At 33.3% G+C, this 1,120,824-nt stretch overlaps 135 protein-coding genes, 11 long non-coding RNA genes and 2 other non-coding genes across 214 annotated transcripts in view; 59 read left to right on the forward strand and 89 right to left on the reverse strand.

The window, feature by feature from the left end:
- The first annotated feature begins 8,224 nt into the window (after positions 1-8,224).
- dia (diaphanous) lies at positions 8,225-20,687 on the forward strand. 4 transcript variants are annotated; one of them, XM_008197930.3, is made up of 15 exons: positions 8,225-8,596; positions 8,653-8,763; positions 12,528-12,719; positions 12,771-13,403; positions 13,744-13,852; positions 13,909-14,146; positions 16,340-16,988; positions 17,045-17,551; positions 17,603-17,755; positions 17,800-17,918; positions 17,966-18,101; positions 18,158-18,322; positions 18,371-18,611; positions 18,662-18,731; positions 20,428-20,687. In XM_008197930.3, the coding sequence occupies exons 1-15, from the start codon at positions 8,552-8,554 to the stop codon at positions 20,441-20,443; spliced, it is 3,384 nt and encodes a 1,127-aa protein (XP_008196152.1). In that variant the 5' UTR covers positions 8,225-8,551; the 3' UTR covers positions 20,444-20,687. The 4 variants fall into 4 exon arrangements, with proteins under 4 accessions (XP_008196152.1, XP_008196153.1, XP_008196151.3 ...); XM_008197931.3 differs by lacking the exon at positions 8,653-8,763 and having other exon boundaries at positions 8,226-8,596; XM_008197929.3 differs by lacking the exons at positions 8,225-8,596; positions 8,653-8,763 and adding an exon at positions 8,804-8,961.
- Positions 20,688-20,712: 25 nt separating this feature from the next.
- Positions 20,713-27,830, reverse strand: MFS17 (Major Facilitator Superfamily Transporter 17). 3 transcript variants are annotated; one of them, XM_064358224.1, is made up of 8 exons: positions 27,723-27,830; positions 27,204-27,322; positions 26,677-27,104; positions 24,754-24,838; positions 24,333-24,703; positions 24,155-24,287; positions 21,240-21,577; positions 20,713-21,189 (listed from the first exon to the last, which is right to left on the reverse strand). In XM_064358224.1, exons 2-8 carry the CDS (start codon positions 27,283-27,285, stop codon positions 21,088-21,090), a joined length of 1,539 nt encoding a protein of 512 aa, XP_064214294.1. In that variant the 5' UTR covers positions 27,286-27,322; positions 27,723-27,830; the 3' UTR covers positions 20,713-21,087. The 3 variants fall into 3 exon arrangements, with proteins under 3 accessions (XP_064214294.1, XP_064214292.1, XP_064214293.1); XM_064358222.1 differs by lacking the exon at positions 27,723-27,830 and adding an exon at positions 27,569-27,708; XM_064358223.1 differs by lacking the exon at positions 27,723-27,830 and adding an exon at positions 27,515-27,533.
- LOC135266864 (uncharacterized) lies at positions 22,858-24,148 on the reverse strand. Its single transcript, XR_010335067.1, has 2 exons — positions 23,226-24,148; positions 22,858-23,169 (listed from the first exon to the last, which is right to left on the reverse strand). It is a non-coding gene; the product is annotated as an uncharacterized LOC135266864 (long non-coding RNA).
- Positions 27,722-28,659, reverse strand: Sgt1 (suppressor-of-G2-allele-of-skp1). The gene is made up of 4 exons (XM_966610.4): positions 28,501-28,659; positions 28,230-28,451; positions 27,902-28,180; positions 27,722-27,854 (listed from the first exon to the last, which is right to left on the reverse strand). Exons 1-4 carry the CDS (start codon positions 28,525-28,527, stop codon positions 27,753-27,755), a joined length of 630 nt encoding a protein of 209 aa, XP_971703.1. The 5' UTR covers positions 28,528-28,659; the 3' UTR covers positions 27,722-27,752.
- A 515-nt stretch (positions 28,660-29,174) lies between these two features.
- Positions 29,175-75,288, reverse strand: LOC660309 (Krueppel-like factor 8). Of its 3 annotated transcripts, none has more exons than XM_008197928.3 (7): positions 74,977-75,288; positions 74,706-74,827; positions 51,408-51,485; positions 44,274-44,402; positions 34,059-34,158; positions 33,825-34,009; positions 29,175-30,060 (listed from the first exon to the last, which is right to left on the reverse strand). In XM_008197928.3, the coding sequence occupies exons 3-7, from the start codon at positions 51,478-51,480 to the stop codon at positions 29,888-29,890; spliced, it is 660 nt and encodes a 219-aa protein (XP_008196150.1). In that variant the 5' UTR covers positions 51,481-51,485; positions 74,706-74,827; positions 74,977-75,288; the 3' UTR covers positions 29,175-29,887. The 3 variants fall into 3 exon arrangements, with proteins under 3 accessions (XP_008196150.1, XP_008196149.1, XP_064214297.1); XM_008197927.3 differs by having other exon boundaries at positions 44,274-44,406; positions 74,977-75,286; XM_064358227.1 differs by lacking the exon at positions 74,977-75,288 and having other exon boundaries at positions 74,706-74,965.
- LOC107398404 (uncharacterized) lies at positions 58,324-59,479 on the reverse strand. The gene is made up of 2 exons (XR_001575268.2): positions 58,638-59,479; positions 58,324-58,583 (listed from the first exon to the last, which is right to left on the reverse strand). It is a non-coding gene; the product is annotated as an uncharacterized LOC107398404 (long non-coding RNA).
- Positions 75,289-79,334: 4,046 nt separating the features above from the next.
- LOC660187 (fatty acyl-CoA reductase wat) lies at positions 79,335-90,769 on the reverse strand. Its single transcript, XM_966441.5, has 8 exons — positions 90,629-90,769; positions 87,424-87,681; positions 83,702-83,950; positions 80,549-80,694; positions 80,346-80,455; positions 80,005-80,298; positions 79,775-79,955; positions 79,335-79,722 (listed from the first exon to the last, which is right to left on the reverse strand). Exons 2-8 carry the CDS (start codon positions 87,676-87,678, stop codon positions 79,377-79,379), a joined length of 1,581 nt encoding a protein of 526 aa, XP_971534.2. The 5' UTR covers positions 87,679-87,681; positions 90,629-90,769; the 3' UTR covers positions 79,335-79,376.
- A 3,186-nt stretch (positions 90,770-93,955) lies between these two features.
- LOC659998 (uncharacterized) lies at positions 93,956-97,820 on the reverse strand. Its single transcript, XM_966262.3, has 15 exons — positions 97,605-97,820; positions 97,314-97,559; positions 97,122-97,267; positions 96,966-97,075; positions 96,662-96,916; positions 96,433-96,613; positions 96,047-96,386; positions 95,589-95,822; positions 95,295-95,543; positions 95,103-95,248; positions 94,946-95,055; positions 94,707-94,899; positions 94,601-94,659; positions 94,363-94,543; positions 93,956-94,314 (listed from the first exon to the last, which is right to left on the reverse strand). Exons 1-15 carry the CDS (start codon positions 97,797-97,799, stop codon positions 93,969-93,971), a joined length of 2,991 nt encoding a protein of 996 aa, XP_971355.2. The 5' UTR covers positions 97,800-97,820; the 3' UTR covers positions 93,956-93,968.
- Positions 97,821-99,229: 1,409 nt separating this feature from the next.
- On the reverse strand, positions 99,230-100,588 carry LOC135266850 (putative fatty acyl-CoA reductase CG5065). The gene is made up of 6 exons (XM_064358185.1): positions 100,391-100,588; positions 100,051-100,326; positions 99,859-100,004; positions 99,704-99,813; positions 99,400-99,654; positions 99,230-99,350 (listed from the first exon to the last, which is right to left on the reverse strand). The coding sequence occupies exons 1-5, from the start codon at positions 100,526-100,528 to the stop codon at positions 99,470-99,472; spliced, it is 855 nt and encodes a 284-aa protein (XP_064214255.1). The 5' UTR covers positions 100,529-100,588; the 3' UTR covers positions 99,230-99,350; positions 99,400-99,469.
- Positions 100,589-100,716: 128 nt separating this feature from the next.
- Positions 100,717-102,523, reverse strand: LOC100142091 (fatty acyl-CoA reductase wat-like). The gene is made up of 6 exons (XM_015982450.2): positions 102,265-102,523; positions 101,977-102,222; positions 101,788-101,933; positions 101,634-101,743; positions 101,154-101,586; positions 100,717-101,103 (listed from the first exon to the last, which is right to left on the reverse strand). The coding sequence occupies exons 1-6, from the start codon at positions 102,457-102,459 to the stop codon at positions 100,755-100,757; spliced, it is 1,479 nt and encodes a 492-aa protein (XP_015837936.1). The 5' UTR covers positions 102,460-102,523; the 3' UTR covers positions 100,717-100,754.
- Positions 102,524-102,643: 120 nt separating this feature from the next.
- On the reverse strand, positions 102,644-104,469 carry LOC100141869 (fatty acyl-CoA reductase wat). Its single transcript, XM_015982449.2, has 7 exons — positions 104,227-104,469; positions 103,936-104,181; positions 103,745-103,890; positions 103,589-103,698; positions 103,285-103,539; positions 103,055-103,235; positions 102,644-103,008 (listed from the first exon to the last, which is right to left on the reverse strand). Exons 1-7 carry the CDS (start codon positions 104,419-104,421, stop codon positions 102,663-102,665), a joined length of 1,479 nt encoding a protein of 492 aa, XP_015837935.1. The 5' UTR covers positions 104,422-104,469; the 3' UTR covers positions 102,644-102,662.
- Positions 104,470-105,729: 1,260 nt separating this feature from the next.
- Positions 105,730-106,529, reverse strand: LOC100141599 (leucine-rich repeat-containing protein 51). The gene is made up of 3 exons (XM_001812324.4): positions 106,379-106,529; positions 105,943-106,334; positions 105,730-105,892 (listed from the first exon to the last, which is right to left on the reverse strand). Exons 1-3 carry the CDS (start codon positions 106,470-106,472, stop codon positions 105,770-105,772), a joined length of 609 nt encoding a protein of 202 aa, XP_001812376.1. The 5' UTR covers positions 106,473-106,529; the 3' UTR covers positions 105,730-105,769.
- A 1,401-nt stretch (positions 106,530-107,930) lies between these two features.
- On the reverse strand, positions 107,931-108,871 carry LOC103313777 (homologous recombination OB-fold protein). Its single transcript, XM_008197926.3, has 3 exons — positions 108,737-108,871; positions 108,551-108,691; positions 107,931-108,505 (listed from the first exon to the last, which is right to left on the reverse strand). Exons 1-3 carry the CDS (start codon positions 108,770-108,772, stop codon positions 107,972-107,974), a joined length of 711 nt encoding a protein of 236 aa, XP_008196148.1. The 5' UTR covers positions 108,773-108,871; the 3' UTR covers positions 107,931-107,971.
- A 122-nt stretch (positions 108,872-108,993) lies between these two features.
- On the forward strand, positions 108,994-118,241 carry Rilpl (Rab interacting lysosomal protein like). Its single transcript, XM_008197925.3, has 5 exons — positions 108,994-109,308; positions 109,422-109,871; positions 113,994-114,169; positions 114,222-114,317; positions 114,363-118,241. Exons 1-5 carry the CDS (start codon positions 108,994-108,996, stop codon positions 114,472-114,474), a joined length of 1,149 nt encoding a protein of 382 aa, XP_008196147.1. The 3' UTR covers positions 114,475-118,241.
- Positions 118,242-118,366: 125 nt separating this feature from the next.
- LOC658635 (ephrin type-B receptor 1-B) lies at positions 118,367-151,579 on the forward strand. The gene is given in 14 exon segments (XM_064358221.1): positions 118,367-118,760; positions 122,584-122,737; positions 122,992-123,071; positions 127,888-128,068; positions 131,471-131,959; positions 132,020-132,175; positions 136,100-136,732; positions 136,800-136,982; positions 141,091-141,138; positions 141,257-141,669; positions 147,981-148,340; positions 148,342-148,508; positions 148,608-148,877; positions 150,374-151,579. Coding segments are annotated over 13 exon segments (3,318 nt in total). The 5' UTR covers positions 118,367-118,760; positions 122,584-122,667; the 3' UTR covers positions 150,642-151,579.
- A 44-nt stretch (positions 151,580-151,623) lies between these two features.
- LOC659598 (ran-specific GTPase-activating protein) lies at positions 151,624-155,049 on the reverse strand. The gene is made up of 3 exons (XM_064358228.1): positions 154,892-155,049; positions 154,428-154,842; positions 151,624-151,848 (listed from the first exon to the last, which is right to left on the reverse strand). Exons 1-3 carry the CDS (start codon positions 154,904-154,906, stop codon positions 151,688-151,690), a joined length of 591 nt encoding a protein of 196 aa, XP_064214298.1. The 5' UTR covers positions 154,907-155,049; the 3' UTR covers positions 151,624-151,687.
- A 2-nt stretch (positions 155,050-155,051) lies between these two features.
- wbl (windbeutel) lies at positions 155,052-155,946 on the reverse strand. The gene has a single exon (XM_965833.4). The coding sequence runs from the start codon at positions 155,806-155,808 to the stop codon at positions 155,074-155,076; it is 735 nt and encodes a 244-aa protein (XP_970926.2). The 5' UTR covers positions 155,809-155,946; the 3' UTR covers positions 155,052-155,073.
- A 2,715-nt stretch (positions 155,947-158,661) lies between these two features.
- On the forward strand, positions 158,662-183,639 carry LOC659473 (uncharacterized). The gene is made up of 17 exons (XM_064358186.1): positions 158,662-158,849; positions 162,928-163,135; positions 163,190-163,617; positions 168,939-169,016; positions 169,069-169,110; positions 169,164-169,387; positions 172,244-172,618; positions 173,036-173,197; positions 173,250-173,457; positions 176,607-176,698; positions 176,775-176,788; positions 176,842-177,057; positions 177,108-177,415; positions 177,466-177,601; positions 179,807-180,230; positions 183,176-183,337; positions 183,385-183,639. Exons 2-17 carry the CDS (start codon positions 162,935-162,937, stop codon positions 183,588-183,590), a joined length of 3,276 nt encoding a protein of 1,091 aa, XP_064214256.1. The 5' UTR covers positions 158,662-158,849; positions 162,928-162,934; the 3' UTR covers positions 183,591-183,639.
- On the forward strand, positions 163,624-168,652 carry LOC135266863 (uncharacterized protein). The gene is made up of 2 exons (XM_064358225.1): positions 163,624-166,477; positions 166,535-168,652. The coding sequence occupies exons 1-2, from the start codon at positions 166,394-166,396 to the stop codon at positions 167,582-167,584; spliced, it is 1,134 nt and encodes a 377-aa protein (XP_064214295.1). The 5' UTR covers positions 163,624-166,393; the 3' UTR covers positions 167,585-168,652.
- Positions 174,965-176,074, reverse strand: mRpL34 (mitochondrial ribosomal protein L34). Of its 3 annotated transcripts, XR_010335066.1 has the most exons (5): positions 175,828-176,074; positions 175,573-175,778; positions 175,385-175,490; positions 175,170-175,269; positions 174,965-175,123 (listed from the first exon to the last, which is right to left on the reverse strand). XR_010335066.1 is itself a non-coding variant. In XM_008197919.3 (2 exons), the coding sequence occupies exons 1-2, from the start codon at positions 175,866-175,868 to the stop codon at positions 175,601-175,603; spliced, it is 219 nt and encodes a 72-aa protein (XP_008196141.1). In that variant the 5' UTR covers positions 175,869-176,074; the 3' UTR covers positions 175,569-175,600. The 3 variants fall into 3 exon arrangements, 1 of the variants encoding a protein (XP_008196141.1); XR_010335065.1 differs by having other exon boundaries at positions 175,170-175,490; XM_008197919.3 differs by lacking the exons at positions 174,965-175,123; positions 175,170-175,269; positions 175,385-175,490 and having other exon boundaries at positions 175,569-175,778.
- On the reverse strand, positions 183,636-187,320 carry LOC100141950 (uncharacterized protein). The gene is made up of 4 exons (XM_001812000.4): positions 187,159-187,320; positions 186,921-187,111; positions 186,700-186,873; positions 183,636-183,903 (listed from the first exon to the last, which is right to left on the reverse strand). Exons 1-4 carry the CDS (start codon positions 187,235-187,237, stop codon positions 183,655-183,657), a joined length of 693 nt encoding a protein of 230 aa, XP_001812052.2. The 5' UTR covers positions 187,238-187,320; the 3' UTR covers positions 183,636-183,654.
- A 37-nt stretch (positions 187,321-187,357) lies between these two features.
- Positions 187,358-192,609, reverse strand: LOC659333 (TRAF-type zinc finger domain-containing protein 1). 2 transcript variants are annotated; one of them, XM_965650.5, is made up of 5 exons: positions 191,687-192,609; positions 191,155-191,642; positions 190,917-191,105; positions 187,865-187,969; positions 187,358-187,739 (listed from the first exon to the last, which is right to left on the reverse strand). In XM_965650.5, exons 1-5 carry the CDS (start codon positions 191,722-191,724, stop codon positions 187,453-187,455), a joined length of 1,107 nt encoding a protein of 368 aa, XP_970743.2. In that variant the 5' UTR covers positions 191,725-192,609; the 3' UTR covers positions 187,358-187,452. The 2 variants fall into 2 exon arrangements, with proteins under 2 accessions (XP_970743.2, XP_008196134.1); XM_008197912.3 differs by lacking the exon at positions 187,865-187,969 and having other exon boundaries at positions 191,687-192,608.
- A 2,648-nt stretch (positions 192,610-195,257) lies between these two features.
- On the forward strand, positions 195,258-204,627 carry su(sable) (suppressor of sable). 4 transcript variants are annotated; one of them, XM_008197911.3, is made up of 5 exons: positions 195,259-195,562; positions 196,465-196,787; positions 198,725-199,143; positions 202,176-202,356; positions 202,411-204,627. In XM_008197911.3, the coding sequence occupies exons 1-5, from the start codon at positions 195,528-195,530 to the stop codon at positions 204,285-204,287; spliced, it is 2,835 nt and encodes a 944-aa protein (XP_008196133.1). In that variant the 5' UTR covers positions 195,259-195,527; the 3' UTR covers positions 204,288-204,627. The 4 variants fall into 4 exon arrangements, with proteins under 4 accessions (XP_008196132.1, XP_008196133.1, XP_970676.1 ...); XM_008197910.3 differs by having other exon boundaries at positions 195,258-195,562; positions 198,728-199,143; positions 202,176-204,627; XM_965583.4 differs by having other exon boundaries at positions 195,260-195,562; positions 202,176-204,627.
- ohgt (ohgata) lies at positions 204,575-209,071 on the reverse strand. Its single transcript, XM_965515.4, has 6 exons — positions 208,829-209,071; positions 208,730-208,782; positions 208,487-208,683; positions 207,904-208,441; positions 207,663-207,856; positions 204,575-204,898 (listed from the first exon to the last, which is right to left on the reverse strand). Exons 1-6 carry the CDS (start codon positions 208,932-208,934, stop codon positions 204,748-204,750), a joined length of 1,239 nt encoding a protein of 412 aa, XP_970608.1. The 5' UTR covers positions 208,935-209,071; the 3' UTR covers positions 204,575-204,747.
- Positions 209,072-209,177: 106 nt separating this feature from the next.
- Rab7 lies at positions 209,178-212,720 on the forward strand. Of its 2 annotated transcripts, XM_015982261.2 has the most exons (3): positions 209,178-209,310; positions 209,476-209,734; positions 211,990-212,720. In XM_015982261.2, exons 2-3 carry the CDS (start codon positions 209,476-209,478, stop codon positions 212,355-212,357), a joined length of 627 nt encoding a protein of 208 aa, XP_015837747.1. In that variant the 5' UTR covers positions 209,178-209,310; the 3' UTR covers positions 212,358-212,720. The 2 variants fall into 2 exon arrangements, with proteins under 2 accessions (XP_015837747.1, NP_001284604.1); NM_001297675.1 differs by lacking the exon at positions 209,178-209,310 and having other exon boundaries at positions 209,360-209,734; positions 211,990-212,478.
- A 28-nt stretch (positions 212,721-212,748) lies between these two features.
- Positions 212,749-218,267, reverse strand: LOC659027 (arrestin domain-containing protein 3). Its single transcript, XM_965366.4, has 7 exons — positions 218,135-218,267; positions 217,844-218,084; positions 214,153-214,261; positions 213,726-214,103; positions 213,448-213,562; positions 213,307-213,397; positions 212,749-213,262 (listed from the first exon to the last, which is right to left on the reverse strand). Exons 1-7 carry the CDS (start codon positions 218,244-218,246, stop codon positions 213,202-213,204), a joined length of 1,107 nt encoding a protein of 368 aa, XP_970459.2. The 5' UTR covers positions 218,247-218,267; the 3' UTR covers positions 212,749-213,201.
- Positions 218,268-218,330: 63 nt separating this feature from the next.
- Positions 218,331-232,752, reverse strand: LOC658955 (uncharacterized protein). Of its 2 annotated transcripts, XM_008197898.3 has the most exons (19): positions 232,452-232,752; positions 228,693-228,800; positions 227,917-228,624; positions 227,679-227,801; positions 227,569-227,625; positions 227,453-227,506; positions 227,332-227,403; positions 227,208-227,261; positions 226,978-227,070; positions 226,800-226,930; positions 226,656-226,750; positions 226,515-226,586; positions 223,963-224,122; positions 223,322-223,913; positions 223,091-223,270; positions 219,441-219,895; positions 219,317-219,395; positions 218,688-218,818; positions 218,331-218,605 (listed from the first exon to the last, which is right to left on the reverse strand). In XM_008197898.3, exons 2-19 carry the CDS (start codon positions 228,798-228,800, stop codon positions 218,467-218,469), a joined length of 3,303 nt encoding a protein of 1,100 aa, XP_008196120.2. In that variant the 5' UTR covers positions 232,452-232,752; the 3' UTR covers positions 218,331-218,466. The 2 variants fall into 2 exon arrangements, with proteins under 2 accessions (XP_008196120.2, XP_008196122.2); XM_008197900.3 differs by lacking the exon at positions 226,515-226,586.
- Positions 232,753-232,842: 90 nt separating this feature from the next.
- Positions 232,843-234,043, forward strand: LOC103313775 (protein phosphatase inhibitor 2). Its single transcript, XM_008197908.2, has 2 exons — positions 232,843-233,084; positions 233,177-234,043. The coding sequence occupies exons 1-2, from the start codon at positions 232,996-232,998 to the stop codon at positions 233,601-233,603; spliced, it is 516 nt and encodes a 171-aa protein (XP_008196130.1). The 5' UTR covers positions 232,843-232,995; the 3' UTR covers positions 233,604-234,043.
- A 1,434-nt stretch (positions 234,044-235,477) lies between these two features.
- Positions 235,478-237,645, forward strand: LOC658811 (uncharacterized protein). The gene is made up of 4 exons (XM_008197897.3): positions 235,478-235,882; positions 235,929-236,089; positions 236,135-236,794; positions 236,840-237,645. The coding sequence occupies exons 1-4, from the start codon at positions 235,729-235,731 to the stop codon at positions 237,599-237,601; spliced, it is 1,737 nt and encodes a 578-aa protein (XP_008196119.2). The 5' UTR covers positions 235,478-235,728; the 3' UTR covers positions 237,602-237,645.
- Positions 237,646-237,666: 21 nt separating this feature from the next.
- On the forward strand, positions 237,667-241,547 carry Gnptab (N-acetylglucosamine-1-phosphate transferase subunits alpha and beta). Its single transcript, XM_008197856.3, has 5 exons — positions 237,667-237,795; positions 237,840-238,195; positions 239,725-240,441; positions 240,488-240,796; positions 241,264-241,547. The coding sequence occupies exons 1-5, from the start codon at positions 237,709-237,711 to the stop codon at positions 241,544-241,546; spliced, it is 1,752 nt and encodes a 583-aa protein (XP_008196078.2). The 5' UTR covers positions 237,667-237,708; the 3' UTR covers position 241,547.
- A 278-nt stretch (positions 241,548-241,825) lies between these two features.
- Positions 241,826-253,037, forward strand: LOC658681 (homeobox protein PKNOX2). 2 transcript variants are annotated; one of them, XM_008197896.3, is made up of 6 exons: positions 241,826-242,180; positions 245,869-246,190; positions 246,243-246,390; positions 246,430-246,563; positions 249,190-249,751; positions 251,894-253,037. In XM_008197896.3, the coding sequence occupies exons 2-6, from the start codon at positions 245,879-245,881 to the stop codon at positions 252,058-252,060; spliced, it is 1,323 nt and encodes a 440-aa protein (XP_008196118.2). In that variant the 5' UTR covers positions 241,826-242,180; positions 245,869-245,878; the 3' UTR covers positions 252,061-253,037. The 2 variants fall into 2 exon arrangements, with proteins under 2 accessions (XP_008196118.2, XP_970138.2); XM_965045.4 differs by having other exon boundaries at positions 246,439-246,563.
- Positions 253,038-253,939: 902 nt separating this feature from the next.
- On the forward strand, positions 253,940-255,455 carry Fibp (fibp). The gene is made up of 4 exons (XM_964973.5): positions 253,940-254,113; positions 254,160-254,811; positions 254,860-255,111; positions 255,158-255,455. The coding sequence occupies exons 1-4, from the start codon at positions 254,029-254,031 to the stop codon at positions 255,231-255,233; spliced, it is 1,065 nt and encodes a 354-aa protein (XP_970066.1). The 5' UTR covers positions 253,940-254,028; the 3' UTR covers positions 255,234-255,455.
- Positions 255,456-255,947: 492 nt separating this feature from the next.
- LOC103313774 (histone-lysine N-methyltransferase eggless) lies at positions 255,948-257,507 on the reverse strand. Its single transcript, XM_008197895.3, has 3 exons — positions 257,035-257,507; positions 256,367-256,987; positions 255,948-256,262 (listed from the first exon to the last, which is right to left on the reverse strand). Exons 1-3 carry the CDS (start codon positions 257,207-257,209, stop codon positions 256,144-256,146), a joined length of 915 nt encoding a protein of 304 aa, XP_008196117.1. The 5' UTR covers positions 257,210-257,507; the 3' UTR covers positions 255,948-256,143.
- Positions 257,508-258,467: 960 nt separating this feature from the next.
- On the reverse strand, positions 258,468-259,662 carry LOC658445 (munster). Its single transcript, XM_964832.4, has 3 exons — positions 259,269-259,662; positions 258,912-259,181; positions 258,468-258,860 (listed from the first exon to the last, which is right to left on the reverse strand). Exons 1-3 carry the CDS (start codon positions 259,522-259,524, stop codon positions 258,553-258,555), a joined length of 834 nt encoding a protein of 277 aa, XP_969925.2. The 5' UTR covers positions 259,525-259,662; the 3' UTR covers positions 258,468-258,552.
- A 1,668-nt stretch (positions 259,663-261,330) lies between these two features.
- LOC658295 (histone-lysine N-methyltransferase eggless) lies at positions 261,331-273,546 on the forward strand. The gene is made up of 9 exons (XM_008197894.3): positions 261,331-261,438; positions 261,487-262,569; positions 265,942-266,616; positions 266,664-266,848; positions 269,304-269,501; positions 269,550-270,380; positions 272,636-273,011; positions 273,061-273,212; positions 273,265-273,546. The coding sequence occupies exons 2-9, from the start codon at positions 261,732-261,734 to the stop codon at positions 273,469-273,471; spliced, it is 3,462 nt and encodes a 1,153-aa protein (XP_008196116.1). The 5' UTR covers positions 261,331-261,438; positions 261,487-261,731; the 3' UTR covers positions 273,472-273,546.
- 14-3-3epsilon lies at positions 273,495-281,132 on the reverse strand. The gene is made up of 4 exons (XM_964626.5): positions 280,966-281,132; positions 275,216-275,526; positions 274,488-274,827; positions 273,495-274,440 (listed from the first exon to the last, which is right to left on the reverse strand). The coding sequence occupies exons 1-4, from the start codon at positions 281,027-281,029 to the stop codon at positions 274,385-274,387; spliced, it is 771 nt and encodes a 256-aa protein (XP_969719.1). The 5' UTR covers positions 281,030-281,132; the 3' UTR covers positions 273,495-274,384.
- LOC135266862 (uncharacterized) lies at positions 276,096-277,537 on the forward strand. 3 transcript variants are annotated; one of them, XR_010335064.1, is made up of 3 exons: positions 276,096-276,630; positions 276,683-276,767; positions 276,822-277,537. XR_010335064.1 is itself a non-coding variant. In XM_064358218.1 (3 exons), the coding sequence occupies exons 1-3, from the start codon at positions 276,366-276,368 to the stop codon at positions 277,476-277,478; spliced, it is 1,014 nt and encodes a 337-aa protein (XP_064214288.1). In that variant the 5' UTR covers positions 276,096-276,365; the 3' UTR covers positions 277,479-277,537. The 3 variants fall into 3 exon arrangements, 2 of the variants coding, with proteins under 2 accessions (XP_064214288.1, XP_064214287.1); XM_064358218.1 differs by having other exon boundaries at positions 276,676-276,767; XM_064358217.1 differs by having other exon boundaries at positions 276,096-276,767.
- A 1,633-nt stretch (positions 281,133-282,765) lies between the features above and the next one.
- On the reverse strand, positions 282,766-291,712 carry Osbp (Oxysterol binding protein). 2 transcript variants are annotated; one of them, XM_008197893.3, is made up of 9 exons: positions 291,333-291,712; positions 291,210-291,269; positions 290,952-291,140; positions 290,471-290,907; positions 289,995-290,170; positions 286,468-287,128; positions 286,268-286,417; positions 283,300-283,635; positions 282,766-283,253 (listed from the first exon to the last, which is right to left on the reverse strand). In XM_008197893.3, exons 1-9 carry the CDS (start codon positions 291,473-291,475, stop codon positions 283,114-283,116), a joined length of 2,292 nt encoding a protein of 763 aa, XP_008196115.1. In that variant the 5' UTR covers positions 291,476-291,712; the 3' UTR covers positions 282,766-283,113. The 2 variants fall into 2 exon arrangements, with proteins under 2 accessions (XP_008196115.1, XP_001811527.1); XM_001811475.3 differs by lacking the exon at positions 291,210-291,269 and having other exon boundaries at positions 291,333-291,710.
- A 216-nt stretch (positions 291,713-291,928) lies between these two features.
- LOC658140 (high mobility group protein hmg-12) lies at positions 291,929-293,241 on the reverse strand. The gene is made up of 3 exons (XM_971179.4): positions 293,092-293,241; positions 292,486-292,613; positions 291,929-292,442 (listed from the first exon to the last, which is right to left on the reverse strand). Exons 2-3 carry the CDS (start codon positions 292,585-292,587, stop codon positions 292,224-292,226), a joined length of 321 nt encoding a protein of 106 aa, XP_976272.1. The 5' UTR covers positions 292,588-292,613; positions 293,092-293,241; the 3' UTR covers positions 291,929-292,223.
- A 203-nt stretch (positions 293,242-293,444) lies between these two features.
- Positions 293,445-294,346, reverse strand: RpL32 (Ribosomal protein L32). Its single transcript, XM_964471.5, has 4 exons — positions 294,215-294,346; positions 294,015-294,114; positions 293,808-293,960; positions 293,445-293,646 (listed from the first exon to the last, which is right to left on the reverse strand). Exons 2-4 carry the CDS (start codon positions 294,105-294,107, stop codon positions 293,488-293,490), a joined length of 405 nt encoding a protein of 134 aa, XP_969564.1. The 5' UTR covers positions 294,108-294,114; positions 294,215-294,346; the 3' UTR covers positions 293,445-293,487.
- LOC657978 (zinc finger CCHC-type and RNA-binding motif-containing protein 1) lies at positions 294,338-295,259 on the reverse strand. The gene is made up of 4 exons (XM_964398.4): positions 295,078-295,259; positions 294,913-295,024; positions 294,650-294,868; positions 294,338-294,596 (listed from the first exon to the last, which is right to left on the reverse strand). Exons 1-4 carry the CDS (start codon positions 295,188-295,190, stop codon positions 294,372-294,374), a joined length of 669 nt encoding a protein of 222 aa, XP_969491.1. The 5' UTR covers positions 295,191-295,259; the 3' UTR covers positions 294,338-294,371.
- Positions 295,260-295,261: 2 nt separating this feature from the next.
- Positions 295,262-298,691, reverse strand: HDAC3 (Histone deacetylase 3). Its single transcript, XM_964326.4, has 3 exons — positions 298,325-298,691; positions 297,400-298,276; positions 295,262-295,520 (listed from the first exon to the last, which is right to left on the reverse strand). The coding sequence occupies exons 1-3, from the start codon at positions 298,527-298,529 to the stop codon at positions 295,307-295,309; spliced, it is 1,296 nt and encodes a 431-aa protein (XP_969419.1). The 5' UTR covers positions 298,530-298,691; the 3' UTR covers positions 295,262-295,306.
- Positions 298,692-298,783: 92 nt separating this feature from the next.
- Gen (XPG-like endonuclease) lies at positions 298,784-303,517 on the forward strand. Its single transcript, XM_008197891.3, has 7 exons — positions 298,784-299,074; positions 299,120-299,399; positions 299,444-299,597; positions 302,172-302,420; positions 302,471-302,679; positions 302,720-302,879; positions 302,932-303,517. Exons 1-7 carry the CDS (start codon positions 298,917-298,919, stop codon positions 303,495-303,497), a joined length of 1,776 nt encoding a protein of 591 aa, XP_008196113.1. The 5' UTR covers positions 298,784-298,916; the 3' UTR covers positions 303,498-303,517.
- On the reverse strand, positions 302,444-303,845 carry LOC107398401 (uncharacterized). The gene is made up of 2 exons (XR_010335173.1): positions 303,706-303,845; positions 302,444-303,658 (listed from the first exon to the last, which is right to left on the reverse strand). It is a non-coding gene; the product is annotated as an uncharacterized LOC107398401 (long non-coding RNA).
- A 229-nt stretch (positions 303,846-304,074) lies between these two features.
- Positions 304,075-320,901, forward strand: LOC103313773 (serine/threonine-protein kinase Wnk). 7 transcript variants are annotated; one of them, XM_015982307.2, is made up of 19 exons: positions 304,075-304,214; positions 304,358-304,596; positions 307,171-307,904; positions 311,144-311,902; positions 311,952-312,367; positions 312,417-312,581; positions 312,626-312,925; positions 312,976-314,424; positions 314,466-315,098; positions 317,328-317,387; positions 317,503-318,776; positions 318,824-318,944; positions 318,995-319,072; positions 319,126-319,495; positions 319,545-319,579; positions 319,719-320,402; positions 320,555-320,645; positions 320,708-320,731; positions 320,783-320,901. In XM_015982307.2, the coding sequence occupies exons 4-19, from the start codon at positions 311,146-311,148 to the stop codon at positions 320,797-320,799; spliced, it is 6,474 nt and encodes a 2,157-aa protein (XP_015837793.2). In that variant the 5' UTR covers positions 304,075-304,214; positions 304,358-304,596; positions 307,171-307,904; positions 311,144-311,145; the 3' UTR covers positions 320,800-320,901. The 7 variants fall into 7 exon arrangements, with proteins under 7 accessions (XP_015837793.2, XP_064214503.1, XP_064214505.1 ...); XM_064358433.1 differs by lacking the exon at positions 304,075-304,214 and having other exon boundaries at positions 304,394-304,596; positions 311,105-311,902; XM_064358435.1 differs by lacking the exon at positions 304,075-304,214 and having other exon boundaries at positions 304,394-304,596; positions 311,180-311,902.
- A 1,907-nt stretch (positions 320,902-322,808) lies between these two features.
- Positions 322,809-328,046, forward strand: vib (vibrator). 3 transcript variants are annotated; one of them, XM_008197885.3, is made up of 6 exons: positions 322,809-322,965; positions 323,211-323,241; positions 323,291-323,554; positions 323,783-323,860; positions 326,801-327,090; positions 327,137-328,046. In XM_008197885.3, the coding sequence occupies exons 1-6, from the start codon at positions 322,949-322,951 to the stop codon at positions 327,273-327,275; spliced, it is 819 nt and encodes a 272-aa protein (XP_008196107.1). In that variant the 5' UTR covers positions 322,809-322,948; the 3' UTR covers positions 327,276-328,046. The 3 variants fall into 3 exon arrangements, with proteins under 3 accessions (XP_008196107.1, XP_968982.1, XP_008196108.1); XM_963889.5 differs by lacking the exon at positions 323,783-323,860 and adding an exon at positions 323,973-324,050; XM_008197886.3 differs by lacking the exon at positions 323,783-323,860.
- A 2,000-nt stretch (positions 328,047-330,046) lies between these two features.
- Positions 330,047-336,209, forward strand: LOC657351 (uncharacterized protein). 4 transcript variants are annotated; one of them, XM_963815.5, is made up of 3 exons: positions 330,047-330,257; positions 330,554-330,814; positions 334,749-336,209. In XM_963815.5, the coding sequence occupies exons 1-3, from the start codon at positions 330,113-330,115 to the stop codon at positions 336,101-336,103; spliced, it is 1,761 nt and encodes a 586-aa protein (XP_968908.2). In that variant the 5' UTR covers positions 330,047-330,112; the 3' UTR covers positions 336,104-336,209. The 4 variants fall into 4 exon arrangements, with proteins under 4 accessions (XP_968908.2, XP_008196105.1, XP_008196106.1 ...); XM_008197883.3 differs by lacking the exon at positions 330,047-330,257 and adding an exon at positions 330,274-330,444; XM_008197884.3 differs by lacking the exon at positions 330,047-330,257 and adding an exon at positions 330,284-330,493.
- Positions 336,100-338,004, reverse strand: LOC657279 (uncharacterized protein). Its single transcript, XM_963747.4, has 2 exons — positions 337,769-338,004; positions 336,100-336,349 (listed from the first exon to the last, which is right to left on the reverse strand). The coding sequence occupies exons 1-2, from the start codon at positions 337,940-337,942 to the stop codon at positions 336,206-336,208; spliced, it is 318 nt and encodes a 105-aa protein (XP_968840.1). The 5' UTR covers positions 337,943-338,004; the 3' UTR covers positions 336,100-336,205.
- A 75-nt stretch (positions 338,005-338,079) lies between these two features.
- Positions 338,080-339,497, forward strand: LOC657202 (uncharacterized protein). The gene is made up of 2 exons (XM_963673.4): positions 338,080-339,254; positions 339,302-339,497. The coding sequence occupies exons 1-2, from the start codon at positions 338,235-338,237 to the stop codon at positions 339,461-339,463; spliced, it is 1,182 nt and encodes a 393-aa protein (XP_968766.1). The 5' UTR covers positions 338,080-338,234; the 3' UTR covers positions 339,464-339,497.
- car (carnation) lies at positions 339,466-342,964 on the reverse strand. The gene is made up of 4 exons (XM_963595.4): positions 342,272-342,964; positions 341,408-342,224; positions 339,815-340,180; positions 339,466-339,765 (listed from the first exon to the last, which is right to left on the reverse strand). Exons 1-4 carry the CDS (start codon positions 342,757-342,759, stop codon positions 339,652-339,654), a joined length of 1,785 nt encoding a protein of 594 aa, XP_968688.1. The 5' UTR covers positions 342,760-342,964; the 3' UTR covers positions 339,466-339,651.
- Positions 342,965-343,005: 41 nt separating this feature from the next.
- LOC135267030 (U4 spliceosomal RNA) lies at positions 343,006-343,146 on the forward strand. The gene has a single exon (XR_010335278.1). It is a non-coding gene; the product is annotated as a U4 spliceosomal RNA (small nuclear RNA).
- A 422-nt stretch (positions 343,147-343,568) lies between these two features.
- Positions 343,569-345,337, forward strand: LOC103313772 (hypothetical protein). Its single transcript, XM_008197882.3, has 2 exons — positions 343,569-344,624; positions 344,672-345,337. Exons 1-2 carry the CDS (start codon positions 344,426-344,428, stop codon positions 345,295-345,297), a joined length of 825 nt encoding a protein of 274 aa, XP_008196104.1. The 5' UTR covers positions 343,569-344,425; the 3' UTR covers positions 345,298-345,337.
- On the reverse strand, positions 345,306-348,539 carry LOC656956 (uncharacterized). Its single transcript, XM_963449.4, has 7 exons — positions 348,315-348,539; positions 348,138-348,265; positions 347,926-348,092; positions 347,589-347,786; positions 347,355-347,544; positions 345,528-345,635; positions 345,306-345,477 (listed from the first exon to the last, which is right to left on the reverse strand). The coding sequence occupies exons 1-7, from the start codon at positions 348,462-348,464 to the stop codon at positions 345,366-345,368; spliced, it is 1,053 nt and encodes a 350-aa protein (XP_968542.1). The 5' UTR covers positions 348,465-348,539; the 3' UTR covers positions 345,306-345,365.
- A 425-nt stretch (positions 348,540-348,964) lies between these two features.
- On the reverse strand, positions 348,965-350,423 carry LOC656868 (D-altritol 5-dehydrogenase). The gene is made up of 5 exons (XM_963368.5): positions 350,241-350,423; positions 349,756-350,050; positions 349,510-349,707; positions 349,263-349,449; positions 348,965-349,215 (listed from the first exon to the last, which is right to left on the reverse strand). The coding sequence occupies exons 1-5, from the start codon at positions 350,379-350,381 to the stop codon at positions 348,996-348,998; spliced, it is 1,041 nt and encodes a 346-aa protein (XP_968461.1). The 5' UTR covers positions 350,382-350,423; the 3' UTR covers positions 348,965-348,995.
- A 770-nt stretch (positions 350,424-351,193) lies between these two features.
- On the reverse strand, positions 351,194-352,411 carry LOC656777 (uncharacterized). Of its 2 annotated transcripts, none has more exons than XM_963284.4 (4): positions 352,234-352,411; positions 351,540-352,192; positions 351,382-351,489; positions 351,194-351,334 (listed from the first exon to the last, which is right to left on the reverse strand). In XM_963284.4, the coding sequence occupies exons 1-4, from the start codon at positions 352,372-352,374 to the stop codon at positions 351,223-351,225; spliced, it is 1,014 nt and encodes a 337-aa protein (XP_968377.2). In that variant the 5' UTR covers positions 352,375-352,411; the 3' UTR covers positions 351,194-351,222. The 2 variants fall into 2 exon arrangements, with proteins under 2 accessions (XP_968377.2, XP_015837776.2); XM_015982290.2 differs by having other exon boundaries at positions 352,264-352,401.
- A 65-nt stretch (positions 352,412-352,476) lies between these two features.
- CdGAPr (Cd GTPase activating protein-related) lies at positions 352,477-381,471 on the forward strand. Of its 3 annotated transcripts, none has more exons than XM_008197880.3 (11): positions 352,477-352,616; positions 361,400-361,595; positions 361,648-361,832; positions 361,883-362,071; positions 362,124-362,686; positions 374,772-375,498; positions 375,550-375,710; positions 378,482-379,307; positions 379,360-380,405; positions 380,453-380,842; positions 380,892-381,471. In XM_008197880.3, the coding sequence occupies exons 2-11, from the start codon at positions 361,430-361,432 to the stop codon at positions 380,962-380,964; spliced, it is 4,326 nt and encodes a 1,441-aa protein (XP_008196102.1). In that variant the 5' UTR covers positions 352,477-352,616; positions 361,400-361,429; the 3' UTR covers positions 380,965-381,471. The 3 variants fall into 3 exon arrangements, with proteins under 3 accessions (XP_008196102.1, XP_015837773.1, XP_008196103.1); XM_015982287.2 differs by lacking the exon at positions 352,477-352,616 and adding an exon at positions 358,076-358,229; XM_008197881.3 differs by lacking the exon at positions 352,477-352,616 and adding an exon at positions 358,155-358,283.
- Pmp14 (peritrophic matrix protein 14) lies at positions 365,256-369,303 on the reverse strand. Its single transcript, NM_001168457.1, has 2 exons — positions 369,239-369,303; positions 365,256-369,180 (listed from the first exon to the last, which is right to left on the reverse strand). Exons 1-2 carry the CDS (start codon positions 369,294-369,296, stop codon positions 365,318-365,320), a joined length of 3,921 nt encoding a protein of 1,306 aa, NP_001161929.1. The 5' UTR covers positions 369,297-369,303; the 3' UTR covers positions 365,256-365,317.
- Positions 369,628-371,813, reverse strand: Pmp9 (peritrophic matrix protein 9). Its single transcript, NM_001168454.1, has one exon. It carries the CDS (start codon positions 371,791-371,793, stop codon positions 369,673-369,675), a length of 2,121 nt encoding a protein of 706 aa, NP_001161926.1. The 5' UTR covers positions 371,794-371,813; the 3' UTR covers positions 369,628-369,672.
- On the reverse strand, positions 381,294-382,544 carry LOC656530 (ankyrin repeat domain-containing protein 16). The gene has a single exon (XM_963056.4). The coding sequence runs from the start codon at positions 382,506-382,508 to the stop codon at positions 381,561-381,563; it is 948 nt and encodes a 315-aa protein (XP_968149.1). The 5' UTR covers positions 382,509-382,544; the 3' UTR covers positions 381,294-381,560.
- A 184-nt stretch (positions 382,545-382,728) lies between these two features.
- LOC656449 (ceramide synthase 6) lies at positions 382,729-386,809 on the forward strand. Its single transcript, XM_962980.5, has 5 exons — positions 382,729-383,353; positions 383,407-383,527; positions 383,574-383,776; positions 385,961-386,320; positions 386,373-386,809. The coding sequence occupies exons 1-5, from the start codon at positions 383,166-383,168 to the stop codon at positions 386,575-386,577; spliced, it is 1,077 nt and encodes a 358-aa protein (XP_968073.1). The 5' UTR covers positions 382,729-383,165; the 3' UTR covers positions 386,578-386,809.
- Positions 386,810-386,877: 68 nt separating this feature from the next.
- LOC656365 (ceramide synthase 6) lies at positions 386,878-388,077 on the forward strand. The gene is made up of 4 exons (XM_962903.4): positions 386,878-387,153; positions 387,192-387,394; positions 387,442-387,807; positions 387,853-388,077. Exons 1-4 carry the CDS (start codon positions 386,878-386,880, stop codon positions 388,043-388,045), a joined length of 1,038 nt encoding a protein of 345 aa, XP_967996.1. The 3' UTR covers positions 388,046-388,077.
- A 491-nt stretch (positions 388,078-388,568) lies between these two features.
- LOC135267015 (uncharacterized) lies at positions 388,569-390,204 on the reverse strand. Its single transcript, XR_010335248.1, has 2 exons — positions 390,064-390,204; positions 388,569-389,987 (listed from the first exon to the last, which is right to left on the reverse strand). It is a non-coding gene; the product is annotated as an uncharacterized LOC135267015 (long non-coding RNA).
- A 333-nt stretch (positions 390,205-390,537) lies between these two features.
- Positions 390,538-391,368, forward strand: LOC103313757 (uncharacterized). The gene is made up of 4 exons (XR_010335249.1): positions 390,538-390,665; positions 390,710-390,950; positions 390,997-391,115; positions 391,162-391,368. It is a non-coding gene; the product is annotated as an uncharacterized LOC103313757 (long non-coding RNA).
- A 134-nt stretch (positions 391,369-391,502) lies between these two features.
- On the forward strand, positions 391,503-400,576 carry LOC656201 (TAR DNA-binding protein 43). Its single transcript, XM_962744.5, has 7 exons — positions 391,503-392,009; positions 393,500-393,669; positions 393,722-393,862; positions 393,916-394,348; positions 397,640-397,846; positions 398,509-398,656; positions 399,516-400,576. The coding sequence occupies exons 1-7, from the start codon at positions 391,766-391,768 to the stop codon at positions 399,865-399,867; spliced, it is 1,695 nt and encodes a 564-aa protein (XP_967837.2). The 5' UTR covers positions 391,503-391,765; the 3' UTR covers positions 399,868-400,576.
- On the reverse strand, positions 400,077-404,485 carry LOC656115 (uncharacterized protein). Its single transcript, XM_962664.4, has 4 exons — positions 404,288-404,485; positions 403,734-404,241; positions 400,380-400,575; positions 400,077-400,329 (listed from the first exon to the last, which is right to left on the reverse strand). Exons 1-4 carry the CDS (start codon positions 404,483-404,485, stop codon positions 400,077-400,079), a joined length of 1,155 nt encoding a protein of 384 aa, XP_967757.2.
- Positions 404,269-410,907, forward strand: LOC103313771 (dynein axonemal intermediate chain 7). 2 transcript variants are annotated; one of them, XM_015982284.2, is made up of 12 exons: positions 404,269-405,885; positions 405,936-406,325; positions 406,374-406,790; positions 408,674-408,948; positions 408,998-409,164; positions 409,217-409,432; positions 409,486-409,650; positions 409,702-409,858; positions 409,898-410,113; positions 410,158-410,311; positions 410,360-410,683; positions 410,731-410,907. In XM_015982284.2, the coding sequence occupies exons 1-12, from the start codon at positions 404,836-404,838 to the stop codon at positions 410,866-410,868; spliced, it is 3,669 nt and encodes a 1,222-aa protein (XP_015837770.1). In that variant the 5' UTR covers positions 404,269-404,835; the 3' UTR covers positions 410,869-410,907. The 2 variants fall into 2 exon arrangements, with proteins under 2 accessions (XP_015837770.1, XP_015837771.1); XM_015982285.2 differs by having other exon boundaries at positions 410,158-410,305.
- A 1,768-nt stretch (positions 410,908-412,675) lies between these two features.
- Positions 412,676-414,474, forward strand: LOC655951 (uncharacterized). The gene is made up of 4 exons (XM_962506.4): positions 412,676-412,839; positions 412,884-413,094; positions 413,146-413,782; positions 413,830-414,474. The coding sequence occupies exons 1-4, from the start codon at positions 412,726-412,728 to the stop codon at positions 414,458-414,460; spliced, it is 1,593 nt and encodes a 530-aa protein (XP_967599.1). The 5' UTR covers positions 412,676-412,725; the 3' UTR covers positions 414,461-414,474.
- Positions 414,120-424,584, reverse strand: LOC655871 (sodium channel protein Nach). The gene is made up of 6 exons (XM_962433.4): positions 424,344-424,584; positions 420,290-420,983; positions 416,066-416,225; positions 415,851-416,016; positions 414,696-414,793; positions 414,120-414,643 (listed from the first exon to the last, which is right to left on the reverse strand). Exons 1-6 carry the CDS (start codon positions 424,439-424,441, stop codon positions 414,465-414,467), a joined length of 1,395 nt encoding a protein of 464 aa, XP_967526.1. The 5' UTR covers positions 424,442-424,584; the 3' UTR covers positions 414,120-414,464.
- Positions 424,585-424,774: 190 nt separating this feature from the next.
- Positions 424,775-425,712, forward strand: LOC655786 (histidine-rich glycoprotein). 2 transcript variants are annotated; one of them, XM_971036.4, is made up of 4 exons: positions 424,775-424,970; positions 425,021-425,044; positions 425,101-425,265; positions 425,318-425,712. In XM_971036.4, the coding sequence occupies exons 1-4, from the start codon at positions 424,820-424,822 to the stop codon at positions 425,653-425,655; spliced, it is 678 nt and encodes a 225-aa protein (XP_976129.1). In that variant the 5' UTR covers positions 424,775-424,819; the 3' UTR covers positions 425,656-425,712. The 2 variants fall into 2 exon arrangements, with proteins under 2 accessions (XP_976129.1, XP_015837913.1); XM_015982427.2 differs by lacking the exon at positions 425,021-425,044.
- A 3-nt stretch (positions 425,713-425,715) lies between these two features.
- On the forward strand, positions 425,716-429,734 carry LOC103313756 (uncharacterized). Of its 2 annotated transcripts, none has more exons than XM_015982428.2 (6): positions 425,716-425,876; positions 425,921-426,217; positions 426,264-427,591; positions 427,639-428,118; positions 428,166-429,457; positions 429,504-429,734. In XM_015982428.2, the coding sequence occupies exons 1-3, from the start codon at positions 425,822-425,824 to the stop codon at positions 426,356-426,358; spliced, it is 447 nt and encodes a 148-aa protein (XP_015837914.1). In that variant the 5' UTR covers positions 425,716-425,821; the 3' UTR covers positions 426,359-427,591; positions 427,639-428,118; positions 428,166-429,457; positions 429,504-429,734. The 2 variants fall into 2 exon arrangements, with proteins under 2 accessions (XP_015837914.1, XP_008196075.1); XM_008197853.3 differs by having other exon boundaries at positions 425,990-426,217.
- Positions 426,372-437,062, reverse strand: Br140 (Bromodomain-containing protein, 140kD). 2 transcript variants are annotated; one of them, XM_064358535.1, is made up of 10 exons: positions 436,430-437,062; positions 436,253-436,380; positions 433,327-433,467; positions 433,251-433,271; positions 433,016-433,194; positions 432,804-432,961; positions 432,512-432,751; positions 429,752-430,940; positions 426,823-427,342; positions 426,372-426,567 (listed from the first exon to the last, which is right to left on the reverse strand). In XM_064358535.1, exons 1-10 carry the CDS (start codon positions 436,833-436,835, stop codon positions 426,454-426,456), a joined length of 3,096 nt encoding a protein of 1,031 aa, XP_064214605.1. In that variant the 5' UTR covers positions 436,836-437,062; the 3' UTR covers positions 426,372-426,453. The 2 variants fall into 2 exon arrangements, with proteins under 2 accessions (XP_064214605.1, XP_064214606.1); XM_064358536.1 differs by lacking the exon at positions 433,251-433,271 and having other exon boundaries at positions 436,430-437,061.
- Positions 437,063-440,319: 3,257 nt separating this feature from the next.
- Positions 440,320-465,030, forward strand: galene. The gene is made up of 5 exons (XM_008197852.3): positions 440,320-440,632; positions 440,851-441,097; positions 461,160-461,388; positions 461,442-461,567; positions 463,935-465,030. The coding sequence occupies exons 1-5, from the start codon at positions 440,438-440,440 to the stop codon at positions 464,875-464,877; spliced, it is 1,740 nt and encodes a 579-aa protein (XP_008196074.1). The 5' UTR covers positions 440,320-440,437; the 3' UTR covers positions 464,878-465,030.
- On the reverse strand, positions 449,327-453,693 carry LOC103313770 (hypothetical protein). The gene is made up of 4 exons (XM_008197874.3): positions 453,513-453,693; positions 450,241-450,346; positions 450,096-450,188; positions 449,327-450,039 (listed from the first exon to the last, which is right to left on the reverse strand). The coding sequence occupies exons 1-4, from the start codon at positions 453,526-453,528 to the stop codon at positions 449,508-449,510; spliced, it is 747 nt and encodes a 248-aa protein (XP_008196096.1). The 5' UTR covers positions 453,529-453,693; the 3' UTR covers positions 449,327-449,507.
- Positions 465,031-465,220: 190 nt separating the features above from the next.
- On the reverse strand, positions 465,221-468,656 carry LOC107398429 (uncharacterized). Its single transcript, XR_010335178.1, has 8 exons — positions 468,366-468,656; positions 467,600-468,311; positions 467,266-467,292; positions 467,119-467,211; positions 466,502-467,070; positions 466,164-466,190; positions 465,927-466,109; positions 465,221-465,883 (listed from the first exon to the last, which is right to left on the reverse strand). It is a non-coding gene; the product is annotated as an uncharacterized LOC107398429 (long non-coding RNA).
- A 1,774-nt stretch (positions 468,657-470,430) lies between these two features.
- LOC107398397 (uncharacterized) lies at positions 470,431-471,326 on the reverse strand. Its single transcript, XM_064358377.1, has 9 exons — positions 471,207-471,326; positions 471,131-471,154; positions 470,979-471,085; positions 470,883-470,925; positions 470,809-470,832; positions 470,736-470,764; positions 470,630-470,677; positions 470,539-470,580; positions 470,431-470,484 (listed from the first exon to the last, which is right to left on the reverse strand). Exons 1-9 carry the CDS (start codon positions 471,270-471,272, stop codon positions 470,460-470,462), a joined length of 408 nt encoding a protein of 135 aa, XP_064214447.1. The 5' UTR covers positions 471,273-471,326; the 3' UTR covers positions 470,431-470,459.
- A 123-nt stretch (positions 471,327-471,449) lies between these two features.
- Positions 471,450-472,357, forward strand: LOC103313769 (uncharacterized). Its single transcript, XM_064358378.1, has 9 exons — positions 471,450-471,564; positions 471,611-471,622; positions 471,677-471,702; positions 471,755-471,793; positions 471,852-471,906; positions 471,959-471,984; positions 472,043-472,081; positions 472,128-472,169; positions 472,234-472,357. Exons 1-9 carry the CDS (start codon positions 471,496-471,498, stop codon positions 472,307-472,309), a joined length of 384 nt encoding a protein of 127 aa, XP_064214448.1. The 5' UTR covers positions 471,450-471,495; the 3' UTR covers positions 472,310-472,357.
- Positions 472,358-473,029: 672 nt separating this feature from the next.
- Positions 473,030-474,117, reverse strand: LOC103313767 (uncharacterized). The gene is made up of 10 exons (XM_064358388.1): positions 473,961-474,117; positions 473,830-473,880; positions 473,770-473,781; positions 473,693-473,718; positions 473,605-473,643; positions 473,503-473,557; positions 473,430-473,455; positions 473,336-473,374; positions 473,245-473,286; positions 473,030-473,193 (listed from the first exon to the last, which is right to left on the reverse strand). Exons 1-10 carry the CDS (start codon positions 474,021-474,023, stop codon positions 473,136-473,138), a joined length of 411 nt encoding a protein of 136 aa, XP_064214458.1. The 5' UTR covers positions 474,024-474,117; the 3' UTR covers positions 473,030-473,135.
- Positions 474,118-475,294: 1,177 nt separating this feature from the next.
- Positions 475,295-475,695, reverse strand: LOC135267018 (uncharacterized). The gene is made up of 2 exons (XR_010335256.1): positions 475,528-475,695; positions 475,295-475,427 (listed from the first exon to the last, which is right to left on the reverse strand). It is a non-coding gene; the product is annotated as an uncharacterized LOC135267018 (long non-coding RNA).
- Positions 475,696-477,264: 1,569 nt separating this feature from the next.
- On the reverse strand, positions 477,265-482,320 carry LOC107398398 (uncharacterized). 4 transcript variants are annotated; one of them, XM_064358527.1, is made up of 10 exons: positions 482,192-482,320; positions 482,017-482,073; positions 481,919-481,951; positions 480,799-480,855; positions 480,678-480,734; positions 480,246-480,314; positions 480,121-480,186; positions 479,949-480,014; positions 479,468-479,521; positions 477,265-477,397 (listed from the first exon to the last, which is right to left on the reverse strand). In XM_064358527.1, exons 1-10 carry the CDS (start codon positions 482,252-482,254, stop codon positions 477,314-477,316), a joined length of 606 nt encoding a protein of 201 aa, XP_064214597.1. In that variant the 5' UTR covers positions 482,255-482,320; the 3' UTR covers positions 477,265-477,313. The 4 variants fall into 4 exon arrangements, with proteins under 4 accessions (XP_064214597.1, XP_064214600.1, XP_064214598.1 ...); XM_064358528.1 differs by lacking the exon at positions 477,265-477,397 and adding an exon at positions 479,236-479,374; XM_064358529.1 differs by lacking the exon at positions 477,265-477,397 and adding an exon at positions 479,236-479,368 and having other exon boundaries at positions 482,192-482,319.
- Positions 482,321-482,750: 430 nt separating this feature from the next.
- Positions 482,751-483,412, reverse strand: LOC103313755 (hypothetical protein). The gene is made up of 4 exons (XM_008197851.3): positions 483,253-483,412; positions 483,092-483,157; positions 482,979-483,038; positions 482,751-482,896 (listed from the first exon to the last, which is right to left on the reverse strand). The coding sequence occupies exons 1-4, from the start codon at positions 483,331-483,333 to the stop codon at positions 482,792-482,794; spliced, it is 312 nt and encodes a 103-aa protein (XP_008196073.1). The 5' UTR covers positions 483,334-483,412; the 3' UTR covers positions 482,751-482,791.
- Positions 483,413-483,781: 369 nt separating this feature from the next.
- Positions 483,782-484,791, reverse strand: LOC135266983 (uncharacterized). The gene is made up of 3 exons (XR_010335209.1): positions 484,658-484,791; positions 483,991-484,047; positions 483,782-483,911 (listed from the first exon to the last, which is right to left on the reverse strand). It is a non-coding gene; the product is annotated as an uncharacterized LOC135266983 (long non-coding RNA).
- Positions 484,792-485,438: 647 nt separating this feature from the next.
- LOC655293 (circumsporozoite protein) lies at positions 485,439-486,563 on the reverse strand. Its single transcript, XM_970915.5, has 4 exons — positions 486,417-486,563; positions 486,241-486,312; positions 485,829-485,888; positions 485,439-485,742 (listed from the first exon to the last, which is right to left on the reverse strand). Exons 1-4 carry the CDS (start codon positions 486,462-486,464, stop codon positions 485,491-485,493), a joined length of 432 nt encoding a protein of 143 aa, XP_976008.1. The 5' UTR covers positions 486,465-486,563; the 3' UTR covers positions 485,439-485,490.
- A 7,188-nt stretch (positions 486,564-493,751) lies between these two features.
- Positions 493,752-573,481, forward strand: LOC655215 (two pore potassium channel protein sup-9). Its single transcript, XM_961731.4, has 8 exons — positions 493,752-493,922; positions 504,376-504,560; positions 508,441-508,741; positions 518,879-519,129; positions 519,303-519,457; positions 523,210-523,456; positions 523,517-523,661; positions 573,379-573,481. Exons 2-7 carry the CDS (start codon positions 504,435-504,437, stop codon positions 523,583-523,585), a joined length of 1,149 nt encoding a protein of 382 aa, XP_966824.1. The 5' UTR covers positions 493,752-493,922; positions 504,376-504,434; the 3' UTR covers positions 523,586-523,661; positions 573,379-573,481.
- Positions 530,165-676,770, forward strand: LOC662340 (TWiK family of potassium channels protein 7). The gene is made up of 3 exons (XM_064358330.1): positions 530,165-530,290; positions 623,576-624,211; positions 676,241-676,770. Exons 2-3 carry the CDS (start codon positions 623,620-623,622, stop codon positions 676,768-676,770), a joined length of 1,122 nt encoding a protein of 373 aa, XP_064214400.1. The 5' UTR covers positions 530,165-530,290; positions 623,576-623,619.
- An 812-nt stretch (positions 676,771-677,582) lies between these two features.
- Hsc20 (Heat shock protein cognate 20) lies at positions 677,583-678,172 on the forward strand. The gene is made up of 2 exons (XM_008193758.3): positions 677,583-677,926; positions 677,980-678,172. Exons 1-2 carry the CDS (start codon positions 677,583-677,585, stop codon positions 678,170-678,172), a joined length of 537 nt encoding a protein of 178 aa, XP_008191980.2.
- A 240-nt stretch (positions 678,173-678,412) lies between these two features.
- On the forward strand, positions 678,413-680,824 carry LOC662227 (N-acetylglucosamine-6-sulfatase). Of its 2 annotated transcripts, XM_064358329.1 has the most exons (9): positions 678,413-678,587; positions 678,636-678,867; positions 678,914-678,973; positions 679,020-679,064; positions 679,110-679,226; positions 679,274-679,591; positions 679,642-679,837; positions 679,892-680,202; positions 680,570-680,824. In XM_064358329.1, the coding sequence occupies exons 2-9, from the start codon at positions 678,766-678,768 to the stop codon at positions 680,822-680,824; spliced, it is 1,404 nt and encodes a 467-aa protein (XP_064214399.1). In that variant the 5' UTR covers positions 678,413-678,587; positions 678,636-678,765. The 2 variants fall into 2 exon arrangements, with proteins under 2 accessions (XP_064214399.1, XP_008191994.1); XM_008193772.3 differs by having other exon boundaries at positions 679,020-679,226.
- A 194-nt stretch (positions 680,825-681,018) lies between these two features.
- On the forward strand, positions 681,019-682,996 carry Nnp-1. Its single transcript, XM_008193756.3, has 5 exons — positions 681,019-681,261; positions 681,309-681,388; positions 681,441-681,581; positions 681,627-682,222; positions 682,269-682,996. The coding sequence occupies exons 1-5, from the start codon at positions 681,054-681,056 to the stop codon at positions 682,960-682,962; spliced, it is 1,719 nt and encodes a 572-aa protein (XP_008191978.1). The 5' UTR covers positions 681,019-681,053; the 3' UTR covers positions 682,963-682,996.
- Positions 682,997-683,802: 806 nt separating this feature from the next.
- Positions 683,803-686,025, reverse strand: pasi2 (pasiflora 2). 2 transcript variants are annotated; one of them, XM_968242.5, is made up of 5 exons: positions 685,708-686,022; positions 685,523-685,652; positions 685,380-685,474; positions 684,158-684,394; positions 683,803-684,029 (listed from the first exon to the last, which is right to left on the reverse strand). In XM_968242.5, exons 1-5 carry the CDS (start codon positions 685,903-685,905, stop codon positions 683,928-683,930), a joined length of 762 nt encoding a protein of 253 aa, XP_973335.1. In that variant the 5' UTR covers positions 685,906-686,022; the 3' UTR covers positions 683,803-683,927. The 2 variants fall into 2 exon arrangements, with proteins under 2 accessions (XP_973335.1, XP_064214656.1); XM_064358586.1 differs by having other exon boundaries at positions 683,994-684,105; positions 685,708-686,025.
- Positions 685,130-685,248, reverse strand: LOC135267031 (U5 spliceosomal RNA). The gene has a single exon (XR_010335279.1). It is a non-coding gene; the product is annotated as a U5 spliceosomal RNA (small nuclear RNA).
- A 165-nt stretch (positions 686,026-686,190) lies between the features above and the next one.
- LOC662087 (protein dj-1beta) lies at positions 686,191-687,309 on the forward strand. The gene is made up of 3 exons (XM_968208.5): positions 686,191-686,381; positions 686,433-686,658; positions 687,010-687,309. Exons 1-3 carry the CDS (start codon positions 686,214-686,216, stop codon positions 687,255-687,257), a joined length of 642 nt encoding a protein of 213 aa, XP_973301.2. The 5' UTR covers positions 686,191-686,213; the 3' UTR covers positions 687,258-687,309.
- On the reverse strand, positions 687,244-690,061 carry LOC662051 (uncharacterized protein). Its single transcript, XM_968174.4, has 3 exons — positions 689,918-690,061; positions 687,827-688,007; positions 687,244-687,778 (listed from the first exon to the last, which is right to left on the reverse strand). Exons 1-3 carry the CDS (start codon positions 690,059-690,061, stop codon positions 687,300-687,302), a joined length of 804 nt encoding a protein of 267 aa, XP_973267.1. The 3' UTR covers positions 687,244-687,299.
- Positions 690,062-690,265: 204 nt separating this feature from the next.
- On the forward strand, positions 690,266-695,230 carry Vps53 (Vacuolar protein sorting 53). Its single transcript, XM_968141.4, has 3 exons — positions 690,266-691,980; positions 692,029-692,107; positions 694,657-695,230. Exons 1-3 carry the CDS (start codon positions 690,266-690,268, stop codon positions 695,176-695,178), a joined length of 2,316 nt encoding a protein of 771 aa, XP_973234.1. The 3' UTR covers positions 695,179-695,230.
- Positions 695,175-698,645, reverse strand: kz (kurz). The gene is made up of 4 exons (XM_008193754.3): positions 698,488-698,645; positions 698,266-698,442; positions 695,343-698,217; positions 695,175-695,296 (listed from the first exon to the last, which is right to left on the reverse strand). The coding sequence occupies exons 1-4, from the start codon at positions 698,560-698,562 to the stop codon at positions 695,217-695,219; spliced, it is 3,207 nt and encodes a 1,068-aa protein (XP_008191976.1). The 5' UTR covers positions 698,563-698,645; the 3' UTR covers positions 695,175-695,216.
- A 79-nt stretch (positions 698,646-698,724) lies between these two features.
- LOC103314724 (uncharacterized protein) lies at positions 698,725-706,799 on the reverse strand. The gene is made up of 7 exons (XM_064358585.1): positions 706,569-706,799; positions 706,394-706,520; positions 706,172-706,339; positions 706,037-706,127; positions 699,188-700,505; positions 698,943-699,141; positions 698,725-698,891 (listed from the first exon to the last, which is right to left on the reverse strand). Exons 1-7 carry the CDS (start codon positions 706,680-706,682, stop codon positions 698,773-698,775), a joined length of 2,136 nt encoding a protein of 711 aa, XP_064214655.1. The 5' UTR covers positions 706,683-706,799; the 3' UTR covers positions 698,725-698,772.
- Positions 704,283-705,119, forward strand: LOC100142240 (uncharacterized). The gene is made up of 2 exons (XM_001808311.4): positions 704,283-704,489; positions 704,536-705,119. Exons 1-2 carry the CDS (start codon positions 704,405-704,407, stop codon positions 705,027-705,029), a joined length of 579 nt encoding a protein of 192 aa, XP_001808363.1. The 5' UTR covers positions 704,283-704,404; the 3' UTR covers positions 705,030-705,119.
- LOC657373 (low molecular weight phosphotyrosine protein phosphatase 1) lies at positions 705,065-706,005 on the reverse strand. The gene is made up of 3 exons (XM_963837.4): positions 705,564-706,005; positions 705,353-705,514; positions 705,065-705,305 (listed from the first exon to the last, which is right to left on the reverse strand). The coding sequence occupies exons 1-3, from the start codon at positions 705,789-705,791 to the stop codon at positions 705,213-705,215; spliced, it is 483 nt and encodes a 160-aa protein (XP_968930.1). The 5' UTR covers positions 705,792-706,005; the 3' UTR covers positions 705,065-705,212.
- Positions 706,800-707,277: 478 nt separating the features above from the next.
- LOC135267000 (uncharacterized) lies at positions 707,278-709,455 on the reverse strand. The gene is made up of 2 exons (XR_010335225.1): positions 708,880-709,455; positions 707,278-708,693 (listed from the first exon to the last, which is right to left on the reverse strand). It is a non-coding gene; the product is annotated as an uncharacterized LOC135267000 (long non-coding RNA).
- Positions 709,456-711,635: 2,180 nt separating this feature from the next.
- On the reverse strand, positions 711,636-713,008 carry RpL6 (Ribosomal protein L6). The gene is made up of 2 exons (XM_968022.5): positions 712,853-713,008; positions 711,636-712,495 (listed from the first exon to the last, which is right to left on the reverse strand). Exons 1-2 carry the CDS (start codon positions 712,910-712,912, stop codon positions 711,704-711,706), a joined length of 852 nt encoding a protein of 283 aa, XP_973115.2. The 5' UTR covers positions 712,913-713,008; the 3' UTR covers positions 711,636-711,703.
- A 163-nt stretch (positions 713,009-713,171) lies between these two features.
- LOC661847 (gamma-aminobutyric acid receptor-associated protein) lies at positions 713,172-714,254 on the reverse strand. The gene is made up of 3 exons (XM_967980.5): positions 714,004-714,254; positions 713,628-713,825; positions 713,172-713,580 (listed from the first exon to the last, which is right to left on the reverse strand). The coding sequence occupies exons 1-3, from the start codon at positions 714,214-714,216 to the stop codon at positions 713,506-713,508; spliced, it is 486 nt and encodes a 161-aa protein (XP_973073.2). The 5' UTR covers positions 714,217-714,254; the 3' UTR covers positions 713,172-713,505.
- Positions 714,255-714,305: 51 nt separating this feature from the next.
- On the forward strand, positions 714,306-718,333 carry LOC100141600 (uncharacterized). The gene is made up of 5 exons (XM_015981067.2): positions 714,306-714,420; positions 714,475-715,163; positions 715,211-715,544; positions 715,598-715,860; positions 717,505-718,333. Exons 3-5 carry the CDS (start codon positions 715,232-715,234, stop codon positions 718,261-718,263), a joined length of 1,335 nt encoding a protein of 444 aa, XP_015836553.1. The 5' UTR covers positions 714,306-714,420; positions 714,475-715,163; positions 715,211-715,231; the 3' UTR covers positions 718,264-718,333.
- On the reverse strand, positions 718,268-721,563 carry Rpn9 (Regulatory particle non-ATPase 9). The gene is made up of 6 exons (XM_967909.4): positions 721,405-721,563; positions 721,236-721,349; positions 720,900-721,184; positions 720,506-720,851; positions 720,317-720,457; positions 718,268-718,477 (listed from the first exon to the last, which is right to left on the reverse strand). The coding sequence occupies exons 1-6, from the start codon at positions 721,521-721,523 to the stop codon at positions 718,322-718,324; spliced, it is 1,161 nt and encodes a 386-aa protein (XP_973002.1). The 5' UTR covers positions 721,524-721,563; the 3' UTR covers positions 718,268-718,321.
- Positions 721,564-721,706: 143 nt separating this feature from the next.
- Sirt4 (Sirtuin 4) lies at positions 721,707-722,929 on the forward strand. Its single transcript, XM_967874.4, has 3 exons — positions 721,707-722,034; positions 722,079-722,497; positions 722,544-722,929. Exons 1-3 carry the CDS (start codon positions 721,860-721,862, stop codon positions 722,856-722,858), a joined length of 909 nt encoding a protein of 302 aa, XP_972967.1. The 5' UTR covers positions 721,707-721,859; the 3' UTR covers positions 722,859-722,929.
- A 7-nt stretch (positions 722,930-722,936) lies between these two features.
- On the forward strand, positions 722,937-724,154 carry LOC661686 (uncharacterized protein). The gene is made up of 2 exons (XM_967834.5): positions 722,937-723,076; positions 723,135-724,154. Exons 1-2 carry the CDS (start codon positions 723,066-723,068, stop codon positions 724,096-724,098), a joined length of 975 nt encoding a protein of 324 aa, XP_972927.1. The 5' UTR covers positions 722,937-723,065; the 3' UTR covers positions 724,099-724,154.
- Positions 724,155-724,162: 8 nt separating this feature from the next.
- LOC661644 (protein suppressor of forked) lies at positions 724,163-728,491 on the reverse strand. The gene is made up of 12 exons (XM_015981062.1): positions 728,296-728,491; positions 728,051-728,242; positions 727,968-728,000; positions 727,604-727,701; positions 727,323-727,551; positions 727,117-727,275; positions 725,731-725,922; positions 725,484-725,675; positions 725,118-725,434; positions 724,870-725,064; positions 724,656-724,816; positions 724,163-724,567 (listed from the first exon to the last, which is right to left on the reverse strand). The coding sequence occupies exons 1-12, from the start codon at positions 728,317-728,319 to the stop codon at positions 724,227-724,229; spliced, it is 2,133 nt and encodes a 710-aa protein (XP_015836548.1). The 5' UTR covers positions 728,320-728,491; the 3' UTR covers positions 724,163-724,226.
- A 384-nt stretch (positions 728,492-728,875) lies between these two features.
- Positions 728,876-731,050, reverse strand: Pp4-19C (Protein phosphatase 19C). Of its 2 annotated transcripts, none has more exons than XM_015981073.2 (6): positions 730,897-731,050; positions 730,591-730,745; positions 730,384-730,536; positions 730,031-730,331; positions 729,726-729,915; positions 728,876-729,260 (listed from the first exon to the last, which is right to left on the reverse strand). In XM_015981073.2, the coding sequence occupies exons 2-6, from the start codon at positions 730,738-730,740 to the stop codon at positions 729,131-729,133; spliced, it is 924 nt and encodes a 307-aa protein (XP_015836559.1). In that variant the 5' UTR covers positions 730,741-730,745; positions 730,897-731,050; the 3' UTR covers positions 728,876-729,130. The 2 variants fall into 2 exon arrangements, with proteins under 2 accessions (XP_015836559.1, XP_015836560.1); XM_015981074.2 differs by having other exon boundaries at positions 730,872-731,002.
- A 21-nt stretch (positions 731,051-731,071) lies between these two features.
- Flo2 (Flotillin 2) lies at positions 731,072-808,028 on the forward strand. Of its 2 annotated transcripts, XM_008193749.3 has the most exons (6): positions 731,072-731,324; positions 803,032-803,328; positions 806,468-806,820; positions 806,878-807,092; positions 807,316-807,499; positions 807,548-808,028. In XM_008193749.3, the coding sequence occupies exons 1-6, from the start codon at positions 731,276-731,278 to the stop codon at positions 807,749-807,751; spliced, it is 1,302 nt and encodes a 433-aa protein (XP_008191971.1). In that variant the 5' UTR covers positions 731,072-731,275; the 3' UTR covers positions 807,752-808,028. The 2 variants fall into 2 exon arrangements, with proteins under 2 accessions (XP_008191971.1, XP_015836556.1); XM_015981070.2 differs by lacking the exons at positions 731,072-731,324; positions 803,032-803,328 and adding an exon at positions 803,642-803,795.
- LOC661553 (glucose dehydrogenase [FAD, quinone]) lies at positions 734,024-739,468 on the reverse strand. 2 transcript variants are annotated; one of them, XM_015981063.2, is made up of 4 exons: positions 739,316-739,457; positions 736,204-736,284; positions 735,889-736,085; positions 734,024-735,837 (listed from the first exon to the last, which is right to left on the reverse strand). In XM_015981063.2, the coding sequence occupies exons 3-4, from the start codon at positions 736,079-736,081 to the stop codon at positions 734,126-734,128; spliced, it is 1,905 nt and encodes a 634-aa protein (XP_015836549.1). In that variant the 5' UTR covers positions 736,082-736,085; positions 736,204-736,284; positions 739,316-739,457; the 3' UTR covers positions 734,024-734,125. The 2 variants fall into 2 exon arrangements, with proteins under 2 accessions (XP_015836549.1, XP_008191961.1); XM_008193739.3 differs by lacking the exon at positions 736,204-736,284 and having other exon boundaries at positions 739,316-739,468.
- Positions 737,276-739,310, forward strand: LOC135266999 (uncharacterized). The gene is made up of 2 exons (XR_010335224.1): positions 737,276-737,416; positions 737,493-739,310. It is a non-coding gene; the product is annotated as an uncharacterized LOC135266999 (long non-coding RNA).
- On the reverse strand, positions 741,286-743,369 carry LOC135266997 (glucose dehydrogenase [FAD, quinone]-like). Its single transcript, XM_064358500.1, has 2 exons — positions 743,188-743,369; positions 741,286-743,141 (listed from the first exon to the last, which is right to left on the reverse strand). The coding sequence occupies exons 1-2, from the start codon at positions 743,348-743,350 to the stop codon at positions 741,442-741,444; spliced, it is 1,863 nt and encodes a 620-aa protein (XP_064214570.1). The 5' UTR covers positions 743,351-743,369; the 3' UTR covers positions 741,286-741,441.
- LOC135265207 (glucose dehydrogenase [FAD, quinone]-like) lies at positions 745,646-748,286 on the reverse strand. The gene is made up of 3 exons (XM_064358274.1): positions 747,961-748,286; positions 747,238-747,453; positions 745,646-747,184 (listed from the first exon to the last, which is right to left on the reverse strand). The coding sequence occupies exons 1-3, from the start codon at positions 748,163-748,165 to the stop codon at positions 745,713-745,715; spliced, it is 1,893 nt and encodes a 630-aa protein (XP_064214344.1). The 5' UTR covers positions 748,166-748,286; the 3' UTR covers positions 745,646-745,712.
- Positions 749,555-753,726, reverse strand: LOC661425 (glucose dehydrogenase [FAD, quinone]). Of its 2 annotated transcripts, none has more exons than XM_008193743.3 (3): positions 753,595-753,726; positions 751,332-751,540; positions 749,555-751,284 (listed from the first exon to the last, which is right to left on the reverse strand). In XM_008193743.3, the coding sequence occupies exons 2-3, from the start codon at positions 751,525-751,527 to the stop codon at positions 749,603-749,605; spliced, it is 1,878 nt and encodes a 625-aa protein (XP_008191965.2). In that variant the 5' UTR covers positions 751,528-751,540; positions 753,595-753,726; the 3' UTR covers positions 749,555-749,602. The 2 variants fall into 2 exon arrangements, with proteins under 2 accessions (XP_008191965.2, XP_008191964.2); XM_008193742.3 differs by lacking the exon at positions 753,595-753,726 and adding an exon at positions 751,620-751,779.
- Positions 753,866-757,502, reverse strand: LOC661379 (glucose dehydrogenase [FAD, quinone]). The gene is made up of 4 exons (XM_008193744.3): positions 757,362-757,502; positions 755,738-755,885; positions 755,462-755,689; positions 753,866-755,416 (listed from the first exon to the last, which is right to left on the reverse strand). The coding sequence occupies exons 1-4, from the start codon at positions 757,368-757,370 to the stop codon at positions 753,924-753,926; spliced, it is 1,878 nt and encodes a 625-aa protein (XP_008191966.1). The 5' UTR covers positions 757,371-757,502; the 3' UTR covers positions 753,866-753,923.
- Positions 757,858-758,525, reverse strand: Cpr51A (Cuticular protein 51A). The gene is made up of 3 exons (XM_967494.4): positions 758,396-758,525; positions 758,073-758,350; positions 757,858-758,026 (listed from the first exon to the last, which is right to left on the reverse strand). Exons 1-3 carry the CDS (start codon positions 758,402-758,404, stop codon positions 757,885-757,887), a joined length of 429 nt encoding a protein of 142 aa, XP_972587.1. The 5' UTR covers positions 758,405-758,525; the 3' UTR covers positions 757,858-757,884.
- LOC661267 (glucose dehydrogenase [FAD, quinone]) lies at positions 760,134-762,858 on the reverse strand. The gene is made up of 3 exons (XM_967439.4): positions 762,695-762,858; positions 761,838-762,103; positions 760,134-761,786 (listed from the first exon to the last, which is right to left on the reverse strand). The coding sequence occupies exons 2-3, from the start codon at positions 762,073-762,075 to the stop codon at positions 760,192-760,194; spliced, it is 1,833 nt and encodes a 610-aa protein (XP_972532.2). The 5' UTR covers positions 762,076-762,103; positions 762,695-762,858; the 3' UTR covers positions 760,134-760,191.
- Positions 768,198-774,962, reverse strand: LOC661216 (uncharacterized protein). Of its 3 annotated transcripts, none has more exons than XM_015981066.2 (4): positions 774,812-774,958; positions 774,711-774,757; positions 771,728-772,271; positions 768,198-770,346 (listed from the first exon to the last, which is right to left on the reverse strand). In XM_015981066.2, exons 3-4 carry the CDS (start codon positions 772,215-772,217, stop codon positions 768,983-768,985), a joined length of 1,854 nt encoding a protein of 617 aa, XP_015836552.1. In that variant the 5' UTR covers positions 772,218-772,271; positions 774,711-774,757; positions 774,812-774,958; the 3' UTR covers positions 768,198-768,982. The 3 variants fall into 3 exon arrangements, with proteins under 3 accessions (XP_015836552.1, XP_015836551.1, XP_064214494.1); XM_015981065.2 differs by having other exon boundaries at positions 774,807-774,958; XM_064358424.1 differs by having other exon boundaries at positions 774,711-774,962.
- On the reverse strand, positions 777,645-780,646 carry LOC661158 (uncharacterized protein). Its single transcript, XM_967337.5, has 4 exons — positions 780,477-780,646; positions 779,544-780,019; positions 779,237-779,497; positions 777,645-779,188 (listed from the first exon to the last, which is right to left on the reverse strand). The coding sequence occupies exons 2-4, from the start codon at positions 779,703-779,705 to the stop codon at positions 777,737-777,739; spliced, it is 1,875 nt and encodes a 624-aa protein (XP_972430.2). The 5' UTR covers positions 779,706-780,019; positions 780,477-780,646; the 3' UTR covers positions 777,645-777,736.
- LOC661056 (glucose dehydrogenase [FAD, quinone]) lies at positions 781,727-786,062 on the reverse strand. Of its 2 annotated transcripts, none has more exons than XM_064358245.1 (3): positions 786,044-786,062; positions 783,446-783,836; positions 781,727-783,394 (listed from the first exon to the last, which is right to left on the reverse strand). In XM_064358245.1, the coding sequence occupies exons 2-3, from the start codon at positions 783,790-783,792 to the stop codon at positions 781,795-781,797; spliced, it is 1,947 nt and encodes a 648-aa protein (XP_064214315.1). In that variant the 5' UTR covers positions 783,793-783,836; positions 786,044-786,062; the 3' UTR covers positions 781,727-781,794. The 2 variants fall into 2 exon arrangements, with proteins under 2 accessions (XP_064214315.1, XP_972338.1); XM_967245.4 differs by lacking the exon at positions 786,044-786,062 and adding an exon at positions 785,874-786,029.
- Positions 786,641-791,055, reverse strand: LOC660938 (glucose dehydrogenase [FAD, quinone]). Its single transcript, XM_967132.5, has 3 exons — positions 790,876-791,055; positions 788,256-788,542; positions 786,641-788,206 (listed from the first exon to the last, which is right to left on the reverse strand). Exons 2-3 carry the CDS (start codon positions 788,535-788,537, stop codon positions 786,662-786,664), a joined length of 1,827 nt encoding a protein of 608 aa, XP_972225.1. The 5' UTR covers positions 788,538-788,542; positions 790,876-791,055; the 3' UTR covers positions 786,641-786,661.
- LOC660884 (glucose dehydrogenase [FAD, quinone]) lies at positions 791,189-795,370 on the reverse strand. The gene is made up of 3 exons (XM_967082.4): positions 794,706-795,370; positions 791,729-792,626; positions 791,189-791,680 (listed from the first exon to the last, which is right to left on the reverse strand). Exons 1-3 carry the CDS (start codon positions 795,329-795,331, stop codon positions 791,234-791,236), a joined length of 1,971 nt encoding a protein of 656 aa, XP_972175.3. The 5' UTR covers positions 795,332-795,370; the 3' UTR covers positions 791,189-791,233.
- Positions 795,414-799,876, reverse strand: LOC660830 (uncharacterized protein). 2 transcript variants are annotated; one of them, XM_008193748.3, is made up of 4 exons: positions 797,483-797,718; positions 797,219-797,422; positions 796,999-797,169; positions 795,414-796,951 (listed from the first exon to the last, which is right to left on the reverse strand). In XM_008193748.3, the coding sequence occupies exons 1-4, from the start codon at positions 797,493-797,495 to the stop codon at positions 795,447-795,449; spliced, it is 1,893 nt and encodes a 630-aa protein (XP_008191970.1). In that variant the 5' UTR covers positions 797,496-797,718; the 3' UTR covers positions 795,414-795,446. The 2 variants fall into 2 exon arrangements, with proteins under 2 accessions (XP_008191970.1, XP_972126.1); XM_967033.4 differs by lacking the exon at positions 797,483-797,718 and adding an exon at positions 799,497-799,876 and having other exon boundaries at positions 795,415-796,951.
- Positions 808,029-808,488: 460 nt separating the features above from the next.
- On the reverse strand, positions 808,489-812,276 carry eIF4H1 (eukaryotic translation initiation factor 4H1). Its single transcript, XM_966931.4, has 5 exons — positions 812,074-812,276; positions 811,713-811,902; positions 809,522-809,792; positions 809,310-809,471; positions 808,489-809,258 (listed from the first exon to the last, which is right to left on the reverse strand). The coding sequence occupies exons 1-5, from the start codon at positions 812,109-812,111 to the stop codon at positions 809,119-809,121; spliced, it is 801 nt and encodes a 266-aa protein (XP_972024.2). The 5' UTR covers positions 812,112-812,276; the 3' UTR covers positions 808,489-809,118.
- Positions 812,277-812,296: 20 nt separating this feature from the next.
- Positions 812,297-813,379, reverse strand: LOC660666 (transcription initiation factor TFIID subunit 7). Its single transcript, XM_966879.5, has 4 exons — positions 813,222-813,379; positions 812,790-813,173; positions 812,635-812,745; positions 812,297-812,588 (listed from the first exon to the last, which is right to left on the reverse strand). Exons 1-4 carry the CDS (start codon positions 813,291-813,293, stop codon positions 812,556-812,558), a joined length of 600 nt encoding a protein of 199 aa, XP_971972.3. The 5' UTR covers positions 813,294-813,379; the 3' UTR covers positions 812,297-812,555.
- Positions 813,380-813,533: 154 nt separating this feature from the next.
- Positions 813,534-814,542, forward strand: Vps37B (Vacuolar protein sorting 37B). Its single transcript, XM_966822.4, has 3 exons — positions 813,534-813,784; positions 813,834-814,011; positions 814,058-814,542. The coding sequence occupies exons 1-3, from the start codon at positions 813,653-813,655 to the stop codon at positions 814,423-814,425; spliced, it is 678 nt and encodes a 225-aa protein (XP_971915.1). The 5' UTR covers positions 813,534-813,652; the 3' UTR covers positions 814,426-814,542.
- LOC100142420 (dnaJ homolog subfamily C member 30, mitochondrial) lies at positions 814,540-815,593 on the reverse strand. Its single transcript, XM_001811462.4, has 3 exons — positions 815,410-815,593; positions 815,009-815,358; positions 814,540-814,961 (listed from the first exon to the last, which is right to left on the reverse strand). Exons 2-3 carry the CDS (start codon positions 815,289-815,291, stop codon positions 814,588-814,590), a joined length of 657 nt encoding a protein of 218 aa, XP_001811514.1. The 5' UTR covers positions 815,292-815,358; positions 815,410-815,593; the 3' UTR covers positions 814,540-814,587.
- A 385-nt stretch (positions 815,594-815,978) lies between these two features.
- On the forward strand, positions 815,979-817,872 carry LOC660487 (serine/threonine-protein phosphatase Pgam5, mitochondrial). 2 transcript variants are annotated; one of them, XM_008193737.3, is made up of 4 exons: positions 815,979-816,901; positions 816,951-817,341; positions 817,395-817,525; positions 817,584-817,872. In XM_008193737.3, exons 1-4 carry the CDS (start codon positions 816,738-816,740, stop codon positions 817,732-817,734), a joined length of 837 nt encoding a protein of 278 aa, XP_008191959.1. In that variant the 5' UTR covers positions 815,979-816,737; the 3' UTR covers positions 817,735-817,872. The 2 variants fall into 2 exon arrangements, with proteins under 2 accessions (XP_008191959.1, XP_971808.1); XM_966715.4 differs by having other exon boundaries at positions 815,981-816,901; positions 817,392-817,525.
- LOC660423 (stomatin) lies at positions 817,788-821,234 on the reverse strand. Its single transcript, XM_966654.4, has 6 exons — positions 821,115-821,234; positions 820,913-821,068; positions 820,770-820,867; positions 819,573-819,734; positions 819,361-819,526; positions 817,788-817,977 (listed from the first exon to the last, which is right to left on the reverse strand). The coding sequence occupies exons 1-6, from the start codon at positions 821,202-821,204 to the stop codon at positions 817,873-817,875; spliced, it is 777 nt and encodes a 258-aa protein (XP_971747.1). The 5' UTR covers positions 821,205-821,234; the 3' UTR covers positions 817,788-817,872.
- On the reverse strand, positions 821,197-825,493 carry LOC660364 (band 7 protein AGAP004871). 4 transcript variants are annotated; one of them, XM_015981072.2, is made up of 7 exons: positions 825,314-825,492; positions 825,158-825,258; positions 822,015-822,170; positions 821,867-821,964; positions 821,659-821,820; positions 821,442-821,607; positions 821,197-821,385 (listed from the first exon to the last, which is right to left on the reverse strand). In XM_015981072.2, exons 2-7 carry the CDS (start codon positions 825,242-825,244, stop codon positions 821,254-821,256), a joined length of 801 nt encoding a protein of 266 aa, XP_015836558.1. In that variant the 5' UTR covers positions 825,245-825,258; positions 825,314-825,492; the 3' UTR covers positions 821,197-821,253. The 4 variants fall into 4 exon arrangements, with proteins under 4 accessions (XP_015836558.1, XP_971694.2, XP_064214573.1 ...); XM_966601.4 differs by having other exon boundaries at positions 825,309-825,491; XM_064358503.1 differs by having other exon boundaries at positions 825,332-825,489.
- A 1,744-nt stretch (positions 825,494-827,237) lies between these two features.
- LOC103312645 (hypothetical protein) lies at positions 827,238-828,392 on the reverse strand. The gene is made up of 2 exons (XM_008193770.3): positions 828,239-828,392; positions 827,238-828,188 (listed from the first exon to the last, which is right to left on the reverse strand). The coding sequence occupies exons 1-2, from the start codon at positions 828,265-828,267 to the stop codon at positions 827,324-827,326; spliced, it is 894 nt and encodes a 297-aa protein (XP_008191992.1). The 5' UTR covers positions 828,268-828,392; the 3' UTR covers positions 827,238-827,323.
- A 124-nt stretch (positions 828,393-828,516) lies between these two features.
- LOC103312636 (zinc finger protein 493) lies at positions 828,517-829,787 on the forward strand. The gene is made up of 2 exons (XM_008193736.3): positions 828,517-828,677; positions 828,727-829,787. Exons 1-2 carry the CDS (start codon positions 828,668-828,670, stop codon positions 829,566-829,568), a joined length of 852 nt encoding a protein of 283 aa, XP_008191958.1. The 5' UTR covers positions 828,517-828,667; the 3' UTR covers positions 829,569-829,787.
- Positions 829,788-835,053: 5,266 nt separating this feature from the next.
- On the reverse strand, positions 835,054-836,378 carry LOC660180 (alpha-tocopherol transfer protein-like). The gene is made up of 6 exons (XM_966434.5): positions 836,207-836,378; positions 835,995-836,160; positions 835,698-835,944; positions 835,536-835,646; positions 835,385-835,487; positions 835,054-835,224 (listed from the first exon to the last, which is right to left on the reverse strand). Exons 1-6 carry the CDS (start codon positions 836,349-836,351, stop codon positions 835,076-835,078), a joined length of 921 nt encoding a protein of 306 aa, XP_971527.2. The 5' UTR covers positions 836,352-836,378; the 3' UTR covers positions 835,054-835,075.
- Positions 836,379-842,007: 5,629 nt separating this feature from the next.
- Positions 842,008-842,330, forward strand: LOC135266872 (uncharacterized). The gene is made up of 2 exons (XR_010335074.1): positions 842,008-842,120; positions 842,173-842,330. It is a non-coding gene; the product is annotated as an uncharacterized LOC135266872 (long non-coding RNA).
- A 10,437-nt stretch (positions 842,331-852,767) lies between these two features.
- LOC660117 (retinol-binding protein pinta) lies at positions 852,768-854,012 on the forward strand. Its single transcript, XM_966377.4, has 5 exons — positions 852,768-852,947; positions 852,992-853,154; positions 853,200-853,449; positions 853,574-853,787; positions 853,836-854,012. Exons 1-5 carry the CDS (start codon positions 852,803-852,805, stop codon positions 853,982-853,984), a joined length of 921 nt encoding a protein of 306 aa, XP_971470.1. The 5' UTR covers positions 852,768-852,802; the 3' UTR covers positions 853,985-854,012.
- A 422-nt stretch (positions 854,013-854,434) lies between these two features.
- LOC660049 (uncharacterized) lies at positions 854,435-855,654 on the forward strand. The gene is made up of 4 exons (XM_966311.4): positions 854,435-854,865; positions 854,914-855,166; positions 855,215-855,325; positions 855,364-855,654. Exons 1-4 carry the CDS (start codon positions 854,564-854,566, stop codon positions 855,619-855,621), a joined length of 924 nt encoding a protein of 307 aa, XP_971404.1. The 5' UTR covers positions 854,435-854,563; the 3' UTR covers positions 855,622-855,654.
- On the reverse strand, positions 855,612-856,674 carry LOC135265237 (uncharacterized). 2 transcript variants are annotated; one of them, XM_064358506.1, is made up of 6 exons: positions 856,453-856,666; positions 856,320-856,408; positions 856,156-856,196; positions 855,992-856,102; positions 855,840-855,942; positions 855,612-855,793 (listed from the first exon to the last, which is right to left on the reverse strand). In XM_064358506.1, exons 1-6 carry the CDS (start codon positions 856,494-856,496, stop codon positions 855,663-855,665), a joined length of 519 nt encoding a protein of 172 aa, XP_064214576.1. In that variant the 5' UTR covers positions 856,497-856,666; the 3' UTR covers positions 855,612-855,662. The 2 variants fall into 2 exon arrangements, with proteins under 2 accessions (XP_064214576.1, XP_015836609.1); XM_015981123.2 differs by having other exon boundaries at positions 856,156-856,408; positions 856,453-856,674.
- Positions 856,675-856,729: 55 nt separating this feature from the next.
- LOC135266998 (uncharacterized) lies at positions 856,730-857,234 on the forward strand. The gene is made up of 3 exons (XM_064358509.1): positions 856,730-856,778; positions 856,828-856,938; positions 856,977-857,234. The coding sequence occupies exons 2-3, from the start codon at positions 856,879-856,881 to the stop codon at positions 857,232-857,234; spliced, it is 318 nt and encodes a 105-aa protein (XP_064214579.1). The 5' UTR covers positions 856,730-856,778; positions 856,828-856,878.
- Positions 857,225-858,200, reverse strand: LOC135265265 (uncharacterized). Its single transcript, XM_064358505.1, has 5 exons — positions 858,065-858,200; positions 857,768-858,020; positions 857,604-857,714; positions 857,452-857,554; positions 857,225-857,405 (listed from the first exon to the last, which is right to left on the reverse strand). The coding sequence occupies exons 1-5, from the start codon at positions 858,190-858,192 to the stop codon at positions 857,275-857,277; spliced, it is 726 nt and encodes a 241-aa protein (XP_064214575.1). The 5' UTR covers positions 858,193-858,200; the 3' UTR covers positions 857,225-857,274.
- Positions 858,191-858,850, forward strand: LOC135266851 (uncharacterized). Its single transcript, XM_064358187.1, has 4 exons — positions 858,191-858,204; positions 858,287-858,395; positions 858,444-858,554; positions 858,593-858,850. The coding sequence occupies exons 1-4, from the start codon at positions 858,191-858,193 to the stop codon at positions 858,848-858,850; spliced, it is 492 nt and encodes a 163-aa protein (XP_064214257.1).
- On the reverse strand, positions 858,841-860,338 carry LOC659861 (uncharacterized). Of its 2 annotated transcripts, XM_064358504.1 has the most exons (7): positions 860,198-860,338; positions 859,876-860,137; positions 859,682-859,829; positions 859,385-859,637; positions 859,221-859,331; positions 859,069-859,171; positions 858,841-859,022 (listed from the first exon to the last, which is right to left on the reverse strand). In XM_064358504.1, exons 2-7 carry the CDS (start codon positions 860,042-860,044, stop codon positions 858,892-858,894), a joined length of 915 nt encoding a protein of 304 aa, XP_064214574.1. In that variant the 5' UTR covers positions 860,045-860,137; positions 860,198-860,338; the 3' UTR covers positions 858,841-858,891. The 2 variants fall into 2 exon arrangements, with proteins under 2 accessions (XP_064214574.1, XP_015836608.1); XM_015981122.2 differs by having other exon boundaries at positions 859,876-860,330.
- A 322-nt stretch (positions 860,339-860,660) lies between these two features.
- Positions 860,661-865,172, reverse strand: LOC659791 (alpha-tocopherol transfer protein-like). The gene is made up of 6 exons (XM_966065.4): positions 864,835-865,172; positions 864,638-864,785; positions 861,211-861,460; positions 861,050-861,160; positions 860,898-861,000; positions 860,661-860,848 (listed from the first exon to the last, which is right to left on the reverse strand). Exons 1-6 carry the CDS (start codon positions 864,971-864,973, stop codon positions 860,697-860,699), a joined length of 903 nt encoding a protein of 300 aa, XP_971158.1. The 5' UTR covers positions 864,974-865,172; the 3' UTR covers positions 860,661-860,696.
- A 31,393-nt stretch (positions 865,173-896,565) lies between these two features.
- On the forward strand, positions 896,566-999,133 carry LOC659728 (uncharacterized protein). Of its 2 annotated transcripts, XM_008193734.3 has the most exons (5): positions 896,567-896,764; positions 903,398-903,463; positions 964,967-965,010; positions 981,941-982,570; positions 997,869-999,133. In XM_008193734.3, exons 4-5 carry the CDS (start codon positions 982,009-982,011, stop codon positions 998,639-998,641), a joined length of 1,335 nt encoding a protein of 444 aa, XP_008191956.1. In that variant the 5' UTR covers positions 896,567-896,764; positions 903,398-903,463; positions 964,967-965,010; positions 981,941-982,008; the 3' UTR covers positions 998,642-999,133. The 2 variants fall into 2 exon arrangements, with proteins under 2 accessions (XP_015836606.1, XP_008191956.1); XM_015981120.2 differs by lacking the exon at positions 964,967-965,010 and having other exon boundaries at positions 896,566-896,764.
- A 2,690-nt stretch (positions 999,134-1,001,823) lies between these two features.
- On the forward strand, positions 1,001,824-1,003,511 carry LOC659653 (ubiquitin-conjugating enzyme E2 G1). Of its 2 annotated transcripts, XM_064358507.1 has the most exons (6): positions 1,001,824-1,002,048; positions 1,002,103-1,002,170; positions 1,002,544-1,002,646; positions 1,002,702-1,002,799; positions 1,002,849-1,003,027; positions 1,003,078-1,003,511. In XM_064358507.1, the coding sequence occupies exons 2-6, from the start codon at positions 1,002,125-1,002,127 to the stop codon at positions 1,003,153-1,003,155; spliced, it is 504 nt and encodes a 167-aa protein (XP_064214577.1). In that variant the 5' UTR covers positions 1,001,824-1,002,048; positions 1,002,103-1,002,124; the 3' UTR covers positions 1,003,156-1,003,511. The 2 variants fall into 2 exon arrangements, with proteins under 2 accessions (XP_064214577.1, XP_064214578.1); XM_064358508.1 differs by lacking the exon at positions 1,002,103-1,002,170 and having other exon boundaries at positions 1,001,824-1,002,016.
- A 35-nt stretch (positions 1,003,512-1,003,546) lies between these two features.
- On the forward strand, positions 1,003,547-1,031,112 carry Asator (asator). Of its 4 annotated transcripts, none has more exons than XM_015981078.2 (12): positions 1,003,547-1,003,605; positions 1,016,878-1,016,992; positions 1,017,058-1,017,227; positions 1,020,015-1,020,210; positions 1,020,262-1,020,433; positions 1,020,488-1,020,705; positions 1,020,758-1,020,973; positions 1,022,397-1,023,093; positions 1,026,585-1,027,479; positions 1,027,532-1,027,694; positions 1,029,990-1,030,179; positions 1,030,347-1,031,112. In XM_015981078.2, exons 2-12 carry the CDS (start codon positions 1,016,939-1,016,941, stop codon positions 1,030,499-1,030,501), a joined length of 3,126 nt encoding a protein of 1,041 aa, XP_015836564.1. In that variant the 5' UTR covers positions 1,003,547-1,003,605; positions 1,016,878-1,016,938; the 3' UTR covers positions 1,030,502-1,031,112. The 4 variants fall into 4 exon arrangements, with proteins under 4 accessions (XP_015836564.1, XP_008191953.1, XP_008191952.1 ...); XM_008193731.3 differs by lacking the exon at positions 1,003,547-1,003,605 and adding an exon at positions 1,008,859-1,009,022 and having other exon boundaries at positions 1,030,306-1,031,112; XM_008193730.3 differs by lacking the exon at positions 1,003,547-1,003,605 and adding an exon at positions 1,008,859-1,009,022.
- Positions 1,004,661-1,008,453, reverse strand: Mybbp1A (MYB binding protein 1a). The gene is made up of 5 exons (XM_008193767.3): positions 1,008,239-1,008,453; positions 1,008,006-1,008,191; positions 1,007,773-1,007,955; positions 1,007,336-1,007,551; positions 1,004,661-1,007,286 (listed from the first exon to the last, which is right to left on the reverse strand). Exons 1-5 carry the CDS (start codon positions 1,008,422-1,008,424, stop codon positions 1,004,680-1,004,682), a joined length of 3,378 nt encoding a protein of 1,125 aa, XP_008191989.1. The 5' UTR covers positions 1,008,425-1,008,453; the 3' UTR covers positions 1,004,661-1,004,679.
- A 633-nt stretch (positions 1,031,113-1,031,745) lies between the features above and the next one.
- Positions 1,031,746-1,043,694, forward strand: LOC658014 (uncharacterized protein). Of its 3 annotated transcripts, none has more exons than XM_015981077.2 (6): positions 1,031,746-1,031,823; positions 1,033,983-1,034,039; positions 1,034,227-1,034,339; positions 1,037,485-1,037,809; positions 1,040,089-1,040,365; positions 1,042,864-1,043,694. In XM_015981077.2, the coding sequence occupies exons 2-6, from the start codon at positions 1,034,028-1,034,030 to the stop codon at positions 1,043,274-1,043,276; spliced, it is 1,140 nt and encodes a 379-aa protein (XP_015836563.1). In that variant the 5' UTR covers positions 1,031,746-1,031,823; positions 1,033,983-1,034,027; the 3' UTR covers positions 1,043,277-1,043,694. The 3 variants fall into 3 exon arrangements, with proteins under 3 accessions (XP_015836563.1, XP_064214571.1, XP_966691.1); XM_961598.4 differs by lacking the exon at positions 1,031,746-1,031,823 and adding an exon at positions 1,033,844-1,033,937; XM_064358501.1 differs by lacking the exon at positions 1,033,983-1,034,039 and having other exon boundaries at positions 1,031,800-1,031,823.
- A 2,838-nt stretch (positions 1,043,695-1,046,532) lies between these two features.
- LOC659468 (glucose dehydrogenase [FAD, quinone]) lies at positions 1,046,533-1,048,486 on the reverse strand. The gene is made up of 2 exons (XM_008193765.3): positions 1,048,225-1,048,486; positions 1,046,533-1,048,176 (listed from the first exon to the last, which is right to left on the reverse strand). Exons 1-2 carry the CDS (start codon positions 1,048,463-1,048,465, stop codon positions 1,046,573-1,046,575), a joined length of 1,845 nt encoding a protein of 614 aa, XP_008191987.1. The 5' UTR covers positions 1,048,466-1,048,486; the 3' UTR covers positions 1,046,533-1,046,572.
- Positions 1,048,487-1,051,318: 2,832 nt separating this feature from the next.
- On the forward strand, positions 1,051,319-1,053,150 carry LOC659392 (fatty acyl-CoA reductase wat). The gene is made up of 6 exons (XM_965703.4): positions 1,051,319-1,051,510; positions 1,051,554-1,051,802; positions 1,051,845-1,051,990; positions 1,052,035-1,052,144; positions 1,052,200-1,052,890; positions 1,052,940-1,053,150. Exons 1-6 carry the CDS (start codon positions 1,051,319-1,051,321, stop codon positions 1,053,031-1,053,033), a joined length of 1,482 nt encoding a protein of 493 aa, XP_970796.2. The 3' UTR covers positions 1,053,034-1,053,150.
- A 9,455-nt stretch (positions 1,053,151-1,062,605) lies between these two features.
- Positions 1,062,606-1,064,128, forward strand: Septin1 (Septin 1). Its single transcript, XM_965642.5, has 4 exons — positions 1,062,606-1,062,808; positions 1,062,893-1,063,085; positions 1,063,130-1,063,853; positions 1,063,900-1,064,128. Exons 1-4 carry the CDS (start codon positions 1,062,785-1,062,787, stop codon positions 1,064,024-1,064,026), a joined length of 1,068 nt encoding a protein of 355 aa, XP_970735.1. The 5' UTR covers positions 1,062,606-1,062,784; the 3' UTR covers positions 1,064,027-1,064,128.
- A 1,080-nt stretch (positions 1,064,129-1,065,208) lies between these two features.
- ct (cut) overlaps positions 1,065,209-1,120,824 on the reverse strand; it is a 57,252-nt gene continuing 1,636 nt past the window's right edge. The window contains exons 2-9 of one of the 4 annotated variants that reach the window (XM_064358216.1): positions 1,095,300-1,095,440; positions 1,078,995-1,079,176; positions 1,078,743-1,078,828; positions 1,075,125-1,075,934; positions 1,070,997-1,071,336; positions 1,070,044-1,070,948; positions 1,069,697-1,069,986; positions 1,065,209-1,067,512 (exon numbers count right to left, since the gene is read on the reverse strand). In XM_064358216.1, the coding sequence (XP_064214286.1) occupies positions 1,066,298-1,067,512; positions 1,069,697-1,069,986; positions 1,070,044-1,070,948; positions 1,070,997-1,071,336; positions 1,075,125-1,075,934; positions 1,078,743-1,078,828; positions 1,078,995-1,079,176; positions 1,095,300-1,095,440 (3,969 nt within the window). In that variant the 3' untranslated portion in view covers positions 1,065,209-1,066,297. Of the gene's footprint in view, positions 1,067,513-1,069,696; positions 1,070,949-1,070,996; positions 1,071,337-1,075,124; positions 1,075,935-1,078,742; positions 1,078,829-1,078,994; positions 1,079,177-1,095,299; positions 1,095,441-1,120,824 lie in introns of all 4 variants that reach the window. The other 3 variants (XM_064358215.1, XM_064358213.1, XM_064358214.1) reach the window with 3 other exon arrangements.

Below are 1,120,824 nucleotides of genomic sequence, written 5' to 3' on the forward strand. Positions count from 1 at the left end.
ATTGTAATTGCAATAAAATTTTATGGAATTATTCGTTTCTGAAATAAATAAAACGCAACACACAAATAAAATGGTCCTACCTTTCGTATCGCTTCCACGTTGGCTACCGTTTGTAGCATTAAAAAAAATTAAAAACAACGCCAAAAAAGCTTTATTTGCATTAAATTTAGAGCAAGCCACTTCATTGAAATTAAAGAGAAAATTATTACGTGGCATTAAAAATTGTTTGAGTGTTTTATTTAAGTTACTGAATTTAAAACGCGTCACTCAAACTATGACTTTTCAACACCGCATTTAGAGCCGGTGTACACAACATTGTAATTGCAATTAAATTTTATGGAATTATTCGTTTGTGAAATAAATAAAACGCAACACACAAATAAAATGGTCCTACCTTTCGTATCGCTTCCACGTTGGCTACCGTTTGTAGCATTAAAAAAAATTAAAAACAATGCCAAAAAAGCTTTATTTGCATTAAATTTAGAGCAAGCCACTTTCATTCATTGAAATTAAAGAGAAAATTATTACGTGGCATTAAATTGTTTGAGTGTTTTATTTAAGTTACTGAATTTAAAACGCGTCACTCAAACTATGACTTTTCAACACCGCATTTAGAGCCGGTGTACACAACATTGTAATTGCAATTAAATTTTATGGAATTATTCGTTTGTGAAATAAATAAAACGCAACACACAAATAAAATGGTCCTACCTTTCGTATCGCTTCCACGTTGGCTACCGTTTGTAGCATTAAAAAAAAATTAAAAACAACGCCAAAAAAGCTTTATTTGCATTAAATTTAGAGCAAGCCACTTTCATTCATTGAAATTAAAGAGAAAATTATTACGTGGCATTAAATTGTTTGAGTGTTTTATTTAAGTTACTGAATTTAAAACGCGTCACTCAAACTATGACTTTTCAACACCGCATTTAGAGCCGGTGTACACAACATTGTAATTGCAATAAAATTTTATGGAATTATTCGTTTCTGAAATAAATAAAACGCAACACACAAATAAAATGGTCCTACCTTTCGTATCGCTTCCACGTTGGCTACCGTTTGTAGCATTAAAAAAAATTAAAAACAATGCCAAAAAAGCTTTATTTGCATTAAATTTAGAGCAAGCCACTTTCATTCATTGAAATTAAAGAGAAAATTATTACGTGGCATTAAATTGTTTGAGTGTTTTATTTAAGTTACTGAATTTAAAACGCGTCACTCAAACTATGACTTTTCAACACCGCATTTAGAGCCGGTGTACACAACATTGTAATTGCAATTAAATTTTATGGAATTATTCGTTTGTGAAATAAATAAAACGCAACACACAAATAAAATGGTCCTACCTTTCGTATCGCTTCCACGTTGGCTACCGTTTGTAGCATTAAAAAAAATTAAAAACAATGCCAAAAAAGCTTTATTTGCATTAAATTTAGAGCAAGCCACTTTCATTCATTGAAATTAAAGAGAAAATTATTACGTGGCATTAAATTGTTTGAGTGTTTTATTTAAGTTACTGAATTTAAAACGCGTCACTCAAACTATGACTTTTCAACACCGCATTTAGAGCCGGTGTACACAACATTGTAATTGCAATTAAATTTTATGGAATTATTCGTTTGTGAAATAAATAAAACGCAACACACAAATAAAATGGTCCTACCTTTCGTATCGCTTCCACGTTGGCTACCGTTTGTAGCATTAAAAAAAATTAAAAACAATGCCAAAAAAGCTTTATTTGCATTAAATTTAGAGCAAGCCACTTCATTGAAATTAAAGAGAAAATTATTAAGTGGCATTAAATTGTTTGAGTGTTTTATTTAAGTTACTGAATTTAAAACGCGTCACTCAAACTATGACTTTTCAACACCGCATTTAGAGCCGGTGTACACAACATTGTAATTGCAATTAAATTTTATGGAATTATTCGTTTGTGAAATAAATAAAACGCAACACACAAATAAAATGGTCCTACCTTTCGTATCGCTTCCACGTTGGCTACCGTTTGTAGCATTAAAAAAAATTAAAAACAACGCCAAAAAAGCTTTATTTGCATTAAATTTAGAGCAAGCCACTTCATTGAAATTAAAGAGAAAATTATTAAGTGGCATTAAATTGTTTGAGTGTTTTATTTAAGTTACTGAATTTAAAACGCGTCACTCAAACTATGACTTTTCAACACCGTATTTAGAGCCGGTGTACACAACATTGTAATTGCAATTAAATTTTATGGAATTATTCGTTTGTGAAATAAATAAAACGCAACACACAAATAAAATGGTCCTACCTTTCGTATCGCTTCCACGTTGGCTACCGTTTGTAGCATTAAAAAAAATTAAAAACAATGCCAAAAAAGCTTTATTTGCATTAAATTTAGAGCAAGCCACTTTTATTCATTGAAATTAAAGAGAAAATTATTACGTGGCATTAAATTGTTTGAGTGTTTTATTTAAGTTACTGAATTTAAAACGCGTCACTCAAACTATGACTTTTCAACACCGCATTTAGAGCTGGTGTACACAACATTGTAATTGCAATTAAATTTTATGGAAATATTGGTTTGTGAAATAAAAAATACACACACAAATAAAATGGTCCTACCTTTCGTATCGCTTCCACGTTGGCTACCGTTTGTAGCATTAAAAAAAATTAAAAACAATGCCAAAAAAGCTTTATTTGCATTAAATTTTGAGCAAGCCACTTTTATTCATTGAAATTAAAGAGAAAATTATTACGTGGCATTAAATTGTTTGAGTGTTTTATTTAAGTTACTGAATTTAAAACGCGTCACTCAAACTATGACTTTTCAACACCGTATTTAGAGCCGGTGTACACAACATTGTAATTGCAATTAAATTTTATGGAATTATTCGTTTGTGAAATAAATAAAACGCAACACACAAATAAAATGGTCCTACCTTTCGTATCGCTTCCACGTTGGCTACCGTTTGTAGCATTAAAAAAAATTAAAAACAACGCCAAAAAAGCTTTATTTGCATTAAATTTTGAGCAAGCCACTTTTATTCATTGAAATTAAAGAGAAAATTATTACGTGGCATTAAATTGTTTGAGTGTTTTATTTAAGTTACTGAATTTAAAACGCGTCACTCAAACTATGACTTTTCAACACCGCATTTAGAGCTGGTGTACACAACATTGTAATTGCAATTAAATTTTATGGAAATATTGGTTTGTGAAATAAAAAATACACACACAAATAAAATGGTCCTACCTTTCGTATCGCTTCCACGTTGGCTACCGTTTGTAGCATTAAAAAAAATTAAAAACAATGCCAAAAAAGCTTTATTTGCATTAAATTTTGAGCAAGCCACTTTTATTCATTGAAATTAAAGAGAAAATTATTACGTGGCATTAAATTGTTTGAGTGTTTTATTTAAGTTACTGAATTTAAAACGCGTCACTCAAACTATGACTTTTCAACACCGTATTTAGAGCCGGTGTACACAACATTGTAATTGCAATTAAATTTTATGGAATTATTCGTTTGTGAAATAAATAAAACGCAACACACAAATAAAATGGTCCTACCTTTCGTATCGCTTCCACGTTGGCTACCGTTTGTAGCATTAAAAAAAATTAAAAACAACGCCAAAAAAGCTTTATTTGCATTAAATTTTGAGCAAGCCACTTTTATTCATTGAAATTAAAGAGAAAATTATTACGTGGCATTAAATTGTTTGAGTGTTTTATTTAAGTTACTGAATTTAAAACGCGTCACTCAAACTATGACTTTTCAACACCGTATTTAGAGCCGGTGTACACAACATTGTAATTGCAATTAAATTTTATGGAATTATTCGTTTGTGAAATAAATAAAACGCAACACACAAATAAAATGGTCCTACCTTTCGTATCGCTTCCACGTTGGCTACCGTTTGTAGCATTAAAAAAAATTAAAAACAAAAAGCTTTATTTGCATTAAATTTAGAGCAAGCCACTTCATTGAAATTAAAGAGAAAATTATTACGTGGCATTAAAAATTGTTTGAGTGTTTTATTTAAGTTACTGAATTTAAAACGCGTCACTCAAACTATGACTTTTCAACACCGTATTTAGAGCCGGTGTACACAACATTGTAATTGCAATTAAATTTTATGGAATTATTCGTTTGTGAAATAAATAAAACGCAACACACAAATAAAATGGTCCTACCTTTCGTATCGCTTCCACGTTGGCTACCGTTTGTAGCATTAAAAAAAATTAAAAACAATGCCAAAAAAGCTTTATTTGCATTAAATTTAGAGCAAGCCACTTTCATTCATTGAAATTAAAGAGAAAATTATTACGTGGCATTAAATTGTTTGAGTGTTTTATTTAAGTTACTGAATTTAAAACGCGTCACTCAAACTTTGACTTTTCAACACCGTATTTAGAGCCGGTGTACACAACATTGTAATTGCAATTAAATTTTATGGAATTATTCGTTTGTGAAATAAATAAAACGCAACACACAAATAAAATGGTCCTACCTTTCGTATCGCTTCCACGTTGGCTACCGTTTGTAGCATTAAAAAAAATTAAAAACAATGCCAAAAAAGCTTTATTTGCATTAAATTTAGAGCAAGCCACTTCATTGAAATTAAAGAGAAAATTATTACGTGGCATTAAAAATTGTTTGAGTGTTTTATTTAAGTTACTGAATTTAAAACGCGTCACTCAAACTATGACTTTTCAACACCGCATTTAGAGCCGGTGTACACAACATTGTAATTGCAATTAAATTTTATGGAATTATTCGTTTGTGAAATAAATAAAACGCAACACACAAATAAAATGGTCCTACCTTTCGTATCGCTTCCACGTTGGCTACCGTTTGTAGCATTAAAAAAAATTAAAAACAATGCCAAAAAAGCTTTATTTGCATTAAATTTAGAGCAAGCCACTTCATTGAAATTAAAGAGAAAATTATTAAGTGGCATTAAATTGTTTGAGTGTTTTATTTAAGTTACTGAATTTAAAACGCGTCACTCAAACTATGACTTTTCATCACCGCATTTAAAAAATTAAAACGCACGACTGCCACCGTTTGTAGCAAGATAATGAAAATAAATTAACCGCAAATGAAAAAAAAAATGCACTGACCTTTTTAATCCGGATTGTTGTTTCCTTCTTGAAGACCATTCCATTGGCACTAATACACACTACACTAACCGCGATCACCGAATTTAAAATTTAAACCGAAAAATTTAGATTTGCTCGAGCACACGTCCGTTCGCGGCAACGGCAAGTGACAAACTGAATAATTTAAACGAAACGGCACAATAATTTAAATATACCGCCTCTCGCGCTCCCGAAGTGACCCGTGCCACTGCTCGATGCCGACTGAAGCGCTCTCGCCTACTGCGGCGCACACCTAACCTCGGGACACGTCACGGACGTGACGTCATATTATATCTAAAACAGTTCATCACCAGAAACATACATTCACATAATTCGTCGATATTAGAAAGATTCATACACAGAATTATTCAAAATAGAACAGTATTAACCTAGAAAAATTATAATAATAATAATAAAATTAATAATTATAACAAATGTATTTGTCTATAAACGTCTAAAATTATAAAAGTTTTGCATGCATTTAATGCAAAAATAAAAATGCATGTTGTTATTTAAACAGAAACTGGCAATGTGAAATTTCGGTGCGAAAATTAGTGGTATCGCAATGCGTATAGCCACAAATTGTTTGTTTGGTTTGTTTTGTTGAAAATTTGGTAGGTTCGAAAAGTAGGGTTATGTTGTTACTTGGAAATGGCAAAATTTACGCTTTTATCCATTTCTGCCCTTTCAGAGCGTTATGATAGGATATTTAGGGCAGAAATAACTACCTTGCGTAAAAAATTTATGTGCTATTGCCAGACAGAGACAAAAGTTCAGAAAGTAGGGTTATGCTCTCGTCTGAAGTGTTAAATTTTAACTTTAATAGATTTTGCGTGCTTTTCTGCTTTTTTAGGACGTTATTAATTATTGTTGAATATGTTTAAGGGCAGACAAATGTACCTTTGAGTCGACAACATAAACTTTAGTGTGATTTATTGAAATAGGGCAAAAATGAACTTCTCGTGTCTAACATTTTGACGAAAAAGGGTGTTTAATCGTCTATAAAGGGCGTGTTAACGTGTGTTAAGTTTACCACGTAATAAAACATAAAGTACAACAACTTTTCTCTAAAAGCATTTTGCAAAATTCTTATTCGTTATTTTTATTATTTTCCTCTTTTCCTTTGTGCAAACGAGTCGGTGATGTGAAATTTTGGTGTGAAAATTAGTGGTATCGCCACAAATTGTGTTAATTTTAGGTCTCCAGAAAATTTGGTTTTAAAAGTAGGGTTATGTTATCATTTGAAAACGTGAAAATTTTCACTTTTATGGATTTTGTGTCCGCTTCTGCTTTTTTAGAGCGTTATTAATTATTATTGAATATGTTTAAGGACAAATAAATCTACCTTGAATAGACGACACAAACTTTAGTGAGAATTATTGAAATGTATATAGGGTAAAATAAATTTCTCGTGTCAAACATTTTCATGAAAAAGGATGAAAAAGGGTGTTTAATCGTTTATAAAGGGCGTGTAAACGTGTGTTAAGTTTACCACGTAATAAAACATAAAGTACAACTTTTCTATAAAAGCATTTTGCAAAATTTTTATTCGTTATTTTCATTATTTTCCTCCTTTCCTTTGTGCAAACGAGCTGGTGATGTGAAATTTTGGTGTGAAAATTAGTGGTATCGCCACAAATTGTGTTAATTTTAGGTCTCCAGAAAATTTGGTTTTAAAAGTAGGGTTATGTTATCATTTGGAAACGTGAAAATTTTCACTTTTATGGATTTTGTGTCCGTTTCTGCTCTTTTAGAGCGTTATTAATTATTATTGAATATGTTTAAGGACAAATAAATCTACCTTGAATAAACGACACAAACTTTAGTGAGATTTATTGAAACGTATATAGGGCAAAAATAAATTTCTCGTGTCAAACATTTTCATGAAAAAGGGTGTTTAATCGTTTACAAAGAGCGTGTTAACGCTTAAGTTTACCATGTAATAAAACATAAAGTACAACAATTTTTCTATAAAAGTATTTTGCAAAATTCTTATTCATTATTTTCCTCTTTTCCTTTGTGCAAACGAGCCGGTGCTGTGAAATTTTGGTGTGAAAATTAGTGGTATCGCCACAAATTGTGTTAATTTTAGGTCTCCAGAAAATTCGGTTTTAAAATTAGGGTAGTAACCTCTTGAAATGTGAAAATTTTTATTTTTATGAATTTTGTGTCCATCTCTCCCTTTTCAAACAATTATGATCGGATATTTAGGGCAGAAATCTCTACCTTGCGTTAACAACTCTAGTGCTGTTGTCATAGCCATGGTAAGAGCCTTCAGAGAATTTGGTATTATATCTTGAATTTGTTGAGTCGAAATTTAAATACGCCAACGTCGCATTTTTCAGAATTATTTTTTTAGATAAGATAAAATTATAATTTTTTTTATAGTTTTGAAACAGCTTATACGTGAATAACAAGTACTACCAACCTAAAAATCGCACTACATCGGTAACTAAATTTAAAAATTGCCCCAACTATCTTTGTTGTTTCAAAACTATAAAAACGCCAACGTTTCATTTTCTCTCAAAATTAACTGTTATAAATTATTCATACATTTCAAAAAAATAATAGCTAATGTAATTTAGAAACAAAATTCCGGAATTACAGATAGTACTTCACATTGCGTTATTTCGTCATTTACTTCGTTTCTGTAAGGCAAATTTTAGCGGATCTTTACAAAAAATCGAGCCAAATCGTGTAAGAATTATTAACAATTTTTTCTTGCATGTGGGACCAATTGCCCGCCGGCCAAAAAATTTTGTACATTATTTTTGCATTATAAACTTTGCAGCTATTAACTTCCAAGCATGATCAAGACCGTAAAATTAATTAGCCTAGTCATTAATTAAATTGTAAAAAACAGTAGGCAGGCAAGTTGCATTACAGTTGCGTAATATTGGTTGCATAAAAGTCGTAATTTTATTTTGTATATTTTAAAGAACCTGCTTTACTAATTATGCTATGAATTAAATTTTAGAGTAATGTTGGGCCCCAGTTGTATATTGTCTTGGTGCTTGATGGGTTACGAAGGTGGGCTTTTAAAAAATTACAGGAATCTGTAATGGCAACAAAGTCGATGCGGGCCTAACCTCCAAATGCGGGTTCTAATATGCAAATTTCCGTTTTCCGTCGCCACAAACCGCAATAAAAAACCAAAGGTCAAACAATCAAGCAGTGAAAACAAACCTTCTCGTTCTTAACCGAACCGGAAGCATTTGTGTAGTTTTTCGTTAGAAATCAAACCTGGCGCCATGACAGTAACGAAAATTATTTCTAACGGTCGTTTTTAAACTAAATCGTTAATAAACCAGTGAAATAATTGCAAAAAACGGTTAGTTTCCGTCTCGTTGAGTGTTTTTCCAGTGAAATTTTGCAGCATTGTATCAAAAGTGAGGTTATGTTTTTGTTTTTTGTGTCAAAGTGAGCCCCCATGTGCGAAATGTCGCGTCACGAGAAAGCCAAGTCTGGAAGTTTCGTAAGTAGTTATCTGATAAGCGATGCAAATACGTATTATCTTATCGTGGTAAATAGGTGATGAATGTGAGGGGCTCATTCGCGAGTGTGGTGTCTTTGGGCGATAAAATGGATTTCGAAGTGCGACACTCTAAGAGACGAAGTAAACGTTATTTAACGGGCGCTGGTGTAAGTTAGGGGGGCCTTTTGACCCCACTTGGAGTGATGTCAGTGATGACATCACGAAGAGTTGTAAATTCAGTCGTCGTTTTGTGCACTGCTCTGTGGTGTTTAAATAGAACTGTCGCGCGTTTCTTTTGCTTATGTGACCCCTTTTTTGCTTTGTTGGTTTTTGTGTGCGTGTTTCGTAGCGCGATGTACGCTTATGTACGTATTTTGTGTGCCCTTTTTTCAGCTTAGAATTGTTTGATTTTGATGTCATGTTTATAAATAGTTGTTGTTATCGGTGACAGTGGCGGGTCGAATGCGGGGGCTGATGTGATTATCGAACGGGAGTCAAAGTCGGGGAAAACGGACAAGTGGGTCGAGAGTGTTATTATTCAAATGGTTTACTCATTTTTTCACTTTCATTGGCATTTGAATGTAATTATTAATTGTTTAATGAGTGGGCTGAAACTTATTTATTTTATTCATAAGTGTTCTGTTCTAATTGCTTCGTATTTTAATAATGTGGGCTATATTTCATGGAATAACATCGAGATACAGATAATATTTTGCGAAATAAATCATGATAAAAACATACTTCATAACGTACTCACTGTCACAATATTTGTCTACTTTATTGCGGTTAATAATTATGGTTGGCATTTGTTTTTTGAAAGCTCAAGGTTTGGGAAAGTGTCACAAAAAGTGTCACATTTTACCGAATTATTTTTTTTAATAAGACTGATAAAATTGTAAAATAGTTATTAATGATTAGATCTCTCATTGAAAGTATTTTTGAAGTGCATGAATTATTTATGACAGCTAATTTTGAGAGAAAATGCGATGTTGGCGTTTTTATAGTTTTGAAACAGCTAATACAGGGTCGCAAAAAAGTATGGAAACTGCTAAATATTTTCAGGACGGTTTAACAGAGCATTGAAATTTAAAGAACAGTTAAAAGTGTTTCTATCATCAGAGATATTTTTCAATTTTCTACCATATTTATTTTAAAATTACAAGGTTAACTTGATTTTTTTTAATGACACGAAAGGACGAATACAACAATTTTTAAAAGATCATTTTTTTCTGACTGAATTCAGTGATGTATCATACACACACTTTTGTTTTTATTAGAAAGTAAAAAAAATTCAAAAATATCAAAAATTTAAAAGGTAAAAACAAAAATTCAAAATTTTTTATAGGTAATGGTGACACTAATGAATAAGACTTTTAATGTCGGTATGTTAAAATATTGAAATAAATTTGTACAAAATTTAAGCCCAAAAAATCTTCAAAATTCAAAAAATGTTACAATGCAAATTTATATTTTTTTATATAAAAAAACCTATATTTTGTGCATTTCATGATATACGTAAATGTTTTTTTTGTTAATAGTAGATTTTGTTAAGTTTTTGAAATAGTTAGTCCTATTGACAAAAACAACAATTTTTCTAACAATTATAAAAACTGCAACATAAAATACAACAGGCAATGTTAATTTACATACAGTTAAGTAATAAAAATTTCTTAACGTAAAAACAACTTCTAAACAACTTCCTTGTTATACTTTTCGAGAATCTTCTTACAATATTTTATTAAGTGATAATTTATTTTCATTATAAGGAAAGGTATTTCGTGTTTTTTGGACTATCACACAAAAGAATACAATTTTTTGGCAACGTTTCGTTTTTAGTTTAAACTTCTTCAGACCGTCAACTGTTTTTTATGGTTGAAGAATATTCAATTAAAATCGAAACGTTGCCAAAAATTGTATTTTTTTAGCGATAAAAAACATCAAACACCTTTCTTTATACTGAAACTAAACGAAGGGACAAAAACACATTAGAAATAAATAATTTATTTATAAATGTGCATTTATTTATTTATTAATGTGATTATTAAAAACAAAACATTTGTTCATTAGGGTTTTATATTATTAAAAAATTAAAATTGATGTCTGTGTTGGGGGGGGGGCATGGCTTCCTGGATCCGCCCTTGTTTGTAGCATAAAAATTATGTATTTCGTGTTTAAGGTATTTTTTATTAAAGTGTGTTTGTTTTCGGTTAAAAGTGTTATTTTAACAAATATTATTTTTTGGTCAAAGTTCAAATGGCAAAAAGCTACCGAAAAATAAAGACAACATTGCCAAGGCTAACAATATTTTACATTTTTCAAAATTTTATTAGTTCGATATTTTTTTTTAAGTTTCGGTTAAAATAAGGTTTGTAATGTGTTACACCATAGAACTCAGAAAAACGCTCTTCTTGAAAATATAAAATTTGACCCTTCTTGCCGTTTAAAAAATCAAGTAAGCCTTGTATCTTCAAAACAAATGAAGATAGAAATTTGATAAACATCTGAAACGATGGAATTTATACACTCTTAAGCATATACCAAATTTTAAAAGTGTTGATGAGTAGTTTTTATAATATTTAACTGTATCCATACTTCCTAGCGACAAGTATACAAATTTTTGAGTTAGTTATTTCTGTCGTAAGACACTAAAGTTGTTTTTTCTATGACGAACTATTACTGACATAAGATTATTGCAAAGAACTACTTGACGGACGATTCTGACTTCAAATGATTTAAAAAAAAAAATTACTTTTTGATCTAATGTAATGATTTTTTTTGTTCAAAACCATTAGAAGAAGGAAAACGTATTGTCATTTGAAAATTGCGTAAATAAATTGCTTTTTTGACGAAATTTCAGTCACTATTGTACCAACGTTTTCTTTGTACACCATTAAATTTTTATTATGATTACCCCAAACCGCAAGGACCCTTCAAGCTAATCACTTCAAGCTTATATTGTGTGATTTAAACACCATTATCTGTTGTAAAAATCTATGGTGTACAAAGAAAATGTTGCTACAATACTCACTTGAAAAGGGTAAAAATATTATTCATAATCTAATTTGGCGCTTTAGCATTTCTTAAACAAAACGCAAAATGCAAATGTGGCATTGATATAAATAAAACTCTTTTTCTCCCAATGACCTCATCATCGTGACAAATGAATGTCTGCTACCTTCACGAAAGTACTTCACCCACATACTATTTGTTTTTTTTTTTTTGAAAATATTCCAATGTTTGCACGCAAATAATATGTTCGTTGCTATTTAATTTAAGAATTTAAAAATAAAATATCTCGCCTTATTTCGGTCACATTTCCACAAAATATTTATTCAGCTACATTGCAGACGCAACCAGATGTTAGATCACGGTTTAGATGATAAAGCGGCCGACCTTGAAGGCCACTGAATGTAATTTCTAATAAAAAATATTACTTTTGCATCGATTAACACATTTGTGACTAATCTACTGTCTAAATAAATTTGTCAGAAGCGTTCTTTATCTTGTAAATATTACATAACCGTGTTAAATTTAATACTTCCGGAAGCCCCCTTGGAGGAACTCGATCGTGAAATGAATTAAAAACAGTCAAGGTTCTTTCATTGAGACCTAAATTTCTGAACAATTAAACAATAGTTAGTGGAATTCCTTTCGTGTTAATACCGAGTCATTTCAAAGCAAGTTGTAAAGATAAGCAGTTATGAGTCGATTGGTTGTTATTATTTAGTTAATCGGACGTAACCGCTTCCCTCGAAATAACTGTTTAAACATTTGATGCCTCAAGGACAACCCGTTTCGAAAAACGATAATTAGACAAGAATTTGAAACATTTTCAAACCCGCACCGTCCCGAAATAATCCACTGTCACTTGCTTTATTTTTAACTGTTTTGCGCATTTGTGGAAAAGTGTCACACTCAAAAAAAATTGTAGTTGGAGTCATGGTTCAAGGGCGGCGGCACCAAGAAAGCCCCCGGCTCAAGACCAGCCTCCCAGTCGTCTACGCTAAGGCCAAGTTCAGAAAGCGATTTTCCCGAAGCGGACGACAATGCGATCAAACAATTCGAAGAGCAGGTCAATAAAATGAGCGAAAAGGAAATCAACGTCAAATTCGACGATCTCCTGGTATTTTTCACCCAAAATTACCCGAATTTTTCACCCAGATTTTGTTTGTAGAACGATATGAACTTAAGTAGCGATAAAAGAATGCCCTTGACCAACATGTCGCTGGACCAGAAGCGCAAAATGCTCATTTTGAAGTGCAAAGGCTCGAATCAGGACGTGGGTCACAAGTTTGATAAACCGCAAGATTACATCTCGTATCTGGAACAGTACTCGAAGCCGGATTTTGTCAATTTGGGCAAAATCCTGACCTGTGTCGAGTCCTTAAGGATCGCCCTCACGAATAACCCCTTAAGTTGGGTCCGGGAGTTTGGTTCCCAAGGGATGAGGTCCATTTTCAAAATCCTTGATCTAGCGATTCGCGAAAAGGACAATAAAATCCAAATTGAGTGTCTCAGATGTGTGGAAAAATACATGAATAACACTGAAGGTTTGAAGAATTTTCTTCAGTATGATAAAGGGCACGAAATCGTCGCCAAATGTTTGGACCACTCGAAGTCGCAAGTGATGATTCAGGCGCTGAAGATTTTGGCCGCGTTGTGCTTCCTTGAAGATAACCCGTCCAGCACTTTGGGCACTGATAAGATGCTGGCGGCGGTCACCAAAGTGGCCGATGCCAAAGACATGCCCAGGTTTATGCCCATTGTCAACGGCATCACAAAGTCGCGAAATAATGCCGATTTGCAGGTTTGTAAACGATTTTGTTTTGCTTGAAACGCCCAGTTTTTGTTTGTCTTGATTAGATAACGAAATAAAACTAGACACACAATAACATTGTCAATTTTTGCCCAAATGTCTCGGTTTCGTGTCGTGGAAATAAACGGCAAAAACAGACAGACATTGCCGAAACTCCGGCAAAAAATTATCACTTTATCGCTTGGCGACCGAAAGTCCAGTGTGTGTTTGTGTGCGTGCATGTATTATTTATTGCAATGAAGTTGGCTGAGTGGTCAAAAAAACGAATTTTAAAGTTTATGGTTGGTGTGTTTTTTCCTCGTCCTTTGATTTGTGTTATTTTATTTTTTAGAGTATGTGTTTTCAATTTATTAACGCCCTTTTGTCCCAAACCGACGATTTTGAGTTTCGGATGCATTTGCGAAACGAAATTGTCAGAAATGGACTGTATGATACGTTGAGTGAGTTTTTCTTTGTGGGTGTTTTTTTTTATGTTTATTGTTTAACGTGATTTTAGTCGAACTCAAAAATGAGACAAATCCGGTCGTGAAAACCCAGTTTGAGATTTTCGAGAGTCAGAAAGACAACGATTTAGATGAGTTACACGAACGATTTGATAAAGTCAGGTGTGATATGGATGATATGCAAGACTGCTTCGAAGTATTGAAAAATACGACGTTAGAAACTGCCGCCGAGCCTTATTTTTTAAGTATTTTGCAACATTTGTTATTTATTAGGGACGATATTAATACGAGGTGAGTAATAGCCATTCGTACACCAAGGGAGGAAAGATATATTCCTCCAGGGTTTCCAATGAACAATTTTTTTATAAGGGTTCTCGAAATATTTCCATTACCAAATTGTAATACCACTGATTGGTTTCCTTATAAAGATAACTAAAATAAGTAAAATTAGCGTTGGGGGCGCCACTGTACTAGGTCGAAAACAGTAATGGCGGGAAAATGATTTTTAGGATTTTTTGAGCGTTGTACGAATTTTGAGGCTTCACAATTATTGTCGAATGACTATTGAATATTTGGTGCAAGAAACGAATGTTGGCAATTTAGAGATTACAAGGAAATGACTGTTAGTTTCACTTTTTTTATTGGAAAATTATTACAAAGACCAAAACCTACCTTTTGGAATAATTTATGCTTAAATGTATCAGCAGTTGTCAATCATTTCCGAATTGTAACAGAAACAAAACCTTTTCCTTTACATAACCTTATTAAGTTAGCTTTTATTTTTCTCTCTAGGTGACGGTTGTAAACTATTTGTGTGATGACGGTAGACACATCTTTTCCTCTCTCATCAGTAAAAAAATATTTAGTATTTGTCTTAATAATTATAATTTTTTTTTATAAATAAATAGAAATGCAGCCACTCTTAGCGACACACTTAAGAAAAAAATAACTTCCTACAATGTTCTAAGCATTGCGTTTTTAGTTATATTATTTTTTTAAGGAAACTAATATGGCGCATATTTTTTTATGAACCAAGAGTTCTTTGTAATCTCATAATACAAGGTGATTCTTAAATAGACCGACAACATTTTATCACGGCTAATACAGGAAAACCTCTCAACAACGGACACCGGTGGTGAATCTTTAATTGTCCGTTGTGGGGAGGTGTCCCTTAATGAGAGGTTTTAAGCATCATTCCATAAACTGCCCATCAAATGTATTCAAATTTAAAACAGCATCAAAAATATATTTTATAAAAATGTGTTAAGAATTTTTGAATAAGTGAATTAGCGTTTAATCCTTTAATTTTTTTGACCATGCCGATATCTGTAAGAATCGTGACTGTATAAGCATTTGTTATTAAAGATTTTATTCTTAGGAAGGTATATTATAACTAAAAATCTTTTCAAAATAAAATTAAAACTATTAAGAAAAGAAATATATATTTCACATATTTTTTACTTAAAATCTTCAATTTTTGTTTGGTTAATTTTAGCAACCGTATTTTTCTAAAAAAAATTTTTTTAACAGATTCGAAATATTTAGACAGTATTTTTTTTTCTCCGTGTCCGCTATACAGAGGGTCCGTTGTAGAGAGGTTTTCAAACATTATTTTCCAATGCTTTTGTAATGTTCCTACAAAAATGTCCGTTGTGAAGAAATGTCCTTTATTCGGAGGTGTCCATTAAGGGACTATACTACTTTATTTCCAGCATAACTTTAAAAGATTTATTTCGAAAACGGTTATACAAAGAATTTTTTTACATTTTTTTTTTCATTCGATACTACGATGTGTAGAATTTTGTCGGTCTGTTTAAGAATCACGCTGTAGAAGCTTTAGTCTTCATCCAAATTCTTTGCCACCTTTATACAGTGAAGATTTTATTTTACAATTACTAGTGTTATGCGTTTTATATAATGTTAAGCAAAATAAACTCTTTACCACATAATACAGAAGCTCTAAGAATTCTAGTAATTTATTGATATTTTTTTTATTTTAAACATAGAATTAAATGTGTTCTGTGATGCTCAGTAACAATAAAAAAGAAGCGAAACGACTCATTTGCGGCTAAAAATGGGTATTGATGACCGCTATAAGACCCTAATGTTTGTCAACATCTTTTTGAACCACCCTGTATAGCTTGAAGTAACTATTACTGATATTAGTGGGTGATTTCGGTTACTTACCATTTTATAAAACCTAAACTTCTTCGACCTGCAATTAATTATAAAAAAAACAATTGGTAATGTAAAATTTAATTTAATTCTTATAAAATCAGAACTCACTTAAGGCAATAAAAATTGTTCATTGGGTTATATTTTTGACTTTTTCGACGACTTCTTCAGAAAATTTTATTTACCACCTTCCAAATAATTGTATGAAAGTACTTTCAATGAATATTTGGAGAGTGGAAAGAATATTTTCTGCAAAAGCTGTCGAAAAACTTTTTTGAATGCGTCCTCTTAAGGCCGGGTTTCTTATAGACCAGCGTACTTTAAATTAATCGAAGAATGCGTATCACAAATCGTCTTGCACAAGTCCGGATTAGACCCGGACTTTACGAAAAAACACTTCGATTTAGACTTACAACCCCTATTGGACGAACTAAAAGAAAAACCGTCCGAAATCGAAAACGGCATAATCGAAGACTTGAAAAAACAACTAGAAGAAGCCTTGAGTGCGAAAGCGGAAGCCGAAGCGAAAGTAGAACTTATGCTCCGCCCCTCGACCGAATCCGGTGGTAAACTCAACCCTTCGGTGGTCAGTAGCGTGGCCAACGCCCTCAACGCCCCGCCTCCTCCACCAATGCCGGGCGCGGGTGCCCCTCCACCGCCGCCAATGCCGGGAATGGGCGGTCCTCCACCACCTCCAATGCCCGGAATGGGCGGGCCTCCACCACCTCCAATGCCCGGAATGGGTGGGCCTCCACCGCCCCCAATGCCCGGAATGGGGCCGCCCCCGCCACCATTGCCCGGCATGGGCGGGCCCCCGCCTCCACCCATGATGGGCGGGGTCCCCAAAATGCCCGGAATGGTCCCATTGCCGGGAATGACCGACACGTTACCTCATGGCTTGAAACCCAAGAAGAAATGGGACGTGAGTGGTCCGTTGAAGAAAGCCAACTGGAAGACGGTTAGTGGTTGGATGGTTAAGGGTCACGTGATGGTTTAAATGCTTTTGATTGGTAGATTCTGCCGCAGAAGATGTCCGAAAAGGCGTTCTGGGTGCAAGTGAAGGAGGAGCAATTAGCCACGCCCGATATTCTAGACGGTTTAGCTAAGAAATTCAGTTCAAAACCGGCGAAAAATTTGGAAGATGTGTCTGATAGTAGTAGTGCCAATACCGGAACTTTGAAAAAAGTCAAGGAAATGAAAGTGTTGGACGGGAAAACGGCACAAAATATATTGATTTTACTCAACGGTTCGCTTAAACACATGTCTTACGATGAGATAACCAGGTGTTTGTTACGCTGCGACGATAAAGTACTTACCGAGAACGTAACCGAGCAATTAATACAGTACTTACCACCCCCTGATCAATTATCCAAGTTACAACAGTACAAAGATAAGTACGACCAACTTACCGAAGCCGAACAGTTTTGTATCAAAATATCCGAAGTTAAGCGACTTTTGCCGAGGCTGAAATCGATCAGTTTCAAGCACCATTACGTCGAAATGGTCAACGATACGAAACCTGTTAGTAGAAAAAATAATTATGTGACTCGAGTAAATGATAATTTTTCGTAGGATATTGTGGCGGCAACGGCCGCTTGCCAGGAAGTGAAGAAGAGTAAAAAATTCGCACGGATTCTCGAACTTATCCTACTTTTAGGCAATTATATGAATTCGGGAAGTCGCAACGCGCAGGCGTACGGTTTCGAAATGAGTTTTTTAACGAAAGTAAGCGCCTGATTGGTTAAGTAACCCGAGTTATTTTTGGTTAGTTGACAGGTACGAAAGACATACACAACAAGCAAACGCTTCTCCATTATATCGTCGAAACGGTTGAGACGAAATTTCCCGAATTGTTGAATTTCTACGACGAAATGCAACATATTGACAAGTAAGTACATATTTTTTCTATCACCGAGTTATTTTTCGTGCTTGTAGAGCCAGTAGAGTGTCGTTAGACACGATCCAAAAGACGTTGAAACAAATGGACAGTAATATACGAAACCTACAAACCGACATAAATAACAATCGAACGCCTCAAAGCAGTGACGATAAATTCTTAGAAGTCATGGAGGTTAGTTCCAGGTTCGGTGGTTATAACCGGTTTATTTATTTACCCAACTTCCACAGAAATTTGCAAGTGAAGCCCGGGAACAATGCGATATCCTCCAAAACATGTTCAAAAAAATGGACAGTCTCTACACGGACTTGTCCGAATTTTACGTTTTTGATAAGCAAAAGTACACCCTTGAGGAGTTTTTCACCGACTTGAAGACGTTCAAAGACAGTTTTATCGTAAGTATGTTTGATTATTAACTTGGCGGGGCACTGATCGGGTCACAGGAGGCCAAAAAAGACAACGACAAAGAGAGAGAGCTCCTGGAGAAGAAGGAGAAGGCGCGCTTGGCGAAGGAAAAAGCCGAACGTGAACGAATGGAGCGTGAGGCGTCGAAGAGGGCGCTGATCGACATGAACCCGAAGGAGACGCAAGAGGGCGTGATGGACAGCCTACTTGAGGCGTTGCAAACCGGAAGTGCCTTTAGCAGGGAGCAGAAGCGGAAACGGGCGTGTCGGCCCGCAGGTGGTGAGTTGAGGCGTTTAGTCTGCGGTCCGCTCTGATTATTGTGGTTTCAGCGGAACGGCGCGCGCAATTGGTGCGATCGCGCTCAAGGTCGGGCTTGATTGCTGGAAGGGAGTTGTTGAGGTAAGGTTATACAGGGTCGCTAAAAAGTATGGATACGGTTAAATATTGTAAAAACTATTCATCAAAACTTATTAAAATTTGGTATATGCGTAAGAGTATATAAATTGTATCGTTTCAGATGTTTATTAAATTTCTATCGCCATTTGTTCTTCAGATACAGGGCTAACTTGATTTTTTTTAAATAGCAACAAGGGTTAAATTTAATATTTTCGAGAACAGCATTTTTTTCTGAGTTTTATGGTATAATACATGCATACATGAATTTAGTCGAAACTTAAAAAAATCGAAAATTTTGAGAAATATAAAATTTTATTAGCCTTGGAAATGTTAGCTCATTAACCGAAAAATAAGTAAAAGTTAAAAATAATTGTTAAAATAACACTTTTAACTGAAAAAGAACACGTTTTAATTAAGAAATTTTAAACACGGAATACTTGATTTTTATGCTACAAACGCTTACTTCTTGGGTTTCTGTCTCCATGATAAACCAACATGAGTTTTTTTCGCTCAGTTTTACTTAAGTGTGCCATTATTCAACTAATTATTGCACCCAACTTTAATTTTTGGCTACTATTCGGAAGTAAAATTACCGTTGGGGGCGCCACTGAGCTAGGTCGAAAACAGTAACCATAAATGGCGGGAAAATGTTTATTCGGATATTTTGAGCGTTGTACGAATTTTGGGGCTTCACAATTATTACATTGCCTATGCGGAATGATTATTGCATCTTTGATGCAAGAAACTTATGTTGACAAATGAGAGATGACGAGGAAAACACGAATAACGAATGACTGTTTGATTCACTTTCTTTATTGGAAAATTATTACAAAAACATTGAAAAGCCTACCTTTTGGCATAATTTACGTTTAAATGTATCAGCAGTTGTTAATCTTTATTGTAGTTTTGTAGATTTACCGCAGCATTTCATGATTTTTTCAGTGGAAAATTCTAACCTAAAATTCATAACACTTCACTAATTTATTGGTTTCTTGAGCCAAACTTTGTGTTCGCTGTGATCCATTACTTATAATCTTTAATTTGACAACTGTTTGATAACACTTTGTAATCAAAATTTAAATATTTTTCACTTTTTATCCACTTTCAAGTTCCAACAATAAACACTTTATACCACGAAAAACTACAGAACCAAAGTCAACGCTAGTATTTACCACCACGTACTTTTAAAGTAATTCTTTCTATTGTAAGTAATTAAGACTATACACGCAAAATTGTTGAACAATTCATTAAATGTCAGTTAAATGTGGCATTACGAAAATTTCTTTACTGTTTTCGACATAGTTCAAAAGTCATCACCAGAGGGCGTCTAGTTAATTTTATTTCCGAATACAAGTTAATAACAGTATTTTCAAAGCTAACTTAGTTTTACTATTCCAGAAAATTTTTGAATTTTTATTTTTTTACATTATAATTAAAGTAAAGGTGGGTATCATGTTAAAGCATTAAATTCAGAAAAAAATGCTCTTTTAGAAATGATTAAGTTTGACCCTTCGTGTCATTTATAAAAAATCAAGTTAGCCTTGAATTTTCAAAATAAATGACGATAAAAATTTGAGAAAGCTCTCAGATGATAGAAAATGTTCAAGGTTTTCTGTTAAACCGTTCTGAAAATATTTAACCGTATCCAGTTTTTAGCGACTTTATATAGTTTTGGCAGTCACGTGACGTTTTGTTTTAGCGAGATTACAGCTTAGGATGTCATCGAAGTTTTCCTTGGTTTATTTTAAGCTCAATTAACGTTAATTTTGTATCTTATTTATTAATGATTTTGAAGTCTTCCTTGTATATAATAATGTTTTTTGTATATTATGAATCTCATCGATTTTTATAAGTGTGGCATTTGCTTCAACTGTTAGAAAACGTATTGTAATATTTTTTTATGAAAGAATCAGCGGAATTATGTTTTAATACTTAATAAATTATTTTCACCGATTGTTACCACTGCGCCTGAAATAACAACACCTTTCAGTTGAAAAATATATTATTCCATAGAACCAACGATTGATAGAGCAAAATATGTAAAAACAGGAATGATTACACATCGATTGGCACCACATTTATAACACATAAGTACCACTAGAGAGAGAGTTGCAAACGTTTTAATACACACACGATTTATTTTTAAATGCAATGAAGACTACACTATGCCGGAAAATTGGTCGTAAAGTCGTGCATTAATGCCCTACAAAAATATACAATACTGCTATTGTCACATCAAGGTCGCCCCCACCACCTGGCTGAGTGGTGGGGACGCCCTCCCCTAATCTAGGCCCTGACTAAACTTATCACAATATGAATGAGTAAAATCGGAAAAATCCTAAGTTACTTGTGCCAAAATCTACGCTACGTCGTCGCTTTTTCCGTTCGGGACGCGTTCGGTCATCAGTTCCTCCTGTTCGGTGACACTCGGCTCGCCTTCAGTGTAATTCCACGGCTGGATCTGTACAGAAACCTGTAATTGCATTCTGGACCACGAAGTGAGGCACTCACCTCAGATGTGCCCCAAATTTGGAACGTCAGATACGTGGAGATGGCCACGAAAGCCGTGACGTAGAACACCGTTCGCCAGGCCGACATCATGGTTTCGCGCTCGTTGAGTATCTGGAAGGCCGCCAGGGGGCTGAGGAAACTGGCCGACATGTGGATGGTTTGAGCGAAGGCTAAGACGGGACCGGCGAAGTTCGGAGCAATATCCACAACGTTGGCCATGGCGCCGGCGTACGAGGCGGTGATTAGGGTTACGGCAAGGAACCAAACGACCAAAACCAGGTTTATGTCGCAACCGAGGTAGCTAATGGCGAGGACTAAAAGTCCGGGGACCACTTGAGCTACAACACGACTGTCATTTGTCTGCAAGGCGGGTCACGTCAAAGCCAGTAGATCTACTAAAGTAGCGACACGGACCTTGACAGGGCAACAATAACGATTATATACTCTAGAGAGGGCGCAACTATCGAAATTCGACATATACCGCATTATTTACATAAAATGCGTAGCCTTGAAAAGCCTTAGTAAGTGCGTTTTGTCCCTGTTTCTACGTTTATTCTTCACTCAATAAAATTGCTAATGGGGATGCTCAAAAGAGATATTCGTTAAAGGTCACGTTAGATGATAGATTTAAATCGAGAATGTATTTAAACAGGCAGTTTAGTTTTCCAAGACTCGACATTTTTTGTAATAACGCTGTAATTTTAAAGGTTCGTCAAATTGTCAGTAATTTTGAACATACGTCAAAACTGTCAAGATTCTCTCACTTTTGAAAAATTGGTAAAGAGCACAGTGATTCTGGCGTTCATCTGTAGTTTTACTGTGGTTATTGGTTATGAACAGATTTCATGGAACTTTCAAATCTGTGCTTAAATCACGTAAATAATAAATCGACACCAAAAACATTAAACAAAAGGGCCTCCAGACTGTTCAAAGTCGTCCACATTACGAAGCAGGTCTGTGTGAGAATACTGGAAACTCATTCAAACAAAAATTGTTTCAGAAACATAAAGTGTTAGGTACCAACTTGAAAGATAAATTTCTAAGATACCAAATTTTCAATAAGTATTTCAGGTAGATTTAAACAATACTTCCTTGAAAATTCATTCTAAATTATTAGATTCTGTCCTAATGGGAAAGAATTTAAGACCGCTCTGCTTACACTGACCTTCGTTTCACAAAATTTAATGCATCTAAATCTGGGAATTGTAGCGCATCGAAGTTTGGTGGACTTTTTATAGCCACTTATTTACAGCAACTATGTTATACAACATTTAAATAATAAAGAAAAATTCAGGTTGTATTATTTCTATTTCTTAGGTAATATCGAGGTGTAAACCGTACCCCAAATGGTTTCCTGTGATTTCATCATGATTCCTTCTGATTTTCCCTAAATTTTTAAAGTGATTTCCTTAAAATTTCTTTATTTACTTAATTTTGTACACTGATTTCCTCTGCGGTTTACCTCTCGGGTAATATTGAAAACATTTACTTTTCTTATTGCGAAAAATGTCTTGGTTTCATAGCAGTTGTTAATAGTGTTGAGGGAAAAAATTAAATTTAATTAAAAAAAAAATAAATCGACCAATTTAAAATCTTGGAGTAATTAAATACGATAAACTGTAAAAACACTTAGAGAGGAGTTTATTAAAATTAGAAATGTAAGTATCACAATTTTTTGAGATCAAACAACTATTATTTTGAAACGTGTTTTTGGCTTTTTCGTTAAATACAAAGTTCAAATTCTTTTAAGGAATGAATTCACTGTTGAAGCGCCAGCACCTTCTTCGAAATGTCCATAAGAGTTGCTGTATTCTGCGCATTCTAAAAGCCTTTCTCATTGCAATGTTCAGTTGAATTTAGGGACGATCTGATTTATTTTTACGTGAGTGAAGCACAAGTTTGAAGGTTTCATGGTATCTGTACACATAAACTGTAATAACTAGGGTGAAATTATAGACGATTACCGAAGTTATTGTTCTGATTCACCAATTTTTCAAACGTGAAAAAATCTTGACATTTTTGACGTACGTTTTTGAATTTTGATGGTGGAGCCATCTGTAGAGTGTATAATCGTTATTGTTGCCCTGTCAAGGTCCGTGTCGCTACTTTTCGGAAATAAAATTAACTAGACGCCCTCTGGTGATGACTTTTGAACTATGTCGAAAACAGTAAAGAAATTTTCGTAATGCCACATTTAACTGACATTTAATGAATTGTTCAACAATTTTGCGTGTATAGTGTTAATTACTTACAATAGAAAGAATTACTTTAAAAGTACGTGGGGGTAAATACTAGCGTTGACTTTGGTTCTGTAGTTTTTCGTGGTATAAAGTGTTTATTGTTGGAACTTGAAAGTGGATAAAAAGTGAAAAATATTTAAATTTTAATTACAAAGTGTTATCAAACAGTTGTCTAATTAAAGATTATAAGTAATTGATCACAGCGAACACAAAGTTTGGCTCAAGAAACCAATAAATTAGTGAAGTGTTATGAATTTTAGGTTAGAATTTTCCACTGAAAAAATCATGAAATGCTGCGGTAAATCTACAAAACTACAATAAAGATTAACAACTGCTGATACATTTAAACGTAAATTATGCCAAAAGGTAGGCTTTTCAATGTCTTTGTAATAATTTTCCAATAAAGAAAGTGAACCAAACAGTCATTCGTTATTCGTGTTTTCCTCGTCATCTCTCATTTGTCAACATAAGTTTCTTGCATCAATGATGCAATAATCATTCCGCATAGGCAATGTAATAATTGTGAAGCCTCAAAATTCGTACAACGCTCAAAATATTCGAATAAACATTTTCCCGCCATTTATGGTTACTGTTTTCGACCTAGCTCAGTGGCGCCCCCAACGGTAATTTTATTTCCGATTAGTATATCTACTGGCTTTGGGTCACGTGACTTACATAGAGCTGTCATCAGTTTTCTGACGTTCGTCAACGACATTACATTACGGGTCACTAACTTATCGGCAATGTAGCAGAAAAAGACAGACGCGACGTAACTGCAGATGAACGGAGCGCCTGACAATAGGCCGTTCTGTTACAAACCATTAGTGAAGTTCACACAATTTCCAATACCAACCTTCTCAATACTGAACCCTAGAATACTCTTCATGTACTTGGGCCCCGGAATAATGAACGTATAGTGGACCCAAATGCGGCCAAAAGTCGTAACTCCGATAGACCAAGCGTGCGGTGACGTCAGAATGGCCTTCCAGGGCACACTCTGCGTCCGCGTGGCAGCATATGTATTAACCGTATTCTCCTTGATGTACTGCTGTTCCCTCAAACTAATCCTCGGGTGCATTTCGGGGCTATCGAAGGCCAAAAGATACCAAATCCCGCACCAAATAACCCCAATTGACCCCGTGGTGTAAAACACCGATCGCCAGCCCAAGTGTGCGATGAGAAAACCACACAGCGGGTACGTTATGCCAATCCCGATACTGAAACCTAGGGGATGTGGTCAGTGGGCGTGGCATAGCCACGATGTGACGTGTTACCTTGGAAACTCGACATGAACCGGCTACGTTCGGGAACAGGGATCCAATGACCGACCAGGGCGTACATCGCGGGCCAGGTCAAGCCCTGGAAAAGGGGCGGAGATTGTACAAAGTGGGGTTTTCCGCTTGCGTCAACATAATTAATATTTGTTTGGATGAAAATTAGGATTTTCCGTTGCAATTTTCTGCTTTGTTCTGATCAAAATTAAATGAATTGTTACGACCGCGTTTCTTATCATAAGAAATAAATGCATAGTGATAGGATTCTGTCACAATCTATAAATAATAATCAATGGAAAAGAACTCTGTACTATAAACCAAAAACGGCGACATATGACTCAGTATTTTATCAAGTGTCCGTTATCAATTTAGATGAGTGATGATTTGGCAAAAATACTCGTTATACGGGGTGTTGCGCACACGCGATCTGGGTTTTATTGACGCAGTCATTGTGCAGATTGGTTTTTCAAGGTTTGCGCACCTGTCGCACTCCACAAATACGCTTTTGTTATTATATTCACGAACGCTACGATATCAAAAATATTAATCTCTATTTACAAAAGTTATTGAATAATATATGGAACGGAACAAATTACGTGATATTTTTTTTAATAGCGGGTATTACAGTTCAACATAGCCCACTTGTAATTTCCATATTAAAAAAAAAAACAAATGCCAAAAAGAAGTTCTTTCTTCTAATAGTAATATTTGAACATTTACTATTATTTTGATAAAATATCTATTAAATAGTGCAAAAAATACACAAAGCACTTTAAAAAAAATTGGCAATCACTGGCTTTCTAAACTGGGTAAATTATTGACGACTTTACCGAATAAATTTTGTCAATTCATTTAGGTACATACAGGGTGCATTTTTAAAAACGGCAAGCGCTGTAAAATTTTCATTTATAAGCCGATTTCAAAAATAAAGAAAAACACTTAAATCGCTTTTAATATAAGCTGATGCTTTTAATTTCCTTATTTCAAATTGGGACCTATATTTTTCTTTTCCTAGTTTTTTTGATACATCATGTCTAGTATATTTTACTTTTACTAAAAATGAGAGTTAAAAAAATGTTTAATTTGGAAAAAAAATATAAGTTAATAAAATCTAGTTACATGGTGTCAATAAAAATATTTACGTTAAAAATAATCTCGTTACGAGTGAACTTTTGTTTTAAAATGAATGATTTTAATCACTTAGAGATAAGTTTCACGTATAGTATGTTTGCCAACTAGATTTTATTAACTTTTATTTATTTAATACGTATGGTTACAAAAAAAGGAAAAATATCTTCTAAATTATAAAAAGAACAAACATATTAAAAATATTCTGTAACGCATAAACCATTTAATGATTTTTGTAATTTTTGATAATTATATGGTGTTATATATTTTTTTATTAAAAATGTTACAAGGGGTCGAATATTAAACTGTAACACATGGTATAGTGTTCCATGATGATTAAATCAGAAGTTGGCATTACTTTTGATTAAAACTTTTTGCTTGCCCCCGGTACATAACTATGTTTATGCAATAAAAATTCAATAGTATTTGCAAAATTACACAAGAGTTTTGCCAGCACTTATCTTTAAACGTGTTTGTCTGTTTGTCAGACAAATACGGTCTAAAATCTTAATCATTTGATTTAATAAAAAATAGGATATATTTTTTTTTTCAATAATTTCGGCAATTTGTCATCAAAACAGGTATGCAAACCCGCTGTTTGCATAACAAATTGCCAACCTTCAGCAACCCAATCACTTTTTTTATCACTTTTAATCATTGTTTGTCTTTTCGAGTAAAGCACCATCGACTTGACGCTTTCCTATTGCATTATTGTTATCAAAGTGAAAAAATGTTGTTCCAGTTAGCCTTGACAATTATCACGCTAACTGGGCCACTTATTTTTTTCAAACTTACCGACGCAAAACCTTGTGCGAACCTTAAGGCAATGACAACCCCATAATGCGTCTCACTAGCCCACGGAATGCTCAAACTGCACAACGCTGTGACCAACTGCGCGTACCCAAAAACCCGCTTAGTGCCCAATTTCTGGGTTGCCAGGCCGCCCACGACTTGCGAAATCACATAAGCCCAATAGAACGAGGCCAGGATGTAGCTCTGGACGCTGGCCGACCACTTGAGAGTGCCCCCCGTGTCCGAGGGGGCTGTGGTGGCGTTGGCGTCGTCGAGGGTGAAGCAGTACTCTTGCGTGGTGTTGGTCACACTCAAGGTGGGCTCCTCGACCATGGCGATGATGGCCAGGTTGATGTCGGTGCGCATCATGAAAGACACCAGGAAACCGGACCATGACAGGAGGTAGAGGACGAGACGGGCAGGTACTTGGCCTGGAGACAAGAAAATGAAACGTGAAGGGGGCCCCGAAGCACAGGAAACCACGGCATTGTCTTTAAGTGGTCAAGGGCACAGGTAATTGCGCAACTTACCGAAAAGCCGGTAGATGAGGCACTTCTGGACCTCCTCCTTGGGGTAGGAGAGGGTGCTGCTGTACACCTTGTCTTCCGTCATCGCACTATTGTTTCAACTTGCTTCTTGAGGTGACACACTGCAAGCAAGAACTGGTTGTGAGGCCCGAGGCAACAGTATTGGTGGCTATTGTAATGTTGCATAATTCGATTTGTTTGGGCTAATTTCAAGGAGACGCGTCAGCGATTTTATAAGAGTGAGCGCCTGTTGGGGAAATTATCGGAAACGCATGCCATTTGATGAGATTAATTGAGCCTCGACTTGACCTAACCTCAAAATATTTCGACCCGATTTTTTGAACGGAAAGTGTGACTTGGACACGAACCTGGCAGTAAGCACCCACACAACACCGTAATGAATCAATATTCACACAATATAGAGCCATAATGCCCTATTTTTTCACACCAACAGCCCTAACCACCCACTCAATGACATTTGGGACAGTGGCCTGTATTACCGGCCATCAATAACACACAAACCTTTGACAATAATTTATTTAAATACAAAAACTACCACTTTTTCCACTCCATGCCATCCGGTGGCTTCACCCCGACCTTCTCCTTCGATATCTCGTCCCAATTCGTGCTAAGAACCGTGCCCCCACTCTCCATCTACAATTCAAAATTACCACAAGTCGGCACCAATTAACCCGACTTACATAACTCTTATTCATTGCCCGCTTGACCTCGTCGCTGCCTTTGCCGTAAATCTCCTGGAACAGCTTATTGAGGGCCTCCTCGCCCTCGGGCTTTTCCTTTGCCTCCTCTTCTTTGATTTCCTTCTCGACAACGGACCAGTCTTTGCCCTTTTTGGAGGTGGGGTAGGCCGGGGGGCCGCTCGTCTGGGCCACTTCCACGGGTATCGCCTTAGGGAGGTCTTCCGGCCCTTCCAGCTTGGCCCACCTGATTCCCTCACTTTTTTTCAACTTAACCTCAATCTGTCAAGTGTCACAGTTTGTCAATTGTTAGAGGGGCCCTAGCACGTACCTTCGAGGGGGTGATTTTATACGAACACTGCTCAGGGACTACCTCATGCGAGAGGTTGAATTTGAGCTCAATATCGTCCTGTTCCGGGAATTTAATTTTCGCAGTGACACACGTTTTGGCAAAGTTTACACTCAAATTCTCCTCCTTGACGTTCTTTACAAGCACGGTTATGACCACAGCAGCGTCCGTTTGGTACCAGTCGTGCTTGACTTGCACTTTTGGCTAAAAATAAATTTTAGCGAAAAAAACAAAATGCTTTGTTCGGGCCCACCTTCTCACTGGACTCACTTTCGGACATTTTTTACCACTCTAACATAGAATTAAACGTTTCGGCAACACAATAATTAAGCCCCAAATTTGTAAACTTCTAGAAAAACAAAGATTTGACAGGTGACGCACGTGCGACATCTACAAATACGAATTAGGCAACCAAATTTACAACATTTGGCCCCGTATTATGGTGAAGGCGGGCCCCATCCACTTTTTACGCAACTAAACAATCACAGATTCACAGAAATTAATTTCAATTTATTTATTATTCAAAAGTGGCGATTTGTTAAAACCGCGAAGTTGGCGGTGTCCGATGCGCCCTCTGGTGTAGGAAAAAATTGTTACGGTTTGCGCGTCTAAAATTTTGCAAAGTGGCTTTAATTCGGCTTAAGTGACTTAAAGTGGACTTAATTACACTTAATTAGTTACTTATGGACTAGTGTTACGTTTTTTGCAATTCGGAAGTGTCTTTGCGGGGGTCGCCATGCAGGGAAATTCTTCTCGAAAGATGCGTCTGGACTTGCTCAAGTTATGGATTTAATTCGGCTTAATTGCCCCCAAGTGAGTGTAATTACTTTAATTACGAATTACGCAATTGATTTGCCGGTTTTAACTTAAATATCACTTAATAAGTGTTTTTGTTCCAGGTCTGGGGAGTAGGTAAGTGAGAGCCCCTTAACCCTTCCACATATTTTATTTTATTGAAACAACTTAGTATAATAACATTAATAAATATGTCCCATCTACAAAATATAACATTCTGTTATTGTCTTGACTGAAAATGCCCAATGGGTGGCTACTATACAGTGTGTGCCAACGAAATGACATAGCGTGTCATTTGTTTCCCGCCGACTTGTTAATTGGGCCAAATGAACAGGAAACAAAGTCATGCGAGAAAACAAATGAGACTCGATAAACAGAGATCTGTAAATAGAAATGTAATTACAACTAAAATAATATACTGGCCCCTATTACTGGCATTACATTATAAACTTAAACTATACATAGAATAGATTGTGGGACTCGGGTCGTTGAGTTATTTACAAAATATAAATATAATACGGCCCCTGGTCACCGATATACTTTACAAAATATATTGATTTACTTAAACCTAAGAAAGCCAACTAACTATAATTGCACTTATGTAGGGATTGTCTTATACAGGGCGTCCCTGTCGCAAATCCGGAAGACTTAACCTATAATCTGACCTTTGCTACTGGCACATCGTTCCGATTACTGTTTTTAACTAAAGCTAAAATTAGGAATGTTGGCAATTTTAATCTCACACCAGCTTTGAGTTCGGATTTATATTTACAAAAATGTACAAAATCATTCAATTTATTTACAATTTCGGGTAATTTAGCACCAATTTTGCTGGGCGATGCCTTCTAGTGTCTTTTCATATGGAGGGATAGGTGGTCCGAGCGGCTGAAGGACCGCTGACACTGGTTACAACTGAAGGGCTTTTGCCCCGTGTGCTTGCGGAAATGGCGAGTCAATTCGTCGGATCGGGCGAATTTCCAGGTGCAACCGTCCCAAGTACATTGGTACGGTTTTTCCCCTGAAAATTGTGACACAAATGTTGAAGAAATCGCTATTTCGAGAGCTATTAATTATTTGGCTAAACACCTGACGCTTAGATAATCGTTGGCAACGATTAAAAACTGGGAAATTAGGTGGGTTTTTTTGCGTAGTGTAAGTATACAGGGTGTAACGAACGAGTTTTGAACGCCCTCGAGGATAATTTCCAAACTTGGTGCATCAAGTGCACTCAATAACACGGATATTATTATTAGAAATTTGTTTGTTTAAACGATAACGACTTCCTATCAACATATAGATTATTGTAATTATAATGCGATCATCGTTTGCTTCTTAAACAATGACTTGCGCCGATTTTGATTGATTGCGTCGCATACACAATGGCCCAATTTGCATAAAATTGCATATTTTATAAATAAATATTTACGTTAAAGTTGTCGTAATATATGAAGAATTATCTCCAGCAAGTGGGGGTGTTGAAGTTATGTTGTTGTAATATTAGTAGCCGATCTAAAAACAATATGAGTTCCTGCATCTTTGGAAAAACTTGTAGGAAGTAGCAATGGAAATTAATTTAATTAATGATGAACTGATGGATTATGTGGATGGAACAAAGAAGGATCAAAAGCTGGAGAAAAAGGCTTTGCTAGTAATTGTGTCTGGTGTCAAATCACATATATTCACGGTAATTAGAGAAGTGAAAATTGAGAAAAAAGGTTGGAAGAGACTGAAGAAAATTTATGAGTTCAAGGTTACTCAAGAGCTGCAACTTTAAAGAAAAGTTAGTTTTGATTTGTTTTGCTGACTGTAAGAGAATGAATGATTATTTAAATCAGATAATGAAAATTGACCAAGATCTGAAGGCAGTTGGCAGTAAAATAAAGGAAAGTGTTCTAGCTGCTCTGATCTCTGTTAGTCTACCAGAACATTTTAAACCATTAATTAAGACACTAGAGAACTACAGTACAAATTAACTACAGACTTAGTCAAAGAGAAATTACTAACGGAAGCTGTTAACTACGAAAATGAAGGAGAAGAATCAGCTTTAGTAATGGAGAGGCATTATTAAAAATTTTAATGGTAAAAATGGTATTTCATCGACGAAAACAAGATTTGAAGGAACATGTTTTAATTGCAAGAAAAATGTCAAATCTAAAGATTGCTATTCTTTAAAGAAGAATTTTTAAAGATACAGGATTAATGGAGTACACAGCAGTGTCAAATACTGGTTGTTTCTGCAAGGATGATTATTTTAAAATCATAAAGATTGGTTGACAAATGTCAAAGAATTAAAAGGTGATACGAAGGTGACAGTAGCTTCTGGAGAACAATTTGAAATTCAAGCTACTGGAGAGACTTCCATTTTATTAGATGTTAATAGTAAGACAGAAACAAGTTTATTATGCTCCTGGTTTGAAACGTAATTTAATTTTATGTAAACAACTAGCAAAAAGATGTGAAATTTAAGAAAAGAAGACAGGAAGACTAATAGTAGTTGCATCATCAAGAAATCGAGAGTTATATAAAGATGAGAAAACTAAGAATAAAGGTTTTTTTTTTAAATTTGGCATCATAGATTGGTTTATTTAAGCAGCCAAGGTATGAAGATAATATGGTTCATGGTATGAAATTAGAAGATATTAAAGAGAAATGCGATATTTGTGAAAATTGTTACAAAGGAAAGCAACATAACAAAACAAAAGTAAAAACTTATTCATAGTGTGATGCTTGCGGTCCAATGAAAATAAAATCAATTGGTCGAAAGCCTTATTTTTTTAACTTTTACTGATGATTTTACAAGAAAAACTATTGTATATTTTTTAAAGAATAAGTCTGAAGTTTTTAAAAATTTAAGAATTTCAAGAAAATGGTTGGAGCTGAAATACATTACAAAACAAGAGGTCTACGCACAATTAACGTTAAAGAATATATACCTTTTTAAATGAAAGAGTTTTTGAAAATGGCCGGAATTCGTCATCAAAGAACACATCTCAGCAAAATGGGGGAAAGGGGGAAAACAATGCTAGATGATGTATATTTAACTCAAGATTTCTGGGCAGAAGGTATTAATACAGCTTGTTATTTAAAAAATAGTGGTCCTACTGTAGCAGTAAATAATATAACACCAGAAGAAACTAGGACAGGATAAAAACCCAATTTAAGTGGATTAAAAATTGTTGGAATTGAAGGAATCAACTATATACCAAAAGAAAAAGAAACTAAAATTTAAATTCAAAATAAAAAAAATTGGATATTGTGGAAATTCAAAGACCTACAGACTAGTGGATGAAAAAAGTGAAACTATAAAGAAATCAAGAAAAGTTATGTCAACATTGAAGATATTAAATTCAGCTACAGAAGATTTATTTTACAAAGATGATGAAATTCCTGACTATTTTCTTGATGAAAAATTAAAAGAAATAATCTTCGAAAAAAAAGTGTCAGAAGATTCAATACAAGAAGATTTGTAATTCAAAATGATGTACATAAAGATGACAATGCAAGACAAGAAAGAATATACCCAGAACGTGTACATTGAAGACCTGTAAGATTTGGAGATTTTATTTTGTGTGCAGTCAAATGAAATTGAATTGAAGATGCAAATGAAATTAAGAAGATACAAGTTTAGTATCTGAAAGTTTTTCGGGAAATGACGATGAACAGTCGAGAGAAGCTAAAGGCTTGGATAAATCAATCATTGTTTAGGAATTAAAATTTCAAGAAAGAAAGTTTCCACACGTATGGAGCTGGAAATAAGTTTAGTAAAGAGTTGAAACCGAAGACAGTTAGAGAAAACAAGATGAATTAAGAATAAAAGTTTCAAGACAAAAAAGTTCCACATCTAAAGAAGCTGGAGAGAGTTGGAGTTGAAGTTGTGTTGTTGTGATATTAGAAGCCGATGTAAAACAGCATATGTGTTAATAAAATATGTTACAAGAGTGTCAAAAATCAAGAAATATAGAGGAATTTCAGTCTCTTCTAGTTTATAAAAATATCTAGGAGACTCACCCTGTATACCTTTGATAACAACAAAGATAAGTAAATGGTCTTGGCAATTATTCCTCGAATACACAGTTTTTGATGACTCAATCAGGTAGCATTCGATAAATCGCATAAAAACGCGTGAAACATCCCATAAAATAAATTTGCCGATAGAAAAATAAATTATGTGGGCCGCGAGGCCATTGTTATAAATTTTTTGCCGTTGAATGCGCGATTAAATTAACACTTGAAACCAGTTAATTCTGTTTTGACAAGTTTTGTCTTTAATCTTAACAATCGATCTAATTTCGTGTCATTGAAAGCGAGTAATTAATTGGTTTGGATTTTTTTATACGTTGTAAATCAGGAGTGATCGTTATGGGAAAAGCTTGACATATTACCAAGCTATAAAAGTAATTATTTAAATTATGTTTCGGGCCCGGAGTGAAGTTTTTGCAAAATATTCGCGTGACTGTTTACGAATTAAAATTGTTTGGAAATTAACCAAAAACGCGATTTGTGCTCCCAATAAACACAAGTGGATCGATTTGGTTTTTAATGTTACTAACCTTTTCACAAGTTAATAACAAATCCAGTGTTAAATTGATAACAAATTTTGACATTTACCAGCCAACTTAGCGAAGACAAAATCGGACTGCTAGAGTGGACGCGTTTTAAATTTAGAATAATTGAATTTTTTGCGCGCTTCCTGTTCACATTTAGAACCGCTACGATTTAGCTTTTTTCCCATTAACCAAAAAACGCAAATTACACATAACTATCGTGAAAAAGCTACTTTACCTGTGTGCGTCCTCTTGTGCGCCTTCAAATGCGAACTTTTCGTATAGACTTTATTACATCCAGGGACGTCACATCTGTGTATTTTTCGCCGTTTCATCGTCGGATCCGTCCGATTATCTTCGCTGATGTTGTTGTTATTGACGTTTTTACTCATCGATGTTTCCGCCGATGTCCTCGTGATCGATCTATTTGAGAAAAAATAATTTTTTTTGGCGCGAAATTTTGGGGACTTACAAAGAGGCATCTTTGAGTTTTTGGAGTGCAAGCAGCGCCGCCGTTGACGAAGTGAGAGATCGCGAAGGGATGTCTGGGGTTATCACATTTTTAGGAATATCTGTAAAAAATAGTGAAGGTTAATTTAGCCTCGGATACGTCAAAAGTAAATTAATGATATTATTTATTTGAAAAAATTAGCGAGTTGCACAATAAATGGTCCAGTTCGATCCGTAAAAAGTGTCCAAATATGGACGAAATTGTGCCTTAAGGCTGTGCATTTTTTAAATACCGGTTATGAAATTTGTAGCAGAGAAGGATTTCGAACCGGATGTCGTGTGTCGGAATTTATGGATTCGTATGTCGGTTCGGTGGCGATTAAAAATTAGAAAAATTATGCTAAAGACGAGTCGGACGAGTTTCGAGACCTTTGAACACACATTTAGAAATATTAAAACTAATTATCCTCATTAACATTTCGAGTCCTGGGCGAGGTCTGATGGTTAAGAGACCTTTTCACTTCCTTCGAGAGGGATTTTTTTGCGAAAGGATGTCCTCCCACGGTTGCACTTCGGATGCTTGATGTGTGATGAGGTGTTTGTTTTGTTATTGGGTCTTTTTGTGTGTTTTTTCGACACACCCGACGGTTTGCATAATCGGGTCCGAGTTTTGTTTGTTTTATGCCAACAATGGAAATGTTTGTTTTGCAAATTTGAGAATTTCAAGGATTCCACGCTTCGCTTTTGCATCTCAAAACCGAAAAATTAAATAGACGAGTTCTTGCCGAAGTCTAACAAAATATTAAATTCATCAAAACCAAAACCATATATATATATAAGAGTTTTTCTTCAAAACAAATATTTATCTAGCTTAAAATTATTACACAAGTAAGTTAGGTCCTCGGTTAGATAAAATATTTTTTGTAACGAATAACTTAAAAAAATAAAAAAAAATATAATAAGAGTTTTTCTTCAAGACAAATGTTTATTACCTCGCTTAAGTTTTTAGTTGCTTAATCAAAGAATGAAAAGTTTCGAAAAACCATAATTAAAATCGTGTGTGACGGTTTGATAGGGTTTTGGACTTCATCTTTATGTTTTAAGGCCTGGTATTTGTGAAATTGTGTATCTTTATGACAAAATTTAATTAATGATTAAGTTAATTACCGGATTAAATTGTAAACACGGTATATCTTTCGTACGTGTTTACACACGTTTTTGTAAGTAAGTCCAAAATTATAAATTTCGAAAGCATCTAGAGATATTTAAGATTTAAAACAAAAGGCATTGATTTCGTTTTACACTTCGAGACTCAGTATTTCTAAAATTTAACGTTAATTTCTGCATGGTTTTAATTGCCGCTGATGTTTTTATGTAAATTACGTCCAAGAACGGGACGCCAGGAGCCACGTAAATTTTACCTCAACGGATCGTTTTTATAGTGCAATCTATGTACACTTGTTCATTTAAAAGAAATAAATGATTAATTTTAAAACGTTTTTTTTTTCTAAGACTCAGAAGCCCCATAAAGCACAAAGAATTACTTTATGAAAAAGAGTGTATTAATGACGTCACTAAGTTTGTACATCCTTTTTTAGTGAAACAATTCATCAATTGATTTATTTGCCGACATTAATTAACAAACGTTTAACGAAATTTTTTTTTTATTTATGGAGATTGCCTTATTGGCATATCAAACTTTGTGGAATAATTTGTGTTTTTTTAATTGTTTGGATTTTTTTCCTCAATTTCCAATCTATGGTTTCTCCTTATGAATGTTTAAACCACAAAAAGACCTTTTACTTTAAATAACATTTAAACAATAATGTAACCATGGAGGGAGAAACTTGTGGAGGGAGCATAAGCGAGAAACCGTGGTCCTTGCACATGACCCTTTTTAAAGTGTGCACGTTAACTTTCTTCCCCATTTGAAATTTCAAACCAGCGGTGTAGTCAACATATTTTAATTTTGGGAGCACTTGCAAAATTTGCAGCTCACCATTGTCAAAATGCACTAACCGTTAATACTAACAATTAACACTATTATTACGTGCCATTATTTAAAAAGTACCATAAAGTATTAAAAAAAACTGTGTAAAGTAAAAAGAACCCAAATGGGTCATAAAAGTAAATCGACAAGAACCTAACATTGGCGGTATAGGGCACCTTCTCTCCACAAGTTTCTCTCTCTATGAATTTAACAAATATTTATCTTCAGTTGTAACTTAGACTATAAGTTCAGGCTCCATGAGACAAGATTTGAATGTTTTTAATACGAAACGAGCGATTTTAAACAGTTTTTACATTTATTTTGGCGATTAATTCTAAAATATCATTTCCAAAACATTGATTTAACATTTTGGACGTTTTTATATTCGATAATTCTAAGCAGAAGCGAAATTTTTTGAACTACTTTAGACTTTCTTTTAGACTTTTTAAATTTATTATCAGTATCTTTTTTTGGGTTTCTCCTTTTAAACTATCCGTAGAAAAAATGATTTTAAGTTTAGAAACCATTACACAGTTATTTAAGAGTTTTGTGTAAGATATTTAGTTTCAGTTTAAGATGTTTTCATTTTTTTATATCGATTTTAGTAGTAAGTCAAAAAATGTGGATTTCCAACGCTTTGTTTTAATCTTTTGGACTTTTTTTACACACCCGATAATTCTAAAATTTCTCGAAAATATGACTATCTATTTTCAGTTTTGAATTTATGACTGTGTCCATTTTTTGTAACTGTGTGAATTTACAAATTTAGCACGCCATACTATGACATTAGTTTTTTCGTATAAATCATTTTGGTATGAGAACTTCTTCAATTTTTTGCCTCTAAAAAGCACAGTTAGCACATAAAAACGCCTATAATTTAGTGGGAATGAAAATTGTCAGTTTGCCGTCGAATTTTTTCCTCTCAAGGTGTGAATATCTCCAATTTGCGACTCTTAAATCATTTCAATTACCATCTCATCCGAAAAACCGATTGATTAATTCCTAATCGAAGTTGAAACTGACCTTTCAAACCCAGCCAATAAATTAGAATCGCTATTGGGCGATGCTCTTATCGCTCTCTTAATATCATATTTCTTATAATTTATACGTTTCGTCTATTTCTTTCTAACAAATTAGCCGCTCGATCCTCGCCGAAATAATCGCAAACAGGTAGCTAATCCCAATGTATAATTAAAATTAACGCGAGGTCGTTCAATTACGAAAAAAACCAACACTTAATTAGATATCTATTCATTGCAATGCGAAATTTTCCCAAAGTGGGGCGCGGCTCTTGGTCGGCGAGGGGTCAGGAACGTACCCAGAGAAGATGACACTAGGCGCGGTCGTGGTGTGCCATGAAAACGGAATAAATATAACCTACACACAATCCGCCCGGTTACATCATCGACGCTCGACACGGAACTTAAAATTACATTCGTGTAATTACGGCGATTAATATGATTTTATAAAGGAAAATGCGAGATCCTGGTCGATGGGAACGAACGTACCCTGGGCGGGGTCCACGTGGGTTCAAAGGTCACGCGACAAATACGATTATGCGATCAGGCGCCAGTGGCGCAACTTGAACCATCCGCGTTTGGTTTTGGAAATGTAGGGTTTTTGCATGTTAGCCACTCGGCACCGCCTCGGGCGCATTGATTTGGTACTTTGGGGTCCGTATGTACGCCTATGATGTGTGCCGTATGAAAGTCTCGCGCCCGCTTTGGGAGTGTCCAAGGTCGACGGTGAAGATGAACCCAACTAGCAAGTGTACCACATCGCCGAGAGCTTTCACAGAATCAAGATACCACCGCGAGGACAAAAACCAGTTTTGCGAAACACTATGGGCGTCATGTACCATCCATCAGCGGTGGTATCATCATCGCAAACGAAATGTCATCCGTTTTATATTTTTTATGCAAATAAAAATGTTGCGAAAGGACCACGGTACAGACTTTCGTTTGCGTAACGATTGGCGCCCAACGTGGGGCGGCTACATATCGCCTAATCTCGAGGCAGGAAAGATGATTTGTTAATTTATTAAAAGCGTTGGTGTGATTATCGAACGATATCGTGTGATAAAATTGGAAATTTGTTGGGTTTTGGGTTGGCGCCCAACCCGGATGCGTCCCCTCCGCCTTATATGGCACAACCTCGAGGCCGCGGGGGTGACCAATCATAAAAATTGTGCAACGCCGTTCGATGATCCGTTAATTAATAGTTGTGAGATTTATTCACGATGTAGGTGTTTCTCATCCGATCCGGAACCCACACCAAATCGAGTGTGAAGTTAGGTAAGACATGGTTTTTATCAAAATCGATCAATTAGTTCGACCCATTAATTAACGGATTTGAACAATTTTCGCCGAGCGTGAAATCGCGTGATTGCTGTGTATAAACTAACACTTAATAGAATAGTTTAGATTTTTAACTTTTCGATGTAAGTCAAGACTCATCGTAACTTGTTTGTGACCAGTTTCCAAGTAAAAGTTGATGATTCTTGGTACATACATTAAGTGTTACACAATCTTGACACTATGTTACAATTTCTGTTCCCTTTTTTGCCAACTCTTCACAATCATCTTCATTAAGCGAACGCAAATGAAGATTAATGAAGATGCCCCGAGACTTAATTTCGGTCGATCAAGACCTTGGAACTGTACAAATAAGCATCATTTATCTAAGCATTAAGAAAGGTGCAATCAGAATTTTTCCACACTTGGAGCGAAGTACCTCACTCCTCTTCCATACTAATGCTACAAGAGAAGTCCAACACTAGAACACAACGTCCCAACGTACAAGGGATTTTAGTTTCTGATGTTGGGATTCTGAGGTGCCCAAACTTAGTGGAATGACAAATTTAAATAAATATATAAAATGAACAACTAAACAACTTGGAAAAGTCAAATTTTGAATTTTGGAAAAAACTAGAGATAGCGTTTGATGATGCTCTTAAGGAAAACAAGAATTTAAGGAAGACATTAACTTTGTCATAAAATCTGGACAAGATTTCTAAACACTGGAAATCTGGAACAATCTGGAACAGGATCAAAAGTCTAACTTTTACATCAAGGAAGCATTACTTCGGGTCACGAATTGCCATGAGCCTATCAAAGTTTCACGAAGTGTCACGAGGTGACACGAGCTCTTACGAAGAACCCGCTAACTTGATTATTTTTACGTACAAGTGAACATTTTTAGATAATCACTAAGTTGGAACAGACAAATTCTAAAATCTAAATTTTGGGCTGAAATTTCAAGAACTATATACTCGTAAGATAATTGTCGCCCAAAATAGAAAAACTGGTCTAGCATATCCTATTTGGCGCCCAAATTCGGGCATAGGCCATGATTTTATTTTATTTCGTCAAAAGTAAGTAACATGAATACAAAAACAAAAGATGAAGAAACAGAAGAAAAATAATGCAAAATGAAGAAAAAGCAAGGATTTGGTGTCAGATGTGTTGGAGAGTGCTATTTTGGAGGAAGGAGAACCTGTGGGCCAGTGTTTTTAGAGCAGGGAGCGGCCCCCATCGGGCGCCAAATTGTCATCTTCCTGTTTTGAAGTCTATTATCTCCAACTGGCCGCAATGAGTTGGAATGAATGGGTCGACCCCGCCCATGACAGTCTTGACGAATTTACGATTTATGTTGTGTTGGGCGTGTCTTTGCCAACCATCCCTCGATTGAGACATTAATTGAGTGCAATTTACATAATTTCGATTCGGTAACCGGCAATTAAATCGTCCGTCAAACTCTAGAAAGTAATGCAAGCGCGCACATTTAGTGTTCCATTTAACAATAAATTATTGTTCAATGTACGCACAGTAACCTTGCCGAAGGCGATCGCGACTTTTTCACACTATTATTTTATGATTATTTATTCGTGGAAGTAGTATGTTGGGCGCCAAAAGCAGCGATGGGCGCCGATTGCTTTCTCCATCGATTTGGAGTGTAATGGAGAGGAAAAAATCGCAATGTGCTCATTATAAATTGAATGTCGAGTTGTTATTGAAATTATGCAATGACTTTTAGCTAAATACGTTTCGACACTCCCGCTGCAGGACACTGAGAGATTCTCTTCTAATCTAGTTTCCCACGTTCTTACCAAGGTTGGGTATAGCACAACCGTTCCCTTGGCGAATTTTCGCTTTGGCTAAAAGCGTATCAAGCATTCCCGGAATGCGCGTACGCATTTACAAAGCCACCGATAGTTAATCTACAAGTCGTATTACGTCGAGTATTACTATCTAATTGTATCAACAATTACCGTTGCCTTCAATGCCAATCTCCACCGCTGATCATAAACTAAAGCCAAGGTAGGCAGTGTGTTTGAAGAAATAGCATCCCACACGAGGGGCGCCCTTTACGCCGCGATGGCTTTTCTGGGGTAACGGATAGTCGCGGGGTCACGACTTGAACTATCGCACGCCCCAGGTGAGCGCATCTTCACTCCACCCATGCAATTCGCTTGCTGGAATACTGTTAGAAGTGACTAATTGGTCGCCGGGTGCCGCCGAAATCGGGGTTAGATTCTACCGTGGGAAAGGAGAGAGGCTACCGGAGTTACGCGGTGTGTGTGTGTGTGTGGAAGGCGGTCGTGAATGATGGCCCAAACAAACACTCGACTTACCAGATAATCTATAAATAATAGTCGAGCCGAATAGATTACACACGACGATCGGAGAGGCCTCATGCTGGGAAATCTGTAGCGGAACACATACAGCGAGAAGATCTTATCGAGATCGAGGCGCTTCCTTTTTACAAGGGTGCCACGGTTGGCGCCCAACAAGGGCTCCCTCTTGCGCAGTTGTGGCGCCCGAGATACCACAAGAAAGTGTTGGCACAATTTGTGAAATACAAACTTGTCAAACTTTGAATAAAGAATTTTCTTCTAAGAGCTCCTGAACCGTAGGTATAACCTATAGGCGGGCTGATCTGTTATAGTTTTTCTGTTTGCACTGCATTGACATGGACTTTTTAAAACAGAACATACGATAATACAGCTAATAGTATTATGTTTGTTGTATAATGTTTAGCGAAATACACTCTTTACCATATAATGCAGGAGATCTAGGAACTCTAGTAATGCATTGACATATTTATTTTTAAACTGAACATAGGAGTAATAGTGTTATGGGATATTCAATAAACTAAAAACTTTAGTGTATATTCCCTAATAAAAAAAGACAAAAGACTGGAGGGTCCTAAGACTACGAACTGTGGAATCATTTTTGTAATGCTCAGCTCTATTAAGTTCTTTTAATACAGTTTGGATGGATTCGTAAGAAGCGGGACTTTAGACTTTTCATCAGATATGCGGGATGATGTCTGTTTTTTGGGGGTCGGAATGGATGATAGTTGCGCCCCACGTTGTGCGCCATATTTTCCATATAATACAGGAGATCTAGGAACTCTAGTAATGCATTGACATATTTATTTTGAAAATGAACATAGAAGTACTAGTGTTATGATGTGTGTTATAGGATGTATTCCATAATAAAAAAGACAAGAGACTGGAGGGTCCTAGGACTACGAACTGTGGAATCATTTTTGTAATGCTCAGCTCTGTTAAGTTCTTTTAATACAGTTTGGATGGATTCGTAAGAAGCGGGACTTTAGATTTTTCATCAGATATGCGGGATGATGTCTGTTTTTTGGGGGTCGGAATGGATGATAGTTGCGCCCCACGTTGTGCGCCAGATTTTCCATATAATGCAGGAGATCTAGGAACTCTAGTAATGCATTTACATATTTATTTTGAAACTGAACATAGGAGTAATAGTGTTATGATGTGTGTTATGGGATGTTCAGTAAACTAAAAACCTTAGTGTATATTCCCTAATAAAAAAGACAAGAGACTGGAGGGTACTAGGACTACGAAATGTGGAATCATTGTTGTAATGCTCAGCTCTGTTAAGTTCTTTTAATACAGTTTGGATGGATTCGCAAGAAGCGGGACTTTAAACTTTTCATCAGATATGCGGGATGATGTCTGTTTTTTGGGGGTCGGAATGGATGATAGTTGCGCCCCACGTTGTGCGCCAGATTTTCCATATAATGCAGACGATCTAGGAACTCTAGTAATGAATTGACATATTTATTTTTAAACTGAACATAGGAGTAATAGTGTTATGGGATATTCAATAAACTAAAAACTTTAGTGTATATTCCCTAATAAAAAAGACAAGAGACAGGAGGGTCCTAAGACTACGAACTGTGGAATCATTTTTGTCATGCTCAGCTCTAGTAAGTTCTTTTAATACTGTTTGGATGGATTCGTAAGAAGCGGGACTTTAGACTTTTCATCAGATATGCGGGATGATGTCTGTTTTTGGGGGTCGGAATGGATGATAGTTGCGCCCCACGTTGTGCGCCGGATTTTCCATATAATGCAGGCGATCTAGGAACTCTAGTAATGAATTGACATATTTATTTTTAAACTGAACACAGGAGTAATAGTGTTATGATGTGTGTTATGGAATGTTCAATAAATTAAAAACCTTAGTGTATATTTCCTAATAAAAAAAGACAAGAGACTGGAGGGTACTAGGATTACGAACTGTGAAATCATTTTTGTAATGCTCAGCTTTATTAAGTTCTCTTAATACAGTTTGGATGGATTCGTAAGAAGCGGAACTTTAGACTTTTCATCAGATATGCAGGATGATATTTGTTTTTGTGCCCCACGTTGTGCGCCAGATTTTCGGGCGCCATAGTCCGGAAACGTGGCTTGAGCGTGACGTCCGTTGACAATGCAGAAGAGCGATCTAAGTGGGTTGTGGATCTTGTAAGTCTCCGATAAAGCAAGCACGACTCGGAAGATTCTCAACACATCAATTTTCCCAAAGCTCATCTATTATAAGAGACGACGTGAGCAGTAACGGCTCGTCGTGTGCGTGTGTGGGAGAGAAGGTTTCGTCGAGTTGTTCGTGTGTTCGAAATCTTTGATGGTGAGGGCCGATTTGCAATTTAAAATCGCTCGATATTACCATAAGTGTATGTCTTTGTCAACGAATTTGACACGGCTTATTACATACGATCGTACAATGACTAATAATAAAGAACGGAAGCGATTTGCATACAATGCCGGCGATTTTTGTCGATTTGCTGGATGCACCAGAGTGATTCACGTGGTGTTAAATCGGGCGAAATTGCCGGCATTCTACACTTGCAACCTCAATGAGTGCGGTTATAAATGGCCGTATACGTTTTCTAATTTACTCACGACACCTACCATACATTCATAATATTTTATTAAGCGAGTCATAATAATTTATTCCGCGTGATTACCACAAATGCGGAATATTTGTAAGGTAATCTCGAGTCGGCTCGCGTTTACGTGAGGAGTTAATCAGCGTTAGGCCACGCGTTGGGCGCCAATCTCTCGAGCGAAACGAAGGGATCCGGCCGATAAAAATGACACTGAAAAATATAACGTGTGGCAATAAAACATTGCCTTTTACTAGAACGTACCGGCAGAGATAATGTGTATCAAGGTCTCGAGTAGAGTGTATGACCATACGTACATTCAAATTATTTTTATGGGAGATTTTTACTACCGTCAGTTGTCGTATTTCGCTCCTAATTATCCAACAATCCCTTTGCAAAAAGCCCAACTCCTCCAACTAATTAAACTCACTGTATATAGCAATGGCTGTTATCTCGATTCGAATGAATTTAATCGTGGGCGTATCTCGAAAACTGCATTGATTGTGATGTTAAAAGTGTGCCGTAGCGGTTTACCGGAGTCACCTATGACCCCACGGGGTCAACCCGACAACTATGCGCATAATTTGCCGTTGTCATACACAATTTGCGTACGCTTGCGTTTACATCCATTGCTACTTCCGCATAGATACGCAATACATCATTTTCTCTCGTCTGTCATAAATGATATATATTCCGACTCTGGGTTCTAGATCAAACTAACTCCGTTACAAAGTACGTAGTTAACACAATCTCTGCTCATCCTGAGCGATTCACACGCGGAAACGTATAATTTCAAACGCTAATCGCCAATGAAAGTCTAATGGTCTAATCATTACTCGGAAGAGTACACGCGATCCTAGCTGTAAAATTATTTGCCTGATGCGAAAGGCAAAAAACGGACGTCTTCCGCTCAAAATGCACGCTCATTAGGCGAAACCTACGCGCGGACCCACGTTGGGCGCCAAAAGCAGGCGCTAGCGAAAAACGACAAACTCAAATTTCTACAATTTATTATTGATTTTGTAAGGTTTTTACCTGGTGGTGGTTGTAGTTTGTTCACTGGCGCCGGATTTCTTAGCCTTTGTGGCGGATATTTTGGTACTTGCAGGACGACCGGCGTCTTGACGCTAAGATCTACCGGCTCCATCTGGACTGGGGGGCCTTCTGCCTGCAAAAAAAAGGGAACCAGTCAAGGAACCACTCGTATTTTCATTTATTGTCGCTTTCAAATGTATATTCTTTGCACGTGTCGAGTTGCATCACCTGTTAATATCATCGTCAGGATTACGCGTCCGTTTTAATTCACCTGCGTCTATTAAGGTCGACCATAATGGCCATATAAGATGGATCGTCTGACATCATTAGACACAAACAGGCTAACGTGTACGACATTATACATCGGTAAAGAGCATCACTGTTTAATTACGGCCGGTAATTGCCGCCGCACTATTCATTAATGTTTATTTACGGATTGCGCTGTTGGCAAACGCTACACTAATTATCGACGAGATAAACACAACAATGCCTAACTGAAAACCACGCACGCCACTGGTAATTAATTTCAATGGCGGTTCCGGGTGAAAAACAGGACCCGAAACCAGGGCTGCCAACTGGCACACTTGCATATTTTCAAACGAGTATAAGGCAAGAGTTTTTCCAGATTGTTCCTGTACTTTTCTCTGATACTTTTCTAAAATCGTTTCTAGATCTGAAATCTAGACTTTTCTTTGGATTATTTTATAGCCCATCTTTAGACTTGTTCTTCTTTACACTTGTTTTTCTTTACATTTTTCCTTAGAATTTTTTTTCTCTATTCAGATTTTTTATAGTTTTGTAGAATTCTTCCAGATTATTGGCTAATACCATACTCTAATTTTTTCTTATGATTCTTCTGTGATTTTTTTTCTCTGACATTCTTCAAATTCTTTTTTATATCCTACCTTCGTTTTATTTAGAATTTTTCTCATATATTTTTTAGAATTTAGAAAGTTGACTAATTCTAAAAATGGATTTTAGATTTTTTAATAATATTGTCAAAAATTTGTTTACAATATGTTAGAATAATCTTAACCGGACCTAAACGTTTTTGTGGAATTCGACATAAATTGCGAAAAACTCACTGCCCAAAACAGGATCCGGAAGGATTGTTTTTTTTCCTATTCAGTGCAAACGATCAAACCACAAGGCCTTGATCACAACTGAACAATAAGAAATTTAATGAAATCAAAAGAAAGGTTAGTCGATTTGAGAGTTTTATTTAAATTATTTTGACACTTTTTTTTCTAAAACCGTTTCTAGATCTGAGATCTGGACTTTCCTTTGGATTATTTTATAAACACATCTTTAGGCTTGTTCTTCTCTAGATTTTTTTAGAATTATTTTCTAGACTCTTTTTAAAATTCTTTTATAGTTTTGATTAGAATTCTTCGAGATTATTTTTTAGTATTGTTTCTGTACCCTTCTCTATATTGTTCTTGTGGTTCTTCTCGGACTTTTTCTTAAGTCGTCTGTAGATCTATTATCTATTTGGAGTCTTCTTGAGACTCTCCTGTAGAATTATTTTGCAGACCACTTAAAATTACTGCATAAACACTTCTACATTCCAGTTTTTTATATTCTACTATTTTGTTTCGTTCAGTATTTTTCTTAATTTTGTGTTAGAATTTAGAATTTGGAAAGTTAACTAATACTAAAAATGGATTTTGGAATAATATATTTTTTTGCAAGATCTTAAAATAATCTTAAACGGTTTTCTTGGAATTCGCCAAAAAGTTGCGAAAAATTCACTGCCCAAAACATGAAAGGAAACGAATTTTTTTTCCTAATTCAATGTAGACGATCAAACTACAAGGCCTTGACCACAATAATTGCATAATAAGAAATTTAATGAAATCAAAAGAAAGGTTAGTTGTTTTGACAGTTTTAGTCCAATTGTTTTGACATTTCTTTTCTAAAACCGTTAGGTACTAGATCTAAAATCTGGACTCTTCTTTGGATTATTTTCTAAACCCTTCTTTAGACTTGTTTTTCTCGAGATTCTTCTATAAAATTATTTTCTAGACTCAATTCATTTTTTATAGTTTGTTTATAATTCTTCCAGATTATTTTTTAGAGTTGTGTTGAACCTTTCCTAGATTTTTCTTGTAATTCTTCGTTGATTTTTTTTCTAAAGTCGTCGGTAGGTCTCATACCTATCTGCATTATTTTTTAGATTCTTCTGTAGGAATTATTTTGTAGTCTACTCAAAATTATAATATAAAGACTCTTCTACATACTCCAAATTCTTTTTTATATTATACTTTTGCCCCGCTTAGAATATTTCTTAATTATTTTTTAGAGTTTAAATTTCCTAATTCTAAAAGTGGATTTTGGATTTTGAAAAATTCTTAACAAGTTCTCCTAAAATAATCTTAAACGGGCCTTAAAGTTTTCTTAGGATTTGCTAAAATTTGCGAAAAATCCACTTCTCAAAACAGGAAATGGGAAAGATTGCTTTTTTCTTAATTCAGTGTATACTCTCAAACTACAAGGCCTTGATCACAATAATTGAACAATAAGAAATTTAATGAAATCAAAAGAAAGGTTAATCGACTTGACAGTTTTAGTTCAATTGTTTTGGCATTTCTTTTCTAAAACCGTTGGGTACTAGATCTGAAATGTAGACTTTTCTTTGGATTAAAACTCCATCTTTAGACTTTTTCTTCTTTAGAATTATTTGCTAGACTCTATTCAAAATTCTTTTATGGTTTCGTTTAGAATTCTTCCTGATTATTTTTTAGCATTGTTTCTGTGCCTTTCTCTAGATTTTTCTAAAGTGATTCTTTTCTAAAGTCGTCTGTAGATCTGATAGCTATCTAGACTCTTCTTTAGATACTTCTGTAGAATTACTTTTATAGAACTGTAGACCAGTCATAATTATTACATAAACAGTTCTTCTACATTCTCCATTTTTTTATATTCTACTTTCGTTTCGTTTAGAATTTTTCATATTTTTTTTAGAATCTAGAATTTAGAAAGTTAACTAATACTAAAAATGGCTTTTGGATTTTGGAATAATGTTTTCAAAAATTTCTTTGAAAAAAGTTGCGAAAAATACACTGCCCAAAACAGGAAAGGGAAAGATTGTTTTTTTTTCCTAATTCAATGCAAACGATCAAACCACAAGTCCTTGATCACAATTGAACAATAAGTTTAATGAAATCAAAGAAAGGTTAGTCGACTTGACAGTTTTAGTCCAATTGTTTTGGCATTTCCTTTCAGTGGTATACAGAGTGTTTGTCGGTGCGCCGCTGTGTGTATGGGTAGTAGCTCTGATGATCCCAGCACGTGACCTACCGGTTATTTCGCAACGTCTCTTTATTATCAATCGTTGCAACCTCTCACTTGCCGCAACCGCGGCGGCAGCTCATCGTCACAACCTCAGTTTCTTGATAGATATACCGCTGATAAGTGGAATGTTGTAAATAACGCAACAACCGCAAGGAACTTTTACTATCCCTCTAATGTAACACACACATCAAGAAGAGGTTGCAGATTTTTTCGTTTCGATCGATCGTATGAAAGTAGCAAATTCACAATCGAGACGTGATGAAGATGCTCTTCTCTTGGGCGATGGTGGTACAGAGAGATTTTCCATTAGGCGGTAATGATAGGCGCACATTCGCCAGATGTTCCTTCGATGAAATTATCTAACTGTAAATTTATTGAGGCGCCGAGAGATGAACTATTGGGATGGTAAAAGAGTTGGGATGCGTAATGTTTTGTCGTAAAGCGAGCAAATTAACCACAGAAAGAGTTTAATTAGACAGGTGGAAGACGGCTAGAAAGAAGCCTAAAGGTTTTTTTTTGCAAAAGTTGAACTTGAAGATACAAACTGTAAGGTGGAAACCGGAGTTTATTCGCCGTTTCAAGCTTAAAATTAGTATAAATCAAAATTTTCATTTAACAAATGGGAAATTATAGGAGATAGTTCAAGTCTGAAAAATTCAGGACGAAACTCAAAATTTTGAGTAACAATAAACGGGCTTTTGAGGCTTTGAACTGTTGAAAGTCGAAATGCGTCAAAATTTTGAATTAACAAATCGGAATTTTGATGTTTTCAGTAGATGATAGGTGTTTGAAAGTAAAATTTCTTCTGAAAAAACAAATTGACCAAATTTCAAAGTCCAATTTTGTGATAAGTCAAAATTATCTAAAATTAATAAGTAGAAAATTTGCAGTCTAAGACTGGAAATTTTAGGTTTCTATTTGAAGAAAGACCAAATTCCGTGATAATATTAACCAAAATTTTGAATTTTTAAATCAGAATTTCCCTGTCTACGGCTGGGATCGAATTTCTGGTCAGGTCAGGTCAGGTCATATAAGTAATATGAGTTAAAATTTTTATTTAATAATAGGACTTTCGAAAAGTAAATTAATCCAGCGATTTTTAGGTATTAAACTGTCCAAATTATCAGGAAATATTTTAAGTAGATTCTTTTTTCCATATTTTGAGAATGTTTTGAGGTAATTTGACAAATTTTGATTGTCAGGTTCTGAAGTGATGGAAGTCCAAACTATAAAAATATATAAATAAAATGTTAAAATTGCGATGATAATAATCGAAATTTTGAGTCCTTATATTTAAGTCTAGTTTAAGCGATATAACACATTGTTGTTTAAAATAACTGAGTTTTTACCTGAAAAACATAATAAAACTTTGGAGAAAGATATAAAAACCATATGTTATGTTATGATCTTATAATTCGACTGTTTTTCGAATCACTTTTAGAGAAATCTGGCGAAAAAACATTGTGGTTCTTATTCAAAAACGTGCTTCGTAGCTCGAAAAATGCAAAAGTTTTGCAATTTGTTGGACTAATTTGGTAATTTTTCGACTTATTTTTGATAAAATCTCTTAAAATAATTGGGTTTTCGGCTGAGAAACCTGTTAAAACGTTTGAAAAAGGCAATAATTGCGTCATTTGTGATGTTATTACGGACTTTTCGGTCCGATTTTATTAAAATTTACCGAAAAGGCTGTTTTAGGTCAATAACTTGCTTCATTTTTTTGAAATAATAAATTGTTTAGCAAAACTTTTGAAAAAGGCAAAAATTTATGTCTTTTTTGATCTAATTTACCTAGTCATTTTTGGAATTCTTAGACAAAAATTTTGATTTTCAAAACTGCAATACTGAACGTTATTATAAAAACTTGAAATAAGTAGGAAAGCTGAGAGGAGACAAAGAATTTGTTTTAAAAAGCGATGAACTTTATCGCACGATCAATGTAGGAATTCATTTCGGCATAATGTAGAGAATGATTGAGATTCTTATTGAAAAAAAAAATAAAATAAAATAAAAGGAAATGATTTGTCAGCTGTAGAAATTCATTTTTGCACACAATTTACACAGCGAGCTGGAAAAATTCTCTTATCTGTAATTTGAAGTTTACTAGAAAAATTTCAAAACAAAATTTAAAAAATGCTCAGAAAATTGTTAGAAATATGGTTTAAGTAATAATAAGTAATAATCGTTATTTATTAACTAACTTTTAATGAAGACTATCAAAGATAGACACTGTTTAAAGCCACCAAAAAATCACTCATTTGAAGCCAAAATTATCTACAGTTTGCCTTTTTTGAGCACGTTTTTCAGCCTGAGACGCAATTATTTTGCAACATTTAGTTAAAAACAGACCAACAATTAAAATAAAATGTGTTATTTTAACAGTTTTCGAGTCAATTGCATTTTTTTCAGTTTTTTTCAAAAATATTTTACTGAAAATTGGATGAAAAATCACCAAATTCAGTCAAAATTACGTCGATACCTAATTTTTGTCTATCTTTAGTGCACGTTTTTCGGCCAGTAAAGGAAATACGTATTCGCAAAATTATGTAATTTTTTATTTAATTTAGTTATTTTTGCAATTTTTAGACAAAAATTGTAACTTTTAAAAGTGCAGTTCTGAAGGTTATCATTATCGAACTTGAAATAAGTTGGAAATTTTTAAATTCTTGAACTTGTGTGGAACCTGAAAACTTGTTAAAATTGCAAGATTAAAAAATTTTACGTTCTAGATTAATATTATAGAAGTCAAAATCACTAGACTATAAATAGAATTTTTGAATTTTTAGATTCAATTAAACTCAGCAGAAAATTGAAAATTTTATAGTGTAGTCATGAACAGTCGGAAGTTTAGAAATTAAAATTCTAATTAAATTTAGATGAAGGTCTAAAACGTGATATTTTCAGTTTCGAAATTAAAAAGTCCAAAATTTCTACATCACATTAAGTGTGAAACCAGAAAATTAGATAAATATTTGTTTTTCTGATAGTTTAAAACCCTGGATTGCAACTTAATTAATTTTGGCTTCATTTTGAGTTCAGAAGTCGAAGTTATGCTTTGGAAAATACCTAATCTGGAATTTTGGAAATCGAAGTTCCGAAAATTGAAATTTCGAATTTACGTGTATAACCTGGAAATGTTAGTTTAAAAAAAAGTTAAAACCTTCAGTAATAGACTTTGTATTTGTAAGTATAGAATCTTTTACAAGTTGAATGCAAGCTTATAGACAACAATTTTTAACTCAAAAGTCGAAATTTTGTTGTTAAAAACCAAAAGAAAAACGCGTTTAAAAATTGCAAGATTGTCATATTTCCGAGTTTAGGAATGCGGATCTCGCGAAATTGCTGTCATTAATTTTTTCCCCCCATTTCCACGTGTTGGTGTATTCCTTGTAGTGTTGGGGGACTTGATCGCCTCCTAACTGGTTAGCAAATGGTCAAATGTAACGCGATATGACGTATCTATGATCTCGACATGTACCAATCATTAACAAACATGCACTTTGCTCCTTGATCGCGACGAGTTACACACGCCAGGGGCGGAGGCACGACGTTCATGGTCAGATGGGTCAAAATAGAAACGCTACCACAAAAAATTAACCAACTCTGGCTATTGTCCCGAGTCTAATTAAGCGAGAAAACGATTGATTGGAGCAAATTCATTTGACATTCCTGGTCACTGACCCAAGGGTGCTCACATTTTCGCCCGAATATAACAACAAATTTACTAGAATCGTTGTAGTAAAAATGATAACAAAACGTGATTTATCGCAAGGTCAAGTGGCGGCATGTGCGCTTATCAGGCGTCTGAATCACCGGCAATTTTGTCAATATTTTACTCACCTCCGGAGCTGTTGGAGATGAGGGCACCCCCGGCCTGGGAGCTCCGATCCACCGGTCGATGTCGGAACGACATTCGTCCTGAAAGCAAAAAGTGAAAGATCGTGCTTAAGTCTTCTCTTTTGGAATTAATTACGCCTTCGCTTAGAAAGGAGTATCGCTAATTGCCACGAAAAAGGAGGCTTTTTTCGCGAAGCGAAGGTCGTTCGGTTTGTAGGAAGTGGTTTATGGGTTAGGATGAGGTCAATGCGTATCTGAAGAGGTCATTGCGGTGATAATTCGAGCCGACAAATTCTGGATGGCTTGTTTACGGTAGCATTGTTGTGATGGCGATGGCGATTTATCTTATGAGCAACAATGGTCGGAATTAAGCATGACTCAGGCTGGGAGAGGATACACCTAAAAAGTGAGGACGTAATGGACGATTGTCTACAAAGAATGGGGCGTTATTTAGACGGAAAATGCGACAAATTGCCTGCAAAAATTCAGAAATTTTTGAACGATTTCCTGGTCTATGGCGACAGAAATTCGCGAAAAATTCCATTGTTGGTCGGGTGGTTGGCGCGTCTTGTGCTTCTATCACGTGAAGAAATGGCCAATTTGTCGTTCTCTAACCAGTTTCCCGGGACTGGTCGCTCGCTGGATTAACGGAGTTTCTTTGAATTATCCACAATAAAACGGAATGATAATGCGTAATGCGATAATCAATCGCAGGTGTTTGCGTGTAATAAAGGCATGCGAAGGCTGAACCAAAAGGAATCATTAAAAAATACTCGAACAGGTGAATCTTATTTTTGCAAGAGCAGCATTTTGACACCATAGCGACTTTTATTGGCTGTTGTATTTGAGCAATGACTTTTTCTAAATGACAACCGGTATTTTTGTTTAATGAACGTGGTAGTAGCTATACTTCTTTATCTTTCAAGTAAGTGTAAAAAAATTATTAAAATTGAGAAAATAAAATAATAAAGTTATAGAGTTATAGAATACTATATTACTATACGAATTTAATAAGACGTTCTATTGTGACACGAATGGTTTTGGAGCACGACGAAGGAGTGCTCCAAGAAAATGAGTGTCACAATTAAGTCTTATGAAACAAGTCACTTAACACTGTTGACAGATCACACACTAGATTACAGTGATGACTGATCACAGTGATGATACCCAGCCCAGCACTGCCAATACAACTCCTAAAAATTTACTAAAAAGAGTTGCACAAAAGTTCTCAAAGTAGAAAAAATCTTATTTTTCTGTTCATGCCTTATTTTATAAGGGCTGAATGTTTATTATTTATTTTTTCGAAAAAAACAGTCTTCTCTAGTACAGAATGGATCAGTAGTAACGCACAAAATTCATATCGTTATGAATCATTTTTCAAAAAAATCCTCGCATATGTCGATTTAATTTTTTTAAATCCTACATTTTGACACCATAGTGACATTTTTGATTAGTGTTTTTATTTAAAAAAAATAAAAAAATAGAGCAAAAAATTTAAAAAGTAAGAAATAAAATAAAAAAGTTTTAAAAGTGAAAAAAAGTATTATTCAAAGAGTTTTCTTGCTTTATTTTATACAAAATTATTGCATTTTGCCTTTTTTTGTGTTTAGGTGTCATATTAAGTGTTTTCATGATAATTATAAGAAAAAAATATACAAAAAACAACTGTCACTTATAAAATCAGTCAAGGCCCTTTATGTTTTATTGTCAATATTTTTTTATTTTATAAAATTTATGCTTAATTTAATTGTTTTATTTTTTATTATCAGAATGATAAATATGTGTAAACAAAAATATCGGTTGCCATTTAAAAAAATAAGAAATTACGTCCCAACTCAAAAACGAATGATAAGATATGACATAAGTGTCATTATATTATGTCAAAATGTAGCATTTAAAGAAATAAAATCGACTAGTTTGAGCTATATTTTTTTGAAAAATAACCAGTAACAAAGATACGAATTTTGGTTCAGTTTGAAGAATATTTTTTTTTCATTTTTATACTTGAAAGATAAAAGAGCATACCATCAAAAATAGTAAAAAAAGTAAAAGTGACGTCAAAAAAATTGACATAAATAATGCTGTTGCGTCAAATGTAATAAGAACACTTTTGTAAATATAAGATCGACCTGCTGGACGATTTTTTGAAGAATAACCCGTAACAAAGATCCCATATATCCAAGAATCTTTTAACAAAATTTCAAAATCGATTATCTGTACCAACAATTTTCTCAAATTGTTAACTGTTTCGGAAAGCGTAAAAGGAAACAACAAAATAAAACCTAAACATGAAGTTTTTACAAAAAAAAATTCTTCCATAATATCTTCAGTAGATATCGAAAACAACAAATTTATGAACGGTTTAACGATTTTAAGCATAAATTTATTTAAACTTTAATACTTAAGACAAGAAGGAATAAATATTTTTTGTAAAAAAAACAAAAGCCGATAAAATTTTCATATTTATAGGTATATTTTGAACTTTTTTATATTGATCACCTTTACATTAGATTTTTTTTAATTATTCTTTTTTTTTTCTTGTAACTTGTATTTGTTTTACAATGGTTACATGATCGATTATGAGACATTTTGTTAAAAAATATATTGTTCAAATAATGTAAATATCTAATGTAAATGGTTATTACCTCCAGATAATATTGGTTAATTCATTATTAATTGTCCTCAAACTGCAGTCTTTTTTTAATTGATTAACTAATTTAAAAATAATTTTAACTTTATGTACATACTTGGCAAGTTTTCACAGTGTTCCGAATTTTAGATACAAGAATTTTAACAAGATATAAGTTGGTAGAAATCAGTTACAGTGCTACAAATTTTAATTCAATTACCTAATTGTAAAAGCTACCAAATCCACATTAAATAAATAATACTAGAAAAAATTCACAATAATTATCTATGGGTACAGACTAAACCAAACGTAATGTATCTTTGTTATGGATAATTTTTCCAAAAAAAACATCGAACACGTTGATTTTATTTTTGTAAATGCTAAATTTAAACATTATAGCAACATTTCTGACATCATCGCTTTTGTTTACCTACTTTTTCCACTTCTTTCTGTTAAATATAAACAAATAAAAAAACATAAATAAAAAAATAAAAAGCAAAAAAATACTAAAAAAAGTTTAAAAATTTTATTAATACCTGTACACAAAGGTTTTCTGTTTCGGTTCTAGTTTTATTTTATAAGTAGTATTTGTACTTTTATTTATAACAACAAAAAATATAACCTGTTGTGTTCAGTTTGATATAATTTTTGTTTGACGCAATCAATTTGTCTAACTTTTCCGTTAAAATTAGAGATCACGAAGGTTAGAAGGTTAGATGAACCCGGAGAAACAAATAGCAATGTTTGGGTACAGTTGGTGGCAAAAAAGGGGTACACGTGGGCGTGGCGCTTCTGCGCATTGTGACTTTCACTCATCTCGTAAAACCAAATAAAAGTGTGATAATGATAAGCGCTGGCTTCACACGTCGTAAATGTTGTCCCATTTTTGCTCAAAAATCTCGATTCGTCTCAGTTGCGCAAGTTGTATTAATTTGGTGGATAATTGCGCGACCACCCAGTCGGCCATCGATAAAATTGATAAAAATACTATAATTGGTGGCACATTGCCAAAACTGTCGTGCAATTTGCATGAATTTTGCGGTAAAAGGACGAGTTTTTAATGCGAGGTTTGACCCACATTAGGGGGGCTCCGGAATCCATCATCGCCGGATTTGTTCCGGACGGAGTGTTGTAGACAAACAAGAGAATCGAAAGGATTATAAATCATTTCGTTTTAATTTTCTCGACGCTTGATTTATTGCCGATGTTAGTTCAAGTAGTTCGTATTACAGGTGGTTTATCATTTTAGACTTGCAACAAAGAAAGGTGGATGTACTGGCTTTATACCGAGTGTTATTTATCGCGTAGATTCCACCCTGTAGATGTCGCTACTTTCCCACAGTTTATTCACAAAACGTGGTGTAATTAATGAGCTTCTAGTCTAACTCTTGTAAGAGTTTTTTACACCGAACGAGAGACAGATGTTTCAACTCTTCCGTTAACATTTTTTCGCTTGAAAAAATACGAAAATTTTACTCCAAACCATCACGTTTAAAATCTCTATTTTAAATGTCGTGATTTGGTTTTAGAGACGCCTCAAGCGATCAGATCGTGATTTACAAATTGATTAATTAGTTGTGGATTGATTGCATGGCGATTTTTTGTTCGTGACCATTTTTAAAAATAACAAAAAGTAATGTTAATTAATTCGTAGGATCGTAAAGACGAGAGGAGGCAAGGAATTTGTTTCAAAAGCGACGAGTTTATCGCACGATCAATGTACGAATTAATTTCAACTTCAACTACAAAACGGTTGAGATTCTTATTCGAAAAAACAAATAAAAGGAAAGGTTTATTTGTCAGGTGTAGAAATTCACTTTTGCACACAATTTACACATCTGGCAAAATTCTCTTATCCGTAATTTGAAATTTACGTAATTATTAGAAAAATTTAGAAAATTTAAAAATTTACGAAAGTGGTAAAATAGGGCTTATGATACGATGGAACCACATGGCCATTTAATAAACTAATGTGTTAATAAACCGATGAAATACTCGACAAAGCAACTGAAAAATTATCAATTTGAAGCCAAAATTATCCAATTTTCGCCTTTTTTGAGCACATTTTTTAGCTCGAAGCGCAATTATTTTGCAAAATTTCGTTAAAAACTAACCGAAAAGACACCCAATTAAAATAAAGTGGGTGTTATTATTGAGGTAACACGTGTTTATTATTGAGGTAACGTTTTTCCGAAAAATTTATCTAAAATTTGATGAAAAACCACCAAATTAGAACGAAACTGATGTTATTTTAACTTTCGAACCTGATTTATTTTGCAAGGAATTAAAAAAAATAATTAAAAGTCACAAAATAAATAGAAACTCATGTTAGTTTTTCAAGATTAAGCTTGTTTTTGAGCGAAATTTTCTTGAAATGAGGCGAAAAACCACAAAATTTCGACAAAAATTATTTTCTGTTTTTGAGTTCTTAGAGATGTCACTAAAACAAACCAAAAAATTACCAAATTAAGTCAAAAAGATACCAATTTAAAGCCAAAATTATCTGATTTTTGCCCTTTTTTGAGCACGTTTTTTAGCTTGAAACCCCAGTAATTTGACAATTTTATTAAAAACTGACCGAAAAGTCACTCAATTAAAATAAAAATGGTGTTATTTTAACTTTTTTTGAGTATTATTGACGTAAAACGATTAAGTTTTTTCGAAAATATTACCTAAAATTGGATGAAAAATCATCTAATTAGACTAATCAAAATAGACTATTAAAACACATCTTTTAAAAACCACAAAATTCTAGATTTAGCTTGTTTTTCAGCGAAATTTCCTCGAAATAAGGCGAAAAATCACAATATGTCGACAAAAATCTGTTTTTGAGTTCAGAGATGTCGGTACAAGAAACCAAAAAATTATCACATTAAGTCGAAAAAATAGCAATCTAAAGCCAAAATTATTAAATTTTTGACATTTTTGAGTAGGTTTTTTTGCTTGAAACGTAATTTTATCGCAATATTTCTTTAAAATTGGCCAGAAATGTCACCGAATTAAAATAAAGTGGGTGTTATTTTAACCTTCTTTGAGTCTTTTTGAGGTAATAATTAAGTTTTTTCGAAAAATTCACCTAAAGTTGGATGAAAAATGACCAAGTTAGAGCGGAATTGATGTTGTTTTAACTTTTTTTTAAGTCGAGACTGATTTATTTTGCAAGGGTTATCAAAACACATCTATTAAAATTCGCAAAACAAATGGAAATTCATGTTAGTTTTTCAAGATTGAGCTCGTTTTTGAGCGAAATTTTCTCGAAATAAGGCGAAAAACCGCAAGATTTGATCAAAAATTATTGTTTCAGTTCGAGATGTCGCTAAAAGAAACCAAAAAATTACCAAATTTTGTCGGAAAAATAGCAATTTCGTGCCAAAATTACTTAATTTTTGCCTTTTTTGAACACGTTTTTTAGCTAGAAACGCAAATTGTCGTTAAAAACAGACCGAAAAGTCTCTCAGTTAAAATAAAGTGGACGTTATTTTTATACTTCTTCGAGTCTCGTTGAGGTAACAGATAAGTTTTTTCGAAAAATTTACCTAAAATTTTATAAAAATAGGTCAAAACTATGTTTTTCAGCCAGGAACGGAGATATTCGCAAAATTTTATTCTGAAATTTTTTGAGTTGTTAGCACTTTTTTTTTCTAAAAAATCGTCAAATTTGACCGAAATTAATATTAGTCTTTTCCTTTATCCTAAGGATGTCAATTTAATACGTTTTTTGAACTTCATTTATTTTATAAAATCAAGATCTTATAGACACCTCAAAATCTCAAAAATTTTCGTTTGTTTTTGAGCGAAATTTTGTTGAAAACAAACTAAAAAGTGACAAAATTTGGTCAAAATAGGAGTTTATCCAATTTTTTTTTCAAGCTTTCAAACAATTTTTAAGCTTCGCGCTTAGATAAACTGTGTTGAAATTTTGTCGAAAAATTCGAAAAAAGACATGACACAAAAACAGCTCGCCTTACTTTTAAGAGTGCAAAGCTTATTACCAACTTTAAACGTTTCATTCAATTTAATTAATTTTTTGTTTGGATACTTTCCTAAATTTGGCGTAATTAATTTCTCCAAGTAATTAAAATTCTAAACTTGTGACCCCGCTAAAAAACGCTTTTAATTTTCAAATTTTTTCTCTGTTTAATTACTCAGTCATTAATCTTTTTTTTTGTTCGGTATACTTGAAAGTTTTAATTTTTGAAAATTGTGACGTAAAATATCTCAATTTGTGGCTGAGACAATTGATTTATTACACGAGGGAAAATGAAATGTTTACAAAAACACATAGAATGATTGAAGTAACGAGAATTTAATTACTTTGAAAAAAATATTTAATCAAGTAATTAATTAGAATTCAGCGCTACTGCTTGATGAGCCAACAGGTGACTTGTGAGGTGTCAAGTTACCAGTAGAAATGCCACCACAAAGCCCCGATTTGAATCCGTGTGAGTTCTCATGGTTATGACAACATCGGTTGATTTCATTAAGTGGCCGTTCGATATTGTAGAAATAAAACCCTAATTCGTTTTTATTATAGTTTTTCGTCTCGAGTCCTATAATTACGACGGCAATAAATCAAAGATCATGCATGTTATGAGCGCCGACACCTTTTACATTCTTCGAATACGCAGTTTTCCTGGTGTTCTGTTCCGTTAGGTCTTTTCTTCCCTTAGATGGTGTTGGAATAAATCACCCTTTGATCGTCGATGGCGTACGCGGCGAACCAGAAACACAAACATAATTGGTAAAGTCGTTCTGTATTTGGTCCTCGATTGCGTTATTGCCAACCTAAGAATCCGAACGGGACTCGCATTAGAATAATATATATGTAGAATAGCAGTTTATACATCAATAAAACTTTAAAAGACATTGTAACTTGCACCGTACGCCGAGTACTTTCTAATGCGTTTATAAATTTGGTTCGAACGAATTCATCTGAACCGTGAGAACTTCTCTCGAAACTCGGCTCGCTTTCATTTCGTCGATTTTTTCGCGCAACACGCGATTTTTGATCGATTCCGATTGTTGTCACTTATCAAAATTTTTACGTTTTATTGCACAGTTATGTAATAGTGTTTGCTTAAAGAACCTCCATTAACGTACAGTGAATGTCCGTTATGGTTTAATGATTGAAGCAATCTAAATTCGCCGAGAGTTCTTTTTGTTAATTTTCTTTCATTTTTGCTCTCTCATTCGTTTCCCACACTTTTTATTTGCAATATAATTTTATTTTAATTTATTCTTTTCGTGGCTGTCAATATTGTTTCAATGCGATTATTGTTATCCGGCAATCCTTGACCCAATTGCACACAACTCGTGCCTAATTCTTCTAAATCCAATTTCGACTTTTACGATCATCCTGTAGATAAATTTGAGACACCTTATTTCCATCTTTATCAGGTGGAAATTGTAATGAATGAAAACATTGAAACGACAGTCCCTCACCTACTTCGCTCCTGATGTTGCATCACTAATTTATTTCATTGTGTTTGAATAAGTGCCCACTCCATCATTTTGTAAAACATTTCATATTTTCAACATTTTCGAGTGATAATAAGCGCTGAATTCAATAAAGGAACAATTTGAAAATTAATTTTTTTTAGTACTATTTTGTTTTTTTATGTACAGACGCCTTCAAAATTAATTTCAGGCCTGACACTACTTTTGCAACTTGCTGTACATTTGGAAAAACATTCAAAAAATGTGAAAGGCTACACAGTGTTGGTTCAAAATCATTATTTTAGCTTTTTTCAAATCAACCTACAAAAAAAACTCGCCAAAAATGATCGAAATTGACGTTCTTTTGGTCAATTTAGAATATTTTTAGCTCACTTTGTAGCGAGAAACGTTAAAAATGACATAATTTTCGTCTTTTTTGTTAGATTTATTTTGCTGTATTTTTAAAATTTCGTGTAAAATGACCAGATTTTTATCAAAGATGACTTTCTTTTGGGTAAATTAGAATTCTTCTAGCTCACTTTACAGCTAATAGAAAAAGTGTAAACTCAATTTTTTCGCGATATTTTGTGAAAAATGACATTATTTTCACCTTTGGTTTCACCAATTTATTTTATTGTATTTTTCATATTTTTCGAAATTAATTTTTTTAACGTGAAATTTTCATTTTTGGGTTACACTGACAAGAAATTCTAAATTTATAAAATGAATAATTCAAGAATTAAGTAAAATTGTGTGACAATACGTATCAAGTTTTTTGTTTAGTGCTAATTTAATTTTGGATGTACAGACAACTTCAAAATTAATTTCAGGCCTGGCACTACTTTTGCAACTTGCTGTACATTTGGAAAAACATTCAAAAAATGTGAAAGGTTACACAGTATTGATTCAAAATAATTATTTTTGCTTTATTGAAATCATTAACACACCTACAACCAAAAACTCGCCAAAAATTACCAAAATTGATCGAAGTTGGCGTTCTTTCGGTTAATTTAGAATGTTTTCAGCTCACTTTATAGCGAGAAACGTAAAACTTTAATAAAAATAACATAATTTTCGTCTTTTTTGTTAAATTTATTTTGTTGTATTTTCAAAATTTCGTCTAAAATGACCAGATTTTTATCAAAGTTGATGTTCTTTTGGATAGTTTGGAATTCTTCTAGCTCACTTTATAACTAATAGAAAAAGTGGAAACTCAATTTTTTCGTGAAATTTTGTAAAAAATGACATTATTTTCACCTTTTGGTTTCACCAATTTATTTCACTGTATTTTTCATATTTTTCGAAATTACTTTTTTAACGCGAAATTTATCATTTTTGGGTTACACTGTTAAAAAATTCTGAATTCATAAATGGAATAATTAAAACATTAAGTAAAGTTGTGTGACAATACGTATCCAGTTTTTTGCTTAATGCCTATTTAATTTTTGATGCAACTCTTTTGCAACTCTCTGTACATTTTAAAGAGCATGATGTGAATTATAACTGCATCTAATTGCTAACTAAAAAAAATTGTTTCAGAATCCGATAACGTAGACCAACAAAATCTACTCATTGGTTCTGTTGTTTTGTTTTCAATCCTATTTTAATAATTTTAATATTTTTTCAAATTACCCTTTTTTTAACTTGAAATTATGGAAATATGTGAATTTTTACCATGTTTGAGGAATAATGAACAAGAAATTTCTCTAGACTATTAGGTTTCGAATTCACAAATATTGCAATATATTGCAAAATAAGTGTTTTTGTAAAACACTATAGTTACTATAGCTTATTTTTATTACTATAGTTTACTACCTGTTTCCTGTTTAATTTTTAATTAAACGCTTTCAAAATTAATGTCAGGCCAAACACTACTTTTGCAACTCGCTGTATATTTGTAAAAATAGTATTAACCAAAGTATTAAAGGAGAAATATTTCAGATATAGACCAATAAAAATTTCCAAATCTGGTGTGTTATTTTGCTTCCAAATTTTTGTAATAATTTTTGATATTTTTCAAAATTGCACTTTTTTAACTTGAAATTTTCATTTTCGAGTTACACTAATAAATGTCTCTCAATTCATAAGAGGAATAATTCAAAAATTAATTAATGTTTTGTGATAATACGCAGTTTTGTTGCCATATCTTAGTGCCTATTTAATTTTTGGTGTACAGACGCCTTCAAAATTAATGTCAGGCCCGACACTTCCGACGACGCTTCTTTTGCAGCTCGATGTACATTTTAAAAAGAATAATGTCGAAGTTGATGTATGTTTGTGTTTAGAAGTTTTTAGAAAATAAGACAGTGTTTTACTTTTTTACCTACTTTAACATAGTGAATAATAATTAATAACTGCTACTAACTAAAAGAAATATTTCAGAACCCGAAAATGTGTACCAAATCTAGTCGATGTTTTCTAAATCTGATGTTGGTTCTGTTATTTTGTTTTCAGTTCAATTTTAATAATTTATCATATTTTTTCTAATGTTTCTTTAACTTCGAATTACGAAAATTTGCGAATTTTTACCGTTTTCGTGTAATAATGACACGAAATTTCTCTAAACCGGCTTTAAATTCATAAAAAGAATAAATAAAAAATTTAAAAAAAATGCAAACGAATGTTTACTACTTGCTTAATTTTTAATGTACAGACGCCTCTAAAGTTAACGTCAGGCCTGACATTGCTTTTGCAGCTAGCTGTACATTTGTTCAAATTTTTCTAATACCTGATTTGTATTTTTCGAAGTAAGTACAGCGCAGTGCATAAGCAATGTCACCACTTTTGTGTCTAAGTGTGCCATATAAGCAAACCAGTTCACTTGACCCTCAACGGCTATAAATCGAGGCATCATTGTCAAATACCATAAAACATTGTTCCGGGATGTTTGAAATTTCAGCTATCTGATGGTTCTAATCCTCTCGCTACGTAGGTGCTCGGTGTGGGTCGTTTGACATAAATAAAATGGTATGATCGTGGTAAAAAGTGTGAATTTTTGTCCGAAAACTGTACACATGTCCGGCGGTAACAATTAATTCTAAAGTAGTGTTACGGCCGTAATAAACCATCTTACGAGCGTGTTAATTTTACGACACTTATTTCGTAACAAATGGTAAAAGCGTCGTTTAATTTCGCATTTTTTCAACAATTAAACACGTTGATTTTACATAAGTCTTGTTGCGAAAATTGCATAGAGGGCGCGGTCTAGTTTTAGGACGGTTTCTTTGTCTTTACAATGACACACCCAAGAAAGTTAAAAATGTCGGCAGATGACACTCGATCGCCTTGAGGGAGCGCCTAGTCACAAGCGTGTTTTATTGGAAATTTTTGTTGACACGGATAGGTATCCAGTGGCGTACGCTGGGCGGCTGGACACACTACTTTGGCGGAGGTGCCAGGAAATTAAATCTTGATACGGACTGGGTTATTTTTATTGCGCGTAATGGGGGCTATAAATCACAACTTTATGATTATTAATGTCTTAACTTCTTGCGTGGAGCCTCCCCGCTGTGAAATGACAATTTACTTTTTCTGAGAGTAATTATTTCTTGATGATTATGGCGCTAATTATTGGTTTCCTTTTCGATGTAATAAATTGCCAGTTTACAGTTTCCTGTAATTTGGTTTTTGCTAGGTATCGCATTTTTTCAGCACCTTTAGGTCTCAGCCACCTACGGTTTAGTCAAGTGCGCGGCCACTTTCTTTGCTTCCGGCCGTACATTCTAACATCAGTTTGTATACAGGGTGATTCTTTTAATGTCTGTCATAGAAACTTTTGAATTTGCAATTCGGAAATAAAATTAACTAGACGCCCTCTGGTGATGACTTTTGAACTATGTCGAAAACAGTAAAGAAATTTTCGTAATGCCACGTTTAACTGACATTTAATGAATTGTTCAACAATTTTGCGTGTATAGTGTTAATTACTTACAATAGAAAGAATTACTTTAAAAGTACGTGGTGGTAAATACTAGCGTTGACTTTGGTTCTGTAGTTTTTCGTGGTATAAAGTGTTTATTGTTGGAACTTGAAAGTGGATAAAAAGTGAAAAATATTTAAATTTTGATTACAAAGTGTTATCAAACAGTTGTCTAATTAAAGATTATAAGTAATGGATCACAGCGAACACAAAGTTTGGCTCAAGAAACCTATAAATTAGTGAAGTGTTATGAATTTTAGGTTAGAATTTTCCACTGAAAAAATCATGAAATGCTGCGGTAAATCTACAAAACTACAATAAAGATTAACAACTGCTGATATATTTAAATGTAAATTATGCCAAAAGGTAGGCTTTTCAATGTCTTTGTAATAATTTTCCAATAAAGAAAGTGAACCAAACAGTCATTCGTTATTCGTGTTTTCCTCGTCATCTCTCATTTGTCTACATAAGTTTCTTGCATCAAAGATACAATAATCATTTCGCATAGGCAATGCAATAATTGTGAAGCCCCAAAATTCGTACAACGCTCAAAATATCCGAATAAACATTTTCCCGCCATTTATGGTTACTGTTTTCGACCTAGCTCAGTGGCGCCCCCAACGGTAATTTTACTTCCGAATAAAGCTACTACGGCTTTGAAATTTTGTTCACAACCTAATTCGAACATTCATAAGCATATAATCTATCAGATAGACTAGGTTTTAATTGATTCAAAAATTCAATTCGGCAAAACTATTCGAAACAGTGGAACTATTTTAACCTAAACTCTTGTAAAATGATTCGGGGAATCTATTGACGTCGAACAGATTGTAAAATTTCCAATAGTTTTTTAGTTATGAATTTTTATTTTATCTATTTTTACTTCCATGGTCAGTTTTCTCGAAAACTGTTATTCTCACGACAATAACCTTTTTTGAAGATAGATAATTAAAAGAGCTATTCTCAGTGCTCTGGGTACCTAAAAAGTAACCAAAATCTCAAAAAAAAAGAAAAATCAAACATCAAAAAATCGACTTTTTTGAATTTTGGAGGAATGTAAAGACTTCTAAAGATACAGAAAACTGAAAAAAGCTTTTCTCCAGCCAGTTTTTTTTAATTCTTGTCAACTTCAACTCAATTTCTAAAAAAAAATGTGAATGAAGCAAAAATGACGCATTTGTAAACAACTATTTTCGCTTTCTGATATCTATAAAAGATGTCCAAACCCAGTGCTTAAATAGCTTGTTTCAGCACCCAGTTTTTTCAGTGGCGGCTCATGGGTTCAAAACTGGGTGAACAATTACAACATTAACACAAATAGTCGTCAAAAAATACCAAAAAAAAAGAAAAATAAAAAAGTGAAGACACCCTAAAAAGTGAAAGGATTAGTTATTTCAAAATCTTTTTTTTTTACTTTTTTTCAATGATTTACACTTTCAAGCAAAAACTCGTCAAAAGTGACAAAATTTTATCCAAACTGACATTCTTTTGGTCAGTTTAAGAATTTTTGTGCTCACTTTATTGCGAGAAACTAGATTTTTTCATGAAATTTTGTGAAAAATTACATTATTTGTGCATTTTTCGTTATATTTGTTTTCTTTTTTAGTAAGAATGTCATGTGTTTTGTAAAATTTTGGCAAAAATAACTAAATTTGATCGGAATTGGCGTTTTTTTGGCTAGTTTAGATTTTTCTAGTTCATTATGTAGCGAGAAACACCATTTGTTCGCATCTTGAAATCTTCTAAATTATCACTTATTCCAAAAAAGCGAAAAAGACATACCTATCTACATTTTTATTTTTATTATTTTGATAGAGAAATAGAACTTTTTGATCAAATACTTACTTATTTCACATAAATGCGTTAGAGAACAGAACAAGAAATCATTAAAATGACATTATGTTTTGTTAAATTTATCTTGCTTTTTAGCGAGACATTATTTTGTAAAATTTTGTTTAAGTTAAAATACACCAAAAAATCATTAATTTCCGAAGAAACTGAGATCATTTAGAGTTAGAAACTGACTTATTTTGCGAAATTTCCTTAAGAATGTAAAAAGAAATTCAAAGTAAAGGCTGAAATGTCATTATTTTCGCCCTTTTCGTTCCTACTTGTGAGTAGGAAAGTCACTCATTTTGCGAAATTTCGACAAAGGTGATCGAATTCCAGAAATTAACGTTCTTTTAGCGTCTTTAAAATTATTTTTACCTTGCTTTATGATTATGAGCGAGATACTCACTTTTTTTACTAAACTTCGGGAAAAAATCTCTTAATTAGATCAAAGAATTCATTATTTTGAGTCAAAAACTCGTCAAAAATTAACAAATTTTATCGAAATTGGTGTTTATTTAGCCAGTTTAGATTTTTTTCTTCACTTTATTGCAAGAAACTCAATTTTTGGCGAAAGTTTGTGAAAAATGACATTATTTTCGCATTTTTCGTTAGATTTATTTTATTTTTTTAGGAATAATTTCACGTATTTTTCAAAATTTTGACAAAAATAACCAAATTTGATCGGAATTGACGTTCTTTTGGCTAGTTTAGATTTTTTACCTCATTTAATAGCGAGAAACATCACCTTTTCGCCTCTTCTACAAAATTATCGCTCATTTTATCTAATATTCTCATGGATATAAGTTGTTTTTTCAGTCAAAAACGCACTTATTTCGCATAAATTTCTTACAGAACAGAAAAAGAAATCGCAAAAATGACATTATTTTGACTTTTCTCGTTACATTTATCTTGTTTGTTAGCGAGACATTATTTTGAAAAATTTTGTTTAAGGCGATCTCGTTAAAATACACGAAAAAATAATGACATCACGAAGGAATTGACGTGATTTAGAGTTAGAAACTGACTTGTTTTGCGAAATTTCCTCAAGAATGTAGAAAAAAAGTTACAAAGGGCAGTCGAAAATGGCCTTACAATCACCCTTTTTGTTGGATTTATCTTATTTGTGAGTAAGAAAGTCACTCGTTTTGCGAAATTTCGCCAAAAATGATCGATTTAGAGAAATTGACGTTCTTTTAGCCTCTTTATTAGAATGATTTTTAGCTTGCTTTATGAGCGAGAAACTCACATTTTTTCACAAATTTTGAAAAAAATCTCCTAACTACACCGAATAGTATAGTATTTTGAGCCAAAAATTCGTCAAAAATTACCAAATCTGATCAAAATTGATGTTCTTTTGGTGAGTGTAGAAATATTTTTGCGCACTTAATTGCAAAAAATAATATTATTTTCGCCTTTTTCGTTGTAAAAATGTCACATATTTTGCAAAATTTTGCCAAAATAACCAAATTTGATAGGAACTAGCAGTCTTTTGGCTAGTTTACAAAATTCTTAGCTCATTTTCTAGTCACAACCACCTTTTTTTCTCGCCTCTTTAAAATAAAAAAAATTAGTACTCATTCGAAAAAATTGAAAAAGGACCTATTTATATTTTTATGTGAGTGTAACAAAGCAAGGGACTTTGCTATTTTGGTAGAAAAATAAGTTTTTCTTTTGATACAAGGTGAATCTTCTTCGCTCGCGATAATAAAAGTCGTTGCACTCTGACGCAACAAAGTGGAAAATTATAAGATTTCGATTTCCACATTTTGCAATTTTTCAGTGGGTGGATCTTCGATAACATTCGCCACCATTTTGAAACAAACACAGAAATGTCACTCGAATTACATTACAGTCAGCGATTGCATTAGAATTGCTTGTTTGACAAGATTCCAGCTTTAAATATGCATAAAAAATGAATCCGGAATTTGTCGGAAAACAACAAAACAAAGGATCACCCTGTAACAAATCACCATGAAATTTTAATTGAACCGGAATTTGAACAATTTCTGAATCAAAACTAATTAATTTCCAAATTATCGAAAATCACTGGACGTGTGTTACTTTTAGTCGACCTAAATATTTTTTTCAAATTTCGGCTGTCAATTAGTGGAATAAATTTGTAACCACTGGAAGAAATAATTTACGACTTAGGTGTCAGGTACCGAAAATATTAGTAAAATTTTAACACCTGCTTAACCAATATAAATCAACAACGAAATTAAGGAGAGGTACGTGTAATCTTGGCCAATAACACGCAATACGGTATAAAATAATGTCGTTAAATGTTGCGGTCGGAAAACTAATGTTTTCCGTCTGGGTTTTATGTCCATTTTATAGTTATTAGATGAAGGAATAATTTACAACCGCCGTCGACATTCTCGAATCACTCTGTATATGATTTTTGCAAAAAATCATATTTTGCAGGTGGTAAAACAAGCGACCCACACGGGAGAGCAACAAAACGAGTCCCCGGTGGAAACAAGTCAGTGTTAGTCGTTTTTCTTATCTGGATCTAGTAGGCCATAAAGATAAGCCCACTAACTCGGTTAAGTGAGCACCGCAGATTTACGAATCCTACCAACTTTACTCCGGATTGGATTTTATTGGCTCGTTATGTTATTTGATACAATGTTCTTCATCGCATCACCTTTGAAAAAAATCAAAAAGATTCAAATAGAGATCTGGTTTGTAATGGACTAGGAGGGTAAATTAATTGGTTCATCCGTTCTAGATTGATAAACGAGCGGCTGGACGAGAGACGAGATGATTCAATCTTGGAAGTTATTTGTTTCCGGTTGGACAACACGTAAATCAATTTTTTTAGAAAATTTCAAGTTAGCAGGTATGTTCTAATCCGGTGCTAAAATAGCTCCGGTGAACAATTAAAATAACGTACACAAAGTACAACACGAGCTTAAGAGCGAAAATCGTCGTCAAAAAATTAATAAGACACCACTATTTTTGATTTTTGTTTGCTCAAAGCGGTCAAGAAATTATCTACGAAAGTCGAAAATTATGTTATATTTGCTATTCAGATCAAAATTTTTCGCATAAGTTCTATACAAAGTGTGCCAAAAAAATACAAATTAAATTAAAAATGACTTTTTTCTAAAGGTTTATTTTATTTTTGAGTTCTAAACATGTTTAATTTGTAAAATTTCGTCAAAAAATAACTAATGTAAAATATTTTTAAATTTATATGTGCCTAAAATTTTTTTATGAAAAAAATGCCGAAAACCCAAGTAATTAGTTTTGATCGAAAATCACACTATTTTGCCTTTTTCCTTTATTTTAATACGTCATACAAACAAAAATTCGTTTGTTCGATTTATTTTTTTCAAAAATGACCAAATTTGGTAGAAATTGACATTCTTTTGTAGAATTTTTTAGATCACTTTATAGATAGAAACTAAAGTTTTCGCAAAATTTCATTAAAGGTACATTACTTTCGCCTTTTTCGTTAGATTTATTTTGGTTTTTTTTAGCAACGTCACGTATTTTGCAAAATTTCGTCAAAAATAACCAAATTTGACTCAAATTGACTCTCTTTAAGCCAGTTTAGAATTTGTTTAGTTCACTTTTTGGCGATTTATTTGCGGGACTTCGAAAACTGGCTGATAATTGCGCCGAAAATTACATTATGATGCACTAAAAGCTCATTTTCTGAATAAATAATATTTTTTTTGCGAAAAACCACTTTTAAATGAAAAACGTGTTTTCTTAAACTGACCGAAATATTTTGTAGAAAATTTGAAAATTATGTTATATTTATTATTTTTCGCATTTTCAGAGCGTCTTTCAATCAAAAATTTATTTCGCATAATTTTTTTAGAGACCATGGCAAGAGAGCACAAAAATTATATTTTTTTGACTCTTTTCGATAACTTTATCTTTATAGCGAGACATTATTTTGCAAAATTTTGTTTAGGATGATCTCGAAAAATAATTAAATTATGAAAGAATTAACGTCGTTTTGAGCTAGAAACTGACTTTTTTGCGAAAATCACAAAGGAAAGGCAGAAAATGCCGTTATTTTCACCCTTTTTGTTAGATTTATCTTACTTGTGAGTAAGATAGTCATTCTTTTTTCAAAATTTTGCCAAAAATGATCGATTTAGAGGATGATCTCGAAAAATCCTTAAATTACGAAAGAATTGACGCCATTTTGAGCTAGAAACTGACTTTTTTTGCAAAATTTCCTCAAGAATGTCGAAAAAAATACAAAGGAAAGTCAGAAAATGCCGTTATTTTCGTCCTTTCTGTTAGATCCATCTTATTTGTGAGTAAGAAAGTCATTCTTTTTTCAAAATTTTGACAAAAATTATCGATTTAGAGGATGATCTCGATTTAGGATGATCTCGAAAAATCCTTAAGTTACGAAAGAATTGACGTCATTTTGAGCTAGAAACTGACTTTTTTGCGAAATTTTCTTAAGAATATCCAAAAAAAATCACAAAGGACAGGGAGAAAATGCCATTATTTCGCCCTTTCTGTTAGATTTATCTTATTTTTGAGTAAGAAATTTAGAGGATTCACGTTGTTTTAGTCGCTTTTTAGAATGAGCTGGAAAAGATTTTATTTACCTTGTTTTGTTTTCTGTTTGTCTGTTTTACATTTTCCGAGTAAAATTTGAAAGGGTTTCTGTTGTCCGAATGAATTAAAATTTTGTATACTTATGTTATAAAATAAAATTCATATAAAAGCTTTGTAAATGGTCATTACGGACGAGAAATTCACTTTTTTCACGAAATTTGGTTAAAACAGACCGTAAAAATCACTTAACTACGTCAAGGATTAAGTTATCTTGAGCCGAAACTTACTCATTTTGCGGAATATCCCCTTAATGGTGCGAAAAAATATAAAACTTTTAGATAAGTGTGGCCCATTTCAAATGTTTAATACCGCCACCATTTTTAATAAACATTAACTTAAATGAAAAAAATTTAAAAAAGCTCCAACAATACTGTACCGTTTGACTATTGTTTTGACGTGGGAAAGTAGGTTTGTTGTTATTTTTTCGAGTAATAATGATTTAAAAAAAAATGTCCGGCACCTAAATTGCGTAGGCATTGTGGATGTTGCAAAATGAAAAAATTTCAAAAAAACTAAAATATAATAAATAGAGATGAAGCAACAAGATCCAGTAGATAAAATTTTATAACCCAGACCAAGCCCTCGATAAATATTTCAATAATTATTAGAAAGTGTGAAAATGGAAAATATGTAAACAAACATTAAACGTATGGTTTTATGGCGTTTAATTACTATAAAACCAGCGGTCGTACAAATGAAGGAAAAATCGATCATGGGATTTTGACGACAGCTCGATAAAAAACCAGGTAATAGATTTATCGCCTTGTCGATTACCATAATTGATTTGGCGCAGGTAGCACCCGTGCGATGTTTTACATAACAAAACGTTAACAAATCCGTCGTGACATAAACACAATGAGCGACATTTTTTTTTTCGATTCAATATGGCCGAAAACGCGACCTCAAACCGTGCGATGCATCTTTGCGCCGACTTTTACCTTTATGAATAATTTTAAGGTTAGATTGACATTTCAAGACTAACGGATTAACAATAGAACGAAGATGAGTTAACCTTAAACGTGGCCGTACCTAACTGGGAGGAGGATGCGACTTTCACATAAGATCAAACAATGACAAGACACCAAGCCCTCGAAAGGGTGATGCTTATTTCGGTTTATTATACGCTGATCCGGATGATTATTGCGCTTCGAGCGGTTTAGATCGTGTTCGAAGGCGTGGCGAGCTGATAAACGTGTGAACCAAGCTTTTAGGCGATTTGTAAAAACGAGTTTACGATTACGAACTAATGTTCCCGTTCCAAATGCGAAAAACACCACTTTCGGTGCTTTAACAGACTAGTACCATTTTTTTTTCAAAGTTGGTAGCAAATTTAAACACACAATGTTGGTAGCGACGATTAAAACACTATTTTGAGTGTCGAAATAAATATTCATGCACAGTTGTCACTAAGACCAACCTTGATGACTCAAATCGCTTGAAAATATGAAATAATGTCGCGAGAAAAATTCTCGCCGATATATTTCCTTATTTATGGCACTCTGTGCACATTAATTTCTTATGTGCGTAACATAAAATAGTTGCTTTCAATACACTTACAAGAAGTAATCGGAAGGAGTTAAATTAGCATAAAGCAAGCGGCGAAATAAATCAAAACAACTATTAGTTGAGAAGTTATGTCCTCGTTGATTAAGAAAAAATTACATAAATTTATTTTATATGTAACATGATTGCAAAAATTGGGGTTCGATCCCTGCTGAGGACAGTTTTTTTGTGGTTGCGAAACGTCTATTATTTCCACATTTTGACAGTATCTCGACTATAAATTACCAGCGTTATAATTTAAATCCAAACGATCACTTATCATTTATCACATTGACCAATATTCGTTGGGTAAGAGATTTATTACCAAACGCTAACAAATCATACTTAACTGTGCGAATTTCAAATTCAATAATATTTCCGTTACACGTTTTTCTGTTTAAATATTGATTGTGCTGGACGGTGGTAATAAAAAAAATCAATGATTGTATCATCTGATCACTCAAAACACACCTATAAGAATAATTTAGGGAGTTAATGTTTCAGAACTTGGTAATTAAGGAAACATAATTTAATTAGTGATTCCAAGACTAAAGCGCCGTTTTTTTTTCACAGCTGGGCGATGAGAAAGTACATCGAAGTAGGTAGTGGTTGTGATTTTTATCACGTGACCGACTATTGTCATTTGAAATTGTCCAGGTCACGTGATCGGAATATCATCGTAGAATAAAAATTAATTTATGTGGCGGTTTTAGTATATTTTCTTTCAATAAAAAAGCAATAGATGAGACTTAAGTGTTGGTCGTTTTTGAGATATTAGATTTTTTACATAATTTCCTCGTTTGGTGTGACGGTTTTAGGAGTGTTATGGATTAGGCGACGCGTGTGTGAAGGTTTGTGGGGTCTTGATTTGGGGGAATTTTCTTTTGCAAGGTTGCTGGCGGGTCAATGACCGGCAACGTCAAGTGTTATTTAATTCGTATTAATTCAAACTATTTTACAAGTTTTGATTTTGCAAAAAAATTAACAGCCTGTTGCAAGAAGATCAAGTCTGTTACGAGTAGGTTCTTTTGATCATGAAATAGGTTGAAAAATACTTTATTATGGCATTTGTAATTTTGACAATAAATACTATTCAGATTTAATTTTGAACTTGAAAAAACAATAACTAAATAGCACAAAAAATACATTAAAAGCCAAAAGCAAGACAATATTAACATTTTACAACTAAACAAAAACACAACAGACAAAATTACATAAAATCATATAACCAAAAAACAAACAAAGGGTTAGCTTAGGTTTTTAGACACTTAGGCAGCATAACATAAAATATACATTTAGACGACAACAGTAATTATTATTTGATTTTTTTTATATTATTTTTATCCGAAAAGTGAAACGCCTTTAAAACTGAAAATGGCCAAAAACTTAAAATTTGGAATGTAGTTTGTATGTAAATTTGATTGTTAAGGCACCTATCTGAATGTCAAATTTATTTAAATATTTTTAAAGTCTCTCTTTAGTAAAGTAGTTTAATTTTAATATTATGAGGGCAAACAAAAGTAATTTTGCATTGATATGTAATTTTTGTTATATTTTTTCATTTTTTTACAAAAATACCTTTTTTTAAATATAATACAATATTATACTATTATAGCAACGTTTCTTTGTACATTATAAAGTTTTCCAACAGATATTGGTGTTTAAACAAGATGTTTTGACAAGGTGACCCGAAAATATTTACGATACTGATCGGTTCGTCTGAAATACTACAGGCTGTCTGCAATAAATCAACAATAAGTTTTCCTGAGTGATTACTGATTAGCCTCGCTTTGGAGTAATCATAATAAAAATTTAATGGTGTACAAATAAAACGTTGCTATTATACAAACGATATTTTAAATTATTATTTTTCCAACTTTTTTATCTGTTTTTGTTCTTTTAAAATACATATTCCTGTCATTACTTCTGCATCAACCACCAGAATCTATTATTATTACAATTACATACATCAAATTTGTGTGTGTTAAAAAAACTTCTTTTGTACTTTTTTCTTTTTTATTGAGCGTATTTTATGTCCTTATCCAATTCAGAATAGTGATGAATGTGATGAATGATGATCATTGATGAACGTTAGTTACAATACAATTAAGAAACATTATTTCTATTTTTTCAAAGAATTTCTTCAGCACTTTTTTTAAATTACAATAATTAAATTAATTCATCTTGTACCTCGCGTATTTTTTGTAAAGTACAGAAACCAGCTGTAGCAACGTAAAAACTGTATAATATTTTTGTTGTGAATTTTTTTTTTTGTTCCTAAGTATTATATTGTCATTGACATTGTCTGTAGAATTAAAAAAATTATTTAAACACATTCTTTTATCTTCTAAAGTCCTTATTGCAAAGTTCTTTCTTCTCATTATTTCTGCAGCAACTATCATTTTATGTATGTTTGGGTATTTTGAAAATGTCGTGGCAATATTGCCAATAAACGAATAGACATTTTTAAGATAACCAAGTGTACATGAAATTTTTTTGGTGCACTTTTTTATTGTTGTTTTGATTTTATTATTGTTTTCTTTATCTAAATCAGGATAGTGTTAGTTATAAATCAGGATAGTGTTAGTTATCTAAGATTTTATTTTCGCACAAAGAATTTTTGGATTTTAACAATAAACTGCAGTAATATCAATTATTTTTTTTGTTTGCTGTTCAAATAAAATTTACAAAACTATAATGGGTACAGCTACCAACACAAGCGATGTCATTAATTTGCGAGCGTCTATTCACGCGTATTTTTTCCAAAGTACAGTGACCTGCAGAAGCAAAACTGCATATTCGTCTTTTCTATTGTATCAATCGATAGAATTAGATTAGTGTAAAACGTGTTTACGTCCAAAGAGTTCAAATAAATGTTTGAAAACGGTCTATGTTTACACGAACAATTTTTTTATTTTTTGTCCAAAAATTTTTTTTTCTAAAAATTACCATTCGTTATTTTTTTTCGTTATCAAATAGGATAAAAACTATGAGAAGTACAGCTATCTACATAAGCAATGTTATTAATTTTTGTTAAGTACAGTGACCTGCTGAAGCAACGCCAAAACTGCAAATTGTCTTTTGTCCTGAACAAATCGGTCGAATTAGTGTAAAGACGTGTTTATCTTTCTTGTGTGCAAATAAATCGCTTCTAAACCCCCAATTGAGGGTCGTCGACCATCGGGGCATTTATTTCCGGCAGCCTCACGCACCGATTTCTCGTTTGCGTGTCCCCAGCCGCCTCGATAATGATCGCGAGATGCGCTCGGAGGGCGTAAACCGGAAGTGTTAAATAACAATGAACCTGCGCGCCGCTTCAATTACCACCCACACATCCGGCGGTACTCACCATGAAAACCATATGAAATCCTGATGATGACCGGCTTATCTTGGACGAAATCGGTCGAGTTTCCTGTCACAATCACGCGCGAATCATCGTCACAAAAGGCACTGAGTTTCCGGACGTACGTTCTGAAACAAAAGCGACGGATTTTTGGGCGTTTCTATTTTCACAGACGACATAATTAGATATCTTATCAGTCTTATCGTGCAACACGTGCGTCTCAATAACATCAGTGTTGCTGGGGTAAAGTGCGAAAGGGGCCCTTTTTTCTACAAACCTTACTGGCCGCGAGAGTCCTTAATGCATTGTTTTTTTTTTGAAAAAAAAGAGGGGGTTTTGGGGGCGTTACGAATCGGGATCGGAAAACATCGTAAATAGCGGCGAAACTAACGCCATCAACGTTAGATACACACTGATGGGACACCACGGCTTCGACGAGAACATAGCGCACGGGAACATCACAGGCGGCCTGGTCGAACCAAGGACCCCACTATGTGCACGATCCCCACCATAGTAAAAGGCTATGTACGGACATTCTAATAGAACAAACAGAGACGCCGCTGATTTTCTACGAGGATGCACCAATATACAAAGGTGACCTCGCCAAGATTATATAAGGAGAGATAACCCGAAAAGCGTGTGGGAGTTCACTGATAACAGCTGATTTGGAAATTTTTAGGTCGAGATTGCTATAATTTATGTTTTTGTTTGGGTGCGATTGACACGTTTTGACCGAATTTAACGTTCGAGACACAATTTCGGACTTGGCGACTCGAAAAGTTGAGGTTCGAACCCCGCTCCGGCCAACTTTTTTTTACTTTTTTTTTGGTAATTTGAGACAAAGTAGCCCACAGCCTTAACAAACCTCTAAATAACAACTTTAAATAACAAGCCTCTAAATAACAAATATTACGAAATATTTGAGAATAAGTTGGGGATTTATCTATATTATTTTTTTTTATTTTTATTGCCTTAATTTATGTTTTTGTTTGGGTGCGATTGACACGTTTTGACCGAATTTTACGTTCGAGACACAATTTCGGACTTGGCGATTCGAAAAGTTGAGGTTCGAACCCCGCTCCGGCCAATTTTTTTTACTTTTTTTTTTTGGTAATTTGAGACAAAGTAGCCCACAGTCTCAACAAGTTTCTAAATTAGAACTTTTTTACGAAATATTTCAGAATAAGTTCGAGATCGAACCCACATTTATCAGACTTTTTTCTGATTACGTATTAATTTTTTTATTTTTATTGTCTTAATTTATGTTTTTGTTTGGGTGCGATTGACACGTTTTGACCGAATTTAACGTTCGAGACACAATTTCGGACTTGGCGACTCGAAAAGTTGAGGTTCGAACCCCGCTCCGGCCAACTTTTTTTACTTTTTTTTGGTGATTTGAGACAAAGTAGCCCACAGTCTCAACAAGTTTCTAAATTAGAACTTTTTTACGAAATATTTGAGAATAAGTTTGAGATCGAATCCACATTTATCAGACTTTTTTCTGATTACGTATTAATTTTTTTTTATTGTCTTAATTTATGTTTTTGTTTGGGTGCGATTGACACGTTTTGACCGAATTTAACGTTCGAGACACAATTTCGGACTTGGCGACTCGAAAAGTTGCGGTTCGAACCCCGCTCCGGCCAACTTTTTTTACTTTTTTTTTGGTGATTTGAGACAAAGTAGCTCACAGTCTCAACAAGTTTCTAAATTAGAACTTTTTTACGAAATATTTGAGAATAAGTTTGAGATCGAACCCACATTTATCAGACTTTTTTCTGATTACGTATTAATTTTTTTTATTGTCTTAATTTATGTTTTTGTTTGGGTGCGATTGACACGTTTTGACCGAATTTAACGTTCGAAACACAATTTCGGACTTGGCGACTCGAAAAGTTGAGGTTCGAACTCTGCTCCGGCCACTTTTTTTTTAATTTTTTTGGTGATTTAAGTCAAAGAGCCTACAGTCTCAACAACAAGCTTTCAAATTAGAACTTTTTTACTAAATATTTGAGAATAAGTTGGAGATTGAACACACATTTATCAGACTTGTTTCTGATTACGTTAGATTTTTTATATTTTTATTGCCTTAATTTATGTTTTGTTTGGGTGCATTTGACACGTTTTGTCTGGAATAGACGTTCAAAAAGCAATTTCGGACTTGGCGACTCGAAAAGTTGGGGTTCGAATCCGGCTTCGGCCAATTTTTTTTTCACATTTTTTTTTGTGAATTGGGACAAAAGTTGCCTACAGCCTCAACAAGTCGGAGTACACTTCTGAATTAGAATTTTTTTACAAAAAATTTTAGGACAAGTTGTGGTTCGAACCCTCTTCTAGCAGACTTTTTACTGATTTTGGATTATTTTTTTTATTTTTATTGCCTTAATTTATGTTTTTGTTTGGGTGCGATTGACACGTTTTGACCGGAATTGATTTTCAAAAACCAATTTCGGACTTGGCGACTCGAAAGCTAGGGTTCGAGTCCGGGTCCAGACAACTTTTTTTTTCACATTTTTTGGTGAATTGGGACAAACTAGCCCATAGCCACAACAAGCCGGAATACACCTCCGAGTTAGTATTTTTTTACAAAAAAAATGAGAAAAAATTGGAGTTCGAGCACACTTCTATCAGTTTTTTCCTCTGATTTTGGATTTTTTTATTTTTGTTGTTCTAATTTATGTTTTTATTCGGGTGTAATTGACACGTTTTGACCAAAATTGACGTTCAAATACCAATTTCAGACTTAGCGACTCAAAAAGCTTAGGTTCGAACCCCACCCCGGCCAACTTTTTTTTTACTTTTTTTTTGTGAATTGTGACAAAAGTAGCCTAGAGCTTCAATAAGCCAGAGTAGACTTTTAAATTAGAATGTATTTTACAAAAAAAAAATAAAGAAAGAAAGGCTGGGATTGGAATTCACTTATAGCAGACTTTTTCGGTCGCAAATTAGAACCAATTTTGGACATTGCGATTCGAAAAGTTGGAGTTCAAACTCGGCTTCAGCCGACTGTTTTTTCACACTTTTTTCGGCGATTTAAGACTTCAGGATTAAATCATTTTTTTATGAACAAAATAATATATATTTGTTATATGTATACAAATTTACCATTTCATTTTGTTAGTTCAAATTTATATTTAATTTTGTAGGTACACAGAGTGAAAAACAAAACACTTCCGGGTCATATCATTTGTTTTCAATTTTTTTCTTTTTTCTATGAAACACGAACAAAACAATGGTTTCATTATTCAAATTTCAATCTAATTTGCTTTGTTGGTTTCAGGATTTATTTAATGTATTTGTGGTTTAAAATACAGACTGCACTAAAAGTAATTTAAAAGATGTCAGCCTTAAACCGACAAATTTTTTTCTAATGCTTTTCTAACAGATTGCAACAAAAGTAACTCAATGATTTAAGAAATAGATTAATTTTTGTCTTTTTTTTGTGAAAAATCATTAAATTTTTAATTTGTGTTTTTGTTTGATTGAAATGGATTTTGAGACCTAGCGATTTAAAAAGTTGGGGTTAGAAACCAGCTCGGGCTCACACTTTTTTTTCTGTTTAAAATAGAAAAAATCGAAGTATGGTTCTGAATTGGATCATTTTTTTCAATGATAAATGAGCAAAAACAATAGTTTTGTTATCCAAATTAGTTCGTCAAATTTCCGCTTTCTCTTCAATTTTCAATGATGTAATTTTTATTAGCTTTGTATTTTTAATTGTCTCAGTCTAATAAATTTCAGAGTAAATCAGATTTAAACTCAAAATAAAAAGTTTTAAAGAGTCTTAAATCTTGGGTGCGCTCCTGGGTGAGATTAACATTTTTATCTTTTTGAATTTTATTTTTTTATTATTTCAATATCACTTTCGTTTACTTAAACATTGATAATGATAATAGCTTTAGAACTATTACTTTGTTTGATTGTCAAGGCTTATGTACTTTTGTGTTATTTATTTTATTAACTTTTTGTTCTTTTATGTTTTTTTTTCTTATTCATATATCGGCTTTAGACACAGAAGCTCCAAGTTAATAGTTTATAGTTTTTTTTGCCACTTCACTTTATTTGCTCCCTTACTTCTTTCTTTTAATTTTTGGTGCAATTTTTTAATCTTGATAATTGTTTTTTAGACAACCAATCACCATTTATGGTTTGTTTTAATTGAATTTAGTTATTTTAAATGAAATATTGGTTATAAACGAAATAATAACATACTTTTGCATAGGATAATAAGTGTTAATATCCGCTGTAATAACAGCATAATAACATAAAATTATAAAACACGGTGATAAAGAAAATTGATTGGCTAATAATTACGAACGTAAATCATGTAGGCCTCGATTCCTTTCTATTTTTGTTTTTTTAATGCAAAAGTTGCAAAAATGAAATCTGTTTATAAAAAAAAAAAATTGGAAAATTGCTCATAATCAATTTAAATAAATAATTTTTATATTTTGTTTTGGATAATTAAAAATTTGTAGGTGTAGATAGTGAACACACTATACAATTATTTTTGTAGGTAGGCAACACATTTAATCGTACACCAAAATAGTTTTCTGTAATTATAGCTTACTAACTTACCGATAATGTAATTGCGTCAACTTCTGATTTGCTTTGATGTTTAAATAAATGAAACAATTTTTTATAGACAAATAAATTTATTTAATCACATACACCTTCTTAAAACAACAAACCCAACAAGAACATTAAAAATTTATAAAAACCAAAGAACAAAATCGCCATTACGACATAATGCAACACCATTAACTTATAATATTTCACAGTCCCTTGAGGCAAAGTCGTTAAAGGGTCTTTAAGGAGATAGGCCCTCGTTCCTCTAACATACGTATAAAAATAGGAATCCCAGTTGAAGTTCTTCATACTGAACTCAAACATTTCCCTATCACGTTTCCCCATTTTCTTCCAAAGCGATTGGACGTTCGCATTTGTGAATTTCCATTCGCGCGAACTGAAGTAACTTATAACATCGGCGAATTTGTTGATTTTCTGGTAACCTTTCACCAGCCTAAAACCACAACATTAGAATGACTTTTTTACGTTTTGTCGTAAACCATTACATGGGTTTTTTGCCCAAACAGACGGCAATAAAATCGACCAAATACGCCGGGATTGTGTGAAGAAAGAACACAGCGATTAAATGGTGGATTCGCGACGATCGCAGGGCGAAAAAGTAATGCCAGACGAGTAAGGGACTAGGCACTTGCTTTGCGTGTTTCTCGGCCAGTTTCGTGTAAATATCTGCAAAAAACACTTACATCCCTTGACTTGTAACAAGTAAAATACTTACCCCACGTAATCCCGGCTTCAGGCGAACTGACAAAATTATAAACTGGAACCTCTTCCTCAAACTGATTTTTCCCGTTTTTCTCCCGATTTTCGTTAATTGACTTGGCCGAAGCGATGTCCCAGGCCGATGCTATGGCACAGTTGACTACAAAATCGGCCGGTACCATTTCAGCCCCATTTTCGATTTTCCCGTGGAGGCTCCGCAAAACCCCCAAGGCAGCCCCCACAAGCACCCCCGTGGCCCCGTACAAATTATCAATCCATCCAGCCACCGGTTCCTTGACCGATGCAATAACTAAATTTCACTGTAGTATTGTTAAGGGGGCGGTAAATGCAACTTACCAATCGAGGGCCGGAAGACGGCAATTGGCAGTGTTTTGCCTTCTGTTTTTATAACATCTTCGGCCACGGCTTTGGTGAAGACGTAAGTGTTGGGGTAATCACCCATGATTCTGGCAAGAGGGGCGGTAAGTAAGGTACAGTCACGATCAAAAAGAATGGCAGTGGTGTCATTCTTTTTGATCGTGACTGTACATGGTACTCACATCGGGGTGATTTTGTCGAGCTTGTCGTCGTCCAGGGCGTCCAAGAGGGAGAGGAGTTTCCGGCCTGTGATTGGAGGCGGGTAGAATTCCTCCCGGATTTCGCTCCGGATGCAGTTCGAGAAGGCGGTGGAGACGTAAATCATCGCCTTAAAGAGAAATTTTGCACCCTTAAAAATAGTGCGATTTTTTCGAGTGGTGAAAGTGGGTTTGATTAAAGCCGGCTCGATTATCTAATAGACAAGGTTATTTTTATGGAGATGAAATTTATTCAATGTAGCACACGTAAAAAAGAGAAAGTTAATATTAGATAGATATGTAACGAAGCGGTTTAGGTATTTGGTGATGGTTTCCCGAACTTGTTTCGTTTTTGATTTCGTGAGTAATTTTTTTGTCGTTATGCGATAACACAAATTAAGGCAAAGTCGGATTTAAAGATTCTCAAGATTTTCACTTTGTTTCCTCATGCATGAAGCCTCTCCCTTTATTAATTGCCTATCGTGGTTTTTATGAATGGAGGTATCTCGGAATTTTTCATACTTTCTCGGATTTTGCAACGATTTCCTCACGATTGATTTTCATGCGAGTTGGCTCAAAAATCGGCAAAAAAGCGAACTTTGGACAGACACTAAAAAACACAACAAAAGATGACGGTAACGATGTTTCTTGCAAAGTTGAAGGACGTTGTTACAATTTAATTTGCGTACAGATTGAATCTTGATTATTTTTCATCTCAAAGGACTAGAAACTGAGTTTGAATTTTTCTGCTGTTGGGGACATTTCGTGACACACCCGATACATTATAATTATTAATTATTAAAAATAAAAACAAGAATTTTAAAATATTACGATAGTCCTATCTGTATGTGTTTTATTTTTTTTGATAAATGTTCACGTTGGCCTCGCTTATTTGTACGCGTATACATAAACAAATGCAAATAGTTTTTGTTTCGTATGGAAAAGATTTTATAGTTTTGACGTGTCTAAAAATAGGTATTTTCTGCCCTCGGACAAAAAACTTATAAGCAAAAGTTTTCCATGATTGCTTTGGCAAACAAACAATTAAAGTAATCCGGGCCTGGAAGTAAAATGAAACTACTCTTTCATAATAAGTTTCTGAATTCATTTAGAGTTATAAATAAAAACTACCAAAATCACTCTTCATTCAGGACTGAATTCATTAAATTTAAATAATGAATTTTTTAATAAAATACTTTACATATTTCTCTAAGCATGTGATTTTTTTTCAGAATTTTTCTACAATTCCTTACAATAAAAAATAAATAGTTACCCAATTTTATGTATTTTTGGCATAAAACAACATAATTCTTTTAGAATAACATATGAAATGATAATTTTGTGCAACGACTTTATCATTCAATTAGTTAGTTGATTAATTTTGATTACTTATAGGAAAAAATGTAGAAAATTTTTAATAAATAGCAAACGCTGATTTTTGTGCGCCTATTTCTATTAGTATTTGAGATATAGTAAAAAATACTTTTAATAGCCCCACCCTGTACAAGTATATTACATTTTTTTAAGTTTTACTCAGTCGATTTTCCAACCAAAAACCCGATTGTTTGTTCAAGATAATCAAAAATTAACAAAAAAATTACAAAATTTTACTAATGCTGAAAGTGTGATATATATTACATATAAGTAATATTATTCAAAATAATCAAAAATGAACAAAAAAAAAACAAAATTATGCTATTTTCTCGATCTGAAAGTTAAATATTTTGAAAATAAATATATTTTTTTAGTTATAGGCTTTTAAAAACGCAATTATTTTGCGCAAATTCTTGAAAATAAATAAAAAAATCAACAAAGTGTTTTTTGTGTATTTGTAACATTTATGGACGTTTTTTTTTTGGTTCGTCAAAACTATTTAAAAAAACGCCAAATTGTAACAGGAATTATGCTATTTTTTCCTTTTTTAAGCGATAATTTTTTACGATTTAAGTTTTTGTATTAATAAATGTTTCAATATTTTTAATTTTTAATAATGAATGATAATTTTAAGTAATTAATATTTCGTAAGGGTACTGCAAAAAGTAATCCAGTCTTTTAATTTTTATTTTTATTAAGCCTTTTTACAGATTGTTTAGAATATGTTTTGTGCAGCACTTGACACTAATGAATTGTACAATGTGTTTTTAAATGTTTGTCATCTAGTTAACTTCAAATTGGTTTACATGTAAAAAAAATTGTGCCGCTCTGCTCAATTGAATTCTCTGTCAATAAATGTTAAAACTGTCACAAAATTCACAAATTGTCAATCAATTAATTTTAAAAATTTCGTTAACATACAAGAAAACACTTTTATTGTCGAAGCTTATTTTCGAATTAGAGATTTACTAAATGGGGAATTGCAATATTCGGTGTCATTAATTCTATAAAGCGGCATTTTTGATTTTACATGGGAAATTCACAGACGACTAGATGAGAATCATTTAAAAACACATTGTATAATTAATGCTGATCATAAAGAATTGTAGAAGAAATCTAAAAAAATTCACATGCACAGAGCAGACGTTGATTTTTGTCTAATTATTAGTTTTAGAAATACAGAAAAAAACTATTTTTAGCAGACTCATCCTGTATAAGACTGGTCGTAATGCCAAGTGTGAATTCCCCTCTTTGTATTAATATAATTTGGAGACGAAATACGTCATCAGTTTTACCAACCATGAATCAGCACTCACAGCCTCCCTAATTACGTAGTTTTTTCTTGGTGTTACGAACCAGAGCAAGGTTCAAAATCAAAAATCCAATTTTAGTAATTTTGCGCAATAATTAATGTAAATTCCTCTTTTGTTTTATGTGTTTTACCGTTGTCGTGTTTTTCCAACTAATCAAAAATTGCGCAATTTGATTTACACAATCGATAGAACCTGTTCACAATAACTTTCATTTTCCGAACGTACATCCCAATCATCCGAATTTTCATCGAAATAATTGAGATAATATCGATGTAAACAAACAAACTTCCGTGTGTTGGACTGATTTTTTCGCCCTGGGCACGTGTTGTAAACAAGTTTTTTGCACGCTTTGACGCAAACCACGGGATTCTCGCATATTGTTGTTTTTTTCCGATGGCCTCGCACATCCAGCCATTGACCGAGATTCCGGACTTTCTTCTTCCTTCCTTACCTTTAAATTCTTCATTTGTTTGGCCATTTGGATAAGGTCTATAACTGCACGGACGTTGATATGCGTTGCCGTACGGATTTTTTCGTCGAAACGCACCGTCGCAGCACAGTGGATTATGCAGTTTGTTTCGTTGATTAGTTTTGCGCGGTCTTCGTCGTTTAAACCCAAGTCAGGAAGGGAGCAGTCGCCGTTGATGAAGACGACCTTTGACCCGAAATTCGGGTTTTTGCGCTTGAGCGGCTCCATATTCTGAAAGGAAAAGGTCACAGCTACAGAAAATTTCAAAATTTTAGGCCAGTAATAAGCGGGATTTTTTTTCTAAAAAGTTAACATGTCTTTGCTACGGATATCTAAAGGTTAGGATATGAAACGACGTACATATCAAACGTTCCCGTCTTCAGTAGTTCCGTTGATATCGCCAGAGAGCGCAGTTGTTCCATTACTATCTAAGTTTTCAGAAAGAAATGGTTGTGTATGTATAACGGTTAACACAGCAAACGAAACAAAAATACAGGCAGATAGAGCATTAAATTCTCAATAGTAAGAGATAAAAATAATGCAAAAATTTTATAGTAAACTATATTTAAAAAAAATCAAACTTTTACCAATTTGCACTCTGCCACATATTTTTCAAAACGCTGCGAATGCGGTGACATTTACAAGAAAAATGTTAGGAAGAAAGTGGTAGAGAATTAAATTTCCTACAAAAAAGTCCGCGAGACCATATTCCTATCTTCAACCATTTAGGCCCTACAATCATTCAAAGACGCTCAAGCGAAGGATTTGCTTCATTTTGCCGGTGGTTAAGTATTGGAATGTTAATTTATACCTAAACCGTTGAAGATAAAAATATGGTGTCGCGGACTTTTTTGTAGAAAATTTTATTCCCTACAACTTTGTTCCTTACACTTTTTTTGGATCTTCAATCGTATTCGCTGCGTTCGCAAAAATATAAAGTGGAACGCAACTTTATAATTTTGAGCGATTATTTTTTGGGCACCGTCGCATATTTACCAAAACGCTGTGAATACGGTTGAAGATACAAAAAATGTGTAAGGAGCAAAGTTGTACAGAATTAAATTTCCTATAAAAAAGTCTGCGACACCATATTTCTATCTTCCACAGTTTAGGTATAAATTAACTTTCCCTTACTTGACCACCGGTAAAATAAAAGAATCCGTCGCTTGAGCGTCTTTAACCGTTTTTGGGGCCTAAACCATTGAAGATAAAGATATAGTCTCGCGGAGTTTTTTAAATAAAATTTAATTCTCTACAACTTTCTTCTTAACGTCTTTTTTATATCTTTAACCGTATTTGCAGCGTTTTGAAAAATACAGGACGATGCACAAATTCTAGATTTTAAATATATTTTTTGTGATGTTTTCATAAAAATTTTGGTCATCAGTTTCTCTCAATCTGTTAAGAATGCAAAGTTTAACATTTCTGCAAATTAGTGAAATGGTTAAATTTAAATTAAGTTAAACGATCTGACGCCGAAACGGTATATCGCTCAAAGCGCCCTCATTTTTACTTTACCGTACTATTTTTTCGGGTTCAAAAGGTACTACTACTTTGTATCTCGTTTCGTCTCCTAATTTGTAGTTCTCCGTAGTCACATTTTCACATTTTATTATTTGTTATTTATTTTACAAAAAAATACAGGAGCCAAATTAATTCCAAATTGAATGGTCTTTCAAATTCTAGTAATACCAAAGCCACACTAATTTGTGATACAAAGTTATGAAACAATATTTATGTCAAGGGGGCCCTCATAGCCCCCTTTCACATCGTTCTACAACTTCACAATTTGCACTCTTAAATAATTATAAAAAAAACGACTGTGTGCCAAATTTTATAAAAATTTGGAAAAATATTTTTAAAGGGCAACGTTTTTCGAAAAAAAAATATAGATACGGATTAAATTATTGACACCACCCTGTATAATCAAAAATTCCAATTTTCGTGTATGTGACTCATTCTTGCGGATATAAGAAGTGCCAAAATGAAGTTTCACTTCAGTTAAACGGCAAAATAAAATGCCTGTAATTACGTCTAATACGAATATAATTATTCCAACAATTTGAGTAATAACTACAAGAAAATACAAAACGTAATAGTAATTTATAATTATTTCATCAAATGTTTGCAGTGTGTTTTATTGTCTTTTATCTAATTAGCCAAGTCGGACAAGTTAATAATAATCTTGACCGCAACAAAAACGTTTCGAAAAAGCCAACGAAACGTAATTAAGTGTAATTGAAATTACAACATGCTTTTTAATTGTTTTTAATTACACAAAAAGTAATTTAATTAGTTTGGTAAAACGTGACATGTTACACAGATATAACATTGTTTCCTATCGTTTTTCAAATTTATTTTAATTATGTAATAAAGTCATTGACACACACGCGACTTTGCAAGGAAACAAATTAATAAAATTACAATTTAATACAAATTAAGATGTTTACGTGGAAAATTGCAAAAACAATTATGACCGCAGTGATGTCATGAATGCTTGGCTCATTTTACGATTTTATTCGAATTGGAGAAATATATTGATGACTGAAATTTCATATTAGTACAATCCGGATTTTGGAAAAGTCGGGTTTTTCCCCCGACTCATAAATTATTCATTAATAAAAAATTTTCTTGCAAGATAGTAAAACAGACGACGATATATTTAGACATCATTAGCATTAAAAACCGATGACATTTGTCTATTGTTTCAATTTTTTCGACGTGAAATGACGACAGTAACTTATTTACGCAATTATTTACTAGAAATTTGAGGAAATTAATGACTGGGCGTTTGGAAAAATTTCGCAAGTGCTGTTTTTGCTCACTCGACATTGTTATTAATTACGATTTTCTCGTTTAATTGGCTTCCTTTCCTGAAAAGTGGACTTTTTTTTATCAAATTAGGGGAATATTTATTGCGAGTAATTACAGCTCGTTTGCGAAGGTTTAAAGCACAAGGTAAAATCTACAAACAATTGGAAAAGTGGAAAAATCGCCAAAATAAATAAATAGTAATTAGGTAACGAAATCAGTGTCAATGTCTCCACCATCACTTCCGTTGTGATTGCATTGTTTCAAAATTGAAAATCACCGACTCAAGGTTGCACCAACTAATTTGTGCAACTCTTAGTTTTTTCTCCTCGTGATGAAACAAGGAAGATGTTCTTCGATCTTCACACGAGTGATAAAATCGCCGATTGAAAGTTTGGGTCACACAAGTTCAGTTGCTAATTAAGCGAAGATTTTGGAATGGTAATTAGGTTTTTGTTAATTACGTAATGAAATGACGAGGAAATCGTCAGTTGGGATCTTATAGTCATAGTTGGCCGCTTTCGAATCATGCCAACGTGATATGGCAAGCTGTAATCAATATAATCATTACCATTATTGTAATGGTTCACACATGTTCATGAAAAATTCACAAATGATGCTAATTCGCTTCCTTGTTGTGACAACAACAAGGTGCTTCGCGAAAACCGGTGGTCTACTTTGAGTGCAAAATAGCGGGAGATTTAAACGTGGCGTCAGTTGACATTTACAATCTTACAGCAACTAGATTTCTCCCAAAACGTCACCACCGCCTTTAAATTATTAATTTTGTTATTAATTAGCAACTTTCACGTTTTGTATTCCGATTCCACCGAACTAATTTCATAATTTTTGTAAGTTTCCATCCACCAAAAATTCGCATTTATAATTTTTACCGGTCCGTCGAAAATCTCGTCGAATCTGGTCTGTATGTCTTTCCCTTTTTTCGGCCTGATCATGACGTAGATTTTCCGCACGTCGTAGCAGTCCCTCAGCAGTTTTTCCAGGCACATTTTCCCCAAAAATCCGGTGGCTCCGGTGAGGAAAACCGTCGAATCGGCGTAGAATCGCGCAATTTCACTGGATTCTTCCGGGAGGACCATGTCGGCGGCGGTGATGTCGCCGCCCTCGCGTTCGATTGTTTCGTACATTTTCTGAAAAAAACAGGAAATTTATTCGTTGCGCATTTGACTTACAAAATGTGCGTAATAAACGGAATAATGTGGGTCGCTGATTTGCATTTTTAATCCGAGTTCAAGGATCGTTAATCGAATTTCATCTTGTTATACAATTCAATATTGGTTTAGGGGAGATTTTTTGCCCTTCATTGATGAGTCAATGACGTGATTTTTCTCAATGGAAAGTCCACTTAAAGTTTTCTGTGGAATTGCCCGTTATGTCAATATTCCTCTGATTGATTTTTACAGTAGTTGAAAACGATTGTCACTAAATAAATATGCAACGTGTGTTTGTGTGTGCTTGCAATTAAGTTGTTTAAATTTATGTACACAATTATACAATTTTTTTAATTATTGTGTTTAAATGTGTATAAAGGTTTCATAATTCATGAAATAATGTGGATTTTTTTTAAATTCTTCACGATTTTTGACGAAAAAATCGCGATTTATATGCTATTTTTCAACTTTTTCTCAAAAATAATCAGATTAAGGAACCAAACATTATGGACCGGTTTATAGAAAGCTTCATTAAATTTTAATACGTTGTTAAGTTAACAACGCCAATAATAGACCAATCAAACTGCTTCAATTTGATCACGTGATCAGTTAATCACGCATTTAATTGCAGATTAAATTAATGACGAACAAAATGTGAATTGCTCTCAATATATTTACATCTTGTTCTGCACAATCAAAAACACAAAACAAGTAAAGGCTGAATGTAGATTAAATAAATTATGAAAAAAAAATCGAATAAATTTAGATTACGTAGATTAGGATGTTTGGAGTAGAAATAAAATGTGAAGCTTGTCAATTTTTATACTAAGGACTGTTATGACAAAAAAGTGTTTAGTAGTATTTATCTTAATAAAAAAAGATATTTCACTAAAAAGATACACAATTTATTATAACTGTAGCTTTTGAAAAAACAAAAACTACAAATGAAAATTTAATAAAGATTAAACAGATTTTTTTTTAAAGAATTATATACAATATTTTTGTAATTTTTCAAAATATAACTCTCTTTTATTTTTTTGACAGTGAAACCTTTATAACTCGAACTAATTATTATTGTATTCTCCACATTATCGAGTTTTTGGATTAATGAACTTTTTTTTAATTAAAATTTATTATTGAAATTGTGTATGAATTTTATGTATTTTTATTAAATAATACATAAGAAAATATATAGGGTATGCCTGTTAAAAGTACCTTATACAAGATGAGTCTTCTAAAAGTATAGTTTTTTCTATTTCAAAAACTAATAAACACATACAAATAATAATAATAAGAATAAAATAATCATGCTTAAGTAGAAAAAAAAAATAAACGTGATAAACAAAATGAAAACAACATAAGAAAAAATGATAAGAATGAAAAAAAAAACAAATCGGCGTTTGCTTCTAAATAATATTTTATATTTTTTATACATTTATATGTATCTGTTTTTTATTCAAAATTTTTCTTCAGTTCCTTATAATCAAAATTAATTAATTAAAAATCGGTAAGTAATAATAAAATGGCGCTAGTCCGAAAACTTAATTAATTGCCTAAATGAAAATTAAAAACAAAAGTAATTTTGCGTAGCTAGCACAATTTATTTATGAATTTTTTACTTGTATTTAATATTTTTAATTAATTAACATTTGTCATAACAAACTGGAAAAATTCTGAAAATCTTACATGATGTTTAGAAAAGAATAAAATGTGAAATAATTGTTGTAATAGAAAATACTTTTAGCAGACTCACAAAATTAATAATTTTCTTCATAATAACAGAGTTACAAAGGTTCGGGTTAAGTAGGTTTTACTGTAAATATTGATGAATCCAAATGTGAATTTGGAAAATATATAGGGTGATCCTGCTAAAAGTACCTTATACAAGGTGAGTCTCTTAAAGTATTTTTCTCTATTTTAAAAACTAATTAACACACTAATAATAATAATAATAATAATAATAATAATAATAATAATAATAATAATAATAATAATAATAATATAATAGTTAATAGTCTTTATTATGGGCGAAGTTTAGATCCAAAACTACTCCAACTTAACCCAATACAAAAAAATATACAAGCAGAATAAAATAATTACAGTCATGCTTAAATAGGAAAAAAAAAGAATAAACGTGATAAACAAAATGAAAACAAGGCAAGAAAAAAATAATAAGAATAAAAAAAAACAAATCAGCGACTGCTATTTTATACTATATATTTATATTTTATTTTTTATACATTTATATGTATCTATTTTTTTTTAATTTTTCTACAGTTCCTTATAATCAAGATTAATTAATTAAAAATCGGTAAGTAATAATAAAATGGCGCTAGCCCCAAAACTTAATTAATTGCCTAAATGAAAATTAAAAACAAACGTAATTTTGCGTAGCTAGCACAATTTATTTATGAATTTTTTACTTGTGTTTAATATTTTTAATTAATTAATATTTGTCATAACGAACTGTAGAAAAATTCTGAAAATTTCACATGATGTTTAGAGAAGAATAAAATGTGAAATAATTGTTGTAATAGAAAATACTTTTAGCAGACTCACAAAATTAATAATTTTTTTCATAATAACAGAGGTTCGGGTTAAGTAGGTTTTACTGTAAATATTGATGAATCCAAATGTAAATTTTATTCAAAAGACAACATTCCAGAAAAAATGTTTTAGTTACAAATTCACAATTAATTAATTAATTGGTGTTTTGGAAATGATCCTTTTTTGAATCGGACGTTACGTCAGTGCTTACTTGATTTAGTAGGTGAGCTCTTACCGGATTATTCTATCTCCTATTTGGGTCAACTTTTACCCAACACGACCTAACACAAGTTTTTTTTTCATTGAAAAAAAATTACATGAATTTGAGTGATTCGATTAAAAAATAGTTTGATTTAAAAAAATGAAAATAGTTATGTACCTTTCAAATGGTTTGTGATTGTGGTCGAACGGAACCACACAAAACCCACCACGCGCGTTCACTTTTCGATGCGTATACGTAAAGTTTATAACTGACATTGCAAGTTTGGCCCAAGAGTTCTCCACGGTAGGCTTTTGCCCCACTTCGACGTTGCTGTCTACTCATACCTATCACAAAACAATTTTCAAAACAGGAAATCTCTTCGAGCACGCCCTTGATCCGCGAATAAGAGAGAAGAGAAGGTCGCTCGGTGCGATTTTTAGACATTTGTTTGGGAAAACCCACAAGGCTTAAAAATGACACTTTTTCCATTCCTACTATTATAAAAATTACTAGAAGTGGTCAACGCCTTAACGAGTGCAACGACATTTCGACGACGTCTAGACACTAACACGAACTTTCTACCAGAAAATTTATCTTTGAGGAAGGAATTGTGAGAGGGAAAAAAGACGCTGCTTCAAGGCCAAAATTTTATTTCAAAACTAGTCCCAAAAATTTTATTCGCTGCGTTTAACACAACCACAGCGACATCTAGCCCAAGACTTGCAAATGGTTGTAGTTTACTGTACATTTTAAAGCACACTTGAGGAAAGAATAAAGGAGGTAAAACAAATAGTACGCAATTTTTAGACGTTGCATGTTTTTAATTAATTGTTTTAACAATAGGAAACCACAACCAGCAATTTTTTTTTCGAAAATTTGTAGAACCAAAACGTCTGCAAGTCGTGCTAGAATTTGTTACTGGTCTAAAGGAACCCACAGTACCACACGATTTTGGTGGTCGGGTAATCCCAAGCGCAACTCACGATCAGTTCTTTAAATTTTTCTAGAATAAAATGTTAATACAATTTTAAATATTAATCGGGGCACTTACGCCAAGTCATTGCGTTTGTTTTCGAGCCTACGTAATTGTAAATGGTAAGTGACCTGAAATCGGTTTATAAAACTTAGAAAAACGAACTGGAGGTTACTTTTGTTGCTATTTGTCACTCCTGTGACGCCGTACAAATAATCAGCTCATCCAGGGATGGGTTCCTTAGCACTTGACATTACTAGAATTTCGGGAAAGTGCCAAAAAGTGGGATTAAATTTGACTTTACCAATGGCTGGACGTATTATGGCCAGGGGGAGATTTTTCTCTTCAGATTTGACCAAATCCTCGGCTATTGTTTGGGTGAAAACGTAAATATTGGGCAATTTTGGGTCAGTGACACACTTTTGGTGCATTTTGAATTATCTTGGAGTTACGTCTTGTAAAGTTTCGTCGTCTAAAGAGTCCACAAATGAGAGTAATTTTTTTGGAGTCATTCCAGTTGGAATAAAAGCCTGAAATATTTTTTTTGTGATTTGGTCGAATCGGAGGAGTTTCTCGATTAGGATTTTTCCCAAAAAACTCGTTCCATCGAAGAGGAAAACGGTCTGGTTTTTGAAAAATTTGTTGATTTCACTCATTATCAATGTGCGAGATTACGGAAAACACGATTGAGTTCGAAAATCTCAATGCAAAGAAGTGGTTTAATGTAAATTTTTTATTTCCAAAAATAGTTAGTCATTCATTTAAAAAAAAATATTTTTCGTGGGTTCGCTCTTTTGAAATTGAACAACTTATAAAAATTAAACAGATACAAAATATAGTGACATAATTTAACTACTTAAAAGTTACTGTATTTGTTTGTTATAATAGGAATTATGAGTCGGTGTATTTTACAGAAAACGAAATTAAAACTTAACTCCGAATTAGACTAATTCGACCTTAAGTTGCCACTTAAAATGCATTGTCAAATATCAAGTTATCTAATCTCAAATTAAAATTTGACTGCAATTAAAATGTTCTGTTAACTCACCCTTAGGACCAGTTTATAGAAGCGTCATTAATTTAATTCGCAATTAAATGCGTGATTAACTGATCACGTGACCAAATTGAACAAATGTGATTGGTCCAATTCGCGTTGTTAACTTTTAACAAGGAATTAAATTTTAACACCCTATAAACCGGCCCTTAAACTTATTTTGCATTAACTAAGTAATAAATTAAATTTGCAAACAAATTCATAATCTTTTTTACTTCTTATTAAAATGTCGAAACGTCGCGACAGACTTGAAATTTTTTTATTTAAAATTAATAAATATGCATCAATTTTGGAAAATTTTAGTCTTATATCTTGTGGTGTTAATTATTTCCAATGAACCTTATTTGCAATAATGGTTAAAATTTTAATCAGGGTATTTCCATAAATGCATTGCTCTAACGTTCATGGGTATCTTTAATTGTGGTTGTAAATTTTTGAAACACTTAGGACCAGTTTAACAATTTAATCCGCAATTAAATGCGTGATTAACTGATTACATGACCAAATTAAACGATTTTGATTGTTCTATTCGCGTTGTTAATTTGTAACAACGACTTAAAATTAAGTTAATCTGCAATTAAATGCTTGAATAACTGATCACGGGACCTAAATGAACCAATTTGATTGGTCTATTTGCGTTGTTAACTTTTAACAGTGCAGTTAACTTTAATCGAGCTTTCTATAAACCAGTCCTTAACAAATACAAATGTTAATCAAATGTATTGTGTGATTAATAATTGAAACAATTAAAAGCAATTTGCAGTAGATACCTACATTTTATTGGATTACTGCATTTTTGTTTTATCTCGTTTTATGTACAATAAGTTCTGTATCTTTATGAAATGAACTACATATCAAAACGATCAATTTTTTTATTATAATTTGGTGCAGTGAGATTTTATAAGTAATAATTATTTTGATTTAAAATATTTTTTGGGCAACCGATTACAAAGTGATTTCTTCGCGGTCTAAATCGTAATGAAAATACTACACCAACAACAGTAAGAATTGATAGTTTTGTAAATTATTTATAGGGTAAAAAAATGCGGCAAAAATTAATTAAATAAAACTGTTTTGTAATTGTGACGTTATTTTATTTTGCAACAAGACCTTTTACTTTAAGAAAACATATTAAGTCTTTAATTTTTTTCATTAATTCGCAATGATAATTTAATCTAAATGAAATAAGAATCCAGTTTTCTCATATTTGTTATTCGGCAAATTTTAGTCACTATTACTAAAATTTATTTCGTATCAGCCAAATAATAATTTAAAGAAACTAGCAAATATATTTTGTGACCTTTCGTCTAAAAAAGTGTCGAAATTTGCTACGTTTAAATGTTCTGTCTCTACATTTAGTGTTGCTAATATAATTTCAAAATCGTAGGTCACAGTAGTTGTAAATCTAACCGATCGGTTTTTGTGTTGGTTTGGTGGTAGGGATTTTAGTTTAAGGAAATGAAATAAAACTACAGAAAAAATTTAGAAAATTACATAACAAAGTGTAAAATGAGTTTAACAAAAAGGAAAAGACAGTAAAACAACAAAACAAGCGACGAGTAATAAGCGACTCTCAAAATCCTGACTTTTTTGTGCCCCAAAGGAATGGTTTCTTGCGACTCCTTCAGTAAGTAAGTTCGCCCCCCTTCAACTGTCTTCCTGAGATAATTCCCCCAATGAAAGTCGCTCATATCAAACCGAAACAAATTTTTATCATCACTTTTCATTTTTGCCCAAAGTTTGTCGACATTCTCATGCTTGAAACTGAACTTGTTCAACGTGAAATAGGACACTTTGCTTAGGGTGTAGTTCAGTCTTTTGACGTTTTTCACAGCCCTGATGGAGACAATTTTTTAAGACAATAATTTAACAATTGTGACTTACATTGGTTTTTTGCCAACACAAAATAGGACCAAGTCGACCAACGAGAATACAACGGTGTGAAAAAGAAACGTTTGGACGTCGTGGTACAATTTACTATCAGTGAAACTGAACCCATAGTACCATAAAATTTTAGTGGAGGGGTAATCCCAAGCACAGGTTTCGATCAATTGGGCATATTTTTCTAAACCATGTTGGATTTAATTTAAGTTAATTTAAAAATTTAAATACAAGCACTTACGCCAAGATATGAGGTTTTTGTTCGACCCGGAATAATTAAAAATTGTAATTTGATCCGTTCTAAAAAATTGGTGTAATAATTTTTTTTGGAAGTCATTATTTCTTACGTTTCTTGGGCCACATTCCAAGTAGAAGCTAGAATAAAATTACAAACATAATCACAAGGTACCAAATGACAAGGGGCCTTTTTTATAGCGTGGACACTCCTGACAATACCTAGAGCTATAGCTACTGTCATTCCTATAACACCGTAGAAATTGTCAATCCATCCAGGCACTGGTTCTTCGGCACATGTCACCACTAAAATTTCAGAAATGTACAAAAGTTGGCATAAATCTGATTCTACCTATCGCTGGTCGTACTATTCCTATTGGGAGGTTTTTTCCCTCAGATTTGATCAAATCCTCAGCTATTGTTTTGGTGAAAACATAAGCATTGGGCCATTTGCCCAATAATCTGAAACTGGGGTCAAATGACACACTTTTGCCACTATTTTTAATTACCCTGGAGTTATGTTATCCAAAATTTCGTCGTCCAACGAGTCGACAATTTGAAGTAAAGTCCGGGGAGTCACCAATGGTGTGTAAAACTTTTCTTCAATATCAATGTAAGGACAGTTGGAATAGGCGGTGGACACGTAAATAAAGGCCTGAAAAACATAGTTGAATTCCTCATTTGAATTCGTGCGAAATTACTTTTAATTTTGGCATTTTTTTGGCCAACTTTAGGCAATCCCAAGTACTTCGTACATTGATGTAGGCGGCTGTTCGTAAAGGTTGGTCAAACTTGACATTAGCGGCTGCATGTATCACGATACTTGTTTCGGCAATTAGCACATCTTCAGTCTCGGGGGAAATCCCTAAATTGGGGCGCTCACAATCACCACTGACGAAGACAATTTTTTTTCGAAATTCCGGATTTTCTTTTTTCAAACGCTCGAAACACTAATAACTGGACGCTTTTTGGGGTTTTACCAAATAGGGGCTTACCGGAAAATTGAATAAGTCGTCGAAGCGTTCGTCGAGGCTTCTGTCTTTTTTGGGGCGCACTAAAAGAAAAATTTTTGCGATTTGGTCGAATCGCAGGAGTTTCTCGATTAGGGTTTTGCCCAAAAAACCCGTACCACCGAGAAGGAAGACGGTTTGGTTTTTGAAGAAAGTATTAATTTCGCTCGACGACATTGTATTGGACTGCTGGTGTGGGCGAGAAAAGGTGTATTTATGTTTTCCAAATTTTAATTATTCGTTGTAAAAAGTACAATCGCTTCATACATCATAATTTTATTTGTTCAAGTCTGAAGACGAATTACAGTTTGGCTTGTGTTATTTAGCTGAATTAGCAATGTGAATTTCGTCTATTGTACAAGTACAAACAGAATTAATTTGAAAAATATTGAAGCGATGACAAACAAGAAAAAAATCGTTGATTTTAATCAACTTTATTGGAAATAGGAACCAAACAAAAACCTCACTAGTTTATACATGAGAAACCAAAACACGGCCATTAGAGTATAATAAGCAAAAAACAAAATTCTAAGTTTCCGTTTCCCTCTCGGAATAGTATCGGGAGTTTCCTTCAGAAGGAATTTTCTACCTCCGACAACACAGTCGTGGACAAACGAATTCCAGTCGATCGTATCCAAAAGAAACTCAAATTTGTTCTTATCATCATCGCTCATTTCGTGCCACAATTTTGTAACATTATCAGTGTCAAAAGTCCAGCTTCGGGTCGAGAAATACGAAATCAAGGCGAGCAGTTTATTGAGACGTGCGTAATTTTTCACAGCTCTGTAAAAATAAGTTAGACACTTCTTTACCATTTTCTACAACTTACAAAGTCGGTCTTCCGATACAAAACAGGATGAAATCTACAATGTAAGCCACAACAGTGTGCGTGAAAAATATATAAATGTTGTGCCAAGTCTTATTTTCTTGTAGTTTGAAGACGGGGTACCAAATGACTTTATCAGACGCTGCGTTCCAACATTCGGGCTCAACTTTTTTCATAAATTCATCTAGAAGAACGTATTTTTGGGCAAAATCGAGCAAAAATTGGTTGTTACCCCAAGTGAGTTCACTTTTTTTGCCAAAGTGGACGTAGTTGTAAATGACCGGGAATTTCGGTTGATCTCTTGCGGTTTTATAAGTCGCTGCTATGATTACATTGGCGACATAATCGACGGGTACTAGGGGTGCTATGGCGTCTAGTTTTGCATTCAGACTCCTCAAAACGCCCAAAGATGCAGCTAGAACTATACCAACAACTCCGTAAAAGTTGTCAATCCAGCCGGGAATTGGTTCTTTGATCGAACCTATAACTGATTGACTTGGTACTAGAAAATTCAATACTAGTGCTAGGAGAATTACTGATAGCTGGGCGTACTATGGCAATCGGGAGGCTAGTACCAGCTGATTTGACTAAATCCTCAGTTATGGATTTGGTGTAGATGTAAGTGTTGGGCCAAGGGCCCAACACACTAGAAAATTTGTGAAATGGCCCTTAAAAATTCATTTGGTACTTACAAAGGTGTTATTTCCGTCAAAACATCGTCGTCGAGGATATTCACCACCGAGAGTAAGTTTTCAGGTTTTAGGGGTGGTTCGTAAAAATCTTCCCTAATGTGAGGGTTAAGACAGTTGGAATAAGCCGTCGAGACGTAGACAAAACTCTAAAACCACCCCTATTTTCGACAAAATCGCGATTTTTTTCATTACCTTCAAGTTTGGCATCTGTTTGGCCAACTCGAGCAAATCTCGAGTCCCTCGAACATTGAAAGCTGCCTCTTTGAGACTTTGGTCGAATTTAACATTGGCAGCAGCGTGGATAACACACGTCACTTCCTCGCGCAACAAGTCCAAATTTTGGGCACTGAGGCCCAAGAAAGGCTCTTGACAATCACCGTCCACCAAAAAAACTTTCTCCGAAATGTTGATTTTCATCGATTTGAGTAATTCGAAACACTGTTTGGAATTATTTTGAGTTTTGGATTTTTCTGGGGTACTTACAGGCAAGTCGAAGAGTTGGTCGAATCGTTCTTGGGACGTTTTCCCTTTTTTTGGACGCAAAATTAGGACGATTTTTTTTATTTCGGGACATTCTCGAAGGAGTTTTTCGAGGATCAGTTTGCCAACAAAGCCGGTTCCTCCGGTTAGGAAAAGTGTTTGGTTTTTGAAGAAATTGACTATTTGGTTCGGTTCCATAGTGAGAACTAACAAGGGTTCGGAAAATACTGGAATATTTGAAGTTTTTTCCAGTGGGGATAGCGTTTGATTAATTGCAAAGTGCAATATTTACATTGAATTCACTTGTAACGACCTTCATTCCAGTTTTACATTTTCTACATAAAAAAATTTCAGGATATTTCCGGTTTCTAAGAGTTTTGTTCGGAAACAAGGTATTCAGTAACAGGCATTGGTTATTTCAGACTTTTTTTTTGAATAACGAATCAAAATTTACAAAAGTACTATTAAATCAAAGAGAAACATTAACTGCTGGTAATCACAAACCAAAAGATAGTATGAACATTAGCAAGAAGAGTATAATGTGCAACAAACAAAATCTTCATTTTTTTCACGCTGTAAGAATCCTGTCAGTGAGTGTATCACCATTCTACTCCATTTGTTCCAAATAAAATTCACAATATTTCTTACGTAATAATAATAGTCAAATTTGCGTTTTTCATCACTTTTGGTTCTTCGTAAAAGCTCGTATCACCTCGTGACATTCCGGCAAACTTTGTGTAGGCTCGTATCATTTCGTCTTATAAATTTTTGTCTTTTGTATTCATTTTGTATCTAAATTCGAAATAAATAGACGGAAAAATTAAATACTGGTTTCAAGTCTCACATAATTAATTTTTAGAGTAAAATAGGGCACAAATTTAGAATTTTGTATGGTACTGGAACCCAGTGATGAATTTAGTGCCAAGAAAATTCACCAGTTACGAAAGAAAAACAAACAATTATGAAAATCGATAGGTTTTGCTAGAAAAAGACCAAATATTCCTACTTTTTGAAGGAGAACATTGATTGGATGTAATGAGTAATGACCGACAGCGGGGGAATAGGGACGTGTTTTTAATTCAGTATTTCTAGATCAAGTTATGCCAAATTATCACGTGTCTTGCTCCGCTTATGTCATGTACGATATTTGTATACATCTAACTGGAGAGTATTCAAAAAATAAAAACCGTTCATTTTAACCAACTTTATTAGAAAGAGGAACCAAACAAAAAGATCACAAATTTATACATGAGAAACCAAAAAAATTAAAAAATTTCGCGTCTGTTTGGGAATACTATTGATGCTTTCCCTTAGAAGGAATTTTTTCTCTCCGAAAACACTGCCGTGGGCAAGCAAATTCCAGTCGGCCGAATCCAAATGAAACTCAAATCTGTTCTTATCATCATCGCTCATTTCGTGCCACAATTTTGTAACATTATCAGTGTCAAAAGTCCAGCTTCGGGTCGAGAAATACGAAATCAAGTCGAGTAGTTTATTGAGACGTTCGTAATTTTTCACAGCTCTATAAAAATAAGTTAGACACTTCTTTACCCTTTTCTCCAACTCACAAAGTCGGTCTTCCGACACAGAGCAGGACGAAATCAACGATGTGAGATACAACATTGTGCGTGAAAAATATGTAAATGTTGTGCCAAGTCTTATTTTCGCGTAGTTTGAAGCCGAAGTACCAAACGACTTTATCATACCCTGCGTTCCAACATTCGGGCTCCACTTTTTTCATAAATTGGTCTAGAAGAACATATGTTTTGGGCAAAATCTAGCAAAGATTGGTTGTTACCCCAAGTGAGTTGACTGTTTTTGCCAAAGCGGACGTAGTTGTAAATGACCGGGAATTTCGGTTGTTCTCTTCAGGTTTTACACGTCGCTGCTATGATTACATTGGCGACATAATCGACCGGTACTATGGGTGCTATGGCGTCTAGTTTTGCATTCAGACTCCTCAAAACGCCCAAAGATGCAGCTAGAACTATACCAACGACTCCGTAAAAGTTGTCAATCCAGCCAGGGACTGGTTCTTTGATCGAACCTACAACTGATTGACTTGGTACTAGAAAATTCAATACTAGTGCTAGGAGAGTTACTGATAGCTGGGCGTACTATGGCAATCGGGAGGCTAGTACTAGCTGATTTGACTAAATCCTCAGTTATGGATTTGGTGTAGATGTAAGTGTTGGGCCAAGGGCCCAACAAACTAGAAATTCGTGAAATGGCCCTTAAAAATTCATTTGGTACTTACGATGGTGTTATTTTCGTCAAAACATCATTGTCCAGGGAATTCACAACCGAGAGTAAGTTTTCAGGTTTTAGGGGTTGGTTGTAAAAATCTTCCCTAATGTGAGGGTTAAGACAGTTGGAATAAGCCGTCGAGACGTAGACGAAACTCTAAAACCACCCTTTTTTTCGACAAAATCGCGATTTTTTTCATTACCTTCAAGTTTAGTATCTGTTTGGCCAATTCGAGCAAATCTCGAGTCGCTCGAACATTGAAAGCTGCCTCTTTGAGACTTTGGTCGAATTTAACATTGGCAGCAGCGTGGATAACACACGTCACTTCCTCGCGCAACAAGTCCAAATTTTGGGCACTGAGGCCCAAAAAATGGTCTTGACAATCACCGTCCACTAAAAAGACTTTCTCCGAAATGTAGATTTTTTTCGTTTTGAATAATTCGAAACATTTTTTGCTGTTTTTTTTGTTATATTTTGGCTATTTTTTTGGGATTATTTAGAGGCAAGTCAAAGAGTTGGTTCTAGAGACCTTGTTGCTTTTTTTGGTTTAGGATGATTTTTTTGATTTCGGGAGTTTCTCGGAGGAGTTTTTCCAGGATCAGTTTGCCAACAAAGCCTGTTTCTCCGGTTAGGAAAAGTGTTTGGTTTTTGAAAAAGTTGACGATTTGGTTCGGTTCCATATGGGAAAAGGATTGGGAAAAATTTTGAACATTTGAATTTTTTTCATTTGAATCGTTTGGACTAATTCTCAAGTACAATATTTACATTAAATTCACTTGTTACGGTCTTGGTTCGATTTTATATTTTTATTTGCACGAAAAAAATTCAAGATATTTCTGTTTGTAACAGTTTTCTTCAATGACAGACATTTGTTATTTCAAATTGTATTGAAAAACGAATCAAAATTCACAAAAATATCAAACTAAAGAGAAACATCAAAAGCTGGTAAACCAAAAACCAAAAGATTGCAAGGAGAGTATAATGTGCCACAAATAAAATCTTCACTTTTTTCCTCGCACGAGGAATCGTGTCTTGTGAGTCCTTCAACAAAAATTGCCTTCCTCCAAAAATACTATCGAAGGCATAACTATTCAAATCCATTTGGTCGCAATAAAATTCAAAAGTTTTCTTATCGTCATCACTCAATTCATTCCATAATCGTCGTACGTTGGAATCGTCAAAACTCCAATTCCGGATCGCAAAAAACGAAGTGCATTCCAAAAGTTTGTTCAATCTTTCGTAATTTTTGACGGCGCTACAAACTCAAAAAAATTACGAATTTGGAAGAAAATAATTTCAACTAACAGTGTAGGTCTTCCGAGACAAAACAACACAAAATCGACGACGTATCCCAAAACCGTGTGCAAGAAAAAAATACGTATGTCATGCCAGCGTTTGCTCTCGACGTATTGACAACTGTAGTACCAGATACATTTAACGGACGCATAATTCCAATAGTACCCTTCGATTATTTTCAAAAATTCTCCCCAAGTCAAGTCATTCCTCCTCATTTTTACGTAATTATAAATGCGTGTTTTTTTCGATTTGTCACGTCCTGTTTTACAAGTGACTGCGAGAATTAAATTTGCAACATAATCGACAGGTACTAATAACGCTTTTGCATCTAATTTTAGATGCAAGCTGTGTATCACGCCCAAACCGACACCTAAAACTAGACCAACAACTCCATAGAAGTTATCAATCCAGCCAGGGATTGGTTCTTTGAACGCACTTATAACTGAAATTGAGTTAGTACTAGAAATGTAATACTACAATTAGGATTACTGATAGCTGGGCGTACTATGGCAATCGGGAGGCTAGTACTAGCTGATTTGACTAAATCCTCAGATATGCATTTGGTGTAGACGTAAGTGTTGGGCCAAGGGCCCAACAAACTAGAACATTAACTAAATGGTACTCAAAAAATTGGGTTACTTACGAGGGTGTTATTTTTGTCAAAACATCATCGTTGAGAAAATTGACCAACCATAGTAAATTATCGTGTTTCAAGGGTGGTTTGTAGAAATCTTCCTTAATGTGAGCGTTCAAACAGTTGGAATAAGCAGTCGAGACGTAAACGAAGCTCTAAAATATTTTTTTTCGACCAAATTGCGATCATTTTAATTACCTTCAAGTTTGGCATCTGTTTGGCCAACTCGAGCAAATCTCGAGTCGCTCGAACATTGAAAGCTGCCTCTTTGAGACTTTGGTCGAATTTAACGTTGGCAGCAGCGTGGATAACACACGTCACTTCCTCACGCAACAAGTCCAAATTTTGGGCACTGAGGCCCAAAAAAGGCTCCTGACAGTCACCATCGACCAAAAAGACTTTCTCCGAAAAGTTGATATTCGTGGATTTGAGCAATTCGAAACACTTTTGGCGTTATTTTGGCTAGTTTTTGGGGCTACTACTTACAGGCAAGTCAAAGAGTTGGTCGAATCGTTCTTGGGACGTTTTGCCTTTTTTGGGGCGCAAAATTAGGATGATTTTTTTGATTTCGGGACATTCCCGAAGGAGTTTTTCGAGGATTAGTTTGCCAACAAAACCGGTTCCTCCGGTTAGGAAAAGTGTTTGGTTTTTGAAGAAGTTGGCGATTTGACTCGTTTCCATTGCTGAGTGTTGGGAAAACTAACAAGATTTTGTGCAACTTTGTTATAAGTGCAGTGCGTTTTGCAAATGCAACATTAACATTGTATTCGTTTGTAACAGTTTTGAATTTATTTTGCATAAAGCATAAAAAGTGTTCAAAATATTTGCGTAAAGCTTACTGGCGGGCATTCAAAAATAAAAATCGTTCATTTTAACCAACTTTATTAGAAAGAGGAACCAAACAAAAACCTTACAAATTTATACATGAGAAACCAAAACACGGCCATTAGAGTATAATGCGCAAAAAACAGAATTCTAAGTTTCCGTTTTCCTTTTGGAATAGTATCGAGACTTTCCTTCAGAAGGAATTTTCTTCCTCCGAAAACACTGTCGTGGGCAAACGAATTCCAGTCGACCGAATCCAAATGAAACTCAAATCTGTTCTTATCATCATCGCTCATTTCGTGCCACAATTTTGTAACATTATCAGTGTCAAAAGTCCAGCTCCGGGTCGAGAAATACGAAATCAAGTCGAGCAGTTTATTGAGACGTTCGTAATTTTTCACAGCTCTGTAAAAATAAGTTAGACACTTCTTTCCCATTTTCTCCAACTCACAAAGTCGGTCTTCCGACACAGAGCAGGACGAAATCAACAATGTGGGCCACAACAGTGTGCGTGAAAAATATGTAAATGTTGTGCCAAGTCTTATTTTCGCGTAGTTTGAAGCCGAAGTACCAAACGACTTTATCACACGCTGCGTTCCAACATTCGGGCTCCACTTTTTTCATAAATTGGTCTAGAAGAACGTATGTTTTGGGCAAAATCTAGCAAAGATTGGTTGTTACCCCAAGTGAGTTGACTGTTTTTGCCAAAGCGGACGTAGTTGTAAATGACCGGGAATTTCGGTTGTTCTCTTCCGGTTTTACAAGCCGCTGCTATGATTACATTGGCGACATAATCGACCGGTACTATGGGTGCTATGGCGTCTAGTTTTGCATTCAGACTCCTCAAAACGCCCAAAGATGCAGCTAGAACTATACCAACAACTCCGTAAAAGTTGTCAATCCAGCCAGGGACTGGTTCTTTGATCGAACCTACAACTGATTGACTCGGTACTAGAAAATTCAATACTAGTGCTAGGAGAGTTACTGATAGCTGGGCGTACTATGGCAATCGGGAGGCTAGTACTAGCTGATTTGACTAAATCCTCAGTTATGGATTTGGTGTAGATGTAAGTGTTGGGCCAAGGGCCCAACAAACTAGAAAATTCGTGAAATGGCCCTTAAAAATCCATTTGGTACTTACGATGGTGTTATTTTCGTCAAAACATCGTCATCGAGGGAATTCACCACCGAGAGTAAGTTTTCGGGTTTTAGGGGTGGTTCGTAAAAATCTTCCCTAATGTGAGGGTTAAGGCAGTTGGAATAAGCCGTCGAGACGTAGACAAAACTCTAAAACAACCCATTTTTCGACAAAATCGCGATTTTTTTCATTACCTTCAAGTTTGGCATCTGTTTGGCCAATTCGAGCAAATCTCGAGTCGCTCGAACATTGAAAGCTGCCTCTTTGAGACTTTGGTCGAATTTAACATTGGCCGCAGCATGGATAACGCACGTCACTTCCTCGCGCAACAAGTCCAAATTTTGGGCACTGAGGCCCAAAAAAGGCTCTTGACAATCACCGTCCACCAAAAAAACTTTCTCCGAGATGTTGATTTTCATCGATTTGAGTAATTCGAAACACTTTTTGGAATTATTTTGAGTTTTGAATTTTTCTGGGGTACTTACAGGCATGTCGAACAGTTCGTCGAAGCGTTGTTGGGACGTTTTGCCCTTTTTCGGACGCAAAATCAGGAAGATTTTTTTGATGTCGGGACATTCTCGTAGGAGTTTTTCTAGAATTAGTTTACCGACAAAACCCGAACCTCCGGTTAGGAAAAGTGTCTGGTTTTTGAAAAAATCACGTATGTCACTCGTGGACATTGTGGGACACAACAAATAAACGACTAATTAAAGGTTGTCCCAGAAATGATAAATAGTGATTCAGTTGAGGTGGGGGCATAAAATTTCGTTGGTTATTTGAATAAATAGAGGAGGACAGTGGCGGAGTTTAATACAACCTTGAAGAAGAAAAGCAGCACAACAACAGGAAATCTATGAATATGTAAATCTGTGTAGAAAGCATAGAAAATTAAAAAATCTCAATTGATTCTGCAGTAGGAAAACCTATGAACTCATAAGAAAATACTAAACCTAATTAACGAATGTAATCTAATCTAGGTATAATTTGGAATATTTTTCTGAATTCGTCTAATTATGAAAATAAATATTCTAAGAAATTTGAGTGAAGGAAAGGAGAAAAAAATTCTAACACGCTTCAACCAACGCGAAAAAATGGAAGATTTAACTGAATTTGCCAAAAAAATTTTTTTTTAATAAAAAAAAATTAAATTTGTCCAAGGTATAGGGATAAAAATTGGGAATTATACTGAAATGGAAAAACTGGAAATTTTGATACAACGGAAATAAATAATTTGAATTTGGAATGGGAATAGTAGAAAACTAACCAATTTTGACAGTGTCTGAAGTAATTCGGAAAATTGAAAATTTAGATATTCAGAACCTGAACAAAAAATGGGAAGTCTCGATGAATTCAAGGGAAAAATTAAAAACACGGTTTATTTAAATAATTTATTCAAACGCAAAAATTAATATCACGTACACCAACCAAAAAATAAAATGCACCAAAAATCATAATTTAACACTCAAATGCGTTCTGGAACATTCTAATAAAAATAATAATCGAACTAAAATTAGGAAGTTTCGTAAGAAACCTAAAGTCTTGAATAGTGAAATCGACAACTTTGCTACGCCACTGATCGGATTTCCTTTCGTTTGAAATAAAAATGTAAGTGTTGGAGGTGATTGTCTACAAATGTTATTGTCATTGTCATGAAATTATTTATTCTGTAAGTAAACAAAACACCGACTGTTGGGTCAATTTATTGACATAATTTTAAATAAATCTTGGTAAAATCATGAATTAACAAATTGCAGAACCAACCATTCGTTAATCAATATTCTTAAATAATTTACAACGAATAGATTAAACAAAAGAAATAAGTGAAGTGACTTGCAATCAGTGAATTTTTTCTTTATTCATTGGTATAGTTTTCGTCAGTTTATTTTCCACTGGGCATTGTAATGTAAAATTTGACTCCTTGAACTAGAAATGAACCGGAGAATGTTGAACTCGCCTGTTTTTTTTTCCGAAAGAAACTGTACAATAGCTGTCTTTTCCGATTTATTTAAGAAAAATTGATTAAATCAATCAATCGTCGCCCTTATTCACCTCCTTGGTGCCCCTTATCGCTCGAACATCCTTCAAAAATTCGGCCGGTTTCGGGGCCAATTTCTCATTTTTCAAAACCGGCGTAAAATCTAAATTGTCGATCTAAAAATCGAGCGAAAAAATAAAAACCAAATAAACCTCGACTTCATCACTTGTGGCAAAGCCGCAATGATATAGTTCCTATAATGCGCCAAATTCGAGATGGGATTCCCATGAAAAGTGATAGTTTTCAGCATTTTCAAATTCTTCAATTTGAGGATCTGGTCCAAACTCTCGATGCAATTCCCGTGAAAATAAACGATTTTCAAATCGGAAAATTTCAAAATCGTGTCTTGAATCTCCGTCAGTTGATTGAAGGAAAAATCGATCCATCCCAAACGTTCGGGAAACTCCAAAATCGAGTCAATAAACACGTCCAAATTTTTGATATTTTTCAGCCGATTATTGTTAAGCCATACGGACCGGGTTAGGAATTTTTTGTGCTGGGCTCCGCGTTCGGGCACCCCGCCGAGCCGGGAGGCGCGCGCTTGCTCCGGCCCTGTCGCTGCAAAGCAGGGTTGGGTCGAGGCGAATTTGGGAGGGGCTCACCTTCGAGGAGTTTTAATTTTTTGAAGGAGAAATCCGCCGGTTTGCTCGTCTCTAATTCGCGCTTTTCGTCGATTTGCATCTTGGGGGACGACATTTAGGTGACAGATGGGCGTTGTTGCTTTCAAAGTCTTTAGAATGGGGAGGTTGCTTGGTAACAGTATCGGTAATACAGAGCGCTGCCAGCGTGACATCATCCAGTATGCTTTACGAAAGTAAAAAACAGAAAGAACAACTGAAATTTTAGTAAAATATGATCGTATATAATAATACAGCTCGCGAGAATAGATATAGTTAAATATTACAAAAACTGTTCATCAGAACTTATTCAAATTTAGTATATCTTAAGAGTATATATAAATTCTATAGCTTCAGATATTTATCAATTTTCTATCTCCTCCAGTTGTTTTTAGGAACAAGACTAATTTGATTTTTTTAAATCGCAAGAAGGGTCAAATTTAATATTTTTAAGAAGATATTTTTTTCTGAGTTCTTTAGTGTAATACCTGCAATAGAAACTAGTTTTACTTTTTACTTTTCCAGAAAGACTAAATAAATAAATTTTTTGAATTTTTTTTACCTTTTAATAAAAATAAAGATGGGCATATGTTCTGAATTCATAAAAAATGCTCTTGTTAAAAATATTAAAATTGACCCTTCGTGTCATTAAAAAAAAAACTAGCCTTGTATTTTAAAAATAAATGACCAAAGAAAAGTTCTCAGATGATAGAATTTAAACACTTTTAACTGTTTCCCAAATTTCGAGGTGCTCTGTTAAACACAGTTCTTAAAATATTTAGCTGTATCTATACTTTTTAGCGCCCCTGTATAAGGTAGATTGAGTCTGCTTCAAGAATATTTTATTATATCTTAAAAACTTGTAATCGTACAAAAATCAACGTTTGCTGTTAAATAGTACTTTATATGATCTGAGGCGTGCTATTTTTTTCAAAATTTTCTACAGTTCCTTAAAATAATTATAAATTTATTTTTTAGTTAAGTAATAAAGTTGCTTAAATATTTATTACTCTTTCTAAAACAGAGAGTGCTGAAATGTTTTGTGCAAAAAATACGTCATAAATAAAATAATCATAAATTCCAATGATGTTTAATACCATGTGCTGAATTTGTGTGATAATTAGTTTTTGAGGTATCGTTTATAAAAAAAATTTCGGAAAACAGTGCCACTAGAAATTGCGCCAAGAAAATGCAAACATTTTACAAATAAAACAAAAGTATATATTTATGAAATTTTAATTTTTTTTTTCGTTTTCAATCAATAAAATGGTAATTAAAGGTCGGTGTTAGCAACGATTAATAAATCGTCATTTATTAGTTAAACAAAAAATTGTTTTAACAAACGTCTGTTTGTTATTATTCTACATATTCGTATTTGTCAAATCTTTAAATTAAGCGTTTATGTATTTGTTGTGCCGTAATATCACGAAAAGTCTACATGACGGTTTAAATGAGCATACTGGATGACGTAGTTCGCGCGCTTTGCGGCTATTGGCTAAGCGTTACTTTGGTTGCTATGGGAGATTTAAAGGCGGGGTTTTCAAAAATTAAATTCTTTATTATTATAAATATTATAAATCAAAAATCATCAAAAAGCGAGTCAAGATCGACCCCATCGAGTGCCTTTGCCCAAATTTCTTCGTCTTTTGGCTTAGTTTCGGTTGGTTTTTTGGGCCCCTCATTGGACACCTCTTGTAGTTTTTTGACCCCCGAACTCGAATAAATCGCCACCAAATTATTTGGAGTTATGGTCAAGTAGTGATTACCTGAACTAGTTGTAATGACACTAAACTGTCTCAAAACAATCACAGAATCGGCAACTAAAAATTCCGAATACTCCTCAAATAAATTATGAATTATTGAGCCCTGAATCTCCCCCGTGGGGTCTTTCAAGACAACTTTAACAATGGTGTTTTTCCCCTCGAAACATTCGACGCTTTTAATGATAGCCCCCAGAAATGGGGCCTTGCGATTTGGCAATTCCTCGCGAGTTGCCGCCCCCTTAATCCAATTAATATCAAACTGGTCGATTAACGTTTCGTGGTCGCGGCACATTTGGAGCCAGGGGGCTGCCTGGAACACGGAGAAAGACATTTGGGAGCACGGAATGACCTAAAATTGAATTATAGCCCCCTGGGATGGCCCCACGACACTTGCCTCATTTTTCGTGTTTTCCAAGTCAAGGAGCCCCGCAGGTCCTGGGAATTTACGCTTAACGGGGGCATTTACTGTTTTGGGGCGTTTGGGGGGCGAATGACTCTGGTGTTTGTTAATTTTATCGAAATTTAAACCCAAGTCCTGATAAACAATGACATAACCTCACTTTAGACAAAACTAACTTACATCACCAAAATCAAAGTCGGTATCACTTTCGAACATTTCTGCTTGTGATTTTGGGGCATTGACTGGGGTTTTGCCCAGTTTTAGTGCCAAAATAAGGGAAATTAATTTAAAATTCGAGTTGGGTTCCGACTTTACCGACAGGACTTTGACAATGTCGCCAATCTAACGCGTAAAAAATCGCCAGCTTTGAGCAAAAAATTGCTGTTTTTGTTGTGATCAATAAGGTGTAGTGTGAGGAGTTTTTGCAAAAAGTTTTGATGCCTCGATCCCGGTACCCCTTCGACGTTGAAAATATGGAAGAAGAGGGTGATTTCGGTGGGGAAGTCAGTGTTGTCGATGTCTATGATATTGCTTCCGATATTGGCAAAGAATGCGAAAAAATCATTGATCAATACGGTGCTGATGCTGTGACTTCGTTAATGCCCAAAGTTATTAACGCCTTAGAATTGCTCGAAAATCTGGCCACACGCAACGAACGCGAAAACACACAATTGCATGAGCTTCGACTGAAAATAGCACAATTGGAAAATGACAAGTTGGAAAAGGCGGAATATCGGCAAAAATTTGAAAAAGTAAGCTTGTAAAACTTATTATTACTCATTTTCTCCTTCTAGTAACTAAAATTTGTACCAGTTTAAACGGTTGGTAGCGTTTGTGAGGTGACTAGATTTAAAACTGTTTCAAGGAACTGGAAGCCATTGAAGAACAATGGCGTTCTGAAACCAAAGAATTGCTTTCTGTGGTCACACGTCTCCAGGAGGAAAACCGGCGATTGGCCAAAGACAACTCCACGTCTCCCCATCGACAGGTGCCCCCCTTGTCGCCGCCGCCTAACGGCGACATGTTACAGAAGCTGAAAGACAGTGTGGAGAAACAACGCGATGAAATCCGCCTCAAAGACAATCTCCTACAAGAGAAATGCCACGATATTGAAAATTTGAAATCGCAAGTTGAACGTCTGAACAACACGAGTCGAGAGCTTCGCCGCAAACATAAGTTATTCCAAAGCCAAGTGCGCACGTTATGCGACGAAAGGGCCGATTTTCTCGTCCAACTTCAAGACCAACAACGAGATATCGTCGGGTTGAGGCAAAGATTGGGTTTGGCGCAGAAGGAAAACGAAGATCTTGCAAAAGTCGGTTCGGTTCAGTCTTTGTAATGGGAGGGTGTCTGGTAATGATTAGCCAATAGAAGCATAGCGCGCGAATTACGTCATCCAGTATGCTTATTTAAACGGTTATACTGCCGTGCTAAGCAAGAACGTCGTAACTGACTTTTTTGTCAAATTTGAGATAACACAAAGTCTGAGATCAATAGTGCAATAACTTTGATTCTAAATAACTTTAATAGATATTATCCAGAAATTAATAAGACGAAATACGTAAATAAAATTGACGTATGTGGGGTTTGTGCAATATTACTTAGCAAGAAAGTCGTAACTATAAAATGTATATGAAACCCACTCATTAATGAATCAAAAATTGTATATTTTCTAAAATTAATCAAAAACATTAGGTACCACCAAGTTTGGTTGTTTACAAAGTCGAATTACAATTAAAAAAACAAAAAAAAGTGTATGACTTTGACGATTTTGTCAATTCGGTTGGAAGGACGGGTACAAGAACTAAAATTAAACAAATGAAAATTGAAAACTTTTTTAAATGGGAAGACTACAGTTCACAGTACAAATTGGCCAAAATTATTAATCGACCTTACCTAAGCGACATGGTTAACGTTACGTTTGAACGAGGAAAAAAAACATGAAATATAGATGCAGTTTTGATAGCGACTTTATAGAGTTAAATTTCCTAACATCAATAACATCATATTCAAAAAACCCACTCAAAAACACACAACAAATGGCATAGATACAGAAAGAAAACAGTAACTCTTAAAAAAATTTAAAAATATTCTACCAGAAAACCGATTGATTTTTTGACAAAATTTGCTTTTATTTCAAAAGTATCGTACGCTAGGTGTAATTTCTTGGGTACATTTTTTTATAAATTTGCTGTTGTTACGTATTATTTCATTTGTTTAAAGCCGTTAATAAATATTTTTGTAGTTACGACTTTTTTACTTAGTTACTTTTACTTAATTAAAAAAATAAATAAAAAAATTAAACGTCGTATGTGGAATAACAGCGATTTGGCAAAATAATGGATACAATTGCATACATATTTCCTTTTTACAAATAAATTGTTAGGTTGACTTCAATATTCCATGTTACTAGCATTTAAAATAACAGTGCACTCTGAAAATGTAGAAAACAAGACATAACTCAAGGTTCATATAAAATCAGTTGCGACATTCTTGCTTAGCACGGCAGTATATGCCTCTGCTTTTTGTGATTTTGAGGCGCAATAAGTATATTACAAATTAATGATTAAGTACAGAACGGTAATTCGAACGGTAACTAATTAATTTGAATTTAGAATATATTTTTTTCTCACAGTTTGCACTAATTTATCAATGACAAAGAAAAAAAACGCCTACTCTTTTAAGTATAAATTGAAATGGTCTTATGGTGCGAGTTTATCTTCAGTAGATAATCTTCAGTAGAATTTTTTTTTATTCCTTCCAGTAAACGATAGATGCTGTTCCTCCATATCTGGTGGCAAACTGACAGTTACATAAAAGACTCACAAAATGATTTCACAAAAAAAAGGTAAGTTTAAGGCTCAAAAGTAATAAAAAAGCGAAAATAACACCGTTTGCTACCCAGTTCGGTATATTTCTGACGAAATAAAACAAAAAAATTGCAAGTCTGCCTGGAAATTGTGATAAAATGCGAAAAAAAGTGACTTGTGACTTAAGTCAACGATTTCTCGGCACGTGTTAGCAAAATTTCAAGAAAAAACACTGTTTTTTTAGAACACAAACGTGATAAAAACGACATAAATACAGTGAAACCTGCTCTAATAACGACACCTTTTCACAACGGACATTTTTGATAACTTATACCATGCGATTTTTTAAAATTTTGTTCTTGTTTTTCATGACAGTTACCTTAGCAATGAAATGTATTGCGTAAATAACTTCAACGTGGCTTTATCTGTCAATATGTCCAGAATGGTCATCAAAAAACATAAAAAAATTATGCTGGAATCTTATTTCCGTAATGGATATCGTGTTAATGTAACTATCATGGATAACTAGATCAAAATTTTACAAAATTGCATGGTACATGGGCGTACATTTTTTTTCTAAGATTTACTTAGTTGTCACTTTAAGATTAATAAATTTTGAGGACAAAGATACATAGAAATATTACTATTATTATTAATAATTTGTTTATTATACTCCATCTTACGTATCTTATTATAATTTTTTAAAGACTAACACTGGATTGGAAAAACATTGACAAATTTCAGTTATTTTCGACACTGTCAGTTCGTCTTCAGATTTGGAATAAGCTTTAATTAATTAAAAATATTGAATATCAATTAATCAAAATTTTCTTATTTTTTATGTTATATTCTAAAACAAACGACGCTTATGTGCTTGAATTTTGGAGGCAAGCCACAATTTTTTGACGTATTTTTTGTACAAAATAGCATTTAAACACTGTTCTAAAAGAGGAAATATTTTTTGTTGAAACACTATTACGCAGCTAACTAATTATTTTAATTAATTAATTATTTTAAGGAACTGCCGAAAATTTTTGAAAAAATTCGCACTTACTGTAGAGAAATATAATGTACTTAACAACAAACGCTGATTTCTGTGCGACTCGACTGTCGGTTTTTAAGATAGTAAAATAATATCCACAAAGTTTATTGTCAGAGAATCTTATTAAAACATCGACATGGTCAAAAAAATTAAAACATTGAAAAATTAAATACATGTGCTTTTAAATTGAAGTAAATTTGGCTCCTTTTGTAGCTTTATAAACATCACTTTTTTCATATTTTGTAGTACTTTATTGAGGTATTAGTTCGTCAAATCTCTTGTGGTCATTTTATCATTGACGTCACAATTACTCACAAATAATGCAGTGTTTACTAAAAAAAAACAACTAGTCGATATAAATACAATCATGATAAGTATTAAACCATATTTTACAAATTGTGAACGACATGATTCACGATGTATCATTTTTAATATTGCTTTAAAAATATTTTTGACAATAATATTTTATGAGCATTCGCATCACGTCCCCAAAATATGACCCCATAATTTATGAGATATTGGTCATGTGCATAATATGTCCTTAGCGCTTCAAATAATACTTGATAACTTAAGAAACGAATAATAAATTAAGATCAGTTAAGTTTTGTTAATGTTTAAAATATGTCAATATGATTTCAAATGAGCTGATAATTTAAGTTTTCTCTCAAGAATGTTGCACAATTAGTATTTGTAATATTCAAATCCTTATAGTTTACCTCATAATTTATTTGATTTTGAATTACTATAATAATAATAAAAAAATATTTTACTGCAGTTTAAGGTAATTTGATTTAACCATTTATTTGATTTTACCATTCATCTCTTCTAATGATAGTCCTTGTACATAAGTCAGAAGTTCAGGGAGTTGTTTCAATTATTTTTTATATATTTAGACATATTGTTGACATAAATAAGAAATAATAGGGGCCCCCATACAGATCCTTGAGGTACTCCTCCTAAATTAACTGATTTATTAGAATAAAAAGATTTTAAATATCCAGTTTCTTTGGCCGTATTTGAGACGATCTGTTTTCCAAAGAGGATTTAATAATCTTTAGTTCTTGACCTCTAATTCCATAAAATTTCAACTTATTCATTAAATATTACGAGTTAAGGTAGCAAAAGTTTTAGGCAAGTCGACAAAAGTTCCTGACACCTTGTAATTTAGATCAATAGGTTTGTCAATTTCTGATATAGTTCTGTGGAATTATTTGGTAAAAATCCAAACTGCGTTTTTGACAGGATTATAATCGTCGTTAGAAAATACACTTTTAGTAGACTCAACCCTTATTAATTATTATACAGGCTGATTAAAAAAACTGAGTCTGCTTACAATAGATTTGAAAGTATTTTTGCTCGTAATTTGCAACACTTGACAATTATTTGACGTACAACCTCAGAAGTTTGTTATTGCTTTTTCGCTCTTCGCTTATAAATTATTTACATTTTTTTACGACAATTAATTCACAAGTGGAAAGCTGAGGATGCTGGGTGATGTCACGCTGGCATACTGTAATCAAACAACGTCCCATTACAAAGACTTTGTGTTCGGTTGGTGTTTATGTTGCTACTGACCGATTTTTAGTGTGATCCCCCGGTTCCGGTTAACAAAGCCGTCTATGATTTGGACGATCCGAACCGGCCGAGGTTCACTACTCAGGAGCTTAAAGACATATTACACGAACGGAACGAACTCAAAGCGCGTGTTAGTGACTTGGAGGACGAACTCGAGACGTACAGACCGAAAAACAAGTCGGAAAGGTTATAATTAATTTTTTTTTTTTTTGGTGGAAGTTTTAAGATTAATTTTTAGTCCGGTTGAGGAGGATGCGCCTGTTCAAGGGCCTCTGCCGTATGAGCCCGACGACGCCCCCTGGAAGAAGTGTTCAGAGTCGGGGATTAGGAAATTGTGAGTGGGGTTTAAAGAAATTTATTTTTTAATTTTTTGTTGCAGTTTTCGCAAGATCTTTTCCGAAAGCAGCAGTGGGAGTAGTTTTCCTCGGCGTAGCTTATCGACCTTGTCGAAGATGGCTTTATCGGCTACTAACGAACCAGTTCCAGTTTAACGACGATTTTTTTCCAAAATTCGAAATTGATTTGGCTGGTAACGTGCAGCACTCATTGTGATAGTTTTAGAGGTTTTTTTTTAACCGAGAAATTATTGTGGACCACTTTTTTTTTACTAGTCAATTGCGAATATTTGCACATATCTTATGCTTCCAGTTTGATTTCCGACAGTATTTTAGCGCGTAGAAAAGAACCAAGCGAATTGTGGTATTAGGGTCCCCTCCCTATTTTTTTACTTTTTTTATTATCGTAAAGCAGTGTTGGCGAACCTGCAGGAAATTAAGAAAAAATAAAATTCTAGTTTAAGTTCGAAACACCGTTCCCTCCATATCGAATGACACTGAATCATAAAACTGTAAGGTATTTTTTTTAATCGAGTATTTCCCCGAACTAGCTTTCTTCGTTGTGCAACTGTTAAAGAAGAAACTTTTTTGCGTTTCTTTTTGTGCGAAATCTAACGAGAAACTGGATTGTTTCACACAATTTCCTCAAAAATAATTCGAAAAATCATTATTCAATTATTTAAAAAATAGCCTGATTTGTTTTTAAAGTGATTAATTTGGGTCGAAATTTCTTTAAAACCGTCTAAAAAATCGCCAAAATAAGCCGAAAATAACATTTTTATCGTTTTACAACCAGCAACACATCCGAGAAATCATGAAATTTGGTTCAAACGTCGTTATTCTTGCTTTTTTTGAGCTAAAAACTCAGTTTTTTTTGGAAGATTTTATGAAATTTTTCGAAATTTTTTTTAAAAACTGGTGCAAATTCGCCTCTAGGTAAATTTAATTTTTTTGGCTTGTTTTACTCGATTTTTTGTTTGATTTTTAACTAGAGGACACGTGTAAGACACGCCTAAAAACCATAAAAATCAAAATGAAATTATTTTATTTCCTTTGATTTAGCGCGACATTAAACAAAATTTGATCAAAAATTACCTTGAAAACCAAAAAATTTGATCAAAAATAGTGTTTCGTTTACTTTTTTGTAAACTTTCGAAAACTATTTTTGTAGATTTCGCTTAAGCAAACCAAAAAATCATCAAGAACTATTATTATTTTTGCTTTTTGGAGCGTTATTAGTAGCCAGCAGAACAAATATTTCGCTAAAATTTAATAAAAACCACCTAAAATGTCGCCAAATTCGTCCATGAATGGTGCTATTTTCGCTTTTTTTTTTTTTCGAAAAATTTTGCTTAAACTTGGTGAGAAATCACAAAATTGGGCTGAATTTAGTTTGTTTTAACTTGGAACTTCTTTTATTTGCAAAATCTTAATGTTATTTTATGTGTTTTAATTAGAATGATTCGTTTTTGAGCGAAATTTCGTAAAAAATAAAGCGAAAAAACACAAAAATTAGCCGAAACAGCACAAAAATTTTCCGAAAGCAGCGTTATTTTTAGTTTTTTCGAATTTCCAAAAACGTTTTTACACTTAACTTTTCAGACTTCTTGTGAGATTTTGTTAAGTAGACCAAAAAAATTCTTTAAAAACTATTATTTTTGCTTTTTGGAGCGTTATTAGTAGCCAGCAGAACAAATATTTCGCTAAAATTTAATAAAAACCACCTAAAATGTCGCCAAATTCGTCCATGAATGGTGCTATTTTCGCTTTTTTTTTTTTTCGAAAAATTTTGCTTAAACTTGGTGAGAAATCACAAAATTGGGCTGAATTTAGTTTGTTTTAACTTGGAACTTCTTTTATTTGCAAAATCTTAATGTTATTTTATGTGTTTTAATTAGAATGATTCGTTTTTGAGCGAAATTTCGTAAAAAATAAAGCGAAAAAACACAAAAATTAGCCGAAACAGCACAAAAATTTTCCGAAAGCAGCGTTATTTTTAGTTTTTTCGAATTTCCAAAAACGTTTTTACACTTAACTTTTCAGACTTCTTGTGAGATTTTGTTAAGTAGACCAAAAAAATTCTTTAAAAACTATTATTTTTGCTTTTTGGAGCGTTATTAGTAGCCAGCAGAACAAATATTTCGCTAAAATTTAATAAAAACCACCTAAAATGTCGCCAAATTCGTCCATGAATGGTGCTATTTTCGCTTTTTTTTTTCGAAAAATTTTGCTTAAACTTGGTGAGAAATCACAAAATTGGGCTGAATTTAGTTTGTTTTAACTTGGAACTTCTTTTATTTGCAAAATCTTAATGTTATTTTATGTGTTTTAATTAGAATGATTCGTTTTTGAGCGAAATTTCGTAAAAAATTAAGCGAAAAAACACAAAAGTTAGCCGAAACAGCACAAAAATTTTCCGAAAGCAGCGTTATTTTTAGTTTTTTCGAATTTCCAAAAACGTTTTTGAACTTACTTTTCAGACTTCTTGTGAGATTTTGTTAAGTAGACCAAAAAAATTCTTTAAAAACTATTATTTTTGCTTTTTGGAACGCTATTAGTTATCCGTTTTGCAGCCAACCATAAACACAATTATTTCGCAAAATTTTTTTAAAAATAAAACTAAAATTTCACCAAATTCATTCAAAAAAGATGTTATATTTCTGCCTTTTTTGAAAAATTTCGCTTAAACTGCTCGAAAAATCACGAAATTGGGTCGAAATTCATTTTATTTCGACTTGTTTGGCTTGATTTAGTTTACAAAATATTAATGTTATTTTATGTGTTTTACTCAGAATGTTTCGTTTTTGAGTGAAATTAGGCCAAAAATAATGCGAAAAACCACAAAAATTAGCCGAAACAACACAAAATTTGTTCGAAATTAGCGTTATTTTTACTTGTTTAAAAATTTTAAATATGTTTTGGACAAAATTTTCAGACTGATTAAGCAGATCCAACAATCTTCAAATTAGGCCGAGGACTACATTATTTTTGCTTTTTTGAGTGTCTTTATGTTCTACAGTCAGCTACACAAGTGTTTTGCAAAACTTCGTTGAAAACAACTAAATATTTCACCAAATTCTGACGAATATTAGCGTTAATCTTAAGGTTTTTTCGAAAATTTTCGATAAAACCAACTAAAGAATTAATGCTGATTGGTTTGCTTGACTCGATTTAACTGGTTTTTGAGCAAAACTTCCTTAAAAATAGACCGAAAAACCAAAAAGTTTGGTCGAAATTAATTTTTTAAATTCGTTTTCTCAGACTTTTTGTGAGATTTTACTTTTTTTATTTTTGTTTTATTTGTTTTATTTTTGCATACTAAAAAAATCAACCAAATTCGACCAAGAAATATTATTTTTGGTTTATTCAACAAAGGTTTTTTGAAAATCAACAAATTAAACCGAAGATCATGGTATTTTAGCTCTTTTTACTCGTGGTAACTCATTTAAAAAAATACGACGGAAGCCGAAAAACAAAACAAAAATCGTCGAAAGTGTGTTACACTTAAGTTTTTAAACTTTTAAACACATTTTTGAATAAGACCACCAAAAAATTCACCACTAACTCAAAAACTTATACCTAATATTATTTCTTGTTTGGGCATTTTTGTGCGTTTTACAGCCAGCAATGCTATTATTATTTAGTTTGGCAACACTGATCAGAGGGTTCGCCACTGCTGCCTGATTAAAAGATATTTAATTAATTTAAAATGAATCTCTATATTAATAGTGGCATATTGTTGATTAACTAATTATGTTGATTACTTATTAAAATTTAAAGATATTGATGATTAACATTTATTTTAGATAAAAAATGGAAATATTGACTAACACGACAATTTTTAAATGATTTACGTTTACTAATGCTCTGTTTGATATAAATACGTTGTAGAAGTGCCAAATACATTGAATGAAAAAACCTCACCCAGATTTGTTTACTTTTCCCTTTTTGCGATAAAACTGTTTACAAACATTGCGACAAGTGCCAAAAAAATGTCATCGGCGCGCGATAGTCAAATGTTTGATTGTAGTGTGCGCATTCTCATCGTCTCAATCGATACACAATACGAATTTTTCCGGTGTGAAGCTGGCTTTCTAAAGATTATCGTTGGGTTCAGTGTGCTCAGCGATGCTGCTGCTGAATCGTAGCGGGCCGTGTCGGAATGTCGTGAAAATCTCGTCGGAAATTAACAAAAACGCATCGTTTTTCGCCCGAAAACAAGTGCAATCGCCGATGGTGTGCTGATTATCCGAAACGGTGATTGTTTACGTTGCATCAGAGTGACCTGTGTGTTCATTACAGCACTGCCTTGCCGTGTATGTGTGTATATGGCAGATCTTGACTAAATACCGTGTTTTTTCTTTCGCCAACGAACAGTTATTTGAGGAATTTTGCCCAGTTGAGTCATTTTGACAAAATGTGACCAACATATCATGTCAGAGGTATTTTTCTTTGTTTTGTTTTTACGGCTTTGTTTAAATATGGTGATTTTTTATTGTTGCTGCGGACGCGTCTTGTTTATAAATATCGACATTGTGGAAATAGCAGCGTTTTGTGTGACTAGAGAAATGATTTCGACCCAAGTTACACTATTTAACCTGTTCCAAAATGGCCGACAGCAATGGTATTTTATACCTAAGGTACAAAAAAATTAGGTGTGCTGCGTGAATACCAGAGCATTTATGTATTTACAGATCGAGTGATTAAAAACTCAACTATTGCCTTCGCTGTAATTATTGCACTCGTAAAATGGACATATTATTGCACCAAATGGGCGTAACTAACCACTTTCTGTGCTAATTTGCAAATGTCGCTGGAAATTACACACAAATGTAGGCTTTGTCGCAATTTTCACAAGAAACTAAGCACATTTTATTTTGTTTCAATTCAAAGGAATTTGAAATTTTGTTATTAAAAAAACAACGCCAGCATGCAACTGCATTTTTTAAACGTAAATGTTTTTGCAAATAAAACAAATCTATGGTCCCTAGTGTTATTAATTCACAGCCTTAAATTCTCTCAGTTTGATATAAATTTGGAACGGACTATACATTTTAATTTACAAGTTTTTATTTCGTTTGTTGAAACTATTTAATATTTAATATAAAACGTTAGTATTTGGTACACAATGAATATTTTTTTTACAAATCTAGCATAAAAGTCGTTTCAAATTCATGTGGTAATTAATGCTTTATCTACTTATTTGATAAAACTGTATAAAAATTTGAAATGTTACTTATAATAATTACCCGAAAAAAATATTTTTTAATATCTTATCAAAGTAATTGTTGAAGCTATAATAGTGCTTTTTTAAAAAGAAATGTCTTAAAAACTTAAAAAAGTAATACCATATTTGAATTTTTTGGGGTGTAATAAGTAGTGAACAAAATTAGATTTTTTATATAAGAAACAAGGTATTATCTTATGTGTTATACTGGATTCTAGTGACAAATTTAAAGTGAAAAAAAACACCAACTAAAATGGAAAAATAATCATAAAAAGATTGTGGTTTAAAACAATTACATTTCTAATCTTTTACCACAAATTTTACAAGAAAACTAAGCTACTGTAGAGAACAATCTTATTTGGATTCAAAGAATTAAGAAAATGATGTTAAGTATTAAAAAAAAACAAAAATATGTAGGTATACTCTTTCTCAAATTAAATAATATTCCAGGAGTAGGCGGTGGAAATTTGAATGTATGTTGGTTATACTGCTATTTTTAGTATCTTCACATATTTTTACTTCTAGTTACAAAACGTAAAGGTCGTTTTACACAGTCATAGCCAACCCTGATATGATTCATTTTTGAAAACGGGTATAGTATAGCCCATAGATTAAGCATTACAAATAAACTGATTCGTATTTTTAATTTTTTTCTAAAAACGTTTTATTGTGGAATTATTGGCTTCTAAAAGTTATCCCAAAATTGTAGATTATATTTTTTATCTTTGAAACTACTTATCCAATATTTATAAAATTTGGTACACAGTCGTTGGTACTTACATATTGTAAGGTTCTGGGACATTGTGAAAGAGAGAAATATTTTGGTGCTATTGGAATTTGAAAACTCACTCATTTTAGAATTTTTTTGTCTTTTAATTTTTTTATATTTTTTTCCAATAAAACAGTAAAATGTATACCAGATTTTATAAAAATTGGATATGTAGTTTTGAAGATGAAAACATAATCTATAACTTTTGGTGGCTAATAATTCCATATCAAAACGTTTTTAGGAAAAAAATTAAAAAATTTGAGTCACTTTATTTTTAATACTTAATCCATGGTTAAAATATGTGTACTATCTCGCTAGAAATTTCTTACAACTTATAACAAAACCAATTTTTACGATCAGAAGGACGCTATATTAAAAAAAATAAATAATATAACAAGTAGCAGTTTGTAATATTTATTAACAATTTTTCTTTTGTTTTTTTGGACTTTCAGTTAAGTAATTTTGCATAAAATTTGGGTATATATATATTTAATAAATATTTAATATTTTTTTACGAAACTAACTAAATAGTCGCCTGAAATCTTTGTGAAATCAAGATTATTTCCCTGTTTTGACAAAAAACAGATTTAATAATTGTGTCAAAATCACAAGGGATAAGAATTTGAGATATCGCTGAGTGGAACATTAAACTCTTTAGTTTCAAATTATTAAAAATTAAATTATAAATTTTTTTCTTTGATTTTATATTAATATAGAAAGAATATTAACAATAAACTACTCGAACACAGAGTTTAGATAATTGACATGAATATAGAAAGAATATTAACAATAAACTACTCGAACTCAGAGTTTAGTTAATTGACATGAATAAAATATAAATAAAAAAAATATGAAAAATAACAGTTATAATGATTTTTCTCCCCTAATTGAAAGGTTTTTGATACTAAGGGTAAGTTTATAGAAAGCTTTGTTAAAATTTAATTCGTTGTTAAAAGCTAGCAACCACATCACCAATGACATTTGTTTAATTTGGTCACGTGATCAGTTAATCACGCATTTAATTGCAGATTAACTTAATGACGCTTCTATAAAGCGAAATTAAGACTTAATTCAAAATTAAACTAATTCGAAATAAGTTGCCATTTAAAATGCATTGACTAATGTCAATTTAATTGCAATTGAAAGCCGGCTCTAAAAGTTTCGTCACCGAAATTCCGTACAACACAGATTTTGTTTCAGTGTTTAAATTAGTAACCGATTTGACTCTAAAAATTTCATATGCAGTGTTGTCATTTTTTCTAGTAAAAAAAAAATAAAGATTTTTTTTGTAATTTTTGAAATTTTGTTTTGGGCGTTTTTGATCTTTTTTAAAAATTCTGCTAAAATGGGCCGATTTTTTTGAAATTAAAGCCAAAAACAGCATCATTTATTTGTAAAAACCGAGCTGGAACTACATTTTTTGTGTTTAAGCAAGTAATCACGTGTTATCTTTGCCGTTCTTGAGCGGTTAATCTCTTTATTGTCTTAAAAATCCCGTTTTTTTTTCATTTTGTTAAATCATCTAAAATTAACACGTTTATGTCAAGTTTTCAAGCCACGTTATTAATAAATTATCACAAAATATCAGAAACATCACGTTAGTACTTTGTGCTTTATCTGTTTTTAGGATAAAAAAGCTGACAATACATTGATTATTTTTTTTTCTTAAAAGGTTTTTTTAAACATATCCTATCCTATAGTGTGCATTAGACGAACCTATAATGCTAATAATTATTTTAAGATAAAAACGTATTCGATTTTGAAATGCAGTTAAGATAAAGATTTGGCAATAACAAAACAATATGAGAAGGAGCAACAATTTGCATAATTCGCTGAAAAAGCTCGCTTGAAGCTGACACGATTTAAAAATTTCTTGAAGCATATTATCTTATCTAGGTGACATGTGTTGAAACCAGTGCTTGTTTAAAAGGAAATCAGTAATGTTTTTTTTATGGTGTAAGCATATTTTACGAGTTACGTGCGGATTATTCACGAGACCTCCCAAATTTGTTAAAAATTAAACCGAATGATTAGCAAATAATTTACCAGTTTTGTTCTATTGTTGAGTCATAAGGTAAATAAAGTGAGCGGAAAGTTGTAAAAGTGCGATTCTTGAAAAAAATTTCGGCTTCCGGTGGATTTACGACGGGGTTATAAAACCCGAGTACATGTTTATTAGACAATTAAAACAGTTTGAAAGCTAAACATTAGGATAGATGGAATGCAACATGAAACAGATGCCTGTCATTACCTATTATTTTTGTTACAGAATGGAGTAGCAGCAAAGCTCGCGGTCCGCCTCTTAAGGCAGGACAAAATCGCATCCTGCTATTGAAAATAACAGAAAAAAAACATGGTCATGATGCGTCTGCTAGCGCTTGTTCTAACACTCATCCACTACAAAACAGCTGATGCCGAGCAAGGTATGTTATATGAAATTTTTTTTATTGTCAATCACACTTGAAACGTGTCGAGATGTGCACTGCTAGACTTGTCTCGTATCGATTTTCTTATGCCCTGGGGAACTATTCGGGACCGCGCCGTTCTCTCTTCCTTTAAATTCAGTTTCGGGTATCCTTTGAAGTCGGAATACCTCCAGACTTTGCTACTTAGCGCAGCACATCGACGCTTCAACCTGCTTGAGAGACACAAAATGGAATTATTTTTGTTGTTCTAGTCGTGCTTTTGGATACGACCGGCGAACCCACCCTAGACTGGACCAGGTATCCCTACGGACCCCAAGCCAACACGCCGGGGGTATGCAATTTTTTATCAATTTTTGATTTTTTATTTCAGAAAAATCAGTGGAAAAAGCACGATTTTGCGTTAATTTGACAAAATGAAACGGTACAAATTAAATGCACAGTAAAAATAGTAAATGTACAGTAAAAATAATAATTGCAGAGTAAAAATAATAAATGCATAGTGAAATAATAAATGCACAGTAAAAATAATAATTGCACAGTAAAAATAATAAATGCAGAGTAAAAATAATAAATGCATAGTGAAATAATAAATGCACAGTAAAAATAATAATTGCACAGTAAAAATAAATAATAATTGCACAGTAAAAATTATAAATGCACAGTAATAATAATAATTGCACAGTAAAAATAATAAATGCACAGTAAAAATAATAAATGCATAGTGAAATAATAAATGCATAGTAAAAATAGTAAATGTACAGTAAAATTAATAAATGCACAGTAAAAATAATAAATGTACAGTAAAAATAATAAATGCACAGTAAAAATAATAAATGCATAGCGAAATAATAAATGCACAGTAAAAATAATAATTGCACAGTAAAAATAAATAATAATTGCACAGTAAAAATAATAAATGCACAGTAAAAATAATAATTGTACAGTAAAAATTAACAATTGCACAGTAGAAATAATAAATACACAGTAAAAATAGTAAATGCACAGTAAAAATAATTGCACAGTAAAAATAGTAAATGCACAGTAAAATAATAATTGCATAGTAAAAATAATAAATGCACGATAAAAATAATAAATGCACAGTAAAAACAATAAATGCACAATAAAAATAGTAAATGCACAGTAAAAATAATAAATGCACAGTAAAAATAATAAATGCATAGTGAAATAATAAATGCACTGTAAAAATAGTAAATGTACAGTAAAAATAATAAATGCACAGTAAAAATAATTGCACAGTAAAAATAGTAAATGCACAGTAAAAATAATAATTGTACAGTAAAAATTAACAATTGCACAGTAGAAATAATAAATGCACAGTAAAAATAGTAAATGTACAGTAAAAATAATAAATGCACAGTAAAAATAATAAATGCATAGCGAAATAATAAATGCACAGTAAAAATAATAATTGCACAGTAAAAATAAATAATAATTGCACAGTAAAAATAATAAATGCACAGTAAAAGTAATAATTGTACAGTAAAAATTAACAATTGCACAGTAGAATTAATAAATGCACAGTAAAAATAGTAAATGTACAGTAAAAATAATTGCACAGTAAAATAATAAATGCGCAGTAGAAATAGTAAATGGACAGTAAAAATAGTAAATGTACAGTAAAAATAATAAATGCACAGTAAAAATAATAATTGCACAGTAAAAATAATAAATGCACAGCAGAAATGATAGATGCACAGTAAAAATAATAATTGCACAGTAAAAATAATAAATGCACAGTAAAAATAATAATTGTACAGTAAAAATTAACAATTGCACAGTAGAAATAATAAATACACAGTAAAAATAGTAAATGCACAGTGAAAATAGTAAATGTACAGTAAAAATAATAAATGCACAGTAAAAATAATAATTGCACAGTAAAAATAATAAATGCACAGCAAAAATGATAGGTGCACAGTAAAAATAATAAATGCACAGTAAAAATAATAATTGTACAGTAAAAATTAACAATTGCACAGTAGAAATAATAAATGCACAGTAAAAATAGTAAATGTACAGTAAAAATAATTGCACAGTAAAATAATAAATGCGCAGTAGAAATAGTAAATGGACAGTAAAAATAGTAAATGCACAGTAAAAATAATAAATGCAAGTAAAAATAATAAATGCACAGTAAAAATAATAAATGCACAATAAAAATAGTAAATGCACAGTAAAAATAATAAATGCACAGTAAAAATGATAGTTTCACAGTAAAATAATTAATGCATAGTAAAAATAAATAATGATTGTACAGTAAAAATAATAAATGCAGTTTTATATTTTCGAGTTTAATCGTTTGAGGGGTATGTTTCCTTTTAGTTTTGCAAGCTAACTACTGAGCGTTTATTATTTAAACTGTGCAAACTGAAACTAGATACTGTGCATATACGATTTTTTTACTGTGCAAATTTTAATAAAATACTGTGCGTGGTTAACTTGTCATTTAATTTTTTTACTGTGCAAAAATGAATTAAATACTGATCACTTATTATTTTACTGTGCAAAAATTAATTAAATACTGATCATTTATTATTTTTTACTGATCAAAATCGAATTTTTTACTGATCGCTTTATTACTACACAAAATGTAATGAGTATGATGTTATACGACGTCTTGTTTTGATGCAGTTTGTTCAAATTAAAATCAGGAAGCCGAAAGAAATGGCGTTTAATTCTAGATAACCTTTAAAATTGGGCCAATTTGTGATTTAATTAACCAGATTAAAACAAACTAAAATAGCACATCATCAATTATCTCAATGTTTTTATTAAATAGGAAACAAATAAAATGTGTAATGTATACGAAACGAGATAATTTTTCTAAAAACTCGAACTGGAAACTGTTTATTTTAGAAATTTTTTACTCGTTAGTTGCTTGAAATTTTTGTTGAACTTTTCTAATAACTTTAACCTCCGTAACTGATTTTATTTAATTAAGAGTTCAAAAACTATGTTCACTAAAATGGTAATGGTTTACAAAGGAAATTGAGTCAATATTTCTTTGCCCTTTTTTTAATTAATGAGTTTTTGAGAAGTCTTTAAAGATTGTTCTTATTGACCTGGGTTTTCAAATTACATGCCTTAATTCATTTATCAATTGTTATATCTTCTGTCCATGATCTGCAATCTTACCAACTCTAATTAGAAATCAAGTTGTTAATTTGTCAAAAGAGGAGAAACTGAAAACGTTCAAACAACATATTTCTTAACCGATCAAGGCCACATAATAGAATAATAATAATAGACTAATAGAATAAATTACGTGGGTAATGAAGGAATTGTAGTTGATGTACAAATAATTTCTAATGCTTGTCACATTTCCGGATAAGAGAGTATGTTAATTTTGTATAGAAAAGAAAAATAAATAGAATACTGGAAAGACAAAACCTTTCACATTATCGATTAGTGATAATTAAAGTGAAAGCAGTTAAACTTGCGAGTATTATACAATGTTCAATTTTTTTGCAATTAATTGGGTAAAACTACGGATATCTAAAGGTAAGGATGTGAAAGGACGTACAAATAAAATGTTCTTGTCTTCGATAGTTCCGTTAATGCGGCCAGAGAGCGCAGTTGTTGCATTACCGTCTAAGTTTTCAGAAAAAATGGTTGTATTTGTACAACGGTTAACACATAGCAAATAAAAAATGCATGCATATTAAGCATTAAATTCTCAATAGTGAGACATAAACATAATGCAAAAATTTTATCGTAAACTATGTTTAAAAAAATTGTAAACTTTTACCAATTTGTACTCTGCTCCATATTTTTCAAAACGCTGCGAATACGGTTACAGATGTAAGAAAAATGTTAGGAAAAAAGTTGTAGAGAATTAAATTTCCTACAAAAAAGTCCGCGAGACCATATCCCTATATTCAGCCATTTAGGCCCCAAAATTGTTTAAATACGCTCAAACGACGGATTTGCTTCATTTTACCGGTGGCCATGTATTAGAAACTTATTTTATACTTAAACCGTTGAAGATAGAAATATGGTGTCGCAGACTTTTTTGTAGAAAATTTAATTCTCTACAACTTTGTTCATTACAATTTTTTTGTACCTTCAACAGTATTCCTAGCGTTCGCAAAAATATGAGGTGGAACGCAAATTGACAATTCTAAGCGATAATTTTTTGCGAACGGTTGAAGATACAAAAAAAGTGTAAGAAACAAAGTTGTAGAGAATTATATTTTCTATAAAAAAGTCCGCGAGATCATATTTCTATCTTCTACAGTTTGTGTATAAATTAACTTTCCGTTACTTGACTACTGGTAAAAGTGACTATAGAGATATTTTTTAAAGGAAATACAATTCTCTACAAATATCTTCCTAATATTTTCCTTGTATTCTTAATTGTATTCTTAAATAATTTTATCTCATGTTTTTTATGAGAATTTTAGTCTCAGTTTGAAAGCATGCATTTTTTTGAAGTTATTTTTTAAATTCGTTTCTTCTCCTAAGTTGTATTCTTCAAGAAAATTAATTTGCACTTTTTTGTATCTTCAACCATATTTCCAGCGTTTTTAAAAATTTGTTTATTTTAATTTTGTTTACGATATTTTTTGAATTAAATTTTTGACTTTTCTTAAACTTAGTCAAGCTCAGAAGGTTTTTTTTTGTAGACGTGTCGCATCCTAATACTTAGATCTCCATACTCATGATGATGAAACTAGCCGTTTCATTTATGTATTTATTGTTTTTTTTTTTTTTGTATAAACTGAATTAAAAAAATGAAGAATTTTCGCAATATCTCACTTGAGTTGTTCGGTTTGTTGTGAAAAGATCATTTGAAGTGTGAAATATAAATTGATTCGTAACAACTCGAATAGATTTTCGTTGCTTGTATTCCGTGAGTAAATCCGGCAGTGTGATGAGTAGAGTGTTATCATGTCGGGCACGTACAAACACCGTTAATTTTACGTTTTCTAAATTGATGTCCATCTCTAAACGCAGACACCGAAAAATGAGGGTGAAATATAGATCAGATTGTCATCCTACGCACGTAGCGAAAGATAATGGCAATATTTCAACTTATTTCTCTTTACCGATTGGTGGAGATTTAAATCAGACCGGTGGTAATTGCGTTTGTGTAATAACTAACGGAGAATTTTGATTAATTCCAGTGGGTGGAAGAGTCGTTCACGAATTTCCAAAAAGGCATCAACTGGAGATCGTACGTTGTGTGCGACGTTGCCTACAACAACGTCAATAATTGGCTATGGACTCCGTTCATAGATAGAGGAGTCGCCAATCGAATATACATTGAAATTAAGTTCACAATCCGGGATTGTAGCCTATTTCCAGGTAAGGAGACAACAAAAAGTAATTATTGCTATTTTTATAATCAACTGTCAGTGCTATAATTGTGGTAAAGATTGGACCAGACTATTCCATCGATTTTGAGACACTCTTTATTTTTTTTATTATCTCAGTTACGCCAAAACTATTCGAAAAAATTCGAAAAATGTCTTGATAAACCTGTCAGTTATCAACACATTAAATTTTACCTATTTTTGTGTTATTATTAGTCTTAGGACGATCTTTTTTTTAAACGATAGATAATTAAAAAAGCTTCACAATGATAACAAATGGGGTTATGGTTATTAATTCCGGAGTTATTGTCCGATAAAAACTCCGGGTACCGGAAATCGATCAGTATCTCGACAAAAATTGGAAAATCGAACAATTTGACTTTATAGTTTTGTTTTTTTTATGTGAATTGACCATTCGTGTAATTTTCGTCAGAAAAATTAAAAAAAAAATAATGCGTAAAATGAACTGTACGTAGAATACGCTGGAACACACCGTTTTGCTCTAGAACTTTTCAATGATTTTATCTTTTCCAGTTAGTGTTTTACCTAAATTAGTGATTAAATAATCACTTTTGGGATCAAAATAAAGAAAATTTAGGTTTTTGACAATGAGTTTTGATGTTTTTGAGCTAATAATCGTCTAAAAATCAACTGATTTCATGAAAGTTGGTGTTCATTTTAGCTCTTTCAGTCAGAATTTTGCCATTTTGGGACAAGAAATCATCCGAAATCATGTGTTTTCCGCTAAATTAGTGCCCAAATCTTTGTTTCCTTCGATAGAATAATGCCATTTGACAACGGGTTTTGATTTTTTAACAAGAAATAATCTAAAATCCAATAATTACATTTCTGTGAGTGTTTCCCGAAAATTTTTCAAAAATAAGTCGAAAAAATTTCTACATTTAAGACCCGAACTGATGTCATATTTGTTTCTCAAGCATTTAAGCACATTTTTAATTTGTAAACCCCATTTGTTTAGATGAATTTTGATAAATTTGTTAAAAAAGTACATTAGTTTAACCTTTTTCCAGCATTTCAGCAGGTTTTTCAGTCAAATAACGTGATCCTTCGGCGAGATTTAATCAAAAATTACAAAAAAAACATCAAATTACCTGTATCAAAAATTGTATATAATTTTGGAAATTTTGATAAACTGGATCCAAAAATCATTGGGTCGAAAATTACAGTATTTTTTACTTTTTCTCATCCAAAAACTCAATTATCTCCTCCAATTTTCTCTAAATTTGCTAGAGAAAAAAAATATTTTGCAATTTTTTTTTAACATTATATCGAAAATTTTGTTAAGTTTGGTTGCATTCGAGCTTTTAAAAACATTTTTGAACTAAAAACTCAGTTTTTACAAGATTTTGGTAACCAGCTACATTTTTATATTGAAAATTAACTGTACATTGTTTTTTGGTTTTTTAGAGAAACTATTTCAACCAGAAACATAATAATTATCCAAAATTTTGTCAAAAAAAAGTACCTACATTAGTTTGACTTTTTCCAGCATTTTAGCAGGTTTTTCAGCCAATTAGCGTTATCATTCCGCGGGATTTAGTCAAAAATAACCAAGAAAAAAATAAATTATTTTTATCAAAAATCGTATAATTTTTTACTTTTACAAATGTTCAAAAAGTGTTGTAGTAAAAATTTGGGAAATTTTGATAAACTGGGTCGAAAATTAAGAGTATTTTTGCCTTTTTGTCAACCAATAACTCAATTATCTCCTCGAATTTACGCAAAATTTGCTAGAAAACAATATTATTTAGCGATTTTTTTAACATTAGATCGAAAATTTTGTTAAGTTTGGCTGCATTCGAGCTTTTAAGCACATTTTTGAAGTAGAAACTCAGTTTTTACAAAATTTTGCTAAACAGAACTATATTTTTGTATTGAAAATTAATTATACATTGTTTTTTTGCTTTTTTCGAGAAATTATTTCAACCAGAGACACTATAATAATTATCCAAAATTTTGTCAAAAAAAAGTACTTACATTGGTTTGACTTTTTCCAGCATTTTAGCAGGTTTTTCATCCAATTAGCGTTATCATTCCGTGAGGTTTAGTCAAAAATAACCGAAAAACATCAAATTATCTTTATCAAAAATCTTATAATTTTTTACATTTACAAATGTTCAAAAATTGTCGAGGTGAAAATTTGGGAAATTTTGATAAACTGTGTCGAAAATTACAGTATTTTTGCCTTTTTGTCAACCAAAAACATAAATATCTCTAATTTTCGCAAAATTTGCTAGAAAACAAAATTGTTTAGCGATTTTTTTTAACATTACATCGAAAATTTTGTTAAGTTTGGTTGCATTCGAGCTTTTAAGCACATTTTACAGCTAGAAACTCAATTTTTACAAGATTTTGCTAAAGGGAACTACATTTTTGTATTGGAAATTAACTATACATTGTTTTTTGCTTTTTTCGAGAAATTATTTCAACCATAGACACTGTAATAATTATCCAAAATTTCGTCAAAAAAAAAATACCTACATTGGTTTGACTTTTTCCAGCATTTTAACAGATTTTTTTATCCAATTAGCATGATCTTTTCGCGAGATTTGGTCAAAAATAACCAAAAATAAGAAATCAAAAATGGTATAGTTTTTTACTTTTACAAATGTTCAAAAATTGTTGAGGTGAAAATTTGCGAAATTTTGATAAACTGTGTCGAAAATTACAGTATTTTTGCCATTTTATCAACCAAAAACACAATTATCTCTAATTTTCGCAAAATTTGCTAGAAAACAAAATTATTTAATGATTTTTTTAACATTATTAGATCGAAAATTTTGTTAAGTTTGGTTGCATTCGAGCTTTTAAGTACATTTTTGAACTAGAAACTCAGTTTCCTCAAGATTTTGCTAAACAAAATTATATCCTTGTGTTTGAAATTAACTGTATATTATTTTGCTTTTTTCGAGCAACTATTTCAACCAAAGGTACTACAATTATCCAAAATTTCATTAAAAAGATCCAAAATTCACTAAATTACGACGAAAATGATTGTACTATCTTGTCTTTTTCTATATGGATTAAATACCTTTTACAGAAAAAACCTCTTTTCGACTGCGAGTTTTGTCGTCAAAAATCAAGTGTTTTCAATTACAGAATTAATTATTCGTTTTTGGCGTCAGAATATAGCGACTTTAGGTTTACAGTGGCAAGTTTTTACATTTTTAAGCATAATATTACATAAAATCAAATGATAAAAATGTTAAAAAAAATTACAGCGAATTTTGCCGTTTTTAAGCAAGAAATCGTCAAAAATCAACCGATTTCACAAAAGCGGTGCAAAAATTTTAGTTTTAGTTAGATAATTTAAAGCTCATTGACAGTTGATTATAGAACAAACTTGCCGTCCGTTTGAAAATTCTTCTTTCAGGCAATGCCTTATCGTGCAAGGAAACATTTAGTTTATTGTATTACGAATTTGACGCCGCGACGCGTGAGCCGCCTCCATGGGACGCCGACAGATACAAGCTCATCGGTCGCATTGCGGCCGGCGAAGGCCGTTTCAATTCCAACAGCGAAGTGAACATCAACACCGAAGTAAAAAGCATCCCAGTGACGAAAAAGGGCGTTTATTTCGCGTTTCGCGACCAAGGCGCGTGCATTTCCCTCCTCGCCATCAAAGTGTATTACATCACGTGTCCAGAAGTGACGATTAATTTCGCCAAATTTCCGGCAACACCAACCGGTAAAGAAATCACTCTCATCGAGCAAGCGACAGGTAGTTGCGTGCCGAATGCAGAAATCGTCGGTGGGACGCCCACTTATCTATGCAAAGGGGATGGAAAGTGGACGTTACCGACCGGGGGATGCAAATGCAAGGCTGGGTTTCAACCGGATGTGGAAAAGCAGACTTGCAATGGTGGGTTTTTTGGGGGGGAATGTTGGGATTTTTTTTTATTTATTTATTTTTTTTTTGTAGTTTGTGGTCCTGGGATGTACAAAGCGGAGGTTGGTGATGAGAATTGTTTGCCGTGTCCGGGACATTCCACCGGGAATGATTATGGACTGTCTGAGTGCCGGTGCAATAATGGGTATTATCGGGCACCTACCGACCCCAAGAATATGTCCTGCACTCGTAAGTGGTGTTTTTTATACTAGTTTCAAACATTTCTCGGGTTTAGTTTGGCTCTTCTGGCTTTTGCCAAAGGAAGTGAAGTAAAAAAACATCAAATTATGTCGAAACTCTTGTTATTTTTGACTCTTTTGATCATAAAACACTCAAGGTTTGTTAAATCGGGCCTCAAAGTTACGAAACTGCTTAGAAAAACAGCCACAAACACAAAACAAAGTCAAATTACGTCACTTTTTTGAGAGTTTGGCCAAACGAACTTTGTCTTTTCAAGTAATTTTACTGAAAAGGGAAGAGAAATCAACACTTAGGTCGAAATTGAAGTGATTCGATCAGTTTTACTGCGTTTTTGTAATATTTCGCAAATATACGGAAAAATCAAAAATAAAATTCGAAATTGACATTTTCTTGACTCGTGTCGTTTGATTTAGCTCGTTTGAACCAAAATTTCGCTAAAATAAAAGCTCAAATTTACTAAATTATGGATAAATTGATGTTATACTTGTACCAAAAAGATCTTGACCATAGACCGAAAAAGTGCCCAAAGTTAAGATTATTTTGGTCTTTTCCGAACGTTTTAAGATGGTTTTATGTCAACAACGTAATTGTTTTGGTGAAATTTTTTTTAGTCAACAAAACAAATTAGATCGAAAGTCTAAAGTTTACCTCGATTCTGTGAGATTTTGGGAAAGTCACTAACTTCGAACACAGATATTTTCTCTTTCCCAGCATTTTCTAAAATTTTCCGGTTAGAAATACTACAGTTTATAAAATTTCATCATAAAATTGTCAAGTTGTATACAATTTTTTTTATTGGATTTAGAATGTTTTATGAAAAAAAATTGCCTCTTTTCTTATTCATTTGAGCACATTTTTCAGCTTAAAACACTGTACAAAATTCTGTAGAATATATATTTCGATAAACCATTGATTTTTTGAAGCATTTAGGTAGATTTTTTTGTAAGATTTAGCTAAAATAATAATCTAGTAAGGTTATTTTAGAAAAAAATGAACTTATCGGAAGGATTTAAGCATTTCTCGGATTTAGTTGGGCTCTTTTGGCTTCTGCCAATAGTAAAAGGAAGTAAAGTAAAAAAAATATCAAATTATGTCGAAACTCTTGTTATTTTTGACTTTTTTGAACGCGTTTTTGGGTAAAAAAAACTTTAAACGTTACAAAATTACTTCGAAAAACATCCACAAACACTATAATTTCATTAAAACAAAGTAAAAAAATCATCAAATTACGTCACTTTTTTTAAATTTGGCTAAAAGAAGTTTGTCTTTTCAAGAAATTTTACTGAAATAAGGAGAAATCAACAATTATGTCGAAATTGAAGTTATTTTGCACCGTTTCGACCAATTTATTGCGTTTTTGTAATTTTGTTTTTTATTTTTTAATATTTTATCAAATAAAGCTAAAATTCACTAAATTATGCACTAGTTGTAGAAGCTAATGTTATAAATTTATCGAAACTGTTTTATGTTGCAAAAAAATGTAGACTATAGACCGAAAAAATACTCAAAGTTGAGATTATTTTTGTCTTTTCCGAACATTTTAAGTCAGTAACGCAATTATTTTGGTGAAATTTCTTCAAGTCAAAAAATCAAATTAGGTCGAAAGTCCAAAGTTTAACTCGAATTTGTGAATTTTTGATAAGCTGAACTAGAAAATCACTAAATTCGAAAATAGATACCTTCTCTTTAACAACGTTTCCTAAAGTTTCCCGGTCAGAATTTGAATTTCGTCAAAAAATAATCACGTTGCATCAAAAAATTTCTTTTTATTATTAAATAGCCTCTTTTCTTGTTCGTTTTAACACATTTTTCAGCTTATAACGCTGTATAAAATTCTGTAGAACATATTACGAAAAATCATCGAAAAAATCATTGCATTTTTCAAGCGATTAGGCAGTTTTTTCTGTAAGATTTCACTTAAATTAGGTAGGAAATTACCAAATTATATCTAAATTGAGGGTTATTTTTTATACAAATAAACTCATCGAAAAGAACTTTTGTTCTTACCTAGTATTTTACAGTATAATATGTGCAAAAAAAAACATAATCTTGAAAACCCCCGAATTAAGCCGAAACTTACACAATTTATTGTATTTATCAAAAAATTTTAAACGATTTTAAGCCAGAAATACAATTATTCGTCGATTATTTTAATCGAACTGCCCAAGAATAAAATTATGTCGAAAATATGTCGTTTTCAAGACTTTAAAAACACTTTGAAGGGTTGAAAATTCGCAAAATTTTGTTAGAACGGACCGAAAATCACTAAATTTTGTTGAAAATACCGATGTTTTTGCCTTTTTGTGATCGTTCTAGCAATTATTTGATACTTAACCTAATTATTTCCCCCAAAATTTGGCAAAAATAAGTCGAAAAATTCCCAAATAAGATTGGAACTGGTGTTAATAATTTATTTCTCTAGCAATTAAGCACGCTTTTAAGTTGTGAATCTAGTTTGTTTTTAGAGAAATTCAAATAAAATAAACCAAGAAATCATCTTTGGTTAAAAATTATATTAATTTGATTTTTTCCAACGTTTTTACACGTTTTTCATTCAATAATAAGTCATCAGAACGTCCAGAAATCACTAATTTAGGTCAAAAATTATAGTATTTTTGCCTTTTTTTGGGTATTCTATCACGTTTGTCAGCCAAATAGGCAATTATTTCCTGCAAATTTCTAGAAAATGATTAAATTTGTTTGGAAATTAAAATTATTTTATTACACACAAAAATTTTTCTAATATTCTATTTAATATTCGGGTGTTACGTATTTTTTTATCATTCTACACCAAGGAAATCTTATAAGAAGTCGAAAATGTTGAAAAGGTTGGTTGCTTCGCCATTTTACGCAAGTTCTTGAACTATAGAAACTCAGTTTTTTGGAAGATTTTGTACATTATTTTTTATACATTATTTCTGACCTTTTAGAGTCATCCTTACCACCAAAAACACTGTAATTAAAATTTACTTTTATTAATTATTTACTTTTATATTACAATTTAATAAAAAATGCCAAAAAAATCATTAAATAATGACGAAAATGTTGTTCTAGCCTTTTTTTAGTGTTTATTTTGCTAAATAGGACTAAATAATCAAATTGTGGCGAAAATTACATTTTTTTTTACCTTTTTTGATTAATTGTTTTAATCAAAAATACTGTAAATATGTTAATAAACGGTAAAAATAATAAAATAAAAGAATGTTAAACTTTTAAGCACGTTTTTGAGTAAAAAAAATATTCTCAGTGGCAATTTCACAAATTTGAATCCAAAAGTGTCCAAATTGTGTTATAAATTAAATTATTTTTACATTTTTCAAACAACCCTTTAAACTAAAGACGCTGTATTTGTACAAATATTTATCACAGTGAAACCAAAAATCGCAAAATTAGTCAAAAATTCGTTTTTCTCGTAGAAAATGTAGTTATTTTTGGCAATTTTGAACGTTCTGATCGTGATAATTTTAAGCTATATTTCACGGTATGAATTTTAATCGAAAATTAGTGAAAAAAAATACTAAATTACGTTGTTTTTTTATTAAAAAAAATTTAAATTTGATCGAAATTGACGTTTTTTTGATTTTTTTTGTCTGATTTCTTTCGTTCTGAGTGCAATTTCGTCAAACCAAATTCAATAAAAAAATTGTTAACAACAATAAAAGGCAAAAATTGACATAATTTTGCAATATTTCGAAGCAGTTTTTTCGGGAAGATACTAAAACGTAAAAATTTCGTAATTGTTTTGATCTGTTACGTCCGAAGTGACCATCATTTTTATTAAAAAAAGTTTCGATAATTTGCTTTGTATGTGAGATATGACTACATTATGGGACAGAAGCCGGTAATAAAGCTCGCTGTTTAACAAAACAAAGACCATCTGGTTCATTTCTTTACCAATAAATCCTCCCCCAGAGCCTCCATCCGCGCCCCAAAACCTCACCGTCAACTTCGTGGACCAATCAACCGTCGCCTTAAGTTGGGCCCCACCTGACAACCTCGGCGGTCGCACCGACACCGTCTACCGCATCAAATGCGACGCTTGCAGCCTTGGCCTCGTCCAATACAACCCCCATACGGACACATTCAACGACACACGTGTCACAATCTCCGGCCTGAACGCCGTCACCACGTACCGCTTCCAAATCTTCGCCGAAAACGGCGTCTCCTTCATGCGGACGGAAGCCCCAGAGTACGCCGACGTTACCGTCACGACCGAAGCCCTAGTCGCCAGCAGCATCACCAACGTGCGCGTGTCGTCCGTGATGAGCTCGGAGATCACACTCGCCTGGGACGCGCCGTCGGCGGCCGGCGACGGCAACGACATTGAAAACGACTTGGTGGAAACGTACGAAGTGCGCTGGTTCCCCAGGTCCGACATGGACTACAGTAACGCGTCCAGCTTGCTTACGACTGATTTATTTGCGACAATCACTGGCTTGCAGCAAAGAACTGAATACGGGCTGCAAGTCAGGGCCAAGACGCAGCGGGGCTGGGGGGCGTATTCGCCGGTTATTTTTAAAACTACCGGACAGGTGCTCAATACAGGTAAAATTCGCCACGAGCTTCGTTTGTATTTTTTTTAATAATTATTATTTTTGTGTATTTTTTTCAGCCTATGTTGGGGATGATGAAGGCATTAGGTTACAATTAGTCGCAGGTTCGATCGTCGTAGTGGTCGTTGTCTTGGTGGTGATCATTGTTTTCACGGTTATGTTCCTCAGATCACGATCGAATGACGAATGTAATAAAAAACAACCCAGTGATTGTGATACTTTAGAATATCGCAACGGTGAAGGTAACTTATTTAGGGAAATGGTTTACAGGGTGTGACAGTTGAAAGTTTGGAACGGCAGTCATTTATTTATCAAGGTGGCAACAAAATTTAAACCTGAATTTGGTATCTTTGCTATCGTCATAATTTTAACAATCGTATCATAAATATTACGTTATAGCTTAAGCACAAGGTGTTTAATCATAATTTTGCGGCAAGAACATGTGAGGAAGATGAGGATAAGAAATGAAATACAAAATATAACACTAAAATCAAAATTTTCTCACATGGCTATAAGTGAGAACAAAATTAAATAATGCACGTTAGCGATTCCGTGATTACGGACGGGACATAATCCCGTCAACATTTATTTTCAAAATAGTTTTTCTTTAAAAAAAAATGTTAATAATTAAAGTGATGAGATAATATTAATGTAAACATCCACCAAGCACCAATGTGTTGCGTGAATAAATAAATTTAATTACATTGAACAATTTAAATGCATAACTTTTCCAAAATAGTTATAAAGCCGTCGGTACTTTGGAAAGAACAAAAATATATTACAGGTGCTAGATTTATTTAAACACAATAAAAATATTGTGAATGATTTTGTCATGAAAACAGGTAATTCTGGGGAAATGACCAAAATGATAAATAGTAAGATTACAATTACAAAATTATGCTAAGCAACAATTTATAACATGAATATTTTTACAAAAAACAACTAACATTCGGAAATAAAATTAACTAGACGCCCTCTGGTGATGACTTTTGAACTATGTCGAAAACAGTAAAGAAATTTTCGTAATGCCACACTAGCGTTGACTTTGGTTCTATAGTTTTTCATGGTATAATGTGTTTATTGTTGGAACTTGAAAGTGGATAAAAAGTGAAAAATATTTAAATTTTGATTACAAAGTGTTATCAAATAGTTGTCTAATTAAAGATTATAAGTAATGGATCACAGCGAACACAAAGTTTGGCTCAAGAAACCAATAAATTAGTGAAGTGTTATGAATTTTAGGTTAGAATTTTCCACTGAAAAAATCATGAAATGCTGCGGTAAATCTGCGAAACTACAATAAAGATTAACAACTGCTGATACATTTAAACGTAAATTATGCCAAAAGGTAGGCTTTTCAATGTCTTTGTAATAATTTTCCAATAAAGAAAGTGAACCAAACAGTCATTCGTTATTCGTGTTTTCCTCGTCATCTCTCATTTGTCAACATAAGTTTCTTGCATCAAAGATGCAATAATCATTCCGCATAGGCAATGTAATAATTGTGAAGCCCCAAAATTCGTACAACGCTCAAAATATCCGAATAAACATTTTCCCGCCATTTATGGTTACTGTTTTCGACCTAGCTCAGTGGCGCCCCCAACGGTAATTTTACTTCCGAATTATAAAGAAGAGAACACAATCTATAAAATTGAATTTGGAGTACGTTTAACAATTTAACACTTCTTAGTAAACGTAACTTCCAATTTAAAAGCTCTTGGTTTTGCGCACGCATTATTAATTATTATTTTCTGGGAACAAATTTCGTTCCAAATTAGTCTTTTTAATTTGGTCATTAAAAAATGATATTTTGGAATGATAATCCCATTTACAGATTTTTTATAAAAATAATTAAGACCAAAATTTATGCGAAAATTGACAATTACCCTGGAATTGCTGACTTACCTTTATGGCATCTTCTTCTGTCACAGTTTATAGCAAGAAATTAAAATAGAATAAAAACAAAACCCATACAGTAATTATGCCAATATCACATACAACATGAATACAAGGAGTTTGAAATAAAAAAAAAACAATGAATTTAAAACTTTTAAACCGCAAAATTCTGATTTTATTTGGGAATAACCAACTAAATAAAGGAATAGGGACAAAACGTCACCATCAAAAAATATAATCTGTGATATAACTAATGTTGCGAGGTGGCAAACAAACAAGTTTATCTGAGTCATTGATTTTTGTTACGACTTCGTCACTTACCGTTTTTTTTTGTCCAATCGCTGAAATTAATTCACTGGGCAAATAATTTCAGACAAGATCTTCGGTATTCTAAAAGATGCACAATTAAAACAAAGCCTTTTTAAGGAGAATTTAATAAATAATAATAACACTAATTTTCGCCTTTAAATATTTTTGTGTTTGTATTCCAAATTAGTGTTCAATAAAGCGTCATTACAAAAAAAAACTAATTATGTAATATATAATAGATAAAAATGAATCAACAAATAAACAAATATACAGTGTGTCCCAAGTTTTAGGGCTGGCGTAAAAATACATATTTCTAGTTGATAAGAAAAAAAGTACAATGTTTTTAAATGATTCTCTAAATAATATTAAATGGTGCCGCTCTGCTCAGTTGAATCCTTTGTTAATAAATGTCAAATCTGTCAATTAATTTCTTTTAAAAATTCCGTTAAAATGCAACAAAATTGTTTTATATAAACAAAAGTTTATTTCCGAATGTGAAACTTAATAAATGTAAAATGGTAATATTTGATGTTTAAATGCCTGTCATTAGTTCTACAAAGCGGTATTTTCCGATTTGACATGAGAAATTCACGGACGACTAGATGAGAATCATTCTAAAAGCCTAAACTATGGAGAAAACTAATTACGCTACAATATGATACAGAAAAAATAACCACACGTACGACATTTTAATTCAATGATATTTTATTGAAACATAAATATTGATATTGACAATATTGACATTTCAAACGACGGGCAATATGTTTTTTGAAAGTATTGTTATTTAAAGTTAATTTTATAATCAAAATTTTTGGTAGAACTAACTAAAACTATTGTAATATTCTACAGTGGTACATGAATAATTTGCACAATTTTTTTTCTGGAAAAGGACTTATTATCGCAAATCGTTAATTGTAAATGATACCACAAATTCAGTGTTTCCAATAGATTTTTCTAATAGAAATTTTCAACTAGAACACCCTATTGAACAATTTCGCGTACGAGGTGTGGAGAAAGTATGAAATCAAACGCACTTTTGTCTCAAACTCTCCTCATTTTTTTCAAGTGTTCTGGAAGGTTTTATTTGTTAAACACCCGATCATGTCACCTGATTTCGTGAGAAATGAGTTGGATCAAAAATTACAATTATTTCGGGAAGTCTTGTCAAAAAAAAACCGAAAAATTTTATCAAAAATAAGCCCAAAAATCACCAACTTTTGCTTAAAGTGACATTCTTTTGACATTTTTCAGCGTTTCAGTGCCTTTTTTGGCAAAAAACGCCGTTATTTTGCAACATTTCATCAAAGACATGCCACAAACCAGTAAATTAATCCAATTTGCCCTTTTGGAACATTTTTATAACACTTTTCATTAAAAATTTTAAATTCGGTTGAAAATTACATTTATTTCACGAAGTCTTGACCAAAAAAAATGACGAAAAATGACCAAATTAAATCGAAAATTACATTAATCTTGCCTTTTCTATCATTTTTAGACGTTCATGGGGAATTCGGTCGAGAATTTGTGTAATTATTTAGCGAAATTTCATCAAAAATAAGCCCAAAAATCACCGAATTTTGTTCATTTTCAGCGTTTCAGTGCCTCTTTTTTTTAGCAAAAACGCAGTTATATTGCAACATTTTATAAAAGACAAGCCACAAACCGGTAAATTAACCCATTTTTGCTCTTTTCGAACATTTTTCATTAAAAATTCGGTTGAAAATACAATTATTTCGTGAAATTTAGCAAAAACAAGCCAAAAAGACCAGTTTTTACTTTCTCAAACGTAATTTATAAGTTGCTTAATTCCATACTTCCTGTACACCTTTACGACTTTAAAACAAGTTAACTGTGCTAATTTATCCCCACTTAAATTACCACAGCTAGCTTAGCTTACGTAGCACTTAAAAATACCAAAAGCTATAAGCATTGTGTAATTTAGGTATTTTTGTGTTAAAATTAGATTGCACCAATCACATTATATATAATGATGCCTATGATACACTTTCACGCTACCCAAAAGGATTAGTAGTGACCTACAGTAAGTCTCACACTTTGTTAGTGTTTGCACGTTTTATTCTCACACTTGTGTTGTCCCAAACTCTAATATTTTTTTATGATTTTTATTTTATTTTTTATTTTTAGTTCATCACAGCTTGGATAACCCCCCTATAGTTACAACCCATACAAATGGTAATTTCCCTTTTTTTATTTTTCATTTCTAAAACGTTCAAGTTTCTGGTCAAAGTGGCCTTCGGCCACTTTGACCCAGAAATTGCCCAGACGTGGAGATAATTGTGATTGTGTCCAGTGACGACGCCGCTGTTCACTGGAATCAGCGGCTCCTCCCGCACCTACATCGACCCCCACACGTACGAGGACCCCAACCAGGCGGTGCGCGAATTCGCGCGCGAAATCGACGCCAGCTGCATTACAATCGAAGCGATTATCGGCGGCGGCGAATTCGGCGATGTTTGCAAAGGCAAGCTCAAAACGAACGGAATCGACATCGATGTCGCGATCAAGACACTCAAAGCCGGCTCGTTGGATAAAGCACGCAACGATTTCCTCACCGAAGCCTCGATCATGGGCCAGTTCGAGCACCCCAACGTGATATTCCTCCAAGGGGTGGTCACCAAGTCCAACCCCGTTATGATCATCACCGAGTATATGGAGAACGGGTCGCTGGACACCTTCCTCCGCGCCAACGACGGCAAATTCCAGGTGATTTATTATTAATTATAAATAGGAAAAAAAATTAAGAAAATTACTAGTTATTTATTTAACGAGTTTGAGTGTAAATCGGACGCTATATTTCACGACCACAAGTGAAAACGAGGTGAAATAAATGAACCGATTTACACGAAAACGAGTTGAATACAATATTTTATTTTTTGAATTAAACTCAACAAGGCTTAAAATTGCCCTAATTTTATTAAAAATAATCTGACGTTTCGTATTGAGAAATGCCAAACAGTTGTCAAAGCTTTCTTACACAAGAGAAAATAAAATAAAAATATTATCCATTTCCATAAAACAAATTTAAAACTTTAGATTTCGGAACAAACCGCATTGCTCTACGAGTTTTTTTTTTAGCAAAAACATGTACAAGTTTAGATCACGTTAAATGTTGGTATAATACACAAAATGAGTTGCTGAATTCAATGGAACAAACCGCATTGCTCTACGACTTTTAGTTTTCGAGTTATGAATTTTTTTGTTGACTAAAATTTTCCACTATGAGAAATACCTATCTTAATTTTTAGCAAAAAATTTTAAAACTTTAGATCCCGTTAAATGTTGGCATAATACAGAAAATGAGCCGCTGAATTCAATGGAACAAACCGCATTGCTCTAAGACTTTTAGTTTTTGAGTTATGAATTTTTTTGTTGAATAACCTATCTTAATTTTTAGCAAAAAATTTTAAAATGTCAGATCTCGTTGAAAGTTGGTATAATACAGAAAATATGCCGCTGAATACAATGTAACAAACCGCATTGCTCTACGACTTTTAGTTTTCGAGTTAAGAATTTTTTTGTTGAATAAAATTTTCCACTATAGAAATTGCCTATCTTAATTTTTAGCAAAAAGAATTAAAATGTCAGATCTCGTTGAAAGTTGGTATAATACAGAAAATGAGCCGCTGAATTTAATGGAACAAACCGCATTGCTCTACGACTTTTAGTTTTCGAGTTATGAATTTTTTTGTTGACTAAAATTTTCCACTATGAGAAATACCTATCTTAATTTTTAGCAAAAAATTTTAAAACTTTAGATCCCGTTAAATGTTGGTATAATACAGAAAATGAGCCGCTGAATTCAATGGAACAAACCGCATTGCTCTACGACTTTTAGTTTTCGAGTTATGAATTTTTTTGTTGAATAAAATTTTCCACTATAGAAATTGCCTATCTTAATTTTTAGCAAAAAATTTTCAAATGTCAGATCTCGTTGAAAGTTGGTGTAATACAGAAAATGAGCCGCTGAATTCAATGGAACAAACCGCATTGCTCTACGACTTTTAGTTTTTGAGTTATGAATTTTTTTTTGGTAAATAAAATTTTCCTCTATAGAAATTGCCTATCTTAATTTGTAGCAAAAAATTTTAAAATGTCAGATCTCGTTGAAAGTTGGTATAATACAGAAAATATGCCGCTGAATACAATGTAACAAACCGCATTGCTCTACGACTTTTAGTTTTCGAGTTAAGAATTTTTTTGTTGAATAAAATTTTCCACTATAGAAATTGCCTATCTTAATTTTTAGCAAAAAGAATTAAAATGTCAGATCTCGTTGAAAGTTGGTATAATACAGAAAATGAGCCGCTGAATTTAATGGAACAAACCGCATTGCTCTACGACTTTTAGTTTTCGAGTTATGAATTTTTTTGTTGACTAAAATTTTCCACTATGAGAAATACCTATCTTAATTTTTAGCAAAAAATTTTAAAACTTTAGATCCCGTTAAATGTTGGTATAATACAGAAAATGAGCCGCTGAATTCAATGGAACAAACCGCATTGCTCTACGACTTTTAGTTTTCGAGTTAAGAATTTTTTTGTTGAATAAAATTTTCCACTATAGAAATTGCCTATCTTAATTTTTAGCAAAAAGAATTAAAATGTCAGATCTCGTTGAAAGTTGGTATAATACAGAAAATGAGCCGCTGAATTCAATGGAACAAACCGCATTGCTCTACGACTTTTAGTTTTCGAGTTATGAATTTTTTTGTTGAATAAAATTTTCCACTATAGAAATTGCCTATCTTAATTTTTAGCAAAAAATTTTAAAATGTCAGTTCTCGTTGAAAGTTGGTATAATACAGAAAATATGCCGCTGAATACAATGTAACAAACCGCATTGCTCTACGACTTTTAGTTTTCGAGTTAAGAATTTTTTTGTTGAATAAAATTTTCCACTATAGAAATTGCCTATCTTAATTTTTAGCAAAAAGAATTAAAATGTCAGATCTCGTTGAAAGTTGGTATAATACAGAAAATGAGCCGCTGAATTCAATGGAACAAACCGCATTGCTCTACGACTTTTAGTTTTCGAGTTATGAATTTTTTTGTTGAATAAAATTTTCCACTATAGAAATTGCCTATCTTAATTTTTAGCAAAAAATTTTCAAATGTCAGATCTCGTTGAAAGTTGGTGTAATACAGAAAATGAGCCGCTGAATTCAATGGAACAAACCGCATTGCTCTACGACTTTTAGTTTTTGAGTTATGAATTTTTTTTTGGTAAATAAAATTTTCCTCTATAGAAATTGCCTATCTTAATTTGTAGCAAAAAATTTTAAAATGTCAGATCTCGTTGAAAGTTGGTATAATACAGAAAATATGCCGCTGAATACAATGTAACAAACCGCATTGCTCTACGACTTTTAGTTTTCGAGTTAAGAATTTTTTTGTTGAATAAAATTTTCCACTATAGAAATTGCCTATCTTAATTTTTAGCAAAAAGAATTAAAATGTCAGATCTCGTTGAAAGTTGGTATAACACAGAAAATAAGCCGCTGAATTTGATGGAACAAACCGCATTGCTCTACGACTTTTAGTTTTCGAGTTACGAATTTTTTTATTGAATAAAATTTTCCACTATGACTAAATGGCTACCCTAAATTTAGGCAAAAATTTTAAATTTTTAATTCTTATGAAAAATTGATATAATATGTAAAATGAGCCGTAGAATTCAATGAATTCAAAAGAATTCAAAAAATAAAAATAAATGTTTGATTTTTGACTAAATTTTAACCATTTCCTTAAACTGACGAATATTTTAAAAACAGTTGTGTGTAGATGGAAAATAAAGACAGTTTTGGAATCCTGAAACAATTTTCTGTAAAAAAAGATCACATTTGAGTTAATTTGATTCTCTACTTTACCCAAAAAATCTGTGTTCAGGAGTGTTTGTTTTTTCACAATCAAGTTTCTTTGACTGATATCTTAAAAATTATCGCTTGTTTCCAAAATAGAAAACAAATGCAGAATGTTTGAATATTTTGTATATAAGAAGCTACAGTATCTCAACATCACCCATCTCGTAGATCAATATAAATAATCTTTATTTTGAGGAATCAAATTTTTAACGATATCTCAAAAATTGTTAGCTATAGATGAAAAATAAAAATAGTTTTGGAATCCTCTGACAATTTTCTGTAAGACAAACTTCATATTTGAGTTGATTTGAACCTACATTTTATCAAAAAAAATTAATAAATTCCCAAATGTTTGTTTTTTGACAAAATTTTAACCAGTTCCTCAAACTTTTGGCCAATATGTCGAAAACTATTGGGTGTATATGGAAAATAAAGACAGTTTCGGAATCAAGAGACAATTTTCTGTAAGAAAAACTTACATTTGAGTTGGTTTTATTCCCCACTTTGCTCAAAAATCTACAATGTTTAGAAGTGTTTATTTTTTGACAATCTTAAATTTAACTAGTTTCTTAAATTTTGACCGATATCTCAAAAACTGTTGGATGTAGAAAAATAGTTTTGAAATACTCAGACAATTTTCTGTAAAAAAAACTGACGTCTGATTTAATTCTCTAAAAAAAATTATGTGTTGGAAATGTTTGATTTTTGACAAAGTTAATTTTATCCAGTTTCTTAAACTTTGACTGAAACCTTAAAAATTACACTCGTAGATGAAAAAAATTAAAACAGATTCCGAATCTTTGAATGATTTTGAATATAAAACACTGGAGTATTAATTCTCGGAACTACCTAACTTTAAAAAAAAAATTAAAAGCATTTTACTCCAATTAAACTTTATTTGAGAAACCAAACTTTGACTGATATCTCAAAAACCGTTGTGCGTAAACGGAAAATAAAGGCAGTTTCGGAAACCTCAGACAATTTTTCGTAAGAAAAACATTCATACACTTGAGTTAATTTGACCTACACTTTGCCAAAATGAATGTATTTTTCAGAAGGGTCTGGATTTTGACAATCTAAATTTTATCCAGTTTCTTAAACTTCGACTGATATTTTAAGAACTACCGCTTATAGATAAAAAATTAAAACAGATTGAAAATCCTTGAATAATTTTACACATGAAAAGTTGTAGTTTCATTTGTTTGAATTATCTAACTTTAAAAAAATAATAATAATAGCATTAAACGTTATCTTAAGGAACCATAGTTTGACCGACATCTCAAAGACTGTTGGTTGTAGATTTCGGAATCCTCTGACAATTTTCCATTAGAAAAACTTACATTTGAGTTGGTTTTTAATTTTTTTTAATTTTGTCTGATATCTTAAAAACTATCGCTCGTAGATAAAAAATTCAAACAGATTCCGAATAGTTAAATAAAACTAACATTATAGTTTACACTACTTTAGGTGATACTTATACTTCTTGTAGATTTTGGGTTCAAAAAATATATTACGTGTATAAAAAATTGACAACACAACGTTAGAGAAATATGCAATTAACAAAAATATAAAAGTATAATTCCTAAACCGCCTACAACAAATTAAAAATGAGTTATTTTACCTTGATTTTTCCCTTATGATAATAGGTAGCGAATTTCTCGTCTAAAAATGTTCTAAATCTGTTAAAACAATCCAACATGGATTTACTGCGAGAAATTTAGTTTTGATTCAAAGAGTTATACTAAAATTTTAGAAAGTAGCGAGTTTGAGACCTAATTTAGTGATTATTTACTTTTGTTTGGCGAAATCTTTAGAATCCATCTAATTTCTCATCGAAAAATGCTGTAAATCTAACAAAACAACCTCAAAAAACACATTTAGGTTTTGTCTTTTCAATCTTTGAAGTCTAAATTATGTTAAATTATTTATTTATTTATTCGATCTTTATTTCGGCGAAGTTTAGTCAAGGCTACTCAATTTAATCCAGTACAAAACATGATCGAAAACTATACAACATAAATAAAAATTATTATTGGAGTAAGTGCTTTTTTGTGATTGCTAAACTAGTGCAAATTAAAACATTACCGTTCGAAATTTTATTATTTGTCTCTTCAGCTTAATTAATTATAAGTTGACGTTTTCATCAAGTTACAATAATATATTATTATACGAGTTTTATAAGACGTTCTATTGTGGCACGAATGGTTTTTGAGCATGACGAAGGAGTGCCTCAATTAAATCTTATAATATAAAACGAGTGTAATATACAATTTTTTCTATTTTCTATTTTTGATATTTGTTTTTTTTTTTTTAATTTAACTTAACAAAATCTGTTCAAACTATTTTCTCTTAATTTTGTTAGTTTTTCGGGCCTTACCAATAAACGACTTGACACTGTTGACAGATCACACACAAAATTACAGTGATGACTCATGCGACGTTGGTGTTTTTATAGTTTTGAAACAGCTAATACAAGGAGTTGCACAAAAGTTCTCTACTTTGAGTTTCACAATGAATTTGTGAAACTAAAGTAGAAAAAATATTTTGAAAGTTATAACAAGCGTTCATTTACAAAAAAAAAAAAAAACTCAAGAGTGCTTTAAATTTAAGAAACAATTGTTTTGTACGTCTATGATTGATTCATTCTCTCATAACCTTACTTTTTAACAATTAAAAAAAAACAGATTTTCATAAAAACATTTATTTATTATTTATAAAAACTGTTAGAAATGTCTTCTTTGGTGTTCACCACACATAACACATCACCTTTGAACACTATTTAACAATCTTTGGCTATGAATTCTGATGAGCTGATTTAGTAGGCAACCAACAATACAATGATACAAATTGTTCTACGACTTCCGTAAAATATCAGGGCATGCTGCGAGTTTTTTTAATAATGAACACCTGATATTAGTTATAAATTATTATTATAAATAATTTTAATTACTTAATAATGAAATAAACAAAAGATGAAAATAAAGAAGAAAGTAGTAATAAAATAAGTAACAACAAATTCTTGACGATAAATTTTATTAATTGCTTTTTTATAGAGCCGTGTGAGAGAAAAAAACTTTTCTTGCTAAAACCGTTTAACGAAATCAATTTGAACAAAACGTGATGTATTTTTGCTAAAACCCACTTTTGTCCACAGGTGATCCAGCTGGTGGGCATGCTCCGGGGCATAGCCTCCGGTATGCAATACTTGAGCGAAATGAACTACGTCCATCGTGATCTAGCGGCGAGAAATGTCCTCGTTAACTCGCAACTCGTTTGCAAAATCGCCGACTTCGGCTTGAGTCGCGAGATCGAGAGTGCGACAGAAGGGGCGTACACCACACGCGGGGGCAAAATCCCGGTGAGGTGGACGGCACCCGAAGCTATCGCCTTCCGGAAGTTCACATCGGCGAGCGATGTCTGGTCGATGGGAATCGTCTGCTGGGAGGTGATGTCCTACGGGGAGAGGCCCTATTGGAATTGGTCGAATCAGGACGTCATCAAGAGCATAGAGAAGGGGGTACCGACTTCCGGCCCCGATGGACTGTCCTGAAGCGATCTACCAGCTCATGTTGGACTGTTGGCAGAAGGAGCGCACCCACAGGCCCACATTCCAATCGATTGTAAAGACTTTAGATAAATTAATACGTGTTCCGGACACGTTGCGGAAAATCGCCCAGAATCGGTGAGTGGCCAACTATTATTATTCTCTCGCATAAACGCACTTCCGTAAACTTTCACGCTTTAGATGTTCATTTTTTTGTTTTTTTTTTTACCATTTTAGACACCTGCCACCGTGCTTAAACCCATACTTTCGGCAAGATTTGCGTCACGTGTCAGAACTGCCCGCGCGCGAGTCGTTTTTCGATTACGGCCTTCCGGACGTAATACTTTTGCAAAACTACGAAATGTCTCAGTGGCTTTCGCAGGAACGTTTCAATTTGAGTTCCGATTTTGGCAGTTCTGATCAGACGTTGTTCACATACCAGGGAGACACTCACACGCCATCACACACGTACACTAAAAGGGGCGCTTGGGTCACTTTTAGCAACATGTAAATATGCTTTTGTTTGATTTTTGCATGACTTTTGTGTTTCTGCTTCCTAATTTTTCATTAATAGAGTAGTGACAGGCGAAATTGATCACTTTGTCTCAAGTTTTTGTAAATTTGAAATAACGTGAGTTCGAAAAACAGAGCTGTAATTAACATGGAAAAATAAATTTTTGTGCTATTTTGCTTCCCCTGCTATTTTTTGTGACATTTTTTGCTCCCTCGGATATTTTTTGTGCCATTTTTTGCTTCCTCAGATATTTTTTGTGCCATTTTTTGCTCCCCCAAAAATTTTTTGTGCTATTTTTTGCACTTTTTGTGCCATTTTTTGCTCCCCCAAAAATTTTTTGCCCTTTTTGTGCCATTTTTTGCTCCCCCAAAAATTTTTTGCGCCATTTTTTGCCCTTTTTGTGCCATTTTTTGCTCCCCCAAAAAAATTTTTGTGCCATTTTTTGCTCCCCCAAAAATTTTTTGTGCCATTTTTTGCTCCCCCAAAAATTTTTTGTGCCATTTTTTGCTCCCCCAAAAATTTTTTGTGCCATTTTTTGCTCCCCCAAAAATTTTTTGCGCCATTTTTTGCCCTTTTTGTGCCATTTTTTGCACCCCCAAAAATTTTTTGCGCTATTTTTTGCCCTTTTTGTGCCATTTTTTGCTCCCCCAAAAATTTTTTGCGCCATTTTTTGCTCCCCCAAAAATTTTTTGCGCCATTTTTTTGCCCTTTTTGTGCAATTTTTTGCTCCCCCAAAAATTTTTTGCGCCATTTTTTGCTCCCCCAAAAATTTTTTGCGCCATTTTTTGCCCTTTTTGTGCCATTTTTTGCTCCCCCAAAAATTTTTTGTGCCATTTTTTGCTCCCCCAAAAATTTTTTGCGCTATTTTTTGCCCTTTTTGTGCCATTTTTTGCTCCCCCAAAAATTTTTTGCGCCATTTTTTGCTCCCCCAAAAATTTTTTGCGCCATTTTTTGCCCTTTTTGTGCCATTTTTTGCTCCCCCAAAAATTTTTTGCGCTATTTTTTGCCCTTTTTGTGCCATTTTTTGCTCCCCCAAAAATTTTTTGCGCCATTTTTTGCTCCCCCAAAAATTTTTTGCGCTATTTTTTGCCCTTTTTGTGCCATTTTTTGCTCCCCCAAAAATTTTTTGTGCCATTTTTTGCTTCCTCAGATATTTTTTGTGCCATTTTTTGCTTCCTCAGATATTTTTTGTGCCATTTTTTGCTCCCACTTTTGCTCCCACTAAATATTTCCACAAAAAATTCAACAAAAAATAGATGACAAATTTTAAAATTTTTCAATTTTTAAGTCAATTTGCAAAATTTTTCGTGTAGATTGGTATAAATCTAAATCTTAGTTTATTCCTTTTTTAATTTTGTTACAGCTCTCTGTTCATAAGTTTTTACTTTTACATTAATTTAAATAAGTGCTTACCAAAGTAATTTACAAGAATCAGAGATTTTTGGAAGTGATCGTTTTGGCATCGAATTACTAACAACGCTTTGTCTAGTTCAACGAATCCCTTGTCCGCCGATGCTCCCGACTTGACGAACTTCACCTCGGTTGAAGAGTGGTTGAATTCGATCAAGATGGCACGATATTTGGAGAATTTCCATGCCGGAGGTGTGAACACGATGGACGCCGTCGTCAACTTGACGGTGAAGGAGTTAACTGAATTAGGGATAACGCTAGTAGGACATCAGAAGAAAATAATGAACAGTGTACAGAATATTCGGGCGCAAATTAGAGTCAACGGATCTGAAGGTTTTCTAGTGTGAATATTAATAACACAGTGACTGAGTGAATTTTGTGGCAGCTTACACGTTATTTATTGACAAATCAAAAATAATGTTATATTGTGATTTTTTTATGTAATATTTTTTGTACAAATTTTTATATTTTCAACGGTACTATAAGTTTGATTCATGATAAGATTACAACAAAAGAAGGGACAACACCAATCGTTTTATTAACTGTGAATCAAAAGTATACATATAGACGATATATTTTCTACATATCAGTTTTATTTATTTAATTTTGTTTCGTTCTTTTTAGGTAATAAATGTAAAAAATGTCCGTAGCTTAAATCCGTATTAAGACTGTTGTCTCATAATTCTAAACAATTATCTCAAACAAAAGGGGAATAGCAATAATATAAATGTTTTGCTAAAGTTGTTCGTTTTTTAACTACAGGATAGGAAGATGTACTTAATAATTTTTTATACTGCTCAAAACATTTGATATAAAAGCCTAGATACTATCGTTTATTTTTTTATTTATTAAATACAGAATGTGCCAAAGCGCAGCCTGAACATCAACGAGGCTGCGCCCCAAACTTCTTGTTCTGTTTAATTCGATGGGACATTCTGTAATTCTAAACTTAATTTTAACTCATTGACTGATAATTTGTCTTAAGATTAGTCTGTTCGAATATATTTATTATAGAAATAATCCAACTACGAGTACGTAACTGTTTACATTCCATTTTTGTACATTTTTTAGACAATAACCACACCAGGATCCCAATTTTTCAGTTCAATTCAACGCAAATTTTTCTAAAAGTAACGCCTAAATGTGTGTATGTGATGCGAAAGTTGGTGGTTCAATTTGTCGTAAGTTTTTCATTTAAGACGTTATCAAATTTAATATTTCTATATTAATCTGTCATTGTAAAATTGTAATATATTTGTAATATATCTATAAGTTCATTATAAAACCGGACTCAAACGTTTCTCCCATCGTCCTGAATAAATATTGAAATTTCTATTAAAATAGCTTTATTCTGGTGCAAAATAATCGAGTTAATACAAAAATACCTTACAGCTTAGTTCGACTCTTCCTTCCCACTAACCTCCAACTTGTCTAGTTTCGTGGTCACTTCCTCAGTGTTGGCACTAGTGGACTTGGGGCATATGACTTCGCTATCTTCGCTCTTCTGCGTTATCTTCTTCGCCTCCTCGAACTTGCTTTTGAAGCAATTCGCATCTGGAAGAGAGAAAATTCTGCTCAGTTTGCGCTTAAACCGAGCTTAACTCTAAGCTAAGCGTAAGCCGGCACCGAGTGTTCCTCAGTTACGAAATATCGACTTAGTATTGGTTTAACTAAGCGCTCGATGTTAGCCGCTTAAACATTGGCTTATACATTACAATTATAATTTTAATGAGATCGCTAAAAAAAATAAATAAAAGAAACCGAAGTAATAATTTTACGCACAAAGAAAAAAAAAGATCAATTTTGTTCAAAACTATAAACTAACACTAGAGTGTCAAAGCATTGAAACTTGATGTAGAAATCCTTTAATACAGTAAAACCTCTCAACAACGGACACCGATGGGGAATTTTTAATGTCCGTTGTGAAGAGGTGTCCGTTAAGAGAGGTTTCACTAGTTTTAAACTGGCTAAAAATTAGACACCGACTTTCTTGATTCTTCTTTTAACTTTGTCTTTTGTTTTTTGTTTATAAAAAGTTTACATAAAAATACATTCGCGTTAAAAAAATTATATAATTACTGCTTCAGTTAGACTCTCATCAAGGATTTGGCAACCAATTAAACACAAATTATTTGTTTACTCACAACCACATAAATAAAGACTTATTTCAAATGCTTAAACTTTATAGAATAGAATAGAAAAAGAAGTAATACTAGGTAAATAAACATCCTATTTTACAGCCAGACAAGTGTGTTAAAAACAGTAATAATAACAAAGTGTGATTATTATTTCACAGATGTTTAAAGCTTAATTTTAGAAGTAAAGAAAAAAATATTAGAGGATCCAAAAACTTAACAGAAAATATTGATTAGACTTTGGTTTCATCTTCAAAAATTGCAATGGAACAGTAAGACTTTTAAACCAAAAAGTACATAGTCAGAGATTAAGACAGTGCGTGCAAACAATTTATCGAAATTATTATAAATTATTACCAATTTGCGTTCCACTTTATATTTTTGTGGACGCTGTGAATTCGGCTGAAGGTACAAAAAATATAAGGAACAAACTTGTAGAGGATTAAATTTAAAAATTTTTGAAAGGTTTGAAGATAGAAATATCACTGGTATAGAGAGTGCATTTAAAGTAAAAATGAGTTAAATGCGATTATTAGTTGTTTCAAAACTATAAAAACGCCAATATCGCCATTTTACTGATATATATTTTTTTAATAAGATTAATAAAAATGTAAAATAGTTATTAATTAGATCTCTTATTGAAATTATTTTGTTGAAATTAACTGTTTTGAAACAGCTAATATATATATTTTAATTTGTTTTCCTTTTGCAAAAACAATATGATGAAAAAACACTTTAGAATACATTAATTACAATCTGATTTTTTTGTACAGGTAAAAGTCAATAACATCACCTGTATTTGTTATTAAAGGCTGTTACTCACTGTTTCTTTTAAAAAATATTAATTTTACACTCGGTTTTATATAATTTTACATATGTTTGTACCATGAGCAAAAATGAAGGCAAAAACGAACTGACTTGTATAATTTGGGAGAATTTTCCGCCCAAACAAAAACAGAAATAAAGATAAAGAGGGGATAAATGGGGTACAGTGTTTAAAAATAAAATCTTTAAAATATGAAAACTTTCCAGGAACTATTTTCTATCGATATGATGCTTAATAAAATTATGCAACAAAAGAAACGCAAACAAAATTTGTCCTGAACCTAGTACCACTGGAAAAATATAGAATATATATTTAAAAAATATACTTTCGGATATTGTTAAATTAAAATTATTATCTCCATTAATTAAAAAAATATTTAAAAAGTAAGATTTATTAAGTGCACACGAGAATTTTTTTAAATTTTATACTGCAACTTTTCAACATTATGTTCACACACTGGTAAGTAGCAATTATCCTTTTAATATTTATATAGAAATAACTTCTTAAATTATTTTGTTTTTTTACACCAATTAATAATTATTATTTCGTACATACCCCAAAAACATGAAAATATTAGTTAATGATTTTCACCGCTAAGCTCACGATATGGTGTCGCGATTTTTTTAAAGGAAATTTAACTTAACTCTCTACAAGTTTCTTACTAAAATTTTTCTTGTATATTTGTAAAGTATAAAACGAAGCGTAAATTTTAGAATTTAAATATATAATTCTTTCGCATGTTTCTCGTAAAAATGTTAGTCGTCAGCCTATTAAGAATGCAAAGCTCAACATTTCTGTAATTTTTTCCAAATAATTAATAAATTAAAATCGGTGTCGTGACGATATAACGTTCAAAGCGCCCTCATTTGTACTCTGCCGAACTATATTTTTTGGGTACAGAAAATCTCTTTTCGTCTCCTAATTCATAGTCCTCCCTAGTCGACGTACTTCCTATTTCAAAACTATAGAAAAAATAATAACAGCACACTTATATTTTTTAAGAGTCAAATCGATCACAAATTAAAATGTTCTGTGTAAAATTTGAACTATTTCCATTTAAGCAAAATTGTACCAAACTTTTCGCTCGCCTATAATTCAGTGTTGCCAACCGACTTTCACTCAAACCCCCAAATCACCAAAAACTAAACAATTTATTATTTAACCCAACTTACTATCAACACTTCCAAATTTGATAGCGAAGCACTCCTTCTTGGCCTCCTCGTCGGCAAAATCCGCCACCACCGTGTAAACAAACGCCTTTTCTGTCCCCTTACAGGGCTCCAGACTCATCCACGGCCTGATAAAATGATTGGCACAAACCTTCAAAGTCTTATCACGCCTCATCACTATTCGCACCGAATTGTCAAGTTGCAAAATTTTTAATTCCCCTGTGCCCCTCTCCTTCCACTCGGGGGGCTTACTGGACTTATCAAACCGGTACAGTTTAGCCCGCATTTTCAGCAACACCGTCTCATTCTCCTCGTTCGTGCGAACTTCGACCTCCGGCAAACTCACAATGGGCTTAAACTGGGGGTCCAGCTCGGTGTCGGAACTCTCGCTCAGAGTGCGATCTTTCGCCTCGGTGTCCTGAAAGCGTCCCCTAAACGACTTTTCCAAATTATTCAAGCAAACTTACGATAATTTCGGACATTTCGTGCGAAAACCGGCTTTCTAACCCAAAAATAACGACTTTCGTTCGTGTGTTGTGTTTTAACTGGGAAATGTCAAAATGGCGTAGACAGCCAATGGCGGGGCGGGACCGTTTGACAGACAGGGCGCCAAATTCAAACGCAATGTAAGGAAAGGCGTTTATTTTAGTTACAATTCGTTTCTGGGTAGGGAAAATGAGCGCAAAATGTTCAGACGGGTGCTCAGTTCGGCTTTCTTCTGCTCGTTCACTTTGCCCTCCTTCAGGATTCTCTTCAAACGCCCCAGCTCCTGGGTGACGAACTCCGACCCAGTTTCGACAATTTTCGACATATATTTAAGGTAAACGGCCGCTGTTTCCTTCTCCTTGTCGGTCAATTCGGCGGCTTTTGCTTGGGCTTCTTCCAGTTTTTTCTGCTTGTACCCCGTATTGACAAATTCCATTGCCAGTTTATCAAACTTTTCCAGACAGCCGGGAAGTCCAAGGTAGATATCGGTGTTGTCCTTCACAACGTTCCTCAAGTTATCCACAGTCCATTCGGCACTTTTGGCGAATTCCACCGGCGCCTTGCCCTTGACGAAGAGCCTAACTGCGGGCAAATCGTCCTTTCCGACCCCGAACTTAAGGGCCAATTGTTCGTTTTCCTTGTCGCCGTAGTCCTTGACGCCGACTTCGGCGAGTATGAGTTTGTCGTTTTGGGCGAGTTCTTCGGCAAGTTTGGTGAAAACATCGTGTTTCTCACCGTAGGGATAAGCCACGTCGAATTTCACCAAAACCGCATCAAATCTCGAAACAATCTTATCAAAATTGTACTCGTCCAATGAAACGCAGCCTTTGCAGCCGTTTGTTGGCCGCGTATAACTAAACAGAAGTAGTAGTGAGCCTAGAATGTAACTTGAACACATTTCTAACTTAACTGTGCGATGGTTTTCGCATCTATGATTACGTGTGGTGATAATAAACAAATGAAACAAAACACAAACCTGCGACACGTCAAACTCGTACTTCGTTTGTTTCACTTGGCCACTTGTTATTGGCTAAATTGGAGGTGAAAGAAAGCGGGCAGAGTTGCCAACTGAGGCACTTGCAAATTACCCAAATGAGGAGTTTTCTTATACTATTTTTCGTAATTTGCCCCATTTTTGCCGTTTTTAAGTGAAAATCGATTTAGGGATTTTTGTGACAATTGTCCCAATTTGGAAAATTTTTGTTTTATCCAAATTTTGGCAAAAATACGGTCGCGAATTTGCTTCCTGCCAACTTAAAAATTTTCGTAAAATGTTTAATCAAATAATGACTATTGTGACATAGCACTTGATGACGTTGCGTGCTTTAATATGGCTGTTAAAGGCATTAAAATGGCGACAAATTACAAAAATTATCTTTTAGATTTACTCTGCGTCTTTGCACAATTCTCCAGTAATGTTTAGAAGTTTTATAGATTATTCTTTATCAATGTTTCTCCACTCTTCTCTTGATTTTTCTTTAGATTATTTTATAAGTTCATCTTTAGGCTTGTTTATAAATTCCTCTTAATTATTTTGTAGACTTCTTTCAAAATAATCCTATAGTTTTGTTCAGACTTTTTTATATTCTTTGGTAGCATTTTCTGCTCTCTTCTTTAGTTTATTTTATAAATCCATCTATAGATTAATTTATAAATTCTTTTCTAGATTCTTCTTTATCATTATTTTCTAGGCTCAACTCAAAATTCTTTTCTAGTTTTCCAAATTATTTTTCAACATAGTTTCTCTTTTCTTCATTTCCTAAGTTTTTTCTTATGTTTCTTATCAAATTCTTGAAGAAGGCTAGGTTTGAAATCTCGATTCCTCTTTAGATTATTTTATAAATCCTTCTTTAGATTTGTTTATAAATTCATTTCTTCTTCTTCTTCTCTTCTTAGAATTATTTTGCATATTATATTCAAAATAATCCTATAGTTTTCTCCAGATTTATAAAACACTTCTCTACATTTTTTTATAAATCCATCTTAAGATTCGTTTATAAATTCATGTCTTCTTCTTCTTCTTCCTCTTAGAATTGTTTTGCAAATTGTATTCAAATAATCCTATAATTTTGTTCAGACTTTTTCTCTATTATTCTTTAGCAATTGTTTCAGCTCTCTTCTTCAGTTTATTTTATATAAATCCCTCTTTAAGTTCTTTTAGAAACACTTCTCTACATTTCATCTATACATTATCCAAATTCCCTTTTAGATTACAACCTGTGTCTTCAAATTTTTTTCTAGTTTTGTTCAGAAGTTTTCAAGATTGTTCTTTAATACATCGTTTCTACACTTTTTTCTAGATTTTTGATAATTTTTTTTCTAAATTTCAAATCTCGATTCTTCGTTAATTATTTTAGAAATCCATCTTTAGATTCATTTAGAAATTCCTGTTTTCTTCTTCTTCTTCTCACCTTAGAATTATTTTGCAGACTGTATTCAAAATAATGCTATAATTTTGTTCAGACTTTTTCTCTATTATCCTTTAGCATTGTTTCAGCTCTCTTCTTCAGTTTATTTTATAGAAACATCTTTAGATTCTTTTATAACCTCTTCTACAATTATTTTCTTGGCTCAACTCAAAATTCTTTTATAAACACTTTTTTACATTTTCTTTTTGTTCTCTTTTAGATTCAACTCTTTGTCTTCAAAATTCTCTTCTAGTTTTGTTTAGTTTTCTAAATTATTGGTAGTTTTTGCACCCTTTTCTAGATTTTTTTTAAGTTTCTTTTCAGATTCTTTTCTAAACCGTTTCTAAATTTAATTCTTCGATTCTTCTTTAATTTCGTTTATAAACTCTTGTCTTGTTCTTCTCTTCTTAGAATTATTTTGTAGACTGATGTGTATTAAAAATTCTTCTTTATCTTCTACATTTCCGTAATTCTTCTTAGATTCTACTCTGCATCTCTTCCAAATTTTCTTAAAGCTTTATTTGGCATTTTTTCTGCGCTCTTGTTTATAATTTCTTGTCTTCTTCCTATCTTCTTAGAATTATTTTGTAGATTGGATAATGTATTGAAAATTCCTCTTCTACAATTTCCTAATTGTTTTTAGATCCCACTTTGCATTTTTTAAAAATAAAAAAATAAAAAACCATTATTGTGTATTCAAATTATTTCTATTTCAAGTTTCTATTATACTTCCATTTAGGATTTTTCTAGAGCATTATTTCTGTAAAACTTGACATTCTTAAAATGGATTTTCTCCCACAGTATCAAAACATTTGGAATATTATTCTCTAAAAATCAAAAAATTCTTACATGATTTTAGAAATTCTCAAAATAATCTTAGAATCCACCAAAAAAAATGCGAACAATTCACAAGGTTGGCAACACTGAAAACTGGGACGACTAGGGAATTTTAAGGCCTATGAATCAGGCTGGCGTGTGTGGCGCGAAACTTACAAATCGCATTGTTTATGTTAATTTTGATTTATGGATGTAAGGCAACAATTACAAGAATAATTTTTACTTTAATTAGTGCGAATTATTTCACATACACCGGCTTTTTTTGAGAACAAGAGTGATTTTTGATTCATTTTTTCGGTGTCATTTTTCTTTACTTACTTTATTCAGCCTCATAATATCATAAAATATGTGTAATAATAATAAATTCATATTTTGTGTATAACATAAAGAAGAAAATAATGCCCTTTTCACACAAAAAATTAGGAAAAGCTTGCTTTTATACACCTCATTGTTAACAAGTTTGAGAATTCAAAATTTGGCGCTCGTCTCTAGGTCAAGTTTAAACTCGGAAATTCCTACTACATAACAAAATAAATGCTCGTGTTTGTAAACAGGTTTGTAAAGATCAGTCTAATCGTCTTATCCGTTCAGTTGCCAGTCCTTTACCGTCGAAAACTGCACGTTACTGCCTTCAAGTGTGTGTTTCCAGACCCAATACATCGACAATTTCAAAGAATAAATCGCCATAATTAAGGTACGTAATAAAAATAAATTACCTTGATGGCAAAGTATCGGAAAATACCACAAAACGAGTTTAGTTTGATGAACAATCCAACGCATTAATAAAATTAATTATAATTGCTAATTAGCTACTGCCGTTACATTGTTCTATGTATGATTTGAACCAGAATCCTCTCTTCGTGGAACAACAAATTCTCGAAAATATTTTTCTCTTGATAACATTTCGTGAGGTCAATCACTAATTACCCAATTATGACGCACGCGTGTAATTAAAACGAAACACAACCGGAAATCACCATCTCACCGAGCCGAGCTTCAATTCCGCTTATTACAATATTTTAATAACAACGCGTTGCAAAAAAAAATCATTTAATAATAATAACTTATTTCTATCAATTTATACAGATGTAGTGACAAAATTGATACGAAAAACGTCAGTATTATACACGGAAATAACAATAACATAAAAATAATTTTAAGACATAATAAGTCAAAAAACCTGTCTATTATAGAATTCGTTTAAAGTATATGGTTCGAGATCCAAAATGTAGTCAAATATTTTCTTTTTAAATAAATTTAAATTGCAAGGTGTGCGTAGATGCACAGGTAAACTATTGTATAGTTTTATTCCTGCATAATAACATTTTTTCCGTCAGCGTAAGTTTGTGTCTTGGATACTCTAAGTCTACTCTGCGAGTATTGTACTTATGGTCGTTAGTGACATTAAATAGTAGATTCTGTTTAAAGAAAAATAAAAGTAATCTATATACGTATAAACCAGTTACTGTCAAGAAGTTATTGCTTTTAAAGATGTTCCTACAAGTTTCATTATATTTTAAGTTAAACATAGTTCTCATGACTTGTTTTTGAGCAACAATTACTCTTGATATCTTTCCACTTTGCCCCCAAAATATTATACCGTAGCTTAGTAATGACTGAAAATTTGCAAAGTATACTATTCTTAGTTGTTCAATGTTAATGTATTTTTTAAAACACGTATTATAAAATGTACTGGGTTTAATTTTTTTAATAAATTATCTATATGATTAGTCCAGCTTAACTTATGGTCAATGTATATTCCCAGAAAATTAGTTTTCTCTATTAATTCAATTCCTTTAGATGATATTACAATTTTATTCGGTTTCTCTGTATTCTTGTGATTACATATTGCAAAATGAATGCCGTAGGTTTTTTCAAAATTTAACACTAATTTATTTTCTTTAGTCCAGTTTATTACCTTATTCATGCATATCTTTGCTTCTTTCATTGTATCTGTCATATTTTCACCCCAAATTAATATGTTTGTGTCATCAGCAAAGTTAACTACACTATTGTTGTCTGAAGCTGTTAAAATGTTTAATAGGTCGATTATAAAAATTACGAAAAATAAAGGCCCTAGTATACTACCTTGAGGTACACCTTGTTCAATTAGAAGTTTATTTGATGTAAATACAGTACTGTTTTTTGTTATTGTGACCTGCTGATACCTATTATTAAGATAAGATGTGATCAACTTTAACATAATTCCTCTTATTCCGTATTTCTTTAATTTATTTATTAGGATGTTATGATCAAGGCAATCGAAGGCTTTGGAAAAATCTAAGAAAATTCCAAGAACCACCTTTTTTTCTTCTAATTTATCTAACAGAGCATTAGTGAAGCTAAATATAGCTGAGTCAACAGATTTCCCTTTAATGTACCCGTGTTGGGATAAATTCAGTAGCTGAAAACTTAGTAATTCTGGAAGATATAACAGTTTCAAAAATTTTAAAAAACGATGACCGCAGACTTATTGCCCTATAATTTGATATTAATGTTGGGTTAACCTTTTTTGTATTTTATATTTCAAACTTCATTTGCTTTTTTTAAGTATGTTTTCTCTTCTGCTTTGTCCTAAACCTTCTTTAATCAATGCCTGATAACAACGCATAATGGTACTTGGATTACTATGCAAACAAATAGCAATTTCACCTATTCATTTCTCAAAAATTGTGCTTCTTTAAAGTTTGTTTAATTGTTGGTAGTTTCATTTTTGTCGCATTCTAGGCATATTTTCGTTTTCATAACACTTAAAAAATTGTCAGAAACGCAAAAAATTGGAAGAACAACACTTGCTTGATTAAAAACGTTCAAATTTTAATCATTTAATACCTGCTAATTGTCTAACATTTGTGAGAAGTTTCATCAAAAAATTCCAATTCCTTCTTATTGTTGCAATTTTGTATACAGGGTCGCTAAAAAGTATGGATACAGTTGGATATTATGAAAACTATTCATCAAAACTTATTAAAATTTGGTATATGCTTAAGAGTATATAAATTGAATCGTTTCCGATGTTTATTAAATTTCTATCTCCATTTGTTCTTCAGATACAAGGCTAACTTGATTTTTTTTTAAATAGCAACAAGAGTCAAATTTAATATTTTTGGGAAGAGCATTTTTTTCTGAGTTCTATGGTATAAGATATGCATACCTTAATTTAATCGAAACTTAAAAAAAATCGAAAATTTAGAAAAAATGTCTTTATCTATCGTTAGCTCATTAACCAAAAAATAAGTAAAAGTTAAAAATAATTGTTAAAATAACACTTTTAACTGAAAAAGAACACGTTTTAATTAAGAAATTTTAAACACGGAAGATATTCAAACTGATTTCCACTAACTTCTTGGCTTTCTGTCTCCATGATAAACCAACATGAGAATTTTTTTCGCTCAGTTTTACTTAAATGTACTATTATTAAACTAATTATTGCACCCAAGTTTAACTTTTGGCTAATATACAAGTTAATAACAGTATTTTCAAAGCTAACTTAGTATTACTATTCCAGAAAATTTTTGAATTTTTATTTTTTTTACATTTTAATAAAAGTAAAAGTGGGTATCATGTTACAGCATTGAATTCAAAAAAAAATGCTCTTTTAAAAATGATTAAATTTGACCCTTCGTGCTATTAAAGTGTTGGGATGAATTCAGTAGCTGAAAAGTTAGTAATTCTGGAAGATACCGGGTTTGTCAAGTTTTACACTCAGGCACTTTACACCCCTTAGAAGAGAGAAAAAAAAAATGGAATAAATATATTCCACTGCACTGATATCCAATCTCGCTAGGAAAAAAAATATTTTTTTCTATTGATTCATTTGTCCAATAAAAACGAAAAAAACCATTTGACCAAAAAATCACATTAGCTGTTTTTTACATCAATGGATCGGAAATACGAAATAAAATCATTCTGCAAAAATTTGACTTGAAAAAAATCGTTAGAATTGTATTAAAAGCCATTTTGATATTATTCATCGGAAATTTCAGTATAATTTATGAAGGACAAGATTGAGTAGTAATAAATCTTTGCTACAAAAGGATCCACTACCTACCCCAATAACAGTAATGACTGCAGAAATTTTACAACTAGCGGCACGGTCCCATCGGGCGGTTTTAAAGCCAGGACCGGAATAAGCACACTAAGTGTTCAAAATGTTTTTGTTAAAAAATTACATCAGATGTTCAAATTGATGACTATTTTGGTCTAAGCACAAACAAATTCTTCGTTTACAATTCGCATGAACCCTTGCCGTAAGATTTAAAGATTAACATTCCATTTAGAGTAAACAGATAAAATAAATGGTAATCCGGGCCTGAAAAATTCTTACCAGCTGCCTCAACCTTCAGACCCAACAATGATCGCGTGTCAATTTTACGACAAATGTAATTAATTTTTGAAAACCACCATCCTGATGGAGACCTTTTGTGGAAGTGATTTACAATTTTACCAAAATTCATGGGAAAAAGCTGCCCCAATATCAAAACAGAAATTAAAAATCAACGACACATTTTCTCAAAAATTTAATTAGGCACTTCGATGCACTGTCTCAAAATACACCTATGCACCAAAGATCGTTGACATTAGACTATAGTTAACTAAGCGAAAGTGAAAAAACACACCATACAAGTAATCATTTTAAAAATTGGTCAAATCGTTCTTGTATACAATAAAATCACATACGACTTTTTTTAGAATTTTAGATAAATTACAAAGAGGTGAAAAGTGCCTGAGTGTAAAACTTGACGAACAGTTTCAAAAATGTTCATTTCTAGCGCGACGATGTTAAAACTGATCTCAATCATCGTCTTCGTGCACCACGTCCGCAGCCAGAACCCCTCACCCTGTCCCGAGATCTTCTCCTACGAGCCCCGCGGCCAGGAGGAGGACCGATGGTACGGCGTCGTTTCCCTGCAAACCGCCGAAGACCTCGACGGCGTTTGGCTCAAAATCACCCTCGACAGGCCCGCCGAACTCCTAGGGGTAGTATTTTTAAAACTCGCCCCTTTTTCCAATTTTTAATCGTGCGATTATTAGAACTGGTTCGGCGAAGCGCATTCGAGCGATAACCAGGAGTTTACGATACGAAACCCTAGATATAAGCTGGAGGCTGGGCCCCCTGTCTCTGTTCGTTTCTTTGTCAAGTATAATGCCGCTTCGACGATTCCTAGTCTCAAAGTGATTAAATTGAACGGGAAAACGATTTGTACGAGTAGTAGAGACGATATAGTTTCGACCACACCGCAGTTACATATCAGTCAAATTAGACCGGTGACTAGTAGACCGAATAGACCGAATAATAGACCGGCGAGTAGTGAGGAAGGCGCCTACTTGAACACGAAACCGAGCAGCAGTTCGGGAAATAGGGGGTCGGCGCAAGGAAATCATGGGGGCTCTTCACAAGAAAGGCCAAGCAGTCATGGGGGCTCCTCACAAGAAAGGCCAGACAGTTACGACAACCACCAGTAAGATTTTTTTGTCCTTAATAATCACAATTGCTTTTTAATAGTTTTCTCTTATCTTACTGATAAAGATAAGACTCAAACTCCACAAACAGTGAATGTCCCTTCACAGGATTTAAAAAAAAAATACAATTTCTACAAAAATAGTTTTGGATATGTCTTTCATTATCCAACTTAATTTGAGGTAAAACTTTAGTAAATACAACAATAATTATTTAAACGGATCATAAAAAAGTTGTTGTTTATTATGAATACATCAGACTATGAAATAGCTTGATATAAAAAAAATATTGCCTCGAGTGATCAATGGAGAGAAGAGCTCCAAATTCATAAATGATAATTAAGAATTCATTTCATGTTCATGTGATAAGAAGCTGAGGAAAAGTGCCATATTTGACTCAATTTACTTAATTAATTCTCGAATTAAACAAAGTCTTGTAAAACAACCTGAATTTTTCATTCAAATGCGTGTTTAACGCTCAAGAAATCACTTCAACGATTTTTTGGTATTTTTTGAAAATGATCAATTGTCTGACAAAAAAGCAAAAATAATATTTTCGATCCAAATCGGCAATTTTTTGGTAAATCTTTATATAAAATATTGTAGCAACGTTTTCTTTGTACACCATAAAATTTTACAACAGATATTGGTGTTTAAGATAAGCAACCCTCACAATAAGATGTTTTGACTGATGTTTTGACTGATGTTTTGCCTGAGTGATTAGCTTGAAGGATCCTTACGGTTTGGGGTAATCACAATAAAAATTTAATGGTGTACAAAGAAATCGTTCTACAATTTTTACGTTTTTCGATGAAATACTTTCCGAATTATAACGTTGAAATTTTCTTTTCACTAAAAATATGCCGAAAACGACAAAATAATACCGTTTTTGACACGTTTCGGTGATTTTTGGATACCTTTTGACAATTTTTTTTAATATTTGCGTTTTTGGGTGTTATACTACTACAATGTACAAATGATAAAGTAAAATCATATCATATCATTTATTGATTTTTGAGACAAGTTTAGCAAAATCTTGGAAAAACTATTTTTATCTCAATAATATTGTGATTAAAAACGTTCAAAAAATGCGAAAACTGTTCCATTTATGAACATATTTTACATTGTTTGGTAAATTTTGGACGAAAAATGAGGTACAATCTAGCAAAATATTGTACTGTTTAATCCAGTTTCGTAAGTTTTCAGATGATTTATTCTAACTTTTCGGCTTGTTTTCGATGAAATTATTCAAAATTCTCGTGCTTCTGGTTAAACAACACGTTAAAACGGTTGTGTAAAGGAAAATATATTGAATTTTTTTACTAATTTTGATACAATTCGCCGAATTTTGGTTTATTTTTGTCAAAAATTTTTTTTGCGCTTTTGATCCGAATATAATACAACGAATTTTTTTTCGACTTTTGTGATTTTTCAAACTTAACCGAAAACATAGTTTTTCGCTCAACGATGTGGTTTAAGGCCCGAAAAAGACATAAATAATACAGTTTTGAACACGTTTCGGTAATTTTTTGGTATTTTTGACAAAATTTTTCTGAATAATTGCATTTTTGGGCGAAAAACGTGTTATACTATAACACACAAATAGTAAAATCACACCATTTTCGATTTAATTTATTAATTTTTTATCAAAATTAAGGTTTTAATCTCAATAACATTGAGGTTAAACGACCAAAAAATGCAAAAATTGCTCCATTTTTGAATGAAAGCGTTCCTAACTAAAAACAGGCAGTTTGTTGATTATTCAGATAATTTTTGTAAAAAAAACAAAACTATAAACGTTATTTTGACCTTTCGGCTTGTTTTGAACGAAATTATTCAAAATACTTAACACTTCTGGTTAAACAACACGTTAAAACGGTTGTGTAAAGGAAAAAATATTGAAGTTTTTTACTAAATTTAGTGACTTTTCCGTCCATTTACCGAAAACTTACATAAAAAATTATAAAGCAAAAGTGACACTATTTTTTATACAATTCACCGAATTTTGGTTTATTTTTTCAAAATTTTCCAAAATATTTGCGTTTTCGATCCGAATATAGTACAACCAATTTTTTTTCGACTTTTATGATTTTTAAAACTTAACCGAAAACTGAGTTTTTCGCTCAACAATGTGGTTTAGGCCCCGAAAAAGACATAAATAATACAGCTTTGGACATATTTCGGTGATTTTTTGGTATTTTTGACGGAATTTTTCTGAATAATTGCATTTTTTGGCGAAAAACGTGTTATACTATAACGCACAAATAGTAAAATCACACCGTTTTCAATTTAATTTATTAATTTTAATCCAAATTTAGGTTTTAATATCAATAATATCGTAGCTAATGCTCAAAAAATGCAAAGATTGCTCAATTTTTGAAATAGATTTTTCCGAAAATTGCACTAAACAGCGTTTCTAACTGAAAATGAAGTAAAAACAGACAGTTTAGTGACTTTTCAGATAATTTTTGTAAAAAAAAAACAAATCTATAAACGTTATTTTGACCTTTCGGTTTGTTTTGAACGAAATTGTTCAAAATAATTGCCATTCTGGTTAAACAACATGGTAAAACGGTCGTTTTTACTAAATTTAGTAAATTGTCCTTCCATTTTAACAAATGTTCGCATAAAATAAATAAATAAATAAATATACACTATCGGACAAAAGTAAGGCAACATTTTGAAAAATATAGAAATTAATGTCTATCTAATGTAAATAAATTATGATCGGGCAAACTATGGTATTATTAAAAGAATCAAAGGAAGCTACTGTCATTAATGTCAAGTAATTATTTATTAAGGTTGAAAAAAACCGCTTTGTTGACTTGTAGTGTAAAAAAGGATTATTTTAAGACGACAAAAGTAAGGCAACATTTTGATTTTTTTCAAAAAATGTTGTTATAATGAAAAATTTGTTAGGCCAATATTAACAGTTCGTCTTGTGCAACAAGAGCCATGCCAACGGGTACACCAATTGGTAAAGAGTTGAAAGAAAGAGTGATAGATGCTTTCTTAAACAATAAAAAACAAGCGGATATTGCAAGAAGATTTCAACTGCCTAGATACAGCGTGTCTAAAATAATTATTCGCTACAACGAAAGAGGACATTTAAACAATAATCCAAAATCGGGAAGACCACGAAAAACCACTATAAACATGGACAGACGCATTAAAAGAATTTCGGAAAACGATCCATGGAAATCTGCATCTAAAATTATAGCGGAAATACCGGAAGTAGGAGTTAGTACACGAACAATTCAAAGAAGACTGGTTGCAGCAAAGCTTTTTAGTAGACGTCCTGCTAAAAAACCTTTGATTTCCGAAAGAAATAGACGCGCCAGACTTCAATTTGCAAGAGAACATTTGAATTGGACAGTGCAAGATTGGAGGAAAGTTCTGTTTAATGACGAAACTCGATACAAATTATTTAATTCGGATGGAATGAAACGTGTGAGACGGCCAATTAATACACGATTCAACCCCAAGTATGTTACACCCACTGTTAAACATGGTCATGGTAGCGTTTTTCTGTGGGGGTGTTTTTCGTGGAATGGTGTGGGTCCGTTGAGTTTTATTGAGGGTAATATGGATCGGTTCATCTATAGGGACATACTCCAAGATGTAATGCTGCCGTATGCAGAATGGGAAATGCCTCTTCGTTTTATCTTTCAGCAAGATAACGACCCCAAACACACTTCTGCATTGGTCAGTGAGTGGTTCCAAAATAACAATATTCATGTTTTGCAATGGCCTGCCCAATCACCAGACCTCAACCCAATTGAGAACTTATGGGAAGAGGTAGAGCGACGAATCCGGATACAAAGATTTCCCAACAAGCAATCTTTGATAGATAAAATCAAGGAAGTGTGGTCAAATCTGGATGAAAATGTTATTCAAAAATTAATTTCTTCAATGCCCAGACGGTGCCAAAAAATTATACTTAATAACGGCTATGCCATAAATTATTGAATTTTTCGTTCTATTTATTTAAACTTAGGTGTTGGGTAGTGTTATGTAAATGTTGAATCAAATAAAATTTGAGTTGAAAATATTTTCTGACAATGTTGCCTTACTTTTGTCGCATTAATATCGGGCATTTTTATATTTCAAGCTAGTAGTATGTCATAATAATTACCTATAGGCTATCCATTTTCAACACGAATAAGAATATCTTTAAACATTTATTATAAAATTAAATTGAAGGTAAATACCAACTCTTAAAATTTAAAATACCAATATTTGTATATTTTTCAACATGTTGCCTTACTTTTGTCCGATAGTGTATATATTTTTAATTAAATTTACGTTTCTGATTTCTGTCTGAACAATATTCTAATAAAATGAAGAAATAATTAAATTGTTTACCTAATCTAGCAAAATCTAACAAAATTTCGACAAAAAAATGAGTTTATTTATTTGGCTCTAATAACGACGACGATTCCAAAAACTTTAAATTATTTTCAGCTTTTATGTTTTTCCATGGCCAAGCATTAAATATCAAGAGTTTTCGAAAATACAGCCACCTATGACTTGCATTAAAAATATAGTATTTGTATTATTACACCTAAACAAATCCTTTTCTCTAATATTATATTTTTACATAAAAAAGTGTTTTTGTTTCAAAAATGTATCTTTTACAACAAGTATTATACTTCTCTGAAATGTCAACTTTTGTTTATAAGTCGTAAACAAAATACTACAGCAGATTGCGGTTTTATGTAAAATTATTTTCTCAAAAAACGAGTTCCAGAATAAAACCTCTCTTAGTTTCGGAGATTCAATTTTGCTGTCGAACGTCAAATATTCGATCTTTTATACCGAATAAAATAATCAACGTTATTTAATCAAGACAAAAAGGCATTCACTTTGACCTCAAATATTTTAACTCAGATATTCTACCTAAAAATTCCGACAAGCACTTAAAATAATTTAACTAAAACCAGCGCTTCTAAAAAAATTTTTAAATTTAATTATACTCAATAAATCATCAAATATATTGCTAACGCATATTTGTTTTTCCAAATATTTCTGCAGAAACTTTAAAAAACAAATCCAAGTGTCTCGCATTGGAAATCATGTGCTTTATAAATGCATTAATTCTTATAGACTGGATCTTTTTTATTAGAAACATGTAAAAATTCCGTTAATTTTCCTAAAATAATTCAATTAAAATAAATGACTGAAGGATTCCCGAAACATGGAATTTTAAAAAGAATCAGTTATAATAGGTATTTAATGATTTTTTAAATATGGCAGTTAACCATCCGTGTAAATTAATTATTCAAATCATTGACTGAATTAAATAACACGAAAAAATCTCCAGGACCAATAATTACAATTCGCAAAGCACGACCAGCAGCTACAACACCAACAACAACAATAACAACTATAGCAACAACAGGTAAATGATAAAACATTAAAAAAATAGCCTCAAACGAGAAAAAAAATTATAGACGACCCGGAAGCCAGTCGAACTCAATCAGCAACAATCACCGGTAGGTAATTTTCCAAAATTAAAGAAAAAATAATTAAATAAAAAAAATTTCAGCGAACACGAATCGTCGACTAACTCAGGTAGGAATTCCAACGGCTTATCAGCCGGCGAGGAAACGACCCACTCTGACTTCTTCCCAGGTGACTTTGCCGTGCACCGCCCCAGTCAAGCGCGCCCCCCGTCCAAGCCCTCAACCCTAAGCAAACGAAACGTAGGATGTGGAACAGTGGCCATGAAGGCAAGCCCTCTGATTTCATACGGCCAGAACACAACCCAAGGTATGAACGGTTTTTGGCAAAAAGAAAAATTTTAATAAATTTTAACGACGATAACACCAACTTTCGTTTATAAACATCATCAGGCTAAAATTTTGCAAAGTGCAATTTCCCACATTAGGACTTTGTTGCACGAGCGCAGCGAGTGCTGCATGAAGTGCGAATGTGGGAAACTGCTTTCAAACAAGTTAGGTACAATATTTTTTGTAACGAATCTCTCAAAAAAAATTAAAAATTATTATTTTTATAAATCAGTGTTTTTTGCTAATTGGTTATATCATAAAAAATATCGTTTTCATGTGAACGGTAGCGATACCAACCCATTAAATGTCCCTAGCCATTGTTGCAAAGTAAAAAACACCGCAGTGCGGGAAAGCTATCTAAACGCTACTCCTTCGTCGTGCTCCAAAACTATTCGTGCCACAATAGAACGTCTTATAAAATTCGTATAATAATATACTATTGTGTAATTTGCCTCCAATGTTAAATGCAACATCCTATTTATTTATTTTCGCGTCCAATTAATTTTTGCAAGTTATTCGACTTTTAACAAACTTCTTAATTTCTTAATGATAAATATTGAAATTCGAATTTTTCGCTTAAAAGTAAAAAAGTCCTACTTTTCTAAGATTCTTAGTTTTGGTGTAATAGTTTTTTGTAATTTGCCGCTATTTTGATGCTTTAATAGGCATATTAAAGCACTCAACGTCACCAAGTCCGATGTCATAATAGTCATTATTTGACGGAACATTTTACGAAATTTTTTTTTCGCTTGGAATTTGATTACAAAACTAATTAAAATGATAGTTTAAAAAATCTAGATTAATGTTTCCAATTTTTTTAATTTTTCATTTGTTCATTTTTCAAGAAAATAATAACACGTTCCACTCATCCCTACTTAAATTTGTTTGAACCAAGATTTTTTCAATTGGTGTTAAGACAGTGGTTGCCATTAAGGCATTAAGTCTCAATTTTGTTAATCTTTTAAATTAATTCATTTTTTAAATTAATCAAAATTCACTCACGTTAATTCCATCTTCATGTTCATTTCCAACAATTTAAAAATGTTTGTAATTAATTGTGGTCATTTGTATTTTATATGTATTTTTGTAGCTTGATGATGTTTATTGTACTTTTTATATTTTTATTATGCACAGGGTGTTATATGTTTGCATAATTGGAATCTCCGTAAAAAAATAATGTAACTTTATTTGTTTCTTGAAACATGCCGATAATATACAGAGTGTACCAAAATGCAAAAAGTTGAATAACTCATTTTTTTAAATGGAATACACTGTTTTTTTTTTCATGTATTGATAGCATTTTTGATAAGCTTTCTAACGGTATAGGGTCTGCAAAGCAAATTTAAAATATTTTTCGAGATTTTTCAAAAAAATTATTTTATTATAAGAAAATTTGGTATCCTATAATCTGATAAGTCAAATGGTAATTTATGTTTTGATATATACTAATGTGACTAATTACATTAGTAATCTAATTATTACTTGATACATAAATGAATTTTGCTCATCTAGATCTAATAATAAAATAAATAAAAAAAGAAAAAAAATTTTAAACACTTTGAGAAATATTTCAAATTTGCTATACAAACCGTATATTGATAGAAAGCTTATGAAAAATGCTATCGATACGTGTAGATAAATACATGGTGATCCATTTGAAAAAAAATTTGTTATTCAAATTTTTCAACGTTTTCTACTTATAAACAAAAGTTGACATATTAGTGAAATATTAAAAAATTCATATCTCCTTTTGTATAAAAGATACACATTTGAAACACAGACATTATACTTTTTTACAGAGAATTTAATATTGTTATCAGCGATTTTTTTAATCATTCGTTTAGCTGTAATAACAAAGTTTTATTTTTTTAAATAAGAATCATAGTTGGCTATGACATTTTCGAAAAGCTTATTTTTTTCTGAACTCAAAACAATATAAATATAGTTTGATATTTTTATATATTTTTGATAAAAAATATATTTAAAATATTTGTAGTTGGCCATGGAAAAATTATTTCACGTAAAAGGTGTGAATAATCTAGAAATTTTGTGAACGGTTATTAAAGTAAAAATTTTAAATTATAAAAATAAGATATGTTAAAGTTATTTTCAATTGAATAAATATACGAGCGTCACATATTTTAATTACATAAAAAATGTGCTAAAAATTGAAAACGATATATGTGTCACTACCATTTGATGACACTTTTTTATGATTTAGTGAAGTGCAATGGAGGTGACGTTGATAATGTTATGTATTTTTTTACCGCAGATGGAATTTCATTTTGGTGTTTGGATTGACATTTTTTTGTAAAATAAAATTTTATCGATACACAATCATACAATTAATAAGATTTTTCTTCTTCCGACATTTCATGTTTAAAATTGGAAAATAGAATGACAACGTGAGCTTGCCATTTTAAATATAAAAACAAATAATTTTTATTAATTGCAAAAATTTGATCTAATAAAAATTTATTATGCTGTTTTTGAATTAATTAGGGTTTAAAAAATCATGAAATTATAAATACTTGTTGGGTAATACAATTTTCATGGTTTTAATTAAAAATCCAAAATTTTTTCATAGCCTACTATAAAGAAAAAGCGAAATAACACATAATAACTGTTTAAAAATAACAGATCATGGCGACTTTGACGACTTCTGCCATGGATTACCAAAAATTAAATAATTAAATATTAATTTTTTGTATCTGTTTGGTTGCGCATATTAGACACAGGCCTCGCAAAACACTCTAAATAAACGAAACGTTGCAACTCGTCATTTTATTTAAAACTTTAAAAGAATGTGGTCATTAATTAATTAATTAAATTGCAGGTCAGTGGCCCTGGCACGTCGCCCTGTACCACATCCAGGGGGCCCAACTCTTATACACCTGCGGGGGCACCCTGATCTCCGAAAACCACGTCCTCACAGCCGCCCACTGCGTGGCCAAGCCCCAAACCAACCGACCTATCGATACCAAAGACCTTTCAGTCTACTTAGGGAAATATCACCTGAAAAAATTCGGCGACGGGACGCAAGACCGAGACGTGACTGACATTTTCATACATCCGCAGTACAATTACAGCGTCTATTTTAACGATATTGCAGTATTGAAGCTCAAAACACCGGCTGATTTGAACAATTATGTAAGGCCTTGCTGCTTGTGGGAAGATGGCACTGACATTGAATACGTCCTCAACAAGTTAGGTGGGTATTTGTGCGCAAAACGGTCAATTATGACTAAAACTCACCAAAAGAAGGGTAGTTGCCCCCCGGGGGCGAAGCGGCACACTTTTAGTCACACTTTTTGAAACACTTTCCAAGACTGTCAAAATTGTATACGATACCAACGTCCAAAAAAATATATTCCTAATACTAGCATTGACATAAGTGCGCTAGATTGCTGTTTGACTTATGTAAATTAATTAATTAATTAATTAATGTTATTAACCCGAAAATTGAATCTAACTAAAGAGGCTTAGGTAACACAGTTAAATAACTCGATTCGTGCGAATTAAACACGAATTTGAAAATGAACCAACCGGCGATCTATTTTTTGTAGTTCTATGAACCCCGCCAAAAATACAATTATTCAAAAATTTTTTGACGAATTTTGGTTTTTAGGGACGGTGGTCGGTTGGGGCTTCGACGAGAAGCGCCAGATCTCGGACACGCTGATGCAGGCGCAGATGCCGGTGGTTTCCACCGTCAATTGCATTTACTCCAACCGCGAGTTTTTCTCGCAGTTTACGTTCGAAAAAACGTACTGTGCCGGTTTCCGTAACGGTAAATTTTCATTTCTTTTCACTTAAAATGATAAAAATAACAGAGGATGCAGGTACAACTGTCTGCAACGGCGACTCCGGGGGCGGTATGGTGTTCCCCAAGGCGGGGACAAGTGGCCACAACACCGTCTGGCAAATCCGGGGCATTGTCTCGGTTGGGGTGGCCCTCCAAGGACAGGGGGTTTGCGACCCGCGGCATTATATCGTGTTTACGGACGTTGCCAAACATTTAGACTGGATTAAGCAAGTTATGAGGGAATAGAAATGCGATCTGTTTTGTTGTAATACTCATTTTGTGATATATTGTCTAAATAAACTACTTTTTTTTATACAAATTTCATAACGTTTTATAGCACCTGTCCTTTTATTATTATACATCTGATATCTCGAAAAATAGTTCACTGATCAGTACCAAAAAAAAAACATTTTTTATTAAATTTTTAACGCCAACTTGATAAAGTTGAGACTTGTGTTCCAAACGTAAGATACTTCACAAATCGGGAGAAAAAATACATGATTTATGCACAACTTCATAGTAAATATGAGAGCAAAAATTGAACACAATACTCCCAATAACAAGGAAGAAATAACCTTTAGAAAAATTTCTTAAATTTCAAATTTACCGCTTTCAAAATTTAGTTGGAATGAAATGCCAGTAGCAGTTTTGGTAGCGCTACAATGCGTCTGTCCCAAGCAAAAATGCAGTATTTATTTTTTCACTAGACCCAAAAATAACTTATTTAACCAGCCTTTTTGAATAACTTACTCTTTAGCCAATTGTTGAAGTTAAAAATATCGTTTTTTAAAGGCAATTTAAGACATGAGTATTAAAGTATTTAAAACTACGTGAAAAATGTATATTGCCATATACTGTTTTTCATTGGTTCAATTTTTACAAATACTACTCAATACTACTACTTAAATACTAAATGCTACTATACTTAAAGTTAAGTAAACATAATTTCAAGCAGTTTTCAAGTAATAATAATATTACAAGTATTAATATTTACGACATAAATTTAAGTAATAACCCAAGACAGAGGTATGGCCAATCTAACTAACAACTAAAAGTTTGATTAAAAATGACATTGTGTAAATGTATTCTCTGATAAATGAATTATAAAATATAGCCTTTTTACACCCACATAAATTATTTTTAATTAAACAAATGGAGTATAAGCGATAGTCTCTAAGATATTTTGTAGATACTGTGTTTTACCTTGAGAAAAGAAATATTCTAATGCAGTTACTGTTTATGAACAAAACAATTTTGTTTTATTAGTTTAGACAAAGAATTGTTAATAAGTATTTGAATGAATCTAAGCGTAAAAATAAAGCAAAATATATAAAAAACTCATTTTAAAAACAATTGTTTGTTACTGTGTTTTTGCTTGGGACAGCCGAATGGTTTCGGTTAAAAAATTTCCACAACTTATCAAATTTCTTTTTTACCTATAAAATTATTTTATTAAATAACTGTCACGTTATGTGAATTAACGTGGAAAGAAGTTCATTAGTTGAGGATTTTCCAGAGTTCAATTGTGAATCTTTCCCTGAGAGTGGTTTTTCATCATAAAGTTCTTGGGCTATAAGAGAAAATGGCATAGGATTGTGTGTAAGTGCAACAAAAATTTAAGTTTTTGTTAGAATTACGGTTGAAACACAAACACTACAGAATTTTTTACATTTTCAAGCAAAAACACAACAGTAATGAGCACACTTTTTCTGAAAGAAAAATAAATATGAATGTAATCTGAACCGTCCAGTGATATAAATTACATATTGAAGTCTTTATTTTTATTCCAATAATATTCAAATGGAAAAATACCCCAAAGAAAGCACGACACCATCCACTACGTAGTAATTTGAGACTAGATTTCTTCACGGCAGCATAAACTGACTTCCACTATATTCTTGCCCAAAAAGTCTACAAAATGTGTTTTTATAAGAAAAACTTTTTTCACATAATTAACTTTTCTCCTGTTATAATGATATTTTTTTTCATCACAAGTATTCCTCTAAGTTTGGCAAGTAAAGGTGTCATTTTCCAATAACACAAACTCACAAACGAAACTTAAAAATCAGCACGTACACATTAAATTGCACGCAATTAGTGACACGAGTCATGAATTTATCGGAAACAAAAAAATTGAAATTTAGTATTTAATTTCGATTTCTGTATTCTCACGCCATCTGCTGGTCAAAAAAGTATTAATCGTTTCGATAGCAACCCTTTAGTTCGAATTATGAAAACTGAAAACCTGATTCGCCCACTAAGTTCCAACAACCGGGGCCTAAAATTCATGCTTTCAAATTAAGTTTAAAGATAGCGGGGGCACAAGGAACAATAATACCATTAATATTCCTCAAAATTACCTAATTAAACTACTTTATTTTATACAAGTTAGTGTGAGTACACCCATCTGCCCTTAAGTATGCGATTCATTAAAACACGACGACCTGCGGGGGTTTCCATCCGTTTTTTCCACCCGTGGCGTAAAATTCGCCGCCTTTCGTTAGGTCGGGGAAAATGGTTACGCATAATGGTGCGAATTGAGGTCTCATACAGTCCCCCAATTTGACTATAAATCATTAGTTTAGAAGCTATAAGAAGGGACAATCCAAACTCACATTTGGAGGAATTTCGGAACGGAATTCAACAAAAACGACATGATTGAGGTTATGACATAACCTCAAACTAGCAATTTTTTTTTTAAATTATTGCACAGTCAAGCAACAACACGTAACTTGGCACAAAATAGACTAATTTCAAGCCCAGCACCAAAAATTAGCAAAGTACTTGTGTATTAATAATACAAAAACAATGAAAAAAATGAAACATGCACGAACTTTTGACAGTTACGTCATTTGTCAAAAAAAATCAAAGAAAATTGGTGAAAAGCGCAAACATTGGGCGAAAATGTAGGAAAAAAAACATGAAATTACCCTATTAAGATAATATAATTGCAATGTTTTATTCATAATTGGTAAAATAATTCGAATTTTGGCGAAACCTAGACTAGGTTGGCACCGCTGTTTCCCCTAACGCGGCTGGTGATTGGTGCGCTTGGATTTTTGAAAATTGTTAAAATAAAACTTTTTTTCTTTAACATTCCTTGTTTGTCTTCCAAACCCACAAATAACACATAAATATTTAAATTGCGGCGCCAAATTCAAAAAGAAGACGATTTAACTGTACTTTAAGTGACCGTTATTGACCCATGACCATCACCAACGGGGATTCCTACCTTGTCCTTGACTGCAACCATTAAATTCACGCAAAACAGGTTTCAAGATTTTACCACTGTCATAACAAACGCAGATAAGATCCAAACTTAAGCCCTGATGCTCCTCGTGCCTCCCAGAAAATGAACGTAGTGATTAAACGATAAAAAACGGTGTGTTTTTAGTGTTGGCTATCGTCCAGAAAGTAAGTTTTTTCAATCAGCAAAACGCCTTGATATTTACCAAACGAGTTATTTTCGAAAAAACACTGCACCAAGTAAGTCGAAGAACAAAAAGCGAATTTCAAAAGAATGAATAATCGCTAAAAATATTTACTACAAAAACACGCAAAGGTCAGGCAAAAAACGTAAACATCTTTTAATTGTTCAATTCTCGGAAAAGCCACAATTGAAATTTCAGGAATCCGCCAACGTTACCATGAAGTGTATCGTCTTGTTGCTGCTCCTGGCCCAAGCTAAAACCCAGCTTATCTCCCCCTGCCCCCGACTGTTCCAATACGAGCCCCAGGGATCAGAAAACGACCGATGGTACGCCACTGTCACACTCATAAGCGATGCGGAATTATCAGGGGTTTGGTTGCGCTTAATTTTCGACAAACCCTCAATTCAACTCGGAGTAAGCAAAAAAAAAACGACCAAAAATCAACAAAAACCACAAAATTGTAGAACTGGTTCGGCGAAGTTGTGACAACAGACAACAAGGAATATTTAATCAAAAATCGCAACCACAAACTGGCCGCCAACACACCGTACAAACTCCGATTTTACCTCAAATACAACCCGGGGGAAAAACCGCCACAGTTGGTCATGTTTCGGCTAAATGCGCGGTTGGCGTGTCCCGAAAATGGGGTCACCACCGAAGCCCCCGTCACGACGGGACAACTCATTACAAGTAGTTTGCTTTCAACGACACGTAACCCGTTGGCGAATAGTAACAGTAACAATAATAATAACAACAATCAAGGGACTACTTTGTAAGTTGAAAAAAAAATTGGAAAAAATAAATAAATACGATTTGATGTAGCGTCAAACCAGGAGGGGCTTTTAACCAACAAACGACAAATTCGGGCGATGATGACGATTTTTTCCACGGGGATTTTGCCATTTTTCATCGCCCGAAACCCTCACTGGACGCGGGGGCTGCTTGTGGCACCGTTGTTGTAAGTTTTTACATTGTAAACTTAATTCAAATTAGTTTCTTTGCAAATTCAATTTACTATTTGGCTGATACAAATGCTGTTTAATATGTTTTCTTAAAGTAAAAGGTTTTGTTGCAAAATAAAATAACAGTTTTATTTAATTAACTATTGCCGCAATTTTTTTACCATAGAAATAATTTACAAAACTCTCAATTTTTATTGTTGTCGGTGCAGTTTTTCGTTAAAGACTTCCAGACTACGAAAATATCAATTTACGATCGGTTGCTTAATATTGTTATATGAGTTTTCTAAGACGTTCTATTGTGGCACAAATGGTTTTGGAGCACGACGAAGGAGTGCCACAAGAGATAGCTTAAGACCAAAATTTTCCAATTTTTCTTCAAATGGATAAACATTTATTTTATTAAAAGACAAATAAAAAATAAAAAACATTTCAAGTTCGTCGCGACGTTTCGACACTTTAAGATAACAATGATTTGTTTGCAAATTTAATTTATTACTTTTTTAAAGCAAAATAAGTTTAAGGGCCGGTTTATAGAATTAAATCTGCAATTAAAAGCGTGATTAAATGATCACGTGACCAATTGAAGCGATTTGATTCGTCCATTGGCGTTGTTAACTTTTAACAGCGCAATTAACTTTCTATAAGAGTCTGTTTACAGAACATCATTTTAATTTTTAATTCGAGATTAACTTGACATTTGTCACTGCATTTTAAATGGCACCTTAAGGTCGAATTAGTTTAATTCGGAATTAAGTTTTAATTTTGCTTTCTGTAAAGTAAATCAGCCCTTAATGTCCTATTATAACAAACAAATTTGCAATTTTTATTTCATTTTATTTAGAATACCATTTCCAGTGAATAAATTATTTAAGTAGTTAAATTGTCACTGTATTTTGTATGTATCTATTTTTTATAAGTTGTTGAATTTCAAAAACGAACTCAATTTTTATTTTTTTTTACTTTTAAACATATTTTCACTAATTTTGAGGTTTTCGAACTCAATCATGTTTTAATTAATTATTTTAACCAGATTTTTTTATTATACAATTATTTTGCAACAAAAACATATTAAACGGTACTACTAGAATATACAAGGTGTTCGCGAAGGTGTAGTCTTTTAACATGTGAAAGTATGCATTATTCTGAAGAGTTTAAGCGTAAATCAAATCGTCTTTGTAAAATGTTTTTATTAACGGAGATAATTTATGAACTTTTCTAAATTTTTTAATACAGAGCTGTCTATGAATAATTTACCTTATTACTATAGATACCAAATTTTTAATAACTTTACAATTTTTATTATTTTTCAATATTTCAATATTCAATATATTATTTTTCAATTTTGTTCAATTTTTATTTTTCAATACTATGATCACATTGAGTTTTTAATAATATTTTTTTTAAAATAAAGTTTTTCAAAATTATTTCTAGTTTTCAAGTTATGCAATTTTTTTCCACGACGATTTTTTTGATAAAGTGCGAGAAATTTTTGTGATGAGCTCGGAATTCACATAATGACATTTTCATCAGAGTGATAAAGTACGTATACTAACTACATAATAATTTTTTTGACAAAAAAACAAAAAGCAGAATAAATTAAAATAACGTATTTATTTCAAAAGTACGAGTAGTTTTTTTATTTGATTTTTTATTTTTATTATTTTTTATTTTTATTTTATCAATTCTTTAGCTTGCTCATTACTCACGAGCTAAACCGATAAAAATTGACTAAAATATCTTAACTTAGCCTTACGACCGGTTTATAGAAACGTCAGAAATTTAATCCGCAATTAAATGCGTGATTAACTGATCACATGATCAAATTAAGGGAATTTGGTTGGTCTATTGGTGTTGTTAACTTTTAACAACGAATTAAATTTTAACAGAGCTTGCTATAAACAGGTCCTTAGAATTTTTGCCTAAAGTAAGTAGATAACAGCAAACAAATCGATTAATTCATTAATGTTTACGGATTAGTTTAGTTGTTCTTGTATTCTAATATGTATTTTTAATTTACCTGTTCCTTCAGATCCTTTTCATTTTACTATTTCTTTTTTCTAATATCTAATAAACTAGAGGAATTTTTTAGCTTAAAAAATAGCTAAGCCATTCAAAATATAGACCGAAATAACTTAGTTTAGCAATTTTTACATTATTTATTATTATTTACGCCTCGGGACTTTGCCCCTCGTATTTTTTAGATGCCCCCACGTCCGCTCATAACCCACGGACAGGCCACCCACGAGGGCGAGTTCCCCTGGCACGCAGCCCTCTACCACGCCACTGGCATCGACCTGACCTACATCTGTGGGGCCTCCCTTATCACCCGTTATCACCTCTTAACCGTAGCCCACTGTGTCACTAAACCCAAATCTCAGGAAAAACTCGATCCTGGCAGTTTGGTAGTTTATTTAGGGAAATACTACTTGAAAAGATGGTCAAATCCAGGGATTCAAGACAAACACGTCGACAAAATCACAGTCCATCCCGATTACAAATCGCAAGTTTTCACAAACGATATTGCAATCCTTCGGATGGCTTCGCCTGTAGAACTCACTAATTATGTCCGACCGGTGTGTCTTTGGGACGAAAATACGCAATTGCAGGCTGTTATTAACAAAGCTGGTAAAAATATATTCTAGTTTTATTTTTTTATGTAAAAACTGCACGTTCAAATTGCGTGAAAAAAAAATACAGTAATTTTGTGTTGGCCCTAACTACAATATACAAGGTGTTCCATCTAAACCCCATATTAGAAGTATTGGGAGTTATAATAATGATAGTCATCTGAAAATTTGTATACAACCATGACCTCTTAGATCATGTACATTGAAAATATTTTCAAGATGGCGACACTTCCGGTTATACCGGAAGTCGCAGTCAACTTCCTTATTTTAAATGGAAAGCTGTATTTTTTAATGCGTTTTTGGATTACTAGAGTTATTTTAAGAAAGTTTTCATAAGCTTTCCCTACACCTAAATTTAGCCGTTTACGAAATATTTTTTTCCAGTTCAAAAATCGATAACTATGCTATTTTAAAAAAATTGAAAATATTTTTTAGCTTATTTGAAAGAGGAAGCTTAGATCTTTCCTTTGGTGTTTTCAAATTTCTAAAAAAGAATAACAAACCCCAAATTTTTAAAGTTAAGTTGGTAAAAAATTAAGCACCCATAACTCTTTTTTTTTTTTTCAAATGAAATGCCACAAGTTTTATTTCACTAAATGGTAGAGAATTTAGAATTTAATAGTTTTCAAGCTACAATAATATTTTGTTGGGATTGAGAAATTCATTAGCCATTGTCTCTTTCTCATAGGTGGCCATGGAAACAAGAGAAGAAATGTGAGAATTTTTTTTTAACCAACATTCAATGAATTTATTTTGTTTTCACAGAACGGACAACACGATTTTAAACAAAGTTTGTGTTTTTTTTTAATCAGAAATGTTTTTATGGCAAACTATGCAAAAACAGTTGTAGTTATAATAGTATAGTATAGTAAAAAATTCTCTACAACGTCAAAAAAACCAACATAACTTGAAAATTAACACAGATGGGTATAGGGAATGCTAATACAAATAGATGCAGAAAACAATCCTCCATCTATTAAAATAAAAAATGGGACATCCTATTTGAAAAAAATAAGTTATGGGTACTTGAGGTTGTCCAAACTTAACCTTAAAATTTTTGGGTTTATTAACGTTTTTTACAATTTTGAACACACTAAAGAACTGATATGGGCTTTCTCTTTTAATGCTCCAAATATGATTTTAAAATCTTTAAAACTAAGAAAGTTGCCGATTTTTTAAGTGACACGTGCATATCCAAAAATTTTCAAAAAATCCTAAATATCTCAAAAACAGTTAAACTTAGGTATAGGGAAAACTGATAAAAACTCCCTTAAAATAACTCAACTAATCCAAAAAGCAGTGAAAGCATAGCTTTCCATTTAAGATAAGAAAGTTGATAGCGACTTCCGGTATAACCGAAAGTGCCGCCATGTTAAAAATATTTTCATCGAGTAGAACTTAACAGACTATGGCTAAGTATGTGGGGTTTAGGCAGAACATCCTGTATATTATTTTGAGAAAAATTTATCATTGTCGTTTTTAGAAATAAAACGAAAAAAATGGCAATTTTCGGCCATTTTGTTTTTTTTTATTCAAAAACCGTCTGAATTTTTTTTTCTCGGCCATGTTGTGGATGACCTACATGTGTTCTTGTATTTTTTTAATAAGAATTGAACGGTAAGTTTTTGTGGAAAAATACAGGGTGTCCCAGCGATTTGAAAAAGTCCATTATTGACCCTTATGTGTTAGAAAATTAATCTTCTTTTACGAAAGTCGTACTAATCCTCTGACTCTTCAAAAATTATTTTCAAGTATACAGGGTGTTTTCGAAATTAGCCGCAATACAAACTTATAAATGGGACACCCCATATTTTTTCATTTGTGGATGTAGCTTTTAAAACTGATGTTTTTAAGCTAACTATTGGTCGGTTTTGCTTAGTTTTTGAAATAATTTGATTTTTTTTGACAAAACATGTGTAAAAAACTAAGAATTCTAAATAAACTTTCACCTCCTTAAAAAAGGAAGTTCAAACCTAAAAGATATATTTTTGTAGCTCACTGCAATTAAAAAGATAAAAAATAAAGAGGTTTGTTACAAGTTAAATAAAATTTTGAAATAAAACACCCTATTTTTTATTTTCGCATCTAAAAGACCTTTAAATTGTCTCTTATTGATTTAAGCATTTGAAAATTTATGTGTTTAAATAGACAATTTGAGAAGCAAATACAAAAAAAAAGATTTTCCATATAACTTTTTCATGTTAATCCACTTTTTAACAAACTTTTTAAACTAAACTAATTTTTTACGTTCTTAATTAAAATGCGCTAAACAATTATTGGTACAGATTTAAGTTTGAACTTTCTTCTTTAAAGTGGTGAAAGTCCTACCGTTATATGATTCTTTGTTTTTGTATAATACATTTTGTAACAACGTATTTTCAACAAAAAAAAAATCAAAAAAATTCCTCAAAATCAACAATAATAAAAGCTACGTCCAAAAATGCAATAAGGTTTATGCTGTTTCATTTAAAAAAAGACAGGTTTTTGTATTGTAGCTAATTCCTGAAACGCCCTGTATATTTTAAATAATTATTAGATAATGCAGAGGGTTAATATCTATGGCTTTGGTAAAAAAATATTTATTTTCCAACCATTTGAAAGTCAATAATAAACTTTTTCTACTTGCTGGGACACCCTGTATATTCAAATTTTATTTTTTTACGTAAAAACTTAACGTTCAATTTGCTTGAAAAAAATATCGCAACTTTGTAATGGCCCTAGCTAGCATTATATTACTTTCGAAAAAAAATATCTTGTCATTTAGGAATAAAACGGAAAAAAAAGGCGATTTTCGGCCATTTTGTTTTTTAATTCCGAAACCGCCCGTACGATCTTTATGATTTTTTCCACACGTATTGTAGATGGCCTGCTTGCGCCCTAGTATTTTTTTCATAAGTTTTGAACGTGTAGTTTTTCGTAGGAAAAAAATATATTTGATTGTAGGAACCGTGGTGGGCTGGGGTTTTGACGAAAACGGCCGAGTGACCGAGCAGCTGACCAAGGCCAAAATGCCGGTCGTGTCGCAAGAAACGTGCATTTACTCGTTCCCTGATTTCTACTCGCGTTTCACTTCGGACAAAACCTACTGTGCTGGATTTAAAAATGGTAATTTTTGGCGCGTGTTATGATCATTTAAAAAGTTGGCGTTGAAGGTACTTCAGTGTGCAATGGGGACTCGGGGGGCGGTATGGTGTTCCCCAAATCAAACTCGAATTTGAATAATCCGACGTGGCAATTGAGGGGCCTTGTCTCGATAAGTGTGGCCTTGCAAAACCAACTCAAATGTGATGCCTCGCATTATGTTGTTTTCACAGATGTGGCGAAGTATCTCGACTGGATTAAAGCCTCGCTTAATTAAATGAATTATGATGTTTTTATATGGTGATAAATAAACACAATTAAGTAATCCTGTTTGCGTTTCTTTATTTATTAGGTTCGTTTCTACAAATTACCGAAATTCGGCGGTCTTTAACTATTTTATCACCCTTGAAGTTGCTACAATTGTTGGCTAAAATTTCATGGGTGTAGTCGAACCTAGCCGTACCTCTCATGATATAAAGGGAGCGTTTTTTAAGCAAAATGTTTGCATAAATTGCTTTGTTTTTATCGTGCACTAGTCTCATCACACTATCACTTAGCAAACTCAAGCCAGCGATTGTGTCACCGCAAAACTGTAATCAAATTATCCATTTATATTATAATATAATATAAATATAAATTATACAATTATATATACTAAATAATAAAATATTAAGTTAAAAAAATAAAATAATGTACCTAACGCCAAGGTATTAAAAAACTACAGTAAAAGTATAATCCGAATAAATTTTCCGGAATGATGATTTTTTTTCGAACAGAATTAGCGTTTTCGTTTTGAAAAAAATCTCATTTTTTTTGTCCTATACTTTATTTTTCCTTTAATAAGTAATAAGGATTTGTCTTGTGAATAAAGTGAATAAAGACAAATTTTATCCACAAAAACACAGTCTAGCTGCACAAGGCGAAGCCGAGTGTATCATATAATTTTTTCCAAATTCCAATTAATAAAATGCTCATTTTTATATACAGGATTATCGTTAAAAATTTTACTGTCAAGTTGTTTTGACAGTTTTGCTTAAATTTCATTATAGATTATTATTATTTAAAAGATAAAAAACCAGTGTTGATTTAATTAATGTTTTTAAAAATCAAAGTATCAAGTGGTAAGTGCAATTAGTATTTTTGGTTGCATCTCAGGACATGTCAGAAATAACCCACTATTGACTCACCCTGTAGGAAAGTAGTGTTGAGTAAGTGCAAATATTTTAATCACAGATTAAGCATCAAAAATTGATCCAAATTTCTTTTTTCTAAAAAGTGTTAAAAAAAAACTAAACGTCGATGCTGATATCTTTTCACATTTTATTATTTCACTCGAGAACGGTACATTTTAAGTTTTATGAACAGTGCTATAAGAATAGTTCTAAAATTATTTAGAATATTTTTCCCTTAACAACACGTACAAGAGTGTCTTAAAACCAAAAAATACCCCCCTTCAGGAAGTTGTCAAGTCTACTTTTTAAAAACTTTATAAAATTTATTGGTTTTTAATTTTTTTTTAGTTTTAAGACTTGTTAAAAGAGTCTTTCTTATAAAACCTGATAACTTGATTTATATGTTTCAATATTATTACAAGAAATATATTTTTCTATTTTTATTCTTACGTATTCATACATACTGTCTTATCACATTAAAAAGTGATAAAAGGTGACATCTAGGTAGAAAATTTTTAAACGACGGGCCAGCTTTCTGGTAAAATTTATTAGGAAACTTGTAAAATTTTAACCGAAAAAAATATACACCTCATTTGTAAAAATCATATTATTTTCTAGAAATAAAAAATCGCGTCAATAATTTTTTAGATTGATTCTAACTGATTTTTTGAATGATAATACTAGGTTTTGATGCTAACAAAAGCAAAAAATTAATACAAAGTATCACCATTTCTTTAATGTTTAAAAGAGTATATTTTTTAATTTTAAGTCAAACAGCAGTAAAATATCATGTGACAGCTAAATGTGTAAAACTATATCTTCTAATTAAAAGTATTTATAAGAATATTAACTCGCAATGAAAGACAATAAGTTTTAGGTAAATACAACTGACTTTTATAAAAACCACTATAAGACACCTTAAACTATAGGTAAAGCATTTTAACATAATAAAAACTATAATTATTTAGATAAAATAAAAAACCTCTACACTGAAGTTTTACAATGGTTTTACAAGTTTACCGGTATTTACCTAAATGTTTCCCGTCAGAAATTATAACTGTGTTCAAAGTAGAGTTGGTTTAATTTTTAAATAATTATATAAGTAAATTCTGAGGTAAATAAATGCCTTAGAGTAATCGTTTTTATTTGTCAAAGAATGTCTTTTATTTTCTTACAACAAATAAATTTTATTAACAAGACAACTACAAAAGTATTATAAAACTTTTGTTAAAACAAAACTATCTCAAAAGTTTATGCTTTTAATATTTCTTGATGAGACGAATTGGCTGTCAATATCTTTACAAAATTAAAGAGTTTTAAAAGAGATAAAATAAACTGTAATAAAACTTAAGGTGTATAATTTTAAAATGGTTTTATTATTTAGTTTTAAAGCTTGCTTGTAGGAGCATTTGGCTGTAGACAAGACTATTTTACAGAAACTTATCTACAAATCCTGATGAAACTTTTATAAAATTGTAATAGAACTTAAATTGTTACTTGGGTTATAAAACAATGTTCTACAATCTTACAAATTGCATGTTAAATGATTATTAAAAAAACCGACTGCATGCCAAATTTTATTTTACAGACAAAAAAAATATACACATTCTGAATTTTTGGGGTAACCCTTAGATGCTAATAATTAAAAAAAATAACAAATAAAAAAAACAGATCAATTTATATTTTTAATATTTCGATAAACTAAGGGCCGGTTTATAGAAAGCTTTGTTAAAATTTAATTCGTTGTTTAAAGATAACAACACGAATGGACCAATCACATTTGTTCAATTGGTCACGTGATCATTTAATCTGCAGTTAAATGCGTGATTAACTGGTCACATGACGAAAATCAATCAATTTGATTGGTCCATTCGCCTTGTTAACTTTAAACAACGAATTAAATTTTAACAAAGCTTTCTATAAACTGGCTAACCTATTGTGTTAATAATAAGATTTCATAATTTTAAATTAAAATTATTATTTATTATTAATTAATTAAAATCAACATTTGATCAATTGGAAATGGAAAATCATTTTTGCTTTTATGTTTTTAAAGCAATGAATGAAGCACACTCTACTGACCAATTTAGAGTCAACAGTCAACTATTTCATAAAGAAAAAAATATAAAAAGAAATGTGCCAAAGGAAAAACGTTGAAAGGTCTTAGTTTAAAAAAAAGGCGCCACAAAAATCCGGACTTTACATAAAACTTACCCTCACTGCATCAATATGCGGCTTGATATACCCATTTTTATCCAAATCCAAAATATGTACATGCCTCAGCTGGGCAACACTTGGCGGAAAGGCAATCTCCCTCACCCTATTCAAAATTTTCGTATTGGCTTCATTCCAATTCAAACGTTCAGTCTCGCGATACCCATGAATGGCCTAAAACCACAATTACAAACCATTGCCACCCCCATTAAACCACACACATCGTCCCAGTGGTCAAATTCGTACTTCAACTCGCTCATATAGGGCTCAATTTCTTCAATCAGACTGTCCTCCTCACTTTGCGACAAAAAATCATTATGAACGGTCATTGACGACACGAGGGCTTGCCCCAAATGGGGGTCACCCGCCAGGCCTTCGTTCAACTCAAAGTAAGCCGGGATTTTGTCTACAACTAGAACCAACCTAACCTCACTTTCTTTATTTGAGGAAAATACGAACGGTTCGGTTGGGGCACACTTGCGTGCGTGAAACGGCAGGGGCGGAGCCACGCCGGGCGCAACAGCCCCCTTAAAATCATTGCAAAGTGCAGGAAAACGGGAAACAAACCAAATTAAATTCGGTAAAAAAGTTGGGTTATGTCACTAGTCACTAGACTTAATAGTTATGTTGGCAAACCTGGTAATTTGAATGGGCGTAAAAAACTTTATTTATTTAATAATAATAAAACAACTACATTACGAAGCTAGAATAGAAAGCGTATTAAATTAAACATTTCTCTCGATGCAACAAAATTTAGATACAGGTGGCTTGGTGGCGCAAAAGTTGGGACGCCGGTATCATATCGGCGCAAAATTCGCACGGCAACTCGACCTCAGGGGAGCTGGGTTGAGGGGGCACAAAGTAGTCGTCCTCCTCCGAAGGCACCCGTCTTCTGGGGTTAAATCTGGCCAGGTCGGGCCTGCACCCCGTTTCGTGCTGGATCAGATCATCGTGCGGTATCGGGACGTTGCAAAACTCGCAAGGAATCGTTAATTCTGTCGGAGGATTGGGCCTTCGCCTTGGGGGCTGGGGGGCCGGACCTGGCAAAGAGCCTAATTGAGAATTTTTCACCTTGCTGTAATGACTGTTAGTGAAAACAACACGAGGTCATGCGGCTAATTATTAGGAAATTTGAGAGCGAAATAAAGCAGCGCACTACACGGACCTTTGTTGTGGTTGAAGTGATTCCTCGGGACAGCCCCGTTGTGCCGTAAAGGTACAGTAATGCTGGCCGAATCGTGCAGCAAATTACGAATGTACTCGGTCTTGCCTGTTAAAGTTATTTTTATAAAAACTTGATAAAAACGCCTTTGAGTCAAAAACAAGTGTTACAAATACACTCATTGGGTTGTAACACGTGTCCTATACACGATTTTTTCTATCAAGTGACTTTTTTTCTTTTTTCTCTTCTGAATTTTGAATTGTCTTGGAACTTTTGTGTTAAATAATAGTTTATGTTGGCAACCCCGCATATTCACAGGTCAGGTAATTTTTATAATTTACTCAAAATGTTTATTTAACAAAATAAAGAAGTTCAAACCCGGCACAGTCCATTTTTTCAGTATCACAGATTTCAATATCAAATACCGTTCATACAGGGTGTCCCACCCAAGTTTATCCAATATTTCCGCCATTTTTTAGGTGTAGTATAATGAACAGATAAAAAAATTTAATTAAGAGAGTTAATATAACAGTTAAAAGAGCAAAAATTTAGGGCGATTTTATGGAATATGTTAAAAAAACTCAAAATCCTTATTTTTTTAAATCTTTATTTTTCCTTATCTATGAGTTTTGGAAATCTTCGGGCCTACGAGAAATTTGACGTAGTTATTCTTGTCGTTTGCCGTCATGTTGGCAACAATTGAAAAATTTGCATTGGCAACCTTGACTATGAAAATCAAATATCAAAATTTTATACACAATTGTCATTCTTATCAAAATGTGAATTAAACATCGTTTGTTTTAGAATTACATCAGAACTCGTAAAATTTCGATCAATTATGTTTTAACAGAAAGCGAAATCAAAATTTTATTCGAAATTAAACTAATGCCATTTATTTTGCATTTTAATTGCGACTAAACGTTCTCTAGACCGGAATTTAAATTTATTAATATTTTTCGTAAGGGGTTGTAGAAAAAAATCTAAAAAAAACCACACACATAGACAAAAAGATAAAGTTTTATTTAATAAAAAACCTTGTATATCTAAGGTTAATGAAAAATTTTCTGCGACTTGTAGAAACATGTTTACGTGTTTTTGGATTTTTCTAGTAAGTCTATGACCAGGTTCATTAAATATTTTCTGTTAAAATAAATGGCTAATAAAAAACTTTGAAAACGTAAATATTATTGTGGAATTCGTTGGGATCGTTTGTAGTTTTCTCCTATTTCTGATGAGGATTTTTGAGTTTTCTTCAAATCCCTGATCCAGCAATTTATTTTCAAAACTTTTTTATGTAATTTTAGAAGTACAAGTTATCTAGTTAACTTCAAAAATGATTTTCAATAAATGTCAAAACTTGTAAAATTCACAAGTTGTAAGTAACCTACATGCAAAAGTTTTGTCAAAAAGCAACTAACATATGTTACATTGTACAAAAAAACATTTTTATTATCGAAGCTTTTTTCGGAATTAGAGACTTAATAAATAATACATAATGGCAATATTCGATATCTAAATGCCTGTCCGTCATTTTACACAGACGACTAGATGATGACCATTTTAACACAATTTGTCTATATTTCCTAAAACTGAAAATAAATGGCTTTTGGATTTTCTATTCTTTCCAGTAATTCTGGGGATTGCCCTGGACTTGAATTATTATTTTCGTGAAATGTTTGAAAAATTATATAAAAATTATATTTGAAAATAATTTTTTTTTATAAAAATAAGCTTTACACTATAAGAGTGTCAAGGATTTAACATAATTCTACACAATTTTTAAGAAGAAACTCAAGTAAAGTCTGTTCTTTGTTTAAAAAAAAGCTGAACGTAATACAGACCGAACAAAAAGTAACGCTCAAAATTAGGTAATATCTTCGTTATTAGTATTTTCCAAAAAAAAAATTCGAATTTAATATAATTAAATTAATATAATATAATTACCAGAATTATTTTTCTGGTAATAAGAGAAAAGAGAAAAAAGAAAATAAAAATTAAAAAATAAATTTAATAAAATTTAAAAAATTTACATTTAAATATAATGAGCGTTGTCTTACTTATTTTATTTTTTGTTACATTTAAACAATTATTTAAACATTAAAACAATTACTCTTTTGAAAAAAGCAACAAGGAAAAGATAAAGCTCTTTGAGTAATACCCTCAATGACCTATATTTTTTTTTACTTTTTTTGCTTATTTTTGTTTTTTTTTAAATACTTACCATAAAAATAAAAATGTGTACTGTCTAAAACACGAATTAGTCAGTTGTCATTTAAAAAAATAAAAATGACGTCATTACTCAAAAACGAATGACATTACGGTGACAAAATCTAGCATTTAAATTTAATTTAAATATTTTTTTGAAAAATAACTGAGAGCAAAGATATGAAATTTTGTGCGTTATTTTTGAATTTATTCGTTTTACACTGCCAACGTAACAACCATAAAAATAACTAGTGGCTCATGCCAACACGACAACAAAAAATGACTGAACTTTAGTTTCGATGCACTGAACAGTATATTTTTTGCACAAAAAGTTCTTCAAACTTCGAAACTATTCGAAATCAGTATAAATTAAGTTTCTGATAATGTCTTTTTCTAGATCAATTCTGTTCTGTTTTGAATGTTTCTGTTTATTTATGTTTTCAAATTCATTTAATTTTCTGTTGATGAGAAGTTCTAGACGTGTATTTTTCTAGAACCGAACGTGTCCACGAAAAATTGGACAATTTTGAGGAATTTTGTAAGATTTGTTGACCGATTTTGAAAAATAAATCAATAAATAAATTTTGCTTTAGAGATTTTCTGAAAAAATTTCGTGTTAATTCCTAGATTGTTCCAAGTTGCATTGACAATTTGAACTGTTCAAAATAATGAAAACTTTTAATTTTTTCTACAATTTTTGAGTATTTTTCAAACTTCAAAACGAAACTGTGTTTACAATTTGTAACACCGTTTCTTGATACTTGTTAAAAATAGTAAAAAGTAAATAACCTTGACGACTTTTCCTTGAATAATTCGGTTGATTTCGTTTTGAAAAAACAATGGCACTTACAATCAAGCCGTCTTGAAATCTCCTTGTAGCTCTCCCCTTTTTCCTTCTTAATCGGCGATGGGGTTGAATAGCTCGAATAGACTGACGCATCAAAGCTGGAAAAGCTCAAAGGTGGTGGTCTCGGACGTGGAGTGTAGGAATTTTCCGAACGCTGGGTGGTGGAGTCCCATGATGGTCGAGGCCCTGGCTCTACAACCAACCCCTTAGAGAAAAAAACACCAAAAAACCCAAAACTGACCATCTTTCAGTTTGAGAAATCCGTGATTCGAATCCATATGGATTTGCTTATACTTGAACATGACCAGCTCCCCACACTGCAGACACTTATCGGTCCTCGTGCCACAATAGTTCTCATGCTCCTCCAGCTCCAGCTTCGGGAGCTCAAGCTCGCAAAACTTGCACGCAATCAAGCTGGCTTTCTTCTCGCTGCCTTTCAGCGTGTGCCCCAAATCCACAAACTTCTCCAATTTCTTCAATTGTTTCTCCTTGCGCTCTGCGATTTTCTTGTCTTCGACCGCTTTGCGCTCTTGGAAGTACGAGCTTTTCTCCAAGTTGGTCGGGGGCGGCTCGGGTTTCCGCGGCTTTGGCTTAACCGCCACGCAGTTTTTCTTGTGGCTTTCGAACTGGCTTTTGGGGATCGGTTCCTTGCACACTGGACATAGCGTGATGTTGCGGGCGCAGTGTGCACTGTGCATAACGTAGTTGTGCTGAGGAATCTCCTTTTTGCTGCAAAACTGCGTGAGATTACGGTAATGCGAGGAAAAACTCACCAATTGCCGCATATTTCGTGCTCGATTTGGTCGTTCATTTTCCGCACTTTGGTTTTCGCAAAACGCGTGTGAATGCACTGAGGAGAACACTAAAGGTTGTCGTAAATGCGTATTTTTAGCCTTCACGACTCTTCCAATGACTGTACGAAACTATTTTTAACACCAAGGCATTTTATTCCAAACCACCACTGATGGGTTCACTATTTTTACGATTATTAATTTCGTATCGCGATTTTTTGCGTAACTATGTGGGGGAAAAGTGCACACGTTATCGGAGGGGAACGACGCAGATGCAAACTGCTTTAATAGGGACTTCCCCCGTTTAGCTGATTGTGCGTCATCACGCGTGCAACGGATTAAAACATGGACAAGCTAATTATATCAAACGTGTGACCGATTAAAACATAAAGGAAGTTCAATTTTTCGGATACAATTAATTGGCAAATCCTGGCCACTGTCTTGAAAACAATAAGTGACACGCAAAAAGTGTTTACAAATCTAATTTCGGGACGACTTGTTGCTTTATGAATCTTCGTCTTTGTTATTTTAATTAAAAACGAATAATTCAAAACACGAATGGCAGGCAACCAGTTATACACCGAACCATGTCCATTTGTTCAAATTGGGAATTAATCGGTAAAAGCTTGAGCATTTTATTTTAAAAACCAAATTTCGTTGTTTCCAAACTATAGGTATTTAGAACTGATATAAATTATGCTTATCTGTCAAAAAAATGTAAGGGACAATTTATTGCCGCGGTAGGGTTGCGTTATTTAAAAAATAATAGTCTACCTTCTGAATTACGTAGATTTTTGAAAACGCAGTGCACAAAAAACAGGAAATAGTTCATTCAAAACTCATTTTTAAACACGAAAAATCAATAAACATGATTTACATGTGTAGTAAATAAAATTTAAATTGGAAAGTGAGTACAGTATAACCCTGTTGATCAACTATTCGCCTTTAAACCACAACTTATCACAAGAGACAAAGTCGAGTTGATTATTATTGATAAGTAAAATCAGCCATTTAATAAAAATTGAATAACCTTGTTGATAAGGTGTCCAGATGTTTGCTAATAAAACAACGCAAAAAACTACATTTTTGTCAAAAACAACCAATGACATGCTTTGATTTGATTAAAAATATGGAATATCGGATTTTTTTATCATAGTGGTGCTACTTTATGTTGATATTTTCAAACAAATGCATATAAACAGGAAGATGTCAGTAATGCCACCAGCAAATTCATTTGTCATAATTTTAATTAAAAAATTGACAGGTGCATAGTTTTTTTCAATCAAAAAGGCTATAGTAAATATACTCTATATAAGAACAGTTTACTTTCCCAAATACCAAATTATTCAATTTATAAAGCAATAAAAGTCATTTAAAAGTGTAAAAATTATACTTGAACAAACGATCATGAAGCAATTTTTTTTCAGTTCCCACTTGTTTTGAGTTTCTGATTGTATTAACAGAGGTGTTATTATTATTATTTATTACGATATAAGTAACAGAGTGAATTGTTCATCTTATGGTACATTTAAATTTCAAAAATCGCTACCAGAGAAGACAACAGTCTTTACTATAATATTCGTGAACGTGCAAAAATATAAAAATAATACTTTTTTAAAGTATTCGTAACTTTTTGTTTTATTTGGGACAAAATTTCTCAAAATAAATGCATTTATAATTGAGAAACGTATGAAAACGCTCAAAAATAATGTACTCATATTTTCCACTATATGTTATAAGACCTAATTTTAGTTTAAACTACGGAGGATTATAACTTAGGAGACGAAACAAGGTGCAAAATTTTATGAACCCAAAAAAATAGTACGGCAAAGTAAAAATGAGGGCGCTGCCCTCATTCCAACCAATTCACTAACTACTTGGAAAAAAATAAAAATTGAGAAAAAATAACAGCTAAAATATAAGAAAAAAAATTATTTAAAATTTACGATTTGCGCTTCGTATTTTTCACAATGTTGACAATACATTTACAGATACCAGAAAAATGTTAGAAGGAAATTTGTAGAGAATTAAATTTCCTTTAAAAAAGTTCGCGAGACCATATCTCTACGGTCAACGGTTTAGACCCTAAAATCATTCAAAAACGCTGAAGCGACGGATTTATTTCATTTTTCCGGTGGTCAAGTGACAAAAATTTAATTTACACCTAAACTGTAGAAGATAGAAATATGATGTTGCAGACTTTTCTATAGAAAATTTAATTCTCTACAACTTTGTTTCTTACACTTTTTTTGTATCTTCAACCGTCTTCCCAGCGTTTTGATAAATATGCGACGGTGCGTAAAGAATTATCAATTTGCGTTCCACCTTATATTTAAAAAAGTGTAAGGGACAAGGTTTTAGAGAATTAAATTTTCTACAGAAAAATCTGCGACACCATATTTTTATTTTCAACGATTTAGGTGTAAATTAACTTTCCAATACTTGACCCTTGACTACGGGAAAAAATAAAGCAATCCGTCACTTGTGCGTTTTTGAACGACTTTGGGGCCTAAATGGCTGTAGATAGTAATATAGTCTCGCACTTTTTTGTAGAAAATTTAATTCTCTACAACTTTACTTCCAACATTTTTCTTGCATCTGTAACCATATTCGCAGCGTTTGAAAAATATGGGCAATTTTTTAATTAATGAAACAACTGCGCCCTCTGGCGACATTATCGAAGACTGGAACGTTTTACTTGTATACGTCTTTTCATATCCTAACCTTTAGATATCCGTAGTCTAAAAGTTTTTAGTTCAAAAACGATGAAATTACGTCAACTTAGAAAAGTTTTTGGCCACGTTTTTCTACAAGACTTTACGAACAGTTCTTTCGGCCCGAAAAATGCGAAAATTATATTATTTCTGAATTTTCGGGGTTATTTTTGACTAAATTTTTGGCATAAATGATTGGTTATAAATATAAAAAATTGAAAAAAGCAAAGAAAAGACGAGAGAAATTGCAAAAAAACCTTCAAACTTGAAATAATTTCGCCCCCATTTCAATATGTAGCGTCATATCTATTTTCTTTGCCTTGATTCCTGTTTAAAAAACCCGACTTTAATTTATAGTTCTATTGCACCCGTAATAAAACAGCTGCTTAAATTTGTTTAGAATTCGAAGCCAAGTTTTGAAAAATGACAATAAATCGGTAAAAAATTCAAACGAACTTCTCTACACGAGGTGGGTAAAGCAGGCACCTGTACCCCGCACGACTACCGGCTGGTAGATGGCGCCAAACTCTAAACAATTGTAGAGTAATGCGACACCATTTTAAACAATTTTCATTGTTTTGAAACAGTGAGACTTGTTTTTCTTTGCTAAATTATTTGAATATGAAATTCCAGCCGCTGGTTCGGTTTATCGCATTGTTTGGCATGAAATTCCGTAGCGTTTGGCGATAACGCTCCCGATAGCCTGGAAAATGCGCTAGAAAGTGTAATTTTCTTGTGCACAGTGTGCACAAGGTCGAAAATAGCGGGAAAGGCCTTTGAAATCGGGGTCAGGGAATGTCGTTTGGGCGCCTAGCAACAGCGTATTCTGTTCCGTGATTGGTCGTCGTCTGTGTTTCGCTCGATATCGAAATACCTTCCTTTCCTCTTTGTAAAATCATTTGTGGTCTCCTCGCCAAAGCGAACAGTCGGTTAAAAACATGAAAATTATGCGTAATAATCCAAACAAATGTCTGTCCTAATCACCGAGACGCCGACGTTGCCGACGACGACGCCAGCAGGACAGATTTAAACAGTGAATGAGTGACTATTTTCATGCCATTTTATCACAATTTACCGCCTAGTGATCATATAATTAGGTTGCGAGAGATATGGCGCTCGTATGTGACGTTGATAACATTGAAAGGTTTGCATTATTATTTTCCGACCGGAAACTCGTCTACGCCGGAAAAAGGCCTGAAATATGTTAAGATCGTCGTTGAACGATCATGATGTGTCGGTTTTTCCGCGGAAAATTTCACTTTTTCACGCCACGCCCAACTCGTAAAAAATCGACGCGTCATTTTCGGGGACGAACATACTAAACTTCGAATCGAGGTAAAAACGATACCAATTTCATTAACAACATTTAGGTTTTAACCAGACAAGTCCTCAACGAGATATTAGCATATTTCTTCCAGAAAGTGATTAAAATGTTTGTGTATTTTCATGACAAGATGGCCGACGGACGATGGCTGTGTGCCAATTCTCGATTTGACCTCACACGATTTTTCAAAATTATTTTGCAACCCGAGCCAAAATTTTCACTTTTAAAACGCCACCAAACGCATCTAATACCTTGCTTACGCTCCCCCTTTTTTTATTTTATTTTTTGCTAGTGTTAACGCACACAAGCGACTAACATTAGGTAATGGTGTCGGAACAAAATTAATCAATTTTCCATTTAATTTGCGCTATAGTTTCCGGTAATTAGAATTAATTCCAAAACATCGAGACTCAAATCACGTTTTTTTGAATTAGGACACAGCCGTCAGGACTCTCCTACACCAGCAGCCGTCAAACTGCCCCCAATTTTCCGATAAAACAGCCAATTACGAGTCTCGCGACTCACTATTGTACAAAATTTGTAACAAATGTACATAATTGTGCCCAAAGTGCCGTTTCGCCAATTTCGAAAACGGCAAATTTTCCAATTTTCTTTGCACAGTTTGGTGTTCGCTGGTTGGCGCGACCTTGAGCGCCCTCGCGCCATCTATGCGTGAGTCGGCGAGTGGCCAATGGCGCCTAATTCGAATTGTTTGTCGACAGTGCGGCCCCACAAGCCGAGGAGAAGCCGGCTGAAGAGGAGCCGAAGCCGGAGGTTGAGAATGACCTCGAAGACGGTGAGATTGAAGACGACGGCGAGGATGAGCCGCCAGCTGAGGCGGCGCCGCCGCCCCCCAAAGAGCCTGAGCCTCCGAAGGAAAAACCGGAGCGGGACCGCCCCCACAGGTCGGAGCGCCGCCGACACGATGATAAGAAGAAGCACATGACTGAGGCCGAGAAGAGTATATTGCATTTGCGGAAACGGGAGCGGATGCAGCGGGAAAAGTGGGAGAAGTACCGGAAAGAGCAGAATTTGGACCCGGCAGGTAAACCCCCTAAATGTTTTGTTATGAAATTTGTTGTTGGAAGTTGATCTAGCAGGTTAACAAAGAGATTTTTGATTTTATTCGATTTATAATTAATAATAATTAATAAAAAGCGTCATAAACATTTTTTTGAATACACAAAAAGCTAAATTAAATTAAGTCCAAGGTGTAAATTAATGTTTACTACATTAAAATTGCAATGATTTTTTTTAAAGAATTTAAATATATTTATTTAGACAATATAATAAGTTAGACAATTTTTACCATTTTTGATCATAAGGAAGATTTCTGTAATGGTCCTGATATTCTTCTGGTATCCATTTAAGCTGTATCATCAAGTTATCGTATCTTAAATCTTACTTTACTTATGGATTTGCGTTCATTCCTAAGTTGAAGGAAAGATTAAGACAAATTCAAAAACTTTCTTGGTTTTCTTCTTAGACTGACACATTTAAACTTTTCTGTGAAATTTGTATAATTTTAAATATAATTTTCCTATTTCTGTTTTTTTTTTTTAATTTAAATTAGTTTCCATGTTCACATTTTTTTCTTGAAATACAAGGTGATTCTAGTTCAAATAAATGCTGCAAAAGTCCAAGAAGAGTTCTATTTTAATTGAATATATATTAAAAGAGGGTTTTTACAATTTCTAATAAAATTAGCTCATATGAAAAAATTAAAATTATTTTCTAATGGTGAACTTATACATTTTCATCATCTGTAATTTTTGTAAATTTCCAAGTTTTATTTCTAAATTGGAGGAAAGATTAAGACAAATTCAAAAGCTTTCTTGATTTTCTAAGTAAACTAACACATTTAAAATTTTCTGTGAAATTTGTATAATTTTAAATATAATTTTTCTATTTCTGCTTTTTTTTTAAGTAAAACCAAACAATTCTGATAATTTAAATTGGTTTCCATTTTCACATTTTTTTTCTTGCAATACAAAGTCCAAGAAGTCTTCTAATTTAATTGAATAGATAGTAAGAGGGGGATTTTTATAATTTCTAAGAAAATTAGCCCACGTAAAAAAATTAAAATTATGTTCTAATGATGAGCTTATAATTTCAACATCCTTAATTTTTGTAAATGATGTTTGTAAGTTTTTATGCTTTGTTTCAGATAGAAAGTGTGATCATTGTTTACTTTTATTTTTTGGAAAAATAGACTTAGGCTGTTGTCGCTCTCAGGTACAGAAATAACTCTAATTTACAATGTTTTCTACGAATAAATGACACCACTGTAAATCTGTGGAATAAAATTAACCCTAAGTCTGATACTGAAGTCGAAAAAAAAATTGAGACAAGTTTTTTTCATCACAAAATATTAAAATTTGACAATTTTGCAACATCCAAAATTATTTTTTTATACTATCAGGGTCAGTTTATCTTAATGTAGACTAGTAGTAAGCGAATAACATATTTTTATCTCAAAAATTTTAATAACTCTCTTAATTTAAACACAAACATCTAAAAAGTTGTTTGGGCTTAATTCACATTAACCTGGCGATATTTTAATGAAAATAAAATGTTTAACAATTAGTTTATCACAGAAACAACGAATGCCAAACTAGGCATCAGAATAGTTGTTAATAATACGAGCGAAACCACAAGTTCGAGGGTTGTCGTTATGCAACGAGCGTATGCGAGTTGCATACCTAGACACCCGAAAAATTTAAGCGTTTTCTATTTTTTTTTTGTTGAAATATTTTAATTTAAAACACATTGGCTTAAAATGTTACCAACAAAAAAACAAATTTTCAAAACTTTTGATGAATATATTAAAAAAATAGACTTATCAGAAAAATGTGACATATATTTTGGTGATCAGTGAGTAAACAGAAATAAAAACAGTACTAATTTTCTCTTGGTAAAAGAAAATTTTTTTTTTGTAAACTAGTGAATTCCCACCCCAATTATAAAAAAAACACTTTACAGCAGCCGTCGACGACTTCGCCATAAACATCGAAAAAGCGATCGCCAGTGTCCTAAAAAAGGACAAACACGTTAGTGACGAGGAGAAAGACGAGGATAAGAGAGGCCGAAAGCGGAAAAACCGAGACAAGGAGCGACCGAAAGGCGGAAAACAGCGGAAAATTGACTCGCCGAAGGCCGAAGACGATGAAAATGCGAGTCCGAAGTCGGACGAAAAACGCGATAGATCGGCATCGCCTCGGTCGGAGGATTCGTACGATTCGGACGAGTCGGACCGAAGCAGGAAAAAGGACTACAAGAAGGGCAAAGGCCGGAGTAGGGCAAGGAAGAGGAGTCGGGAAAGGCGCAACGAACAACAGACACAACCAAGCAAAGATGCGCAAGGGGTGTGTGTTTTCTTCTTGCAAGGAAAATGCCAAAAGGTAACTAACTATATTTTGATTTGATTTTTTCCGAAAAGAAAATTGGAAAAAGTCTTGTATGTTGAACGGGGGTTTTAAAGCCCTAGCTGCGCGTCGGGCTGTAAACATTTCAGTGAATCGGGCACAAAAGTTGGTTCAAATGTAGTTTTGTTAATCTATTAGCTATTCGCGTGACGCAACAATGTTTCTTATTGTGCAAATTGATAAATTAATATTCTTTAACCCTCAAAAATACATAAATAAAAAATAAGTGTCGCGAGTTTATCTGTTTACGAACAATATAATTTACAAGAAATAACATTTTATACAAAAATAGAGAACCAAACTGTTCGGTTTTTTCCGTGGAAGTGAACCTGTGTTCAGATGGCGCTGCCCACAAGTGGCGGAAAATTTGAATTCTATTTTATACCTTATTAGTTATTTGTTTTTTTTGTGCATGAAGGAGATAATGCGATTACACATTTATAGTTTATTATTAGAATTATCAATACTAATTACGTGCAACTTTAATAAAAAAGTGACAAATACGAAATGAATAGTTCCACAAGCAACACAATCTTCTTTATTTCCAACTCTGCTCAAAATTAATTTACTTTTACCTTTCATTATTTAAAGTATTATTAATTGGTGTTTATACTAACATTATTAAAATAATATTTAAAAGAATTATTGGAAGGAAGAGAATAAAACTTAACAGGGTTTTAAATAAAGAAAGTCCCTTCACGTCTACTGATTTATGTAGATATTGCTGTAAAATAGTATAAAAAACTTATATCTAAAATAAATAAAAAAATTAAAAAACATCTTAATAACACAAAGACGAAAGGCACACAGTGTTAGTTAAATCTAATTATTATGTAACACACTTTGTGAGATATAAAATTAAGAAAGTAATAATAAAATAATGACAATAAATATAAAAATGGAAAAAAAAAATTTAAGGTTACAAGTTATAGTCCAGTAAAAAACGTGGAATAAAAATGAAATAAAATTCATGTGCACTTTGTACTTAAATCAGACGGTTCATTTTAAATAAAAAGTAAAAATATTTAAGATTGACACAAAGAACGCAACCACTAGCTGATTTAAATTTAAATGTAGTTTGAAAATGGTTTCTTGAAATAGAATTTACAAAATGAGCCAAAGGCTATTAGAAAATATTTTTTAGTAAAGTGTCTGAAGAATAAATATAACAATTAATATGAACTTAATAGAAATAGAATGCTTTGTAACAAATGCTTGTCTTTAAAATTCAATCTTTAATACTCAATAATTACTCATTTAATAAATTTTCAAATAAAATGAGTGTCTTTGAGAGCAATTTATACTTTAATATTCGATTTGCTAAATTTTATTTTTTCATGGCATGTCCGAGAATTTATATAGGGCGTTACACTGTATGATAATAACATTTTATTTTTATTTATTTTATTTTTTTCTTATTTGAGCAAAAAATATAACTGGAAGTAACCTCGCAATATAAATCTAGTATTATTTGATAAACAGACTTTTTTTGCGTTTTCACCAAAATTTCTGTTGGCTCTCTTATAAATTTTTTCTACCTCATTTGTGAAAGGTGGTAGCAATGTTTGTTTAAACTAAAGGTATTAGGGATCAATAAATTTTTAGGGCGCAATCGCTTGACTTTTTTAAAATATTGAAGTAATAAAAAAACATTTTGCAACGAAACGTGTTTTTGGATAAATACTGACTATTTTCATTAGAAAATTGATTTGTAGCAAGATTGTAAAAAAACTTTTGAATAATAATTAAAGAGAAGTTTGGGATAAAGTTGTTTATGTTTGTGAATATTGCCACACCCGAGACTAAGTTCGAGGTTTTTATGATAAGAAATCTCAACGAATTACGTGCTTTATTGTTAACGTGTTAGAAATCAATAGAATTTTAAGTTTTATCGAACATGAGACTTCAATAACGTCTTTCCGCTGATGTCATTCCTATTCAAGTCAAATCAAATGCCTGCAGCTCTATAGGCCCCCGATTTTTGGGGCGAAGCCCTAGTGTAAATCGACTGACTTTCACCTAATGTTTATTACTTTTATCAAGCATCGACAATGTCCGGCAATAATAATATTTAAACAAATGTTTATTCGGAAATAAAATTAACTAGACGCCCTCTGGTGATGACTTTTGAACTATGTCGAAAACAGTAAAGAAATTTTCGTAATGCCACATTTAACTGACATTTAATGAATTGTTCAATAATTTTGCGTGTATAGTGTTAATTACTTACAATAGAAAGAATTACTTTAAAAGTACGTGGTGGTAAATACTAACGTTGACTTTGGTTCTGTAGTTTTTCGTGGTATAAAGTGTTTATTGTTGGAACTTGAAAGTGGATAAAAAGTGAAAAATATTTAAATTTTGATTACAAAGTGTTATCAAACAGTTGTCTAATTAAAGATTATAAGTAATGGATCACAGCGAACACAAAGTTTGGCTTAAGAAACCAATAAATTAGTGAAGTGTTATGAATTTTAGGTTAGAATTTTCCACTGAAAAAATCATGAAATGCTGCGGTTAATCTACAAAACTACAATAAAGATTAACAACTGCTGATACATTTAAACGTAAATTATGCTAAAAGGTAGGCTTTTCAATGTCTTTGTAATAATTTTCCAATAAAGAAAATGAACCAAACAGTCATTCGTTATTCGTGTTTTCCTCGTCATCTCTCATTTGTCAACATAAGTTTCTTGCATCAAAGATGCAATAATCATTCCGCATAGGCAATGTAATAATTGTGAAGCCCCAAAATTCGTACAACGCTCAAAATATCCGAATAAACATTTTCCCGCCATTTATGGTTACTGTTTTCGACCTAGCTCAGTGGTGGCCCCAACGATAATTTTACTTCCGAATAAAACGTGCAAAGATAGAGTTACACAAATTATACATAATGTTTCGCTAGCGACAAAAAAAAAAACGTGATCGCAACGAAAACCTACAACTTTTCCAGTGGCGTAGGTGTTTTATTTTTTTCGAAATTTAATAATTTTTTTTGTTTTCAGAACGACTGCCCCTACTCCCACGAGGCCGTCCCGCCCATGAAACTCGAACTATGCAAATTCTACCTTAAAGATTGTTGCGCCAAAGGCGAAAAATGCTCCTACATGCACTCGGAATTCCCTTGCAAACTCTACCACACGGGCCTCGTGTGCGTCCAGGGCGACAATTGCAAATTCGCGCACGGTAAACCTCTCGACGAACACCGCAAACAAATTCTATTCAAGCATATTGAAACAGCCCCCCGGGAGATTCTGGGCGGCTTCCCCCGAATGAACCGCGAGGAACTGCTCAATAAAATCAACGTGGCGCAACAGAATCTGATGGTCCAGTACGGGATTGAGAAGAGTGACAAAGGGGGCGTTCCCACGCTGGATGTCAACATGGGGGTGCCGCCCGAACTCGCCGACAGCAACAAGAAACGGAACAAGCCCTCCCGCTGGCAGGACCCCGACCCTGTGATCAAGCCCTTCGGCCTGGACCAGGACATGAGGGTGAACAGTAACGGGGATATTGACATGAGGACGCTACCGCCCTTGGGGCAGATCCAGCCCCAGGTGCAAGCCGAGGAACAGGCGGGGGATACCGAGGGGAGTAACTTCACCCAGGATATTGATATCAGGAACCCCAACATGTTGCAGTTTGATACGAAAGACGTGGATATCAGGCAGCAGATGTTGGCGAGTAAAGACGTCGATATCCGGCAGATTTTGCCCGTTTTTGAGGAGAACAAAGAAGTGACCGAACCCGTTCTTCCAGACTTACCCAAAACACAACGCGAGTTGTACTTGCGGATACAATCGCAACAAAAAACCAACCTCCCGGAACAACAACCGGAAACCGTGCAAGTTGACGAAAACATCAACTGGTACTCGGACGATGACGACGAAGACGAAAACCGCCTCACCATCAAAGTGGACACCGAAGAAGAGAAAAAAGAAGAGAGCGACCACAACATCATGAGCCCACCGCAAGTCAAACCATTGGACGTGGTCGAAAAACTCGGCGACTTATCAAAAATTGATATATCAGCCGAAGTCACCAAACTCTTAACCTCAATGAGCCAACAGAAAGAAACGCAAAAATCGCCGATAATCCGCGACCCCCGCCAACGCACGACCTCAACCGACCAAAAAATCAGTATTTACGAACAGGGGAGCATAATCCCCGACGAGCCGAAAAGCCCCGACCAGGTGATCGAGTCGGACCTCCGGGGACGCCCCGACGTCGACCTGCGCAACCTCCAACTCCCCTTCAAAGGCATGCTGAACTACACCCCGGCCAAGGAAATCGACGCCAGCGTGAACTCGCACCCGCCCATGGCCTGGAAAGTCGAAATCGTGGACATCCCCCGGCCGGACTACACCGGCCTGAAACTCAACGTCCAAGACGCCGAGAAGACGGGGGACCCCCGCTTGAAGAAGATCTTCCGCTTGAGCAGCGAGGAGAAGGACAGCCCCGCCAGCCCGAAGGCGAGCCCCAAGGCGCGCATCGACCCCCGCTTGAAGAAAATCGAGGAGAAGCAACAGGACTCCTCCACGCTGACCTACAACCAGCAGCTGAACATCCTCCAGAGCTCGGCCTTCTTCCAGAGCCTGACCAGCAACCAGAAGCTGCTGCTGAACCAGGAGCTGGCCCGGAGCGACCAGAACGGCTTCCACGACCCGGTGCTGAACAGCATGCTGTCGACGCTTAATCTCATCCCCACCAGCAACATGAACAGCCCCAATATGGGGGCGGCGCTGAATATCCTCGCCAATGTGAATAAGTTGAATCCGCCGCCGCCGATGGTCATGCGCCAGAACCCGAACATGATGGCGGTGCAGCCCGGGCTGCTGGGGGCGGCGCCGGGGATTCCCAACATGCCGAACGATTTCCCGATGAATTTCGACCCGAGGATGAATAGTGGGCCGCCGCCGCCGTTCGGGAACTTCCCGCCGGATAATAATTTTGGGGGGTTTGATGATTATTATCCGCAGGATAATAACTTCGCGAATAGGGATAACAGGAATTTTAACCGCGATCGGCGAAGAGGAAGGAACAATTTTAATAGGAATAACGGAAATAGGAATTTTAGGAATAGGAATAACAGGAATAGAGGGCACACGCCGCCCTAAGTTGCCAATTAGTTAACACGCTCAAAATTTACTCTGTACATAGGATATACATACTTTGTTCTTTATTAACGTTCGAAAGACTGAAAGGCTTGTAAATAATTCAATCACGGTTTTTTTATCAAACTGTTTCAACTGTTTTTGTAAATATTCCTACGAATAAAAGGTTTATCATTCCTTGTAAATTATTTCGCATGGAAACTATTTATTTTTGTTAAGTTAATCTAACCTTTATTATTTTTTTACCGGAGAGAGAGCTGAACAGGTTCGTTATTATTAGATGGCAAATATTTATATACATAAGCGCTTTATTATTTTTTTAAAATAAATCTTGAAATACTCACTGTTCTCTTATTGCGACCTTACACCTAAATACACGTGTTTCCTAATTAGGTGAGAATTACACAATGAATAGCATTTCACAGCCCCTACTTCATCATCACCATTCAACGAATACTCGTAATTACAAAACCTCAGATTCCTCTTTCACGATCTTAATATCGAAACCACTTTTGGCAAGGCCGTAAAAAACGGCCGGTTTTAGATTCACCGACGAGAATTTCCACCCCAGGTGCGAACTGCACATTTTACAATGCATGATAGTCCAGGAATACCTGCAAAAAACGGGTTAATTGCTTCGTTACTTTAACAATGGGTACCTGAACATTAGAATACGTTTCGAAAGCAAAAAATAATATGCGTAATATTGCTAGAGTTAAAAACTCAGTGTTGTTCCACGCAATTCTGCTAAAACGAGCCCCAAAAATTGTTAAATTATTAGTGAAATGACATCTTTTGCCTTTTTTCAGGCGCTTTAGTACGTTTTTGAGCAAAAACTTAATTATTCACCCAAATTACATCAAATTTAAGCTGAATCGCAAAATTTCGTCAAAAACAAGCCTAAAAATATCCAATTTGTGTCGAAAAATGAGAGTTTCAGCTCATTTTTGCCGAAATATCGTCAATAGCAAGCTGATAATTTCATGAAAAATAAACACAAAAACCACCACATTTGGTTGAAAATACCTAGAAATAAATTATTTTGCAATTTTCTAGCGGATCAGAAAATTTTCTTAAGCAAAACCGTAGTTATTTTCAAAATTCAATCAAAGACATGCAACATCATCAAATTGAGTCGACTATGAGTTTATTTTTGTCATTTTCGGACAAAAATGCAAATATTTCGTCAAAAATCAGTTGAAAAATTATCAAATAGGGTCGAAAATTACATTTTGTCTTTTACACTTTGTCTTAAGATTTCCGAATTATCTCAGAAATTAGCGTTTTTTAATCAGACACTCAATTATTTCGTGAAATTTTGCAAAAACGAACCGAAGAAATAACATATCCACCAGCGCCGACTACATGGGTATCATTAAATTTCATTAATTCAATGAAATTATAACTTTTCCAAAATTCTTTCTAAAAAAAACAGATTGAAAAAATCAAGATATAATTTCTTATTTTTCCATAAAATGATCAAATTATTTATTAACGGCAGCTGTCCTTGTTAAAAAAATAAGGTATATCGAAAAAACTTACATATTATAATTGCTGAAAAACACAAAATTAAAGCTTGTTTTTTAATTTTTTTGAATCGACAAATAATCTTTAAAATAAAATTATTCTCTAACAAACTGAGCCATTTGGCGATATCTTGCCCTATAATTTAACAGAAAAAGACCAAACAATACACACGATTGTCGTTGAAAAACAAGTAAAATCGAACACAAAATAAACTGAAAAATTAAATTTCGAACATTGTCTGCAACTTTCTGCATCATTTAAAATATCTCATATAAGAAAGATTTTTATTATTGTGAAACTTTGGTACAAATTCAACAGAATATAAACAATTTTATAAAAAATAACAATAAGTTTAGTCAAATGATGAAACATATCGAAAAATAAAATTTGTACCTAAATGTGTGTCCCTCAGTCAACACAGAGAGAAAAATATGCAACTTTTTGCATAAATCAACAATGCTTTTTTGTTTAAATCGAACGAAATTATCCGAAAAATGTATTTTTTTTGGCTTGTTAACACCTTACTTATTTTTTCTACCCATTGAAAATTAGTTAATTAATTTTTAATTTGAATTTACAAGCAAGGTTATAATTATAAGTATGTTATAATAGAGGTGTTCAATTTGGTAAACAGACCGAAAAATTATCAAATTGTATGGTGATAATATTATTTTTGTTTTCACCGATGTTTGACAGGTTTTTTAACCAGAAATTCAATTTTATTGCAATATTTGATAAAAAATAAGCTGAAAAAACACCAAAATAGGCCAAAAATTGCAATTATTTTGGTGAATTTTTTTAAGAAAATGTCAAATAATCAAATTATATTGAAAATTATGTTTTTTAAGACTATTATCATTTTAATGAATAAAAAATGACAATTTTTTTGTCGTTATGTGAGTGTTCTAGCAAGTATTTCACACATAAACTCAATAATTTCCCGAAAATTTGACAAAGATTAGTCAAAAAATTCCCACAGAAGAAACAAACTGGTGTCATATTGAATGATTTTTTATGCATTTAAGCACGTTTTTAAATAGCGAACTTGTTTTAGAGAAATTTTGATAAAAACAAGCCGAGATATCATAAAATTTGGTCAAAAATTACATTTTTCTACTTTAATAATAATTTATTTATTTCTGTCAATTTATACAGATATTGATACGAAAAACTTTGGTAATTACACAAAGAGAACTTTTGTACAACTCCATTTAGTTGATCTCTCAAAAGCGTTAAGTCTTTTATTATTATAGCCCGAATAATTAATAAAGAAGAAATACTTTAAACAGATTTTGATAAGTTAAACTAAACAAAAACAAACAACATAAATAGAAAGTAGAAAAAATAGTATATGACACTCGTTTTATAAGACTTAATTGTGACACTCCTTCGTCGTGCTCCAAAACCAGTCGTACCATAATAGAACGACTTATAAAACTCGTATAATAATATAGTAGGTAGGCCGGTTGTCCTACATCATCCTTCCAAGGTTCCATACCTTACAAGTTTCCATTTTGATAAAATAAATTGAAATTCCAAGCAAGTGATAATGTTCTCATAATTAAGAAAAGTGGTCTTCACGTTATATCTTTGATAACGTAACTAAATTTAACTAAAACACTTAACACAACACTCAAAAACAATAATAAAAATGCTCAAACGATTTTTTGTTATAAGAATTTCAACTCAGTTGTATGTCGAAGAGATGGTCTGAGACTTTTAAATCATCCCTGTCTTTATATTTCCAACGGTTTAGACTTAAATTAATTTTCCGATTTGAATCCGACTTTTTTAAAGAGAAAATTTAATTCTCCACAACTTATTTTTTTTTCTCTCACACGTAACACATACCCAGGGAACCACGAAAACTGAGCCGAAGGCGACCCAAAAAGTGTGAAATTTGTAGCTTTTGAGACCGTCACCGTCTCAAAAACGTATCCTTCCGGATTGCAGTAATTGCTCTGAACGCCGTCCTTCGACATTGGAAAAACGTTACTATGCTGCGCAATTTCCGCGTCACATTTCGCACAACAAATCAGTCTTTTCTGGAAAAAAACAATTATTACAGTGTAACATTTTTTTTTATTAATACCATGTTGAGATATTTGAGTTCAAGCCTCAGCCGCTCAACGGCCGTCCTCAACACCATAATCCTCAGTCTTTCCTCGTGCCTTAACTGAAAGTTCTGCACAAACCAATACGACAACTGCACCGGATCGTCCGGAATAAACTCGATTAAATAATAGTTAGACAACGCGTTTACAAGTTTATGGTGGAGAAAGCAAATCTCGTGTTTGTCATAAACCCAGCTCGCTAGCGGAAACTGGCTGAGGTGAAACAATCTGAACTTGCGGTACTTGTAAAACTCTCTATATTCCGTACAGTTGAACAGTTTGCGGATTTTAAGCGAGTTCAGCTGTGTGTTGCAAAGGGGCGAAGTTGGCGGTGGCTCCAGCATGACCTCCACGGTGACTTGATACAAGTCACCGATCAGGGTTTTAATCTCCTTCCCGGGAACTAATCGGCACCTTTGCCGACTCCTCGCCTTCAAATAGAGCACACTGTTGCGCAAATGCGTCTCGAAAATCTCCATAATGACCCCGTACGTGAAAAAGCCCTTAAAAGTTTTGCTAAAATTCAGAATAAAACGAGCGAAAGTGACGCCAAAAACCTACTCAGGGGTCAGTAAAACAAAGGCGTTTTTCTTCGAAGTGTGTCTCTGTAGCATGTTTATCTCCAGATCGTTATTTAACACTAGCGGTAACGTGAAACCGGGGAAAACCAGCGTGTTTGTCTGAATGGCCGCCAAAGTGGCGACCTCACCGTCGTCGTAAAACGTGTAACCTGTGACATTGTCCAACTTGCCCAAATACTGGAAATTTTCGTTACGAAAAGACAACTTTCCCAGCAATACTTACACGGTGCGAGGTCGGTAAATCAATATCGAACTGGTCGGACGCTTGGTTCGTGCCTGAAAACCAAATCAGACTAAAACTCAACAAAAGGGGGCCACGTACCAGAGTGTCTCTCGCGTGAAAAATTGAACTGCGAGTCGACTGAAATGTGCCCGTTTTCCATCTGCCCGTCGGGCAAATTGTTCGCGTTGTCGTCCGAGTCCGACATGGTCTATTATTTGTTGTTTTGCAATTTTGCGTGTAAATAACACCTCAATTATTGACAAAAATCAGCTGTTGACTAACGGCCGGACGCGTGCATTAAACTCCCCAAACTAAAATTAAATTGCGCGTTTTCGCGCGATACAATTAGGGGTTTTGGGGCACCAGTCGTCTGGTTTGGCCCGTTTTCGATCACTCCACCCACAGTACATTTAAATTTGCGCAAGGTTTAATTTTTAATAACAAAATTTAAATGACGCGCCTCAGATAAAACCAAACTCCCCAGATCGCCCCAAGTGACGACGCCATTTTCGTTAGTTGTACGCAATAAATCACTCAGTGTATTTTTCCCCAAATTTCAAGAAAATTCAAACTCAAAAAAGGTAATTAACCCGTTTTTAACGCAATTTCGCGCCAGGGGCCCGTTTTTTGCGACTGTCGTTACGTTGGGTCGCGAAACCCGAGTGTGAAATGTAATCAGCTGACATTTCTTTGTATTTGGTTGATGATTCATTACTGTTAGATTAAACAACAAATTGTGTTTTCAGATGGCGAGTCGTAAAAAAGTCTTGTTGAAAGTCATCATTTTGGGCGACTCAAGTGTCGGAAAAACCTCTCTCATGAATCAGTATGTTAATCGAAAGTTTTCCAATCAATACAAAGCAACGATCGGTGCTGATTTCCTTACGAAAGAAGTAACAGTCGATGACAGGTCCGTAACGATGCAAATCTGGGACACCGCCGGACAGGAGCGGTTCCAATCGCTCGGGGTGGCCTTTTACAGGGGCGCAGACTGTTGCGTCTTGGGTAAGAAACAATGTACCGAGTGGGTGCGAATGGCTGGTTGGGGTGGCAACACTGCCATTTTTACCAAAAGTTGTACAGGGTGATTCTTTTATAAGATTTTTTAACTTCTAAGCTAGAGCTTTAAAATTTTACATTGAAATCGACCATTCTGTGTTCAACCACAGATTAGATAGTTGCACCAGATACGACACTTATCTATTTATGAATGAAAATACAGAGGGCGCACTATGATAATAAAATCTGAACGTAACCTTGTAATTGTTTTTATATTTTACGTTTATGATACGTTTATTAACGTGTATCATTAGGAGTCGTTTATGACTCATTAAAGTACAGTGTACTTTTTATTATTAATTATTTTATCATTTATTATTTTATATTTAGTTTTTAAGAGTTTTCATAATGCGTGGAATACACGTACGATCGATTTGATGATAATTTCTTCTTTATTTATTTTTTATTACCATTACCAACTGACACATAATACCTTAGATGACAATTTTTTTTAATTACAATAAAAAAAGGGCGCAAAGAAGAAAAAAATAGCATAACAATCGTTTTATAAGAGTTTAGGGATTCGTGCGCCAAATCAGTCCTTAAAACTTGTTCTCAATATACTATTATGACACAGTTTATTATTGTTATTATTATTACAAATTATGTTATAAGTGTGTAATAGTTTAGTTACACTATTAGAAAAAAGAAAAATGAAATCTGCTGCGTTTAAAATAGTTTCCAGTAAAAGATAAAAGTGCGGCAATCTTAGATTTGATTAAATGTGAAGTTAGCGGATTGAACGGTGGCGAGCAAAATTTTGGACATCTTTGACATTTCGTTGACGTAATAAATGTGTGTAATTGCTTATTCTTTTTGACAATGATGTGTCAAAAGTGCTATGATTTGATTTTTTTTTTCGCAAAAATTTTTTTTTTCATTCAACTGTATCATTACATGAAAATCAGGGCGAAAACTCTATCATTTTGTTAAAGACATTGACAACGGTCTTTTTCGTTTCGGCTGCAAAAAAATTTTTGGTATGGCCTTTCATAAACTTCGTTTGATTTTTGCGGAAGCAACTAACTTGTACCTCAGGACAAGTACACATAAACAAATCGTTTGAAATATTTCGTTTTTTGTATAAAACAACCATCAGAAATGAGTTAAATAACAACACTTAAGTAGTTATATTATCAAAAAAACCTTTATTGTTTCAGACGTAAAAATATTTTTCTCGTTGCAGCAAGGGTGACTAATAGCATTCAATACTTCATGAATAAATACGCATGTTCAAGGTCAATGAGCCTCACAGCGCGCAATAGATGATAGTCATATCTGGTGCAACCTATAATCTGTGGTTCAACTAAATAATTTTCAAAATAGCACTAACTTTCAAATTTTAAATAGTAATCACCTATTTTTCTTTACATTTTTGAATTCGCCTTTTGAAACTGAGTAAAAAATACCCTGGTTTTTAATACTTATCTGTCATTATTTTTAACGAAAGACATTTTTTAGGAAAATTTTTATGCAAGGGTTCATTCTAAATATCATAGCTCGTGAATCCTTTAAGATAAGTGAATAATTCCTTTTGCATTTGAATCGCAAAAAACGAAATTTTACTTTATTATTTTAATTTTTAACCAAGTAAACTTAAATATTAATGGTTTATTGCTACGCTATAATAAGTCAGCTAAAAACTAAATAAAATGTTCAAGTGTGACAATTGTTGACCATTTTGCAAGTTTTTTTCAAAAACTGTAAGAGCTAGGTATAGGACGTATGAGAACTATTTTAAAAAAATCATACTAGCCTTGATTTTTGACAGTTGACAATTTTGAAAATTCAAGGAGACTCAAGAACTTTCGGTTATCGAATGCTAAAAAATTAACCACTTATCCCAAAGGGTTGAAGGGCTGTGATATCTTAAATAAACCTCTTGCAAAATTTTAACAAAAAAGTTAAATATATCAAAAACTCTGACAGAAAACTTAAGTAATCTTTACTCATTTCAAAAAGGTGAATTCAAAAATACAATAAAAATGTGTGGTTACTATTTATACAAAATCTACACAAAAAATGTACACAAAATTTTAAAGCTCTAGCTATATTAATAAATAATAGCTATATTAATTAATTAATTAATTAATAGCTATTTTAATATTAATAAAAGTATTTAATTTGGGCTTTAAAAGAACCAGTCTGTATACAGTGTGTTCAATAGGTTGGCAGCGCCAAATACTGTCTTATTGTTTCAGTGTTTGACGTTACGGCGCCTAACACGTTTAAATCATTGGACAGTTGGCGCGACGAGTTTTTGATCCAGGCGTCGCCCCGCGAGCCCGAAAACTTCCCCTTTGTGCTTTTGGGCAATAAAGTGGACTTGGAGCCGCGGGCTATATCATCAAAGAGGGCGCAGCAATGGTGCCAGATGAAGAACAACATCCCCTATTTCGAAACGTCCGCGAAAGAAGGGCTCAACGTGGAGCAGGCGTTTTTGGCAATTGCGAAAAACGCTCTAGCTCAACAAAACTCGACCGTTGATCTTTATAATGAATTTCCCGATCAAATCAAACTTACTAATACAAATAAGCCGAATAGTAACGGAGATTCTTGCGCATGTTAGGTTGGGTTTTCTGCTCAATGTGATATAACTTTTTTTTCTCCTATTATTACTTTGGTTTTCGCAAACTCACCGAAATTGTTGGTTTACATGAATTGTGTAAATACAATTGTTGAACGAAAGGAATTTTTATTATATACTTTTTGCTTTTGTAGAGAATTTCGTATCGGCAGTAAAGGTTTTCCTCAAGTTAAGTTTTGTTATTATTAAATATCGAGTGTTCTGTGTTGTAGGCTAATTATTTATAGTAAATAGAAAATTTATATATTTTTTTTAACCATTAAATACAACTTTTCTGTAGAATATATCATAAAATTTGTATATTATATAGACGTTATTAAGTATATAAAGATGTAATGGTACTCACTTGGGTTTTTGTTTGGGTCCCAACGCCTCATTGATAAACATTTATTGAGATATTTGTACAACAAATAACAGTTATATATAAATATAAATTATATCATTTTTGTACTAAAGTACACATTTTTCTCAACAGTAAGTAATACAGTCAGAAATGAACAACATTTAAATGTAATTTGAGCAAATGAACAACACATGGGATTAAACACCTAAAACATTGTGACATTTAAATCGTGTTCTAAATATATTCAACTTTTTCTTGGTGCTTTGTTTGACACAGTTGGAAGATTAATACTGAGGTCGTTTCGTATATTAGGCTAAATCTGCTCCGGATCAACAATCACATTTAACTAGTTCCTTATATTCAGGGTAGAAAAAATGAAAAAAATTGACTACTCGTGTTTCTGTCATCAGTCTTGAGGTGATTAAAACAAATCGAGTGATATTTTATCGTACCCTGCTTCAAATAAAAGTCAATATTATTGCCTTAATTCGTCTCAGACTTGTCTACAGTTACATATAAAGGTTTGTACAGTACGATAGGCTCTCTAAAAAAAAACAATCAATTAAGGTTTTTTTCATAATTGCTCACCTAATGTGGTGTTCGTTTCCGTCGTAGACTTGGCCAAGGAGAAACTCCGGCCCTATGTATTGCCCGCCTTCGACGTGGGAACAAGCATGTTCTGGTTTTCGGTCAATTAATTCAATTAAACTCAATTGATCAATAACTTACCGTATTGTATAGCCGGTGTCGTGTTTGTGTTGGGTATTCGAAAAGGGACAGTAGCTATAGTTATCGGGAAACTGACCTGGACTATATCTACGTCTTTATCACTGTCTAAACTTACCTAAAATCAAAAAATGACAGTGTTATATCGTTTCCCGCCTTCCGAATATTCCATATCCGGCTCGGAGGACCATATGTTTGAGTATCGAACTTAGCCCAGAGTTCTTACTCAAACATGGGATATTTGGAGGGTGGAAAAGATATTTATTTTCTGTGGAACTTACGGAAAGCACGTAGTAAATTTGTACTAGTCTACAAATTCCAACAAGCGTCGTAGGCATCGGAGGTAAAACAAGGCTATTGGCACTGTCCCACTTGCTCCTCGAGTGTGGCTTTACATTGCTCCCCCTGTACTCAAAAACGAGATGTTTCAAATCTTTACTGACACCCAACACTCCTCTATCGATAAAAAATTCACAACACTGCTCCAACCTGACCCGTAATCTGACCTCATCGTCGCTCTGATTGTCGATTGTTGCTTTCAGTTTTACACTTTCTTTGCAAACATAGGCTGAGCGCTCCAACACGCATCTTAGACTGATGGTGCCCTTTTTGCAGCACCAACAGCAGGTGCTTTTTCTGTCTTCGTAAACCAGCGGTTTCTAGTGGGAGAAAATTACAATTTTTGGAAATAAATTTAGGGGAAATCACCAAATATTGCTCGTCCATGCAGTCGATGTGGGGGCCGATCACTGTGAAGTACTTCATGCCCTGTGGGGGGCTCGCGTACGGGATATCGATAGTGACTTTGAAGTAATACCTGTTAATTGATTGCAATTTATTTAATTTCCATCCTATTTCTTATTGTTTCGTGTAAGATAGATGCTATAATAATCTTTAAAATAAAAAAACTAAACCCCCAAACTTTTTAAATGTGCAACATATATGCTCTCAGGTTTTATCGCATTAATTTATCGAAACTGGGGAAAAAAAACTTCAATCAACTATCCAGTAAATCAATCATTTATAAAATCCAAAATAAAAAATAAAATTAAAGGTGGGCCACGAAATGGCACGAACGATCTAAGTGTCATGAGAACATGCCACGAACGAAGTGATTGTCATGAGAACATGTCAGATATTGAAGAAAGAGGTCACGAAATGGCACAGAGGAAGTGAGTGTCATGAGAACATGTCACGAAATGGCACGAACGAAGTGAGTGTCATGAGAATCTGTCACGAAATGACACAAACGAAGTGAGTGCCATGAGAACATGTCACCAAATGGCACGAACGAAATGAGTGTCATGAGAACATGTCACGAAATGGCACGAACGAAGTGAGTATCAAGAGAACATGTCAGATATTGAACAGGGAGATCACTAAATGGCACGAACGAAGGGAGTGCCATGAGAACATGTCACCAAATGGCACGAACGAAATGAGTGTCATGAGAACATGTCACGAAATGGCACGAACGAAGTGAGTGTCAAGAGAACATGTCAGATATTGAACAGGGAGATCACTAAATGCCACAAACGAAGGGAGTGTCATGAGAACATGTCACGAAATGGCACAAACGAAGTCACCAACTTGACAATCATCACGTATCTAAAAAAAATCCAGGAAAATCCCGAAAGACATTGTTTAAAAAAATCATAGCCCCTGCAAATCCGTTAGAATTTACGTACGCCAACTAATTTCTTTTATATTTCTTGTTTTGATGAATTGGAAAGCAAATAACACGACGTAAGGTAGATGCTAAAATGATGTTTTTTTTTTAAATAAAATAATGATTTTTTTAATAAACGAAATGAATTCTCAAATTTTTTAAATATACAACATTTATGGTCTCAGATTTTATCTCAATGATTTATTGAAATGGGGGAAGAAGAGTTTAATGAATTATTTCTAGGAAAATAAAGAAAATTACATCAGTTAAAAAAAATTAATAATCAAATTTCTCCTGGTTCAGCTCTAGAATATAACACACCTCCCTTTCAGTAACAGTAACAAAGTGAAAAACACTAAATTGGGTGAAACATAACACCATAATTACCTTTTTTTGGACGTTTTAACATTTTTTCAGTAAGAAAAGCATTTATTTTAAAAAAAACTTTAAAATGAAATCGAAAAATCATTAAATTGCATATAATTTTTTACACTTATGCCTTTTTCGAACATTTAAAAACTCTATTAATGTTAAAATTTACGAGTTTTCTCGAAATAATGTTTATCTTTGCCATTTCACTGCGAAAAACGCGATTATTGCGACAACTTATGCAGAAAATATACCAGGAAAAGTAGTCAAAATATTTTGAAAATGGCGTTTTTCGAAGGTTTAAGAACATTTTTCAAATCATATTTTATGCAGAATTTTGCTAACCGAAGCCGAAACATCATTAAAAAGTATCTAGCGAAAATAAAACTATATTAAAACATGCTTTTTTTAGAGCGGTTATACCGTAACACAACACCATTATTATCTTTTTTTTTGACGTTTTATATATTTTCGGTAAGAAAAGCATGTATTAAAAAAAACGTAAAAAGGAAACCGAAAAATCATTAAATTGCATAGAATTTTTTACACTCTTATGCCTTTTTCGAACATTTAAAACCTTTATTGAAGCTAAAATTTAGGAAATTTCGCCAAATAAAGTTTATCTTTGACACTTAATAGCGAAAAACTTGATTATTGCGACAACTTATGCAGAAAATATGCCAGGAAGAATAGTCAAAATATTTTAAAAATGGTGTTACTTTTGCGTTTTTCGAAGGTTTAAGAATATTCTTCAAACCATATTTTATGCGGAATTTGCTAACCGAAGCCGAAAAATCATTAAAAAATATCTAGCGAAAATAAAACTATATTAAAACATGCTTTTTTTAGAGCGGTTTTACCGCGATTTCATCAAAATTCAAACTTATTTTCAGAAATTTCCTCTAAAATACAATAAATAATGTCCAAAATTATTAATTTTTACCTTTTTTGTGCGTTTCAGTCCCTCTTATAGCCAGAAACTGAATTATTTCGAAAATTTTCATTAAAAATACCCCAAAAAATCATGAAAATGGGTTAAAGGTGAAGTTATTTTCGCGATTTTTCATACGTCTGTTTATGATTTTGAGTCAACAACTAGGTTTTATAGCGAAATTTCATTAAATCGAAATAAAAAATCACTAAATTGTGTCAAACATAAGACCTTTATTACCTTTTTTTGGACGTTTTAACATATTTTCAGTAAGAAAAGTATTTATTTAAAAGAATACGTTAAAAAGAAACCGAAAAATTTAAGCCTTTTATATATTTTTATACATTTATGCCTTTTTCGAGCATTTAAAAATTTTATTCAACTCAAAATTTACGAGATTTAGCTAATTAATATTTATCTCTGCCATTCTACAGCGAAAAACGCTAATATTTCGTGAAATTGCGTTGAAAATGGTGATATTTTTGAGTTTTTTTAATTGACTTCGGTACGTATTTTAGTTCAAAACTCAGTTTTTCGCGAGATTTTACTAAACTAAACAGACAAATTACTGATTTGGGTCAAAAATGACATAATAATCTGGCCTTATTCAAGCCTTTATTCAAGAAAAAATGTGAAGAAGCAAAGTCTAGCTAACGCTACTCTACGTAACCTCTTAATATTAATTCAAGAAAATAACATAATTTTTAAATAATACTAAAAGAAGAGTAGATGTGTCTTAAATACTACTGAAAAACTGTAAAAAATAATAATAATAAAAATAAACATAATAATACAAAATGAAAACAAAATAGCAAAAGAATAAAAATAATAACATTATTTGTTTTTTAAATAAGTTTACTGGCTTTGACTTCAAATGGTTTTCGATATTATTATAAATGACAACAGCGTTTATAGGTAAAATATCTAACAAACAACTGGTGTTATTTTCATACACAATTAATAATGCGGAACTGAAAAAAATATCACAAAACGTCGAAAAATTTAACTATTTATTCGTATTTTTCTTTTAATAAATTTTGCAGAGAATATGACGTTTTGGGGAAATCAGGGACCTATTTCCCGAACAATCTTTTACATTTTTTACTTACTAAGAACGAGTCAAAATAATTCTTTCTGACTTTGGATAAATTGGGCAATTTTTATAAGAACAGCAGTCTTTGTTAAAAAACAAGATAAGCGAAGAAACCATTACCGAAAAACAAACTTGTTTTGTGATTTTCTGTATCAACAAAAAAATACTTAAAAATAACAAATTGGTCTATTTTGCAATATCTGGCACTGATTTAACAGAAAAAAAGCCAGATTTTTGTGAAGAGTTCATAAATAAGCTGAAAAATATTGCAACAATAGGGATTTTACTGTTTGAAATTTGAAATTAAGTGCAAGTGGGTAACTCCAACACCACTGACCTGATGCAGCACGGTTTGCTTTCGAAGGAGCACGGAAGACTCGATTCGGGCAGGGAGAAGCGGAAAGGGAACTTGTGGAGGCCTCTGGGGAGGATCGGGATGGTGGTCTCTAGGTTTTTCTCCCCCCAGATGACTTGGCGTTCGTCGATGAAGTACTGGTCGTCTTTGACCGTGCGGCGGTCCCCCGACAGCAGAACCTTCCATTCCGCGTGGGCTTTCCCCCGCAAAAGGATGCGAATCGCTTGAAACAAATCGTAAAAATTCGGGACTTTACCAACACAATTCCGTTACTTCGCAATTTGAAATTCTCGACGGTGTCTAGGATCACAACACCGTTGATGTTCTCGCCAGCGTAGTAATACTCTTTGTCTAGTTTGATGTCGAATTCGCGGATGTAATCCATTTTACCACATTGTGAGTCCACTCACTGAATGTTTCACACAGCATCAGCTGTTTTTCGGGGAAAAATCAATAGGCTAAAGCATGCTCAGTTTCGATAAAATTTATTCGGATAAAATCACATAACTGGTAATGGATAATAATCATAAACTTGCATAAATATATAGAAAAATAAATGCGTAAGTACGGAAATCAAGTGCTAGGCAATTAGGCGCTTTATCACACTAAGCTATGGTGGCGTTCCACTTTTCTTTATGCTGACCTAACCCAAATCCGGTATCGTAATTACCCTTGGAAATAAAAAGGCGCTTAAAATGTGGCATGCAGTATAAAAGACCTTGATTGTACGAATACGAATCCATCCTACGAAACGAACAATCACAAAAACAACACTTTATTCAATTTCTTGTACAGGAATTTCACACGCGACTCTGTCACGACTTACCTCAAGACACAGTTACATTCCATGCACTTGAAGCAACTCTTGTGATAGATGTGATTGTGTACGGAAATTTTCTCTAAAGGATACACTCTCGAATTGCAACTTTCGCACCTTTCCGTAACATTCGGAAGCTCCTTCAAAAAAACGTGTAACAAACAAACAAAACCCAACGCAAAATTGAATTGTCTTTTTTCAGGATTGCAGTAAAATCACGGCGTCTACATACAGCAATTTATTCCACTCAGAAAATAACAGATAAGATTGGCACAATTACAAATATAGAAAATTTAATAGCAACAAATCGCAAACATCAATTAACGTTCTATAAAATTTACAAGTTAAAATAAACTGAACAAACATATCAATATCAAAATCCAATAGAAATGGCTCATTTTTAGGAAATACATTAACATGTCTACAGCTATGTTACATAATATTAAGAGAGAAAAGCCGGTAGAAACTTTGGCGCTCGTTTCGCTCACTGTGGACAAAAAACAATTGAGTTACAACCACAAATCGGTGGAACATCGACACAACCATGCATTGGGTGCAAAACACGATATTAGTGCAACAAAACACGCATTATTGTTAGAAAAAAGACAATTCAATTCGAGCAACATCGACCAACTCACCACAAATCGGTTCACTTTCACCCTCGGCTGTCGCGTCTCCGTGCTGCTCTCCCGCATTGACTCGAACCGGGCCCTTAAACTGGACAAAACAAAGTGACAAATTATTAACAAACAAGTTACTTACGTTTTGGTCGACTCGATTTGCGACTGCTCTTCCCCCAGTTCCTCAATAATGTTCACCGAACTATTATTTTGCTCCTTTTTAATTTCGTTGGCTTCCCATCGCTCGAATTTGGCACGCAATTGCTTCGCTCTGGCCGCTTTTTGTGCCTCGATTAAATCCTCGTCGGCGATTTTTCCGCGATCGATTTCGTCCTCTTCTTCGGTTTCTTCGCCGGAATCGCTTTCAGCCTCACTGTTCGATTCGGGACGAGTGGGTTCCGGGGGTGGAGTGAACCGTTTTAAAGGTTTAGGGCCGATGGGTTGGGGTTCTTTTGCGAGGTTTTCTTCCATTTGACGAAATTTGTTGAGCATTTTTGTAGCGGTGTGCGTTTCTTTAGCTATGACCGAATCTTCGATGATTTCTTCCGAACGGACGATTTCCGGGTCTCTGTAGACTTCGCGGTCGGGCGTAGGCGCCTACAAAATATTGAGTTGTTCAATTTTTTTTTTATTTTGGGAGACAAATATTATTCAGGATGTTTTTGGATAAAGGTTGCAGTGGTGTTTATTTCTTTAAGTGGGACAAATTGAAGAAAATTTACATAAATTATTGCGTTTTCAGAGCTTTTTTGACGCTTTTTATTCAAAAATATTTTGGCAAAAACAATTTAAAAATTCATTAAATTAGGTCAGAAATAGGGCAATTCTTGTCCCTTTCGAGTGTTTTCGAACTAAAATTGGGTTTGTTCACGAGATTTTAGTAAAACTGGCCGAAAAATCACTATATTCAGATAAAAGGTTGCCAGAAGACTTTCCTTTTCGTGCTTTTAACCACAAGCTCAAAAAGAGATTTCACGAAACTAGAGCTAAAAAATCGCTCAATTATGTGCATTTGTTTTGTCTATTTAAAGCAATAAGGCAACTATTTTGAGAAATTTTGTCAAAAACGGGCTAAAAACATCACCAAATTAGATTGAATTTTGCATTTTTTCAAAGATTTAAGTACAAAACGTAAAACTGTGATCGGAAATTTCGTCCAAAATAAGTTAATTTTTTTTAGAGCGTCTCAATCCCTTTTACAGCCAGAAACACGTCAAACATAGCGCCATAATTACCTTTTTTTTTAGATGTTTTAAGATATTTTCAGCAAGAAAAGTATTTAATTCAAAAAAATCGTTAAAAAGAATAAATTATTAAATTGCGTAGAATTTTTTTGTTTATTTATACTTTTTCGAGCAATCAAAAACTTTATTGAAGTTAAAGTAAATAAAGTAAAGTCTAAAATAAAATAAATAATGTCCTAAATCATTAGTTTTTACCTTTTTTGACAGTTCCAGTCCCTTTTATAGCAAGAAACCAAGTTATTTCCAAAAATTTCAAGAAAAATACCCCAAAAAAATTTCAAAATGAGTTGAAAGTGGAGTTATTTTCGCATTTTTCATACGTCTGAGTATGATTTTGAGCCAACAACTCGATTTTTTAACAAAATTTCATTAAAAATGGGAACAAAAAATCACCAAATTGGGTCAAACACAACACCATTATTATCTTTTTTTTGGACGTTTTATATATTTTCAGTAAGAAAAGCATGTATTAAAAAAAACGTAAAAAGGAAACCGAAAAATCACTAAATTGCATAGAATTTTTTACACTCTTATGCCTTTTTCGAACATTTAAAACCTCTATTGAAGCTAAAATTTAGGAAATTTCGCCAAATAAAGTTTATCTTTGACACTTAATAGCGAAAATCTTGATTATTGCGAAAACTTATGCAGAAAATATGCCAGGAAAAATAGTCAAAATATTTTAAAAATGGTGTTACTTTTGCGTTTTTCGAAGGTTTAAGAATATTCTTCAAACCATATTTTATGCGGAATTTTGCTAACCGAAGCCGAAAAATCATTAAAAAATATATAGCGAAAATAAAACTATATTAAAACATGCTTTTTTTAGAGCGGTTTTACCGCGATTTCATCAAAATTCAAACTTATTTTCAGAAATTTCCTCTAAAATAAAGTAAATAATGTCCAAAATTATTGATTTTTACCTTTTTTGTGCGTTTCAGTCCCTTTTATAGTCAGAAACTGAATTATTTCGAAAAATTTCAGTAAAGATACCCCAAAAAATCATGAAAATGGGTTGAAAGTGAAGTTATTTTCGCGATTTTTCATACGTCTGAGTATGATTTTGAGTCAACAACTCGTTTTTTTACGGAAATTTCATTAAATCGAATTAAAAAATCACTAAATTATATCAGACACAACACCATTATTACCTTTTTTATATAATTTTAACATATTTTCAGTAAGAAAAGCATTTATAAAAAAACCTTAAAAGAAACCGAAAAATCATTAAATTGCATAATTTTTTTTTAAACTTATGCCTTTTTCGAACATTTAAAAACTTTATTGAAGTTAAAATTTAGGAGATTTCATTAAATAATGTTTAGCTTTGCCATTTTACAGCGAAAAACGTGATTATTGCAAAAACTTGCACAGAAAATATGACAGAAAAAAGTCACATTAAGTGTTAGTTTTGCGTTTTTCAAAGGTTTAAGAACATTCTTCAAATCAGATTTTATGCCAAATTTCGCTAATCATGGTCGAAAAATCATTAAACACACTCTAGCAAAAATAAAATAATATTAAAACACGTTTTTTTTCGAGCGATTTTACGGCGATTATTTTCGAAAATTTCGTCCAAAATTATTAATTTTTACCTTTTTTAGAGCATTTCAGTCCCTTTTAGAGTCAGAAACAAAAAAAAAATACCCCATAAATCATCAAAATGGGTTGAAAATGTAGTTATTTTCGCATTTTCCATAAGTCTGAGTATAAGTTTAAGTTTAAATCGAAATAAAAAATCACTAAATTGAATCACACATAACACCACTATTACGGTTTAACATGTTATATTATAAGAAAAGTATTAAGCATTTATTTAAAAAAAAAACAATAAAAAAACCGAAAAAACTTTATTGAACTTAAATTTTACGATATTTGCTTATTCATATTTATCTTTATTTGTCATTCTACAGCCAAAAACGCTAATATGTCGGGAAATTGCGTAGAAAATAAGCCAAATTAGGTTGAAAATGATGATATTTTTTGGTAAACATTCAGTTTTTCGCGAGATTTTACCAAACTGAACCGACAAGTTACTGAATTGAGTCAAAAATGACATAATCGGGTTTTTTACACGAATTCGGGGCAAAAACTCGCTTTATTATGTCAAAAGTAATATTTGTTTTCGCCTTATTACAGCAAGATCTCGCGACATTTCGCTGAAACAAACAAATAAATAGCAAAATTAAATCAAAAATGGTGTTTTTAATGCATTTTGTAAGAGATTTTTCAGTTTCTTTGTAGATATTTCACTAAAACGAGCCAAAATAACAAGGATTAAAATTCGATATGGGGAAGACTGAGTACAGATTTCCACAGCCAACAAGCCTTATCCAAAAACAGGTTAAACATATTATATTTTGCTGTTTATTACGATCGCAATAGCATTATTCATGGTTAAAATCCAGTCGCGAAAACATGCGTTGATTATTACCGAGGACTAAATGATTGTGAGAAACACCAAGTTGCCAAAAATCACAATCACTTGTACGGTTAATACGAAGCAAAATTAGTATTGTTAACGGCACTCGAATCGTTAATAATTAACCTTGACTTGTCCCTCGCGAGGCGGCGTTATCCGAAAACTTTTCTTCTCTTTTTCCGGTTCTTTGTACGTTTCGAAAAATTTGAAACGTTGCTGAATATCAGAAGTGCGAATTTGTACATCGTCCACGACATTCACCGATGATTTAACAACATCTTCCGATGCCGATCTCGACAAATAATTCTAGATTTTTACCGCTATTTACGTGAGTTTTTTGCTTAGATAAATACTTACATCGCGTGCTTTCTTCACGTCGATTTTCGGCGTCGTAATCGGTGTTATTTGTGGCGGTTTTGACGCGTTCGCGTCCAATTCGAGGAAAAGCGACCGCGATTTTTTACTAATCTCGCTCTCGTACACTTCGTTCTCTTCTGCGTCTTTTTCACGGGCGCGTTCTTGGACCACTTCGCCCTTTTCGAATTTCTCTTTCAGCGACTTTGTGTCGCACACTTCGATTGGGGTTTCCTTCTTCAAGTTGGTACACGATTCCGACTCCATTACGGCCTGTTGGTACGCCTCCTTCATTTTGCCTTGTTTTCCCATAAATAGTCGGTTTCTTATCGATTGTATTTCCTGTTTCCTTTCTTCTCTTCGTTCGTCTCGCGACGTGGTTTGCTCCCCTTGTTCCCACCGACTCTTAACATCCGACATTCCCGTAAAATGAAACGGTTTTTCTTTTTGCACTCGCTTCGCTCGGATTAAATCGGCATCTTCGCCCTCAATTCCATCGTCTTCTTCCTCCTCTTCCTCGGAGGAACTCTCTTCAATCGGGATACCGTTCAGGGAATCATCGGCGACCCCGATATCCATTCCTTTCGCCTGAAATCTAGGACGAGTTTTACAAAAAATTTGCTTCAGACACAACATTTAAATACTTTGCTAGTTTCGAGAGAATCGAAGGTGAACGTTTGACATTGACATGGGACGGTATTCGTTCTTCACTTGTTTCACTCTGATGATGTTCGAAAACTTGAAAACGTTCTTTCACGTTCAGACTTTGAAGCTCCTCCAAACCCAAGTCAGGCTTGTCACTGGCTGGAATAAATCACAAGATACCAAATCAAACACACGGGAAGTTGCGTCATTTCGTATCACAATTTGTTAGGTTTTAGTTACGGAAGACTATAGCTTAGGAAACGAAACGAGATACAAAACCGCGGGGTTTTCTGTACCCAAAAAAATTGTTACGGTGGAGTAAAATGAGGGCGCTTCGAGCGTTTTAAATTAATTTAAATCCAACCAATTCACTAATTACTTGGAGAAAAAAACTACAACTTTGTTCCTTATACTTTTTTTGTAACTTCAACCGTATTTCCAGCGTTTTGGTAAATTAATAAAATATAATACAGGGTGTAACGAAAAGATGTGTACAATAGGGAACCAGAAATTCCTTAGCTTGAAAATAGAGCGATTTAGTCCAACTTACTTACTTACTAAGATGCACCGTTTCAAAGTTAAAGGGCGCCAAATTTCAAAAAATATTTTCGATTTTCTTTAATAACTTTTTAATGAATAATCGATTTCAATGAATCTGGGAAGTGATTTGCCATCAAAACCATATATTTTCATACTGTTGACTTTGTTTTTTTTTAATGAAGTACTCACCAATCAACAATTTAACACATTTTAAGACATATTTTTGTTAATCGTTAGCTGAGTAGTGTAATCCTTTTTTTATTTGAAAGACCAGTTCTTTTTGAACAATTTTTGTAACTTATAAAATTTTTGTATCGGTCTCGGTTTTGGAGTAAAAAAATAATTTAAGTCGACGTGTCAAAATTTTAGACCTTCGACCATTTATTATTAATGGGTTTTAAATTATTTTTTTTATTTTGGTTTTAGTTCCTTTAGATAGATAACAATAAATAACAATAATGTAATTAGTTATTAATTTAAACAAAAAAAGCATTTTTTCACGAAACTGTAAACTAATTGTAAACTAATTAAAATCAACACTGTCGTTACAACTTACAAATGTAATAAGTAAAGTAATAATTAAATAATTGAATTAAATAATTAAATGCATTTTTAAAACCAATAATAATAATTGACAAACGTCCGAAATGTTGACAATTTTACATAATTATTTTTTTATTCCAAAACCAAGGCCGATACAAAAATTTTAGAAAATATACAAAAAGTGTTCATAATTAAAAGGTCTTTCAAATAAAAAAAGAATTACACCCTTCAGATAACGTATAACAAAAATATGTTATAAAATGTGTTCAATAGTTGATAGGTAAGTACTTTACAATAACATAAAATCAAAAAAAAAAACACCAAAACATGTGGTTTTGATGACAAATTTTTTGTACCAAATTTCATCAAAATTGATTATTTCATTTAGAAGTTACTAATAAAAAAACAAAAATAATTTTTGGAAATAAGTTTGGAGCCCTCTAACTTTTAAAGGGTGAAACTTGGTATAGAGGTAAGTTGGGTTAAATTGTTTTATTTTGACTTGGAGAATATGTGGTTCCTTTTTCCCAACTTTTCGTTACACCCAGTATATTAAAATGTAAAAACAAATTTTTAATAAATTTGCGTAAACGCTGCGAATACGGTTGAAGATACAAAAAAAGTGTAAGGAACAAAGTTGTAGAGAATTAAATTTTCTACAAAAAAGTCCGCGACGTCCTATTTCTATCTGTAACGGTTTAGGTATAAATTAACTTCCGAATACTTGACCACCGACAAAATAAAGCAAATCCGTCGCTTGAACGTCTTTGGGGCCTAAATGGTTGAAGTTAGAGATTAGGTCTCGCGGACTTTTTTATAGGAAATTTAATTCTCTACAACTCTTTTTCAAACATTTTTCTTGTAATTGTCACCGTATTCGCAGCGTTTTGAAAAATAGGAGGCAGAGTGCAAATTGGTAAAAGTTTATTTTTTTTTAAATACAGTTTACGATAAAATTTTTGCATAATGTTTATGTTTTACTATTAAGAATTTAATGCTCAATCTGTCTTTACTTTTTTATTTGCTGTGTGTTAACCGTTATACAGATACAACCATTTTTTTTCTGAAAACTTAAACGGTAATGGAGCTGCGCCCTCTAACGACATTAACAGAACTATCAAGGACGGGGGAACGTTTTATTTGTACGTCGTTTCATATCCTAACCTTTACATGTCCGTAGTTTTAGTCAAGGAAATCAACGGATTAGTCGAGTTTTAGGTACAAACAGTTTACTAAAACTGGAATCGTTAATTCTGCGACCCAATGAGAACTAACAACACCCAGATTTTTCGCCAAAGGCTTTTCACACGAAAAAATCTCCAGAAGCCACATTTAAATTCCTTGACTTGGAAGTGGCTACGGAAAACCACAAACATTTATATCATTCGATTCTCGCTTTAGTAAAAATTGTCAAAAATTAATAACATCGATGAATTAGAATAAGCCACACATTTTTTTATTTTTGTACCTCTAACAACATCAGGTGGCAATTCAATCGGCTGACTTTCCCGAATAATCAATTCGGGTTTTCTAGGTTTGGCTGAAATCACGATAAATTCCGTCAAATCGGAACACAACACGCAAACATTCGTCTTTTATTGATACTTACGAGAGGCATCGTCTTCGACGGCTTTGGGGGCAAATAAGGCTTTGAAATGGGGTTTGCAGTAAAGGCTTCCTTCATTACTTTGATATGTATCGACACTAGAAACAAACAATTAAACAATGATTGACCAAATACCAAAAAACGCACTTTAGTTGTTTATTGCACTCTGTACACCTGAAACAATTTTTATGCCAGACGGCCTTCTCGGCTTTGATTTGCTCCATTTGGAAAACGGCTTTTCCGCAAGATCGGCAATTCGACGGATCGATTTGGGCACCCTTCAGAAAATTTAGAAAATCGTAATAATTTTTAGTAAAACACTCACATTGAATTTTTCTTGTGCTTTCGACGAGTCCGACGAGCGGATATGCAGAACATTTTTCTTTTGCAACGCATCGAATTTGCTAAAACTCGACTTCTGCAAACAAAAATATAATTCGATTTTGGCCAACAAAGTGGTAAATAATAGACAATTTTAACGCAATTTGGACCGAAGAGGATTTACATAAGCAAGCGACATTTAAAAGCCAATCAAAATTGTCTATTATGACTTACCCCGTCGGCACTTTTCGCTCTACAATCGCCGCTATTGCAATAGAATTTCTCTCTCTGAGTTAGTACAACAACACATGCAAAAAACTACAAGTTAGGCAAGCAAGAGAGACACTAAAGCTCTTACCAAGGCTCGCACAGAGACTCCAAAGAAGACGTTTTCAATTTTGTTACTAGCATCGGACAAAGATTTAGTACGCTAAACAATAAAACATGCACAAACAACACAACTACGTTTCGAACCTTACCGTTCGCTTTTGAGACTCGTCGCTGATTTTAGTCAGGTCTCCGAAACTTCTACACTAGAAAATCGAACGCCATTCATGCACAAGCAAAAACTCAAAAAAAAATCATAAAGCCTTACCAAAATTTTCACGTTAACGTTATAAAAAGAGTCCTCGCAAACAGTGTTAGTGCCATTCTGGACGAAAAACAAAAATAGAAAGAAAGCCAACGCAACAAAGCGACACTTACAACAGAAATATTCTCTTTTTCCTCTTTTCGCGACTTTTTCGATTTTTTCTTTTTTATGCCTTTTTCCGACGAGTTTGATTCGAACGTCGTCGTTTCAACGTACGACTCGGTCACTTGTGTGCTCTAAATACGATAATCAATTAAAATCAAAGTAAAAAACAGTTCAACTCGAGTTAATTCGATTAATGCAACATGCTTCAAACACGACTTACTGTTTCGACCCCGTTTTCACTCTTACCTCTTCGCTTTCAAAATCGATTTGATTAGTAACATCATCATCAACCGGTTCGTCCACCACTTCGCTTTTTTCCTCTTCGATTTCGTCCTCGTTGTTATCGCGCAATTCCTCCACGTTTTGGTAAATTATTTCCTCACCAGCTTCCTGCTTCCCGTTCAACTCTTTCACGTTTTCGTAGATGTTCTCTTTGAGGTTTTCGTAAATCGCTTCGTTGGTTTGATTTTTGAGAAACTCGGTGTTTTCGTAGATGTTTTCGTCTTTCGTTTCGTCGGTCGATTCTCGGCGAAAGCCTTTCAAAAAATCGATGTTTTCCTCGGACGGTGTTAGCATCGGTGAGGTCACCGTTTGGGTGAAAAGGAGACACGGTGCCACATCCGTTGATAACAACATTCGGTCTTTCACCGATTTCGTTTCACTACTATCATTTGGCTTAACATCACACAAGTCGGTTAAAATTAAATTTGGCTTTTCTTTTATCGGCAAATCGTCGTCGATGTCTTCGTAAACGGCGACTTCTTCGTCTTTCACTTCCGGATTGCCGCTCATGTCGATATATTGGTCCGATTTTTCTAATTCAGTCTTATTCGTTTGGTGTCCGACATTTTCATAAATGCTATCTTTCGGATAGCCGTTTTGTTTCTCCGCCTGGATAAACTTCTCGTTGATGTTTTCCTGTTCCTCTTCTTCGGCGGTTTGTTGGAGATCGTCCTGAAAATTGTTGTTAGTACGCAAACAACACACACGACACTAAGTTAATTTCGGAAAAAGCAACACACTTGGCTCATGCATTTTTTTAGCCTCTGGTTAAATTCTTCCATCAAAGCTTCCTCGAGATCGTCGTCGTTGTCACTTACAATTCGGGACTTTTTTACAGTTTCGGCCATCTGAAAGTAAAATAAATAAACCGTTGTATGTGGTTTTGAGCATGTAGGTAAGTACGTTATCGGATTATTCAAGCCGCTATCTAAAATATTCTTCGAAATGTAGCATTTACGGATCCATTAAACTAATTAAAGTGAGATTAAAATCTTCAAGTTTACGCAACAGGGAACAGGCGAGATTTTAAAAATCTTCAACAGTGGGTAATTAGTTACGTCAAGCTTCGCGGTCGAAAAAAACACCAAAAACGTTATCAACAAAACGCCAGTTTATCACCCAACACTTCCTTGATTCATGCGAAAAATGCTGCAATAATTCCTTCAAGCAAAAGACAATGGATGATAATAACTCCTTATCAGCATAATGTATGTGCTCTGTTTGCCTACATTATTGACAAGTCAGTCATGTTCCTTTTACAAAATAAGGCGATAAACGCGATTATTTGGTCATAATCTATAAGTTGCAGGGAAATAATGATTCATTTAAATTTAAATGAATCATCCGGCGCTGGAACGAGGAATGTTTCGGTCACACTTATTTAACTATTAGCACATAAAACGAAAATTCCAATTAACCAACCGAACGTTTGTTATCAGGAACGTAGGCGTTGTGTTGTGATTGTAACATTATTACTTATTGCGGTTTGCAATTGATATTCTCAATAAATAAATAACAAACAAGATCCTTGATACGTTTTTCTCCTTGTGCTTTTTAACCCACTTTCGGTGAACGCAAATATCTAATCATTAAACGCTTCACGTCGTCGCCTTTCCTAAAATGGTCCAAAAATGCCATTATCGCCCAAAAACGTATAAATAAAACTGCTCGCGTCACATTTACCCACTAAACAAATGGAATGTAAGGACGAAAATAACACCGAATTATTACTCAAAATTAAAAAGATAAGAATAAAGAAGCGGCGAATGCAATTCCAAATATTCGACCGTGCGTTCTATTTTTGATGTTGGTCGAACAGAATCAGATATAGAATCATGCGAGAGAGGTGAACACACCCGATTTTATACAGGGTGAGTCACTCATGCACCGGACGGTAGTTTCCAGGCAAATCGGCCTACGTAGTGTGCAACAATTGGCGGCGTCCCAACTTACTGTTTTTGCAAAATTCTGTCATAAATTCACTTAAACAGTTTTTAAATGATCTGTAAGAACAATTTTTTTGAAAAAATTCTAATTCATCAGAATTAAGTTGCTTCCAAATTAATTTTAATTCAAAACTTTCAAGTAATTCAACATAATTTTGAAAAGAATTGAGTATGACATCCTTAGGGTTCAATAATTAATTCAAAAAAAAGATCAAAGTAATGTTTTAGTATTAACATAAAGAAATATAAGAAATAAAATACTTCTTTATTTCTTTTAGCATCTTTCAAATCTCTAGAATCATGTAAAAATATATCTTTTTAATATCTGAAACCTAGATTATAAAACACCTTTCCCATAGCAACGTGTTTTAAATTAAAATGTTCCAACAAAAAAAATTAAATATCGCTCATGCGAAAACGCTTAAAGTTCTCGAGTGTCTTGCAACTCGCATACGCTCGTTGCATAACGACAGCCCTCGAACTTGAAGCTTGTCTTTTTAATAACTATTTCTCGTGTGAGTACTTTTGTTTCAATTGTATCTAATTGCTGAACTAAGATCATTTCAGCTGTTCCCAAGCGACATTAGCCGTTTTTTAGCGTTCAGTCATTAAAAAACCACCGTATTTTAGTGAAACAACACGACAATAGTCATTTTAGTCCAAAAAATAAGCGAAAAACTGTCAAATCAACGTATTTCAATGTTACTAAAATATGTATACAGCGTGTCTCAAAATTGGCGAATTCCGCAAATTTCCAGTTCAGAGCGTTATAGAGAATTATTTCAGTACAGAAACAAAATAAAGATTCGGGGCCTCCCCCGTTTGAAGGTGCACTTGTACTTTTGTATTAAGTTTTCTTCAAATTAAGGCTAAGAATAATAACGTAAAACAATTTTTCGAAAATTAATTTTATTTTGGGGTAAAAAATCTTAAATATTTGTAATTTTTCTTAAAAATGAAACGACAAATTAAAAAAAAGTGAAGCTAATCTCTTGGGAAATTGTTTTACATTATTGTTCTCCACAATCATTAGCACCATAAATAACAATAAACACTGAAATTTTTGATCTGCATTTGAAGAAAACACTATTCAAAGGGTAACACTATTCAAAGGGTAACACTATTCAAAGGGTAACACTATTCAAAGGGTGATCTTTGCGGGGAAACCCCGAATCTTTTTTTCTTTATTTGGACTTTATTTGAGCAAAACAATTGCGAAAATCATCGTCTTCGGGCAAAATAAAAGTATTTAATTTATTCTTGAGCATCCAATTACAGAAAGGCACCACAGGAATTTTATTTACAAGTTTTAAAAACAATAACAATCTGCCTCAAAGTTTAAAAAATGTTTAGTTTATTGTAATTTTGTCAATTTTTATAACTTATAACCAACATCCTGTGTACCTGCCACCATTAATAATTTTTTACCACGACTTGTGATAAGTTCAAACAAAGTATTCTTTTATGACTTCGGAAAAAAGACGATCATTCATCGTTCATCGTGGACTGGTATCGAACGGAAATACTACACATGTTTTATAAACTCTTAAAGACATCCACAACATTTGCATTGTATCAAAGCAGCGTTTCTCATTTATTCAAAGATGGGTATTTTGCATAGCAACGCTTCATTTTTTCCCTTTACATTTCCTAGATTTTTATTTATTTTAATTGATTTTATTATTAAACTAGTTGGAGATTAAATATCTGAACATCTGGTGCATGTTAACCGGTACCATTTGTTCCGAAATAAAGTACCACCTGTTGCAGAAGAATCATATATTTTACTTAAAAACATAGCCAGCTTTTGTTTCGTCATGGTAACTAAAAAAAAAACAAAAAATGCCGCGGTCACGCTATTTAACGCCGCGGTTATCACAATTATGTTTTTGAACTCGGCCAAGTTAGAATTTTGCGGTTTTTCTATGCTATTTATTAATTATGAGCCAAACAGATGCAAGAAGTGTCACTTTTTTGCAATTTTGTAAACAATCATAACGAGAATCTAAATTTTGCGCACTGGGTCATTAACTTTGAACGTCCCGAGATCAACAAACTCTCGGTTGTTTAGGTATGCGTTGGAAACGAACATTGGCGAAAAAAAAAAGACCGTCAGATGGAAAAGAAGTAATGCTACGATCAAAGAGTGGTAAGACGAGGTCAGAATGTCGTTTTGTTTGTGAGGCCGGGTCAAGTAGCCGTGGAAATGCAACGCTCGACTGTTTTACAACAGCCTCCTGTGTGTGATTCCGGTTTTCGCGAATAAAAGTATGAAAATGTTACGTGTCGGCTTTCGGAATTCCGAAAACATATATTCCGCACGAATTTAGAAAGTTGGATTCGGGCCAAATTCTTCCATAGGTGTGCAACGTGTAAAAATACGAAAAAAAAAATTTTTTTGACACATAAACACCCTTTCATTTGTCACGATCGATGCATAATTTCGCGACCGGGGAAATGAAAATTAACATTTTTGTGTGCAACAAACCAGTCCAGATTTTTTTTTTCATTTTTTCCAATGCCATTTTTTTAATAATGTGGGACAAAACTCACCTTAAGTTCTAGCAAAAATAATTCGTTCCAATTTGGCACGCCACAGGTTTTTTATTTAAAACGACAACTACCCAACGTACTCACTACACGACTAAAAACCAGAAATTTGATACTAAAAGAAGCTATTTATAAAAAAGTGCGCACGCGCACTCAATTCCCGGGAATTTACAATTATTCGCACCCAATTTCACACAATGACCACTTCCCGGCCAAAAAACACACAAATTTGAGCACCGCTTTGACAATTTTCGCCTAATAATTGAAATAATTGGTCGGGGAATTGAAATTATTGACAAAATTTGACATCTGACACTTAAACGTCAATCACGCATGCGCCATGTTGTTGATAAAGTCACAACAATTTTTTTTTCAAATTTATCACAAACCGACACACTTTAACAATTCTAATTATCGTCAATCAACACGAAATAATCAAATTCGGTAAATGAGTGCTAAAAACAGTCCCGGGGACGCGTCGTATTGATTTAACCGGAATGTCATTGCCGTAATTGTAGCCACAAGATGTCAAAATTCGGTAGTAACAATGGCAGATAAATTACAAAAAAAGCCTTCAAAGGGCATATTAAAAAATTCGAGCAGTTTCGACAAGCAAGAAGCACACGCAGCCCCACGGTACGCCCCCTTAGACCCCCCAAAAGCCCCCAAATTAAAAAACTGGAACCACCCGAATTGTTTGGTTAGGTGACTAATCGCCCCATTTTCAGGAAATCCATAAAGGAGACAACATGGGACGAAATGAATATAATGGCAACGCTCCACCCGCCCGATAAGGACTACGGCCACATGAAAATCGACGAACCCAAGACCCCATACAACTATTTAAACCCGGACAAAGTTGATGGTCTAAATCTCTCAGAACTTGAGGAGAAGATCAAGTCGGGGGCCGCTCTACCGCCTAAGGCCCTGCTAGAGCAGGACGAATCCTCGGACGAAGACGAGGACTTGACCCCCGAGGAAAAAGCGAAAAAACGAGAATTTGAACATAAGCGTAAGAAACACTATAATGAGTTTTATGCGGTGAAATTGGCGCGGAAATTGCTCGAGGAGGAGGAGGATGACGATACGTCGCCGACCAGTTCACCAAAACACAAAGCGCACGAACAGAGCTGTTCAAAAAATTCTCCAAATTAAAGTTTTGTAATTAAGAGTATTTATTGAGTTTTTTCTTGCGGTTTTTTAGACGGAATACGAAATTATGCCATACATCAAATTATTCCGTCTATTTTATTGCTGATTTGAGCTCAATTGGCTGTGGTAATGTTTTGCTGACTAGGTGAAATGTTCGCTTTTTTGCTGATTCAGTCGAGGGGTTTACCCCAACTGCTGGCATTTTTACGGTGTCAGGCGTAATTTTTACCTTTATACACATAGGTTTTCCATTATTTAATAATGAATATTTATTTCTTTTAATGTTACGTTACGATGTGAGAAGTTGTAATTAATCCCATTACAATAAAGTAAATAAATAAATGTGGATAGACAGTAAAGAGGCGGAATACAATTTATCCAATAATAAATGTTTAAATGAAAACTTCTAATGTGTAAAATTCTCAATAAAACGTAAAGAGACACTCCCTTGTTTCATTTCACGTACTTTTCCGCTCATCACTCCCAATTTGCAACAATTGCGTAATTATTAACGAATTTACAAAAAAAGCCCACATGTCCAGTACACCCAATCAAACTTTTAGAAAAAAAATACAAATTAATTAGCAAAAAATTTCACTACAAAATAAAAACTTTTTTATTCCTGACCCCAACTCAATCACAAATTGTTCAATTAATTATTATTTAAGTCAAACCATTTGTGTTTCCACTCATTAAAAAAAAAACACTACGTCCGGTACCTTGATTAGAGATAACCTGACATATTACCAGTGTGAGGAAATTTTATGGGATGGCCATGAGGCCACCCACAATCGATCAGCCGACTCGTCGTAGCGCTCTCGCGATGTTCATATTTATCGATGAAATGGTCCGCTACAGCGTGTGCATTGGCGTAGTTTACTTGGGGTTTATACAATTAATGTTACCGGTCGCTTACAAAAATCTAATTAAAACATAAATATTATTGTTTTATTATAATTACGGAGTACCCAAGAAAAATTGTGGCAATAAAATAGTCGCTAATTTATTAAGACTGCGATATATTTGTTGAGATTATTTTCTGAACCAATTTTAAAATAGTCGCTAATATCAGCTTCTGCTTGGCTAGTTCAAACCCTGACAAGGCACCTAATTTGACATAATCGTTAAAAAATAACTTCATCATTTCCTCAATCTTACATGGACACCAATGAAGATGTTTAAACGTGGTGTGGTTGAAAACATTTCAAGGGCTAAAAATGGTAAATAATTGAAAAAATATTAATGTCACACCAAAGAATACTTTGAAATGAATTACAATTTTGCAATCTAGTTCTACTGGGTCACTTTTATGCTTTTTAAATAACCACATGAGATAAAAATGTTCTTTTGACTTTTTAGATATTATTAAAATTAACAGAGAGTTAGGGCGGTTAAAAGTAAAGGTATAATATTAATAGACAAGTGACATTAATTATTTTGTAATTATTTACAAATTACGATTTTTATCTCTCGAAATGTTATCAAAGGCGATGAACACGCTTCAGAGGGAAATACACCTCAGGCGCATTTTGCAGTAATTTTAAATTGCAATAACTTGGTGAGTCTTGCAGATAACGAAATGATTCTTGCACCAAAAATTTATTTCAAGTATTAGCTTTATTTCGTCTCAATTATGTGGAAGTCTATCTTTTAAATTAAAAAACTTTCTCGCATCTCGAAAATTTCACTACACAATTATGCAACGTTACAAGAAAATGTAATTTTCTTTGGTTTCCCCTTATCAAAACTCAATCTTGTTAAACTACGTATAAATCTGCATTTATTGAAAATTTGTTTGCAAAAAAAACGGAGTTTCTAGCTTTATCCAGAAGGAAGATATGAGTATGTAAACGCAAAATGTGTCCAATTTCAGGTGTTTGCAAATTTTTAGCTAAAACGTCTTTTCAGCCCCTTCGCGAGGGTTGAAACAAAAAATTCTTTGTCTAAACATTTTTTAATACTCTTTCCTAACTTATATCAACAATGCAAGCTGTTCCACAACATTTCGATTTAAAGGTTTATCTGACTGCAAGCGCGCGCCCATGCACTAACCTTCGCCCATAAAATTTCCTCACACTGCATATTACATAACCCTACTTTTTTAACCTCACTTTTTGTGGTTGAAAAAATGGGCAAATCGTGGGCCGAACTGGGCGTGAAACTCCACAAAGAAGTACAAAATGCTGTTAAAACTCTCAATTTCCCCACAATGACCCCAATTCAAGCGGCCGCAATTCCCCAATTATTAAACAAAAAGGATGTAGTGGCTGAAGCTGTGACAGGTACTTTAAATTTTAAGCCCACAAAGCACACAAAACTGGTTTCCAGGATCGGGGAAAACCCTAGCCTTCCTCATCCCTCTACTCCAAATACTCAAACAACGCGACAAATGGAAAAAAGCCGAAATTGGGGCCGTAATTATCTCACCGACACGTGAATTAGCCACTCAGATTAAGCAAGTTTTGAACCAATTGCTTGAATCGATATCGGTGAGTGAACCGTAGGGGAAATCCCGATTTTACGTATTTTTCCAGGGGATAACTTCGCTACTGTTAGTTGGGGGCAATTCAGTCGACGAGGATTTAAACAACTTAAAATGCAACGGTGGCAATATCATTATTTGTACCCCTGGTCGTTTTGAAGACTTACTTTCGCGCAAAAGTGATTTTAATTTAACCCTGGCCTTAAAAAATCTGGAAATATTAATACTGGATGAAGCTGACCGGCTTCTCGACTACGGTTTTCGCAAGTCTCTGGACGTGATCCTGAGTTATTTACCGAAACAGAGACGTACCGGTCTTTTCTCAGCCACTCAGACCAAACAATTGCAAGATTTGATCAGGGCCGGGCTCCGAAATCCCGTTCTGGTGAGCGTCAGTGTCAAGGCCGAACACAGCACGCCCGAAAAATTAGAAAATTATTACGTGGTTGCGAATAATAATAATAAATTAGCCGCACTTTTCGCATTTTTGCAAAGTCGGGACGTGCAAAAGGCGATGCTGTTTTTGCCGACTTGTGCCGTCGTTGATTTTTGGTCGGAAACGTTTCCGTGTGTTTTCAACGATTTGCCCGTTTTGGCAATTCATGGGAAAATGAAAGAAAAGCGCAAAAAAATCATAGAGAGGTTTAAAAATTCACCCAAGGGATTATTGCTCTGTACCGATGTTTTAGCACGAGGAATTGACATTCCGGAGGTAATTAATAATTACATGAGTGATTTAGGCTAATTTTTCGTTTAGGTTGATTGGGTCCTTCAGTGGGATCCCCCGGCCAGTGCTAGTGCTTTCGTGCATCGAGTTGGCCGGACTGCACGTCAAGGACGTCAAGGTTCGTCGTTACTTTTCCTCCTAGATACGGAAGAATCCTACGTTCCGTTTATCGAAAAAAATCAAAGAGTTAAACTAGACCCACTTTCCGATGTTTCGGACACAAAAACGTGTGAAAATTTGCGAAACATTTTACAAAATTTGCAAAAAACGGACCGCGATTTAATGGAAAAAGCCAAACGGGCGTTCGTTTCGCACGTCAGAGCCTACTCGAAACACGAATGTTCGTTGTTATTACGAATCAAAGAGTTTCCTTTCGGCCAAGTGGCCACAAGTTACGGTTTACTCCAATTACCGAAAATGCCCGAACTGAAAAAATACGATTCGGTCGGATTCGAACCACTGGAAATCGACCTCAACACAATCCCCTACAAAGACAAACAACGGGAAAAAGCAAGGCTTCAAAAACTTGAGATTTATCAAAACACTGGTTCCTGGCCGGGGAAACCCAAAATTGTGAAAAAACCAAGCGAGCCGTGGTCGTTAACCAAACAAAAGAAAAACGAAAAGAAGGAGAAACGACTGAAACGAAAACGAGCGAAAGAAAAAAAGAGGAAAAGTGGGCTAAGTGAAGAGGATTTGGCCGAATTGGCACAAGATGTCGCCCTGATAAAAAAATGCAAGAAGAGGAAAATCTCGGAAAATGAGCTTGATAAGAGTTTCGGACTGGCGTAGAACGAGGTTATGTAACGTGATAAAAATAAAGCTATTTTGGTGGTTTTGCTAGTTTTAATATCCCGCGCAATCGCAATGAAAATACGCACCCCCGAACCCCCAAAGACATGATTGTGTTCCATTTGAACCGCAGGTTCAAGCCCTACTGTCTGGGGGCCCTTGTTTTGTACATTTTCCTGGTCTATTTTTTCGAGGTTAGGTGCTCCAAATCGGGCCAATTATCACGTAAATGTTTCAGGTTTTTCACCTGTTTGGCACGTGTCCCCCTCACGACCCCATCGACGTGGTGTACACGTGGGTGAACGGTTCCGACCCACGGTTTGTGGAAAACTTAAAATACTACGTGAGGAAATGCGATTCGTGGATTGATTTCTCCCGATATGATGACAAAAACGAGCTTTTGTTCTCTCTGAGGTCACTGGAGAAGTACGCACCGTGGGTTCGCCACGTTTTTATCGTTACCAATGGGCAAATACCATCATGGTTGAATCTGGATTATGAGGGGGTTAGTTTGGTCACCCATGAGGAGATTTTCGAAGATAAATTCAATGTCCCGAGTTTTTCTAGTCCTGCCATCGAAATGCACCTGCATAGGTAGGTACAGACGCCCAAAAAGAAAATGATGCGTTCATAAATCATCAGAGATCGTAAACTAGTTTTGAATGGTGTTCACATTTCGTTTATCGTTCTTTGAAATGTTTAGGATTTTTTTGTTGGGATTGGTTAGTTTAATAATTTGTTATTTTCTTCGCAAATTTAATTTATTATTTGGCTGATACAAAATATACTAAAATTTGCCGAATAACAAACACGGTATAACACGGATTCTTATTTCATTTAGATTAAATTATCATTGCAAAATAATAAAAAATTTGAAGATTAATAAAATTTTTACTACAGTATTCTGGGAGTGCTATGTATTATATTTCTTAAAGTTTTTGTTGCAAAGTAAAATAACGTGATAATTAAAAAACAGTTTTATTTATTAATTAACTTTTGCCGCATTTTTTTACCGTAAAAATAATTAACAAAAACTATCAATTATTATTATTAGTGTAGTATTTTCGTTAAAGGTTTAGACCACGAAAAAATTTTAAATCAAAATAATTATTTCTAAAAATAATAATAAAAATAAATAAATAAATTTATTATAAAATAAATAATAATCAAAAATTTTATCGTCTTTATACGTAATTTATTTCTTAACGATAATAAACTTATTGTGCATAAAACAAGATAAAACAAAAATGTAGTAATCCAATTGTATTTCATATTTCAAGAAAAGACGTCTATTCTTGTAATCGTTTCAATTATTAATCGCACTATAGATTTTATTACCATTTTTGTTTATTAAATGTTTAAAAAAATTGGTATAACCAGAATAAAAGTTACCAATGAACGTTAGGGTAACTCATTTATAGAAATATCCTGATTAAAATTTTGACCACAAAAGATAACTAAAGACCAAAATTTTCCACTTTTTCTTCAAACTGACAAATATTTAGTAATTTTCTTAGGACAAATGAAAAACATAAACATTTTAAAGTTGGTCGCGACCTTTCGAAGCTTTAAGATGTCAAAAAAATCGTTGGTTTGTTTGCAAATTTAATTTATTACTCAGTTAATGCAGAATAAGTTTAAGGGTCAGTTTATAGAAAGCTTTGTTAAAATTTAATTCGTTGTTAAAAGTTAACAATGAGAATGGACCAATCACATTTGTTCACTTTGGTCACGTGATCATTTAATCACGCATTTAAATGCGAATTAAATTAACGACGGTCCTAAGAATCGGTTTACAGAGCATTTTAACTGGTATCAAATTTTAATTCGAGATTAACTTGACATTTGTCAATGTATTCGAATCAGTTTAATTCGGAATTAAGTTTTAACTTCGCTTTCTGTAAAGTATTAATGTTCTATTATAACAAACAGACATAAGAATTCTTATTTTATATTATTTAGAATACCATTCCCAATTAATAAATTATTTAAGTATAGTTATATAAGTTGTTTATTTGGCATTCGTTTATGAACGCGTCATTTTCTTTTTGAGCAGCTGTACAATTACACTGATCCAGTCAATCCTGCCAACTTAATTTCAGAATTTGAAAAAATTGTTTCAGAATTCCTGGCCTTTCGAAACGGTTTATTTACTTCAATGACGATATTTTTCTACATGCGCCCCTTTTCCCCGACGATTTTTACTCCCAAAGTCGCGGTTTTCTCATTTATTTATCCACGTTATTGCCCCCTTGTTCACCCGAATGCTCCTGGCTGTTCGTAGCCGATGGTCATTGCGATAATGTTTGTAACAATCCCAACTGTCAACTGGATGGGGGCGACTGTGACACGAACCCGAAGACATCACACGGAGATGTTATTATAGACGACTACGATTTGGAAAATATCACATATTCGGCGCAAAATTTCAGCCAAAATTTGGCCCAAATCGAAAAAATTAACATCTCGCAACTCATCCAACAACACAACCGAAAAATCCTCCTGCTGGATAAGTTAAAACGCCACAAAACACGCAAAAAATCCGTCAAAATTGTTGATCCATACACCGCGTCACTCCAGCACACGAATCGAATTCTGAACGATTTTTACGGTTTTTCCGTACGAAAAGTCCCAGCACACGCACCTATAATGATCGATAGGGACATAATGAACGAAATGCAGCGAAAATTCGAAAAACACTTCGCTAAAACGGCCAGAAACCGGCTCAGAAGTGTGGACGACGTCCAGTTTGCATTCTCCTACTATTACTACATAATACACGAGAAAATAATCGCGGATATTGATCAAATTTTTGATAATTTTGATACGGACTTGTCCGGGTACGAAATATTAAATAATTGAGCGAAAAATCAAGAATTGTTTCAGAATGTGGTCGCAAAGTGAAATTCGGGCCGCCATGACAAAACTGTACGATCTTCCACTAAATGATGAAGCTTTTCAACATTTTGCTTCCATTTTAATGAATTGTTCCAACTCGGATTTCATTGTTACGAAAAGTTTTGTGCAAAAATGCCCAACGTTGGCGCAAATTTTGCAAACACAATTCGCCACACAACACAGATTTAAATTCGAGTTGATTAAAGACTCCGACAAGAGATTCGTCACTTTTAAGATGCTAAACTCGAATTTGACTCAAGTTATCAACCAGCTGGACGATGTCCTGAGAAATGAAAGGTTTGTGTGGTCGGTTTTTTTTTTTTTTGTTGGTAACATTTTAATAAGCCTTTTCTTTAATAGATTCTAATGGTACATTATTATACCAATTTTATAAGACGTTCTATTGTGGCACGAATGGTTTTAGAGCACGACGAAGTAGTGCTCCAATAGAATGAGTGCCACAATTAAATCTTATAAAACGAGTGGAATATACTATTTTTTCTACTTTCTATTTTTATTGTTTGTTTTTATTTAGTTTAACTTATCAAAATATGTTCAAACTATTTCCTCTTAATTTTGTTAGTTATTTTTCATGGCAACGTGTTTTAAATTAAAATGTTTCAACAAAAACAGTTTTTAATAACACTTATGCGAAAACGCTTAAAGTTCTCCGGTGTCTAGGTATGCATGCAACTCGCATACGCTCGTTGCATAACGACAGCTTTAAGCTTGTCTTTTCACATTATAATTTGACTTTTTTGCAGGAAATTTGTGTGTCTCAACGACAATCTGGACCACTCTCAAACGACAAACAATGAAATAATTAAAAGACTGATGTTTGATTTTTACACGTCCTTATTTCCAGTTCCTAGCAAATTTGAGTTGCCTCAAAAGTACAAAAACAGATTTTCCTACATCGAAGACTACAATTTAATGATGGGGAAGAAACACGAGAAGTTTCTTCTGGCTTGTGTTTTACTACTCGTGATATTGTTGGTTTTATTTGGTAAAAAATTGTGTAAAATAATAAAAATTTTTGTCTTGTAAAGTAGTTTTTTCTTATGCGCATGCGTTTGTAAAAATCAAGACTTGAGGCTAAATTTATTAAGAAACGCGTTAACCCAACAAATAAAAAACAAAATAAATGGGAAAAAAATTAATTAGGGTTTGGCGCCCGAATTTGAACTGTTTAGCGTGTAATTACTGCGTTGGGCGTGTTTTAGTCCGATCAATCACAGACGTACGTCCCTATGCCCCTCTCTGTCGTTCGTCGTTTATGAGGAAGGCGGAGCAAGTGGGACGTGCGTCGTTGCTTGAAAATTAAAGGCGTAGCCATTTTGATTTTGACGAATATTGACATACGTCTTGCGAGTCTAGACAGAAAGTCATTTGTTACAGGCAAAGTGACATGTAAACACTTGATTTTCGTTGAAAAACACCGGAAGACTCACATGTGATAGTTTAGTAACGTTGACCGATATTTTGCGCGTTTGTTTCGGCGGTTATCTGTGATTTGTTGGTGAAAATTCGTGTGTGTGTGTTGTTTTTTTTGGTGCGCGATCAAGTTAACCTTGCTGGCTTTCGGAACCGGGTGTCTTTGATGATGGTGTTTTTGTGTACTCGAAACGGTTCTTGATGGGGGACCACTTTGAGGAATTCGCTGTTTTTTAAACGGAATTATGTAAGATTTTTTTCGTTTTTTTTTTTAAACGTCACGAGGTTAACCCGTCTGGTTAGCACTTGGATTGTAATCAGTGTAAATTGATATGCCCTTCCATATTTTCTGTTTCATTTAACACGTCGGACGGTTTAGGTTAGGTTGTGTGTAAACAGTTTCGATTTTTTCCTAATTAAACTTGAAACGCGTCTGTTTGTACATATTTAGCGACAAGTTGAAAATAAAAAAAACATCCCTAAATTAATGACCATTAAAAGCACGATTTTTGATCACGTGACGCCGTTCGGGGTTTCCCCCCCTCTCGAATTTTTAATGCAGAATTCGTAGTGAAACATATTTCAAACAAGGGTGGATTCAAATAACATATAAGCAGCCATAAACATTTTAAGCATGCACCAACTTAAAAATATAAAGAAAACAGACTGGTGCAAAGGGACGTGGAAAACAGAGACGGAATATTGGCGTCGGGATGTCTTTTCTTTTTTTCGGTTTGTTTTCTTTTCTGACATAATGGTTACGTTTTGAATATGAGGTGGAAATCCACAGAATCGTGCCAAAAATTAAACGAAATGGGCTGAAACGTCAAACAGTTCATAATAAAAGTAAATCTAGTATTATTACTAGCTTATGTTTAATGTTTAAATAGAATTTTATGGTTTATTAGCAAATCAAATTTCTTAGTTATTGCATCAAATATATTATTATTATTTTAACGTTTCTTTCCGATTCCGGTTTGTTCTAAATACCGGGTGACTATCACAAAAATCAGTTTCCGAGTCACACAGTATATTAAATACTTATATGCAATGTTTTGGGTTTTATTGTTATAAAACCCATTATGTGTAATACGAATAATTGTCCAATTTTTTTATTTGTTTGTGAAATTTTCTCTTTCCTCGTGAGTCGATTAATTTACATGATCTTTTATTTAAAAAAATTTTATAATTTGGGCATTAATGATAATAATCTTTGATAATAAAACATAACATTTTTTATAATTGCGACTGTCTTGTTTTTTCTTGTTTACCTTCACTTTGTTTCACTTTTTTATTAGTTGCTTCGATTACGAAAACAATAATTATTGAATTTAGATTTTTATCATTTGGTTAAATCACGTTTTAATAGTAGACAAATACCTAAAACACTGATTTTCGTGATTAAAGGTCGATAAAAATTTATAAAGGAACAAAATGTCATTACAAAAAAATAAAAATACCAAACACCACAAAATGTATTGATTTGTTATTAAACATTGTTTATTAGAGATCAGAAATCTTAATTAAGGACAGATTTTTCATTTATTTTGACGATGTTTTTCGTGTGTGTTTACCAAATAATTCATTGTGTTTCATTTATTTTTTATTACTTGGCTCTGTTATCAAACAATTATTTGCAATTTTATCATTTGGTTTAATATTGTTTTAAATAAACGAGTACGTAAAAAATTTATAAATCATTTACTTATTTATTTTTTAAATAAATACCCATTCTTCCTGAAGACTCGCACAATTATCTGAACTTACAGAGTGTCTCAAAATTGGCAAATTCCGAGTTCAGAGCGTTCAGAATCACTTCAGTACTTCAAATGCAGAAAGAAAATGACGATTCGGGGCTTCCCCACAAAAATACAATGGTTTGAAGGTGCACTTCATGTGTATAAACTGTTACAAAACTATAAAAACACCAACGTCGCATTTTTTTAAACATATAAATAATTGATAAAATAGTATTAGGGGTTAGATCTCTGACTGAAAGTGTAAATTACATTACCTATTTTTTTTTTTTTTTTGAAGTGCATGAGTAATTTATGACAGCTAATACTTTTGTATTGGGTTTTCTTGAAATGCAGGCTAAAAAATTTAGTGCTTATTGTTATTTATGGTGCAGATGAGTGTGGACTAGAGAAGAATAATATAAAACAATTCCTCGAGAAAATAGCTTTATTATGGAAATCATTGTATTTTTTAATGAAAAGGCAAATTACAAAAATTCAAAATTTTTTAACTCCAAAGTAAGGCTATAGTTATTAAGAGTTGTCGTTATGCAACGAGCGTATGCGAGAACTTCAAGCATTTCAGTATGAGTGTTATTTTTTTTAGATAGATAACAATAAACACTTATGTCCGGATGACATCGTTTTTATTGCAAATAACTTTTAATTCGAGATTAACTTGACGTTTGCCGATGCATTTTAAATGGCAACTTAATTCGAATTAGTTTAATTCGAAATTAAATTTTAATTTCGCTTTCTGTAAACAGAGCCTTAAACTTTTGTCAGCATTTGAAGAAAGCGCTGTTTAACGAATAATCTTAAGACAAATGTATCTTTGAGGGGAATCTCCGATTTTTTTTTCTATATGTGGACTACGGAAGTAACTACAATGCTCTGAACTCGGAATTCGCCAATTTTGAGACACCCTGTAGATTTCTTTATTTCATGTTAAAAATTATTTACTAAAAATTTATTAAAAAAATTCAGCATTTCCATTATGTATTGTTTAAAAAAATGCAGAAAAACAGTGTATTTTCGTGAGAGTTGTTAAAAATTCTTAAAACATTTCACATTTGATTTGTGGAATTTTTTCAACCAGCCTTACAAAAAGGCTAAAAATGTATTTATGATTGGAACACTTGCAGAAAGGTAATAAAATTAATTGAAACCGGAATTTTTTATTTGTTATTAAAAAATACGAAGTCACTAGTTGATACAGGCTGAGTCAATAGTGGGTTATTCCTGTATTTTTTTAATATGCAACCAATAATTCTAATTCCAGCTGACCAAATCGGTAATCGTTAAAAAATTTCAAAATTAATCCACGATTACATTGTTCTGGGTATATTGTCAAGTTTGTCTTGACAGTTTCGCTAAATTTCTTTGTAGCTTATTATTATTTAAAAGATAAAAAACCAAGGTTGATTCAATTAATGTTTTTAAAAACTAAACGAATTGTCCAAGTGGTAAGTGCAATTAGTATTTTTGGTTGCATCTAAGGACTATTGACTAACCCTGTAATTCATAACATCGCCATGGAAAAAAAAGTAACATAACTGATTGATTTTGAGCTAATTATAAATGTATTATAAAAGCATTCTAGCTCATTGTTGGCTGTGTAGTGTACTGACAACACTGATATCCAACATACATTTTCAATGTTAGATAAACAGAACAGTGAAAAATCGCGAAAATCAAAGTTTTAATAAATTTTTGTAAATTTTTTGCCCCGGAATGAAGTCGTGAATTTTTGTTTGGTTGTCGAATGTGCACCAGTGGAAATGGGAGGCACTGTTGCGTGCAATGCAGTGTCGCGTTAGAAAGAGACGTCGTGAGCGTCGCGACGTCGTAAGACAAAGCGCGTGCATAAGATTTCTCAACGACAGGAAAAAGGACGGCTTTAGGGGTCATTATGTACAAGTGTCACCGAGGGACAGATTCCGTAGTACAATAATTGTGTTTCTCCCGCCCCAGAACGGAATGAATTAAACATATCGAACGTAGCGAACCACTGACGTATAGAACGAGTGTATAAGGTCACAAATCGTCGGCGATGCTCCACCATCCCGACGTTCTTTTATTAATTTTAACCAAATATTGCCAGAGCAGCTGTTTTTTACTGGCCGCACATTTAAGAACTCTCTCTTGTTCTTCTCTACTATCTTTCTCAAAGCATCGATTAATCGATTAATCTCTTAGGTAAGATGAAATGGAGTGTGGAGTCCAGAGCGCAATGATCAGCGTGCCACCTGGTGGCGATTCCGTTCCTCAAAGTCTAGCCACGTCGGTTTTTCCCCCGTCTGATTCCGACCAAGCGCAATTCGAGGCCGACAAAAGGGCCGTCTATAAACATCCGCTATTTCCACTTTTGGCGCTACTTTTCGAAAGATGCGAACTGGCCACTCAATCCTCGGATCCCCAATCCAGCGATGCCTTCAATTTGGACATTCAAGCCTTCGTACAGCATCAGGAACGCGACCGCAAACCCTTTCTAGCCAACGAACCCGAAATTGACGGATTGGTATAACAAATAACCACAACAACTATTTTTTTATTGTCATTGTTTTTATCAGATGATTAAGGCAATACAAGTGTTACGGATACATTTATTGGAACTGGAAAAAGTCCAGGAATTGTGCAAGGATTTCTGTAATCGCTACATCACCTGTCTTAAAGGCAAAATGCAATCGGAGAATCTTTTACGCTCGGATTATCCTCAAGGTGAGCCAAGATGAACGTTGTATTTTAGCTAGGAATTAGACGTTTTAGGAGCTGCTGGATTAATGAATAACCTTGAAAATAACAATAATAACAGCATGATGTCGCACGGAAATTCGGAAAGTGGATCGGCCTCCAACAGTCCGGTGCAATATTCGATCAGCCCGCCTCAACCGGTAATAATAATATACAGGTGGTTCGTCTAAACCCCACATTGGGAGTTCTAGTAGCGATATTGTTTATTAACTTTCTTATTTTAAATAGAAAGCTCGCCCTTCAGTGCGTTTTTGTATTAGACTCAATATTAATTATTACATTAAAGTTATTCTAAGGAAGTTTTCATCAGCTCTGCTTACACCTAAGTTTAACAGTTTTCGAGGTATTTAAGGTTTTGTGAAAATTTTAAAAAATCGGAAACTCTCCTAGTGTTAGAAATTTCGAAATTGTATTTGTAAAATTCAAAGAGAAAGTCTATATCTGTCCTTCAGTACTTCCAAAATTTTATGGTTAATTTTATGCACAACTTCAAGTACCCATAGCACAATTTTTTTTCAAATTAAATTCTTGGGAATTTTTTTTTCTTTAAAATTTGCCATATCTTGTTCATCAATACAGATTTAGCAGAAATGTAACTTAAAATGCATATAGTGACGAATTCAAAATTTTTCTATCCGCTCTTCAGATGCTCTAAAAATTTGATTTCTTAAAGTCTCCGCAAACTCCACCCCGACAACTGTATAAATTATAATAAATTATAAACTAATTATTATTGGTTATAATCATAATTATTATAATTGATCTATGTTTAATCCACTAGTCTTCAAAAAACTTCGTTTTTTACATAAGTTTTCACTTCCATGCCATTTCTTTACCATTTATCTTTATTTTTAACAATATTTGCTGCTTGGGTTTTTTCCTATTTCATATTTCTTTGTAAATTTCGTACACTCCGTTTATTTTTTTATTTATTTATTTTTTTTTCGTTTAATGTTAACACACGATTTTTTAATTTTATTTGCCATAACGCTGTATAAAAATTACAGAATGAAAGAATATAATGTGCTAACTAATGCTAATAAAGATCAATGCAGAATTTAAAAATCGGGACATTTTATTTGAAAAAAAAAAGTTGAGTTTTTAAAGTTCTGCAAACTTAATCTTAACATTTGGAGTTTGCTATTGGTTATAACACAGGTTATAATTATAGTTATTATAAATGATCTGGTATTTTAATGCTTCCGTCTGCAAAAAACTTTTTTTTTCACAGAAATTTTCACTTCCATGCCATTTCTTCACCATTTATCTTTATTTTTAACAATATTTGCTGCTTGGGTTTTTTCCCATTTCACATATCTTTGTAAATTTCGTACACTCCGTTTATTTGTTTTTTTTTTCTTTTAATGTTAACAAACGTTTTTTTAATTTTATTTGCCATAATAACGCTGTATAAAAATTAAAGAATGAAAGAATATAATGTGCTAACTAATGTTGATAAAGATCAATGCAGAATTAAAAAATCGGGGCATTTCATTTGAAAAAAAAGTTTTGAGTTCCCAAAGTTCTGCAAACTTAATCTTAAATATTTGGAGTTTGCTATTGGTTATAACTCAGGTTATAATTACAGTTATTATAAATGATCTGGTTTTTTTTAATGCTTCCGTCTGCAAAAAAATTCTTTTTTCACAGAAGTTTTCACTTCCATACCATTTCTTCACCATTTATCTTTAATTTTAAAAATATTTGCTGCTTGAGTTTTTTTCCCATTTCACATTTCTTTGTAAATTTCGTACACTCCGTTTATTTTGTTTTTTTTCTTTTCATGTTAACATACGTTTTCTTAATTTTATGTGCCATAATAACGCTGTATAAAAATTAAAGGATGGAAGAATATAATGTGCTAACTAATGTTAATAAAGATCGATGCAGAATTTAAAAATCGGAACATTTCATTTAAAAAAAAAGGTATGAGTTTGTAAAGTTCTGCAAACTTAATCTTAAACATTTGGAGTTTGCTATTGGTTATAACACAGGTTATAATTATATTTATTATAAATGTTTTGGTATTTTTAATGCTGCCGTCTTCAAAAAACTTTTTTTTCACAGAAGTTTTCACTTCCATCCCATTTCTTCACCATTTATCTTTATTTTTATCAATATTTGCTGCTTGGGTTTTTTCCTATTTCACATTCCTTTGTAAATTTCGTAGTCCGTTTATTTTGTTTTTTTTTTCTTTTCATGTTAACATACGTTTTCTTAATTTTATGTGCCATAATAACTTTGTATAAAAATTAAAGGATGGAAGAATATAATGTGCTAACTAATGTTAATAATAAAGATCGATGCAGAAAATTCATTTGAAAAAAAAAAGTTATGAGTTTTTAAAGTTCTGCAAACTTAATCCTAAACATTTGCTATTTTTTTTAGAAATCTAAAAACGCCAAAAGAAAGATATAGGTTTTCGCTTTTAAATGAGCCAAATAAGATTTCAAAGTTTTTAAAAATATCAAATTTACCGATTTTTTTATTTGAAAGGTGCAAATAAAAAATTAAAAGCAAAAGAACTACCCTAAATTAACTCCAGTAATTTAAAAACGCATTAATAAAGGTGGCCTATTTCCATTTAAAATAAGGAAGTTGACAGCGATATAACCGGACGTGTCGCCATCTTGAAAATATTTTCATGGAGGAGAAGTGACGACTTAACAGATTATCATAGTACAGAAATTTTCTAATGTGGAATTTGGACGAAACAGCGTATATAATAAAATAACCGATCGCGTTTTTATTTATTTATACAATTAGGTGGTTTCGGGTGTGGTCGACCGCCAAATAGACCCCTACATCCCGCCATACACGGGCCCCGCGCCCCCGCAGCCCCCTTGCGACAGCCTAGTGGTCCACGGTTCCACGCCACTGTCCCAAATCGGGGCTAGTATTTGTTCAGTCCCACCTAGCGAAAGTTCGGGGCCCCTTTCGCCGGCCCCCACAACCCCCGGAGGATCGGCCGACGACTGCGATAGCGATTTTACAAGTCGCGGGGGACGCAAACAAAAACGCGGGGTTTTACCCAAACACGCAACGAGTGTGATGCGATCATGGCTGTTCCAACATTTGGTGCATCCGTATCCGACCGAAGACGAGAAACGACACATTGCCGCACAAACGAATCTTACACTTTTGCAAGTCAATAATTGGTTTATTAACGCGAGGAGGAGGATCCTGCAGCCGATGTTGGACGCGAGCGCTCCGCAGGATAACAGCGCGGTCGGGGGTTCACCCACCAATAAGAAGAAGAAGAACCAGAATAATAATCGGAGGTTTTGGACGCAGGATTTCGCAAATATGCAGCCGCAAATCGATGGGGGTAAATAACACTAGTTTACTGTATAACTGTTGCCTCAGATTTTTGTATCAGCTCTAGTTTTTGAGGTATAGAGGTATCTCAAGTTAGCATTTCTTTTAAAAATTGGATGCTCATTTTAAAACAACCAACAAATTTCTTTTAGCAGCTATACTTTTTTTAACTTTTAATATAGCGATAGATTTAAGATTTTGTATACAATTTAAATCGACCATTCTGAGTTCAACTAACTTATTTTCAAAATGGCTGAATATATGGAACTACGAGCAATTGGCGCCAACTTTGAAATTTTAAATAGTAACCATTTTTTAAAAATATTTTTATTGCATTTTTGAATTCACCTTCCCAAATTAAGTAAAATTTACTCAAGTTGTTGGTACTTATTTGTCATACTTTTTGACGTATGTCAATTTTTTTTATACAAATTTTCATTTGCAGGGGTTCATTTAAAATATTACAGCTTGTGAACCCTTTACAACAAATAAGTAATTATTTTTGCATTTGATAGCCAAAGGTTCAAAGGGTTTTCTCAAGTCTTTAGGATTGTCAACTTCAAAATTGCAAGGCTACTATGATTTTTTGAAAATGATGATTAAAAAATTATTATAAAACAGTTTTTTCAAATGGAATGACCCTGGTTTCGCACTGACAATCAAAAGAACATCAATTTTTATGCAGACTTTTATTAACATCTTCTATATCTATCTCTTACAGTATTTGAAATAATCGCAAAAAACAGAATTTTGGCTCATTATTTTCATTTTTAATCAAGTAAACTTTTGAAAAATACAATAAAATTGTGCTATTAATTAAAAGAAATATCCTATTTGTTCTCCATTTTCATTCAAGAAGTTCAAAATTCGACGACAGACTGACTGAGTTACTTTACATAAAATTTTATGAAAAATTTTGATTTGCAGGGGTTTATTTAAAATATTATAGCTCGGGAACCATTTACAATAAGTGAATAATTCTTTTTGCATTTGATAGCTAAAGGTTCAAAGGGTCTTCTCAAGTCTTTAAGTTTGTCAACTGTCAAATTGTAAGGCTACTATGATTTTTCGAAAGTGACGATTAAAAAATGATTATAAAACAGTTTTTTTCAAGAGGAATGGTATTATTTTTTCAATGGCAATCAAAAGAACATCAATTTTTATGCAGACTTTTATTAACATCTTCTATATCTATCTCTTACAGTTTTTGAAATAATCGCAAAAAACTGAATTTTGGCTCATTATTTTTATTTTTAATCAAGTAAACTTTCAAAAAATACGATATTGTGCTATTAATTAACAGAAATGTCACATTTCTTCACCATTTTCATACAAAAAGTTCAAAATTCGATGGCAGACTGAGTTATTTTACATAATTCACTAAGTTATAAAAAACCATAATTAAATATTACTGTTTTACTGCTTATTCGATAATGAACCAGCTAGAAACTAAATAAAATATTGAAGTTTGCCAATAATTGTTGACCATTTTGCAAGGTCTATTGATTAACTATAAAAATTACGAAGTAAAACCGTTTTTTGTGATTTTTTTCAAAAACTGTAAGAGATAGGTATAGGACTTATTGATAAAAGTCACCATAAATATCGATATTCTTTCGATTGTCGTCAAGAAAATAGGGTCGTTCCATTTGAAAAAACTAAGTTATCGCAGTTTTTTGAAAATTATTTTGAAAAAATCATACTAGCCATGAATTTTGTCAGTTGATAATTTCGAAAATTCTAAAAAACTCTTCAAGCCATCGGCTATCAAATGCAAAAAAAAATCATTTATCGCAAAGGATTCAAGGAATGTGATATTTTAAATAAACCCTTGTAAAATTTTATCAAAAAAATTGACATATGTCAAAAACTATGACAGATAAGTACCAACAACTTGGTAGATGAATTCAAATATGCAATAAATTTGTTGTAGTTCTGGAAGCTGAGCCATTTTGAAAATAATTTAGTTTAACTCAGAATTAAATTAAATTAAAGCTCTAGTTATTATATTAGAAGCTAAAAAGTTCGTAATGTAGACCCTAAAAGAATCACCCTGTATAGAATACACTCTTAAATTTGCGGCAACAGGCAAAAGTGAAATTTTGTAAACTGGTGTAATTAATTGTTTTTGACGGATTTTGTGTTTTTTTAGGTATGTTGTCGAGTTCGGACGATGAGGGCGATTCGTACAGCAGTGACGGTGAGGAGGGGAGTCTCGTGATTGACTCGAACGCCCAGAACGAGATCAACCAAAACGGGCATTCGGTCGATCCTTTGAGCTACTCTAGCAGCCCAGATAATGCCCCGGAACGACCATAAAACACTTTGATTTCGAAAAAAATGCATTAATAAGGCTGAATTTTAATTAAATTGTTTTATCGAAACCTGTATACGTAATATATACCTCAATTTACGTTTTAAATGTATACGCATTTTTCAAGTTAATGCTCATTCCAGTATTATGTATAAAAGAAATATTGTAATTATACGGCCCTCTATATACTTGAAACATTTCTCTCTTCAATCTCTCTTTGTTTTCGTCGTTGTATAAATCGTTGTAAGATTCTCATCGTCGTACAGTATTAGAATTAAGATGTTGTTGATGCGACATTCGGAAAAAACACGAAAGTACATTCCAACCAAAATTGGTTTTTTTGGAACGTCGCATTCGTCAAAAGTATACTACTTGGAACTAATATACGTAATTATACAATAAATAGTCTAAGATATCCGAAATTTCCATCCAATTCATATTTAAAGCTATAGTACGTGTAATAACAAATCGAGGGCATTTCCTTTTCTTTTCAACTCATGTATACGTAAAGCAGTGTATATACGTTTTTATAGATGCTGTAGTGCGTGATTGATCACATCTTTGGATTAAATCCAAGCAATAAAATCCAGTGATGTGCCCCCATATCCGTGTTTATTATTTTGCTATGTCGGTCTGTGATAACTTAACGATTGCTCGAAAGTCATTACAAGAAGAAGCGTTTAGTAACGGCTTGATCCATGATAGATAAGTGAGCTTCTTGTGACTATATGTATACGCTAAATACTCATAGTTAAGGTAATTAAGAGAAACTAAATTAGGTCGAATAGGTAATAGAACTGTTTCTTTCAGTTCGCGAGACGCGTCCCAATTTTTCCTTTTTCTCTCTCTCTGTTTTTTTGTTGTTGATATTGTTGGAAAATTGTTTCGTTTAGGGGACGTCCTCCAGTATTTTTTATTGCAATATTTGTTAGTAAGCTACGTGTAACTTTGATTGTATCAAAATAAACACAAACTAAAACAACTCTCGTTTCATCACACACTCACCCCCAGGACACCTCTGCAGGTTCTCTTCTTCTTCCGGAAACGGACCTAGAACAGAAAAAAGTAAAGGAATAATTTAAAAATGAAAATGTTCCTGTCTGGAAAAAGAATAAAATAAAGGCAAAAACTTGCAAACATTTATTTTTTTCTAAATTGTGTAATATTAAGTTTCCCGCAACATCACAGAAGAACGATTTCAGCACTGACCACCAGAGGGCGCAACCACCGTGATTTTATTTAAGTTTTAATTGAATTTTAATCGCGAATTTCACGGACTTTAAAATATGCAATATTTAAAAAAATTATATCGTCTTAAAGGCATTCTATAATTCCAAAACTGTAAATGAAATCGAAATAAAAAAATCAACATGGCGGAAATGACGTCAGCACACCTGCGATGTGGAAGCTAAGCGTTTTTTGGGTAAATTAAATGAGAAATTGATGTAAAAAGCAAATTAATTACCCAATTTGCTCAAAATCAAATAAATTTGCAGCAGCCCTTCCATTTGAAGCACTTGCACAAAATCTCTGCACCCACTACAATAATTCACCGATAGCACAAAATTTCTTATCTGAGACACACCATAACGCGACTGTATCATTAATTAGAGGGTAAAACGCAACGTAATTAATTACAAACTCTTTTATTTAACACCACAATGAAACGCGTCTGAACTCCGACCACAATGGCTGCTGCAAAACAACTGACTGCGTCGAAGCATGGCGCACCATGATTACATCACAATTGTTGCATGGTCCCTTAAAAAACGTACAAAAAAAATACCATCAGTCGCTAAACCATGCGTAATATGTTAAAGTCACTTTATGTAAATAACCACACTTTATTGTCCGAAATATAAATATAAATACAGTTTTTAGCCCATTTGCCTGTTCGGTTTCTTGCGCAAAAAGAGCAGATGGCGCCACAATCGGCGATCAATTTTTGGCAAAAATGAGTTTAATTTAGCCCCATGGGCACCGAAATCGACGTTTTTATCAGTAATTACACGCTCGTGGACCCCGAGATTTATCAGTTATGGGTCGAGGGTCACACAGGTAACCTAACCTAACCTCAAACCTGGGGGCTAACTCTGGCTTCCAGCAAGCGAAGCTGTCTCGATTCTCAACCAGAGGGGCCTGGGACAGGTCACTGGTGCCTCTCTCGAGTTGATCGCAAGCGATGTTTTAGACCACTACCGTACTTACTCTCTTCTGGAAAAACTACTCAGTAACCCCAATAAATTACAGGAGCAATTGGCGTTCCAGATTGAGCCTCAGACTCGGCAATTATTGATCGAGAAATACTACGATTTTGACGATGTGGTCGTCCGGGAACTGATAGGGAAAAAATTGTCAAGTAAACACAGGAAGGATTTAGACGAAGTGGCCGAAAAGACAAGAGTACCCCTCAAGTCGTGTCGGCGCCAATTCGATAATGTCAAACGTATTTACAAAATGGTGGAAGATATGCCGGGCCCCGTTGTGCAAAACATACAAAATCACTTCTACTTGAGTGAACCTTTAGCCAAAAAATACGCGTGTATTGTCTTTCTTGCTTGTATTCGCTTTGAGACCAAACGGAAGCTCAACCACATTACATTCACGTGTTGGAAACGCTGCACTGAGGCAATCATGGACAACTGGACGAATAAATTAGCCGGGGTTGATAACTTTGATACAGAACTCGACAAAGACTTCTTCACTGAATTGAAAGACATCAAAATCATGTTTGAGAAGGAACGAGAACACAAACAGTAAGCCTCGCAAAGCGAATCACTAAATAATTATTTTATTGTTCATAGGTTGGTGTGCGTGTCCCTCAAGGCCACACTGTTGCACAAGTCTTACACCGACTTGGACGCAAATTTTAAAAACTACAATCGCGCACTTTTACAACCCGCCAGTAACATGCATAGGCCCAGAGACGTCAAAAACATGTTCCTCGAATTAAACTCACTCTCAGATTCTCTAAAACAAGCCAATTGGAGCGGACAAGAATTGGAAATTTTCCTCAACGGTTATACGCAATGTGGACTGGAAATTGACGTTATAAGGCAATTTTCGATTTTTTGCTCGCTCGAAACTCATTGCTTGTTGCAGGGACTCGGCCCCCATGAAGATACTTTGGGAGAAATACATGAAAGTCATTTCAGAATGTCTCCTAGCTATGTACTAATACTACTAATTTTATAGTATGTATGTCTTCATCTGTTTCGCAGATGCCACTTGTTAGAGTTTTATTAATATTTTGGGAGACCCTTTGTGCAATCACTCACTTCTCCCTTCCAAAATCAAAAAAAAATCAGATGTAAATTTGCGTCAGTCCCCAGTACTGAACACATTGTATACTATAAAAAAATGTAACTTTGTGGTTTAATAAACTTACATTTCTAATGTTGGTGACCTCTACAATAGCTTTTCACCAAAATCTGATCGCCGACCTCCAAATCAAACCCTTCACTCATTCCTTCCTTAGGAGCACTCTTTTGTCGTGCTCCAAAACCATTCGAGCCATAATAGAACGTCTTATAAACCTCTTATAATAATATACTATCGTGTTTGCAAACAAACTAAATAGTACTGCGAGCTTCTTATTTCGACAAGCTTGGGTTTAACCCATTTACCGAATTTGTTGGGAACGAAATATTGCCAGTCCTGTCTTGACTTTCGGGACTTTCCAGTACAAAAAGTTTTCTTCTGATTGAAAATATTTGGAGTACACATGTGTGCGGGGACTTACCGATATTGGCTGTTTGCGCACTATCTGAAAAAAAAATTGGTTATCCAAAAGGTCATTATTTTTTCCAACCGTTACCTTTTGCACTCCAAACAGCCACAGATTCCGCCACTATTTTTTTGCAAAAATTTATTTTTAGATAAGTGATAAGCATCAAATTTTGCGTTTTTATTAGCGAGAGTTAACTTATACCTACCTACAACCTACCAGTTAATTACATAAAGTACAGTTTTCGATTTTTCATAATCCAAAACTACTAAAGTCATTTTGAGTAAAATACATAAAAATCACTTCGTCTAACTATGTACATATCCAGTTAGATGTATTTACACGATATAGTAAAACTTAACTAGCTTTTGACTAGAATGTGGGGGGACCCCTTGTACAACCAATCAGTTTTTCCCTCTTTCCTGAACCAAACCAGCAATAAATTCGCGTCAATGTCTAGTATTAAACATTCAGTATACTCTGAAACATGAAACAATTCGTAAACAAAGAATTTCATAAATGAGGCCATTTTGATCTAGTAAAATAAAATCTCTACAGTTGGATAACCTGAAAACAGTTGATACCTTCGTCACTATCCGTCTTGACCCAAATCTGGTCCTCTCGCTTCCATTCAATCACATGTTCGTAGTGCCCATTTAAAAAATCCTGGACCATTTTACGATTTTGTATTGGTACCACTTCCCAGATTTTCTCACTAGTGTAATACCCAGGGTGTACCAACTTCGACTCGATATAATTCCACGCGCCGTTATCAAAAATCACTAAATACCGCGACCCATTCAATTGCGAAGGCAGTTCTGCCACTACACCCAATTGAAAATTCCGCCGTCCGTTTCGTTTAATTTCCCCCGTTGGTTTAATACCGCGCTGATGCGCCACGACACGACTGCCAACCGGTACTAACCCAAGGACGGGCTCGGGGTGCGCCAACGACAGGAAATCGCTCACAATGCGTTCCAGGCTTTGCAAACCAACCAAATACAACTGCGAGTTTTTGATTTCGACAAGTTTGGCTTTGACCCATTTGCCCCGTTTGTTGGGCACGAAGTACGTCATTCCAATTTCGATTTTCGGTACTTCCCAGTACAAGGTATCCATCGACGGCATCGACTCGATGCCTGAGTCGGTCTTTGGGGGTTTTTCGCTGCTGGCGTCGCTTGTTTCATGGTCAAAATCCTCGTTTTCTGTTGATTAAATTATTAGTTTGAACTGCACATGCGTGCGAACATACCGATGCCAGCGATTAAACTTTGAACTATTTTGAGCTTTTCCGCGCGTTTAGGGGTGTAATTGAAGCTGGTTTCGGGGCTCCAAAGCCACACTCGGTCACTAAGGGGGGCTGCCTGGCGTTCGAGAATCTCGGGCTGGCGCGCACAAATTGGTAAGTCCAAGTCCATGTCAGACATGGCCCACACAATAAATACACACGTTTTACACTTAAATTAGTTTATAAAAAAAACATTTTAAACGTTTAAGCAAAATGATTGACGTTTGATCCACGATTTTTATTGATTCGTTGCTAGGGAACCAGTAGATCGTCATTTGTTTGACTTGTACAACGTTGGATCCAAATCACCGATTTTCGTATTGAAAAATAAATAATACTGTCATAAACGTTGATAACAGATAACATTTTAATATTCTAGTCCTAAAAATAATAATGAAATTGATAAATATAATTTTCTGAAAGCAGTACACTAACTGGGAATTTTGGAATTAGAGATTGGTAGTTGCGACAATTTTTAATTAGGGAAGATACAATTAAATAAAAACACCTAATTAATGCGCCCAGACCCACTGTGCCCCTTAGTGTCTTTTTTAAGCCATGGTTAATCAGAAATAATTTCTTATTCAAATTGATAATTTGTTTAGCACCAGAGGTTGGCGACACTTACAACGATAATAACAATACGGAGGACTATGAGTTAGGAGACGAAACGGGATACAAATTCTGAACTTAAAAAAATAGTCTGATAGAGTAAAAATGAGAGCGCTTTAAATAAATTTAAATTTATTTGCACTCTTAATAGATTGAGAAAACTGATGACTACGATTTTCATAAGAAACGAGAAAAAATTATAAAAAAATTGCGCTTTATTCCGTATTTTTTAAGACCCTGAGAATACGGTTAAAGATACAAAAAAAGTGTAAGAAACAGAGTTGTAGAAAATTAAATTTTCTATAAAAAGGTCTGCGACACTATATTTCTGTCTTCAAGGGTTTAGGTATAAATTAACATTCCAACGCTTGACCACCGGCAAAATGAAGCAAATCCACCGCTTGTGCGTCTTTGAACGTTTTTGGGACCTAAATGGTTGAAGATAGTGATATGGACTCGGAAACTTTTTTGTAGAAAATTTAATTCTCTACAACTTTCTTCCTAACATGTTTCCTTCAACTGTAACCGTATTTGCAGCGTTTTGAAAAATATGGGACAGAGTGCAAATTGGTAAAAGTATGAAACTTTTTTAAATATAGTTTTGCGATAAAATTATTGCATTGTGTTTATGTCTTACTATTGAGAATTTAATGCTCTATCTGCGTGTATTTTTTGTTTGCTATGTTTTAACAGTAACCATTTTTTTAATTCATTGCTATGAAAATTTATGTCGTTTCATTTCCTACTATCCTAACCTTTAGATATCCGTGAATAACAATACTTATTTGCAAAAAACTGTTTATTTGATTAATTTCGGAATACATAACAAGACAACAAAAACAGGGGTTTCCAAACAAGCAATCCGATTTTTCAACAGTCCTCGCTCCTGTTATGCCTGGCCGGCTTCAAGGTCAGCAAGTCTGGATCGATCCCGATTTCTGGATCATTCTGGATCAAATCCAGATTCCCTTCCTCCCCCAACAAAATCCCGTCCCCTATTAAATTGGTGTGAATGCCCGCGATTCGGTCGCCTATTAAAACGGTTTCGTTGATATTATCAACACTTTGATACGGGACTTGGGGGACTATCGAGGGCCACTCCAGGCCCAGGAACAAGTTAGTGGGGCTTTGCTCGGGGGGGAAATTCAACAGGGGGCTCTCCAGAGGCGTAGAACAGGCTGAAATATTCCGAAATTGAGTTGGCAACACTGACAAAATAAAAATGAAACCTGAAGGGATGTTGATATTTTGGGCGTTCTTGACGCTTTTTTCCTGCTTTCTCCACTTGGCCCTCCGGTTCTGGAACCAAACCTGGACCCTGGCTTCGGTTAGGTCGATCCTCAAGGCCAGTTCTTCGCGGAAGAAGACGTCCGGATAATGGGTTTTGTGGAACGCGCGTTCCAACTCTTCCAATTGATAGTTGGAAAAGGTGGTTCGATAGCGCCGCTGTTTGCGTTTCGAGGCGTTATTGGCGTCATCTTCGGCGTAATTGTGATAATCTGCGTTTAAATTAAATAAGCACAAATCTAATTACTAGATTTAATTATGGGCTAATTCGATTTGGGAATGGTGTTGCAGTCGCTCACCTTGTCGGTCTTCTTTCTCAAAATCCAAGTTGTTGAGGAAGGTGTTGATGGCGTACGAAGGGCCGGGACTGGCTTTCTCTTCCATAGCTAGGGCATTTTTCAGGTATGACGGGCTTTTCCAACGCTTTTCCACCACCAAATCGCGTATTACGAACGGATGAAGACTTACGACTGGTGGCGTATTTTCTATTGAAAGCTTTTCATGCGTTTTACGGCTTCGGTCATAATACAGACACGGAAAATGTTCAACAAGCATTTTTAGGGCGTTTTAACGTGTGTTCCTACAATAATCATTTTGACCTTTTCGGGATCAGTGCATTTCTGGAGCCAATTATTTTCAATATTTTACAATATTTATTTAAATCTAAAGTCTTGTTAACCGCTAATGAAGCTTATTTCTTTGAATATTGATTTTTACAGATTCTGTGGGGTGTTCGATGTTTTAGCAATTTTTTTCTATTATATCTTTTATTTTCTGCCTTCTTTTTTTCCTGTTCTTGGATCACGTATCTTTATTTTATCGTCTTTCCTCTTCCCTCTTCTTTGTTCAGTCTTGTTGTCCTCCTCTTACTACTTATTTTTTCTTAAATCCTACTTCTGTGATTCTTTCTGATGTTTTTTTTTATTTACTATTTTCTTCCTATTTCTGTGCTCTTTCATCGCTTCGATCAGTCTCTTTTTCTCTGTATTCTCTGTATATTGCACAAGAGGTAAGGAGGACAAAAGTGAAAATAATAAATCAGAATTTTGCCAATTTTTTATTTTTTAAGTTGTACTTTATTATGTGGTAAACTTAACTCATGTACTTTTGATATCATGTATTACGATTAAACGACCTTTATTATCAAAATGTTTGTCAAAAGAAGTTCAATTTGGCTCCTACCTATATTTTTATAAATAGCAGCAAAATTTATGTCGTTTTTGACTCAAGGGGGATTTGTCTGCCCTTATACAGGGTCGCTAAAAAGTATGCATACAAATAAATATTAAAAAAACTATTCATCAAAACTTATTGAAATTTGGTGTATGCTAAGAAGTATATAAATTATATCGTTTCAGATGTTTTTTAACCATTTTGTTCGGATACAAGGCTAACTTGATTTTTTTAAATAGCAACAAGGGTCAAATTTTATATTTTTGAGAAGAGCATTTAATCTTAATTTAATTTAATTTAACGCAAATTTAAAAATTTTGAAAAATGTAAAAGTTTGTTAGCCTTAGAAATGTTGTCTTTATCTATCGTTAGCTCTTTGCTGTTTAAACATTGACCAAAAAATAAGTTTAAGTTAAAAATAATTGTTAATATAACACTTTTAACTGAAAAAAAACCTTTTAATTAAAAAAATTAGACACAAAATACTTAATTTTTATGCTACAAAAGATGATGAACATGAGAATTTTTTAGCTCAGTTTTACTTAAATGTGCCATTATTAAACTAATTATAGCACCCAGTTTAATTTTTGACTAATATACGAGTGACAGATACCGCTAATAACAATATTTTCAAAGCTCACTTAGTTTTACTCTTAAATTTTTTAACTTTAATTTTTTTACCTTTTCATTAAAGTAAAGGTGAGTAACATCACTGAATTCAGAAAAAAATGTTCTTTTAAAAATGACAATATTTAACCCTTCGTGGTATTTAAAAAAATCAAGCTAGCCTTGTATTTTCAAAATAATTAAACGATAGAAATTTGAAAAAGTTCTCAGATGATATAATTTAAACACTGTTAACTGTTTCCCAAATTTCAAAATTTTCTGTTAAAACGTTCTGAAAATATTTAACTGTATTCATACTTTCTAACAAGCCTGTATATTCTGTAATAATTAATAATGCTCTAAACGAGCAGAAGAGAATCCTAACACTACTTTTTCATTACTAATTTTTGTGGAGGCTTGTTGCGACACTCGCCTTCAGCTCGTAACGTAATTTTTGTACTAGTTTCTGCAACCATTGCAGAAACAGTAGGTACTATCGTGGTATTAACCATGGCATTTCATAAGATTCAATAAAAAAATTTAATGACCATGTTTTTTTGCAACGGGAATTTGCTGTGGTAGGCCCACAATTACCCAATACAATCCTGCGCAAAAACGGCGCATGCGCAGTTGGTGTTTGAGAAATTGTAAACCAATTCAAAAATTGTAAATAATTTATTAATTTGAAACGTAATGTGACTCAGTTTCAGTGTAATTTATTGATATATACGTTTGCAGGCCTTTATTTGGTTGAAAAGTTTCCTAATCGATGATAATACTTGAAACAAATGAAGGTTTGACGTTTTAACAATTAAATAGGTGTTTTCTGGCCTTAAATTCGGCGAGAAGTAGTGAATAGTTGTTTAGAGTGTTCATAATTGTCCCTTATCAAGTTCAGAATAGCCTCTACGCAGAAATTGCAATTTTGTTGTTGAAAAATTGAGGTTAGGTTTGCCGGTTAAAAGCGTCTTATTTGTGCGAAAATGGAGGAGGACGACGCTATGGACATTGACGAGACAATTTCCAGCGCCCAGATAATAATCCGGGAATCGACCGGGGTCCAAATAATCGGGGGGCCCCCCAGCCTCGACGCTTCCCAAGCGGGAGAAGCCGCCCCAAAGGCGGGCCCCCCGAAGAACCCCGACGTGGTGGTGCTGGACGACGACGAGGAAGAGCCCATCCCGCCGTCGAAAAAGACAAAGACGGGCGAAGACAGCGTCGAGGTGATAGACCTAGTGCAAAAATCCGTCAACAGCAAGTGCATCAATTACGCCTGCAAGAGCGGCAAAGACTTGCTCGTGGCCCCCAACCTGTGCCTCAGCTACTACCGGGTGAAAAATTCGGGTAAGGGGAACAAGGAAGTGTGTAGTGAATGCTACGAGGTTGCAATACGGGAGTACGACATGCTGGCATCCGAGCTGGAGGCGGGGAATATTCTGTGCAATGTTGAGGTGCCCTTTCGCAACGACACTGTCGAGATTGACGACTCGGACGAGGAGGAGGAGGCGGCACAAGTGCCCCCTTTGGAGGACGACAGTTTGCGCTTTTTTGAGGAGAACCTCGAGAAGGTGTTAAGCGAGACCATGGCTCGGCTGAATGTGGTCTCGCATGCGGAGAACGAGGTGAATTTCCTCAAAGCGAAGAACAACAAGATCAATGGCGAGTTGAGTGAGTTACAGACCATGATCAAAGAGACGAGAAACTCGCTTGATAGCATTCAGTTCAACTTGTACAAGGAGTGTCGGCCTGAAACGGTCGAAAAATGCATCATTTCGATCGTTGACGACCACTTCACCTCCACGGGCCCCATCGTGCGCACAGGTGGGGACACCTTATTGATAGTCCAGGCAAATTAGACAAATTTGTGGAAAAAAATTCTAGAGAATTGGATTTTTTCATAACACTTGGGTTGATATACAGGCTGACCCAGGGATATGTAATCGGTCTATATTTTTTTTGCTATTTGAAATATTGCCATGTTGTTTGTGGACTTTAGTCCACAAACTAAAAATATTTTTATTATACACAGGGTGTTGTAGACAGGTACATTTTTTAAATTGAACACCATTTATATTTTTGCAAAATTTTATAATTTAAAATTTATATAAACTATTACGAGTCTATCTCTTGTCGTTTTGGAATTATTAACTTTTTGTTACAGAAAAAGACCAATTTTTGAAAAATCACTATGAATTCGCCTATGTATATTTTTCGGCAAATTTGCAACAGAAAAATTCAGAATATCTTATAGTTTTAGCAAATAGACGACTTTTAGTTAGATAATGATTGACAAGTCAAATTTTAGTCTGACAGTTAATGACGTTACAATTTTTTGTGAATCAAGCAAAGATTCGAAGTCTGTTTTCTGTCAAAGTTAAATAAAATTAAATTTTTATTTGCTCAAAACGCCTTGGGTTTTTTACTATTTCAATTTCGGAATTCTCACTTTAAAAAATAAGAATTTATTATGAAAAAGTCATTGCAATAATTTTGAAAAAAACTTTTTTTTTGATAAAGTTTTTTGCATTCCACGATCTTAATGAAATTTTGGAATAATATTAAAGCATCAGATTGAAGCGTGTTAGAAACTGTATCGTTTGCGATATTTTTTTTTCTTTTGGACAAGTAGAAGTATTTATTTTTTGACTGGAACTGTAACTTGAAATACCATGTATATAAAATTGCTTGTCCTGACTACTCTGTCAACGCACAGCCTAAACGGCTAAGTATAGAAACCTGAAATTTTCACAATAGGTAGCTTTTATAACGTAAGCATGTACTAAGAAAGGGTTTTTGAAAAAATTTAAAAATTAAAATTTAAATAAAAATCCGTCATTTTTAAGAAAATTAGTACTTGGACTTTCGGTTAAAAAAGAAGAAAGACGGTGTCAGGATTTTTGGAAAATCAACCCCTAAAGGGGTTAAATGGGGAGTTGAATTTAGAAAATCCGTCATTTTTAAAGTTACAATGAACTTACATCCTTGAAAATTAGTATTTGGATTTTTGGTTAAAAAAAAAGACGTGTTTTAGGCTTTTGAAAAAAAACCCTAAGCGCGTTGAATGTGGTATTAAAATTTGAATAAAAGTTTTTAAAGTTATATTCTTGAAAATTAGTATTTGGGCTTTCGGTTAAAAAAAGAAAAAAGACGTGTTTCAGAATTTTCGGAAAATCACCCCCTAAGGGTGTTAAAATTTGAATAAAAACCGTCATTATCAAAGTTATGTTCCTGAAAATTAGTATTTGGGCTTTCTGTTAAAGAAAATGAAAGACGTATTTCAGGAATTTTTAAAAATCAACCCCTAAGAGGGTTAAATGGCGTAATAAAATTTGTATGAAAATTCGTAACTTTTGAATTTACATTAATTAAAGCTGGTATTTGGGCTTTCAATGAAAAGTGAAAAAACACTGTTTTAGTTGGAAATATTAACCCTAGGGGGGTTGAACAGGGGTTGGAACTTATATAAAAATCCGTGATTTTTAATTTGGATCTGTGCAATTGGTACTTGAGCTTTTGGTTACAGATGAAAAAACTTGTGTTTAAGAAAATTTGGAAGGGAGTTAAATATAAAAATCTGTCATTTTTTAACTTATATTTATGAAAATTGGTATTTTGGCAGTTGGTGTTTCATGATTTTTTAGAAGTTCCACCCCCAAAGAGGGTTGATGGTTAATAATGTTGTCAACGTTTTTTTTAATCATTCGTTTAGGTGTAATAACGTAAAGTTGTATTTTTTTAAATGAGAATCATAGTTGGCTATGACATTTTCGAAAAGCTTATTTTTTTCTGAACTGAAAACTGTATAAATATAGTTTGATACTTTTATATATTTTTGATAAAAAATATATTTAAAATATTTGAAAGTAGTTGGCCATGGAAAAATTATTTGACGTAAAAGGTGTGAATAATCTAGAAATTTTGTGAACGGTTATTAAAGCAAAAATTTTAAATTATAAAAATAAGATATGTTAAAGTTATTTTCAATTGAATAAATATACGAGCGTCACATATTTTAATTACATAAAAAATGTGCTAAAAATTGAAAACGATATATGTGTCACTACCATTTGATGACACTTTTTTCTGATTTAGTGAAGTGCAATGGGGGTGACGTTGATAATGTTGTGTATTTTTTATCGCAGATGGAAATTGATTTTGGTGTTTGGATTGACATTTTTTTTGTAAAATAAAATTTTATTGAGACGCAATCATACAATTAATAATATTTTTCTTCTTCCGACATTTCATGTTTAAAATTAGAAAATAGAATGACAATGTAAGCCTGCCATTTTAAATATAAAAACAAATAATTTTTATTATATGCAAAAATTTGATCTAATAATAATTTTTTATGCCTTTTTTAAATTAATTAGAGTTTAAAAAATCAATAAATTATAAATACTTGTTGGGTAATACAATTTTCATAGTTTTAATTAAAAATCCAAAATTTTTTCATGGCCTACTGTACAGAAAAAGCGAAATGTTTTGTTTTTTCTTAAATGTTTAAAATTAATGTATTACACAAATAGACATGTCAAATTAGAAAAAAATAAGCGTTTCAAAAATTTCACAGCCGCCTATGATTCCCATTTAAAAAAATAAAACTTTGTTATTACAGCTAAACGAATAGTTAAAAAAAATCGCTGATAGCATTATTAAATTCTCTGTAAAAAAGTGCCTGTATAATGTCTTTGTTTCAAATTCATTTTTTAACATTCGGTTAAAAAGGAAGAGGCGTATATTTCAGCATTTTTAGAAATTCCACCCCCAATGGAGTTAAACGCAAAATTCCTTCATTTTTGAAGTTATATCCAAGAGAATTGACATACGGACTTACGGTTAAAAAGAAAGAAAATGTGTTTCATGATTTTTGAAAATTACGACCACAAGTGGGTTAAACAGGGAATGACTTTGTTTGCAATTATGAAAAAAAGCAAAATTTACTCGGGTTCGCATTGAGTCATGGCTTTAAAGTTCACAATAAAATTGTGTTATACTAAGTGTTTCATTGTTTTTCAAAATGGTCGTGGATATGCGCGCGAAGCCGTGCGCAAGTGCTAGTCAGTATTAATTAGTAATAAACAAGTTATGCATCATTGGGACAGCCTGTATGTTTATACCGCCCACGTTTTTGTCTAATTTGACTGAGCTATAAAATTTAGTTTTATCAAAGTTTTGTAAAAATCCTTCCAGAGTCGGTCCTGCCGTCCATCACGCGCAAGAGCCAGCGCACGGCCTCCAAGCAGGTGTCGTACACCGAGGTGGACAGCCCCTCCGACAGCCCCAAGCCCGACGACGTGCCCGCCGTGGGCAACCCCGAGCCGTTGGTGGTGCGCATCGACGAAATGTACTACATCTCGCGCGAGAACTCGTCCGGTTCGTGGATCAAAGCGCGCCTCAAACGCGTGCTCTACCCCGGGACGGTCTACAACGACAACCCCTGCACCACCACCCTGTACAAAATGGTGGAGTTGAAGCAGCACGTCGAGCGCGTCGTCGATGGGAAAAACATCGCGTCCATGAAACACTCCACCATCAGACTGGAGACCGGCACGCGCGTTATTGCCGTCTTCAAGGAGATAGGGCCCACGGGAGAGGCGAGAAAAATTAGGTATGAGCCGTTCTATCCCGGGGTTGTGGCGGAGCCGCCGGTGGCGCAAAACAAGTACCGATATTTGATTTTCTTCGATATTGGCTATTCGCAGTATGTGAATTACACCAATGTGCATGTTGTTTTCGAAGCGAGTAAGAACGTGTGGGAGGATATGCATGTGAATTCGAGGCCGTTTATTAAAAAGTACCTGGAGAGTGCCGATAGGCCGATGGTTAAGCTGTCGAAGGGGCACACCGTTAGGGTGGAGTATAATGGTAAGGAAAAATTGTGATTTTGGGCGAAATTTATAAATTTCCAATAGGAAAGTGGGTTTTGTGTAAAATTATGGAGGTCGATTGTTCACTCGTTTTGGTTTATTTCGAATCGTTGAATCGTATGGAGTGGATCTACAGAGGATCGACTAGGTTGAGTCCGATGTTTAAGGAGGAGCAAAATGCGACGAAAAGACACACTGGTGGACGGACGTCCAATAGGAAGCAAGGGCCGGTAAGTCAGCTAGCTGCAAATTTCCTCATTTTATAAGTGTGTAATTCCTTATCCTTTATGACAATGGAATTTTAAAAGTGACCGAAATTTTTTGCTCGCCTTTGTACAGGGTGTTGCATTTTTTTGTCCGAATAGGGGATCTCTGAAACTAAGAGGTTTAGAGAAAAACAAATGACACATTCTTGGGTTCGTTTTTTGAGAAAATAATTTTAGTCAAAACCGCATCCCGATATCGTCTTTTGTTTTCGGCTTATAAACAAAAGTTGACATTTTATCCAAATCTTAAAAAATTCATATCTTCCTTATTACAAAAGATACACATTTGAAACAGACATTATACAGGCACTTTTTTACAGAGAATTTAATATTGTAATCAGTGATTTTTTTAACCTTTCGTTTAGCTGTAATAACATAAAGTTTAATTTTTTTAAATGGGAATCATAGGCGGCTGAGATATTTTTAAAACATAAAACATAGTAGCCCATGAAACAATAAATAATTCAAAAACACCATAATACATTATTATTAGATCAAATTTTTGCAATAAATAAAAATTATTTGTTTTTAGATTTAAAATGGCAGCTTAAATTGTTATTCTATTTTCTAATTGAACATGAAATGTCGGAAAAAGAAAAATCTTTTTAATTATATGATTGCTTGTCAATAAAATTTTATTTTACAAAAAATTGTCAATCCAAACACCAAAATAAAATCCCATCTGCGGTAAAAAATACATTACATTATCAACGTCACCTCCATTTTACTTCACTAAATCATTAAAAAGTGTCATCAAATGATAGTGACACATCGTTTCCATTTTTTTGGACATTTTTTATGTATTTAAAATCTGCAACGATTGTATTATTTGTTCAATTGAAAATAACTTTAACATAGCTTATTTTGATAATTTAACATTTTTTATTTTAGTAACCGTTCACAAAATTACTAGATTTTTCACTTATTTTATGTGAAATAATTTTTTCATGGCCAACTGCTTTCAAATATTTTAAATATATTTTTTATCAAAAGTTTATAAACATATCAAACTATACTTATATTGTTTTGAGTTCAGAAAAAAATAAGCTTTTCGAAAATGTCATAGCCAACTATGATTCCTATTTAAAAAAATAAAACTATGTTATTACAGCTAAACGAATTATTAAAAAAACTGCTAATAACATTATTAAATGTCAACTTTTGTTTATAAGTCAAAAACAAAAGACGATATTTTCTCTAAAAAAGGACCTGAGAATGTCTCACTTGTAAAAATTTATAATAGTTACCACAGAAGCAAATTAAAAGAGATCACTGCTCTGAGGAGTGCAGAAAATATTCCAATAATTGTTCTTGACAATGTCGTAGATGAATAAAAAAACAGGACTTGATTTTTATAAGTTAGACACAATTGTATAACAAAACATTGAATATTAATAAAAATCAATTATTTTTCTTTTACTATTAATATTTACTTTCCTCTTTTATTTTCTTATTTTGATTTTGATTATCACATTTATTTTTTATTATTTAAGCACGATTATAATTATTTTATTTTCCTGTATTTTTTGTTTGGGTTAAGTCGAAGTAGCTTGGGCTAAACTTCGCCCATAATAAAGACTATTTATTATTATTATTAATATAAAAAAATACCTTAATAATAATAATAATAATTATAATTTATTTGTGGCAGTAAAAACAGTTACAATATAATTAGTTACAACAAGAAAAAAATACGATAACAAAATTAAAATTTTCTACAAGTTGTTCCTATCACAAATTGGTCCAAAAGGCAGCAAAGCTGATAAAGGTTTTGGCCCAGATAATAAATGCAAAATAACAAAAAATAAAAAAACAATGTGATTGAAGATAAATAAAAAATATAATAATATAAAAAAATATCTAATTCTATTTAACAAAATTATAGAGAAGAAAAAAACACAAGAAAAATAGAAAAATCATTTTGTAAGAAACATTTTGTATTTATGTTTAAAATTGCTGATTTTAGAATTTTTTAATGTCGGCGAAAAATTGATGTTCTATATGATGGTAAAGTTATGAGACTTTTGTGTCTTAAGAACTAAACAAGAGATCTTTCACAAAGACTGTCTCAAAAGTATATTTGAACGGGAAAAAAATTTGTTTGCGTTGGATTCCACTTAATTTAAAAAATTGCTCAAAAAAGGGTCGTTTTGAGAGAATTCAAAAAATATTATATTTTATTTTATTTTTTATTATATTTTATTATTATATATATTATATTTATATTATACTTTTTTATTATTATTATAAATATTATTATTATATTATTCTTCCTGAAGAATATTTTGAAAATTTTTAAAGTTAAATACGATGACGAAAATTATCAAGCGTTTGTAAGTTAGTGCTTTAAACCTTTACATTGGCCCTGTAAAAAACTTGAAAAACATGTCTCACTAAGTTCAACTCACCTTTGCCTTAGAGCGAATCTGCCACCATCGTGCAATACACGAAGAACTCCGACTTCGAGAAGCCGGCCGAAAACAGCCGAACCGTCCGTGCCGTGGCTCGGAAAAGCACCGCCCGCCCCGAGAACACCACTTCCGGGGGCTTCGTGCCGTTCCTTCCCCAAGTCAACAACATCCCCCCTGTCTTCAGTGAACCGACCAGCAAAATCATGGTAAGCTCTTCCCCCTTCCACCGCCATTTCTCACCCATGCAATTCCAGTACTTCACACCACGTGACCAAGTCATCACGCAGCGCCTCTACCGCCCCCACACCTGCTCCCCGGCCTGCAAAGACTACGTCCGCCACAGTCTGGGCAAGTTGCGCGGCCACAACCCCCTGTCGAAGCCGCTGCTGTGCGGGTGGGCCCGAATGACTCTGAAAGTGAAAGGGCGGAAAGAAATCGTGTATAAAGCTCCGTGCAGCCAGATTTTGCGCAACATGAAGGAGGTGCACCAATATTTGCGCGTGACTAAGAGCGAAATGACGGTCGATTTGTTCGATTTCAACCACATGGTGCGGTGTTTGGCCGAATTCAGCGTCGAGTGCAACCCGGACCCGAAGGATCTGTCCAAGGGCCTGGAACAGGTCCCGATCCCGGTCATCAACGGGATCAACAACGAAATGCTCGATTTTTGCAATTATGCCACGAAACGTGTGCCCATGGAGGATGTTCCGTTGAACACGGATCCGGAGTTTTTGATCGGGTGCGACTGCACGGACGATTGTTCCGATAAAATGAAATGCGCGTGTTGGCAGCTGACGCTAGAGGGCGCCAAGTATATGGGGAAGAACGTTGATCCGAACTCGATCGGTTATGTCTATCGCCGGTTACACGAACAGGTTTTAACCGGGATTTACGAGTGCAATTCGCGGTGTAAATGCGCAGCGACTTGTCTGAACCGAGTGGTTCAGAACCCGATGTCGATTAAATTGCAAGTGTTTCGGACGCATAACAGGGGCTGGGGGATCAGGTGTGTCAACGATGTGCCGCAAGGCACGTTTATATGCATTTATGCGGGGACTATTCATACCGAACAAATGGCCAATGAGGTGAGAGTAACTTCTTTATTTTCAATACTCGCAACTGACTACACACATCTTCGATTTTATCTCTTTACTTAACTTCTTGCCAGCTTCCATAGGTGTGGAAACTTTCTTTCTTGAAGTTTTCTTTGCCAAGCAATGGTAAAAAAACTAAAAATTTGTCTACTTTTTCCAAGAAATTCAAAATTTTGAGAAAAAAAAATTGCTAAAACCCCTTCTGTTTTATAGATTTTGATCTGCTCCTTACTATGGAACAGACAGGGTGTCCCAGCGCTTAGGTAAACATTGGAAAAGTAATAATTTTATTTTCCTAAGCCCTCTACTTCACCTAAAATTATTTTCAAATATCCAGGGTGTTTCTGAAATGAGCTATAATATAAACTTTTTTTTAATTTCTTTTTTAATAAAAATTTTTTTGTTAAATGGAACACTATATATTTTTTGCGTTTTTTGATGTGGCTTTTAAAACTAATGATTTTGACTTAAACTTGTGGTTTCAATTTTTTCTAGCGAAAACACGCTTATTTTAAAAATTTATTACACAAAAACTAAGACGTCTAGAAAAGTGGCACTTTCACCACTTTTAAGTAAAATGTTCAAACATTAAGAATTTATTTTTTCTTAGCTCACTTCGCTCAAAAAAATAAAAAATTAAGAGGTTTGTTAAAAGTTAAATAACTAAATAACTTTTAAGTGGAACATCCTTTTTTTTTGTATCTAAAAGACCTTTAAATTGTCTATCTAAAAACACTAACAGTTAAGTGTCGAAAAGTTAAATTTTCGGCTAATAATAACTTTGATATTACCCTTAGGCCATTATTGGTCACTTTTTACACTGAAATAATTAAAATTTTAATATTTATGGCGAATTTTTAAATCCCCGTACAAACTCCATCAAATGATTCGCGGTGGAGTTGCTATGGGTATGGTACGGTTTACTATGGTAACGACAATGCTCATGAATAATCTCCATTGTTGCTAATAATTATCTTTTTAATTATTAACTTTAGGCATTTGAAAGTATGTTTTTAGATAGACAGTTTAACGATCTTTGATAAGCAAAAACAAAAAATAGGGCGTTCCACTTAACTTTTTCAAGTTATTCATCTTTTAACAAACTTCTTAAATTATTTACGTCCCTCATTGCAATGCGCCAATCAATTCAACTCTCATCTTTTTAAGTGGTGAAAGTCCGACTTTTCTAGAAGTCTTATCTTAGTTTCTGAGTTACACATTATTAAAAGAGTTTGTTTTGTAAAAAAAAATTAAAATATTTTAGAAACTAAGTAAAATCAACCAATAAAAGTTTAGGTCAAAATCATTAGTTTGAAATGCTACATCTAAAAATGCAAAAAATGTTGGGTGTTCCATTTAAAAAAACGTGAGTTTGTATTGTAATTCATTTCCGGAACACCTGTATATTTGAAAAAAAATTATGTGGGGCAGGGGATTAGTATCTATGGCTTAGGAAGAAAAAGTTATTACTTTTCTAACATTTAGAGGTGACTATGGACTTTACCAACTCGCTGGGATAGCCTGTAACCCCATGAAATTTTTATTATCTTTGGAAAGCTCTGATCATTGTTCTCGTAAATTGCTCATAAAAAATAAAAAAAAATAAAATTAAAAAACTATTGAGAATTTGGCAATTTTCTTAAAACCAATCGATTTTCCGGATCATCTTACATAAGATAAAATCAAAATAGTTTCACTTTTTCGAATATTTTTGCTATAATTGGAAAAATAAAAAAATAATTGTTAATACTTTCTCCGCAGTATTCAAAATTTTGAAAAAAAAAAATGGCTAAAACTATTCTGTCTGCCTATTTTGCTCGAAGTCTTATAGATTCGCCGTAATTGTTCCACTTTTCGTCGAGATTTGCGGTGCCTGGAACATTTATTATGCATTAAATAATTTGGAATCTCCAAATCTTACAGGTCTTCAATGTTCACGTTCTTTTGTCTTGCATTGCTATCTTAATGCATAGCCTATTGAATTTCAAAATCTTTTTGTCTTGAATCTTTGACACTTTTTCTTCGTAGATTACTTTTTTTTTCTTGAAGGTTATTTCCATCAAGAAAACAACCAGAAATTTCTTCATCTTCGTTAGCTGAAGTTATTTTCTTCACTGTTGAACTATTCAAACGTAACTTCACAATTTTACTTTCTTCATGCATTAATCTGTAAGCTTTTGAATCTTAACAATTTTTCTGACACAAATTGTAACTCCACTCAGCGTTTAATTTAATTTTTCCCCCAGGATGGGGTCACCTACGGCGACGAGTATTTCGCCGAGTTGGACTACATCGAAAACTGCGAAAAACACAAGGAAGACTACGAGAGCGATGTCAACGAACCGGACAGCCCCCGGAGCCGTTCGGCGACTCCGGAGGACGAAGAAGAGGAGCAGAGGCCGGACGGGAGGCGGCGCCGTTGGCAGAGACACCCCCAAGACAACGATTTCACCCCCAGTTACCCCCTCGTGAGTGGCGACTTCGAGAATTCAATGAGGTTGAGGCGCCGGAAGGAGGAGGAGCCGAAAGTCGAGGAGAAATTCTTCAAAAAAGAAGAGAAAATTCCACTCGAGAGTGTTACCACTGAGATCGAAACCGTCACGATTTCAGACGATGAGGACGGTAAGTGCGAGGCGGAGCCGAGTATGTGATTACGTTTTTCCCTCACTAGATCCAAAGGAAGTTTTGAGTTTTAATCCAAAGTCGGGGTCAGACCTGGACGATAACAAGCCGAGTCAAGTGTCAGTGCGCAGTTTCTTTGGGGAGGAGGAGCCCTACATCATGGATACGAAAAATGCGGGAAATATTGGCCGGTTTTTAAATGTAGGGTGGTAGTAGTAGGAGAAAAATGTGACTCACGTTCGTTCAATTTCAGCACTCGTGTTCGCCCAATGTCTTCGTCCAGAACGTGTTCGTGGATACTCACGATCTGAGGTTCCCGTGGGTCGCCTTCTTCTGTTCGCAGTTTATCAGGGCCGGCACTGAACTAACATGGAACTACAACTACGACATAGGGAGTGTTCCAGGACGGGTCTTGTACTGTCACTGCGGCTCGTTGGAGTGTAAAGGAAGATTATTGTAGGTTGTGTAACAACAAAGATTGCGTCTGTTTTTAAATAATTTTATAATAATACATCAATTTCTTTAAATCAATCTACACAGCATTGTTTTTTTTCTTCACATTCATACGCACGTTAAAAATGCAGTTAAAAAATCACAACAGCCAAATAATTGTCATAAACAAAAAAACTGGTAAAATCCTGCACCAACCCTTAGTAATGTTTCGCTCCGTTGAGATTCACTGGCAGTGGTGACATTAAGTACCGCGAAAAACTGAAATTTCACCAGTTTTCCGATAAAACAGTGATGTAAAAAAATAGATTTACAAAATAGAAAAAACTTATTGCTCGACATGCAATCACCATCACATAAAATCTACTGTAAGTACTCGAAAATAGCGGAATGCCATTTGTACGGAAATATGCGTGTTTTTGCTCGCCACAAAAATACTGCTCTATTGCCAAAAATCAATCACCTAATACTACAATTCCCTCGAAAGGCTGCCTTTTTCGTTCAAACTCAATATAAATAAAGCGGGAAAATAAACAAGACACTCGCCTCATTCGCACCACACGCCACTCTCACTGGGAGGGAGTATAAAGGGGGAGGCCAAGCTGCTAGACCGAGAGTACGTTTAATTTGTTTATTTTTGATGTTTAATAGAAAAAGATTAACATTGCGTGCGCCGGGACAATGGCCGAGGAGACAGGGCAAGGAGAGAGGAGAGAAATCAGAGAACAGTCGCTCGTAGAGAGGCTCTCTCATTCACACATTTTGAGACAAACAGATACAATATAGAGTTACGGCTAAGATAATTATAATAATACAGTATGTACTGGGATCGAGACGGTTACCGCCTCCGGTTCGAATGTCTGGGCCTGGCCCGCACTACACAGCACTGGTTAGTTCGTAGTCGCTGGAGATCAGCTAAACAGTTACGACACGTCCTGGTCCTCTACGTCCTGCAGCTGCTCTTTGGGCTCCGCCTCGCCTGCAGACAGATTATTACCGAGCTGCTGACTGATTTTTGATACTAACCGTCTCCTTGCATATCACTGGTCCACAGCGTCAGGTTGTCGCGCAACAATTGCATGATCAGCGTGCTGTCTTTGTAGCTCTCTTCGGATAACGTGTCCAACTCGGCGATGGCGTCGTCGAAGGCCGCCTTCGCCAGACGACAGGCCCTATCGGGGCTATTTAATATCTCGTAGTAAAATACCGAGAAATTTAGCGCCAGACCGAGCCGAATCGGGTGCGTGGGCGGGAGTTCCGTCATTGCGATGTCGCTCGCTGACTTGTAAGCGACCAACGAATGCTCGGCGGCGTCTTTGCGATCGTTGCCTGTTGCGAACTCGGCCAAATATCGATGGTAATCACCCTGCAAAAAACAACTTGTGAAATATTTCACTCCAACCTACAGAATCAATCAATATGATAGATCGCCCCAACCTGTCACTGATTTATTGATCAAATAATTAATTCGAAATGCGGAGGAATGAAGTGTGCACCAAGCAAAGTTCGCCATTATCGCGCTAGATTTATGTTTATAACTTTTCAATAAAAACTAATCAATTGAAGTAGCGTCACCCGCTGCTAATGATTCATTAATAAGTGAAAAAAAATCGATATAACAAGTTATAAAACGACACAAATTGTCCCGATTATGCATGGAAGGTCGCTCGATTGAAGGAAATCGAATGGAAATTACTCCAACAACAAGCCCACCATTATATTGTCACATCGTCTATTGGTACAAATAAATTTACCTTCATTTTATAATAGAAGACTTTCGATTCGCCGGTTGACGCCGCCGGTATCAGATGTTTATCCAATACGTTCAAAATATCCGAACAGATGTCTCTCAATTCTTTCTCGACTTGTGACCTGTACTGTCTTATCATTTCCAATTTGTCGTCGGTGCCTTTGCTTTCTTCCTTCTGTTCAATTGACGATATTATACGCCAGGACGCTCGTCGGGCACCGATCACGTTCTTGTAAGCCACCGACAGAAGATTGCGCTCTTCGACGGTCAACTCCAAGTCCAGCTTGGCCACCTTCTTCATGGCGTCGACCATCTCTGAAAAAAAAATTCAAACGTTATAACTGAAGAGTTACAACACTCGTCTGCAGCTCGTCACTCAATCGTCACTCCTAGTAAATTTACACTTTTACTCAAACAAACTGTTAATATCAGTTCGTATTCACAAGTCTCCAGAAAAAAACAAAAATAATTTAGTGTAAGAACAAGGCAATTTGGAATATTGTTATTCAGACTACTGGAAGATGTTCCAATAAAAAACAAATTATTATAGTATCTTATTATAAGACGTTCGTTGTGGCACGAATGGTTTTGGAGCGCGACGAAGGAGTGAAAATGAGTGAAATATACTATTTTTTCTACTTTCTATTTTTGTTGTTTGTTTTTGTTTAACTTATCAAAATGTTGTATGTGGTAGGGAAATGTTTGCAAAGTGTAAAGGTAAAAAAATCTTTGAATGAAATTATTGATAAATAATCAATTTATTGATAAATATTGATAAATAACGAATAATGATATGTGGCAACGTTGTCTAACAATCGTGATCGCAATGGAATTTGGTCAACAATAAAAATATAGTAATTTTTGTATTAAGTGCGCGAAATGAGTGTTTTTTTAATGGCGCCTGAGAATGTTATTTTAGTCGAGACCGCCAGGTCGAGACCTAAAAGACATTCGAAGGCGCCATTAAAACATGAATTTCGCCACGAAATACAAACAACGTTTTTTCTACAGCCTCCAGATGAAGAAAAAAGTAACAGAAATTAGTTGGAACAAAATGGTCTGATAAATCGAGTTGCTTGCATGGTTACGATGATAAATAAAAGTGATAGTTGCGAAAAATTTGTCACAATAGGTATTTTTGTTGAAGAAGTGTGATGGATTTTAGCAGCGAAAACGAAATAGATGCAATTGCAAGCGCGGCAGTGTCGAATCTTTTGCCTGCTAAATCAAGACCGCAGTACGAAAAAACGTATCTTCAGTTTCGGCAGTGGTGTTCTATGAAAAAGATTGATCAAGTAACGGAAAATGTTTTGTTGGCGTATTTGGAAGAAAAGTCTACCACCTTAAAGCCACCAACACTCTGGGCCCTTTATGCGATGTTGAAAGCCACCTTAAACGTTAAAGAGAATATCGATACACGTAAGTTTCCGAAGTTAGTGCCCTACCTGAAAAGCAAAAGCGTAGGTTACAGAAGCAAGAAGTCGCAAATTTTAGACAAAGAAGACATTAGCAAGTTTATTAATGAAGCAGATGACAAGATATATTTACTGATGAAGGTAAACTTATCATATTAGTGTAATACAAATCAAAACAACTCGTTTTATTTATAGACTGTGCTAATTTTGGGTATATCGGGAGCCCTTCGACGTGAAGAATTAGTTAAAATGAAGCTAACTGACATAGAAGATAAACAGTCTGTCTTAATTGTGAAGGTGCCTGATACAAAAACCCACTGCGAACGAATATTTACTGTTTCAAATTTAGAAAATATAGAAATTGTCAGAAAATATAGAGCTTTGCGGCCTCCACGGGCGACTAGTGACCGTTTATTTTTAAAGTATACCAACGGAAAATGTGTGAATCAAAATGTTGGAATTAACAAAATCGGAGAGATACCAAGTTTGATTGCAAAGTGGCTTAACAAAGACGAACCTAAAAAATATACTGGTCACTGCTTCAGAAGAAGCTCTGCCACTCTTTTGGCGAATGCTGGAGGTGATCTAATTTCAATTAAACGTCATGGGGGCTGGAGAAGCAGCACAGTGGCAGAAAGTTACATCGAGGACTCTTTGAATAATAAAATTGAAATTGCCAATAAAATTCAACCTTCTTCCTCCACAGAAGAAAACAAAATCACTCAACCTTCTACATCGGCTTCTTTTAATGGCGAAAATAACTTTCATTTACAAGCGTCTTCACTCAGGCCTCTGGGGATAAACGGGGGCACGTTTTCGTCATGCACATTTAATTTTCATATGTCAAAGTAAATATCTATTATTATTGTTTTGTAATATTGTTCTGTATAATTATAAAACCTTTAAAACTACCTCTCATTATCGATCCGTCTCTTCATTTCGGTTGCTGTTGATGTCTTTTCGTGTTACTAAAATTGTAACAGAAATAAGTTGGAACAAAATGATCTGAAAAATCGAGTTGCCTGCACAGTTAAAAAATATTATTTTTTCACTGTGAAACCGTGAAAAAATAATATTTTTTCACAGTGAAAAAACGTCAAACTTCGCGCATAGGTAACCATGCATAAATGTCACGATTTTTTGACGGCTGTAGAAAAAATTATTTTCGAAACCGTTTTTAAGGAAATAATTTCCAGTGTTGGAACATTTACAAATTCCGATTTTTTGATGAATTTGATTTTTTTAAATTTTAAACAGCTAAGTTCGAGAATAAATTAAAAATAATTATTCAACATTGTGTTAGTGTGAAACATAAAAACATTAAAAAATAATAAAAACTAAAAAAGTTAACAAAACAAGTTTCTAGCTCCAGATTTTTTAAGCGGTACGCTATGTCAATAAAACTAAATAAGCATCTGTTTGTAAATACTGTAAATGCTTTACACCTGCTGCAAACTTTAAAGCTCTTTGCCTTTATTTTATTATTATTATTATATTATTTATACTTAAAATCTATTCCAATTTTCTTGAGTGATAAACTGACAGTACTGTACAGGATGTTGCATTTTGGATGGGCGAATAGGCTCCAAAACTAAGAGGTTTAGAGAAAAACGCGTGACACATTCTCGGGTCCTTTTTTTGAGAGAATCATTTTGGTCAAAACCGCATTTCGCTATCGTCTTTTGTTTTCGACTTATAAACAAAAGTTGACATTTTAGTGAAATCTTAAAAAAAAAACATCTTCCTTATTATAAAAGATACACATTTAAAACAAAGACATTATACAGGCACTTTTTGCCAAAGAATTTAATAATGTTATCAGCAATTTTTTTTAATCATTCGTTTAGCTGTAATAACATAAAGTTGTATTTTTTTTAAATGAGAATCATAGTTGACTATGACATTTTTGAAAAGCTTATTTTTTTCTGATTTGATATGTCTATTTGTCTTATTGTTTTCTGAACTCAAAACAACATAAATATAGTGAGATATTTTTATATATTTTTGATAAAAAAAATTTAAATTTTTTAAAGTAGTTGGCCATGGAAAAATTATTTCACATAAAAGGTGTGAATAATCTAGAAAGTTTGTGAACGGTTTTTAAAGTAAAAAATGTGAAATTATCAAAATAAGCTATGTTAAAGTTATTTTCAATTGAATAAATATACGAGCGTCGCAGATTTTAATTACATAAAAAATGTACAGAAAATAGCAAACGATATGTCACTACCATTTGATGTCACTTTTTTATGATTTAGTAAAGTGCAATGGAGGTGACATTGATAATGTTGTATATTTTTTTACTGCAGGTGGAATTTGATTTTGGAGTTTGAATTGTCATTTTTTTGTAAAATAAAATTTTATTGATGCGCAATCATAAGATTTTTCTTCTTCCGTCATTGCATGTTTAAAATTTGAAAATATGTAGAAATACAACGTAAGCTTGCCATTTTATATAAAAACAAATAATTTTTATTAATTGCAAAAATTTGATCTAATAAAAATTTATTATGCTGTTTTTGAATTAATTAGGGTTTAAAAAATCATCAAATTATAATTACTGTTAGGTAATACAATTTTCATAGTTTTAATTACAAATCCAAAATTTTTTCATGGCCAACTATAAAGAAAAAGCGAAATGTTTTGTTTTTTCTTAATTATTTAAATTTAACGTATGACACAAATAGACATTAAATCAGAAAAAAATAAGCTTTTCGAAAATGTCATTGCCAACTATGATTCCTATTTAAAAAAAATATAACTTTATGTTATTACAGTTAAACGAATGGTTGAAAAAAATCGCTGATAACATTATTAGATTCTCTGAAAAAAAGTGCCTGTATAATGTATTTTTTTCAAATGTGTATCTTTTATAATAAGGAAGATATGATTTTTTTAAGATTTCGCTAAAATGTCAACTTCTGTTGAGATTTAAAATTATTTTCTCAAAAAACGAAGGCTGGTTTCCAGTGAGCAAAGGCGTTTATTAATCGGTGTTTCAATTTTCAATAGAATTTTTCGCTTTCGTAACACATTTGTTCATTAAAATGCGTTTTGTACTTTCTCATCATTTACATCACGTTATTTGATTACTCATCGAGCATAACACAAACTTGAAATTTAAACAGGACATTCAACTCAGTCTTCCCTTATTGATAAGAGAATCGATCAGTTGATAAAAATGAATTATCGTTTCTCGGTGAATTACCGGGAATTAAATTACATCTATAAAACTGTCCAAACTAATCCAACCTGTTATAAAACAATGTACAATCAAATGCAATAAAATTGTCCAAACATGGCAACTTGTCACATTTTTTCGATATCTATCAACTTCGACAAAAATGGTGAGGTGGATGAATCACCAGCCAAACGCAATGTTGGTACATTTCCGGCTTAATTAATATTTCACAAATGTTGAATGTAAAAGCCGGTGACATTTTTGACGCATTTTTTGTTAACTGTTGACAAAGTAAAAAAACTAATTTCGTCGTTGCAATAATTTAAGTTCAAGGACTTGACGACATACGAAACTGTCAACAGTTTGTGTTTGTTTGTGATAACACCATCGACTTTGTTTACTTTCTATTTTGTAAAATTAAAAATTGAATAACTTTAGTTGCATTTAAATTTTAAAACAAGTAGGCCATTGTATCGACAATTTCACTCCTTCTGACTGTACTTATTAGTGATTTTTAAATGCCAACTGTGTAACGTAAAACGTAAAAAATTCACCGTTTGTATTAAAAATTGACGCGATGAAAAATTTAGGCAAGAACTCTCCCGTTTTTACGTCTCGCCGTTTCGTGAGCGAACAAATAATTCAATAAAATGTTTACCCCCCAAACCCCCTAAATTTCGCAGTCAAGTTACCCGCCCCCGACGTGCATCTTTTGTTGGTAATTTCGGTAAATCCTCATTCTTCTCTGCGATTATCGATTGGCATTCGCCGCCGCCGTCGCGCTGCCACCCCCGACCCCTGTGCAGGCCGCCCTCAAAAATCAATCCCGTTTTAAAAATGCAGCGTAAAATTCCGCCGCAAATGGGACAAGGTCGGGGGCAGAATCCGCCACCCCCATCACGTGACGCACGTGCAAAACCGGAAGTTACGCAATAGGCAGTGGGCCGGTGTCGCGAAAATTCTGACATTTGGCTTTTTTCCGGCGGGGGCTGCGGGGCCGGGCGCCGATCGATGAGTCACCCGCGCGGAATGCACACGGGGGCGCAGCCCCGCCGCCGCCCGGGCGCGGGGCACCCCCGCGGCGGAAAATGGAGGAGCGTCCCGAGATGATGGCCGTTTGGGCCGGGAGGAGGCCGAATCGGGGGGAAATATACGCACCATCGTAACGTTCGGCCTGTTCTGCCAATTTCGCCTTGTAGACGTTATCCTCCCGTTCAGACATTTTGCGATGATTATCGATAGAAATTTCACAACACTAAAAAACACAGACACTCAACGTACTGCCAATATGGCCGCGCCCGCCACACTAAACCCGAACGCGATCGGACGCACATCGGCTGCCTCCGGCCCACGTCACAATGGCGCCAAATTGAATAAATAATTATTTAATCCTGCTTATCTTTCACACACTGCATGCCACAATAATTAAATTATGCGTCCTAATGGACAGCATTCGATTGACAATAAGGGACTGTTTTTAGAAGCGTCGTTTCCAGATCAGGGGAATTGGACCAATCAGATGCTCAGATTTACGAACTAATGCCAGTTTAAATTTTAATCACTGATTAGAAGACGCTTTACGGCTACTTTGGTGTTAACTGAGTGTGTTTATACAGAAGTAGAGCAAAAATAACAATTTAGGCCACTTAAAAATACAGATAAAAAATTTATGCACAAATAGGGGATTTCCGAAACTAAAAGGTTTAGAGAAAAACAAGACACATTTTCCGGTCCGCTTTTTGAGAAAATAATTTTGGTCAAAACCGCATCTCGCTATAGTTTTTTGTTTTCGACTTATAAACAAAAGTTGATATTTTGGCCAAATGTTAAAAAATTTATATCTTCCTTATTATAAAATATAGACATTTGAAACAAAGACGTTATATGGCTTTTTTTTATAGAGAATTTAATTATGGTATCAGTGAATTTTTTTAATAAATCGTTTAGCTGTAATAACATAAAGTTGTATTTCTTTAAATAGAAATCATAGTTGGCTATGACATTTTCGAAAAGCTTATTTTTTTTTAAACTGAAAATAATATAAATACAGTTTGATATTTTTATATATTTTTGATAAAAAATATATTTAAAATATTTGAAAGCAGTTGGCCATGGAAAAATTATTTCACATAAAAGGTGTGAATAATCTAGAAATTTTGTGAACGGTTATTAAAGTAAAAAAATGTGAAATTATGAAAATAATCTATGTTTAAGTTATTTCCAATTGAACAAATAATACGATCGTTGCAGAATTTAATACATAAAAAAGCAAAAAAATTGAAAACAATGTGTCACTACCATTTGATGACTTAGTGAAGTGCAATGTAGTATTTTTTTACCGCAGATGAGATTTAATTTTGGTGTTTGGATTGAGATTTTTTTGTAAAATAAAATAATAATAAATAAATAAAATTTATTATATTATATATTGACAGGCAATCATACAATTAATAAGATTTTTTTTCCGACATTACTGTAAAGAAAAAGCGAAATCTTGTTATTTTTTAATATGTAAAAATAATGTGTTACACAAATAGACATATCAAATCAGAAAAAATAAACTTCAAAAATATCACAGCCTCCTATGATTCCAATTTAAAAAATAAAACTGTTATTACAGCTAAACGAATGTTAAAAAAATCGCTGATAACATTATTAAATTCTCTGTAAAAAAATTAATCTGTGCTCTGAGCTTAGTTCTTCAAAATTTATTAGAATGCGCTAAAATTGGCAAAAACAAAAAAATAAGTCTTGCCATAAAAAAATTATAAAAAGTTCTCCATAGTAGTTCTGTTACCTCATAAGGTCATAAGTTTACAAGGTTAAAGGGTGGGTTTATGGAAGCATCAATAACTCATTAATCCGCGATTAAATGCCTGATCACCTGACCAAATTGGGCCAATCAGACGCTCTCATTCACACCTTGCGAGCTTTGACACTCGAAATAAAACACTTGGATGCATTAGAAAATTTATTGAATTCTACATCGGGCAAAGCATTGATTGATACAATATATACAACAATCTGATTTTCCATACTCTCAAAACCACTACACAAAACAATGTAACGTTATGTACATTCTCTGGTATCACATAATTGCGGAAAGTGACTTTTTACAAAAAAAAAAAACTGAGTAAATTTCTTGTTCCACATTCTAAAACTGGCTAAAAATACAACGAATATATACAAGGAGGATATATGATTGTTTCCAACATTGACTTGTAGCATAAAACTTAAAATACCGTACCCGGGAAAAAAACCTCAGCCTCGGTTTAAAAAAATTATTTAATCAAGCTTCATTTATTACTAGAATATATCAGGACACCGATCCCACGTTTGCATATCCTTACACTCCCAATAATCGCCTTTATAGACATGAACAACAACCCCATCCTCATCAGTGACTTGCTCAAACCAGATCGGCTTATAATGCTCAAAGGGCCTCCCTGAAACTAACATTTCAAAAAATTTTAAAACACAAAAAAGGGACACCTTCTGCCGCCGCCTTCTCCGCCTCCGCCTCGCGCCGCCTCCTAACGGCCCTTTGCTTCTCCTCAAGGCGCACTTTCTCGGTATTTGCCTCGTCCCAACGCCCCTCTTCCATAAGTCGTTGATCGGGGCGCAGTCTCGAATCGGTCGGGGCTACGCCCTCCTCCGGTTCGTTCAATTGAGCAGCGAGAAGCGTAAAACCGTAGTACTTATCCGCGTCGGGGGGCGGCATGCGCCGCTTCCACGCCACCACCGACGGCCCCGTCTCGTACACGGGATTACTCGAGCTCCCTGTACTACCCGTCACGGGGGCTATCTCAACTTGGTTGTCCCAAGTGCCTGGAGACAAAGCCACAAGTACAGGAAACTGTAATTTATTTTTTGTAATTTGCCGCTATTTTGATGATTTAATAGGCATATCAAAGCACGCAACGTGTAATTGCAATAGTAGATTGAAAAACATGCGAAAATGTGTTACAGTTTCCTGTAATTACATTAAGGTACCTGCTCTTGGGTTCCATTGTAAATCTTTCTGTAGATTTGTCTTGTCATCTGCTATAAATCATCGTCCGAGAAATTTTGTGCTTCCAACGAATTAGAATTGTCGTGATATCAAGCTTATTTTTAACAATAGAAAAAAATTAAAAATACCAAGCTATTTGAAATAAAAATATCTATCGATTGGCTGAAGAGTTTTGTCATTTTGAAGCCTTGGTGTCTTTATACGTGTTTTAGTCCGAAAACGTGTTCATAATTTATTAAGCACTAGATTTTTTAAAATTTTCTAAAAGTCATTTTGTAAATATCATTTCTAAGATGCATTGAGTTTTGAAACGATGTTAATATCTTTTCAAATGACTTAATTATAGCCACAGTTCGAACACAAGATTGCAAAAAACATTCTGTAGCCTAGCAGTTGCAATAATAGATTGAAAATCATCCGAAAATATGTGTTACAGTTTCCTGTAATTACATTAAGGTACCTGCTCTTGGGTCTGTTACTCAGACCCTCTGGTCCCATTGTAAATCTTCCTGCAGATTTGTTTAGTCGTCTGCTATAAATCATCGTCCCAGAAATTTTGTGCTTCCAACGAATTAGAATTGTCGCGATATCAAGCTTATTTTTATTAATAAAAAAAAAAAAAATTAAAAATACCAAGCTATTTGAAATAAAAATCTCTATCGATTGACTGAAGAGTTTTTTCATTTTAAAGCCTTGGTGTTTTTATACGTGTTTTAGTCCGAAAACGTGTTCATAATTTATTAAGCACTAGATTTTTTAAAATTTTCTAAAGGTCATTTTGTAAGTATCATTTCTATGATACATTGAGTTTTGAAACGATGTTAATATCTTTTCAAATGACTTAATTATAGCCACAGTTCGAACACAAGATTTGGTGTTAAAAAACATTCTGTAGCTAGCAATTGCAGTAATAGATTGAAAATCATCCGAAAATATGTGTTACAGTTTCCTGTAATTACATTAAAGTACCTGCTCTTGGGTCTGTTACTCAGACCCTCCGGTCCCATTGCAAATCTTTCTGCAGATTTGTCTAGTCGTCTGTTATAAATCATCGTCCGAGAAATTTTGTGCTTCCAACGAATTAGAATTGTCGCGGTATCAAGCTTATTTTCAATAACAAAAAAAAAAAAAAAAATTAAAAATACGAAGCTATTTGAAATAAAAATCTCTATCGATTGACTGAAGAGTTTTTTCATTTTGAAGCCTTGGTGCCTTGATACGTGTTTTAGTCCGAAAACGTGTTCATAATTTATTAAGCACTAGATTTTTAAAAAAATTTTAAAGGCCATTTTGTAAATATCAATTCTAAGATACATTGAGTTTTGAAACGATGTTAATATCTTTTCAAATGACCTAATTATAGCCACAGTTCGAACACAAGATTTGGTGTTAAAAAACATTCTGTAGCTAGCAATTGCAATAATAGATTGAAAATCCTCCGAAAATGTGTTACAGTTTCCTGTAATTACATTAAGGTACCTGCTCTTGGGTCTGTTACTTTTAGACCCTCTGGTCGCATTGTAAATCTTCCTGCAGATTTGTCTAGTCGTCTGCTATAAATCAATATCCAAAAAATTTTGTGCTTCCAACGAATTAGAATTGTCGTGATATCAAGCTTATTTTTAACAATAGAAAAAAATTAAAAATACCAAGCTATTTGAAATAAAACTCTCTATCGATTGGCTGAAGAGTTTTTTCATTTTGAAGCCTTGGTGTTTTTATACGTGTTTTAGTCCGAAAACGTGTTCATAATTTATTAAGCACTAGATTTTTTAAAATTTTCTAAAAGCCATTTTGTAAATATCATTTCTAAGATACATTGAGTTTGAAACGACGTTGATATTTTTTCAAATTACTTAATTATAGCCACAGTTCGAACACAAGATTTGGTGTTAAAAAACATTCTGTAGCTAGCAATTGCAATAATAGATTGAAAATCCTCCGAAAATGTGTTACAGTTTCCTGTAATTACATTAGGGTACCTGCTCTTGGGTCTGTTACTCAGACCCTCCGGTCGCATTGTAAATCTTCCTGCAGATTTGTTTAGTCATCTGCTATAAATCAATATCCAAAAAATTTTGTGCTTCCAACGAATTAGAATTGTCGTGATATCAAGCTTATTTTTAATAACAGAAAAAAATTAAAAATACCAAGCTAATTAAAATAAAAATCTCTATCGATTGGCTGAAGAGTTTTTTCATTTTGAAGCCTTGGTGTCTTTATACGTGTTTTAGTCCGAAAACGTGTTCATAATTTATAAAGCACTAGTTTTTTTTTTTAATTTTCTAAAGGTCATTTTGTAAATATCATTTCTAAGATACATTGAGTTTTGAAACGACGTTGATATCTTTTCAAATGACTTAATTATAGCCACAATTTACAATGAACACAAGATTTAGAGTTAAAAAGAAATCACCCGAAAAACATGTTACAGTTTCCTGTAATTACCATTGATAATCCACTTGACGTTCCCCCCCACATCCATCACGACCCCCTTGACCCGCCTCTGCGTGTCTCTTGTGAAATACGAATACGGTATGTATTTTAAATGACACTTGATCCCGGCCGCAGCCCCTTTCCCGATAATCTCCATATCACCTAAACAAGTGTCGTCAAAACAAATTTTCACACTCTTAAATCATCTATACCATGCTGATCCACCCATAATTTGCCCACGATGATGTTATGTATCGTAGTGGTGACTTTCCTCCACGAAAACTTATTACCATTATCGAACTCGACTTGTGCCGTCCCTAGCGGTATCACCTGCAGGTACTTCCCCCTAAACTTCGACGTCATCGTAAACTCTTGCCAACACTTCCAGTCGCGGCCTTCGCAATACTGCGCCACCATCGGCGGATGATGCGATACTTGTTCGTTGAAAGCCCTCCAGCCCAAGTCGTCTCTCCTATCGCACTCGTACGTCTCCCCCAAGAGGGGGTTGAACGGTTTACCAGTTCGCGAACTGGTCGTTGAATAGGCGGAGATTGTGAAGGCGGCAACGTATGCCAGTTGTTCGCACGGATCGGTGCATTTTGCAGCAACGTCGAGCGTTTCGGCGTATTCGTAGTCTTCGGTGAGACGTTGGAGCATTGATAGAGGTTCGCTGAAATTGACAGGCATCGGAATTTTCGATAAGTCTTTTCCGATGCAATTTTTCATTATGCTCCATAGGTTGAGTGGATAGTGAGGCTTGTCGGGGACCCGAGTCCGCCTCTGTCTTTTGCTGGTGGAAATTGTGGCGACGTGGCTGTCGCTCTGTTGGACTTTGCGTGCTTGGTTTGTCGATTTGCCAGTGACCACCACCACCTGCGAACACCCAACCGGTCACAAATTCACGTTGGTAACACTTTTTTTCAAGCCAATTTCAATGAAATCATTATTTTTATCACTTGTAATAAATAGAGGCTGATTTTTTTAGGGCCTACATTAAAAAAAAATAATTTCTAATATAAATAGAGTTTTAAGATTTTGTGTACAATCTAAATCGACCATTTTGAGTTCAACTAAATTATTTTCAAAATGGTTTTTCAATAGTAACTTCCTATTTTTATTGCATTTTTGAATTCGCCTCTTGAAACTGAGTAAAATATACCCACTTATCTGGCATAGTTTTTAACGTATGTCAATTTTTTTATGCAAATTTTTATTTGCAGGGGTTCATTTAAAATATGACAGCTCCTGAACTCTTTACAATAAGTGAATAATTCTTTTTGCATTTGATAGCCAAAGGTTCAAAAAGTCTTCTCAAGTCTTTAGGATTATTAACTGTCAAATTCTAAGGCTACTATGATTTTTTGAAAGTGACGATTAAAAAATTATTATAAAACAGTTTTTTCAAATAAAGTGACCCTGTTTTTTTCAATGACAATCAAAAGAACATCAATTTTAAGGCAGACTTTTATTAACATCTTCTATATCTATCTCTTACAGCTTTTGAAATAATCGCGAAAAACTGAATTTTAGCTCATTATTTTCATATTTAATCAAGTAAACTTTCGAAAAATACGATAAAATTGTGCTATTAATTGAAAGAAATGTAGATTTTTTCACCATTTTCATTCAAGAAGTTCAAAATTCGATGGCACACTGACTGAGTTACTTTACATAATTCACTATGTTATAAAAAATCATAATTAAATATTAATGTTTTACTGCTTATTCGATAATGAACCAGTTAAAAAATAAATAAAATATTGAAGTTTGACAATTGTTGCCAGGTCTACTTGATTAACTATAAAAATTACGAAGTAAAATCCGTTTTTTGTGATTTTTTTCAAAAACTGCAAGAGATAGGTATAGGACGTGTTGATAAAAGTCACTATAAATATCGATATTCTTTCGATTGCCGTCAAGAAAATAGACTCGTTCCATTTAAAAAAACTGAGTCATAGCAGTTTTTTAAAAACCATTTTGAAAAAATCATACTAGCCATGAATTTTGACAGTTGACAATTTTAAAAATTCTAGAAGACTCTTCAAACCTACGGTTATCGAATGCAAAAAAAATTATTCACTTATCGCAAAGCGCTCACGGGCAAATAAAAATGTTTACAAAAAAAAAATTGACATACGTCAAAAACTAGAAGTACCAACAACTCGGGTAAATTTTACTCAGCTTAAGAAAGTGAATTGAAATATGCAATAAAAATGTGTGGTTACTATTTAAAATTTCAAACTTGGTGCCAATTTTTTGTAGTTCCGAAAATTCAGCTATTTTGAAGATAGGTTAGAATGGCCGACTTGGATCGTATACAAAATTTTAAAACTCTAGCTATATTAGACGTTAAAAAGTTTCTAATGTAGGCCACAAATCACCCTGTATATGCTTGCTTTCTGTAGCAATTAATTCAACACTAAAATCTTAATAAATTTCCAACATTTTAGAAATCGGGAGCTGGTTTACAGAAGATTATTGCAATCGCTATTAACTTTGTATTAATTTAATTTTGAATTAAATTTCAATTCGCTGTGTGCAGATCGGTCCCTAGTGTATCATCATTGTTTTCAGAGAGAAACAGATTTATTAGTAACAAATTTTTTGCCATAATTTGCAAGTTTTTTAAAAAATGACACAACAGCAACGCCGTAACCGAATGTCTCATTAAAAAATCGTTTAATAATAAGACATTAATTATTTACGTGAGCTTTGAGATGGACGTAAGAATTCTGATGATTTTAAAACCCATTCTCCACTGATTCAATTTTTTAGCTTTGTGAATCTCGAGGAGAATCCAATGTAATTTAAATTTTGTAAGGCAGGTAGGTAATCCTAAATCATTTCGATAACCAAAAGTTCATTCTCATTAATCATTATAAGAATATTTATTTTATAAAAATAAATTATCTAGACTTTGTATAAGTGATACTAAAAAATAAATAATATGTGTAAGAATCAAGCTTGTTTATAATTTATCCAATTCTCTACCAACCTCTAATTACAGAATTTTAACTGTTTTTTTTTCTATTTTATATTTATTTATCGAAAAATCAAAGTACTAATTTTAGCTCATTAGCAGTAATCACCGTATAACCAAAGGTTCACTCTCATTAATCATTAAACTAATACATTTGACCAATTTATTTATTTTTAAACGACGGAAAATTCTCTTTTAAAATTTACACCAATTGCAAACAAATTGGTGTCATTGAAGACATAAAAATTTAACTAATAGTCGTAAAATCGATTTAATAGAATTACATCACAGTCAAATAATAAGAAAATGACTCATTTACAAGCAGTTAAGAAAACAAATATTTACAAAGACACGATAAATTATGAAAAACAAACGTGTGCCTATTTTTGTACAAAATAATTATGATATTGATTTGACAATGCGAGTAGGTCATCCACCTCATAATAGCCAAATAACATAATAAATGTATTAGCAATTTTCACCTTGAGAACTGACCTTGTCATTGCATAAAAGGAGACATTACTTAATAGTTTTTTTCTTTAGCATAATTCGATTTTCGTTGATTAAACTGTTATTTTGTGATAAAACTTAAACAATGGTCATTTAATGGTAGCCAATTAAATAATTACGATTTCATTAGGTTATTGTGACGTAATTGGGATAAACAAACAGTAATAACTTAAATTTGATGGGGAAAAAATTACACCGAAACCTTGAAACTGGTTATCACCTAATTAATGAAATAAAATGAATACAAACTTGTTTAGTTTCAGTCGTTTCATCTGGTTCACTCGAACTATCGGAACTGTTCCTACGATGTCCCGTCCCCGTCGGTATATTCAAAGTAAAATGCCCGTCTGAAACACCCGCTGTACTATCAGCTACAGCGTCGTAAAACTCATTTTCGTCCTCCTCCTCCCCATCGCTCGGATTCACTGAAATTTTAACAAAAAACAACGTCAAAACTGACACTGGAAATTTGTTGCCTCGACACTTGTTGGATTGATCAAAATCCAAAAAGTGAGGTTATGTCAACAAACTTTCCTATCGATTAAACGAGCGGAATTTCACCCCGGACCGTTACTTACGCCCCAAATTGTTCGTTTTTCGCATAATTGACCCGTTTTCGCCACCACACGTGTGAATTTCACCAAAAAACGCTCCAATGTTGTATCAAATGTCAAAAGTGACATTTGGTGGAAAGAGGTTAGACTGTCAAAACTGGAGGGGCTCACCTGTGGGCCGATTCGTGTGGGCGTTAGCCGCCTGCTCCAACTTCGAATGTTGCTGGGCTAAGGTCTCGACCATTTCTTGCAACCTTTGTCTTTGTTCCCGTTCATGTTGCAAAAGCCTGATCCACTTGTGGCCGTGTGTCTGTGCTGTTTTCAAATACTCGCCACAGGCGTTTATCATAGCGTTGGTGCTGATCCGGAAGAGAGTGGCCCTTTCGCTGACCTCCTTCGACTTGGCCTGGACACTATCGGGGTCCAGATTCGTCTCCATCTCAGTCAGAGGCTTGACCAGCGACTTCCAGTGCCTCTGGATGAGGTCGCTGCACGTCTGGATGTCGTTGAGTTGCGCCTCCAACTTGCGCACGACACTGGACCAGTCTTCGGGGCTGCCGGACCCCTCATCAGTCTCCTCCTCGTCGTCCTCCGACTCCATGCTGCGACTGAAACTACTGTATAACCCCCTAATTTCGGTTATTGGCATTACATTGCCTTGGCCTTGGCCAGCTCCAGGGCCGTGACCCACGACTGGCGCTCCACCTCGGACGCCGCCCGGATGTGGAACGTCTGGGTGCCCCCGTTCGAAATGACGAACGTGCATGCGTCCACGGTGTAGATCAGGGCCCCGTGCAGGGAGATGCTCCCGCGGCAGGTGTGCGCCATCTCGGCCTGGTTCCTGCAAAGGGGGCCGGTGAGAGACAGTCATTACGATTTGCGGGGTGTTGTGCAGGGCCTCCGTACTCACCCCTTGAACCTTCTACGTCTCCGAATTGACAGAGTGGGGACCCCTCCGTTATTCTCGGCCCTGCACAACAACACACGTATGCCTAAAGGGGCCCCATTCGACCCGAAATAACAATCTAAATACCTGTAGTATGACAGATGTCCATTTTGGAGGACGAACCATCGCCGTTGGTAACCTTTCAGATAGTTGGTCCATTTGAACAACCAGCCCTTCATGGCTGGCTCGTTCTGGGCCAGGGTGGACTTTGTCGTCGATACGTCGCCCATTGTTCGCTAGTTTGGTACCAGAATTGTTTTTATTTGGTACTCACAATGACACGTCGTCCATCTTTTAAACCAAGTGACGTAACCCTAATTACAGTCACATATGGGGGGCCAAAACGGCCGAAATCAGCCGGACACGGCGGCCAAACACGCCCCAGGGACAATCACCACCGTACTCACCCAATTTTAATTAAATTCGAATTGTTTGAGCAATTTACGCACGAAATTCTAGGGGCGTGAGTGGCGCAAGGTTGGCACCGCTAGTTCCAAATTCAATTGTTACCGGTGAGTTGGGCCCGGTTTTAGCCCCAAATAATTGCCTTAAAAGCGCGTCTTTGTGACTGTGTTGACTTAAAAGTGTGCCTCCAATGAATAGATTCGTCCAAGTCAAGGTTAGTAAGATCGGCCATTTGTATAATGGGCCCAGGGCCGGGTTAGGAGTTTTACACAGAGACACTAATTTGAAAGTCTTTTATTGAAACGTAAGAGTAACCATCCACAAGACTAATTCCACAAAAATCCAAAGAGACGTGTGGTTACATGAGATTCATCCTAATTCAGATAAATATTCTAATTTTTAATATCATACACACAACTTAAAATTATCTTATTGTTAGAAGAGGTGATCCTAGCGATGAACAATACAAACGGGACAAACATAAAATGGCACGACCGACAAATGGAATGATGAATTTAAAATCAAATGTTCGGAGAAACGATCGAAGGTCACCTCCTTTGCGCTTAAATTAACTTAGTCGTCGTCTTCTTCAGCCGCGTCGTTCTCTTCGCCGTCCTCATCGGCCGAGTCTTTGCTCTCCTCCTTCTTGGGCCGCCCGCGGCGACCGGTGCCCTTCTTGGCGGGCTTGGCGGGCGAGTTCTTCTTTTTCGTGGAGCCCTTGGGTCTGCCGCGGCCCCGCTTCACGGGCGCCGCCCCCTCGTCGTTCGAGTCGCCCTCGGCGGCCTTCACCTCCTGAACAAAATCAGCATTTTGCGCCACAACTAACTCAACTTACTTTTCTCGCGCGCTTCTTCGACTCGACTTTGGCATCATTCTTTTCGGCCTTTTCGGCGTTGGCTTTGCGGCCGCGTTTCGCTGGAGCTGCGTCGTCCGACATATTTCCTCAAACTTGGATAAATCGCCCTGAAACGGGACAAATCCGCGTAAGGGGGGCGCTCACTTTCGAAAGAGTGGCGACCCGCGCGCGCCATACTCAAAATAATATAATATTAAAATTCCCGGCTACACCCAAATATTTTCCGACGCGAAGGGGCCCCGGCGCCCGCGAGGGGCCCCACCGGGGCCAGGGGGCGAAAATTCGCTTCAATTTCGTGCAATCTGCGCCCGCTTGCGTCCACAAGTTTCAGAGAAAATAATTTTTCAAGTGTGAGAGAGATCAAGCCTGGCTTGGGTTGCAGAAATGGAAGCGGCCATGGCTGCGAATTTTCGATAAAATAACACTCGGGAATTAATTGCTCTGATACTACGAAACGTACGCTCAAACCGAGTGCACGGTAAATTCACACGAAAAAACTATTATTTTTATATGATTTAACTGGTTTTGTACAAAATTTCTACGAATTTATATTAATTTTTTTGAGAGGAAATAAAATCGACTTACCGAAACAACGCTGCAGTCAACTGTGATTCTACCTCGAAAGCGTTCCGGTGGCGGCGCTGCATGTACGCGCCAAAACCGATCAGCCAATCACAACGCGCCGTTGGGAAAATAAACAAAACACCATCCCTCTTTATTTTAACGGTTTTTCTTTTAAAATGATTTTTTTGCCCTAAGACACCCTTAATCTAGCTTGAGAAATTGATTTATGCCTGAATTGATCACACTTTCACCCCCCTGTTTAAAACCGGCAAAGCGTCTACCCCCACCACTCCGAGACACATTGTTTACAACAAGCGTTTGTTTTTCTTGCAAACACGTTTTGTCCACAACGGTTTTTCAAATAAATAAAAGACGTTTTTTACGAAACAGTTTTTATTTAAGTGTTACAAGCTTAAATTATTCATTTTCCTGGCTGCGCAGCCTGGCGTGTCCATTGGTAACCCTGATTGACAATTGCTGGGCCCTTTCAACAATCTCTTTGCGCTTTTTTGACGAAACTCCGTGGGCAATTTCGGCGCAATATTTGCGGTTTTGCATCAACAACACTTCCAGTTCCTGAAACGAAAAAACCCTGTCATTTTGTAAAACACAAGCCGTTTGTTGTAGTTTATTGTGAGACACTCAGTCACGTTTATCGACATGATATTTCAGTCGCAAATTACCTCAAAACATCATTGTTAATCACAAAATAGCAACGTTTTTGCCAATTTACCAACCTTGACGTTGTGTACTAGAACTTTGCGGAAGCCTGTGGGTAGCATGTGCTTCGTTTTGGCATTGGAGCCGTAGCCAATGTTGGGCATCAAAAACTGGCCCTTGAAGCGCCTACGAACCCTGTTGTCGATACCTTTGGGTTTGCGCCAGTTGCGCTGAAATTTGAGGTTAGGGCGCTCACAATTCGCCTATTTCACGCCGTTACTTACTTTGAGTTTGCCATAACGGTCAGACTGGTGCCTGATGAACTTTTTCGTTCGTTTTTTAACAATTTCAGGCCTGTAAACGGGACGAATCGCCATTTTTGCCCTATAACAAAATAAACACCAGGGGTTGGAATTATCACTTAAATTGTGTCTGGTGGTGCGGGGGGCGTTGTCTCGGGGGCTGTTTTTGCAAAAATACTTACGGATTGGTCAGAAATTAACGGATGGGAAACGTGCCGTATTTTTTGACACGTTCGGGAAATGTCACTTGACGGAAAGGGTCCAACGCTGCGCACGCAAAGTTACCAAAGCGAGAAAAAATTCCCTAGTTTTCAAAACATTTTATTATAAATAAATAAATTAATCACTTTCTTCCTCGTCACTGAAATAGGCGCTTTTCTTAATTAATTTCCTCGGTGGTTCAGTGGCCGTCTCATCGTCATAATTACCCGTCGCGACTTTGTAGCGATATTCCTCAAGTTCTTGTTTTTCCAGTTCGGAGGCAATCGCCGCACTTAAAGTTTCATCGTCGTCTTTAATTTGCTCATTGTCGGACTCCGAATCATTAAAAAATTCCTTCTGTTCCTGATAAATTAAAAAAATCTCAATTTGTTGTTTCATTTTTTTCATGTGAATACCTCTGTAAGCTCAGTTGCCACTTTCTTTTTGCGTTTCCTGACTTTTTTGGGGGGCGGGTCCCTTTCCCCAAGGATATTTTTCGCACATTTGTAACTCAAGTGTCCACTTTCACCACATTCGAAACACTTGCTCTTGTCGGGGTAGTCTTTACGTCTGATAAATTCCGTCGTCCGGCCGTTGTCTTTTGCGATGCTTGCCTTAACCGTTCGCCCAAACATCTAGCAAAAAAGTCAGCCGTAACGAAGATTCAAAACCGCCTTACCTCTCTCAAGTTCGTTTCTTCGACGCATTTTAAAGCGTCTTCAATTTTCAAAAATAGGATAAACGCAACTCCTTTACTTTTCCGTGTGTTTTTATCCTTCAAAACTGTGACTCTGATAAAAAAGGGGTGCAATAAACAAACCAACCTAACCTCACTTTTACTCACTTGACGATTTTGCCGTACTTTTCGAATAGCTTGTGCAAGTCGTTGTTTTTAAGCTCGTAGGGGATATTCGAGACGTAAACTGTGCTTTTGCTAGGAACTAGACCACCGCTCATTGTTTTTTATTTAATTTAAAGGAAAATTAAAGGTCGGGATTAGTCGGTAACGATCGTAATGACGCGCCAAATTTAAATAAAAATCTTATTCATTAAATTATTCACTTAAATACAGGTCATGTCTCCATATCTTCCTTATCATTATCTTTATCTCCGTCGTAAAATTCATTTTTCGCCTCGACCATCTTATCTTCCAACTCTTGACTAATTCTAACATCAGGGTCTTCTTCTTCCTTGACTTTGTCTTCTTCAGGGATTGCGTCTCCTGGCACGTCGTGCATTTGCACACTGGGCGAGTGTTGACACATCTTCAAGTTGTCGCACACAAACCTGGAAAAAGTGTCATGAAAAGTTGGGTTATTATAGCACAAATCTGAAACTTTTTGATTTAATTTTTTCAAGAAAAATAATAAATAAAATCGTTTTTTTACAATTGGCTGTTGTTCCTAGGTTAAATCATTACCTCACAGATTTGTTCTTATTTCGCTTTAAATATTTGTGACCAAGTTTTAACGGGTTAAACAGCTTAATAATTTTAATGCTTTATGGAAAAAGTTAAAGTTGAAATGGCTTGAAAAAATACAGTACCATAAATAAGTCATGTACAACACTCCTAATAAAATTTATCAAAAAATTATGTACCATTTTTTAATAAAAAAAAAATGACCAAAAAATGGGCTTTTTCATTTTATTTTTTAATGACATAGAAGTTTTTTTTTCAAATTCATATACAACGTTGGGCAAAAGTATGGAACCAAGCATTTTATGCTTAAACTATGTACCTTACGAAAAAACTAATTATTAAGTCATCGACTACTTTAAAAATGTGATAATTTTTTAAGAATAAAATTTTTTGAAATTTCTTTTAGTCTACGTGTTATTAATTTTTTTTTCAAATGGCTTCCTCCTATGGCGATTTTTTTGGTAAAAGATTATGTTCTAAAAATAACTTCTACTTTAAAAAAATTAATTTTAAGCCATGTTTTTTTTTTCATAAATTATTATTATTATTTGAACTTAATTTTTTTATAGAAAAATAAACAAATCACGTTTCTAACCGTTTTAAACTCGGGAATGATTCAACGTTAGAACAACACCCAGTTGTAATGAAACTATTTTGTGCAATACTTTTCATAAAAATTCAATTTCAAATTTTGCGTTCAGTTCCACTTCAGACCTCCTTAATATAGTTCAGTGGCGCAGCAAGGGAGATTGTTGGGGGTTGAGAACATAATCATGCAAAATAATTTAAGTTGCAGTAATAAAACAAAACTTTCCAGACAATCATTGTAGACATTCGATTTTTTCTACTTCCGAAAATTCCGAGAAAAGCAACCCACAAAATCCATATTTTCGTTATATTTCAGAAAAATCTTCGGAGAGGTTTTTTGTAAAATAAATGCTACATTTCTGATACCATGGTAGAAATAACTTTTTGAGTAATGACGTTATTTTTTATGAAAACCGACATTTTTAACAGATTACTGTTTTTGATAGTAGGTACACTCCCTTATCTTTCTGGTAATAATAAAAAAATAAAAAAAAATAATATTATCTACACAAAACAAAAAATACCAATATTATTTACCGATTATTTTGCATATATTTTTGAAAATAATTAAAATAGAAACACTTAAACAAAAATATTAAAACAATTACCACCTATAAAATAAGGCAGGAAACAGACAGATAAAGCTTTTTGTGTGAAATTCTTAATAATTTTTGTAGCTACAAAATGTGAGCTATACAACAAATAACCTTGAATTTAAGACAATTTTTTTTACATTATTTTTGCCCCGAACAACATTTCCGAAAAAACATTCAGCAACATATTTATTTTTAGTTAATTTTAAGTGCTACAAGGAACTAAAATAATCATATGCAGGTAAAGAGCTCATTTTTCATTTCTGCGTCGTTATTAGTTTACTAATGAAAAACATATTTTTACGAAGGTAAACCCCCATAAACTCTATCTCTGGCTGCGCCACTGGTATAGTTGTTCAACCTTCAATTGAAGAGTACAGGGGAAAAACAGGAAATAACTACTTTTCAAGAATTTGAACTAATAATGTCATGTAGTTTTTACTATTTTTTTAGCTCAAGTTATAGCCCTCCATAGTCAAAATTAAAACTAATTAACTAAAAAAAGTTGTTTTTCTTTGAATGACGTTCGTCATTTTTCCCTTATACTTATCAATTTAAAAATTACTTAGTAATGGCCTCCAAATACTGGCGACTGTTTGCGTTTTCCTGCCTTGTGACCACCTCAGGATGTAGGGTAAAGTCGGGTGCGAAAAACTCCAAATATTCGGTGTAGGGCAATTCATTTGAAATTTGTTCATCCACAAGTAACGAAGTTTCGTAAGTCCAACACCTCGCGACATTTCTCAGCGTATAACCGCCACCTCCAACCACCAAAGTTGGAACATTCAGACTCTTGACGAACTTAACACACTCCCCGTGCCCTTTGGTACTCAGGGAGAAACACCCCAGGCGGTCGTTGGCCAAGGAATCGGCCCCACATTGTAGTACAATTGCAGTGGGTTGGAAAAATTCCATCACGCTTGAAATGACCGGCTTAAAAACCATCCAATAGCTGGAATCGTCGATTCCTTCCTTCAGCGGCACGTTGACGGAGTAATAACGGCCACTTTCCGCCCCCACTTCGTACATATCGCCCGTGCCCGGGAAGAAATAATTGCCGTATTTGTGGAAACTGACCGTCATGACCCGATCAGTGAGATAGAAGGCTTCCTGGACGCCGTCTCCGTGATGCACGTCGATGTCAATGTATAAAACCCTCGCGTGGTACTTGAGCAATTCTAAAATCCCAATCACAATATCGTTAACGTAGCAGAAACCACTGGCTTCGAATTTCTTGGCGTGGTGGAGCCCCCCTGACCAATTAACAGCAATGTCGCAGTGGTTATTGTTCAGTTTCATGGCCCCCTCGAGCGACGCCCCCGTGTACATGGAGCAGAAGTCAAACAGCCCCCAGAAGACCGGGCAATCGTCCCCCACGTTATAGTGACTCAGATGCTTGGTGAACGCTTGGATGTTCTGCGGCGTGACTTTTTGCAGAAAATCTACAAGTGTGGGGGTTAAGGCAAGTGAAATTACCGTGGTGGCTTTACCGATGTATTCGTCCGAGTGGAAGCGACACATGTCGTGGGCGCTGGCCTTGTAAGGCCGGTAAATCTGCATGTGCTTGTGCAGCCCGTAATTTAACACTAAGCTGTGGATCACAGACAGGCGGTGGGGCTTCATGGGGTGCCCCGTCCCGTAGTGGAAGTTCCCCACGTCAGGGTTGAAGAAGTAAGACACTCGGTGCTTCGACATCACGCCGATAGCTCCTTCCACACGTACAAAAAATACAAAAACAAAACTATAACAACAAGGCGTTTCGTCAGCCAAAACCTATCCTCCGGCATGCTTCCGGATAGCCCCCATTGTGGTTTCTGATAAAACAGCCCCCAAACAAACGTGACGTTTCTGCGCCTCACTACCAACCGAACGACGCAAAAACACCCATTAAGAAATGGTGTTGTCGTAAAGATTATTATCATTAATTACAGAACATATTTCACAAATAAAACTCTGGACGCAATGTTGTTTTTGAGAATAAAGACGAAATTTGCCCATTTGAGTCTGTTTTAAGCGTTTTATCCCCCGATTTTCGTCGAGACTTTGTCACCAACTCCAAAACCAAAATCCCCAAGTTTGAAAATGGGCATCAAAGACCTGTGGACGCTTCTGGCCCCTTTCGGGGAGCGTAAGCCCCTCTACGAGCTGCAGGGCAAGACCGTGGCCATCGACTTGTCGTGCTGGGTGTGCGAGTCGCAAAACGTGACCGAATACACGGTGCAACCCCGCATGTACTTGAGGTTAGGTGACTGACACCGGTTCAAAATTTTGATTTTTTTTTCCAGAAATTTGTATTTCCGCACTTGTTACTTGCTCCTAATGGACGTAAATGTGGTGTTTGTGCTCGAGGGGCGCGCCCCCGAGCTCAAATACAAGACGATCGCCGCCCGCAATGCCCTGCAGTTCAAAGGGGCGAAGCCCAAAAATGGGGCCAAGACCAAGGACAGGTCGAGGTTTAATCACACGTTGAAACGGTGCGAGGAGATGTTGAGTTTGTTGGGGCTTGCGTGTGTGACTGGGGAGGGCGAGGCCGAGGCTTTGTGCGCACAATTGAATGAAACTGGGGTAAAAACATATTTTTTTTTCTAAGGTTCAAGGGGTTGTTTTAGCTCGTCGATGGGATTATTAGTCAGGATTCGGATTGTTTCGCGTATGGGGCACGTGTCGTTTATCGCAATTTTTCCATCTCGCAGCAGGGCAATCAGGCGGCCAAAGGGGGCTCTGTGGACGTTTATGACATCAGTGTGGCCAATGAGCGACTGAGTGAGTCCCCGAATTGCGAATGATTGTTTGATTTTTTTATTTTATTATTATTTTTTTCTGATCAATCCATCAATTTATTATCCAAATATACAATACAGGAATTATTTCGACAATTTTTAAAATATCTGGGAACCTACCAGAAAGATTACTTTAATTACACTTACAATTTTTTTGGTACATCAGAAAAATATTTATCAAAATAATTGGCTAATTTTTCACTGTTGCTAATTTATAAATTACCCACTTTAATAGGGATATTCTCAAAAAATCTGCTACAGCCTATAACTCTTTACATTTCATAGCTAAGAGAGCTAAGAAATAAATTTCTTAAAGATCGTCGAAAGTATGGATGAACAATTTATTTTGTATAAACTTTCGTAGTAAGTAATTAGTAGAAAATTAACAACTGGAAAAACAACACTAGGGCAATAGGACAATTTGAGGAGGAAAAAAAATTGCCTCCTCAAGAAGAGGGAAAAAGTAATGGGTTTCTGTAAGGTTTACATTTAGCTCCGTTAGAGTAAATTTCAGAAAAATTCCCGTTCCTAACACAGAGAGATCTAACACCTGAAAATTTTCTTGAACCAGAACCAGAAAATAGTAAATAGCAATGCAAACACATAAAGGAACAACAAAGAACCTATCTATTAGAGAAAATCAGTCTATTACTTGAGAATAAGCGAAGAATTATTTGCCGAATATAGAAAAAGTGATAATAACCAAGATAAGCTAAAACTAGGTGAAAGACAATTAAAATTAAAAACAGCAAAATTAAAAAAAAAATAAGATAACCTGGAATTTGGTTATAATTGTTCTACTAAAAGATATGAATGTAAATACGTGATAATTTTTTTGTGAGCGACTTATTTAAAAAGTTATTGGTTTCTAAAAATTGACCAAATATTGAGCATAACGTTTTTGTAAACTGTTATTCTAAGAATAGCAAAATATTTTAAGTGGTGCTTTATACAAAAAATTCACTTCTTATTTTTCCACCCCTAATACCTATCATCATTTGAATTCTCCACTTTTTAAATGTTTTAAATTATATAATAATATTACAATAGATTTAGATATTTTCTTCAATAATTTCCAAACTAAAACTGTAAAGTTCAAGCTTTTGGAATATTTTTCTTCGTAATTTATAATGTTTTGTATAATTTAATTATCTCAATTTTGTTCTTTTTTGGTATATTGTATTGTTATTTGTCCACTTTAGACTAATAAGTCTGTTGGAAATAAATTATATTATTATTATTATTATTAACTCTAATAACAAATTTGAAATTTGAATTTTTTGTGTGTAGAAAACCAGAAGTGAAGTTTCAAATCCGAATTTTAGTAACTTGGACCATTTTTTTTAATTACTTTTATTTCAAATTCCGAATCTAATTCAGTATTAAAAAAACAGAATTTTCTAATATAAAATACTATTTTAAATATTTTGGTATGCATTAGTTTTTTGAATAAAAGCTTTCAAAAACTTTGTGTCTCATATTTCATTAATTTTTTAGAAGTCAATATCTTCACAAATAAGTCTCACACAAAAAATCGTTATGTCTTTACAATAATGCTTTCTAGGAGAACAACTATCTCGAGAATATAGCGAATTATAATTATTAATTATAAGAATTGAATAACAACCATCCTTTATTTTGTTATTATTCTTATTATTTTCTTTATTATATTATTGTTATTTTATTATTACGATTCATTATTAAATTTTTGAATCAGAGTGAAAGAACTCAATACTAAAACGTAACAGGACTTGGCAAAATACCGAGGAATACCAAGATATTTAGCAGGAGGATTAACACCGTTACCATAACAGTTTATTGTTACAAAGTCTTTACGGTGCCCATTTTTCTTACCATAACTTTATAGAGACTTCAAGTTTATGGAATTTAAGGTATAGAAAAATATTTTTTTTAAGAATTTCATTTTTGCTTAGAGTCTGTAGTTAAAGTTTAAAGAGTTATAGCTGTATAGTATGTATTTTTTCTTAGAAAATAGCACCATAAGATTGTCGTTTACTTTTAATTGTTTTGTTTCAGTGACTTCTTTTAATAATTGCCAAGCTGATTTTTGTTTATTAACTGTTTCAGTTAATAATCTTTCTACTTCTGTTATAATTTTTTTAATTCGTTTTTACGTAACTCTAGTAAAGGTTTTATTGAAAGCTTTTAACTAATTGTAATATTTTTAAATGATTTATTAAATGAATTTTTTTTAAGTTATTATTTATATTTTGATTATTTGTAGTCGTGATTAGTTCCCAGTCACTCTCACGAACATTTTACTAAATAATTTTTGTTACTATTGTTATTAAAGCCTCGTTTGAAACTTACTCTGTTCTATCTACCGTACTAAAAGGTAAACCTTTACCACATTTTACCGAATAATTTTTTTAAATAAGATTTAAAAAATTGTAAAATAGTTATTAATGATTAGATCTCTAATTGAAATTATAAATTACGTTATCTATTTTTTATTTTTTTTGTTGAAGTGCATTTTGAGAGAAAATGTGAATGTTTGATTTTTCATGATAACTGAGAAATAATTTGATGTGCGCAGATTTTGGCAGGAATAAGATCATTGCCTTGGCGCTCCTTTGTGGCAGTGACTATAGCGACGGAGTCCACGGAATTGGCAAAGATTCAGTCGTGAAATTCTTCAATTTAGTAAAAGACGATGAAATTTTGCAACGCTTAAGATCGTGGCGTCACGCCTCGATTTACGACGACTTGGAGGCAAAAATTTGCGACAAAAATCGATGCACGTCTTGTGGTCATTCAGGCAAAGTGCAAGCGCATGCAAAAAAGGGTAATTCACTAAAAAACCAGTCAAACAATTACATAATTTATTGCTTCAAGGCTGCATTGTGTGCAAGACAAACCAAGGCTGCGGTTCTAGTTACAAAAACGAAAGACTTGAAATTAAAAATGAGCTAAATATGAGGAGCAAAGCTTTGCTTGACCCCAACTTCCCCGACGAGAATTTAATTAATGAATTCCTGGGCCAGAAAAGCACAGTTTCGGAGCTAGACCTGAGATGGCGTAAGCCCGATTTGGCCAATTTCATAGTGAGTTGTTAAAAGTCGCCAAAAATTAACTTTTTGATAGAAATTTACAGTTAAATACCTGACTTGGGAGGAGATTTACGGTTTTGAAAAGTTCTTCCCGATTTTAACCAGATGGCAATTGTTACATTACGACCAAATCAACGACAAGACGCAAGGAATTGTTTCCCCAAAATTTATCAAGAAACGACGGACTTTAAAAGGTGCAAAAATCATTAGAAAAATGAATAAATAAATAGGTGAAAATGATTGTAGGAATCGCTAGTTATGAGATAGTTTGGGAAGACAAGGGTTGTTTTAGTGACTTGATCCCTGAAGAACAGTTGGAACAATTCGGCGATTTGGAAAAGTTGTGGTCAACCGTGGAGCCCCAAAACCTGGTCGAAAGGGCCTTCCCTCACTTGGTGCAAGAGTTTGAATCAAAAAAGCCCAAACCTAAGGCTAGGAAAAAGAAATGTGCAGTTGATGAAATTGACGGTTTGTTGCAAAACATTTCAATCACTATGAAATCACCGGTGAAGAAGAAAACTAGGAAAAATCAACCACACACTTTGGAGTCGTTCGTGTGCAAGGTTTCGACTCCTAGAAAGGGGGCCCCTGAGGTGTCTTTCGACCTCGACCAGTCGAATTTTGGCGACGAGGATGACTTAGAGGTGTCTGACATTGTCGACGACATCATCAAGCGGGACTTGCCCACTTATGTGCCCCAGAAGTTGGCAGAATGTAGCTTTTTTGTGAGTGAGATGATTGAAAACGATTTATTTGAAAAGACGTTTGGGGGTTACTTTAGCAGCGATACTGACTCGAATACTGTTGGTTAATAAACGATCTAGACAGCAGTGTTGTTGATTTGGGTGTAGTTGGGGTTGTCTGAGCTGTTCAAAGACTCCCACTCGTGTTCGTTTGAATCAAATTCGTACAAGACCATAAGACTGTGTCTCAAGCGGTCGAGTCGCCGTTTCCTTCGCGCCATCAAATACACCTGCAAAATGCGAATGATTTGGGGTCGTGCAAGGGGGCTGTCGTTACAAGGGCCGACAGTAAGAGGATAACAAACACCACTACCAGAGGAACAATGAGGAACTTATAATCACGATGCGGGGCCACGTCTGGGGCTCCTGTCGTCGTCGTGGAGGTATAATTCCCGAACGAGTCCATGAAAACCGGTCATTTTTTCGTATTTTGCGAATTTTCTTGCCTCAGTTTGAGGTTAAGTGTCAGAAATCTGGGGATTTTAGCGTGAAAGTGTCAATCGAAGCGCTCCCTAGCGGCCCACTGTGAAGTGTTCTTTCGTTATTGAGGGTGTTGTCAATTTTCATTAAAAAAATGTAAGTTTTTGGCGAATTCTAGCGTTAATTTTGCGTAATTACGTAATCTGGAGATTGTCGTTACGGAGTCGTCCAGTCCCGTGTGGTTTCCCCCCTGAAATGTCGAGTCTTTCGTTGCGAAATTTGCGTGTGCGTTTTACTGTAATTTCTCGCAAATCAAACCGAATTTTGGCAAATGTTGCGGTAATCGGGACGGGGATAACGCCTGAAGTAAGTCAATCGATTGGTTTAATGGAATCAATTTTCATGGTCAAGAAAAAAGTCTAGAAAAATATTTGACATATGTCTCCATAGGCGTAGTGGGATTTTTTTGTCCCAGGGGGCAAGTGAAACTAACTGATTTTTTTCCGCAGATTTTACAAGACTGACTACGCGTTTGATGGACTTAAGGTGTATTTCTTCCCAATCGAGTGATTACATTGGTCAGACTGGAATTTGAGGATTACAAACGTTACCAACCGAATTTTCTACGCAATGACCCTCGAGCAAGTGCCGCCAACACACGATCGTTAAGGGCGACTCGCTGTCAGGCTTGCCATCCCGACAAAAATAGAAACACGGGGCAATCTTGCCCGAAATTCGAGCAGGATCAGTAAGTCCATTTTTTAGAACAACGAAGGACAGTTTCTTGTATCTGTGGCTTAACTGTATGGTATGGATTAAAATATAAGCTCTACTTAAGCCTATCAAGTGAATTGCACGGTAAATAAATCTGTAAAGCTTGGTTTAAACGTTTATTAAAGTTGACTCAATGTTAAAAACTTAAATAAGTACTCACTAGTTTCAATTTTGTTGAATTATTTTACTCTTTTTATGTTGAATTATTGACTACTAATTGACAGACAGATAAAATGACACGGTGCAGCTTGACTTATTTAAACTTAACTTAAGCCTAGTTTTGTTAAGCGTTAATTTGAAAGCAAGTTTTCTATCCTAATATGTAACAGAAGTTTAAGTATTATACATCAAATTAAAGGTTTTTTTAATTCTATAGACCGATGCGTTATCATATTTTGAAAAAAAATAAACCCCTTTAAGAAAAGGAAAAAAATGCATAAATGTTGATATTGAAAGCAATTTTACTCAGTAATTCAGTAAATAATTTAAGTTTAATTCTGGTTTAATGTAAACTGTGTGATTTTTTTTTATTTTTCTAAAATAATCTCGGCAAATAATAAACAGAAAAACATCAGGTTTTGTTGTGTAATTGAATGTGTGGTCAATTTTGTCGTCTCTGATAAAGAAATTGACGAAAAAATATTTAATTTGAGGGAAAAATATTAACAAATTTAGTCCAGAATTTGAATTTTTCGGAAAAAGTATTAACAGGTTTTTTAATTTTCCCAATTACGGCAAAACTATTCGAAAAAGTGAAACTATTCTGATTTTATTTTATTTAAAATGATTCAAGACATCGATTGGTTTAAGAAAATCGACAAATTTACAATAATTTATTAATTATAGATTTTTTTTCACATTTACTTATTTTTGCTTTTATGAGCAATTTGCGAGAAAACTATTAGTCGGAGAACAATGATCTTTTTTGAAACAAATAGATAATTAAAAGGGTTTTCAAAAAATAGTAAGCTTTATTTGGTTATTTCTAATAGTTCGGAAGTTATTGCTTGATAAATGTTTCGGGTACCGCAAAAAAATGGAACAATTACGACGAAATTATAAGACTTAAAGCAAAACAGTTTGTTTTATCGTAAAAATGAGATCAAAATCTATGAAATAAAATGGATTTTAGCTCAGAATTTTGAATTTTTTGGATAAAGTATTAACATTTTTTTATTTTTCCAATGACGGCGAAACTATTCGGTAAAGTGAAACTATTCTGACTTTATTTTATTTAAAATGATCCAAGAAATCGATTGGTTTAAGAAAATCGTCAAATTTACAATAATTTTTTAATTATAGATTTTTTTACATTTACCTATTTTTGCTTTTATGAGCAATTTGCGAGAAAACTATTAGTCGGAGAACAATGATTTTTTTTAAAACAAATAGATAAATAAAAGGGTTTTCCAAAAATAGTAAGCTTTATTTGGTTATTTCTAATAGTTCGGAAGTTATTGCTTGATAAATGTTCCGGGTACCGCAAAATATGGAACAATTACGGTGAAACTATAAAACTTAGAGCAAAACAGTTTGTTTTATCGTAAAAATCAGATCAAAATCTATGAAATAAAATGGATTTTAGCTCAGAATTTTGAATTTTTTGGAGAAAGTATTAACATTTTTTTATTTTTCCAATTACGGCAAAACTATTCGGTAAAGTGAAACTATTCTGACTTTATTTTATTTAAAATGATCCAAGAAATCGATTGGTTTAAGAAAATCGCCAAATTTACAATAATTTTTTAATTATAGATTTTTTTACATTTACTTATTTTTGCTTTTATGAGCAATTTGCGAAAAAACTATTAGTCGGAGAACAATGATCTTTTTTGAAACAAATAGATAATTAAAAGGGCTTTCCAAAAATAATAAGCTTTATTTGGTTATCTCTAACAGTTCGGGAGTTTTTGCTTGATAAATGTTCTGGGTACCGCAAAAAAATGGAACAATTACGACGAAATTATAAGACTTGAGCAAAACGGTTTGTTTTATCGTAAAGAACAGATCAAAATCTGTGAAATAAAATGGGTTTTTGGCTCAAAATTGTGAATTTTTTTGTGAAAGTGTTAACCATTTTTTTATTTTCTCAATTACGGCAAAACTATTCGAAAAAGTGAAACTATTCTGATTTTATTTTATTTAAAATGATCCAAGAAATGGATTGGTTTAAGAAAATCGCCAAATTTATAAGAGTTTTTTAATTATAGATTTTTTTACATTTACCTAATTTTGCTCTTATGAGCAATTTGCGAGAAAACTATTAGCTGGGGAACAATGATCTTTTTTGAAACAAATAGATAATTAAAAGGGCTTTCCAAAAATAGTAAGCTTTATTTGGTTATCTCTAATAGTTCAGGAGTTACTGCATGATAATTGTTCCGGTTATCGCAAATTGACAAAAATCTCGATAAAAAAATGAAACAATTACGCGAAAGTATTATAATTTATAAAATATTATAAATAGAATGGGTTTTAGTAATTTTTTCTCTAAAAATTTTGAATCTTGAGAAAGTATTAACAAATTCTTTTGTTTTTTTTTTTTCAGTACTACTAGTCCGACCATTCCACGCAAAGGCAGCGAGGCAAGCACGACCAGCAAAAGCAGCACGAAAAGCTTCCATGGTTGGACGAAATCGTTGACTCGGCACGCGAAACCACCCGGTCATAAACGAACACAATCAGCCGCATCGACGAAGTCATGCGATGCGGGGGAGGAGGCTGCACAAGCGGCGGTCTCGACTTGTGGACCCTCCTCCCCTGCCCCCGGCCGAAATCAGTCTTGCCACAACACCACCACCACCACACCCGATCTAGGGAAATTTGATAGTTTAGAATACATCGATCAAACTTCCACGTCTCCTGACATTATCGCCATCAATAAGGGCTATCATACGGTCGAAGATGACCGCAAGAAGAATAAGGCGAAAGTTAAGGCGAAGCCGGTCGGCAGCGGGAAAAAGAAGAGCAAGAAGGAGAAGGCGAAGAGTTCGTCTTTGAATAGCGAAGATGAGAAAAAAGAGATTATTACGACTGTTAGAACCATTAGTACGGATGTGGTGCACACCACTGTTGTTACTACTACCACTAGTTTAAATAGGTACACGTTTACGAAGATAGACGATAGCGGCTTTAATGCGGAAAAGAAGGAAAGGACGCATAGTTGTTCGTCGATTCCGTACGATAATATTATCGAGAATTTGGCGCCGTTTAGGAAGAGGTTTTGTAATATACAACTGTTCAGCGATGATGACGATTTACGCAACTTTGAGAAACACAAAGGTAAATAAATCAAACAATTATTATCTATCCGAATCGCAGAATTATTGTGTTTTTTGATAAAATCGTCTCAAGATTAAAGAAAGTGCAATGATTGATAAGATTGGAATTTTTCTCGAAACATTGTTTCTTATAATTAAAAAATATAAATTTAGGGGATTTTTATTGTTTTGTTTATGTTGGTGCTTCTTGTTCAATCATTCGTCCAATAAAAACCTCAGGTTTAGGTCACGTGACTACAAGAAATCACTAAATAGTAACAATTGTATGGACAATTTTTTTAAATTATACTGATTTTATGCCCGAGTCAAGTAAAACAATTTTTTTTTGTCAAGTTGGCGAATTTTTAATAGAAAATGGAAAAATGCACAATTTTTTGTTAAATTAACATGGTCACGGCTTAATTGACGTGATTGTGAGTAAATTTTCGTGTGAAATTTCAAATTTTGTTGATTCTGATAAAGAAATTGACGAAAAATTATCTAATTTGAGGGAAAAATATTGACAAATTTTGGTCGATGTTCTATTATTGTAGAAGTCGTCAAACAGTAACTTGAAAACAAATACATTGTTTACTTATTATCAAATTAAGGCAAGAATGTTCTAATTAGCTTAATTGTGCTGTGTAATAATTATACTATTTTTTAAATCTTGTATTGGTTTAAAATTTTTCTTAAGTTGGCAAGTTTTAATTTTTTGAAACGAAAAATTGGCAGAAAGTTATTCGGAATTTGTAGAATTTTTATTTAATGTTGGTAATGCCAGTTTAGCTCTGCCATTTCAGTTACTTGATAAATAAAAGAGTCAAAAAACGAATTTTTTTGCAACTGTAGTTTGCAGATTTTATTTACCGATTACTGAGTTTTTGAGTAAAAATTTTGAATGTCTTTTCTTTGATTTTTTTAATTATACAAAATTGGATCGAAAAATTATTGAAAATTGTAGTTAAGATTATAAAAATACAAATTCAAATTGGTTTAATGTTGGTGAATTTGTTTTTTTACTTTCATTTGTGTAATTTTTATTTAAAACAAAATTCTATGTTTTTTGAGTAGCATTGACTAGATGATAATTTTTTCTAAGTCGGCAGTTTTGTATTTTTGAAACAATTGAACGTAAGAATTGCCAAAAAAATCTCGAAACTAATTTTAAAAACAAATTTTAATTTTGGTTTAATTTAAACTCTGTGATTTTTTTTTGAAATGATCTCGGTAAATAATAAACAGAAAAAACATCAGGTTTGAATTGACGGGGAATTTTGTTGTTTCTAATAAAGAAATTGACGAAAAATTATTTAATTCGAGGGAAAAATATTGACAAATGAAACTTTGGTTTCTAATGTTTTATTTTTGTACAAGTCGTCAAACAGTAACTTGAAAATAAATATATTGTGTAGTTATTATCAAATTAAGGCAAGTATGTTCTAATTAGCCTAATTATACAGTGTTTTTTTTGCTCAAGTTGGCAAGTTTTAATTTTTTGAAAGGAAAAATTTGCAGAAAGTTATTCGGAGTTTGTAGAATTTTTGTTTAATGTTGGTAATGCCAGTTTAGCTCTGTTATTTCAGTTATTTGATAAATAAAAGAATCAAAAAACGAATTTTTTACAACTGTAGTTTGCAGAGTTTATTTACCGATTACTGAGTTTTTGAGTAAAAATTTTAAAAGCATTTTCTTTTATTTTTTAGTTACAAAATTGGACCGAAAAATAATTTGACATTGTAGTAAAAATTAAAAGTGCAAATTCAAATTGATGTAATGTTCGTGAATTTGTTTTTTACTTTCATCATTTGTGTAATTTTTATTTGAAACAAAATTCTATGAATTTTGAGTCGCTTTGACTAGATGATAATTTTTTTCAAGTTGGCAGTTTTGTATACTTGAAACAACTGAACGTAAAAATTTCCAAAAAGTCGTTCAGTTCAGTGAAAAACTACTGAAATTTTGTAGAATTTTTGTGTTTACTTCGGTACTTCTAGATTTGCTGTTATTTTACCTTAGCATTAAAAAAAACTGAACGTAAAAATTTCCAAAAAGTCGTTCAGTTCAGTGAAAAACTACTGAAATTTTGTAGAATTTTTGTGTTTACTTCGGTACTTCTAGATTTGCTGTTATTTTACCTTAGCATTAAAAAAAACTGAAAGCTAATTTTAAAACTATGTTCAGTTCTGGTTTAATGTAAATCGTGTGAATTTTCTCTGATCTTTTTGAAATCATTTCGGCAAATAATAAACAGAAAAACCATTAAAATACATTATTTGTTTCTCCGACTTTTGTCATCATTATTTCAGTTTTGGATTTTTGGCAGATTTTAAAAGAAAAATTGGTAAAAAGTCATCAAAAATTGGCACTTATTACATAAAATAATTAGAATTGAACAAAAAACGTTTCGTTCTTTGTGACATTGAAGTTTTTACGGCTTAATCCTGGCTTAATTATTAGTTTATTGTGTAACAAGTGAAAATAATTTTATTTGTTGTTTCGTTTTAGATTTTTGTAACAATTGAACGAAAAATTTGTTAAAAAGTGGTCCGGTTTTAATTAAAAAATAACTCAAAATTTTTAAAATTTCTGTATTTACTTCGGTTATTTTACTTCTATGCTAATTTTAAAACTAAGTTTAATTATGATTTAACGTAAATTGTTTGAATTTTTTGAAATTATCTTTGCACATAATAAACAACAAACCTTTAAATAAAACCATTGAAAATACATTATCTGTATATACGTTATTTGTCGTTATTTTCAGTGTTGGATTTTTATCATATTTTATAAAGAAAAATTGGTAAAAAACTAAAATAAAAATTAAGAAAAACTATTAACAATAAAAACAATAATTTTTTGCCAAAAGGTTACAAAAAAAACATTAGGGCAATATATAATAAAAATAAATATAATTTTTACATGACCCGACATAAACTAAACTTAAGAATCCTGCGCAGACCTCTTATTTAATTAAATATCTTACATGTACTTACATTTTATGTCTTTAAGTTGGTACTTAAAGAATCGGAAAATTGTGCAAAAAATTAATTAGTTATTTGTGTAACAAGTGAAGAAAAAAAGCCGTACATTAACATTTTTTCCTAACCATTTGTATTATTTTTGCCAGATTAAAAATAAATTCGATTTCTCATAATTCCAAGCGGTTGTCTAACAACAGCTTTAATCAGTTTTTATCTGATAACCAAACAATTTTCTTAGTATCTCCGAAACCAAATGAATTTTTTCGCCTTGCCTCAGACATGCCTGTACGCATCAGCAGTGATTTTCGTGCAGATATCGAACGAGTGATCGACGGCATCATCGGAATGGCCTTCCAAATAATCCAAAAGAACGGCCTCGAGATCGAAAAGAGCACCAAAAAGAAACTATCAACCGATCTCACTTACTCCAATCGTCTCCGTTGCATCACCGGCGACATCCTCGCGCCGAAAATAATAACACACACACCATCAAGCGATAATTTATTAGACGCTCGTAATTTTGTCGAAGAATACGAAGAGTATCACGATTCGTGTTCGGAAATCCCCGATTCGGCTCTAGCCGTCGGCCAGGTTATAACCGAATTGTCGGACAACGTCGACCGCGTGATTAGCGATAAGTGGAGGAACAAGAAATCGGTTAAACACGGCGGTGTAACCTGTCTGATTCCCGTGGAAACGGACTCGAACGCCGAAGATGAACCGGAAGCACAGAACGATAAGCGGCTGCTGGAGGTGGGGGCGCGCTACAACATCCCGAAGAACTTGTTCATCAACACCGAAATGAAGGAAATCACCGAACAAACCATCGACGAGCTGCACAGAAACGACGAAAATGCCGAAAATAGTGCCGATATTGAGAAACCGCTAGTTGTCGATCTAACACGTCCGAAGGACGATGATGACGATGTTTATCGACCAATTGCCGTTAGTCCAGACGGTAGGTTCTTCAAATACGAAGAGGAGATCGGGCGAGGATCGTTTAAAACCGTCTATCGCGGGCTGGACACGGAAACAGGTCGGTAATACAGTTTCCTGTATTAGTCCGATTTTATTGAGTCTTTAAGGTGTGGCCGTGGCGTGGTGCGAACTCCAAGAGAAAAAACTAAACAAGGCTGAACGTCAACGCTTTCGCGAGGAGGCCGAAATGTTGAAAAAACTCCAACATCCGAACATTGTCCGTTTTTACAACTATTGGGAGTCGACCGGTACGAAAAAAAAGAACATTGTTCTAGTCACTGAACTGATGTTAAGCGGAACGCTTAAAACTTATTTGAGACGTTTCAAAAAAATCAATCCGAAAGTATTAAAATCATGGTGTCGGCAAATACTCAAAGGTTTGGCGTTTCTCCACTCGAGGTCGCCACCGATCATACATCGCGACTTGAAGTGTGATAATATTTTTATCACTGGAACGACCGGTTTGGTGAAAATTGGCGATCTGGGATTGGCGACACTGAAAAATCGCAGTTTTGCCAAATCGGTAAGTAATTGTGTGTTTTTCGTTTGTTTTTTTTATTTGTTATTATTAGGTGATTGGTACGCCTGAATTTATGGCACCTGAGATGTACGAGGAGCATTACGATGAAGGTGTGGACGTTTATGCTTTTGGTATGTGCATGTTGGAGATGGCAACTAGTGAATATCCCTATTCGGAGTGTACAGGGCCGGCTCAAATTTACAAAAAAGTCATTTCGGTATGTATGTTAAATTTTGGAATTATCATAAATAAATTGTTTAGGGTGTCAAACCGGCAAGTTTTGAAAAAGTTCAAAACCCCGAAGTAAAAGACGTTATTGAGAGTTGTATAAGACCACGAAAAGAAGACCGACCGAAAGTTAAAGATCTCCTAACTCACGCTTTCTTCGAGGAAGATTTCGGCCTAAAAGTCGAAGTTGTGTCTCAGGAAAACAATAAAGTCGTCTTCAGACTACGCGTAATTGATCCGAAAAAACGCACCCACAAACATAAAGAAAACGAAGCGATACAATTCGAGTTTGACATGGAAACCGATCGTATTGACACAATTTCCGAGGAGATGGTGCGTATTTGACAGTTTTGTGACAACGTTGACAACGTTTTTTTTGACAGGCCAAATCAGGTATTATTTTCGAAGAGGACGCCAAAACCGTGGCTCAACTCCTAAAGGCCCAAATCGCCCAAATCACCAAAGAACGTGATCAGAGAAATAAAGAAAAAGAAGCTCTGGCACAACAAATACAATATCAACAGTATTTGCAACAACAAACGCCCGCAAATGTGGTCGTACAGCAACAACAGCAACAAGAGTACAACCAACAACCGAATTTAGAACAACAATATCAACAACAACAACAACAAACCGAACAGGTGCAGTATGTGCAACAGAAAAGCGAACCAGGAATTGTACAATATACCATGCAACCTGAAACGGTACAACAACAACAACAGCAACCACAAATCTATCAACAGGAACAACACCAAAACCCCCCGATACTTCAGCGTCAACAATCAATGGAACCAGTCCAACAACAGCCAATAATACATAAACAACAAGCCCCGCAACAGTTCGTACAACAAAACTACGTTGTTGAAGGTCATCCACAACAAGCCGAGTTCCTACAAGTTCAACAAAACGACAATCAACAACATAAACTGTCCAGTATTTCACAACCTGAGCTATTGCACGCAATGCCAGCTCAGACTGAACACAGGTTAAGTGTTGATAGCCAGTTGGATACGTTACAGGAACAGAATTATCAACAACAACAAAGTTACCAGGGGAGTTATCAACAACAACAACCGGCGCAGAATTACCAACAACAACAAATACCAACTCAGAATTATCAACCACCACAACAGCAACAACCACAAAGTTATCAACCACCACAACAACCAGCTCAGAATTATCAACAGCCGCAGCAACCACCGGCCCAGAATTATCAACAAACTCAACCACAACAGAATTATCAACCACAACAGCAACAACAACCAGCTCAGAGTTATCAACAGCCGCAACAACCGGCACAAAATTATCAACCGCCATCTTATCAACCCCCCCAGCAACAGCAACAGCAACAACCCGCTCAAAGTTATCCTCAACAACAAGCGCCGGCCCAGAGTTATCCTCAACAACAACCGCCGGCCCAGAGTTACACTCAACCACCACCATCGCAGACGTACCAACAACCTCAACAACAACCACCGGCTCCCAATTACCAACAACCACCACCGCCACAGAATTACCAACAACCGTTTCAAACTCAACAGAGTTACACCGAACCGGTTATACAACGCGTGTCAACGGTGGCGCCACCACAACAAGAATTCAATCAACAACCACCTCAACAAACCAATATTATTGTTCAACAACAACCGCAACAAAATTACACTCAAGCACCGACGACCTATCAACAACAACAACCGGTTTATCAACAACAACAAAGTTATGTTCAACCACAAGTTGAGCCGAATTTTACGGAACAACAGCAACAAGTTCAACAGTTTGTTCAACAACAGTCGGTCGATCAAGTGTATCAACCGCAACAACAGTTTCAACAAGTGAGTTCAAATTACTATGTATGTTTAATTTGTTGTTGGAGGTTATTCCGCAGCAGGTCGAGCAACCACCCCCGGACCAACCGCACCGCCTCTCGGGGGAGGTGCCACCCCCGATGAATTTAGTCGAATTACAGCAAAAACTCGCCCAACAACATCGCGTCTCAACCACTTCTCTGCCTCCAATGTCAACATTCGACACTCAACCGGTGGATACACGTCGATTGTCGACTGTTTCCCAGCCACCTTCGATGCAAGAATACATCCAACAACAACAAATCACCGAAAAAGATTCAGTCGAGGAGTTGCAACCAAGTAAAGAAGAAAGTAAAGAAGATGTTAGCACTTCGGAACAAGTAAGTGAGGAAACATCGACTGAAGATAAACCGAAAACACGAAAACAAAGATCATTAACTACCAGACAACAATTGATCGTTCAAAACGTTCATCCTGATGGAACGGTCGAATGTCAGTTGCTTTGCAAACAGAAAACGATTAGTTTTAAGTTTAATAGGTTTGATACGACACCCACTGATATTGTCGAGGGAATGATTAAGCAAGAATTGTTAAAACCAGGACCGTATAAACATTTGCACGAACATTTGAAAGACGTTATGGAACAGTTGAAGAATAACCCGGATAAGGTGCCCGACAGTCCGAAACCCTACGTGCAGAAGGTAACAAATGCCGATAATACAGGTTTCTGTCCCGAAAAACGAGTTTTTCAAAAAATTGAGCTAATTTACGGAGGTCTATACTGCCCATGCTAAGCAAAAACGTAGTAACTTTGATGTTTCTTAAATTTCCTATCGCACGGAATTTTAAACTTAGTGAACGATTTATTTATGACAATGATATGGACATTTTGTGGATATCTTGTTTTAATTAAAGCGTTTTTCGATAATCGACAATTGAAATAAAAAAATTCTTTAAATTACTAAGCAAAAAGTTCGTAACTACAAAAAACATTTATAATTTAAATTATAAATACCGTGTGATCATTATCAGTTTTTTAACTTGTATGAAAATGCCGGTTGTGATAATTAATCTCTTGAACGGTTATATTTAATTAGAATACATTTTTTCCTCAGTTTGTACTGGTTTTTTAATCACAATGACACAAAACCGCCTACTCTAATTACAACTTGAAATGATCGCTTGGTATAATAATAATAATAATAATAGTACATTTGATAATAATAATTAGTTTGATTTCGTCGAAGATGGATAGGACAAAGGAAATAAAACCATTAATTTCGTCGCGACGTTTCTATACCTTTATTGTATCTTCATCAGGCGATATAAAAATAAGTAGGGGTTTGGAAATGAATTGTAAACACCCTGTAGTAATTCAAATCAATCAAACTCACTTAATAAGTCTGTTAAACCTTGTTTAACACTTACGTAGTTAAAATGTCTTCAAACAAGCACTGTTTCGATTTTTTATTAATTTGTAAAGCTAAAGGTGTAAAACCGATTTTTTTTTGTTTTTATTTTTTTAACACTAATCCTTGAACCGATTTGAAAAAAACTTTATCATAATGAGCACAAAAAATAGCAGCTTGTCATTATAAAATATCATTATGACGTCATACTTTTTTAGAGACACTCTGTATAGTCAAAAATATTTTCCTAAAATGTGTCCTAGAGTATAAATACCATCAACAAAATATCAAAACTTCGACTTTAATAATAACTGAGCAAAAGAAGACGGGGGCTGAGCTGGACCACCCTGTAAACATTTTTAATTCTATTTTTGCGCCTAAATTGTAAAATTAAACGATTATTAATACATTTTTAAATGCCTTCAAAAGTTCCTGCTTTTTTTGAAAAGTAGTAATTTTTTTTGATTTGAAAGTGAAATATTTCATTGGATAAATTATTCTTTGTCGAATCCACTCCTATATAACATACTTTTTTTCTCTTTCAAACTTTACATTAATCATGTCTGAGTTGAAAGTTATCTTTTCTTATAAAGTTTGATGTCCTAAGTTCAGAAAAAAAATTGAAAAAAAATTTGTCACGTCACATTTCCTAATATTTAATAAATAAAATCTAATTACTGATTTATACAATTTTTGTACCTCAACTAAAAGTTAAATATATTTTCTTAAAGTTTCAAGTTTCTTCCCTCACTTCAACCAAAATATTAAATATTTTGCTTCTTAAAGTGTTAGTTGCAAGTACTTACTACATATTAAAATTATGATATAATAGATTTTTTAACAAAAGTTATTAGATTTTTTATTTAAAATGAAGGCGTAATACAATTGTTTTGAAATACGATTTTCTGGCTAAGTAACCTTTACAAAAGAGGTGTAGAATAACTGCCAATGCGCTTTAGATACAAAAATTCATGTTTTCTCAAATTTGACAAAAAAAAAGTGCAAAGACGTTCTTGCTTAGCAGGGCATTGTATAACTTAAGAGACGAAACGAGATACAAAATCGCAGGATTTTCTGAACCTAAAAGTAGTATGGTAGTCGACAACCGCATTCGCAGCGTTTTGAAAAATATGGAGCAGAGTTCAAATTGGTTTGAAATTTTTTAAGGTATAGTTTACGATAAAATTTTTGCGTTATGTGTATGTCTTACTATTGAGAATTGAAGGCTCTATCTGCCGGTATTTTTTTTTGTTTGCTATGTGTTAACCGTTATACAAATACAAACATTTTTTTCTGAAAACTTGGACGAAACTGCGCCCTCTGGCGACATTAACGGAACTATCGAGGACACGAACGTTTTTTTTGTACGTCGTTTCGTATCCTAACCTTTAGATATCCGTAGGCTAATTTAAGATGGTAAATCGTAGTCGGTAATACGGTTTTCTTTTTTACATAGTTAACAATTTTCTGGCTATTTCCCCACTATAATCCAACTTTTCTTTGCACGCTGCTTACGATTAGGTCAGACACGCATCTCTGACGAGATATCCGCATAAAAAAACACACAGACGCCACCGATCTGTAAGTACTTGATGATCCCTTTTTTAATGGTTCTTTTTATTTTTCTTTTATTTCTGTTTGCAAAGTAGTTTGGTTACAGTTTTTTTAATGTTACTTATGAGCGTTTTTTTGGCAGCGTGACGATAGCAGCGGCCAAATGTTGATAAAGCCCGGCTTTGAGACGTACGAAGACACTTTCCAAGGCTTAAAATCGACACTGTCGGAAAAACTCAGTCAGAATTTGCGTTGTCGCGAAAGCCTCAACAGTAGCGGAACAGTTTCGCGAAAAACAAGCACCGCAAGCGACTACACACCCGAAAATACCTACGTTTCAAACAATCGAAGCGACCAATCGACAACGGTGTCGTTCTCGAGCGACACCTGTGTGTCGGTTGGCCAACAACCCGAAGTGGTCGACGACCTTAAAAGTGAAACTGACGGCTCCCAAGACGTCCTAAAAGACGAACTAAACGACAGTTTGAAGCGAAAAGACGACGTGAAACTGGTCCCCGGTCAAAAAATCGACTTGAAAGTGTTTATTTTACGCACCGAGAACGAATCGCGTGACCAAAACGAGGAATCCGACGAAAAACCGAAAGAAGAAAGCGAGAAAAACGAAGAGAAAGTTGTTGAAACAACGACGGTTTTGAAAGTACCACAGAGAAAAATTTCGAGGTTTTTGGTGAGTCCGGTCCTGTCTGGTGAGCTAGACTTGCCGAAGGACAAGGACTTCGGGCCGGAAACGGCCGAAGAGGACGCCCCGCCCACTCAGACTAAGTCTGAAAACTTGCGAAAAAGTTCAGCACCTGTTGAATCCTCGGCGAAAAGTCTCGACGTCGATAAAACAAGCGAGCAAAAGGTTAGCGTGTGTTCGTTGAAAGAGGAATCAACTTGCGGTAAAGAGGAGCCCGTAATGTGCGGCCCTGAGATGATAAACACCCTCGAACAATTGAAAATCAGTCTCGATAATCTCAAAAATAGCATGCATCCGAAAAAAGATTCGTCCGAAACTGACCCGAAAAAAATCGTCGTTACGACCACCACTAACCAACAGTTCGTGACCGCAGCGCCACCTGTACAACAATTCCCCCCACCCACACAACAACAACCGAATCTCATCTTACAACAACCGGCCAATTACCAACAACCAGTTTCGCAAACATCGCCCCCACAAATGCTCTTGAATTTAGCGAAACCTGGCGAAATCCCAGCCACGAGCGTGATTTACCAAGCGCCACAGACGTCGGTAATGTCGGGATCTGTATCCGTGCAGAATTTGGCAATGCAACCGCAACAGCAACAATTCCAACATGCGGTCTCGGTCGATGATAATGCGTTGAATTTGCACCAACAGGGCGGTATGGGAGTGAAAAAACTACCATTGGAGAATTTGAAACAGATAACTGAGAGGTAACGTTAGCCGGGTGACGAACCCCGACTGTAATTTTTTTTTCTAGTGCGGCGTCGGGACGCGGCAGTCAGGCCTCGACGCCCCAATTGGACATCAAGTACGACGCGCAGTTGCAAAGCTTGCAACAGCAACTGTCGTCGATTCCGTTAGCGCGGACCCAAACCACGGTAACAATTGACAATTGAGTGATAATAACGTAACGGTTTGATTGATTCAGGCGCCATCTAGTCCGCAAGCTAACCCGGCTAATTTGGAATTCCCGCAAGAATCTCTTATCACTAACGCTATCAATAAAGTAACGCTTGATTGGTTTTGTTTTTTTGCGATTTTTTATTGATTTTTTGGCAGTTGCAAGTCGAGTCAGCGCCGGGCAGTGGTGCCACCTCTTCGGAAGTGTTATCACCGGTTTTGGAGGTCGATGTCGAGTTTAAAGCCAAGCAGTTGGCGGAACTGAACAACCAATTGAAGAAAATCAACCGACCGGAAGTTATAGTCGAAGCAGGCGAGTCGTTACTGTCACCGGACGTGGCCGAACCTAAGGAACGTAAAGTCTCAAGGTTCAAGGTCAGTGTGGTTACAGAACCGGACCGGAGTAAGTTGGTCGTCGAGCCGGAGAAGAAGGAGGAGGAGACGAAGTCGGATTACACGAGCGTGATCAATAATACGTTTGATAGTTTAGCGAATATTTTAGTCGGGACTTTACCACCGAATTCGACAGGTTGGTCGCACGGTTTGGGGTTTTTAATTTTCATGGGTTTGTGTTACAGAATTTGCCGCACCACCCGAAGTCAGTCAAGTCAAAGTGAGTTTTGTGGTTTTTTTCTAGTCCGTGTTTTTACTAATAATTCAGTGTTGTGCAATTTGATTTGTTTTTAACTTTAATTTGGCCGCCCGTGTCATTGATTTTATTTTCGCGTAGCTAGTGATTTTTTTCATTGTAGCATGCAGTTGGCACCACTGCACACCATTCTAATATTAAATCACCAAAATCATTATCATATACCGATTTAAAAAAGGAAATCGAGCACATTTTGCCGATTAGAAGGAGGAATTCCGGCGAAGGCAACCCCCGGAGGTTGTCGGGGGGGCGCCGCATGTCTAAGACTTTCCGGCAGTACCCCCAAATTGTCATTCACCCCCCTGACGAGTCGCTCACGTCTAGCTTGCCCGACATCAATGCCTGTCTCGACGACCCCCAAATCGTTATCAATAACGTCAGTGATAAGAATGTCAGTTGTCCCGATTTGACAGATGAGCAGCTGTACGATGACACCGTGTTCAGTACCAACCTGCGGAAGCGAAAATCGCCGACGAAACGAAAGTTTGCGAAAAAGAAACGGAAGCGAAAAGGGGAATCACCGACTGATATATTAAAGAAAAACTGGAAATTTAAGCATTCCGCATCGATGCATAATTTAAAAAGTCACATGACGCAAATGACTGACGATTTTGATAATTATCATACGGTTCATGGCGGGTTTAGTAATTTAGATATGTACGCGTTTGATAATTACAGTCGTACCAACAGTACGGAGGTCGTTTACAAATGTTGTTGCGGGAGGAGACTGTGCGAGGCAGTGGTGCCAATCCAACAATATTTGGAAACTTATTTCGTCACCAAGAGGGTAAGACATGAGAGGAGATAGGTGCAGGGCGCTTGGTTTTAGTGGTTGGCATGCCTGGCTTTTCGTGTAGTTACTAACTATACTTAGAGTACGCCGCTTTTTGTTTTATTTTTCCGGTTGATTCGGTGTTAATTGTGTTTTTCTTTGGTTAGAAAGAGACTTTTGAGGAAATGTTGAATAGACAAAAGGCTGAATTGAATGCTTTAATGGAAGCCCACCGAAAGCAGCAGTTGGAGTTTATGGGTAATTATGAAGTTGCTAGTGGAGTTGGTGATTTTGATTGATTTTTTCTTGCAATGTTGCAGAGTTTCACAGGAGACAGATTGAAGGTAATTGGGGGGTGGGGGTAAAGTTGCTCGGTTGACCCGATTTTGTTGCAGAAAATAAGAAAATGTGAGATCGGCTGAACTAGAAGGTCATAAGTGAGAATGAAGGCTGTATATTACTATTTGTTTATTTGTATAATATTCAATTTAAAATATGAAATATAATGAATTGAGTTTGGTCTTTGATTGATCCTTAATTATACCAGCCCTAGCAACTAAGTATTTGGACTAAATCTTTATTTATTTTTTTTTTTAATTATTAAATTGGTTTTATTGTGCGTTACTGATAGACCCTTTTTTGACCAGTTGACGTAGAGTACAAAAAATGTGTGACGGCAAATGACTTGTGGACAGTTACTGTTTAAAACAAAGGAATTCTCACCCTTGAGTGTTTTTTGTTGTCTAATCAGTTATCAGAAAAATAGAATATTTTTATAAGAGTGCCACAATTAAGTCTTATAAAACGAGTGTCATATACAATTTTTTCTACTTTCTATTTTTGTTGTTTTTGTTTAATTTAACTTATCAAAATCTTTTCAAAGTATTTCCTTTTAATTTTTATTTTAAGTAGTCTAATGTGTGACTTTTTAATTCAGACTATTATGTCTAGTTTTCTTAGTCATTTTCCTATATTTTATGCATTTTTTTCAACAAAAACCAGTGTTTCTGCCAAAACATCATTGAATTTGTCTTTTTACCCTGATTTTTAACCCCAAGTTTTATCTCAGATTTTCCCAAATCATCATTTTTTTAGGAAAATGAGTCGATTTTCAAGTTTTGTCGTTGAAGTTTGTTGAGTTTGGAAAAACAGCCCATTGAAGTCGGTTCAAAATGACAAAAAAATTGAGAAAATGACTTGTTTTTAGGCTCATTTTATCTATGGAAACATCATTTTTTATGGAAACTACCCTATTTTTATGGCCTTTTTAAAAATGTGAACCAGATTTTTTTTATGCCAAAAATAAGGAAAATTACCCTGATTTTTACGATTCCTTAAAAATGTGAGCCAGACGTAACAACTGAATCTGTGATTTTTCTTGAAAAAAAAATTATTTAATTATTTTTTTAATTTCTTTGTTTAAATCATTTAAATAATGACCTAGTAACTTTTGAGATTTTGAATTGGTAATCATGACGTATGAGATATACAATCCAAAATACCAATCCATCTCATCATGAACAAAAAAGTTACTGCTTTCAATGACAACAGTTTCACAAAATTACATTTGTTTTTGCGAACTAGTAAAAATATATAAATGATGAAATTTGTCCACTTGAGCTTGGCAACTAAATGTATGGACGCTAAGAAATTTACCACCAAAATGGGCATTGACTGTCAAGTTTCCATTTCAGTTCATAGTGGAATTTTGCAACAGCGCATTTGAATTTTTTGGAGTGAAATGGAACACAAATCGAGAGTTTCTGGTGGGTTTTCTTAACTCAAAACGTGTCGCTGGAACTTGGTTTAGCACAGAATTATTCTCTTTTACAGAAAATCTCAATTTGTGCTTTATTTTTCACTCCAAAATTCAGATGCGCTGTTGCAGTTTTACTATATGAACTGAAATGGGAAATAACATAATTTGACCTTTTACTTAGTAGAATATTCACTACGTTTTGAACTATTAAAATAACACAAGGGATGGAAATTCCAATAAAGGCAAAATAATTTTTTTGGAGTACTCACTCTATAGGAAATTCTATTGCACAAGTTGCCACAAATTACTAAAAGGTTGTTTTTTTATCCAAACAATTATTAGTTTGTTTAGTCAGATATTACTCTTCATTTTTTTTGTTTCAATTTTATATATGTTAAACATTAACTGCTTTAAAGTAGTTTTTAAACAAGTCAAAAGTTACAAATTTAATGTACTTCTTTAATTTATACTGTTTTTTTTTTTAATAAATTTTCATTAGCTTGACACCATGTGACGTGCACGTTCCTTACAAAAATGTATTCGTCAAATAATTTAATTGTTAGGGCTTGTGGCCCATGATTCATGCTTTTTAATGTCAATAAAAAGATGAATGTTTGCGTCTTGCCCCCGCCAGGCCGGCCCTGCCCACGCCAATGCCTTCTGACGTCACCAAGTTGCGTCATTGCGCCTGCGCCGTATGCAACCCAATTAACAGCAGTCCAAGTCGAGTGAATCAGAATTACTTGTGATAACGAAAAGCTAGTATTCACATGTGCACATTATCCAAAGTGACCGAATCAAGATGCTAATTAAAGAATAGTAAGTATTTAGCATTCGAATCAGTGAGAAAACCGCGCCACAGCCCCGTCACAACCCCGCGAAAAATCGATCGCAACCCCCCGAAAGGCCGCTGACTGGCCCCCTGGCGCACGCCAGTGCCCAAGGGGGCGTCTGCGGCCCCCGGCCGCCAGCCGCCCCTGTCCCAGTGCGCCCGATCCCAACCTAAAAATCTCAAATGTCAAAAGACCTTGAATTAATCGTGCCATCTGTCTGTGTGTTTTTAGCCGAGTGACTTTGCCCCTAACCGTCGAAGAGGTGAGCTTTAATGAGTGTTATTAAGTCGAAGGCTAATGCACAGTTGCAGTACCAAGTCGCTCAGTTGTTCAGCGTCGCCGAGGCTTCCAAAGACAACACGGGCGGCGGCGAGGGCATCGAAGTGCTGAAGAATGAGCCCTTCAGCAACTACCCCCTGCTGGGGGGCAAGTACACCTCGGGCCAGTACACCTACAAGATCTACCACCTGGCCAGCAAAGTGCCCGCCTTCATCCGGCTGCTGGCCCCCAGGGGCAGCCTCGAGATACACGAGGAGGCCTGGAACGCCTACCCCTACTGCCGCACCGTGATCACGGTAAAGCCCCAAAAATCCGAAAATTGGAAGGTGGCCATGGCTGCGACCTGTCATTGTTAGTCGTTTGTTCCCAGCCATGACACTCTCTGATTAGACAAGTACGTCCTGGGTTCGCGTTTATTTGCCCGATAATTATGTACACCTACTAGTTATTTAATAGATTGTAAACCTGGAACAGGTATTTTCGCTTAATAGCGTGATAACAGGAAAATTTCCATGTCATTTCAGAACCCGGCGTACATGAAAGAGAAATTTCGTATTGTTATCGAAACTTTGCATGCACCGGGTGTCGGAGACGAGAACAATGTGAGTATTAATCTGTTTTTCTTTCTTTTCATTCGTCCCCGGGGGTTCTCATTTTAAAACAAAATACATACGCTTTGTACGCTTCGTGTGGTGCTGGGCTTGGCTGTGGCAGAACCCTGGATACATGAAAGAGAACTTCGTTATCTGTATCGAAAGTATGCACATTGGGGACACGGGAAATCAAGATAACGTAAGGAGGAATTTGTTAGTTTTTTTTATTTTATTTTTGCACGTGTGGTAACAGTGACGTTAGTATTTTGTTTGGGATTGTGTGTGTGTGTGTGTTGTGTGGTGGCCAACTAGGATTTGCATAAAAATAGATAGCGTAACCACCTTGAATTTTTATTTGAAAATAATTCGGGGTTTTATGGGCGTCGTAAAAGAGCTATTATGGGCGTAATTATGACGAATTTTTCGGTTATTCGACTGTAAATAGCTTAATTATGCTTATTGTATGCAGGAGACTGGTGTCAGCCGATAGAGGTCGCTCCGACCTGGCTGTTATTCAGACGGAATTTTGTTAAGTTGGTTTAGGTTCCGATTATTTTGATAGTAAAAGCACATAAAATGAAAAAAATGCACGTAGTTGGTAAATACTCCATGAGATGACCGCCAGAGGTTGCTTCGGTCTTGGATTTAATCAGAAAATGTTTTTTTTTTTAATTTTTCGGTCAGGTTGGCTACACAAAAAATTGCGATTTGTTTTCGATGTCAAATTGTTTTGAAAATTGTATTACTTTTCTTGCAATTGTTTTGCTTGCTCGTGTTTAGACTGAGGTATCGGCCACTAGAGGTCGCTTCTTGGGCTTTTGGAGTTTGTAAAGTTACTATAGTCGTTTTTTTTTAATAATCAACTGTCAATGAGCTGTCAGGTTGGCATTATCATAAATAGTGATTTTTTTGAATTAAGGTTGGTGTAATTTTTTATCTGGCAATTTATCAATTTCCAAATTTTTCAAGTTGTCTCCAATTTAAAACACGTACAACACATTTAGTTATTTTAGATCACCTTTAGACTAACGAATTAACGATTAACACTAACGTCCACTTTTCAAAAATGTCAAATCTGATGTTCAAAATGTCAAATACAGAGTACAGCCAGTTTCAAAATTGGTTGAACATGACTTTTAGGGTGATATAGTCTGGTCTTTATCAGAATTTTGACACTGACAGTTGATTATATAAAAAATGAACTGTATACATATGCATATCTATCGGGTGACTTACGAATCCATGTCCCTTGTAGTTTTTCCTTCCGTTGTAAGTTTTTGCACCTAACGTAATTTTTCAGAAACTATTGAACATAAATAGTTGGTAAAACAGTTTCCTGTAGTCGAAAAAGAAATAATTGTTCTTGTTTTGCATTTAGCTAATGAAAAAACAGAAATGATTTTTCTGATTATAGTTTCTTGTAATCCAAAAATTAACTTTAGAACAATTATTGTATTTAGGTACATATTTTGGGACGAGATTTTCTGATTTCAATATTTTCATTAAAAAAATAAGTTTTTACAAACCAATTAAAAGTATGGTTTTCTTTGTTTAATTGTTTTATAAAATTCTAATTGTAAATTCAAAAACATTTTTAGAATATTTCTATGATTGGCGAAAATAAAGTAACACATTTTTAGACACTTATATTAAAAATACAATGTACTGATAACCTAATTGTAATAATTAGTTGTTTTTTTGTATAAAATATATTTCAAAAAATTTATAATTACATATTGAAATCAACAATAATAGAGACTTCAAACAAAAAATTTTCTGAAGAAGAAACATGTCCTTTCTAATTTCTCTAATAAAGTTATATAGTTAAAGTTATAAAATTGGTATTATGTGCTCAAAAATTTAAATTCAAGCTTTTTATCTTAGAAGTTTGTTTGAAAATGGTATAAAAACTTATTTTTTAATTACGTATAATTTGCTTGAAAGTTTTACATTTATCTTAAAAAATTTAGAATGCGCATAGAAAAATATACGAGCTCCAGAACCACAATCTACCCCTCTGGTATCAGTTCCTTACCATAATTTATCAATTACAATAAAAACTGTTAAAAATTTAAACTTTTTAGTTTTGTGTGAAGAAGTTTTTTTTTTTCAGTTAAGAATTGTAATTTCATTGATGTTATTAATGAATATTCTTGTTTGCAATGTCGTAAAATTCGATTTTAAGATAGGTAGGGGGCTTAAGTGTTGTGTTTTTTTATTCGTTATTTCTGATTTTTTTCTTTAATTTTATTAAGTTATTTACTGTTCTGTACGTGTTTACCTTGTTTAAAAAACTACGTAATAAAAAAATTAAAGATTAAAGGTGTAGAAGTGGGGCACCGAGTCAGATTTGCCTTGGGGCTCTTACAACTATAATCCGGCCCTGCATGACGGACGGGACAAAACATCTTGTTTGTGAAATGAGCTCTAAAAATTTATTTAGACAGGTTTTAATTATTAAAGACTTTAACAGCATTAAAATTAAAATTCTTGGTTTTGTTTAAAAACGTAAGAAATGAAAACAACATTTTATGTTTGCGATAACGGACGGGACAAAGTTATAAAGATAAAACAGTAGTATTACTAATCAATTTTCTTACTGATTTCCACTTTCTAAACTACCAGAAACTAGAAAAATACTCTTCAAAAATTAAATTTCAACTAAAACTTTTGAAATTTCGGGGTCAGATAAGTCAAAAAATGCTGAGGTTTTGTGTTTTTTTTAATTATTTGCGGACATAAGTAATAAATTAACGAATTTTAAAATTTCAGGTGGCAATATGTTTTGGATTTTTGCTTCATTATACTGAGTGTTTTGTATTTTGTAGATTAGAAAGGTCACATTTGATTTGTAAATTGGACCCCAGTATAATTAGATTTCCGCACTTTTTGCATGCTTTTTGCCTGTAAACTGAAACTTGGTTAATGAAGTTCGATTTGCGAATGTAGGTCCACGAGCTTCCGCCCGACAAGCTCAAGCAGCGGGAGGTGGTGCACATAGACATCGCCAACGACCCGATCGCCGCCAGCGACTACAAAGAGAAAGAGGATCCGACGAAATTCAAGTCGGAGAAGACCGGTCGGGGGCCCCTGGTGGGCCCCAATTGGAAAAACAACGTCCAGCCGGTCATGACCTGCTACAAACTGGTAACCGTCGAGTTCAAATGGTTCGGTTTGCAAAACCGTGTAGAAAGTTTTATTCAAAAGTCGGAGCGACGGCTGTTCACCAACTTCCATAGGTAGATGGCGCTGGCAATTGGCGCGAGATTTGAACGTTTGTTGTAGGCAAGTTTTCTGTTGGATGGACCTGTGGCACGGCCTGACCATGGAGGACATCCGGGCCATCGAGGACAGGACGCAGCAAGAACTCGAAGCGCTGCGCCAGAAGGGCGAGGTGCGAGGCATGAAAGCAGAAACGGACTAAATAAATTTTGCAGTTGTAGTGAATTTAATTTCATTTAAACGAACTGCCCGCAACGGCACGTAGCAAATTAATTTTCGTTGTTTTATTAATTGATAAGTCTAGAAATGCATTTAACATTGTGATTTGGTCGATTTGTGGAATAGTTACCACGGGTTTTGTTCTTATCTAGTGGTCGGTGCAGTTCGTTGTTGTTTTAAACCGGTGAAAATAATGAAAGCTTTCGAAATTTTATATTTTATTTATTTATTTTCATTATTTTCCAATAAACTCATTCCTTTTACGACGCTCCGATTTTGATTTCTCTCCGGAACGACGAATCTGTTGCAATATTCAGAAAGCCATTTTGACGGGTTTTTCTCTCATCTGTATAAATGTTATCGAGTAGTTGTTAAAATTATTGTTAGAATTTGGGATCATGTTGACAATATATCTATCTTGTATAAAGTGTCGTAGTTAGCGCCGGGCGCCTCGGAGGAATTTTTCTATGGCAAATGGGGCCCCCGGTTCGGTCAAAATGGTTTTAGCGAAAAAGTCAATTATGATTGTTTAGTCCGGTCCTAACGAGGCGCAACAACTACTTAATTTCGACGTAGTATTAATAGTTAGGTTTTTTAACGCTGATTTACTCCCGGCTGCAGTTCCATATCCATGTTGGCATTTTAAATGTGTACGTGTAAAATTCATTTAAATTCTAGTTTCTAGTTCAAGTATGTATGTAATAATGTGTAAAAAGTTGTACACAAAACGTTAATAAAACTAGAAGTAACCATGCGCGGGCCGTGATTCACCCTATTCCGGTCCTGTCTCAACCGCGACCTTGGGGAGCTGCAAACCTAGAACAGTACACACACAGAAACGTACAAGACAACCGGACATTATCCGAAACGTTAAATGGCATAACAAAAACAGAATGGTAATGTAGTGATCTGCTAAGTCATATATAAATGTGACAGTCAGTAAACCCGGATGTAAAAGAAAAATTATAAAATGTGTATTTATTTAATTTTTATTAATTCTATTGTCGACAATACTGACTGCATTTTATTTTATTTTTTATATTCGTCAGAATTATAAAAAAAATACGAAAAAAGTTAATGTGTTACTAATAATGACACTTGCTGATTTGAATAATGATTTTGATAAATTTTTTAAAATTGTAACAAGAATATAATTAATCAGTATTTTATTTGTCCCTAGCTTTAAATATTATGCTACTGTGATAGAGGTGGCACCAGATTGAACATAAAGATTTGGAGATACTTATGAAAATTGAAAATTTATTAGTCACATTTTAAGCACATATAATCATAATTAAAAAATTATTCGTTTAAAGATGAGTTCATCTGATTTAGGTTTTATACATTAATAATTACTTATTTTGTGGAATTTTCTCTTAGTATTGGAATCTGTACATGTATATATAAAAAACCTATAAATGAAGTAAATATAAAATAATATTATATAAAAAAATGTAATTAATATTAACTAGAAATTAATTTTTATTTATATATAATTATAGTTGACGTCCTGCGATTTAGAGAAAATAATTTCGCGGACAATGACTTTATATCGTTATATAACTTATTATTTGAGTCTAATTTTTACGTTGCCTCTTATGAACAGTAGTCAAAATACTCTTTGACACAATAATTAGCATAGTTTTATCTTTTTCTCTCAGATAAATATAAATTACGTATATCTTTTACTATTACAAATAGAAGCATTTACTTATCTTTATTCATATTTACTTGTCTGTAATCATTTGCAAAATAACTTTTGATATACAGGAAGAAAATAGTGAAAATAATAAATAAAAATTTTGCCAAATATTTTTATAGAAAACTCTTAAAAACTTTATAAGTTTACGTGGTAAACTTAACACACTATTTTTCATACACCCTGTATAAAAGATTAAACGCCCGTTTTTATCAAATGCTTATCTGAAATGTTTACATTTCTAATACATACTGCAGTTAATGTCATTTTTGATTCAAGGTAGATTTATCTATCCAATAATAATTATAATTAATAATGCTTTCAAAGAGCAGAAAGGCACACAAAGTTCCTACTTTTATTTTTGGAGACTTTATTCCTATCTGGCAATATCTTTGACGAGCAGAAACGTACACAAAATACATAAAAATGAAAATTTTGACATTTCTAGATAACAATCCTACTTTTAAAACCAAATTTTCTGGAGACAAAACAAACATACTTTACTACTAATTTCCGCTCTAAAATTTCACGTTGCGTTCTTATTTTTCTATTACCTGCGGAAACTTTATAATTTCAAATCAGGATATCTAGGAAGCTATGCCTATCTATAAAGTGCCTTCTATTGAGCTAGCTTCGAATTCTAAGGTTGCATTCCCCCCACTACTTTCTGTTTTGTACGTTTCTATTGAAGTAGGTCTAGACAAATACGTTTCTAATAATGTATTTTTCTAGAACAATAATGTTTTGTTTTGAATGTTTCTGTTTATGTATTTTTCTCGATTTATCCGATTCTGCCAATGAATGTTTCTACAGATGTATTATCCGTTTCAAAACTATAAAAAGGCCAACGTCGCATTTTATCGATTTATTTTTTTAAATAAGACTGATAAAACTGTAAAATAGTTATTAATGATTAGATCCATCACTGAAAGTATCGATTATATTAGCTATTATTTTTTTGAAGTGCATGAATAATTGATAACAGCCAATTTTGGCGTTTTTATAGTTTTGAAACAGCTGTTCTATCATTTAAGTTTCTGTTGATGAACTGTTTTAGTCGTGTCTTTTCTGCTCCGTACGCGTCCCCGCGACCTTGATTACGTCAGACAAGATAGCGCACAATGAAATTCCTTTCACTCAAACTTTTAGAAAGTTTGTCCAAGTGCAGCACGCGCCGGAGCCCCTTTTTAAATGTTTTAACCCCACTTATCGCCCCCACAACACACACCATGGGCTGTTCCACGTCCAAAGTTGAAGTTTCGCGCTGTAAGTGACACCGTCCTTTGTAACCAATACCAACCCCCAAACATAAACATAACCTCAAAACGGCCAATTCAACCGCAATTATCTCCCCTCGCACCACTTGTCAGTTCGCGGAAATGCACCGAACCGGTATTTATAACTAGCATGAGTGGCTATAAATGCGCCGGGCCTCCCAAATGCAGCTATTTCTGTAAGTCCTTTGACAGCTCGTATCGATCCCACAACCACCATCATGTACAGTGCGGTTGCTCTATCCGTTCACTTTTTCAAATATTTGCCAATTTATCGTTGGTTTTCAGCCACGGCCAAGGATGAGGAGTACGTGGAGGGCGTCGTGTGCCAGGACTCCGACGTCGGCGAGAACGAGATGAAGAGCTTCGAGCTGGGCGAGGGCCGGGTGCTGCTGGTGCGCCAGAAGGGCAAGCTGAGCGCGCTCGGGGCCAAGTGCACGCACTACGGCGCCCCCCTGGCCGCGGGGGCCCTCGGCGACGGCCGCGTGCGCTGCCAGTGGCACGGCGCCTGCTTCAACATCCTCACAGGGGACATCGAGGACTTTCCAGGTAGCAATTACAGAAATGAACGCTCATTACATGATTTGCAGACGGCAAGGTCAAAACTAATCGCAAGTACTTTTTGTTCGTCATTGGTACATCGAAACCGACAATTGATTTTTGCAAAATTGTTACATTGTTTCGCTTTTATGGCGTGTTATTCTTTATTAGAGTTAATTATTTAATGACAGGTGATATCATTCTTTAATCGGGTCAAATGTTTATTATTATTATTGGCGTTGCAAGGCAACGATTGATTTGTGCAACTTTTTCACACATGGGTGTGTATCTGGGTCATTAAAACCGATTTTTACATAACATTCATTGGTGCAAAAAATGAGTACCTAAAAAGTATAGATGCAGTTAAGTGTTAATTTTTGTTATTTTCCAACTGTTGTTGCGTAATTTCGCTAATTACACACTTGAAACTGATGGAAAATTGTAATTGATTGATTGTTTGATCAATGATAAGAATTACCCTCAAAATTACACGTTTCTGATAATTGTTTTGCTGAATAGCGTGTCCTAAGATTTCCGATTTATTAATAAAAGGCAGAGAAATATTTATTGTGTCTGTTGAAGTGTAAATAAATAAATATTTCTGTTATCAGCCCAGATAACTGGGTTGTTTAAGTTTGTATTACCTGTAATGTCACTCAAAATGAGGCATTCGGAAAGTATGTATAAAAAATAGCAGACGATTTGTTAGTTAGAATTTGTCACAAACCTCAAAAAATGAAATTACACTCATTAAAACACTCAGTTTACCACTAAAACTGAATTTTTTATTACCTATTTTGAAAATGTAAATAAACATTTAATATTAAAAATATGTAGAAGAAAGAAATTGAACTAATAATCATGCTATTGACACCTTAAAAAAAAAATGCTTATTTATTAAAGTGCTGATTTGGAGTTACATGGCAAAATGAAAAAATCTAATTTCCGATAAGTGTTTATTTATTTTGTTCTAATTTTATTGACGCAAGAGCGTGTAAGTATTTCATTAGATTTCAGTATACTATCTAGAAAAGACGATGATTTTCTTTCACTAGTATTACGAGTACGTAAATAGTAAAAAACCGCCCTTAAATAATAAAAATAATAGTAATTTTAAAAAGTGTTCAGTTGTGATCGGTTTTGAAAACCGATTTCAATTCATTGGTAACTTAAATCTGTTAGAAAAAAAATTAAAGATTTAACCCTGGAGCCATACTGTTAATTGTTTTTACAAAAACCATACTATGGGGTCAATTTTCAATAACAATCTTGTAAACAATTCAAAAAATATGTGAACTATGTACTTTTCTTTCCGTACTATGTTACAACTAGGATTAATAAGCAAATTAAATTTTTCTAATATTGATACGAAAAAAATCTAGAAAAAAAGTAAGTACTGATAGTAATTTTTATTCCAAAAACAATAGTTTATTGAAAGGTTTTAGATAAAATAGTCTTTAATACTTAACTTAGGAAGTGTACACAAAAAAATATTATGGTTCTAGGATTAAGACTCCTGAAAAAAACGTGGACGAAGAAAAGAATAAAATCCCAAAATAAAAATCGAACTCCATGTAAGAATATGATGGTGTAATTGTGGCTACCAACTTTGTAAAGCAAAATTGCACTACTCATTCGAACACTCATTTAACGCTTCTGTTAAAAATTAAAAAAAACAATAAGTAAAAATCGAGATTTATATGATCTGCGTTAGTAGCACGAAAAATAAATAAAAAATAAAAATAAAAACATACAGACCTAAAATAAATGTTATTAAAAATACAAAAAAATACTGCAGAAAAAAATCCTACTGCGCTAATACAAATGTTTATTAAAATAAAAAAAAACTCTAGAGTGCTTTGCAACTAAAAAACAGTTGTTTTGTATATTTGTGAATTGTGAGTAATTCGTACACTTCTTGGCAAATTGTAAGATCTCATAAGCCATAATCTTACTTTTGGACAATTAAAAATATAACACATTTTCACATAAATATTTATGCATTATTTATAAAAACTGTTGGAAATATCTTCCTTGTTGAACACATATAACACATTGCATTTGGACATTTGTTATCAATTTTAAATTACGATTATGAAATCTGGTGAGCTGGTTTAGTAGGCAACCAACAGTGATAAAAATTATGTACTAGCAGTTGTAGAACATATATCCCACTTCAGTTCACAGAATTGCAATAGTGTAAAACTAAGTCCCAGCGACACACTTTAATCTAAGAAAACCCACCAGAAACTCTTAATTTGTACTCCATTTCATTAAAAAAATGCATATGCGCTGTTGTAAAATTCTACTATGAACTGACATGGGATATACGTTAAAATCTCATCTCAATCATTGGGAATTTTCTTCTAAAAGTAAGGGTAAGAAAAACTTACAAACCAGAAACCTTAGGAAAAGATTTCAAGACTTTATATCGGTTTGAACTAGAAAATATTCATGCAATGACCAGGTAATTTTTAAATGAGATCAACGTAACACGAGAAGGTGTCCTAATGAAAAGTCATTGAATAATTAGTAATTACTTGCTCATAAAGAGAAAGATTTTCCTCAAGATGATAAAGAAAATGACAAAAATAATATTGAAGAACAACGTGAATTTAATTTTTATAATAATCTTTTACGAAGAGGGCAGATTATACGACACGATTTTACACATGTTATTCAGTAGCAAGAATTGTAATTCTTGAAAGAAATGACATCATCCCTTTGAAAACTTTACCACACTGATTTATTTTCAGAGCATATTCTCCGAAGTATTAACTCTGAAGTAAAAGCAAGAGCTTATTCATATTATCAAATGCATATACTGTACACTCATGTGCTTCAGCTGTATTCATACGAGCAGCAACAAAAGAATTGACTACATAAAAAATGAAATAAAAGAATTAATCCGCTAGCTTTTTAACACCGTTTAAAATATTTGCGATAAGTGAATAATTTTTTTTGCGTCCGATAACCAAAAGTTTTAAGAATTTTTTAGAATTTTCGAAATTGTCAACCGTCAAAATTCATGGCTAGTATGATTTTTTCAAAAAACTGCTATGACTCAGTTTTTTCAAATGTAACGACCCTATTTTCTTAACGGCAATCGAAAGAACATCGATATTTATGGTGACTTTTATCAATACGTCCTATACCTATCTCTTACAGTTTTTGAAAAAAATCACAAAAAACGGCTTTTGCTTCGTAATTTTCATAGTTAATCAAGTAGACCTTGCAAAATGGTCAACAATTGTTAAACTACAATATTTTTTTAATTTTTAGCTCGTTAATTATCGAATAAGAGTAGAACAATAATATTTAATTATGGTTTATTATAACTTAGTGAATTATGTAAAGTAATTCATTCAGCCTGCCATCGAATTTTGAACTTTTTGAATGAAAATGGTGAACAAATCCACTATTTCTTTTAATTATAGCACATTTTTCTCGTATTTTTCGAAAGTTTACTTGATTAAAAATGAAAATAATGAGCAAAAAATTCTGTTTTTTGCGATTATTTCAAAAACTGTTAGAGATAGATATAGAAGATGTTAATAAAAGTCTGCACAAAAACTGATGTTCTTTTGATTGCCATTGAAAAAACAATATCATTCTATTTGAAAAAACTATTTTATAATAATTTTTTAATTATCATTTTCAAAAAATCATAGTAGCCTTGCAATTTGACAGTTGAGAATCCTGAAGAGTTGAGAAAACCCTTTGAACTTTTGGCTATCAAATGCAAAAAAAAAATTCACTTATTATAAAGGGTTTACGAGCTGTAATATTTTAAATACATCAAGGAGGCCACGTTCTAGCTATATTAGAAGTTATAAGTTTCTAATGTAGGCCCTAAAAGAATCAGCCTGTATATTTCGACATTTTGACCCAGTTTTATTAAAATTAGTAATTTATGGCAGTATAACGAAAAAAAAATTTCCAGGCATGGACTCGCTCCCTTGCTACCAAGTCACCGTCGAGAACAACTCGGTCAAAGTCCGCGCCAAACGCTCCGAGCTCGAGACGAACAAACGCGTCAAATCCATGACAAAACGCAACCCGGCTGAATCGCAACACATTGTCGTGATCGGCGGGGGGCCCTCAGGCGCCATCTGCGTCGAAACCCTCCGTCAGGAGGGTTTCGCCGGCCAAATAACCCTCGTCTGCAAAGAAAACTGTCTCCCCTACGACCGCGTCCTCGTCAGCAAAGCCATGGACTTCGACCTATCGAAAGCCCAATTCCGCACCGAACAATTCTACAAAGACCACGGAATCGACGTCCTGAAAGGCGTCAAAGCCACAGGAGTCAACACCACGCAAAAATCGGTCAATTTAAGCAACGGCGCTGTTTTAACCTACGACAAATTGTACATTGCCACCGGGATGAAGGCCAACAAGGTGGCCATTCCAGGCGCCGATTTGCAGAACGTCGTAGTCTTGCGAAACTACGAGCATTCCAAAGCCACAAACGCGCTGATTCGCCCCGATTTGAAGGTTGTTGTCTTGGGGTCGAGCTTCGTGGCGCTTGAAGCGGCCGCCTATTGCGTGGAAAAGGGGGTGAAAGACGTGACGATCGTGGCACGGGGGAGTGTGCCCTTTAAGCCCTTCCTGGGCGAGGTGGTGGGGGGCGCCTTCAAGGCGTTTTTCCAGGAGAAAGGCGTCAAATTCATCAGTAATTCCGGTTTAAGTAAATGTCTAGACGATGGGACCGGGAAAGTGGGCAAAGTCGAACTCAAGGACGGTTCCACCCTCGAGGCCGACTTGGTGATCATGGGGGTTGGGAGCAGTTGTCTCACGGATTTCCTCAAGGGCTCGGGGGTGGAGCTGCGCCCCGACGGTACGGTCGAAGTGAACGAGTTCTTGCAAAGTAACAGCCCCAATGTGTACGTGGGGGGCGACATTGCCTACGCCCCCGTGTGGTCGCATCACGGCCACAAGGCGGCGATCGGGCACTACCCCCTGGCCCACTACCACGGGAAGATCGCAGCGTTGAATATCCTGGGGAAGGGGCGGAGGCTGCAAGCGGTGCCTTATTTCTGGACCAAGTTGTTTGGGAAAAGTCTGAGGTATGCAGGGCATGGGAAATTCAGCGATGTTGTGTATATTGGGGACGTGGATAAGTTTAAATTTGTCGCGTTTTATCTCGATGGGGACGAGGTGGTGGCGGCGGCGTCGGTGGGCTGGGACCCCGTTGTGTCGCAATTTGCCGAAGTCTTGGCGCTTGGTAAGACGCTAACACGTAAGGATGTGGAAAATGAGGATAAATTTACTTGGACCAAATTGTTGCAAAGTACTTAAACGGGGCTGTGATCGAAGCCACACAGTATTTTATTTTTCTAATGATTTATTTACAGTTTTATAGTGTTGTGTAACTAAGAAGTCTAATAAATGTTATGCTTGCTAATCCCAAGCCTCTTTGTGCCGCAAGTGCCCCAACATTGACTCAATCGTGATGTTGTCTTTGTAGTCCTTTTTCCGGGTTATTAATGCGACGTACTTCTCCTGTGGCTTTCCGAGCGCAATTGCGTGACCATACGATTGCTCCTGAACATAATTAAAAATAGACATTTCCTAATAAGTATACAGGGTCGCTAAAAAATTTGGATACAATTAAATATTAAAAAAACTATTCATCAAAACTTATTGAAATTTGGTATATACTAAAAAGTATACAAATTATATCGTTTCAGATGTTTATTAAATTTCTATCTCCATTTTTTGTTGGACACAAGGCTAACTTGATTTTTTTTTAAATAGCAACAAGGGTCAAATTTAATATTTTTGAGAAGAGCATTTTTTTAAGTTCTGTGGAACACATGCTTAGCTTAATTTAATCCAAATTTAAAAATTTTGTTAGCCTTGGAAATGTTGTCTTTATCTATCGTTAGCTCTTTGCTGTTCAAACATTGACCAAAAAATAAGTAAAAGTTAAAAATAATTGTTAAAATAACACTTCTAGCTGAAAAAGAAAACGTTTTAATTAAAAAAAAAATAGACACAAAATATGTACTTGATTTTTATGCTACAAAAAATGATCAACATGAGATTTTTTTTAGCTCAGTTTTACTTAAATGTACCATTATTAAACTAATTATTGCACCCAAGTTTAATTTTTGGCTAATAGATATCGCTAATAACAGTATTTTCAAAGCTAACTTAGTTTTACTCTTAAATTTTTGAACTTTAATTTTTTAATAAAAGTAAAGGTGAGCATTATGTAACTTCATTGAATTCAGAAAAAAATTTTCTTTTAAAAATGACAAAATTTGACCCTTCGTGCTATTTAAAAAAAATCAGGTTAGCCTTTTATTTTCAAATAAATGACGATAGAAATTTGGAAAAGCTCTCAGATGATAGAATTTAAACACTTTTAACTGTTTCCCAAAATTCAAGATTCTCTGTTCGTTGTGAAAATATTTATATTTAACTGTATTCATACTTTTTAGCGACCCTGTATTTTGTTTTGTAACTTAAAAGCTATTTAAAAACTACTTCAAAGTGCTTGATATTTAACATAAAATTAGAACAAAAGAACTAAATGTTTCGACAATAAAAGTAAACATTAGTAATTTTCTAAGTCGTCAGTTGGGACAGAATTTATTCTTTATGTTGGTAACATTTTAAGCCTTCTTTTTAATATCTGAATCCTAGATTATAAACACTATTTTAAAACACGTTTCCACAGCAACGTGTTTTCACTATTTTAAAACAGGCTTCCCATAGCAACGTGTTTTAAGTTAAAATGTTCCAACACAAAAATTTTTGAATAACAGTTATGCGAAAACGCTTAAAAGTTCTCGGATGCCTAGGTATGCCACTCGCATGTGCTCGTTGCATAATAATAACAGCCCTCGAACTTTAAGCTGTGTTTTCGCACTTGTATTATTAATAACTTTGGGAGCATCTGCTTATAATACCACCCAATTATTCGGGAGAAAAACATTAAAACAACACGGAACTCACCGGAGTCAAGTACGAGTGCCTCAAATAAAACATATTTTTCTCTTCGATTTCAAACTGATTTCGCAGCTTCGCAACGTCCTGCATGGTCACAGACCGGCTCAGACGGTGTTTCCCAATCCAAACATTACCAGGAACTGAGTTTTTACGCCGACAAAGTGCTTGAAAAAGCCTCATTTTTGGAACAACCCTAACCTCACTATATCAGTGAAGATGGCACCAAAAATGGCGGCAGGAAAATTACAGTCGACCAGACAATCGCTGCGCGCACCATTTCCCCCATCCTTTTCGTTATATCCAGCAATTTTCTTTATTTTTGCAGGAGATTAAGCCCTTTGATAGGGCCTTCGACTGTAAAAAATATCATGTTTGGAAAAACACCCCTTGGGACCTTATGAATTTTTAAAGATTCTTTAAAATTTCCTGATTTCGCGAACTTTATCTTTAAAAATACATTACAGTATTCAGAATGGCAAACAACCCCCCGATTAATTTAATAATTAATTATGGGTTGGCAGCACTGCACATAACCCAACTTTTGCCCCCGACAAAAATGGCAAATATCATCGCTAGGATAAGTTCGAGGGTGCTGAAGCCCCAACTTTGGGGCCCGCAAGCCACGAGGGCCACGCCCGACCGCACTTTAAGCGGAATCAGGGCGTTTGTGACCACTCGTGCGACACTTCACCCTAACCTCACTCGTCCCTTCTCGTCAAACATTTCAACGTTGCAGTTGAAGAAGCGACTAGTTCGTAAGAAGAAAGTGCTGGAGGACGAGCTTGTGCGCCCCCCTGGCTTGTACAGCGTCGTGGCGTACGCCACTGCCGAGGAGTACGATTTGGAGCGCCTGATTCAGGGGCTGGAACAGTTGGACTTGTACGAGCCCAAAACTGTGCAAAATGCGAGTGATGTGGTGCACGCCGTGGCCAAGTACCAGGTCGAGCAGGAGCCCCGCGAGATTTTCTTCTTTCGGGAGGGCAGTGTCGTTTTGTGGAACGTGACCGAACTTGAGAGCAGTAACGTGTTGAGTTTTCTGCGCGAGTTTGAACTGGAGAGTTACGGGGAGGGCTTGGTGCAGGAGGAGTGCGAGATCATGACGTACAGGCACCAGAAAGAGGGGCTTCCGAGTGCTTTGGCCAAAGATGGGGACTTGTTGGTGGCCACTGTTGATAACAGTGATATTGTTTTGGATAAATATACGTTTTCGAATGGGATGACTTCGAGTGTTAAGTTGGGCATATGGGAGGCCTTCCTCGAGCGGTACGTCGGGACGATTGAGTTTGTGACTGAAGACTTGAAAAAGGGGAACAAAATCAGGATGTCTCGGGAGGAGGTGTTGCGGAAGCATGGAGAACTGTTCGCTTTGAGACACCTGATTAACTTGAGTTCTGATCTTTTGGACACCCCCGATTTTTATTGGGAAAATGAACGATTAGAAAATTTGTATTTGCAAATGTGTAATTATTTCGCAATCGCGAAGCGGACTAGAGTGAGTTGTTTCGTTTGTTTTTTTGGTTGTTTCTCATTGTTTTCTAGGTCATGAACGAAAAAATCAATCATTGTGTTGAGTTGATTGAACTCTTATCGACACATTTGAGTGATAAACATCATGTCCGGCTCGAATGGATGATAATTGTGCTCATCATGGTCGAAGTAGGCTTTGAAACGATCCATTACATTGACAGATACATGAGTTAGGATAAGGTTTAAACATTTATTATTACTTTTACAAGGTTTTATACATTTAATTGTCAATCAAGTAACCCGTGACTGTGAAAATGAATTGGCAACACTGGCGTTTGCATTTGAAAGTTAAGATTGCCAACTTAAGTCAGAAATTTACTTGAAAGCCCTATACGTTATTAGAAAAATTAAATAAAAAATATTTACACATCAATAATAGATTTCAAAAAATTGGTCCCATTTATCAGCTTCGTCGTCGCGATCACAAACTCGACGTTCGAGTCCTCTTGTTGTGACAAAAACCTCAAGGCCGAAATCTACAATTGACTCAATTTATTTTCTCATTTTCCGAATTAAGAGTTATACCTCTGCAAATGTGCAGCCCCCAATAAAAAAGACCAGAACCACGGACGGCGTGTCCGAGTTATTTGGGGCTAAACAGTTTGGGATAGGGGGCGTTTCGTCAAGTGTGGGGCCCGGTAAAAGCCCCAAAACGTCTTGTAGTTGTTTCCAGCCCCCGTTTTTCGTTACTTGTTCGGCTAGGCGTACGCTTAAGGGGGCGTAAACGCTGTGTACGTAGCTTATGTCAGTTGGGTTTATTTCAGATGTGTCTTCCATTGTGAGTCTTAGGGCTTTGCGTAGGACTGTGTATTGTCGGGTTCCTGATTGGACCTTTAAAAGGCCCACTTTTTCCAGGTTTGTGATGGCGAGGAGCGCTTGTAAGCCATACACCTGGAAAGTTTCACATTTTTTTTTCTTTAATTTGTGTAGAGGCTTGTGGAATCCAAATTAGGTTGGCAACACTTTGTTAAAGAGTGACATAAGAAGTGTCAGTTTGACGTATCGCCAGCTATGATTGGATTATCTGATTATCTGCCAATAAAAAATCATCAAGACCAGAATAATCAAAAAGTATGGCTATTTCACGTAGAATTGTCAAAGGATTCCAAATCTGTCCTCACTTTTGTTATAAAATTCATAATTTAGGAGATATTATCAAAATATGGTGGATTTAATTTTTTTTTATTCTAGCAAAAATGAAAAAAAATCAAATATAAATTGACCTTGTTAGTTATCTAATTTTGAGCAAAATTTTGAGGCAATCGAGTCAAAAGTATGCAAATAATTTACATAAACAACTTGGGCAAATTTTTATCTACTTATCTGGTAATAAAAAATCATCGAGACCACAAAAATCAAAAGTTTAAGTTAAAAGTATGGCACTTTGACGGGAAATTATCTGAGGATTCCAAATCTGTCCTCACTTTTGTTACAAGATATTTAATTTTATTAATTTGTGTAAAGAGGCTTGTGGAATCCAAATTAGGTTGGCAACACTTTGTAAAAGAGTGACATAAGAAGTGTCAGTTTGACGGATGGCCAGCTATGACTGGATTATTTGCTTATCTGCTAATAAAAAATCATCAAGACCAGAATAATCAAAAGTTTAAGTCAAAAGAATGGCTATTTCACGTAGAATTGTTTGAGGATTCCAAATCTGTCCTCACTTTTGTTATAAGATTCGTAATTTTGGAGATATCAAAATATGGTCGATTTAATTTTTTTTATTCTAGCAAAAATGAAAAAAAAAATTATAAATTGACCTTGTTAGTTAGTTATCTATTTTCGAGCAAAATTTTGCGGCAATCGAGTCAAAATTATGCAAATAATTCAAATAAACAACTTGGGCAAATTTTTATCTACTTATCTGCATTTAAAAAATCATGAAGTGCACAATAATCAAAAAATTAGGTCAAAAATATACATATCTGATGTAAAATTGTCTTAGCATTTCAAATCTGAGCTCATTTTTGTTACAAAATCCGTAGTTTTGATGATATTGGCTGAAATTTTTGTATAACACCGGTTAAAATTAAAAAAAAATTAATCGAAGTGGTTTGTGATTTTGAAATTAAGTTGGCAACCCTCAATAAACCATGACCTACTTGTAAAACCCACCTGAACCAGCTCCCTCTTGTAATGCTCCAGCACTTTGGGCTTGAGCCCCGAGCTGGTAATACACTGCAAACAAATCAGTCTCAAAACCTTGACCAGAGGCTTGGCATGTGCGATCAAATCCTCGATATACGGACTAGCTTTATCCACTTCAATGCAATTCAAAAACTCCTGTTCCGTTTGTAGCGTGTCCAAAAATTCGTAACCATCAGTCACTTCTTTAATGCACTCCGCAATGGCCGTGTGATGCGCCAAAGCCTTCTTCTTGGCCAAAATCTGCGGCAGCTTCTGCACATATAACTTCATCTCTTGCACGGACCGCTCCTGACTATTATCCAACTGCACACTGATCGCCTTCGCCTGCTTCGACAAAAACGCCCCCACGGCGTTAAAATTCTTATCGCGGATGTCGGCAAATAACTTGTCGGCTGAATTCAAGATGATTTGTTTCTTGTCTTCGGAGAGCGACTCAGAGGTGCGCTCTTCGCTGCTCAAGAAATTGTCAATGGGGAACTGGGCAGTCGAGTTATTTATGCCGAAAATCTCGTCAATGAGCCCCTCGTAGGTCAGTTGCGTGGCCAAGGGGGTTATCAGGTCCACCCCGCGGTCAATCAGCAGGATCTGGTCGATGGTGGACGTCTGATTCGTCTTCAAGGGGGCGTTCTTCTCGCGCTGGAGCCGCGTCACCAGCTCCCACACCTGGCGCGCGGCCGGGCCTTTGCCCCACACGCGCGGAATGGGGCCGTACAATTTTTGCAAAAAAATGATCGCCTGTGCCGTTTGGTACAAATAAGTCGGGTCGTTTTCAAGCGTGTACTCGCTGCGGAAAGACAGTGAGCCCCCATATTCACCCACGTGTGGACTTACCGGAAAACTTCAGAAATTTCCATCGAGACAACATCGGAGTCAAACGGGAATAACTCACAGCGGAACTCTTCAACTAAACTCACACTGCCGTACACTCCGTTATGCTTGAGGCGCTCCAGACACAGGAGGCTCTTTTTCGGGACGAAAAACACGTGGTATTGCTTTTTGGAGCCGGTTTTGGTCTTGCAGTCGGCGTGGACGTTGTAGCCCACAAAGTCCATTAGGTGCAGTTTGGGGCGCGTTATGAAGATAACGTGGGCTACGTCTGTTTCTGGGAGTGGTGTGGGGCGCAGGGGGAACATTTTAGTGACCGAATGTTCCTTCAAGACTGCGTATTGGGCGATGAGTCCCACGGGGCCCGCAAGCGAGTTGTCCCAAACGATGGCTTTGGGGCCTGGGCATTTCTCCAGGAGGGTGATGAGGTTGTTACGGGCCGCCGTTTGGATGAGGGATATGTCAACGCGGCCCCCTTGTAAATGAGATGACATTTTCGAGGTTAGCTGTCACTGTGACAGTTGTTTGAGGTTAGCTGTCACTGTGACATGTGGTGACAATGGGGTGATTTACAATTTTGGGGCGATGACAAAATTGGGGATTTGGGTGATTGTGGGCCTTTGGGGTTGTTTTATTTTGCAATGTTCGAAGGAGTGGTGCGAGATGGCGCTAAGGTTTATGATTCATGAACGTTTGCCGTCCTCGTGGCTTTAAATGAATTGGTAGGGGGTAAGTTTGTCAGCTTTGCGCAGTGGCAGTATCGTAACCGATGAGGTAAATCCGAGGTGCGATTATTGCTAGTTGAAAACTTTAACCAATACCCCGCCATGTGCACGTGAAATACCGTGCGCTACGGCAATTTTTGGAAGCCTCTACGGGGGCTTATTTATAAATCAAAGACATAATCAGCCAAACTGGCACAAATAAACCATGATAATTACTTTTGCTCCACCGTGTATGTTAAGTATCGGTTAATAGAAGCGTCATTAAGTTAATCTGCAATTAAATGCGTGATTAAGGATAACTGATCACCTGACCAAATTGAACAAATTTGGTTGGTCCATTCGTTTTGTTAACTTTTAACAACGAATTAAATTTTAACAAAGCTTTCTACATATAAACCGGCCCTAAGTATATAACTGGTTTATAAAAGCGTCATTAATTTAATTAATCTAATTAATCTGATTTTATTTAAATTACATTATACATAATAGTAAAAAACCTAAATTCTTTCTTTCGTTCTTTCTTTTTTCTTCTTTCCTCTTTCTTCTTACTTGTTTCTTCTTTCTTTCTTTATTTCTTTCTTTCTTTCATTCTTACCTTCTTGATTGTGCGGTGCCTATTGTAACAATTTGTTTTCTATTTGTCATATATGAATGAAGAAAAAATGAAATTTTGTCGAAACCGTAAAAAGATAATTTTGCACATAAAAGTGAGTGATCCGAGGCGCCGAAGGCTTTAGAAAAATTCAACAGTGGCACAATTGTTGCTTCACTTTTATCCAAAGCTCCAAAGCAATCATTAAGAATTTTTCCTATACTGTAACAGTATTTATTTATTTTTTGATAACCTGATTGTTTATTAGTAACTTTTTCTTAAATGTTTGTAACTTTTTCTTAAATGTTTGATAAAACTGGTTATATGCTAATGGGTCTCAAGTCAGAACATGCATTGGGATTTTTTATTTTTGGGTAGAAAACGTACTAAAGCGTTTTCCACATTTAAGAATTAAATTTCCACCTTATGAGTAATAAATTTCTTCAGTATGTGACGTCAAATGACTTGTGGACACTTATCTTGGAAATCGAGAAATTCTCCCCCTTAAATGTTAAATGCATCTCTGGTAATTAAATAATATCGACACTTTTTTCTAAAGGTCAGAATTTAAAAATGTGCGGTTCTTGTAATCTGAATAGGATGTTATACAACCAACAATACACCTTGACCACAATTAATTAGAATTAAGGTTTTAAACCGACTTCTTTCTCAAAGTTTGATTGTAGAATATCAGATAACTTTCACAATACAATTATTTCAACACAACTTGCTTTTTTTTGCGGCATTTCGTCGCAAGAATTTAAACTTGGTGCGTCCAAATGTCACATTGACAGTCAGCTGTTTATCCAAAACAAACCCACGTTGGGCCCTTATTTTTCGCAAATGACCCCAAATCTACCCCCTTCCAAGCGTTGTTTCATCCCTTGGTGCCCCCAAAGCAGCGAAGTGTCGAACAATGTCGACTTTTTCCACCTTCCGACTGATACAATCCGCCGTAGTGCCTGGCTTGAAGCCCTAGATATCCCAGTGAGCAAAAAGGACCGTTACCTCCTTACAATCAGCTCACGACATTTCAAATCAGGTTGAAGCCCCTTTTCCCCTTTCTGCGTCATTAAAATGCGAATTTAGGTCGACCGTCGCCGGACTCAGCCGACATCGACTGGATCCCCAACCAGGCGCTCCACCCCAATGTGGTCTCGCAACTCAAATCAAAAATGCGGAAACTGCTCGTCGGAGACATAAACGAGATCATCACAAACATCCCCGAAATTGAGGCGGTGTTCGATGTTCCTGAATTCGTGGTGTTGAGAAAAGTGGGGGAATCCCCCAACAATGACCATGATTATGTCAAGACGCGGCCCGTGGACAGCGCCCCCGCGTGCCAAGACGTGCACCTGCCCCACTTTTGCAATATTTGTGTCCAAGAATTCGGGGATTTATTCAAGTTTAACAGCCACATGTTGGCACACATGCACAAAAACGACGTTAAATGCACTTTGTGCCACCAGAGTTTTTTCACCACGACGTGTCTCAACAATCATATTAGATTCAAACACACCACATTGTGCCAAAAGTGCCACAAACAAATCCCTCGAGGGCAACACTATTGGCATAAATTGGCCAACGCTAAACAGAGGAAACAAATCCTTACAAAACGTGATGATAAAATCTGGTTTTGTGTTTTTTGTGGGAAGAAATTTGGGCGTGTGAGAGAGTTTCACAAACATTTGGAGTCACATGACCAAGTTTTATAGCGTTATGATTTGATTTTGTGCAATAAAAGTTTATTCGTTATTTTTTCTACAACCATGGCCATCGTAAATCACATCCGGAAAACCGCTTTCATTATTGTGCCTTTTTTCAACGTATCAATCGCTTCTTGATACTCACTGAGGAGGAAAGGTTTGACTCCAAGCGCAGTGTGACTCAAATATCTGTAATTCCCATCAGTTGTACCAACCAGAGTTGGGGGAATTTGACTCACCTGCTGCCAAGGGATGCGATTAAATCCAAGGCCTTTTTAAAGGTGTAGGGGTTTGTTCGAACCCCCACGATTGTGATTTCTTTACGGAATATGTCGTAGGGAGATATGCTGAAATTATTGTATGAGTTCAAAAAAAAACAACACATGTGGAAGTGCCACATAATTGCAATCTATCGTACAATCTTTACTTTCCGAGCTTTTTCAATTTTTTTTATTGTTTTACTTTTATGTAAGTATTAACTGTTTCAAAACTATAAAAATGCCAACGTTAGAAATTGTTCATGCCTTCAAAAAAAAAAAAAATAGGTAATGTAATTATTAGTTTCAATGAGATATCTAATCATTATTTGCTATTTTACGTTTTTAGCAACCTTATTTAATAAAATAATTCGGTAAAATGCTTGGCGTTTTTATCGGTTTGAAACAGCTAATACATCATCGCTGCGTTTTTACAGTGAAATATTTTATTGTGATAACATCTTGCAAAATACTTAGTAAAGAATGTATCTCACTGAAATCTTCACCAAGATTTATTTTTTTAAATAAATTATATATATATTCGTATGACAGAAAAAAAAAGGACAATAGTACATTGTATGTAGAAGAAATCACAAAAATTTTATAAATAAATTATAATAAATTATTACTAGTTGTTCTCCAATGGAGTAGTTTTCAAGAAAGTTGCAATCAAATGCAGAATTAAAACAAATATATAACTTGAAAACTATTGTTGCGTATTTGGCAATTTTATTATCGTAAAAACCTTTTTTAATAGTCTATTTTTTTTAAATCATGTTTTCAATTGCAAACTAAAGCTAAAATTTCTAGCGTAAAAACTATTAAGAATTTTACAGTTTTCTCGGCTCCTAACGAATTTTTTGAATCACTTTAAATAGTTGTACTTTTTCTAATAGTCTTGCCGTAATCGACGTTTGATAAATGATAAGTGAGTGTTTGAATATTTAAAAATTTTTTTGATATTTGTTGATCAATAACTTCGCAACTAAAGACGTATTATCTATAGTTTACTGGAAAAAACATTGGTCACCGATTAATAACTTTTGAGAAAATAGCAAACAAATGCAAAAATTAAAAAAAAACTGTTACTAATAATAGTAATAATAATGTAAGACGTTTTAAAAATGTTTGCAAAGTGATACAGAATTAAATTAGGCCTGTAATTTATAATTTCATAATTCGAACAGTTTTCGAAATATTAGGAAATGTGTAAATACCTTTATTAAATAAAAGAAAAAAGAAAAAAAGTAGAATAGATGAGCAGTCCTTAACAAAAAATGCTAGAATTTTGTCCAAACCACTAATTAAAATTGTTTTCAGCTTTTTAATTGTTTCTCAGATTTTAATTTTGGTGAGGAAGTCGATATTGACTAGCGTTTTAGTAAAGTTAAAGCCAGAATCAAAATTCATTTTTTAATATTTTTTGTGTTATAATCAGAACTAAAAAAAATTCTAACTTCATTTACAATGAATTTTTTTGTTTAATTTTTTAACTGTATTTATGAGTTTGTGTTATATTTTTTTATTCTTTTTAGAATTGTTCATCATTGGTTTTTTCTTCTTTCTATTACGGATTATTATAACTTACTCAGGAGATACAAAATCTCAGAACTTTTTGAACCCTATTATTCCTATTATTCAGAATTTAATGTTTATCTGCCTGTATTTTTTTTTGGTTGTTATGTATTATTATACAAATACAACAATTTTTCAAATTCACTGCGATAAAAAATGGAACAACTTCGCTCTCAAAATTGCAGTTCCTGATGGTATTTTCTCCGACTTTGCAATTTCAAAAACAGTACCAACCTTATTTTATTCGCGGGCGGCGCCACCCCATACACCACCAACTTGCCCCCCGAGTTCATAAGCGAAAATCCCTGCTCTATAGCCCCCACATCCCCACTACAATCAATCACCACGTCAAAACTGTACCATTCTGGGTCCTTTTGCGCATTTTTCTTCAACTGTTCGGGTGTCACCATCTTGTAGTTGGTATCTGAACTAACAATGAGACGGGATTCTACAACCAGTACTACCAACTTAATTTGCGCATCATTTCGAGCCTTGTGGTGTTAGGTTCCGAAACGACGACAGTCCTGTGACCTTGGAGGTGCAAAACGCAGGCCCACAAAGCCCCAGTGATGCCGGCCCCCAAAAGGAGGATTTTTTCGCCGACAATGAGGGGGCTAGTGATGTCCCAGCCATGGGCGATGCACGACAGGGGCTCCGCCAAAACCGCTACAATTTGGTTTTTCGAAATGTTTGGTTGAAAAATGATTTTGCCCGTTTTTTGATCTCTATCACAAATCAAAATAATTAATAAAATAAGGTTTTTTTGATTTTCTGAACATAAAACGGGCAAAATTTTCTTTCCAACCTTGTTCGAGGGTTAGGTTCTGGGGCAACTTGTGCACCTGTTCCTCGGGGCAGAGCACATATTGTGCCCACCCCCCATCTTTGAATATCCCTATGGTGTTAGTGCCGCAGCCTAATTTGCAAAAATGGGGTTTCCCCGCGTGGCAAAAGGTACAACGTTTGCAACCGCTACAAATTAATTAATCCGAATTTAATTTAATTGTAATTAATTGCCTGTTGGGGTCAATTGCAACTTTGTCCTCTTTGCGGAAATGGACCACATCTGAACCAACTTCCACAACGGTGCCACTTATTTCATGGCCCAGGGTTATAGCCCCCATTTGTCTGCAGGGGTATTCGCCCTTGAATTGTTAATTAATTATAATTTGTTAGTGCTTTTTTGGTAATTACAGCTAGAATGTGCAAGTCGGTGCCGCAGATCCCGGCATAAGCCACTTTGATAAGGACATCTAGGGGATTTCTGACCTCGGGGATAGGGACTTTGTTTAATGCGAGGTTTCTTTCTGTAAAGGAGAATTGGACGGCTTCCATGGTGGCCATGGTTGTAGAAAAGGAATTTTGATAATTTTGATAAAGTTTGACGTTTTTTTTAATTTTTAGGAAGACTAGATTGTCTTAAATGAGTTTCTGTTGTCTTCATTTTTATTTTTGTTGTATTATTTTCTAACTATTGTTAAAATGGTTTCGTGTACGGATATCTAAAAGTTAGGATACAAAACGGCACACAAATAAAGCGTTCTCGTTCTCGATATTTCCGTTAATGCCACCAGAGGGCGCACTTGTTTCACTACCGTCTGTGAATTTGAAAAAATGGTTGTATTTGTATAACGATTAAAATACAGGCAGATAGAGAATTAAATTCACAAATGAATTTTAAATATTTTTTTCTTGTTTTTAATAGAATGTTTAGTCGTCAGTCTCAACAAGCTCAACATTTCTGCATGTTTTTTCAAATAATTAGTGAGTTTATTGAATTTGAATTAATTTAAAACGATTAGGTGGCTAGGATAAAGGTTAGAATCAAAGTAGAATAACACAAAAAAATTTCCAACAGTTTTTTATTTAACAAATTCACAGCTTAAATACTGCCTTGGCAATCGTGCCCTTCTTCAGACACTCAATGGCCTCCTGGTACTGACTCAGAGCAAACGTCCTAATTCCCAAAAGATTATAATTCATGTATCTGTCACCCATTGCCTCCAGCAAGCCCAACGATTTGGGAAAACTAAACGGGTTAATATTAACACCGAAAATTTTCATCTCCTTCATGTAAATATCAAACGGAGCAATCCTACCAACACAGATTAACAAAATTCCAAATCAATCGAACCAACTTACGTGATTTTACCATGCGGGGGCGCCACCCCAAAAATACACAATTTCCCGCCAGAATTCAAAAGCGAGACAGCGTGCTCCACAGCTGGGGGAAACCCACTACAATCAATGACCACGTCGAAGAGGTAATTCGGATCGGCGGCTTGATTCCGCTTCAACTGATCAGGTGTAATTAAATTGTAACCCGTATCTGTAATTAATTAATTATCAATTAGTACACGGGACTAAATAAAAACTTGGCAACACTGACTCAACTTTTTCAACATCTCCAATCGTGAGGCATTCGGTTCGGAAACTGTGACATTCCTGTGACCTTGCAGATGCAAGGCGCAAACCCACAAATTCCCAATAATCCCCGCCCCCGTCACTAGGATTTTATCCCCGACGTGGATGGGGCTCACGATGTCCCAGCCGTGGGCCAAACACGACACCGGTTCGGTCAAAGCGGCTACAAAATGGCGTCAGTCAGGTCACAAAATGGCCGAAATGGCCTCACCTTGCTCTAGGGTGATGCTGTCAGGGAGTTTGTGCACCTGCTCCTCGGGGCAGACCACGTAATTCGCCCACCCACCGTCTCGGTAAATCCCGATGGTGTTGTTAATTCCCCCCACTTTGCAAAAGTGGGGTTTCCCCGAATGGCAGAACTTGCAACATTTGCAACCACTGTTCGGATCGACTGAAACCCGGTCACCGGCCTTAAAATTGGTCACTTTGGGGCCCACTTCGACCACAGTGCCCGAAAACTCGTGGCCTAGGGTGAAAGTGCGGTCCGGGTTGCACGGGAATTCCCCCTGAAGCAAGCGCAATCAAGTGTCTAATTACACTATTTATTTTTTTTATAAATTATAATTTATATAATATTATATCTTTCCATTTAAAATAAAAAAGTTTATACCGATTTCCGGTACAACCGGAAAGGCCGCCATGTTAAAAATAAGAAAGAAATCATGTTGACTAGCGTTATTAATTAATTACAGTTACCTGGATTATGTGTAAGTCGGTTCCGCAAATCCCAGAATAAGCCACTTTGACCAAAATACTGTCCGGGCTAGTGATTTTAGGGACTTCAGTTTTAGCCAACTCAAGTTTTTTGGTTTTGGCGGTGTAGCGTAGAGCTTCCATGGTTGGTAACACTTGGCAGAAAAGTGTTACAATTTGTGAAGCGACTTTTATTTATATGTTATGAACTGACGTCGATGATAATAACGCGATAATCTTGTTATCTCCGTAATGACCCCTTGGTTTGCTTGGGGCCGCGGTATTGTGTAAAAGGTCAAATATTTTGACGCCACATAACAATATTTAAATGTTTTGCATTTTTATTAACAAAAATATTCATCAATGAATAAATATTGATTGTTTCGTTAACAATAATCAAGTGCCATTTGAAACGCAACGCCTTCTCGACCGGTCTTGGTCGAATCACCGTGTATGTTCCAACTCTCAGTTAAATTTCTCGATAAATATTTTTGTGTTATTGTTTAATAATAATATGAAACAGAAATTTTGTTATGTAATAAACCATTAATTTATCATTATCGTTAAAGTATTACCGGGATTAGCGATTATTTATGACATAACTGAAATGAGTCGTCAACTTTCGAAGTAATTTGCCGTTTGATTAAGAATCATACACTCAACTAGTGAATAGTAATGTCTTGTAACGTGATTCTAATTTGTAAATCAATATTTAATTACCAATAATCGTAACTATTTCGAGAAACTAATAAATCATAACAAAAACTTTGTTGTCATAGTTTGCACAGATAAGATGTGTTTGTTATTGGCTTGTATCAACATTTTTTCATATATACTTTGATTATGTAAATACTTGTATGAATTGCTAAACAAATTTGCTTGTTATCGATGCATTTTTATCAATAATGAATGTGGAAAAGTGTGGATATTTAAATTCTGGGATAATAATCAAACGGTTTGTTTCAGATAGAATTTTATTGCCTCCTTAAATTTGAAAAACAGCTTTAGTTATTTCCCCATTTTTCAAACAATCGATAGCTTTTTGGTATTCCTCCAGTTTAAAAAGCTTCACTCCCAGTTTGTCATAATCCAAGTATCTGTAATTACTTAATTAAATGCAATTTAATTTAATTGAGGTAATTACCGCTCGGATAACGCCTCGACTAAAGCTATAGCCTTGGGGAACGAAAACGGATTGACTTTCACACTCATTATTGTCAATTCTTTCAAGTAAATATCAAACGGGGAGATTCTAAAAAACTAAAATAAAAGCCAAGTGCCTGGCTGTGGGTTTCCCCTCACTCAATCTTTTGACTAGGTGGCGCCACCCCAAAAATACACATTTTCCCGCCGAAATTCAAAAGTTTGACTCCGGATTCAATCGCAGGGCCATGACCTGTACAATCAACAATCAGGTCGAACTTTTCGTCCATTTCCAACGCCCCCACGAGCTTGAACCCCAACTCTTCTCGCAACTTATTCAATAATTGTCTTCTAGCTGGGTTTTTTTCAACCAGAGTTATGTTTCTGTGGCCCTGCAAGTGTAGCAAACACGTCCACAAAATCCCTATAATCCCAGCCCCCACGACTATGACCTCCCCCCCGACACAAAGGGGCGAAACCAAGTCCCACCCGTGCGCCACACACGACACGGGCTCCACCAAAGCTGCTGTTTTAAGGGCGATTTTGGACAGCTTATGCACTTGTTCCACGGAACAGAGACAATAATCGGCCCAACCACCGTCGTTTTTCACCCCCAGGTTGGCGTAAAAACCCCCAGTTGGGCAAAAATGGGGCTTGCCGGAGCAGCAAAAGTGGCATTTGTGGCAACCACTGTTCGGATCAACCACTACAAGGTCTCCGGGGGCTAGTGTGGTCACCTGGGGGCCGAACGCCACCACGGTGCCTGAGAATTCATGGCCGAGGGTTACATGGGGGCTGCACGGAAACTCCCCCTATTTCACCAATTAATTTAATTGTTAATTAGCCAACTTACGCCAATTATGTGCAAGTCTGTGCCACAAACCCCCGAGAAGGCCACTTTGACCAAAACCTCTCTCGGGTGGGTTATTTCAGGGACGGGGATTGTGGCAAGTGCCACACTTTTGCCACTTGAAGTAAACCGAAGTGCGTTCATCGTGCGAATGATGGTTTATTGTTAATTATTGTTAATTAATTGTGAGATAGGCAACCAACAATTGTGCGTTTTTGAATTTAGCGCGTAGAGGGCACCCCGCCTGAAACGTCAAACGATGTAAGATGGCGGTCATAATAAAAGTTTGTGTTTGTTACATCTGTGTCTAACGCCGAAGTTTTGTTGGTTTTTGTGTGTGAAAATGTGCAAAAAATTTCGCGTGAACATTGCCTGAGTTTTTTCCTGTAAGTTCCCGTCGAAATTTTCCCCGCTCTTCGTCCCACGCCGCCTCGATACGCTTTCGTTATTTTTGTCCCTATTAATTAATTCAAATATTTATTTGGGGCCCTTTGTGGGGCCCTTGCCCCCGTTTGGGGCGAACATTCCACGCCCGGGTGCGATTTTTAACCGTAATAGACCGAAGCTAATTCAATATTCAGCACATGTTCGGAGACATTGAAAAATTTTAATTGATTTATTTAGGTTGATTGTGGGGGCTCAGGGGTGACGGCCGTTGACATTTCTTTCCCCCTTTTTAAATGTCACGCAAAGGGGCTTGCGTTTTGTGATTGGCAGATTTGGTTCAGGCTGGCCTACTTCCTGTTCCAGGACGCTTCAATTAATAATTATAATTAATTAGTTAATTCATTAAATGGATTTTTATCGTGCGTGGAGCCGTTTAATTCGCCTTAATTAATTGTAAGTTTCGTTGCGAATCAATTAAAACGTCGATGTTGTTAATCATCAAAACAATTCAATCGGTTCGAGGGTAATTATGTTCGTTGAACTATTGAGTCATTTGGCGAACAAATAATAGATAGTCGGCTTTGACTAGTTCACTTGTTTACATGTGTCGAGAAAATGACATCAATGAAGCATTGAAAAGCGCACACTTGATTGAGGGAAGTACAGGTGAACTAGCGGATGTTGGACTGAATTGCATGGAAAAAAAGTTGATTTTTAATTGTTTAACCGTTACTTTTCCGCACTGCCGGCTATAAAACCGATTTTTGGACCACGTGCCAAAAAATCAACAATAAAGAAGCATTATTTTGTTTAAAACCTACAGCTGGGTCGTCGACCTGGTTGTTAATTACCGAAAATTAGCGAGGTTTAGGTTGAATATATCAATAAACTTCGCTTAAAAAGGCTTTGGATAATTGACCTAGAAGGAGAGAAATCTACGATTTCTTTCGAGTCAAAAAAGGCGTCAAAGTATTTACTGTTTAACAAATTAATTAATAACAACACGATGAAAAAATGCTGATTTCCAGACAATAGTAGAGATCTTATCGCCGTGTTCTCAGCTACTGAACGAAAATAAGATTTTGGCCAAATATGGTTCAAGCAACCATAAATAAATTTTGCAACCATAATTGAACTGAAAGCAATTAAAACACGCTTATTTCCGCATAACTATTAATTAAATTAAATAAACATCTGTTATTTCACTCGCATTCGGTTTCGTTTAATTTATTTTAAAAAATCGGGCGTTTTGTTTGTTTTTTTTTGTCCCAAATGAGCCAACTTCCGTAATTGGATAAGATAACAAGACGGTGTTATTTTCGGTAACACCTGTACGACCTGTCGTTTCTTTATTCTAATGATTTTTTATCCTAGATTTCAACCAGCCGTAGCCTTAATTACCATTGACACTTTCTATGGTCGTTTATTTAATTTTAATTTTAAACTTTTGTGTTTATTTAAATGTGGAACAAAAAGCCTGGCGCCTTTCTCCTTTGACCGACTCTCACCCTTGAACGCTAAGGGAGGATTTTTGTTCCTTGACCCGATTCGAATGCTCGTTTTGTAACGAAAATAAACGTCGTTGCACAATTTTCGTTCGTTTATTTGTGTTGATGTGGAAAAAGTGGAGGTTTTCTCGCTGATGCGGAAGTTGGTACAGTCGCTGAAATAATTCAATTAAATTGATTGCGGGGGATTTAATTAGGAGTGTACTTGCGGTTTGATAAGCGAGCTGGGATGCTTTATCAAATTAAAGTCGACTAAATTGAAATATTTACATTTGAGGAATCCAGCGCCCGAGGGCTGTTATTTTTTTAATAATCTTCAACTACTGTTAAAATTACAAGATACATAATAATTAGATCATTGTAGAAGTGTTACGCAAGGACGCCCATTGAACCCAATGTTGTTTATTTTATGGCAGACGGTTAGCGGAACGCAACTTATTACTAAATGCTCGAAGTAGTTTTGTTCTACCATGAAATAGAAATTTCACGAAAGAAAAAGAATTTTGGAGAAGAGATCCTGTAAAAGAACGGTGTTAATCGGAATTTGTCTTTATTCAATATCTGAATAATTTATAGAAATTTTTTAATAATAATAAAACAATGTGACGAATATTTTTAATATTTAAATGGCAATTGAGACTTTTTTCCTAGAGTAATAGATGCATTCGAAAATTCGAAAAATTTATCACTTTGCAAAAAACTTAATTTTAAATTGAATAGATGATGTTTTTTTAGAATATCTCTTATATTATTGTATTATTTGAGCAAAGAATTTAATTTTTGAAATAATTAGTTTGATTGTTTAAACTTATTTTATACAGTTTTCTCGAAAAATGTGTCTTTTTAAGTTTTTAGGTACGTTCTAAATTGTTTTTTGAGAGATTTTTCTACAGCAAACTCACATATGTTAAAAATAAGTCGAAAGTTACATAATATTTATTTTTCTTCAAACGTTTTGCACGGTTTTTTGCCAAAAACTTGACTATTTTGCGAAAAATAATCGGAACAGTCTGCAAATTTGGTGTCTTTCTACAGTGTTTAATTAAGTACGTTCGAGATAAAAACGAAGTTTATTTCGCTTAATTTGCATATTTTCGTTAAGCTCTAAAACAAAAAAATTCGATCGAAAAAATTGTTATTTTTATCATTTTTAAGCCTTTAGGCAAGTTATTAAAATAAATTGCATTACATTACTTTTGCTTTTTTTAATGTTGTGTGTACGTTTCTCAGCCCGAAACACAATTATTTCGCATAATTTCTTTAAAAATTTGCTGAAAAACTACAAAATTTGTTCAAAATTTGTAGTATTTGTAACTTTCTTGAAAATTTATAGAAACATTTTTAATAATAATAAAACAATGTGACGAATATTTTTAATATTTAAATTGCAATTAAGACTTTTTTCCTAAAGTAATAGATGCATTCGGAAATTCGAAAAATTTATCACTTTCCAAAAAACTTAATTTTAAATTGAATAGATGATGTTTTTTTTAATATCTCTTATATTATTGTATTACTTGAGCACAGAATTTAATTTTTGAAATAATTTGTCTGATTGTTTAAACTTATTTTATAAAGTTTTTTCGAAAAATGTGTTTTTTAAGTTTTTAGGTACGTTCTAAATTGTTTTTTTGAGAGATTTTACTAGAGCAAACTCACATATGTTAAAAATAAGTCGAAAGTTACATAATATTTCTCTTTCTTCAAACGTTTTGCACGGTTTTTTGCCAAAAACTTGACTATTTTGCGAAAAATAACCGGAAGAGTCAGCAAATTTGGTGTCTATCTACAGTGTTTAATTAAGTACGTTCGAAATAAAAACGAAGTTTATTTCGCTTAATTTGCATATTTTCGTTGAGCTCTAAAACAAAAAAATTCGATCGAAAAAATTGTTATTTTTATCATTTTTAAGCCATTAGGCAAGTTATTAAAATAAATTGCATTACATTATTTTTGCTTTTTTTAATGTTGTGTACGTTTCTCAGCCCGAAACACAATTATTTCGCATAATTTCCTTAAAAATTTGCTGAAAAACTAGAAAATTTGTTCAAAATTTGTAGTATTTGTAACTTTCTTGAAAATTTATAGAAACATTTTTAATAATAATAAAACAATGTGACGAATATTTTTAATATTTAAATTGCAATTAAGACTTTTTTCCTAAAGTAATAGATTCATTCGGAGATTCCAAAAATTTATCACTTTGCAAAAAACTTAATTTTAAATTGAATAGATGATGTTTTTTTTAATATCTCTTATATTATTGTATTACTTGAGCAGAGAATTTAATTTTTGAATAATAATTTGTCTGATTGTTTAAACTTATTTTATAGTTTTCTCGAAAAATGTGTTTTTTTAAGTTTTTAGGTACGTTCTAAATTGTTTTTTGAGAGATTTTTCTACAGCAAACTCACATATGTTAAAAATAAGTCGAAAGTTACATAATATTTATTTTTCTTCAAACGTTTTGCACGTTTTTTTGCCAAAAACTTAAATATTTTGCGAAAAATAACCGGAAGAGTCAGCAAATTTGGTGTCTTTCTACAGTGTTTAATTAAGTACGTTCGAGATAAAAACGAAGTTTATTTCGCTTAATTCGCATATTTTCGTTAAGCTCTAAAACTAAAAAACTTGCTTGTCTTGTTTTGATTTTAGGCGAAATTTTGTCAAAAATAAGCTGTAAAACTAAAAAAAATTATAGCAAAAGTTGTAATTTTTATTTTTTTAAGCTTTTAAGCCAATTATTAAAATAAATTGGATTATTTTTGCTTTTTTAAAGTTGTGTACGTTTCTCAACCAAAAACACAATTAGTTCGCATAATTTCCTTAAAAATATGCTGAAAAATTACAAAATTTGATCAAAATTCTATTATTTGTGTCTTTCTTGACTGCTTTTTTTGAGCTAGAAATTATTTTTTCGGAAAATTTTACTTCAACCTTTTGAAGCATCATGATTGAGGGAAATTTTGTCAAGAACAAGTGTGAAAATTACTAAATTTGGACGAAAAAGTGTGTTATTTTGATTTTTTTTTCAGTCTTGTTCAAATATTTTGCAAAATTTTGTTCAAAATAAGAGAACAAATTTCCAAATTTCTCCAGCACGTTTTCGAGATAACGAAGTTTATTTCGCTAAAAGTAGTTAAAGAATTATCAAAATAAGAGGGTTTGCTTGTTCTGTTTTATTTTTATGTGGAATTTTGTCAAAAATAAGCTTTAAAATTCCAAAATTTGATCGAAAAGATGGTTGTTTTTACCTTTAGGCACACTTTTAAACTAAATTGCATTACATCATTTCTGTTTGTTTTTTTAACGTTATATGTTTTTAAGCCAGAAACACAATTATTTCGCGCAATGTCGTTAAAGATATGTAATTTATAAATAAATAAATCCTGTAATTTTAGCTTTTTTCACGTTTTTGAGAAACAAGAAAAGCAAATTTTTTAAAAATTGATTTGAAAAATCACTGAATTAGATTGAAATTTGCGCGATTTAGTTCTTTTGAGCTAAATTTTGTCAAAAATAAGCCTTAAAACTACAAAATTTTGGCGATTTTTTTATCATGTTCTGGAAGTTTGTTTGAGAAAAAACTCGGGGTTCAGTTCAATACTCAAGGATATGGTCCTCCGAGCCGGATATGAACCAGCGTCCTATCGTTATTAATTATTGGAAATAAATATTAGAAACATTCTGTAAAAAAATTTGATTATCAAAGCTGTTTGATTTTAATTAATTAATTCTACAAGGTGTCTTTGCTAAAACAACCCTGAATTTTTGTAATCGGAAACGCCGACTCGTTAATTTTGAGCAAATCATCTCAAGTATGATTTTTTTGTCACTCTCTCTCTCCTAGCGATTAATCAGTGTATTTCCCGCCTTCCAATCCCTATCGATCAAGTTGGCGTCGGCGTCGCGGCGCACCGCATCTGCTCGATATTTTCGGGGGGCGCTTTCGCTTTCACATTTAGTCGGCGACGCCGCTCCTAACCTGGATATCGTGGTGGCGGCGGCGGCGGTAGCGGCATCGACGCCCGCCAACTCCCGATGACGTGCTCCTGTTTCTCCTGTTCTGCCTCCGACGACATGTTCTGCGTGAATTTCGCCAAAGTCAGTTGCCGCCGCCGCTAAGGGGGCGGTGCCTTGTGTTTGTTTGCTGTTGTGGTACACTTGATGTTTTTTGATTTATGGAATCGAGTGTGCTTGGGGTCACGTGGGGGGAGGGGTGAGTCCCCGACGAATTCTTCGACAATTTGTAATTATTTATTGTATTCAAAACATAAGTTTATAAATATTTATTTGCGATGATTAACGCCATTTGAATTTTTCTTCGATTGAGTGGAATTAAATGTTATGAAATATGTAAAGTTGGCTACGATTTGAAATTCTAAATTTAAATCCGGATTGTTTGGCCGCGTTGAAAGAATTTTACTTACGGATTTATCGTTTCAAGAGTATTTTCACGCGCTCGAAAAGTAAAGTAATAGTCGAGGAAGTATTAAAATTATTCAACTCGCGTTTTGTTTCACTTCAAACGTAAAACGGAAATAAGTCATTTTCAGTTTTATGGTTGGTACTTGTACTCAAATAAATTATTCCCAAATGTTTTTTTGCTTTTTGGGAATGGAATTTCTCGCAATTCGACTGAAATTCCAAGACTGTGTTTTTATTTTCTTGCACAGGGTGATTCATTTGAGACGACTCGAATTTTAACAAATTTTAATAGTGTCACTTTGTAGCAAAGTAATTATTTTTTCAATATTCAGCAAAACAAACAAAATGCAATTTTAATTGTTGTATTTACAAGGTGATGTTGTTTTCATCTTTTTGGGACCAATTTAGAAGAAAGCTTTCTTATGGTGGTGAAATTGAGGTTAAAATCGCTTTAGTTTATTATTCGACGGTAGTTTATTGCTACTAAAATAAAAAAGATGATCGTCAATGAGTTCATGAGTCTTACATTTAACAAAGAACGATTTACAGTTGATGAAAATACTTTTTTATCTATCACAATATTATGGCAATTAAGATAAAACACATCACTATAATTCCTTGTAATAAAAACTAATAAGTCACTGCGAAAAAAATCATTTCTCTTGTTGCTCCATCTATAGAACCGAAGTAGTACACTTTTATTCTACAAGTGGTTATAAGGGTACATTATTTGAATTTAGTTATTTTTTAGCTTTCTCGATGTAATAATTAATAATATGGTCATTTGGTGTTTTTTTATCTTATTGGTGATTTTTTATTCTATTGGTGAAAAATTAATACCACAGATTTATCAATGTACAGTCATACAAAGTGAAAATGATGCAGTTGTAGATCAAAGCAGGCAGGGTCGCAAGGAAATTAAAATTTAATTAGTTGTCATCTGTTTTTCATTGACAAACGTCAAGTTAAATCAAAACGTATTTTTTTTAATGAAAAAAAAAAAAAAACAACTATGGTCAGCTATTTTTTATATTTATTCGTCATTGTTTGAATATCATAATTTCTGTATAATAGTTTGGCAAATCTAACATAAACTGATTTAAATCTAATTTGTTTCGATATCAAACCTTAAAAAAAAACGTTTGAGTTGTTACTACATACATAAGCGTAAATAAGCTACAGCTGCTTAATTACAATTAGTTCTAAATAATTGGATTATAAAAATTTCTGTAAATAAAAATCGGTATTAGCTGTTTCAAAACTATAAAACGCCAACGTCGCATTTTCTCTCAAAATTACCTGTTATAAACTTATAAATTATTCATGCACTTGAAAAAAATTGTAGCTAATGATAATTGACTGAGAGATCTTATCATTAAAAACAATTTTATCAATCTTTTTTAAAAAAATAATTCGGTAAAATGCGACGTTGGCGTTTTTATAGTTTGAAACAGCTAATGAGTTACTCATTTTTATAAATACTTTAAAATATTGTTTCTAAAATAAATATTGCTTTTTTCGTGTTTCCTAATTTAATTTATAATTTGTCTTTTGTCAATTTTATTTTCTTATTACTTTTTTTTAGATTATTTTACATAAAATTAAGTTTAAAATAGAGAAAGCCTATTTCGTACAGAAATTATATTAGTTAATTTTATTTTGAGGAAAAAAACTTGAAAAAAAAAAGAAGTTAATAATGATTTATTTTGTTTTTTAATGCATAATTTTTCTTCAGAAATGGTTTGTTAAATTTTTCATTAAAAAAACTCATTTACGAGTAATTAACTTCGACATTTGTCAGTATAAAATAAGTGACAACTTAATTCGAATTAGTTTAATTCTGAATTAATTCCGCTTTCTAAAGAAATTTATCTTAAAATACCGTCAAGTTTGCAATCTGATAATTTGCGATCCTGATCTGATAATTTAGCGAGGCGTCATTTTCATTTTGTTTGACTGTACCTGTAATTAGATATATACGTAAAAGTTGCTACTATCTGCTCGTGATTTCTTTCTGAAATTCATAGATAATGAACAACTTTTTTACTTGAATAATAAATTACTATTCTTATTTCATTTTTATGTTGTTTTGCGCAAAATTTACGTAAAAATTGTCAATAGCCCAAAAAAGAATTATTCAAATAAACGTAATTACATTAGGAATTTTTTATTCAAAACATTTCGAGATGATTTCGATTAATTAATTAATTATATTATATTATTGATTATTGACGTGAATATTTTTAATTAATTAGTTTTAATTATCAGGAAGTATAGAAAAATTCCGAAAAAATAACATGAAAAACTAAACGGTAATTTCTGTGCGATTATAAGTTTCTGGGGTATAGTAAAAGATACCCTTAACAGACACACCCTGTATACTAAAATACAACGTTAATACTGTGTGACTATTAAAAACTGTGATTCTTGTCAAGTTAGCTTTGACTGTCAAAATTTTTAGTCACTTGAGTCTTGCGAATACATTTTTTTACACACTCTTTTATGATATTTGAGCAATATTAACATACCGAGTGATTCAAATTAAAGTGGTTTAACGCATAAAAAATACAGATGCTTATTTTTAATCAAATTCCGTTGAATATTGGTCTAGGTTAATTTTCTATTTATATTTAGACCTCCATTTTCCCCAATTACCCCACAAAGGAAACACAATTACCGGCCCACTTTGCCGGGGGTTGAAAGCAAACCGCCCCCAAGCTCTCATCTAGTCTCGATATTTCAATTCGTTGATAAACTCCACATGACCTCAAGCGATTTGTTTTTGTTTTAGTCATTTGTTAAGCACATGTTGCTTGCGTAATTTCACAGCCGACTCGTTTTTTTAGGCATTATGCACGGAAACCTACACCACTGACATGCAGATATCGGAGGCGGCCGGGGGCGCCCCGGCGCCGGGGGTGGAGCCTTGCCGTTTCCCCAAACTGGAAGAATGCGCCCATTTCCATTACGAACGGGTGCAATTACCGAAATTAATCGTCACGTTGCAGACGAACATTGACCAGTCGCTGCACTCACAACACAGTGAGTTGTGCCGAGTTGCATACTTTTTTTTTCTATGACAGTTTTATTAAAGGTAACGAGGACGATACAGAGTGGTATATGGTGCAAGTAACGTCCGGGGATGAGTGTTGGTTGTTGCAAAGGAATCTCGATAATTTTAAAATGCTAGACGATCAGTTACATCAATGTATTTACGACCGGAAAATTTTCCAATTGCCTGATTTGTCGAGCGAAACTCCGGACGATGTGGACCTTGAAGTTGTTTTCTAATTTGTTTTATGATTTTTGTGTGCAATCGTAGTTTTTAGATGAAACTTAAATCGTATTTGGAGCGCTTTAGCGAAATTGCCGATAATTCAGTAAACTGTGGCCCGGTTTTGAACTGGTTGCAGATGGATAATAAAGGCCACCGCTTGCTGGTTCCAAGTGAGGAAAGCCGTTCTATTAACACTCCAGCCGTAGCAGCGGCGTACAGTGTCCGAAGATATGTTTCACAAGTTTGTGACACTCGGCACCGGCTCGTGTACCAAACTAAAAAAAATGTTTCAGGCCCGTGATGAGCTTAATCTCGAAGTGGGGGACATGATCTCGGTTATTGACATGGCAGCCCCTGGGGAGTCGATGTGGTGGCGTGGCAAAAGGGGCTTCCAGGTCGGGTTTTTCCCCCAGCATTGTGTGCACATAATTGGCGATAAAGTACCAAGGAATATGCCGTTACCGCCGCCTGTGGTCGGTTCGTTGGCTTTGACGCCGATTAAGCCTGTTTTGAGGAAACACGGGAAACTTATCACGTTTTTCCGGAGTTTTATTCTGAATCGGCCGTCGAGGAGGCGGTTGAAGCAGTCGGGGATTTTGAAGGAGAGGGTGTTTGGGTGCGACTTGGGGGAGCATTTGTTGAATTCGGGACATGATATACCGATGGTGTTGAAGTGTTGTGCGGAGTTTATCGAGAAACATGGGATTGTCGATGGGATTTATCGACTGTCGGGGGTCACTTCGAATATACAGAAGTTGAGGAATGCCTTCGATGAGGACAGGATACCGAATTTGTATACGGAGGACATCCTGCAGGACATACACTCGGTGGCGAGTCTGCTGAAGATGTATTTCAGGTGAGTGGCTTGTAAACAATTACAAGTTTTATTGGGATGACGGAAATGATTTATGGGGAGATTATCGGACGGTAATCTCAAGTGGCAATATTGTAGATAAAAATCAAAAGTACAAAGCATTTCTCCGACCAGTTGTTGCACAATTCTTTAATATTCCGGTTATTGACAAATAGTGTTCTTATAAAAAACAACATTGTAAGCACTCATTTGAACACCAAGGTTAAGCCTAACCCAAATAAAAAAGGCACAGAATTTTGCAATTTATTTATGTATTTTGTTAGTGCACCTCAAATAATTCAATAGCCCAGTCAAATTAGACAAAAATAAGGCGATCGGTGGAAAAAATTCCTAGAGAGCTGAAATTTTTTTAAAAAGCTTTATTTGCACTTGAGTAGACATACAGGGTGACCCAGCGGTGTATAATCAGTCTAAACTTTTTTGCTATTTAAAATATTACCATTTTGTTTTTATTATCCGATAGATCGACTTATAGTCCACAAACTAAAACTATTTTTATTATGCACAGGGTGTTGTATACAGGCTGGTGAACCAAAGTTATATATTTTTGCATAATTGGAATCTACGCAAAAAATAATGAATCTTTATATAAACTATTATGGGTCTATCTCTTTGCGTTTCGGAATTATTCAACTTTTCGTTATAAAAAAGACCAATTTTTGAAAAATCACTGCAAAGTCGCATATGAATATTTTCCGAAAAATTTGCTACTAAAAACGTAGAATACCTTGTAGTTTTCGGGAATAGTCGACTTTTAGTTAAAACACGCAGATAATATACAGGGTGTGCCAAAACGCAAAATGTTAAATAACTCATTTTTTTTCAAATGGAACATCCTGTTTTCTAACGGTATAGGGTTTATAGCAAATTGAAAATATTTTTCGAAATTGTTCAAAAAAAATATATTTTATTACAAGAAAATTTGTTAGCCTAGAATCTGATAGTCAAATAGTAATTAATTTTTTGACATGTACTAATGTGACTAATTACACAAGTAATCTAATTATTACCTGATACATAAATGAATTTCACTCATCAAGAATTATTAATAAAATAAATAAAAAATATATTTTTTATTTTTTTGAACACTTTAAGAAATATTGTAAATTTGCTATAAAAACCGCATATCAATAGAAAGCTTATGAAAAATGAAATCGACATATGTAAAGAAATACATGGTGTTCCATTAAAAAAAATGAGTTATTCAACTTTTTGCGTTTTGCACACCCTGTACATTATTTCCGTGTTTCAAGTAATAGTCGACTATTTCCTAAAACTACAAGGTATTCTGAATTTTTCAGTTGCAAATTTGCTGAAAAATATTCATAGGCGACTTTGCAGCAATTTTTCAAAAATTAGTCTTTTCTATAACGAAAAATTGAATAATTCCGAAACGAAAAGAGATAGACACGTAATAGTTTATATGAAGTTACATTATTTTTTTGCGTAGAATATAATCATGTAAAAATATATAGGCTGTTCCATTTAAAAAATATAACTTTGGTTCACCACCCTGTATACAACACCCTGTGTACAATAAAAATATTTTTAATTTGTGGGCTTTAATTCGCTCTATCGGATAATGAAAACAGAATCGCAATATTTTAAATAATAAAAAAGTTATAGACCGATTATGCACCCCTGGGTGACCATGTATATCAAAAGTTTCCAAAGGTGTTTTCTTGCTTATATCTCGGAAACGGTCGACCCTATCAATTTTTATCTTCTTACCAAAATTAAAGTTGATAAAATTTCCTACAAAATGGTTTTAGCCTTATTCTTGTAGGACTAACCGTAAGCGAGCTACTAGCTTTTGAAGTTTGGTGTCTACATGACACTGTATAACTAAACATTAGTATATCATAAGTATTTGTATGGAAATAGTGTGTGTAAAGCATCTCCTAACTAAGCTAAGAGTGCGAAATAAGGGAGAAAAATACTTGCTTCCCTCGGGCTCTCCAGTTGAAGACCACAATTCAGCATATGAAGATGACCCAGAAGATATGGTAGAATGAACTGTTGGACTCAATGCATACAGTTTATTATAAGATTTATTCAAAACGTTTATATTAAATCATCTATTTATTAATATTTTACTGAACAAGACTGTAATTCAGTTTTCAATGATTGAGACGTAGACGAAAATTCAGCATCTAAAGTCGACTCTGAAGACTTCTGTGACCCCCATGTCTCCTCCTTTCTCTTCTAATGAAGTGTTGGACCCAATAAATTCAGTTCATTGTCAGTTTTTCAAATCACAAGACATTTTTTTAAGTGATTATTTCTTTCCAGCCCTATAACTCGCTTATGCTTAGTCCTACAGGAAAAATGCATATAACCATTTTGTAGGAAATTTTATCAACTTTAATTTTGGCAAGAAGATAAAAATTGATAGGAGTAACAGTTTTCGAGATATAAGCAAAAAACCAAAAAAGGCTGCTTTAACCCCTGCCCCTCCTCGAGCTCGCCTTCCAACCTCTGGGACTTTTGATATATGTCTACCCAAGTGTGAAGGAAGCTTGTAAAAAAACTCCAACTCTCTAGGAATAAACAATGTTTAATTTTAATTTTTTATTTAATTTTTGTTTTTACATAAGGGATAATAAATTATGTTTAATTTGGCTCAACCAAGTGTTCCAAATTGCACGTGGCCAAATTCTTGTCGAAGACTAACCCTCCTGGACAAGTATTGATCACTTCGACACCTGCCACACATCGGATGTATTTTCTCGGATTACCCAAAAACGGTAGATAGAGTGTCGTGTCTTGACATTGTGTATCCGGGCATTGAATTGATTGATTTTCACAACCGGCATTTTCGGGCCAATCACAGACTTCCAAGTCTGGGTTAAAGTGTAGTCCATCTGGGCAATCAAATTCGACTTTTTTGCCGTTGTCACATTTGTAGAATTTCGTGCAGTCTTCTTCGTGTGGTAGATGGACGGTGTAGTTGAGTGGGTCGGGCCATGGGCATTCTGGGTCTAGGTCTGATGGTGGTGTTGGTTCTGGTTGTGGTTCAGGTTCGTCGGTGTCGTCTGAAGGACAGGGTTCGGGGATTGGATCTTCACAGCCGGCGCTTTCTGGCCAATCGCACACTTCTAGCTCTGGGTTGAAGTGGAGGCCGTCTGGGCATTCGAATTCGACTTTTTGGCCATGGTCGCATTTGTAGAATTTTGTGCAGTCGATTTCGTGTGGGAGATGGACTGTGTAGTTGAGTGGGTCAGGCCATGGGCATTCTGGGTCTCTGTCTTCTGGAGGAGTTGGTTTTGGAGTGTCTGTTGAAGAAGTTGGATCTTCGGTAGGGTCTGTATTTACTTCTTCACATCCAGCGTTTCCTGGCCAATCGCAAACTTGCAATTCCTTGTTGAAGTGGAGACCATCTGGGCAATCAAATTCAACTTTCTTGCCATGATCACATTTGTAGAATTTTGTGCAGTCTGTTTCGTGTGGCAAATGGACTGTGTAGTTGAGTGGGTCAGGCCATGGGCATTCTGGATCTCTGTCTTCTGGAGGAGTTGGTTTTGGAGTGTCTGTTGAAGAAGTTGGATCTTCGGTAGGGTCTGTATTTACTTCTTCACAACCAGCATTTCCTGGCCAGTCACAAACTTGCAATTCCCTGTTGAAATGTAGGCCATCTGGACAATCAAATTCAACTTTCTTGCCATGATCACATTTATAGAATTTTGTACAGTCTGTTTCGTGTGGCAGATGGACTGTGTAGTTAAGTGGGTCAGGCCATGGGCATTCTGGATCTCTGTCTTCTGGAGGAGTTGGTTTTGGAGTGTCTGTTGAAGAAGTTGGATCTTCGGTAGGGTCTGTATTTACTTCTTCACAGCCAGCGTTTCCTGGCCAATCGCAAACTTGCAATTCCTTGTTGAAGTGGAGACCATCTGGGCAATCAAATTCCACTTTCTTGCCATGATCACATTTGTAGAATTTTGTGCAGTCTGTTTCGTGTGGCAAATGAACTGTGTAGTTGAGTGGGTCAGGCCATGGGCATTCTGGATCTCTGTCTTCTGGAGGAGTTGGTTTTGGAGTTTCTGTTGAAGAAGTTGGATCGTCGGTAGGGTCTGTATTTACTTCTTCACATCCAGCGTTTCCTGGCCAGTCACAAACTTGCAATTCCTTGTTGAAATGGAGACCATCTGGGCAATCAAATTCAACTTTCTTGCCATGATCACATTTGTAGAATTTTGTACAGTCTGTTTCGTGTGGCAAATGGACTGTGTAGTTGAGTGGGTCAGGCCATGGGCATTCTGGGTCTCTGTCTTCTGGAGGAGTTGGTTTTGGAGTGTCTGTTGAAGAAGTTGGATCTTCGGTAGGGTCTGTATTTACTTCTTCACATCCAGCATTTCCTGGCCAATCGCAAACTTGCAATTCCTTGTTGAAATGTAGTCCATCGGGACAATCAAATTCTACTTTCTTTCCATGGTCGCATTTATAGAATTTTGTACAGTCTGTTTCATGTGGTAGATGAACTGTATGATCCAAAGGATCTGGCCATGGACACTCTGGATCTCTGTCTTCTGGTGGAGTTGGTTCTGGAGTATCAGGTTCTGGAGTTTCTGAGGGAGTTGGTTCTGAAGTTGGTTTTGGAGTTGGATCAGGTTTTACATCCTCACAACCAGCATTTCCAGGCCAATCACAAACTTGTAGTTCTTTGTTGAAATGTAGCCCAGCTGGACAGTCAAATTCTACTTTCTTGCCATGGTCGCATTTATAGAATTTCGTACAGTCTGTTTCATGTGGTAGATGAACCGTATGATCCAATGGATCTGGCCAAGGACACTCTGGATCTTTGTCTTCTGGTGGAGTTGGTTCTGGAGTATCAGGTTCTGGAGTTTCTGAGGGAGTTGGTTCTGGAGTCGGTTTTGGAGTTGGATCAGGTTTTACATCTTCACAACCAGCATTTCCAGGCCAATCACAAACTTGTAGTTCTTTGTTGAAATGTAGTCCAGCTGGACAATCAAATTCTACTTTCTTTCCATGATCGCATTTATAGAATTTCGTACAGTCTGTTTCATGTGGTAGATGGACTGTATGATCCAATGGATCTGGCCAAGGACACTCTGGATCTCTGTCTTCTGGTGGAGTTGGTTTTGGAGTTTCAGGTTCTGGTGTTTCTGAAGGAGTTGGTTCTGGAGTCGGTTTTGGAGTAGAAGATGGTTTATTACTTTCACAACCAGCGTCTTGCGGCCAATCACAAACTTGCAATTCCTTATTGAAATGTAGCCCATCAGGACAATCAAATTCTACTTTCTTGCCATGATCACATTTGTAGAATTTCGTACAGTCTGTTTCATGTGGTAGATGAACCGTATGATCCAATGGATCTGGCCAAGGACACTCTGGATCTTTGTCTTCTGGTGGAGTTGGTTCTGGAGTATCAGGTTCTGGAGTTTCTGAAGGAGTTGGTTCTGGAGTCGGTTTTGAAGTTGGATCAGGTTTTACATCTTCACAACCAGCATTTCCAGGCCAATCACAAACTTGTAGTTCTTTGTTGAAATGTAGTCCAGCTGGACAATCAAATTCTACTTTCTTTCCATGATCGCATTTATAGAATTTCGTACAGTCTGTTTCATGTGGTAGATGGACTGTATGATCCAAAGGATCTGGCCAAGGACACTCTGGATCTCTGTCTTCTGGTGGAGTTGGTTTTGGAGTTTCGGGCTCTGGAGTTTCTGAGGGAGTTGGTTCTGTAGTTGGTTTTGGAGTAGAAGATGGTTTATTACTTTCACAACCAGCGTCTTGCGGCCAATCACAAACTTGCAATTCCTTATTGAAATGTAGCCCATCAGGACAATCGAATTCAACTTTCTTTCCGTGGTCGCATTTATAAAACTTCGTACAATCCGTTTCGTGTGGTAGATGAACAGTATGATCCAAAGGATCTGGCCAAGGACATTCTGGATCTCTGTCTTCGGGTGGAGTTGGTTTTGGAGTTTCGGGCTCTGGAGTTTCTGAGGGAGTTGGTTTGGGAGTTTCGGGTTCTGGAGTAGGTGATGGTTTATTATCCTGACAACCAGCGTTTTGCGGCCAATCACAAACTTGCAATTCTTTGTTGAAATGAAGCCCATCTCGGCAATCGAATTCTACTTTCTTGCCATTGTCGCATTTGTAGAATTTCGTACAATCCGTTTCGTGTGGTAGATGAACAGTGTGATCCATTGGATCTGGCCATGGACACTCTGGATCTCTGTCTGCTGGTGGCGTTGGTTCCGGTGTCGGAGTTGGTTTTGGTGTAGTTGTTGTGGTTTTGTCATTTAGTGTGCAATTGGCCCTCCATGGCCAATCACACACTTGCAAAACCGGATTAAAATGTAACTCAGCAGGACAATCAAAGAGAACTTTTCCCCCATGATCACATTTATAAAATTTCGTACAATCTGATTCGTGCTGGAGATGAACAGTGTAATCCAGTGGATCGGTTTTAGGGCACTCGGTCGGTATTGGCCATATTTCCTTATCACCAGCTTCTACATTCAATCCGAGTATTTTAATCACAAAGAAAAATCAATACAAAAAAATAATTACCTGCTTGATAAAGAATGAAACACAAGACCAACGTAATAAAATTACGTTTGATGGTCATAACGGTGTTTTCTCTATTACTATACTACAAATTTTTTGCACTTATAGTAACAAAAGGCTAACCACGATTAACAAAAACCCATCTCTGATACTCTTTTATAGTTGTTATCACGGCATAAACCCTAGTAATAAAATTGTTTAGATAAAAAATAGAAACGCGCGTTTTCCGATCAACAATTGGAGGGATTAACGCTCACTCAAATATGACTTTTATTGTAATTAATCTATTTATGATAGCATTCCCAATTCCAATCGATCGTAAATTAAATCATTTTTCTTGGGTTTTTTGGTGCAACATCGTTGCACAATTCAACCAATAAAAAAAACTCAAATTGACTTTTAATTTAGCTTTTATTAATGCTTTTTAACGGATTGCTTTAACATCCAGCACTGGCTGGCCAATCACACACTTGGTACCTCGCATTGAAATGGAGCCCAGGTGGACAGTCGAATTCAACTGGTATACCATGATCACATTTGTAGAATTTTGTACAATCGGTAGCATGTGGAATGTGGTAGTTGTGCGGGGCTGTTGCGCATTTGCTACTTGCAGGAGTAGTTGTGCTAGGAGTTGGTCTAGGAGTTGGGGGTGTAGTCCCACATCCAGCAGATCCTGGCCAATCACAAACTTCCAAGACTGGGTTGAAGTGCATTCCAGACGGGCAATCGAATTCAACTTTCTTGCCATTGTCACACTTGTAGAATTTTGTACAGTCAGTGGCGTGTGGCAAATGGACTGTGTAGTTGAGAGGGCCAGGGAATGGGCAACCTGGATCTACGGAAGGAGTTGTTGGGCTTGGAGTTGGTTTAGGTGTTGGGGTTGTAGTCCCACATCCAGCAGCTGCTGGCCAATCACAGACTTCCAAGACTGGGTTGAAGTGCAGTCCAGACGGGCAATCGAATTCAACTTTCTTGCCATTGTCACACTTGTAGAATTTCGTACAGTCAGTGGCGTGTGGCAAATGGACTGTGTGGTTGAGAGGGCCAGGGAACGGGCAACCTGGATCTACGGAAGGAGTTGTTGGGCTTGGAGTTGGTTTAGGTGTTGGGGTTGTAGTCCCACATCCAGCAGCTGCTGGCCAATCACAAACTTCCAAGACTGGGTTGAAGTGCAGTCCAGACGGGCAATCGAATTCAACTTTCTTGCCATTGTCACACTTGTAGAATTTCGTACAGTCAGTGGCGTGTGGCAAATGGACTGTGTGGTTGAGAGGGCCAGGGAACGGGCAACCTGGATCTACGGAAGGAGTTGTTGGGCTTGGAGTTGGTTTAGGTGTTGGGGTTGTAGTCCCACATCCAGCAGCTGCTGGCCAATCACAAACTTCCAAGACTGGGTTGAAGTGCAGTCCAGACGGGCAATCGAATTCAACTTTCTTGCCATTGTCACACTTGTAGAATTTCGTACAGTCAGTGGCGTGTGGCAAATGGACTGTGTGGTTGAGAGGGCCAGGGAACGGGCAACCTGGATCTACGGAAGGAGTTGTTGGGCTTGGAGTTGGTTTAGGTGTTGGGGTTGTAGTCCCACATCCAGCAGCTGCTGGCCAATCACAAACTTCCAAGACTGGGTTGAAGTGCAGTCCAGACGGGCAATCGAATTCAACTTTCTTGCCATTGTCACACTTGTAGAATTTCGTACAGTCAGTGGCGTGTGGCAAATGGACTGTGTAGTTGAGGGGGCCAGGGAATGGGCAACCTGGATCTACGGAAGGAGTTGTTGGGCTTGGAGTTGGTTTAGGTGTTGGGGTTGTAGTCCCACATCCAGCAGCTGCTGGCCAATCACAAACTTCCAAGACTGGGTTGAAGTGCAGTCCAGACGGGCAATCGAATTCAACTTTCTTGCCATTGTCACACTTGTAGAATTTCGTACAGTCAGTGGCGTGTGGCAAATGGACTGTGTGGTTGAGAGGGCCAGGGAACGGGCAACCTGGATCTACGGAAGGAGTTGTTGGGCTTGGAGTTGGTTTAGGTGTTGGGGTTGTAGTCCCACATCCAGCAGCTGCTGGCCAATCACAAACTTCCAAGACTGGGTTGAAGTGCAGTCCAGACGGGCAATCGAATTCAACTTTCTTGCCATTGTCACACTTGTAGAATTTCGTACAGTCGGTGGCGTGTGGCAAATGGACTGTGTAGTTGAGGGGGCCAGGGAATGGGCAACCTGGATCTACGGAAGGAGTAGTTGGTGTGGGAGTTGTGGTGCTTGGGGTTGTTGGGCTTGGAGTTGGAACATGGGTGCAGCCAACGTTTGCCGGCCAGTCGCACACTTGGAATAGCGGATGAAAATGTAGTCCAGAGGGGCAGGAGAACAGAATTTTCTTTCCATGGTCGCATTTATAAAATTTCGTACAATCGGTATCATGCTGGAGGTGAACGGTGTATGTTAGAGGGCTTGTTGCGGGACAGCTGGTCGGAATAGGCCATATTGGCGTCTGGGCGGAAACACTGCCTTGATAAATGATGGAGCACAAGGCAAACACAATGAAATTGTGTACAATTGTCATTTTAAGTGTGTGTTGTAACGAATGACAACTACTGTGAAGAAAACCACTTTTCTGAGAGACTTTTATACCTGTTTCTCTTAAACCCCTAATTAAATTTACTTAGATAAAGTACAAGTTGATACTTATGTATGACTTATTGTAATTAATCTCTTTATGGTAGCTTTTTTGCCTGTAATCGATCGTAAATCACATTTTAGTCTCTTTTTAGGTAAAAAATTAGAACAGTTATAAATGTGTTAAAAAAGAGCAGATTTACGTTTTAATCGCAATTAAATTAATTCGGGATTATTAACTTGACGTTCAATGCAGGCAAGTGACAACTTAATTCGAATTAGTTTAATTCTGAATTTAAATCTTTATACTCGGCTTTATGTAAGCCGACCCTTAATTTGTTGGAAAATTAAAAAAAAGCGCTAATGATTTTGCATTTTCTACTGTTACTGTTAAACAAATGCAAAGTTTTGAGGCTCGCTAAAGTTAGAAAAGTGTCGTAATTTGAGTTCAAGAATTTTTTCCTATAATAAAATGAAATAACTAATTTAAATGTTTGCAACATATTTGAGCTTGAGACCTTTTGGTCGTAAGTGCGCAAAGTAGAACGCAGAAAAAAACGAATGCTCTGTGCGCTAAGATTAGTGTGTAAATACGTTTTTTTTTGGTCAGTTGTAAAAAAATAAATTTTTGTTAAAATTAATTAATAAATCAAGTTGGTTTCTGTTGGTATCTTTTTAAATTTAAATTCAAGATTGCTAACAGAATCTGTATTCCTGGATCAGTTTCGCATTTGTTTTTTACAATTATTGAATTGTTGACATTTTTTGCCTAAGTCATTTCACTTAATTCTTTTTTATATTTCATCTAGAAATCAAACGAACATTTTTTTTTCTTGCATATAATTTTATTCTCGTCAATTACATATCAACATTAAAAATAACACAAAATAATTGTCATAAAATGCAAAATTCCAAAATAATTATTCTCCACGACATACTATACAGGTGATTCTTTTAGAGCTTACATTGGAAAGTTTTTAACTTCTAAAATAGCTAGAGCTTAGAGCTTAAAAATTTTGTATACGATTCAAATCGACCACTCTGAATTCAACTAAATAATTTATTAGATTATTAAAATTTTTATTTGCAAGGATTTTTTTAAAATATCACAGCCCTTGAACTCTTTGCGGTAAGTGAAATTTTTTTTCTGTGTCCTAGAATTTGTCCTAGAATTTGCAAAATTGTCAATTGTCAAAATTCAAGGCTAGCATGATTTTTTCCAAATGGTTATCAAAAAACTTACATAACTCAGTTTTTTTAAATGGAACGACTCTGTTTTCTGAACGGCAATCGAAAGAACATCGACATTTATGGTGACTTTTATCAACATGTCCAAAAAACGGATTTTTCTTTGTAATTTTTATCGTTAAACAAGTAGGCCTTGCAAAATGCTCAACAATTGTCAAACTTCAATATTTTAATTCACTTAATCCTTTTTTATATTTCGTCTAGAAATCAAACGTACATTTTTTAGGTTTTATTATCAGACAATTGCAAATCAACATTAAAAATAACACTAAATAACTGTTAGAAAATGCAAAATTCCAAAATAATTATTCTCTACGACCATACTATACAGAGTGATTTTTTTAAAGCTTACATTAGAAAGCTTTTAACTTCGAAAATAGCTAGAGCTTAGAGCTTTAAAATTTTGTATACGATTCAAATCGACCATTCTGAAATCAACTAAATAATTTATTAAATTATTAAAATTTTTATTTGCATGGGTTTATTTAAAATATCACAGCCCTTAAACTCTTTGCGATAAGTGAAAATTTTTTTCTGTGTTGGATAACTAAAGGTTTGAAGAACCTCCTAGAATTTGCAAAATTGTCAATTGTCAAAATTCAAGGCTAGCATGATTTTTTCCAAATGGTTATCAAAAAATTTACATAACTCAGTTTTTTCAAATGGAACGACTCTGTTTTCTTAACGGCAATCGAAAGAACAGCGACATTTATGGTGACTTTTATCAACATGTCCAAAAAACGGATTTTTCTTTGTAATTTTTATCGTTAAACAAGTAGGCCTTGCAACAATTGCTCAACAATTGTCAAATTTCAATATTTTATTTAATTTTTAGCTGGTTAATTATCGAATAAGCAGTAAAACAGTAATATTTAATTATGGTTTATTATAACTTCGTTAATTAGGTAAAGTAACTCAATCAGTCTGCCATCGAATTTTGAACTTCTTGAGTAAAAATGGTGGACAAATCGAACATTTCTTTTAATTAATAGCACAACTTTATCATATTTTTCGAAAGTTTACTCGATTAAAAATTAAAATAATGAGCTAAATTTCCGTTTTTTGCGATTATTTAAAAAACTGAAAGATAGATTTTGAAGATGTTGATAAAAGGCTCCAGAAAAGTCGATATTCTTTTGATTGCCATTGAAAAAACAGGGAAATTACGTTTGAAAAACCTGTGTTATAATCATTTTTTGATCATCAGTTTCAAAAAATCATAGTCTTGCAATTTGCAGTTGACAATCTTGAAGATTTTAGAAGACCCTTGAAGCCTTTGGTTATCAAATCCAAAAGAATTATTTACTTATTGTGAAGGGTTTAAGAACTGTGATATTTTGAATCATGGCCTCCTGCAAAAAAATTTTGATATACCTCAAAAAATCTGACAGATAAGTGCTAACAACTGGGGTACATTTTACTCAGTTTCAAAAGTCGAATTCAAAAATGCAATAAAAATTGGTGGTTACTATTTAAAATTTCAAATTTATCATCGTTCCGGAAGTTCAGCCGTTTTGAAAATAATTTAGTTGAACCCAAAGTGGTCAATTTGAATTGTATACAAAATTTGAAAGCTCTAGCTTTATTAGAAGTTAAAAAGTTTCTAATGTCGGCGCTAAAACAGTCTGCCTTTTAAAAAATTTTGTGTCCATCCGTTAGATAATTTCGTTGTTTTAGGGAGCTCCCAAACCCCCTTTGCACCTACCAACTCTACCAGAGCTTCGTGAACGCAGTCCAGGGCTGTAACTCCGGTGTGCGAAACTCCGAAAGCGACCACGACCGCCTCCTCAAAATGCGCGAAGCGGTCCAAAAACTGCCACCCCCTCATTACCGCACCCTCGAATATCTAATGCGCCATTTGGCCAACGTGGCCAAACACGGCATCAGCACAGGCATGACCACACGAAACGTGGCCATAGTTTGGGCCCCAAATCTACTACGTTGCGCCGAATTGGAAGTTGGCGGTGTTGCCGCCCTCCAAGGGGTGGGCGTCCAGGCCGTCGTGACCGAATTTCTCATCTGTTACGCCCACTTGATCTTCTGCGACCACCTCCCGAATCTCGATCTGCCAAACGAAAACGAATCGAATTTCTCGCCCAAGAAATGTCGGCCGAAAAGTCTCGCCATTTCGACGCCCACTAAACTAATTACGTTGGAAGAAGCCCGAACTAAACGTCTCCTGAACAAAAACGAAGATTGTAATAATTATATCGAAGTGGGCGGAGGGCCGAAAAATCTACCGAAGAAATATCACACTGTTATTGAACTACCATCAGGTGGGCGGAAACGGGGGCATAAAAGGTCGCCCCTTGGTTGGAGGTCGCTGTTTTCCAAAGCGAAGAATAACTCACAAGGGAATCTCAGTAAGCCGCGGAAAGCGTCCACACCGGGAATCATAGTCGCAGTAAGCCGTACAAAACGCCTGATTTCGTTTGTTTCAAACAATTGCTTGTAGGATAAGTCGGTCACTGAGTCGGATCTAACCGACATGAAACGGAAGTTGAGGTCGGTCAAGTCGGCCGAGAGTCTCACTTCCGGGCATTCGGAACCGACCGGAAACGAAATCGACGGTTTGGGACCGCTGTATTCCCTAAACAAGCCTCCAGGACATAACAGGTAAATTATCAATCGGTACTTTTTTTAATTCCAGGAAGAGGAGATAAGTGAAACAAACATTTATCAATTGTTTGTCGAGCTTACTACGCTTTAATTTGTAGTTTTTCAAAGTCATTAACTTTATGGTATTTGATAAATAGAAACGTAACTTTGGTGGCGTCATCACCGATCGGACGATAAAGTACAAAGGGAAACGAGTGGTTATCTCAAAAAGCAAATTTTATGTAAAAGTGTAATAAAATAGCGAGAAAAGAAAGATAATGACAATTAATTAACAACTGTGGAAAAATTGCACATTGTTGATGATTCACTTGATTTTTAAGGGGGAAAATACCCACGTTAGAAAGTGTCAAATTTCAGCCATTTTCCTCAGTGTTTTACAGTAACTGGCTCTATTTCATTCAGAAAAAAATCCTGAAAACTGAAAAAAATTGATGTATTTTGAACAATATTTTTCTTCAACAATGAGAAAATGAAATACTTTTAGCCCTGTAGTGGACTCTTAGGAATAAAATGGCTTTCGTTTTAACTTGAAATTGTCAATCGTTAACTCGTAAAACTCTTAAAACGAACTTAAATTACACTAACTTGCTGAATTTTTTTTAAATGTCTTTTTCGTGATGAACGCAATTTCAAACAGATAATCGAACTTCGGATTCGAATTCAACATAAAATTTTATATAAGAATCAGTTTTAAAAAACGTGTCTCTAACTCGGACGGACAGATAAATTATTAATTTATCTACAGTTATATTAGTAACTGCAAGGGAGAAATTGTTTTATGCCATCAGTGCTCTATTTCATTCAGAAAAAAATCCTGAAAATTGAAAAAAATTGATGTTCTTTGAACAATATTTTTCTTCAACAGTGAGAAAATGAAATACTTTTAGCCCTGTAGTGGACTCTTAGGAATAAAATGGCTTTCGTTTTAACTTGAAAATGTCAATCGTTAACTTGTAAAACTCTTAAAACGAACTTAAATTACACTAATTTGCTGAAATTTTTTTTAATACGTCTTTTTCGTGATGAACGCAATTTCAAACAGAAAATTGAACTTCGGATTCGAACTCAACGTAAAATTTTGCATAAGAATCAGTTTTAAAAAACGTGTCCTCCAGCCCGGGCGGACAGATAAATTATTAATTTATCTACAGTTATATTAGTAACTGTAAGGGAGAAATTGTTTTATAATGCCATCAGTGCTCTATTTCATTCAGAAAAAATCCTGAAAACTGAAAAAAAATGATGTTTTTTGAACAATATTTTTCTTCAACAATGAGAAAATGAAATACTTTTAGCCCTGTAGTGGACACTTAGGAATAAAATGGCTTTCGTTTTAACTTGAAATTGTCAATCGTTAACTCGTAAAACTCTTAAAACGAACTTAAATTACACCAACTTGCTGAATTTTTTTTAAAACGTCTTTTTCGTGAAAAACGCAATTTCAAACAGAAAATCGAACTTCGGATTCGAAGTCAACATAAAATTTTGTATAAGAATCAGTTTTAAAAAACGTGTCCTCCAACCTGGACGGACAGATAAATTATTACTTTATCTACAGTTATATTAGTAACTGTAAGGGAGAAATTGTTTTATAATGCCATCAGTGCTCTATTTCATTCAGAAAAAAATCCTGAAAAGTGAAAAAAATTGATGTTCTTTGAACAATATTTTTCTTCAACAGTGAGAAAATGAAATACTTTTAGCCCTGTAGTGGACTCTTAGGAATAAAATGGCTTTCGCTTTAACTTGAAATTGTCAATCGTTAACTCGTAAAACTCTTAAAACGAACATAAATTACACTAACTTGCTGAATTTTTTTTAAAACGTCTTTTTCGTGATGAACGCAATTTCAAACAGATAATCGAACTTTGGATTCGAAGTCAACATAAAATTTTGCATAAGAATCAGTTTAAAAAAACGTGTCCTCTAACCCTGACGGACAGATAAATTATTAATTTATCTACAGTTATATTAGTAACTGTAAGGGAGAAATTGTTTTATAATGCCATCAGTGCTCTATTTCATTCAGAAAAAAATCCTGAAAAGTGAAAAAAATTGATTTTCTTTGAACAATATTTTTCTTCAAAATAAAATACTTTTAGCCCTGTAGTGGACACTTAGGAATAAAATGGCTTTCGTTTTAACTTGAGATTGTCAATCGTTAACTCGTAAAACTCTTAAAACGAACTTAAATGACACTAACTTGCTGAAAGATTTTTTAAAACGTCTTTTTCGTGATGAACGCAATTTCAAACAGAAAATCGAACTTTGAATTCGAAGTCAACATAAAATTTTGCATAAGAATCAGTTTTAAAAAACTATTACTATTATTTGGCGCTACTGAAGACCCATGTGACGGCAGATGACTTGCGGGAAAACAGAGGAATTGTCCCCCTTAACGATAGTTTTATCAAAAAAAAGTGTTTGAAATCGTTTTTATCAAATAATTGCCTGATTATACGATAAGATCATTAGTAAAAGTTGTTAATCTTGCGGATTTATTCAATAATAAGCACCTGACCGTAATTACTCAAAAATTGTTTTTTTTTTATCTCAATTGCTTGTCTAACATTTGGTTTGGTTTTTGACTTAAAATAGAAAAGTGAAATGAAAAAATATTAAGACCAGATTTAGATTTCCGAAGTCGTACCTTGATCCACCATAAATTCGCCAAGCTTTACTCATCGTAAAAGTGCTCAGGAAGCAATAAATCTTATCGGTTTATCGTTTCGTCAGTTGAAAAAAATTTAGAAAATTGAAAATTTCAGGTCCGTATCGCACGACTCATATTTCGACACTCTCCAAACCTCGCAAAACAACTCGGAGGGTTCGCTCCTCGACCTCAGCGAGATTCAGCTCAATTTCGAGCTTGAAGAGTCCGAAATGCGTATTTTCTCTGAAGACGAAAGTCTAGTCAGTTCTCCTCGAATTCAAAAAGACGGTTATCGACGCATTTTGACTCGGGCCCGCCCCGAGGAATTCAGCAGTGCTACCAACTCGGGGAATCCCTCACCGAAAAAACAAGCACGCGTTGTACTTTCCCCTGATTCAATGTCCCGGAAACGGACGCGACTTGAGGACCAATTATCCGATATACAGTACATTGATTGTACCACGCCTGATAATATGGTGTGTACCATGGCGGTGGTACACACGATACCGCCAGACGAAACGGTACCAGATTCGTACCAACCTAAAAATAAATCCCCCAGAAATTCGGACAATTTGGATAAGCGACAGTCGCTGAATTTGGAGCGAGAAACAGGCGGGAAACAAGCAATCACTAAGTCATTCACGGAGGTGGATATTGGCCGGAAGTGGGAGGGGTCAAGTCTCGGGGCCACGCCCACCCCGCAAAGCCCGGGCTATAGACAGTTGGGGGAATCCAGCACTAACACAACCCCGGATTATAGCCCCACTGAAGTCGTCTACCAGAATTTAAACAACGAGAAGAAAAACAACAACTATGAGAATATTTTGACTACGATTAGTATCACCTACAAGTCGCCCCCTCGTAGTATTGAAAATAGTCCAATCAAAACTAACGCTGATTCCGTCTACGAGAACGTCATAGTCAACGTTGAAAAAGCAATGGTGGGTCACGTCACCTGTCACTTTTCCGTCAAACTTACTTTATTGGTTGTAGGTTCCGACTTCCACCGCCTCCCTTCCTAGTCAAGAAGCCACCCAACCGGTGGAAAAGTCCGACCGCCCCAAAAGCATGAGCGCCTTGGACGACACCAGCACCGACGCCACCCTCAAACCCAATCTCAGCTCGAGCGCCATCTGCGATACCAGCGAGCAAATCTCATTGGTCAGTTTCACCGATTCGAACCAATCGTCGCGTTCCAACGTCCAGTACACGCCCAGTTTGAGTTCGGGGGGCGGGGCCGGCGTCTATCACGTGATGGAGAATTCGGACCGGATTAGTCCGACTGATCTAAGTCTAAGCGAAGTCGTACACAGTTCCACCGAAAATCTAAGTTCGGCCAGTTTCCCACTTAGTTATTCGAAGAATTCCACGCCTAATGTTAGTCCAAGTGTGTTCGAGGATGACGAAAAGACTGAAGATTTGATCGAGTTTAGTCCAACCGATAAGAGAAAATCACCAGAGAGTGAAACAATCGATAGTTCGGTCTACCAACAGGTCAAGTTTTTCCGGCGGTCGATACACGAAGTCAACGCCTTGCTGGAGTTGGAGGAGAAGAAGGAGGAGGAGGAGAATTACGATTCGCTCGAATCGCATGTCTACGAGAACGTGAAAGGCGAAGAAATGAAGAATGAGGAGAAGGTATGTGTTAAGGACTTGACGAGTCGTTTTGAAGAAAAACAGGAGAATAGTACAAATCGCGTGAAGAAATTCTACGAGAAAGATAGTCTGCCCCCATGTTTGAGGGCCCGAAATTTGAAGAACCAGTTAAAGACTCGCTCTCTAGACGAAGAAGAATTCAAGAAGGAATTCGGGAACGGGCTTTCAGGACAACGAAGAAAATCAATGGACGAGGGTTTGGGCTACAAAACGAATTCCTTGCCCAAGACTTTGAACCCACCAAAAGTTATCCCAATGGACGATGTCGGAAAACTTGACTCGATCCATTTAGCCCACAGCACTGAAGACGAAGAACTGAAGAAGCGGGAACGAATCGAGAAGTATAAAGAAGAACGGCGGAAATACCTCGCCGATAAATACAGGTTTGTAGAAAAAATCTCGTATGCAACTCGTCACACTTCCGTCGCAGGTCCGAATCGTTCAAGGAAGACAAGGACGTGCTGCTCTCGAAGCTGAAAATTTACAAGACAAAGGACAGCCTGCCCGAGGAGCCCGAGCCGGCGCCCCCTCGCACCCGGCGAAAAAGCTCGACGAGTGTCGAAGAACACGAAAAAAGTACCTGTAAGCCGAAATCGGAGAATTTGAAGGCGCGAGCTGCCGTTTTCGAACCAGCCAACCAAAGACTAAACAACCGAGCTGAAGTCCAACCGAATAAGGTGCAAGAGTGTAAGAACAACTTTGAGGATTTCGTGAGGAAGAAAGACGACGATTTGAAGTACGAGCGTAGGAGACACACGTTCGAAAGCCGGGAGAGAGAAGGCGAGGAGAGACTGAGGAGAGTCAGTTTGGAGAGTCCGAGGTGAGTTACGAGGCGCGAGCCGAGTGTTGAGTTGATGTCGTGATTGTAGGAAAGAAAAGGCGGCGCCCACGTACTGTATCAAAGACATGAAAGCAATTTTCGAATCAAAGTCGAAACAATAATCAAATTTGTTGTAAGGATGAAAGTGTGTTTAATTTTTTCGGGTGAGGATTAACACCATCTCATTTTGTTTTTGTTTTCTCTGAGAAGTGGAAGGAACTGGTATTTATTTTTATACGAATGGTTGCACAGCTGGATAATTAAGTTTTTTATTATTATTAGTCGTTATTTTGATATTAATCAAATGTGATAACCAATTTCAACGTTTTGTTAAGGAACAGAATTAGTGTGTAAGGCCTAAACGCGTACTTTTTACAAGTCTATCGCTCTTCAACAGTTTGCCAAAACACCGTTTCATGAAATTTTGATGTTGCATATTAGTAGACTGACAGATCTAAGAGTCATATATTTAAAAAGAAAACGAACAAATAGTTTAATAGACAATAATGAATTTTTACAGTATTGCACCATCTCCAATTAATTTATTTACATTGTAATATCATGTACATAGTGTAACTATGCTTGACATGCGAATATTTCAACTATGTTAAATAAATTACGTATTATTAGTTACTTCTTTGATAATGCAGGAGCCTGTAATCCGCCTCAGTTACCATGGTAACAGCGACGTTACCAGATGGCGCCAAATAAAGCAGCCTCAGGTAGTAAGATAGTCAAAGGCAACCCTTCTGAAATGATCCTTTGCCCCTCGATTAGCCCCCATTTTGACTAAATATTGACACATATCCTTTTGCTGCTTTCTAGCCGCACAATGTAACGCAGTAAAACCATTTGAATTAGTAATATTTATGTCAAAACCTAACTCAAGAATAATATACTCGGCTAAATCAACGTAACCCTCACTACTAGCCAAAAACAGTAAATTGAAATCAACATTATTGGTACATTTAATATCAGCGCCGTTTTGTATCAACAAACTACAAATATTTTTGTGCCGCCCTAGCACCGCTTCGTGCAATGCGGTGTTACCACAATTGTCCCTAACATCAATGGGTAAAACCCCCAACTTGAGCAAAATTTTAACAATTTCAAAACTGCCATGTAGCGCAGCGATGTGTAGCACTGTCCTGCCGTTTTTAGTCCTCAATGCACAATCGCCCCCTTTGGTGACCAGAAACGTAAACATGGCCCCACAGCCCCCTCGTGCCGCCAAATGCATACAAGTCCACCCGTCTTTGTTTCTGTAATTAATCAAAGCGCCACTTTCCACCAAAACTCGCACAGTCTCGAGACACGTTTTGGTGCAAGCCAGCATCAAAGGGGTCCAATCGGCGCGTTTCAAGGCGTTGACTTGAGCCCCCTTGTCGAGGAGCAGTTTCATGATTTCGGGTTGTGAGAACTGGGCGGCTTCGTGTAGGGCCGTTTTGTTGTCGTTGTTGGTACAGTCGACGCCTGGGGGCTCGAACGACAGGAGGTATTGGACGGTTTCAAGGTGCCCCAAACGGGTGGCGCAATGCAGGATTGTGTCACCGGTGTCTTGGTATTTTAACACGCTCCAGTGCGTTTTCAACGCCGAGATGGGGGCGAGGTCCCCCGACTGTGCCTGTTTGAGGATTTTGGCGATTTGGCGCTGGGTTAGCGACATTTTTTAGGTTAAACAACTGTCAAGGCGTGAGGTTAGGTTTACTAAATACATAAATTAAATCTTGCAATAGATAAGTGTGGTCGTGTTTTTAAATAAAGTGAACAATTGTTAATTAATTAGTTTATCTAAAGCGGTATTGTGATAATCGGTGTATTGTTGGTTGCATAACACGACTTGTAATTGGGTTTGCTGGTTTTGGGAATATTGGTCAATTGATTGTGTTCTCACGTTCCGGATAAAGTCCTTTGTTTGTGTGGTCGGTGCCCCCGAAAGTAACGATCAAACAAGTCGCAATTTCATTGATTTTGGCCGGTGTTCCCTAACCTAGCGATCGTGTCCTGTGATTACTGGACGCGTTTAATTGAAAAGTGATTCAGTGATTGCAGATAATTCTTATCAAATTGTATTCAGAACGCCTCATTTTGCATTTTGGTGACTCACGCCCGGTGATTTTGTGCATAAAAACCATCGGGTGATCGTCACGCGTCATAAGCACAGTACGCGATCAAAATGACATGAGTAATTCGAGGGTGTTGTCTGTTTTCCTTTTAAAATCCGAATTAAAAGCGTTCCGTGATTGAAACTCACTCCAAACGTGCCGTTAAAACCATGTTCATTTAATATTCAGTGGAATTCGTTTAGTTCAAGTCGTAAAAAATGTCAAATTTGTACCGGACCGTGCTGGACTCGTTTTGGAGTGAGTACATTTGGCTGCCCCCGAACACCACCTGGAAGGACATCGCCCCCGACGCGAGTTCAGAGATCCAACATGCGGACTACCGGCACCTCCTGTACCCCCTGCCGATGGCCCTGGTCATGCTCTTCCTGCGCTACGTCCTGGAGAAGTATTTGAGGTTAGGTCGCCCGTTGCCCGAAACTGACCCCGCCCGCATTGCAGGTACTGGTTCGCCCCCGTGGGGGTGTCCCTCGGCATCAAAAACACCAAACCAAAGAAAGCCCCCACGAATACAGTGCTCGAAAAGGCGTACACCCAGTCGAAAAAATGGAAACACAAGCAGGTAAAGCAGCCCTTGGGCCCCCGTTTTTTCGACTAACCCCAGACAGATTCAAGGCTTGGCGAAGCAGCTCGACATGAGCGAGAGACAGGTCGAGCGGTGGCTCCGGTTACGCAAAGGCCAGAACAAACCCTCCACTTTGACCAAGTTCTGTGAGAACTCCTGGCGGTGTCTTTACTACACGTTGAGCTTCATCTACGGCCTCGTCGTGTTGTGGAACAAGCCGTGGTTGTGGGACATCAACGAGTGTTGGTGAGTCAACAGCGCCAACCGTGTCAAGGTTAAATAAACAGTTTCGGTAAATTACAAAAAATTTATTTAGAAAAATATCACACTTTACGTTTCAAGCGGAACGAAAGGCTGCGCTTTTTCCGCGGTTTCTCCTTTGGCGGTTCTTCGTTCTTTATGATGTTTTCGCATGATTTCGAGGTGTTGGTGCGCCTCAAGTGGGACGAATCGCCGTAGTCGTAGATGTCTGGGGGCGGCTTGGGGCGGGAAATGAATGATTTGGCTCTTTGTAGCATTGCAGGTGTGACACTTGTGATATCAAGTGAATCACTGGCTTATCAAAATCGATAATTTATAATCATTGGAAATCATTCCACAATTGGATTTTTAACACTCAGCATTTTGGCTGGTTAATAGATAATAAAACGTGTAAATATTTAAGACATTCGAGATTTAACGAGAAATTTTCTACAAGTGTTTGAATATTTATCGCGCGATAAAATAGTTTTTAATCAGGGTATTGGCATTTGAATTGATAAATTTTGTAATAAATACGAACGCGTAGTGTAATCTTCGCGATATGTGACGTAATGTTTGTTATAACTTTGCTGTTTTTTTATCTTTATCGCCCGGATTAAATTAATTGTTTTGTTGTTTAACACAGGATTTGTAAGCCACTATTTTGGAAAGTTGCTAGAATAAAGTGCTGGACAAAGAATACACAGCTCAACAAAAAAAATCAGACAGAAAATATTAATTTGTATTGAATTCTTACAGTTGGGAACATTAAAAGTGTGTCAATTTTCGGTCTATACTTGCCATTAAATTACTAATTAAATTCCAGCGAGACCATATAATTTATTTACGACTCCATAAAAATAATTGATCTATAAAATTTAGTAGTGAAATTACATGTGTCATTTTTTAGCGGCAAGAAATTCGCGACTACGGATATTTAAAGGATAGGATATGAAACGTACAAATAAAACGTTCTCGTCCTAGCTAGTTCTGTTATTGTCGCCAGAGGGCGTCTAAGTTTGTCACACAGCAAAAAAAAAGTACAGGCAGATAAAGCATTTAATTGTCAATAGTAAGACGTACACATAATGCAAGAATTTTATCGTAAACTATATATATATATATATATATATATTTTTTTTGAAATTATATCAATTTGCACTTAATCTCATATTTTTCAAAACGCTGCGAATACGGTTACAGATGCAAGAAAAATATTAGGATGGAAGTTGTAGAGAATTAAATTTGCTACAAAGAAGTCTGCGAGACCATATCCCTATCTTCAACCATTTAGGCTCTAAAGTCGTTCAAAGACGCTCAAGCGACAAGTATTAAAAACTTAGTTTATATTTAAACCGTTGAAGATAGAAGTATGATATCGCGGACTTTTTTGTAGAAAATTTAATTCTCTACAACTTTGTTCCTTACACTTTTTTGTATCTTCAACCATATTCACAGCGTTCGGAAAAATATAAGAACGCAAATTGATAATTTTTTGCGCACCGTCGCATATTTATCAAAACGCTGGGAATACAGTTGAAGAGACAAAAAAGTGTAAGAAACAAGGTTGTAAAGAATTAAATTTCCTCTTAAAAAGTTCGCGACACCATATTTCTATCTTCTACAGTTTAGGATTAATTTAACTTTCCGTTAGAGATATGGTCTTGCGGACTTTTTAAAGGAAATTAATTTCTCTACAAATTTCTTCCTAACATTTTTCTTGTATCTTTAACCGTATTCGCAGCGTTTTGAAAAATATGGGACGAAGCGTAAATTTTTAATCTTGATTTTTTTCCCATGTTTCTTATGAAAATTTTAGTCGTCAGTTTTTCTCAGTCTGTTAAGAGTGCAAAGCTCAACATGTCTGCATTTTTTTTTTCAAAATAATTAAAACGACGCTCGAAGCGCCCTCATTTTTACTCAGCCGTACTATTTCTTTGGGTCCAGAAAATGCTGCGATTTTGTCTCCTAACTTATAGTCCTCCGTAGTCTTGACGCACCTGCTTTGAAAAACAAAATAACTTATGTTTTTTATTTTTGATTTGCATCTTCATTTCAAAATCCGTAACCGCCCCATTTTTAGATATTTTGGGATCGTTTTTTTTGGTATCGATATTTCGGTTTTATCACAAATGTCGGGTTTGCAAATAAGCGGAAAAAATCTCCAGATTTGATTAATTTTTTGTGTAGGAACGGCTTTCCGCACCAGTCGGTCACCAGCGACATCTGGTGGTACTACATGATCTCGATGTCGTTCTATTGGTCACTTTGCGTGAGCCAGTTCTTCGACGTGAAACGTAAAGATTTCTGGCAGATGTTCATCCACCACATTGCCACAATCGTCCTGATGTGTCTTTCGTGGGTGGTGAACGTTTTTCGTATCGGTAGTCTTGTCCTAGTCGTTCACGATTGCGCCGATATTTTCCTCGAAGCGGCAAAAATGGCCAAATATTCGGGATACCAGAAGGTCTGCGACACGATTTTCGGGATTTTCACCGTACTGTGGATCGCCTCAAGACTGGGATTTTACCCGTTCTGGATTATTAAAAAGTAAAACAAATTTTTTTGCAGTTCCAGAGTGTGTTATTTGTTGTTGTTGCAGTACTTCAATCGATGCGCCGAAGATAGTACCGATGTTCCCGGCTTATTACATATTTAATAGTCTATTGTGTCTTCTCCTAGTTTTACATATTTTCTGGACGTATTTGATATTAAAAATCGTCGCCAATTCCCTCAATGCTGGCAAAATGGAGGGAGATATCAGGTCGAGCAGCGACGACTACAGTGAAGATTCGAAATCGCAGTGATTTCAAACAGTTCTATTGGCTTTAATTGATTGTGTGAGCCAATCCAGTTCGTTTTTTCATCCTACTCTATATAGAACCGTACAAAATGTTATTTTGTACTTATTTATAAAAAATATAAGAATTCAATCGCAATCTGAACTTTTGGTATGCGAAATACCAGTGCATTTTTAGTTACATTTATTTATAAATGGAGTCCAAAGGTTTAACCAAAATTAAATTTTTTGATGAAAAACGCCGATTTTTATTTAACCCACTGCCATGCCATGAGTTTTGACAATTCTAAAGTCAAAATAAAATGTCATGGCTGTTTTATACACACTTTGGGACGAGCTGCTGTGGGTGGTCACGCCCACCAAACATGGCGGCATCCAAATCCAATATGTCGACTACTGGAACCTCCTCTACCCGCTACCAATGGCCTTGGGAATGTTATCGTTGCGCTTTTTACTCACACACTACTGTTTTGAGCCCTGGGGGATCCACCTAGGCCTGAAAAAACGTAAAGTAAAGAAACTGGCGCCTAATCCAGCGCTGGAAAGCATCTATTTCAAGCTAAAACACATGCCTAAAGACCAGGTAAGTTGACAAAGTCGTACGATTAGCACAGGAAATAGGTCGCAGGCGTGGCCAAACAACTCGACATGAACGAACGAGAAGTCGAAAGGTGGCTCCGGCAAAGAAAACACCAAGACCGGCCGTCGGTTTTATCGAAATTTTGCCAGAATTGCTGGCGGTGCACGTACTACACGTGTCTTTTCGTTTTTGGGTTGGCGGTACTGTGGGACAAGCCGTGGCTGTGGGATATCAGGGAGTGTTGGTAAGCCTGGCGATTGTCGTTTGTCTCACGGCCGCCTCGGATTTCAGGACCGGATATCCGGCCTCCTTGACAATAACTGGCGACATCTGGTGGTACTACATGTTGTCGCTCGCGTTTTATTGGTCTTTGGTAATCGGCCAATTTACACTTGACGTCAAACGCAAGGATTTTTGGCAAATGTTTGTCCACCACACCGCCACGCTCCTGCTTTTGAGTTTTTCGTGGTTGGCGGGAGTTTTCAAAATCGGGACGTTAGTACTCCTGGTGCACGACTGTGCGGACATTTTTGTCGAAGCGGCGAAAGCCGCCAAATACGCGAAGTATGAAACGACTTGTACAGCCCTGTTTACGTTTTTCGCCCTGGTATGGATTGTGACAAGACTGGGGATTTACCCGTTTTGGATCATCAAACAGTAGGGATTTTGCTTTTAGTGATTTTAACCCCGCTTTGTTGGCAGGACTCTGCTGGAATCCCCCAAATACCTACCGAATTTCCCGGCCTACTACACTTTCAATATCTTGCTGATACTTTTACTAGGGTTGCACTGCTTTTGGACATATTTGATCATTAAAGTAGCAGTGGCGGCGTTTGGGGCGGGGCAAGTCGAGGGGGACGTGCGGTCGAGCAGTGAGGACGAATCAGATAATTAAATGACGTCACAATAAAGCATCACAGCCTACTAGTTTTTGTTTCATTTAATTGAAAAAAATAGTACTGTTTGGTATGTTGTTAGACATGGGTATGGATTTTGGCAATAACCGCGAAAAAAATATTACGGAAATCATTTATCCGGTTATTTTGGCCCCGTTTGTACTCATCGTGCGGCATTTGTCCGAAAAGTGAGTTTGTTTAAACTAAGTAATACTATTGTTTAACCAAGATATATTTTTGGGCCACTTATTGGGGTTCGGTTAGTTGGGCCGGTTAAAACCAAATTCACCGAAAGTGTCTGGAAATGTCTCTATTTCACGTGCGCCTCGCTCGCGGGGGCTATAATTCTGTGGCCCAAGCCCTGGTTATGGGACATATAGTCCGGGACATTTCAATATGAGATACGTCATACCGCATACCTTGACGCGAGACTATATAGAGCACAAAAACTAGATAAGAGCTCAAATTTAGGGAACTTGGTTGTTTGATGTGTTTGATAGATGACAAATGTAAACAATAATAAAAATTTAAATATTTCTTTATTGTAGTAAAGTACAGCAAAATGTACCAACTAGAACACTTAAAAACAAATGGAGAAACTTTCAAATGCTTTGAAGTACCGTTGCTGGAGTACTGTTGAGGTTATGTTTGACCTTGGTATGACTGTCAGGTTTAAAGTTGAAATTTGCATTAAAAAGGCCATAAAACTCTCGAAGTGCCTTTTAGGGTAGTCATCGTCATGTTCCAATTGCATGCCCCCTCTCTGCCACATCAGTAAAATTTGCCACAAAAGTTTTAAAAAACGACTTTAAACAACAAAAAAGGCCCTATTTTCATTAACAATGAGACATATCTCGCTGCATGCGGCACGACATAGGCCTCATAGACCAATCTCATTGTGAATGGTTTTCGCTGAGATCACTTTGAGAGGGTTTCACTGAGACTGACGTTGGCGGAAGGCTGAAACCTGCCTCGCGACAAGTCTTTGCACCAACATTCGAAAACGCTGTCAATGGCTTAAAATGATGAAACTGTCAGTTTTTTTGTGTCTTTTGGGATTAGTCTTTGAGTCCTGTCGCGCCGCATGTAGCGAAGCAGATCTCATTGTGAATGGGTTCTTTAAGAAACAGTTTTAATGTACACCACAAGACATACACTGAGACGGCCTCATGCCTCATATCATGGCTTGTAATTGACAGCATTTTATAAAATAATTTGGAATCATAATGCAGAGATTGTTGCGAGACAGGCAGGCAGGTCTCAAGCCTACTGCAGAAGTCGCTCTCAGTGAGTCCATGTCTTAGAGATGCAAGACCAATTTAGACCATTTACAGTGAGATTGGTGCCCGAGACCTATGTCATGCAGGAAGCCAAACTTCATCGTGAATGGACCCTTTTCAATGGGGGTGTGCTTTTTGAATAAATTTGAAATGGCCTTTTTGAAAAAAGCAGTTGTCTCTCTTTTATTCATCTATTCAACACGTTTGTATTCGATGCACTTACACCAATTTCATTATCAGTGTCTTGATTATCAGGCAAGGGCGAAGTGGAATTGGGGGCAACCCAGAAATAAAAACACTTTAATTTCCTTTATTAGTAGGCTATATTTTTTGTAAAAGACGACTACTCTCAGATAGAGACGTACAAAAATTTAAACAAGAGTAAAAGTTGGTTTTTCGCAATATTTCACACTATTCTTCCACACGTCCACAGTAAAATCAGAAAGCGCTTGTTGTTATAAAGCCCTTATTATGTTTTTCGACGATGGATGAGACTTTGTGACGTATTTGTTAAACGTAAGTTTTCAAATACCCCATGCCAGTGCAACGGAGTTATATTAACAATTTTATGGGATTATTTTTAACTTTACACCCATTCTGCTTGAAACAAGAGTCGCTACCAGGAAATAACAACGAAAAAAGTGGACCCAAAAGGCTTCAGCTGCAAATTATAAACACTATCTGTGATTTTTTTAATATTTTTTTTAATAATTAATTAATAAATGTCGTGAACTTACTTTGAAGTAAACAGTGAGCTCCATCTATAACTCATAATTACTTGAACCGCAATTCCCATCATCAAAATGTGCAAAACTGCGATAAGTGAGGTTATGCAGGTATGCACTTTGTTTTCCAGTTTTTCACACAAAATATATCACAAATTGCGCAAACCATACAACCACCGACAGTCAGTACTGTCAGTACGTCACAGCAGCTTTCTCCAGCACAATCACTGACTGCAATTCTGTATTGTGCCATTCCCGTCTCATCATATAATCTATAATTGTTATATGACAAGTAATGTTTCTACCTTCAAAAATACTTGCGTAAATATTTTATTATCCCGTTAGTACACACTTTTAAAGCAGCCACTGGTTATATAGATTAAAATTATAACATTTCCTTTGTTATTGTGTTATTGTTTACATCAGTCAGCTGTTTACTGTCATTTTCTAATGCTACCAATTTAAAAAATGTCCCTGTTATTAAAGCTCAAGGACCATAGAATGAGAGAGAGAACATTTTTTGTTCACATAGACGCTGAATATACGTATAAATGTCAGAAAATTCAAATTTTTTATGTCCAAATAGAAATGTCCCGGACTGTAAACGCGTGTTGGTAAGGCTACATCGTGCCCGAGTTGCATACATTATTTCTTCCAGGACCGATTTCTACAACCAGGCCGTGCCAACCGATATTTGGTGGCACTTTTCCATTTCTTTGACGTTCATGTGGGCGTTTTTACTCAGTCTCTACACTGATGTGAGACGAAAGGATTTTTTTATAATGTTGGTACACCACATTTCCGTCATTGTTTTCACCTGTTTGTGCTGGAATGCCAACTTTTTTCGCATGTTTAGTCTCGGATTGGTCTTGCACGACTGCTGCGATATTTTCCTAGAGGTGCATACTGTATTTTTTCTACCAACAGTGCGACCATTTGTTTTAGGGCGCCAAAATCGCAAGGTATTTGAAATATGAAAGGGTTTTCCACGCGCTTTTTGGTATTTTTACCATGGTTTGGGTGGTCACAAGATTGGGGCTTTTCCCCTTTTGGATAATAAAAAAGTATGGGTGTAGACGCGCGAATTCATTTGTTATTAAATTGTTTCAGTGTTGTTGTGGACGTCCCAGAAATTATGCCCAACTTTACTTCTTTCGCCATGTATTACATATTTGTAGCTTTTTTATTTCTTTTCCTCACACTTGACTTTATTTGGACGTACTATATATTCAAAATGGCGGCGTCTTTGCTCACTCGAGGGCACTTAAAGGGAGATGCAAGATCAGACGATGAAAAATAACTTTATAATAATTACGAAAAAATAAATAAATTGTAATAACAAAAATCAAACGTGTTTTTTTTAATAATACGTAGGCAACCAGGTATACACCTCGCTAATAAACAAACTTAAATTTGGCGCCCGTTTGTGTCATCTGTCACCCGTCATTCAAAACCGCTAATTCGCCGATTTCGTCCCGAAATCGCCCCATAACCCGTCATTAAATCGAAATGGGTGCATTATTGACTCACCGCCCCCGTTAGCCGCCCCCCGGGCCGCGTTTTGGGTCGCATCCAGTGTGCGAGAAACCGGAAATACGTCAAAAAACAAATACGCATCTGCATCGGCTGCCATTTTATTTTAGTGACAAGTGCGTGCAAGCGTATTTACAAATACGCTTAAATTGTGTGTCTGTGTGAGGGTGCGTGAGTGAGAATGTCGGTGGAGTACCTCCAAGTGGCCGAGGACGAGGGCGAGGAGCCCATCGAGTTGCCCACCGAAGATGACGGAACTCTGCTTCTGAGCACTCTGGCGGCACAGTTCCCGGGCTCCTCGGGGCTCAAGTACAGGAATCCCGAGACGAAAGCGATGAGAGGCGTGCGATTGAGCGAGGGGCGGCTGCATCCGCCACCAGAGATCGGCTGGGGCACGCAGATTTTCTACTGTGTTTTTCCCAAAGGTGCGGGGATTGGGGCTATCTGTGGGAATACTCCCAGGAAGTTGTCTTTTGCCTAAATTGTATCAATTGAAAATCGATTTTTATTAATTGGCTTTGATTAATAATGTATAGTTTGTTTCATTTGTCAAAGAATTTCAAGGTCAGTAATGTCAGAATTTGAGCTCACTTTCCAGTGGCGTAGCATGTCATTAACGCCTAGTTTCTTAAACATATTCAGTGGCGGCTCCCAGTCTAGGACGCAGACAATTAAACAAATATGTACGTAGGACATCTACTGTACTTCATCAAGTGGACTTTACTGGAACACACATAATTTCTATACCTATAGCCAACGAAATATTTCGTAAAGTAACCAAAAATAGTCTGTAAAGTACTACTTTTTTGGCGAATATGTCATTAAAATCGTATGTATACGTAAAGAGACAGAAAATAATTAATAAAAACTGCTTGTGTGCAATGTTGGTTGCATATCACTTCAAATTTATTTAATTTAAAAATAAATCTGGAAAAACTTATTATGTAGTCTTACACCCCAGCACTACAGTATTTGTTTTTACGTTTAAACGGTTATTCTCAGCCATCAACTCAGGGAATAAACCCTATACTTTTCCCTATAAAATAATTCAACTTTTACAATTTCTTACGAAACAGGTGATATAAGACAGTTTTAAAGCTTTCCTTTTCTGTGACACATCGTTTGCAATTTTCTGCACATTTTTATGTTATTAAAATCTGCGACGATCTGCACTTTAACATAGATTATTTTTATAATTTCACATTTTTTTACTTTAATAAACCGTTCACAAAATTTCTAGTTTATTCACAGCTTTTATGTGAAATAATTTTTCCATGGCCAACTACTTTCAAATATTTAAATATATTTTTACCGAAAATATATAAAAATATCAAACTATATTTATATTGTTTTGAGTTCAGAAAAAAATAAGCATTTCGAAAATGTCACAGCCAACTATTATTCTCGTTTAAAAAAATACAAGTTTATGTTATTACAGCTAAACGAATGATTAAAAAAAATCGTTGATAACATTATTAAATTCTTTGTAAAAAAGTGCCTGTATAATGTCTTTGTTTCAAATGTGTTTCTCTTATAATAAGGAAGATATGATTTTTTTAATATTTTACTAAAATGCCAACTTTTGTTTATAAGTCGAAAACAAAAGACGATAGCGAAATGCGGTTTTGACCAAAATTATTCTCTCAAAAAACGGACCCGAGAATGTGTCACTCGTTTTTCTCTAAACCTCTCAGTTTTGGAGATCGCTTTTTCGGACAACCAAAATGTAGCACCCTGTATAGTGCATTTAACTGCGACAGTATCTATTTTGCTAAATGACAAAAAATATTTGCTCCTTTTCTCTGAAATTAAATTTTTAAAATCTTTCCAGTGACGTAGTTAAATTCGTAAAAGTCGATAAAAATTTGATGTGTGGAGCTATTGCCAAGCGTAAAGTTTGTGTTATCTGTTTCAGAAAACAAACGGAAATCGGACGACAATTTAGAAAATTCAACTGCGAAAACGAAACGTATGGAAACAAAACTAAGATGTACAGACTTGATAGTGTTAGGATTACCTTGGAAAACAACAGAACAGAATTTACGCGAATATTTCGAAACGTTCGGTGAAGTTTTAATGGCTCAAGTAATGAGTGGTGAATTTCAGCACGAATTGCATAAAATGCGAATTTTTCTAGGTGAAGAAAGACCCCAAAACCGGCCAATCAAAAGGCTTCGGTTTCATTCGCTTCGCCTCGTACGAATCCCAGATGCGTGTCTTGGCCCAAAGGCATATGATTGACGGTCGATGGTGTGATGTCAAAGTACCCAATTCAAAAGTACATCATTACTTGGCTCGGCTTCGCCTCGCAATAACTGCTCATTTTTCCAGGAAGGTCTGATCCAACAAGTGCCCTGCAAAGTGTTCATCGGCCGTTGCACTGAAGAATTAACCGCCGACGATCTTCGCGAATATTTCGGCAAATATGGCGAAGTCACCGATGTTTTCATCCCGAAACCGTTTCGCGCATTCAGTTTTGTTACATTTCTGGACCCCGAAGTGGCCCAAAGTCTCTGTGGCGAGGATCATATAATCAAGGGTGTGTCAGTTCATGTTTCAAACGCCGCCCCCAAATCCGAAACACGAGGCGGTGGTTATGGGGGCGGCGGACCACGAGGTGCCAATCATGGGAATAACAGGAGCGGACCGGGACCTGATGGGCCTGGGATGTACCAACAAAGGTACAATCCAGGTCCGAATCAGGGCAATTGGAGCAATCAGGGGCCGAGGGGAAATATCGATATGCCCAATTTACAAGCTTTAGGTAAGTTTTTGGGTAATTGGCTGCGATTTTCAAGTCAAGTTGGCAACTTAAGGGTAGTCTGACCCTAGGACCTAGGACTAATAATTACGTCGATTGGGTCATAAAAAGTCAAAAATCATTCTGCGAAAATATAACAAAACACAGTTCCTATTTTAAAAATTCATCCGCAATTTAAATTAATTGAAAATAGTGATTCTAAGATCCGGTTTATAGAAAGCTCTATTAAAATTTAACACGTTGTTAAAACAACGCGAATAGACCAATCACAATGCTTTAATTTGTTTATCTGATCATTTAATGGCGGATTAAATTAATGACGCTTCTATAAACCGGTTTAAGGGTCGGTTTAAATGTTATCAAGGCGAATGGACTAATTAAATTTGTTCAATTTGGTCACGTGATACATTAATCACGCATTTAATAGCAGATTAATTTAATGACGCTTCTATAAACCGACTCTATTGTTTTCAAGAAAATTTTATAAGCTGCTCCATGTGGGCAAATGTCATACCAATTAATTTTAATACTTGTAATTCAATTAAACGTTTAATAAAATACCTTTAAATTAAAAAAATATTGACAATCATACATAATCTACTGCAGTTTTTTCAGTCTTTAAAAGTGACGTAAACATAGTATATTTTTTTTAATTGTTGTTTTTAAATGCAAACACCTTTAAACCCAAGAGTCAGAACGAAGCATTATTATAATAATTTTGTTTAATAAAAACCACCTTTAAAAAAATTGCTTTAAAATTTATGAAAAACACTTAGAATGACATGCCAGATTTAATTTATAATTTCTTATGTTACTTTACGTTTAATATTAATTTGTATATTTGCAGAAAAAAAAAACGATTAATAGACTTATCTCATTGCACTGAATCAATTTTCACAAATTTTCGGAGTTAATGGGCTACTGTAGTTTTTTCAGTCATTAAAAGTGTATATAACATTGTATATTTTTTTTAATTGTGATTTTTAAATGCACACACCTTTAAACCCAAGAGTCAGAACGAAGCATTATTATAATAATTTTGTTTAATAAAAATTACATTTTCAAAAAAATTGTCTTAAAATTTATGAAAAACACTTAGAATGACATGCCAGATTTAATTTATACTTTCTTATATTACTTTACGTTTAATATTAATTTGTAGATTTGCAGAAAAAAAAACGATTAATAGACTTATCTCATTGCACTGAATCAATTTTCACAAATTTTCGGAGTTAATGGGCTACTGTAGTTTTTTCAGTCATTAAAAGTGTATATAACATTGTATATTTTTTTTAATTGTGATTTTTAAATGCAAACACCTTTAAACCCAAGAGTCAGAACGAAGCATTATTATAATAATTTTGTTTAATAAAAATCACATTTTCAAAAAAATTGTCTTAAAATTTATGAAAAACACTTAGAATGACATGCCAGATTTAATTTATACTTTCTTATATTACTTTACGTTTAATATTAATTTGTAGATTTGCAGAAAAAAAAACGATTAATTGACTTATCTCATTGCACTGAATCAATTTTCACAAATTTTCGGTGTTAACAATATTGTTTAATAACATTTAAATAAAGGAATTTATTGCAAATCTAATTATTACATTTGAAAAAGAGGATTTTATAGGAAACGTTTCTTTATTGCTTTCAAAATGACTAAAATTGGACTTATTGCGATGTACAGGGCGCTCAAAAACTGGCGCACCAACTCAGTGGGACGTTGTTGAGAAGCAAGTGTAGATTACGGGAAAAATCTTGAAAAAATTCCTAGAGTCGTATTTTAAAAAATCTGTAGCTATAAACTTATTTTGTTAACTTCTCCAGTATTTATTATTCTTTAATGTTTTTATGTTTCACACCAAGTAATCGTTCCCTAATAAAACAATGAATAATTATTTTTAAATTTACTATCAGACTTTAGCAGTTTTTTAAATTAAAAAAAAATAAAATTCATCAAAAAAATCACAATTAGTAGATGTGCCAACACTGGAAATTATTTCCTAGGAAACCAGTTCAAAATAATTTACTTCTATTGTTGATCAAATTCTGTTGAGATCACGACTGTTAGACAACGTTGCCACATTTCATTTATTGAAAATTCGTTATTTATCAATAATTTTAATACAAAGAATTTTTTTACTATTTTTACCTTTATATATAAGCAATTCTCTACCACACACCATTGAGTTGGTGCGCCGATTTTTGAGCACCCGGTAGAATTGAATTGACAATTTGACAATAATATATCATTATTATTTTTTCCTAATCCACTTAGATGATATTAGAGATATTAAAGATTTTTGAGTTGATACATTGAAATTTGAAAATTTTTTGGACATGTTTTTTCCAGAATATTCCAAATCTTATTTTATCTTTTTGTTTTTGACTTATTTTGTTTTGTTTTCGTGGCAATTGTTTTTTATATATGTTTCAATTTCTATGAAAATATTTAGTATGACACCTAAACCCAGAAAATAAACAAAAAAACTTTTTATTTTATCAACTTTTTTGATTTTTTTTATACTTACCAAAAAGATAAAAATGTGTACTATCTAAAAACTTATAAAAATGTCATTTTAAAACATTATCGCAGAAATTCATGTACATGTAATTTGATAATGTTATGTTCAGTAAATTCAATATTTTTAATTTATATTTAACTTCGATAACTAAATAAATATTTTTTTGTAAACATTGAAAATAGTTAAAGGCCCTACAGTAGTAGTGCAGTGATTTCTGCCCATTAAAAAAAAAATATTGTCTAAAACTGAATTCAAAACCAATTTTTTTATAACATCGTGCCATTTTTTCGCCCTAGAGGGGTCAAAAAATGTTATTTTAAGCCAAAATGTGTCCAAGTCAGATTTTTGCCTGGGTCAGATTATCCTGGGATTATTTAAGTTTGTGTCACTCGTTACGCTCGTTTAGTTAAGTTTTTGACCCCGGCCTCCTTTGTGAACTCCTCTCCCAAACTCCCGACTAACAAGATCTAGTCGTTCCCGCACGGTGAGTTTTATTTATTTCCTTTCTCCATACAGGGTGCTTCAAGTTTTATTACCCACCAAAAAATCTATATTTTTCAACCGGCTTTAAAACTTGGAATGCCCTATATATATTGTACAATTCCGAAATGTTTCACGTGTCCGAATGGTTGTAGGTTATGGTTTGATGTGAAGAAAAAATGTTGCTGTTTAGTTCTAGTTGTTGTGAATGTAATTAATAGTAAAAATGAGTAAAAAAAACTTGGAAATCGATGAATGTGTTGCGATGTGTTCCCCGTTATAGGTATAACCGGTCAAGGTCAGCAAGGTAGTAACCAACAAAGCTGTAATCCATTGGGTTTGGGTTTGAATTTGAGCGCTTTACCCATGAATCCCGCTCTGGTCGCTGCCGCATTGAATCAAGCAGGCTGGGGGCTTATCGGTAATTTACAGAATCAGCCCGAACCGAATTTCAATCAGGGCTTCAACAACGGCCCCAACAATAACAGCGGTAAGGGTCATAAGAGTGCGTGAGCAGATTGCGAGGCGAAGCCGAGCTCGTTTCTTTAAAAAATATATACAGGTCCCCAAAAAATATAGATACAGGTACAAATTATAAAAACTATACATCAAAACTTATTGAAATTTGGTACGTGCTTAAGAGTAAATAAATTCTATCGTTTCAGATGTTTATCAAATTTCTATCTCCATTTGTTCTCAGGATACAAGGCTAACTTGATTTTTTTTAATGGCAATAAGGGGCATACTTAATATTTTTATTTTAGTTCTATGGCGAAACACATGTGTACCTTAATTTAATCGAAAAAAAAAAAAAAGACTAATATTTTTTTTTACCTTCTAATAAAAATAAAGCTATATGTTATATCATTTAATTCGGAAAAAAATGTTCTTTTGAATATTATTAAATTTGTTGCTTCATGTCTTTAAAAAAATCAAGTTAGTCTTGTATTTTGAAAATAATTGACGATGGAAAATTGAAAAAGATCGCATATGATAGAATTTAAACACTTATAACTGTGTCCCAAATTTCAAGGTGCTTTGTTAAACCGTTCTGAAAATATTTAGCTATATTCATGCTTTTTGGGGAGCCTGTATATCGCAATCTGGTCAATCTGTCTAGTCCCGTGCCCCTGTCACCCAGTGGTGTTTTAGGCAACACGCCGAACGGCAGCAACCAGGGGGGTAGCAGCAATCCTGGTTTTCTCAGTTGGATAAATCAGGGCGGCGGTCAAAACCAAGATGGCGGCCAATGGCCTCGACCGCCCCCCCAACAGGCGCAGGAGAACAAGGGATTTCTCAAGTACGACTAAATCAAATAATTTTAAATCCAACCAATCACAATCACTCCTCATCCCTTACCTTCCTTCATTCTTATTTTTCTATTACGTTTCTCTCTGCTTACTTAGTGTGTGTCTCTCAAATAATATAATTCAGCACATCATGTTGAGAAAAGTTTTCGGAAATGTTGTGTGTGAATGACGTCAGGTGAAGAAGAAAATTCGAGGACTAGTCAATTTTATACACAAAATATACTCATTTGTTTTATTATGCCGGAAGTGTGTGAGGTGGTTCTTTTGTTTTGTATATTAGCTGGTTGAAGTCGTTTCCGGAAGCTTTGCTCCTACTGTAGATTAGTCTAGGGAAAAAGAAAATGTATTGAATTTCTGTTGGTGGTTTGCCGGAGTTGGCAGTTTTGATTATTCCCCCACGTGCATCACGACGATCGCATCGTAAGAGTTTTAAAAGATAGTGACTGTACATTTACTTGTGTTTGACTGGGTTTTTAAGGATAATTATGTAAAAGAGGTGATAATATTATATGAGTGCAGATGATCTGTGTTTTGTTTTTATTTAATTTGAAGACGATACTCCTTGACTGTCGTAGAGACGGCGCCACTTGCACTTGGGTCAGGTCAGGTCAGGTCAAGTGTGCGCCGTCGTAGTGTTCCTTTCTCCCTGTGTCTTGACAGATTGCATGAAGAGACTTAAACAAAAGTGTGGTGAATGAGTGTAGTAAATGGGGACGAATGGTGGGACATGTGAAGACGTCTGACTGAGTAAGTTTGATTCAAATTTTTGGACAAAATACACTGATGATGGACGACTTTAACACTTGCGAGGCGGAGGCGAGTCATGTCATTAATTGGGGTTTTGTTTAGGGACCTGGGATTGGTATTGAAGCCGTGGAGCGCCGCACACAAGACTGAACTCGCGCGTTGGAAACTCAAGATTTTACTAAGATTGTTGAATAAATTATTGCAAACGAAAAGTGCTTTATTTCCACCTTACTCACTCAACAAGTACACACAAAACTCTCGATACTTGTTGAAAATCACCGAGATGATGTCGACTTTGACGAAGATCAACCAGGCCAAGGCTAAGTACCACACAACACTGAATATTTTAGACACGATCCACATCCTCCTCGAGTGTCTCTTGGCCTGTTCCAAGCTGTCATCATCCTCTTTCAACAGATACCTCCTGCCTCCTATTGTGGCCTTGACGAAGTAATCGTAGGGCTCCACATCGTCCTCACCGTACTGAAAACTCCCGAAATCCTCCTCAAGCAAGTCCTTCTGCAGCTCCACCGACTTGTCGTTGAGGAACTCCCACTGATTCCGCGAGAAGTACTGAAGGGCCATGTTCGCCACGTAGATCCGTCTCTGGATTTTGACCAACCTGGCAACAGAACATTATCGACCAAACAAAACCCCCCACACTTACATGGGTTTCTTGCCCATGACTTTGAGCAGCCCGTCGATGATGAGCGCCGGGAGCAGATGGTAGAAGTACACTTTGAGCAAGTAGGCGTAGTAGCACTTGTTCACCGACCCGGAGGGGTACCATAGCACGTCGTTGAAGGGCACGTCCTCGCAGATGCCCTTGCCCATCTCGACCATGTCGCCCATGGTGATGGGCTGCACGTCGTTGTTGCTGCCGTTGTAGAAGACGGGGTTTAGGCGCTCGGGAGACCTGCGATGGTAAGTTAGTTTTTAGGTTTTGGAGGGTTTGGATCACTGTACTTGGTCTTGACGGCCTGTTTCCACGCTGCTATGATCATTGCTTTGGCGAGGATGTCCACTGGGACGTAGTCGGCGATTACGTCGGGGTCGCTGTAAACGGTGTGCACGATGCCTTTGCCGGAGGCCACCAGCAGGCCCACCGGGCCGTTGAAATTGTCAATCCAGCCCGGGAATGGCTCGTGTGCGGTGGAAATGACTGAAAGTGGTGGAAGATTTTTTATTGTTGCGTTATTACACCGCTTAAAAAAATGAGGAAGACTTTATTAAAGTACGGTATCACAACTTCTCACACGAATAAAAATTTAAAATTGTCAATTGTAATAACTCGTATTAAGTTTTTGTCGAAAAGTTACATCTTAGTGACATATCTGGTTTGTGTTTTTTATTTGTTTATAAGTAGAAGCGGAATTAAGTCATACATAACTTGTTTTTATGTAATTCTCGACTGTCATGATTTTTTCTGAAGCCTAGAGTTAACAGTTTTAAGTTATTTTGATAAATATATGATAGATTATAATTCAAAAAGGGCTGAGGAATGAATATTAAAACAGGAAGTATTCTAGCATAGAATACAGTAGTTACAGAAAATCAAGTAACGCGTATTCATTGGTCGTCAAAATTTCGATTGTGGCGCCATATCTTGGTAGTATGTTGAAGTAAAATTGGCAGCAAATGATTTATTACACGATTTTCTTCCCAATTTTTCAAAATGTTATTATTTATTTTCAACATAATAGTACTCAAATAAAAAATATTAATTCGATTGCTTTAAAAATAACAAAAATATAGGCTTTTTTGTCTGCCGGTTTGATACTGTAATAAATCACTAATAATTAATAATAATCCATTTTAATAATCACACAAAAATCAGCGTTTGCGATTTTTTTTTGCTTTATTTCTTTCTGTGTGCCTTCGAATTTTTTTCAGATTTTTTCTACAATTTCTTATAAATAATGAATATTAATTAATGAGAAATATTTATATTAATAAAATATTATTTTATTAAAAAAAAAATAAAAATATTAACTAATGGAAGTTTTTATGATTCCTAGAAGAAGCGATGCTTGCAAAATGTTTTTTACAAAAATATGTAAAAAAATTAAATAAATTGAGTAATAAATAAATTAATAAATGAGTATTAAAACAGGAAGAAAAAAGCCAAAAGCGTGCATGTATTTATTTTTGGGCTGTTATCAAACTGAAATATGCATTTTTTGAAACTGTTCTGTAATCCGTAAAAGAAATCGTACTCATAATGTTTTTAACACCAAATTTTGCTTGTGGTGTATGTTTTTTGGTTCCGTTTCTAGACAATTTTTCTAGTCAGGAACCAAATTGAAATAGCTGTTTGTGCAATGAAATTGAAAAAATCGGTTTTCCTGGCTGGTTTCAGTGATTAATTTATATTTATTTAAGTGAGAAAAAGTTTTGCTAGGAAATGGTGCACTTTTCGACTCTCAAATAAATATTGAAAATGGTTTCTCACTAAATTTTACAAAGAATATTTTTATCTTTTGTGTTTTTTTTATTGTAATTGCAATTTTTTTCGAGAATTTCATTAAATTTGACTCTAATCTATTTTAATAATTCATTTTTCAAACTATTATTTTATTTTATGCAACAAAAACTTGCCAGTTATACAGGTTGAACTGTGCGAGCATTTTTACTATATCTCAAAAATTGATAGCCGACTAAAATCTTTTAGGTCATAAATTAAAAAAAAAAGTTAGTTTACAAACTGCTAGCTAGTTTACAAAATATCCAGCCAGTTTATAAACTAGCCAAACGTCCACATTAACCGCATTATATCGAAAAGATTTGTGGCTGTGGTTTAAAGGTGTCATTCTTTTTGATCGTGACTGTATATTATTGTCCATTTTTATGTTCTCTGCATCTCAATTTTTTCAAAATTTTTCCATCCTTCAAATTAATATTAATAATTATTAATATAATTAGTTATAAAAAATATTAGTGTCTTTAAAATTAAAAATATTCTTAATAAAATTTTTGCTAGTGTATTTGAATTTTTTATTTCTACTTAATTATTATTTTTTGACATTTTTTTACGGATTATTGCACAAATCAACATTTAAACATTACTTAATTTAAAATGACAACGCAAAAAATAATAATCATTTGTAGTTACTTAAAATATGAATTTAAAAATATTCTAGAAAAATACACATAATTAGAGAAAAAAAAATTAATAGCAGACGCTAAATTCTTTGTGATTATTAATTTTTGAGGTATAGTAAAAATAGCTAATGTAATTTATACTTTCAATGAGAGATCAATCAAAACTATCAATTTTATTTGAAAAAATAATTCGGTAAAATGCGACGTTGGCTTTTTTATAGTTTTGAAACAGATAATAGATACAAAAAATACATATTTCATTATTTAATTTTTGGAATTTGTAATCGAATTCGCATCGGAATATGTATTGTATGTGCATTTTATAGACGCAGGCCTCGTAAAATTACGTGATTATGTGAAACACCCTGTATACTTTTAGCCGACTCACTTTGTAAATCGCTTTAGTCTTGGCTGTAACAATTTTTTTTTGAGAATCTAAGACTAAACAAAGCTTGATTATTAAATTGTTTAACGAAAAGATTGTGAAACAAATGTTAATACATGAAAAAATATCAAGGGTGCACCTTTTTTTAAGTTTCTTTCGTTTTTTTAATTTATAACGTTATAAGACTTATGTGTTTTTTATAAATTATGATAACATTTGGTTGCACCTTAGACAATTTTTGTCATCAAAGGCACCAAACAGAAAAAAGTAAATTTTGGTTACCATTTTCATTTGTTGTTTTGTTCCAAGGCAACTAAAACTTTAGTATTTTTTCCTGTTACACCCTGTATATTTGGTTTTATTAAGAGATGGCACGAAAAAGCTATAAACGACTGTTCTAATATTGAAAAAACAACAACAATGACATTTTTTCCATTTCCTAGATTTGATCAAATTCAAATTATTCACATTTGAAAAATTTGAATTACGACTTAATTTTCGAAACAATGATTTTCGATTAATCACATTGCCACATTGCAAACAATTGAAGCGTTGCACAATTAAAATGAGGACGTTAACCCATTATTTAATTTTGTGTTTAACCCTACGATATTTTCTTGTGAAAACAATTAAATTGCTTAAACTTTTTTGAGTCCACAATTCACAGTGAAATAAAAAATTATTAAAACATTTGGTCAGCAGACAAAAGCAATTTTGCTTTCATTAATAAAAGAAGCGTAAAGCAATTATAAATTACGCAAGAAAATGATTTTCAATTATTTCGTAAAATCGTTACGTACAGTAGACACAGAAAAGAATGTATCCCAACTCACCAATCGAAGGTCGAAAAATCACCGCCGGTATTTTCCCCTTGCACAGGTCATAGACCACATGTTCGGCCAACGATTTCGTAAAAGTGTAAGTGTTGGGCAAAGGATGTATGTATTTTTCTGTCAAGATATTCAAAGCGTGTCTGTCAACACTTTCCGCAATTTCAATTGTTTTCCGCCAATCAGCGTGGGCTGGGTACAGCTGTTCGCCAATCACTTTGCGATCTGTGTTGCAATAAGTCGTCGAGATGTGGACGAAAGTGAGTAGATTTTTCATGGCCAACGCAAGATTGACGACTTCACGGGTGCCCCTCGTATTTAACAAAACAGCATCGCTGAGAGCGTCATCAAAACGCACAGAGGCCGCTCCGTGGAAGATAATATTGATGTTGTGGACGAATAATTGGCGATCGGCGGGAGTGAGGCCGAGGCCCAGCCGAGTAACGTCACCATTGATGATTTTGATTTTGTCCAAAATTTTCGGGTTTTTCGATTTGATTTGGTCAAAAAGCTGTTAGAATTAGTTGCTTAATTTTTTTGTTACTTTAGTGACTTACCGGCAGGTCTGTTATGAGTTTGATTCTTTCCTCCAAATTTTTCCCTTTTTTCTCCCGCATGAGTAAGTAAATGTTGGCCAAATCGGGGCATGATCGTAGCAACTTTTCCACTAGGACTTTCCCGATAAAGCCGCTTCCGCCCGTTATGAAAATATTTTTTCCGCGGAAAAATTCGGTGATTGTTGGAAGTTCGGCCATTTCGAGTGCGTCTTTTGAACTGATTTAGCTGTATCGAAGTCGGCGTTGACCCGGACCTCGATTAGCATACAATAAGGGACTAATTTTCGAGTGAGTTCGATGGTAGAAAAAATATGACTAAAGCAGACTTCGACAAACAACTCATTAAGAGCGGATATGGTAATCTTCATTATGTACACATGAGTTGGCAGAAAACTAGAGCGGTCTTTGCTTGAAACAATTGATTAAAGAAAGTTATTGCACCGTCAAAATGCCATTAGAGAGAGGTTTTGTAATTTGGGCTAACTGCGGAACCAAATTTTTTGGCTTGTCATTGTGACAATTCATAAAAATTTATCTTTATCACAAAAATGGCGAAAGGAAAAGCCAAAAACAAAAAATTAGAAACAACCGCAGCCACTTCTGAGCCAGGTTTAGAACAAGTTGCAGTTGAGAAAAGTGAAGATCAAATAATTGAAGAAAAACAACCAGTAAATGAAGAACAAGCCGAACCACCTGACGAACCGCAGCAGAAAGAAGAACAACCTGAAACTGTCCCAGATTTTGAAGAACTTGAAGCTGATGCTTCGAAACCTGATATAAAGAGAGCTTCGTCTAGGAAAGTGTCAAAAGGGAAGAAAGGCACTTCTGAGATAAGTGTAGGGAAAAAGAAAGGCAAAAAAGAGAAGAAAAGCACTTCAGAAACAAGTGTTGGGAAAAAAGGCAAGAAGAAAAAAGGGAAGAAAGGCAAAGACGATGTTCAAACCGTTGAACAACAACAACCGGCTGAAGAAACTGAAGAGGTTGATAAATTACCGTTAGTTATTAAAGCAGTTTCCATCACTGAAGCATCAGCCTTGAGAGAAAGTAAAGTCAGAATAGACAAGTCCGCTTCTGCTGTCTCCACCGATGAAGAAGAATCAAAGAAAGAGAAGAAGGCGAAGAAAGGTCGCTCAACTTCCACGATCAGTGTTGGCGACGAAAAAAAAAAGAAGAAAGGTCGTTCAACTTCTTCGATTGGTGTCGGAGATGGAAAAAAGAAGAAGAAGAAGAAAGGTAAAAAGAGTACGTCCACGTCTCAAATGAGTGTCACGGGGAAGAAAAAGAAGAAATTGAAGAAGAGTGAAGAATCGCGAGAAAATATCAAACCAACTGTTTCCATTTCGGCGGCCGCCATTGCCCACAAAAAGAAGAAAGCGAAGGGTAAAAAAATGAAGAGAACTGCTTCAGTTCCATCGGCTACAATGTTAACACAAGAGGGAGGCAAGCATTTGCCCACTGCTTCCGAAGTTAGTTTGAGGAAGAAAGATAAGAAATCTTCTGCAAGTTTGAGGAAGGTCAAAAGTTCGGGATCACAATTAATTGGAAAGTCTTTGTCAGCAATTTTGTCACGGAGTAAATCGTCGGAACGCCGAACCTCCGTAAAAAACACACAATTTTCTGCCTAACAAAGTACTAATTTTGGGTTTAGTCCCAGTGGACTCTTGTAGATGATGAGTCAGAGGAAGATTCGGATTATTCGTATGAGGACATAATTGAAGAATCAGTACTCGCAAAATCGTCGAGTCGCTTCAAACCAAAAGTGAAGAAAGGCAAAGGGAAGAAGAAAGGTAAAAAAGTCCAAATGGAAGTGGGTGAAGAGGAAGAACCGAAAGAGAAAAAAAAGAAGAAAGGCAAAAAGGGCAAAAAGAAGAAAGTCGAGCCTGAGGAAGAAGAAGTGGCCATTGAGCCCCAAGACGACGTTTTGGCCGAAATCGCTCGATTGAAGTATTTAGCCGAACTGGAAGCAAGTGGTGAAGAAAGCGAAGCTGCAACCACCGAAACCGAAGCCAAGCCAAAAAAGAAGAAAAAGAAGAAGAAGGTGTCCGGGCACCAACCCTGACTTACTACTAGTGACACTTTGTTTCAGGGCCCTAAGAAGAAACTCTCGAAGAAGGAAAAGGCCCGTCTTGCGGCAGAAGCAGCCGAGAAAGCAAAAATATCAGCAGAGGAGGAAGCAGCACGAGCGGCTGAACTCGAACGAATACGGTTGGAAGAAGAACGCAAAGCTGCCATCGAGAAGGAGAAACGGGAAACTTTTGAACAACAAATCAGAATGGAGCAGTTAGAAGTCGCTCTACAATATATCAACGACGTTGTGCGTTATAACAAGAAATTGAGGCACGATGCGAAGGTACAAGAAGATTGGGAGTTTTATGTCAACTGTGGACGCCTCCCGAACCCGGCCAAGTGTGACCAAATGAACACTTTTCTGCACTTGTGGGAAAATGTCATCGAACAAACGACAATGGAGGAGGCGGCGAAACGCACCGTGGACATGTTAGAAGTGAGTGAGGCGATTTGTTTCTCTAGCATAAATAAAAATTAAAAAAAAATATATATCAATCGTAATAACTTGTATTACGTTTTTGTCAAAAAGTTACATCTTATATATCTGGTTTGAGTTTTTTATTTGTTTATGAGTAGAAGCGGAATTAAGTCATACATAACTTGTTTTTATGTAATTCTCGACTGTCATGATTTTTTCTGAAGCCTAGAGTTAACAGTTTTAAGTTATTTTGATAAATATATGATAGATTATAATTCAAAAAGGGACGAGGAATGAATATTAAAACAGGAAGTATTCTAGCATAGAATACGGTAGTAACAGAAAATCAAGTAACGCGTATTCACTGGTCGTCAAAATTTCGATTGTGGCGCCATATCTTGGTAGTATGTTGAAGTAAAATTGGCAGCAAATGATTTATTACACGATTTTCTTCCCAATTTTTCAAAATGTTATTATTTATTTTCAACATAATAGTACTCAAATCAAAAAAAATTAATTTGATAGCTTTAAAAATAACAAAAATATAAGCTTTTTTGTCTGCCGCTTTGATACTGTAATTAATCACTAAAAATTAATAATAATAATAATAATCCATTTTAATAATCATACAAAAAACAGCGTTTGCACTTTTTTTTGCTTTTTTCTTTCTGTATGCCTTTGAATTTTTTCAGATTTCTTCTACAATTTCTTATAAATAACAAATATTAATTAATAAGAAATATTTATATTAATAAAATATTATTTTATTTAAAAAAATTAAAAATATTAACTAATGGAAATTTTTATGATTTGTAGAACAAGCGATGCTTGCAAAATGTTTTGTACAAAAAATATGTAAAAAGATAAGTGTTCTACAAACGACTTCTTATTAAAGATATCGACTCTTGCATAAACAGATATACAATTTCTTAATTTGTCACTGCTTTTGAAGATAGGTTCGATGAAAAAGTAGATGTGGTTTATAATTATAAACCTAGAGTTTTCAAACATATGAAATTACGATTTTCTTGTTTTTTAAAGTTGTAATGTTCTCATTTTTTGATATCAGACGGTTTTATAACGTGAGATTACTAAATTTTATTTATTTTATTTAGGGCTAATAGTTCATTAAACATTCATAAAAGATATAGGAGTGCAATAAATAGCTAAATGGAAAAAATTGAGGAAGTAATTTTGGAAACATGTTAATTTTAACCAGATATAGCCCTTTAAAGAATCGAATTTTCCAACTTTGAGGTTTCATAACTTTTTTATTTTTGCGAATATAAAAAATGAAAAGCACCATTAGTTTTACAATTACGACGACTATTAATGGTATTAATTTCAAAAAAATGGAAACATCCTCATTACAAAATTTTGTTAGTGTTCTAAATACTATAAAGAAAAAAAAATACAATTAATTAAAATACTCACTAAAAGGAATAAATGTATTTGATTTTCACTTTTTAAATTGAAATGGCGACTTCCTAATCGTAAAAAAAATCGGCCATTTAACATTATCTTGTAATTTGGAAAAAAATTAAAGAACTAAATAAGGACTTTAATAAAGTACTTCAGTTTACTTTAGAAATAAATTATACCAAGAAACGATAAACAAATCTAAATAAGAAAAGAACAAGAACAAAACACCTAGCTGAATAATTCGAACTTGAAACGGAACAATTATAATTGAAACCTTTATTATTGCGCACCAAAGGTTACTTAATATCTTGGATTTTCCTTGAAATCACACAACTAAAAGATGACAAGAGTAGTTCCTACACAGGACCGTGCCCTTACCCTAAATTTACAGAAATCTGTAAAGATAGCGCACGTGGCGCCACATCTTGGTAGCATGATTTAATTCAATAAACCGCTCTTGATTAACCTTTGGTCACCAGCTTTTGAACGAATTGGACGACTTGATCGACACGGCGGAAGAAACCGACCAATCAGTGATCGACAACTGGAAGTGGGTGCGGTTACTCTTCCGGCAACAACAAGCCAAAAGTCTCGACGTTGCCACGTATCGACTTTTGCGCGACATTGAGCGAAATTTGCACCGAATTGACATCCCAACGGCTGATTACAAGTACCAAGACGACAACATCGTTCTTTGTTTGTGGCTAAGGGTCCAACTTCCGACCCCACTACCCAATCCGAGACGGCCACCCAAGTACTTCCCCTAACTTCCGCCATCTTGCCTCCTGACTGTCAAATTTTAGGCCGCGAATTGAAGTCAATTTCCCCGAAATGAAAATGGAAGTGCAATTTCCGGTCTCGATTGACGGTGACAAAATGGCAGTGCGGACGCTTTACGTCAAATACGACCATTTGAGCGACTTGTGTGACACCTATCAGAAACCGGAAGTACCAGAACGCTATGATATTGGTACAAGTGTGATTGTTATTTATAACAGTCGGCTTTGAAATCCTAGTTATAGACTTGTACGACGCCATGAAACTAGAATGGTGGGAGAAATTACTCTACAAGTTTAAACATCGGGTAAGGAAAGAACCACCGCCCCCTCCGCCCGGAGAGGAGGACCAACCGGTGGTACAACCGGAAGAGCCCATTTTCGGACCGGAAGACGAAATCCCGGTTGTACCATACCGGAAACTGGAGCCCACTGCGAGCGAATATGTCATTGCGAGCGAAGGTGACCTCCCCTCCAGCCGCCATTATTAATCACGTGACGTAACGAAATTCCAGACGCCCTCTATAGTGAAACGCGGACAAACCTCCTCAAAAGTGTCACCGATGACGTTATCAATTTGCGCAAGTTTAGCATCATAGGTGGCGTTTATTCCCTCAATTTACTCAAACAGCCGCCCCAGCCTCAAGATTTCGTCACGCTTGACTTGAACTTGACCCCTTGCAAGTTAAAAACAATTGCACAGTTGTGCCAACTTTGAACATGCTTTGTAGTATATCTCCCCAAACAGCTGGAATACGTCGACCTTTACTTGGATTATAACCCCCCTTTGCCCCCGCCGCCAGGCGTGCGCAAAGCCCCCGAAGAAATCGAAGAAGACATGAAGAGACAAGAGGAAGAACTCGATAAACTCATTTTCGTGACTTTGACGTAAGTAATGTTGGTAGGAGTGTCGTGACGTTTGTTTAGTTGGCCCGATCACGTGATTTTTCTCGAACTACCAATGGTGTGTTACTGGGACGACGAACGCCGAGTTTGGACGAAGAGCGAAGTCCACGATTTGAAGCATAATGAAGAAAAGGGCCAATTGACGTTCAGGACGCGTAAGGGTGGGACTTTTGCGTTGGCTGTTTACAGGTATGCCAACCTGCCGTATCAAGCGTGGGAAATCCGGCCAGAAGCTAAGTAAGTAAGTTGGGGTTGTATGAGGGATTTTAGTATTTTTGTAGTGGCACCATTTCGGTACAAATCACCGCTGCTATTTTAATGGTCGAGTTTAATGTCAAAGACGGCTTGATTGCGCTGTCGCAATTGCAGAACAGTCCGAATAACGCGTTGCAGGACATTGTCGGGACTTATTTCCCGCTGCCGAAGTTGGTTCGGGTAAGTTCGGGTGGGTGTGGCAGTTGGTAACACTGTCACGTTTCACAGATGTTGCAAAGCGCGGGAGTTGATGTCTTTCCCGCGTTTGACGCTTTTTGTTACATTGAAAATACGTGTGAGAAACATTGGCCGATGGAGAAACACTTGTATTTTGACATGGCCCTCTTAAGTGTCTGTTTTAACTTTGCGTGGTCGCGCTGGAACATGGCGGCGGGTCGCAGAGGCATTGTTCTCCAAATGAGGGAATATAATGTTGAAAAAACGAAACAGAAAAATCACTCAATGCTTCATGTTACGCCACTGACTGCGATGTTTGTTGACTGCACTGAAGTTAGCCAGACTTTTACTGAGGAAGGGATCGAAAACATGAAGGTGACTTGAAAGGGCCGAAACGGGTTGAGAGTGTCTCTTTTTTGCAGTTTTACCCCGATTTGTATCATTTGATGAAAGGGACGTCCAGCATGGCCGTGAAAAATAAAGTTATTAAGGCGTCGAAAGAATTGACTTTTGCATTGTACGAACTGCTGGTGGCTACTCGAGTGGCGAGTTTCTCGTAATTTCACTTTAATGGGTGCAAATATATAAATTAAATAAAGTGTATGTTGTTTTATTTCATGGTTATGGGAGGTGCGCTCATGAATTGAATTTTACTAAACTGATCTCACATTACATCATTTCCAATTTTTCTAATATTATTAATCAGTATTTATGATTTCGAAGAGTACCTATAAAAAAATAACGTAAAGTATTCGTGAGTAATGGTCTTTAAAACACATGCTCTATTTCGAGCACTCCGGCTACACCGTTGTGCTCGAAAAATCACTCATGTTTTAAAGACCTTAATATCCACTTACAGACTTACAGTACTTAATATACTTAGGGCCGGTTATTAGAAAGCTTCATCAAATTTTAATTCATTGTTAAAAGTTTACAACGCAAATAGACCAACAAATTGGCTTAATTTGGTCACGTGAGCAGTTAATCAGGCATTTAATGGCGCTTCTATAAAGCTGTGTTAGAATTTAATTCGTTGTTAAGAGTTAACAACGCGAATGGACCAATCATTTGTTGAATTTGATCACATGATCAGTTAGTCATGCGTTTAATTGCGAATTAATTAAGGTAGTTGGGGCTTTACAATCGGAGCAAAAATTAATTTTATTAATCAAGATTTAAATGATTTATTTTTATTTTCTAAAAGTACTGGCTTGAATTAAAGGCGAGCAAATGCTCGTCAATTTGAATTTCCACAAGAAAATAAATCTCAAAATTGGTAATATAACAACTACAAATAGGTGTCTCCAATAACGTAAACAATCTTGGAATTATAATGGATTCGGAATTTTCATTTAGAAAGCATGTTAACTTAATTGTAAGATTTTATTTTGCCTTAAAAATGTTATATTCCAACTACAATACTTCGAAAAAAACTCTGTGAATCATTGGTGCTTTCTAACCTTAACTATGGTTTCACTATCTATTATTTTTTATTTATAAATTAAGAAAATATGACTATGCATCGCTAAAAATAAAAGAACTTGGTTGGTTGCCAGTAGACCAAATATATATTTTTTGTCAGTGTTTATTTAAGAAGAAGTTGCCATCAAGTTTCTTTGCATAATTACCCAAGTTTAAAACAGCAATTTGAAAGATCATTCTCTTCCAGTACCATAAAGATATACAATTGCTGTCATTTGTTTAATGAAAAACGCTCGATAAACAATTTCCGCAATAAAATAAAAGCAGTTTGTTGCTAATACTTGTTTTTTTTTGAGAATTCCTTTTGCATTTTATTCCCTTCTTGTTTTTTTCTGTTATTTTGTGTCAGTTTTCTTAAGTTTATTCATTTCATTTATTTATTTGCTTTTTTCTTTATTTACTTTTTATAATAATTGTTAAGGAGGTTAAGTGCTAGACTTAAAAAATTACAAAAATGAATAAAAAATGAAAAAATAATTGCAAAGTTATTGTAATAGAAGAGTAATTGTACTCGTAATAATTGTAACACAGCAGGCGCTGGTTTATTGAGGCGTCATTTTCACTTTGTTTGACTGTATATTGATAAATTTTTTGATATTAATTTTTCACTAATTGAATAAGAAATCTCCAACAAGATAAAAAGAACTAAATCAAATAATGATCAATGATCCTACAATTATCTATAAAAAATGTACTACCTAATTTGACGTTTTTTAGCGTGAGTATTCTCCCCCTTAATAACCCAGAGCGTTTATACTACGGACACGACATGATTATTTATAAAAAAATATTTTTTATTTATGTTTTAGTCACATTCAGGCAATTAAATAATCTCCTAAAGCCAATAAAATTATTCCAAAACCGCAGCGCGATAAAACACCATTCCGAGATAATTAAAATCGGGCAAAAACGCTAACACACGTCCAGTTTCCCAAATGGAGTCCCGAATTATCACGGCTCCTTTAAAAAACATCAAAATCCCCTACGAATCTGTCGGGAAATTACTCCATGACCGATTTAACTCATTCCCTGAAAATGCCACAGCTTTGGTAAGTCCAAAACCACAAAAAACGCACTCCAAATCGAATTTTAGGTCAAGGTGAAGGCCAGTGTGACTTGGACTTACCACGAGTTGGCCACCAAAAGCAAAAACCTCGCCGTAAACTTGCAAGAGCAAATGAAAATCGCCAAAAATGACGTAATTGCGATTGTGAGTGGCAATTCGGGGGAATTTTGGGTGGTAACGTTGGCAGCATTGTATTTAGGAGCGCCGGTACATTTGCTCAATCCACGATATACAACTTGTGTGTAATTCCCCTAAATTTGTAAACGTCACTACTAAACATAATTTTTAGACGAACTGAAACGTTATTTTGAGTTGTCACGACCAAAATTAATTTTTTGTGTTAGTGAGGCACTAGATAAGGTGCAAGAAGTCGGGAAAGAGTGTCATTTTATTGAAAAAATTGTTTTGTTTGATGAAGCGCCAGATGCGAGCAGGGGTACCACCCGACTTGGCGATTTGCTCAAAAATCCCTGTTCAATTTTTGAATTTGAAACAATTGAGGATTTGGAAGATCAAGTGGCTTTTATTTGTCATTCGTCTGGCACTACCGGCCTGCCAAAGGGGGCCATGATCACGCATGCCAACGTTTGGTTGAATTTGTGCCACTCCGACGATGACGATTTGTACCCAAAATCCCCCAACCCCATTGTTAACGTGGTACCCGTGTACCACGTCCATGGGTTTTCCCTATCGTACACATCCCTCTACCAGGGGGTTAAAATCGTAATTATGGACAATTTCCAACCAAAGATTTACCTCGAAAATGTGCAAAACCACGGAGTCAGGAAATTGTTTCTGGTCCCCTCATTGGGCGATTTTTTGGCTAATAGCCCCCTTGTGGACCAGTACGACCTGTCTTCAGTCAAGGAAATTTACCTAGCGGCTGGTGTATTGCGGAAAAACACGGAGGAGAAAATCCTAGACAAGTAACAAACCCGAGTCACATACATAATTTTTTCTGCAACTCTTCCAGGTTTAAAATCGTAACTATTCGCACGGTTTACGGTTTAACCGAACTGGCCGCCGCCATATTCATAATTCCGGTTAATGGCGGCAAGTCCGGAAGCTGTGGTAGGGTGACTCCGGGCCACCAGGTCAAAATCGTGGACCCGGAAACCGGAAACCCGCTCGGTTGTAACCAAACCGGCGAAATTTGCGTTAAGGGGTTCGCCATGAAGGGTTACGTCAACGATGCGGGGAAGTCCCGAGAGGCGTTTGACTCGGACGGATTCGTCCGTACCGGAGATTTAGGTTATTACGACCAAGACTTGTATTTTTTTATTGTTGATAGAATGAAAGATTTGATTAAGTACAAGTCGTTTCAAGTGCCGCCGCTTGAAGTCGAGCAGGTTTTGTTGATGTTTCCGGGCGTTGCGGACGCGGCGGTGGTTGGCAGGCCTGACGAGAGGTGCGGGGAACTACCGGTGGCGTTCGTCGTGCGGGAAAAAGGGGCGGAAGTGGACGAAAGCGAGTTGGTGGAGCACGTGGGGCGGTTTCTAACGAAGGAGAAGCACTTGCATGGCGGGGTGAGGTTCATTGAGGGGATTCCCCGCAATGAAATTGGGAAAATCTTGCGGAAGAAATTGCGAGAGATGCTTGAATAAAAGTTTATGAAATTGTTGGGAGTCTTGATTGGTCCTTGAAACGGCGGAATTTTTGGTTTTCTTTCATTTTTTGTTTGGTTATAAGCGAGTCGCTGACAGGGCGCACGAAAAAGTAGTACAACACTTCGACGAAACTTAAAATGCTGGCGCCCAAAAAAAGGGCAGTGCTGCCACCCATTGACACTAAAAATCAAAATTCAAAAAACTACTACCAATAATTTAATTATTTGAGTACCGACTAGATCTAATTTCCCTCTAACGACGTTCCTTTTGTAGCGCTCAGTTGGTAAACGTTCTAACGCCAGTTCCACAATAGCGTAATCTTCAGGAATGCTAAGCAAAAACATAACTACTTGTAAATATTTTTTAAGTAAATATTTAAAATTTTGGTAATTTCCGACTAATTAAGAAAAATTACGAAAATTTTTTGGACTCGGAATTCGCCAATTCTGGGACACGCTGTATACCAAATTTTAATTAGTTTTGAGTGTTTTGACACCCAAGAGTTTGAAGAGTTTTGTAAAATTTTTGAAATTGTCAATAATCAAAATTCGTGGCTAGTATGATTTTTTCAAAATGGTTTTGAAAAAACTGCTGTAACTCAGTTTTTCAAATGGAATGATCCTATTTTCTTAACGGTAATCGAAAGAATATCGATATTTATGGTAACTTTTATCAATACGTTCTATACTTATCTCTTACAGTTTTTGAAAAAAATCACAAAAAAACGGATTTTACTTGTTAATTTTCATAGTTAATCAAGTAGACCTTGCAAAATGGTCAACAATTGTCAAACTTCAATATTTTATTTAGTTTTTAGCTGGTTTATTATCAAATAAGCAATAAAATAATAATATTTAATTAAAGCTTATTATAATTTAGTGAATTATGTAAAGTAACTCAGTTTGTTTTAAACAATTTTAAACTTCTTGGATGAAAAGGATGAACAATTAGGACATTTTTTTTAATTATTAGTACAATTTTATTATCTTTTCAAAAGTTAACTTGATATAAAATGAAAATAATGAGCCAAAATACTGTTTTTTGCGATTATTTCAAAAACTGTAAGAGATAGATATAGAAGATGTTAATAAAAGTCTGTAAAAAAATAATGTTTTTTTGATTGCCATTGAAAAAACATGGTCATTCCATTTGAAAAATTTGTTTTATAATAATTTTTTAATCATCATTTTGAAAAAATCATAGTTGCCATGCAATTTAACAGTTGACAATCCTGAAGGCTTGAAAATACTCTTTAAACCTTTGGCTATCAAATGCAAAAAGAATTATTTACTTATTGTAATTTTTTAAATAACCAACTGCACATAAAAATTTGTATAAAAAAATGACATACGTCAAAAACTATGAGAGTTTACTCAATACTCAATACCCAATCTTATCATCCCTGACCACAGCCAACTCCATCTCGGTACAGCTGGGCAGGCAGTCGCACACAAGTCCGGTCCTGTTGGCCCAATACGGCTTCAAAACGGACAATTCATTGTAATGTTTGCTTAAACAATACAGGCCCGTAATGTTACATTTGTTCTTTGGTGCTAAAAACTTAACTGCGACTTTTTGCAATAAAAATGAATTAATTATTACGTGTGTTGGGCATTAAATGGTGGGCACAATTGCAAATTTTGAGCTGTGCGTCTTTCCGACACTGCACGCAACAAGCGCTATAGCTATAGTAGCGATAAACGTTTAAATCGGATTCGTCCGAAAAACGGCACTTGCGTTGGCGAATGCTCACATCTTTCACCTAAAAATTGTGATTCAAACAAACTGCCAACCACTTACTGCACAGTGCCGGATTGTGTGTATTATAATAATATAATTATTTTCGAAAAATTAGATCAAATAATTGCTTTAAATATCGCTATAAACATTGATATTTTAAAGGTGTATTAAAAAATGCTTATCTTGTTTTTAATTTAAGTTTAATACTCTAGTTTCTCACTTCTTCGACTCAGTTGATTAGTTGTAAAGTTGCATTTTTAAATTATAAAGATGGCTGTAGTATTGTTAAATAACTCATTTTATTTCTTATGTGAAATATTTTTTTGAGTAATGCATTTTTATTTACTTTCATTTTTAGGATCTTTATTTTTGTAGTTAGGCATGAAACAAAATACTGAATCTTTTATTAAGTACAAGTAACACTGAAATAAATATTAGTTGAACTTTTTTGTAATTAACTTCTAGTAAACATGAAGAAAATTGTATTTGAGAAAAAAAAACAATTGACCAAACACCTAAATTATCAATGGCATAAAAACTTAACAATATCAACGCCACCATCAGCTTATTTTCATAGTAATAATTTTTTGAACAGTTACCGCTTTTATGTAATTACAATAATAATTTTTTCGTAATCAGTTGTAGTTATCTACATTACCTAATAAATTTTCTTATGAAATAAACTTAGGAATTTTCTTTTTTTTTCTAAACATTGTAAATTCAGAGATCCGCATTTGTCAAAACAAAACTTAACGTTGAGAAACTTAGTGTAACTACGAACGTATTTTTGTGTTTAACTTAGATAAATGTTGCACAAAAACAAAAGTAACGCACAAAATTCGTATCTTTGTTATTAGTCATTTTAAAAAAAATCTCAAACGCGTCAATTTTATTTTTTTTAATGCTACTTTCCAACACCATACTGACATTTATGGCGCCATTTGTTTTTTAGTTATGACGTCATTTTTAATTTTTTGAATGAATAAAAATTCCAAAAAAATAAGCAAAAAAAGAAGAAAATAATAAATAAATTAGAAAAGTTATTGAAAGTTTATCTTTTTGGTCTTGCTTTATTTTATAAAGAGTGATTGTTCTTGGTTTAATTTTTTGTGTTTAGGTTACATATTAAGTGTTTTTATGCTAATTATTAATAAACAACATCAAAACATTTGCATTTTATAAAATAAAGCAAGAACTAAAAGACAAAGCCTTCTGTGTTTAATTGTCAATTTTATTTTTATTTTATTAAATTGAATTAAATCTTAATCAGTTATAAACTAAATCCAGAGTGAATCAAAAGTAACGCACAAAATTCGTATCTTTGTTATTAGTCATTTTAAAAAAAAATCTCAAACACGTCAATTTTATTTTTTTTAATGCTACTTTCCAACACCATACTGACATTTATGGCGCCATTCGTTTTTTAGTTATGACGTCATTTTTAATTTTTTGAATGAATAAAAATTCCAAAAAAATAAGCAAAAAAATCAAAAAAGAAGAAAATAAAAAAATTAAAAAAGTTACTGAAAGTTTTATAAGAGCCTTATCTTTTTGGTCTTGCTTTATTTTATAAGGAGTGATTGTTCTTGGTTTAATTTTATGTGTTTAGGTTACATATTAGGTGTTTTTATGCTAATTAATAAAAAACAACATCAAAACAATTGCATTTTATAAAATAAATTAAAGAAAGAACTAATAGATAAAGCTTTCTTCTGTGTTTAATTGTCAATATTATTTTTATTTTATTAAATTGAATTAAATCTTAAGCAGTTATAAACTAAATCCAGCACTGAACCAAAAGTAACGCACAAAATTCGTATCTTTGTTATTAGTCATTTAAAAAAAAATCTCAAACACGTCAATTTTATTTTTTTTAATGCTATTTTCCAACACCATACTGACATTTATGGCGCATTCGTTTTTTAGTTATGACGTCATTTTAAATTTTTTAAATGAATAAAGAATTCCAAAAAAATAAGCAAAAAAATCAAAAAAGAAGAAAATAAAAAAATTAAAAAAGTTACTGAAAGTTTTATAAGAGCCTTATCTTTTTGGTCTTGCTTTATTTTATAAGGAGTGATTGTTCTTGGTTTAATTTTATGTGTTTAGGTTACATATTAGGTGTTTTTATGCTAATTAATAAAAAACAACATCAAAACAATTGCATTTTATAAAATAAATTAAAGAAAGAACTAATAGATAAAGCTTTCTTCTGTGTTTAATTGTCAATATTATTTTTATTTTATTAAATTGAATTAAATCTTAAGCAGTTATAAACTAAATCCAGCACTGAACCAAAAGTAACGCACAAAATTCGTATCTTTGTTATTAGTCATTTAAAAAAAAATCTCAAACACGTCAATTTTATTTTTTTTAATGCTATTTTCCAACACCATACTGACATTTATGGCGCATTCGTTTTTTAGTTATGACGTCATTTTAAATTTTTTAAATGAATAAAGAATTCCAAAAAAATAAGCAAAAAAATCAAAAAAGAAGAAAATAAAAAAATTAAAAAAGTTACTGAAAGTTTTATAAGAGCCTTATCTTTTTGGTCTTGCTTTATTTTATAAGGAGTGATTGTTCTTGGTTTAATTTTATGTGTTTAGGTTACATATTAGGTGTTTTTATGCTAATTAATAAAAAACAACATCAAAACAATTGCATTTTATAAAATAAATTAAAGAAAGAACTAATAGATAAAGCTTTCTTCTGTGTTTAATTGTCAATATTATTTTTATTTTATTAAATTGAATTAAATCTTAAGCAGTTATAAACTAAATCCAGCACTGAACCAAAAGTAACGCACAAAATTCGTATCTTTGTTATTAGTCATTTAAAAAAAATCTCAAACACGTCAATTTTATTTTTTTAATGCTACTTTCCAACACCATACTGACATTTATGGCGCCATTCGTTTTTTAGTTATGACGTCATTTTTAATATTTGAATGAATAAAAATTTCCAAAAAATAAGCAAAAAAATCAAAAAAATCAAAAAAGAAGAAAATAAATAAATTAGAAAAGTTATTGAAAGTTTTCTAAGAGCCTTATCTTTTTGGTCTTGCTTTATTTTATAAGGAGTGATTGTTCTTGGTTTAATTTTTTATGTTTAGGTTACATATTAAGTGTTTTTATGCTAATTAATAAAAAACAACATCAAAACAATTGTATTTTATAAAATAAAGAAAGAACTAAAAGATAATGTTTTCTGTGTTTAATTGTCAATATTATTTTTATTTTATTAAATTGAATTAAATCTTAATCAGTTATAAACTAAATTCAGACTGAACCAAAAGTAACGCACAAAATTCGTATCTTTCCTATTAGTCATTTTAAAAAAAATCTCAAACACGTCAATTTTATTTTTTTTTAATGCTACTTTCCAACACCATACTGACATTTATGGCGCTATTGGTTTTTTAGTTATGACGTCATTTTTAATTTTTTGAATGAATAAAAACTTCCAAAAAAATAAGCAAAAAAATCAAAAAATCAAAAAAGATAAAGTTTTCTGTGTTTAATTGTCAATATTATTTTTATTTTATTAAATTTTTTTTTATTTTAAAACTTTTTGGCTCTTAGTATAACCTGAAGCTAAATGTCCGAATATTTTGGGCTAAATTTAACAGTTCAAAAGTATATTTTTCATTTCGTAATTTAAAAGACATCAATTATTTTCACACAAACATGTGCAATATATTCTATTTTTAACAAAAATATTGTTTCAACAATTAAGAAATTTGAATAAAATTAATAAAAGGTAATAAAAATAAAAAAATACGCCTCTGCTCCGAGAAAATTTTCCAACTTTATTATTAATTTTTTTTAAACTAAAATTTCTAGTAAAAAAACAAATTGCACCAAAAATACTAAAACCTTTCAGGTTATGAAGAGAATTTAGGCTAAAAAATACTGACATTCTGAAAAATTTTAGAAGTATATGTCAAAAGCGATTTTATTTTAGTTTTTTAATTTTTGAAATCAGGCCATAAATAAAAATTCTACAGCGCCTGACGTTTTGTTTGTTTGTTTTTTTTTTAGTTCAGCCCATAATCCGACACTGCTACTGCATTTTAAAAAATACTTCTGGTTGATTATCAATTTCCTTGACGGCCAGAAACCTCCTGTAGTGGATATGTGGCGTGACCTGGATCACGTCCGTGGTCAGCGTGGTCATGGAGGGCACCTCCTGCTCCCCCAGGATGTACACATTCGCGAACCCGTTGATCTCCAGGTACAACTTCCCGGGCCCCGTTTTGATGTTGGACACCATCTTCAGCCTCTTGGTCTTGTCCTCCTGGATGGAATTAATGGCGTAGCAGACGCCCATTTCGGTGTCGAGCGCCCCAAAGTGCGCACAGCAGTCGAACTCCTCCTCGTTCCATCTACACTTGCGGAAAATCTGGCTGCAGTTGCTTCGGACGAGCTGGGAGAAGTGCCCCAGGTCGCCCTTGGCGCAGTCCTCGCTCGGGACCTGGGCCTCGGGGCCGCAGATTTGCAGGGTGTAGAAGGAGAGGCCGCGGAAGTAGACTAGTTCTTTGACGATTTCGTCGAGGTTGTAGTCGTGGGGGTCGCCGTAGATGCGGTCGGTGATTTCGGCGATGCGTTTCTGGTTGTCGCTTTCGCACACGGAGATGGACGGGAAGTGGGTGTCCCAGGGGAGGTAGCTGGTGTCCACCACGAAGCTGATGGCGTTGGTTTGGAAGTCCTCCCAGGAGGATTTGATCAGGAGGAGGGTGGCGGTCCAGCTGAGGAGGCAGCAAAGGGCCCAAAAAACGCTAGGGGTTTTTTAATGTTGAAGATTTTCTAAATTTCTAGATTTTTTTTCTTAGAATAAAATTTTAAAATAAAAAAATCTCAAATCCCAAAATTATCTACACCTATGTTTATCATAAAAAAAAAAGGAGATAAATGCTTTTACTTGTAATAGCAAAAGATGGACGTAATTTGTATTTTACGAGAGAGAAAAAGATAAAACTATATTAAAAGCTTTTGTTATTTCTATTTAAGAGACAATAATTACCATTTCTTTGACAACATACAGTTTGTCCTGAAAAATGTAAATTCCGACTTATCTTGTTTTTCCCCGAAACCACGGATTTGTTATTTTTTGGTTTTTGAATAATGCCGTCGAGACGTCATCAACATTTTTTAAAAGAAACCCCCAATTTTTGCCCGACTTGCGAGATGTTTTAATTTTTGAAATGACAATAATAATAATAATAATAATAATAATAATAATAAAAACTTTTATTAAAAAACAAAAAAATATGTGAAGTTATTGCTATTCTACTAATAACTTCTCTTAAAGCAAAACAAAACATAAATTTTCAAATATAAACACAAATAATAAAACTAGAAATAGCTGCGAAAAGAAAATACGTAATAAAATATTAATATAAGAAAATGATATAATTTCTTAGTAATATTAAAAGGAAAGTAGATAATGTGTTCTGAATACTTTTGCAAAAATGTAGAAGATAACAATAAAAATAATAATACAAAATGAAAAACAAATACAGCAAAAGAACAATAATTACTGAATTAATAAAAATTTTAATTTTATTTGTTTTTGAAAATAGTACATGTTAAATTATATGTAAATTTAAATACTCACAAAGCACACACATATAAATTTGTTATTTTGCCAAATGGTCATGGAAATAAGTTTCAAACAAAATCTTACTAACTTTTTTTAAGTATTTTTTATGATAAAACAAATCTATATTTGTTCAGTTTAAAAAAAGCACTCTCTTCTTTTTTCTCTTAAGTAGACAAACAAATTTAAAAAAACTACTACGGCAAACTTAAATAGAACTACATGAAACTAAACGAAAATATGGTATTTTGCTGTATCAGTTTCTGGACCGTATAACAAAAGTTTGTCCATAGATATAATAATTGTTAAGAGTTTGGTTGAATTTCTTTTCTCTGTTATTTAAATAAAAGCTTTAACAAAAATCTTTCCAATATGTATTTTGAATTTGAAATCGGATTTGATTTTGGTATATATTTCAATTTTTAAATAATACATAAATGCTAAATGTTGTAACACATTTACTTTCCTTGCCTCGGTTTTTGGTAAAGGGTGAAAATTGTAATTAAATAAAGAATTGACTTTTTTGTTAAAAATATTTGAATTTGTTTGTTTTTTATTGATATTATTTATTATTTTTAAAGATTTTTTTTTAAATCTCTAGATATTTGCGATAAAGTCGTTTTGTAAAAAAATAAAGGACAATATCTCAAAGTTTCAGGTTTCTCTGTTTGAATTTCCAAGAATTTCCAAGAAATACCTTGCGGTATTTATAGATTAATTTTTTTTACAGGTACATCAACAGTATTTCAAATGAGATTAACCTTTTTGGTTGTAACGAATTAATTCTTAAACAATTTTTATTTTTTCACAACTTTTCATTATTTTTTGAACCTTTCTCCTATCTTAAAAATGTTATGTTACTTTATATTTTCTCTTACTGTTATTATTTATTAACGAACACTCTGTACTTAATCTTAAGTTTTCTATTTACAATTTTTGCCTTTTTTGTAGATTTGTATTTTGGCAATAAGGTTATTATTATTATTATTATTATTATTATTATTATTATTATTATTATTATTATTATTATTATCATTAACATTCAAGATTCTGTAATTTCTTAGAATGAAATTTTAAAATAAAAAATCTCTGTTCGTTCAAATAATCGAATCAAATCGTTCTAAGATTCCAGGATTCCAGATTTTAAAGTTCAGAAATCTTGAACTGCAAAATTATATATCAATCAAACATAATCTCTTTTGTAAAATTCTGAGATATCCACTTACACATTTAGAAATGTATACAGTGTGTGGCAAAATTATGGAATAATAATAGTTATTAATTAATTAATCAATGATAATTATTATTTATTTATATTATAATTACAATACCAAAATATTAAATATTACTTAACAACGTTATTTTCAATATTATCAAAAAACAGACATATAATTTTGTTATTTCGCCAAAAGATCATGGAAGTGAGTTTCAAACAAGATCTTATTAACTTTTTTGTATTTTTTGTGGCAAAACAATTCGATGTTTGTTCAGTTTAAAAGAAAGATCAGTCTTTTCGTTTTTCTCTTTTAATTACAGTTCGGATTCCAAGCAGAGTTAATTTTTATCTATGTAGACAATTTAAACATTTCTGTTTCAAATCAACCATTTTTTTGTGCTAATTTTGATAATTTTCAAGTTTTTTAAGCATTTTTATCTTTAGTATTATCTAATAGTTACAAAACATTTATAATATTTCGGGTTCATAAAAAATTTGACGAACGAATTCGACCAAGTTCGGAAAATATTAGTACTGAGCTCGGAACGCAACTTAAATAATTTGATTAAAAAAAGGACTGGTCTGAAAGCAATATTTCTGAATCAGAAGTCATTTTTGAGCATAATTTTTTACAAAAAAAAAAAATATTGTATTAAGGTACCTTTAAAGAAATAATAACTAACACGAAAACTTAATAGAATTTCGAAAAAAAATTATTCTTGAAATAAGTACTTGATGTATTAATTATTTTTTTTATAAAATCTTGTTTTGTGTTAAACATTTGATAAATAAATTTTTTTTGAATAGTTTTTTTTTAAATTGAGTATAATTTTAGATATATTTTCAGTACATTTTTATGCATATTTTGCTTAAAGTTTAAGCTTATTTTAGCGCTTATTCCATCATTTTTGTGCCAAAAAGTCTGAACTATATTTATAATAGACAAACGTATTTAAAGGATTTAAAAAATGTAGGCGTGTAAGTTCACAGAATCTAAATTTTAAAAGTCCTAGAATTTAAAAATTTAAATTTAACGTATCATAAAACATGATGATTATATCTGTTTAAAATTTTCAATAACGACTCAAAGATTCTAAAACTCTATGATTGTCATGTTTCCGACTTAATTTTAAACTTACAGAAAATCATATTATTTTTCAGATTCTATAGTTTTAAGTTTTCAAAAACCTTAAAGATTTCCCGATTCTAGGATCTAAGCAAATTTAATGCAATCTGAGAAACTATACAAATAATACAAAACTTTAGTGGTTAATAACAGTTTTTTCTTATTGTATTTTTTTAATGCCGAAAATTAAAATTTACCGCTCAGTCCAGTGCCTTCCAGCTTCCGAAATATACCGAAAGCCATGAAACGAAGTATTGAGGAGGTAATATCGTAAGGGTGATGTTTTTTCGCTCATTTTGAAATCACTGAATAAACGTTACTACAATTTTTCCAATAGGTGTATCAGCTTTTATTTGAAGTAATTGCTAAATCAATATAAATTATCCCATTTTCCAACTAAAAGAAGTAAAATACGATAATTTCCGTTATCATCACCACCTTTTGTTGTCCTAATTCAATATTCAGATGACTCACAATAAAAAATCTCACTATGCCCCAACTGACGTCAAATAATTTCCATTTATTATTAAAGTATTTGTTTTATCGCAAATTTCGAAAAAAATCCAACCCATGGCAACTGAATACCTCGATAACAAAATTCCTGAATACTTGAGACATACTTCCAACTGTTTAAATACGCCACACAGAGAAAACTCAATCAATCGGCCCAAAAATGGCAACCAAAATCGTTCTTCTGACACTTTTGCTGCTAGTTTCGGCCCTGGCTTGGGAAACAAAAGTCTGTAGTATCGACTGTTCGGGCTCTTCCGGTACCACCGACAGCCCTTCGGGTACCACCTCCACCCCCACCACCGGGGGTTCCGGTAAGTACAACTTTGCCAAAAATTGTAAAAAATTGCATTTTTTTTTACAGACAGTTCTGGAACTCCCACTTCCAGTAAGTTATAACACCATATTGGTGTTTTACAAAAACAAAATGTGATTTTTTTATAGGTGACCCAGACTCCGGAAGCACTGGCTCCGGGTGCCCGTGCACCTGCAGCCCCTCTACTCCGGTGACGGAACCCTCGAGCCACTCCGGGTCCGGATCCGACAGCAAATCGTCGGAAAGCAACGAAAGTGACAGAATTTTGGGACACTCCAAACACCAAAAACTCGGTAAGGGCTCCAAAATTAATTTAAATTAACAAAAAAAATTGATTTTTTATAGGACATGGTAAGAGCCACCCACACGCCAAACACAACAAACACGAATCGGGCAAAAGTAACCATCAACACGCCCATGACAAGGAGAACCATCAAGGGTTGGACCAACTGATCAACCATGCGAAACAGTTCATTCCAATTGGGAAAAACAACCATAAAGAACATCCAAATGCGAAACATGCGCATGAGAACAGGGAACATGCGCACGCGCATGAGAAGGAACATGCGCACGCGCACGAGAAGGAACATGCGCACGCGCATGACAAACATAATGTTCACGAACAGGGGAAACACAACGCGCATGGAAAACAGTACCAACATGAGAAACACGAACATAACTAAATGATTTGTGATCCAATGTGAAATTTGAGGTTGTGGGATAATAAAAAATACATAGCAGTTTTGTGTTTTTTTTTTGGAATGTTATCTTAAGAATTTTTACTGATAATAGCATAAATTCCACTAAAAGCGACAAACACGTCGCAAAAGTGTTAGTTGCTTGTCGATTATGAAGACACAAAGTGTGATTTTCGTTTTGGCTCTTTTAGGGGCTTGCTCTTGGGGTAAATACAATTTTTTTTCTACAAATTGTAGTCATATTTTTTAGCTCGGCCCCCGAAACACGTCAAGCCCCGCCCCCATGATCATTCTAAATGTCATTACGTCTTGTTAACAGAAGATGAGGATGACAGTAGTAGTGACAGTGATGATTTTCCCGACAACGAAGTACCAATAGTGGCCACTGAGTTCCCCCCCAACCACATTTATGACCCATTTTTGGACACCGAAGTCCCAGATGGGCCTTATTTTAACCCAAACCGAATCGTTGATTTTATCGGAATTAAACACCGATTTTCAAACGAGTCGAATTTGGCATTTCCGCCCTATGTCAACACGGGGAAAAGTGAGTAATTTAATATTTTAAAACACTTACAACGTTCGTACCGTAGGACGTAAAGCAATAAAGAAGAATAAGAAAAAAATTGTGAAAAAACACAAGAAAAATTCGAAAACGGGAAAAAAGTCACTCGGCTCCGCCTCGTGAAATAAAACGAATGTTAATTTTGCATAATTTTTTTATTCAAAATCTTAATTAAGAACGAGATCTGGAATAAAATAAAAACATTTGAAATGTCAAATTTACGCCGCCGCCTCTGACGCGTCCGGCTCGTTGACTTGAGACTCATACTGTAGTGCATTTTCGTACGCTTTTTTCACAGCCTTTCTATCGGCAGGCTTCCTCGGTTCATTCGTCTGCAAAAACAATTACAGAAATGACAAATCGCAAACATACACGGTGTCCCAAGTTTCAGTGCCAGTCAAAAAATAAATACTTCTAGTTGCTTAAAAGAAACAAATTATATTTCAAACGATAGAGTTTGTAACACGCTTCAATTTTATCCCAAATTTTCATGGTATGAGTAAAAATATATTTTTTCTTTAGGGCAACTCGATGTAATTATTATTTGACTGGCTCTAAAACTTGAAACACCCTGTACAAGGGCTCACCTTCGCCTCGTCCCTCTCCCTATCAATCCCCAGAATCTCCAATTTCTCGGCCGGTAGCCACTGCCACGTCCTTTTCGCGTCAAAAAACAACACCAAATACACAAGTTCGGTATAATTCGATTTCAAGGCCAAGACTTCGGCCGGGGGCGACGGTATCGGTACCCCCTTATGTACGTGCCCTTTGGGCATTTCGGGGTCAATTATCAGCGCGGGATACCACGGATATCCCCTACATTTCGCCCAAACTAGTTGCAAAGGCTTCAATTCGATTTTTTCGGGCACGAGGTCCGAATTTTCGGGCACCGTGTCCGAATTACTGTCGTCTTCGGACTCGACTTCGGACAGTTCGTGCGAGTAACAAGTTGACAGACTCGTGCCACTGTCACTGTTTTCGTCGGCTGAGGTCTGGTGACCTGCGCGGTACACTTTGAAGCTGTCAGGGACCGAATCGAGCTTTTTGGAGTCGACGGTGGGGCCCACAGTGGCCTCGGCGGTGCGTCTGGGACGGCCTTTCTTCTTACTGAAAATGACAAAAAACCTATAGGGTTAACACACTCGGCTTCGCCTCGTGTGACGCATCGTTGGCCCAATTTGACTTATCTTCCAGCAGTCAGGCCATTAATCAGCGTCGGCTGCTTGATTTATAACAATGATAAAATGCTTTTTTAAATAGCGGCCGTCGTTAAATCACCTCACAGCCAACTACGACTCAATATGAACACGTTAAATTTTGCCATTGTCACTCTTTTGTTTTCGTTCGTTTTCGCAGGTGAGTCAATTGACAAAATAATAAAATAAAAAATTTGGAAATTTCAGGTGACGGGGGCCCTTGTGGCCCCTTAGACGCCTGTCCGGACGGTTATCAATGTTTCAACAGTCGGTGTGATAACGGCTTGACCATGGGCATGTACAGGAGAATTATTGTGATTTACGACGACAGTAGCTCCGATTATAGCCAAAGTTTAAACAGTAGTGAAAGTAATTCTAATTACACTAGTAACAGCTCAGAATCATAATAAATTTACTACTCGGCTTCGCCTCGCCTCATAAAATAAACCAATGACAAAAACAAACGCATTATATTTTTCCGATACTTCCTGTGTTAATTAATTACTTTCCCTTATCTTGTAGCAATTAATTGCGCAAATTAGCCAATCGCCTACTTGATTTACGACGCGATAAATACCGGCCATAATTTAAAAAGTGTCCCTCGTAAAAAATTCTCACTCACTACTGAACCGTCCAAAATGAAACTTTTTTTTATCGTTACGTTTTTGTTTTATTGTGTAACGACAGGTAAGCCAATTGTCAGAAAATAAAAAAAATACATTGTTTTTTTTTAGGGGAAGGAGCCTGTGGTTCCTTGTTCTCCTGTCCTGAAGGTTACCAATGTTTTGAAAATCGGTGCGTTGCAGGTTTGCCACCACAAAGACAAATACGAGTCGATGATAACAATCAAGTCTACTATGATTTAAATGGCACCGATTATAGCCAATTTGTGAGTCAAGAAGGCTATGAAATTATCGTGAATATCAACAGTACACTAGATTCGTCATAAAATCTACAGTCGTTCGGGTTTTAGACAGGAGGCGAAGCCTACTACTGATAACAGGTTATACAGGGTGATTATTTTAGAGCCTACATTAAGATTCCGGAACTGATTATAAAATAGGTTTTTCCAATAAAACGATCCTGATTTTTCAATTGAAATCAAAAGAACATCGCTTTTTATGGGAATTTTTATCAATATCTTCTAAATCTATCTCTTACAGTATTTAAAATAATCGCAAAAAATGTTTGTGATTTTTGTGATTATTTCCAAAAATGTAAGCAATAGATATAGGAGGTGTTGATAAAAGTTACCATAAATGTTGATGTTCTTTCGATTGTCATTAAAAAAACAGAGTTATAGCTGTTTTTGACAGCTACTTTGAAAAAATCATACTAGCCTTGCAATTTGACAGTTGACAATTTTGAAAATTTTAAAAAGGCTCTTCAAACCTTCGGTTATCAAATGCAAAAAAATAATCGCAACGGGTTCAAGAGCTGCGATATTTTGAATAAACTCTTGAAATGAAAATTTTTACAAAAAACTGTCAAAAAAGTCAAAAAACTATGACAAATAAGTACGAACAACTTGGGTAAATTTTACTCAATTTGAGAACGTGAATTAAAAAATGCATAAAAATGTGTGGTAACTATTTAAAATTTCAAAGTTGGCGCCATAATAATAGTAATAGATTTTGAAAATAATTTATTTAAAGTCGATTTAGACCGATTACAACACTTTAAAGCTCTGGTTATATTCCAGTGTAGACCCTAAAAGAATCACCCTGTATAGGTCTTTAACGACACTCGGCTTCGCCTCGTGTCGCTACGTCGCTTAATAAACATCCTGACTAAAATAAACGCATTTTTCTTATCACTGGACACTCCCTTTACCAATTTTTGTTTTTGTTTCAACAATTTTCGTTCAAACGAACCTTTGATAACAAAAAAATTAAAATAATAACGGCGTCACGTCGATAAGAATATAATTAAAATAAAAATAAACGACAATAAGTTCGTGTCACTGTCATTGAAACGTCCAAAATGACAAGAATAATCCTTCTCATGTTATTTTTAGCGATTTCAGGTGTGAAAAACCAAAAAAAAACAAAAATTGTAATAAAACTTTCCAGAGGTGACACTACTTGAACCGTGCGGTCCTCGTCAAGCATGCCCTGAACCGTACACATGTTTTAACAGTTATTGTGACGATGGCAAGTCGATGGGTATGTACATCAATGAAGACTTGTATAATTCTAACGATTATTGTGAAAAATGGAATGATTTATGTCAAGCCATAAAACCCTATTTCAAGTGAAATTGAAAACTCGGCTTCGCCTCGGCTAATAAAACCTTAAAACAAATAGTTGGCTTTACTTACGGCTTGGGGGCTTCGGGGGGCGGAGTCCCCTTGTCCTCCTTCTCTTCAGCCGGTTTTTTCAAAGCCGCCTGCGCTTTGCGCGTGAAAAGAACGGCAGTTCGCCGGTTGACACCACTAGGTGACACGCCTGAGCTCTGGGAGCTGTTTTTGGAGTCCCCGCCCCCTTCGTTCTCGCCATCCGACTGGGAGCTGTCCGTATTGGCTAGATTCTTCCTAGCCTTGTTTAATTCGCTGCGCACTACTTTGACTCGCTTCGCTCGGGCCAATCCGTGCTTGAGGGCCTGGCTTTTGACCAATAACTCCTCAAGTTTCGTGATCACGTCTGGCCCCACCTTCCCTTGCAAACCCTCCAATTCCTTGTCGATATCCGAGGCAAGCGCCTCCTCATTCCCCGACGCCGGAGTTTCGCCACTCGCTTCGTTCAACAAACCGCAAGTTTCCAGCTCTTTGCGCGCTTGCCGGAAGATGGCGCCACACTGATCGCGCATTTTGATGGCCGCCCGGTAGAAAACTGTATCGCGATTGTTGTAAGCGAGACAATTGGCGATCATTAAATCGAAGTCTTTCTCCATCGAAGTTAAATCAGGGTACAGACCATCGTCTAGCTTTTTCCTCATGGTACTCAAGTCCATGGGTTCGGATACCACAGTGGTGTAGTCTGGAACCTCCTCAAGGTCCACCGGTTCGCTAAATATCTCATTGGTGTCCTTGGCGGCCACCAGGTCAAGGACGAGGCGCAAACTCGCCTCCAGTGGTTTCAACTGGATTTTGAGACACTTTTCGGAGATTTTGATCGATTCGAGTTTGATTTTTTCGCGTTTTCGGACCAATTCGCACAGTAATCGGGCACGTTCTAAGTCCTGTCTCAAACACTGCCAATACTTCAGCTGCCGACACAACTCAATAGTGTCAACGTTGCTGGTATTGGAGTCTCGAGGGCCCCCTTGGGCACTCTGGAGGCGCCTCAAAAGGGGCACACCGTTTCGAAATTGGCGTTTTAACGTCCAATAAGCGATCAAACGTTGGATAAATTGCGATTTTTTCGTAATTGTTACCAAGGCACCGATTTCTTGGATGCGGTCCGGGGGAATGGTGGGGATGAGGATGACCGGAGCCGATGTTCGTTTTTTCGCAAGCATTTTGCGAGCTTTCTTCATTTTCTGGCGGGCGTCTTCTTTTTTCGCCTCACCTGGTAAAAAAACTTATAGAAAGGGCCCGGTATATTTTATACAGGGGGGCGCAAAATTTCACCACCGATTTTGACCAACATGTGTAATAGTTAATAACGTGGGCAAAAGATGGGTTTTAAAGATACACCCGTTTCGGAAATATTTAACAAAGAACGATCTAAATGTCAAAATTTATCATCACTTGGAACTACTGACGAATTTTTCCAAATTTTTTAATTTTATTATTTTCTCAATTTACGTAAAATAATACGGGAAATCAATTTATGTTGAGCAAACTGCAAAATTCATAAATCAAAATAGTTTTCAAGTTATACATAAGCTTCTAAATAAATTCCCGAGTAAGCTAGTGTTGTAAAAATGCTGGTACAATACGTAGTATTCAATAGAATTATTTTTTGGTTTACAACTTTTAGTTTTCAAGCTATCAATTTTTTCAGTGAAAAAAATTAAAATGCCTCTGTATTCGAAACCGTTGCCCGGGGCTCCGGGTTTTGACAAAAAAATAGAAAATTTTAACCGCCATCTAATCCTTTTTTCATTTTTGCCCTGAGTGTTATAGTTTCCAAGAAAAACGCAAAAAAAGTTGTGTTTTACACTTTCTTTCTCAATTTTTTTACAATTTTCAAACGCCGATTTAGGCGAAACTACAGAATTAGCGGAAAATGAAAAAAATGATTTCCAAAGCTTTACCAAATAGCACAGTTTTTAAGGCGATATCTCAAAATTTTTTTTGCAATTTTCAAACGCTGATTACGGCGAAACTAAGTCAGGAAAAAAGCTTTATTCCATCGTAAATAGCACAAAATTAATCAGAAAGAATGACTTTTAATTGTTTTAATCTTGAAACACTTTTCAAATTGTCCATTTTGATGTGTTAACAATTTTTTTATTTTCTCAATTACGACAAAACTATTCAAAAAAGTGTAACTATTTTGATGCAAACCTATGTAAAATTATCCGAGGAATCGACTGGCGTCGAGAAAATCGCCAAATTTCCAATACTTTTTTCATTATAATTTTTTTTTATTATTACCGATTTTTACATTTGTTTGCAATTTTTTCGAAAAGTATTAGTCGGAAAGCAATGATCTTTTTTTTGAAGATAGATAATTAAAAGAGCTTTCCAACGATAATAAACTTCATAGGCTTACATCTAATACCTCCGGAGTTATTGCTCGATAAATGTTCCCGGTACCGAAAATCGAGAGAAATTGAAAAAATCATCATAAAATCGAACCAACATACTTTTTGTCCTTGTTTAAAAGGAGTTGTTTTTTTTTATAAAAATTCTGACAAGAAAATAAAAATTTTTCTTCTTTTTTCGTTATATCTGGCACAAACTCGTAGTACACACCTGTATATTTTATATAGAGTGGCGCAAAAATGTCTGAAATTTGACCAACGTGTGGCATTTGATTACTTGTAGACTTAGCCAAAATTTGGGTTTTATACCTAAACTGGATATAGAGATATTTAAAAAAAATGTTAAAATCTGGTAGCATTTGGTTTTCGTTTTTCCTCATGAATTTAAAAAAAAGAAGGTAAAAGACAGGGTTTCCCCGAAACGTACTGCTCTCCGCGGGCGCATGCACATCACAGTAGGCGATTTTCTGCACAAGAACCGGCTGTGAATCCCCCGTATCTTTAACGGTGTCCATTTTCATGTAAAGCCCCGCCTGTTGTGCACACGTGACATGAAACGCCGAATAGCAATTGGTCTTGTGACACTGTATACACGCCCCTACGCCCCTCTGTTTGCACACGTAACACGTCAGCTTCCACCTTGCTGCTGGAATGGTTTCTATGGAATCTAAAAAAACGAATAAATTTTTCTCTTGTTGGTAACACCGTCCGTGATATACCGATAGGTTCGAGAAAAACGGTATTAGCAAACCGGACCTCGGGGATCCACAGGGCACAAACGACATGTGCCCAGTGCCCCCTGTCCGTTTGCTTGAAAGCGCCCCCTTGATTGGGGCACAGGACGCAATCAACGGCCCGACTGGGCGACTGAAGACACCTGAAATTGGCAATAATTGTAAAACTGCATTTGTAGAAAAAATTAAATATGTACCTCCGGCACAGCCACTGGCCTTCTGGGATATAGGGCACTCCGTAGCAGTCCTGATGGACGGCAAGGTTACACATGTCGCAAAATAAAATAACATTAGTGTTTTGGCATTCCCCGTCCATGCAAATGCAACAGACGGCATCGTCGTCCACCACAGCCCCCGTGTGACCGTTTACCGAAGCCTGAAAACAGCTCGAAATAAAACACGGAATTTGTGAATTTTTCGCAAAGTGCAAACCTGACCATTTACGTGATAGACCTTTAAAACAATACAAGTTGGGGTTAGGGATTTTAAATTGAGGGGGCGGTTATACCTGAAAATAGGACTCTTTCTCCAAGCGGTCCATCAGGAGTTCAAGGGAGTCCACCGAGACGGGGTTAAGGCCCGCAGCTTCGCGTTTTTCGTTCATTAAAGACAACCAAGTGGTGTCCTCTTCGTCCACATCATACTCAACCTAGAGTGAAGGATACGAATTAGAATCGTACTTCACTCATCTGCTTACCCGATGAAATTTATTTTTTATCAAAGGAATGTATCAAAAATGGGTTGCCTAAAAAATACGTTCAACACTGATTAAAGGGGCTAGAAAGCGTCAAATTTCAGCCATTTTCCTTACTGTTTTACAGCAGTTTTACTTGAACTGTAGGAAATAAAGTATTTTAAAATGCGCTCATGGCTTTATTTAGTTAAAAAAAAACAGAAAATTAACTAACTGGACATTTAATTTAATCCAAATTCACCCATTCCATGATTATTGATTACGGATGGGACATAATTCTGCCAACTTTTATTTTCTAAATGGCTTACCTTTTTAAAAAAGTTACAGGTGCTAATCTACTTACTGATAATAAAAATGTTATGATTGATTTTTTGTGAAAACATACGTAATACAGAGGAAGTATATTACAAAAATGAGAACTAGTGAAATTACGGAAGGAACACAAAAATTATGCTAAGTAACAATTTTATTATAATCCGAAAATTGTAACAGAAATAAAAACTACTAACAATATTATCAAAAAGAGAGAACCGTTCTTGTGAAACTGAATTTGATTTACGTCTAACAACTAATATTTTTTCGTAAGCTTTAGAAAAATAACTTTTGGTTATTAATTATTATTTTCTGTGAACAAACTTTGTTGCAAACTAATCTTTTTACTAAATGCAAAAATTAAAAGAAGCAAAGGTTTGATGTTTTCATTAAAAAATGATATTTTGGAAAATTAACAGATTTTTCATAAAATTAAATCACATCAAAATTTATGCAAAATTTGACAATCACCGTAAATTAAAAAAAAATTACAGCTCGAAGATGACTGATAAAATTATATTATCTGAAAAGTATTCAAAAATTAATTTAAAAAAATTAATGTCACAGAAATTTTGAGCAAATTAAAACCAAATTCGGCAAATAGAAAAACAAAGACAGAAAAACATCTGCAAGCAGTTGAAGCTGTTTAAAAAATACACAAAGAACAAAAAAAAAGTTATAGCAGTTCCATCTTACATAAATAAAATTGCGAAATATTGGGAACAATAAAATGATGATTAGGAACTACAACAATGTCAAAGAATAATTAGTAATTAATTTTTTATAACTTAGCAAAATGCTCTGTAATTAAAATTTTTCAAACATTAGCATTTACGTTTTCTTCAAAAAAATCCATTGTTCCCTAAATCATTAATACTTTTTAACGATTGTATTTTTTGCAATAATTATAATACTAATAATTATAATAATAAAAAAACCTCGGAAAAGTAGAAATATTTTTAAATTGTATTTAAACTGAATATTTCTAAATATTTTATTACGTCTTAGACAAATAAGAAAAAAAAAGATTGTGTACAACTATAATATTAATAGACACATTTTACAAGGAGCAGTCACATTTAAAGATTTAAAAGTTACCTTCGACAACAAACTTTCGTTTGTGAATATCACAAATATTGTTAATAGCTCGTTTAAAACTTTAGGACTTATTTATTGAAATCATAGAGAGTTTACGAATTTAAAAGCCCTAATTATTTTTTGCCCTTGTGCGTTTCAAGTGAGAAAACTGTGATCATTTGTTCAATTCTTTAGAAATCAAAAGAGCTATCTTAAGTATCGCATTCTAACATAAATTACTGAAAAATAAGATAGACTGTATTAATCTGGCGAATAGGATAATTTTTCTGGTTCCTAGAATTAACTCACGTTATTCAATGACTTTGTTGTAACCATTGTAATACTAATATTCTTTTAAAATCGTCGTTGTACGAAATGTGCAGTAATTTTAATAATATTACTAGTAATTGTGATATTCATTTTCATTCATTTAATTACATAAAAAAATTGCATATACATTTTTTGAGACTTAGGTTAAATTTCATGTGGTTTTTTCTTTTTTTTACTTTTTGTTTATAGTTTTTAGGAGCACGATTATTTTATATTTTATTTCCTGCATTTGGGTAACTCACCTCTTAAACCAAGAAACCAACAGTTGGTTTAATTTAAACGAATTAAAAGCCTGATGATGTTTATTATATAGACGAAACGTTACAACTCATTTTACTTAAAACCTGTTACGGAAGTTGATCCGATCGTCGTTGATTTTGATTCCAATAAATAATAATATTAATTATTATTATTATTATTCACTCTCAATTTTTTTACACAATTTACGTAGAGAATTAAATGCGTTAATGGCCAAAAATTGTGGCTTTAAACTTAAAGGGGCATTGATTTTTAAATTTACAATTAAAGTGATTATGAAATAAGTTTTTCGTTAAAGTCAACATTAAATTTAAATCAACAATTAGATTTATTTATGAACTCGACCCTAAGTGTTAAGTAGAAAATAAAATACTTTTGGCCCTGTTGTAGGCTCTTGGGAATAAAGAATGTATCATGTTTTTTTTTCAGTTTTCAGGATTTTTTTCTGAACTAAATAAACCATTGATCACATTTTAAAAGACTTTCTCTCATACAACCCGAGTAGAAGAATGTATCTTGTAAATAACATTCAAAAACGTTACTTATAACGGCTGTAAAACACCTAAAAAAAGCTAAAATTCAACGCTGTTAGCCCCATTTTTTGTGGTCTTAAACAATTTTTTAAGCAACTTATTCGCGATATATTATGTATTTGATAATAAATAAGCTTCGTCTGGTCAGCAGATGAATGAAGAACGACCCTAATTCTGATCTTAGACTACTGTTGTAATCAACTCAAATCAACTGATTCAAAATTAATCACCTCGCCATCCAGCTCTTCCACACTCTTTTCGATAAACCTGATGTAGGCATTGGGGCGCGGAGGTGCGTCACAAATATTGTAATTATCGAGTTCTTTGTAACTGGCTTCAGGTAACTGTGCCGAAGGCTCTGAAACATTTTTTTTTCGTAAAAATACCAAAATCCCACCCAAATTCACCTTGAGCTTGCTCGAATCGCCCAATATCGGGCACGTCATCGTCCGACAAGTCCTCCTTGGACACCATATCCAACGCTTCGTTAATATTCCACCGCAAAACCTGCCCATTGATATCAAACTGTACCATCTTCTGGGCCTCTTCAAACGTCAAAGGTTCGGGCACACTTGGAGCCGAAGGGACCGCAGCCGGAGTGGCCCGAGCCCGTCCTTTCTTGCTCTTGGGCGTGCTGGGGGTACACGGTGGTAAAGGTGTCGGGTTATCATGGTCGTAACTTTTCAAATGGTACTGTAACCCGCACACTGATTTGTACGTCCGGCCGCACTTTTCAATGGGGCAAGTGTAAGGGGGGCCATGGTCGGCTCGCACTTTCTTACAATGCTCCAAAATATCGAAATCTATGCCCATTGTGGAGTGAGGTTAGGTTGGTTGGAGGGAGCAAATCACAACACTGGGGGGGTTTGCACCGGTGTGGGGGGCACAATTGGGGGTTTTGGAGGCATTACCAGAAAAAACACTGGTGTGAAGGAGGTTTTAAGCGAGAAATTGTGTTTTTATTGATGTTTTGGGTCAACATCAATAAAAAGGGATACCAACTGTGGCGGTGGGGGATTACAGTCACTATTAAAGCGAGTTTATTTATTTAATTGGGGATTAAGTGAGATAAGATTGAGTATTGGGGACAGATATGTTTGAAATAAGTGTGATGTTGATAGTGTTTGCAATAAACACTGTACTAATAATTTTTTTTGTTTGGTTTTGCGGATATTCCGCCCAACGAAAATTCCCTAGATTTTAGAAATCTCAACTCGGACACTGCAATTATAATAATTACCAATAAAATACTCAAATTTGTTTTTTATTAGTCGTTTGTTTACCTTTTTTTAAGAAAACGAAGATAATTTTGCCCCACTTTGACCCAGTTTTGGTGTTTTTAATCATAGTAAAAAAACTGAATTGAGATGCAACAAAGACAGACACATCTTTTTATGAATTAACGTAGAGTGCGTATTAATTGTTGTAAAGTTTGTAAGCATTTTATTGGGCCGTTTGAGGTCGGCCATTAAAATTGCGGAGAAAACCAATCACTTAAGTTTTTTTGGTTCATTGAATAATTGTGTTTTTGGATATGATTGGTCCATTTAAGTTCGGCCATTATAATAACGTTAGAAACCAATCACGTTAATTTTTTGGACTCATTCAATAATTTATTGAGAATGATTTGTTTAAATTTAGCAGTCACGAAATAAACTGTAATTTTTTAAACGAACTTTTTTAATGTTTCTCAAAGTCAAAATTTTAGTGAAAAATAGCAGCAGTTTATCTCATTTGCCACAAATTTGCTTTATTTATTAATCAACTATTACTCTATTAAAATATATTATAAAAATTAAAAAATAACAAATAGAACGTATTTATTTCCCATCTACTAAAAATTTTACATAAAATTTCAAAAATATTAGACAAAATTGGAAGATGTAAAATAAACAGAGGTGAAAGTAATATTACCTTTGACCAAATTTTGTAGTTTTGTGATTTATTTGAAACGCCATTTTGCAAAGCGAGAGAAAATCCCAATAAGTTCGAACAGTTGTGCTGGATTTTTTGCCTATTTTAACAAAATCTTGCATAATAAAAAAACCTTTAGTTCAAAAACAAACTAAAACAAGTGAAATAATCTAACATAGCATTAATTTCGATCTAATTTCGATCTAATTTAATGTAGGTAAGTAGTTTCAGCTAATTAAAGCAAATTTTTTAAAAGAAATGTATCAAGATAACGATAGAAAAAAGACAAATTGAACACTATTTTCAGCAATTTGCGAAATAATTACAATTTTGTATTGTAATGTAAAAGTGATTAGTGATGTCTTTTTGATTAATTTAATGATTTTTTTACTCGATTTATTAAGTAGCAAATTTTTGTTTTTTTTTACAGGAAAATGGTTGAGTTCCTGACTTATTAATTTTTTGTTCTAATTTACATTTAAATCAATAACTGACAAATACATTTTTTTTTCTTGAAGATAAGGTAATAAAAAAAATCTACTGAATGTTCTAGGAAGCATCACGTACTCGATTATATCTACTATTATATCAACTGTATAACCAAATTATTCTAAACATATTTTTAATAGCATCTGAGATATTAATAGTAATAATAATAATAATAATAATAATAATAATAATAATAATAATAATAATAATAATAATATTAATAATAATAATAATAATAATAATAATAATAATAATAATAATAATATTAATATTAATAATAATAATAATAATAATAATATTAATAATAATAATAATAATAATAATAATAATAATAATAATAATAATAATAATAATAATAGTAATAATAATAATAATAATAATAATAATAATAATAATAATAATAATAATAATAATAATAATAATAATAATAATAATAATAATAATAATAATAATACTAGTAAAAAAAATTACAGAAACAATTTATTTTATATCGTCTAACATTTTACATATTGAACAAACGTATATGAATACTTACTCGGGAACAAATTTGTAAAATCTGAGGTAAAATCTTTAAAATAAAGTAAAAAACTTTTTAACTTATTTTTAAAACCTTCCTGCCTATACTCAGATGTTATGTAATTTGGTAAAGCAGTGTGGGCTTTAATAGCTCTACAGGGTGCTAAAAAACCGGCGCACCAACTCAGTAGTACATTGTGGAGAAGAAAAAAAAAATCTAAATTTATATTTAAAAAAATCTGATTGTTCCAAGCAGCTCAGGCTTTCAAATAATGCTTTTTCAGTTACCTCTTTCAGAAAAAAGCTAAAAACTAATTCTTTGTTAGCAAGCTATTGTTTTTTAAGAATTTGAATTGACGATTGTAGAACATTGCATTACAAATCTTGCATTTGTAATTTCTGCTAAAAATGTTGAAATTTCCCGAGCAGCTAGTTTAATAATCATAAGAAAACAAGGTATGCCATCCTGCTTTTTAGGCACAGATTTCTTAACAGCTTCTACGTCAAATGCTTCTGTAAATTTCAAAAAGAATGCCAACGGACAATATATTACTATTTTGGCTATAAATAAAAATTTATTTCTTAATATTTCGAAGTGAAAGTTTGAAACTGCACAAAAAAAGATAGATCTTTTGCTTAATAATGCCACAGACATTTTTTATTTTATTTCTTGAAGATAATAAAGTAAAACCTCTCAACAACGGACACCGATGGGAAACTTTTTTTAAGTGTCCGTTGTAGAGAGGTGTCCACTTATGGGAGTTGAGAAATTTTAATGCTCCTACAAGTGTCCGTTGTGAAGAGGTGTCCGCTATTCGGAGGTGTCCATTAAGGGAGGTTTTACTGTACTTTGTTACTGTACTACAACAGTACTATTTTTGTTTTTGTGTAATCTAATTTTTTACGTTTAATGCAATATTATCCTTGAAGGCAAGAATTTTGTTCTTAATTTATCAGTTATCCAGGAGAAATAATCCTTTTTCGTAGTCTATTATTAGTTTTGTCTCCGAAAATTTTATAGAAATGATAGAAGAAGAAAGAAAAAAATATTATAAAGAATATTCGAACCAAAATCGCTGCTAGACCTTGATTCTCTGCTAAATTTTGTAACAAACCAATTATTATTAACTTTGTTATATCTATAATTTTTTTTTGTTTTTGCTCGATATTTCTATATTACTTGACAAGATTTGATACAAATGATCCGATAAATTTTAATACGTTAAATAATACAAAATATTGTTCAAACATGAAGATGAAGAAATTGATCAATTAGTTCTGTTCTTCAATTTTTGCCGGTGGCCTTTTCGGCACGTTCCAAATTCCCATCGGAAGAGGAAAACATTTCATCTATTTTAAAGTTTAGTGGATCCGGCTTGCGCCGCACACATGCACGTGAATCTTATTGTTATAAATAGCTCAGTGTTTGAAGAAAATCAGCCACAAGTTTTCTATTCGATTCCTTCCGCTCAAAACCGTGTAAATTTTGGGCAAAAATGTCGCGTTATAGCCGATCAGACCCCGAGATGTTAGACTACGACAAACCGAGTGTTTGTGCAAGTTTCATGCATTATACATGGAAAACAATAACGTGTCTCCTCTCGCATATAACTTTGGTTTCAATGGTGGTTTCTTATTGTGTCCTGGGAGCTTTCACGTTCGAAGCTCTGGAAGTGCACCACGAAAAGGATGTGAGTATCGTTTTGCGGCATTCTTAACGAAATATTTAGAGCGACAATATCACGTACGAAGGATATTCTATTGAAATTCAAATAACGGCGGATAAATACGCGACGTACGCGGAAGGGCGCATATTTGAAAGGCGAAGGCACGTGGAAAAAATTTCAGGGCACGTGCGCGAGACACTGATCATTTGTTAATCGCACTGTAAGATGGGGCTTTTTTCTAGATTAAGCGCAACATCAGCAAACTTCGCTACAACGTTACCTCGCACTTATGGAATCTAACAACTTCATTAGATGTCCTACGGGAAGATAAATTTAAGGTGGGTGCGGAAACTTACCTGAAGGAATTCGAAGGTGCCATCCTTAAGGCCATGACTAAGGATGGCTGGGATGGCGAGGAGGACCCCAATATCGTCCAGTGGACCAGCACTGGAGCGCTATTCTACTCCATCATAGTCATCACTACAATAGGCAAGGCAAAAAAATTGTTAACTGCTTAATTTTGTGACTTGAATTTAAAAAAAAAACACGAGATTTTATCATTTGTTTGACTGGTAATTTATTGAAAAGTTGGTTTTTAATTACGACTTGATGTCAAACCATTGCTTAAAAATGTACAGTTTCTGTTTATATTATGTTAACTGTTTCATTTCAGTCTCCCTGATTTTAAATAGAATACACATAGTTTCCCAGGACTATCTAATTCATTTAACTTTCTGGTATTAAGTTGGCAAAAATGCACAAATAGAGAATAAAAAAAGCAATATTTTCGGAAGATTGTTTTTTATGCCAGAATATTAATTGGCAATTCAAACAAGGGTCTGATAGACTAGGCTCTCCTGTTTAAAAATTACGTTAAAAGTTATACAGAGTGTTGAAAAATTGGCGCAGCAACTCAGTGCTACGTTGTTGAGAAGCAAGTGTAGATTAAGTCATAATTTAAAAAAACCTGGAGTTACAAACTTGTTTTATTTATTTTTTAATGTTTTTATGTTTCGTACTAAATAATCGTTTCTTAACACAATGATGAATTACTGTGAAATTTCGTTTAAAGGACACTTCCGAATAACGGACATCTCTTTACAACGGACATTTTTGTAGAAACGTAACAAAACCTATATTAAAATTTCTCATTAGAGGACACCTCTCCACAACGGACAATTTAAAATTCTCCATTGGTGTCCGTTGTTGAGAGGTTTTACTGTATTATTTTTTAATTTATTTTTAGTTCTAGGCAGTTTTTTTAATTTAAAAAAACAAAAAATTTATCAAAAAAATAAAATTTCTAGATATGACAACACTTGGGTACAATTGTCTTGGAAACCGTTTAAAAAAAATATTTTTATTGTTATTATCATTTGTTTAAAATTAGTTATTTATTAGTAACTTTAATACATGTTTTTTCGTGTACGTGATAGAAATTGATAACATTGTTTAACTCAAAATAATTACGAAAAGTGAGACTTTTTTTGTTAGCAACACTTTTTTTGTTTCTTCTACATTTTTTTCATTTTTAATTACGACTTGATGTCAAACCATTGCTTGAAAATGTACAATTGAAATAACGCCAGAAATCGCCAGATTTGGTTTTGTTTATATTATGTTAACTGTTCCATTTCAATCTCGCTGATTTTAAATAGAATACACATAGTTTCCCAGGATTATCTAATTCATTTAACTTTCTGGTTAAAGATAGCTGTAACTTTGAATTAAGTTGGCAAAAATGTACAAACGGAGAAAAAAAACAATATTTTCGGAAGATTGTTTTTATGCCAGAATATTAATTGGCAATTCAAACAAGGGTCTGATAGACTACGCTCTCTCGTTTAAAAATTACGCTAAAAGTTATACAGAGTGTTGGAAAATTGGCGCAGCAACTCAGTGCTACGTTATTGAGAAGCAAGTGTAGATTAAGTCATAATTTTAAAAAACCTGGAGTTACAAACTTATTTTATTTATTTTTTAATGTTTTTATGTTTCGTACTAAATAATCGTTCCTTAACACAATGATGAATTGCTGTGAAATCTCCTTTAAAGGACACTTCCGAATAACGGACAGCTCTTTACAACGGATATTTTTGGAGCAACGTAACAAAATCTATATTAAAATTTTCACCTCTCCTTAGTGGACACTCTCCACACCGGACAATTTAAGATTCCTCATCGGTGTCCGTTGTTGAAAGGTTTTACTGTATTATTTTCGAATTTACTATCAGTTCTAGGCAGTTTTTTGAATTTAACAAAACAAAAAATTTATCAAAAAATTAAAATTTGTTGATATGACAACACTTGGGTACAATTGTCTTGGAAACCGTTTAAAAATAATTTATTTTTATTGTTATTATCATTTGTTTCAAATTAGTTATTTATCAGTATCTTTAATACATGTTTTTTCGTGTACGTGATAAAAATTGATAACATTGTTTAACTTAAAATTATTACGAAAAGTGAGACTTTTCTTGTTAGCAACACTTTTTGTATTTCTTCCACATTCTTTTCATTTTTGATTACGACTTGATGTCAAATTATTGCTTGAAAATGTACAATTGAAATAACGCCAGAAATCACCAGATTTGATTTTGTTTATATTATGTTAACTGTTCCATTTCAATCTCGCTGATTTTAAATAGAATACACATAGTTTCCCAGGATTATCTAATTTATTTAACTCTCTGGTGAAAGATAGCTGTAACCTTGAATTAAGTTGGTAAAAATGTACAAATAGAGAAAAAAAACAATATTTTCGGAAGATTGTTTTTATGCCAGAATATTAATTGGCAATTCAAGGGTCTGATAGACTACGCTCTTCCGTTTAAAAATTACGTTAAAAGTTATACAGAGTGTTGGAAAATTGGCGCAGCAACTCAGTGCTACGTTGTTGAGAAGCAAGTGTAGATTAAGTCATAATTTAAAAAAAACCTGGTGTTACAAACTTATTTTATTTATTTTTTAATGATTCTATGTTTCGTACTAAATAATCGTTTTTTAACGCAATGTTGAATTACTGTGAAATCTCCTTTAAGCGACACTTCCGAAAAACGGACAGCTCTTTACAACGGACATTTTTGTGGGAACGTAACAAAATCTATATTAAGATTTTCACCTCTCATTAGTGGTCACTCTCCACAACAGACAATTTAAGATTCTCTATCGGTGTCCGTTGTTGAGAGGTTTTACTGTATTATTTCTGAATTTACTATCAGTCCCAGGCAGTTTTTTGAAAAAACTAAAATTTATCAAAAAATTAAAATTTGTAGGTATAACAACACTTGGGTACAATTGTCTTGGAAACCGTTTAAAAAATAATTTATTTTTATTGTTATTATAATTTCTTTAAAGTTAGTTATTTATCAATAACTTTAATACATATTTTTTCGTGTATGTAATAGAAATTGATAACATTGTTTAACTCAAAATAATTACGAAAAGTGGGACTTTTTTTGTTAGCAACACTTTTTTTTGTTTCTTCCACATTCTTTTCATTTCTATATTTACAAAACTGTTGGTAATTTTTTTCGTATATTGTCTTAGACTTTGTAGGTCCTGACCTGACCTGCTACCAATTGCAAAGTTTCTTCATTATTTTACTATTATTTAGAATATATTAAATTTATTTGATTACTTGGTTGTGATGTTTCTATTTTTAATTTCTAACAATTTTTATTTTTAAAATTATAATTTTCGTGAAGTGCTTGTTTAACGCGTAAGAAAAGTGAGTTTTCTAGTTCGTGAAACTTGATTTACTCGCTACGTTCGTAAATCAATCTGTTTTCACTCACTACAAAACCATGACTTTTCTTTACTTGTTAAACAATCTACTATTTTTTTTTTCTATTTTTACCCTTATACGTTATCTTGGGATTTCCCTAGCATATCTTACTGAGTTAGTGTCCCAATGTTTTAACAACTTTTATGTTTTTTATGTTGTTTCTGCAAATATAAGTATAATTTTTTTGACATTTTTTTTTTTTTTGAATTTCCACAATTATCGATATTAAAATCGATACTCAAACCAGGAAGTATGTCCAGCTGATGAATATTTGATCTGTTATTTGAATATTTGCACTAATTTATTGAGTTTAATTTAAAAAAAAGTTATGGAAGCTTTTTTTTTCTAGCTTAATAAAGTAAAACTTTTAGATCTTACACAAAGATTGCATGGAACAATTAATAAAAAAAATTGCCAATAAGAGAAAAATTACCAAAACAGAAAAAAGCACACCCAACAATATCTACATAAATTAAATTTATGTAATAAAAAAAACTTGAATAAAATTTGTCAGATATTGAAAAGGTCTTCAAATTTTTGCTTTGTAATGTAATTTTTATTTTTTTAAATCTTTTTCAGTAATTATTGTTTTGACCAAAAAATTTCAAATGGTTTAAATAATTTTAGACTAAGTATTTTCCATACGCGTTTTGTAAAAATTTTCTGATTTTGTGCATTTGAATTTTTGTAATATGTTTTTCACAAATAGACTTTTTTACTATTTAATATATAAAAAACAAAGTGTGTTCTAAAAAATGTTTAAGGCCCAGTTTCTGGAAACATATTTAACAGAGAATTAAATTTAAACCTCAGTTAAAAGGATAAACATAGCAACGCCAATCAAATAACTGATCATGTGACCAATTTGAACAAATGTGATTGGTCCATTCGCGTTGTTAACTTTTAATAAGGAATTAAATGTTTAAACCGGTTCTAATAAAATAAACAAAAAAAAAAGAAAAAAAATTTGTACACTTTAAGGAATATTTCAAATTTGCTATAAAAACTGCATATCATTAGAAAGCTTATAAAAATGCTATCGGTACGTGTGAAGAAATACATGGTGTTCCATTTAAAAAAAATAGTTATTTGGCACACCCTGTTCATACACCCGCTAAGGAACGTATCTAGGTAATAGAGATAGAGATAAGGAGCAGTAAAAAATGTCCCATTTTCCATTTTCCTCAATTATTTCGTGCTTTATGGGTGTCATATCTCAGCCGCAAATAAAGTTTACTGTTCGTCCTTATTATCCTAAAATTTTATGCCGCCTCCTTTATTTCATCTAATTAAAAAGCCTCTCATATCTCACATTCCCGGCACTTATCTCCCGAAAGTGGGTCTAATAAAAGTAAGTCACTCGAGTATTCCTCGGTCCAATTAAATTTTCATTTTCACTTGCCTCCAATAAAGGCGTAGATACACGCCATCTTACACCGTAATTATAATCGCGACAATCTAATCTCTTATTGGATAGACCATTCCGGACAATTAATTCGTCTTTGAGCAAATCGAGTCAGACTGGAGACAATTATTACCAAATAGGGCAAACACGTGATTCGTAATTTCTATCAAGGTGTTATTGTTGTACAAAAGGACTACACCTTCGCTAAGTTTAGAGACAAACAAAGAAAATGCAGCGCACTGCTAGTTCCACAATTAAATAGTTCCCAACTTCGCGAATTAATCCCGAGAGATTGCGCCAACAAGATTCTCCTAGCGTAAAAGAGACGGCAATCGTCAGCGTTACCTCTTCAGGCAATCCATTTATAATTGAAAAACTTCCATGAACTTGGATAATAACACAATAATGACAGCGAGAATGAGAAAGGGCTCATCAACAAAATCGACAGGAAAAAGTTGGAGCAAGAAAAGCCAGAACTTGGAAACCTTCTTTGTTTTTAATTAAACCTAAGGAAAATACTTATTTCGGAAAAATTTAGTTGTTTAAGCATTTTCAAGTGTCTGTCCACATCCTTGATAAAATATCTTTTTTTTTCTTTTTTTGTAAAATCTAAATTAGTACATAAATATTTTCCGTAACTATTTGGTTCATTTTAAACAGTTTTTGCTAGAATTAGATTAATTTTTTTTTATAACAATTCTTAAAAAATTTATCAGAAATCACAGTTTATCTAGACAATATTTTTTTTAATTTTTAGAAAAAAGAATATTTTTTCAATTTTTAATTAATTAATTTTAATAATAAAGAAAGGTAAAAAAAATTGAAAAAATTTTCATGAGTAAAGAACCGCATCAAGTATTTAATACCACATGCTAATTTTTGTGCGACTATTAGTTTTTTGAGATAGGTATAGTAAAAAATACTTCGAGCAGACTGACCCTCTTTATTGGTATTATTTTTTAATTAGTATTTGAGAGTTAGTTTTATGTAAAAACCTTAATTACATGCTAATACGTTTTATTTTTAAAAGTGGACAATTATATTTTTACTTAGAATGTCATAAAATAGCTTTTAAAGCCGATTTGAGGTTTAGTGTTTTCTGAAATCTCAAACTGACGAAATCTGATTCTCTTGATTTTATTTATACATTTATCGTATTTTTTTTTATTTTTGAAATAAGTACAAATAGAGAAAAAAAAGCAAAATTTTCGGAAGATTGTTTTTTATGCCAGAATATTAATTGGCAGTTCAAACAAGGGTCTGATAGACTACACTCTCCCGTTTAAAAATTACGTTAAAAGTTATACAGAGTGTTGAAAAATTGGCGCAGCTACGTTGTTGAGAAGCAAGTGTAGATTAAGTCATAATTTTAAAAAATCTGAAGTTACAAACTTATTTTATTTATTTTTTAATGTTTTTATGTTTCGTTTTAAATAATCGTTTCTTAACACAATGATGAATTACTGTGGAATCTCCTTTAAAGGACACCTCCGAATAACGGACAGCTCTTTACAACGGACATTTTTGTAGGAACGTAACAAAACCTATATTACAATTTCCACCTCCCATTAGTGGACACTCTCCACAGCGGACAATTTAAGATTCCCCATCGGTGTCCGTTGTTGAGAGGTTTTACTGTATTATTTTTAAATTTACTATCAGTTCTAAGCAGTTTTTTGAATTTAATAAAACAAAAAATTTATCAAAAAATTAAAATTTGTAGATATGACAACACTTGGGTACAATTGTCTTGGAAACCGTTTAAAAAATAATTTATTTTTATTGTTATTATCATTTGTTTAAAATTTGTTATTTATCACTAACTTTAATACATATTTTTTCGTGTACGTAATAGAAATTGGTAACATTGTTTAACTCAAAATAATTACGAAAAGTGGGACTTTTCTTGATAGCAACACTTTTTTTATTTTATTCACATTCTTTTCATTTCTCTATTTACAAAACTGTTGGTAATTTTTTTCGTATTTTGCCTTAGACTTTGTAGGTAGTAGTAGGTAAGCAGTAATTTTTTCCGTGGTAACTATTTAGTTCATTTTAAAGTTTTTGCTTGAACTGGATTAAAAATTTTATAACAATTCTTAAAAAAATTATCAGAAATCACAGTTTATCTAGAAATAATAAAGGAAGGTAGAAAAATTTTGAAAAAATTCTCATGAGTAAAGAAACGCATCAAGTATTTAATACCGCATGCTAATTTTTGTGCGACTATTAGTTTTTTGAGATAGGTATATTAAAAAATACTTCGAGCAGACTCACCCTCTTTATTGGTATTATTTTTTAATGAGTATTTGAGAGTTAATTTTATGTAAAAACCTTAATTACATGCTAATACGTTTTATTTTTAAAAGTGGACAATTATATTTTTACTTAGAATGTCATAAAATAGCTTTTAAAGCCGATTTGTTTAGTGTTTTCTGAAATCTCAAACTGACAAAATCAGATTTTCTTGATTTTATTTGTACATTTTACGTATTTTTTATTTTTAAAATAAGTTCGTCTTTCATAATGTAAAACATTACAGTTATTGCAAAGTTTTGATGAAATTTAATAATACACCAGAATAACGCAATTAAGAAAATGATTTTTTAGACTTCTGAAAATGTTAGAACCAGTAAAATATTCCTTATGCAGATTTAAACTTAATACTAATTAACTGGAACACCATGTATTTCTTTACACATATCGATAGCAATTTTATAAGCTTTCTAATGATATGCGATTTTTATAGCAAATTTGAAATATTTCTTAAAGTGTACAGATTTTTTTTTTATTTACTTTATTATTATTTCTTGATGTGCAAAATTCATTTATGTATCAAGTATTAATTAGAATACTAATAAATTACTATTTGACTTATCAGGTTCTAGGATAACAAATTATCTTGTAATAAAATCATTTTTTTGAAAAATTTTGAAAAATATTTGAAATTTGCTGTCGTTAGAAAGCTTATCAAAAATGCTATCGATCTATGAATACGGTGTTCCATTTGAAAAAAAGTAAAAGTCGACTATTTTCTAAAACTACAAGATATTCTGAATTTTTCTTTTGCAAATTTGCCAGAAAATATTTATAGGCGACTTTGTAGTGATTTTTCGAAAATTGGTGTTTTTTTATAACGAAAAGTTGAATAATTCCAAAACGAAAAAAGATAGACCCATAATAGTTTATAGAAAGTTACATTATTTTTTGCGTAGAATCCAATTATGCAAAAATATATAGGCTGTTCCATACAAAAAAAATTAACTTTGGTTCACCACCCTGTATACAATAAAAATATTTTTAGTTTGTGAACTTTGGTCATTTTTCCTTGAATTACCCTAATGTCTTGATTTATTTAAAGTTGGATTCAAATTGTAAACAAAAGAGCTTATTACAAAAGATTTCTTATAGGGCAGATTATAAGCACAGTCGGCTGTGAACGTTGATTGAAGTTTTTTTTTCGAACCTTTTCGAACATTTATACTTATTTTTTTATTATTTCAGTGGTGCTAAAAAACTATTAAAATTTTTGTGTAATTGTATATATTTTTTATTTAATATTTTGAAACAATGATTAACAATTTGTTAAATTATTGCTAGAATAAATAAAAACAATAGTTACGAGTGATAAGCGTTAAAACAGTAATTAAAATTATTTTGGTTTGGTTTGTAACATAAGCAGTCTTCTAGTTTCCTCCCTTCAACCCTCAATTTGCACTTTTCCCGGCTCTTCTCAGTCCATAGCCCCCTCCAACCCCAGGTCTGCCCCCTGCAGGTCTATCAAACGGTCCCCCAGGTCCAATCAAAATCCCATTTTCTGGCGAATGCACCGGTCGATTACTTATAGGTCCGTACTCAACCCTTTCACCCCCTAACCCAAACCCACCCCCTGGTCTCGGCCTGTTAAACCCCCCAGGTCTGGGCACATCAACCGGCCCTCCAGGGCCCACCAAAACGCCATTTTCGGCGGAATATTGGGGCCTGCTGGGCAAAGGGCCGCCAACTTGATCGGATTTTTTCGTAGAGTAGCAACAATATTGTTTGCCGACGTCGCAATGCCCGTATGAAATGCCAGGGGAATTACAGTTGAATTTTTCGGTGCATTTGCACTTGTCGAAGTTTTTGTAAGGGCCTTCTTTGACCCAGGAGGGCACAGGGCCGGTTAAAACGCCCGTTTCGGGGGAGTAGGGGTGGCCTTGGCCGTAGGTGCCGCCAATTTGGCCGTAAACGCCCCCGGGGCTGCAAATAATAAGGGTTAAAGTTTAGGGATTTTGTGGGATGAGGGGTGGTATTACCGGTTGGTAGGCCTGTACTGGATGTGGGGCCGTTCGTAGTAGTTTTCCGACGGTCGGAACTGTTGAGGTTCATACACTTCGTAACGTCCTTCTCTGGGAAATTATTTTTTATTTTTTTATGTTGGTAGGAGTGTGGTTAAAATACCTGTCAAAATTTACACGACCGCTGGTTTGGTCGCGTCTGTTGTCGCCCCAAACCCATTTTTTATCGTCTTTGGCTAATGATAGTGCACATAGTGCGATAAGAGGGACTGAAAAATTAATTGTCGTTATTTCGAGTGTAAATGCCGCTTTTTGTTCAAATTTTAACTGTGTTAAGTTTTACGGTTACGTCCATGGTTACCTGAGATGTAAGCGAGGCTTTAAATAATTGAAACTTTTGAGTCAAAGAGATTTATACGCAAAATCGTCAAGAATATTAAATAAATAATTTATTTCTTCATTACAATACAGGTAGATCCAGGAAGGTACTAGTCTGTAAAGGGTGTTTTACACTTAGTAACTTGGAAGCGGGATTTAGGTGGTTGTAGCCACAAGCTGTAAAGGTTGATTTACATGAATTTTTCATTGAAAAGTTTGCACATTTTTTGTTTCTGGCGTCTTTATTTTCGTCATGGTTTCCAAAATTTAATTTTAATAAAAGTAAATTATATTCTATCTTAAAGTTTGACAGAGTTTTTTTATTTTTAGGATAGGTTACGTAACAATATTTACTATATACCTTGTCAAAAAGTTTCTTAAAGAATTTTATACCAAAAATTGTACGAGTTATCGAATATTAAATATAATTTATATGTAATTTAGAAAATGTGGCTCATAAAGCTTGTTTTACGAAGTGAATTGTTAAAGGACATTTTAGATCTTAAATCTTATCATTTGTTATTTTACACAACTTTATTTTCGAAAAAAAAATGCTTATTTAGGTTAATTAACGTTACGTTATTAGGATATACAGTAGCCATCCCAGAGATAACGTGGATTCTAAAGACTGTTTTACAGAAATAAAGTTTAGTTTTTTGGTATTTAACTGTATTTAAGCTATCTTTTTATCTAAGGTACCGTTTCCACGTTAAAAATGCAATTACTATACATTAATTTACAATTGTAAAAAGTATGTTAGTATCAAAGTTAAAAATTAATACTTTTTACTTTTACAGTTACGTTTACGATTACGCCATTACGTTGGTTACGTTGCAGAATTTGCAATTACAACGTTAATTATAACTGTAAAAACTGATGTTTATTATTAAAGTAGCGTTTATGTTGAAACATTTGTCCCAAAGGGAATTCTACGCAAAACCGCTTAGGAGCTATTAACTTGTAAAGGTTATTTTACACTAGTCTTTAGGTGTCTTTGGGTTCTTAGTAGTCATAAACCCTCTAAACGTTATTTCTTCTGCTGCCTTTAATTTCAAAAATTATTCTAAATTTTTAATAAAAACTTTATATTCTAGCTAAGTTATAGTTTGATATAGCCTTGGACATATCTTTATTTTCAGTTACGGTTACGACTTAACATGCGATTTTTTAGACATCCCTGTAAATCTGTCTTTAGACAATTACATAATTAAAGAGTAAAACATGTCCACAGATTTTCTTCGTAATGTATTTTTTAAAGTATTGTTCTTAAGGTTTGTTCTACGCAGTGAAATAATTGTTAAAGTACATTTTACATTGTAAATATTATTATTTGTTGTTCCTGCAGAAATTTATAAAAAAAAATTCTAAAGATATTTCACACCTTACTTTGTAATAATATAGCTCCATTAAATTTTAATTCTTTGTTAAAAGTTAATAACGCGAATAGACCATTCAAATTGCTTCGATTAGGCCACGTGATCAGTTAATTACGCATTTAATTGCGGATTAAATTAATGACGCTTTTATAAACCGGTCTTTAGAACCGGTTTACAGAAAGCCAAATTAATATTTAATTCAAATTAAGTTGCATTTAAAATGCATTGACAAATGTCAAGTTAATCTCGAATTAAAATTTAATTGCAATTTAAATGTTCTGTAAACCGGCTCTTTGGATTTCAGGAATGTTTTAAAGTTAAAACAACTTTTTTATCACTATTAAAGGGGCATTTTAACTTTTATTCAATGTTTTGGCCACGTGATCAGTTAATCACACATTTAATTGCGGATTAAATTAATGATGCTTCTATAAACCGGTCTTTAGGGTCGGTTTACAGAAAGCCAAATTAATATTTAATCCAGAATTAAATTAATTCGAATTAAGTTGCCATTTAAAGTGCATTGACAAATGTCAAGTTAATCTCGAATTAAAATTTGATTGCAATTTAAATGTTCTGTAAACCGGCTCTTTAGATTTCAGGAATGTTTTAAAGTTAAAACAACTTTTTTATCATTATTAAAGGGGCATTTTAACTTTTATTTAATGTTCTTTAACATTAATTTGGAGTATTTAAAGATGGTTTTACACTTTGGTGTAATTTATATTCAACTTTAACAGTACTTTTACTTTAATCTTTAATCTTTAGGTGTCACACATCGTTTACGCATGACAACGTAATCGTTCAGTTATTTAATTTATATCTTTTAAGTTTTGCCCAAAATTAAGTCAGTGAATAATTTAATACGGGTGTTACCCCAAAAATTGCTATTTGTTTTTTAATGAAGCTGATGACATTTCCATTTCAAACATTTGTATGAAAAAAAATCGGTAGATTAATGGAGTATTTATTTTTCAATACTAATTGGTTTCTTTATCGTTTTGATTGGGATATTTTTCACCTTTGATAATTAACAGCTTAAAAATTGTAAGCGCGATGTTTAATTTAATCGGATTTGTCATAATTATACTAATTACAGTAAAGTTAGAGAGATTCAGATAAAATTCCCCTTTTTGTATTTACGTGAAGTATTAAAATAAATATTCAATAATGAAAATAAGGAACTTAAATTTTATTTTCTATTAACGTTCGACTTAAAATGTTCTTGAACCAGTAATGAGAGTGAAAATAGTAAATACTGTTATGCAATTTATTACTTTTAACAAGCACACATAATTTAATTATTTGACATAACTAGATAATCAAAAGAATTTGTTATTGTCTGATGACTTGGTATAATCACATCTTTACAATTTTTTTATTTTACGAAAAATGAATTACAACAAATCGTAGTATTGCAGTAGTATTTGGTAAATTACCGTTTTGCATGTCACAAAAAATTGTGCAACTCTTGAAAATTATTCTTATTTCTTGTCCCTAATGCGGACAATTCTTAATATAGGAAAATTGGGTCAAAAAACCGACAGCCCCCAGCGTGGGCGCCCGAGCACCATGACACATTTTTCAATGATCAATTGAACTGTACCAAAAAACCGTAATTAATCGAACACTTTCCCAAATGGTTACGAAATTGGGAGGAAATCCGTTTTTTGGCACTCACCGAATTTCAGTAACATGGTTTCACTGTTCAGTACTGCACTTTGACACGTCTTACATAATCCAAAACAAAAACACTGCAATCGCTTATATAGTGGCCGTAGAGGGGGTTTCCTCAAACCCCCTCTGTTTGCCTCAAGACAAAGACAGCGAACCGAATTTAATTAAATCGTTAAAAATCTGATCGTGTGAAAGTGCAAGTGATCAGTCGTGGATTTGGTATCATTGCACTGGTGCTCGAAAAATCCTACTTTGCTGACATTGACCGCAATCTGTCATCATCTACGCAAAATGCGGATCGTTATTTGTAGTAAGCGCAAGCCTAGGATTTGATGGAAATGTAAAGAAGTAGTGGTGGATGTGATTTGCCGCTTTGTGGCACCGTACTAACGGAATTCCCATTGTAGTAGGTCTTTGGAATGACCCTGTATGTGGAAAGAATAACAGAGTGGATATTGGGGAATTTTCAATGATTTGTGCAAAATTGGCTATTGTGGGAGCGTGAGGTCAGTCTAGATCTCTGAGTGAAAAATCGGCATTTCTCAGGGTCTTAAAGTACAAAAAATATTTACAAAAGTATAATTTACGATTTTTTTTCCAATTTTTTTTTGTTTATTTAATATCTGATTTTTTTAAAGTTGTTAATCCACATGTACAGCCGTCCAAAATAAATATGTAACTAAAATTTGCCGAATGGTAAATGGTACAGTCACGATCAAAAAAAAGGTTGGTAGGTGGTAGCATCCTTTTTTATCGTGATTGTACACAGTAAAACACAAATTTTTATTTGATTTAAATTAAATTATCATTGCTAGTTAATTAAATTTTTACTATATGCTGGGAGTGCTGTTTAATATGTTTTGTTGCAAAATAAAATAACTGTCAATTTTATTTAATTAACTTTGGCTGCATTTTTTTACCATAGAATTATTTATAAAAACTATCAATTTTAATTGTTGTCAATGTAGCATTTTTATTAAAGATATAGGACCGGTTTATAGAAGCGTCATTAATTTAATCCGCAATTAAATGCGTGATTAAATAGTCACCTAGACTTTTTGTTGTTAACTTTAAAGAACGAATTAAATTTTAACAGAGCTTTTTATAAGCCGGCCTTTTTACCGCAAAAAAATCACATTGCCATCGGCTGCTCAAAAAATATTTAAATCAAAATAATTATTATTTATAAAATCTCATGCTACATACTATAATAAAAGATTTGATCATTTCTATGCATAGTTTATTTCTTAACAATAAATTATTTATTGTGCATAAAACAAGATTAAACAAAAATGTAGTAAAATAGTATTTCAAATTTTAAGTAAAGACGTCAATTCCTTTAATTGTTTTAATAATTATTATTAATCACACATTATATACTATTAACATTTTTGTTTATTATAAATAGCGCCACTAAATTTTAATTTGTTGTTAAAAGTTAACAACGCGAATGAACCAATTATGTTGGTTTAATTTGGTTATGTGATTAGTTAATCATGCATTTAATTGTGGATTAAATTTATGACGCTTTTGTAAATTGGCTTTAAATGTTTAAAAATAATGGTATAATAACCAGAACAAAAATTATCAATGAACGTTAAAGCAATTTATTAATGGAAATACCCTGATTAAAATTGACCATTACTGCAAATAAGGTTAATTGGAAATATTTAAGAACACCTAACACCACAAGAGATATTCTACAATTTTTCTTCAAACTGATAAACATTTATTATTTTTCTTGAAATTCGAATAAAAAAAAAACTTAAGTTCGTTGCAACGTTTGGACTTTTTAAAAGGTAAAAAAAGTATTTTAAATGGTTAAGTTTATATGTCGAATTAGTTTAATTCGAAATTAAATTTTAATCTCGCTTGCTGCAAATCGACTCTTAGAGCCAGTTTACAGAACGTTTTAATCGCATTTAACTTTTAATTCGGGATTAATTTGACGTTTGTTAATGCAATTTAAATGGCAACTTAATTCGAATTAGGTTAATTCTGGATTATATATTAATTTCGCTTTCTGTAAACCGAGCTTTAGAGCCGGATTATAGAACGTTTTAATTGCATTTAACTTTTAATTCGGGATTAATTTGACGTTTGTCTATGCAGTTTGAATGACAACTATTAGTTTCATTCTGGATTAAATTTTAATTTTGCTTTCTGTAAACCGACCCGGAAGACCGGTTTACAGAAGCGTCATTATTTAATCTGCAATTAAATGCGTGATTAACTGATCACGTGATCAAATTCAAGCAATTTGGTTGGTCCATCGGAATTGTTAACTTTTAATAACGAATTAAATTTTATTAAAGTTTTTTATAAACCGGCTCTTAATGTCCTATTATAACAAAAAAAACACAGCAATTTTTATTTTATTTTATTTAATAAATTATTTAAGTAGTTAATTTCTCACAGTATTTTGTGTATGTCATGTTTTATAAGTTGGTAAATTTCAAAAAATCGAATCCATAAAAAATATACTTCTTTTTACAATAAATTACCACTAATTTTTTTGAGAATAAAAAACTATAATTTTAAGCCACTCTTTTGTTTAAAGATTTTTGAACTTAATCGTGTCTTAATTGATTATATTATTTTGTTTTGTTATTTCCGGAAATAATCATTTATTTGTCAACAAAAATATTGTATTTTTTTATTTTTTTTTAATTTTGTTAATTTACATTTAAATAAAGATTTAAACTAAATGAAAAAAAATTCGTGTTTTACCGTCTTCAGCAAATTTTAGTCGCACATTAAAACTTATTTTCTATCAGCTAAATAATAAATTAAATTTAAAAACAAACTAATATCATTTATCAAAAATAATTCTGTCGCAACTAACTTGAAAATTGATTATGGACGCGCTGCGTCATTTTCATTTTGAGCGGCTGTACCATTCAAAATTTTCAAAAATAAAGTTCAAAGTAGTGCCAACTGAAACCGTCATTCTGGATCACTTTATAGTACTTGCAATTAATAAAATTTCCATTAGAAGAAAGCAATAACACAGTTTTTATTTAGTGTAAAACCTTGTAGCCAATAATAATTAATAATCTGGTTAATTTGTGATGTAAGTAATTTAAATAAAAACAGTATTAGCTATAGGTAAACAACTTGTTTGTTTTCCCGTTAGATGCAATAAATCAAAAAAATAAATAATATTGATAATAATGATAAATATTCGTCTCCACATTATGCAAAACCTAATCGACAAATTATCGCAAGTAAAGCCGGGCGAAGTCTGCAAATAGCGAAATGGAAGAACGGAGTTAATTTAAACGACATCATCTCATCTCGCATCCACGGTCGATGAAATAATGGTTCTTAATTCCCAGAAAAATAATTTTCATTGAATTTTAGATCTCAGTTCTGTTTATTCATCATTTTAAACGAGAGCAATAGAGCGGCTTTATCCTTCTCGATTTTGCAGCAAATTATAGCATTACGAAGGATCTCTAAAGTTCAAGTTTGTCAAGACGCAATAAAAATATTTTTATCTCGTTCCAAGCGTGGGCACAATAATTTTTTTCTCTCTTTAATTACAACCAAACCGAGCGTATAAACGAAATTTAGAGTCTTTTAAATACAAAACGCTCATGTAATTATTTCTCCACTCTAAAAATAAATGGGGAATTTTCGGTCAATAACACGAAAACAAATTAAATCGATCGATTAACGAGCGAAAATCACGACCAAATTTACTAGAACGAAATGATAGTGCAAGTGGACCTTCACGTCGTACATTATGGTAATTAATAGGAGTAGCATTGATGTGTAATAATAGGCCCAAGTGACTTTATTAAGACCGTGAAAAATTTTAGAGGTCCTTTGATACAGGAAATTGCGCTGTTACGTCATCAACGGTTTTCATTAAAATCAAAAATTTTAAGTAGCAAGAGATAATGGGATTTAACCTTTTGTTTCGCTTATTTTTTTCAACAATAATTGCGTCTGTAATTATCGGGAAGGTTGGGAACTAAACGAGTTCTCTCGATACTCGAATATTTACATAATTTATGTTTCCGCACCGGAAATGCTCCTCGGAAGATGGTTTTAATATGCAAAACGGGTTATTACCAACAATTATTTTTAAGTACGTTCTGTTTTACAATTACATTTAAATAAACAACAATCGTATTTTTCCAAATATCGGCCTCATTTTGAAACTTTCAAATAATTATCGTTTGTTTTGGGATAAATGAACAAAAAAATAAGAGGCAAAATAAACATAGAAAAAAATAATAGTCATAAAAAATAGAATATGCTTATTTGAAGTTATAAATTATTCAAGTCTAGTTTTTCAATTGTGAATTTTTCTAGCAAGGAACTAAAAATGACCATTCCAAAAATTCTAATGTTTTACATTAAAAAAAAATATTTTTGTAGAAAATTGATTATGGGATTCCCCCGCGTTGTACTTTGATATTTCGTTATCCGTTGGTCTAAATTCTGCAGGTTATTAACAATAATTTTTAAGTACGTACTGTTTTACAATTACACTCAAATTTGAAATACCGAAGTAAACAACAATCGTATTTTTCCAAATATCGGCCTCATTTTGAAACTTTCAAATAATTATCGTTTGTTTTGGAATAAATGAACAAAAAAAACAAGAGACAAAAATAAAACATAGAAAAAAATTAATAGTCATAAAAAATAGAATATGTTTATTTGAACTTATAAGTTATTCAATTCTAGTTTTTTAATTATGAATTTTTCTAGCAAGAAACTAAAAATGACCATTCCAAAAATTCTAATGTTTTACATTAAAAAAAATATTTTTGGAGAAAATTGATTATGAGATTCCCCCGCGTTGTACTTTGATGTTTCGTTATCCGTTGGTCTAAATTCTGCAGGTTATTAACAATAATTTTTAAGTACGTACTGTTTTACAATTACACTCAAATTTGAAATACTGCACTAAACAACAATCGTATTTTTCCAAATATCGGCCTCATTTTAAAACTTTCAAATAATTATCGTTTGTTTTGGGATAAATGAATAAAAAATAAGAGGCAAAATAAAACATAGAAAAAAATAATAGTCATAAAAAATAGAATATGCTTATTTGAACTTATAAATTATTCAAGTCTAGTTCTTCAATTATGAATTTTTCTAGCAAGAAACTAAAAATGACCATTCCAAAAATTCTAATGTTTTACATTAAAAAAATATTTTTGGAGAAAATTGATTATGGGATTCCCCCGAGTTGTACTTTGATATTTCGTTATCCGTTGGTCTAAATTCTGCAGGTTATTAACAATAACTTTTAAGTACGTACTGTTTTGCAATTACACTCAAATTTGAAATACTGCAGTAAACAACAATCGTATTTTTCCAAATATCGGCCTCATTTTGAAACTTTCAAATAATGATCGTCTGTTTTGGAATAAATGAACAAAAAAAACAAGAGACAAAATAAAACATAGAAAAAAAATTAATAGTCATAAAAAATTGAATATGTTTATTTGAACTTATAAATTATTCAATTCTAATTTTTTAATTATGAATTTTTCTAGCAAGAAACTAAAAATGACCATTCCAAAAATTCTAATGTTTTACATTAAAAAAAATATTTTTGGAGAAAATTGATTATGGGATTCCCCCGCGTTGTACTTTGATATTTCGTTATCCGTTGGTCTAAATTCTGCAGGTTATTAACAATAATTTTTAAGTACGTACTGTTTTACAATTACACCCAAATTAGAAATATTGCAGTTAACAACAATCGTATTTTTCCAAATATCGGCCTCATTTTGAAACTTTCAAATAATGATCGTCTGTTTTGGAATAAATGAACAAAAAAAACAAGAGACAAAATAAAACATAGAAAAAAAATTAATAGTCATAAAAAATTGAATATGTTTATTTGAACTTATAAATTATTCAAGTCTAGTTTTTCAATTATGAATTTTTCTAGCAAGAAACTAAAAATGACCATTCCAAAAATTCAAATGTTTTACATTAAAAAAATATTTTTGAAGAAAATTGATTATGGGATTCCCCCGCGTTGTACTTTGATATTTCGTTATCCGTTGGTCTAAATTCTGCAGGTTATTAACAATAATTTTTAAGTACGTACTGTTTTACAATTACACTCAAATTTGAAATACTGAAGTAATCAACAATCGTATTTTTTCAAATATCGGCTTCATTTTGAAACTTTCAAATAATTATCGTTTGTTTTGGAATAAATGAACAAAAAAAACAAGAGACTAAATAAAACATAGAAAAAAAATTAATAGTCATAAAAAATTGAATATGTTTATTTGAACTTATAAATTATTCAATTCTAATTTTTTAATTATGAATTTTTCTAGCAAGAAACTAAAAATGACCATTCCAAAAATTCTAATGTTTTACATTAAAAAAATATTTTTGGAGAAAATTGATTATGGGATTCCCCCGAGTTGTACTTTGATATTTCGTTATCCGTTGGTCTAAATTCTGCAGGTTATTAATAATAATTTTTAAGTACGTACTGTTTTACAATTACACTCAAATTTGAAATTCTGAAGTAAACAACAATCGTATTTTTCCAAATATCGGCCTCATTTTGAAACTTTCAAATAATTATCGTTTGTTTTGGGATAAATGAACAAAAAATAAGAGGCAAAATAAAACATAGAAAAAAATAATAGTCATAAAAAATAGAATATGCTTATTTGAACTTATTAATTATTCAAGTCTAGTTCTTCAATTATGAATTTTTCTAGCAAGAAACTAAAAATGACCATTCCAAAAATTCTAATCTTTTACATTAAAAAAATATTTTTGGAGAAAAATGATTATGGGATTCCCCCGCGTTGTACTTTGATATTTCGTTATCCGTTGGTCTAAATTCTGCAGGTTATTAACAATAATTTTTAAGAACGTACTGTTTTACAATTACACTCAAATTTGAAATACTGCACTAAACAACAATCGTATTTTTCCAAATATCGGTCTCATTTTGAAACTTTCAAATAATTATCGTTTGTTTTGGGATAAATGAACAAAAAATAAGAGGCAAAATAAAACATAGAAAAAAATAATAGTCATAAAAAATAGAATATGCTTATTTGAACTTATAAATTATTCAAGTCTAGTTCTTCAATTATGAATTTTTCTAGCAAGAAACTAAAAATGACCATTTCAAAAATTCTAATCTTTTACATTAAAAAAATATTTTTGGAGAAAAATGATTATGGGATTCCCCCGCGTTGTACTTTGATATTTCGTTATCCGTTGGTCTAAATTCTGCAGGTTATTAACAATAATTTTTAAGTACGTACTGTTTTACAATTACACTCAAATTTGAAATTCTGAAGTAAACAACAATCGTATTTTTCCAAATATCGGCCTCATTTTGAAACTTTCAAATAATTATCGTTTGTTTTGGGATAAATGAACAAAAAAAAAACAAGAGACAAAATAAAACATAAAAAAAATTAATAGTCATAAAAAATAGAATATGTTTATTTGAACTTATAAATTATTCAAGTCTAGTTTTCCAATTATGAATTTTTTTAGCAAGAAACTAAAAATGACCATTCCAAAAATTCTAATGTTGTTTTACATTAAAAAAAAATTTTTGGAGAAAATTATATCTGGGATTCCCCCGCATATTTTTTTGAAATTTCGTTATCCGTTGGTATAAATTCTGCAGGTTATGGTCACATCTCGCCCAAAACCCAGTGGGGCAAAATCGTCACAATTTTCTACGCCATCTTGGGAATCCCCCTAATGCTCCTCTGTCTCTCCAATATTGGTGACATCATGGCCACATCTTTCCGATTTCTCTACTGGCGGGTCTGTTGTTACTTTTGTACCAAAAAACCGAAGAGAAAACGCTCGAAACGTGGAAGTACACGAAGTAGTGCTCGGATGACTCCTGAGTAAAAAAATCAAATCCCCAAACGTATTTTTCGTTAAACTTGGAAATATTTAGGGGTCGTTTTTCACGCTCGAGGAATCCCTCGTTTCGACGATCAATGCGAACATCAACGAAATCGGCCGATAGTGGCTTCGGGCGCTCAGAAATCGGCCATTACTCGCATTCGGATACGGAATTAAGGTAAAGATACGAATAGGTAAGCTTTAGTTATTTTTTATGTAAAATATTGTAAAAGCTAGGTAAAATAAGTGCTAGATTTAGTATTAATGTATTTTGATTAAGATTTGCTAAGAAGTAATAATACCATTTATAAAAAGCTTTAATTACCTAAGTACAGTCGAACAAACTGAAAATGACGCCTCACTAATTCGAGTTTAGTTGCCATTTATTTTCATTAACAAACGTCAAGTTAAATGAAAATGTAAATTTTTTTGCTGAAAAATTTAACAACTATGTAAAGTCAGGAATTTTTTATATTTATTTTTATTCAGCAATGTTTGAAAATTTTAATTCTCACACTACAGTTTGACAAATTTAACATAAACTGATTCAAATCTAATTTGTTTCGTTGTCAAACCTAAAAAACTGTGCGAATTGTTAGTTCATAAGCGTAAATAAGTCTGAATTATTTAATAACAATTGGTTATGAACAAATGCATTTTAAAAATTTTGAAAATAAAAATATGTAACTTATTATTAGCTATTTCAAAATTATAAAAACGCCATTATTTTTTTAAATAAGATTGATAAAATTGTAAAATAGTTATTAGATCTTTCATTGAAACTAACATTTTTAATAGTTATTATTTTTTTGAAGTGCATGAATAATTTATAACAGCTTATTTTGAGAAAATGCGACGTTGTTGTTTTTATAGTTTTGAAATAGGTGTTACATTTTATTAATTATTTCAATATTATTGGTTTAGTTAAAATTAAGCTTGTAATAATGGCAGCCTATTTCGTACAAATTATGTTACTTAATTTAATTTTGGAAAACAGTTTATAAAAAAATATATTAATAATACTTTGTCTTTTTCAATTTCATCTTATTAATGCATAATTTTCTTTGAGATTTTTTGTTTATTATTATTTAAAAAACGTAGACATTTTCATTTAATTTAAAAGTACTACAGTTATCAAAATATAAATTGTGTTGCAGAACTAATAAACTTCAAAAAATGTTGCATTTTTTTCTGATTAAGTTTAAATAAATAATTTTGACCACTTTTTAGCAATTGCAAAACAAATGGAAAACTTAGGACAGGCTTATAGAACGTGCTAATCACAACTAAATTTTAATTCGCGTTTAACTTGACGTTTTTCAATGCAAAATAAATGACAACTTAATTCAAATTAGTTTAATTTTGAATTAAATTTTTATTTTGCTTTATATTGAAACTACATTACGTTTGCAATGCGATAATTTACGGTAAGGGTCAGCATCTACAGCAGAGACTGGTTTGAGACGTCATTTTTACTTTGTTTGACTGTACCTACAGTGGTATATTTACTAATGGGCTAAAAAAGCTATAGCCCAGGAAAGCAAAAATATTTTTATGTTGATTAAAAAAATATTGTTTGGTTAATGAGTTTTTAGGAGTTTTTATTTGTTTCAATTCATATTATGGAATATTATTCATATTATGGATGAGTAATCGTAGAAAAAACCTGAGTAGTACAGAATACAGAAAAATGTCTTTGAAAAAAGTCAGCGACAAGATTATAGGTATTACAGAAAAGTGTAAAAAAAGTGTAAAAATAGCTACGTTTTTTGAAAAACAAAGATTTTAGATTAATACAGATATCTTAGGAAATAAAGGCGACATTTAAAAATCTAATGCATGTTTGATGACATTACACAGAACTTTTTTGAGTTTTTTAATTTAATTTCAGAACTATCTTGCATAAATTGTTACTTGATTGAAATAAATTGATTAAAAAAAATAAGGATATTACTTTAGATATTACTGAAGTGTAGAGAAAATTAACTAATAAAACTAATGAAGCTAAAAGCAGATACATATATACTGATTTGTTTTTATCACATTTCAGTATAAAATATTGATATAAAATTATAATAAAAGTATATTAAAACACCAATATCTTTTACATTTTTGAAAAGAACTGATTTGCATTACAAAAGGGTCAAGAGTTACAAATTTACAAAGTACGATAAAAAATGTCTCTCTCAACAAAAATTATCTTTGTTTCTTTCGGGGTTCGTATTTTTTTCAACTTAACCCAATACAAAAGAAAATACAAGAAAAATAAGTTATGCTTAAACAACAAAAAAATAAATATCATAAACAAAATGTAAACAAAACAAGAAAAAAAAATAAGAATGAAAAAGGAAGGTATAAATAATAGTAAAAAAGAAAAATAATTTATTTTGATTAATATTTTACATTTATGCTTTTTTTAAACGATGGGATGGGCAACCCCAGTGGCGTACTTAGTTAATAGTACACTGTCTTATTTATTATTTTACCTAGCGTTTAATTTTTCATAAAAATTAATTAACTGGTGATTATTTTTATAATCGTGGAGGTACCACGAGGACCCCCGCGACCAGCGCCCCTCCCGCGGCTCCAGCCTGCCCCGCATGCGCCCCTCCCAAACCTCCCGCTTCTCCGACAGCAGCGTCCCCCAAAACCGGCGCAAAACCTCGCAAACGCGCAAAAGCGGCTCTTTGGACCGCCGCAAAGACCACGAAATGATCGAAATGGACCCCATCATCTTAGCCAAAACCCCCATCCTCTGCAACAAATACGTGGTGGACAAGAACGAAATCACCTCCAACAACATCCCGGGGATCACAATGCGCGAGTTGGAAGGCCAGGGGGCGAAGTCCCAATCCCGCAACCCTCAGTACCTTGAGCTACCACGCGCCTCATCCCCGGGATCATCCTCAGAGGGTTCCAGGCGGAGCCCCCGACCTAGGAGGAAGAAGTCCCCAGTGCGCCATAACCCAAGCCCCAAAATGATGACTCCTTTGGGGTACGGGCATAGGAGTAAATATCTGGATGATCCAGACTCCGAGGAGGAGTTTTATGAGGACGAGGATGATTATTATGAGATTGTGAGGACGAGGATTCGTCCGGTGCCCATCTGGTTGTGTGTTTTTCTCGTAGTTAGTTATATTATTGCAGGGGCGTTTTTGTTCAAGTCTTGGGAGAATTGGGAGTTGTTAGATGCGGCTTATTTTTGTTTTATTACTTTGACAACGATTGGGTTTGGGGATTTGGTGCCGGCGAAGGGAGTGACTCATGATACTCTAGGTGATGGGGTTATTGATGATGTTGATGTGAATCGAGCAACGATTAGTATAGCTTTATGTTCGTTGTATTTATTGTTTGGGATTGCACTTTTGGCGATGAGTTTTAATCTCGTTCAGGAGGAAGTTATCGCCAAGGTGAAGCGCGTGGCGAAGACTTTGGGGATTATTAAGAAGGATGAAGAGGATTCGGATTATTCGGAAGATGATGTTTAAAGCAATAAATTGGAGTTTCGTTTAATTTACATTTTTTAATTTAATTTTTTAATTGCCTCTTAAAAATAAAATTTGTATGAGGGAGGTAAGTACCGTATTACATTCTTACATGATTTTGTTCACCAAGTCCTAAAATAAAAAATTAAGAACCAATTGGTGTATTTTTTGAAAATTGTTTATCTGGTTTGTGCCTCCAAACGTTCTTCCCTATAATTTCCGAGAAATAATTTTGAGTTTAGTAAGAACTTCTTACTCTAAATATTTTTTAGTAAATTTATTAATAAAGGAAGATAAAGGTTTAACTTTTATCTACTTTTTTGCAAAATTTAGAGTTGCACGGTAAGTAAGCTAAGAGAAGTTAGCAGGTGTTTGTTATTTTAAGCTGATAACAATTGTTAAAACGGTTTTAAGAATTCAAGGTAATGAAGGTAAAATGCTTACTTCAAATCTATTTTTTTGAGGTGGGTCTTTTAGATTTTAAAACAAAATATAGAAAATAAGTAAAAATCAAGAATAATCGTTATTTGTACCTCGCCAGTAGCGTCTATAGCCATGTTGGAAGCAACAATAACAGCAAACTTCTTTTTAGTTTTCAAAATTAAATTGTTTTTTGGGTAAAACTTTGCATTCAAAATTATACAGAAACGTGTTTAAAGTCTTTATTACTCCAGTTTATACATTTCAGAAGTAATTATATTTCTTGTAACTCTATTTAAATGGTGATTAACTGTTTATGTCTTGACATAATGAGCTATTTTACGGACTATGTTACATAATTTTTTTTCATAATGTTAATTTTGTTATATTTTTTACTTTTACGTCTTTAAAACAACATATTCCTTAAGGTACTACACCAAGATTAAATCAACTTAAGATTTGCAAACGTGCTTTTCGATTTTAATCAAAACAGCAAAGAAATATTTTCGCACTATTCCGAGGATGATGTTTAAAGCAATAAATTGGAGTTTCTTTCGTTTAATTTGATTTTTAATGATAACTGTTTTTCCTGAAAAAAAATGTACCTACAACTCTCACAATTAATACCTTACGTTATTTTGTCCTTGACTCTTTCAGCGCCATCGAAAAAATTGCTAAAAATTATTACACCATTGGAACATTTTTTATTTTTTAGTTCTTACTTTACTAGCCCTGCAATTGTCTTTTAAAAATAAAATTTTTATGAGGAAGGTAAGTACCGTATTACATTCTTAAATGATTTTGTTTACCAAGTCCTAAAATAAAAAAAATTGAAAATTCAATTGGTGTATTTTTTGAAAATTGTTTACCTGGTTCGTGCCTCCAAACGTTCTTCCCTATAATTTCCGATAAATAATTTTGAGTTTAGTAAGTACTTTTTTTAGTAAATTAATTAATAAAGGAAGATAAAGGTTTAACTTTTATTTACTTTTTTGCAAAATTTAGAGTAGCACGGTAAGTAAGCTAAGAGAAGTTAGCAGGTGTATGTTATTTTAAGCTGATAACAATTGTTAAAACGGTTTTAAGAATTCAAGGTAATTGAAGGTAAAATGTTTACTTCAAATCTATTTTTTTGAGGTGGGTCTTTCAGATTTTAAAACAAAATATAGAAAATAAGTAAAAATCAAGAATAATCGTTATTTTTTACCTCGCCAGTGGCGTCTATAGCCATGATGGAAGCAACAAGTAATAGAAAAATAACAGCAAACTTCTTTTTAGTTCTCAAAATTAAATTGTTTTTTGGGTAAAACTTTGCGTTCAAAATTATACAGAAACGTGTTTAAAGTCTTTATTACTCCAGTTTATGCATTTCAGAAGTAATTATATTTCTTGTAACTCTATTTAAATGGTGACTAACTGTTTATGTCTTGACATAATGAGCTATTTTACAGACTACGTTACATAATTTTTTTTCATAATGTAATTTTTGTTATTTTTTCCACTTGTACGTTTTTGAAACAACATATTCCTTAAGGTACTACATCAAGATTAAATAAACTTAAAATTTGCAAACGTGCTTTTCGATTTTAATCAAAACAGCAAAGAAATATTTTCGCACTATTCCGAGGATGATGTTTAAAGCAATAAATTGGAGTTTCGTTTAATTTGATTTTTAATGATAACTGTTTTTCCTGAAAAAAAATGTACCTACAACTGTCACAATTAACACCTTACGTTATTTTGTCCTTGACTCTTTCAGCGCCATCGAAAAAATTGCTAAAAATTATTACACCATTGGAACATTTTTTATTTTTTAGTTCTTACATTACTAGCCCTGCAATAGTCTCTTAAAAATAAAATTTGTATGAGGGAGGTAAGTACCGTATTACATTTTTACATGATTTTGTTCACCAAGTTCTAAAATAAAAAAATTGAGATCCCAATTGGTGTATTTTTTTGAAAATTGTTTACCTGGTTTGTGCCTCCAAACGTTCTTCCCTATAATTTCCGACAAATAATTTTGAGTTTAGTACTTTTTTTTAGTAAATTAATTAATAAAGGAAGATAAAGGTTTAGCTTTTATTTACTTTTTTGCAAAATTTAGAGTTGCACGGTAAGTAAGCTAAGAGAAGTTAGCAGGTGTATGTTATTTTAAGCTGATAACAATTGTTAAAAGGGTTTTAAGAATTCAAGGTAATTGAAGGTAAAATGCTTACTTCAAATCTATTTTTTTGAGGTGGGTCTTTCAGATTTTAAAACAAAAAATAGAAAATAAGTAAAAATCAAGAATAATCGTTATTTTTACCTCGCCAGTGGCGTCTGTAGCCATGATGGAGGCAACAAGTAATAGAAAAATAACAGCAAACTTCTTTTTAGTTCTCAAAATTAAATTGTTTTTTGGGTAAAATTTTGCGTTCAAAATTATGCAGAAACGTGTTTAAAGTCTTTATTACTCCAGTTTATACATTTCAGAAGTAATTATATTTCTTGTAACTCTATTTAAATGGTGATTAACTGTTTATGTCTTGACATAATGAGCTATTTTACGGACTATGTTACATAATTTTTTTTTCATAATGTTATTTTTGTTATTTTTTCCACTTGTACGTTTTTGAAACAACATATTCCTTAAGGTACTACACCAAGATTAAATAAACTTAAAATTTGCAAACGTGCTTTTCGATTTTAATCAAAACAGCAAAGAAATATTTTCGCACTATTCCGAGGATGATGTTTAAAGCAATAAATTGGAGTTTCGTTCAATTTGATTTTTAATGATAACTGTTTTTCCTGAAAAAAAAATGTACCTACAACTGTCACAATTAATACCTTACGTTATTTTGTCTTTGACTCTTTCAGCGCCATCGAAAAAATTGCTAAAAATTATTACGCCATTGGAACATTTTTTATTTTTTAGTTCTTACTTTACTAGCCCTGCAATTGTTTTTTAAAAATAAAATTTGTATGAGGGAGGTAAGTACCGTATTACATTCTTACATGATTTTGTTCACCAAGTCCTAAAATAAAAAAAATTGAAAACCCAATTGGTGTATTTTTTGAAAATTGTTTACCTGGTTTGTGTCTCCAAACGTTCTTCCCTATAATTTCCGACAAATAATTTTGAGTTTAGTAAGTACTTTTTTTTAGTAAATTAATTAATAAAGGAAGATAAAGGTTTTACTTTTATTCACTTTTTTGCAAAATTTCCATTTGCACGGTAAGTAAGCTAAGAGAAGTTAGCAGGTGTATGTTATTTTAAGCTGATAACAATTGTTAAAACGGTTTTAAGAATTCAAGGTAATTGAAGGTAAAATGTTTACTTCAAATCTATTTTTTTGAGGTGGGTCTTTCAGATTTTAAAACAAAAAATAGAAAATAAGTAAAAATTAAGAATAATCGTTATTTTTTACCTCGCCAGTGGCGTTTATAGCTAGGTGGAAGCAACAAGTAATAGAAAAATAACAGCAAACTTCTTTTTAGTTCTCAAAATTAAATTGTTTTTTGGGTAAAACTTTGCGTTCAAAATTATGCAGAAACGTGTTTAAAGTCTTTATTACTCCAGTTTATACATTTCAGAAGTAATTATATTTCTTGTAACACTATTAAAATGGTGATTAACTGTTTATGTCTTGACATAATGAGATATTTTACAAACTATGTTACATGATTTTTTTCATAATGTTAATTTTGTTATATTTTTTACTTTTACGTCTTTAAAACAACATATTCCTTAAGGTACTACACCAAGATTAAATTAACTTAAGATTTGCAAACGTTCTTTTCGATTTTAATCAAAACAGCAAAGAAATATTTTCGGACTATTCGGAGGATGATGTTTAAAATAATAAATGGGGGTTTCGTTCAATTTGATTTTTAATGATAAATGTTTTTCCTGAAAAAATTAATGTAGCTACAACTATCACAATCAATACTTTACGTTATTTTATCCTTGACTCTTTCAGCGCCATCGAAGAAATTGCTAAAAATTATTACATCATTGGAACATTTTGGATTTTTTAATTCTTACTTTACTAGCCCTGCTATGGTTTTAAAATCATTTTTGTCTCTTAAAAATAAAATTTGTATGAGGGAGGTAAGTACCGTATTACATTCTTACATGATTTTGTCCACCAAGTCCTAAAATAAAAAAAATAGAAACCCAATTGCTTTATTTTCTGAAAATTCTTTACCTGGTCTTTGCCTCCAAACGTTCTTTCCTATAATTTGCGCCAAACAATAATTTTGAGTTTAGTGAAAACTACTTACTTTAACACTTTATTAATATTTTTTTAGTAAATATATTAATAAAATGCTCACCTCAAATCCATTTTTTTTCTGGTAGGTCTTTCAGATTTTAAAATAAAATATAGAAAATAAGTAAAAATAAAAATCAAGCGTTATCTTTTACCTCGCCAGATACGATGGAAACACCAAATAACAGAAAAATAACAGTAAACTTCATTTTAGTCCCAAAAATTAAATTGTTTTTTGGGATAAATTTTGCTTTCAAATTTATACAGAAACGTGTTTAAAGTGTTTATTTCTCCAGTTTGTACATTTGAGAAGTAGTTATATTTTTTACTTATAACACTATTAAAATGGTGATTAAATGTTTATGTCTTTTAAAAAAATTAGCTGTTTCACGAACTACGTTAGGTGAGAGTGGGGTAAAATGATTCCAATGAACATCTCGTGGAGAGGATATTATAATGTGTTAAATTTTTTAGAGTTTTTTGTAAATGAAGATGCAATTTTTATAAGTAATCGTAATCGTAAAGATGGCGCTGCTAGTTTTCTTGATTTGTGGGGAGGTCATTTTACCTTAAGGGATAATTATACCCCACTTTTCCCTATATATATATTTTTTTTTTGATAATATTATTTTAATAATTTTTTTACTTTTACCTCTTTATAACAACAAATTTTTAAGGTATTAGACAAAGATTAAACTAACTTAAAATTTGCAAACGTGTCAAAACAGCAGAGAAATGTTTGTGCTTTCTCAAAATTCTTCCTGAGTAAAAAAAAAGTAAAAAAAACCAACTTCGTTAAAAATAATTTCTAATATGTAAAATTGTAATTATTCGTGCAAGATCGGAAAAACGTAGGATCTAAGGATGCAAATAAAGTGAGTAATAAGACGGCATTTTTTTATTTGGGTGTATTTAGTGACTGTTCAGCTGATCACGTCTGTAAAAAATAAGAAACTAACATAATCCTCATACGACACAATTAAAAACTTACGACACTTTATCTACCACTTGTTGAAGTCCAGTGAAAAACTTCCTAAATAAAAATTGTGAAACAAGAATCGATTAAATGTTTTAAATCTTACTCTATTAGTTTTGCCACAGTATTAATATCATCTTTACTCCACTTTTCCCTAAAACAAAAAGAAAAAATAATAATGCAAGGGACAATTAAATTAATTACATACTTACATTACTTTTTTTAGATGATTAATATCTAACTAAAATAAAAAAACATTAAACTTTATCACATGTTTTAAATTACCTTCTTATCATCTAAAAGTCTTGCCTAAAATTGATCAGAAAGATCTGAGTGTTTTAACATTTGATACAACTTACTCTAAATGCGTGGTCACGTATCCCAGGTTGAACAAGTTCAGACCTTGTAAAAATTGCACGTAAGTAAATAATTATATGAATATATGAAATATTTACATTTTTTTTTCTTCTTCACCAAAATTTAGATCACCTTTAGTTTTGCCTCGGAGTAAAAGACCGGCGAGTAAGCTAAATGAAGCTAGCAGATCTATGTTTAGTTTAAGCTGTTAACAGGTGTTTTACCACGGTTTTAAAACTCTATTACTTACCGATGATCCTTGTTTTTTGTAAGTCTTTCAAAAACGAAATGTATATAAGGTAAAGTCAATTAATTTTTATCTTTACCTCATCGTTGGCATTTATGGCAAAGATGCAGACTCCGAATATCAGAAGGATAAGATTCCACCTCATGTTCGTTTCAAATTGGATGCATTTATGCGCAATTTTTATTTTCAAGTGTTATAGTTAAGTCATTAAAAATAAATGTGTTTTTTAAATTCTGTGTTTTATTTTTTTTATTGTGCTATTTTATTCCACTGTTTCTTGGTAAACATTAGTATTGTAATTAAAAACCCAAATGAATATTTCCGTATAAAAAGAACTAATGAATCAGTTTTGATCAAAAAAACGAAGCATGAAGATCTGGCTTAGTTTTGTACTACTTGGGGTTTGCACCACAGCCTTACCATTTCCCCAAAAAAATGTGAGTACGAAATGTTTATTAAAACACGAATTTCTTGTGTTTTTAGGGAGATGCGCTTGTAAGTAGTTTTTGACAAGAATTCAAAATTTTGTAATTTTTTGGAAAACTTTAGGGACCAAAAGATTCAAAACTCCAAATGTGAGTGTTATTTTGAACTGATTGCAAATAATTTTCGGTGTTTATTTTTTAGAGGAGCAGAACAGTATAAGAAATTACTTGGTCATATGAAGTATGTAGTAATAAAAACACATTTTTTTGGGCGTAATTTTTTCTTGTTTTTTAATCAGGGACTTTGTTTCTTCGTTGCAAAATCTACCGAAGATTGAACTTGATGACCTAAGTGTAACTACCTGAAATATTTTTTTAATAATTAATTGTTTCTAGTTTTTTGTAGGATATAGATAAGTTGGAGAAAACTTTGTAAGTGTTTTCAAAATTTTTTTTTAAAATCGGAAATTAATTGTATGTTTTTTTTTAGAGAGAATAAAGATATTAAACGTATAACAGAGCTGTTAAGGTATGAGTTTACCTAAGTAAAATTTTCTGATATGATTTTTTACTAGGAACTTTATCCTGGGTGTGCAAAAATTACGTGCCCATGCAGAGTAAGTGTTGGTTTGACCACAAGGGAGGTAAGTTTCTTAATACTTACTAAACAGATTTTTTTAGGGGAGCTTCTGATGCTAAACCAGCTGCTAATGCTAAAGCAGCAGCTGATGCTAAGCCAGCCGAAGTACCAAAATAAATTTTGTGAATTTACAAAACTAAAAGCAAAATAAATAAATTGTTATTTCTCGTGTGTTTTATTAAAATTCTTACAATTTTTCCTGAAGTATTTAACAATGTAAATCCTTAAAATTTCGGTGTAAAAACGACAAAAAGTCAATGCTAATGCAAAGTGAAATTAAAACAAAATAATCATAATTATCTGTATTAAATATTGGAGAGATTGCTGAATAAAATACTGTAAAAACTTTATTTATGTGCTCTTGTTAATCAATAAACTTTTTTAAAACAATCTTTTTTTTGGAAATTCTTATCCTAATTTCTAGAAATATCCACTTAAAAAAACTTTAGTATGAGAGCTTGGACATTTCTTGCATTAACTATACAGTGAAGATATGTTTAATTTTTTTTTCTTATTTTTTATTTTGAATATAAGACTTATTATAAATATATAACAGTTGTAAAATATTTATTGTAAAAGTATTCGGACAAAAACAACATTTTCTTAAAATATGTTTTTATTTTTTGTTGTCGTTGTGTGTAGTTTTATTATCTTTTGTTTCCTGAGATTGTTTTTTAATAATGCATTTAATACTGTTATTAAAACCGCAATAAACAATTCACTATAAATACCTACGTCTCTCGGAGTTACGCATTCTTAGAAAAAACGTAGCATGTTTATTAAAAAAAAACAAAGTATTTCATTTTAAAGAATTCTTCAAAAAAAAACACACTCAAGTAATCACTTAGATGTTTCTTGTGTAAGAGTTATAAGAATCAGTAAGAACCAAGACAAAGTTAACATTTTACTTATTATAGGTTTGGCTTTATAAAAATTATTTCGGTTAAGTTGATTTAGAATCAGTTGCTGGATTTCCACCAACAGTAGGTGTTGCAATTTCTCTGAAAAAAAAACAGTTAGTTTTTCAGAACCTACTTTAGTCAAACGCTTACCCTGCATTTCCTTGTAATTCTTGCACTCCGACAATAAAGTCCCTAAAAATAAATCGTATAAAAAAATTCGAGTGATGTTTTTGATTTATACTTTAGTAGCATTATTACATGTTTAACGTCTTTATTCCCTCTGGAAAAATAATTTAGTTTTGCAGACTAGAGAAATTTTAGTAAATAGTACTCACAGAGCTTTCTCCAACTTGCCCATTTCCTACAGTAATTTAAGTATTAATTAATTGGGGAAAAATAGTTACTTACAGATAGGTTACCAAAATCTATCTTCGGTAAGTCCTTCAGTCCGTTAAGATATGCTCTAGTAGAAAATATCAAACTATGAAATGATTATTTTTTAATACATACCTCAACAAGTCAAGTACTTTTTTATATTTTTCTTCTCCTCTGGAAAATAAATACAATACTTTTGCAACACAGTTTAATGAAAACTTACAGTTGTTCTCTTGTAGCTTTTAGTCCCTAAAGTTTATCAAAAAATAAAAATTTTGTAATTATTGTCAAATTACTTACGAGTATATTTTCCTACAACAACAATATTGAGTTTAAATAATTGAGTAATAAAATACTTACGTCTTTTCGAGGACTAAATACCTCCCCTGTCGCGTCAAGAAGTTCTTGCGGCTGTCACACAAATTTATTATTTAACAAAAAAAAACACTCTTTATTTTAACTAAACTATTTCAGTTTGTTAACCTACTTACTAAGGCCAAGCCTTTGGCTAAGGTGCAAACAACGAGAAGTATAAGACTAAGAGTAATCTTCATTTTTCCTTTTTAAATAAAACTGCCAAATTTACAAACTTTGTGATTCCATTTATACAAAAAGATTTTTTATTACAGTATTGACTGCATGCAAAACAACATAACTGAAAAGTCATAATTATTCCTAAACTGCTTGTTTTATTTTTATTTGGCGAAATACAATACAGTAACAAACAAGTTTGCGATAAAATTATTAAGTATTTAGTACACATACAGGGTGGGGCAAGTTGGAGTGACTCGGTTTCATAACTCATGACTTGCCACAACCATTGTATTGTAATCGATTATAATATAATCGGTCTATTAATAAATTAATAAATGTTACGTTATTACTTATGTTAATAATTTAAATTTCTATTCTTTTTAGAAAAAAAAACAATAATAAAACTAATAACAGTAATAATTCTTGCCCTCTATTTAAAGCGCAATTAAACAAAACACCAAAAGATCAATCTCCATTTTTTTTTCTGATCATAACTGTTTTTTTAATTTTATTTCAGTGCCAACTGCATTGTTACGATAAAAAATAATATCGAAAAACATCAAAATTTTGTATTTAGACCTCATAATTTTTTACCGTATTATTTCCAAAAACAAAAAGCAACTTAAATTTTTATTTGGAGATTTACTAAGGCAATAAAGTAAGGCTCTAAACTAGGTTTGGATTAAATTACGAGAAATAATTTTTTTTTTTGGCCAGATGTTAAAATTTTGGAAATAAACAATCGGCTTTGACTGTTTTTGCTCGATTTTTAAGATGATTCACAATGATTTCTTTAAACAAAATACAAGGTCTTGAAAAAATTTTATTTAGAGAAAAAAAACCAAGAGATAAAGAGATAAAGAAAAATATTTGCCTTCTTCTAGTTAGTAAATAAAATAATAAATTATACAAATATTTAAAAATCACGCTTTTTCGGGAATTCATTGCATAACCGCGGCCGGTGAAGTCATTAAAGTTTTTAGAAAATTACCTGAAATTATCGAAAAATTATTAAATTTTAGGTCAAGACTGATTTTGCACAAAAATAGATAAATTCAATTAAAATTGATGCGAATTTTCTTATTTCAGTCGGTTTAGTTTAATTTCGATCTTTAAACTTACTTATTTTGTAAGATTTCGTTTATTCTTGAGCGAAATTTTGCCAAAAATAATTTGAAGAAAAAGAAGTAATTTGTTTGTAGACGCGTCATTTTCATTTTGTGTGATATATTGTACTATTGAGTTGTTGGAAAATGTATGGATTTTATGGTAAAGTAAAAAAGAACAAGAATAAAGTTATATTTGTTTATTTATTATCTGTTTTCTAATGTTTAAGAAATTTATTTTGGTGCAGTTTCTTTTCCTCCAGCTGCTGGTGTACCACTTGCTCTGGGCTTAGCAGTAGCAGGTTTATCGTCAGAAAGCTGTAACTCAAAATAAATTACTTTTAATAACAAAAATTTTTGCAATAATAATTTTTACACATTTAAAAATCTTAGTGGATAGGTAAAATTTTGTACTTACGACTTTTCGAGGGAAAATCGGCGGCATGTACTGGGCCATAGTTGTGGTGAAAACAGCAAGTAGTATAAGCCAGAGACAAATTTTCATTTTTTTGCTTTCTGATTAAAACTGATTAATTTCTAAACTCTGAGTACCATATTTATACATAAATATTTATTTCCATTTTTATTTTAGTCTTAACCGCATTGTTAAAAAACTACATTATAAGTTTTTAAAGCATCATTGTTAAGAAGCAATTTTGATTTTTATTTGAAGAATAGGTAAGACAATAAAATAGAGTCATAAAAAAATTTCGGATAGATTATTTTTTATTTTAATTTTTAAAATCTTATACTTTATTTACAATAACTTTCTTTTTAATAAACATTCAAATGTCTTGAAAATAGAGCAAATAATCAGTAAATATTCATACAGGATGACCTAAAAGTGACGGACAATTTCTTAGGTGGTGATAAAAATAAATGTTTAAAAATTAAATTTTTAGCTAAGTTTTTGTTGTTTCAAATAAAAATTTTTTGACCGGATATTGTTTTACGATGTACAAAACAATTAAAAAAATTGTAAATTTATAAATATTAAAAAAAATAAAAATTAAGTGTGAAACTTTTAAGTCACCTTGTATAATTTTGAATTTTAGATATTATTTTTACAATAAGAATAAAGTATGGTATGTAGTACCATATTGTTATTATTATTACGTGTAGGTAGGTACTTTTATAATAATTACAATTTATTAATTATTATTATTTATTACTTTGTTATTCATACAAACATTCATTTAATAAACAAAGTGTATAAGTTGTAGGAAAAATTTTGTATTTCATTTATCTTGTGCTTTTGTATGTTTATTCAAAAAACTTATTTTGGTGCATTAGCTGCTGGTTGTGCTGGATCAGCAGCAGGAGACTGTAACACACAAAAAATAATTTATTGTTATTGTTCTAACATAAACCACACTCTTTATCTTTACATAATTTAAATTTCAGTATCTAATAATTTATACTTACGGCTTTTCGGACATAGAAATGGCCTTGGTCATACTATAAATAACACGCATTGTCAATATAATCAAATAATTTATATTTTAGAAATATTTCTGATTCACATCAGAATAGGGGTTGTATGGTGGCGAAGTAAATACTTCATGCGGCCGGTGAAGTCTTTAAAGTTTTTAAAAAATTACCTGAAATTAACTAAAAATTATAAAATTTTAGGTCAAGACTGATTTTGCACAAACTTTTCAAAGCATGTCTAAAAATACAGAAAATATAATGTGAGTTTCTTCTGAATTAGCTCGTTTTTAAACAAAATTTTATCAAAATAAACCGAAAAGACAAAACATTTGATCGAAAATAATGTGGTTTTTGAGTTAAAATTTTAAGTTTAAAGATGTCGCTAAAACAAATAGAAAAAAATTACTAAATTACCTTTTTTTTGAATTGCTCACACACTAAGTTTTGTCTTGAAAATTTTGCTAATACTGGCTAAAAAATAGCTAAATTCACTTAAAATTGATGCGAATTTTCTTATTTCAGTCGGTTTAGTTTAATTTCGATCTTTAAACTTACTTATTTTGTAAGATTTCGTTTATTCTTGAGCGAAATTTTGCCAAAAATAATTTGAAGAAAAAGAAGTAATTTGTTTGTAGACGCGTCATTTTCATTTTGTGTGATATATTGTACTATTGAGTTGTTGGAAAATGTATGGATTTTATGGTAAAGTAAAAAAGAACAAGAATAAAGTTATATTTGTTTATTTATTATCTGTTTTCTAATGTTTAAGAAATTTATTTTGGTGCAGTTTCTTTTCCTCCAGCTGCTGGTGTACCACTTGCTCTGGGCTTAGCAGTAGCAGGTTTATCGTCAGAAAGCTGTAACTCAAAATAAATTACTTTTAATAACAAAAATTTTTGCAATAATAATTTTTACACATTTAAAAATCTTAGTGGATAGGTAAAATTTTGTACTTACGACTTTTCGAGGGAAAATCGGCGGCATGTACTGGGCCATAGTTGTGGTGAAAACAGCAAGTAGTATAAGCCAGAGACAAATTTTCATTTTTTTGCTTTCTGATTAAAACTGATTAATTTCTAAACTCTGAGTACCATATTTATACATAAATATTTATTTCCATTTTTATTTTAGTCTTAACCGCATTGTTAAAAAACTACATTATAAGTTTTTAAAGCATCATTGTTAAGAAGCAATTTTGATTTTTATTTGAAGAATAGGTAAGACAATAAAATAGAGTCATAAAAAAATTTCGGATAGATTATTTTTTATTTTAATTTTTAAAATCTTATACTTTATTTACAATAACTTTCTTTTTAATAAACATTCAAATGTCTTGAAAATAGAGCAAATAATCAGTAAATATTCATACAGGATGACCTAAAAGTGACGGACAATTTCTTAGGTGGTGATAAAAATAAATGTTTAAAAATTAAATTTTTAGCTAAGTTTTTGTTGTTTCAAATAAAAATTTTTTGACCGGATATTGTTTTACGATGTACAAAACAATTAAAAAAATTGTAAATTTATAAATATTAAAAAAAATAAAAATTAAGTGTGAAACTTTTAAGTCACCTTGTATAATTTTGAATTTTAGATATTATTTTTACAATAAGAATAAAGTATGGTATGTAGTACCATATTGTTATTATTATTACGTGTAGGTAGGTACTTTTATAATAATTACAATTTATTAATTATTATTATTTATTACTTTGTTATTCATACAAACATTCATTTAATAAACAAAGTGTATAAGTTGTAGGAAAAATTTTGTATTTCATTTATCTTGTGCTTTTGTATGTTTATTCAAAAAACTTATTTTGGTGCATTAGCTGCTGGTTGTGCTGGATCAGCAGCAGGAGACTGTAACACACAAAAAATAATTTATTGTTATTGTTCTAACATAAACCACACTCTTTATCTTTACATAATTTAAATTTCAGTATCTAATAATTTATACTTACGGCTTTTCGGACATAGAAATGGCCTTGGTCATACTATAAATAACACGCATTGTCAATATAATCAAATAATTTATATTTTAGAAATATTTCTGATTCACATCAGAATAGGGGTTGTATGGTGGCGAAGTAAATACTTCATGCGGCCGGTGAAGTCTTTAAAGTTTTTAAAAAATTACCTGAAATTAACTAAAAATTATAAAATTTTAGGTCAAGACTGATTTTGCACAAACTTTTCAAAGCATGTCTAAAAATACAGAAAATATAATGTGAGTTTCTTCTGAATTAGCTCGTTTTTAAACAAAATTTTATCAAAATAAACCGAAAAGACAAAACATTTGATCGAAAATAATGTGGTTTTTGAGTTAAAATTTTAAGTTTAAAGATGTCGCTAAAACAAATAGAAAAAAATTACTAAATTACCTTTTTTTTGAATTGCTCACACACTAAGTTTTGTCTTGAAAATTTTGCTAATACTGGCTAAAAAATAGCTAAATTCACTTAAAATTGATGCGAATTTTCTTATTTCAGTCGGTTTAGTTTAATTTCGGTCTTTAAACTTACTCATTTTGTAAGATTTCGTTTGTTCTTGAGCGAAATTTTGTCAAAAATAATTTGAAGAAAAAGAAGTAATTTGTTTGTAGACGCGTCATTTTCATTTTGTGTGATACATTGTACTTTTGAGTTGTTGGAAAATGTATGGATTTTATGGTAAAGTAAAAAAAAAACAAGAATAAAGTTATATTTTTTTATTTATTATCTGTTTTCTAATGTTTAAGAAATTTATTTTGGTGCAGTTTATTTTCTTCCAGCTTCTGGTGTACCACTTGCTCTGGGCTTCGCAGTAGCAGGTTAATCGTCAGAAAGCTGTAACTCAAAATTAATTACTTTTGTAACAAACATTTTTGCAATAATAATTTTTACACATTTAAAAATCTTAGTGGATAGGTAAAATTTTGTACTTACGACTTTTCGAGGGAAAATCGGCGGCATGTTCAAACCAAAGCCACGAAAGCCATACTATAAAAAATACACATTACTCAAAATAGTATCAGATTTATCAAAACGCTAGGAATACGGTTATAGTTATAGTCTATAACCGTATTCCTGGCGTTTTGGTAAATATGCGACGGTGCGCAAAGAATTATCGTTTCTATTATTTGCAATATGTTGATGTCATATAAATATATGTATAAATATAAATATAAATATAAATGTAAATATAAATATAAATATAAATATAAATATAAATATAAATATAAATATAAATATAAATATAAATATAAATATAAATATAAATATAAATATAAATATAAATATAAATATAAATATAAATATAAATATAAATAATCATTTTTTCAAATCTATGCTCTGAAAAATTAGACGCTAATGCTAATGAATCAACTGCGAATATGTTTTATTTCTAGTCTAATTTTGATATACTTACGTTATTTTCGCGGTCAGGATATGAGTAGAACGGTGGCGTGATGGTACGAGCATGGCCTTTGCGATCCTAGAAATACAAATTGGCAAAATAACCTTTAATAGCAAAAATTTTTGCAAAAATAACTGTTACATATTTAAATCTTAGTAGAAGGTACGTAATTTTTTATACTTACGGCTTTTCGGGGATTAATTGGCGGCGAGTTCAAATCACGAACGCGCCTGTTTTTGGAGTAACCATACTATAAATTATGCACATTGTTAAAATAAATATACAGTTTAAATTTATTAATACACTCACGTTTTTGTCGGGATTCGAGTAAAATGGAGGGGAGGTAAAACTACGGCCATCACGGGAAAACAGGTCACTCTAGATTATCATATAAAAAAGAATATATATTAAATATTAAATATTATATATTATATATTATATATTATATATTATATATTATATATTATATATTATATATTATATATTATATATTATATATTATATATTATATATTATATATTATATAAAAAAATACAATCTGTTCAGAAGTGATTGATAATCAAGTTGACTATGGAATTCAGAATCAATGTGCCGCTTAGTCCAAATGACTATCGTAATTTTTCCTTCAAGTCTTTGAACTAGCTTTTTAGGAATTTTTTATCATTATTGTTCTAACAGAAAGCAAAATATATACCTTCATATAAGTAGGCAATTTAAATTTCAGTAATATTTTATACTTACTTTTCGGGAATAGAACGGTGGTATGTCCCCAATAATGTCGTATCTGGCGGGGTCGTACTATAAATAATACACATTCTCAAAATAATGAAATATGGAAATTTTAGTGATTTTTCTGACTCACATCAGGATACGGAAAAAATGGTGGCGAGGTGAATATCTCATGTCTTCTGCCGCCACGCTAGAAATAACACAAATTGTTAACATAATTATTATACCAAATGATCAAAACAAATTTTAATTATTAAGTTACTTACAAAGTACTGGGCCATAGTTGTGGTGAAAACACCAAGTGGTATAAGCCAGAGACAAATTTTCATTTTTTGCTTTCTGATCAAAACTAATTAATTTCTAGACTCTTGAGTACCATATTTATACAGAAATATTTATTTCCATTTTTATTTCAGTCTTAACTGCATTGTTAAAAAACAATGTAATTTTTTAAAGCATCATTGTTAAGAAGCAGTTTTGATTTTTATTTGAAAAATAGGTGAGACAATAAAATAGAGTCATAAAAAATTTTTGGATAGATTATTTTTTATTTTCATTTTCAAAATCTTATAGTTTATTTACAATAACTCTTTAATAAACATTCAAATGTCTTGAAAAATGAAAGCAAATAATTAGTATATATTTATACAGGATGATCTAAAAGTGACGGACAATTTCTTAGGTGGTGATAAAGAAAAGAACATCAAACAGAATTAAAAGTTCCTACGACAAAAAAATGTTTAAAATTAAATTTTTTAAGTTAAGTTTTTGTTGTTTCAAATAATATTTTTTTGACGGATAATGTTTTACGATGTACAAAACAATTAAAAAAATTGTAAATTTGTAAAATATTAAAAAAAATTAAGTGTGATACTTTTAAATCACCTTGTATAATTTTGAATTTTAGATATTATTTTTACAATAATAATAAAGTATGGTATGTAGTACCATATTGTTATTATTACGTGTAGGTACTTTTTATAATAATTACAATTTATTAATTATTATTATTTATTACTTTGTTATTTATACAAGCAAAGTATATAAGTTGTAGAAAAAATTTTGTATTTCATTTATCTTGTGCTTTTGTATGTTTATTCAAAAAATTTATTTCGGTGCATTAGCTGCTGGTTGTGGAATAGCAGCAGGAGACTGTAACACACAAAAAATAATTTATTATTATTGTTCTAACATAAACCACACTCTTTATCTTTACATAATTTAAATTTCATTATCTAATGATTTATACTTACGGCTTTTCGGGGAAAGAAATGGTCTTGGCCATCCTATAAATAACACGCATTGTCAATATAATCAAATAATTTAAATTTTAGAAATATTTCTGACTCACATCAGAATAGGGGTTGTATGGTGGCGAAGTAAATGCTTCATGCCCTCTGTTGCCACCCTAGAATAACACAAATTGTGAAAATAATTATTATACTGGGTAATCAGTTTTAAATCTAAAAATACAATTCAAATGCAGAAATGAGATAGACTGAGATAGATTATTAAAAGTTTCTTACAAAGTACTGGGCCATAGTTGTGGTGAAAACACCAAGTAGTAGAAAGCAGAGACAAAACTTCATTTTTTGCTTTCTGATCAAAACTGATTAACTTGCCATATTTATAGAAAAATATTTAATTCCATTTTTATTTCAGTCATGAATGCATTGTTAAAAAATAACACCAAGAAAAAGTATAATAAAAAGTCATATTTTTTTAAAGCATCATTGTTAAAACGCAGTTCTGAGTTTTATTTGAAAAATAACTAAGACAACAAAATAGGAGAATTAAAAACATATACTGATTGTGTAAACTTTGATAAAAATGAGGATTAGATTTTGCCATAGCCTAAAGTTTTATAGTAATTAACTTTTTTATGTTGTTGTTAACTCTAACCGGTTTTTTCAATTTTTAAAATGTTAAGTGCGGATTCAAACAAAAATTTTATTTATAATAGTTTTATTAATAAATACACAAATGTCTTATAAATTAGAAAAGATACTTTCTAACCAATTTCTAAATAAAATAAACGAGTTTACGAAATATTTTGTATTTTATGCCAGTAATAAAAAACAAGAATAAATCAATAGTTTGTTTATTTGTTTTCTGTTTTTGTATTTTTATTTCGGTGCAGGTGCTTTTCCGTCAGCTGCGGGTTTAGCGTTAGCTGCAGGTTGCGCGGCAGCTGTTAGTTTATCACTTGCAACTGGTTTAGCATCAGGCAGCTGTAACATACAATTAATTAATGTCCAACAAGTTTAAAAAAATATTTAAATAACTTAAATTTCAGTAATATTTAAAACTCACAGATCTTAGGGCATGGATTAGCGGCGACTTTGTATTGAGACTGCGATAGAAGACGTCATCCTGCACATTGTGAAAATAATTACCTAATTTAAATTTCAAAATATTTAACTCACGGCCATTCGGCACGAATGCTTCTCTAGATCAGGGTAGTTTTTCTTGTCGTACGTATAGGCATAGTCCTTAAACCAAAAATATTGTTAATACCGTAACAAATAATTATGTTAAGTCGCAAGTTTACAGAAAAAAATCAAACTTAAATTATTATGTTACTCACAAGAAACCCGACATGGTTGTGCTTCTGGGCTATGGTTGTGGTGACAACACCAAGTAGTAGAAAGCAGAAACAAATTTTCATTTTTTGTTTTCTAAAGAAAACTGATTAATTTGTAACACCAAGAGTCATATTTATACAGAAGTATTCAATTCTGGTTTTATTTCCGTACAGTAAAACCCATATCAAGAAACAACAACAAAATTTTGCATTAAAAAGTCATTGTCCAAAAAGCAATTTCAATTGTTATTTCAATATTTCAATATTTTATTATTTTATTTTTTTATTTTTATATTGTTGTTGTTTTATGGTTTATTGTAAAGATTTGTTAATACGTAAAATAAGAAAAAATAATCGACTTTTACAATCTTTCAGACAGTAATTTGTGTTTCCTTAAAAATACCGATGCCAAGTGTATTAAAATGTGTTAGAAATTGATGAAGAAAGACGATGTGAGAAGACCTATTTCAACAAGAAAAAGACACACATGTTTTAATTTTAATAATATAAAAAAGTAAAAAAAAATCAAATACATATTTAGTTTTTTTTTTATTTATTTGTGTTTGAAATATTTACAAAACTTATTTCGGTGAGGTTGCAGATTTAGGAGCTGCTAGTTGGCGGTTATTTAGCTCATTGATAAGTGGCTTATGAGTAGGAAGCTGTAACACAAAAATTAGTCTTATTTTAAGAGAAAGAGCTTTTTTATGGTTAATAAATATTTAAATATCTCATACTTACTTTTCGGGGATGGTACGGTGGCGAGGTGTAAAGTTTTCCGTGTTGATTGTCACCACCCTGTAAATAAAACTCGTCAAAATAATCCTTGATGGCAACAAAATTTATGCCGAAAAAATTACTCATTGTCAATTGTTACTCTAAAACGAATTTTTTAAAAGAATGAGTGCTTTAAGGTTTTATGACACGTGTTTTTATACAGTGCGTTTAAAAAGTCTTTGGATCAACTCTTGCTGTGAAATTTTGAACGTATGTTAATTTCTTACGAAAATTCTGGCGTTGGAAAAAATTGCAAGTAGAGCGTTTGACACAAAATCTGTCAATCTAAATTCCACAGCAAGAATTGATCTAAAGACTTTTTGAACGCACCGTACTATTTTTTATAATTTGCTTTCTTTTTGCCATTTTCAATCAAAAAAATTTTGAAAGTAAAAAATTGATTAAAAATTTTTGTTTTATCAAAGTTTTGTCAAAGAACAAGAATTTTTTGGATGACAATAGACGTAATCTGTGAATTTGTGAAATTTCGTAAAATGTTCACTATTATGACATTGCACTTGATGACGTTGCGTGCTTTAAAATGATTATTAAAGCATCAAAATGGCTGCAAATTACAAAAATATACATTATAACAATAATTCTTATTCTAGTGGAGCAAACTGTTACTTACTGGGAAATGTCTTAACTGGCCCATAACTATGGTGCCAATACCAAGTAATACAATGCAAAGATAAATCTTCATTTTTGGTTTTCTGATCAAAACTAGTTCATTTTCAAACTCTGAGGCTTATTTATACAGAAAAACCAATCAAATTGCATTGTTAAAAAGTAACACCATTAAAAACATCAAAATGTTGCACTAAAAGGCAATTTTTATTTTTATTACGGAAAATTTCTACATTATTGTAATATAAAAAAACATATAAACTGCATAATCTTAAATAATCTATTCTTATGAGCGCGCAACTAGATTCTTAGAATGAAATTAAAAATATTAATCCGAGAATTTCCGGCAATCTGTAGAGTTTGCTGTTGTTTCTCTTTTATCAGATATTTGTGTTCAGTTGAAAACATCATTTTTTCTCTAGAATTGATTTCTAGAATCAATATTTTATTGTCTGGAAAATGTAGCAAAACTTTTTTGTGGGATCTACAACCAAGATATTGTTTTATTTCTGTTAGATATTATATAATAGTATATATTATAATATAATATATACTTATATTATATATAATATAATATAATATAATATATTATACAATATAATAATAATATAAATAATATATACTTATATTATATTATATTGTTTCTGGATTTCGCTTGCTTTACTCACAAATTATTTTTGTTTTTTTTTAACAAAATGAGATAGAAAAAGTATAAAAAAAGATGAATGTAGGTATAAGTTGTATAAAAAATGTTGTATTCTGTGCTGGAGTTATAAAAAAACAAGTTTAATTAAATGTATTCTTTATTTGACATTTGCTTTTGTAAATTCACAAAACTTATTTCGGTGTTGCTGCTGCAGCGGCAGCTGCAGGTTTAGCATCAGCTGCAGGTTTAGCATCAGCTGCAGGTTTAGCACCAGCTGCAGGTTTAGGACTAGCTGCAGATTTAGCACCAGCATCGGTTTTAGCACCGGCAGCAGCAGCAGCACCAGGAGCAGCACCAGCAGGAGCAGCACCAGCAGCAGGAGCACCAGACGCAGCAGCTGCAGCAGCACCAGTAGCAGCAGCTGCTGGTGCTTTAGCAGGAGGCTGTAACATACAAAGTAATTAATTCTCTATAGTTTTAGTTTATAAATAATAAAATAATTCAATTTTTAGTAATATTTAATACTCACAGCGTCGGCTTTTCGGGCTTTGGCTGGTTCTTTGTCTGAACCACCGGCATTATCACCACCCTATAAGTGAAAAACAATGGTTGTTAAATAGTTTTTATATTTTGACAAAAACATATTACAACTACTTTTTTGCAAGTTTAATTCAGTTTTCAACTTCAAAATGTATTTTTAAGCCAAAATCGAGATTAATCTAAACTTAAAATAAAGTTAAAGTGTAGTATATATAAAGTATATATATAAGTATATATAAGTATATATAAAAAATATTTAACTGCACTTTTATTTGTGTATTAATTCAATTGTTAAAAAAATGCAATACCAAGAAATTTTTAAAATTAAACCAACACTTTCAATGCTATTTTAGTTTCTAAATAATTAAATAATTCAATTTGTAGTACTATTTTATACTCACGGGAGCTTGTCGGGCATTGATTGGTGCCTTGTCAAAACCAAGGCCTCGCTCACCATAACCCCCATAATCACCCTATAAGCAAAACACTTTATCAATAATAATCTAAAAATATATTTTTAAGCCTGAGCCAAGATTACTTTTAATTTAAAATGGACTTAAAATATAAAGTTACGTACAAGGGCCATGCCGACGCAGAGAAGCACAAAGCAGAGATAGATCTTCATATTTGTTGTCTGAACAAAACTGATTAACTTGCAAACTCTCAGAGCCGTATTTATACGGAAATATTTAATTGCAGTTTTATTTGGGTATTAATTGCATTGTTAAAAAATGCAATATCAAGAAATAGTAATAAAATTGTGCATTAAAAAGGCATATTTTTTTAAAACATCATTGTTTGAAAGCAATTTTAATTTTAATTTGCAAAATAACTAAGGCAATAAAGTGGAGCAACAACCAAATATCCGATTAAATTGTGCCATTATCGACGAAATTTTAGATTTAGTGCAAATATATTTTTTATAAGTTTTTTATAATTTTTGTATATAATTTTTGGTAAAAATTTGTTTGAGATAAGATAATTCAACTGGCACCTATTTTTTGCAAAATTTTTCTAAAAAAAAAAATATTATCTAAAAAACATGTTACAAAATCTGAAAAATTACTTTTCTAGTTTCTAATTCTAATTCTAATTTGGTCTAATTTGGTTAAAAAGCCGAATGAAAACATTCGGCAAAGAAAAAAAAATGTTTCGTTAGACTATATTCAGAGATTTTTTATTGTTTTATATGAGGAAGTCCTTATTTGTTTAAAAACCACAAAAATAACAACCGAAATTTATAGTATGTTGAATTTTTTTAGCCAGTGTTAGCAAAAGTAATTGAAAAAGTTTTGTTTTAATCTCAAAAAAATTGCTTAAATCCTCAAAAAATAAACAAAATTTTTGGTGTATTATAGTGATTTTATACCGAGTGCTTTTTTAAAGATATTTTGTAAACCAATTAGGTTCCTAGCTGGAAAATGAGCTAAAGGACTTAAAACAAAAAACAAAAATCTTGTAATTCCAGCCTTAAAGTGGTGCTTTTTTAGTTTTTTTTTTGTGAAATTTTGTAAAAAAACTGTAATGAACAATTTTTTTAATCAAAAAAATTTACTTCTTGTTGGATTTTCGTGGCGTGGAAAATAAATAAAACAACGTTTCAAAACCCGACACATCAAACCTTTATTTTAACACAACGCGTTTCAACCACAAAGCGGTCATCCTCAGGTGAGAATATAAACAGTTTATATTTAAACATTTAAAGACCAAACCGTTATTAAGATATTTTTGGAAGGCTTTGATATATAGCTTTCAATGTTTGCTTTCTTTTTGACAATTTATAGAAACCTGATCCGGTTACGGAAATATCGAAATATTAGTTAGTATCATTTTTATTTTAGATTTTTTACTAGATTGTCTTGGAATCGGCCAGTGTTCCTAATTGACTGTAATAACTACAATAAATTTACTTGTTTTTGGTTTATTTCATCAATGTAAACGAGAAAACATCCAGTTTTGCTTAGTTTTTAAATTAAATCTTATAATAAAATTAATAGTCTTAAAAAATTGCTTAAGTAATTAATATAGAAATTGAAACAAAAATAAGAAATTATCAATTTTTTGTTATTCCTGCAAATATTTTATGTAAAAATACTTAAAACTTCTATTTCAAAAAGCGTTACTTTGTTTTTTGTAACCACCCTGTACAGTATTTTTAATGAAGGCATCAATCATTCTTTAAAAAACAAATGACGTAGATATTTATTCTAGATAAAATTTTTATTGCACACGTGTTTTATTCCATTTTTGTTGACTTTGCTTGATATGAATGTTGAAATAACAATAGTTATTACCGTTTTAAAGCCGAGTTTAGATTCCCAGAGTGTATTTTTCAATTTACAAAAAAATTCCATGTGGAAAACTATTTCTATTTTTTTACTTTGCCACAAAAATGTGTTTTGTATTGTTCCATCTTATTTTATTATCACACCGCCAACTGTTCGGACGATATCGTCAAACATATGGTCTTGTTACAAAAATGTTTAAACTAATATTACGTTATTATCTCCCAATTTTTTGGAGCTATTCCTCTATGGTTAAGTGTTTCTAACGTAAAATGACTGTCGGAATCTAAATCTGCAAGAATCAGGTCGCTACGACCAACCGTTCGGAAGATATCGTTAAAAATATGGTCTCGTTATAAAAATGTTTCAACAAAACTTACGTCATTATCTGCGAATTTTTTGCCGGTATTCCTGTATGGTTAAGTGTTTCTAAAGTAGATTGACTGGCGGAATCTATATCTGCAAGAATCTGGTCGCTACGAGAACCGTTCGGAAGATATCGTTAAAAATATGGTCTCTTAACAAAATGTTTCAACTAATCTTACGTTATTATCTCCCAATTTTTTAGAGCTATTCTTCTATGGTTAAGTGTTTCTAACGTAAAATGACTGGCGGAATCTAAATCTGCAAGAAACAGGTCTCTACGACTAACGGTTCAGAAGATATCGTCAAAAATATGGTCTCGTTACAAAAATGTTTCAACTAATCTTAAGTCATTATCTCTCAACTTTTTGGAGCTACTTCTTTATGGTTAAGTGTTTCTAACGTAAAATATCTGGCGGAATCTAAATCTGCAAGAATCAGGTCGTTACGATTAACCGTTCGGAAGATATTGTCAAAAATATGGTCTTGTTACAAAAATGTCTGAAGTAAACTTACATCATTATCTCCCAACTTTTTGGAGCTATTCCTCTATGGTTAAGTATTTCTAACGTAAAATGACTGGCGGAATCTAAATCTGCAAGAATCAGGTCGCTACGACTAACCATTCGGAAGATATCGTTAAAAATATGGTCTCGTTACAAAAATGTTTCAACTAATCTTAAGTCATTATCTCTCAACTTTTTGGAGCTACTTCTTTATGGTTAAGTGTTTCTAACGTAAAATATCTGGCGGAATCTAAATCTGCAAGAATCAGGTCGCTACGACTAACCGTTCGGAAGATATCGTCAAAAATATGGTCTCGTTACAAAAATGTTTCAACTAATCTTAAGTCATTATCTCTCAACTTTTTGGAGCTACTTCTTTATGGTTAAGTGTTTCTAACGTAAAATATCTGGCGGAATCTAAATCTGCAAGAATCAGGTCGTTACGATTAACCGTTCGGAAGATATTGTCAAAAATATGGTCTTGTTACAAAAATGTCTGAAGTAAACTTACATCATTATCTCCCAACTTTTTGGAGCTATTCCTCTATGGTTAAGTATTTCTAACGTAAAATGACTGGCGGAATCTAAATCTGCAAGAATCAGGTCGCTACGACTAACCATTCGGAAGATATCGTTAAAAATATGGTCTCGTTACAAAAATGTCTCAACTAAACTTATGTTATTATCTGTCAATATTTTGGAGCTATTATCTTGTGATTAAGTGTTTCTAACGTAAAATAACTGGCGGAATCTAAATCTGCAAGAATCAGGTCGCTACGACTAACCGTTCGGAAGATATCGTTAAAAATATAGTCTTGTAACAAAAATGTTTCAACTAATCTTACGTTATTATCTGCCAATTTTTTGGAGCTATTCTGCTATAGTTAAGTGTTTCTAAAGTAGATTGACTGGCGGAATCTATATCTGCAAGAATCAAGTCGCTACGACTAACCGTTCGGAAGATATCGTTAAAAATATAGTCTTGTAACAAAAATGTTTCAACTAATCTTACGTTATTATCTGCAAATTTTTTGGAGCTATTCTGCTATAGTTAAGTGTTTCTAAAGTAGATTGACTGGCGGAATCTATATCTGCAAGAATCAAGTCGCTACGACTAACCGTTCGGAAGATATCGTTAAAAATATAGTCTTGTAACAAAAATGTTTCAACTAATCTTACGTTATTATCTGCAAATTTTTTGGAGCTATTCTGCTATAGTTAAGTGTTTCTAAAGTAGATTGACTGGCGGAATCTATATCTGCAAGAATCAAGTCGCTACGACTAACCGTTCGGAAGATATCGTTAAAAATATAGTCTTGTAACAAAAATGTTTCAACTAATCTTACGTTATTATCTGCCAATTTTTTGGAGCTATTCTGCTATAGTTAAGTGTTTCTAAAGTAGATTGACTGGCGGAATCTATATCTGCAAGAATCAAGTCGCTACGACTAACCGTTCGGAAGATATCGTTAAAAATATAGTCTTGTAACAAAAATGTTTCAACTAATCTTACGTTATTATCTGCAAATTTTTTGGAGCTATTCCTCTATGGTTAAGTGTTTCTTACGTAAAATGACTGGCGGAATCTAAATCTGCAAGAATTAGGTTGCTACGACTAACCGTTCGGAAGATATCGTCAAAAATATGGTCTTGTAACAAAAATGTTTCGACTAATCTTACGTCTTTATATGCCAATTTTTTGGAGATATTTCGCTATGGTTAAGTGTTTCTAACGTAAAATGACCGGCGGAATCTAAATCTGCAAGAGTCAGGTCGCTACGACTATCCGTTCGGAAGATATCGTTAAAAATATGGCCTCGTAACAAAAATGTTTCAACTAATCTTAAGTCATTATCTGCCAATTTTTTGGAGCTATTCCTCTATAGTTAAGTGTTTCTAACGTAAAATGACTGGCGGAATCTAAATCTGCAAGAATCAGGTCGCTACGACTAACCGTTCGGAAGATATAGTCAAAAATATGGTCTTGTAACAAAAATGTTTCAACTAATCTTACGTCATTATCTGCCAATTTTTTGGAGCTATTCCTTTATGGTTAAGTGCTTCTAAGGTAGAATTACTGGCAGAATCTACATCTGCAAGAATGAGGTCGCTACGACTAACCGTTCGGAAGATATCGTCAAAAATATGGTCTCGTTACAAAAATGTTTCAACTAATCTTAAGTCATTATCTCTCAACTTTTTGGAGCTACTTCTTTATGGTTAAGTGTTTCTAACGTAAAATATCTGGCGGAATCTAAATCTGCAAGAATCAGGTCGTTACGATTAACCGTTCGGAAGATATTGTCAAAAATATGGTCTTGTTACAAAAATGTCTGAAGTAAACTTACATCATTATCTCCCAACTTTTTGGAGCTATTCCTCTATGGTTAAGTATTTCTAACGTAAAATGACTGGCGGAATCTAAATCTGCAAGAATCAGGTCGCTACGACTAACCATTCGGAAGATATCGTTAAAAATATGGTCTCGTTACAAAAATGTCTCAACTAAACTTATGTTATTATCTGTCAATATTTTGGAGCTATTATCTTGTGATTAAGTGTTTCTAACGTAAAATAACTGGCGGAATCTAAATCTGCAAGAATCAGGTCGCTACGACTAACCGTTCGGAAGATATCGTTAAAAATATAGTCTTGTAACAAAAATGTTTCAACTAATCTTACGTTATTATCTGCCAATTTTTTGGAGCTATTCTGCTATAGTTAAGTGTTTCTAAAGTAGATTGACTGGCGGAATCTATATCTGCAAGAATCAAGTCGCTACGACTAACCGTTCGGAAGATATCGTTAAAAATATAGTCTTGTAACAAAAATGTTTCAACTAATCTTACGTTATTATCTGCAAATTTTTTGGAGCTATTCTGCTATAGTTAAGTGTTTCTAAAGTAGATTGACTGGCGGAATCTATATCTGCAAGAATCAAGTCGCTACGACTAACCGTTCGGAAGATATCGTTAAAAATATAGTCTTGTAACAAAAATGTTTCAACTAATCTTACGTTATTATCTGCAAATTTTTTGGAGCTATTCTGCTATAGTTAAGTGTTTCTAAAGTAGATTGACTGGCGGAATCTATATCTGCAAGAATCAAGTCGCTACGACTAACCGTTCGGAAGATATCGTTAAAAATATAGTCTTGTAACAAAAATGTTTCAACTAATCTTACGTTATTATCTGCAAATTTTTTGGAGCTATTCCTCTATGGTTAAGTGTTTCTTACGTAAAATGACTGGCGGAATCTAAATCTGCAAGAATTAGGTTGCTACGACTAACCGTTCGGAAGATATCGTCAAAAATATGGTCTTGTAACAAAAATGTTTCGACTAATCTTACGTCTTTATATGCCAATTTTTTGGAGATATTTCGCTATGGTTAAGTGTTTCTAACGTAAAATGACCGGCGGAATCTAAATCTGCAAGAGTCAGGTCGCTACGACTATCCGTTCGGAAGATATCGTTAAAAATATGGCCTCGTAACAAAAATGTTTCAACTAATCTTAAGTCATTATCTGCCAATTTTTTGGAGCTATTCCTCTATAGTTAAGTGTTTCTAACGTAAAATGACTGGCGGAATCTAAATCTGCAAGAATCAGGTCGCTACGACTAACCGTTCGGAAGATATAGTCAAAAATATGGTCTTGTAACAAAAATGTTTCAACTAATCTTACGTCATTATCTGCCAATTTTTTGGAGCTATTCCTTTATGGTTAAGTGCTTCTAAGGTAGAATTACTGGCAGAATCTACATCTGCAAGAATGAGGTCGCTACGACTAACCGTTCGGAAGATATCGTCAAAAATATGGTCTTGTTACAAAAATGTTTCAACTAATCTTACGTCATTATCTGCCAATTTTTTGGAGCTATTCTTCTATGGTTAAGTGTTTCTAACGTAAAATGACCGACGGAATCTAAATCTGCAAGAATCAGGTCGCTACGACTAAACGTTCGGAAGATATCGTTACAAATATGGTCATTGTTTTTCTCTTTTATAAGCGTTTTGTAAATACATAGTATGAAGCAAGTTTGTAACGAAACGGCTCTGAATGCGTCAAGAATTGAAATCCACTCCCAGCTGCTGCAACACCGAACCCGGAATATAAATTCAACTGATTTGACTAAAACATTTCCGGTATTCCTTTCAATCCGGTTTGTCCGACAACGGTCACTAAAAGACAAGATCCATCCATATCCGGAGAATTCAATAAACGACAGCAAGACTCGAGAAACTGAAGTGTTTTTTTTCTCCGTTATTTTTTTTATTTGCGACTTCGCGTGTTCGTCTCGGAAGAGGAAAGAAAGGTCGCGATAAATCTGCTTTGGTAGTTTTAGGAGAGGAAAATCGCATTATAACAAGGAATATTCAAGGAAACTGTTGCCGGAATTTGATTATTTTTAGGACGAGAGCACTCAAATTAAGCTGGACTAACACAATTGCACTGCGGCCTTATTATCTCGAAATTGTTTAATTGTTATTGATTTAGCGGTAATTGACTTAATTATTTTCATCAAAAGCTGCACAATAATTGCATGACACTATTAATCCAATTTCTGGATTTCAAATGATCGAAAGCTTTTCTGACCAAGTGACGTAATTAAACTTTTCGTCATTCTTTTCCATTGTTTAATTTGTCGGCGATAAAAGCTCACGTTTATTGAACCACATCTATTCCGAAACAAAAACACAACTCGTTCGCTCCGTCACTATGTCTCAAAGTATTAATAGCCCAACTATTTCTGTCTTCCTTCCATCTTATTTCAGTTGAGCGCCAGGCTCCTCACCACACCGGGATACTTTTACACCAAAAAAACTATAATTAATTTTTCAAGAAGTTCTGGTGGTTGTGAACGTTCTGAGTAATTTGTGTGATGGAAGCGCTCGGATTTAGCCAACAACTGGGGCGTTCTTAAGCAAGGTGAGGGCACATAGCGGTTTGTCGTAAAATTAGCACATTTAACCCAAGTTTGATGCAGAATTGAAAATTCTTTGATTAATTGGCTGTATAGCTTCGACGAAAACTTTCGTAAACATATCGCAAACATCAAAGAATCCGCGTTTGACAAATGGTTTAACGGCAAGGAATTAAACAATTTGCTTCAGAAAAATGTGTCGTTATTTAAATTTTCTCTCCAGGGTGCGAGAAAAACGCTATAAGTACATTTCGGCAATTTTCTTTGTTTGGCAAACGTCAAAGCGCTAAAATCTTGTTAAGTATAACGAGGTAAGTTTCTCTACTTACGATTGGTTTCCCGTGTCTTCGAAATTTTGCCACTAGGGAGCAAATAATAAAACGAAACCACTGAAAGCAACATTTTTCAGGGGTGATAATTGGGTTTTCTTTTATTACGTCTTTCACCGGTTTAAAAGAGTCATTTGATTGGTTGCGTGCAGGAAACGAAGAGGAAGCTCGCCAGTTAAGGAGTTTACGAAATATTTGTTTGCCTATTAGCGAGAGTTGTGTTTTCGAATCGATTAAATATTCTTTAGAGTCGAAACACAATTCAGTCCATTGGTTATTTTTAATTTAGTTGGATAGTGAAAAATTGTGTGGTGCTGTTTGGTTTTAATTTTACGAAAACATTGCTTAATCTATATTCAGCAAGTTGGCAGGAACTTGTAAATAATATGAATTGTGGAAAATTCTGATACAAAGTTGGTAAAAGTAGGGAGAGGAAAATTAGTTCGTTTGCAGGCGCATCATGTATTATTGTAAAACAAACAATTAGAAATATCAGGTGAGTTTTTGTTTCTTTTTACACATTGTTGCAACCTGGTTTCGTTATTTGTTTTATTTAATTTTTGTTATTGTGAGGAATATTAATTGTTTTAATAAACAAGCCAGAACCTGAAAGCTTTTGTTTTTTTTTTGTAAAAGCTATTCACAATAGTTTCAATTTACCTAATGCTAAAAACAAAATAAACCAGAAATTGATTATCTAAAAAAAATTCCTACGAACATGTGCAAAAATTTTAACCATAAATTAAAAGTTAAAAATTCGAAAACCGTTAATTTTAAGAAAAAATTACAATAGACAAAAAAGTTTCTAAAGTCAATAGGCTTTTAAACGATAATAATAACAAAGCCAAACTAAATTGTGCTAAAAAATTATAAGACAATTTATTCCAAGGAGGCACCTACTGCTTTTTTTAGTGCCACCCTACATAAATACAAATTACGCTGTCATAACACAAAAAAATAAAGTTCGCACGTCAAATTTAATAAAAATAATGTAAATATTTTTCAAGATATAAAAATAAACTTTTTTGAAAGCTATTTTTGAAAAAAATTGAAGAAATAAAAAACACGTATCAATTAATTTTTAACTGTTAATTTATTGTTCAAATATTTGCACTTGTTCATAGGACACCGTGTACAGGTGAATAAAAAACCAAAAAAAGTTTAAAAAAAATACAAAAACTAAAAAGGAATAAACTTAAAAGCAAACTGGAATAAAAAATGCTAGTACTCGTAGATACGTATACTTTAAAAAACTGAAGTAAAAAAATTGGAAAGGTTTTATATCGAAAACTTCATTATAAATAAATTTGAAATTCTAAACTACGGATATCTAAAGGTTAGGATATGAGACGACGTACAAATAAAATTTTCCCGTCTTCGAAAGTTGCATTAATGACGCCAGAGAGCGCAATTGTTCCATTACCGTCAAAGTTTTCATAGCAATAAATTAGAAAAAATTGGTTGTATTTGTTTAACTGTTAATACATAGCAAACAAAAAACATAGACAGATAAAGTATTAAATTTACAATAGTGAGACATAAACACAATTTTTTCGTAAACTATATTTAAAAGATTTTAAACTTTTACCAATTTGCACTCTCACCCATATTTTTCAAAACGCTGCAAATACGGTTACAGATACAAGAAAAATGTTTTTAAAAAAGTTGTGGGGAACTAAATTTCCTACAAAAAAGTCCGCGAGACTATACCCTTATCTTTAACCATTTAGGCCCCAAAATTGTTTAAAGGCGCTCAAACGACGGATCTGCTCCAATTTGTCGGTGGCCGTAGTTTGGAAAGTTAATTTATACCTAAACCGTTGAAGATAGTAATATATTGTCGCTGACTTTTTTGTAGAAAATTTAATTCTCTACAACTTTGTTCTTTAAACTTTTTTTGTATCTTCAACTGTATTCGCAGCATTCGCAATAATATAAGGTGAAACGCAAATTGATAATTTTAAGCGATAATTCTTTGCGCACCGTCTCATATCTATCAAAACGCTGAGAATACGGTTGAAGATACAAAAAAAGTGTAAGGAGCAAATTTGTAGAGAACTAAATTTCCTACAAAAAAGTCCGCGACACTATATTTCTATGTTTCGTAGTTTAGGTAAAAATTAACTTTCCGTTACTTGACCACCAGTAAAATGGAGCAGATTCGTCGCTTGAGCGTCTTTTAATGACATTGGGGCCTAAATGGTTAAAGATAGGGATATGGTCTGGCGGACTTTTTTGTAGCAAATTTAATTCTCTATCACTTTTATCTTAACATTTTCCTTGTATCTGTAATCGTCTTCGCAGCGTTTTGAAAAATATGGGGCAAAGTGCAAAAGGATAAAGTTTGAAATTTTTTTAAATATGGTTTACGATATATATTTTTCATTATTTTTATCTTTTAGTATTGAGAATTTAATGCTCTATCTGCCTGTATTTTTTGTGTTTGCTATTTGTTAGTCGTTATAAAAATACAACCATTTTTCCAAACTTATTGCTTTGGAAAGTTAGACGGTAATGGAACAACAGCGCTTTCTGCCGCCATTAACGGAACTATCGTAGAGGGGAACGTTTTATTAACACGTCGTTTCTATCCTAGCCTTTAGATATCCGTAGTCTTGACCTTGGTTTTGGCATTTATCGGCCATTAACACCGTTACCAACCTTGCAAAACGACATGTGGGCTTTGATATAATTTTAGAAACATTAGACATAACACAAGTTATTTACTGGAACGTCATAAACCGATCGCGAAATCACAATGACGTTTTCCAGACCTACAAACTAATAAAAAGTCGACAGCAAACAAAACAGGCAGCGTCTGCTCTATACACAAACGGATGTGTTTATTTCATCTGTTAAAAACATATCTGTTGGCATAATAGGAGCAAAACCGCAACGTCATAAAATCTTCCAATGTAAACCGTATAAAATTTTATATTATCGCTGCTGAAGTGGGCTCTAAATTAAAAAAATAAACGTAAAGCTACTTGTTGATTAATTTCGTATTTGTTAACTGAAGCATTGTGAGAAACGCCATTAAATGTCGAGGTGTTATTTTTGGCCAAAAGCTGGGTTTTAATTTGAAACATTTCCAAGGAAAATGAAGGTAATAACTCGCAACAAGTGTTGGTCCCTACATTTACTTTATTAAATATGAGAACATTACTACTTTTTCTGCAAAAATAATCTTGTTTCGTGTTGGGTCTAGAATTAGTTGAATCACCCTGTACAATTTGCAATTTTCGTTGGATCGTTATGAAAACGCAACATTCATCTATTATGCGCGTTTGCAGCCTAACTATGTAAATATGGCAACCATTTGATGAACCGTTTCAGGAAACACTGTTTAATTATCAGGTTATTTAGTTAATGAATGATTTATAGGAGCAGAGTGTGGGACAAATTGGTTCCAGTGCTTACTTTGATGTCCGACGCTGGACTACGTCAATGAAGCAAATCAATCTGTTTTCAGCTATCACCATTCACTCTATTAACTTATTATCTATTCAGGCCCTAATTGCGTTTTATTCTGAACAAGAATATGCGGTTTAATTATAGGAAACCGGACTCAACTAGGGGAGAGTGGACCAAATATGGGCAAAATGTACGGAAAATTGTAACTTTTTTACGGAACTCAATAAAACAAAAAAAATCGTCTTAAATTAATTTAATTTCAATTAATTTACTAATTACTTGAAGAAAAATGCGGAAATGTTGTTTGCACTTTTAATACATTGAGAAAACTGACAAAACTTTTAGTAAAAAACGTAAAAAAAATATTAAAAATTTTTTTTGGTTACTGAGAAAAGAAACAAAAAAACAAAATCGAACATTTTGAGTTCAACTAAATTATTTTTAAAATGGCTGATCTTCCGGAACTACAAGAAATTGACGCCAACATTAAAATTTTAAATAGTAATTACTTATTTTTATTGGATTTTTGAATTTTTCTCTTGAGTAAATTACCCTAGTTGTTAGTACTTATCTGTCATAGTTTTTGACGTACGTCAATTTTTTTATTCAAATTTTTATTTGCTGGAGTCTATTTAAAATATCACAGCTCGTAAATCCTCTACAATAAGTAAATAATTCTTTTTGCATTTCATAGCCAAAGGTTAGAAAAGACTTCTGAATATTCAGAATTGTCAACTGTCAAATTGCAAGGCTACTATGATTTTTTGAAAATGATGATTATTAAAATGATTATTAAACAGTTTTTTCAAATAAAATGATTCTGTTTTTTTATTAGCAATCAAGAGAACATCAATTTTTATGCGGACTTTTATTAACATATTCTATATCTATCTCTTATAGTTTTCGAAATAATTTCAAAAAAAAAATTGGGTTATTTTCACTTTTCATTAAGTAAACTTTTGAAAAAAAAACTATAAAATTGTGCTATGAATTAAAAGAAATGTTCGATTTATTTACAATTTTCATTTAAAAAGTTCAAAATTTAATGGCAGACTAACTGAGTTACTTTACATAATTCACTAAGTTATAATAAACCATAATTAAATATTATTGTTTTACTGCTTATTTGATAATGAACCAGTTAAGAACTAAGTAAAATATTGAAGTTTGACAATTGTTGACCATTTTGCAAGATCTACTTGATTAACTATGAAAATTACGAAGTAAAATTCGTTTTTTGTGATTTTTTTCAAAAACTGTAGGAGATAAGTATAGGACGTATTGATAAAAATCACCATAAATATCGATGTTTTTTTCGATTGCCGTTAAGAAAATAAGGTCTTTGCATTTGAAAAAAACTGAGTTCTAGCAGTTTTTTAATAATAGTTTTGAAAAAAATTATATTAGCCATGAATTTTGGCAGTTGACAATTTTGAAAATTCTAGATGCTTTGGTTATCCAATCTAACAAAAATTATTTACTTATAGCAAAGGGTTCACGGACTGTGATATCTTAGATAAACTCTTGCAAATAAAATTTTTAACAAAAAATTGACATATGTCAAAAACTATGACAGAGAAGTGCCATAACTTGGACAAATTTTACTCAACTTGAGAAGGCGGATTCAAAAAAGCAATAAAAATGAATGGTTATTATATAAAATTTTAAACTTGACACAAATTTTTTGTAATTCCGAAAGTTCAGCCATTTATAAGTTAAAAGTTTCTAATGTAGGCCCTAAAAGAATCACTCTGTATGTAAACCGTTAAACAAATACAGTAACAACTGCGCTCTCTGGTGACACTACCGGAACTATGGAGGACGGGGACGTTTTATTTGTACGTCGTTTCACATCCTAACCTTTAGACATCCGTAGCGTAATGAATAATGAGTAGAAATGGTGGATGCGCCGGGATAGTTTTACGAGACGTAAACCAAAACTTTTTAATAGGATTTGTAACAAATTATTTGTGCTGTTTGTGTTACATTACGGTTATTTAACTTGCCAAGTCGCACAATTACTTATCGTTTGCTTGAGAAAATCAAGCTTGATTTAACTTCCTAATTGTTTCAGTTGGACGAAACGGAATTGATATTTTAAAATAACTGCCAACATTATCTCCTCCTACTGTATGTTTTAGAATTAATTAAAAGTTTTGGGTAAAAATTTACAGAAATGTGTGTAGAAATATTAAAAGAAAATTGTGGAAGAGCAAACTTGAAGAAAACAATCTCACAAGTTTACTTTCTCCCATTTAAGACATTAGGGACGAAATTAGATTAAATTAATAAATCTGAAACACCATGTTTCTACTTAAGTGAATTAGTATAAGTCGAATTAGTTAGAGCTAGTGCAATTAGCAAAATTTATTAATTTCATTAGGGGACGCTCTCAAAATTTTAATCGGACTAATTGTATCAAAAAATCCACCTTCCGAAAATTGATTTTCTTATCTCCAAAATGCAGGCGGGATGTAAATAAGTGTTGGCAAATCGCTCAGCGAGCCAGAAATTTTCTAATTAGTGTACTGTGTGATTCCGGTTGTACACACACATAAAATATGAGCTCGTTCCTGGAGAAATGTGTGTTTTGATTACCTGTCGTGTCGTCATATAAAACTTTCCAGACGGTTGTTTTTTACGGAGACGTCTCGTCTCGTGTCTTCTTCGATCGCTTGGAGCGACAAAGACGGCCGCTTTTTGCGTGAGCTGTCGCAACAATTCAATTTTATACTTCATTTCTGTGACGCAGAATGTGGGTATTGTGTGATGAATTGCGAAAGAATGACGATTTTTTACGGGTTTTGTCAAAAAAAATTAATAAATACGATCACACAGGGTGACTCGACTGGAAATAGATTTGAATTTTAAAAACTTGTGTACACTTTAAACATTTCCATCAAAGCTGAGCAGCAATTATTTGTATTTACGGCAAACATATGAGCCAGAAATGAGCACTATCACTAATCCGCTTTGTTGATGTGTATCTGAATATGTTGTGTTTTCATTCCGAACGTTCCTATTACTTGCTCAAACTAACAACTGCAACTTGAACAATACATCAATTATTCGGCGACGTGTATTCAATATATCGGCTCCGAAAATAGGACTTTAAGACGCTTGAAACCAAAGTTGAGATAACTTTGTGCAGCGGGTTCAACAGTTTTACAAGAAACTTGTCGAATAATAATTTAACTCTTTTCTCTGCTCAAATTCCTTCGAGATAATTTAGTAGATATGCCTAATTTACGGCCCGGATTTGGGCTTTGATTCGCTGAAATTTTATATCCCTGTGCGGAAAGTTCGAATTTTATAGCCGTTTAAATTTTACTGCAGTTATATTGTTGTGCCCTTTTATACACTCTTAAATATTAGTACGGCAAAAAGCCACTTATTTTTCCGGTCTTAAGTACCAGAATTGAGAAACTTTGATCAAACTCGAATATAAACATTCTCTCGGGTTAGTAAAACGTCGTGTTCAAATTGAGGGAAAAGTGCTAGAAGCTAAATGCCGATTTAATTTCTATACACTAGTTTTAGTTTGTAACGAATCTTGTTGAAAAGTTTTAATTGTGAGACTCATCAAACTTGGGTAATCGCAATTTTCGTTAAAACGCTCGAATCTAATTTCTAATGCACTCAATTTAATGCATCTACTAGCTGACAGCAAATTCACTTAAAGAATTAAATCACTTGTTAAGTAGTTTAAGGGATTTTTGCTCACTTTGCCTGTCTCTATATTCATATCTAGGGATTCTGAGTCTGAATAAGCAAATAATAAACAAAAAAAATTTTTGATATATTTTTTTATTTAAATATTTAAATTAAAGTGGCAACATTAAATAATCCACTTGCAATTCAACTTGCAATTTATTTTGCCGAATTATGCTATAACTTCTGCCATTTTTTTATTAACTCGAAATTTAGGTGAATATGTTTTTTTTTTCTAAGTGAACGTTAAAACTAAGTTGGCAACGTAAGTAAACATGTAATGTTGCCAACTTAATTTTGCAACTTTGGTAAGAGTATACTTAATTAATTAATTAGACGATTTGAGACCATTTATTAATATTCTGTGATTTTGTAGGTTGGCAACATGTTGGAACTCTAATTTTGAAATTGTAACGTACTATTTTTAAAAATAATTATCTATTGTTGTGAATCTAAATAAAAAGTATGGGCAAATTTGTTCAGGATATGATTTTGCGTTAAGTTGGCAACATGACTTTATAACATTAATAAAAATATACCAAATGTTGTATCTTCTGCCTCTAATTTTTTTAATAAATATTTAATTAAAAACTTTGCTTTTTATTTCTCAGTAAACTTCAAAAGTAAATTGGCAACATGAAAAAATTATGTCATATTGCCAATTTAATTTTGCAATTAGATGCTACTTCGGTAAAAATATTCTTAATTAATTAAACGATCTGAGACACTATATTAATATACAGTGATTTTTTAAGTTGGCAACATGGCATAATAACAAAGGTAAAAGTATGTTAAATGAGTAATCTTTTGTCTCTACTTTTAAAGCTAGAAGTTTAATTAAAGACCTGGCATTTTTTATGGGTCAACTGCAAAAATAAATTGGCATCATTAACTAATTACGTAATGTTGTTTTATTAATGTTGCAATTTGATGCCATTTTGGTAAAAAGGTACTTAATTAATTAAACGATTTTAGACACTTTATTAATAATCTGTGATTTTGTATGTTGGCAACATCGGATATTTTTGAGGTAAAAGTTGCGATGTGTTGCCATTTCAATTTTGAAATTGTAAACTATTTTTTTTAGAAAGAATTATTTATTGTCGCTTACTTAGATAAACATAAGGAACAAATTTGTTTTGGCTGTGAATGTGCGGTTAAGTTGGCAACATGGCTTTATAACATTAATAAAAATATACCAAATGTTGTATCTTCTGCCTCTAATTTTTTTAATAAATATTTAATTAAAAACATTGCTTTTTATTTTTCAGTAAACTTTAAAAGTAAATTGGCAACATGAAAAAATTATGTCATATTGCCAATTTAATTTTGCAATTAGATGCCACTTCGGTAAAAATATTCTTAATTAATTAAACGATCTGAGACACTATATTAATATACAGTGATTTTTTAAGTTGGCAACATGGCATAATAACAAAGGTAAAAGTATGTTAAATGAGAAATCTTCTGTCTCTACTTTTAAAGCTAAAAGTTTAATTAAAGACCTGGCATTTTTTTATGAGTCAACTACAAAAATAAATTGGCAACATTAATCAATTACGTAATGTTTCCTTATTAATGTTGCAATTTGATGGCATTTTGGTAAAAATGTACTTAATTGATTAAACGATTTTAGTTACTTTATTAATAACCTGTCATTTTGTAAGTTGGCAACATCGGATATTTTTGAGGTAAGAGTTGCGCATGTTGCCATTTTAATTTTGAAATTGTAAACAATTTTTTCTAGAATGAATTATTTATCGTCGCTAACTTAGGTAAAAATAATAAACAAATTTGTTTTGGCTGTGATTTTGCGGTTAAGTTGGCAACATGTCTTTATAACAATGCTAAAAATATGCCAAATGTTATATATTTGCCTCTAATTTTTTAAATAGAAATTTAATTAAAAACATAGTTTTTTATTTCTAAGTTAACTTCAAAAGTAAATTGGCAACATAAAATAACTATGTCACGTTGTCAACTTAATTTTGCATTTAGATGCCACTTTGGTAAAAATGTTTTAAATTAATTAAACGATTTGAGACACTATATTAATACACAGTGATTTTTGAAGTTGGCAACATGGCATAATAGCAAAGGTAAAAGTATGTTAAATACTAAATTTTGTGTCTCTACTTTTAAAGCCAGAAGTTTAATTAAAAACATGGCATTTTTTATGGGTCAACTACAAAAATAAATTGGGAACATTAAATAATTACGTAATCAGATATTTTTGAGGCAAGAAATGTGACATGTTGCCACTCTAAATTTAAAATTGTAATTTTTTTTTTAAAATAATTATTTACTGTTGCTAACTTAGATAAAAATTATAAGCACATTTCTTTTGGCTGTGATTTTGCGGTTAAGTTGGCAACATAGCATAATAACAAAGGTAAAAACATGCTAAATGTTATATTTTTAGCCTCTACTTTTAGAACTAAAAATTAAATTATGTTTTTTTTAAGTTAACTTCAAAACTAAATTGTCAACATAAAATAATTATGTCATGTTGCCAACTTAATTTTGCAATGAGATGCCACTTTAATGAAAATATATTTAAATGATTAAAGAATTTGAAACATTTTATTAATACGTGTATCTTGTGGTTTTGTGAGTTGGCAACATCGGATAATTTAGGGGCAGCAGATGACGTGTTGCTACTCTAATTTTAAAATTATAAACTACTTTTTCCAAAAATAATTATTTATTGCTGCCAACTTAAATAAAAAGTAAAGTAAATTTTTTCAGGCTGTGACTTTGCCGTTAAGTTGGCAACATGAATTAAGAGTCAGTATTGCAAACTTAATTTAAATATCATAGACTACTAGGATGTGAAATTGAATTGAAGGCGTAGTATATTGCAGAATTTAACTTTTGACAGTCAAACAAATACGACAATCGTCTCATTATTCAAATGATGGAGGCCCCGCTTGTGCAACTATTTACATTTAATCTGTATTGTTTATCCAGTGACGTGCCATGAAATGAGTTTTCTTTTCGACAGAATGGCGGCAAGCGAGCGCTTGAGATGACAGGAGCGAACTATGACCGGAAGTGTGTAAAATGGAACGCAAGAGGTCTGTCAGGAGACAGCGAAGATATGAGAGACCTTTCGCAAAAAAGTGCAAAGATTTATGCAGACAATTTATCGCTTTTCTGTTTAGTAACGTCGGAATCATTGGACTTGTGGTGAGTATTTTTTCCAAGAATCTGACCCTCTTCACATCATGACACTCACTAGATTTGGCGGAATCCGGGGTGAAAAATTAAAAATTCAGAACACACGAAGTGAAAACACACAGTTTTAAAACGAAATTAATTAGTGTGTGCATACGGTGTTAGCACGGTTGAAATTTTAATGGATTTGGTCTCAGAAATGGACCTGCAAATATTAGCCGGAGCTGAAAAATTATTAATTGAAATATTGTTTATAATTTTCGCGCTGCCGTTTGATCTCCTTTAAATGCAAAGTCTATTTGAATAAGCAAATGATTGGAAATGTAAAACACACGTTCAATTTAAATGTTAAATGAAATTTCAGTTTTAATTAAATTCTAATGAAATATTTATTGCTTTCCTTGCAGTTTATGAAAATAATTTCGTGCTAATTTTAGATTCCAAACAAGCGAAATTGAAATTCAATGCAATACACTTTGTATTGAGAGCTAAATACAGAGGTAGATACAGAATGGCAAGGCAAATCGGTTAAGCAAAATTTATCTAAATCAAAAAAATTGATCTGAAATTTGTTCTAAATTTTGAGAACCGCTGAACTAGAATTATAAAAATTAGTGTAAATTTTAATATTATTGACTACACAAAAATATAAATTAACTTCTTGGTCCACTACGTTATTATTATATTTTAATTATTCCGGCGCATCCACCAAATTATATGCATTTAATTTAGTTCTTTTAAGTTGCAATTTTGTTGATAATTTATTTGAAGATAAGTAAAGAGTTATATTTTAGGTCAGTTACACATACGAAATATTGCTAAGCAATTTTCTAACACCCTGTATTTTTTGTTTACCTAATGGGAAATTATCTCGGCGCATCCACCAATTTTGCATCATTTTTTTAAGTATTAAATTTGGTTGTTTTAAGTTGCAATTTTGTTGATAATTTTTTGAAGATTTGTAAAGAGTTGTATTTTAGTTCAGTTACACATACGAAATATTGCTAAGCCATTTCCTAACACCCTGTATTTTTTGTTCATTTAATGGAAAATTATCTCGGTGCGTTCACCAATTTTGCACCAATTTTTTTTTCATTGTATTAAATTTGGTTGTTTTAGGTTGCAATTTTGTTGATATTTTTTAATGGATAACAAATCGATTAAGCAAAATTTATCTAAATCAAAAAAATTGATCAGAAATTAGTTTTAAATTTTGAGAACCGCTGAACTAGAATTATAAAAATTAGTGTAAATTTTAATATTATTGACTTCACAAAACGATAAATTAACTTCTTGGTCCACTACGCTATTCTTCTATTTCAATTATCCCGGCGCATCCACCAATTTTGCACCAAATTAGATGCATTTAATTTGGTTGTTTTAAGTTGCAATTTTGTTGCTATTTTTTTTGAAGATATGTAAAGAGGTGTATTTTAGGTCAGTTACACATACGAAATATTGATAAGCCATTCCCTAACACCCTGTATTTTTTGTTCATTTAATGGAAAATTATCTCGGTGCGTTCACCAATTTTGCACCAATTTTTTTTTCATTGTATTAAATTTGGTTGTTTTAGGTTGCAATTTTGTTGATATTTTTTAATGGATAACAAATCGATTAAGCAAAATTTATCTAAATCAGAAAAATTGATCAGAAATTAATTCTAAAGGTTTAGAACCGCTGAACTAGAATCATAAAAATTAGTGTAAATTTTAATATTATTGACTTTACAAAACGATAAATTAACTTCTTGCTTCACTACGTTATTTTTCTATTTCAATTATCCCGGCGCATCCACCAATTTTGCACCAAATTATATACATTTAATATGGTTGTTTTAAGTTGCAATTTTGTTGATATTTTTTCGGAGATAAGTAAAGAGTTGTATTTTAGGTCAGTTACACATACGAAATATTGCTAAGCCATTTCCTAACACCCTGTATTTTTTGTTCACTTAATGGGAAATTATTTCGGCGCATCCACCAATTTTGCACCATTTTTTTTTAAATGTATTAAATTTGGTTGTTTTAAGTTGCAATTTTGTTGATATTTTTAATAGGTAAGCAAATCGATTAAGCTAAATTTATTTCAATCAAAAAAATTGATCAGAAATTAGTTCTAAATTTTGAGAACCGCTGAACTGGAATTATAAAAATTAGAGTAAATTTTAATATTATTGACTACACAAAAAGATAAATTAACTTCTTGGTCTACTACCTTATTCTGATATTTCAACTATCCCGGCGCATCCACCAATTTTGCACCAAATTATATGCATTTAATTTACTTGTTTTAAGTTGCAATTTTGTTGATATTTTTTTGAAGATAAGTAAAGAGTTGTATTTTAGGTAAGTTACACATACGAAATATTGCTAAGCCATTTCCTAACACCCTGTATTTTTTGTTCACTTAATGAGAAATTATCTCGGCGCATCCACCAATTTTGCACTAATTTTTTAATGTATTAAATTTGGTTGTTTTAAGTTGCAATTTTGTTGATATTTTTAATAGGTAAGCAAATCGATTAAGCTAAATTTATTTCAATCAAAAAAATTGATCAGAAATTAGTTCTAAATTTTGAGAACCGCTGAACTGGAATTATAAAAATTAGAGTAAATTTTAATATTATTGACTACACAAAAAGATAAATTAACTTCTTGGTCTACTACCTTATTCTGATATTTCAACTATCCCGGCGCATCCACCAATTTTGCACCAAATTATATGCATTTAATTTACTTGTTTTAAGTTGCAATTTTGTTGATATTTTTTTGAAGATAAGTAAAGAGTTGTATTTTAGGTAAGTTACACATACGAAATATTGCTAAGCCATTTCCTAACACCCTGTATTTTTTGTTCACTTAATGAGAAATTATCTCGGCGCATCCACCAATTTTGCACTAATTTTTTAATGTATTAAATTGGGTTGTTTTAAGTTGCAATTATGTTGATATTTTTTATTAGATAAGCAAATCGATTAAGCAAAATTTATCTAAATCAAAAATATTGATCAGAAATTTTTCTAAATTTTGAGAACCGCTGAACTAGAATTATAAAAATTAGAGTAAATTTTAATATTATTGACTACACAAAAAGATAAATTAACTTCTTGGTCTACTACCTTATTCTGCTATTTCAATTATCCCGGCGCATCCACCAATTTTGCACCAAATTATATGCATTTAATTTACTTGTTTTAAGTTGCAATTTTGTTGATATTTTTTTTGAAGATAAGTAAAGTGTTGTATTTTAGGTAAGTTACACATACGAAATATTGCTAAGCCATTTTCTAACACCCTGTATTTTTTGTTCACTTAATGGGAAATTATCTCGGCGCATCCACCAATTTTGCACCATTTTTTTAAATGTATTAAATTTTGTTGTTTTAAGTTGCAATTTTGTTGATATTATTTAATAGATAAGCAAATCGATTAAGCAAAATTTATTTAAATCAAAAAAATTGATCAGAAATTAGTTTTAAATTTTGAGAAACGTTGAACTAGAACTATAAAAATTAGTGTAAATTTTAATATTATTGACTACACAAAAAGGTAAATTAACTTCTTGGTCCACTACGTTATTCTTCTATTTTGATTATCCCGGCGCATCCACCAATTTTGCACCAAATTATATGCATGTAATTTAGTTGTTTTAAGATGCAATTTTGTTGATATTTTTTTTGAAGATTTGTAAAGAGTTGTATTTTAGATCAATTACACATACGAAATATTGCTAAGCCATTCCCCAACGCCCTGTATTTTTTGTTCACTTAATAGAAATTATTCCGGCGCATCCACCAATTTTGCGCCAATTTATATGTATTTAATTTAATGGTTTTAAATTGCAATTTTGTTGATATTTTTTTATAGATAAGCAAAGAGTTGTGTTTTAGGTCAGCTACACGATCGCCGGCGCATTCATATTCCGCTTCGTCGAAAAGAAGTACCAGATGCAAGTGAGGCTCGACGTGCTTCGAATCCGCAACGAAACCGTATCGAAGTTCTGGAACAAGACCTTGGAGATGAACACTTTTGCCGAAGCGGATTATAAGAAACTTCTATTAGAAGAGCTCCTAATCTACCAGAAAAGAATGGTCAAGTTCATCCAGCGCGGGTACGACGGAGAGAACTATTCCGACAAGTGGTCGTTCGCCGGCGCTTTTCTTTATTCACTCACGGTCATCACCACAATTGGTGGGTTTGTGTTTTTTTTAATTAAAACTCTATTCGAGCAATAAATGATAAATTGCTGGAGCATTAATAAATTCTAATTACAACAAAGCAAGTTAAAAATAAAACACGGTGATGATGACGAGGGTTGAAATTAACCGCCCCCTCGCGCGCGGATGCCATTATGTGTGACGGAGGCAATAAATCAAAAGTGTATAGTGTAAACATCAAGAATGCAGCCGATGTGAGGCTGTCGGGAGATAAGCTTTGTGTTTTGTGCAATTGATCAAATTTAATTAATTCGTAATCGGAAGAGATTTGGAAAAAACGTTCAGTCCGACCCTGTATTATGAAACTTAGGCTAAGCCATTTAGTAATTTCAACTATAATGGCATTAATTAAACGGCAAAAAGAAGGACGACCATGTCGCCGGTAATAAAAAGTAGGTGAAAGGAAGTTGGAGTAAAGTGCACTTAAAATAATATGATTAACGCTATTTTAGACGGAAATTCTGATGCAAAAACGCTCCATTTCTCCCGGTCGGGTTGGCTCATTGGAGCACGAATTATATCCGAGCAGGGAGGAATTAATAAAAAAGTGTAAACGTGTGAATTAAACATGTGTAAATAATTTTTTGTGTTTATTGTTTAATTTTGTATTGCTTTTCACGTTTGCGCTCGACTTTCTGACCCCTAGTTCACGATATTAGATAATCTCGCATTAGTGAATTTCTACACGTCCTCTTGTAAATTCCATATTAATTTAGCTACAAAACAAAAATCCCTAAATGCCTCAAAGCACGTCTCTCAGCATCCTGTCCAATATAACGAGATATTAGTCTGGAAGGAGATTATTGGTGAAAGGGTCTTCCGCTCCATCGATTGTCGCTTTAATTCATAATCCGTCTTAAGCCCGAAATTTGACCCTCCCACACCCATATAAAGTTTACACCGACTTGCAAATTAGAAGAGACACAAATTGTAACACCTTTATTTTGGGACGGTTGTAACTAACCATTAAATAATGGTTACAAATGTTTTTTTTTCATCGACTACTAATATCTCCTAATATCTCCACAATGTAACTTTAACATCCCCACTTGTTGGAGATAATTCCTCATATTACGACAACATTACTTCTCTCTCCAGCTCTATTGAAATCGAAGATTTTTTTCTTGAAATTTTTATTTCCATTTTTTTGTTCCCTGCAAAGTTCCTTTTAGCTTTTTTTTACTGTTCACCACTTAATAAAGTCTGAGATACTGATTTTGTATTTTCGAAAGGTTTAATTTTATCATCTTTACATCTTTGATGTTCACGTTCTGGGTATGTCTTTTTTTGTGTCTTGCATTTTCATCTTTATGCATAACATTTTTAATTTCAAATTTTTTTGCCTTGAATTTTTGGCATTTTATTGGAGATTACGTCTTTTAACTTTTCTTGACGATTATTTTCATTAAGAAAATAGCCAGAAATTTTTTCAATTTTATTTCACTGTCAATTGCCTTCAGTTGTTGGGCAATTTTAATATTTTAAACACATTGATTTAAATAATTATCAAAACTAATTTTTCTATTAGAGATATAATACTTGAGAAACCTTGAAATTTATAATTTTTTTTTCAGTCTATCACAAACTTCTTTTCTAATTTTCAATTCTCAATTTACCTGAAAATACAGCCTGTTTCGTCTAAATCCTACATTAGAATAAAACATAATAGAATAGAATGAAACTTTATTTAAAAAAAATACTTCATAATGGCACCAAACAAGTCAAAAATATTAAATAATATAGAAAAATAGATAAATGAAACAATACATTTAAAAAATTAAATCTTGTATTTAAAATACGGACTGTTTAAAAGAAGTGTAGGATCCTAGGTGGTTCTGGAATTTGAATTTGCCGCATTTAATTATCTTAGATTGTATAAATCTAAAGATGTAAAACCTAATACTACATAAACTATTTGAAAAACACATTAAATTTTTTTTTAAATTACAATAAACTAATTTTTATACTTAAAGAGTAAAAACATTTGCTTCATAAATAAATCTTGAGACGTTTTTTAAACTTGTTAAGACAATAGAAGTTTTTATAAAGATATTTATTTGAAAGTTGCTACTCAGCCATAATCCAGTGAGTTCTGCTCAATGAAAATATTTTTTTTCAAGATGGCTGCACTTCCGGTTGTATCGAAAGTCGCTATCAACTTTCTTATTTTAAATGGAAAACTATGTTTTTTACTGCGTTTTTGGATTAGTTAAGTTATTTTAATGCCGTTTTTATTAGGTGTCCTTATTCCTAAGTTTAACAGTTTTCGAGATATTTAAGATTTTTTGAACATTTTTGGATTTGCACCTGTCACTTAAAAAATCGCTAGCTCTCTTAGTTTTAGAGATTTCGAAATTATATTTGAAGAATTAAAAGAAAAAGCCTATGTCTGTTCTCCAGTGTATTTAAAATTGGAAAAAAAAATAAATCTAAAACTTTTAAGGTTAATTTTGAAGAACTTTAAGTACCTATAACTTAATTTTTTGAATAGAATGTCCCAATTTTTATTTTACTAGATGAAGGAGAACTTTTTTCTGCATCGATCTATATTAGCATTCCCTACAACTATCTTGTATCCATGGCAATCTATGAGAAAAGACCTATGGCTAATAAATTTCTCAGTACCAACAAAAAGTTATTGTAACTTGAAAATTATTAAACATAAGTTTAGGGAATGCTAATACAGATCGATGCAAAATTGAAATTAAATTTTCTTCGATCTAATGAAATAAAACTTCTGGCATTTCATTTGAAAAAAATGAGTTATGGGTTCTTAAAGTTCTGAAAACTTAGCTTTAAACATTTGAAGTTTGTTATTTTTTCTAGAAATTTGAAAACAACAAAGGAAAGATTTAGAATTTCTCGTTCAATGAGCGGAAAAATATTTCCAAATTTTAAAAATGGCAGTGATATCGATTTTTTACCGAAAGGTGTGAATTAAAAAAAAAATTAAAAACCCTAAATATTACGTAAACGGCTAAATTATAAAAAATACCTTCAAATAACTCTAGCAATTCGAAAACGCATTAAAAAATATAGCTTTTTATTTAAAATAAAGAAGTTGATAGCGACTTCTGGTATAACCGAAAAGTCACCATCTTGAAAATATTTTCATTAGGCAGGACCTAAGAATATATGGTTGTGTACAAATTTTCAGAGGACTAACATTATCCGAACTACTAAATCTTTTAATGTAGTATTTAGACGTAACACCCTGTATGTGATTTGACACTAGACACAATTGCTGCTAACGCTTTTTTTCTATCTTCTTAACTTTTTTATTTTTTTTTTAAGTTTTTCTGAAGAACTCTTGTAGGCAATGTAGCTAGTTTTACCGATCCCAGTGGCACTTTCTTTACAAATTTTCTTAGATAACTGGAGTTAGTTTGTAAATTTATTTTGACACTCCCGTAGCAAACTACACACCGTAGAATAACACACATGTTGTTTTTACATCGCCAACTAATATCACAACAACATAACTTCGCCAGTTTGATAATTAGATGATAAACCTCGAGGGATGACCCAGAAAACAATTTAATCGGAATTTATCTGTTGATTTCACCCGGCAATAAATTACCCCGTTTAGCTTTTCACCGACATTTTCTGCACGGCAATCTTTTTTTACTTCTTCCAAGTCATAAATTCGCGCGGGTCGCTTCTAATTAACGCTCGAATTTCCCGCCGATATTTAATTCGCTCGTTACCATTCAAATTGGGTTTTTCTTCGACGACATCGACAGGCCGTTCATAATTGATAACTTCCGAAAACCGGAAAAATTCCGACTCGTTAAAACTTTTCCTCGCTCGACTAATGTCTTTATGCAAACTTTGGGGTAATTTGTCAAAGGGTGAAGCCGTTCAAGGGACAATTTCGTTATCACTTTGGTTACAACATCCGGATTTGTAATTGAATCGCGGAAAATAACAAAAAAACGCACAGTGGACACAATCCTACAAACTTTAAAACCCCAGTTTTTAATTTCCAGATGCAACGCCGACTGTAATTTAATTTAGTGACTGTCGTCTCTAAAGTTGTGCGATTTAATTGAAGTAGTGGAGATTTTTTAATTACCGATTTTTAACACGCATTCCATTTATTATTATAACAGCGCGATAATTCAACCATCATTACCATTAATGTGGGCACGTTAGCGTCGCTCGGTGTTAAAACTAATTTATTACGGGCCTGTCTAATTTACACAGCCCGGGGTCGTTTTGTGTTTTTCCTCTCCGGTCGCCTTATGTTTTGTCACCAGGGATGAATGGTAATAATGAACAGTTACGCAATTAAAGGCCTGATAAAAGCGTATGTGTGCGTCCGTATGTTTAGAAATTTGTCGGATCGTTTAAAATGAATAATGGCGGCCTTTTGGTTTGGGACAAAGCGCAGGGATGGACTCGGCTTTTAACGCTGATAATAAAGCGGATGAAATCCTAGTGGAATTGATTGATGAATCATTTTTGGGTGGAGAGAGTTTTAAATTGGTGGATGCGCCGGGTTAACAACGAATTCTGTTTTTGCATCAGAGTAAATAATTTTTATCGCTGCCAATGGACAACTACAGGGTGGTCCAGCCCAGTTTCCGTTAGACTTTTGATATTTTGTAGATATCATTTATACTCTAGGACACAATTCAAAAATATACAGCGTGGCGATTTTTGAAACAGGTCAATTTTTATTTTTTCTGGCCTACTATTTGGTATTATTTGGTTTTTGTTAATTAGTTGTCAAAAATGCAGAGCCATCTCTAACTTCTTTTTTTCAAATATAATGGTAGGTCAAGTGAAAGCCTTTTTCGCAAGCAATACAATTTATTTTTTTAAATTCTTTTAAAGTTTACGTGATAAAAAAATCAAAATCAACTTTATAAGTTGAACAATATTTAATGTAACAATTGTTTAAAAAGGGCACCGTTTTTCTCCTGGGAAATAACATAACGATAGTTGCATGAATTTCTAACATTTTGCAATATTTCTAGTGTGATTTGCTCAATTTCAACTTATAAAATTGGTTTTAATTTTTTTATCGGGTAGGCTTTGAAAATATTCAAAAAACAAAGAGTGCGTTGTATTGCTTACAAAGTGCTCTTTCATATGAGGTGTCACACCACATACCGTTATATTTGAAAAATAAAGTTGTAGGTGGCTGTGCAGTTTTGACAGTTTTGACATAATGAACACAAAATAGTACATTATATACAGGGTGACCTGACTTGACCTGACCTGTCTCTGAAATTATTACAAAAATTGCCAATGTCCAAGTTATAAATTTTATTCCAGTTAAAAATTCCACACTATATTTTGAGTATACATAGTGTCTCAAAAATTTAGAAATTTAGAAAAAATTAGAACATTTAATTGTTTTTATTGTTTTTTATAGTTTTGCAATAATAAATAACAAGGTAAAAAGATTACATAATGAACACAAAATAGTACATTATATACAGGGTGACCTGACCTGACCTGACCTGTTTCTGAAATTCTTACAAAAATTGCTAATGTCTAAGTTATAAATTTTATTCCAGTTAAAAATTTCACACTATATTTTGAGTATACATAGTGTCTCAAAAATTTAGAAATTTAGAAAAATTTTGAAAATTTAATTGTTTTTATTGTTTTTTTTATAGTTTTGCAATAATAAATAACAAGTTAAAATGATTACATAATGAACACAAAATGGTACATTATATACAGGGTGTCTATTTTTTGAGCTCCATCATGAGGATCTCAGTTATTATCGGAGATATGAGGTCGGTTATATGTTGAGCAAATATCGGCAAGAAAATTTTATGTGTCATTTTTAGTTTTTGAGTTATTGAGAAAAAAACGGAAATTTGTTATTTTCGTTTTTACTTTTTTAAGAGAAAACTAAAAGAACTATATTTTTTTAAATAGGATGTTTTTAAGGCACTTTTTTACAAGGAATCTAAATCTGTCATCGTATTTTCCATGGCGTTCTTGATGTCAGAGTTACAACACAACTTTGGTTTTTCTTATGGAAGCCATATTTGCATTTTGTATTTTTGAAAAATGTTTTTATTTTTGATTACAACGATGTATTACATGATATGATTGAATCTTACATGCTGATCAAAATGGAAACAAAAGCATTTTTGCGAAGAGTGATTTGGAAAAAACGCATACACTTTTGTTTTTAAACAAACTAGATTTTGGAGGTTTAATTGAATTTGGATCTCAAAAGTTCACATTTTCGCCAAGTTTTCTTATTTAAAAATTTGTTGAGAGGTTTTACTGTACAAGTATCAAATATGACGTCTATAAAAAAACAAAGTTGAGTGTTGTAACTTTGATATAATAACCGTCATAGAAAAAGCAGTGACAGATTTACATTTCTTGTACAAAAGTGCCTAAAGAACTTAACTTAAAAAAGTCCAATTTTTTGGTTTTTGCTTAAAAACATAAAAACAAAAATTGATTTTTTACATTAACTCAAAAACTAAAAATAACATCAAATTTTTTTCAGATGTGAAAAAAGTACACAAAGTGAAACACTTTGTATAATCAAAAAATATTTCCCTAAGATACGGCCTAGAGTATAAATAACTTTACTGATAACTGAGCTACTGAAGACGGGAGCTGAATTAGACCACCCTGTATAATTTTCAGCCGAATTGTGCAAAATACGCCCACAAACTAAACGAACACAAAATGTGCAAAATATTATTTCTGCCAATATTTAACTGATTGCAAAATTGGTGGATGCGCCGGGTCAGCGCGTTATTTTCGCTTTAAATCATTTTTGTCGCTGCAAAGGTATTGTTGGCTTATTGATTTCAAGTATTACAGCAATGCTCGTGGATGGAAACTACAATTTTTGCTGGTTTTGTAAAATATGAGATGTTCGCGATAAAACGTGTTTGTTTTCATTTGTGTTTCAATTACACGGAAAATAAACTGAAACAGGATAATTTAGTTTAGACAAATAATAATAAATAATAAAAAACAGTGTGCTGCATCTGTCTTTGATTTATAAAACGCACGAACTTTGGTCTAGTCTTTGATGAATAAATAATCAAGGGTCGCCCCAGATTATAGATTCCTGGTCATTCCATCACAAGTTTCGATAGTAGGTGGTCTCGTGGGTGCGTCAAGCGAAAATTACATCGAATTTCCGTCGTAACAGGAAGTTGCACGATTTCACTTAAATAGGCAATTAGTTTGCTTATTGACAGTAATAGAGACAGAGCGGTAACGACGATAATTTTTCTTTGAATTCTTACGAGTTTCATTAGCCCGGTCCACGTCTGGCGTTGACGCTGCCTTGATATATTTGACGAATTAGTGTGACACAGTTCAGGGTTACATATTTATAACCGTCACGTTGGATAGATGGATGATCTATCGAATTGACATCCAGGTCAATCTTTGCTGGAGTGTGACTAGAATTGTGCGAGAAAAATACCCACACAATACAGGCTGATTCTTTTAGGGCCTACGTTAGAAACTTTTTAACTTCTAATATAACTAGCGCTTTAAGATTTTGTATACGATCTAAATCAACCATTTTGAGTTCAAATAAATTATTTTCAAAATGACTGAATTTATGAAACTACGAGAAATTGGTTTAAGGTTTAAAAAGTTAATGATGGTTAAAAATGATCATAAAATAGTTTTTTTTATAGGCAATCTAAAAAACATCAATTTGTATGCAGACTTTTATTAACATCGTCTGTATCTATCTCTTACAGTATTTGTAATAATCGCAAAAAACAGAATTTTGGTTCATTATTTTCATTTAATCAAGTAGAAGCAGAAGCTAAAACTTGGTTATCTACCATAAAAGTTTTGTGATTTCTTCTAAATACAATGTATTATTGTCCTTTTTTTTTCTGTCATACGAATATATATAAGCTATAATTAAATATTATTTTTTTATGGCTTATTCAATAATGAACGAGCTAAAATCTAAATAAAATATTAAAGTTTGACAATTGTTGTTCATTTTGCAAGGTCTAATTGATTAACTATATACATTACGAAATAATTTTTTTCTTTTGATTTTTTTCAAAAACTGTAAGAGATATGTATAGGACGTGTTGATAAAAGTTACCATAAATATCAATATTTTTTTGATTGCCGTTAAAAACATAGAGTCGTTCTATTTAAAAAAAAACAGAGTTCTAGCAGTTTTTTGAAAACCATTTTGAAAAAATCATACTGGCCATGATTTTTGACAGTTGACACTTTTAAAAATTCTAGAAAACTCTTCAAACCTTCGGTTATCGAATACAAACAAAATTGTTCACTCATCGCAAAGGCTTCAATGGCTGTGGTATCTCACATTAACTCTTGCAAATAAAAATTAAAAAAAAATAAATTATTTTCAAAATGGGAGAATTTTCGGAACTATGAGAAGTTGGCGCCAAATTTGACATTTATATAGTAACCATTTATTTTTATTGCACTTTTGAATTCGACTTTTAAAATTGAGTAAAATGTACTGTAGTTGTCAGTTTTTTTATTCAAATTTTTATTTGCAAGGATTTATTTAAAATATCACAGCTTGTGAACCTTTTACAATAAGTAAATGATTCTTTTTGCGTTTGATAGCTAAAGGTTCAAAACGTCTTCTCTCGTCCGTAGAATTGTCAACTGTCAAATTGCAAGGCTATTGTGATTTTTTGAAAATGACCGATTAAAAATGATTATAAAACAGTTTTTTTTTAAACGAAATGATCTTGTTTTTTCAATGACAATCAAAAGAACATCAATTTCTTTGCAGACTTTTATTAACATCTTCTATATCTATCTTTTATAGTATTTGAAATAATTGCAAAAAACAGAATTTTGGCTCATTATTTTAATTTTTAATAAAATAAAATTGTACTATTAATCACAAAATGTTTTATTTCTTTACCATTTTTCTTCAAGAAGTTTAAAATTCGATGGCAGACTGACTGAGTTACTTTACATAATTCACTATCATATAGTAAACCATAATTAAATATGATTGTTTTATTGCTTACTCGATAAAAAAACAGCTAAAAACTAAATAAAATATTGAAGTTTGACAATTGTTGACCATTTTGCAAGGTCTACTTGATTAACTATGAAAATTACGAAGTAAAGTCCGTTCTTTATGATTTTTTTCAAAAATTGTGAGAAAGAAGTATAGGACGTATTGATAAAAATGACCATAAATATCGATGTTCTTTTGATCGCCGTTAAGAAAATAAAGTTGTTCTATTTGAAAAAACTGAGTTATAGCAGTTAATTTTTTTGATAACCATTTTGAAAAAAATCATGCTAGCCATGAATTTTGACAGTTGACAATTTTGAAAATTTTGGAAGACTTTTCAAATCTTCAGTTATCGAATTTAATAATTGTTGACCATTTTACAGAGTCTACTTGATTAACTATGAAAATTACGAAGTAAATTCGGTTTTTTGGATTTTTTTCAAAAACTGTAAGAGCTAGGTATAGAACGAATTGATAAAACTTACTATAAATATCAATATTCTTTTGATTGCCGTTAAGAAAATATGGTCGTTCAATTTGAAAAAACTGAGTTATAGCAGTTTTTTGAAAACCATTTTGAAAAAATCATACTAGCTATGAATTTTGACAGTTGTCAACTTTTAAAATTGTAGAAAATTTTTCAAACTTTTGGTTATCGAACGCAAAAAAAAAATATTTACTTATCGCAAAGAGTTCAATTTTACAAATATTCAATAAAAATAAGTTGTTACTATTCAAAATTTCAAACTTCCGAAAGCTTCGCCATTTTGAAAATAATTTAGTTGAACCTAGAATGGTCGATTAGAATCGTATACAAAATTTTTAAGCTCTGGCTGTATTAGAAGTTAAAAAGTTTCTTGGCCCTAAAGGAATCACCCTGTGTAACGATTTTTGTCAAAGTTTCGCCCTCACTCTGTACACCGCAGCAATTTTGAGCAACAAAAGCCGTGATATAACCAAATGCAACGTCTATTTACGGCATCCACTTTGTAGTCTATTTAAGCTTTGAAGCAACCCTTATTAGGGTAGTTTCACACTCAAATGCCTTATTAAGAAATATATCATCGCTATTAATACTTCAGTACCCAAAGCAATTCCACATTCAATTAGAACGCATTGTTTTTCCAGGCTATGGCAACATTTCGCCTCACACAATCGAAGGTAAAATAACAACTATAGTTTACGCAATAATAGGAATGCCCCTCTTCCTCCTATACTTATCCAACATTGGCGATATCATGGCCCGTTCCTTCAAGTGGGTTTACGCCAACTGCTGCCTCTGTAGATGGTGTCCAGGTGTGGCGAAGCGACGCGCTGAGAGGAAACGGGAACGCGCCCGTCTGGAGGAGGGGGAGGAGGAGGAGGAGGAGGAATATGAGGTGGGTGCAACTTTGTAACAAGGAATTAACAACGCTTTTCACTTTAGAAAAATGTAATACAGTTTCAGGAACAGTTTAAATGTCACGAGCTTAGCTGGGGTTTTAACGTGCCACGAGCACAATACCACATTTTCAATTTTATGCTGTTTTATTTTTGATTATTGCGTTGGCAGGTCGGAATGTACCAGAATTACGGCGATTTTTACAAGCAAAGACCATCGATTGTGAGTGATGTGAGTCAAGGGGTGACCGAAGGAGGAAGCGAGGAGTCGTACGATGTGCAGACGGTCACTGTGCCGGTCACCATCTGTCTGATGATTATGGTGGGGTAAGGTACTATTTTTGTGTCAGTTTTTAATTTTTGAAAGCTAACTTATTATAATATTAATATTTTTAAATCGAGACTATTTAATACATTTGTAATGTTTGAATTTTTACTAACAATTAAAGATCCAAAAAAAACGATATTGATAATATTCTCGTAAATTTTAATTTAAGTGTGTGCTACACAGCGGCATTTCCGACCAAATTTTAATTTAGCCCGATGAGAAACTTAAAATAAATATACTTACAAAAAATCACGGCACTCTGATATTAAAATACACAATTTCGTGGAGTTTTTGAAAAATTGCATAATTTTGTGACAATTAAAATTTATTATAATAAAGCATTTTTCGTTCGGTTATTAAAAAAAGTCTGACCAGAAATTTCACATTACCGATCCGGAGGTTATAGCAGCTAAAAGCCCATTGCTTTTTCTTCATAATGTTTACGTAAATATTCCAACTGACTACAATAAAACTCTGTATAGCGCCTATTAAAACTGTATAAGTATTTTCTCATTTTAAAACGAAAAAATGCATTTATCAGTAAGTTAGAACGATTCAACAATAAAGTCAAAACTGTACCCTTATACAGTAAAACCTCTCTTAATGAACACTTCCAAATACCGGACACTTCTTCAACGCGGACATTTTTTTATGAACGTAACAAGGCCTATATTATAGATTTTCACCTCCCATTAGTGGACACCTCTCTCCAACGGACAATTTAAAATTCTCCATCGGTGTTCGTTGTTGAGAGGTATTACTGTAATATAGTGTTAGGGTTTTATGTAAAAAATTTTTTTTTTATTTTTATTAAAAAAATACATATGATGCATAAAATTAAGGTTTAGTTCATATTTTTAGCTTTTGTGCATAAAATGAATATTTTTTACTATTTCAACATGAAATTGCATATTTATGACACATTCAGTAGTTTATAATAGAATTTTTAATAAGATTTTTTTTTATTTATTAGAAGAAAAATGCAATTTTCTTCTAATTATATTCTACTTTTACCTACCTCTTATTCATTGGCCGCAGTTAAAGCCGAAAGAGAAACTTATACTGTTTAATCTTTGGATACACTTTTGTTTATTGTGATTTGAAATATACTATAAGTTAACTACTGGGTAAATTGTTATTTTGTGAAATACATGCCACTTTTTTTAATTTTTTACACCTACTGTTTAACAGGTTTTGCAAATTTTAGTTATCCATACATGCAAAGATGGACTTTAGTTTATTTCAGAATGCCTAAAGTGAGTCGTAGTCTTGTGTAGAGAAAAAATTATCTTGGATTAACTTTGAAAAAAGAAGAAATATTCTGCAAACCCTGTAAAGAGGTAAGTTGTCACTAATTATTTAAATTATTATAATTTAATATAAAATTTTATTTAATAAAAATTCACGTACATTTTTTAAGTTTTTGTTTTTTAAAAACTTACCTAAAAGTTATGATTTTTTTACAATATACAATTAATAGAAGTGTTTATTTGGAAAATAACATGTGAGTTAAAATTGCAGATACACCCGCACGTTGGTACTGGAAAACATACAAGTGGATGTTGGAAAATAAGGTTACAACACTGCATTTCGTCGGTATCTCCGATAACAACCAGCCTATATGAAGCACATATCATGTGATAATTTCAATTTTTATAAATAAATATAACTTTTAGACTATTTTTTGTTATTTTACTACTCTTTCCTTTCTCTTTCCTTGATTTCCAGTAAAAAAAAAAACACCGAATTAGGTAAGAAAAAATTTGATTCTGAAAACCTTAAACTAGATTCTAACAAATTCAAAATATTGTTCAAAATGTTTAAAATGTTGTTTTTAACGAAATTCAAAACATACCTAAAAACGTATCAGATCATGGATCATTGTAAAATTAAAATGTTAAAACTATTTCCAATTCATTCTTTTTAGCACCTGTTTCTGGGCAGGAGATCCTATCAATTATTAGAAAAATAAAAAACAAGAAAACTTTGTATCATTTTGGTCTAAGTGCTTTTATCATCCAAAAATCTAAAGAACAGATTGTTAAATCTTTGTTAGATTAGGTTGCTGTTTATCTAAAGAGAATTTTCCAAATTCTTTAAAATACGCCATAATACGTAACACCTGTTTATAAAAACAAAGTAGTTTTATTTCTCTTTCACTATAAACTGTTCTCCCTACAAAATCCAAAATATTCAAACATGGTATCTTTAGTCAGTTATTTAACTGCTCATCACTTTGGATTCCGCAAGAGCCTCAGCACAGTAGACGTAGACGCAGCCTGGAATCTACTGCACTTTATTCAAATTATTTTAATTTGAATAAAAAAATTGAAATTATTTGCTTTTAACAAATTATACTTTTATACTATTCGAGGTACTAGTTTAAATGTATTTGAAACAAACAGTGATTAGAGGTGTACCGCAGGGCTCTACACTCGGCCCATTTTTGTTTCTGATTTATATTAATAACTTGCCAGGCTATGTAATAATAATTATTAAATAATAATAATAATAATAATAATAATAATAATAATAATAGTAATAATAATAATAATAATAAAAATAATAATAATAATAATAATAATAATAATATTGTTTATTGGTGTTAACAACACAAGTATTTACACAAGCCAAAAAAGAAATATAGACGATAAATGAAATACATGGGAATAAAAAGAAAAAGAAAAAAAGACAAAAACATTATAATTCTTTAGCAGCCCTATACATTGTTGTTGATAAGTTGATAACACTCAAAATCCGCGGTAGATTAAAAGCTTGTGTAAGTTAAGTAATTTTTGACTCTGAGAAGAAAATTATTAGGTGGTAGGTGCCTAATGTGGGATGGCAATATGTGATAAAATTTAATACTAAAGTTATTGATGTCATGTCCTGTTTTAGTCAATCAGATATGAAAACAATGGTCTTCAGTTTTTTGTTGTAGTTATAAAAAAAGAAAAAAAATAGAAAAAAAATTTACAATCTTCTAGCCACCACTCTTAGAATCCGACGTTGTAGTATAAAAATCCTTGTTGTTCAACATCCGAAATAAAACAGTCAAAATTTTTTGTGCTAAAAATTATTTTTATTTTGACAAGACTCTGACTCTTAACACTTACATTGACCACTTTTGTCGAAAATTATTATATCAATTTTTTGCGATTATTTTATTAGGCAGTGAAAGTTCACTTATTTTGCTTTTTCATTCTTGCATGTCTAATGGAATAGAATATCTAGAGCATTTATTTTTATTACAGAAGAAAGCTGTGCGTATCATTTTGGGGGCCTCTTAAGTTACCTCCGCTAGAATATTTTTTACTACATTAAAAATTTTAACATCACACACACTTTTTTTATTAGAAGGATCTAAAAAAAATGAGCACTATTGTAATCGTCTTAAGCATGATACTTAGATAAATAAATATATAACAGACAAACACATATAAAGTAGTGACAAATATTTTAATTATCTTCTCTCTTTAAACAAGTAGTTAAAAAATTTCTTCTAAGAATCCTCTGTATAGTAAAGATGAGCTTTTTATAAATAAGAGTAAAATGTTTTCTTGCACTAAATAAGTGTTTATTTAAAAGGCGAAAATTAAAGAACAAATTTATTTGAACGTAGGCTCCTCGTTGTCAATTATTTTTGCAAATTGATTTTCTGCTGCAACCTGCAATAATCCCAAGCCCAGGCTTGACTAGAGCTCATCGTCCCGTCTCGCAGATCCCTAAATCACTCTCGCCTTTTTTCCAGATATATATGCGGCGGCGCCCTTTTGTTTTGTAAATGGGAAGACTGGGAATTCATGGACGCTTTCTATTTCTGCTTCATATCTTTGAGCACCATCGGCTTCGGGGATTTGGTCCCCGGTGATAAGATTTACCGACGCGGAGACGACGAATTCCTCGTTGACGAAGTCTTGGAATTAACTTTTGTCATATGTGCCATGTATCTCATGGTGGGGATGGCCCTCATCGCCATGTGCTTTAATCTGATGCAGGTAACAATCAATTTTTTTTAAATTAAATTAGATCCTTCAACAGTTTGTCTCTCACTCAAGGAGGAAGTTATACACAAAATACGAACAACAGTGAGAACTGTCAAGCATGTATTACGTTGCGACAGATGACGACGACTTTGAGCTGAAACTCACTCCTGGACCGATCCAATCGCGACGAGAACGTCCTCCAAGGGATGGAAATCCAGTGAGTGAAGTTTGCATTAATCAAACACACATCGCTCAAATTTTTATGCGGTGCATGTATTGGAGTGTATTTTCAATAAATGAGCGGATGGTGGAATGGTGGGATAATAATAGATGAGAGTTTAAACGGGCGATAAAAAATTAAACAGCTCAAATTTCTGCATGTGATTCGTTACGCTGAAGTTATGGGTATCACATATTCTAGAACTTATCACTATTTGCATCTACCTCCTACATTCTACACTGTTCAATCTTTATTCTACATTTTGTAATATATATTATACATAACGTTTTATTTTCTACAATTTATTATCTACAGACTACATTTTCAATTTTTTTCACATACTACACTCCAAATTTTATTTATTTATTTATTTCTGTGTCTTACAATTTTTATTTTTTATTCGATTTTTACATTTTTTATTCAATTTGCTACATTGCATACAAAATATTTTGCATTCTAGGTTCGAGATTCTACAATATATTTTCTACAGACTACATTTCCCCAATCTTTCTTTTTACGTTCTTCATTCAATGTGCTACATTTTATAATTTTTTTTCTACATTTTAAGTATTCCACATTCTACATTTTATTTTCTATCTTATTTATTCTAGGTTCTAGATACAACAATCTATTCTCTACATTCTACATTTTCCCAATCTTCTTTTTACAATCTACACTCTACATTGTATTTTTTGCATTATATGCTTTAGAGTGTTATTTTTCAATGTACTTTTAACATTTTTCTATATTCTTTATTCTAAGTTATACATTCCAAAGTCTACTGTCTTCATATCATAGTCTAGATCTACAACATCTACAATATTTTACATTTTGCGTTGTATATTTTTTATTATATCTCTGTTCTACATTTCCTATTTTACAATCAATATTTTACCTTTATATTAACCTTTATATTATCAATAAACTCCATAAGTTATAGAGGATTTACAGGATATCTTTAATTCTACATTCTATCTTCTTCATTCTATTCTACATTCTACATTTTATTTTATTTTTTCTTTAATCTAGATTTTAGATTCTACAATCTGTTTTCTACAGTCTACATTTTCCCAATCTTCTTTTTACATTCTACACTCCACATTTTTTTTGCATTCTATGCCCTAGAGTATTATTTTTCAATGTATTTTTTACATTTGACATTCAATTTGCTACATTCTATATCCTAGGTTTTTTTCTACAATCTATCTTTTTCATTCTACTCTACATTATACATTTTATTTTCTATATTTTTGTTCTAAGTTATACATTCCAAAATCTACTTTGTACATACAACATTCTAGATCTACAACATCTACAGTATTTTAGAACCTGCATTGTATATTCTATATTACATTTGTGTTCTACATTTCATATTTTGCGTTTAATATTTCACTTTCATATTATCTATAAACTGCATAGGTTATAGAGCATTTCCAGGATATCTTTAATTCTACATTCTACCTTCTTCATTCTATTCTACATTCTACATTTTATTTTATTTTTTCTTTAATCTAGTTTTTAGATTCTACAATCTGTTTTCTACAGTCTACATTTCCCAATCTTCTTTTTACATTCTACACTCCACATTTTATTTTTTTCATTCTATGCCTTAGAGTATCATTTTTCAATGTATTTTTTACATTCGGCATTTAATTTGCTACATTCTATATCCTAGTTTTTTTTCTACAATCTACCTTTTTTATTCTATTCTACATTATACATTTTACTTTCTATATTTTTTATTCTAAGTTATACATTCCAAAATCTACTTTCTACATACAACATTCTAGATCTACATCATCTACAATATTTTAGAATCTGCCTTGTATATTCTATATTATATTTTTGTTCTACATTTCATATATTGCATGTAATATTTTACTTTTATATTATCTATAAACTGCATAAGTTATAGAGCATTTCCAGGTTACTTTAATTCTACATTCTACCTTCTTCATTCTATTCTACATTCTACATTTTATTTTTGTATCTTCTTTATTCTAGGTTTTAGATTCTACAATCTGTTTTCTACAGTCTACATTTCCCCAATTTTTTTATTTCATTCTATTTTTTACATTCTACATTCATTTTCCTATATTCTATATATTATGTATTTTTCTAAATTCTAAGAATTTTACATTTTACATTTTATTTTCTAGATTCTTTCTTCTAAATTTTACATTCTACAAACTTTAACTTTCATGCTACATTCTATATTCTAAATTCTTGATTTAAAATATTTTACATAATGTTTTACTTTCACATCATTCTATAAACTGTATAAATTATAGAGGACATACAGAATATCCTTTATTCTGTATTTTTTTTAATTTTATACATCTTTTATCTTTTATTACCATATTACCTTGTATTCTGTATCTTATATCTTTTATTTTCCATACATTTTATACACGTAGCTACACTGTTCATTTTATAATTCATATTTTTATTTTAAACTTCACCCTGATCCGGGTTTGTTTACTTTAGAAATTCCCATTTCCGCAGTTTTCGCGTCTCTGCTTGCAGTTTTTATTAGCCTAGTTGTCCGGGGTATGACTTATGAGTGCCTCTGTTGACTTGAATTTTTCATTAATTTTAGGGTTTTCATTTGTAATTAAGTGCAGCAACGTGTGTGATTTGTTAAAGTTAATTAAAACGAGGTTAGCGAGTTGTTTATAATTGGATTTTTTTATGTAATAATTAACTCTGTGTCAAGCACTTGTACTAAATGTCCTTGTTGGATAATAGTCACTGGCAAAGCTTCATAATTGGGACAGCAATCGCAAAATAGCGAAAAAATTGTTTCGGAATATTATATTATTTATAATTTTTGTTTTAATTGGAAAACCACAATTAGTGTTAAAATTTGGGTCACTGTAATTATTTTAATTAAAACAGTCAAGATTGGATTATTATTTGCGATTTGATTTGTGTTTTATATGTATTTTATATTGAACAGATGCAATCGCCTATTTATGAATAAATAAAACGATAGGTTACTACGTCTTGGAGTGCAGACATCCAATATTTATGGAACTCGTTACTAAACTCGCATAAAGTTCAGTCGTCTTTTATCAACTTTTGTAAAGTTAATACAATTTTTAATTTCAATGACGGTCTGAATTTTTATGAATTTCGAGTAACTGATTCCGTGTTTCATTAGGGATCATTATTCAGGGAGTCTACGTTTTATGTTTACACTCATTTCATTAAGTATATCGTAAATATTTACGATGAGGAGAAGAGGGTGAATAAGTTTCAGGATCCGTTTTTGTGCAAAGCGTTCGTTGAACTTGGAGGTGTAGGGATTGTGACCTCTGAACAGGTCCATTAGCTTGTGGTTGTAAATTTGATCCGTGGGATTAATGAATCTGCGGACACTCGCCCAAACATCGATTCAAAATAAACAATTTTCAAACAGTAAATATAGGTAAAATTTGGTGGATGCGCCGGGCGAAAAATTAAAAATTATTTAAAGTTTTACTTTTCTAGTTACAATGTTAGTTTTTGCGATTCAAAATATAGTTTCAAAACATTATTTTTTGTTAACCATTACTTAACTTACAACAAATACATATTTTTTCTACAGTTTATAAAAATAAGTACAAAATGTTCAACCTTTCAACTATCAGTAAATCGTTTAAAATCAACTGATAACAACAAAATTTTTGATTAAATTGTTGTATTTCCTGCCAGGATAAAGCAATTTTTAATTTTCTGAACAACTTTTACATTTTTTTGTGCTTAAGTTTCCATTTTGAGGCAGTATATAAAGATTATGTTTTTACAGCAAGTTTTTTGTTTTTAAGCAAGTAATCAACTAAGATCAAATGTTTTTAGCTATGTTTTCTGGGTTATATCAGGTCAGGCCAGGTCAGGTCAGGTCAGCAATGTTTTCTGGGTTAGAAAAAAAAGTATTTGAGCTTTTTGCCAACAAATTTTGACTATTTGAGCAAGGAGTTTTTTAATATCAACTTTCTTCAACAAAACTGGTGGTTAAATCGCATTTCTAACCAGTATAATTTACTTTTTATTTTATCTTTATCGTTTTTAAAAAAGTATTTGTAATTTTTTATTCCAGAAAAAAACTCATTTTTGATTTTGCTATGTGACTTTAAAAACAATAAACATTCGGTTTGCTTAAACTCACATACAGATTTAGTGTTTACGTATTTTTTTCTAATTTTATACAGCTTTTTATATACTCTTTGCAGCTCTGCTAAATTAATTTTTTTGCAAAACTTTGAAAATATGTAGAACGTTAAACACAGTATTATTTTAAAATGATAAATGTAGGCAAATTTTAAATCATTATAACTGTTTCAAATGAATATTTTTTGTTGTACTGTATTTTTTATAATTTTTTTTACATTTCTAATTTATAATTTATATAACTTTTAAAATTTACTATACAGGGTCGCTAAAGAGTTTATGGATACAGATGAATATTATAAAAACTATTTACTAAAACTTATTGAAATTTGCTATATGCTTAAGGGTATAATTATAAATTCTATCGTTTCAGAGGTTTATCAGTTTTCTATCTCTATTTTTGTTTTAAGCATACCAGGCTTACTTGACTATTTTTAAATGGCTAAAAAATGGGTCAAATTTAATATTTTTAAAATGAACATTTTTTTTGTGTAACACGTGCATACTTTATTTTATAATCGTAACTAAAAAAATATTCTAATTAATAACATTTTGGAAAAAATAAAATCTTGTTAGCCTTGGAAATTTTGTTTTTATCTATCGTTAGCTCTTTGTCCCTTAAACATTGATCAAAAATAAGTAAAAGTAATTATTAAAATAACACTTTTAACTGAAAAAGAACACTTTTTAATGAAAAACATCACGAAATACATGATTTTTATGCTACTGACTTCTTTTGGCTTTCTGTCGCCATGACCTACCAAGATGAGAATTTTTTTTGCTCAGTTTCACTTAAATGTACTATTGTTAAACTAATTATTGCACAAAAGTTTAATTTTTGCTAATACAGGTTGATTCAAAAGTACCTACAATCTCTCGGGTATTAATAAAAGACATCAAACTGAAGTTTTTATGACAAAAAATTATTTGAGACTTTTTTCACGACATATAGGTCTTCAAGTTAAAATTTTTAAGGTTATTGAACCTAACAACATTAAACAAATACATATTGAAAAAGAATCAACAATGAATAAGTGACTGATCCATAATAACAGTACATTAAAGCTAATTTAGTTTTTCAAAAATCTAGTGTTAAATTTTTGAATTATAATTTTTTTACATTTTAATAAAAATAAAGAAATGTTCACTCATTTTAGAAAAAAATACTTTTTTAAAAATTACTAAACTTGACCCTTCGTGCCAATAAAAAAGTTAGTCAAAACAAAATTTATTTACAAAATGAATAATAAATATAATAATAATAATAATAATAATAATAATAATAATAATAATAATAATAATAATAATAATAATAATAATAATAACAATGTTTATTGTGCACAATTCAAGAAAAAAAATACAAAACAATACTGAAAAAAGTTTTTTTCAGTTTTTCAGGTGACGTTTTAAAAATATTTAACTGTATCCATTATATTTAAAGATCCTGTATAATTCAGACATTGTAAGTGGGTATTATAATTATTTCGAGGAGAAAATAGGTTTCTGTGTAACAATACATAAATAAGATAGATTTTTGAAGTAAGCAATTTATTACAAAACATCAAACATTTGTTTTTAAATATCTTCAGATATTATTATTAATATTTTCATTTATAATGGTTTAGAAATTTTAATATAATAGTAACTAAACAATAATAAATACTAGCATATTTTGTGCGTTCTATGGATATCTAAAGATTAGGATATAAAGCGAAGTAAAAAAATGTTCTTGTTTTCGATAGTTCCCGTTATTGTCGCCAGAGAGCGCAGTTGTTCTATTACCGTGTAACTTTTCATACTAATAAATTTGGAAAATTCGTTGTACGTGTACACCAGTTGACACATAGCAAACAAAAAAAGCAAAAAAAAACATAAAAACGTACATATTGCAAAAACTTTATAAGTAAATGTTAGGTAAAAAACTGTTGGGATTGTGATCTCTGAACAGGTTCATTAGCTTGTGGTTGTAAATTTGATCTTTGACATTAATAAATTTGCGGACACTTGATTCAAAATAAACAGTTTACAAAAAGTCAATAATCGTAAAATTTGGTGGATGCGCCGGGCAAAAATTAATATATATATTTTTAAATTATTTTAAGTATTACAGTTATGGTCACAATGTGACAATTTTTTCTTCCTTGTTGGGGAGCAAAACCTAGAAGAGTGTGCAACAAGTCCTCTCAAATTAAGTAATTCAATTTATCAATGCAAGTAGGTACAGAACGTCTAAATGAAAGAGTAAATAAATGTAACAAGTAAACCAAATATAATTTAGCAATCCCTTTGCGCTTGTTCTCTCCCACCACGGCGCTCCATGTCGGAAAATCTCGATAGAGGCGCTTTTCAGTCCAGTGCGAAAATTCGCGTGGAAAGCTCCTCGCAGGTGTGTCTTCGAGTGCTTTCACGCCGATTCAGTGAGTGCAGTGTGAAACTTTCCCGGATGTTGGTTCCATTCGCAGCAAAATAAATCGGTAAATTTTTGGGAAAATTCGCTGCGACCCTCACAGCTGTGTTTATCATTCTCTCACGTACGTGCAGACCCGCAACACCGAATCCATAATTCATTAAGGGCCTCGTGACACTCTCTTAGCCGTTGCGGAGTCTGTAATTCCTTTGATGTCACACGATATTGCCCCATAAGCAATTTCTTGTGATACATAAGGGCGTGCCACAAAAAACATAATTAAAAACTTTTCATTATCAAGATTTTAGCGTCGACACGGCATTAACTTTCCCGCGTAATTGATTGAAAAGTTTGAAGGGTGGAAGGTAGCTGATATCAATTTTCCTTCTGATTTTGACAGGCGGCTTTTTATCATGCTAATCACGCAATTATTGGATTTTTGCGCAACTTATGACACTAGAAACTGCACTAAAATGATGTATGTTGGAACTTTTGTTGCTCTAAGCGGGGGAAAGTTTACCCAAACGCTACGTGACCGGACTGACGGGAAATGCGATAAAGAACACAACTTGTGTGTAGAGGATGTGTTTTAAAATCATGAACGGAACAAAGCTGATGCTTTATTTAATTTTTTCAGAGGAGGGATTTGGCTTAAGCCCAGCTAAAGTGCACATTTCTCACACAAGATGTTCGCAGACGGAAAAAACATGAGTTGCATTATTTATCACAAAAAAAATTGTGACACATTTTTAACGTAGAGAGGGTAAATTGTGGTAAAAACAATGTTGTTTATTATTCATTTTATTCGAGAAAAAACAACTGCATTTTTTATTGCTCCGGGGCTTCCGAAAAAGCAATCCGGTTAGGTTTAACGACAAATATTACATATTTTTGCTACAGTTTATCAAATTATCCTTTTTTTGAATTAAAAAGATAAAAAAGTCTCATAAAAATATTTATCTATTATTTATAAAAATCGTTGGAAATGTCTTCCTCGTTGTTCAACACACATAACACATCGCCTTTGAACACTATTTACAAATATTAGGTTATGAATTCTATTGAGTTGGTTCGGTAGACAACCAACAATACAGTGATAAAAATTGTACTACGACATACGCAAAAATATCAGGGCATGCTGCGAGTTTTTTTAATAATGATCACCTAATAAAAATGTAAAAAACTGTCAATTAATCGTTTAAAATAAAGAGATTACAACAAAACTAGTCATTAAGTCGTCGTTTTTGCTACCAGTGTAATGCAATTTCAGATTTACTAAATATATTTTGACATTTTTTTGTGCTTAAATCGTCGTTTTTAGCCAGAATAAAGTAATTTAATTTTTTTGCAACGAGTTTTTTTTGTTTTTGTGCAAGAAATCGACCGAAATCAAGTGTTTTTAGCTTTGTTTTCGAGGCTAGAAAGAAATGATTTAAGTTTTTTACAGCACTTTTTAACTATTTAAGCAAGAAATCTTTAGATGGCAACTTATTTCAACAAAACTAGTGGTTAAATCGCATTTTTGACACCAGAAGAAAGCGTATTTATGTTTTTGATATGTGATTTTAAAAAACAATAACTACTCGATCTACTTACACATTACAAATGGGTTTTGTGTAGTTTTTTTAATGTTTACGCTTTTTTTTAATTTTATACAGCTTTCTAAATACTACTTGTAGCTCTGCTAACTAGCTTTTTTTGCAAAATTTTGAAGGTATGTAGACGTGTTAAACAAAGTAATAAAATTCGGCAATTTTTAAATCATTAAATCAAATCAAATTAGTACTTTTTGTTTTCCTGTATTTTTTATTTTTTTTTTATATTTCTTATTTCTGTTTTGTTTAACTTTTTAAATTTATTACATAATTTAGACATAACGAATGGGTATTATAGGTATTTTAAAGAAAAATCAGGTTTGTATGTAACAGTAGTTAAAGACCTAAAAAGCATTAAACATATAAAAAATTTCAAATGTCTAGTATTCGTTTCATATTTTTTGCAAACTCAGATTTTTTACAAATTTTTTTTTTTAATATTTTCTCGATATTAATACTTTGTTGGGCTTACATTCATAGTGACCCACAATTTTTAAGTTATATATTTTATTTATTTAGTATATTTAATTTATATTTTGTGTATTCTAAAATATTCTCGTTCTTGATAATTACTTTAATGTCCCCAGATAGCGCAGTTGTTTCATTACTATATAAGTTTTCAGAGCAATGAATTGAAGCAATTGAAAAAAATGGTTGTATTTATATAGCGGTTATACAAAGCAAAAAAAATACAGGTATATAGAACATTAAATTGTCAGTAGTAAGAGATATAAAAACGCAAAAATTATAACTATTTAAATATTATTAAACTTTTATAAATTCAAAGTCTGCTTCATATTTTTCAAAACGCTGCAAATATAGTTACAGATATACAGAAAATATTTATAATAAAGTTGTAGAAAATTAAATTTTCTACAAAATTGATCGGTATACTATATCTTCAACGGTTTAGATGTGAGTTAACTCTTCATTAGTTTGAATGCCTTTAGAGCCTTAACCGTTGATAAGTACTTTACTTTTGTACAGAAAATTTAATTCTCGACATTTTCTTTTATCATGAAAAAAATATTAGCATACTCCAAACAATTTGAATATATAAAATCCAAATTCTTTATTTTAAATAAAAAAACTACTTAAAATCATGCAAGGCTCTTAAAGCGTATAAAAGCACGTTCTTTACTACCGACTGCGCCAGTTAATCATTTTTATAAAATGATTGGTAATACAGATTTTTTTTTATTTAAGAAAAAGATTAAAAGATTAGACTTTGAAAAAACACATTTTAAATCTTATTTCAATCAATTCTAAAAGGTTTATTCTATTATAAGGCCAGAAACTCACTCAGAACTCAAAAATTTTGGTAAAAAAAATAAAAAAACAAAGTTGTCGAACGTTTTTTGGTCCGAGATATTAAATGCTGGAAAAGTAATCGTCTTAAAATCGTTTTTAAAATAGTAATTGAATAAGAAAATTCTTCGAACTTTTGGTTATTACTATCAAAAAGAATTATTCATCTCTCGCTAAAGTTTCAAGAGCTGCGTTTCGCTGCAAACGAAAATTTCGAGAAAAAAGTGACATTTTCAAGAACTATAATGGATAAGCATCAACAACTTGAGTACGTTTTTGAGAAGGCTTAATAAAACTTTTACTAAAGCGAACTACGATCATGACTAGGAATTTTTTGACTTTCGCAAAGTAGATAAGTGAGTTTTTTTGAAGGAAATCACTGAAAACAGGAAAAAAATCATCAATTTTGACTTAAATTTTTCGCTCAAAAACATCATAAATCTATCAAAAAAAAGCCAAGAACGTCTTTAGGGCCTTCACCGTTGATGATAGAAATATGATCTTAGTGTTTTTTTAATATTTAATTTTTTTTTCTTTTTTAATGAAAATTGTAGTTATTTTTTGGGTTTAAAAATCTTTCTATTTTTGTATCTTTCCTATGTTACAGTTCTCCGTATTACAGATTTACTCTATTCCAATTTTAAAGAACTATCAGCTATATTGATTTTTGTATTCTTTTATCTAAATAAATTTATCTAATGGACGTTTAAATAAACAATGATCAACACTTCTCTCAATTTTTTTTCTGTATAAAATAAGGATTTTTTTGTGATTAAGTTTCATTGATATTTTACATCCAAATCAGATTCGAAATGGTATAACACCCTACATGTTTGTTTATCTCCGCTTATTTGCTTTGAAAATTGTGAGTCGAAAAACACTTGATGTCGATAATACCCTCAGGAGTGGAAAGGAGTAACGGATAACATAAAAATTGAAATGGCAGCTGCATGTTAAATTCACGATTTCTCCCATCCAAATGAACAGAATGATCAAAGAGGAGCATTTGTAAGAAGTTGGCATAAAAGTAATTTCGTCTTCTTTGATTTAAGAACTGTAAATGCGAGCGAATGCTGCGATACAATTTAGAATTTTCAATTTAAATGAATATGAATTTGAACTAAATTCTAGCAAATAATTTGCTCGCTTTGAAGTCTCATATTTTCAGATGCTAATTTTCTAATTGGATTGATACTATTTTGAGAGTGCGTCTCTTCAAGTGCGGATGTATTGAATTACCGATATTACTTTTTATGCGCTGCAGCGGCAGCATGTGTGCATCGAACGGAAAACGCTTCCACACAAACTCAATTTACAGCATGTTTAATTTATGAAACGGAATATTTATGACGAATTTATTTGATGACGTCCGGAAACACAGAAAAAGAGAAATTCCAATAGAAAAAATTGATGCTATTTTCAATTTGATCGGAAATGATATAACCTAGTTTGCGTCAGGAAGATCGAATTTTCCCTCCCTGGCAATAAATCTTGCCGAAACTGTTTTTTAATTTCGCTATTAGTTGAAAAGTGGGTGATGTATTATCCCCAAGTTTCAAACCCGGCTGGTGTATTTATTTGCGAAACGCACTGAATGATTTATCCGGAATATTCCGCATCAATTAAAACAAAATATGGTCAAGACAAAAAGGCGCAATCGACCTGTGGATTTCACCTGCAATGCGCGCTTTGTACATTTAAAAGGTCCGTCGATTTTAATTCCGTGCGTAATTAAGTAAACAAGAACGGAAGAAATTTTTTACAGAGAGAGCAAAGGGAAATTTTTGCTCTCAGCCAATTAAATATGAAATGAAATTCAAATTGAATCATTAATTTCCACCCACGAAACATGTATAGTTTTAATTAATCTTTTCGGTTTCAAGTTTTTGCACAAAGAACGAGCTTTTACATGAATGAGGACTTAATCCTCCGTACAATGGCCGTGTGTTTATCCAAAGCTTACTGAAGGGCAAGTAAGCTTTCGGATGTTTACCGGAGGAAAACACTTTTCAGGGTGGCCCTCACTAAAGCCTTCAAACGCACACTACGCTTCAGTTTTTATCAGCGAATTTACCTGAATGCGGCTATTTCGCTGCAGCTTTTAAATGGCACTCAAAAACGCCAAAACCGAATTTAAAAAATTCGTCTTTTATATTTTCAACAACCACCGTTGGTATTTTATGATAATTATCTCCCAAATTACAATTTTTGATCAATTTTTGTCTTAGAATATTTACTTTCGCTAACTTAATTTTTTAAAGTTTTTTTTTGAATTAATTTTTTTTTTACGTTTGTAAACAACCCACTTTATTTCTGTTTTTTAACATTTTCTTCTTCGTCTTCAGATATTCACTGTTACAAACAAAATATTTTACAAAACTTTTCACTAAAATTCAACATTATTTGAGATTTAGGAAACAATTTTTTTTCTTATTTTTTTTTTTTGAATTTTGATGATTTTTTGATCATTTTCTGAGAAACAACAGATGTCTCGCTGATTTTTTTCGTAAATTTTTTATTTATTTGTCGTTTTAAGTGCACTTTTTTAATTTATGTTATGATGTGAATAAAAGTTACGATTCTTAAACATTTTGCCTTTTGTTTTTTAAATTTTGAACAACAAAAATTGGTAATTTAAAATTATTTTATTTTTCAAGTATTTTTTTTATTTCTAGTGAATAACTAATGTCTCACTATCATCTTCTGTTTTAGATGATTAACTTAACATTTATACTGAAGTTCTGTTTAAAATTCACTTTTGTTTGACGGTTTGTAAACAATTTTCAATTTTTATTTCTGCTTCTTGATTCCTAATGATTTTTTGAATCAAAAACTTTTTGAAAATAAAAAATAATATCTCATAATTATTTTCAATATTTTTTTAGTGTAATCATTGTTGTTATGATTTAATTATATTTCTTTTTTATTTATGTTTGTTAAATAATTATTTTGTAAAGAATAAATAAAATTTCAAAAGCAGTATTTTCTATGTTTAGGTTATTTCAGGTCACCAAATTATTATTTTACTAAAATGTTTTTTGAAGCTTTATTATCTTTATAGTCTGTCTTTTTGTTTGTTGATTTTTTTATTATTTTTCAAGAATAAGTAATGTTGTTTTTTCTTTTAGATTATTTAGTCTTTTTTCATTTTTATTAGTTTTTCTATAATTTTTTTATTTTTAATATTTTTTTGTATAATGTTCTAGATCTTAAACAATATTCCATAACCATTTTTCGATTATTTCGCATTGTCAACATTATTTTTTTTTAAATCTTTAATATAATTTCAATTTATTTGGTGTTTTCGAATTAATTTCGTTTTTGGTTTCTGTTTTTTAAATTTATGATAACTTTTTTGGTTATTTTACAGCGGAATCTTTCTAAAAATACATTTTTATTGGTATTTTTTAATTGTTACTAATTATTTTTCTTTTTTTTTAAGAATAATTACACTCATTACAGTCTGCTGTCTCTAAATTATACAATGTTATCAACTTAATTTTTTCACTGAAATCCTTATTAAAGTTTAAATTTATCCGGTTTTTTGATTATGTTTTAGAGAATAATGTTCTATAACATTTACTGTCTTAAGATTATTTCATGTTTCGAACTTAATTTTTTTTACTTAAATCCTTATAATAGTAAATAATACATTTGTTTCTAAACGAGATTTTGATGTTATTTCCGCTTTTTGCTTTTTAGCTATATTTTTTATCAAAATTTCAAGAATAAATAACGTTCTATAACCACCATCTTCTATCTTGAGATTATCTATTGTTGCCAAATTAATTTTTTACTGAAATCTTTATTATATTTATAATCTTTGTTTCGTATTTTTTATTATTGGTTGGATCAAATTATTTTCTAGAAGAAAAATAATGTTCCATAATCGTCCTCTGTCTTCTAGATTATTCAGTGTTGTCAACATAAATCGCCCACTAAAATTTAAATTTAAATTTTAATTTATTTGTTGTTGTTAAAAGAGTTTTTTAAATTATGTTGTTTCATTTTTAACAATTTTTTTTAATCATTTTTTTATAGAATTAAAGTCTTACTGCAATCTTTCTCAAAATTTACATTTATTTCACGTTTTGGAAAGTTATTTGTTTTATTCCTCTTTTTAATGTAATTTTTTATAATGTTTTATTAGAATTATTTTTAAAATAATATTGATAAAATAAATTGATTAGAACTCTCATGGAAAGAATTAATTACATAAGTTCTTATTTTTTTAAGGGCGTAAATACTTTATAACAGCTAATTTTGAGACAAAATGCAACGTTGGCGTTTTTATAGTTTTGAAACAGCTAATACCTGCATTTTTTCTAATTCCAGCTTGCTTTTAAGTTTATTTTGCCTAATTTATAAAATTAAAATATAAATATAAACACAAAATAAATATCCCATAACTATATTTTGACTACTCAGCATTATTAATTTCATCTTCAATCTTTTGGTTACTCAATGTTGCCATATCTTATTTTCTTGACTTTTTTTTATTATTTTTTAAAGAATAATTAAATCATATTAGCGTCTTTTGTCTTTAGATTATTCATTGTTACCAACTAAAATTTCTCACTGAAATCCTTATTAAAGTTCAAATTTTTTCGGTTTTTGATTATTTTTTAAAGTATAATTAATTAACGACCAACTTTCCTCTTTATTTTTCTCAATAATTTTTTTTTAAATAAAACTTTTGATTTTATATTTCCCGTTTTGTCTTGTGTTTATTTGAAGCTCTTCAGTTTTTGGGAGCAAATTTACGTGAAAGCGGCTATTCCAGCATCAGTATCTTCCTTAAGCTTCAAACGACAGATTAAGCTTGTCTAAAGCTGGCAGCAAGTCACTAATAACAGTTGTGACAGTTTTATCGCGTTCTATACATAGCTACAAAACTACTCGTATATCTCTCCTCCAACATTTTAATAATTCGGATTTGAAGTGAGCTCGAGCTTCGAGACATTTGTTTGTTGAGAGCTTTAAATGGAGGCCGCCTTGTGAGTAGATATTTACAAAAGGAGGCAGAAGGACGAAATTGCTTGCGGTCGTGAACAATGGTCCATCATTAATACTGACGAACTCAATTCAGTACCCACTGCTATGTAAACATTTGCCCGAATTTAGACAAATTAATAAAATTGTTTAATGTCGTGTGTGGCCTTTTATTCCCAACGCAGGCCTAAATTAATTGCGGCATATACTAGAGAGTAGAAAATTATTTATCCACTTGCAGCAACGTCTCAGGTGAAAGATTAATCAACTGCGAAACCTTGTCCGCCCAGCGTAAAAATTTTAATTGAAAGCTCTGGCGGCGATTTAACGAAGGGATTAAAAATTTCGCTAAACGTTAATTATTCATCGCGTTTTTTCCTCAAAAAATCCGAAACATTAGCACTGATCGAAAAAACGAGGTGCAAAGCCGAATTAGTCCAGTCGGAGTGTCTTTTTCCTTGTCCCTAACTAATTGTAACGTTGAGAGGGCTGATTTCCGTTGTTTCCCTCTTGATCCCGACTCGATTAGAGGAATCCTCCGGTCAGTGCGGCATTACAACGAATCATACGCATCGCATGTTTCAAAAACATGTTTGGGGCGAAACCGAGCGGAAACTAAGCGCATAATTAGTTTGCTTTCGAGATACAAAATGTTGATTATATTTTCATTACACAATAAAATCTGCATTTCGGCGAATGCACTCGATTCGGGTTAGAATATTAGCTCTTTGATGTGCACGGAAAGCTTTGCTGTTCAACCTCAGTAATTCCAAAACCACGTGTATTCTAATAGTTATTAATTAAAATGCGGCGAAAACGCTATGAAAGAGGTTGCAGATGACGGCAGACTCGGTCTTGCAGTTTTAGTTTTATTTTGCTTGTCTGATACAGAAGCTTATCCTAGGTATCAAAGTAGTAAGCACACTAACGTAAAAATAACGTAAAAAAAACGTTACTTTTATTATTGAATCAACACAAATATATCTATGAAAATAACGGTATTTGTACGTAAGGCATTAACGTTTTTTTTAGTAGCTATTTAAACGTTTATTTAACGCAAAAATTTAACGTAAAATTATAGGGAATATAAAACCAAAAATCAACGTCAACAAGCAACGTTTTAAAAAGGCTGTTTTTATTCAGTTAATTAACCACTGAAGGAAATTTAGAAGATACGTTACTTTATAAGGTGTAGGAGTTCCGATAAAAAGAAAAATCTGGCATTTTTAAATTTATGAAAATTGATATTTGGTCTTTATGTTAAAAATAAATTTTAATTTTTGAATACACCTGTTCACAACGGACACTTTTGAAAGAACGTAACAAATGCGTCGGAGAATATTGTAAACAAAACTTTTCTACAACGGACTCTCTCTACAGCGGACGCGGACAAAAAAAATTTTAATTACCATAACTTCTAATATAGCTAAAGCTTTAAAATTTTGAATAAAATTTAAATCGACCATTCCGAGTTCAATTAAATTATTTTTAAAATGGCAGAATTTCTGAAACTACGAGAAATTGGCGCCAAGTTAAATTTTTAAATAGTAACCACCTATTTTTATTCCATTTTTTGTTTCGCTTATTGAAACTGACTAAAATATACTCTAATAATTACTATTTATCTGTCATAGTTTTTGACGAATGTCAATTTTTTTATACAAATTTTTAGTTGCAGGGGTTTATTTAAAATATTACAGCTCTTGAATCATTCATAATTTGTAAATATTTTTTTTTGCATTTGATAGCCAAAGCTTCAAAGGGTCTTCTAAAGTCTTCAAAATTGTCCACCTTCAAATTGCATAGCTACTATGATTTTTTGAAAATGATAATTAAAAAATGATTATAAAATAGTATTTACTAATAGAATGACTCTGTTTTTTCAATGGCAATCAAAAGAACATCAATTTTTATGCAGACTTTTATTAACATCTTCTATATCTGTCTTTTCTATATCTATATCTTCTTCTATATATATATCTCTGTTACAGTTTTTGACATAATCGTAATAAACAGAATTTTGTGTCACTATTTTCATTTTTAATCAAGTAAACGTTTTAAAATACGATAAAATTGGTTATTAATTAAAAAAATGTCCTATTTGTTCATTACTTTTATTCAAAAAGTTTAAAATTCGAAGGCAGACTGACTGAGTTACTTTACATAATTTACTAAGTTATTATAAACTATAATTAAATATTAGTGTTTTATTGCTTATTCAATGATGAACCAGCTAAAAACTAAATGCAATATTAAAGTTTAACAATTGTTGACTATTTTGCAAAGTCTACTTGACTAACTATGAAAATTACGAAGTAAAATTCGTTTTTTTGATTCTTTTCAAAAACTGTAATATGTATGATGTATTGAAAAAAGTCACTGTGTCATAGCAGTTTTTTCAAATTTATTTTGAAAAAAATCATACTAATCTAGAATTTTGACAGTTGACAATTTCTAAAATTCTGAAAAACTTTTCAAACTTTCGGCTATTGCATGAAAAAAAAATGTACTTGTCCTAAAGGATTCAAGGGCTGTGCTATCTTAGATAAACCCTTGCAAATAAAAATTTTAACATAAAATTGACATATGTCAAAAACTATGACAGATGAGTACCAATAACTTGAGTAAATTTTACTCAACATGAAAAAGTGAGCTGAAAGATACAATAAAAATATATGGTTACTACTTAAAATTTCAAAATTGGCGCCAATTTTTTGTGGTTTCAAAAGCTCAGCCATTTTAAAATTAATTTACTTGAACTTAAAATATTCGATTTGGATAGTATTCAAAATTTTAATGCTCTAGCTATATTAGAAGAGAAGTTTGAAGTGTAGGCCCTAAAAGAATCACCCTGTATATTCTGCATTTTATATACAATTAGTCACGTTTATTTGTATTTATGTATAGTTTAATTAAAAGGTTACATTAAAGTTAGACAGAGTCATAAAAACCAAATTCAGTTGTTTTGAAACGTTAATTAAACGTTTAAAACAAACGTTTGTAAATACGATTATTAATAACGTAAAAACAACATTAGGTTAAGACCTATCGTAAACATTAAAAATTGGTAAAAAGATTAAAAATGGTTTTTAAACTACGTATAGTGAACGGTAAAAAAATTAATTATAGAAATAACAACAACATTGTAAAATTTTACGTATTACAATACATGTACGTCTGTGTGCTTTCTGGGTAAACACTGGCGTGCTTGAAAGTTAGACTGATTAAATAACGCAACTAGCAAAAGAAATAACAACCAAACGTTGTTATCTGCAGTTTAACAATGCTTTCCAGTTTACAAACGCAAATGCAAATATAGAATAAATTCCTCTTTGAACTCGATCAATAACCGTGTCTATATCGCAGTCGTATTTCTCCAAAATCGTCGAAACTCGAGCCATTGAAAAACATCTCCTGGGTCTAACCGCAGTGTGAAATGGACAGCTGAGCCATTAAACATTTAATAATCGGCTTTCGAACTGACGAAATCGCCCCAGCTTAATTCCAACATTAGTTAGACAACCTAGAATACGCTAAAAATGCACCTTAAAAGGGTTTTCTGGTTAGTCCAAGTGCTCACTTGTGTGAACTTGTAAAAGCAGTCGTGCGTTTATATCAGAAAATGCAAAAATAATGATAATTCTAGAAATAGAACTCACACTTGATTATGTTTTCATTTGTGGTCCAACCGATTGTAATTACTGTATGGAAGAGGAACTAATTGAATGTCCAGCTGTTTTAATTTATTACAATCAGAGTAAACATTTGAAAAAACAACATCTGGTAATCTGGGTTAATTAAAAGAACAATTACTGCAAATTAGCCAACAAGTCATTTCACACCAACTTCAAAAACATTGGAAATATCATTATTTTTAAAACCATCTGTAAGAATTAAAACGTAAGACTTTTATTGCTAGCGGCCCTTGATTCTAAAATTGTGTTGGCCACAGTGAAGAATAATTGCTAAAATTTTTTTTATTGTTTTATTTTTTTTTGTAATTACGTCATTATTTTTACAGTGAAATGTTTTATTACTGTCTAACATCTTAGAAAAACCAAAAGCTTTGATAAAATATTTTTGGGTCAAATATTATTACAAGTTATAAATACTTTTTCTTTTTCTTTTTTTTATTTTTATTTTTCTAATTTGTGTTACATTGTTTATTTTTTTATTTTGTTACATTCTTTGATATTGTCTTTCTTCTTGTCTTTTTCTTTTTTTTTTCTTTTTTTTCTTTGTCTTTTTTTCTTGTCTTTCTTCTGATTTCATTCCAGTTTAATACTAACAGTTAATTTTTGTTTCTATAGATACTTTTTCTTTTTTTATCTTTATTCTTCTAAATTGTGTTCTATATTTTTTTTATTCATTTTACGATTGTTTATGGTTGATTTTTGTTCTTTCTTTTTCGTCTTTCTTCTTATTTTGTTCTAGTTCATTCATAATCCACTTAATTTTTTTCAGTAAAATCTGATAAATAATAAAGCAAAAATTTAATGTTTCTAAACACTTTTTGTTGAAAACTGTTCACACTTAAGCAGGGTGTTTGACCAAATTGGCGAAAAAACGTGGACATAAATATGTAACAGCCCAAATTCTGTAATCTGCAAACATTTTAATTTCAGTTCATTTGGGAACAATGTCGCTTTAATCCCAATTTTCCTAATAACAACAAACCGTGAAACCTGCTACGTTTTATATTAAAAATATGTGTGCTTTGCAATAAAAACAGCCATAACATAAATTCTGAACTTTATGGTATAGGGAACGAGATAGCAATTATTTTTTTCCGCCATTAAACCTTACAGTGCTAGCCACAGAGAAAAACTTTGGCAACAAATTTAATTTGAAGCAGTTTATTTTCCGTTAATTTATTTTATTATTATTGTCTCGAAATTTCAAAAATTGCCCTAAATGTGCTTCAATTCTTTCGACATTAGTTTGGAATATTATTCTGGTTAAAAAAAATTTTCGGTCATCTTTCCCGAGTCCATTTAAACGAGTCGGCCGGTATTTTAGCGCGGCCCACTTGATTTAAGCGAGGAAGCGAATCAATAGATTCCAGGATTGTGGAACAGTGCCAGAGACTTGAGCCATATCTCCCATAAAGTCCACCGTACGTCAATACCGCCAATTTTCGATTCTCCGGTAATTAAATCTTTAGAAAAGGTGACAAAAGATCACGGAGTGATTATCCCCTTCTGTGCTATTTAAGGTCAGAGCTGGTTCAGGTGCCTAATTGGTCTGAATATTCATCGAAATGTTAATACAGGGATTTAAGGCGAAATTTTATGCTAATTGCGTTGAATCAATCTTGGACTAATTAAATTAATAAAGTCAGGAGCGCAAACATTTGCGTTTTTGTTGGTTATTCACGAAACAGCAACAAAGGGAGCGAATCAATTTTTAGGGATTTAAACTTTCCACTTACCACTAAATCGGTCACGATCGGTAAAAAGTTATTAAAAACATGTTTTGCGTCGGTTTTTGTCAAGTTGGTAACAGTGTACAACAAAGTTGATATTTTGCCCGGCGCATCCACCAAATTTCACTGCCTTATTTTAAGAAATTAAATTAAATAAAAAGTAGAAAAATTAAAAATTAGAAGTTTTATACAATTATTTATATAATCTTATTTTTTTATCATATGATAGCAATAAAATTACGTTGATTTGTTTTTTTTTTGGGCAGTGTTTATAACCTGTAATAACTACGTAAGTAATTCGTTTAAAATCTTTTACAAAAATTGTTAACCATACAAAATTCGAAAATTACGCTTTTTTAACCAAAAATTTACCTAAAAACTCGCTTACCTATTTTTTATAAACACCTCAGAAAAACTTAAAGAAATCACAAATATAGGCCAAAAATGTTTTTTTAGATTTATTCTCAAATTTATTTTGTTTTTGAGCGAAACACTAATAGTTAATTGTGCAAAATTATGTAAAAGATTTATGATATACGATCAAAGTTGAGGTTTTTTTGACTTATTTAGAATATTTTAAGTGGTTTTCCGAGCGAAAAACAAAGTTTTCTTCTGATTAGACAAAAAATACTCAAAATTTTAATATCCTTCAGTAAAAGCTCGTGTTATGAATGAGAAATTATTTTTTTTGAATAAAGGCGAAAAACCATGGTAAAGCAAAATTCTTCTTTTTTTTCTAAATGCCTAAGAAGCACATTTTTAGTATAGTGGCGGTCAGCTCGATTTGCGTGTGCGTCATCAATTTTATTTTTTCATTACCAACACAAAGCTGTAAAAAAATTATCAAAAACAATGCAAATTTAAACAGCTAAGGGCTATCTAAGGGTGGTATCCTTCAAATAAAACTGACAATTTTCAAAAATGACCAAATTAGATCGAAATTGATGTTTTTTTGGTTCGCTTTCTGAGCGACAAACTTAGTTTTTTTGCAAAATTTTATTTAAATTTGAAACGGGCCAAAAAATATCATAAAATAAAAGTGATATTTTGAGCTAAAAAGCATACTTATTTTGCGGAATTTTCTTTTAATGCGTTGAAAATTTGAAAATGTTCGGATTAAAGTCAATTGGTGTAATAAGATGATACTATTTTGAACTATTCTTTATAAGATCGTTTTATTAGTGAGAAACCAATACTACTTTTTGCAAAATTATTTTAAAAAAGTAGAAAAACCACTCAAAAAAAGTGGTTCAGAATCAAATTTTTTGCTTTTTTTAAATACATATTGCAAATTTTTCGTCAAATTTTGCTTAAATAAATCGGAAAAAATTAAAAAATAATCCACAGACGTCGAAATCTATGTTGTTTTTGCCTTTTCAAGTATTTTAACACGGTTGCACCTAAATACTTGCATAAATTCAGCAGAAAAAACAAAAAAACCCATAAAAAAGGTCGAAAGTGATAACATTCTAGCATTTTTCATCTAAATTATATGTTGAAGGTGAAAATTTTTTGACTATTTTGGAGTAATTTCGTTAAATCATACGGAAATATAACCAAATTACGTAATTTTATGAAAAAAATAATTTTTGCGAAATTGTGTCAAAAATGACAATTTTAAATAAAAGTTAAAATTCTTTTGATTGAAAAGTTTAGTGAGTTCGAGGTTTTTCGAGGTAAAACTTTTTTCTCAAAATTTTTCTCAATAAATTAACCACGTAAGTCAAAAATTACGTTAACTTTATCTTTTTTGAACATTTTACTACGTCTTTCAAAAATAAGCAGAAAACTCAAAAAATTACAAATAGGGGGTCAATACAACCATTATTTCTTTATTTAATAATGTCTTTAATTTCTTTTTAGTATCTGAATCCTAGATTTTAAAACACGCTTTCCACAGCAACGTGTTTTAAATTCCAACAAAAAAGATTAATAACTCTTATGCGAAAACGCTTACAGTTCTCAGGTCTTTAAGCTTGTGTTTTCGCACTCGTATTATAAAAAATGGTGGTAAACATACTAGACATTTTAAACTTCATTAAAACTTTGTTCCAATTCTCTGGGGGTATATGAAGACCATGTAACTAAATCCACGCCTGATTAATCTAATTAAAAATAATAGAAAGAAACCAAACCACGCCCGAACTCCATGAGCGAGTAAAAAACCGAGCTTTTAATAAGTTTATAGTAAATTTGCAGGAATAAAAAGCGAGCTTTTAAGCATCTGTTTGAATATTTACTCCTGCAACGTTTCCAGCTCTTGCTGTTGAATAATTTGTGCAATGGTCACTGGTGTGACATCCACTATTCCGTGTTATATCGCTACTATAACATCTGCACTAAAAGAGGATAATCGGGTTAGGCCTATATATCTGTCGGAGGTCCTTATCTAGGGCTGGAAATATGACAGGCTAAGTTATGGTACTTTCCCTATAAACTCGCAGGGACATATTTATTTTTGCTGGTTTAGATGTGTGTCAAGTAATTTTTTCGCGCCATAAATCGCCTTAAATAATAAAAAAGAAAACAATCTTTGACGCCACTGGCATTATTTATGCGGGTTGAAAGTTTTATTGCCCACCTGGCCTATGATGGCCTATCGCTTTTCCCCTCCGATTGTGACATTTCGTAACGAATCGTTGACGTAACTGTCTATAAAAGTCGAGATTTATTAGACACTACCCGCATCCCTTATTATTTATTCTTCCAACATACTTTCCGTCTCCTCCATTCCATATTATTCCAGATTCGCATTGAAGGAAAAAGGGACTTTGTGTTGCTCTAGCCGGAAGCTACGACGACCAACTAAATCACTGCCAGATCACTTAATAATCATTTTTTAAGGCGCGAGCGCCGCAGTGAATTTCTCTCTCTCCTTTACCGCTTTTAAACTAGTTTCGTTAAACAAAACCATTGTCATTTTTTCTTTCCGGGAAGTAAAAAATCAATTACAGTGTGTGACGACTGGGGCCTTGGGGCTAAATCAGTGGTTGAGTTTTTATTAATGTTTTTCTGGTGTTTGATCAAAAGACGTGCAGCCAATGCTCAAACAGAGCAATATTATCTCGCTTCATGTTTTGTGAGGAGGTAGTCGATTCGAAGCCGTTTGAATTATGTACCCTCCATATTTTCCAAGAGGGTTCTGTTCGTAATTGGTAACAGAATGCGCAGTTATACATTCGATTAGTTGATATTCTCCAAGCAATTTCGAAGATATTAGACGGTTTCGGTGGATCTCCCTACAATTAATTAATTTCCAGAACTCTGGTATTAAATGTATCAGCTTCAAGCAAAAAATACAAGCAATAATAACTCACTACTACTAATCACGCAAAAGTTGTTGTGGTTTTAATAAATAAAAATCTCAGTCTAAAAATAAAAAAAATGGAATCACCCAGTATAGACATAATTTTTACAACGTTGTTAGCAATGTCATAATAATTATCTTTCATCCCGATTTTATGTATTGAAAAACAATTAGTCATTTTGCAATAATTAATCACACCTAATTCAAATTCATTTGAAACTATATTAAAATCCAATTTTATTTATTTAACCAAAATTTGTCATAACATCAAAGTCTGAAATATTAATAAAATAAACGCGTTCCCCCTTCAAACAAGGTTATGTTCCGTCTACGGAAGACTATAACTTAGGAGACGTTGGATTTTCTAAACCCAAAGACATAGTACAGCTGTATAAAGACGAGGGCGCTTCGAACGTTATAGTGTCTCGGTGCCAAATCGTTTTAACTTAATTTAAATTCAACTAATTTACCAATTATTTGGAAAAAAATGCAGAAATTTTGAGCTTTGCACACTTAATAGTCTGAGAAAAACTGACGACTAAAATTTCTATAAGGAACATGAGAAAAAATTATTTAAATTAAAAAATTGCGTTTCGTTTCGTATTTTTCAAGACACTGCGAATACGGTTAAAGATACAGAAAAAATGTTAGAAAAAAATTTGTAGAGAACAAAATTTCCTTTAAAAACGTCTGCGAGACCATATCTCTATTGTCAACGGGTTAAGCTACAAAAAAGTTCAAAGGCGCTGAAGCGGAAGTCATGTAACGGAAAGTTAATTTATACATAAACTATAGAAGATATAAATATGGTGTCGCGGACTTTTTTATAGAACATTTAATTTCTTACAATTTTTTTCCAAACAATTTTTTTGTATCTTTAACTGTATTCCCAGCGTTTTGATAAATATGCGACGGTGCGCAATGTAAATTACAAATTTACGTCCAACCCTATATTTCTGCGAACGCTGCGAATACGATTAATGGTACAAAAAAATGTAGAGGACAAAGCTGTAGAGAATTAAATTCTATACAAAAAAGTTTGCGGCACCATATTTTTATCTTTAACGGTTTAGGTAAAATTAACTTTTTAATATTTGACCACTGACAAAATGATGCAAATTCGTCGATTAAGCATTTCTGAACGACTTTAGGGCCTAAATGGTTAAAGATAGAGATATGGTCTCGCAGACTTATTTGTAGAAAATTTAATTTTTTGCAACTTTTTTCTTACCGTTTTCTTTGCATCTCTAACCGTATTCGCAGCGTTTTGAAAAAATTGGTAAAAATATAAAAAAAATAACTATAGTTTACGATAAATTATTTATATTATGTTTATGTTTTTCTATTAAGCATTTAATGCACTATTCGCTTGTATTTTTTTGTTTGCTGTTTATTAACCGTTATATAAATACAACCAATTTTTTAAATTCATTGCTCTGAATTGAAACCACTGCGCTCTCTGGCGACATTAACGGAACTATCGAGGACAGAAACGTTTTATTTGTACGTCGTTTTATCTCCTAACCTTTAGACATCCGCGGTTTAGTCTTAGATAAAGTTTTAAATAATTATGTAAAATAGTTATTTATTATACAAGAAAATAAAATTTTATTTTATCTTTGAGGCGTATGCCGAAAGGCTGATAAAGAGAATAATGGTAAATTTTATCGTGTACAATGCAAAATTTTATTTCATACTCCAATATTTTGATTGATAAATATAAACGGCGAAAAATTCAATAATAAAAGAAACTTTAAAAACCGAAAAGCAACAATATTTATGAACCATATTTCTCTAGACGGTAAAATTTTATTTTACCAGAAAATAGTCAGTTGATAAAATACCATTTTACCGTTAACGATAAAATAAACACTATCAAAACTGGCTGTTTAATGTTTAAAAAAAAATTTACCCGGCGCATCCACCAAATTTAAACTACGTATATTACCAAAACATACCGAGAAGATAAAGTTTGATTTTTTCTTAGAGCCGTATGCCGAGAGACTGATACGCTTAAGAGAATAATGGTAAATTTTATCGTGTACAATACAAAATTATTTCATACTCCAATATTTTGAATGATAAATATAAACGTCGAAAAATTCAATAATAAAAGAAACTTTAAAAACCGAATAGCAACAATATTTACGAACCGTATTTCTCTAGACGGTAAAATTTTATTTTACCAGAAAATAGTCAGTTGATAAAATGTCATTTTACCGTTTACGATAAAACAAACACTATCAAAACTGGCTGTTTAATGTTTTAAAAAAATTTACCCGGCGCATCCACCAAATTTAAACTACGTATATTACCAAAACATACCGAGAAGATAAAGTTTGATTTTATCTTAGAGCCGTATGCCGAGAGACTGATACGCTTAAGAGAATAATGGTAAATTTTATCGTGTACAATACAAAATTATTTCATACTCCAATATTTTGATTGATAAATATAAACGTCGAAAAATTCAATAAAAAAAGTAACTTTAAAAACCGAAAAGCAACAATATTTATGAACCATATTTCTCTAGACGGTAAAATTTTATTTTACCAGAAAATAGTCAGTTGATAAAATTCCATTTTACCGTTTACGATAAAATAAACACTATCAAAACTGGCTGTTTAATGTTTAAAAAAAATTACCCGGCGCATCCACCAAATTTAAACTACGTATATTACCAAAACATACCGAGAAGATTAAGTTTGATTTTATCTTAGAGCCGTATGCCGAGAGACTGATACGCTTAAGAGAATAATGGTAAATTTTATCGTGTACAATACAAAATTATTTCATACTCCAATATTTTGATTGATAAATATAAACGTCGAAAAATTCAATAAAAAAAGTAACTTTAAAAACCGAAAAGCAACAATATTTATGAACCATATTTCTCTAGACGGTAAAATTTTATTTTACCAGAAAATAGTCAGTTGATAAAATTCCATTTTACCGTTTACGATAAAATAAACACTATCAAAACTGGCTGTTTAATGTTTAAAAAAAATTACCCGGCGCATCCACCAAATTTAAACTACGTATATTACCAAAACATACCGAGAAGATAAAGTTTGATTTTATCTTAGAGCCGTATGCCGAGAGACTAATACGCTTAAGAGAATAATGGTAAATTTTATCGTGTACAATACAAAATTATTTCATACTCCAATATTTTGATTGATAAATATAATCGTCGAAAAATTTAATAATAGAAGAAATTTTAAAAACCGAAAAACAACAATAGTTATGAACCATATTTTTCTAGACGGTAAAATTTTATTTTACCAGGAAATAGTCAGTAGATAAAATGCCGTTTTACCGTTTACGATAAAATAAACACTATCAAAACTGGCTGTTTATTGTTTAAAAAAAATTTACCCGGCGCATCCACCAAATTTAAACTACGTATATTACCAAAACATACCGAGAAGATAAAGTTTGATTTTATCTTAGAGCCGTATGGCGAGAGACTGATACGCTTAAGAGAATAATGGTAAATTTTATCGTGTACAATACAAAATTATTTCATACTCCAATATTTTGATTGATAAATATAAACGTCGAAAAATTTAATAATAGAATAAATTTTAAAAACCGAAAAGCAACAATAGTTATGAACCATATTTCTCTAGACGGTAAAATTTTATTTTACCAGGAAATAGTCAGTGGATAAAATGCCATTTTACCGTTTACGATAAAATAAACACTATCAAAACTGGTTGTTTAATGTTTAAAAAAATTCGCCCGGCGCATCCACCAAATTTAAACTACATATATTACAGAGTGTCTAAAAATGTCACTTTATGGTAGCAACCCTGTTTTTGTATTTAGTTTAAATAAATAAAATTTGTCAGTGACTAATATAAAAAAACTTTTAACCAATAGAGCAGACATGTATTAGATATAAAAACAATCATGAATTAATTTAATTCGGGCAAACGAACAGCGACAAAACAATAGCAAACATTCTGTAATCCAAAAAATATTAAATAACTCAATTATTTGTTCAACAAACATAAACACAATTGTTTCAGATTTAGTGAATGTGTGTTTTAAAACAAAGTGAATTAATTTAAGTGATTCGAACTGCACATTTCAAATAATTTCGTTTTAAATCGTAATTTCGTGTCATTTTTGTTGGACAAGTCCACAAGACCTGCATTTTGCTTTGTTAAATTGAGTCCTCAGACGTTTGCAAGGGTACATCTAATGACATTAACGACCGATTTAGCAGGAACTAATGGTAATTCATGACGTACTTCATGAGAGAAATAGTCATGTAATCAAGTTAAGACCCTCAACGGGCCCATATTATGTCTTTGATCAGGTAATGTTATCACTGATTCCTGCTTCTTGTCATAAACTCTGACGCAACTGATGTCGCATTATCCCTCTGTGATTACACCGAGAATAGCTCTCGAGGAGCTGCGATTACTTCCAAGTGGGAACGTAAAAATGAAACGGTTGCTTCACTATTCTGAATAAATTGCGTACACATAAATAGTAATTTCTCAATTTTCAAACTTTGCTCACGTCCATTAATTGCCTCGCCCTGGAGCTGCAAATCCGCTTACTCTAACTCGCCCATTTTCCTTTTGTTCTAGTTATGACCGATGTTCGCTGTTCTATTACGTTAGCCGGGATCGTATATCAAAGCTTCGTCTATCGATTAGCGCGAAAATGATCAAAAAATCGCAAGAGGTGCGCGCCCCAGGAAATAAAATCAAAATAATGAATCGGACTAAAGTGTGATTTTATTCAGTGAGTGTGTCGCTAAAAAAAGATTTACGTTAGAGCTCTCATCGGATTATTGCTTTGGGGAAGATTGAATGATTTAGCCCGATTTTTGGGCTGTTCTTTTCGGGACAAGAATAATGGGGGATTTGGAAATCTCCACACAATTCAGCTCCGAGATATGAAAATTCGCGATACGTCGACTAATGTAATCAATTTTAAAACTCAACAAAAAATATGAAAAAATTCGAAATGGTTTGAATACATTTTTGGTAAATATGCCGTTAATGGAGTATCGGAAACTCCCTCGAGAGTCGCTTAATGAAAATCTTCAACCACTGACCAACTAAAAGCCCATTTCGGGTAAATGGAGAAGCTTAAGACGAAAGTACACGTTAATAATTTCATGATTAGCTTTGATTATACTTTTTATATTTTTTTTATGTTAATAAAATAAAAATATAATTCAAGGGAAATGTCCAGTAAATAAAACTCAAGAAAAAATATTGATTAGGTCGCAAAAACGTTACTTTCATCGTTGATTTAACACAAAAATGTGCACGGAAAGAACATTCATTAACGGTTTTTTAGTAACTATTTAAACGTTTTTGCAACCCAAGAATATTACGTAAAATTATATTAAATATAAAACCAGTAATCAACTTCAACAAGCAACAGCAAAAAGCTGTTTTTATTCGGCTAATTTTATCTGAATAGTTTTTTTTATTTTACAAGTTTTTGTGAATTATTTTACCACTTGATGTTTAATCATTCAAAGGAAATGCCTAGTAAATAAAACTAAAAAAAGATCATTAATTGGGTTGCAAAAACGTTATTTGTAACGTAAAACATAATCGTTTTTTTTTAAGTAACTGTATTAATGTTTTTGTAACGCAAGAATATTACGTAAAATTATAGAAAATATGAAACCAGTAATCAACGTCAACAAGCAACGTTTTAAAAAAAAATGATTCTATTCTGATAGTTTTATATGAATATTTTTTTTATTTTAAAAATCTTATGTTTTACAACGTTTTTGTGAATTATTCTACTATTTAACGTTTTATCATTCAAAAGTGATGCTCACTTAATAGAACCAAAGAAAGAATTATTAATTAGGTTGCAAAAACTTACTTATATCGTTGGATTAACGCAAAAACGTGCACAGAAATAACGTTATTTGTAACGTAAAACTTTAACGTTTTTTTAAATTACTATTTAAACGTTTTTGTAACGCAAAAATGTTACGTAAAATTATGGAAAATATAAAACCAATAATCAACGTCAACAAGCAACGTTTTAAAAAACTGTTTTTATTCAGATAATTTTAACTGATTAACTTTTTTATTTTAAAAGTTTTTTGTTTTATAGCGTTTCTGTGAATCATTCTACCACTTAACATTTTATCATTCAAAAGTGATGCTCACTTAATAAAACCAAAGAAAGAATCATTAATTAAGTTGCAAAAACTTACTTTTATCGTTGGATTAACACAAAAACGTGCACAGAAATAACGTTACTTGTAACGTAATACATTAACGTTTTTTTAAATAACTATTTAAACGTTTTTGTAACGCAAAAATATTACGTAAAATTATGGAAAATATAAAACCAATAACCAACGTCAACAAGCAACGTTTTAAAAAACTGTTTTTATTCAGATAATTTTAACTGATTAATTTTTTTATTTTTAAAGTTTTTTGTTTTATAACATTTCTGTGAATCATTCTACCACTTAACATTTTAACATTCAAAAGTGATGCTCACTTAATAAAACCAAAGAAAGAATCATTAATTAAGTTGCAAAAACTTACTTCTATCGTTGGATTAACACAAAAACGTGCACAGAAATAACGTTACTTATAACGTAATTCATTAACGTTTTTTTAAATAACTATTTAAACGTTTTTGTAACGCAAAAATATTACGTAAAATTATGGAAAATATAAAACCAAAAATCAACGTCAACAAGCAACGTTTTAAAAAACTGTTTTTATTTAGATAATTTTAGCTGAAAATTTTTTTATTTTAAAAGTCTTCCGTTTTATAACGTTTTTGTGAATTATTCTACTACTTAACGTTTTATCATTCAAGGGTGATGCTCAGTTAATAAAACCAAAGAAAAAATTATTAATTAGGTTGCAAAATCGTTACATTTATCGTTAAATCAACGCAAAAATGTGCACAATAATAAGGTTATTTGTAACGTAAAACATTAACATTTGTTTTAGTAATTATTTAAACGTTTTTGTAACGCAAGAATATTACGTAAAATTGTAGAAAATTTAAAACCCTTAATCAACGTCAGAAAGCTTTTTATGCAGATAATTTTATTCAGTATGAAAAAGTAAACAGCTATAGGACGATTAAATCAATATTATTTATAAACCTTAACTATTTTTTCTGTTTTTTTTTTATATCAGTTTTTCCAGCAGATGCAAGATTAGTTATTATTAGAATATATATTTACTATATATTTTGCGTTTTCTATACAATTAATCAGTTATGTTCATTTATATTTTGTTCTACGACATTAATATAACGTTTAATTAAAAGATTGCATGAACGTTAGACAGTGTCATAAAAACCAAATTCAGTTTTTTGAAACGTTAATTATACGTTTAAAACAAACGTTAGTAAATACGATTATTAATAACGTTAAAGTACTTTTATGTTTTTTTACGTAAATGCAACTTTGAGTTAAGACGTACTTTAAACGTAACATAAACGTTAAAAAAACGTAATCATACAACCAAATAACAACGTTGTAAATTTACGTTATATCTACGTCTGTGCGGTTACTGAGTGTTAACTGTCCCTTTTCTTTTTGTCACACGTACGGACCTAGCGCCTCTAATTACAAAACATAAAATTGCAATCCTTTGTACGAACAAACAAGCCTTCTTTTGTCCATTCTGAATACGAATCAGCAGACTGTAAATTAGCTTCAACTGAAGAAATATAATCCTTTTCAAACAGATCGATCGGCTGTCTGGCCTGACAACGCGAAACAAAACAAAAATTGGAGTAGAAAAAAAGTGGAAAAGTCGTGTTTACACTATGAACAAATCGCCAATTAACTGTCTGAGACAGCCTGGGATTAATTAAAATCAGATCGAACGGGGTGTTTTAACGAGTGGTGTTCAGGTTTTCGCCCATAAAATGATTTTATTATTTGCAATAAAAGCAAAGGGTTGAATTAATGAAACAAGCAGGTGCTACTTTTGCCTGTTTCTTTGAGTGAAAATCCGCCACATTTCCATTTGAAGTGAGCTACTTACATGTCATAAAGATTTAATAATAAAGCGGCCCGGTTTCGGCTTTTACTTTTGCAAGTCGAGTTCATTTCTGTCAAAGAAACCCTCAAGCATTTCCACATCAAATAACAATTTCATTAGTCACACATTCAAATGGTTTCGACCGTATTCGAAACTTTACAATCAGTTAAACCAACAAACTACATGATGCAATTTCCGTAAAAAGACGCTCTTTATGTTCGTTCGAAAACTCGTTTGTTTTCCGTTCCATAACTCATAACTTTCACATTTCGGAAAACAAATTTCCGTCTTCTCTCACCCTAATCCTCATTAATTTTCCTCCAAAGTGCAAATATTGAATTTGTACGAGCCACTTGACTTGTAGGAATTAACTTTTTTTTGCTCGGGGGTTAATTATTATTTCAGACACACCCGCGTGTGTACGGACGGCTTTAGCATAACCTTAAACAATTTCGGCTGAGATAATGCTTGAGCTTGAAATATAATGCAAGGAGGCAAGGCCACATCCAGGGGATTAACTTCATAAACGCCGGCGAGGAAACGTATTTGCATTCGGAGAAAAATTGAGACGAAAGAAGGGTGGAAACAATATTTCAACGGAAGGAATTGACACGATTTTTTTTATCTCTAGTGTGAAAAATAAATGGCTTAAACTTAACTGTAAAGGTCTACAAAAAATTTCAGAAAAAATAAAAATGTAATTCTTGACCCGGCGCCTCCACCAAATTTTACACTATAATTATTATTGTCAAAACGTCTGTTTCTTGCAAAAAATGCAAACTAACTCGGTTATTTTGTATAGAAATAATAATGTAAACACAATTCTACACAAACAAACAGACTCAAAAACAGACAAATAGATTAGTTTTTAATATATTACACAACACAATTATCTTTGTTTTTGCATAAATGGAAAATTAACATTTGACAAACAAAGGCTCATTTGTTTTCGAGTGTTTGTAGGTTAATAATATTTACAAACATATTGTAGTAAAAATTTACTGGCGTATACATGTTAGATAATTACTGTTCATTTATATTGAAAAGTGAAGGTAAAACTTTTTGTTTACTAACATGGTTGTTCAACATTTGAAAACAAGATGAATTAAAAAAATTTACTATTTGTAGTATGGATTAAATTTTAGAAGAGAATGGGTTTTAGTTTAGAAAAACCATAAGTGTAAAAATTTTACATTTCCCGGCGCATCCACCAATTTTTTAACTTTAAATTTTTTTTTTAAATTTTAAGGTGTATAAATAATAAAGCAGACCTGCATTACAATTGAAACGGATCAAACAAATAGAGACAAAACAATGTTTTTATCTGAAATTATTTATTAAACAACGAATTTCTTTGTTTTCCAATGAACAAAAAACTAAAATTATACAAACAAAAACGAGTTTATTTCTCATTAATTATAATGGATTTTGAAACAAGAAAACTATAAACCTACTGATTTAAAATGAATAACTTTATTTTGATGATATATCTCACGCATTACAAATATACAGGGCTTTTATTTTTAATCGTAGTAGACCATGATTTGTAGCCAATTTGATTTTAATAAAACAAAATTACAATTAGGAATGCAATGAGAGAGTTTAAAACCGATATTAGCAACAATTTAATTTTTATTCTTTAGTCGCTAGCCTTTAAAATTTAAAATTTTAAACTAAGGGTGGTTAGAAACTAGGAGATGAAATCTAAAACATAGTTTATCTTGGCTTCAAATTATCTCATCGCATCTGAATATGATTGATGTTTTATTGAATTTTAAATTAAATTGAATTCAAATTAAAGGCTACTAGAACTATAAATTTCAAAAAATAAAACCACTCTTAACTAAAAAACGAATTTTTTTTATTTTCTTATTTTTCCTTTGTAATTTTGTTAAATAGAATTAGATTATATTTTTTTATTATAATTTTTATGTTTCATTAATCACAATGTTTATTTTTATTTTTTATTATCTTTCAATTATTGTCTGGGCCAAAACCTTGATCAGCTTTGCTGCCTTTTGGTCCAATTTGTGGTAGGAACAACTTGTAGAAAATTTTAATTTTGTTATCGTATTTTTTTATTCTTGTTATAACTAATTACATTGTAATTATTTTACTGCCACAAATAAATTATTATTATTATTATTATTATTATTATTATTATTATTATTATTATTATTATTATTATTATTATTATTATTATTATTATTATTATTATTATTATTATTATTATTATTATTATTATTATTATTATTATTGAATTATTATTGAAATTTTTTTATTGAAATTAAACTGGATTCAAATCATGGCCTCGACGATTAAAAATTTCAAAAATATAACCACTCTTAACTAAATAGCTTGCTTTGTTATTTGTTTTATATTTAAAAAAAAATTTTTAATGCATACTAATAATACTAATACTACTTTTAATACTAATACTACTTTTGATACTACTTTTAACATTTAATAATACTCTTTTTAATAATGTTTTTAATACTACTTTTCATTTTTGATACTACTTTTCTGAGATTCTTAGTTTTTATGTAATGATTTTTTAAAATAGCGTGTTTTTGTCAAAAAATTCAAGTTATTTCAAAAACTACGCTGAATCGACTAATACAAGTTTAGATTAAAATTATCAGTATTAAATGCTACGTCCAAAAATACAATAAAAGTTATGATGTTATATTCGAAAAAACATAGCTTTAGTAGTTTTTAAATATTGAAACATCCTGTATATAAACCGCAATATTATAAGCATGCAGCAAAAACACAGCTATAATTCAAAAAAAGATAAAGTTAATAATAACTTTAATAATAAATAAGTTATGGAACTTTTTCGGATCGTTGGGACATCCTGTATATAGTTGCATTTACCTCTTGGATATACTTCATTTGATTTTTAAAAACAGTAATTGAATCAACACTAGTTTTTATCGTTTAAATAATAATAATAGTCTATAACGAAATTTTAGGAAAACTGTCGACACAACGTGACACTACTCAAAACACTGTATTCAAAAAAATTTTTTGGACAGTTAGATACGTAAATTTTTTCTCTTTCCGAAAATGTTTGAAAAAGTAGGGAGTGCTGTTTAAAATTTTAAAGTAGGGGTGGCTAGCGATTAAAGGATGAAATTTAAAATGCAACTAATGTTGGTTTTAAACTTTCTCCTCCCGATCCTAATCGACCTGTTTTTGCTTGAAAATAGATTTGCTCAATGTCAAAAGTTATTAAGACTGACTTTTTTTTTAAATAAAAGCTCCGTACGTCTATTTTTAAAAACAAATTAAAGATCATTTAATAATATTTTAATAAAAAACATTGGACACAGTTAACAAATGTACTAACACAGTTGCAATTTTTACAAGATACTATTGACTTAACTAAAATTAAAAAAAAACTAATCCGTAATAAGAGAATGTATTGTGTGTGATATTTTATTTCACTTGGCCTCACATGCCATAAAGTGTACAGGAAATAGACAGAAAATTTGATTTAAATAAACAAACTATTTTTTACAAAACGTACTTTTCAATAAGAGAAATACAAAAAAGAACAAAATTATACAAAATAAAATAAAATATAAAATTATAAACGAAACAACCAAAAAGTGTTTCAAACAGTTAATATAAAATATAGTTAATTGAAAATAAATGAAAAGACAGTAGCTGTTAATTTTAAATAAAAACCCTTTTTTCATCATTTATAAAAATCATTCGTGTTACAACGTGATAAAATTTTGCTAAAGGTGTTAGTTCTTGTGTATGCCTAATTCAATTTGCTCGTGTCGGTTGGCCTAATTACAAAACAAGGGTATTTAGCCCGTATTTAAATTAATTTGGTGTGCTTTGTGCACCGATATTTAAGTTAAACCTTGTTTTTCCGGCCCCACAACAAGACTTTTACGTTCGTTTAAAGACCGGTTTATTGCTGTGTAATAATTTTTTTTCTTTTCTTGTTGACTTGACGTTGCTTCGCATTCCACTAAAAGCTTGTAAATTTCTGTCGAGCTACACGAAACCAATAAAAACAAACTTTGCTCAAAATGTATAACAATGAATTTCGCATTTACATCAGAAATCAATAAAAAGCGTGTCTGGATGCTTGGAACACCAGGATAAAGTGACGGTTTAAAGCCGTGCAGATGCTACTTATTTGGCAAGTTGACGAAGCGATGTTTTGACGAGGATCAAATTTATAAATAACGAGCCATTTGCATCAAAATGAACAAACTTCTCCGGTTTCTTCCGATGAAAGCACAACTTTTCGTTTATCTTTCGTCTAGGTTCAGTCTTGCTAATTTTTAATTAGTTGGCTGAAAATGCAGTTTTGCCAACTTTAGAAACCGAAAGTGGAGGTTCTTGACAAGATTTTTCCCCAAAATGATGAAATTCGTTCCAGATGTATTTATTTATTAAGTTTATTCATGCGTGGAAATTCGATAATGACAGCTCCTCCTGTTCCCAGTGTTTGATAAATTGCAAATGTAATAATATCCGCGACGTTCCTTCCTCTTAAGCGTGCAAGCCCGCCCCACTTGACTGGCTTAATTTTCTATTCAGTCGGAATTCTGGAGAGTTTCGATGTCGTTAAAGTTATGAATTATTTATTACGTCGCTCTGTGTTTTGAATTTAAGGTTGATTTAAAGGTAAATATGTGGGCACGCGACATAATGCCCAGATCTCTCCCAGATGACAGGGGAAAATGTTCAAAAATACACAGGAAGAAGGGACCGAAGCCGGAAACGCTTTATGTTGCGTCAGGGGAAAGCTCCGCGACTGGATCCGGGTCGCTTCCGGTTTTTGCACCGAATTAAAAACTCATTTGGAAGTTTGAAATTTTTAAATAAGGATTAACGAAAAGCCGAGACAAGCTCGGGGTTCTTATTTAAATTCTAAACTACAGATTTTAATTGATATCGGCAACAAACGTCAAGCTTTTACCAGTTTCCACTCTGCGAAGCTAATAGCTGTCCAGTGTCCATAAACAATTCGAAATTGAAGCAATTAAACCATTGTTCATAAAACTAATATTTATTGAAAATAAATATCTACAACTCGTGTTCTGATTTAATTATTTTTAATTAACTATATTTTATATAAATTGTTCACTCTTTGATTGTTGTTTTGTTTATAATTAAAGTTAATGAACTGTTTTTTTTTGTATTTTTTTAATAATTTGGTTTTATACCGAACATTTAAAAAATAGACTGTATGAAACGAATTTTCTTTACATGAATAAAATTATGTTGCATTTATTTTTAGTAAAGCGTGGTATTTGTAAAAATTTCAATTGTAAAGCAATGTTTTTCACAGCGTTTTTAGTTTAGTTGAGTCATTTGAAGAGACTTTTTATCAGCTTTTTCTACTCCTAAGTTTTTGGGAATTTTTTGAAAATTTTTGGATTTACATCTGTCACTTAAAAAATCGGTAATTAGCTTGGTTTTAAAGAATTCGAAACCATATTTAGAGAATTAAAAGAGGAAAACCATTATCTGTTTTTCAGTTTGTTTATGATTAGAAGAACAGTTTATAAACCCAAAAATCTTAAGGTTATGTTTGGACAATTTTAAATACAAATAACTCAATTTTTCATTTTTTCACATTTTTTCTCTCGTTTCCATGGCAACCTAAGAAAAAAGACCTATTGCTAATAAATTTCTCAATCTTAACAAAAGTTATTGTAACTTGAGAACGATTAAACATAAGCATAGAGAATGCTTATAGAGAAAAATTGAGTTATGATTGCTTAATGTTCTAAAAACTTTACTTTAAACAATTAGGATTTGTTATTCTTTTTTAAAAACTCGAAATCACTAATGAAAAGATCAGAGCTTCCTCTTTTAAATGAGCTAAAAAACATTTCCAAATTTTTTAGAATGGCAGAGTTTTTGTTTTTTAAACTGAGAGGTGCAAATCCAAAAAAAAACAAAAACCCTAAATATTTTGTAAACGGTTAAATTTAGTTGTAGTATTTATTATATTAATAATAATTAGTTTTCCAAAAATGCCTTAAAAAATATAGCCTTTTATTTAAAATACAAAAGTTGATAGCGACTTCTGATATAACCGGAAGTGTCCCCATTTTGCAAATATTTTTATTGGGCAGGACCTAAGAGATTATAGTTGTATACAAATTTTCAGAAGATTATCATTGTTAGAACTCTCAATACTGTATAAAATGTATGGAAATTTAAAACTTAAAAACAGTTATTTATTTTAAATTAAAACATTTGTTATATATTTTGTTTGTTTCAACATGCAAACAAATAGGTTATTGTTTGTACAATTTTAGTTTTATGTTTATTGAAAAACAAGGTTAAATTTGTTATTTAATAATTTTTTGGTTCAAGCATTGTTTCATCATCATTTTTGGTCTGATCTAATTAGCTCGTGTTTGCTTTGCTATGTATAAACGAGGTGTTTAAAAAGTTAATTTTCAAATTGTAAAAATTAAGGAACTAATATCAATATAAAAAAATATCAATATCAAAAATTATTTAAGAGAAATAAAATTTAACTAAAATCTAAACTGGACCTAATCCAATTGAAGTTGCGTACAAATTGGTGGATGCGCCGGGCAATAACAAACGTTTCTTATGTAAAACTTTAAGAATTAATACTGCTTTTAAATACAATACTAAAAATTACTTAGGAGTGATAAAATTTAACTAAAATCTAATCGTACAAGAAACTGAACTTTTATTCACATTAAAGTTGTGTTGTGTAAAAAATGGTGGATGCGCCGAGTAATAACAAATATTCTTTCAGTATATATTAAAGAACTAATATTGGTTTTAAATATCAACACTAAAAATTACTTAGGAGTTATAAAATTTAACTAAAATGTAATCGTACCAGAAACTGCACTTTTATTCAAAGTAAAGTTGCTAGTGTAAAAAATGGTGGATGCGCCGGGCAATAACAAATGTTTCTTTTGTAAAAATTAAATAACTTATACGGTTTTTTTTTAAATATAAACACTAAAAATTACTTAAGAGCAATAAAATTTAACCAAAATCTAATCCTACTAGAAACTGGATTTTTAATTAAATTAAAGTTGTGTAAAAATTGGTGGATGCGCCGGGCAATATCAAATGTTACTTTTGTAAAAATTAAAGAATCAATACTGTTTTTAGATACTAATACTACAAATTACTTAGAAGTAATAAAATTTAATTAAAATCTAATCGTACAAGAAACTGCACTTTTATTCAAATTAAAGTTGTGTAGTGTAAAAATTGGTGAATGCGCTGGGTAATAACAAATATTCTTTCAGTAAATATTAAAGAACTAATATTGGTTTTAAATATCAACACTAAAAATTACTTAGGAATAATAAAATTTAAAGAAAATCTAATCGCACCAGAAACTAGACTTTTAATCAAATTAAAGTTGTGTAAAAATTGGTGGATGCGCCGGGCAATAACAAATGTCCCTTGTGTAAAAATTAAAAAACTTATACGGTTTTTAAATATAAACACTAAAAATTACTTAAGAGCAACAGAATTTAACCAAAATCTAATCCTACTAGAAACTGTTCTTTTAATTAAATTAAAGTTGTGTAAAAATTGGTAAATGCGCCGGGGAATAACAAATGTTTTTTGTTGTAAAAATTAAAGAATCAATAATGTTTTTAGATACCAATACTACAAATTACTTAGAAGTAATAAAATTTAACTAAAATCTAATCGTACAAGAAACTGCATTTTTATTCAAATTAAAGTTGTGTAGTGTAAATATTGGTGGATGCGCTGGGTAATAACAAATAGTCTTTCAGTAAATATTAAAGAACTAATATTGGTTTTAAATATCAACACTAACAATTACTTAAGAGTAATAAAATTTAACGAAAATCTACTCGCACCAGAAACTAGACTTTTAATCAAATTAAAGTTGTTATAAAATTGGTGGATGCGCCGGGCAATAACAAATGTTCCTTTTGTAAAAATTAAAAAACTTATGCGGTTTTTAATTATAATCACTAAAAATTACTTAAGAGCAATTAAATTTAACCAAAATCTAATCCTACTAGAAACTGGACTTTTAATTAAATTAAAGTTGTGTAAAAAATTGGTGGATGCGCCGGGCATTAACCAATGTTTCTTTTGTAAAAATCAAAGAATTACTACTGTTTTTAAATATCAATACTAATAATTACTCAGAAGTAATAAAATTAAACTAAAATGTAATCTTACCAGAAACTGGAATTTTAATCCAGTTGAAGTTGTGTAAAAATTGGTGGATGCGCCGGGTAATAACAAATGTTTCTTTTGTAAAAATTAAAGAATTAATACTGTTTTTAAGTATCAATACTAAAAATTACTCGGAAGTAATAAAATTAAAATAAAATGTAATCTTAATCCAGCTGAAGTTGTGTGAAAATTGGTGGATGCGCCGGGTAATAACAAATGTTTTTTTTGTAAAAATTAAAGAATTAATACTGTTTTTAAGTATCAACACTAAAAATTACTCAGAAGTAATAAAATTAAACTAAAATGTAATCTTAATCCAGCTGAAGTTGTGTACAAATTGGTGGATGCGCCGAGTAATAACAAATGTTTCTTTTGTAAAAATTAAAGAATTAATACTGTTTTTAAGTATCAATACTAAAAATTACTCGGAAGTAATAAAATTAAAATAAAATGTAATCTTAATCCAGCTGAAGTTGTGTAAAAATTGGTGGATGCGCCGGGTAATAACAAATGTTTCTTTTGTAAAAATTAAAGAATTAATACTGTTTTTAAGTATCAACACTAAAATTTACTCAGAAGTAATAAAATTAAACTAAAATATAATCTTAATCCAGTTGAAGTTGTGTAAAAATTGGTGAATGCGCCGGGTAATAACAAATTTTTCTTTTGTAAAAATTAAAGAATTAATATTGTTTTTAAGTATCAATACTAAAAATTACTCGGTAGTAATAAAATTAAAATAAAATGTAATCTTAATCCAGCTGAAGTTGTGTAAAAATTTGTGGATGCGCCGGGAAATAACAAATGTTTCTTTTGTAAAAATTAAAGAATTAATACTGTTTTTAAGTATCAACACTAAAAATTACTCGAAAGTAATAAAATTAAAATAAAATGTAATCTTAATCCAGCTGAAGTTGTGTAAAAATTGGTGGGTGCGCCGGGTCATAACAAATGTTTCTTTTGTAGAAATTAAAGAATTAATACTGTTTTTTATTATCAATAATGTTCTTTTAGTAAAAATTAAAGGACTAATACGTTTTTAATTATTAAAACTAAAAACTTCTTAGAAATCAGAGCTTAGACTGAAACCAAGAAGTCTGAAACATTTATACTTTCGTTTCTCTACCCTTTGCTTGGCACATTGGGCGCGAAACTTGAATACACGCTGCTATATTTGTGCTAAATGGGCAAAAATCTGGCATTGTCGGGAGAGGTGTTGCCCTGGGGCAATTATGAAGCTAGTCACATTATAGCATAGGCCGGGTCTTGCAGATAAAGCTCGTAATCTCTTAGTTCCACATTGACAGAGGATAAACCAAACTGTTCGAATCGCATAATCTCCGGTGTACGTCTAGATGACCTGTGTTGATCCCCGATTGTCTCGAGGAAATTCCTGGTGCTGGTAATAATCCCGAAATGCGACCCCACACGTCTTACCAGCTGTGGTAACATACATTTCGCTTAAGATACAAATGGAATATCTAGTTTAATGCTGTTGTGTGCCTCAGCCGGATTATCCCCGAGATGATAGCAACGAGTGGCTTGTTTCAGTGTTTAGGCACCTGCTTTAGGAATTATTTCGACAAAAAAAAGGCTTTTTACTTAAGGTTGGAAAGTAATCATACGATTCTTTGAGCTTGCATAAATGGAAAGCTGAAGTGGCGAGCTTTTGTTCCAGAAAAAGTTTACGCTGCATCGAGAGCTTTGCTTTAGACGATGAAATTCTGTATGTACATAAAATTTAAGGAGATTTGAAATTTTTATTTTGTTTAGCGTGCACTTTTATGGCAATTGCGTCAATAATATGAAATTTTCATATTCTCATCTTGTCACCGGCGATTTTTTGCCAAATTTTAATTAACAAAATGTAACTACAATGCCATAAAGAGAAACAAAGCTAACTTTCGCGAGTGCTTTACGAACGTAATTTAATTATGTAGTTTTGCAGCGAGTGAAGAAAAACCCAGCGAACTTTTACCAACTTTCCGGCTCGTCATTTTTGAATTTTTTTTTCCGGGCGGTCACACTGGAAAATGTTCGCACTCTTTTCCGAATGGGAACAAACAGCTCAACTGTAATTTCGTTTCCCTCTTTATTACGCCAATCTTCCCTTAAGGGGTTGATCGATCCCTTGCTGACATTCGAGACAATAACATACTACACGATTTTTCAACGCAGGTGGAGACTGATTCTCGATCGAGATATTGCTAATCAGGGCGTTATGTAACTCGCATTTCCATTTCCACGCTTTCAGCGCAAATTTCTTAACAATTCCATTGTGGAGCGAGCTTTTGAAATGAGCATTGCAGCTGCACTCCAATCCGCAAACAAAACTTTATCATATTGGATAATTTAACTCGAATTCAGATAGGGCGGGAATAATGAGCGAGGAAATTCTTCTTAATGACTTGAAGCTTAGTGTTATTGAAATATTAGAAACAAAACCAGAAAAACTTGCTAATCCACAGTTTGGAATCTGGATTATAACTGGAACAGACTTTAATAAAGTTTCCAGGACTGGAAGCCTGATACGTGCGCGATAAAAGTAGATAATAGGGGATTTACCCCAACTATTTCAGTCTGGGACACGTCCGAAGCCCTACGTCACCCTGTTTTACCTAAATAAACTTCCTAAATAAGTGTCAATAAAACATAAATAAATTATGTTTAATTATACCTATTATCGCAATTAAACATTTTTTGTCAGATTTGGCTAAACTATCACCGATATGTGTTGTGTGTATGCAAAATGTTCTAGAAAGTCGATTGGTCTCGAAAAAAAATAAACAATTTTAAGTAAAATATGAGGTCTTTTCTAGTTTTGTTGATTTTGAGAAAAATACCAGTTAATTTCATTTATACATACAGGCTGTTCTAAAGATCCGAAAAAGCTTCATAACTCGTTTATTATCTTATCAGAGATACTAACTTTTTTTTTAATTATGGCTGCATTTTTGCTTTGTTATACTTTTTTTAAGTAGAACATTCTATTTTTTTCTGTAATTTTGCATGGAGCTTTTTACACTAATAATTTTAAACTAAATTGTTTTCGCCGATTTTGTTAATTTTTTAAAATAAATTGATTATTTTTGACGCAAAGATGCTTTCTTTAAAGTTATAATATAAAAACTAAGAAATCTAAAAAGTATGATTTTTATCTTTTTAAAGAAAGAGGTGTTAACCTTAAGGATATAAATTTTTTAGCTTACTGCAGTCAAGAAGATAAAAAAATGGAACGGTTTGTTGCAAATTAAATAAAATAAAATTTTGAAATAGAAGATCTTATTTTTAATTTTTCATTTAAAAACTTTTGAATTTTCACTCTAAAAACATTAACAGTTAAGTCTCTATTGCTGATTACTTAAAAAATATTTAACTTTGAACATAAAAAACATATTTTTTTTTGTTTCTGACATTTTAAGCCTTTTTTTAATATCTAAATTCTAATGTATAAACACTATTTTAAAACACGCTTCCGATAGCAACGTGTTTTCACTATTTTAAAACACGCTTCCCATAGCAACGTATTTTAATTTAAAATGTTCCAACAAAAAAAACAAAACAACAAAAAAACACTTTTGCAAAATCGCTTTAAGTTCTCGCATACGCTCGTTGCATAAGCTTGTTTTTGCACTCATTTTTAATAACTATTTTTTTTTCTTAAGCCATTATTCGTCATATATCACAGTAAATTAAGTAAAATTGTAATATTTTTACGAATTTTTAAATTCCTTATAAATTCCAACAAAAAAAATTGCCTGTGGTCTAGTTACCATGGTTATGGCATGGTTTACTATGGTAACAACAATGCTCATGAACATTGTACATTGTTGATAAAATTAACTTTTAAAATCAAATAGCAAATACCTTTTTATTATTAACTTTAAGCATTTTAAACTTTATGTTTTTATAAAAAAATATTAATAATTTTTGAAAAGCAAGAACAAAAAATGGGGTGTTTCATTTAACTTTTTCTAGTTGTTCAACTTTTAACAAATTGCTAAATTTTTCTACATTCCTAATTGAGTTGTAATGAACTTTGAGTTTAAACTTTAAACTAATAAATTAAAAAAAGCGTGTTTTCGATCAAATTATTTCAAAAACTATGTAAATTATCATCAAAATCTAAACAACTCATTAAAAACTCATCAAAATCAAAAATCATCCAAAAATGCAAAAAAAACTTAAAATATTCCATTAAAAAAACATAACTTTAGTGTTTCTTATTGGGACAGCCTGTATATATACCGCATTTTTTTTAACTGTAGTAGAAAAAGAGCTATAATCCAAGAAACAGAAAGAAAAAAGTCAATAACTCTAATAATAAACAAGTTATGGATCTTTTGATAATTGTTAGGTCACCCTGTACATAAGTATATAACATAAGTACATAAGTATATAACATACAACATATGTATGTAAAAGTTTAGAGAAGTCAACTGACGTTAAGAAATCTGTACATTAGTGCATATTTTACAAGTTATAGACAAATTTTTATTTTTTATTTTGTTGATTGTTAAAAAAAATAGAATGTTCCAAGAAATGTATTTAATTATTTATTTATTAATATATTTTATTTATTTTTATCTATTTATTTAATTTATTTTAAAGCAATTCGAAAATTTCGCACAGTTTCCGGGAGTTATCGACAGATACGTATAAAAATTTCAAAATTTTAACTTCTTTTGCTTCTGCCCATAATTTCGGCAAAAATTTACTGACTAAAATGTATATGGTTTTAACTATACACATATGTAGAATGTTTCAAAAACTCGATCGGCGTTGAGAATTCTGATAAATTCTCTGTGGTTTAAAAGTTAGCTACAAACAAAATAAGGCTCTCAAAAACTATTAGTTTTTTGTCGATTTTGACAAAAGTATCGGCTAGAAGTATAATATTTTTAAATACACATAGAAAGATTGTTTCGATTGTCAACTGTCTTTTTCTAATTTTGACCAAAATGCCAACTACAATTCAAATGCTTCAAACTATATGTACTCGTAAAATGCTCTACGAAGTCAATTGGTGTCAAAAGTATAGAGAAAATCGAAATAATTCGTTTTATATTTTATTTTACTCACATTTGAATAAAACAAAAGTGACTGGAGTTTCTCTTGTAATATTGGAAAATATCCTTGTGTATGAATAAATTAGTGGCTTGTTCACGTTTTGGCCTGATTTTAATTCTGCAAGCAACAGCACGTCAAGCACATGAACACATATTTTTATTATTCATCAAAATTAAAATTGTATAGCGTATCTGAGACGCCTTGTATTCTCCTGCTTTCGGTGGTTTTTATTTGTTCGGAGTCTGTGGTCGTGCTTATAATAACTTTTGTCGGCGCTGTGATATACATTTTTTTTATTGGAAAAGCTTTTATGCCTTGTCTCAACCGTCTCGTATCAGAATAAATTATAATAAAGTTGAGTGAAACTCCGACCTGATCCTTCGGCTTCAGTATACAAACATCGAGATGAAAAGTTTTTGTGTATATTTTATGTTTTGATAAATGAAAATATAAAGTCGGTGATTCGGCTCGCGAAACTGAATTATCAACTTTCCTCTTCGATCAGGAAATTATGAAGAACCTGTTAGACAAAGTGTAATTTTATTCGCGGCAAGCGTCGTTAAAAAGATTTACGATCAAGTCTGCAGCAAGGAGAGATTATTGCCTTAACGAGCCGATCGAACGCATGATTTATCTTGTTGTATTTTTTTCCAATAGACATCACAGCTCGTGCCAAGATGACGTGCAAACCCCGCGCGTAATTCGTGCTTATTTTAAAAAACCGCTTGAATAAATCAGGTTTATGCCAACAAAGGTTCGAGCCCCTTAGTCGAGGGTAATGAGGAGTCGTTTATCAACCCCTCTATTTTCAATTAATCAACTTCCTGGGAATGCGAGATAAGACGAGCATCTCGCAAACTCCTCGCAGTTTTGTTCCGGGAAATTAAGGTGGCCGCTGTTGTTGGCGTGATTTAATTGTGCGAACGGCTGTTTTTCCTTTTTTATTATTAATTAATAATGTTTTGCGCCAACGCTTCATTGCCAATTTGCATTGACTATTATTCTCGAGTGATGAAAGGAAGGGTTACTTCCACATTTAATTAAGAAACTTCTGCGCGATTTTTACTACACGACGTAACGAGCTCTCGGTAACATTCCACTTTTTGCAAGCACTGAGCTATTAGGAAAATTGGCTATTGGAATGGAAATTTTTGGATCAATGGGTTTTCACATCAAAAGGGGAAATGACCAGTCATTCTTTTCTCATATCAGAGTGATTTGTTGCACTCGTTGGCCCAAAGTAATTCCAGTTATTTATAACTAGAGACCAAATTTTTACCAAGTTAAGAGCCGTATTAAGGTGTCAAGAAAGGTTGTACAAAAATTAATTACAGTTTTTGCTAAAAAACTTGCGAACCAATTATCTTTATCAATTTATTCACGATTTTTTAACCCAAGTGCAATAGAACACTTAAAATTTTTATAGAAAACAGCAAAGTTTGGCCGGCATTTGTAAAATAATGAAACAACAATTTTTTGCTCAGCCTTAAATGCTATATAATTGGTCTGTTTTATACAGTTAGGAGCGCAATATCCAATGACAAAGGCTTCAAACGTCTTGCAATTTTTTGTGCTTCAGATAAACAAGTAGGAGGTGATTTTTATAGTTTATTTGGACAATTACTCATTTATAGGACAAATGAGACACCAGTGAAAGGGTGTCTTTCTTACAGATCAGGAATTCGCCTTAGAAACTGATAAAATAATCGATTCTGCTTAGTTTTTGAAATAATTTGATTTTTTTTAACAAAAATATACTTTTTTTTAATTTGCTTTTTGCTTAATGTGCTCCAGATAAACAACAGGTGATTTTCATAGTTTTATTGGACAATAACGCATTTGTAGAACTATTGAGACACCAGTGAAACGGGTTTTAGAGCCGGTGTTTCTTACAGAACAGGATTTCGCCTTAAAAGCTGATAAAATGGTCGATTCTGCTTAGTTTTTGAAATAATTTGATTTTTTTTGACAAAAACATACTTTTTTTATTTATTACACAAAAACTAAGGTTCTAGAAAAGTATAACTTTCACTCAACTAAATAAAATCAACACTGTCGGTTTGGAAAATTAATAATTACAATTACATTAATTAAAATAAATACATTTTAAAGGCAACTACTACGTAAATAATTTTTTATTTCACAACTAAAACTGATACAAAAATTGTTTAAAGTCAAAAAATAATTTAATATAAGATTTGAGCATGTAGGTATATTTTCAACAATAAAAAAATTGACATAGAAACTTTATTAACGCTAAGAAACTAAAAACACAAGAAAACTAAGAAATATTAAAACTGGAATTTTAAAAAACGCACTAAGCGTCTGAAAATCTGAGAAACTGAAAAAACTATAGAACTAAATAAAATTCGAAACAAAAAACTAACACACTAAGACTGAAAAGCTAAAAATCTTAAATACTGTACTACTATAAGTGACTGAAAGTGTGATAATCAAAAAACTATAAAACTGCAAAGTAAGAACCTTTTGATTTTTTTAACGAAAATATATATTTTTTTAATTATTATTTAAAAATTAAGAATCTTTGAAAAATAAGACTTTCACACAATTAAATAACATCTAATCTGTTGGTTTCGAAAAATCAAAAATTACAATTATATCAATTAAGTAAATTAAATAATTAAATTTTTAAAGTCAAAATTAACATTTGGCGAACACTGCAATTTTGAAACTTCGACGTAAATTATTTTCTTATTTCACAATATCCAATGACAAACGCTTTAATCGCCTTGCAATTTTTTGTGCTCCAGATAAACAAGTAGGAGGTGATTTTCATAGTTTTATTGGACAATAACTTATTTGTAGGACAAATGAGACACCAGTGACACGGGTTTTAGGGCCGGTCTTTCTCACAGAACAGGATTTCGCCTTAGAAGCTGATAAAATGGTCGATTTTGCTTAGTTTTTTAAATAATTTGATTTTTTTAACTAAAACATACTTTTTTTATTTATTACACAAAACTAAGAATCCTATAAAAGAAGAACTTTCACTAAACTAATTAAAATCTACACTGTCAGTTTGGAAAATTAATAATTACAATTACATTAATTAAAATAAATACATTTTAAAGTCAACTACTACGTAATTCCACAATTAGGACTGATACAAAAATTGTTTAAAGTCAAAAAATAATTTAATATAAGATTTGAATATGTAGGTATATTTTCAACAATTAAAAAATTGACATAGGAACTTTATTAACGCTGATACACTAAAAACACAAGAAAACTAAAAAATATTAAGACTGGATGGGATTTTAAAAACGCACTAAGCGTCTGAAAATCTGAGAAACTGAAAAAACCATAGAACTAAATAAAATTCGAAACAAAAAACTAACACACAAAGACTGAAAAGCTAAAAATCTTAAATACTGTACTACTATAAGTGACTGAATGTGTGATAATAAAAACACTATAAAAATGCAAAGTAAGAACCTTTTGATTTTTTGACGAAAATATATTTTTTCAATTTATTACACAAAAATTAAGACTCCTAAAAAAATTAGACTTTCACATAACTAAATAAAGTCTAACCTGTTGGTTCGGAAAAATAAAAAATTACAATTATATCAATTAAGTAAATTAAATAAATAAATTTTCAAAGTCAAAATTAACATTTGGCGAACTCTGAAACTTTGAAACTTCGACGTAAATTATTTTCTTATTTCACAATATTCAATGACAAACGCTTTAATCGTCTTGCAATTTTTTGTACTCCAGATAAACAAGTAGGAGTTTTATTGGACAATTACTTACTTGTAGGTCAAATGAGACACCAGTGAAACGGATTTTAGGGTCGGTCTTAAACAAAACTTGTTTAAAATTAAAAAATAATTTAATATAATATTTGAGTATGTAGGTACATTTTCAAAAATTCAAAATTTATCAACTGACACAAAATTTTTATTAACGCTAAGAAACTAAAACCTAAGAAACTGAAAAACTATAGAACTGGAAAAGAAAAAAATTAATTATTAAAATTAAAACATCTGATTCTAAATAAAAACTAACACACTAAGACTGAAAAGCTAAAAATCTTAAATACCGTATTACTAAGTCACTGAAAGTGTCATAATTAAAAAATTAAACTGCATAGTAAGAACCTAATAGGATAAGATTGTAAAACTACAAAAAACTAAAAAATGTAAGAAATTATTAATATGAAATACTATGGAAAAATTAAGAAACTAAAAAGCCTGAATACTAGAACCCTGAAAAACAAAAAAGCTTTAGTTGAAAAATAAAATAACTATAAAATTAAAAAATTTGATGTAATAATTTTAAATGAAATACAAATAAAAAAAATAAAAAATATTTTATTTCAATTTAAGAAGTTTCAACACAACTGTAGGATGTTCAGAAGTGATTTAAAACACAAAAGATTAATTTATGAATTTAGTAAGAATATAAGAGGTGTCAAATATTTTTATTTTTAATAAAACAAAATTATTTCAAGTTTTAAGAAAATACTTTAAAAATTGCGTTTTAAGAGAGTTCCCTAAAATACGTTCTCTATTTACAACTATAAAATACTCCAAGCACTAGTCACAAAACATACGTCTTATTTCAAGTTTTTTATCGAAGGAATGAATTAAACTTAAATTATCGCCAAACTTCAGCAACTCGTCCAAAAACCCTTAATCCTTCCCGCGATAAACTATTCAAAGTGCACTCTCTCAAGCCTTTCTTATTTTGTCGGTTAATTCTTGTTGTTATCAGCACCTTTCTGACTCATTACCTCGCCGTATCGTAAAAAGACAAAAACTTTACTTTTATCCCCTTGTCTCGCTTGAAATTCCTGCCTTAATCGCCCGAATGTCCCGCACAAAGGGTTAATTATCGAAGAATCAACACGACCAGAAAATAATTATAACTAACATAGGGTGGAGCAATTATTACTGTAGTCTGTCCGTTAATTAAAAGGTGTTTCGGCTAAAAGCCCGATTCTCTGTGTGCGCCGAATTCCCGCTTTTGTGGTAAACGGACAAAGGTATTCGGACTATTATTCCCCCAAAAATAAATAAATGAAGAATGTGCTTTTAACCGAACGTGTGTGTGTGTGGGCACATTTTTCCAGTTTCTCTCGAAATTTGTAGTTTTGTGTTTCAAATCAGACAACTCCATTTGGGGGCGGAAATCGAGACGATGCTTCTAACGCGTGGGAACTAAAGGATGGGGAAATTGAGAGGGGTGGCACTTTTTTAACACTTTTTTCTCTTGTTGCAGGTGAGACCCCAGACTGACTTCCAGGACCCGACAAAGCGTAAATTGTTGGAAATTCATGTTTTGTTATGTAGTTATTGCCAGTAAAACTTTATCTGTTATCCGACTGAAGTTTAATTAATTATTCCACTTGGCGCAAAAGAAGCGAGTTAATGGTAAAAATATCTTGTGTTAAATTACAGTTTTAAAGTCCGGGACCGAGTGCTTGGAAACTTGCTCATCAACTAAAGTTTCACTATTTGTAATTTAAAGCACCTAAGAGAGCAGAATGCTTCAGAGGTACATTTACAAGTTCACGAACTGAAAGAACGGGCGATATTTTCGGTAGAGTTCACGATATGAAATAAACGTTTTTTAATATTGGCTTAACGAGGAACAAAGGATTTCTTTAATCTTATTAGCAAGCGTCTCGCAATAATCCTTGCCATTCCTTCATTATCCTTAAACAAAAAGCTCAAACTTCAAAAGTGCGTAAAATAAGCTTCCCCAAATGAGATTAATTAACCTTGACGCCTGCCTTATTCCCAACTGATCACCAACTTAATCCCAAATTAATTCATAATCGGTCCTGTTTATGCAAAAACGGTAAAATCCCCGGTAGAAATGCGAACGCCGTCGCGACGCTAGATAAGATCTCCTATCTCAGAATTCAATTAATTCGTAATTATCATCCCTCCGGCTTACATTCGACAAGCCGCAAATTATGTTAGAATTCGAAATTTTTGTGCAAAAGTGCAAAAGTTTCAAACTAACCCAAAACAGTCGCAACCGTTGTACTAATTAGTGCCTAAACATGGGCTTGTAATTACAATTAATTACGATCGAAGCTCAATTTTTCGGGGATTATTAATAAAGGTGGGTATCAACGTTGGAAATATCGCTGAGAGGCTTAAGGAAAACAAAATACTGGATGGTTGAGAAGGCAAATTCGCAAAAATAAATAAGACGAGAGAAACAAGCCGTGGCCGCGTATTATTGATTATTTATTTACGTATTTGTTGTTTTAATTAATGTTTGTAAGACTAAATAATAATTTATCATATGTGAGTAAGCACACATGCAATCGATTCCTAGACAGTGAATTATTACACCAACCAATGGCTTCGCTAGACTTTGTAATTTATTTGCAGAAAGCTCACATTTCCAGGATAAAATTTATCAAAATGTAATGCAATCACGTACATATGGAGATGTAATTTGTGATAATCTCCAAATGGAGGTTGTTACAAGAAGCCATTATTTTTACGCATCGTAAACACCAACTATTACAATAATAATAAAGTTTTATTAGTTGGACGTAATCAGCTATTTTTAACATGTCTCTGCGTTTTAATTTAAGTTGGCAACATTGAGAAATAAACAAAATACGAACTAATTTCATGCCTTTTTTTATTGTCTAAAATAAATACATTAAAAAAACTTTGGGCTACAATTAATTGAATTTCTAATTTAAGTTGGCAATATTAAAAATGTAGAGACAGAAGTTTAGATATATCTTATATTTTTTCTCTCTTTCTCTTTCTCCCTGTTAGTCAATTTTGTAGAAATTAAACTAAAATAATTAATATTGCCAATTTATTTATTTTTTATTCAGAAAAATGCGTGTTAATTTAAGTTGGCAACAATTAAAAAACCAACAAAATACGAACTATTTAAATGCGTTTTTCTTTCTTCATTGTTTAACATAATTTAAAACAAACTTTGGGCTTCGGTTAATCAAATTTCTAATTTAAGTTGGCAACATTAAAAATATAGAGATAGAAGTTAAGACATATCTCATATTTTCACTCTCTCTCTTTTCCTCTCTCACTGTTAGTCAATTTTGTAGAAAATTAATTATTAAAAAAAGAACTGTCTTGTTGTAACTACAAAGTGAACAATCCAGTTTCTGAAATTCAGTTGATATGTTAATTAATATACGTAATCATATCTATCGTCCCCAAATTATTCAAAGTTGCCAACTTAGTTTACATGCTACTTGTCACTTTAGTCAGATAATTAATGTTGCCAATTATTTTTTTTTATTCACAAAGATGCGTGTTATTTTAAGTTGGCAACATTTAAAAAACAGACAAAATACGAACTAATTTAATGCCTTTTTCTTTCTTTAATGTCTAAAATAAATTTGAATTAACTTTGGGCTTCGGTTAATCAAATTTTTAATTTAAGTTGGCAACATTAAAAATATAGAGATAGAAGTTAAGACATATCTCATATTTTCACTCTCTCTCTTTTCCTCTCTCACTGTTAGTCAATTTTGTAGAAAATTAATTATTAAAAAAGAACTGTCTTGTTGTAACTACAAAGTGAACAATCCAGTTTCTGAAATTAAGTTGGTATATTTATTAATATACGTAATCATATCTATCGTCCCCAAATTATTCAAAGTTGCCAACTTAATTTACATGCTACATGTTACTTGAGTCAGATAATTAATGTTGCCAATTTATTTTTTTTTATTCATAAAGATACGTTTTAATTTAAGTTGGCAACATTAAAAAAACAGACAAAATACAAACTATTTTCATGCTGTTTTTTCTTCCTATTGTTTAAAATAAATAACTTTAAAAAAACTTTAGGCTACGATTAATAAATTTTTTTATTTATGTTGGCAACATTAAAAATATAGAGACAGGGTTAAGACACATTTTTTATTTTTACTTTCTCTCTCTTCCTCTCTTCCTGTTAGTCAATTTTGTAGAAAATTAATTATTAAAAAAGAACTGTCTTGTAGTAACTACAAAACGAACAATCCAGTTTCTGAAATTAAGTTGATATGTTAATTAATATACGTATTCATATCTATCACTCTCAAATTCTTCAAAGTTGCCAACTTAATTTACATGCTTCATGTTAATTTTAGTCAGAAAATTAATGTTGGCAATTTATTTTTTTATTCACAAGGATGAGTTTTAATTTAAGTTGGCAACATTTAAAAAAACTGACAAAATACGAACTAATTTAATGTTTTTTCTCTCTTTATTGTCTAAAATAAATTAAAATAAGCTTTGGGCTTCGATTAATCAAATTTCTAATTTAAGTTGGCAACATTAAAAATATGGAGACAGAAATTAAGACACACCTTATATTTTTATTCTTTCTCTCTTCCTCTTTCTCTGTTAGTCATTTTTTGTAAAAATTAAGTATTAAAAAAGAACTGTCTTAAGTTGGTATATTTATTAATATACGTATTCATATGTATCACTCTCAAATTCTTCAAAGTTGCCAACTTAATTTACATGCTACATGTTAATTTTAGTCAGATAATTAATGTTGCCAATTTATTTTTTTATTCACAAGGATGAGTTTTAATTTAAGTTGGCAACATTTAAAAAAACTGACAGAGTACAAACTAATTTAATGTTTTTTTTTCTCTTTATTGTCTAAAATAAATTAAAATAAGCTTTGGGCTTCGATTAATCAAATTTCTAATTTAAGTTGGCAACATTAAAAATATGGAGACAGAAATTAAGACACATCTTATATTTTTATTCTTTCTCTCTTCCTCTTTCTCTGTTAGTCATTTTTTGTAAAAATTAAGTATTAAAAAAGAGCTGTCTTAAGTTGGTATATTTATTAATATACGTATTCATATGTATCACTCTCAAATTTTTCAAAGTTGCCAACTTAATTTACATGCTACATGTTACTTTAGGCAGATAATTAATGTTGCCAATTAATTTTTTATTTACAAGGGTGCCTTTTAATTTGAGTTGGCAACATTTAAAAAAACTGAGAAGATACGAACTAATTTACTGCCTTTTTCTCTCTTCATTGTCTAAAATAAATAAATTAAAACAAACTTTAGACGACGATTAATCAAATTTTGAATTTAAGTTGGCAACATTAAAAATATAGAAACAAAAGTTAAAATAAATCTCATATTTTCTCTCTCTTTCCACCTTCCCCTTTCCCCCTATTACTCAATTTTGTAGAAAATAAATTATTCAAAAAAAACTGTCTTGGTGTAACTACAGAGCAAACAATCTAGTTTCTGAAATTAAGTTGGTATGTTAATTAATATATAAGTTGCCATCTTAATTTACATGCTACATGCCATTTTAGTCAGACAATTAATGTTGCCAATTTATTTTTTTATTCTTAAAGATGGAATGATAGCTTCGAATGCGCCAAACTTTGCAATACATTGTTTATAAATAAGTTAGTTGCTGTTTCACGACACGTCTTTTCTGCAATGCGCTCCTTCGTTTTTTGTGAGCATAAAATTCTCAGTCACATCGGAGTAAATCGCATTTGAAACAATAGCCCCTAATCGAATATTCAGCTATCTCTGCTCCCGACCTACATCAATGGCTCGTTGGCTTGTTACAATGTCCACCAGTTGACTCTTTTCGCTGACTGGACATGTCACGATCACTTGAATCATTGTTCGCGTCTCTTGTATATCCGACTCGATTGTACAACGTCAGCTCGAGTCGAGTAGCCTCATTTCCGGCAAAATTAACACAAAAAAAAAACACTAAACTAGCGACACTGGACAGCGATAATCACACCTCTGTCGACGTAAATCTCTCACGATAACAAATTAACATCGGGTATCCGATCCGCGATGCCCGTCATTAAAATTTATACCGACTGTATGTGCATCAGTATCCGAATGCAGTAACAGAGTAATACATTGCTGGGCTTTAATTTCCTCTCTGCTTAAACAAGTTTTAAAAAAACCTAACAAAAAGTAAAGTGGCAACCACTAACAATTTATATCATAAGCCACTTTAAAAGTACTGACTTAATTCAATCCGAAATTTTTTAAAATTTTTTGTGTAAATATCTAGTTCATTAATTCAGTGGCAGGCCTCTCTAAAATTAAATTGGCAACTTTTATCATTTTTTCAATTAAATAAAGTTATCTGTTACCTCAAAACTCAGTCGGCAAACATTAGAAATATATAACTAAATATAACTTAAATTTAGTTTCAGGCTACTTTAAAATTAAATTGGCAACTTGCATAATAAACTGGTAAATGATATAAAAGTTTTGGTAACTTTTAACTATGTTTTTTCAAGCTGCCAAATTAATTCAATCAAAAATGTATTAAAACTAATAATGTAAATATTTGAATCATTGTTTCTAAAACTAAACAAAGTTGCCTGTGACTTCAAAGCTAAATGGCAAGCATTGGAAATGTATATTTTGAGCTCTTTCGATGATTTCAACTTAAATTTAGTTGCAGGCTACTGTAAAGTTAAATTGGCAACTTAATAATAAATTGGTAACAAACTTAAAACTTTGGGTAAGTTTTAATTTTTTTTCTTTATGTTGCTAACTAATTCAATCAAAAGTTTAATAAAACTTATAAAGGAAATATTTGGATTATTATCTTTAAAACTAAACTAAGTTGGCAATTATTGGAAATGTATATCCTAAGCCATTTCAATGTTGCCAAATTAAATTTAGTCGCAAGCTATTTTAAAATTAAAGTGGCAACTTGCATCTTAGATTGGCAGAAGATATAAAATTTTTAGTAATTTCTGACTGTTTTTTATATTTCCTACTTATATTTCCTACTCATTTAATCTGAAATTAAGTAAAACTCATAGTTTATTAATGATTTTAAGGATTTTAACGTAAATAACTAAATCATTTTTTTTTAAACTAAACTAAATTGGCAAGCACTTAAAACGTATATCTCAAACCATTTCAATGTTGCCAACTTAAATTTTGTCTCAGGCCACTTTAAAATTAAACTGGCAATTTACATAATAAATTAATAAAAAATATACAAGTTTTAGAAACATTTAACAATGTTTTTTATGTTGCCAACTTAATTTAATAATAAATTTACTTAAACAAAGTTGCTCGTGACCTCGAAACTAAGTTGGCAAGCACTGGAAATGTATATCTCGAATCATTTTAATGTTGCCAAATTAGATTTAGTCGCTGGCTATTTTAAAATTAAATTGGCAACTTGCAGTTTAGACTGGTAAAAACTATAAAACTGATAGTAATATCTGGCTAAGTTTTTTATGTTGCCGTCTTAGTTCAATCAGAAAACTAGTATAACTCATCGTATAAATAGCTTAAAATCAGTGTCTTTAAAACATTGTTTAAGTTTCCTGTGATTTCAAAACACAGTTGGCAACCACTGGAAATGTATATCTCGAAGCATTTTAATTTGTCAACTTAAATTTTCTCGCAGGCCACTTTTAAATCAAATTGGCAACTTGCATAATAAATTGTTGAAGATATGATAAAAGTTTTTCTAAGTTTTAACTATGTTTTTTATGTTGCCAACTTAATTTAAAGTCATGGGCATCTTTGATCAAAATTATATATTATTATTATTATTTTTAAAAACTACACAAAATTGTCTATCACCTCAAAACTAATTTGGCAACCATTAAAAATGTTTCAAGCTATTTCAATGTTGCCAACTTAAATTTAGTTACATGCCACATTGAAATTATTTTTGGCAGGTTGCGTAATATGCAGATTGTGTTCTTTTTATTAAAAAAAAACATACTCGTATCAATTTGTTTCGAAATGTTATTTGTTTTAAATATCATCGATATGTCTATTAGAATTCGGAGTGATAAAACCATAAAACCCTCGCTGAACAAGAGTTTACACAAAATCCTCTTTTCTTAATCGGTGTTTTCCTCCATTTATCCACTTTCTCACTGACACATAATTCTTTTCTCCCAAATTAAGTACTTTATTTTTAAGTCTGCATCGAACAGTTTGGCAGTCGTTCAATTAAAACTCCATTTGTGAACCTCCACAACGGTAATTCGTTCAATTTATGGGATAGTTGCAATCAACTCCCAGTGGTTTAGTCTCCAACTACCAGACTTTCAAGCCGTTAAACTGGAGATTCAAACATAATTATTTTTTGTAATTTACAACCCTACAGGCTTGTCAAAACTTAGATAAATTATTGGAAAGTTTTAAACTCGTTTTTTGTATTCTCTAGTGTGTCAAAAGGTGGTTGAGAAACATTTAGCTGAAAAATAGGAAGTGGGGCAAGTTGCTTGGAACATTCTGTTGGCATCTGATTAATTCCGATCAGAGGTAAAAAAGCAGGCGCGCCGCCAATAATATTCGCCTGGATGTATAATGCATGAGGCGGGGGATGAGGTGGCGTGTGGCACGTGTGAATAGATTAAGGGAAACTCTGGTCGTCCCGCAGATCGGTGATGCATTGTGACGCCTTATGGGACGGAACGGTGGATTTATGGCAGTATCGGTTCGCCCCGGGAACACTAACATGTTACTGGTAAAACCGACGCCATTGCGGCTTTATCGAACGGGAGGGAAAAATTAACATCAGAGAAGGGATCATCGCTCTTGTGGCTCACACTGTCGATACGTCGAGTGGGTGATGAGGGCAATTATATACGCCACATTTCCGAATGGAATGCGACAATCAATCTTGGTGGTATTTGCACATCGGAAGCGACTTGTTGCCCAACAAGGCGCCGAAATACCGAATTAAAGGCTGTTTGGGTTTATTAGCACTTATCAGGATGGCTAACGCGACGTTTTTCATCCTGGATTTGCCTAATCTGATTAGGTAAAAGAAAACACTGCCCTAATGTTAACTTGATTAAAAAAATTTCAACACATTGTAGTCTTCCCAGAAGCACCGAACTTTTAGTTTGGACAAGAAGATCCACGAACGTTATTTTGTATTTAAATTCACGATTTTTATTCAAAAGGAAATTTAATTTCCAAAAAAACTGCACGTTTGTATCTGCAAAATTGAAAACAGTAATTGCTAACTCAAAACATTACAGAGATCTAAAAACATAAACAGTCTCTTTTTTCTCAAGACATACAATAATAACTTTGGTGTACTAGAAAAATGAAAATATGCAAGTTTGGTAAACTTAACTAGTTCATGTCTAACAGAATTGTACTTCACAACAATTAATTATCCCGGCGCATCCACCATTTTTATCAGTACACTAAACTTGTATCAGAAATACGTAATACTATACGTAATAAAATTCAAGGACTATAGAACCAATTTTTTGTAAATTAGAAGACGAGTTACAACGTTTCGATTATCTAAAAAATACATTATAAGGCCAAAAAACATACATAATTTTGCATAACCACAATTAATTACTAAACTTTTTATTTGTTCAAATACTTGGATGTAAACTTAGAAAGAAAGAATTATTCAGAATAAATTTTGAATTAATTTAAAAAATTAACAAAATTGCACAGAGACCAACTGAAAGATATTAGTTTAAAAAAAAGTAAGCAGAGCAAAATGACCGAATAAAAAATTAAATAAACATTATTCTAAATTTAATAATAATATTTTAATTAGTTTTGTAATAAAATTCCAAAAATTTAAACAATTACATATTTACTATGGAGTTTTGAAAAAGTGCCTAAAATAATACAAATTATTACTTTACTTGCAATTGTTACTAAATAACCAAAACAGTGACGTTACGTTTAGATATATTTAATATTAAAAAGGTGATAATTAAAATCCTAGTTTCAATATTATTTAAAAAAACAAAACAAATTAAAAATATGATCATCATCATTTTCTAATTTTATTATCATAATGAGGAAATTGTAGATTTTCTCAACAACAAATTTTTATTTTTTTGTATATAATTAATTTTGAAAGTAAATTTTTTGTAATGTGTTTTTTTTAACAAATATTTTAACTACATCAATGTTAAATTTGTGCTTAGTTTTTTTAACATGATTAGCTAAAGCTGTCTGATTAGTTTTACATTGTAAGTTATACTCTCTACAATCATACTGGTGGATTTTTTATCCTGTTTTTTAATTTTTGTTTAGTTTGTCTAATATTAATGTGATCACACGTTTTACGATAAACTACGTAACTTTTTACTAATTTAAAAATTTTTGATTTTAATTTGCTCAAAGTTTGATTCAATGTTTTTTGTTATAGAAGATGATTAAATTTTAATTAATTTACAATACTATTACAATTACTATTTGGTTGGTCATTTTGCAGAAAGATAATAAGACGTTCCACTTATTTTTAGATATTTTTTTAAAACTAAGATCTTACTTTTTTTAAAATAGTAATTAATTGTGGGTATATTGTATTTTTAATATGTATGTTTTCTATGTTTATTATATAAACGAAACGTTGTTACTCTTCTTTTTATTTAAAACCTTTTAAGGAAGCCAGTCCTATTGTCAGTAAGTTTTATTACAAAGTCAAGGACATAAAAAAAATTTCACTATAATTTTTTGTCTACACCCTTAAAGTTTTCGTTATTTTTACCGAGTTGCTAAAAATAAACTAATCTTGGTTAATTTTACGCACCTCTCAAACTTTTTGAGAAATCAATAAAATTTTTGTTCTCTATGAAGCAATAAATCACAACCTCATTAAAAAAAATTAAAACAAGAACATAGAAATTATAGAAAAATTGCCTTTTTGATTAAACTTCCAGAGATAATTCTAAAACCTCCGGCGCAGATTTTCATAATATTTATAAACTTGATATTCGTTTATTCTAAAACCTTTATAATTTCACAGAAACAATGTTGAATTCAATATTCCTTAACAAACAAAAGCAAAAATTACAAACACACAAAATTTCAGAAATGTGTGGATTCAAAAAAGTATTGTTTTCTTTTTAAGCTAAATGATGCTGTTGGAGAGTTTGTTAAATCGATGCAAATATTTGCCAAATCAGAATATGCAGGTTTGGTGTACATTGATTAAATTAGCTTACTCCAAATAGAAAAAGACTTTGAATCAACTAATTATCCCGGCGCATCCACCATTTTTGCCGGTGCGTAAAATCAACTTTTTTTCATCAGATATGAACAAATAATCTCATCTTTTATACACTTTTTCTTGTTCAGCTAATATACAGGGTGTTTCAAAAGTGTCAGACCAACTTTTAGATGTAAATTGTACTTATTTGTAATTGTTTTTTTCATAAATTTTCATCAATAAATTTCAAAATTGCTATACGTTTGCTAATATCTTAGATGTCTTGTTCACTATAAAGTTATAAACTCAAGAAAACATGATCTGAAAAGCCAAAAACATAATTCCAAATCTAATGTTATAGAGCTGTATCTCGTAATAACGCAATTTTTTGCCATTGGAACTTTTAACACAGTTTGATGTCTTTTAACACTACTCAAGAAACAAGCAACTAAAAAAACTGAAATAGTAATGATGTCATTTTCTAATTCATATCAAAATAGACAAATAACAATTAATTTTTTGTAAAAATCAGTGAAATGGCAATCTAAAGTGTGACTCACTATTTAAAAAATTTATTATAATCCTGAAACCTTTAAAATTATTTTCATTTTCTGCAAAAAAAAATCGCAACAAATTTGGTGACAACGCAATTTTTTTTTACTTAGAAAAATTTTCTTGACTATTGACGAATTTGTAATCAGAAAATGTGTTATTTCAAATCTGGTTTTTCGTCCGATGAGCGCTTTCACGGCTCGAGTCTTGCATTATTTAGTGTGTAAGTTTCCGAAGTGACCTGGTGGTAAGCCACAAGCGTCCCGGAGAGACCTCTCATCCTCGCAAGGGTCGAACCCCCGCTGGACACTCACCGGAAAATAACAGCACGCGAAAGTCGGAAGTGGACAGTTAAAGGCAGAAACGAGAGTCGTTAGAGCTTAAGAAGCCAATTAGAACGACTTTCCGAATATTTCGTAACAAAACGCGCTTATTTTTCTATCTACAACAAGAGTGACATTTCGAGGATTTTTCCCCTTCTATTACGCTTTGTTGCTATCTGACACGTAGGCGTGCATGATAACTAACGAACAGATCAGATAATTGCGTGAGCAAATTACACGTACAAGTACATGATACTAGAATTGACGGTGGATGTGGCACGTCGAATGCACTGCTCTCTGAATAACAAATTCGCAAAAAAAATCGATCTTCACGCCACCACTTACAGTAAAATCACTCGAAATTATGATAATCACGGCGAAAACGTGACGACTTTACCGAATTGATTACAAAAGCCATTAGCAGGATATGGTGGCAGAACTAGATGTTTAATAAAATAATTGTGCCCACAATTACGCTAATTACGAATGACTTAATTTATTATTCACGCCTATGTGACCAGAAATTTGATTTAACAACTTTGAAGCGGTTCGTTGGGAAATTAGTGGTCACGTCATAAAGTTTCAAGAACCTTATAATAATATATTGGATTTGGTGGTCACAGTTGTTTAATGAGTGTTCTACCGCAACGCTATGTTACTGGTTCCATTGAACAGGTGTACTTGCGATAAATTTCAATTTGGCTCTAAAGCACAGTTTTTCAACTTGATTTTGCTAAATTGGCCCGTCACAAGTTGCAACTTAATTTAAAATGTGTCAACGAACACATGTACAGGGTGCTGCATTTTGAATGTCCGAATAGGGTTTAGAGAAAAACGAGTGACACATCTTCGGATCCGTTTATTGAGATAATTTTGGTCAAAATCGCATCCCGATATCGTCTTTTGTCTTCGACTTATAAACAAAAGTTGACAATTTAGCGTAATCTTAAAAAAATATTTTTCTTATTATAAAAGATACACATTTGAAACAAAGACGTTATACAAGAACTTTTTTACAAGAAATTTAATAATGTTATCACTTATCAGTAATATTTTTTATTCATTTGTTTATCTGTAATAACATACAGTTGTATTTTTTCAAATAGGAATCATAGTTGGCTATGACATTTTCAAAAAGCTTATTTTTCTGATTTATTATGTCTATTTATCTAATACATTGTTCTTTAATATTTTAAAAAACATAACATTTTGCGTTTTCTTTCTAGTAGGCCATGAAAAAATTTTGGATTTCTATTAAAACTATCAAAAATGTATTACCCAACAGATATTTACAATTTAATCATTTTTTAAACACTAAATATTTTAAAAACAGCGTAGAGAATTATTATTTGATCAAATTTTTGCAATTAATAAAAATTATTTGTTTTTTTGATTTAAAATGGCAAGTTTACAATATCATTCTATTTTCTAATTAAACATGAAATGTCGGAAAAAAATCTTATTAGTTGTATGATTGCCTGTCCTGACACATCTTTTTGAATTTTCTGACATTTTTTATGTAATTAAAATTTGTGACAATAGTACAATGTGTATTTAAATGATTTTCATCTAGTTAACTTTGAAATTGGTTTACATGTTAAAAAACTTTTGCCGCTCTGCTCAATTGAATTCTTCGTCAATAAATGTCAAAATTGTCAGTTGTGAAATTCACAAATTGTCAGTTAATTAAGTTAAAGAATTTCATTGAAATGCAACTAAACTGTTACATTGTGCAAGAAAACACTTTTACTATCGAATTGGAGACTCCGAAGAATTCGTTGTTTAAAAACCTGTCATTAATTCTATATAGCGGCATTTCTGACTTTACATGAGAAATTCACAGATGACTAGATGAGAATCATTTAAAAACACATTGTATATTTGTTCAATTAAAAATATCTTTAACATAGCTTACTTTTATAATTTCACATTTTTTACTTTAATAACCATTCACAAAATTTTAAGATTATTTACACCTTTTATGTGAAATAATTTTTCCATGGCCAACTACTTTTAAATATTTTAAATATATTTTTTAGCAAAAGTATGTAAAAATATATAACTGTATTTATATTGTTTTTAATTCAGAGAAAATAAGCTTTTCGAAATGTCGTAGCCAACTATGATTCCTCTTTAAAAAAAACAACTTTATGTTATTACAGTTAAACAAAAAGTTAAAAAAATCCGCTGATAACCTTATTAAATTCTCTCTAAAAAAAGTGTCTTTGTTTCAAATGTGTATCTCTTATAATAAGGAAAGTATGAATTTTTTAAAATCCTACCAAAATGGCAACTTTAGTTTATAACAAAAGTTGACGTTTTTTGTTTTTTTTTAAACCCTTTAGTTTCGAAGATCTTGTACAGTCACTCAAAATGAAAATGACACGTCCATAAACAAATGCCTACCGTGCATTTTTGAATTAAGTACTCATTAATTTTACAAGATTTAATCAAAAAACGTCTAAAATCCACAAAATAAGTTAAAACAAGTTTTTTTTGACAAAACACGCCCTAAAATTACAAAAATACAATGAAATCAATGTTACTTTGCGTCTTTGACTCGATTTAATTTGTTTTATGGCAAAAATTCGTCAAGAAATAATTCCTCAATTATTTCAAAGGATGATAAACAAAATGCCGGCCTTTTTCTCAAAATGCGGTTACTCGTTTTTTGAGGCGTCATTTTCATTTTGGGTGACTGTACGTAATACACTTTGCCACAAAGTGAATAAAAAACTCTTGTTTGGGTTTTATTATGCTTTATCCCTTCTAATCCAAACAAAACGTATTATCCTGCGCTGGAAAAGAAATGATTAAGTCGCAGTGATAAGCGCCGATTTATTTCTGTGACCATTAAGCGCGATCCCAAATTCGTAATAAATTCGCTTTGTCTGATAAAAAAGCGGGCGTATCTTCAATAGGGCCTCTTGCGGCACAGCATGTAAAGTTTCGTGGCGAAGTTTGTGCGGTGGTTTTGAAAACGAATTTACTGCAATTGAGATAAAAGTAAGACGTAATGTATTACTTCTTTTAAGTTTTAATAGCGACGTTCCGAGATAAATGGCGGCTGGCTTTTTACAATTCAACGAAATTGATTTTGCATAATGATCTTATCTAAATACAAGCCAAACTTGTACCTTGCTTAAGGTGAGCTTCCGAACGAATTTGCATAACTCGAATTTTTACCCCAACCAGAAACTTTACGCATTTCTAGCCCCATTTATTTATCAAACATTGATAGAATTTGTGTGAGTTCTTAGCACATTGAAGTGAGGTTTCTGTGTACATGTTTGGATTACTAACAGTGCACTTTGAGCTGAAACAGCACCAAGAAACCTTTGAAACTATCCACCTATTTAATTAGTAACAAAATACACGTGCTCCTTGCCTTCGCAGATAACCTACATTTGAAAACTAACCCGATTTTATGGCAGCGAGCTCGAGAAACATTGACGACTTTTTTCAATTTTTTATTTTTGTTAATAATTATTTTTAAATTTTCCTCCCCCTAGTTAATACGTCTAAAAAAATCAAGGATTATTTTTTTTATTTTCGTACGTCTCATTTTTCTAACATTTTTGAGCATGATGTCATGTACTTACCACGTTTTTGCATTATTATTATACAGGGTGTCTCAGGAACGCGTAGTCGGTCTATAACTTTTTTATTATTTGAACTATTGCTATGCCGTTTTTATTGTACACAAGGTGTTGTATACAGAGTGGTGAACCAAAGTTACATATTTTTTAATATATTTTGGAATATATTTTTGCATAATTGGATTTCTCGCAAAAAATATCGTAACATTGTATAAACTATTATTGGTCTATTTTTTTCATTTTAGAATTATTCAACTTTTCGTTATAAAAAAGACCAATTTTTTAAAAATATTTTTCGAAAAATTTGGATCAGAACAACTCAAAATACTCCGTAATTTTAGCAATAGTCAACTTTTACTTGAAACACGCAGGTAATGTACAGTGTGTCAAAACGTAAAATGTTGAATTACTCATTTTTTTCAAATAGAACACCATGGATTTTTTTACACACGTCGATAGTATTTTTCATAAGCTCACTAATGATATAAGGTTTGTAAGCAAATTTGAAATATTTCTTAAAGTGTTTAATTTTTTTTTCTTTTTGTTATTTATTTTATTATTAATTCCTGATGAGCAAAATTTATTTATGTATCATGTAATAATTAGATTACTAATGTAATTACTCACGTTAGTACATATCAAAAAATAATTTACCATTTGACTCATCAGATTCAAGGATAACAAATTTTTTTCTTGTAATAAAATATTTTTTTTTAATTTAAAAAAATGTTTTAAATTTCATATGCAAACTCTATACCGTTAGAAAGCTTATCAAATATGCTATCGATACATGAAAAAAATACAGGGTGTTTCATTTGAAAAAAATGAGTTATTCAACTTTTTGCGTTTTGGGACACTCTGTATGTTATCTGTGTGCTTTAACTAAAAGTCGTCTAATTGCTAAAACTACAAAGTATTCTAAATTTTAATGTTGTAAATTTGCCGGAAAATATTCATAGGCGAATTTGCAGTAATTTTTTCAAAATTTGTTTTTTTTATAACAATAAGTTGAATGATTCCAAAACTAAAAAAATAGACCCATAATAATTTATATAATGTTGCATTATTTTTTTGCGTAAATTTCAATTATACAAAAATATATAGGGGGTTCTATTTAAAAAAATAAAACTTTGATTCACTACTCTGTATACAACATCCTGTGCATAATAAAAATATTTTTAATATATGGACTTTAAGTCGATCTATCGTATAATAAAAACAGCATATCAATATTTCATTTACCAAAAAAGTTATGGACCGATTACACACCCCAGGGTCACCCTGTATATACATACCAATTTATTTCTATACTTAAGTCTAAAATAATTTTCAAATATTAATTCTATAATAATAATATAGAATATATTATTAATATATTAATAATTTATTTATATGTATATATTAATAATATATTAATATATATATTAATAATTAATATATATTACATGAATAAATAGTAGCTCTATTAATAAGACCATCAGAATTTTACAATTATTAAAAGATTATATCTTCTAGTCATAATTTACATTTTTACAAAACTCCATTCCGATAAATAAGCGCACTTATTATGATAGATAGTCTGTTTATGACAAAAATGGACATAAAAATTATATCAAAAATTCCAAATGATTTTATTTTAGCACAATTATTGTAGGTTCATGAAAACTTCTATCAAAATTAAATAAGTCTTGTACAATTAGTACAAACAAAGTTTTAAAGTACAATTTTTAATTGTAAATACTGATCACACAACAATTGTGGGCTAAGCCATCGATATCATCATTTATATCTTCAAAAAAATACGGAATATTTTTGTTTTTTTTTCTTTACATTTACATGTCATAACATTATTTAGTTCGTTTTACACGCTAAATCTCAATTTCGACAAAAATGTTACTGTGTTTAAAATAGTCCCAAAACTAAAACTGATCAAACGAAACAAAATTTTTTTAAATGTGAATAAAACAGCTTGCCTACTATTTTCTAACTTTTGCTCGTAGTTTCAAACTTGATGTGGTTATGAGTTGGCATTTTTTACTCCAATCTGGAAACATTTTCCTCGCTGTTGAGGCAACCAAACAAAAGGCAGCTCTCTTTAGTTCAAAAGTTCAGTTCATTAAAAAGCGCAGCAGGGAAATAGGATTAGAGAAGAACTGCACAAGTAAAAAAACAATTTTTTAACTCAACTCTTCTGGATCGTAAATGCCAAGTTTTTGCCAACTAATTAATTAGAAATTTTGTCAATTAATAATCACATCGAGAAATCGGTTCTGCAACGAACAGACGCACCCTTTTTATTTCCCGTCCGTTGTTCGTAAATAAAACAGCAGTTTTATCAGGAAAAGCGATTAAACGTAGCACTAGTTGTAAAAATAAAATCAACAAGTTTGCAACATTTGTTTAGTTTTCGGCCCAATTAAATTTATTCCAATCGCGATTTTTTCGTTCCTTTGATTGGCAAACACCGGCTCATTTCCATTCCGCTCGTAAACAATGCCCGTGTCCTTTTGTTCCACTTATTGGAAAATACAATTTCATTAAAATCGACGTCAGTCTTTTTGGTGTCACGACTTCTTCTATCCCGGTGGTGATTCTCATTTCAGACGTCTTGTCGATTTGTTTAATCGCCTCGTTTAATTAGTCTGGAAACGTGCATTCGTGATTATTACACTCGGTCTCGGGAAATTTCATTTTCGAATCGTGATATCTTAATGGTCTCGGGAGTGTTGTCAAAGTTTCAGCCAGGAGGTAACCGCGGTTCACGGAGGTGTTTAAATTAATTTCCCGGTTTAATCTAGATTTTTGCATTTTTGCCACAATAAACAGTCGTGTGATTAAGCCAATTAGCTTTCGCAAAGCCTGGCTCAATGTGGCTTCGCCTTGTTCCAATTGACTTTACATATTTTCCAGTCGGATGCACTAGGTAATCCCTTTCCGACGAACTAATAAGAAGTTTCGTGTGCACGAAGTAATCAGAAACGTCGTGCGAAATAAACTTTTCACTAGTTTCAGTTATGAGCGAGAGGAGAGAACTTGGATGTGACTCTTATACTCGGCAAATATTTAATCGAAACTTTTGCCGATAATCGCCGATATTATGATTTTTGTGTACTTTAAACCTTTCCCAGCAAACAGCACTGAAGAGAGAGTTTTGTAAGCTTTTCGCATTTTGCAAACATTTTTGCTGCAGTTTAGTGGAAATTTCGCTGAATCACTGAGTGTGGGATTATGCGCTGTTTTGCTCGCGTTAATAACAAATCTCTTATTAAACTTGATCAAAAGTAAGCAAAAAACCAATGTTTGTGTAATAAAACTTTTCTGATTAAAGATTATTATTAGGTAAGTATTGAGCAAAAATTCCAATTTATTTCAGCCTGATTGTTCATTCCTTAAAATGGTTTCAGTACAATTTTGCCGAATATTTCTGTTTCTGGCTGAAAAATGCTAAAATTATGTTATTGTCGACTTGGCTACAGTGGATTATAACTTAGAAGACAAAACTAAATAGTACGGCAATTGTTTTTTCAGTTTTTCTTTCCAAAATTTCGAAAAGGAACTTAGATTTTTGCTGTAAAACCTGCTTAAAAGCTCTAGAAAAGCAAAAATAAAAATGTCTTTATTTAGCATTAATTCTAAATTTTGTTCAATTTTTTTTCTGCTTTTTTTATTTTGCTGAAGTCGCTGTCATTGTATTTATTTTTATTTTTCTAATTTCTAATCTCTATTTACCCACTTCTTAAATACATACTTTTTGTTTGTTTTTCAGTTTCTTTCATTTGCCATTTCATTTTCTATTTTGTTTTATCGTTGCTTTGTATAAAAAAATTACTTCACTTCCTTTTTCTTTTCGAAAGACGTATTTTTTATAATGATAATTTATTATGATCATTTTTTTATTTAGTTTACTTGATGTCATTTGTTGTGTTTTATTTTAATTATTTTACGATTGCCTTGTTAATTGCTTGGATTAAGGACCGGTTTACAGAACGTTTTAATAGCAGTTTACTAATTTACGATTAACTTGACTTTTGTCAATGCATTTTAATTCTGAATTAAATTCTAATTTCGCTTTTTATAAACCGACTCTTACAATTTCTCTATATATATTTAAAAAAAATTGTTTTTTTTAATTTTGTTTTTTTTCTCTTTCACGCTTTTGTCCTCGGTTTGTTCATTTTTATTTCACACTCGTTTTCTTCTTTAGTTTTCTTAATTTTTTTCATTCTGCTATTACTTTGCCTTAATTAGAAGAAGTTAACATAGTACATACTTTAACTCTGATAATTATTATTAATAATTATTATTAATTATAATATATATATATTTAATGCATTTTTTCTTTGTTTTTTTTTCTTTTATATTTTCGTATTGTTTTTGACATGTGACAAATCAGCATTTTTTTGTAATTGAAGATTATATAGTCAAGAAAATAATCTTTTGCCCTCTTTCAAAAAGTACATCAAGTTTAAACATATTTCAATTTCCGTTACGTCTTCATTATTGAATTTGGATTGAATTCAATTACAGTGAAACTTCTCTTAATGGACACCTCCAAATAACGGACATCTCTTTACAACGGACATTTTTGTAGGAACGTAACAAAACATACATTAAAACTTCCAGCTCCCATTAGTAGACACCTCTCCTCAACGGACACTTTAAGATTCCCCATGGGTGTCCGTTGTGAGAGGTTTTACTGTATTTTTGGTATTGAGTACTTATCGAGCAATAACTTTAGAACTATTAGAGATAACCCCATGAAGTGTATTATCGTTGGAAAGCTGTTTTAATAATCTATCTTTTTAAAAAAAGTTCATTGTTTTCCGACCAATAGTTTTTGAGGAAATTGCAGATAAAAGCAAAAATTAGTCAAATATTAAAAAATTCATAACTAAAAAACTATTAGGAATTTTGCGATTTTCTTGACGCCAGTCGATTCCCCAGATCATTTTACATAAGCCAGAGTTAAAATAGTTCTACTTTTTTAAATAGTTTTGCCGTAATTGAGAAAATAAAAAAATAAAAAAAAATTTAGTACCCTCCCGTGTCTCCAAAAAATAAATTACAAATAGGCCAATTTTGAAAGTATCTTAAAATCGATTGAAACCTATCTTATCCTAGATTTCCCAACATTTTTTTACAAAACCTACTTACTTAAAAAAACAGTTTAGAAATTTGCTGCAGCAAAGTTTTATATCCTTTTCTAAAGCCTATTTGACCTGATTTGACATGACCTAACTGTCATCTATTTTTTCTTTTTTATTGCGCTCTGTTTTGTTCAGTTTTTTAATTTCTTTTTCTGTTCAGTTTGAAAAAATCTATAACTAAAAATGATCTTTTTTGATTAATTGAGTAAATTTGGCAATAACCTGATGGTTTTTGCCTCACTTTCTCTAAATTATCATGAATGTTTTTAATGATTCAAAAAATTCAGGAATTTCCTTTGGTGAAGCGTCTTGATTTCAGTATGTGCACCAGCCGTTCCAAACAAATTGCTTTAGCCGTGCACCAAATTGTGCCTTCGTACAAATTTATTTATTCTCAGAAGTAAATTGAGCCGATGGGACGTGAAAGATCAACGGTTGTAGGGCAAGGATCATTTAAAGCAGTTTTTCGACTCTTCCACTACTTTATTACACGAAAAACTTGATTGGTTTCAAAGCTAAATTTACTCTCGCAAATGAAATTTAGCTTTTTTTAATAATCATTTTGTTAAATATTTACTCCTCTTGAGATTTTTAAATTAATTCGTGATTACATTTTCGCTGGAATCACGAAAAGCTCTCTAATATTTTACGATAGAAGTGAAATAGTCGACGCGAAATGTGGATTTTAAATGCAAATTCTAAACGAATTTCGCACATTTGGGATATTAATTCTGACCTGGGGGATCGATCGGTGACCCCAAAGAACGCGATGAAGAGCTGATGAAATTAGAAGCGGCGAGAGCTTTATTAAGACTTCAGGAGTGAATAGGCGAAAGTGTCAAGAAATGGACTTTATTTCATAAGTAGCTTTGAAAGGCGAGCTTTGCAGCGCACGTAATAAATATTATTAGGGCGTAATTGGGACAATGCTAATTAATCAACGCAAAACAACGTAAAATTCCTCAATCCGGGTTTAGATTCTGTAAAAAAGCAGGTGGTGAACTCCGTCAGCTCACGCTAATTGATTGATGGCTCCGGATCGGCTCGTTATCGTTCCCGGATTTTTTCCGCGCGTATGTAGCAACTCGCCCGGAAACATTTAAATGTGTTCGAATTCGAGTCGATTAATGAGAGTCAAGAGAAAGATATATTTTTTCCATCGTCTTGGATCGCGAGGAATTCAAATGAATCGACGAACGATGGCATTTGGAAAACTCTTCACGTTTCACTCAAAGTTTCAATCGTGTCATTTCGTGCCCATGTCGCATCAAGTTTTCATCAAACTAGTTTAGCGGTTGGTTAGCTTCATTCCAACTTGTGTTGTGATAAGCTTTCCAAATGTCTTGGAATAATTCACGGGGGACCGACCATATTTACGCCCAACTTTATTAATTTTCTCAAAAAGGCCAGCAAGCAGTAAGAGTTTATTTTATTTCGGCCCTAAAAAAGCATCTGGAGGCCCTCATATTTAGTATATTAAAAAATCAGAAAAAAAATTAAGAAATGTTTATTTAGAAAAATGCTTTTATTGAAAAGATTTTTTTAACATTTTTTTTATTTATTGCTTTTTAGCCTTTACTTATTCTAAACTTTTTTTTTTTTGAGATTTATTTTTACCGTATTGTATTGTATTATTTTGCTGATTTGTGCAAACTTGTTTAATGGTATGTGACAGAAAACTGCTGTTATCATTGAAAGCACATCCTAACCACTGTTTTGTGTCTATACTCTATTGTCCAAGATGAAGAATTTAAAAAAAAATAGCAACATTTGTTAGTAACATAACGTAATAAAAATTACTAGGTATTAATATATTTCCAAATGACCACCATACCGTTAATGTTCGTATAAGTATAAGAAAACCCATTTGTAAAAATAATCTAAAACTTTAAAACCTCCTTCAGGGGGTATTTAACCACATAGGATTGCATTGTCACACAGAACGGAAACCCTTTCAAATTTTGCTCCAATATATGAAACAGACAGACAGACAACAAAGCAAGTTAAAAACATAAAAGCTTTTAAAAAGAAATCAGTTTTAAATTATATCACAATTTTTTTTAAATTGTCATATAACAATGTTAAAAATTCGGTGTGTTCGATTGGAGAATACACAGTAATTAGCTTCATTTTTCTAGGAGACCTTTCTTTTTAACAGTTTTTTTTTGCTTTCTTATTCTCGACTGCAAAAAATGTAACAATTTTTGAAAAATTTTCATAAAAAACATTCTTAAGGATTCGCTTGGGTGATTCACAGTAATAAGCTTAATTTTTTTAGGAAAATATTACAAGATCTTCCTTTTTAATGTATTAAAAAATAGAAGAGGTTTCCATTTTCGTTTTTTTATTATCGACTGCTGAAGATTTAATAATTTTTAACTTTTTTTATAAAACATTTCTTAAAAGTTTTGGTTGGTTCGATTGGAAGGCATACAGTAATAAGCTTCATTTTTTAAAAGAATATCATAAGACTTTCCTCTTTAACATATTTAAAAATAAGAGAAGTTTCTTTTTTTGCTTTCATACTATCGGCTGCGGAAAATGTAATAATTCTTTAAAAATTTTCATAAAAGACATTCTTAAGAATTCGCTCGGATGATTCACAGTAATTAGCATATTTTTTTTGGAAAATTTTACAAGACCTTCCTTTTTAACCGTATTAACAAATAGGAGAGGTTTTCTTTTTCGTTTATTTATTATCGACTACAAAGGTTTAATAATTTTTAACTTTTTTTATAAAACATTTCTTAAAAGTTTTGGTTGGTTCGATTGAAAGGCATACAGTAATAAGCTTCATTTTTTAAAAGAATATCATAAGACTTTCTTCTTTAACATATTTAAAAATTAAAGAAGTTTCTTTTTTTGCTTTCATACTATCGGCTGCGGAAAACGTAACAATTCTTTAAAAATTTTCATAAAAGACATTCGTAAAAATTCGCTCGGATGATTCACAGTAATAAGCTTAATTTTTTTGGAAAATTTTTACAAGACCTTTCTTTTTAACCGTATTAACAAATAGGAGAGGTTTTCTTTTTCATTTTTTTATTATCGACTGCGAAGATTGAATGATTTTTAACTTTTTTTATTAAACAATTCTTTAAAGTTTTGGTTGGTTCGACTGGAAGGCATATAGTAATAAGCTTTATTTTTCTAGAAGAATATGATAAGACCTTCCTCTTTAACATATTAAAAAATTAGAAAAGTTTCTTTTTTTTGTTTTTTTATTATAGGCTGCAAAAAATTTAACAATTTTTGAATTTTTTTTATAAAAGTCATTCTTAAGGATTCCCTCGGATGATTCACAGTAATAAGCTTAATTTTTCTGAAAAAACATTACAAGACCTTCATTTTTAACGTATTAGAAAATTGCAGAGGCTTTCTTTCTCATTTTTTTCATTATCGGTTGCAAAAAATTTAAGAATTTTTGACTTTTTTTTCTGAACACTTTGTTAAAGTTTTGGTTGGTTCAATTGGAAGGCATACATTAATAAGCTAATAAGCTTCATTTTTTAAGAGAATATTATAAGACTTTCCTCTTTAACAAATCAAAAAATTAAAAAAATTTCTTTTCTTGTTTTCTTATTATCGGCTGCAAAAGATTTAACAATTTTTGACTTTTCTGCTAAAACACCATGCTAAACTTTTGATTGGTTCGATTGCATGGCATACAGTAATGAACTTCATTTCTCTAGAAGAATATCATAAGACCTTCCTATCTAACATATTAAAAAATTAAAAACGTTTTTTTTGTCTTCTTATTATTGCCTTGCAAAATTTGTAACAATTTTTGATTTTTTTTATAAAACATAATTTTAAGGATTTGCTCGAATGATACACGGTAATAAGTTTAATTTCTCTGAGAAAATATTACAAGACCTTTTTTTTAACGTATTTAAAAATTGGAGAGGTTTCTTTCTCGTTTTTTTATTATCACTAATTTTTGACTTTTATTTATAAAACACTATGCTAAAATTTTGATTGGTTCATTTAAATGGCATAATAATCTTCACTTGCCTTTGAAAATATTTTTTTTCTTAAACATATTAAACAATTAAAAAAATTGAAGAAGTTTCTTTTTTTGTTTTCTTATCATCGGCTGCATAAGATTTAACGATTTCTGAAAAATTCTCATAAAACATAATGTGTTTAAAGATTCGATTGGCATTTCAATTAACCTCTGGTTTAATCCACTTTAAATTGTGATTTTTTACTTGATCAGCTTTCTTGAAAGCAGCAAAATTTTTCGATAAAGAAGATGAAGCTGAACTGTGCAATACAATTTGCCTAAGGAAGTTCAAATGACAGATCTTAGAGCTGATTTCCGCACTACATTTTGTCATTACCTGGTTGTGCATTTGGGATAACTTTGATGACTCTGAAAGTGCTTACAACTAAGTCTTGTGAAGCGTTAAGGTGAACACAGGATCCCTAATGCATTTTGAGGAAATTGCATTACTCCCTCACGATATTCACACGTGAAGCCTCGGCTTAGCTCACATTTTTCGTTAAAATTAATCAAAAAAATCGTTTCAGTGTTTTTTCCTTTGTGAATATGAATCCGGAAATCCAGCTTCGGCGTAATTCCTCTTTGAACGTCTGATGTATTTTTATCCGTATTAAAATAAAACATCACGTTTCTTGTAATTCGTTCTGAAACTCGTCCGAATTTTAAGTCCGAATCTTTCCAATAATAACATTCCTGGAAGCCCATGAAAGGAGCATTCGACTCCCTCGAGCAATGAGAGAAAATGACCACCAGACAATTTCCAAACCGATTTCATCGGCCATTTTGCTCCAAGTTGCCGATTTGCGGTGTTTGATGGCCATAATAAACCTTGAGTCGAGCCAAACGCTAAAATACATGTAGACATCTACGTGCGATTCGGGATAGTAAAACTTTTCAGTCTTCGATTGATTTTATCGCCTTGTACGTGCTCGCCCTCATCTCAATACTGTCTTCAGTAAATAAATCAAGCGACGGGGGTTACGATTATTACAAGATCAAGATTTGTCTTGTAGCAAGGACCAGGCAGTTATTAATTAATTGAGACGATTGTGGCTTCGGATGAAAAAGTCAAATAAAACAAATCTTGTCTAATTCTCCGTGAAACTCCTCATAAAAATGTAACGCTCGGGTCCGGTAAATCCCTTACGACAACAAATCCGAGCGTTTAGAAAAACAGAACAGCTTGTTTTAATGTTTTCCACTAATTTTATTTCCTGGTTTAATTTATCTTAGAATCAGATATACTTTTATTTTACAAGATTTGGTCACAAGACGTCTAAAATCTAAAGTATATTTTACTTGCTCGTTTTTAAACAAGAAATTTATATTAGCAGTTTCAAAACTATAAAAACGGCAACGTCGCATTTTCTTTCAAAATTAGCTGTTATAAATTATTCATGCACTTTAAAAAAATAATAACCAAAGTTATTTATAATTTCAGTGAGAGATCTAATCATTAATAACTATTTTACAGTTTTATCAATCTAATTGCCATCTTGTTGCCAACTTAACAGCAAAGTCACAAGTCGTGTTATTCAAAAATTTTCTTTTGGCACAACTGTTTTAGAATTAATACAATGACTACGGCTTTCAAATAAAGCAGACAACCGTAAAGTTCTTATATCTTTTTTATTTATTGCCAATTTAAACTGAAACTAAATATTAAGTTGCCAATTTAACTGTTGGCTTCTAAAAAAAACTAGACGAAACTAGACCATGATAAAAAAAAGAAAGAAAAAATACAAGAAATGCATAAATTAACTCGAAATAAGTACATAAAAAATTGACAACATTTATAATTTTCTAACGTGTTGCCAACTTAACAGCAAAGGCAACAGGTCGTGTTTTTTAAAAATTTGCTTTTGACACAACTGTTTTAGAAATCACTGAATTAATACTATGACTATGTCTTTCAAATACAGCAGACAACCGTGAACTTTTTATATCTTTCATATTTATTGCCAATTTAAACTTACACTAAATATTAAGTTGCCAATTTAACTGTTGGCTTCTAAAAAAACTAGGCGAAAAAAACCATGATAAAGAAGAAAAAAAGAAAAAATACAAGAAATGCATAAATTAACTCGAAATAAAATACATAAAAAAATTGACAACATTTATAATTTTCCTGACGTGTTGCCAACTTAACAGTATAGTCTCAAGTCGTGTTATTTAAAAATTTTCTTTTGGCACAACTGTTTTAGAAACCACTGAATTAATACTATGACTATGGCTTTGAAATACAGCAGACAACCGTGAAGTTTTATTTCTTTTATATTTATTGCCAATTTAAACTCACACTAAATATTAAGTTGCCAATTTAGCTGTTGGCTTCTAAAAAAAACTAGGCGAAAAAACCATGATAAAGAAGAAAGAAAGAAAAAATACAAGAAATTCATAAATTAACTCGAAATAAAGTACATAAAAAAATGACAACATTTATAATTTTCTGACGTGTTGCCAACTTAACAGCAAAGTCACTGGTCGTGTTCTTCAAAAAATTGCTTTTGTCACAACTGTTTTAGAAATCACTGAATTAATACTATGACTATGTCTTTCAAATACAGCAGACAACCGTGAACTTTTTATATCTTTCATATTTATTGCCAATTTAAACTTACACTAAATATTAAGTTGCCAATTTAACTGTTAGCTTTTAAAAAACTAAGCAAAAAAACATGATAATAATTAATGATTATTAGAAATATAACCTTCGAAAAAAAACAAATATGACAATATTTTCGGTTCAAAAAAAGAAAAAATATGAAATAAATTGGCAAATAGAGACAAGTGAAAAGAAGGAAAAACGAAAAAAAAAGTTGTGAAATCAAAGTGACAGTATAATATAAATGAAATAAAAAAAATATAAGAAACACATAAATTAACTCAAAATAAAGTACATAAAAAAATTGACAACATTTATAATTTTCCTGACGTGTTGCCCACTTAACAGCAAAGTCTCAAGTCGTGTTATTCAAAAACTTTCTTTTGGCACAACTGTTTTAGAAAACACTGAATTAATACTATGACTATGGCTTTGAAATACAGCAGACAACCGTGAAGTTTTATATCTTTTATATTTATTGCCAATTTAAACTCACACTAAATATTAAGTTGCCAATTTAGCTGTTGGCTTCTAAAAAAAACTAGGCGAAAAAACCATGATAAAGAAGAAAGAAAGAAAAAAGTACAAGAAATTCATAAATTAACTCGAAATAAAGTACATAAAAAAATTGACAACATTTATAATTTTCTGACGTGTTGCCAACTTAACGGCAAAGTCACAGGTCGTGTTGTTAAAAAAATTGTTTTCGTCACAATTGTTTTAGAAATCACTGAATTAATACTACGACTATGGCTTTCAAATGCAGCAGACAACCGTGAAGTTTTTATATCTTTCATATTTATTGCCAATTTAAACTCACACTAAATATTAAGTTGCCAATTTAGCTATTGGCTTCTAAAAAAAACTAGACAAAAAAACCATGATAAAGAAGAAAGAAAGAAATAATAGAAGAAATGCATAAATTAACTCGATATAAAGTACATAAAAAAATTGACAACATTTATAATTTTCTGACGTGTTGCCAACTTAACAGCAAAGTCACAAGTCGTGTTGTTAAAAAATTTGTTTTCGACACAATTGTTTTAGAAATCACTGAATTAATACTATGACTATGGCTTTGAAATACAGCAGACAACCGTGAAGTTTTATATCTTTTATATTTATTGCCAATTCAAACTCACACTAAATATTAAGTTGCCAATTTAGCTGTTGGCTTCTAAAAAAACTAGGCGAAAAAACCATGATAAAGAAGAAAGAAAGAAAAAATACAAGAAATTCATAAATTAACTCGAAATAAAGTACATAAAAAAATTGACAACTTTTATAATTTTCTGACGTGTTGCCAACTTAACAGCAAAGTCACAGGTCGTGTTGTTAAAAAATTTGTTTTCGTCACAATTGTTTTAGAAATCACTGAATTAATACTATGACTAGGGCTTGGAAATACAGCAGACAACCGTGAAGTTTTTATATCTTTCATATTTATTGCCAATTTAAACTCTAACTAAATATTAAGTTGCCAATTTAGCTATTGGCTTCTAAAAAAATAAACTAGGCGAAAAAACCATGATAAAGAAGAAAGAAAGAAATAATACAAGAAATGCATAAATTAACTCGAAATAAAGTACATAAAAAAATTGACAACATTTATTGTTTTATGACGTGTTGCCAACTTAACAGCAAAGTCACAGGTCGAGTTATTCAAATATTTTCTTTTGACACAACTGTTTTAAAAATTACTGAATTTAACACTATGACTATGGCTTTCGAATAAAGCAGACAACCGTTAAGTTTTTATGTCTTTTATATTTATTGCCAATTTAAACTCGCACTAAATATTAAGTTGCCAATTTAACTGTTAACTTTTAAAAAAAGTAGGCAAAAAACATAATAATGATTAATAATTATCAGAAATATAACCTTCGAAAAAAGACAAATATGACAATATTTTCTGTTTAGAAAAACGTTAAGAAAAAACATGAAATAAATTGGCAAATAGAGACAAGTGGGCATAAGAAAAAACAAATAAAAGTTGTAAATTCAAAGTGGGTAAATATATCGAAGCTGGAAACCAGAAGTAGCACTGAAAATACATAAAATGAGAGTTAAAAAAACAAAAAAACAAAAATAAAAAACAAGAAACAGTATAAAATTTAGAAAATAACACAAAAATGTATAAAATACTTAAATTAATTCGAAATAAAATACACAAAAAATTGACAACATTTATAGTTTTCTGACGTGTTGCCAACTTAACAGCAAAATCACAAGTCGTGTTATTCAAAAATTTTCTTTTGACACAACTGTATCTTTATTGCCAATTTAATTTTAAGTTGGCAATTTAACTGTTGGCTTTTCAAGTTATTTGCAACACCCTGTACATGGAGTCAATGCAAATTAATTAGCATTGCCGTCACGTTTCAAAACCGAAGTTTATCTCTCCAATATTTTACACCTTGTGAACATTAGAACATGTAATCGATGTCGACATGCTCGGCAACTATCCAATAAGTCTGTGATGCATGAGTTGAGCATAAGGCAAAACTGTCGCCAATATTTCAGCTTTAGGCGATCATTGTTCGCGCGAAAAATCCTCGCCTTTTGAATGACACAACAGGTTTGATAATCCCAATTAATCACGCGTTTACCGGCGCCTCATCTTTCTTCATTTGAAGCCCACCTTAAACGTTTTCGTGGAATTTTTCCACGTAATTAATGGAATGCATTAATTTAGATTAAATACCGTTGCGCGCATGGTTTGAGGATTATTTTTAACCGGACCTTTGGCCTAATTGCCGTCCGTAATTCACCTCCGGCGGATGTAAAAATTGAAAATAGGGAAACAGGTATTCTCGCACATCATTAAACCATGCGACTTTTAACAAAGATAAATGCTTCGAGACTAAGCCAAAAATTCAAGTCTGCCTGGAGGCATGTTTGCAAATAATCAATCTAGCTGCCCCACTATCCATCAACGTCACCGAGCGAGAAGAGCTTTTTAAGCAAATAGTGGACAGGGCCGGAAGTGCAGCTTTCCGGATTTGCAACGTGTCACACTATCCGGAAAATTTCAGCAATGGTTCGGAAGTTAAGAAGAGTTGTTGCTATTTTTCATTCGCTTCCGGTGTGGACTGAATGGGAAATGAGGGCGGCAGATTGCACTTTGGACGGAGTTCGGGCACGAAATTGAATCATTGCAAAGAGATAACAATTTGCTTCCACCAACCTGAAAGCCCGGATTTGCCAAAAAGAGGATTAGAAAAAAATTAAAAAATCCGCCTTCAAATCACTTCTCATCCCAATATCACAGCTGTGTGATGAAATGCATATTGACATTACACTAATTGAACTTTATCAGGTTGAACCTCATTATTGCTTGTTGACTCGTGTGTGGTTAAGTGCGACTAAAAATACATAATTACTGATGCTACACTCGCATAATACACACATTCACAAAAGCTAAATTATTTACATTTACCTAATTATAGTGCCGCTTTGTTGTTCATAAAACGGTGTAATTTAATATTTTGTTGTATTTTATTTAAATTCAAAGCTAATACTGTTTCGAGAAAATTGAGTTTTTGTCACAAAAACGTATTTAAGTGCGCGAATATTGTGCTTAAACGCTGGTATACGATTTATTCCACCCAACTATACGACTTTTCCGATTATTTATTGCAAGTCTCTTATGTGCAACCTGTTTCAGTACGTCTTTCAGGCAAAATCCAGTTTTTGCTAAGCTGACCGAAAAACAGTTAAACCGGGCTTTTGAGTTAGGCAAATAATAACAGTGTCAATTTAAGCAATTATTTTGTATTTTGCTTAGTAAAATAAGCATATTTCTGTCAAAAACTGTGACTAAAAGTGGCTGAAAATCACTAAATTTGATCGAACATAAAGTTTTTTGATCTGTTTTGTTTAATTTAATTCATTTTTCGACGACGGACATTTATGCCCATTGTAATCATCTTACGAGTATTTCGTTAAAAATAAACCGTAAATTTATCAAATTTTATTTTTTGAGTGTTTAAACTGTTGCTAAAACTAGCTAAAAAATATTAAATTCGATCAGTATTGATTTTAGTTTATGTACAGTCACGATCAAAAAGAATGACACTCTTGAAACCGCCGCTACAAACCTTTTCGATGTAAATGTGTTAGTTTGTAAATTAATCTGTTTGTTGAAATTCGTGACCTAAAAGATTTTAATCGAACTTTTGCTATTCAGCTCAGTTGGTAGGGGTACCATTCTTTTTGATCGTGACTGTACATAACTGCTTAAATCATTTGAATCAACATAGGCTAGCTGCTGTCAATTGTTATATTCGTAAACTTACAACAATTCTTCTGAATAAAAACGAATATAAAGAATACAACTAACAATACTAAATAAATTTAACGAAAATTTTCTAAGAATAAGAACAAAAAAACTAGGCAAATCAAGGGTTAAATGTAAAAATTAAGAAAACATTCAGAAATTTTAAAACTTAAATCGAGAAAGAATGATATAATTTACAAGTTTTTAAGATAAATTCAGGTTTAAATATTTTATGTGAGCATACTAGAAACAATCTCTTATTAGGCTTCTGTGAAAGCCTGAAGATGGCCACCTGATAAGTGGTCGAAACATGTAGCGATCTAGAAATTAAAACTTGAGAGGAAGGAGCGAAACCTTTGTTTTATCTTATATATTTTATTTATAGCACTTGATTTATATTATTTTCGAGAAAAATTGCCTCTATAATTAAAAAAAAATTTTTGGTCAAAAATGATATTCTTCAAGCTTTCAAGCTTGTTTTTACATAACTTCTTTTTTTGCAAATATTGCATGTACATTATTGTTTTAGTAAAACCGTTAAATCGAGTTGAAAAAAGTGTTGCGTTTTTAAGTAATTATTTTGTGGTTTCACTAAAACCGACTGGTTTTAGTTGACTGGTTGTAAGCAATATTTCGCAAAATTGGTACAAAATTATTTACTTTTCCTAGCATTTGAATAAATTTTTGGTAGAAAATAACAATGTTTTTTTGCGTTTTAACCAATTAAACCAAAAACATCAAATTAGGTCAAAAATTTCGGTCAGAAAAGCTACTTTTTTTATAAACACACAAAAATTACCAAAAGCACTTGTTTGTGCTAAAAACTCAATTTTAATGCAATACTAAACAGTGTCCAGTTTAAAGATAAAATTTAAATCTTAAAAACTTGCTTATACAGGGTTAGTCACTAGTGGGTTAGTTATTTCTGACATGTTGTAAGATGCAACCAATAATACTAACTGCTTTTACCACTTGGAAGTTCGTTTCATTTTTAAAAACATTAATTGAATCAACATTGGTTTTTATCTTTTAAATAATAATAATTCATAATATAATTAGTCAAAAATAACTGTCAACACAAACTTGACAATACCCAGAACAATGGAATCGTGAATTAATTTTAAAATTTTTCAACAACTACCGATCTAGTCAGCTGGAATTAGCACTATTGGTTGCATATTAAAAAAAAATCAGAAATAACCCATTATTGACTCACCCTGTATACTCCTAAAAATGGCGAAACTAGCAATACTTTTAAGGTAAATTAGTGTTTATTTATTTATTTTTAAATTTTGCAAAATGATTGGGTTTTTAATACTTCTTTTAATATTTTTTTTTTCTAAAATATTGGGAAATCTAGTTCTATCCACTTTTTTAACATCGCCAAGAAATAAAATATTATCTGAACAATATTTAAAAATAAACAACTTTTATATCTTTCTACTCTCATGTTCAAAGTGGCCAATTAATTTTCAATGCAATAATCGGATTATCAAACCTAAACCTTTTGCAACAATTGTTTGTATGTTTGCACTAGTATTACACATTTGGTACCAGTTTGATTAAATGTGCGCTTTTTAATAACCATCCGTGATAATTTTGCCTGTGGGTTTATGAAACTGTAATCCGTCCAAATCGGTTCATTTATACAAATATAAAGGGATCGCGATATAGATTTAGCGATATTAAATAACAATTTGCGACAATTTTTTCCAATCCCGAAATAAATCGGGTAAAAGCTCGCGTTAGCACTTTTCGATCCGAATTCAAGAATGAATCCAATCACGTTATTGCAATTGCAGCGAACGACGCCATATTTCACGTCGCCATTTTGATTGAGAGTTTTTTGTCCAAGTTGTGGAAACAATTACGAATTGTCCGGCAATAAACCGTCTCCAAGTTTAATGTCTTTCCGAGTTTCAGTCTCAAGTAATTATTATTTGGGGAAAAAATCATCGCTGCTTCATCATCGCATTCTTGATCAACATGCCTGGCATTGCTCGCAATCGAGCGGACACTAGATCACATTTCGAAATTGCACGGAATTTTCATTAATTCCGCAGCCAATCAACGCATGTTATCAAAATAAACAAGTGATATGCAAAAAGGGGGCGACTGCAAAGGGCGTATAAACTAATTTCGGGGTAGCCCCGGGACCGTGTTTCAATTGTTTGGTTTTTTTTCAAAGGAATTTCGATCTTACACCCGACAAAAATCAAAAACAGAAACTGAATTTATTTGCATCTCTTGGCTTTAGCATAAAAATCATAAAACTCCACCCCTTGTTACATAAAAATCTCAGCAGTTTCTGTGTAAACATTTATTCATTTCCATTTATGTTTCGTGGCGCGTTTTAAGCAAAAAAATGAAGGGCGGCGAATCGATTTTCTCAAATCGGCACAAGAGTGAGATTTTTAAACAAAAGCCTGTCTGGGGGCGCAAAATATGCGCATAACTTGAATTGCTGAGCCGGTTTAGGTGAAACAAGCAGGTATTTGAGATTACATTTGTTTAAATGTTTCGTAAATAAAGACAACAGGGCGATTTTGTTGGATAAGTTTCGCACGTTTTATAGTCTTGGTTTAAGCTAATTTCTTGTGGAGGAACGGATGCTTAATGCGTTTATGATGATAGTGACATCTGTTACGGAAACATGACAACTGAATCGCAAGTGGCGAAATGGAAATTGAGTTGCCCACCATTTGGTGAAAATAACTTTGCATATTCTTTGAAAGTTTAATTAGTTTTACATCTGAATTGCAGCTGTTGGGGGGACGCTAATCTACTTACAAATTACTATACCAGAAAATTTGGGAGCAGGTGATGTGAACGCATTCTTTCGTCACAAATTCAAACAAGCAACTTATTTTTTATTATATTTATTATTCGGAAATAAAATTAACTAGACGCCCTCTGGTGATGACTTTTGAAATATGTCGAAAACAGTAAAGAAATTTTCGTAATGCCACATTTAACTGACATTTAATGAATTGTTCAACAATTTTGCGTGTATAGTGTTAATTACTTACAATAGAAAGAATTACTTTAAAAGTACGTGGTGGTAAATACTAGCGCTGACTTTGGTTCTGTAGTTTTTCATGGTATAATGTGTTTATTGTTGGAACTTGAAAGTGGATAAAAAGTAAAAAATATTTAAATTTTGATTACAAAGTGTTATTAAACAGTTGTCTAATTAAAGATTATAAGTAATGGATTACAGCGAACACAAAGTTTGGCTCAAGAAACCAATAAATTAGTGAAGTGTTATGAATTTTAGGTTAGAATTTTCCACTGAAAAAATCATGAAATCTGCGGTAAATCTACAAAACTACAATAAAGATTAACAACTGCTGATATATTTAAACGTAAATTATGCCAAAAGGTAGGCTTTTCAATGTCTTTGTAATAATTTTCCAATAAAGAAAGTGAACCAAACAGTCATTCGTTATTCGTGTTTTCCTCGTCATCTCTCATTTGTCAACATAAGTTTCGTGCATCAAAGATGCAATAATCATTCCGCATAGGCAATGTAATAATTGTGAAGTCCCAAAATTCGTACAACGCTCAAAATATCCGAATAAACATTTTCCCGCCATTTATGGTTACTGTTTTCGACCTAGCTCAGTGGCGCCCCCAACGGTAATTTTTCTTCCGAATATTATATTATATTTTATTATATTTATTATATTTGTATAACTATTAAAAACCAAATATTATCATTTCTTAAGCATCTCCTAACTTCGTCAAAATAAAAATTTAGATTAAATAACTATCAGTTATTACAAACTCTACAAATTTTCAATGAAATTTAAATCGCAAAACCTTTCAAGTATGGTTTTCCAGACGTAAAATCGTGTGCTGAATGCTTTGTTATAAAAAGGTTAAAAAAAAGTTAAAAATGTAACTCTAGTAACGTTTTAACTTAATTAATTTGATTAAAAAAATGGGGCAAAGATGCATAAAACCAAAAATTGTAGCCAAATGTGTAAAATCTGTATACTTTCTTGTTTATATATTGTAATAAATAATGTACCAACAAAAAGTCTGGTCTTAGGTGAGCAAGGGTGTAGACGGAAATATACAAACGTAGTAATTGTAAACTAAATAGAAAAAAATTATTCTACCACACCAACCCATGACTAAAATAAAAAAGCAAAAAAAAATGTAATTTAAAAACAAAAATTGGCCGAAATTCGAAACAGTTCGCTAATGCAAAATTATATGAAAACACAGTGTAATAAAAAACGCTCAAAATTTATATAAACGACCTATTAAACATTTTAACAACCTCAGACACAATAGTGCAGTTAACTTTGCTGATGACACAAACATATTCATTTGGGGTGAAAATATGACAGATACAATGAAAGAAGCAAAGATATGCATGAATAAGGTAATAAACTGGTCTAAAGAAAATAAATTAGTGTTAAATTTTGAAAAAACCTACGGCATTCATTTTGCAATATGTAATCACAAGAATACAGAGAAACCATATAAAATTGTAATATCATCTAAAGAAATTGAATTACTAGAGAAAACTAATTTTCTGGGAATATGCATTGACCATAAGTTAAGCTGGACTAATCATATAGATAATTTATTAAAAAAATTAAACCCAGTACATTTTACAATACGTGCTTTAAAAAAATACATTAACATTGAACAACTAAGAATAATATACTCCGCAAATTTTCAATCATTACTAAGCTACGGTATAATATTTTGGGGACACAGTGGAAAGATATCAAAAGTATTTGTTGCTCAAAAACAAGTCATGAGAACTATGTTTAACTTAAAATAAAATGAAACTTGTAGGAACATCTTTAAAAGCAATAACTTCTTGACAGTGACTGGTTTATACATATACAGATTACTTTTATTTTTCTTTAAACCGAATCTACTATTTAATGTCACTAACGACCATAAGTACAACACTCGCAAAGTAGACTTAGAGTATCCAAGACACAAACTTACGCTGACGGAAAAAATAGTTATTATGCAGGAATAAAACTATACAATAGTTTACCTGTGCATCTATGCACACCTTGTAATTTAAATTTATTTAAAAAGAAAATATTTGACTACATTTTGGATCTCGAACCATATACTTTAAACGAATTCTATAATCGACAGGGTTTTTGACTTATGTCTTAAAATTATTTTTATGTTATTGTTATTTCTGTGTATAATACTGTGTTTTTCGTATCAATTTTGTTACTACATCTGCATAAATTGATAGAAATAAATTATTATTATTATTATTATTATTATTAATTTAAAAAAAAAAAAAACAAGCCAGCTGGATATATCAGAAAATATACAAAAATTTGTAATATTTCGAAAGTCAATTTTTAATTACACCAACCTTTTTTGTAATATATAAAGAATTTTTTCAAAATTATAAATATCACTCTTTTTATGATAACTAAATTGTCTGTTTTTTAACCAAGCACTTGGCTGTGTGGAAAACCACGTTGAATATAATGCTCCACCTCACAAGTCAAGTGTGAAAATATCTTTAATTTATTTTTGAAACTGCAATATTTTAAGTGTGATTAGTTTAACGAAAAAATTATAAGAACTATTTTTGTAGATGCTTTTAAAATCTGCTACTTTTGTCAGACCTATTTTTATGATCGTATCACTTACCGGTTTCGAGAACAAGTTAAAAAACTAATACTAATATAATTTATATTTTTTTAGCAGACGTAGTATATGGTAGGTATTTTTAATACTTTATATACAATTGTATACCTAAGACTAAATCTTTTATTTCATCAGAGAAAACACATCAAAATCTAAGATAGATAACACGGAGGGTTTAAATGAATAGACGCTTTCAAAAGTAATTATTTTGTATAAAATGGTGAAATTTTCCACTTTTTATTTTTTTTTAATTACGGCAAAACTATTCGAATAAATGAAAGCCTTTTGATGCAAAAGTCATGATAGTTTCCAGGTTATCAATGAGTTTTATCATTTCTTGTTAGCAATTTTCTTGAAAACTCTTAGTCCCAAAATGATAAAACTGTTTAAAAAATAAATAAAAAATATTAAAAAAAAATTAATCCAAGCCGTTTTTACAAATAAATTAAATATTGAGGTACGTTTAGGCAAAATTTTGTTGGAATCGAGTAAAAATTATGCAGTTATTTGAATAAAACAACTAGATCAAAATTTTTACTTGCTTCTCAAACAAAAAAAAATTATCAAAATCACAATAATCGAAGATCTCTGTCAAAAGTACGTCTGTATGACGTAAAAATGTCTAAAGATTTCAAATCCGTCTTCAGTTTTGTTCTATGATTCGTAGTTTTGGAGATATTAGATAAACACTATGGTCCATCTTATCAAACCTATCGAAAATGAATAAAAAAAAATTGATCCATTTTTTTTTGTTGCAATTGAATCAAAATTGTGCCAATAGTTCAAATGAGGTCAACAGTTTTACTTACCAACCAAAGATAATATAATAAATATTTAATTTAATTTAAATAGAAATTGAGTTTATGGAGCGAACCCAAAAAGTTTGTCTCCCGAAAAAAATCCAGTGTTATTGTCATTAGTGTAGCTAACCATTCTTTCAACAGTTTAATTAGGGATCAATACAGTGTTATAAAAACTCTAAAGTAAAAATGTTGACTAAAATTACTAAAATCAGTAAGAAACGGCGTTGTGTTCTTCATAGAAACTATGTTTATAAGCAACATTTTTTAACATGAAAAGTACTGAATTTTTTTGTGGTAACAAAATTTGTTGGCTCTAACAGGAGGTTAAGTAGAACTATTGGAGAAAGCAAAAGAGTGAAGATAAGAGAAAAGCCACATATAGTCGAGATACATCCCAAGATATAACCCTAGTAGCACACTTTTAAAACCGAGATAAAACCTTCTAATATAACTGCCAATTCCCAAATGTGACACTTTTATAAGCTAACTGTTAGCTAACCACTTTATCTAACCGTTATCTACGCGCGGTTATGTTGCGGTTATATAACTCTTTTTATATCTCGGTTATATTGGGGAGATGTGTTTTTATCTAACCTTTATCTACGCGTGGTTATATAATTTCCTTTACATTTCGCTTATATTTCGGTTATGCTTAGTGATCTAACCATTATATTGCCCTTATATAACTTTTGCCTAAAGTTTATTTAAATAAACTCATAGTAGATTTTAATACAAATTAAAATTTTAATTATTTATTTAATTTATATGGTTATTTATATATATATATATATATATATATATATATATATATATATATATATATAACCTAAATCTAGCTTGGGCCATATAGCTTAAGAAACATAACGGATATATACGGTTATATAAGCCGAGTCTAACATAACCAATGGTTAGATTTGTGTATTGCGGTTATAACACGTTATATAACCGAAAAATAACTCAGTAAAACTGTGCTACTAGGAAAGACACAAAAATAAAGCATTAAAATTGTTTAATTTAAAAGTGTTTTTGCTTCAATTTGCTTTGTTTCGTCAGTTTTTAAGTCATCTGCAGCAGTGAGCTGGACGATAATTAATTACGTAAAATAGTGTTAGCTTGTAATTCAATAACGCGTCTTGCAATTATGTATAATATTTCCGTTGCATTATCATGTTGGCACCGAAGTTGCTGCAGTTAAACCATAAACAATAAATCACTTAGAATATACTGTTGTTCCGTAGCGAGTGACAACACCATTATATGTATTTTTTTCTAGTAAAAGATCACAACAGTGCTGCGTTTTTATCGTATAATAAAACTTAACGCAAATATGGTAAAGGTGGAGCAGATAATAAATGAATAAATAAAAGATACCTACAGTATTTTCAATGATATATTTCTCGCAACTATAGACATTTGTGTCTAGAAAATATAAACCCGGGCAACCTCCAATCACTTATAGCCTTTTCTTGTATTTCTTTAAGTAACTGGTCAGCTGGTAATTAGTGCAAAAAATGCACTTCCGAGGGCCTAAAGAGCCCGCGTCGAGGCGTGGCCTCTGGTGTGGTTTATCGATTCGCCACCAGACGGCACGAGCTTATATTGACATAACTCTTGGCAGGCCGACTTCGTTTTCCTGACGAGGATTAACATGGTGGTTTTGCTAAAAGGGAGCGTTCGTTGCTTAAAACCACATTTTTCTTTTAAAAAATATCGTAAAACTAGTTGACCACTTGTTGCCTGCATTCGTAACGAAAGCAATCGTAATGATTACTTGTCCCATTACGAGATTGCTTCTTGCGTTCGCTTTTAATTTATTAATTGGAAAACAGGGAAGAAAGCGACGTGTTTTACTTTGTTGCCGCCTAACGGACTTATCGTTTCAAGTCAGAGCCCAAAATGGAATTCTAAAGGTATTAAAGTGGTACACGGGAAAACACTTCGACGAGACTTATTCCGTATCAACGTCGTAACAAAGGGGTGATAAATCGGCGCTGCAATTTATAGACATCTCTTAACGGACGGCACGACGAATAGTTCTGACTTTAGACCGGATTAAGCAATTCCAACAGAAGGAAATGTAAATTTGTGCAATTGCAAAAATGGTGGATGCGCCGGGATAATTTGACCAACATATTTCTCTAATTTAGATTTTCTGTCAAATGTTAACTTGAAATATAACAATTTTTAAGTAAAATACAATGGAAACCAAGTGTACAAGTATCTATAACTTGATAAAATAGTTAGATGATATATTAGGATTAGTTGCTCGCAGTATACTTGACACTTTTAAGGGTTTTAAAAGTCAAAATACAAAGTCTGGAAAAGTTGCGTTTACATTTTAGAAGCTAAAAAAGCTAAACTAAAATGACACATTGTCGTTATTTCATAATGTGAAATCTTCGAAATCATCAGGCTATGACAAAATCTCAAATTATTTAAAAAAAATTGCTCCATTTATTGTAATTTTTCTAACACACATTATTAACTTGTCATTTCAGCAAAAAGTAAACTTTTTTAGGTTAAAAATAACTAAAGTTATGCCGCTACGTATAAAAGGCCCGTCAGTCGATATAACTACTCACATATTTACAGAACAATTAGGTTATGCTCCAATCTTTCAAAAATCTTCAAGCTGGCCATCACTGCTCAACTAACTAACATGCTTGATAGCTGTTGACATGGTTTTATCAAAAACAAAAGTTTAGATGCAGCTTTATATTACTAGAGTTCCTTTATTGGGAGAGTTGGGGCACTGAACGTCAAACCGAGCCAATTTTGTATTATGTGGATAAGGTATATATTTCTATCCTTTTTTATTAAAATTTTTGTTAGTAACTTATGTCAGAGGTTTATGTCGAAAATAATTTCAAGGTTATAATTTTTGTCAAATGCATAAAATGACATAATTTTACGTCAAATTTAACCCGGGACGTAGAAAACGTAGAAATTTTGGGATTACTATTTAAAAAAAGAAAATAATTCAATACCTACTAATATTAATGTTCACATTTCTGAAATTTTTCGATATTTATTTAATATTAAATACATAACTTAAAACATACTTGAATGCTAAAAATGCTTTTCTTTCAGTCACAATTTTTAGTTAAACATCTCGTCCCAAAAATTGGTCATTAAGAACCCTTCATATTTCCTGTCATCTTTTTAAATTTTCTAAAAAATGATATTGAAGATGTTCTCGTATGAAAAACGTAACAAAATCGTGAATTCCCAATAACTTTATAATTTGAAACAGTATCTAAAGTTCACATAGATGCTAAAGGCGGCCAAGCAGCGACAGGTTCAACTTTCCTAAAAATTAGACCCAATTTTGGGTTCAAGTACCTACGTATTTTATAAATGCATAGACAAATTCCCAAAATCTCATAGATTTTGTACATAACATTATTTAGACAATCCACTTTTTCAAATGCTTGTTAACAATAAACGTAAAACTTGGCAGGAAAGGTTCAATTTCTCACTCTTTCATCGATGATTACCATTTCTTAAAGTTAAGGAAAAATGTTTATGATGAAGAGTTTAGACGTAAAATTCTTGCACTTGCAAAGAAATCTCTTTTAAAATTTGGAGTTCATATAAAAAAACAGTGAATTGACGACGACTGCCAGTCTAAACCATTTCCAAACGCAGTTAGTCGACGAAAAATGGAAACATTTTTTGACAAATTTATTTGACTTTTCGCCAAATTTCAAGTGTAACACCACTGATTTCTATCCCAATTTGTTTTTTTACACATTCCAACCGACGTATATAAAACAAAATTTCGAAAATTGGCATTCAGTGTCCCAACTCTCCCAATATAGGAACTCTATATATTACTACTTACATAAATAAAATAATTGTAAAATTTTATAAGAAAAAAACAGCAATTGGCCTTCTTGTCGATTTTTTGAAAGTATTTCATTGTGTTAAAGATGCTATACTATTAAGAAAACTCGAAATATATGGAGTAAGGTATAAAGCTGATTATTTGAAAGAGAACAACAGGTAACATTAACAATGTTTTTTTAAGTAAAAAATTAATAGACATAGGTGTTCCACAGGTCTCTATTTTGGGACCTATGTTATTTATAATATACATTAACAACAAATTTCACTATGTAAAGCATACTTTCAGTTTGGCAATTGCTTTTGCTGATGACAGAAATTTTCTCGTTCAAGCTAACACCTTAGAAACTACAAAGAATATTTTGTCCAAGGTTATGAGAAAAACCAAACTATGGCTTAAAAAGATAAACTGATCATAATTACTGAAAAATCCAATTGTGTAATTTTTTTTGCAAGAATACCTACTAATAATGTTGAATATATTACGACAATCGATAACACAGTTGGCTTATGTTAAAGAAAGTAAGATGTTAGGTCTAATATTTTTTCAGATTTAAGTTGGAATAAACATTACAGATACAATGTGTACAAAATTATCCATAATACGCTATAATCTCTAGACGGTCTTGCAAACTTTCAGCAACAAATAGTACTACAACTATGTTATAGTTTGTTTCAAAACAGTATAAAATTTTCAATCTTTTACTGAAAATGCTTCTCTTATGCTTTGGAAGTTTATCGGTTACAAAAAAGAGGAATACGAACTATTGCCAAACTGAAGCGAAGAGACTCTTGTAAAGAATGTTTCAATTATATTTTGGTTAATAATAATAATAATAATAAATAGATATTATTATTATTATTATTATTATTATTATTATTATTATTATTATTATTATTATTATTATTATTATTATTATTATTATTATTATTATTATTATTATTATTATTATTATTATTATTATTATTATTATTATTATTATTATTATTGAGTTTGCGTAAAACATTTTTTATAGAGGTTGTTTCATATCTGGTGGCGAACTGACAGTGACATAAAAGTCTCTTGAAATGCACTCACTTGATTAAGATAATGAAATACATAGGCGGATATTTGTTTCTCTAAAATTTATTTAGTTGTCATTGTAATATTAATAAAATTTGAGGACGAAGATGCATAGAAAAATTACTATTATTGTTAATAATTTGTTCATTATTCTTTATCTTACATCTCTCATTATAATTTTTTAAAGACTATCAGTGGATTTGAAAATCATTTTATTGCGACGTCAATGGGCAATTTTTTTTTCAATAATAAACATGTGTCTAATGCCAAAATTCAGTTATTTTTGTCAATGTCAGTTCGCCACCAGATTTGGAATAAGCTCTATTTACCGTAACGTTAAAACATTTTTCTCTTAGCAACGTGTTAATCTAGCCATTGCAGAATCGAGTATGAAGCCTATAATGTATCAAAGTTTATAACGTTTGTGTAATTTTCTGTAAACAAAATTTGCATGCATGTGAAAGTGTTAATTTTTTGTTTCAATTATTATTCTGCAATAAAAAACTTCTATAAAATGTTTATTAGCAGGGCAATAGTTTTTCTCCCGGCGCATCCACCATTTTTTAAAATACTCCGATTAGTTTTTTAATCTTGTATCAGAATAAAGATGTTAAAAATAACGCAACACACAATGAGTACATGTAAAACAAAAGTGTTTTTTTTTGGTAATCTAGTCAAAAAAAGACTTAGAAGCATATGGTTTTAGTCGGTCGTCAGTACTGGCTTCATTGTTTTGAAGAGATCTCGCCATAAATGCACGTAATTTCCATTATTTCTCCGTCACGTTGTCAGTGGCGGTTTAATTTCTAAAGGCACAAAGACGTTTCTTTTTGACGCTTTAATAAATAAAAGAGTCGAGCGATACCGTTCTATATGCTAATGAAATTTCTCTCCAAATGAATGTTCGTCAGTGTATTGTTATGTGAAAATTTTGTTTCCGACAGAACAAATTAAATAAAGGGAAAAGTGCAAGTCTGCGATCTAATAAAGTCACTTACAGACGTCAACAGCGAGAGACAAAAACTTTGCTCGTCTGGCGAAAAATGATTCTTTTAGTTTGGCGGTGACGTCTCATATAAGTTTTTATGTGTCCGAGGAGTGTTCTTAATTGCAGACGCGGTTTTCTAAAGACGGAATGAATCAGCGTAACGACAGGGCCCCGAGGAAATTAAAAATAATAATTTCAAAGTTAAGCGAGTCAAGAGAGTTTAAATATGGGAGTTTAGCAAATCCATTTACTACCCTTTTTAATTTCCCACTTTACAAAGAAAGACTAAGCCTTTAATAAATTTCCACAGAGGATTGTTTTCACATTTTTTCCGTAGTTGGCGAAGTTTTAATAATATGAACTCGCTATTTCCAACCCTTGAAATTGGCTTTTAGGCTCGACGTCCCATTTTGTCAACAAACTACTATAACTGGTTGCCTCTCAAATTAGTTATTGGTGGGTCGAAATTCTAGGCCCTAACCACTTATGGAAAGTGAAGGAAGAGCTGTCGTGCGCTTACTTAATCCATTTAAGACGTAATGAAGTAGCAAGGCTCTCAAACCCACTCGAAGGAAAATACAGAGTGTTTAAATAATCGATAATTAAAAACATCACACTCCATAGCTGGAAAAGACGTCCACCAACAAACTACACCGAAACTAGTTTTTCAAGAAAAATAAACACTCCACTTCACACTTACTTCAGGATCAAATTAAAATCATGAAAGTTATGATATCAAACTTTAAATTACTCTTACGAATAAGTTAGGGAGTTTGTTATTGAATCCTGACAATGGAAACCTCTCGCCCGGTTCATAGTACCAGAAACTTTTTACGTGGCTGTTAAACCACTCATTGATATTTAGTGTTTTTTGTGAAGTGGTTAGCAAGTAATGTTGTGACCTTTTAATTACCCTAACTCATAAAATTACATTTTTCAAATTATTTCGTTTTAATTCTTTGTGATATTCATTACAAAATTTTTTTAGTAGTTTATTTCTCCACAATTTTGCAACAACAAATTGCTTATAATAATTTACAACTGTTTAAAATAGCCACAACATTAAAACTAAAGCAAAATACTCATTTAAATACAAAATGCAAAAATGGTGGATGCGCCGGGAAAATAAATAAACAAATTTATTTAAATTTTTTTTGTAGTTCAAGAGTTATGTATGTTAACTCTGTTCATAATACAATGTTTTGCAAAAGCTATTACTAAAAATTCTTTAGGAAATCTTTAACAAAGGAACAACAAATCACTGGACAATATTTATCATGCACTAAGTAGTTAATTCTAAATATTTAGGGACGGTTTATAGAAAACTATTAACTATTAAATTAAAAATTAATTCAATGTAAATGAACCAACCAAATAGCTTCGTTTTAATCACGTGATTATTTAATCACGCATTTAATTGCGGATTAAATTAATAACGCTTCTATAAACTGGTCGATAAAATATTAATTTGCATTAAATTTTATGAAATAGGTTTTTTTAATTAATCGTAGGCACAAGTTATACAAGAAACAAATAAGAATGGTTATATACGCGCAATATAAAAGTTACATCACAAAACATAACCGAAATATAACCCAACGTAAATAAAGGTTAGATAACGATACATAACCGCGATAAAATAAAAGCAGTTATACAATGGCAAGACAAATCGATTAAGCAAAATTTATGAAAATTAAAAACTCGGTTTTTCCAAAAAAACGTTCCAAAATTAAAGTCCCAAATTTTGAGAACCGCTGAACTTAAATTAGAAAAATTAGCGTAAATTTTAATATTATTGCCAAAACAACATAGGTAAATTTATTTCTTGGTCTACTGTCATTTTTCTATTTCAATTTTTATTTTGTTATTAAATTTTATGAAAAAAAAACACTTTTTTGCCAGAGTCGAGATTCGAACGTCCCACACAAAGGAACATGTTAACCACAATTTTGAAAAATTCTTAAAACGTCTATGCGCCACCATCTGCATTTTATTTAATGAAAAAATTAACTACCAATAAACTTCCATATGCCACACAGTGGCTCTCAACAGGTGGGGTAATAAAAATTTCTTAAGAAAGTAGGCACCTTTTTGGAAAGATGATACAAAATATTGCTAAACCATTTCCTAACACCTTGCATACGCCCAATATAACGGTTACATTACAAAACATAACTGCAATATAACCCAGCATAAATAAAGGTTATATAACGATACATAACCGGGATAAAACCGTAATATCAAAGCAGTTATATAACCGCAAGATAACTGTTAGATAAGTTGGTTATATAACAGTTGCATCTAGGAGATTACGGTTATATTGAAAAGTTATACTTCGATTATACAGAGTGTGTCAGAAATACGTGTGTAAATTTTTAGAAGTAACATAGTTCAACAAATAACATTTGTTTTATTTATAATTTTTCAATACAAATTTCGACAATTTTAGTATGAGTATTAAACAAAATTACAGAATAAATAAAAATTTATTTTTCACAGAAACATGCCTTTAGACTTTTATTACAAAATTCTATTTACAAGCGAAGTTTAACCTAATTTTTTTTTCTTAAATAAGTAACTCATTGAATTTTTTTATTGTCTTTATTTCTAGCTAAAATTTATATAGATTTTTATGCCTTTTAAAATCTGTAGACAGACTTAAAAAAATCTTAATAATAAGATACTTAATTCCAAATATTTTTGTTAGTGAAACATACAGTGAGTTAAGCAAACAGACATCAACATCTCATTTAAAATTTGACTGGCCATAAATTCGGATAAACCAATCAGTATTTCCCAACTTCCCAATTTAATCAGTTTAAAATCGAATTTATGGTCCACAAAGTAAATTAGTTTAGCAAATCGCACACCTACAAAAATGTGATTCATGAAATGTAGATTTTCGACGCTATTTTTAATGAAAAGTTGTGCCACTTTATTAGTTTATTGATTTTGGCACAAAATTTTATCAACAAATAAAAATCAAGCAAAACGAGAGTTTTTCATCTCAATGGACGACATTCTTTGGGGAAGTATGTGGTGGAGAATTTTAGTGTACGCTTACTCGTTGCGTGTTGTGTCATACAAAGCGAGATTGAAGTATTCCCGTAAAAAACAGGGGAAACTTGAGCAGCTTTGTTAAAAAATAAATAGGGGTGAGATAACACGTATCTTCACCAATTTAACAATAATTTATTACTGGGTCAAGAACTCAAGAACACAAACCGAAATAAGTTGTTTATTTTCCGATAAAAAGGCCTGTTTTCTGTAAATATTCTTTTCAAATGAGGTCATTTAGAAATTGGAAAGCACGAGAAAGGCAGCTTTATCGATTTTCCTCCGTACAGTTGCATTCATTAAAATGGACCGTTTCCAAAACGGGTCTAGAGGCAGCCTCTTTATTTATTGACGGTCTAGTGAAAATAACATGAACTTGGAATTAGACAATTAGCGAAAGTTTGAGTTTTGGACATTGACCTGGAATAAGTGGCGGTTTTGCGCCTGACAGTGGCTTAATTTTTAAATTAATTTTCTGTCATCCCTAATTGTGTTTGTTTGCAAGTATGTCGTCTCCTCATGGATTAGTAAATAAAGTTCTCAACTTCCAAAAGACAAAATTAATTGTCCAATTAGCCTAACAAGAAAGTCGAGTCCAATTAAGAATTTTATTTCTTAATCTGTAAATTAATTAAGTTTATATGGTTCAATTTGTTCCGCGATTAATTCATATTCAAAAAGTTTGCAACTTGGCCCCAATCTGTTACAAGTGCATTTCCAAACACGAAAAGTGATCGATTTTGCGTCCCCATTACAAATTTACAACAGCAATAAATCACCGAATCTATTGTTTTTAACTGCGCTACATTTTCCTCTTTAATATTTGTAATGGAATTTATTAATATCGATGCGGTTTATTTGTCCATAAATAACGCAACCGACATCATCAGGTGAATTTAACAGTTGTATTAAAACAGGGCTAGACAGCTCCGCTGACTATGCCATGTTCGCATGTATGCCAGTTCTCTAATAACGATTCAATGAAATTTATTGTAATGGAACAAAATGGTGTTTGGTTGCTAGTAACTTTGTCGTGCAGTTTGGTCTTTTTCAAACACGCATATTGGTGATATCGCATTGTTAGCTGTAATTAATTGGACAGCCAAAGAGGGTTTTTCAAAACCGTAATTGCTGTTTATTCATTTTCAAAGAGATTTGCGCACAGCTCGAGTTGCAACAAATTTGCGCAGTCATACCGACATTAACAAAAAATTTACTAGAAAAAAATTACAAGCTTTAGCACGAATGTCGAAAAAGGCACAATTTTCGCCTTTTCTGAGCGTCACAGTTTTTAATTCATTCAACACTTTTTTTAATTCTACAAACAATTTACAGCGAGTTTTAAAAATAAAATAAACAGCATTGCATTGTCCCGACGATTACGTAAGTATGTAAAATTTCAGTTCGTTCAGGTAACAAAAATTTTCTTCAATTTGTCTCGGAAAAAATGAAACTTGTGTTGATTTTATTGGCTGTTCAACCAAATTAAGCACAATTATTTCACCAAATCGTGCCAGAAAGAGCCCAAAAAATCACTGAATTATGCTAAAAATGGCACAGTTTTTGTCTTTTCGTAGCGTATGAACACAGTTTTTGATTAATTAAGCTTTTTTTTCTTAATTTTAGTACAAAATAATAGCAAATTTTAAAAATAAAATAAATAGTTTGCATTGTCTTGAAGATTACGTAAGTATGTAAAATTTCAGTTCGTTCGGGTAACAGAAACTTTCATCAATTTGTCTCGGAAAAAATGAAACTCGTGTTGACTTCATTGGCTCCTTAACCAAATGAAGCACAATTATTTCACCAAATCATGCCGAAAATAACCCAAAAAATCACTGAATTATGTTGCAAATGACACATTTTTTGCCATATCTCTGAGCACATGAACACAGTTTTTGATTAAATAAGCTTTTTTTTCTTAATTTTAGTAGAAAATTATAGCGAATTTAAAAAAAATATAAATAGTTTGCATTGCCTCGAAGATTACGTAAGTATGTAAAATTTCAGTTCGTTCGGATAACAGGAACTTTCTTCAATTTGCCTCGAAAAAATAAAACTCGTGTTGACATTATTGGCTTCTCAACCAAATGAAGCACAATTATTTCACCAAATCTTGCCAAAAATATCCCAAGAAATCATTGAATTATGTTAAAAATGACACAGCTTCTGCCTTTTCTTAGCGTATGAACACAGTTTCTGATTAATTAAGCTCTTTTTTCTTAATTTTAGTACAAAATTATAGCAAAGTTTAAGTATAAAATAAATAGTATTACAGTGTTCCGAAGATTACGTAAGTATGTAAAATTTCAGTTCGTTCGGGTAACAGAAACTTTCTTCAATTTGTCTCGGAAGAAATGAAACTCGTGTTCATTTTATTGGCTCCTCAACCAAATGAAGCACAACCATTTTATCTAATCATGCTAAAAATAGCCCAAAAAATCACTGAATTATGTTGCAAATGACACATTTTTTGCTTTATCTCTGAGCATATGAACACAGTTTTTGATTAAATAAGTTTTTTTTTTTCTTAATTTTAGTACAAAATTATAGCGAAGTTTGAAAATCAAATAAATAGTATTACAATGTTCCAAAGATTACGTAAGTGTGTAAAATTTCAATTCGTTCGGGTCACAGAAACTTGCTTCAATTTGTCTCGGAAAAAATGAAAACTCGTGTTGACTTTATTGGCTTCTCAACCAAATGAAGCACAATTATTTCACCAAATCTTGCCAAAAATAACCCAAAAAACCATTAAATTTTTAAAAAATGACACAGCTTCTGCCTTTTCTTAGCGTATGAACACAGTTTTTGATTAATTAAGCTTTTTTCTTAATTTTAGTACAAATTATAGCGAAGTTGGAAAATAAAATAAATAATATTACAATGTTCCGAAAATTACGTAAGTATGTAAAATTTCAGTTCGTTCGGGTAACAGGACTCTCTTAAATTTGTCTCGAAAAAAATGAAATTCATGTTGACTTTAATTGTTTCTCAACCAAATAAAACAATTATTTCACCAATTCTTGTAAAAAATGATCCGAAAAGTCACCTAACTATATCGAAAATAACACAAATACTATCAGAGATTGCTACATTTGATGGTGTTTAAGGTGAATTAAAAAACTAGCGACACTATTTGTTATATTATTGAGTATTAACAAAAAAAAACGACGTGATGAAATCGCAGTTTTATTGAAATACTAATTTAATTAAGTAAATGGGCGAAAAAGTGTACGTGTCAATGTTTTTCTAAACCAATATCTTGTTAATTAGAATTTAATTTAATGACAAGAGAAAAGAACTTGTTCACTTTAATTTTCTAGGGTAATATGTTATGTGAATCACCTTGTACACGGACATACAAATTGGTAAAATACGTCTATTACCATATTATATTGAGGTAAAGTGGATTTTTATAGATTTTTTGTTAGACCACATTTTGTCTGTTCGTGTATCGAATGTCCACTTCTAAAGGCAAAATATCCTTAGTAGCACACTTACATAACTAAAGTATAACCTTTCAATATAACTGCATTCTCTCAGATGTGACGCTTTTTTACACAATAACTTTATTTAACAGTTACCTACGTAGAGTTATTTTGTGGTTATATAACTGCTCTTATAATTCGGTTATGTAGCGCCTTCTAACATTTATCTATACTTGGTTATTATTGTTTATTAGCAACTTCAAACCACTCAAAGACATAATTTCAAAATTATGTTGTCTCAGAAACTTTGTTTCAAAATTCAAGATTTTGGAATTACAATACGTGTAAAGAAATACATGGTGTTGCATTTGAAAAAAAGTGTTATTCAACTTTTTGCATTTGGCACACTCTGTATATTACGTGCGTGTTTTAACTAAAAGTCGTCTATTGCTAATACTACAGGGCATTCCGAGTTTTATTGTAGCAAATTTTTCAAAAAATATTCATAGACTTTACAGTTATTTTTCAAAAATTGTTTTATAACGAAATGTTGAATAATTCCGAAACGAAAGGAGATAGACCTATAATAATTTATATAAAGTTACATCATTTTTTTGCGTAGAATTCAATTATGCAAAATTGTATAAAGTGTTCTATTTAAAAATGTAACTTTGAGTCACCAACTTGTATAGAACATTCTGTGTACAATAATGTTATTTTTATTTTATTTTGTGGACATAGCAAAATTTCAAATAATAAAAAATTATTATTATTATTATTATTATTATTATTATTATTATTATTATTATTACTATTATCATTATTATTATTATTATTATTATAATTATTATTATTACGCACCCCTAGGTCACCCTGTATAAATTTTCAGATTATCAAATTTCTCTTAGAGTTTAAGAACTTCAGTTCTAGAAAAACCAAGATTTAGAGATTTCTGAATGTCGTACTACATATTAGTAACTTAGGGTCCATCAAACACCTCTCAGAATCTTTGGTTCAAGATTTTGACTTTACTTTAAAACATGATTTTGACAGCCTTGCAGTTATAATTTAATTGAATTTTGGAATCTTATTAGACTCATCTTGAAACTTTAAATATCAGTTTTTATATGTATCAACAATTTTTCAAAAAAAAAATGTTTTTTTTGCAGATGCAGCCGCCAGCCAGCTCCTCCACCCTCCACCCTTAGAAACAATGATCCGCGACCCGCGTTCATCCCCCACGACCCCGTCGTACCCCGGCTACCCCCCACACTCCCCCTACTTGCGTCGCGCTTCGCCCCCCGGCAGTCCAGCCCCGAAAAAATGCTGCTTCGAGCATAAAGAACCGCGCGAGACGTTCTTCTGCTGTTGTTACACGTGTTCCGGCGACAAGACAACATCGATTTTAGCCACTTTGGGTGTGTGCTGTTTAGTCCTGGCTTACACCATTCTCGGGGCTTTCGTATTCATGACATTAGAAGGAGGCATACATCACGACACGGCAGTCGCTGCCTCCAAATTAGACCCCAAAAGCGAGACCTCCATCCCCAATGCGGGGGAACTGCGCGCCGAGACCGTCGACCGCCTCTGGAGCATTACGGAGAATTTGAATATTCTGTACAGGGAGAACTGGACGCGGCTGGCGGCCGAGGAGGTGCTGCTGTTCCAGGAGGCCCTCTTCAAGACCTTGCGGCACTCGGACGGGGGCCAGTTCGGGGCTGGCACGGCCTACTATGGCCAGCAGATGCACAAGTGGAGCTTTAGTTCGTCGTTTTTGTACTCGCTGACGCTCATCACGACAATAGGTGGGTTTTAAGACGACAGCTGATTAGAGTTGTAATTAAGTTTGTGCAAACGAACGCGCTCTAATTAATACTTTGATGCAGTCACAATTACATTTGACATAATTTATTTTCAAGACGTGTTCGAACAGAGATTTCGTTCGTGCATTTGTGGTTATTTGGGTAAAGTTAGTTTCTGCTTTACACGCTAGTACATACAAAAATCGTTTGTTGGAACAACTGGGATTTATGTAGCTCACCTAATAAGAACAAACAATGATTTTATTGTAACGAATAGGAAAATCTTCAACGTAATAATATTTCAAGTATGAAAAGATACTCTAATTTAGCCTCCGAGCAATTTGCTCAAATATTATTGAGATATTACAAAATCAAATTCGGAAATTAAAGTAATTTAGCTTGTTTTTTTGCAAAACATACAAAATCATGCTTTTAAAACAGTGGAATTTTTAAAAATTTCGACCACTTTTACGTACAAACATTACGTTATTTTCACACTAACAGATAACAGGTTATTCAGATTTAAATACGAAGTTTAAAAAAAAAATTTTTTAAATGTGTTTTTTTCGAAAAAACTACCAAAAAGTAAAAAATAATGTTTTTATATCAGAGGAGAATATTTTTGCTTACACTTTACCGTCTTTTGCAGATATTTTAACACAACCTTTTTAATTAAATTAACATTACAAACTATATAGTTGCAATAATTCACCTAAAACGCAAATATATTCAGTTCAAAAGTCGGCATTTTTTTCCACTTTTTTCAATTTAATTCTCTAATTTTTCACCAGATTCCATCAAAAGATACTGGGCGTTTAAATTGATTCTACAATTTTAAAATTGTTTTTACGTTTTTTGTAACTTTGAGCACGTTTTTGACCGAAAATGGACATAATTTCTCCAAAAATCTCCAAAATTGTGTATTTTCTAGTCAAAAATAGTGGACTTGCGTAAATCCTACTGGATTCGCAGTGGCCATGAATTTTATTAACAATGTTTTTCCAGACTTTACTAAACAAACTCAGTTAACTAAAAATTTTTAGAGATAAATTAAATATTTTTGTTTATTTTTTTTATAATTTATGAAGTAAGTCATCTAAGAATTCAACGCTAAAGTTTGAAGTTATGTTTCACCTTTACGTTTATCTCTTTTTCTCTCAAAACAAAAGGTATTTTCCCTTTATTAGGATGTGCTCTTACGTTTACAATTTGGCGCCTTTACGTACTTTTACCTTTTGCCGCATTATTTTCTTATTTTTGTCAGTTTTATGCTCCGCTTTACGTTTATACGACTATGTGTTCTCTCAATCTCTTATTTTTGTTTACGTGTTGTTTCACTTACCTTTACTACAATTTTTTTCATAGAAAAATTGTTACCCTGATCCGGGTTCGAACACCCGACCCCCCTGGTCGTAAGTGGCGCTTATACCACTGAGCCACCAGGGTCCCAGGTACTGACCGTCTTTTGCAGATATTTTAACACAAACTTTTTAAATAAATTAACATTACAAACTATATAATATAATTCACCTAAAACGCAAATATATTCAGTTGAAAAGTCAGCGAATTAGCCCGAGAAAATATTTTATTCCACTTTTTTCAATTTAATTTTTTAATTTTTCACCAGATGTCACCAAAAGATACCGGGCGTAATAAGTTGAGTCTACAATTTTAAAATTGTTTTTACTTTTGTCGTGACTTTCAGCACGTTTTTAACCGACAATGGACATAATTTCTCCAAAAATCACCAAATTTGTGTATTTTATTGTCAAAAATAGTGGACGTGCGGAAATCCTACTGGATTCGCAGTGGCCATGATTTTTATTAACAATGTTTTTCCAGACTTTACAAGACAAAGTCAGTTAATTAAAAATTTTTAGAGATAAATTAAATATTTTCGTTTATTTTTTTTATAATTTAAGAAGTAATTCATCTAAGGATTCAACGCTAAAGTTTGAAGTTATGATTCACCTTTACGTTCATCTTTTTTTTTTCTCAAAACAAAAGGTATTTTCCCTTTATTAGGATAAGCTCTTACGTTTACAATTTGGCGCCTTTACGTACTTTTACTTTTTGCGGCATTATTTTCTTATTTCTGTCAGTTTTATGCTCCGCTTTACGTTTATACGTCTATGTGTTCTCTCAATCTCTAATTTTTGTTTACGTGTGGTTTCACTTACCTTTCAACACTTTTTTTCATAGAAAAATTGTTACCCTGATCCGGGTTCGAACACCCGACCCCCCTGGTCGTAAGTGGCGCTTGTACCACTGAGCCACCAGGCCCCAGGTACTGACCGTCTTTTGCAGATATTTAACACAAACTTTTTAAGCAAATCAACCTTACAATAATAATATAACAATAAAAAAAATAGAAACAAATAGGATACTAATAGCAATTGCAAAATTTTGTGTGCATATTAGTTTGTGAAAAATAGTAAAAATATACTTCCAATAGGGTCACCCTGTATAATAGCCCTCAAAACTTAACTTTGCTTATCGCAAATATGACTGACAAGGCGAAGATTTTCATATCGTTTATCCAATAAATATCTGTAGTTTTAAATGAAATGTAAAAAAACGAAAAATTTGAGATGATTTGGCAATAATTATCACTTTTATTTATTTAACTTATTATTAATATTTGCTAATAATTTTTTGCATCAACTAAATATTTATTAATGAATTTGAGTTATAATAAATTGTATTTTTTTTAAATAGGCATGCATAATAAAAAAGTGAGATATTTAATTGAAATTGAAAATTCAGCGTGATTTTTAGTTTTTGGAATACATATACTATAAATTAATATACTTTCCTAGAAATATTTGATAATTTCAAAAATACATCGTGTTGTTACTAAAATTATGTGCACATTTTTCTAAAGATTCCACTGTTCGAAATTAAATATAGGGGAAATTGTGACATTTGTTACTCCTTTCCTTACATAAACCTATAAATTTTTAGGTTTTAGAAACAAGAAGTTTGAATAAAAAAATTTAAAGCCCTAAATATAGAAATAAAAAATACATAATTCATGATAAAAATCCGTTTTCCTTTAAACCTAAAATCGAAAGAATGAAGTAAGTAAGTACACAATTTTGAACATTGTAAAAAAGAAAAAATTTTCGCTGGTTGGCTGGCAGCAGCTTTTGTCGCAAAAATCTGCATTATTGAGTTTAATTCGGTCGATTTCGTCGGAATGTCTAAAATCGGGCTTTGTAATTGGTGTCGATTTGTCGAATTTTTCCCTTTTAATTAAACAAGCAAATCGTCTGGCAAACAAAGTCCAACTATAACCTACTTTATCCTGTCGGGATGGAAGTAATCATCGAGTTTCCTACTAAAACATGGCATGTCCCATATTTCCGGCTTTCCGGACGAAATGAAACGGTTTAAATTTTAATCCCGTGCTTTGTCTCTTGCCTCGTCCGGATTAAATATGACCATGTTGAACGATTTTCTCGCGAGACACTACAATAAATACCAGCACGGAATTTCTTTTATGCTGTTTTAATCAAAGAAAGGGTTTTCGGAACGATTTAAACGAAAAACATCTTAAACCGTTTAAACGCCCGCAAAAAATAAAATCGAGACGTACAATCCGATTTAATTGTGTTGCTCAACTCGGATGAAAAAAGTTACACGATCTATAGTGCAAACACCACAATTGGGTGTAGAGCATTTTCTTTCCGATTCGAACGCCATGTTGACTCAAGGGTGCAACAGTCGGAGCTATTCATTGCAATGGCGTCAAGAAATATTTACTTTGCACAATTATACAGTTTACACACCTTAATTGAGCTCCAATGTGCGATTGGATCGAGCCAGGAAACTGGATTACTGACTTTTAACTCCTACTGTACTAACTACTAATTAAAAATATACCAAACAAACTGACTGCACAAAAATAGTAATCATTAATTTATTAACAATTTAATTGTAAAATCTCGTAGTGTTTAATTAGTATTTGAGTGTTGAATTGTAGTAAAATCGTAAAATAGTTCCACAAAAATTTCTCTTAAAAACCCCATCTTTTCTTAAAAATATTTTTTTGAAACACTAAAAAAATCTAATTAAAGTTGAACAAATCTCTTTAACACAAATTTGACACAACAAATCGCTTATAACAATTTCCAACTGTTTCAAATAGAAATAAAATTAAAATTGAAACAAAAAAATTTTTGAACAAAAAGTAGAAATAAGTAAAATATAACGGAAACAGAGGTAAAAAAGAAAGATACATAGACGTAAACTCAATTGTAAACCCGAAGATATTTAAATAGAAAAATTGAAAAATATAAGGCAGGAGGAAATAAAAAACCGGTATAAATAAAAAGAATAATGCAGCAGGAGATAAGCACTTAGACATAAAGGTTTTAAAATTGTAAACGTAACCACAATTTATAAAAGTATAAATAAAGTATAAAGATCGAAAACACTAAAGCACGTAAATGAAATAGTGTAACTATTTTGTTGATTTAAAAAAAATATTTGGTGCCAAATGACTTGATTGTTTTATCCCGAATAATACAAAATATATATTAGCAAACATCTATCTTTTTACAATAATTTAAAACAAAATTTTGTATAACATACTCAAAAATTTTCAAAAAAAATTTAAACATCTCATATACTCGTAAAATTGTCCAACAGATAATGAATTTTTCTTTGCATGGTTAAATTAATAAAAAAATTGGTTGTTCCAAGACTGTAATGCTTACATTAAGTTTAAGGTTTTTGAATGTTTTTTGACAAAAACGACAAAATTGTAAGAATAGTTTGAATATTTTTAATTATTTTTGACAAAATATACACAAATTTGTTGATTTTTTAAAATAATTTATAATCAACAAAAAAAAATTTTGAGTCAAAAACGTGCTAAAACTGATAAAAAATGCCCAAACAATTTTAAAATTAACGTTTTTGGACTCAATTTTTTCAGTATTTCTTGAAATTTTGAAGTGAACAATTATTTTACACACTTTGCAAATTTCATAACATAGCCTTTCTTAATTTGGTTAAAAATTTAAGTATCAGATTGTAAAAGTGCAAATAAATAATTTTATATCTAATTTAACGGTTTTTAAACTGATTTGCATAATATTTGCGTCTTATATTAAAAGATAAGCACATAAATATGAGAAAAATAACACTAAAAAAATCTAATTAATGTTAAACAAATCATTTATCTTTTAACAGGGTTTGCACTGATTCCAGCCTTTGATATAAATTAACCTCCGAAAAATTATTTAATTTCTAGAATTTTTTATTTGAATGTGAATCAATTTACAGGCTGACACAACAAATTGCTTATAACAATTTACAACTGTTTAAAATAGCAATAAAATTAAAATTAAAGCAAAATAACCATTTATATACAAAATGCAAAAATGGTGGATGCGCCGGGAAAATTTACTAATTTCTATTTAAATTTTCTTTGTACTTAAAAAATTATTATGTTATATATTACTAAATATTCTTGATAACAACACATTACTGGACAATATTTATCGTGCAGTAGTAATTAATTCTAAATATTTAAAATATTAATTTATATTAAATTTTAGGAGCTGAGTTTTTTAATAAATCCTAAACAAAAATTATGAAAGAAACAAGTAAAAATGGTTATATACGCGCAATATAAAGATTACATCACAAAACATAACTGAGATAAAACCAAGACATAAAAGCAGTTATACAGGATGTTCCGTCTAAAACTACATTAAAATATTGGGTGTTCTAGTAATTATAGTTATCTGAAAATTTGTACACAAATATAATTTTTTAGGTTCTGCTTAATGAAAATATTTTCAACATGACGACACTTCCGGTTATACCGGAAGTCGCTGTAAATTTTTTTATTTTAATAAAAACCTATATTTTTAATGCGTTTTTGTATTACCAGAGTTATTATAAGATAGTTTTTATAAGCGTTTTTATAAGTTTTTATAAGTTATATAAGTTTAGCCGTTTACGAAATATTTAGGTTATTAATTTTTTATGGATTTTTACTTTTCAGTTCAAAAATCGATAACTTTGCCATTTTTTTAAAATTTGAAAATATTTTTTACCTCATTTGAAAGAGGAAGCCTAGATCTTTCTATTGATGCTTTCAAATTACAAAAAAAGTAACAAATCCCAAATTTTTTTATGTTAAGTTTTAAGTCTCTAGATGGTAGAGAATTTAATTCTGGATCGATTTGTATTAACATTTCCTATACTTGTGTTTATACAGATAGATACAGATCCATCTAGTAAAATAAAAATTAGAACATCCTATTTGAAAAAATTAAGTTATGGGTATTTGAAGCTGTTCAAACTTAACCTCAAAATTTTTGAGACAATTTTTTTTCAATTTTAAACAAACTGAAGAACAGATATGGACTTTTTATTTAAATTCTCCAAATATAATTTTGAAATCTTTCATACTAAAAGAGTTACCGATTTTTTAAGTGACAAGTGCAAATACAAAAATTTTCAAAAAATCCGGTTAAACTTTGGTATAGGGAAAGCTGATAAAAACAGACTTAAAATAACTCCAGTATAACCGAAATGTTAAAAATATTTTCATTGAGCAGAACTTAATGGATTATGGCTGAAAACTAACTTTCAGATAAATATTTTTATTATAACCATCAATACTTTTAATGACCTAAAAAATAAAAATAATAAATAAAATAAATAAAAAATATATAAAAAATAATAAATATAAAAACAATAATAAAAAAAATAAAATAAAATTGCATAATCAAATTTTTATAATTACTGTTTTTTTTATGTAGAAATTGGAAAAGCTGTTAACTAATCAATCTTAGCAAAAAAGCATTATTTGTTCATGGAACCAAGAAAACATATTTTCTTTGTCGAGATAAGGTTTCCACAGTAGACAATTAAGAAGTTGAAAAACAGTACAAAGAAACTCAACTGATGTTTGTAGACCAATTAATTGAAGCCTTCATCAAATTATCTACCGACTCTAAAAAGTTTACAAGCCGAATAAAAAACTAGTAAAAGTTCAACTATGAAGCCTTTAAAAACCTACGGAGCAAAATTGTTTAAAAGAAATGAGTAATTTTTTCCTGCAATCTGAAAGTTTCCTCTACGAAGCACCGGAAGCAATAATTGTAGAAAAAGAAAGGACTCATCCTTGTTAGATAAATGAAACGACAACAAATTTAATTAACTTTCTACGTCATCGTAAAAAGAGCTTTGATGGAGGAACAAATAAGCTCATTAACAGAGAATTAAGGGGATTTTTTGAGAGCTTTGTTCGAATCGTCGGAATTTAAGAAATAATAGAAGAGCGATGACAAATCCTGCAATTCGGATATTTAGAAAAACAACATCAGGCAGAAATTGGATCCCCTTTCCTGCAGTGCGGAGGCGCCACCGAGGCATGATAATTGTTAAGGTGTTTGAGATGGGGCATCTTCTGCGTAATAGCAGGAAGCTCCATCGGTTGACTTCCTGCTAAATTGCCCGTATTGCTGCGGAGGTGGATAGTTTGTCCCGATGCAGCAACACCTCCAAACCCTCATTATTTCCCTTAAATTCATCTTCGCTGCGTTGGAAAGATGCTTGTTTGGATTTCCTGCAGGATTTGCGCACTGTTGGCTCCAAAATCACATATGACGATGTTTACTTCACGTTTTTCAGTAGGGAGTCCATTGACGGATAAAGTTATGTGTGTTTTTTTCAAAGGGTGAGAAGTTTGGCGGAACTTGAAGGAAGTTTCGATTGTTCGTGCAAGTTTGGACGTTGTAATTGGATTATTTGTACAGCAAGGAGTGAATTTACGACTTCAAAATATCCAGTGAATATCACAATCACTACGTGTACCTACAGTCAAGATTTTTATTGAAAATTTTGGCTAAAACTGGCCGTAACAAAGCCGCATTCTTAGATATGTACAGTGGAAACTTTTGAAATTGAACAGATTTTTGATCCGCTCCACTGAAAACTTTCAGTCTGTGTTAAAAATTTTATTTTTTTATTGTATCGTACATGTATACATAAAGTTAAAAATTTATTGCTTCAGAACTGTAAAGTTTACTTTAAGTTTGGGGTTTTTAGTCGTTTTTTTTTTAATTTAGCGAAATCAATGAGTGTCTAGATGAAGAGTGAACAACAATACATGAAAAGCACATTAAATTTGCAAAATGTTGAACCGACGGTAGACGAAATTTTGCAAAACTTTTGAGTTTCAGGTGTTTAAGGTTGTTCTGAAATGATTTTAAAGAAAACAAAATCGCGAAATAAGTGAGTTTCTGATTGAAAAATAGACAAAAATCTTCAAAACAATGCAATGGTGAGCTAAGTTTGGTAGTTTTGTGCAAAAATGCTTAAAAAAACGGCACAGAGTGAGATATTTATTATTATTTTTTGTCCAAAAATTTAAAAAATACACAAATTTAGTGATTTTTTGACAAATTTGTGATAAAATTTGCCAAAACTTTCATTTTCATAGAGAAAAAAGCGCAGAAAGTCATAGAAAAAGTAATAACAATACCATTTGAAAATTGGGGTCTTTGAGAAATAAGTTGTAAACGTAAAATCACAACTTAATAAAAATTTAAAAACCGTTTAATCAATTTGCGAAAAGAAGACGTAAACGTAAGAGTAGACCCTGAGATGATAACTTTCTTTTTAAATTATAAAAAAATATCTTGAATAAAATGTCATAACTATTTCTATTTCAATCAGAACAAGAACTAAAGGAAGAAAAACTGAAAATTAACTGAAAAAACATCTTACACCCCTGAAAAATTCCAGAACATTGTCTTCTTTTAATTTTGTGTTTTTGGATAAACTTTGATAAAAAAATTTTATAAAAAAAATTAAATTAAAAATAGAGCAAAAATATTTTTTTGCTGTAATTTGCCGACTTATGAACTAATTTGTGCAAAATACAAATGAATTAAAGCAATTATTTTACAGTTAAAATGTTGATTTAGTTTTAAAATTTGTGTTTAAATGTCTTGCAAAAGACGGTCGGTAGCTAGAACCTGGATCAAGTCTGACAATTTTTCAAAAAAAAAGTAGAAGTAAGTAAAATATGACGAAAACATAGGTAAAGAAGAAATATACATAGACATAAACGCAATTGTAAACCCGAAGACCTTTAAATTCTAAACTTGAAGAACATAAGACCGAAGAAAATAAAAAAAAACGGTAGAAATAAAAAAAATGCAGCAGGAGGTAAGCACTTAGACATAAAAGCGCTAAAATTGTAAACGTAACCACACCTTATAAAAGTATAAATAAAGTATAAAGATCAAAAACACTAATTATAGCCGTTTGCACCGTAAATAAAATAGTAAAAATAAATAAATAAATAGTAAATAAATAAAAATAAAATAGGACGTAAATTAAATAGTGTAACTTTCTTCTTGATTTAAAAAAATATTTGGTGCCAAATGCCTTGACTGTTTTATTTCAAATAATACAAACTTCTATCTTTTTACAATAACTTAGAACACAATTTTGTATAATATAGTCAAAAATTTTCAAAAAAATTCAAACATCTCATATACACTCGTAAAATTGTCCACCAGATAATGAATTTTTCTTTGCATAGTTAAATCAATAAAACATTTGTTGCTTCAAGACTACTTACTTAATGCTTACATTAAGTTTGAGGTTTTTGGATGTTTTTTCGCAAAATTTAGAAAAATAAATAAGTTTCTAGTTTTATAAAAATGAACAACAATTCAGTATGGGCAAAATTTTACAAAATATTTGAGTTTCAGGCTAAAATAACAAATAGGTTCCATAAGAAAAAAAATTGTCGTTTCGACTTAATTTGGTATTTTGTGATTTTGAATTTTGCAAAATAACTATAACCTTAAAAAACTTAAAAAATAGTACAATATGGTGAACTTGATTTAGTAGTTTTTGTGCACAATTGCTTTAAAAATGACGCAATTGTAAGAATAGTTTGGATGTTTTTTATTATTTTTGACAAAATATACACAAATTTGTTGCTTTTTTTAAGTGATTTATAATAAAATTTAACAAAAAAATAATTATTGAGTCAAAAACGTGCTAAAAATGATAAAAAATGGCCAAACATATTTGAAATTGACGATATTGGACTTATTTCTTTCAGTATTTCTCAAAATACAGAAATTTTTAAGTGAAAAATTACCCCCTTAAAAATTTCATTACCTTAATTTGGTAAAAAATTAAAGTATCAAATTGTAAAAGTGCCAAAAAAATGATTTTGTATCCAATTTGCCGGTTTTTGAACTGATTTACAAAATATTTACATTTTATATAAAAAAAGTAAGCCCATAAAGATGCTAAATTGCAAACGTAAATTCACAACTTAATAAAAATATAAATTCCGTTCAATCAACGTGATTAACCGTAAGATAACTTTGTTCTTAAATCAAAAAATATTTAGAGCTAAATAACACGACAATTTCATTCAAAAAAAAAACTATTCTGAAGCGAAAAAAACTTTTATTTCGTGAAATAAAAAAAGAAAATAAAAATAAAAACTTTAATTTTTTATTTTAAATTTTTTTTCTTACAATATTTAACCAATTTTTTAAGAAAAAAACTAACTTACGTAAGTAAACTTGTAATAATAATAAAATAAGTTAATGTTTTTTTTATATATTTCGAGAATTTAATCGATCTTCAGTTTGTTAATTCTATAATTGTCAAAAAGGCAACATTCTATATCTCGATTTTTGTAGTAACAGATAATTCAACTTAAAAAAAGAATTTCTTTTAGCAAAATTTCCTCAAAAACTCAGATGTTGTCTTTTATCTTTTGAATATTTTGCCACGTTTTTGTCAAACAGACCGATCTTTTTCGTCCCCAAATCCATTGTTTGCACGCTGTTAATCCACCTCAATTTCGCCGTCATCATTCTGCACCAATTAAAATGTAATTGTGATTCTCAGTTTTAATAAACGCGCCCATCCACATAATTTTCGGACACAGCTAGCATGCGAGGTTCATTTAAACAAAATTTCATTTAGTCCAACTTTGAAATTAACCACAACCGGGCTTTATTGTGTGAAATAATAAAATCACTTAAGCAATGCACCCAAAAGTTGAAACAGTCGTGTTACAAAAATCCCTCCCCACCACACAAATAGCAGATTGAAATTTTTCTGCAAGAGCAACCGAACTGAATGAAATATCCGTGTTTTCATTACGCCGAGCAAATTCGTTTCCCTTTTACTCAAACATGAAAAAATGGCGAATTTACGCGCTGGTTGCATAATCTCTTAAAATCATAAGACTCAAGGTATAGATAGCGTCTCTTTCCCGGCATTTCTAAACATAAATTCAGAAGGTTGGATTTAAAATTCCTATCACTACAGCGAGTTATGATAAGATGGGAGATGTCGAAGCGCTTCAGCTAGAAACTTATCAGCGTCAACGAGGAGCATAAAAGTGGCAAAAATGAATACATTTCGTGAACGATTTAATTTCCAGCTCCGCCAAGGTGACAGAACACAATGTTCTCGCGAGAGCGTAAAATCGACGATATCTCATTAAGCCGACATTTCCCCTCGTCGCGTCTTATTAGAAAGTTGGTAATTGTTATTGCCAGCGACACTATTACCAAAACGTCAATAATTATCGAGCTTTCGAATTAGAGCTGCCGCATTGAATTTCTACTTAGACATTAAAATTACAGATATTAATAGCGCCCTCAGAAATGCGATAAGTGCCTAGATAATTCCGTTTCGACGAGAGGGAGTGTGACTTAATGATTTTCGAGCGCCATTGTGGCGGTTCATCGGAATTTCTCAACTATTGTTGATTTTTCAAATTTATGCTCAAAAGCTTCCGACACTTTATCTAAAGAACTTCGTATTATTGACCGAATAAGAGAGAAAAGTAGGTATTACATTGTCTATTGCTTAAAATTGCGACCATTTGCCAACAACGAAATTTAAACTGGAGCTAAATGGGCATTAAAATAGCCGCAAACTGTTCTGTTTTCCTGTTTATTTATCTCGAGTTGCATATGATTTTGCTTGTTGAATATTCAAAAGCTTTTACGTTGAAAGCTATATTTGGTCGTTTTCTAACATATTTTCCTAGAATTTGTTTTATGCCCATTTACGAATTATTACAGATGCAACGAGTCATTAAATGGTAGAAAATTGTGATTTGATTTTATAATAAATGATTCCATCAACATCGTTTAATAATAAAAACAATAATAATAATAATAATAATAATAATAATAATAATAATAAAAATAATAATAATAATAATAATCCGTTCTTATTTGAATTGCAAATACAACTCGGAAGACATGCTTATCTCCTTTAACAAACTAACAAGTAAATAAACAGAAAACTAATGAATAAATGAAATAAAATTTGCAAAAATTGCAAACTGGAAATTGATAAGACTGACGAAAAAAAATAAAACAAGAAAATAAACAAAAATCAAAAAAAATGGAAAAATAAAATAATCTGAACAATACAAAATATTAGCACATCTCCATCTTTTTACAATATTTTAGAACAAAATTTTATATAATATACTTAAAAATTAAAAAAAAAAATTCAAACATCTCATATACTCGTAAAATTGTCCACCAGATAATAAATTTTTCTTTGCATGGTTAAATTAATGAAAAAAATGTTTCTTTCAAGAATGTAATGCTTACATTAAATTTGAGGTTTTTAGATGTTTTTAACAAAATTTTGGAAAATAAATGAGTTTCTTGCTTAATAAAAATGAACAACAATTCACTAAATTATGGGCAAAATTTTACAAAATATTTGAGTTTTAGGCTAAAATAACAAGTAGGTTTCATAAGAATAAAAATTGTCGTTTCAACTTAATTTGGTAATTTGTGAAAAAGTTAAAAAATTGGACAATACATATGGTGAACCTACTTTAGTAGTTTTTGTGCACAAATGCTTTAAAAACGACGCAATTGTAAGAATAGTTTGGATGTTTTGAATTATTTTTGACAGAATATACACAAATTTATTGATTTTTTAAGTGATTTACAATAAAAGTTAACAAAAAAAATAATTTTTGAGTCAAAGACGTGCTAAAAATAATAAACAAAGCTTTTATGTTGAAAGCTATATTTGGTCGTTTTCTAGCATATTTTCCTGGAATTCGTTTTATGCCTATTTACGAATTATTACAGAAGCAACGAGTCATTAAATGGTAGAAAATTGTGATTTGATTTTATAATAAATGATTCCATCAACATCGATTAATAATAATAATATATTATATTATCTTATATATAATATAATATATAATATTATATTATAATAATAACAATAATAATCCGTTCCTATTTGAATTGTAAATACAACTCGGAAGACAAATTCTAGCAATTGCTATTTGAACTTATCCCCTTTAACAAACTAACAAGTAAATCAACAGAAAACTAATGAATAAATGAAATAAAATTTGCAAAAATTGCACTGTACTAAAACTGAAAATTGATAAAACTGAAGAAAAAATACAAAAATTAAAACAAGAAAAAAACAAAAAGCAAAAAAAATCTGGAAAAATTAAATTTTTCTATTCATTTCTCTTCATTCAGCCCAAAATTGCATTTATTATTATGATCATCTCTTCTCTGTTTGCAAACCGTTCATTATTAGAGTCAAACTATTTTACTGAGGCCATATAATCTGTTTAACTATTTAACTAATTTTTTCCCTTCTGATAAGTATAAAAAAAATAGAATAAACAATTTATAAAAAATATTGAGAGAATTACACAGAGTACTTTATTTTTTCGTTATTGCTTTATTTTATACAATGTTTTTTTTTATTTTATGTGTTTTTATGCTAATTACGAAAAATTATAGCTTATAAAATAATCAAAAACAAGAACTTAAAGCCGATTATGTTTCAATGTCAATATTTTTTTATTTTTGTTTTATTTTTTTCCTATTAGTAGAAGGCAAAAAGATAGAGAAGTGTACTATCTAAAACAGTAAACAAAAATGTTTAAATGTCAGTTGTAATCTAAAAAAATTAAAATGACGTCACAACCTAAAATCGAATGGCATTATAAATGTCACATATAATTTCTAAACGTAGTATTTAAAAAAATAAAATCGACCCGTTCGAAATTTATTTGAAAAATTTTGAAAATGGTCTCGCTTGGTTTTTTTTTTCATATTCACATGCAAAATTCTTCATTTTTTTAGTTTTTTAAGAAAAAATATAATCAGTCTACTTATTTTAATTTATTTTGATAAAGAAAATAAAAAAACTAACTACGCAAATAAAAAGATACGAACATTTTCATTCATTTTGTAATTTGTGGTTTAACAAAATTTCTGTTGAAAGTCTCCTGTGTTTTTGATTCTAGTTTCTTTTTAAAGTATATCTTATAATTCATAATTTTAAGTATGATTTGTAACTTTTTCAACGTTTATTTTAATAAAAAAAAACTACAAAAATCCACCTGGCAAGTGTATTTCAGCCAATAATGCAAGCTGCAGCTTATAGTTTTTCCACCAAATAATATTAGTTAAAACAGAACTATGTATTAATTTATTTATTGTGTTTTTTCAACGGCTGTTAAAAAAATACAAAATTAAGACTAGTTAAAAGAATTTTGCTCATATTCTGCAATCTGTGACTTTAATGTTGTTTACTTATTTTTTTGTAGTAAAAAATATGAAGTAGTAGAAAAAAAACAACAATTGTGCAATTTTCTATGATGTAATCAATACCACAAACCAGTTTTTATCAGTAAAAAAGTAGGATTTATTTTGTAATCTTAATTAAAAAAATGTTAAAAATTATTTAAAATTGACTAATGTCGCAAATAGCTGAGCCTACAAAATAAATTAATTGTAAGAGCTAAAATTCAAAAAATGTCACTCGAAATAGATGCTTGTTAATAAATGTGAAATTACATTTCCCCACAGACTGAAAGTGAAATTAAAAAATTCCTTATGTCTATCTACCAAAGAAATTACCTGAAAATTACACAAGAAAGTTTGGAATTTTCCACTTTTACGAACAAATTAAACCGCCTGTAACATTTCAAATTACTCCGTTTCCTTAATTTTTTTAAATGAAATTTTTTGTTTATATTTGCAGGTGACAAAAATGAATCCATTTGTAGTCAGTTTCACGTTAATTACCATCCAAACTTGCACCGATTTAATTTGAAACTTTTCGTCACCCGTAAAAAGCGCAACTTTTCAGCACGCTTTTTGTACTGCGGCCAGCATTTCCCCTGTCTTAAAAACCTCATTACCGCACCAACTTCTAATCGCACACCGACTTATTCTGAGTACAGTTCGTGAAACAGTAATGAAAGTTTAACGAGTGCCTCCATTCCAAAACGCCACTTCATATAAATTCGTTATGAAGGGGCAAAGTAGGAAGTTAATTAGCATCCACATGACTGCTGCTACAATGGCTAACTTTTTATCCAACTTGTGTTTATTAATCACGCGATTTGACACATGATAGATTTAGTGTGGAGGACGTGAAAGCAAAGCCTTGTTGAGATTTTGTTTCGTGTTAAGAGGCGGCTTATCAGTGCTTTGCGACGAAGAGAAAAACTGTAATCGGGGAGAGATTTCGAGCAGCTCTCACCCTGTTTTGCTTAATTTTAGATAAAAAAAAGTCACTTCAAGATAAGAAGGATTGACACTAAACTGTTTTGGAAGCGGGCAGATTTGGCTGAGAACAGACAGCTGTCAATATATCAAATATATCACAAATTTGGCCAATCAAAGTGGTGTGAGAGTGCCACGTGACACATCAAACGCAGTTTTTTTGCTGACGTTCACGTTTAGCGTTGCATTTCGTTTAATTTTAAAACGACAAATGTCAATGCATTTAATAAAACTAATAATAAAATACAAACTATAAAAGTAACAAATAGAATTCGAAAAAGTTAAATAAAAATACTATCTTGTTTTATTCAATGTTAGCGATCTTCTCATCTTCATTTTTCATTTTTATTTTTAACTTAAATACAATTTTTTTTATTTAGTCTTGTAACTGCTGAGCTACCACTTCTTTTTTTAAATACGTTTTAGTTTATAAAGTAAAACTGCATATTATAAGTGATGTGGCAGCATTTAGATAAAGCATAAACAACAATTTTATGACTTTTTAGAGCTGAAAGCCTCTTACAGAAACTTAAAACTAACTTAAAAGAGATAAAATAGTCAGTATGTGAAAGTTTTTAACAGAAAACTCACTAAATCAAATTTAGGAAATTACAAAACTTATTTAGAATGTTAGGGAACGGTTTAGCAATTTTTTTATGTGAGTTTGTCATGATTTTGTCATTTTTTTTAAAGTGCATATTTTTTTAGAAAACATTTATTTACCCACCTGTTTAGAACCACTGGGTGGCCTATGGAAGTTTATCAGCAGCTAATGGTTTCTTTAAACAAAATAAACATGACGCAAGAACGTTTTGAAAATTTTTCAAAATTGTTGCTAGCACGTTTATTCATGAGGGAGGTTCGAATCCCGGTTCTGGCATGTTTTTTTTGTTTAATTTGATAACAAAATAAAAAATAAAATTTAAAAAGTACGGAGTGAGCTAAGAAGTTAACTTACGCCTGTCATTTTGTGAACGATTTAAATTTATTTTTGATCATCCTAGTTCAGCAGCTATCAAAATTTGAAACCATAGGTACAAAACAATTTGTTTAAACCAAACTTTCTTACTTATTTTTCAACTTTTTTGAGTTATTTTTTTAGAATTAAGTGTTTCTAACGTAAAATGGCCGGTAAAATTTAAATTTGCAAAAATCAAATCACTACGACTAACCGTTTAGAAAACATCGTCAAAAATTTAATCTCGTCACAATTTATCTTAACCAAACATTCTTCATTATTTTTCAACTTTTAGGAGTTATTTTTTTAGGATTAAGTGTTTTCAACGTAAAATGATCGGCGAAATCCAAATTTGCAAAAATCAAATTGCTATGACTAACCATTTAAGAAATATCATCAAAAATTTAGTCTCGTCACAATTTGCAAAACAAAACTGTCTTCATTATTTTCCAACTTTTCATAGTTATTCCTTTAGAATAGAGTGTTTCTAACGTAAAATGACCGGCGAAATCCAAATTTGCAAGAATCAAATCGCTACGACTAAACGTTCAGAAAACATCGTAAAAAATTTAATCTAGTCACAATTTGTCTAAACCAAACATTCTTTATTATTTTTCAAATTTTTGGAGTTATTTCTTTAGGACTTATTGTTTCTAACGTAAAATAACCGGCAAAATCCAAATTTGTAAGAATCAAGTTGCTACGACTAACCATTCGAAAAATATCGTCAAAAATTTAACCTCGTCAAAATTTGGTGAAACCAAATTTTCTTCATTATTTTCCAACTTTTCATATTTATTCTTTTAGAATTGAGTGTTTCTAACGTAGAATGACTAGCGAAATCCAAATTTGCAAGAATCAAGTTGCTACGACTAACCGTTTAAGAAATATCATCAAAAATTTAGTCTTGTCACAATTTGCAAAACAAAACTTTCTTCATTATTCTCCAACTTTTCATATTTACTCCTTTAGAATTGAGTATTTCTGACGTAAAGTGACCGGCGAAATTCAAATTTGCAAAAATCAAATTGCTACGACTAACCGTTTAAGAAATATCATCAAAAATTTAGTCTTGTCACAATTTGCAAAACAAAACTTTCTTCATTATTTTCCAACTTTTCATAGTTATTTCGTTAGAATTGAGTATTTCTAACGTAAAATGACCGGCAAAATCCAAATTTGCAAGAACCAAATCGCTACGACTAAACGTTCAGAAAACATCGTCAAAAATTTAATCTCGTCACAATTTGTCTAAACCAAACATTCTTCATTATTTTTCAAATTTTTGGAGTTATTTCTTTAGGACTTATTGTTTCTAACGTAAAATAACCGGCAAAATCCAAATTTGCAAGAATCAAGTTGCTACAGCTAACCATTCGAAAAATATCGTGAAAAATTTAACCTTGTCAAAATTTGGTGAAACCAAATTTTCTTCATTATTTTCCAACTTTTCATATTTATTCCTTTAGAATTGAGTGTTTCTAACGTAGAATGACTAGCGAAATCCAAATTTGCAAGAATCAAGTTGCTACAACTAACCGTTCGAAAAATATCGTCAAAAATTTAGTCTCGTCACAATTTGTCTGAACCAAACTTTCTTCATTATTTTTCAACTTTTGGGAGCTATTTTTTTAGAATTAAGTGTTTTTAACGTAAAATGACCGGCGAAATCTAAATTTGCAACAATCAAATCGCTACGACTAACCGTTTAGAAAACATCGTCAAAAATTTAATCTCGTCACAATTTGTCTAAACCAAATATTCTTCATTATTTTTCAAATTTTTGGAGTTATTTTTTTAGGACTTACTGTTTCTAACGTAAAATAACCGGCAAAATCCAAATTTGCAAGAATCAAGTTGCTACGACTAATCATTCGAAAAATATCGTCAAAAATTTAACCTTGTCAAAACTTGGTGAAACCAAACTTTCTTCATTATTTTCCAACTTTTCATATTTATTCCTTTAGAATTGAGTGTTTCTAACGTAGAATGACTAGCGAAATCCAAATTTGCAAGAATCAAGTTGCTACAACTAACCGTTCGAAAAATATCGTCAAAAATTTAGTCTCGTCACAATTTGTCTGAACCAAACTTTCTTCATTATTTTTAAACTTTTGGGAGCTATTTTTTTAGGATTAAGTGTTTCTAACGTAAAATGACCGGCGAAATCTAAATTTGCAAATCAAATCGCTAGGACTAACCGTTTAGAAAACATCGTCAAAAATTTAATCTCGTCACAATTTGTCTAAACCAAACATTCTTCATTATTTTTCAACTTTTAGGAGTTATTTTTTTAGGATTAAGTGTTTTTAACGTAAAATGACCGGCGAAATCCAAATTTGCAAGAATCAAATCGCTATGACTAACCGTTCTAAAAATATAGTAAAAAATTTAATCTCGTTATAATTTGTTCAAACCAAACTTTCTTCATTATTTTTCAACTTTTGGGAGTTATTTCTTTAGGATTAAATGTTTCTAACGTAAAATAGCCGGCAAAATCCAAATTTGCAACAATCAAATCGCTACGACTAACCGTTCGGAAAATATCGTCAAAAATTTAGTCTCGTTACAATTTGTCTAAACCAAACTACCTTTATTATTTTTAAAATTTTTGAGAGTTACTTGACTGATTGATTTTACCAATCTATCTACCTTTAAGTTTTTGTTAAACTATACCCTGGACGTTTTTTATCCAGATTATTTTTGTCTTCTTTGATGGCTTAAACACTTTTTGTGCAAAAAACTACAAAACTGATTAAATCGTTGTCTAACCTAAACCACAAATGGAGGTTGTAGCTTCAGTTTTATTGATTACACAGAAAAGAAACTGAAATAATCTCTTTGGAACACTCTTTGTGCCTCCAGACGAGTTCTAGACGTTTCCATTTCTGTTATCGTTTTTAGATCCGAATTTTTTCAATAAAAGAGTTTTGAGCGTGCGTAAAAAATGTGGTATTGTGAGTCCGTCCCGTTTTGTACGTCATAAAGCGTCAATAAATATAATAAAACGTGTTTGTTTCCTCCTCCGCCAGGTGAAGCCATTCCTTTTGAAGAAAAACGAGCGTAATATATCCCCGGTCATATTACCCGATGTTTGATCCGTTCGGCTGTCTGTTAAAAACCCACCCTTTTTGTTTTTGCCCCCGGCCGTGTCGGCAATTAATCCCTTTCGGGGGGCGCAAACGTCCCGAATTTCGGCGGCGATGCACGATTACCCCATCAATAAACGTGCGACGTGCAAGCCTCTCATGTGCAAAACTGCTCCCTTGAACTTATTAAACTTTTATTCCCTCCGGCTTCCGAAATATTGACAACGAGGTATCAAAGTTGAGTTATAAGCGAGTGGGTTTTCAATATCCAACGTCCGATCGCTTTTTATGTCTCTCTGTGTGTACCTATACATTGTACGAAAATTCCACCCTCTTTCCTGATAAAGAGAGTACGGGTGCCGTTTTTTTTATTCCGGTTTTTTCCGGCCGACTTTTATGATGGGGGCTGTGTCAGCGATCTCGGAGCGGGCACGCCAAAAGTATCGAACAGGAATTGGTCAGAAAACTGGTTGCACCCCCTGCGAACGTTTCGGGTAATTGAAGGCGGATTTTCAGACGTGGAGATCCAAGAAATTAAATATTTTTTCGGTTTCCTTTTTTCTTATCTCGTTTCCGGTGATCCTATAGCTACGTTCGAAACACCCGAAGGGACTTGTAAGAAAATAGACTCGCTGAAGACGTTGCAGAACAAAATCGACACAAATATACTATTATTAGAAATTCCCCAAATTCTTGCGTCGAAAATATAGAAAACATACAGTGAAGATTTTAAGTTACAATTAATAGTGTTATGAGTACTATAGGATGTTCAGTTAAATAAAATCCTCAGTATATAAAAAATTATACCAAGTGAGTCTGCCAAACGAACATTGTACTGTGTCTCAAATATTAATAATTACACAAAATTATGCGATCAGATAAATTTTGTCTATTATATTTGTGAATTTTTCTCCTATTTCTTAAAAAAATATTATATTAATTGCTGCAAACATTTGTTATTTCTGATGTCATGTAAAAATACAATTTCAAAGATTAATTAAATAAAAACTTAAATAAAAATATATATATTTAACTCCAAACAAATTTTAAGTTGAGATTAACTTAATTGACAATTAGTTTAATTCTGATTAAAATTTTAATTTAGTTTTTTGTAAACCGCCCCTAAAACTTTACCAAACATTTAATTTAATTAAATTAAATAGTTAATTTATTAACCCGGCGCATCCACCATTTTTGTATTAAAACATTTTATATTTGAAACCTTTGGGAAATTAATTACCGCTAGCTGTCATAGCTACAAGTAACTGATTCCTGTAGTAAATAAATTATTAAATAGAACTTTGGCGCTTGAATGCCAAATAAAAGTCAAAAAAAGCTAAATGTTGTAAATAAAAAATAGTTAATAATATTACGTGTGCAAAAACACAAGCTTAAAGTTCGAGGACAATCTAGACTTTTTTCGTGTTTTGCATTTTTTTTTGTTTTTTTATTGGAACGTTGCTATGGAAAGCGTGTGTTAAAATAGAAAAAACACGTTGCTATCGGAAAATGCAGGATTCAAATTATAAAAAGAAAGCTAAAATGTTACCAACAAAAAATATTTATTTATTTATTAAGTTACTTAACGAAGGGTTTATCATTTACATTTACAATTTTTAGAACACAATTTTGTATGGAATATTAAAAACCAAAATTATTTTTTAAATTTCGTTGTCAGGTTGCATTATTCTTGGAATAGCTGTTTTAATATTGTATTTCTATAATTGAGTGAACAGTGCGCTTTTTACACACATACAGTGACGTTATCACGCAGATTACGTAAGTATGCAAAATTTCAATTCATTCAGACAACAAAAACCGTCTTAAATTTAGGTCAGAAACAGACAACAAAGAAAGTTGAACAAAAATAAGGTTTCAAGTAGTTAATAAATTATTTTTTTAATTAATTAATATTATTAGAGAGAATTCTATAACAATACTGAGAAACTTTATATGCACATAGAAATAGAACATTTAACAGCAAACGCTGCTTGCTATGTGATTAACCTGATCTACAAAAAAATCCTCTTTTAAATAAAATTAAAATAAATATAAAGATTTAAATGTGCTGAGTCTGCATTCAATTTTTGCTATCATTTAAATGATTTTTCGAATTCCACAAAATTCAATATTTCTCATGTTTCGTTATTGCATTTATGCTTCTTTAATTTATTTGAATCGTATCTATACGTACGTATAAAACAATTTCAGCTTATGGAAAGAAAAAAAAATCTAAAAACTACCCGAAAACCACACGAGATTTTTTTATATAAAAGTCTAAAAAATGCCACATTTAATTCGGTTTTTTTTAACTCTGATTTAAATTTCGTTACCGAAAATCATAGCACAGTGCCTATAAATATAAAGAGACATGTTACCTAAATATATTACACATAGATGAGAAACGATACAACGAAAAATAGTCAAAAGATCGACAAAAGCAATGGTGGGAGATTTTTTATTGGAAATGAAAAAAAACACTATAAATATGAATGCAGTTCCAATTTTTTAATAAGTTTTAGTGTTGAATTCCCAGTTATGGTTTTAAGTAAAATCAACAATTAACGAAAAAAAATTATTATAAAACAGTAAAGTGATACTTATTTTCGCAAAATTTCGCAAAAAGTTGCGTTTGGCTAAGAAACGTATTTCAGCTATATTAAATTTTGTAACTTTTTTTTGTTATTTTTATTTTTATTAGTATTTTTTCTGTAGTAACATATTATCATCTAGTTATTTTATGTACTTTTCCATTTTCAAATTTTAATTCGAGATTAACTTGTCATTTGTCAGCAGTGCATTTTAATGTCGAATTAGTTTAAGTCAAAATTAAATTTTTATTTTGTTTTCTGTAAATAACTGGATTTTTTCTGTAAAAATTTAATTTCATAGCTAACTACTATGCTACCTCAAAGAAATTCCTTTCAATGTATAGAAAAAATATCAAAACTTGTAGGTTTTTTTTTAATTAATTTTTTTTTTCATAATTCTTCTTCACGAAAAATTCACGGTAATTCGCTAACATCAGTCTTATCTTGTTGTTCTGCTCGTTCGGTCATATAAAATGTAAGAAAAAAAATACAAAATAGGAGCCTTTAAACTTGAATAGAATATTAATTGCAACAACAGACATTGATAATAAATGCGTTTAAAAAAATTATAAATGAAATCTGCTTTCTACAGAGCCCCATGTGCTCGACGGCCATCACATTAACAATACATTGTTTTGTGTTAACACCCATCAACAAAGTTCGACAGGTCATGCCTACATCTACTGTTCCCCTGTATTGTTCCTGGTCATGATTATAGATTGCCTCCACTAACTAGAACTAATTAGATTTGCAATTTTTGTGACAAGACATATTTACGCAATCTCAGTGTACGTCTACAGTTTTCCACAGTTGACACATAGCCGGCTTCGGGGAAATTACTCCGAGTGCTTTTAGTCCAATGCGAGCTTTATTGTCTGCATTCTAAATGGAGATAATGCTCTTATCCACCTCGTCTGATAGCTGGTGTCACTAAGATTTGTTGAAAAGTATTTCGCTAAAATTCAAATCCCCGTTTTTGAAACCGTTGAAGTAAGCACACTTTTCCGAAAAAGTAATATTCGCGGCATTAGCGGCTCATAAATCGTGACTTATCTCAAAATACACCGTTGAATAAAAGAATAATAAAAAAATACGATCGGATGAAGGAAAAATTTATTTCATTTCCCTTTTTATGTGGATAATGGAAGACCGGATTGGCGAACGTGAGGTTAGGTGTAGTGACGTTTACGGTCATTGGCTCCGTTGCCAATCGCGCAAAAAAAATTACACTAACAAGTGCTCAAACTTTCACCAGAAACTTTCCACGACGCCGTTTTCAGTTTCGTTGTAAATCAAAGTTTGCGACTGTGAATTTTTACAAGTTGAAATTTAATTAAGAAAGAAGGAAAAAATTGTGTGCAATTTGTCGGAGTAATGTCTTGGCGTTGACAGCAAACGTTATGTTGCAAAGAATACGACGCTAATGGTTTTGCATGTCGCCTAAGATTTATCTTAATAGATAAACAAAAAGGGGTTTCTGGGTCGTGGCTCAAAAAAGTCTTAACGTTTGATAAATATTTGGTAACCTTTATGCGCATTATGGCAATATGTTGGCAACAAAGGAATTCAAAAATCTTCGTATGGATGTATCAGCGGAATGTATAAACAGGCCTGTTGAATAGAAATTGAAATATAGAAATATGCATCGGTATCCAATATGTAAGCGCAGAATTGGAACTAACTCCGCTCAACTTTCGAGTCAAATGTAAATAAACATCGCATTGTACTTTTTGAAATGTTAATAACTTCGGCTGAAAATAAAAGCTCTGCTCTAATATGCAAACGGTGGCCATCTAGCATTTTTACGAGCAAGGACCGATAAACTTTTGCAAAAAGGGGTAATAAATTTGGCGAAATATTTTATGAGTTTGAATTTTATATGCTGAAAGTTTTCAACTCGGAAATTATTGAAATCAGTCAATAGATCAATGTTTGAGTTCGTAATAAATTTTCGACCAAATTGTAACGCTCTAAGAATTCTCTTTCTGTTTTTTTGTCTTTAAATAAGTGTACAAAAATCTGTTTTAAAAACGTCTCCCGGTTTCATTAAATATTTAGATTGGAACTTCTTTAAAACACTGAATTAAAAGAATTCAGGACGCTTAAACTAGGAAATTTCTGTTGCAATGAAGTTCATGAAATATTCGCTTGTGCTCTCATACTTTCGCAACTTTGCATATTTAACAGAAATTCCTTCTTTTATTTACGTGTACAATTCTCATTGTTTTAGAAACATAAATCGCTAATTTTCACCCGAAGAAAATTGTTTTTGGGCAAATTCCTATTAACTTTTAACAAAAAAAAAATTCTACTATCCGTTAATTAATTAATATTACATGCAAAATACATAAAAATGGCGCTGGCCTCCAAAAATAATTAAATTAAAATTAAAATTTTAAATAAACGTAATCTGGTGTTAGTAACAATTTTATTGCCAATATTTTTAATCAACGGCGACCAACATACGGAGGACTATAAGTTAGGAGACGAAGCGAGATCTCAAGATTTTCTGAACCCAAAAAAATAGTACAAGAGAGTAAAAATGAGGGCGCTTTGAGCGGTATATCGTCTCAGTGTCAAATGGTTTTAAATTAATTTAACTCCAACCAATTCACCAAATATTTGGAAAAAAATGCAGAAACGTCAAGTTTTGCATTTCTAACAAACTGAGAAAAACTAACGACTAAATTTTATAGAAGAGACATAAAAAAAATTATTTAAAATTAAAAATTTGCTCTTGGTTCCGTATTTTTCAGAACGCTGCGAATACGGTTAAAGATACAAGAAAAATGTTAGGAAAAAATTTGTAGAGGATTAAATTTCCTTTAAAAAAGTCCGCGATACCATATCTCTATTGTCAACGGTTTAGGCCACAAAAACGTTCAAAGACGTTGAAGTGACAAATTTTTTTATTTTACCCATGGCCAAGTAACGGCAAGTTAATTTATACCAAAACTGTGTAAGATAGAAATATGGTGTCGCGGACTTTTTTGTAGGAAATTTAATTCTCTACAACTTTGTTGTAATACACTTTTTTCGTATCTTTGAACGTATTCCCAGCGTTTTGATAAATATGCGACGATGCGCCATGAATTATCGCTTTCAATTATCAATTGGCGTTTCACCTTATATTTTTGCGAACGCTGCGAAAACAGTTAAAGATACAAAAAAAATGTAAGGAAGAAAGTTGCAGAGAATTAAATTTTCTACAAAAAAGTCCGCGACACCATATTTCTATCTCCAACGGTTTAGGAATAAATTAACTTTCCAATACCTGACCACCGACAAAATGCAGTAAATTTGTATTTGAGCGTCCTTGAACGACTTTGGGGCCTAAATGATTGAAGATAGAAACATGGTCTCGCGGACTTTTTTGTAGTAAATTTAATTATCTACAACTTTTTCCCTAACATTTTTCTTACATCAGTAACCATATTTGCAGCGTTTTGGAAAAATGAGACAAAGTGCAGATTGGTAAAAGTTTAAAAATTTTGAAAACATAGTCTACGAGAATTTTTTTCTATTATGTGTATGTTTTACTATTGTAAATTTAATGCTCCATCTGCCTGCGTTTTTTTGTTTGCTACGTGTTAACCATTTTTAAACATCAGCGCTCTCTAGCGACATTACCGGGACTATCAAAAATGGGACCGTTTTATTCGTACGTCCTAACCTTAAGATATCCGTAGACCAACAGGTCCCTCCCCAAAACGCATATTATCCCGCCCCCATATCCCTTCTCTCCCTCGGGACATAAAAAATTGCAGTGCGTGGCCATCCAGACAAATCCGACAATAATCCATACAAAGACGTCCCGGAGTGTGACAGCACACTTCCTCACCCACTTGCCTATCTAAAGCCCGACCTTGTATCCAGTCGTGAATTTAAAAAAAACTTACGCAAATCCCTACAAGTGAAGAGCCAAATCCAGACTTTATTACATGTTGAAACCGCAATATTACGGGCTTATCTCACATAAAAATATTCAAATTTGATGATTTACCGATCCATTAGCCGGCTAAATACTTAATTCGCATTTTTGTCGCGATTGATGCAAACCCCTCAAATATTTACACGCCCGCTAATTACTCCAGTAATAACCCATTCAAAAGCAATAACAACACTTTAATGTATTTACCCTTTTGCTCCCGCAAAACATTAATGTATGCCCGGGCAAAAACACGCACTTTACACCAGTTGTATCGTTCTGCAATCCCGGACTGGAATTATTTATGCCTCATTTTGCTTTCGAAACAGAACACATATTTCTTGATGAGTTCAAAGTTATTTCTTTTCGTTTAATGCCAGTGGGGTTAAATGAGCGCCAAAGTCAGTCGTTTAATTTGCGCTAATTACTTAAGACCACTCGTTACAAAGATCATTTAACACTATCGTTACCAGCTTAAACTAATTGGTAGTGTAAAATCTAAAATAAAAGCCAATTAAATAATTCAACACCAATGACTAATTATTGCCACTATAATCAAAAGATTGAATTTCGACAATGACAAATTAATCAGACGTAAAATTTATGGGGTGTCACGTTCGAATGAACAATAAATCAAACAACTGTTTGTTTATTTTAATCAAATGCTAATAAAAAAGTTTCACATTGCTTTAGTTTGTGAAATATTATTGTGAAATAAAATTAAGTCGGAAGGACAGAAATGTGTGCTTTGATGTGAAGCTTTGACGAATTCGTCGCAAATAAATAAAGGACAAAAGGACGAGCGACATTGTTTTGCTTTATTAGTTTTAAGAAATGAATGGTTTGAAAAGTGATCAGTCCTTGTCGTATTAATTAGATATCGGGCGCGGTTCCTCGAACGAGTTACTCTCTCGCCTAATGCTTTTGAATAATACTCCATACACGCTCTTTGATCTTAAAACTTGAGTCCTGACTCCTGAAAGCACTTTGTATTTAATTTCGTCTTTAATTTTATTTTGTTATTCTTGCGAACGCAAGCTTTTAAATCATTCATCTTTGTTTTTTCCTTCTTTCTTTCTTTACATAAATTTTGCGTCAGCTTAACACAGAGGGAGACGCTCCACTCGACAATAAAAAGAGCATAAATCAGTCGCACGCACACATGAATTTTATGCTGAAATAATTGGATACCCGCAGGAGCTATTTGTCACTGATGTCGTCCCGAAGGAATATTTTATTTTATTGGTGCTTCTGCACCTTGTATGCTCCGAAGTTTAATTGGCCACTTGAATGTCGGAGCGATTCAAAACCAGCCGTTGATTTCATTAATCATCTTCTATCGGGGAAAAAAGGTCTCAACAGCGCTTCTTCAAGTTGTTGTGGGGGGTTTATGTCGTCATAAATTTTTTAGATTAAGTTGCTAATAGCCGATATATCTGGTATCGACCACGATTTATGGTTTTATTACGAGATTGTCAGTCATATCGGGCCTGATTTATGTCCAGTATTAATCTCACATTGGCAATGACTGTTATACTGTCTATTAAACTCCACTCGACTGCAATTAAGTTTTGTTTAGAAGGTTTATCGGTGTTACAAAAACCCAATTTTTTTAACAATGTTTTTCACGACTTGCCTTTTTTCGTGACATTACCCCCTTCTCTACTAAGGATCTCAAAAACTTTAAATTGACGCATTTCGAAGTAAACGATAAATAAGAAATGTAAAACACATGACACAACATATTTCCTTTAGCATGGCCAACGTAAATTTAGAATAATAAGTTAAGGTGATAATAAATTTCAACTTTAAAACATTCGAAACAAAAAAAGCTCCATACCAAAAAAATTAAGAAAGGTTGATAGTGTTAAAAAAATCAGCAGTAAAAATGGTGGATGCGCCGGGTCAATTTGTATTTAAAATTTATTTGTTTCATTTTATGACATATTTATTACAAGGATGAGTATAATTTTATAAGATAAATAACCGCATTTTATTTCTCAGTTTGCAAATTTTATGGTTTAATATAAAAAAATGGTGGATGCGCCGGGTTAGTATAATAAATTTTACGATAAATAAGTTCTGTTGTTTCATACTTATTTTTTCTAGTCTTTTTTGAAGGTTTTTTTGAAATCGTGCAGAAAAAAAGAAAAGAGAAAAGTCAAAAAATAAATAAAATTGAATTGAAAAACAAAAAAATTTAATACCGACTAAAAATTTGTCGAAAAATTTTAACATCAAAATTGATAGATGCGCCAAACAAATAATTATATATTGTATTTGAAAAATGTATCATTTTATTTTCCAAATATTAAGTTTTAATCTAAAAATGGTAGATGCGACAATTTTTTAATTTTTAATTTAATTTAAATTGTATGTTTAAGAATGTTCTGTCGAAACAATGTAGAGAACTAAACACAATAAACAAAATAAAATTTAAACTCAAAAAAATTAATAAAGATTGATTATTTGTACAAAAAAAAAACATTAAAAATGGTGGATGCGCCGGGTAAAATTAAGTATTTAAATTTTGTTGGTTTAATTGGAATACGAGCACTAAAGTCTAACTTTATAATTTATTTATTACAAGGATGAGTATAATTTTATAAGATAAATAACCACATTTTATTGTACAGTTTCCAAATGTTAAGTTTAATATAAAAATGGTGGATGCGCCGGGTTAACGTAATAAATTTTACGATAAATAACGTTCTCTTGTTTCATATTTATTTTTTCCTAGCCTTTTTTAGTGTTCAAGCGACTGAAATCATACTGAGAACAAAAAACAGGAAGAAAGAAAATAAAGAAGTCAAAAAATAAACAAAATAGAATAAAAACAGAAAAATTTAAAACGGATTAAAAATTGTCTAAAAAATTTTAGCATCAAAAATGGTGGATGCACCAAACCAACAATAAAATTTTGGATTTAAAAATTTAACATTTTATTTTCTAGAATTTTCAAACATTACGTTTTAATATGAAAATGGTAGATGCGCCGAATTATTAGTTAAATTGTATATTCAAGAATTTTCTGTTACTTCGTATTTATTTTTCCCAAGTGATTTGAGTCTCTTCAAAGCGCTTGAAACCATGCAGAAAAAAAACACAAAGAAAAAAAAAACAGAAAAGTCAAAAAACAATGAACAAAATACAATTAAAAAAAATTAAAACGCACTGATAGTTCTGAATAACAAGTTATGAGTACTCTGACAATAAATAGTAATTTGAAAACATTTGAAAAGTCTTGCTTTTCCAAAAAATTAAATTATTTCTAATTAAACTAAGCAATATCAACCAATAAAAATTCTGCTTAAATACATCAGTGTAAAAAGTTATACCCAAAAATGCCGAAAATATAGGGTTTTCCATTTGATAAACGTAGCTTTAGTGTTTTTAAATTTAAAAAATGCAGCAGAAACGCAGCTATAACCTAAAAAATAGATTAAGTTATTAATATTACTAATAATAAACAATTATAGACTATTTTCGTTGTTTTATCGCTGGGACAAGCTGAATAAAAAGTAACAGAATTGTAAATAATTTGTTGAGTAAATCTTTGCCTCAAAATAAACTTCTTGCCTTCAGCCACGTAAACAAATAAACAGATATTTCTCGTGTCTTAATCTGACATCTGTCGTTTTTTTGCATCCTGTTTTTAAAAACCCGTCCGTTGACTTTTCCAACTTGGGAAAAGTCATTTGAGGAAAGCAACTTTTCCAATAACCATCGATGTAAATACAAACTTCGGGGTGTCGTCCACTAAATTCCCTTCCTAACCGCTGAAGTAATAATATGCATATGAACACTCTCCCCCGATTTTTTCCACCCTGAAGCTATTCTCTTAACGGCGTCGTAAATTGAAAAGTGCCAATGGAAAATAGTAAACCGCAATCTAGTTAAGCGTAAAATTGTCGAGGGAACAGTTTCCGTGTCCGACTAATATTTTAGAAGAAACTCGAGACGCGAAAAAAATAATCGAGGGCTGGAACGGTGCCACTTTGTGAATGTGGACTTAATCTCGCGAAAACTAAGATACAATGAATTATTTTTATTCACTTTTGGGCAAAAAATGCCGAAAAACAGGCATTTTATTGTCTTGCTTGATTTAAAACCGTCCATTTATCATCGCGAAATGCAGCTGATTTGTCAGCACTCTCTAAAAATGTTTTGTGAAAATAAAACTCGGATTCAACAACTGCATTTTGCGAGGAAACGCCTCTTGATCTAAATTCACCAACAAAAGAACTTTGCATGTTCCGAGGGAGGAATTCATTGATCTATTTTTCCGTTGCAAGTTAAATTGAAAATGATGTTGGTGTTTTACGAGGTTGGAGTTTGATATGGTGAGGAAATATTAAGGCGATTGCTTTATGCATTTTTAAACTGCCTTCCGATGTATTTGTGTAATGCTAGCTGGTTTATTTGCCATCATCTATGCAAATTCCTTGCTAGAGAAATATTAAATTGCGGATTAGTGGAGAGAGTGCGGGGAACCATATACACAACATCGAATTAAACGAGATTTGACAGGGCTGACGCTTGTGTTATTGGTTGTGTTTGCTTCTGGATGGGACATGGGGTGTAATATGCTTCGCAGAGTGAAAAGTTAATTTGATCCATATGGTCCCTAACCCCAACAACGTCAGTGTTGTCTGGCAAAGTAAATTAAAAATTTTAAATTGCTAATATCTTTTTCCAAGTGCTGTGGACTTGGAAATATTAATCAGGTTTAAGTTACAACAACAAGAAATGGTGGATGCGCCGGGATATTTCATTTGATTGAATCTTGCATTCAAAAAATTTAATATTTATTGGCATACAAGCACCAGTGTTTTGTTGGATACTACATTTATTTATTACAAAAATTAGTTAATTATAAGATAAAACCCCGCATTCTATTTTTCAAATATTAAAATGTTAATATAAAAATGGTGGATGCGCCGGGTTAAATATTATTTAATGTTCAATAAAGTTCAGTTGTTTTATATTTATTTTAAAGAGTTTTAAAGCGCTTTAAACCATGTACAGAAAGAAAGAAATGGAAAAATCAAAAGAATAAGAAAAAGAACAAGAAACATAGTGAATTAAAAATTTATCCAGTTATAACAGCATCGTAAATGGTGAATACGCCAAAAAAATAAATAAATTTTGTGTTTAAAATATTTTGCTTTTGTTGGCATTCATGCCTCCAAGTTTTATTTAATAATTTATTTATTACAAAAAACAGTTAATCATAAAATAAACACCTGCATTTTTATTCATTACAAAGAATCAATTATGTCACTGCATTTTATTGTCCAAAGTTTTCAAAAGTTAAGGTTTGATATAAAAATGGTGGATGCGCCGGGTTAGTAATAATTTTCAAGAGTTTCCAAAACGATTACAAGCATGAAATAAAACAGAAATAAAGTATGGAAGTGAAAACAATAACCAAAACAAAATTTAAACACAAAAGAAATTAAAAATATTAATATATTGTCTGAAAAAATGAACAAAAATGATGGATGCGTCGAGTAAATAATTAAGTTATTTGAAAAATTTTGCTTTTATTGGCATTCAAACATAGTCCCATTTAAAAATTTATTTATTACAAGAATGAGTATAATTTTATGAAATAAATAGCCGTATTTTGTTTTCTAGTTTTCAAATTTTAAGTTTTAATTAAAAAATGGTGGATGCGCCGAGTTAGTAATTTTTACGTTTAATAACGTTCTGTTGTTTTATATTTATTTTTTCCTTCACTATTTGAACTCTATTTGAACACAGAAAAATCGAAAACAAATCAAAAATTTGTCCAAGAAATTACAGCATGAAAAATGGAGAATGCGCCAAATAAAAAATAAAATTTTGTATTTAAAAACTTATTATTTCATTTTTCAAAGTTTCCAAATATTAACTTTTAATACAAAAATGATAGATGCCACGAATAATTAATTAATTTTTATTTTTAAGAATGTTCTGTTGTTTCGTATTTATTTCTCCCAAGTAATTTTGAGTCTTTTCAAACCATGTAGAGAAATAAAACATAAAGAAAAACAGAAATGTCAAAAAAGAATAATAAACGAAGTAAAATTAACAAACAAAAAACATTAAGACGGACTGATAATTTGCCCAAAAATTGCAATATAAAAATGGTGGATGCGCCGGGTAAGAAATAAATTTTGTGTTTAAAAAAATATTTTTTATTGGCAATCAAGCGCCAAATTACATTTTTTGTTGCCTTTTATCTTCAAAAGGATTCAAATATTAAAAGTTTTAACATAAAATAGTAAATGTTCCGGGTTATTTATTAAATTTTATGTTTAGTAAAGTTCTGAAGTTTTGCATTTCCCAAGTGTTTCTGTGTTTTCAAAACGCTTGGATCTATACAGAGAAAACGGAAAGAAAGAGACAGTGAAGTCAAAAACAACACAAAAACGAAATAAGATTAAAAACCAAAAAATTGAAACGGGGAGATAATCTATCTTAAAAAAAATAATTACAGCAACAAAAATGGTGGATGCGCCGGGTAAATAAATTATGCATTAGTAAGTTCTGCATGCACACCAAAGTTCCATTTAATTAACTTGATACAAAAATACTTAAATAATAAGATAGATAACCGTATTTTATTTTCAAAGCGGCTGAGACCATGCAGAGTAAAAAACAGAAAGAATAATTATAAAAAAGTCAAAATGTTTTAAATCTTTGATAATTTGCTTTAAAATTGCAACCACGTCCGAAATTGTACTAAAACCCTTCGAACTCTTTAGTTGGCACAGAACAACAAAACCAAAGCAAATATTCAAAGAAATTCCCCGAATAATAAAACTTTTATTTGAAACAAAGCGTCTTATTAGCTCCAGTCCCGGAATCCTATTCATCATCGTTTTTTATCAAAAACTGAGCGTCTCAGTTCTTTGTCGTCCTCCTAAATTACATATTTCATGACTTGTACGAAATAAAAACCATTTTACGTAAAGCAGTCCCGACCTTTTATTTAAAAAATGGGTTAAGCATGTCTCTGAAGAGCACGTTAATCACCGCCTATCTAGAACAGAAGCATAGTTGTGAATATTTAAAGACTTGTTGAGGTTAAGTTCAATGCCCTGTAAGCGTCCCTAAAAATGGCGGAAGCCATACACGCATAATTGCCCGCTCATTACATTGAATTTGTTTTCAAAACCCACTCACATTTCTCTAAATTCTCTCATTACTTGCGGCTTTTGCTTTTATTCAAAGCTTATTTCTATATAAAGGTCCAAGACTGCCCACATGTTTTTGACAAGGCATATTTCACTCTAACGCCTCTTGACGATCAATCTCTCCACTTCTTTGGCCTCTTTAATTATATTAGGGCTCTACGTACGGTAATATAATAGCCCGTCATAAATTCCGGATCAAATTTGTGAATAAGGCTTCGGTCTTTAGCTTTATGACACGGCCGGGTCAGAGAGGATGATTTAACGGAGATAGTTAAGTTAAAACGACGTCATAAAGTAAGTGTGATGGCATAAATAAAGTCGCGAGTTTAAAATACATTCTATCTTTTCAAATAAATTAAATGTAAAACTTGGGTGTTTCGCGGCTTGCGATCGATAGGGTTTAACAAAAAGGGCCTCAAACTTTGACCAATTTTTCGACCGATTTAAGAAAATCTTGAAAAATTTGAAAACGGGTTTAGGCTTTTGAAGAAGACAAAAGAATTGACACTTTTGGCTCAACTTTTAAATGTTTGTCTGGAAAAATACTTAAACGCTTGATAAAAAACAAGACAAATTTTAATTTTTTTATTAACATTGAGCTTCTGTTTCCGCGCAAGACTTGTTTATTCGACCCAGTATATCAAAATGAAGCAAAAAATTGCCTAAAAACGTGCTAAAGCTTCCAAATAAGGTAATAATTGCAATATTTTTAAGCCAATTAAACTAGTTTTTGGTCAATTTTTCCAAAATTTTGGGAAATATTGCGTTTTGAGCTAAAGACGTCGCCGAAATTGACAATTTTTTGCTTTATTATATATTTGTTAAAATTTTAAGACATACTAAATTGAGTAAAAAAGACAAAAAAACATTTTCGACCAGAATTAGCAATTTTTTGTTTTTTTTTTGTCAATTTAACTAAACTATTCCATTTCTATTGAGAAAAAAATACGCTAAAACGTTTGAAAATTGTGACAATATAATTTTTTGACGTTACTTTGAAATTTCTTTTGTCTAACACACAGTTTTGCGTTTTTTTAAGCAAATTTTTACCAAAATTTTTCAAAACAACTGCGTTTCTGACTAAAAAATAAACTAAAACGTCTTAAAAATTGTAACGTATTGTATTTTTTACACAATTACGTATTGAACGTTTTGGTTCGCTTTAAAAAAACTTTCAAAAAAGCTCAAAAACATAATTCAGTTTTCAAGATAGACAAAAAAGCATTACTTTCGTCCCAATTTGTAATTTTTTGATAAAATCTTGAGAAAAACTTAGTTAAATATTTGACTGGAAACAACCTTAAACGCTAACAAAAAATTAACATTTTCAGTCACATTTTGCAGTTGTTCAAATTATTTTTACCGAAATTGCGACAAATAATGCACTTTTGAGTGCAAAAACGCTCGAAAAATGTAACATAGCGTAAGAATTTCGACCTAGGCTTATAATTTTTCAACGTAATTTAGGAACATCTTACAAAAACGAGCTCAAGCTTTTCAAAAACAAGCAAAAATTTTGATATTTTCAATAAGATTAATGCAAGTTTTTACTTTACATTATATAAAAATTTTACTGAAAAATCTGGTAAAAGCCTCTAAGAAAATAAACTACAGGCTGCTTTGTTAAAAGTCATTTTTCAAAAAAACCGTCGAACAGATGGATTTTATTTTTTTAAATGCTACATTTTAACTTCATATTGGCATTTTTGACATCATTCGTGTTTGGGTAATGACTTAATTTTTTATTTTTTTGATTAACAATTGGGATTTTTTATTAGAGTTTTAGTTAGTGAACATTTTTATACTCTTTTTCAAATCAAATAATGTTCCAGTAGGCTGTGGAAATTTGAATTTAAGTTGGTTATACTGCTATTTTTAGTATCTTCACATATTAATAGTTCGTATTTGTTTTCCAACTAGATGTGTCAAAACTGTCAAAAGATTTGTCACTTTTGTGTTGTAGTGGATTATTCAATTTGAAAATCAAAGCGTTTTATAAGGTTTTAGTGTTCTTCAAGCACTGTGACATTGCTTTTTTTAGAGTAACCTCAAATTTTGTTTGACGTTTTTAGTTTTGACAATCAAATGTAAACGTAACTTTATCACTTCTATTTACAAAACATAAAGGTCGCTTTACACAGTCATGGCCTACCGCGATATGTTTATTTTGAATACGAGTATATCATTTTTGGCCAGTATAAAAACGTTCACAAAAAATAAGAAAAAAAATAAAATTATTGACAGTATTTCCGTTCTTGTTTTGTTAATTTTTTTATCTACTTTGGTTTCACAAAGTGAATATTTGTGCAACTCCTTTTAGTACATTTTTAAGAGGTCACTGTAATTTAGTGTGTGATCTATCTATCAACAGCGTCAAGTCGTTTATGGATAAAGCTCGAATAATTAACAAAATTAAGAAAAAATAGTTTGAGCAGATTTTGATAAGTTAAACTAAACAAAAACAAACAACAAAACTGGAAAGTAGAAAAAATAGTATATGACACTCGTTTTATAAGACTTAATTACGCCACTCCTTTGTCGTGCTCTAAAACCATTCGTGCCACAATAAATAAAAAAAAATTGCCACTAATAAAATAAGTCAAAAATAAAAAGATTAAGCCCATTATGCTTAATTGTTACTATTTTTTTTTTATTTTTATTAAATTTATTTTTTATAATTTTTAATTAGTTTTTTTTTATGTTTCTTATCAAAAAAATGTGTTCGGTCTAAAGAACGTGCAAAAATAGTAAACTTATTAACTTTCTTAATAATTTTTTGGCCGAAAATAGAAAACTAATGTTTTTATTAGTAATTTTTTTGTCAGGTTTATCAAAATCTCGCAAAAGACAATTAAAATCGTAAATATTGAGCACAATGAACACGTGGCCAGTTGCCCAATGAATCATTACTTTAAGTGGACACAGTAACCACCAGCCCAACGTAAGTGTAATTGCATTGCAACCACCAAATTACAGGAAAATGGACATCCGGTACCCATAAATTATTGTCAACGAGCCAGCGGCAGTGGCCGAGAAATTTCCGCTTTCACTGTTCATCGTCGGGAAAATCAACAAGTTTTTCCATATTTGGCTCAACTTGCCGAATACTGACAGCCATCATCAACAACCTAAAGCTTACGAAAACAATCCACTGTTTACAACTCCTTGAACCCTCAACACATTCCCATTTATCTTGCATTTGCACAACACAACGTACAGCTTCCAACTCGTTCAATACATTTTTGGAATAAAGGGAATTATCAAACGCATTCGAATCGCAACAAAGCCCAAACGCTCCGCGCACAAAACAATAAACCCCATATAATATTTCCGACGCTACACCAAACCCGACAGCGATCACATTATCACAGTTTAATAAACTCCAGACTCCGGTGAACATGTGTCGCGTTAATTTTTAATAAAGCGAGCGCTAAATCGGACTCCGGATTGTTCCGGGGAATTTACGACCTGCAGAAACATGGAGATGTGCCGTACTTTAGACTGATTTATGTCCAGAAACGATCACTGCCTTAATCCGGGGCGGAGTAACCGGTAAATGTCCTCCCTCTGAAGGAGCACTTGGGGGCGCGAGGTCGCGAAATCGCGGACAGGTAATACAAGGGAGCTTTGATGTTGTTGGCAATTTAATTTAAATACACGCACACCGTCTTTCATTTCCTATCAGCAACGTCTATATAAAACGAGCTGGAAGAGAGTCAGAGTCGTTCGATATGACTGTCTGGGTGAGAGATGGATCTCGGTTTTCCAATTTCTACCGACGTAATGCAATTCTAAAAATACCTGTAAATTCGAAATGAGATATTGGCGGCTTTCGCCGTCACGTGGTCGCAAATACTACGATGGTTAAGCAAGCGTTACAACTTTGCGGAAATATTTGGAGTGTCGAGGTAAATGTACAAGTGAACAAATATTTGGGGAAAATATTAAATTTTCGATTAATTATGCTGTCATCTGGAAATTTCATCGTTTGAGATCTGGAACTGCGGAAGTACGGAATTGTTGCGAAATTACATTCTGGAAGGAGAAATTATATCTCACTCGAGTGCTTCACTTAAAAATGCTTGATAATGTAACACAAATTTATAAAACATTTAGCAACTAAACTAATACATTTTAATTTACAAGATGTGCTTGAAGAGTGTGTTATTCTAACTCAATCTAACGTTCGCACATCGCTCTAATACTATCTGGCATCATTATAATAAATAAATATACACAAAATAAGTTTTTAGTGTTCTTATTGCAAAATAGCATTTGTAGAGTTTTTTATTCAATTCAATTTATCGTGATCTCAATTCCTAAAAATTTTGGGCTTTTCGTTAAAGACATCTTTGAAGTTTTGTCGGATCTTTTGAGACACTCGTAATATTTTTTGTGTCAAAGAGAATACTTTTGTTAAGACACATAATTAACTAACTTTCTATGTTGCTTTTTCTCTAGAACGCTTTCTATGCTTCCTAGAGCATGAATATAGAAGGTTGAGCAAAAGTATGAAACTAGGGTTTTGTGCCTAAACGATGTACAGTCACGATCAAAAAGAATGACACCCCTACCAACCGGGCCGATGACAAAAGTCCGACTAAAACCTTTTAGATCATACTAGTTCTCAGCTAGTTTACACAGTTTCTAGCTGGTTTATAAACTAGCCAAACATACACAGTAACCGTATCATATCGAAAAGTTCTGTGACTGCGGCTTTAGGTGTGTCATTCTTTTTGATCGTGACTGTACCTCACGAAAAACTAATTAGTACATCATCAACTACTTTAAAAATGTGATCATTTTTCAAAAATATTTAATTATTAGTTTAATTAATTTTTTAATAATTTATTAAAGTTGCGTTCCGATTTCAAAGGACCAGTCTCAATGTGATGTGAAACATCTGTTTTAGTTATTTAATAAACGATTAGATAGATGTATACCGTGATTATTTTATTTTACTGAACTTTGGCATTTCTAAGAAATGCATTGACATAAACTTATTCTATTATTTTTTTTAAATTTTAATAAATTGAGTTCCGTTTATCAGATTTGATTTAAACCAGTTAGTATGGGTTTTACGAAACCCATATAATTCCATTTTATTCATAAATAAAATATTAATTTCTAGTGGGTCAAAAGCTTGAAACAAATCTAAAGAACATCCTTTGAAATATTTTTCCATTCAAATAAGTTAATCATATGTTCACTGAATTTAAATAAAGCTGTTTCGGTTGATTTGTTGTTAATATAATCCATGTTGGCAGTCAGAAAATAGAAATAAATTACTGTTTTAAACAATTTGGAAAAAAATATAGAAAACAAGCTTATGAGGCAATAATTTTCAGTAGAATTTGTATCCCCTTTTTAAAGTTAATGTTTTAATGTTTGTAAACCCGCAAAACATTATTATTGCATTTTCAGTAATGAAAAAATGCATAAAAATTTTTGCCGAATATTAAAACGATGTATCTACTAAAAAAATTACATTAATCACAAATATATAAAAATGAACAACAAAACCTAATTTAAAGTCATCATCATTACGAAGGAAAAATCAATCAGAGAAACATGTACGAGACTTCAAAGATTATATTATTGACCAAAATTAATTTGAGATGTTACAGACTTGATCAATAAATGCGAAATTTACAAAAATAAAATTATAAATTCATTTTGAATTTAAAAAATACCCACAAGGTTAAAAATTTATCACGTGCCGTGCTTTTCTACTTTAAAGTGACTAAAAATTATCAATAATATTTATAATATTTTAGTTAATATAAGTTTTATATTTCAAAAATAAAAAATAATTTTGTTTTATTCATTATTCTTTTCTGTTTTTCTGTCAAAAAGTTACAGCGTTTTGAAAGACAGTCGCATTTGTAAGATACGAATTTTTTTTTGCTGTCTGATAAAAAACAAGATTTTTTTGCCAGTTTCACTCAACATTTTCGAACACAATTTTGGGTGCTACTAGACAATACACAGACCTATAATCGTTTAAAATTGCGTTTCGAAAAAAAGTCGAATTCGGAAAGTTTGAATTTTTAAATTTAAGTTGAGGTAAAATCAGGTTTTTGTTGTCTAATATCAAATAGGAATTTTTTGGCAAAGTTCTACTCAATATTTTTAAACAAAATTTGGGGGAAACTACTAGATCATAAGTAGGACTCTAATCTTACAAAATCTCAATTTCGAAAAAGCTCGGGTTCGGAAGATATAAATTTTTTTAATAAAGCAAATATATATTAAAAAATTCTAATTCGATTAATAAAGAAAATTTTAAAATGCCATTTTTGTTTATTTTAGGACTTCTTTTTGTCTACCAATTGGGAAAATTTCACTTAAAAAATTGCAGCAGAACATTGTCAAAAACTTGATTGAAAAAGCTAACTATGGTGGTACATTTTGAAAAATGGTGGTAGACCTGATCAAGCTAAGTACACCGAAAAATTTCAGAACAAATTAATTTTTTGATCAATATTTAAACAGCAAAGAGCTAACGATAGATAAAGCTATTTCCAAGACTATCAAAATTTTACATTTTTTAAGATTTTGGAAATTAAAGTATGCATGTGTTATTCCATAGAACTCAGAAAAATGCTCTTCTCAAAAATATTAATTTTCACGCTTGTTGTTATTTAAAAATAAATCAAGTTAGCCTTGTATCCGAAGAACAAATCGTAGGTTTAGAGGTAAAAATCATTAACTAGCTTTTTCAAATTTTTTAAAAATGAACAAAATAGTCATAATTAATTAGTATAAAAAATCCAAAATCATTTAAGAAGTTATTTCGACATAAATATTAAAATAATTTTAAATTTTAATATTAAACTTTATTATTATATTTGTTTTATATTATTTATTTATTTATTTAAAGTCTTTTTTTTGTTTTAATTTTGTTTTAATTTAATTTAATTTTTTAATTAAAATTAATTAAAAATTAATAAAAAAAATAAAAATTAAATTAATTTAATTTAATTTTTGTTTTAATTTGAACATAAGAGTAATAGTATTATGTGTTCAGTAAAATAAAAACCTCACTCTCAGTGTAGATTACAGATAATACTACAAACTAAGAAAACAGGAAAAAAATGTTTTTACCTCGTAAATAAAAGGGTTCAAACTTAAACCTGTACTAGTTGTTCAGCGCATTATTAATGTAAAGAAATAAAAAAATTGATCAAAAGTTGAACAAATCAAATAAAACTAGACTATGAAACTTGTTTTCAAATATTTCAATAAATTAAACATTTGACTTTAAATATAAATTTTAAATCAACATTAATTATTTATTAACCAGCGTCTTTTTTGTTTTAATTTTGTTTTAATTTAATTTAATTTTTTAATTAAAATTAATTAAAAATTAATAAAAAATAAAAATTAAATTAATTTAATTTAATTTTTGTTTTAATTTGAACATAAGAGTAATAGTATTATGTGTTCAGTAAAATAAAAACCTCACTCTCAGTGTAGATTACAGATAATACTACAAACTAAGAAAACAGGAAAAAAATGTTTTTACCTCGTAAATAAAAGAGTTCAAACTTAAACCTGTACTAGTTGTTCAGCGCATTATTAATGTAAAAAAATAAAAAAAATTGATCAAAAGTTGAACAAATCAAATAAAACTAGACTATGAAATTTGTTTTCAAATATTTCAATAAATTAAACATTTGACTTTAAATATAAATTTTAAATCAACATTAATTATTTATTAACCAGCGTCTTTTTTTGTTTTAATTTTGTTTTAATTTAATTTAATTTTTTAATTAAAATTAATTAAAAATTAATAAAAAATAAAAATTAAATTAATTTAATTTAATTTTTGTTTTAATTTGAACATAAGAGTAATAGTATTATGTGTTCAGTAAAATAAAAACCTCACTCTCAGTGTAGATTACAGATAATACTACAAACTAAGAAAACAGGAAAAAAATGTTTTTACCTCGTAAATAAAAGAGTTCAAACTTAAACCTGTACTAGTTGTTCAGCGCATTATTAATGTAAAAAAAATAAAAAAAATTGATCAAAAGTTGAACAAATCAAATAAAACTAGACTATGAAATTTGTTTTCAAATATTTCAATAAATTAAACATTTGACTTTAAATATAAATTTTAAATCAACATTAATTATTTATTAACCAGCGTCTTTTTTTTGTTTTAATTTTGTTTTAATTTAATTTAATTTTTTAATTAAAATTAATTAAAAATTAATAAAAAATAAAAATTAAATTAATTTAATTTAATTTTTGTTTTAATTTGAACATAAGAGTAATAGTATTATGTGTTCAGTAAAATAAAAACCTCACTCTCAATGTAGATTACAGATAATACTACAAACTAAGAAAACAGGAAAAAAATGTTTTTACCTCGTAAATAAAAGAGTTCAAACTTAAACCTGTACTAGTTGTTTAGCGCATTATTAATGTAAAGAAATAAAAAAATTGATCAAAAGTTGAACAAATCAAATAAAACTAGACTATGAAATTTGTTTTCAAATATTTCAATAAATTAAACATTTGACTTTAAATATAAATTTTAAATCAACATTAATTATTTATTAACCAGCGTTCTTTTCAAAATAAACTATAATAATTCCACCAAGAATTGCTTATTGGGGTTTCCACAAGAATTTAAAGACCCTCCAAAATATAAAAAATAATTTTCGACTGTTCAATTAATATGTAATTAAATTTTTTAATGCCACAAAATTAGATCTTATTTAATTCCAAAAAATTAAACGAAGTAATAAAGAAACTGCACCAAAAAAAAAAAAAACGAAAAATCCATCCAACTGTACATTATTCCCTCTGATTTCGATAAATTTCGCCTCTTGTTCCGCATCACCTTAAATGAGAGTGGCACCTTGCTTCGAAACCTGCCATTTGCAAGTTTAAAATTTATAAACACATCTTGAACGAAATGACGTTATCTGCGTCCGTCGCATGCTGTTTGTTCTCCTATACATCTCTCGGCTTTTCCAAAGCTTTACGACCATGTTTACCGGAACGCCATCAAGATGCAAGCAAATATTTCTTGTAAAAGCTTCACACAGTCGTAAAAATAGCAGCGATATTTAATAATAACCCGGCGCCTCCACCAAATTCCACCAAACGAACAAGCGAGAGAGTGAGAGACGCAACAAACGTGATTAGACCGATCTTGCAGTGCGGGTTGCATTGTTTGACACACACACGTCACAGCCCCAATAATACCGCCATAGATCGAATTCGTCGGAATTTACATCTGTTGGCAATGCGCTAGAATGCGGGGGCGGGCGGCTGTCCACCCCTGCGCGCTGTTCACGTGTCATTTACGCAATTTCTGATTGATGATTGAAAACGCTACAGTAGTTAACCGGCGATAAAAAGTCATTGTGTAATTTTTCGCGACACTTGTTCATAAAAACGCGTTTAATTTCAGTTTTACGGCAGGAATTTGTAATAAAATAAATCTGAAAAAATTTTTTGTTTTTCCCGCTAAAACCGCGATCGATGCGAATTCAATATTGTATGCACCTGAATTGAAACTGTAATCATTGTTTAAATATTAGAGAACAATTCCGGTATGAAATTACGCAACTTTGCCAGCATTGGGATTAAGAAGTTTGTTATAATGGACGAAACACGTACATCGTTATTACAAAGTGTTGCCACAGTTTACCTTTGCCTCCTGATATTGTTATGAGGGAAAAAACGGCTAAGCTAATGGCTGGAGCAACAAACGGAAATATCCCTAATTATTCGATTAGCGCAGGTTCAAGCGTCATTAAGGAAATGTGGAGGCGTTCATTGCAGAGGATGATGGCTCTAATTTCACGGACATAAATATTTTGTGTTGAATTCGCTGAATTTAACATTCACTGTGTTTTTTTTTTTTCATTATTTTTCAACTTATCCAAAATTTAGCTCAAAAACGAACGAAATCGAGTAAAACAGGGAAACTAAAGTCAGTTTAATTTAATATTTTTTACAAAATAAAACAATCACGGCCTAAAAAAATTAATAACATTATTTTCAATCTACTCGTAATTCTGTCAGTTTTCATCCAGTTTTAGGTAAATTTTTCAACAAAAAAGTTAGTTTTTACTTTCACAAGCTTTGAAAAAAGCTAATTTTAGTATAATTTTTATTATCAAACTAAGTGCATTTCTGACTGAAAAAGTACCCAAAAAACAGAGATTGTTCCATGGTGGCGAACTCACAGTGACATAAAAGACTCGTGAAATTGACCCACTTAGTTAAGATAATAAAATAGATAAGCTTGCATTTTTTTCTCTAAAATTTACTTAGTTTTTATATTAATATTAATAAATGTTGACAACCAGAATTTACTAAAATATTACTATTATTATTATTATTATTATTATAAATTTGTTCATTATTCTTCATCTTTCGTATCTTATTATAATTTTTTAACGACTAACAGTGGGTTTGAAAAACATTATTTTTTTAATATTTTTTATTTCTTTTAATAGTAAACATAAAGTAAATGTTCAATGCCATATTCAGTCTGATTCAGTTATTTTTAACAATGTTAGTTCGTCACCAGGTTTGGAATAAGCCGTAATTTTGAAGTTAGTAATTTTTCGAGTAAATTCTCTGAGAAAAACAAGGATTTTAACCCTAAGACGGCGATAAATACTCAATAAATAAATAAATAACATTACTTTTGACAAATTGGTTGTTGTAAAAACTTCTTGTACTATAAATGGAAACCGGATCTTAAAAAATATCGGCCTTAACTCGCAATTTTTAAAGATTTTTCTTGAAATAAATATGTTTTTTTTTCGAAATTCCTAAATTTCTAAAAATGTGTTTAAATTTCCTAACTTAAAATAGAATATTTTTTTATTTTTTTATTAGTATTTCATTTAAAACAACAATAGATCAGATTTTTCAATTTACTAATGTTTTAATTTTTCATCTAGAAATTTTTTTGTTTCTAAAACTAGTAATCTTTCTCATAATTTCTTACTGCATCAGTTTTTTGTGGTTTCACAATCTTATAGTTTCAGTTTTCCAATTTCTTAATGTTCTTACTTTGCATTACTATAGTTTTTTTTTATTTCTGAATCTTTCAGACACAAAATTCGACAAAATTTTTTATCTAACTGCTTTTAGTTTTTTCTGCAGCAGGGTTTCAGTTTTTCTCTGAAAAAATCTCACTATTTTTTAGTTTTTTGTGTTTCAGCTTTTTAGTTTCTCAGCGTTAAAGTTACTTACTTAGAATGTTATTCATTAAATTACTAGTTTTTCCACTTTTCAATTAGAAATTGATAAATTGTAGATACAAATTGTAGATAAAAAAAATTATAGATATAAAAATCTACTGAAAATAAAATTTAAATTGAATAAAAAATAGATAATGACAATAATGCAGATAAGCAGATGTGTTTGATTTTAATACTGGTATGTATTTCCATACAGTAAGCTTATTTTATAGTTTGAGAAACTATAAAAAAACTAATTTCACAACAGCAAATTTTAAACAATATTAAGGTTCAACGATTAATTAACTTCATTCCAGCGTTTTTGTGCAATATTTTACCTAGTTTGTTTTTATAACAATTAACAAAAAAAATAATAATTAAAATATATATTAATAATAACTGTTTTTTGACAATCTTTTGTTTTTAACCTCCTAAAAATCCGGTCTCTATAAATGAACATCTGGCTAAAAACTGATTAAAATAATCTAATTTTCATTTACTTTTACCAAAATTTTTCTACAAACAACTTAGTTTTTTTTAATCTCAAAAACGTGTTTAAAAATTTGAAAAAAGCAGAATTCCTACAATTTTCGGTTAAATTTCGTGAAATTTCGGTTTGTTCTTTACGAAATTTTAAGAGATAATTCCTTACCTGTTTCTCACAAAATATAATTAAACACAATCATATTTATTTTCTTGAAAAAAAAATAAGTATGTAACATATTTTTTGACCAAAGTTTATAGATTTTTCTGGCCAATATTTGGAAAAAATTGCACAAAAAGTAGCTAAATCGAGAAAAACAAATCAAATAAAGTTCTGGCATAATCTAGAAAAATAAAATCACCTAAAATCAAAAATAAACCACGATAAAAATCACATCAATTTCAATCAAATTCTCTGAATTTCCATCCAGTATTAGCAAAATTAATCGAAAAAGCTCAAAAAGTGTAAATTTTGACCTAAGATTACGAATTACTCTTAACAGAATTTTGCAAAACCAAAACGAAAATACGCGATTTTGCAAGAAAAGAGTAAAAAAGTACCAAGTATTAAGTCTAGCACTACATAATTCTCGTTGTTTGAAGTATTAAGCACATTTTCGAGCCAAAAACCTAATTATTTTGCAAAATTTAATTTAATTAGGTTTCTAGGAACGAGAATTATGTAGTGCTAGACTAACTTGGCACTTTTTTGCTCCTCTCTTGCAAAATCTCGCGTCATTTTCGTTTTGTGTGACTGTACAGAAAAAAATACTGCACTTACGTGAAAACATTAAATTCAACATTAAATTCGGTTGAGAGTTGATTATAATTCGTTTAGAGGCAACATCGTCTCTCGACGAATAATTTAATATTTAACATCGTCGGGTGAATAGTTCGCAGCGTCTTTATTAAACTGATAAATACAGACTGTAAAACGTTCGATTTTTTGGGCCACAATTTATGCACAAACTAGCATTGTCTCCAGGCCGAGATTTACGTTTCTGGCAAGTTATAATAGCTCGAGCGTAATTAACTAAAACGGCTCTAGCGCCCCCATAAACGACTTTAACACCGGTAATTATTATCGCGCTATATGGTATTATTACTGATTATTATCGTCATCAACTCAAAGTCTAAACGGCGTAACAAGGAAATGAAGGATGCTTCACGAGAAATCTCGAGCACTTGGGGTTAAATCAAATCATCAAGACAAGTTTTTCCTTTTGCTAGGTGTTACAATCCTCCACGTTTGATTCCGGCATTGCACCGGAGTTAACAAACCAATTCAACAAAAGAGACCTTCCTTTGGAATCTAATCTCGAGTCGGGAGTTGCCAGCGCACAACCTCCTCGGATGGCTTTCAGGAGATGCGTACGTGACGTGTCCTCTCCATCGAGCAGATGTCGCAATGATCGATAAAGCACTCCTCACGTTTCGCACTATTTTCACCAAGAATGTGCGGAGAAAAATTGAAATTGCCCCAGCGATATTAACGCGCCCATCTTGATTCGAGAGTTTATTTTTGCGCCACGTCCTTCTTTTTTTAGATAGTGTTTTACAACAAATTATCACACGCTGCGCCAATTTACAAATGTTAGACACCCAAACAAATTTCACCGATTAAGACCTAAAAAAAAATGCTAATTGCTCCTCCAATCAAGCAAGCTTGGAAAAAAACTTATTACTTCGTAAAGAGCACATCAAAATCTCTCAAAAAAACGACCATCTTGTATTTTAATGTAAGCCTATGTAAAATGATCCGAGGAATCGATTGACGTCGAGAAAATCGACAAACTCCCGGTAGTTTTTTTTTATTTTACTTACTTTTTAGTTTGTTAGCAATTTTTCCAAAAATTATTAGTCGAGGGACAATTGTCTTTTTTTAACGAAATAGATAATAAAAAGAGCTTTCCAACGATAATAAACTTAATAAGGTTACATTTAATAACAAGTGTTCAATAATTGTTCTGGTCAGATCGCCTATGTGTGGCAATTGTTACGAAAAAACGTATGTCTCGGTTAACATTACAAAACAATGACAGCTGTCAGTGCTGTCAGTGTCAGGCCAAAAATTCACACGTTCAACTGAACTTGCAAAGTAAATTATCAAACATCTGCATACAATTATCATGATTTTTAATGTGATTTTTATTATAGGGATAATTCTTTATTAAAACATTCTAAAAAAAATTCGATTAAATTTAGTTAAGTGAATATAACTAAACAAAATCATGTATACTTTCTTGAAAAATATAAGTAACACATTTTTTGACCAAATTTTATAATTTTTTTTAGATTACTTTTGAAACATTTCGCACAAAAAGAAGCTAAATCGAGAAAAAGTTTTGGCATAATCTTGCAAAATAAAATCTCGCAAAATAAAGTACGAGTAAAATGACATCAATCTCGATCAAATTCCCTGATTTTCTATCCATTATTAGCAAAATTAACCGAAATTTTGTTTTGACCTCAAAAAGTGTCTATATTTTGACTTATTATTAGTCTTATTACCGACTGTTGCAAACTAAATTTTACAAAATAAGAGTATGTTTTTGGCTGGAAAATGTGCTATAACACTCCAAACAACAAGAATTATGTAGTGCTAGACTTAACTTGGTACTTGTTTGCATCATTTTCGTTTTGTGTGACTGTACAGAAAAAAAGTACTGCACCTACGTGAAAATGCGCCAGGAATCGATTGACGTCGAGAAAATCGACAAACTCCCAGTAGTTTTTATGTTTTTTTTTTATTTTACCTACTTTTGAATTTGTTAGCAATTTTTCCAAAAATCATTAGTCGAGGGACAATTGTCTTTTTTTAACGAAATAGATAATAAAAAGAGCTTTCCAACGATAATAAACTTAATAAGGTTACATTTAATATAATTGTTCTGGTCAGATCGCCTATGTGTGGCAATTGTTACAAAAAAACGTATGTCTCGGTTAACATTACAAAACAATGACAGCTGTCAGTGCTGTCAGTGTCAGGCCAAAAATTCACACGTTCAACTGAGCTTGCAAAGTAAATTCTTGAACACCTGCATACAATTATCATAATTTTTAATGAGATTTTTATCAAAAATTCCTAAATTCAAAAAAATAAGACAACGTTTAAACAGTTGACATATGAACTTAACACGCAACCTACGTTCATGCTAGAAAGAGAAAACCACAGCAAACCACGACCAGAACAATTATTAAACACTTGTTAGTTTCAGAGGGGGTCATTCACGAAACTCGATAACGCTCGGTAGTGTCAGATAACTTACAATCGTCGTTAAAGTAATTCACGAAAAAGTTGCAAATTACTATCCATAGCAACCGTTAGCACTCGTTAAAGTAATTCATCAAAACTTGCAAACACTTGCAAGTGTCAGATAAGCATTTGTATTTTGCGGTACCTTGTTCCCTGCCGCAAAGTAATTGCAAGTTGAATTTTTTATCAACTTTTTACTTGATTCCAAGTAAACGGAACTTGAAAATAAATCTACTACTTTAATTTTTAGTAAAATATTGGTTTTTGCTAAATTTTTAGCTGAAATATTAGGGTGCAATTTTTTTATAATAGCTTTTATTTTAAATTTGGACTGATCGAGAAGATGGGTCGTTTCTTCAATGTTTGATGAAAAATGCTACAAGTGTTTTACGGGGTCGGTCAGTAGTCACAAAAAAAATCGTTAATGCTTTTTGCTCTATTACTTTCTTTAATTAAATGAAAAATAACGTAAAATCAAAATTTTGTTACGAGTATACATATTTTATTCAAAATTTAAATACATTGTATACGGTGGTAGTTTTGATTATTTCTAAAAAAAGTAACTGTCTCCTTCATTATATTTTCATCACAGTCACAACCACCAATATAATAATATAATTTTTTTCTGTAGATGTAACCCTTTTGTCAAACTTCCAAAAGGAGACACCACAAGACCATACGTTATACGTTTCAAGACCTTTGAAATTCGAACGGCCTTTCATGACCTGTGTACGTTCCGTTCCTTAAACTAGATAAAAAAAATAGTTACAAACAGCTTCTTTCTATTTTTCCAGTCAATACCTCGGTCCCAAAGGCTGAAATAATTGGATTCTCTTTGGCCTTTTGAGGTTTTCACCATTACTTTTAACATATTTTGGTAATAAATTTAATTTTCGTTTTGGCAATTTGCTAAGTGACATTTAGATTTGCAATGGATTTGCTATTCAGCTTGCGTTGCTATAAACAACTCGTTAACTATCCGGTAAGGTACCGATAGCTTGCAATTTTTTTGTGAATTAGGTTGCAAATATCTCGATAAGCCTCGGTAACGGAATTGCAAGTTGCAGTTATAGTAGCGATTTGCAGATAAGTTTCGTGAATGACCCCCAGAGTTATTGCGAGATAAATACTCCAGGTATCTACCGGAAATAGCCCAAAATCTCGACAAAAATTACTAATTTTTATTTACTAATTAGGGGTCATTAAATTAAATTACTAATTTTTGTCGAGATTTTGGGCTATTTTTTGAGTTTAATTTTAAATTAGAAAACTCAAACATAAAAAATCAAACCTATTAACTTTTTTGCACTTTTGAGAGATGCAAAAGGTTCTAAAAACAAAGAAAAATGCATAAAACTTTGCTAGAGCGTCAAGTTTTTAAGAATATATGTAAATATTTTTAATTGTTTAAAGCTACACTTGTAAGATATTGTAAAAAAGACTACGCCCGGCTCTAGTAACTAAATGTATGAATGAAATCTCGTTTTATTATTAATTATTTCAACAAAACTTTATTCATAATTTGCATGGATTCTCTCTAAATACAACTTGCGTGTTTTTGAAATTAATTTACTACAACTAGATGTATAGAAGCTAACAAATTTAATACCAAAATAAGATTTGACTGCCAAGTCAAGTATTTCACATCATTTGACCTTCAACTTGATAGAATTGTAAGACATTTATTACATTTTAAATTATTAAAAAAATAGCAAAAGGAGTGGAATACTATGTTGAAGTACATGAATCCAATTGTTCTTGCGAATGGAGCCGTAGATCGATAAAAAACAGCTCCTGTTTTTTGTAAATATACAACAAAATGTTACATGTTACACATTGCTCACTGCTGCTTAAAAAAAAACAGAGAACTCTGTGAGTCAAAAGTAAGTGTTAGTAGACACACAAAGACTGCAAAAATAATATTTACTGATGAATCTTAATTTGAGCGTTGGAGACTCTTAAGATTCTCAAAAACTGATAATAAGAAACTCCTAAGACCGTGAGAGAAACATAGCATATCTTCAAAGGGTTTGAAACAATCTGAGTTCATAGATAAGACAGTAATCAGCATCAAACATAAAATATTTTGCAGAGGTTTATTACTACTCTCTAATAAAGTATTTGTATTTTATAAAAAAATACTTTTGAAATACCAATTTTTGCATTATTGTTATGTTTTAGCCAGCAAGTAGCCCTTATTTAAATATCATTATGTCATTTAGGCACAAAATAAGAAATTATCTTTGAAATCTTTCTTATAGTAATAATTCAAAAAATTAAAAAATAAAATAAAACACCAAAATTCTGCGACAGATTTTAAAAATATACCACCGTACATTCGAGCTGTTATTAAAACCAAAAAAAAATATTAGATACAAATTACTAAAAAGTTTTTCTTTTTTTTGCCCAAACAATTAGTTGTCCAATATTTTTTATTATTTTAATTTTATGTTAAATAAATCTTTTGTTATCATCGTGAAAAACTATTATATAGATTTAATAATAATACTCGCAATTCAAATCTAAGATATCCTAATTTAATGTCCTTACCCTTACCACATTTTCATTCGGCTGTGTTTCAACGTTCATTTACTTACAACTCAGTTTCTTTTAACAATAAATTAAATGCGCCTATCAAATCAAACAGTTTTCGCAAACAATTTTTTTTAAGTAAGCAGACAAACAGCATATAATTATTTTTATTATTTTTTATTTTTAATATTATTTGCTTACCTCCTCTATTCGTTTTCATTTTGTTTTCTTGTTTTGTTTTATTTTGGTTATCATATTTATTCTTCTTACCTATTTAAGTATGATCGTAATGATTTTAATGTTCTTGTTTTTTTTTGTATTGGGGTTGGAGCAGCTTCGGCGTATATTATAAATATTATTATTATTATTATTATTATTAATTATTATTTTTAATAAACATTCACTAGCTTGACATGCATTTTCTTTACAAAAATGTATACGACCGAACATTTAGTTGTTAGGGCTCGTAGTACAGGCTGTTTGTGGATCGCGCTCGCAAATTTTAACCACTAATAAATCTCGCCAAAAAAAAAACGACTTTTCTGTCTCCAATTTTTGCCTAAAACATGTCATTTCTGAGTTAAAATTAAAATTAAGTTGAGGCTGAAAACCCGTCTCCGCCTATGTCTAGATACGATATTTCCATTTGCTCAAACAAAAAAAAACTATGGAACGTAAACAGCGTAAAAACAAAAAAACCTTATTAGTGTCAATGTTAGTAGGTCAGTAGTAATGGGAAAAAAAATTTTGGATACGGAATTTGTTTTGTCTTTTATTTTTCATAACGCATTCTTTAAGTGGTTAAAATTTGTGAGCGCAATCCACAAACACCTTGTATATTACGTAAAATAAACCGTAAAATTGCTGGAACAACCCGTTTTGTTCTAGGACTTTTAGTTTTCGAGTCATGATTTTTTTAGTGAAGGACTAAAAATAGTACCCATGTGAAAAAAATCAAAAGTTCAAATTCAATTTGCAGTAATTGCTCCTCCAGTCAATCGGCTCCGAATCACCTTAATCAAAGCTCAACTTTCGTCAGCATCCTCTCACTGTACATTGCAAAAGCGTAAACCAATTAATAACCAAATCCGACTTTCTATCCCCTAGTGCAGCATTCAATTAAGTTTAATCGAGTTTTTGTCGAATTCCAACTTGATTAATTGTTATAACTGATTGATTTTTGTTTCGTTCCGCAGGCTATGGTTCCGTCTCACCGCGGACATCTTGGGGTAAACTCGTCACCATCTTGTACGCCTTGGTGGGAATCCCCCTCATGTTGCTCTACCTATCAACAACCGGCGACCTCCTGGCCCGCAGTTTCCGGCGCCTTTACGGCAAACTCTGCGGCATGAGCAGCCAGAAGCCCCCATGTCCCTGCACCAACCCCGTGCGGGTCCCCGTCACCCTCTGCCTCGTCATCGTCCTCGCCTACATCTGCTCAGGGGCCGTGCTCTTCCACCGACTGGAAAACTGGTCGCTGCTGGAGGGCTCCTACTTCTGCTTCACCTCCCTGGGGACCATAGGCTTTGGGGACCTCCTCCCGGGGCAAAACGCCGAGGAGGTCTCCCTGTGCGCATGCTCGGCTTACATCCTCACCGGCATGGCCCTGGTGGCCATGTGCTTCAGCCTCGTCCAAGACGAAGTCATCAATCTCCTGCGCTACATTGGGGCCACGTGCACCCGCAACAAGATGCTCAAGGTGCGCGACGAGGAGAGCGCCTCCTGACAGCGGCCCCAGACCGAGGGGGCGGCCCCCATCAAGAAACCCCCCGTCGTCAACAAGATCCCCCCCATGCTCCAGCACAACAGCCTCCCGCGCAAAAGCAACTTCAGCCGGAACACGCCCGCGAGGAGGTCGGCGGGGGCGGAGCCCCTCGTCGAGTATTTCGTGCCGAGGAGCGTCAGCGAGTTCGACCTGTCCATAGCCACCGGGGACACCCCCATCACCGGGAACTTCCTCCCTTTGACGGTGAGGGTCCCCAGGAAAATGGCCAACAAGCAGAAGGAGAAAATGGTGACTTTTGAGGACGAAATGGCCGCGAAACTGAACAAGGATCCCGAACTCCAAGACGTGTTCATGTGACAAAAGGGATAACAATTAGTTAATAAGGAGACTTGTCTCGTCGATGATTTCAATACGGTCAAGCGGGAGTTGAAACAGTTCAAAAACTTCAAGCTGTGCGAAGGGTTGAAGAAGTGCGACGAGGACTGCTCGTGCAACGCCGAAGCCGAGTGCGATATTTGCAAAGTGATAGATTTTACCATGAAAAAAGATAAGTTATAAGGGAATTACTAGCAGTGCCAAACTTGTACATAGTGTAAATAAGCGATTGAACTGATTTTGTAAGTTAAGAACCAAGCAGTATTGTCTCTATAATTGTTGATTTTTTCCAATAAACACCCGACAATTAGCACTTTTTTATTAGCACCCCCTTGACTATGCCATGTTGGTGGACCTGCATTTTTGTATTTCGCGCACAAATTATGCGCATGCGCTGCCTAACCCAACCTCAAAAATTGTCCTAAAACCGTAATAAAATGTCCTTACGCACTTTCCTGTTCCGGCAATTACCCAGAACAATTTACCACACTCAAAAATACAGCCCCCATGTGCCTTTACTACAATCAGACGCACATAACCTCAATCTGTGCCCCCGTCGTTTTAACCACAAGGCAATAAAGTGCTGGCAGTGTGGAATTGAGCGCAAAAACCTTGGTGAACTCTTTTGTGAACAGTGCAATTACATACAGTCACCCCCCGAAAAAGACAATTATTTCAAAATTTTCGAGTTGGAGGAAAAATTTTCCATTGATCCAAAGCAACTCACTTCGAAGTATCGGCAAATGCAGGGTCTTTTACACCCTGATAAGTTTTCAAACAAGTAATGTGTGTCCTTATAAGGGTTTTGAATATTATAATTGTTCAATAATTTAGATCTGACACAGAAAAGGATATTTCAGCCGAATTTTCATCCCTTGTCAATAAGGCCTACAACACGTTACAGACGCCCCTAAAGCGGGCCATACACTTATTGCACCTGAAAGGGGCTGTGATTGACGAAGACCAAAGGGTTGAAGATCCGGAATTTTTGATGGAAATTATGGAATTAAATGAAGAAGTAAGCTAGAAGTATGTTGGTTCAGTAACTTAGAGTTATTTAAGGTCGAAAATGCCGATTCCGACGAGAAATTGAAGAAACTAAAGCTGAAAAATGACTCAGAACTTTCCAAAATCGCAAACGAAATTAACAAGTGTTTCGAGACTGGTGAAATAAACAAAGCAAAAGAAAATATAATCAAAATGAAATACTTTAACAGTGTCAGTGTCCATATAAATAATTTAATACGAGAAAAAGGAATTACGGAATAACGATCGCGTCCTTAATTTAGCATTAAGTTACGTTGGTAGTGCTGTCGAGAAATTTGTCAATAACTTTTTTCCAACGAAAAACGTTGTTTTGTCGATTGTTTGGGGCAAAAAATGGGCAAGCAAAATTCATTCACTGCATTCCTGAAAGGTGTATACCAGGACGATTTCAAATGGTGAGTCTTAAACCACGTTGGACGAAAGTGAGGTTATGTGCGTTGCAGGGCTCTAGTAAAAAGCATCGGTTTGTTCGCTTTAGGAGTAAGAATCGCACAAGAGTTTCACGGAGTGGAGTTGCTGACGCCACAAGCGTAAATTAAGTGCGTGTAATTAGTTGTAAATAAAGAAATAAACATGTGGTGGTTGTTTTGTGTCTTTCTTCTTAACCAGTCCCATGCGCTACCCAATTTCGTGTTTGTGTTAACTGACGATCAGGATTTGACGCTGCGAAGCTTGGTGAGGCTTCGCCTTATCAAAGGGGCTACTTTATCTCTTTTTTTAGGATTTTTTAAATCAGACTGTCAAATTGGTGGCTAATCAAGGGCTCACTTTTACGAATTTTGTAAGTCGAGTTGTTAACACACTTGGGTCATTTTGTGTGGTTTTAGTACGTCAATTCGCCCATTTGTTGCCCCAGTCGTAGCACGATTTTGACAGGGAAGTACCCACACAATATCCAGGTTTTTAATAACTCGCTCACAGGGGGCTGCTCTAGCGTGAGGTGGCAACAACAGTACGAGAAAAACACAATTGCGTCAATTCTCAAGTCGCGAAAAAACTACACAACGTTCTACGCCGGCAAATACCTAAATCAGGTTTAATCACAATGAAAAATTCACTCTTGTTTATTATTTTTTTCAAGTATGGAAAGTCGGGTAAAGGCGTTAAACACGTCCCCCCAGGTTACGACTGGTGGTTGGGGCTTAAAGGCAACTCCAAATACTACAATTACACGCTTTCGATCAACGGCAGTGGTCACTTTTTCGAGAAAGATTACTTAACCGATAAAATCACAAAATATGCTTTAGATTTTTTAAATCAGACAGACGAGGGAAATTTTTTTATGATGTTGGCGCCGCCGGCATGTCACGCACCTTTCACACCGGCCGACCGACATCGCCGGTTATTCCCCGACTTGGAAACTTTGAAAACACCGCCATTTAATGCAACACCGTCTGATGTATATTTCACGGTCTCGAAAAAATTTAAACTAATAATTATATTGTATAGAAACACTGGATTGTGGCTATGCCTCCCATGAGTTTGCCCCAAAACGTCCAAATTTTGGACGAAATTTACAAAAATCGAATTAGGACGCTACAATCTGTTGATGAGATGGTGCAAGCTCTTATCACAAAATTGCAAGAAATTCGGGTTTTGGATAATACGTATTTTATTGTTACGTCCGATAATGGGTTCCATATTGGTGGAAAATTATTGTAATAATTTTTATTTGTTAGTTTGATATAATTTGTTTAAGGTCAATTCACGCAACCGTGGGACAAAAGACAGCCGTATGAAAGTGATATTCGTGTTCCTTTCATGATAAGAGGGCCCAACATTCGCAAAAAAACCGTATCGGAAGTTTCTGTCTCGGCAGTGGACATATTTGCAACTATTTTAGATTTGGCCGAAATCACATCATTTGAATCAGACGGACGTTCATTTAAAGAAATATTATTTAAAAATCAATCATTTGATAATAAATATACTTTCATCGAATATTGGGGCGAGGGCAATGCCAATTCGATCGATAGTACATGTCCTTGGGGCCCCACTAACCAATTATCGGTAATTATTAATAATACAAGGGGTCCAGCCTAACTCTTGTCTTCTGTAGCTCAGTTATTATTAAAGTTGTTGGAGTTTTAATATTTTGTATTTGTTATTTGTACTCTAGGACACATTTCAGGAAAATATTTCTGTTTATATACAGAGTGTCAAAAAAATATGACGTCATAATATGTTTTTTAATGGCATTCTATTATTTTTAGTGCTCATTAGGATACCTTGTTTTCTTCTTACTATTTTTTTTTCTTTGGTTTCACAAATTGTTCATTTATGACTAGTTTTATTATGACACTTTTTTTGGGGCAGGAGATGAGCTGGACCATCCCCTGTAGACTGAAAATAATTATTTAGGGCCACTCTTTTGCAGGAATGTGTACCAGAGGCATGGTGCAAATGCCAGGACTCGCGAAATAACACTTACACATGTGTTTTGGACATTTCAAGTGCGAAAAAAATCAAATTTTGCTTATTTGAATATGGTTTTGTGGAAGCATACGACTTGATCGAGGACCCCCACGAGCTTGTCAATTTAAAACTGGACGAGGATCAAACGACTCATTATCTCAATGTTCTCGAAAAATTCAAATTTTGTAAAAAGGCCCAATGCCAAATAAACATTTAAAAAAAAACTAGTGATTTTTTCCCTAGGGGTTGGTGCCCCAACCTGCTACTGAACGTTAATGAAATTAACGGTTTTTTACGATTGACGGTTTAAGACAAATACGTTTCTGATAATCACCCTGATCGTTTTACCACGTCCCCAATTTCCCATTCCATTTGAAATTATAAAAATTGTTAAATAAACCTGGTGATTTTTTCGTCTAACGGTTGGTGTGTCGAGTGGTGCAAAAATGGCGGTGCTTGAAACGAGTATGACACCTAAGACACGTGAAAATGCGAAAAAACCGTCAAAAAATAACAAAAAACAAGCCAAAAAGGTGCTTTTAGTGGCACAAGAGTTAAAACTCGCCCGCGTTTTGGCCGGAAATAACAAAACAGCGCGAGATAGGGCGCTGAAAAGCTTACGAAAGTGGTTTCAAAACAGGTCGTCTGCAATTCGTGAGTTGGGTACAAATTTGCATCGTTGTGCTCACACTTCTTTGCAGCTTTCACTGAAGATGATTTCTTACGACTCTGGAAGGGTTTGTTCTATTCAATGTGGATGTCGGACAAGCCTTTGGTTCAAGTGAGTGTATTAAAAAATTTGGTACAATTGTGGTCAAAATTACGAAATTTAGGAAGAATGTGCCGAGAATATTGCAAGTTTGATTCACGCGTTGCCAGTCGAGGGGGCCTTGTTGTTTTACAAGTGTGGGATGACGATTTTAATGAATGAATGGTTTGGGATTGACCAACTTCGACTAGACAAGTTTTTGATGGTAAGTTAGTTGGGTTGGAAAAATCAAAGTACAAGTTTGTTTTAGTTTGTGCGGCGGCTTTTGAGACAGGCTTTTCTGGTGTTGAAAAACCAAAATTGGGGGCGTGATTCAGCCCAGACTTTTACTAAAACACTCTCAGAGACAATTCTGGACCCCCCACGACACAAACCAATGGGGCTGCTTATGCATTTCATTGAAATCTATCTCGAGGAATTATCCAAAGTCTCAGAGGGACAATTGCCCCCACAGTTAATGACAGAGCTGTTAGCCCCTTTTGTGAGACAGTTGTCGTTTAGTGACGATGCTAGAGTCATTGATCATATCAGGAAACACATTTTTATTTATTTGATAAGACAGTCAGATTTGGGCTTGGAATATGATGAGAAATACAAAGCTTGGCGCGCTTTGAGGTTTCCTGGGACTATAGACGCCATGCAAAAAATCGAAGTCTCGGACGACGAAGGGGGCGAGGAGGAGCCCCCACAAGACAAAGTTTTCGACCCTCGGGCGGGTAAAGTCAACGTGGACTTGCCACAATTGAAATTCCACCCAAGAGCTGTGTCTAAAGCTTTACTAGAGTGTAGGTTTTCAAAAGAGACCAATTCCAAGTCACGGAAGTGTCTAACTGAACTAGCAGAACAGTAGGTAACAATAGTGAGAGTTGACCCAAATTTGAGTTTGTCTCAGTTTTAGGAAATTAGCATCAGGGACTTATCCCCTTGGTGTGAAAAAAGTAAAATTAGCATCTGATGATTACGATACGAATATTAGAAAAGCAGTTAATCGTTTAGTAAAGTTCGATAAGAAAATCAAAGGCACGAAAAACCGCAAACGAAAGCTCCAAAGTGACACGATTGAGTTACGAGGCGGGAAAAAAATCAAAATCGACGAAAAACTGCGCGAAAAATTCCAAGACGATTTAGTTCGAGTCATGAAAAAGAAACGCAAGTTGGTCGACAAGCCCGAAAGCCCGCCTGAGAAACAGTCCAAACTACAAGTTGAATCAATTTTCAAACGTAATTCCGGGACGTGGTTGGTCACAAAACCCCCTCAAGAAGAAGCGCAAAAAGCGCCACAAGAACTATTTCCGAAAAATAAATGGGATGAGAGCAACCATGCAACTGAAGAGGTGGAGAAAAGCTTGAAGAGTAAAAGATTGAGTTTGCCTACGAAACTAATCAAAAACCCATTTGCCAACTCGACTCCGGTCAAGAAAGTCAAAATCAATACCAAGCTCAATAGGTCACAAGACGTGCAAGAGCACCATGCCCAGATTTTGAGCTCGCCACAAATTCCATACGACGCCAACAAGAAGCCGGCAAAGCCGTTGCTGAAAACTCCGACACTGAAGAGCCCCATTGATCCTTTCTATGCTTTGTAAATCTATTTTTTACGTAATAAAATTGATAATTGTACAGTCATGTTTGGATTATCCGAACGTCTGAATCCCGTAATCCGAACTACCGCTTATTTATTTTAACTCCGGATTATTTTGTAGAAGGAAGCTGAAACAGCTGTTTGAATATATTGTTTAGTTTTTTAATTTCTTATCCTGAGGCAGAAAACCGAACGCAAGTTCAGATTATTTATATAATTTATTATGAGTTCTGTGGTCTGTACGGTTTTTCCAAACATTGCAATTGAAATTTTGATACGCCTGGAAGTTGGGCAACCACCATTACAATGATGCATTACATTTAGATGGTATTAGTTGACATTTTGACTTAACCTAAAAATGGCGGTGAATTTGGCCGATCAAATTCTGTCAAGCAGAAGCCAATTTATTAAACATTTGCGAGAAGATTTGGCAAAAACTGAACAAACCATCTTCTCTGTTACGAATCAATTGGACGAGTTGAAACTTACAAGCGAAAATGTCCGCACCTTGGGCAAAAAAGTGGAGCACCAGTCCTTGATACCTTTAGGTGCAAATATCTACGTTAATGGCCTGATCACACACACTGGCGAGTACTTCTTGGATAAAGTGGCCTTTCCTGAATCGTACTCAGTTGTTGAAACGTTGGACAACACGATAAAATTATTAGAAACTCGCATTAAGACCCAATCAGAGTTGCTCAAAAAAGGGGAGGATTCAAGGACACAAATCAGCGAGAGGATTCGGCTCCTGGAGGATGGGGACGGGAACGACGACCTCCCTAAGGAAATAGTATCGGACCGAGGAGTGGCATTGAAAGTGGGCGACTATTACGAAATCGTCGAATTCGAAAATTAAAACAATGTATTATCCAAGTGATTACAATAAAAAAATATAAAACTGTGGACGGATAGATTACGATATGGTGGACACGGTGGTCCCGAACGAGAACGAGCTGGGAATCCCATAACTCATCCCACTGGCATCGTCGAGACCGTACTGTGGGGTGTCGTCGGTCGAGAGCCCGCCAGGGAGGGGACTGTCGATGCATTCAGAGACTGCATTGTGCCCATCTTAACAAAACAAAATACTTTTTAGCCACAATTCTACAACGACCAAACGCTTACCTAAATTGTACCGTTCTGTTATCTATCGCAAGCATGCACAAAATAAATTATTTACTAATTGTACAGTCACTCACCCTCAAATGCGCCAAGTCCTCGAGTCGCGTCAAGTCGGACAATTCAATGTAGAGCGAGTAGACGAGGATCCAACCGTAGATGCTTATGGCCAAAAACACCGTCCAGAGGAGGCACATTAGCACGTTGTAGGCGAAAATCATGTCGTTCACGATGGAGAAGAAGAGGTAGGCCAGGAGGCGGAAAACGGTGAAGATGCCGAAGGCGTACAGCCACGGCACCATCTTCTTCTCATATTCCTTAATTAAACAATTAACATAAGTCCGTCATTGTTACAATAAACTGCAATTTTTTATTTTTTCTATAAATTATATCCATATTAATTTTGTTCTATTTAGTGGATAATACCAATAAAAACATTTTTGTAACTTCAGGTTTTGTAGAAAATTAATTTCTCTTCCGTGGTAATTAAATACAGGGAGACCCAGGAGTGTGTAATCAGTCTACATTTTTTTTGGTAATTGAAATATTGTTAATTGTTAGGCTGTTTTTATTATCCGATAGATGACTTAAAATCCACAAACTAAAAATATTTTTATTATACACAGAGTGGTGAACTAAAGTTATATTTTTAAACAGAACACCCTATATATTTTTGCATAATTAGAATCTACGCGAAAAAATAATGTAACTTTATATAAACTATTATGGTTCTATCTTTTTTCGTTTTAAAATTAATCAACTTTTCGTTATAAAAAAGATAAAAAATCACTGCAAAGTCGTCTATGAATATTTTTCGGAAAATTTGCAATAAAAAAATCAGAATACCTTGCAGTTTTAACAAATAGACGCAAATTCAAATTCCAGAACCACCTGAGATCCTACAATATTTATAAACAGTCCGTATAATCTATAATAGTACATGTCGTTGTACAAACTTAGTTATAAGAGTGCGCAAAAGTGGATATTATAATACAATTAAAAAACCACTTACTTAAAAGTAACATGGAAAATATTGCTTTAATTAAATCAGGCGCCCAGCTTTCGCCGGGCAATCAAGAAATTTTCATAGACTCATTTGAATTGTTCCCCTCCACGGAAATCTTTAGTAAAAGGCGAAAGATTTATTCGCACTGAAGGGAAACCAGAGTGATGTTTGAAAATCAGCCTTTCGTTTATATCCTGGCCCGTACGTATGATATTCGTGACTCGTTACATTTAGCGCCACCTATCCACCACCACAACAAGTACCAACAACAACAAATCAAAGTTTTGTAGTTTTACCTTCCGGAGAGCAATTATAAGCATAATGCTGGTCACAAACACACCAATTGCCAGAAGAATGGAAAAAGCAGCAAACATTACAAGAGTATTGCGGACTAAAACAACAAATTGAGGACAAATGGGCGATTAAATGGTGGGCTTACCGTGACGGTTTCCCACGTAAATAAACTGGTAGGAAATAACGTAATAGCCGGTGTGGACGGACCCTGGGACTGCCATTGAGTAGCAGTAGAGATCGAAGCAACTTGTGATAACTGTGAAGATGGACAACAGCTAAAACATGAAATTTATGAAAATGTGATATTTAAACAAAGGGGGCGTAACATACCAAAGAAAACACTCCGATTAATAGGGAGGATCTCTGGACGTCCAAAATATAAGATTCGGTTATGATTGGTTTTCTGTACCAAGGGATTTTCAACGATTTTATACTTCGGCTACTTCGCAAATTCGCACTGCTGCGTGTTGTGACGTGTGAGTACACCGAGGGGGTGCCAGTCGTTGGCGATTTCTTGCCGTAATTCATGTTTTTATGTATTTTTTAACAATTAAATCAATAAATAAAGGTATGACACATTTGGGTAGGTAAACAAATAGGTGTGGCAAACGTCAAATTCCGCCGCCAACCTTGCAACACCAACTAACTAGGTGTGTTAATTACAAGGATGTAATTACCGTAATTAAACAAAATCAGTCATTATGACATTAATTTAGGGAGTACGGACACAAGGGGAATTACGTGTATTTATTTCCAATTTTATTTTTTGCAAAATATGCAATTTTGTTGAACAACCTAACGCGAACAAAATCCCCAAACTGGCATGACCTACTCCAATGTCAGTCATATGTCAAAGTTTTAGGGCTCCGCTCACTCGCTTTAATAGGTTAGGATTAGCGGTGCGTTTTATTTCGAATATGAGCACAAAAGCCCTTGTTTTCCTCGCCGGAGGCGCTGAAGAAATGGAGGCTGTAATCGCAATTGACGTACTTCGCAGAGGCGGTGTAAATTAACCCCTACTAAAAAAAAACACAAATTTTTCCTGTTATTTTTAGGTGGAAGTAACAGTTGCAGGCCTACCGGACGCCAACATCATCAAGTGCAGCCGCGGTGTCAACATTAAACCTGACATTTCAATCTGTGAGGCCAAAGGCCCCTTTGACGCAATTGTCTTACCTGGGGGGCTAGGAGGGGCGAAGGCTTTGGCCGCGTCTAAAGAAGTAGGGGAGTTGATTCGGGAGCAGGAGGCGGCGGGGCGACTCACGGGGGCGATTTGTGCCGGTTTGTAATAATTTACTGTGAAATTTCCTTAATTATACAGGGTGACCCAAGGGTGTGTAATCTATTTGATAAAACTACAAGGTATTCAGAATTTTTCTATTGCAAATTTGGCGGAAAATATTCATAGGCGACTTCGTTATGATTTTTCAAAAATTGGTCTTTTTTATAACCAGAAGTTGAATAATTCCGTTATACAACACCCTGTGTATAATAAAAATATTTTTAGTTTGTGGATTTTAAGTCGATCTATCGGATAATGAAAACAGCATAGCAATATTTCAAATAGCAAAGTTACACAGCCCTGTGTCACCTGTATAATTGGTTGCCTATGTTAAAATTATGGGGTTGTAGCGCCCACGGCCTTGAAGGCCCATGGGGTTTATGTGGGCAAGACTGTGACGTCGTACCCAGCCATGGAGGCGCAAATGCTCGAAGGTGGTCAATATAAATACAAAAAGGAGCCAGTTGTGGTTGATGGGACTCTGGTTACAAGTCAAGGGCCTGGCACTGCCTTCGTCTTCGCCCTAACCCTAGTGGACAAACTTGTCGGAAAGGACAAGGCGGCAGAAGTGGCCAAAGCCATGCTTTTGTCGTATTAACAATTTATTACTATGGCACTAGAAACAAATAAATAACAATAATTAGTCGTTCTTCACGTGTTTGTTCTTATTATTCTTAAGCGCGCTCTTGCACTCTTCGTACAAGTTATTGAGATCGAAAGCCCCTTTAACGTTCTCACTCGAGAAAAAGAATTTCAAAATGTTGCCTTTTGAGTCAATAGCCGGCCTCCGCACCACTTCTTTCCCTTCTTTAAACAGAATTGTCGTGGGTAACTGCTTACTTAAACTGCTGTCATTCACGCGATATTTCTGTGCGGCATCGGGGTATCGCCCCACGTCGATTTTCCCAAACTTGAAATTCTCCAAGTGATATTCGGTGCTCAGTTTTGCGAAAACCGGGGCGAAGTTCACACAAGCCGGGTTCCAGACGGTGTAAAACGTGACCAACCAATAGCCGTCCCGACTACGTGCCAATTCCTCGTCCAAGCCTTGCATGCCCCGGAAATAAATGACATTGTCAGGGCCGGAATACGTGGGCTCGGGAAATAGCAACGCCCCCACTGAAATCACCCAATTAAATGCGACAATTATGACACAAAATGACTCACAGATGAATATGATCCCGTAGATAATGCCCATCAGAAAATCGGCGTTGAACCATAGTATCAAATTCGCTATTTTTGTGTACACGAAACTAGACGATAAGTAATTGATCATTGATACACTGCCCGATTTTCGGGTCCTGATCATGATCACGATGATCAGGAAGAAGAGGATTTCGGTCTCGCGCTGCAATCAAACAAGTTGGGTGATATTCACAAAAAGTAGAACGTGTTTATACACACTTATAATTTTTTAATAATTATGAAATCACTAGTATGCTATTCGTTATTATATTTCTGCAGAAGTCAGCTTACTAAAAGACATTTTGTTCGGCTGTAAGTAACAGAGTTTGGAAGATTTGGAATTTTTAGATGATTTTTCGTCGATTTCGGTGCGGCTTCGATGCCTCTGGGCTTATCATAACCAAACCAATAAGTTTGGAAGACTTTTTTGAAAATATTATGTTCAAAATAAAACTAGAAATAACGAATCTGCATTTAAAGTCTACCAGACAGCAAAACCGGAGTAAATCGTTGGAGTTACAGATTCGTCTACAGATACAAAATTTTTCTATTTAAAAAAAATTACTCAAAAAATTTATCAGTCTTAGATAAAAACTAAAACTAAAAATGTTCGGATTTCTCAAACGAATCTACTTAGAATTTTGTTAATTCCGGAGCATTCCGGGCGATTCCGGGCTTATAGAAAACAAACTTTTTAAATGGGTTGAAAATGGTGTTATTTAAAACTTTAAAACACCGTTTTTTTGGTCGAAATTTTGTCAGTACTGAACGGAAAAGCACTAAGTAAATTAGGTAAAAATTATGTCATTTCTTTTTGTTTTCAAGCGTTTTAGGATGTGTTGTTCAGATAAAAACCAGAAAGGCAATTATTTCGCCAAACTTAATAAAAAATACGCCAAAAAATAACATAATTATGTCGAAATTGGTGTAATTTTTACTTCCTTTAAAACGAAACACAAAATTACTAACCTAAATGAGTCTAAAAATTTAAATATGTTTTCCTTTTTTAACCATTGTTTGGTTGGAAATGCGCCTATTTTGAGGAATTTCGTCCAAAATAAGCGTAGAAGTCAATAGATTTTTGTAGAACGGAATAGGAATAGTGATTTTTTTCCGTTCTAGACGTGAAATTCAATAAATATTTAAAAGTTACAGAATTGCCCACAGAATTTTATCACAAGCAAAATTTCTCAAAAATCAACCGAAAAAAATTACTAAATTGGATCAAAAAGTAAATTCTTTTGATTTTTGAAATATTATTCTAGCCATTTTCATTAAAATACGCAGTCGTTCAGTAAAATTTCACAAACAATAAAACGACAATTATTAAAAAATGAAGCTATTTTTTTACATTTTCGACCGCTTATCTAAATAAAATCGCATTTTTTGCACAATTTCGCAGAAACCGCCAGAAAAATTAATGAATTATTGAATTTTTCTATTATATTAGCATGTTTTTCATTCAAAAAACGCAATTATTAATCAAAATTTCGCCAAGAATTACTCAAAAAATCATAGAACGGGATCGCAAATGGCGTTATTTTTGCCTTTTTGAGCTTAAAGTTTTCACAAAAGTGTGTTGAAAGTGGCATTACTTCGCGGCGTTGTATGTTTTGAAAGTTTTTTTATCCGAAAGCGCATTTTTTTGAAAAGTTGAGATAAAAATTGACCTAAAATCGACTAATTGACTCGAAAACACTGTTAATTTTATATTTAATAAGAGAAATAATGCAATTTAATCAGATAATTAATTATTTAAAAAAATTCCCCAAAAAATGCCAAAAATTTCGTTGACATAGACTGACAATTTATGCCTTTTTTAAACTAAAGTTTAACACTGAATTCTTTCCTTGTATAGAAACTCTCAATTTGTGCATTATTTCACCCCAAAAAATTCAAGTGCTGATGCAAAATTCTACAGTGACCTGAAATGGGATATATTTTAAATAATTAAGTATTTGCCCATATGAAGAATAAGCATCTCTTTATGAATATGGTCAAGTGATTACTTTCAAATTGAACTGATACTTCTAGTAGTTTTTCTGAATATCACCCATTAATTCCAGGACTCACCCCATCGAACTCGCATTCCTCCACGTGGAACAAATAATTGCAAAGACCTGGGGTCCGCTTCAGAATGACGTACGAGAGGCTTAAGACGATATTGAAGAGATAATAAGGCTTCAATAATTGTTTAAAATCGGCTTTTATTGACATTTTTATCAGAGTTCGATGACCCTGAGCCGACTTGACAGTTGTGACAAGTGACACCTAACCTCAAACAACCCCAATTATCAACTTAAATCGGTAATAAGACCAATAAACCAAAGTATCACTATCTGGGGCGCTCCTTACACTAGCACTACTCGTATTCGTGTCCCCAATCGTGTGGTTTGTGGTGCCAGCGCACCTAACCTCAAAATGGACGACGACCTGGTGGAGGACGACAGCCCCGACCTGTTCATCAACTTCACCCCCGAGGTGCAGAAGGCCATCGCCGAGGTGCTACCCAGCAAGGACCCCCTCGACGAGCCCGACTTCAACAGTATTGACTACATCAACTCGCTGTTCCCCACCGAACAGTCCCTCTCGAATATCGACGAAGTCGTGTCCCGGATGGAGACCAAAATCCAGTCCATCGACAACGAGATCAGCACGGTGGTCCGCGGCCAGATCACCGCCAGTCAAGAGGGGCGCCAGTCGCTGGACGAGGCCCAAAGAGTCATCAAACAACTCTTCACCCACATCAAAACAATCAAGGAAAAGGCGGAAAAGTCGGAAGAGATGGTGCGCGAAATCACGCGCGATATCAAACAGCTCGACTGCGCCAAACGCAACCTGACTTTGGCCATAACCACCCTCAACCACCTCCATATGCTCGTGGGGGGCGTGGACACTTTGAAACTCCTGACCCAGAGACGGCTCTACGGGGAAATCGCCCTGCCTTTGCAGGCCATAAGCGAGGTCATGACCCACTTTGAGACCTACTCGGACATCCCCCAAATCAAGAGTCTGAGCGACCAGGTCAAGTCGATCCACGTGGAACTGGCCGAGCAAATCACACACGACTTCAAGGAGGCGTTTTCGGGGACGAACAAGACCACCATCCCCAACAAGCAACTCGCACAAGCGTGTCTCGTGGTTTCCACACTCGAGCCCAAAGTCAAGAAAGACCTCCTCAAGTGGTTCGTCAATTTGCAATTGCAGGAGTACAACCACTTGTTTCAAGAGACCGAAGACACCGCCTGGTTGGACAAAATCGACAAGAGATACGCCTGGATCAAGCGGCACTTGCTCGAGTTTGAGGACCGTCTGGGGAACTTATTCCCGCAAAACTGGGAGGTCTCCGAGCGCATTGCCGTGCAGTTTTGCCAAAACACGCGGGAAGAGCTCGTTAAGATCATGGCGAAGCGCAGGAGCGAAATCGACGTGAAGTTGCTCCTCTACGCCATTCAGAAAACCGCGACTTTTGAGAACTTGCTCTCGAGGCGCTTTACAGGCGTTACGTTGAGGGACGACGAGAGTGAGCCCGATTTTGGGGCGAAACCGCCTTTTACCGGCCTGATAGGGGTCTGTTTTATCCCACACTTGGAGATCTACATCGAAAGTATCGACCGAAACTTGGCCGATTTGATCGAACGGTTCGTTCAAGACTCCAAACAGAGCCAACCAACGGAAGCGACCGACACCCAAGCGGCGATTTTACCGTCATGTCCCGACTTATTCGTCTTTTACAAGAAAAGTATGATCCAGTGTACGCAACTCGACAACGGACAGTCAATGCTAAGTCTCACTAAGACGTTCCAAAAGTACTTGCACGAGTACTCCGAACGCATCCTTCAAAACAATTTGCCCAAAATCGAGAGTCAGAGCATTGGGACAAGTGTCCAGTTGCTCACACGTGACTTGCAAAAAATATCCACCTCGGGGATTATCCAAAACTTTTCCTCCTTGTTGAAAGAAGGCGAGATTACGCGGTTTAACAAGGATGAGCTGGCGAAGATTTGTTGTATTTTATCAACGGCGGAGTATTGTCTTGAGACCACGCAGCAATTGAGTGACAAACTTAAGGAGAAAATCGAGCCAGGGTTGGCCGACCAAATCGATTTGTCCAAAGAACAAGACAATTTTCACAAGTAGGATTAAGTAGTTATGTTGGCAGGCGTGTAAATGTGTGGTTTTAGGGTTATTTCGAACAGTATTCAAATCCTGGTGCAGGACTTGGAAAATGCCTGCGAGCCCGCTTTGACTGCGATGAGTAAGGTGGGTACAGGCCCCGCCCTTAGCTCCTCCCCTCGATCGAAATGCCCACTTTTGGCGAAATTTCTTAAAATAATTGTATTTCTGGCGAAACAAAGCGACAATAAGTCTATATTTAGCCTAACTTTGGACTCTTTTGCGTTTCTAGCTGAAAAACGAGCTAAACATTCGAAAAAAAAATAAAAATAGATCTGTTTTCAACGAAATGTTTCGACAGCGTAATTTGTTTGAGAAAAAAATCTGTGCGAAATGAGCGCATTTCTAATTAGTGTTTCGAGCGAAATTGGCCAAAACAACCAATTTCGATGTAATACTCTCCACCAGTTTTAACGAAATTTCAAGAAAGAACATAGTGTTAAATTAAAAAAAAAAACAAAATAAAATGATTTTATAAAATTTCAAGCGTTTCTGGTTTAAAAAAACATGCCAAAACATCGGAAAATACAAAAACACAGCAATAATAATGTATTGTTGACTTATAATTAAAATAGTTTTTTTTGATTACTGACATCATCTCTCTTAACATTAATAAACGCTCGATTTGTACAATAATTACACAATTTTTGACATAATTTAGAGCTTATTTTCAGCAATTTAAAAAAATAAATCCTTGAAATAATTGCATTCCGTCTGAGAACGTATTAAAACTGCTGGCAACTGCATAAATTATGTAATTTTTAACATACATATGTATGTATTTTATTGTTCTTTGTAACGGTTTAGGGAAATCTTGCCAAATAAATTAAAGAAGTACTTAAATGTTCTATAAAATCAAAAATAATATCAACGTAATGTACGTTTTTTTTCAGCTGATTTTTTACAATTTTTTTATCCATCAATTTAACTTTTTTTTCTCAAGAAAATTTTTATTTGTAGCTTCATCTCTCGATGAAGAGGAAAATAAAACCATTTCCGACACAATTTATAGTGCTTTTTAAGCTAATTTTTGACGAAATATCTAGATATAATTAAGCTTCTGTTTCTGACAGAAAAAACACTCGTAAAACGTGTCCTAAAGCGCCTTAAAAATGCAAAACATTTTGGTCCAATTTGACAAAATCTCGCAAAACTCACAAAAGGGGAAAAGAAAAAATATCACTTTCGGCAAAATTATGTGATTTTTCGGGTTATTATTTACATAATTGGCGAAATAAACGGGTATGTGGTTGAAAAACGTGCTAAAAAAACGCGAAAATGGCAAACTTTTGAGTTGCTTTTAGCGAAATATCGAGAAATAATAATATTGTTATTTGCGACACAACCTGGTGATATTGCGGCTTACTTCTGACGAAATTGTGGCTAAAAATGTGCTAAAAAAAGTACAAATAATAAGCTAATTTAATATTTTTTGCCTGGTTTTAGCGACAAATAGCGAAGAAACTCAACTTTACAGCTCAGAAAAGTACTTAAATTCTCGATAAACACAAAAATAACATCATTTTCTAAATTATTTTCTGCTTTTTCAGCAGATTTTTAACGAAATTCACCGTAGAATTTTGTTTCTGGCTAGACGACGTTCGAAAAATTAAAAAAAAAATATTCTTTGTCTCGTAAAGGAAGTCTTGAAGTACCTTGAAAATTTAAAAAAAATGGCCAAATAACTGAGTTTTAATCTCAAATAAATTGACATCCCGCGAAAAAGAAAAAATAACATCATTTTTAACACCATTTAGTGTTTTTTTTGACTTAATTTATTCATAACTGGCGAAATAATCGCGCTTATCGTTGAAAAACGTGCTAAAAAAGCGCAAAATTGGCAAAATAACTTAAAATTCGATTTAATTTTGGCTTATTTTTGGCGAAATTTCGGGGAATAATTAAATTAAATTTGCCAACGAGGTGATTTTGTGGGTTATTTTTGACGAAATTCTTAGAAAAATTGAGCTTCTGACTGAAAATGTGCTAAAACTCTCGGAAAAGCTAGAAATAACGTGATTTTAAACCTAACTTAATAATTTTTTTGCCCTTTTTTGTGGAAATCTTGCGAAGAAACTTGAGTTTTGAGCTCACAAACGTGCTCTTTATTACTCGATAAACACAAAAATAATATAATTTTTCGATAGACATTATTTCAGCAGATTTTTGGCGGAATTTATTCATCGAAAGAATTGCCTTCCTGGTTGGAAAACACCCCAGATGTGTAATTTTTTGTCTCGGTTTAGGTAAATCTCATTAAACAGCAGAGTTTTTAACTCACAAAAGTGATCAAACTCTCAAACAAACAAAAATAATTCCATTTTCGACGTAACTTAGTGTTTTTGTTCGGTTTTTTTTACACAGTTTCATAAAATAATTATTTTTAGCTAATTAAACGATCGATAAAGACAAAATTAACGCAATTTTCAACATGATTTGAGCAGATTTTTGACAAAATTCATCGAAGGAATTGCGTTTCTAGCTGAAAACATTCGAAAAAGACAAAAACAAATTCACCCAAAAAGCAACAACTTTCGAGTAATGATTGTTTGTAGCTGAAAAATACGCTAAAATGCCCGAAAATTGCTTAGTTATCACGATTTGTCGCAAATAATTTGAGTTGTTCCATTTTTCAGATCCAGTGGCAGAACGTGGACACCGTAGGTGACCAAAGCCCCTACATTACGGCCCTAACAACCCACTTCAAGACCACCATTCCCATAATTCGGGACAACTTATCCCACACTCGCAAATACTTCACCCAGTTTTGCATAAAATTCGCCAACTCGTTCATCCCGAAATTCATCCAAAACATTTACAAATGCAAACCGATAAACACCGAAGGTGCCGAACAACTTCTCCTCGACACGCACATGTTGAAAACAGTTTTACTAAACTTACCTTCGATCGCGTCCCAAATCAACCGACAAGCACCAGCCTCGTACACCAAAGTGGTCACCAAAGGCATGACAAAAGCCGAGATGATACTCAAGGTCGTCATGACACCAGTTGACCCCTCCAAAGCCTTCGTCGAACAATACAAGAAATTGTTGCCCGATTGCCAGTTGAACGACTTTTACAAAATTCTGGACATGAAGAGTGTGAAAAGGCAGGAACAGGCGGTTTTGGTGGAGGTTTTCAAAAGTTACAAGACTTGAATTTGTAATAACGTACTTAAACATTCCATGTAATAAAATTAATCTAAAGGCGGCCACATCATGCTCACTTCTCCATAGGCCGACTGCGGCACCCACCTCAAAAACTCCTCCAATAGGACTGAAACAAAGCGTTAGCCACGACCAATCAAAACGCGCAAACTCACACTTGGGCGTGTCCGTCCAAATCTCCGCCAATCGCTGCTTCGACACCGCCTCCTTCGACAGCAAGGCTTTCAAAATAGCGTCGGTCCGCGGTTGCAACTTCGCCCAACTTTTGACCATAATCGCCGGCTGACTCAACAACACGTCCTTGTATTTCTCCAGTTTTTTAAACACCAAACCTTCCAATAAAAATCGACCAAACCACTTATAATAATTAATGGTTCTGGGATATTCTATTTCAACGTTCGGTAGCGTCCAGCCTTGACTACCAAACGTTCCATTTACCGTACAATACACTTTTCCGTTTTTTAGTCGAGGTTCAGGCTCGGCTAAAGGTTCACTCAAATTGCACAAACTGGGGACATAAACCGGCAACCACTCGGGTTCAATGGCTGTCACCCCTCTCATATAAATTTTATTAGTTTCGTAAATTTCGTGATAAATCACAAACTCTGGCAGATTTTTTCGTAATACAGACCCCGAATGTAAAAAGACTGGGTCCTCCATATTGTTGGCCTGGTATCCATATTTAAATTTCTTATCCTCACTTTCGATTTTCTTGGCGATTTGGTCGCCCATCCCTGCGAGAAGTATCTGTCTTAGAAGCTTGGCTTGAAGGTCAGTGGGCGGGGCAAGGGCGGGGTCTACCACAACATCGGCCTCCGGCACATTAGCCTTGATTTCATTGGTCAATTGTAGGCGCAGCTTTCGAATTTCGAGCACCGCCTTGTGTCTCAACCCATTGGCGTGACAGAATTGCTCCAGTCGGTTTTGGGTGTTGGCGAATTCGGCCGCGCCCACCGCCCGGAGCAGCACCATACTGTCGCCCAATAGGAGCGAATTGCCCGTCGCCGCCCACTGGCGACGAAGCGCCGCCCATTTGGCGTCGTCTAGCAACACCTCCTGGACTGACAGTGCTGCCACCATACATATGGTGTACGGGAGGAGGTCTTGTTGGTGACTCAAGGCCAACATTTTGCCGAAACGTGGCAACACGGGGAATTTGGCGATGGCACGCCCCAAAGGCGTGACTTGGCTGTTTTGCAACGCCCCCAATATTTCCAGTCGGTGTTCGGCTGTTTTCAATTGCAATAAGTCGGGGGCTGTGGGGAAGGGGAAGTTTACGACTTTATCGATACTCATACATTTCATTTGCAAGTATAAATCATCGACTGGTTTTTGCTGAATTTCCGGAACACAAAAATCGTGTAACGTGTCGTTAAAAACAGCACTGGAATAGAGGCGGTAGCAGTGGCCCGGCCCCGTACGCCCCGCCCTCCCGGCGCGCTGATTGGCCGAAGCTTTGCTGGTCCACGTGACCACGTAACTACTCACACCGGTGATTTTATCGTACAGTTTCACTTTAGTCCGACCTGAGTCAACCACGTATTTTATATTAGGTATAGTGAGACTTGTCTCCGCTACGTTGGTACTAACGACGCACAAACGACATCCTGGGGGCGGCGCTTGAAACACTCGGTTTTGCTTGTGGGTGGGGAGCATCGAATAGAGGGGTAACACCCACAACGGCGGGGCGTGATACAGGGGGCGTTCCGACTCCTCCTCCTCACTCTCACTCGACCAATCCGGGTCGTAATCATCGAGATTCACCTCGGGGGCGTAAACCTTTTTCTGTTTGAGTTTTGTAGGCTCCGCCTCTTCATTAAGCTTGACTTTGAAGGGGAATTTAGCGCGGAGTTTTTTCACAAGTGAGTTGACTTCTTGTTGCCCAGTCACGAAAACCAAAACTCCGCCTTCGGGCAGTTTCGTGTGAATTTTAACCACTTTAGTGAAACTCTCACTCAAATAATCCTCATTTGTGCGTTTATTGAAGTGAACAGTGACGGGGAATTGCCGACTATCCACGTTAATCACAGGGGGAGTTTTCTTAAAAAGTCGCTTATTTTTCGTGAAGTCTTCGACTCGTAACGTAGCCGACATGATTATGAGTTTTAGGGGATCCCCCCTTTTGACTCGCAAAGGTACAATGCGTGATAAAAGCCCGATTAAAATATCGGTATAAACCGATCTTTCGTGGGCTTCATCAAGGATAACAACTGAATATTGTGACAAGAGAAAATCGTTTTGGACCTCTTTTAGTAACACGCCATCTGTCATAAACTTAATTTTTGTGTCTTCGGTGGCGTTGCCCTCGAACCGAATTAAATAGCTCACTTCGTTCGAGCTTAAATTCATTTCTTGTGCCACACGTTTCGACATTGCAATCGCTGCAACTCTTCGGGGTTCAGTCACCGCGATTTGTTTTTTCAACGCATAGCCCGCTTCGTACAAAAACTGGGGGACTTGAGTGGTTTTACCACTGCCTGTCTCACCAGCGATTATCACAACCGGATTTTCGTTAATCGTTTCCATGATTTGCTGCTCCTCGGCCAAGATCGGGAGCTTGAGGCGACTGTTCTGGATTTCTTCGTCGCGGATCACGTCCACGAAAACTGCAGGTTTTGGCGCAAGAACTTTCCTGGTTGGAGTTTTAGTTTTTGTTTCCTTTGGTTCGTTTTTAATTGGTGGTTCTTTTGGTTCTGGTTCTGTTTCTGTTGGTTCATTTTTCGTGGGCTCGGGGTCCGAGTCATTGCCTGAGTCTGACGACTCGAACCCCACCACGTTGGGGTCCCCATTTGGTTTAGTATCAACTGTTTGTTCCAGCAATTGGCGTCTTTTGGCCCCCGATAAACTGTTTAGTTTAATTTCGCCCGAAATTATCTGCAAGTCGCGTTTAGGTTTCTTCTTGTCTCCGGTTTGCTCCTCGAGATAGTGCCGTTTTAGCCCCTTTGTTTGTACAGTGGCAATTGAGGTTAGTTTGGTTAACTCTTCAGGGGTTGCTTGGACTTTCGATAAAGCTTCAAGGAGTGACGCGCGCTACAAATACCAAATTAAGCGAACTTAGTCACATTTCGCACAACTCACGTTCTCCTTTTTCTTCTTTTTCTCGACGATTTTTTCAAGTTTCTTTCTGTGTTTCTTTGAAAGGATTTTGGTGATTTTTTGTTTCTCATCTTTTATTTTTGTCTTGCGTTTTTTTGAAGGCAGCACTAACTCATTACTTTGGTCATAGTGGCCCTCCACTTGCAAATCAAGTTGGATCTAAACAAGTCAATTAAAAGTGAGGTTAAAATTTTAAAAAACTACCTTTTTGGTCGCGGAATTATCAACAACGGTGTTAACAACCTGTCGCGACTTCCAATTATAGCGCTTTTTGACCATTTTATTGTTTATTTCCAACAATCGCACTCAAAAAAACAGCATGATAATGTAAGGTTATGTTTGATTAATGTCAAATATTTAGGGACTTTAGTGCGGTAAGAATTTTTAACCTATAGAAATTTAAAATGGGGGGCGGGATCCAAGAAATACAAATTTAAAAAACTCGTTTCAAGTGCAATTTAATTAAAAACGACTAAAACAACGTGTTTTTCACATTTTTGTTTGCTTCGGACGAACCCTGCCGGTAAAAATACTTCGCATTTTTTGCTGGTTATTATTAGCGCAATGGACTTCCTTCCATTCGGACTCTAATCGCACCCAAACCCCACCTAAAAGTAACAAACACGTGTGCAATGTTAACTGCATAATAAAACACCCACCAATGGGCGTGACATTCCGCGAGAACCGCCCACTTTTGGCCCCGCCTTCCGAAATGGTGACCGTCCGCCGATTCAACATGGCCGTTATTTCCCTAACCGCATTCTCCTCAAACGCTCTTTGTATATCCTGGTTACTTCTCGCCGACAAATTATGTTGCCACAACCTACTTTCCCGCTTATTTCTTTTCTTCTTAAGGTTCTAAACAACAAACAAATGCTAAACAATCAAAATCATCAATTGTTACCTTGACAGGCATTGGTGGAGGATTACTTTCGGCACTTCCGTCGCTCCCCTCACTGTCACTATCATCACTGTCGGACGTACTTTCGTCCGTCCCTTCACTTGACTCCTCCTCCGGCACGGCCTCTTCCCCGCCCCGACTAGCAAATTGGCCCAACAGTCCCAGCTTGGGCCTGGGCGGGACAATTTGAAACCCCTCCCACCAGAAATTCTCTTTACAAACCAACTTCTTGCTATCGCCGGCCGGGTCACGTGCAACCAATCGGGTTAAACGTTCCGGAAACATCAACTGTGGAGGCTCCTCCTCTATTAACCCCCGGAAATTCTCCAAAAGTGACAAAACGGCCGAATCTCGCACGTCTTTCGCGCTAATTGTATGTTCCCGGAACTGACACCCGGAATAATCTTGTAATAACTGGAAACGATAAGCTCTCTCCCCACAACAGGGGTAACGCCCAACGGGGAGTGGCGCTTTCTGGGCGTCAAGGGTGAAATATTGGGGCGGATCTGGGTGGTGACGACACCACCCAATTTGGTGGGCGGGGAAATACCGTTTACACGTCAGACAATACAAAAAGTGGGAGTCGCCCCATAATCTCCAATAAACTTTTCTCCAAGTCTTCAAATTCTTGTACAGTTTTAAAATATAGTCATTTATGTTCCATGATGGGTCTCTGACGTGTTGGCTTATTATGGAACCATCGCACTGTAATTGCATACAAGGCGGGGCACAAGGTATACGTGTCGCAACCGAGGGACCAATCAGCTGTTGGCACCGCCCACAGCGATACACCCTCGCCAGTGACGACCAATGGCCACGCATGCTTTCAGGCTCAGGCTCCGCCAGCGATTGGATCAATTTCGTGAAAATGCGTGATTGGATCTTATCTTTGCGGTCCTTGATCGCCTCCACTTCGCTATTGGTGTACATGGCGGCAAGGCGTGTCAAAATCGAGTCGTTGAGACACGATAGGTTCGTAGACGTTCGGAGGATTTCGTTCATGTGTTGGTGGCAGTACAAAAGGCAGTCGTTTTGGAGCGGTTCCATTTGAAGAAACGCCGCAGAAACGAGGATCGGGATGACGCATTGGGGGTCCAATTGGGGCCAGTCTTCCTCAAGCAAGGATTCTTTCTTCACCCATTTCATCAACCATTCGAAAATACCAATGTCACAGTGGACGGAAATGTCCATGTCTTCGAGGCGTTGCCCCGTGGTCACTTCAGCGAAATAACCCATTTTTTCCACAAGGAGTTTCTGGTTGCAAACGAAGTCTTTCTTCATGTTTTTCACCTCGTCGCATACGTGAATCTCCACCTCCGAACTATTTGGAAATAAAAATTTTACTTTTCCCATCAGTAGATTCAAACAATGACAGTATCTACTGGGTCAGGTCAGGTCAGGTCAGTTAAAATTTTGACCCACTCTCTTGGAACTAGCCTTTTGACCAACTTAATTTTGCAATCTGGGAGTAGGACAATTAAAAAATATATAAAAATTTTCATATTACGAAAATTCCGTTACTGTTTTCGGCAAGTACAAAATGTGGTCACCAGAGGACGTCGTTTCCTATCCTAACCCAAAGCCAGTAGATATACTAAAGTAGCGACACGGACCTTGACAGGGCAACAATAACGATTATACACTCTACAGATGGCTCCACCATCAAAATTCAAAAACGTACGTCAAAAATGTCAAGATTTTTTCACGTTTGAAAAATTGGTGAATCAGAACAATAAATTCGGTGATCGTCTATAATTTCACCCTGGTTATTACAGTTTATGTGTACAGATACCATGAAACTTTCAAACTTGTGCTTTACTCACGTAAAAATAAATCAGATCGTCCCTAAATTCAACTGAACATTGCAATGAGAAAGGCTTTTAGAATGCGCAGAGTACAGCAACTCTTATGGACATTTCGAAGAAGGTGCTGGCGCTTCAACAGTGAATTCATTCCTTAAAAGAATTTGAACTATGTATTTAACGAAAAAGCCAAAAACACGTTCCAAAATAATAGTTGTTTGATCTCAAAAAATTGTGATACTTACATTTCTAATTTTAATAAACTCCTCTCTAAGTGTTTTTACAGTTTATCGTATTTAATTACTCCAAGATTTTAAATTGGTCGATTTATTTTTTTTTAATTAAATTTAATTTTTTCCCTCAACACTATAAACAACTGCTATGAAACCAAGACATTTTTCGCAATAAGAAAAGTAAATGTTTTCAATATTACCCGAGAGGTAAACCGCAGAAGAAATCAGTGTACAAAATTAAGTAAATAAAGAAATTTTAAGGAAATCACTTTAAAAATTTAGGGAAAATCAGAAGGAATCATGATGAAATTACAGGAAACCATTTGAGGTACGGTTTACACCTCGATATTACCTAAGAAATAGAAATAATACAACCTGAATTTCTCTTTATTATTTAAATATTGTATAACATAGTTGCTATAAATAAGTGGCTATAAAAAGTCCACCAAACTTCGATACGCTACAATTCCCAGATTTAGATGCATTAAATTTTGTGAAACGAAGGTCAGTGTAAGCAGAGCGGTCTTAAATTCTTTCCCATTAGGACAGAATCTAATAATTTAGAATGAATTTTCAAGGAAGTATTGTTTAAATCTACCTGAAATACTTATTGAAAATTTGGTATCTTAGAAATTTCTCTTTCAAGTTGGTACCTAACACTTTATGTTTCTGAAACAATTTTTGTTTGAATGAGTTTCCAGTATTCTCACACAGACGTGCTTCGTAATGTGGACGACTTTGAACAGTCTGGAGGCCCTTTTGTTTAATGTTTTTGGTGTCGATTTATTATTTACGTGATTTAAGCACAGGTTTGAAAGTTCCATGAAATCTGTTCATAACCAATAACCACAGTAAAACTACAGATGAACGCTAGAATCACTGTGCTCTTTACCAATTTTTCAAAAGTGAGAGAATCTTGACAGTTTTGACGTATGTTCAAAATTACTGACAATTTGACGAACCTTTAAAATTACAGCGTTATTACAAAAAATGTCGAGCCTTGGAAAACTAAACTGCCTGTTTAAATACATTCTCGATTTAAATCTATCATCTAACGTGACCTTTAACGAATATCTCTTTTGAGCATCCCCATTAGCAATTTTATTGAGTGAAGATTAAACGTAGAAACAGGGACAAAACGCACTTACTAAGGCTTTTCAAGGCTACGCATTTTATGTAAATAATGCGGTATATGTCGAATTTCGATAGTTGCGCCCTCTCTAGAGTATATAATCGTTATTGTTGCCCTGTCAAGGTCCGTGTCGCTACTTTAGTATATCTACTGGCTTTGTCCTAACCCAAAGCCAGTAGATATACTAAAGTAGCGACACGGACCTTGACAGGGCAACAATAACGATTATATACTCTAGAGAGGGCGCAACTATCAAAATTCGACATATACCGCATTATTTACATAAAATGCCTAGCCTTGAAAAGCCTTAGTAAGTGCGTTTTGTCTCTGTTTCTACGTTTAATCTTTACTAAATGAAATTGCTAAAGGGGATGCTCAAAAGAGATATTCGTTAAAGGTCACATTAGATGATAGATTTAGATCGAGAATGTGTTTAAACAGGCAGTTTAGTTTTCCAAGGCTCGATATTTTTTGTAATAACCCTGTAATTTTAAAGGTTCGTCAAATTGTCAGTAATTTTGAATATACGTCAAAACTGTCACTTTTCTCTCACTTTTGAAAAATTGGTAAAGAGTACAGTGGTGTCCATCAGTAGTTTTACTGTGGTTATTGGTTATGAACAGATTCCATGGAATTTTCAAACCTGTGCTTCAATCACGTAAATAATAAATCGACACCAAAAACATTAAACAAAGGGGCCTCCAGACTGTTCAAAGTCGTCCACATTACGAAGCAAGTCTGTGTGAGAATACTGGAAACTCATTCAAACAAAAATTGTTTAAGAAATGTAAAGTGGTAGGTATCAACTTGAAAGAGAAATTTCTAAGATACCAAATTTTCATTAAGTATTTCAGGTAGATTTAAACAATACTTCCTTGAAAATTCAGTCTAAATTATTAGATTCCGGCCTAATGGGAAAGAATTTAAGACCGCTCTGCTTACACTGACCTTCGTTTCACGAAATTTAATGTATCTAAATCTGGGAATTGTAGCGCATCGAAGTTTGGTGGACTTTTTATAGCCACTTATTTACAGCAACTATGTTATACAAAATTTAAATAATAAAGAAAAATTCAGGTTGTATTATTTCTATTTCTTAGGTAATATCGAGGTCTAAACTGTACCCCAAATTTTGTACACCAGATGGTTTCCTGTGATTTAAACATGACTCCTTCTGATTTTCCCTAAATTTTTAAAGTGATTTCCTTAAAATTTCTTGATTTACTCAATTTTGTACACTGATTTTCTCTCTCGGGTAATATTGAAAACATTTACTTTTCTTATTGCGAAAGATGTCTTGGTTTCATAGCAGCTGTTAATAGTGTTGAGGGAAAAAATTAAATTTAATTAAAAAAAAATAAATCGACCAATTTAAAATCCTAGAGTAATTAAATACGATAACCTGTAAAAACACTTAGGGAGCAGTTTATTAAAATTAGAAATGTAGGTAACAAAATTTTTTGAGTTCAACAACTATTAGTTAAAAACGTGTTGTTGGCTTTTTCGTTAAATACAAAGTTCAAATTCCTTTAAGAAATGAATTCACTGTTGAAGCGCCGGCACCTTCTTCGAAATGTCCATAAGAGGTGCTGTATTCTGCGCATTCTAAAAGCCTTTCTCATTGCAATGTTCAGTTGAATTTAGGGACGATCTGATTTATTTTTACGTGAGTGAAGCACAGGTTTGAAGGTTTCATGGTATTTGTACACATAAACAGTAATAACCAGGGTGAAATTATAGACAATCACCGAATTTATTGTTCTGATTCACCAATTTTTCAAACGTGGAAAATCTTGGCATTTTTGACGTACGTTTTTGAATTTGGATGGTGGAGCCATCTGTAGAGTGTATAATCGTTATTGTTGCCCTGTCAAGGTCCGTGTCGCTACTTTAGTATATCTACTGGCTTTGTCCTAACCTTTTGATTTCCGTAGTTCACAACGAGCTTAGTGACAAACACAAACTAAAAATCCCTAGATTCAAATTTGTGCGACGAGTTTGTTGGTTAAAAATAATCTTACTTTTTTAATTATGTGTCTTGTTTAAATACGAAATGGCAGCCAGTCCTAGTTTTAACGAAAACGAACTTGCGATGTGTTATTACTACGGTTTTACTTCGTCTCAATTAGTGGAAGATTGTAAGTCGTTTAAATTTGAGGTTAGAATTGTGACTATTTTTTCCAGTTCGTGAAAAAACCCAGGATGTGATTAAAACCAACATAACTTCCCTTGAAGAGATTATAAATTTAAAATTTCCTGGCCAGCAGGAGGCGATTAAGGAGCAGACAACCAATCTGTTGAGGCTTTTTCTTGAAATTGCCGAAACTCCTTTAAGACAATTTGAAATTAAATCACGGGAGATTTTCGCACTTCCACAGAATGCTAGCGCTTTCACCGAAGTGAACATTGAACCTGTTGAGAGTGGAGAGATTGAAAAATTGGAGAAGGAGGTTTCTGAGTTAATGAAGGAGTACAGAGAAGAGGCTTGTTATAAAAGTTATTTGGAGAAACAGATAGAGCGGTATGAGCAAGTTGAACCTTTACGTCAGGAAATCGATGAGATATTGAAATTTCACGAAAAAAATAAAGTAAAACCGGGCGAGAAAACTATCAAAGAGTTACACAACGCGATGAAGACTTTGGAGCTCCAGGTTTACGAGAAGCAATTAATAAAGTGAGGTGGACTGTACTTTTTTATAAACAAATGCAAAAATATTTAAGTAATTGTCTATTTCTACTTTTCATTAAAATAAAATTAAAAAATTAAACCTATGTTTTTGAATTAGTGCTTATATTTTTTTTTTGCTTTGTAGGACAGGACAGAAAAATACCTCTCACGAAAAAGTTTTAATTAAAATTGGCTAAACTTCTCCTTTTTCTACTTTATCTAAAAAGGCAGTGCATGACCTCAAGCACTGTTGGTAACACTTTTCAAAGCCTTCGGACCCGGAGTCCTACAATTTCAAATAAAAAAACGCAAGAACACGCCCTACATTCTTACGTAGTACGGATCTCTGATAATCTTATCACCTTCAGGGTCAAAATCCCCCAACAATAAAATTTTCGGATTAGCATCCGACGGTTTGTCACCTTTCAAACCGGAAATATTATTCTTATCCATACCGAAAATGTAATCATACTCGTAATAATCCTCGGAACATATCTACAACTCGTAATAATAGGAAACAAAACCAAAAAAAAAAATTAAATACTTGACGTGCAGTGTTATTGTATTTAATTTCATGCTTTTGTAGCGTAGCTCTGGCACGTGAATCGGGTAAACTACCCGCATGCCAGCCCCCAAGACCCGCACTGTCCACTTTCCACTGACCACTAACGCCCCTTTCTTTGATCAAATGCAAAAAGACCGCTTCGGCAATCGGCGACCGACAAATGTTACCGAGACATACAAAGAGAGCCCCTTTTTTGCCGCCTGACATGGTTAATGAACACAAAAACACAATTTCAACCTCACTTTTAAGTGAGGTTAGGAGAACCGTCAAGTCTCAAGTTTTTTCGAACTCTCGTAAGCTCTCATTGCTCACAACTAAATAAATGCAACTCTTATTCTATGTGAATGCACAAAATATTACGTATGCGTAACAGGAAAAATAATTAGTAATTTTTTTACTTTTGCAATGGTGCGTAGGCAACCAGCAATACACGTAATTTTTTGTTTACTTACTCTGCGGCTTTCGGGGCCCCGTTTTTCGCAATCTCTCCACTCTTCTTCTTTGTGACAGACGTGGCGGAGACGGCCACTTGACTTGTCTTTTCTGTAACAAAACCTGATTTTTGGCCCACTTTGGGTAGTTTTTACCTGAAGGCACTTTGACTACACTGCTGCGTCTTGAAGCTTGCTGACTGGATGCAGGCACCAAGTACGGCAAAACTGAGTCAAGCAGCCCCTCTGACAACACCTCGCTTAATTTTCTTTTGATAGTGTCGTTGCTATCGGTCGACGAGTCACTTTTACGCCGCGTCAGATCTGTTTAAATAGTACAAAAAATCGGCGTTTTTGTCACCAATTTGGACGTTATACCTCGCTTCTCTTTTGAGTCAGTTTCACTCTCCTTGGGCTTGACCAACTCATTTTCTTTCAATTTCAACCAATCGACGGCTTCGGTCATCCCGTTGGCTAGGAGAAGGTTTTCCAAATTGTCTTGCACCTAAAATTGGCCGATTATACGCGGAAAGTTAATTGAATTGGCTGGGACTTGATAGGCTGTCTTGAGAAAGTCGAGGAATTCCTTTATTGTGATTTCGGGACAATTCGCTGGTTTTGTCGCCGATGAATCGGAATTCTTCTCAGTTCCGGTCTCTTTGTCCATCGCTAATTTAATTAGTAATTAATTTAATGGATTTCAAGTCGAAATATTGATCAAACACGGACGCTTCAAAATTTCAAAAATCGAACTTGTGTCAAATGAATCGGCAACATGACGGTGAAAAACACACCAACTTTGCTGGATTTTAGCAAAATTTGAGCTCATACTAAATGAGCAATAACCAAAAAATAATTGGATCGTACTCCCGAGTCTCAGGTCATTGATAATTTGTGCAATTTATTTATTTTTTTGATTGTTTAATACACAATGTTGGAACGGCGGGGCCAACCTAATGAGTCCAAAAACACTACTTATTTAAATATTTGAGCCCCACTGTTAAAACTTTCTTCACTTAGGTATTTGTTATTAAGCAAAAATTACTTCTAAATATTGGAAAAATAATATTTTTTCTACAGCCGTCAAAAAATCGTGACATTTATGCATGGTTACCTATAGTCCGGGACATTTCTATATGAGATACGTCATAGCGCATACCTTGACGCGAGACTATATAGAGCACAAAAACTAGATAAGAGCTCAAATTTAGGGAACTTGGTTGTTTGATGTGTTTGACAAATGACAAATGTAAACAATAATAAAAATTTAAATATTTCTTTATTGTAGTAAAATACAGCAAAATGTACCAACTAGAACACTTACAAACAAATGGAGAAACTTTCAAATGCTTTGAAGTACCGTTGCTGGATTACTGTTGAGGTTATGTTTGACCTTGGTATGACTGTCAGGTTTAAAGTTGAAATTTGCATTAAAAAGGCCATAAAAGCCTCGAAGTGCCTTTTAGGTTGGTCATCGTCATGTTCCAATTGCATGCCCCCTCTCTGCCACATCAGTAAAATTTGCCACAAAAGTTTTAAAAAACGACTTTAAAAACAAAAAGGCCCTATTTTCATTAACAATGAGTCATATCTCGCTGCATGCGGCACGACATAGGCCTCATAGACCAATCTCATTGTGAATGGTTTTCGCTGAGATCACTTTGAGAGGGTTTCACTGAGACCGACGTTGACGGAAGGCTGAAACCTGCCTCGCGACAAGTCTGCACCAACATTCGAAAACGCTGTCAATGGCTTAAAATGATAAACTGTGTCAGTTTTTTTGTGTCTTTTGGGATTAGTCTTTGAGTACTGTCGCGCCGCATGTAGTGAAGCAGATCTCATTGAGAATGGGTTCTTTAAGAAACAGTTTCAATGTACACCACAAGACATACACTGAGACGGCCTCATGCCTCATATCATGGCTTGTAATTGACAGCGTTTTATAGAATGATTTGGAATCATAATGCAGAGATTGTTGCGAGACAGGCAGGCAGGTCTCAAGCCTACTGCAGAAGTCGCTCTCAGTGAGTCCATGTCTTAGAGATGCATGACCAATTTAGACCATTTACAGTGAGATTGGTGTCCGAGACCTATATCATGCAGGAAGCCAAACTTCATCGTGAATGGACCATTTTCAATGGGGGTGTGCTTTTTGAATAAATTTGAAATGGCCTTTTTGAAAAAAGCAGTTGTCTCTCTTTTATTCATCTATTCAACACGTTTGTATTCGATGCACTTACACCAATTTCATTATCACTGTCTTGATTATCAGGCAAGGGCAAAGTGGAATTGGGGCCAACCCAGAAATAAAAACACTTTAATTTCCTTTATTAGTAGGCTATATTTTTTATACAAGACGACTACTCTCAGATAGAGACGTACAAAAATGTAAACAAGAGTAAAAGTTGGTTTTCCGCAATATTCCACACTATTCTTTCACACGTCCACAGTAAAATCAGAAAACGCTTCTTGTTATAAAGCCCTAATTATGTTTTTCGACGATGACTGAGACTTTGTGACGTATTTGTTAAACGTAAGTTTTCAAATACCCCATGCCAGTGCAAAGGAGTTATATTAACAATTTTATGGGATTATTTTTAACCTTACACCCATTCTGCTTGAAACAAGAGTGGCTACCAGGAAATAACAACGAAAAAAGCGGACCCAAAAGGCTTCAGCTGCAAATTATAAACACTATCTGTGATTTTTGAAATAAATTTTTTAATAATTAATAAAAAACATGACAATATTAAGCTTTTCAATTTCGTTTGGTTTGAATTTTATATGAAAATAGAAAGGTTAACCCTCTACACCAGAAAAGACAAAAAACATAAAGAAAGTATCTGTAAATGTCGTGAACTTACTTTGAAGTAAACAGTGGGCTCCATCTATAACTCATAATTACTTGAACCGCAATTCCCATCATCAAAATGTGCAAAACTGCGATAAGTGAGGTTATGCAGTCATGCACTTTGTTTTCCAGTTTTTCACACAAAATATATCACAAATTGCACAAATCGTACAACCAGCGATAGTCAGTACTGTCAGTACATCACAGCAGCTTTCTCCAGCACAATCACTGACTGCAATTCTGTGTTGTGCCATTCCCGTCTCATCATATAATCTAAGTAGTTGTTTCTACCTTCAAAAATACTTGCGTAATTATGTTATTATCCCGTTAGTACACACTTTTAAAGCAGCCACTGGTTATATAAATTAAAATTATAACATTTCCTTTGTTATTGTGTTATTGTTTACATCAGTCAGCTGTTTACTGTCATTTTCTAATGCTACCAATTTAAAAAATGTCCTTGTTATTAAAGCTCAAGGACCATAGAATGAGAGAGAGAACATTTTTTGTTCACATAGACGCTGAATACACGTATAAATGTCAGAAAATTCAAATTTTTTATGTTCAAATAGAAATGTCCCGGACTGTATGCGCGAAGTTTGACGTTTTTTCACTGTGAAAAAATATTATTTTTTCACGGTTTCACAGTGAAAAAATAATATTTTTTAACTGTGCAGGCAACTCGATTTTTCAGATCATTTTGTTCCAACTTATTTCTGTTACAATTTTAGTAACACGAAAAGACATCAACAGCAACCGAAATGAAGAGACGGATCGATAATGAGAGGTAGTTTTAAAGGTTTTATAATTATACAGAACAATATTACAAAACAATAATAATAGATATTTACTTTGACATATGAAAATTAAATGTGCATGACGAAAACGTGCCCCCGTTTATCCCCAGAGGCCTGAGTGAAGACGCTTGTAAATGAAAGTTATTTTCGCCATTAAAAGAAGCCGATGTAGAAGGTTGAGTGATTTTGTTTTCTTCTGTGGAGGAAGAAGGTTGAATTTTATTGGCAATTTCAATTTTATTATTCAAAGAGTCCTCGATGTAACTTTCTGCCACTGTGCTGCTTCTCCAGCCCCCATGACGTTTAATTGAAATTAGATCACCTCCAGCATTCGCCAAAAGAGTGGCAGAGCTTCTTCTGAAGCAGTGACCAGTATATTTTTTTAGGTTCGTCTTTGTTAAGCCACTTTGCAATCAAACTTGGTATCTCTCCGATTTTGTTAATTCCAACATTTTGATTCACACATTTTCCGTTGGTATACTTTAAAAATAAACGGTCACTAGTCGCCCGTGGAGGCCGCAAAGCTCTATATTTTCTGACAATTTCTATATTTTCTAAATTTGAAACAGTAAATATTCGTTCGCAGTGGGTTTTTGTATCAGGCACCTTCACAATTAAGACAGACTGTTTATCTTCTATGTCAGTTAGCTTCATTTTAACTAATTCTTCACGTCGAAGGGCTCCCGATATACCCAAAATTAGCACAGTCTATAAATAAAACGAGTTGTTTTGATTTGTATTACACTAATATGATAAGTTTACCTTCATCAGTAAATATATCTTGTCATCTGCTTCATTAATAAACTTGCTAATGTCTTCTTTGTCTAAAATTTGCGACTTCTTGCTTCTGTAACCTACGCTTTTGCTTTTCAGGTAGGGCACTAACTTCGGAAACTTACGTGTATCGATATTCTCTTTAACGTTTAAGGTGGCTTTCAACATCGCATAAAGGGCCCAGAGTGTTGGTGGCTTTAAGGTGGTAGACTTTTCTTCCAAATACGCCAACAAAACATTTTCCGTTACTTGATCAATCTTTTTCATAGAACACCACTGCCGAAACTGAAGATACGTTTTTTCGTACTGCGGTCTTGATTTAGCAGGCAAAAGATTCGACACTGCCGCGCTTGCAATTGCATCTATTTCGTTTTCGCTGCTAAAATCCATCACACTTCTTCAACAAAAATACCTATTGTGACAAATTTTTCGCAACTATCACTTTTATTTATCATCGTAACCATGCAAGCAACTCGATTTATCAGACCATTTTGTTCCAACTAATTTCTGTTACTTTTTTCTTCATCTGGAGGCTGTAGAAAAAACGTTGTTTGTATTTCGTGGCGAAATTCATGTTTTAATGGCGCCTTCGAATGTCTTTTAGGTCTCGACCTGGCGGTCTCGACTAAAATAACATTCTCAGGCGCCATTAAAAAAACACTCATTTCGCGCACTTAATACAAAAATTACTAATTTTCCTAAGCCGTAGAGACTAACTTTCTATATACATGTTGTTTTTTTGTAATTTATTTGCATTTTTGATGTAGCTTTTAAAACTAATAATTTTGACTTAACTAATGTCTGTTTATTTTCCTTGGTTTTTTAAGTATTTTAACGAAAACACTCTTATTTTAAAAATGTATTACTCAAAAACTAAGACTACAAAAATTGGACTTTCACCACTTTCAAGTAAAATGTTTAAACTTTAGGAATGTATTTTTTCTTAGTCATTTCGATCAAAAAAATGTTTGTTAAAAGTTAAATAACTTAAAAATTTTAAATGGAACACTATTTTTTATTTTTACATTTAAAAGACCTTTAAACTGTCTATCCAAAAACAATAAGAGTTAAGTGTCTTTCAAGTGCTGATTACTTGAAAGATATTTAACTTTAAATATTACCAAGTCGGTAGGACACCGTACAGACCTCCGTAGCATAAACCGATTTTTTAGTAAGAAAAATAAATGTGGGCTGTGTGTATAGAAAACCATCCTTTATTGAATTGTCAATTTTTTACAGTTAAATCAATAAAACATGGTACTTAATCTAAAACTGCATTCTGTGAGGGTACTGCGACGACCTCAGCCCGAACATAGCCGACAAATAAGCCAACAAAACTTTCCTATCGGGGTGCTTCTTAATAGCTTCAAAGACTTGCTTGTCGACTACTTTTTGGTCAGCTTTCCTCTGATCGCTCACTTTGTACGCCTCCTTCTTGGCCTGGAAAATATCCCCTTCCTCCTTCTTGGCCCTCTTCTCCCTCTTGCGCCGGAAATACTCATCATTGATAGTTTCCGGGATTTTCACACCGCTAACATCGATTTTCGTCTGCGTGCCTATAACATATCTCTGACTGATCCGCCTCAAGGGACACGAGTTGATCTGCATGGGCCCCGTCACCAGCAGCAGCCCCGAGTGCAACTGCTTCAAGAACACGACCCGCTTGCCCTTGTGCGAGCCCGCGAGAAGGATACACACAGTGCCGGGAGTAAGAGTCGAGCGCAAGTGGCGTTTATGTTGCTTGAACGTTTTCTTCGCCGGGTGCTTGCGGATCTTGTCCTGAGTGGGGTAATAATTGCGGCGTTTCTTAAGGAAAACCTTGCGTTCCTTGCCGTTTTTGTCGCCGCCGATTTGCTTCGTGACGAAAGCTGGCTTCGCCGGTTTTTTAGTGGCCTTCACTTTCTTGCCCATGAACTTGTAAAGGGCTTTCTTATGGTACATGCGGGTGCGGGAAAAACGCATTACGCCATTGCCGAGGTCGTAGTTGCGCGGTTTCGACGATTTTTTCTTATCGTCCGGCTTTTTTTCCTGCTTTGCAGCCTTCGCTGTCGGTGCCATCTGAAAAAACACACTGGGTTATGAGTGCAACGTGTGACTGCCGAAATCTGGGGTTATGTTGGCGAATTTTCACAAAAGTGGTCAGATTCACGTTATTCGACACTGCAGTCTTCAGAAGTGTCCTAAGGCAAATAAAATCATCACTTTAAAGGCATTTTACGGATGTAAGACGGTGTATTGACACTTTTACGAATAACCTCACAAAATGTTTTTTCGGCACAATTTCACTGAAATAACACTAGATTTGGGTTTTAAATGAGCCGACGATTGTTTTAGAAAAGGTTTTGGGGCAAAAAAGTAACGAAAAATGGACGATGATTGTGGATTTTTGTAAAAATTCACTTCGAAGACACTCACCTTTGCAGATGTTGCGGTGAAAGGAGATGGCGCTGCTAGTGATTTTGTCACTACCAACATAAAATTGAAATGCGTTCTTAATTCCTAAAATGGGGAAAATATTGCACTTTCGTTATCGTATTTAACACTAAAATTAGTTCTTTAGTTATATGTGCACTAGTTAGTGGCCTAAGGATCGGCTTTTCACCATTAAAATAGAATAAATTTACACAGTTGGGGAAAACCCAACAAAACAAAGGACACCACCAAAAATTTGAATTGTTAACACAATGATAACAATTTCACGAAGTTTTTGCAAACAAATAATAACTAAAAAGTCTTGGTTTTTAAATATTTTTATTTAGATAACTACATCATCTCTTTTACATACCTAATCTAATACTTTCGTAATTCCATCAAAAATTAAATATCAGTTTATTAAATTTGTGATGAAACGTCTTCCTTTCATAGCAGCGCTTCCGTAACATTCAACTCAAAAGTGTTAGAATATTCAGCCCTATCAGAAGATAAAAATAAACAATACAACTATCACAATTAGAAAAAGTCGCCACTCAGACAAACAAAAGCCTTATAAGTAATATAAAATAAATGTTAAACTTTTACCGGTGCTTTATTGTAATCAGAGATTTATAAAAATTTCATTTGTTGCTAAATTAGAGCTCCTCGCTTCCGTAAACGTTTTCATCAGAGTAAGCAATGTACAAGAAAAAGTCCTCTTCGTGATGCTCCTAAAACCGTGAGTAAATCCCCTAGATCACACACCAGTGCTACCAACCTGGTAGAGCGAGCCCATGGTGGCCGAAGTGGGCGGAATGACGTTATTTACAAAGAAAAACAACGCATCCTCGGGCCTTAAATGGATCCGTTTCCTAATCAAAAAGTAAAACTGTCCCACGGTCAAATCCGACGGAACCAAATATTTCTTCTTGTCCAAATCACCAATTCGGGCCCTGGGGGCTTTTTCGACGATCACCTGATTACGAAAACAATTGACATCACGTGACCTTGATACGCCATTTTCGTAAAAACAAAACAAATGACGACGTGTGGTGAAATCGGGGAAAATGGGGCTAGGAACGGGGGCTTTGGCCCCAATTTGGGGCTCTGGACGGGGCGCTTCTTTGTTTGGGTGCAATGACGCAGATACTTACGGGGACCCTGTCGGGGTACTTTCGGCGGATTTTCTCGCCCTCGGACTTTCTCTTCTCAAACGGGTGCTCTTCTTTGTATTGGAATTTCATTTTGAGGGTTTTGACACAGGAATTTGGGCCGTTGACAAGGTTTCGATACGTTTGTTCACTTTGGTCACTTTTGCTTGTTATGACACAAAACAATCGATCGCAATAACTTCCTCTACTGCGCATCCAAAACAACAACCGATAACGAGGCGAAAATCAACTAATTTGGTTTTGCCGCAAAGGAATGACTAATCACTGATATCGTAGTATCATACAGTCAATAAATACAATTAAAATTACATTACTGCAAAGAGAATCGAGCGATTGATTGGTAATAAAGCCGGGTTTTGACTAACCGAGTTCGCGGGAAATTTAAAATGTGACAATGACGTAACCTAACTTATTTTCTTTGTGTCCATTGAATTAAGTTTATTTTATTTTTAGGGCAAAGCTCGTAAGAAACCCAACGTTAGGAAATAGTGGACGTTGGCAAAATCATGGTTTTGGCTCACACAGTGACTGGCGAAAAAACGACAATCAATTTGTTAAAAATAAAAACGTTACTGAAAAATAGAAAAAAAGTGTCTTGTAATGTTGGTTGTTCACCATTCGACCCAATAACTTTAAAACATACGATAGTTGGGCTTTTAATAATAAAAATCGCGCTAACATTTTAAAAAGACGTTAAAATACAGGGTCGTTTTGATAAAAAAATGGTATTTTTTTAGTTAACATTAATTAGAGAGCTCATCAAAAATGTTATCGATACGTGAAAAAAATAAAACTTTGGTGTACAACACCCTCAGCATAATAAAAATATTTTTAGATTGTGGATTTTAAGTCGATTTATCGGATAATAAAAACGCATAGTAATATCTTAATTATCAAAAAAGTTATAGACCGATTACACACCCCTGGGTCATCCTGTATTTATTGTTAGTAGCATCACATAGGACACATTAACATAAACAGTATTTATTTTTTTAAATAATTTTTTGGAAAATTAGAATAAGTGTTCTCAATTTGTTACTTCTATGGATGTTGTTTTTTTCTTGACGACACCTGGTGGCCGAGCGCGAATTAAACCTAACCTCGCAGTGGCTGACGTTTCTTGCAATTTGTAGTCCCAAAGGGTGAGAACTAACTTTAGAACGATTGTGAATCAGTGATTTATTTGCAGTCGTTATTATTTTGCTATTACATGGCAAATGAACGTTTGGATGTAAAATGTTGCATCCCCTCTTGCTCTTGTAGATACGCCACTCAGTTAAGCCACGTCGCATATTATGCAATAAGGCCGCAATGGATGAATACAATCCTAACGTATTTAAATTCAATCCAAAAAAACACAAATATAATGCGAATTCGGTCTGAGTTTATCTGCAGCCGCCATTATAGTTTATCGGGGATCAGGGATTTCACTAACAGTGGTACCATCTACTTCCCCCATTTGCGGATTTCGGTTGAGAAACCTCGGGAGCAGTCGACGTTGGGCCAAAATCGGCGAAATATTAGTAATAATTATTCAAGTTTAAGAAAAAAATAAATAAATAAAAAATTGTTCCAGGTGGTAACTCGGAAGTGTTCACAAGTGACGAACTTGGAGTGGCCCGAGAGGAGGTTTATCCCGCTGTAGTTGAAAAACAAGTTGATTTAATTAGGGAGAAAAAAAATAATCGGCCAAAATTCAGACCGGATTATTGGGACCACAACTATGCCCTCAACATGAATTACATAGAGTATCTCAAGGACAGTCATGAGCAACTCTTACAAGAAAACACAGAGTATAAGAAACGGCACGTTGAGACGACAAACCAAAACACCGATGAGGTCAGTGCTGCCACCTCTAAAACAATTATAAATTACACAATTACACCTGTTTTGATTTTAATTTATTTAATTCAATAATTTTTGATTTAATTTCCTTCAAAATTAATCAAATTGTAGCAAAAAATCAGTTTTGATTACTTTAAAAAAATAATTTTTTTTAGAAATAAGCTTCGTTTAAAAGACGAACTAAAAAGTAAAAAATAATGTTCAAAACTCATAATAATACGGCATGACAGAATTACTTTCTTAAATTGAGCACTGTTCCCAAAGCTTTTATAAATTTTAAAATCCTAATTTGTAAGCAAAAATATTCTTTTCTGATAAAAAAACATATTTTTTATTTTTTTTATGATTGTATTTCTAGTTTTGGCAAGGTCTTGCAAATTAAGGATATCTGTTCAAAAAAAAAAAAAAAAACTAAACTAAATGAAACCAAACAAGATAAAATAATATCGTTCGAATTTGGTGTTTTCTTCGTCGGTCAATTTTACGGAAAAACCTTTTTTTTTTAATTTTTAATTAAAATAAATTTATGTTTTTGGCCTGTTCTTAAGAAAATTTGACTAAATTATGGCGTTTCTGGAGCGAAAACGCATATGATTATTGACCAAATTTGGTAATTTGTCCCCCTGTTTTTGTGAAATCTCATACAAAAATGAAACTTACGACAGAAACGGCTTGAAAAGTAAGGATTAGAACATCTTGATCAAATTTTGTGATTTTTTTTGGCTCATTTTTGACAAAATTTCTCTTAAAAATAAGCTAAACCAGACAAGATATCATCAGTTTTGGTAATTTTGTATGTTTTTATTTCTCGTTTTGACAACTTTTGCAAAATAAACATTAAAAAACGAACCTAAAAAAAATTTGTTGGTAACATTTTAAGACTTCTTTTTATCTGAATCCTAGGTTATAAACACTATTTAAAACACGCTTACCATAGCAACGTGTTTTAAATTAAAATGTTCCTACAAAGAAAAACAATTTCGGCCTGTTTTTATGGTAATTTTACAAAAAAAGGGTAATATATAATAACATTTATTACAAGCTTTCGTTCAACTCAGATAAAACAAACTAACGTATCGTTAGTTTTGTTATACTTTGATTTTTCAGTCAGTTTTAGCAAAAAAATACATAAACACATTGTTTTTACCAAAAATATGTGCGTAAATACTCGAAAAAGACACTGTTTTTGGCATAATTTACCAAATATTTAGTTTGTTTTAGAAAATTTTTGAATCATAGGGCTCAAAAAATTAAAAAACTATTTTTGTGAATTTTCTATCTACTCGTATTTGGACAAAAATTCTTCAAAATAATTGCTTTTCTGGTCCATTTTCAATAAAATATTATGTCGTTCTCGACCAAATTTAAGCCATTTTTCACAAAAAAAGAAATAGTGCTATCTTTGAATAAATTCGTGGATTTATTTTTGAGCAAATCTTACGAAACAATTGACTTTTTGGGTGGAAATTGAAAAATACTTAAAATACTGATTTCCAACTAGTTTGGTGATTTCTCGATCCAGTATAGCAAACTTTCCTGAAAAAGGAAGAAAGTTGTAAACAACTAAATTTCCAAAAAATTCCGCGTGACCAAAAATACTTGATTTTTTGTATCAAAATTCCCCCAATTTTTTCGCAGATCAAACGACTGAAAGCCATCAACCACGACCTCCTTGCCAAGCTGTTCCGCGCCCCGCCAAGGAGCGGCTTATTCCTAAAAAGCATCCTCGAGAACGAGAGCACTCTAAAATTCTACACTGGCTTTTCCAGTCGGGGCTATCTCCTCAAATTTCTGGACAAAATCCGGACAATCTACCTTTCGTCAGAGTTTCACCACCAACTCAACATGGATGAACAGCTTATCCTGGTGCTGACTCGGCTGCGCCTCGGCTTACAACTCCAGGATTTGGCGTTCAGATGTAATATTTCTCACGTGCAAGTTCAGAAAATTTGCTCGTTTTGGCTCAAGCTGCTGTTGGATTTGTTTAAAGGAAAGCCGGGCGCCAACAACCGCGTGATTGTTCAATGTTGCGAGACTTTTTTCGAAGTGACATCTGTGAAAAATGTGTACGAGAGAACTAAGGCTTTAATTGAGATTTCGCCAGAGGGCTTCGTTGAAAATGCGTCGCATTTGTACGCAGTGCATGTTAACGATAAGACGATCATCGAAAGGTGTGAAAAGCCGAAAGTGTGCAATTGTGAAGCTTGGAATAAAGCCAAAGCTGCGCGCGTTGATCTCCAAGCACACCTCCAGCGTATTTTAGGGTGTATTAAAGGGTTTCAAATCTTGAGGGGGGCTTTTCCCACTCTGATTTGTAGTTTGGATCAGTTGGATACGTACTGGAGGATTTGTTGTTTCTTGGTTAACCATTTGGATCCCCCGTATGTTGGTGTATAGACACTTACGTGATAGTTACTATATTTTTGTATAAATGATTAAACGAAAGAATAAATTATTACAAGGTTAATATTTCGTTTGCTTTTTCTTCTAGTAGCTGTTCCATGCTATTGACGTGAATGCACCACTCGTTAAGTCTTTCGATCATTGAGGAGATTTGAGAACGGTCCAGGACTCTGGGTTGCACCCAAGTCATGTTAACGGTACCCGCAACCTAAAATTAAAATTATTTTTTTGTAATTATTTAACCAGACAAAGCCTTACAGCTAAAAATTGCCTAAAAAAACAATTTTTCAATCACAAAAAAGCTCAAAAACTTATGAAATGCCACAATTACTCATTCATTTTTATCCAAAAAACCGGATATCTAGACCAATTTAAAGATGACGAAAGATTAAAAAACTTAGGCATAAACCTGAGTGAAACAATTTGATAAATTAGTTATGAAATTTAACAAATTCTAGGCCAAAAAAGTTCTTATCCAATTACTTTGTTGTATCTTGGTTTCTAAAGCAAAATGCAATTCTCTAACATTTAAAACATTTTTTAAAGTTTTAAAAATTATTAACACAAAAACAATTTTTCAATCTTGAACATCACTAAAAAAACTCACAAACTTATGAAATGCAACAATTACTTTATTCATTTTTATCCAAAAAACCGGAAATCTAGACCAATTTACAGATGATGAAAGATTCAAAAACTTAGGCAAAAATCTGAGTGAAACAATTTGATAAATTAGTTCTGAAATTTAGCAAATTCCAGGCAAAGACGTTCTTATCCAATTACTTTGTTGAATCTTGGTTTTTAAAGCAAAATTCAATTCTCTAACATTTAAAACATTATTTTTAAACTCGGAATCTAAAAAACCAATTTCAATCCTAAGCGAAAACGGTCTTATTTTAATAGTTTTAAAAATGATTACCACAAAAACAATTTTTCAATCTTGAACATCACTAAAAAAAACTCACAAACCTATGAAATGCAACAATTACTTATTCATTTTTCTAATATTTTTTTTTTGATAAAGCAAAATTTAATTTTTTGAAATCCTAAAAAAAATAATTTTAAACTTGGTATTTAAAAAACCAATTTCAAGCCCAAGTGAAAACGGTCTTAATTTAACAATTTTAAAAATTGCTAGTAGAAAAACAATTTTTCAACCTTGAACAATGATTTAAAAAAAAAAGCTCAATATTATGAAATGCAAAACAACAAAGACTTATTCATTTTTATCAAAAAAAAAAAAAAAAAAAACGAAGACTAGACCGATTTAAGGATGGACAAAGATTCGAAAAAAAGGCATAAACTTGAGTGAAAAAATTTAAAGTTAGTTCTGAAATTAAACAAGTTCTATTCCAAATCTAAGTGAAAGTAACGGCTTTATTTTGTCAATTTTGGAAATTAAATGGCTGAAACAAATGTCGATTAACTCAAAATCTAACACAACTTATAGAAAACAATTTTTCAATCTCGAACAAACTAGGGAAATGTAAAAAAATAGTCATTAATTTATATCCCAAAAACCGAAGTCTGGACCGATTTAAAAATGATGAAAGATTAAAAAACTTAGCCATAAAATTGTGTACATATTTTGTAAAATCAGTTCACAAATCTAGAAAAATTTAGGCAAAGAAGCTTTTATTCAATTTTTTAAATCTTGCTTAAAACATATTTTTCAAATCTTTCAGAATCTGAAACCTAGGCTTAAAAAACGGCCAAACACCTATAATTTAATTTAAATACTTAATACTTGAACTACACAAAAGTATTACAAACCTAAGTAAAAACGGTCTTATTTTGTAAATTTTAGAAATCAATTAGTTGAAACAAATTGTTTTAAAACTTTAAAACAGTGACAATTTTATTGGAACTGAAAACATAACTCAACCTATGTAATAAAAATAATGTATGTAATAAAAATAATAACGAAAGTTTAGAAAACCTGGGTGAAACAAAGTAAAATCGGTACTAAAACCTAGCAAATTCTAGGTTGGCCCAATGATTTGATTGAATAGCTTTGACACCTAGACAAAACCTGGCCTAAACTCACCTGATCAATGGCACCCTTGACCAAACCCTGCGACAAGGCTTTCATAACCAAAACCTCGACTTCATTGACTGGCAGTTTAGTCTCTTTTGCAATTTCATTAAACGTCAATTGTCTATTATGTGACGGCCTTTTGAACGTCATCTGTTAAAAAATGAATTAATTTTCACTCCCTTGTAATCCCACCCTCACCTCCATAAGGCACAAAAGTGATATTTTCTGTCTCAGGAACAACTCCTGAGCCGCCAAATCGGCAATAGCCCCCCAATGCGACCTCATCTGTTCATACTTATTAATATCACCGGAATTAAAAGCATACAAAAGCTCAACAAGCCACCCAGTTTCGGTCGATTTGAGCGACTCTAATACAGGGTGGGCCAATAACTCGCCCAAGTTGTACACCCCTTCACCCAGCAGGGCCGCCAAACCAAGGAAAAATGCATGCTGGTGCTTGACCTCAGCTGTGAGGGTGTCGAGATCAATGCAGCCCAAGTATCGCAAGGCTGTACGGTAGTACTGGGCGTGGTCGCCTTGAATTCTGGCCAAAAAATAATTTTTGGGGTTACATACATTTTTTTTCTACTACCTGTAATATTGCGACGCTAGGAGGTAAAAGCGGCCATGGACGGCCGTAACCCCATCGGCGTTATCTAAAGTCGCTTCCACTTCCTCGATCACTTTCTTGGTGGCGTCCAAATCGTTCAATTTGTCGAGCTGGATTTGACCCGCCAAGACTTTACACAAATTCTGAGCGTCTGGGTTGATTTTGACTTTAGTTTCGGTCTTTTCCAAAAAACTGATCGCTTCTTTGGGGTCTTTGAACTGTTCGACGACAACAGCGGCGATTTCCACCAAAGACAAAGGATTTATCCTGAATCATGCCGGGGTCAAAAGTGGGGTTATGGCACACGAAATGACTTACTTATTTTCGAAAGTTTGGATAAAGTTGTTGTAGAGCTGGACAAGGTTGTCGCCTTTTTGCAGCTCCGGTTTTTTGATGAAATTGAGCAGTTTGAGGGTGAGTTGGTGCCATAACCTAGGTTTTGAGGTTACGGTTTTTTTGTATTAGGGACGGGATTTTGGTAACTTACTTTTTGTTGTGCAGTTCCTCGATTTCTGCCCATTCCGTGGCAAGGTCTTTGGGGCTTTCTTTCTGTTTTTTCGAAAGATAATCGGTTACGTTTGTTTGTTGCACTGCGGTGGCAGCCATTTTTATTTTGTTTAGAAAAATGAAGTGTCATCTTTCGAATGATAGAAGTCAGGGAATTCCCACAACAAAGAAATTGAAATAAGTACGAAATTTTATACTAAAACCATCACTTTTAATTTGTGGTGCCTCTCCTATTTTTGTTCGTTCAAATTGAATTCGTAAATTCACCGAATTTTCAAAAAAATTTATATTGTCAGGCAACCAACAATACCCAAGTTTTGACGTCTATGTTAACCTAACTTTTTCCCAATCAATCCTTTTAATTTGCTTGCAATCCCGTGTTTATCACGTCGTTCCGAACGTTCCGTTGAAATGAGACAGTCTTAACGCAACAACATGTCAAATCTAACCCGACAACTCCCCTTTTTACTAAAACGCACCCCCATTTTGAGCGACTTTATCCCAAGACACTCGCCAGCCCCCAGTACCGACGTCCAGTCCCTTAAAAACTTTATCGACGATTACGACAAAATTCTAGTCTTGACTGGAGCCGGGATTTCGACTGAATCAGGTCAGTACTAATTTTTGAAAATTTGGCGCTATTTTCGTGTCTAGGAATCCCCGATTATCGCTCGGAAGATGTAGGTTTGTACGCGCGCACCAACCACAGGCCAGTCCAATACCAGGAGTTTTTAAAATCGGAGAAAGTCAGGCAAAGATACTGGGCTCGCAACTATATAGGGTGGCCCAAATTTTCGCAAACCCAGCCAAATATAACGCACTATATAGTCCAATTTTTAGAGAGTGTAGGCAAAGTTGGGTGCGTTGTGACCCAAAACGTTGATAGTTTGCATTTTAAAGCCGGGTCTGGTAACGTAATTGAGTTGCACGGAACGGCGTTCAGGGTAATTTGCTTGAAATGTGGCAAGAATTACGACAGACACAAAGTACAGGAGAAATTAATTGGGTTAAACCCCGATTTGCGCGAAACTTCGCAAATGATACGACCGGATGGTGACGTTGAAATTTCACAAGTAATAATTTCTTACACAAATTCGTGTTGTCATTATTTTTTTCCAGGAGAAAGTGGAAAATTTCAAGCCGCCGTTTTGCGACCACTGCCAGGGTGTTCTCAAACCCGACATTACGTTCTTTGGCGATAACGTACCCAAAGAACGTGTGGACAAAGTCAGGCAGAATGTGACCCAAAGTGATGCAATTCTAGTCTTAGGTTCAAGTTTGAGTGTGTTTTCCGGGTACAGAATTATTTTACAGGCGGTTGAGGAAAAAAAGGACGTTGCCATTGTAAATATAGGGCCAACAAGGGCCGACAAACACGCTAAATTGAAAATCTCCGCCAGGTGCGGCGATATTTTACCTAGGATTTTTGAGTGAAGTACCGAAATAGGGGATTTGGGATTGTTATGTTGTTGTCGTTGAAAATAAATTTTTCGTTAAAAAAATAATTTTATTTAACTTATCTACAATTCAGTCACGTATTAAATTGTTCTAGAGACGTAAGAGTCTTAGAAAAGTGTAAAAAATAATTTTCTTGAGGGTTAATTGACAGTTGTCTAACCTCAAAACGTCAAACTAACGACAATGTCAAAACAGTAAGTTTTTGCAAGTTTTTTGAATAAAATTGTGATTTTTGCGTGCCTTTCTGGCTAGGTATGGTTTAATCGTCCCAAACAAGGACAAGGCAGTGATTAAACGCCCCGCAATTTTCGATGAGTCCGATGAGGAGGAGTCAGTCCCCACGGGGGCCAAAAAATCGCTTAAAAAACAAGACAAAATTTTGCAAAATCGGGCAGTTGAGGAAGACCCAACAGTGTTCCAGTATGACGAGATTTACGACGAAATGGACAAGAAACGTAAGGAGTCAAAATTGAGTAGGAAAGATCTGGACAGGAAGCCCAAATACATAAATAAATTGCTTGCTGCTGCTGATCGACGCAAAAAAGAGAATGAAAGGCGCATTGAACGCCAAGTACAGAAAGAAAGGGAGACGGAAGGTGACGAATTTAAAGATAAGGAGGCGTTCGTCACTAGTAGTTACAAGAAGAAATTGGAGGAAATGAAAGAGATGGAGGAATTGGAAAGGAGGGAGGAGTATTTGGAATCGATTGGAGACGTGACGAAACAGGGGAATTTGGACGGGTTTTACCGCCATTTGTACGACCAGAAAGTAAATTTTGAAGAAACAACAAAAGATAAGGAACAAGAAGAAAAAACAAAAGATAAGAAACAAGAAGAAACAGTAGAAGATAAGCCAAGTAAGAGGAAATACAGAAAACGCCACAGTTCAGACTCACAATCGGATAAGAGCGAAAAGGAGGAAGAAACAGAAGTGAAGAAAGAACATCTCCCTTCGAATCTAGACGCCGATTCTGACTTCAGCATCGATTCTTCCGACAGTGAGGAAGAAACTGAGAAAAAAGTGACGGTGGAGAAAGTGGAAGAGAAGAAACAAGAAATCAAGGAGGAAAAAGAAGAAGAAAAACAACCGGAACAAGCACCTGAACCCCCACCCAAAAAACCGAAAATTGACATTTGGAAAAAAAGGACAGTTGGGGAAGTGTTTGACGCCGCCTTGCGGAGGTATTTTGAAAGAAAGTCGTTAAGGGAACTATAATTTTGAGTTTTGTAATAAATAAAATTTGGTTCCCCGGTGGGCGCCGTAAAATCAAACACCAGAATAATCCTAATGAAATCAATTTATTCTATACTTAAACAAGTCACAATGAACAAAGCACAATTAAATCATTTCACACGCTTCTGTTGCCGCTGCCTGTAAATATCATTGGTCGGCGGCAGCGGCAAATCCTCATCATCTGACCCATCCATAGCCAATCCCAGTCTCTTCTTCCTCTTAATCCCGACTCCGCCCCCTTCCTCGACGATCCAATGAACGGATTTTGCCAAATCAAAAAGCCTCACATCGCCCCCATTTTCCGACGGCTGCGGGGGCGAATCCGGTAACTGGATCCGGTTGAAAATGTCCATGAGGAGGTCCACGTTGACGAAAGGCCCCCGGAAACATGCCGGGGGCGGCAGAAGCGTGCACAGGTACGCCGCCACCGGAGGGTGGGGGAACGCACCGCCTGGGAAAAAATGAAAAAATTTGGTTACCGCGTTGGTCAAAAAATTAAAAAACTTTGGTTATCGCGTTGGCAAAAAAATTATACGTACCGGGGACCGGATGCTCGCCCGGAAGGGGGTTGGACTTGGGCTTGTAGGGGATCATTTGTGAGTAGTCGGGCAGGGGCAAGGGGGCGTCGCCGTCGAGGTTGATTATCGACTGTAAAATGTGGTTGCGCCCCGCCCCCGTTATGTTGATCACTTCTGTATACCTGATATAAAATAAAAATAAGTGCTGCCAACTTAATCTCACAGTTGTTCTCACCCTATACTTTTGAGTTCCGTGGCCGTGCAGGGATACAAATCTAAAAATTTGTATCTGTCGACCAATTGTGCCGTTTCTTTGCCTTCAAATTCTTTAATTTTTGACAAGACTTCCGATCGTCTTTTCTCAACTTTGACAATACTCTGTAAATCCCCGATATTGCACTCGAATTCCAGAAAACGGTTCCAAATGTCACTAAAAATGAAATTTGTTTCGTCAATTGGTCGTGAAAAATACCAATGTCGTACACGGATTTTTCCGGTTCTAGACTTCCAGATGACAGGACGCGCTCGAATAGCACTCGCGTGTTGTTGTCTTCGTTCAAGTGTGACAAATAGTCGATGTAACACGTGATATATTCGGGGATATCCCCGAATTTTTTCAAACCCAGTTCGAAAATTCGAAACGCGATGTTTTTGTCTTTACTGCAATAGTACTCCATCAAGGCGGCGCAGACGAAAATGTGGTACTTGGAGCGATTGTCTTCGCGCGCTCTTTTGAAAACGGCCCGAGCCGACTTGATCCCTTCGGCCCGTCTGGCGAATTTCATATACTGGATGTACGCCTAAAAATTACGATAAAAACACCGTTTTTTTTGTTTGTTGTATTGGTACAAGTGTCGGGTCGATATCTTGAATTTCAAGGTACTTTTGGTAAATCTGGTGGACTTTTTCGTATTTCAAACGCCCTTCCTCGTAATCAGCGTAGGCGAAGTAAAGTAGCATGTTTTTGTTCAAGAGCGAGCTCGTCGCCCTCTCGAACATATTTGCCGCCTCTTCGCTAAATAATTTCGAAGCGTTGACGTCCTAAAACCACCAAAAAATAAACAAATTTAAGTTTGGCGCCAAAATTAATTAGTACCCCTTTCTCGGCTAGAATTTTACAACTGTATTCGAGAAACTGTGCCGCTTGGTACCAAATATCAGGGTGGTGTCCCAAACAAAGTAGGCATTGCTCAAGGGCGAAGACCACTCGTTTGGTCAAGAGGGCCGTGTCTTCGGTGCGAAGCGGATTGCTCTTCTCCCACGCGATATATTTCTGCCACAGCTCGACCTGAAAGAATTTTTTTTAACAGCAAAAGTAACGAGTAAAATTTTTCTACTTTACAATCTGCCTAACATTAAAACGAAAAAGTCCTTTACTACTTATTTTAAGGCAAGAATATTAATAATATGTGACGAAATACAGACAGCATCTGTTTTTAAGGCAGAGTTAAAAAAAGTACAATGGAAATTATTTTTCTGTTTTTAATTTTTTAATTGATAATGAAATTGGGTCGTTTAAACAATTAGAATTTGTGCCAACGTAACACTTAAAAAAATATTTGACATTTTTTTCTTGAAATTTTAAACAAATATTAATGATATTTTTTTATACTTTACGTTTATAATACGTTTATTAACGTTTATGAGTAGGAGTTGTTTAGGGATATTTTTTAGTTTTATATTATTTTTTATATTTTTAATTTTAATATTACTATTAATATTTTCAATTCATTGATAATAATTGTTATAAGGAACTGTACAAACAATCTGAAGAAATTCATATGCATAGAAAAAATAATAAGCATTTTTAGCAAACGCAGATTTTTACGTGATAGAATTAGTTTTAAGAAAAAATAGCTTTTCAGAAATAGTTTATTTTTTTATGTAAACTAAAAATGAATAAGAGAAACAAAGCCAATCATTACATTAATCCACAGCTACTTCCAAGCAGTACGTTTCGATTTCTTGTTTTTTTAAATATTTTTTATTATGAGAATTTTTTTTTTCATAACGAAGTCAAAAAATAAAAAAAAGTGTTACGGTTCGCTCAGATTTAATTAAAATTGTATGTTGAAAACACTTTTTCGTTTCCGAAAAAAAAGAACAGTTAAAAAAATCCACGTCATCTGCCAGACTAGAAACAAACTAAAACGTGTTCTCCTTTAACCTCAAGAACTAAGAGTTTTGAGGATCGAGTTTTTTGTGAAATTCTGAAATGGATTAAAAAATTCTGTCTTTATTATGTCATTTGAATAAATATGTTTGCCGATAAGTGAGTTTATGTGGCTCAGATGAAATATTTGCAAAGTTCTGCAAACTATCACTTTTACTCCTAGTAGATTGTATCTGTTGGCAACAGATTTAAACGTATTTTTGTTAGGTTTTCTTGATAAATATTTAACGTAATTAAGTCAGTATTGCCAATAGTTTGTACTACTGTGACCAATGAAATAATTCGGCAGAGTTGCCAACTATAACTGACTTGTTTCCTCTCTTCTGGGCTTCCGTTGGGGGGCACACTGGGGGCGTTCCTGTTAATCCCCCGAATCTGTACTTCGAGTTCTTTGGCGACTCTGCGCGCGTTCATGTAATCGCGACTCCTCTCGATGCTCATTTTTTCCGCAATAATGGGGTTAATGGCCTGAAATGTTTGCATAATTTTTTTTCGTAATTTTTGGGGGTTTTTACTTGTTCGAAGGCTATGTAGTCCTTCCAGAAGGTCTCCATCCCCGTCATGGGGTTATTAATGCCCCTTTGGTAGACCTTACGCACCGCTGAAATTTTCTGGTTCTCCGCATACGAGCCCACGGCCTCCACCCCCTTTAAAAAATTCACGTATTCGTTCCAAATCGAGTACGAATGGATGTCCATTCCGATTTTGTCCAAGGCAAAGTCGTAGGCTTGTGCCATTTTTTCCCTAAAGAATGAATCAAAACATGGGATAAACGCTAGAGGGCGGTTTTACGTACTTATAGGTCGGGAGCGAAGCCTTGGTTTCTTTAACATATCCGAGATAAAGTTTCCACAACTCAATATTTAAGATCTTCATCAAACACCTTTGAAACAACTGTTGGAACAACGAAAAATTTAGAACAAACCCGCCAAACATTGGTTAACGAAAGGAGAATATTGGCGCAACAAAAAAACAAATTCTCGTTTGGCAACATTTTATTTAGCGAGGATTGGACGCCTGGAGAGGGAAAAAAGACACAAAATATTCCCCAATTCATTAACAAATGCTCGCGACAACAGCAAGGGTTGAAAGTACTAAAACAAGTCTAGCGTCATGGTTTTTATTTCGTTTGACTCTTTACAATTTAACGGCTTTCCTACCTTTTCCACTCTTTCGAAATTCCGGGACTTCATCTGTAAAAAATCGTGAGTCAGGTTAGTGCCGACAAGGGGGCTCAGGTCACCTCGTGCTCGATGTAGATGCGCCAGTAGCGCGACGCGCTGGGGAATATGTCGATGAGGTGCTCGTAAAGGGGGCGCACTTCCGAAATGTGCTTGGTTTGCACCTCGCGCAGCAAAATCGACCATGATTCGAGGTCGTAGGGGTTGCGCTCGACCTGCTTCTGGGTGCGGTGCAACTTATCGTTACCCCAGTCCTAAATAACACGGACAATTTATGATTTTTTTGGGGGTTTTGGGGTTAACTTACAATGTGGAGCCTCTCGTCGGTCATGGTTGACGCAATTCATGCACTAGAAGCCCACGAAGGGTTGAATTGATAAAAGGGATGTTTTTAAGGGCTTATGCACCGGATTTTTGGTAAAAAAAGCACGAAAAAACGAAAATATTTGGGCTTGATGATGCCGCGACTGTCAAAATCAAGCGTCCCGATGGTACGAAGTCGTGTAGACGCGAATTGTTCCAAAATAAAAATTATAAAACCAATGAGAGACAGATAAGTAAATAGGAATAACAACTGTTTGATTTGGATTACGAATTGAGCTTCAGAAATTTTGTAATTTGTGGTTGACACAAATGCTTGGGGTGTCTTGTTACAAAGAATTACTGCTTCATGGAAAATGATTTTTTATGACTGGAGGCTTCAAATTTCGATTTTGAAACATAAAACTTAAGAAACCTTCAATTCAAAGCTTAATTATACGTTTTAAGGCTTTTTTGCTTAGCTATCACACACGCGATGGGTACGGTTTTGAATTAGCCGTCCCAAAATGGCTGCCAGTGCCGCCATTATTTTTTTAATTTGCAATATCTTTGAAATAAAACTCAAATTTTACAAAAAAATGTATTTTGGCAGTCTGCAAATGGTACAATACATGGTTTTAAATAAATAAATTCACTATAAGTACAGTTTTAGAATTTCGAAGTCAATAGAGGGATAAATCGACAACTGGAACAAAAACTGTCTTAAACATAATTGAAGACCATGAAAAAATACGTAACTACAACTGATGAATTAATTATGAATTAACAGATGACCAAGAGTATAATATGTATATTACAATTATAAAAGAACAACTAAACTATTACAGAAAATAATCAGCTTGTGGTTTTTTCGATGGCACGCCTCGAGTTTCCTGAGGCGCCGCTTCAAAAATCGTAAAATCACGTTGCAGATGCTCGTTCAGTTCCAAAATTGCGGCAACGTTGCCACACCTGCAAACACAAAAAATAACCGAAATTTACCAAATGCCCAGTTTGGAAAAAAAAACTAGACGCCCTTTGTTGACGACATTTCGTCGAAAACAGTAACGAATTTAATGTATCGTTTAGTAAGTTTGTTTATCATGTGGTTTAATTTTTAAATAAGTAGGCTTGGTGGTGATGTGAAGCTTCTAGATCCAAATTCAAATAAACCTCCAAAATCTAGTAGGTTTAAAAACAAAATTGTTGGCGTTTTTTCCAAAGCATCCTTCGCAAAAATATTTTTTCTCCATTTTAACCAGCATTCGATCATATCATGTGATACATCGTTGCAATCAGAAATAAAAACACTTTTCGAAAATACAGACATAAGAAAAACGAAAGCCTCCAAATTCGTACAATCATAATAAACATTTCCCGACATTTGAAGTTACTGTTTTCAACCTAGCTCAGTGGCGCTCCCAGTGGTAATTTTACCTGTAGCAATAATTTGGAGCTGACCACACTGTCAGCACAGTCTCGTTAAAGTGCCACTTGTAGCCCTCCATGACCAGCTGATGCGCTCGACAGATCATGTCAATGTCGTTGGCGGCGTTAAACTGGGCCACGACGTCGGAACCGAACAGATAGCCCGCCCCTCGGGGCGACACGCCCCAACCTTGGGTATCTACAACATTGATTTTTCATGACTAACTCTGGACACAAATATAATTTTTCGGGGCCAACTTGGCCACCAATTTTTTTTTTCAATTTGGGAGCGACTCAAGGGGGCTATTAATTACCTTCAGGGTCGCTCCATAACAGGTCGCACATTGGTCCGTCGTGTGGTACTTCCTGTTTCCGGTCGATGACTCTGATTTGATCTAGGGTTTGGATGGAGGGCGACAGCCCCCCGTGAACACAGAAAATTTTGCCATCAATGATAGCCGAAAGTGAGAGGTAATCGAAAATTTCGGTGCAATACCGCCATACGGTTATGGAGCCGTATTTGCGTAAACACTCGTCGTAAAATCCGTAAACTTGGGTTATTTGACGCGACTCGTGATTGCCTCGTATTAAGGTGATGCGGTCGGGGTACCTAACCTAAAAAAATGATCGTAAATTTTTACTTGTTGCGTCACGTTTTCGGTACTACTTTTAAGGCTAGTAGCAGGAGGAACGTCTCAACACTGTAAAACCCACGATCGACAAAGTCCCCCATGAACAGGTAGTTCGTTTCGGGGACGTCGCCCCCCACTTTGAAGAGCTCCTTCAGGTCGTAAAACTGGCCGTGTATGTCGCCACAAACCTGAAGCAAGTCACAATGAACCAAACCGTGACCCCTTCCGGGGGCTGCGCTTACCGTAACCGGGGAATCAACCCTCTGAACATTGCTCTCTTCAACAAGAATTTCCCTAGCTTTCGCACACAGCGCCTTAACCTCGCATTCCTTGATCGTTTCGCACCTTTTCAACTGTTCGATTTGCCGGTCTAAATCGCTGGTATCGCCCATTGTGCCTGAAACACGGGCCCCCAAGCTCAAACGTCAAACGAAAACAAAAAGTAACAAGTTGAGGTTAGGTCACCCAAACTTAACCAAAAACCCCCAAAACTGAACCCAAACGATTGCGAAACGCTAATTACCCACAATTCTGGCGAAATTCCGTACCTTTTTCCAATAAAAGTTCGAAAAAGCCCCCACCAAAGCCACTAATCACAGCACCCCGATGCCCTAATCTCAGACATACGTCCGATTGGCTGACTCACAAATGTCAATTGAGCGGCGGCGTCGTGTCGCCACCGACGCTACTCTGCGCACGTTCTCAACCCTTATTTCGGCAGGAAAGCGACGGTGGACGGTTAAATTGGGGAGAAATTGCGTTTAGGGTTGTTTAAATAAAGTTGGTGCGCCTGCGTTAGGCAGTAGGTCGTAGTATGATTACGGCTTAAAAAATTAAAGCGGAGTTTTTTCATGTTTAACCTGAAATTTTAAGGGGGTTTTGTGGAGGGTTTGTGACTGTGTGTGTGGTGCCGAGGTGTTGGGAGACATGGGAAATATCCATACGGTGGGACCGAATGAAGCCCTCATTGTTTCAGGTAATTTTATTGGGGTAGCTTGGACAAGGGTGGCTGGGGCTGTACTACAGCGTTTGCGGGGTTTGGGGTACCTGCATGCAAAATCTGGGGTCTTTTGGGGTATTTTCAAGGTGAATCGTTAGTTGTTGATAAGAATAAATAGAATTCCCGACCATAAAAATAACTTTTTAATTGTAGTATTATTGATAGTGAGATACAAAAACTACGTTTCAATAATTAACGTCTCATCTTTACCGGTTTAGAGATTTATTAATAACTTGTTTTTTTAATATGACAAAAATGTGTTATTTTATTAATTAAGTATTATCAAAAGAAGATTTTTTCTTAGTCATAAATTGTTTTCAACAATTCCCGCTAATCATGTGTTTCATTTATTGCCTAACTGCAATAAAATTTAAGTGCTCTACTATTTGACCTTTGACATTTGTATTGTGTTTGGTTGGTGTGCCTGTTTGTTGTTGTTTTACAATGGGCGTACCTATCTGGAACAACCTTGCATATGTTTATTTACTGTTTACTGCAGTGGTATAACATGATCGTGATTGTAACTACTAGAATTAAAAAATAAAAGACAGTCTTCTGGTTACAATTTTTTTGAAAATTAATGGCCAAAAAGTCAGTCATTCCAGTCTTTTTTCCGTGGTGTAAGTCGGACATAATCGGCTAGTGTAAATCGCTCTTTAAGCAGTGGTGCTTACAGTATTACCAACTCAAAAAATAAAAATCACCAGATCCGCGCGGAATTTTATCAAATTTTCAATAAACTGGAGCCTCTAATGGCTTGAAAAATGTTAAAATAATGTAATATTCAATCTGTTTTAGCGAAATTTTACAAAAAAACTGAAAATTTAACTTTTGAAATCTCAAAATCACGTAACAATATCAATTCCATTTTTTGGCGTCTGTGATACTGCAAAATAAATGAGTTTTTAGTTAAGAAACTAAGTGAAAACTAGCTGAATTTAGCCGGTTTTCGAAAAAGTTCTTAATTTTTATCTCAAAAAAACACCATTTTTCGTCTTATTTGGTGAATTTTTGGTTTGTAGCGAAATTTTGCAGAATAATTATACCTCAGTACAGATTACCTCCGGCTGATGTAATTACACCTCTGGCTGTAAAACGAGCTAAATAGGCAACAAAAACATAATTATCGATTCAGTTTGGTTTGTTTTAGTAAAAACTTGCAAAAGGCTCTCAAACTTTGGTTCAGAAGCAAGTTTAAAAGTTAAAATAACACCAATTTCGATCAAGTTTTGTGTTTTTTTGGCTAATTTTTCACGAGATTTTTCTCAAGAGCGAGCTAAATCGAGTGTAATAAAGAGGGGAAGAGCGAGTTGGATTTATTATTGTTGTTTTTTTGTCGTGGTTTGACAGGATAATATTATGAAAATCTTTAGATAGAGACTCTACTTCAAAAACTAACAAACTAGAACGAAAAAACTGAATAAATAATATCAATTTTGCTTTTATTTTGTGCGTAGCCATCTGAAGCAAGTTAAAAAAAAATCATTGAAAAACTCAAAAAACTTACAAAAAATAAATACTTATTATCAGGAGCGTATTCAGCTCAAAACAAAAGGGGCAGTTTTCAAATTTAACATCTTACTAACGACATTAACTTAACATTAACTGAGTAGTTAATATACTATGAGATCGAAAATGTACTCAATTAGAGCAAGCTTTGAAGTGAAGTGTAACTCTAGCCACTTCATATTTTCTTGAGTCCTAATTGGTTTTACTAAATTTTGCAAATAACAATAAAACGAGTAGCAATTAAACATTAAATTAGGATATTTCTCTCGAAAGTTTATTTTCGATCTCATGTTATTATGACTTCTCACGCGAATTTGATGCAAGTATCTTTACTAAGGTTTTTTCAAAATGCTGAAAGGCAATTAGTTTTTTATAAGTTTTTTTTTATATTTTTAAACTTAAAAGGTGGGCCAGCTGCTCCACCGTCCCCCACCCTGGATACGCCTTTGCTTATTTATTATACTCTACGAGTGAAAATGTTAAGTTCAAGAATGACAAAGTCACGAGTGGAATTATTTTACAAATTGATAAATAAATAGAGGGCGGTTAGTTAGGCAAAAGAAAACAGTAAGAATGGCAAAAAAGCGTAAAAGGCAATAAAAAGGGCAAAATTTGTTTGTTTTTGAAAAGGCAAACTGATATTTTTAAGACGCTTAATTTTAAAGATATATTGAAATGAAAAAAGTTAAAAAATACAAGAGACAACAATTTTTGTGTAATTTTTTTTATTGTAACACTTGATTGTTCAATTGATGCGGCAATAAAAGTTTCACAGAATAAAAACACTGATTTTGAAGGACCGGGCTTGTTCTCTTCTACAACGCTGGTCAAAATTATTGTTGACAGCATTTTAATTTTTTATGTGTATTTATAACGCATTATTTACATGTACTTCATTATTACATTATTTACTGTAGCAGGCCTTCAAGTTAATGAAATTTAAGAGAAAAAAGTTATATTCCGATATTTTGTAAATTTTTGCGGTTGATTTCTTGCTATTTCATCTACATAGAATTGATAACGAAATAGTTTAACATCTGCTATAGAAAAAAACATTATTTTGCTTAATTTGGTGAATTTTTATCGTGAAAAACTTCGAACCAATAATTTTTTTACTTAATTTTCTCTATACACATTGCTATGTTTTCGTGAATGAAACAATAATCACTAATTGAATCTTTATTTGTAAAAATTTACATTTTGGCTTTGGTCAACGTCCATTAAACTGGACAACTCTCCCATTTCTGACACCTCTGTCAAAACCACCCTCATCGTGCCACCTTCTCCCAATCCGCCTTAATCAAATCTGCCGCCTTTTCCCCCACCATAATCGCAGGTGCGTTCGTATGCGCTCCTAGTGCAAACGGAATCACACTACAATCGGCAACCCGCAACCCCTTGACCCCGTACACTTTCAACTCGTGGTTGACCACCGCTGTGGGATCATCCTTCGGCCCCATTTTCGCCGTGCCTACTTGATGGTGCAGTGTCACACTTATAGCCCTTATGGCGCACATCCAGTAGGCGTCGCTGTCGAAAATCAAGTGTGCACATACCGGAATCGGATTCGGATTCATCCGCGTTCCCATTTCTTGAAACGGTCGAGTGTTGGCCAGTTTTTGGATGTAGCGGATGGCGGCTAGCATTGTTTTGAGGTCTTGTTGGGCGGGGTCTGTGAAGTAGTTGCCGTAGAGGAGGGGGTAGTCGCGGGGGTTGCGCGATTTGAGTTTGAGGTAACCGGTGGATTTGGGGTGGAGCAACATGGGGAAGATGGTCCAGGTGGGGATGTTGTGGGTGGGGCCGTAGACGGGGTAGTAAACGTCGTCACGGATGTTCATCCAACGGCGGTTCCATAGGCCGTAGTCGGTGCTAAGGGAGCCATCAAGGAACAGTAGTTCGATATCGGGGATGTCCTCAACTTCGAGCGATTCTTTTGTTTTTATGTAGCCAATCCCACCGACTCCGCCCAGACTGGTGTAAGGGCCAGTGCCGTTGAAGAGGAAATCGATTATGTTTTTGGGGTTAATTAGGTGGAGGACGGACAGGGAGAGGGGTTTATCGATAATGAAGCTTAATCCCGGGTAGGTCAAGTGGTCGTGGAGGTTTTGCCCCACTGGTAAATCCTCCAGGAGGGGAATCCCCATTTCGGCCAAGTGGTCACGTGGACCAATCCCGGCCAACATTAATAATTTGGGCGAATTGAACGTCCCTGCTGATAATATAACCTCCTTGGAGGCCGTAACTTGATATTTCCTCCCAAATCGGGAGAATTCAACTCCATAAGTTTGCCGCGTGTTTGGGTCAATTAAGACCTTGGTGACGAAAGCACTAGTGAGCATGTGTAAGTTTTTCCGGTGTCTGATTGGATGGAGGAAGGCGCGAGCTGTGGTGTGTCTCCGCCCACGTTTTACAGTCGCTTGTATTGGCGACACCCCAAACGATTTTTCATTGGCGTTGTAGTCGAAATAAGGCAGGCCTAGTTCGTTCCCGCCTTCGATAAACGCCCGCAAGATCTCTGATTGGTAGATGTCGGACACGCCCAAGTAGCCATTGGTTCCGTGGACGCCGGGGTGGGGGTTATTCAACGTGGAGCGTTCCGATTTGATGAAGTAAGGGAGCACGTCTCTGTAGGACCACCCCGGATTGCCTTGTCCCGCCCACCGGTCGTAATCGTGTCGATTCCCCCGTGTGTAAATCATGAAATTGATCACGGAGGTCCCGCCCAAAGCCCGGCCCCTTGGCCATCTCATTCGGTTGTTTTCGAAGCCGAACGATACGTTGGGTTGGTATTCGGCGATGAAGTCCCAGTTGTAGTGGGTGAAGGCGAGGGTGGGGCACACTAGGGGTATTTGGCTGAAGAAGTTTTCGCCTTTACCGGCTTCGAGGAGGAGGACTTCCCAGTTGGGGTTTTCGGAGAGACGGTTGGCAATCACAGCACCCGATGAACCAGAGCCGACGACGATGAAATCGTAGCCGGATTCTGGAAATTATTTTTTGTTATTTGGGGGCGTGGTCAGGGGCGGGTACGTACTAGGGGATTCCCGCTTGCCGGGGTCTTTGGGGAGGGTCCATTCTGCCCATTGGTCGGGGGTGAGGAAGAAGGTTTTGTTGCTGTATTGGCCGTAGACGGCGCTGAGCTCGTCGTAGATGTACTGCAGGTTTTCGGAATCGTCGCTTTTGACGAGGAAGAGAAGTGTTAATAAGAAAACTGTTTGGAGTTTCATTTTTCTGGAAAATAAAAGCGAATTATCACTTTTTGTGTCTATAATTTGAGATTATTTCCTCTGGCGGTCGATTTCCGGTCTATTTTTTTGACTAATTTACAAAAAAAGTGTTAGTTTTTTACCTATTTTTGATAAATAGCCCTTCCTTATACAGAATGTTTACGAAAAAAGTTTGCAGGATTGAGTATAACTTGTTTATCACTCTGCGAACAAATAATTACAATTAAGTGATTTTTTTAGAGCTACTCGTATTAGGATGTAATTGTTTACGATTACTCCACAGAAAAAAATATGCAAAAATTATGTAAGTATGGAATAATTCTGCCTAAACAAGTTTGGCCTGATATTTGCATGCGTTTTAAGAGGCGATGTTTTATGCAAATTGAGCCAAAGTTTAGTTAATATTCAAATTATTTAATAATAGTTAATAAAAGTAATTTAAAAAATACTTACTTTTACTAAACACTGGAAATTTTTGTGTCATACTTGTTTCAACGAAATCTGATCATTACTGAAGAACTAAGACATTGAAAACTTTAATTTTAATAAAGTTCATTTCACAATAAGACCTTCGTCGCGTAATTATTTTGGTCCGGAAACTAAGAGTGGAAAAGTGTGGTAGGTCAATATACAGAGTGATTGTAATAAGAGCATTAACATATTAACCTTGAGTACAAAGAATTTGACCGTTTTGTCGAGTGTCTTTCACATCATTTCATGTAAACCTTGAACTTGATGAGAGACTACAGTCCGGGACATTTCTATTTGGACATAAAAAATTTGAATTTTCTGACATTTATACGTATATTCAGCGTCTATGTGAACAAAAAATGTTCTCTCTCTCATTCTATGGTCCTTGAGCTTTAATAACAGGGACATTTTTTAAATTGGTAGCATTAGAAAATGACAGTAAACAGCTGACTGATGTAAACAATAACACAATAACAAAGGAAATGTTATAATTTTAATCTATATAACCAGTGGCTGCTTTAAAAGTGTGTACTAACGGGATAATAAAATATTTACGCAAGTATTTTTGAAGGTAGAAACATTACTTGTCATATAACAATTATAGATTATATGATGAGACGGGAATGGCACAATACAGAATTGCAGTCAGTGATTGTGCTGGAGAAAGCTGCTGTGACGTACTGACAGTACTGACTGTCGGTGGTTGTATGGTTTGCGCAATTTGTGATATATTTTGTGTGAAAAACTGGAAAACAAAGTGCATACCTGCATAACCTCACTTATCGCAGTTTTGCACATTTTGATGATGGGAATTGCGGTTCAAGTAATTATGAGTTATAGATGGAGCTCACTGTTTACTTCAAAGTAAGTTCACGACATTTATTAATTAATTATTAAAAAAAATATTAAAAAAATCACAGATAGTGTTTATAATTTGCAGCTGAAGCCTTTTGGGTCCACTTTTTTCGTTGTTATTTCCTGGTAGCGACTCTTGTTTCAAGCAGAATGGGTGTAAAGTTAAAAATAATCCCATAAAATTGTTAATATAACTCCGTTGCACTGGCATGGGGTATTTGAAAACTTACGTTTAACAAATACGTCACAAAGTCTCATCCATCGTCGAAAAACATAATAAGGGCTTTATAACAACAAGCGCTTTCTGATTTTACTGTGGACGTGTGGAAGAATAGTGTGAAATATTGCGAAAAACCAACTTTTACTCTTGTTTAAATTTTTGTACGTCTCTATCTGAGAGTAGTCGTCTTTTACAAAAAATATAGCCTACTAATAAAGGAAATTAAAGTGTTTTTATTTCTGGGTTGCCCCCAATTCCACTTCGCCCTTGCCTGATAATCAAGACACTGATAATGAAATTGGTGTAAGTGCATCGAATACAAACGTGTTGAATAGATGAATAAAAGAGAGACAACTGCTTTTTTCAAAAAGGCCATTTCAAATTTATTCAAAAAGCACACCCCCATTGAAAAGGGTCCATTCACGATGAAGTTTGGCTTCCTGCATGACATAGGTCTCGGGCACCAATCTCACTGTAAATGGTCTAAATTGGTCTTGCATCTCTAAGACATGGACTCACTGAGAGCGACTTCTGCAGTAGGCTTGAGACCTGCCTGCCTGTCTCGCAACAATCTCTGCATTATGATTCCAAATTATTTTATAAAATGCTGTCAATTACAAGCCATGATATGAGGCATGAGGCCGTCTCAGTGTATGTCTTGTGGTGTACATTAAAACTGTTTCTTAAAGAACCCATTCACAATGAGATCTGCTTCGCTACATGCGGCGCGACAGGACTCAAAGACTAATCCCAAAAGACACAAAAAAACTGACAGTTTCATCATTTTAAGCCATTGACAGCGTTTTCGAATGTTGGTGCAAAGACTTGTCGCGAGGCAGGTTTCAGCCTTCCGCCAACGTCAGTCTCAGTGAAACCCTCTCAAAGTGATCTCAGCGAAAACCATTCACAATGAGATTGGTCTATGAGGCCTATGTCGTGCCGCATGCAGCGAGATATGTCTCATTGTTAATGAAAATAGGGCCTTTTTTGTTGTTTAAAGTCGTTTTTTAAAACTTTTGTGGCAAATTTTACTGATGTGGCAGAGAGGGGGCATGCAATTGGAACATGACGATGACTACCCTAAAAGGCACTTCGAGAGTTTTATGGCCTTTTTAATGCAAATTTCAACTTTAAACCTGACAGTCATACCAAGGTCAAACATAACCTCAACAGTACTCCAGCAACGGTACTTCAAAGCATTTGAAAGTTTCTCCATTTGTTTTTAAGTGTTCTAGTTGGTACATTTTGCTGTACTTTACTACAATAAAGAAATATTTAAATTTTTATTATTGTTTACATTTGTCATCTATCAAACACATCAAACAACCAAGTTCCCTAAATTTGAGCTCTTATCTAGTTTTTGTGCTCTATATAGTCTCGCGTCAAGGTATGCGGTATGACGTATCTCATATTGAAATGTCCCGGACTATATTTAGATTTTTGTAATCAAACCATAACATTTTGTTGTCAATATACAGAGTGATTGTATTAAGGGCTTTGGTACGAGACCTTGAAAATTTTGGTACAGCAGACAGAGAAGAATTTGACCGGTTTTCTCGAATGTCTTTCATATCATTTCATTTAAACCTTGAACTTGATTAGAAGCTGTAATTATTTTTTAACCAAACGCTAACAATTTTGCTGTCAACCTTATAATGTCTATCTCACAAATCTAATTAAAAACTCACCTGCAGTTAACAATTTATTTTCCTGTTTCTCTCAGCAGGAAGTTACAATAGAATTTTTTTTTATATTTTTCAGTTTTTTGTGCACTGTTGGCTTTATCAACTTGGTGCTCTCTCAAAATGTTTTTGTAAAATTTGGAAGCCGACTGAATCTTTTCGGCTGGACCCCCTCTTTTTAAATGGTCTGGAGGTCTGCCGTCACTTGCCACTCGATTTTCAAGTAAAAAAATAAATGTATAGGTAATGAACTGCAGTTATCCTTTAGTTACTCGTTTAAGTTGAAAAAGGAAAAATATCATCAAAAATATATGTACTGTTACATTAATTACTCAAAAGTCCTTCACTTTCCTAAGAATTTTTCACGGTTATAAAAATTGGGAAGGTTTTGTGGTTTACAAGTAATTTCCTAAAACAATCAAATATTTTATTAGTATTATTAGAGACATATATTTTTGTCTTATTTTTGTGTTAGCGTATCTATTCAATAACAAAGTGTGCTCCATTTTTCTACTTGAAGTACTTGAAATTAAAACACTGAGCTTATGCTTAATTAAAGTTTTATTTTTTATGTATAATTATTTTTCTCTCTTAAAAGATTATTGCAGTATGAATATTTATGTATTTTTTAATTAAGTCTTAAAAACACACCAACAGCAGGGAACTGCAAGGTTTTAGTAAGTCTTGTTTAGCATTAAAAAAATTTTAAATAATCACAATTCAATTTAAAATAATTCGGACTGTAATAGTTTATTCTCGAAAAATCGGGAAGTTGGTGACATTTCGTTCAGGTTTGCGTCTTGTCTGTTAGTTTATAACATTCGCATTATCATAATTTATGTGTAATGCATTTTTTTCATAATAGCCCTATTTAAATTTTATCGAAATGAATTTTTTAATTAAAATCGAAAAGATAAAATGATAATTAGCTTCAAGATTCAAGGTTTCAATAATTTTTTTTTAATCAAATCAACATTTTTGAGTGTATTCATTGTTGAAAATGTATTACAAAAGTAAAAGTACCTTAGATGCTTTGATATTTTTGAATTTTTAAAACAGCTTTTAGAAATTTAATTTTAAATAAGTGTGACAAACGTTGACTTTAATATCGTTTCTGAAAGATACCGAATATATCATAATATGTATATAATAAAGTACAAAATATTCAAAAATGGTTGTTCATCAAGTCACCTATGAATTTTGAACGTAATGTGCCGCTTAATTTAAACTGTAAATACTGTCAGAGTGACAGATCCATCAAATTGATGCAAAAATACTTCGAATCTGAAAACTATAAAGAGTTAATAACAACAAAAATTACAGAAAGACTTGAAACTTTGCCGAAAAATGCAAAAAAATATAAAAAAGCGGATTCAAAAATTTTACAGAAATGACAATATTCAGATACAATAATCATTTGAACGAAGCGGCACATTGCATAGTCGACTTGATGAACAACCATTTTTGAACACGTTGTATTTCCAGTGAGAGATCAAGCTTTTTTAAATATCTTGGAAACATTAAAGTCACTAAACTTACCTATTAGCAGGCTGGTTTTTAGTTTTTTTCTGACGATGTAAACACAAAATTTGATCAATTTCAATTTTTTTTTTAATTTCCGCAAAAACGTCTCTAAATAGAAAATCAGTTTCGGTTTCGAGGTCCGGAGAAAATTTTGCATAAGAATCAGTTAAAAAAACGTGTGTTCTCTAACCCGGACGGACAAATAAATTATTAATTATTGCGCGCTATTGATAGACCCTCTGCTTTTTTGGCCAGTTGACGTCGAGTACATGAAATATGTGTCAACTGACTTGTGGTCAGTTGTGTTAGAAACAGAGGAACAGAGGAAAAACTTAAAATAAATTCAGAGAGTGTCTTATATTTTTTTTTAATAATTATTTTGATGGAAGATTTTCGTATAAATAGTTATGCATTAGAATGTCAGGGATAAAAAAAATACATTTGTTTTGACATCAATTTTTATTCAAATTTCGTTAAGATTTTCCACTTGAAAGTTTTCCAAGACCACGCATATTTCATCTTTCCTTATCACCATCATTTCATAATCTGCGCCAACCTTCCGTTTCAAACCTTGGCCGCGACCAGTTCCTCGACCTTGCAACAAAAAATTAAATCGCACTCCAGTCTTCTTTAACCAAATCTGCTCCTTTTTCGCCCACCATAATCGACGGCGCATTCGTATGTGCTGACAGAGTGACCGGAATGACACTCGAATCGATGACTCGCAATCCCTTGACTCCCCTCACTCGCAACCGGGGGTCAACCACGCTCTGGGGGTCATCCCAGTGCCCCATGCGACAAGTACCAACCTGGTGGTGCAAAGTCGTACTCAAACTTTTAATGGCACAAAGCCAGTAGTCGTCCGAGTCGAAAACGTGCTTTTGGCACGTTGGGAGGGGAATATCGTGGAGTTTTGACCCAAATTTTTGGAACGAAGGAGTTTGGGCCAATTTCTGGATGTATCTGATAGACGCAAGGAGGGTTTTGATGTCTTGGTCGCCAGGATCCGTGAAACAATTGCCGTGGAGGATGGGGGGGTCGTGGGGGTTGGTTGATTTGAGTTGGAGGTGGCCTTTGGATTGGGGGTGGAGTAGCATGGGGAAAATCGCCCAACTTGGGGTGTTTTCAATCGGTTTGTAAACCGTGTCATAGATGGAACGCTTCAGGCGGATTTCTTTCGCCACCACGAGCCCAAAATCGGATTGGAGAGTCCCAGTGCCCACAAAAATTAGCTCAATGTCGGGGTAATTAGCCTGGGGGAGTGACCCAGTGTTGATGTAAGCTATGGCTTCGACGCCCCCCAAGCTGGTGTAAAGCCCTTTCCCCCGAAAAAACCAATTCAGCCCTTCTAGTGGGCTGAGAAGGGCTTCGCGTGGTTCAACTGTCACATTGATGGTATAGGCAACCCCTAAGAAGGCCAAGTGGTCGTAAAGGTTTTGCCCCACTGGGAGATTCACAATTGGGGGGATCCCCAAATCGTGGAGGTGTCCCTCGGGACCTACCCCCGACAACATGAGGAGTTGTGGCGAATTGAAAACCCCCGCTGAAAGTATAACTTCCTTGGAGGCCCGAATTTTGTACTTTTGCCCTTTTTTTTCGAAAATAACACCAAGGGTTTGACGTGTGTTTGGGTCAATTAGGATTTTGGTAACACGGGCTCCTGATACGATATGTAGGTTTTTTCGTGTGATTATGGGGGCTATGAAGGCGTCAAAGGTACTATGCCTGCGCCCAAATTTTTGATTTGCTTGGAGTTGCCCAAACCCCATGTACTTCTCAGTGTTATAATCGACGATTTCCTCGCCCATTTCCCTCCCAGCTTGGAGGAAAGCGTCCGTTATGGGCGATTTGAAAGGGTACTCCACTGATAAAGGCCCACCCTTGTTGTGGTACTCGCTCCCACAGGCAGTACCCAAGTTACAATTTTCCGATTTGAGGAAATAGGGAAGAACGTCTTGGAACGCCCATCCAGGGCTAACTTCGCCCCATTTTTGGTAATCCAGGGGATTCCCACGTGTGTAGATCATGTAGTTGATGACGGAGGTGCCACCCAAGGCTTTCCCCCGTGGCCAGGCACATGTTTCCTCTTCCATGGCTTGGCAAACGTTGGGTTCGGGTTCCATGGTGTAGTTCCAATTGTACGGTGTTAGTTGGAACAGTGGTGCCATTATGGGGACTTTTGTGAGGATGTTGGCGGCATTGCCGGCTTCAAGAAGTAGGATTTTCCAAGTGGGAATTTCGGAAAGTCGGCTCGCGACGACTGAACCGCTTGAACCCGAGCCAATGATGATGAAATCGTAAACTTCGTCTGTGAATTTTTGGTGATTGGCGAATTTTCAATTTGGGGGACTTACCGATTTTGTGGTTTGGGATTATATTGATTGGGTCGGTGGTACCAAAAATGGTACCGAAACGTTCCGTGATTGTGTTGATGTTGATGTCATCGTAATTTGAAGATACTGGTCGTAGTACAAAAAATATTGCTAAAAAACTTGCCCAAATTAGTGAGTGAAACATTTTGCACTTGATGATCTCACAAAACAGACTAAATTTCTTTTTATAGCGAGATTAGTGTTCAAGGTGCGAAGTTACTTGCCTTGTCTTAATTTTTATGTTTTTTTTAATTATTGTGTTATGATGATCTCAATATTATTATAGTATTGTTTCTGTTCCAAAAAAAATGTATTTTTTTATTTTTAATAAAGAATTGTGGTTGAAATCTTGTTTCAATGATAAACCTACGAATTGTCAACTCTGATAATAAACTTTTCCCAACCTTTTTACCCTTGAACTAAAAAATTGTTTTTGGATATTTGTCAAGGGTATGTAAAATACAGCTCTAATCCGAGCTCATTTTTGGTAAATAAATCAGTCACACGAATAATGTGAATTAAATTATTGGCTATTGAAATTAGCCCATTTCTATTTAGGCTATAATTAGTATTTTTGAGTTTTTTTACCTTTAATTATGTTTGCCATTAAAAATACGGTTTGCTTTACTTAAGAAATTATCTAAGATTGGCAACACACACTTTCTTAGTTGGTTGCATACCATCTAATACCATTTAAATAGATTTTAATGGGTAGTACTTTACAGGAAACTGTAAAAAAAGTGTATTTAGAAACACAAGTTTACAGTATATCTGTTGCCTAACATTTTTTTACTGTTGGACTTTTAGCCAATTACTTACCTGCCTGAGATTATTTTGCTCTTGTTGAACAATATTTGAATGCTGATTTCAAAACAGCCAATAGATTTTTTCTATTAGCTCTAGTTTTCGAGATATAAGTAACTCCTATTAATATTTATTTAGAAAAATACACATCGTGCAATTTTTGGATTATTTATTTTACATGATTTGATTTAAAAACGTTCAAAATCTACAAAATAAGGCGAAATTGGTGATGTTTTGACGAACCCCGCTTTAAAATTTGAAAAATAAAATGAAACTGAAAATGGTACCTTGCGTATTTCACTCGATTTCGTTTGTTTTTGAGCGAAATTTCGTCATGATTAGGCTGAAAAATGACAAAACTCGGTCAAAAAAAGAATTGTTTTTACTTTTTTCAAGCAGTTAAACATGTTTTCGAATTTGTTACCTAAATAAACTAAGCTAAAAAAACAGAAAAACTGAAACTCAAGAAAAAACATTTTTTCATTCTTCCTGAATTTTTTTTGATGCAGAAAGATTATCAAGAATAAGACGAAAAATCGTAAAAGAATTTAATTAATTTTCAATTTTGTTTATTAATTCCAAATGGAATTCCAAACGAAATTTTAATCTTACATTAAAATTTATTTTGCGTCAACCGTATAAGCTAGACTTCACTTCCTCACATTTTTTCATTGATAAAGGCTTTTATAATAATAATTATTTATTTTTATTATTATTATTATTATTATTATTATTATTATTATTATTGTTATTATTATTATTTATTAAATTTGCAAAATAAAAATAAAAAAAATATATTTTTTATTTGATCTTTTTGTTAAACCAAAAAGAGAAATTAGACGAAAAGTGATATTTTTTTCTTAGCTTTTTAGCATATAGATGAGTCGGAAAGCTAAATTAAATTGAATTTCTTTTTTTTTATTGATTACTATTTTTTTAATAAATTATTGAAACATCTCGTTTCATGGAAAGGAGGCATTTAAGACAACGACTTAAATAAAATAAAATTGCCAAGTATTTTTATTTTGTTTAGATCACTCGAATTTAATTGGCTGGAGCCAGCTCGAAAGCTAATCTGAGTCACTCCCTTTCAATGCGTTCAACCAATAAAAAGGCAAAGATAATGCATAGACAAAAAATTTTAGAGTGTATGTATTGGTCGATCATCGCAACCTGATTTTAAGATGGTTTCGAGGGCTAGACTGTTAATATTTCACACAATAAAAGTATTTGGATTAATTTGCTTCCATTTTTTGTACAAAGAGGAAAGACAGTTGATTTGTTTTTTCTTTTATAAACACGCATTCGAGATAAGTAGTCAGTTTTGTTGGCTTTTGAACGTGAAATTTATTTATTCTGTGAGATTTTGTAAAACCACAAAAGTAAAATAAAACTGATGGTATTTTACCTATTTCACTCGATCTCGTTTGTTTTTGAGTGAAACATTGTCAAGAATAAGCTGAAAAATGACAAGGTCGGTTTCGATATTTTTTAACACGTTTTTGAAATTTCACCTAAAAATCACCTAATTGGGTAAAAATTCAAAAATAACACTTTTCAATTTTTGGACTCTAACGTATGGCCAAATTTGAACATCAAATTTGAAATTTTGTTTTGTCAAAAAAAAATACTGTAGTACCTTTCGTATAAAAATTTATTAATCGTCAAGAATACAGAGATCAAGTGCTGTGAAAAAAACTATTCTAATGCTCTAGCCACTCTTCCATAATAATATGGGCTGCTTTTTCCCCAATAACCATCGTGGGTCCTACCAAGCTTCCACTCATGGTCACTGGGATGACACTCGCATCAGCTACCCTCAAATTATGTATCCCATGAACCCTCAATTTCTTGTCAACCACTGCATAGTGGTCACTCTCAGGCCCCATCCTCGCAGTACCACTCACATCCTCGGTCGCCACCACCAAATATTTAATCGCACATTCCCAGTACGCCTCGGTACCAAACTCCGTCTCCTCACAGCCATGAACCCCATGATGGTTCAATTTAATCCCAATTTTCTTGAAAGCTTCAGTGTGGCTAAACTTGAGTGCTTTCTTAATCCCGGCTAAAATCGTATGGTAGTCCTTTTCGTCCTCGTCTGACAAGAAATGTGGTTCTATGATTGGGGGGCGGAGGGGGTTGGAGGTGTGCAGTTTGACAATCCCTGACGATTTGGGGTGGTTGAGTGTGACTATGATTTTGAGGCAATTGTGGGCTTCGAGGGGCTTCCAGAGCGAGTCGTAGTGTTTGGGGGTGGGCTTCATCCAGGAGTAGAGGTCTTGCTGGGGGTGGTACCGCGAGAGGAACTTTAACTCAATGTCGGGGTACGTTAAGGGTGATTTAGAAATGTTGGTTTTGAGGAAAGCCAAAGCCTCGATTCCGGGGGATGTTAGCGGTCCTTTCCCGTATTTGAGGTACTTGAGGATGTCGTGGTACTCGTCATGACTTTGGGCTTCTTCTGCCGTGTACAAGAAGTCCAAACCGACGAAGCTTGGCCGTATTTTTAAATTATGCCCCACTTTTAAATCAGCCACGTGATGAATGTGGAGCTTTTCACAATCTTCCTTAGGACCTACTCCTGACAGTAGTAAAATTTTCGGGGTGTTCAAGGCACCAGCTGCAAGTACGACTTCTTTCTCAGCCTTGGCTACGAAAGTTTTGCCTTCGTGTAAATAAACAACGCCTTGGGCTTCTTTGGTGTGAGTGCTGATCAAGACTTTCAGAACTTGGCTCAAAGGTTTGACTATGAGGTTGTCGCGTTTTTCGGCGCGTTCGAGATAAGCTTCAGCGGTACTGAATCTTTTGCCACACTTTGAAGTTAGTTGGGGTACACTTATCCCAATCTGGTGCTTTCCGTTGTAATCTATGAGGTGTAAGTCGAGTTCTTTGGCCGCTTCGAGCGTATGGTCGGTCAAAAAGCGCAAGTATTGGGGGTGTTCGAGGTGTTGGGGGCCGCCAAAGTGGTGGTACTTCTTATCAAAGGGCGCAAAATGGGCATCTTCCAATTTCTTGTAATATGGGAGAACGTCGGCCCAACACCAGCCTTCGTTTCCGAGGTCGGACCACAAGTCGTAGTCGCGGGGGTTCCCACGGGTGTATACCATGGAGTTGATGGAGGTGGTACCACCCAAGGCCCGACCAGTTGGGATGACACATTTGTGGTCAACCATTCCTAATTAATTCACAAAGTTTAGGCTAGTTTAGGGGGATTTCTGAGATTTTTACCTAGACACGAGTAGTTCTGGGGGGTAGTAACGTACCCCCAATTATAGGGGGTGTTTTTCAGTAGTTCCCAATTTTTGGGGACTTTGGTTGCGATTGTTTCGGGTGCGCCGGCTTCCAAAAGTAGGATTTTCCATTCGGGGATTTCGGATAATCGGGATGCTAAAATGGCACCGGAAGTACCACCGCCGACTATGATGAAGTCATAATGAGCCGCATCTGTAATTAAAGCGGGCGCGTGTAGCCTTGGGCCAATTAATGGAATTTATGGGTGCATAACAAATTGGTTGATTTATGTAAATGGAAGTGGTACCATCATAAAGGAATTCATTATCTTAAAACAAATAATTGTTCAAGATTTTTCGATTTTTTGCCAGGAATGGAATGAAACAATATGTTTTGTTCAAAGTTTCGTTGAAATTATGTGGTAGGGTGAAGTACCGCATTTTGGAAAAATGGTACCACTGTTGGATGAGGGGGTAGATTTTATAAAAAATGTTTAAGAATTGTCTATTTTTTGGCAGGAATGGTTTTGTTCAAAATTTCATTAAAATTATATGGTAGGGTGAAGTACCGCATTTTGGAAAAATGGTACCACTGTTAGATGAGGGCTAAATTTTATTAAAAAAAATTGGACTACACTAATTATTGTTGTCACGCAGAAACAATGTATATTCGGTACTTGGTAGTACTCTATTTTTGAGAATTTGATAAAAAAATACTCACTTTTCGTCGCTTCGGTCAGATCTTGTTCCTCCACCTCATATTTAATTTCTTCATGGTGCTGATACGTGTGTGCGAATTTTTTGAATTCTTCGACATTTGTTTTGAATTCTTCGATGTATTTATCCGCTAGTGTAAACGGCCAAGTGTCATAATGCGATGCAAAGGCACAAGAAAAGATCAAGAAGAGAACACACGACCGTAACATTTTACCGAATGATGCGAAGAACGCCTCAGCACGCGTTTATAAATGAAGATTTTGTTTTTTTCTTGTGGGAAATCCGCGTAGCGAAGAGTGCTGGTTTATCCTCTTTGCTTTAACAGGAATCTGACGATGGGTCGGTGCGTGACCTTTGGGTTGGTTGGAAGAAAGGAGAGAAAGAGTTTCGGCGAAATTCGCTTTGTTGGTGTTTTTTAAGGAAAAATTTAACCCAAAAATGATTGCATATTTCATGGTACTAGCAATTATGTTTATGTTTGTCATTTTCACAATTTTATATTTCTGCGAATTGCGACGAAATATGGTTTAGGTTTTTTGTGATCTTTTTACGGAACAGTTTAACCCAAAAATGATTTTCTATATTTTTTCCTGGTACTATTACCAAAAATTATTTTTTATTTATTAGTGTTTATTTATGAGGAATTGAAGTCCAGAATTTTATGTTTTTTTGAATATTTTTGATGAATTGTGAAGTTTTTTTAAGGAAAAATTTAACCCAAAACGATTTTTGTATTTAACTGTAGTACCGCTAATAATTATTTTTCTGTTTCATTTAATTATTATGAATCCACAATGTCCGCATTTAATATTTCTTTTTATTTTTTCTGTTTTTGGGATTCGTACCACCGACGAGTCATCAATTAATTAAATTAATTTAAAAAAACATTACAGAAGTTTGTGAAGTGAGACGGAACCTGGCTCCATTGTTGATTAAAACTGCGTGTAATTTTATTAAGAACAGATCTATTTTTAATCGTTCGTGTCTAATTAAAAATTAAGGAAATTCCGTAATTACGCATTGTCTGGTACCATCGTCAGGGTTGGTACCACTGATGCGTTTCAAAATTTTATCGTGGTGGTTCTGGAAACTCCACTCTTTTGTTGTCTATGATTTTCTAAGTAATAAAAGGTTGTTGAAACCACTAATTTTATCTTAATTGAGTGGCATTTTGTTGTGAATTGTTCTCAGAAACGTTAAAACTGATTTTTGTTAGGATTCTAAATAACCAATATTTTTTTATGATGTGTTTAACGGTAAAAATCGAGAAAAAATATATATGGGGATTTCTGACGGGGAAATCATGCGAGAAAAGTACGCAGTATTAGTGAGAGGTTTGCCAAATAATAATAAAAATCAACCGTTATTTGACCCTTGAATAAATTATATTGGAGAGGACGGTCATTGAATCGAGTCCCAACATATGTAGAAAAAGTATTCAAATATTAGTGGTACCAATTAATAAAAATGTTTGAATTTTTTTTACCAAATTTTTAAAAATAATTTATTTACTTTAAGTACCATTTTTGTTTTTTATTTGATTGGTACTACCTGTGAATGGGTACCAAATTAACATTGGCGTAAGAAATGAGACAAAATTTAACTAATCTAGTTTTTATTACGAATTTTAATAAATACACAAAAAATTATTTCCAACTTTCTTTGATTAAATCCGCCGCCTTCTCCCCCACCATAATGGCCGGGGCCATGGTATGTCCAGTCACACTCACAGGGATGACACTCGCATCCGCAACCCTCAATTTCTGCACCCCGTGCACCCTCAATTCGTGGTCAACCACCGCCTCCTTATCATTGCCTGGCCCCATCTTGGCGGTACCACTCACATGCCTCAAACTGATACTCAAATGCTTGATTGCGCACTTCCAGTACTCGTCCGTCCCCCATTTATGCTCCTCACAGCCCGCCACTGGATGTTCATTCACCTCCAAATGCAACTTTTTGAACGTTTCAGTACCTGCAAAAGCCAGAGCTTTGCGAATGCCGTGCAGGAGGGTGTTGAGGTCGTGGTCTTCGGGGTCGGAGAGCTGGTTGGGGTCGACTAGGGGGTGGTGGAGGGGGTCTTTGTCTTTGAGGGTGACAGTACCGGTGGATTTGGGGTGGGTTAGCATGACGCCGATGTTGACGATTTTTTTACCATCGATGGGTTTGTAGAGGGAGTCGAGGATTTCGGGTTTGAGGCGGAAGGGGTTTGTGGAGGGTTTGGCGTTGACTTTGCGGGAGGAGAAGAATAGTTCGATGTCGGGGTACTTGATTTGGTCTTTGGAAGCTTCGGTTTGGAGGTAGCCTACGACTTCGCAGCCGGTTGTGGTCAATGGGCCTTTGCCGTTTTTCAAATAGTCGATGACTTCGTCATAGTGGGGGTCTGGAGTTGATTCGGTACCATTGTAGAGCAAGTCCAGGCCATAGAAACCTATGTGGTCTTTGAGGTGCTTGCCGACTGGTAGTTCGTGAACTACTGGGATTTCAAACTTTTCTAATTGTTCTTTTGGGCCTATTCCTGATAACATGAGGATTTGGGGGGTGTTGAGGGCACCAGCTGATAGAATAATTTCTTTGGTGGCTTTGGCAATGTGGAGTTTGTCATTGTGGAGGTACTCAACCCCGGTTGCTTCCTTTGTATGGGGGGCTATCAAAATTTTGGTCACATGACTCAAAGGCTTGACAAATAAGTTTTGTCTCTTCTCGGCTGGTTCCAAGTAGGCTGTGGCGGTACTTTGCCGAACGCCATGTTTGGAGTTCATTTGTAGTACCCCAAGTCCCATCTGTTCCTTCCCATTGTAATCAATGGTCTCAAGTCCTAGCTCTTTGCCCGCTTGTAGCACATCATGGGTCAAGTGTGTCTGGTGTTGTGGGTGCTCGATATGGAACGGTCCTCCACGATTATGGTACTTGTGGTCAAACTCCTTCAAATCCGCGTCTTCCAGTTTCTTGAAATATGGTAGTACGTCGTTGTAGCACCACCCAGGGTTGCCCAAATCGGCCCATTTGTCGTAGTCCTTGGGGTGCCCCCTTGTAAACATCATCCCATTGATGGCGGTACCACCCCCAAGGGCCTTGCCCCCAGCTATGGCGCAGCTACCATCGATCATACCCTTGCACCAGTTTTTCTGAGGGGTGGTGGTGTAGGCCCAGTTGTAGTCGCTGTTTTGGAGGAGGTGGCCTAGGCGGGGGATGCGGGTGTAGGGGGTTTCGGGTCCTCCAGCCTCCAAGAGGAGGACTTTCCATTCGGGACGTTCGGTTAATCGGTTTGCGATAACCGAACCGGAGGCACCAGCGCCGATTATGATAAAGTCGTACTCGATGTCGTCTGGAATTTGAAAATTAATGGTGGGTTTGTTATGGTACTGGTGGTACCTGGGACTGGTTCTGAGCCATTGTGGAGATTGAAATCAAAGTTTTTTTCGGCGAATTTGTGCTCGTGGGCGAGCTTTTTCAGGGATTCGATGCCGGTTTTGAATTCTTCAATGTATTGTTCGGTTAGTTTGAAGGGGGAGGAGAGGACGGTACTAACTACCCCCAAAAGGAGGAGTTTTGTTGCTAATGTCAGCATTTTTGTGGATTATCTATAAAAAAATTGATTCTTGTAGGCAACTGTTCAAATGTGAAAGGCGTTAGAATCGAGGTGATAAAACTAATCGTTACCTTGATTTAGATTAATTCTTTCTAAATCTTCTTACTTTGCATAAGAATGAGAGATAATTTACATTACACTCACTGACAACGTGCACAATAAGTTCTTACTAAAGCTTCTGCTTTTTCCGGTTTTATAGAGACTGCAGAAGAATCATTTAAACTTTGGTGGGCGTCTAAATATATCACAAGGAATGTTCAAGGACTACAACTCGGTTTTTGAAATTTCGTCTTTTTGTATTTCGTGTTAAGAATCTTTTAAGCGTGTCGTGATGAAATTTGCGGATGAACTGTTTTGACAGCGTTTTAATTAATCTAATTATAATTTCATACCGGTTGATTATGCTAATGAATTCATTATGTTCGAGGAGATGAGTGCACTTGATGAGGTACTTCTATTCCTTTTATTGCACGATGTATTTTTAGCTATTTTCAAACCATTATTCATTTAATTTTTTATTGAAAAATACGTATTTTGTTTTATTAAAGGACGATAAGTTTTATCTTATGAGGACGGATTTAATTATTGAAAGGCTGAAATTTGCATTATTTGGCACATGTTCTAAAGTGAGAATTTTTTTAAATCCACAGGAGTTAAAATCAACTTCTTATGAATTTAGATGAGTAGAGTTTTGCCGTAAAGTTGTAGGTTCTTCGGCGCAAGAAATGAAGATTGGATTATAATCAATTGGCTTAAATCTGTTATAGTAATTTTTTTGTATAAATTTTTTGGTTTGCAAAAAAGGGAAAAATAAACAATATAAAAAATAATTAAAAATAATTTTTGAAATGACATTTTTGTCTTTGAAAAATTCGAAGGAAGAAATTGAACAGGGATGCAAATAAGCTTTATATTTTTAGCCAAGTTTCGATTTTAATTAAATCATCATCAGGTTTCAATATTAAAATTTCGTATTTCCAATATTGGCTGTGTGACCAAAAAATTCGTGTGATCTTCAAGCAAGGCCTATCAATATTGAAGCCTAATGATGATTTAATTAAAATCGAAACGTCGCTAAAAATATAAAGCTTATTTCCATCGCTGTCCTAAACAACCAACAACAATTTTTTTCGATAAAAAATAATTTTTCTACTTTGGTTTCACAAATTATTCATTTTGAATTGAAAGTAGTTTTATACAGAGAATTTTTGTGTGACTCTTTTTAGTAAATTTTTAGGAGTTATGTTGGCAGTGCTGGGCTGGGTGTCATCAGTCATCACTGTAATCTAGTGTGTGATCTATCAACAGCGTTAAGTCGTTTATTGATAAACGACATTGATTTTTATATTGATATTGATATTGATATTGATATTGATATTGATATTGATATTGATATTGATATTGATATTGATATTGATATTGATATTGATATTGATATTGATATTGATATTATATTGATATTCATATTGATAAAGCCTGAAAAATTAACAAAATTAAGAGGAAATAGTTTTAACAGATTTTGAAAAATTAAACTAAACAAAAATAGAAAGTAGAAAAAATAGTATATGACACTCGTTTTATAAGACTTAATTGTGGTTCTCCTTCGTCGTGCTTTAAAACCATTCGTGTCCCAATAGAACGTCTTGTAAAACTCGTATAAAAATATACTATTTTCTGAAAGACGATTAGAATGATGCCGTTAGGGTCAGATTTATTGCTTCTACTGAATAATTTGTATTAATCTGGCAATTTTGTCGTAACTTAAAGAGTGGATTTGTAATTAGGACGAAAATGTGTTTAATAGTTTTTGTTTTGCGAAAACGGGGCTATTTTCTAAACTTGGTCAAAAAAATTCGAAAAAAATCGTGTTTATGAAAGACGATCCGACAAGACTGATGCCGTAGGGGCCATTTCGATTACTTCAACAGTTTATTTTTTATAGCTTCACAAACTTGTTTTCAGAATTTTTTCCAAGGTAATTCAATTAATTAGCAAATATTTAATTGTTTCTCTATTTTAATGATCATTTAACGAACTATTACCTACCACTGATTCAATTATCACAAGCACGTTTCAAACACAACAACAAATAATCTAAGCAACAAATCGCACTTTCAATTATATAAACCTGGTACAGGGTCGCCTCATTTACTCTCCTTCCCTAAACAAAATCAGATGAAGGTTCAACTTCTCGCAAATCATTGATTTTTAATTTTCCTGATTAAGGACATGTGCATGCAAAGACATTGATTAAACAAAGCGTAACCTTTGCTCGACATTATATAACAAACGACAGGTGAGAAAATGAAAGGAGAAATAAATAAATTAATTTTATTCAATGTAAAAGTAGATCACAGCCACGCAACCAACAATACCTACGCCCCCCTCCAAGTCTCCTTAATCAAATCAGCCGCCTTTTCCCCCACCATAAACGCGGGAACATTCGTATGCGCAGTCAAAGGTATCGGGATCACGCTCGTATCAGCAACCCTCAACCCCCTCACCCCGTACACCCTCAATTCCGGATCAACAACTGCCTCAGGATCAGTCTTCGGACCCATCTTACACGTGGCCACCTGGTGGTGCAAAGTCGTAGTAACGTGTCTTAGAGCACATTCCCAGTAGTCATCACTGTCAAAAACGAAATTTTGGCAACCGGGGATTTTTGTAGTAACTTGTCTGACACCGTATTTTTGCCATGTTGGCATTTTGGCAATTCTTTGTACCTCCCTGATCGCAGCAATGAAGGTTTTAATATCGGTATTGTCGCGATCTGTAAAGTAATTACCGTAAAAACGGGGCCAATGGAACGGATTGGTTGATTTTAGCTCCAAGTGGCCGTAAGATTCGGGGTGCACGAGCATAGGTAGTACCGAAAATGTGTATTTGTTCTCTAGGGGTTTCCACACTGTATTGTAAACTTCGTCGGTAATACGGAAAGTCTTCCGGTAGTATTTTCCAAGATCTGTGTTCATACTTCCCGAAATGAAGATTAGTTCCATGTCGGGGTAAGGGGCAGGGCCTTTGGAAACGTTGGTTTTGAAGTACAGTAAGGCTTCAACCCCACCAAGGGTTGTCAAAGGTCCATTATTTTTGAGTACTAGCTGTAGAAACGATTCTGGGCTTTCGAGTAGTTTCTGGTCACTGACAATCGACTCATTGACTTGGAAAACCAAGCCCAGGAAGGTGATATGGTCGTACATTTTTTGCCCAACTGGTAGGTCCTCCAGGACAGGGATTCCCAACTCCTGGAGGTGTTTTTGGGGTCCGATCCCCGATAGCATCAAAATTTGGGGCGAATTGAAGGCACCAGCCGATAAAATCACCTCTTTGGAGGCTAGTACCGTGTGGTACTTTCCATTTTTGATGTATTGGACACCATATGCTTGCCGGGTTTGAGGATCGATTAGTACTTTAGTGACGCGGCTTTTGGTTGAGATTTTGAGGTTTTGGCGGTGTTTGATTGGTCTGAGGAAAGCTTCTTCTGCACTTGATCTTTTACCATTTCTGGTGGTGGCATGGACGTATGATACTCCCATTTGGCGTTTACCATTGTAATCGACGAACTTATGACCGGCTTCTTGGGCCGCTTGGACAAACGCATGGGCGGATTGGGTCCGATACGGTACATCCTGGACCCCCAAGTACCCACCAGTTGTGTGGTAACCTGGGTCTTGCTTCCTGACCAGGAAATCCTCTGATTTGAGGAAGTACTGGAAGATGTCGTGGTACGACCATCCCGGGTTGCCCATTTTTGCCCATCGGTTGTAATCGCGGCGGTTACCACGCACGTGGATCATGTAATTGATAAGGGTTGAGCCACCCAGGCCACGACCACGGGGCCATGCCATGCGTTGGTCTTCCAAACCTTAAAAAAATATTTTTTTTCGTGTTTACTTTGGTTCTAAAGTACCTAGACACATATTGTCTTGTTTTTCCATGAGATAGTTCCAGTTGAGACTAGTGAATTGGAATAAGGGTGCTATGACCGGAATGTCGGTAAGTGGGGTCGCTTCTTCGCCGACTTCGAGCAAAAGGACGGTCCAGTTGGTTTCGGTTAAACGGTTGGCTATAACCGAACCGGATGAGCCAGAACCGACCACGATGAAGTCGTATTTAGACATTTCGTCTAAGGGTTGCTCTGAAATTATGAATTTAGTTGTTAGGAAAAAAGTTAAGTGGATTTTACCAGCGCCAGGGTACTCGTATGGATCAATAAAGCGTTTTGACCTTTTGGCATTGTCGTAATTTTTCTTGACTTTGGCGAGGAATTCGTCCACGTTTTCGGCGGATGTGGGAGATATGGCACTCAAGAGCGCTGTTAAAATGAGAAATTTCTGAAAAAAAAATCAAAAAATTTGTTTAAAATGTTTCTGTTTATTTTACCATTTTTTTGATAATTATTTATATATATATATATATATATATATATATATATATATATATATATATATATATTTATTTATTTATTTTATATTTGATAAATTTTTTAAATCTTACATTTTCATGATTTATGAGTGTTTTTCGAGTGATGGCGTAATTTTTAATTTTTTTAAATGACAACTGACAATTTTAAAAAAATCAAAAAAATATAAAAAAAAAATTAAAATAAAGTAACATAAAAATTACTGAAAGTCTTACACAAAGAACTTTATTTTTTTATTCTTGATTTATTTATTTTATTTATTATTTATTTTCATATTAAGTGTTTTTATGCTAGTTATATAAAAAAATACAGGACGAAGCAAAAGTACCAGACAATCTCTCGGGTACTGATAGACGACATCAAACTGAATTAAAGGATCCTATGACAAAAAATTTTTTCACCTTTTTTTTACGAGATATAGCTCTTCAGAGTTAAATTTTTAAGTTAAGTTTTTGGTGCTTCAGGTAATATTTTTTTTATTTTAATTTTAAGCGGAAACAACAGCTCTTGCAACATTAAACGAATATCTGTTGAACAAAATTCACAATTAATGTCTTATGAAGTACAAAAAAAACTTAACTTGCTAATTTGACAATAAATTATTGAAAACAAAAGAGCAAAAATGGATACCATTGCTAAGGAAAACAAATTAAGAAATATGTCAAAATTAAGTTGCTTGAAAAAAATTTGAAAAAAATTTAAATTCATGTTTTTGCTTAACTGAACTTTTTTTTTGAATTACTATGTATATTAAAAACAATTTCCTCTTATAAAATATGTCAAGAACAAAAAGATAAAGCTTTCTATTTTTATTGTCCATATTTTTATTTTATTTTTTTTAATTTATAATTTCAATTTTAATGTTTATTTTTTTATTTTTTTTTATTATCAAAAAGATAAAAATTTGTACTATCTATTATAAAAAGTCGGTTATCATTTTGAAAAATAGAGAATGATGTCATAACTCAGAAAGGAATGATGTCATAAATGTTACAGGTGTCAAAATATAGCATTAAAAAATAAAAATATTAAAAAATAAAAATTAAAAAATTCATAAAAATTTTGGTTAAGTCTGTAAAATCGGAGCAATTTAGAAATTATTGTAGAAAAAATACAATGTATCAAAGCGAAATAAATTGTTTAAGATTAAAAAATCTTAAACAATTTATTTCGCTAGTAAAAACTCTAGATTTTTTTGAAGCATTAATAATTATTATATTGTTTATCAACATTTTGCCATACAATTTATGAGTTAGGCGTTGTCAAAAATATTATTCTGGTGCGTCAATGTAATATTTCCATCAAATTTAATCCGTATTCTCGTTCTGTCCTTTATAAATATTACATGACTACGTTTTTCGATTATTAACTCTATCAAGACCCTTACCTTTAACATTTTTCAAAACGTTCTGGCAATTTTTGCAACGCGACAATTTTTACGAACATATGCACATCACTCTCACAACAAACTGATGGACAAGTTCACAACCCCACCTGTTATAACCACTCAAAAACTTGTATCATCTTTGGCCGTTTGGAATAACTGTACTTATTGCTTTTGGCTTTTGCTTGGGGAACTGCAAGTTGGGTCAAGGAACTCATTAGATTACCTTCACCTTCAAGAGTCGAAAAACAGATATTTTAATTCATATTTTCGAATATTTGTGCCAGGTAAGGTCAGTGCTTTCTTTTGGGATATTCTAATTGTTTGCTCAAGGTTGCTCACAATTTTCTTTAACAGATTCCAATTTGTTTATTTAAATTTCTAATCAAGGCTTTATTTGTAATTTGTAAACAAAGCGATGTTTCGGAAATTAATTCTTGTTTTGAAATTCAGATGAAATTGCTGAATTAATTTAGGTGTTGGCAAATCAAACAAAAAATTGTAAAAACCAGTCTTTTATTTAATTTTAATCAATAATTTTGGCTACTGGTCCTGGTACTGGTATGCTCTGCACCCGGTACTGGATGTGGGTCCCATGGGCGGCGTTACTAACCGCCGCAGTCCCAGTCAAATCAATTTTGGGCCCATCCAGGGGCGTCTCTTCTTGCCTAAACCCGAAAAACTTACAAAAATTAAAACAAGGGCAAAACTCACCCTGTAATCCTATAACCCTTATCATCAGCCTCGTAGTGCACTGTCCTTTTCACGTACCCGTCACTGTACGAGTACGATCCTTTCACATTCAACCCATCTCGCACTTCATCCCTTTGATGCATCAAATCACTGATATGGTCCTCAATATTCGACGAAAATTTGTACCTTGCTGCCCTGTTTTGCTCCAACTCGTATTGATTAGGCGTGTAATTACGAACTGTTGTGCTTGGGTGAGCTGGTAGGGCGTTTGCCACAGCGACCAAAAGTAGCAAAACGGCCTTAAAAATAATTTAATACAAAAAATCGGTACAGTTGTGACTTACCAGTTGCATTGTGTCGTTTGGAAATGGTTTGTGAAACAAGTTTTAGGTTTATATACCTGTTTTCGTATCACAAAATCGAAAAATTTGACAGGAATTTAAATCGTTTTGTTTTTGAAGATTCCATTGGTGATTAACAAGGCATTTGGTGGTAGTCTATGACTTTCCAGTAATTATTTTTAAGAATTGTTAATTCCAATTGGTCAAATCCGGTCGGATTGGTGGCTATTAATATTTTTATCTTTTAGGTGCAATTTTTTAGGCATATTATAATATTGTTTTCAGTGAGAGAAATCAAATTTCTCTCACAAGAGAGATAAAGCTGTCAGTTTTACTCACGAGTGAGTAAATCTAGGGAAAATTGGAGAAAATAATGACTGTTTTTTTTTGGATTTTTTTACAATGCACCTGTAAGATAAAACGTCGTATATCACACGTGATAGAAATGCGATTATAAAGCGCACTCATGGGTCAAAATTTCTACTCTCATTTAATGATGCATTTCTATCATTTATAATATAATATACTATTATCTTACAGGTGCAGTCTTTTAGGTACATTATAATACTGTTTTCGGTGAGAGAAATCAAATTTTTCTCACAAGGGAGATAAAGCTGTCAGCTTTACTCACGAGTGAGTAAATCTGGGGAAAATAGGGAAAATAATGAGACTGTTTTTCTTGGATTTTTTTACAATGCACCTGTAAGATAAAACGGCGTATATCACACGTGATAGAAATGCGATTATAAAACTCGTGAGAAATGTATCACTCGTGCGCAAGCGCACTCGTGGGTCAAAATTTTTACTCTTATTTAATGATGCATTTCTATCATTTATAATATAATATACTATTATCTTACAGGTGCAGTCTTTTAGGTACATTATAATACCGTTTTCGGTGAGAGAAATCAAATTTCTCTCACAAGAGAGATAAAGTTGTCGGTTCTGCTCACGAGTGAGTAAATCTAGGGCATATAGGAGAAAATAATGAGACTGTTTTTCTTGGATTTTTTTTACAATGCACCTGTAAGATAAAACGGCGTATATCACACGTGATAGAAATGCGATTATAAAGATCGTGAGAAATGTCTCACTCGTGCGCAAGCGCACTCGTGGGTCCAAATTTTTACTCTTATTTATTGATGCATTTCTATCATTTATAATATAATATACTTTTATCTTACAGGTGCAGTTTTTTAGGTACATTATAATATTGTTTTCTGTGAGAGAAATTAATTTTTTTTCACAAGAGAGATAAAGCTGTCGTTTATTGATAAAGCCCGAATAATTAATAAAATTAAGTGGAAATATTTTGAACAGATTTTGATAAGTTAAACTAAACAAAAATAAACAACAAAAATAGAAAGTAGAAAAAATAGTATATTACACTCGTTTTATAAGACTTAATTGTGGCACTCCGTCGTCGTGCTCCAAAACCATTCGTGCCACAATAAAACTCCTATAATAATACACTATTAAAAATTCAATTGTAAGATAAAAACCCGATTTACACCCAAACTCGTTAAATAAATAACTATTTTTGTTGCAGGTACGTGCCGTCGCCTATTGACCCATCTGTAAGTATTTTGTGTTGTCTAAATTGTTGAAAAACCCACATTTGGGGCCAACCTTGGCCAAAAATCTTTGTTACAGAATTACATAACTTTGTAAGAATCTCGTTTTAAGCGACTTTCCATTACACACTAGGTCGCGCATTTCGCAAGCAATTAAAACAAGCAAAATTATTTAAATTATTTAATTAATATAATTACAATTAAAATAACGAATCACAGTAAATGTCAGCTTCTATTCGCCCAGTCTTCTTTGATCAAATCGGCCCCTTTTTCCGCAATCATAAAAGTGGGCGAATTCGTATGAGCCGCCGGTACTTCAGGCATGATGGAGGCATCAATAACCCGCAACCCTTTAATACCATAAACCCTTAATCGTGGGTCCACCACTGCTTTTTTATCGCTGGGTGGCCCCATTTTGCAAGTACCACTCTGATGGTAGATGGTGAAGGTGAAATGGCGTGCCATACATTTGAAGTAATCGTCGGAGGCGAAGCCGTATTTGGCACATTGGGGGATGGGGATGTCATGGAGGCGGGCACCGAGTGCCTGGAGGGCGGGCTGTTGGGTGATGTTTAGGATTAGATGGACGCCACCCATGATGGTGTCCATGTCCTCGTCATAGGCGAAGTAATTGGGGTAGATGTAGGGTTTTGCCCGGTAGTTGTTGTTCTTGAGCATGATGCGACCTTTACTTTTGGGTCTCATCAACATGGGGAAAACCATGAAGGTGTCTAGGTCCTCAATGGGTTTGTAAACCGCGTCATAGAGTTCGTTTGTTATGCCAAAATCTTTGCGCAGTAAGGGGTCGGAAACGATGGAACCGCCTTGGAACAGCAGTTCAATGTCGGGGTACCCGTCTGGGTCCGTGGGGTTCTTCAGGTCATGGAAGACCAGGACCTCGCAGCCTCCGGGTACCGATAACGGGCCTTTGTGGTAGTTCAAGTACTGTCGCATGTTTTCCGTGGTTATCATTTTTTCGGTGTTGAGCGAGTACGGTTTGTTGATGATGAAAGTGAGACCGCCCAAGGCGATGTGGTCCATGAGGTTGTAGCCAACCTTAAGGTTGGACAGTACCGGAATACCTTTCTGGGTGAGGTGTTTCCGGGGCCCGATTCCGCTCAACATGAGGAGTTGTGGCGAGTTTATGGCACCTGCTGAGACGATGACCTCTTTCGAGGCCCGGATCTGGTACCTGGTACCATCCCGGAAGAATTCAACGCCTATTGTTTGTTTGGTCTTGGGGTCGATTAGTACCTTGCTGACCATGGCGAGTTTTTTGACGTGGAGGTTGGGGCGGTTTCGAATGGGGTGGAGGTAGGCCCTACTGGCACTCTCCCGGACCCCATCTCGCATCGAGACTTGGAGTCGGGACACGCCTACTTGGATGGGGCCGTTGTAATCGACGGATTTAATACCGTTTTGGTTACTGGCTTCTATAATGGCATCGGCGATCTTGGTTTTAAAAGGGGCATAACTGACCGAGAGGTACCCCTCTTTTGAGTGGTACTCGGGGTAGGGGGAGTCGGGGACGGAGAAATTTTCCACTTTTTTGAAATAAGGGAGGACCTCTTTGAAGGACCACCCTGTGTTGCCCAAATCGGCCCAGTGGTCGTAATCCCGGTGGTTCCCCCGGGTGTAGATCATGTAGTTGAGGACACTTGACCCGCCCACGACTTTCCCTCTCGGCCATTTGCACTGCTGGTTGTCCATCCCCATGCAGAAACGCCCACTGGGGGTGGTTTTGTACTTCCAGTTCGAATCGGTGAATTGCAGGTAGTTGGCTAGGATGGGCATATCCATTAGGTAGTTCTCCGTACGACCTAATAACAACTCCATCAGAATTTTGTTTTTTTTTTCGAAAAATTCATTACCTGCTTCGATTAGTAGCACTTTCCAGTTGGGGTTTTCGGAGAGACGGTTGGCAACGACGCAGCCGGCGCTCCCGGCGCCTACTACGATAAAATCGTACTCTGGGAGGAGGTTTCGCACATCTTCAGGCTCGAGGTTAAATTGGGCTTCGCCCTCCTCGAGGATGTTGATGATTCCCTCCAAGACACTTTGTTGGTAGGTGTTGGCAATGATGGTCAGGAGAATCACTGTTTTTAGCATTTTTGCTTAATTTGACGTCAAATGAACACTGAAAAATCAGGAAGAGATTAAGTTGTTGGATGTAATTGCAGATTTGAAGGTTGGGTGCATTGAGGTTCCGGGTGACCTTATTGGAGATATTTTGACTTTGATTCGCAAGAACTTGACACACGTGTGACTGTGGAAATTGTTTCCATTTTCTTGGTATTTTTCCATGCGTTTTGAAATTCAAGCCAAGTTGCAAAATTTATTCACGCGATTAGAATTCTGTTGGTGCCAAGTCTGGATAAACCAGTGGCTGATGCATTGCCAATCAAGCAGGTGTTATAAAAATTTAAATTATTCAATTACTAATTTCTTAGTACGGTACACTTAATTCATGAAACTGCAACGATCTGGCGAAGTTGGTGAAAGTTGTAACAAGGCCACGGTCATGCCGTAATATTTATATTATCAAGACCTAACAACATAGGTGTGAAAATCAAATTTGGTTTTCGAGAAATCGGGTAATTCGATTTTAATTGACAATTGGGTCGCAAGGCCTTCTTCATTCCATCGCCTTTTAATGGTGTGACAATGGAGCGCGCTTTAATTATTTTTCTTGGAAAAATTGTGAAAATTAATAATTGGCTTTACTTACAAATTAAATGAACTTCTCAGGCCCTTGTCACGCAAAACTCATCATTTCACCACCAACTCATCAAACGAAATAGCCGCTTTCTGATCACTCGCACACTTGAAAACGGTCTTCTTTAAGCCACAACAAGGTTGTTTTTGCCTCCCTCTTCTGTGATACCTTGGATTTCTGCATTTTATTTGGATTTTCCCCCCACTTTCCAACTGACGAAACGCACATTTCTTTCGTGTTTTATTCGGTTAGACTTTCATCGACATTTTAAAATATTTTGCAAAATTGTTGTTGAATTCTACTCCACAATTAGAAAAATTAATCAGTGCACGCCTGCTACAGGTCAGTAACGGGATTTTATTACAGTGAAACTTTCATGAGCACTTTGATTTGACAATAAGATTGTCACGTGTTGGGGGTTCAGGAAATGCTTCCGTCAGTTTTTTGCGCAATCAGGAAATGCCTACACATTTTTTTTTCAGGTTTTTTTAAACAATTATTGGAATTTATTGTTTTGAGGTCTTCAATGACATCATTTTGTTGTTAATGATAGCTGTCACTTCGAGTTATTGTTTTAAAATTTTTTTGTTACATTACTGGTGATTATTGCAAGTTGACGTAAATTCAATTGAAATTTGTAAAAAAATTAATTACAGCTTGTTACACGCTCGAATAAATACAGGGTGAGTCGTAAACTTAGGAAATGGCAGTTTAAGCCAAATAATAACGAAAAGAGACTCACCCCGTATTTATAATTTCCTGATAGTGTAAACATGTAATTAATGTATTAGCTCGGTTTAGCTATTATTGCATTATCAAAAGACGTCTTTTGCGTCCTTTAACAATTTTGTTCCGATTTTTCGAGAAAATCCGTTTCGATAACGACTTTTTTAATGAAGGAAAAACACTAAAATCATCATCAAAACTTTCCGTTTGGTCAGTTCTAGACAATTGCAATTATATTGCCAACGTCAAACAATGGAAATTAATTTGATTTATTAGAATAAAAAATAGTTTTTTTCGTAGCGCGTATTTGATTTTTTAGGGGACAAAGGTCGCAACATTTTTTAGTTGGGTATTTAGTTAGTTGGCTTGCCTTGAACTTTAATTTTTTGAGTAAAGGTATGATCCGGAAAGACGAAATTTACATCTGCAAAGCTCATTTTTGCATTTAGGTATTGCTGCTAAAGCAAAAGTATTTGAATAAATTTGAATGAATTAGTACTGGATTAAAATTTCATAAATATTGTAAAAATTACAAAAACATTGAGTTAACGGAAGAAAAATTTTGACTTTGATTTAAAAACTTTGAGTTTTGGATTTCGAAAAGTCGTTTATTTCGAATCGTTTATACAATGTGTTCAAAAATGATTGTTCATCAAGTCAGCTATGGAATTCAACTCAATGTACCGCTTCATTCAAACGCCAATTGTGGTTTCTGATTATTGTCATCTCTGTCAAACATTTGAATTAGTTTTTTACTGTCTTTTTTGATTTCAATTGTAGGGTTTGTCTTGACTTGTGTTTTATATTTCGGTGATTTTTAATGTTGCTTTTTGCATTTTTTTGGCTGATTTGTCACTTTGACGTCATTCACAATGTGAATTAAGCGGCACATTACGTTCAAATTTCATAGGTGACTTGATGAACAATCATTTTTGAACACTTTGTATTCTGGTCATTAGTTAAAGACTTGTTCGGGGAATGAATTAAAATAATAATTTGTAGCGTAAACACCACTTTATGCATTTTTATAGAATTTTTTCAAGCTAAAGCCTAATTAGTCCATTGTGTGGACGTGACCGTTGCCTCGTTGATTGTGGCCCAGTGGGTGTTTTGCCAATAAACAACATTTTTTATTTACTTATGAATTATGATTTATGACTGCGTGTGACGTTAAGGGGTTTCCCTAAAATCTCGTCTCATCTCAACCACAGCGAGGAAAATTTTGAGTAATTTTCAAGCACCTTACTTGCAATATTGGAAATCTGGTCGTCCATGAAGTTAATTGAATATAATTTACAAGCAGTAAAAAACTAACTATCCGGACATTCCACCAAATTTTGCGAATAAAACTAAATCAGGATATGCAGAGTTCCTTATCCTTGTTTCATCCTTGGACTTTAAGAATTGAATCTCTTTGGTGATTTCACAATTTCTTTGTGTCAAGCAATTAGCATAATGTTTTTATTTAATCACTACTTTTGTACAGATCTTTTAAATTATTACGCAATGTGAAGATTTAATCACGGATTATTTTTACCTTGAGCGTGGCAAATTTTTCCATGGATTATTATTGAATGAAAATTCAAAAATTGCACAATTGGGAGAGCATCGGTCAAACCAGTGCAACTTTTTTCTTCATAGGCCGCAAGAGCAGTTATTGCTAAATATACCGTGTTCTAATAATTCAGTCTCGGTTTCGATCAGTTGAGTAAGTTCGCCGGTAGTCACTCGGCATGAAAGTACATTGCATTAAAATTGCAAAATTTTGCAATTTTTTTAAACGGCTCTTGGTGAGCTGGAAGGGATGGGTCGCGTAAATGTTGCAGAAAAACGTAAATTTTGAATGTTGGGTCACAGTTTGGACAGGTTTTGTAATATTGCTCTTTCCTCCCTCTTCAGATTCGTGTTTATTTCACATTTCGTCCTTCAGGTTGTACCTTCTAATACGTCATTCGGGCTTTCTGGGGTATTGAATGTTGCGGCAATCGCAATTTTCAACTTTTTAACTATTAAAATGCTCAGATAAAGCCACTTGGTTTCCAGCTTTTGAAGTGGTCGGTTGGATTTTTGATAAATGTGAAAATGAGCGATCTTGTGGGGTTTTAGACGAAGTCGGGCGTTTTGAAGTGATTTTTGGTGGAAAAAAAATCAAGAATTTTGTGCGGGTTTATTTTAGTGCTGTGTTAACGAATAACTTATTTTCGTGGATGCATAATTGGACCAAAAAAAATTTTATAATTTTTTTATGATTTCTGGAAACTTATTGAAATAATTTCGTTAACATTTATTTTAGAAAAAATTAAACTTTATTTATAATTCGATTTTCGGTCATATTTGTAATAAAAAATAATAATTTAAGGTAGTTTCAACAAATTTGTTGCAATTTATTTTATTTAAAAGTATAATACGTTTTTTAATTGATTTTTTGATACTTGTGATAATAAATTAAAAAAATATAAATTCAATAAATTTCTAAGTTTTTTCTTACAAAAATAATAATTTGAACTTTGATGACGATTTTAGTTTTTTGCTAAGAATTATAATGAAGAGGAGTTTTGACAAAATATTGTAAAACTGAAAAAAAACAAAAAATTTTTTTTTAAATTATCTAACAGAATTTTTAGAGAACATTGTATTTTTTGCGTTAAAGCGTTAAGTGAAATGCAAAGTGTTTAATCTTCAATTAGTAAATCGAAGTCAAGTGTTTGCGTTTATCGATTTAATTGTTCAAGTTTTGTGATATTTAAGATTAATTGATGTCGAGTTTCATCAACTCGTAATTTTTCGTTTATTGTTTATCAACTTTCGATTAAATTGCAGTCCGTTTCAAAATTCTGCACATTTCAACAGAGTTCAAATTATCCACGATTTGGGTCATTTTGTAGCGACAAAATACCACTTCGGTGTATTAACATATTAGAAGGTGATCGAACCTTGCGCCAATCATACGCCGTATTGTACGCAATTAGATATGAATTTTTACAGATTAGAAGACGTCCTTGTCCGTTTTACTTTCTAATGTTTTAGTTCCGAGCGCATTTGTTTCGAAATGAAACACAACGTTTCGAATGGTGTGTGCGCAATGTTTTTCGTTCTCGTTTTTCTTTTCAACTTTCGATATTTTAAAACGGATTTTTTCCCAATTGTGCACACGGCTGCCGAATACGGAGCATATTGCTCAAAAGAAACGAGAGAATGAAGGCCGCAGCTTTGACGAAATTTCGGTGCTGAAATCGAAAGTCAAGAGAGGGAATTCGGACGGTCTTGAACTTGACACTGATTCTCTCGAGACCCAGATAAAAAAATCGATTGAACATCTAGAATCACTAAACTTATCGATTTTTATTTATTAAATTTGTGATTAAAAAATAATAATAATTCCGATTGTGTTAAAATTTAGAATAAGAAAATAAAGCTCTAAAGAGTTTGATACTGAATTCTGCACACCCTGTAGTAATTCAGATGAATTAAATTTGACTAATAAATTTTTTAGACCTTGCTCAAGACGTATCAAGTAATAATGTTTCAAAATGGCACTGTTTGTATTTTTTATTAATTTTTAAAACTGAAGGTGCAAAACCGATTTTTTTTCGTTTTTATTTTTTTAACACTAACAATTCTTGAACCGATTTGAATTTTTTTGGAGATGTGTGTAAGTAACTAAAAAGGCGTCCTTTGGGCATAAAAAAATAATACTATGCCATTAAAAATGTATCATTATGACTTAACACTTTTTTTGGACACTCTGTATAATAAAAAATATTTACCCGAAATGAATAAAAGACTAATAAATGATGCATCTTTAAACGAAAAACAAAACAAATCACCTACGCTGTGGTCAAAATGATTGGCAAAATATGTGAATGAAGGAGAAATGTGGAGGTTGGATCAAAAGAAAAAAACAGAAAATACTAATAATAGTAATTTTTCTCGTATATTTATTTATAGTCTGTGAATGTAAACAAACAGAAACAAGTACTTTTCATTCTTGTATGTAGGCAAGCAATTATACACTCCTGCTGCCAATAAACTAATAATAAATAAAACAGAATAATTGACCTTCTTTTATCCTTTATTTTGTAATCCTTAATCCTTTATTATTAATCCTTTAATAAGAATACTCGTTGATGTGTCGGTCCGTTTGGGACTTACTACAGTGCTCAAAAATCACATACTTAATGGTATGTGGTAGAGAAATGCTTACATATAAAGCTAAAAATAGTAAAAAAAAATTCGTGTACTTTTTTGAAATTGATAATATTGTTTAACCTAAAATAATAAAAAAGTGTGACTTTTCTTGTTAGCAAGTTTTTTTATTCACTCAATTTATTAACATTTAAGTGCACAATTGAAACCAACTCACTGTCAATATTATATCGCCTACTACGATTTTCTAAAAATGATGAATTACAAATGGCAAAACTCGATTTTTTTAAATGCAACACTCTATATTTATTTTAGACTTATTGATAAATAACGAATTCCTAAGAAATAATTCCTAGTAATGGCAATTTACAAAGTGTGATTTTTGATGATTTTATTTTTTTTTATTTAAAAACTGCTAATTTTTTTTATTGTAATTTTAAAAATAATTATTTATCGCTGTATTAGGGAACGATTACTTAGTGTAAAACATACAAACATTAAAAAATAATGAAAACTGAAGAAGTTGACAAGATAAGTTTGTAGCGCCAGAATTTTTAAAATACGACTTTTGGAATTTTTTCAAGATTTTTTTCATTCCCTTTTTGAGCAACCTGTATAAAAAAAATTTAATAAAACTACAAGACAGAATTTTTCCTAGTTTATTAAATAATCAACAATACAACTTTAACAATATACACAGCTTACAAGTCGCAAGTTATTAAATTATCAATTAACGGAGTATTATTTATACGATCGATTACGCTTAAATTAATGACTTATTTTATACTAAGTCAAAATAAAACTACAATTAAAACTGATACCTATTTAAATAAAAATAGACTTGATTGAGCACTTTATAAAAAATTACTTATTTCCGTTTAATCGCTTACATTTAGTAATAATCAGGAAAACTTTTTATTGTTTATTAGCGAGAATTTATTCATTAATCATTAGTAATCCGCGTCATTTTACAATCAAACTTTTCACATTAATTTTTTCCATAAAAGTAAACGATCAGTGGAAAAATTTTATAACTCGTTTGTTAGTCAGTTATTAATAATTTGGACATAGTCTCACGTTTAATCGCTGTCATTACCTAATTTGGCACGAAAAGAAAAATTTAATACTTATCTAAGACGTGACCAGACTTTAGCACTTAAAACAAACATTAAATAAGAGAAAATTTCTCTACAACTTATATTAAAAAGTACAATTTTTATGTGGCCTAGGAAAAGGTTACAATTAAAACGGTGGTAGAAAAAATTCTATATGTAATTTGTGAAAACACAAGGCTATTATTGTTCCTAAAAACTGTTTGAGGTAGTTGTAGAAAAAACATACGTATAGCACACGTGTGAAATGAATGAACGGGAATGAAACGTCATAAATAATTGTATTAGAATTAAATTAGATTATCACTTCGAAAGTCTATCGTTGTAGCCAATCCTCTTTGACCAGATCCGCCCCTTTTTCCCCCACCATAATCGCCGGTGCGTTCGTATTCCCACTCGGAATGGTCGGCATGATAGAGGCGTCAATCACCCTCAACCCCTCCACTCCATAGACCTTCAACCTGGGATCAACCACAGCCTCCTTATCCCAACTCGGCCCCATCTTGCACGTCCCCACCGGATGGTAAATCGTCATCGAAATCGTCCTTATATGGCACTCCAAATACTCATCACTCCCAAACTCAAAATCCCGACAATTCGGAAACTTGATTCGATGCACTCTTGCCCCAAACTGCTTAAAAGCTTGGGCTTCGCCGATTTTAATCGCCATCTTTGCCCCCTCCACTAGTACTTTAATATCAATGGGATCGTCAAAATAGTTGGCGTTGATCACAGGCGGCACGAAGGGATTTTTGCTTTGGAGGCGGATCCAACCGCGCGATTTGGGCCTCAGGAGGAGGGGCATAAGCGTGAAGACGTCCTTATTGGCGATAGGGCGGTACACCGTGTTGTAGAGGTGGTCCGTAAGTCCTAAAACTTTACGGACTCGGACGCCGGCGTCCGAATTTATACTGGCAGGTGCCATGTGGAATTGGACGTCGGGCCAGGAACGGTTACCGTATTTCGTGTTGACGAAGGCCAGGCCTTCGACCCCTCCGAGGGTGGTCATGGGGCCTTTGGCGTTCATGACGTACTGCATGGTCATGGGGAAGGCCTGGAAGCGGTCCTGGACTATGGAGACGGGTTTGTCGACTAGAAACGTGAAACCGCCCATGCCCACATGGTCCTGGAGGTTCTCCCCGACGGGGAGGTCCCTCAGGACTGGGATCCCGAACTTGGAGAGCTGGGGCTGGGGACCGATGCCTGATAGCATGAGGATTTGAGGAGTGTTGATGGCGCCGGCGCTCATTATGACTTCTTTTCGCGCCAAAACGATCTGTTTATGGCCGTTTCGGACGAATTCGACCCCGAAAGCCCGCATGGTTGATGGGTTGATTAGGACTCGAGTCACGTGGGAGTTTAAGGCGATGTGGATGTTTTTACGGAGTCTGATGGGGCGGAGGAAGGCTTTGGCTGTGGAACAACGGGAACCACGTCTTATGGTACCCTGGGCGACCATGAAACCGGCCTGTTCGGCACCATTTATGTCCCGGTTGGGGTACCCTAGCTCAGTACCCGCCTGGACGAAGGCCAGGACTAAGGGGGTCCTCCATGGGGACTCCTGAACTGTCAATAAACCCCCTTGGTTGTGATATTTGGTACGCGCCAAGTACGGGTTCCTGTTATCTTCCGATTTTTTGAAGTAGTGGAGAACATTTTCGTAGTTCCAACCATGGTTCCCTAACAAATGATAATATACAGGGTGATTTTTTTATCGTCTCCATTGGAAAATATTTAACTTCTGATATTGCTACAGCTTTAAAATTTTGTATACGATCTAAATCGACCATTCTGAGTTTAAGTAAATTATTTTCAAAATGACTGGGCTTCAGGAACTACAAAAAATTGGTGCCAAGTTTAAAATTTTAAATAGTAACCACACATTTTTATTACATTTTTGAATTTTTTTTTAAGCTGAGTAAATTTTACCCAAGTTGTTGGTACTTATCTGTCATAATTTTTGACATATGTCAATTTTTAACATAAATTTTCATTTGCAAGGGTTTATCTAAGAAATCACAGCCCTTGAATCCTTTGCTATAAGTGAATATTTTTTTTATATTCGATAACCGAAGGTTTGAGGATTTTTCTAGGATTTTTTAGATTTTTAACTGTTAAAATTCATGGCTAGTATGATTTTTTTCAAAATGGTTTTCAAAAAACTGCTATAACTTAGTTTTTTAAATGGAACGACTCTATTTTCTTAACGACAATCGAAAGTATATCGATATTTATGGTAACTTTTATTAATGCGTCCTATACCTATCTCTTACAGTTTTTGAAAAAAATCACAAAAAACGGATTTTACTTCGTAATTTTCATAGTTAATCAATTAGACCTTGCAAAATGGTCAACATTGTCAAACTTTAATATTTGATTTAATTTTTAGCTGGTTTATTATCGAATAAGCAGTAAAACATTGGTATTTAATTATAGTTTATTATAACTTATTGAATTATGTAAAGTAACTCAGTCAGTCTGCCATCGAACTTCTTGAACTTCTTGAATGAAAATGGTAAACAAATAGGACATTTCTTTTAATTAATAGCACAATTTTATCGTATGTTTTGAAAGTTTACTTGATTAAAAATAAAAAAATGAGCCAAAATTCAGTTTTTTGCGATTATTTCAAAAACTGAGATAGATATGAAGGATGTTAACAAAAGTTGAATAAAAATTGATGTTCGTTTAATTACCATTGAAAAAACAGGGTCGTTTTATTTGGAAAAACTGTTTTATAAATAATGTTTAATCACCATTGTCAAAAATCATAGTAGCCTTGCATTTTGACAGTTGATGATCTTGAAAATTTGAAGAGACTCTTTGAACCTTTAGCTATCAAATGCAGAAAGAATTATTCACTTATTGTAAAAGGTTCACATGCTGTGATATCTTAAATGAATCCCTGCCAATGAAAATTTGTATAAAAAATTGACATACGTCAAAAACTATAACATATAAGTACTATCAACTAGGGTACATTTTCCAAAATGCAATAAAAATAAGTGGTTACTTTTTAAAATTTCGAAGTTGGCGCTAATTTTCGTCGTAATGGACTCACCCATGGCCTCCCATTGGTCGTAATCGTGCCGATTCCCCCGCACGTACAGCATATAGTTCAGTACACTGGACCCGCCCAAAACCTTGCCTCTGGGCCAATTGCACCGCCCATTGTTCATCCCAAGACACGCCCTCCCCGTCGGTTCCGTCTTATACGTCCAATCGAGTTTCGACAGCTGGAGATAAGCGGCCAATGAGGGGACGTCCGAGATCTCATTTTCGTCCGGTCCGGCCTCCAGGAGGAGCACATTCCAAGAGGGGATTTCGGATAGGCGCGAGGCTACAACCGCCCCCGCTGAACCGCCCCCTACAACTACGAAGTCGTACTCTTTGTAGAGCGTTCTTCGGTTGATTATGGGCGATTCCGGGTCGAGTTTGTCGTAGTGGTAGTAGGAAATTCCAGCGAAGATCAGAGGGATGATCCAGAGGGTTGAACCGACGATTCCGATGGTTTTAAGGGCGGTTGATATGAACAGGGTTTCGACTACCATTTTTCGGGATTTTCATTTTAGTCCCAGGGGGCATGACTGAGGCTAGGGGGCGAGCTGGAATAGGAAATGTTTGAGGAGAAATTGTAAATATGGAAGGTGTTGCTACTGAAGAAAGTTAAGTTTATGGCGGTGTTAGTTTTATGAGGTTTAAAATGTTGTGAAGGGAGATTTTTTTATTTGTTAATTGATATATGGTGTGATTATGGCAAAATGTAAAAACAATACGATTACTAGCACCATTGGGTAAAAATTACACGCCAATTAGGCTAAATTGATGTCATCATTGCACAATTTTTAAATCAGGAAATTGCGACACCGGTTTTCTCTTTCTTTTAATTTGATATTTGTGTATTGAATTCTGTGACGGTTTTAATAATTGTGTGACCTGAATATAAATAATTGTCTTTTCAACTTATCTCAATCCCTTTTGTTGTATAATTTTTTTGGTAATTGAAATATTGCTATTTCGTTTTTATTATCCGATAGATCGACTTAAAATACAAAAACTAAAAATATTTTTATTACGCACAGGGTGTTGTATACAGGGTGGTGAACCAAAGTTATATTTTTTTAAATGGAACAACCTTTATATTTTTGCGTAATTCGATTCTATGCAAAAAAATAATGTAACTTTATATAAACTATTATGGGTCTATCTTTTTTCGTTTGGGAATTATTCAACTTTTCGTTATAAAAATGACCAATTTTTGGAAAATCACTGTAAAGTCGCCTATGAATATTTTCCGGCGCATTTGCAACAAAAAAAAAAAAACAGAATACCTTGCAGTTTTAGCAAATAGTCGACTTTTAGTTAAAGCACGAAGATAATATACAGAGTGTGCCAAAACGCCAAAAGTTGAATAACTCATTTTTTCAAATGGAAACACCCTGTATTTTTTTTCATGTGTCGATAGAATTTTTAATAAGTTTTCTAACGGTATGGGGTTTGCATAGCAAATTCAAAATATTTTTCGAGATTTTTCAAAAAAAAAATTATTACAAGAAAATTAGTTATCGTAGAATCTGATAAGTCAAATTGTAATTTATTTTTTGATATGTCCTAATGTGACTAATTACATTAATAATCTAATTATTATTTGATACATAAATGAATTTTGCTCATCAAAAATTAATAATAAAATAAATAAAAAAAGAAAAAAAATTGAACACTAAGAAATATTTTAAATTTGCTATACAAACTGCATATCATTAGAAAGGCTATAAAAAATGCTATCGATACGTGCAAAAAATACATGGTTTTCCATGAAAAAAAAAATGTGTTATTCATCTTTTTGCGTTTTGGCACACTCTGTATATTACCTTGCATGTTGCAAGTAACAGTCGACTGTTGCTAAAACTGCAGGATGTTCTGAGTTTTTCTGTTGCAAGTTTTTCGTAAAATATTCACAGGCGACTTCGCAGTGATTTTTCAAAAAATTGGTCTTTTTTATAACGAAAAATTGAATAATTCTGAAACGAAAAAAAATAGACACATAAAAGTTTACATAAAGTTACATTATTTTTTGCGTAGAATTAAATTATGCAAAAATATTTTGTTTGTGGACAGTCGATCTATTGGATAGTAGAAACGGCATGGCAATATTTTAAATAATAAAAAAGTTATACACCCTGTATTTAAAAACTATTTTTTTTACAATTCTTTCTTTAAGAAATCTTTTTTTAAATTATGTTCATTATAAGCGCCCCCTTTAATTTTTCCAGAAAGTAATAATTTAGGCAAAAAACCTTGGCAGGTATCAGGAAGAAGTGTAAATATTGCTTGAAAACAATTCAAACGGTTCTACAAAAGTCTTGTCATTTTCCGCATCAAAAAATTTTTTGCTTCCGCTCCCAAGCACCGCTTAGTTTAACACTCGTAATTTAAAAATACATTGACGTTTTCCACTTGAGTGATTTCTATTAATTTTTATTATTGAATCAACAATAATTAAAAACCGTACAGCTGTTACGTATCATCATGTAGTCATCAAATTTCACTGTTTTTTTTCCGTTGAACCCAAACTTGCAATTAAGGCGCTCATCAACCGAAGATATGGAGATTAGCTCTTCGGAAATTACACTCGTGGGTGTAATTTATGACGTCATGCTTTCTTCTCCGAAAAGATAAGCAGCTATCAGTGTCCATGCTGATGTAATCACTTTCTTCCGTTACTTCCGACCACTTGAAGAATGTGAATCAATTTCAAATGTCATAATAACTTCCGATTCCGTCAATACACGACGAGAATGGTAATTAAGTGACCTGAATAATGGGGAAATTGTGAGACGCGGCGCCAAAAAACAACTCTTTATCTCGGAGATTCCGGCGAAGAAAGTTGTTATGTAACTAATACGCAATCGACCGCTCTTCGAGGTCTCGCTCTTACGAAATTTCGGTTATTTTCTTGAACGGTGTTAACAGCAATTAATAAATAGTTAAATTACAATTAAATAATTAAAAAAAAAACAGTACTTGCCACGAACAGTACTCACTTTTTTTAAGTCCTGTTCTTCCATCTTCGTCTCGTCCTCCCCTCACACTAAATTAAATCAAATTAATTAATTATTTCATTCAAAAAACCAAACCACACCACAGTAAAAAAATAGTTCAGTTTTTAACACTAGAATGTGCACTATATCGCTAACAGATTTCTACCACAATGACTCTCCAGTCACTTCTAAAGCTTTACTGTCTTGTTCTTAGCCAAGTGGGGATGTGTGTTACCTCTTTTTGGCACTCTGACTGAAAGGAAATTCTTGTAGACATCATAATTTTTTTTCACTTGAATTATTTCGGAAGTGTGCGAGTTATGTAAGTGGAAGTACTTTCGCCACAACTGGGGGCTAGTTGTTCTCCTAATTATTCAAATTTATGGCAAAGTGCTCAAGAGGTGCCCAGTAATTTATGGTTTAAGTGGGTGAAGTTGTATCTAATTAAAACTGCTTGTAAAATATTTATTTTGCTGATAGTCTTTCATTTAAGTTTTTTTTATATAATATTAAGACTTTTTTCGGTATTACCATTTTTTTTACTTTTTCTCTCTACGATTTTAGTTTAAGTTTTTTTATAATATTAAGACTTTTTCAGTACTACAATTTTTTTTTAGTTTTTTTTTGTACGATTTTAGTTTTTAATTCTAGAAATATTGCTCACAACCTATAAATTTTATCATTATTAAGGAATTATTAAGGAAAAAAGAGAAATAATAAGTTTTGGTGGATTTGTGGCATATCCGGTTCCAAACTCATTTTTTTAAACAAATTTTTTTTTATTAATAAATACGAATTTTTTGTGAAAATAGTTTACTTTCCGTATAAAAAATATTTTTTTCTACTTTGGTTTTACAAAATGTTCATTGTGAAACTGAACTTCTTTTGTGCAAATTCTTTTACAGCGTCAAGTCGTTTATTGAAACAGCTCGAATAATTGACAAAATTAAGAGAAAATAGTTCGAATAGATTTTTATATGTTAAGCTAAACAAAAACAAACAACAAAAATAGAAAGTAGAAAAAATAGTATATTACACTCGTTTTATAAGACTTAATTGTGGCACTTATTTTATTGGAGCACTCCTTCGTCGTGCTCCAAAACCATTGGTGCCACAACTGAACGTCTTATAAAACTCGTATAATAATAATTTAATGTGTAAATTGGACACTATTGACAAATTTATCTTCAAAAAACCCACCTTTATTTTCTTTATGGTATTTATGCTACTTTTAGTACTTTTAATTAGGTATGGTAATAAGTGTTGGTTTTTCTTTTTTATGTGAAAAAATAGAGTCTGAAAGGAAGAGGAATATTTGTGTAGAAAAATTAAAGAAACTTGCTGTTGTGTTTTTATTTTACTAAAAATCGTTTTATTGAATGTATTAAATTTTCACTTTGGTAATGAAATTTCGTTTTTTTTTGCGTCCCAACAATGTTTCAAGTCCAGTGGCACCAAAATGGTACCGTTTCCATTTGAAAAAAGTAAAATCGATTCGTCTAGGTCGCCGTAACGGTCATGTGAAACCATTCAGGAGCAACTGAAAAGAATTCCTTCTGTTTACAATGCCACAGTTACCTAATACTTTCACTGCTATGTAATCAAGAAAGTTGATCGAGTACCAAGCCATAAATCGTATTCCTACGTGTTAAAGGCCACGAACACCAAGCTTCCCATTGTATTGTTAATTTCGACACTAAACCATCCTGAAATAATTTTTTTTCTCATCATGGTTTCAACACCATGGGCACCCATACCGATGGGAAACGGAACCGAAAGTAAGAGTGTTCTTCTTCCGGTGGTGGGCACGTGGTCTGTAGCACGTTCCTCAAGATTCAAGAGAAAGTCAGGGGGCTGGAGTTACGTAAGATGGGGGGTGAGTGGGGCCCTCCCGGAGAAAGTAGAGGAAGTTGGATGAGGAATCGACAGTGGCGCTGCTTTCACTGCATTGTTTGCTCGACTAGAAACACTTACTGCGATTTTATGACGGGGTTTTTTGCAAAAAGTAAATCAAATAAAAAAGTTCTAAGAATGCTACAATAAAGAGCGAAAAAAAAAGAATAGTATATTATTATACTATATATAATATATTATTATATAATATATTATTATATTATACGAGTTTTATAATTATAATTTTATTATTGTGGCACGAATGGTTTTGGAGCACGACGAAGGAGTGCCTTAATTAAGTCTTATAAAACGAGTGCCATATACCAATATGTACCAAAGTATTAGCTGTTTCAAAACTATAAAAACTCCAACGATGCATTTTTTCTCAAAATTAGCTGTTATAAATTATTCATGCACTTCGAAAAAATAATAGCTAACGTAATTTATACTTTCAATGAGAGGTCTAACCCTTGATAACTATTTTACATTTTATCATCATTATTTAAAAAAATAATTTGGTAAAATGCGACGTTGGTGTTTTTATAATTTTGAAATAGCCAATAAATTTTTTTTTATAGTTTCGGAACAGATTGTATATTGATTTTTTTATTGCATGGTCACAATAATAAATTGCTGTATTGATCAAGTTAAGGTTTCAATTTTTACACAATTTTCTTCCGTCTATTAATTAAATTAGTTTGTCATTTCAGTCACTTCACTTGATTAATTCGCTTCCAATGTCCTTGATTCAATTCTCGTTAACTCACTATCCTACATTTGGCTAATTGATCTCGAAAGCAACTCCCAACAAGCGTTCGCTCTCTAAATTATTAAAATTAAACCAAATGACCTTTCGAAAGAGTCGTAACACCATTATTGCAGCTGAAATTTTATTATCTTATATTACACAATGTTAACAGATTACCGAAATTGCAAGAGGTTTTAGCACAATTGATGCCAATTAGTGGAGAGGTTTCGAATTGCAAAACCTTACAGAATGGGTTTTTTAAGCAATTCCCAAATCTGTGAATAAAAAAATAACTGTTTAAAGTGTATAAAATTTTAATAAAAAAATAATTACAAAATACAGTACAAAATAAAATATTTACAAATTTTTGACTAGTAGTTTTTGACGATCAAACTCTGATACCCCAATCCTGCTTGATCATGTCCGACCCCTTTTCGCCGATCATGATCGTCGGGGCGTTTGTATTCCCGCTGACAATCGTGGGCATGATTGACGCATCGATCACTCGTAATCCCTTGATCCCATAAACCCTTAATCGGGGGTCGACCACAGCATCGGGGTCGCTGGCCGGCCCCATTTTGGCTGTCGAAGTGGGATGGTATATTGTGAAGGTGAAATGTCGCAGGGAACATTCCCAATATTCGTCTGAATCCCAGTCGTATTGGCGACACTTCGGGAACGGGATTTTATGGGGTCGGGAATTGAACCGTTGGAAGGATTGGGTGTTTGAGACGTTTAGGGCAATCCTGATCCCTTCAGTGAGAGTCAAAATGTCCTCTTTATGCGTGAAGTAATTGGGGTTAATGTCGGGGTAGATATTGGGGTCTTTGGACTTGAGACGCACCCAACCCGTGCTCCTGGGTCTGAGTAAAAGGGGTAGAATGGTCCAAGTCTCGGCGTTTTTAAGGGGTTTGTACACAGTGTTGTACACACTGTCTCGCAATCCTGTGATTTTTTTCACTTGTTCCCCATCGGAATTTATACTGGAGGGGGCGAAGTGGAATTGTATGTCGGGCCAGGACCCCGATTTTGGGGCATATTTCGTGTTGACGAACGCTAGCCCCTCCACACCTCCCAGTGAGGTCATCGGACCCCTTTCATTCACTATGTATTCCATTGCCACGGCAAAAGTCTGGTAGCGAGTTTTGGTGAATGTGATGGGGTCGTCGATCACGAACGTGAGACCCCCTAACCCGATGTGATCCTGGAGGTTATAACCGACTTTGAGGTCGGACATTACCGGGATTTTGAACGATTCCAAGTGGGATTTTTCCCCAACTCCTGACAACATGAGGATGTGTGGGGTACCGATAGCCCCCGCTGAAAGTATGACCTCGCGGCGCGCCCGCACGGTTTGGGGTCGGTTATTTCGCGTGAATTTGACCCCATATGCGGTTTTGGTTTTGGGGTCGATCATCACTTTGGTTACTTGGGAATACATGGCGATGTGGAGGTTTTGACGGGATTTGACTGGGCGTAGGAAGGCTTTGGAGGTACTACAGCGGGAACCACGTCGGATGGTACCTTGGGAGAGCATAAATCCGGTTTGTTTTTCGCCATTGAGGTCCCGGACTTCGTACCCCAACTCCCGGCCGGCTTGGAGGAACGCAATGGATAAAGGGGTCCTCCAGGGGGATTCTTGCACCGTGAGGTACCCTCCGGTGTTGTGGTACTTGGTGCGGGCCAGATATGGGTTCCTGTTATCCTCGGATTTGAGGAAGTAGGGGAGGACTTCGGGGTACGACCATCCTGTATTGCCCATAGCCGCCCATTGGTCATAATCATGGCGGTTTCCTCTGATGTAGATCATGGCGTTCAGAACACTAGATCCTCCAAGAACCTTAAAGTTTTTAATTAGAATCATGGGGGGGGATTATAAAAGGGGTACCTTCCCCCTTGGCCAGTTACACCGGTCTCCAATCATGGCCAAGCAATACGGGGAATCCCCGGGAGGGGACGTTTGATACATCCAATCAAATTGGCTCATTTGTGTGTAGCCACTCAAAGCCGGAATATCGGAAATTTCGTTCTCGTCTCCTCCCGCCTCCAAGAGGAGGACGGTCCAGTTGGCGATTTCGGACAGTCGGGAGGCCACAACCGCCCCCGCAGAGCCGCCCCCAACCACGATAAAGTCATACTCAGGTCTGACCTAAAACTGTGTTAGAAAATCGCCAAAAAACCGTTCCGGGACTTACATGCCGGACATTGACCGGATGCGCCTCCGGATCTATGGAGACATATCGCATGAAAGCAAGTCCGGCGGCAAAAATGGGCACTAATCCGATTATGGCCAACGGATTTCCGGTCAAACTTCCGGCAAAATGGGCCACTTGTCCTATGGTCGCAAGCATAGACATCTTGTCACATCCACATGCCCATGTTGACCTCCTGGTTCAAAATTTTCGGCGTGTAATTCCGGAAGTTGGTTTTCTTCGATTGGAATTTGAGTATTTCGCGACTTCCGCAAACGCAAGTCTTGATATGGAGGTTGTTTTTCAAATAGTCGTTCTGGGCGTGTTTCTCATTGGGGGTCGTGTTGTAGAAGTTTTCGCGAGTTTTCTTCTCGCGATTGTGGTACTCGGTGTGGTACTTTTCTTTGGTTTTGGCACTTTTGTGTTTCTTTGGAAATGGGTCAGGTTTTCCCATTTCCTTAGCTGGCGGACGGCGCAACCTAAAAATTACAGTCATTAGGTGAATTGCAACGATTGTGAAACTGTTATTAAAAATTGCAGAATAATTAGGACGGAATGAATAGTTTGGGACGAAGAATAAAAAAATGGTATTTTTCAAGTACCAAGAGCTTGGTTTTGAACCTTTCTCTTTGAGATTTATGCTAATTATGGCTTTATTACGAAATTAGGAGGCTGGCAATTACACTTGAAACAAATAAATTTATTAAGTTAATTAAACGACTCATAATTTAGGGAAACTCCGACCCGCGCATCTTTAAATCGCAAAGGCTTTCACTGTTTTATACAATTTTCAAGTCATTTTCAGCGAAGAATGTAATAATATTGCTTTCACTTCTTGATTTGCATCATTACAAATCTTCATTTTGTTCTTCTCTCCCAAGTGCCATTTCAAGTGTATCACAATTTTCAAAAAAAAAAAAAATGAAGAACCCTTACTTGATTTTCAAGAAATATCAAAATCGTCGCCATCTTGCCCCAAATTATCTAACTTAATTAATAAAAACGTAGTCACTGCACCCACTGCACACGAAACAATACAAGAAATTCGGAACGTGCACGAGAACGTATATCTCTGTTATGGATCCCAGCAATCGGCGAAATGTGCATGGGACATGGTCGGGTGAAATCGTGGTTCTTCGGCGGTACCATCGATAAAAATGAAAGCTCTGTTCTTATTTTTTACATGCTTTCTCGTTATCTAATTGTAATAGAAGCGACTCGAAGGAATTTGGCAGATTTCGATTACATAAGCCGGAAGTTGGGCGAAAGATCGGGCCGCTTGGAGAGCCTTGCGGGACGCTCGTTTTTCACAGATTTCGAGTACGATCCTGGAATTGTACGACCACAAATACCACGAAGGTCAATGTACAATGTTAAGAAACTGGTACTTCCTTTCTCGGGCAAAAGAGTGAAAGTACTGAAATCCATTACGGATTCGAGATTTTCTAACGTAACTTATTTCATTTGCATTGGATACTTTGTGGCGGGTTTTGGGAAAATTTCTACGCGGAAAAAGACTTGTGGCTAAATGTCGGGTTAAAGGTGTAAGAGTTGCATCACCGGAGGATAATTACGGAATTTGCCAACATCGCGTGTTGTTGTCCTTCCGGTTTGTCCCTTCCTGGGAAACTTAAAAAATGCGTGCGTTTCTGTTCCACTTTTGGCAATTTTTCGAAATGTTAGATACTCCATCATTTTTATGGTTCTTAATTAGGAAAGTACCGCATTTTTAGTTTGAGATGCAGTTTTGCCATTTGGAGGTATTTGCGGAATTAAGGTCAAGTCGGTGGTAATCCGGCGACTCGTATTTCAATCACGTCTGACACTAATCGGCCGTTTTTTCAAAAATTTGGATTTTTGTAATTGATAATTTCCTTGTGTTTACTTTATTTCTTCAATTAAGTGGTAGTTAGAAACTTGCGAAGCAGTCAATTAAAAAAGGACAAAAACGCCATACGCATGTAGAAATCGGCAATAAAATTTCAAAAAATTAATCCACACATGACACAGTTTTGTCATTGCTATTATTACACGAAGCCTAACTGTGTCAATTAATTAGCGACAATAGAAATAATTGGAGGTACTTGTAGTGAAATTCGGCTGTGCACATTTTTGAGCGTACTTGAATTTCACTTCGATTCAAATCTAAAAAAGGTTTGTCACTTTCAACTTTCAAAAAAACCCAATTTCCAAACAAACATTTATTAGAAAAATAGTATAATTTATTTAATAAACCTAGTGAGCAATGAAATGACTAAATACTCGTGATGTTGGGACACGTCGCCCCTAACCTCACGTTGTAAACCGCCCTTAAGTCCCTCCTCCTCCTCGTTGAGGGTTGCAGCCAATAGTACTTCACCAAATCGGCCCCCTTTTCCCCCACCATAATCGTGGGGGCGTTGAGGTTGCCATTGGTGATGGTCGGCATGATGGACGCGTCGATCACCCTCAACCCCGCGACCCCATACACCCTCAATTCGGGGTCAACGACGGCATAGGGGTCCTCCGCAGGCCCCATTTTGGCCGTGCATGAGTAGTGATAAATCGAGAGGGTGTATTGCCTAACCGCACAATCCCAGTACTCGTCGGTGAAAAGTGGGAGGTGCTTGCAATTGGGGAGGGGCTTGGAGTAGAAGCGCGTCCCGAATCGCTTCATCGATTCGGTTTGGGCGAATGCAACGGCGGCTTTCGCCCCCTCTCTCATCACCCAGACGTCGTGCAAGTCGGTGAGGTAGTTGGGTTGGAGGAGGGGGTAATCGAGGGGGTTCTTCGACCGGAGCTTGATCTCGCCGCGGCTTTTGGGGCGGAGCAACATAGGAAACACGGCAAAAGTGTCTTTGTAATTGATTTCGGAAAAGTACTCGTTGTAGAATTCGTCGGTAAGGCCGTGGGCGTGTTTAACTTGGGTACCGCCATCCGCGGGGGTGGAGGTACTCGTGATCATGAATTCGATGTCTGGCCAATCGTCGCTCTGATTCGTGTATTTGGTGGGGATGAAGCCTACGGCCTCCAATCCGATACTGGAGGTTAGAGGGCCGTCCTCTTTTATGGCGTAGCGGAGGGCGGTGTTTAGATTAACTAAGCGGTTTACAAGCAAACTAATTGGGGGGTCAATCAGGAAGGTTAAACCGCCGACTGCGATGTGGTCTTGGAGGTTTTGGCCGACTCCTGGTGAGTCATGGATGACTCGAATCCCCTTCTCCTGAAGGTGTTCGGCTGGGCCCACCCCACTTAACATTAATAATTGGGGCGAGTTGATGGCACCAGCCGATAAAATCACTTCCTTTCGTGCCAGAACGATTTGTTTTTTCCCATTTTTGATAAATTCGACGCCGTAAGCTCGTCGTGACTCTGGATCGATCAAAACTTTGGTCACGTGTGACCATAGGGAGATGTGGAGGTTTTTCCGGAGTCTGATGGGGCGGAGGAACGCCTTGGAGGTACTACATCTAGTACCACGTCTCATGGTGAATTGGAAAAAGGCGAAACCGGTTTGTTTTTCACCATTGACGTCCCGGATGTCGTACCCCATCTCCTGACCAGCTTGGAGGAACGCCACCCCCAAGGGAGTGGAGTATGGGCTGTCCTGAACCGTTTGGTACCCACCAGTGGAGTGGTACTTGTTCCGGGCCAAATATGGGTTTCTCTGGTCTTCGGATTTGAGGAAGTAGGGGAGGATTTCCTCGTAGGACCATCCTGGGTTGCCTTGATGGACCCAATGGTCGAAATCTCGCCGGTTACCACGGATGTAGAGCATGGTATTGAGGACACTTGACCCTCCCAGGACTTTACCACGAGTCCAAGACGATCTATTTTCTATCATTGCTTTACAAGCTTCAGTTTGTGGCTCAGTCCTAACAAAAAAGTACTAGTGATTTGGTTTTCAATAACTTGGTGGTACTTACTTGTAGCCCCAGTCGAGTTTACTTTTATGTAAATAGAGACTGAGTACCGGTACATCGGAAATTTCCGTTTCGTGTCCTCCAGCTTCCAGGAGGAGGACCTTCCAGCTGGGGATTTCCGTTAATCGGTTGGCAATAACTGATCCGGCAGAGCCGCCCCCGACCACGACGAAATCATACTCTTTATCTACAACTTTTCGATCAACTGGCCTATTTTCGGGATCGAATTGGTCATAATGGAAGTAAGCTAAAGCAGCGAGGAGGAATGGCAATATGGCGATTTTTCCGGCACCGATGATTCCGACGCCGGCTTTGATCGATGCCAAAACAGTGGGTAAGATGATGGCCATTATTGGTGCGACGCAGGGGACAGCTTCAGGGCCATTGCTTTAATCTGGAATTGAAAATGCGGCAATTGGTGTTACGTTCACTTCGATTGTTGGTAATTTGGGATTTTTCGGCCTGAAAAGTGGTTGCTGCACCTGTTTGCATTTTTCGTTGAGGAGGAGAAAGTAAACCGAATTTTGCGTATTATATAAGCTTGTTCGACCAGAACGCGTTTATGGACTTTGTTACAATACATTTGAGATGGGTGCCGAATTCGTGGGGACTGTTTTAACATTTCCAGTGATGTCATGGCCCTGTCATTTCTCCCAAATCTCTAAAATTTCGTTGCGTAAGGATGAAAGTGAGGTGAGTGCGTGCGTTCGTACGCATACGTTCACAAAAAGAGGAGAAAAGTTGGTGACTTTTAAAAATTGATTCTTTAATCTGCAGCAATTTGACATTATTATGCCGCCAAGTGGAACGTATTTTCGTAATGAGACGAGCGTTATGTGTATTTTAAAATTATTATATAAGGGTTTTGTGTGTTATGTAAAAGATTGCTGACTTAATTAAATAAAATTTGGCACCTTGATCAGTCTATCGACAGACCGGACGCTTTTTCCTTATGTATATTCAATTTCAACGCTTTTATGAGCACGATTATTAAATTTCAGACGTGCTTTTACTGAAGAGAAACGAATTTATGAATGACAACTACGTGAATTGCTTGCTTCCTTCACGCATTCAGTGCTCGACTAATCGTAAAAATATTACTGGAAAATGAAAATTGTGAGACACGAGGATTGAAATTGATCAACTCTTATATGCAGAATTTTAATTACACAAATGTGAAAGATGTGAAAGTTTGTTACGAAATAAATTTTTGGATGTTTGTCTGCTTTACTCAACGAGGACAGACGGGTTTGGCTCTGAAATTGCATTTCACATTTTAGTTAGATGAAATAATTTTTATACAAAACAATACAAGCATAAAAAATGCTGCACTTAATTTTTTGGCGCATTATTTTTTTAATGTCTGGACGTTTTTTCTTTTGAGTTGATTTATTATCAACTTTGAAAAAGTGAGATAATTAAGATAATTATACAGTGTGTTCAAAAATGGTTGTCCATCAAGTCGTCTATGAAATTTAAATTCAGTGTGCCGCTTTGTTTAAATGATTATTGTAGTTTCAGTACTGTCATCTCTGTCAAATCATTAAATAAACTTTTTATTCATTTTTTTGCATTTTTAGGCAAAATTGTTGCAAAAGTACGGTTTCTTTTGATTTGTGTTTTATATTTCCGTGATTTTTTTGTTGTGTATTTTTTTGTTTTTAGATTCGAAGCCTTTTTACATTATTTTGACGGATCTGTCACTTTGACGGCATTTACAATTAAACTAAGCGGCACATTACGTTCAAATTTCATAGGTGACTTGATGAACGACCATTTTTGAACACATTGTACTTGTTGCTGCGCAAAAAAAATAGAAAAATATATATGTAAAAATAAATAACACTTTTGTCTTATTTATTCGTTATTACCACATATTACTTTTGAAACAAGTAAGTTTTTTATTTATCAGGTATTTTAGAACTTGAAAAAAGTTTTGTTAGTTAAAATTTTTTCAAAATACTTCACGTGGTAGCGTGAAAAAAAAAAGAAAAAAAACGATCACAGTTTTTTTAAGGGTAAGTTTATTACACATGCTTAAATAAATTTTAAAATTGTAGTTTTTCGAATAAATACACAAATAAAATTATTGATTTTGTAATTTTTTGTTTGTGTTGTTTTTTTTTTAATAAAACATTCAGTATATTAATTGAGAGATTGCAATTTTAGACTTGAACATAAATTATCACTGATCATTTCCTTCCGGTCAATCGGCGCTAATTTCAGGAAGTTTGCTGTTAATTTACATTTTTCAGAAGTGATTACCGGGTAAGCGTAGTTTTTCCGAAAATCGTATTTTGCTTCCTCGTGTAACGAAAGAAAAATTTCCACAATAGCGTTACGAAATTTGGAAAGCCTCCGTTCAATATAATAGTAAAATAATGTAATAATATTAACAAACACGCTCGTCACACTTTGTCAAGTTCCTCACCATTCATTCCAAAGCGTCTTAAAAATTTTCGTGTAAATCCATTTGTGGCGAAAAAATTGGCACGTGTGTAAATAGATCGTCTTAAGTCACTACTATAAGGTCTCGAGCACTACTGAATCGCCAACATTGACCAGTGAAAGTTCAGATAATGTTTCTTGACACTCGCTTACATTTACTCGAAGAATTCAGAAGTTCAGCGATGTATAAGTAAAACCCTCTCGAGTGGGGATCTGGCAAAAAGCGCAATTTTTCACCCGGTAATTGTATGGTAATTTAGCTAATGGTCGTGTCATCCTAATGGCCACCTTAGATAACGAAAATTTCTAAACAAATTTTCCTAGTGACCGAGTTATTTACTGTCAATGTCATTAAGCCAAAATTTTCGTCAGAATGGGTTGGCCGAAAGTACCACCAAACAACGGGGAAAATTCCGCAGAGCCGGCGCGAAAAAGCCGCGCCAGGAGCGTACCCAAAACGCTGATCGCCGACTTGAAGGACAAAGTGGTGACTTGCAGAAACCCCTTCTTGAATTTTCTGATGGAGTTTAAGAAAATCACCCCTTCGATCAAAATGAGCGGCGCAGTTCTGGCCAAAATCGGGGGCCAGATTTGGAGGGACATGTCCGACAAGCAGAAAAGCCAGTTCCAGATTGTGGAGGCGCGGAGGCGCCGCAACAAAGGGGGGAAGAGGAGGAGGCGCAAGGGGAGGAAACACAACATGCCCCTGAGGAGATGAAGTGTGTTAAATTTTTTTGTCAATAAACACGATTTTGGGTTTTGAAAATTTTATTACAACTCGTCATGTTTTACCCCCCAGTCTTCCAAAATCATGGCCCCTCCTTTCAACCCGATCATCAAACAGGGGGCGTTCGTGTTCCCGCTGATGATCAGGGGCATGATTGAGGCGTCAATCACCCTCAAGCCCTCAATCCCGTGCACTCTTAACCTGGGGTCGACCACGGAGGTGGGGTCGGCCCTGGGCCCCATTTTGCACGTGCCCACGGGGTGGTAGAGCGTGGTGGTGAGCCACCGGATGGCACACCTCCAATAGTCATCGGATTTGTACTCGAATTTTTGACATTCTTTCAAATTGTAATCAATCAATTTGGGCTTAAACTTGGCAAAAGGATCGCTTTCGATTTGTTTCAACCCGAATTTGATGCCTTCAAGTAGGGTTTCCACGTCCAAGGGATCGTCCAAATAATTGGCAAAAATCAGAGGTTTGTCGTTGGGGTTTTTGGACTTCAGTAAAATGTTCCCACGTGATTTTGGGTTGAGGAGAGTTGGGGCTATTTTGAACATTGGGGATTTTTGATTGGCTTGTAGTTCGATTGAGGCAACTTCGGGGCCCAATCCTGTCACTCGTAGGATTTCGGGGAGGAGGTAGTTGTCCCCTTTGATGTACAAAATGTGGTGGAATTGCAAATTGGGGTAATTGGAGTCGTTTCGCGAATTCACAAAACCAAGCAAGTTGGTGATCCCGATCTGACCCACAGCCCCCTCATTGTACATGAAGTATTTATAAATCTCATCGATTACGTTGGTTTGGACTTGCGAGACTTTATCGTCAACTGCGACAAGTAATCCGAGGTAGAAAATGTGGTCTTGTAAATTTTCGCCGACTTGGAGGTCCATGACTGGGTCAATTCCCACGTCTTGGAGGTGTTTTTTCGGCCCTATGCCACTCAACATCAAAAGTTGGGGGCTGTTTATGGCCCCAGCTGACAAAATCACCTCTTTACGAGCCTTGAGTGCGATTTGTCGCCCCCCAATGTTGACCAAAACACCTTCTGTTTTTTTTTCTTTGAGCAAAATTTTTTCCACTGTGGCACCCATGGCCACGACTAGATTTTCCCGGTCTTTGGCTCGTCCCAGGAAAATTTTGCCCGCATTTGCCCTTATGCCCTTATCCACAGTTTGGAGGGCTTCAAAGTACCCGAAATTACCCTCTTGGGGTATGGTGGGGTAACCTAGGACCCGTGCCGAGTCTTTGAGGGCTTCGCCCACGGGTTCATTCGATTGGTAGACATTCAATGGGACAAAACCACCTCGACCGTACCCATCAAACCCATCAACATCTTCCAGCTTTTTGTAGTACTCCATGACCGAATCATAGTCCCACCCTTCGTTCCCTAGTTCCGCCCAAGTGTCATAATCCCGCCTATTTCCCCGAATGTACAGATTGGCGTTGATTGCACTGCTGCCCCCCAGACATTTCCCCCTCGGCCAGCGACATTTCTTCTCAATGAACCCTTGACAGGATTTTTGATTGGGTTCGGTCGCATATTGCCAATCGCTTTCCGTGCCTTGAAGGCTGAATAGCAGGCTGGGTATCTGGGTTAGAAATCAAGTTAGTCGCTTGATTTGCTTTTATTTTACTTACTTCACTATCGGGTGGCGGAAGATTTCCGGATTCGAGGACTAGGACTTTCCAGTTCCGGTTTAGGGACAGTTGGTTGGCTACAACCGATCCGGAACTCCCAGCACCCACGATTATGAAATCAAACTCGTCGTTGTCAGACAGGGTGGAGGCGCGGTTTTGGGGGTAGTTGGAGGGTGAACTGATGCGGCATTTGGACGCCAGGAGGCTGTTAATAAGGGTGAGGAAAAGGTGGGCTGACACGCCCGACGTTGAGGAGGGGCAAGGGTCGATGGCATGGTCCATTGTCTCTGGAAATGATTTTACAACTTGTGAATAAAAAATCGTGTTTGGGGAGAGTTAGTGAAACTGGTGGTAATTAAATTGTTGACTTGTCAAGAGACTATTACGGTAATACGCAGTTTTTATCTATTTTGAGCAATAACCACACCAATTACTTAAGTTGGAAAAACATTTGATTGGCGGCCTTCGGACGAGAAATATTGTTGTTACAAGCGATAATGCGATTTTTTGTTTTACGTCTCTATTGTACAGGTTGCTGCATTTTTGATTTCCAAATAGGAGATCTCCGAAATTAAGAGGTTTAGAGAAAAACTAGTGCCACATTCCGTTTTTTAAAAAAAAAAATATTTTGGTTAAAATCGCATCCCGCTATCGTTTTTTGTTTTCGACTTATAAACAAGAGTTGACATTTTAACAAAATTTTTAAAAAATTTATATCTTCCTTATTATAAAAGTTACACATATTTGAAATACAGACATTAGTTTCTTACTTTTTTACAGAGAATTTAATAATGTGATCAGCGATTTTTTTTAACCTTTCGTTTAGCTGTAATAACATAAACTTTTATTTTTTTAAACAGGAATCATAGTTGGCTATGACATTTTCGAAAAGTTTATTTTTATATGAACTGAAAACAATATAAATACAGTTTGATATTTTTATATACTTTTGATAAAAAATATATTTAAAATATTTTACAGTAGTTGGCCATGGAAAAGGTATTTCACATAAAAGGTGTGAATAATCTAGAAATTTTGTGAAGGGTTATTAAAGTAAAAAATGTGAAATTATAAAAATAAGCTATGATAAAGTTATTTTCAATTGAACAAATATACGATCGTAGCAGATTGTAATTGCATAAAAAATGTGTAGAAAATTGAAAATGATGTGTCGCTACCATTTGATGACACTTTTTTATGATTTAGTGAAGTCCAATGGAGGTGATGTTGATAATGTTATGTATTTTTTTACCGCAGATGGAATTTGATTTTGGTGTTTGGATTGACATTTTTTTGTAAAATAAAATTTTATTGACAAGCAATCATACAATTAATAAGATTTTTTTTCCGACATTTCATATTTAATTAGAAAATAGAATGACAATGTAAGCTTGCCATTTCAAATCTAAAAACAAATGATTTTTATTAATCGCAAAAATTTGATGTTTTAATAATTTATTATGCTGTTTTTAATTTATTCTTGTTAAAAAAATCATTAAATTATAAATAAATTAAATTATAAAAATCCAAAAATTTTTCATGGCCTACTGAAAAGAAAAAGCGGAATGTTATGTTTTCTCCTAATTATTTAAAAATAATGTATTACACTAATAGACATATACAATCAGAAAAAAATAAACTTTTCGAAAATGTCATAGCCAACTATGATTCCTATTTAAAAAAATTAAACTTTATGTCATTACAGCTAAATAAATGGTTAAAAAATCGCTGATAACATTATTAAATTCTCTGTAAAAAAGGGTCTTATAATTCTTTATTTCAAATGTGTATTTCTTATAATAAGGAAGATAATTTTTTTTTTAAATTTCGCTAAAATGTAAAATTTTGTTTCTAAGGAAGATACAATTTTTTTAAAATTTCCCTAAAATGTAAAATTTTGTTTATAATTCGAAAACAAAAAACTATCGTCTTCAGGATGGGATTTTGACCAAAATTATTTTTTCAAAAAACGGATCCGAGAATGTGTCACTGGTTTTTGATTTAATTTTAATTTTTTCCGAATTGTTGCAAAATTGAGTGAGTGAAGTGTTTTAATGTGGCAATAAATTCATTAAAACCAATTATACAACATGTAATATGTAACGTGAAGAAATGCAAAATATGTATTATTTATACGACACCCTTTACCCACATTTCAAAAATTACTCGATTAAGCATTTCGAAAAAAACATTTATTAAACGGTGATTTCTACAATTAAAATAATTTCTGTTCCAAATTGCTGTGCAAAGTCAAGGTAAATAAATCAAATAATCAAGTAAAAATGTAACATAAAATATTACATAAATTACAATAAAATAATTTTGTCTGAATACTTTTCTGTATCAAATAGCAATTTATTTTGTTGCGAAACCGCTAATATGTTTTATCAATTTTCTAATTCATTCAACAATTAGTGGCGATCAAGTTTCTCTCTTGTAAATTTCTTCGATAGTATTGTATCTGCAATTATGACACACTTATTTACAATTCAAATCTACGTCATTAAACAACAATTTAATGTGGTATCGTAAACTAGCGTTTTGACATTTCTTCTTCGTTACAAAAACTCAGCGTGATAATTATACGATTTCCAAGTTTTGCAATTGTCAAGTTATTTACCTGCTTGAAATACGTAAATTTCAAAGAAGATTCGATGGTTTACATCACCAACATCACAGATACGTTTAAGACTTCTTACAACAAACCAGTTTTATTAAACCGTAAAATCGCTTCAGTAACGGTACGTCTGAACCATCAGCTGGTTGGAAGAATGCAAGACTGGAGTAAAAATACGGTTTCGGACCGAATCAGAATTAATGCAAAATCATTGCCATTAACAAACAAATGTGCCTTATCATGAAACGTCGCTATTAAACTAAGCGCTAATGTAAGGATGACTTGTCTAACAAGTATAGTAAAGTAAACACGACAATAAAACAAAACTGGCGTTTTATTATTGTAATTAAATCGCACTCTTCTACCAATAATCTAAGTCTTGGACTTTGGGTGTCTTCCCAAACCCTACAACAGGTTCCTCCTCTTGGTCCTGTTCCTCAAAAACGGCCCAGTCCTCCTTGATCATATCAGCCGCCTTTTCCGCTATCATAATAATGGGGGCGTTGGTGTTTCCGCTCACAATGTGCGGCATAATTGACCCATCAACCACCCGTAAATTTTTGACACCGTAAACGCGCAGTCTGGGGTCAACCACGGCCATGGTATCGTTGGGTGGACCCATCTTGGCCGTTCCCACGGGATGGTATATGGTCAAAGTGTAGTGACTGGCTTGGCAAGCCCAGTACTCATCCGAGAGGAATGGCAAATGGTGGCAACCGGGGATTTTGAAATGGTTGAAGGTGGTTTTGTACTGGGACATGGTTGGGGTTTTTGTTGATAAGTCATAGGCGATTTTGGCACCTTCAATCTACCATAAAGAAAGTTACAATGGTTCAAATTTGTTGGTACTACCTACCAAGACTTGCATGTCCTGGGGGTCGTCAAAATAATTGGGGTAGATGACCACGTGACTATTGATATTGGCGTCTTTGAGGAACAGGCGGCCACGACTTTTCGGCCTTAGTAATAAAATAATGACATTGAACGCGTCCTTGTAGAGTACTTCTTCGTAAACAGCAGAATAGAATTCATCAGTGAGACCTGCAGCTTTTTTCCCGAAAAGTCCCCCATCGGTATTATCAGCGTAAGCTGTGACAAAATACTGAATATCTGGCCAATCATCATCCTGATCCTCGTATTTCGTTTTAACAAAACCAATCAGCTCACACTCGGGTAACCAATAAACCGGTCCTTGCCTCCTTTGCGCGAAATCATTGATAGTTTCGGGAGAAAAAACCTTCGGGAGGATAAACCCGCAAGTCTTGTTCTGGTACTCTTCTGATGGTTCGAAAAGGAACGTAACCCCGCCCATGGCCACGTGGTCTTGGAGGTTTGAACCAACTCCAGGTGAGTCAACGAGTGGCTCAACCCCGACCTCCTCCAAATGGGCTTGGGGTCCGACCCCTGAGAGCATTAACAACTGGGGGGATTGGAGGGCACCGGCACTTAAAATCGTCTCACGGTCTGAATAGATGGTACGTCGGGCCCCAAATTTGTTGAAAGTGACTCCACGTGCTTGCTTTGTTACTTCATCGATGATGATTTTCTCCACGAGGGAGTGGAGGCTGACGTGGAGGTTGGGGCGTTTGGAGACGGGGCGCAGGAAGCCTTTGGCGGTACTGCAGCGGAGACCGTCTTTGAGGGTACCGTGGGCGAGGGTGAAGCCGGTCTGGTACTCGCCGTTTATGTCGCGGATTTCGTAACCGAACTCTTGGGCGGCTTGGAGGAACCAGTCGGCGATGGGGGAGTGGTACCTGGGGAGGATAATCAACAGATTTTCAATTTTTGAAACTCGGATGAACTTTATAGTACTATTTTCTAAATTCTGTTACCATGTTATTGCTCTAATACTGTAAAAATTCTATTACATTTTTTAGTAAAATTCTTTGTTGGTGCCAAAAATTTTGCTGTAAACTTACAGTACCAGTGACAAGTCGTGAATTTTTGCGATGTTTTATCAAATTGACAAGAAATTGTATTAAAAATGTGATCAGTGGATAAAACTAGAAGCTAAGAATCACACATACAATTTTTTCTCTAGCTTTTGAAGAAAACGAAAAAAGAGGATAAGATCGATTTTGGAAACAAATCAACTGGTAAAATACATATCTAATGGTAATCTGTAAAGGTCATCTGTAGCAATGAACAACACTTAAAAATCGCCAGGAACGCGAAATTTGTTTAAATAAAAGATTTATCACTGTTTAATCTTCATTTTGTTACATTATTTCGTGAAAATAAAAAAGATTTTTAAATTTTTATTGTTTTTTTGTTTTTCAATAATTATTTTCTTCAAAAATAAGGATATTTTTTGCCCTGATCTGCACTAGGGCTGGGAATTTTTACCAATATATTGATATATCGTTGATCGATATTATTAATAAATATCGATAATTATTGGTATACCGATAAATATCGGTGACTATCGATATACCAATTGCCGATAAGTAGATAAGCTGTGCCGATTCAGATTCGCTTCGTCTGCGCATGCGCCATTTCCGGGATTCCCCGGTGCAAAACGTGGGAATTCCCTGTTGTGGAAGCTATTTTTGGATTATGATGTCATGGCTTGCCGTTGTATGCGTATTATTTTGGGGAATCCCATATTGAAAATTATGTGAATCCCCGATGTTAGTGCTATTTTTATATCATGATGTCACGGTTATTTTTGGATCATGACGTCATGATGGGAATACTCTGGGATTCCCACGACTTGCACAGGGGATTCCTTGAAATGGCGCATGCGCAGACGAAGTGAATCTGAATCGGCACAGCTTATCTACTCCGATAAATATCGATAATTATCAATATTTATCGATATTCCGAGGATTTTTTGAATAATATCGTTTTAGTTTAATTAGGTGCTAAATTCATAAATGAATTATGCAATTTTTTTGTAAAAACCGACCAAATACGTCGATTGTTGTGTTTAATTTAATACCTTTTCTTTTAATAGAAAAATTGTGTTGGAGTAGTTATCCGTTTTTGAACTAAAACGTAAAAAATTATATAATATCCTTAAAAAAATATCGTACAAGATTTAATTTTTTGTATAATTGTTGAATAGAAAAATGTAATAAAAACCAAAAACAGTTGAAGATTACCAACCCAAAAAATTGTGGATGACAAATGACGTCACTAATAAAATTTGTATGTGTAAAAATGGCAATCTATTAAAAAAAAAATCAACAGTTTGGAGCATTTTTTGCAAAAATATTAACTACATAACTATAAGTTCAACACTTTATGATCTTTCTATATAATTTAGATATATTTTTAATAAAAAAAAACAAATATTTTACCATTTCAACTTTTTTAAATTGAACAGTAACATTCATTAGGTACTATCATTTATCTATAAATACCCACATTTTTATCGATATATCGATATTTTGCTAATTTTCGATAAGTATTCTGATATATTCATAATATATTATTATTTATTACATAAATATATATGTAATATATAATATAATTATTATTATATTATTATGTTATATATTATTATATCGATAATTTTAATGTATTGATTATCGATATTTAAATCTTAATATCGCCCATTCCTAATTTGCACTATTCTTTTACTATTTTTACTATTTTATTTTTTTAATTTTTACTATTCTTCGCTTTTTTCACATTTTAGTAGAATTTTTTGCAACACCAGCCTCTAAATAATAGTTTTAGCAAAACTCCTTGCCATTTTTGAATAAAGTATTATTTTGAATCAAGTAGGGAACCCTGATACCTTTTTTAAACAGAGGTCCTAGATTTTTTTTTTTAATGTAAGGACTTAAATTAATTAAATTGACTGACGTGGCGCTCAGTTAACTTACCTGAACAGTTCCACCGAAAGGTACCCACCAGTACCATGATAATAATCATCCTGGTACCCCTCAATTTTCATATCTTCCGATTTTTTAAAGTATGGTAGTACCTCATCGTACCCCCAACCAATATTCCCCTCCATTTCCCACCGGTCATAATCCCGTTTATTCCCCCGGACGTACAACATAGCATTAAGGACACTACTCCCTCCTAGTACCTTCCCCCTCGGCCAGTTACACTGCCCCCTTGTCATGGCCTGGCAGTACTTCTCCCCCGGCTGTGTCTTAAACTGCCAATCAAACGGCGACAATTGAAGCGTTGGGAACAATAACGGAAGATCAGTTAGTGAAATTTCATCAGGCCCAGCCTCCAAAAGTAGTACTTTCCATTCGGGATTTTCACTCAAACGATTCGCAAGAACCGCACCGGCACTACCGCCACCCACTATGATAAAATCGTACGATGGGAGAATCTGGTACATGGGTACGTCATGGACGCGGTGTTCCCGGTCCAGGATATCGGGGCGATGGGTCATGGTGGAGGAATGGAGGTAGAGGAGGAAACCCAAGCCCGGCCCAAGGGTTAGGGCCATCCGGGTGATGGAGAAAAGGTTCATTTGGGCGTGCGACGCCATCTTCGATCGAACTGAACTCTAGACTAAAAGTGCCGCGTTTGCGGAAATATTAAACCGTCAGCCAGGAAAATGAAACTACTTGTGGTACTTTTATAATTTATTATTATAGATAGTATCACACAAATCGGCCGTAACGGGCCGTTTTTATCCAGAATTCTTTGATTAAATCCGACCCTTTTTCCCCGATCATTATGGCAGGGGCGTTCGTGTTGCCACTCACTAGGTTTGGCATTATTGAAGCATCGATCACCCTTAGGCCCTTGATGCCGTAAACGCGCAATTGTGGGTCCACGACGGCCTCCTGGTCCCAATAAGGGCCCATTTTGCACGTTCCGACCGGATGGTAAATTGTGACAGTGTAGAGGCGGATCATACACTCGTAAAACTCATCCGAGTAGTCTTTGAAACCGGCACAGTCCGGGAATTTGTGGAGGGTACTTTTGTAGTACTTGAACGCCGGGGTTTGGCTCAAGGCCACGCTTAGTTTCGCTCCTTCAATCAAAGTTTTCATATCGAAATCATCTTTGAAGTAGTTGGGGTAGATTAAAGGGTAGTCCAGTGGGTTTTTGCTCCGCAATTTAATGAAACCGCGTGATTTGGGCCTTAGCAGCATTGGGATAACACTCCAGGCGTCCTTATCGGCAATGGGCCCAAAAACCCGCTCATAGAACGCGTCAGTGAGCCCATGGGCTTTCCTAAGCTGGGTACCACCATCAGAATGCGTCGAACCCGAGATGAAATGTAGCTCAATATCGGGGAAATCGTCCGAAGCGTTGACATATTTCGTGTTAACGAACGCCAACCCCTCCACCCCACCCATGATGGTCAAGGGGCCGCCCCCGAAAATCGCGTACTGCATTAGCGAACTAACCGAATACAGCCGATTGAGGAGGATCGAGTGTGGCCGATTGATCAGAAACGTCAATCCCCCTAACCCCACATGGTCCTGTAGGTTGTGCCCAACCTTTAAATCCTGCACAAGTGGGATTTTGAGCCGTTCCAGATCCTCCTTAGGCCCGATCCCTGACAACATGAGCAGTTGGGGCGAATTGACCGCGCCTGCCGAAAGTACCACCTCTTTGGTGGCCCGAATCCGGTACAACTTCTTATCCCTCACGAACTCGACCCCGAAGGCCACTTTACTGGTGGGGTCGACCATGACCTTGGTCACGTGGGCGTGCATGGCCACGTGGAGGTTCTTCCGGAGGCGTACCGGACGCAGGAATGCTTTTCCGGTCGAGCAGCGCGACCCCCTCCGGGTGGTACCTTGCGCCATCATGAACCCGGATTGGTGCTCGCCGTTGATGTCCCGGTTGGCGTAGCCCAGTTGGCGGCCGCCTTCCACGAACGCCGCCACCAGGGGGGTGTGGTAGGGGGCTTCGGACACCGTCAAGTAGCCCCCAGTGGCGTGGTACGGGGTGCGGGACAAGTAGGGATTTTGGTTGTCTTCCGATTTTTTGAAGTAGTAGAGGGCGTCCTGGCTGCCCCAGCCCGGGTTACCCAGGGATTCCCAAATGTCGTAGTCTTTTTTATTGCCGCGGAGGTACAACATGTAGTTGAGGACGGAGGAGCCCCCGATGACTTTGCCCCGGGGCCAGTTACAACGGCCGTTTTTCATGGCTAAAATTTTTCGTTAAATGTGGATTTTTTGAGTAGGTTTTTTTTACCGAGACAGGCTTGGCCTTGGGGCTCGCTTTTGTACTTCCAGTCGATTTGCGATAGCTGGAGGTAGGCGGCCATGAGCGGGACGTCCGAAATTTCCATCTCGTCGCCTCCTGCTTCCAGCAGGAGCACATTCCATTGTTCTATCTCACTAAGTCGGTTTGCCACAACCGCCCCTTGATTTTTTTTTGTGAAAATTTAATCACTTGTGTTGGGAATAATTACCTGCTGATCCCGCCCCAACCACTATAAAGTCGTACCGTTCCAATAATTCGTCAGTCGAAACATCGATAGGTCTTGACTCGGGGTCAAGCAGGTCGTACTGGAAATAGGCGATAGCTGCTGCTAAAGCTGGGATAAAAACGGCTAAATTGGAAGCTGCCGTGGCTCCCAGGCCCAATAAAGGGGCCGTAATGGTGCTCATAATTCCTGAAAAAATCACACACACACAATAAAATTATTAAATAAAACTGGGATATGAGGTGGTACCGATAAGTGTCATTTTTGTCGGTGGCGCGTCTACTGATTGAAAAGTCCGAAAATGAAAATACGAAATAGTGAACGAGAAAGTAACTTACTCAATAAATTCGTTTGTTGAATTTAAATGTCTAGGGCGGTACGTCATCAAATTGTTTCAATGAGGGAAGGGAGAGTTTTGTCACAATGGACATTTTTATGTAATTTGGAGTATACGTGCTGTGCTTTCACTTTCCCGAAGTTGCGAGCGGAAATTTTTGGAAATCGTTAGGTTTTGTGAGTAGTTTTTATTTTTGTCATTATTGTTCTTTCAAAAAATAGCCAAAACTAATAAACTTTACAAAATAATTAGTGGAATTAGCAAACATTTTCGTAATTTTTACAAGAATTTTGTCAATTGTGCGAAATAATAATTAATAATACGGCTAGAGGTTTTTTTTTCTCTGAATAAATTAAGTTGCCATTTTATTAACAAATATACAGGTGTTCCGTCTAAAGCCCACATTAGAAATGTTGAAAGTTCTAATAAAGATATTTTCACTGCATTTTTTAATTAACTGTGTTATTTTAAGGCCGTTTTTATCGGCTTTCTTATACCTAAGTATAACCGTTTTCGAGGTATTTAACATTTTTTGAAAATTTTTGGATTTGCACCTGTCACTTAAAAAATCGGTAACTCTCTTAGTTTTAAAGATTTCGAAATCATATTTCGAGAATTAACAGAGAAAGCCTATATCTGTTCTCCAGAGTGTTTAAATTGGAAAAGAAGTTAATAAACCCAAAAATTTCAAGGTTAAATCTGGATAACTTCAAATACCCATAACTTATTTTTTTTTAATTGGATGTCCCAATTTTTATTTTACTAGACGGAGGAGAATTTTTTTCTGCATCGATCTGTATTAATTTTCAAGTTATGTAAGTTTTTTTGACATTGTAAAAAATTTTTTATTTACCACAGTTATTTTTGCAAACTTTCCCATCAAAACATTTCTGATTAAACAGACGGTAAACTCTGTTTAAAACTGTATTGTTCGTTCTGTGGAAACAAAATAAATTCATTGAATGTTGGTTTAAAAAACTTTAATTTCTCACATTTTCTCTCTCGTTTCCATGGCAACCTATGAGAAAAAGCCTATAGTTAATGCATTTCTCAATCACAACAAAAAGTTATTATTACTTGAAAACTATTAAACCTAAGTATAGGGAATGCTAATACAGGTCGATACAGAATTAAATTTTCTACGATTTTATGAAATAAAACTTGTGGCATTTCATTTAAAAAAATGAGTTATGAGTGCTTAAGGTTCTGAAAACTTAACTTTAAACATTTGGGGTGTGTTGTTCTTTTTTAGAAATTTGAAAACACCAAAGGAAAGATCTAAGCTTGCTCTTTCAAATAAGATAAGAAGTATTTTAAAATTTTAAAAAATGGCGGAGTTATCGATTTTTGAACTGGAAGGTGCAAATTCAAAAAAAAAATTAAAAACTCTAAATATTTCGTAAACGGTTAAATATACGTATAGGGAAAGCTTATAAAAACTACTTAAAAATAATGTTAGTAATCCAAAAACGCAAAAAAAAATATACCTTTCCATTAAAAATAAGGAAAAAAAGTGTTATTTTAACAAATGATATTATTAATTTAATTTTTTCATTTGTTAACGTTCTCAAAAAAGTTTTTAAATTAACAAAGTTATTATTCACAAAAAAAATTACTGTGAATGTTAAAAAATTATTAATTTCTTTCATATTGTTAACATTTTTTTTTAATAGTCGATTGTTCTGTTAAAACGTTTTTTTATTATTCTTTTTTCTTAATTCTTCTCTTCTCTCAATAAGTTTATTGGAACTTTGTAAACAGAAGAATTAAATGAATTGTTCTGACTTAAACTGTTATCCTATTCTATCATGAATTCCGCGCATTATTTTTTCTAAATTCTGGTCGGCCTTCTAGTGCCCTTTTCAATACAATGCGTTTTCATTGTCAATAATTCACTCGAACCGCTTTCAACTCGCAAATACTTACCACTCCTTTATAAATTCCCTTTTTTTCTCTTTTCACTCCACTGAAAATTCTTCAACCACCCATGATACAAATGCACGCACTTGTCTGTACCATCATCTCACAGTGCTTCCCTTGAACTTGTACCATCGAACTAATCAGTCCTAATTTTCCTCTCATGTCTTCGTGTGACTGAATTTCACGTTAACGGAATTTCTTCCAATCGCTCAAGTGTTTAGTCATCGTTGGGCAAATGGTGTGTTGAAATCGACTCGATTTGGTCACTTTTGTACCATCTATATGGTAAGTGTAACGGGAATATGATGTAGCGCAATGTGGATCGCGGTGAATTTCTTCGCGTCGGTTGTATGCTTGATGGGTTGATGGTAAGAGATGGGCGATGGTGATTTGGAGGAACGATGGGCCGATTTCCATGGGTGTATACGTGAGGCGGCGAACGTAGCGCGAGAAGGGGTTCGGAGTTGATGGGTTTTTTGGGTAATTCGCGATTTCTAGAGGTTTCGATTTCGGTTTCTCTTCGCGAACGTAGAAAATCAAGCACTTTATAGTGAATTTTAACACAAATTTGCGAAAAGAAAATCGAAAAAAATCAATTTTGATGTGTTTTTTTTTAATCGAACAAAACTAATTCTGGGTTTGTATTTTTTATATTTCAAGTGTACCTTAGGTATTCCTAGACAGTTTGGATCGTTTTATTAAATATATGCAAAATATCATACAAATAAGTTCCACATTTACAGTTTTCGAATTATTTTCTTCGATTTGGGTTATTTTTGTCAAAGGAATGTTTTTTTTAAGAGCATAATTTATGCAAAAACTAGAAAAAAAATTAGTTGATATTCATAAAAATTAGTAAGTATTTACGTATAATTATAAATTTTCAATCTATGTCAACGAAATTTTTTATATTTCTGAAGAAATTTTATAAAATAATTGATCATTTGATTGAATTGCGTTACACAGAAATCTAACAGTATTTTTCAGCCAATTAGGCGATTTTTTGGTCTATTTTTGTGTAAATATTGCAAAAAGTTGCGTTTTCGGAAAAAAAACTTTCAAAAATCTTCAACGCCGCGAAATAATGCCGCTTTCAAACAGTTTTGTGATTTTTCACACTTCCGCAAAAACTTTAACTTTTAATTTTAAAAAAGTCAAAAAAAACACAATTCTTGATCCAGTTCTATGATTTTTTAAGTAATTTTTGGCGAAATTTCGCTTAATTCTAAATAATTGAATTTTGAATGAAAAACATAATTTATAATAATTAATATTAATAATAATTTAATAATATAAATAAATATATAAATTATTATAGTAATATTATAATATATAAAATTAAAAATTTAATAATAATAATAATAATTTATTGATTTTTAAGGCCATTTCAACGAAATTCTGCAAAAAAATTTGCGATTTTATCTCAATAAAAGGCCGAAACTATAAAAATTACTTTATTTTTGAATGATTTTAAAAATTTCCGGTTAATTATTTATAAAATTTTATTAAACATCTGCGTTTTTTCTAATGAAAATGGGCTAAAATATACCAAAAAACCAAAAGAATTTAGTTTTCGATCCAATTTAATGATTTTTTTGGTTGATTTTTGAGAAATTTTGCGAAATAATTGCGTCTCTATAAAAAAAAATTCGGTGGGAAATTATGTAAATTTTAAATATTTATTTTTAGTGTGGAAATTAACTTAGCTTTGCCTCCACAAAAAAATTTCACGTCTAGAATAGAAAAAATTCACTATTCTTATTTTGTTGCACAAAACACTATTGACCTCTAGGCTTATTTTCAACGAAATTCCTCAAAATAGACGCATTTCTAATGAAAACAAAGGTTAAAAAAGGAAAAAAATATTGAAATTTTTAACTCATGTTTAGTAACTTTTCGTTCCGTTTTGACAAAATCTCGCTTAAGCGGTTAAAAGAAGCGAAAATAACACCATTTTTGACATAATTATGCTATTTTTCGGTAAAATTTCGACAGAATTTCGACCAAGAAAAAAAACGAAATTGTGCAAAAAATTGCGATTTTATCTAGATAAAAGGTCGAAAATATAAAAATTGCATCATTTTTGAATAATTTTAAAAAATTTTGGTTTATTGTTTTTAAAATCTTACTAAATAACTGCGTAATTTAATGAAAATGGGCTAAAATATCCCAAAAATCAAAACAATTTACTTTTTGAACTAATTCAGTGATTTTTGAAAAATTTTGCGAAATAATTTCAACTTTATAAAACAAAGTAAGCCGCTTGAAATATAACATTTTATAAAATTCGGTAGGAGATTTTGTAAGTTTTAAATATTTATTTGAGTGGGAAAATTAACTTAGTTTTGCTTTCACAAAAATTTTCACGTCTAGAAAGGAAAAAAATTCACTATTCCTATTTTGTTGCACAAAAATCTATTGACCTCTGGGCTTATTTTCAATGAAGTTCCTCAAAATAGACGCATTTCTAATGAAACAAAGCGTTTAAAAATGGAAAAAATATTGAAATTTTTAACTCATGTTTAGTAACTTTTTGTTCCGTTTTGACAAAGTCTGACTTAAGTCGTAAAAACAAGGAAAAATAACACTATTTTCGACATAATTATGCTATTTTTGGCAAAATTTTGGTTAAGAAAAAAAACGGCGAGTTTTTTCAAAATAAAAAATATTAAAATTTTTAATTCATGTTTAATAGTTAATCTTTCCGTTTTCACAAAATCTCCCTTAAGCCTTTAAAAGAAGCAAAATTTCGACAAAACTTTGATCAAGAAAAAAAACGGCGTTTTGAAGTGTTTTTGTGTCAATAAAAAATATTGAAATTTTTAACTCATGTTAATTTAGTAACTTTTCGTTCCGTTTTCACAAAATCTCGCTTAAGCGGTTAAAAGAAGCAAAAATAACACCATTTTCGACATAATTTTGCTATTTTTCGGCAAAATTTCGACTAAGAAAAAAAAACAACGGCGTTTTGAAGTGTTTTTTCAACGAAAGGTCGTAAGCATTATTAGCTAACACCGATAGTTCTCAAGAGTTATTGACCTATTTTTCAAAGTCTAAGACTGATAAATGTTTTGAGTATTTTTTTCAACAGAAATTTTTTTATCTTTGTAGACGAATCTGCAACTCCAACTATTTACTCAGGTTTCGCTGTCTGGCTTCATTTTAATTCATTTAGTTACAATTTTTGAATATCGATGAAAACTTAATATAATTAATAAATTACAAGTATAAGCATGTTCTACTTTTTATGAATATCTCCACTTGAAAATGACCGAAATCCCTAATTTAATTAAATCAGTAATTAATTTTGTAAAATTGTGGGAATGTATCACAAGCTGTGACCAGATTTATTGGTGCAAGTGGGTTTCGGAATGAAAAATACACATGTCCCGGTATACATACTTTATTTTTTCTATTAACAGAGTCACGATAAACATAAAATAATACTATCAAAATCGAGGCCAACCCTTTCATTGCTTCCGCTCTAATAATTCCACAAGTCCCACAATATGCCAACAATGACAATATTAAATTTTTGCAGGAGGATGCTGCGGTTCGACCAAGCGCGTGACGATCGTAGGCGGCTGGGCATGGGCCTGGTGGTTGGTGACGGACGTCCAGCGTCTGTCCCTCGAAGTGATGACGTTAAATCCCATGTGCGGAAACGTGGAAACTGCTCAGGGGGTTCCCCTAACGGTCACAGGAGTGGCCCAGTGCAAGATAATGAAAGCTGATGAACTCCTCTACACCGCTTCGGAGCAGTTTCTCGGGAAATCAGTCAAGGAGATCAAAGCGACGATTCTCCAGACGCTGGAAGGGCACTTGCGTGCCATTTTAGGCAAGTGTTCTCGAAAAACCGAGATAAACACATTTGTTAAAAAACGATAAAAATTCCATTGATCTCAATTGGTCAATGAACGAAACCAAGGAAAAGCGATTACGTCGCGGCTGAACTTGACCAAGGCCCACTCGATTCTCTGATATTTCTGACAATTTTTCGACCAGATTTTCGTTTAATTACGTGAAGAAATGTGCAGTTGTTTATTTAACTGCATCTTTTATTATTAACAATAATTGTCGCATTATTATTATGCAGTTAGTCGTTACGTCTTGTAAATCCTTGACTCTAAATCTTCCAATTTTGACGATAGTGGGGAGCTAATATAAAACTTAATAAGTTTATCCTGTGACAGTTCTACTGATTCTTTTGCAAACTTTGAATTTTGCAAGTGCCATGTCGATGGTATGGATGGGTGCTTTTAACGTTTCCATGACCGTTGGACTCACCTATGCGGTTGTTAAAGGGTTCGTTTCAATTAGTTTATTGACAATTTCTTTGTTTGGCCTTCGTCCACATTTACGTACAATCTAGTTTAATTTTTTTTGCTTTCACCAGTTTAAGTGTAATAAAGTGTCTATTATGGACAATAATTTTCTTTTTGTCATGTTTTCAATTGCAAAACCTGACACAATTGGCGCAAATTCCAACTAAACAAGTTGGGCACGACCTAACGAGTTCACGTTTACGCCTAAGAAGCCAAAAATGTGCGTTTGATAACGTTGGTGAATTGACTGATTTTACCGTAATATCTAATTTGCGAAGGATTGAACTCTAGAATTTAAAAGTTTCCACTTTTTTACTTTTGTAACGGTATGAAGTATAGTAATTTACGGCTTGTCGGGCTGATTATAGGTATTTATGTATTAAGGGCGTATGGACGCTTTTATGGCCTGCAGCCTTATTTATTATTTCTCTATTTTTTTTGCTTATAAACTACAACTATTCGCAAATATAAATAATAATTATGAAAATTTGAGATTATGCAATTTTAATTTTTAGACGGTTACTTAACTGAAGTGTAACAGAAAACTAAAAATTTTCGTAGAGAACAGCGAAATTTCGACATTTACAAAATAACAGTTTTTGTGGAATTTTTAAGAGTTGTAATTTAGTTGGGAGTGCGTTGACCGATCATTATCTAACTACAAACATCTGCAATTTTTTGAAGACGACGGTGATAATTTCTATTGGTCAAATTATTCGAGGAACGAATGAGACGCCGCTAAGCCGGTTTTAGGGCCGGCCTCTCATATAAAATAAATTGAAATAATTGGCGAATTTTAAATTATTTTTTTAAGCATTTCACATCTTTATGTAACGAACGAAGCAACAATTTTTCTTCACTTGACTTTTTTTTATGAACTTTGAAAAAAAATGGAAGGAAATCTTTCTATAGAAACTAAAAGGAATAATGACTAAAGTCTGGATTTGAAGTTTCTTGTCTTTCATGTGACTAGTTTGTTAATGAAGGTGATTAATAAACGAAACTGTTTAAAGCACGAACGAGCAATAGCGAGTGAGTGCCTTTAATTCTTGAGTTTATTAATCGCCCATTAACCAACGAGTTTATTACAATAATTATTACCGTAAACTTTTTTTTGAAATTAATTACAAATCAAAATCAATTTCATCTTTTTCATCGCAACGATAAAAATGACTCCTTATAAAAAAAAACTTCATCGTTAGTTTGTCCTTGAAGTAGACCATTTTTAAATTTGTTAACACTTTCATTTTTTCATTTTTAAGTTTGAACAATTGTAATATTAATACTATTTCTATAAATCACCAAAAATAATTATGGATTATAAAAATGTATGTTAGTCGTCATTGTTTTTTTATTTGTATGAGTATAACTGGTTGTTTATATCAAAATATCATCAAAATTTTAAAACAGTTACTTAATGAAAAAGAGTGTATTAATGACGTCTAGTAATACATCTTTTTTTAATAAAATAATTCAATAACATCGAAATTAATAAATGCTTAACGGAAAATAATATTAAGTCACTTTAAAAAATATGTTATTTCACATTATGTCACGTTTTTTGCTGTAAACTTTATTCTCCTATGTTCTTTCTCATTAAGTTGGCATTATTAAACAATGTAAATACAGAAAGTATAATAAGATAACGGTTTTTATGTTTTTTTGCTTTTAAGTCATTTTGTAATCAATTTAAAAAACAACTTTTTCTTAAAGTATTGTACTGAAAGCGCGTATTACAGCAGTGAAAACCGTTTCCCTATATCTGCTCTCCAAGTCAAGTTATTTCGATTTAAAGATGGAATTATGACGTCATAACTACCTATCGAGCATTTGGTCCAGTTTTAAGATCAAATGGTTTTTGACCTTATATTTAACACTGACAGAGTTTATCGAAACTTGATAAAATTTAGATTTTGAAAATCTAGAAAGGGATTTTGTGGAAAACGTGTGAAAAATGTTCAAATATCTGTTAGGTTTTTGGTGACGGAGAGGTTTCAGTGATAAGAGGCGGTTGTGACGTCAGGATTTCTTTCTCTGAAAGCGATTATTTCGCTTATTTTTTATCGCAGGAAACTTTGAAAAGAACTTACTAGTACAGAATGAACTATATTTTCAATTAGTTAATACATAAAACTAGTAAAATTGATTGCCATTACCAACCAAAGCCTTTAAGTGAAATTATAGAAGATTTAAATATTTGATCATTTTTGCATCATCTCATTGTTTTGCTGGTTTAATAAGTAAACTACAACTTTAAAGTTAAATTGGCAATAAGGTGTATGAAAAAAATAGCCCATAATCTTAAATATAAGTTGGCAACATTATATAATTTGTAAACATAAGTTTTCTTATATCAGGTAGTCTGTGACTTAAGCAAAATTGAGTTGGCAACATTGAATACTGTTAGGACGAAAAACAAATGATTGTCAGATTTTAGCTCCGGTGTCTCTATGTTTCTTCTTTGCTCTAAGATGACTGTAACTCTGAAATTAAGTTGGCAACCATACAAGACTTGGCAATTCTCGTATTTTTCGCTTCCATGTTTTTTTTTTTAGTTTGATAAATTCTAACTTTGAAGTTAAGTTGGCATTATGTCATTTTTTCGATTTTTTTTTAATCTGGTTCTATTTTCTGTTCCCTGTTTTCCTGCAGGAACTCTTACAGTCGAAGAGGTGTACCGCGACCGGGACCAATTCGCAGCCCTCGTCCGGGAAGTGGCAGCCCCGGATGTGGGTCGGATGGGCATCGAGATCCTCTCCTTCACCATCAAGGACGTCTATGACGACGTCCAGTACCTCACATCCCTCGGGAAAGCCCAGACGGCGATGGTGAAACGCGACGCCGACGCCGGCGTCGCCGAAGCCAACCGGGATGCCGGAATACGCGAAGCCGAATGCCAGAAATCGGCAATGGACGTCAAGTACTCCACCGACACCAAAATCGAGGACAATTCACGAATGTTCAAGTTGCAAAAGGCCAACTTCAATCAAGAAATTAACACTGCCGTTAGTTTTTTTTACGGAAAAAATCCGATAATATTTTTTTTAATTTTTGAATTGTAGAAAGCCGAAGCACAATTGGCCTACGAATTACAAGCCGCTAAAATTCGCCAAAAAATTCGAAACGAAGAAATTCAGATCGACGTGGTCGAGAGGAAAAAACAAATCGAAATCGAGGCTCAAGAAGTGATGAGGAAAGAGAGGGAGTTGAATGCGACGGTGAGGCTTCCGGCCGAAGCCGAGAGCTACAAAGTCCAAATGATCGCGGAAGGGAAGCGGTGAGTTTGGAATTCCCGCTTTTTTCAATTTTCCAATATACAGTTTTGAAGTATTTTTAATACTCATAGCTATTTCTCGGTCATTTTATTACTTATTAGATAATTTTTTGTCATATTAATCCGAAAAAAGTGTAAAAAAAAGTTGGCCGCACCGGGATTCGAACCCACGTTTTTCGAGTTTTTGGCCCGAAGGTAAAAACTGGCCGTATTTGTGATGTTTCAGGACTCAGACTGTGCAGACGGCCAAGGCCGAAAGCGAGCGCATCAAGCTTTTGGGCACGGCTGAGGCCTCGGCCATCGCAGGCATCGGCAAGGCCGACGCGGAGCGCATGCGCCAGAAAGCCGCCGTTTACAAGCAATTCGGGGACGCCGCCATCATGTCTCTCGTCATAGATGCCTTACCAAAGGTAGGATGAAAATAGAAAAAAAATTGTATGTGACTCGTGCGTTTGCAGATCGCAGCCGAAGTCTCCGCTCCGTTGGCCAAAACCGAGGAGATTGTTCTGATTGGAGGCCCTGACACGACGACGGCCGAGATTACCCGACTGGTGGGCCAGATCCCACCCGCCGTCAATGCCTTAACGGGAGTGAATCTATCCCAAGTTCTCGGGAAAATCCCCGGAGCTACAACGCAACAAGTCGCTGCCGCTGTCAAATAATAACCTTGCACTTTGGCTCAGGATGTTTTTTTTGGCGAACTCACTCGCCTGCGGCTGGTGTTCATACAAATTCAGTAGGGTAGTAAAAAATTCTCGATGTATTTTTCTACTCCCATTGGACGGATGAGTCGGTTTTTGTTTCGGGTTCGATTGAACACCAACTAGTACTCCGCTTTACCTTTTTTATTTTGTCTATATTTTGTGTTGTTTTAGGCTTTTACACTAGGTGTGTATTGTTACTACCCACTTGTGTGAATAAACATATTTTAGTAAATGGCACTGGTGTTTTCATAACGTAAAAACTTTCTGCACGCTAAAATTTTTTTGTTGTCTACTTTTTAATATCTTAATCGTAGATTATAAACACTATTTTGAAACACAGCAATGTTTTAAAATAAAATGTTCCAATAAAAAAACTTGAATAACACATGCGAAAACGCTTAAAGTTCTCGGGTGTCTATAGTTATGCAACTCGCTTACGCTGGTTGCATAATGACAGTCAAAAACAACTATTTTTCGTTAACGACGTATAGTTTTTGTTTTGACTATTGAGGACTATAACTTAGGAGATTTTTTGGATCCAAAATCATTGCTTTGAAAACTTGGGCGGAACTGCGCCCTCTAGGGACAATAATGGAACTATTGAGGTCGGAACGTTTTATTTGTATGTTTATTATTCTTAGCTGTTTTTTTTTCTTGGGAAGAAAATCAAGGGAAGGGAAATGAATAGTCGGAGGTACTTAAATTCACAATTTATTCTTTTTATATATCATACAAGACCATATATTACACAATATGTGTAAGTTTTATGCTCATCATAGCACTGTAAAAATCTGGTAATAAGACAAAAACGTACCATTTTTACAATGCTCGTATTTAACATGATAAGATTAATTTATACTTATACGAAAAAGAAAAGACTTCCAAGAACATACCCAAGAAACGTCTTTACAAAAATAACAATTACGTTTAAAAAAACACATCAGTTATTCTAATATACAAGTAATAAAATTAATAAATTATGGTATGTTGTTTATAAAACTGGGAGGCAAAATCTAATTACCTACAAACGTCGATCAAAAATCAGATCGAACAAAATCATGAATTGATCTCAATCATTAATGTTATAAAATGCAACACTATAAAATCTTTACATGAACGGCTCAATTAGAATGCAAACCGACTATATTACAAGTTAACAAAACGAAACGCTGGGATCACGAAACCCCACACAATAATAAAAAACTAATAGATTTTATTACTTCAGTTACAATCGCCTATTATAATAAAACGAATCAGTTCAAAATAAGAAAAGATAAATATTAATCTTAAAAATCAAAAAAATTACACACAATCAACAAACATTTTTACTGTTTATCCTGCAATTTCTCTTCTCGCGGCTTCGCACCGCCGAAAATCGTCGACGACTGCGAGGTCTCTGCTAGCGCATTCACCGGATCTTTGATTGTCCGAGGCTGCAGCTTCAATTTGGGCCTTCCTGATGTGTCTAAAACAGCCAACAAATCACTAAAAACGCCGAAAATCGCCGCATTTTCACCTGGAGCCGGATTTGGCAAGTCCTCAGTGAAGGACCTCCTCTCCTGGCGGGCCCTGCCGCCGAAGGCGCCGGCGTTGCCGCCGCGGCCGCCGCGCGAAGACCACTCTCTGGGGCCGTCCTCGGCCGAGAAGTTGCCGTAGTTGCCTCTGTTTCCGCCCCTATCTGCAACCCACCCCTTTGTGAAAAAATGCACATTTTCGGCGAGTTTTTACCGTTGAAGGCTCCGCGACCGCCGCCCCTCCGGTCGAAATCGTCGAACCGATGATCGCCGCCGCCGGGTCGCGGCCCGCGGAAACCGCCACCTCCGCCGCCGCCGCCGCCGCCTCGACCGCCGCGGCCTCGGTCGAAACCGCCCCCTCGTTCGCTGCGCTTCCCCTCAGCCACGTCTATTTTGATGTTGTGATTTTCGACTTCGACCATGCCGTTTAGGTTGATCGCTTGCTCCAGGTCGTGCAGGGTGGCGAATTCGACGTAACAAAAGCCCTAAATTGCGGAATTTGGAAAACATCAAAGGAAAATTCGCTGATTTACTCATTACGTGTGCAAAATTATAAAAAAAATCTTGTTTTATCTCCTTTGTTTACACATTATTTTGTTATAAAATGATCGAAAAAAGTTTTCGAATCCAAGGCGGCGTTGAACAAATGTCACTCGAGTTTCAAAATGGTGAACCAAGTGCAAAATTAGTGAAACAAAAAACGTTTTTTCAGTGTTGATTGTGGAAATTTCGAAGAAAATATGGAAAAAAATAAAGGTAGGTTACTCATTAATTGATAAAATATTGAATTTTTGGTGTTGTAAACTTTTTTCATCAAGTTGGCGTTGGTGAACTATCAATCCATCAATGATGGAGATTTCGAAAAAACATTATTTCTTTTGAAAAATTAACGCCTGTTTATATGAAATAGAATTGTTGAGGTTTAAAAAATTATGTTCAAACTGGTGATCGTGCATCTGTTTATTTTGAGATAATTTTTTTGCCTTTAAAATTATCCAAATCAGGATGTATGCTCACAAATTGCAAAAAACGATTATGTCAATACAAATCTTGTTTTATTTCCTTCGGTTACACATTTTGTTAAAGAAACATTAATTAAATAATGTGTAAAGAACCGAAACACTTTTTCGAATCCAAGGCGGCGATGAACAATTGTCATTCCAGTTTCAAAATGGTGAACCAAGTGCAAAGTTAGTGAAAAAAAACGTTTTTTCAGTGTCAATTGTGGAAATTTCGGAGAAAATACGGGAAAAAATTAAGGTAAATTACCCATTAATTGATTAAATATTGAATTTTTGGAGTTGTAAATTTTTTTGATCAAGTCTGGCGTTCGTGCGGCGTTACGGCAAAAATCTATTTTTTTACAAAAACACGCCATCTTTTCTTAATGTGCATTTGGTTAAATTAGATTTGATAGGAAAATTTTAAAAATATTCTAGAAAATTCTACCAAAATTATTTCGGTCATGTGCAGTTTCGCTACTTTACTCATCATTTCTTTCATTTAAGTAATAATGCCTTTAAAATTATCCAAACCAGGAAGTATGCTCACAAATTGCAAAAAACAATTATGTCAATACAAATCTTGTTTTATTTCCTTCGGTTATACATTTTCTTTAACAAACATTAATTAAGTAATGTGCAAATGATCGAAGGAATTTTTTGAATCCAAGGCGGCGTTGAACAATTGTCATTGCAGTTTAAAAATGGTGAACCAAGTGCAAAGTTAGTGAAGAAGAAAACGTTTTTTCAGTGTTAATTGTGGAAATTTCGGAGAAAATGTGGAGAAAAATTAAGGTAAGTTATTCATTAATTGATAAATATTGAATTTTTGGTGTTGTAAACTTTTTCATCAAGTCTGGCTTGGTGAACTGTCATTCCCATCAATCACCGAGAAAAACAATAATTCTGTTGAAAAATTAACGTTTGTTTATGCAAAAAGTTGGATAAATCATAAAATTATTTGACTATTTGACATCCATCACGTTCATTTGTTTCGATATTTTTTATCGATTTTTAGAATCAAGTGCGGCATTGATAAACTGACAATTTGGAAATTAATCAAAATTTTGTGATAAGATCTGAAGGTTTTTATAAAATCTATGCAAATTTAAATAGTACTTACCATTTTGGCCCGTAATAAAAATGTTTTTTCCTGCTATTAAAACAAAGTAGACGTGGTAAATATCAGAGCCTCCTTTGCCTTGAAAATGGTAAACATTTAGTCACATGCACCAATGAAAATGGGCTACTTTTTATAGAAAAAGACCAAATAAAACAAGATTTTGTGTACAAACGCGCGAATGGCGTCACTTTCAAAAGGAGGCGCCAAAACCACGCCGTGTGCTGGTTAAAGGGGGGGAAGGGTGCCCCACGTGGGGCCCTTGTTTCGGGGCAAAAATCTACCTTAAATTTGTCGGTTTCCTTGTCCATAACAAGTCTGACGTTCTTAACGTTGAGATCTTTGAAAATCCGATTAACGTCCCCCTGGACCGTGCCATTGGGTAAATTTCCGATGTAAGCTGTGAACGGGGGTTCCGTCGGAAAAGGCTTTCTGCCGCCCCTTCGGCCGCCACCGCCTCCGCCGCCGAAATCCCTGCAAAACAAACCGCGTGTGAATCGCATCACGCTCACGCCGTCCCCGACGCGCTGCCGCCGCCAAAAGTCGGCGTTTGGGTATCGAGAGGGTGCGTCGCGACGCCGATAACGATGAAAATGGGTTGCAAAAGACAATCTCACTCATAGTTGACTAAAAAATTCAATTTACCTGTTGTCTCTATCTTCATAACCGCTACGACCGGCCATGTTTGATTTCCAGGGACATGCGCTGGAGGATTTTTTGACAGAACGCGGCACAGGCTGGCCAAATTTACCGCATTGTTATCACTAGGTTTATCAAACACTGATAATTTTTGAACGCGACGATTCAGTTCCAAAGATTGATAAATGGGATATCAGTGGACGGAATTGGGAGATTTTTAATTGACATGTGTCATCGATTTTGTGTTTATTTTAGTCGTCAAAGATACAACAAAAATTGCAGATTCCTGCAATAACAAATCCTCAAGTTTTAAATCAACATTATTTCACTTGTAAAACAATGTCTGTACGCTTTGCATTCAAAAACGAAACGAAAGTGACGACTCTAATCGTACGTAACAAAACTATAACACAAGTTAGTTCCTTAAAAAAATACAGATTCCTGTAATTGTAAACAAAAGTTTGGCTCATAAAAACAAAAACCAATCATTATTCGACATCTTCCACGTTACTTTCGGTTTCCTGTAAAAATAAGTAAGTTTTGAATTGAACATAAGCCTCAAATAACCTCTGCCGAGTCAGTTAAAACGTTTCCAAATATTTCAATCTCCGATTTTTCCTGATGTTTTATTTGGCTTTCCTTGGTATTTGAGTAAACTATTTCAAATTTTGTGGAAACCTGGTGCAAAAAATTAACAAAAATGCCTCACAAATCGAACTTACCGCCTCCAAGTCGGCTTGAAGCAAGTAAAACAGCTCTTTCTGCACGTTCACAGCCGTCTCATCCTTATTTATCATAGATTTCCTAAACCTCTTCAATTTCACGTTCTTTAAAGGGGGCGTCAGGCCGTGGACACACTCAGAGCCCTCATTGTAGTTAATACAGTCCAAAATCTGGCAAATATCAGCCGTTTTGACACAAACTTTCCTATTGCACGTTTTAAGCGACTCGATAATTGTGGGCAGTTTACGTAAGCGGGCTTCTAGGGGCTTCCCCGCGACGTGAACAACTCCATTGCCAGATTCCGGATCCAAATCAATTTTTAGTTTTTTTCGAAGTTTTTTCGGTTTAGTAGCCATTGTTGTACGAACAAAGTCGGCCATATTCTGGAAAAATGAATGAAACTCAAGTCAAGTGAATCGGGGGGCGGTTACTGGAGGCAGGCGAAGGATAAATTGGTCTTCTAACTCAATTTTTGTGTCTTGAGGGGGCGACTTTGGCTCCATTTTGCTCACTGTTTTTTCAAAGTTTTAAAAAACGAAGTTGGCGCGTGTCAATTGTCATTATGTGCACAAGGATGCCAACATCATATTGTATTAATTGGAAAAAAGGTCAATTTATGAGTTAACTATTTAATTCTATTGAGGAGAAATGTTCTTTATTTTTTTACAATAAGGTGGACACACACTTTAGCTCAACTTATTTATTAAAAAATTGGTTTTTATTTCCAATTTTTGGAAAATATTGTGAGTTGGTGCCCATGCTTGTCACTGCTTTGTCATTTTTCATTGTTAACCTTGCAATGAAATTCTAAATTTATTTACAAAATACTTAGTTGTGCTCGTAATTAAAATTAGTGTGAGTGATGACGTCCCCATTATTATTGTCAGACTGCAAGAAGGCAGTTTCTGATTTAAAAAGCCTGAGTAACGACGAACTGGACAAGATAATGAACGACGAGGAAAAAATCGAAAACATTCTCTCATCCTTAGATCAGGTTTGTTTTTATTAAAATTACTCACAGACAAGTCATTTCGTAATTTTAGTCATATTTGAAAGAAATTGAAACGCAAAAAGAGCGCCTGTTAGAGAGTAACAGAGCCCTTGCTGAGGAGAATTTATCGCGAGAGCCTGAGTTAGTAGAAGGACGTGAAAAATTGCAAGAATTGAGCGAACAAGCCGAACAGTTATCGAAATCAGTTGAGGAGAAAGTGAAACAAATAAGTAAAGACCCAGTTTGGTGATTTTTTATTTGACTCTAATATTGTAGAGAATAAAAGTGGCGATCTCTCCCTTGAGACGTCACTAGCTTTGCTACAAACCGCCGCCAGTGAGATGGAGGAAAAGTCCGATAAACTTGTAAAGTCGTTTTTGGAAAACGAAATAGATTTAGAGAACTTTCTGGACGAGTTTTTGACCAAAAGACGCCAAGTCCACTTGAGGTTGATTAAAGCCGAACAGTTGTCGAAAATTATTTCAAGGGGGCCCATGGGGGGCACGTCAAATTATGTCAACGCGCCTGCAATTCCCATTAATAGTAATTATTTCCCGGGGGTTCCCAGCCAGAACGTGCCTTACCCGACAGGGCCCATTGGCATGCCCATGCCGGGGCTGAATTATTTCCAAAACCATTTTTAAGTGTGATAATAAATGCATAACCCTCACCCCGTTTACTGATAAATATATATCGAAGTTTATGTATTGTATAAATAAGAGAAAACTATTTTAGTGTTAGTTAATAAATGAAACAAATAAGTTATGTAATTTTATTTACAACTATTTACAATAAATAAATACTCTTCATTTGTCTGTCTTAGACTTATCGATTATATGTTCCCCAAATATCACAACTCTGTTTGGATCATCGTTATCCTCGTAAAAGACATAAGCCGCCATAATTGCAAAAAGAACAGTCATTAAAACCAATTTTTCCGTTTTCACATGTTCGGCTAATTCTTTTTCTCGTTTCATTTTCATTTTTTCCCTCGCCTTGAATCTCAGAGTGTTCTGAAAAGTGGCCCCATAATGCGCCTTTGACCATTCATCAAAATCATAAACTGTGGTCCTCCCATATTCTGAGGGAGGCCTTGATTGTGTGTCCCTCGACTTGTAAAACTTGTTCAACGGTGGGTCGTCTCGTACAACCCCTGATGTTACCCCCTCAAAGTATAAACCTTCAAATGTTATTAATAGAAATTTATTTAAAATTTTTCAAAAGTACCTCTGTCATAAAGTTTGCGTGATTTCACGTTCCCTAACACTTCGTAGGCTTCGGTGATGTCGCGAAATTTCTGTGCGGCGTCGTCGCTGTCTTTATTTCGATCAGGATGGTAAACTTTTGAAAGTTTGTAATAAGCGGATTTGACGTCAGCTTGCGTTGCTTTTGAGGAAATTCCAAGAGAGTCGTAATGGCTTTTACCTTTAGTAGATCGGAGGAAAAAGGAGGTGTGGAATTTACGTAACTGGGGCCCCAAAAACCAAATATAGGAACGAGAGGGGTACATCTTGAGGTTAGATTTAACGGACGAGTTTTATGACGACATAATCAATTGATTTGACTTGAAGTAATGACTAAAAACAAGCTTAGTGAACAGAGATTGAACTACACAAGCTTTTAGTTACCGTTCTTTTTGAGTTTTGTGATTATTTCACAATTAAATCCAAGTCGAAAAAATGTCAAACGTCAAAAAATCGACTGATTTCAGTAAACCGGACGCCGGTTTTTAGCACAAAAAATCGTTTTACGCCACATTGCACCCAAACTTGGTACATAGGATTTGTGTGAATAATAATCCAAACTACCCTCTGACTATAAAATATAAATTACTCCTATTTAATTTTTTTTGGTCCTAAGTTGGTGTACTGAATGTCGGTGGAGACAGGTGCTGGCACCATTAACATTACAGTCGACCAGATAATCGCTGCGCGCAACTTTTTTTTTTTTTAACTACTTTATATCTTGCAATTTTCTTTATTTTTGCTGGAGATTAAGCCCTTTGATAAGGCCTTTGACCGTAAATCGAAGGATTTAATCTCCTGCAAAAATAAAAAAATTGCAGGATATAAAGGAGGCTCCATGCGCACAGCGATTGTCTGGTCGACTGTAATTTTCATGGTACCAACATCATTTTTAGTGCTATTTCCACTGCTATGTGTACTGAATGGCCACAGAATAACAGGTTTTACAGAAACGCATCTGTCCTTGTCCCGATAGAGCGAAAGTGTCACTAGCACATCTATTGTTGCCAGCGCGTACTAAGCGTTATCGGCGGGCGATTTGAATTGCCCGTAGTTACTTTTCTTTTAAAGTTTGATTGCATTTTTCGTATTGTTTGTAAATATTCACAACAATAGTTGCTAATAACACTTTCTGATGTTAGACAACTATTGTTGCTGAATATTTACAAAGAATACGAAAAATAAAATATGAGAATAAATAAAGACAATAAACTTGTAATAAAAATTTATTATCACTAGTCAATATACACGATACGATAACTATAAACTAATGATTGATCCATCAAATTATTTATATTCCCACAATAAAAAAGTTCAAAAAAGCACACACACGAAAAAAACCACAAAACAGTACTAATTTCACATAAAACAAAGCCGAAGGCGAACACCAAACAAACCAAGCACAAAATGGCGATTTACACAATGGCAACTGTCACAGGTCCACTGTTAATTTCTGCCGATATTATAGGTAGCTTCGCTAAAATTGACTATACGTGTGTGCGACATCTGCGATAGCAAGCCGAACTACAGTCGATTTTGAATTTGGCGCCTATACTTGGCTTGGTGCATTTAGGTTTCACCACCCTGTGAATGGCTTGTAACTGTCACTGTGACAGCTTTAACCTCACTTTGCAAATTGAGCTTCACATTTCCCGATAAGAATTATCACTTAAACCGTAAACAAACATTGAATTTTCTACAATTCATCCAACATGCGCCCATTTTCGAAGATGAACAAGCTGTTTCTGGGTGTGTGTGCGGCTTCGGGGGCCGCAACTTACTACTTTTTGAACGGTTCAAATAAGACAGTTTACGCTTCTTGGACGTCGAATTACGAGCCTTCGCCACATGCCAGATGGGACGATAATTGGGACCAGTAATCGTGACACAAACCCGGTAATTTTTTAGCTAATAGTCAATTGTAGTCGCTCGCCGAAATTTTTATCACACCCGAAATACTCCAAAGATGAGAATAACAATCAGATTCATAGCGAAATTGAATTAAATAAAGCTAAGTCAGTCCGACATTTGATTCTGATACGTCATGGTCAATACAATGTTAATGGCCAAACGGACGAAGACCGGACTTTAACAAAACTAGGGAAAATTCAAGCTGAATATACGGGGAAAAGGCTCAAAGAGTTGGGTCTACCGTATACAAAAATAATCAAATCGACAATGTCTCGTGCGCAAGAGACTGGTTCAATTATCTCAGTTTCTCTCCCCGACGTTCCGGTTAAAAACTGCGATTTGTTGCGTGAAGGGGCCCCCATACCTCCGGAGCCCCCGATCGGGTCATGGAAGCAAGAAATGTATGTAAGTAACACCACTAGTGGTTTTTGGCTCGATTTAATTACTTTTGTTAGAAGTTTTTCGTTGATGGGGCACGAATTGAGGCCGCTTTTCGTAGATATTTCCATAGGGCTGCGCCCCAACAAAAGGAAGACTCGTATACTGTTTTAGTGTGTCATGCTAATGTGATTCGGTATTTTGTGTGCAGGTAATTCCCCTTTAAATTGAGTTGATTTGAATTTGAATTAATTGGGTTGGTAATTTAGGGCACTGCAATTACCAGCCGAGGCATGGTTGAGGATGTCTTTGAACCATGCTAGTATTACTTGGATTAGTATTACTCCAAGTGGGCGCGTGGTCTTAAGGTGTTTGGGCGATAGCGGGCACATGCCGCCAGATGTCGTCACTAGTCGATAAATTTTTATCATTCAATAATAAGCGCAAAAACACATTTTTTTTATTCATGTAAATGTATTTTTAAGTATTATTTTTTTGCCTGGAATCACTTTTTATTTTTGATTTTGTAACACCAAATTAAAGAATACAAAACTACAATTAGTTGCCTCTTTTAAAATGACTAAAAAGCTCTATCGGAATGGGGAAAACAATCGTTGAGTTTTTCTCAGCTGAAATATTGCTCAGTGTTTGTAAATACCTCAACTGAAACAAAAAAAAACAATTCATTAGTTCACTACAACTTCGGAAAATTGTACACTCACTGCCATAAAGAATGTCACCCCTATAAACCCCGACTGATAGCAAAGGGCCCAACTCAGACTCTGGGCTCAAAACGTCAATAAACATTCTTTCTGAGGTTTCATCTGCTTGAAAGCATGATTTCGTGCTTTTACTTTTGTAACATGAACTATATTTTAGTGTAAATTAATAATTGTAATTAATTTAATTAATGAATTAAGGTATTACGTAAATAGATGTACAGACTGATCCAGAAATACTGAGTCTGTTGGCAACACTGGACCTACATTTTTAAGGATACCAATGGAGTAACGTAAGGTTTTACTTTTCTAATTAAATAATAATAATAATAATAAAGCTCCGTTAAAATTTAATTCGTTGTTAAAAGTTAGCAACCGAAAGGACCAGTTAATTGCAGATTAAATTAATGACTCTTTTAAAAACCAGTCCTAATTCTTATTGATCGCAATTAAAATTTAATTCGGGATTAACTTGACGTTTGTCAATACAAAATAAATAATGTCGACTTTATTTATTGCAAATAAAATGTAATTTAAAAATAATTAACTAAAGTATAACCGCTCCGGTTATTACTTAACTGGTAAAATTTTGCAACAGTTAAAGGGCGCATAGAAAGATAATCAATTTTACAAAACTTGTTTGAACAGAATTTGGGAAAAATGAGTATTTTTAATTAAAAATTTAAATGAAAAGTTTTTTAAGCTTTTTGGAGATGATTGATAAAAAATATCGCGTATTCTGTAACTTTTTTAAAGGGCTGTTAAAATTTAACACTGGTTAAAGCCGCAAATCTAGGAATTCTGTTGGTTATTGCTATAGCAATAACGACCAACGCTCTTTAAATTTTAACGGTTTCATTATTGAATACGAGCCAAAGACAAAGAAAATTACAATCACTGACGTCGTTCACAATTAATTGGCGTTATCGCAGTTGTGTTTACAAAAAAAACAGCTTAAAATATTAGTACAGTTTTAATTACGTTTATTTTTTTTATTTCTTACCTAATGAGCAATGCACTTTAAAAAACCACTATCTTCTTAGTTTGACGTTATTTTATAATTTAAATATTAAATAATTAAAATTATATTTTTCTTAGAAAGATAACCATCAAATTATTCTTTACCTACTTTATGCGATAAAAAGTTGAATTTAATTTTAACTTGTAATTAATTTGTACAGACTCTAATTACGATTTTAATGTCATTGATTTGTAAAACAATGAATTCATATCGAGAAAACATTCGAAGGAATGCTTGACTTGACCTAAAAGATTTGCTACCCGGACCGGTTTATAGTAGTTACATTCTTCATGATTGTGACTGTACCTGAATTGCAGCTGGTGATTGGATTATAGTATCAGCAGCCAACTTTAAGGCTTTAGCAGCGTTCATTTCACCCTCGGCTGCGATTATTTTGGCACGAGCTTCGCGCGAAGCTTCGGCTTCCGTCGCCATTGCTCGTTGCAGACTTTGGGGTAATCTGATATCAGTTCTACCAACCAAAAAATTAAAATAATGTTCGATAATTTAACAATTACATTTCGACCCGTTCCACTTTGATTCCCCAAGGGTCTGTGGCAACATCTAATTGTGTTTGCATCAAATGTACGATATTTTCACGGTCTGATAAAATCTCCATCAAGGTTTTTGTCCCCAAGATGTTTCGGAGAGTCGTCATCGCTAATAAATGTGTCGATGTTCTAAAAAAATTTTCCGATTTTTTTTTCAAATTAGACAAATCGGTGGAAAAAATTCCTAGACAGTTGGAGTTTTCTTTTTAAGTTTTCTTTACACTTGGGTAGACATATATCAAAAGTCCCTGTGGTTGGGGGGCGAGCTTGAGGAGGGGGAGGGGGTTAAAGCTGTTTTTTTTTGGTTTTTTGCTTATATCTCGGAAACTGTTACTCCTATCAATTTTTATCTTCTTACCAAAATTAAAGCTAATAAAATATCCTACAAAAAAGTTATATGCATTTTTCTTGTAGGACTAAGCATAAGCGAGTTATAGGGCTGGAAAGAAATAATCATTTAAAAAAATGTGCTTTAAAAGAGAATGTCTTGTGATTTGAAAAACTGACAATAAACTGAATTTATTGGGTCCAACACTTCATTAGAGTAGAAAGGGGGAGACATGGGGGCCACAGAAGTCTTCAAAGTCGTCTTTAGATGCTGCATTTTCGTCTTCGTCTCCAACATTGAAAACTGAATTACAGTCTTGTTCAGTAAAATATTAATAAACAGATGATTTAATATAGAAGTTTTGAATAAATTTTATAATAAACTGTATGTATTGAGTCTAACAGTTCATTCTATCATATCTTCTGGGTCATTTTCAGATGCTGAATTGTAGTCTTCAGCTGGAGAGCCCGAGGGAAGAAAGTATTTTTTCCCTTATTTCCCACTCTTAGCTTAGTTGGGAGACCCTTTACACACACTATTTCCATATAAATACTTATAATATACTAATGTTTAATTATACAGTGTCATGTAGACACCAAACTTCAAAAGCTAGTAGCTCGCTTACGGTTAGTCCTACAACAAAAAGGCTAGGACCATTTTGTAGGAAATTTTCCCAACCTTAATTTTGGTAAGAACATAAAAATTGCTAGGAGTGACCGTTTCCGAGATATAAGCAAAAAAACAAAAAAAGAAACTTAAAAAAAAATCATCTCTCTAGGAATTTTTTCCACTGATCGCCATATTTTTGTCTAATTTGACTGAATTGTGATTTTTACCGAAAATTTTCCACTTTAAGTATTGCAGCCAAAGGGTCTTCGACTCGGAAATAGACAACTGCGTCCACCCATATTGTGACTGAGTCTTTACTTAAGACCTGATAAAAGTTGAATAGTTTGTTAAGAAATGTAAAAAATGTTACTTCTTGTGGCGGTATATCGAAAGTAACAGTTCTGAGGTCAATTTTGATGTAGTCGTCTATACACGGGAGGATGAAAAAAATTCCGGGGCCTCGGGGGCCCCCTGACCGGAGTCGCCCCAACCGGAAAATAACAGCTCGTTCGTACTCTTGTACAATCTTCAAAAAATTATTTTGTGGGCCAGATTGCAAAAAAACGACTTACTTTAAGGCAGGCAAATATGGAAATGGGGAAAGTGATGACGAAAAGGACGAATGAAGAGGCGGTGGCTGTACATTCGATGCACTTTCTCATGACAAAATTGACTGACGTTTATTAAAAATTGCGTTATTGTAACAATGAATTAAATGATTTGGCTCCCGTTAGTCCCATTGTTGTAGTTTAGGAAATAGCTGATCAAATCGATGGGCAGGGGAAATATGATCGTGGAGTTTTTCTCAGCGGAAATGTTATTCAACGTTTGTAAATACCTCAACTGAAAAAACAGTCATAAAATCAAACCGTTCATTAGCAAAATAATTAGATGCTTACTTGTAACGCCGCCGGTGATTCATTTATAACATCGGCCGCTTCTTTCAAAGCCCGCGAAGCTTTCATTTCACCTTCAGCTGCGATCACTTTAGCTCGAGCTTCGCGCGAAGCTTCAGCTTCAGCCGCCATGGCCCGCTGTAGCTGTTGGGGCAAAGAAACGTCCTTTCTGAAACGATTAATTAATTTTCATTAAAATAATCAGTGGGAAAAAAAATACATTTCGACCCGTTCGACCTTAACGCCCCACGGATCCGTCGCCACGTCAAGATTTGTTTGCATAGCGTGCGAAATCGCCTCACGATCTGAAAGAATTTCGGCCAAATTGCGCGTTCCAAGAATGTTACGGAGCGTCGTCATTGCCAAAAGTCGGGTCGAATTGCTGAAATGTAAAAATTGGATTTTTTTCAAACACTTTCGACAAAAACCTGTAGTTTGTGACTTTCGTGACTGCGTTTAAAGGGTCCTGAATGCGGTAATAGACAACAGCGTCCACTGTGACCGTGACTGAGTCTTTAGTTAAGGCCTGGAATTTACAAATTATTACCGAAAAAATTCACAGTAGGAATAAATCACTTCTTGTGGTGGAACATCGAATGAAACCGTCCGTAAATCAACCTTACAATAACTATCAACACATGGAAGAATGAAAAAAATGCCAGGGCCTCGAGCACCACCGGTGCGAAGTCGTCCTAGACGAAAAATAACGGCTCGTTCGTATTCCTGGACAACCTGAAATATTTTTTTTTATTTTTGTGTTGTTTTAATTGTTTTAAGAAGATATTCTTTCTACAACACATTTTCTTTTTTTTTACTGTTATTTTACAGCTTGTCTCAGCTAAGACTTTTGAGCTTAATATCTTATAATCTTAATATTTTAATTTTGTGTCCCGTCCGTCATCAATTTTTGTCTTTTTTTTTCCTGCTCTTGTTTAAAATTTTACAAATATGGCTCTAATTGTAGGTCCCAAACAAAACTGAAAATAAAATCTAAAAATTTGTGCAAACTGTCCCGTCCGTTAAAACGGAATGGGTGTGAAGTCATATTTAAAAAAATCTGGAGCTACAATTTTGTCAGTTTTTATTATTTTTTAATGTCCCTTAGCAGTTTTTTGATTTAAAAAAATCAGACACGATAAAAATGTGAGGTATTTTAATTTTGTGACCCGTCCGTCATCAATTTTTGTCTTTTTTTTTCCTGCTCTTGTTTAAAATTTTACAAATATGGCTCTAATTGTAGGTCCCAAACAAAACTGAAAATAAAATCTAAAAATTTGTGCAAACTGTCCCGTCCGTTAAAACGGAATGGGTGTGAAATCATATTTAAAAAAATCTGGAGCTACAATTTTGTCAGTTTTTATTATTTTTTAATGTCCCTTAGCAGTTTTTTGATTTAAAAAAATCAGACACGATAAAAATGTGAGGTATTTTAATTTTGTGTCCCGTCCGTCATCAATTTTTGTCTTTTTTTTCCTGCTCTTATTTAAAATTTTACAAATATGGCTCTAATTGTAGGTTGCAAACAAAACTGAAAATAAAATCTAAAAATTTGTGCAAACTGTCCCGTCCGTTAAAACGGAATGGGCGTGAAGTCATATTTAAAAAAATCTGGAGCTACAATTTTGTCAATTTTTATTATGTTTTAATGTCCCTTAGCAGTTTTTTGATTTAAAAAAATCAGACACGATAAAAATGTGAGGTATTTTAATTTTGTGTCCCGTCCGTCATCAATTTTTGTCTTTTTTTTTCCTGCTCTTATTTCAAATTTTACAAATATGGCTCTAATTGTAGGTTGCAAACAAAACTGAAAATAACATCTCAAAATTTGTGCAAACTGTCCCGTCCGTTAAAACGGAATGGGTGTGAAGTCATATTTAAAAAATCTGGAGCTACAATTTTGTCAGTTTTTATTATTTTTTAATGTCCCTTAGCAGTTTTTTGATTTAAAAAAATCAGACACGATAAAAATGTGAGGTATTTTAATTTTGTGACCCGTCCGTCATCAATTTTTGTCTTTTTTTTCCTGCTCTTGTTTAAAATTTTACAAATATGGCTCTAATTGTACGTTGCAAACAAAACTGAAAATAACATCTAAAAATTTGTGCAAACTGTCCCGTCCGTTGAAACGGAATGGGTGTGAAGTCATATTTAAAAAATCTGGAGCTACAATTTTGTCAGTTTTTATTATTTTTTTATGTCCCTTAACAGTTTTTTGATTTAAAAAAATCAGACACGATAAAAATGTGAGGTATTTTAATTTTGTGTTCCGTCCGTCATCAATTTTTGTCTTTTTTTTTCCTGCTCTTATTTCAAATTTTACAAATATGGCTCTAATTGTAGGTTGCAAACAAAACTGAAAATAAAATCTAAAAATTTGTGCAAACTGTCCCGTCCGTTAACACGGAATGGGTGTGAAGTCATATTTAAAAAAATCTGGAGCTACAATTTTGTCAGTTTTTATTAGTTTTTAATGTCCTTTAGCAGTTTTTTGATTTAAAAAAATCAGACACGATAAAAATTTGAGGTATTTTAATTTTGTGTCCCGTCCGTCATCAATTTTTATCTTTTTTTTTCCTGTTCTTATTTCAAATTTTACAAATATGGCTCTAATTGTAGGTTGCAAACAAAACTGAAAATAAAATCTAAAAATTTGTGCAAACTGTCCCGTCCGTTAACACGGAATGGGTGTGAAATCATATTTTAAAAAATCTGGAGCTACAATTTTGTCAGTTTTTATTATTTTTTAATGTCCCTTAGCAGTTTTTTGATTTAAAAAAATCAGACATGATAAAAATGTGAGGTATTTTAATTTTGTGTCCCGTCCGTCATCAATTTTTATCTTTTTTTTTCCTGCTCTTATTTAAAATTTTACAAATATGGCTCTAATTGTAGGTTGCAAACAAAACTGAAAATAACATCTAAAAATTTGTGCAAACTGTCCCGTCCGTTAAAACGGAGTGGGTGTGAAGTCATATTTAAAAAAATCTGGAGCTACAATTTTGTCAGTTTTTATTATTTTTTAATGTCCCTTAGCAGTTTTTTGATTTAAAAAAACACGATAAAAACGTGAGGTATTTTAATTTTGTGTCCCGTCCGTCATCAATTTTTTTTTCCTGCTCCTATTTAAAATTTTACAAATATGGCTCTAATTATAGGTTGCAAACAAAACTAAAAATAAAATTTAAAAATTTGTGCAAACTGTCCCGTCCGTTAAAACGGAATGGGTGTGAAGTCATATTTAAAAAAATCTGGAGCTACAATTTTGTCAGTTTTTATTATTTTTTAATGTCCCTTAGCAGTTTTTTGATTTAAAAAAGTCAAAATTTATCAAAAAACAAAATGTGTGGATGATGGGTCAACACTAATTACTAGGAAACCGTTTCAAAAATAATTTATTTATGTTGCCACATATCGTTTATTGAAAAAAAGATTTTTTTGCTATTTTTTTTATATCGTTTTACCTTACATCTGAATTGGTGCGCCAATTTTTGAACACCTCTACACCCTCTAAAACAGACGTCTTTCACGAATGAGTTTTTTCTGACAGCATTTTTCACTGACGATATTTTTTATCTTAAAATTATTTATATATATTTATATTTATTTATCTTAATCTTTATCTTAAAAGATCTGCATCTTAAATTTCATAAAAATTCGTTGACAAATATCTGTGATATCAGGCTCGAAAGTCTTAGTTGAGACACCCTGTATAAACGTACCTTGAAGCACCAGAACAGTGAAAATGGGAGAGTGAGGATTAGAAGCACCACAGAGCCAAAAGTAGCGGCATATTCCACACAGCCCATGTTGCTGGTTTTTTCTGCAATTTTGTGCAAACTGATCGTTTACTGAAACAGTGAATTTCCTTACCATACTCTAGGAAGCACTCATACCCGCCCGAATCGGTGCGTTTCCAGCCGACACTCATCAAACAGTGTTTTGATAAAAATATAATAACTTTGAAAAATGCTGTTTGAACGAAAAGCGGATCACTATCGATGATAGATATCAACAAGTACATTGACGTCCGACTAAATCGGCGGAGAGAACGCAGTCTATTTAGAATGAAATTCTGTTTACACGAGTTGTGCGAAATGAAAACAAACTTTTTGTTTTCTAATAATAAACCGGCACAAAGTTAAACGTCGAGAAATTTTCGATTAACAAATAACAACAGCCTGGCCAACAGGAAATGGAAAGGTTTGCTAATAAAATTATGATTTTTCACAAACTAAAATAGAATTGCGGGCTGGAATAAGTGCTGGAATTCAAGACAGAAAGAGACGAAAATAAACCGATGGTAAATATTATTGATCTTTGGTGGGTTTAGGATCGTAAAATTTGAAATTTATGGAAAATTTCAATCATCTGCGGTATTTAAGGCTGTTCTGTGTGTGTTCTCCTTATGGAGATTTCAAAATGAAATAATTCCGGACTCCGAGTTTTTCACTTTTTTTTTCATAAAAGCTATAGTCTATTGTCTATAGATTGTCTATCTATTGTTTTATAATAGAATAGGCACTTTTTTATAGAGAATTTAATATTGTTATCACAGATTTTTTTAATCATTCGTTTAGCTGTAATAACATAAAGTTGTATTTTTTTAAATGAGAATCGTAGTTGGCTATGATATTTTCGAGAAGCTTATTTTTTCTGAACTCAAAACAATATAAATATAGTTTGATGTTTTTATATATTTTTGATAAAAATATATTTAAAATATTTGAAAGTAGTTGGCCATGGAAATATTATTTCGCATAAAAGGTGTGAATAATCTAGAAATTTTGTGAACGATTATTAAAGTGAAAAATGTGAAATTTTAAAAATAAGACGTGTAAAGTTATTTTCAATTGAATAAATATAAGAGCGTCGCAGATTTTAATTACATAAAAAATGTGCAGAAAATTGAAAACGATGTGTCACTACCATTTGATGACACTTTTATGATTTAGTGAAGTGCAATGGAGGTGACATTGATAATGTTCTGTATTTTTTACCGCAGATGAAATTTGATTTTGGTGTTTAGATTGACATTTTTTTGTAAAATAAAAATTTATTGATACGCAATCATACAATTAATAAGATTTTTCTTCTGCCGACATTTCAAGTTTGAAATTGTAAAATAGAATCACAACGTAAACTTGTCATTTTAAATATAAAAACAAACAATTTTTATTAATTGCAAAAATTTGATCTAATAAAAATTTATTATGCTGTTTTTGAATTAATTAGGGTTTAAAAAATCATTAAATTATAAATACTTGTTGGGTGATACAATTTTCATAGCTTTAATTAAAAATCCAAAAATTTTTCATGGCCTACTATAAAGAAAAAGCGAAAAGTTTTGTTTTTTCTTAAATATTTAAAATTAATGTATTACACAATTAGATATATCAAATCAGAAAAAATAAGCTTTTCGAAAATGTCATAGCCAACTATGATTCCTATTTCAAAAAATACAACTTTATATTATTACAGTTAAACGAATGGTTGAAAAAAATCGCTGATAACATTATTAGATTCTCTGAAAAAAAGTGCCTGCATAATGTCTGTGTTTCAAATGTGTATCTTTTATAATAAGAAAGATATGAATTTTTTAAGATTTTGCTAAAATGTCAACTTTTGTTTATAAGTCGAAAACAAAAGACCATAGCGAGATGCGGTTTTGACCAAAATTATTATCTAATTCGATTACTTGTTAAAACTTTAATACAATATTTTCTTATTATGTACCTACTTATTTATTAATAACACCTAACTTTGTATATCGCTATCTATAGATAATAATTAGTTATGAACTGTTTCTTCAAACTTTTTATTTTTTTGTTACAAAATAAAAATGTGCACATTGTTAGTCATTACATAAAGTTGGGTAAAAAACACGTTTACGACTTAACACCTTTCTGATACCTCAAAGCGTACGTATTATAATAATTAGGGGTTTCCCACTTGCCCACACACTCCTCGCCCTCGTCTAAAACCACATCAATCCGGTCACTACCTCCCAAATAAATTCTTTTAGGCGCCAAACCATATTTATAAAATTTGGGAAAAACTGCTTTTTTTGGTTTTTCCCGCTCGTCGATTTTATTAAGAAGCGGCTTTTCCATCGGTTTATCACAAATAATGCATCGACTGGACCCATAAGCGTCCGGATTTAGTGGAAAAGGTAGTTTTCGCTCATCTAAACTGAACTTATGGACGCACTCATGTGGTGGAATCTCTTTGATTAAATCTTCAGTCGAGTGTGTCTCAAAGTAGTGATCTTTCCGAAAATCGGCCAAATTTTTTAAGTCGGTTGGCACAACTGGTGGAAACGTTTCGGAAGTTTGGGGCGAAGCCTCCTCAGTATCTCCTAAACTAGGTTTATAGTTGTGCGAAAATGTTTGAAAATCGAATTTTTCCGACTTTCGGTAGGTTTTTCCCGTTTCGTGCGTCGTGGGCGACGTTCCACTACTCGCATTATCGAAATATGACGACTTGTATTTTGTGATAACGTGCTGGGGTTTTGGTACTTCCCCGGGTCTCTCAAAAATCGGTTTTTTCGCACTTTTTTTTCGAATAAATTCGGGGATTTTGTAAGTCGTTTCGTTCAAATCGTCCTCATAAAGGCACTCTCGAGGTCTTGTGAATAATTGGGGTGAGATGTTACGCTCGTTGCAGTAACAGTTACGTTTACTCGAATGCCTTCTGTCAGGGTATAAAAGTGCCTCCACGTTTGAGGAGTTGTTGCGCATTTCCCAACTTTCACTAAAAAAAATTAAATAATAAAGTAATTTGGAAACTAGTCAGCGATTTACTTGCAATAACGTTGTTTTATTCTGACCATTGTGAAGAATTAAGACAGGAGGATTTGTTTGTAGTTAAAGGTAACCAAAGAGACGAATTAATTTGAATTTGGCGCCACCAAATGAGCGATTGTTAGTCTGAGATGCAAAACCCAAACGGTCGAAACTTTGCCAATTTTTACGATTTTTTTGGAATAAATTTTGGCCATTAGATCCCCAATTTGTGTTTGATGATTGTACGTGTTACTTGTTAAAATATTGAAGTAAATAAAATTATAATTCAGGTTTAGAGTTTATGCGCAATTGTCCGCGCCCATTTTCGACCAAACGCATTTTATTTGTCAACTGTCACTTTTACGTTTGTTTACTTTTATAATTTTTCTGTTATTTTTCGGTTTTTTTCGTTTTATTCTTAAATTTACCAGCTTTGCTCACATAACAATGGAAAAAAGTACGTATTTCCGGCGTGAAATCCCATTTAATTGCCAAACTTTTTCTAGTAACGAACGGGGTTATTTCACCACCGCCAGCCCCCGACCTGAATGGAAACACCTCAAAGGGGCTCAAAAATTGCAACGGAGTGTCCAAACTCAAAGACCAGATCATGACCGAGGACGGCCGTGTTTTCTACCCTTGCCAATTCTGCAACAAAGTCTTCCCTATTAAAAAATCGCGTACTTTACACATTCAGAAATGCGCGGCCAAAGAGTACATTTTGTCAGTCGGGGACGAGGGTAAAATACCCAAAGACAATCCCGAGAAATCCCCCGAACTGAAAAAAATCGATATTAAGCAAAACATTGTCTTGAATGAGCTTAAGACTTCGCCCAAGTCGCCCCCGATTAAATTAACGATTAAGCGCAGCCCCAGCAACGGTAGCAACCACTTCACTGTCTCCAACTCGCTTGTCTTGAAGGAAAAAAACGACACTGACGATTTTAACACAATTGCCAAAAGACTGGAAAGTAATTCTGTGACAATAACGAAGCAGGCCCCGAAAAACGAGCAAAAAGCGCCCCCTGAAAGCGACGATTTGAACGAGTTTACTTGTCGCGAGTGTAAGAAGGAGTTCAAATCGTCTTTGGAGTTGTTAAGACATGGGCGGAAAGTCCACTCTTACCCAAAGGTTCTGATGGCTTTGAGTGAGGTAAAAAAGTTTTACGCGGCCAAAAATAGGTCAGAGTGCCCGATTTGTCATAAACCCCTCAAGACGAATTTCCGGTCTGCGTTTGTTAAACATCTGCTAACGCATACGAATGAAATGAAGTATTCGTGTAAAGTCTGTAATAAAAAGTTCCGCAGGTCTGATCATATGAAAGCGCACGAGAAGCGGCATGTTTAGGGATAAGTATTGTTACTTTATAGGGATATTTATTGTTTACTCATTAGACTTTTTAAGCCACCAGTTATGTATTTTTAGTGTATCGTTTTGTTTCGAGTGTTGCATTACTATACATTTTATCATTGTAATGTTTTTCTTCAAAGTATGAATCGAGTTGAGATTTAAGCGGCAAAATTTATTGTGCCGGCATTTTTTGACAAATATATTTTTTCCACAAGATGCTTTTCTCTTTCAATCTTACCTTAAATCCCCGATTTAATTTTCCAACAACTCTTTAAGGCAAAAAAATCCGCGTTATTGCACAATTGCAACAGATTTAAAAAAATATTAAGAAATAATTGTTCTTGTTCAATTTCCATGAAATATTTTGGAAACATCAGTTAACTAAAATCAAGGTTCTTTATTGACTTCCTCAATTTCTTGAAGTAAAAACGTATTTACTACAATTTTTTTGAGGTATAGGTAGTCTCTTGAAGTTCGATTATTATGGCTAATTTGTTGGTATTTTAATAACCGTTCAAGTAAATCAAATAAAAGAATTTCAAATATTTAGGTTAAAACGCTCTAGGATGAATAGTTTTTGAGAGCAAGTCGTTGAAAATCGTTGAAATCTGTGGCTAGTGTGATTAAAAACTGTATTTTAGGTAAAAAAAATCAAAAATTAAAATTCAAATATTATTCAACTAGAATAGTATATGAAATGAACCTTAGAATCCGTTGGAACAAACCGTTTTGCTTTAGGAATTTTAGTTTTTGAGTTATGAATTTTTTTAGAAAAAAACTAATAATGCCTCTATGGCAAGGTCGGATCCAGGAGGGGGACACCTTCAAACTTCAAACTTTTTTATAAATAAAATAAAAGCCTTATGAATAAATATTTTTTTTAAATAATATCATTAATATTATATTAATAAATTAAACAATTTATTATTACTTATTAAACAACTATAGGTAAACATTTCCTGTTGTATTTCAGGTTGTAGTTTTTTTTAATTTTTAAAAAGATTGTTAGAACCAATTTTTTCAAAAACTTGGCAAAATCTACTATAGTAAAAAAAACATTATGATGACCAGCCATGTATGTACTATTTCCAAAACTGCAAAACTTTATAGAGTGTTTTATCTAAAAAAAATGTATATATATATAAATTTGCCTTACAACATTTTTTGTATAAATAATTTTTGGGGCTTAATTTTTTTCCAAATTTATTTAATATATATATATATATATATATATATATATATATATATATATATGTTTTTTCTTAGTAACATTTTAAGCCTTCATTTTAATATCTGAATCCTAGACTATAAACATTATTTTAAAACACGTTTCCCATAGCGACGTGTTGCACTATTTTAAAACACGCTTCCAATAGCAACGTGTTTTCACTTTTTTTTCACTCATTTAAAACACGTTTCCCATAGCAAGGTGTTTTAAATTAAAATGTTCCAACAAAAAAATGAATAACATGCAAAAACGCGTAAAGTTCTCGCATACGCTCGTTGCATAACGACAGCCCTCGAACTTTAAGCTTGTGTTTTTGCTCTCGTATTATTAATAACTATAACATACTATAACCTTCACATGTTTAAAAAATTTTTGAAGAATATTGAAATTTACTTACTTATTATTTATCACTCAACTGCAATGAGGAATTAGCTAATATTTTTTTTATAAAAAATGGGGTAGTAGCAAAGAGATAAAAGAGTTTACAGACCTTGGTCCTTGGTATACAGACTTTTTCTTCAACATTTTTTTTGTATTTTGTTTTAAACAAGAGTGAATTTATCTAGCTTTTATTAAGTGCGTTTCGGACTAATTAGGGCTGTTCAAATTATTATAGTGAAATTATTTTATTGTAAAGGCTTAGGGATAGTTATGAAAACATTGTTGCACATTTTTGTTTTTTATTTATAAACTTATGTCTTATATTTAAAAAACTGAAGACTCAGAGAAAATTATACAAAATAAAAAAGAAAGAAAAAATCAATTCGTCCATCAAGAACCAGAGTATTCTTGCTTTTATTTTTATTCTCTACAGAAAATTACCACTATAGGTATTTTTAATTCTATTGGTCTTATTGTTTAAAAATAATTATTTAGTGATTTTTTATTAGCATTTTAGCATTTTCGGAATTCCCGAATAGATTAGTTTTGGGAAACACAAAAAAAAATCAAACCAAGTTTTTAAAAAAGTCCATAAAACGCTATAGTTTATTTTAAAAAAAACATGTTTCAAACGCCGATTCCAGCGAAACTGAAATAGCTAGAAGAAAACAGCACATCAGATGTGATATCTCCCATTTTGAAAATTTCCAAATTACGGCAAAACTATTCGAAAAAATCGAACTATTTTGATGTAAGCCTAAGTAAAATGATCCGGAAAATTGTTTGGCGGCGAGCAAATTGCAAAATTCACAATAATTTTTCAGTTATGATTTTTTTAAATACGATAGATAATAGTATTTTTTTTCCTACAATAAGCTTAATGTGGTTCCCGAAAAAAAAACATTTTAAAATCGAACCCATTGGGAACAGAAAACTGTATAAAACGTTGATGTGGCAAGTTTAAAAGAAACATATTTTTGTAAGTTGTCCAAAAAATGCAACATAATAACACATTAAATTTTTTGAGACTCTTCCTTTGCTTCCAAAAACCAAAATAATTTTGAACAGTCTGAAAGATTCGTTATTTTTTCCGGCCTCATTAACACGACTCCCTTTGTACTTGTCTGAAACAAAACGCCGCCGATATCTATCGGCCAAAAGGGTGTTTAACGAGCATGTCTTTGGTCAGATGTCGCTTTAAAGTTCGCCAGTGCCGTGCAAATGTTAATTGGCGACTTGTCAGCTCGTTAATAACACTGGCATTTCGAATTAATTAGCTAGCAAGTTGGCGAAGAATTTTTTCCGGGATTTGTTGCTAGTGGAATTAATCATTGGATTAATTTAAGCGTTGAGAGGCGCATTCTTATTATATCCCCGGAATTCGAAAATTGTGTTCGAGTAAAGAATGAGCCGACTTAACGAACTCGAAAATAAACTGCCAGTCTCTGTTTACTTAAATTTATTAAATTACTCCCTCCCTTAAAATTTTCGAAAAATTGATAAATCGGGGCCGAGGAAATAAATCTCGACCGTATAAAGTTCAAATTACTTGATTATAATGAATGACTTGGCTTTGCACCAATCTATCCGTCAATTTGTTGGCACTGGGCCAGCGTATTTGGCACACTTGAAGCAAATTTCGACTGATTAGAGAATTGTTATCGGCGAGGTCATACATACATTATTTTTTATCGGGAATAATTGTAACAAAATGCACTTAGCCCAGTCAAATTATACAAAAATAAAGCGATCTTTGGAAAAAATTCCTAGACAGTTGGAATATCAAAAGTCCCCGGGGTTGGGGGGCGAGCTCGAGGAAGGGGAGGGGGTTAAAGCAGTCTTTTTTTGGTTTTTTGCTTATATCTCGGAAACTGTTACTCCTATCAATTTTTATCTTCTTACCAAAATTAAAGCTAATAAAATATCCTTCAAAAAAGTTATATGCATTTTTCTTGTAGGACTAACCATAAGCGAGTTATAGGGCTGGAAAGAAATAATCATTTAAAAAAATGTGCTTTAAAAGAGAATGTCTTGTGATTTGAAAAACTGACAATAAACTGAATTTATTGGGTCTAACACGTCATTAGAGTAGAAAGGGGGTGACATGGGGGTCACAGAAGTCTTCAGAGTCGTCTTTAGATGCTGCATTTTCGTCTTCGTCTCCAACATTGAAAACTGAATTACAGTCTTGTTCAGTAAAATATTAATAAACAGATGATTTAATATAGAAGTTTTGAATAAATTTTATAATAAACTGTATGTATTGAGTCCAACAGTTCATTCTATTATATCTTCTGGGTCATCTTCAGATGCTGAATTGTGGTCTTCAACTAGAGAGCCCGAGGGAAGAAAGTATTTTTTCCCTTATTTCCCACTCTTAGCTTAGTTGGGAGACCCTTTACACACACTATTTCCATATAAATACTTATAATATACTAATGTTTAATTATACAGTCTCATGTAGACACCAAACTTCAAGAGCCAGTAGCTCGCTTACGGTTAGTCCTACAACATTAGGGCTAGAACCATTTTGTAGGAAATTTTATCAACTTTAATTTTGGTAAGAAGATAAAAATTGCTAGGAGTGACCGTTTCCGAGATATAAGCAAAAAAACAAAACAAGACAGCTTTCGCCTTCTCCCCCTTCTCGAGCTCGCCTACCAACCTTGGGACTTTTGATATACAGGGTCGCTAAAAAGTATGGATACAGTTAAATATTTTCAGAACGGTTTAACCTTGAAATCTGGGAAACAGTTAAAAGTGTTAAAGTTCTATCATCTGAGAGCTTTTTCAAATTTTTATCGTCATTTAAAATCCAAATTAAGCTAACTTGATTTTTTTAAATGGCACGATGGGTCAAACTTAATCATTTTTAAAAGAGAATTTTTTTTTGAATTCAATGATATAACATAATATCCATTTTCACTTATATCAAAAAGTAAACAAATTAAAATTCCAAAATTTTCTGGAATAATAAAACTAAGTTAGCTTTGAAAATACTGTTATTAGCAATATCTGTCACTTGTATATTAGCCAAAAATTAAACTTGGGTGCAATAATTAGTTTCATAATGGTACGCTTATGTAAAACTAAGCGAAAAAAATCCTCATGTTGGTTTATCATAAAGAAAGAAAGCCAAAAAGTTTGTGGAAATTAGTTTGAACATCTTTTGTACCATAAAAATTAAGTATTTTGTGTTTATTTTTTTTTAAACGTCTACTTTTTCAGTTAAAAGGGTTATTTTAACAAATATTTTTAACTTTTACTTATTTTAACAGTAGATAAAGACAACATTTCCAAGACTAACAAAATTTTACATTTTGTGAAATTTTTGAAATTTTTTTTAGTTTCTATTAAATTAAGGTATGCATGTGTTATACCATAGAACTCAGAAAAAAATGCTATTCTCAAAAATATTAAATTTGACCGTAGTTGTTATTAAAAAAAAATCACGTTAGCCTTGTATCCAAAGAACAAATGGAGGTAGAAATGTAATAAACATCTGAAACCGATAGAACTTATATACTCTTAAGTATGTACCAAATTTCAATAAGTTTTGATGATTAGTTTTTATAACAGTGTCAAGAGTGAAGGAAGCTTTTAAAAAAAAATCCATCTCTCTAAAAATTTTTTCCACCGATCGCCTTATTTTTGTCTAATTTCACTGGTCTATTTCGTTTCGTTCGATTTTCAGTGATCGTGTTTTACGATAACCGTGCGTTTTCTCGATTTTACGATGTATTTTACGGTATCTAAGTAACTTATTTTGTGTAAGATTTGATTATGAGTCGATACGGCCCTGATCTATGGCCTGACTCGGGGAAAATTGGGGAAAAAGGACGAGGAAACGTCTAGTGGGGCGTAAAACATGAATAAAATAAACCAAAATTTTTATTCAATCGATAGCAAGTCGTTTAAAATTGCCATAAACACCCAGGATGTCGTCGTTGACTAGCTTGGCCGGGCGTAGCGTTTCGTCAACTGTGAAGTTGTCCAAGTTGTCGAAAACGTCCCGACTCTCCCTAACTTTGCATTTAAGCAAGTCTGGAAAAGTAAAACGTGACTTTCAAATTTAAATACTTTGTAAAAATAATAAAATAATTTCAAATTTTCAAATGTAATTTGTGACTTTAAAATTTAAATACTTTGTAAAAGTAATAAAATAATAAAATAATTTCAAATTTTCAAATGTAATTTTACAAACCGTTCAATTCCTTCAAAGATTTCTCCTCGCCGCCGTAATCCTTCGGCAGGACTTCCTTAGGCACGACTTGGTGCAAACTTTGCAAGTCGTTATGCACACAAATCTATTAATTAAAATTGTAAAATTTACATTTAAGTAAAACTCCACTTACCCGTTCCACGACTTTCTGACTTGCTAGTGGTTTAAAAAAACGGAGGAAGTAGTCAGTGAGTGAGGAACAATTGACCAAATTGACCGATTTGACCGACCTGTTTAAAATTTTCTAAAACATTTTTGTGTCACAATGTAATTTTACAATTTTACACACGACTACTTTGCGAATCTCGGGGAAAATCTTAAGCATTGTTGGCGTGATTTTGGCCAAGTGTCTCAAAGTGCAATGCTCGAGATCATAAATCACGATGTTGTTAACAGCAAAGTCGTCCAATAATCGAATTACATTTACATTGACACTCCAAATGTAGGAATAAATCGGGTTAAAAAGCTCCGAGTCTTCGATGAATTTACACACAATGACTCGGCTCAAGTCACTTGTTAGTTTCGGTAACGGGATAAAATAACTAAAAAGTTGGTAAAATTTAACCGATTGATTACTTGACTTGGCTTAAACCTGATGTCGGCATATTTGGCCAGAATTTCCGAATTCGGATTCACTTCTTTCGTGTTGAAAATTCGCGGCAGTTGCGAGCGAATTGTGTAAAAGTCATCGATTAGTCTCTTCGTTCCTTCGACACTGAATTTGGCCAGATGTAGAAAGTTTTCGATCGGGATATCAGCTTGAAAATAAACTGTAAAATTGTTAGTTTAAAATCGGGAACTTACTGGGGATTTTTTGCAAGTGTGGCTGTTTTTTGAGCCATTCTTCGATCGCTTCAATGTCACTCTTGACCGTTTCAGGGGTTCGGCCAAAGGTTTTCAAAATTTCGATTTTTTGGGCTTCTGAAATTGGTTGTAAGTAGTGCGACATGGCTGTTTTTTTATGAAATGGGCGGGTTTGGGGCCAACTAAGTAGTAGAAATAAATTAGGGCGATAGGGAAATTGTAAATTTGCATTAATATCCTTTAAATGACCTTAAAAGTTGGAAAAATAATTATTTTTTTTACACTAGTTGTAGGTACTGACTCCTTGTATTACCCAAATTTTTTTACAAATAAGCTGCACTGGAACAATTATTTTTTTTTAATAGAACACTCTATATATTATTGAAATTGTGGACGCAGTTTTTAATTCTATTGGTTTTGATCTAAACTTTAGTTTTGCTTAGTTTTTCAAATAATTTGATTTTTTAACGAAAACACGCTCTATTTAAAAATCCATACAACTTCCTTTTTTTATTGTTGCTGCTCAAAAATTATTAAATTGAACTATTAAAGTGAAATATTAAAGTGATTATTAACTGAAAATTTCGCTTTATGACTAAGTACTGAAACAATAGATAATATTTTTTTTTAATGTTTAAAATTAAATAATAAATATATTTTGAGTAATCTGTAAGACACCTTTATCTGTTAAGTGTTAGGTGCTTAAGTTATTTAACCTGCAATAAATTTCTTAATTTTTTATTTTCTGAAGAAAATAAAATAAAATAAAATAAAATAAAATAAATGGTATGAGCTAAAAAATGAATGAATTTTTCTCTTTAAAGTTCCCAATAAGCATACAGACGTAGATCTAATGTTTTTTTAACGTTACCACAGTTGGTATAATTTTATACGTTGAAATTTACAACGTTGTTATTTGGTTGTATGATTACGTTTTATTTTAACGCTTATATTACGTTGATTAAAAACTAAATCTTTTTACCAATTTTTAATGTTTAAAGTACGTCTTAACTTAAAGTTGTGTTTACGTAAAAAACCTAAAACAAATTGAACGTTATTAGTAATCGTATTTTCTGACTTTTATTCTAAACGTATAATTAACGTTTTAAAAAAACTGACTTTGGTTTTTATGGCACTGTCTAACGTTAATGTAACCTTTTTATTGAATGTTATTTAATCTCGTGAAACGAAATATAAATAAACGTAATTAATTAATTGTATAGAAAATACAGAATATATATAGTAAATAATTACTATAATAATAACTAATGTTGCATCTATTTTTGACAATCATTATAGATAAAATATAAAAACAAAATAAAAGCAGCTTTTTTGTTGCTTGTTGATGTTGATTATTGGTTTTATATTTTCTATAATTTTACGTTATATTCTTAAGTTACAAAATCGTTTAAAAATTACTAAAAAAAACGTTAATGTTTTACGTTACAAATACGTTATTTTCGTCGGCAGTTTTGCGTTGATTCAACGATAAAAGTAACGTTTTTGCAACCTAATTAATATTCCTGTTTTTATTATTTTTACGTTAGTGTGCTAAGTATTAGCTGTTTCAAAACTATAAAAACGCCAACGTCGCACTTTCTCTCAAAGTTGGCTCTTATAAATTATTCATGCACTTCAAAAAAAAATTTATACTTTCAATGAGATATCTAATCATTAATAACTATTTTGCAATATATATTAATCTTATTTAAAAATAAATAATTTTGTAAAGTGTGATGCTGGCGTTTTTATAATTTTGAAACAACTAATAGGTGGTGAAAGTCCTACTTTTCGTCAAGGAAATCGAAAACACTGTTAAAAGCTACCTCTGACAAAAGTGCAATGTTTTAATTTAAGTTTTATAAAAACTGGCTTAGTATTCATAAAGAAAAAATATATAATCTGAATTCCACAAAAAACCTGTTAAGAAAAAAATAAATCCAGATCAATTCACACTTAATCTGCGGTTAAAATATTTGCACTTGTGGAAAAAACGGACAATAAATCCATGAGTGAAAAAATGCCGACAAAGCTTGTCACCGTATAATGCATATCGTCATCCCTTATTCATAGTTTCCGGATTATTAATGACGTCTTGTAGACTAAAGGAGGGTAAATTCAATATTTGCATGTGTTTGAGATTAATTAATAATTCCATTTAACAGTGTTTGAGGGGTTTTATGAGATCACAAGTCGTTAGAATTTTTGCGTTATTAAATTTCGTAGGTATTTGCTTAGGTTTCGGGGCTGACATGAGTGTAAATGAACCGCCGCGAGAATAGAGGAAGTCAGCTAGATACTCGACAATTATACATTTCCTATTTCCTAACATCGCTTTGTTCGTGATTCCGGGCTTCCGGCTGACTCCGGTTCCTTTAAATTGTTTTGTAAATGCTCGCAAACTAAACGACTGTTTAGATAGGTGCAAAGCTGTTTTTCTTCAGTTTAGCTCGCTATATAATTGGGACGCTTGTACAGGGTGCTGCATTTTTTAGAGAAATACGAGTGACACATTCTTGGGTCCGTTTTTGAGAAAATAATTTTGGTCAAAACCGCATCTCGCTATCGTTTTTTATTTTCGACTTATAAAGAAAAGTTGACATTTTAGCCAAATCTTAAAAAATTCATATCTTTCTTATTATAAAAGATACACATTTGAAACAAGGCACTTCTTTTCAGAGAATCTAATAATGTTATCAGCGAGTTTTTTCAACCATTCGTTTAACTATAATAACATAAAGTTGTATTTTTTTAAATAGGAATCATAGTTGGCTATGACATTTTCGAAAAGCTTATTTTTTTCTGATTTGATATGTCTATCTGTGTAATACATTATTTTTAAATATTTAAGAAAAAACAAAACATTTCGTTTTTTCTTTATAGTAGGCCATGAAAAATTTTTGGATTTTTAATTAAAACTATGAAAATTGTATTACCCAACAAGTATTTATAATTTAATAATTTTTTAAACCCTAATTAATTCAAAAACAGCATAATAAATTATTATTAGATCAAATTTGTGCAATTAATAAAAATTATTTGTTTTTATATTTAAAATGGCAAGCTTACGTTGTCATTCTATTTTACAATTTCAAACATGAAATGTCGGAAGAAGAAAAATCTTATTAATTGTATGATTGCGTATCAATAAAATTATATTTTACAAAAAAATGTCAATTCAAACACCAAAATCAAATTCCATCTGCGGTAAAAAAATACACAACATTATCAACGCCACCTCCATTGAACTTCACTAAATCATAAAAAAGTGTCATCAAATGGTACTGACACATCGTTTGCAATTTTCTGCACATTTTTTATGTAATTAAAATCTGCGACGATCATATATTTGTTTAATTGAAAATAACTTTAACATAGCTTATTTTTATAATTTCACATTTTTTACTTTAATAGCCGTTCACAAAATTTCTAGATTATTCACAACTTTTTGCGAAAAAATATTTCCATGGCCAACTACTTTCAAATATTTTAAATATATTTTTTATCAAAAGTATATAAAAATATCAAACTATATTTATATTGTTTTGAGTTCAGAAAAAATAAGCTTTTTTATTTTTTTTTGTCTTTGCTTCTCAATATTTCCTCCGTCTTTATCTTTTTTTATCAAGTAGGTAGTAGTAAGTGTTGACAACTTACGAGTAGAATTTTCTCATTTTCAATATTGGCTTCTCTTTTATTGTCGAAAACTATGAACTTATTCCACTTTTTTAACTAAATTTTGGCTTTCCTCTTTTTTAATGTCTTACTTTATTTCTTATTGTTCTATTCTTTCTTTTCCTTTTTTTCAGTTCAGGTATCCTATGACAACGCCCTTCCAATTTTTTTTAGATATTATTTATTTTTTTTTACTTTCAGTTTTCTCCATTTTAATTAGTTTTCTGTTTGTTTTAAGTGCTTTCTTTAGCTTTTCTTTTCTTTTTTATGCTTCGTTTCATAAAACCGAAGTACCATTAAAAATTAAATGTATTATTTTTCATAAGTTTTCATTTCTTTTCATTTTCATTTTTTCATTTTAATGTTTTTATTACTTCTCTATTTTTTCCTTTTTTTTGTTTCTTCTTCTTCAAAGACATATTAAATAACTTTTTCACATTTTTTACTTTAATAACCATTTACAAAATTTCTAGATTATTCACACCTTTTATGTGAAATAATTTTTCCATGGCCAACTACTTTCAAATATTCTTAATATATTTTTATCAAAAATATATAAAAATATCAAACTATATTTAAATTGTTTTATGTTCAGAAAAAAATAAGGTTTTCGAAAATGTCATAGCCAACCATGATACAACTTTATATTATTACAGTTAAACGAATGAATAAAAAAAATCGGTGATAGCATTATTAAATTCTTTGTAAAAAATACTTTTGTTTCAAATGTGTATCTTTTAAAATAAGGAAGATATGAATTTTTTAATATCTCACTAAAATTTCAACTTTTGTTTATAAGTCGAAAACAAAAGACGATAGCGAGATGCGGTTTTGACCAAAATTATTTTCTCAAAAAACGGACCCGAGAATGTGTCACTTGTTTTTCTCTAAACCTGTTAATTCGGCCATCCAAAATGCAGCACCCTGTACAAAAGTCCGATGTGATTTTGAAAAGGGTCAAAGGGTGTGTCGGTGTAAAAAATTCAAAGCGCGGGTTGCGAACGAAATCGAGATAATGATGCTGAATAATGCAACGGAATTATAAATAAGATAGATTATGGGGTGGAATCGGTGGCGGGGTGATTTATTATTAAAGAGTCTGATTTTTGCACGAATCGCTTTGATATGATTAAAACTAGAGTAAGCCGAATTCTAAAGCCCCATTGTCTTAATCCTCTTAATTAAATCGGAAAGTGGTCGATTCGCAAAGACCTAGCCCACTAAAATGTCGTGACGTGTCGCCCCAACTTTCCCCACGGTCTAATTTATTTGGAGTCGACAAGCGTGCTGAAAGGAAGCCGGAAAAAAATCAACAATGGTCGTGAAGCCCATGACAACTTCAGACCTAGTCTGTAAATTAATTGAAACGTTAAGAAGAGACAAGATCATTATTGTCTAAAATTCAGGAAAGGCGGGGGATTTAATTATCGAAGAGCTTTTGTTTATGACGACGCGCAGGCAAGAAGGGCGCGTTATAAATCGTCCGAGGGACGAGACTCGATTATTTTTTCGCATTCGATTCCAACTAAATCACCTTATTCTTAGGATTTAATTTCGATTCTAATTTCCAGCCAGTCCATTTCCGCTTTATAATGGAGTCGTTGCACCATCGATTATCGCGAGATTCGCTTTTTACGTTCGGGGCGCAAAAGTTTGCAACACCTTTCAAAGCGTGCATATTCATAACGACGATAATAATAAAAATTTCGAGAGCGAATTATAAATGCTAATATCGTCTAACTTCTACTTTAACTCTAATTTGCATCGTAATGTAATAAGGGGTAGAACAGGTGTTCTGAAAAAGAATTAAGAAAAATCGTTGCGATGAATTTTTTGTGTTTTCGTTATTTAAAAGTTGGGTAACGAGCTCGAAGGTAGATTAAAAGTGCTATTTCCGCGAAAAATTCAACAAGGAAAAACAGCGCCGTGTTTATGAGACTTTGGAACAATAAGAGGTAATGATGTGTAATGGAAACGTACCGAGAAGGCAATTAACGGAATTTAAAACGATAATAAAGTTGGAAAACTAATAAACTTTGTTCGCGCAATGGCATTATTTTAAGAAATCGATACAGCGATTAGCGAATAAATTATAAGCAAACAATCTTTCGTGTGTCAATTAAGTGCAAAAAATTCCAAGATCACTAATAAATTTATTACAGCGTGATGGTATCAACATTATAAAAGCGAATGGCGAACAATTACGACAAATGAGAAACTTTTATCGGGAAATAGTGATGTATTATTTCTTTTTTATGGTCCAATATTTCGTCTATTTTTGCCGGTTTCAGGGCGAAATCCGGAGGTGAACTGTGTTTTTCATCAAATAAAACTAAACGAACTCAAATTAACACAAATTCTGAAATTTCGCCACTGATTTTACCTACATGGGTAAAACGTACGGAAAAGGAAACTACAATTGTGGAATAAATTATCATTCAATGTTTAACAGGATTTATTTTCTTCTTTTATCTTTATTTCTTCTCATTATTTCCACCGTTTTTATCTTTTTCTCATCAAGTAGCGGTAACTGTTGACAACTTAGAATTCTCTCATTTTTATTTTAATATTGGCTCATTTTTTCCGAAATAGTTGAATCGTTGCTTTATCTTTTTTTCTATTAAAATAATTAATGAGTTTATTCTACTTTTTTTAACTAAATTTTTAGCTTTCCTTTTTTTTCTTGTTTTACTTCGTTTCTTGGTATTCTATTTTTTCTTTTCCTTTTTCTTTTTCAGTTTAGGTATTCTATGACAACACCCTTTTTTTAGTTAAATTTTTTATTTTTCTACTTTCAGTTTTATCCACTTTAATTATTTATTTGGTTTGTTTTAAGTGATTTATTTAGCTTTCCTTTATTTTTTTATGTTTCGTTTCATAAAGCCAAAGTGGCACTAAAAAATTAAATGTTTTTTTCATAAATTTGTTCTTTTTTTCATTACTACTTTATTTCTTTATTTTTTCTTTTCGTTTCTTCTTCTTCAAAGACATGTTACTTTTAACCATCTTTTAATTAATTATGTAATTTTAAATGTTAGACCGCAGTGTAACAGAAAAGTAAAAAAATTCGTAGAAATCAGAAAAATCTGAGACATTTACAAATTATTAAATCATTATTTTTTGTGTAACTTTTATACGCACAGTAATTCGTGTGTATTATTAGTTGGGAGTGCATTAGCCGATTATTATCCAATGACAAACATCTTGCAATTTTTTGCGAAGTAGATAAACAGACGGTGATAATTTCCATTGGTTAAATTATTATTCAAGGAACAAATCAGATACTAAACCGACTTTAGCCCGCCCACAAATTTTTTTATATTTAACATCGTTATGTTACGAACAAAGCAAAATTTTTTCACTTAACATTACTCTATAAACCATGAAAAAAAAATTAAAATTTCGGAAATGCTTCATAGAAATTAAAACTAAAATATAACCAGAGTCCGAATTTTAGGTTTCTTGTTTTTCCATATTCCGAGGCAGATCATTTTGGGACACATACAAAAATCAGCATTGAAAATTAAATCTTTAATGATTAAAAGAAATTCTGAAAATATATAATGAAAAATATAAAGTATTTAATAGCAAATGCTGAATTTTTGTGTGGTAATTAGATTTTGCGGTTCTACAATAAAAATATAGGTACTTTTAGCAAACTAACTTATAGTAAATAGAATGCAATGACTCGCAATTATTTGCTTAACGAATAAATTACCACCGAATACGAAAGATAAGTTATCAAAATGAATCGCTAATTTTACTTTACGTTAATAATTTGGGTTGAATATTTCTTAACTGATAGTAACTTTAACAAAATTTTTAGTGTCGTTAAAAGAGTATTAAAATATATTGATCAATGCAAATAAAAATAATTACTTATTGTTTAGGGTTGTTTGCCTTTTCGTATTCTTTTAAGTAAGTATTTTCATGATATACAGAGTGATTTTAAAGTAAAACATAAAATTCGTAATTGTTTTATTTATCAAAAAATACAAAAAATTCAAAAACAGGTAACTTGGCATTTTAATCTAGTTCAAATTTGACGTAACTAGATCAGTCATGGCGGCCAATATGGCGGCGCCATGATATCATCACAGAATTTTTTATATGGAACGATATCATTTTTCTTTTATAGCTAAAAGCCCTACTAATTGGTCTTTAAAACTGTGCTATTTATTTTAAATACTGACGAACTAACCACGTAAAAAATTTTTTTGAAATCATCATTTTATAAATGACGTATAAAATTTATATTTCTTTTATTTTTCAAAAATAAAAAAATCCAAAAACAGGTAACTTATCATTTCAATTGACCTCAAACTTAACGTAACTAGATCAGTCATGGCGGCCAATATGGCGGCGCCATGACGTCATCACAGAATTTTTTAAATGGAACGATATTATTTTTCTTTTATAGTTAAAAGCCCTAATAATAGGCCTTTACAACTGTTCTATTTCTTTTAAATACGGATGAACCAAACACGTAAAAAATTTTTTTTAAATCATCATTTTGTAAGTGACGTATAAATTTAATATTTCTTTTATTTTTCAAAAATAAAAAAAAATTGTAAAACAAACGACTAATTATTTCAATTGACCTCAATTTGACGTAACTAGATTAGTCATGGCGGTTAATATGGCGGCGCCATGACGTCATCTCAGAATTTTTTAAATAGAACGATATGATTTTTTTTATAATTAGATGCTATATTAAGAGGCCTTTATAACTGTACTAATTACTATGATTGTGGATTTTTATTTTATTTTAGAAAAATAACAAAAACATGTAATTTATTATAAAAATTTCAGTTGTAAACGCCTTTTAGTAGAGCTTGTAATTATACAAAAAATAGTACCATTCCATTTAGAAAATTCTATGGTCACGTCATGCCGCCACCATATTGGCCGCCATGATTGATCCAATTACCTTAAATTTGAGCTCAATTAAAATGCTAAGTTACCTGTTTTTGCATTTTTCTTATTTTTGAAAAATAAAAGAATTACGAATTTTATGCGTTACTTTAAACTCACTCTGTATATTCACAAATGCTCATGTGACCTCCTTGACTTAAAAAATGTGCCTAAATTAAAGTTTACGACATAGATTAAAATAATGCAGTCTAAAGATTATTTTTTACGATCTAGAAGAGGTAAAACACCTCATTATTTTTTACAGTGTAAAAGGTTAGGTCAGGTCAGGTCAAAGACAAAAAATGTAGTCTTGCAAACTCCTATTAATAAATTGCGATTTAAAAAAATATTTTTGACTACATTGATAGTTTCCTTGAAAGTTTCCTTAAGACTTCCTTCCTTAACACTCCAAACCAAATGATGCTGAACGAAAAGTTGTAAAAAACTCAGGATATAAATTAATAAAACTTATTGTGATGATGAGATTGCACTGATATTTTTTTAAAATCGATTCAATTTAGAAAAATCCCGATTTTGCTAATAATATACTTGAGCGAGCAAAGCGAATAGCGATGCGAACAGCGAACGATTACCAGCGATAAGTCTATTATTTTGTTTTTCGCATTTTTCTAATAAATTTCCAATTAACTATCGAAAATAATATCCCAATCCCCACGGCCTAGTTGTTTTCGTTTCATTAAAATTCCTTTTCGTCCGCAAACAAGATCGGTCGGTTAATTTGATTCAAGAGCGAAGAAAAAAAATTGTATGCATCGTTGTTTGCGTCTCAAGCAATATCCTCTTTTCCCAAAGCTCCTCTTCGTCATATCATCTCGACTCCTCGAAGGCCCTCTCCTTCACAGATATCCTTAATGGAGGCGAACGCTGATAAGGTTGGGCAAAGAGAGGGATAAGGGTCGGAAAGCTCTCACCGCGGCCACTCGGGACAATGCGGCCGTCGGACAACTCTGCAAAGTTGGTAGGCCCTCTTTGTAGTGGCCGCCCTGATTAGTAACTCTATTGTGCTGTTGCGACCGCACTTCCATCGGAAAAATCTCAGCCATTAACCAAATATTTAAATATTTAACCCGCGACCTCTCCAAATATTTTCCCCCGGCAAACATCGGAATGAAATATCCGTGTTTATGCGACACCTTCGCAGTTTTCATCGGTCGTGCCTCGGGCGGATACTTAGGAAATTGGCACGTTTTCCTTTTGTTTGGCTCGGAGCAGGTGAAAAACGAACAAGAGCTTTCCGCGTTAAACGACTTCGTAATTTAGTGACCAAAGGAATAAGCTTCGTAAACTATATAGAGAACAAATTAATTAAAACGGATATTCTATTCTAAAAAATATATTGATAAATCTAGTAATAAATCCAAAGCAGCTTGGAATTCGGAAATAAAATTAACTAGACGCCCTCTGATGATGACTTTTGAACTATGTCGAAAACAGTAAAGAAATTTTCGTAATGCCACATTTAACTGACATTTAATGAATTGTTCAACAATTTTGCGTGTATAGTGTTAATTACTTACAATAGAAAGAATTATTTTAAAAGTACGTGGTGGTAAATACTCGCGTTGACTTTGGTTCTGTAGTTTTTCGTGGTATAAAGTGTTTATTGTTGGAACTTGAAAGTGGATAAAAAGTGAAAAATATTTAAATTTTGATTACAAAGTGTTATCAAACAGTTGTCTAATTAAAGACTATAAGTAATGGATCACAGCAAACACAAAGTTTGGCTCAAGAAACCAATAAATTAGTGAAGTGTTATGAATTTTAGGTTAGAATTTTCCACTGAAAAATCATGAAATGCTGCGGTAAATCTACAAAACTACAATAAAGATTAACAACTGCTGATACATTTAAACGTAAATTATGCCAAAAGGTAGGCTTTTCAATGTCTTTGTAATAATTTTCCAATAAAGAAAGTGAACCAAACAGTCATTCGTTATTCGTGTTTTCCTCGTCATCTCTCATTTGTCAACATAAGTTTCTTGCATCAAAGATGCAATAATCATTCCGCATAGGCAATGTAATAATTGTGAAGCCCCAAAATTCGTACAACGCTCAAAATATCCGAATAAACATTTTCCCGCCATTTATGGTTACTGTTTTCGACCTAGCTCAGTGGCGCCCCCAACGGTAATTTTACTTCCGAATATTATAAATAATTCTTGTGCGTCAAGGAAACATGTTGACGAGAATAGTAAAGACAGCAACATTAGTAGCGACGCTTTTAACGACTTTTTTTCTTCTATTGCTTCAGAACTGGCAAAGGGACTACCAGATAAAGCAATAGATCCCATAAATATAATGATGTTTCATTGTTCAGATTTAGATTCTAGAGTAAATTTTGCATTCTCTGAGGTTTCCTGCGCTACAGTTCGCGATATTATAAATAACATGAAATCTAGTAACTCTATGGATATATATATATAACTTAAACACTCGTATTATTAAGTATATTAAAGATCTTATAGTGTCTCCTTTAACTCGTTTAATTAATTTTTGTATTACTACTTCTATTTTTCCAGACTGTCTAAAAATAGCTGTGGTAATACCACTCTTGAAACAAGGGGACGTTAACGTTGTTAATAACTATAGACCAATATCTTTACTTCCAATTTTTTCCAAAGTACTTGAAAAAGTCTTATACTTGCAATTAGTTCATCATTTTGAAGTCAATAATCTATTCACAGACAGTCAATTTGGATTTAGACAGGGCCTAAATACAATTAGTGCAGTTACCAAATTTGTAAAATATATGACAGATTGTTTGGAAGAAGAAAGCTATGGTATAGGAACTTTTCTTGACCTCTCCAAGGCTTTTGACTGCGTTCATCACCACATTTTATTACGAAAATTATATTTTTATAACTTGCTACCTATTAGTTGTAAAATGATAGCATCATTTTTAAGCAACAGATCACAGCTTGTAAGACACAAAGGAATTGACTCAGGCAAAAATCGTGTTGAATTAGGAGTGCCCCAAGGCTCTGTACTTGGGCCACTTCTTTTTATTATTTATATAAATGATTTTTCTTTATGGAAAATAAAAGTATACATTTTGCAGATGATACAACTCTAATGGAAAAAAACGAAAATCTGTCTACAGCGTTAAAAATCGTAGATGATGCACAGTCAAAGGCTTTGTCTTGGTTCGAATCCAATAAATTAACATTAAACAAAAATAAAACAAATACATTGGTTTTTTTATTAAAGAAAAAAATAGATTTTGTGGAAGGATCTACAAAATTCTTAGGAATCTTTCTTGACTCCTCATTGAGGTTTAATACACATTCAGAAAAGGTTGCAAAATTACTTTGTAGTGGTATTTTTGCACTTCGCAATTTAAAAGATCAAGTTCCTTCTGAAACTCTAAAAACTGCATTTTATTCATTATGCCAGTGTCACATCAGTTATGGACTATTAGTATGGGGTCATTCTGCTTCCATCTCTACAATTTTCAGATTACAACGTCGAGCTATCCGCATAGTAGGAGGTCTAAAATATAGAGAAGACTGCAAATATGTTTTCAGGAATTTTAATATACTTACTGTTCCTTGTATGTATATTTATCAGTGTTTAAATTATATAAAATCTAACATAGAGAATTTTAAATCACATAGTAACATTCACGAATATAGTACACGTCACAGAGATAAAATTTGCCTACACAGTGTTCGCTTAAAAAGCTCCGAAAACGGCACCGGAAACCTAGGAATAAAATTTTTTAATGCGTTGCCTGATGATATTGCTAAGCTAAAGACAAATAAATTTAAAAAGGTTATAAAAAGATACCTCTGTAAAAAAGCTTTTTACTCATATGATGAGTATTTTAATGATTTTAAATGTGATGTTATGTATTAACTTTGTATATATATATATTATGTATGATGATTGTATTTTATGTCATTTATGTTCTTGGTAAGCCCTCTTATTGACTTGTGTTATGACCAGTGTAGTCTTTAAGCATTAAAAAACATTATTATTATTATTATTATTATTATTAAATTCGGTTTTTTAATGATGTGTAAGATTCGCGCGATCCGTTCAAAATTTAACGCAACACACGTAAGTTGGTTTCGTACATGAGTGCTTTGAAAATTTAAAGAGAGAAGAGCGCCTTCTATACGGCAAACATCACGAAGTTACCGCGACGCATTACTTTGCATACAAATAGTTGCGGTGGAAAAAATCGAGAAAAGACGAGATGAAAAAACACGACAGAGTGGCTTAGGGTGTGAGGAATGTGCAGCTTCTGCAATAATTACAGCACACCGTGTTGATCAATCAAAATGTACTATTTTCCCCCGAATTAATCTCACTTCAAGGATAATAAAGTTTTGACTTGAAACCGTCCATAAGTGACTTTCCAACTTTATTACAACGTAAATTATATTCGCGTCGATCTCTTAACGAAAAATAAATTGGTTCGGATAAAGTTTAGTCTATTTTGTATGTAAAGAAGATCAAAGCGAATTCCGGCACGTGGAATTACAACGGTGGGCATTCAGTTTCCTTTAATTCAAAGTAAACAGGTTTGGGAAAATATGACGCTTTGTGTGAGAGAATTTGATTTTTTCGACATCGAATCAATTGGACCGAATATAATTTACAACGGCCGAAGATAATTACGTTCCCAACACTAGAAAAAAATTCAGTCTGGAACTGAAGGGGCGGACTGTAGCTTGTCAAGCTGTCTCCGAAAATGAAACGCCTCAAACTTTAAACCTTTAGGACCTTTTTAATATTTTAAATGTAGCGCCACTATACAGGGTGAATCATTGATATGGGCGTGCTCCTACACTGTCAAAGTGTACGTCCTAAAATTATTTTGCCCTAAACAGGGCGTTTCATTTTTAGTTATTTTTTTTTAAATGGCACCCCCTGTATATTTATACATATTAAAATTTGCACTTTTTGGGCTTTATAAATCAGTTTAGTTTTTGCAATTTCCTTTAACCGTTCAGAAGTTAATTATTTTTTTCTATAACTTAGTGCGTCTATTAAAAAATCGCAGTGCCCTTGGTTTTTGGGTTATCAAGTTGGGACCTTGTCTGCAGGTAAACAAATGTATGAGGTATTTTTTGATGACAAGTATATTTGCATTGTAGCGTCACCTCGGTGTGACACATTTATTTTGGTAAATTTTGAAGGACCATAACTTGATTTTTTTAAATAGCACACCCTGTATTTTATTACTAATTATTACTCAGCGTCTCATTTTACATGTTTTTTACTTCTTTATTTTTTTTTCAAAAATTGATTGTTAAGGAGATAATTCGATTTTTATGAAAAATGCACACAAAATCTCGTGGGTACTAACGTAGCGTGCTATGAAAAACAATACATTCTGACATACTGATGTCAAAATGGCATTTATAGTAGGTCACGTTTTGATTTTATTGTGAAAATACCTACAAATCTCATCGAGACATAAATTTTAATAAAATAAGAAATAATTAAAGAAAAATGACAAAAATTTACAATGGAGAAATAAAGAAATAAAAAAACTGAAGTATAACAAATTAACAGCAATAACATATTACTTGCAGTTACAAAACTGTTTAAAATGACGGCTTTCTTGAGCAATAAAACCGAGTTATCTCCGAAACAATCAACTTTTGGAAAAAAATAAGAGGTGAAAAATAATAAGAATAAAGAATAAAGAATAAAGAATAAAGAATAAAGAATAAAGAATAAAGAATAAAGAATAAAGAATAAAGAATAAAGAATAAAGAATAAAGAATAAAGAATAAAGAATAAAGAATAAAGAATAAAGAATAAAGAATAAAGAATAAAGAATAAAGAATAAAGAATAAAGAATAAAGAATAAAGAATAAAGAATAAAGAATAAAGAATAAAGAATAAAGAATAAAGAATAAAGAATAAAGATTAAAGAATAAAGAATAAAGAATAAAGAATAAAGGATAAAGAATAAAGAATAAAGAATAAAGAATAAAGAACAAAGAATAAAGAATAAAGAATAAAGAATAAAGAATAAAGAATAAAGAATAAAGGATAAAGGATAAAGAATAAAGAATAAAGAATAAAGAATAAAGAATAAAGAATAAAGAATAAAGAATAAAGAATAAAGAATAAAGAATAAAAAAAAAAAATAATAATAATAAAGAATAAAGAATAAAGAATAAGAATAATAATAAAGATGCTGAATAATACTCAATAATAAAATACATAGAGTGCTATTTGAAAAAATCAAGTTATAGTCCTTCAAAGTTTACCAAAATGAATGTGTCATAGCATGGTAATGGTACAATGCAAATGGACGGTCTGAAAGATACCCCCGATAGTTGTTGACACACAGACAAAATCCCAACTCAATATCTCGAAAACCAAGCACACTGCGATTTTTTAATTATGTGCCTGCAGACGCACAAAATTGTAGAAAAAATTAAATAACTTCTGAACGGTTAAACTAAATTGCAAAAACTAAACTGATTTATAAAGCCTAGAAAGTACACATTTAGGTATGTACAAATATACAGGGGGTGCCATTTAAAAAAATATGTTAAAAGCTGCACTGTAAAAATGAGACACCCTGTATGGGGCAAAAAAATTTTAGAACGTGCTGTTTGACTTAGCGGGATCATTTGATTCATTTCGATATTTTTGATACACCCTGTATAAAAAATTGTGATTTGCCACGGAATAATTCGGACTCCGGAGTCTCCCGTTTATTTTTGTGTGCTGACGAGATCCGGGCTTTTTTAAGGCCGTTAATTGACTGTTGGCATCCGTCCTAGAGCTCCGTTAATTGCTAAAGAAACAAAAACAAAGACTCCGATGGTATTTTGAACATTCTTCTTGTCGTGACGCGTTTAAGAACAAAAGTAAACCAACAAATCAAATTAGCAAGCGAGTAAATTTTAATAATTTTAAGGGATAAGGTTTTGGATAAGTGAAGCTTTTAGTAAAGAGGTTTTTTGCTCGGTTTTTTCTTATTTTTAATTTTGTTTTACGACGGGCGTTAGGGAATTAGGTGTCTAGACGCGGTTTTTGCACTATTTAATTAATTGTGTGCCAAACGCTCTATTTTTAGAGCTAAATAATTAATGAAATTCCAGGTTGGGATGTTGAATGTTGAAATACATTAACTGCAATTCCAGCGGCCGAATAATATAAATTCATATTTGTTTGACCTCATAATAAATATTAAAAAGGTCAGGCCGATCGGTCCATTTGTTTATAGATTTTTGCTCATCTGTTGATAAATATTTCCGCGTCAGAACTCTATTTCGTGAAATGATTTAACGTCACCCTCACACGTATTTTTTACAATTTTCCGTTTTATAATTAAAGCGTTTTATCGCGTTTAATTTTTAATGGAACTCTCCGTCATTGTAACAGAAATTCTAGCAGTTCTTTATAAATCGCCACGTTATTCTTTACGGTTTTCCCCCAGGAGCCGGAGGCAATCTCGCTCGTTAAATTTCTTCCGAGCCGAATTGTTAACATTGCGACTTGTGAAAAATTTTTCAACGATTTTAGACAAACAGGAATTTTCGAAGTCTTCAGATAATTCGAATTAAATCGCTTAATTAAATATTAACATCAGGGTTAAAGTCCGTACGATAAATGTTAAGTGCATGTACAAGATAATTGCAGGAAATACGTCAGCGAAGTAAATAATGACTTTGTTTCAAATTTTTAACTAATTTAATTTAGTTTCACAAAAGGAAAGTTTTGTACAGTTTTTCGCTCATATTTTCCGATCAAAAAACATCATAAATCTTTTTTCTGAAAGACATTAATCATAGTTGGGATCAAAGCAAACTTGTTATAACCTGCAGACACGATTAAGATTAATTCTGAAACGGTTGTAAAGCTTTCCATCACTTTTTTTAATATCAGGTACATGAATTGCGTCAAAACATCATTTTTATTACGAGTGTTTTTTCATGTTTGAATTAATAAAACCTGACCTACAAACTTAAATACAATTATAAAAACGTAACCACTAGCACAATTTTAAATACAATGGTCGAGTTATTTGAAAAAATCACCGACGAACAAAGACTGGCAATTTTGGCCCACTTTGGAAAAACAGCCGAAAGCTCAAAATGTGACGTCATCGCTCTTAAGGAGTGGTGTTCAAAGCAACCACATTTACCAGACGTGCCATGTGAGTTTTTGACAATAATAACCAACAGTAAAAATTTTTCAAAGGTGACTCGATGCTTGAATCGTTCCTACGACTCAGTAAATACAATTTTGACAAAGCGAAGTCAAAAATTGACAATTTCTACACCCTCAGAATGAAAATGCCGCACCTGTTGCAAATTGACATTAACCCCAATTCGACCCAATTGAGAAAAAACGCCGACTACAGGTTTGACAATTTTTGATCACAGTTTTGATAATTTTTGACTTTTAGTTACGTAATTAAGCTACCACAGCTGACCGACGATCTATACAGGGTGACCCTACATAAATTGATGACCAAAGACTTGGCTTGTTTCAACCCACTTTTGACATTTCTTTGGCACTTTAACCTAGCGATTGTTGGAATGATCGAAGATTGTAACCGTGGTTATGTTCTAATCTATGATTTTCAAAACTATGGTTTGAGTCACGTGACGAAAATCACGCCAACTATGGTGAAACGGGCGTCCGAAATTTACAAAGTGAGTGTCAAAACTTGACACTTTTTGGACAAAGTGTCAAAACTTGACACTTTTTGGACAGTGTCAAAACTTGACACTTTTTGGACAGTGTCAAAACTTGACACTTTTTGTATAACTGTTTTAGAAAACTCTGACAGCTTCGGTTAAATCCATTCATTTTGTGAACTGTCCGTCCATAATTGACCATCTTTTGACGGTTGCAAGGGTTGCACTAAACCCAAAAATTGTCAGTCGGATTTTTGTCCACCCAACTTTGGACTCCCTGTACAGTCACGTGCCGAGGAAAATACTCCCGTGTGATTACGGTGGTGAGGAAAAATCCGCCAAAGAATTGAACGGTTCAAAAATTGTCAAAGTTTGACTGGTTTCTATGCTACGTGTTGTAGAAATAGTGAAGGCAAAAATGTGGGATTATAAGGGTTTTTTCGATCACTTGGACGGTTTACAAGTTGACGAAAACCTACGTCCGGAGAATTTAATCGACGATGATTTTCTTGGGTTTTATGGCAATTTTACGAAGCTGGATATTGATTGAAGTGTTTAAATAAATGGAAAAAAATTGGGATGGTTTAGTTTGACTCCTTATCGATTTCTTATCGCTCCCATCGTATAATATTACAGCTTAAATTCAAGTAAAGCTTCTCTAACAAAAGCCTTTATGGCGTACAAAGGCACATTATTCTACATACCTAGTAAAGTATTGAATATCCCCGGCGAGCGTTGACGTTATTTTATATTAAGGATAAATTTAGATGAATGCTCTTACACATATTGCTAAAAGATTGAATTGACAGAGCATTGAAATCTATTATTCTGCGTATTATTCATCAATAATCGATCATTTTCGTAAATTTTGTCCAAATATAATTGGGTCAAAAATTAAATAAACTGTTTTTACTGACTTGCTCTATTTTCCCAAACGAATAATCTTAATTGTACGTAAATCGTTCGATAAACCCGCAATTAAATTGCCCTATTTTTCCATCGCACCTTTTCCTCATCGCTCATTCGCATAAAACGTGACCGCGTAAAATCGCCTCGAAAGCCCCACATCACGTCTTTTCTTCACTGTTTATAAATTTCGTGCGTTTCGTCCCAAAACACTAACACCAAAATGAACATCAATAACACTTACTGCACCACCGATCCCGAAACGCGTAAAAAAATCCTCGACCATTTCAAAATAAATCCCGCGAGTTTAAAACGTGATGTTGATATTATCAAGGAATGGATCAAGCAAAACCCGCATTTCCCGCAAGGGACGCAAGATGACGATTTTATTGAGAAATTGTTGCTGAAGAATAAGTTCAGTGTGACTGCGACCAAGGACCGGATTGAAAAGTATTACACTTTGAAGGCGATCCAGGCCGACGATATGGCCAAAATTCGCTCGGCTTTGCCCAAAGAAACGGCACCGTAAGTCCCATTTTCCTCCCTAGTGTTGTTCAAACATTTATTTCCAAGAATGATAATTCCGTTACCCAAACTTACGGATAAGTTGGAACGCATCATTATTATGAAAGCGAACAAAAACATGAATTTTATGGATTCGGAGGCGGTTCAAAAATCTTTCAAATTATCACTGGTCGTGAGCGAATACGGCCTGAGATGCGACTTTAGCGTGTCCCACAGGATTATCCAGGACTTTGAAGGATTTGATCCCGAACAGTTCAGACAGTACGCCATCTCGTTGGCCACTTTCCCAAAACCATACGCTGTCAGTCAGTATTTTAATTTTTGGAACTTTTGGTGACCAAATTTTCAGGGGGCTTATTTCGCCCGAGTGGCTGGGGTTGAATACATAAATGTGCCCCCAATGGTCGAGAATTTCTTCAAAGGGATGCGCAACTTTGTCACTGATAAAATATTCAGAAGGGTGGGTAAATAATTTGTGTTTTTTTGACTCGTTTGTAGTTTACAGTGCATAAAAATTACGAGTCGCTTCACAAAAACATAAACAAGGCCTATTTGCCGCCCGAATACGGGGGCGAGTTGAAAACACCCCTCAGTGAGTTGATCGATGCTTGGAATAAGGAGGTTGAGACCAATTTGGAGGTGCTGGAGAAATTGGTGGTGGAGGAGGTGGCGAGGGAGCATTTGAGGGTGGGGAAGGCGAGGTTTGATGATATTTTTGGGGTCGATGGGACCTTCAAACAACTGGAGATTGATTAAAAATTTATTCGAAAAAATCGTCGGAAAATAAATAAAATAACTTAGTCCAAATTGAGCGATTTGAATGATCCTTGAACTCCGAAAATCTCCCCTTTTGTTTGGTTTTGTTCAGCCAAGCGTTCGATTTTTTGGAAAAAGTCTTTCTTGTCCAAGAAGGTGCTTTCGCACATTGCTGGAAAGTAACCTTAGACTGGAAATAATCACACTTATTGTAATACCAATCAGTGTTTGAATATTCGGTTGTTCGCCCCCATAATCAGCCGGTAAATACTTCTTCGAGATATTTTTACACAACGATTCAACATTGTTGTGCACCGATAACTACAACAAACATTACAAACAATCAAAACCAAGATGAGGGACAACAAACCCGTAAAATTAACTTCGGTTTAAGACAGATTTTCGCAAGATTCAGAATCACACTAATGACATGTGGGGCATTCAAAATCTCAATTCCCGAAATTCGCATTTTTAGCACATTCTGGAATTTGAAATTTGAAAAATTGTGTTGATTTTCACACTTTACGAACGTACTTCATGAATCGAAATCGCCTTAAACAAATCATTGATATTGACTTGCAAAATGTGACTCATTGTGAAACTTTCAAAATCCAAAATGAGGCGAACACTCGCAGTATAATCGTAGTTGAAGGCAATCATAGCAGTGGCTAAACCGATCGCTAGACATCTATGAACATCTAAAACTTTCCCAACTTTGTCCGGTTGCAATTTTAAGATTGCGATGCGTTCCCATGTTGTTGTCGGGACGGGCAAGAGAACGGCAACACTTGAAAAATAATTAGATAATGTTTCACACAAAAAATTAATTACCCGACTTCTTCAACCGGTCTCAAATTTGCAAACCCGGTGAACATTTCCGGATAGCGGCTTAAATAAGTAAAATAGTTCTCGATATTTTTCCTGACACGGTCTTCCTTAAACTTCCCTCTTAGTAACTGATTTCAAAAAAGTTTTCTCAATTCAAACTTGACCTCAAGAAGCGAACAAAAACCTGAATTTTATGGATTCTAAGGCGGTACAAAGGTCCTGAGATGCGACTTTAGCGTGTCCCACAGGATTATCCAGGACTTTAAGCGATTTATTCCGAGTTCAGACAGTACGCCATCTCGTTGGCCACTTTTCCAAAACCATACGCTGTCAGTCAGTATTTTAATTTTTGAAATTTTTTGGTGACCAAATTTTCAGGGGGCTTATTTCGCCCGAGTGGCTGAGGTTGAGTACATAAATGTGCCCCCAATGGTCGAGAATTTCTTCAAAGGGATGCGCAACTTTGTCACTGATAAAATATTCAGAAGTGTGGGTAAATAATTTGTGTTTTTTTGACTCGTTTGTAGTTTACAGTACATAAAAATTACGAGTCGCTTCACAAAAACATAAACAAGGCCTATTTGCCGCCCGAATACTGGGGCGAGTTGAAAACACCGCTCAGTGAGTTGATCGATGCTTGGAATAAGGAGGTTGAGACCAATTTGGAGGTGCTTGAGAAATTGGTGGTGGAGGAGGTGGCGAGGGAGCATTTGAGGGTGGGGAAGGCGAGGTTTGATGATATTTTTGGGGTCGATGGGACCTTCAAACAACTGGAGATTGATTAAAAATTTATTTGAAAAAATCGTCGGAAATAAATAAAATAACTTAGTCCAAATTGAGCGATTTGAATGATCCTTGAACTCCGAAAATCTCCCCTCGTGTTTGGTTTTGTTCAGCCAAGCGTTCGATTCTTTGGAAAAATTCTTTCTTGTCCAAGAAGGTGCTTTCGCACATTGCTGGAAAGTAACCTTAGACTGGAAATAATCACACTTATTGTAATACCAATCAATGTTTGAATATTCGGTTGTTCGCCTCCATAATCAGCCGGTAAATACTTCTTGGAGATATTTTTACACAACGATTCAACATTGTTGTGCACCGATAACTACAACAAACATTTTGAACAATCAAAACCAAGATGAGGTACAACAAACCCGTGAAATTAACTTCGGTTTAAGACAGATTTTCGCAAGATTCAGAATCACACTAATGACATGTGGGGCATTCAAAATCTCGATTCCCGAAATTCGCATTTTTAGCACATTCTGGAATTTGAAATTTGAAAAATTGTGTTGATTTTCACACTTTACAGACGTACTTCATGAATCGAAATCGCCTTAAACAAATCATTGATATTGACTTGCAAAATGTGACTCATTGTGAAACTTTCAAAATCCAAAATGAGGCGAACACTCGCCGAATAATCGTAGTTGAAGGCAATCATAGCAGTGGCTAAACCGATCGCTAGACATCTATGAACATCTAAGACTTTCCCAACTTTGTCCGGTTGCAGTTTTAGGATTGCGATGCGTTCCCATGTTGTTGTCGGGACGGGCAAAAGAACGGCAACACTTGAAAAATAATTAAATAATGTTTGACACAAAAAATTAGTTACCCGACTTCTTCAACCGGCCTCAAATTTGCAAACCCGGTGAACATTTCCGGATAGCGGCTTAAATAACTGAAATAGTTCTCGATATTTTTCCTGACACGGTCTTCCTTAAACTTCCCTCTTAGTAACATGATTTCCAAAAAGTTTTCACAATTCAAACTTGACCTCAAAAAGCGAACAAAAACATGAATTTTATGAATTCTAAGGCGGTACAAAGGTCCTGAGATGCGACTTTAACGTGTCCCATAGGATTATCCAGGACTTTGAAGGATTTGATCCCGAACAGTTCAGACAGTACGCCATCTCGTTGGCAACATTCCCAAAACCATACGCTGTCAGTCAGTATTTTAATTTTTGGAATTTTTGGTGACCAAATTTTCAGGGTGCTTATTTCGCCCGAGTGGCTGGGGTTGAGTACATAAATGTGCCCCCAATGGTCGAGAATTTCTTCAAAGGGATGCGAAACTTTGTCACTGATAAAATATTCAGAAGGGTGGGTAAATAATTTGTGTTTTTTTGACTCGTTTGTAGTTTACAGTGCATAAAAATTACGAGTCGCTTCACAAAAACATAAACAAGGCCTATTTGCCGCCCGAATACGGGGGCGAGTTGAAAACACCGCTCAGTGAGTTGATCGATGCTTGGAATAAGGAGGTTGAGACCAATTTGGAGGTGCTTGAGAAATTGGTGGTGGAGGAGGTGGCTAGGGAGCATTTGAGGGTGGGGAAGGCGAGGTTTGATGATATTTTTGGGGTCGATGGGACTTTCAAACAACTGGAGATTGATTAGAATTTTATTTGAAAAAATCGTCGGAAAATAAATAAAATAACTTAGTCCAAATTGAGCGATTTGAATGATCCTTGAACTCCGAAAATCTCCCCTCTTGTTTGGTTTTGTTCGGCCAAGCGTTCGATTTTTTGGAAAAAGTCTTTCTTGTCCAAGAAGGTGCTTTCGCACATTGCTGGAAAGTAACCTTAGACTGGAAATAATCACACTTATTGTAATACCAATCAATGTTTGAATATTCGGTTGTTCGCCTCCATAATCAGCCGGTAAATACTTCTTGGAGATACTTTTACTCAATGATTCAACATTGTTGTGCACCGATAACTACAACAAACATTATAAACAATCAAACCCAAGATGCGGGACAACAAACCCGTGAAATTAACTTCGGTTTAAGACAAATCTTCGCAAGATTAAGAATCACACTAATGACATGTGGGGCATTCAATATCTCGATTCCGGAAATTCGCATTTTTAGCACATTCTGGAATTTGAAATTTGAAAAATTGTGTTGATTCTCACACTTTACGGACGTACTTCATGAATCGAAATCGCCTTAAACAAATCGTTGATATTGACTTGCAAAATGTGTCTCATTGTGAAACTTTCAAAATCCAAAATGAGGCGAACACTCGCTGTATAATCGTAATTGAAGGCAATCATAGCAGTGGCTAAACCGATCGCTAGACATCTATGAACATCTAAAACTTTCCCAACTTTGTCCGGTTGCAGTTTTAGGATTGCAATGCGTTCCCATGTTGCTGTCGGGACGGGCAAGAGAACGGCAACACTTGAAAAATAATTAAACAATGTTTGACACAAAAAATTAGTTACCCGACTTCTTCAACCGGCCTCAAATTTGCAAACCCGGTGAACATTTCCGGATAGCGGCTTAAATAAGTGAAATAGTTCTCGATATTTTTCCTGACACGGTCTTCCTTAAACTTCCCTCTTAGTAACATGATTTCCAAAAAGTTTTCATCTGAAATAGACAACTCACGCCTGACCCCAATTCGTACGATACTTGCCTTTACTTTCCAGTGGTAAATGAGGACACTGTTCTATCCACAATTTCAGCGATTTCACTTTTCTTCGAGCCGTTTCGTCACAGACTCCAAACTGGGCCCGCACTGCACTTTTGTCATTTTCCGAAACGAAATATTTTTCCATTTTAGGTTCGCGTATGTTTGGGATCATGACATTGTTTATGTGGATTTAGGTTGAATTATCAGTTGATTACAATATCGCACACGATTAGGACACGACTGGTGTCTTAGATTCCTTCCACGGCTATATTAACGTTTAGAGCGATTAAATCTTGAGTAATTGTTGTTTAGGCTTGAACTTTACCTACTTCGAGATGCCGAAGGTAAACAAACCGGAATGGATTAGAAGAAAATTAACCAAATAAAAAAGTGTATGTGCACCGTATGCGTGTCGTAAATATGGATAATAATCGTTTATTATTTTACTTATGAATTTGTTTTGCGGAAAAACAATTGCGCAACTGGGCAAGACCAGAGAATTAATGCTAAGCAAATTATCTGTGATGTAATCGTTCCTTGATGCATTTGGTTTTGTTAATTCGGGGCACATTAAATAATCGAAAACTAACCGAAAGTTGAGCTTTATTAACTACCCAAATCGAGTTAGTCCAAAGTTTCTCTTAAATATTACTGTACAGTGCGCTGTTAACAGAATTTATGCATTAAATATAATTTAAACTGATTATATCGCTCAGAAATGAAATAATCAAATTATCTTTATCACGGCTGGGACAGTTTTACGGGAGAGGTGGAAATAAAACGCGAAATTTTCACTTTGTTGATTGATTTAGTGAGATATACAGTCAGTCGAGGTTGAGTTTTTTGAACGTTCCGGCGACTCCGAACATGTCACTGTTGTCCTTGTTGGTGCCCAGCCTGAGATTCTCGTTGGAGAGCATTCTTAGGTTTTTCTCGAAAATCGGTTGGTTGTGTTCGAACACTTTGTCCCACTTGACTGGAAGAAAAATCGTAATAAATGGCCAAATTGTTGGATTTTTTCGCACCGATTAAGTTCTCCACGGTGTCAAGATCACCGCCGTAATCTCTCGGCAGGCATTCTTTCGGCACCACTTTATGGAACGATTTCAAATCCTTGTGAATGCGGATCTGGAAATGTATTTAACGTGAATCGGTGCCAGTGAAAGACTGGACTCACCCTTCCATACAACTTAGACGGAAGTAATTTTTTCAGTATTGAGAGTAAAAGGTTGATAAAAGGAGGAGCGTTGATGAAATCGCAGCCGACGAATCGGCCTGAATAGGCGCCCTGTGGGGTTTGGGGTTAGTTTTGAGACGCGTGGGTAAAGGGGTGCAAACCTGGTAGAGTGATAAGAATTTTGAGATAATTAGGGGGTTGTTGCGGGCGATGGTGGCGGCCGTGTGGCCGGTGAAGTCGGCGACGAAGCGGTCGCCCACGGCGTAGTCGTTCCGGATCAACACTTCGAATAGGAGAAGGTTGTATTTAACAATGCTGATTATGTCGTAGTCGTTGGGGTCGGACGAACGCAGCTTCCACACTATGACGCGCTCCAGGTTTGGGGTCAGCTTCGGAAGGGGCAAGGTTGTGCTAAAATTTGACAATTGGCGTGTATTTTTTTCAGCACCAAATAATAAATATTTGTATTTTTTTGTAAAGGGTGAATCTTTTAAATAAACACACAGGAATCACAGTGCGATAATAAGTACTTTTTTTCTCAATGCATCTGATTTTTTTCAGAATTTTAATTTTATTTCATTTTAATTCAAATTAATAAATAGTATATTATTATTCGAATTTTATAAGACGTTCTATTGTGGCACGAATGGTTTTGGAGCACGACGAAGGAGTGTAGTATACTATTTTTTCTACTTTATATTTTTGTTTGTTTTTGTTTAGTTTAACTTTAACTGTTCAAACTATTTCCTCTTAATTTTGTTAATTATTCGGACTTTATCAATAAACGATTTGACGCTGTTGACAGATCACATACTAGATTACAGTGATGACTGATGACACCTACCCCAGCACTGCCAATACAACTCCTAAAAATTTACTAAAAGGAGTTCCACAAAAGTTCTCTTTGTGAAACTACTTTCGGTTTCACAATAAACAATTGGTGAAACCAAAGTAGAAAAAATAAATTTTATTATTTCTAATAACATTCTAAAACAAACGGCTCCAAAGATCGATTAACATAAAGAGAAACTAAAATTTAGTTCAGAACACCGACTAATTTAGAATTAAATTAAATCGTTGCCATTTATTTTATCTTGACAAACACTAAGTTAATTACAAATTACAACTTACCTGAGAATAAAACGTACTAAGACCGACCCTTAGTATTCTTTTGTGCAAAAATTATGTAAAAATGTACGTATTAAAATAAAATTTAAAATTAGCGTTTACTTTCATTTACGCAAAGTAAATAACAAAATTTAATTTAACACTAAGAATTAATTAATTACTAATTAACCAAATTTGAATTAAATTGTCATTTACTTGGGACAGGTGAAATTGATCCCAAATTAGAATTTTATTGCAAATAAATGTGCACTACGTTTTTTTAGGATATCGACAATTTTTTTACGTAATTCTTGCACAAAACAACATGCAAGCATCGTTTCAGAATGACCTTAGAACTATAAATATAAATAAATTGTAAAAAAAAATCTGTGTGAATTATTATTATTATTATTATTAGCAATACCGTAAAAATACACCTTCAGCAGACTCACCTTGTGGAAGCTAATAAGACAGATTTTGGAAAAATCATTTGACACCATTTAAAATTAATTTGTTTCAATATTTTTTGACATCATGGCATTTTCTGAATGATTATAACTAATATTTGACTATTTTTGGAATAAATATTTATTTTCCATAAAAGCATAAAAAATACTATTAGTTCAATTAGCTGTCAGATTTTTTAAATTTTTGATGCTATTAAGTGACTAACTTTTCTATAAAACGAGACATTAGTATTTATTTCGTAATTTTGGGATTTTTGGATTTTTAATTTGGAGTTTCTTTTTAATACAGTTTAAAAGAAGAAAGTTTTCGTCTTATAGAAATCTAATGACTATTCAAAATCAGTTTTTGTTTTTTTGATAGTTTTTAAAATAAGAAGCAATTCGTATCATTGGACAAGCTTTCTAGCTTTTTTAAGTAACGGCCTAATTGAAGTTTGAAAAATTAGAGGAATTAAAATTTTTAAACAGAATATCAAAGAAGAAAGAATTAAATAATCCCTGGAAAAATAGACCCAAATTACACAACTTTATCAAAATAATAAAAATAATACTTTTGTTTTTGATCTAGTTATTCTATGTCGTTATTACTTTTCGTTTTTTTAAGTAGGTAACTTGACACTTTTTGGCTTTACTGTAAAACGATAAAGTCAAATGTTGAGTAGAATGAATAATTTATTTCGAATTTTTTTATTATTTCAATAGAAATTTAGCAGTAATTTGAATATTTCACACTTACAAAAATAAGTAATGAATAGAGACAACAATCAGGGATTTTTAATTTGGAGTTCATCTTTAGTACAATCTAAAACTTGGCACTTTTTGAAAGCAAAATTTAAGCAAAATAACAATCGTCCTTATTGCTCGATGTTTTTTTGAATATTTGACACTTTTGGCCTTTATTATGATTATTATGAAACAATAATGTCAAACCTTTAAAAATTATTTGAACAGAAATATGACAATATTTTGAGTTTCTCATACTTTAAATAGATGGAATGAAATAACTGTTAAAAAATACCAAACCAAAGATACCTAATTAGACTTATTTATTAATATTCTTTCTATAAAAACAACTGAAAATATATTTATTTCACTTTTTTATCATATTAATTTCTGACTACTACACACTATTTGACTATTTTACACATTTGACAGAGGTTTTTGTTACTTCTTTGAGAAAAAAAATTGCTTGAAATTATTCGAGAAACTTTAAAATAAGTGAGTTACTGGCTCTACATTTAAATACAAAAATAACTATTACACTGATACGTAAAATTGTCTGGTATTTTTATATTATGACATTTTTAGCATTTTTTAAGACATTTTCGACGTGATTCTAGGAAATTTTTCGAGCTAAGTCTCTTAAAATTGGCTAAAATAAGCTATAAGAAATATACAAATTAATTACTTGTGACAATTTCATTAGCAAATTTCTGTTTCTGGAAAAAAAATAGGTATAGCAAACTTTTGAGATATTTGACATATTTTCAAAACCAATAATTGACATTTTCGTTTAAATTGACAGATTTTGCATAATTTTTTTTTAAAGTTAACGTATGGCAATTATTATTTTGAATTTTATGGCTTTGGATGCTATTTGGCGCCTTGTGATAAATGATTTGACATTTTTTGGACACTTGTCAAACAAATTGACAATTTTGTGACGATTAGATGTTGGTATAGTTCATTTTTTTATATAATCATATAAAGACCACACTATATCACCCTAAAAGTTCTGTATTCTGTATTTGACATTTTGAACACCAGATTTGACATTTTTGAAAATTGGACGTTAGAGTTATTCGTTAATTCGTTAGTCTAAGGGTGGACTTAGATAACTAAATGTGTTGTTGTACGTGTTTTAAATTGAAAAATTTGGAAACTGAATTTGACTTGACAGTTAAAAAAATACACCAATCTTAACACAAAAAATTACTATTCATAATAATGCCAACCTGGCGGCTGTTAGACAAAAAAATCGACTAGATTTATTGGAAATTGGATTTGGACTTACGTCAACTCTCTGGAGGGTATAATGGACTTCCAGTCCTCGAACATATTAAGATGCACCCCTCTAAGCGTACAATACCCGTCTAGTTTTTGCTTAGTTTGCTCGACTCGAAACTTATTCCGCAACAAACACCGTTCGATGAAATTTTCATCTACAAACACAAAACTGGCAAAAAACCTGCCACAAAATTGCGAGCTTACCGTCGATATCCGGTAAATGCTGTTGTTGCCGTATCCACTCGATTATTATTCTAACATCCCTTTTAATATCGTCCTCTTTCACCTTAAAATATTTCCTCACTTTGACAACCTCGTCGTTGGTGACTTGTATCGCGTCCATTGTTAATTGTGGCAACGATGAACAAAGAATTCCCAATTATTTACCATATTTTGGGGTCAGTGGTGTTATCTGCAGAAGCCAAACATTTGATAGTGGACGATGTCTCGTGGCGGATCTGCACCGAGACGGGGGCGGAATGACACCACCGCACGATTTTTTTTTTCAATCCAATTCGAGATTTTGTCAATGTTTGAGCTTTGACGATTGTGCTTGTGTTGTTTTCGCTGGTAGGTCAGTAAACACAGACTGTTTCTTGCGATAATTGGTGGTTGAGTGCATGTGTACTTGATAGGTCAAAGTGGCATTGAGAGCAATCTACACGGGACGGGAGTAGTGGAGGAATTATTCAATTAAGAGATTATTTCCGACAATAGAGATATTTGAGGCGTTTTGGGAGAGGAAACAAAATTCGAATTTATTCGTTTATTTATGTTAATTGGAATTTTAGCTTTAGGTTTATGGCCGATAAATTTATTGTGCTGTTCGATGTTTAAAAAATTCATTTATACATTAAATTTCGTATTAAATGGAAATGTGTGCGTTTAATTAATTTATAAATAAAAATTTAAATCAACTCGTGTTAGTGATCAAAGATTTATTTACGTGTGCACACTAAAACAATTTCAAAAAGTAAATATTTATTTCAAATTCATTGCCTGTTAGCAGAGTCACTTTTTTCAACTTTTTTGTCGAAGATAATACCATCATTTTCTAACATCTTAGTCATTTGACAATAGTCACAATTTATTTTGACTTTTTTTGAAAATATGAACCATAGACCTTTTATTTATATGACTGTAAAATTTGACTATTTTTGGAATAAGATAACATTTAAAAAAAAGCTGAAAAACCCAAAACAGTTAAACAAATTTACTAGTACGATGAGTTATTGTATTAAAAATGTAAAGTTTAAAATTTTGACAATTTTTTAAATAGATTTCATATTTTTAAGATTTAAGATAAGAAGACAATAAAATTAAAACTACTCTATTTTGAAATTTTTTGATAATATGAAAATTTGTGAACCTTTGACTTTTTATCTATTGTTTATTTAACTGTAAAATTTGACTATTTCGAGACTTCGATATGAATTTAAAAACCAAAAAAAAAAAAAAATTTACTAGTATAAATATCTAAAATATTATAAAAAGAATTTTTAAGTTAGGTTTTCTTTTTAGTACATTTTGGAATTCGACATTTTTTAAAGTAGATTTAACATTTCCAAAAAAAAAACCTGATTTAGTAATTTGTCTGTGGAGTTTTTTAAGTATTTAACACTTTTTGACTATATTATGAACATTTTGATAAATTCAAAAAAAAATGTTGAAAAGCAATTCATTTACTATTTTTTATTTTTAATTCTAAGTTTATAACCTACAAATTTTTTGTATTGTTCGTGTTCTCTCAAAAATTCATTTGAGTATTAAATTTTGAATTAAATGGAATTGTTTGAGTTCAGTTAATTTATAAATAAATACTTATTATTTATTTCAAATTAATTGCCTCTGATCAAAGTCATATTTTGCAACTTTTTTCTAGAAAGTTTAAGATAATAACACAATTTGTTTAAGAATATTTTAGCTACTGGACAATAGCACAACTGAAAACGACTTTATTTTGACATTTTGTGACAATATTTGAAATTTTGTGAACCCTAGATCTTTTATTTATTGTTTATATGACTGTCAAAATTGTACTACGTTACAAATTACAAAAAAACTAACTCAAAACACAAACAAAAATAAAAACTTTAAGATAAATAAGAATATCTTAGGTACTGGACAATGAAACCACTTTATTTTGACATTTTTTGACAATGTATAAAAGTTTGTAAAACCTACACTTTTTATTTATTGTTTATATAATTGTAAAATTTGACTACTTGTGGACTACGTTATAAATAAAAAAAAAACTAAAATTCAAAAAATAAACAAAAATAAATTAAACGATTATACTTTCTCTAAATTATGATAAAAAGAATTCGGAATTTTTTCTTAGTACAGTTTGAAATTTGACATTTTTTAAGTAGATTTAAAATTTTCAAAAAAAACTTATTTAATAATTCGTTTTTTTTAAGTGACACTTTTTGACTTTACTATGATTCTATAAAAAGTTTAATAAATCAATAAAATAAAGAAATGCATTTCATTTATTGATTTTTTTATTTTTTGTTTTAAGTTTATTATCGATAAATTTATTGTGTTGTACGCTGTTAAAAAAATTCATTTGCGTACTTTTTTATTAAATGGAATTTTTTGCACTAACCCTTGTTAGTATTCAAAGAATTATTTACGTGTGCATACTAAAATTATTTCAAAAAGTAAATATCTATTATTCCAAATTGATTATCTGTTAATACAGTCTTTTTTTTACAACTTTGTTTCTAGAAACTTCAAGATAAATAATAGCCACAACTGAAAACCACTTTGTTTTAACATTTTTTGACAATATGTAAAAGTTTGTGAACTCTTGACCTTTTACTTATTGTTTATATGACTGTAAAATTTGACTATTTATAGACTACGATATAAATTTATCTAAAATATTATAAAAAGAATTTTTTGTTTAGTTTCTTCTTAGTACATTTTGAAATAAATTCGACATTTTTTAAAGTAGATTTAACATTTTCAATAAAAAAACTGATTTAGTAATTCGTCAATGCAAGTATTTTACACGTTTTGAGTTTACTATGAAACTGAAAAGTTTGATAAATAATAACATGTTGAAAAGCATTTTTTTAATTTTAGTTTATAACCGACAAATTTATTGCGTCGTTGTTCGCCGTTTTAAAAAATTGATTTGGGTATTAAATTTTGTATTAAATGGAGAATTGTTTGCGTTCAATTAATTTATAAATAAAAATTGAAATCAACTCGTGTTAGTAATCAAAGATTTATTTACTCAAAAAATAAATATTTGAAATGAATTTCCTGTTAGCAAAGTCACCGAGGTTACATTGATAAAACGGAGATATACTTTGTGCATGTGAAGCTAATTAAATAAATATGTGCGAGTTGGCAACAACTAATTTGTGCAATTTTAGCCGTATCAAGGTGTAATATGTAATACACTTGAAGCAATATGTAGGTAATCTAAATACGACATTTCCGAGTCCATTTATAGTTAGTTGCTCTCTAATCGGCACACAACTTCTGACTATGTCAAATTAATGCGATTAAAACACTTTAAAACAAATTAACGATTCGCGTATAATTAAAGCACCAGATTTTATAACATCTCGAGCGAGGTAACTCACTTCGAGTTGCATGTTAAATATGTTTACAAGCGTTTATATGTACTAGAGCTGCTAATATCATAAATTAGATATAGTGCAGGTTGATTAGGCCGTGATTAGTTGCCAGCACAGCACATCCGATTAAATTTAGAAAACTATAGCCCACACAAATTAGACAAAAATAAGGCGATCGCTGGAAAAAATTCCTAGAGAGTTGGATTTTTTTAAAAAAGTCCCCGAGGTTAGTAGGCGAGCTCGAGAAGGGGGAGGAGACTAAAGCTGTCTTTGTTTGTTTTTTTGCTTCCGAAACGGTCACTCTTAGCAATTTTTATCTTCTTACCAAAATTAAGGTTGATAACATTTCCTACAAAATGGTCCTAGCTTTTTTGTTGTAGGACTAACCGTAAGCGAGCTACTAGCTTTTGAAGTTTGGTGTCTACATGACACTGTTTAACTAAACATTAGTACGAGGATAAATTGAAAAGTCTCCGGCCTAGCCTAGATAGGATGCAAATTTGGCAGATTTTATTATGGCATTATATTCTTTCATATTTTATTAGTCGTGCCTTGGAATATCAAAAACATCGGTCAAATAATAATTATTTGCCAGTTGTTTGAATTCGATGTAGTTTGGTGTTTGTGCGCAATGGAGCAAACTGAGATTCGTGCAGTGATCAAATATTTTTTTATTAAAGGGCTATCCTCAAAGGATATAAAATCTGAACTGGACAATACATTGGGCGACTCTTCTCCTTCTTACACGACAATTAAAACTTGGGTCGCGGACTTTAAACGTGGTCGTAAAAGCACGGAAGATGCACCACGTTCAGGACGACCAAAAACCGCTACGTGCAAAGAAATTGTAGAAAAAGTCCATAAAATTGTCTTGAATGATCGCCGGTCAAAATTGGTAGAGATAGCAGAAGCTGTGGGCATTTCAACGGAGCGGGTACATTACATCCTAACTGAAGTGTTGGATATGAGAAAGTTATCTGCGCGATGGGTGCCGCGACTGCTCACACCAGAGCAAAAATTGATTAGAAAAATGATTTCTGAGGAGTGTTTGGCCCGCTTACAACACAATCCGGTGGATTTTTTACGAAGATTTATAACTGTAGATGAGACGTGGATTCACCATTATTCACCCGAAACCAAACAGCAGTCTAAACAATGGACTGCAAAGGGGGAACCCGTTCCGAAGAAAGCGAAAACACTTCGGTCGGCCGGAAAAGTCAGTATTGGGATGCTAAGGGTATTCTTTTCATAGATTATTTGGAAAAAGGAAAAACAATCAACGGCCCATATTATGCTTCCCTGCTGGACCAGCTAAAACAAAAAATCCAAGAAAAACGCCCTAGCTAGGCCGGAGACTTTTCAATTTATCCTCGTATATCATAAGTATTTATATAGAAATAGTGTGTGTAAAGCGTCTCCCAACTGAGCTAAGAGTGGGAAATAAGGGAAAAAATACTTTCTTCCCTCGGGCTCTTCAGTTGAAGACCACAATTCAGCATCTGAAGATGAGTCAGAAAATACGATAGAATGAACTATTGGACTCAATACATACACTTTATTATAAAATTTATTCAAAACTTCTATATTAAATCATCTGTTTATTAATATTTTACTGAACAAGACTGTAATTCAGTTTTCAATGTTTGAGACGGAGACGAAAAAGCAGCATCTAAAGACGACTCTGAAGACTTCAGTGACCCCCATGTCTCCCGCTTTCTACTCTAATGAAGTGTTAGACCCAATAAATTCAGTTTATTGTCCGTTTTTTAAATCACAAGACATTTTCTTTTAAAGCACTTTTTTTTAAATAATTATTTCTTTCCAGCCCTATAACTCGCTTATGGATAGTCCTACAAGAAAAATGCATATAACTAATTTGTAGGAAATTTTATCAGCTTTAATTTTGGTAAGAAGATAAAAATTGATAGGAGTAACAGTTTCCGAGATATAAGCAAAAAACCAAAGAAAGGCTGCTTTAACCCCCCTCCCCCTCCTCGAGCTCGCCCCCCAACCTCGGGGACTTTTTTTGATATATGTCTGCCCAAGTGTAAAGAAAGCTTTTAAAAAAAATTCCAACTCTCTAGGAATTTTTTCCACCGATCGCCTTATTTTTGTCTAATTTGACTGGGCTTATGTACAGGGTGCTCAAAAACTGGCGCACCAACTCAGTGGTACGTTATTGAAAAGCAAGTGCAGATTACGGGAAAAATGTTGAAAAAATTCCTAAAGTCATATTTTAAATAATCTGGAGCTACAAACTTATTGTGTTAACTTCTTTAGTTTTCATTATTTTTTTGTTTTCATGTTTCATACCAGGTAATTGTTCCGTAACAAAACGATAAATAATTATATTTAAATTTATTTTGAGATTTTAGCAGTTCTTTTAATTAAAAAAAATTAAAATTCATCCAAAAAAACACAATGTGTAGATGTGCCAACACTGGGAATTATTTCCTAGGAAACGGTTTCAAAAATAATTTATTTTTATTCGGAAGTAAAATTACCGTTGGGGGCGCCACTGAGCTAGGTCGAAAACAGTAACCATAAATGGCGGGAAAATGTTTATTCGGATATTTTGAGCGTTGTACGAATTTTGGGGCTTCACAATTATTACATTGCCTATGCGGAATGATTATTGCATCTTTGATGCAAGAAACTTATGTTGACAAATGAGAGATGACGAGGAAAACACGAATAACGGATGACTGTTTGGTTCACTTTCTTTATTGGAAAATTATTACAAAGACATTGAAAAGCCTACCTTTTGGCATAATTTACGTTTAAATGTATCAGCAGTTGTTAATCTTTATTGTAGTTTTGTAGATTTACCGCAGCATTTCATGATTTTTTCAGTGGAAAATTCTAACCTAAAATTCATAACACTTCACTAATTTATAGGTTTCTTGAGCCAAACTTTGTGTTCGCTGTGATCCATTACTTATAATCTTTAATTAGACAACTGTTTGATAACACTTTGTAATCAAAATTTAAATATTTTTCACATTTTATCCACTTTCAAGTTCCAACAATAAACACTTTATACCACGAAAAACTACAGAACCAAAGTCAACGCTAGTATTTACCACCACGTACTTTTAAAGTAATTCTTTCTATTGTAAGTAATTAACACTATACACGCAAAATTGTTGAACAATTCATTAAATGTCAGTTAAATGTGGCATTACGAAAATTTCTTTACTGTTTTCGACATAGTTCAAAAGTCATCACCAGAGGGCGTCTAGTTAATTTTATTTTATTGCTCAAATTCTATTGCGATCATGACTGTTAGACAACGTTGCCACATATCATTTATCTAAAATCCGTTATTTATCAATAACTTTTATACAAAGAATTGTTTTACAATTTTTACCTTTATATGTAACCAGTTTTCTACCACACACCATTGAGTTGGTGCGCCAGTTTTTGAGCACGCTGTATATTAAATTTCGTAATAAATGGAACTGTGTGCGTTTAATTAATTAATAAATAAAAATTTAAATCAACTCGTGTTAGTGATCAAAGATTTATTTACGTGTGCACACGAAAACAATTTCAAAAAGTAAATATTTATTTCAAATTCATTGCCTGTTAGCAGAGACACTTTTTTCAACTTTTTTGCAGAAAATAATATAATTTTTTAACATTTTAGTCATTTGACAATAGTCACAATTTATTTTGACATTATTTGATAACATGAACCCTAAACCTTTTATTTATATAACTGTAAAATTTGACTATTCTTGAAATAAAATAAAAATCTTAAAAAAACAATATTTAATTTCGAGTTTCTTCTTAGTAAAGTTTAAAATTTTGACATTTTTTTAAATAGATTTAATATCTTTAAGGTTTAATATGATAAGACAATAAAATTAAAACTACTCAATTTTGACATTTTTTTGCAATATGAAAATTTGTGAATCTTAGATTTTTTATCTATTGTTTATTTGAGTGTAAAGTTTGACTATTTCTGGACCAAAACCAAAACCAAAAGAAAAAACAAAATTACGATACGAATTTTACTTTCATAAAAACCATTGTGGTGCAAATAGCGTACTTTTGGCAGTAACTTTTATATGAGTTGTCATGGTAACAGGGTAGTCATTTGCACCACAATGGTTTTTATGAAAGTGAGCTGAAATTATATGTATATAGGGTGCTCAAAAATTGGCGCACCAACTCTCTGGTACGTGTAAAAAAAGCTTTAAAAAAAACTCCAACTCTCTAGGAATTTTTTCCACCGATTTGCTTAATTTGCCTAGGCACTATTTCATTTCGAAAATGAAATTTTTAAATGGAGCTCGGTCCACTTGACTTGCTGAAATCTCGCAGTGAAGAGGAATTATCAATTACCCGCCGGTCGTATTCAGAGGCGATTCCGGCCCAACGACAAATTGAATTTTTCCACAAATTGTTTCATTTTATGCATCATAAATCGGAAAAATCGCAGTCACGAACAGACGCCCCGCCAGAAAACCCCAATCAATCCGGACCACGAAAATTAATAATAAGCGGGCCGGTGTGTGCGATTTTAAAGCGTCGGCGACGATAAATTCGACAAACTCACCGGAAGAACCGGCCTGAGAATGAGAGATAAGAATAAGAATACGTGGGAAGTCATTACTGAAAATCGGAGGAACGACTCGCGACGCCGCAACTCGACAAATCGCCAAGATATCATAATTTCTAAAGTGGGAAATGGAAAAATTTAAATAAAACAAAAACATGGATCAATACGAAGTGTTCGGAAAGTGGCGAGTACAGCGACCCAGCGTTGCACAGCAGCTTTAATGATTTAATTAATTTTAACATTTTTTGTTCACGAAGGGGAAAGTTTTGGTGAAAGTGCTACAAAAAAACGAGATCATTTTTTAAAACTTTAATTTTATTTCTATTAAAATCCGTAGATATACATAAAACATTTAATATTCGCCATTTATTTATTCGCATCTAGTTTAGTAGGAGTGGCCAGCCCTAAGACTGATTTAACGTCTGATTTGTTCCTTGAATAATTTGACCAATAAAAATTATCACCGTCCTGTTTATCACTGCACAAAAAATTGTAAGATGTTTGTCATTGGATATTGTTCGGCCAACGCACTCCTTACTATTATAGACCAATTAAACCGCATTTAAAATTCCACTATTCTGGTATTTTGTTATTTTGTGAATTTCGTCGAATAATAATTGCCAATAATTCTCAAATGTCGCTGATTTCCACGAAAATATTTAGTTTCCTACATTACACTCTGATGGTCGCTTAAAAATAAAAATTGCATAATTAAATTTTCGTATTTATTAATTTTTTTGAAAAAGTTATTAATGGTTTAATAACTGTTATAAGCAAGCGGAGAAAGAATATTTGTCTAAGAAACGAGAGAGAAGGTTTTTTAAAGGGGAAATAAAACTAGTGTTGAAAAAGAAAAGGTGGTTAAAAATACAGAGCGTTCAAAACGTCTTTAGATCAACTCTTGCTGTGAAATTTTGAACGTATGTTGATTTCTTATGATTACAACATACGAAAATACTGGCGTTAGATAAAATTGCAAGTAGGGCGTTTGACACTTCAACAGAATAAAACGATAATCTGTCAAAGACAATAAAAATCCGTCAATATAAATTCCACAGCAAGAGTTGATTTAAAAACTTTTTGAACAAAATTAAATAATAATAATAATAATAATAATAATAATAATAATAATAATAATAATAATAATAATAATAATAATAATAATAATAATAATAATAATAATAATAATAATAATAATAATAATAATAATAATAATAATAATAATAATAATAATAATAATAATAATAATAATAATAATAATAATAATAATAATAATAATAATAATAATAATAATAATAATAATAATAATAATAATAATAATAATAATAATAATAATAATAATAATAATAATAATAATAATAATAATAATAATAATAATAATAATAATAATAATAATAATAATAATAATAATAATAATAATAATAATAATAATAATAATAATAATAATAATAATAATAATAATAATAATAATAATAATAATAATAATAATAATAATAATAATAATAATAATAATAATAATAATAATAATAATAATAATAATAATAATAATAATAATAATAATAATAATAATAATAATAATAATAATAATAATAATAATAATAATAATAATAATAATAATAATAATAATAATAATAATAATAATAATAATAATAATAATAATAATAATAATAATAATAATAATAATAATAATAATAATAATAATAATAATAATAATAATAATAATAATAATAATAATAATAATAATAATAATACTGAAAAAGCTCACATGATAAAGTTTGCATTATTATAAAAAAGAACAAAGATACGATTCAACTGATTCAATTAACTGTTATTAAAGAAAAATAAGATAAAAACGAAAACAGAAACGAATATTTGGAAGTCTCCGAACCGCATTAAAGATTTAATCAAATTTAATGAATAACTTCAAAAAAATATTAAAATAATGTTGGAATTCTGATCTAAGATTTAGCAAGAATTAAGTACATTCTGTGTGTTGTAGCCTAATATTAAAATCAGGCGTATTATAAAACACTGACTCATATTGTAAACGAAAGGGCAAATTGTAAATGAATTATTATATGCAGAGTTTTTATAATGTAACTGAAAATTTTACGTATATTATAAAACGTTTAACAAGATATCGTCTTGTTGTAAAATTGTTTTTCAAATTAGTATATTATTTATAATTTCTATTGTGGCACTCCTTTGTCGTGCTCCAATAGAATGAGTGCTACAACTAAGTCTTATAAGACGAGTGTAATATAATATTTTTTCTACTTTCTATTTTTGTTTACTTTAATCTTTTCAAACTATTTTCTCTTAATTCTCTTAATCTCTTTATCAATAAACGACTTGAGAGATCATACACTAAATCAGAGTGACGAATGATGATACCCAGCCCAGTACTGCCACTACAACTCCTAAAAAATTACTAAAAGGAGTTGCATAAAAGTTCTCTTTGTGAAACTACTTTCAGTTCCACAATGAACAATTTGTGAAACAAAAGTAGAAAAAATTTATTTAAAATTTAGATTTTAGTGTTCTACTATCACCCTTTGAAATATTTGCACAACTATCGAATTCAAATACATATTTAATGTTCCAAGTATCAGTTTCAATAGTCAATAGTGGGCATTATAATACACCTAATTAATTCAGGTTTGTTTCAGTCGTATTGTAAATGAACCGTAGGTATTTTACAATAACTCGAAAACATGTTAGGCGTTTTATAACAGGCCTAAAATTTTTGGTTGCATTTTAAAAACCTCCACCTAACTAGTACTTTTGTATTTTTCGTGACATGTTCTTTGCCTAATGGATTTTTTCATATTGCAATTAGTCTTAAATTAATTTGGTTTTTGTTCGACTCGAGGATTAAGCATATTTGCATAGATAACGCCAATAATCGTTGCTCTAGCGAATCTTTGGTTACTCCCTACATGTGTATAAAAGGAGTGGTTTGAGATTAGACTCGTACTAATTAAGTGTTTAACAACACTCGAATTGCCATCTAAAAGCCACGACTGGAGTTTTAATTAGGCTACGTGCAAGAGCAAGTTTTCAGGTGCTTGCAAAGTTTAGCCAAATTCGAAAATTTCACTAGTTTTCTAGAACTCAATCTCCGATCCTGACCGAGGATCATCCGATTGCTATCTGGTCGAAACGGCCCAATTAAGCCCTTCGGAGAGATTTAAGCTAGGCATTGGCGTTTCCGGTCGGTCAGGCCACCTGATTTCCGACCTTCCTCCTTCATAACTTTTTCGTAGAATTTATTTGGAGAGGAGGCTGTGACTAACACGACCTTGGGGTATCGGCGAAAAGTTTGTGACAGTATCATTACGACACCTTCTTTGGTAAAACTCTCGCATTCTTTTCTCTGGTCGCGTGATTTATCGTCACGTGTGTAAAATAGCGATTGTTAAACCGATCCTTCTATCCCGAACGGAGTATATAAAACCGGGACGCCCTTCGGGACCTGAAACGTTTCCGGAATGTCGACAAGTGGCGACCGATACCTTCAGGGAACGCCACCTGTAGTGAAGGGTGTTTTTTTTAATTAACGACGATAAATGTCAAAGGAATAAAGCACGTTTAAGCCGATTCGGGTTTATTTATTTTCGGGGAAATGTCGCGTTACGACCTTTAAATTACGTGATATTTCCCCGTGATGCAGATTTAAATGTTTGCTAATAGAAGGAGCGAAACACTTGAGAGCGCTATTTGAGTCCAGTCTACGGACATCCAAAGGTTAGGATGTGAAATGACGTACAAATAAAACGCTCGCGTTCTCGATAGTTCCGTTAATGTCGCCAGGGAGCGCAGTTGTTTACACATTACCAGTTACCGTCTAACTTTTCTTACTTTGTTGTTTTTGCAAAAGTTGTGGATCAATTTGTTTTCGATATTGATACCAATATTAGTGGTTTAATAACTGTTAAAAACAAGAGGAGAAAGAACATTTGTCTAAGAAACGACAGAAAAGAATTTTTAAACGGAAAATAAAACTAGTGTTGAAAAAGAAAAGGTGGTTGAAAATATAACAAAATTAAAACAGAAAGAAATCCAAAGTATGTTATTGAAGAAAAAGATTGATAAAAAGGTGGAAAGTAATAAAAAATTTGTTTATTAAAAAAACGATTAAAACTAAGAAAATTACTTTGAAACAAATATAAAGTAAATAAAGTGAAGAATTGGAAGATAAAAAAAATTAGTAAAAAGGTTGTTGAAAGAGGAAACTAAATCTGAAAAAGAAAAAGATAAAGACACACAAAGTATCAAGAAGTGAAGAATGAAAAAAAAATTAATAAAAATGAAAATTTGCTTAAAAAAGTGAAAAAGCTCACATAATAAAGATTGTTTTATTATAAAAAAGAACAAAGATACGATTCGACTGATTCGACTAACTGTTATTTAAAGAAAAAGAAGATAAAAACAAACATAGAAGCGACTATTTGTAAGTCTCCGAACCGTATTAAAGCTTTAATGAAATTTAATGAACAACTTCAAAAAAATTCAACAAGGTGAAAAGTAATAAAACAATTTGTTCAAGCGGTGCATTAAAAAATTACTTTGAAACAAATAAAAAATAAATAAAGTGGAGAATTGGAAGATAAAAAAAATAAAAAAAATAGTTGTTGAAAGAGAAAACCAAATCTGAAAAAGAAAAAGATAAAGACACACAAACAATCAAGAAGTGAAGAATGAAAAAAAAAGAAAAGTGTAAATTTCCTTGAAAAGTGAAAAAGCTCACATAATAAACATTGTTTTATTATAAAAAAGAACAAAGATACGATTCGACTGATTCGACTAACTGTTATTTAAAGAAAAAGAAGATAAAAACGAACATAGAAACGAATATTTGTAAGTCACCGAGCCGTATTAAAGCTTTAATGAAATTTAATGAACATCTTCAAAAAAATTCAACAAGGTGAAAAGTAATAAAAAAATTTGTTCAAGCGGTGCATTAAAAAATTACTTTGAAACAAATAAAAAATAAATAAAGTGGAGAATTGGAAGATAAAAAAAATAGTTATTGAAAGAGAAAACCAAATCTGAAAAAGAAAAAGATAAAGACACACAAAGTATCAAGAAGTGAAGAATGAAAAAAAAAAATGAAAATTTGCTTAAAAAAGTGAAAAAGCTCACATAATAAAGATTGTTTTATTATAAAAAAGAACAAAGATACGATTTGACTGATTCGACTAACTGTTATTTAAAGAAAAAGAAGATAAAAACGAACATAGAAACGAATATTTGTAAGTCTCCGAACCGTATTAAAGCTTTAATGAAATTTAATGAACAACTTCAAAAAAATTCAACAAGGTGAAAAGTAATAAAAAAATTTGTTCAAGCGGTGCATTAAATAATTACTTTGAAACAAATAAAAAATAAATAAAGTGGAGAATTGGAAGATAAAAAAAATAGTTATTGAAAGAGAAAACCAAATCTGAAAAAGAAAAAGATAAAGACACACAAAGAATCAAGAAGTGAAGAATGAAAAAAAAGAAAAGTAAAAATTTGCTTAAAAAGTGAAAAAGCTCACATAATAAACATTGTTTTATTATAAAAAAGAACAAAGATACGATTCGACTGATTCGACTAACTGATATTTAAAGAAAAAGAAGATAAAAACGAACATAGAAACGAATATTTGTAAGTCTCCGAACCGTATTAAAGCTTTAATGGAATTTAATGAACAACTTCAAAAAAATTCAACAAGGTGAAAAGTAATAAAAAATTTGTTCAAGCGGTGCATTAAAAAATTACTTTGAAACAAATAAAAAATAAATAAAGTGAAGAATTGGAAGATAAAAAAATTAAAAAAAAAAGTTGTTGAAAGAGAAAACCAAATCTGAAAAAGAAAAAGATAAAGACACACAAATAGTCAATAAGTGAAGAATGAAAAAAAAGAAAAGTGAAAATTTGCTTAAAAAAGTGAAAAAGCTCACATAATAAACATTGTTTTATTATAAAAAAGAACAAAGATACCATTCGACTGATACGACTAACTGTTATTTAAAGAAAAAGAAGATAAAAACGAAAATACAAACAAATATTTGGAAGTCACCGAACCGCATTAAAGATTTAGTGAAATAGGTACATTTGAGTCCAGTCTACGGACATCTAAAGGTTAGGATATGTAACGACGCTCTTGTTCTCGATAGTTCCGTTAATGACGCCAGAGAGCGCAGTTGTTCACATATTACCGGTTACCTTCTAACTTTTCAGAGCAACAAATTTAAAAAAACAGTTGTTTTAGTGTAACGGTAAAAACTATATAGGCAGATGGAGGATTAAATTCTCAATTGTAAGACATAAACATCATGCAAAAATTTCATCGTAAACTACGAGTATATTTAAAAAAAAATCACACTTTTACCAACATGCACTCTGCCTCATATTTTTCAAAACTTTGCGAAAACGGTTATAGATGAAAAAAAATGTTAGGAAGAAAGTTGTAGAAAATTTTCTACAAAAAAGCTGCGAGACCATATTCCTATCTTTAATCGTAGAATATAGAAATATGGTGCCGCGGACTTTGTTGTAAAAAAATTAATTGTTCCTAACACTTTCTCCATATCCTTAACCCTATTTGCAACTTTAAATAATTTTTTTGTCATGTTTCTTGTGAAAATTTTAGTTGCCAGTCTGTTAACAGTACAAAGCTCAAAATTTCTGAATTTGATTCCAAATAGTTAGTGAATTGGTTGGATTTTATTTCTACTATGCCGTACTATTTTTTGGGTTGAGAAAATTCAGCGAATTTGTTTAGGCTCGTAAGTTCTAGTCTTTCGTAGTCCAGTCCTTATTTGGGTTTAAATAATACACATACAGTGCAGTTTTTGCTTGACTTGCGACCTGGAAATCTTGAAATTGTCCCGATAATTTCGCCGTAGCGTTCCCATTTAAGCGCCTTTTGATCTTAACATTAAAGCTCGTCCTTCCGACAGATTCCCATTCCGCGATTTAATACCGTCCGACGACTCAATATTGCATTCAGAATACTCGAATCTGAACACTTGTGTTACCCAAACCGAATACATTATTATTTGATTTATGCCGACCGATATCCAATATCGACTCTCGCCACCTCGGATTTTCCTTTTTCTGAAATTCAATTTTGATAAATCTACCGTTCGAATCGATTAATTTTAATTTTTTTTTCTTCTGTTCTTTCTGAGAGAGAAATGTAAAAAGGAACAAGCTAAAAAGTTGAGTTTCTACAGCGAAATGCCGTACTCGAAATCAATTACTACACCTAATCCATTTAACGAACAAAGTTTGCCCTCCGCTACTAATTTATTACTTGTAGTGGTAACGATTCACGAGAGATCTTGGCTGGAAAGCACGCCATTGTCGCATTCTCGACGTTTCCACTTCTATGATAACAAATAATTCGAATATTTGTACAATATTGGAGAAAACCCCGTAAACAACAGATACCTGATTTCAAGGAGCCTCGAGGGTTGTGATTTTAAAAGCACAAACCCTTGAAATATAAAATATTATTATTTTAGTTTAAAGGCGGTAAAGTTTAGTTATCTAATAATTTTTGAATTTTTCAATAGATATTATTTACACAATAACGTCGTGTTCAGTTATTATTATTAAAATCTCAGCATCAAAACTAATATTTTTATTAACTCTACGTAGTTTTAATAACTGAGTTGCACTGGCAAAGTCCTTTGAAAACTTTTTTGATTTTTCAACAGATTTCTTTCAAAAAATAGAAAAATTAAAACTACATAAAAATCTTGAGTGGTAATTAATTAAAACTATGCACATCAGGCGCATTGTTATAAAACGCCTACTGTATGTAACTTGATTTTTTCGTACAGATACGAAAGGACTACATGGCCAACTACTTTCTAAATATTTTAAATAAATTTTTTATCAAAAGTATATAAAAATATTAAGCTGTATTTATATTGTTTTTAGTTCAGAAAAAAAATAAGCTTTTTGGAAATGTCATAGCCAACTATGGTTCCTATTTAAAAAAAATCGCTGATAACATTACCAAATTCTCCGTAAAAAAGTGCCTGTATAATGTCTTTGTTTCAAATGTGTATCTTTTATAATAAGGAAGATATGCTATAATTAATTATTATTATTTTACTGCTAATTCTATAATAAACCAGCTAAAAACTAGATAAAATACTGAAGTTTAACAATTGTTGACCATTTTACAAGGTCTACTTGATTAAGTATAAAAATTACGAAGTGAAATCCGTTTTTTGGATTTTTTTCAAAAACTGTAAGAGATAGGTATAGGACGTGTTGATAAAAGTCACTACAAAAATCGATATTCTTTCGATTGCCTAAAGAAAATAGGGTCGTTCTATTTAAAAAAACTTATTATAGCAGTTTTTTGAGAACCATTTTGAAAAAAATCATACTAGCCATGAATTTTGACAGTTGACAACTTAAAAAATTCTAGAAAACTCTACAAACCTTCGGTTATCGAATGCAAAAAATATTCACTTATCGCAAAGGGTTCAAGGGCTCTAATATTTTAGATAAACCCTTAACAATTTTAACAAAAAAAATGACATATGCCAATAACTATGACAGATAAGTACCAACAACTTGGCTAAATTTTACTCAGCTGAGAAGGTGAACTCAAATATGCAATAATAGGTGGTTAAAGAAAATAAGGTCGTTCTATTTAAAAAAACTTATTATAGCAGTTTTTTGAGAACCATTTTGAAAAAAATCATACTAGTCATGAATTTTGACAGTTGACAACTTCAAAAATTCTAGAAAACTCTTACAAACCTTCGGTTATCGAATGCAAAAAATATTCACTTATCGCAAAGGGTTCAAGGGCTCAAATATTTTAGATAAACCCTTAACAATTTTAACAAAAAAATTGACATATGCCAATAACTATGACAAATAAGTACCAACAACTTAGGTAGATTTTACTCAGCTGAGAAGGTGAACTCAAATATGCAATAATAGGTGGATAAAGAAAATAGGGTCGTTCTATTTAAAAAAACTTATTATAGTAGTTTTTTGGGAACCATTTTGAAAAAAATCATACTAGCTATAAATTTTGACAGTTGACAACTTAAAAAATTCTAGAAAACTCTACAAACCTTGTGTTATCGAATGCAAAAAATATTCACTTATCGCAAAGGGTTCAAGGGCTCTAATATTTTAGATAAACCCTTAACAATTTTAACAAAAAAATTGACATATGCCAATAACTATGACAGATAAGTACCAACAACTTAGGTAGATTTTACTCAGCTGAGAAGGTGAACTCAAATATGCAATAATAGGTGGATAAAGAAAATAGGGTCGTTCTATTTAAAAAAACTTATTATAGTAGTTTTTTGGGAACCATTTTGAAAAAAATCATACTAGCTATGAATTTTGACAGTTGACAACTTAAAAAATTCTAGAAAACTCTACAAACCTTGTGTTATCGAATGCAAAAAATATTCACTTATCGCAAAGAGTTCAAGGGCTCTAATATTTTAGATAAACCCTTAACAATTTTAACAAAAAAATTGACATATGCCAATAACTATGACAGATAAGTACCAACAACTTGGATAAATTTTATTCAGCTGAGAAGGTGAACTTAAATATGCAATAATAGGTGGTTAAAGAAAATAGGGTCGTTCTATTTAAAAAAACTTATTATAGCAGTTTTTTGAGAACCATTTTGAAAAAAATCATACTAGCCATGAATTTTGACAGTTGACAACTTAAAAAATTCTAGAAAACTCTACAAACCTTCGGTTATCGAATGTAAAAAATATTCACTTATCTCAAAGGGTTCAAGGGCTCAAATATCTTAGATAAACCCTTAACAATTTTAACAAAAAAATTGACATATGCCAATAACTATGACAGATAAGTACCAACAACTTAGGTAAATTTTACTCAGCTGAGAAGGTGAACTCAAATATGCAATAATAGGTGGTTAAAGAAAATAGGGTCGTTCTATTTAAAAAAACTTATTATAGCAGTTTTTTGAGAACCATTTTGAAAAAAATCATATTAGCCATGAATTTTGACAGTTGACAACTTAAAAAATTCTAGAAAACTCTACAAACCTTCGGTTATCGAATGCAAAAAATATTCACTTACCGCAAAGGGTTCAAGGGCTCTAATGTCTTAGTTAAACCCTTAACAATTTTAACAAAAAAATTGACTTATGCCAATAACTATGACAGATAAGTACCAACAACTTAGGTAAATTTTACTCAGCTGAGAAGGTGAACTCAAATATGCAATAATAGGTGGTTACTATTTAAAATTTCAAACTTGGCGCCAATTTTTTGTAGTTCCGAGAGCTCACCCATTTTGAAAATGATTTAGTTGCATTTAGAATGGTCGACTTAGATCGTATAAAATTTTTTAAAACTTTGTCTGTATTAAAAGTTGAAAAGTTTGTAATCTAGGCCCTAAAACCCTGTAAACTGGAGCAGCAAAGGCAAAGTTGGATAATACTAAGCAAATGATGAAATTTTGGCGATCACTGGTCGCGATGCAAAATCCTTCGGCCAGTGGGCAGATAGCACATCAAAGGCACGAAAACCGTCGGAATAAAGTCAAAAACGGCCGTATAAATTTGATCGAAGCCATTTATTTTTATCGAGTCTTTGTTTTGAGCCACTCCTCGGCCATAATTTAATTTAAGTTGATGGAGGACGGTTGTGCAAGAAGCGCTTTGTATTGACCAAAGGGTTTATAATGGGGATTTGTTCGAACGTTCGATATCCATTGTAATATTTCGGTTTTCTATCTAAACCAATTCGCAGAAATTAGAATTGTTAGATTCGATTTTATCGCTAAAAAATGATCGGCAAGAGTGCCAGCCAGTCGTTTGTCACTTAGCGTTGTGTGTACGAACCCCTAGGCTCTGTGGTCTCATAAAAAATTACACGAGCACGATATATGTGTGGCCATTATTTTGCCTGCAGAATAAATCATACGTCACAAAAACAAACCTCTACAAAATATATATTTATCCGGGCAGTCCGGCGGTAACAAGGAGAAAATTGCAATTCAAATTCGCGTTGTCCGAAAAATTTTTAACAATCGTTCGGGGAAATTTTCTTAAAATGGGGAAAAATCGAGCGCTAATAAAACGCACCTGTCCGCCAATTCTGGCGGTAACAAACGCATAAGCTGTCAAAATATCGTCGAGGAATTCAATATCGGTTCGCGCTCGTGGGCCGTTTTATTACTTCTTTATGCAATCGCGACTGTCAGGAGGTAAGTGAATAAAATTCGATCAATTAGGGGATGAAATTGTTTATTTAAGGCGGGTGAGGACTCGAGGGAATAAAGGAGGAATTCGGTCGGGAACTCTTTATAGCCAGTAGGTTGCAACAATGTAATAAAGTAGTATCTAAATTCTTTTCGAGTTTCTTTGTAGTCGAACTTGCGCTTCTTTATATTTAAATGGGGATCGATAATACAGCGGCACTCAAAATTTTATAACCGGCAGGTGATCGCACATAAGGACACTAATTTTATATTTTAACACTCGCAAATATGGTGGATGCGCCGGGGTACAGGCAATTTAATTATCTTCCTGTTTGTAATTGCCTCGCAATGACATCATAATTAATTAAAACAACTAAAAATGTCCAATTGGGCAAATTGAATAACTTAATTTCAGTTTTGCCTTTGTCTGCAAAAAACTTAAAATAGGTCAATGTGTAGGTTAAACAAATTATACAAGTACAGAAGGAAACTAGAGAAAATGCTGTATGATTGTAGTAGAAGCAACTTCCATAAAAGATTTTAAATAAAAAAACGAACTGCAACGTTTCGTTATACTATGCGATCATTTCAATTTATAATTGAATTAAAACTGTTACCGTTTACCATTTGAAATTTTATTATTTAACTCTTCAGCTTGATTAATTGTGATTATCAGCGTTTTCAGGAAAGTTAAAAAATAAAAAAATAAATAATGCTTATTCTAATAATATACATTCAATTGATCGCATGGTATAATAATTAAGCTAAAAAACATACACATTAAAATAAAATATTAGCACAATTAATTACTAACTTTTCACTCGTTTAAATTCTCGGAAGTGAACATTAAAATATGGAATTAATCTGAATGTATTTTGAATTAATTTAAAAGATTTTCGGCCGGTTTACAAAAAGCGAAATTAAGATTTAATTCAAAATTAAACTAATTCGAATTAATTTGACAATTGTCAAATTAATCTCGAATTAAATTTTAATTGCCATTATTATGTTCTGTAAAACGACTCTTAGTGCCGGTTTATTAAAAACTTTATTAAATTTTAATTCGTTGTTAAAATTAACAACGCAAATAGACCAATGAAATTGGCTCAATTTGGTCACGTGAGTAGTTAATCACGCATTTAAGTGCATATTAATGACGCTTCTGTAAATTAAAATTAATTGCGCTGTTAAAAGTTATCAACTCAAATGAATCAATCAAATTGATTCAATTTGGTCACGTGTTCAGTTAATCACGCATTTAATTGTGAATTAAATTAATGACTCTTCTATAAACCGGTTTATAGAAAGTTCTGTCAAAATTTAATTCGTTGTTAAAAGTTTACAACCCGAATGGATCAATCAAATTACTTCAATTTGGTCATATGATCAGTTAATTACGTATTTAATTGGAGATTAAATTAATGACGCTTCTATAAATCGGTCCTTAAAGATGGAATTAATCTGAATGAATTTTTAATTAATTTCAAAGATTAACAAAGTTGAGACTAACAATAACTTGAAATAAACTGAAAAGATCTTATTTAAAAAAAAAAATAAGTAGAAATGAGTGGAATGTGTTATTATCTTTGTGCAAAATGGACAAATGAATAATTGAAACAACATTAATCTAAATTTCTGAAAATATTATTTTAATTAGTTTTGTAATAAAATTCCAAGAATTTGAATTATTATATTTTCAACAATGAAAAAATAGATTTAAGTATTAAAAAAATATCTGAGTAAATTAAGAAAATATTTAATATTAAAAAGGTTATAATTAATATCTCAGTTACAATACTATATAAACAAACCAGACAAAATATGTTAAAATATGATGATGATGAACATAATTTTCTAAAGTTATTACTTTTTCATAATAAGGAATTTGTAAATTTAATTAAGTATTTGATTTAGAATTACCAGCAATAGTTTTATTTTTTTGGATATGAAATATTTCGGAAGTAAGTCTTTTTCTGTAATGTGTTTCAACACCAAAAAAATCAAATTCGTGTTTTGTTTTTTTAAGATGATTAGTTTAAGCTGTTAGATTAGTTTTACATTCTAAAAACCATTTTATAGAAGCGCCATTAATTTATTTGTTATTATTAATTTATTATGTTATTAAATTATCTATTAGTTTAAATGCGTAATTAACTGATCACGTGACCAAATAGAAGCACTTTGATTGGTCAATTCGTGTTGTTAACTTTTAACAACGAATTAAATTTTAACAGAGCTTTCTATAAACCGGCCCTAAGTTATACTCTCTACAATCTTATTGGTGTTTTTTTATCCTCTATTCTTTAACTTTTGTTTAGTTTGTCTAATATAAATTTGATCACACGTTTTATAAGTAATTCGATAAATTACATTACTTTTTTCTAACTTAGAAGTTTTTGATTTTAATTAATTTTTGGTTAAAAAACTAATTTTAAGGAATCATGAATTAAACAGTGTTTTAATTTATTTCTGATTCATGGGATAACAATTAATTTACAATATTTAAAAGACAGTGAACTTGAATTTGAAGTTGTGGAATCAGAACTATTACTATTTGGTTATTGTTATCATTGTATAAAAATTTTTTGACTTAATTTATAATAATTTAATACTTAATCCATGGTTAAAATATTTGTACTTCCTATGGGACTTCCTTATAACTTTTTATGACTAACTTTTTTGGGTTAGAACTTCGGTTTTTGGCAGTTAAACTTAAACCTGACCCCATTAACAGAAATCTAGTGTAAGATTCAATTTCGTGCTGTATTTTCATTAGTCTAGTGTTTATAATAGCGACCAAAACGTTTCCACCGGTCCTCCTTTCCCCAACCCCCCCTAATACATACGAAATTAATTTTCGATTGAACTTGGCCGACTCTCGAAACTAATATTCGAAGCGTTTCAATCGCTGTACCTAAACCAATAATTGATTAAATCAGAAAAAAAAGTTTAATAAATCCAGCTAAATAAAACTCCATTAGACGAATTGTCTAAGTAATTGTTTGATGATGTCATCGCTATTAATTCGTTGGAAAATCTCTTCAGCAAACTGAATATAATGTATTCGGGAGTTTTCGAGCCCGGATTTGAGTCAAGGTGTAACGTTTAATCGCGATAAGGAACTTTAGGCTCTGCTTTTCAACTGATAACTTTGGGCCAATTGTGTGAGATTATGACGGGGCTAAATCGCACGTTAACATATTTTACTCTTCGGGTCGACGAGTTATTTTCGATTCAATTAACCAAGGGTTTAAGAGTATGGACCGGGAGGATAAGTAGTTTGTTATGTAAAGTTAGACGACGGTTTTATGGTTAATTAGAGGTGTTTATAGCAAATAGATGGATATTAATTCACTCGGCTCAATTAACACCGTTTCTACAATGTGTTTTTAAATGATTTTCATCTAGTCGGCCGTGAATGAGGAAGTTTTCATGTTTTTGAAATCAATACCATTAATAGTCTTCGTAATTCATTTTTTTATATTCGCAAAAATAAAAAAGTTATGAGACCTCAAAGTTCGAAATTTGACAGATCGCGCGCTAGGTGTGACGTCACGCGGCACAATTGACTCCGCCGCCTACTGCCGCGTGTGGAAAATTCAATTCTTTGAGGGTTAAAATTAACATGTTTCCGAAATTACTTGGCTGTTCCTCAATTTTTTCCATTTAGATATTGCACTCCTATATCTTTTATGAATGTTTAAAAAACTATTAGCCCTAAATAAAATAAATAAAATTTCGAAATCTCACGTTATAAAACCGTTGATATTAAAAAATGAGAACATTACAAATTTAAAAAACAAGAAAATCGTAATTTCATATCTTTGAAAACTTTAGGTTTATAATTATAAACCACATCTACTTATTCATCGAACGTATCTTCAAAAGCATTGACAAATAAAGAAATTGTATTTCTGTTTATGCAAGAGTCGATATCTTTAATAAGAAGTCGTTTGTAGAACACTTAATTTTTTACATATTTTTTGTACAAAACATTTTGTAAGCAACGCTTGTTCTAGAAATCATAAAAATTTCCATTAATTAATATTTTTAATTTTTTTAAATAAAATAATATTTTATTAATATAAATATTTCTCATTAATTAATATTTATTATTTATAAGAAATTGTAGAAAAAAATCTGAAAAAATTCGAAGGCATACAAAAAGAAATATAGCAAAAAAAATCGCAAACGCTGATTTTTGTGTGATTATTGAAATAAATTATTATTAGTTATTAGTGATTTATTACAGTATCTACTTAAACAAATTACTTCAATTATGACAAATAACACTTTCTTTCAATATTTATTTTTTTAAGTCAATAAAATTATCCAGAGATCTCATTACAATGCCGAAACAGTATAGGAAAGGAACGAAAGGAACAGTATAGTGTTTAAATCGCAGGTACCTTATGCCGCGTGACGTCATCAGGCTCAAGGCGGGACCGCTGTCAAACCAGCAGACAAAAAAGCTTATATTTTTGTTATTTTTAAAGCTATCGAATTATTTTTTTTATTCAATTTCTTGATATGAATACTGCTATTATGTTGAAAATAAATAATAACATTTTGAAAAATTGAAAACTTCCTCATTTCCCAGGTAAAATCAGAAATGCCGTTTTTTTAAGTCTCCAATTCAGGAATAAGCTTTGGCAATAAGAGTGCCTTCAACAATTTAGTTGCATTTTAGGAAATTTTTTAAACTAATTGACAATTTGTAATGTCACAACTGACAGTTTTGACATTTATTGACAGATAATTCAAGTGAGCAGAGCGGCACAATTTTTTTCAAAGTTAACTAGATGCGAATCATTTAAAAACACATTGTGCCTAAATTAGGCAAAAACGAAATCTGTTCTTATTGTGATTTTTGAATCCAGTGCGCGGCGTTAATTCGAGTCTCTTCATTACGAAGTTAAACGTAAAATGATATTACAGCGTAAAATATAATTCCTCTCTAACAAGTCTCATAGAGTCCTGAATATGCATTTCGTAACAAGACTATATTCCAACACAATTTACTTTTTTGCCCTTCACTTTGATACAGTTAATAAAAGGAAAGTACTTCACTTAAATATACATGAAGCCTTTACATAATTATTTCATACTCGGGGAAATAATAGAGCGGGCGTTTCCTTTTCTAGTTGGAACGTCAGAATCAGCGCTTTTGCGCCCAATCGAAGAAAATCGTTTTGTGTATTTTTTCTCGGCTTTATCTCACTATGAGAAATTTCGGGGTCCATAAAGCCGCTTTTATAGTTTTATAATAACGTTATTTACCGTCGAGGCTAACGCTCAATTTAACACGTGCACTGAACCGGTAAACTGTAAACTGAACGGTGAGCTGCAACACTACCGATACAAACAGATAGCACTGGAACACTTTGCCTGGGCTTTCCTCGGACTTGAGGCATGTGCAGCGTCGGCTTAATCTCAAATCGGCGTAAATTATTTTTAATTTGGTCGTGGGGCCCTTTCCCGGTCACAATCAGAGGTGGAAATAGAAAACTAAGAGCTCTATAACTTCTGCTTAAAGGCATTAAGGCTGATCTAGCGGACAATCTCGCCTAATACCACGCCCTGTCCATTTATTTTACTTTATTCTAAGAACGGTAAAGGAACAACTAGGAGCGGATTAAGTGCCGCCATTTAGGCAAATGCCATTACTTCGGCCGTTATTTATGGAAAAATGAAACTTTCCAGACGCACATCCCGGCCGCATTTTTCGATAATCACGTCTGGTCATTGTTCAGACACGTCCGCCACGTTTGTTGTACTTCTTTTTGTGATTTCCCTTCGCTTCCTATTGATTTGTCTCTCCTAATTGCGACTTTATTGCATCGAACGAAATTTCAACTCTAAACAAAATGTTTTCAATAAGCAGAGCTGATATAACGAGTCGAGAGACTAAACTGCACCACACAATTGCGGCTTTCAGACATCGCTCGAATAATACAACTTTAGCATAAAAGCAATCCGATGTTAGTCTAGTCGCTTCTCGAACCCTCAACTTGGAAAATGGTCACTTGGCGAAACTTAATTCGGGCTTTTTCGAACACTGATTCAACCAATCAGAAATTATATTCATAAAACAGACAAAGAAATGAATTATACATGAACGGATACTTCCGCGAAAGGGGTCATAAATAAAGCGGATCTCACTCTTTATTTCCGATATACGCAGCCGATGATGGGGACAGGGTTGGCACAAAACGAAACACACAACACACGAATCGATAGATTCGAAAAATCGAGACGGGAGATTAAAACGTTCTTATATATCATTCAACTACAGGCTGGTCGAAAATAATTAAAAGTGTCAGCTTAGCTTGGATAAAAGAAAAATTTGAAAATCCTGAGACAGGTCAGTTTTAGTTATTTTTTTGTGTATTTTTGAAAACCCTTGCAAAAAATTAAATGGCTTGTAGTACAGCCTGGGTGGTTGTAAAAAAAGAAATGACCGCATCCAGCCCCTGTCATAAATCATCAGAGATGGTAAACTAGTTTGAATGATGCTCCACATTTCATTTATTTTCTTCTGAAATGTTTATGGATTTCTTGTTGGAAATCGTAGGTTCGGACAAAAATAAATAAATATAATATAATATAAATACAAATTCAAGTTCGTCGCCACACAATTTTTTGATGTTTTAACAAAAGGTCACAATTTAAATTTGTTTTTCGTGTACTTAATAGAAATTGATAACATATTGTTTAACCCAAAATAATTAAGAAATGTGGGACTTCTCTTGTTAGCAACATTTTATTTTATTCATTTAATTTATTTACATAAATGTTAAGTGTACAATTGAAACGAACGCAGAGTCAGTATTCTATCGCCTACTCGATTTTTTTTAAATTGTCTATCGCCTACTATGATTTTTTTAAAATGACAAATTACAAATGGCAAAACTCGATTTTTTCAAATGCAATACCTTATATATTATTGCATCATTGCGTGGCATTTTTTCTGAGCTTTTTGTCGATATAAGGTTTGCGGATCTAATTTGTAAAATTTTTGCAAAATAAATTGATGGTTTTTTGTTAATTAAAATTTAAATTAATTTAAAATCATAATTTTTGTGAAATAAAGTACACAAAAAAATGCGTGTTCAACGGGTAAGAAAAGTTATTTTTCTAGCTCGTGAAAATTTTGCTTGTTAAACAATCTACTATTGTTTGCAAATTTTAACTATTTATTTGTTTGATAAATATTCAAAATTTGAATATGCGGCCAAAATGTGCCGAATAAGAAAAATAGAAAATCACGGATTCTTATTTCATTTAGATTAAATTATTATTGCAAATAATTAGTGAAAAAAAATTGTGTGTTAAATAAATTTTTACTATACAAAAGTGGACATAAAAGGACATAAAATTTAATTAAAATTTCCTATGACAAAAAATTGTTTGAGCCTTTTTTCATGAGATATAGGTCTTCAAGCTTAGATTTTTAAGTTAATTTTTTAATGCTTCAGATCATATTTTTTTGACTTTAGATAGTGGATTCGTCAGCTCTTGCAATATTAAACAAATACGTGTGAAAAAAATCGACAAAAAACTTGTAAAATCGACATCCCATAAAACAATAGAACAATAATCCAAACTGAAAAATATATAAAAAAACGTTGCTTGAAAAAAATCTGACTTAATTTTTGTGCTTAACTGAATGTCTTTTGTCACTATACAAACGTTTGTCCGACACTTTTGAATCATCTTGTACGCTGTGAAAGCTGTTTAAGATGTTTTCTTAAAGTAAAAGGTTTTATTCCAAATAGTTAATAATTTTTGGAAATAAAAAAAAATTCTAGTAAATAATAATTAATTAAGACACGACTGCGTTCAAAAATATCAAAGTAAAGAAGTGGCTTAAAGTTATAATTTTTATTTCGAAAAAATTAGTAATAATTTAGTTTAAAAAAAATATTTTTGTGTGTTCGCTTTTTTGAAAATCAACAAATTATACAATGTGTTTTTAAATGATTCTCATCGAGTTAACTTTTAAATTGGTTTACATGTAAAAAAGTCTGCTTAATTGCTACTATCCCGGCGCATCCACCATAATTACAGTAAGCACACTAACGTAAAATAACTTATAGAAAGAAACGCTAACGCAAAAATGTCCTCGGAAATAACGTTATTTTAACTTAAAACATTAACACTTCTATTTAAATAATTTTGTAACGCAAGAATATAACGTAAAATTATGGTAAATATAAAAACCAACAATTGTTCTGAAACGGAACTTTTTTGTGTGTCTAATTTCATTTTATTAATAGTTTTACACTCAACAAAATATTATTTCAAATAACTTGCTTTTCTCAAAGTTATTAAATATTTAAAAACACGTTACTTGTATCTTTTAATTAAAATTTCAAACGAAATATTGTACAATGTGTTTTTAAATGATTCTCATCTAGTTAACTTTGTAACTGGTTTACATGTAAAAAAAAAATTATGCCGCTCTGCTTAATTGAATCTTCTGTCAATAAATGTCAAATCTGTAAATTGAAGAATTCAATTAATTTAATTTAAAAAATTCTTTAAAATGCAACTAAATTGTTACACCGTGCAAGAAAACACTTTTATTATCGAAGCTTATTTCCGATTTGGAGACTTAATAAATGGAGGATGGTAATATTCGATGTCAAAATGATTTTACATGAAAAATTCACAGACGACTAGATGAGAATCATTTAGAAACACATTGTAGAAATTAAACAGATGTTTTATAAAATTATACAGAGCATATTTGGAAATCAGTACGTTTTTCAGAAGAAAAAAAAACAATGCATTAAAATATAAGAATCAAACAAAACAAAAATTAAGAAACTTCTTAAAATACACAAAAATGTGTACCAACTGGCAGTCGTTAAACTTCAATCTGTCCCAGTCCTCCAATTTATGCCAACTTATTTAATTACCATCTTTTAATCGCGTCCCCCCTTCGATTACATGCCTACTTTGATAATTACGGTTGTCAAGTGCAAAGCACCTGGCTGTAAAGAGCGAAATCCTGTAAGAAAACTTCGTCAAATAAACGACACTTAGTGAAATTTACAACCGACGACAGGTGTGTCGTTTTGTTCCTCAAATTTGCATTTGTTTTGTCAATATTAATGGCCGCAACATAGCCGACGAGATTTCCTGTGTGTTTGTGATTTATTTTCATTGTGTTTATGCATATAACGGCCAAGACTCGGGGGCTATTATAATCTATGTAACGACTTGATGAAACGACCGTAAAAAATATATAAAACGAGAGAGTGATATTTCAGGGATGCATTATTCAGTTTTGTTGAGACTTAATTACAGACATATTCGTGTACGGGTAATTCCCCCGTGCTCGGTCTACTTGATTTAGTGTTTAATAATGCGCAAGTGTCACAACGGACTTGATATTAAGTGTGTTGTTAGTTTTACTATTATGTAGAATCTTGGTATGGGGAAAGTATTACCTTGGGTGCTGCATAATAAGTGCCTGTTTTCAACGGGATACGTTGAGGTTAGGTAACTGCGCTTCGTCGCGGTACTTCGGGGAAAGGAGAGAAACTTTATTAAGGGCCAAAGAGCGAGATTATACTGATATCCTTAAGGATTCGCACAAGATTCCAAACTTAACACAATAGAAAAATTTTTTAATCTCGCTGTGGGATTTATCTCAGCGGTCAAGGATTACAAACTCCAATTCAAACATTGTCCAAGCCTCGAACTTATTTAAAACAGAACAGTTTGTTATCCAAGTCTAAAACCGAAACAATGTCATCCAATAAATCCAATTAAACAAAATATTTCCACCAAACAAATCGCCATGCAGTCTCGATTGGCTTAATTAAAATCAAGCCGAGATTAATTTCCAAAGAACCAACTTTTTCAACAAGAGAGCGCAAGAAAAACTTACTTGAGAGTTGGCTTTTATTTTTTAACGAGTGCTTGCTGGATTTTCCTAATTAATTTGTTTAGGAGTGATGTAATTAATTTCGACAAGTTTATCGAGTGATCGATTGAATATTAATTACCAATTTCCTGCTTCGCAGGCTAATATTTTAATAAGCACCGAGTGCAGGAAGAAATTTCGACGTTTGCAGGAATGCTCGCCGATAAGAGCACACAAATGAACATAGTTGGCCTAGATTTCTAAATTGTGACAGACCAGATAAACCGTTCCGTTACCAACCTTAACGAAACAAATCGCCCCAGTTTTTTAAAGCACTCATTTGAGCTGCCATACATGAAACGTTTCTTTTGTTTTTTCTGGTGTAACTCGATTCGTCTGATTGACAGTCATTTGTTTCGACGGGGTCGTGGCCTACTTGATCGTGTGTTTTTCTGGTCGTTAAAAAATTGTTTGAGGAACATATTGCGGAGCGGAATTCATTCGGTGATAATCGGGAGAGACATTGTTTCATCTGCAAACTTTTTCGCCAATGACGCATCGATTTTTGCGCAGTACAAAGGCCGGTCCTGTACTACAAAAAAGACAATTACTCGGAGTAATTCAGGGCTTAATCCGGGCGTGTGTCGCAATTTTACATATTCATATAGGGGCTTTAGACGCTTATCTCGGTGATAAAAATGTCGCATTTGAGCGAAAATCAACGTAACGAATTTAAGGTTTCCATTAATGGCGAAGTTAGCGGAGAAATAAAGGATAATTGTTATCAGAAATGATTTGTCGATGGCGGCGGTGTAACGCTAAAAGTCGGGAGATAAGGGATAATGGAAGTAATTCGGCACATTTTTCCGTTTTATTGTCGCGAATTAAATAAACAAAAGATAAAGTCGAAGGAAGGAAAAAATAAAAAAAGTTTCTCGCATTTGGAATAAAACATGTGAGAGTAAATGTGATAGACTTGTTTACGTTGGAAGAGTATTAAAGATGGTGAAGTTTAACAAAACGAATTACGCGACTTTATCTTTAATAGCGACGAGTAACGGCCTTAACAAAAGAAAATTAAAAAGATACGACTTGAAGAGGGATGCGAACGGCGAGATGCGCGCTTTTAATGAAAACAACCAAAATAAAAAAAATTCAATTGGGCCATTTTTTTAATAAAAGGTAGAAAAAGGTTGTTTCAGCACACAAACATTTTATTATTGTACAACAAACTTATTGCCAAAGAAATTTTGCTGTCCCGGCGCATCCACCATAATTACAACCCGTATTTTTTTAAAATCACGTTATTAAAGTGCGCACTTTTAAATTAAATATCGATTTTCGTCCACTTTCCGATCCGTAAGTAACTGTCAGATTTGTGCAAGCGCCCTAATTAGTCCCCAGATCTTAAGTTCATTTGCCACAGATGCCTATCAAGGGTCACTCGTAAACTTGCTGACTCTCAGTCGATTTCTTTATCGAAAAAAGCCCAATCATCGAGCTCTGTAATAAATCAAACACGACGAAAATCCTTATCACAATTAGTTTTGTGAAGATAAATCTTCCGCTAAACGTTTACATAAAGGAACGTTTCAATTTAGCACAGTTTGAAATTACTCGACGTACAATAGACTGAAACTAACCTGAAAAGTGTTATACAATCATGAAACGAAATCATTTTCCGCGCCACTCTCGCAGCAAAATCGATTCAATGCCAGAAATTGTGAATTTAATTTCTTTAAAAGCAATTAAGGTACAATGCAGCTAACATGACTTTGCCCGGCGCCTCCGCCAATTTGGCGAATCCAAGCTTAATTTATTTAACATAAACATTGTCGATTTTACTGCCACATAAAATGATTTTTCCGTTTATGCAATGAAATAATTCGATGGCGTTTCGTTTATTCGTGCATTCAGGAAATCAACTCTTGCAAATGAATAATAAGATGAATCACTCCATCTCGGATGTAAATCGGCGTTATTCGGATGCAGGTTGAGTCGTGTTTGACTTTTTCGCTGTATCGCCATAGTTATTGCATAATGTAAAAGCGCAGGAACAACGAAACTTGAGGATTTATACAGGAGGAGTTTACCATTTCGCTGCCATTACCTAAAAGGCAATTTAGAGAAAATAATCACAAAAGCTCTATTTGGCGAAAAAACCCCAATCCGCTCGTAACTCAAATTCGCAAACACATTTGTTTACACGCGACAAGTCAATTTATTAAATAAACGAACTGATTTAAACATATAAGCTAATCATCGGCAGCTGATAAATCACCCCCTCGGTCATAAAGCGACCACATAATAATTATAAACGTATCTATTTATCGCATCCTCTGAGAGTTACCCCCCCACCACCATCAGGCTTTGCCCCCACCACTCCGACTATCTTTTACCGTCAAATATTAATGATGAAAATGGAAATGTGAAATATGAAGTGTGCCATGCCCAAGATTGGATCCGTTTTTACGGGCCCTTAAATTTTGTATACGGCCCTCGCGAGACACCTCCCCCCACTACAACCATATCTCCAATTAAGAAGTGGCGGGGGAAGATTTTTATATGTGTGTGTGTGTGTGTGTGGTATAAAGTTATATATGCACAACGCCGCCTAGGGCAACAGCATTTAAAGAAAGCTCCACTCTATAACGTTTGTTCTCGAATCGATCCTATACCCCCACCACTTCCCCCACCACAATTCGCCCCACTCGACGAAACACGCTAACGCCCGAGTCTTGCGACGAGCTTTGCACGGTGTCGACGATATTTCGAAGTGGCGGAAATTTTGCGACGAGTGTGTGAGTGAAGAGTGTGCGAAAAAAATTATTATTGTGTGTGCGACCGCTGGATTTGAGTGACAGGCGGAAAGTGAGTAGTTTTTAACCGGGCGGAAAGTTGCCTGTTCCCACACTGTGCGAAAATTATGTACAAGACAACAGCTTTTTACATTTTTTCTAATATGCCAGATGCAAACACTTTATCACATTGTGTTTACAGCAAGGTTTAACCTACTTTTGTTAATTAAATTTTAAGAGCTGTTTAATTAAGATTACATTGTGTGGCACATGCCAATTACCGTGTTGTAATTAGATACAGGTAATTAAATTTTAAGTCGTCATTTTCAGACGTAAATTTTTAATGCCAATTAAATTGAATTCTCATAAATTATGAATGTTGCTGCAGTGGCCGCTGTGTTTTAATAAATTTTGTAAATAAGGAAATTACAAAAGTTTACATTAATTTCCGTATCGAATTACACCTACAAATGTGCAAAACCCTGAAAAAGTTTTGAAAAATTGCAAACATTTTAGAAATTCAGATAACAAACTCAATACCTGTCTTTTTATAGGTTACGATCTTGCAATTCTTTACCTCGGTGCTTCTATTGATTACTAAATATTATTTTGTGAAAGATAAATTTCACTATCCCGGCGCATCCACCATAATTTCAGTGAGCTCACTAAGGTAAAAATAACGTAAAGAAAGAAACGTTAACGCAAAATTGTCTCCGGAAATAACGCTATTTTAACGTAAAATATTAACAATAATATTTTAATAACGTAAAATTATGGTAAATATAAAACCAGTAATCAACGTCAACAAGCAACGTTTTAAAAAAGCTGAAAAATGCATAAAAGCTATGGACAATTCTCAACTCTACTCTATGGACCACTCTGTACGAAATATGAATGCAATTTATTTAGGAATTTTTTTTGTTCATTTTAGGAAAAACAAATTATTTGTAACGGAACATTTTTTTTATTTTATTAATAATTTTACACTCAACAATCAAAATATTATTTTAAATAACTTGTTTTTCTCACAGTTATTAAATATTTAAAACACGTTACTTGTATCTTTTAAACAAAATTTCAAATGAAATATTATACAAAGTGTTTTTAAATGATTCTTATCTAGTTAACTTTGAAATTGGTTTACGTGAAAAAAAATTGTGCCGCTCTGCTCAATTGAATCCTCTGTCAATAAATGTCAAATCTGATCTGTCAGTTGAGAAAATTCAATTAATTTCTTTTAAAAATTTCATTAAAATGCAACTAAAATGTTACACCGTGCAAGGAAACACTTTTATTATCGAAGCTTATTTCCGAATTGGAGATTTACTTGAATGAAGAATGATAATATTCGATGTCTAAATGCCTATCATTAGTTATATGAAGCGGCATTTTCTGATTTTACATGAGAAATTCACAGACGACTAGATGAGAATTATTTAAAAACACTGTATAATAACAGCACTGCACTTTTTCCATGTTTTTTAATTTACTTTATCATCATTTAAGAAGGCTGTTTTAACTGTTTTTTCTGTTTTTAATTTTATTTTGGTTATCCGTTTTTATATTTTATAATAATTGTCAAAAATAGATGCATTATACATGTTCTGTATTTTCTATACAATTAATTAGTTACATTTATTTATATTTTGTTTCAAGACATTAATATAACATTAACATTATACAGTATCATAAAAACCAATTTCGTTTTTTTAAGACGTTAATTATACGTTTAAAACAAACGTTAAAGCTCTTATACGTTTTTTACGTAAATACAACGTTAAGTTAATACGTACTTCAAACGTTAAGAATTGATAAAAATGGTTTTTAAACTACGCAACATAAACGTTACGTTTATTTCGTTTTTTTTAAGACGTTAATTATACATTTAAAACAGACGTTAAAGCTCTTATACGTTTTTTACGTAAATACAACGTTAAGTTAATACGTACTTCAAACGTTAAGAATTGATAAAAATGGTTTTTAAACTACGTAACATAAACGTTACAAAAACGTAATCATACAACCAAATAACAACGTTGCAAATTTCAACGTATAACGTTATATCAACCGCTGGAACGTGAAAAAAATCGCATATTTTTTCAATGGTGATGAATTTCAGACTTTAAAGTTGTTCCATTTCAATTGGAAGTTTTTTTAAAAGTGAACTCGTGTTTACTCAGGATATGAGTATTATGGAGTGACTTCCTCTCCTTGCGTGCGACATAAATGCATATAAATATTTTCGTCTCCCTTTAACATAATTTTCTCCGTGCTTATGAAGCTTCAATTCAGAGCTCCGATTTCCCACACATCTAAAGCATCGTGGTACATCCTCGCCTTAAGCCATCGAGTCAACCGTCTAACAAAGCCGGAAAATTCTTCTTGTCGAGGATATTACGCGTATGCAAAGACGATTTGCATGAAAGAAATTTAAAAACGACTCAAACTTGTTTAATTTTCTGCCGGAATCGAAGCGGAATAAACGCCATTTTAATTTCAGGCGCCATTACATCGTAAAAACTACACCATAAATATTTGCATGCGTGTGTCGCATGCGGGTCGCGTTTGTTTTCGATTAGAGGCCTTTTTGTCGTCCGGAAATAGGTCAGCCGGAATTATATAACTATTTGATTGAAAGGGAATTTGGGTAATGAGCGAGTTAAGTTGGCGGTACCACAATGGGTATTTCTAGGCCGCAACAATGGCTACAAACGGATTGCTTAGTGAAAAATGATTGAGCTTAATGCGAGAATAGAAGAGACCAGCTTTGTGGGAAATTTTAGCCTGATATTCTATGCACTTTGTGTTAAATGAGAGACTGTTATTATATTCATTCCGTGATTAGAATGGAAGAGAATGAGTAATTTGTCTTCGGTTCACAGAAGTAGAAAACATGAGCCGAGTTTTGCTTTCGATTGTTTTTCGAGGCTTCGGACTTTTGTTTCGTATAATTAATTTGTTGTTTTAACGGAACGATGAAATATTTCAAATGGAAGACAATAAGAGAGAGCGGTGTTTGCGATATCGGCAGAATTGCCCGAATTGTACAGATACATTTTTTGCCAAAAGCTTTTTTCGAAACAACGAATTATATTCATACAGGGTGGACCCAAGAGTGTGTAATCGGTCTATAACTTTTTGTTAATTGAAATATTACTAAGTTGTTTTTATTATCGAATTGATTGGCTTAAAATCCACAAACTGAAAATATTTTTATTATGCACAGGGTGAACCAAAGTTGAATTTTTTTAAATGGGACACCCTATATATTTTTGCATAATTGAAATTTATTCAAAAAATAATGTAACTTTACATAAACTATTAGGGGTCTATCTTTTTTCGTTTTGGAATTATTCAACTTTTTGTTATAAAAAAGACCAATTTTTGAAAAATCACTGCAAAGTCGCCTATGAATATTTTCCGGCAAATGTGGAACAGGAAAATTCAGAATACCTTGTAGTTTTATCAAATAGACGACTTTTAGTTAAAACACGCAGATTATATACAGAGTGTGCCAAAACGCAAAAAGTTGAATAACTCATTTTTTTCAAATGGAACACCCTGTATTTTTTTCATGTATCGCTAGCATTTTTGATAAGCTCTCTTAAAGTATCGAGTTTGTATAGCAAATTTAAAATATTTTTCTAAATTTTTCAAAAAAATATCTTATTACAAGAAAATTTTTGATCTTCGAATCTGATGTCAAATTGTAATTTATTTTTTGATATGTACTAATGTGACTAATTACATTATTAATCTAATTATTACTTGATACATAAATTTTGCTCATCAAGAATTAATAATAAAATAAATAAAAAAAGAAAAAAAAATAACACTTTAAGAAATATTTCAAATTTGCTATAAAAATTGCATATCTTTAAAAAGTTTATGAAAAATGCTATTGATACTTGTAAAGAAATACATAGTGTTCCATTTGAAAAAACTGAGTTATTAAACTTTTTGCGTTTTGGCACACCCTGTACATTATCTGTACGTTTTAAGTAAAAGTCGACTATTGCTAAAACTACATGGTATTCTGAGTTTTACTGTTGCAAATTTTTTCGAAAATATTCATAGGCGACTTAGCAGAAAATTTTCAAAAATTGGTCTTTTTTTTTAATAAAAAGTTTAATAATTCCGAAAGGAAAAGAGTTAGACCCATAATAGTTTATATAAAGTTACATTATTTTTTCGCAAGAAAACGAATTGTGCAAAAATATATATAGTGTTCTATTTAAAAAAATGTAACTTTGGTTTACCACCCTGTATACAACACCATGTGTACAAAAAAAATTGTTTAGTTTATGTCGATATATCGGATAGTGAAACAGACACGGTAATATTTCCAATAATAAAAAAGTTATAGGCCGATTACGCACCTTTGGGCCACCCTGTATTGCTCGAAAGTGGTTCAAAAGCTTTGTTCCAATGACTGAAGTAATTAATTTTTTTCTCGCACAAATTGCAGTTTGCAAAGTAAATTGCATTGTACATTTCGTAAAAAACGTCTTTTGAAGGCAATTGTGGTCATTGTTTCCCTCCACTCACTTTTATTATTATTTCGTCGTTATTTCAGTTAGAACCTTTCTTGCGTCCTATCTGTCCATTTTTTGATAGTGATCCGAACATCAATTCGGATTTTAAGCGGACTTTTCGGTCAGTAATAGGGGTTTAACAGCCGGTCGTAAACCATAAACAGCTTTACAGTACAACCAATTTTGTTGAGCGTATTGAAAATGGCAAAGGACAATTATTACCTCACATAAAGCGAAATATGTTAAGAGTCGAGAACAATTTACTGTGAATTGAATTCGTCAAGAAAATACGAGATTGCTGCAGCAATTAATTAAAATTAATCTTTTTAAAGGTAGTTTTTGAATTGGGAGCGAGCCAGAAGATGAATGGATGTTTGTTTAATTTGAAGTCAATGGATTGGATGAAATGTGATTCAAAATGTCATTTGCGTTCGAGACGAGTCTAATGCAAAATTGATTTAATTTGTTCCGATTCGGTCCATTTAAGTGATTGGCACAATAAAACAAAGATGAGGCCGAAAAGGGAACAATTAAACACTCATTTGGCAAAGTAACTCAATTCGAAAAACTAATCCAGAATTACCTGCATCCTAGATTAAAAATACTATTTTAAAACGTGTTTTAAATTCATGTTTTCACTATTTTAAGACACGCTTCCCATAGCAACGTGTTTTAAATTAAAATATTCCAACAAAAAAAATTTTGAATAAATTTTATGCGAAAACGCATAAAGTTCTCGCTTACGCTCGTTGCCTAACGACAGCTCTGGGTGTGTTTTTGCACTCGTATTATTAATAACTATTTTTGCCATTCAGTAATATTATATCATCCTAAACAAACAAGTTAATAATAATACACTAACCGTCAATTAAATTTGTTTGTTTTCTGATGTTTGATAGTTAGGGTTTTAGGTTAATTAACTGAATATTTGGCCAAATAAAATTCTAAGGATTGTGGTGTTTATTTTGCTGTGTAAAAAGCGATGCATTGTCGTGGTTCCACTTAAGCTTTGCATTTTTCCCTCCCAATGATTTGCTTTTCGTCGCCTCAATTTCGGTTTTTCTTTTTTCCTATGAATAACAAAACCATCAGACAATAGAAAAGCGTGTGAGAGAAAAGTTTAGTGCGGAAAAGTTTCGGTCCGGAATCGGACGAGATATATCAATGTTACATCACGCCGATGTGAAGAAAATTTATTTTTTAAGAGTAATTTATCAAAGCTCTTCCTTGACGGGACAGTTGAAATAACCCGTGCCATACTCCGAAAGCTTTGCTCGAGGCTTTTTTCTTTGCCCGAGATGGATTTAAGGGAAAAGTGTGTCAATCCTAATAACGAATGGCAGTGGTTGAAATGTTTCGAAATCAGCACATGTCAAAAAGGAAAAATCGCTACATGACAGCCCGCCCCCCAAATTATTTCACAAAAAATGCTCTATTGAAATAATCGCGTGTCGCAATAAAAACAGACGCAATTTTATTCCAGCATTTATTGTGCACTCTGATTTTAATTAACTCCAACTTTTTAATTAAAAATTTTTCATTCATTTTTTTGTACCTGAAAGTACAATAATTTTAATGGATTTTTTTAAAAGCACAACAAAATATTCGGGGTTTGCCCATTTTGCCTAGAACTCCCTAATATAAAATGATGATGCGCCGTGACCATAAAATTTTTATCTTTCGGCCTTTTCCAAACTCCAATTACCGTCGAAAAACAACAAAGACTCGCCTTTGCAAATTGAAAAAAAGCACCAAGTTATAGATTATCTCGGCTTGGCTTGAAAAAACGGCGTAAAAATCGCCGAAAACTTTGGCAAAAGTGCTGCTGCAACGGAAAACTTTGCTTTCGCATTTAATGTCGCAGATTTACAACTTTACTGAGATAACTCCTTTCTATATCTGTAATAAAGTAAGTTACTATATAGGGCCGCAAAAGTGCGATTATTTTTTCGTATTATTGTTTAATTGTTGCAGGAAATTGTTAAACCCGCCACTGCCATAAAATCCATATTAAAACAAGCCCCATCATTATCTCGTTAGCTAATCTCGCCCAAAATCTTAATTCACCAGATTAGGAAAATTACAAGCTTGCATAAAAATTTCAAGCCAAACTTTCCAATCATAAAACCCCTGGTTGTCGTTAACGTGGTACAGCATCTTTTTTCTTCCAGGTTGATAGCCAACAAGTGGAGGGCATCGATCAGGGCCCCCTTTAACGCCGCCCGAACCGATTAACGGTGAGTGATTTTGTTAATTGGCGTAGTTTTGTCTCTGTCTTAATTTCGTATTCGATACGGAAACGTGTTGTAGTTTTATTGGGGCGATCCGTCTTGTGTTTTATTTGATTTTTCGACCACGAAATTAATTGGCCGAGGCGGAGCCGAGACGAGTCAATAAATTGCCCGTGTTGTACAAATCTGATTTGCATTAACAGACGAGCCTAAGGCGCGATTTTTTTCTACTCTCCACGATACCTTATCGAACTTTCGGCGAGAAGGTTCCGAGATACAGACACGAAGTTTGTGCAAACTTCACACAATTACTCAATAGGCTGATAAAGCTCTGAGAGTCTCGATCGATTTTTCGACACACAGTGAGCACACAGACGTAGATCTGACATTTTTTAATGTTACAAACGGTTTATAATACGTTTTGGGTTAAAATTCATAACGTTGTTATTTGGTTGTAATTTAACGTTTATGTTACGTAGTTTTTTTGACCAATTTTTAACGTTTAAAGTACTTCTAAACTTAAAGTTGTAATTACGTAAAAAATGTAAAAGAAATTTTACGTTACTAATAAATGTATTTATTAAGGTTTGTTTTAAACGTATAATTAACGTTTCAAAGAAACGGAATTTGGTTTTTATGTCACTGTGTGATGTTAATGTAGTTTTTTAATTTAACGTTATATGTCGTGAAACAAACTATAATTAACGTAACTAATCAGTAAATAACTACTGTATGGTTATAACTAATCTATCATCTATTTTTGACAATCAATTATAAAAAATTTAAAATAAATGAGAAAAAAGACCATTGTTCTCCGACTAAGAGTTTTCTCGCAAATTGCTCTTAATAGCAAAAACAGATAAAATTTAAAAAAAATTCATAACCAAAAAACTATTGGAAATTTGGCAATTTTCTTGACGCCAGTCGATTTCCCAAATCATTTTACATTGGTTTTACTTTTTTTTAATAGTTTTGTCGTAATTACTAAAATAAAAAAATGTTAATACTTTCCCCAAAAAATTAAAAAATATATTTCTATGGATTTTGATCTGTTTTTTACAATGAAATACACCGTTTTGTTTTAATTTTCTTAGTTTCGACGTAATTGTCTCATTTTTCGTCGAAATTTTTGACGATTTTCGGTTTCCGAAACATTTATCATGTAATAACTACGAAACTAATAGAGATAACCCCATTAAGCTTATTATCTTTAGAAAGTTCTTTTGATTATCAATCTTTTTCAAAAAAGTTTATTATTCTCCGAACAGTTTTCTCGCAAATTGCTCATAAAAGCAAAAATAGGTGAAAATAAAAAAAATCATAACCAAAAAACTGATGGGAATTTGAAAACTTTCTTGACGCTGATCGATTTTCTTGGACTAGAATCAAAATAGTGGTCCTAATTGAGAAAAAAAAACATTTGTTGATACTTTCCCCAAAAAAATCAAAATTTTGATGAAAAATTCTATTTAATAGATTTTAATTTGCCAAAAAAATATGAAAAAATTATAGGTAAAACGAAAAAGATCACCAAATGTTTGAGTAATAACTCAAGGTTAAAGTCAATACTCAAAAAAATGGTCTTTTGAGCCGGATTTTTTTATTAATTTAGAGATTTTACTAAACAATTTTTTTAACCCCATGGTTAAACACTAACTAAGCGCTTAAATTTAATGGTCATTTGTCAGTTCTGTAGTTTTTTGGTTTAGAAAAAAAAATGCGAAAAAATTCAGTTTTTAGTTGAAAAAGTGCTTAAAAGGTCGGTGAAAACAAATTTAACGAGTTTTAGGTGTGACAAAGGTGTGAGTTCATAACTTAAAAACTTTCGGAAAAAGCAAAAATCACTAATTTTATTATCTTTTAAAAGTTCTTTTGATTATCTATCTTTTTCAAAAAAGATCATTGTTCTCCGACTAACAGTTTTCTCGCAAATTGCTCATAAACGCAAAAACACGTGAAATACAAAAATCATAACTAAAAAATTATTGGGAATTAGGCGCTTTTCTTGACGTCAGTCGATTTCCTGGATCATTTTACATAAGATAGTATAAAAATTGTTCCACTTTTTCGAGTAGTTTTGCCGTAATTGCGAAAATAAAAAATATAAAACATTTGTTGATACTTTCTCCAAAAAATTCAAAATTTTAAGAAAAAAATCTATTATTGCTATATTTCTAGAAAAGCAAGTTATGTAAAATTGTATTTTGGATGTTAATAAATAAAATTAGACTCACACAAAATTGCTCCGTTTTATCGTAAGATAAGTAAAAAAAATACTTTTTCTTAATATATACAAAAAAATTACGTAAACAAATTGCATTCATATTTCATATAAAGGGGTATTAGGAACACAGTTTAACTGAGTTATATTGCCAGAGGTTATGTTATATAACGATTACCTAACTATGATTATAATACGGTTAGATAACAGTTAGGTTTCTGATGCAATATGCTAGATTCTATGTATATATGGATAATGTAACCATGGTTATAACTAGCTTATGTCCAAAAGTTATATGACGGTTATATAACTGCAATATAGCGTTTGCTAGATTTAGTTTATATATCGGTTATGTGAACATGGTTATCATATTACGGTTATATTTGAGTAACATAGTTTTTTTTTATGAGTTTTATGTATATTTTCTTATCTTATTAGTGTCCATCGAAATCCAATTTAATCCAAATTTAATCCAAATTTTGGTCCAAATTTACGTTATATGCCTGCGTTACAAAATAGTTTAAATAAAAACTAAAAAAAACGTTATTGTTTTACGTTGTTTTTACGTTTTTTTTACTGGGTTAGTAATAATTATTATAAAGCTATAATTTTTTTTACAAAAGTTTGCCTTTGTCAGAATGTGCCATTAATGTTTGTTTGAAATTAATAAATTAGTAATATGATAATTGATAAATAAACAAAATAATTATGACATGTTTATTTTTGGATGTTATTTAATATTCAAATCCATTACGTTTGGATTTTGAGTTGATTAAAATTTATGCACAAATAATTATTGTAGTTCTGGACTCATTAATCACAAGTTGAATAAAAACCTGCATTAGCTTTATTTAGTTTGGAGTGATTGAGGGATTTTTTGTCATCTGGGATGAATAGAAATTCCTGCTTAGAAAAGAGGATTAAAATTTAATGACGGCAAGATGCTGCAATAAGAGAAAAGCAACGCTCAAACAGTGCCAGAGACGAAAAACGTTAAGTTTAGATGCAAATTGTAATTAAACGCGGAGTTGTACAAATTAGTTTTTGGAATAAGTGGGACAAAAGTCGGCTAAACATTAAACATGCAGTGTTTGAGCAATTAAAATATAGGAGAAAAAATGCAAATAATATTAATACGTTAAAATGTGGTCGAGCGTGCAAACAAATGTCCCTAAATCGGTCGTCTTTCAGCGTTTTAAACTCGAATTACCGCAAATGAAGTATAAATTCGTCAGAGGTCAGCTCCCGACCTGGGATCCTAATCATGTGTTAACGCGACATTAGGATTATCTGCAAATGGCAGATTTTGGTTGCTTGTAAGCGGTCGTGAATCACAAGCGTAATGGCTGCGATTAAAATAGATTCAGTAAACAAAAATTTCATCGATCAAATCGTTTCCAAATCACTAATCGTTTTCAAACGAGAAAATGCAAATGATCGACTCTGTCAATTTATCGATCGGGAAATACACAAAGAAAACACGAGGAAATAACATATGTATTTTATATGGTGGCGTATCAAAAGAGTGAGCCAAGGCGAGAAAATGCGTTTTTGCGCGGAAATACTACGGACCAACAATTCGAGATTCCGATTTACAATTTTCCGGGAGGTTCTTTTCACGGAAATATGGCAAACAAGACCCGAAAAAATATTTGGAAAGGACAAGGGAAGTTTTAATTAAATCAAGTCAATATCCCGGCGCATCCACCAAAATTTCACATCGCCTCCGATTATAAAAACTTAACTAAATCGACATGGAACGAGTCAACGGCGTTTGCAATTACGCGAATTGCTTCGCTTTCAATAGCCGCAAACAGAAAAAAACGCTACTTTCCATGAATACCGTGTGTGTTTGACTCGGCCAGATTAAACGAAACGTGAACGAAAACCGAGCTGTCCAAGCGTGAGATATTAAAGAGGGGTCGCGTTTTTTAACTCGACAGTGATTGAACTCCTCACCCGATAAGAAATTAACCGGCGAAAAGTCAAAAAGAAATTATTTCTTGCCGAGATTGTTTGCTCCTAATCGAGGGTGACATTCCAAATTCCAACATTTATCAGTTTCGGGTTTCGACTCTTGAAGATTAAGATGAATTACGACGTGCGTAATATTCATCATATATCATTAATGCAACCCCGTTGGGAAACTGCTCGCGCTCTAACTGATGGCCTTATGTCGCCTCCAAATCTGATTTCGTTATTAGTTGGATTGTTTGCTCAGTTATTTATGTGTTTGGCGAAGAATTTTCAATCGCCCTGTGTGAGCAGCTTGATGTGAAAATCATTTTCTGGGTCCCTTATCTCGAGAATTAGTTCGAGTTGACGGATCGTCTTCGAATCCCACCAACTAAGACATAATCTCTTTAATAAAGCCAACATTTCTATTATCCGATTCTCGAACGTATGTTGGGTCACCCAACCCACTAAGCACACTAACGTAAGAAAGATAACGTTAATTAGGTTAAAAAAACGTTACTTATATTATACGCAAAAATGTTTACGGATACGGAAAATTTTGTAACGCAAGAATTTAACGTAAAATTCTAGGAAAAATAAAACTAATAATAAACGTCAACAAACAATGTTATAACTCAAATATTTTTTTTATATTATAAAAAATTCGTTATGAAAAAGTATTACGCCCTCGGATAGCTGTAAGACGATTAAGCAAAAATTGCTTTTTTTACACTGTTAGTAAATATTTGAAAACATGTTACCTTTTAAATAAAACTTCAAACGTGGTATTGTATAATACCGGGACTGCACTTTTTCTTATTTTTTTAAAAGTTGATATTATTTAAAAATAATTTTCAGCTGTTATTTTTCCTGTTTATATTTCATAATGATGGTCAAAAATAGCTACAAGAGTAGTTATTACTGTAGTCGTTATTTACATATTCTATATTTTCTATACAATTAATTTGTTAAATTTATTTATATTCGTTTTACCCCCAATTAAAAAGTTACATTAACATTATACAGTGCCATAAAAACCAAATTTCGTTTTTTTGAGACGTTAATTATACGTTTAAAACAAACGTTAAAGTTCTTTACTATTTTTACGTAAATACATCTTTAAGTTAGAACATACTTTAAAAGTTAAAAGTTGGTGAAAAGTATAAAAATGGTTTTAATTATACGTCACATAAACGTTAAAAGAACACGTAAGTATACAACTAAATAACAATGTTGTAATTAATGTCAACATGAACGTTAGAGAGTGCTATAAAAACCAGATTTATTTTTTCTGAAACGTTAATTATACGTTTAGAAGAAACGTTAGTAAAAAGAATTATTAATAACGTTGAAGTTCCTTTAACGTTTTTTTCGTAAATGGAACTTTAAGTCAGGACATACTTTAAACGTTAAAAATTGATAAAAAGTATAAAGATGGTAACTATACTTACTATACGTAACATAAACGTTAAAACAAAACGTAATCATACCACCAAATAACAATGTTGTAATTAACGCTAATCAACACAAACGTTAGACAGTGCCATTAAAACCAATTTTTTTTGAAACGTTAATTATACGTTTAAAACAAACGTCAGTAAAAAATTGTTAATAACGTTAAAGTACTTTTACGTTTTTTACGTAAATAAAACTTTAATTTAGGACATACTTTTATTGTTAAAAAATTGATGAAAAATATAAAGATGGTTTTAATTATACGTAACATAAACGTTTAAAGAAAACGTAATTATACGACCAAATAACAATGTTGTAGTTAATGTTAACATTAACGTTAGACAGTGCCATGAAAACTAGATTTATTTTTTCTGAAACGTTAATTATACGTTTAAAACAAACGTAAGTAAAAACACATATTAATAAGGTTAAAGTTTTTTACGGTTTTTACGTAAATACAACTTTAATTGAAGATATACTTTACATGTTAAAAATTTGATGAAAAATATAAAGATGGTTTTAATTATACGTTACATAAACGTTTAAAGAAAACGTAATTATACAACCAAATAACAATGTTGTAATTAACGTTAACATTCACGTCAGGCAGTGCCATAAAAACTAGATTTATTTTTTCTGAAACGTTAATTATACGTTTAAAACAAACGTTAGTATAAACAGTTATTAATAAAGTTAATGTTCTTTTTTGTTTTTTACGTAAATACAACTTTAAGTTAGGACATACTTTCAACGTTAAAAATTGATGAAAAGTATAAAGATGGTTGTAATTATACGTAACATATACGTTAAAAGAAAACGTAATTATACAACCAGATAACAATGTTGTAGTTAATGTTAACATTAACGTTAGACAGTGCCATGAAAACCAGATTTATTTTTTCTGAAACGTTAATTATACGTTTAAAACAAACGTAAGGAAAAACACATATTAATAACGTTAAAGTTTTTTTACGTTTTTTACAAGTTAGGACATACTTTAAACGTTAAAAACTGATGAAGAGTTTAAAGATGGTTTTTAAACTATACGTTACATGAACGTTAAAAGAAAACGTAATCATACAACCAAATACTAATGTTGTAAAACGTTAAGTCAAAATCTGTGTGCTTGTGGGCTAAGTTCAGTCACCAAAATCAACATTTCCCCACAAATATTTACGATACGGTGTGTCCAAAAATTTACATAACCAATTACCCGTGAAATAGGCTAATTATTGGTGGTAATTAATTGCAATGTGAAGCTCCGAATTGGAAAAAATCCGGCCAATTACGCAATGATTTATGAATTCCGTTGTTGTTATACCTAGTATTTAATAAAAGCGACGTTTTAATCCGAAAAAGTGCTCATCTTGGAGGCGGATTTAGATTGATCGCTCCTGTAAATTCTATAAAAGTTATTTATATTCATTTGCGATGATTTACGTCGAGTAATTAAGAAGCGAAACGGTGATTAGTCAATTAGAGGCCGTCCAGTTGTAGACAATGTTTTGAATGTTTCATGTTTAAATTAGCGGCTAATAATTAATTTTCTCAAGTCGCGCAGCGTCCAATTTAAATGAAATTGTGCAAATAATAAATTTGTTGGAAGTATTTTTGATTGAGCTAGTTTGATTAGTTCTCTTATTATTCCGCGTGCATCTGGCGAGATCACCTCCGGCTAATCCCTGCAGTGGAATCATTCCCTTGTTATCGATTGATGCGTTTGACCGATGCGGTGGACAATAACCTGTGGTGATTAATCTAATAAGGACGCGTTGGCCGTCACCAGCAAGTGTGCAGAAACCGGAGGCGGCGACAACGAGGGGTTTTGTTTGTGACGGCGAGCGTGAATACGACGGCTGTCAGCTGAAATCTGACGTTTCTAATGTACTTTTTTAATATAACTGACAAAAGAAAAGTTGAGAGAGGAGGAAAAAATTTCTATACGGCGCATGCATAAGGATAAGGAAACTTGTGAGAGACTGTGTAACGAAGCAATTGTTGCATTGAGTGAGTTATAATTCGGTTACTAGAAAGTTACCAAACTTTGTTCTACAAGTATACATATTTCTATATCTCTGTGGGAAACTATGCGAGACTGAGGCGGTCAACACGAACAATACGACATCGCAACTATTCAATTAACGAGATGGGGGCGGCGATGATGACACGGAGGAGGCAGGAAATGGACAAAAAACGACCGGGGCTGGCTTAGTGGTTAAGAAAAAAAAACATTAAACAGAAATATGAGATACAGCAAATGTGTAGAATAAAACAACGAACTGTGAATGAAAACTCTAGTAATTTTTTTTAACTTGTTAATAGAAACTATTAGTCGGCCATTAATACTACATTTTTTCGTTGATCTCAAACTCTCATGAAATTTGAGACATATAGTTTTTGCATTTTTTACAAGCCGCTGGTGTTTTTTGTAAATTGGGTCCAATTTCTTTCAATTTTTGGTTAGGTCAGAAGCCATAATTAATTAACAATTAATTAATTAATTAATTTCAATTAATGCACTCCTGAAAGATGATTAATTGTGGAGCGTTTTTTAATATTCAAACGCTCCATAAAGCAGAAATTAAAAGAATCGATTTATATACAAAATATTTCATCTGCATAGACATTAACAAACGATCAACTAAAAACAGTGTTAAACTTTAGAATTTTCAAAAATACCAAACGTACTTAAACATCTGGACAATCCAGAAATTAGACTATTTTGAAAGAATTTGATTATTTCTCGAATATTTCGTTAAACTTGTCTCAGTAAACGTGTTAAAACTTTTTCAAAACATACAAAAATAATAAACATTTTCGATCCAGATCGTCAATTTTTTTGTTTATTTTTCACGAAATTTAAACCATTTTTGACTTAATTTAGCGATATTTTACGTTACTTTTGACGAAATTTCTGTGCAAAAAAAGAAGCAGAAATAATGCAGAGTTTGATCTAATTTAGAACCGGTTTATAGAAGCGTCATCAATTTAATTCGCAATTAAATGCGTGATTAACTGATCACGTGACCAAACTGAACAAATGTGATTGGTCCATTCGCGTTGTTAATCTTTAACGAGGAATTAAATTTTTTAATGTCATAATAAAATTGAGTTTTCAGCTCTAAAACATGCTTAAACGTTTAAAAAGTGCAAAATTAAACTATTGTCACAGAAGCTCTGTAATAAGTTAATTTTGGACTATTTTTTGTGAAGTTATGTTGAAAAGCCTAAATTTTAAAAAAAGAAAAACTATAGTATTTTAGATCTAATTCTACGATTTTTTAGGTTATTTTTCACTAAATTTTGCAAAATAATTGTATTTTAAACTAAACACCTGTTAAAACGGATGATCTACAAGAACTTGTCATTTTGGACTTTCTTTAGAGCCGGTTTATAGAAGGCTCTATTAAAATTTAATGCCTTGTTAATAGTTAACAACGCTAATAAACCAACCATATTGTTTCAATTTGGTCACGTGACCAGTTAATCACGCCTTTAATTGAGGATTAGATTAATGACGCTTCTCTAAACCGACCCGTGACGCTAGTGTAGCAACATCTCGCTAATAAGCTGAGACTTATGAAGTTTGAAAAAGTGCTTCCACGCTAAAAAAAAAGCAAAAGTAACACTGTTTTCTACTTAATTTGCCAATTTTTTGGCTTATTTTTGATACAATTTTTTGAAATAATTGCATTTTTGGCATTATGGCTAAAAAAATGGTTAATAAAAATTTTGCCTTAAGTTTATTTTTTCGCCAAATTAATTACTTTAACAAAATTTTGTTATATTTCGGCTAAATTTGGCAATTACTTTTTAGAAAAACTGTTAAAACAATTTAAAAGAAAATGTGATATTTGTTACACCTAAATTTTAGTTATTGTTTCGATCAATGTAGTAAACCCTTCAGCTTAAAAATGTGCTTCAACGCTTGAAAACGGCAAGAATAACACCGTTTTCAACTTAATTTGGCAGTTTTTTGCCTTATTTTAGTCAAAATTTTCAGAATACATTTCTGGTATTTTGGCTGAAAAAAATAGTTTTACCTTAAGTTATTGATTTTTTACCTAATTAATTACTTTGACAAAATTTACTTATTTTTCGGCTAAACTTTGCAATTATTTTATAGAAAAATTTTTGCCTTATTTCAGCAAATTGTAGCTTTAACTTAAAGAAATTGAAACAATTTTTTTCAAAAATTAAAAAATTAGTGAATGATTTTTTTTTAAGAAACATGTGAACAAATGCTTGGAAACACTTTGCACAAATATTGTTGCGGGTTGCGGAACAGTTTGCATTTTTGTGCCAACTTCGGTTAGTTTTAAATATTTGAGAGCAATATTTGCTTTGAAATAAAAAATACGCTTCTCCCATTCTCAGCGAATCGAACAATATCATATCAGATAAAAAATTCTTTAAGCGCGTCTTTTCGCCGGTTTGCGTTTAAATAAACTGTATATTAAAAAATTCCAACCGATTTTTAAAAAAATCCTCCGCTTCGACGTAATCTCTTTTAACCGATGAAATAAAATCTTATCTTGCTCCAGTAAACATCAATTATAACGGGATTACTTCCTTTTAGTGTCGATGAAAAATTTTAGATAAACATTTAATATTCGATTTTCTTGCTGGGGAAAAATGATATAATTAGCTAGCGCGCTAGGAGTTAATGCGATTTCTGTCCTTATTCAGGTAAGGGGTGTTGTGTCGAAGGCGCGACAATACATTACCTTTTCACTAAAACTAATGTGTTCTCATTTGCCTCGAGCGCGAATTATTCGTTCGTTTGTTTCAATGTGGCAGTTACGCCCGTTCTGTTTTGCACAGAATTAATCAGTTTGGGTATTGTTTGCGCGATATTTTATCCGACTGATTCACGATACATTGCATATATTCACTAATGGCACATTATGATGCAAGAGGGAGAGGTTTTGCTGCCGTTTTTAACGAGCAAACAATACAAGAGAAATAGTTCGACGTTTCGTTAACATTCCCTGGGACTACGGAGGACTATAAGTTAGGAGACGCAACGTAGGATTTTCTGGATCCAAAGAAATAGTACGGTAGGGGAAAAATGAGGGCGTTTCGAGCGTTTTAAATTGATTTAAATACAACCAATTCATTAATTATAAAAAAAAAATGCAGACATGTTGAGCTTTGCTCTCGTGACAGACTGACAAAAACTACAACTTAAATTTTCATCAGAAACATGAGAAAAAAATTATTTGAAATTTAAAATTTGCGCTTTGTTCCGTATTTTTCAAAACGCTGCGAATACCGTTAAAGATACAAGAAAAATGTTATGGAGAAAGTTGTAGAGAATTAAATTTTCTATAAAAAAGTCCGTGAGACCATATCTCTATCTCCAATGGTTTAGGCCCCATAGACGTTCAGAGAAGTTCAAGCGACGGATTCGTTTCATTTTACCGGTGGTCAAGTAACAGAAAGTTAATTTATACCCAAAATGTAGAAAAACTTTTTTCTACAAACTTTTTATAGGAAATTTAATTCTCTACAACTTTGATCCTTACATTTTTTTTGTATCTTCATCCGTATTACCAGCGTTTTGATAAATATGCGACGGTGCGCAAAAACTTATAGCTTGGAATTATCAATTTGCGTTCCACCTTTTATTTTTGCGAACGCTGTGAATATGGTTGAAGATACAAAAAAAGTGTAAGGAACAAAGTTGTAGAGAATTAAATGCGCTACAAAAAAGTCTGCGACACCATATTTCTAGCGTCAACGGTTTAGATGTAAATTAACTTTCCATTACTTGACCACCGGCAAAATCCGTAGTTTGAGCATCTTTGAATAATTTTGAGGCCTAAATGGTTGAAGATAAGGATATGGTCTCGCGGACTTTTTTGTAGGAAATTTAATTCTCCACAACTTTCTTTGAAACATTTTTCATGCATCTGTAACCGTATTTGCAGCGTTTTGAAAAATATGAGGCAGAGTGCAAATTAGTTAAAGTAATTTTTTTTAAATATAGTTGACGACAAAATTTTTGCATTATGTTTATGTCTTAGTATTGCGAATTTAATGCTCTATCTGCTTGTATTTTTTTGTTAGCTATGTGTTAACCGTTATACAAATACACTTTTTTTTCCAAATTCGTTGCTCTGAAGACTAGACTGTAATGGAACAACTGCGCTCTCTGGCGACATTACAGGAACTAACAAGGACGGGAACATTTTATTAGTTCGTCAAACGGTTCTACGCTTGAAATAAAGCCCAAAAAGAAAAAAAAATTATTTGTCCAAATCATTTCAAAGGATTGAATTTGTCTAACTATTTTGTACATGAAATTCTGAGCAGGATTTGAGTTGCAAAGTGGCAATGTAACTCTACATTGTTTTTTTATAGGCAAATATTTTTTCGCCCCCGAATCGGCTTACTCTAGATGGGATTTTAATTTTTGACTCCATTACATTGGAATTTAGAATTTCGCGTATCGAGCGTCGTTCCCTCCGTTTGTTGTTTGATGGAAAAAGCCGTGCGAATTTTTCACATCCGACCACGAAATTAATCGCGTGATTGATGGATGATCGGTGGCGAATAAAAGAAGGCCAAATTAAGTGGATCGGATTAATGATTCCAATGATTGATTGGATATCTCGTTACAATGATCCTCATTCATATTTTGATTCAATTGAGAAACTTATCCCCCAGCTGATAAGTTTAAAACTAATTGGCCCTATGTTACCAACTTTAGATACATGATCAAACTGCATAAGTAATGTGCTCGTAGTTTATAATAGATATGGTGGTCGTTTTGCGGCTGTTAATTAATGAACAAACTTGGCGAAATTATTGCAGTTGCGATATTGTCATTTCAGCGACGAGTTCCAAACAACGGCGGGTCACTACAACAAGATAAACTTTAACGTAACAATTAATACACGCGAAACGAGGGAAAAAATTGTTTTTCTTTGAGATTTTTTCGCGAAAATTACATTTGAAACAAGGTAACTTTAACTCAGTGGACGTTTCCAATTTAAAGTTTGTCCACAAGCAAGCCCTCGGAGGCCTGCGTCTTTAGAAACCGGAACTGTATACCTACTGGGAAAAAAACGACACTCGATTTTTTAGCCTGATTTACTAAACCGTCGATTAAATTATTCAAGACGTGTATCGCATATATTAAGAAAATTTCATTCCCGGTAGAGTGCACTACCGTCTACACTAATTAGAGAAAATGCGATAAATTATAAGACGTGGAGTGAAATAAGACGTTGAAGCAAACTTTTATTTACTTTGCATAACTTTAATAAGGGATGGTAATGGATTGTAATTGAAACACAGATGGAATAACCAGATTCGGGTTAATAAAGCCACTGGATTATCTGATTAAATCGGAACAAAAAAAGATGAAGTTCTTTGTATACGACGATAAATAAACTAATTATAAACAATGCTCTGCTGAATATTGAATATCGGAGCTCGGAATTGGGTCGATAATAAAACCGGAGTTGTGTAACTTGAATAAAACAGTTGTCGGGGTATTGTGAGTATTGACATTTTTTGATTGGATATATTTACCTGTCGATACTTACGTCAAACGCACTCGATACTAAAATATAAACTCTCAAGAGCATTTTCTTGTATCCTTTTTTTCAATTAGAAACAGAATTGTTTCATATTTTTTTAACTAACCGAAAAATTCACTCATTTTATTTTGTACATATTTCTTTTTTTAGTCATATACGTAATTATTTGTCAAAATTTCGTCAAAATAGGTTGAAATACAGTTTGGTTTTTCTCCATCTTTTAAGCACTTACCAAAAACTTTTTAACTATTTAAAAATTAGTCAAAAAAATGCCGTACAGTTTTCAAGATGGTGTTCCTTTTTTCTTTATTGAAAGAATAAAATAAAATAAAAAATACTTTGTTTTTCCTATTCTGAATATTTTTAAACGTTCGTCACCTAGAAACGCAATTCTAACGTAAAATTTTTCAAAAATAAAACGAAAAATCACTTAATTTTGTCAAAAATTTGTGCTTTTTTCGAAAGTTTTTAAGTTAAGAACTTAACATTTTGTTAGATTTACCAATCTTTTAAGTACATTTTAACTAAAACTCAATTTTTTCGCAATTTTTTTTCTAAAATGAACCAAAAAACTACAAAAATGACAAATGAACATTAAATTAAAGCGTTTAGTTGGTGTTTAATCATGGGGTTAAAAAAATTGTTTAGTAAAATTTCTAAACTAATTAAAAAATCCGGCTCGAAGGACCATTTTTTGAGTAATGACCTTAACTTTGAGTTATTGCTCAAACAGTTGGTTTTAATCATATTCTTTTTTATAATTTTTTGGCAGATTAAAATCTATAAAACAGACTTTTTTGGGAAAGTATCAATTATTTTCTCAATTACGGCTAGTATTTTAATTCTACTCTATGTAAAATGATCCGGGGAATCGATGAGTGTCAAGAAAATTGTCGAATTCCCAATAATTTTTTTGTTATGATTTTTTTTAATTTCACCTAAATATTTTTGCTTTTATGAGCAATTTGCGAGAAAACTATTAGTCGGAGAACAATGACCTTTAAAAAAGATAGATAATGAAAAGAACTTTGTAAAGATAATAAGCTTAATGGAGTTATCTCTATTAGTTCGGGAATTATTGCATGACAAATGTCCCGGGTATAAAAATATGAAACAATTACGGTGAAACTATAAGACTTGAAGCAAAACCGTTTGTTCCATCGTAAAAGCAGACTAAAATCTATAAAATAATAGAATGAGTCAAAATTTAAATTTTACTTTGTGTGATCGAGACAAGAACGATTTTTGTCGTTTCGAAGTTTAAATTTAAATTATCCGGCTCGAAGGACCATTTATTGGAGTATTGACTTTAACCCCGAGTTATTACTCAAACAGTTGGTGATCTTTTTCGCTTTACCCTTAATTTTTCCATGTTACTTTTCCATAATTATTTTATAATTGTGACGGCCCTTCTTATTTTCTACTTTTTGCCCCAAACTAAGCTTTTAAAACGTGTAGTTTTGGCTTAATTTTTGATTCGAACACACACTAGCTTCTATTATATCAATTGTTTATTTCAACAGTCAATGGTCATATTGTTGTAAAATTTAATCCATAGTTAACCGTCCAAATTGGCCTTTATGCCTCTGCATACTTTTGCTGTAATTTCCACGTTTAATTGCGCTATTCCCTCTTCATTACATGCAAATCACGTCCTTTTTTTAATCAACAAAAAATAAACACCCCTGAAAGATTTATTACAGTCATTTAAAAAAATATAAAATGAGACGACAATGCCTAACATTATTTTCGTAGCGAAAAACAAACCAAACAATAATCACCACCTCCCGTATCGCATCATCCTTAACATCCCCGCCTTATCAATTTTTATGAAATCGGAGTTCTGAAAAAACAAAGAAGCGAGTCGAGTCGATTTTTTCGCTCCCTTCGTCAAGTAGTCGTGTTTATATGTCTGTGGTGATTCGATAAATCCGCCCCCACGCAGGCCCGGAATAAGGGCCATTTTTGGGCCAAACACCAAAGAGACAATTCGATGGTGGCGATCGCCATAAAGATAAGATTAGGGCACTTATTCGGAAAAGGGGGTTAGTTTTATGACGGGTTTATGGCGCGCGGACAAATTACGGTTTAATTGCGCCACCTGGAAACGGAAAAATTGATGAATCCTGCGGGGAAATCCCGACAAATGATCCTTGAACAGTGGAAGGATTATACAGAATCCAGTCTTGTCGCTCGAAGGAAAGCAGGGATTAGAAGGTAGTCCTGTCGTCAATTTTCCATGCGCTGGTAAAAATTCAATAAAAACCCGCTTGTCAATCCGAGTCAGAGGCGTATTGTGAGTATTTTCCGGCCTGAAAATGCGCCGATAAAACGCCCAGTGTTTAGCGTTTGACGCTGAAGATTTGTCAGCGTTTTGTAAATTACATTGAGCGAGCACAACCCCCAAAGTTGGTTTGCTTCGAAAATCCAATTTTATTTTGTTTTAAGGAAAATCTTCTTTGCAATCCGGTAATCTGCTGCAGGTTTATGTGTTATCTATGGGCGAAAGCTTTTATGCAAAATACGAAGACGACCGAACGAAATAATCGACGCGCTGAAATTGGTTTTATTTTTCGGATAGTTGCTACTTGAAGTCTGGCGTGAGACTAATCCCTTCTTTCCAGGTAGAAAGGATCGTAAAGCTTGTGTATTGGAGAAAAGCTCGTATTGATTAAAGTGTAAAATATGGAACATGTCGTACATTGTGTTTCAGGATAGAGCTTCATAAAACTAACGAAATTGCCTGAAATTTCTTACGTTTCGCCTATTTTCAATTTAAATTATTTGACGATAAAGTTGAGAATTTTTTCAGCGATTTGGAGGCATTTAAGCGCTTCTGTTGCATTTTTAATAAGCCGACGAGTATTTAAAATTCAGGGCGCGACTCTCTCAGTCAAAATAATAAACCAACGTCTTGCCTCCAAATGAGACAAGGAAAAGAAAAACACAAATTTCCCCTTTGAGGGTCTGATTGGTCGTTAGTCGAGTATACAGAATACGGATTTCAAAAGCTTAGGATGCGAAATGACAGTTAAAACGTTCCCGTCTTTGATAGTTCTGTTAATGACGCCAGAGAGCGCTGTTGTTTCATTAGCGTCTAAGCACTTAATGTAAAAAAAATGTTGCATTATTAATAAATTTTCAATAGTTTTTCATTTATGTTTTTTTTTAATTTTACATATTTTTGCTTTTATTGCATTACAAAAAGCAGATCAAAACCTATAAAACAGACTTATTTTTTCTTAAAATTTTGAATTTTTGGAAGAAAGTATTAGCAAATTTTTTATTTTTTTATTTTCTCAATTACGGCAAAACTATTCGAAAAAGTAGAATTATTTTGATTCTGTGCCATGTAAAATCATCGGAGGAATCGACTGGCGTCAAGAAAATTACCAAACTCCCAATAATTTTTTAGTTATGATTTTTTTAAATTTCATCTATCGTTGCTTTTATTGGCAATTTGCGAGAAAATTATTAGTCGGAGAGCAATAATCTTTTTTGAAAAAGATAGATAATTAAAAAAACTTTCTAAAGATAATAAGCTCAATGGAGTTATCTCTAATAGTTCAGGAGTTATTGCATAAAAAATTTTTCGAAAATCGACAAAAATCTCGACGAAACATAGAACAATTACAGTGAAACTATAAGATTTAGAGCAAAATGGTTTGCTTCATCGTAAAAAGCAGATCAAAACCTATAAAACAGATTTTTTTTTCTTAAAATTTTGAATTTTTCGAAGAAAGTCTAGCAATTTTTTTGTTTTTTTATTTTCTCAATTACGGCAAAACTATTCGAAAAATGGAATTATTTTGATTCAATGCCATCTAAAATAATCCAGGAAATCGACTGGTGTCAAGAAAATTACCAAATTCCCAATAGTTTTTTAGTTATGATTTTTTTAAATTTCATCTAACGTTGCTTTTATTGGCAATTTGCGAGAAAATTATTAGTCGGAAAACTAATATTTTTTTGAAAATGATAGATGGTTAAAAAAAACTTTCTAAAGATAATAAGCTCATTGGGGTTATCTCTAATAGTTCAGGATTTATTACATGACAAATTTTCTGAAAATCGACAAAAATCTCGACAAAATATAGAACAATTACAGTGAAACTATAAGACTTAGAGGAAAATGGATTGCTCCATCGTAAAAAGCAAATCAAAATCCATAAAACAAAATTTTTTTTCTTAAAATTTTGAATTTTTCGGTAATAGTATTAGCAAATTTTATATTTTGTTTATTTTCTCAATTACCGCAAAGCTATTCGAAAAAGTAGAACTATTTTGATTCTATGCGATGTAAAATGATCCGAGAAATCGATTGGTGTCAAGAAAATTGCCAAATTCCTGATAGTTATTAAGTTATGATTTTTTAAAATTTCATCTATCGTTGCTTTTATGTGCAATTTGCGAGAAAATTATTAGGCGGAGAACAAAATTTTTTTTGTAAAAGATAGATAATTAAAAAAATTTTCTAAAGATAATAAGCTCAATGAGGTTATCTTTACTAGTTTAGGAGTTATTGCATGACAAATTTTCCGAAAATCGACAAAAATCTCGATGAAATATGGAACAATTACAGTGAAACTATAAGACTTAGAGCAAAATGGTTTGCTTTATCGTAAAAAGTAGATCAAAACCTATAAAACAGAATTTTTTTTCTTAAAATTTTTAATTTTTCGGAGAAAGTATTACAACATTTTTATTTTTTTTTTATTTTCTCAATTACGGCAAAATTATTCAAAAAAGTAGAACTATTTTGATTCTATGCCATGTAAAATGATCCGGGGAATCGACTGGCGTCAAGAAAATTGCCAAATTCCCAATATTTTTTTAGTTATGATTTTTTTAGTTTTACCTATTTTTGCTTTTATGAACAATTTGCGAGAAAATTATCAGTCGTAAAGCAATAATCTTATTTGAAAAAAATAGAAAATGAAAAGAACTTTCTAAATAATAAACTTATTAGGGTTATTTTTAATAGTTCGGGAGTTATTACATGACAAATTTTCCGAAAATCAACAAAAATCTCGACGAAATTTGGAACAATTACGGAAAAACTATAAGCCTTAGAGCACAACGGTAAAAAACAGATCAAAATCTATAAAACAGAATTTTTGTCTTAAAATTTTGAATTTTTCGGAGAAAGAGTGGGGTATTAACTTTTTTTTTCTTTTTTGTAGGAATTTCAATTCTCTACAGTTTTGTTGCCCTCTTTTTTCTCTTCCGTACATTTTTTTTATTCAGAAAATTTCGTTTCGTAGTTATAGTCTTCCGTAGTCGAGTAGTAACGCGGCACTTGCCCCCACCCCTCAATCAATACAGTGCGATTGTTTACAAAGATGTCTTGATTACGCATCATCCATCATTTTTAGTGTGAGAGGGCACAGGTGCGTTCTAATACCGACTTGTTCTACTGACGTTTAAATTAGCATTTCGCTACAAGGGCGCCGTTTAATCGTCTATGATATATCCATAAATTTCACCGGATTACATACACATCTCGCGATATTACTTCGGGGCTATTTATATAACGCAGACGTCGCTAATCTGCGCCAGATTTTACCCAAATTTTACACAAACAAACAAAAATACGAAAATCCCACCGCATTTGTACGAGATTTACCAACTGTATGAAGAACTTTCGACTAGATTATTTAAGGATCGGGTTCGAGAAGAGCAATTAAATTTCGTTTAAGTGCAGTTTCCTGTTTCGGGAATTTATACGAGAGAATTTCACTCAAAATTTGTTTTTCTTCGCGATGAAGTTGGCTTAATGGGAAATGTACGTTTAATTAGACAATAAACCGCGATTAATGGAAGCCAACAACACAGATTGATGCACTATGTACACAACTGAGTAGTAAGAGTGCTTTATCCCCACCACGCGAGTGGAGGGGAGGGCGCTCTAACTACTCGTTAACCACTGTATAAAAGTCGGTAAGTTTGAGATGCATAGTTTTGTGTTTAAACTGCAATAATCGTAATAACATGTGTTTAAACTCAGATAATTCTATGCAAAATGTTTATTTAGCTCACTATTGTAATTTTAGCAATTAAATAAGCTTGTTTTGGAATTTGCTCGCTTTATAGCCGAATTCAATAAAAATTTAATCGCTTGATGATATAAATTTTCATGATTTAAGTCTAGTTTTGCTTTTAGAGGTTCATAAAACATAAAGTGAAATTTATTAAAATGGGTGAACAAAAGTTCGCGTTTCTCGTCGTGTGCTATTTTCTTTGAACTAAGCTCGTTCGATATGTTCAATACATGTACAGGTTTCATAAACAGAAGCCATCAAAGAGTGTTTCCGCTAGTAAAATGAAATAATATTAAGGTGTTTTTGATGTGGAACGAATTAGTAAGTTGTAGAGGAAGTCAAAAGCTAGTAATTTTTGCAAACATCAAAGTAGTGCGTCGGCTTACAAACACGCTATGTTTAAAACAAAGTAGTAAAGGGGAGTCCTTTTGCCTGGCGCAAAAAACAATGATATAAGTGATACAATGAGCGAAATGCGGGCCGAGTTCTCTTGTTAAAATTGTTCGGAAAATTCTGTGTGTTATTACATGTGAAAAATATGGGAATGGCCGGCAACTAAAAGTGGTTTAATCTAGAAGTAAATGACAAGCCTTAATGGGAAATTCCGGCAATAACGTCGGTCTTTGCTATCAACCCTCGCTCTGTCCATACTGTATTAATTATACGGTGGTCGAACTGGAAACATGCACTTAATTATTATATTTTCTTTTGTTTTGGTCTTCTGGTTCGCGCTTATGATTGGGGTTGATATTCGACCAATTGTTTGGAGGCAATCGGGCGATGATATGTCGGGCTTGATTGCTTAATTTATGGCACTTGATAAAAATTCACGCCGAATGAAACTCTCCCTTTTCAATAAACAAGCTCGTCATTTTTGATCGCTCAAATCGTGTTTTCCACATTCTCAGTTTCACGATTGCCTGGTTTGAGTTTTAGGGCTTCTGCTCTGAAATTATTTGTTTTCGCTTCAGAGGTTTTCAATTTTCATAATTTAATTTCAGGTACTTGTAACTTTAACTATCATACTGCCACAAACTTGGTGTTCGAATTATTTATAAAAAAAATGAGTTACTCAAATTTTTATTGTTTGTTTTCATTTTTTTTCCTTAGGTATAGTTTTTTAAAACGAAATTAGTTTAGTCTTCAAATTTTGGCCGTATGTTTTTTTTATGTTTTTATATCTTATTTCACAAGTTTGAGTTTGGTTACAAATACTTTCTGGTATTACTTTAGTACCTGGCCTTCCTAGATGTTATTTTAAATTGCTGATATAGAGCTTTTTTTTAAGTCTCACTTTTATTTTTAATCTAGTATTATAACCTTTCACTCAATTTTCACATAATTTCACATAAACCTTATGCTCGTAGTCGTTTTTATGAAAAATTGTGTTTGGAATAAATTTATAGTTCTAAAAATTTTTTACTGGACTTTTTTTTAGTTCGTTTAGCTTTTGAACTTTTAGACCTTATTTTCGTAGTTTTACAGTCCTATCTCTTAAGAATATTACGAGGGTACTGATCTATATATCCTTCAATTTTTTGGATGTAATTTTCTTCCTTTTTATTTTTTATTATAGCCTCTTACGTTTTGTAATTTCTTAGTTTTATATTCTTAGCTTTAATATTTTGTTTCTTCGTATCTATGTCCTGCTTCTTCCCAGTGAGTTCTCTAACGTAAAAATAACGTAAAGAAAGAAACGTTAATTAGCTTGCAACAACGTTACTTTTATCATTGAATCAATATAAAACTGTCCACGAAAAATTTTTATCTGTAACGTAAAATATTACTTTTTTTCTAAATATTTAAACGATTTTGTAACGCAAGAATATAACGTAAAATATAAGTAGATATATTTCGTTTAACGACTTTAATATAACCTTCAATTAAAAGGTTACATTAACGTTAAACAGTGCCATAAAAACCAAATTCAGTTTTTTTGAAACGCTAATTATACGTTTAAAACAAACGTTAGTAAACACAATTATTAATAATAAAAATTAATAACGTTAAAGTACTTTTACCAATTTTACGTAAATACAACTTTAAGTTAATACGTACTTTAAACGTTAAAAATTGGTAAAAAAATAAAGATGATTTTTAAACTACGTAACATAAACGTTAAAAGAATCTAATTATACAACTAAATAACAACGTAGTAAATTTCAACGTATAACGTGTTATATCAACCGTTGTAACGTTAAAAAAACGTTATATCAACGTTTATGTATTTACTGGGAATTATTTCAGATGTTTTGTTAGTTCAGATACAATTATTTCAAGTTCTTTCTTTACATTTGTCGATATACGTGTGCTATTATTTTGTTATTTATTTTCTAATTTTTTTAACGCTTATGTAGTATTTACTTCTTTATAGTTCATAGGATTTTTTACTGCAGCTTTTCCAATTTTTACTAATTAGCTCTAATGTCTTCGAATGAATTTCAAACTACTATTTTTTTAATTTTGTACTGCAATTTTCATATGCTATTTATATATTCTTTCATTTTTCTTATTTATATTTATCATTTTCATAAACTTTTGTTTTATCAACATTTGGTCGTTCCTTAGGACCTTCCCTACAATAAAAAGTTAAATTTTGTAATATGGTACTTAATTCTTGTCTTGTTTGGTTCTTAAGTCACTGAATAATTAAACTTTTTCAAAATTATTTGTTCTTTATTCTGTTATCTTACGATACTTTACTTTCTGTTTTTAATTTTTTCCGTGTATATTTTATTCTTTATGTATTTCTCTCCCACCGAGTTTCGTAGGTATTTATAACTCCTCGCAATCTATATTGTCCTGTTTGACTTCTTGTTGTAGTTTCTGTAATAAACTTTTCCCAGAGTTATGTAAACACAGGTTGAGGTAAATAAAAAAAAGTAATAAAAAATGTATTACAGGATCTAACAAACCGTATATGATACACAAACAGCTGTAAATAAACACGTATCTAAAAATAGTCCTCTTTCAAAAAATACGTTTCCTCTTCACTGATCCATTCGTAAAAATCCCCCAATTCATCTCATCCGAAAGCCACCATATTTCAATTTCACGAAAATTAGACCGACCGTCCGTTATTATTAATCAAAAGCAATAAGTGCAACTGACCATCAACGAAACAAGCCGAAAAGAAATCAACAAGAAACCGTAGCGAGAAATTGAATTTCCCCCGGTATAAGGGTGACATCGAAAACAGGCTCGTAACAAGCGATCAAACGATTTTTTTTCCTTCTTCTTCTCCACAGACACGTGCACTTAACTTATTCACATTAACACCTGTTGAAGGCCCATTTGTTCCATCATTCGCAAAGAAACGTGAAGCTATGCAGTCGATTTTTAATTTATGGTGTGGAGACGGCTTAATCGGAGGGTGGAAACGGTCTCGAAATTCCACGACAGGAAATGCTAATATATCACTATTATAACTAGCTGAAGGGATAAATCGTGCGGATTCGGGTAATATTTTTACACAGAGGGCGGAGTCGCGACGGTATAAAAGGGGCTTAAAATGTCGCGACGAAATTTATCCGGAGGGAAAAGACTAAAAATGCTATTTTGTGCTTTAGTAGAACAGGCCCTTGCCTCCCCCCACCACTTGAGTAGTAAGGGTCATTGTCACACTTACTACTCGATTTTTTTATTTGAGCTTTTCTGAGAAAATAAACGTTTAAATCATCATTTCCCCCTCCCTTGCCCCATTAAAACCACGACATCGGAAAAGACTAAAAATACTATTTTGCATTTTAGTAGAACAGGCCCTTGCCTCCCCCCACCACCTGAGTAGTAAGGCTCATTGTCACACTTACTACTCGATTTTTTTGTTTGGGCTTTTCTGAGAAAATAAACGTTTAAATCGTCATTTCCCTCTCCCTTGCCCCATTAAATCCACGACATCGGAAAAGATTAAAAATACTATTTTGTTTTTTAGTAGAGCAGGCCCTTGGCTCCCCCCACCACCTGAGTAGTAAGGGTCATTGTCACACTTACTACTCGATTTTTTTGTTTGAGCTTTTCTGAGAAAATAAACGTTTAAATCGTCATTTCCCCCTCCCTTGCCCCATTAAATCCACGACATCGGAAATGTCTGCGGTGCTTTTAACGTTATGTCGGAATTCCGCCGACTATGCCAAGTATCCGTCTAAATATATAGCCTTTGCACTCAAAAACTGCATCAGTAATTCCCCCATCTGTTTTTCCGTCTCTCGATCTCGATTCAAAACCGATTTCGCGTCGAGTAAAAAATGTAAAAAAGCATCGACACATTTTTTATCATCACTAGAGGAAAAACACGCTTTAACCCCATTTCTCCTTACATGTCTCAACCCCTCCTCGAACAGATAAAATGGAGGTCGACAACGATTGATCCCGAAGCTTTTTATCACTTGTAGAGACCCGTCGATTTTTCATCTTGTTAAAACAGGACGAAGAAAATCATTTTTATAGGCGAAAAAATTTAATTGTTACGAAATGAAATTCGACGCTAGAGAAAAAATTTCAATCTGGATTTCGGTGCTGCCACTCTTAAAATGGTTATTATATTTACGGCGGCACGATCAAAAGGAGAATTTTAAATTGTGTCGGCGCTGCGAGTCTACAGATATTAAGAGATTGTGCGGAAAATATCGCAAAAAATTAAACGAAAACTAAACTTGAGCGAAATAATGGGCAACTTACCTCCTAAACTCGTTATTTCTTTGATTTCTTAAATTCGTAAGCTCGACGCGTCTTTCACCTCCTTAACTGCTTATTGTTTCAACTAATTCCGTATCTTTACTCTCTAATAAAAGTGACAAAGGAAATTGATTGGCTAACAAGCCGATTTGTAGATATTTTTTCTTTTAAATTGATTTTATTAAATTAAAATTACAAATTCCATCAAATTCTTTTAAACTAAAAGTCCTGCTATAGAAATTCCGGGTGGTTTTGCCGACATTTAGAAAATAATCAAACAAGAATTTTTTGTTCAGTTTTGACCGCCTTATGATTGGTCTGTTTTACAGTTGAGAGAGCAATATCTCTCCGATATCCAATGACAAACGCTATTCAATCATCTTGCAATTTTTTGTTTAACAGATAAACAAGTAGGAGGTCATTTTTATCTTTTTATTGGTCAATTACTTATTTCTGAGACAAATGAGACACCAGTAGACCAGTTTTAGGGCTGGTCTTATTCACAGAACGGGATTTCGTCTTGGAAATAAAAAGTGTTTGGAATAATTTTTCTTGACGAAAACATACTTTTTTCTTAATTTATTACACAAAAACTAAAAATCCTAGAAAAGTATTACTTTCACACAACTTAATTAAAATTTACACTAACGGTTTGGAAAAATTAACAATTACAATAATTATTATTTAAAATAAATGAATTTTTAAAATGCAATTTTGAGACTTCTACGTTAATTATTTACAAATTTTTTTATAAGAAATAAAAATAATTTAATATAGAATTAAATTAGAGTATGCATATTTTCAAATATTCAAAGTACAAACACTGACAAAGAAACACTAACGCTGAGAAATTGAAAACACAAAAAACTAAATAATATAATAATATTGAGAATGAAATTCTGAAGAAGTAAGCTACTAAAAAACTGAGCAACTGAAAAAACTAAGAGCTAAAAAAACACTTATAAATTTAAATAATAAATTCGGAATAAAAGCCAATACACCAAGAAACTGAAAAAGTTGCAAAACTTAAAAATTGGAATACAAATAATATGAAATACTAAGTGACAATTATGAAATTAAAAATCTGAAATAGTATAGAAATCTTAAGATGAAAAATAAAAGGAGTGTGAAATTGAAAAATTTGATTTAATAATTTTAAAATAAATGCATTAAAAAAAATTGAAAAAAAATATATATATATAATTTCAAATTAAGAGTGTTAACCACAACTGCAGGATGTTTAAAACTCATTGATACAGCAATTGAATTTAAGAATTTAGAAAAAATATTTCCATTTTTAACAAAACAAATTCATTTCTTGTTTTAAGAAAAGCTCTAAAAATTGCGTATTAGAAAATTTTCCTTAAACTCGGTATCTACTAATGAATTTTGTTCGTCACCCGTTAACAGTCAAGGCAATTTTACTCTGCTATTACGATTCAGCGGATTCAAATAATCCGGCTCGAAGAACCAAAAAATGTTACTCCGTGAGTAACAGGCAAACAAATAATTAAGCGACGTGGAGGAGCCAAGTCGTAACATACTCTTAAAGAATCAAATAGAATTGCGGTAATAAATTTCCAGTTTACTACAGAATTAGGAAAAATTCGCTGCGCTCACTCGTTTTGGCAAACATTGTGTTCGTTAAACAACTTGGTCTTTTCGTAATTTTTTTTTTTGGTTTTTGGTTACTTATTCCACGAAACCGCGCGTCTTAAATCACTTGGTTTTTGGTTTTTAGTTCGTTAGTCGTCGGCTTTGCAAGTCGTGGTGTCGTGCTAAGCGCCCCCAGAAAGCCACAAATTAAATTATCACTCTTGTAATAAATGCAGCGTCACGTATATTACTTTACAAACTCATCGTTATGAGTGCACTTGCATACGTTACAAGCTTCCTCTCTCGAGTGACGTTTTCTCTAAAATATTTCATTTAAAAAACCTATCGTTCCACTTTTTTAATTAAAAACCTTCCACAATTTTTCTGCGAACGACACGTAATAACCACTAAAACCCCGCAATTGTGAATTTCTACCACAGAGAGAGGAAAAACATTAAACCGGATAGCTATTAGTTTGATCGTTTGAAATTTTCGCAAATAGTTGCCAGCGCAGCTCGATTTCTCGACTGTAAATTTTGTGATTTTGTTCCAGGGCTTGTTTTTAATATTAATAATCCGAGATTGCGATGAAACATTAAGCGGGAACCATGCTCAAATAATAGAAATTTACGAGTCCTACTAGGCACCTCTTCTAGTGAATATTTAACAATCAATCTACGCTCTCACTCCGTGCCTATTTCCGTGTGTTTATTGCGCATTACGTGCAAGATTACCCTCGGACGCCGCCCCCGGTTTAACTACGGATTAAGTACATTACCGCCGTTTTTACCATTTGTGACCACTATGATGCTAGTAATTTATGGACGGCTACTAATCTGGCGATTTATTCGACGTTTGCCCGCTTATAGTGTGTATAATTTGCTCGAAAGCCGGGACTAGCAAACTGGACTAGATTAGGTTTCTTTTTGTAAGGGGGCTTAAGTATTGACGTAATTGGGGTGGTGTTATTGTTATGGTGTATGGTTACTGGTAATCGGGTCGGGCGAACGAATGTAAGTTTAAATTGCTGAATTTGAGATAGGAAGTGATAGGGATCGGGAATTTGAGATGGGTAAGGGACTTATCCGAAAAGAGAGGAAGGTCAGAAAAGGGAATTGCAATAACGATATTTTTTAAAATAATACGACATTGTTAACCAAATTACCATAAATATTGGTGAAAAGGGAAAAAATTGCGCAAGGGTGGAGGCAAAAGGGTAAGACTTTATAACTACATATACTGGGCTACATTTCACTTTTATTTAAACATTTTTGGACTGATATTATACAAGTAAACGGGCTATAAATATGGTTAAGGGAACAAAATGTGTTATGTGTATAATCCCTGAAACTGAGAAGCTAAAACCAAGAAACCAAAAAAGTAGACTAAACTTGAAAAATCTAAAGGTTGGGTAAAAATTAAGAAAAGGTTGATAGTTGATAGTAAAAAAAATCAGGTTTCAGACGTCGATTACATCGGAACTAAGAGAGACAGGCCGATTCCATCGGAATCAACTCACCAAATTAAAAAAAACTTAATGTTTAGTGGAAGAGATATTAAATTGATAAAAAAAATTCTGTTTACAGCGGAAATAAGAGAGCTAGGCCGATTACATCGGAATCAATTCGCCAAATGGAAAAAATTTCAAACTTAGTTGTTATTAAAGGAAATATAAAGTTGATTAAAAAACGCCAAAACTATTTGCAATTATAACTGTTACGCTTTGTGAACGCCGATTACGGCGGAGATGTTGGTGCTAGAGCAAAAGCGGAGGATCATTGGAACTTCTAGTAAAATCTCAAGTTTCAAGGTAATCGTCGTAAAAAAATCGGGCTTTAAACGCCGATTACGGCGGAACTAAGCCGATTCCGTCGGATTCAGTTCGCCAAATTGAAAACAAATTAATATTTATTGTGATAGTGAAAGCAATAACAAAAAGCGCTTTGCATATCATTCTGACTTTAACGCGTTTTAAACGCCGATTACGGCGAATCTGTCGGAACTATCGCCAAAAAGAGCGCCATTAGAATGACCGTAAAAAATTTACTGAAGGTGATATATCGTAAATAAATCAGTTTTCAAAAGCCGATTACAACGGAACTAAGAAAGCTAGGCCGATTACGTCGAAATCAATTAATATTAGAGGAAATATTAAGTTGATTAAAAAGAAACGCCAAAACTATTTGCAATTCTAATAGTTACGCTTTTTGAACGCCGATTACGGCGGAGCTGTTGGTGCTAGAGCAAAAAGCGGAAAATCATTAGAACTTCGATAAAAATCTCAAGTTCAAGGTAATAATCGTAAAAAAATCGGGGTTTAAACGCCGATTACGGCGGAATTAAAAGAACTAAGCCGATTTCGTCGAATTCAGTTCGCCACATTGAAAACAAATTAATATTTATTGTGATAGTGGAAGAAATAATAAAAAGCGCTTTGCATATCATTCTAACTATAACGCTTTTCAAACGTCGATTACGGCGAAAACTGTTGAAACTACCGCAAAAAAGGGCGCCATTGGAATGACCGTAAAAAATTTACTGGGGTTGATGTATCGTAAATAAATCAATTTTTAAACGCCGATTACAGAAGAACTTGGAGATCCAGGTCGATTCCATAGAAGTCAAAGCGTTATTAACTATTCGAATTATTTTATTTTGTTTTCTTAAAATTGCACGCATCTGTTAATTTCGTTGATGTTCAGTTTTCACTTTTGGTTGGTACGTTTCCAACTCTCGATTAATCTCTTGCCGGAAAAATTCGAAGGCGAAATTTTTCGAGAGAAAAAATATGTTAACCACTCAAAAAAAGCACAACTTACGATGTATCTCATTCTAATTTTATTGATTTTTTATTTTTGTTTGAATAAAATTTTGCGAATATTCGTGTTCCTAGCTGAAAATCGTCATAAATTAAGCACTAAAAAAAAAAAGAAAAAAGGGTATTCTCCGACTGGATTCGGCGATTTTTCGCTTTGTTTTAGCAACATCTCTAAACAAAAAATTTGTAACTCAAAAACAAAACCTAATTTTCCTACAAATGTTGTGGTTTTTCGACGAAACTTTGCTCAAAAACAAGCTAAATTGAAATTAACATTAACAACAACTTCCATTTACTTTGTGATTTTAGGTGTATACTGACAAGGTCTTGGAAATAAATTAATCTCGATTAAAAAAAATAAGATATTTAGACCTTATTCCGAATTGGGTGAATTTTCATTTAACTATTTTTCGAAAAAACATAGTTTTAACGTCAACAAGATTTAATGACACTTATTTTAGAATAAATGGGTGACATTTCGTTTTTTTGCCCAGAAAAGGCAAGGATAAAATAATTTTGGAGTTATTTTTTAATTGTTAGGTATCTTCCAAAAAACTCTCGGATAAAAACTAGGATTAATGCTCGAAAAACTAAATGTTCAAAAAAAGTTCTTTTACGATAACTACTATTAACAATTTTTTTCTAAAAAAAAAACTTAAGACCGGTTTATAGAAGCATGATTAACTGGTCACGTGACCAAATTCAACCAATTTGATTGGTCCATTCTCGTTGTTAACTTTTAACAACGAATTAAATTTTAACCAAGCTTTCTACTAGTGTTATTTCAAAAACGTGTTAAAAAAATCAAAAAACGCAAATTTTACATAATTTTCGGTTTAACTTGATGCAATTTCGGTTTGTCTTTGCACAAAATTTTGAGTAATAATTCCTTAATTTGCTGTAAACCGTAGCAATACATTGATTTTTCTCTTTGTTTCTCCACAAGAAGGAACTGGGAATATAACTTCAAGTACGAGTTTATTTTCTTGAAAAATATAAAAATAACACAATTTTTTACCGAACTTTATAATTTCTCAAAACTTGTTAAGCAACGACACTAACAAAATATAAGGATTTATTTTGTTACAAAGTTTAACCTTCTTTCTTCGTTAGCTTGTTAGCCAAAGTAGGTCGTAGATATCAGATAATTTTTATTCGTGCACTTTAGTTTTCTATTTTTCTAAGTCTATAACTTCATCTCTCACCTCAAAATTATCGAAATTCTAGTTAACTTTTTCCTTAAAAGCTCAACTTTTTTTAACTTTTTCCTTCACATCATTAATAATATTTTCTGTGTTTATTTATTCTTTTTGTCAGTTTTTTGTTATTGTCCTTCACAAGTTTTATAATTTAATTGAGTGTGCAAAATACACAAGTTTTAACTTTAGACGTCTAATTAATGATATCTAATTAGTGCTGAGCTTCCAACTAGCTCATTTTTGTTTACTGTTTAATTTAGTATTTCAGCAAACTAGTGCTTCAATAGTTTATTTCACGTCCATTTAGCAAATAAAACTTGATCACAATGTAGGAATCGAGTTGGGTTTCACTGTCGCCGTCATAAATATCCAACAAACACTTGCCCACACTTTATCAATTTTTAGTGAAAGAGAATCGGTCAATAAAACCCCACAACACGTCGAAATAAAAATTCCACCGCATCCACTAAACAGTTAATAATTCCCAAGTTATATCCTTGTCTGCGTCCATTTTTCGCCACAAACACATCAAACTCAAAGAGTCCAACTAGTGTTCTGATGTGGTTTACGCCCCGAACTTGCTTGCTCTCGCCAACGTCGTGGTCAGCTTCTGCAACGCCCCGAGCTTTCTGGACCATCTAATGTGAAAATTTCCAACAAAAATCCATGAATACGTAAAACACGAACTGGAAATAATTAAAGCCGGGAGAGAGGCTGGGATATTTTACTGTGGTAATATTTGGCGGCAATTCGGAATCTCCTCCGGTATTTTATGCGACTCTTTATAAACGTCCACAGTAAGTATAACTGCAGTGGATTTTACAGTGCACCTGCTACCGCCCGAGAGAGAAATTTGATATAGAATCTCCCCAGGAAAAACGCCGAAAATTTTTATCTCGCGTAAACAATACGCTGGTATTTTCCGAGGGAAATTTTTTCCCCCCACATCGAGACCAATGAAAGAAACGACCTTCGGCCCGGCTTTTCATGCCGTCGACGGCTCCAGATTATTATTAATGGTTGTTCGGATTTTTCCAAACTGAAAGGTGCGCTTAAAATTGATTAATTTTCCTTAAGTCGGCCGGAAATAACGACACTTTGATCTTACACAACAATTACTTTATTCCTTTTACGGTGCCAGAATATATTATGCATTCGGAGATATTCAAAACAATTCTTTACTGGATAAAATGTGACACTGAGGAGAGTTCGGGATCGTAACGTTTGGTTTTATTCGATTCTGAGAGCGGATAAGTCAAATGAGATCGGATTTGGGAGGGCTAGATATGCAAACGACTGTTTTTTGCTAACTTCAACTTAAATGCTCTTGTACCCATACTACTACGAAATTATTTATCGGTGTCGTAACGCGAAAAACCAAACGATTAATTTCATTCATTATTATTGAAAGCTTTTATTTAACTTGCTTTGTTGTCTGTCTGTCTGTTTCATATTTTTGGAGCCAAATTTGGAAGAGTTCCCGTTGTCCCAATGAACTGAAAAATTATATATATATATATATATATATATATATATATATACCCTATATATATATATTTATATAGGATATAGGATTGCGTTGTCACGCAGATTACGTAAGTATGCAAAATTTCAGTTCATTGGGAATATATATATATATTTTTTTTATATATAGTATATATCAATATATGTATATATACATATATTTGGATAGGGGATCTTTTGATTTCGACTTATAATCAAAAGTTGACATTTTAGCGAAATCTTAAAAAATTCATATCTTCCTTATTATAAAAGATACAAGTTTGAAACAAAGACATTATAGGCACTTTTTACAGAGAATTTAATAATATTATTAATAATTTTTTATTAATCATTCATTTAGCTGTAATAACATAAAGTTTTATTATTACAAATGAGAATCATAGTTGGCTATGATATTTTCGAAAAGATTTTTTTCTGAACTCAAAACAATATAAATATAGTTTAATATTTTTATTTACTTTTGATAAAAAATATATTCAAAATATTTGAAAGTAGTTGGCCATGGAAATATTATTTCACAAGAGAGGTGTGAATAATCTAGAAATTTTGTGAACGGTTATTAAAGTAAAAAATGTAAAATTATAAAAATAAGCTATGTTAAAGTTATTTTCAATTGAACAAATATATGATCGTCGCAGATTTTAATTACATAAAAAATGTGCAGAAAATTGTAAACGATGTGTCACTACCATTTGATGACACTTTTTTATGATTTAGTAAAGTGCAATGAAGGTTGATAATGTTGTGTATTTTTTACCGCAGATGGAATTTGATTTTGGTGTTTAGATTGACATTTTTTTCCAAAATAAAATTTTATTGATACGCAATCATACAATTAATAAGATTTTTCTTCTTCCGACATTTTTTTTTTAAATTGTAAAATAGAATGACAACGGAAGCTTGCCATTTTAAATATAAAAACAAATAATTTTTATTAATTGCAAAAACTTGATCTAATAATAATTTATTATGCTGTTTTTGAATGAATTAGGGTTTAAAAAATCATTAAATTATAAATACTTGTTGGGGAATACAATTTTCATAGTTTTAATTAAAAATCCAAAAATTTTTCATGGCCTACTATAAAAAAAGCGAAATGTTTAGTTTTTTCTTAAATATATAAAATTAATGTATTACGCAAATAGATATATCAAATCAGAAAAAAATAAGCTTTTCGAAAATGTCATAGCCAACTATGATTCCTATTTGAAAAAATACAACTTTATGTTATTACAGTTAAACGAATGGTTGAAAAAAATCGCTGATAACATTATTAGATTCTCTAAAAAAAAATGCAAGTTTGTACAAATCTCATAGAAAAAGACGTTTAGAATAAGTAATAACTAAAAAGCAATAAAAAAACATTTTTATATTACTTTTTTTAAATTTAACCATGTTTTAGTTTTATTAGAAACGGTGTTTCTTCCCCGGTGAATGCGAAACCGTGCTGAAATTCTCGCCTGAAAGCAGCACCGCGCTGAAAGAAGCGTTTCAAGTCACCGACAATACACTTTTGAAATTATACCGCCTGAAAATGAACAGATGCAGCAGCAGCAGCAACATTTTCACTGCACTATTGTTAATTTATGTTTGCACAATTCCATTATTTTCGTACCTAAAGTCGTCGTCTCGCCTGTTTTTTTTTCCGAGTCAATTAAGCGCGAATTTCTAACTCGCGATTTATCAATTTTCGATCGTTGAGATGACGTTCCGCTGAAATAGCTTTCATTATTTTGTAATTTCGAGGATCTGGTTCAGACGTTTGGTATTAACATGACGTCGTATCGTATAGCTTAATATAATCATTTGACGGAATGAAATTGCCATGAGAGGAGGAATTTAAAAACGAGAAAGGATTGGAATTGGAAATGGATGAAAAGTAATATTAATATTTGACAGGGGGGAAGAGCGTGTAAGATCCCTCAGTTCAGTTTTAATTCAATATGTTTGAGGAAATGTGAAATAAAAATGATGTACTGGACTATTACTAGGGGAGGTACGACTCTCTCGAGGAATTTCCAAGGGAAAAGTATTTTTTATGACTGAGATATCACCTGACATGGGACAAATGACGAGATAAATTCTACTTATGTCACGTTATTTACGATTTGCATCGATATGGAAAAAATGTGCGCCTTGATGCTGCTTTGACAACAGCTGTTACGCCTGATTCCCCACATAAACAATTTATAATGAAATGTCATGTTACCTTACCACAATGAAGTTTGAATAATTAAACGTTCAGGCATATTCACCTCGAAATTGCGTGAACATAGCGAAAATTAATCCAAATCGTCATTATCTATTACAACCTCAAGAAAAACTGCCATTCCCAAAATCGCCCTCAAACCCGTTTTGCCAATAAATTAAACCATTGTCCATAACGAATAAAACGTAATTAATCGGATTTAATTTTATTGATGCGTCGTCTCTAGTGTAATAAAATAACATTTAATATGAATTCATGGCAGCTACTGCAAATAATTTTATTCGACTGATTAAATTTCCGCATATAAATCGCAAAAAAGAACTGTAATATTTCACTTGTCACAATAGCTTGCAGGCCTAAAAAACATTTCAAACTTTTAAACCTTTCAATGTAATGCATTTGGTATTTTTTTGTTTGTTGTTATGCCATTAAGCTTGTCAATAAATCGAGTCGTGTCTATCTTTTACAGGCGGCGAAATATACAAGCTTTGATTCATCACTTCGTTTCAGTTTTGTCGAATTTTTTGTTTTTTAACGAGAACGACGAGTTCTTTTGATTAACTTTTGATGCACGAGCTCGGAATGTTTGCAAAACGATTTGCTGTCGCGGTTAAATTATTTCCCAGATTTTGCTTGCTTGTGTTTTCGGAGCCATCATTACGATAAAATGACCGACTTTTAATTGGCCATTAGTTCACTAAGTTTTTATTTTGCCGAGATTTTTGAACTCAGCTAAAACCAGCTAGTATTTTCAAAAGCTTATCAAAATTAATCAGGTTGCCAGAAATAAAAATAAATAAAGCCGAAAATTTAAAAAATAAAAACCTAAAACATTGTTGGAAGTCATTCTTTCATAAGTATTATTAAAATGTTTCAGGTTACATATTCTGTAGTTAGGTTGTTTTAGGTATTCTTACAATAAATAATTTAAGTATTAATTTAACTCAATAAGGTTTCAGTTTTCGTTTTATGTAATGCTTATAATAAATCTACAAATCTAAAACAAATAAAAACCTAGAAACTATTCTATCAGGATGGATGTTTCAGGTTGCCATCTCTCTAGTATACAAACCTAAAATAATTAGACTGTGTCAAGTTTTATATAAACAAATGAACAAACAACAAGAAAAAATAAAATGTTTTGCGTTACAATTTTTTTTTGAAAGGATTGATAAATATAAGTTTAACTGTATTAGGTTTCTCTTTTTGTAAAACAGTAAAACCTAAACAAGGTGGAAGAAGAAAAACGTTATTAAATATTAGTCTGCTGTTTTTAGATATTTGTTAAATGAAATTCTTTAGTTTTTTTAGTTAGATCGGCTCAAAGATTTCTAGGTTTCTTACCTGATTTCAGGTCTCAAAGTTTTAGGTTGTACTAGGCCATATCCTAGTAGGTCTCAGATTAGGCTGAGACTAGTAAATTATTCAGACAAATGCATAAAGAGGAGTAATTTTGAGTGTATTATGATGAATTTTTTGTATAATGATTATAACAAAACCTAAAACACTAAAGAAAGGAGAATTAAGATTAATCTAGTTTTCGAGTTCAAATAACTGACAATTTTACGTTTTTTACTTGATTTCAAAGTTTTAGGTTTTTTCAGGTAAGGTGGTGTTTGTTAGTGGTCAATAGTGCAAACTTTGCACTGACTTTTTTATTTTGCCTAGATTTTTAAATTCACCTAAAACTGGCTAGGATTTTCAAAAGTTCATCTAAAATTAATCAGGTTGATCAGGAAGGTTGTATCAGGTTTTATTAAACCATAAATAAACCTTGTAATTTATCTGAAAGAAGTAATGGCCAAAATAAAGCCGAAAACCTAAAAAATTGACACCTAAAACAACAGTTAGAAGTCATTTTTTCATAAGTATTAAAATGTTTCAGGTTGCACATTCTATAGTTAGGTTGTTTTACGTAGGTATTCTTACAATAAATAATTTAAGTATTAATTTAACTGTATCAGTTATCAGTTTTGTGTAATGCTCACAATAAATCTACAAACCTGAAACAAATTAAAACGCAGAAACTATTGTATCAGAAAGGATGTTTCAGGTTGCAATCTCTCTAATACGCAAACCTAAAATTATCCGATTGTGTCAAGTTTTATACAAACAAATGAACAAACAACAAGAAAAAACAAGATATTTTGCGTTACAATGTTATTATTAAAAGAAATAATAAATATATGTTGAACTGTATTAGGTTTCTCTCTTCGTAAAACAGTAAAACCTGAACAAGGTGTAAGAAAGAAAACTTTATTAAATGTAAGTCTGCGTGTTTTTAGATATTTTTAAAAAGGAATTCTTTGTTTTTTTTAGTTAGATCGCCTCAAGGATTTCTAGGTTTCTTGCCTGATTTCAGGTCTCAAAGTTTTAGGTTGTACTAGGCCATATCCTTGAGACTAGGCTAAGATTAATAAGTTATTCAGACCAGTGCATAAAAAGGAGTAATTTTAAGTGTATTAGAATGCAGTTTTTGTATAAAGCTTACAACAAAACCTAAAACATTGGAAAAAAAAGAATAAAGTTGTTTCAAGTTACAATTTCTAACTTAATTAAGTTAGAATAATGAGATTAAAATAAATGGCTGAGAATTTTACGTTTTTTACTTGATTACAGAGTTTTAGGTTTCTTGAGGTTTGGTGGTGTTAGTGGTCAATAGTGTAAAGTTTGCACTTTGTTTTGTTTTGTTAAAGTATAATCAAATTGTGAGTGAAGTTTGCGGTTTATTTCTAGTTTCAGTAGTATTGGAAGAATCTGGGCATTAAAAATAGAAGTAGTTACATCTGTTTATTGTTTTGTAATTTTTGTTGTCTCCGTCGGTTTTAGTGTCTGTAGCGTTTTAATATCGGGCCATATTTTATTCGAGTGTAAACTTCCGTGTATTACAGTACATAAAGCGTGGCGCGTTGTTGTCTTCATGCGAAAATTATGCGCAAATTTCGCGCTCCAGGTGGCTAAAGAAACGAAGTTCCGAATATATTTATAAACTAAGCGAGCGTCAAAGTGTTTTAAAAAGGACGCGTTAAACCTCCCATAACTCGGTTTAATGTCGGATTAAGTAGTGTCGTGGCGTCCATCTTTCGTCGTTACATGGGTCGGCGAGTGAGAAATGTTGCGTGTTTGACTAAATCCAGAGAGAAACGGATTCATGCCACGTTAATAATGTGACAAATTATAGTCCACCAGTGAAAAAAAAAATTTTCGGTGTGATGTGTTTGTAAAATATTGCATGGGGAAGATTTTAGAGTTGGAAAGTGCTCGAGAAGACTATCGACCGTGCGATTTAATGTTGCATGGAATTTCAGTTTGGACGTTAGTCGTATTTTAAACTACCTATTAAAGATTTCGTAACGTCCCGAAAAACATTCCAGACTGACTTAGTGTTACTTGAAACGGTTTCGTATAATGGCCGTTTCATTGTTAACGGTCGACGAATTAAATTAATCGCGTCGACATTGTCGACTGTTAAATCTTGTGGCACTTTGTTGCCAGGTAGAGTGGAACGTTGAACCAAAGAGCGATACTCGGCACTGGTTTAATCAACGCAACGGAAAAAGTTTGCAGATGCGGAATTGGGACGATTATTTCCTTTCCGAGGATAACTTACACACAGATTAGCCGAATTGGAATTCAGGATAATTGACTATTTCGACAGGAATTACAACGCCAAACTATTATTGGAACGCTTCGAAAACGGGAAGAAGGACATAGATTAGCTGCGGCAAAGATTTACGCCCAAAACTTGCGATTTCAAACCTCATTCCATAAACCAGAAGCCAAACTAACATTTTATAATTACTGACCTGGCACAACTTAATCAGGCTATAAAGCCTGAAACACCCAACCTGACACAAATTGACTTATTCCGCTTTGAAACAACCTGAAACAACCTAGTCCCTAATACAACCTAATATGAAAGACACAACCTAGTACCAACCTGAAACAACCTAATACACAGCGAAAATTTGTAACACTGAAAGATGAATGACCACATAACTATGATATTCAAGACCTTTTAGCACCTAATACAACCTAATAAAAAACCTAATACAACCTGATACAGGCTGAACATACAGCATGTCTCAGCAAGGTCTACAATTACAAAATTAATAGAAATTAATAATACTAATGTGTGTTTTTCTCGAAGCGTTTGAAAATTACCTAATAAAGTGTTTATTTCTAAAACCTAAAACACAAGGCTGATGACATCTAACCTGGTAGAGACAAATGATTTCACTAATTGACATACTTGAGATACGTTCTGATTTGAAAAATCTGAAGCAACTTGGCATGATTCAGTACAATTGGATACAACCTAATACAAAACCTAAACCTAATACAGGCTGCACATACAGCGAGTCCTAACAAAGTCTATAATAATGTATGTTTTTGCCCCACTCGTTTAAAAACAACCTAATAAACAGCGTAAATTTGTAAAACCTAAAACAATAGGCTGATGACCTCTAATGTGTTCCGATAAGAGAAGCCTGTTTGGCATCTTGGTCAATACAATTAGATACAACCTGAAACCCAACCTGATACAGGCTGAAAATACAGCGCGTCTCACGAGATCTCAAATTATAAACATTTATAAATAATATTAATAAATATTAACCTGTCTGTCTTCGCTCGACGCGTTTAAAAACAACCTAATATACAACGTAAATTTGTAAAACCGGAAACAATAGGCTGATGACGTCTAACCTGAAAGAGATGAATGATCACACTAATTGACATAACTGCTATGTGTTCTGATATAAGAAGCCTGAAACAGTTTGGCAGTTGGGTACAACCTGATACCCAACCTGATATAGGCTGAAAATACAGTGTGTCTGGCGAGATGTGCAATTATAAACATCTATAAATAATATTAATAGATATTAACCCTAAAAACGTCTGTTTTCGCCCAACGTGGTTGAAAACAACCTCGAACCTGCGCAAATTCGTAAAACCTGAAACACTAGGCTGATGACGTATAACCTGAAAAAGACGAATGAACACACTAATTGACATAACTGCTATGTATTCTGATGTGAGAAGCCTGAAACAGTTTAACATTTTGGTCAATAAAATTGGATACCTGGTACCCAACCTGATACAGGCTGAACTGAATATACATCATGTCTCACGAGATCTGAAATTATAAACATTTATAAATAATATCAATAGATTTTAATCCTAAAAACGTCTGTTTTCGCTCGACATTTTTGAAAACAACCTCAAAACTGCGCAAATTTGTAAAACCTGAAACACTAGGCTGATGCCATTTACTCGTAATCTGAAAGAAACGGATGACTATATACTAATTTAAGTGACTTAACTGAAATATAATTCAATATATCAGGATACATTCATGAATTTAGGATACAACCTGGTACAAAACCTAATCCAACCTGAAACCATTTAACCTTAAAGAGACAAATGACTGCAATAATTGACACAACCGAGAACTGTTCGTATATGAAACACCTAAAGCAACTTGGCATCGATCAATATAATAGGACACAACCTGGCACAACCCAACCTGATACAGATTGAACATACAGCGTGTCTCGGCGAGGTCTACAATTATAAAGATTTATAAATAAACTGAATAAATTTCAATTATGGAAATGCATTTGAATTGAAATTTTCTGACGAATCGTCCTTTTTGCTAGTCCTTTGGCCGTCCCCGTCATGGCGTCGCAACGCCGCCGCCGATATTAAAACCGGAGCTAATTGCTCCGGTTCGATTTATGTGTCCGGCCGCAAACTTTTTAATCTCGGATCGTTCAACTAAAAGGGGAATGGGAGCCCCGTGCAATGATTTGTAGCCGTCAGATGTGTCCCAAATAATTAATCAAAACGATATTATCAAGCACTCCACGGTTGATAACAATTATTACCAAACGGACTGAGTGTCCTTTTGATCTGCGATAATGAAGGCAATCCAACAAATTATTAATCGATTTCGAATAGCAGCAGACGTGCCGTTTCTAAGTGGCCCGCTCGTTAATTAACAGTTTTGTAAAATTTGTTTGATTTTTCCGGGATGTACCGAATGATCCCGCAGGACGCTGTCACAGACACACATCCTGGAGCCCGATGTCAGCTGAATTTCGGGACTAGTAAAGTGATTACGTTGTCAATGAGGCGAAAATTGCCTTCTTTTATCCCGATTCTAGGCTCGAGAGAAAGGAAAAATACAGGAGACGGATTTATTTAAATATGTTGCGATTCACATCATGGCTGAGAGCGATTTAAATGCGGATAATGTGCGGGTAATTTATTTTTAAGCTTCGCCGCGAGGAGGATCGACCAAGACAAATAAAAAATACTGAAATTATTTCGTTCTGCAACTAATTGCTTCTTGATACAGGGATAATAAATATTTACGAGGCTGGCACCCGGGGCTGTTTGGATTATTTTCATTTCAGGTCGTTTAATTATGTTTTGCAGATAAATACCCAAGACAAGAATTCAATTTGGGGTAATGACATCAAAACAGGCGAAATCAAATCGGAAGAAACGGAATTTTTTTCAACATCTGCCTGCACACAGCCCAAATATGCGTTCACTCAATATTCCCAATCTCCGATCGTCCACATAAATTTTTTGCTGCGTTGCATCCATGTATTTCGATAATAGAATTTGCTCGACAAAGCATTTTTATATTTTATGCTACAATAAAATGGACGTTTTGCATAAAACGATATACACGTTATTACGCTCTATAGAATTTTACGACTCTTGAGAATTATTATTATTTTATTTAGTCACGAGGCAGTCAAACGTTGCATTTATTATCTGCTATTGTCAGACGTTCAAATATTACACTACATTTATTTCCACTAAGGAAAGCAAACTTCAGGTCTTAAACCGGTGTGAGTTTACGACAAGGTATCCGTCATACAGGCTGTTCCACATAAACTCCACATTAAAAGTATTGAAAGTTCTAATAAAAATATTGATTTGAAAGTTGGTACTCAGCTATAATCCGTTGAGTTCTGCGCAACGAAAGTATTTTCAAGAGGGCGGCACTTCCGGTTACACCGGAAGTCGCTATCAACTTTCGTATTTTAAATTGAAAGCTATGATTCGCTGGATTTTTGGATTAATTGAGTTATTTTAAGGCCGTTTTTATCAGCTTTCCCTATACCTAAGTTTTACCGTTTTCGAGATATTTAAGATTTTTTGAAAATTTTTGGATTTGCACCAGTCACTTAAAAAATCGGTAACTCCCTTAGTTTTAGAGATTACAAAATCAAATTTGGAGAATTAAAAGAGAAGGCCTCTATTTGTTCTCCAGAGTTTTCAGAATTAAAAAAGAAGTTACTAAACCCAAAAATTTTAAGGTTACGTTTGGACAACTTCAAATACCCATAACTTAATTTTTTCAAATGGGATGTCCTAATTTTTCATTTACTAGATGAAGGAGATTTTTTTTCTGCGTCGATCTGTATTAGCATTGTCTATACCTATCTGTGGGAATTTTCAAGTTACGTTGGTTTTTTTGACATTGTAAAAAATTTCTTACTAACCACAGCTATTTTTGCATAGTTTGCCATAAAAACATTTCTGATCAAACAAACGACAAACTCTGTTCAAAATTGTGTTGTCCGTTCTGTGAAAACAAAATAAATTCATTTAATGTTGGTTTGAAAAACTTTAATTTCTCACGTTTTTTCTCTCGTTTCCATGGCAAGCTATGAGAAAAGGCCTATGGCTAATGATTTTTCAATCCCAACAAAAAGTTATTGTAACTTGAAAACGACTAAACATAAATATAGAGAATGCTAAAACAGATCGATGCAGAAATAAATTTTCTATCATTTAAGGTAATAAAACTAGTGGTATTCGGAAGTAAAATTACCGTTGGGGGCGCCACTGAGCTAGGTCGAAAACAGTAACCATAGATGGCGAGAAAATGTTTATTCGGATAATTTGAGCGTTGTACGAATTTTGGGGCTTCACAATTATTACATTGCCTATGCGGAATGATTATTGCATCTTTGATGTAAGAAACTTATGTTGACAAATGAGAGATGACGAGGAAAACACGAATAACGAATCACTGTTTGGTCCACTTTCTTTATTGGAAAATTATTACAAAGACATTGAAAAGCCTACCTTTTGGCATAATTTACGTTTAAATGTATCATCAGTTGTTAATCTTTATTGTAGTTTTGTAGATATACCGCAGCATTTCATGATTTTTTCTGTGGAAAATTCTAACCTAAAATTCACACACTTTACTAATTTATTGGTTTCTTGAGCCAAACTTTGTGTTCGCTGTGATCCATTACTTATAATCTTTAATTAGACAACTGTTTGATAACACTTTGTAATCAAAATTTAAATCTTTTTCACTTTTTATCCACTTTCAAGTTCCAACAATAAACACTTTATACCACGAAAAACTACAGAACCAAAGTCAACGCTAGTATTTACCACCACGTACTTTTAAAGTAATTCTTTCTATTGTAAGTAATTAACACTATATACGCAAAATTGTTGAACAATTAATTAAATGTCAGTTAAATGTGGCATTACGAAAATTTCTTTACTGTTTTCGACATAGTTCAAAAGTCATCACCAGAGGGCGTCTAGTTAATTTTATTTCCGAATTTCATTTAAAAAAATTGAGTTATGGGCGCTCAAAGTTCTGAAAACTTAACTCTAAACATTTGGGGTTTCTTATTCTTTTTTAGAAATTTGAAAACACCAAAGGAAAGATCTAGGCTTTCTCTTTCAAATGAGCTGAAAGATATTTCCAAATTAAAAAAAATGGCAGAGTTATGAATTTTTTAACTGAAAGGTGCAACTTCAAAAAAAAATCAAAAACCGTAAATATTTCGTAAACGGCTAAATTTAGGTATTTGGAAGCTTATGAAAACTACCTTAAAATGACTCTAGTAATCCAAAAAACGTATTTAAAATAAGCAAGTTGATAGTTAATGTACCTAATGTGCGGTTTAGACGGACAATCTGTGTATACTGAGATTATCTCTCTGTTGGCAGTTTTGTACAAAGTAAGTGCTTTTATTAGGATTTTATCGACAGTGCTAGAGTTATCGATCACCGCATGACAGTCATCGATTAGAGTTAACTACCTTTGGAGCGAAACTTCGATCGATTGCTAACTTATTGCCACACAACGCCACAATCCAAATAATTTCCAAATGAACAAATTCAATTTAACGTTTTAGCAGATAACAGCAACCATTCTGCAACCAAATAATTTTGTAAACACCACACCTTTGTGTTTGCTCTAAATAGATTTGTAATAACAGATTGGTAAAATGGAGGATTTCGCAAACAAACAAGCGCTAAATCGATCGGACGTTGCCTTGTTTTTGTCTTTGACAAGTAGTTGCACCTTGAATTTTGAATCGCAATTTGGCAGAGTTACAACTCGGCAAAAGTATTTTCTTTTTGTGCTGGAAAGCCGTCAAGTATTTACTTGGAGTGTAAAGACCGTCTCGAAATTTCCCCGCAGTGTAAATACCCCAATTAACATTTTCCCTCGCTTTTGAAAAATCCCCAGCCGCCTAATAAAGTGACTCGATAAAGACACCCGAAATACAATTACAGTCCGCCCGATACTAATCTAAACTCCACCACCTTTCATTAGCTTCCTCCCATACATAAAACTAGCTCGACGACAACCGCAAACATCTGCACCCTTTTTCCTCGAGCAAAGTTGGGCGTCGTTATTGCAAAGAACCTACTCATACCATAAACAAGATATAAACTGTCATTAAAGTGTGCTTAGGTGACGTGATCTCGCAACTTTGACGGCAGGTTGCGTCAAATTAAATTCAATTGAATCGAATTATGGCGAGGAAAAAATCTAATTTTCTTTATGGGAAGTGTGCGGACGGAATTGTGGCCATCAGGATTGCCACGGACGCAATTATACGGAGGATACGAGACGTGTAATTTGGAAATAATTGAAAGAGGGCACCGGAAAAAGACACTATTACTATAAACAACTAATTCCCAGTTATAAAAATTATTCATCTCCACTCTCACATCTCTACTCAGAGAAAAATCAATTAATAGTTCAAGAGAAACAAACAACTGTTTCTTAGATTTCTCTTTGTAAAAACCATTTGCCAATAATTGTTGAGAAAAATACAACTTGTCGTCTGCTACGATATCTGTGTCCAGTCGTTTTGTGACTGAAAACAAAAAAGGGAAACCAAGAACTACTACAAAATAGGAGTAATTCATAAAGTGGAATAATCCTCTTTTATCGGAAAATCCCTCAATTGCACCTGCAGCCACGTTATCAGAAATACCCTATTGAAGTAAATTCTTTGATATTATACATAGTTGAATTTTAGTTTAAGATTATACACGTAACAGAAATTTAGAAAAACAAATATTAGAATGTGTAGCTTGCATTTCTCTACGTCTAAATAAAATCGATCTACATCTAATCTAATCTAAAGCCGTCTGTAGATCTGAAATCTGGGCTATTCTTTAGATTACTTTATAAATTTTTCTCCACATGTTACTTTAGAATTATTTTTTAGACACTACTCAACATTATCTTATAAAGACTTCTACATTCTCCAATTTTCTTCAAAAACTTAGTCTACATCTTTTGAAAATTATTCAACAGAAGCGTTTAGAATTGATATAGATTATTTTTTATTATTGTTTGTTTATTTATTTTTCTTCAAAATTTTCTTAAGGTTTTTCTCTTTTATCTTTACTTTTATCACTGTTTGTTTATTCTTACTCAGAATTTTCTCAAGATTCTTCTCTGATTCGTTTCTACAGCCGTCTGTAGAATCTGGACTCTTCTTCAAATTCTTTTATAAACTGTTCACTAAATGCTTCTTTAGAATAATTTTTTAGACATTACTCAGCACTATTTTACAAACACTTTTTTATATTCTCCAATTTTTTTAGAATTCAGTCTTCGTCTTTTCAAAATTATTCTGTAGAGTTGTTTAGAATTGATTTAGTTATTTTTTATCATTAGTAATTTATTATTTTTCAGAATTTTCTTAAGATTCTTCTCTGATTCTTTTCTACAGCCGCATGTAAATCTTAAATCTGGACTTTTCTTTAGATTCTTTTATAAATTCTTTACCAGATGCTTCTTTAGAATTATTTTTTAGGCACTAGTCAACATTATTTTATAAACACTTCTTCTACATTCTCCAAAATTTCCTTAGTTTTCACTCTGCATCTTTTCAAATTTATTTTATAGAGTTGTTTAGAATTGTTTAGATATTTTTTATCATTGTTGTTTAATCTCCTTTAGAATTTCGTTAAGATTCTTTTCTGATTCATTTCTACAGCCGTCTGTACATCTAAAATCTGGACTCTTCTTCAAATTCTTTTATAAACTGTTCACTAAATGCTTCTTTAGAATAATTTTTTTAGACATTACTCAGCATTATTTTACAAACACTTTTTTACATTCTCCAATTTTTTTAGAATTCAGTCTTCGTCTTTTCAAAATTATTCTGTAGAGTTGTTTAGAATTGTTTTAGTTATTTTTTATCATTAGTAATTTATTATTTTTCAGAATTTTCTTAAGATTCTTCTCTGATTCATTTCTACAGCCGCATGTAAATCTTAAATCGGGACTTTTCTTTAGATTCTTTTAAAATTCTTTACCAGATGCTTCTTTAAAATTATTTTTTAGGCACTAGTCAACATTATTTTATAAACACTCCTACATTCTCCAAAATTTCCTTAGTTTCCACTCTGCATCTTTTCAAATTTACTTTATAGAGTTGTTTAGAATTGTTTAGATATTTTTTATCATTGTTGTTTAATCTCCTTTAGAATTTTGTTAAGATTCTTTTCTGATTCTTTTCTACAGCCGTCTGTACATCTGAAATCTGGACTCTTCTTCAATTTCTTTTATAAAATGTTCACTAAATACTTCTTTAGAATTATTTTTTAGACATTACTCAGCATTATTTTACAAACACTTTTTTACAATCCTCATTTTTTTTAATTTAGTCTTCGTCTTTTCAAAATTATTCTGTAGAGTTGTTTAGAATTGTTATAGTTATTTTTTTATATTACGAATTTATTATTCTTCAGAATTTTCTTACGGTTCATCTCTGATTCTTTTCTACAGCCGTCTGTAAATCTAAAATCTGGGCTTTTCTTTATATCATAACAATTATTTTTAGACAATATTAAACACTATTTCATAAACACTTCTTCTACATTCTCCAAATTTTCTTTAGATTCCATTCTGCGTCTTCAGAATTATTCTAGATAGTAATTTTTTATCATTTTATTCTTCTTCAAAATTTTTTTAAGATTCTTCTCTGATTCTTTTCTACAGCCGTCCGTAAATCTGGACTCTTCTTTAGACTCTTTTTTCTTCCCTAGATTCTTCCTTCGAACAATTTTATAGACTGCACTCATTTTTTACATTTCTACATTACCTATATTTTTGTTTAGAAATGTTCTAGATTATTCTTTATCATCGTTTATGTACGAAACTTAGGTAACATTCCAAAAAAAAATAATCCTGAAAACATATTTTCTCCTATAGGTTTCTAAAACGGGTTTAATTTTCTTAGAACACGCCAAAGTTGTGAAAAATTCACCTAACTGACAACAATGGGCCTTCCTCATTCATAAAAATTGTAATAAACCACGTAGTAAACTGATGGTAGAAAATACACTACAATCCCCACCACTCGAGTAGTAAAGGTGCATAAGCTCCACCTTTCCTACTCTGATGTTTTGTCAAATTTTGTCGGTTATAACTAGTCACTGAATTAGAATTCGCCCTTTGGGAATAGAACAGCTTCTCAAAAAACCGTCGAGATTCACCCTCCGGCCAACCCCAGAAGCAATTAGAATTGATAAATTGTGCAAAGTTAGCAGATTACTTATATTGAATTACTTCGGGTTCTGTATGAGGTTTCGTTGTTGTCCCCGAATAACTCGATTTTCTCAGAACAAGAGCGAGATTATGATTTATTCTCATTTGTCACTTGGCATAATCAATAGTTTCCAGCACGCAGAAAGCTTCTTCCTAACCAAATCGAGCGACATTTTTAACACTTAATGGCGCACTCCACTCACAATTTATTTCGGTGCAGGTGTGCCAACTATATTTTCCCTTCAGAAAAATTGCAACTTTTCAGTGAATCTCTCGGATGTATTAACAATCACCGCCGCGCCATATTTTACAAACGGACCTCGAGCCATCTATGATTCAAACACTGGCCCGAGGAAAGCACGCTTGAATTATTTATGGACGGAGCTTAAGGTGCGTCCGCACACTCTTCGACTACGTAAAAGTCACAATTTTGCGAAAATTGCGAAATTAACGAGCCGGACATTTTTTACAATGGTAATGCCTCACTTTGTTGCGTAACATATTTATTAAAAGGTAAAAAGAGGTCGGACTTAAGCTGTTTGCCGTTGCTTGTCTTGTTCTTTCCAAAGCTTTAATGCTGTTTTGTGAGTTGGGGAAAGCACTCGTTTGAGGCCGCAGATCTTTACATAAGTACACTTTTTACAAAGCGACATCTGTCCCGCACACCCCTAAACTAATCTCGTTGACATATAGTCTTAAGTTGCGCAAAAAAGCGACACTTTTATGATAATGCCGTTGATGCAACATTCATGAGCATGTCGAGATTTATTGCCAATTTTGTGAGGATTTCCGCGAATTTATTGCCAAAAAATTCAACAATTGTTCGTTGATCAATTGCTTGATGAGAAGCGAAAAGTTAGACTTGCGGTTGCTATTTATATCCGGTTGAGCTTTTAGAAAATTAATTTTCGTATCTCTTTGAACGGCCTCGAAACTTTGCTTTAAGAGATTAATTAGGAATCCTCTCCTGCACTTATCTCGTTCTTTGTACGCCAATCGTTGAAAGTATGGGGAAAAATAGTTGGGAAAATGCATCCCTCATAATTGATCACTTAATTAAATTTACGCCGGAGCTAAAACCGGACAAAAAGCGACACTCCCTTGTAAAACCATAAAACGGCACGTCTGCTAATGCACCGGTTATCTCGAGCAAAGTGGCCCTCTTGACGTAAACGTCGATACAACATTAGGGACATTAGTGTCGAAAGGCGGAAAAGTCGAGTCTTGATTTGAATCGTTCGAATGCTCGGTGTGAGTCACTAATTAACGACGAAGATTTTACGATATTAATAATTCAAGGTTAATTGGGAGCGACGGGGAAATCTTGTGATGAATGGTTTATCGAAATAGGGGAGGCGTTTCATCACTTGAGCGAACCCAAATTAACGGTCACTTTTAATCAGAGTTTACTATTAATTTAGGTTGGAGGCTTTCAAGGTGTTAAGGAGCTGAAGGCTCATGTTTAAATAGCGCGAGTTATTTTTCGCCGAGTAGGGACGCTGGCACTCCCCCCCACCACGTCGAGTAGTAAATCGAGCCTCACCTTTACTACTCGGCGTGGCACACGAGATAAAAATAATTGTTCGAATCGGGGTATCTAGTTTCTTGGTAAATATCTCTTATGAAATATGTGCGTTGAGTCTTCCGGAAGGGATATCATCCGTTTCCGGGGTGATTTAGTTGATCGTAAATTGAATAAGGGTGATTTATCGGCGCGATTATCTTTTAATCAGATTGCGCTTTCGACGCAAGACGTCGCAAATATAAATTTTAATTACAATCGGGGCTTTGTTGTTTTTCGTTTAATAAGAGTGATCTTATGCAGAGTGGCGTATGTCGTGTTGAATTGTTAATTTTGTCAGAGTGCGGCGAACGTCTTGTCGCGTTCTCACTTAAGAAAACTAAGATGGTTCAGATTGCGCCCCGTTTAATTTATCCTTGTCAGACGTGTTCAAGTTTAAATTGTAATTTCTGTATGGGTGGAAGAGCGACGAAATATAACTTTAACAGTTTTAGCGCTTTTGTGCTGATATTATATGCAAAGCGGTGAAGGAGCTACGTGAATATTTTTCAATATTTTTCGACGAGTAAATGTTTTGTAAGGAGGGAGCGTTCAAGAGAAATGTAAACAGAAGGGAGCTGGCGCGCCAAAAATAACACATGAACAAGTGACGAAGAAAATTCCGCGAGATAAATCAAGTTTGGCTCTTCCAACAGCTCAGCGAAAAGAATCCACTTGATTAATTAATATTCAAATTCGATAGAAACTAATTAAAGTTTTTTCAACTTTAAAACGATATTTTTCAACATGTCTAAACTTACTTACGCCGTAATTTTACATGCGAAACTTTGTTGCATGTAAAGTTTTACCAAGTTTTTTACTGATAGTTGAAGCAGCATTATTGACTTTGTTTGAATTGAGAAAACGAACAAAAATCGACCAATAGTAGCTTTACTATCTTGTAACTGGAGCGAACTTGATTTTTTGCACAGCTATTGTGCAAACTTTAACCAACACCAGAAAATGATAAGCGGCACATTTGCTTGCCACTTTAAGAAAACGTTCAAATTGTGGCAACCCACTAGAAAACAGACATTTTTTTACCGTTAAACGGTTGATATATTTGGTTGTATGATTACGTTTTCTTTTAACGTTTATGTTACTAGTTTAAATACCATCTTTATCCTTTTTACCAACTTTTAACGTTTAAAGTACGTCTTAACTGAAGGTTGTATTTACGTAAAAGACCCATATAAAAATACTTTTTGTAATAGCATAAAATTAGTTTTTGTATAACGTTTATAAAACGTTGTTTGATCACTTTGGTTACTGGTTTAAATTTTCTATAATTTTACGTTACAAAATCGTTTAAAATGGTTATTAAAAAAAACAATATTTTACGTTACAAATAACGTTATATCTATGGACATCTTTGCGTTGATTCAATAAAAAAGTAACGTTTTTGCAACCCAATTAGCGCTTCTCTTTTTACGTTATTTTTACGTTAAGTTACTTACTGGGAATTATTTTAGTTATTTCTTTCTGTTTTCAAAAGTAACATTTTTTAATTACGTTTCAATGAATGTGGTCAGGTCAGGTAAAAAAAACCTAATATTTTACGTTAAAAAAAACGACATTTCCAAGGACATTTTTGCGTTGATTTAACGGCGAAAGTAACGTTTTTGCAACCACATTAACGCTTCTTTTTTTACGTTATTTTTACTTTAATCTGCCTACAGGGAACCATTTTAGTTAGTAACATATTTTAATTAAGTTTCAATGAATGTGGTCAGGTCAGGTAAAAAATACGTAATATTTTACGTTACAAATAACGCTATTTCCTTGGACATTTTTGCGTTGATTCAACGATAAAAGTAACATTTTTGCAATCCAATTAACGTTTTTTTCCTTACGTTATTTTTCCGTTAATGTGCTTACTGTAAAATAACGTTATTTAATTTCAACAGAATGTAGTCAGGTATCACCTTTACTACTCAGATAATACTATGCAGTTTATTAGAGGTTGTAATACATAAAAATGTAGAGTTAAAACCATGTTTTTAACCGTGATTACATGAGGAAAGTGAGTTTATTAAAATTTAACTGAAAGAAATTGGAATATTTTTGCTACCTTTAAACAAGTACGCAAAATAAAACTGGTTGAGTTTGGTTTTAGTTAGATAAGAACCCGAGTAATAAAACTGCCAACGTTACAACCGTAGTTTTATTCCAATTACTGTCACAATTGAGACGAAAAGTATGCACGAAAACACATTTCTGATTCAATTGGCTTATTAAAACTTTGTTGCATAAAATTTTTCGCTATTAAACTTGTCCGAATTAAGAAAACGCCTCGATGTGGCTTTATTACGTTGTAACCGAAGCCAACTTGATTTTTTGTTAACTACGGTAACTTTAAAGTGACGTTAAATCCCCCACGATAAAGTTTCAGACAATCAGGTAATGCCGCAATTTTGTGGTGAAAGCTACAAAACTTTAATTGGGACAGTGTTTTGTGGCTATTGTGTGGGTTTTAGCCAGATTGCGATAATTTTTTGTGTGTAGCGAAATGCATTCAAATGTTAGGCGAGTTATATTTGCATAAGTAAAAATTAAAATTGCATCAATGGCTGGAATAACACGCCATCAGGATGAACAACAGATGCAGAGCTGATTCCACAAATAATTAATTAGATATACACGTTAGCAACTTGACAGGGTAAACAGAGTATGCACCCAAGTACAACAGCAAACAAAAGTCGGTAAATAGTGATGTTAGCACAATAACATTTCATAATAAGTGGACCGTAGTTCAAACAAATTGGCACGTAACTTTGCAACAAGTATCGTGCGGTTTTTTTTGGCATAAAAGTGCGCTGAATTCGTGGAGATGTTGATTCAGTTAACCGAAGCATTAAATTGTTGATGAGTTCCATACAAAGTTATTGATCAGCCGCTTATTCTCGTGAACAAATTGAATTACAAAGACAAGGAAAACACGGTAGCCTCGGGCCGACTTAAAATGCAAATAAATATTAAATACACGAAATACTCATGTATAAATTTTTAATAACGAAGCTCGAGAGTTATTAGAGGCCGCATTTTTGCCCCGGCTAGATTACATTTGCGTTTCTCCTCTTCTTCATTTGGTTTATGTGCAAATTTTCGCTAGGAGAAAATCCCGCGTTATTACATTCGTACAGACTTGAGGTTCGCATAGTTGGAATCGAAATTTATTAGATCATATAAGTGTAAAAGCGATTTGGGGGCTCTTACCACGCACAATTTTGCCCAAAGTGGCCCCTGCGTCTCGTTCCACGTCAACACAATTTCAACTTCCAACCAAAAATTACGTATTTTGCGATCGGCGTCCATTATCGGACAGTTGACATACAACTGTTGTCAGATAAAAGTTGGCTAAGTCTTAAATAAACGATTGAGTAGGAAAGGTGCACGTTCAACCACCTTTACTACTCGTTTTTCACAAACTACTGAAATTTGTACTTTGTTAAACTTGTTTCATCTAAATGCAAACTAAACATCATCGCATTTAGTCAGATGCACGTCAAAAGTAAAAATATCCACGTCGAGGTAACAAACTTTATAATTTGCCGGCATGATGAGCTTTACCCACAAAATTTAGAGTAATTACCTACCTGAAGTCATAAAGGATGAAATACGCCGAGCTGGAGTTATAAATAACTCAATAAAAATTAAAACAGTGAGCTAATAAATATTGAAAAAGTAGTGAAATATTTATCAATTTTACATTAGTGACACGCGCGCAAATTGCCCCTGTCATTCGCACTGGCCATTAAAAATGTAATAATAGTATATGAAATCGGAAAAAAATATTACAACTGTCAAACAATCAATACAGTTGCAATCAAACTCGCCTTGTTTACTCTCGAATTCAGCCGTTCCAATCAGCGGTTAGTAAAAATTCTCCTTCTGTTGAAAATAAATCAACGTGAGGTAAAAAAGACGCATTTTCCGCACCGTATCACTTTACCTGGCGGTCGTATTCGCTTTGTCGTAATAAGCAGCGGCTGCCGCAACCGCCATCACCGACTGATGTTATCACATGCGGAAGATTCTATCAAGTAAATTGAGACCGGTTGGGGGCGGCTGAACTAGTAACTTGATCGTGTCATTAGCGCCAAGGTAACTAGAGCGTTCCGACCAACCAAAACTAATCCAATTGCCACACGGAAAACAAAAGTTCACACATGTCACTAAATTAACACCGAATACGCAAAAAACAGAATAGTTTTTTTCCACCGGTTAAGGCGAGTAGTAAAGGTGGGACATTCGCCCTTACTACTAGCCCAGAGTAGTAGTAAAGGTGGTGAAGAGGCACCTTTACTACTCGCATTCTCAAACTTAGTGTTTTTCAGCTAAACTTTCAGCTAAAACTTTCCGACCAACCAAAACTAATCCAATTGCCACACGGAAAACAAAAATTCACACATGTCACTAAATTAACACTAAATACGCAAAAAACAGACTGGTTTTTTCAACTGATTAAGGCGAGTAGTAAAGGTGGCGTAATCGCCCTTACTACTAGCCAAGAGTAGTAAAGGTAGTCAAGAGACACCTTTACTACTCGCATTTTCAAACTTGACGTGTTTCAGCTAAACTTTCAGCTAAAGCTTTCCGACCAACCAAAACTAATCCAATTGCCACATGGGAAACACTAAATTAACACCGAATACGCAAAAAACAGACTATTTTTTTTCAATCGATTAAGGCGAGTAGTAAAGGTGACACCTTCGCCCTTACTACTATCCAAGAGTAGTAGTAAAGGTGGTCAAGAGGCACCTTTACTACTAACATTTTTAAACTTGGCGTTTTTCAGCTAAACTTTTAGCTAAAGCGTTCCGACCAACCAAAGCTAATCCAATTGCCACACGAGAAACAAAAGTTCACACATGTCACTAAATTAACACCAAATACGCAAAAAACAGACTGGTGTTTTCAACTGATTAAGGCGAGTAGTAAAGGTGGCGTAATCGCCTTTACTACTAGCCAAAAGTAGTAAAGGTGGTCAAGAGACACCTTTACTACTCGCATTTTTAAACTTGGCGTTTTTGAGCCACACTTTGGCACACAACGTGAAACGTTACTCTCCCAGCTTCAGTGACTGTCTGAGTCGTAACCAAACTCCTCGTTGAAATCATCCAAAGACTGGGGTTCAATAACTAATTTAACGTCCGTATCTGGTGATTAAATTACGCAACAAGCAGTCTCTATTTTATCAAAATCTGCAGATGCATTAACAATCCAACTCGGGTAACTTCATGTTTATCCGTAAATAAGCTAACGTCAGCCGTATGCAAATTCCGACAGGAGAAAATGATGTACAAACATCATCACACGCGAGAAGCAATCTCGTCAAGACGAGAGATTGTAAGTGGACTTAATTAAGGGTACGTGTGGCTTGCCCTTTGAGACGTCTCAATCACGTAAAAAGCGAGAAATCAAAGCCATTTAGATAATTTCAGATCCATAAAGTTGGCAATTACATTAAACTTTTTTCCTTTGATATTGCAATCGACCGACAAGTGCTTCGATGTAATTAAAAAGTTCATTTCGGAATGTAATTTTTTAGTGTAAACGAAGCCGTGCGATAAAAAATTCATTTTCAATTTGTATGCACGAGTAATCTGAACCACCCTGTATAACGTGATGATGAAAAAAGCATTGTTTTAATTTGGAATGTGTGCCGAATTTTTGTACGAGAGGGTGATTTACTACGTATTACAGAACAATGGGTATTGTTTGTAACAGGTAGTTGTAATTTAGGAAGAATGTGAATAAGAAAAGTGGAGACGAGCTGAGAGGAATTGTACTAAAATAAATTGGTTAGATCGATTCGAGATAAAATGGATACATCTGTTACAGGAAGTAGCTTTAAATCACCTTTTTACTTAACGAAATTGTCGAAAATAAATATTTACCGGTCTTTGTTTGTCGGATAAATGTTTAACAACGTATTCAGCAAAGTTTATGCTCGGTATATTGTATTTGGCTTCCGGAAGGAAGTGTGAAGTTTTAAGCAGATGTGCGGTTCCAAACACCAAGTTTATTGAAAGTTAAGTGAGATAAAAGGATCACGAGTATAATAACAATTAGCATAATTATTGCAGCAAAGTAAATGTATGTTGTGTTTGATGTAAAAATGCGTCGCTCACAGTTCGCTTTTCAAATATTTACACTCAACATTTTTTCAGTATTGGCAATTTTGTCCGAATACTGTCGGTGAAAAATCTGGCATCGTGTTCGCGTCCCCGTGTTAATAAAAGGATCATTAAATGCAGAAACTGCTCGGAATTCGGGATATTTTCCCATATAGCCCGAATTCCTCCCCTGTTAGCATTAGTTCCGACTCGCCCCCATTCAAGCAGTCAAGACCATGTTTAATTACTGTCGTTTGTAAGACAGTTTATTATCCATTCACCCTCCTAGAGTCAAAAGACGTCCTGTCCGTCTCCAAGGTAATGACTCCATAAACCTCCCAACGATAACAATTATCTAGAAAAAATCAACTGTATTGTTTTCCATTCAGAATTAAAATTCGACCGCGCCGCAAACATAAACTTTTATTCCTTTTATGAATATTTCACGTCAACTGAATGAACTCGTAATTTCGTAGATTATGTCAAGGAGTTCCGACATCTAATTTCAATAAAAACAACCACATTTCTCAACGTTTTTCCTTTTTATTTTTACTGCGCGACATCATTATGCCGGTCTTTTACGTCACTGCTACAAAATTAATGTCCTGCAGAGTTTGTCGGCAGAAAGGCGTCCTTTATCTTATGGCCAGTAATTGCGGTTTGACAATTTCGGACACAAACGCATAAAAAACACACATACGCAACAAGAGCGAATAAAATAAAAAAACTATGCAACAAACCAAAAAAAGCACAAGAAGGGCACCACACTTACTACTAGTATTTAGTATTGTATTTGTTGAAAATAAAAAAAAAGCTATTGACGCAACCCAGTAGGCACACAGAAGTTTTTTTTAACGTTTTTTTAACGTTACAACGGTTGAAATTTACAACGTTATTATTTGGTTGTATGATTACGTTTTCTTTTAACGTTTATGTTACGTAATTTAAAAACCCCTTTATTCTTCTGACTAATTTTTAACGTGTAAAGTATACGTAAGCACGTCTTAACAACGTAAAACAACTTTAACGTTATTAGTAATCGTATAAACTAACGTTTGTTTTTAACGTATAACTGACGTTTCAAAAAAACAGAATTTACTTTAAAATTTTTATCAATATTTTAACATTGAAAGTATGTTCTACCTTAAAGTTGCATTCACGTAAAAAACGTAAAAGAACTCTAACGTTATTAATAATTGTTTTTACTACTGTTTGCTTTAAACGTATAATTAACGTTTCAGATAAAATAAATTTGGTTTTTACGGCACTGTCTAAGGTTGTTTTTAACGTGTAACTGACGTGTCAAAAAAACTGAATTTACTGAAAGTATAAAACCAACTTTATAATTTTTATCAATATTTTAACATTGAAAGTATGTTCAATGTTGCATCCACGTAAAAAACGTAAAAGAACTCTAACGTTATTAATAATTGTTTTTACTACTGTTTGCTTTAAACGTATAATTAACGTTTCAGATAAAATAAATTTGGTTTTTACGGCACTGTCTAAGGTTAATGTTAATGTTAATTACAACATTGTTAATTGGTTATACAATTACGTTTTCTTTTAACGTTTATGTTACGTATAATTCAAACCATTTTTATACTTTTCATGAATTGTTAACGTTTAAAGTATGTTCTAACTTAAAGTTGTATTTACGTAAAAAACGTAACCGAACTTTAAAGTTATTAATAATTGTTTTTACTACCGTTTGTTTTAAACGTATTATTAACGTTTCAGAAAAAAATAATTTGGTTTTTATGGCACTGTCTAACATTAATCTTAATGTTAATTACAACATTGTTATTTGGTTGTATAATTACGTTTTCTTTTAACGTTTATGTTACGTATAATAAAAACCACCTTTATACTTATCAATTGTTAGCGTTTAAAGTATGTTCTAACTTAAAGTTGTATTTACGTAAAAAACGTAACCAATCTTAAACGTTATTAATAATTGTTTTTACTAACGTTTCTTTTAAACGTATAATTAACGTTTCAGAAAAAAACTACTCTTGCATCTTTTTTTGGCAATCATTATAGAATATAAAAAGTGATATAAAAAATAAAAAAATCAGAAAAAAAACAGTTAAAAACAGCTTTTTGTAAATATCGCCTTTTAGGAAAATGGAAAAAGTGCAGTCTGATATTATACAGGGTGCCCCAGCTCTGCTACCATCTTCTGTAGCTCAGTTATTAGTACAGTCGGACTTTTGATATTTTGTAGACGTTATTTATACTCTAGGATGTATTTCAGAAAATATGTTTTAATTATACAGAGTGTCCCAAAAAGTATACATTAATACATAATACATTTTCTAACGACATGCTATTATTTTTTTGAGCTTATTAGAATGCCTTTTTCGCTTCTTACATATTATATTATAATAATACCATATTTTATTATTATTTCGAAAATATTAAGCTGGTGTGTTAAAGTCGATTTTTTGTCAATTATAGTTTTTTTTTGTAAGGAACAGTGGATTAAGCAAATTTGTAACTCGGTCCACTGTTTTATTTCTGATTTGTTGTTACAACTTGTGCGTTGATTAAACCACGAATGAGATGTGTCAACACTTGCACCTTTGAATTTTAATGTGGACATACTATAAATATTATGAAAGGAGCAGGACACTCGACCCCATCCTCTAATTTCCCCCATCTTTCATAAAGCAAGCAATGAATTCATTAACGAGCACATACAGGACAGCTTTAATGGCCTATCTGATGGAACAGAGTCCATAAAGTGTAATTATCTGAGATTTTTTAATGGCATGGCACAATGTGCCTCCTTCGTTCAACAGCAGAAGCGAGCTATCTCAAGCAAGGCACTAGAAAATTATAATCAATCCAGTCCCGGTCTTAGTTCGTTTCCTATTGATTTTTTGGTCCATATCTTATCCAACTACACTATGATATAGTACACCGACGTGTTCTTCACTAGTTCCCCATTCCGGGGAAATTTATCCAAACGTTGGGAAATAAGACGGTTATCTGTCCCGATCCCGAACAATGCCCTCGCTCGTAGCCGTTAATCAATGTTGACTCAGGGTGGTTATTTTGTGACGAGGGAAACACCGCTCCGGATTTTTGATCAATTACGGCCTTGGCGGCATCGATGTAACATCTGGTCGCGGGTTTTTCCTCCTCTGACCGTGATTTAAAATTGCTCTTTTAACGATCGCAAAACAAAGCAAACTTCCCAACTCCCCAGGAACTATCAACTATATTTTAGAAAAGTTTGCACTTTTTGCATGGCTGCGGACACGAAATTCGCTTGCAAAAGCGGCGCCGCGGCGAGTATTAAATCGGAGATTGTTTCAGGTGAATCGATAAGTTAGATTTTCCGCATTTGCTTAATGGTCTTTGGGTTGGTATTGTCACCGACATTGAGGAGATGCATTTACGGAGAGAAGCTGTAAAGTGGTGCAATAAAAGCTCGAAACGGGAAAAACACTGCTTTGTGGCAGATTTCAAACCTGCAATCACAAAACCAACATTTTCTTCTATTTAAAAAAAAACTTCAAAACGAGCAGCGTTTTGTAATTTTTTTGAGCACAGTTGAGGGTTGGTTTTATTTTTAATCAGTCTCAAAGGAATCGATCCTGTTGCTTTCCCAACTTAATTAAGGGGGTCGAAACCAGTGTTTTAGACGTTGTGTTTATTAAAAATTGTTTATTATTTGTCAGCGGCTTCATGTTGCTAATTTACCCCTTTCTTTGATTCCCAACAAGCAAAAGGAGCGTAGCAAATGTGACCTTTTTCAGCTCCCGCTTTTTATTTTCACCACATTGTAAGAAAGTAGTATTTTCAATTAAGTTTGTTGAAATCGATCCTTCAGGTTTCAGTTACAGCAAAAAATTAGTCTGAAAGCCGGTGAGCACTTTAGATGTTTTTGTTTGTAAAATATGTCTTCAGTTTTTCAACAACAATAAGCAAAAACTCTCACTACAGAGATTTTTAATTCGAAATGTTTTTCTCAACTGTTTTTTACAGTTTTAGCACAATTTGGCGATTTTTAGGTTTCATCAATTTTGCATGAATCGAGTCTGTTGCTTTCAAAATTAAATTTGAAAAATGATTAAAAATAGATGTTTTGCGTTATAAATTGTTATCTTTTATCAGCGTAGTGCTTTAGATGCTTTCCCAATAAGCACACAAGCGTAACAATTACGTAAAGAAAGACACGTTAATTAGAGAAATGTCCACAGAAATAGCATTATTTATGACGTAAAACATTAACGTTTTTTTGAGTAACTATTTAAACTCTTTTGTAATACAAAAATATATCGTAACATTATAAAAAATATAAAATCAGTAATCTACGAAGGCGCTGAAGGGTCACACACACACAAAAATCGTCTAAATTGACAGTAAGTAACTGTCAATTGCCAGTTAGTAAGTGTCAGTTGCCAGATAACAACTGGAACTGTCAATTGTCAGTTAGTAAATGCCAATTGCCAAATAGTAACTGTCAAATGTCAGTTACTAATACTAATCAGTAATCTACGAAGGCACTGAAAGGTCACACACACACAAAAATCGTCTAAATTGACAGTTAGTAACTGACAGTTAGTAACTGTCAATTGCCAGTTAGTAAGTGTCAGTTGCCAGATAACAACTGGCAATTGCTACTTAGTAAGTGCCAATTGCCAGATAGTATCTCTCAAATGTCAGTGACTAAGACTAAGTGTCAACTGACACTTACTAACTGTCAATTGTCACTTACTATCTGGCAATTGTCACTTACTATCTGGCAATTGACGGTTACTACCTGGCAATGGCACTTATTAACTGGCAACTGACATTTACTAACTGGCAATTGACAGTTAGTATCTGGCAAATAACAGTTATTAACTGGCAATTTAGTCGATTTTTTTTGTGTGTGTAGTAACCAACGTTGAAAAATGCTGTTTTTATTCAGATGATTTTATTCTATTTGAATGTAATAATTGCATTCAAATACAAAAATTATTTATTTACGTAATTTTTTATACATTTTTAAAAAAACCTTACCATGAAACAGAACATTTTTATGGTCTAATATACAGGGTGGATAAAAAGTGTAGATACAGTTGAATATAACTATTTATTTTAAAAACTATTTATTAAAACTTATTGAAATTTGGTGCATACTTAAGAGTATATAGATACTCTCGTTTTAGATTTTTATCAAGTTTCTATCTCCATTTGTTCTTAAGATACAAGGCTAACATGATTTATTTTTAATGGCAACAAGGGTCAAATTTAATATTTTTAAGAAGAGTATTTTTTTCTGAGTTATGTGGTGTCACATACGGATACCTTAATTTAATCAAAAACTAAAAAAAAATCGAATTAATAAAATTTGAAAAATGTAAAATCCTGTTAGCCTTGCAAATGTTGTCTTTATCTATCGTTAGCTCTTTGCCGCTTAAACAATAACAAAAAACTAAGTGTAAATCAAAAAAAAACATTAAAAAAAGTTTAAAGACGAAATACATTATTAAAAATTTTCATTGACTTTTTGGCTTTTTGTCGCCATGGCCAACTAAGATGAGCTTTTTTTCTCTCAGTTTCACTTAAAAAAAATATTGTACACATGTTTAATTTTTGGCTAATACACAAGTGACAGATCGCTAGTAACAATATTTTCAAAGCTAACTTGGTTTAACTTTTCCAAAAATCCAAAATAAAATTTTTGTTTTTTTTTTTTTACTTTTTAATAAAAATAAAGTGGATATTATGTTACATCAATGAATTTAAAAAAAATGCTCTTGAGAATTACTAAATGTGCTCTTTGGTACCATTTAAAAAAAATGAAGTTAGCCTTGTATTTTCAAAACAAATGACGATAGAAATTTAAAATATCTTTCTTAAACACTTGTTTCCCAAATTTCAAGGTTCTCTAGTAAACCGTTCTGAAAATATTTAACTGTATCCATACTTTTTAGCCATCCTGTATTTAATTCATAATAAACAGCTTTTCTCACAGTTCTTATTGTTGTTACTATTTCGTAATAAGGAATTTGTAAATGTTACTAAGTTTACCTGTATCTGACTTGAAATTAACAGCAATATTTCTATTTTTTTTCTTTTTTTTTGTAATGTATTACTTCATCAAAGTTTATTAAATAAATGTTTTATAAATATAATTATTTCCATTTCCATTTGACGTTATATCACTGTTTGAAGTACATTCTAGTAATAATAGCGAGTAATCTATTCTATTGAACAGATTGAAATTAATGACCAGAAGGGCAGTCATTGTTGTAAAGGCGCAAACTTTTGCATTAGGCCCGATGCAAATCCATTTATTCGTGGAAAAAGAAGAAAGTTTACGTTCTTTGTACGTGTTTAATAAAAGCAAAGAGAAAACTTTCACCAACTCGCTCAAATAAATAAGAATGGACACTTTTATTTGGTCTTCGTTGTTTTTATTTTATGGGCAAAGTTTATTCATGCGAATCACGGACTTTTAGCACTTGCTGAATGACTTTATTATTTTAATTCAAGAACGTAGAAAAAGAATTGATCGATGACCGTCTGTCAACATCATCTTGAAAGCATAAACCTCGTATTATTAATCCCTGCTGAGTTGATGGAGGTTGAACTTTACCACCGTCGGTCGTTGAGCCGTCATAAAAGCAAGGCCACTCCAGTGATTGGAGTGAACTTCGGCGGGAAGTGGGATTTTCAGACCTACGGCAATCAGGGCTTTCAAAGTATTAATGTGCCGATTGCACGGGAATGTTTTTATTTATTTGGCCGTCTTAGCACCCAAAGAAAACGCGAAATTTAAAATCAATCAGAAAACGAACACAAAATTGGCAATTAAACCTAATTAGAAACTTTCGCCCGAGTTAACCGTTTTTGAGGCCCGTCTCGAATACCTAATGGACCGCAAAGTGTTAATCACGTCTCAATAATTAACCAAAACCCGATTTACTCTAAAACAAATCGCGCTAACAACATTACACAGAACGGCACAATATGTCTGTGACATTGCGCGCGTTTTTATTACGCACATAATTTATGAAAAACTCGCTTTAGCCACATTACCCGGATTACATTAAACGAACGCGAGCTATTCGTTAGCTGAGCCAAAACAAGACAAAATTAAAAGCCAACTCCACCAGAAGAGTTCTTTGGAGATATCCGACTTTCTTAATTATAAAGTTTAGAAAGAACATGTGTTGTCTACGTTTCCGGTCAACTCGACCCTCATCCCGAACTTTTCCGGGCCTAGGCCGCAAAATATCTGTGACGAAAATTCCAAACATTGGTGGAAGAGTTAATTAATTTATTAATTATAACCAAAATACCGGAATTTGCGGCACGACATTCAATAAAATAAAAATGAAAACCCGGACACGTGTAACAATCCTCCGGGGATCAAACACCCCGCCAAATTAACATTAACACACCAAAGGGTGGTCCACTTTTTAATATTCCAAGCGGGTGTAAAAAATTTAAAAAAGTCACTCTTCTTCCCTAACTTACCTAATATAAAGTTATATTCATATATGCATGTAACCTGTTTTCGCATAGAAATGTCTCAAAGTTGGACCGGAGCCAACATAAGCCCGACTCCGGGCCAAACAGGGGAATTACACAATTAGTATAATGTAAATCGGTCCATTAATGTTTAAAATTCGCTCAAAAGTTTAATGGGCCATATTTCACGCAACTATCGATTCTTACAGCGCGACAATAAGACCGATTTTTTAAACGCAATATTTCTGTTGCAGGCCCGAGTGATGGATTAGGTCAGCTTAACCCGAAAATAACTCTGGTAAGTTAATTAAAGTTTTTCTCTGAACTATTTCAAACAAACATTCGCTACATTAGCTACATAAAGAAAGTAATTTTATTTTATTACATTGAGTTTAATTAAACCGCCCATGTATAAAGCATCTATCACGTTATTTATAATCCTTCGCTTCTTCCTAAAAATAAAATTTGTTGATCCGTGGCGCATTAATTCCGTATCGATACGCACAAGTGTTAAATTAGTCAAGTACAGGGTGCGGCATTTTGAGATGATGAATGAAATATGAAAAAATTCATATCTTCCTTATTATGAAAGATACACATTTAAAACAAAGACATTATACTGGCACTTTTTTTCAGAGAATCTAATAATGTTATCAGCGATTTTTTTTAATCATTCGTTTAGCCGTAATAACATAAAGTTGTATTTTTTTAAATGAGAATCATAGTTGGCTATGATATTTTTGAAAAGCTAATTTTTTTCTGCCTTGATATGTCTATTTGTGTAATACATTAATTTTAAATATTTAAGGAAAAACAAAACATTTCGCTTATTTTTTATAGTAGGCCATGAAAATTTTTGGATTTTTAATTAAAACTATGAAAATTGTATTACCCAACAAGTATTTATAATTTGATGATTTTTTAAACCCTAATTAAACCAAATCAACATAAATATAGTTTAATATTGTTATATATTTTTGATAAAAATATGTTTAAAATATTTGAAAGTAGTTGGCCATGGAAAAATTATTTCACATAAAAGGTGTGAATAACCTAGAAATTTTGTGAATGGTTATTAAAGTAAAAAATGTGAAATTATAAAAATAAGCTATGTTAAAGTTATTTTCAATTGAACAAATATACGAGTGTCGCAGATTTTAATTACATAAAAAAATGTGCAGAAAATTGCAAACGATGTGTCACTACCATTTGATGACACTTTTTTCTGATTTAGTGAAGTGCAATGGGGGTGACGTTGATAATGTTGTGTATTTTTTTACCGCAGATGGAATTTGTTTTTGGTGTTTGGACTGACATTTTTTTGTAAAATAAAATTTTATTGATACGCAATCATATAATTAATAAGATTTTTGTTCTTCCGACATTTCATGTTTAAAATTGGAAAATTGAATGACAACGTAAATTTGCTATTTTAAATATAAAAACAAATAATTTTTATTAATTGCAAAAATTTGAACTAATAAAAATTTATTATGCTGTTTTTGAATTAATTAGGGTTTAAAAATTATTAAATTATAAATACTTGTTAGGTAATATAATTTTCATAGTTTTAATTAGAAATCCAAAAAAATTTTCATGGCCTACTATAAAGAAAAAGCGAAATGTTTTGTTTTTTCTTAAATATTAAAAATTAATGTATTACACAAATAGACATATCAAATCAGAAAAAAAATAAGCATTTCGAAAATGTCATGGCCAACTATGATTCCTGTTTCTATATTTCCATATTCCTGTCATTATTGCTATAAAGCGGCATTTCTGATTTTACATGGGAAATGCACAGACGACTAGATGAGAATCATTTAAGGACACACTGTATTATCTAGGTTCGGGTCGATGGTGTGCGCGACCTTGTTCCAGCAGTGCAACAGTTTCGGGATAAAAGTTTTCCAATTAAATCGAATGAAAAGGGGAAATATTTTCGTCGAATATAATATTTAGCATCGAACAATGTAAATTTCTGTAGATTAGTCGAGTTGAGGGATTTCATATTTAAGAGTCCGGAGGCGGCGACGGGCCACTTTCAAAACTTCATTATGCTAATGTCGCCGGAGCTAATTTTAAGGAAAATGCAGCGAGCAAGTTATTTATATCGCAAACAAGTTTTATTTGAGTTATGGTTTGTGGGGCGAAAACGGTTATTTCGTTCGCAGATAGCTGCCGAACATATTTGTCGCGACGGGTGGCGATTTTTTACGATGGCTTTTAAAAATTTCGATTTTATTTTGTCCAAGTTTTTCAATTCCGTGACAAAACGAGTAGGAAAATAATAATTTTTCATCAGTGTTCATTTGAGGGAAAAAGTTTCGATAGAGAGAATTGGGAAGTTTTTCTTGTACGGAGTGCAATATACGAAAGAGACGTTTGTTCTCGAGTAGCCATAATAAAGATATAAACATTCTCGACACGTAACTATTGCGTTTAGCCGCGCTGCTTCCACATATCTAATTTAATAAAGTCGGGGAAGGGGTTGTTTTACCACCAACACATAAACTTCTACAACGTTTTTGCACTTTACCAGTTAGGGAATTGAGATTACTTACCGTATGCCAGCCGGATTTTCTCATATGAACAACGGAAAAGTTATAAAAGTTACCAAACCTTATTACACAAGTAGATGTTTTTCACGAAGAAGGCTCACTAACGTATTCATCAAACCGAAAATGTGGCAACAAAACTATTTGTTACTTTTGTTTAAATAGCTACCACTTTCAAACACAACACGTTTAACCATTGTAACTACTAAAAAAATTATAAAAATAAATAATATAAAGTCGCTATCCCGGCGCATCCACCAAAATTAACTACTGAAAAAAAGAATTATGTGCAGATTATTGCACCGACAACAAAGAGTAATTAATAACAACACACAGTATGGGTGTAAATGGTTTCGAGACACTTCAAAAATTGGTCTCTTCAAAGAAAAACCGTTTGGATTTTTTACCAATTTTTTTTATTTGCTCAATTACGACTAAACAATTCGAAAAAATAAAACTATTCTAAAGCAATCCTTCGTAAAATAACCCGGGGAATCGATCGGCATCGAGCAAACTGCAAAATTCCCAATAGTATTATAGTTATGTTTGTTTTTATTTTACTTAATTTTACAATAAATGACCAATTTTGTCGAAAACTATTAGTCTTAGGACAATGATCTTTTTTAAAAAAGCTAGACAATAAAAAAGCATTCCCACGATAATAAACTTAATAGTCTAATAGTTCCGGAGTTAATGATCAATAAATGGTCCGGGTACCGAAAGTCGACCAAAATCTCGACAAAAATCGATAAAATCAAACACAAAAATCTAACCAATTGAGTTTTTTGCACTTTTAATAAATGTACAGGATTCTAAATACATTTGAAAGTATAAAACTTTGGGGAAACGATGTTTTTTTAATTGTCTAATTTTATAAATTACGAGCACTGACCTTGGAATTTTAGGAAATTTGTAACTATTATTACTTTTGCTTAAATAGTTACCACTTTCAAACCCAACACGTTTAACCCTTGTAATTGTTGAAAAAAAAAATAATAACAAATAATGTAAAATCGCTATCCCGGCGCATCCACCAAAATTAACTAGTTAAAAAATAATTATGTGTAAATTATTAAACCGTCAACAAAAATTAATTCATGACAACACATACGATAGGTATAAGTAGTTTCGAAACACTTCAAAAGTTGGTCACTTGAAAGAAAAAAATTTTTAATTTTTTTATTTCCTCAATTACGACAAAACATTTCAAAAAAATGAAACTATTCTAAAGCAAGCCTACGTGAAATAATCGAGGGAGTCGATCGGCATTGAGCAAATTGCAAAATTCCCAATAGTTTTTTAGTTATGATTGTTTTGATTTTTCTTATTATTACATTATATGAGCAATTTTATCGAAGAATTTAAAACTATTTGTTACTTTTACTTAAGTAGCTACCACTTCCAAACACAACACGTTTAACCATTGTAACTACTAAAAAATAATAAAAACAAATAATATAAAGTCGCTATCCCGGCGCATCCACCAAAATTAACTACTAAAAAAAAAAAGAATTATGTGCAGATTATTGCACCGACAACAAAGAGTAATTAATAACAACACACAGGATGGGTGTAAATGGTTTCGAGACACTTCAAAAACTGGTCTCTTCAAAGAAAAACCGTTTGGATTTTTTACCAATTTTTTTTATTTGCTCAATTACGACTAAACAATTCGAAAAAATGAAACTATTCTAAAGCAAGCCTTCGTAAAATAACCCGGGAAATCGATTGTCATCGAGCAAACTGCAAAATTCCCAATAGTTTTATATTTATGTTTGTTTTTATTTTACTTAATTTTACAATAAATGACCAATTTTGTCGAAAACTATTAGTCTTAGGACAACGATCTTTTTTAAAAAAGCTAGACAATAAAAAAAGCATTCCAACGATAATAAACTTAATAGTCTAATAGTTCCGAAGTTAATGATCAATAAATGGTCCGGGTTCCGAAAATCGACCAAAATCTCGACAAATCGATAAAATCAACCACAAAAATCTAACCAATTGAGTTTTTTGCACTTTTAATAAATGTACAGGATTCTAAATACATTGGAAAGTATAAAACTTTGGGGAAACGATGTTTTTTTAATTGTCTAATTTTTTAAATTACGAGCACTGACCTTGGAATTTTAGGAAAAAAATTTGTAACTATTATTACTTTTGCTTAAATAGTTACCACTTCCAAACCCTTGTAATTGCTGAAAAAAAAATAATAACAAATAATGTAAAATCGCTATCCCGGCGCATCCACCAAAATTAACTAGTTAAAAAATAATTATGTGTAAATTATTAAACCGACAACAAAAATTAATTCATGACAACAAATACGATAGGTATAAGTGGTTTCGAAACACTTCAAAAGTTGGTCACTTCAAAGAAAAAAATTTTTAATTTTTTTATTTCCTCAATTACGACAAAACATTTCAAAAAAATGAAACTATTCTAAAGCAAGCCTACGTGAAATAATCGAGGGAGTCGATCGGCATTGAGCAAATTGCAAAATTCCCAATAGTTTTCTAGTTATGATTGTTTTTATTTTTCTTATTTTTACATTATATGAGCAATTTTATCGAAGAATTTAAAACTATTTGTTACTTTTACTTAAGTAGCTACCACTTCCAAACACAACGCGTTTAACCACTGTAACTACTGAAAAAATAATAAATACAAATAATTTAAAATCGCTATCCGGTGGATCCACCAGAACTAACTACTGAAAGAAAAATGAATTATGTGTAGATTATTAAACCAACAACAAAAAATAATTAATGATAATACACAAGATAGGTGTAAGTGTTTTTGAGACACTTCGAAGAAAAAAAAATTAATTTTTTTCAATTTTTTATTTCCTCAATTACGACAAAACAATTCGAAAAAATTAAACAATTCTGAAGCAAACCTACGTAAAATAATCCGGGGAACCGAATGGCATCGAGCAAACTGCAAAATCCCCAATAGTTTTATATTTATGTTTGTTTTTATTTTACTTAATTTTACAATAAATGACCAATTTTGTCGAAAACTATTAGTCTTAGGACAATGATCTTTTTTAAAAAAGCTAGACAATAAAAAAAGCATTCCAACGATAATAAACTTAATAGTCTAATAGTTCCGGAGTTAATGATCAATAAATGGCCCGGGTACCGAAAATCGACCAAAATCTCGACAAAAATCGATAAAATCAAACACAAAAATCTAACCAATTGAATTTTTTTGCACTTTTAATAAATGTACAGGATTCTAAATACATTTAAAAGTATAAAACTTTCAAAAAAACGATGATTTTTTAATTGTCTAATTTTTTAAATTACGAGCACTCACCTTGGAATTTTAGGAAAAAAATTTGTAACTATTATTATCTTTGCTTAAATAGTTACCACTTCCAAACCCAACACGTTTAACCCTTGTAATTGCTGAAAAAAAAATAATAACAAATAATGTAAAAACGCTATCCCGGCGCATCCACCAAAATTAACTAGTTAAAAAATAATTATGTGTAAATTATTAAACCGACAACAAAAATTAATTCATGACAACACATACGATAGGTATAAGTGGTTTCGAAACACTTCAAAAGTTGGTCACTTCAAAGAAAAAAAATTTTAATTTTTTTATTTCCTCAATTACGACAAAACATTTCAAAAAAATGAAACTATTCAAAAGCAAGCCTACGTGAAATAATCGAGGAAGTCGATCGGCATTAAGCAAATTGCAAAATTCCCAATAGTTTTTTAGTTATGACTGTTTTTATTTTTCTTATTTTTACATTATATGAGCAATTTTATCGAAGAATTTAAAACTATTTGTTACTTTTACTTAAGTAGCTACCACTTCCAAACACAACACGTTTAACCATTGTAACTATTAAAAAATAATAAAAACAAATAATATAAAGTCGCTTTCCCGGCGCATCCACCAAAATTAACTACTAAAAAAATAATTATGTGCAGATTATTGCACCGACAACAAAGAGTAATTAATAACAACACACAGGATGGGTGTAAATGGTTTCAAGACAGTTCAAAAATTGGTCTCTTCAAAGAAAAACCGTTTGGATTTTTTACCAATTTTTTTATTTGCTCACTTACGACTAAACAATTCGAAAAAATAAAACTATTCTAAAGCAAGCCTTCGTAAAATAACCCGGGGAATCGATCGGCATCGAGCAAACTGCAAAATTCCCAATAGTTTTATATTTATGTTTGTTTTTATTTTACTTAATTTTACAATGAATGACCAATTTTGTCGAAAACTATTAGTCTTAGGACAATGATCTTTTTTAAAAAAGCTAGACAATAAAAATTTAACTTAATAGTCTAATAGTTCCGGAGTTAATGATCAATAAATGGTCCGGGTTCCGAAAATCGACCAAAATCTCGACAAATCGATAAAATCCAACACAAAAATCTAACCAATTGAGTTTTTTGCACTTTTAATAAATGTACAGGATTCTAAATACATTGGAAAGTATAAAACTTTGGGGAAACGATGTTTTTTTAATTGTCTAATTTTTTAAATTACGAGCACTGACCTTGGAATTTTAGGAAAAAAATTTGTAACTATTATTACTTTTGTTTAAATAGTTACCACTTCCAAACCCAACACGTTTAACTCTTGTAATTGCTGAAAAAAAATAATAACAAATAATGTAAAATCGCTATCCCGGCGCATCCACCAAAATTAACTAGTTAAAAAATAATTATGTGTAAATTATTAAACCGACAACAAAAATTAATTCATGACAACACATACGATAGGTATAAGTGGTTTCAAAACACTTCAAAAGTTGGTCACTTCTAAATTTTTAATTTTTTTATTTCCTCAATTACGACAAAACATTTCAAAAAAATGAAACTATTCTAAAGCAAGCCTACGTAAAATAATCGAGGGAGTCGATCGGCATTGAGCAAATTGCAAAATTCCCAATAGTTTTTTAGTTATGATTGTTTTTATTTTTCTTATTTTTACATTATATGAGCAATTTTATCGAAGAATTTAAAACTATTTGTTACTTTTACTTAAGTAGCTACCACTTCCAAACACACCACGTTTAACCACTGTAACTACTGAAAAAATAATAAATACAAATAATTTAAAATCGCTATCCGGCGCATCCACCAGAATTAACTACTGAAAGAAAAAGGAATTATGTGTAGATTATTAAACCAACAACAAAAAATAATTAATGATAAAACACAAGATAGGTGTAAGTGTTTTTGAGACACTTCGAAGAAAAAAAAATTAATTTTTTTCAATTTTTTATTTCCTCAATTACGACAAAACAATTCGAAAAAATTAAACAATTCTGAAGCAAACCTACGTAAAATAATCCGGGGAACCGAATGGCATCGAGCAATTTGCAAAATTCCTAATAGTTTTTTAGTTGCGAATTGATTTTATTTTATTTATTTTTACATTATATGAGCACTTTTATCGAAAACTATTAGTCGTAGTACAGTGATCTTTTCTAAAAAAGATGGATAATAAAAAAATACACTTCTTTCTTCAATTCATTGCTCTGAAAAGTTAGACGGCAATGGAACAACTGCGCTCTCTAGTAACATTAACGGAACTTTTATTTCTACGTCGTTTTATATCCTAACCTTTAGATATACTTAGATTATGTAATTTTTGCTGATATGACACATCCTCTTTGATTTAAGGAACGTTATGTAAAAGTTGATAACACATATTGTTGATGTCAATTATTTCAAGCAATTTTATCGATAAATGTATTACAGGTTAAAGTGTGTTTGATTCGTTTATAACAAGTAGTGTCAATATTTTTCATGCAATATCCACGTAATTTTTTTATTTATTAAATTAATTGAAGATAATTCGATATAAATATCAATAGGTACTTTATGCGAATAAATGAATAAATGAATGGTGTATTTGGCTGTTTTCCAATTTAATTACTACATTTTTTCAATTATTGTTCCTCATTTATTCCACTATATTAACTTTAATTAAAACTCGTAACGTGTCAAAAGCATCATTATTTACTTTAATTATGCAGTTATTAATTTTATTAAATGGCACATTATTAACCCCGTCCTGTATTAACCAATTTTTCGTTTTTCGCAAACAAAGCCCATCCATAACTTCCATTCCTGACAGTTCTTTTTCCTCTCTTGAATAAATGTCAGGTACTCGGCCGAGTGGACTTTTATTCTATTACTCACCCCCGGAAGTTTTTCACGACTTCCTAAGTGTTAGAGTAGCCGGAAAGCTGATTTAGTTGCGTGTTACTTTTCCGGACTATCAGCGACACGTAATATGCAAGAAACCGAATTTTTCCCCAGATGCATTCGCGAATAATTCGATTTCGTGCGTTCGCTTCTGAAACATTTTCCGTGTTATTAGAGAAATGGATGTTGATTTCCATCCAGTCACGACAATTTCGGAAAATCTCGAGAAAAAAACACGTCCTGACGTTAAGTGCCGGAAAAATGTTTATTCGATGCGCGTGCCAACGAATTTTGAGCGATAGTTGCTTATAATTTATGTCTCTAAGTGGTTTAAGAGGCGGAATTGCGGAGACGCAAAGTTTCACGAGCAGATTCACTTTTTAATGTAATCGTGTTTTGCACAAGAACGGATCGAGAGATTGGATATTTAAATACACGGCTAGGAAACGGAAATAAATCGCTGTTAAGATCGTTTTATAATTATAACTCGGTTATATCGCTAACGAGATCTTAAGCACAATTATTAAACGGATTTGCCTTTATTCAACTAGTTGTGCCGTAAACGCATTAGACACAATCGACCAAATTCCAAAAATCACGTATTAATTGGAAAAACGAAACACGGTGCTTTTATTGCGGGTCTCTTTGTTTCTGCGAACGAAATACAACGGCTTTCGATTTTTACAGTAACGACAAGTGCATTTATTTTTCTGATAACGAACCATAAAAAATTAGTTGAACAAAGCGATTTCACTTTATTACCCAAGGGCTGAAATATTGTGTGGTGTACAACTAAATCCAAACACTACAAGCTCAAGTGTTGCAATCCGGGGGAATTAAATGTAAATACACGTATTTGCCCGGCGCATCCACCAATTATGTGCTAATTACATTGACCTAACGCGTTGCCACATGCACAACTTTTTGCATATTAAATCCGAAAACTTAACAACTACGAATAATATTTATTACTAAAACAGTGTGGGGGTAAAAAATTCTAGCGCAGGGGTAAGAAAGGTGGTTGAATTAATTTAACCAGACCTTTATGACCTGACCTGACCTGACCTGACCCTAATTTATTGTTGTAAAAAGTCTCTGTCTAATAAATAAATTTCTGGTCGAAAGCTGATTAAAAACTGGTTGATTAATCTAACCAGACCTTTATGACCTGACCTGACCTGACCTGACCTGACCTGACCATAATTTATTGTTGTAAAAAGTTCTTGTCCAATAAATAAATATCTCTGCTTGAAAGCTGGTTGAAATAATTTAACCAGACCTTTATGACCTGACCTGACCTAACCATTATTTATTGTTGTAAAAAGTCCAATAAATAAATCTTTGGTTGACAGCTGGTTGAAATAATCTAAACTGACCTTATCACTTGATCTGAGCTGACCTGACCATAATTTATTGTTGTAAAAAGTTCTTGTCCAACAAATAAATATCTCTGCTTGAAAACTGGTTGAAATAATTTAACCTGACCTTTATGACCAGACCTGACCTGACCATAATTTATTGTTGTAAAAACTTTTTGTCCAATAAATAAATCTTTTGGGTAAACACTGCTTAAAATAATCTAACCTGACCTTTATGACCTGACCTGACCTGACCTGACCATAATTTATTGTTGTAAAAGTTCTTGTCCCATAAATAAATATCTCTGATTAAAATCTGATTAAAATAATGTAATTTTCAACTTGTTTCAGTAAAATTTTTCTAAATCTCAAACAAGTGTTTAATTTTTTGAAAAACGCAGAACTCACACGATTTTCGGTCCAACGAGGTAAAATTTGGGATGATTTTAACAAAATTTTAGGAGATAATTCCTTTGCTGACTGTAAATTAAATGAAAACATTCAAAAAAAAGAAAGAATAATGATAAATTTAGCTCAAAAACAAGCTAAATCGAGTGAAAAAGCATGATCTTTTGAAATAAAGTATTTGCCCGGCGCATCCACCAATTATGCGCTAATTACATTGACCTAACGCGTCGCCACATGTACAACTTTTTGCATTTTAAATGCGAAAACTTAACAATTACGAATAATATTTATTATTAAAACAGTGTCGGGGGTAAAAAATTCTAGCGCAGGGGTGAGAATTCTCATCGATCAAAGCTTGGAGTCGTGCCCCTTGGAACATATTTTTTCCATTCCTTTGATGCATTGCTCGAGAAAGAAATTATATTCGGGAAATATAATCCGTGTGGGGAATGTAGCTGAAAGTTGGTCGGACCTGTAATGGAGTTCTCTTCCGGGAACGTTTTTCCAAATATAAAAATAATAATTAACCGCCTCCGGTACGACATAAGAGGGTTTTAATTCGTTTCAGACTCTCCGGCAAAGTTAATTTTTTAAGTAGCTTATTTACTTTGTATGCTTTCCGAAGGGAAACTTTTGACATTCGCCGGTCGGTCAGCCGTCAAATCTCTTTTATAATTGGATACGACGAAGAGAATTAAAACGAATTCTGATTAAGGCGAACGAGAGACGATTTCTTTTTCGCTTCCCCAACCTAATTAAGGCGCACGGATTTTAGGCCGTGTTTTTCCAAAGTGATCGAAAAATTGTTTCGCTTTATTAATGGAATTGTTGATGCGATAATTCGAAGCTAACGGTGCGGAGTTACAGAGTAATTAAAGCTGCAACAGCAGGGAAATTGTCATCTTGTGCTACAAGAAGTTACGGCCATTTGCTTTTGATGACTGCCATCTTGTGCGCCAACCTTTGTTTAATTAAATGTCTTCCGCATCGTCTTAAACTATTAACATATTTCGTCGAATTACTTTGCAAAAAGAGGCAGTTTCCTATTGATTTAGCTTATACGAGTACGTACGTATTTACGTAAGATAACAAAAGTAGGAAAAAAGTAGAAACAACTCTATTTTTAAGACAGAGTTTGTCATTTTTCAGCATATTCTTGGCAAAACTTCGCCCAAAAACAATTCAGTGAAACATGTAAAATAACATCAGTTTCTTTTTTTTTGTAATTTAAAGGCATTTTTTGACAAGATCTTACAAGTTCAAAAACGAACTAGATTGGCAGGTATATGATTAAATTTATATTAATTTCGGTCAAATTTGACGATTTTTCCGCCAGTTTTTGCGCAATATTTACGTTTGTAGCTGAAAAAAGACAAAAATAATGTGATTTCCAACTTAATTTAATAGATTTTTAGTTTATCTTAACGACATCTCTAATGTTTTTTCGGTTAATTAAAAAAAATGCTCGAAAAGGAGCTAAATCTAGAGAAACTAACATCAATATCCATTTGTTTTGTAGTTTTAGTGATTTTTGGTTTGCTTTTAACAACATTTTGCAAAACTTACGTTTCTGGCTGAAAACGTGCTGAAAAAAGCAAAAATAAGATTGTTTTGGATTCATACTATTAGCGATTTTTCAGTCTTTTCTAACGAGATCTCAGAAAAAAACTAAGATTTTAATTCTAAAACGTGCTTAAATGCTCAAAAAAGGCAGAAATAGCGTTAATTATTGTTGACTGGAACTGACCACAATTTATTGGTGTAACAAGTTTTTGTCCAATAAATACATCTCTGGTAGAAAGCTGGTTGAATTAATCTAACCAGATCTTTATGACCTGACCTGACCTGTTCATAATTTTTTGTTGTAAAAAGTCTTTGTCCAATAAATAAATCCCTGGTAGAAAGCTGGTTAAAAGCTGGTTGACCTAATCTAACCAGAGCTTTATGACCTGACCTGACCTGACCTGACCTGACCTGACCTGACCTGACCTGACCATAATTTATTGTTGTAAAAAGTCCAATAAATAAATCTTTGGTTGAAAGCTGATTGAAATAATCTAAACTGATCTTATCACTTGACCTGACCTGACCTGACCTGACCTGACCATAATTTATTGCTCTAAAAACTTTTTGTCCAATAAATAAATCTTTGGGTAAAAACTGCTTAAAATAATCTAACTTGACCTTTATGACCTGACCTGACCTGATCTGACCATTTTTTATTGTTGTAAAAAGTTCTTGTCCAAAAAATAAATATCTCTGGTTAAAATCTCATTAAAATAATGTAATTTTCACCTACTTTCAGTAATTTTTTTCTAAAAACACTTAGTTTTAATCTCAAAAAAGTGTTTAAAATTTTGAAAAACGCAGAACTCACGCGATTTTCGGTCTAACGAGAAGATATTTAGGATGATTTTTTCAAAATTTTGGGAGATAATTCCTTTGCTGACTGTAAATAAAATGAAAACATTCAAAAAAAAGAAAGAATAATGATAAATTTGGCTCAAAAACAAGCTAAATCGAGTGAAAAGCTCATGCTCATGAAATAAAGTTCAAATGCACTAATAGCGTAAAATAAACTAAAATAACAAAAAAAATGTGCTCAGAAACTCTCGAAAAATAGTATAATTTGTTACTCCTATTATGGGTGCATCATTTTTATTTTGGGTGACTACCTTAGAGTAATAAAGTTTCCTTATTTTTTTTTATTAAAAAAAAATTGAAGAGCCGTTAAAGACCGACTGCTTGGCGATAAAATGTTCAAATCCGAGTTTTCCACTAAAACTTGTTTTAGTATCTTTGTGTACTTTTTAATCGTGTACAACTTTTTCAATAACATTTTAGTATCTCGTTGGAATATGTCTGCAGCAGGAATAAAACGATTTCTATTTAACTGATAAAAATTTTATTGAAGTTGTGAAATTGATTGGTTATGTATGAATTAAAGTCTGGAAACTTGGCGAAGTTTCCAGTTGAATTAATTTCAACACGAATAAAACTAAAACTTGCAAATTATTAGCATACGGTTATTGATTTTCGGCGCAAAAACTGAATTAAAAATTCCCCAACTCGGTCTATTGTGATTGTCAGGTTTTTGTGGTGAATTCCTCAACAAAAGCGTCCCTTGTTGCGGTATGTTTAGGGAAATAAGGGACGACGCGACATTTATCACTGAAAAAAAAATCAAATCCTGAAATTCTAATTAAACATTTGCGACGCCAACTACACGAATTTATGAACCTCGACGAACGAAATAAATGTTTTATTGCACAAGACGCGAAAGTTATGAAGTCTTTATGACTAGAGAATTTTTAACGACGTTTGATCATTTAAGAGAGTGGTAATTTTGCAGACACATTTATTTCAACGAGCTTCTCACACTTCAATAAACTTTCCAACTCGGAATTACGTTTAATTCCCCTCCATTATTTTAATTATTAATTTGACAAAACCTAAGTCCAATTTATATAAAGTCCAGATCTCGGTTCGATGAAAAAAAACTCCAAGGTCACATATGTCATAATGGATAAGACGTAAAAAGGTCGTCGGGGCGTCGCCGAACACGATAAACATCGCTCGAGGGAAATACAGTGGTGGTGCGAAATAGAACACCCCCTTGTTATTATTATTGGAGGTGGCAAAGGGGTGACTGTTCTCTCAGTCAATTATTCGGGGGCGTATCGTAATGCATTTATTAATTTGATCTATCACTTAGCAATGCAAAGGAGAGAACGGCAGCAGTTCGATTGTTGAAATGGATCATTTAAATTGGTAATTGGCACGAGTTTAAGTGACTCGAGGGAAAGGAGGGAGGTATTTATTATTGCCAATTGTGGAAATATGTGAAACAAATTTCATTATCCTCATAGACTATTTGACCTTCTCATAATATTTACTAAAGCAACAATTCCCTTGTTTATTTTCCTTACGCTTTCTATTTTTCTTTTGCAAGCAAGCACAGAAGCAATCCATCTCTACGCTGACTGGTTAACAAATCTCTCGAAAAAACTGATAATAAAAAAACAACTTTCTCAATTCGAGGGATTTTTTGGTAACTAGGACGAAATTTTGCACAATAATTTTGAGGTTTCAACAATTTATAATTCTTTCGATCTTTATTGTCTTTTTAGTTTGATTTGAATTTTTAGGGAGAAAATATAACAAATTCGAATGTTGCTTGAACAAGCCGTTTTGCTGACGGGACTTTTGGTTTTCAAGTTATAAATTTTTTCAATAAAAAACTCAAAATGTCTGCTACCGGAGCAATTAGAGGTTTTCACTAGGAGATAGATAATTTAAAGCTCCTTCAAAGGTTGTTTTTTTAATTTTTGCTGTATAGTCTTATAGTTTCCGAAAAAAAAAAGAGATTTTTTAATTTTTATTCCACCGTAAAAAGCATATCAAAATCTTAAGATATGGTGCGTTTTACTTGGTTTTGAAAATTATTTCGATATCTTTTATTTTCTGAATTACGGCAAAACTAATCAGAAAAATGAAACAATTTTTAGTAGTTCTGAATAAAACGTTGTTTAAGCTCTCGAAAAAGGGTGAGTTTTGGTAACATTTCTAAAATTATTTGCAAAACAATTGCGTTTCTGGCCAAAAAAATCACCAGAAAAAATACTGTTCTGATCTACAGGATGAGTCTACTAAAAGTATATTTTTACTATACCTAGCTCAAAAATTAATAATTGCACAGAAATCAGCGAGTCCTTATAAATACCTTGTATTTTTCTGTATGTCTATGATTTTTTTCAAGATTTTTCTATAGGTAATACTTTATAATTAAAATTAATTGATAAATAAACTAATTAATTACTATCAAAGTGCTGCAAACAACTGTTAGTTCTTGTGTCTTCTGAAAATAAACAATGCAATAAAAATCAGTAAAAAAAATACCTTAGCCCCAAAAAGTACAAATTAAAAATTCAAATAAATGTAATTTTGGTAACAGTAAAAATTGCTTTAGAGTAACACAAAAATCAAAAAAAATCAGCTAATTATTATTAGTTTCATATTTCTAATTTTATTGATATTAATGTTCTTAATTAATTAATTTTAATTACAAGGTAGAACAATTCTGAAAAAATAACGTACATAGAAAAAAACCTTAGATATTTAATAACAAATACAGAATTTGGTGTGACCATCAATTTTTGAGATACAGTAGAACTTGTTTATAACGAACGTTCGCTTAACGTAACGTCCGCAATTTAGACAAAAAAACGGTTTATGAATCGGTTATAACGTAAGCATGTGCATTTTTTGTTACGTTCCAGAAATTGTGAGATTGCAGCGAGATTCCAAAAATTATACAAAGTGTTTTTAAATGATTCTCATCTAGTTACCTTTGAAATTGGTTTACATGTAAAAAAATATGTGCCACTCTGCTCAATTGAATCCTCTGTCAATAAATTTAATGTCAAATCTGTCAGTTGAAAAATTTCTTTTAAAAATTTCCTTAAAATGCAACTAAATTGTTACACCGTGCAAAAAAAAAACGCTTTTATTATCGAAACTATAATAGTTATAATATAATATAATAGCTATAATATAATGTCTTAATGTCATTAGTAAAATGAAGCAGCATTTTCTGGTTTTACATGAGAAATTCACAAACGACTAGATGAGAATCATTTAAAAACACATTGTACATATTTCGAAAAAAGTAAAATGTCAGGTACAAACAAAAATAAGTAAATAAATAAAGTATTTGTCATAATATTATATACTTATGTAATTCAATATCTTTCTTAGTAAAACACATTAATACTTTATTTCGTGTAATCTATTTCAAATTTTAGAATTCATTTAACTTGAAAATTACTATTTTTCTTATGTGTTTGTTTCCCTCTGTATAATTTTGTTAAATAGAATTAGATATTTTTTATTAGTATATTTTTTATTTTTCTTCGATCACATTGTTTTTTTTTATTTTTTATTATTTCTCATTTATTGTATGAGCTTTGCTGCCTTTTGGTCCAATTTGTGGTAGGAACAACTTGCAGAAAATATTAATTTTCTTTTCGTATTATTTTTCTTGTGCTAACTAATTATTTGTAACTGTTTTACTGCCACAAATAAATTATTATTATTATTATTATTATTATTACTATAAAATCGACGTTCGGTTAGAACAAACGATCGGTTATAACTTATAACGAACAAATTATAAAGTCCCTTGCTCCTTTGAGTGTTCGCTATAACTAAGTTTCACTGTACAATAAAAAAACTTTTAAAGACTTATCCTGTGTTTTCTAATCTGATGACCTACAGTTTAGTTATTTGTCATTCCAGTTTATTAAAAAAAAACAATTAAAAACGTATTTCAGCCTTCGAAGGAGAAAAAAATAACACAACTTACGACCTATTAAAATTTGTTGTTTTTTTGGATATTCTTTGATTAACTGTCTGGTTAAAAAATATTAATAACCGCTTGAAAAAAACAAAACTAGCAACATTTTCGACCAAATTCAGGAAAGTTTAGCTTAATTTTGACAAAATTTGAAATGATTAGAGCAACTGTGATTAAAATGTAACGTCTATTCGACCCAATTTTGTGAATTATGGACCGATTTAACGAAATGTGAAAACATTTTTGTCCGTATTTATTTCCAATTATAATTCAAGAGGTTTTTTCTGTAAAAAACAAAGAAGTAGCACAAATACGTGTGTTATTATTTCAGGACTAATGGAAACATTTCTCGTTTCAGTGACTTGCCGCGTCTAAATCTCATCAAACCCACCATAAAATGTGACAGTGTGAACCCGCCCTAACGCCATGGAGAAAGACTCTCACTACTGCTACGAACCTTATCAAAAAAGCAACTCTTTAAAACGCGACACGAAGAAAAAATCGTCGGAATCGTGTCGCTGTTTCGGCAAATCGCGCAAATCGCGCACTAAAGCCTTCTTCACCGGCTTGGCCACCAACCTAGGGATATGTATTCTCCTCTTCGGATACACTCTCATCGGTTCGGTGATTTTCCTGGCCATCGAAGGCGGTTCAACGTTTCAGCACTCGACCCAGATTTTGGCGACGACATCCGGAAAGAAGTTTTTGAACCATAGTGCGGAATTTAAGGCGAAGAATGACGAGGCGAGGGCGAGGACTGTCGAGAATATTTGGGATATAACGGTGAATCTGAATATCCTGTACAGGGATAATTGGACGAGGCTGGCGGCGCAGGAGATCACGAGGTTTCAGGACGAGCTGCTGAAGAGCCTGGGGGAGGAGCTGGCGGCGCAGCCGGTGCAGGAGAAGGCCGAGAGGAGGGCCGGGGAGTACGAGTGGACCTTTGCGAAAGCGTTTTTATACTCGCTGACGGTGCTCACCACTATTGGTGAGTGGAATTTTCATTTTTTAAAATTCTGTTTTTATATCGGAAAATTTTGTTGCGTGTTTAGAGAGCTTTCAGTACGCATTTAGTGGATTATCCGATTTTTTCCCTGTTATAAAATATTCAGTATCAAAAACATTTTTAAAGTATACATAAAAGCAAAAATTAATTTAGAATTTAGCAGGAACTCTGGGATTGACAACAGATCCTAAAAAACTTTCAAAAAGTATTAAGTAAAAACTTATGAGAATCCGTAGTAAATCTTTAGTCTTAAAGATATTAAACTAGAAAAACTTTTTTCCGATTCGTAAAAAGCAAAAGCGCTCTGAAAAATTCCAGAATTTTATGCCACGTTAAAATTATTATTATTAGTATAAATTAAGAAGCTGAAAAACTGGGATTGACTAAAATCATAAAAAACTTAAAAACTTTGGTTAAAATGGTGTATTTTCAGATTTTTATAGATTTTCAGTTTTAAAACAATTGAAATAAATAAAAATCGTGAAAAACTAAACACGTTTTAATTATTGCTCACAATTAAGAAGCTCAGAAAACTACAATTGTAGTCTTTGATAAATAGAAATAATAAAAATAGGCCTTCATTAAAGAAAAAGAAAATATAAATAAATAAATATACAACTCTGTGGGGCGAAGTCTAGCCGAAGACTATTCAACTCAACCCCAGAAAGAAATAAAAACAAAAATATATAAATATTAAACAATAGTAAAAAGAACACTTAAAACTAAATTTAGTTACCGAACATTCACTAAAATCATGAAAAATTGAAAAAATCTTGTGAAAATGCTTCACTTTCGTACGTTTTTAGTCTTCAAAAGTCCTCTAGAAAAACATTAAAATTTCAACAAAATATAAAAAAGTATTGGTAAAAATTAAAAATCTAAAACGAGAGAATCGAAATCCTTGACAGTCAAAGTTCTACTAATTTTTTTTTAATTCTGTGAGAATGCTTAACTTTTCGTGGATCATCAGTTCATAAAACTACTGAAAAATTTTTTTTGCGATTCCTGAAAAGTGAAAGTCTTTAAAGACTAGGATTAAAGTCTTTGACAAATTTATTAATCCTAAAAAACTAAAAAAAAGGGTTTTTATTAATCTTGTAAAAATGTTACTTTTCGTGGATATTTTGTGATAATAGCATTGAAATAGAAGAACTATTTCATGATTCTCAAAAAAATAAGTCTTTTTTTAAAGATTTTACAAATATACCACAGTAAAATAATTATAACTGGAGGAATTAAGAAGTTCAAAAACTAGGATAGTAGAAGTTCTTGGCAAAAAAGTCATAAATAACTGAAAAGAAATGTTTTTTTTTAATTTCGTCAAAATGCCTACGTACTTTTCGTGAATTTTCAGTTTTAAAAATAGTATTAAAATAAAGGAACTTATAAAAAATAAAAATATTGAAAACTAAAAACAAATATATTTAAAAATCTTGTGAGAATTCTTACTTTTCTGTGGAACGCCAGCCTTAAAAATATTGAAATAAAAGAACTTTTTCCTAATTTTCAACAATTAAAACCCTCCGAAAATACTTTATAGAATTTTATAAAACATTAAAATAATTATTAATAGACAGTAAGCTCAGAGCACAAGATTGTAGTCCTTAACAAATACAAATCTTGACAAACTCAAAACCTGCTTTTTAATTTACTTCACTTTTTGTGAATTTTACTTAAAAGTATTGAACTAGAAGAGCTTGTTTTACCAATTTTCTGAAAAGCAAAAGCGTTCTGAAAATATTCTAGAGCTATTTGTTACAATAAATTTTAAATACCATATTCGTAAAAATTAAAAAGCTCAAAAAAGCCAGAAAAAACTTAAAAAACTGAAAAATCTCATGGAATTATTTCACCTATCGTGAATTTTCAGTTCTTAAAAGTATTAAAAAAGTAATACACTTTTTCCCGATATTTGAAGAAAAGCCTGAAACCCTAAAAAACTTAAGAAAATATCTTTAAATCTTGTGAGAAAGCTTCACTTTTTGTGAACAATCAGTCCTTAAAAGTAATGAAATAGAAGAACTTTTTCTCAAATTTACTTAATTTTCGAACATCAAAAGCCCTCTGAAAATATTTTAGAATTTTATGTAGCAATAAAATATTAAGATTTTTTGGTAGATTGTAGTCCTTGACAAATACAAATCCTGAAAGAAAAAATACACTTTTCGTGTATTTTTGGTTTTAAAAGTGTTAAAATAAAAAAACTTCTGAGGACCGGTTAATAGAAACGTCAATAATTTAATCTGCAATGTGTGATTAACTGATCACGTGACCAAACTGAAACAATTTCATTGGTTTATTTGCATTGTTAACTTTTAACAACGGATTAAAATTTAATGAAACTTTCTATAAACCGGCCCTAAACTTGAAAATTAAAAACCCTCTGAAAAAATCTTTTACTACGACAAAATAATTATACTATCGGTAAAATTAAGAATTTGAAACGCCTAGGATTAAAGTCCTTGGCAAATATAAATCCGGAAAAATTAAATAATTTTAGTTTACATAAATCTTCTTTAAAAAATATTGAAATAAAAAAACATTTTCTTGAAAATAAAAAGACCAAAAATTTTTACAACAATAAAATAATTGACCAAAAATACAAACCTGGGACCCTCGGTATATTAGCCTCGACACACAGAAAACCTGAAAAATAAAAAATAAAAACTCTAAACACCTTTATAAAGTGTTTTTTTTACAAAAACAAAAATTCCGTTGTCTTTTTAACTAAAATATAAAACCAAGTTGAGAAACAGTGTTATTATCCTAAAAACAAAGTTTTTAAATATTTTACAGTAACACGAACACTTTGAAAGTCCTTGAAACATGAAAGCTTGAAAAACAAGTGTAATCCTATCTTTGACAGTTCCAACAGTTGCCGTAAACTTGTGTTACGTTTTAGTTTGTGTTTTCTAAAAATAATTCATTCGGTAATTATCAGCCCGAAAAGTGTACAATAACAAAACACAAAATCACAATCTGTATCATTAGTATTGAAGCATCGCTCGCAAAATTTCCACACAAGAGGCGTAAAAACCACTTACTGCCTCTCAATAATGATCAATTGTTTGCCGTTAATTGAGTTAATCGAATCGTAGTCATCCATTTTCCTCTAGTTGGCTAATTTTTCGCATGGCATCGTACTAATTTTAACACTAGTATTTGTGCAGCACGCGTCGCTATCTATGACACGTAAATTGCGGTAAAATGCGATTATGATTCGTGCCAGTGGCACAATGGATCGTCGGATGATTGCATTATGAATGTTTTATTGCCATCATCCATACGGGCACACACTATCGATACTCGGATTCACTTTGATGCAAATTACCTGCCGAGAGGAATCGTCAAGTGAGTTCCAATTAGTTCAGAGGGGCGAATTATTTTCAGTGTAAATTAGATTTGAGCTGAAATTTCTTTGATAAGTTGCGCTTTTGAAGTACAGGTGAAAAGGGGATGATTCTTTCGAAGTGGTTTAATTAATCGGCGCGCTCAGATAAACTTAACTCCTGACTGGGGGGTTATTAAGCGCCTGAAATGGGGGCACAGTTTGCATATAAGACTAGATAAGAGGCGGGAAATTTGTATCGCTGCAAAAAATGCAAACCGGGATTACACACGGTTTTGGCAATACAAATGAAGGGATAAAACACAAAATGCGGTAATGCACCCTAATAAGTTTTCGGAAGTATATTCGCTCAGATAAAAATTCCACAGTGCTAATGGTTCTTTAACAGGAATGAGCGACGAAACCCTGTCATTATTTTCAGATAGAGTTTGCCAGGATTACGGACCTAATCGCAAATTTTCGAACCCTTTGTTTGGAGATTTGTGCGAAATTTCTTGATTCAATGAAAAATTACTGCTCTATTTTTTGTAGCAAATAATTTACACGCGGGTGAACTTAAAATTCATTAAAATAATTTACTAAACGTAAATTTGCCCATTTTAATATTTTCAACGTCGAGTTTCGACCATAAATAATGACTCTATCTGAAAATTGAATTCGTTCATCGTTGAAACTATCATCGAGTCCGCATCTGGGCTGCATCTCTTGCAGAACGTGCTTATGGTCTTTGAACATTCCGAAGCGACGAATGCAATGCTATTTGCATATGAAGTAATATTTGAAAGTTGCTTCGTCCACGGTTCGAGGAAATCAAACAAAATGGAATTTGGTGATAAAAGAGTGCGCAAAACACGGAAAAACTCGTTTCATTAATTCGTCCCGCGGTGTGTAATAAACCAAAGCAATTGAGATGTCAAACGAAATAAAACAGAATTGCGAAAAACTACATGAAATTTGATCAACTTTAAAAATTGATTTTATACAGCGTGTTCCGTTTAAACCCCACATTATAGTATTGGTAGTTCTAATAATAATCGTTTAAAAATTTGTATACAGCTATAATCTCTTAGGTCCTGCTCAATGAAAATATTTTCAAGATGGTGACACTAGTGACACTATTTTAAATGGAATGCTATATTTTTTAATACGTTTTTGGATTACTAGAGTTATTTTGAGGTAGTTTTTATGAGCTTTCCCTATATCTAGATTTAGCTGTTTACGAGATATTTAGGATTTTTTAATTTTTTTGGATTTGCACCCTTCAGTTCAAAAATCGATAACTCTGCCATTTTTAAAAATTTGGAGATATTTTTTAGTTTATTTGAAAGAGGAAGCCTAGATCTTTCCTTTTGTGTTTTCAAATTTCTAAATAAAAATAACAAATCCCAAATGTTTAAAGTTAAGTTTTCAGAACTTTAAGCACCCATAACTCAATTTTTTCAAATGAAATGCCACTAGTTTTATTACATTAAATAATAGAGAATATAATTCTGCATCGATCTGTATTAGCATTCCCTATCCTTATGTTTAATAGTTTTCAAGTTACAGGAACTTTTTGCTGGGATTGAGAAATTCATTAACCATAGACCTTTTCTCATAGCTTGCCATGGAAACGAGAGAAAAAATGTGAAAAATTAAAGTTTTCTAAACCAATGTTCAATGAATTTATTTTGTTTTCACAAGACGGTCAACACAAATTTAAGAGTTTGTCGTTTGTTTAATCAGAAATGTTTTTACGGCCAACTATGCAAAAATAGCTGTGGTTAGTAAGAAATTTTCTACAATGTCAAAAAAAACAAAATAACTTGAAAATTATCACAGATAGGTATAGGGAATGCTAATACAGATCGGTGCAGAAAAAAATTCTCCTCCATTTAGTACAATAAAAACTGGGACACCCTATTCGAAAAAATTAAGTTAGGGGTATTTGAAGTTGTCCAAACTTAACCTTAAAATTTTTGGGTTTATTAACTTCTTTTCCAATTTTGAACACACTGGAGAACAGATACAGGCTTTCTCTTTAAATTCTCCAAATATGATTTAGAAATCTCGAAAATTAAGAGAGTTACCGATTTTTTAAGTGACAGGTGCAAATCCAAAAATTTTCCAAAAATCCTAAATATCTCAAAAACGGTTAAACTTAGGTATAGGGAAAGCTGAAAAAAACTCGCTTAAAGTAACTCAACTAATCCAAAAACGCAGTGAAAAACATTGCTTTCCATTTAAAATTCCGGTATAACCGGAAGTGCCGCCATCTTGAAAATATTTTCATTGCGCAGAACTCAACTGATTATGACTGAGAACCAACTTTCAAATAATAGTATATTATTATACGAGTTGTATAAGACGTTCTATTGTGGCATACATTATATTGGAGCACTCCTTCGTCGTGCTCCAAAACCATTCGTGCCACAATTAAGTTCTATAAAACGAGTGTACTTTACTTTATATTCTTGTTGTTTCTTTTTTGTTTATTATAACTTTCAATACTTCTAATGTGAGGTGTAGACGAACAGCCTGTATAATTTATAGAAAACTAATTAAGTGTTTCGGAGCTATTATTAAATGAAATTTCCCGCCGCTTTGGCGTTGTTTATTCACCAAACTTTGCGATTGTGAATTTCGATTGATACTTTTTTAATGAATTCTCTGCTTTCGCCTTTTGACACTTCGTCTCGCCGCTTCATTAATCACTCGGCGTGACAGCTTATTAGTGTAATATCATCGTTTTCGATTGAATTTCTCTTAGAATTTAAAAATTCTTTTTCACCCCTTGGAACATGTCGAACAAACTTTTGAATATATTGAATTCCTGGGCCTCTTTCCGGAATTTCGATCGATAAGTCCGTTTGCAAGTACACATACGTACAAGACGAAAACATTCTGTAAATTCTAATAATAAACGGCATTCCGAACGAATCTCGGAAATTCGCAAATATTTTTCATTTAAACGTCCGAGTGGAATTTTTTAAACGTAACTTTCCCCCCAGCAAAATTATTACCACTGGTTGTGAATCCGCCACGATTTTTGTTTGTTTTGTTTTCTTTATTATCGACACAAAGTCTCGAATAAATCGAAAAGGGGATGAAATATTGGCCCCTTGGAATTTAAAATTCATGTCGCGGGGTTCTCTACGTGAGCCTTCCCTCTAATATTACAGCGACATCTTCTTGTTTGCACGTAAACAATGTGAAAATTGTTATTGGGCGTAATTGGCAAGACGAGGGAAAATTTTCACCCAAAATTCGATTCGCAAAGCGAGAAAAAACCCATTTTCACGGCGAGATAATTAATGACATAAATTATGCAATTTTGTTAATGCTGACGCCAGTTATTCATACATGATTAGACGTAATAGCGTGTAAATTGGGAAATGCCACGAGTAATTATCCGACTGGTAATGAGCTGTTTGCAAATTTTCACAACAGAAACTGATTTTTCGGCCAAAGCTAGAACGAGCGAATGCAAAGCAAACATCTAACCTATTAATACCCTTGTTAAAACAGACCAAAAAATCGCCTTCGAAATTTACCTTCCCTTGAGCTACATATTCACGTATTTTTTGCCAAATTTATCAATTAAGATGAAAACAAAAAATCCTATTTTCAAATACTTAAAAGTTAAAAGTTAATAACGCGAATGGACCAACCAAATTGCTTGAATTTGGTCACGTGACCAGTTAATCACGCATTTAATTGCAGATTAAATTAATGTCGCTTCTAAAAACCGGTCCGGTAATCTTTGTTAAAATTTAATTCGTTGTTAAAAGTTAACAACGCGAATGGACCAATCAAATTGCTTGAATTTGGTCACGTGACCAGTTAATCACGCATTTAATTGCAGATTAAATTAATGACGCTTCTATAAACCAGTCCTTAAATAGATGAATTTTTGCCACAAACTTATGTTTTTCGCTAAATATTACTCAAACAAATTGAGTCTTTTTTTTATAAAAGTCGAAAATTACCTTATTTTTGCATTGTTCGAGCGTTTTAGTCAAGACGTCTTTAGTCCGAAGCTCATTTATTTCGCCTACAACAAAAAACGACATTACTTTTGCCTTTTTCGTCAGATTTGTCTTCCTTTAAGCGACAAATTTCGTTAAAACAAGCTAAAAAAGCTTTAGAATAGTCGAAAAAATCTCTAAATTAAGTCGGAGAAGTTATTTTTACCTTTTTCAAGCTTTTAAAGGCACATTTGAGAACAAAAAGCTCTGGTTTTCAACCTTAAGTACAAATTATTTCGTCAAAAATAACCAAAAAACCTAACCAATGTTGAAAACATTATTTAGCCTGAAACACACATATTGTCAAAAACTTGCAAAAAAATCGTGAAACTAAGCTGAAAATGACAATAAGTGTTAGCTTTTTCGAACGTTTCAGTGTTTTTTAGGCAGAAATTAACTCATTTCTCAAAATTTTGTCAAAAATTAGCAAAAAAAATAACTAAATAAGACATTATTTTACCTTTTTCAAAGCAAATCAGCACGGTTTTCAGCTTGAAACGCAAATGCTTCGCCACAGTTCATAAAAAAATTAGCTCAAAAGTCACCAAATTATTTCGAAAAAAACATTAATTATGCCATTTTCATGCGTCTTGTTACGTTTTTCAGCAAGAAACTCAAGTATTTCGTAAAATGTTCTCAAATTAAGTATAAAGAAACAGTAGATAAGTTTATCCTCTGTTTCTGTTTAACTGTTTAAATTAATTATTTGCTCGAGATAATGTAATTTTAAACGTAAAGACCGGATTTTTCAAGTGCTTCAGGTGATTTAGCATGAATTTCGGTCAATTTTTTTTCTGGGGCAAAAACGTGCTGAAACGCGTGAAAACTAAAACGTTATTTCGAGCCAAAAATTAAGTTATTTTGAGGAAAAATTGTCTAATAGAGCGAAAAATGTTAATAAAGATCGAAAATGACATTGTCTTGATTTATTATGCTCGACTTTGTTCGTTTATAAGAATTTTTTGCAAAATTTATCTAAAAATGCAGTAGTTATTTTTGTCTTTTCCAATTTGTTATAATTACTTTTTCCGCTAAAAGTCATTTCTCCCAAAAATACAAAGAAAGATGACGTATCATACTCAAAAGTTACGTAAATTTTACATTTTTTGAACGATTTAGCACGATTTCCAGCGAGAAACTCATCAAATCATCAATTTTAATTAAGAAACTCACTTATTTTGTAAAATTTCGTCATAAAATAATGCAATTACATATGAGAGGTGACGTACAGTCACGCTCAAAAAGAATGAGACCCTTAAAACCGCAGCCACAAATTTTGTCGATATCATACGGTTAAAATATGTATATATTGTCTGGATATTGTCTAAACTAACTGGACAGTTTATTACCTAAAAGATTTTAATTGGTAGGGGTGTCATTCTTTTTGGTCGTGACTGTACTTTTGACCTGTGTAGAATGACTTAATTCTTTTGTTGAGCTACTTTGAGTGGACTTATAATTACGTGAAAAATGACATTTCACTGCGATAAAAACCCATTTGTTTTGCGAATAATTTACAATAATGAAGAGACACAGTTGAACCGAAGCGAGATTTTTTTCTAGTTTACTTTATGTGAAATAACAAATAAAAATAAACGCATCCAGCATCTTGATGCCCCTCTTCGCAAAAAGACAGATTGTTCACTTGAAACGTGTTTCGCTCGAAATAAAACGCATCCAAAACCACGAAAAACATCTTTGTTGACAGTTAAAAATGATCCGTTTTAATCTTCTTCGCGTTATCTGCAACTCATTTCGTCCCCTATACCTCGTCCGCAATTTTAATTATCAACGTTTCGACTTTTCTTTCGTTTCACTTTATGAATTATTTACCTCGTGTCGAGTGATTTATTTATTGCAACGTTTTCGTAAGTTTACTACCACTGCAGATTGCGGATACAAAAGCTAAAAATCCTCAAAGATTTACGAGACGCGAAACTTTATCTCGCATTATACACACACACACAGTTGTGTGCCTCGTTAAGGGGATGAGGCGGTGAATAAAAAATCAAAAAGAAGCAGGGCCGCCAGGATCGCCGCCTCAAGCCAACTGCGACAGATAAACTGACAATTACCATCGATATTCTCGCATCCAGACAGCCATGATTGGAGCTGAATAGAAACGAGCGTAGAAGGCGACGAGAAACAATCGGAACCTCGTTTCCGGAACGCCCCATACCGGAAACGCCACCATGAAGCTTTTTCGATTATTGCATCATAACGGCGGGTTTATGGGGTGTAGGGCGGCGATTGAATTAAATGAGATAAATATTTAGATCGCGTGCGGAGTCGGAGTTGCATACAAGTTTTTTAATAATGGGCTTTAATGGCACAGGAAATGGATTATTGAGCAGATTACATGGCTAAGTCGGTAATTAGGCGCCGAGTTTCTTAAAGAAGAGAAGTAATAAAGAGTTAAGTGCATCATGGTCGGAATGGAGCGATTTTTATCTTAATTTTAAATCCGTAAGCCTTAAGCAGTCTTAACAACAAACACAATTTCATTTTTTTAAAAAAGTGGCGTCGCAAAAATACCACTTCTTTTTTCTTTTAGGACATTTCATTTAAGAACCAGTCCTTAATTTAATGCGCAGTTAAATGCGTGATTAACTGATCACGTGACCAAATTGAAGCAATTTGATTGGTCCATTCGTGTTGTTAAATTTTAACAAAGAATTAAATATTAACAAAGCTTTCTATAAACTGGACCTAAAAATTTCAATCCTAGATCAAGATTGTAAGGATTCTTCTTCCTTCAAACCTTGAATCCAAAAAATTAAAAATTAATTAAATTAAAATAAATTAAAATAAAATCATTTTAAACTTTTCACTCTATAAATGTAAAATCAATGTCAAACAAAACGGTTTTAAGAAACTTGAAATTTTAAAACTTCAAATGTAAAATTCTAAAAAGCGAATTCCTTAAATCATGGACTTTGAAATACTAAAAAATAGAACCTAGGACTTTTAGGGAATGAAAAGTTCTAAAACATTTACTGTAAAATTCTAAAAAGCGAAGTCCTGGAATCGCCGAATACTACTAGAATACTAGAATTTCTAGAATACTGGAAATTAGAATCTTTTTAGATCAAGATCGTACAAATTCTTCTGCCTTCAAGCCCAGAATCTAAAAAATTAAGTTCTAGAATCTAAAATTCTAGGATATTAAACTTTTTACTCCAGAAATGCAGAAACAATGTCAAAAAAAAGATTTTATATGAACTTCGAATTTAAAGCCTTAATTGTAAAATTATAAAGTTCAGGAATTATCAAGTTTGCAATACTAGAATTTAGGATCTTAGTTTAGAATTTTAGGAATTCTCCTTTGTTCACAATTAGAAATGAATTCTCAAATTAGATTGTTTTATACATTTTACTCTAGAAATTTAGAAAATTCTAAAACGAAGTCGTGAAATTATCGAGTTTAAAATACTACTAATTAGAACCTTAGATCAGAATTGTAAGAATGTTTGTTCCTTCAAACCTAGAGTCCAAAAAATTAGAAATTTTAAAGTATCAACTGTAAAATTCTAAGGAGCAAAGTCCTGGAATCACCGACTATAGAATACTTAAATCTTAGATTTGAACTTTGAAAATTATCCTTTTTCCCTAAACTAAAATCCAAAAAAAATTTAAAAAAATAGAATTCTAAAAAGGAATGTCATCGAGTTGACACACTAGAATTAGAATTTAAAATAGAACTGTAATAAGAACTCCTTCATACCTAGAATCCAAAGAATTAGGATTCTAGAATCAGATCATTCCGATTTTTTTATTCTTGAATCAGATAAAAAAAATATAGTCTAGATTAGCGGTTTTAATAGTATATTTTCTGTAGCCTATATCCATTCATAAAATTTCTGTTGCAAAAAGATTCGTAGATCTTTCAAAAATTTAAATTCAAATTCTTATCTGAATATTTATTAGACCATCTTCATACGTCACACAATAATTGTGAACAAAAAAAATGGGAGAAGTCTTGAAGCAAATTTTCGATAAAATTTAGTTTATTAAAACGGAATTTTAAATTTGTCACAACTTGTTAAAAAAAAACGTAAAAAAAGTAATCAAAACGATCAATTTCACTGAAGAAACAAAGATAAATAGAAATCATGGGTTCGAACGAAGTATTTAAATATTTAATTGCTAATCATGTGAATAAATAGAATCACGATCGTTTAGACAATACAATGTGTTTTTAAATGATTTTCATCTAGTCGCCTGTGAATTTACTTTGAAAAATCAGAAATGCCGCTTTATAAAATTAAGGGCAGGCATTTAGACACCAAATATTACCATGCTCTATTTATTTATTAAAAATTTTTTCTTTCACAGTGTATCAATTGCATTTTAACGAAATTTTTAAAATTAATTAATTGACAATTTGTGAATTTCACAACTGACAGTTTTGACATTTATTTACAGAGAATTCAAATGAGCAAAGCGGCACAATTTTTTTACATGTAAATAAATTTCAAGGTTAACTAGATGACAATCATTTAAAAACACATTGTATATTACACCGGTAAAAAAAATTCGTCCCATTTTATTTTGTCCACTATTGGAAAACGTATTAGTTATTATTCAATACTTCATTCAACAATGAAATGTAATTTAGTCCAAAAACTGTCGATACAATGAAACAGATGTTAGCTAAACAACTACTAATTTTCACACTAGTTTCGCGCTTCTCTTTGCTGAAATTGCAGTGGTTTCGACCCACGTCTATCTAAGGCGTCTGGGGAGTTAAGCCTATTGGGAAAATCGGAAAATTCGAGGTGGTTATCTTTTACAGTTTTAGGTAATTTTCCTGTGATGTTTTTAGAAAAATCGACAAAAAAGCAAATTTTTCGAAAGTGTGTTCTCGCGGGAGCAAACTTCGCCCCAACCTAATTTAAATTCGATTAAATTCTTTTACATGTCGCATTTAAATGATCGGAATTACGATAAAAAATCGCATCTAGTTTGTAAGTTTGATTCGATTTTAGTTGTGATTTTATCAAAGCGAGATGGCTAATATTGCATTCGAATCAGACTCGATTCAAGTGCTCTCGAGCAAGAATTCCAAACTAAACTTATTACATATTCTCGTAAATTTTCGTGATTATAGTTTGCTTTGTATCGATTCGAGTGCTGCGAAGTTATTGATTTTGGATGTTGTTGGTTGAATTTCTAAATAAATATTAATCACTTGCCGCCTCGCAAGTTTAAAAAACCGTTTCTCTTCATATTCTTAATTAATGCCGAAAACGTGCTACCTGCATTAAGCATTGCGGCAAAATACATTATAATATAACATGATAAGATAATTATTTACAGTGGATGCTTCCTTCTGACCTAATTAAATTCTCTAAGCTTGTTAAAAGCTCTCTTCGTAAAAATTAACAATCGAGTACAGTGTTTGTAACATGGCTCTAATCGCAGGTAATCTGCGTTAATATTCCCACTATTGTCACTTATGAATATTAATGCTTCGAAGAGCTTTTAGGAGGGAGCTTTGAAATGTTTGAAGCTACTTTAATAGGCCTAAAACCGCAACGCTTTGAGATTATTTTATTTCGACAACTATTAGTCTTCAAACTTGTGTTACTTGAGATTCCTACTTATTACGAAGTAATTTAGTCGCGTTTCCTTCAATAAATTACAAGGGAAACAACGAGGAGAGAGGAGAAAATTTATAACCTCCGATGAATTTATTTTATTAAGATAATATTTCTTTAAAAATTGTATAGCAGACAATTAATCGGGTGTACAACGGCGAGCAATTAGAGCTCGCTTTGAAATTACTCGCTGGGGATTATTCTAAAACAGTAAGCGGAAAATCAACGGTTTCTTATTCGGAAAATGCATGTAGGGAAATTTGCGGCTTAATCGCCGGTTTTGCCCAACGATTTACTCTTATTTTTGCGCTTCGGGGAGGCTTTAAAATTTAATGTGCGCTTGAAAAATATTGACTCGGATGGGCAGAGATTAAACGAAAGTAAAAAATGACTTTGCTAATTCCAATCTCATTTACTTCTCGCAGTTTCAGCCCCAGGATTTATTTCACTCTAAAACTATTTTTTCTGACCAAAAAATCTTCAAATTTCTGACATTTACTCAACAAAACAGGGTTTATTCTTAAAAAAAGCTAGATTCATTAAAAGCTGGCCAAAGTAAATAAGTAAAATGTACAGTTTATTTTTTGTATACAGAGCAATCTTAGAAAAATCTGACAAATCCAGATGGGCTAACAGCTTGTCATAGATATCTAGAAGGGTTATTAAATTTGTATAAAGTTAGATCGTCTAATCAATTTTCAGAGAAAAAAATTAAACAAGAAAGCTGGTCAAAGTAACTTAATTTATAGTTTATTTTTTGCATACAGTGGAATCATAGAAAAATTTGATAGATTCAGATGAGTTAATAGTTTGTCACAGGTATCTAGATGGGATTTTAAATTTTCATATAGAAGTCTGATAGATCTAGATGGGCTAATACAATTTGTAGATAAAAATTTGATAGAAAAAATCTGGCCAAAGTAACTCATTTTATAGTTTATTTTTTGCATACAGTGCAATCATAGAAAAATTTAGTAGATTCAGATGGTCTAATAGCTTGTCACAGATATCTAGATGGGTTATTAAATTTTTATAAAGTTAGATGGGCTAACAGTACCTTTTGATATAAAAACTTGATAGATCTAGATGGGTTTTTAAATTTTCATATAGAAGTTTGATAGATCTAGATGGGCTAATCAATTTTCAGTTAAAAATTTAAAAAAAAAATCTGGCTAAAGTAACTCCTTTCATAGTTTATTTTTTGCATACAGTGCAGTCTTAGAAAAATTTAGTAGATCCAGATAGACTAATAGCTTGTCACAAATATCTAGATGGGTTATTAAATTTTTATAAAGTTATATGAGATAACAGTACCTTTTGATTTAAAACCTTGATAGATCTAGATGGGTTTTTAATTTTCATATAGATGTCTGATAGATCTAGATGAGCTCATCAACTTTCATCTAAAAATTTGAAATAACAAATCTGGCCAAAATTACTCATTTTATAGTATATTTTTTACAAAAAGTGCAATCATAAAAAAATTGATAGGTTCAGATGGGCTAATAGCATGTCACAGATATCTAGATGGGTTATTAAATTTTTATAAACTAAAATGAGCTAATAGTGCCTTTTGATATAAAAACTGGGTAGATCAAGATGGATTTTTTAATTTTCATATAGAAATTTGATAGACCTAGATGGGCTAATCAATTTTCAGCTAAAAACTTGATAGAAGAAATCTGGACAAAGCAAACACATTTTATAGTTAATTTTTTGCATAGAGTGCAATCATAGAAAAAAATCATAGATTCAGATGGGCTAATAGCTAGTCACAGATATCTAGATGGGTTATTAAATTTTTATAAAGTTAGATGGGCTAACAGTAACTTTTGATATAAAAACTTGATAGATCTAGATGGCTTTTTAAATTTTCATATAAAAGTTTGATAGATCTAGATGGGGACACCAATTTTCAGCGAAAAATTTTAAAGAAAAAATCTGGCCAAAGTAATTCATTTTATATTTATTTTTTGCATACATAAAAGAATTTGATAGATTCAGATGGGCTAATAGATTGTCACAGATATCTAGATGGGTTATTAAATTTTTATAAAGTTAGAGGGGTTAATAAATTTTCAGATACAAATTTGATAGTTTTTTATTCATATTATGCAATCATAGAAAAATTTGATAGATCCAGATGTGCTAACAATTTTTGATATAATTGTAGATCAGTTTTTAATTATCATATACATACATACATAAAAGTTTGGTAGATCTAGATGGGCTAATCAACTTTCAGGCAAAAATTTGAAAGATCTAGAGGAACTTTTAAAGTATTATCTAAAAGTTTCAGAAATCTAAATGGATTTTATTTTCAGGTTATGGGAGCATTGCGCCCAGGACGACCCTAGGCAAAGCCGTCACCATGGGCTACGCCATGCTGGGCATCCCCCTCACTCTTCTATACCTCTCCAGCATCGGCTCAATTCTCTCTCGTGTAGCCCGTGGTGTTTTTTCGCGCGCCCTCTGTTGCTGTCTTTGCTCAAATTGCGGCTATTGTTGTTACGACGAGAAACGAATGGCCGAAAAAGAACGAAGAATGAAGAAAAAGCGCCAACAAATGGAGCTCCAGCAACAAATGGCGCTCCAAGAACCATTCTATGTCCGTTCTAACTCGATCCACAACAGTCTACACTCCCCTATAAGGGACGGTGGGGTGAAGGAGATTGATAGTTTGAGTACTGACAACGAATCAAAGTCGTCAATGCATGGATTGAGCATTCTGGCGCCGATTCTTCTGTGTTTGGCCATGATGTTTATCTACATTTGTTTAGGGACTTTCGCTTTGTACAAATTGGAGAACTGGTCGATCCTGGATGGGTTTTACTTCTGTTTTATGAGTCTGACGACCATTGGATTCGGCGATATGGTCCCTGGGAGTGACCCATTTGGGCGCGAGTCGAACACGACCATATGGTTCTGCTCAATTTACATAATGTCAGGGATGGCGTTGACGGCAATGTGCTTCAATGTCGTCCATGACGAAATCGTCCATAGATTGAAACATCAAGAGAAAATCGCCCCAAAAGTGAATTCGGCAAGTTATGCCGACGATTTGAATTCATCAGATCCGTACAACATGACGTCATGACAGTTCAATCCGCAGAAGAACAACACGTTTTATCACAGGAATTTGACAGAAGAGACGCTTTTAAGTACGGGGACTCCCACGCTAGAAACGCCGAAAATACCCGAAGTGTTAGAACCGGTGATGACTGGAGTTTACACTGTGCCGGAATTACCCGAAGAGAACGCGGAAGACAACACCGAAATGTAAACATATCACGACCAAAGACAATTAGAATTTTCTTCCCACTCCCCCGATTATAATTGTTAAACTAAATTAACTGTTAAACTGTAAATAATTAAGATGAATTACTGATGTCTAATAGATCAAACTGTAATTTCGAATTTGTAAATAAATTAGCTGTAATATAATAATCACGAGACATTCTTTGTACTCTGATGATGAATTCCTATGTCGTACGAAACGCTCTACTGTCTAGGATGTTTTTAATTCTATGTATGTAAGACTGCGGTGAATGTAAAATTTGTATAAATGATAATAAAATTCTTTATTACATGTTTTTTTTTCTTTCTCGAGGTGTGGAAACTAACAATTTAAAACACTGAACTTGTCAGATACATGTTGTAAAAAATTGCTTCAATTGTGAATGTCAGGCCAAATAAATGATCCCATTTCGTAATGGAAGCAAAACTATTCATAAGTGTTATGAAAATTAAACGAGACAGAAAATTGTTTCGAATATTAAAATAAAAAATCCAGAGCTGAGATATAGTCGGTTTAGTTTGAAATATTTGGGTTATAAGCGACATACTCTTAAGAGAAGCACGAAAATAATAAGATGCCATTAAGCGGAACAGAGCAGAAAAAATTTCTTTCACAAACCACTTTTACTACCAAGTTTAGAACATATTTTCTCGGTTCCTATTAAAGACAATGAAAAGGATGAATAAAATAAAACAAAATATTGTTTTAATGATAACATTTAGGGTCGGTTTATTTACAGAAAGCGATTTAAAATTTAATTCGAGATTAAACAATTTTTTTGTTAGTAACATTTTAAGCCTACTTTTAACATATAAATCCAAGATTATAAACACTATTTTAAAACGTTTCCATAGCAATGTGTTTTAAATTAAAATGTTCCAATAAAACAAATTTTGAACAACACTTACGCGAAAACGCTTAAAGTTCTCGGGTGTCTAGGTATGCAACTCGCATACGCTCGTTGCATAACGACAGCTCTCGAATTTTAAGCTTGTGTTTTCGCACTCGTATTATTAACTATAAATTACCTACCTATTTTAAGTTGCTATTTAGTTTGCATTGACAAAATCGTCAAATTAATTGCCATTAAAACAAATATTTTTAAGTTTTTAATTAACTTTAACTTAATATTCATTAGTCTAACTTTGTGACATAAGTATTTCGGTTTTAGTGTAAGTACAACCTAGTAGTAGAAATATTATTTATTTCAACTACCTAGCAATATTTTGTAAATTACACTAATTTATATTTTTTTCCTATTACCAATTAATACTTATTTTGTTTTCTGTTTACTTACAAAAATATATGACACATTTATCTATCACGTCTAGTTTTTTTTAACATATTCACTATAAAACTCGCTATAAATATAAATGTTATGTATGATAGGAATTTTGTAAAAAAATGAAAAAAGTATCAGTTTTTTTCCCATGAAATATCTTATCTACTTGAACAGATTCATATTCTTTCAGTGTTTCATAGGAGTTACAAACAGCCATTGCAGAATTCCAAAAATTCCAGTTGAGAAAAAGAAAAGCAATGACTTTTGAATTTGGCAATGGATCTGCACGTTAGTTTGACTCTTCCGGAAAAATTGTTGGAAATAATTTCTGACTTGTGAAAGTAGAACATGATACTAAAGGCATATTACCTAATTTAAATACTGCGTTTATTGACGAAATTCCAAAATTAAAGCAAGAATTTAAAGCGCAAATCAGTGATCGCATTTTTATTTTGACGTTATTTTTAGTTTTTGAATTATTTCGAAAAATCAAAAATTGGTAACTTTTGTTTTTATTTTTTAAAGCGAAAGCCAAAAGAACTAGACGAAGTAGGACATTCTTGGGGCACTTTTTTACAACAAATCTAAATCTGTGATCATCCAAGACGTTCTCTTGATAACACTCAACTTTGATTCGTGAAAAAATTGTTAAAAAAGTTTTGTTAAAAATTTGTTTCAATAAAAATTTATATGATTATGTTACGACTAATGTGTAAACTAGCTGTTAAGTTTGTAAACTAGCCAAAGCATTAGCTATTTTAACATAAAACGCACTTTCAAATAAAATAGCGGCTAGTTTACAAACTAGCTAATAACCTTGGCTAATTTACTTGACAGATAAAATGGTTTATAAATTTTACAAGACTTTCTCTGGTTACTATTAAAACCGTATTTTCTGGTAACACAAGTTATACAATTTTTTAGCTAGTTGACAAACTAACCAACTCACTGGGCTAACTTATGTGAATAAATTGAAGTTATGAAATCTTGTTATATAAACTAATTAAAACAATGGATATTTTATCTTGTTTTTAAACCACCCAACTTACCAACCTTCTGACAACTCGGACTTACAATTAATAAAATGCGAACATAAAATTCCATTTTATCTTTCAAGTAAATTAGCCGAGGACTGTAGGTACTCTACATACTAGCCGCTATTTTAGTTAAAATTGCATTTTCTATTAAAATAGCCAACGGTTTGGCTAGTTTACAAACTAGCCAAGTTTATACATTAGCCGTAACACTGGCCAATGCTTTGGCTAGTTTACAAACTAACCAACTAATTTACAAACTAACCAGTTAGTTTACAAACTAGCCAGTTAGTTTACAAACTAACCAGCTAGTTTATAAGCTAACCAGTTAGTCTACAAACTAACCAGTTAGTTTACAAACTAGCCAAGTTTACACATTAGCCGTAACACTGACCAATGCTTTGGCTAGTTTACAAGCTAGCCAAGTTTATACTTTAGCCGTAATAAATACAAGGTAAGGAAAAACACAACAAGAAACAATAGAAAAAAATAACTTATTATTCAAATTATTATTATTATTATTATTATTCAAATTATTCAAGAGCTGAATATTCACAATAATGCCTCTTCAACTCTTCTATCTTCAAAATTAAAAACTACTACTGTTTAATAATTATTTGGTCAGCAAAATAGACAGACCCTTTTGAAACTAAAGCAACCTATTTTATTTGTCATGCGTCAAAATTCGTCGAAAATCGTAAAATTCTCGTAAACTCCAAAACTCTCTTTTCAAAAGTCGCACACTTCAAATTTCCCGCAACCGGGCGTAGATTTCTTCCCTTCCACCCGAGACTAGCACCCGTCGGCCATAATCCAACCCCGGACGCAAACCAACACCAACATACCATATGTTTTTAGGTGACTCAAATGATCCAATGCGGTCCTATTTGGTAGTAACACCGGCCATCTTTTCCCAGAAAACTGTGTTTGTTTCTTAATTTTAGCTCTAAATTAAGTTTGTAATTAATGTCAGAACCACAGTCAGCCCTTCTACTAAGAAAACAGCTAGCAGGTGAGTCACGAAAACGATTTAAATTCATTCTTTCATCGCCGACAAAGCACAAAGAAATACGATGCCATCGACACCAAACTCGGCCCGAAATCCACAAAACGATCAATTATAACCCCAAAATTTCAACCCGACACGACCCCGGCCACATGCAGCCACCCACCCCCGAAACTTGGGGCCCCCTGTCGGCGAATACACCCCAACCGACGCACCTAACCCCTCAAACACGGGGGGCCCCCACGATTCTAACCCCAACTGTCAAAAAATCTCTGACATTTGCATCCCTCATTTCATGAAAAATTCGTGAAAGTCGCTCGTACGAGCGATGACCTTAAGGTCGTGTTATTTTAATAATGAAGTTTTGGTTTGTTTCCAGAATTGAACAAAAACCCCGTCGAGGGCTTTTCTGCTGGGCTAATCGACGATAATGACATTTATAGATGGGAAGTGCTAATAATCGGCCCTCCGGACACGCTTTAGTAAGTTTTTTAATCGTTAAAAAAATTTGAGGTTAGGAACGCGAATGTGTTGCAGCGAAGGAGGTTTCTTCAAATGCCACCTCTATTTCCCCAAAGAATATCCACTCAGGCCGCCCAAAATGAAATTCGTGACAGAAATATGGCACCCTAACAGTAAGCAACCCCCAGGGGGGCTCACAGAATTAATTGAGTGTCATTTTAGTCGATAAAAATGGCGACGTGTGTATATCAATCCTACACGAGCCAGGGGATGATAAGTTCGGTTATGAAAAAGCGTCAGAAAGGTGGCTGCCAGTTCATACTGTAGAGACTATTTTAATATCCGTTATTTCAATGTTAGCCGACCCAAACGATGAATCACCTGCGAATGTCGATGCTGCGGTAAGAGAAAAAATAGCGTGTGTATCACTTGACTAATTGGGGAATTCCAGAAAGAGTGGCGGGAAATGTACGGCGAATTCAAACGAAAAGTAGCACGATGTGTCCGAAAGTCCCAAGAGGAATGTTAGTACATTAAACCAATTTCACAAAACGGTTTGATTCTTAATTGAAAAATTCGCATTTTTTATATTACCTGGAATCGAGTCCGTTGCTTTTTTCTTAATTTTTTTTCACGATCTCAAAGAGAGTCGGATTTTTCTTTTCAATAAAATAATATCATTCAAATTTCTGTGGGTCTAATTCAAGTTTTCAGCGTGAATGTGGTATTGTAAAACGAAAAGCGATCGTCAAGATTCAAATGTTGTCTTAATTGTAATACTTAAGACATTTGTCGAAAACACTACTTGTAACTGCTATTAGTTTATGTAAATTTCAACTGTAACACTGTAGGAATCATAAGTTAAGTAAATTTTATTAATAAATCTATCGTTATTAATAATTGGACATTTACCTAAAATCCCGAGTTGGCAAGAATGCGTCCCGTCAAACAGCCTTCAAATAGTGCAGCGCCCGAAACGGTGAGTTTTTCACACCATTTACTTGCAAAATTAATTTTTAATTGACTTGATTCGACTCCACGTCCTCTCTACCTTAGGCCAAAGTTGCTTCATTTACAGAATTTTCACAAATCTCAGCAATACAAAAAATCCTGTAAATGAAATCGACTTTATTTCATATTGCTAGTGAGAGGATTCTGAAAAAATCGCACTTAAAGTTCAGAATTATTCCATTGCATTAAACCTGTTGTAAATTGGTCTTTAAATAAACTACACACAAATGAATAGTACAATTTTACATATTCATACATTATATTTTTTCTTATTGCTTGCAAAATACATTCATTTGTACTGCTTTGATGTAATTTATTTTAGTTTTAACTAAAGTTAAACAAATAACAATATCTCTAATCATTTGTGCGTATTAACTGTTTCAAAACTATAAAAACGCCAACGTCGCATTTTCTCTCAAAACTGGCTGAAATAAATTATTCATGCATTTAAAAAACATCGCTAATAAAATTTATAATTTCAATGGGAGATCTAATCCCTAATAACGATTTTACAATTTAAAAAAATAATTCGGTAAATGCGACGTAGGCGTTTTTTTAGTTTTGAAACAGCTAATAAACAAGATAACCAGCAAAGTAATGCTTTATTTTAAGAATTGTAGAAAAGAATTGTTCATTTCTCTTAAAAATTAATTTTGAATTTTTTTCACACATAAATTATTGGTAATTCATTGATTCCCTACTGGATATACGTTTTCAAATGCATAAAGGTGCAATATTTATTGCATAACAAGTTAAAAAAACAGTGTTCCTCATTACGTGGTACGATTTTTCTCAAAAAAGAAAAAACTTCGAATTAATTACACTTGAACGTAATTGCACAAAAAAGTAAAACGATAGAAACAAATTAAGATTATGCATAAAACAGTAATTAAAATTAGAAACTAATACTTACTTTTGACCTTTTTCTTGGATGGGAATAAAATAAAAAAACCGGAACATTTTCATAATTTCAAATGAAGAAGGGAACAAATAGGTTTGGAAAATGCGTTAAAACCAGAAAGCGTCTTCAAAAATAATTTATTTAAAAATCATCAGTTTTCGCTTTCTTCGCCTCTTCTTCACCTTCCTCCCACTCAAACTTCCTCTTTAACCCTTCCGACAAGCTTTGCAACCTCAACTCCTTGGACTCCTTCTTCAACTTCAACTTATCCTTACTCAACTTCTTCTTCCTCCTCTTCTCCTCCTTCTCCTCACTTTCACACTCCTCGACCGTATTCAACTTCACCGTCTTCTGCTTCATTTCCACAACATTGGAAATCTTCAAACTACTGCACAATTTATTGAACGCAACTTTCGTATCCTTCGAAAACGTTAAAATCGAGCGACAATCCCTGACCGCATCACCCAAAACTGCCCAACTCTCAAACTCGTAACTCTTCAATTGCGCCAAAAGCTCAAACAGCGACGCCAAAAACTTCTCCTTCACTTTCCTCTCAGTCGGATTCGCGTAAAACTCGCGGAAGAAATCGACACAATCACGGAGAAAATTCCTAGTGTGGTCTTCAATCGACTTGACTTGTTCACAATGCGTCGAGAAAAATCGATGATTGCTGAAGAAAAGCCGCAAAAGCTCGACGGCTTGACCACGACGGAAGGGCCGAATGGAATTTGCGAAAACAAAACCGAACAATTGGGGCACCAAGTCCAGCACCCCCTCCCAGTTGGTTTGGACTAAATTTTTGAACAGGACGTAAGGAATCACGCAATCACGGCGCGTGAAAAACGCCTCAAGACCGTCCTTTATCACGGCTTTGATCTTCTTCTTCTTAGGGACAAATTCGGAACAATTGATTACGAAAATGCAGCATTCGGCGAGTTTTTCGGCCATTTCTTGGATGATAATTACGTTTCGCGTCCCTTTCTCGAGGAGACTTTTGAGCAGTTCGACCAAAACCTCCTCATTCACGCCCTCACAGTCGTCGAATTTCTTCAACGAAGAGAGTTTCTTCAAACAGGATTTTAGCCTGTCTTGGAGGGGCTTTTGGTGGTCGTCTCTGATGCAAAACTCGAGACATTGGAGCAAAGGCAACATTATCTCCAAAGTGAGGATCATGGTCGGATTTGAATTTAGATAAATCTCGATCAAGTCCAAAACCCGAATCCGGAAATGAGTCAAGGCTTCTTCGTCCTTCTTCTGCTTTTTTCTCCTCCCCAAGTTCGGTTTAAATTGCTTGAATGCTTGGCTCAAAGCTTCGTCTAATTTTTCCCCTTCTTCATCGTCCAAATCGTCAAGATCTACACTTTCGGCTTCCGAATCAACACTTGCACCCAACGCTTGATGTAACGCCATTCGCAGTTTATCATTAACCGGTTCTTCCTCTTCTTCGTCACTTATTTCTTCCTCTTCTTCGTCCTCATCTTCCTCCTCCTCCTCCACCTCTTCGTCGCTACTACTCTCATCGATTCGACTCAACGGATTCGAATCACTTTTCGGATCCAAAACGCCCAAAATCTGGTGAATCGCGCTCCCAGTCATGTATTTACACAAGTGCGGAAAGACACAACTTATCACACTGCGCAACAAATGCGAATTGTGCGATAACAAATTTAGGAATAAATCAACAACGACTTCGATCCAAGCCAGCTCGCTTTCATCGACGCTCTTTTTTTTCGTTTTATCGTAACAAATGATAAGCTCTTGGAGCGAATCAGACGCCAACTTCGCGTTATTACCATTGAACAATTGAAGCCCAAGATGGAGAAAGAGTGTGTGAAAGACCGAATTTTTCTTCTTCGATGAGTTTTGCAATTTCGTGGCTACGTCAAGCGTGCGTTGCCACATTTCGGCCGTTTCGTCACTCAACGGTTGACGTACGAGCGTAGCGAGTGCGTCAAACTCTTGGGCGATTTTGCTTAAAATTTGCCTCAAATCGTCCAGTTTTGATAATTTTAAATCAAGTGACGAGTAGAAGGTTTCTCTAAACGAGTCGGCCAAGTCGTTACCGATGTTATCGTCCTTCAAAAGCCCCAATTTCATTAGAAAAACTAATTGGTCGACCTTCCAGTCGTTGTTTTCGTGCATGGAGGGGTGATTTAATAATTTGACCAATAAATGAGACGCATAAATCCTATCAACATTCCACCACTTTTCCGTCGAATTTTCATTAATAACTTTATCGTTTGTGGCTAAAATTACGTCCCGGTAAATTCCAGCCAATTTTTTAACACCTTCGGTGTTCAAGGTTGCTGTTATGTTTTGTACAAGTTTGCTTCTGGTGACTTTTTCAAAAATAAACGTCCCAGGGAAGAACAAAAGTGTCTTCAAAACTTTGATTTTTATCTTCGACTTGACTCCGTCTTTTTTCAAACAACTGACGAGTGTTTCGAATAATTTTTGGGTCAGATTTTGGAATTCTTTATCTTTTTGTTTTCCAACAGCCGTCTTGTAAGTGCTTAGCAATTGTTGGAGGTAATTTCGTGTCAAAAGTTCGGGAATTAGGGAAAAATCGTTAAGTTCGTCCAAAATTCCGGTCAAGAGTTTAGTTGCGACGAAAAATTTGTTACGGTTTTGCCTAATCAAGGTGCGATCTAATTCGTTGAAAAAACTAACTGTTAAGTCTGTCTGTGATAAGGTTTTGATAAACAAGTCAAAGATTGGGTGATTTAAGGACGATACTCGTGGAATAGACTGGAAAAAAATATTACGGTTTCAATTTTCTTTGTTATTCGATACTTACAGTCAAAGTCAGGGCCAAGTCGTACAAACTTTCGCTACAAATTAATTCTTCGGTCCCTAAATTATTTTTCAAGAATTTCGCATGTAAAAAGCCGGGAAAATGATTTTGTATTTGTAGAAACAAAAAAAGTGAGTCCAAGTTTTGGTCTTGCCACGGTTTCGCTAAATCGTTTTTAATGAGTGGAAAAATCACGGTTTCGAATTCTTTTTGCTCAACCTATAATTTAATTTAATGAATTGCAAACAAAGTCTCTAATACGGAGGACTATAAATTAGGAGACGAAATGAGATACAAAATTGCAAGATTTTTGTTTTTTTTTTTCTCTGAAAATTTAGACAGTTTCAATTGCGCTCTCTGGCGTCATTACAAAGACGGGAACATTTTATTTGTGCCTCGTTTCATATCCTAACCTTTAGATATCCGTAGTCCTTAATTACCTGCTGAAATAAATCGGTCAAAAATTTACAGGAGGCTAGATTCAAGTATGATCTTTCTTTCCCGGCCTTGAGCAACATTTCCAAAACTTTAATTTTTTCTTTTTCGTCACAGCTTTCGTACAAATTAGACCTAAGAATAGCCCCACAGAGCAAAATCTGTCCTGAACAAATATCGGCATTTTCCTGCAATGAAAACAATAAAAACTATCCAAAATCACTAAAAACGCACTAACACTTTTACTGTTGCTGCCCCCTTTGTGCAATTCCTTCTCCACGTGTGTGAAAATCTCCTCAATCGTGATAGTTTTAAGGTTAAGTAAGGCAACCAAAGCGGCAAAAAAGCCAGTTTTTGCGTGAATTTTAGACGAGCCGAGGCCACGTATCAAACGCCCTAGTGCGTATTTCAACTCATCGTTACTCTAAAATTTGGAAAATTAGTTTAATGAAAAAAACAACATAACCTCACTTGTTCCCCGTTTTTGTCACTTGTTAAATGCCGGATTAAATCAATGCCGGCTTTAACCCGCACTTTCTCTTGCCCGTTTGTTAATTTGGTGAAATTGTCCAAAACGGACGATTCACGTTTTCTTTTATTTGTTTTTTGATGATTTTCACCGTTTTCCACAATTTCCACGTGCTCTTCGCCCGCCATGACGCGAATTGAGCCAATCACACGCGGGCACGGACGCGGGCATTTAATGGCGCCAAATTTGAATCATGCAATTAGTTATTCAGGTCAAAAAAACGAATTTAATAATTTTGGGTCAGCGCCAAAGCGCCTCACCTGGTGACCCATTTCGCAGGTAATTTGAAAGGTGAAGACGCACTGTTTGTTTTTTTGTGAAGCGCCTGTCGATTATTTTAAACAGGTGTGGCCATGAATCGGTAATTTGGGCCACATTTATTGATAAAACAGTCGAGTGTTGTGCTTCGGGGGTTTCCCGAACAATCAAACTGCACGTGCGATTCGTGAAACTTGTAAATTTTGTTGCAAGTACGTTCTAAAATTAGTTTTAGTGGGAGATGAACGAACTAAGTTTTCGCACTATAGACATCAAGTCTAAAATTGCCGCGGCCGAAGAAATTTTCGGTCAGAACGATAACGGATCGCTTAACAAACACTTGATCGAAAATTTTGGAACAAAAAGTCGTGTTTTGTGAACGAAATTCAATCATAGAGACTCTCATGTGTAAACTTTCGTGGTTATTATTGTAATTATAAAAGGACTACACAGTCACACAATGAAGTGGTAAGTCCGAAATTTTGGTTTATTTATGTGGGCCCCTTGAAACGTTTTTGACTTGGCACCGGTTTTCTAAATTTTAAAACTGGAAGAAAACATTTCGTCAAACGTTGGAATGCTTTGTATATTTTTGAACAATTTTTTCAAATTGAAATGAAAATATTTTTATTTAGATTATTAAGTATTCTTAGAGCTTGTAGTATGAGATAATGTAAACTTTATAGTAAAGCTTCAAAACAGGGCAATTTGACACAAAAATTTATTGCAATCGGTTCCACGCAGAGAGTAAATAATTACTGATTTTGATATTTTTTAAGGTGGGAAAATAAATAAACTTTTGATTCATTTTATCGACACTTTTAACGACTGTTCATCGAAGTAGTGAATGTTTTTAGCCAAAAATTCACAGAAAACGCATTAAAGAATCAAAAAACAATAACAAGGACACATGGTACTTATAACCAATGATTCATTTTTCGAAATTACCGAGGAAATTATAAAAAAAAAATCAAACCAAAGTGTAAACTACAGATATCTAAAGGTTAGGAAATGAAACGACGTACAAATAAAACGTCCCGGTCATCAATAGTTCCATAAATGTCGCCAGAGAGCGCAGATGTTTTATTATCGTTTAAGTTTTCAGGGCAATGAATTTGAAAAAATGGTTGTATTTCTGTAACGGTTAACACCTAGCAAACAAAAAATTACAGGCAGATAGAGCATTAAATTCTCAATAGGAAAAGATAAACATAATACAAAAATTTTATCGTAAACTATGTTTTTAAAAATTTTAAACTTTTATCAATTTGGACTCTGACCCATATTTTTCAAAACGCTGCGAATACGGTTACAGATACAAGAAAAACCTTAGGAAAAAAGTTGTAGAGAATTAAATTTCCTATAAAAAAGTCTGCGACACCATATTTCTATCTTCGACAGTTTAGGTATAAATTAACTTTCCGTTACTTAACCACCAGTAAAATGGCACTTTAGCGTCTTTGAACGTATTTGGGGCCTAAACTGTTGATAATCGAGATATGATCTCGCTGACTTTTTTAAAGGAAATTTAATTCTCTACAAATTTCTATCTAAGATTGTTCTTGTATCTTTAACTGTATTCGCAGCGTTTTAAAAAATACGGAACGAAGCCCAAATTTTTTAAATTTCTGACGGTATAACGCTCGAAGCGCCCTAATTTTTACTCTTCTCGTTTCGTCTCCTAAGTTATAGTCCTCCGTAGTCTAAACTGTGTCTAAAAATGGTTTGTCTGCAGTTAGCTTTTTATAAATTGTTTTTCGCAAAAATAGCAACAAAATGACGCTTGAGTGAAATTTGCCCATTTATTTTGCACTTTTTGGCACAATTTTCCAAAATTTGCATTTATTATCTTAATAGAGACTGGAAACGGTTTGCCACCAACACACAATCTTTATTTAATAATCCTCTAGCCACCCAACAGAAGAATGCAATTTTTAATAAAAAAACGACTTTGTTGAAAGAAAAATACAAAGAACTTGGCACACAACAAAACAGATGTTTTTTCTTATAATAAAGTGGCCCCACTGTGACATTGCAACACATTGATGCACTTCTGGTTTAATTACTTAATTTTTTTGTAAGTTGGGTCGAATTATGTGCAGGCCTTGGCAAAGGTCAATTAAAATTCGCCGATAGGACATTCTAAAAATAAAGACGATTTCGAATATTTTTAAATCGCCGAAATACAGTCTCGGTTTATTTTTGATAATAATGGAATCACCGGGGAGTCCGTCTCGCAGAAATTCATAAATAATTGATCGCTTTAACTAGAAAAATCAAGCAATAAAAATGTGATTAACCCAAAAAATCGCTTAGGGAAGTCCAATTAAGTTTTACAATTCCATAAAATTTCTATAAATATTCTTGGCGCTCCCTCTCGCTCTCTGCGAAATGATTTTTTCTTAATTGGCCGAGTCAACGAAACAATACAATTTTGGACACAAGTCAAAACTAGTCCAAAAATAAAATTTTCACCGCAATTACAATTTTCGCGAATAATTTTTGTACTCGTTAGCCTCGATCTCGTCTAAAAGTAGTAAATAGTCCAAAAGTCAGCGCTCGAACAACGACAAAATCTGGGTCGTAAACTATAGGTGTATTTCGACGTTTACACGTTTTTTTCGAGTTCGGAAAGCCTATTTTTAACCGATTCGATGAAACTTTATTGTAGTACAAGCGCCGAGGAAAGTTATTAGACTAGAAAAAAGTGATTTATCTGAGAAGTAACCCGGTTAGAGAAAAGTGCATAAGTATTTTTTTTCTTGGCTCGTGTTACGTGCAATTAGGACACGAGTCCGATTGTTGCGGTGATTTTTTAAAAATATTGTGTTGTGATGTTTGATTAAGCTCGGCTTTATCTGTTTGCCAAATTAAACAAATTTTTGGATATGTGCTAAATTTAAAACGCGTTGTAAATATATTTTGAAGTAAAGTGTAAGCAGACACCTGGATTGTAACATTTTTAGCGGTCAAGGTTTTGGAGAAACACGTTTTGGAAAACACAAAAAGGGTTAACAATCCTTTTCCGCTTTTAATTTAGCAATAAATTAACCTAAATGATTACATTAAGTTGGCACATCTGTGAATAAATGTAAAAAAAAAATTCTCCTTTTAGTAAATTTTTAGGAGTTGTATTGGCAGTGCTGGGGTAGGTGTCATCAGTAATCACTATAATTTAGACAAGTCATTTATTGATAAAGTCTGAATAATTAACGAAATTAAGAGGAAATAGTTTGAACAGATTTTGATAAAAAACAAACAACAAAAATAGAAAGTAGAAAAAATAGTGTATTACACTCGTTTTATAAGACTTAATTGTAGCACTCCTTCGTCGTGCTCCAAAACTATTCGTGCCACAATAAAACTCGTATAATAATCTATTAGTTATTTTGTGTTGAAATAAAAATAAAATTGCCAGTGTGATAGAGTTCGAAAATAACTTTTGCTCTCTTTGAACGATCGATTTTCCCGATAATTTTCCCACACAGTTTATAAAAATTTGGCATTTATTATCCTTAATTCGATGCTTTACGAGTTTTTTTTTCGCTAAAGTTTATTTCTCTAATCTCAGTCTGATCAAATCGTGACAGTAAATTATTTAGGGATTTTTCTGTTTCTGTAGAAAATTTTATTATTGGAAAGGCGATTCGTCTTGTTTATAGTCATATAACATCTGAATATAATTTTTTATCGTTGATTTGGACCATTTCCAAATTTGTTATTTAAAATTAAATTTTTAAAAAATATATAAATTTAATTAGTTTTTGGATAAAACTGTGAAAATATCTTGATTAATTGCAGCCAAGTGTGAGAAAAAATTGCAGTAAATTTTTTACTTCAATAATATTGTGTCAAGGTAGTTGGGTATTTTTGCAATTGCACTAGAAATTATTTTTGAAATGGCAACAATCGCCAAAATGTGTCTTCCTGAACGGATCAACGAACTATCTGCAAAATTTGATGACTTTTTAATTCCCTCCTCTATTTCGAGCCAAGTTGGTAAAATATTTAAACAGTATGTGCCATAAAATGCCTCTTGAAATATTCAAAGCTCGGTAAACACGCTTTTAAACCCGAAAATATGAATAACCTTGAAACGTCAGGTGCGATTGCGGGCCGTCGTAATTTAAATTGCAATAGAAGTGCGTCTATTTTTGCGAATTTTCTGGCAAAGTTTTCGCTTCTTGTTCGTTCCGAATCGAAAGCAAAATAAATAATAAAAGATGTGTCAAACAGGTAGCAAAACGTATTCTAAATAAAGAACGCGGATATGTTAGTACAGTCTGAATCGTCATAAATGTTGCGACATGTTAGTCGGTTGATTCTTGGTTCGTCGACCTAAACCGTGTCGTATTTCGTATACGATCAAAATAAAACGATGAGATGGTAATCGCAAAGCCCCAAAGGAGGTTTGTTTATGCTGAGTTTAGGTAAATAGAAGCGGCATTGAAGAAAGGACAGGTGGAGGCGAGCTTAAACAGCTGCTTTAAAAATTCAAAAATTTCTTATCCCTTGGACCAATTTTTTTAACTCACGTCGAAATCAAGTTTTTAGTTTTCTGTAAAAACAGGATTCAGAAATAAAGAAAAGGAAGTGTTAGAGCTGATCGAAAAATAGAATCATTGGAATATAAATAATCTAACACACAAATCGTGCTCAAAAATTCTGGATTTGTAAAAGAATGAAACTTTGAATTCCGATTGTTTGCTATTTTTTTGAGCTAAAATTTTAAATTTTTAGTGTTCCCTGTTTTCTACAAGTAAATTCTATTTTTGGAAAACCAAATGCCTATCCTAGAAAATTTATCAAAATCACAAATAATTGAAAGAATTAATAGATGAAGGTGCTACCTATGTACACTAGACTGCGTTCAAAAAGTCTTTAGATCAACTCTTGCTGTGAAATTTTGAATGTACGTTGATTTCTTATGATTACCACATAGTACATACGGAAATACTGGCGTTGGAGAAAATCGCAGTAGCGCGTTTGACATTTCATCTATCAAAGACAATAAAAATCTGATATCTAAATTTCACAGCAAGAGTTGATGTAAAGACTTTTTGAACGCACCGTATATTTCACGCTATGCGTTTTCAAAGTTTCATTTCGAAAAATTGCTTTAGATTTGTAACATATCTAGAGTTTACTAAATTAGAACAATAGTAAATATACAGGGTGAGTCAATAGTGGCATATTTCTGACATGTCCCAAGATGCAACCAAAAATACTAAATGCAATTATCACTTGAAACTTCGTTTAATTTTTAGAAACACTAATTGAATCATCATTGATTTTTTATCTTTAAAATAATAATAGTCAAGACAAGCTTGAAAATACCCAGAAAAATCTAATTGTGGATTAATTTTTAAATTTTTTAACTACTACCGATCTGGTCAGCTGTAATCAGTATTATTGGTTGCATATAAAAAACAGTAGAAAACTCACTATTGACCCACCCTGCACAGACTGAACTAAAAGTAAGGCACAAAATTTATATCTTTTTGTTGAGTTATTTTTCAAAATAAACCCTCAAACAGGTTGATCTTATTTTTTCAACTCTACATTTTGATACCACAATGACATTTATAATGTCATTCCGGGTTGAGTAATGACGTCATGTTTAATGACAACTGACATTTTTGATTAGATGGTATATTTTAACTTTATGGTAAGTATAAAGAATTCAAAAAAATAAAAATAATAAATAATAAAAAAAATAAAATAAAAAATAAAAATAAAATAAAAGAGAAATGTTGCAAAAGTTATTGAGACTATTAGATGAAGAGTTTATCTTTTTGTTATAAGGGGTGATTGTTTTTGTTCATTTTTTTGTATTTAAGCGTTATATTTTCATGCTACTTATCTAATTATCATCTAGGAATTATGATAAATGTCACTATGATGTCATGACAATAAAAAAATAAATAAAATCGCGCTGTTCAATAATTATTTTGAAAAAAAAACTCGTAATAAAGATGAATTTTGTGCGTTACTTTTGGTTCAGTCTGTACATTTGTAAAATTAAAAAAAATCTACAAAAACTAATTTATTTCTATAACTATGCAGGTACGTTTTTCAAAAAAATGTTACATAGCCCCTTTATCCATTAAGCTCTTTAATTATTAGCAATTTTGTCCCAATGAGTTGGAAAAGGCGACAAAAACACTTGTAAAAATTATTACTTTCAAATTTACAAACAGAATAAGCAAAAATTGGATTATCTCTGTTTCAAAACCTGGAAGCAGGTTTATAAAAAAAACTTATATTATAATTATGAATCTCTGGCTCTAAAGTGAACGTTTTAAAAATTCTAAGTTAAGTTAACTTAAAAAAAAACGAAACCGCGAATTGTATTGTGGATCTGAAAATTAAAATTTCCAGAACAAAATAAGATCATTATTTTTATGCCAAGTAATAAATTTGAAATATCAGTATTATTTGTTGAAACATGGTTTATTAAAGTTATTAATTTACGAAACGGGAAATATTAGATATCGAAACTCTGATAATAACTAGGAAGTCTTAGGTTTAAAAATCGAGAAATATCAAGTGAAATAATTATTAATCTCAAGTTCTAAAGCCTGGTCCTGATGTTGAAGTTCTGTTTCTTAATCGAGATTTGACTTTTTAAGTTTAAAAATTTAAACTATAAAAGTTATTCTGCAAGTTTCGATGAATGGTATAAAATTAGATGAGAACCAGAATTTTAAAATATTTTTTTTAATGAAAATAGGTATTCTCTCACAATTCTAGTTAAGCATACAGCACATAAATAGATAATAAAATTAATCAAAAAAGTGTTGTTTTTTTACTTACTTTTCTATTTTTCTTGTTTTATTTTCATTTTTTCGTAGTCTTTTTTCCTTTGTATAATGCATTTTAACAAAAAAAAAATTTTTTTATTTTTTTTCTGAGTTAACCAGCTTCGGCTAAACCTCGGCCAAACAAATAAATAAATAAATTTCAAGTTTAGAATCTGTGAATAAGAATTTTTGTAAGATTTTGTGCAGTTTTTAGATGAAATAAACTGGCCATAAACCCATTATTACAGCGGTATAAAACAAGTCAATTCATCTCAATATTTTGCCGTCAAATTACACCACCGTGTGCAATCAAGCAAAAATTCAACATTTTCTGCCAGAAATTCAACCAAAACAAACACCACGTGCGGTTTTATGTGCATCCCAAGTGTAATAAAATCATACAATTCATCATTTGTATTTTATTTATTTTTAACAAGCCTTACTCAAACAAGGAAGTCCCGCCAATAGTCAAAAATGTGTTATATCCTATTACTCCCAACAAAAATAGCGCAATTTTCTATTTCGGTTTTTGACCTAGTGTTCCAGGAACCAAAGCACATTTATTTTGATGCATTTCCTTATCTCAAATATTAAAAATGCACTCGTCCTTCGCTTGGTGCAACAACAATAACCCGCTGCACTATTTTAACCAAAGGTCGCGCCTAAAAATACCCAAAGGACACAAACATCGTCTATTTTCAACTGTCTGTCTCCCAATCTTCCGTGTTTTATTATCACAAATGTATTCGAAAAGTAAAAAAATCAAAATTCGCGCTATTCATCCATTTGCTGCTACGTTCACGTTCGTGTCAAAGATGGCGTCCGTATCGATTCACACTTCTTCAAACCGTAAGAAACGTCAAATAATAAATTTAATCGGCTTGATTTATGATTTCGAGCGATGCATTTAACAAATTAATGCATGTTTTAATCTATTTGCGAGCACAAATAGGGGATTTAATTTTTTTTGAGCGAAACTCTACCGCACAATGCTGCCAAACGTCAAAAACCAAACTCGGGGCTTTTTAATTTCGTAGATAACGCATGATTTGAATTCTCTGTTTTTCTGTTTGATTTTCCCCCGAGTTGGGTATACGGGGGGCTGTTGGCTGGTTTTTGCCTTTGTTCCAAATGTGAGGTTAGGGATCAAGGTGTACCCTACCTGTCATAATTCGCCTTGTACTATTTTCGTTCCTTGTCTAAAATTATCCCGGATTTATTTTTATCGTGATAAGCGAGGGCCAACTGTTTGAAAAAACGCGGAAAAAGCTCCCGGATCATGTCCTTTGTTTATCCGCTCCGGTTTGATAATTTTCCCGAAAACCGGAAAAATCAATAATGTCCGGGCGTTTCTTGTTTCCGAAGGCCGTTGTAGTTTTCCGGTTAGCGCAGGCGCAATCGGCGATCAGCTGGTTTTCTATTAGGCAAAACCACGAACAAGGTTGACGGTTTGGTTGCCCGCCGCTCCGGAAAAACTCCCGGAAAAGTCCGCGACGAAATGACCGGAAAAGTGGTTTCAGGCCGAAAAAATTGAGCTGGGAAGGCCAACTTGATTCGACCGACCAAAACAACAACATCACGATGACTTCCGAGGATCTTCTACAGCCAGGACATGTGGTCAAGGAAAGGTGGAAGGTGAGAAAGGATCAGATGGGAAAATGCATTTTTTTTGTTAATTTTTCCCTATTTTTGGTTTAAAGGTGGTCAAAAAAATCGGTGGTGGTGGTTTTGGGGAGATCTACGAGGGGCTGGACCTGATAACTAGGGAACAAGTGGCACTTAAAGTCGAATCGGCGAGACAGCCGAAACAAGTGCTCAAAATGGAAGTGGCGGTGTTGAAAAAATTGCAAGGAAAAGAACATATTTGCAGGTACGATTTCAAGGTCACGCCTAAAACACACTCATAAAAAAATACACCAACAAAAAAGTACACAAAATTGTGTTTATTTTTTGATAATTTTCGCCGACCTTTGACTACGTATCGATTAAAAGTAAAAAAAATCGACTGGGGTATTTATAAATGTAAAGGATAAAGGACGACCACTTTTACTTGTCAACGTCACTATATCGTTGTTTGTTCATGTCGGAACAAGTTATTTCAAGATTAGTTATGTTTATGTTGATTATGCAAATAGGGGTTGTTTTCGCGATATCATGTTGTCACAGGAGAGGAATATTTGGAAAGTTTCAATTTTTTCCGGGAAAACTATCGATTAATCTACAATATACCTATTCTACAGTCGGCTCATATTTGTATTTGAACGTAGTAAGCCGGGGATTTTGCATTTTTGATGCTTTTGAGCGTGTGCCAAGTGTCGTGAAAGATCCACTTTCACTTGAGCGAGTTTCGTCGATATGTGTCCCAATCAATCTACGACACGAATTTTTTGCGTCAAGTCTTAGTTAACGAATTTTTATTTTTTCAACTTTTTGCATTTTTAAATCATTAGATTTTTATCTCAGGACCAGAATTATGCGTCGCTCCAAGTGTAAAATCCGCTGTATGTAATTCAAATAATTAATAGAAAAATAATAAAGATTACGAACGAAACGCAGTTAATTTTTTGAGTATTAAATGGAGGAACATCAAATTTTACTTACACCTGGAATTTCACAAAGTTGGAAACTTAAAAGTTTCAAGAAGAAATTATCATTTTTTTAAATCTAAATTTTGAAAAAACTCTTCAAAATCAAAGTTCCAGAGAATGAGTTAAAAATATTCGAACGTTAAGTACATAAAAATTAAAACTATCATAGAAAAATTGTTCTGCAATCTTAAAGTGCTTGGAATCGAAATTATACTGAACAATTTTTTTAGTTGAAAATTTAAAACCAAATGCCAAATGTGAAAACGGAACCTGAAAGAAAAAATCCGAGGTAATTTGAGTTTTAAAAATACTGATTCCCGAATTTACATAACGGGGAAAAGATATTTTCCAGAAATGTATTATTTTCATGTTTATAAATGAAAAATTCGAATTAAAGTCAAAATTCCGAAAACAAATTTTCAAAGTTATTCAATTTTTTTAAACGAAGTTTGAAGTTTTAAAGTCTGAATTCTTTGCAAGTTCAGTTTCGTTTTTATTTATTCTGACTTCGAATAAATTTAAAATATTACTCCTCCTGGCATTTCATTATTAAGTTGGTTGCCAAAAGTAAAAATTATAGAAGTATTTTTTTTTTAAATATATATTCCTATTCCAATTAGAAAAATCGAAATTTCATAGAAATTCAAACTCTGACATTAAAAAATTTAGGATTTTATAGCTGATTATGTAAATAAAAATTGAGAAAATCTTGTTTTTCTGAAATTTTAAAAAGAATGGCAGAAATCGAAACTAATATAAAAAATGGGAAGTTGCGAAAAAAGTTCAATCTAGTTTAAAAATCTAAATTCCGAATTAAAAAATCTAATATCATAGTAAAAAAAATGGGTTTTTTGATAAAAAAAAATCAAGCAAAGAATAACTCTGGACATGAATTCTCTTCCGAAGATAAATTAAGTAATTATTTAAACATATGATTTCCCATTTTCTTCCAAGTATCCCATGAACATTATTTCCCTCCGAGGGAGGAAAATGGTCTATTTCAAGGGTGGAAAATTATATTTTCTGATGGGATCGGAGAAAAAGGAATTTCAATTAGAAATTAAGCATTTTTTAGGTGAAAATTGAATAGTGTCGAACCAACTTTCGCATAATATGAAAGAAGTTCAGCTAAATATAAAAGTTATATACAATTTTTGTTCCAAGCAACTTTTTTTCTAATTTTTTGAAAAAAAAAATTTTTTCCTTTAGCAATTCCTACAATTTTCGCTAACAAAATTCAAGAAAATAAAATCTCAGAAGCTAAAAACTAAACTAAAAATCTTTGAAAAGCTGCATCTCGTCAAAAAATGGTTCAGACAGTTTTTTGTCAAAGGAACGTTTAACTCAGTTGACCCAAGAGATGGTTCGCGACTTTAGAATGATTCTGTATTAAAAAAAAATAAGGTTAAGAAAATAAGAGATTTTTTCTACCAATTCCCAATTAATCTACGACTCGTATTTTGAAATCCATTGTGATTTTTATCTCAGAATTCCGGCGGCTTTCTTGTTTCTCATATTTATTTTGTGCACTCGAAGCGTAAAATAATTATCCGATACATCCCCCAAATTGCACGTCTGTGTACATCGAGATAAAGTTCAAACAATTTCGTATGTATACGCGTAGGCAAGGAACGTGGGCGGTCAAAAACAAATGTGAGATTGAAAAATCCCAATAAAAATTTTAATTCGGGATTTTGATAAATTTTTAATTTGATTTTTATCCGCAAAAATTTTTGTGACAGCATTCATCAATCGATGCGTGCTTTTTCAGACGAAAAATCACAAATCCAAACGTAAAACAAGGAACGTTTCATTTATCATCTTTGTGGTTTTAATTTAGCGAAGGCTTAGTCTTGCATGTTTGTGGAACAATTTAAAGTCTCAATTGAAACGACAGAATTTCTTATCGATCACTCAAATCAGGGCTTATTTTAATTATCTAGTCGGCAAATTGATAATCGGCGCCGAATCGATAAAGTTCACCACCCACATGATAAAAGCTGCGGTGCTTTCGCAATTAATTCCCAATTAATTGTAGCTTTTACGATCGCGACATGTATTTTTTGCAGATTTATTGGCTGTGGTAGGAATGATAGGTTCAATTACGTCGTGATGCAACTCCAAGGCCGCAACCTGGCAGAACTCCGAAGGGCTCAGCCCAGAGCCGCCTTCAGTCTATCGACAACCTTACGACTAGGTTTACAGATACTCAAAGCTATCGAAAGCATACACTCCGTCGGTTTTTTGCATCGTGATATCAAGCCCGTATGTAATTCCCCTAAAGTAACTGTGTGACACCGACTCGCTAAATTTCAGAGTAATTTTTCAATGGGCCGACTGCAATACAACTGTAGAAAGGTTTATATGTTAGATTTTGGACTGGCTAGGCAATACACGACAGCAACGGGGGAAGTACGGGCGCCACGAGCTGCAGCAGGGTTCAGAGGAACCGTCCGATACGCCAGCATCAACGCGCACAAGAACAAAGGTGGGCGGAGTCGGCTAAGCCACGCCTTGTGCTCTTCTCACTAGTGTTTTACAGAAATGGGACGTCACGATGATCTCTGGAGTCTGTTTTATATGCTAGTCGAATTCGTTAATGGACAGTTACCGTGGAGGAAAGTCAAAGATAAGGAACAAGTCGGTTTAATGAAGGAAAAATATGATCATAGGTTACTGCTCAAACATTTACCGTCCGATTTGAAGCAGTTTCTTGATCATATCCAAAGTTTGGAATACGCAGATAAGCCGGATTACCAGGTTTTGGAGTTTTGTACGAGGCGCAGCCGAGTTTTTAAAGCTACTATTTCAGATGTTAATAAATTTGTTTGAACGTTGCATGAAACGAAGAGGGGTTAAACCGTCGGATCCTTATGATTGGGAGAAGACACCTGCCGGTGATAACGTCACAGTTACGCAAACGACGGAAAATCAACCCCCCACAGCCCCCACAACTCTTCCGAGACATACCAAACATACCACTACCGATAATAACCAAGAAAATATCGAACCTACCGATAACAAGGACGTAAGTAATTTTCCGCTCTGGCACCAAAAAATATACAGGTTGTTCCAAAACTATTATTTATAAGCCGAATTCAAAAAAATAAAAAAAAACAGTTAAATGGCTCTTTAAAAAATTTCTAATTGTAAGAGTATATTTTCTTATTTTAAGTCGATACCTATTATATGTTTTATCTTTTATAATCTGAAAGATATTTTTGTTACGAACATCGAAAGACTTATCAAATTGGAAAAAAATAATGAATGTTAATAATAAATAATAAAATAAAAACAATTAAAAAAAAAGTAAAAAAGATTATACAGTCACTGTTTTACAGAGAATTTAATAATGTTATCAGCGATTTTTTTTAATCATTCGTTTAGCTGTAATAACAAAGTTGTTTTTTTTTTAATAAGAATCATAGTTGGCTATGATATTTTCGAAAAGCTTATTTTTTTCTTCACTCAAAACAATATAAATATAGTTTTATATTTTTATATATTTTTCATAAAAATATATGTAAAATATTTGGAAGTAGTTGGCTATGGAAAAATATTTCACATAAAAGGTATGAATATTCTAGAAATTTTGTGAATGGTTATTAAAGTAAAAAATGTGAAATTATAAAAATAAGCTATGTTAAAGTTATTTTCAATTGAACAAATATACGAACGTGGCAGATTTTAATTACATAAAAAATGTGCAGAAAATTGCAAACGATGTGTCACTACCATTTGATGCCACCTTTTTATGATTTAGTAAAGTGCAATGGAGGTGACGTTGATAATGTTCTGTATTTTTTTACCGCAGATGGAATTTGATTTTGGTGTTTGGATTGTCATTTTTTGTAAAATAAAATTTTATTGATACGCAATCATACAATTAATAAGATTTTTCTTCTTCCGACATTTCATGTTTAAAATTGAAAAATAGAATGACAACGTCAGCTTGCCATTTTAAATATTAAAACAAATAATTTTTATTAATTGCAAAAATTTGATGTAATAAAAAATTATTATGCTGTTTTTGAATTAATTAGGGTTTAAAAAATCATTAAATTATAAATACTTGTTGGGTGATACAATTTTCATAGTTTTAATTAAAAATCCAAAAATTTTTCATGGCCTACTATAAAGAAAAAGCGAAATGTTTTGTTTTTTCTTAAATATTTAAAATTAATGTATTACACAAATAGACATGTCAAATCAGAAAAAAATAAGCTTTTCCAAAATGTCATAGCCAACTATGATTCCTATTTAAAAAAATACAACTTTACGTTATTACAGTTTAACGAATGGTTGAAAAAAATCGATGATAAAATTATTAGATTCTCTGTAAAAAAGTGTTTGTACAATGTCTTTGTTTCAAATGTGTATCTTTTATAATAAGGAAGATATGATTTTTTTAAGATTTCGCCAAAATGTATATAAATTTTCCGCCCCTTTAGGCCCAGTTGGAGGTCCGCCGCCGCCGCATTGAGACCGAAAACACCGTTCCCCTCGCCACCGACCTCCAAACCAACGCCTCCGTGCGCCCCTCCGTCGACAAGAACTGCAATGCCACCCCCACCGAGCAAGCCGCCCCCCGCCGCCGCGCCACCTCCCATCTCGAACAAGCCCCCGAACGTCTCGACAACGAGGCGGTCGCTTCAGCAAAATCTACATCGGACGCCAATCAGAAACCGGCACCGTTACGAAAGAGCCAATCCGGTGTGGCCACGTTGGGTCGACTGCGTGTAGTCACGCCCGCTCAAAGTGGCGGCAGTTTGGTTGAATCACCTGCCACTCCCGAACAAGAAAGACCAAGGAGGCGGCAACCGTCAGCAGCGAGATCATCGCGATCGGGACTTCGTGATCAAAGTTTGACACAATTTGCGGTGATTGATGACGAGAATGTGAGTCAACAAGTGACGAGAGGCGGGGCTTTGACATTGGCAAGCCAATGGAAATCGCAGTTTGATGATAGTGAGGAGACGACGGATAACGAATGGAAGCCCGAAAGTCCCGAACATAGGGCCACGTTAGCGGTGACTGATGGAGGACAAGGGGGACCACCGGTTTTGAGTAGGATTAGCGAGGATTCAAGGACCAGTCATAAGAAGTATATTAATATTGCAGGGATTGAGGAGTACCCAGAACTTGTGGGTAAGTGTTCAATTTTATGCATATCTTGAAAAATAGCCCAATTGAAACATAATTTAAAATTTTAAATATAAGGTGGGAACGTGTAAAATACTATACTAAAAAACTGATAAATAAACCAAAAAAAAAACAAAATGGTTTATCTTTCAACACAGCATTTCTCAAGAATTGCAAAGAATCATAAAACTATCTTAAAAAATATTAACAAAGAAATACGTTTCTTTACCGTTTTGGTAATTATAATAAAAAAGTATATAATAAAATTAAAAATAAAATAAAACAATTGTTGATAGTTAAACACAAATGGAAATATGTTATTTTATTTTTTTCAATTTAATTATTTTTTTATTTATTTATCTTTTTTCACAAAAAAATATATAAAAATAGTTATTTATTTAACGAGTGATTTATCATCCACGAGGTGAAATAAATGAACCGCTTTACAGGAAAACGAGTTGACTGCAACATTTTATTCTTCAAATTAGACTCAACAAGGCTTAAAATTGCTTTAAATCTGTTAAAAATAATAAAATTAATAAATAAAACCGTTTTCAAAACTGCCTTATACAGGAGAAAAACCGGAAATTTTGACAGTGTCGAAGAATAAAATGTTTTTGTAGAAAAGCTTTTATTTCAAAGATGGACTAAAAATTAAAAAATAATATTTTTCGATCACAGGAACAAATTTTTTCTTATTGGTTAAAATTCTAATATTTATAAAAGCTTTTATAAATTTCAGAATTTCAACCTGTAAAAAAATATTTTTCTGTGATTGAAAAGCATTATTTTTTACTTTTTAGGGCAATTTAAGCCCTTGAGAGGGTAATTAACTATATAGAATTACATTGAAATTATATTGTCACGCAGATTACGTAAGTACGTAAAATTTCAGTTCATCTCGACAACAGGAGTCCTCAAATTTGGCTCGGAAAATATGAAACAGACAGACAGACAACAAAGCAAGTTAAATAACAGCTTTTAAAAATTATAAACGACGGAGTAACTAGAGCCTTCAAAATATCGCCCTTTTCTATGATTTTTTTGAAAAATGACCTTAATGATATTTTGAACGTTACTTTTGGTTCAGTGTGTACAAAATGTTTTTAAATAAAGAAATTAAATAAAACCAACCGAAAGAACAGACCCTGACTGTAACTTGTTACGTCAATGCAACTTGGTTTTTAGAATCAAGTAATCATATCTAATAATCAAATAAAAAAGAAAAGCGTCCGTCCTATCAATAAATCGGAACTTCCGAACCAAAGTACTAAAAAAACAACATACTTACTAGACTTTATTAGTAATTGAATTAATAATTTATCACACTTCATCAAAAATTATATGTCAAGATCATGGCCTCCTTGATGTATGGAGACAACTTCGTTGTTCAGGCCTGGCGCATCGTTAAGTTCGGCTGATTCTCCACTGGCGCTGCATTTAGCGGACTGACGTTTATTTGACAAATACCATTTTTGAGGTTAAAGACTAATAAATTTGAAAGATGTAAGTGTGCATTCGTGAAATACGTTGAAAATGTGAGGATAATTCTAAAGTTATGCCCTGAATGAACGTTTGGATAGTGTAACTTTTGCAGGAAATCATTTTACGATCATTAGGATTTTTTATTTTCAGCTTCAGAAGATATACAAATTATTTTAAGGTGAATTGATTGTTCATCGTTTATAAGTATTTTAAGCATAACCTACGGCACTAGTACGCAGACACAGATGCAGAGAAAACGATGTTTCAAAGAACCTTCCATTTATTATGCATACTCTATGGTTTTACCAATGGTTAAGGTTGAATGCGTTACAAATCTGTGATTTTTAAGACATGGTTTAAGTTTTCAGAAAGGTATTTGCAACCTTTTAACCAGCAGATATTTGCAATACATTGTTTAGGCAAATGAAACTATTTTGCACACACGTATTTTCAAAACCTGCTATTGTTAATTTAGTTTTAGTAAAATGTGCAAAGAAAGTAGTTTTTTTCAAATAAAATGGTTTAAAAAGGCTCGATCCAGCGTTCTTCTGCTGCGTTACTCTCTGCTGGAGTGTCTCTGAACCGTCCGTTCCAAAGTCCCTGTCTGGACCTCTGCTCACTCTCAAGCACCGCTCGTGGATCACCAAACTCCCGAAAAAAATCTACTACTTTATAAATTTTTTTGAGTTTTTGTATTTAGAAATTATCAATTTCATTGTGGGCTCTTTTTCACCTTCTCTTCTGCTGATTGTACTTGTTAAATTCAATTTTTTTTTCGGATTTAACCTCACAAATGCTATTTGTCAGATAAACGTCAGTGCGCTAAATAGGGCGCCATCTACGGTTTCGAAAAAACCGCTGAAGCTTATCGATGCGCCAGGCCTGAACAACGAAGTTGTCCTCCATACATCAAGGAGGCCATGGTCAAGATAAAAGATAAAAGGAAAAAATCTATGTTGTTATAATTTTACTAATCTTTATTTATTTATTATAGAACATTTAAAAAAACTCACTATGAAAATTTTTGGATATTTTTCACATTGCTATAAGTGTTATCAACCTAATTTGGGTTTTTAGTGATTTTTTTGTAATTTACCTCAATTTTGAACGCAAGGGCATCATTTTCGGTGCCCTTATAACTTTTTACGAAACATTTTATGTTGGTAACTTGTAATTAACTTTAACTTAAAGTTTAAATTATAGCAGTTCTAAGACAGTATAAAAAAAACGAAGAAAAAAGTTTTTTTTTTGTCAAATTTTAAAAATTAGCACAGTGACTTGTTACAGTAGGCCAGTCAAACAATCGTCTGTTTCCTCACTGGCTACTACGCGCTTGCTATTAGATTTTCGACTTTTGTTTGAATGAACATTTTTTACGTTCATTCTATTTACCCCAAATTTGAACAAGCCTAGCCCTCTGAATATGCATGTGCAAAGTTTAGTAATTTCAAAGTCAAATATTGGCAATAATTACGGTGTCATCGATTAAAACCCACCCGAATTTAATCTTATTTTGTAACTCCTTCTTTATACAACAATATTGATACATAATTATCAGCCTATAAACACATTTTTGTGTACACACACACACGTCGCCTTTTATTGACTTAACAAATGAACACTAAAGCGATATTTTCCAGTAGTTGGTTCCAAACATTGACATCAATTAATTTTTTCAATAAAACGTTATACGATCTTTATTATTTTCAAAGTTACTTTCAAGAAACCTCAAACTTATCTCGAACGAAATTGACGTAACTGATCGCTAATCGATGAAAACCGCCGAGTTAACATGCGATCTGAGCCTAAAATATGGATTCCCAAAGTTATTTACGATGATGTATGTTGGGGATTCGGTTATGTCACGGCGCTGTTAGCGTAATTAAACATGTAATTAATTGCGGTTTGCCTTTTTTGTTTCATCATTTACTTCGTAATAAAATAAATAAGTGAAACGTTTGATTATTTCTCGTGATTTAAATTCACTTTCTAAGCAAATTTTTTGCCTTCAGGTGGACTTCCACGTGCCTGGTCCACGCCCTCTCTCGGTCCGTACGTCCGTTCCGGTCTCAAACCGCCACTTTTGCAACAAGCCGCCTTTGACGACCTCGTCTTTCGCGTCGATGTTATGCGAAACGTCGCCTCGCGCCACCTCCAAGAGGGCGAAGAAGAAGCAAAAGTGGCCGAAGCGTCGAAATGGAATAGTTTACCGATTCTGAATCTCATGGATAAGGAAGAACTGAAGAGTGATAACAAGGAGGAAGAGCAAAATGGGGAAGACGAAGGCTTGCAAGAGGTTGCGGGAAAGTTGGAGATTCGAGTAGTGCCAAAAGAAAATGTTCCTAAACCTCCGGAAAGTACCGAAAGTGCCGAAAGGCCGATAGTGAAATTAGAAAGAACGAAAAGTATACTAAAACAGAGTAGTAAGGAACGAAACGAAGGACAGGAAATGCCAAGTCCGAAGCGGGAACAAATCACGTTCGCACCCGAAGTGGACGAGGGGGAGAAAGTGAAGAAGAGGGTGAGTTTGGAGGCGGAAGAACCCATCGATAAGAAGGAAGAAGTTGAGAATGAAAAGGACGAATCGGAATCGAGTAGTTCCGAAACTGAGCAGAAGAATTCGGATAAGAAACCGAATTCGACAATTCCAGAAGTAGTACCTTTAAATAATTCCCAAAAGCCGACATCGAAACCGTTAGAAAAAATTAAGAATAATTTAGGACATTCGGCGTCGGAGAGTAGTTCGAGCACCGGCGATAAGTTGGAGCAGAATTTGAAGAATGCGCGAAACTCGATAGAGAAGAAAAATTTAGATGTGAAACATGATAGGGTTCAGTGTTCGCCGTCGGTTGATCTTACGACGAATCCGGCGGTGACGTTTGTTTCGGCCGCTTCGGAAACACCAAGGTGAGAGTTTTTTTTTTCGCAAAATTGCTTCAAAATTGAAAAAATGTATTAGGGAGAGACGTTTGATGGCAAATGGACTGAGTCCAGGACTTGACGAACAATCGGAATACTTTGACGCCACTGAAAATCCCCTTTTTAGGGATAAGCAACGTCACGAACAGGATGATGAGGACAGCGGTGTGGATAACGCAAGCCAAATCCTGAGGGAATCATCGGTAAGTTTCACTTTTTGAGGGCTGTTATCCTAACTAGCTGAAATTTTGCATACATACGTAATCCCGTGACATTTAATAATTTTTAATAAATTCTCGACTTCTAATTGAAATATAAAGCTGAAACCAAGCTCATCCGATAGAACAGAAAAAATTCTACAGGCCCTTTTGGTTTTTGAGGCAAAATTAATCGTTTGCCTCACACAAACATTTAAAAATGGATATCTGGAACAATTCCTGTTGTCCGAATTTGCTGAAATTTTGTTTACTTTAATTAATAATTAATAAATAATGTATAATAAGGGCATGCAGTTTCCGTCAAAATTATCAAAACAATCGTCAATCTGGATCGAAAATAATATTACTTCTGCTTTTGTTGAGTACTTAGAGAAGTAAAACTTAGGTTTTTTGCCGAAATTTTATTAGAGTTGAATAAGAAATCATTGAACAAGATAAACAACTGTTCAGTCATATATTAAAAACGTAATTATTTCGCGAAATTTAATCAAAAATACGCCAAATTGAGTCGAAAATAGTGTTATTTTTGCTTTATATTTTTTATGCGAGATATTGTTAAAATACAGGGTGTATAGAAATTGACACAGAAAAAAATTATGAAAAAAATCCCTTTCAATTATTCTTAGCGGTATTAAAAAGTAAAGTTAAAATTATTTATTTTATATATTAGAGAAAGCTTCATTAAATTTTAATTCGTTGTTAAAAGTTAACAACGCGAATGGACCAATGAAATTGGGCAAATTTAGTCACGTGAACACGCATTTAATTGCAGATTAATTTAATGACGCTTCTATAAACCGGCTTTTAATTTCTTAAAATATTTGTTATTAATTGGTGATAGAACCAAGAATGAGGCCTAGTTCTACGTCAACGAAACTGAAAATTATTTATAATAATAATAATCAATATTAAATTTTTAAAGTTGTGATTTTTACATATCCAGGCAACTAACTAATTGATCTGGCTTTTTTGTCAAAATTTAGGTGAAAAATTATGTAACTTGATTGAAAAATACATTATTTTGTCTGTTTTTAGCACAATTTCAGTCAAATTTCGCCAAAAACTAAATGAAGATTTTCAAAATTAATTCAAAACAGGAACAATTTTTGATTTTTTTTATATTATTCAGATAAAAAATGCAGCTTTTACGAAATTTTGCCAAACTTATTTAAAAAAATTTGCGTAATATGTAATATACTATAATGTTTTTTATCCAATAATGCAATTATTCAATAAAATTAATCGAAAATGGTGTATTTTTATCTTTTTCTGTCTCCTAAAAACATTTTTGAGCTAGAAACTCAGTTTTCGCGCAAGTTAGGAACACCACACAACTAGATTTCGTCTAAAAACAAAAAAAATACAAATTTTCGATAAAAATGAACCAAAAAATCGCCGAACTGTATTGAAAATGTTGTAATTTTTTATTTTTACAAATGATTACGTTTTTCAGTTCAACAGTCGATTATTTTATAAAATTTTCGTAAAAAATAACGAAAAGTTGGATTGAAAATGGTGTAGTTTTTGTCTTTTTAAAGAATTCAATCATGCTTTTGAAATAAAAACTTACTTTTTTTTGAGATTTTGTTAAATAATAAGAGAATTTGTCAAATGAGGTAAAAAAGACACTTTTTCTCAGCTTCTTAGTTATCGGGCTTGAAAAGTAATCAAAAATGAATTCAATTATTTTTTTTGTTTATTATTTTTCATGCATTTGGAGCCTTTCTCCCCACGGATCACTTGAGGCAATAGTTTTTACATTTTATGGATTATTTTCGCTCTCCGCCCACGTATTCTACTATTTGTATTCAAAAAATAACAGTTTTTTTATGTTCCTTTAAAACAATTGTTATAGGCACTAATAAAATTTTTGTTAATACAATTTTTATGACGCCCCCTTGACTTGATTTTCAATACAACTTTTATTTGGGTTTGAAATTCAAAACAATAGATAAAGACTAAAGTAAGAAAAATATACTATTAAAAAACTGTAAACAAACACTATTATTTAAAAATGTACCCATATAATCAGTAAAAATATTTTTTTCTGCAAACAACAAAAATAGAAAGTAGAAAAAATAATATATTACACTCGTTTTACAAGACTTAAGACTCATTCTATTGAAGCACTCCTTCGTCGTGCTCTAAAACCATTCGTGTCCCAATAGAACGTCTTATAATAATACTATTAAAAGCTTCTGTTTCACATTTTGCGAATCAAGTTTGATTTCTGTCATCCGAATGTGCTGAAATTTTGCAAACATACGTATTATTTTTTAGACGAGTCCGGCGATGGATCCGGGCCGAATTTCGAAAATCCCTGTGGCAGTGGGAGGCCAAAGACTAGCGAAATGCATGTCCTGGAGCGGGGACTTGACTCCAGGTTTGCGACGCCGTCGTCAAGGTGAAAAATACGTCACTGATCCGAGCCAGTTGAATCTCAGGTTCAAAAGACACTCGACGGCCGGAGGTGAGTTGCTAGTCTCATCGTAAACCCGACCTTGTACCATTGACTTTTTAAATAAAAATTGCCACCGGAAATTGATTTCTTTGAGTTGGTTTTTTATAATTTGCTAGTTCTGTGACCTCGTCGTAGGTTATTTATTATGGCGATTGGTGTAAGGCGGTGGTTTGTAGGTGTGAGGCCGGCCCGAGGCATCCCCACGTGTCTCATAGGCGCCCCCGAGAGTTCGCCCGACACTTCGGAGGGGCCGCCGCCGCCGCCGCCCCCGACCGGCGAACCGCCAGCGGAAAGTCAGGTCAGATGCAGGCGTTTCAGACCAGTCACATAGTAACACAAAACACGGTGTACATATGAACATTAGGATATATTTACATTGAGATTGCCTTTTAGCTTTGAGGGGGGTGTGGGTCACGGGGGTTTCGTCTGATTTGCTCTCTCTGTAGATAATATTCGATTGGGATGACTGTTATTGTGATTTTATTTTAGGGGAATGAGAAATTTTTATATTGCGGTTGTGTTTGTTTGTTGTCGCGTCGAATTCTTTCATCGGTTTTACGTTCGGTCGATCAAAGAATTCGGTTTTTTCGGGCAATTCTATTTGAAAATAATGGTTACTTAAGTAATGAATGAGTCGAAATCTAGTCACAAGTACGATATTTTTTTAAAGTACTTGAAATATCTAGTCATAGATCTGAAGTAATAATATTAAATGAAACAAAACAAAAAACACTTCAAAAAATAAATGCTCTGTATAAAATGATATTACGCGAAATAGCTATTATGGACATGAAATTGTACTGTTATTTCATCATTTTTAGACTGCTAATATATTGTTTTTATTTTTATTTTATTTTTCCTGTTTTATTGTACTTTTTTTTGTTTCAATTCTAGTGCTGTATTTATAAATTATTATAGTTGATAATTAAATTAATTCTGATAGTTTTACTTTTATTACCCCTCCTTTTCTCATCCTCCCGAAATATATAAAAGTGTTTACCAAAATGTAAAACGCACAATAGGTTCCAAATTAGATAAACTTTTCCATCTGTCGCCATTAATTAAACATGTGGAAACCTTATTCTATTAATATGTACAAAAATATGACGTAGCGCCACTAATAACACCTAGTTTTCTCTAATTACCAAAACTGCTCCAATTAGTCTTTTTTTTTCATTTTGTTACACATTTAGACACACGAGTCCATGCAGTAATTCTTAGTAATTTTTACTCACAGAAAACTATCTGACTAAATCGTTTGTTATTCAGTGATTAATCAAAATGCTAGCTAATTGATAGCTGTGTAAACATTCCACATTCCAACGCACATTTTTTGTTCATTAAACGGTTTTCGAAAATTCAGACTTTCATATTTCATTTGAATTTGTCATTTTGTGGAAAAAAATTCCAGAAAAATTCCCACAAGTTGAAATAATAATAATCCTATTTTTACTATAGAACAACAAGAATTTTTAATCCCTTCTGACAAGCAAAACGTATAAAATATTCTCCTCTTGAGAGATAATGACGTACTTTGCATTTTACAGTGGCTATTGAGCAATAAATATAACAGTAGTTGCTATAATCGAAACAATAACTATACTAAAAACAGTTCTGATAAAACATACTTTCTGTAGTGGCACTAGAAATAAGGTAAGTAACACGTTTTGATTTTTAAATACTCAGAAATAGAAAAAAGTAATCAAAAACTAAACGAAGATTCTCAATAATGATAAAAAATGCAGCTTTTTTGAAACTTTATCAAACTTATCTGAAAAATTTTGCGTAATGTGTAATATACTATAACGTTTTTTTTCATCCAAAAATGCAATTATTCAGTAAATTTTGGTCAAAAATTACCTAAAAATCACCAAATCAGTCGAAAATTATGTAATTTTGTCGCCGAAAAACATTTTTGAACTAAAAATTCAGTTTTCGCGCAAGTTAGCAAAATCACACAACTGAATTTAGTCTCAAAACAAAAAAAATACCAAATTTAGATAAAAATAAACCAAAAAATCACCGAACTGTATTGAAAATGTTGTAATTTTTTATTTTTACAAATGACTACAGTAATCGTTTTCTGTTTCTAATTTCATTTTTTTCAAAAACCATTTCGTTAAAATAACTAAGACTTTTGTTCCTTCTGGTAAATGATTTTGAATCCTTCCTTTGCGAAATTAACTTTTAATTGAGGTATTTTTATAATATCACTCAGTGTGAAATATCTACTCCATCCCATTTAAATTTCCCGCTATATTGCAAAAAAGCGATTTCAGAATTGACCATCAGGGGGCACAACCGTCTTAATTAAAATAAAAAAGGTACTAGATATCTAGTAGTTTGTATATCTAGTAACTTTGAATTTTAAATGTAAATTGAAGAATCTAAAGGCACAGATTCAGCAAGTTTATTTAATTTAATCAGAAATTTAATCTCAGACCCGATATTACAAAGTTATACAAAAAATCTAAGTTATTTAATTTTTTTGAAAACTAAGATATTAGCTGTTTCAAAACTAAAAACGGCGTCATATTTTCTCTAAAAATTATTATTATGAATTCCCTTCAAGAAAATAATAGCTAATGTAATATATATAATATATAATATATTATATATTATATATAGTATATAGCGTGCTCAAAAACTGGCGCACCAACTCAATGGTGTGTGGTAGAGAACTAGTTACATATAAAGGTAAAAATAGTAAAAAAAAATCTTTGTATTAAAGTTATTGATAAATAACGTATTTTAGATAAATGATATGTGGCAACGTTGTCTAACAGTCATGATCGCAATAGAATTGAGCAACAATAAAAATAAATTATTTTTGAATCCTAGGAAATAATTCCCAGTGTTGGCACATCTACACATTGTGATTTTTTGGATGAATTTAAATTTTTTAAATTAAAAAAAACTGCTAAAATCTGATAGTAAATTTAAAAATAATTATTCATTGTTCTGTTACGGGACGATTACCTGGTATGAAACATAAAAACATAAAAAAATAATAAAAACTAAAGTTAACACAATAAGTTTGTAGCTCCAGATTTTTTAAAACATTACTTTAGGAATTTTTTCAACATTTTTTCCGTAATCTGCACTTGCTTCTCAATAACGTACCACTGAATTGGTGCGCCAGTTTTTGAGCACCCTGTATAATATATAATATATAATATATAATATATAATATATAATATATAATATATAATATATAATATATAATATATAATATATAATATATAATATATAATATATAATATATAATATATAATATATAATATATACTTTCGATGAAAGAAGTAACCATTCATAATTAGTTTACATTTTTAACAACTTTAGTTAAAAAAAATGTGCATAATGCGACGTTGGCGTTTTTATAGTTTTGAAATAGCTTATATAAGTCTGACTTATTTAATATTTATTTATTTTTTCAAAGCACTAACGCACCTTTTTGTTGGCATATATGGGGTGAAACAACCAGTTCGAAAGATATAATATTTTGAATTTATTAAAATAAGTTTTGGATCAAAGTTATTTTTAGAAAATTTCGCTTGGAGGCGTTTTTCGCGCCCTCTCCGTGCTGGTTTCTGATTGGTGTGCAAAAGTGCATAATGACGTTGCCTTTTAAGTCTCGACGTCACACGATACGTCACCTTACCACCGCTCTAGGCGAATTGCCCCCTCTGTCCACCTCAGATAAAATTTTTATCTTTATAGTATACACCAGTTTCTCTCGAGCACTCATCAGTCTCGCTTCGACCAAAGTAGGACTACTTTAGTGTCTCAATAATCCACAAATTTCATTTCAGTGCTGTCTCATTTCGGTGCAATAAAGCCCTCAGCGTTCAAAAAGCATGGCAAAAAAGGTGGGTGTGCGCGAATTTTGCTAAACTTTCTGTTCAATTTGAGAGCGTCTGCGTCCGCTTATCGATTTTAATCACCGAAAGGGTGAAACCCCATAACATTATGCGAATTTTGCCGAAATTGACGCCTCAAGTTATGCACAAGAGGTTTTTCTGTAATAAAACGTTTCAAGATTTGCTTTGTGGGCAGGTGTCGGGTGACTCGAACGAAATGAGGGAATTCGCTGCGAGAATATGCAGGGATTATCTCTATGGGCCATGGAAAAGCGTCACTGCACAAAACATTGGCTTCAAACATATCAGGTAAGGAAAACGAAATCAGAAAAGAACGACAATCACACGAAATACAACGCCATTGTATTAGCATTTATCACATTTGCAAGTAAACATGTTTTGCAAAGAACGGACAGTCACGTACTCCTTTAATTTATTCGATTTTTTCCCAAAAAAATTCCACTACTGCTTGAACTAGTTCCAAGAAGAGCACTCAAGTGTTTACAAACACTCCAATTTTTGAAGTTTTGTAACAATTCCATTGTGAAATCAACAAATGACACATTTCTGTTGCAAGAAATGCATTTTACAAGTTTTGGCCTAGTCTCAAGTATTGTTTACAACTCGGTTTTTGATCAAAATACGCAATATTTTGATCGGAAATAAACAAAAACAACAAAAATCTAGCTTTGTGGTATCCCTGAGACGTGATAACGGGTACGCCAATGACTTTGACATTTACTAGATCACGTGATGCCGTGGGGGATTACCCAGTTGGCTACAAGGTGTGCTTAAAAAGTTAACCAATTGCCAGGAAATGATAAATGTGTCAGTTTTAAGTACTTGATCAACTTTGTGATAATTTTGCCAAATATTTTGTTTGTTTTTTTTTATCCCAATCAGCAAAAATAATCGTAATATCGAATGTCTAGTCTGAAAAATAGTTTGATTTGATTTGATCCGAAATTTTAATTTTTCTGACGAGAATAATATTTATCATCAATCTGATAATCCGTTTATACCTTTGTACTTTTCTAAAAAACACAAAATGATGAACTTTTTAATAAAACGATAAAATAACACGTGATAGCTGGTGCGCCAATGACTTTGACGTTTGATAAATCATGTGATCTCGTGGGGATTACCCAGTTTTCTACAAGGTGTGCTCAAGAAGTCATGTGTTGACAGGAAGTGATTTAATAATTCGATAACTGGTATCTCGACATTTATGATCAGTTAATAAAAATTTGGCAGTTTTAAGTATCTGGTGTGATATGACAACAGGATCAAGATTGCGATAATTTTCTCAAATATTTTGTTTTTTTTTTAATCCTAATTATCAAATGTCTCAATCTAAAAATATTATCGCAGTAGTTATTAGTTCGACTAATTTATTTGGTCTATTGATTCCACCATTTTTCTGACGTCTGAATTGACTTTGTATAGCAATAAGTGAACACTTATCGTAAAATTCTCGATAATAAGCTTATAAATACCTTTGTACTTACTAAAGTGATCCGTCTGTAGAAAATAAATGATAAACTTTGTGAACTTGACTTTTTACTATCCGCTATTATGTAATTATGTAGTGTTAACAACCTTTTTGAGTTACTTATTTATAGAGCAAGGGATGTAAAAGTGATTTTTTATTGTTGCGATTAAAAATACTGCAAGGTGACTCAGACAAGAATTTATCACTTAAAATGCAGAATAATACTGTTTTTTGATAGATAGCATAAAGCAAACTTTTCAATACACAAAATAAATATTTAGTCACTAACATGCAGAATCAATGTAATAGATATCATAAAGCAAGCTTTTTAACACACAAAATAAATATTTGAATCTACTTCATGGACATTTTTGCCCCTAATCTTTTTAAGTTTAAAACTTAAAAAAAAAACTATGAAAAAAAATGCGACGTTGGCGTTTACTTAATTTTGAACAAAGAGAGTATTATTATAGCAACGTTTTCTTTGTACACCATTAAATTTTTATTATGATTACCCCAACCAAGGACCCTTCAAGTTCAGACAAACTTATTGTGTGATTTATTGCAGACAGGCTGTAGTCTTTCAGACGAAGCGATCGGTATCGTAAATATTTTCACGTCAAAACATCTTGTCTTAAACACCATTATCTATTGTAAAACTTTATGGTGTACAAAGAAAACGTTGCTACAATAGATACTTTGCTACTTTCTGCAATTCTCAAACTTTCAAAACTTGCACTCAAATCTTTCTGTTACAACTTTTTTATTTTTAATCTCTATTAAAAAAAACTAAATATGTGTGGTTTTTCTAAATATATTTTTTTATTTTACTAAAATAAATGCACTTGTCTGTAGTTGATTAAGTTTTTTCTGTTTTTATCCTAACTGATTAATTAAAATGATGAAACAGAGACTCACTAAGGACTAAAGGAATTAAGACCAAACTATGATTTCCACTTTTGTTAGACAAAGATACTTAATACTAATTTTATTAGATAAAAAGAGAGAAACAATAGCAGAAATAATTTTGTTATTCAAGTAAATTCAGTAGTATTTGTAAAAACATAGCATAATAATGTAAATTTGCAAATTTGCAAAAATATTATTTTATTATTATTTCCTAATTAATTAAAATCAGAAATAAAACCTTGGTATTAAAATAAAAAAAGTTAAACTCAAAGTATAGTCTATTAGACAAAAGAGAAAGCTAATAACAGACTGGTATTTACTCAAAAAAGTATAAATTATCTATTAAAATGTAATAGCACTTTAAAGTTTTTGCAAAAAATAGACGAGAAAATAAATATTTTCAATACTTTTTGTAGTAAATCTTTTCGATTCCGGAATCCTGTTTTTATTTGAAATAATGTAATACAGGAACATTATCTTAAATTTTATTTGAGTAAAAGATGGAGAACAATTATTTAACCTTAGAAATCAATTGCCAATTCTGCGCAAAAATTACATAATTACATAAATTTTTACGACCCCCAATAGATGTTTATTGTTATTTGAATATTTTATTATGACTTGCCAAGAATTATGATTACCACTTATTACTCCAATTACATAACCAGTGATAACTGCTGTCTTTTCTTGTGGTTTATTTAATTTTTTTTCATAAATAATAGCATAAAGCAAACTTTTTAACACAAAATAAATATTTTGTCACTAAAATGCAGAATCAATAGAATAAAACAAACTTTTCAGCAAACAGAATAAATATTTGTATGTCAAAAGCTAGGTGCCTACTTCATAGAATAACGATTTTGACATTTTTCCTCTTAAGTTTAAAACATTATATCTTACATATCTTATTTTAAAAAGAGAGTATTATAGCAACATTTTCTTTGTACACCATTAATTTTTTATTATGATAACTGCTGTCTTTTCTTGTGGATTTTTAACTTTTTTTAATAAAAAACCAAGGTGTGTATTAACTTCCTGGTCTATGTCTTGCAGCGGCGGCTTGTCCAACCTCCTGTACCACATATCCTTGCCGGAATCCCTCGTAGAAGAGAGCAAGGACTTGGGCGAACCCCAGGAAGTCCTGATCCGCGTCTACGGCCAAACCCATGGCGAGCATGCCCTTGAGGCCCTCATCACCGAAAGCGTCGTCTTCACATTACTGAGCGAAAGAGGTCTCGGCCCAAAACTCCACGGGATTTTTCCAGGAGGCCGTATCGAGCAGTACATCAATGCCAGACCATTACGTACCGGAGAACTCGCCGACGAGAAGTTGTCGGTAAAGATTGCACAGAAAATGGCCGCCATACATACAATGGAGGTAAGGTTTTTCCAGTCTTTTTATATGAGAGAAAACGCAAGGTAACATTTTTTAAGTCAGGTTGTTGAATTATTCTGTTTTATTTAGAGGCGGCGTTGCACCCATGCCATGGGTTTGTGTGAACGGGTCGTGTGATTAAGTAGGTCTTGGAATTTGGATTTTTTCCTTACGACTTTGTGGAAAATTACGGATGTATTTATCTCATTCGGTGTCAATATTTACGACAATGCATTTATTTGTAGTTTCTTTGAGATTTCTTTAAGGACACGTGGTGTATCACCACATTTGACATAATTTGAATTCCTCAAGGTCACGATATTGCGTTTCAGTCGGCGCTGCACGGCGACCTTTCCCTGATAAATATTCGCAACTTATTTCGCACTATGATAAGGGGGCGTTACCCGATAAAACCAAAAAAAATGTATTTCCTGTTGTGATTCAATTATAAATTGTGATAAAAAAGTAGAGCATTTGAGACAATAAAACTGACAAATATTTACCAAGTTACTTGACTCTGCCTCAAGGTGATTTTTTCGCTCATTCTAGAAATTATTTCATATTTATAGAACTAATCAATATGCAAGAGAAAGGCTGCTAATGCAAAACAACTAACTGGAATAGTAAGCTGTGATAAAAAATTGACGTCTGTTATTATCACAGCCTGCTACAGTAATTGTTTCAGGATAAGTTATCGTGGTATGCTGTTATCGATTTTTTCAACGCAACTGTGTGACTGTTTCACATATCTGGTTATTTCCGGAATTGATTTTGTGATAAAATTGAATATTTAAACACTTCAAAAATTGCGTCTTTGACAAAATCGCGGTTGCTTAACAAATTTTTGCACCGAGTGGCGAAATCACGTCCTACTTTTGTGCACAATGTTTGCATTAAAATTAAAAAGTGTGACCCCTTTTGAAAAATTATGTGGGACGCCTATGTCTCAAACGTGAAGTTAGCCATTACCAATGGCGGCTATGTTCACACCGCTGATTTTCCAAATTTATTGGAAAAATCCTCATTTTCGCGTAACACAAGCCGAAAACACGAAAAACATGCAAACGGAACCAAAAATAAACATTTCACAATCAATTTCAATAGAATCTGACCTTTCATCCAACCGGCGACATCCCGGACTTGATTGTCACAATTTTTCACGGATGCACTTCAATTTCAGTCTAATTTTATCAAACGGGACACGCAACAGTTGGAAATGCGTCACTTTTACGTTTTCCGGCACTTTTTTCGTGAAAATTGCAGAGAAAATCGGCGGACTTTCGGTCAAGTTTTCGCGGACTTTGCCAACATTACGTAAACAAAAACCCTGTCAAATTTTGATTTTAATTAAAAAAACAAGTTTTAGTGAACTGTTTTAATTATAAATCGACTCATGACCCTTGCGGGTTTGCGTTTGTGCCTGAAATTAATTTTGAGAAGGTGGAACATGGAAAATTAACTGCCAACCGTAGCAACAAAAAAGTGGCGCTAAATTTAAATTTGAATGAATTCGGTGAATTACATAATGGGTTATTATTGCGTCTTTTGTCTGATTTTCAAGGAAGTAGCAGCTGATAAAGCTATTTACTGGCTAGCAGATCAACCTGGTCGAGGTTATCACAATTTCTTGCACTTAAACCCTGATAAAGCAATTGTCATTGGATTTCGCTCGAGCGCTCACACAAACAAGAATAAATGTGGTTGTTTTAGTTATGCATGGGTCGGCGTTCGCTTTGCCTTTATCTCATCTCACACACATATGGGGATTTGTTGTTGTTATGTTCTAGCGTTGTCCTATCGTGGACCCAAACATCTCGAATCACTCTCACGTGCCTTCCTGAGGCGCAAAACAACAGCCGTTTCTGTTAAAAAACGCCATTTGGGGACGTCCAACCGTAGGAATCATTCATATGACTCTAAAAAAATAACTCAAAATTTTGACCAAAAAAAAATGTTCCGAGAGTGACATGTTTTTTGTCCGAGACGAGGAGTGACGTAGAAGTACGTCTAGGCTTTGCTTGGCTAATTTTTACCCATTCATTTGCTTTCTTACAATCATTCATCGCTTTTGGTTTGTTCGACTCACTTTGACAACCACTTGATTTTAGCCAATCTGGTAAGTCCCACAACTGAGTCAAACAAACCAAAATATCGTATTATTTTTGGGAAAACAGTTGGCCGACAGGAAACATGTCTTGCAGTTTAGTTTTTTTTTTAATTTAATTTTTTTCAGAAAAATCGCCCAAATCCGGTCAGTTGTTTCAATATTTTGAATATTTCAGGTGCCCCTGCACAAGGAGCCCGGTTGGCTCTGGGACACCATCGATCGATGGTTGAGGACGTGCGAATCGAAGCTGAAAAGTGATGATGTTCCTGAATTTTTCCGAAACAGTGTCGATTGCGACTTTTTGTCGGAAGTCGATTGGCTGAAAAAACGGCTCGAGATGGAGAATTGTCCGGTCGTTTTTTGCCACAACGACATGCAAGAGGGCAATATTTTGATCAGACAAGACGGACCCGAGAATAATAATAACGAGGATCCGCAGATCGTCGTCATCGGTAGGTTTCAACAGGGCAAATGACAATTGAATGCGCGGTAGGGTGCCGAGGGAAAAAAAAGGGGACAGGTAAACAAATGAAATAGTCATTTGTTTCGTGTGTGATGGTGGCTTTATTTGCTACGTACTGTGATAACCTTTAGGCTTAAACGGAATTAGCACATTTATGATTCACCGAAAATTCGCAATAACGAATGAATGTCATTTGCGTGTTTTAAGGTGAACGACTGGCTGGTTTAAAGCGATTTCTTCTGTTAATTTACTCAATTAGGGCAAAACTATCCGAAAAAATTGAACTATTTTGATGTAAACCTATGTAAAATGGTCCCGGAAATCGATTGGTGTCGTCCAAATTGCAAAATTCGCGATAGTTTTCAAATTATCAACACATAAATTTCACCTGTTCTTTTGCTTTTATTATAAATTTTCTCGAAAGCAATTAGTCGGATTACAATAATTTTTTTTATAAAGATAAGTTATTAAAAGGGGCTTCCAACTATATTTATTAATTTTTATTCAGAGGATTCTAATGACTTGGAAAAATGTTATTAAAACGAGTTTTTGTGGATATTTTTTGGAATTTTTAAGGTAAATAGGTTGATATATCAAAAACCGTAAAAATTCAAAATATGTATTTGATTGTGTGTCATCTAGGTGTTTTTTTAATTTTTATTACGTTTCAATCGGCTTACGCAATTTAATACAATAATGAATGGGATTTTTTAAAATAAAGTTTCAAGGTTGTTGACTGTTTTTATTAATCTTAATGTAAACAAACAAATAACTCGTCTAAAACCTTACACAAATAAAAGATTATGTTTGTTTGAGATTGAATTTTTCATACAATTGAAACAAGTTTTCTTTCTAATTATGTCATTTAAATTAGTGGAGATAATGTGCTGATTTAAACTGAGACAATTGCCTACCCAGCAAGTTTCTATTTTTTTAATCTCCAGTCCTTACCGGTAGTTGTCTGTTTAAAGACAATATATTTTAATTTTTATTGAATGTTAACTGTACAATACGGATATCTAAAGGTTAGGATATAAAACAACGTACAAATAAAACGTTCCCGTCTTCGATAGTTCCGCTAATGTCGCCAGAGAGCGCAGTTGTTCTATTATCGTCTAAGTTTTCAGAAAAAATGGTTGTATTTGTATAACGGGTAACACATAGCAAACAAAAAAATACAGGTATATAGAGCATTAAATTCCCAATAGTAAGACATAAATATAATGCTAAAATTTTACCGTAACCTATATTTAAAAAAATTTCAAACTTTTACCAATTAGCACTCTGTCTCATATTTTTCAAAACGCTGCAAATACGGTTACAGATGCAAGAAAAATGTTAGGAAGAAAGTTGTAGAGAATTAAATTTCCTACAAAAAAGTCCGCGAGACTATATTCCTATCTTCCACCATTTAGGCCTCAAAGTCGTTCAAATGCGCTTACTCGTCAAATCTGTTTCATTTTGCCGGTGGTTAAGTATTGGAAAGTTAATTTATTCCTAAACCGTTGGAGGTAGAAATATGGTGTCGCGGACTTTTTTGTAGAAAATTTAATTCTCTACAACTTTGTTCCTTACACTTTTTTTGTATCTTCACCCGTATTCACAGCGTTCGCAAAAATATGAGGTGATAATTCCAAGCGATAATTCTTTGCGGCATCGAAGCATATTTTTCAAAACGCTGGGAATACGGTTGAACATACAAAAAAAGTGTAAGAAACAAAGTTGTGGAGAATTAAATTTTCTATAAAAAAAATCCACGAAACCATGTTTCTATCTTCTACAATTTAAGATATAAATTAACTTTCCGTTGACCATCGTGGACTATCTTAAAGGATCTTAATTCTCTACAAATTTTTTTGTAATAATTGTTTTCTTGTATCGTCAACTGTATTCCCAGCGTCTTGAAAAATACGGGACAAAGTGCATTAAGAGTGCAAAGCGTTCAACATTTCTGCATTTTTTTCTTCAAGTAGGTGCTATTTTTTTGGGTTCAGAAAATCATTTCGTGTCATCTCCTAAGTTATAGTACAGTCACGTTCAAAATGAATGATAAGTGTACTTTTAACTAGTCAGTAAATTAACCTGTTTGTTAAAATTTATGACCTGAAAGATTTTTGTCGTACTTTTGCCATCCAGTCCGGTTGGTAGGGTGTCATTCTTTTTTATCGTGACTGTACGTTGTAATTTAAAAATACAATTCCTGAATATAGTTTTTTGATGTTTTTATTAACAAAGGTAGGGTTTAATGAATTATTATGATTTTATGAAACATATTTTAGAGCGCACTGCCGGTTGTGTTAACGATATTTTTTCTTAATTTTTATGAATAGTTTTTTTTTCTAATTCTTTATATTAATTTTTGTTATTTTTTCTCAATTTTCTTCTACTTTTCTTTCTTTCTACCGAGTGGTAACTCGTAAATTAATTTAATTGTCATTTGCTTTTAGTTCATGTGTGTTCTATTCTTATTGTTTTTTTTTCTCTCAGATTTCGAATACTGCTCATACAACTACCGTTCGTTCGACATCGCCAATCATTTCGTCGAATGGGTGTACGACTACACCGAAGCGGAATACCCCTTTTATAAAGAACAACTCGAAAATTACCCATCGAAGAAACAACGGCTCCTATTCATCAAAGCCTACTTAGAAGCGCGCGGTTTGAAAGAAAACCCCAAGAAAATTCTACGCGAAGTGGAAGTCTTCACTCTTGCCTCTCATTTCTTTTGGGGGATTTGGGGAATTATCAACGCAGGCACATCCCAAATCCCGTTCGGTTACTGGGAATATGCCGCAGCCCGTTTGAGAAATTACTTCCAACAGAAAAAGAAGTTCACTTTAGATATGAAACCGCTAGTGTCGTCACTTCCGACTAAACGAAAGAGTTGCAGTCTGGAGTGAAATCGTATACTTCCGGTTAACTTTCGACTAGTCGAGGTTGCTAACTAAAGGCTGATGATTTTACACGTGATATTAGATATCAAAAAGTGTGGCAAGTGTACCTAAGATGAAGCTCGTGATTGGTTAGGTATTCGTAATTTATCATCATCACATTTTATTACGCACGAAATTTTATTATTCGCACAGAAATTATTTATATTTACAAAATTGAAGCTAAGCCGAGGGCTATCTCGTTTGGTTAAGTTTGTTGGTTGTTGGAATGTACTTAATATTCGAGACTGAGCGCTATGTTCGAATTTTAAATGCATTTAAATGTTACGTTTCTCAAACTATATGTGTATATAAGTTATTCGATATGTTCAATTAAGATCATTCTATCTTTTGTAAATAATTTATTTTAATAAACATGAAGTCCCAAGCTGGTCGTTTTCTTACCTAAAAAATACGCCTATTTCCTCTATAAATGTTGAGCTACTTTACGTAAACTATCAGGTTTGACAATTTTTTTTATAAAAAAGGAAAAATTACTAAAATAAGACGGAAGCATATAAAGAACGTGACCTCGGAGACGTTTAAATACAAAAACTGAAGAATGTAAGAGAAAAGTGAAGATAAGGCAGAAATAAGAAAATAATACGCAAGAGGTAAGCACTTAAACATAAAGGAGGTAAATTGTAAACGTAACGACAACTTCATAATAGTATAAAAACCAGTTACTAAAGGACGTACACGTAAGAGCGTAACATAACTATTCTCTTGTATTAAAAAAATATTTAGAGCCAAATAACTTGACTACATATAACCACATATCCATTAGATATAAATAAAGTAATAAAAATAAATAAATATTTTCAGAACAGTTTAACAGAGAATCTTGAAATTTAGGAAAGAGTTAAAAGTGTTTAAATTCTATCATCTGAAAGCTTTTTCAAATTTTTATCGTCATTTATTTTGAAAATACAAGGCTTACTTGATTTTTTTTAAATGGCACGAAGAGTCAAATTTAGTCATTTGTAAAAGAGATTTTTTTTCTGAATTCAATGATGTAAGATAATACCCACCTTTACTTATATTAAAAAGTAAAAAAATTGAATTTCAAAAATTTTCTGGAATAATAAAATTAAGTTAGCCTTGAAAATACTGTTATTAACTATACTGTCACTTGTATATTAGCCAAAAATTAAACTTGGGTGCAATAATTAGTTTAATAATGGTACATTTAAGTAAAACTGAGCGAAAAAAAATCCCATAGAGACAGAAAGCCAAAAAGTTAGTGGAAATCATTTTCAACATCTTTTGTATCATAAAAATCAAGTATTTTATGATTAATTTTTTTTAAACGTGTTCTTTTTGAGTTAAAAGGGTTATTTAAGCAATTATTTTTAACTTTTATTTATTTCTGGTCAACGTTTAATCAGCAAAGAGGTAACGATAGATAAAGACAACATTTCTAAGGCCAACATAATTTTACATTTTTCAAAATTTTCATTTTTTTTTAAGTTACGATTAATATTTCATGCTTTTAAGCGACCCTGTGTGCATGTAAGTTAAAGCTGTATTGTAATAAATAATACAATTCTGTGTTCAAAAACTGTATATGAAAAAAAAATTTTAATATTAGGCTCAAATAAAACTAAATAACAAACTCTAAAAATAAACGTTAATTTCAAAAACAACTCTTTATAATAATAACTAAATATTTAAAGATTGCTCTAATTAGTCAAATTATTAACTAATTTGTCCAGCAAAAACCACGTGGAAGTTTAGAACATTCTTGCCAGGAAAAAAAGAAATAAGCATGAGGTAAACAATGATTATTAGAAAATGAAGGGAACAAAGAAATTATTTATTTGTGAAATAAAAAAAATACAAGACAAAAATCTTTTTTTTTTCACTTGGCGTTACATAAAATACACTTCCTTTCATATGGCAGTTTGTAGCAAGACATTAAAATTAAATTAAAAACAAAACCAAAAAATAAGCTTTATTTGCATTAAAATTACATCAAGCGACGTTTATTATCATACAAAATAACGAATACATAATACACTATAATATGTGGCACACAAACTATTACAAGTTGATCACATCATTAGATAAATGGAAAAAAAATGCACTGTTTGCAGCAAGACATTAAAAACAAATTAAAAACGAAACAAATCGAAACGCTTTATTTGCATTAAAATTTCAGCAAGCGACTTTTATCGATTGAAATTAAAGGCAAAATCAGCACAACGTGTCAATAAATTATTTGAGTGTTTTATTTTATTTATACTTATAGAGTGATTAAAATGAGTAACATAAAATATCACTTTTCGACAAATTAAAATGCACTAACCTTTATGACGTCTACTGTTCCCATGGCATCATCTTCTTAAACGGACTTACTGAAATAGAAAACAATGAAATGAGAATAATGTGCCCTTAAATTAGCTAAATATGTTACTGATTTGTAATAATAAATAAATATATTAATACGAGTGCGAAAACACAAGCTTAAAGTTCGAGAGCTATGATTATGCAACGAGCGTATGCGAGTTGCTTACTTAGACACCTGAGAACCTTAAGCTTTAAAATAGTAAAAACATTAATTTAAAACACGTTGCTATCGGAATAATAATCTAGGATTCAAATATTAAAAAGAAGACTTAAAATATTACCAATAAAAAAACAAATAAAACAATAATAATAATAAATCACTGCAGACGTACCCTTTAATCCGGATTGTTGTTTCTTTCTTAAAGTCCATTCCATTGGCACTAACACACACTACACTAACCACCAAAATTAAAATTTAAACCGAAAATTTTAAATTGATTAATGTATACGTCCGTTCGCAACAACCGCAAGTAATAAACTGAATAAATTAAACGGCACCAATAATTTTATTACACTCTAAATAAATCAAGTCGCCTCTCGAAGTGACCCGTGCCACTGCTCGTTCCCGACTGCACTGCTCTCGCCTACTGCGACGCTCACCTAACATTATGTCACGTCACGGACGTGACGTCAAAACTCACGTCTAGAACTGGTCATCAACAGAAAATTCAGTGACAGAACAGGACATCGCCAGAAACATTCATACACAGAATTATTCAAAACAGCAGTATTTGTTATTATCAGAATTTTCCAAAGAGTGCGTGGATAATAACTTATTGGCGTTTTAATACTTAATACAAATGAAAAATAAACGATTTTTAATATATTTTGCCAGTAGTTCGCTACACAAAAAATTTTAGTGAAACAATACATAAAAAATATTTTTTAAATAATTTATTTTTCCACGTTATTAGCACTCAATCGGCTCCAATGTTGCCAACCCACTCCTCCTTGATCATATCGGCCCCTTTTTCCGCAATCATAAAAATGGGTGCATTGGTGTGTGCTGCTGGCACTTCTGGCATAACCGACGCATCAATCACCCTCAAACCCTCAACCCCATAAACCCTCAATCTGGGATCAACCACCGCCGATTTATCACTCCTCGGACCCATCTTGCAAGTCCCACAGTGATGGTAAATGGTAAAAGTGAGATGCCTTGCCATGCACTCAAAATACCCATCGGAGGCGAACTCCAGATGGGCACACTGTGGTATCGGGATATCGTGGAGTCTTGTACCAATTTTTCGCATGGGTTGTTGGGCCGTGATGTTTAAAGTTAACCGGACGCCTCCAATTATCGTCTCCATATCCTCCTTAACGTGGAAATAGTTGGGGAAGATTCGTGGTTTCGACTTGTAGTTGTTGTCTCTTAGGGCGATGCGGCCCCGGCTTTGGGGCCGGAGGATCATGGGGAAGACCATGAAGGAATCGAAGCGTTCGATGGGTGTGTACACCGTTTTGTAGACGTAGTCAGAAATCGCCAAGTTCTTCTGGAGAAGAGGGTCGAGACTTAGGGACGCGCCCAGGAAGACAAGCTCAATGTCGGGGTACCCATCTGGGTTCGTTGGGTCCTTCAAGTCGTGGAAGACCACAACCTCGCACCCACCGGGGGCAGTGATGGGCCCTTGGTGGTAGTTCCAGAACTGGAACAAACTCTCCCGGGATAGAACCCGTTCGGTTTTTAGGGAGTAAGGTTCGTCGATACGGAACGTCAACCCGCCCAAGGCCACATGGTCCAGAAGGTTGTACCCAACCTTAAGATTTGACAAGACAGGGATGCCCATCTGGGTCAAGTGCTTCTTGGGACCAATCCCTGATAACATGAGGAGTTGGGGGGAGTTGACGGCCCCTCCCGCCACCAAAACCTCCTTCGAAGCCCCAATTTTGTAAATCGTGCCTTTGGTATCAACCTCCACACCCTGGACTTTTTTGGTTGTTGGGTCAATCAAAATTTTTGTCACAGTTGAATATTTTCTCATGTGAAAATTGGGCCGATTTTTGATTGGGTGTAGATAAGCCCGGCTTGAACTCTCCCTAATCCCGTCCCTTAAAGTCACCTGAAACCGGGACACGCCCACTTGGATGGGCCCATTATAATCGACCAGCTTCAAACCCATGAGTTGGGCCGATTCAAGGACAGCATCGGCAATTTTGGTTTTATAGGGCGAGTAGCTGACCGCCAAATACCCATCATGGTTATGGTACGACGCGTTGTACGGTCCTGGTACCATGAAATTTTCAATCTTCTTGAAGTAGGGTAGCACGTCCTTGAAGCCCCACCCTTCGTTGCCCAGCTCCGCCCACTTGTCATAATCCCGCCAATTGCCACGCGTGTAGATCATGTAATTCAAGACGCTTGACCCGCCCACCACCTTACCTCTCGGCCAATTACATTGCTGGTTTTCCATTCCGAGGCAAAACTTGTCGCTTGGTTCGGTTTTGTACCGCCAGTTGGCGTCGGTGAATTGGATATAGTTTGCCAACACTGGAAGGTCCATGAGGTAGTTTTCGGGACGCCCTGTATTAAATTTATTATTTGGGGAAGTTTAATGATGGATTGGTTGACCTGCTTCCAGCAAAAGTACATTCCAGGAGGGGTTTTCGCTCAAACGATTGGCTAAAACACATCCAGCCGTTCCAGCACCTACTATGATAAAGTCGTAAGATGGGAGTAATACAGGGGTGTCCGGGGGTTCGTTGAAGCTTTGGGCATCGCCTTCTTCGATGAAATTGATAAGGCCATCGAGGAGAGATTGCGGACTTGTGAGGGCAAACAAGGAAAAGAAAAACGGGACTGGTTTTAACATTTTATAGTATGAAGCGAATAAATGATTAACTTCCACTTATATCAGTCCATTATTTTAATTAAATCTATTAGATTATTGGTTATTAATTACGAATTTTTAAAAATATAGGACAAAAACCTATACTATCGGTTGCAAATTGCCAAGTTTGGACCCAAAATCAAGTGTTTCGAACGTTTTTTATATCAAAAATTCAATTATTTCCCAAAATTTTGAAAAAAATTTAAATAATAGTTTAAATTTTTAATTTTAATTTTTCGACGATTAATCGTCGAATTGGGTGGAAAATGGGGACTTTTTTGAGCTAAAACTGTTTTTGAAGTTTTCCCAAACCGATATAGATCACCAATTAGGTGATTTTTTAGTTCGGTTTATTAGGTAATAAACTCAAAAGGGTATTTACAAGCTTGAAAAAAGCAGCAATAACTCTTTTTTTGATTAAAGTTTGTAATTTTTCGGCTTATTCCTAACGAAATTTCACTGAAAAACGGGCTAAATCGAGAGAAACTAACATCAATATATATTTATTTTGAGATGTTTAGGTGTGTTTTGACAAATGTGAACTAATCTTGACCCAAAAACAAAACTTCGACCTAATTCAGCGATTTTTCATGCATTTTTAGGCTAATTTTTGGAAAACAACTTTATTTTTTATCTCAAAAAAACTTGAAGCAGGCTAAAATACTACCCATTTGAGCATATTTTTGTAACTTTTAAGTCTGTTTTTACGAAATTTTGCGAAATAATTACGTTTCTGGCTGAAAAACGTGCTCAAAAAAAGCAAAAAAAATAAAAAAAATAGAGAAATCTCGGCAAAATCTGTAATTTTAGCTCTAAAACGTGCTTAAATGCTTAATAAAGGCAAAAATAACATTACTTTTGACCGAAATACATTGTTGAAAAAAACTTTTGTGCAATAAATAAAGCTCTAATTAAAAGGGGGGTTGAAATAATTTAGCTTCCACCTACTCTTACCTAAATTTTTGGCAAAAAAGCTTTGTTTTTATCTTAAAAACATTTTTAATAATTCGAAAACATAGAATTTATTCAATTTTTAATCTAGATTGGCAAAATTTTGGTTAGTTTTAACAGAATCTTGAGAGATAATTACTCTACAGGTTGTATAAACTATATCAGAACATTCGAAGGTGGAAAAAGATTGTTTTATTGTACAAAATTTGGTGATTTTTTATTGTAATTCTCACAAGAAACTGAGAATATAATTCAAACACTTGTTTACTTGCTTAAAAAATAAAAATAACTTATAACTTTATAGTCTTTCGAGTTATTTTTAAAGAAAGTCTGCTCAAAAATTAGTTAAATCGAGTTACATTTATTAAACAAAGATCTTTAGTTTATTGTAAAATAAGTTTCAGCCGCACTAAAATCTCACGAAATAAGCTAAATAACATTAATTTGGATCAAATTTCGTAATTTTCAGGACAGTGTTAGCGAAATTAATCAAAAAAGTTTGGTTTTGGCTCAAAAAATGTTCTTAAATTCTCGAGAAAGACAAAAATATAATTTCATTTTCGACCTATTTTGGTAATTTTATGACTTCTTTTAATACATTTTAAGGGCAATTAACAAAAAAAATTTTGTGGCAGACTTAATTTGGTGCTTTTTGGTATTGTCTTGCCAGATTTTTCAAAAAAAAAACTCAGTCTTTTGACCAGAATATTGGTTTGGAAAATTGTCAATGAATTTCTTAATAAAAATGTGCTAAAAGTCGATCAAAATAAACTCTGATTTTCAGGACAGTGTTAGCGAAATTATTTAAAAAAGTTTTGTTTTGGCCCAGAAATGTTCTTAAATTCTTAAAAAAGACAAATATATAATTTAATTTTTGACCTATTTTGGCAATTTTATAGCTTCTTTTAAATACATTTTAAGAACAAATAACAGGAATAATAATCTAATGGCAGACTTAATTTTGTGCTTTTTGGTATTCTCTTGACAAATTTTTCAAAAAAAACTGTCACTACACTAGAATATTTTTTTAGAAAATTGTCAATTTCCTTATTAAAAACGTGCTAAAAGTCGATGAAAATAAACTAAACTAAATCAATTTAGATCTAATTTCACGACTTTTCAGCTAGGAATCTTGGAAAAGTAACGATAACACGGTTTTTAATAATAATATCCGAATAATATCTAACAAAATTGTCGAGGGGTCAACCGCACTTCGAATTTTTACACCATACTTCCTCAAGATTTTCCCAAAATTTCTCATACTTTTTCCAAAATTTCCTCAATTTTTGAAAATCGAATTTTTCTTTGGTTTATTCAGTTGCAAAAAATACAAAAATAAAGCAAAACGAACGAAACGAGCAAAAATACAGAATGTTTCACATAGTTTTACTAGCCCTACGCCTGTAAAATGCCACCAAATTTTGAAAAATTGGTCAGTCCTATGTTCATTCTTTCAAAAAATTACAACATTTTTAAGTAGTTAGTGATTAAAATAAATAGTTTAGAATCATATTCATTTCGTCTTTTCATAACTGTTGCTAAAAAATTGCAGTTCGTCATTAATTTGACACCTAGTGAGTAAGTTTCCAAAAATTCCAAAAATATTGGGTGCCTACATTAGGCCCAGGCCTCCTAAAGTTGTGTGAATAATATAATATAATAAACATCAACTCCAATTCAACTGCAATTTGAAACCGACATTAAGTTTTTGCTCGGCTTTTCCATTTAATGAATTTTATTTTTTAATTATAATTAAACTAATGAAGGCCAAATCAATAAACACAAATATTTCAGTTTTTCCTCGACACGCTTTTTTCCCAAATTAATTAATTGGCACACTCCAAACCACTATTCTTTCAAAACCGTCCAACCAACCATCCCGAAATGTCCCAATCCCAAATTCGCGACTTTTACAACAACCAAACCGTCCTAATCACTGGCGGAACGGGATTTTTGGGCAAAGTCCTAATCGAGCGCCTGCTCCGAACCACAAACATCGCCCAGATTTTTGTCTTGGTCCGCGCCAAGAAAGGCAAAGACGCCCAAACGAGGCTTTACGACATGTTCGACAATTACGTAAGTAAACACTTAATTTTCGGCCAAAATAATTTCCCAAAAGTACTACGACAAAGTCAAAGCCCAAAACCCGAATTTCAAAAGCCGGGTCAGTGCGGTAGAAGGCGACTGCGTTTCGGACAACTTGGGGTTGGCTCTTCAGGACCGGGAAAAGTTGGTGGCGAAAGTCAATGTCGTGTTCCACGTCGCGGCCACGGTGCATTTGAACGAAAATATCAAGAGTGCCTACAAGATCAACATCGGGGGGACCGAAAACTTGCTCAAATTGTGCCAAAAAATGAAAAGTTTGAAAGTGAGTTGCCAGATTTTTGAAAAAAATCTAAACATTTTCTAGAGCGTTATTCACGTATCGACGGCCTTTTCCAACTGCCATCTAGACACCATTGATGAGGTTTTCTACAATTATCCATTGGGTTACGACCAAGTCAAGATTTTGCTCCAGGACCTGACCCCACCCCAAGCCGAGAAACTGTCCCAAAAGTACCCAATCAAAAAGTTTGATTTTTTGTAACAATTTTTTCCAGAATGTTGGAAGGTTGGCCAAACAGTTACGCCTTCACTAAAGCCCTAACGGAGGCTATGATTGCCTCTGAGGGTAAAAACCTCCCAATTGGCGTTTTTAGACCAGCTATTGGTAATTTAACTAATAACTACATAATTAATTTAAAAAAAAAACAACAAATTTTTAGTCACTTCGACTTATAAAGACCCAATCGAAAACTGGTGTGACAGTTACGGCGGCCCTAACAGCATCCTAGCAGGCGCCGGTTTGGGCTTCCTCCGCTTGTTTCCATGTGACACTAGATCGTACATGGAAGTGGTCCCGGTTGACTTGACCATAGCCGCCTTGATCGCAATCGCGTGGGATGTTTACAAAAAAGACAAAACGGAAATTCCTGTCTATAATTACGTTTCCTCGATCGATAACCCCATAACCTACTACGAGTTTTTCCACTTGAACACAATACATTTCCCGTACTACCCCCTTACAAGGGCAAAATGGGCCCCAAAATTCCGCACCATGAAAAAATCGCTCCCTTATCACGTCCTGACCCTGTTTTATCACTACATCCCGGCCCTTCTCCTGGATTTCGTCAAAATCGTGCGTTTCCAGAAGCCGGAAATGCTGTCACGTATCAGGAAAGTGCACGCACTCTTCGATTTGTTTAGCTTTTACAGCGAGAAGGGGTGGAAATATTCGAATAAAAATGTTAAACTTCTGTGGGAGAGGATGAATGAGGGGGACCGCAAGTTGTACAATTTTGACATTTCGAGCGTCCAATGGACGTATTATTTGAGGTACTACTACAAGGGGTTGAGGGTTTATTTGTTTGAGGACGATTTGGGCAATTTGGCCGAAGCCAAGAAAAAAATGAGGAGGTGATTCATTTAACGGTTACTCCTCAAAAAATAAGGCAATGTGTTTCAGGTTCGAATTTTTGCACAGTTTGATGTTGTTTGGTATTTATTTCCTCGGCATGAACTTGATTTGGTTTATTTTTTCGAAAATATACTCATCTTGAAGTAACAATAATAAATAATTCGGAAGGGTTTTAGTGGAAATGGAAAAAATCTCGACTTGCAACAAAATAGAATAATGTCTGATGTTTGTTTTTGTATATTTTAAAACTCAAAAAATAGAGTCCAAATAAATAAAATATTTAAGAGTTTCTTAATTATTTCAAAAGTTGTGAATCATTCAGCGTTACATAATACTACCTATTAACTTATAATTTATTATATAATATTTACCAATTGACGATTTCAAGTTAAACAAAAACAACTTTATTCATCAAAGTCCACTACAGGGCTAAAAGTATTTTATTTCTTCTCTAACACTCATTGCTAAAGGGAAATAGCGTTCAAAAATCACCATTTTTTGGAGGATTCAGGTTTTTTTCTGTAATTGATTGCATTTTAAAGACTTTTTTCCCAACAACCCGAGTGGAAAAATGTATTCTGTAAATAAGTTTCAAAAATGTTGCGTAAAACACTGAGGAAAATGGCTCACATTCAAGGCCATTTAGCGTGGTATTTTCAATTAATTTAATGACAAATTTTTCTGATCTCGTTGTTTTTTTTTTAATTTTTATTTATCCTGCACCCATCTGTAATTACTTTTTCACACTTCACACTTCTAAATATTGGAAAAGTAATAATTTTATTTCCCTAAGCCATAAATAATAACGCTCTGCCTCACCTAAAATTATTTTCAAGTATACAGGGTGTTTCTGAAATGAGCTATAATACAAACTCTCATCTTAAAAATTTATTAATCAAATACTAAGACTTCTATAAAAAAGTGGGACTTTTACGACTTTAAAGTAGAATAATCAGACTCTAATAAGAATCTATTTTTTCTTAGCTCACTTCGATCAAGAGAATAAAAAAAATTAAGAAGTTTGTTAAAAGTTAAATGACTTAAAAATTTTAAATAGAACATCCAATTTTATTTTTGCTTCTAAAACACCTTTAAATTGTCTATCTAAAAACAATAACAGTTAAGTGTCTCTTGCTGATTACTTACAAGATGTGTAATTTTAAAAATTAAAAAAAATCATAAAAAATTATTAGTATTGTAGCTCATTTCCGAAACAATAATTTTAGGTGAGGCAGGGAATTAGTATCTATAGCTTAGGAAAAAAAGTTATCACTTTTCTAACATTTAGAGGTGACTAATGGACAACTCACTGGGGCATCCCTGTATAATACAGTGTCGTGAATAGGTTGTCTAAAAAAATATGTTCAACACCCAGAAATGTGAAATTTTAGCTATTTTCCCTGAACCGGTTAATTTGTACTGAAATAAAATAAAATGAAAGTTTTGAAAAATGTGGGTTGCATAATTTTCAAATTCCGGAGCATCCCTTAATTTACGGGAAAGCGGTCAATCATGGGATTTGCCTGCATCCTTCTCAGCAGGGAATAGCCCTAAAATTTAAATGCCTCGAATTTGTTTTGACCGTTCTTATGCGTTCAATTAGGCCATTTATTTGGTAGAAAAATCCTGTTTTCGGATATTAAACCGAATCTCTGTATTTTTTTATACCAGCCAACCAATTAGTGTGACATTGGTGGTCAAACAGACACAGAGCATTTTAAATGCTTTTATAAAAATGTCCTGCATTGAGTTCAGGATTTAAAATTAAACATATCTGAAAACTAAAATCTAAGACTTTTTTTGATACTGATTTATAGTAGATATACATTCTTCTATTCGGGTTGTAGGAGAGAAGAGTCTTTTAAAATGTGGTCACTGAAAAAAATTCGAAAAACCGAAAAAAAATTTAAAAAAATCTAGTACTCTTTGAAAATTATTTTCCACCAACAAAAGTGTTAACAGGAAAATAAAATACGTTTGGCCCTGTAGTGGACTCTTGGAAATAAAAAATATATCCTGTAGATTAGTTTCAAAAATATATGAAAAATAATGACTAAAATTTCCTGCTTCAGAATTATTTTCTGCATTCAATAAAACAGTGACAAATTAAAATCATACTGATTCTGTCTCTTGGTCAAACACAACATGATAATTATTCCAGAAAAAAAATATGACTATCAAATAGTGATTCTGATTAGACTGAGTATTGTCATGTGTTTCCAAAAATTAAATAATTAAATGTGCCTTTTTGTACCTTATATTTTGTAACTTTTGTATAACTGGGTGCGTACATTAGGCGCAGGCCTTGTAAAGTTGTATAAAACTGAAACTTTGTTTTACTTTATTTTTAATGTTTTGCTACAACTTGTAGCTGAAGACGATGCCATAAAGGTAAGTGCATTTGATTTTTTACCTATTTATCATCGCCAAGTGAGAAAATTTTATTCTTGTGCACTGTATTATGCATTTTATTTCAAATAAATATGGTTTACCTCATCCTTTTTTCCTACCAAGAATGCTCTTCTCCTTTACGTGCTCTTTACTGCCAAATTAGTTAGATTTTAGTTTCCTTTCGTTTGAAATTCGATGAAGTCTCTAAATCTTTCTATTTGTCAACATGTAGCACTACTAAGTTAATTGAATCCTGAAAAACACAAGTCTGACAAAAAATAACAAAAACCGGGCTAGAAATCACGTGAAAATGCTACTCTCTGTAGCTTAGTAAAAATCGTTCATTCCTCCGGCTAAAGTATCGATATTTGGCTCAGGTACTACTAAACGTGGTCCCTTTTTCCTTCAGAAAAGAAAAATGTTTGATCCATCTTTGTCACGAATTTGTTCCACTCTTTCGAGTAATTACCCCCCATTTATTAAGTTTGAGAGCTAAAAATATGAGTATGTAATAAATAACGTCCAAATTGTTCAAAAGACTCACAAGTGAGACAAGTCAGCCCTAAGTACCAATTCAAGGAAAAAATTACACCCCCGATGATTTCCTTTACTAAATCCAGTACAGGAATTTTGACTAAAACATAAAAACAGGCGAAAATACCTGTTTTAGCAACAAAAATACTTACTATTTCAATTTTTATTTCGACAATTGTACCCCCACCCCCTTTAAGTGTTTTAGTGATTTTTAATGGTAATTTGGTGACAAAAACAATTGGTCGCTTGATTAACCAGCGTCGTAATGGTGGTGGTCCTAATGGCTTTATAACGTAAAAAAGTGTGTGAAAACTATTGTTTTCTTATCAGATGTTCTGTAAAAGTTGCAAAAAACGTTCAGTGTTTCAATTAGTAGCAGCGATATGAAACTTTTTCAAGCCGGTAAGTCGGTAAGTGCAACCCATGATCTGGATCATCGGAAGCAGGAAATTTAATTTCTTTACTTCAATCCGGGGGTAAATCGTATTTTATTGCGTGGGAGAATTTTTTTTTAATTTTTTAAGTCATAAAAGAAACAATATTTTTAAAAATACACCACCAAAACGGGAAAAATTAGGCAAACGCACCCCCCTCCCCTGAAATTTTTTAGTGATTTTTAATTGCGACATATTGGTAACAATAAATAATCGGCGCCTTGATCGGCGTCGTCTTCAAGATGGTGGTGGCTTTCCAGTAGTTTTTCATTGTGAAAAAGTGAGTTAAAACAGTTATTTTCCCAAATATTTCTCAGAAGTTTCAAAAAATCTTCGGAGTAATTAGCAGTGATTAGAAATTCTTTCAATTCGGAAAGGGCCGCCCACGATTTGGCGGGTAAGTGGTGATGACGCCTTGGAGGCGTACTTGAAAATTCGCAATTTTTTCAGTTCATTTTAATTGTGATGAAACTTTTTCAAGTCAGTCAATATTTTTTTAAATTCATCACGAAAATACGAAAAATTGAAAAAACGCACCCCCTCCCCTGAAAATTTTTAGTGATTTTTAATTGTAATTTGGTGATAAAACAATTGGTCGCTTGATTAAACAGCGTCGTGATGGCGTCGATCTTGCTAATGGTTTTATAACGTGAAAAAGTGTGAAAACTATTGTTTTCTTCAAAAATATGAAAAAACGTTCGGTGTTTCGATGGTTTGCATTAATAGCAGTGATATGAAACTTTTTCAAGCCGGTAAGTCGGTAAGTGCCTCCTAAAATGGGGTCATCGGAAGCGGGAAATAAAATTTTCTGTCATTATTTTAATCATCCGAGGTTAAATGGTATTTTATTGAGTGGGAGAATTTTTTTTTTACTTTTTCAATTCATAAAAGAAACAATATTTTTAAAATTACACCACCAAAACGGGAAAAATTAGGTAAACGCACCCCCCTCCCCTGAAATTTTTTAGTGATTTTTAATTGCGACATATTGGTAACAATAAATAATCGGCGCCTTGATGGGCGTCGTCTTCAAGATGGTGGTGGCTTTCCAGTAGTTTTTCATTGTGAAAAAGTGAGTTAAAACAGTTATTTTCCCAAGTATTGCGCAAAAGTTTCAAAAAATCTTCAGAGTAATTACGAGTGATTAGAAATTCTTTCAATTCGGAAAGAGACGCCTAAGATTTGGCGGGTAAGTGGTGATGACGCCTTGGAGGCGTACCTGAAAATTCCAATTTTCACAATTCATTTTCATTGTAAATGCGTAAAATCAAACGAATATGTCATTTTGAGACCTGTGAGGTGTAAAATTATGATTATTTTTATATTTGGCAAAACCAGCACAGGGGGCAATTTTTTTTTTGGTTGGGTAATTCCTTTGTTCCTGGTCATTATTATTATTATTAACTACTTAGAAGTATTGCAATCGGGTGCTATTGTCTAAAACTGGTTTTATTTCAGGATTTCAATGCCAGGTCACCACAGGAACCCAGCAAACAGGAGCGGATCCAGAAATTAATCTTGGGGGAGCCCTTCCAAAAACTTTAAGAATGGAGAATAAAACTTCTATTTTTGGTATGTTCAAATATTTAACTAAATTTGTACAAAATTTGAGCCAATTTTTTTTTTACAAAAAATGTTACAATGCAAATTTATATATATTTTTTTATATAGAACTCCTTGTTTTACTTTTCGAGAATCTATTAATTAATATTTTATTAAGTAATTAAAAAGACTTTTAATGTTATTATTTAAAAAGCTTTTGTTCATTAAGTTTGTAAATTATTTATTAAAAAAATTTAAATTAAAATTGCTCTTGCTCTTGGCAACAAAAAACTTGAACAATTCTAGTAAGTTTTGCTTAAGTATGTTTTAATTCTATAATTATCTTTCTTTAAAAATCAAACATCTTTTCAAATCAGTGTTCTACTAGGTTTGTTTCGGTGAGTTTGGCTTTAAAAAAAATGTTTCTATTCTGTTGAACTAATGAAAAGAATCTCAATTTTTTTTAAACGCTTGTTGTGAGTCTTATCAAGTCTGTCTTGACATTTTGCTAAAACTTCACTGTGGACTATTATTTTTAAAAGATGAAAAACTAATGCTAATTCAATTAATGTTCAAAAAAATCAAACAAAGTATCCAAGTGGTAAGTATTTTTGGTTGCATCTTAGGATATATCAGAAATAACCCGCTATTGACTCACCCTGGACTGACATGACCAGAATTTTATAAAAAAAAACTGTTTTGCGTCCAGTAGTGTCAGATTTAGAGGTGACGACTCATAATTAGCTTTAGTTATGAAATTACTAGCGGATATCTAGTCCTGGAGTCGCCAATCGACCTAAAATAAAAAATCAGAACATTTGAAATCTTTATGTTGGATCAAATAACATTTTTCGCACTTATGAAGGGTTTCATTCTTGAACATTATTAATTTTTCTTCTTTCTTGTTTCAGCAAACCCTAGTGACTTAAGTGCGTGTTGTGGATTCTCGAGTGCTTGACTGACATTTAGTAGTGCGCGATTTTTAAAATTTCGAGTGATTAAAGTGCCAATGGAAGGGATCTTCAGGGAACCTGGACGCCATAATCGTGCTACAAGGATCAGGATTAAAGGGTTAGTTGACAAAGTTTTTTTTTCTAAAAAAATTTAAGTATAAATCCGTAACATTATACATACATAAAGTTATTTATCGCAAATTTGTATACTGATCTGTATAATTTTTTATTTTCAGTTGGTTCGTTCAAAGAAGAAGAGGGAACGAAGAGGAGCGGGGTGAGTGAATTTTAATTTTTTCTAAGAGCGGTGAAGTGTGTGAAGTGAAAATGTGAGTGCAACATTTTAGAACACAGTAAGTATTTATAAGAATCAAAATATGAATGAAAATTAATTAATTAATTGTAGATGAAACATAATTCTCTCAAAGCCTTTGAAGAAAAATTTCCAACATTTGATGAAGTATCTCTTAAATAATGAAGAAAAACATTCACAGCCAGCTCAAGACTAAGTATATTGTACGAATTTCTTTTGTTTTTTTTTCATTACTAATTTTTCCAATTATTTGTTTCAGATGACTCGAGTGATTGAAAGTGCGGGTTGTGAATTTTCGTGTGTTTAACAGACACTTAGTAGTGCGCGATTTTTAAAATATCGAGTGATTAAAGTGCCAATGGAAGGGATCTTCAGGGAACCTGGACGCTATAATCGTGCTACAAGGATCAGGATTAAAGGGTTAGTTGACAAAGTTTTTTTTTCTAAAAAAATTTAAGTATAAATCCGTAACATTATACATACATAAAGTTATTTATCGCAAATTTGTATACTGATCTGTATTTTTTTATTTTCAGTTGGTTCGTTCAAAGAAGAAGAGGGAACGAAGAGGAGTGGGGTGAGTGAATTTTAATTTTTTCTAAGTGCGGTGAAGTGTGTGAAGTGAAAATGTGAGTGCAACATTTTAGAACACAGTAAGTATTCATAAAAATTTAAATATGAAAGAAAATTAATTAATTAATTGTAGATGAAACGTAATTTTCTCAAAGATTTTGAAAAAAAATTTCCAGACATTTGACAAAGCATCTTTAAATAATGAAGAAAAACATTCACAGCAAGCTCGAGACTAAGTATACTGTACGAATTTGATTTTGTTTTTTTTTTCATTACTAATTTTTACAATTGTTTGTTTCAGATGACTCGAGTGATTGAAAGTGCGGGTTGTGGATTTTCGAGTGTTTAACAGACATTCAGTAGTGCGCGATTTTTTAAATTTCGAGTGATTAAAGTGCCAATGGAATGGATCATCAGGGAACCTGGACGCTATAATCGTGCTACAAGGGTCGGGATTAAAGGGTTAGTTGACAAAGTTTTTTTTTTCTAAAAAAAAATAAGTATAAATCCGTAACATTATACATACATAAAGTTATTTATCGAAAATTTGTATACTGATCTTGTATTTTTTTATTTTCAGTTGGTTCGTTCAAAGAAGAAGAGGGAACGAAGGAGGAGTGGGGTGAGTGAATTTTAATTTTTTCTAAGTGCGGTGAAGTGTGTGAAATGAAAATGTGAGTGCAACATTTTAGAACACAGTAAGTATTTATAAAAATTTAAATATGAATGAAAATAAATAAATTAATTTCAGATAAAAAGTACTTTTCTCAAAGCTTTTGAAGAAAAATTTCCAGACTTTTGACGAAGCATCTCTTAAATAATGAAGAAAAACATTCACAGCAAGCTCGAGACTAAGTATATTGTACGAATTTGATTTTGATTTTTTTTCATTACTAATTTTTCCAATTGTTTGTTTCAGATGACTCAAGTGATTGAAAGTGCGGGTTGTGGATTTTCGAGTGTTTAACAGACATTTAGTAGTGCGCGATTTTTAAAATATCGAGTGATTAAAGTGCCAATGGACTGGATCTTCAGGGATCTTCAGGAATCCTGGACGCCATAATCGTGCTACAAGGGTCGGGATTAAAGGGTTAGTTGTCAAAGTTTTTTTTTCTAAAAAAATTAAGTATAAATCCGTAACATTATACATACATAAAGTCATTTATTGAAAATTTGTATACTGATCTTGTATTTTTTTATTTTCAGTTGGTTCGTTTTAAGAAGAAGAGGGAACGAAGAGGAGTGGGGTGAGTGATTTTTAATTTTTTCTAAGTGCGGTGAAGTGTGTGAAGTGAAAATGTGAGTGCAACATTTTAGAACACAGTAAGTATTTATAAGAATCAAAATATGAATAAAAATTAATTAATTAATTGTAGATGAAACGTAATTCTCTCAAAGCTTTTGAAGAAAAATTTCCTGAATTTTGACGGAGCATCTCTTAAATAATGAAGAAAAACATTTACAGCAAGCTCGACACTAAGTATATTGTACGAATTTGATTTTGTTTTTTTTTTCACTACTAATTTTTCCAATTTTTTATTTCAGATGATTCGAGTGATTGAAAGTGCGGGTTGTGAATTTTCGAGTGTTTAACAGACATTTAGTAGTGCGCGATTTTTTAAATTTCGAGTGATTAAAGTGCCAATGGAATGAATCTTCAGGGATTTTCAGGAATCCTGGACGCCATAATCGTGCTACAAGGATCAGGATTAAAGGGTTAGTTGTCAAAGTTTTTTTTTTCTAAAAAAATTAAGTATAAATCCGTAACATTATACATACATAAAGTTATTTACGGAAAATTTGTATACTGATCTTGTATTTTTTTATTTTCAGTTGGTTCGTTCAAAGAAGAAGAGGGAACGAAGAGGAGTGGGGTGAGTGAATTTTATTTTTTCTAAGTGCGGTGAAGTGTGTGAAGTGAAAATGTGAGTGCAATATTTTAGAACACAGTAAGTATTTATAAGTATTAAAGTATGAGTGAAAATTAATTAATTAATTGCAGATGAAAAGTAATTTTCTCAAAGCTTTTGAAGAAAAATTTCCAGACATTTGATGAAGCATCTTTTAAATAATGAAGAAAAACATTCACAGCCAGCTCTAGACTAAGTATAATGTACGAATTTGGTTTTGTTTTTTTTTCATTACTAATTTTTTCAATTGTTTGTTTCAGATGACTCGAGTGATTGAAAGTGCGGGTTGTGGATTTTCGAGTGTTTAACAGACATTCAGTAGTGCGCGATTTTTTAAATTTCGAGTGATTAAAGTGCCAATGGAATGGATCATCAGGGAACCTGGACGCTATAATCGTGCTACAAGGGTCGGGATTAAAGGGTTAGTTGACAAAGTTTTTTTTTTTTTTTAATAAATAAATATAAATCAGTAACATTATACATACATAAAGGTATTTATCGAAAATTTGTATACTGATCTTGTATTTTTTTTATTTTCAGTTGGTTCGCTCAAAGAAGAAGAGGGAACGAAAAGGAGTGGGGTGAGTGAATTTTAATTTAATTTTTCTAAGTGTGGTGAAGTGTGTGAAGTGAAAATGTGAGTGCAACATTTTAGAACACAGTAAGTATTTATAAGAATCAAAATATGAATGAAAATTAATTAATTAATTGTAGATGAAACTCTTAAAGCTTTTGAAGAAAAATTTCAAGACATTTGACGAAGCATCTTTTAAATAATGAAGAAAAACACTCACATCAAAATCGGGACTAAGTATTGTACAAATCTGATTGTATTCCTAGATAAATTCTTAATTTTTCCTATTTTTTTGTTGCAGATAACTGTGATTTTTGAGTGCTTACCAGACATTCAGTAGTGCACAATCTTTAATATATCGATTCTAAAAGGATAAAAATAAAAAAAAATAATTCGGTAAAATGTAAAAGTATATAATTAAAAAAAAGTTTTTGCTGTGTTTTAACGAAATGTTATATTACAGTGACTTTTCTTTCCTTGGATTGGCACCAATTCAGTGCCACACCTACGGCCGACCAATCAGCGTCGTTGGTTCAATCAACACCGTGTCGATGTTTATGTTAACAATAACGACTTTTAAAACCGTTAAAATTACTTAAAACTCACAGTTTTTACGTTTTTTTGTACTTAACCAACTAACCTCGCCCGTTCGACTCTCCACCTTGAAAAATGTCAAGCGATTCAGTCAAAAATGTAAGTATTCCCATCATTCCTTATCACTCCAAAAACGGACCAATTTCCTGTATGAAAAACGGTACTAATTCGCCAAATTTGAAGTTTTCAAGCCTCGAAACCCCGGGTTATGTCGGATTCGCTAATCTACCCAACCAAGTCCACCGTAAATCGGTGAAAAAGGGCTTCGAATTCACCCTTATGGTGGTGGGCGAAAGTGGTTTAGGGAAATCCACTCTAGTCAATGCACTCTTCCTAACTGATTTGTACCCCGAAAGACAAGTTCCTGACGCCATAGGTAAGCCCTTGAAGGTTTAGACGCTCCGTAACCTCACTTTTCAGAAAAAATGAAACAAACGGTTAAGCTGGAGCCCTCGACTGTTGAAATCGAGGAACGGGGGGTGAAATTACGACTTACTGTCGTTGACACTCCGGGATATGGTGACGCGATCGATAACACTGATTGTTTTTCGGAAATAATCCGGTATATTGACGACCAGTTTGAGAGGTTTCTCCGGGACGAGTCCGGACTTAACCGGAAGAATATCATGGATAACCGGATTCATTGCTGTTTTTACTTCATATCGCCGTTTGGGCACGGCCTTAAGCCACTTGATGTCGAATTTATGAAGCAACTTCACAACAAAGTCAATATTGTCCCAGTTATTGCAAAGGCTGATGTTCTAACAAAGAAAGAAATGCAAAGACTGAAGAAAAAAGTTATGGATGAGATTCAGGAGCACGGCATTCGCATTTACTCGCTTCCTGAGTGCGATTCGGACGAAGATGAGGAATACAAGGAGCAAGTGAGACAATTGAAGCAAGCTGTTCCGTTTGCCGTTTGTGGGGCTAACACCCTGCTCGAGGTGCGGGGGCGCAAGGTCAGGGGGCGGCTCTACCCCTGGGGGGTGGTGGAGGTGGAAAATCCCGATCATTGTGATTTTATTAAGTTGCGGACAATGTTGATCACTCATATGCAGGACTTGCAGGAGATCACGCAACAAGTGCATTATGAGAATTACAGGTCGGAGCATCTGGCGAGAGGAGGGGTTCCGAAGCGCAATACGTATGTTTTAAGGGGGTTTAAGTCAGGTATTAATTTTTTGTTGTAGGATTGGTGATGATAAGGGTGCTGCCACTAGTGATAAGGATAGGATATTGTTGGAGAAGGAAGCTGAGTTGAAGAGGATGCAAGAAATGATCGCTGCGATGCAAGCTAAAATGCACCAGCAACAATAATTTTTGAATATATCGAATATTTTGCGATTAGAGTTTTATTTTTAACTTTTTGTATTGGTGTATTATATAATTTCGCATGCCATAAATATATTTTTTAGGTCACGAGTTGTTTAAGCCTCCACTTGAAATAACAATGATCCCTTATAATTGAATTGTCACGCAAGTTACGTAAGTATGCAAAATTTCAATTCATTCGGACAACAGGAACTCTTTCAAATTTGGCTTGGAAAATATGAAACAAATAACAAAGCAAGTTAAAGTCCGATCACTTTTGTAATATTAAACAAAATCGAATCAACTTGTAAATTTTTGGCATTGTGAGTTGCGTCATTTACCGCGAATTTAGTCTTTCAAAAAAAATGTTGAATTTTTTAAATGGAAATCCTGCAAAATACGTTAAGTTTTCTGCTAGAGTGTAATATTTTTTAGTCATTTTAAAGATACCTGATTAGATTATTTGCACTTTTAGTCCCTTAAAAGAGACACACTAGAGCAACTTATTGGTAAATAACGAGTTTTAAATAAATGATATGTGGCACCGTTGTCTAACAATCGTGAAAGAAATAGAATTTGTTCAACAATAAAAATGAATCAATTTTGAAACGGTTTCCTAAATAAATAAAAAAATGAACAAACTAAATAATAAAAATTGATAAATTGTATTTATTTTTTTGCAATTAAAATAAACTGCTAGGAACTGTTAGTAAAATTAAAAATAATTATTCATCATTGTGTTAGGGAACAGTTATTTAGTGTGAAACATAAAACCATTAAAAATAAAATAAATATGAAAAGTGAAAAAGCTACTACAATAAATATGGAGCTTTAAAATTTTTTAAAATATGACTAGGACTTTTTTCAAAATTTTTTTTCTAATCTACACATTTTTCTTAACAACGCACCATACACTCGAGTTTAGTGACAAACCAAAAATTCCCAAATTCAAATTTATGTGAGGCGTTTGTTAGTAAAACGAACGAAATAATCTTACATTTCATAATTGCGTGTCTTAATTAAATACGAAATGGCAGCCAGCTCTGGTTTTAACGAAAACAAACTTGCAATATGTTATATGGAAGATGAATTGAAAGAACAAATTTTTTTCTTTGTTTTCGTGAATTTGCACTAAGGTTGCTAGAATAAGTTAAGGAGGGTTGAGCGTTTAAAATAAATGCAACAGAGTATTTCCACGTCTTTTATTTGTTTAATTACATTCAGTCTGGAGTTCCACGGAAACAGTTTGAATGTGGAAGACTGGACGTCATATCTCTGGGTGATTTTAATAAAACAACTTGTTAAATACAGTGAAATGTATAATTTAGAAATTTCAAAAGGAGAATGATATGATGTAAATATTTACAATACAGAAATCATTACTAATTAAACGTTTGATAGTTTCTACATTTTATAAAATATAATATGAGAATAAAAAAACGTCGCTAATAAAACCAACTTTCAGGTATTTCGAGTCAATAGTAATAAAAAAAATGTAACAGATTAAGAAAGTTCGTTTTATTTTTACGAAACGATAAATACTTTTCTACAGCGAACAAAAAAACTATTACGACGCTATTCTACATGCAGTTATTGAAAAATGTGCATCATTTTATACATATTTTGCTAATAATGTCTCTCACTTAATTCTTTAAACATTTTGTAAGAGCAGAACATTACGTATTTAATTTTAATAACTTTTTTACATTGAATAATACAATGGAAGAATTACACAAAGTTGTATATTGCCAAAAATATACATTTCATTTGTTTTAAAAACGGGATAAAATATTGCACTCGTGCCATATTTTATCGTCCTGGAAGAGAAACAAGGATAACATCACTATTTTAAATTCATTTCTATTGGGTGGATTCGTAATACTTACAAGTAACGATATGCTTTGTTTTAACCCTAAATTATTTGGAAATTAAAGCTATGTATGAACAGACACTTCCAGAGATCACTGGAAAAATAACAACAGAAACTTAACTGGCCAAAAGTCATGCCCTGGAAAGACTAGAGGAGGGGTGGAGCAAATTTCGTATGTACAAAAATTCAATTGCGATTTGGCCTTTTTTCGGGGAGAAGCACACGGAAAACAAGCAATTATCACAATGTTTAAAACATTTTGCTTTGCAAATGGTAACAGTCTTATACTTAAAGGGGAGAAACAGTGCCTCGTTGGCAAGAAAAGCTAACAAAAATCGTAATCACAATAAATATCGATCCGTGATTGCACTTAACTTCGCGCGGAAGTCTCTTTGTCTTTTATCACTTTAGTAATCCCACCGCTCGTCTTCTGTCTCTTTATCATCTTTAGTCACTTGGGGTTCTTCCTCCTTGTCTTCTTTCTCCTCCGCTGGGTTGGCCTGGGGCTCCGCCTCGTTGCTTATGGACGAGGCGTCGCTTTGGTCGTCCTCGAACCGGTCCAGGACCGGGGTCGGCTCCACTCGGACCGTCTCCTCCGAGCTGCGTCTGCCGTAGTCTTCGGTCTGCATCACACAAACTCCATTTATTATGACCTCATCGCCGGAGGGCTTGTCTTTGTCGGGGTCCTGCCAGTCGGGGTTGACCCACTGGGGGGCCGCGGGTTTCCGCCTCGAACTCCGGCCCTGGCTAGGGGGCGCCTCCTTGGGCTCGCTTTTGATCAGACTACTCGAAGACAGGTTCGAATCCTCCGAACCCACGTTGCTTTCGACATCGTCATCGTCGAAGTCGTCACCAGGTTCGCGCTTTAGCCCCGTCATTGACAAGTCAAGTCCGCTCATTTGCTCCTTAACTGCGTTATTTAACGCCGCCATATCCACCTCACTTGGCAACAAGCCTCGGCTGATTAACGCCGCTAGATTCGTATTAGCGGCAAGATAGGGCGGGTACGGTAGTGGGACTCCCCCAAGTCCCATCCTCTCCTTCGATAACTCTAAAAGTCTTTGGTTTAGCAGCAGCCGGAACTGGACCGGATCGAACGGCCCTTGGCTGCTCTGCTCTCTGGGAGGGATGTCCGAGGCGATGCCGTGGGGCACCTGCTGCTTCAGCCTCATCCTGTGGTTGTGGAACCAGTTGGTGATGGTGCGGCTCGACAGCCCCAACTCCGAGGCGAGGAATTCGATGGTGGCCACGTTGGGGTAGGGGTCGAGGGCGAAGGCCAGACGGAGGGCCTCCTTCTGCTCCTCGGAGAAGAGCACGCGTTGCTTTTTAGTGGGGCCAGGGCCGGGCGAGTTGGAATGATAGAATTCGGAGGTGTCGTTCGATGAGGTGTCGGAGCTGTTGTCGTGGGCGCCGGGACCGGAGGAACGCCGTCGTTTGTTTGCCTCTCGACGCTCGTTTTTCAGGGCTTGGAGGCGGTCGATGTTGTGGGCGTCGTTTAGCCACAGTTGCATGCGGATGAAGGGCTCACGACCTTTGATACTTAACATGTGCCAAGGTTTGGGTTTTGAAAGCAGCTCGCTGACGGATCCCTGAGAGAGGCCGAGGACTGCCTCGCCAAATATCTGCAAAAAAGAAAAGGGTTCAAGCTATAGTAGGCAAAAACTCGTAGAAAAACCGAAGAATTTGCTTTTTAAAAGGAACCGAACAGAAGAGGAGGAGAAACACACGAAGTGGAATTCAAGTTCTATCACATTACTGAAGATAGGAAGCAACCAACGACCGGAAAAAGAGGAATTTTTCTTGGTAGGATCAAAAAATCAAAAATTGGACGAAGATAAAAAGAGAAGGTACGAAAAATTTGGAATAAAACATTGGATGAAGGATGACAATTGAGAAGGATCGAAGAAAAGACGATAGAACAGTGATAGAAGAAAGGAACAAATTGTCTTGGTTGAACAGAGATAACTGGATAACTTGATTGATAACTGCATAAATAAATAGAGAAAAAGGAGGAAAACTAGTATTTTTTTTTGTGAAAAAGGGTTACAATTAAGCAAACAAGAATTAAAAGCGATTCTGGAACAACAAATTGAAGAAATGCATGTAAGGACCAAACTAGTAAAGATTTAAAGCGAAAATAGGATGAAGAAAGAAGAAATTCGGCTGAAATGGATGAATTTAACTAAAAAAATTAAAATGTCAGTAAATATTGGAATTTTTTAATGGACTAAAATCGAATGAAGGGAATAAATGTCACTAACGTAAAAAAAACGTAAAAAAATTATGAAGGAAGAACAGAGTTTGATCCAGACCAGAAAGACAAGACAAGGATTATAAGAGAGTCTTTGAAGAAATGCTTATAAAAAGACAAAACAGGGAAGTTTTCAAACAAGGAAAAGATGAAATGATGAAGATGGGAGAAAAAAAAACAAATGGGTAAAAATAAATTATCAAGAATTGAAAAAGACGAAAAAGATTTGGATGAAGAGTCCGTTCGTCATAAAATAAGTGACACAAACTTACCGCAAAGAAAACATTAAATAAAGAGTGTTATCTATTTAATTTGTAAAATTCGAGGTGAAATTGAAGCAACTAAAAATTGCAAAATAATTTAAGATGAAGTAAAAAAGACTGATAAAAAAATCAAAAACTGGACGAAGATAAAAGGGGAAGAATGTCACAAATTACTGAAGAAATGCAGAGGAACAAAGAAAACCTAGAAAAGATTACAATTGGAGAAAGATGATCTAAAAGCAACACTGAATCAATAATTTCTGTAAATACACTAAACGGTGAAAATTTTCAAAAAAAGAGAAGAGAAAGGAAAAATAACTGCATTGACATAAATAAAATTAACGAAGGAAGCCAAAGATGTGAAGATTTTGGATGAAGAGGAGCATACATAAGTGCATAATTCTGAAAATGAAGAAGTTGAAAATTGCGGAAAGGTATGAAGGTTTGTAAGAAATTTCAATCACCTTATTGAACAAGTTGAAAATTGAATAAATAATGAAAAAAGCAAAAGAAAATCGTAAATTATGGGAAAATTAACGTGGAAAACTTGCGGAAGGAGGAAAGGAGTTTGATCTTTAAATATGAGCACAATTAAAAAAACTGAAAAAAAAATACGTGTAAAGACATGAATTGGTAAAGATTTGAGGAAACAAAAAGCGGATAAAGAGAAGAGAAATCAAACATTGAAGGAAAGGTGAAGAGACCACATAAAAAGATCGCTTTTAAAAATGCATTAAGCCGCAGTATGCAAAATCAGCACAGATCAGTAGAGATCTGAAATTTTTTTCAAAGGCCGAAATTGATTAAGAAGAAAAAAAGTTTCAAAAAGAATTCACAAAATTATTAATAGGACAGGAAAAATGATTAAGGAAAAAAAAGGAAAATCCAGAACAGATATGCTCACAAATAAAGCGACAAGAATGAAGAAATGCGTTCAAATAGACAAATTCAGCAAGATTTAAAACGAAGAAATGATGAAGATCGGATAATCCTGAAATGACGAGGTGAAGAAAAAGCTTGAAAAAAAGTGCGCTGTTTGTGAGTTGCGGAAAGCGTTGAAGATGAAATAAAGAAGATTGATGTTAAAACCTCATGAAACCACAATGAACAAGACACAATCTTGTGAAGATATACAACGAAATAATGAAGAAAGGCGAACTGAAATAAAATGAAGAAAACTTCACAACACTAAACACCTAAAATTAGAGAAGAAAACCGCATATGGAAGGAAGACTTTTGATAAAAACCCTTATCAACTGCTTAAAATTGAAGAAAAAAAATGTTGGACTCACTTTTTGTCCGATGTTATTTGCAAGAAGCGCCTCCTTGATCTTGGTGGTGATGACCTGTGTGTCCAGATCCTGTGTCAACGCGGCCATTTCGTACACACTGGGCGACATATGCTGGTGCATGTTCCTCAGACTTTGATGTTGCCCCATCGGCGAATGTTGAATCCCATGCGGACTCGGATTCTTTTTCAAATGGTCCGGGTTCTGTAAACTGATCGCATGGTGTGGTGGCACTCCTGGCGGCGTTAGCAGCATCGGTGGCGGCTGTGGATTTTGATTAAGAGGCGGCGGTCCTAATTGCAATGACGGTGGTAACAAATTTTGCGTTTCTTGCATTTTACTGATGATACCTGCAGCGTCGTTTAGCATTTTGGGAGTGGGGGGCATGGGCTTGCCTATAGAGACGGCGGCGCCCCCGTAGCCCCCCGTCCGCATGAGTTTCTCGGGGGCGATTTTGTACTGACTGGCGACGAGTTTGTGGACGGCGTTGTCGTCCTCTAAGAACATTTTCATTCGGATGAAGGGCTCGCGCCCCTTTTGGGTCAGCATGTGCCAGGGCTTGGGGCGGGCGAGGAGGTCGCTGACGGAGCCTTGGGACAGCCCCAGGACCGATTCGCCGAAAAGCCGCTGGCTTATCGAATACTGGCTGAGTTGTTCCTTGACTTTTTTGACGATGTCTTCGGTGTTGAGGTTGTTGTATTGGTCGAATTGTTGCTGGGTTATGGGCGGGAGGACGGCTTTGAGGGGGCGCTGCGGGGTGGAGTGGTGGGGCTGGCTGGGGGGCTGCGAGATGAGGGAGTTGGTGATGGAAGCCATTCGTTGGAGGGGGCTGGCGACGGAAGATCCGGAGAATTCCTCATTTGGGGTCATTGCTGGTGGGAGGATGGAGTTGCCCAAAGGGCTGGAGGCGGTCGAACCACTTGATGGTTGGGAACCTGGCTCGACTTTAGGTCGTACGAGGCTAAAAGCACTCCCGGAATGTCTTAAGCCTTCGTCTGACCCATCCTTGTCTTTCTCCTCTCCCCCATTTACCATTTTCTTATCTTTGGGTAAGGATAAGTCTTGGACCCCTCCATTGGGCTGGTGTTGGGCTAGTGCTTGCTGTTGCAAGGCTAAGAGCCCCAAATTGGGCATTTGTCCAGGGTTTGTTTGATTCAGTTTAACAATCTCGCGGTGGTAGGCATCCAAAGCCATGCGGATCTCCTCCTGGGTCCGGTCGATCTGTCCTCCACTGAACAATTGGGGGAAAAACATACTACCATGAGTTTAGCAACTGGCAAAAAACCCTCAAAGTTATACTCACCCAGGAAACGCTTCTCTCGGATTCCTAAAATCCTCAATCCTTCGACCCATCAACTTCGCCAACTCCTCTTGGTAGATCCGCACAACTTTCTCTTGAGGAATGTCGTCGTTTTCGTACTTTTTCAGTCGGCGATTTTGCGACGAGTCCTTGGAAAAAGGACTCAAGCACTGGTTGTGGGGCGATTTGGAATCGTCGTTACTGTGACTATCCTCAGCGTGTGTTTTCATTTGTTGGAATTGGTTCGCTTCGCTTAGAATGTGAGCTATTCGTTCTTCGGTTAGGTCGTTTTCGGGACGGCCGAACGTTGGCATCCCTGTATCTTTGCCTGAGGAAAAATTGTCTGTAAGGGAGGGGGACGGTCTTAATGATTTGAGTTTTTGCTAACTGTTTAGCAAAACACAAGAAGCGATTTCGTCGAATTTGCTAACTCTAGCAAATCCCACAAAATGTTAATACAATAATGGACATGTTTTCGTGACTGAATCAATGAGGGAAAATAGTGAAAAGAGTAAAAATCGCGTCGAGACGAGTTGCTGTCATGATTTTTGTGTTTCTGATATTTGGTTAATTCAGCTTCCGGTGCTTGACAATTAAATTATAGATTATTGCCGAGTCTTCAAGGTCCAATTAAATCCTCGTTAGCTTTCAGTGGAATCTTGTCGTGATGTTCTAAACAATAGAAAAGAAATCTTCGAACTGGTAATTAGGCTAACTGTATTAAAATTGATACGTTGACATATGCAATTGCTCGCATCTCGTCGACATTATCCTTCCGTTATTGTTGACAATATCACGACCGGACTTAGGAAAGTTCACATTCCCATGAAAAATACGAAATGAGCAATTATTATTCGCTCGTATCTCCATGTTTTTATTATTATATAAATGCAGTCGTCGTAAATACTGCCATTAAGAGTCGTCTCTCTGTCACACGGTAGAGAAAACGCCGTTAGAGAGAGGAATCGGTTTGGAAATTGGAGGAGGCCCAACGAACCCCAATCGACATATTTCGAACGTCTGATACGTAATTACCTCGTCATGTAATCATTCGGTACCGAAAAAAATCGACACGCAACTATTATTATGCTTGATTTCTTCGGTTACCTCAAAATCGACAAATAATAATTAAAATTAACGTTTTTTCCGAGAAGATGACACACGATGACACGATCGAATTCGAAGCTAATTACGACAGGGGGGTTACGCAAGGCGCAGCTTTAGGACCAATGTTTCAAACACGCTCGCTTCGTGCATTGTGTGTTTACTTTTCTAGCTTCATAATCAAGCCGATTATAACAGCTTTTAGCGAGAGGCTTCGAAAAATTTCTTTCCCATGGCAGTAAAGTGCCCGCTTGCGTTTAAAACCGAATTAGATTCGCATTTTCTTCGCAATCAGCGAAAGAATGCAAGCGTGGCATTTCGGTTCGAAATATCGACGCATATTCACATATCCGATTAGTGGAGATAATAATAATTGGCGCGTCTGAACGGATGTTGCCCGATGGTTGACCGCAAACAAAGAAAACAAAGTGTTAAAAAATATGAATCATTTCCAAATTTAGACGAAAGGAAGTCAAGGCGGAATAAAAATCGTTCGATAAATCGGAAAGCGCAATTCTGATGGAAAATCGTTACGCGCAGTGGCGTACACACGACAATTAACGCCAAGGAGCAACAATTTTTTTTACTTTCAATGCTTGTAGATCTGTTATTTGTTTATGAAATTTGTGTTAAATCTATCCTGCTCGGGCAGCAAAACCTTGATTTGTTTACGATTGTTTCTGAAAAAAAATTGCTAACAACGTATCACTGCCGATCTTGAAACAGCATCCAAAAACTAACAAATTTAATTTATGAACGCGGTTAATATAAATAAATAATAATAAAATAATATAATAAATAATATATACACCACCATTTACGATTGTTTTAAATTCGAACTATCTATGAAAATCTGACATTTTATTTGGCAGTACTGTGACTTGTCATAAGAAATTTATTTTGGGTTATAATTGATGACAACCAAGGACTGTTGTCAGTTTGCTTCGTTTTTTAAATAAATAATTGAATACGTTTTTTTGTTATTCTACTCATTATCATTAGGTAAATAAGTCGAGTCTGTCTTTTTTGCATCCTTCAAAGCGTCTTTTGATACACACTTTCTTATCAACAGAAATTATTTTCGACATTTTACATTAATAAACAGTAGAACTGACAACACAGCGAATTTTTGACAAGACAACGTCATAAAGACAGTACCTGACAGGACCTGAGACCAACCTAACAAAAATATATCTACGCCTGCTGAGAATTTAAAACAATCGTGAACGGATAATAATATAAAAATAATAATATAAATAATATATAATATATATAATTATTATAATAATAAATATATAATATTTATTATTATAATATTATATATAATAAATAATATAAAAATAATATAAACCTTGATCTAAATGGGTCCTTCTCTAGCAATGAGCTTCTGATTTAGGTGACTCTAGTTTTAATAATTGTGAAAAAGTTAGGCGTTTAACTAATTTCTGATCACAGCGGCCTATGACTTTGAATTAAGTTGGCAAAACTTAACGGTGCAAAGTCAGAAGATGTCTATATGTTTGTACTTCGACAGTAAATATGTAAAATTGCATTTTTTTGTAGAAATATAAATTCTTAAGTTATTTTATTCAGTATTGCCAACTTAAAATCGGAAGCGCAGGCCACTGACCTGGCCTGACTTGACCAGACTTAAAATTTTAAAATTTTCGCTGAAATTTGTTGAGCAAAAGTACGATTAGAACTTTGAATTGTTTATGAATGTTTATGTTGGGGTCCGCCGAGTGCGCCCCTGGGCGCAAAGAAGCAAGTTGTAGCTTTTCGTGGCGCGTTCGATTTCTATCACGTTCGGAATTATAAAAAAGTTTTTACGGCGTTTTTACACATGCAACACATTTTACACGCGACCGGATCGGTTTTAATTCGAAATCACGACACGAATCGATCGAAATTTTGATTCGAGAGCGGAAACGTCGCTGCGATTATCTCGGAATTTGAAAATTTAAAGGGGTAACATGTCTGGGACATAAAGATATTTTATATCGTTGGTTTCGAAACAAAAGGCACGGAAGTCGATGCGAATAATTTACCTCTATCGGGTAAAAAAGAGGGTGCAATGCTACGACGTCTGCACCAAACCGAACAAAAGATTCATAAATCTCCGGTAATATAGTTGTCTAAATTGCTAATTTACTCTTTTATATTTCACTCTATAAATTTACCAACAAAGATACGAACGAACGCCCTGATGCAAATTGCGGCGGCGGCGGGACGAAGACTCGGACCTTGCTTTAAACGCCCAACAAAAAATACATCTATCAATGCAGTTTCAATGCATGCCAATTCGGCCGGAACATTTTTGTGTTGGCACATGCTGCTGTCACACACAACGTGGATTCAATTATTATTTTTTCCAACAAAGCACGCAATTACTGGCGAATAAAACTCATCTTGAAATTTTTCGTTGGGACAAATCGATCTAATTCAATCAAATCGCGCGTAATCGTCTCCCAGCATGCAATAAACACAAAAAGCGCCTGGTTTTAAGATCGTGTCAAAGTGCCTCAACAATGCGCAATAAACCTCGGTAAAAGTAGAACATATGTAATCCGAAAATCGAATTTTTTCCACTGATCGTCGAGATAACCCGGAGTTTAATTGCGCATTGTTAAGTTATGCTTATTTTGGATTGAAATTAAGGAATTTTTAGAGCACGGCGAGGATTTATACGGTTTTGAGGTTTTGTAATGCGTGGGATATTAAAACAATAGTTTTGTAATAAAATATTTGGCTTTTGAAACGCTTGTGACACAATAAAATTATGAGATTTTTCGTCATATCGAAAAAAAAAACGATCGTGTGTGTGATTGAATGGCAGGAAGTGATTCATTTCGAATGGCTCTACATGGCCTAGAATCGCTTAATTGTTAATTAATGAATTATTTATTTGTGGTTTTTTAATATTGAGATTGATTCTCGAATGTAATTAAACGCGCGATAAAAATCTTTTTCGAGGCGTAATCTCAAAGATTGATGATCTGGGATCATGCGGTGGAACTGAAAATTTACCTTTCTTTGGTATCAGTGATTTGAGGAGGAGAATCGCCTGTTCGTCGCAAGCCCACGCGTGCATTTTCCGGTAACTGTCTCTGCCCTTCTCCGTGAGTTTGTCCCACGGCTTGGGCTTGGACAGGAGCTCGGAGACGGTGCCCTGCGACAGCCCCAGGATGTATTTGGCGAAGAGTCGCTGTCCGATGTTGTGGATCGAGAGCAACTCTCGCACACGTCTCGATATGTTCAAAGTGTCCAGGTTTTGCGAGGCGTATTTGTCCATGTTGTAGCGCAGCATCTCCTGGAGTTTGGCCTCCATGGGGTCGCCCTTCGGGATCAGACTCTCCCCCAGGCGGCTCACCATGGACCCGGGGGCCATACCCAGCTCCTCGGCGAAGCGAAACGGCGATCGGTGGTCGTCGAAGCGGTAGGGGCTTTTCAGCGCCTCCTCGCCGCGGAAGAGGTTGTTGACGGCGCACATGGTGGCCATGGGGATGTTGTTGTTGCTCAGATGGTTGTTGTTGTCTTCGGGACTCTTGGGGTTGCCGTTGAGGATGGGTTCGACGGGCGAAGGCTGCGGGGCTTGGTCTGGCTGTGGCGTGGAGGCTGTTGATTTTTCGGTGGGGGTGGAGTCGGGGAGTCCCATGATGGGCGTCTTGGCATCTATACAGGGTGATTGCGAGATTAGATGGTTGTGTTCGATGGTGCGGCGCCAGTTCGCCACGATCTCTTCGCCTAACATACTACCGAAGCTTTCTACATTCTGGAAGGGACGAGGCAGGGGTGCTGGAGGGGACAGAGGTGACACTGCTGGACTTTGTGCAACCCCTGGAAAAATGGACAGAATATCAGATGGAGGAGAAGGGGGCAGGGTGTGTTAATAGTTCAGGCAAATAAGCCTTTGAATCGAAATGTCGGGGAAAAATTTGTATGTATTTAAAAACGTTCATTCAAAAAAATTTTTATTTCAAATAAAATTTTACACAAAAATGTTCTCTTCACATTCTTAACACAGATTCTGGTGATTAAATAAATGTAAAGGAATGACATGTACAATTTTAATTGTAATTGTTATGTAAAATTTTCGTTTTTGGATTTGAAATTGCGTTAATAAAAATAACAGATTAAAAGAATAAGAATGAATCTGTGGTGTACCATTAGGTATGCGGAGAATTTGTGTTAAATTTTAATGGTGAAACAATACAGGGTTAGTCAATAGCGGGTTACTCTTGACATGTCTTAAGATGCAACCAAAAATACGAATTGCACTTACCACTTGGATACTTGTTTGATTTTTAAAAACATTAATTTAATTAACACTGTTTTTTTAACCTTTTAATAATTTTAGTAAAACTGTCAACACAAACTTGACACTACCCAGAACAATAAAATCGTGTATTAAAATTATTTTTTTACGATTACAAATCTGGTCATCTGGAATCAGTATTATTGGTTGCATATTTATACATATTCAAAAATAACCCACTATTGACTCGCCCTGTATTTTACATAATTCGAAATATATTTTTTCGTCGGTGAATAGGTTAATAAATGTAAAGGTTAAACTGAAGAAATTTGCACCTTCGGTTTTACAATTATTTATTTCAAGGACTTGGAATAAATATCTAATTGTAAAATCGAATGTCCGGACTTCTTCAATTTAACCTTTAGGTTTATTCTTCAAATCAGTTATGTAAAAATATTTCAATATCTAAAGTGTGAATTCTACAGCAGATGTCATCGTTTTTTACAAAATTTAATCAATACATAATGAATTACTCAGTTTATGTAACAATACATGAAAATTCTGTGTAATTCAAGTCTTGAGCGTAGGTAACAAATAACTCGCAAATAATCAATGTAAAGTCCTGTATTTTTATGTAAATACTTTTTATTGTGAAAAACCTAAAGTTGACAAATTTTGAATAAAACGAGACACATTTCGTAAGATTTTTCAATAAATGCAAATTTTAACGTTGAGTTAAAGCTGAGTTTTGATAAAAGAAAACTGAAAAAAAATACATTTTTCTTGTGACGTGGCATATGATATCACTGTAGTAAAATTTTTTAGATGAGAGAAAGTTTTTTATTATAAGACATGGACCCCTACATAAACAAGACAAAATGAACCTTATAATTCAAATAAATTTTTGGTGAAAGAAGCTTTTTTTTCGAAATTTGCAACTCCTGATAAGTTACTACAATTTAAAGTTACTGTAAGATGCGCTAGAAATGGAGAATGCGGCACTTGCCTTCTGTTTCAAATTTGTTTGCAAATATTTAGAGGCCCAAAAAAATATAGTAAAGGAATTAAAAAGCTAATTACCTAATGTCTCGTCAAAAATAACTTATTTGCGATCTGAATCACTTGAGATTAATTAGAATTTCGTAATTCAGTTCTAAATATTTTTTTCTTTGACTTTTTAAATGCAGCAGCTAAACGATTTGCTACTTTGAATACTTGAATTTTTTCTACAGGGTGAGTCAATAGGGACATATCCTAAGATGTAACCAAAAAAAAAAAAATTGCATTTACCACTTGGATACTTCGTTGGATTTTTAAAAACATTAATTGAATCAATATAATTATACTAGTTTTTTACCTCTTAAAGAATAATAATTCATAATGAAATTTTAGCAAAACTGTCAAGACAAACTTGGCACAACGATCTGGTCAGCTGGAATCAGCAATATTTTAGTATTATTGGTTGCATATTTATACAGTTTCAAAAATAACCTACTATTCACTCACCCTGTATAAATTATTTCCAAAAATTTATTAAACCAAAGTAATTTTTGTCGGTTTCCGCAAAGTGGTTAAAAATATTTATTATACAAGCGGAAAAAGTTAAACAGAAACTTTATTTTCGGAGTGTAACCCAACCTTTTTTTTAACACAGGGTCCATCTATTCCAAAGGATCAAAAAAAGTAGAAACCTCAGAGTCAATCCCTTCCCCGAATTTTTTTAAAAAATTTTTAGCGTTTACCGGTAATTTTTATAAAACACTGTATTTTCGTTTTTTCAACCTCTTCTCGGGGGTTGAAGCTGTAAATTCTTTGACTGAACGTTTTTAAACACTTCGCACTAAGTTATATGAAAAATGCAAGCTTTTCCCCAGCATTTTGATTTGCAGGCTTATTGGCTGTTCTATAAAGCACTCGTTTGAGTGCTGAAATGTGGAAAACAGTCTCAATTAAAATCGAATTATTTTTTTAAAGAGCAACGATACTACAATTACTGTTAATTACTCGAGATACCTCGTCATTGGCGCTTATTAAAATCGAATTAAATCGTCATTTTCGCGCCCAATTTGCGCCATTTTCAATCGAACAACTATCAAGAATCAAGGCTCTCATCGGTCGAAAATAACAGACAATCGCGAAAAATATAAATTATTCGTTATCGAGGCAAGTCATCAATCCGGCAGATAAATGACTTCCTTTTTTTCATGGTTCACCGATCTTAATTTATAATCACACTAAACTAATTAAAAATACACTTAATTCAAGCGGAGTCCGGAATAATTACGGTGTGCAAGTAGATTATGCTAATCATATTTTTGGGAATTCTATTGTTGGTGATTTTATCGGAGCTTGACTCTAATTAGGGGAAATTTTGAGGAAATCTTATTTACCTTCGACGTCCTGGGTGGGTGTTTTCACCGATTCGGGCTTGATGGTGGGCTTGTCCGTGCTTTCGGGGTTGTCCGTCCTGAGAACGCTACAAGTTACAAAAATGAATAAATCCAAATCAGTCTCAAAATTCGTCACGAATCCGGAGCAAAAATTCTGGAATCGTGTTATCGCCGGATTAGCAAACACGGTTTTGAAACTGCGCACAATTGAGATAAGAGCTTGTTGAAAGAAGGAAATCGCAAAATGGTTACCTGAGTTCCCTTTTGATGTCTTCGTAGTCCCTTTGATGGTCCAGTTTGGCTTCCAATCTAACGATAATTTGTCTTTTCTGTTCTAATTGGTCTTCTAGTCGCGATATTTGCGATATCGAGGTTTCTTTAAGTTTGGATATCGTGCTCTGTAGTCTTTGTACTTCTTCAACTAATTGATTGATCTGAAATAGAGTTATTTAAATTCGTCTATTGTCTCGTCTCGATCTGGAATAATATTAATGGCATTAGCATGAAAATACACCTTTGTTGACTAACCCCACGTGTACTTTGAGAAATTCTATTAGCTAACAAGCTTTTGAAGGGAAAGAGACGGATATGTTTAACGTAATTTAGGAATCAATCAATCGTTCGCCGTATGAAGACATTAATCTGTTCAACCCCTTTATGCATAAGGTGATATAGATCGATTGATTAAATTCCGGGGGCGAATCTCACCCTTATCGTCCGCCGAACCGAAGGAATAATTAAAAAAAGTCCGGCTTTTCCGGGGGCCTTATCGCCCTTCGTGCTCGTATCTGCTTGAAATATTGGATGTATTTATCATCGGTTTTCCGCCAAAAATGTACCAACCCCCGAAATTAAGAAAATGACTTACTCGTTCTTTGTCGTCCATCGCTATCAAATTCAATGCTTCATCTTTCACCAGCTCGAGATAACTGAATCCTACCTCTAATACGATACGAATAATTAACATCATTTCTAATTATTGTGTAATAAATAAATTAAGGCATAAATTAAATTTATAATTGTGTCAACAATTGCGATGATGAAGTGTCAACAAAATCAGACACATTATCTTTCTGGAAAATAAAATATTGTTACTCGAAAAAATAAGAATTTGTAAATATTGAAGTAACCTGAAAAATAATAACAATAAATCTACGGAATCAAAATTTACAATTTCAAATTAATCCGATAAGGAGCTGATAACAGCGATAACACGTCGAATGGCGTCTATTAAATAAATAAAATGGCGACGATGAGGCAAATAACTGACTCACTTTCTGAATCGAAGATGAGGCCGGAGGCGCACGTGGGTTACGATTATAATCGAATTTTTTTACAAAAATAACGGTCGTGGGAGTGAAAGATTTCATGATAACATTGCTCGAAAAATAATACAAGCTCAGGTCACGCAATAGCCGCCTTAACGAGAAGAAGTGCCTTGCGACAGCCCAGATCTGACTACCATTGAATTGCAATTGAAAACACTGCCACCAGTCATTATCCGACTAATTGAATCAAATTTTGGAAACATATTTTAGAATAGGTGTGTTCCATTATGCTCCCACGAGCATTTTTTCATGTTGTTCTCCAGAAACAAGCAATAAAGTTCACGAAAATAACCATAGCCTCAAGTAATTTTGTTACAAAAATGATTGAAAGATACAACTAATTTAGGTTTAGGTTTATTATGAAATCATCTAAAAAAATCTAATTGGACTGGATATCTAGCTAAGTAAAAAAATGAAAAATCTATGTAGATTTTTGATTTTTTTACGATTTAATTTCTTCCAGACTTCCTCTGAAACAAACTTCAAATCCATCCAATAAGTAGATTAAATGAATATCTAACTAGATTTAAAGTTGAATTAACTATGTGAAAAAAATTGGGTTTTGACCTTTATTGATTTTGATTTATTCTAAAATCAACTCAAAACCAAAAAATAATAGATTGAATTAAAATCAACCTAGACAAATAAAAATGGGAAAAATAAGAATTTTGTTATGAAAAAATATGTGACAGTAAGATATTCTCTAAATTTTTCTAGATTTGTTCTGAAATAAACTTTAAAACAAACCTAAAATTTAATTCAATCTAGTCGGCGTAAAAGCTAAGTGAATAAATAATTCTGGTAATTCTGCTAGGTTTATTCTGAAACTAACTTAAAACAAATCTTACTAATATACGAATTGGGTGTCTATAAGGTTTAAAATTGAAACCTGGTCAAGTAAAATTACGAAAAATCCAAATTTTGGTATTCAAAAGCTCGATTAGACGATGTAATTTAGATTTTTCTAGGCTTCTTCGGAAGTTAACTTGAAAATAAATTTAATCTATACAAGGTTTAAAATCAAACTTAGCTAAGTGAACAAATAATTCTATTAGAATCGAAAAATTTAAAAAATAAATATGAAAAAAAAGCATTTTATTTAAAAATTTAAAACTTTTTTTTATATTTTATTTATATATTTTTTTTATTTTTTAGTCTTTACTTATTGTAATCGTTTTTTTTTCTCTAAGTTTCGTTGTAACACCATTACTTTGATTTGTGTACTTGTTTAGCGGTATGTGGTAGAAAACAACTGTTTGCATTTGACAGCGTATCCTAACCTCTGTTCGGAATGAATTTAAAAAAATAGCGACATTTTTTTTTTCTAACAAAACGTAATAAAAATGATTAACGATATTAATAAATTTCTATAAGTGAGTGAACAGTGCGGTTTTACACCCATACCGTGACGTCATAATGTCCAATTGCTCGTGTATGTTGGTATAAGATGCGGTATGACGGTATGAACAAATCAAACATGCCTTTTTAACCTAACCCAAAACTTTAACACCCCATTTAACCCCTTTCGGGGGTAACTAACTATGTAGAATTACATTGTCACGCGGATTACGTAAGTGTGCAAAATTTCAATTCATTCGGACAACGGGAACCCTCTCAAATTTTGCTCGGAAAATATGAAACAGACAGACAGACAACAAAGCAAGTCAAATAGGAGATACTTAAAAAACTTCAATTAGACAAACTATATTAATGGACTCTATTTGTTTTAAATGTAAAATATAAATTCTGGTCTCAAAAAATCGTGTCTTGATTTATGCGCTTAATATAATATGTGCTGGACAGCAAAAAAAATTTGCTGTTTTCTCGAGAGCAAATGGTGTAAATCCGAAAATACGCTTGGAAGCTCAGTCAGTTCCAGATAATCGCTTCAAGTTTCTAGTTTCAATTTCCGATCGAAGTTATGCAGTCGTGGTAATTATAGTCCCCTAAAAGTGAAATTTTTGAAATAGAGAAATCGCTCTAATTGTCCCAATTAAGAATAATCCCAATTCCGGCGCAATGAAAAAAATCCCTCAGCCACTCCAGACATTATCTCCGAGTGGAGGTATTATAAACTAAATGTGCAAATGAATAATCTCCGTATGTGAAACAAAGAGGCGAAAATGTCAATCATTAGTTGGAGGGAGATGGCAAATAATCAATCGATATTGCTCAGACTTAGTTGGTATCACTCTAATTGTCAGACCAGATGGGTGGAAGGAAGGGCGAGGGGGCGGCCAAATTGAGAACCGAAGCCGAAATATAGAATGCGGTTTGAGATGCCAGATATATCCCGCCAATCAATCGCTTGAATTTTTTCAGGTTTTTTTCGGTTATATTCACAACATAAACAGCAAGAATAAGTCGAAACAACCCTTTTCCATCCCCGTCTGTGCTTCTCCTTCTCGCTCTCATTAGCGCCGCACCATCACGACCAAATCGGCATTCGCCGGCTCTTTTCTCTTTATATTTCAGTATAATTATTGATTATCGGGAGCTTAGACGTACGTAAGGGGGGTGTGGGGCCTGAGTGATTAAGCTATATGGAAACTCACCCCTTTCGCAAGGGATCTCTGACTGATCGGGATAAAATACGAGATATTATATTTAAATTAGATACGTCGAAAACGCAACCGATTTCGCTCGAAATGAGAAGAAACGCTCTAATGACTAGCATGTTTGGATTTTCATAAAAGTTGGCTTTTTTAAAGAGTGACGCTTTAACAATAGATGAAACTAGAATCACATAAGAGGTTCAAGAAGGCAGTGGTGCGCAACCGACCGTACTAATAACATGGACAATCAGTCATTGCAAATGAGCAACCTGTACGTTGTTTCTTCCCAATTTGATGACGGAACGAGATCTAGCTTTCGCTTCGTTGGGAAGGAGTTAACCGATTTTCTTGCTTGCGCTAATTGAACTAACCGACTATTTAATGCGACGGTTATAACCCGACAAGTGACGAAAGTTTGCCCAAACATTGCCGACACACTTTGAGCTGACGAAAAAAATACACTACTTGGCTAATTCTAAGTTTGTAAAGATAATGTTGGTAAAAAATATCTTCGTTTACCACGATCTGTGGAGACTGAAAACCTATATTTTAAAAAATTATTAATATGACACAAAATTTTATTGACGGTAAGCTTTCCTCGTTTTTAAGCAATCTATGAAAATAAAATTCTAAGCTAGTTTGAGTTCTAAGATATAATACGATTTTAAAGAAAAAAGTTGCAAAATTCTTCGTTTCTGGGCAACATATAGACTTAACAAACGTAATGACAAGACGTAAAAAATTGTTTTTGGTTGTTTAAGGCAGGGAGTAATTAAACTTTATATTTTTAGCGACGTTTCGAATTTAATTAAATCATCATCAAAATCGAAAAGTCGCAAAAAATAAAAAGTTTAATTACTCCCTGCCCTAAACAACCAAAAACATATTCTTCCGTCAAAAAAATTTTCAAGGGCACAAATGTCATTTCAAGTAATGACAAGATTTGATATCTTGAAAGCCATCTTGACTTCTTGAGGTCTTGACCAAAGTAAGATTCTAAGTTAGGATCTTGTTATTAATACAAAAGTATCAAGATTTTAATTCCTAAAAATTTTATTTTTAAAGATTAATGACAAGATTAAAGATCTTATAGTAGACGGTGCTGACATTTGACAAGATGTCTCTTTGTTCAGAGATTAGGTACAATAAGATTAAAGAGCTTGACGTAATTCTAATTTCTTTCCAAAAAAAAGTTTTCAAAAGAAAAAAAAACTGAAATTTTGTTGTCGTAAAAAGCTTCTAGTATTCTTCGTGTTTCAAGTATATATTAAAAAACTATTTTTTTTTTGAAAATTAATTGTAAAATTGGAGATCGTGAAAAGCTATATTTTGAGTTATTGACAAAAATATGACTATAATAAAGATTTGATTGACAAAAGATTGTCTAATTTTCATCGTTTTCTAAATGAACTGTAGAGATAATGAGAACAAAACTAAAAAAATGATAACAAGGTTAAAGAAGAAAAAACGACAGAATATTTTGCAACCATGAGAAACAAAGTAATTCAAAGAAAACAAATTTTGACAAAAATGAAGACACTATGGAAGATGTTTTAGAGTAACTTATAATCTTAAAGAAGTGGGTTCTTGAGAAAATAAGACTTCAATTTGAAACTTTATTGATAGAAAAAGATGCAAAAAGTCTTCGTTTGATTTCAGACAATCTGTATAATTTAAGAATCCAAACTATTAAAAATTAATGACAAGATTAAAGATGTGTTGTTGTCAAAAGTAATCGATCGATTTTCATTCCTTTCCTAAAATTTATTTTGTTTTTTATAACAGTCCGAGGACTTCTGTGACCTAAATTCTTTAAAGATTTATGGAAATGACAAGACTAAAGATCTTGGTAAAGCAATACTGCAACGAAATTTCAGAGTTCTTCGTTTTCGGTTTTTTTCTATGTGTTTGTGGCAGAGTTTCACAGGCACAAAAAAATTTTCAAAGTTCTTCATTTTGAGGAGTTTGTAAAATTCAATTGACAAGATTAAAAATAGTTCTTAACAAAAATAAGGGTTTAAATTGAGATCGTGTTGACAAAAATTTCAAGGTTTCTCCGTTTTTTAACAATCTGTAGAAATGATAGAAAGCTCTGTTAAAATTTAATTCGTTGTTAAAGGTGAACAACGCAAATGGACCAATCAAATTGGTGAATTTGGTGACGTGACCAGTTAATCACGCATTTAATTGTAGATTAAACTAATGACTAATAACTTTTGAAAATTAATGACAAAATTTTTAAAAATCTTGAAAGGTAATTTTAACTTCTGTATGAAAAAAAAAGGTTTTAGGCCGAAATATTATTCGTTTTTGGTAATCTGTGAAAGTTGGCAAACTAAATTTCGGAAATTTAATGACGACTTTAAAGAACAATTATTGTAAAAAAATCGAGCTGTCATAACAAAATTCGAATATTTTCATTCTTCGGGCAAAAACCAATATTTTTGAAAATTGTTAGTTAAATTGTCAAACTAGACGATTTTTGGCTAGAATACAGCCCTCGAGTTTGAATTTCCTGTTGATTTTTATTCGCGGTGTGTGAGCAAATCATCCGTTGCTCATCTCAGCGTTCGCCGGATCGGCTAGCAATTCTCCCAAACCCGCCCAATTTTTCCGATCCTCATTTCCAGCCAATAATTTGATTATTTTCGTTTCGGCTTGTGCGCCAGTTATCCACCTTTAACCTCACGGAGGGTAAATTCTAAACATTAACCGGAAAGCAAATCACGTATTTCAGGTGGCGGTGGCGGCGGCGGAAACAAAGGGGGAATCCCCGAAGTGATGCCTAATGCTAGATTTAAGACAGAACTTCGGATTGAGTATGCGAGATGGAGCAATTATGCGTGCAATGGCCGCCATTTTGATTCAATCTATTGGGATGACACCCCAGGGATTTGCTTAGCAGATCTTAATTCGGCCTAATACACATACAAAAAGTGCACAGTGTGTTTGTTGTGTCCGACGATATTTCGCTGGCCGACAAACCGTGAATTTTTTCACATGCGATGCGATGGGAAAAGATGACGAGAGCCATTGAAATTTTTACATCGGACCATTAAATTTATTATAAAAACCGGATTTACACGAACGTCCTCTTCTGACCTTGTGATTATAAATATTAAGTGATGTATGAGAAATATAAAAACTTAATGAACGATTTCCTCTTTAGAAACGTCAATAGACAAAACGAAATGTTAGTCAGCGGGTTTTCAACCATTGATTGCTCTGTCTATAATTCACTAACTGGTTTTGGAGAACCGATGATGTATCGAGTGGCTACAAGTCAAAGAACACAAAAGGCACTAGAACCCAAAAGATATATTTTTATTACCATCTTCTAAAAAAACACACCACAACTACACCGTTTCCCATAGCATTTCTCAAATTAATCTGATACATTCTGAACTATAATTGGAAAAGGTACAATGTGTTCAAAAATGATTGTTCATCAAGTTGACTATGGCACTCAATGTGCCGCTTCGTCCAAATGGTTATTCGGAAATAAAATTAACTAGACGCCCTCTGGTGATGACTTTTGAACTATGTCGAAAACAGTAAAGAAATTTTCGTAATGCCACATTTAACTGACATTTAATGAATTGTTTAACAATTTTGCGTGTATAGTGTTAATTACTTACAATAGAAAGAATTACTTTAAAAGTACGTGGTGGTAAATACTAGCGTTGACTTTGGTTCTGTAGGTTTTCGTGGTATAAAGTGTTTATTGTTGGAACTTGAAAGTGGATAAAAAGTGAAAAATATTTAAATTTTGATTACAAAGTGTTATCAAACAGTTGTCTAATTAAAGATTATAAGTAATGGAACACAGCGAACACAAAGTTTGGCTCAAGAAACCAATAAATTAGTGAAGTGTTATGAATTTTAGGTTAGAATTTTCCACTGAAAAAATCATGAAATGCTGCGGTAAATCTACAAAACTACAATAAAGATTAACAACTGCTGATACATTTAAACGTAAATTATGCCAAAAGGTAGGCTTTTCAATGTCTTTGTAATAATTTTCCAATAAAGAAAGTGAACCAAACAGTCATTCGTTATTCGTGTTTTCCTCGTCATCTCTCATTTGTCAACATAAGTTTCTTGCATCAAAGATACAATAATCATTCCGCATAGGCAATGCAATAATTGTGAAGCCCCAAAATTCGTACAACGCTCAAAATATCCGAATAAACATTTTCCCGCCATTTATGGTTACTGTTTCCGACCTACCTCGGTGGCGCCCCCAACGGTAATTTTACTTCCGAATTGCAATTTCTTTGTCAAATCTGTCACTTTGACGGCATTCACAATTTGACTTAAGCGGCACACCACGTTCAAATTTCAAAGGTGACTTGATGAAGAATCATTTTTGAGCACTTTGTATAATCAAGACCAAATAATTAAAATTTCTAAAGTAGTTTAAAAGAAAGGTCAAAATTTGTTGCTAATTGGTGAAAATGTCTTTGTCTCAGCATCCAGCGCATAATTAGCCTCCTTGATAGCAGTAAAAAACGCGATAAAAACAATAATTAGACGATGCAAAATACGATAAAGCTGGCAAATATTGACATAATTTTTCAGCATATGACTGAGGACAATTCCCTGAGATAAGAGTAAAAACATTAGTCATCGTAGTTAATCCCCCATCCCCCAATTGTTTTTGCTAACCCCCTTCCTAATCAAATTAAAATCGATGCATAGAGCGCGCTAGTATCGTGATCTCGCGCCTTTTTTAAACCACCCCTAATTCGAACGAGATATTTGCATGCGATGTTGTATGATTGGATTTGGCATTAAGGGACCGTTGCTTACGAAAAGAGAATAGGGAAATGTCATTTTACTAATTACAATTTCTCCCTCATGTGTCGTTATTGTTAAACGCCTTACGATTCGATTCGAGAGATTAAAAAAATTAAATTTCAGTCTGACTTACCAGAAGATCGATGACTGACTGATTAGTGAGCGTAATTTTTTTGTAATCGAAGTGTAGTGAATTGAATTTCGATAACCTTTTGGCGTTCACCAAACAATCTAAATATAGTCGATAGTTAATTTTTATCGGCAATTAGAGACGCTCGATTAGTGCCAAGAGGTGATGGAATTCGGTGCTTTGGGCGCTAGAAAAGCCGGGAAAATTGGGCGAAAATTCGGGCTGGTGATGGCGACCTGTGGTTGTTTGTTTTGGGTCAATTGATATTATTGCAAAAAATGGTCAAAATTATCGAAACTGCGGTGTCAGTGAACTTGTGTGTATCAGCGCCTCGGAATCAATAGAGGGCGCTACTCATCCCCGGCTTTTTCTTTGATTATTTCGAATGCCTGGAAAGAGCAATGAAAAGGCTCTTATTAGTAAAGGTAGAATAAAAGCAAACTCATAGCCCCGAGCGCAAATTTCAATACCCCTTTGTTTTCATATGTAAGATAATATATAAAACCTTTTTCGTTATACGGTGCGATGTAATTATTACCGACTTTTTCTCTCCGTGTTCTAATTTCGAAAAGGTTCGGATTTCGCCAACTACGTGAGGAAAAAATATAAAAGGTCAGCGTGTTTTCAATTTAAGAGCCGCTTTTTTACCATAGATGATGGATACGGACGGATATTGAATATCGTGCCTCCGCATTGTATAATTTCGCTAATTTATTACTTGGTTTTAGGTTCCCTGGTCTCAACCCTTTCATCTGGTCATCCCCTTCGCGCTTTCACCCTTACTCGAGGCCTCATTCATAACTTACGGACGTTTAAGGACGCGGACGCTGCCTACACCCTTTCAAACAGCGCAAAATTACGACTTTTTAAAACAATAATTATTCATGAAACGTACAATCAACGCGATTAATCAATTATGAATTACCTAATTAGTGACTAATTATAACTATTCTCGAGACTACTTACACCTATTTTAATATTGTTTCAAGCGGTACGCCAGGCCTCACTTTAGGACCAATTCTATACTTTCTTACACGCCACATTAAAAATGCTGCAGACGAAGATTTGTTTGTATTTTCTGTCTTAAAATTTTTCAAAAATTACATTTTTGACATTTTGACATTATAAAAATGAGTACTGCCAACCACATTACAGTTTAACTGAAGCTTAGCCCTGCCATAAAGATAGATAAAAAAACAAAATTTCATTTTTTCACTTCACTTTTCAACTTAACTTCGGAGACTTGTAGATCACAACGTTGAAGCTATTATAAAAAGTTGTGACAACAAAAACATGGAAAAAATGGTCGGAAGAATATTTAAATTTCGATTTCTAGCAAAATTCCCTTTAAGATATAATTCTACATATTAAAAAATAATCTATTTTTACAAGTCGAAGCGAAATATATGCAAGAAACTTTTTTCTAATCTGTTGCCTAAATGATAAAAATAATGTTCCTCAAGGTTCCACTTTAGGGCCGATTCTATTTCAAAAATAGTTCAATGTGTAGAGATTAACCAAAACTTTTGAAAATTTATGACATGATAATCAGCTCATAAATAAGGTTTTTTAAACACAAATTCTACTTACATAAAGTGTTTCTTTGTATTTAGCTGAGCTATAGAATTTCAAAACTTGAATTAAGATTTGAAAGCGATTCTGAATTCTTTACAACTTTAATTTGACATTTATTGATACACAAACTTTCATTAGTTTGTATAAAGATATGATTAAAAATATACGGCAGGATTATTTGTTTTTTTTTAGACAAACATTTCTTTCTTTTTTTATTTTTGACATTCCATTGAAAGTTTATTTTTTTTAAATAAATAGACAAGGTTAAAGTTAGGGGAGAGTATTTGAGGACGAATTTAATCTTACTGAAAACTATAAAAATAATGTCCCTCAAGGTTCCACTTAAGGGCCAGTGCTGTTTTAAAGAAAGTTCAACGTGATTCAAAAGATTAAAAATTAAATATTTTACCTTCTAAATTACAGATTGAATCATTTCCCTCTTTATTTTTAAATTATTCAGTTGAAAATGTTGATACTACTTCTGTTTCACCTAAAAGTAACGTGTTATTTTGAAGTAAACTTAGCAATACTAAAAAACACGGAATCAGAAGATATAAAATGTAGGAATGTAGCAAACTTTTAAAAAGCTGCAGTTTTAACAAAGAACGTACGAATTTTTCAATGTTCCTAAAGTTCATTACGGAATCTTAGACTTTTTGTTGTATAATTAATTAAGGTCTAGTATTTTTTTTTGAATTCGTAGTGACTTACCTGGTAACACTTTGGGAATAATCTACTACCACCATGACAACTTCAAGACACATTAAAGAGTTGTAAATAATGTTAGGTCGTTAGGTGTACCTACAGGTTTCCCGCAAAGATCCATGAAAGACCCGATTCTATTAAAAAATTCTTTGGCATTTTTCTTAAAGCTATGCGTCTATTTTCAAAAATATGTTGGTATTTCTAAAAATGCTCAATCAATAACAGTTAATAATTTTTTCGAATTTGTGTAATAAATAAAAAAGGAACAATAAAATTTAACAGTTCCGCAAGGCTCCGCTTGGCGGCCAATCCTTTTCGCTGAAAACCTCCGTTTAATGCAAAAACCGAAGACGTGAGTAATAAATAGGGTGAAAATATTTCCGTACATAATATTGTTAATTAATTTGCGTCGCAATTATGTAAATAATTACTGGTAGTTATTGCATACTGCTAGTGTTGCAGTTTCATTATGCCACTAATCAAGCTTAATGGTAATAATGACAATGATTAATTTATTACGATTCGAAATGTCGAAAATGGCAGTTGTTTATGTTTAGAGTCACGATACATTCTCTAAGAATTCTCGAAAGAATTTTATTCCCTCAGTGTGACAAGAATAGGACCCAAAACCGAGCCTTGGGGGTCACCCGTCAGTGACAGGTGGAATTAATATTCGAAATGGTTTTTTGTGTAAAATGTGTGTAAAAGCTTGTGGGAAGTAAAGTTGGAGTTGCTTGATCGTTAATTAATCCGAGCTAACCTCTGATTATTATCGGCGCATAAATCCATTCTTCCATAATTGTGGTTCGTTGTTAGTTTCTATTATTATAATTTCGGTTTAGTAAATATCTTTTGTTGGTCGAAAACAATTTAGATGTTGAATTTTAAACGTCAGCGTTTCAATTCGCTTCACTTACGGAACGCTGTTTCCATTTTTCTAATTAATAGCTCGACTAAAAGTTCAGTTTTAGAACTAAATAAATTCACCGCAATTATTACGATTTTCTATTTTATTTCGATTGCTCCGAGTGAAATTTATGGTTTGGCGAGGCTAAAGTGCAATAAAGACGAGGCGAAAGTCTGGCAGATGCATCTCATAGATTTATAAATATTTAATACTTCTATAAGAATTATTGATATGTTAATCTGGCTAGTTTTTGTCTCGCTATTTCCGTTTCCGTGTTATCAAAATGTGGGCCTCGCAGTTTACTGACCCCGAAACCTGCATCAAAAATTCAGAGGAAAACAAATAAATCACAGAGGTGGGCGGTATATGAGCTAAAAATGTCAAATCACCCAAAAAAAATATGTAGAAACAGAAGTGGCCCCATGGTGGACGCTTGTGGGACTCTTTCGGAAAATTCTGCCATTGAACCTATTTATCAGCAATTATCGGCGATTCGTCGAAGAATTGGGAGGAAACGGAAACGGTTCTTATCGAAAGGCTTATCGTCGTGTCATTGTTGTGCGTATTTTTGACAAATGTCTGATCACACATGCGTGAAACAAATGAAAATTCTGCATTAACAAATGAGTTGCGAACGGATGTGTTTAATGGACTATTCTAGTGTACAGGTATCGATGGTACGATTTACATTTTTATGGTGCACTTAAAAAACGTTGAATATGCGATTTTCGCCGGATAAAAGGTGAAATTGGAGTTTTCGGCCGTCGTATTTATAAATACACCGTCTCCCCATCAAACAAAACGATACAAAAATAGTATCCCGTGGAGTAGATTAAGTGTAACTTCGATATTTTTAAATCGTCACCTTTTTTCGGCGAGGAGAAACAGATCGAAGGCCCGAAAAAACGCCACCACGCCGCCGACGAATAACAATGAGGGAGGAAAAATCACGCGAAGTCTTTATCGGCGAAGATAACGTTACGGCTGTATCGAATTTACGTCAGGGAAAGCCCCCATACACAAAGAAAAACACCGTTATTAATTACCGGACGATTTTCAATTATTCTTTTTTTTCAACGATGGAAAAACGGGGCTTTGATCTGGGAAAGGGGCAAAATGGGGGTTTTGTTTTGGCATGCGATTAAAATGAGATTATGGGAAATGAATTTCGGTTGATTATCACTTCCGGTGGAAAACAACCAAAAGCCATTTCCTTCGGACAAGCAACGAAAAATCGAAGAATACTGGAGAGGAATAAAATTAACTCAAATACAGGAAATCACCAAAATTGAGGCAAACTCGAATTCGCATGTCCTCAAAGACGTGATTTCTTCAAATCGGGCGGAAACTTAATTACAGTTCGACCAAATTTCAATCAAACATTATCATATTTAAAGAAGGGTGAATGAATAATTTACATAAATTTAGATAAATAAATAATTATTTAAGTAAAAACAAAGCAAGGAATTCGAGTGTGAACCTGAGTAGATATGTTAAAACTTGAGCAGACGTTTTCTGGGATTGGGAAAGTTAAAAAAAAATAAAAGCCTAAATAGCGTGACAAACAATCTAGTTAACTCCTGAGAAACTTTACATTTGAACCTGAGTAAGAGATTAGTAGTTATAACTTGAACAACTATAGAAACTAGATTTTTATTGGAGTCAAATATCAGCCACGATGCAAATTATGTAATAAGAAGAGTCAAAAAACTAATGATAAAATCTAAACACTGCGATAACTGCTAAAAAATCTCGTTAAATTCTGAGCAAATTTAAGTTTGAACCTGAGCGGTTGAGATTATGTTTGGAATTGATGCCCAAAAATTGAAAAAATGCATCTTACACTAAAAACAGGGTGAGTAATTACAATTTGAACCTGAGTAAGTAATTAAAATTTGAACCTGAGTAACAGATTTCTGGTTGGTAGACTTTATCCTTGTTATAACTAGAACAACTAGAAACTAGATTTATTCTAATCAAATGTTAATCACGATACAGACAAAGTAAAAAAAAGACAAGAAAAACAATGAAAACACCTTAAACTGTGTGATAAATAATCTAGTTAAAGCCTGAGCAAACTTAAGTTTGAACCTGAGCAGATCGTTATGGGTAAGTACCTGCCTGAATTCTATATTATTTCAAGAATTGAAAGCTCTATTTGAAAAAATGCATCTTTCAGTGAAACCTGGGTAAATATTTGGAATTTGAACCTGAGTAGATTTGGGTTTTAGTCTGAGAAAACCTAAACCCGGCATTTTCCTAACCTGACCTGACTTGAAATTTTAATTAGTATAAGAAATGAAGTGTAGTTGAGAAAATGCCTCTTTCAGTAAAAAAATGTGGAGTTTGAACCTGAGCAGGTTTGAGTCTTAGTCTGAGTAAACCTAAACCAGACCTGACCTGACCTGAAATTTCAATTACTTTAAGAAATGAAGTCTAGTTGAAAAAACGCCTCTTCCAGTAAAAAAAATGTGGAATTTGAACCTGGGCAGATTTGAGTTTTAGTCTTTAGACATTTCCTGACCTGACCTGACCTGACCTGAAATTTTAATTACTGTAAGAAATTAAGTCCCTAGTTGAAAAAAGCATCTTTTAGTAAAAAATTAGGAGTTTGAACCTGAGCAGATTTTGGTTTTAGCCTGAGTAAACCTAAACCAGGCGTTTTCCTGACCTGGCCTGGCCTGAAATTTTAATTACTTTGAAAAATGAGGTCCCTAGGTGAGGAAATGCTTCTCACAGTAAAAATTTTGGAGTTTGAACCTGAGTAGATTTGGGTAATTTGGTAGATTTGGTAATTTTATCTCTCCTGTACTATACATCGCCAAAAAAATAGGGTTTAGATTTGATCTGGATAAAAAAACTTAAATAATAGTTGGATTCTGAGCAAATAATTTAAATGTGAACCTGAGTGGATCGTTTATTCAGCTAAGATTTGGATAATTAAAGAAAGTTTTGTCTTTAGATCATAATCCTGTGAAGAGAAAAATCAATTAGAGTCAAAATAACAACATTTCTGACTAACGGACTAAAAAAACATTCTGCGTTATTATAAACTCGAATTTAACTGAGAAAATTTTGAATCCATTACCAATGAAACTAGAATTTGTTCAGATTGAAATTTTTTGGTCAGAGCGATTCAGATTTGAAAATTTGGCTCATTATTTGGTTGCATATTAAATGGGAATGGCTAATGCGTAATAATAAAAGTTGGTTTGATAGCATTTAATGCATTTTTTGCGGAAGTGATCTGTTGTTTCCGGTAAAGCTCGTCGATAAAATCGTCAAAAATCCCGCTAAAGTGATTTATTTTCCGCTTTGCGTTGTAATCGGTTTACGCCGAGAACAAGTGTATCTATAACACAGTTTGTCTTAGCCTCACCATTCCACCATCTTTCCGTTTATCTCTTTCCCTCATCTCTATTTCTCGAATTGGAAATCACGACGTGCGATAAAAACTTTTCGAAAACGACTTAATCCTACTTAAGACGTTGGCAACATCTCGAATAAAAAAACACACCGAAGCAGGAATCTATAAACGATGAATTCAAGTTTTAAGCCGTAATTGAATTCTACTGTATTGAGTTTACTTGAAGAGTTATCAATATTTATTTCCCCACGGTATCACATCGCAGCTGTTAATTTCTCATCTATTAATTATGAGTTGCAGTATTTATAAAGAGCGAGAGGTTTCTTATTATGTTGCTTATTCTTCGTCCGTAAACATCGAGGAGGGAGAATTAAAACTCGCACAAATATTCGCATAAATCTCGCCCGATTTACAACAATTCGCAACAATGCGACGTATTACGAATATTTCGTGTTCTTATCTATGAAGAACGACTTCTTAAACGTTTAACTCGCGCTGTTATTGCATGATGTGTACACACTCACTCGGAGTCAAAATAAATAAAGTCGACGCTTAAATACCACTTCAAACGGTTTTCATTGCGTTTTTAACGATTATGGACCGACTAATACCTGATTTAACTATTTATTTAGATTTTTACTCCCGGATGATTCACTTTTTCCTTGGCATCGATACAAATCGAACTCAAAAGGATTAACAAAACACAACGTGTCTCTGACACGATCGGTATTCGAGACAAAATTCCGTATTTTTGACCGCGACCTTACTTTTTACTTTCTTTGCTTTATTAATAGAACTTAATGATCCTCATTTTGGTACTTCATATTTATCGACTGTTGGCAGCATCGATGACTCGGGGGAATTTCGGATTTCTGTCTGGATCTCAGAATGAGCCATTAAATACACGAAAAATAGATCAAGGATAACAATTAGTCACCACGGCTTTTTAAAGGGAAAGAACAAAAATTAGACTTTCCGATTGGTATTTTCGGAGCGACTTCGACAAGGACCGGGAAAAACTTCGGACGCACACCTGTTCCGAAAAACTCCTGAACTAGAGATCAGTTTCAGAAATGGAATTTTTTTGAAAAATTTAAGACTCTGGGATTTTTTGGGGGGCTATAAAATTTGGAAAAAACTCGCCTGTGTGGGGTCAGCCAAAAAGGTGTAGAGTTAGTGCGTGTACTCACTTCTTTATCTTTGGCAGCAATTTCATTTTCGAAAGTCTGTCTGTCCATATTGCTTCCCTCCTTGTTTTCACAGTTATTCGTTGTATTGTTGGCGATTTGCTCCTTCAGCGTGGTGACTTCTTTTTCCGCGAGCGTGGCCCTCTGCAAAAAAAGCTCGGTTAAAATCTGAAAAACACATGTCGCGCTTTCGTCCACACACATCTGGCGGAAGCGTCTCGCTATCGGAAGAAGAAAATTCACATCCGATTTGAAACGATCGTTAATTCGATTAGAGCGGAACGTCGGAATCAGAAAATCTAATAATAAACTATCTCAAGTTGCAATTAATGAAGTAATACTGGGAATATTTCAATATAAATTCCACTCGATTATTTGTCACGGTTCGAAAATTATTCAAGATTTTGATTAAGCCGAATCCTTTTGCCATTAGAGTCATTCAAAGTGCGGGAAAAAAGAAACACAAACACTCGAGGGATCGCGTCAAATCGACGTCGATACCGGGGCGGAGGGAGAGACGACTCACTTAGTTAATTAGAAGATGTAATTACTAATAAAGTTATCGGTTTCTTTAAGCGGATTGCCTTTCAAAAAGTTTGCAGTAATTAAACAGCGCGCCGAAAAATCGAAATTATTTTTTTCGGAGCAAATCAAGGAACGCGACTTTAATTGGATTTGTAATAGACGCACTCTGTCATTTCGTACTGAAATGTGCCGGAATATTCTAAACATCCTAATGTTCGAGATTGTGAGCATTCCGAGCACTTGTTGGGTTCACGATTTTAGATTTTTCCACGTTTAATTGCTTCTTTTTCCACCGCATTTTTCATTTATCTTTAATTTCATCAAAACGATTTGATAGATTCGAACCGATATTTAAATTTTTAATTAGGTTTGGTTAATTGATGAGTTTTTAAAAAGCGAATATTTATAGATTTAATCGGAAATAAAGCGCTCTCCAATATTTCATGACAATAAATAGCACTAAGCCGAATTTTGTTAAATTATAAAGCAACAGGTGGCGATACGACAATGTTGTTATCCTTGTCACAAACTCGAAACTGCGATTTTACACACGAGTTTTTCAAGTGACAACACCAGACCTAATTTCTTAGCTCAGGTTCACGCCAGTTCATTTTCTTTGCATTTTTACTCATTCCCATATTTTCCATCTGCTCAGGTTCACTTAAAAAACGTCATATCAATTGATTTAAACATTTTTACGTCAATTCATTAAGTTGCTCAGGTTCATTCAAGTTCAAAACAAAGACTTTATTAGTTCATGTTCATATTTAGTTACTTACCTCGAATAACTCAGACGGTCTCAGGCTATTTACTCAGGTTCACTTCAATAACAAGTGCCCAAATTGCTCAGGTTTACGTTGGCAGTTCAAATTATTTGTTTTTTTACCATTCGACCTTCGTTCAATTTAAACAAAAATCTATTGCTCAAATTCAAAGTTAGTTTTTAAATCAGCTCAGGTTCAAAACTAGTTCATTCTTCCCGTTTTGTGGAAACCTTTAGTCTATTATTCTTCGGACAAAAAAGGAAAAAAATCGCGATATTTTTTTATTTAGTTAGGTTTATTTTAAGTTGCTCAGGTTCAGACTCAGGTTCAAAACAATTTTTTAGCTCGACTTTAAATACTTTGACTGGTAACTGTTTCTGGTTGAATTTATGTTTTTGTCCTGGTTAGGTTCACTTTACCAAAACGAAGTAATTGTTGAACTCGTAAATAAAGCCCATTTTTGGAGCGTGAACTGCGTCATACAATAAGTTGAAACCCGAGTTTACCATAAATTCAAGTAATTTATTCGATTTTTAATCTCGAAATCAGTTATTTAGGACAGAATTCAAATAATTTATTCTTGCATGCATTCACTTAGTCAGAAGATGAATCATGGTATAATACACGACTAGAGAAGCATTTATTGGTGTAAAGTAGGGAAAAAAATAGTTGTATTGTAGAATGCGTTCGAGCAAACAACGAATTTAGAAAATAAATCCAAAGCCGCAAATCAATAAAATTCAAATTAACCTAGAAAAGTTGCGAACTGTTCATCAATCCATCGCCTTGCCCTTTATTTAATCGCAATATGAATTTGCGAAATGTTTAGTTGGTGTTGTTAAGGTCGCAAAAAAAGCTGCAGCTCGTGTAGGGTTCGATTGAAATCAGATACCCTTATGCGCGGTCAATATGCAAAATAAGCGAACGATATAAATCTACCCATATATGAGTAAGTTAGGGGTGCCGTTAGCGAAAGCCACCCTTATAACAAAGACAAAACAGGCTTCTTAACGGTCGTATTGTTTGAATTTTTGATCAGAATTTATGGTTTCCACGTCACGATATAAATCCACGTTGTAATATTTTTAAATATACTCGCGCAGGGGTGTGCATAAAAAATCAGAAAAGAGAGGGAAGATTTGAAACAATATATGGCAAGATTGTTAATGATGAAGCGAATTTCTCTTTCTCTGGGGTAGCTACCCTCATCGCGAAGCAGAATTTTGTCACTAGCCAAACTCTTTGATAACTAATTAGTGATACTGGGGGTCTGTCTCCCTTATTTTACTATTGCTAACCCTTTTATATCATCCTTGTCGCGCCACCCCTTTACTTCACGTTAAACTGAGTTCGAGACGAGTTGCCGGTGCGTGATTCCAACCCCAAGTTGATAAAAAACCTGTTAGTGAATTTTTATTTCTTGACATTGTAACGTATCGTGTGAAAAATCCCGATTCGATTTTAGGGGTTGGGAAAGTGAGAGTTTTGATTGACTTTGGGGGCGATTAAATGCCAAACGATACGCAACCCCAAACTCGTTCCGAACACAGATATCGAAATATATTTGAAATATTCGTATTCCTTTTGAAAGGAACACTTCAGCTTTGCATTTGAGATAATCAGAGAAGTTGAAACCCACCCCTTTGAATATTTCTTATTGATCTCATATATAAAATTAATGTAAAAGCCAAAATTCCACAAAATCACAGCGATACGCAGCCCCTATTCAAAGCCTAGAATTATTCAAACGTTACAAATGTATATTGAATTTGCCTTTGTCTTATTATTCTCGAAGAGCTGTCAAATATTATTAATACGAGATGCAGCCGGAAAATAGAAGTGCTTTCCATCAGAAGAAATATTGATTAATTAATTACTGAAATGTCAATAAGTATAGTTGGCGATGGCGAAAGGGTTGCAAGAGGGGCGCGGTGTACATCCGATCCAAATTAACAAACACAATTAGACATCTTTCTTAATCCAAACCTGCACTCTACAATTTTCAATTTACATTTTTTTGTAAATTCATTTTTTCAAATACGTATTTATTTTATCTTTTCAAATATAAACCTTAAAAATTTATTTTTACATATCTGCTCAGGTTCATAGGCTTGGACTCGAAATTAAAATGCTTTGTCTTTATTAATCAGTGATTGAATTCAGGGCTTTCACTCAGGTTTAAAATAAATTTTTCTGGGTCTATTTTTAAAACACTTAATCGCTCAGATTCAAATTCAAGATTAATAAATACAATTTCGGGTTAAGTCTTTTTCAGTTTCTAAATTATTTTGTTATTTTTTGAAGATTTTAATTCTCAGGTTCATAGGTAGTAAGTATGACTCAGGTTCAACACAGATGTGTTAAAAAAATGCTATTAAAGGTTAAATGCTCTGTTTCATTTGACATCGTCTTGTTCATGTTCATTTCTTAATTAAACTTTTATGCTCAGGTTCAACGGTTTTAATTTCGATAATAATTACAGATGTGATTCACTTTTTGGTTTAGATTTGAACCAAAGTTACTGATCGCTCAGGTTCAAATTCAAGATTAATAAATACAATTTCAGGTTAATTCTTTTTCAGTTTCTAAAAATATTTTATTTTTTGAAAATTATAATTCTCAGGTTCATAGGTAGTATGCCAACAGACACAGGTTCAACACAGATTGTGTTAAAAAAATGCTGTTAAAGTTTAAATGCTCAGTTTCATTTGAAACCGTCTTGTTCATGTTGTTCACGTTCATATTTTAAACTTTTATGCTCAGGTTCAACGGTTTTAATTTCGTCAATAACCACGGATTTCATTCAGTTTTTGGTTTAGATTTGAACCAAATTTACTGCGTTTTATATAACTTCAAAAAACAATGTTTGCTCAGGTTCATGTTCTCTGTTTTTTAAACAAAGGCGTGTTCAGTTTATTTGAAACCATCTTATATTCTTTTTATCAAAACCGCCAACTCCGACTGAAGCTCAGGTTCATTTTGTTCAAGTTCTTTATTGTATTTTTAACTCAGAATAGACCAAGGTTTGCTCAGGTTCACATTGTCGTACTTAAAACGAAAGGTGGTTTAACGCTGAACTAAGACTCAGGTTCAGTATTTTAACCATCTTATTCATTCAAGTTTAATTGCAAAACATTCTCGGTTTTAACTTAAAATAGATACTTTGAAGCAATTTTTATTTCAGTTTATATGGAATTTAATGAAATTCTTGGCTTAAAACACATTTTTTTAACGTTCAATGTAATTCCTAGGAATTATTAACTTTGAGATTCAGTTTAAAGTAGGCGGTCTTGAACACATAGTTAGTGAATTATGTTTTGAATTCAGCAGTATTGGAATTAACCAAATTGTAAAGTAAAACACCGTCATGAAGTAGATGATCAAAATTGGAAAAAACTAATTCGCGTGTAGTTTTGGAGGTAAAAACGTTGAAATGCCGGATTAAAGCCTCGGAATTATCTGAAAACTCCTTTCTATCCTTAGATGAGTTAATTAGAGTAAAATGTCAATAATCCTCTTCGGTAATGGCGAGCCGGCGCGGGCCTTGTACACCTCCACGTAACGGAATTACCAAACACAATTAGCCACTTTTCCCAGTCCGTCCCTGCTCTTTTAACACGTACACGAAGCGAAACGTCGGATAATAATTTCATTTCGGGGGCCTTAAAGGAAAGTCTCCTCATAATAGAATAAACGCAGATCAGCCATTCCAGAGCCGAACTTGTCTAGTTTTCTGACGTGCTCGCGTCCAATTTTCAATCGGATTTTAAACTATTAACTTTATTACCGAACGTAATGGAGATTTTCAATTGTTTAATGGACACATCCCACGACTAAAAGCTCATTCGTGGCAACGTTGTTTTTTTTTTCTCTCATCGACTTCCCGATCCTTATTATTCAAGATGGTGAATTTTCGCGCCCCTGTCTTCTTCTTATTACGTGAAATATGTTCATAGCCACCTTTCTATACCGCATAGAGTAATATCTCAATGTTATTATAAAAACAATAGCTTCGCTTCATCCTCTGTGGCTGCTTTTACACGATCCAGTGGCGGAGGTGGAAGTTGTCTTCTTGCCGCATAAACCGAGGACTTATCGAGTTATCGGGACGTCGTTTGATCGCTTTAATTGCCTGATTTCGAGCCAGACGACGAAAGGGGAAGTTGGCACAGATTTCGCACACGTTATTACGTGCAAAAATGGATTTTTAATTTGTCACGATTTGGAATTTATTAAGTGTTGATGCTAAGCCTTGTTCAGTTTAAATTTACAAACTCGCACTTTAGACATGACAGGATATGCAAATTGAGGCGTATAACATCGGCAATTTGTTTAATATATGGGAGGATGAATTTATTAAGTTATTATTTAAATTATTTTCACAGCGCACTTTACCCACAATTACAAAATAATAACTCTTAAGAACCATCGGAAAAATTCGAAAAACCTTTATTTTTTTGTCTACGATTAGATTAGATGAAATTATTTGCTCGTGTTCAGACGTAATCATTTAGGTACTCAGGTTCAACACAACAAAACTTCAATCTGCTCAGGTTCACTTTTTGTATACTTAGTTGTTATATAAAAAGTTCAAAGTGTCAATGTAGGTACTGCTAAAAATTTTTACTCAGGCTGAGTAAATTCTGACCTTTTTTAAAACAAATCCGTCTTTCTTGACTTTGACATAGCTCAGGTTCACGTTTACCTGCTCAGGATTACCTCAATTCGTTTTTTGCCTACTTTGCTCAGAATGCCTCTAAAGAGCAATTTTTCAGTATTAAACCAATCAAATTAAGGGTTAAACTTTGGGTTAAGGGTTAAGTTATGACCCATAACTCAGGTTCAAATCGAGATACACTCATGTTCAAAACAATGGATGAATGCTAAATTCAAATTTTTCTAGACAAATTATTTTTTGCTCAGGTTCAGAGGAAGTGGTGTGTATATGTCTCAGGTTCATAAAGAATTTCTTGACTTAGTGAACTGTTAAATTCGAACTCTAAACACAAATTTTTTCGTTAATTTCACGATTCCAACGATGTTATTTATTTATTTTTTTCATCTTTACATCAGTTTTTTAAACCAAATTTTGTTCAAGTTATCTACAGCTCAGGTTCAAATCATCATGAATTAAGTTTCAATTACGTAATTGTTGAATGATAAATTCGGTTTAAATAACTTCCACTCACTCCATTCTCTAAAATATTTCTTGCTTGCTCAGGTTCAGGTTTATTTATACATTTTTTTATTTACTTAGTTTTACATTAAACCAAATATTTTTATTCCGATTTGTGTTTAAATTTTAAAACCAATCTTTATCAGCTTTAAACGCATATACCTAGTATGTTTATGGATTTAGTTTCTTAACTCTCTTAAACCCAGTCCCCTTTTCAGGTTAACCATAGCTCAGGTTCATATAGATAATGATTGAATTCACTTTACTGATTCCTAGAAATATTTCTTTGGTCGGTTTGCTCAGGTTTAAGCTAACCTGCACAAGATTTTTGCTTCCTGTTATGCAGTTATTATTTTAACTCAGGTTTATGTTCAGATTTTAAAACCTTCTAAAGCTCAGGTTCAAAACTAGGTTACTCAAAACCAAAACATTTGAACGTTAAAAAATTGCCTTTTTTCTCTTCATTTTTCATATTCTGGATTAATTGCTTAGTTTAACTAAAGTTATTTCAGTTTCAACATTTAACCAAATGTCTTTGCTCAGGTTTATGCCAGATTTTAAAAATGGCTAGTTGGTCAAAATAACAGTTAAATGCTAAATTCAGTTCTCTGTTTATTCTTTGAGCTATTTATTGGCCCAAGTTCAGGTTTAGTTAAATTAACTCAAATCATTTTTTGTTTAGTTCTGAAAACCAAATCTATGTAAATAATTTTTCTAGAACTGAATTTAAATAATTTAAAAGTGTGTGGTTTTACTGTTAATGTTTGAGATGTGGTTTCGGTATTAAATAAAATAGAAAAATGTGTAATAAGTTAATTAGTTAATCAATCATTTGGGCAATTTAATCAAACTCTGATGCAGAAATCCAATCTTGGCTCTCCCTCCGCCACTGGCGCCGTACCTTATTAAACTCGGTAGGGATATATGCAAGGCAATATATTTTGATTTTTAATTCAAACTCAGACACTGTTTTATGGTATCAGAACAGCGCTGCTGATACCGAGTAATAATCATTCTTATATATAGGCATCGCGCCAGGAAATGGAAAATCGTAATCAGTTTTTTAAATTTTTCATTGGAGTGAAGGGAGCCTCCCTCTCTTATTTTTCCATAATTTTTTTTGCAAAAATGATCAACCGTTAGTCGATTCTGAGATTACGAGTGTTTTTCCTCGTCCCTAATCATCCAATTGCACGCCAAATTGTTCTTTAAACATCGCATGCATAAAAGCCTTAACAGATTCATAATGCATATGTGCATTTAATAGCCGTACAATCATCCAAACGATCATTCGACCGCGTCTCTCCGCACTCATCTCCAGCCAACACCTGACTCGTTGCTTTTAACGCCTGTAATACCTGTTAGTAATAATTTACTGTTGAATAATTATCAATTACTGCATTTTAAAATATTGATGTTAGTTCCATTTCGAGCAGTGTTCCCATTCAAGTTGGCAGCATTGCTCAAAGACTCTCTCGTATCTAATCGTTCACACATCCTCTTCCGTTTCATTTAATGTCCCTAATAACAATAAAAAACGGCGACGTATTAAATGACAATCATCGCTGCCAACTGAAGAAAACACAAAGCTCCCACACGCTATTTTCAATAAGCCTTTATTCAAATTGGGCTCGAGGAGAAAGGGCGCGAATTTCGGCGCGCATTTGTTCGGGATTTCCGGTCGAGATTTTTCGTTTGTTTTTTCACTTTGAATCATTTGATGAGTGACGGCTGACACGGCCGCCTACGATTGACACGAGGGAGGGTTAAACACCTGTTCGTGGCGTTGGGGTGAAATATCGGCGGTTGATCGCTGGCCCGCTGGGACGGGACGCAGGTCAAGGGGCAAAAACGACACCAAACAATATCTAAACGAAAAAAAAGCTTTCTGCTGTGTACTAAAATGCTGTAGAAAAATCACAGTTTGTTGATATCTATTTTCGATTTAACAAAATTTCCTGAAAAAAAAAACAAAAAATGTCGGAAAACAATCTACTGTTTGAGTAATCGACCCAATTTGACGTTTTTTTTTTGTTTCAAAAAAAAACTTTCCAAATATAACGTCGTAATTATGTTATTTTCGTTCCAGTTTTGCAAAAGTCGACTTTTTAGTTTAAAACCAACCGAGAAAGGCAAAAATAACACCATTTTTGACACAACTAGTGATTTTTTAAGTACTTTTTCCTAAAATTACTGAATAATTGCATTTAAAAATGGTACAATCATATCACTTTCCACCCAATTTGTTTTTTTTGTCCTATTTTAAAAATTTTTGAACTAAACTTTCTCAGGTTCAAAATCATATAGTTTGTTTATAGCTTATGACAAATTTTTTCACTCAGGTTACAATTTGAACTCAGTTTATAAACACATTATCTTGATGTTTCAAAATATCATTTATCCCCTCAGGTTCATAATCGGTTTCACAGCAAATCCACTCTCCAGCTTAATGCTCAGATTAAAAAAGCAAATTTTGTTCAGTTTAACTACGGCTCAGGTTCAAATAGGTAATGGTTCAATGCTAGATCGGAACTCTGTTTTATAAAAAAATAATTTGCTATACTCAGAATGCCTTTACTAAAGTGCAGTTTTTTCACATTTAACCGGATCATTTTATTCAGATTATGGGTTAAGATTCGGGTTAAGGGTAAAACCGCCGCCTACACAAGTAACTCAGCTTCAATTTCATGTTTCTAGACAAAGTATTTGTTCCTATCTTTTTTTTGCTTATGTTCAGGCCCACTTACTCAGTTTTGCTCAGGTTCAGGCGTATTCACTCAAAATTAACTGCAGTAGTTTTACTACTCTGTTTATGAGTTTATACGAGTACTTACTCAAAATTTTAATCTAAACGTTTTCGTATTTATTCGCTCAGGTTCAAATGATCTATATTTTTTCTCAGGTTTAGGATTATCTACCTAGGATTAAAATTTTTTTTGAACAGACGTAGTGTGCTTTTAGCTCAGGGTCATAACGAGTTTTTTTTTCTAAGATGAAGAGCTAAATTTGGACTCTAAACAGAGTTTTTACTTTTTTAACGCATTCTCTTCGAACTTCGGTATAGGTATATATTCGCTCAGGTTCAATTGAACTAAATATTTTCTCAGGTTCAGATTTATCTACTCAGGATTTGCATTTGTTGTATCGACACGTGCATTTGTTTTGATTAAAGTTTATGTTCGTATTTTAAAACCAAATTTTTTAACTTTCCATAACAATAGTTATTCTTTCTCTTTATTATTTGACTCATTTATTTGCTCAGGTTCAGAATTCGTTGCTTGGTTTCACTAAAATGAATTCAATAACTTGCTCTTTCTTTTTCAACATTAAACCAAAATGTGTTTGTTTATCCTTAAATTTTAAACAGAGTCACAGTCTTAGATGCTCAAAACAAAAGGTCAGGCTAGAAAATAATGTCATTTTTGATCCAGTTTTATCAAAATTTCGCAAAAATAACATCAATTTTCGACCCTATTTGGTGATTTTTGGCGACTTTATTAATCGATTTTTGAACTAATTTTGAGATTTTTCAGAATTTTTGGGCAAATTTTATTCTCTAACTAAAAATGAACCAAAAAATAAAATAATTAGATACTTTTCGACCCAGTTTAGTGATTTTTTTTGGCGGATTGTTGAGAAATTGTGGGACATAATAAATATGTTTGTGAAAAATAAGATAAAAAAACGTCAAAATTAGTCAGTGATGCTGGTTTTTCACCTTATTTTTAAGGAAATAATCGAGTTTCAGGTTCAATAACGTGGTAAAACTTTTCGTTACGTTCGAAAATTCGCTTAGTAAAACACCACTTTCGACACAAATTTGGCAAATAAACAGAAATTTGGTAGTTTTTCGTTCAGTTTTAACAAAATTTCGTCGAAAAATTGACCCTTGATGTGTTCATTTCCGACCCACTTCGAGCATTTGCTTCGATTAGTGATTCAGTTAAAGTAATTTAATCGCTCGGTATCCAAACAAAATCTGCATGAAACTAAAATTAATCTTTGCGTTGATAATTTTAAGTTTGTCGGTATCTTAATGGCTTGTGAATAAATCTGAGTTTTGCATTTGAAATTCGATTTTAGTAGTTTTTATCGTTTTTATTGCCATTGTATGTAAACTACGCGATTTGTAAAATTTTCAATCAGGCCATGCCCTGTCCTTGGCTAAAATCTCAGCTTTGATTTTGAGTCGTTCAACCGCTTCGCTAAGCAGCAGGTGATAACAAGGCAGTGAGAAAATTTCCAGAAGTTCTAATTGCAAAACAATCGTCATTTTTCTATGAAGCATGTTGATGGCTATTGGTCACGTGTACGGCAGCGTTTTATCGCGATTTTCCCACACGAATTCGCTTACGTCCGATTATTTTTTCTCGGTAATGGTTTTGCACCGGTCATCTTGAAAGCGACTATCTAATGAAATATTAGAAATTGTTGTTGGATATCCAGTCGCGTCGCGTATCGTTTTCCCATCCATATTTGTTTACCATATGGTTTCTGTTCGGAGTTAAGAGGGTGCTTTTTTACTCGATACCGGCCTAAAATCGCTGTCATTAGGGCCGCCTCGGGGCCATCTGGTGTTTATTAAGTCCCAGATTGAAATATCGGGGGCTTTTTCCCGATTTTCGACGAATCGACAGCTCGTATCATAATTTCAAACACAAAGCTGCTTAAGCTGCCTACATTAAAAAATACATCAGTCCATACAAAAAGATCCTATTGTCGTCTGCTATTAATAAAGCGTAGGAGAGCGACTCAATGAACACGACAAGGATGGACGACGGGACGAGGGTTGTAATACAGACGATCCGTAGGTGTTATGAATGGAAATTATGTTATGATTCAGTTTTAGGCGTGGTAAGGTTCATAAGTGATCAACTGGAACGCACGGATCGGACCTAATTTCGCTGCAAACACCACGTTTTTAACCACAATTCTTGTGACAGCCTGTACTAACACTGATAAGACGGTTATTACTCAAATTATTAATGAAGGAAAAAACAGAGAAAGTTTTATAATTAAAACGAATCGAAATGTGAGGTTAGCACGCATTTTTCGATTCCACGATGGAATTAGGACGGTTTATTATTTATGGCGAAGGGTTGTTGCTCCCTAAATGAATTAATGAGCACTTGCAAACAGACCAAACTTCGCAATGACCTTGGCATTTTGCACAGCAAATTACAAATATTTTCGCATTGTAACCACAAACTGATTCGAATTCAAGCCGGATCTGGATGATAAATTGTCGCTAATTTTTTCAATTTTGATCAAGATCAGGTTTTGCCATGAAAAAATTTAATTAAGGTTTAACTAAACCGAATGCACAAACACTTATTCTGTAGTCTGATTTCATGAAGTTATAAAGAATTATTGAAAAAAATCTTAATTCAGTTTGAATAGTAATTAGTAAGCTCTGGTTCAAAATTTGAATCTGGATCCCATTTATTGAATCTCAAATTTTGTTCAAAAATTGTTTCATTTCATTAAAGTTTAGGTTCAGGTTTTTCTTAGTCTTACCAAAAATTCAAAAAACCCTAGGTTAACCCAAAGTAAAGCCTGGATCAAAAACTAAATAATTTCAGGATTTACCCTTCGTCTTGAAAAAATAATTCTAACACAAATAAACGGTTTATAAATAAAATGAAACGAGTTTGCTTTAGATTTAACCCGAATTTAATTTTTTAGCGGACTATGACAAGGTTAGTTATGATTTGAACGAAAACACCTTTTGCTATTTTCGAAGAGTAATTAAAGCTTCGATTGACATAAGCATTTATACAATCACAGAATTTGCTCAAAAGATTGCCAGATCATGATTCAAATTGAATATCAATTTATTCAGTTTAAATTGGAATAAAAAAATTGTGCTCAAATACCTTACCAACTGAAAATGATCTAGATTTTTACATTATTTTCGAAATACAATGATAATTCCATTATAACTCGAAAAACACTAATTTCGTCACGAGATGAACAAATCTTATAATTATTTGATGGGGTTTGTCAACTTAACCCAAAATCAGTCAATAGTTTTGATCAAGATTAGGTTTAAACTTTTATTTTAGGTTTTATCATAAAAAATAATCTACATTTTCATTTTAATCCGAGTTTTAATTTGAAATCCCAATAATCATACGAAAAAGGCTATAAATCGTTGGGAAGCGAAATAACTTTTAACCCCATTTAATAGGTTTAACCCTATTATTACAGGGTTTGATCTAGGTTTACTAACCTCGAATTTTAATTTCAGTTTGTAGATCAACCCAAGATTTGAGCAAGAGTTTGGTTTTAAGGAAATAGTTTAGATAAAGATTAGGTTTAGGTTTTTATTTTAGGTTTCATCATGAGAAAATGATCTACATTACGGCTTTCCTCAGTAAAACCACAATAATCAGTCATTTATAATTCGAAAAACGCTAGGTTTTGTTATGAGATGAACAACTCTTAGGAGTTATTGATGTTTTAATCCCATTTAATAGGTTTAACCCTACTATTAATGGGTTTGATCTAGGTTTACTAACCTCAAATTTTAATTTCAGTTTATAGAACAACCTAAGATTTGAGCCAAGACTTTGGTTTTAGGGAAATAGTTTTGGTAAAGATTAGGTTTAGGTTTTTATTTTAGGTTTCATTATGAGAAAATTGTCTACATTCGCTTTCCTCAGTTAAACCCCATTATTAACCACTCATTTATAATTGGAAAAACGCTAGGTTTTGTCAAAAGATGAACAATTCTTAGGAGTTATTGATAATCGTCTTTGATCCAGGTTTATCAACTTAACTCCAAATTAAAGATTCCTTCAAATCTTTTTTTGATTTTAACAAAATACCTTTGATCAAGATCAGGTTAAAATTGTTATTTTAGGTTTTATTTAATTCGGTTTTGTATGGAGACCAACAAGTCTTATCTAGGTTTATCAACCTAACTCGAATTTCGGTTAATAAGACAAGAAAATTTATTTTAATGACATACTAGTTTAATTAAGGTCAGGTTTAGGTTTCATTTTAGGTTTAATCTTAGGTTAAGTTACATTTAGGTTTTTTAGGTAGTACAATCACTAATCAGGCTTAATCTAGGTTTACCAACCAACTCAAATTTCATTTTATAAAAAACACAGTAATTAAAATTTCAATACAAAAAATTGAATTTTAAAAAAAATCTATTGGGTTTCTAATTTAATCAATCAAATGATTCAATTCTGACAGAATTTAAGATAGTATTCAAACCGTAAGAAAATGATTCAAGTTCTCTAGCTTATTCTTCTGTTGACTTAGTCATGAGTCAAGGGTCAAAGTATTCTAGGTTTTTAGGGTAAAAAAATCGAAACCTTGAGATGAGTGACAGGTTGCTGATCCAACCTAAAGTGATTCAAATTAGGTGCTCTTCATATATCATTTATGATTGATTTGAAAAAGGAATGGGTTTAGGTTTTGTTGTTGAAAAAGATGGAGGTTTAAGGAAAAACTGTGATAAAATAATAATTCCAACGCGAAACAAAGCAAATATTTTTCGTTAAATATGATCTCATTTAATATAAATTATCCCAAAATAAAATTTAATCTTGTATTTACACGACTTATAAATAAGCCTCGCCAGCTTTTTTCCTCTCGATTGCTTTATTATTTCGCCACTTTTTAAGCCATGATGTCAATCCTAAACAGTGTATGATTAGTTGCGGTCCCCTTATCACGTGCTGATGTCAGTCTTTATCGTTCCGTGGTGTTCGCATCGCGCGCCCACAAACAAAGCACAACCGTCCAGCGCCGACTTCGATCGCGCTCGACAAAAAAGCCGGGCAAAAGGTGTAGTACGATATAAAAGTCCGAAGAGGCTGTGCATCTATCTGCTATCAGATATAGAGGAGGGAGGAGTGATAGGTGGGTCTGAGTATCGGTACCTCCCACTTCGATAACCCTTTTTCTGCTGCTGCCTCGGCCCCCACTCCACGTCGAATTTTATTATAGTTTTGTCATGTTGTAGTTGCGCACATTGTCCACTTTTTGTCACACTTTTCGGGGGGCGCAAGGGGAACAACACACATATGGTTTCGATATCGGATCAGAACTCGAACTTCTTAACACATGTTCGGGGGTTTTTTCAGACGTGAAATTCATAATTTAGAGGGCGCGGGGATATGTCACAGTTGAGGTTGGCGCCGGCTGGGGCGCTGCCTGACCCACGTTTTTTGGGACACGCTGTAGACCGAGTTCAAGTTCAAGCGCAATTTGCGGTTGAAAGTGGAAAAAACTATTTTTAGATCACGAATTACGCGAAATTATGGTCCTTCGAGCCGGATTATTGCATTTTTTCCCAAAAGCCACCGGTGTTTCCCAAAAGCCACCACGAAAGCAAACAAGCAATTAATCAAAACATGGCCACATATGCACCCATGCAATCGCCCAGCGGGTTGTTGGTTTGGGTCCCATCTGGGTCGTCGGCAGTGTGCGTCCGGTCGGCTCCAAGTTATAAAATAAATTTGATATTTAAAAAGCGAAGAAAAAAGGCCCGATTCATATGGGACTTTAAATATAAGAACTCCCGTTGTGGTCGACATGTACCCCATGCCAAGATAAGTGCCTTCGGAAAACATATTGCAATGATTCGCATAAACAAGTGTTCGTAATGGCATTTATTGTAATTTTTACGTTCAAAAACAACATAATTGATAAAGTCGCCGCTCTTAAATTATCCGCATTCTTGCAAATGGCATTTTTCCAGATGGAAAGGAGGAAAATCGGAAAGGAGAGACAGATGCGAGAGAGGTTTACGAGGGGGACATTAAATTTTATTCGTTTATTACATCCGAGGTTTTAATGAATTCGAAGATGCGCTTTTTCTATCAATAAAAATCACTTTGGGCCAATTTCGGGCTGTAAATTTTATTGCCAGTGAAGGTGAAGGGAGATTTATGGCGACCTCTGGCGGACACAAGTGCAAGAGGCGGAAGTTGCCTCAAACCACATGTGAAGTTTGGCCCACATCAAGAATTTTAAAGAACAGCAAAATTATTTAAGTTCATGGTCAGGTTCAGCCCTTCGTCCTTTACTGCTTAAAATCTGCATCAGGAAGCTAAAATTTTAAACTTGTTTTTGGAGAAACAGGCTCCAAATATTTATACTCCCAATTCTGTTAATTTAATTTTTAAAATAAAAAAAAAAAAAGATTTGGAAGCCGACCTTCCTTCAGTCTTTGAAAAAAGTCAGGCAGTATCAAAATAAATAATATTGATAAAAAAGATTATATTAAAAAATGTAAAGAAGGAACATTGGAACGTTAGTATAGAATCATAAACATCGACTTACATAAAATTCGAGAAAAATAAATAATAAAATTAAGATGCAAACTATTATTTTTCTTTAAATTTAAATTGTAGGTATAAACCTAAAAATTTTAAAACCATAAGAAAATGTGGAATTTAAAAAAATATTTTTGGGCTTAGAATTTTAGAAAGGTAGCATTAAAGTCAAATAATTTTGAAAGCATTTATTTGTATAGCTTTAGGTATGGAAGCTAGAATCTTAGAAACTCGCTGTAATTTTAACTATAATTTTATAGATGGAAAGTTTTGAAGTAAATAAAAATAAATACGTATTGTAATAATTGGTCCATCATTGAAATTAAGTCGACATTTTATTTTATTTTCATTTTCGTTAAAATTAAACCGACTTAACATTGAAATGTGAAAGAAAGTTTTTATCCAGCTCATTAGGATAATTTAAAAAAAGTTACTGCTTTGTTTTATTACTTTGTTACACACTGATGTAACCAAATTTTACTGTTGAAAAACTACACATTTGTGCACTTATTGGCTAGTAATTTAAAACAAAAAAAGGAAATTTTCCTGGTTATTTTTTTTTCCAAATTTTCGAAATTTTTTTTCTTCTTGCTTTTTGTCTTTAATTCCATTTTCTTTTATTGGCCGTCACTTACCTTTACCTACTTAATTTTTTTCCCAACATTTTGCACAAAATACACGGAGATCTCAGGTGGTTATGGAATCTGAATTTACCGCATTTAATTATTTTATTTCTGTAAAATTTCTGAAAAATACCAATTTTTATCTACTCAGACAAACAGTAAAACCAAATTTTTCATATACTAACATTGTTCGTTTTTTCTGGAAAGAAGCGGTAAACTTACCTACTACGATCCTACATTTATTTATATACAGACTGTACATTTTACAAACTAACTACTAATAAAATGTAGAAAAAAGGGCTTTAAGGAAATACTTAAATAAATGTAAATACAATCGATTTTATCTTATTTTACGTGATTTTTACGTTATTTTTCACTTTATCCAAAAATTAATTTAATTTTTAATTTATTACAAAGGACAATTATTCTATTTTGTTTCTTCTTTTGTCAGATCCCCCATTTTCGTAAATACGGTCCTGCCTATAATCGAAAGAGTTACAAATATTACAAGTCTAGAACAAGACAAACAAAGTCCATTAAAAAACCAAAGAACAATTATTTGGAATAATGGATGTCCTCAGTTTGTTGTAAAAATTTTGCGAAAATGTTTGAGTGGGATTTGCTGTGAATCCTGTTGGAGGCTTCGGAATCCGGGCAAAAAGCCCCCTTACAATGTGAAACAAGTCGTGGCAACTTTGTCAGTGGCGTAAATTTTTGCAAGCAAGCAAATAAATAATCCATCTGTGGTTAATTATCAGTCAATTAGCGATTTCCGAAAGTGCTCGACACAAGCGTTTTATTTTTTGTAATATCCCTTTTAATATGTTGACTGAAAGCAAAACCAATAAACTATAATTTATATCGTAATATTCGCAACAGGTTTTATTGACGGAATTAAAATACTCGTTTGTGACATGTTTTTTTGCGCGCATTCTAGAGGCGATCCTGGAACCACAAGCGATTGACAGCTCTCGAAGATAAATGAAACAATGCGCGATAATTGCTTTTAATAATTCAGATGTATCGATGAAGTAACGCTTGGCTCAATTGGCATGAGTCATGTTTGGAAATGTCGGTAAAAAAGCTCCCTGCATGCTATCACGATTCGGAACAATCAATTAGAGAAAAGGAGGAGCAGTCGAGCCGAAAGACTCAACCAAAGCGGAAATCAAACATTTTAATACGTAATTTTCGAAAGGGTGGGCTCTCTTAATTCTTTGTTCTGTATTCTTTACTAATTCAGTCATCGGCTTTTGAACGCTTGAAGAGTTCCGAACTTTCGGTTTACAGAACGATTTATCTGTTTTAATTCGTCTTTATCGAGCTAATATTTGTCGAGGGGTGGAGGTGGAATTTTCGCCAACGATCGATAAGTGAAGACCAAAAAGGACCCAAGAAAAAGTGCGGAAAACCCTCAACTTACCGGTTTTTGGTTAATTAGAAGGACAGACCCGGCCTCGACCAATTCGTCCCATCAAACCGCGGTACCTATGGTTAAAAAAATCATTGTTTACTATTTTTGTTCACTCTGTTTGATGTTTGGAGGAGGCCCGGGATAATTATAGCTAATAGTATCATCGAAAGAGGATGTCACCAATATATCGATGTTACCCTTCGAACGGCTTCCTGCCAAGCTTCCGACTCGTTACAACGACGCAGGGACGGACTTCGAAGGGTACACTCACACTCTCAACACTCTCTAAATTATAACTCACACCGAAATAATACATTTTCACGAAATACTTATTTATGAAAAACCTATCACAATTTCAAGGTCAAATCGGAATATATCTATCTTTCTTTCCACTTAGTACAATGTGTTCAAAAATGATTGTCCATCACGTCACCTATGAAATTTTAAGTAATGTGCAGCTTAATTTAAATAGTGAATGCCATCAAAGTGACAGATCCGTCAAAATAATGCAAAAGGGTTCGAATCGAAAAACGAAAGAATATACAACAAAAATTACGATAATATAATTTACCCTTGAAACAATTTTAATCAATATAAAGTAAAATGATAATTCAAAAATTTGGCAGAGATACTAAATAATCATTTGGAAGAAGCGGCACATTGAATTTGAATTCCATAGGCAACTTGATCAACAATCATTTTTGAACACATTGTATATGTATATATGTCCCAGCGAATTGGTAAAATTCTTTTACCTAAATTTTAAATAAAAGGTTATAGTTGCTTTCAAGGACATAAACGTTACTAGTATAAATCCTTTAGATTGCACACGGCGAACAAGAATGCCTTTCACCAAAATTTCAAGGACATAATTGTCAATCAATAGATCCAAGGTCATACACACTTATCACTTCTATTTGTGAAGGGTCGAATATTCCTCCCTCCACTTATCTATTATAACACACGTGTTTGATTATTTGCAACTTGTGTTTATCCAAGGTCAATATAAGTTTCAAGGTCAACAACTATATTTTAATAAAATATGATTTTCGTAAGGTGGAAGCTGACACTTTTTATAACAGTTTTTAATTGGTGGGGATGACCTTGGAAAATTACAAATGAAATCAAGGACAATTGTCAGTACCAGTTAAGATTCTCAAAAATTTTTAATAATAGCAATAGGTAGCTTGAAGATTTCGTAAAAAATCCGTTATTATGTTTGATTAATACAGTTCAAAGTTATACACTGACAGATTTCCAAAATCTAATTTTTGGTGGGAGTTTCAAGGTCAACACTAGAACAAGTTGATATAATTAGTTCCTCAAGGTTAAGTTGTCTACTTTGAATAAAATTTATGTTTTGACTAATTCTATTGCTTCCTCGGTGTCAGAGTTAGTCGAGTGGGTGCGAAAAGTTGCGTAAGGCTCCCTGTGGCTCCTTGTGGCCTCCCTTGGGCCAATTAGCGATTTTTAAGTCGAATTAGCGTCTCTTTGTTCTCGCAATGAATGAAAATTAGTGTTGTAGCGTTGAGCGAGTGGTCGTGAGCCGGTCCTGTATCAACAACAATCAATTGAACCCATTACTTTGTCCCAATAAACGCATTATTCACTTCAGTCATAAATATATGATTGATGATTAGAAAATTGTGATGACGTCACGTCCGGTAGCGTCCATGATTGTTCGAAAGCCTTATGATTTGTCGTTGGGATGTTGATAATCTCTGAGATTTTGAATGGGATTTAATTAGTTTCGATGTTTTCGTTTATCATCGAGTGGAGTCTTCGTCGCGAAGATCGCGTTAAAGTACGTATAAGAACAATAAATCTGCAGTATTGTAAGATTCATCAGAGCATAAGTAAGCCAGTAATAGCTAGAAAGGGTAAAACGTTAAACATTCGGAAACGTTTAAGCGACAAGAGAAGTTAATTCAGCCGGAATTCTTACATTACGTTACTAAATTAAATTATATCCCGATGTGATGCACGAGGCAAAAGCGTACTGTATTTACGCGGCGAACAGATTTCTCGCACCAGAACCATCTTTTATCATTTTGTTAAGTTTAGTGGTGGCAAAAGACAAATTGCATTACGGGAGAAAATTGCATAGGAGAAGGGAGGGTATTGATTTAGAGACGATGCTCAAACACGATCAACTCATAACTTGACGGTTCGAGATTTTAATTCTCTCAAATCAAGTTGCCGTAACCACAATACTAACATTTAAAAAAAAAAAATCCTTTCAAAAATTTCATTGATTTTTGAATGACAGTAACATACAAGACATTCGCACTAATCAGTCAAAGAACCAAAATTTGACTACTTTTGGAAATATTCATTTCCTTTCACAAATTTGACAATTTTTGAATCCGCAGATTTAGTAGTCAAGTACAAAATTTTTAAAAATGACAATACAACAAGCCGTCCGTTAAAGATTTCATGCAATTTTTGACAATTTTCAATAATTTGACAATTTTAAAAAAATGTCAATTTTGACATCGTAACTCAACAGAATTTCTTAAATCATTTTGAAATCAGTGGTGTACAAACCTGTTTTTTGAGTTCAATAAATCAAAAGTCAAAGTCTTAAATTTGACAATTTTTGAGAAGATTCACATCTCTTTATTCTTTAAATCATTAAGTGCCTAATTGTTACTGTTTTTACTAACTAGCTTGTCATGCGCAAGTGTCAGTTTCTAGAAACACAATTCGAACTTGGCATTTTTTTCAAAACGATTTGACAATTTTTGAGTACTGCAAAAATTGTCAAGCGTTCAGGACTAGTTTAGAAAATTCTTAAAAATTAGTTCTAATTCAATTATTTGCCTCTATGGAGGAAAGACAAATTTTGAAAAGTCTTCTTAGATTCAATAATTTCATTTCTAACAATTTTCAAAAAATTTGACAAATTTACTAGTGGTAACAGACATAACGGGACAGAATATTTTTCTTATTATGTAACATACTGATAAAATATCGAAGGAATAATACTATTTATGTATTGACAATTTTTGTAAACATCTCTAGACAATTTTTCTATAAACAACACAGATTATTTAATTTTCTTACTAATTGATAATCTTCATCACAAAGTTGAAAGTTTTAACACAGTCGTAACCATTTTTGTTTGTTTGTGAGCTATTTCATTTGTTTCATATTAAAAAAATATATAATATTATTCTTCGACACTGTCAAAATTTACGGTTTTTCTCCTGTGTAAGGAGGTTTTGACAAGTGTTTGACGTTTGTCAATATAAACTTCAGATTATTTTTAACAGATTTAAAGCCTTGTTTAATCTAATTCAGAGAATAAAATGTTGCATTCAACTCGTTTTCATGTAAATCGGTTCATTTATTTCACTCGTGAAATAAAGCGTCCGATTTATACGAAACTAGATAAATAAATAACAGTTGGAAATAACTTTACATTATATCATTTGGGATAAGATTTAGGATATGTTGTGTCTTCAAAACAGATTTCTATGAGTAGAATTATACAAACAGATCATTTTTTAACCAATGGTAATTTTTATGGTTGCTTAATCGATTTTGGTTAGTTTACAAACTGATCGATAAAATTCCGTGTTGTTTCCGCGATTTGTTGTTGTGTCGCTCTCACCAAACGTATCGGATGTCTTTGGAAATATGCAATGAAATCGCAAACGCCTCGCAAACAAAGTGTATCAATTACAATTTTCAAGAATTTCTCAATCAAGGGTTGAAATCTAATCGTTGCGCCATCTCTGGGCCGTATCTCGCATTCGGGCGTAGAAATCACAATTGGCTGGCGATAAGATAATGCTATTTATATTTGTTAGTCGTAAATAGCTCGTTTTCTTTTGATTGGTTTTGTGTGAGTAAACTCCGACCTACCCCAATCGGAAAAAAGTTCCTTTCAATAGCACGTCTCCGGGAAATCCGGTGTCTTCCGATAAAATGGGGTGAAGTGAACCGATATAGACATTTCACGGGGGTGTTTTTTATCCTCTTTCATTCAGTGATCGGTAAGTGATCGAGAATTGGGGTAGAAGTCGGGATTCCCTCGTAAAGCGAGACAGAGGGGGAAAAATCGCTGTCGCACTTTTCACCCAGTTTTTTCGGGCCGATTAGCATCCGTCGTCGTAGGTTGAAAATTGACTTAACAGTTTCATCTATTGATGGAATGATTTAATCAATTTATTAAATCAAGCTCTACATTGAATCACTTTAGGTCACTTATCGGACAGGCTTTGTCATGAAAATAATCAAACAATGGAGAGGGAAATGATTTCAGGTTGCGAAAAGGCGAATTTCACATTTTTTTTCGCTCTCGTGAGGTCGAGGTATTGTCAACGATGAAAGTTTGCAACCAGACACGTAATCGTGGGACGCCGGTTTTGAGCTCTTGCGACAAATCACTGAGAAAATGGAACATGAAACTCCATTATTTACCAATAAAGCCAATAGCACGCAGGTTTTACAACCGAAATCAATTTACAAAGTTTTTCGGTAGAATTTTTGGAAAAATTGTGAATATTTTTTTTTTGACATGATTCATTTTTCTTGTTTTGTAATTATTTGCCTTTATTTTAAGAACCTTGATACTTATTGAATCGTGATTTCTCAAGATTCTAAGAATCTTGCAATAACAACAAATTCCGGGTAGTCCCTTCTAAAACAAGTTCGATCTCGTAACCAAAACATTGTTTACATTTTTTTAAGTAGAAACACAATCAGTTATTTCAAGAAATTACACACCAATAGGAAAATTAGGAACGTTTTTTAGTTTTAGCATCATCTGTTTTGTTAAAATTTGTAAAAAAAATTGTAGAAATTTCTGCCTTTACTACTAAGAGTTTAAGCATTTCAGCTAAAATTTGCTAAACAGGGTTGTTTTACATCGTAAGCAGTTTACATGGAAAAAACGTGATGAAAAAGACAATGAATTATGTGAAAAATCATATTCTTGCATAATTTGAACGTATGATTACGATTTTCAACGAAACACGCAATCATTTTGAGAAGTTTCAAAAATAACTCAAAAAATTGCAAAAATGAGTCAAAAATTTTGGTTAAAAACCTTAAGAAAAAAATTTTTTTTCTCTTAGGTTTATAGATATACAGGGTGAGTGCCAAAATTAATAGTCTCAGAGAAATCTGCATTTGTTGTTTAATATTACTTAACTTATTCGCTATTCATGTAATTTTACAGAATTTTTCTGATTAAAATAATTAAAACAAAATCAATAAAATTTTTTTTTGGGTAAATGACGTTTAATTACAGGTTTTTTGAACAAAATAACATTTAAACATCGCTTGTTCAAAAATGACAGGAAATAATGTACAATGTGTTCAAAAATGGTTGTTCATTAAGTCACCTATGAAATTTGAACGTAATGTGCCGCTTAATTTAAATTGTGAATGCCGACAGAGTGACAGATCCGTCAAAATAATGCAAAAGGGCTTCGAATCCAAAGATGAAAGAATACACAACAATAAAAATCATAAAGATAATTATTTTATGAATTAATTTATTGACATACATAGAGCAAAAATATTTAATTGTGTGGTTATTAGCTTTTGATTTAGTACAGAAACATAGAAAAAACAACGGAGATTAAACTGTAAATGTTAGTCCAAACCTTAGACGTTAAAAATGTTTTGACAAGAAATTTTTATTCCTTAAATAATTTTTTGCTGCTTACATCTAGGAACAGTTAATTTAATAAATTGTCAAAGCAAATTTTTGACACGTTTATTTGAATTTTATCCATAATCAATTATGAATGCAAATATGGATTTTGTGTCTATTATACAGTTTCTAACACAACTTCTGTTCTAAATTTTCTGAAACCAAACGAAGTTGGTTTTGAACAATTTTGTTAATTTTAAGCAACAGGTGTTAGGTGTCATAAAATTTGACAACTGTTTATCATCCTGCTTGAAGTTTGTCTGTTGGTAGTCAAAATTCACTGCCTTAAAAGGAGGAATCTCTGTTTACTGTTTACATTAAATTAAGTAAATATTCCAAAAAAATGAACTTGGAAACTCGGTTTTAAAATTTTTTGATCAAGCTTTAGCTTTGTTTTTGAAACAATTTCATTTTGCGTTTCGCTCATTTGGCGACACTCTTCAGGCCCTTCACCTGCAACAGCGTCTCGCTCCGCTCCTAACCATTTAATTATCACTTAAACGCCGCTTAAACCATGTCTCTCGTCGTGTAGGTCAACAAATCCAAAGGTAATTAAATTTATATTGTGCGGTTTGATGCAGCTCAACTATCGCTCAAATCTGCCCAAGTTTACGCACACCGTTGTCACCTGTGGATCCCCGAAAATTTCCTTTCATTGTTGCCACTTGACTCAAAAAGAGGGGGAATTTCTCATATACCCAGATTTAATATTTCAGATAATCTAGCCGTTTTTGTGGAGCGGCACACGCAGGATTTATACCTCAACGACTAATTTCACCCCTTTTGAGTTTTTATTTTTTGTGAGGGTCGACGGCTCGGATTTATTGAACGCGGGAGATACGACACGGTTTTATTATTTTTTCTTCGTTTGGCGCGAATTAATTGGCGAATTAAATTTTTTATGATAACCTGAAGATGGATTTGTAGGCTGAAACGTCCGTGTATTCGTAACACAAGCGCTACGATGCGGCAAAGTAATTGATTTTAACAACGGTTGTTACATTGTTATCAAAGTTTTTTTACTCTGCTGGTTTTAAAATTGCCAAAATTTGACAAATTATGGATGATTGTAAAATTATGCCAAACTACTCGGCAATTTTAATACAGACCTCGACTTTTACGAGGATTCTTCAAACACCTCACCTGTCAATAAACCGATTTTATTGATCGTTCGAATTGGTCTTCAAGTAGGATTACGCTTTTAATTTGACATTTTTATAACTTCAAGAAATTCGGTGTAATTAAATCAAAATCGTCTTAAGTTCTAGAAATAGTCAATAGATTCGTTACGCCCCACTATACCGAGTGTTCCACATAAAAACGCAATTATAAAATAAATCACTGACAAGCGTAAAACAGCAATTGTTGCAGCCAATTAGAAATGTAACAGTAATTAGGTAAATTAGTAATTAAACCGAATTTTGACTTCGCGACCAGAGATTGTAAACAAAAATACAAGACAGACTGGGACCTGTCGACGCGCTCAAATAATAACATGTTTCGACGATTTTTCAACATCATCAGTCATTTAAAAAATGCCTAAACTAACAAAATGTAGCTAATAGTAGGTTATGTTATTAGGACTAAAAGTGACACTTTGTGGCGATGTTGAATGTTTATCACGCTGATAAACAACAAGACAGATTTCTTTAACACATTCCCTTCATTTAACAGCATTATTATTATTAGTTTTATCGTGAGATGCATTTGTAAATATAAAATGGTAAAATAAAATAAAAATGCTTAGGCATAGAAGTAGAACTTTTGCCTGTGATATTCGATCATGAAAGTGGTCACTTTTGTGATTTTTCGGTTAAAATATATTTTTTTTATTTTTGCGGACGAGTAATAGGTATAAAAAATTTTCTCATCACTCATCACTAAATATTGTCAAATTTGCCGATTTTTCGAGACAATCTAAATTTTTATTACAAAAACACCAAAGTTTACAAAGTTTCAATAAAAATTAGAGTCACTTGAGTGTGACGATTAAAACTTCAAAAATGTATATTTTTCTAAAATACAGTTTGTTACTAAAAGTTTGTTTATTTTGGCGCGCGCC

This window comes from Tribolium castaneum, chromosome 8, assembly GCF_031307605.1.
Source record: "Tribolium castaneum strain GA2 chromosome 8, icTriCast1.1, whole genome shotgun sequence".
NCBI lineage: Eukaryota > Metazoa > Arthropoda > Insecta > Coleoptera > Tenebrionidae > Tribolium > Tribolium castaneum.

Coding starts and splice junctions, on each gene's coding strand:
- LOC655871 (XM_962433.4), bottom strand. CDS start 424,441: ATGAGCGAAAAAACATCACCCTTACGATATTACCTCCTCAATACTTCG. Junction 416,226..420,289: donor AAATTGATAATCAACCAGAA/GTATTTTTTAAA, acceptor CACAATTTTTAG/GTGAAAGATGTGAGCATTCG. Junction 414,794..415,850: donor GTCAGGGATGATAAGATTGG/GTATTGAGTATT, acceptor GTTTTTGCTTAG/CATTCCTGAAGATTACGCTA.
- LOC661056 (XM_064358245.1), bottom strand. CDS start 783,792: ATGGCCATCATCTTACCCACTGTTTTGGCATCGATCAAAGCCGGCGTC. Junction 783,395..783,445: donor AAACTCGACTGGGGCTACAA/GTAAGTACCACC, acceptor CTTTTTTGTTAG/GACTGAGCCACAAACTGAAG.
- pasi2 (XM_968242.5), bottom strand. CDS start 685,905: ATGAATTACGGCAAGAAATCGCCAACGACTGGCACCCCCTCGGTGTAC. Junction 685,653..685,707: donor TAATCGGAGTGTTTTCTTTG/GTATGTTACGCC, acceptor TTCATGTTTTAG/CTGTTGTCCATCTTCACAGT. Junction 684,030..684,157: donor AGGACTTGGCGCATTTGAGG/GTGAGTGACTGT, acceptor TGTTTTGTTAAG/ATGGGCACAATGCAGTCTCT.
- LOC658811 (XM_008197897.3), top strand. CDS start 235,729: ATGGGCAAATCGTGGGCCGAACTGGGCGTGAAACTCCACAAAGAAGTA. Junction 235,883..235,928: donor AGTGGCTGAAGCTGTGACAG/GTACTTTAAATT, acceptor ACTGGTTTCCAG/GATCGGGGAAAACCCTAGCC. Junction 236,090..236,134: donor AATTGCTTGAATCGATATCG/GTGAGTGAACCG, acceptor GTATTTTTCCAG/GGGATAACTTCGCTACTGTT.
- LOC100141869 (XM_015982449.2), bottom strand. CDS start 104,421: ATGTCCACGAGTGACATACGTGATTTTTTCAAAAACCAGACACTTTTC. Junction 104,182..104,226: donor ACGAACTGTTCGACATGCCT/GTAAGTACCCCA, acceptor AATTCCAAAAAG/TGTTTCGAATTACTCAAATC. Junction 103,009..103,054: donor TGTGTCGGAAGACCGACTTT/GTGAGTTGGAGA, acceptor TTATTTTTACAG/AGCTGTGAAAAATTACGAAC.
- LOC103313773 (XM_015982307.2), top strand. CDS start 311,146: ATGCCTGTACGCATCAGCAGTGATTTTCGTGCAGATATCGAACGAGTG. Junction 314,425..314,465: donor CGCAACAACAGTTTCAACAA/GTGAGTTCAAAT, acceptor TTGTTGTTGGAG/GTTATTCCGCAGCAGGTCGA. Junction 318,945..318,994: donor TAGCGCGGACCCAAACCACG/GTAACAATTGAC, acceptor TGATTGATTCAG/GCGCCATCTAGTCCGCAAGC.
- LOC662340 (XM_064358330.1), top strand. CDS start 623,620: ATGATCCGCGACCCGCGTTCATCCCCCACGACCCCGTCGTACCCCGGC. Junction 624,212..676,240: donor GACGCTCATCACGACAATAG/GTGGGTTTTAAG, acceptor TTCGTTCCGCAG/GCTATGGTTCCGTCTCACCG.
- LOC103313767 (XM_064358388.1), bottom strand. CDS start 474,023: ATGAAGATTACTCTTAGTCTTATACTTCTCGTTGTTTGCACCTTAGCC. Junction 473,558..473,604: donor AAAGTACTTGACTTGTTGAG/GTATGTATTAAA, acceptor ATTTTCTACTAG/AGCATATCTTAACGGACTGA. Junction 473,287..473,335: donor CATGTAATAATGCTACTAAA/GTATAAATCAAA, acceptor ATTTATTTTTAG/GGACTTTATTGTCGGAGTGC.
- Vps37B (XM_966822.4), top strand. CDS start 813,653: ATGACGTCCCCATTATTATTGTCAGACTGCAAGAAGGCAGTTTCTGAT. Junction 813,785..813,833: donor TTCTCTCATCCTTAGATCAG/GTTTGTTTTTAT, acceptor TCGTAATTTTAG/TCATATTTGAAAGAAATTGA. Junction 814,012..814,057: donor GGAGAAAGTGAAACAAATAA/GTAAAGACCCAG, acceptor CTAATATTGTAG/AGAATAAAAGTGGCGATCTC.
- LOC656115 (XM_962664.4), bottom strand. CDS start 404,485: ATGGCCGAACTTCCAACAATCACCGAATTTTTCCGCGGAAAAAATATT. Junction 404,242..404,287: donor AACTCATAACAGACCTGCCG/GTAAGTCACTAA, acceptor TAATTCTAACAG/CTTTTTGACCAAATCAAATC. Junction 400,576..403,733: donor GATTTTTCGACCTTCGATTG/GTGAGTTGGGAT, acceptor CACCACTTTCAG/TCATTTCCACCGCACACGAG.
- LOC135265237 (XM_015981123.2), bottom strand. CDS start 856,496: ATGTTCACCGGGTTTGCAAATTTGAGACCGGTTGAAGAAGTCGG. Junction 855,943..855,991: donor AACCGAAGTTAATTTTACGG/GTTTGTTGTCCC, acceptor TGTTTGTTGTAG/TTATCGGTGCACAACAATGT. Junction 855,794..855,839: donor GAATATTCAAACACTGATTG/GTATTACAATAA, acceptor GTTACTTTCCAG/CAATGTGCGAAAGCACCTTC.
- Br140 (XM_064358535.1), bottom strand. CDS start 436,835: ATGGGCATAGATTTCGATATTTTGGAGCATTGTAAGAAAGTGCGAGCC. Junction 433,468..436,252: donor TGGAAGAGCTGGATGGCGAG/GTGATTAATTTT, acceptor CCTTCACTCTAG/GTTGAGTATGATGTGGACGA. Junction 432,962..433,015: donor GGCCAGTGGCTGTGCCGGAG/GTACATATTTAA, acceptor TGCCAATTTCAG/GTGTCTTCAGTCGCCCAGTC.
- LOC659598 (XM_064358228.1), bottom strand. Junction 151,849..154,427: donor CAAATTTGGAAGTGTTGATA/GTAAGTTGGGTT, acceptor TCTCTCTTCCAG/ATGCGAATTGCTTCAAAAGC.
- LOC103313772 (XM_008197882.3), top strand. CDS start 344,426: ATGACCCCAAATCTACCCCCTTCCAAGCGTTGTTTCATCCCTTGGTGC. Junction 344,625..344,671: donor CTCACGACATTTCAAATCAG/GTTGAAGCCCCT, acceptor ATGCGAATTTAG/GTCGACCGTCGCCGGACTCA.
- LOC655951 (XM_962506.4), top strand. CDS start 412,726: ATGGAGTCCCGAATTATCACGGCTCCTTTAAAAAACATCAAAATCCCC. Junction 413,095..413,145: donor CAATCCACGATATACAACTT/GTGTGTAATTCC, acceptor CATAATTTTTAG/ACGAACTGAAACGTTATTTT. Junction 413,783..413,829: donor GAGGAGAAAATCCTAGACAA/GTAACAAACCCG, acceptor CAACTCTTCCAG/GTTTAAAATCGTAACTATTC.
- LOC657373 (XM_963837.4), bottom strand. CDS start 705,791: ATGTCAGGCGGCAAAAAAGGGGCTCTCTTTGTATGTCTCGGTAACATT. Junction 705,515..705,563: donor ACAATAACACTGCACGTCAA/GTATTTAATTTT, acceptor TACGAGTTGTAG/ATATGTTCCGAGGATTATTA. Junction 705,306..705,352: donor TTATCAGAGATCCGTACTAC/GTAAGAATGTAG, acceptor TTGAAATTGTAG/GACTCCGGGTCCGAAGGCTT.
- LOC659728 (XM_015981120.2), top strand. CDS start 982,009: ATGGAGAAAGACTCTCACTACTGCTACGAACCTTATCAAAAAAGCAAC. Junction 982,571..997,868: donor GACGGTGCTCACCACTATTG/GTGAGTGGAATT, acceptor TTTTATTTTCAG/GTTATGGGAGCATTGCGCCC.
- LOC659027 (XM_965366.4), bottom strand. CDS start 218,246: ATGGATTACATCCGCGAATTCGACATCAAACTAGACAAAGAGTATTAC. Junction 214,104..214,152: donor GCATGGACGAGCAATATTTG/GTGATTTCCCCT, acceptor TTCTCCCACTAG/AAACCGCTGGTTTACGAAGA. Junction 213,263..213,306: donor GGAAACGAACACCACATTAG/GTGAGCAATTAT, acceptor GTTTTTTTTTAG/AGAGCCTATCGTACTGTACA.
- LOC100141599 (XM_001812324.4), bottom strand. CDS start 106,472: ATGTCGTCCCCCAAGATGCAAATCGACGAAAAGCGCGAATTAGAGACG. Junction 106,335..106,378: donor AAAATTAAAACTCCTCGAAG/GTGAGCCCCTCC, acceptor CCTGCTTTGCAG/CGACAGGGCCGGAGCAAGCG. Junction 105,893..105,942: donor TCATTGCGGCTTTGCCACAA/GTGATGAAGTCG, acceptor CTCGATTTTTAG/ATCGACAATTTAGATTTTAC.
- LOC659861 (XM_064358504.1), bottom strand. CDS start 860,044: ATGATCCCAAACATACGCGAACCTAAAATGGAAAAATATTTCGTTTCG. Junction 859,332..859,384: donor AGGCGATTTCGATTCATGAA/GTACGTCCGTAA, acceptor TTCAAATTCCAG/AATGTGCTAAAAATGCGAAT. Junction 859,023..859,068: donor GAATATTCAAACATTGATTG/GTATTACAATAA, acceptor GTTACTTTCCAG/CAATGTGCGAAAGCACCTTC.
- LOC661847 (XM_967980.5), bottom strand. CDS start 714,216: ATGCGCAGTAGAGGAAGTTATTGCGATCGATTGTTTTGTGTCATAACA. Junction 713,826..714,003: donor AGTACCCCGACAGGGTCCCC/GTAAGTATCTGC, acceptor TTTCGTAATCAG/GTGATCGTCGAAAAAGCCCC. Junction 713,581..713,627: donor CCATGGGCTCGCTCTACCAG/GTTGGTAGCACT, acceptor TCACGGTTTTAG/GAGCATCACGAAGAGGACTT.
- Cpr51A (XM_967494.4), bottom strand. Junction 758,027..758,072: donor AAGGGTTATAGGATTACAGG/GTGAGTTTTGCC, acceptor TTTCGGGTTTAG/GCAAGAAGAGACGCCCCTGG.
- LOC135265207 (XM_064358274.1), bottom strand. CDS start 748,165: ATGTTACGGTCGTGTGTTCTCTTCTTGATCTTTTCTTGTGCCTTTGCA. Junction 747,454..747,960: donor TCTGACCGAAGCGACGAAAA/GTGAGTATTTTT, acceptor CTTTAATTACAG/ATGCGGCTCATTATGACTTC. Junction 747,185..747,237: donor CCAGAACTACTCGTGTCTAG/GTAAAAATCTCA, acceptor TGAATTAATTAG/GAATGGTTGACCACAAATGT.
- LOC103313755 (XM_008197851.3), bottom strand. CDS start 483,333: ATGAAAATTTGTTTCTGCTTTCTACTACTTGGTGTTGTCACCACAACC. Junction 483,158..483,252: donor ACAACCATGTCGGGTTTCTT/GTGAGTAACATA, acceptor TTTTGGTTTAAG/GACTATGCCTATACGTACGA. Junction 482,897..482,978: donor TAATCCATGCCCTAAGATCT/GTGAGTTTTAAA, acceptor TGTATGTTACAG/CTGCCTGATGCTAAACCAGT.
- LOC107398398 (XM_064358527.1), bottom strand. CDS start 482,254: ATGAAGTTTTGTCTCTGCTTTCTACTACTTGGTGTTTTCACCACAACT. Junction 482,074..482,191: donor CAACTATGGCCCAGTACTTT/GTAAGAAACTTT, acceptor GTGTTATTCTAG/GGTGGCAACAGAGGGCATGA. Junction 480,187..480,245: donor ACTCGAATCCCGACAAAAAC/GTGAGTGTATTA, acceptor CATAATTTATAG/TATGGTTACTCCAAAAACAG.
- HDAC3 (XM_964326.4), bottom strand. CDS start 298,529: ATGTCGAAGCACCGAGTGTCTTACTTCTTCAACCCTGACGTGGGGAAC. Junction 298,277..298,324: donor CCACTCGGACGAATACATCG/GTAAAGCCACCA, acceptor CCACACTTGTAG/ATTTTCTGCAAAAAGTCACG. Junction 295,521..297,399: donor TATTTGGAGGCCATTACTAA/GTAATTTTTAAA, acceptor CACTTTTTCCAG/GTTTGTGTGCGACAACTTGA.
- LOC107398397 (XM_064358377.1), bottom strand. CDS start 471,272: ATGAGGTGGAATCTTATCCTTCTGATATTCGGAGTCTGCATCTTTGCC. Junction 470,678..470,735: donor AATCATCTAAAAAAAGTAAT/GTAAGTATGTAA, acceptor TTTTTGTTTTAG/GGAAAAGTGGAGTAAAGATG. Junction 470,581..470,629: donor ACTGTGGCAAAACTAATAGA/GTAAGATTTAAA, acceptor ATTTTTATTTAG/GAAGTTTTTCACTGGACTTC.
- LOC658014 (XM_015981077.2), top strand. Junction 1,037,810..1,040,088: donor CCGCCATACATACAATGGAG/GTAAGGTTTTTC, acceptor TGAATATTTCAG/GTGCCCCTGCACAAGGAGCC. Junction 1,040,366..1,042,863: donor TCCGCAGATCGTCGTCATCG/GTAGGTTTCAAC, acceptor TTTTTCTCTCAG/ATTTCGAATACTGCTCATAC.
- LOC103313771 (XM_015982284.2), top strand. CDS start 404,836: ATGGCGAAAGGAAAAGCCAAAAACAAAAAATTAGAAACAACCGCAGCC. Junction 409,651..409,701: donor TGACTTGAACTTGACCCCTT/GCAAGTTAAAAA, acceptor CATGCTTTGTAG/TATATCTCCCCAAACAGCTG. Junction 410,684..410,730: donor AAGGGATCGAAAACATGAAG/GTGACTTGAAAG, acceptor TCTTTTTTGCAG/TTTTACCCCGATTTGTATCA.
- LOC100141950 (XM_001812000.4), bottom strand. CDS start 187,237: ATGATTTTAAGGGGGCTGTTGCGCCCGGCGTGGCTCCGCCCCTGCCGT. Junction 187,112..187,158: donor AAGTGTGCCCCAACCGAACC/GTTCGTATTTTC, acceptor GGTTGGTTCTAG/TTGTAGACAAAATCCCGGCT. Junction 183,904..186,699: donor CGCATATTGATGCAGTGAGG/GTAAGTTTTATG, acceptor ATTTGATTACAG/TTTTGCGGTGACACAATCGC.
- Sgt1 (XM_966610.4), bottom strand. CDS start 28,527: ATGTCCGAAAGTGAGTCCAGTGAGAAG. Junction 28,452..28,500: donor AAAGTGAGTCCAGTGAGAAG/GTGGGCCCGAAC, acceptor ATTTATTTTTAG/CCAAAAGTGCAAGTCAAGCA. Junction 28,181..28,229: donor ATAAAATCACCCCCTCGAAG/GTACGTGCTAGG, acceptor GACACTTGACAG/ATTGAGGTTAAGTTGAAAAA.
- LOC103313756 (XM_015982428.2), top strand. CDS start 425,822: ATGAAGACACAAAGTGTGATTTTCGTTTTGGCTCTTTTAGGGGCTTGC. Junction 425,877..425,920: donor TTTAGGGGCTTGCTCTTGGG/GTAAATACAATT, acceptor CATATTTTTTAG/CTCGGCCCCCGAAACACGTC. Junction 426,218..426,263: donor CTATGTCAACACGGGGAAAA/GTGAGTAATTTA, acceptor TTCGTACCGTAG/GACGTAAAGCAATAAAGAAG.
- LOC661267 (XM_967439.4), bottom strand. CDS start 762,075: ATGCTAAAAACAGTGATTCTCCTGACCATCATTGCCAACACCTACCAA. Junction 761,787..761,837: donor AGTGCTACTAATCGAAGCAG/GTAATGAATTTT, acceptor AGTTGTTATTAG/GTCGTACGGAGAACTACCTA.
- LOC661379 (XM_008193744.3), bottom strand. Junction 755,690..755,737: donor ATACGAGTACCCTGGCGCTG/GTAAAATCCACT, acceptor TCATAATTTCAG/AGCAACCCTTAGACGAAATG. Junction 755,417..755,461: donor ACAAGACAATATGTGTCTAG/GTACTTTAGAAC, acceptor TATTTTTTTAAG/GTTTGGAAGACCAACGCATG.
- Nnp-1 (XM_008193756.3), top strand. CDS start 681,054: ATGGCGGTGCTTGAAACGAGTATGACACCTAAGACACGTGAAAATGCG. Junction 681,582..681,626: donor GACTAGACAAGTTTTTGATG/GTAAGTTAGTTG, acceptor AGTTTGTTTTAG/TTTGTGCGGCGGCTTTTGAG. Junction 682,223..682,268: donor CTAACTGAACTAGCAGAACA/GTAGGTAACAAT, acceptor AGTTTGTCTCAG/TTTTAGGAAATTAGCATCAG.
- ohgt (XM_965515.4), bottom strand. CDS start 208,934: ATGTCGGACTCGGACGACAACGCGAACAATTTGCCCGACGGGCAGATG. Junction 207,857..207,903: donor AACTCAAATATCTCAACATG/GTATTAATAAAA, acceptor GTTTTTTTCCAG/AAAAGACTGATTTGTTGTGC. Junction 204,899..207,662: donor CAGTTTTCGTGGTTCCCTGG/GTATGTGTTACG, acceptor CGTTTTTTGCAG/GTATTCCTGGACTATCATGC.
- LOC659392 (XM_965703.4), top strand. CDS start 1,051,319: ATGTCCCAATCCCAAATTCGCGACTTTTACAACAACCAAACCGTCCTA. Junction 1,051,803..1,051,844: donor AAAAAATGAAAAGTTTGAAA/GTGAGTTGCCAG, acceptor AACATTTTCTAG/AGCGTTATTCACGTATCGAC. Junction 1,052,145..1,052,199: donor CGTTTTTAGACCAGCTATTG/GTAATTTAACTA, acceptor ACAAATTTTTAG/TCACTTCGACTTATAAAGAC.
- kz (XM_008193754.3), bottom strand. CDS start 698,562: ATGGTCAAAAAGCGCTATAATTGGAAGTCGCGACAGGTTGTTAACACC. Junction 698,443..698,487: donor ATAATTCCGCGACCAAAAAG/GTAGTTTTTTAA, acceptor TGACTTGTTTAG/ATCCAACTTGATTTGCAAGT. Junction 695,297..695,342: donor TTGGACGGACACGCCCAAGT/GTGAGTTTGCGC, acceptor GCTTTGTTTCAG/TCCTATTGGAGGAGTTTTTG.
- LOC660938 (XM_967132.5), bottom strand. CDS start 788,537: ATGGACCATGCCATCGACCCTTGCCCCTCCTCAACGTCGGGCGTGTCA. Junction 788,207..788,255: donor TTCCGCCACCCGATAGTGAA/GTAAGTAAAATA, acceptor TTTCTAACCCAG/ATACCCAGCCTGCTATTCAG.
- LOC660423 (XM_966654.4), bottom strand. CDS start 821,204: ATGAGAAAGTGCATCGAATGTACAGCCACCGCCTCTTCATTCGTCCTT. Junction 820,868..820,912: donor TCGATATACCGCCACAAGAA/GTAACATTTTTT, acceptor AACTTTTATCAG/GTCTTAAGTAAAGACTCAGT. Junction 817,978..819,360: donor AATCACCAGCTGCAATTCAG/GTACAGTCACAA, acceptor TTTTTGTTTCAG/TTGAGGTATTTACAAACACT.
- LOC103313769 (XM_064358378.1), top strand. CDS start 471,496: ATGAAGATCTGGCTTAGTTTTGTACTACTTGGGGTTTGCACCACAGCC. Junction 471,794..471,851: donor AAATTACTTGGTCATATGAA/GTATGTAGTAAT, acceptor TTTTTTAATCAG/GGACTTTGTTTCTTCGTTGC. Junction 472,082..472,127: donor CGTATAACAGAGCTGTTAAG/GTATGAGTTTAC, acceptor ATTTTTTACTAG/GAACTTTATCCTGGGTGTGC.
- LOC658445 (XM_964832.4), bottom strand. CDS start 259,524: ATGCTTGTTGAACATTTTCCGTGTCTGTATTATGACCGAAGCCGTAAA. Junction 259,182..259,268: donor TGAGAAAGAAGACCGACAAG/GTGAGCGACTGC, acceptor ATTTAAACGCAG/ATTATCACAATTACGCCGAA. Junction 258,861..258,911: donor AAATATCAACATCCCTTCAG/GTTTCATTTTTA, acceptor GGAATATTTCAG/CCTGTTCTACGCCTCTGGAG.
- Septin1 (XM_965642.5), top strand. CDS start 1,062,785: ATGTCAAGCGATTCAGTCAAAAAT. Junction 1,062,809..1,062,892: donor CAAGCGATTCAGTCAAAAAT/GTAAGTATTCCC, acceptor CCAAATTTGAAG/TTTTCAAGCCTCGAAACCCC. Junction 1,063,086..1,063,129: donor ACAAGTTCCTGACGCCATAG/GTAAGCCCTTGA, acceptor CTCACTTTTCAG/AAAAAATGAAACAAACGGTT.
- LOC135266997 (XM_064358500.1), bottom strand. CDS start 743,350: ATGTTTCACTCACTAATTTGGGCAAGTTTTTTAGCAATATTTTTTGTA. Junction 743,142..743,187: donor AATCCCAAACCACAAAATCG/GTAAGTCCCCCA, acceptor AAAAATTCACAG/ACGAAGTTTACGATTTCATC.
- LOC660180 (XM_966434.5), bottom strand. CDS start 836,351: ATGTCGCACTACTTACAACCAATTTCAGAAGCCCAAAAAATCGAAATT. Junction 836,161..836,206: donor ACACTTGCAAAAAATCCCCA/GTAAGTTCCCGA, acceptor TTTATTTTCAAG/CTGATATCCCGATCGAAAAC. Junction 835,945..835,994: donor GCCAAATATGCCGACATCAG/GTTTAAGCCAAG, acceptor CCAACTTTTTAG/TTATTTTATCCCGTTACCGA.
- LOC103312645 (XM_008193770.3), bottom strand. CDS start 828,267: ATGGTCAGAATAAAACAACGTTATTGCAA. Junction 828,189..828,238: donor ATAAAACAACGTTATTGCAA/GTAAATCGCTGA, acceptor AATTTTTTTTAG/TGAAAGTTGGGAAATGCGCA.
- LOC656201 (XM_962744.5), top strand. CDS start 391,766: ATGTCGGTGGAGTACCTCCAAGTGGCCGAGGACGAGGGCGAGGAGCCC. Junction 393,863..393,915: donor TCAAAGTACCCAATTCAAAA/GTACATCATTAC, acceptor TCATTTTTCCAG/GAAGGTCTGATCCAACAAGT. Junction 394,349..397,639: donor GCCCAATTTACAAGCTTTAG/GTAAGTTTTTGG, acceptor TCCCCGTTATAG/GTATAACCGGTCAAGGTCAG.
- LOC656956 (XM_963449.4), bottom strand. CDS start 348,464: ATGGCCACCATGGAAGCCGTCCAATTCTCCTTTACAGAAAGAAACCTC. Junction 348,093..348,137: donor GTTGCAATTGACCCCAACAG/GCAATTAATTAC, acceptor ATTAATTTGTAG/CGGTTGCAAACGTTGTACCT. Junction 347,545..347,588: donor CGAAATGATGCGCAAATTAA/GTTGGTAGTACT, acceptor TTGTTAGTTCAG/ATACCAACTACAAGATGGTG.
- LOC661425 (XM_008193743.3), bottom strand. CDS start 751,527: ATGCTGACATTAGCAACAAAACTCCTCCTTTTGGGGGTAGTTAGTACC. Junction 751,285..751,331: donor TGGCTCAGAACCAGTCCCAG/GTACCACCAGTA, acceptor TTCAAATTCCAG/ACGACATCGAGTACGACTTT.
- Mybbp1A (XM_008193767.3), bottom strand. CDS start 1,008,424: ATGGCGGGCGAAGAGCACGTGGAAATTGTGGAAAACGGTGAAAATCAT. Junction 1,007,956..1,008,005: donor GGGGCAGCAACAGTAAAAGT/GTTAGTGCGTTT, acceptor TTTTCATTGCAG/GAAAATGCCGATATTTGTTC. Junction 1,007,287..1,007,335: donor ACTTGGCCCTGACTTTGACT/GTAAGTATCGAA, acceptor ATTTTTTTCCAG/TCTATTCCACGAGTATCGTC.
- LOC660830 (XM_008193748.3), bottom strand. Junction 797,170..797,218: donor GGTTGGGGCGGGATCAGCAG/GTAATTATTCCC, acceptor AAAAAAATCAAG/GGGCGGTTGTGGCAAACCGA. Junction 796,952..796,998: donor CCAAGGCCAAGCCTGTCTCG/GTAAAAAAAACC, acceptor GAAAAATTTTAG/CCATGAAAAACGGCCGTTGT.
- LOC661553 (XM_008193739.3), bottom strand. CDS start 736,081: ATGAAACTCCAAACAGTTTTCTTATTAACACTTCTCTTCCTCGTCAAA. Junction 735,838..735,888: donor CGGCAAGCGGGAATCCCCTA/GTACGTACCCGC, acceptor AATAATTTCCAG/AATCCGGCTACGATTTCATC.
- LOC662087 (XM_968208.5), top strand. CDS start 686,214: ATGTCAGTCATATGTCAAAGTTTTAGGGCTCCGCTCACTCGCTTTAAT. Junction 686,382..686,432: donor ACGTACTTCGCAGAGGCGGT/GTAAATTAACCC, acceptor TGTTATTTTTAG/GTGGAAGTAACAGTTGCAGG. Junction 686,659..687,009: donor CACGGGGGCGATTTGTGCCG/GTTTGTAATAAT, acceptor ATGGGGTTGTAG/CGCCCACGGCCTTGAAGGCC.
- LOC660487 (XM_966715.4), top strand. CDS start 816,738: ATGCGCCCATTTTCGAAGATGAACAAGCTGTTTCTGGGTGTGTGTGCG. Junction 817,342..817,391: donor CATGGAAGCAAGAAATGTAT/GTAAGTAACACC, acceptor TACTTTTGTTAG/AAGTTTTTCGTTGATGGGGC. Junction 817,526..817,583: donor ATTCGGTATTTTGTGTGCAG/GTAATTCCCCTT, acceptor TTGGTAATTTAG/GGCACTGCAATTACCAGCCG.
- LOC661644 (XM_015981062.1), bottom strand. CDS start 728,319: ATGACCGACGAGAGGCTCCACATT. Junction 727,702..727,967: donor ATTTCGAAAGAGTGGAAAAG/GTAGGAAAGCCG, acceptor TTGTTCCAACAG/TTGTTTCAAAGGTGTTTGAT. Junction 727,552..727,603: donor GCTTCGCTCCCGACCTATAA/GTACGTAAAACC, acceptor TTCATTCTTTAG/GGAAAAAATGGCACAAGCCT.
- LOC660666 (XM_966879.5), bottom strand. CDS start 813,293: ATGGAGCCAAAGTCGCCCCCTCAAGACACAAAAATTGAGTTAGAAGAC. Junction 813,174..813,221: donor TTATCCTTCGCCTGCCTCCA/GTAACCGCCCCC, acceptor TCATTTTTCCAG/AATATGGCCGACTTTGTTCG. Junction 812,589..812,634: donor TTTTAACTGACTCGGCAGAG/GTTATTTGAGGC, acceptor TTATTTTTACAG/GAAACCGAAAGTAACGTGGA.
- LOC660364 (XM_966601.4), bottom strand. CDS start 825,459: ATGTACTTGTTGATATCTATCATCGATAGTGATCCGCTTTTCGTTCAA. Junction 822,171..825,157: donor CACTGTTCTGGTGCTTCAAG/GTACGTTTATAC, acceptor AAAATATTTCAG/GTTGTCCAGGAATACGAACG. Junction 821,608..821,658: donor AAGGTCGAACGGGTCGAAAT/GTATTTTTTTTC, acceptor TAATCGTTTCAG/AAAGGACGTTTCTTTGCCCC.
- galene (XM_008197852.3), top strand. CDS start 440,438: ATGTCGCGTTATAGCCGATCAGACCCCGAGATGTTAGACTACGACAAA. Junction 440,633..440,850: donor AAGTGCACCACGAAAAGGAT/GTGAGTATCGTT, acceptor GCTTTTTTCTAG/ATTAAGCGCAACATCAGCAA. Junction 461,389..461,441: donor AGTGCTCGGATGACTCCTGA/GTAAAAAAATCA, acceptor GGAAATATTTAG/GGGTCGTTTTTCACGCTCGA.
- Hsc20 (XM_008193758.3), top strand. CDS start 677,583: ATGTCCTTACGCACTTTCCTGTTCCGGCAATTACCCAGAACAATTTAC. Junction 677,927..677,979: donor CCTGATAAGTTTTCAAACAA/GTAATGTGTGTC, acceptor TCAATAATTTAG/ATCTGACACAGAAAAGGATA.
- LOC103313775 (XM_008197908.2), top strand. CDS start 232,996: ATGGCAGATAAATTACAAAAAAAGCCTTCAAAGGGCATATTAAAAAAT. Junction 233,085..233,176: donor GAAGCACACGCAGCCCCACG/GTACGCCCCCTT, acceptor CCCCATTTTCAG/GAAATCCATAAAGGAGACAA.
- dia (XM_008197930.3), top strand. CDS start 8,552: ATGTGCGAAATGTCGCGTCACGAGAAAGCCAAGTCTGGAAGTTTC. Junction 8,597..8,652: donor AAGCCAAGTCTGGAAGTTTC/GTAAGTAGTTAT, acceptor CGTGGTAAATAG/GTGATGAATGTGAGGGGCTC. Junction 14,147..16,339: donor AGGGACGATATTAATACGAG/GTGAGTAATAGC, acceptor GGTTTCTTATAG/ACCAGCGTACTTTAAATTAA.
- LOC659333 (XM_965650.5), bottom strand. CDS start 191,724: ATGAACGACCAAATCGAGCACGAAATATGCGGCAATTG. Junction 191,643..191,686: donor CACGAAATATGCGGCAATTG/GTGAGTTTTTCC, acceptor GCAGTTTTGCAG/CAAAAAGGAGATTCCTCAGC. Junction 187,970..190,916: donor GATTTCAAGACGGCTTGATT/GTAAGTGCCATT, acceptor TAACTTTAACAG/GCAAGACCGAGTACATTCGT.
- LOC135265265 (XM_064358505.1), bottom strand. CDS start 858,192: ATGTTACTAAGAGGGAAGTTTAAGGAAGACCGTGTCAGGAAAAATATC. Junction 857,555..857,603: donor AACCGAAGTTAATTTCACGG/GTTTGTTGTACC, acceptor TGTTTGTTGTAG/TTATCGGTGCACAACAATGT. Junction 857,406..857,451: donor GAATATTCAAACATTGATTG/GTATTACAATAA, acceptor GTTACTTTCCAG/CAATGTGCGAAAGCACCTTC.
- LOC135266862 (XM_064358217.1), top strand. CDS start 276,366: ATGGATTTTAGCAGCGAAAACGAAATAGATGCAATTGCAAGCGCGGCA. Junction 276,768..276,821: donor AGATATATTTACTGATGAAG/GTAAACTTATCA, acceptor TTTTATTTATAG/ACTGTGCTAATTTTGGGTAT.
- LOC103313770 (XM_008197874.3), bottom strand. Junction 450,189..450,240: donor GGTCGTGTAAATTTTGACAG/GTATTTTAACCA, acceptor ATAATTTCCCAG/AGAAGGACGTTACGAAGTGT. Junction 450,040..450,095: donor CAGTACAGGCCTACCAACCG/GTAATACCACCC, acceptor TATTATTTGCAG/CCCCGGGGGCGTTTACGGCC.
- LOC660309 (XM_008197927.3), bottom strand. Junction 34,159..44,273: donor CAAACTACAACCACCACCAG/GTAAAAACCTTA, acceptor TATTTTTTACAG/ATATTCCTAAAAATGTGATA. Junction 34,010..34,058: donor AAACTCAAAGATGCCTCTTT/GTAAGTCCCCAA, acceptor TTTCTCAAATAG/ATCGATCACGAGGACATCGG.
- LOC659468 (XM_008193765.3), bottom strand. CDS start 1,048,465: ATGTTAAAACCAGTCCCGTTTTTCTTTTCCTTGTTTGCCCTCACAAGT. Junction 1,048,177..1,048,224: donor TGTACTTTTGCTGGAAGCAG/GTCAACCAATCC, acceptor AATTTAATACAG/GGCGTCCCGAAAACTACCTC.
- LOC655215 (XM_961731.4), top strand. CDS start 504,435: ATGGAACGCAAGAGGTCTGTCAGGAGACAGCGAAGATATGAGAGACCT. Junction 519,458..523,209: donor TGTCTGATGATTATGGTGGG/GTAAGGTACTAT, acceptor CCTTTTTTCCAG/ATATATATGCGGCGGCGCCC. Junction 523,457..523,516: donor TGTGCTTTAATCTGATGCAG/GTAACAATCAAT, acceptor CTCTCACTCAAG/GAGGAAGTTATACACAAAAT.
- LOC656449 (XM_962980.5), top strand. CDS start 383,166: ATGTCAAATTTGTACCGGACCGTGCTGGACTCGTTTTGGAGTGAGTAC. Junction 383,528..383,573: donor AAAAATGGAAACACAAGCAG/GTAAAGCAGCCC, acceptor AACCCCAGACAG/ATTCAAGGCTTGGCGAAGCA. Junction 386,321..386,372: donor CCGTTCTGGATTATTAAAAA/GTAAAACAAATT, acceptor TTGTTGTTGCAG/TACTTCAATCGATGCGCCGA.
- LOC135266863 (XM_064358225.1), top strand. CDS start 166,394: ATGTCAAGTAATTATTTATTAAGGTTGAAAAAAACCGCTTTGTTGACT. Junction 166,478..166,534: donor ATTATTTTAAGACGACAAAA/GTAAGGCAACAT, acceptor AAAATTTGTTAG/GCCAATATTAACAGTTCGTC.
- LOC103313777 (XM_008197926.3), bottom strand. CDS start 108,772: ATGTTCGAAAGTGATACCGACTTTGATTTTGGTGAT. Junction 108,692..108,736: donor CCGACTTTGATTTTGGTGAT/GTAAGTTAGTTT, acceptor ATTGTTTATCAG/GACTTGGGTTTAAATTTCGA. Junction 108,506..108,550: donor TGGAAAACACGAAAAATGAG/GCAAGTGTCGTG, acceptor ATTCAATTTTAG/GTCATTCCGTGCTCCCAAAT.
- LOC656365 (XM_962903.4), top strand. CDS start 386,878: ATGGCTGTTTTATACACACTTTGGGACGAGCTGCTGTGGGTGGTCACG. Junction 387,154..387,191: donor AACACATGCCTAAAGACCAG/GTAAGTTGACAA, acceptor CACAGGAAATAG/GTCGCAGGCGTGGCCAAACA. Junction 387,808..387,852: donor CCGTTTTGGATCATCAAACA/GTAGGGATTTTG, acceptor CTTTGTTGGCAG/GACTCTGCTGGAATCCCCCA.
- LOC103314724 (XM_064358585.1), bottom strand. CDS start 706,682: ATGGACAAAGAGACCGGAACTGAGAAGAATTCCGATTCATCGGCGACA. Junction 700,506..706,036: donor GGGGCCCCGAAAGCCGCAGA/GTAAGTAAACAA, acceptor ATTTCCAAATAG/TTCGGAGGTGGAGATTCACG. Junction 698,892..698,942: donor GCGGAATGTCACGCCCATTG/GTGGGTGTTTTA, acceptor TGTTACTTTTAG/GTGGGGTTTGGGTGCGATTA.
- LOC660884 (XM_967082.4), bottom strand. CDS start 795,331: ATGGCGTCGCACGCCCAAATGAACCTTTTCTCCATCACCCGGATGGCC. Junction 792,627..794,705: donor CTTTCGGTGGAACTGTTCAG/GTAAGTTAACTG, acceptor TATCCTCCCCAG/GTACCACTCCCCCATCGCCG. Junction 791,681..791,728: donor CCCAGGACATGCAAGTCTTG/GTAGGTAGTACC, acceptor TCTTTATGGTAG/ATTGAAGGTGCCAAAATCGC.
- Fibp (XM_964973.5), top strand. CDS start 254,029: ATGGGCACCGAAATCGACGTTTTTATCAGTAATTACACGCTCGTGGAC. Junction 254,812..254,859: donor AAGGAACGAGAACACAAACA/GTAAGCCTCGCA, acceptor TATTGTTCATAG/GTTGGTGTGCGTGTCCCTCA. Junction 255,112..255,157: donor CTGGAAATTGACGTTATAAG/GCAATTTTCGAT, acceptor TGCTTGTTGCAG/GGACTCGGCCCCCATGAAGA.
- LOC657978 (XM_964398.4), bottom strand. CDS start 295,190: ATGAGCGGTGGTCTAGTTCCTAGCAAAAGCACAGTTTACGTCTCGAAT. Junction 294,869..294,912: donor AAGAAACGAACTTGAGAGAG/GTAAGGCGGTTT, acceptor CTTTTTTGCTAG/ATGTTTGGGCGAACGGTTAA. Junction 294,597..294,649: donor TGGCAACTGAGCTTACAGAG/GTATTCACATGA, acceptor TTAATTTATCAG/GAACAGAAGGAATTTTTTAA.
- Osbp (XM_008197893.3), bottom strand. CDS start 291,475: ATGGGCGACGTATCGACGACAAAGTCCACCCTGGCCCAGAACGAGCCA. Junction 286,418..286,467: donor ATTATGGGTGGATCAGCATG/GTATAGATGATT, acceptor ACACTTGTTTAG/GTGATATGGAGATTATCGGG. Junction 283,254..283,299: donor GGAGAAGGCGGCGGCAGAAG/GTGTCCCTTTTT, acceptor TGTTAGTTTCAG/GGAGGCCCTTTGAGCATTAT.
- LOC135266850 (XM_064358185.1), bottom strand. CDS start 100,528: ATGGAACCGAACCAAATCGTCAACTTTTTCAAAAACCAAACACTTTTC. Junction 99,814..99,858: donor TTGACGAAAATAACACCATC/GTAAGTACCAAA, acceptor ACGAATTTCTAG/TTTGTTGGGCCCTTGGCCCA. Junction 99,655..99,703: donor CATAGTACGCCCAGCTATCA/GTAACTCTCCTA, acceptor CAAGTCAATCAG/TTGTAGGTTCGATCAAAGAA.
- Pmp9 (NM_001168454.1), bottom strand. CDS start 371,793: ATGACAATTGTACACAATTTCATTGTGTTTGCCTTGTGCTCCATCATT.
- LOC660049 (XM_966311.4), top strand. CDS start 854,564: ATGAACATCAATAACACTTACTGCACCACCGATCCCGAAACGCGTAAA. Junction 854,866..854,913: donor TTGCCCAAAGAAACGGCACC/GTAAGTCCCATT, acceptor TTTATTTCCAAG/AATGATAATTCCGTTACCCA. Junction 855,326..855,363: donor CTGATAAAATATTCAGAAGG/GTGGGTAAATAA, acceptor ACTCGTTTGTAG/TTTACAGTGCATAAAAATTA.
- wbl (XM_965833.4), bottom strand. CDS start 155,808: ATGTGTTCAAGTTACATTCTAGGCTCACTACTACTTCTGTTTAGTTAT.
- Pmp14 (NM_001168457.1), bottom strand. CDS start 369,296: ATGACCATCAAACGTAATTTTATTACGTTGGTCTTGTGTTTCATTCTT. Junction 369,181..369,238: donor TTTCATTCTTTATCAAGCAG/GTAATTATTTTT, acceptor GATTGAATGTAG/AAGCTGGTGATAAGGAAATA.
- Rab7 (XM_015982261.2), top strand. CDS start 209,476: ATGGCGAGTCGTAAAAAAGTCTTGTTGAAAGTCATCATTTTGGGCGAC. Junction 209,735..211,989: donor CGCAGACTGTTGCGTCTTGG/GTAAGAAACAAT, acceptor TTATTGTTTCAG/TGTTTGACGTTACGGCGCCT.
- LOC135266998 (XM_064358509.1), top strand. CDS start 856,879: ATGGTCGAGAATTTCTTCAAAGGGATGCGCAACTTTGTCACTGATAAA. Junction 856,939..856,976: donor CTGATAAAATATTCAGAAGT/GTGGGTAAATAA, acceptor ACTCGTTTGTAG/TTTACAGTACATAAAAATTA.
- eIF4H1 (XM_966931.4), bottom strand. CDS start 812,111: ATGGCCGGTCGTAGCGGTTATGAAGATAGAGACAACAG. Junction 809,793..811,712: donor AGGAAACCGACAAATTTAAG/GTAGATTTTTGC, acceptor TCCGCAATTTAG/GGCTTTTGTTACGTCGAATT. Junction 809,472..809,521: donor CGGTCGCGGAGCCTTCAACG/GTAAAAACTCGC, acceptor GGTGGGTTGCAG/ATAGGGGCGGAAACAGAGGC.
- LOC656530 (XM_963056.4), bottom strand. CDS start 382,508: ATGTCGCTAACCCAGCGCCAAATCGCCAAAATCCTCAAACAGGCACAG.
- LOC656868 (XM_963368.5), bottom strand. CDS start 350,381: ATGGAAGCTCTACGCTACACCGCCAAAACCAAAAAACTTGAGTTGGCT. Junction 349,708..349,755: donor CAGCATCACCCTAGAGCAAG/GTGAGGCCATTT, acceptor GCCATTTTGTAG/CCGCTTTGACCGAACCGGTG. Junction 349,216..349,262: donor CCCCCGCATGGTAAAATCAC/GTAAGTTGGTTC, acceptor CTGTGTTGGTAG/GATTGCTCCGTTTGATATTT.
- LOC662227 (XM_008193772.3), top strand. CDS start 678,766: ATGTGGTGGTTGTTTTGTGTCTTTCTTCTTAACCAGTCCCATGCGCTA. Junction 678,974..679,019: donor GGCTCACTTTTACGAATTTT/GTAAGTCGAGTT, acceptor GTGTGGTTTTAG/TACGTCAATTCGCCCATTTG. Junction 679,592..679,641: donor TTAATGCAACACCGTCTGAT/GTATATTTCACG, acceptor TATATTGTATAG/AAACACTGGATTGTGGCTAT.
- Pp4-19C (XM_015981073.2), bottom strand. CDS start 730,740: ATGGGCGATACCAGCGATTTAGACCGGCAAATCGAACAGTTGAAAAGG. Junction 730,537..730,590: donor GGGTTGATTCCCCGGTTACG/GTAAGCGCAGCC, acceptor GACTTGCTTCAG/GTTTGTGGCGACATACACGG. Junction 730,332..730,383: donor TCCTGCTACTAGCCTTAAAA/GTAGTACCGAAA, acceptor TCATTTTTTTAG/GTTAGGTACCCCGACCGCAT.
- RpL6 (XM_968022.5), bottom strand. CDS start 712,912: ATGTTGGTAGTGACAAAATCACTAGCAGCGCCATCTCCTTTCACCGCA. Junction 712,496..712,852: donor TCACCGCAACATCTGCAAAG/GTGAGTGTCTTC, acceptor GTGTTTTTTCAG/ATGGCACCGACAGCGAAGGC.
- LOC135266851 (XM_064358187.1), top strand. Junction 858,396..858,443: donor CATTCCCAAAACCATACGCT/GTCAGTCAGTAT, acceptor CCAAATTTTCAG/GGTGCTTATTTCGCCCGAGT. Junction 858,555..858,592: donor CTGATAAAATATTCAGAAGG/GTGGGTAAATAA, acceptor ACTCGTTTGTAG/TTTACAGTGCATAAAAATTA.
- LOC100142420 (XM_001811462.4), bottom strand. CDS start 815,291: ATGTACCCCTCTCGTTCCTATATTTGGTTTTTGGGGCCCCAGTTACGT. Junction 814,962..815,008: donor ACGCAAACTTTATGACAGAG/GTACTTTTGAAA, acceptor TAACATTTGAAG/GTTTATACTTTGAGGGGGTA.
- LOC657351 (XM_963815.5), top strand. CDS start 330,113: ATGAAATTCCTTTCACTCAAACTTTTAGAAAGTTTGTCCAAGTGCAGC. Junction 330,258..330,553: donor CAAAGTTGAAGTTTCGCGCT/GTAAGTGACACC, acceptor GTTGGTTTTCAG/CCACGGCCAAGGATGAGGAG. Junction 330,815..334,748: donor GGACATCGAGGACTTTCCAG/GTAGCAATTACA, acceptor AAAAATTTCCAG/GCATGGACTCGCTCCCTTGC.
- LOC659998 (XM_966262.3), bottom strand. CDS start 97,799: ATGGAACCGAACCAAATAGTCAATTTCTTCAAAAACCAAACACTTTTC. Junction 96,614..96,661: donor AAAAAGTGAACTCACTTGGG/GTAACAACCAAT, acceptor ACGTTCTTCTAG/ATGAATTTATGAAAAAAGTT. Junction 95,544..95,588: donor ACGACTTATTCAATTTTCCG/GTAAGCCCCTAT, acceptor TCCAGTTATTAG/TGTTTCGAGCGTTTGAAAAA.
- Flo2 (XM_008193749.3), top strand. CDS start 731,276: ATGGGAAATATCCATACGGTGGGACCGAATGAAGCCCTCATTGTTTCA. Junction 731,325..803,031: donor TGAAGCCCTCATTGTTTCAG/GTAATTTTATTG, acceptor AAATTTTTGCAG/GAGGATGCTGCGGTTCGACC. Junction 806,821..806,877: donor ATCAAGAAATTAACACTGCC/GTTAGTTTTTTT, acceptor TTTGAATTGTAG/AAAGCCGAAGCACAATTGGC.
- LOC658681 (XM_008197896.3), top strand. CDS start 245,879: ATGGAGTGTGGAGTCCAGAGCGCAATGATCAGCGTGCCACCTGGTGGC. Junction 246,391..246,429: donor ACGCTCGGATTATCCTCAAG/GTGAGCCAAGAT, acceptor GCTAGGAATTAG/ACGTTTTAGGAGCTGCTGGA. Junction 249,752..251,893: donor GCAGCCGCAAATCGATGGGG/GTAAATAACACT, acceptor GTGTTTTTTTAG/GTATGTTGTCGAGTTCGGAC.
- car (XM_963595.4), bottom strand. CDS start 342,759: ATGTCATCTCATTTACAAGGGGGCCGCGTTGACATATCCCTCATCCAA. Junction 340,181..341,407: donor ACAAGAGGGAGCTGGTTCAG/GTGGGTTTTACA, acceptor GAAACTTTCCAG/GTGTATGGCTTACAAGCGCT. Junction 339,766..339,814: donor GGGGCTGCACATTTGCAGAG/GTATAACTCTTA, acceptor AGTCAATTGTAG/ATTTCGGCCTTGAGGTTTTT.
- mRpL34 (XM_008197919.3), bottom strand. CDS start 175,868: ATGTCGTTTTTGTTGAATTCCGTTCCGAAATTCCTCCAAAT. Junction 175,779..175,827: donor GTTCCGAAATTCCTCCAAAT/GTGAGTTTGGAT, acceptor AATGATTTATAG/TCAAATTGGGGGACTGTATG.
- Rpn9 (XM_967909.4), bottom strand. CDS start 721,523: ATGGCTGCCACCGCAGTGCAACAAACAAACGTAACCGATTATCTTTCG. Junction 721,350..721,404: donor GAGGAACTGCACAACAAAAA/GTAAGTTACCAA, acceptor CTCAAAACCTAG/GTTATGGCACCAACTCACCC. Junction 721,185..721,235: donor ATCCAAACTTTCGAAAATAA/GTAAGTCATTTC, acceptor GGCATGATTCAG/GATAAATCCTTTGTCTTTGG.
- LOC658140 (XM_971179.4), bottom strand. CDS start 292,587: ATGTCGGACGACGCAGCTCCAGCGAAACGCGGCCGCAAAGCCAACGCC. Junction 292,443..292,485: donor CGAAGAAGCGCGCGAGAAAA/GTAAGTTGAGTT, acceptor GATTTTGTTCAG/GAGGTGAAGGCCGCCGAGGG.
- LOC658295 (XM_008197894.3), top strand. CDS start 261,732: ATGGAGGAGGACGACGCTATGGACATTGACGAGACAATTTCCAGCGCC. Junction 266,617..266,663: donor CGTTAGGGTGGAGTATAATG/GTAAGGAAAAAT, acceptor AATTTCCAATAG/GAAAGTGGGTTTTGTGTAAA. Junction 273,012..273,060: donor GATTTCAGACGATGAGGACG/GTAAGTGCGAGG, acceptor TTCCCTCACTAG/ATCCAAAGGAAGTTTTGAGT.
- LOC100142240 (XM_001808311.4), top strand. CDS start 704,405: ATGGCAGCCAGTCCTAGTTTTAACGAAAACGAACTTGCGATGTGTTAT. Junction 704,490..704,535: donor GTCTCAATTAGTGGAAGATT/GTAAGTCGTTTA, acceptor TATTTTTTCCAG/TTCGTGAAAAAACCCAGGAT.
- Gen (XM_008197891.3), top strand. CDS start 298,917: ATGGGCATCAAAGACCTGTGGACGCTTCTGGCCCCTTTCGGGGAGCGT. Junction 302,421..302,470: donor GCAAGCGCATGCAAAAAAGG/GTAATTCACTAA, acceptor TATTGCTTCAAG/GCTGCATTGTGTGCAAGACA. Junction 302,680..302,719: donor CCGATTTGGCCAATTTCATA/GTGAGTTGTTAA, acceptor ACTTTTTGATAG/AAATTTACAGTTAAATACCT.
- RpL32 (XM_964471.5), bottom strand. CDS start 294,107: ATGGCGATTCGTCCCGTTTACAGGCCTGAAATTGTTAAAAAACGAACG. Junction 293,961..294,014: donor ACCGTTATGGCAAACTCAAA/GTAAGTAACGGC, acceptor CTCAAATTTCAG/CGCAACTGGCGCAAACCCAA. Junction 293,647..293,807: donor TTCTAGTACACAACGTCAAG/GTTGGTAAATTG, acceptor TTTTCGTTTCAG/GAACTGGAAGTGTTGTTGAT.
- CdGAPr (XM_015982287.2), top strand. CDS start 358,167: ATGACGTGCTCCTGTTTCTCCTGTTCTGCCTCCGACGACATGTTCTGC. Junction 361,596..361,647: donor GTCGCTGCACTCACAACACA/GTGAGTTGTGCC, acceptor GTTTTATTAAAG/GTAACGAGGACGATACAGAG. Junction 379,308..379,359: donor TCAACGTTGAAAAAGCAATG/GTGGGTCACGTC, acceptor TATTGGTTGTAG/GTTCCGACTTCCACCGCCTC.
- LOC661158 (XM_967337.5), bottom strand. CDS start 779,705: ATGTCTATGCTTGCGACCATAGGACAAGTGGCCCATTTTGCCGGAAGT. Junction 779,498..779,543: donor ATCCGGTCAATGTCCGGCAT/GTAAGTCCCGGA, acceptor ACACAGTTTTAG/GTCAGACCTGAGTATGACTT. Junction 779,189..779,236: donor GTAACTGGCCAAGGGGGAAG/GTACCCCTTTTA, acceptor AAAAACTTTAAG/GTTCTTGGAGGATCTAGTGT.
- LOC655786 (XM_971036.4), top strand. CDS start 424,820: ATGGCAACCAAAATCGTTCTTCTGACACTTTTGCTGCTAGTTTCGGCC. Junction 424,971..425,020: donor CCCCACCACCGGGGGTTCCG/GTAAGTACAACT, acceptor TTTTTTTTACAG/ACAGTTCTGGAACTCCCACT. Junction 425,045..425,100: donor TTCTGGAACTCCCACTTCCA/GTAAGTTATAAC, acceptor ATTTTTTTATAG/GTGACCCAGACTCCGGAAGC.
- LOC103313774 (XM_008197895.3), bottom strand. CDS start 257,209: ATGTCTGACATGGACTTGGACTTACCAATTTGTGCGCGCCAGCCCGAG. Junction 256,988..257,034: donor AAGTTTAATCGCTGGCATCG/GTATGTTCGCAC, acceptor TTTAATCAACAG/AAAACGAGGATTTTGACCAT. Junction 256,263..256,366: donor CAAGACGGATAGTGACGAAG/GTATCAACTGTT, acceptor TTCATGTTTCAG/AGTATACTGAATGTTTAATA.
- LOC660187 (XM_966441.5), bottom strand. CDS start 87,678: ATGTACGAAACAATCGAACGCGAGGGCGGCGACATCACCGCCGCCGAC. Junction 80,695..83,701: donor AACAAATGAAGAATTTAAAG/GTAAGGAAGGAA, acceptor TTTCTCTTTAAG/GCGATGATTTACGTCTCCAC. Junction 80,456..80,548: donor CTCGACAAAATCACCCCGAT/GTGAGTACCATG, acceptor CCCTCTTGCCAG/AATCATGGGTGATTACCCCA.
- Rilpl (XM_008197925.3), top strand. CDS start 108,994: ATGCCTCGATCCCGGTACCCCTTCGACGTTGAAAATATGGAAGAAGAG. Junction 109,309..109,421: donor ATCGGCAAAAATTTGAAAAA/GTAAGCTTGTAA, acceptor AACTGTTTCAAG/GAACTGGAAGCCATTGAAGA. Junction 109,872..113,993: donor AAAACGAAGATCTTGCAAAA/GTCGGTTCGGTT, acceptor ACCGATTTTTAG/TGTGATCCCCCGGTTCCGGT.
- LOC660117 (XM_966377.4), top strand. CDS start 852,803: ATGGTCGAGTTATTTGAAAAAATCACCGACGAACAAAGACTGGCAATT. Junction 852,948..852,991: donor ACATTTACCAGACGTGCCAT/GTGAGTTTTTGA, acceptor AATTTTTCAAAG/GTGACTCGATGCTTGAATCG. Junction 853,155..853,199: donor AGAAAAAACGCCGACTACAG/GTTTGACAATTT, acceptor TTTGACTTTTAG/TTACGTAATTAAGCTACCAC.
- LOC659653 (XM_064358507.1), top strand. CDS start 1,002,125: ATGTCAGAACCACAGTCAGCCCTTCTACTAAGAAAACAGCTAGCAG. Junction 1,002,171..1,002,543: donor ACTAAGAAAACAGCTAGCAG/GTGAGTCACGAA, acceptor GTTTGTTTCCAG/AATTGAACAAAAACCCCGTC. Junction 1,003,028..1,003,077: donor CTGCGAATGTCGATGCTGCG/GTAAGAGAAAAA, acceptor GGGGAATTCCAG/AAAGAGTGGCGGGAAATGTA.
- LOC659473 (XM_064358186.1), top strand. CDS start 162,935: ATGTTAAAACTGATCTCAATCATCGTCTTCGTGCACCACGTCCGCAGC. Junction 172,619..173,035: donor ATACGTCCTCAACAAGTTAG/GTGGGTATTTGT, acceptor TTTGGTTTTTAG/GGACGGTGGTCGGTTGGGGC. Junction 173,458..176,606: donor AAGCAAGTTATGAGGGAATA/GAAATGCGATCT, acceptor GTGTGTTTTTAG/TGTTGGCTATCGTCCAGAAA.
- LOC100142091 (XM_015982450.2), bottom strand. CDS start 102,459: ATGGAAACGAGTCAAATCGCCAACTTCTTCAAAAACCAAACACTTTTC. Junction 101,934..101,976: donor AACAGATGCCAAACTTGAAG/GTAATTAAAATG, acceptor AAAATATTTTAG/AGCTTCGTTTACGTCTCGAC. Junction 101,587..101,633: donor CATAGTACGCCCAGCTATCA/GTAATCCTAATT, acceptor ACTCAATTTCAG/TTATAAGTGCGTTCAAAGAA.
- vib (XM_008197885.3), top strand. Junction 323,242..323,290: donor TGCCCCTAACCGTCGAAGAG/GTGAGCTTTAAT, acceptor GCACAGTTGCAG/TACCAAGTCGCTCAGTTGTT. Junction 323,555..323,782: donor ACTGCCGCACCGTGATCACG/GTAAAGCCCCAA, acceptor ATGTCATTTCAG/AACCCGGCGTACATGAAAGA.
- MFS17 (XM_064358224.1), bottom strand. CDS start 27,285: ATGACGGAAGACAAGGTGTACAGCAGCACCCTCTCCTACCCCAAGGAG. Junction 27,105..27,203: donor CCTCATCTACCGGCTTTTCG/GTAAGTTGCGCA, acceptor TCTTGTCTCCAG/GCCAAGTACCTGCCCGTCTC. Junction 24,288..24,332: donor TAGGGTTCAGTATTGAGAAG/GTTGGTATTGGA, acceptor GGTTTGTAACAG/AACGGCCTATTGTCAGGCGC.
- Vps53 (XM_968141.4), top strand. CDS start 690,266: ATGGACGACGACCTGGTGGAGGACGACAGCCCCGACCTGTTCATCAAC. Junction 691,981..692,028: donor GAACAAGACAATTTTCACAA/GTAGGATTAAGT, acceptor GTGTGGTTTTAG/GGTTATTTCGAACAGTATTC. Junction 692,108..694,656: donor CTTTGACTGCGATGAGTAAG/GTGGGTACAGGC, acceptor TCCATTTTTCAG/ATCCAGTGGCAGAACGTGGA.
- Sirt4 (XM_967874.4), top strand. CDS start 721,860: ATGTCAAATCTAACCCGACAACTCCCCTTTTTACTAAAACGCACCCCC. Junction 722,035..722,078: donor CGGGATTTCGACTGAATCAG/GTCAGTACTAAT, acceptor TTTCGTGTCTAG/GAATCCCCGATTATCGCTCG. Junction 722,498..722,543: donor GTGACGTTGAAATTTCACAA/GTAATAATTTCT, acceptor ATTTTTTTCCAG/GAGAAAGTGGAAAATTTCAA.
- LOC657279 (XM_963747.4), bottom strand. CDS start 337,942: ATGAGGCTTTTTCAAGCACTTTGTCGGCGTAAAAACTCAGTTCCTGGT. Junction 336,350..337,768: donor GGCACTCGTACTTGACTCCG/GTGAGTTCCGTG, acceptor AATTATGTTCAG/GAGCAATCGTATGGTCACGC.
- LOC655293 (XM_970915.5), bottom strand. CDS start 486,464: ATGAAGATCTATCTCTGCTTTGTGCTTCTCTGCGTCGGCATGGCCCTT. Junction 486,313..486,416: donor TCTGCGTCGGCATGGCCCTT/GTACGTAACTTT, acceptor TTTTGCTTATAG/GGTGATTATGGGGGTTATGG. Junction 485,743..485,828: donor AAGCCCGAAAAGCCGACGCT/GTGAGTATTAAA, acceptor TGTATGTTACAG/CCTCCTGCTAAAGCACCAGC.
- LOC658955 (XM_008197898.3), bottom strand. CDS start 228,800: ATGGCCGAAACTGTAAAAAAGTCCCGAATTGTAAGTGACAACGACGAC. Junction 228,625..228,692: donor TAAAAAAATGCATGAGCCAA/GTGTGTTGCTTT, acceptor AACAATTTTCAG/GACGATCTCCAACAAACCGC. Junction 227,404..227,452: donor ACGAGTCTCAAAAGCGAACG/GTAAGGTTCGAA, acceptor TTTATTGTTTAG/CGTACTAAATCTTTGTCCGA.
- Asator (XM_008193730.3), top strand. Junction 1,016,993..1,017,057: donor TGGTCAAGGAAAGGTGGAAG/GTGAGAAAGGAT, acceptor TTTGGTTTAAAG/GTGGTCAAAAAAATCGGTGG. Junction 1,020,434..1,020,487: donor CAACGCGCACAAGAACAAAG/GTGGGCGGAGTC, acceptor AGTGTTTTACAG/AAATGGGACGTCACGATGAT.
- LOC659791 (XM_966065.4), bottom strand. CDS start 864,973: ATGGACGCGATACAAGTCACCAACGACGAGGTTGTCAAAGTGAGGAAA. Junction 864,786..864,834: donor GCATTTACCGGATATCGACG/GTAAGCTCGCAA, acceptor TTGTGTTTGTAG/ATGAAAATTTCATCGAACGG. Junction 861,461..864,637: donor ATACCCTCCAGAGAGTTGAC/GTAAGTCCAAAT, acceptor GTCAAATTTTAG/CACAACCTTGCCCCTTCCGA.
- 14-3-3epsilon (XM_964626.5), bottom strand. CDS start 281,029: ATGTCTGAACGGGAGGATAACGTCTACAAGGCGAAATTGGCAGAACAG. Junction 275,527..280,965: donor ACAGGCCGAACGTTACGATG/GTGCGTATATTT, acceptor TTTTTTTTTCAG/AGATGGTCGACGCCATGAAG. Junction 274,828..275,215: donor TCTTCTATTATAAAATGAAG/GTAAATTTATTT, acceptor TGTTTTTTGCAG/GGTGATTACCATCGATATTT.
- LOC657202 (XM_963673.4), top strand. CDS start 338,235: ATGGCAAACAACCCCCCGATTAATTTAATAATTAATTATGGGTTGGCA. Junction 339,255..339,301: donor CAATCGCGAAGCGGACTAGA/GTGAGTTGTTTC, acceptor ATTGTTTTCTAG/GTCATGAACGAAAAAATCAA.
- LOC656777 (XM_963284.4), bottom strand. CDS start 352,374: ATGAACGCACTTCGGTTTACTTCAAGTGGCAAAAGTGTGGCACTTGCC. Junction 352,193..352,233: donor CAGACTTGCACATAATTGGC/GTAAGTTGGCTA, acceptor TTGGTGAAATAG/GGGGAGTTTCCGTGCAGCCC. Junction 351,335..351,381: donor GTCGAGGCGTTATCCGAGCG/GTAATTACCTCA, acceptor AAGTAATTACAG/ATACTTGGATTATGACAAAC.
- Gnptab (XM_008197856.3), top strand. CDS start 237,709: ATGATTGTGTTCCATTTGAACCGCAGGTTCAAGCCCTACTGTCTGGGG. Junction 238,196..239,724: donor ATCGAAATGCACCTGCATAG/GTAGGTACAGAC, acceptor AAATTGTTTCAG/AATTCCTGGCCTTTCGAAAC. Junction 240,442..240,487: donor TTTGATACGGACTTGTCCGG/GTACGAAATATT, acceptor GAATTGTTTCAG/AATGTGGTCGCAAAGTGAAA.
- LOC100141600 (XM_015981067.2), top strand. CDS start 715,232: ATGGCAAATGAACGTTTGGATGTAAAATGTTGCATCCCCTCTTGCTCT. Junction 715,545..715,597: donor CCAAAATCGGCGAAATATTA/GTAATAATTATT, acceptor AAATTGTTCCAG/GTGGTAACTCGGAAGTGTTC. Junction 715,861..717,504: donor CAAACCAAAACACCGATGAG/GTCAGTGCTGCC, acceptor ATTTTTTCGCAG/ATCAAACGACTGAAAGCCAT.
- LOC661216 (XM_064358424.1), bottom strand. CDS start 772,217: ATGGTAGTCGAAACCCTGTTCATATCAACCGCCCTTAAAACCATCGGA. Junction 770,347..771,727: donor CGACCAATGGGAGGCCATGG/GTGAGTCCATTA, acceptor ATCATTTGTTAG/GGAACCATGGTTGGAACTAC.
- LOC662051 (XM_968174.4), bottom strand. CDS start 690,061: ATGTCAATAAAAGCCGATTTTAAACAATTATTGAAGCCTTATTATCTC. Junction 688,008..689,917: donor AGGAATGCGAGTTCGATGGG/GTGAGTCCTGGA, acceptor GTTTGATTGCAG/CGCGAGACCGAAATCCTCTT. Junction 687,779..687,826: donor CTACGGGATCATATTCATCT/GTGAGTCATTTT, acceptor GGGTGATTTCAG/TGGGGGCGTTGCTATTTCCC.